Below are 1,153,433 nucleotides of genomic sequence, written 5' to 3'. Positions count from 1 at the left end.
GGCTGTCAGGAGGGCCAAACGTGGCAACTCTCCCTCTCAGCAATGGCATAAGCAATGCCTCATCACGAAAACCAGGAAACTCGCGCTCCAGGTGGGTGTCAGGAGGGCCAAACGTGGCTACTCTCCCTCTCAGCAATGGCATAAGCAATGCCTCATCTCGAAAACCAGGAAACTCGCGCTCCAGGTGGCTGTCAGGAGGGCCAAACGTGGCAACTCTCCCTCTCAGCAATGGCATAAGCAATGCCTCGTCACGAAGACCAGGAAACTCGCACTCCAGGTGGGTGTCAGGAGGGCCAAACGTGGCTACTCTCCCTCTCAGCAATGGCATAAGCAATGCCTCATCTCGAAAACCAGGAAACTCGCGCTCCAGGTGGCTGTCAGGAGGGCCAAACGTGGCAACTCTCCCTCTCAGCAATGGCATAAGCAATGCCTCGTCACGAAAACCAGGAAACTCGCGCTCCAGGTGGCTGTCAGGAGGGCCAAACGCGGCAACTCTCCCTCTCAGCAATGGCATAAGCAATGCCTCGTCTCGAAAACCAGGAAACTCGCACTCCAGGTGGCAATCCGAGGTTAGGGGTGAGGCCACAGCTAACTGACCGTACGTGGGCCAATGGACTATACCATGGCCACAAATCCAGACACTTCTGAGAACGGCTGAGAATAAAGGAAAGAGAAGAAAAAGAAAAAGAAATAGAAAAAATAATTACGGATAAGTAGAGGTAAAGGAGCAGGGCGCATTCTAACGAATGTAACCTTTATAAGCGTCGGATTCCACCGGCCTATTTCCTTAATCCTGTCCGCTGGCAGGCCCAAGCGTGCAGCTGTTGTGGCGGCGCCAATCCTGAATGAGTGTGCCGCATAATCCTGGGAAGATAAACCACAGGCATCAATAACTTTGCGGAGTGCCCTTGTGAATTGGTGTCTCAACAAAGGTGACCCATCCTCGTGAACCAGGAGCGGGCCAGGACCGGGCAGTCTGAGGTAAAGGTACCATCTAGTGTCTTTGACCGGGCATGGGCCCCGCTGCGCTGAAGCTGTAAGTTTTACAAGGGAACCCCTACCTGCCTGGTCCGTTTTGGATTGACGTATGAGCACAGTCATGCTAGCTTCGGTCAACTGCACTTCCTCCCACTTGCGTTAACCTCGGCTACCACTTCGCCAACCCTCAAGGCGCCAAAGAAGGCGATCGCATATGCTGTGGAAAAGAGGCGGGCCTCGAACTTGGCCCAGCAGATTGACCTAAGCTTTGTGCGTATCTGAGATAGCAGCCCGTAAGAAATTGGCTTACGGCTCTAGGGGGGTTGTAGCCTGCCTCAAACCTCAATAGCTCTGCGGATCAGGAAGTCACTGCACGGGTCAGAGGAAAACATGGCTTTAGCAAAGAAGCTGATGGCGACTACGTGTATCTTTAAAGTTTTGGGGTCCCGTCCCAAATCGTCAAGATGGTAAAGGTATTGCAGAATGTCATCCGTGGTGGGTGGCATGCTAGGCAAAAGCCCCAATATCCCTGACCTGAAGCCCATGAGCTCCAGGTGCTAGCAACCGGAAGCGAGACATCTGAGAGCGAGACCCTTAGGGTAAGAAAGGTTGTGGATTAATCTAAACACACCATGGGTCTTTTTGGGTACAATACCAAGGGGCGAGATATGCAGGTTTGGGATAGGGGGGTGTACGAATGGACCAGCCACCCTCCCTGCGGCCACTTCCTTAGTTATTTTCTTTTTCTGCAACCTCAAGCCTTTCCCTTACTGACATCTGGTTAGGGGAAATCCTTTGCAATTAAAGAGTCAGTTACTGGTATTCTGAAACCCTCTGACAAAACCCTTCCAACAAAAGGATGCTGCGCTTCCGTCTGGATAGCTAGACAAGAGGTTGCGGAGAGGAGGGAGCTGGATCAGTGAAAATGCTAGACCCGGAGGGTCCCTATCGTCTGTTCCCTGCTGCGGGGGCTCCTCTGGAGCTAGAATGGTGGAACCCCCGACCTCCCCGAAAGGGCTGCTTCTCTTTGTAACACGCTGCGGCTGGGTGTACCCCTGCACACCTCTCGCATTCGTGCGGATACTTACCAGACTGCCTTGGCATGACCCCTTATCGAATTTCCAACACACCTTGTGCTTTGGCTCCCTTGTTAAGTCTGGCTTACCCATGCGATGAGAATCTAATGGCTTCTTCTCAACATACGGGATGACCGCCACCGACCAGATGCCCTTTTCAAATTGATCCAAGCGTGCTAGCGGGATCCTGGAAGCCTTCCTTCAGAACTTTTATCATAGCTAACAGTGGCGGCCCCCCATAAGGCACATAGGCTGTTCTGACTCTTCTTCCGTGTTGCCCGTTTCCAACTTGCTCTTCTTACACACATGCTTCTTCTTGGTGCGTCTTTTGCCTGACGGTTTGTCCCCCTCAGCTGTCTGAAGTTCCCCCTCCAGCTGCTGTTCCTCCTCACCGGCTGAAGAGGTGCCCAATTCTGGAAGCTGGATCCAGGGCTGCTTATTCTGCGAAGGACTGGAAGAACTGGACACAACAGGGTTATTGACACAGGCCGGCGGCCTCCTCGCAAGGGGACCCAATGCAGTTCTGAGGACCAGATGATGCCGAGTGAGCCTGATACCCAGTTTGCACTGCTGCAGTTACTGTCCAAGAGCTTGGGCCTGCACCTGAGAACTGAGAATCGTTGAAGAGGTCGGCAGAGGTACCTGGAAGGTCATCAACCTGGGTGAGAGGCGGGCTCTCCGGGACCACCTGGATATCTGATATCATATCAGGGGTAGCAGTGGAGGGCATGGGGTTAGGGGATTGATTGGAAAAAAGCTGCTCATAATCATCAATGAACGATCTAAAGGCATTTAGGTAGTGTGACGTAGGTTTGGGGTTATTATCCCGTCCATGTGGCACCCATGCAACCTGAGGTGTGAGCTGATTCCGCCGCAGAGCACTTCCTCTTAGGAGCCATGGATAACGCGCTAAAGTTACTGCCACAAACACCTGCTACTGTTTACAAGCGGTTGTTATAGGCACATGTTATAGATTCTGAAACGAATGTACTAATTAACGATTGATTTACTTATAATAAATAACGATTTTTCCAAGTATTTGGTTAAATGTTCAATTGTTTATCCAATTAGTATGTGCGACGTGCGTGTGTTATATATATATATATATATATATATATATATATATATATAAAGATGCTTCCTACTTCATATTATAATATCTCATTCAATATGCAGGGGTCCCATACAGGGCATTATCAGCACTATGCTCGACCAGTTGAGCTATCCAGGCTCTCTAGAATTGTGTGGGACCCCGAGGGTCATTTCGTCCGACCCCTTGCAATGCAGGAATATGCAGTTGTTCCATACAGGAACGAACCTGCAACCTTGGCATTATTGTCACCATGATCTAAGCAGCTGAGGGTTCTAAATATATGTCAATTATTTATTATAAATATTATTATTTTTTTATTTTTAATAATTTTATTTGTCTATTTATATATTTATCTTTAGATTTATTTAATTAATTAATCAATTTAATCTTGGTATGTGATGCCATTCCACTTATTCTCTTTATTTATTATATATATATATATATATATATATATATATATATATATATATATATATATAAAATTTATTATCTTTATACAAATTATTCATCTATGTATTTTACGTATCTTACAATCTAAGTATATGTATATTATGTGTTAATTTGTCAGTATAGCCTCCAATGATGTCCAATGAATTCCAAATTAACCTAAGTACCAATAAGATTGAATGCTGATTACTATCGATCAATTAATTATCACTGTCGATATTTATATCCAAACTCAGCAATTGACGATGGTGCTAATAGTATTGAATACCACTGGTAATGCTAATATATGCTACTGATACAAACCGCTTTCCACGCTGAAATAATAATGTTCACTGGATAAAATTAACTATTGCTGTGGATATTTTTTTTTTTTTCCAAATACATTTTTATTGAGGTTATACACATAACAAACATACAAACAGATACAAAAGAAAAAATTATAACAAAAAAAAAAAACACAAAAAAAGCGTCAGGATATACAAGCCAACTTTTTCCTCTCTCTAACTATACAAAGATAGATTAATCTGGCTGTTTCACAAAACAGTAAACGATTTAAAAAAAAAAAAAAACACGCAAAAACCACCTCCTGGACTTCCTTCCATCCTTTTGGTAAGTATCAAATATCTGCTTCCATTACGTATTTGATTTTTAATCTATAGGCCTAAATTCACACGCTGGTAGTATTTGTTCTGACCCCGCCAATCACATTAAGCATTTATTCCAATATAGTTCCAGTATTTACTCCAATTATTCAGAGATTTCTGTTCATCGTGGTCTCTTAATTTACCTGTTAATTTATCAAGCTCAGCATAATTTATCATTTTAATTTGCCAATCATTTATATTGGGGATAGTTTCCACTTTCCAATATTGTGCCAATAAAATTCTCGCTGCTGTGGTGGCATAGAGGAATATCGTTCTATCTTCTTTCTTAATATCTTTACCCGTCATTCCCAGCAAAAAGGCTTCGGGTCTTTTGGGAAAAGTGTATTTAAATATTCTTTTAAGCTCATTGTAAACCGATTCCCAAAAGCCTTTCACCTTTTTGCATGTCCACCATAGATGATATAGGTCACCCTCCACCTCCCCACATTTCCAGCATTTCTTATCTTTTAGTCTATACATTTTGGCCAACTTCACAGGGGTGTGGTACCACCTATATAGCATCTTCCAAACATTTTCTCTCAGAGACATACATGCTGTAAACTTTATATTACAATTCCACACTTCCAGCCACCTTTCAAAATCGATATTATAACCAAAGTCAATTGCCCATTTAATCATTGCCTCCTTCACCTCCTCGTCCTTTGTATACCACTCTAAAAGTATGTCATAGATTCTAGATAGGGTTTTGTTTTTACCTTCTATTACTTCTACATTGAATTTTGATTTTTTGTCATCAAAACCCAACTTCTTCTTGTCCTCTTTTAGCAAGTCATTCACCTGGTGGTATTGCAACCACCCAGTGAATAGATTTTTTATCTCTTCATAAGGTCTAAGTCTTGGCCCTTGGTCTGTTTTTCTTAACATTTCCTCATAGGTGGCGTTTTTTTCCTCCATGTTTGTTTTCTTCACCGTTAAAGCCTCAATTGGTGAGATCCACCATGGGGTCTTTCTTTCAAGGAGATTTTTATTCCTTTCCCATGATTGGTATAAAGGTCCTCTAAAAATATGATTTAGAAAGCTCTTGTGGACCTTCACTTTCCCATACCAAAGGTACGAATGCCATCCGTACCAATTATTAAAGCCTTCTAAATCCAGTAGATCTCTATTCTCCAGTTTTATCCAATCTTTTAACCAAAGTATACAGGCCGCTTCGTAGTATAGACTTAGATCCGGGAGAGAAAAGCCCCCTCTTTCTTTTTTATCTATCAAAATTTTCATTTTTATCCGTGGCCTTTTCCCCTGCCAGATATACTTTGCCAAGACTCTCTGCCACTCTTTACATTGTTTTAGGTCTTTAAGTATGGGGATGGTCTGGAATAGAAATAGCATTCTAGGCAGAATATTCATTTTGACAACAGCTATCCTCCCCAAAAAGGAGAGTTTCATCCTCCCCCAAAATTCCATGTCTTTCTTTATACTCCTCCAGGTGACATCATAGTTATCCTTATATAAATTTATGTTCTTAGCTGTGACCCATATCCCAAGATACTTCACTTTCTTAACTACTGCAATTTCCGTCCTTCTCTCTAAATCTATTATTTCTTCCTTTGTTAAATTTTTAACCAACATTTTGGTTTTATTTTTATTTATCTTAAGTCCTGCCACGGCTCCAAATTCGTCAATCTTTAGTAAAGCTTCTTTTACACTCTTTTTTGGGTCTTCTAAAGTTAGTACGATGTCATCTGCGAAGGCCTTGATTTTATATTCCCTCTTTCCTACCTGCACTCCTTTTATTTCTGTTGCCCCCCTCAGTCTCTCATTCAGTATTTCTAGTACCGTTATAAACAGTAAAGGGGACAGGGGGCAACCCTGTCTAGTTCCTTTATATATACCAAAATATTCTGTTGTGGTGTTGTTTATTACCAATTTTGCCTTCTGTTCCTTGTATATTGCTTCTATCCCTCTTCTAAATTTCTCTCCCATTCCCATCGTTTCCAGACTTTTCTTCAAGAACTCCCATGAGATGTTATCAAACGCCTTTTCAGCGTCTATAAATACCAAGGCCGCTTGTCTGTCTATACTCATATCCAAATATTCAATAATATCTATCAGATTCCTTACATTTTCCCTTAATTGCCTCCCTGGAAGGAAACCCGTTTGATCTTTATGTATTTTGTTGTTCAAAACCTTTTTTAGTCTTTCTGCCATTATATCTGTGAATAGTTTATAATCATTATTTAATAATGAAATTGGCCTATAGTTTTTCACTTCCAGAGTATCTGCATCTTTTTTAGGAATCAAGGTAATATATGCTTCCTTCCAGGTGTTCGGGATCCTTCCTTCCTTTAATATATTATTCATCACTTCTCCTAGCACTGGGGATATTTGGTTACTTAATGTTTTATAATATTTGGCCGAAAGGCCATCTGGCCCTGGGACTTTCCCACTTTTCATCCTTTTAATAGCCTTTTTTATCTCTTCTTGAGTAATTGTCTGGTCTAATATCTCATTTTCTTCTTTTGAAATTCGTTTTAGGTGATGCACTTGTAAAAAGTGGTCTATTTCTTGCTTTGTTTCCTTTCCTCTTTTATATAAATCCTTGTAATATTTTTGAAATATCTTTCTTATCTCTTTTGGCTCTTCCACAATCCTTTCTCCTTCCCTTATCCTACTAATCGTATTTTGTTTTCTTCTTTCTCTTATTTGCCACGCCAGGTATTTTCCTATCTTATTTGCTGACTCAAACGTTCTCTGATTCATCATTTTAATTTTCCATTCTACCTCTTGGTCGATTATTGTAGAAAATTTAGCTTGTAATATCTTTATATTCTGTTTTGCGATCTCCTCATTGGGGTTGATAGTCAACTTTCTTTCATTTTCCATAATCTGTGTTAGGATCTGTTCCTTCTTTGTCTCTTTTTCTTTTCTTACTTGACTATTTTTCTGTATTAAGAAGCCCCTCATAACTGCCTTTCCTGCGTCCCACACAGTCTCTATAGCAATTTCCCCATTTAAATTCCATTTAAAATAGTCTTCTATTGTCTCTATTGCCTTATTTACAATCTTCTGATCATTAAATAAAAATTCATTCATCCTCCATCTAACCGTTCGGATATCTCTACCTTTTAGCTCAATGGAGACCGCATTATGATCAGATATAGTTCTTGGAAGAATTTCCGATTTAGTTAGATTTTGAGTTAGTTCCTTCGAAATCCAAATGCTGTCTATTCTCCCCCAACTCTGATTTGGGTTTGAGAAGAAAGTATACTGTTTTGTAGTGGGGTTTTTAAGTCTCCACGCATCAATCAGTCCCAGATTTTTTACCATATCAAAGAAGGATCTCGGTAATTTACCTTCCTTCTTCTCCTGTTTTTTTGTTGACTTATCTAGGTTTGGGGACACCACCCCGTTAAAGTCACCCATCAATATCATTTTTTGGTCCATCCATTCCATCAATTTGTCTCCTAATTCCAAATAAAAGGCTGATTTTTTATCATTTGGGGCATATATTCCCACAACAATTATTTTTTCTCCCTGAAACACCATTTGAACAATGACTACTCTCCCTTGGTCATCTTTGTATAATAATTGTGGATCATATTTTTCCTTTATGTATATTACCACCCCTCTTTTCTTCACTCTATCTGATGTCACAAAATCTATTCCCAATCTCTTATTGCTTAGTAATCTCTTATGCTTATTTATTATGTGCGTCTCTTGGAGACATATTAAGTCACAGTTCTTTTTCAATAATATGTGAGTAATCTGATTCCTTTTATTTTTATTGTTCAGTCCATTCACATTCCAGTTTAGTATTTTTAATGCCATCTGTTATATACTATTTAATTAACTTATTAAACCTATGTACAATTTAGTGTTCTTTGTCTCCTTCCTCTAGTTCTTCTCTTTCTCCTATTGAGCTCTCCTCTCTTTCTTCTTCTTCACTCCCTCCTTTTTCTTCTCCTTGCTGGTTCTCTACCTCCTCCTCCCCCATCATTTTCCCCAGGTCCTTCTCGTATCTCCTTGCAAATTTTTGAAGTTCTGAGATAGTGGACAGTTTAAACTTTTTTTCTTTGAAATAGAATGAAATACCTTCCGGAAACTCCCATCTATACAAAATCCCATTTTTCTTCAGTTGATTTGTTAATTTTTTATATGGGTCCCTCCTTCGAAGAAATCTCGAAGGAATCTCTTTGTAAATAATAATTGGGTTTTCTTCAATATATAACCTTTTGACATAGTTCTGTTTCAAAATTTCGTTTCTTATCTCCAATGAGTTAAACATGGCTATTACATCTCCTGGCAATTTTTTCCCTCTGGCCTTGGCCGATTTTGTTCTTATTCGAAATATGTTTACCAAGCAATGGTTTATCTCTTCTTCTTTTCTATCTAGCCATATTGCCAGCTCTTTCACCACTTTAACTCTAATATTCTCATTTAAATCCTCTGGTATTCCTCTAAGTTTTAGGTTAGATTGATTTTGACGCATCTGCGTCATAGCCATGTTGTCCAACAACTCTTCCTGTGTTGCTCCTATTTCTTTAACTTCTAATCTAATCCTGTCCATCTCTTTCCTACTGTCTTTTGTGTCCTTTTGAACCCTTTTCACTGAATCCTCCAAAACCTTAGCTTTTACCGAGAGATCCTTAACTTTCCCTTTCAGTTCCCCTACCACTTCCTCCAATTTTTTGTCTAGAGTATCTTGTACCTCCATCAATTTTCTCTCAATATACTGTTCATTATTTTTAAATTCTTTTCTTATTTCGGCCATCAAGCTGTCATAATCTCTAATATCTCTTGCCTCCTTCCCCTCTTCTTGTTTTGAAGGCCTCCTTTCCGCTGGTGTTGCCACCCCCTTCTTAGAACCGTTCGGCATTTGTATATTTAAGTTTAGTTCTTCCTAGTATACTGTATAATGTAATATACTATGTGGGTAAGATATAGAGGTAACAAGGTTAACAAGGTTAACGTCTCTCAGATATTGCAACAAGAGTCCAAAATTGACTAAATTGGTACAGCACAAAAATTAACCCTTAATTAAGATCAGATATTAATAATACAGTTTTAACTGTACCTAAATTCAGACACGTATTTAAATCCTCAGAGTCTTATAATTAAATGTAGTGGATTGTAAATTGCTGTGGATATTTATAACAACTAGTGATGCTATAATTTAAATGATGCCAATTTTAAATGATGCTATTAGTCAGGCCCAATGTGATTGGGATGCTGAGTAATCAATGCAGAAGTAAAGTGGGTCACAGCCAAATAAGAGAAGCAACCTGACAACAATAGCGGTGCTTCGTCTGCTAGAACAAAAGATAACACTAAGAGAGCAGCTGCATGAAATGTCTCACAGCAATAATGGCCCTCTTACAACTGTGTATGCTGAATAACAAAGCCCCCAAGCACCGCTCGTTAGCTGCTGAGCTTCAAACAGCATTTCTATAGCAGCACAAAATCAAAGAGGAAGACAAAATCAAATTCCCCAACTCCCTTTACCCCCAGCGAGGAAGAAGCGGGGGGGGGGGTTGATTGGAAAATCAAAGCCACGAGGAAGCTAAAGGCAAAGAAAAAACAGAAAAGGGGCTTCTTAACTGAAATAACTCAAAGGAGCGGAAATAGATCTGCAGGAGGAAGCCCTGCCAAATATACAATCCAAAATTAAAAGAAACCTCTCCCTTCTCTCTACTCGATACTATTTAAAACTGCCAAAGCAGGGTCTGTTGTTTTCAATGCGCAGGGCTGGCCAGCCGAGGGGGAGGAAGGACACTTTGGATTAAAACTAACCGAGTGAAACACCCAGGCAGACACGGAAATAAAATACCCACTTTAAAACCAAGCGGGTGGGGGAGGTAGAGGGGGGGAGCTCGGAGCACAGGGGAGGAATAAAGCTAACACAATAAAGCAGGAAAATGGGGGCAATAACAGTAGTCTGCAAGGAGGCTTGGAAGGAGCAGCCGCCCCCTGAAATTGTGGACGCGTGGAAGAGGGGGGGAGCGCAGCATAAAGTCCGTTAAGGCAGAGAGGTGAAACGTTGCCCCCCAAAAACGCCCTGACCACGTGTTTCAAAACACCAATAGACCAGTAGAGGAGGATGAGTTAAGATCGACCCTCCTGCCAGCAGACACTCAAAGCAAACACACAGGCACCAGCAGAATACACACAGCGACCGTCTTAAGGACAAACAAAAGGGAAGGATTACAGCTAAAGCAATAAAGAAGCAAAATGGGGCAACAACATGATTTTTTAGTTAAGTAAACCACATGGGGCAGAAGCAGCTTTGCCTGGCAAAGCCCGTCAACAAAATACTATTTAAAAGGCAAAGAGAGGCTGGGTTTAAACGCACAGAGACGGCAGGCAAAAGGGGAGGAGCGGCAGAAATGCAGCTGGAGAAACTGGGAGAGGATTAGCAACGTTCTTCACAACCACGGACAAACCACTTTAACAACTATAAATGGTGCAGCAATGGCAAAATAAGGAGCAGAGCTAGCCTCGATGCTATGTGTTGAGGCAAAGAGGATAGTAGGTATGCGGATGAAGCTGCAACCGCACGTGTGCCGAGGCAAGACAGCAAAATAATACAAATAAAAGGAAAGTAACCAGGCAGTGAAGAAAACTGCACTGTGGCGAAAACAAAGTCGCTAAACCCCGCAATATGCACCCAAAACAAAAGGAGGACTTTAGGCAGACGGGAGGCAGAGAACACTGAAATAAAGTCTTAAAGGGTAACGCAGAATTTCTGGAACTAAATAAGCTCAGCAGACGGAAACAATGAGAAAAGGCTTTGGAAATCTAAATGAGAAAATAAGGTAGAATGATGGGAAATCAGTAGGGAAAAACAAGGTACAGGCAAGGGGTTAGCTTGGACAACAGCAACAACACGGCGAAACCTCCCTTTTAAAAGTCCTCTTCAAAGTACAGGCTCCACGTGGTCGCTCAGCTGGGCACGCGGAAGAGGAGATCCTGATGAGTTGACTCGCAACGGGACAAGGAGGAATGAGGCCAAGGAAAGGCTGGCGATGCAGCAAAAGGCTGCTGAACACGCCCCCTCCGTGGCACCTGGTTGGATGGCCACAGGGGGGGGGCGTGAGCGCCAGCCAGGTGAGCTGGAGGCAGGGGGCAAATGCCCCCTGCTGGGCGGTGCTCGGGCTCCCGCCCACAACCACTCCCCTCTCTTTCAGGGAGGAGAGTCTTTTATATACACTTTACCCTAGCATATACATTTTGTATACATTACTTAGCCAGAGGTGGGCATTGCAAAATTCGGTAACAATTAAATTTAGATGATTGCGCTTTGGTTCTCTCTCTCTCTCTCTCTCTCTCTCTCTCTCTCTCTCTCTCTGAAAGTGTGAATTAGGTATGTTTGCCTTTAAATGTGAATGGAATTGAATTTCTTCCCTATCCTTATATATAGTTTGTTACAAGCTCTCTTTTTTTCTGGCAGTCTTTTTCCTCTGGCTGACAAATTAATCATTAGTAAAGTGTTGCAGCAGAGGACAAAGATATAGTCAGGTAAAATCTCCCTACCCCCTCTGAATCTGAGTGACCTCACAACCACCATTAGGTACATCTTTGCAGTGGCAGAGCATATGCCCATGCTGCCCAGGGCAGGTGTGCTCCCAAAGGGAGGCGCGGCGCAAAGGGTGCCCTCCCAGGCGCGGGATAGCCGCTTAGGTGCCCGGAACAGCGTGTGCAGCTGGGGGCAGAGCGAGCCACCCACGGGGGCGCAGCAAGCTGCCCATGGTGGACATTCAGCGCACCACCGGCCCACAACTCCCAAGCTGTCAAAGCAAAGGGGGAACGGAGGGAATGCCGCTGGCAAAGTGGGCAGCTCCCCCCCTTACTCCAACAGCTCGGGGTAGGCTTGGGAGTCATAGGAGGGTGGCGTGCCAAATGTCACCCCCCTCAGTGAGGGCACCGCCCCCTTCCTACGCCCCTGCATCTTGGGGAGCTAAGAGTATTATTAGTCAGCTTTTCTGCTGACAGTGAATGGTCATTGGGAACATTTCCTTTTCATGATGAAAAGAGAACAATTTCAATTTAAAGTGGGTGCTGTGTACTACAAGAAAGCCTAATGATACCAAGGGGCAAGATTAATACTATACCATGCCCCCCATAGGTTGTTAAGTTGATTTAAAAAGCAACAGAAACACTGGATTCTTTTTTAAGGGGAATAAAAGATCTCCAGAAATGTTTTGTCTGGCCTTAACTGTTCAGCGGTTGTGATTTCTGCTGCTGAATAATAATCGAGAAATGGAACACCGTTTGCATAAAGGAAGGAACCTGTAAGCAGTTCATGAGATATCCCATTCTTAATAAATTCTCTCTTTTTTATGAAAGGATCCCAGGTAGCACTGTGCATTTTTCCTGGCTTGATATTTTTAATTAAAAGGACACTATGATTTGGTTGTGAAAATTTGGTCTCTAGTGATGGCTAGGATTAAAAACATTAAATACATTATGTCCACCTTACTAGTTATTCCCAACTCTAATTTCACCAGTCTGTTACACACAACTCAAAGTGTGCTAATAGGCCCTGTATGTACAAGACCCTCTTAATGCACAATTGCATAGATAAACATCATGCAGGTTCATAGAATCATACAATTGGAAGGGACCATGAGGATCATCTAGTCCAACCCCCTGCAATCCAGGAATCTTTTGCCCAACATGGGGCTCAAACCCACAACCCCGAGATTAAGAGTCTCATGCTCTACCAACTGAGCCATCAGGGATTGCTGATTGTGGATATTATATACTGCTATTACTATAATCAAAAATTCCAGAAATAGGTGCCACAATAATCATGCGTGGTTTTTGCATGGAACCACCAGTATCCTTAGATGGGATGCATGCCACTATCTGTCTCAAAGGGCACATGGTATTAGTTCAAGATTAGCATCTCAGTTCAGAAGCACTCCTGTGTGAGTGCCTGGAGGCGGTTGGAGGATGGATGGTGGCTAACAGATTGAGGTTGAATCCTGACAGGACAGAAGTACTGTTTTGGGGGGACAGGGGGTGGGCGGGGGTGGGGGATTCCCTGGTCCTGAATGGGGTAACTGTGCCCCTGAAGGAGCAGGTGCGCAGCCTGGGAGTCATTTTGGACTCACAGCTGTCCATGGAGGCGCAGGTTAATTCTGTTTCCAGGGCAGCTGCCTACCAGCTCCACCTGGTGCGCAGGCTAAGACCCTACCTGCCCGCGGACTGTCTCGCCAGAGTGGTGCATGCTCTGGTTATCTCCCGCTTGGACTACTGCAACGTGCTCTACGTAGGGCTACCTTTGAAGGTGACCCGGAAACTACAATTAATCCAGAATGCGGCAGCTAGACCGGTGACTGGGAGTGGCCGCCAGGACCACATAACACCAGTTCTGAGAGATCTGCATTTGCTCCCAGTACGTTTCTGAGCACAATTCAAAGTGTTGGTGCTGACCTTCAAAGCCCTAAACAGCCTCGGTCCAGTATACCTGAAGGAGCGTCTCCACCCCCATCGTTCAGCCCGGACACTGAGATCCAGCGCCGAGGGCCTTCTGGCGGTTCCCTCATTGCGAGAAGTGAGGTTACAGGGAACCAGCCTTCTTGGTAGTGGCACTCACCCTGTGGAACACCCTCCCTTCAGATGTGAAGGAAATAAGGAGCTATCCTATCTTTAAAAGACATCTGAAGGCAGCCCTGTTCAGGGAAGTTTTTAATATTTAACGCTGTACTGTTTTGAACACTTGATTGGGAGCCACCCAGAGTGGCTGGGGAAACTCAGCCAGATGGGCGGGGTATAAATAATAAATTATTATTATTATTATTATTATTATTATTATTATTATTATTATTCAGATGCACACTGGGTTCTGCAATGGCTTTGTGCTCAGAAGCTTGCTTCACTGCATAAATCTCTCTTGCCAGAGCCTTGGGCAAGAAAGTGAAACCCATGGGCAATTCAAATAGCTGCAGAATGCATGGCTAGCCATTCCTTTTCTGCCCAGATTGACAGCCCCTCCAAGTGTCCTTCTTTTCCAGGGACAGTCCCGGATTTACAGAAGCTGTGCCGGTTTCTGATTTAATCCCGGAGTATCCTGCTTTTCCTTAGGATGTTCCTATTTTCATCAGAGAAATGTTGGAGGGTATGGATTCTTGCTTGAAAACTTCCTAGTCAACTAGTCCGAACATTGCTTTTATCAATCAATGTACTGGACGATGTGATCAAGGTTATATATTATTGAGCTCCCAGCACAACAAGCTTAAGTTCATTCCTTCTAGTTCTCTACTGAGTTATTTTTCCTTACTGGGTTAAGCAAGCCTATTCACTGGGGTTGCTCTAACAGGATAGAAAATATGCATTCTACCAACCAAGTGGCCAATAATTACATGAAGTTCCTTCAGTCATGATAATACTAAAAACCAGAGAAAGCTCAACCTTTTTCTCTCTCTCCTAGATTTTGTCCCACATTCTACACACAACTCAGTAATTTAAAAAATGTAAAAATTCCTTCCAGTAGCACCTTAAAGACCAACTAAGTCAGTTCTTGGTATGAGCTTTCGTGTGCATGCACACTTCTTCAGATACCATGCACACAAAAGCTCATACCAAGAACTGACTTAGTTGGTCTTTAAGGTGCTACCGGAAGGAATTTTTTTGTTTTGACTATGGCAGACCAACACGGCTACCTATCTGTAACTTAAAAAATGTAGTCCTTTTCTGTGTTCATGGTCTTTATTTGCTTTTCTTCTTCTTTTTGTATTAGCCTGATGCCTATCTGCAAAGAGGTTGATCTTCTTCTTCTTCTTCTTCTTCTTCTTCTTCTTCTTCTTCTTCTTCTTCTTCTCCTCCTCCTCCTCCTCCTCCTCCTCCTCCTCCTCCTCCTCCAAATGTTAATATTCCCTTGCACTGAATTGCTTCCAATCTTACCTTCATTCCTTACAGACAAATACACTATTGCTATAAGTACATATGAAGTGGTATGTTTCAAAGAAGACAAAGAAAATACATTTCAACACTGCATTCTTGATTCTTTGAAAGTAATAAGCTGGGAATTTGTTTCACACATATGACAATGGTTTCAGAGTAGTTAAGCGGCGCCCTTATACATGCTAGTGGGACAACGGAATCTATTGAATCCAGGTTTCAGCTCCAAATTTGCTGCTTTATGACTGAGTCTTCAATAATTTCACTTAACTTCATGAAACTTGTTATAGCCAGAGGAGACTGGTATTTTAATACCATCATTTCATAGATCTCAATGAATCCCTGCCATGGGCTACAGAACTGTGAATTCAACTGCAGGATTGCCTTCATGAATTCTTCATAGCAAAAAAATAAGTGGCGGATGAGTTTGGAGAACTCTCGTTGGCCTAATGCATTCAATCTTTGCATCCTCCCTCCTTGTGTATTCCACTTCCCTTAATTTCCATGTTGCGCTAAACATAATTTAGATGGTAAATTAGATTATTAGATTTGTTATTATATTAGATAATATAATGTCAGGGACTGTGCTGAGGAGGGCTGCACTGAGGAGGAATGGTGGGAGCCACCCCCTCCCCCTCCCCCTGAATCTTCCCAGGAGCAGGAGGACAGTATAGATTTGGAACATTGGTTTGCAGAGGGACATAGTTCAGAAGGCAGATGCTGGGAAATACTGGATGGAGAAGAAGCACTGGGAGAGAGAGAATTAACAGATTCACTGTCTCTGGAAAGCATTCCTCCGTTCTCCCCAAGGTCAAGAAGAGCTCAGAAAGTGGCAGAACAGAAAACACAGAAAGCACAGTGGTTACAAGCTCAGGTGACAAGATGCGGCAGTGACAGGGGTGACTAGGGAGGAAGTGGGTGGAACCCTTAATTGGGAGCACCACCGTTCCTAGGAAGGGGATTATTTGTTCTCTCGCTGTGATCATTAAAGTTTCTAACTGGTAAGGAGACTCCTTTTCCTTTGTTCTGCTTATCTACTGCCAAAGGGGGGAGGAAGTTAATTCCCTGAAGTCTGACATATAATTACAATATATTATAATATAAATGTAATATATAAATGTATATGCATGTATTTATAATATATAGGTAAAGGTAAAGGTACCCCTGCCCGTACGGGCCAGTCTTGACAGACTCTGGGGTTGTGCGCCCATCTCACTCAAGAGGCCGGGGGCCAGCGCTGTCCGGAGACACTTCCGGGTCACGTGGCCAGCGTGACAAAGCTGCTCTGGCCAGAGCCAGAGCCAGAGCCAGAGCCACACACGGGAACGCCGTTTAACTTCCCGCTGGTAAGCGGTCCCTATTTATCTACTTGCACCCGGAGGTGCTTTCGAACTGCTAGGTTGGCAGGCGCTGGGACCGAGCAGCGGGAGCGCACCCCGCCGCAGGGATTCGAACCGCCAACCTTTCGATCGGCAAGCCCTAGGCGCTGAGGCTTTAACCCACAGCGCCACCTGCGTCCCCCCATTTATAATATATAAAGATACACTAATAATAAAACTATTAGTCGGGTTAGGAATAATCTCCAAACCCACTATTTACAAACTGTCCTCAGACTATGGTTTCAAATAATAGTTTATGCTTCAAAACATAAATGTATTTGACAACACCTTGAGACTAGTTTATAATGAGCTTTTTACTGCAAGTTTTTGTTACAAGCACAAGCTTTTGTGGGCAACAACCTACTTATTCTGATGCTGAGCTGGAACTGGAGAAAGCAAGGTGGCAAAGTCAGTCTGTTTCCTCTTAATCAGCTTTTAGCATTCCTAAAGGGATGTTAATAGTACAAGTTATTCAGACAAATTTCTGTAGGAATCCCATTTGCAGCCTCACAGTCACTATGTCTACACAATTTTACCTTTCCAAGAACAATAACAATGAGTGCATGTGCTGCTCTCCTCATGAGAGGTCCCCCGCCCCCGCTGTTATCGCCTCCCACTGTGGAGAGATGCACTTTTTAAAATGGCTGCCTGCACCTAATGCTGCATATAAAGGAACAAAGGAACCAACTGCTTACTTCTCAAAGGTGTTTTAGAATTCCAAGAATTGCTACATTCTAAGGAGGCTTTGTTGACCCAAGAGAGCTGCATTCCAGCGTAAAAGTAGGAGCTACAGGAGGATATGTGGCCATATGAAGTACAGCTACAGAAGAGAGTAGCAATGAAAACACATGGTGAGGAAATATGTGTTATATCTATTAAGAAGATTCCATAGGAAGGAAGGAAAGACCAAGCATAGAGAAACATTAGACTGTAAAATCAGGAAAAGAGTTTTGCACATAAATGTTTTCCCTGGTTAGTCATCAACATCTTGAAGTGTCAGCTGAACATTCATTATTATTTGGAAAATGCAATTACACTAATGGAAGTATTAGCTGTTTTTATAGAACACACTTGAATGTGGGTTTATGTACTTACCCCCGACATTCTTAGAGTGAAATACTTTGCAGTTACATAAAATAAAAATGGTTTTTCAAACGAGACACAAACCACAAAAAGATGCTGTATGTAATTTCTACATACGACCAGTAACTCACACAGAATTATCAGTGTTCCGAATATCCCACCACCCTGTTCAGAACAATTTGAAACATGTTGTTGGTATCCCCATTGTGTAGATTGGCAACTGAGGCATGCATCCATGTCCCACTATCATGTATGCAGCCTGGCTCACACTGAATTGCCTCTGCAGTGCATGTATGAACCAACTCAGCCAGTATGCCAACTCACACAACCAGGCCTTACATACATGCAAAATATGAGCATCATTTATGTACGCAGCACATTTCAAAGAACAGTCATAACAGGTGCGTACCCCATAGGACTTAACCACTTAAAATAAACACATGAAACAACAGAGGAAGGAGGCCTGCCTATACATTGGGCAAAAGGGTTCCTGCGCTGCAGGGCGCTGGACTATATGAACTTCATTGACCCTTCCAACTCCATAATTCTATGATTCTATGATTATTTCCTGTGTCCCATCCTTCCACCCTAAGGAGCCCATATGGGATTCACTGACTTAGTTTGGATTCACCAAGGAAGCCACACATTTGGACCTACAGTGACATACTCCTTTTGTACATTCTCTGTCGCAGAATAATATATTTAAAAAATTGAACCATTTTACTACACAACAGAGCAAAACATAAAACTAATTAATCATGTCCTGCTGAATGCCACTATTATGGATGCTGTGGAGACTTGTCACAGTGGCAGTAAAATATTCATATTCTGCAAACCAATTACAAGGTACAGTAAATCATTTGAAAGTGTTGTTGATGGTGTTTAGAGAGAAAAAGGACGTTCTTGTACACACAGCTACCTGAAACAATCATTTCCTTTTGTGGTCAGGGAGGTAAGGAAGACATCTTTAGCAAATACAGGTTCGTGTGTTTGCAGCAATAACGTCCTACACAGATGGCTCGCCCTCTTTCTTGCATTTATCTTCAACTAAAAAACTGCACTAGGTGAACACTACAGGCAGAAATTTGTTCTGCAACCAAAAAAACCTCCTGCCCACACACTGACATCAGCACCAGAGGCTCGCTTTAAGTGCTCACCACCTAAATGAGTGAGTGGGTTGCCACAAGAGAATGGGCTTTTCTGTGGTGGCCCCATGGCTTTGGAATTTTCTTGCTTCAGATCTGCATCATGTTATTACACCAAAGCGATTTTGGAAGGCTCTGAAAACATGTGTTTTTATACTAGACTTCCAGATATGTGATTGCTTCATTGGCTGGATTGTATCGTTGTGTTTTGTTTTCACCAATTTGTTTATTGATAGTTAACTACTCACTCATTGCTGGGGGGTCTTATGTGCTGTAAACTGCTTTGCATGGGCTTGCCCAGAAAAGAAGCTTTAAAATACTATTAATTAAATGAAGAAAATTTCCGACTCTGAGAAAATTCTGGTAATCTGGTTGAGGGTTGCAATTTTACCCCCCCCCCCCATTATTCCACTGAAAACTGGGTCACACATAGTTGGGGCTATGTGGCTGTGACCAAAAGCTGTATTCTCTCATTGCTGGTTTCACAGCTATGATGTTTGTATCACCCACTGATGTCTCTACTGACACAAACCCAGGAAAAGCATAGCACTAGTATAGAGACATTCCACACAAGATGGGGAAGCAGTGGCATTCCAGATGTTGTTCAACTCCAACTCCAACAAGCCAGTTTCTCTATCCCTACTCTAGTTGGTAAGCCCATAAAATACATCATGGAGTCTTGAACAGAGGGAGAGCACTTTGGAGTTCCAGCCACAGTACCACCATAATGTATGGGGTCGAGACTAGATATTATGAGAATCACATGGTTGTCACCAAAGTCAGCAATCTCCAACATTGTGCTTGTGAGCTGAATGTGTTTCTGAGAGCATCTAATGCAGGCCTGAGGGGATCTGATACCTTGAAACATGAAGTGTTCTCTTAACTAGAGTCCAGCAACACATTTCATGGGTAACTGGTATCTCTTTGTGACACATAGACATGCATACCATACTGATTGTAGTAATTTAGATACATTTCCTTTCAAGAAACATCAGGATGGGAGTTTACAGACAATCCCAAGTGTGTGTGTGTGTGAGAGAGAGAGAGAGAGAGAGAGAGAGAGAGACCAGAGTGGCTGAAGAAGGTCTTGCAAAAACTAGTTGTAACTGCCAATTAATAAAACCACAATGTTAACTCTAGTCTTAAAATACTGAGCGCAAGTTTATTGCATATGCCTAAGCAAGTGATACCATATTCATCACTGATCTATCCTTGTAGAACTACAAATGCTCGAAAGGAATGAATTGGACTTTGTATTTTAACATTGCTTTATAAATACATTACAGTACGGTATATGTGGTGATACTGGTAATATTCACCAGCCTGATTTCCTCTGATGGTTGCTGTGGAAACAGAAATTAAATAATTTGTGTGATGTTGGACTATAAATAAATCTATGGGAGTGATCTGTCGGGCCTATCGTTTCAAACAACATGATTCCTGGTGTGTTGTGAACATATGATATAACCATGCGAAACACAACCTAGACAGCAACAGCTTGTGCAGTGGTGCGTACTGCAAAGCTTGGCTGCCATCATCAGACAGCACCCAAGGAGAAGAGGGAGGACTGAAACCTGCACAGCACAGGTGACATCACACTATGCCTTCAGAAGACCTGATAAAGTCTTGTGACATCAGTAATATCATTTGAGATATTTGTACATGCAATACAGATGCACCAAAACTGAACAGATTTGGCCTTTTTTGGCTCATGGTAGTGACAACCCATGCATCTATAGCATACAGACACTCATACATGTGCACACAAACACACATAAAAGTACAGTTGACCAACTATCACAATTTAGATAGGCCATGAACTGCCAGTGGTTGTAGGAACACTTTTCCAACTTAAGACTGTTTTAAATGCCAACGTAGAAAATGAATGTCTTGCTAACCCATTCGGACCAAGCTATAATAAGGTTGTAAGGCACAGTTGTTGTGGTGGTTCTTCTTTTTTAAAAGCTCCTTTTGGTATTTGATCTCTCTGGATTCCAGTGGTCTTCCCATGCTTTGACATCTGCTCCAACAAACCTACTTGCTTGTTCAAGATAAGAAAGATTCTCACAAATTTTGCCAACTCTATCAATTTGTTCCTGAGTCTAAAAAGGTAAATTGTTTCAGCTATAACTGAAAGTGTGCTTCAGTGCTCAGTGAATCAGTATTATTGCTACTGGAGTGAGAGATAAGAGAATATAACAGGACTGCAGAAGAGTATCTAGAGTCCAGTAGATGTAAATTAATGGTTGAATAGGATGAGCACACTTCGCCCAGAAGGGGAGAATATGATCCATAACCTTCCCTACTCCCCTGTATATTTTTAATGACTTGTCCCAAGACAACTTTAAAGTTATGGCTATATAGTAAAAGGAAACTTTCTTAACATTTGGAAGATTTCATGGCTTAGTCTATTGATACTTTTAATAAATTACTAATTACTAATCCTTTATGCATAACACAAAGAATAAGAAGCAGTTTTGAAGAATAACCTAGTGTGCTTTTTTGTTGGAGGCAAAAAGGAGTTAGAAGGTAGGAGTTTCCAAAGCGAGACAAATAAAGGGTGATGAATTTGGATGTCTGTCAATGAGTCTCTTAACAGAAACTTGTTAAATACTGGTGTGTGGGTGTGGGTGTGCATCAGTTCTTTGTGTGGGCTGAATAACAAGGCAAATTTGGTGATTTGAGGGTCTTCCTCCCCCTTCCAGAGGCAAAACACAATGTCAATAATCCCTCCCCACCTGAGTCAGATCAGGATCCCCACAAAGCCATGTGTCATTCTGTTGTTTCTGTCCTTTTTGGCATCTTCTGTCCTCTACTGTTCAGTACCTCCAGGTATTATTAGATATTAGGCTGTCCAAAATGTTGCCTGAGGAGCACTATAGTTAAAGAATAGCAGTGGAGAATTATTATTATTATTTTACCAAATGAGCAGTGACTCTGGTATGAGATGTAAATGTTGTTGAACTGTTTGGGAACAGCAACCATGGTGCTATCAAATTCAGTATAAATGGAAATTAGGGTTGCCATATTTCAAAAAGTGAAAATCCAGACACAAAAGTTTTGCCCGCAGTTTTTGGCAAAATTGATGTTTGTTGGCTATTTTTCAGGAAAATCGGCAAAAACAACACTGCCAACATGGCAGTTGCCATACATCCGGATTTTCCAAGACATTTTGCCTATTTCCACCCAGACACTGCTTCTGACTGCAGTATTCCAGGTACTTCCAGGAAATTCTGGATGTATGGCAACCCTAAAATGTACAATTGCCAAGAAAACACAGCACAGTCATATTTGACTTCAGAAGAGATTCTCCCTCCCTCATGAGGGGATTGGCGAAAAGGAGGTTAAAAGGTAAAATCAAGAGGGTCAAATCTCTTTAAAATGCTTGAGAGTCGTTTAAAACCAAAGTATTAGAAGCCTAGCTAGAATGTATACCATAGATCAAATCCAGTACACAGCCATAGTGTTTGCTGTAATCACAAAGGTGACAAATATTTGTACATTGCAGCTAGCTAGTCAAAAAGGCATGTGCATTGTGTGATTTATTTAAACCCTTTAAAACTATGAAAACAAAAGAAATCTGAAAATGGGGGTGAGTTTGAAAACTGTTTGCTTACAAAACACATTTCATTATCTCTTTGCAATGCTGGTGGTTATTCCTCTTTTACTGGTTCATTCAACAGTTTGCTTTTAATCATTTTGTTTTATTATTTTTAATTCAGCACTATGTAATGGCATATGCTATAAGCCATGAATCAGGGAGCGACTAATGACTAAAACTCGTACAGTTATTCTCTTTTGCTCTGTCTATTATTCTGCTGCAGCCACAACCCAGTATACAACACAAGAGTAGATTCAAATGGAATCACCATATGCCAGCCTGAAATGGAAAACTGATGATTGATTATACATCTTGTGATGGTATTACCCCTAATCAAAAAGTGATGTGACAGCCTTGACTGAATCTGGGTGCAAGAGAAATTATGTGAAGGGTCATAGCTCAGGGGTAGAGCATCTGCCTTGCCTACAGAAAAACCCAGGTTGAATCCTCAGCATCTCTAGGTATCAGGTTTCCGGGAATCCTATGCCTCCCATGGTGGGATGCCAAGAAGCAGATAAACAAGAAGAGTTCTTACCAAGTAGTTTATTCAATATTCACAGAGAGAGACAAAGGAATGCAGTCTCTCTTAGATAATGGTGTTGTTCCAAGTAAGGACTCACGCCCTCAGTCCCTCCCATTCTACATCACCCCTACACCAGCTGATCTGTGCTTTCTGCCTCTGAGCTTTCTGTTCTACTATTCTCAAGGCACGCCTGGTCCTGGGAGATGCGGGGCCAGGAAGGCCTTCTAGAGACACTGAGTCTGTTAGCTGTCTCTGCCCTGGTGCTTCTCCTTCCTGCTGTTCTCTCAATATTTCCCAGCTCCTCCCCTCTGCAGCCTCTGAGCTATGACCTTCTGCAAACCACTGTCTTAAATCTATACTGTCCTCCTCTTCTTGGGAATGTGCAGGGGGCAGGGCTCTCCCCACCATTCCTCCTCAATCCACCCCTGACACTAGGTAGGGCTGGAAGAGACTCCTCTCTGAAATCCTTGAGAGTCAGTGGCTGCCAGTGTAGACAATACACCGGGGGTCTGACTCAGAATAAGGCTGCTTCCTATGTTCCTATATGACTGAGAAGACAACCAGGCCCTCCAAGTGTCCCTATTTTCCAGGGATAGTCCTGGATTTACAGAAGCCTTCCTGATTTCTGATTTGATCCCAGAATGTCCTGCTTTTCCTTAGGACGTCCCTATTTTCATCAGATAAATGTTGGAGGGTGTTGTAGGATGTCCCTATTTTAATCTAAGAAATATTGGAGCATATGGAGTTATGCGACACCCCCCCCCCCGAGCCAAGGAAATAAGTAGCTATACAACCTTTAGAAGACATGTGAAACCCTGTATAGGGAAGGTTTTTAAAAAAAATGTTTAATGTTTTATTATGTTTTTATATGTGTTGGAAGAGTGGCTGGGGGAACCCAGTCAGACAGGCAGGGTGTAAATAATAAAACTATTATCATTATTCTGGAATATGACGTCCCTATTTTCGTTGGATAAATGTTGGAGGGTATGCACACTCCAGTTTTGAAAAGCTCCTGCCTTAAGTTGCATCTAATAACCCAGGAAGTGAGATGGCTGTGGAGGTCAATAATATTTACCCGACCTGTGCTTGAACATGGGGAAAGGGTAGCTCTTCATTAAAAGTACAAGTCACACACCCTGATTCTCTCCTCCTGCTCTCAATTTAGCCACTTTGTGACTTTCCTACAGCCTTCTAGAACAGTTACTAAGCAGATCATCACAAAATGTGAATGGAGTTGGGCTCCTTCCACCTGCCAGTCAACCACCACACCAGACCAATCCTGTAGGTTAACAAGCAGAGCACATCTGCTTGGGCTACCTTCATTTTCATAAACTGCCAACTTCCCATTCAAACAAATGAGAGCTGTTTTTTTTCTAATGCCCCCTGCTTGGATCAGGACCATAGCAAGGTTAAAATCTCCCTATCCTCATATCCTCAGGGTCCCTATCTGGCAATTTGTGACTTGAAAAGCTTGCACTCAAGGATGAACTACATGATAAACATTGCATGTAGTTTGGTCCTCATGAAAGCAAATGAGAGCGCCGAGTCCAGGGATCAGCAAAACGAGGCAGTAAAGATAGAGATAATGCATTGCAGACAGTCAAAAATCCTCTTAGCACAATGCTGCTGAATCAAGGTAATCATCACAACATCTGGTGTTCTGTTCTGCCCCAGGTAAGCACTGATAATAAGAAACAATGAAAAACAGCTTCCTAGCTGTGGAATATATGCCATAAATAAAGAGTGAGCTCTGCCTCTGTACCTACAAACAGAGGAGAATAGGTCTGTCGTCAGGGCCAGCACACCTGTGAGATAGGGTGAGGAGCCGCTATGGGCAGCAGAAGACCCCCATGGGTACCTTACTATGTGACTGAGAACCCTCAAACCGTTCTTTCTTTATTCATCTTCATCCTCTTCCTAGAGGGTAGAAGCATGGCTTGTCTCAGAAAAAGCAGTGAATAACTATGAAATCTGCTTCCACAGAATGTGGGGAGGGCCACCAACATGGACCGCTTTAGAAGGGGATTAGACAAATTCATGGAGGATAAGACTATCAACGGCTAACTAGAGGGTCAGGGAACCTTTTTTCAGCCTGAGTGGCATGTTAAATTATGGGCTACCTTCCAAGAACCCCATGCCAGTGTGTGGAGCAATGAGTGCAATTTTACCTTCACACAATTGCACAGTAGGCTAGGTTCTACACAGCTTTGTCCTCCATCCAGGCAAGAGGCATTATGAAAGTTCAAGTACACATATATGTGTGAAGCAGGGCCAGTGAAGGGTGTGGTCTAGGGAGAGGGTGAGTGGTCTGGAGAGAGTTCCGAGGGCCAGGCAGAGAGGTCTCCAGGGCCACATTTGGCTCCTGGGTTTGAGGTTCCTCACCCCTGCTATACCTCTAGGATCAGAGACAGCATGACTCTAGGAAAAATCATTTGTTTCTGGCATGAGTGAAAGGACTGCCAATGAGTCATTGGGGGGGGGGGATCCAGCTTAATCATTCCCCTTCTTTGTGGCTTGCAATCAGAAAAGCAGCAGGTCAGATATTTCTCTCTACAATTTGTGCACATGTCTATAAAGTACACACATGGGACTAGATGGCCTAGTAAGAATTCTTCCCACCACCCATGGCACTAAGTTGGGCCAGTCACTAATTTTGCCCACCCCACCGCTCTTTTCTTATGGAGAAGAAAAGCCCAAACCTCCAAGTTCTTGCTTTGCTACCCAGAGAGGAAGGAGGAGGAGGGTACTGGAGGCAGCAAAGATTGTCCCTGAATTGACATGGGTGGAAGGGAGGAAACAGTAAAGCAGTTTTAACCAGCCTTAGTGAATCCTTGCATCCTCAGGTAACAGAGAGAGGCAGAAGGAGGGGAGAGGCTTTTTGAGGTGGATTGGGGGTGAGAAGAATGGTGTTGACCTCCAATCCTAAACTCACCAGAAACTGCTCAGCTTCTGGACAATAAGCTGAAACAAAATGCATGCACATATCTTTCTTTATAGACATAAAAATGTAAGGTTGTCGTCACGCAGCCCTCTGGGGATCTTTAAATAAAGCAGGGGTGGAGGAACACAGAAGAGCTGTGAGGGGCTGAAGGAGCTTTGAGCATATGTGGGGCTTGAAGGAGGTGATTATATGGGGTTTGAAGGAGCTGTGAAGGGCGGCAGATTTGGGTGTGGTGTTGGGAGTTGGGAGTTGGAAAGGGGGTAGGCTTAGCTGGGGTGGGGGCAGGTGGGGTTGATGAACAACACAAGCAAGAGTGGAAGCCCTGTACCATCTTGCAAAACAGGTGGTTATTTATTATATAGATTTTCATGCCCTATTCCCATCTCCATCTTTAAACCAGCAAAATTTCTGCCTGAGCATATTTTATCAGAACAGGCAAAACAGTTTCTCCACTGCAGTATCCCTGACAATGGCTAATAATGACAAGAAAATTCATCTTCTGTTTAAATTCCTGAGTGCTATACTGCATATAACAGGGAGGTATTCAATAGCTTTCTGTGCTGCTAGGAAAAAAAATTGCCTCAGCCAATTCCTTTTATTATTATTCTGTCTTCCACATATCGTTGGCAGAAAATGAGTAAAGTCCCCTGACTAAAATGACTTTCCTACTTTTCTGTCACACACACACACACACACACACACACACACAAAAATCTGCCCACTCAGTGCTGGTCTGGCAGCCAAGCTGCAGTTCTCTGCTTGGGGTTATTTTCAGAGTGAAAACAGGATTTTCAAGGTCAGTGCCGTTAGTTAACACAGTCCTCAGACAATACGGCTTCTGCTCCCATTGCTGTTACTGCTTCAGTTTTATAAATGTTAACTTAATTGTCAACACTTTCCCCCACTTTTTTTATATACTGGCACATTTCCAAAGGCTTATTAAATAAATACATTTCTCTCTAGAACAAACTTTTTCAGAAATGGAAGGAATGACTTTCAGAAGCAACCAGCATTTTCCCACAAGTCTGAATACCACAACTGGGCCTCTTTTAGTTTAGGGGCAGAATTAGCAAAGAACACTGAGTAATAGCCAATGTTAGATTAGACACATTGAAATCAATAGACTTAGATAATTTAGGGCCATGGGTTTCAGTGAGTCTACTCTGAGTATGACTTAGTTGGATATCTCATTGTTTTGCCTATAATTAAAATCAAGAGAAATATAAGAACATACATACATTCAGGGCCAACCCTACCATGAGGTAAACCAGCTCAGGTGGCAGATACTTGGAGTGGCAGCAGCCCCCAGCTGTTCCTCCTGAATATCTCCCACTCTCAACCATTCCCCTGTGTTCACATGGCCTGGCCTACTCGCTTCGTATGGCCTGCTGCCTCAGATGTTCAGTCCAGTCAGCTTCTGTACATGGAGTGAAGAAGGGCACCTGTCAGGAGCAAGTCAGCAATAAATCACACAGAGTACATGACATTAACTCTTTATTCAAGGAAACAAAGTTGACTCCGGAGACCAGGCCTAGTGAGCACAGCTACTTGTCCTGGTCAATCTTGCCCCTATGAGGGAGCTGTGGGGAATGGAGGTACCTGCCTTCCCACAGTTGACTAAATCTCTTCCTTCTCTGGGTCCTTCCCAAGCAATCTGAGATTCTGTCATCATGCCTGTCTTTGATCCTCCCTCTTCATACCTCCTCTGGTTCTGGAAGCCTAACTCATCTCTGCCTCTCCAACCTCCACTTCTGCCTCTGATTCTATACTGCTCTCTGCTGCAGACTCTTCCTGCTCACAAAACCCTGTTATCTCTTCAGTTTCCGACACCTCCTTCTGCCAGTCTGCTCCCACTTCTCCCTCTGACCACTCGTCGTCGTCCCACCACCAATCCCCTGGCTCTGAGCCTTCTTCCCTTCCCACTCCTCTGCATCCAGCCAGTCCATGACAACACCATCTTTTCCTTTGTTTCAGGCATCAGAATTCCTTAGGCTGGTCCTGTGTATGCTTACTTTCAATTTTGTCTTTATAATGAATAGGCATGCGTGAATGCTCATATTTAAGCTCAGACCAATAATCCATGGATACAAGGGACCTCCACCAACTAGTCCCAGAACATTCCAGTGTTAAGTGTTCCTGCCAGTCCACATGGTCGCAGTACATAGTATCATTCTTGGGTGCCTGAGAAACAAAAGAAGCTAAGTGGCTTCAGAAACTAGTGAATGGCAAACATTTCAGCATGCTACATTGAACTGCATGTCCAGAGGCGATCATAGTTAATCAAATTACTTAGAGGTGATTACTTGGGAGAGTGCCTAGGTCATCATTTTTTAAGGAATAGCACTTTTACTAGGATGTAAAGATGGGAAGGATTTGCCCCGCTTAGCACTGCTCTATAGCATAGGCACCTTTATTTAGTAAGTAAAAGAACAGTGAAAGGGATGTGAGAATGTGTTGCACTTCTTGAGGGGCTATGAACCATTTGGGGTCAGTAGTCACATTTGGAATTTTAAGGAAAGTGCTGTGGGTGCCAGTCACAAAATGGCTACCATGCAGGCAGGGCATAACAGAAAATGGCCGCCAAACGAGCACAAAGAGACACAGTAACACAAAATGGTGCAAGCTTGCTCTCTCGTTCAATGGAAAAAAGAGCATCTACATCAGCTACTGCTGCAGTCACAGAAAGGAAGGTGGAGATTGCAGCTATACTACTGTAGATAATTGAGAATACTTTCTCCAAAAATATTGGCTTTCTGTTTCTTTCCTCGGCTATTTTTCTCACAATATATTTGTTATCCTGCCCTTTCTTCCATTCAGTATTGGGTCTCTATGTCATCATGAGACTCGGTTTTGTAATGTGCTTGTAACTGCTGTCAGGACTGGGAATGACTTGGGAATGACATTGTTGATTCCCAGCATTAGCATTCATTTCAGATTCTGCAAAAGTCAAAAGTGTCAGCAACAACAAAATCATTTTGCTGCTTTATAAACATGGCATTGTGTTACCTGCCTTGTTGCGGTTATGACTTGAACGGACCCCTAACTATGAACTGAGAGACCATCCAGTAATGAATGCATTTGATGACAGCTCCCATAATAGACAACTCAACTCTGTAAGCCCAACCTATTATAATAGCAAAGCATTATCTTATTTCCACTGCAAAGAATATTTCTTTTTTCAAAAGGAGAAATGTCACATGCCTGTCTACTTGTTCTAAACAACACACACAGAAAAGCTCCTGCATGATAAGTAGGCATCACAGTTTCACCTCAGAAGTGAAGTTCAGGCGTTCTGCTGTTTTTCAAATTGGAGGGCATCGGTGAAGGCAGTGAGTGATTATCCAACTAAGTCATATTGGAGTAGACCTATTGAAGTCCATTGACTTAAGTCCATGAATTTTAACGGATCTGCTGAGTACGACTAATGTTGAATATCACACTCTGTGCCCAAGACAAATGTGGTGTCCCTCCCTCCCACCCACAGATAAACACACTCCAATTTTCCACACAGAAGCCAACCAGACTGGCAGTCGACCATGACTTCAGCACTGGCAGGGGGACAGCATCCCCCACCACACCTAAGAGCAGTAGGCTATCCTAGGGAAGGAATGAGGAGCCTGTGGCCTTCCATATGTTGTGGACTCAAAATTTTGTAGGTCCCCAGGCCCCCCCAGACATGGTGCAGGTGAGCTACACCCTCCAACACCTCACTGCTGTTCTCCACCACCTCAACCATCTGCTCTCATAGCAGCCTCACTCCCCGCAATGCCCTGGGATGGCATTTAAATGAAATACATGGGTGAAAAGTATGAGGTTACAATGTTTTGATGATTGCTTGTCTACTCTAAGCTCTTCTTCCAGAGAGGTAGAATGTAAACAAAGTACAAGATCCCCCACTATCCCGCCCTGGTGTCCACCCTGTCTTCTTTTATGGTGTAACAGAAAAGAAGTTGAGGAAGGCAACTCAGGGCTATTCTGGACAGCCTGTTTATTGAGCATTCGTCCTGAATGTTTTCACAAAGGTTGCACGGAGGTTATATTTTGCTTCCACTCTTTATTGAGCATGCATTCTGATTTGTTTTCAGAGATGTCATACGACTAAAAACTAATTTGTTTGCAAAGAGGTTATAAAGTTTCCTGCCAAGCGATCATTATCCCACTTCTTGCCCCTCACTTTTCTAACTGCAAAAAGTCAAAAAGTATGTTTGTTGTGGCAGAGCGCGTGAATCCACTTCAGTTGTGCAACCTAAATTTCTGCTAAGCAACTGAATCCTTCCCACAAAATAGTGACAGCCTGGAGGAACCTCATCTTCTTTCTGGATAGTTCAGGATGGGGCATATTATTCTTCCTGCTTGTCTCTTCTTCCCTAGGATGGGGAGGTGGTTGGGAAATGTGAGCTGAGATGTTTCTCCTCTAATTTGCTTTGTAAGCTTTCTGGATGTAGTACAACTGGAAGCCTTTCCCTCTGGCTGCATCATTTATTGACCCCACAACCATATTTTGTGATACTACACTGGTGCATCAGTCAGGAAAAGTATCTTAAAAATATATATTTACTGCTGCAGCAAGCCGTTAAAGAGAGGCTGTGAGGGCATCCTCCCCTCCTCTAAAAACCCGGGTTTTCATCAGTGACTGCCAATACTGATCAGGCTATTAAAATGGGGAACAAGTCTCAGAATTATCTTCCTTCACTGTATGCTCTGTTTCAGTAACAAAGAAAGGGGATGCATTAAAAGCTTAGAACTAGGCGCAGCACATGTTGAATATCAATGCTGAAACGTGATCCTGAGGAATAAGTGAAATAGGTGAAACCAACTTTCCTTGCATATTTCAGTGGAGAGAACCATACCCAGTTTCAGTCAGAACAAATAATGAGCTGCTTGTTTCGCTAAACTTATTTCTTTTGTCCCCTTCTACTCTGAGGCAGACTTTCCGGCTGGAATTCTGTAATCAAAGTTGTATGATGTGCAGAAGGCATTGCCCATTCCTCCATTGCCCATTCCTCCTATATTAGGGCTGGTTTAAACATTATATTTAAGGGTGGTAGTGGCTTTAAATATTTCCATGCGGTGTCTGTTCAACTGTTTCAACATCCGTAAATGTACGATGCTGCCTTATACCAACTCAGAGCATTAGTAAAGTCACCGAGTGTGTGCCATGGCTGCAGCATGCTTCTCTCCTCTTTCTCTTATGCTGCATCCCTGTCAGGGCAGGATGAAGTTTTCCACCTCCCAAACCTGCAGTCTGGGGTACTTGCCCCCACCGTCCCCCCACTGGTAAATCCAGGTCTGCATCAGTAGCTCAGTAATGTCTACTGCAGTGGTACAACTCACCTTTTGCATGCAAAAGATCTCAGTTCAATCCATTAAGTCCCACCTGAAACCTGAAGAACTTCTGCCAGGGAGCACGGACAATGCTGAGCTAAATGAACCAGTGGTGTAACTAAATACAATGCGATTTCCTATGTTCCCAGCACCGTACATGCTTTCCTTTAAATGGATGTGTCCAAGACTGAACATGGCATATAGACTTCGGTTCTCTTGAATTCTTGGGGGGTTAAGAAACCTGCAGAGCAGCAGGAGTGCACATGGCAATACCCCTATGTTTGCCATCACACTGGCTCATCTCAGGCCTTTGCAAGGTGAAAGGGGCTTCCACTGAACATGCTTAGAAGTCTCTGCGGGATCAGAAACCCTGATTATCAGGATTCCAGATCTTGCAGAGCCTTCTAAGCATGTTTGGTGGAATGTGCATAGAAGCCACCTACATGCCTTTATGTGCAACACGCAAAGGTCTGGGAATTGCTGGCAAGCCTGAGCACAACTGATATCGCAGTACAGATGCTTTTGTTCTTCTGGGATTGCTAAGTATGGCCACTGGTAACAGCATTAATTCATCTCCAAATAAGGAACAGAATATATTTTATTTTAACCAAATAAATGGGGATGGTTGCCATGGTAAAGACAGCTGTAGTCGCAGAAGTTGATGTATTGATGTCGGGGTTAAGACTTTCTGTGCTACTGACAGTACAGTGATATAGGCATTGTCCGTGGTAGTTTGTTATTTTCTTTACATATGAATAATGAAAGACAGAATAAAGGTTGTTTTTTTAAGCACTAATACTAAACCATGATTTAGTGCAGGGTGGAGAGCCTCTAACCTGCAAGCCAGTCTTGTCCCACCAGCTGATGAACAGTGTTATTGAACTACAATTCCTATGACCATACTGGCTAGGAGTTGGAGTCTAACAGAATCAGAGGGCCATAGGTTTTCTATTACAGTGGTGCCTTGGTTCTCAAAATTAATCTGTTCCAGAAGTCCATTCCAAAACCAAAGCGTTCCAAAACCAAGGCACACTTTCCCATAGAAAGTAATGCAAAGTGGATTAATCCGTTCCAGACTTTTAAAAACAACCCCTTAACATGAATTTTACTATTTAACAAGACCATTGATCCATAAAATGAAAGCAATAATCAATGTACTACAGTCACACAATCAATCAATCAATCAATCAATCAATAGCTGAACTGGGTTCCACACAGTCACAAAAACAAAAGAGCCACAAAAACACAAAATAAATAGCAAAAACAGACAGACCTCAGCGTAACACTCAAATTGGAAGTGTGGCACTCAAAACGGAGCATGTTTGGCTTCCCAAAAAAGTTCACAAACTGGAACACTTACTTCCGGGTTTGCAGTGTTTGGGTTCCAAGTTGTTTGAGTACCAAGGCGTTTGAGAACCAAGGTACCACTGTATATCATTTTCTATTATATTGCTGTTGTTGTCAGTGCTATTTTTCTAGAAAAAGTGGTGCCGGAGCTCATCATTAACTTCTCCCATGTTCTCTTAGAATGGCGCTGGAACCTACCTGAGAGGTGCCAGAACTGAGTTCTGGTGAGTTCAAGCTGGAAAAAAAAGCCCTGTTCCCTATCACAGGCACCAACTCAGGCCAATTCAGCCCCCTCCCCCCAGTATGTGAGGACTGGGTTGAGCCCTCCACAATCTGGGGTGGGGGAGCCCTGTTTGTTATTATTTATTTATTTATTTATTTATTTATTTATTTATTCCCTGTCTTTTTCCCTGATGAGACTCAATGTGGCTTACAGATAAAAATAACACCTGCTATAAAGTTGGAAAAAAATAGGAATAATAAAAAATTATATATAATGTATGCATGTGTATATATATACAGTGGTACATTGGGTTACATTCGCTTCAGGTTACAGACTCCGCTAACCCAGAAATAGTACCGTGGGTTAAAAACTTTGCTTCAGGATGAGAACAGAAATTGTGCTCTGGTGGTGCGGCGGCAGAAGGAGGCCCTATTAGCTAAAGTGGTGCTTCAGGTTAAGAACAGTTTCAGGTTAAGAATGGACCTCCAGAAGGAATTAAGTACTTAACCATAGGCACCACTGTATAGCAAGAGAGAGTATATATAGTATACAAGTGTCTCTGTCTTAAGTTGTGAAGTATTCAAGGGTATATAACGGCCACATTACAGCTGAGTAGCTGGCTCTGTTATATTCACCTTGCTCTGTACTAAAAATAATAACTCTTCAATTACTCATCCGTGTTCCTATTTCTCAAAGGCAGGGTGAATGGCTGGCTGTTGCCTTAAAGCAGCCCCCCTCCCCTTCCTTTTGTTACCACTGGATGATGTTTGTAGTTTTGTTTTTGCCCTGGGCCTTCCAACCATCTGGCCTTTGCATTCTAATCTTGCATTGCCATCAGTCACAGAGTGTCACAATAACTCACTTCCTGGGCTGGTGTTTGAGAGAAACCTGAATTCATTTCGGTTGATCTTTCACAACAGAGGCATCCGGAATAAGTGCCGTTCCTTTGCATGTTGCATCCTCTTTCTTGTTTCTGTGCGAGGAAAGAAAACAAGCAGCCAGCTAGCTCTGAAGTTCTTACTCTGACCGGGTAGCTCTTGAAGTACTGTATGAAATCACTTCTGAAGTGGCAGGTTAGAAACTCAAAGTACACTAAGCACATGCTGTATTTATTTAACTTTTCGCCTTCCACTTGACCTTGTCACCATCAGGGACTCTTGTTCTATGTTCTTCCCACCCCCTGCAAGATTTTGCAAGTTCTCCTGCTTATTCCCTGCTTTAAAAAGTCGCTCCAAGACATCAATGAAGGATGCAAAGCAAAAACAAAACAAAACCACCCAAACCACCAGAAAGTAAGCAAGGAGGAAGGTTGTCACTTTTACTCCCAAGGCTACTCACTTGGTATTCTCTAGCCTCCTCTAAGCTAGCCATCAATGCCACTATCAGTAAAAGTGAGAAATTGAGGGTTGCTGATGCTGGTATTTCTGCTTCGGCTGTTGTAATTTCCATTGCCCCAAGAGCCAGAGAACTTCTTCAGATGTCGAACTGTTAATTCTCACTGCAGAATACTCTGCCATGTGCCACTGCCAGGCACAGAGTTCTTGTCGCCCAAAAACGTAAATACTGAGCAACCATGATGAGAAATAAGCAATACACTTTTTACAGCACCGTCCTAGGCATGACTACTCCAAAACAATGCCCCATCAAACTGAATGGGATTTACTCCCAGAAAGAGCCAGTGTGGTGTAGTGGTTAAGAGCAGTAGACTCGTAATCTGGCGAACTGGGTTCGTGTCTCCGCTCCGCCAAATGTAGCTGCTGGGTGACCTTGGGCTAGTCACACTTCTCTGAAGTCTCTCAGCCCCACTCACCTCACAGAGTGTTTGTTGTGGGGGAGGGAGGGAAAGGAGAATGCTAGCCGCTCTGAGACTCCTTAGGGTAGTGATAAACAGGATATCAAATCCAAACTCTTCTTCTTCTCCTTCTCCATGTCTCTTAGCCTAACCCTACCTTGAAGGGTTGTTGCAGTGATAAAGTGGGGAGGGGCATAACATGTATAAGGAGAAGAATGCAGTAAATAAATAAAATCCTTGGAAATGTCAAGAGTTGAATTTTGTTTTCATCAGAGGCCCAAAGACTGAAGAAGTTATGACAGCAGAAAGGGAAGCTGTCAAAGAAGCTCTAGTGTGTAATGGGGGGGGGGGGGCATGGGATGTTTTTGAAGAAGAGGAAATGGCTTTGCATTTACTTGTCAACATGCAGAGCGGCCGAATTGCTCTGGACTCATCTAGTCAAGAAAGGACAATGTACTTTGGTGAACGCTTGAAACTAGCATCTCTCTTGGCTACAAATCAGCCTTGGAAAATAATGCACAGCCAAGCAGCTACAGAGTGAGAAATGTCGAACTGCATCAGGCTCCTTCCTCGCAGTGATTAATGCGGCTGTCAAGCATTTACCCTGACTGGTACTTTGGGCCAGTTAGGATGGTAACTGTGGCTAGATCAAGTTTTCTTCCATTTTTACAGCAAGTGTACTGGGAGTTAAAGCTGCTGTGCCTCTCTCTTTTTGCTGCAACTCGAGAAAAGAAAAACAACAACCTCACATTGCCAAGCCTAGGAGAGATCCTGAAGAGGAACAGCCTAAGCTTTTCTGACAATTATGGACCCTTATTCACATGGGCATAATGTAGGCTACAACAAAGTGTAGCATCATGCAAAATGGGTATTGTCTCTTTTTTCCAGTCAAGGTCATAAAAGAGAAGGCCTATTTTCGTGTAGCCACCCTCCGAACCTCATGATTGGTTAGCCCAGTCTAATGGCTGCACCAGACCTGAAGTGGCCCAAAGTCACCCTTAGCTAAATGGTGATTTGACAAGCTGGAACATGTACAAAGGAGAGCAACCAAGATGACCAAGGGTCTGGAAACTAAGCCTTATGAGGAACGGTTGAAGGAGCTGGGTATGTTTAGCCTGGAAAAGAGGAGACTAAGAGGAGATATGATAGCCATCTTCAAATATCTCAAGGGCTGTCACGTAGAAGATGGAGCAAGCTTGTTTTTGTTGAGAATTCCATTCCTCCCGAGCTGCAGATGTGTGGGATTGTTACATGTCACATGTCTGTTTACATTCCAGCACTGATTATTGGAGTCTTGTGAGAGGAAATTGAGATACGCTGTTTCTGCTCTGTATAGCTTTTGCTTTTGCAGTTCTCTCTCCGAGGAAGAAAGACAGAGAGAGAAGCCATGTTTTCTTTGTTCTGTTACATTTGATTTAATTTGCAATAAATTAGGCTTAGATGTAACTCCTCAAGGCTGAGCTTCTGTTTTGAACTCTGCTAATCGTGTGCTCATGTCCTGGATATGGGCCACATCCGCGTGACGGGAGACCAGAGAGATGAATCCCAGGCGATGCTGAGTTGGGGGGGGGCACCAGGCCTCGGCGTTATCACCCAACAATTGGTTATGGGCCCAGAACGCTTCTGCTGCGCCACTCTTTCTGCTCTTGAGGGTAGGACTCGAATCAAGGGCTTCAAGTTACAAGAAAGGAGATTCTGACTAAACATCAGGAAGAACTTTCTGGCAGTAAGAGCTGTTTGACAGTGGAAGAGTCTCCCTTGGGAGATTGTAGACTCTCCTTCCTTGGAAGTTTTAAATCAGACATTGGATGGCCATCTGTCATGGATGCTTTAGTTGACATTCCTGCATTGCAGGGAATTGGACTAGATGACCTTTGGGGTCCTTTCCAACTCTACAATTCTATGATTCTATGAAACTTGGGTGGAAAATACACACATATAAAAACGCTGAGAAAATGCTTTTTTTAACATTTTGAAAAATAAATTGAATTTTGTATAGCTCACTGTTGCCATCCAGTGTCACATTTGTATATTGCACTTTCCAACACATTTAAACCGTTTTATTTGCAGCTGTATAGCTGAGTCCCTGCTCTCCCAGGTCCTAGTCCAACAAGGACTACATCACACTGACTCTCTCAATAGCTCCTTGTAAAATTGGTATGGCATTTTAAAAAGGGGAATACATAGGAAGCTGCCTTATGGAGAGATTCAGACCATCGCTCTTGCTCAGTATTGCTAACATCAGAGGATGGGGATCTTTTTTCAGCCCCGGGATTACGTTTCCCTCATAGGATGTCATGAGGTCATGGACTGGCTGGATGCAGGAGAGTGATGGAAGGCACCCAAGGGGAAGAAGGCTCAGAGCCCAGGGATTGGTGGTGGGACGGCGATGAGTGATCAGAGGGAGAAGAGGAAGCAGACTTGGAGAAGGAAGCTGAAGAGGTAACACGGTTTAATGAGCAGGAAGTGGCTATGGCAGAGAGCAGTCCAGAAGCAAAGGCAGAAGCAGAGGCTGGAGAGGAGCTGGGCCAGGAGGCGGAGATGAGTCAGGGTGCTGAAGAAGCCAGGGAGTCTCCCCTTCCTGCTGTGACCAGCTCTCCTCCCCTCTGGTCTCCCAGAACCTGCAGAAGGCGGAGCAAAAACAGACATGGCAAAGGAATATCAGGTTGCTTGGGGAGAACTTAGAGAGCTGTGGGAAGGTAATGACCATCAGTCCCCACCACTGCCTCATTGGGGCAAGACCTGGTGGGAAGAGTTGCTGTGCTCACTAGGCCTGAGCTGTTTTTTTAAAACTAAATAAAGAGTTAACTTCATTGACACCTTGGGAGTTACTGCTCACCTGCTCCCATCTCCCACCTACACAAGGTCAGACCCCTGGGTGCAGTGCCACAAACGCAGACAGCTGTGCATGGTTTTCCAAAAATGTAACATACGTTAGAGAAGTTGAAGTATGTTTTCTCCTGTTTCCTGAACACAGCATGCTTGCTGCTGCAGAAGAGGAGGAGAGAAATTCATGGATAGGCAAAGGTGGAACAGATGTCTGATGTAGTGTTTAGGCCTGAGGGACTATCTAGTGTGGGGGAACCTGGCTCCTTCCATGTTTTAACTGCATCTCTGAGTGGGATGGGGACAGATAACCCTGAGAAGTACAGGGAGAAAGCAATCCAAGTGTAAAATGATCAGCACAATTCTGCGCCAAGACTTAAGGTACCTTTTTTGGCTGGAGAAACCTGAGGTTTTAGGCCTTGCTGAGATGTCAGAACAATAAACGAAGCAAAATCTTGAAATAAGGGAAAAAGAGAGAAGCAAAGACAGTATACTATCAGTTGTGTACACACTCCCGTTTCCTCTGTATTCAGTGGGCTCCCACCACCAGTATGTGAAGCCATGCACACAAGACGCTCACCACGATCTACATTTAGCCTGTACTTTCTTGAGAAATGCTACATGTGGATGTGTCGATGTCCCGTAGGTATGAGGGTCCTAGGCCGTATAAGGCTTTAAAGGTGGGTTCTTTGATCTCTCGCTGTGATTATTAAAGTTTCTAACTGGTAAGAAGACTCATTTTCCTTTGTTCTGCTTATCTACTACCGCGGGGTCAGGAAGTCGATTCCCTGAAGCCTGGCAGTACCTCCCTAAGTATTCATGCGTACAATTATTTCCATTCTAACTTGTATAATTCATAATAATTCCAGTAATGTGGAATGCAACATCCTCAGTTAAGAGCAAAGTCCTCCACACACTTTGCAAGATTTCAAGATTGGGTTTTTCAGCTTTATCTGTATACAATATTCATTTGTGTGTTTATTTCCTAGTTCAATTTTTTGCAGATAGCTTCCAGTAGAACTGGGGTGTTAGTTTACTGCCTTTTCATGGAGAAGCAATGTATTGATCATACGCGTTTTATTATCGTGCATGGCATATTTTTATTTTATTTATTAGGATCTGCTCTTTGACTTTTATGATATATGGCAAACCTAGACCGGGCAATACATTTGTTTTACTTTTTAATAAGATACAACTGATGCCTTCCTGAGTATGCCCATCTTTTATTAGAGTTTTCTCTCTCGTGCGTTCCACCCTTTCAGCTCCTGTTTGGCTGTCACTTAGCATTTATTTTCTCCAGCGTGACATCTGGTCCTGCTGCTAACATAGGCTAGACAGATGTCTGCCCTAGAGAACGAGTGTATCAGCTTTGTGTCAGGCACTCCCGTCGCCTGCACCACCAAGGCATGTGTCCTTGACATCCGATCTGCGCAACTGTACTCCAGGCAACAAGCGCGTGTGCCAGCTGGAGAGTTAAAAGAAATAACTTTGATGTGTTTCTTAGCCTGAGATATGGAAAGTGTTTGTCTCTCCAGAGGAAATGACAACAGAACACAAAGTCAACCCCAGCTAAAAGGTTGGAGCTGGGATCCTTCCATCCATTGACTCAAGGCATGCCTGCATAGGAGTTTCCCATGCTCCTTGTCTACCAGTTTAGCACAAAGTCACAAGCGTAGGGAGAAGCAGCTTAGAAAAAAACTACAGTCAGGCTGTTGATCCATCTAGGGCAGTGGCTGGCAGTGATTCTGCAGGGCTTCAGGTGAAAGGATCTCCCATCCCTACCTGGAAATGCCAGGGATGGAACCTGGAGCCTTCTTCATGCAAGGCAAGTGCTCTACCACTGGGCTATATGGCCATTCCCTGAGTGCCAAGTGACTTGAACTGTGAACTAGGAAGTCCCAAACTTGTCTCTAGCTAAGCCAGCCAGTAGCCACTGCTTCTCAGTCCCAGCCTGTCCACCACTCCAGCTGTAATACTTAGTCCTGTTCACATTAGATCAATTGAAATGAATGGATAGGACTACCATTGGTTCATTAAGTTCAATGGGTCTACTCTGAGTAAACCTTAGTTGGCTGCAACCTGATAAGAATTACTAGCCCTGTATAGGGAAGTTTTTAATGTTTGATCTCTTACTGTGTTTTCATATCTTGTTGGAAGCTGCCAGTGTTATTTTACTAGAAAACGGGGTGCCAGAACTGACCATGAACACCTCCCTCTGTCTCTTATAATGGCAATGGTGCCCACCTGAGAGTCCCCACCCAGTTTGCACCTGCCTTCTTTGCAAAAGATGTTAGCTCAGCCTTTCCCAGCCTTGGGTCCCCAGATGTTGTTGGACTACAATTCCCATTATCCCTGACCACTGGTTGTGCTAGCTAGGAATGATGGGAGTTGTAGTCCAACAACATCTGGGAACTCAAGGCTGAGAAAGTCTGTATTAGATAGCCAGGACTTGCTTTTCCTTTTTCTTTTCAAGAGTGGAAGTAAAGTGAAAAGGGAATTAAATAGAGTTGGCAAGAGAGGACATGCTCAAACTTATTAACAAATTAACAAATGGCCACATCTGGATGCCATCAGTCTCAGAATTCATAAGGAAAGCAAGTCAGATTGTCTAAAAAATATAAGCAGCCTGGCGCCAAAGCCAAACTCCTTCCTAGAGGACTGGAAAATAACTAATAACTAAAACTATTTTCTGGTGTGAGTAAAGCAAAGTGGTGGAGAGCAATATTGAAAATTGTGTCAATGTACATATAGAAACCAGAGAGATTATATGACAATGAGCATTCATCCTTATTTGTTTGTGCAGATGTTAGACACCTTCTCGCCAATCCATGGTTATTCCATACTTTTTTAGTCCATTCCTCATCACTTTCCTAACCACTTTTTAAAAGAGTGCTTTAATCTGCTGTGGTTGCACCAACCTAGATTTATGGTGCATGAATGAATCTCTCCTGCAAAATACTGGCAATCTGGAGGCTACCTTAATATAAGGCAGGTTCTTATTGTGACATCCTCAAATGTGCCTTCAGAGCACATGCACAAATAGGCACATGTTTTCTGAAAATAAAGTAAGGAGTAGATTTCTCCTTTCTGATCAAGACATCATTTTATCTCGCATCAGGCTAACCTTGTCACCTCTAAAGATGCTTTGGCTTTAATGTGTGATTTTAGTGGGCAACTCCAAAATATGTTCTGACAAGCCTTTCCCCTTGGAATTTATCGGAGGCAAGGGCTTTTTTCCAATTTGTGATTCCGTTTCAAAATTAGCATAGAGATTCAACAATAGCCAGTGCCAACCTCTCCCCACTTCCCCCCCCCCACTGCCATTCTTTGTTTGGTTACTAGTGCATTTTCCTATCTACTTTTTGACCTTTTTTCCCTTTAATGCTGGAAAGATGTTGGACTTGCTCGATACAGCCAGCGTCAAGCCAATGCATTTCCTTAATTGAACCCCTCTACAGTTTCTCCAACGCTGCATTTTATGGCAGGTGATGGGTGTATGCATGCTTGCTTGGAAAATTCTCTGTATTATTGAAGCCAGAACCAACTTTTAAGGATTACTTATATTACTTTATGGGGGACGCGGGTGGCACTGTGGGTTAAACCACAGAGCCTCTTGGGTTTGCTGATCAGAAGGTCAGTGGTTTGAATCCCCACGATGGGGTGAGCTCCCGTTGCTCGGTCCCAGCTCCTGCCCACCTAGCAGTTCGAAAGCACGTCAAAGTGCAAGTAAATAAATAGGTACCGCTCCGGCGGGAAGGTAAACGGCGTTTCCGTGCACTGCTCTGGTTCGCCAGAAGCGACTTAGTCATGCTGGCCACATGACCCGGAAGCTGTACGCCGGCTCCCTCGGCCAATAAAGCGAAATGAGCGCTGCAACCCCAGAGTCATCCGCGACTGGACCTAATGGTCAGGGGTCCCTCTATCCTTTACCTATATTACTGTACATGCTGCAAAATAATTAAAGGATTGTTGGTTGTGTAGTTACTCACATTAAGCGATTATGACTAAAGAATGGATGTTTTCTTCTCTTAAAGAAGTATATACCATGGTTCTCATGAATAAGCGTTTTTGCATCAAATGGCTGCAGTCCAGTCCGTAAGATATGGAGCATTCCACTGTTGCCACGAGAAAGCACCACTTATATGCATAATCACATCTATTGAATACAGCAAAAGCAGCCTCATGCATGTGCCAGTTCTCTATGGGTAAAATCCAGAGGTGTCCATCTGTTAATGGAATGGAATTCCATTTGTGCAACAAGACTTCTGTTTTCTCTCCTTCCCCTCTGCATAAGCTCTGGAGTTGATTTGGGTGTGGAGAAGGGGAAGGATAGGAAGCGGAAGTCCCACCATGGAAGCATAATTCAGTTTGTGTAGTGTTGGATGTTGCCCAGTGTGCATGTATATTTCAAATATTGGGACGCACAAGATCCTTCCATCAGCAGTCTGAGAAGATCCAGAGAACTAATGTAGCATTGTGGCTAAGGGACTGAACTATCAATGAGTACCATGAACTTTCTAGCTTGCGTTAGGTAAGTCACTTTCTCTTTCTCAGTTTCCCCATGTGCAATATGGGGGATAATAGCAATGACTTACCTTACAGGGTTGTTGTAATGAATACAGCTGGATCAAGCTTGCAACGTGCTTCGAAAACATCTGCATCTTCCTTTCAGGTTAAGTTGCAGTAGTATTACAGTCCCAACAGGGACATGCCACATGCTTCTTCTGAACATACAACTTGGTTCTTGGTGCCTGTTTCACATTCTGTCTTCACTGGAGAGGCACAGACAATGTAACTGAAAGCCACATGCCGGTGGCTCTATATTGGCAACCCAATGCATTTTTTCACAGCTTCCAAGCCACACTCAATAATGGAGTGCTCCAGTGCACACTGTTATTCCATCCGTCTAAGAACCTGCTGGAAATTCTGGAGAAATCTGTCTAAGAACCTGCTGGAAATTCTGGAGAGAGGAGTAGAAACCCTGCCATCTGATCAGTTGGTTTCTTGCAGCAGCGAGAGGTGGAGGAATTGCATGGTCCTGCTATATCCTGGAACATGGAGACTGGAAGCAGCCATCGGAGCATGGCCTCATTTTTTCTTCTCAACGCGCTGCTGCTTGATCTGGGCCAAAGGAAATATGTATTCTGGTGGCTTGTTTTCCACAATACTGTTGCCTTGCGATGGCCCAGATGTCTAAACCAAGGGGAAGCTGGTCCATTTGGGCAAATGGGCCACTACCCAACCAACCTCACTCTGCCCTCACCCAGCCTCCACTTGCCTGTCTGCTTACTTACAACCAGACCAGGGAGTGACACTATTTGTCAGGTTTCTTCTCTTGTGGTCTCAGTGTTTCCCTGTAGAATTCAGCAGTAAGGAGGATGGGGACAAAACTAGAATTCATTGGATTGGCCTATCATTGGCCCTGGCCCCACCTGCCATTGACTCTGGCTCCACCTACTTTTGGTCTCCACCCTACCAGTCCCTCTGGCCACTGGCCACCATTCTCTGAACCTCCTATTAAACACCAGCTACTATGGACAGAGTATTATGTATGAAATATCCTATGGGTGTGTCTAAACTCAAGAGGGTTTTGCACGCTGAGACGTATAATAGCTCCTCTTTCAGAGGATTTAATGATCAAACTTGTCAGTCCTGAGAATCCTGGCTGAACCACAATGAAGCTTTGTATTTCAAACTTGCTAGTAAACTAAGGGCCAGAACGCGATATCTGAGGAAAAAATCACTGTTGTCTGTTCCAATTCATTTCCAAGACTTCGTGAGCAAGTGATTGATGACACTTTTTAATTATTCTCTGAAGCTGCTGTGTGTTACGTCAGATAAACAAAATTAATTTGCTGCTGAGAAACACGTAGCGCTTTCCAAACATACTAGAATAGAAAAGATGAAAGATGCATTAATAGGACATGTAGCATTGCCCAGATCTTTAAAATATGCACGGTCTTTCTGTGTTTACTGTGGGTGGGGTCCTTGGCTTTTTTGTAGAAACATAATCAGATAACAAATCTTCATCACACAGTTTCCTGATGATACACCGTTAGTTTATCTTCATCCCATGACATGGAGTCTTGACCTCATCTCTGCGGCATCCAGTTTCAATCCATCAAAGCACTAGACAAATCAACTTCTAGTTCAGCTGAATGCCGAGTTTTCCAGAGCTATAAACAGGGCTTGTCCTAGTACTTTACTGCATGTTAACTGGTCACTAAAAGAATACCTAATTAATCCTGCTGCCGCTACAAGAGAAATATGCAAGGTCCCTATTTCAATTTTACACATTGGAGAACAATATCGAAAGGTTAAGTCATTTCTCTAGCTGCTGTGGCAAGAAGCCACAAATCAAAGGCATGACTGCTGCAAAGCTGCAAAGCACTTCACTCATAGCACTCCCACACAATCATCCCTAGCAGAAATCCGGGATTTATTGCCTGCTATAAAGAAGCAACAACAAAACTTCCCTCCATTGCACAAAGCTTGCCCTTTAGGACTTTTTCCTCGCCAGATGCAGCAGTGGCAGACAGCGGTCTGAATAAAGCTTGGGGAAAGAACCCAAACATGGGGTGAAAAATAGGAATCTTGGAAAGCCACAATGAAATGTACATCCACATGCACCTTAAAGTCTTTGTCTGTAAGCATGTCCCCAAGTCTGTGTTTCTGGATGTGGCGTCAGGGCTAAGCGGGAAGGGACTGTAGGGGGAGAAATCCTCCACACCTCAGGACTGAGGACCGCTTCTCCCCATATGAACCAATTTGGACCTTGCGATCATCATCTGAGGCTCTTCTTTGTGTGCCTCTTCCAAGACATCCCCAGAGGATGGCAACACAAGAGCAAGGCTTTTCTGTGGTGGCTCCCCACTTGTGAAACGTTCTCCCCATGGAGGCTCGCCATGATTACATATCTTTAGGTGCCAGGTAAAAGCATTCCTCTTCTAACAGGCCTTTGGCTAATTAAACAATCTATGGCCTTCTAAACTGGGGGGGGGGAGAGTTATTGTTTCTTACTATGTTGTGCATTTAATGATGATGATGATGATGATTTGTTTCTACCCTGCCCATCTGGCAATTTTTGAGGGGTTTTTATATTATAAACTGCCCTGTGATCTTCTGATGAAGAGCGGTACAGAAATTTTAATCATCATCATCATCATCATCATCATCATCCTTACAGGCTAAGCAGGACTGTCATTGACATATTTCCCCCTTAGCCCCTCACCAGAAGTGTCATGTGAATACTGAGCATCAGATTTAACTCCGTGGAATAAGTTTCAAGGGAAGAGACATGATAGCGAATCAATCACATGATAATTTAGGGGGGGGATTGTACTACGCTTAAAGTCCACTTTAAGGAACTCAAGGTGGCATATGAAGTTCTCCCCATTTTAAGCTCATTACAACCCTCCCTGGCCCAAGAAGACCCACTGAGCTTCCTGACTGAGTGAAGATTTGAACCTGGGTCTGTCCAGTGCTAGCCTTACCACCCCATCATACTTGAGTAAATGATGCCACCCGTTCCAAGCTATAATTGCAATAACATAAATGTTACAATAAATGCGACAGCCACACAGTACAATTTGCACATAAGAAGAAACTGGACCTAAGAAGAGCTAGCATTTCTTTTTCCTGTAACATGGTTCTGTTTTTCTTTTCCCAGCCTTTCTGATTTTAAGAGCACATTTTAGTGCTTTGATGATCTTTAGCACCACTGTGTTGTTTGTTGCTGGTTTTGTTTCGTTTATACTCTGGTGCTAGTTTAAATTTGATCCTTGATTTTATGTCTTTGCTGTTTTTATGGAGTGATGTGGTTACACACACACACACACACACACACACACACACACGCTGCCCAGAATTTTTGTTGTTAAGGGGCAGTGTAAAAATGCTATCAATAAGCAAATAAATTAAGAAGGCTATAGAAGCAGTCTAGTTACTGAGCAGAAATACGAACAGCAGAGTATGAAGAGGTTAGATTCTGCGTATGCTGTATGTGAAATGCATGTTAATGAAACTTGTTCCATCCATAATTTCCTTCTGAGGTAGTGACTTTACTCCCTTTTTCTTGGCTATACCAAGGAAGCAGCTAATGATATGGAACAGTTTGGGGCTTGTGTCACCAGGGAAGGAAAACAAAGCAAGTAGCACGTCTTACACTTCAATATCTCAAGAAATCATTGCTGCCAAACCACAGCAGGAAAGTCGATCTAAACTCACAAGACGAAGGTAATCTTAACAAGAAAGGAAAGCCAGAAAAGGCTGGCTCCCTTTGGTACTGGCCAGGCCTCCTGCCCAGCTAGAGCTTTGGTTTCACCACCTTCATAAAAAGGGTGGCTGCATACAGGATATGGACCCCCCCCCCATTGCCTCCGCACTGGATGTTTGCTTAGCACACTTCTGTGCCTGAATAAGGCACCAAGCCAAGAATCTCCTCCCTGCTCAGGAAACTGTGTCCTCCCTCAAAGAGGGCATGTCTTGCGATGCGACCTGACAACCAAACCCTGTGTTGTGGGTGGGTTCGATTGGATACCCACAACACCCTATCGGTAGGTCCCTCGATGCTGGGTTTAATTAGGTCAATGGGACACTAGCCAAACAGATCGAGGGACTTATATATGCCCATGCATGTGACCCTGAGCTTCCTCTTTGGGCCAGTGCATCGTAACACCTGCCCACCTCTCCCTATATTTAGGGCTTGCGCTTGGCCTGGCTATGCCGTCATGTGTCATCTGTCATTGGGACAGGGGCACGGCAGGAATTTTCCCCACTTGATTGATTGGCTGTTGCCATTTGGGTTTCGCCTGCCGCGTAGCAAATTGTCACAACTTGTAAGGTTGCAGAATGGCACTGATTCAGGTGATAGGGATGGGGGAACGCTCTCGCCATCCCTATGAGAAGGGTATTCCGTTAAAGGAATCCAGGGACTCAATGGTTTGGTCAACCCTGAGAGGGGCTGTGCCCATGCCTGAGTCCAGGGGGACATCTGGGTGGTGGACTAGCCTGACCCCGGCTTTTCGCTGTTCCAGGTGTTCACCCTGGGCTGACCTATGCTGGTGCCCTGGGTCAGCGCTACCTGCCATGGTGCAGGGAGCTAGTTGAACCAGAGCCTATGCAATCACTCACTCAATGTAATCAATAAAGTTGTGGCCTAAATTCTGCCAAAAACCAAACCAAAATTTGAGTCTTGTCTGAATTTATTTAAGGGGGAGGTTAAAAGGTCTAAACACGCAAAGTGGTAAGCATGCAACAATACATAGCCCTCACTCACACATAAGGCTAGGCTAGTGTTGCCAGGTCAGGAGCATCCAAGACCCTGAGATTTCAGGGCCCAAACCTGAAACCTAGGGACGGCGCCTGGTGATGTTATGGGAGTAAGCCCTGGAGACAGAGGTTAATTGGGAGATGGGAGCAAACCCCCAGGGTGTCTGTGCTTTAATCTGCAGCCAGCTCCTGCCCAGCTGCCGCTTGCAAGTTGCATGCACAATTTTCTAGATGTTTGTTATTAAAGGCCCTCTTGCCAACCTGGAGATTCGAGGCCTCCACCTGTCACCTGGAGGGGGCCAGGCAAACTTCGAGACTTCAGGTCAGACCGGGAAATCTAGTAACCTAGGCTAAGCCAAACTGTGACTAATCATGAGTGAGCAAACATGCAGGCTCCCAGACAAGAGATGGTGTCTACTTTGCTGTAAGGAGACAGCGGAAAGGCTGTTTTCATTACCTTCCTACCAAATGCAGTTATACACCGAACCGGGTAGGGCAGGGGATGTATTTCACAGCCTTGGGTGAAAGCAAGAATGCAATAGTTTCTTTGGAAATGTTCTCTTTGATTTGCATTATGCTGTTTGGGAGGTTTGAATTATAATTGCAAATGATTTTAACAAGCAATAATTTTTGTTTCAATACTTCAGTTACTTAAGATCTTTAGCTCAACTTACCTTATTAGTAGTGCTCAAATATCTTAGCAGGTTGTTGTTTTTTTCTCTTTTTTGCCATGATGCTTCCAAAGCACAATCTTTACAACAGGAATCTATGCTGCAATCAATGTGCGTATCTCGGCTGTGTTCTGTACATTTCTCCAGGCAATATACATAATCTCAAACAGGCTTCTTTTCCCAGCTTGGATAGCCTTTCTTCAGATGGTCAATTCTTCCCTCCTCTGTGATCACAGTAATCGATCCCATGCTAGTATTAAGCTTTTTTCCTAAGAACAGAAGCAGTACTGAGGATAATTTTAATCAGGAATGTGGGAAGGGGAGGGAAGGTTTAAAAATCTCCTCACCCTGTGATTCCCTCGCTGACTGGAAAATAGCTGAGAGTGGGGAAAGGAAGGCGAGACTGTAGAAAAAAAGTCAATATTTTTAGGAGCTCCATCCCATCTTCCTGTTGTTTGGTGAATCAGTGGAAGAGCATGTTGTAAGGTTGTTAGTGGGCCAGAAGCAGCCTGGGGATGGGGGTACAATTAGGGTTGCCATATAAGCCAGAAAATTCCGGCTATGTCTAGGGACCAGGGACTAACATGGTTGCCCGAGGGGGGGGGGATTTTTAATTTAAAAGTAAGTGTCCAGGATTTTGTCTGCTCCGCAGCAGAAGCACAGTGGAGAGGTCATTTCCTTGTCACCTCCCAGACAGTGATTTTGGAAGCCCGCTGTCCACCACTGCTGATTGGAAAAAACCTCAACAACCTTTTGGACGATCTCCCCCCAAAAAACCTCCCCAGATTTTTACTTATTGAAGTATGGCAACCCTAGGTACATATTACACACTTCAGAACTAGTAGGAGAAATCAAGGACATGCCACTGTGCATAGTGACCAAAGAATGTGCATATTGCCCAGAAAATATGCAAAATGCAGTCAAGATGCACATTTCTTGAGGCCTCTTGGTGATTATGTATATTGGCCAGAGAACGTACAAAATTTTGTTGAGATATGCACATTCCCCAAAGCCTGTTAGGGATTCTAAAAGAGAGAAAGAAGAAAGAACTAGAGAGAATTTTCCAAAATTCATTCTACCCAGTAATATGCAGGATAGTCAAGCCCCATCCTCTGCAAAAAGACTTACTCCTGAGGAAGTGTGTACAGGATTGTGAACAACAGAGCTGAATGACCATCTGATATTCCAGATTGTACACCGAGATTCATTCATATTTATGAAAGGAAGGAGCTGGTAGAAGCACACAAAGACAACACAAAATTTACATTTTAAACACATCTTCTCTTGGAAAGGACAAGCTCTGACCTTTGATGTCTTCATAATGCCAATATTTACTCACAATAAATGCAGCCAAGTTTAAGAAAAGCAAGGAGGGTTGAGTAGGTAATATATGTATTTGTTTTCATTTATTTACATTTTTTCATTAACTCAATTGTTATTGATTTTGTCCTTCATAAGAATTCAACAGGACACAGGCAAACAAAGTTCAGAAAGAAAGCATTTTCATAACAATATTATATCTTGCGTAATCCTGGCAAATGCAAGGTCTGACAAAAAGAAATGTTCCCCCTGAAATCAGTATTCTTATGGGTGAAGCAGCTAGTTCCAATACAATATATTTCAAAGTTATGTTGTTTTATTCTCCATAAAATCATATTCTTCTTAAAGCCAGGCTGTGTCATTCAGATTTCGGTTTCTTGCTTCAGGTTTCCCCATAATAATGGCAAATCAGAAGCAACTGGCTTGAAAAGACATGGAGTCTCTAGTTTGTCAGGAGACGTTTTGACTTTCAGAAGCCACACAAATATAACTTCTGTTTCCTTAGCAGCTTTAATTAATTAATGTTTTCTTAATTGGTTTTAAAGTGTATTTTGTGCATCACTTTGATCATTCATATAGAAAGCCAATTTATTTCTGGCAATGCAATCTGAGACCTGAATTGGTTCTTAAGAGTTGTTCAGAACGAGAGTAGGGATTGGCTGATTAAAATTGCCTCAGGTTTTGGAGTGATTCCGATTTAAAGTCATTATAGATCTGTGGAAGCCTTTGAGATAGTTCAGAATCCTTTAAACTGCTTCAAAGGGAGTTAAATGCGGTCCTAGCCATGGCAATTTTGGAGCATCTGGACTGAAACCACCTGAAGAGAAAGTCATCGCTCGAAAGTGCCCCAGAGACCTATTATTTCTGAATCAGAAGTACAATAATCCAGAATAATTTTAAAGCAGCTATTCAGGTCAGCATGTCCTTTTATATTTCTTTATCTGTGCAGGATTTAATTCTCCATTTGTAGACAGAACAGGACCACCCTGAGGCTATGCAGGATGTCTGTAGAGGACTTTTAACGAACAAATCTGCACATGCAAGTATAGATTGTTTTCTGGATGATTCTGTATCTGTGCCTATAAGATGGCTAAAAACCTCATATGAAAGCATTGCATCTCAGAAAGCAATAACGTAACACACAACGGAGAAACCTCTCAAAAAGGAAGGAGAAGATCAGACCCATGTTTTCTTGTGATCTGCATGTCATTTCCCCTTTTACACTGCAAGTCATTTCTTAACAACCATCACAGTAGAATCACGATGAAAAAAGATGATGGCTATTCTATTCTAGTTATTTAATTTCTTAGACATCTTCTATTAAAAATAGTCTCAGGTGCAGTACATGCTGCAAAAAATGGATTGTGCCCAAGTAAGTTTTACTTAGAGTAAACCCATTGAAATGAGTTAGTCATGCACATTAATTCCAATAGGTCTAATTTGAATCTGACTAACATAAGATGCAACCCAATATTAAAAAATACAAGGATGAAAAACGTAGATACCAGCAACCCGCACAGTTGTCAATGTGATTCTAATAGCAATGCTACTACTGCCCACCAATAAAATACAGATATTGTAAGTGGCACAAGGGAAGCCAGTTTAAATGCCCAGAATACAAAAATGTTGACAGCCAAATGCCTGGGGAAATGGGGACGCTGTTGCCTCATGCCAAAAAGTTGTTAAAGGGTCTCAGAATCTGTCCATAGGCTTCTGGTAGGCTTATGTCAGAAGAGACATTCTGCAAGATAGTGGGGTCTTGGACAACTATAAGAAGGCTTTATAGGTTAAAACCAACCCTTAGATTTGGGCTGCGAAAGATATTGCTAACCAGTGCAGCCAGAACAGCATTAGTATAATATGGTCAGACCAGCTGGTCCCCGCTAGCTGTCTGGTGGCTGTGTTCTGCACCAGCTGCAGTTTCCAGACTATCTCCAAAGGCAACTCCACATAAAGAGCATTGCAGCTATCTAAGCTGCAGGTCACGTGAGCACAGGCAACTGAAGCCAAGCTATTGCCACCCAGATAGGGATGTAATTGGGCTAAGAGACAGCAGAAGGTTACAGGTGCCATTGAGGCCACCTGTCCCTCGAGCAACAGTGATGGATCCAGGAATCAGGTGACTCTTTGAGCTATGAATCTGCTCCTTCAAGAGGAGTGCAGTCCTACCCCAAACTAGTTGACAACCACTTCTCTGGGCAGCATAAACGATTTGATAAATATACAAAACAATCCCACAGGCGCCTTCTCTGTTGTCTTTTTGGCACCTGCTAAAGACATTTCTCTTTCGGGCGCCACCAGGTGGCGCATTGGAAGATAGCCGACAATAACATCTCTTCGACCCACACGAGGTAATTAAGAGGCTGCTATGGGAAGTATGCAGTCTTCTTACCCCCCCAAGGAGATGGGGGGGCTGCCTTGCCAGCGGTGGTCACAATGCACCCCCCAATTCGAAAGACGGGGGTGATGATCACTTGGCACAAGCCCTCTGTGAAGTCGGCTCTTCCTGAAGCTGTCTCCAATCAGCGCCCCAGTTTGCTTCAGCTCGGAAAAATTGGAAATATATAATTGGAAAGAAGCCGAAGCACATACATCAAGCAAAGTTCGAGAGATAAGGCTGCTGATTAATGCATCTCTGTAATTGGAGCGACGGGAGGAGACAAATAAATCAAGCGATGAACCACCATTACGAGACTGGTACGTGTGGAGCAAAAAAAAGAGAGGGGGTGGAGGAAAAAACTTTTATTTCCTTTGCCTTGTGTGAGTATTTTTAAAACCTCCACCCCAGAGAGACAAATCGTTGCCTTTTACTAATCGCAAGCAAGAATTTAAGAGCTGTGTGGAGTGAATTATTGACCGAAGAGAGGACTGGTAAATATTGGAGAGCGGAGGAAAAATTCTATGACGCAGTTTTTAATGGCGTCTTGCTAAGACAGGCTTGTCGAAGAAAGACGAGGGGAGGAGGACCAGGGTCATTGGAATGTGAATGATGGATTGAATGTGATAACCTGGCAGAGCCCCTTTGTGATATACGTGGCAAGCTTGGGAAAATTAATAGGACAGACCGAGGATAAATTTTTGAAGAAGGGGAGGAATGGCGGCTGTCCTTATGAGATATGACTTTTGGAGTGTGCAAAACCCACGCAGATGTTGTTTGTTTCTAAACTGCTTGTGAAGACTATCAGAGATTGATAACAACAAGAAGATGAAGAAAGTACAGTGGTGCCCCGCAAGACGAATGCCTCGCAAGACGAAAAACCCGCTAGACGAAAGGGTTTTCCGTTTTGGAGGCGCTTCACAAAACGAATTTCCCTATGGGCTTGCTGCGCAAGACAAAATGTCTTGCGAGTTTTTCCGACTTTTCTGTCCTTTCCCCCCCTTTTCTAAGCCGCTAAGCCGCTTATCTGCTTATCCGCTAAGCTGATAAACTGCTAAAAGCCGCTAAAAGCCGCTAAGCCGCTAATAGCACTAATCCACTAAGCCGTCAATGGGCTTGCTTCGCAAGACGAAAAAACCGCTAGACGAAGAGAATCGCGGAACGGATTCTTTTCGTCTTGCGAGGCACCACTGTAATAAAGACACTATCTGGACAGATCTGGATAGAACTGTTTGATAAAAGCAGGAACAGAAGTGATGTTTTGATCCTCGTTCGGAGCTTGATGTATGGGTACCCCCAACAAAATTTTAAAATTTGGCTGTATAAATTGGAATTAATATGATTTGGAAATAATGCGATTGGATTGGCCTGTTAATAAAAAATATGTTAAAAAAAAAAAAGACATTTCTCTTTCAACAAGCCTTCTAAACTCTCTATTCCAACTCGTATCTGTCTTGGAATATAATTGATTTTTATGTATGTGCTGCTGTTTTTAAGTGTTTTTATATTTATAATTAGTTTTTGTTTTGTTTTTAAATATGCAGATGTTCTTAACTACTTTAATATGTGTAACTGTTTTATATATGTTCTGATATTGTAAATTGCTTTGGGATGCCTCATGGGAAGCAGTTTATAAACAAAAATAAATTATTATTATCATTAATTTCATTCTCTTGCACTCCGCTGTAAAGGCTTTTGAGAGAGGTTTAATCTCTCGTGCATTAAAAAAATGCTGGGTATAGCTACATTTTGGATTCTGGTGGCTTTAAAGCCATGTTTCCAAATTATTACTGGGTAACTGATTGTTTATGTCCACCGTTTGGTTTCCTCAGCAACTAGTTGTAAGGGGGAAGGGGACACTTTTGCTATGGCAACCAGAACTGATTGCTTATTTTACAGCTTTGCTGGTCTCCATTGTAAAAGCAGTAGTTAGATAATACACACACAAAGGGCCAAATAAACATATGTTCTCTAATGGCATGCATTTGCAAGATTTCTCTTTCTGAGGGATGAGTAATCAATAAGACTGTTACTAAGTAGCTTATGGGTTCCAGCACTTTAGAGTGAAAACACCAGGTTTGGTTATGCTTTGCTGCTTGTGGATTTTCATAAAGGCAGAGCATGCTTGGAGATTAAAAGCTATTATTTGCTGGATACTAATGATGAGGTGGGGGGGTTCTCCTCCCTGTTCCTCCTAAACTAAAGAATTTACTGCATAAAAGCACATTCATACTGCTTCTTGAGGAATTTCGCCCACCCAGGTGACCTTCATAAATCCCAGAGAAATCGAACTTCTTACATTTTTTGTTGACATTTTATGACATAGCTCTACAGAACCCCAGTTGATACCTGCTTGAGTCTAATCCAAAGTTCCCGGTGATGTCTCTTGCATGCGCATTAGATCTTCTGCACGCCCATGCATTTATTTACTTTCTTCTATACATTTATATTCCACCTTTCCTCCAAAGATCTTGTGACTGAAATTAAATGAAATAAAGAGTGAAAACTGAAATGTGTGTGAGAAGGGCTGAGCAAGTGAAGGCTGGAATGTGAAGATTGTGTTTGCAAAAGAACCACGAGAAAAGGATTGAATTACATGTACGCAGGAGCTATTACTGTAACTGAGAACAAAAATAAGAAAGTTGTTGTGCCTCATGATTAAAACCTGTAGAAGCTAGTAGAAGGAAGTATTGCCACATATAATCACCCCTTTGCTTCCCTTTGCTTGTAAGTGTATAAATGCCTGTTGTTGTTGTTGTTGTTGTTTTTCATGTTTGAAGTGCCACTGCTCAACTACTTGCTGGCAGAGGTTGTGTTACACCAGCCTTGCAATGCCTAAATAAATGTCCTGTTTGACTGACAATTGGAGTCTGGATTTTATTGGCCGTCCAGGCTGAACCCACAGGGTATTGGGATAGTGAACCCCAATATTTCCCAACAAGCCCAAGGTGGCATACATCATTCTCAATTTGTCTTGCTTTGCTGGCCCAAGGTCATCCAAATAAATTTGTTTGTGTGATTATTTGAACCCTAGACTCTCAGGCCCTAGTCCAACACCCTAACCACTACACCACACTGGATCTCAGCTCCTCCTTGTGATGGGTCTGAATCTGCATCTTAAGTCCATTTCATTTCCAGAGTGGAAATGAAGACACATGGGCTGTGGGAAGACACAACAGAGGGTTTTGGTAAGAGGACCTCAGAAGCCTCAGTGCATGGACTGAGATTTCCACATGGTCCTTTGGATTGTGGTCTCCAGCTATTCATACAGTCGTGTTGTTAGAACTGTGTTAGAATACAGTGTTAGAACTGGGAGGGATCTTGGACATTATATCATTCAATCTCCTACCCAAATGCAAAAATCTTCCAATTACATCATCACTGTTAGATGATCATCTAGGCCCTACTTAAACACCACCAGTGAAGGAGCATCTACAGTACTACCTCCTAAAACAGCCCACTCTTCTCCATTTCCCCAATTCAGGGAGCTTGGAAGATGTATGCTACTTCAGCAATGAAGCAGCTCACACTAGGAGTTTATATAGGATGTGGAGGCCCCACTGTTTCCTGGCTCTCAGACAGGCCCTGACTTGGGCAAATGCCTTCATGTACTTCCCCACCTCACAAGTAGCCTAATGTGCAATTAGTTCTGCCTCATTCTCCCCTGGGCAGCAAGGTTGGCATGGTGTAAACACACAGGCGGGAGCCCTGAATTGGCTCCAGTGGTGTGTTTGCACCATGCTAGTCTCTTCCCTCTGCCACTCCATCCAGGTATGCAGCAGCACCTCAGCCCAAGGGAGGCCAAGTGAATGGTGCAACCTCAACATGCCATCTGTTGTGGGTGGTGAGGAGAATCTAAGTCAGTCAGAAATCCAGGCAGCTAGTATGGGGGCCTTCAGTCCTGCAGCAGGGATACTCAGATCTATCGACTTTTCAGGGTCCCAGGCAGTGGGGAGCTCTGCTCCTCTTATGGGGCTTCAGGTTCAAAGTCTGAGCAGGGCCAAACCCTGATGACTCCACTAGCCTCTCTTCCTGTTAAGACATTCCTCCTAATGTTTAGCCCAAATCTGTTTCCTTGCCATTTTCACCAATTAGTTCTAGTTCTGGCTGCTGAAGCAGCAGGGAACAAGTCTGCTCAGTCTTCTACGTGACAGTCCTGCAGATATTCTGAATTATTCCTTTTCCTCCCACTCCAAGGCAGGCAGGCAGACTGAGACCCATTTCTCAATCTGCAAAATAGCAATACTTATTACTAAACCTGACTGTTGAAAGAATGTATGAGTGTGATAAAGCAAGTCGCATATTAAAATTGCTACCTCCCGTCAGATAACACAGTATCCATTATGCTTTCGCTAATATATGGTACCAGGAAGACTGTCGGCTCCATAACACTGTTACATTTGTACACAGAAGTTCCTCATATGTAGAAAATTGTGTGATTCCTGAATATGACAATCCACCACCTATGTAGATTGCTGTGGGTGACTGACTGACTGATTGATTGATTGATTGAGTTTCTTATATGCTGCTTTCCACAATGAGCTGTGCTGTGGCTGGTCTTATTACACTTATTGTGTGTGTGTATGTTTTCTGTTCTGTTCTGCTCATGCGGAAGCACTGGCTGAACACAGCAAGATAGGCTGCAAGGGGTCAGCACCACAGACAGCTCAACGCGTGTGGTTGGGGGCAGCTGATGGTTATGAAGTCAAACCAACAAGCAGAGAACTTTGGAGCATTACTCTTGACAATTATCATGAGCCAACTGTAAGATTAACCTGTCCCACAGCCACGTGGGTATCTCAAGCTCTGCTTTCTTATAGGAAAACTGCTTGGGCTTAAGTAGGCTATGCCATATTCTGAATGTGCCTACACTGCCAAGGAAGACACTGGTGCCCCTATAAACCATACTTTGTTCTAAGAATGAGTGTTCTAAGTCAGAGACGTAGGATATGGCAGGACTGCCTCCTCAGGCATAGCAGATGGCAGCACTGCAACCCCCCAGATCTCTCCTTCCAAGTCAGCCTCTGGCAGTGGACTTACTTTGGAAACTGTCTCCTAGGTTGGTTCCTGAACCCAGTTTTCTTCCCATCCTGTGTCATCCTCTGAGGGAACCTGAGAATTGGTCCCTAACTAGCTGGTACAACCCTATAGGTTGTGTAGAATTTTTCTACATAAAAGCGGCACGTAAAAGTGACTATATAGGGATTTTTCTATGTGTGAAGGATCCCTGATTTCCAATCCTTATTCCAAACAAAAATTATAATGATTAAAACCATCACTACCCAGTACTTCATTTGTTAGCATGTTGGGTTTCTTACGTTCTAGCCTATAGATTTTCTAGGACTAAATAAGCCTCAGTGGATGTTTAGCATACATGGAGAAGCAGAACCTTGGGATCTTTGCTGATCATTTGAAACTCCACTCAAAGTGGCCCAAACTTTGCAAAACTATAGATCCTTTGCAAGACCATACTATCCTTTGACAATACTCAGACAAACCAAAATCACAACTGGTATACCAAATATGGATCATGTTACTTCTTTCCTTAGTAATTCCGAGTACAAATCTGTGTCACCCAGAAAAGAAAGTACTATCTATGCAAATTGTTTCTTACATATGGCAATATACCTAAATAGAATATAGGCCAACTTCAGAAATGCAGCGTTCCTTTATTGCATAAGTCCCCCTCTTCCTTAGGAATTAGGTAGGGGAAATGGAGGGGAAGGCTCAGAACACATTTGCTAAAAGAAAGATTTGGTCATTGCAGAAATGACCACAGCATGGCCCTTAAACTGCTGTTCCTTGGCTGTGTCACTGCAAAGGGGGACAAAGAATGGCAGCATTAGGCAAGCAATGTAACAAAGCCAAATGAAGGAGAAGGGAAACAAACTCCTAATAATGACACGGGCACATATGCTAATATAGTTTATGGCACGCGTGCAGCATAATTTCACACTCTCAGAAATAAGCCCAGAGGCAAACTACACAAAGGAAGTGATGTCTTATTTCCAGAATCATCATTATTATTCTTATAGTTGTTCCAGTGGGAGTATGCTACAGGTGCCAAGTCCTTTCAGAAGTGCATCGGTAAGCACAAACATTATTCTGTGAACTGCCCTGAGACCCCCGGGTATAGGGCAATATATAAATTCTAATAATAATAATAATAGTAATAATTGCTGGAGTTGACAAAAGAGTGTACCATTACTGGCAGGGAAATAGGTCTGTTTAACATGCTGCACATCTGCACACCTTCGTATCCGGTAATCTCTTTCCTGATAGCCAGGGAAATGTCAGCCCACTTACAAGCTGCAGTTCCCCCTTTCTGGATAGGTGAACAAGCTTTCATCATCAGCTGAGCTTGGAAGCAGCTGTTTTTAAGGTCAAGCCTGATGTGTAGAATACTGGTTGGTTGGTTGGTTGGTTGGTTGGCTGGTTAGTGTGACAATCACAAAGCAACCTTCTATCCACTTTCCCACCCAGCTATGCAGAGCACTGATTGGCAGGCTCTTATGGCAATCATGAAGCCTCTTATGCTGCTCACCCAGAGCTTTCTGGTGATGATGGTAGTGGTTGGCAGTGCTGGTAGAGTCTTGGAAGCAAAGACAGATAGGTTTGGCAGTGATGGTAGAGTTGGAAGATGTATGTTTCTCAGTAAGGAGAAGCTTTACCCACTGTTTGAGAGAAAACTAAGGCCTTAGAAAACTAAGAAGGAACGGGAGGTATAAATTTTAGAACTGATCAACCATTTCTTCTTTTTTTTGAGAAGGAGGATTTGTTTTACAGGAACCAGATTAGAGAAAACTGAAGCATAAACTGCCGTAGCATAGAGTTTTAGCACTTAGTGATAGGTTGACATGCAATTTGTCTTCTCAAGTAAAAAAAATAATACACACACACACACTTGAGTCGGCATCTCTAAATTATTTAAATGATTATTCAAGCTGACATACCTTTGTTCTTCTTCTGTGATCGGAGGAAACCAAGCTGACAGTAATGTTTTGGAGTGTCACAATCAGGTGGTGACGATCAGGCTGCCCACTTTAAGACAGGCGAAAATGTACCAGCTTGACATATTCTTACTGGCAGCATCATTGTTTCATCTCACACAAAAGGAACATGCTGCCACGTTATGGTTTTGACAGCCTACCTAGGGCGAGGGGGACAATTGCACTTAGCTAGCAACTTATTTTGCAAACACGCTGAGAAACATAACCCACTTTCGCGAAGATCAACATAAACCTTTTTATTATAATTGACAATGCAGTTGGAGCAATATGGATTTTTCTTCCACGCGTTCTGTTGTTAGGATATGGTTACGGGTGCTGTGACTTTGAAATATTTTCCTCCCTGGCCTAATAAATAGCGGGAGACACATTAAAGACGTGAATTTTCCAAACTAAAGGCTGTTGGAGGATTGATTTATTTCCATGTGTCCTGTGAGCAACAGACTGAAGACACAATCTACCCCCATGTTCTTCTGCCTAAGTCCCATTGAAATGAATGGGGATGGGGAAAAAGAATTATTGTCAATCTCATGCAAGCACTTCTGCTGTGAAAGGGTCATTAGATTAAATGCAAGTCCAAATATCGGCCATTCTATTCCCCTAGCTTTGGTGCATTCAATACAGTGGCATTGGAAGAGGATGGAATGTCTCTTGGTACCTTGATCTGAAAGGAGCAGACCAGCAAGCTCAATACAGCCCACTGTGGCGATCACACAGGGTCCCTGGACGTTTAACGGTATATTGATCCCTGTGCCACCACTGTGCTCGCTTCCCCGCTGCCCCCAACCCATAACTCTCGGGTAAAACACTGAGTCCAGACAGTTGTTAAAAGTGAACCAAATAAAGAAGTTTATTTTATAAACATTAACAAGTTTATGGTTTCTCAGATAATATTCCTGGTCAGTATCTTAACTTTAGTTTCTTTACCGGCCTATACCTTCCTAATACCTTCTGACTGATTATATCAACTGTTTGACTGACTCCTCTTAACAAATTCTCTCACTTTCACCCATCAGACTAGCCCAACCCACAGACTTATCCTCTCTGTCTCTTCTCACTCCAGACTGTCTTCTCAACCACCCTAACTCTAACTCTAACTCCTCCCCTTGGCTTCCCATTGGTTAGTCATTTTACAATTAGTTAACCCTTTCCTTATGAACCCAGTATGATGTCACACACCTAGGAGGGCAAAGGCCACACCCACTGTCTAAAAACAATATGCAAGTTGTGGAATGTGTGTAAGGGGCGTGATGCCCACAGGGTTCTGTGCAAGCAGGATCCAGGATCACCTGTGGTGTTTTGGACATACAACTGAGTTTTGAGCATAACCCAGCAAGGGAGACCCACATTGCCATGTGCAGGCAATCCTGAAGCATATGCATCCACACAGGAGCAAAACTAGACTTTATTTCACCCGGGTAAAAGAGCCAGTTTGGTAACCCCCACAGACATTTGTGAACACACACACACACACACACATACACACAGAGGCTGGGAGCCTCGATAGCGTCCCTCTAGAGGCTTCACTTGGGGCCCAAAACCCAGCTAGTCCTCCTGTGCCTACGGCATTGCATCCACACTGCACGCTCAGTCTAGCTCCAACTGCTTTGATCCTTTAAAAAACACACACACAGGGAGAAAAACAAATGGACATCCTTATCTGGGACTGAGAGTTATGTGCTACTAGAGCAGGACTGGGGCTATAATATCTAGGCATGCAGCTTGGGGAATTTTCTGCCCCGAGCATAAAGAAATGAGAAACAGATATCTGTATGCCGCCGCCGCTGCCCCCACAATAAAACAGTTTTCTTTTAAATGATTTAGCTACCCATATCAGTTTTGTTTCCATAATATTAGCTATAAATCTGGGTTTACAATTACTTTTAGGTATAATATCCATACCCTTGCTGAAACAGAGACATAAGCCTACTGCCAGTTTGAGAGCTTTGTCATAAGAGTAAATTATTCTGATACGATTTCATATTCTCTCTCTCTCTCTCTCTCTCTCTCTCTCTCTCTCTCCACCTTTTGTGAAGAGAATGAATATTTCTTAGACTCCGCTCTGCCTTTGCTACAGTCTGTCACCAAAATGAGTTATCACCAAATTTTAATGCTCCTATATTGAGCATTTTTATTCTCATTATATTCTCCCTCCTTTCCCCCCTTAATCTAGTGAGAAAAATTATAATAATAAAAGAGGAAAATAGGAGGACATTTATCCATTCCCTTGACACTCTTGACACAGGAGCCTGGACAAAAAGTACATCAAACTATATTATACTAAATATAATGATGCAGCAAGAATGAAGGTTAAAATTAGTTCATTCTCTTGGTTCACCTTCAGGGCCTGAGAAGGGACTTCAATGGCCAGCATCACTTTCAATTAAAGAAAGAGACGGGAACAAAATACCATCAATGGCTACTTTGAAGTACACTGTGGAATTGTTTTTTAAAAATTAAGCTGGACTTTATTGGCCACTTTGGTGTAACAAGGTGGAGAACTGAAAACATAATATTATTTTTATAACTTCAAAGTGGCAATCCTAATCATCCATCCTAGGAAGTAAATTCCTTTGAAGTTGGGCTAGGAAGGTGAACATATGGCAGAATATACACATTACCAGCTTACAACACAGCTAGGTTGTTCTCCCCGCCCGCCCCGCCCCCATGTGGATCAAAGCTGGGGTGGGGTGGGGAGGAAACGCATCATTACTTCATAAGAAATCATAGCATGGATATGGACAACCAAAATGGTCAAAGGCCTGGAAACGATGCCTTATGAGGAACGGCTAAGGGAGCTGGGCATGTTTAGCCTGGAGAAGAGGAGGTTAAGGGGTGATATGATAGCCATGTTCAAATATATAAAAGGATGTCACATAGAGGAGGGAGAAAGGTTGTTTTCTGCTGCTCCAGAGAAGCGGACACGGAGCAATGGCTCCAAACTACAAGAAAGAAGATTCCACCTAAACATTAGGAAAAACTTCCTGACAGTAAGAGCTGTTCGACAGTGGAATTTGCTGCCAAGGAGTGTGGTGGAGTCTCCTTCTTTGGAGGTCTTTAAGCAGAGGCTTGACAACCATATGCCAGGAGTGCTCTGATGGTGTTTCCTGCTTGGCAGGGGGTTGGACTCGATGGCCCTTGTGGTCTCTTCCAACTCTATGATTCTATGATTCTAATGTTGTATATACACCACTTCCCAAAGAAGCGTTGGGAGTGCACTGAATGCAGAGCAAATGAGAATGTGTACACACCTTAAGTCTGAAAAAAGCCTGTGCTTCTTAAAATATGACCATGTTTACCAGCCCCATTACATAGGGGTCTATTGGGTGCTAAGGATCTTACAAAATGTTGGGTAAATTCAGACAACCATCAGACCCCCCCATCCCCGAAGTGTCCCTATTTTCCAGGGACAGTCCTGGATTTACAGAAGCTGTCCCAGTTTCTGATTTGATTCCGGAAAGCCCTGCTTTTCCTTAAGGCCTCCCTATTCTCATCAGAGAAATGGTGGAGGGTTATGCGACCCCCGAGCCAAGGAGATAAGTAATTATACAACCTTTAGAAGATATCTGAGGGCAGCTCTGTATAAGGAAGTTCTTTGATATTTATTATTATATTTTATTATGTTTTTATATACAGTATGTCGGAAGCTGCCCAGAGTGGCTGGGGCAACCCAATAATATGGGTGGAGTATAAATTAATAATAATAATAATGTAATAGGATATCCCTATTTTCATCGGAGAAATGTTGAAGGATATGTAACCATTTACCAGAGTGTACCTGTGCAACTTGGTAAACTGGTTGATGTCCTGTCAAAATGGGTTGGCATAATAGGCATGGCATCAATTTTATTTGATTCAGTAAACTTATCAGTTCACATCCTGGCAAACGTCAGTTTGGAGGGGCCTTGGCAACATGATTTCTGTTGGGTCTCTCCTAAATCAGTGAGTCACTAGCCCAAAGCTTACCTGGCAGTAGCAGTGGGCAGCTCTAAACCATGATTTTCAATTTATTTCTGGATGAGGCAGCATGCTGGTATTTTAAATACCCAGCACAGGGGACCAAAACTACAGATCAGAATGACAAGCAGAAAATATTCAATTTAATATGTCAATTAGGAAATCAATTCAATAGGGTTTGTTTAAGATACAAAGTACAATGTTGCCAGAAAGAACACAGGTGAAATGTAAAGTGTTAAGTTCACAATACAGTATCAAAATTATACAAGTACTGTAATTTTTATTAAAGGGGCGGGGGTACCAATAAGTTTGCTTACATGTTATACCACTTAGCTGTGGGGTGTGAAATGGTTTCGGTTGATAAAATGTGAGCAAATGTATTTGACACTTTCTAAAAGCGATTGATCAGGAAGTCAGCATGCCCTAAAATATGGAAAGAGTTATCTGAACCCAGAAAAGCACAAAGGTGGGAAGCAATGATACCATCACCTGTGGTCACTTTTTATATCCTTTGCTCTTTTACAGGAGCAATTTTACAAAGTCATCTCTCAATTCTTAAAAGAAAATAACACCCCAAGTATAGAACTCACCACCATCTGAGACACCTTTAAATGTGTTTCCTAAGGGTGATTTATAAGTGCCACCTCACTCATTAAAGCAGACAAAGAATCAGCCAGGGACAGCTTCCTGCCAGATATTGAATACGTAGAAACTGGGCTTAGGTACCATGTCTACAACCAGAAATATGCTTTATCATTCGGAAATTTAATAAAACAGGAAAAGGCCCTCCATATACACTGAGTACAATATTATGAACATGGCTGTAGGCCAAGCCTTCTATTAGGTGAACAGTACAGGCTCGGAAACTGTGCAAAATGATGCATTTCATAAAAATAAAATCCAGCCACTAAATCAGAAGATGTGTGTATGATTTCCTGAATTACATAAACATCTCCATCAATCAGGCAGGCCAACCTTAGAAAATATTAGTTCATATATTTATTAGATGTCTAGCCTGGCTTTCCGCCCAGGAGCGGAATGTCCAAGAATCCCTTACCAACACTTACCAGGAGGCTCTATCAATGAGACCTTCCCTTATGGATGTTGTGAGTTTGCAGGGAGTTCAGTCTGGGTGGAACCCTGGGTCCCTTCCCAAACCTTCATTTCTGTATCTGTGAAGGTAGAATGCACAAAAGGAAGCCGCCAAACTGGTCCCTTTATCGAGGTAAAGGTTGTAGCTGGCCAGTTAAGTGCTCATCAGTACCCGCCCTGTGGAACGCCCTCCCACCAGATGTCAAAGAGAAAAACAACTACCAGACTTTTAGAAGACATCTTAAGGCAGCCCTATTTAGGGAAGCTTTTAATGTTTAATAGACTATTGTATTTTAATATTTTGTTGGAAGCCGCCCAAGTGGCTGGGGAAACCCAGCCAGATGGGTGGGGTATAAATAATTATTATTATTATTATTATTATTATTATTATTATTATTATTATCTCAAGGAATGATGGTGCTCTCCAAGAAAGGGGATAGGCATTCCCACCCACTCCCCTCACCTGGCTGGAGGCTAGTGATCTCAGGGAAAAGAACAGTAGCACACACACACACAAAAAAAAAATTAAGTAAATAAATAAAAAATACTTAACTAAAAATAGAAATAATCAGAATATTTGAGATTGAAATGCTCACTGCAATGGAAAAAGGATGAATTTTGAGAAGGGAGTGCTGAAAAGGTTTTTGGCAAATCCAAGAAAACTTGTTTTAGATTTTTTTTTAAGATAAAAAAAGTTGTGTTCTTTGTAATTTTGCTAAACATACTTGTTAACCTCATGAAAGGTACTCCCTGATGTTAATTTTATTTAACTTCCTAGTTTTCAAATGACTGACGATTTGGACAGATTTTTCTGAGAAGCTGGGAGTCGAAAGAAAGTGAAGACAACTGTTGTCGAGACATTCCATTCCGAATCTGCAGCTAGACAGAGCCAGACGGAGGCTGATGATGGGTGGGTTTCCTTCTCCCCTAACATAAATCCTGACTATGCCCATGGTAGGGGTGGTTGGAGCTGGCAACCCTAAAAGCGTATCCCTGTGACCTAGAACTTGGACAGTATGGCCGCAACGCCCAGAACCAAGAATGCAGTGGGGGAGACATCCGTTTATATTGGCTTATAGCTCTTTTCCCTACGAGATCTCAGAATCAAGCATTGCTTTAGGGCGATTCCACACCCACCTTCCACTTGCCCTACAGCGCTTTCTTTTCACAACATAATTATTAGGCTCATTGAGTCTGCTGTTGCTCCCACGCCGGTGTCAAAAGCCGACAATGGATTCAATTAGTCGGTCAGCAGAGATCCGCGAGCCTTCAAAAAAGCAGCGTGAAGACTGCAATCCATCACACGCAAACCGCCTTTTCTCATTTTCTGTTTCTAATCCTATCCTCAAGCAGCGCCAAGCAACCGAAAGCTGGAAGGGGAAAAGGCAAGCATTGCAAACGGCTGCTTTCCCTCTCCTCTGACTTCATCATAATAGAGTAGCGCTGAAAACCTGCTCGGGATTTATAGCAAAAGCCCTAACCGGGCCGGTTAATCGAGGGTTAACAGGTAAGCCCCCGCAATGCATGACGGGAGTTGTAGTCGCCGGCGGTTCCGAAGGGCGCAAACCAATCGCTCGCTCTTCCTCTTTCCCTGCTTGTAATGGCCGCTTCCAGGAAGGTAAGGCGAGTTTGGCTCCCGTGCTACTCAAAAGGGATCGGTGGGCAGACGGGGCGCCGGAGAATCCGGTGCAGCCGCTCTGGGGTTTCAAGTTGCCCGAATGCTTTTCAAATTGCCTTTTTCCCCGTTTGGAGCAAAAACTTGGCAGGTTGATCCCCCAAGTTGCTCCCAGTTGCAGCTTAATATAAGTTTCTTTTCTGGCCATGTCGTGTGTCGCTGCGCGTGACTCCCAAGCACGGAGCTTTTCCCTGCTGGCCTCGGGTGGTTTCAGGATGATTTGATTTGCCTGATATATGTGTTTTCTCCCTTATTCTTTTTTTAGTAGTAGGCGTTGTCCAGGACGGCTGTCAGCTTCCTAAGATCCCAGCGCCAACCACTTCAGGGAATACCCTAAATTACACAGGCTGTTACCCCCCGGTAAGGTACTGCTGGTTGTGTGATCGTGGGACTGTCGTGTTATCCAAGGACATAGCTTGCTCTCTTCCTACAGGGGTAGTTAGCCATGTTGGTTTGCTGTAGCAACAGAAACTGCAGAGTCCAGAGTTAGGGCATAAACTTTCATGGGCTGGAATCCCCTTCAACCGATGCTTCCTTAAATATTAGGCGTTGCTTACTTCTAAGAGTAGTATCAAATTCCTTGTTGATTTGAGAAGGGGAAGGATCGCAGTGTGCAATCCTCACCTTGTCTACTGACAAGTAAGCCCTGTTGAATTCAGTGAATCTACTCATAGCTGTCAACGTTTCCCTTTTTTAAAGGGAAATTCCCTTATTCCGAATAGGATTCCTCGCAAGAAAAGTTGACAGCTATGGATCTACTCCCAAGTACGTGGGTTACGGATTGTAGTCTTAGTCTGCCATTTAGACCTTGGCGTTTGCTTTGTTGCTAGAAGAAAATCCTCTGTTATTGTATCCTTATATATACACCTGTCAAAATGTTTTGCTGTTTTGCTGTTTAAATGTTTTACTGTTATTCTGGGAGTCAGTAGGAAGAGGATAGAGAGTTCTGTTCCCATTGCAGAACCCTGCTGTATTTTTATGAAGCATGTGGATGAGGGAGCTTTTCCTGCTGTGGTATAGGAAGTTGCCGTATACATTTGTTCCATCTAAGTCAGCTGGCAGCGCTCCAGGGTTTTGAGCAGAGAACCTTTCCTAACCAACCTGGAGATGTTGTGGATTAGACCTGAGGCCTTGTGAATTTAAAATTTGTGCCCTGCCGCTGACCCACTTGGAGTCTCTAGCAGGCACAGAGGCAATGGGATGCTTCACCCTTCGTCCTCCTGCCTGGACACTTGCCTGAATGAGTTTCTTGTATTTTATGACTACCAGGCTACTGTTTAAGTACATGGCTGCGTAATATAAGACTTCCCTTATTGTAAAGGGGTGTCCCTCATTCTGAAACACCATGGCCTCATATGTTGTAACGGCCATTGTTTATCTCATGTAGCATAGCCCTTGAATACATTTTTTTTAAAAAAACTTTGGCCTTGAAAATATAAGTTTGCCCCCTCCATTAAAGCGGGGCGGGGGGGGGGGTAGAAAAGAAGTGTGCCCCTTACTTAGTGGACTATATTTGGCATCATAACAATAGGCCCTGCAAATATATCTTTATTTCACCAAACGGTTACTTGGCCTAAATATTCTTCATTAGGAAATTTGATCTGGCAGTATTGTGTGCATGTCCTCAAACATGCATACTGATGAATGTGAGGGTGCTTGAGGGATGGGGATAATGAAAAGCAAAAGGACACAGCTTAATTTGCTGTGTTTAAATAAAGCGTATTAGTAAACTAACAGGGAATGTCTATTTTTAGAAACCAATAAACATTTTGTTTTTTAAATAGGACAGTTTACGAGTTTGGACCTATTGTGCCAAAAATGGGGCAAAATCACATTTTGATCCACCATCTTGGATCAAATTGGTGCCTGGAATCCTAATAGCAACTAAGTTTGCCGCCCCCATCTCGGAAACCCTCATGCAGAGTTTGGCAATGCTATCTCAAGAGAGAGCCAAGCCTGTGCCAAAAAATGGGTGCAGTCACAGAAAAGTCACGTGTCAGCCAGCCATCTGGATTCAAAATGGCAGCCAGCAGCTAAAGGTAGCACAGCCCCCACCTCAGAAATGCCTCGTGCCAAGTTTAGCAATGATATTTTGAGAGGCGTCCGAATGTGTAGAGAACAGCGGGACAGACAAACCCCTTTTCAAAATATATAGTAGATGAGCTGTCATTTGTATTGTAGTTCTTTTTTAAAAAAATGTTAATGCAGATTTCACTTCAGATTATCAATCTGCAGTACCTGTTCACTGTTTCAGTCAGTCTGCTGTGGCCTCCACATTACTCAATCCATCACCCCCAAAAACAGTTGTCATGAAGAAAATTGTCAATAAATGAATTCTCAATAAATGCATGTTCTTTCATCAAAATAGCTCAGTTGGTAGTACATAAGATTCTAAATCTCAAGGTCATGGGTTCAAGCCCCGTGTTGAGCAAAAAGATTCCTGCATTGTAGGCGGTTGGACTAGATGATCCTTGGGGTCCCTTTCAACTCTACAATTCTAGGATTCTAGTGAGCTGGGATTTCCATAACACATTACCTATTCAAATAGTTGCTGTGCAAACCAATACATTTAGCATAGTGGCACAAATAATTTGGAACGCTGTATTGAAATGAGACAAATGCCCTCCATTGTGATATTTCACCACCTGCTGAAAACATTTTTATTTCGTCGGGTGTTCTTAAGAGAATTAATTTGATTTGGTAATGTGCTCTCTACTTCATGTTCTTAGAATTTTAAGTTGTTTAATTTTTGTATGCTGCTATGATTTATTTGGGTGGGGGGGGGGAGATGACAGTTTTAAAGTATTTTTATCAATAATAAACTAACTTTAAATCCTGAGATAATAAGCAACCAGTAAGTATCTCACTCTGTCATCTTCTCCTTTCTCCCTATTCTCTGCATTGTTCAACTAATCATTTCTGATGCTCAGGCACAAGTGCCTGTTACGTAGGTAGCCGAAATGGCAACTCTCATGCACCAGAGGAAAGTATCAGCAGACTTGGCAAAGCCCCAATATTTTCTGACGTACAGAAATTATGGTGAAAAGCTCCTGAGAGGAGGGGCAACCCCAAACACAGCTCAGGGGAGACTGAGCATGCTCAGTGGTCAGAAAATACAAAATAACTGTGGGGAGGTGAACAGCAAGGCATGCATGAGGGGAGGGTGGGATGTATCGGCCTGTTGAAGGGCATGACTGACTGGAATAGTGAAAACGCCACACTGAAACATTTTGTTGCCGGTCCGACTTGTCTCTTTCTGATGCCTTGAAAGGTTCCTGCCAATCATAAGCAGCACCTCACAAAGTGGGTGGGAGCAGAAGTACTACTTTTTTTTAGCAATACTCAAAAGTCATGCCAGTTGTGAAGTTGACAAACTTTCCCTCTCTTTCCCACCCCTCTTGTGTTTAGCCTTTCGCTCAGGTTCATCGGATCAACAATGATTGGGAACAAGGGCGCTACCGGGAATGCTTCCCATCTCTTCTTGGTGCTTTTATCACTCCTGATCGGGCTGCCGGTTGTGGCAGCTATGGATACGGGCGATGCATTAGCCCTACTCCTGGTTATGTTTCTTAGTTGCATTGGATTATGTGCCTGCCTGGGCTTATATGCGAGGAAACGCAACGGAGAGCTATGACTGAAGAAAAAGATGTCCCGGTCAAGCATAGCTACCTTGTTTGATGAGTTTCTGGCTGTTTCCAATACTGGAGTACGACTCATCAAATCCTTATTGCCCTGTGGTGTTCAGGAACAAGGACTGTGTCTGACTGGAAGATTTTGGAGAATTGCACCCCCACATTCATAGGAAGACAAATATTTAATATTTCTTGGGATTAAGATGCTGCCTTAAAAGGGGGGGGAGTCTTGTTTTGATTGAATAGGGGAAATTATCATTTCTGAATGTGAATTTATATTAACTGAGGTACAGTGGAGAATTTGTGGCGGGGAGGAGGCAGTCTGGATGGAGATTAGTGTAAAGAAACACCAGACTATACAGCACTGGATAATAAATAAAGACGCAGAACTAGTTCATTTAGAAACTATTTTGATTAGCTTCCTGTGATTAAATGTGTATCTCTTTTAACTTTCCCCAAATTAATATATATATATGTTTGTTTGTGGTTAGGTCAAGCTACTGTGTACCTTCCTAGTTTTGTTATGTATTCATTTTGGGACCGTCCTGGTATAGGTAATTTTGCAGACTTTGGTTGTTTTCGGGTACAATCTATTGGGAGCATATGTGACTCAAGCTTTGTTGAAGCACAATTATGGGTTTTTTTCTGGTATGCTTCCTTTTCTTAATTTCAGTAGAACTTGCATGAAAGTTTCTGATAGATTAGGCTCTCAATTGTTCAATCAAAATATTTCCAGGGGAGGATGTTTGAATGACCAAATATATTTTCTATATATCCTTTTTTATTATGATGTTTTATTGTTTGCAGCGTCATGTTCAGTATTTTAAAGATACTCACTGTGGTGGAAGCTTTCAGTATTTTAAAGGTGTTTAACAAGGTTAAGGGTCCCTGATAACTCAACCAGATGATTATCCTGGGTCTTCAGGTGTAACTAAATCAATAAACTCCACAAGTTGTATGGTTTAAATGGCAGCATGCAAGCTTTCTTAGTTTGTGTGCTTAATTCTTCAGGGCTTGAGGAGAAAGTCTGTCTAAATTTAGTCAAGATCCCGACTGAATCCAGTGCTTAAAAAAGAAAGAAACCAACAAATAGGGATAGTGGGATAGGCATGTTTAGCTAGATCTTGTAAGGCAGTTGTTACTTTGTGTTACACAACTGGAAGAGTCTGAACATGACATAATATAATTAAGTCAGGAATAAGCATGGGTAGGCAACCATGAGTCTGACCAAGCTGCGGGGTGCAGTGGAGGACAGGAGTGCCTGGCGTTCTCTGGTCCATGGGGTCACGAAGAGTCGGACACGACTAAACGACTAAACAACAACAACAAGGCAACCATTGACCCTCCCAATGTTGAGCCACATTTTCTGTCATCCTTGTCCATGCTGGCTAGGGTTCCAACAAAATCTGGAGCTACAGGTTCCTTGAACCTTTTCCAGTGGAAGGACCTCCAGTCTTTGGTCCCAAGAGCCCAGTAGGTATGTTTGCTGTGAGATTGTACGAAGCTTTGCTCTTTTGCAGAGACAAGGTCTAGTCACTGTAATGTCAACCTAAGGAGGCAGGACAGAATAGGAACAACAGATTTACAGGCTGGCAGTCTTGGTGAGCGACTCAAGAACATGTAGGAGGCCACTAGAAATGGGTTACAGAAGACTGAAACCACAGAGGCAGGGTGCGCCTATTCTTTTCTCTGCCATTACAAGCAGTTGTGTTTGGTAGCACCTTTGGAGTTGTTGCAAGTCTGACTTGCAGAGAAGAATCAGCCGTAGCATTTAAACAAAGTGCCTCTGAGCTGCGTGCTGGTATCGTTGTGGTAACGTTTCAAGATGTTGATGAGAGCAAGTTGAGCGGGTTATGAAGCTTTGCCTGTTACTGGTCTTGCAGTCTCATGAAAGACTCCTTGATCCACTGGAGCAGCTTTTCCCAAATTTGGGTCTCCAGGTGTTTTCCAGCTAAGATTCCCATCATCTCTAACCACTGGTCTTGCCAGATAGGGATGATGGGAGTTGTAGTCCAAAAACAAGTTTGTGAAACCCTGCATTGGGGGCTTTAGTGAATAGAAGTGAGAGTTGATGCTCACTTACTCTCTTCCCCCGGTAGCCCCCACTGTAAATTTGCTTCAGTGTGTGGGGGCCCTTTGGAATAGTGTGCGAAGGGGCACAGGGGGCTGCAGAAGAAAGAGGAAATTCGTAAAAGCCGCCTGCCTCCTTCCTTTTACTAAAAGGATTTTGGGGAGCCAAGAACTTTCCATGAGCAGAAGAACACAATTTGATACAACCCAAAGCCTTTCCCAGCCGTGGTTCAATACAGCTTAAATGTTGTAGGTCACCATAGAGATTCACTTTGGTTGCTTCTCAGTGAGTTCCTTTAATATGAGAATCACTGGGTATGTGACTTCTGTATGATAACCCTTTCTAAAGCAAGCCGGAGGGCAGCTGTCTTTTTTTCATCGCCTAGTAGGGAATATGAAGCCAAAGAAAAACTGTTGTTTTCCTTTCCGTGGTTTGTTTTTGTGCATTGTTGAATTAGTTTTTCCTTACACAAGCATCATACTTGCAACCCTCTCAAATGCTATCCATTTTCAGAACAGGCCTTTGATCAAAACAATAGTTTCTCTCTGTGCCCCTTCATTTGGTATCTCAGTTCTTACGAGCTACAGGAACAAAACCTTGGCAGTTGCGCTTGCTAGCCTGTGAGATTCTCCTCCCACCCCGGTTTTGTTTCTCCTCATATTTTTAATAAAAAATATTCTTTTCATTCTCTTTATTTGAATGACTTGGTTGTGACAGAAGTGGGGTAATTAATTGCAAATGGCAATAATTGGAAATACTACTTTTTCTTGTTATTGGTCTCAGGCTGTGAATTAATTCTTTTTTGGCAACTTCTCTAATGTGTTATAAGACCTGACTGCCCACATTCTTAATCCCTTTTATTTAAATAGTGCAGCAGGCATAGGCTCCTGAATTTTTCAGGGTTGGGGCCCCTGTGTGAGATAAGACCTTTTGCCTTTGTGTGACAGCGTACGTGGAATTTTTGGTTATGAAATTCATTTGCAAACACTTTCATTAGGGTGACGTGTAGGGGCTGTTTTAACCTTCCCCAGATCGCGCAATTAAATTCCATTCCCCTCACTTCAATAGTCGCTTAACCCTGGTTATTGAGAGACAGTCTAAATGAAAAGATTTACAACTATATTCACAAGATGCTCAAACTCTGGCACATCTCCAGTGGAGGGAATTTTATAGTTGTGGGCAGACACAGAGAATCCTTCTCTGCACATCTTTCTCACATTGTCATTTTGCACAGATGGTATCCTTGGGTTCTTGGTTGATGCTAGACGCATTGGGAAATAAACATTTTGAAGTGTGCGCATGAGGTTTTTACCATTTTTGGATCTAACACTCTCCCCACCCCATCCCACATGAAATGAGTCCATGCTCTAGTGCAAAGGTATAGTTTGCCAATGCCTTATGTGCTGTGTCCCTCCCACCTGTGCTCCCAAAGGGGAGCCCCCTTGACAATCCCTAACACCCTGGGCCACTTTATGCATTAAACAAGCAGTTCAAGACTGAAAATGCGCTCTGTAATTGTGCATATGTTAAACTAATGAAAAGAGATGGGTTGTTTCTTTTGAAGACCCACTGTTGCGAGAGCATTCTAAGTTGATTTATTGAAGCATGCAAATGTCTTTTTCTTGTATGTTTAAAAAGTGTATTACACAAAATAGATAGCTGTACATTTATTAGGAATCTCTTCACTTCTGCTATCTAAAAGCTTCCCATTGCCCTCCTGCTGCTGAAATCAAGAGGCTGCCCCATTTTGGATTTTTTTAAAAGAAAAAAAGAAATGCTTCAGCATGTGTGCTTCATGTATACACTTAGAAACCAAAGAAAGAATGCAAAATTTTATTACTTTTTAAGTAGTACTTGAGTGGTCTAAGGCCCTGGCTCACAAGTTTATGTAAATGTATAGCATTTTTATTTACTTATGTAACAGAATTCATATTCCACTTAACTGCAAAAGCCTCTAAGCAATTTACATAAAATGCACATTAGAATTATCAATAAAAAATCAGAAGTTAAGAACAAGTAGACTTAAAAATTCAAAATGTAAATAAAACAAGCAGTAAAAAAATATGCGTTTTTTAAAAAACCTATATATTAAAATGTACGTCAAGGTTACATATCTGGGTAGGCTTGCCTGAACAAAAACAGCTTTTAGCAGGCACCAAAAACAAAACAGCGAGTTGTGCAGTTAACAGTTTGTTTGCTGCAAGTGGCTTAATATTAAATGTTCTAGGTGTTGAGAAGGTTGGGCATAGTGGAAATTGATGGCACCTGGAGATGCATGATGGGCTTGCCGTGTCACCTTTAAAACTGTAAAAGAACCATCACTGGTGGAATGTGGCAGAGGCTTGGGTCAAGGTTGTGGTGCATGAGTCCTCACAGGTGCCAGTATAAAACCTACTAACAGTTGGAATGGGGGCAGTTTTTGCCAGACGAATATTGTTGGGTTAAAGGATCACAGCTGTGATCTAATGCAAGGGGCCACACAGGCACTTTAAAGCTTTTGTGAAAAAGACCTTAAGTCATCACTAGTCTTCAAATGTTGTCCAGCTGGCCCTGAAAGAATTGCTCAGAAGAACATTTGGCAATAGCGGGACGGGAAATGTTTTGTGCCGTTTGATACCTAATAAATAGCAAGGTTGCCTGTTTTAGGGAGTGTTCCTCTCCTTTTCGATGTCAGCAGAAGTCCTTTTAAGCTCAAAAGTACAGCTCCAGCTGTTAGCCACTTAGCAAGGAAGATATAGATTAACATACACTAACAACAATAATATCATTACATCCTTAAGTGGCAAAAAGTATTCACTCGAAACTTTTCCTGACCAGATACACAGATATTCACGGTCTTTCAAAAAATTAAGTCGTATGCTTTATGAAATGCATAATGGTGCCTCTTCGCCGCAGAAGCTGTTTAAAATGCAGACTCGCTGTGCTAAGCACTGTGGTATAAACACTTAGTGAGGCCCAGAGATGCATTAAATGTGTGGGCACATAATAGCCTGCAAACAAATATTAATGGGAACACACACACACACACACACACACACACACACACACACCGTAGCAACAAGAAAATCCTCAAACAGCACACTTGTTAGCAAACGGAACCTACCACCTAAGCTGAAGGGAGGGGAAGCCGTTGCCCTCCAGAAGTTGCTGAATTCCAATTCCCCTGCCAGTTGGAAGTCTCTGGAGGGACACAGGATTCCTGATTTAAGCAGTCTGCAAACAGAAACCTACCATCTTTCAGTCCATAACTTGTAAACTGGCTAAATAATAGAGAACCTCAAGATCAGCTAAAAAGTCAATGCTTAATGATACAGGCAGGCCCAAGTGAAAGGCCTTTGCTGGGTTTGGGGGCCTCTGTCATTAAATGCATCAAGTCTTCTATAGAGTCTTGTCAACCACTCAGATGTTGCATTAGCACACTTCGTTTTCCATAGCCATTTCTTTCCACCTGAAGTATCATAGCATTGAATGCATTGATTAAGGAGTCCAGACAGTCCCTCTGGAAAATGGAAATGTGGCGGTTGCTTTCTCCGGAACGAAGCAGCGAAGACGAGCATTACTAAAGCAGAGCACAGCACCATTCATATTGACTTATGTCGAAAATGCACACCTGATATCTTTATCATGAGATGTACTCAAGAGTTCATTATGTCATGCTTAGCCCCTCAGGCCAAAATTCTGCTTTGCGTTTCTCTTTCTAATTTTGGTACCTCGCAGATGATTTGTTTTGTGGGAATGGAAGCAAGCTAACTTGATGGGACATGGAGATAAAGAAGTCGACTGCTCCTGCTTGCATGCGAACTGGTAATTACAGTGATTCATAACAATATGTCTAGACCAAAAGGTTGCAGAGATCTGTATCATAGCGTTATGGGGACCAGATGCATCTGTACATATTAAAAATAACCCCCTCTCCTTCACTGCGCAGAAGTTCTGGCTCTGTGGCATTGATTTCCAAGAACTAGATTCTGCTGCTCAACTGATTCACTTCCCAAGCTAAGGGTTTAACAGCACCACTGGCTTGTTCTTCTGTTGATGGTGGTGGAAGCATAACAGTGCATGGGAGAAAGACAGCAGGAGACCACAGAAGGAAAATGGACAAGTTCTCAGGTTGTAAACCTGTGTTTGGGCTGTATATGTTTTAGGCTGTACTGGGGAACTGGCTTACTTGAATGGTTTTCCATATAAAAACATTCCACGTGTCTTGGGGAGAAGGATTCTAGCTTAGTCTTCCAGTCGAATGGAAGATGTAAAACAAAACCTCACTCTCTCCTTTATCTATTCAATGAAAAGAGAACATTGGTGGAATTTTAGCACTGATAAAATTTTTAAATATAATTTTATACAGTAATAAGTTTACAAAAGTATGGAATTAAATGGAGACATTCACACAGAACATCCATAGGGGAGTCATAGCTATATTCATATCGCTTACTCATTATTATTTTCACAAAAAGTAAAATTAAATATTACTGTATTGTGATTCACAACGATATAAAAAGAATCCTCACTTGTTCTCAAAACGACATTGTAATGAAAGATAGGAGACCCTCCAAGTGTTCCTATTTTCCAGGGACAGTCCCAGATTTAGAGAAGCTGTCCCGGTTTCTGATTTGATCTCAGAATGTCCCGCTTTTCCTTAGAACGTCCCTATTTTCTTTGGAGAAATGTTGGAGGGTATGAGATGAGTGGTCTGAACACTTGTATTGCTTCCTAGCTGGCTTTATCATTTGATTCTGAGCAGCTTTAAAGCCTCCATGAAGTTTACTAAACAGGAAGTGTGTACTTGTGCAACTGTTATGCAGTCATAAACTCATATGTCACATGTTTAATGTTACTAAGAAACTGGGCCTAGATAGTAAAACCTGCCTGTTAAAAAAATAAAAGTGGCAAAAGGCCAAACCGGAAGCAAAAATGGTGAGGAGAAAATGGGTTCACTGATAACAGAATTTGCTGCCAAACTACTTTGGGGAGTAATGAATCGAGCTGACCACCCCCCCCCCTTTCCAAAGATACACGTTTTCAAGATTTAATTCTATATATACACAATAAATACACACGTTTGAGAGTCCCTCATATTGGAGTTGGGAGATGCTACATTTTAGGATAGTCCTCACGATGGCATCAGAGAAAGACAAAAATATAATTCTTAATCGAAATCCTTCTCACCTGTACCTGAGATTTGATGTCATTGTGCATTGTAACATTATTTTGGAATGTTATCTGTTTCTTATGATAAAGGGTTTTTTGAGGGGGTTTTTCCAATAGTACCTAGTTGCATTAAAGCAATACATTTTAGGGAGAAAATATTGGATTTTTGGAAAGGAAGGAGAATGACCTCATTCCTTACATCACCCTCAGATTAAGCTGAAAGCACCGCTTTGGCTTGATAGACGGGTCAATCAAACACTTTTATGCAGAGTGTCTTTCAAGATGTTGGCAATTACAATAGGAAAAGTGTAGGAACAGCAAGCCAGATTTCCGGCATTCAACTTGCCTCAACCCTTTGGCCTGTTCCTAATACTGTGTGTGAGCATGCGCGTGCGCGCGCACACACACACACACACACACACAGAGTGTTATGAAACATGCACACGCAGACATCAAAGGATGGCTTTATAGCAGAATGACTCATTTGTTTCATTTGTTCTATCCTGAAGTTTAATGAATCCAATTAATCATGCATATTTTAGTAGGCGCTTCATTACCAAATGGTTTTCTAGGGCCACAAAGAAGATAGCTATGCCTAATTCATAGGGGCTCAGGCTGCAGAGGCAGTGGAAATCTTTGTGACCTTTTGTACAGGATAACTGGTCAGAGACTTCCATATATATATCATAAAAAACAATCCGGCTAAATTTAAGCACATTTAACTCCCACTGAGTGCAGCAGCGCAGCTCGAGGTTTTGAGAGGCATTGGAGAAAACATCCTCAGAATTGGGCAGGGTGGGGATACTATCTACAAATTTGCTTGTGCTACGTCTCTGGTGCTCCATGACGTGGTGGCGGTGATATTGCTATTGGTGGTCTTTGACTGCATACATTTAAGGTACGTTTCCCCACACACTGGGAAGTGTAGTTTGTTAAGGGTGATGGAAGTTGCAGCTCTATGAGAAATGAACTACAGTTCCCAGGAGTCTTTGGGAGTGCTTTAAATGCATGGAGTGCATACAACCATAGGTGCTTGCAATATCCCATCCTTGCCACTTCCTGGTGCTAGGATACAGAATTCCTGGAAGAGGAATAGATATTGTGGGGGGAGGGGGAGAGAAATTGCCCATAGAGAGGGAACTAGCTCTATATTATCCTAGTGAGGCATCTAATCATAGCCTGCATTTTTATTGAGGCTTGATCAGGGCCTGTATTTTAAAATGAGCTTAAAGATCTTCAAATGTTCATGCCAGGCAGAAGAGCAGCTGCCTAAGAACCTTGGCAATGTTTTTCCTCCTAGACAAGGGGGCCCCCTGATTTATAGCAGAAAACAATTCTCAAAGTCAAAGGGAATTACAGGCTGACAGCCAAGGTTACACTGACCCTACATATTACAGAAGATAAAAAAGCAGAGAAAAACATAATTAAGAGTGGGTAAATAGTAAAATAAAACCATGTGCCTCCCATTCAACTTGAGCCATATTTTCCTAAGGTTCAAAGGTCAAGAGCAATGGAAAAGCATCTAGCTGGCAGAAAGGAAGAGAGTATTTTGGGAAGTCTTTTTCTAAAGTTGTTTCTTTCTTAAACTGAGATCCTTTTAAGATTTCTTTTCCTTTTAAAAAGCTATCTATGTTATGTATTAAATATATTGGCTTAAATGTAATTATGCAAAGGAATTAGAAGCTAAGAAATGTTAAATCCTTATGCTAGATTCTTATTTCATATAGTTGGAAGAGATCACAGGGGCCATCAGCCACCAGCCTAGCCCCCCCCCCCCTGCCAAGCAGGAAACATCATTAGAGCATACATATGGTTGTCAAGCTTTTGTTTAGAGACCTCCAAAGGAAGGAGATCTTTCAATGGTGATCCTTGACATCTGTTTAAGATAAAAATTTAAGATTAAACCATTTGTTTTGGAGGGCAATAGGGCGAGGTGAGCTGGTAATTAAGGTTCCTTGTTGAGACACATGTAAGATATATTACTACTTATTTGTCATTTATAGATAGAAGAATATATAGCTTTTTGTTTCCCATAAAAGGGCAGAAGGAAATGGGTGTATCTTTTGTGATTGGTTCTAGCAAACAGCCAATAGGAATTTCAACCAGGCTGATTGGACAGAGGCAGCCACAGGAGGAGCAAGGGGGCTGGATTAAGGAAATATAAGTGCTGGCCAGAATGGCAGGAGGGCAGGCCAGAGCTTGGTAACCATATACCACTGTGCCTCATATTTATTTGTCTGACAAATAAATTATTATTTTAATTTCTCTATTGCTGCGTTGAATATTTCATTCCAGCTAAGCGTTAACCACAAGCAGGGTGCTACACTAGCGCAAAGTCATTACTCTTAGGAGCAGCCCATCTAAACTGCGGTGCTAGGTCTGGAACAGGCTGAACATGGAGCAATCTGCATAGCTATTACCATATTTTCCCATGTATAAGACTAAGTCCCCCCCCCCCCGAAAAAATAATGACAAAAATTAGGGGGCATCTTATACACAGATACATCTCCCTCCCTCCCATTTTCTTAAATCTGAGTTCTCAAAAATAGGGGGTGTCTTGTACATGGGGGTGTCTTATAGATGGAAAAATACGGTATATGCAGCCCTATTTTTGTAATTGCAAAAAAATATGCTTAAATATACATTCACCTGCAATGAGTCTATGGCAGTGTGGATGTATCACTGATTGGTGTGCATTAGATCTCCTGTTTTTGCATTCTTTCTCATTCTCCATTATCTTTATTTTTTATTATTATTTTTATCATATCCATCAGTTGCATTTTTGCACTAAGGTGTCTCAAAGCAACTTGCGCAATAAAATCAAAGATGTTAAAACCAGATATAAAAATAGCAACAAGCAAAAACTAAAATAAAAAGGTAAAGGTAAAGGTACCCCTGCCTGTACGGGCCAGTCTTGACAGACTCTGGGGTTGTGCGCCCATCTCACTTAAGAGGCCAGGGGCCAGCGCTGTCCGGAGACACTTCCGGGTCACGTGGCCAGCGTGACAAAGCTGCATCTGGCGAGCCAGAGCCACACACGGAAACGCCGTTTACCTTCCCGCTGGTAAGCGGTCCCTATTTATCTACTTGCACCCGGAGGTGCTTTCGAACTGCTAGGTTGGCAGGCGCTGGGACCGAGCAGCGGGAGCGCACCCCGCCGCAGGGATTCGAACCGCCAACCTTTCGATCGGCAAGCCCTAGGCACTGAGGCTTTAACCCACAGCGCCACCTGCGTCCCCTAAAAACTAAAATACTCATCCAGAAACATATTCTCTAGCAATGTCTTAGGAATCTTCCTTACTGACCATTTCATTGTGTTTTTTTTACCTTTTTTGGGGGGGAGGGAACCCAACTTGTATAGAAGCAGGTCATTATAAACCCAACAGGATATAAATAAAAATTGAGATTATTCCCGCCCCTTTGGTGTAGGCTTCTTATCAGCGTTACTCTTTATCACTTGCTTCATTCCTGTTGAACCTTGCCTCTGTTCTTCCTGTTCTGGCACAAACAGCGCCACTGGAAACAAGATATCTTCATATCTTCCAAGACTGTCTGCCCTGGAGTTGTATTATGAGTTGGTCCCTGTTTACTAGCGTGAGATAAGGAGGGTCAAGTGATATATTTTACTGTATTATTTTTATGAGATCTTGTATATTTGACGGCAATGTCATTTACAGTGTGATGAAGAAACAAGCTGAACATAGTATTGAATTGAAGATGATTTTTCAGCCTACAGTTATGAGTCACTGTGCAGGAAGTGGTACACAGGTTGCAATGCGAAAGGTCCCTCCCTCGGGGGTAGTGACAGTGAAACAGAAGCTATTGATGTCTCTGCAATTGCAATTGTCCTTTACTGCTAGTGTTGCGCACCCACAGATGGACACATAGGCTGAAGTCCTATAAATACCTGGGGATTAAACCCAATGGCCCGCCCTCAGAGGCTGATGGAGCTAATGGATTTCCAGACAGCCCTGGAGGATTTTCCAGCTGCTGTGACTGGTGCTTCTGTCAAAGCCCTGGCTGACCTCCAGGACATCTGAATGACTTGGGCTGATTGCCCCTGAGTGCCCTCTTCTGCAGGGATGCCAACTTGAATAAAATATGGGGGGGGGAGGTAAGCCCCACCCTACGTAATCAATCACATGACACACTGCACACACACCATTTGAATGGGAATGCCCATCAACTTTGTGGGGGCCCAGCCAGCACAAATATTTTATTGTGGGGACCCAAGCCCCCATGACCTCTAGAAGTTGGCTCCTATGCTCTTCTGCTTTGTGGGGCCTGCTTGACTGCCTGGTATACTCCAGCACTTAGGGTAAGGAAACAAGCTGGGAGAAGGCTTGATCACGAGTGGAGGAAAACCCCAGTCAAATGCAATCGGACACTGGTGAGGGCTCATTGTCAAACCTACCTAGTGGCAGTGAAGGCAGCAAAGAAGGCATACTCACTGTGCCATCCAACAGAGGTTTTCCAGGTATTGGTGGAGCTTTTACAATCTGGCCCAAGGGGAGGTGGCAGAGCCAATGGTAGCTCACTGTGACTTTTTTGCAAAGCATTTTTGAGGATAAAATTGCTTGCATCCACCGGGATCTTGACTCCGTTATTACAGGAGATGACTCTCAAGGGACATCCAGAGCCCTGTCTAGTCCTCTTGTGCCGGATGAGTCTCAGTTAATAAACTTGAGTATGTGGACAAGGTGTTTGGATCGGTCAGGGTGACCACTTGTACTTTGGACCCTTGCCCATCTTGGCCGATAAAAGCCAGCAGGGAGGGGACAGCTGGATGGGCCACAGAGCACATTTCAGGGATACATCTTCAGACATAATATGACATTTGCCAGGCCAGACTACCCTTTTCATTCCTCCCAACATTCTCATTCCTCCCAACAGAGCCACAGCTTATAGCAATCATCCAGTAAAATGTTTCCTAGTAGCACAAGATTGTAATATGCACTGTAAATTTGATACCATTTTTCCAATGTACTTTTAACTAACCGAGGACACTTAATCATTCCAGGCTTGTATCAGCAATGTAGTGTTCCTGAATATTCAACTTTGATGAGGAAGGTAATTATTTACTGAGTTTTGCGAGGTCGTATGTGCGTGGTTCATGTGTTTTATGTGCTCTGAGGAATTAGGCTGGAATACCCTGGACCCTGTACCAGAAAGCCAATCCATATACTTCAGTGGGAATAAACTACATTATATCCAGACAGTCTGCCTTGACAGACTTGGATGTAGCTTCAAATGAACAGTCTGAGTTACAATTAGATAAGCTATGTGCGACTGCATGGTAGCAGTTATGTTATGAATTGAAAACTAACCGCAGCTATATTAAACTGGAACCAAGGAAACATCATTTAGACCTGTGTAGAATCAGAGAATTGGAGAGTTGGAAACGGGCCCAAAGGGTCTTCTTGCAGTGCAGGACACACAGCTAAATAATCCGTGGCTGAAGTCCATCCAACCTCTATTTAAAAACTCGAATGGAAAAGAGTTGTCCACCACCTTACAAGATGGTCAGACAGCACTTATTGTGGGAAAGTTCTTCCTAATGTTTAGGTGGACAGCCTTAGGGAACTACAGGTGAAACTCGAAAAATTAGAATATTGTGGAAAAGTTCCTTTATTTCAGTAATTCAACTTGAAAGGTGAAACTAATATATGAGATAGACTCATGACATGCAAAGTGAGATATGTCAAGCCTTTCTTTGTTATAATTGTGATGATCATGGCGTACAGTTGATGAAAACCCCAAATTAGCAATCTCAGAAAATTAGAATATTCAAGGAAATCATCAAAACAAGGATTGCAAATAGAGCAAGATTGGACCTCTGAAAAGTAGAAGCAGATCTCGCTTTGCATGTCATGAGTCGATCTCCTATATTAGTTTCACCTTTCAAGTTGTATTCAGAGATCAAAACGTCTGCGGAACACACTTAGTTCTGCAGTTTGCACATGATCAATCTTCATGGGATGGCTGTTCTACTAACCAGCGACAGTCTCGGACATGACACAGGCAGAACTTCCACATTAAATGCAACGTTATTCGGTGCAGTCAGTTCACACATTCAGCGGCCCATCCATCAAACTTATTGCAGTCAAGTGGCATATACGCATGTGGGAACCAGGCCTTCATCCCTACCTGCCATCAAGTTAGTGGGAGTACACTGCACTCCTGCCTTAGGATCTGTGCTGGCCTCTTGTTCCCTTTCAAATGCAATTCAAAGTGCTGCTTTTGACCTATAAAGTCTTAAAACAGCTTGAGCCCTCCACATCACAGGGGGAAATCTTTTCTGGTGAACTCTCAGCTTAACTAGTGACGACCTCTTGCTAATGCCTTCCATCCACAGATCGTGAACCATGAAAGCACAAAAAGGGCAAGTATCTTCTGTGCTTTGGAAAATCGGTTTCTCTACTTTTGCACAAAAGTCCAAGCCTGAGCAGCTTCCCAAAGTGATGGAAAAACTTTCTAAGCAGACACCTGGCAGGTAGATGGTTATCTGGAGTATTTTTTTAATGAACAGAAAAGTTGCTGTCCACCTTGAACCTAGAAGAATAAATCTAATCAAGCAATTAATTAAATGCAGTAAGGGCATAATTGCCTATTTTTCCTCTGTAGGCTTAAGGTCAATATCATTTCATAGTATAACAGAGTTGGCAGGGACCACAGGGGTCATCTAGTCCAACCCCTGCAATGCAGGCATCTTTTTGAGGAAGGTGGGTCAGGATCCTGAGTTTAAGACTTTCATGCTCTACCTGACTTGATCTTGTTGTTGTTGTTTAGTCGTTTAGTCGTGTCCGACTCTTCGTGACCCCATGGACCAGAGAACGCCAGGCACTCCTGTCCTCCACTGCCCCCCGCAGCTTGGTCAGACTCATGCTGGTAACCTCGAAAACACTATCCAACCATCTCGTCCTCTGTCGCCCCCTTCTCCTTGTGCCCTCCATCTTTCCCAACATCAGGGTCTTCTCCAGGGAGTCTTCTCTTCTCATGAGGTGGCCAAAGTACTGGAGCCTCAGCTTCACAATCTGTCCTTCCAGTGAGCACTCAGGGCTGATTTCCTTCAGAATGGAGAGGTTTGATCTTCTTGCAGTCCATGGGACTCTCAAGAGTCTCCTCCAGCACCATAATTCAAAAGCATCAATTCTTCGGCGATCAGCCTTCTTTATGGTCCAGCTCTCACTTCCATACATCACTACTGGGAAAACCATAGCTTTAACTATACGGACCTTTGTTGGCAAGGTGATGTCTCTACTTCTCAAGATGCTGTCTAGGCCTGTCATTGCCCTTCTCCCAAGAAGCAGGCGTCTTTTAATTTCGTGGCTGCTGTCACCATCTGCAGTGATCATGGAGCCCAAGAAAGTAAAATCTCTCACTGCCTCCATTTCTTCCCCTTCTATTTGCCAGGAGGTGATGGGACCAGTAGCCATGATCTTCGTTTTTTTTGATGTTGAGCTTCAGACCATATTTTGCACTCTCCTCTTTCACCCTCAATAAAAGGTTCTTTAATTCCTCCTCACTTTCTGCCATCAAGGTTGTGTCATCTGCATATCTGAGGTTGTTGATATTTCTTCCGGCAATCTTAATTCCGGCTAGGGATTCATCCAGCCCAGCCTTTCGCATGATGAATTCTGCATATAAGTTAAATAAGCAGGGAGACAAAATGCAGCCTTGTCGTACTCCTTTCCCAATTTTGAACCAGTCAGTTGTTCCATATCCAGTTCTAACTGTAGCTTCTTGTCCCACATAGAGATTTCTCAGGAGACAGATGAGGTGATCAGGCACTCCCATTTCTTTAAGAACTTGCCATAGTTTGCCATGGTCGACACAGTCAAAGGCTTTTGCATAGTCAATGAAGCAGAAGTAAATGTCTTTCTGGAACTCTCTAGCTTTCTCCATAATCCAGCGCATGTTTGCAATTTGGTCTCTGGTTCCTCTGCCTCTTCTAAATCCAGCTTGCACTTCTGGGAGTTCTCGGTCCACATACTGCTTGAGCCTTCCTTGTAGAATTTTAAGCATAACCTTGCTAGCGTGAGAAATTAGTGCAATTGTGCGATAGTTGGAGCATTCTTTGGCACTGCCCTTCTTTGGGATTGGGATGTAGACTGATCTTCTCCAATCTTCTGGCCACTGCTGAGTTTTCCAAACTTGCTGGCATATTGAGTGTAGCACCTTAACAGCATCATCTTTTAAAATTTTAAATAGTTCAGCTGGAATACCATCACTTCCACTGGCCTTGTTATTTGCAGTGCTTTCTAAGGCCCATTTGACTTCACTCTCCAGGATGTCTGGCTCAAGGTCAGCAACCACACTACCTGAGGTATATGAGACATCCGTTTCTTTCTGGTATAATTCCTCTGTGTATTCTTGCCACCTCTTCTTGATGTCTTCTGCTTCTGTTAGGTCCTTTCCACTTTTGTCCTTTATTATGGAAATCTTTGTACGAAATGTTCCTTTCATATCTCCAATTTTCTTGAACAGATCTCTGGTTCTTCCCATTCTATTGCTTTCCTCTATTTCTTTGCATTGCTTGTTTAGAAAGGTCTTCTTGTCTCTCCTTGCTATTCTTTGGAAATCTGCATTCAATTTCCTGTATGTTTCACGATCTCCCTTGCATTTTGCTTGCCTTCTCTCCCCCGCTATTTGTACGGCCTCATTGGACAGCCACTTTGCTTTCTTGCATTTCCTTTTCATTGGGATGGTTTTCGTTGCTGCCTCCTGTATAATGTTACGAGCCTCCATCCATAGTTCTTCAGGCACTCTGTCCACCAAATCTAAATCCTTAAACCTGTTCCTCACTTCCACTGTGTATTCATAAGGGATTTGACTTAGATTGTATCGTACCGGACCAGTGGTTTTTCCTGCTTTCTTCAGTTTAAGCTTGAATTTTGCTATAAGAAGCTGATGATCTGAGCCACAGTCAGCTCCAGGTCTTGTTTTTGCTGACTGTATAGAGCTTCTCCATCTTTGGCTGCAGAGAATATAATCAATCTGATTTCGATGCTGCCCATCTGGTGATGTCCATGTGTAGAGTCGTCTCTTGTGTTGTTGGAAAAGCGTGTTTGTGATGACCAGCTTGTTCTCTTGACAGAACTCTATTAGCCTTTGCCCTGCTTCGTTTTGATCTCCAAGGCCAAACTTGCCAGTTGTTCCTTTTATCTCTTGACTCCCTACTTTAGCATTCCAATCCCCTATAATGAGAAGAACATCCTTCTTTGGTGTCACTTCTATAAGGTGTTGTAAGTCTTCATAGAATTGGTCAATTTCAGTTTCTTCAGCACCAGTAGTTGGTGCATAAACTTGGATTACTGTGATGTTAAAAGGTCTGCCTTGGATTCGTATCGAGATCATTCTATCATTTTTGAGATTGCATCCCAGTACAGCTTTTGCCACTCTTTTGTTGACTATGAGGGCCACTCCATTTCTTTTATGGGTTTCTTGCCCACAGTAGTAGATATGATGGTCATCCGAACTGAATTCACCCATTCCCGTCCATTTTAGTTCACTGATGCCCAGGATGTCAATATTTATTCTTGCCATCTCATTTTTGACCTCCTCCAACTTACCCATGTTCATGGTTCTTACATTCCAGGTTCCTATGCAATATTTTTCTTTACAGCATTGGACTTTCCTTTCGCTTCCAGGCATATCCGCAACTGAGCGTCCTTTCGGCTTTGGCCCAGCCGCTTCATCAGCTCTGGATCTACTTGTACTTGCCCTCCGCTCTTCCCCAGTAGCATGTTGGACGCCTTCCGACCTGAGGGGCTCATCTTCCAGCGTCATAACTTTTATATGCCTGTTGTCTTTGTCCATGGAGTTTTCTTGGCAGGGATACTGGAGTGGCTTGCCGGTTCCTCCTCCAGGTGGATCACGTTTGGTCAAAACTCTCCACTATGACCTGTTCATCTTGGGTGCCCTGCTCGGCATAGTTCATAGCTTCTCTGAGTTCTTCAAGCCCCTTCGCCACGGCAAGGCAGTGATCCATGAAGGGGATCTTGATCTTAGTAATGACTTGATCTTAGTAATGAATTATTATTATGTTTATATTCCACCATTCCTCCAAGGAACTCAAGGTTCTTCCCCTCTCCATTTTACCCCCATAACAACCCTGGTAGGTTCAGCTGAAAGACAACGACTAATCCAACATCTCCCAGCGAGCTTCGTGGCCAAGTGGGGATTTGATCCCTCGCCTCCCAGGTCCTCGTCCAACATTCTAACCACCACACATTTTTATATCGCATTTTGTTCTGATTTGTCCTGCTAGAATTCTTCACCTCCTCACTTTACTTTCATCTAAAAAGGCCGGAGAAGAAATAACATTGGAATATTACAATCCCACACATGCAATCCTGTCTGTTAGGATGAAAACAGATGTACATTTACAACAACTTTCTACAGCACATAGGTAATCTTCTTAGCAAGCACTGAGACTCTGGGGTTGTATCCAATGTCAATTCTACTCAGAGTAGCCCTACTGAAATGAATAAGCATGCCCTACTTAGGTCCATTAGTTTTAATGGGTCAACTCTGAGTGTTGGATACAAGCATTGGTCAAATTTCCACTTCTAATTTGAAAATGGAGTGTTAGGGAAGTGATACAGCTCTTCTCCCACTTGCTGTGTTATTGAGGACCATCTTGTCAACTGCTTAAATGCACACTATGGTAAATTAGTAACTTGATAAATTTATTTATCATTGTCAGGGAATGTGTTGGCAATTTTGGACACATACCCCCACTCTCTTGTTCTAGCTGAGAGGTGGGCAGACTGAGTTGTAGTGGAAGATCTCTGGGTTATCTGCAGTTGGCTGGCAAAGATTTCTGACTCCCAAATGTTTAACAAAACAATTCCAGCTTTTCCCACCCAGTGTGGTGCAGTTGTTAGAGAATCAGTCGAGGACCTGGGAGACCAAGCTTCAAATCTCCACTCAGCCATGAAGCTCAAGGGGGGACCTTGGGCCATTCGCTGCCTCTCAGCTTAACCTACCTCACAGGGTGGTTGTAGAGAATTAAATGAGGAGTGGCAGAACCATGTGTGCCTCATAGGAGGAAGAAAAAGGGAAGATTATCAATGCAATAATTAAATAAAAACAGGCTGCTGCAGTGAAGAAGGCTAGCAAAGAGTGGAATTTTGTGGGAAAGAACTGTGTCCTCTGGTGCTGCAAATGAATTCCTACACTCAGTGTGGGCTCAGAGACACCTTGTTCTTTCACTCTTTTGTCTTCTACACCTGGTTCTGCTTTGCAGATCTTGTGGAGAGGAGGGGGGGGGCGGGAAGTGAAGCCTAAAATCTACTCACCCGTATTGTAATCCCATAACACACATATATGTTCCTTGTCAAATTTAAAAAATAACCCTCAGGTGTATGGTCCTAAATAGACCATTATTAATTGATAGTGCAACATCAAAGCTGAACAAGAAGCATAGATCCCTTCCCACACCTATTAAAAGAAGCTTGGAAACTCATAGCTTTGAAATGCACATTTCCCCTGTGCTCCCCTTCTGTACCCTAAATAATAATAATAAGGTATAATATTTATACCCAGCCCGATGGGCAGGGAATTGTTGTTGTTGTTGTTGTTGTTGTTGTTGTTGTTATTCCCTGTCAATTATTATTATTATTATTATTATTATTATTATTATTATTATTCCCTGCCCATCTGGCTGGGTATAAATATATGCAGTCATACCTCATGTTATATTTACTTCATGTTATGTTTTTTCAGGTTGCGTCCCGCAATGACCTGGAAGTACCGAAAAGGGTTACTTTTGGGTTTCACTGCTCGCGCATGCGCAGACATGCAAAATGACGTCATGCGCAGAAGCAGCAAATCGTAACCCGCGTGCCGCTGCGGGTTGCGTTCCTTTCATGTTGCGAACGGGCCTCTGGAACGGATCCTGTTCACAACCAGAGGTACCACTGTATATTTGCTTCAGGATAAGAACAGAAATAGGGCTCCGGTGGCGCGGCAGCAGTGGGAAGCCCCATTAGCTAAAGTGGTACCTCAGGTTAAGAACAGTTTCAGGTTAAGAACAGACATCCGGAATGAATTAAGTACGTAACCAGAGGTACCACTGTATACACACACACACACACACACAGCGGTACCTCGGGATGCGAACAGGATCCATTCCGTCACATTTCGCCGCTTCCGCGCATGCGCGTGACGTCATTTTTTACCGTCTGCACACGCGCGTGCGACAAAACCCGGAAGTAACAAGCTCTGTTACCTCTGGATCGCCGTGGAGCGCAACCTGAAAATACTTAACTTGAAGCACATTTATCCCAAGGTATGGCTGCATACGGGACGCAGGTGGCGCTGTGGGTTAAAGCCTCAGTGCCTAGGGCTTGCCGATCGAAAGGTCGGCGGTTCGAATCCCTGCGGCGGGGTGCGCTCCCGCTGCTCGGTCCCAGCGCCTGCCAACCTAGCAGTTCGAAAGCACCTCCGGGTGCAAGTAGATAAATAGGGACCGCTTACCAGCGGGAAGGTAAACGGCGTTTCCGTGTGCGGCTCTGGCTCTGGCTCTGGCTCTGGCTCTGGCCAGAGCAGCGATGTCACGCTGGCCACGTGACCCGGAAGTGTCTCCGGACAGCGCTGGCCCCTGGCCTCTTAAGTGAGATGGGCGCACAACCCCAGAGTCTGACAAGACTGGCCCGTACGGGCAGGGGTACCTTTACCTTTATGGCTGCATACACACAGACACATACACAACCACCAGAAGTTGGGACTTCTACCAGATAAATGTACAGTATACATTTCTAAGACTTGCTTCATTTTCTGCAAATGGTTTCAGAACTACCACAAAAAGAAGTGGGTGTGGGTGTGTGGGTCTGTGGGGGGAGAGAGAGATAATGAGGTCCAGCCTGACCACCCATTAATTGATTGGCTACAACCAGCAGCCTGGCACAAAAGGTCTTGCAGCCTTTTTAGGGGTGTGGGGGGAGAGAGAGAGAAAGGGAAGAAATCAAAGGATAATTTTTTTTGGGGGGGGGGAGGTTGCAATTAAACCAAACAGCCATGCTCCCTTTGCCAAGGGGAGAAGCGACGGCATACCGAGTTCAGGAGGAGCAGGAGGGAAACCTCAAGAATGCCTGTCCCTCCTCCCTCCCCTCGTCTGCCAAGTGCAATAACAATGCAGTCATCATCAGGAGGGGGAGAGAGAGAGAGAGAGATTAGGGGAGGGGGTGCGCGGGGAGCTGCTCCTCCGCCCCCTCCCTCGAAAGCGGGCGGGTTCAAAGGCGGCTGGCTGGCTGGCTGGCTGGTCCCAAACCCCGCGCCCCGCTCCGACGGCCAACGCCAGACTCGGCGGCGGCAGCGGCGGCAGCGGCAGCGTGCCACCGCCGGAGCTGCTACTACCGCTTGCCGAGGCAGCCTTGCCCTCATTGAGCCGGCGGCGGCGTCGGCTGCTGCTGCTGCTGCTGCTGCGTTAGTGCGAGAGCGAGAGCGAGATTGTGCCGCTGCGACAGGGGAAGACGAGGCAAGGAGCTGGAGGGAGCGCACTGAGCATGCGCCGCCCGGACCCACTGGCTCCAGCGCCTCCGCCAAGGTACCCTGCTGGAAAAGGAAGAAATAAAAGCCAGGCATGAAAATACCAGCAAATAGAAAGGAGATCTGGTGAGGGAGAGGGGTGGGGGGGTGGGGAGGTCTGGTCTCTCTCTCTCTCTCTCTCTCCCACACACACACACACACACACACCAGCACCAACAGGTATTGCGGGGGGAGGGGGGCTTTGTGTGTTTGTGTGTGTATTTGTGTGTGTGTGTGTGTGCATCATCTCCTGGGCAGGGCTGGATGGGATGTGGGGAGAAGGGAATTGGCGGCTGGAAGGAGGCTGGCTCCGTGAGTGTGTATGTGTTTGTGTGTGGTGGTGGTGGTGGTGGTGGTGTCTTAAAATTTTTTATCACAGGGCTGCATAACGGAAGCGTAGGGCAGACAACGATGCCTGCACGGCGGGGCTGGCTCGGAGATCTGGCGCCCCTGGGCAAGTCTGAGCATCTGGGCTGGGGAAGAAAGAAGTCAGGCAGCCAAGCAAGCAGCCCTCTTTGCTGCCTCGCGTATGTATGTGCATGTATCGGGGTGTGGGAGAAGCTGGTTTCATGGTGTGTGTGTGTATGTGTATCGCCTGCGTGTGTAACAATGCACTCACGATCTGATCAAGGCTCTTGTTTACGCAGCAAGCAAGCAGGGAGGCAGGCAGGCAGGTAGTTCCTCAAAGCTGAGAATGGTGGAATCTATTGTGAAGATGCTCTGTGTGTGTGTAGTGCTCAGAAGAGACAGCATAGGAGGAACCCTCCATGGGGATAGGCGAGCAAGGCTGCCTGACTCCACCGCCGCTGTGGAGTGGCTGCTAGAGCCCTGCAAGCAGCAGAGTGGGTCTTTGTTAATTACATTTTGACAGGCGGCATTAGGATAAATCCTGGAATTCTGACTAGCCAAACGCAGATCCTCGCATTCCGTGCTGGTCAAAAATACAACCCAAATCAAACCGGAGCAGGCGGACGTTCTTCCAGGGGTGCGTTTCATATTTAGCTATGTAAATACATAGCTGGGTGGTGACACACACCCCACTGCAATGAAGTGGGGGGGGGGGGGAGAGAATATATATGCCCATATGGCAATTCTTTAGCTTAGGTATTTATTTAAAAGTCTAGTGGGGGAGGGGAGCTCTGGTTCATTGCAAAACCAGGATTCCTGTTGTCTCCTTTCAGTGTGCATGAACTAGCAGGGTGTGATTAATATGCTTTGGCGAGTTGGTTAAAAACATACATTCTGCAGGGTTTCTTTTGGATGTGTTCCATATCAACACAGCATCTGCCTCTGAAACACACACAATATCAACAGAAAAGGTGGGCATTTATGGGCAACCATTCTTCCTTGGCATTTTTTAATTTTATTTTTAAGCTGCCAGTACCGGAATGATGATGTAGGAATTGGGTTGCCTCTGAAGCTTCAGAGACAGGAACTGTACAGTCCTATACTCTGCCAAAAAAAATTGATTGTAAACAAGAAGGAATAAACTGAAGCAATGCATAGTAAGTGTGCAGTTCTCACTGAATTTCCCTCAAACAAATAATAGTACTCCAACTTGCAACTTCCTTTGGCTCTCCATAAATTAACATATTCGTTAGCACCTCCCAACACCATTTGTATGTTAACTTAAGGACTGATAGCTTGATTTTTTTTTCCAGATATTTTGATGGCATGATAAATCAGGAAGCGGAAAAGAGGATGTACTATGTGACTAGACAGACACCAGATCAGATCTGCTTTTGGAATATATTTTCAGTAAGATGTATGGATCTATTTTTTCCTTACACATCTATCTAGATCATGAGACTTGACTGAGGCAATATTCAAATCATTCGTCCATCTATGGCGAACTACAGCCATGCAGCTGACAACATTTTACAAAATCTCTCCCCTCTAACAGCGTTTTTGAAATTGACTTCACTGGGTTTCATCATAGGAGTCAGTGTGGTGGGTAACCTTCTGATCTCCATTTTGCTAGTCAAAGACAAGACCTTGCACAGAGCTCCGTATTACTTCCTGTTGGATCTTTGCTGCTCAGACATCCTCAGATCTGCAATTTGCTTCCCATTTGTTTTCACTTCCGTGAAAAATGGCTCATCTTGGACGTACGGGACTCTCACTTGCAAAGTGATTGCCTTCTTGGGGGTCCTGTCTTGTTTCCACACTGCTTTCATGCTGTTCTGCATAAGCGTTACCAGATACTTAGCTATCGCCCACCACCGCTTTTATACAAAAAGGCTGACCTTCTGGACTTGTTTGGCTGTGATTTGTATGGTGTGGACCCTCTCCGTCGCTATGGCTTTCCCTCCGGTGTTGGATGTGGGCACCTATTCATTCATTAGGGAGGAAGACCAGTGTACCTTTCAGCATCGCTCCTTCAGAGCCAATGATTCTCTGGGATTTATGCTGCTTCTCGCCCTTATCCTTCTAGCCACACAGCTTGTCTACCTCAAGCTGATCTTTTTCGTTCACGATCGCAGGAAAATGAAGCCAGTTCAGTTTGTTGCAGCAGTGAGCCAGAACTGGACGTTTCATGGTCCAGGAGCCAGTGGTCAAGCAGCTGCAAATTGGCTGGCTGGATTCGGAAGGGGTCCCACGCCACCAACCTTGCTGGGGATCAGGCAAAATGCCAACACCACAGGGAGGAGAAGGCTACTCGTCTTGGACGAGTTCAAAATGGAAAAACGAATCAGCAGAATGTTCTATATCATGACATTCCTCTTCCTAACCTTGTGGGGCCCGTATCTGGTCGCCTGTTACTGGAGAGTTTTCGCAAGAGGGCCTGTGGTTCCAGGTGGATTTCTAACGGCTGCTGTTTGGATGAGTTTTGCCCAAGCTGGAATCAATCCTTTTGTCTGCATTTTCTCCAACAGGGAGCTGAGGCGCTGTTTCAGCACAACCCTTCTTTACTGCAGAAAATCCAGGTTACCAAGGGAACCTTACTGTGTTATATGAGGGAGCATCTGTAAAATCTTTAGCCTTGTGAAAACACTACCCTTCTCTGCTAAGCAATTGTGGCCTGTTGCCATGTCTGGAGAAGAAAAGGAAAAAAGGGGGGGAGGGGGAAATCAAACAGGGGCTGTCAGCGGTTGTAAGGATTTGGGCAACGACGTCCTGCAATCTTTGCAATAGCTCATCTCTAATCCTATTTCGAAACCTAAACTTGTTTCTGCTGGCCACTCGCGAAGGTTTGTAAATTAAGAGTAAAGGACTGAGCCACTGCCCTGAAATGCTTTGATGTGGTGGAAAACCTAGATCGTGATTCAGAAAGTAGCAGGTGCTAAATATATCAGCGCTCAATGCTGTATATATCACTACATAAAAGTAAGACCATCACAAAAAGTTTAAAATTGGACATCTGAATCAGTTAAGTTTGACATGAGGTTAATGTGTTGATGAAACTATTTAAGACACTGGATGACCTTTAGATCATTTCATACAATTATTGTTTTTCAAATACAAAAATATGGGGACTGTGTTAAGTCCTGTAACCAATGGGAGATGTGCCATTTAGTATTGGATTATCACCCCACATTTGCCTTGTGAGTTCTGGGGAGCATTACAAAGCAGTTTTGTGTTTTTGGGTTGTTGCTGGGGAGGTTTTCCCCTTGTTTTTTCAACTTAGGTTTTATTTTTCTCTAAATACATTCTTCGTCTTTCACCCACCCACCTGCTGCCATTCGCCCCCATCCCCCACGAAATGAAATACTGGTTTGTTTGTTTGTTTGTTTGTTTGTTTCCAGGCTGAAGTATTACTGGCATATAATTGTGTTCTATGTCTCGTTTGATTTTTGTTGTTTTTTTTAAAAAAAATCACGATTTGCTATAATTTTTATTGGATGCATTTTATATTTTCGAAAGCTAGATATCAGTCTGTTAGGCAACATCAATGAGATTATCCAATCATGACAAAGGAGTAATCATTACGCAGAATAAACCACATGTTGCCTTAAAGGGTTATCTAGTATCTTCCATTTTGTTTAGCATTTTAGAAATAAGCAAAGAAAGTGAATCGGTTAACTCCAGTCTGCCATTTGGGAGTGCATGAAAGATCACTTAAAATCCCTTCTTTCCTTTTTTATTCTCATGATTCCCCAAATCAGTATGCTCATCACTAGGATTATATTCCCCCCTAAGGTATGTTGCCCATTCTAGTTTGTTCTGAGAAACACAGGCAGACAATGTATGTTTATATTTTTAAGACAACTGTCATGGGGAGACCGCAGCCTTAGTAAGATATATTGCACAATTTGTGAAGCATCTATTCTACTGAAGGCACAGTCTTGTTTATACTTTCTGCACATTTTGGTGTATTGGTTGTTTCAAATTATTTCAATTTTAACTTGTGAAAGCATATAATATGATTTCTAGTATTTTAGAAAATACATTAGAGTCTGTGAGTCTTTCCTTCTTTTAGATACAGATGTGTGGATTTCAATATAAAGTTGCATTTGCCAAAATTTACCTGTGTAGCCTGTTAATTTTCTTGGAATAAAATTTTACATTTTTCCAGTTATACAACAAACCTTTTATTATTATTATTACTATTATTTTGTTTAGTGAGCATGACTTTTTGAGAATGTAGCCATTATGGATTATTATTCTTTGAAGTCACTGTATTCCCAAACTGTAAAATGCATGAATGATGGGGACCACAGGATTGATAAATGATATTCTCGACAATAGCACTGTTGTGTAGTTTATCATAATTACCCTGATACCTATTTGTCAGTTCTGCTGAGAGGTACTGTTAATTTGGGGATCATGATATTTGAGATCCATGGCCCAGGGCAATTTTTCACACAGTGTATAGCTTAAGAACACCATCCTGAGTCTGACAAGGGAAACCTTAACTTCAAAGAAGGACTTGCTCCAAATTAATGCTGTGCTCTACATTTCACTATAGCTCTAGAGCAATCCATCCCAAAATACACAAGAGTAGAAACCAGTTTGTGTTGCTCCATAGACAGAAAGTATGAATCGAGAGTTTCCTCTTCCCATTTACAGTCCTTTGTGCGCACACACCCAAACAAAAATATATATTCCACAAGGTAGAATATATTTTGGAGTAGATTTTATGGCTCTGCAGGAAGAAGGAGGAATACCTACCTCCCTGTTCACCTTTGGTCAATGTAGTGGCACCAACTAGATTTCACTGACAGCTAAACTGCTGTAAGCATATATAGATATTCTTATTAACAACAGAAGTAGTATTGTTTCTGTATACTAATAGATTTTTAAAAAGGGGTTGAAGAATTTTGGGAGGGGAAGTGGCATCTTGATTGCACTGGTGTTCACGGCAAGCTTCTTAATTTAACCCTCATGTACTTCATGCTAATGTTGATGGGTTCAAAGATTACATTTAGCATGCAGTGTTGGAAGCACTGCAATAATCAATCTTCATGAATGCAAAAGCATTTCAGGTCACCATCCCCAAGAGGCTTGAAATGAATTTAAAGTTCCAGGGACCTGCATTGGTTCCTGATCCACAAGTTACAGAACAACTGTAGTACTTGGCTATGTGTCTGATTTAGTCCCACGTCATAATTCCTAGACAGCTAGGGCCTTCATTCCTCCCCTTGCACAGCTGAATGAAAATCCTAGGTTTATCCCCATGCATGTAAGAATCATGCATGAGCCCACACTGTCTTGAGGATATGTGTCGTGCATTTTCAAGGCCTCCACATATAAAACAGAAACATGTCCATGACAGCACACATGATGTTCTGTGTGTTGGCCTGTGGGGTGGTGTTCTACAGCATAACAGGAAAAACACCCATGTGTGAAGAGTGATCCATAGGATGTTTTCAGAATATCTAACTAGAAAAAAAGAGAGAGGCCTAAGTAGGGATGGACAAATGCAACAATTTCACTATATCTCAGTTCCTCATTTCCCCAATCTTAAATGCAGTTCTCAACATGAAATCCTAATGAAAAATTCATCAGCACTTTAGTGTGAACTTCTCCTAAGGACACATTTTTGTATGCAGTTCTGACTAACACACACACCTTTGCAACCCAATTTCCATAATGTCATGCAGACATGCATGTTATTTCACTAACGTATGCATTCTTAGGCACACTTATCCCTGATACATGCATTTTTTAGGTATACATTGCTTGGTCAGGGAACTGCATCGCAAAATTCAGATTTTGAATTTCTAAAGATAACTGTGTTTTGTTTTGCATATTGGTTCAAGAAGTATGAATTAGGCAGTTTCTCCTTAAATTGCAAATGAAAATTGATTTTCCTTCCCATTCCTAGACCCACCTTGACCACATACTCAAGCCAAACTCCCAACCATAGGATAGCAAAACAATGTTTAGTTTCATATATGGGAAGTATTTAGAATAAAAGATATTCTACTAAGACCATTAGGATGCATTGGTATCTGACTTCTATACAATAGTTACTTTCATAACATGCACTTACGATCACATATTTTAAAAACATCAATAAAACTGCAATTCTTATAGCAGTTATGCAGATGTCAATGTCTCGAAGGCCAGAAACTTTCAAACACTCTTCTCAATTGAGTTTTGCAATGGATTTTTATTCTGAGAATTGTTTGAAAGGTGCTAGAAGGGCCTCTCAGAGCAATAAAGAAGATTATAAGCATTCTAAATAAATAATATCATAGACAACGATAACCTATATATTGTATAGTTTGGGAATATAAAGTGGGCATTGTTCCCCATTAATCAGTTTACAGTTTTGCAAATAGTACATTATAAAAAAAATCAATGGAAAAACAGTTTAAATGTTTAAAATATTCAGGCTTGGTGTTTTTTCATTTTTTCTTTTGCATGTTTTTGGACAGGTTTTCCTTTTATTTTGCTTCAACAAGAAGAGCAGAGGTGTACCAAATGAAATTAAAAGGCAACACATGAAATATTTTAGCATATAGTTACTTATTTTGCAAAATGCTCTGTGACACAAAATTATTCAGGCAAATGTCTTAATACAGCTCCTAAAAGGATTATATGCTTACATGGATTAAAATGGTGTGTGGGGACAGCTGTTATAATTTTGGGTAGCGTATTGTTCAGCGAATGAACGGGTAGAGATCAAGAAGAAAATTATGCCTGTGTTGTTGCAAAGCTGGCTTCTTACAATGCGAGTACTTTATTTCCTTCTAAACGTTGGGATGTAGGCCACTGACAGACAAAGCAATGACACGCTTTACTCGAGTTTCATATTTAATTTTATTTTCTTGATGTCAGCATTTATCTCTCTCTTCCCCCCCCATATAACCCAATATCGGAGTTGAGCTTTGCATTTAGAAGTACCACATGGTACAGTTCCCGTTGGACTGTACTACTTCAGACTTTGGTGAGGAGGGGTCACATGTTAAAATGCTTGTCAATGTGCATGGAAAGCATATAGTACTCCACGGTATTTCTGAATGTGCAGTTTGATTTCAGTGACTTCAGCAATTGTAATAATATCTATAACTAGGCAGTGAAATAAAAATGTCTCTCAATCTGCTCCTTCCCCCCATAAAGTTACCCCTTCCATAGTTGGCCCACCTTTATTAAATTTAGGAGTCATGACAGCTACTTTTGGTATGTTCCACTATGATGACTGGGTTGCAATTTTGAAAGGCATTGTGTGACACTGTCTCACTAGACTGGCCAAACACACCCAAGCCCATTTTGTAATGTGTACCTACTAAAACCACAACATGTTGATCAAGCACTATATGCACAATGATTGTATAGTGTGTATCATTCCATTGACATCTTGTTCTATGATTTCTGAAATACAGTTACCGTAGTTGAACCAGTGCTATTTTACTAGAAAAGGAGGTATGCTGGAATTTACCATGAACCTTGTTCTCTTATAATGGCAATGGCGCCCACATGAGAGGTGCTTGAACTGAGTTTCAATAAAAAGCCCTAAGTTTAACCTTTTAAATGCTTAAACATTGTAAAACCTCTGTGACGACCCTCCCTCCTTTTTTTCTTAGAATAATGGACAGGCAATTTTTCTTACATGTCAAACTCCCTACAGTGTTTATCTCTATGTGAATATATCTGTGGCCTGCCCAGTAGTGAATTAAAGCTCAAAAGGTTTTTTTCTTGCTCTATGGCCTAGTGATTAACTGAGGGATTTCTTCCCCCCCTTTTGGTACTAAAGCTGCAGTTGATTAATTTACTGGTTAAGCACTGATTAAACTTTGCAACCTATGCATATACCATGATATATGTTGTTCTGTACTTGGCTGACCTGCAAACCCATATGAGACAGGGTGGCAAGTGATTAGAGCATAGAATACAGCCCCAGGGAAGAACCTTAGCTCATGGGGAGCAACCATAGCTTAGTGGTAGAGCACAGGTTTTGAACACAGAAGGCCTCAGGTTTAATCCCCAGCACTTCCAGATAGGGCTGAAAAAGCCCAGTTCACTACCTATGACCCTAGAGAATTTGCTGCTCATTGGTTTAGACAATACTGAGAGAATGTGTAGACAATACTGAGGTGGCTTAGTAAAAAGCAGAGCTCTGGGTTGTTCCTTGTATTATGGATCAAAGCTAGAAACTGCTGTGAGCTAACAACAAATGTTTTACTGAATTTTCCACCTCAGATGACCCTTTGGCTTCTGCTCTTCCACTCTCTTTCTTCTTTCACTCCTTGGTCTTTCCAATCATTCTTTATTCCTTCCAGCCCATCTCTTAATGGAGCCTTGCTCTCACTTCTCCCCCTTTCTGATAATAACGATGCCATCTATTCCTTTTTTATGACTGCCCATCTGATGTGGAGACATTGTATGATCATGGAGCCTCTTCCTTAGTAACCTTTGCAGTCAGTTTCCGTGTGGAGCCATCATAAATGTGCAGCTGGCTACAATATTTTACAATATTCTGCAAGTCATTGTCATAGTATGCCTTTTCTTTAAATTTCATAGAGCCTTTTTGGAAGTGTACTTCAAACTACGCCATTTCCACAACCTTTAATAAGTTGGGCAACATTGTTCAACTAATCCTTCCAAACAGAAGCACTCCAGGTGCTTTTCCATGTTCTAGTGGAAATGCCCTATTATTCAGCAATGCCAGGTTTGGGTCAGTGTCTGCCTCCTGTGCTTTCCTTCGCAATTTCTTGGCATTTTGCACTCCATTTTCAACAAGGATATTTGACTGAGATTATTTGAGCCTTGAAGCAATATGGAGAAACCCATATACTTTTGAAAAGTTCTTAAACACATGGCAAGCAAACTGAGGGCCAAACTACCTCAGAAATGCCATGCCCAGCAAATATGAACTTGGATTTGTTCAGTCACCTGAGAACCTGTGGTATAAGTTAGTAAGACAACTTCTGGATGGTGAGAAAAATAGTCTACAATCAGCACAGACTATTTCCTGCATATGCAAACATATATGTGACAACTTTGGTTCAAGCTGATACATGCGTGTCTGGCTTGGCCCTTTCAGATCAGCAACAAATGCTGCGACGATTCTTCATTGTGTTGTTTTCTTGTATGAAAAACATCTATCTCAAAAGTCTATTCTTGTTTGGTGTACTGTGTCCCTCAAAACTTCTTACCCGCAATATCGTATTTAGACTTTCCTTCTGCAGTTAGGGGGCTTGGGGCCCTGCAGGATTCAATTAAACAGCTACCTTCCTTTTTATCTGCCGTATCCACAGCTCCACTGGCTTCCATGAACAGGCCAAACTGCTGCTTAACTCAACTGGAGCATGGTTTGAGAGATCTAACATGTCTGGGAGAGATGTTCCATCTACCTTCTTTCTCACCCTTCCAGTCTTCACTATCACCTTGTGGATCTGGACTCCACTCCTGGGGCCATGTGTTGTTCATTGTATTACGGAACAGAACTAGAAAACAACATTTTAATTGTGTTCCAATACAAGAGATTTCCATCTTGGATGCTTGTGTGCTTCCACTCCCTCTCTGGAGCCGTATTCCTTCAGCTCCTTATTCCTTCCACCCTGACTCTTCATGGAGCCTTACCTTCACAGAAGCTTTCTATGTTCCTGATGAGCATGGGGCTTATTTGGTCTGGCATTGCTTTGCTGCAACAGGACTCCATGGGTAACATTGGGGAAGTCAAAGGTAGATATGGTATCCATCTCGTTGTTTTTGTACTTAGACACACACAGAGAGAGAGAGAGAGAGAGAGAGAGAGAGAGAGAGAGAGAGAGACCTGATAGGAAGGTTGCCAAAGGGGACTTGCCAAAATCCAGAGCCTTCACTGGAATTTCTCAGATTTACAAGCACTTAACTTGTGCAGAGCAGGGGAAATGTGCAGGCAGCATTCTTTCCAAATGCTCAGAACCTGATTAACAAGCCAGGAAAGCAATGAAGTCCAGCTTCATTTCCTTCTGCTGCTTGTACAGGGCAATGAAGCAGGAGAGGTGGGGAGGATTTCTGAACTTCTCTTCCTTGTCAATTATGGCAGTTGTTTTTCTCCATTTGGCCGTGGCTGCATTAATTTTTCTGGTTGCAAGGATTGACATTGATTTTCCTGACTTGGGAACAGATTGGGTACATGACATTATTCATTTATTTTCGCTTGTGTGTAGCTTTGTGGGTATTTGGTACTTAGTTTTTCCTCTCTAACTTTGGAATAAAGCGACGGGCACTCGTGTGCTATTGTTTTTAAACAGATATTTTTAATAACAAATACATTTTAATTACAATAAATTATTTAAAACATAATGGATTGCTTGCATTTAGGTTTTTGCTATTATACAGATACTTGCAATGTAGGCTATTTGCCTCTCCTGCCTTGGCAAAATTTCTGGCTATGGGCTTGGAAACAAATATATCCTAAATCTCACTGGTTTCTGTGGTTAGGTTGAGCAAAAAGGCATGATCTGAAAAAGGCGACAAGAGGGCACAGGTTCCTCAGTCCCGAGGAAATCTATTTTTAATAATAATAATAATTAATATTGAGAGGGGGACCAACTTCTGAGGAGACATATTTGGGCTTAAGCGGTTTTCTCTGGATTTCTTTCTCTTTCATTTTTTCTTTTTCTTTTTCTGTGGTGTAAATTGACATAGCTTTGCTGGCTCCCAGTAGATCTGTGCTGGCATGTGGACTGGTGGAGAATCTTTCACCACTTAGCGAATGAAAGCAATGTATTCCGTAGAGCTACAAAATACTGTTACAAAACAGCATTCAACCGACCTTTAGGCCTTAGGGGCATTGAAGTTCATTGAATCCTTGCTCACTGGCTCTTTCCTTTAAGAACATTATGTTTGTTCAGTTGTCTATTGTCTGCCTTTTCCTGCAGAAGAAAGTTCATTTCTATTTATATTATGAACCCATTGCTGGAGCAGCCGATCATTACACATGAGTAAAATGAGCAGATTTAATTATTTGTAAAGTGAATTACAATGCACACATTTGATTTTAAAAAATGTTCTTTAATAGCAGTAAGTTATTAATCCTGAATCTGCAACATCTTGAGAGACTTCAAACAAGGAAGGGAAAGTGATCCTTATCCATATTTTCCCAAAAGGATCACTCACAGTAAGAATGGACAATAATATAGTACTGGGGTTTTTTTGTTTCTTTGCCATCTGTAATAATTGAATAGGATCTTTGTCAATAGGGATACAGTCACTCCTGTCTTATACTTGTCTTTCAACTTTTGACACATAATCCTTGGGATCTAAAATGACAATCATACCCCTTCTATCAGTGGGCTTAATCACAATAGACTCATCCTTCTGCAGAGCTGACATACCATCTCACGATGTTTCCAAGAGAGAGAGAGAAATGCCAGCAGTTCAGTCTCTTAGACTGAAGTTTCTTAAGATCCATCTCTCAGACAGAGAGATACACATAAAGCTTCTATAAACATCAATCCAATAATTTTAAACTTGTGTGCATTGGATCAAAGAGTTTTCTTGAAAAGAGCTCTCTGCTTTTATGCTCTTAAAGTTGGTGTGCACTGATTTGCGTACCTGCATTAATAGTCATTCCTCTTAATAGCAAAGTGGGTGTTTCACATGTATATGTGCTGGGAATCCAAACAGGCTTTGGAAGAGGGCAGTATTGGGTCCCAGCTGAAGGAGCCCCCTACCTTGTTTAAAAGGCAGAAAGAAAGGAGGGGAAAGAGAGAGAAGGCCTTCACTGTTAAATAAAGTAAACAGCGTGGGAAATTGTCAGATTGCAGATACCCAGTTAGATGAATAATGGCAATTGAAGGCTCTGTGCAGGTGCAAGAAGAGGGAATACAGCCAATTTGGGGGTGGGGGAAGTACAGTGAACAGAATGTGGGCAAATAATGCATGAATGTTGTGAGGGAGGAGGGAGATGCTATGGGGAAAGTGGATATTTTGCAGAATAGAGGGGGGAAATCAAAAAAGGAAACCAACAACATTATCAAATGCGGAGCTCATGTCTACATTTTGAAACGTGCAGAGACACACAAAATGGGAGCAGAGAAGGGTGCAGGCTTTGCGAAAGGAAGGGCAGTTATAGGCCAAAGCAGAGTCACATTTCTAGCATAAAGTACAGTGGTACCTCGGGTTAAGTACTTAATTCGTTCTGGAGGTCCGTTCTTAACCTGAAACTGTTCTTAACCTGAAGCACCATTTTAGCTAATGGGGCCTCCTGCTGCTGCCGTGCCGCTGGAGCACGATTTCTGTTCTCATCCTGAAGCAAAGTTCTTAACCCGAGGTACTATTTCTGGGTTAAAGGAGCCTGTAACCTGAAGCGTATATAACCTGAAGTGTATGTAACCCGAGGTACCACTGTACAACCTGTTCTCACAGGGGCTCACAAGCAGGACCTGAGTGCAACAGCACCCTTCCCCACTTGCGATACCCAACAACCAGTATTCTGAGGCATACGACCTGCAACAGAATATTGAACATGGGTAGCTAAGGCCCCAGTGATGATTCAGTACTGGATTTCAGCATGTCAGGCAGAATGGCACCCCACATAGATGCCAAGTCTTTACTCCCCTTTCCATTCTACCGAGTAGGGCTTCAACCTGCTGTTCAGACAGAAAAATGTATCACCTTGCTTCTATCAACACCTATCAGTCCATGGAAATATCACCAACTGGAAGTGTCTGGTGTGGGTTGTGTGGCTTCATCTGTGCACAATGTGTTCAGCTTTGGCATAATGCTTCTCAGTTCCTTTGCAGCTTTGCACCACAAAGGGTTAGGGCAAAAACTGAACCATCTTCCTTTGTAGAGTCAAATTCTTCTTCTTCTTCTTCTTCTTCTTCTTCTTCTTCTTCTTCTTCTTCTTTAAATGACTTTTATGTACAACTCTTCAGCCATTCTTCACAATCCACTCACATCACAATCACAACAGCAAGTTATTTAGCAGGAAGCGCAATAGGAAGGAAACCCGATAGATCTCGGTGGGGTCTGTCTGCTAAACATGGTCATGATTAAGAGCACAGTAGCACACAGAGTTGTTTAATTTGTTTTCACTGGATGTAAACACGGATCCGGTTATTCTAAGCAGATTTTGCTTTCCGCTTCAAATGCTTAAAACAATTCATTCTGTCTTTTCTTCTAAGTCGTTTCATTCCAGAGATGATGAGACAGCCAGTAGGGACACTCTGCCTAATATTGACACCTCTTGATCCATGCCGTCTAAAGATAGATGCCAACTGCTAAATATTTTATTAGCGTAAAGCTCAAAGGAGGCCATTATTTGTAAGTCAAGTTAACTACAGTGGAAATAAAGCTAATATTCTATAGCGTCTTCAGTACATTAGACTTTACTCCTGGTAGACTGGATGCTAGCTGGCACACACACACACACACACACACACACACACACACATTGAGAGAAAGGAATACAGCATCTGTATAAATTGCTTATATATGTTTAAGAACTTATTTCTAAAACTGATTACATTTTGCAACAGTTTTGCAACAAAACAAACGTTTCCCCTTCTCTCAATTTTTCCCTTCTCTCGATTTTTCCAGAAAATAGTAATAACCGTGGCAGGCATACACATCAAATATTTGCCTTTTTGTAGCACCTTTTAAGGTCCCACAATACTTCTTGGGCATCTTGAGGCTGTCAATATTTTGCATGAGGGATTCAAGTGCATACCTGGAGATTTAAAAAGGTAAAGGTAAAGGTACCCCTGCCCGTACGGGCCAGTCTTGACAGACTCTGGGGTTGTGCGCCCATCTCACTTAAGAGGCCAGGGGCCAGCGCTGTCCGGAGACACTTCCGGGTCACGTGGCCAGCGTGACATCGCTGCTCTGGCGAGCCAGAGCCGCACACGGAAACACCGTTTACCTTCCCGCTGGTAAGCGGTCCCTATTTATCTACTTGCACCCGGAGGTGCTTTCGAACTGCTAGGTTGGCAGGCGCTGGGACCGAGCAGCGGGAGCGCACCCCGCCGCAGGGATTCAAACCGCCGACCTTTTCGATCGGCAAGTCCTAGGCACTGAGGCTTTAACCCACAGCGCCACCTGCGTCCCAGCGCCACCTGCGTCCTGGAGATTTAGGTTTGTGCAATTAAAACTCATTAAAGCCTTCTGTCATCCAAACAAAGCAAAATTATTTTCATTCAAACTTTTGGCCTTTTATCTTAGAGATTTTAGATATTGTTGCCCCTTTTAGTGGGGTGGGATATGTTAGACTACTTTTTAATGCGTGTCAATGTTTTAGCTTCATATTAGTTTTATTCTTTTATTATAGTGTGCGTCGCTTTGAGTGACTAATAAGTGCAATAAATAATAAACAATAATAATAACATGCTCTGTTTTAAGCCATATTGGCTTCAAGTGTTTCTAGGGAGGTCACTAAGAATGCAGGAAAAGTGTATTTGTTGGAGTCCAGAGCCAATCCTGCAAGTCTACTCATTTGTCTCTCTTGCAGTCCCAGTCCACCCAAAATAGCAGAACTGACAGTTTTCATGTCATTGTTAGTGAAGTCATTTGTATGGCCTTCTGCCTATATGAGCCACTTTCCACCTTTGTCTGCAAACCTGGGGTTTAAAGGCAGGGTGAAGCTGTAAGTCCCCAGAAATTCCCATCAGAAATTCCCATCCAACAGAATACTGTCTGGAGTACATTTATGCAGGAATAATATGAGGCACTGTAGGAGCCCTGTCACATTCCAAGCCCTGGGAGGTAGGCTGGAATTCTCAACTGAGCATAAAGAAATTGGGAGCAGTGAAGGCCTTCCATTTTGTGCAGTCCGAGGGGAGAAGATGGCAGACTTCCTGCCTGCAGACTTTTGTTCTGTTTAGGAAGACGAGAGTAAATTATGGGGTTCTCTTCAGGCTCCTCCTGTACCCCATCAGCAGGGTTGGGAAATGTGGAAAAAAATGAGGCTCATTGTTTTTTGCTGCAGTGTGATTTTAGTGCACATGCTCTTACACACAATTAAATTTATAAACCACTTAATAATAATAAAAAACACTAAGCAGTGTATATAAACTCATAAAATATTTATCGATAGCATGCAGATTAAATGAACAGAAATTTAAAACAAGTATTCATGACTGAATTATATGTCCAGACTGGTTTGCTGATTTTTTTTCTTTTGAAAAAGGTTTTAGCAGGGACTTAAAATTGTATTAATGAAGGTGCCTGTTTAATGTTAATATACAGGGAGTGCCAAACCATTCTGAAATATTGATTATTCACAGATTTCTGGCACTAAGGATTTTTTACTTCATCCTGAGTGGCAGAGCCAGTGGATGAGCCAGAGTGGGTGTGCATTTAATATTACAGCGGATTTTCTGAAAGTGGTGCTGAGATGAGTATCTGTGCAGAAAACCATGGATTTTGCCTTGTTTCAGTTTTTGGGTCAGCGTTTGGTTTGTCATCTTTGGTAGGGAAGGGCAGGCCATTCCTTGACGGTTGTAGATGCTGATGATGACTAGCTGTTGAGTAATGACTAGCTGTTGATTATTTACCTACTTTTCAGAGGAAAAGCCTCATATGAAAGGCTGTCTTCTATTTGAATGAGTCCCACATCAAAGGGCTGTGTGGTCCAAATGCAGTTTAAGGCTAGAGAACCACAAAAAGGGGAGTGCATCTGGGGTACCCATCAGAAGTTAGCGCCAGGGCAATAGAATAAGCAAGCAGAAACATAGGTCACCTGGTCAAAGTCTTTCCTATGTTGAGATGTGCTGCATCTCTATTTAAATTAGAGTATTTATTTCTAAATTTGTAACTATACATATAAATAGTCATGTGCACATTTTTATCAGCTGGTGTCCTTTTAATGTTTTTTTTATTATTATTAATTTCAAATGTATAACACACCCTTCTTCCCCAAAAAGAGCACAGAGGAGCTTACAAGAATAAAAGAAGCACAACACAATTCAAAACCATCTTATAACGTATTGCAGAGAGGAGTTAAACCCAACAGAATAAAAAACTTCATAAAACCAATGACTAAAAGCCTGGATAAACTAATTAAAGTGTTTCCACATTTCCTGAATGCAGATAAAGAAGGGAACTGCTTGATTTCCCTCAGGAGAGAGGCCCAAAACATTTTTGGTGATATGTGTCCACCCTATCTCCAAGGCCCCAGTTGCCCCATGTCCATGTCCATATATTTAATATCATCTTAGCACGAGTATTTCTGGACATGTACAGTTTTAGTTCATTGACAGCTTTTGAGATGGAAGAAATTCGGGATCAGGTTCATTTAAGTGCTACATTTCATTTCCCTTGTTGTTTTAACACAAGCAGATCATTATATTTCATTGGCATGTCCATGCCCTACTTCTTTTTTATTTGCATGTTATGTTTTCTAATAGAAAAAAAATATGTATATTTTAGGCAGATTTCTATCTGGAAGATAATAACAGAGGGATTTGGAAACATTTGAAATAGTAGCTTTTACCCACACACCCTAAATATTATGCAGATCAAGTTTAAAGGTGACCCCTCGGTCGCGCTTTACTGTTTATTTCATTTAAGGGTAGCAACCTTTTTTTCAATATTACAGTTGAATAAAAAGCCAGCTGCTGTTACATTATAAAACTATGGCCTTGTCCTTATTATTTACCTGTTAAGCCACTTTCCCCCTATTCAAATTAAACCAGAGTAGTCCACACCCTCACCTATTTAAATTTGTATATGACAGAAGATTTCAACTTTTTTGAGTCCACGGCTCCCTTGACCAGTTACATTCCTTCTGCGGCACCCCTGTGGGGCTCAGGAGCCCATTTGTGTCACCCCTTGCCTGCCAAGCTGGCAGCCTCTCGCCCTTTTTCAAACACCCTCCCTTGTGGGGTGTTTCCTCAGCCTCCTCTCCTTGGGAGTCCTCTGGGCAGCTGTTGAGCTGCCCCCTCTCCACCCCAAAGAGAGGTACCTCCTCACATTTCCTTACAGGAGCCTGGGGAAAGGATGCCTCCAGCATTAGTGGCCCAATGGAGACTGGCCAATTGTGAATGTGAGGCTAGCAGCTTACCTTGGGAAGCAGCATTGATAACAATGGATGTTTCCAAGCCTGCATGGCGGAAAAGCACTCAGTTCCCAGGCAGGCCTTGCACATAGGAAGCACAAGAAAGGCCAGTGCAGCGCCTGCCTCACCCCGCATTTGTCTGTCCTTTCCCAATAGCAATGGTCGGTAGACTGGCTGGCTGGGCTCCTTCACCCCATTTGCTTGCTTGCTTACTCCAAGGCTGTCTCAGCTCCTGGCAACCATCACCCCCTGGCCAGCCCCAGAGCCACCGTTTGCCTGGGGAGCTTGTAGCCAGGGCTGCTGCAAGAAACTGCTGTGCAAGCCTTTGGGAGGCAAAGATGTAGAAGGAAGTGACTAGAGCAATCTTTAAAGGCCATAAGTTGCTCCCCAAGTTGTTGAGCAGCTGTGTAATGTCTTATCTGGGATGGGAAAATTGTGTCGTCATTCCATTGTGTTTTTTAAAAGTCAGATCGTCTGAACTCTGGGGTGGTGGGGGGGGGGAAAGGAAGCTGAAGGAGGGTAACATGGGAGGCTGGTGTTTAGCTCACAACATCACGTACGTGCCTCGTAAAAAGTGAGTGAACAACGCATGTCTATTCCACAGTGTGTGCCCCATGTGGAAGCAGCCTGAAGACTTCCGTCATCCTCCTTGCGATACTTGTCTAGTAAAAAGGAATAGGCATTGCATTGAGTCATTCATTGTGTTCTTTTTTGCCTATTTAGCCGCAACAGGCCCACTGGAATAGGTCTTTGAATAGGACCTTGAGTTTCATAAAGGATTCTGCAGAGATCGGGTGGGGGAGAGAGAAACTGTTACCTTGCATCCCTCTCCAGGGTGAAACAAACTTAAAAGTAGCAGTTCATGTCCTCTCTGTTGGAATATAGAACCATGGAGTTTGACAGGACCTTGGATTCCAGCCCCCTGCTCAATGCAGGATGTGACCACAGTACCTCTGCTTTCCCAACAAGCCTCATTTGCCATGGAAACTGTCCATGACCAACAACATGAAACATCCTACAACAAAGCACTCATTGTTCATGCTGCTACCAGTCAACCCGCATTGTGTCCACTGGATGAAGCAGCCATACGTAATTTTTTTAATGGCTGCAGGTCTTCCTTTTCATATTATAATAATTTTTATGCTGTCGCAATGTTTTTACAAACAACAGTAGAACATTTCATGTGCATAAGCAAGCTGGGTTTTATTTGTTCCCAGAGTATCAACATCCAAGGCCATCCCGGTTGTTTCTGCAGGTCTGGGTATTAGCAAATTGCATTCAGGGCTCTAGATGCCCAAGGAATTCAAATGAAGGCCCCACCAAATTAAAAGCTCTCAGCACAAGACTGTCCTCTTCAGCCCCCTGAATCACTTTGTCCACATTTGAAACAAATACAGTAAAATAAAAGAGACAATGCAGGCAAAGGCCTTGACCTGGGTTGTTGAGATGAATGGCAGATTGAGATGAGTAATGCAACAAAAACCAACAGAACTACACTATATAATTTTTTTAATGTATTTTTTTTCAAGCCAAAGATACCAGTAACATTTTTAATTTAAATGGAATACACAGTGAAAGTGAGAATTTTCAGGAGGAGACTATATTTTAGGGGTGTTAAACCACAGACTTGCTCTTGCCAACCTAGCAGTTCAAAAGCCCAAAGTGCAAGTAGATAAATAGGTACCGCTCTGGCGGGAAGGTAAGCGGCGTTTCTGTGTGCTGCTCTGGTTTGCCAGAAGCGGCTTAGTCATGCTGGCCACATGACCCGGATGTTGTACGCCAGCTCCCTCGGCCAATAAAGCAAGATGAGCGCTGCAACCACAGAGTCGGTCACGACTGGACCTAATGGTCAGGGGTCCCTTTACCTTTACCTTTACTATCGATTATAAGATTGGGTTTGAACCTCAATTCAGCCCACCTTGGCCCAAAGCACTTTGGAAACTGGCAGATTCAGCTCAGGGTTCATCTGAGTCAACTTCATGTCCTCTCTTCCCCTGCCCTGTTAAGAATGTTCATTAAAGGGCTATAATTTTCCTCTTTTCAAAAGGCAGGCGAAATTTATAGATATATTGGCCCCTCCAGAGTGGACAGAGCCTGCTAAATTACAGGCAAATAAATCAGAGATTTGGCGCTCAGCACCTTTAAAGTTTGATATATTTTTTTAGGGACCTTTTTCTTTTGCTGCTGAAGTGGGTGGAATTTGTAGGCCATGTTGAACTTTGAGGGCATGACTCCTGCCAAATTTCAGAAAGGTGTCTGCAGTGGGGTTTTTTTTGACAAAGACACTCATTAGAGTTTTGGGGTGGTAGGGAAAGGAATGACATAATCTTCCTTGTTTTTCTAAGCATAGAGAGGTGATCCTGGGTAAGAAAATTGCCAACTTGCAGACAAATAGGTCTAGAGATGTTTATGATAGGCACCTTTGAAGTTGATTAGGAGGAGAGAATAATTGAAAGGGATTAGCTTTCCCAATAAAATATTCCCTCTGATTATAAACTTGACCTGTCAGTCAAAACTCCCTCCCCCCACATTGGTCTTCTATCTCCCTTCTTCTATCACCCCACCGTGCTATTTCTCTTACATCATAATCTTAGAGATGTTTGGTTTCTCTTTTGACAAACCCTTGTCTGCATTTTGTTGTGGTGTTTTGTTTTACATCTGGTTCACTGAGGCACCATGAAGCACTTACGGCTTTGACTTTGCCACCTCATACAGATGGCGTTTTACCTCTGAGAAGCCCAAAACTCCTCTGATACGCTTCATTTCATTTCAGGATTGGCTATGTGCACCCCTTCTGCTTAGAAAATCATTTTTCCCTTTAGGGATTATTAAAGGTAAAGGTACCCCTGCCCGTACGGGCCAGTCTTGACAGACTCTGGGGTTGTGCGCCCATCTCACTTAAGAGGCCAGGGGCCAGCGCTGTCCGGAGACACTTCCGGGTCACGTGGCCAGCGTGACATCGCTGCTCTGGCCAGAGCCAGAGCCAGAGCCGCACACGGAAACGCCGTTTACCTTCCCGCTGGTAAGCGGTCCCTATTTATCTACTTGCACCCGGAGGTGCTTTCGAACTGCTAGGTTGGCAGGCTTAGGGATTATTAGTCCAAATCAAATAAAATGAAAAGAAAAAACCATCAGGAAACATTTACTAAATGAACCACGCGAAAGAGAGACTATGTTTCAAGATGCTGATAAATGTTTAGGTATCTCATAAAGGGGGGGCCAAGAAATGTTCTTCTGGTGGTTTTTGTTGGTTTTTTTAAACCCACACACAGCTGTTACTGCATTTGAGTAAATGAAAACAATATTTTCCAGATATCTGTGCAAATATATATGAGTAATTGTGTTTTTAAATAGCTGTAGATATGCATGCATCAAAGTTTTTAATGGAGGTTTTCTTTCTTTATTCAAAAGCCTTTCGAAAGCCCTTGCTATTTAAAAATCTGTATACAAAAGGACAACATTCATACAGCAAAACAGTATCATAAAAACATAACTAGTGAAGTATTGCTATAAAAAAACAGGAAAACACAGAAATTCAGTAAAACAGGGTCCAGACTTGTGGATTAAGGAAAGCCTGGGCAAAAAAAGATACATCTTTGCAAGAAATCTGAAGCAACTGATGGATGCTGCTTCCTGTGTGGCAGAGAAAAGAATATCCCAGAGCACAGGGGCCACAACAGAAAATGCCCATTTTTGGGTCACCACCCTGTGTTATTCAGTATTACAACCAAGTTTATTATTTTTCTTGTTCTTTTTTGTAACTTTCGGGGCCTGTTTAATTGGCTTTCTAGAGGAAAATATAAGTTTTGGGGTGCGTTATGGATAATGTATTAATATTATAATTCTGAGTTGCTCATATAATCACTGTCATACAGATATTATAACCGTTTTCTATCTCTTATAGAAAACCCTCCAGAAAAGTCTTTTTCATAGAAAAGGGCTATTCATAAAAATACATCAGTATATTAAGATAGTGATCTGTCTTTTTGGCAGTGGCGTAGCTAGCTGCTCAGACGCCCGGGGCAGCGCAAATGCCCTGCACTCGTGGGCGGGGCAAGCCGTGGCAGAGCACGCTGCGCATAACCTCCATGGAGTCCGCAAGCCCCATGTTGCTGTTTTGGTCAGTGCGGGGCCTGCAAGTGCCCAAGCCACCGCGTCACTCCCCAGGAGAGACGTGTGGCTCAGGCGCACTGCAGGCCAGGCCCCACGGTCACCCCCCTTCCTACGCCACCACTTTTTGGCAGTCAAAGCAAAGCCAGTGCTTCCATGGGGCGTGGTGAAGCAACAAGACTCAAGTAGCAGATGTGGCTTAACTCCTCATTTCCACCATAGCACCACTGCTGCCGCTGCAACGACCTTGCGCCTTCTGTAGAACTGGCAGCAGCATGGGGGCAATGGAGGGGGCAAGGAGGAGGCCAGGATCTGCAGGGGGACAGTGTTGGGGGGATGCAGGGGCATTTTCCCTACAGAGTTAATATTTCCCGGGTTTCCCCTGGTCCAAAGCAAAGAAAACCAGATGGAAGTCTAATTAACAAAAGCATTTTAGCTGGCTGCATCCTAAGTAGTTTTCTACCTGGAGCAGAGCAGCACATGCCCCACCCAGTGCCTGGATTCAAGGTGCATATGGCTGGTCAAGTTACTCTGGCACCACCTGAGACAGAAAATATTGTAAGGCACATTATTATTGTATCTCATGTTTCATGGAGTTCTGTAGAACATCTGGAGTGGGGCAGGGACGGACAGTAATTGTGCCTGAATGGGGGCTGGAGTTGCTTGGATCCTTTCCCCTTATACCTAGTGCCTTCCATATGTTTTGGACTACATTTCCCACCACCCCCAGCCCAGCAATTTACATCAGTCCCAGGAGACCTTAACTATCCACTTTCCACACTAGCTCATGGATTTTCATCTCCAGCTATGATGTCTGCTCTTTGATAACCACAAATATAATGGCAGATGGAAAGCTTTCTCCTCAACTCATAGTTTTAGTTGGATTCCAAGGTATAGGGAGGAGCAATTAAGTGACTATATGGTATATTCAAGGTAAATGGAACAACTCGTTATATGCTTGCATAAACTAGTACCCAAAATTCATGAAATATGCTCATCAACTAAAGCAGGGATAGCCAACATGGAGGTCTTATGATGTCATGAACTACATCTCCCATCATCCTTCACCATTGGCCATGCTGGCTGGGGCTGATAGAAGTTGTAGTCCCAAACACCTGGAGAATGTTGTGTTAGTTACCTAAAGGATTAGGATAAGTATGTTATTTATGATTAGGTGTATGAGTTTGTTTCTATTGATTATTGCTTGGACATATTTCAGTGTTGTTACATTTTTCTGGTATTTTTTCTTTTTCTTTCTTTTTTTGTGTCACAGTGAAATGTTTGATTCTTACATATTTCCTATAATCCCAAATGATTTCAGAAACCATTTACCTGCAGCACGACAGTATAGAAATATAAGCATATTTATTGCCAAGAAACATCTTGCAATGAAATCATGATTTACTACCATGAGATACTTCTAGTGCATCCTAACCTACATACTAATCTGCTTATATATTTGTGTGTTACAGGCTACACATGTATAAATTTGAAAGCACTCCATTATGCTTTGGGGGACTCTGATACAAATCAGTTTTGCCGATACTGGATAACTGACACCAGAATTTGGCTTTGATTGAAAGGCTATTGAAGCTCTAATGGCAGCTGTCTAAGCAAATATGCATTTTACTTACATTGAAGAAACCAGCGATTGTAGATGTGAAAAGTGATGGTTTGCATAAGTGGAGATGACTTTTCACTTCTTACAATTGCACTGGGGTATCTGCACCATAAGGCCAGACCCTCAAAGTGTGCCTATTTTTCAGGGATCCTGTAATGTCCCAATGGTCCTTAGGATGTCCCTATTTTCATTGTAGAAATGTTGGAGGGTCAGGAGTTATGCGATCCCCGGGCCAAGGAGATAAGTAACTATACGACCTTTAGAAGACATCTGAAGGGAGTCCTGCATAGGGAAGTCACACTGCCCTAAATCCGCTACTGTTGACAACCAGCTTTTCGTTCCCCTGTTTGTTGCTTGGAGTGGCAGCTGACCAGGGTGGTGATGTGAGAGAGAAATTTTAATTGTGTGTTTCACATCCAAAGTAATGCACATGGCCATCTGAAGCACACTAGCACACCTATTAAATCCACCAAGTCCAGGGCTGAAAATTACCTAGCTGCAACAATGATGAACAAACAGGAAACGGCAGCAGGAAGTGATGGGTAAGGGATGTAGCTAAATGCTTTGTCCCAGCTGTCTGCTGCCAATCAATGTAGATGGACCAGTCTGGGTTGGGATAAGGCTAATTCCTAGGTTCCCATTTCCAGCTTTGGAGTTACAGCTATTGATGCTGTTTTTGATTGAAAATAGCTCACCTTTATCCCAGCTAGTTCACGTAGACTGGAAGCAATTGGATCTTGCAGCCAAACCTGTGGGTTAGGGGCACTCGACACTCTCCTTCAAAGCATCAGCCACCCTCATAAGGCATAGCATTTATTTTCTTTCTCGTCTTTACTAGATTCTATGCTGCAGTGAAACTCACATGTTTTGAATTGCCTCTTCCTAAACTCATTGTTTCCCCCTATTCCCATTTGAAAATGTTTATATTTTAAATATCTGTGTAAGTAACCTGGGAATGTCTACTGGGTAAATAGAATATTTAAATATTCAAGCTGCAGCTGTGCTGGGGATGAACACATCTTGTTTTAAGTCCCTGCAGCTGCAAAATATTTTTTTTAAACACACACACTTCTGAAGAGAAATAGATTATGACAGTAATAACCAGCCTGGGGGACATGGTTTTCAAGGCATTGTTTATATTTATCATTCCCAAAGACAATCATTTTAAGTGCATCTTATTATAATTCCTTATCCAGCAAATTAATAACAAGCTGGAAAATGTCCTTTCTAACAACTAGTTCTAGAAGCACTCTATTATTATTTGACATAACCCCTTTTCAGCAATAGCAATCCATAAACAGGGTCGTCTAAAGGTTATAAAGGGCACTTGAGCAAGACATGAGTAACCCTCCCTCAAGCAGCTAACAGCCATTCAAGTAACAGCCATCTAGGAGCTACGGTTCCCAGTTCCCCCTCACAGAGCTACAGTTCCCAAAACCCTTAACAAACTACTATTCCCAGGAGTCTTGATGTAGGGTTGTGCTTTGAATGTACTTTAAAAGGTATGGTGTGGATATGCCAATTGTTAAAGGAAAAAGACAGGCCGCTCACTAGACCCTGGTACCATCAGGTAACTGCAGGTAGGCTTGCCATACATTGGGAACATTCCTGACATGTCCTGGTTTTCAGATGTAAAAATGGCATCAGACAATAATTTTGCAGAAAGTGGCAAAACGTAATTTAAAACCTGAATGTATAGCAACACAATGGAAAAAGCAGCGAAAACCTCTCAAAAAAGCTTAAAATCACTAATTTGGGTTTGTTCCCCCCCCCCCAAAGCTCAACAATTCCTTAAAAAAACCTCAACAACTTTGCGGGTGTCAAGAATTTTACTTTTTGACATATGGCAACCCTATGCAAGGGCCTGTCAGTGTCAATGCCTAGCTGGCTCAGGCATCTGAATTTATGAGTTACTACTTTAATCCCCACCCTAATCACCATGACTTAGCACCAGGACCACCATTTTGATTTCCTACAATGCTCCAGAGAGATACTGTTTAATTTAAGATGGGGGTTTGTCACTGCCACCAGAAGGCAACAGCCCCTCCAAGTGTTCCTATTTTCCAGGGACAGTCCCGGATTTAGAAAAGCTGTCCCGGTTTCTGATTTAATCCCAGAACGTCCCTGCTTTCCCTTAGAACAGTGGTGCTCATCACCAGCGCTATAGCCACCCCTGATAGACAGGGCTGGGCCAAAGCATTTTGCTGCCTGAGGCAGAACAGCAAAGGGTTTCACCACCTCCTGCCTAAATCAAGGTGCATGTTTTCCACAGCTGGCCAAAGTATTTTGGCATCTGAGACATAAAATCCCACAGCAGCCTTTCCCTGGGATAATAATAATAATAATAATAATAATAATAATAATAATAATACAGTGGTGCCTCGCAAGACGAAATTAATCCGTTCCGTGAGGCTCTTCGTATAGCGGTTTTTTCGTCTTGCGAAGCAAGCCCATTGACAGCTTAGCGGATTAGCGCTATTAGCGGTTTAGCGGCTTTTAGCGGATCAGCTGATAAGCGGCTTAGGGCTTAGGAAAAGAGGGGGGAAAGGGAAAAAACCCCGCAGGAACTCGCAAGACATTTTCGTCTTGTGAAGCAAGCCCATAGGGAAATTCGTTTTGCGAAGCGCCTCCAAAACGGAAAACCCTTTCGTCTAGCGGGTTTTCCATCTTGCGAGGCGTTCGTCTTGCGGGGCACCACTGTAATAATAATTTATTATTTGTACCCCGCCCATCTGGCTGGGTTTCCCCAGCCACTCTGGGCGGCTTCCAACAAAGATGAAAAGTACACTAAAATGTCACATATTAAAAACTTCCCTGAACAGGGCTGCCTTCAGATGTCTTCTGAATGTTGGGTAGTTGTTTATCGCTTTGACATCTGATGGGAGGGCGTTCCACAGGGCGGGCGCCACTACTGAGAAGGCCCTCTGCCTGGTTCCCTGTAACTTGGCCTCTCGCAGTGAGGGAACCGCCAGAAGGCCCTCGGAGCTGGACCATATTTTTAAAAAACAAAAACAAAACACACACAATTTGCTGCCATTTCCTGACAACCAGAACCAGCTGCCTGAGGCAGCCACCTCACTTTGCCTAATGGTAGGGCCAGCCCTGCTGCTCAAGAGACTGCGAGTCAGAAGGTAAGACTGGCAGCATGAGGCTGTATTAGTCATGTTGCGTGCACACAAGGGGGAACTTGGTGGTGGGCAACATGGCGAAAGGACATTTTTGCATGAACGGAAAAAGAGCGCGTTGCTAACATTTCTCTTCTCAGAATTCCTACAGGTACATGGCCTCAGGGCTCCGAACACAAATAGCAACTCCTTCAGTTGGGGATGGAAGGACAAGCACCACACACAGGTAAGCAAAAGGAGGCCAGAGTCTGTGTATCAGAGTACTAAAATGGCTAAAAAATGCATGCCAGTTATCCATAATCCCATGTGAGCAATGGAAACTATGTCTTTGCTATGGTGTACGAGGAGTCTAATTCACTCCACATTTTGGAGCAAACTTACCGAGCTTGCCCCCTCAGACCCAGGCACAGATCAGAACATAAATCTGCAGATTAAGCCCCATGTCTGATTATTCGATCTGCGGATGGGTTCATTCCGTAGCTACAAGGTGATCTGAGGGCTGCCTTTTTCTTTCCTTAACATTTCCCACCGGCTTAGAAAAGATAACACTTCCTCCGTGGCTGTGCAGTAAAACAGCTGCTTTGAAATGCTCCCAGGAAGCAACTGTACATCATGACATTAAAGTCTTTCCGGGGAATTGTACAGAGAGAAGGATGGCTGTCCCTGTGTACCTATGGGGGCAGCCTTTCCCCCCTCCCCACCCATGGTAGCTTTAATGTAGCACCCTGCTTGTGGTTAACACTTAGCTGGAATGAAATATTCAACGCAGCAATAGAGAAATTAAAATAATAATTTATTTGTCAGACAAATAAATATGAGGCACAGTGGTATATGGTTACCAAGCTCTGGCCTGCCCTCCTGCCATTCTGGCCAGCACTTATATTTCCTTAATCCAGCCCCCTTGCTCCTCCTGTGGCTGCCTCTGTCCAATCAGCCTGGTTGAAATTCCTATTGGCTGTTTGCTAGAACCAATCACAAAAGATACACCCATTTCCTTTTGCCCTTTTATGGAAATCAAAAAGCTATATATTCTTCTATCTATAAATGACAAATAAGTAGTAATATATCTTACATGTGTCTCAACAAGGAATCTTAATTACCAGCTCACCTCTTGCCCTCCTTGCCCTATTGCCTTCCAAAACAGATGGTTAATCTTGAATTTTTATCTTAAACATATGTCAAGGATTTTGAGTTCACATCAACATTGAGAGATCTCCTTCATTTGAAGGTTTCTAAACAAAAGGCCTGACAACCATATATCAGGAGTGCTTGATGGCGTCTCCTTTCTGGCAGGAGGCTGGTGGCTGATGGCTGACTTAATTTCAGGATAGTTACAACTCTTACAACTATATGAAATAAGAATCTAGCATTTCTTAAATCCTTTGCATAATTATATTTAAGCTAATATATTTAATACATAAATAACCTTTTAAAAGGAAAAGAAATCTTAAAAGGATCTTAGTTTAAGAAAGAAACAGCTTTAGAAAAGACTTCTCAAAAATGCTCTCTTTCTGCCAGCCAAGCCAGTTGTCTTTTTCACTGCTCTTGACCTTTTTAACCTTAGGAAGAAGATATGGCTCATTTTACTATTTATCAACCCTTAATTTGTAGGGTCAGTGTAACCTTGGCTGTTAGCCTGTAATTCCCTTTTTACGACTTTGAGAATTGTTTTCTGCTATAAATCAGGGGGCCCCCTTGTCTAGGAGTAAAAACATTTTGCCAAGGTTCTTAGGCAGCTGGTCTTCTGCCTGGCATAAAACATTTGAAAATCTTTAAGCTCATTTTAAAATACAAACCCTGATTAAACATATAAGCTTTAATAAAAATGCAGGCTTATGATTAGATGCCTCATTACAAGGACATTGTACTGGGGGCGGGGGCGCAGGCAGAAATGCCTTCCCTATTATACAAGGAAGCATGTACAACTTTCCCAGGAAGGGACTGCACCTTATGATGTACCATCACTTCCTCGGAACATTTTATAGCCGATTTTTGTTCTACTCTATTCAGAGGAAGCATTAGAGGCTGTAAAATGTTAAAGAAAGAGACAATCCTCAGACGTGTGTGTGTGTGTGTGTGTGTGTGTGTGTTTATGTGTGTGAAAAACTGGTGGATTTTCCTTTAAAACCCACCCACAAATACACAAAACCTATCTCTGCAGAACAGACCAGTGCTTCACAGAATTCTGCGGCAAATCCATACAAGATGGAGAAAGCGTCCAATCAGTGACTATACTCTCTCCCTTAATTCTGGGAGGGGGGGGAGTTTACTGGGGCTCCAGATCCAGAGCTTGTGCATTTGTAGCAACTGACCATTACACTTGTCCTGTCTTCCTTGACTTTCCACAGGCAGCATTCCAGCTGGCTTGGAAGGCAGGACTTTTCTCAGTCAGACTCCTAGTGAGGTCTACAGCAAAATCAGCAGATGCCAGCAGATTCCTGGTCCTTTGCTCCAACCTTCTTAACCCAGCTACTGTAGCTTTGAGGGCATCTTGCTGGACAGTTGTGTAACAGGTGAAGCCCTACTCAGGCATAGGAGACCAGGAAGGTTTGCAGCTCCGTTCATATCTTCTTCCTTTTTTTTCTTCCTTTTTTTTCTTTTTTCTGAGCTGTGATGCTGTTCAATAAAAGCTCTGGTTTTGTGGCAGCTGTTATTTCTTTGTCAGCTGGGGTTGCAGGTAGGAATCCCCGTCTATCCTGTTTCTTCCTTGCTTTAGCTGGCCTCAGGGTAGGCCTCTGGCTGGGAGCAGGGCTCTGGGACTTCCTGCAACAAGGGCTCAGGGATGGCAGAATCTCCACCCTCTGATCACTAAAGTCCAGCAAGGGTAAAGGAGATCACAGGCAGCGCCATCACTGTGGCTAGAATGAAGGAGGCAGCCAATGACTGGGAGGAGGGGCATGGTTGAAAAGGTCTGCTGATGCAATAAGCAGGAAGCTCAGCCAATCGTGCAAATGAGCAAGGGCGTGGTGTGGCTTGACAGGATAGCTGTTGCAAAAGGCATACAGTTTCTAAATGGGAGTGTTCCCACCTTCAGCAATCTCATGGTTAGTCACTGCAATACTTTTACAGGTGTCCCTGTGTGGACTTCTGCCACACAAGACTGGGACTCCTTAGGTAGCAAATACAATGCCTTGCCATCCTCATTATTAGGTGGCATTTTAAAACACTCCTGTTCACTCAAGGGCTGAAAGATACTGAAAGGCAGTGGAGTAGCGACGGCTTGGGTTGCCAGTACCCAGGGCCACATGGAAGGGTAGTGGTGGGAGGGAGGGAAACAGATGGAGTACGTATGTGCATTCGGCATCTGCATCACCCAGGAGAGGTCACTCAGCCACAGACATAAGGGGGTAAAGTTGTTCCATTGTCTGGAGAGGTCACTTCCTGGTTCGCATGGAGAAGCCGTTTTCAGTGGAGCCCAGTGATGGAAGCGTGTAGCTGTACTGAGGCAGCACCGGGTGTTGCACCCCTAATTTAGGATTGGAGAGCTGAACTTGAGAGCATAGGATCCAAACCAAATGGTTCCTTGGGGGGACAATAGGGGATGATAGAATTGCCTGTCCCAACACCGGTCTCAGAGGATAGGCATAGATCATTCAGAATTGGACAGGCAAGGGCTTACAACCTCTAATTAAAACCTGGCTGAAATCCATCTTCATAATCTTGCCCTTATGCAGAGTCCCGGGGGCATATCAATCCGACATTGGAACCTTTGCAACTGCAAGAGGCCAGTGAATAAGGGATGCTACATTTAATGAATTAGCAGAATATTAACTGCATCAATTATTTAATGCTTTGGGACCCGTCTAAACTATTAGGAAGATAATAGCAGGGATCATTTTGCTACTATTCCACACAAGCAATAAGTTGGTGACCTGTAAGAGCTGGCGCCTGTTTAGCAATATGTTGTATGTTTGCATTGTTCCTATTAATAAACGCTACTTTGCTCTAAGAGCAGGGCTGCTGATCTGTGGAAGAACATAGACTTTGCAGTCAGATGGGTTACAATCCTTGGCACCTCCAGGTAGAGCTGGGAAAACCTGCTCCCCCAAACCCTGGAGACCCACTGCCGTTCAGTGTAGACAATACTGAGAACCATGAAATATAGTAGTGTCCTTTCTGAAAGCAATATCGCCACCATGTTGATTTATTAGGAGCCTACTAATGGAATGCGTCTCCTGAGTGAGAAATGAAGCAAACAGAATCGAGGTGACTGACAGTCCTTCAAGCATTAGTCAAAAGCTCATCAGCCCAGCCTAGAATGTATTGCACAGATGAGACAAAGGTGAAGGGAGGGGGCAGGACTTCACAAAGGACGAGTGAGCATGGGGGAAGGCGGTTATTTGGGCAATACGATAAATAACATCCACCTAGCTTGTACATCAGGATAGCAAATTATTAATGGCTGCTTACCTACTAGCATTTAAGATGTCCCCCTTTCCCAGTTTATAGTTAACCTATTTTCTGTCATTTGACAGCGTCAGAAAATAAATCTCTTGTTAAAACAGCCCAGCCGCTGTTGGATCAAGCCAAGAACAGCATGTACAGCGGACTTTTTGTTCACATCTAGCTAGGATATGGAAGTAGAAGTGTGCTTCCATGCATACACTCTCTCGCTGGACTGGGGTGATAATGCACATGCTGAAAATGAGTTCCTGCAAGATCTGCCGCTACATCTCAATGCATATCAGGGAGATGCTACATTTGAAATTTTTCAAACTGAGTATGGTAAGGGTAAAATATAGTACGAGAAACTAAGGCACGAGTAATGGACTATGTGGAAATGGCGAAGCTGACAGCAGTATTAAGAGATCGAAAGGATGAACTTTTTAAAGAAGAATGGAGGTCTTTGTTGGACTACAGTGGTACCTTGGTTCTCAAACTTAATCCGTTGCAGAAGTCCGTTCCAAAACCAAAACGTTCCAAAACCATGGCGCGCTTTCCCATGGAAAATAATGCAAAATGGATTAATCCGTTCCAGACTTTTAAAAACAACCCCTAAAACAGCAATTTAACATGAATTTTACTATCTAAGGAGACCATTGATCCATAAAATGAAAGCAATAAACAATGTACTGCAGTCACGCAATCAATCAATCAGTAGCTGAACTGGGTTCTACACAGGCACATAAAAAGAGAGTCACAAAAACGTAAAATAAATAGCAAAAACACACAGATCTCAGTGTAACACTCAAAATGGAAGTGTGGCACTCAAATTGGAAGCATAACACTCAAATTGGAAGTGTGGCATTCAAAATGGAGCATGTTCAGCTTCAAAAAAAAGTTCACAAACCAGAACACTTACTTCCGGGTTTGCAGTGTTTGGGTTCCAAGTTGTTTGAGTACCAAGGCGTTTGAGAACCAAGGTACCACTGTATTTGAAAAAAAAAAATTATAGTGAAATGAAATTGCGGGCAGGATTCGAGATAGGAGCAGCAGAAGAAAAATGATAAAGCAATTGAATTAGAGGGGTTTCCATAATAGAGTTTGATATATAACACAGTAGAAAAGGGCTTGAACAAAAACATTGTGGAGGTGTGAGTGGGAAGTCCATTTATGAAATACTGTAATGTAATTATTTGATTTGAAGTCAAATTGTGAAATTTAATACAAAATTAGATAAAAAAGAAAGAAACTAAGAGGTGCCACTATTTAGTTATATATATTTTTATTCCACTCTTCAACTTAAAAAGTCTCCTAAAGGGTCTTACAGATTGCTTTAAAAAAACCAAAACACTTGCTACCCTCAGGCTTTCTATCTAAGAATACATAGCACAGAAAGAAAATGGACCAGGGGGTGGGGTGGAATGAGGAAATAAGGAAACTCAGGTACAAGTTCTTAGTTGCAAGTTCTTCTTCTGACCAACTAGGGTGGAGAAGTGGAAGGAGAGGAAGTAATAGACATTGCTAGTGTCTCATGGGCAGCCTAATGGAATGGTTGTTGTTGTTTAGTCATTTACAGTAGTCGTGTCCAACTCTTCGTGACCCCCATGGACCAGAGCACGCCAGGCACTCCTGTCTTCCACTGCCTCCCGCAGTTTGGTCAAACTCACGTTAGTAGCTTCAAGAACACTGTCCAACCATCTCATCCTCTGTCATCCCCTTCTCCTATGTTTCCCAACATCAGGGTCTTTTCCAGGGAGTCTTCTCTTCGCATGAGGTGGCCAAAATATTAGAGCCTCAGCTTCAGGATCTGTCCTTCCAGTGAGCACTCAGGGTTTATTTCCTTAAGAATGGATAGGTTTGATCTTCTTGCAGTCCATGGGACTCTCAAGAGTCTCCTCCAGCACCATAATTCAAAAGGATCAATTCTTCGGCGATTAGCCTTCTTTATGGTCCAGCTCTCACTTCCATACATCACTGGTTACTGCTGGGTAATTGATGAAGGAGGGAGCATAGCTTCTCAGCAGTGTTGATGGGGCCTGCATCTCTTCCCTAACCTCCTCTACTGCAGCCTGATGTAATGTCAGTATCTGAGCATGCCATTAAGGTTCCATCGTTCATGTAGAAACCAGGTCCTTTGCCACATGTATTGTGCGGGGGGATGAGAGAGTTGCGATGCTACCTTTTACTGCTGCTTTGCTAACGAGGGAGGTCTAACTAGATTAAATACCTTAAGCCCGCTTCCCCTCTCTCGGTTTTAATTGGATGCAGTATTGTACCAATATTATAAATATGTTTCAATATTTGCAAAGGGCTTTAACGCTCAGCTGGAAGGTGCGAAAAATGCAGCACGCTAAATATAGGAAGTGGTTATTAATATAGCACAAAGGATGTGAATTGTTTATTAAAAAATAATCACAATAAACAGCAGTTATAATGCCTTGGGTTTTGCGCAATATTCTGGAATACAGCCATGGTGTACAATGATCAAGGCTGGTTTGCATCTTTTGCCAACCTGAGCAGAGCTGGGTAAGATGAATTGAGTGCTCCCCAAATCCTCTCTAGATTCACAAATGATTTTTCCAGTTTCTGTGAAGAGATGGCCCATAGTTGAAAGCATTGTACAAGCAGAGGGGGGAAAGAGGCAGCACTAAACAAGCAAACCTCAGAAATGGAAAAGGAATTGTATCTGATGAAGACTTCATACTCCAAACTCATTAGATTTTTTTTTTGGGGGGGGGGGAATCACTTTCCCCAGCAACTTCCATCTGCCTCTGTTTGGTTGGTGTGAAGACTTTTATAAGCCTAGATTCACCCTGATCACCCAGATAGCTGTTGCAGGCAGAAAGCTTAAAGTTGACTTTCTAGGATCTTCAGCTAACGGGATCAGGGGGCTGGTGTTAGGATGTTCTGCCTGTGGTGAGTGTAGTGCACCACGGCAAGTCAGAGAAGACAGTACTAGGCTACATGGACAAAACAAGGCAACTTTCTGTGTTTCAGAATTCCTGGCAACATAAGTGAGCGGTGTTAGTTCATGCAGGAAGCCAGCTGGAGACAATGTATGAGCACTAAGCAGGCCTGACAACTAACAGTTGAGCAAATTGGCCTGGGGGGGTGGGTATCTTAGTAAACAAAGCTCATTTCTATCAGAAGATCAGTGTTCTCTCTTTCATCTTAGCAGAGCTTTCTTATTTTGGCCATTTTTGGATGGACAACAAACAAAGTCCAAGGCTTCTCTTTTAGGGGCTCTGTTGCAGCTTGTCGATGCAGTGGGTAATGAAGACAATTGGACTGATATAATAAAAAGGTCGCATCTTATGTATATCTATTAAAGACATATATGGATAAGGGGGGTCTGGAAATGTCTGTTTCATGCATGATAAAATACATTTTGAACTACTGGAAATAATTTTAGAGGTATCTAGGGTGAATCGTGTGTGTGACTTTTATAATCTTGGCGTTTGGCTGCCATCTTGACAGCTAAGTACCTATGAGGCTGAATTTCTAAATTACTTTAAGTAGGTATTGCCATAACCTATAAACTTCCTTTGTCTTATCATGAGTAATTGCCCACTACTTGGCAGGACTGGGCCTTTTTCAGTGCAAAGGACATAATGATAGACAAGATCTTTGTTTCAAGAGGAAAGGTTTATCACTTCCCACCTTTGGTAACAAAAGCTACAAATGATTATGAAACACGTATAAATAAAATAAACCAGTTCAGCTCAAATTTGAAGTCATTGTTAACCATTAAGTGGCTGTTTTCTGGGGTGGGGAATATTGGGGTGTTGTGCGCGACTTAAAATTCTCCATCTCCTCCCTGGGCATTCGCAGGGAGTTTCTTCCTGCTAAGGAAAGTGCCAGCAAGGAGAGCAGGCTGGGAGGCTCAACAGGTATGTGTCGAAAAACAAAGAAAGCGTGCCTTCAGAAATACTGTTTTATTCATATGCATAATTCATCAATTGATTAGGCAATTCATTAACAAACTAAGTAAATTAATTGGCTAGGGTTTCTTGAATTGGATGGCAGTCTAATTACAAGAACACAAGGCGTGATAGATCACTTCGATTCCTTACACTTTCAGTGTCTGTGGTTTAATAGCGTTACCTGGTGCCCTTGGCAAGATATGTCTGCATGATGCCATCTTCCCTTATATCTTTAATTTCTTGAGTTTACCTAGACTTTAATCCAATTTACATCCGCTGCACTGCTCACTTTGGCAGGATTTCTCCACCCACCACAGATGTGCAATTTCTGGAAGGTTCTGCATCCATGACTCATAGATTAGTGTGTTCCAAACATCCTTGTTGTTTCATATGAAAGCCATCCTTTGGATTGCTGATGAACCTAAGGCAGCAATCCTATCCACCTTGACCTGGAAGTAACTTCCACTGAATGCAGTGGAGTTTAGTTTTGAGTAGGTCTATAGGATTGCGCTGTGAGATTCATCTGAATTAGGTACACATCTGAGCCTGTGTAAATGTTCTGCATATTATCCACAAACATCCTGTAACTTTTAAAAAAAGGAATGTATAATAATTAGACTGAAAATATAGACGCTATTAAATTTTTAAAATGCAAACTGTTTAATGTATTAATTATGTACCTGCTTATGTATCATAAATATTTCATACTTCCCTTCAGTACAGAATTCCTGAAGCAATTTATATAAACGAAAATGGAAAAACAAGCAAAATACAAATATTACAAATGAGAACCGACACAAGCATTCAAATGCAGCATAATCTTAACACTCAGGTCAGATTTCCTCCTAGCTCTTTCTTTATACAGCTAATCATATTTATGTGGAATGGGAAAGTGTCATATAGGTTGGTCCTAAGACCTGAGGGATGTGGGTGGCGCTGTGGTCTAAGCCACCGAGCCTCTTGGGCTTGCCGATCAGAAGGTCAGCGGTTTGAATCCCTGCGACAGTGTGAGCTCCCATTGCTCCGTCCCAGCTCCTGCCAACCTAGCAATTCAAAAGCATGCCAGTGCAAGTAGATAAATAGGTACCACTGTGGCGGGAAGGTAAACAGTATTTCCGTGCACTCTGGTTTCCGTCGTGGTGTTCCCTTGCGCCAGTCATGCTGGTCACATGACCTGGAAAGCTGTCTGTGGACAAACGGTGGCTCCCTCAGCCTGAAAGCAAGATGAGTGCCGCAACCCCATAGTCTAAGGTTACCAGATTTTTTTCAATGAATCCGGGGACACTTTTCAACTTCAATGGATTTTGTCTGGGGACTGATTTGTAAATCTGGGGACTGTCCCCAGGAAACGGAGAAGTCTGGTAACCTTACCATAGTTGCCTTTGACTGGACTTAACCATCCAGGGGTCCTTTACCTTTACCTTTACCTAAGACCTGACAAGGCACCACCAGGAGTCTGGTCTCAATGCCACAACCAAAAAGGACTCCAAGGCTAAACCCTGTGCAGATTACCATTTCTGAACAGCGTCAGGAGCAAATTATCTTATCGCATCAGCACAGCATCAGTCCCAAACTGGACACATGAAATAAGTTAGTGAGCAAGCCTCACTGCAGGTAGAAAAGACCTGTCAATTTCTATCCTGTTTCCAATTGTTTCACCTAGTTCCGCAGAAGACAATGGAATGGTGAAATGAGATCAATTTCATCCTCAATATAAACTTTGTTTTAAAAATGTACTTGAATGGCAGGAGATGGCTGACTTGCAGTTTATTGATCTCATTTCATATATTTCTATACTGCTTAATACCTGAAAAGCCTCTGAGCAATTTACAAGGAATAATTAATACAATATAAATGTGTGTATATTAAAACAAAACATTTTTTTAAAATGCTACAATACCAGATAACCCCCCCCCCAAAGCAAAAATATAGCAACACATAATGAAAACATCTCAAGAGTTGGGAAAATAACTCAGTATATACTTATGAAATACACTAAGGTAATATATTCGAATCCCCGCAACGGCGTGAGCTCCCGTTGCTCAGTCCCTGCTCCTGCCAACCTAGCAGTTTGAAAGCAAGTCAAAGTGCAAGTAGATAAATAGGTACCACTCCGGTGGGAAGGTAAACGGCGTTTCCGTGCGCTGCTCTGGTTCGCCAGAAGTGGCTTAGTCACGCTGGCCACATGACCTGGAAGCTGTACACCGGCTCCCTCAGCCAGTAAAGCAAGATGAGTGCTGCAACCCCAGAGTCATCCGCGATTGGACCTAATGGTCAGGGGTCCCTTTACCTTTACCTTTAAGGTATAATATTGTATCAATGCTGCTTCCTCTGCTGGGTGTTAGTTCTGACATTTCCCAGAACTCCTGAGGGCACAACAAAAAAAGAAAACAAGCAGTCTTCTGCCAAAACCAGTTTCCTCTAGTCTATGGCTAGACTTGTATGCTATGGGCAAAAACGAGACCTCAACCATTCAAATCTCCACTGCTTCTAAGTCTTTAAAAAAACTGTCTTCTGTTTACAGTGTTTTGCAGCCCACTTTTGCCCTTGTACTAATGGCAGGACCCTCAGCACCTCAGCTGCTGTGCTCCCTCAATGCTTCACAGGATGAGGCCTCTAAACCTGTGGCTTTGAATTCTCAACACCCTAAATTTCCCCAGTTGGTGTTCTTATGAGATGACTGAATTTGCTGTCATTACAACAAGAACTCTGTTCTTGGAACGGTTTCTCAAGCAGTGAGATGGTCCCTTTCCCTCCCCCACCCCACCCGCTCCTTGGGGGTGCAATCATATGCACACTTACCTGTGAGCAAGCCCCACTGAATACAACAGGACTCACTTCTGAGTAAACAAGCATAGGCTTTCACTGCCTGTGCTCCACCCTCTCTTCTGAGAATCTGCTCCTCTGCATGCGAAATTGAGCATATCATTGCTATCTCCTCTTCAGGGTGCTTCTCTCTGCCTCTGTCTCTCTTGCTCTTCTTTCTTCTTTTCTTTTTTAAATGCAGCTAGACTCCGTGGGTAATTTTCCAAGGAGATTAGCAAGGAGCAGCAGGAACAATAAATGTTACTTAAAATAATGGGAGAAGAATTAAGGAGACAGACCTATCACAATATATCTAGCCTCCCTATTTTGCTAGGATTTGGCTTTATTGAAGGATATTTTTCTGTAGATAAGAGTAACAAATTGTCAGCTTTTCAAATCATAGGGAAGCACAATAGCTTAATTCTTTGCGATCTCTTCTGAGTGTCTGCGCTTCATCTTCCTACAAATGAGTTCCTTGTAAAAATGTCACATCGCAGGGCTGCTGCTTCAAGGCTATTTAATATTCTTCTTTTCCTAACAGAGATATGGATTCCTTCCCTTACATCTGAGGTTGCTTTAATCAGCCTCGCATAATAGCCTAGCTCCCCAAACTGGTGTGCTTACACAAGAAAGGAACAGAAAAGCAAATTATAACGTTCTGACCCGCACAAATGAAGTAACAAACTGTAACGTTTATAAGAGCTAACATTCTTCTTCTCTGCAGCTATTAGACCCTTGCAAACAAAGAACGAATTTCAGTGTATTTTTCTACAAATGCCAAGTCTGACAGTTTGGGCCCAGGAATTCGGGTCACCGCTGTACAGCCGCAAAGCAGAAGGGAAGGGGGTGATTCCCCCCCCCCATCCCAACTTTTGCCCTGCAGCAAATCCCTCTCCCTCTCCTCCACTCCCAATCCACTGCCTTTCTCCAGCCATATATTTGATGATCTGGAGGGTATCCAAATGGTATCCGAATTAGTGATGTGATGCGTTCACAGTGATGCATGTATATTTTCATTGTAAGTTGACACATCAATTACCAAAATTCTCGCCAAGGCCTTTAAAAACCTATGGATTTGGAAAAAAACCATCCCCCCATCTGGTACCACAGTACTGAGTCCTGCTGCACTCACTCTCAGTGGACGACTTAACAGGACTGCCACTTATATGAGCCTTGGGGGATAGAGTGGCTGTTTACCAGTTACCAGATTTTAATTTTGTTGTATTCCCAAGATTAATGTATATCATTAATCTCTATTATTAGTATTTTATTATTACTATTTTGTTGTTGGTTCAGCAATGGAAAATTCCCTTCCGTTGATGCCATAAGCATGTGCTTATTTTGCTTAATGGTTAATCCAGCCCTGCAGCTTCGCTATACAGAGGTACCTCGGGTTACAGACGCTTCAGGTTACAGACTCCGCTAACCCAGAAATAGGTAGCGGTGCGGCGGCAACGGGAGGCCCCATTAGCTAAAGTGGTACCTCAGGTTAAGAACAGTTTCAGGTTAAGAACGGACCTCCAGAACAAATTAAGTTCTTAACTCAAGGTACCACTGTATGATGATGGAGATAATGGGAATTCCCATCCTGGCTGGAGTCAGCAGGGATGTAGTCCAGGTTGCCAAAGCTTGACTTAAGAGTATCAAGTCAAAGGCTGGACAAAACTGCCTTCGTCACTTGCTCACAATCCCCCATAGCCAGGGGCGTTCCGAGGCGGGGGCGGGAGAGTGGCTCGCCCCGGGTGCCATTCCAAAAGAAGGGTGACAAAATGCCAATCCCCGATCAGAGGCACCTCCCGGGGCACGCTCCACTCACTGTGCACCCCCTGGGATGCACGCCACTCCCCCTTGAACACGCGCCACTCCAGGTACCAGAGCAGGTTGCTCCGCCTCTGCCCATAACTTCTTGGTGGAGACAGAATAACCAAGGCTCCCTCTACTCTTTCATTCCTTTCCTGTTCTTAGCACTGTAGCAAAGCAAACAAAGAAAGCCACGCTTATGTATCCAGACATAGCACAAGGAGTCTTGATGTCCAAGGTGAAGTCACTTTCAAAACGCAAATAAATGAAAACCTGAGCAATTCTATCCTTTAGTGTGTGCCATGGTAGCCTTAACTCTGCAATGTTGCATGCCACAGTAAAATGAATTGTAATGACATTCCCTATTTCTAGGTGGGATTTCATCACTCACCAGCAAACCAAAGTGGTGCAATTAAAGTTGATCTGCAGATTCTGCACGTTAAACCTGCTTCTCCAGAAGATCCAATTTTTTGCAATAAGGGAAGTGAGGCAGAAATGCACTGGATCATGTGGGACAACTTTTGCTTGAGACAACGTCCTCTAGCCTCTCTTCAAACAAATCAGAAAGATGGTTCAGTCTATAGCCAGCATCACCTAACTTCTGTTTGCAGGATGAATGCTCAATAAACAGGTCGGTGGGAACTGACTGATGCCTCCCTAGAAACCATAAGCATTGTGGAAATGTAAGCATAGCTTAACTGAGCTAAGAGCCATGCAATTAATATTTGAGAGAAAGCAATGACTGTAAACCATGATTTGATTTGATTTTTGAATCATTTATAACCCTTTAAAATGGGGGAAGCCAGTGAGAAGATGCAGAAAGTAGTTTGCATAGTGGATTTGCTTATTTTTTTTCCTTAGCCATTTCTACCCCACCTTTCAATAGAAGCCTGTTCAAGGCAGCTTCCAGCATCAGAGACAATTGTGTTGTTTATTAAAACAATAAAGTCTGCAAGCCATAAAAAGAACACAAGGATAAAAGAGCGGAGCATTTGCAGCATTAAAACGATCACATCAGAGGTTTAAAAAATTAGGAATAAAAGGATGCTGAAAAGTCATTGTCAGGTAAACTTCCCTGTGCAGAACATTCCACCAGGTGGAAGAACAACACATTCCTCTGTGCTATGAAGAAACAACAACATCATTTAGCGCAGGCCATGACCCTCCAGGTGTTGTCGGACTCCAACTCCCATCATCCCCAGCTAGCATGGACAATGGTCAGGGATGTTGGGAGTTGTAGTCTGATGTTTGGAGGCCCACAGGTCCCCTATGCAACATGGTTGTGTATACACTACACTTACTATGCCTATCCCCACAGATCTTCCCCCCACAGATCATTGCTCACCTCTGGGACTTGGCAACCAGGCTACCTAAAGGATTACTTCCTCACACGCATACCTACCCAGACCTGAAAATATTGCTACAAAATCCGGGTGCCTGCCCCTCTCTCTGCTGAGCAGCAGCCAGAGCCCATGGGGTCCCAGGCACACTCACAGGGTCTGTGTCCCTTTGGAGAACGGAAGGCATGGCAGAGACTGTTGTGCTTTAAGAAACCAGGTTTATTCACCTATTTACACCTTCAGTCTGCATGGAGGGAGTCCAGATCTTACGGCATGCACATTTTCAGAGGCAGCAGCACAAGCAACCTTCAGGCTGCCTCCCTCAAGGATAGACCCCAACTTTTCTTCCTCCTTCTTTCACCCAGAAACCCCTGCTCAAAAACACATCCCACCACCTTGGCAACCTTTCAAACCCCTTTCTCTGTCCACACCTCAGGGCAGGGGGAAAATTCTCCTGCATTGGCAATGACCCTCAATGGTCCTCTAAAAGGTAAAGGTAAAGGACCCCTGACAGTTAAGTCCAGTCGCAGAAGACTCTGGGGTTGCGGTGCTCATCTCGCTTTACAGGCCGAGGGAGCCGGCGTTGGTCCGCTTCTGTCACAACAGAACACCGAAACCAGAGCAGCGCACGAAAACACCTTTTACCTTCCTGCCGGAGCAGTACCTGTTTATTTACCTGCATTTTTTGGTGTGCTTTCAAAGTGCTAGGTTGGCAGGAACTGGGACCAAGCAATGGGAACTCACCCCATCGTGGGGATTTGAACCACCAACCTTCTGATCAGCAAGCCCAAGAGGCTCAGTGGCTTAGACACAACACCCTCGTATCCTCTATTGTTCCCGTAATGGCCCTAGCTTGGCCAGGCTGGTTTCTATAAGCCAGTCCAGGAATTCCCTGAATTCCCTGTCTGGCACAGTTCTGCACTTTAATCCATATGCCAATTAATGATCAAAACCCTGGCATTTATTAATTTCTAGGGTTTATCCCAAATCTATAACAATATTCATTCAAGGTTCCAAAGGGTCTTCTCAGTGGCAGTGCCCAGTTTGTAGACTACAAATATAAACTGTAGAATACAAATTGGTATTCTACAACGGAAAGACATACTTAGTGCCATGACTTTGCCATGCCCTCCAACATATCTCCGCTGCATTTCTGTGATTTTATGTCCTGCCCACAATCCCATCCCATTTCAGCTGTTTGAATGGTGTGTATCTTTGCCAGTGTTCTGCCAGTGAAGCGGCACGGTGCCAGTGGCTTGCCTTGAAATTTAGCAGTTCTGCCATATCCTGTAGCTCCTTGACTGGTAGGGTTTTAAGCGCTGGGTCGCTCCCTCAATATCATTTCTATGCCAATATTAGAACATTTGTATTGCATTCACGAGACTCCCTCTGGTGGCTAATTGAACGTTCCAGAACACAAGGCAAGAGTTCCTGGAGGGTTAGCATTGTTTTGTTTTTGGCAGTCTGCGTAGTTTACTGGATGTTGTAAAAGACTATTCCAAAATATAATTGAAAAAATATATAAACTGGTTAAGAAGCAGAAATTTGCTATCTCCACTTTTTGGGAGGGTCCATGAAAATAAAGAAAGCAATCCAACATTATAGGAGAGCTTTCAACAACCTTGTGCCCTCCTATAATGTCGTTGGGCACTTGACCCTTGACCATGCTGGCTGGGGTGGATGGGAATTGTAGTTCACAACATCTGGAGGGTGCCATGTTGGTGAAGGCTGTTCTAAGGAACTGCATCTATACACTAGAGATGGAAAGCTGAAGAATATGTCTCTAAAACAGAGGTCAGCAAACTTTTTCAGCAGGGGGCTGGTCCACTGTCCCTCAGACCTTGTGGGGGTCCAGACTATATTTTGAAGGGGGGAATGAACGAATTCCTATGCCCCACAAATAACCCAGAGATGAATTTAAAATAAAAGGACACATTCTACTCATGTAAAAACACCAGGCAGGCCCCACAAATAACCCAGAGATATTTTAAATAAAAGGACACATTCTACTCATGTAAAAACACACTGATTCCACGGGCTGGATTTAGAAGGTAATTGTGCCAGTTCCGGCCCATAGCTGTCAACATTTCCCTTTTTTAAAGGGAAATTCCCTTATTCCGAATAGGATTCCTCGCAAGAAAAGGGAAAAGTTGACAGCTATGAGATTCCGGCTCTAAAACCTCTTATCAATATGCAAAATGGATGACATTTCCAAATGTGGCATTCCACTCTGCATTCTGATTTAATCTTCCATCTCATTTCAGGAACAAAATTAACGGTCCCTGGATTGGTTCTTTATACTAGGTCCCAGCTGGGAATCTGCAGGTAGATTGTTTTCCTGACAGAATAGCTGTTTAAAATTAAAACCTCTTTGTCAGCACTGGTCCTATCAAGCAGATCTCGTGAAACTTCAGCCATATCTTGCAAGATCCCACCAAAAGTCAGTGCCGCTGCTGTTGCTTTGTAGGGCAGCCGTACAACACAGGTGAGATAAGTTCTACGCAGTTGGGGGCACATTCCTTTTTTGTGTCAAGTGGCGAAACAGGATGTGTTGTCCCTGACTTTCCCAATACATTTTTTTCAAAGTGTTCCTTGTCCATCTCTTTCCCTGCAAAGAATCAGAGGTGTTAGCAGTACGCATCTACTATCAGATGCTTTTCTATATGTGGACACAGCAATTTTCTTCTCTGTTCAATTTCTGTGCGATTTAATGTAATTTCCACTTCGTTGATGCACTGAAAAACCTATCCGGAAACACATTTCCTTTGAAGTTCTGCTTTTGCTGGGTGTTTGGCAAGACAAGTATTCTTACGTGCCACCATAATAGCTGCTTTTGATAAGGGCATCTTAAGCTTTGTGATGGCAGCAAACTATCTTGGCCACTGTTGATATAGCTTTGCTTAACACATCAAAACACTGCTTGCCAGGTTCTCTTGTCACTAAGAGATAATGAATAGCAGGTCCTATAGACATCCACTCAATTGCATGTAGCGTATACATGTTTTCACATCTCAAAAGGGTTTTTTGCAAACACACCAAACTGCCTTTAGAAAGGAATTTGAGCAGACTTAAAAAGAAAAAGGAAAGAAATAGTGGCAAGGCTCCCTTAACACATTAATTTATTTTCTCATTTTTATCCCACCATTCCTCAGAACAGTGTACACATGGTTATTCCCTGTCCTGTTATATCTTTACAACAAGCTTTCAAGGTAGCTTAGGCAGAGAGAGTGACTGGGCTACGGTCAAGTGACCTTATGGTTGAATGGGTCTCTCTGGTCCCAGTCTGTTACCCAAAGAACATCTGGAAAGCCACAGGTTCCCCACCCTTGCATCACACCCAGGGATGTAGCATGGGTTGCTGACACCCGGGTCGGGGCAAGTGCTGGTGGACTGGGCAGCTAGGGTGGGGCGCACATGAGAGGTGCACGCATGGAGGGTGAATGAACCCCGACTCCAACAGGCTCCTCAGGATGACTACAGGCAGATTCTGATACCAGGTGCGCATCCTGTAACTTTAGAAGCCCATGACAAAACACCCACCAGTTTTAAAGGAACAGTCATGTTTTTCCTCTGCTCAGCAATGCCTACAGCGATGCCTACAGATATATATATGCTGGCATGTTAACTCCTTTATATCTGTAACCAGAGACAGGCAGCAAACATGCATTTTAAACCCTGCAATGGTCATGTGTGTGTGTGTGTGTGTTTGTGTAGACATATGTGGGGCAATCTGGAGTGTTGAAACAAGGCAGGGAAAGGGTTGATCACACCCTTTCCCATCCCCCCCCCCATACAGGCAAACTTTTGGCATGCCAGATGTTGCTGAACTACAACTCCTATCATCCCTGGTCATTAGCCATGCTTGCTGGGGCTGATGGGAACTGTAGTTCAGCAACATTTGGAGGACCAAAGGTTCCCCACACCTGGCCGCCCTGATCTCCATTAACAACCTGCCATCTAAACACTCAGTGTTGTTTTATGTGACTCTTTGCTAGGAATACTTGGAAGGGGGGAGCACCCATTTCTTTACGTCAGTGTACAAAAACCATCATCATTACTCCAGTTTTCAGTATTGGTTTTCATAAGTGTGTCCTATTTAATTAGCCATGTGCATTTTGAGTTCCTACACAGGAAGCCGTCCAAGAGCGTCTAATTTTAGCATGATCTGATTTTTCTCTGGTTGCCGTTCCAAACACCTGGGGCCAGCCACATGAGTAAATTAGATTGTACTAAAATGTGTAGTAATGAGGCTCAAGCAATGGCTCCCCAAAGGGGAAGCAGAACTATATTTAGCTTTCTTCCCCTCCCCCTCTTGCAGCTAATACTTTATTCTAATGTACAGAAATGTATGGGAGGGATGCTGTGCAGAACTCTGAAAGAAAACCACCGATAGCTGTTTAAAGGCAGAAGGTTTATTTCTGGGTAGCAAGTGCATGGCTGGTATCAGCCACTACTTGTTGGGTGGGTCACCTATCAAACTGAAATGGCAGGAAGCATCTCTACAGAGGGCCTCTTCTGAGATAACCTTTCATGGAACTTGAGAAGATGCCTTAAACCGGGTCAGAGAACAGGTCCATTTCACCCAGCAAAATATACATCAGGAGGCTTCGTTTGCAGACCCTGTCCTTGTTTTCCAGAAACAGTCCCACATTTATAGAAGCTGTCCCAGTTTCCAATTTGATCCCAGAATGTCCCGCTTTTCCTTATTACATCCCTATTTTCATCTGAGAAATGTTGGAGGATATGGAGTTATGTGACACCCCCTGAGCCAAGGAGATAAGTAGCTATAAAACCAGTGCTTTTTTCTGGGGTTACGCAGGGGTACACATACCCCTATACATTTTGTGATCAAATTTGGCCTCATTGAGGGGCAGTATTTCAATATGAGTAGGAAAATGAGAGTACCCCTAAACATTATTTTTTTTAGAAAAAAAGCACTGTAAACAACCTTTATAAGACACCTGAAGGCAACCCTGTATAAACAAGTTTTTGAATGTTTATTGTTTTATTATGTTTTTATATATCTCAGAAGCCACCAGAGTAGCTAGGGCAACCCAGTCAGATAGGCAAGGTATAAATAATAAAATTATTATTAATAATCATATGGAATAGGATGTCCCTATTTTCACCAGACAAATGTTGGAGGGTATGAGTTTGATCAGAATTGAGTATACACTTCCAGAGTTAATGCTAAATACTTTACTTCTGGTAAATGAGCCACCATAGCTGCTAGAGGGCCATGAAAAGGTGTGTCCCGGGTTTTTTAGACTTGTCTACCCATGTACTACCCATGTAGGGATGCGGGTGGCGCTGTGGGTAAAACCTCAGTGCCTAGGACTTGCCAATCGTATGGTCAGCGGTTCGAATCCCCGCAGCGGGGTGAGCTCCCGTCTTTCGGTCCCAGCTCCTGCCCACCTAGCAGTTCAAAAGCACCCCCAAGTGCAAGTAGATAAATAGGTACCGCTTTATAGCGGGAAGGTAAATGGCGTTTCTGTGTGCTGCACTGGTGCTGGCTCACCAGAGCAGCTTCGTCACGCTGGCCACGTGACCCGGAAGTTTCTCCGGACGGTGCTGGCCCCCGGCCTCTTAAGTGAGATGGGCGCACATCCCTAGAGTCGGACACGACTGGCCCGTACGGGCAGGGGTACCTTTACCTTTACCCATGTACTATCTGAAACAAAAGGGACGCACTAGTTGCCTGATGTGAGTTTTTTCTAGCTCTCCTACCCCACTTCCAGGATGAGCTGCTGTTCTCTGTCAAGCATGCAAATAGTTGCAAACCCACTTACACCAGGTGGGAAATGACCCTAAGGTACTGTTTGCAAGAAACGATAAGAGCTTTAAATGGCATTGAGTCACACGCCACCTTAAAAACCAACAAATATGGTGTAAGCCACTTTTATGATAAGCTTTCAAGGATTCAAACCCATTTCGTGAGATGCATGAAGTGAAATCGTAACTGGCAGGTATATTAATGAGAAAACTGTAAAGCAGGAGTTGAATGGCAAGAAGATGCAAAAAAAATACAGCCAGTGAAAATTAGAGCATAAATGTATGTTAAATAGGCACACAGTAGTAGATTCAAGGTGCCAAGTACCTGGAGCCCTGGGTGCCTGAGCACCCACAAAATTTCCCATGAAGGGGCTGGGCACCACAAATTTGGGTACCAGGGCCATGCACACTGCATAGTACCCACGGCCCCGGGCCCCCAGGGTCATGGGCCAAGCTGGCACTCCTAAGCAGATCGGTGATAAGCATTGTGGAGATGATTGCATCAACCTCTGTAGTGGAGCCAGGAACTATTCACAAGAAACAAGTCACAGATAGCACAGATACCCTGGCATTGCTCAGTTGACTAACACACACAAGTTGATTAAAAAACAAGCAAACCTTTGTCTTGATTTAACCCACAAACGATAACACCGTATTTCTCAAGAAATTGCAATCTAGCTACTTCATGATGCACTTTTCCTTTGCTCCAAAATGCCTGCCTTAAGGTCCACCAGAGAGGGTTCTGGGAAGTTAAATTGTTCTCCCATTGTTCTATGAATATTAGCATTGATTTTTTTTATTTTATTTTTTGCAGACAGAAAATCAGCTAAATTCATACTGCTGGACTCTCCAACAGTACATGCAGGGATCATTTACAAAGGTCTCCCATCAGAAGCCGTGTAGGATACGGAACTCTAATGAGCTTTTATTTTTCGCATTCCTTTTTGTGCGAGTAACCTCAAAGATACTGGAAATAGAGCTGATATTTAAGTATGCAGAAGAACTGCTCTTTTTTCTTCAGTGCTTTAAGAAGCCCTGAGGAGAGAAGCAAATTAATCAGAAATAGAGGATGATGAGAATAGGTAACAAGGGACTGCCTCTTCATTTCTGTGTGCAGAAGCAATTAAGGTGCACAGAATGCCTATTAATTGGAGCAGATTTTTATTGCTACTGGAGCACAGCTATATACACCAACCTGACTTCCCTGCCAAGTTGCTATTCTTATTGTACGGTGTAATAAAAATGGCATAATAGTATATAGGATACAAATTTAACAGCATGGAAAAGGAAGAGTGCCAGTCATCTATCGCACTAATAAATACTGCATCTTAGAAGAAAGAAATGCGACTGCAGCAACTCTGCAGTCAGATGTGGGGAAAGACACATTTTTATAATAATAATAATAATAATAATAATAATAATAATAATAATAATAATTTATTATTTATACCCCGCCCATCTGGCTGGGCCTCCCCAGCCACTCTGGGCGGCTTCCATAGAAACCAAAAATACAGTAATATATCACATGTTAAAAACTTCCCTGAAGATGTCTTCTGAATGTCAGGTAGTTGTTTATCGCTTTGACATCTGCTGGCAGGGCATTCCACAGGGCGGGCGCCACTACCGAGAAGGCCCTCTGCCTGGTTCCCTGTAGCTTTGTTTCTCGCAATGAGGGAACCCCCAGAAGGCCCTTGGCGCTGGACCTCAGCGTCCGGGCAGAACGATGGGGGTGGAGACGCTCCTTCAGGTATACTGGACCAAGGCCGTTTAGGGCTTTAAAGGTCAGCACCAACACTTTGAATTGTGCTCAGAAATGTACTGGGAGCCAAAGTAGGTCTTTCAAGACCGGTGTTATATGGTCTCGGCGGCTGCCCCCAGTCACCAGTCTAGCTGCCGCATTCTGGATTAGTTGTAGTTTCCGAGTCACCTTCAAAGGTAGCCCCACGTAGAGTGCATTGTAGTAGTCCAAGCGGGAGATAACCAGAGCATGCACCACTCTGGCGAGACAGTCCGCAGGCAGATAGGGTCTCAGCCTACGTACCAGATGGAGCTGGTAAACAGCTGCCCTGGACACAGATTTGACCTGTGCCTCCATGGACAGCTGTGAGTCCAAAATGACTCCCAGGCTGCGCACCTGGTCCTTCAGGGGCACAGTTACCTCATTCAGGACCAGGGAATCCTCCACACCTGCCCGCCTCCTGTCTCCCAAAAACAGTACTTCTGTCTTGTCAGGATTCAACCTCAATCTGTTAGCTGCCATCCATCCTCCAACCGCCTCCAGACACAGGACCTTCACCGCCTTCACTGGTTCTGATTTAAAAGAGAGGTAGAGCTGGGTATCATCTGCATACTGATGAACACCCAGCCCAAACCTCCTGATGATCTCTCCCAGCGGCTGCATGTAGATGTTGAAAAGCATGGGGGAGAGGACAGAACCCTGAGGCACCCCACAAGTGAGAGCCCAGGGGTCTGAACACTCATCCCCCACCACCACTTTCTGAACACGGCCCAGGAGGAAGGAGCGGAACCACTGTATGACAGTGCTCCCAGCCCCTCAAGACGGTCCAGAAGGATGTTATGGTCGATGGTATCAAACGCCGCTGAGAGATCCAGCAGAACTAGGAAACAGCTCTCACCTTTGTCCCTAGCCCAGCGGAGATCATCAACCAGTGCGACCAAGGCAGTTTCAGTCCCATGATGAGGCCTGAATCCCGACTGGAAGGGATCCAAATGGTCCGCTTCTTCCAGGCGTGCCTGGAGTTGTTCAGCAACCACTCGCTCTATCACCTTGCCCAAGAATGGAAGATTTGAGACTGGGCGATAGTTGGCCATCGTGGCCGCATCTAAAGATGGTTTTTTAAGAAGCGGTTTAATAACCGCCTCTTTCAGCGGTTCTGGGAATGCTCCCTCATGGAGGGAAGCATTCACCACCCCACAAAGCCCATCGCCCAGTCCTTCCCGGCTAGCTTTTATAAGCCAGGATGGGCAAGGATCCAGGAGACAGGTGGTTGGCTTCACTCGTCCAAGCAGCCTGTCCACATCCTCGGAGGTAACAGATTGGAATTGATCCCACTCAATTTGACTAGACAATACTCTAGCACCCTCCCGCCCCGGCCCTGCTCCCACAGTGGAGTCTACTTCTTCCTGAATCTGAGCGATTTTATCTGCAAAAAACTTTGCAAAATCATTGCAGGAGAACGTGTGGCCCGTACTGGGCCCCGATGTTGCAGGTGGTTCCGCTAAATTGTGAACCACCTGAAAAAGTCTCCTGCTGCTGTTTTCTGCAGATGCAATAGAGGCGGTGAAGAAATTCTTCTTCGTCGTCGCTATCGCCACTTGGTAGGCTCGACGTTGAGCTCTAACCTGTGTCCGGTCAGATTTGGAATGAGTTATCCGCCACCGGCGCTCTAGCCGTCTCAACAATTGTTTCATTGCCCTCAGATCCATGGAAAACCACGGGGCTGTCCGGGCTCCATACAATCGGAGAGGGCGCTTCGGAGCCAAACAGTCAATAGCCCTGGTTAACTCCACATTCCAGCGGGCCACCAGGGAATCAGCTGAAAGGCCATCAACATGGGATAAAGCATCCCCTACCACTCTCTGGAAACCATTTGGATCCATTAAGTGGCGGGGGTGGACCATCCGAATTGGTCCCACCTCCCTGCAGAGGGGATGGGTCGCAGAGAAGTCCAGTTGCACCAGGAAGTGATCTGACCATGGCACTTCTTTTGTTTCGCTTTTACTTAGTGTCAGATCACCAACATCCATAGAGGTAAACACCAGGTCCAAGGCATGTCTGTGGCTATGAGTTGGGCCAGACTTATTCAGGGACAGCCCCATGGAGGCCATGCTTTCCACGAAGTCCCGAGTGGCCCCTTGTAAGGTCGTGTCAGCATGGATGTTAAAATCCCCTAGGACGACCAAGCTAGGTGTCTCCAGGAGAACATCTGCCACAACCTGAAGCAGCTCGGGCAGGGAATCCTTGGTGCAGCGGGGAGGTCGGTACACCAAAAGGAATCCTGTACTGCCCCTATTGCCCAACTTCCAGAACATGCACTCGGAAAACTGGGTCTTCCCAATAGGGCGCCTGGTGCAAACTAATGACTTCCTAAAAATCACTGCAACCCCCCCTCCCAGCAACCCAGCAACCCAGCAACATGACCTGGGTTGCTGTGCGTAAGAGAAACCTGGTGGACAAGCAGCGGCAAGGACAGGCCCATCTGCTTCATCCAACCAAGTCTCTGTTACACATGCCAGGTCAAGTCCTCCATCCATGATCAAGTCATGGATGGCAGTAGTCTTATGAATCATTGACCTGGCATTGCACAGCAGCACCTTCAGGTCATGTAGGTATCCCTTGCTGATTCTAGTATCCATCCGGTCAGGACCAGACCCGGAAGCAGGAATAGTCCTCAGACAACGACTAAACCTGCCCTCTGTAATGACATGGTCTAGTCTTAGCGTAACTCCTCCTCCTACCCGTGATCACTCAGATCGGTTGTCCCAGTGCATCCCCCCCTGTGGAACATGCCCCAGCCATTTTGTGGGCTGGGGCCCACTCCCCGGCAGCCCTGACCCCTCCCCTTAAGAACAAAATAACACCTTAAACAAACAGACAGACAAACAAAACCAATAAAACAATACAAACAAAAAACTGTAAAAATTACAAAAACATCAAAATCAAAAAAATTCCCCAAGCCCAACCAAACATCCATCCCACCCCCACTCCCCACATACAATTTTTTTTAAAGATTTATATCCCACTTAAAGGAAACAATGGGAGAATGTGATGTTAACATTTGTCCCGACTGTCTAGTGTTCCTATTACTGTCTTTTCAGGGGCCTATGAGGCTGCAATCCTGTGTACACTTACTTGGGAATAATTCTTCCCCCATTGAACTCTATGGGACTTACTTCTGAGTAAACATGCATAAGAACGGGTGGCATCGCTAAACTGCAGAAAAGACAAATCGTCCACATCTTTGACAATGCTGCTGTTGATATAACAAGATGTAATCCAAATTAGATTGTGTAGTTTGTTTCACCAGTTAGAAATCCTGTTGACTTGCTAAATGTTTTTGTATATTTCTTACATTACTAACCTTCTGAACTAAGAGTGCATTTTAACTGGCTAACAGTGCAGTCAGACTACTCAAACTTACACCTGTCTGCTCAGAAGCAAGTCTCATTGAGTTCAATGGTACTTACTTCCAGGTAAGTGCAATAGGATTACAGCTTCAATCTACTTCTTCTTTGAAGCAATCCCAACATTCATTGGTGTGATATGTGAAATGCACAGGGTGTGGAGTTTGAGAGCTGAATTATGACTAAACAGCAAATGATTGAAATTCATTGGTTCATTAACTTTCACAAGACTGCCAGCAATTAGTCAGACTGCGTTTTCGTGAATATGTCAATTATACAACATTGCTGCAGAATGTTACTATGATTAATAACCAGCAGAAATGTTCAAAAGGCTGTACAAATTAAAATAAATGTATACCACAGCTATGAGTATCATGTCAATTTTCAGTCCCTGCTCATTGAGGGCAGGAGGGGCGAGATGTCATGAGAATGATCAGAGTCTATGTAAGGGTTTGTATACAAAGGGTAAACCAGGAATCCCTTGATGTGGCCGCCTTATGCAAATTGATAGATATGAGCTGCAATGTTTAGTTCAACGATCACTTCGATTAAAAACATTGTGCTTGCTTAAAAGGGTACCCCCTGATGAAACTGGCAGCAGATATTTCACACCAGAGAGAGTGGCTTCTTTTAAGATGAGTCACCCACATGCATCACCTAATAACAAAGGAAGAGTGCTTTGGGCTTAACAATTCTTGTTATCCGTATGGAATTGTGTGCAGATTATACGGTTAAATTAACCAATAAAACTCATAAATTGGTCGATGTGTTTAATTCAATGCCCAGCCAAAATGATCCAACCAAACTTTCAGCACAATCCTATGCCTGTCTAAGTGAGTAAGTCCCATGGAATTCAACAGAAGTTACTCTCGTGGAAACATGTACAGAATTGCAGCCTTAAACATGGCTAAAGGGCCTCTTAGCTGTGACACTGAGACTGCGAAACTCCCGCCCCATCAAGGTTTGCTCCTTTTCATCTTTATTGGCCTTTTGGTTCCAGGCAAAGGCAGTTTTATTCTAGAGACCATTTGAGATTATTTGTATTTTCTGCCATTTAATTACCTATGCTTGCTACAACTGTTTGTCCTGTTTAATTGTCTGATGGGTGCTTTCATGTATATTGTGGCTTGTCCATATATATATACACAGAGAGAGAGAGAGAGAGAGAATATATATATATATTCTCTCTCTCTCTCTCTCTCTCTCTCTCTCTCTCTCTCTGTGTGTGTGTGTGTGTATATATATATGGACAAGCCACAATATACATGAAAGCACCCATCAGACAATTAAACAGGACAAACAGTTGTAGCAAGCATAGGTAATTAAATGGCAGAAAATACATACATACATATTTATATATATATATATATATATATATATATATATGCATGCCACCTTAGGAATTTCTTTATCAAAAGACTGTAATAGAGACATTCTAATATATAAATTCGTCTGTTTCTTCCATTGAGAGAATTAACCATGTGCTTCATTTTCTCCCATTGAAATCAATGACCACTTCCTCCTGGGTATGTAGGAATGCATCATACATATCTGCTCAAAAGTACACACTCTTTAATTCAAGGAGACTTACTCCCAGGTAAGCATATATAAAACTGCATCTTACATCTGGCACTGAGCCCTAATTTCTAATCTGATGCACATTGTCTCATGCCTTCTTTTCCCTCAAGCGCCAAAAATGGTCTACACATTGCCAATGCTTCTTTTACTTTATCCTCTGTGCTGTAATTCATCTTCCCCCTCAGCTATTACAGTTTATTTGGGAAGGTTTTTTATACTGTACAGTACATTGCACATAAGTCAAAACAATTTTCAATTTAATTTGCAGTCCCCATAGGACACTACAAGCATTTGCTTATTGCAGTCTATATAAACGAAGAGATAAAGTATACACTGAGGCTATACAGTTAGGCTGCTCAGTTGGTTTTATAAGATTGTTTATAGAGCATTTTTCACTGTACACAGTGCAATATATAAAAAAGTGGCTTGGATAATGTATTGTCTAACACAGATTGAATCACTGTTTCACAGCAATGAAGTTTTGGACATGCTGCCTCGAAAGAGATAAACAATCTAGCAATTCATAGGGTAGTATATAAAGGCAGATTGAAACTGCTTTGCTTCTTAAAAAAAGAATTCTTGGAATATTTCCCCCTAGTCCAGGAACCACAAGTCTTTTTGGGTCAGTGGGTGCATTTGGAATTTTGAGGTGGCGCTGTGGGTGCCGGCCACAAAATGGGTACAGGGTATTTGTGACATACCACAAAATGGCTGTCACAGGGCAGCTGCATATCACAAAATGGCTGTTACAAAAGAGCAGGAAAAGAGACAGGGATGCAAAATGGTGCAGACACGACTGCCCATCAATGGGGGGAAAACACACCTATGTCAATCACTGCTACACTTGCTCCCAGAGAGAAGCTCTTTGCACCTCTCCTCTGTTCAGAATGAAACAGTTGTTCTCCAGTCCTGGCGTCCAGTGAAATGTGGGTATATTTAAGGGGATATGTTCAATGTAGGAGAAGCCAAGCCAGTGCAAACAGGAACTGAACATGAACCAGAGACTACAGTGGTACTTCAGGTTAAGTACTTAATTTGTTCCGGAGGTCCGTACTTAACCTGAAACTGTTCTTAACCTGAAACACCACTTTAGCTAATGGGGCCTCCTTCTGCCACCACACCGCCAGAGCACGATTTCTGTTCTCATCCTGAAGCAAAATTCTTAACCTGAAGCACTATTTCTGGGTTAGCAGAGTCTGTAATCTGAAGCGTATGTAACCTGAAGCGTATGTAACCCGAGGTACCACTGTAATTTCTTGTGCTTTATTTTTGAGGGAATATTTCTGAGGGAATACTTTTGAGGGAATATTTACTGAGACCCACAGACTCTGAACTGGTGTTGACTGCCCTAGTCTTCCTATTTTAGTCAACCATGCATATATTATTTCAATGAGAATATAATCCAATGGCACATTTTTCCATTGAACAAGTTGGAGCTCTTCAAAGAAATGATAAGTTTGTCGGCAGCTCCACAAGTTCCTATAGGTGATGAGGCCACCATATGTTTGACCGCCATCTTCAGCTGCTGATTCCAGAGCTGTTCCGCAGCAGACAACAGAACCAAATTCAGGCAGCTCTTTCCGTGTAGAAGCTGCCCTAAAATAAACTTTGCCACATAGCATCTGTCACCCCACAATAAACTCCTTATCACATGGAATGGGTTACCTTTGACCCTGCTACTGGAACTTTTGTTTTACGGTGTTTGCAGTGGTGTACTAAAGAGCACAAAACTCACACAATAAACACAGACTCACCCAAACTATTTACAAAGTGACACCACCTGTTACTCAGAGCAATTTAAAAGAGCCTCCACGTAGAGGCCCACAATAATCATAAATAATCATAAAATTTTATTTACACCCCGCCCTTCCCGGTTCAAAAACCAGGCTCAGGGTGGCTGACAACAAATATAAAACACTTAATTGTAATAGCAGCATAAAATACAGTATAAAAACATGAATAACAATAAAATTCAAAGTTCAGAAATCAATTTAGGGGAAATCCATCTAATAAGCATTAGATAATCACCAGGGCTAGCTGGCTGAATTAGTCCTACTTGGGCCAGCGAGGAGGCCAGGGGAGAATTAGCTGTGGGGTCTCAGAGCGGGTAATCTTCATAAAAGTTAACAAGTTTGAGAACAGGTACCAGAATCAGTTATGTATAAACTACAACCAGAATAAAGAACTGCCCTTGCAGACAGAACTGACTGGAATTAAAGATCTATACAGTAATGGGCACAAGTTCAATAAAAATGTATAGATCAGGGATCAGCAAACTTTTTCAGCAGGGGGCTGGTCCACTGTCCCTCAGACCTTGTGGGAGGCCGGACTATATTGGGGGGGGGGTGAATGAATTCCTATTCCCCACAAATAACTCAGAGATGCATTTTAAATAAAAGCACACATTCTACTCATGTAAAAAGACCAGGCAAGCCCCTATAATTTTGTGGGGAGAGTCAGTGCACAGGCTCCCTCCCAAACACATACTATAATCTCATTCATTCAGTCTCATCAGTCATGAAAGAGAAGTTTCTTCTTCAAATCTGAAACTGTATCATGACCCACAGTGGGGATTTTCTATTATAGATAAAACTGAGGGTGGGCTTAATTTTATAACTAAACAGAGTGGGGGGGGGAGAACAATACCCATCCTTTCCCCCATCTTACTTTCCGAGGTTCTACTGCTTCAGTTACTCTGTTTTCCTGTATCACATAACCTCCTCTAGAATGCAGCATTGCACACCTAAATACTAAACGGACAAGCATCTTAAGAACATATTTGCACCTATCACAAAATGTAGACCAGCTACGGTGGTGTTTACTTTTTGAGGGAGAAGTTAAGCTGCTCAGGTCCATCTACAATAATGCATTTAAAAAAAATTCTGTGGCTAGGGATGTGTAGCACAGAGCCACCTCAAGACATTTTGCTGCCTGAGGCAAAGGACAAGATGGTGTCCCTCACCCAATGCCAGGTAAAGAAGCCAACTGGACTGAGAATTGAATCTTACCTCAGTACTGATGACAGGGCATCCTCCACCATACCTGAGGGCAACTGGCTAGCCCAGAGGGTGCATATGAATATGCTCCTCCATGTGTGCATTGAGATGTGCATCTAATTTACACCCCACAGTTCCTAAACCAATATGTGATACAGATGCAGATGCAGCTTACACAATAGAGATCACCTGCACTAATTTGGGCTGAGCACCTTACACCTTCTCCGTCTATCCATTTTTCTATTATATATACAAGCAGGAATTGTAATCATACACTTTCAATTGGGAAATTCAGGCTTGCAAGAGAAACTGTTCCCTGAAAGTTTCATTTGAGTGCTGCAGATGGTGCATACTTGCTATATTGCATTTTGCTTATAGAGGATAATTTGGAATATTAAAAAAAAAGGAAGAACGACAATTAACACGACCTGCAGGCATGGATAAAAAGCACAGGAATGGTTCAAGTAACATAATTTGGTACTCCCGCTTCCTCACTTAAATGACTCCTTTCTTTTCAAATGCTCTTATACCTGAAGGGAATGAGTATCAAAAAATGACATCAGCTACAAAACCAGCTGTGAGACCAACTGGATTTCCTTCCCCAGGGTAAGTATTGTGACAAAATAGCTAGGCTTAGCTCTAAAGATATATTTTTATTTCCTTATAGGCATATGCAGTTTGCATTTGCGAAAGCATTTACTCTGAAAATTGCTTTTATTTCTAACAAAGCAAAATGCAAAATGCATTGCTAAAAGTGTGGCTTGCAAATGGTAATGCCTCCCAACAAGAGCCTTTTAGTCCCTTCCAATTTTAGGGGTCTTACACTGTGATGTTGTCATTTCTTTCTCTTGATACAATGCAAATAACACCACTATTGGGTGCTGTCTGTACACAGGAATGGCAGGACTTTGTGACTATTTTGGCCCCAGGATCTATATCATCCAAAACCACACAAGGAATCAGTTTCATCAAGGGCGGCAGAATGGAAGTCCTATCTGTACTACAGATATATATCATTTTATACCAGTTTCGCTGCTTAAGAAATAACCCTCTGGTTTTACCTGTTGCCATACTTTTACATTGTGACTATCATTTTTATATTTTTGTTGAATTGTGGGCTGTTTTTTGCTGTTAGCCACCTTGATTACTTTAAAGAGTGAGATAGAAAAGGGTGTTTTTAAGTCATTTTAAAGGAACAGAGGTAAAGAAGCTCCTCTGCAAGAAAACAATGGTTCAGAGAACATTTCCAAGGTAAATGTTGCCAGATTTTAAAATAGAGGATTTATCTCCAGAGCCTTTCTTTTCTGATTTATCTGCAGACAATTTAAGTCTTCAATTAGCTCCAGACTTTGCTGGAGTAAAACCCTAGCTCTTGGAATCCTGGAGCTACTAAATTCTGTCCCAGTTCGATTTGGAGCTGTCCGTGGTCCTGAACTTCTGTTTTGCCCTCTCAGTATGGTTCCAGAAGACCTGTTTACTGACCATTCATCCTGATTTGTTTGTAGGAAGATTAGATGGCACGGGCTATTTAAGGAGCATTCACTCTGATTTGTTTGTGGAAAGGGTAGATAATACCCAGACCCACACCATATATTTACAGCTCCTATACCACCTTAAGACTTATGGCTTCCCCCAAAGAACCCTGGGAATGAAAGCTTGTTAAATGTGGTGATAGTTCTTAGGAGACCCCCGTTCTCCTCACTGAATTACAATTAGTTCCTTATGGCACAAAGAGCTGAACTAGCCTTATTTTCAGCACAGCCATGTGAAATGGAGCATGACGTATGAATCTATAAACTGGAAGAACATTTGCAAATAGCCTTCCCTGCCCAAAATATTCCTTATATTGATTGTATTTTTGGTTTCAGAACTGTACCAGAATTAAGTCAAAAGTTGTGTGCATATAGCAATAGCACGCAATTAACTTTGTAATAGATCTTAAACCATTGAGCTGTGAAAACTGCTCATATTTAGCATGGATCAGCAGTCACTGTCATAGATTGTGGACACTTGTGGACACTCATCTCTGGGACCTAGTACATGTATGTGGATTCAGCAACAGCAAGCATCTTAAGAGCCAAGATTACGTACATCTTAAAACATCTGCAAATAGCCTGTTGGCTTGACTCACCAGAAGAGCCAGCAAGGCTGGAGCCCTGAGCAATCCTAGAACCACACAAGTACATAAATGACCAATAAGGTAACTTGCAAGGATTTCAGAACAGAATGCAAGATTACTACAGATTTCTAGGCACCAGACTAAAATGAATAGAGTAGTTCAATGAATGCCTCAATAATGCAAGACTGCTTCCTCCAGACAGTTCCAGTGACATCACTGGAGTAAGTATAGAGTACAGTGGTACCTCGGGTTACATACGCTTCAGGTTACAGACTCCGCTTCAGGTTACAGTACCTCGGGTTAAGAACTTTGCTTCAGGGTGAGAACAGAAATCGTGCAGTGGTGGCGCAGCAGCAGCAGGAGGCCCCATTAGCTAAAGTGGTACCTCAGGTTAAGAACAGACCTTCGGAACGAATTAAGTACTTAACCTGAGGTACCACTGTACACAGTTTGAACCAGTGAGGCGACAACAGAATAATGGATTGCACAGACAACCAATCTGGGGAACAAAGGGAGCACCTTCAGCTCAGCAGCCGTGAAACTGTGATGCTAGTTCAACTCTGACAATAGCGTGACCACTCTTCCAGCTTAGCATAAAGAATGAATCTTTCTGCAATGAAAGTAGCCTTGCAAACCAAGTGGAAAGCTGCTTGCTTTTTTAAAAAGACAGTAGCTGTGTTCACTAGTGCTACAGGGAGAAAAGTGCAAGCCCTTTGGGAGAAAACACATTAAAAATATAATGGCAGAATGATTGTAATGACTATAATCATTATCAACACCATCATTATCTGGTAGGTTAAAGTAGGCACAATATTTTAAGAGCAGTCATGAGGTTCTTCACCCATAGCATTAACTTGTTTTTGCCTTGCATTACAGATGGACATTCCAGCAAGTCAAGTGCTGAATCGGCTCTCAATTCTACACCTCAATGCATCTTCAGAGCTGACAGATAGCTCTCAGCAATCTCCATGTGTTTCACTCTGCCTTGCTTTTCCAAACTGCAGGTTTCTCTACACACACCTATCTTAACCTCCTCCCTTTCGCTGGGATGGCCTGTGGAGGAGAAAATGAATTCTTTCCTATCACATGGCATCCCCAAAATGGCACTTGTAGGTGCTTTGATACCTTCAGACACCTGCCCCTTGGTGCCCCACAAAGCCCCTGCCCTCCCCTGTTGGTTCTGAGTATCACCAGTTTTTCCTTCTTTGACATGGGTATTTGTGATGTCCACAACAGTTTTTTAGAGTTATAGATGTGCCCCCTGGAGTCCAAAAATGTTGGGGTCCCTGCTATAGCCTCTGCTTACATCCCAAGGATTCTAGATATGATCTCTCTACATTTGCCAGCCATTAGCTCCCATTAAAAAAATACCTACTAGCTATTCTGGGCCATTGGCTAGCAATCTACTTAACAAAAGAGACAAACAGTCCAGTGGTCAGAACAATACCTAAGTGTTATGTTACGTTACTAAATTTCTCTCAGTGTCTGTCTCCTACTCCACCCTAACATTTTTTATGTATTCTCTTAACATCTGCTACTTCATACTAAGGCTGCAGTTCTAATCATACTTACCTGGGAGTAAGCCCCACAAAATATAATGGGACTTAATTCTGAGTAGATATGGTTAGGGCTGTGCTGAAAAGAATATCTTAGAGGTACACAGTTGGGAAAAATATATATACAAGCTTAATTTAGTACTAATTTGTATTACACGAGTTCTTTGGATGCTGTTTCGGTAGCCTCTGTTTTCTTGGGTCTTGCCCTGGCTTCAGTAGACACAAATATTCCAATTTTTAAATATTTATGATATCGCCAGTCTCTTTAGATTAGCCCAACTAACATCTCCTCCTCTGTCCTGTCATTTCCTGACATCAGTGTACTGTCCTCAGCCCACTGCACATGAACTGACTAGTAAGCAAGATTATACATAGCAAGTGCTGACAAAATCATGAATCTATGCAAAAGACACAGGCCATTCTGAGTGACATCAAGACAGGAGAGCCTGTTGGACTGGCTGGCTGTTTTGACAACATTTGCTAAAGAAGAAAAGAAAGAAAGAAACTTGTATGCCAACAAAAAGGTTGACACAAAAGAAGCAGCTTGAAAATCAGTAATGGCTCATGGCAGACAGGAACTGTAAAAATAAAGGGAAGGGGGAAAATAGTCAACAGGACACAGGGGTCATTGCTGAGGGCTGGATAAGTCCTGCTAAACACTTAGCAAATGCTTAAATTATTATCCCATGGAGGCAATTCAGAAGCCTACACTGGTGTATTCATACTGACTGCAATAGGGGGTGTAAACATATATACCCAGAGAATCTAGCTATTGCTGTGAATGACTCAGCAAAAGATTTCAACAGGGAGGCTTGCTAAAATAAATGAAGACATGATATGAGCAGGGACACTGTATATAAAATCCTTCAGATCCATTTGTGAGCATGAAGTGTGGGGAATTAAATATATGAATCCATGTGTGGGTAAACAACAAAAAGAAATGGCTGGGTGCCTGAATTCAAAACATGGGGCTAGCACACAGAGATCTCCAGCAGCAGGGTATTAAATTCACAAAATAAACAGCTCAGTGAAGCATCTGGAATATAGGCTGTTAAACCTTTTAGCCAGCTTCAGCTACACACAGCAGCTAACCTCTTTCTACCCTCTCTTGCAACGAGCACACCACACACTGTTAAGTAAGTTTAAAATGCTATACTTACAGATTCAAGGACTCAGTCATGCATTGTTCCACGCAACAGCAAGGATAAAACAAGCAAAATGCTCTTCAGTAGAAAATACAGCAAGATAGCTTCAGACATGTGCTCTAAGTTCTGAACTAGCTAAGACACATCTGTCTTTGTTGGCTACATGACGCAGAGAGAGAGAGTGAGAGAAAGGAAGGAAGAGGAAAGAAACTTCACTTCCTCTCTGGAGGAGAGAGGGTGTGACTTAACTATCTAGCAATATGAGAAGCTTTTAGCATTATTTAATGATCAGCATACCAGAAAAGGCTCCACATTTCTGTACAGCAGAATGCTGTGGAAGGAACAGAATAGAGACAGGGTTCCAAGAGCATGGGATGGATGGGGGATAATCTAATAGTAATGATGTTATTCTTTCCTTGAGCCACTTATTCTACCAACTTTTGTCATATATGAATGAATATAACAAAGATTAAGGTAAAAGAAAAGAAAAGTACACATTTAGATTCTGCAGTATTCTTAGCAGATCATTTTCAGGTCCACCCCACCATCTAATTATCTGGCTATCAGATATCTGGCCAGCCCACCAATTGGATAAAGGGATTATTTGGCACAGGTGTCATGTTTGAGAGGATTGCTGTAAGTGTATAGGGTACCTAGGGGCTTGAGTACAGCGGCTGTGCTACATACATCAAGAAAGCACACTTCAGGCCCTTCTAGCTTTACTTTGTTTAACATAATGATAAGGGGAAACAATGCATCAGGCGAGAGCAGCAGGAGTAAGTATGAATGCATTTTCTTTTTACTCAGTTTTGGGCCTGCTTTGAGTTTTCCTGTATGGCTTACAGTAATCAGCCACACAAACTGACAGAAATCAGGATAAAAATGTGGAACCTAAATAACAAATGAAAATTGAACTTAAAAGCCTGGGTGCATAAAATGGGTTTTGCGCCATGCTGAAGAAGCAGAAGAACAGGTTGTGGGTGAGTGGACAGGTGCCTGGGGGGAAAAAGCCCTAGTCCTTGTTCACTTGCCTGTTGGTAGGTGAGTCACAAAGGGCCTCTGAAGAGGATGTACCTCATAGTTTAGGGTGGTTTATGTGGGTAGGGGTGCTTTAAGAAGAAAGGATGAGAACCAAAACACATAGGCCTTATATTCAGTTCCTTAGTGCTGAACACAGTAGTAGGGAAAAAGCTCACTTAGTGTGGGTGTCTTCTCTGTTAGAATTCCTGCTCCATGATCGCAGTCATGGGATTGTTGTCTATCACATGACGGTGTATGTTTTGACTCCACAGAGTGGGAAGTGATGGAGACAGGATGTTTGTGTTACTGTGAAGTGGGACTGTTGTCCTTTGTTCTTTTTCTCTTTGCTGTCTGATGCTAGAGAGAGAGGGAGCCATGTTGCTGTGCTCCGTGTGTGTTTATATGTAAATAAAGTAGATTAGCCAAAATGCTGAGTTGCTGAGGTCTGTTATGCAAGCTGTGAAGACTGTGGATCCCTAAGTGTGCCGGTGTCTGTTGGCATCGGTCGTTGTGATGTTTGGGCTGAAGAAAGCTTTTGAAGCTCCCGAAAGAACGACCAGGAGGGAGAGAACATGCCAGTCAGGCTGGGTTTTCTTACCTTCTTAATCTATGCATTGTGTTTCACAGGACTGTTTCTCTTGCCTTTTATCTTGTTTGTTGTTAGCTGCTTTGGCACCATTGTGTGGAAAGGTGGCTTATTGTTCTTGATAGCGACAGAGTTGTTGATAATCCTGAACGGGCATCTATCTAGGTGTGCAAGTGCCTAGATGTGATTTTGTTAGCGTCCTTCCTTATCCAGTACAACATACCCTCAAGATAGGCCTGGTTTTGAAAGAGTAACCTGAAGTTTGCCTCCTAGAAATCACCCAAGCGTCTTGTATATTATATTTTAACATGTCTCCATGTTCCTGTTGTGCTTAGTATATCATTTTAGCATGATGGAGAATATTAAGAAGTACTTACAGCTCCCTACAGCTTTAAGAACAGATGTTTGAAACATAATTTCTGTGGTGCACCCAGCCTTTGGATTGAATCAAGACAAAAGCTGCAATCCTAGGCATGTTGACCTGTAAGTAGCTCCATTTAACTGAGTGGGATTTGTCTCTCAGAAAATGTGCAGAGGATTGCACTGTTACACAGAGCCCATTTTTTAAAAACTTGAAAAAGTTAGTGATGACTTAGGTCTCATTTATTTCACTGGGAACTAAATGCAACTTACACTGCAATTCTTTGTCTGTTCATGAGTAACTTGTTGAGTTAATGGAATTTACTTCCTCATAAGCATACCTAGGATGGCAGACTTAGTCTGGCTCCCACCTATTTGCGTAAAATTAATAATGCTTGTGTTGCGTTAGACATGCCAAAAGAACATAGGTAAAATCATAGAATTGTGCCGTTGGAAGCACTCCAAGGCTCATCTAGTCCAATCCCCTTAGAATAGGGAATAAAAACAAGAATTTACCTTTGATAACTTCAAAATATGCAATTGAAAGTTGCTCTGCATGCAGATCCTTATATATGCACATATACACATACTGTACGTGTGTGTGTGTCTGCTTCTGTATATTGCTTATGTTAACCAAAACTACCACCAAGAAATAATGACCTTTTAAACTTTTTGTCAGCTCTCCTGACAGAAAAGAGAGAATAATCCTAGATAAGTAGAAGGTTGGGGTGATTGGCACATAGGGTTGAGTAATTTTCAAATAACTACTGCAGTTGTTCCTTTAAGAATACCCTGATGTGCAGACATTAGCAGGCTATAATGTTTATCAAAATAGCCTGGCTTCATCTGCTGATGTCTGTACATCAAGCTGCTCTTAAAGTCATAGGAGCAGGCTAGCCCGCTTATATTTCTGATTATCTAACAACTCTTCAAGTTCAGAATAAAATATGAGACTTCTTTTATATTTGAACCGTAGTTTCAATTTTTCACTGTGTCCCCATATCACAATTCTGTTTATGACATTTTAGTATTGGTTTCCCATCCTATGAGCAGCACAGCCTTTGTTTTGCAACTTTTCAAAAAAATTATCTATGTAGTTTCTCTCAAAAAAAAAAGCTATATGCTTGAAGTTAAATATGAAATAGTACGGTACCGGCTAAAGATAGACAGGTAGAGCGAATTTGGCACGAGAGGTTGATTTGATGTATACACGGCAAGATATGAATAGGAGTTGAACACTTAGTAACTCAGGGCTCAGCAAACTTTTTCAGCAGGGGGTGTCCACTGTCCCTCAGAGCTTGTGGGGAGCCGGACTATATTTTGAAGGAAAAAAATGAACAAATTCCTATGCCTAAATAAATCAAGAGAAACGCAAGAAAGTTTGGATTTATTTATCTAAGACGCATGTTGAAAAAGAAACACAAAAGAATTGAATGATACAGACTTCCAACAGATTTATATTCCTTAAAAAACCGAGCTGAAGAAGGCATTTACTCCGAAACAGGGCCCTGTCCTGGTCACCACTACTGAGTCGTACATCTAATTCATACTCCGGATACTTCTTTTTGGCCCTATTTGATTCTTTATTCTGACTTCATATAACATGGACTCTTTTTGATTGCCATTGAGACTTGTATAAAACAATTGTTGTGTACTGGTATTTTATGTACCTTTATACTATATTATTGCATATTTGGAACTACATTATTTCTGCACTTAAACGTTGTGTTTAAATTTACTATTATTTTAAAACTGTCGCACATATATGTTGTGTTTAAATTTACTATTAGTTTAAAACTGTTATTCTTGGCAGAATATACACGTTTTTCTTTTCAACTTTCGAGTAGGAATTATTCCTTGTATTGAAACTTTTGGCCAGAGCTCTTGGTATATCCTTTTCAGTGTACTTCCAACAAGAACTCCACATTCAGAGGTTGGCAGGGGTTGAAATGGGCATTTAGGAAATGTGGACAGGTTGAATAGCACTATAAACGAGTGCGGAAAAGTTCAGGCTCCTTCAAATGATAAAAAAAAATTGACCTATCTGTACAAAATCAAGAGCAAACGAATGACTGGCAAAGGAGAAAGAGGAAAGGATAAAGATGAAGCCAGTAGATTCGCCCTTGAGGTGAACTGGGGGGACACAGCAGGAAAATCTCCCTGGTCCCTGGATTGTGTGGTTTTGTTAGGGTTTTTTTTACAAGTTTGTTTTTAATGTATTTTTAAACAAATGTATTACATTACTAGTGTTGACCAAACCAAGCCCTACAAGCATCTCTTATTACAAAGAAGGGGGGGGCAGGGGTAGCAACGTGAATAAAATACTGTATTGGATGGGAGGGCAAGTAAGCCCCGCTTTGCATAATTGATCACATGATGCAGTGCACAGACACCATTTGAATGACAATGCCCATCAACTTGGGGTTTGTGTGGTCCCCTCAAATATTTTATGAGTGGGCGGGGTATAAAGAATAAATTGTTGTTGTTGTTAGGCAAAGCCCCATGGCCCCTAGGAGTTGGCTCCTATGAGTGGGGGATCTAAAAACTGGATAATTTGTATTGCTTGCATCATGTTAGGAGCAGGAGGTGAATCTTCATGCCACTTGGACCGTATGGGTGGTTTATAATGTACAGTTCTGAGAACCTGCCTCCCCTTTACGCTTAGGCGTCGCCGCTGGTGCATTTGCTTGCAGAAGCGCTAGCAACAGTCCAAAGGCCTAAGGACTACATTTCCCATCAAGCCACGGGGAGCCGGGTGGTGGTGGGAAAAATAACAACGAAGCATCCGGAAACGGGCAGCGCTTCCGGCGGCTGCGCCTGAGAGAAAAGAAAGGCGTGAGACTACATTTCCCAGCAAGCCACGGGAGACGAGCCGGGCCACGTGACCTTGGCCAGACTTTTAATTCTGCCTGCCTGGCTTGCCGTGAGGCGCAGAAGAGTCCGGCGACGGCCGCCGCCCCCTTTCCGCGGAGGGAGCGAGGCGGAGCGCAGGCGCCCTGCTGCCGCTACCACAGCCATGGAGCCGGAGCTGGGGGCCCCCTCGGGCGCCTCCGCCTCCTTCCCGTGCCCCCCCCCGCCGCCGCCGCCCCGGGAGCAGGAGCGGAAGCTGCAGCAGGAGAAGCTCTCCGGGGTGGTGAAGAGCGTCCACCGGCGGCTGCGCAAGAAGTACCGCGAAGGTAAGGGGCCTCTGCCCCTCTTGCCGCGGAGCCAAGGGACCGGGCGGAGGGTCCCACCCGCACGGGGGTCCCCGGGGGAAGCGAGGCCTTGGCCGAGGCCTGGCGGGGAAGCTGAGCCCGGGCCCCACCCCCTTTCCCCGCCTGCCCTGTAGGCCTCTGGCCCCACCGGGCGAGGAGCTAGGCAGGAGGGCGGCTGGGTGGGACTGGGGTCGCGGGCCTGTGAGGGGAGAGGGCGGCCGCCTTGAGGCCTCCTTTCAGTCCAGAAACGGTTGTTGTTAACATCTTCATCGTTGTGCCAAAATGGGATCCGATGGCTTCCTTTCTCTTCTCTCCTCTCCTCTCCTCTCCCTCTCCCTTCCCCCCCACGACCCCCCAAAAATATCCAGAGCCAGAAAAGTGGCCACAGGGATGATATTAAGCGGTTGCCCGCAAAGCTTTAAGAGGGCGTGACTTAAACCCCCAAAACATCCACAGTATCCTGTATAATCCTGAGTATTATTGGCCATGAATCCGGAGTTTCAAGCCTCTTTATTTCAGCTACCTGCTGGGAGCACCGTGGCAGAGAAGGGTTGGGAGGGGGGAGGCCACGAAGCGATGTGTTCTTCTGTGATCCTGGTCCCAGGGCTTCCACAGCCCCTGTTTTGAATGCTGCCATTTTGTTCCAGAATGTTATGAAGCTGTACAGCATAATGGGTGTTGCTTTTACTTGGGGGTATTCCAGCCTTGCTGCTCCAGATTATTTTCCTGATTTCGCCTGGCAAGTCCAGGAAGCTAAAGATGTGAAAGAGTTGCGGAAGGGAGATGGGGAAAATGCTACCATATTCTTTTCCTGGCTTTGTGGGCAGTGAAAAGGATGAGGGCCTTTTCTGGACTCTCAGGGCTGTTTTCCACATTTCTGTTGCTTAAAAACAGGTGTACACACCCATATTTTAAGGCCTATGAGGTATGAAGTTACTTGGATGCAATTGGAGAGGGACGAATCTGGAAAGTTGACTACTGGGAATTCTGAAGCTATCCATTTCGGTATTCCGCTTGTTAAATGGACTCTTGCATACGTCTGTATTTCTTAGGCATCTCACCTTGCAAGGCTTCTCTATCTCCAGCCTTCATCCTGTTGATACATTGCATCCTTTAGAAAGACATTCAGTCCGGAATGTATGTTGAGATTGGCAAATATGGCAACAGCTAGTTTAACTTTTCGTGGACTTGCATGAAATCATGTCAATGGAGTAATTAATCCTAGTAACCAGTCCCCCACCCCTCTTCTTGGCAATATGAAAATTACAGGCAAGAAACAAATTCAGACCTCTCCTTCCAGCTCTTGTCATCACTTTGCATGTCACATATCCAATATCTAATATATAAGTTTACTGAGAGAGAATTGAGGCATAGTGTAAGCTGTTTGCTGAAGTGCACAGAGTGCAATAGAAGTGACATACTCAGGCCCTAGATACTTAAGGTCTTGGGCAGGGGTCACCAAGGTTTACTGGCCATGGGCCAGATCACTCCCACGAAGATCGTCCGTGGGCCGGACTGGCGCAGCACGGTGCTGGAAATCGCATCTGCGCATGCCCAGACACCGGAAATCATGCCTGCGCAGAAGCAATTTTTGGCATCTGCTCATGCGCAGATGCAATTTACGGTATCTGTGCGTGCACAGACATGATTTCTGGTGCCTCTCGGCGAGTCGGTGCACTGATTTAGCACAGCGTGGGGGGGGGACTCGCCAAGTGGGCAGCTTGGTTCAGGGGTGGCTCATGGGCCGGTAAAATGGTCTTCGTGGGCCGCATCTGGCCCATGGGCCACACATTGCCAACCCCTGGTCTTGGGGCTCTTATCCAAGGGCAACTGAATAAATCTCATCAAGGGGTCATCTAAAACAATCTTGCATGTCATCGAACAGGTTTAACAAACTTGCAAAACAAGCTATCTGATAGGGGTATTGGATAACATGCAAGATTGTTTTAGCTCATCCTCTTGATGAGCTTTATTCAGCTGCCCTTTGAAAGTCTTTGCAACTCAAAACTTGGTGTTGTTTCTAGCATACCTTGAGTTATCTTCTTTCATTGTCTTGTATTCTAATTTGTCTGGCATGTTTTGGGTGACTAGAGATAATATGGGTGGGGTTTTTTTGTTTTGTTTGCATTTTGGTGGAATCTGTAACATAATCTGTAAGCCATGGGTAGGCAAACTAAGACCCAGGGGCCAGATCCCACCCAATTGCCTTTTAAATCTGGCCCACAGACAGTCTGGGAATCAGCGTGCTTTTACATGAGTAAAAAGGTAAAGGTACCCCTGCCCGTACGGGCCAGTCTTGACAGACTCTGGGGTTGTGCGCCCATCTCACTTAAGAGGCCAGGGGCCAGCGCTGTCCGGAGACACTTCCGGGTCACGTGGCCAGCGTGACATCGCTGCTCTGGCGAGCCAGAGCCGCACACGGAAACGCCGTTTACCTTCCCGCTGGTAAGCGGTCCCTATTTATCTACTTGCACCCGGAGGTGCTTTCGAACTGCTAGGTTGGCAGGCGCTGGGACCGAGCAGCGGGAGCGCACCCCGCCGCAGGGATTCGAACCGCCGACCTTTCGATCGGCAAGCCCTAGGCGCTGAGGCTTTAACCCACAGCGCCACCTGCGTCCCTATATGTAGAAAGTGTCATTTTATTTTTGGGGCATAGAAATTTGTTCACCCCCCAAAAAATATATATATGTATATAGTCTGCCCCCCCAAAGGTCTGAGGGACAGTGGACTGGCCCCCTGCTGTAAGTAAACAGGAGCCCTTAATATATTTAGTGTGATTAATATGTCTTAAGCACAAGTGCAACCTAACTTGTCAGCCAAAATTCATGCATCTGTTATATGCTTTGTACTATAGCTATATTTATAGCATAGCTTTTCTTATCCTAGTAAGACACGTTTTAGTAAGATGTATCTGTACCACATCTGTAGAAAAGACATGTATTTGTACTATGAGAAACCCTGCTGATAGAAAAAGGATTATAAGGCAGCCTTGGTCTTGAGATGGCCTTAACCACTCCGCTAGTATCATTTTTTGTTTGTTTGTTTAGATTTATATACCACCCTTCATCAAAAGATTTCGGAGGGGTTCGCAAGATCCCATTGTGTGTGGGATCTAATATAATAATGAAATGGCATCCTGGTGCATTTTGTTGCCTCTTTGGTAGATTCAGTCGTGGAATTTTACTGCTGACCCTTAAATAAAAGTCTTGTTTGAATGTGGTACAGATATCCCAAGTCCTCTTTGCATGTCAAAGAGGTGGAAATGTAAATTTCATACTGAGTAGCTAGTTTGACTAAAATGTTCATAACCATTTTCTGTGATGCAGAACAACTCTGGTAATTAAGCTTTTCGTGTGTCCTCATTTACAACTGAAGGAAGCAAATGTACCTGTAACTGCACTTTCTTGTAATCATGCACTGTGACTCTTGCCCCTCTGGGGTGTATCTTCCTACTGCCCATCTAAAAAATTAGGCAGGGACCTATCTCATTTGCCATGTATAACACGATGGTACCGTGTATATAGATGCTACACAACAATAAATTTACTTCTATATTATCATCAGCTATTTAAATAAGGTATGAGCCATTTCCTTGATGGCAATTACTTCCTCCCAGAGGTTGCAAGATTATCCTGTGGACTTGGCTTGATTACCTTAATAACTGCTGTGGATGAAGGAAATGCCATTCCTGATATGGTAGTTTCTACATATGTTGTGGCATGTTCTTGTCATCCTTGCTTCTAGATTGTCTATGACCTCTTCTAGCTGAAATCTTGGCACACAAGGAGCAAAGTGGGTGTACAGTAGCATTTCCAGTTAAACCATTTCACTTATTTTGAATTAAATAAATGTAATCTTGTGGTATTTCAGGGTTTTTTTTGCAGAAGATCAAAGAAAGCAAGTACTTGAAATCAGTCCATTGCTGCTAGTATATCTCTTAAGCATATCCACTCTTCTTTAGAGCTCCAGGATCAGCAGTTGCTAATGGGCTCCCATATGCTTCATCATAGAAAACTGATGGGAGAACCTATATCTAAGAGATTCCATGGTTGCATATGCTGACCGGGCCAACTCTGCTAGCCTGAGGCAGAACCAAAAAATGGAAATTTTCAGCCCATAGTTGCTGAAGGTAGGACCTTCTTGTAATGGAAAGATTTAAGGAGTAAAACTACAGATCTGCCTTTAATTTACTTGTTTGCGTAATAGGTGCAAAAAAGCAATAGACAAAGTACATTTACTGTTACCTCCTTGGAGTAAAAATGCACGCATCAGAAGAAAACAAGCATTTTATATACACATAAAACTCATCAGTTGTCTTCCGTTTGTTAAGCAAATGGGATGAGTATATAGTTTTCACAGAGGCTTAAGTTTCAATTTTCCATAGTGTCAGCTGTGTCTTGAAGTTAATAAGCTGATGTAGGTTTTCCAAAGAATGTACTGTGAAGAAGCAATTTTAATGGATGTGCTCCTCCTGTCACTTTGAAAGACGGTAGCGAAAGGAAATGTTGGTGATCCAACTTTGCACCCTAATCCTTAGTATATGTGGCATACTTTCTGGCATTACCGCAATTACATTGGTGTTGTGGCAGTGTTACATGTTGTGGTATTTTCCAGGCATACTGTTGGAAAGTTCCCCACACCCTCATAAAAGCATTACCACTGTTGAATCTTGAATGAACAAACTTTGATTCTTGTAGAAGACTTTCTTTTCTTGAAATGTGCAGTGCTTGTAGCCCTGATTTGTGGATAAGATATAGTTTTCAAACACAGGCATGAATGAGAGCCAATATAGTTGTGCTGGGGTATGCACATTTTAGCATGATTTCGTCACCAACTAGTTTCACTTGCCATGCCAGCACTATTCCTCCCTAAGTGCTCTGTTCTGAGGACTTAGGGGGTGAGAAGGATCTTTGTATCTTAGTTTAGCCATTGGAACTTATAAATATTCTCACAGCTTTGTCCTTTCTCCAAACGTTGAGAGGTGAAGGGCTCCTCCCAAGATTTCTACATCAGAATTTAGGGAACTAGGATCTCAGTATTAACTTGTAAGGGGAGATGTGATTACTACACGAGGGGGTGGTTGCCCTCTGTAGTCACTCCTAATGATTGGCTTTATGGACCTTTTAGGTTGACAACTTACTTAAAATGCAAGTTACAAGTTCAACACTTAACAAAACTGAGTTCTGCAGAAGTCTTTCTCCATAGTTTTGTCTTATTTTATCGGTTCACATCTACATTGAATTGGATGTGCTTCGGCTGTATAGTAAGGTTGTTATGGACTGTTAATATGTGACCCACACCTAAAACACATTCAACCAAATATTGAACTAAAAATAGTTGAACAGTTTTTATAGTAGTCAAAATTAGTTGAACTGAAATATTTGGTTTGGAGGTTAAATATGTAATAAGGTGCACAGTTTAATTGGAATGTGAGATGCAAAGCTTTTTAGTTGGAATCTTTTAAGTATCTTTAGATGTGACAATTCAGTGGCATACGGTTTTCTTAAGTTATTTATATTGTAAGGGGGAAAATTGAATGTACTGTATGCAGGTGGGGGGAGGGAAAGGAATATGAGTGTCCAGCCACTACTTTTGAACTGTGCCACTGTTCTCTACCAATATACAAATGTGCTTCAAGTAATATACATCTGTATATTGGTAGAGAACACCTTGCTGTATTTTTATGAAATGCAGTCTATACATATTCCAATAAACAAAAATACATGAATATGGCTCCAAGCTAACTAATGTATTTGCCTGATACCCATTGAACACATGTTTGGGACACCAGATCTGAGCCTAACCTGGTCTCTAGGCTTGCTATGAGGCTTTCCTGTGGTGGGGGGACAGGACTTGATTGGTCAATCTTTCGCTTATTCACACAGTATCAGATGCCTCTCCACAGAACTCAAGGGTGTTCTGCATGCACAGAAGTCTTTGACCCTTTCCGTCCTTTCATTATGTTGAAGCTTTTTCCTGACATATTCACTATACTTATGAATAACTTTATAATTCAAAGCAATCTAAGCTACCTGTCAGCTCAGCTCTCCTTTAACCATTATGTTATCCTGATACCCGGTATGTGTACAGTACATTATTTATTAACTATATTAAGGTGGGGGCACAGATATAAAACACGAATCGCTGCACTGATTATGAGAGATTTAATCTTACATCACAGAGGTGGGGACAGTGTGGCCTTGCAGTTGGTTACAGCTACTGAGGCATTTGTGTATAACTAGATACATGGTGGACAAGGGACGCGGGTGGCGCTGTGGGTAAAAGCCTAGATACATGGTGGACAAGGGACGCGGGTGGCGCTGTGGGTAAAAGCCTCAGCGCCTAGGGCTTGCCGATCGAAAGGTCGGCAGTTCGAATCCCCACGGCGGGGTGCGCTCCCGCTGCTCGGTCCCAGCGCCTGCCAACCTAGCAGTTCGAAAGCACCCCCGGGTGCAAGTAGATAAATAGGGACCGCTTACTAGCGGGAAGGTAAACGGCGTTTCCGTGTGCGGCTCTGGCTCGCCAGAGCAGCGATGTCACGCTGGCCACGTGACCCGGAAGTGTCTCCGGACAGCGCTGGCCCCCGGCCTCTTGAGTGAGATGGGCGCACAACCCCAGAGTCTGTCAAGACTGGCCCGTATGGGCAGGGGTACTTTTACCTTTACCTTTATCTTAGATACATGTGTATTATTTATTTCTATTATTTACTAAATTTGTATAGCACCCCTTCATCCATAGATCTCAGGGTGATCCACAACATAAAAATACGAGATAAAAACACCCAAAATACATAATAAAAACAAGAACAAAAACAAACCAATAGCCAACCCACCCCGGTTCACAGTAATACCATGATGAGATTGCAGCTGCATGTAAATCCCAGGTTGTTTACATGAAGGAAGGTGTAATTTGAAGCATCCAAGTGGTGAATAACAGCTGTTTAAAATAATTATTAGGAAGTTATATGCAACGTTGCTTCCTAGTCTTTTCTTAAGTGTTTCGTAAAATATTTTGGAATTCAAATTTTGCTTTTGAAAAAGCGAGAGGGTAAAATCTATTAGCACCCATTTTATTTTGATTTATGGCATGCTGCTAATTTTCAGTTATCTACAAAAGAGCTTTTTGGGTGTGTACAAGAAAGTGCAAGAATCAAGTATGTCAATGTCTTTCATTCCAAGTTCTAACAACAACAACAACCACCTGGTGGTAGCTTTTTGAGCATTCAGTCTAATTACCTTTTGACCACTTGGCTTACAGAGGATAAAATTTATTTGAGTACAGTGGTACTTCTGGTTAAGTACTTAATTCATTCCAGAGGTCCGTTCTTAACCTGAAACTGTTCTTAACCTGAAGCACCTCTTTAGCTAATGGGGCTTCCCGCTGCCGCCGTGCTGCTGGAGCACGATTTCTGTTCTCATCCTGAAGCAAAGTTCTTAACCCGAGGTACTATTTCTGGGTTAGCGGAGTCTGTAATCTGAAGCGTATGTAACCTGAGGTATTTTGGCATTGTCTGGGTCAACTTTTCAAGTAACCTACCCTGGTGTCCCTGAAGGGTGAACAAAATGATACGGTACCTACTGTGAGGAACAGGTTAAAGGGAGTACAAGCAAAAAAAACATTGGGTAATAGCTGAGAGTTGGGAAAATATTTAAAATGGGTGCTTTAATACAAGCTGAAAGTCTTCTAGAATCTAATTTTTTTGTGACATAAAAATAGGCTTTCCCTTCCAATATACTACAGAGTGGTAGCTTTCCATTTGGTGCAACACTGAATTGGTTACTAGTTGTGAACTGAACAGAGAACATCAGTCAGTTATTTAGAAGAGATTATACAGCTTTCCAGTGTCGGTTACATCAGCATAGTTTAGAAGGTTCAGGAAATGGTGGTTAGAGTAAATTCAATCTTGGATGGTAAACAGTTTGTCTTATTAGTAATCTGATATTGTAGTTTGTCTGCTGAGCCAGAAAAACAAGCAAAATTTTCCATTAGGGTAGTGAAGGCCCTTCATGGGACCTGGAAGAGAGGGGAGGGAAAGGAGGAATGACTTTTCTCCCTGGATCTCTTCGCTGCAGCACAATCAGTGCTTGTGTGGCTTCTCCAATATGAGCTTGAAAGGGAAGTAGGATAGCAAAGGATAGGTTACTGTGCAGAGTAAACAAGGGAGAAAACCTGAAGTGTTGTAATCTAGTCATATGAGTAACTTCCTTAACGAAGTCAAACTAAATATGCCAGGTATATATTTTCAACAAACGGCTTCAAAAACATTGTAGGCAAGGCTCTTGAGCTACTTTTGAAAATATCTTTTGCATTGGTGTGGTAATTGTAATCCAATTTTCTGTTCTGAATAATGAGTAATCCTTTCTGTGGGTACTTGGGAGATGGGGCAATAGAATATCTCTTTTGCTCCATAGGGTTGTTTCCTTTCCAATTCAACAAACTTGATGCAATCCTCAAATGGGTTTGAGGGAAATATTTCATACCTTTTTTTCCTATATGACTGAAGATCCAAACTGTATTTTTATACCCAAACAGAAAATGAAGCTGCTAGTTGGTTTCTGCTATTTCTGTTTATTAAGTTTGCACAATTAGGTTTCTCTCTTCCCCTCAATGCAATGCTTCCACAATAAGGGTTTGATGAACACTCGTCCATTATTCTCACCCGTCTCTTTTTTTGTGTGTGTTTTTAGTGGGGGACTTTGATAAAATCTGGCGTGAACATTGTGAAGATGAAGAAACACTCTGTGAATACGCTGAGGCAATGAAAAATCTGGCAGATAACCATTGGACTAAAACCTATGAAGGAGAGGGCCGCATTGAATGGTGTTGCAGGTAAGTGGTCTAATGCAAACTATTGAGAAAGTTGTTTTTGGTCATAAGCTTGCAGGATTTCTACAGGAGAACAGATTGCAAAAATACATTTCCACAGAATATATGTTTCTGTATATAATTGCTTTCAGGGTTCTTTTTTTTGTTTTCTTTATATTTGTAACAGTCTTTGTATTTAACAAATAGTGAATGGAAAATGTGTTTCTATCCAATGTATACAAATGGAGACCTTCTTTCCCAAACCCAAGGTTTCATGAAGTTTTCTGCTGCCAAGCTTTGTTTTCAAACCACATGCTTGGTACTAAATTGATGGATTAAGACTGCCTCACTAGACAGGTGGAGATTAAAAGGGATTTTAGTTGTTCGTTCCAGTTTCTAGAATAGATTTACCCAGTAATACTGGAATGTGAAGACCCACCTGTAGTGTAGAAATGGCAGTTCCTTGGACTCTACCCATGCAGTCAAATGAAAGCACTTAGTTTTCAGATTAACAGTTTTAGTTGCTTGTTCTGGTTGAAATGGGGTGCGGGTACAGCTTGAAGGGAAGCCCTGTAGAGATATAAACACCAGCTTGGTGTGGAAAACACTTCTAATAAGACAAAAGATTCAGAAGAAGAAAGAAGGAAAGAAACATTAATTGCTTGTGATCCTGAATAAACCGCATGGTCTTGAACAGATAGCTCGGGATACTATATCACATTAATTAACATTTGGCGCAAACCCATTTGTTTAATTTTATGTGTACAATCACTTCAAATCATTCTACCGAGATAAGGAATAATTATATTGTGTTCTTTGAAATATATAGATAAGAAAGTGCCTTTAGAAAATGATAGTGAAAACTATTTTGAGTTTCCTTTCCCCCTCTTTTTTTCTCCCCAAGTGTATCACGGGAATATTTTCAAAATGGTGGGAAACGAAAAGCACTGGAAAAAGATGAGAAAAGAGCAGTTCTTGCTACTCAAAGTATTCAAACCATGAGTATTCACCCAGCTTCCAAAATAGAGGATTCTTCTGAAAATTCAAATCACAGTTCTATAATGGATGAGTAAGTGTTATCAGAGGGCAGATGTGGTGGTGGTGGTGGAAGTTCATTTGTGTGTGTTTTGTGAATTTAGCATGCTAGACTAAGTAGGCATTTTAGAGGCCTTTTTATTTTACTGAAGGGGGTCATGTATGTGATCTAATGTTTCTGTTAAAATCAGTGGGACTTTAAAAAGCTTACATTTGGCCTAATCATGCCAAACAAGAACTTTATTGCCAAACAACACCAGAGGAAGCCTGAAGTGTATTGTCTAAACAATAGAAACTTAGTTTTTTTACCAAAAAACCTGTAAGAGTTGTGCAATTACTAAACTTATTGTGTGTTATAAGCAAAGGTCAGCAGAAGCAGGAAACCTCTATTTTCCCAACAGGACCTATTTATCTTTCACTAAATAAATTTATTATTATGTTACTTTTTGGACCCATATGAAGTCTCCTTCCCTCCCAAAAGAAAAAAACCTTTCAGAAATGTGTTCAGAACAAGGACCTGCTTTGCTCTCTCAATAGCTGAATCACATGGAAGTACAGTTTGAAGGGGACTAGGTAGAGGGTTAGGAATTGCCTATGTGGGGAGTTGTGGGCTGATGGAGTAGACAAGGTTTCTTGGGAAATGCCCTGGCTTATTTCCAACCAAGTATGAGCAGGACATGTCACCATTCACCAGTTATATAAATGCAGCTATATGTTTCCTGTTTTAAAAGATTCACAGATTTTGTTTCTTTAAAGGTTATTTCACAATTTGAATCCCCTTCTATTTAGATTGCTACATCCTTCAGGAAAGATCAGATTACTTGATGTTGGCAGCTGTTTTAATCCATTTTTGAAGTTTGAAGAATTTTTGACGGTTGGCATTGACATTGTCCCAGCTGTTGAGGTATGAAACATTTGTCAGTACAGCTAATCAAGAGAAGATTATTAAATCCTTAACATGCAAAAAATTATTCAGTTGGATACTAGCAGCATGCACTTGGCTTGTATCCAGCTAAGCCACACTCAAAGCAGACCCATTGACTAAATTCCATTTATTTCAGTGGCTCTAATTGTGACTTTCGTCAGATACAGTCATATATGTTTGGGTTTGTTTAAGCATTCTATCCACAAATCAATGTGTCATAAAAAGTAAAACTTTTAATGGAACAGTGCAATCCATTAAAGGTAGCAGTTTGGTCATTGGATTTTTCACTAAGAACATGATCTATCCAAAGTTGAGCACTGCTGAACCCCTTGATTACATGCTGTAAAATTCAGGTAAAAATCAGTGGGGGAAATGTCAAAACATATTTTACTTCCTGAATTGTTTTAAAACCAATGTTTTGTATGAAAGACAGCTGCCAGGGTGTTCTTTATTTTTATGTGTATTTATTAATGCATTGAATAATCACTATGAATTTTGCAATATTCCTTTAAATTCCATAGTTCAGTGTTGCATCAGAAGTATAATTCAGTTCCTTTGTGCTTCAGAATCAGGACTGCAGTGGTTAGACTACTTAATTTGGGGGGGGGGAGCGCCTCCGATCATCCAACAGATTTCTTGTTAAAAATAATTAGTAATATTTAGTATTGGTGCAAATGCCTAGAAAAACAGCAGATGGCAAGCACCGTCTTATGTCATTTCCACTTTCTCTCTTCCATAGAAGGGAATGTCTCTTATAAAATGATACCCTCTATGGAACAAGTACATTGTCTAAGAACAAACTATGCCATTTGCTTATTTATTTATTTATTTATTTATTTAAAATGCTTTACACATATGCCTGTTTAATTTATCAGTTAATTGACTTCTGTAACGCCCTATACAGGGGGTTGCCCTTGCACGATACAGATATTGTGATTAGGGCAGATTATTACTGCTAGAGTGCTGTCACTTTTGGCATGTGGTCTCATGAGACTTCTGTCTTGGAGGATGGGCAGTGGCTGCCTATATGTTACTGGGCCCAATTTAAGGTGCTCTTGTTGACATAGAATGCCATGAACAACTTGGAAGCAAGGTATCTGAGAGAACACTTCTGCTGATACCAACCTACCTGGGCCTTGATATCAGTGGAAGAGGTTCTGCTTGTTGTATCTTCCCTCTGTTGAGTGTTGCTTAACTGCCGGGTATGCGAAGTAGAGCCTTCTTCGTAATGATAAAACTATCTTTCTCTAGTAGGGCAGACAGTTTACACCTTTGAAACTTTATCACCAGCTACAATACCTTTTTATTCACCCAAGATGATGGTGGAGGTGGCTAACAGCTGTGATCTGCGGGGTTGTTGTTTTTTTTTATGCCGTCCAACTCAGTGGGCTTTCTGATGTTTGGATGCTACAGAATTGTTTATTATATCTATTTCAATTTCTTACATTCTGTTTTTGTTTTGGAAAATGCTTTGCGATTCTTTTTCTTGATGGAAAATGCTCTACAAATGTTTAGAATAAAATGCTTAACCTCAAAAGATTTATCTGTTCATGGTGTAGCAATGCTTCAAATGCGTAGTTTTAATGTACCTGGCTTGCACCATCCAAGTATATTGCTGCATCTGTGTTTCTTTTCGCAGAGTGTCTATAAATGCGACTTCTTGAACCTTCAGATTCAGCAACCTCTTCAGCTTGCACAAGATGCCATAGATGCTTTTTTGAAACAGCTAAAAAATCCTATTGATTCCCTGCCTGGAGAATTGTTCCACATTGTGGTCTTCTCCCTCCTCCTATCTTACTTCCCTTCACCTTATCAACGATGGATATGTTGCAAAAAGGCCCACGAACTTCTTGTATTGAACGGATTGCTGCTTATTATCACTCCTGACTCTTCCCATCAGAATCGCCACGCTATGATGATGAAAAGCTGGAAAATTGCTATAGAATCCTTGGGCTTTAAACGTTTCAAGTACTCAAAATTTTCTCATATGCACCTGATGGCATTTAGGAAGATCTCACTTAAAACAACAAGTGACTTGGTGAGTAGGAACTACCCAGGGATGTTGTACATCCCCCAGGATTTCAATAGTATAGAAGAGGAGGAATTTTCTAATAACTCCTGCTACATCCGATCTGATGCAGAAGATGAACAACTGGCATACAGCTTCATGGAGCTTCCAGATGCTCCTTATGACTCTGACTCTGGGGAAAGCCAGACCAGCTCTATTCCTTTTTATGAGCTAGAAGATCCTATATTGCTTCTAAGTTAATGTAACAATTAAAATATGCTATGAAGTTCAAACTCCCTTTACTGTAAAACTAATTTTGCTATACTGACATCTGCTCTGCACATGAAAGCATTTACAAAAAGGAAATTCGAAAGGTTTTTGGGAGCCATCACTTTTTTCTACTTACGAATTTTAAAATTTATTCTTGTATTGAAAAGTTGAAGTGCATGTTTTATGCAGAATGGCTCGTGTCCATAGCATAAACAGGGTTTACTTTAATATTTGTATCGGTAAAATACTCCGGAAAGGTACAATTTCCCCTCCGCCCTCCAGTGCTGTGAACTGTGATTTTGCAAATATGCTAATGTTTCTTGGTGTGATATTTTTAAATCTCAAGATATGATTTTTGAGGTTCGTGCTAGCATTTCTTAGAGGTTTGGCGCAGAACGTTTATAGTATGCACTGTTAGTGTTTGACTTGAACAAAAGATGGACCTAGAACAAAGTTTGGGTTGAGTCAATCTTGATAGGGTAAAATGAAAATCTCTGCAGATTGGTTTTACATGTCTTTAATGCTGCAATTAGAACATTTCAGGAAGAGATTAGATTCTCTTGCCCCTGATGCTGTTGGAATGATATATAACACACACATATATAATGGTAGATTTAAAATATGGGATTATTATTATTTTGTTAACTTCCAAGGTACAATATCCTTGCCATTTTTTAATTACACTAACATCATTGCCCACACTACAATTTTTCATTGTATTTTGTGTTACAAAGTATTTTGCATTGAAGTAGTTCAGTACAAAGCTGCATAACAGTCCCTTCCAGAAGTCTCTGATGCGTGAAATCAGCAAAGTATTGAATTGAGCCTCATTATAATCCTACATATTTTTATTAATGTAATTTGTAAGTTTTTCCCGCAGCTATGAATGAAAACAAATAAAGGCACTCTAGTGTTTTGGAGGGCTAGATGACTAATCTGCATAATAAATCTTTTTTTAAAAATTCTGAAGTTCACAAGCTAAGAAACTGGTTTCTTTGGTGGCAGATAGAAAAATGAAGTATAACTTGTTTTCACAAATCTAATCCTGGGTGGAACTGTTTCCTTTTAAACAAAATCTCTTTTATTAACTGCACCAACATTTTTTAAACTGCACCAGAATTTTTGGACTCCTATATCTAGCTTCCATATCAGATTAAAGGCATTTGTTTTCACATGTCTTAATGTGGGTTCAAGCTGATACAAGTTGAAATATATAAACCAACAGCCAAAAGACCCAATGGTTTCTGTAGTTTCATAAAATGAAAATCAGTAAAATATATTTAAAAATAAATAAAATGGCAGTTTTAATAAATGTTGGCCTGGTGTTAAGCAGTCAGCTGTCATTTCAGGAGTGCCACTACACAGCTTGAAAGGGATTTCTGTGTGTTTAAAAATGTGTACAAGTTTTACACTCCCACCAAAATGTCACACTAATGTTTCACAAAACTGACATCTCAACTTGCTTTTTGAATACTCTTAAGTAGTTTTTATACACAACTTTCATACAGTGTGGTGTTGCTTTGTAAACATTTTTTTTTTTGTACCTCTTGCATGTAACATTAAAAAACAACCCTATGAATGTTCAGATTTGACTGCAAGTAACCATAGGGAATTTATGTTTAAAAGAAAACCTGATTAATTGTAAGGTTTCTTCTTACCTTCTGAAAAGGACAGTGTGATCCCTCTGAAGGCTTTGTGGCACAGCCTCAGGCCCAGATTTGGCCGGCCACTCACTCACTTAATCCCACAGGCAAAAGTAGGGTATGGATGGGCTGCATCTGTGACAACAGGGTGATTGCCTGTCATATCCTGCTTGTCATAACTGCTATCTTGTAGAGTGGCAGTTGGCACTCAGAAGCATCACGCCCCAGTTAGTTTGATTATCCATTGAACCAAGAATAGTTGCTGCATAGGCAGGTAGAGGTTTCCTACATCTAATGCTAAATGTTCCTTTTCATTTATTTAAAAGCTTCCTAGGGTGTTTTTGTGTGTGTTGGGAGTAGGTAAAGCTGCCATGCTGGTGCTACCTTTTCTCTCATTCCAAATATATACTTCTCAAATGTGCAAGATGTGCAGTTTAATATTAGGAGAAAGTCCCTAGGACTTCCTAAGCATAGGTGCATTTCTGTTATATAGTGCATGTTAATGTTTTCTCATTCATTCAGATCCTGAAATTCAAGTCATGATATATGTAAGTGAAATGGTTTAAAACTTTTAATGGTAGAAGTTGGCCAGTAATATCTGATGGCTTGGTGAAAGTGTTGTGGATCCTTCAGTAGAGGAATCACTTTATTATTTTCCCAATTGCCCTAATGTGAACAAATATTTTGGAGCAATTAACCACCCTCAAGTAATATTTGCAGGCACATTTTATTTTAAATGGACTTGTTACTGGAATCTCACTAGAAATACAGAGAAAGCTGTGTAAATATGGGGAGTTTTAGGGTTACCAATAATACAGGAATCCAGGTCAACGCAAGGAAGAATGTGTAGCACAAAAAAATTGCATTTGTGTTTTCATTTCATTTAAGTTTTTTTGTGAACACATTAAAAGGTACGCAAACAGCTTTTGAGTATTGCTTGGTGTGTGCTATATTGCCCAGTTTGCTCTTCGCTATGTATGAGGACACTACTTCAATGATTAACTTGTTGCAAAGTATACAGTGTGAGTGCAGCATTTTATCACAAACCATAATAATCTGTATATTTATACCAGATTTTATACATAATCTTCAGAAATGTTTTAGAGGTATTCAGAACTGGGAAAGGGGGCCTACTTCATCAATCCAATAATGCCTTGCTCTGGTCCCACCAATTTGTTTATTTTTAATATACCTGATTTATAAGCAATATTTTAAATTTTAAATAATATTTAAACATCAACTGTAGGAAACTTTATAATTTTTAGTTTATAATTAAAATAACATGTATTTTACCCATATCAATCATTACACACTCACTTAGAGATTAAGGCTTATCCATTTCTAATATATTTTGGTTCATATATAGCAGATAAAAATATTTAGCACTCTATGTGCATTCATTTATTTCCAAAAAAAGGAGTAGAACATATGAATTCATCACTGACGCTTACCACTGAGTTTGTGTTCCTGTTTACAATGAATTGTTTAGAATGAAATATTTTGAGCATTGTTTTAACTTGTCACTTTCACAATCTTAATCATTCCATTTTAAAGGTTGCAATTACTAGCCTGTAACTTGTACAACTTAAATAGCAACAACAGATATCAAACAACAAAGCGACTTTCGGCACCAATTTTACTAAAGCCCTTTGCTCTTTGATGCACCAAATTACGGCCACTACCACTTTGCAAAGGTATAGAATTAAACAGAGGTGTTCTTCAGATATCTCACCTATAAATACTGTTCACACTCAATGTAAATAAACCATATTTTCCAAAATTAGTTGAGTTCTTAAGCATTTATACTGCCTGTGCCCAGAATTGGCCATTGTTATGACAGCAGCAAACTTGTTCTCAAGGGAGAGCTGTTAAGATAGAATGTGTGTACATGTGATGCTACCGTTTTGGTTGGCTGGAACATGCCAGATTATTTCGTTTGGATTGTGTGAGAGGTGGCCTCTTGTCCACCAGGATGTGCAGACCAAGTGGCCCAAGGCTCTTGGTGCTCAGTTAAGTTACATGCAAGCAATATCCACCCTGGGCTTTAAAATGTCTTGGGCCAGCCTGCCACCTATATAAGTCTCTAGATCAGGGTTTCCCAGACTCGGGTCTCCAGCTACTTCCGGACTACAATTCTCATCATTCCTATCCAGCAGGACCAGTGGTCATGGATGATGGGAACTGTAGTGCGAAATCATCTGGAGATCCCAGTTTGGTGTACCTGCCTTAAGAAGCCCTTCTCTTCCTTTGAGGGCAACCTTCTGAGCTTTGCAGCACCTCAGCAAGTTGGAAGCCACTCTGCCCATGCTCAGAGGCCAACGACGTCTTACCGAAAGCCGCTTTTTGATTAGGTTGGGGACCGTGCTGGGGGAGCCACTCCGCCCGCTTGCCAGCCCAGGACAACGACGCCTCCCTTTGCAGCGGGAGGCGCCTGTGAAAAAGCAAACACAGCCAGGGCGTGTCTCCCCCCCCCCCCCCCATGCAATCTTCTCGAGGGCTTGTAAGCGACGTCTGGAAAAAGGTCCCACAGAGGCGACTCCTCCGTCGGCTGCGGGTGGGAAAGCGACGCCGCTCAGCTCAGAAGCTGCTCCGGCGTCCGGGATTCCTTCTCCGTCAGCCCTCCGGACGCGTCGCTTTTTTGAGCCCTCGCGCTCCCCGTACCCGCGGCAGGCAGGGGAGGAAGCGTCAAAATGGCGGCGGGAGGGGAACTTTTCGGAGTGAGCGGCGGCGGCGGCTGGTGAGTTCAGCTGTGAAGGGGCAGCCGGGGAGGGGTGGGGGGGGCACCCGGCTGTAAATGGGGCTCGAGGAGGCGAGGCGGAGTAGGGTGTCCTGGGCAAAGACAAGAGGTTTCGGCCTCCCCTCCCTCACACTTTGGTGGGGAGGGGGAGCCTCCCCTCAGAAGTGAGCGGCGCCTTTGCCCAGCCTCGGCTACAAGTGGCGGTTGGGCAGGTGGGGGGGGCGGTTCTTCTCTCCCCCCCCCGGCCGTCTGCTGAAAGGAAGGCGCTCCTCTTGTCTGTCTGTCTATCCAGTCCGGGCCTTGCGATGGGTTTCTCCCCCCCCCCAAGGTCCGCCCCCCGCCCCACAAGCGGTTCCTGAACTAGCGCAGACTTTTGGAAAGAGGCCTGTAGACAGGGAAGGGAAAGAAAGTTGAGTGAATGGGGAGGGAGCCAATCAGACGCCGCGTAGATGCGCCCAGGTTGCCCTGCATCTCTGCGCACCTGGCGCGACGTCACTTTTCTTTTCTTTTTTTCACTCAGGAAGGAAGTTTCCCCCTCTTCTTTTCAGGTTGGAAGCAGGGGCTCTTCTCCAGGTCTGTTAGAACGCAAGAAGCAACAATATCGAGGCTCCCTCTAGGAAATTTCCAAAAATGGAGCTTCGGAATTATTTCTCAGGTTCGGTGTTCAAGGAAGGGAGAGGAATGAGAGGGGGCGGGAAGCCTGTTTGGCTTGATATCAAAACTCCAAGGCAGGCATAGGCAAACTTCGGCCCTCCAGATGTTTTTGACTACAGTTCCCATCATCCCTGACCACTGGTCTGTTAGCTGGGGGTGATGGGAGTTGTAGGCCAAAACATCTGGAGGACCGAAGTTTGCCTATGCCTGCCAAGGTGTGCACTTTTAACAATAAAGGAGGGGTTACGCAGATTTACATTATTTAGCTTTTAAAAAAAAATCTGCCACCCAGTTGAGCTCTGAGTGATCCATGCATTTAAAAATACAAAAGCAAACAAAAGGAGGGGAAATAGATATAAATCTCACCACAAAGGTGAGTCTAGCATCTTCATGATACTGCTTTCACTGCATGCTGGAGACGCACCTCTTTGGAGTTAAGATATATTGTATGGTGGAACCACCTCTTTTGCTAAAAGCTATGCAATATAGCTTAACTTCAAAGAGTGTTTATTTTGGAATGGTTTTACTTATTTTTATTGTGATGGTTTTGATTATTTTTATAATACAGTGGTACCTCGGGTTAAGTACTTAATTCGTTCTGGAGGTCCGTTCTTAACCTGAAACTGTTCTTAACCTGAAGCACCACTTTAGCTAATGGGGCCTCCTGCTGCCGCCGCGCCACCGGAGCCTGATTTCTGTTCTTATCCTGAAGCAAAGTTCATAACCTGAAGCACTTTTTCTGGCTTAGTGGAGTGCGTAACCTGAAGTGTATGTAATCCAAGGTACCACTGTAAATGTATACTGTATATTGTTGTAACTTGCCCTAGGATCTTATGGTGAAATCTGACAAATAAAACAAACACAGAAACCTAATAGCAGGAAGGGTGTGTGTGTATATGTATATGTATATATATGTGTGTATATGTGTGTGTGTGTGTGTGTGTTGCACTCAGCATTAAAATTAGGTGTAAAACATTAAAAGTCCATCAGACTGAAAGAGGCTTCAGTTTCTGGAAAAAGACATGATGGTTCATTCATACCAACTTGGCTGTTCAACTTTATATTCCTGTAATGTTTAAAACATGGATTTTTGTAGATTCAGAATCTAAAGTAGGTTCCACTTGTGAGCACGTATTTTTAAACAAGATTTACATATGATCTGCATTACTGTTAATGTATCATACCAAAATTAGAATATTAAGTATTTGAATGCTGATAATAACTATAGAAGCATGCCTATTTACTTTATCTGTAAACTTGTTTAAAATGTGTAACTTGAAGTTAATGTGGTTTTTTCTTTTTCTTTCAGTACGTCAGTAATCCCTGGCAGATATTGATGAAGCAACGCTACAGGAGGCTGCTTTTGCTTCATGTTTATTGGAGGAAATTCAAACAGTTATTTCCTGTGAACTGGATGTAATCACTACAAGTCAGCTTACATGTGTAGATCATTGCGTTACTGTGTTAGCCACTGTCTCTATGCAGCAATGACAAGACTAGATGAGGCAAACCGAGAAGTGAACATGCACTCATCTGTCCGGTATCTGGGCTATTTAGCCAGAATTAATTTATTGGTTGCAATATGTATGGGCCTTTATGTCAGGTGGGAGCAGACAGCAGATGCATTAATACTTGTAATTTTTATCCTGGGACTTTTTGTTCTTGGAATTGCCAGTATACTTTATTACTATTTTTCAATGGAAGCAGCAAGTTTAAGTCTCTCTAATCTTTGGTTTGGATTTTTACTTGGCCTTCTCTGTTTTCTTGATAATGATTCTTTTAAAAATGATGTGAAAGAAGCAGCAACCAAATATTTGCTGCTGTCTTCCATAATCATAAGAATATTGTTTGCTTTCGTGCAGAGGATATGTGGCTGTATTCATCATCGACCAACTTTGCTGACAACAGTTGAATTTCTTGAGCTGGTTGGATTTGCAATTGCCAGCACAACTATGCTAGTCCAAAAATCCATGAGTATTATCTTGTTGGTGGTGGCTTTGGCAATGCTGATTATTGACTTACGGATGAAGTCTTTCCTGGCAATTCCAAATTTGGTAATCTTTGGAGTCCTTTCCTCTTGGTTATTTTTTCCATCCCTACTCATACCAACGAACCCATTCGCCTTGGGATGCTTTTTCAGCTGTCTAATAACGGATCCTCTTCTTGACATCTACTTCAGTGGACTTTCAGTTACAGAACGTTGGAAACCTTATTTGTATCGTGGTAGAGTATGCCGGAGATTTTCAGTCATTTTTGTTGGCCTTATCGAACTTATTTATTTCATTCTTTCAGCCCTGAAACTAGGCGATTTGGATGTCTGGTATTTTGTGATACCTGGCTTTTCCATTTTTGGAATTTTCTGGATGGTCTGCCACATCATTTTTCTTATAACTCTCTGGGGATTTCATACAAAATTAAATGACTGCCACAAAATATATTATACACACAGGACAGAGAACAACAGCCTTGACAGAGTTATGGCATCAAAAGGAATGCGTCATTTTTGTTTAATTTCAGAGCAACTTGTATTTTTTAGCCTTCTTTCAACAGCAGTTTTGGGAACTGTATGTTGGCAGGTATGCTATAATGGTTTTACGTCCTCTTCTGTTGTTCTTAGAATGGGGGGATTTTGTATCAAAATTCATGGCATGTAGCAAGTTACTGCATCAAATGTGTAGTACAGTCCCTGAACATACCAAACAAGCAACCCAATCAGATGGGTGGCATGTAAATAATACAATTACTATTATTATCATTATTATTTTATTCCACAGTGGCTTAGATGAACTGCAAAATGTGGCCAGTTTACAGCAATTGATTGAAGACACCAGATGATGTTACTTTATGCTCAACATAAATGACAATTTGTATGATAGTTTGGAAGCTAGTTTTATTTTAGAATGCATATACAAGAGCCCTTCATTTTTCCATATAGAAATTAATTGCAGCCTTGGTTGTTCATTCTTAACTATCCCACAATAAGTTTGCAATGCTACCATTTTTGCTACCATGAATATTTCATTTTAGAACTGGAAAGGTGGCATGTAAGTTTTCTAATAAGCAACAATAAATCAATATATTTTGCTATTTTCAAGGCTGTTTTCATGTTTCCTCATGCAATCCATTATATACTTCCACACAGTAATCTTGTTAGCACTACTGAACTATTTACAGTAGGGTTGCTGAGGAAAATTTGTGAATTACAGATTTTTCATTTATATGTGCTAATCGCTATAATATATCTAATGATTGCATCTGTTTTTATTTTAGAAATTCAATGGGATCTTCATGAGTGTGTTTCTGATTGTCTTGCCACTAGAATCCATGGCTCATGGACTATTTCATGAACTGGGCAACTGTTTGGGAGGAACATGTGTTGGCTATGCAGTTGTGATTCCTACCAATTTCTGCAGGTATTATGCCTTACAAGTCAACAGTTAATGCAGACATCTTATTAGGTGAAGTTATTAGACCAACTTCAATCTCTCCCTCACCAACTAAATACAGTGGTACCTCGGGTTACATACACTTCAGGTTACATATGCTTCAGGTTACAGACTCCGCCAACCCAGAAATAGTACCTCGGCTTAAGAACTTTGCTTCAGGATGAGAACAGAAATTGCACGACGGTGGTGCAGCAGCAGTGGGAGGCCTCATTAGCTAAAGTGGTGCTTCAGGTTAAGAACAGTTTCAGGTTAAGAACGGACCTCCGGAACGAATTAAGTACGTAGCCAGAGGTACCACTGTACTAAATACTAATTTGTTGACTTAGATTTGGATTAACTTCACACACACACACACACACCCGTCTTTTGTCCTAATGCTACTCTGAAAAGTTAAATATATTGACTTAGCTCCTCAGGTGCCCTCTGTGAAAAGAAGGGATTTAAGTCCACTGGAGGGTCCACTGGCGGAAGGAATTTTTTGCAAGTACCCCCATCATGTTCTGGAAGTTCACCCAACCCTCTGGAGCAAAATTTCAGAGTGCATAGGAGCAGATTTCCAGAGGGCATGGGGAAACATAGGGTTCCCCATGCTTGCTGGCAGGAGTATAGTTAGGAGCCAAGCCACTATGTGTGTGGATGTAATGATTTGTCTGCCTTTCCTCCTTAACATTTGTTAATAAGAAAATACACTAAACATTATGAGAACAAAGAGAGAGGGTTTTTTGTAGGGCAGGGGGAAGAATAATTGGTGTAATGCCCCCCTGGCAAATGACCAGGCCATGCTGTGTCCTGGACACTCTGCTGAGGGACTTCAGTTCTGTATTTGTAAGGGAGACAGAAGGATAAAGCTGCATCCATCTGTGTGCGCTGTGCTGTGCAACCTCATCTTTGTGGAATGGGGGTTGCTGTTGGAGTGAACATGTGGAAGAAGAGGATGGGTAAAGCTCATCATGATTGTGGAGCACAGGGTGGGTGATCACCTCCCGAACTCTGTTTATAAGACCAGTTAAGCTAGTTAAGAATGTCCCTGACAGCTATTTAAATTGGTAGGTAATAGAGGATTATTTACCACCTAAATGAGAACTGTTTAAGTAGTACAGATCTTCTCAGTGATTTAGAGACCTGTTTTAAGACACTTGTAACTGAACATTCTAAATTAAACTAAGTAAGTCCGCACAGTGGTGAAGTGGTTCAAAGCTCAGCTGTGGGTAGTGAACAACATAACACAGGAGTAACTTCCATTATTGCAACATAAGGACTACCTCCATTAATGACAGAAGCTAATTTCTCCCTTTTTCTTCTTCTCTCCCCTCTTGTTTCTTCTAGTCCTGATGGCCAAGCAACACTGCTTCCACCTGAGCATGTACAAGAGCTAAATTTGAGATCCACTGGCATGCTTAATGCTATCCAAAGGTTCTTTGCATATCATATGATAGAGACTTACAGCTGTGATTATTCAACAAGTGGAATTTCTTTTGACACCCTTCATTCTAAGTTAAAATCTTTTCTTGAACTTCGGACCCCTGATGGACCCAGACATGATACCTATGTGTTATATTACAGTGGCCATTCTCACAGCACTGGAGAATGGGCGCTTGCAGGTATTCTACGTTTGAAGCTTTTCATAATCCTGATTTCTTTGTCTTTAAGAATATTTAAGTCTTAAGATTAGATACTTGATATTTGTGAAATTTATAATCCATTTGAATCATAAATACTATGAGTAGATCAAAGGTAGAGGGAGTAGAAAAGGGTTTTAAAATCTCATTTGTGCATTTGATTTATGAAGTGTTAGAAATTTCATATGGAATCTTAACTAATTATTACACCTTTTGAAAAGTTGCCATGGAAGCTGCATATTCATTCAAAACACCACAATATTTTGAATTTTGCCCTTATTAGTTTCTTAGAAGAATTTCCAGACTACAAAACCAGCACAAACAGCTTGGAGTGAGATGTTATTTGCTCTTCTTTCATGTTGTATTATTTCTGGTTTTTTCCCAATTTTATACTATTCCACCTTTGCAGATGCATTCATGGAAATGGGACTGCAGTAGTATAACTGAAGAATCTAAGCTAGTGTCTGTTAACAATAGTCAAAACTGGAAATTGCAAAGGAGTGCAAGATTGCCTCAATTTCAGTTAGTTGTAGCTGACTAAAAGCACTCCGTGCTGTTGCTTTTATCTGAAGAGGCTTAACACAAAGTTCGGAGCAGTTATAATGTCAAGTTATATGTCAAGAGAAAGTGATAACGGAGGAACAGGAAGAAGTTCCTTGACAGTCATATGCGAAGCTTGTATTTAGGCACTTCACAGAATTTGCATTAAAGAAAATATGGCATAATCAGAAGAAGGAAAGAGGCACTAGTGACAGATTGATTTTGATCAGTTTACTTCGCTCTCACAGTGAAAACCATAGCATACAGTCTATCCCTGCTTTTTGAATACAACCAGAATTCAGAACTGAAGTGTGGCTAATATTGTGTGCCACTTTTATCAGTCCTTGATATCCCGGGCTAGGTAGAACATGCCGTCATTAATGGTATGTATCCTGCAGGAGAGGGGAGGTAAGAGAATTTCAGCTCATGCCCAGTTCTTTTGATTCAAGACAGTGTATCGAGTCTCCTAAAAAGATTTGGTGAGAATGAAAATCTAAACATCCAGTTAGTATTCTAATATGTAAAGGATCCTCTGAGGAATAACTCTGTGTAGCAGAGCAGCATAGACTGAGGACTCTAATGACATCTTTAAGGAAGGTTTACTGTGTTGGACTTGTCTAATGATGTTATTTCATTGTTGGAGGCTTGGTAGTTTAACAGTGGTGTGTAAAATAAACTGCTAAGTAGTCATAAATAAACCATGAGCAGCAAAACAGCTTGGAAAGTTGAGTTCACTGACTGAATGCAGCATCAAGGTTTGGGCAGTAAAGCTTTGTCTGTATTACTGGAACTGCCTGCTTAATTGCCACCTCTTCAAATGTGCGTGTATAATAATGTATTCTGCTTAGAATTACAGCACTTGTATGGAGCAAAGAGAGAAAGCAGGAAGTAGCTATATTGTGTTAAGAGAAGTATGTGGACAGTTTGTTTTATTTAAAGATTCTGATCACAGCATGTGATTTTAGAGGGGGAACGTATGTGCTTTTCAAGTAGTGTTTCCTTACTTAGGCCCAGAAACTCTGAATATAATCAGCAGTGTTCTTTCAGGATTTTGAAACTATTATTGGAGAGGCCCCAGAACATCTCTATTTTAACAATATTACTCAATAGCATTCAGTCAGTTACCGATATGCACAAACAAAGGGAGATTTGCCATTTATTTTGTTCATTACGAATGAATTACTGGAATCCTTATTGTTGTTTTTTTAAAAAAATATTTTTTATTAAATATTTTCTTGGTTTACAAAAGTACATGCATTGTTTCTTAAACGTTGCTTTGTGGTAGCACTTTGTGCATTAATTAAATAAGAAAATTCCACTGGAAGCTGACCATTTTTCTAGACTAGCGCAACCGAGGAGTTCAGAGTTTTGTTTTGTTTTTCTTTTATCACAGTTCCTAAAAGAACTGATGAAAGCCCTAGGGCAACATCTCTCCTAATTAAAAGTCAGCTGCTCTCCCAAGTGGCACTTCTGCTACTTAAGAGTTAGGGTGGCTGCTCCAGTTACTTCTGGTTATATATCATGCTGCTTCTTTTAGGATCAAAATGGAAATTCCTAGCAAGAGCATGGAAACCTGGTCATGCCGAAGGCATCTTGCTCATTTTAGATGCATGGACTTTTAGTGAAGGGTCACAGTTTTTAGACATTTGCAAGGGATTCAAAAGCTAAGCAGAAGTGAGTTTTTAAGTGGTTCCTGAATGCCTTTCCTAAGTTAGTGCCAAAAGCATGAATTTCTCAGCTATGATCAGAGTTAACCATAGGTGCATTTTCAGTTTCTGGGCCCAAACAGGTAATTATTCTTTTAATTATTATTTTTGTCACAGTTGATAGCTTGGGTCCTCTATTCACTAGCATTCACAGCTTCAATCCAGTGTGCACGGCACCCTTTTCATATGCAATCAGTCTAGAAATGGATCTGAATATGAGAACATTGTAGAAATTCAATGTGTTCCGCAAGTATTTTACATCCTAACCTGCTGTGTTAGAAGCTAAGCTCCCATGTGAATGTTTCATTTTCAGTAACAATTATATTTCTGCTTTCCCCACAGGTGGTGATGCATTACGGCTCGACACACTTATAGAATGGTGGAGAGAAAAGAATGGCTCTTTTTGTTCACGGCTTATTATACTGTTGGACTGTGAGAACTCTCAGCCGTGGGTTAAAGAAGTAAGAAAAGTCAGCGACCAGTATGTTGCAGTTCAAGGAGCAGAACTGGCCAAAGTGGTAGACACAGAAGAGTCAGACCTCCCGCACCTTGGTGATTTTACCAGAGAATGGGTTGAATACAACTGTAATCCTGACAACGACATCAGCTGGTTTGAAAAAGGGCGTACTGTGAAAGCCATGTATGGCGTGTCAAAGCGGTGGAGTGACTACACATTGCACTTGCCAAGTGAAAGTGATGTTGCCAAACACTGGATGATATATTTCCCACGCATCACTTACCCACTGATTCATCTGGCAAACTGGTTCTGTGGTCTTAATATCTTTTGGGTTTGCAAAGCTTGCTTTAGGTGTTTGAAAAGATTTAAGATGAATTGGTTTCTTCCCACAGTTTTGGACACAGGACAAGGCTTCAAACTCGTCAGATCTTAATTTAAGAACCAAAGATGATAAGAACTGGGAACTCATAGAAAATATGACTGATTTTTATTTTTAACAGTTTACTGTTTGAAGAAACTTTGCTACTTTTGTAGCTGTATTCCCTTTGCTCATTGTCCCGAGCAACTAAAGTATTTGCAAAGGGTTTAGAAACCTCATTAGAAAACAAAAAGCAGCAAAAGTGTTGTTACTGAGCTGAATCTGAATTCCATGAAAGTTATGAAACATGACCATGTCCTTGAGAAACTGGTTTGTCTGCGCACTTGCACAAATTGATTTAAATTGGCACAGTTTCCATGCTTTTTACTGTTAAATACCTGATGTGTTCTCAGCACACCACTTGGAACTCATATATAAAAGGAAGTAATTATGATCATACGTTGCTTTGATAAATTTCAGGCTTCCAGAAATAACAGTGAACTGAAATTAAAACAAAGCAAAGAACCAGGTCAGGAAGCTAGTAGCAGTCCAGGAATGCTTAAGTGAATGTAAGTTTGATAGCTTTTTTTATTGGAATTCCATGTACTTAGAACAGCAACCTTACAAGATGCATATATGGAAACAACTGTCATTGATGTCAGAAGTATTCTTTGGATGGCAAGGCATGAGGTTGGACCCAAATCTTAGCCATCCATGAGCAGAAAGACTCTTCCATCAGTGGAAGGCTTTTGATCCAGTTCAGAAGCTGTTCTCTCCAATAGATCATGGTATTACAGATTTAGAATTCCTTCCAATGCTCTGGCACAGGTTTTTGGAGGATGCAAAGGGCTACAGGAAAAGGAAGCTCAGCAAAAATATTCCCCACTTTCTACCAGTGGAACACCCCCTGTGGAACTCCACTAAGCAGTAGCAAAATCTGGATCCAAGCCATCATGTTTCATCTTGGATATCATAGTTAATATCTTCATCAGAGTTTGTAATGGCCTCACTTAAAAATGATACAAAGATAGGCAGGGCCTTGAATTCACTATTGTTGAATTCAACAAAGTTGGCTTGGTATCAGACCAGCTTTGTTGTCTTCACTTATATTAATCAGGTGGTAACGATCTCCTGAAATCTATTTCTCTCCTCAGACTGAAGCACATTATCTTTCTTAATGTAAGGGAACACAAAAGGCTGTTTGTGGAAAAGAATATATGTTTTTGCCTCCTTGAGGCTTCAAAATCTGGCCTTAATCATTTAAATTCCAAAACTGGAAGGGGTTGAAAAAGGTGCTCATATGAGAGAGATGATATCAGTACTGTAACTGCCTTTTGAATATTTCCAGCTGTTGCTCATTCTATTCATTTAAATAAAAGCTATCATCCACAAATACTTTTATCACTTTGCTAGAACTGCCAGCTTAAAACTAAAATCCCTGTAAACTAGTATCACACCCCCACACGTTTACTTTCCATGTGGAAGTTCAAGTGTCAAGTTTCTCTGTCATCTGTCAAATTATATCAAAACTGCTTCATGAAAGAACACATACTGAGACAGACGGTGCCTTGAAAGCACATTTGAAACACATGTTCCACTTCAAAGAATTATAGGCCGCCATAGTTTAGTCCTCACAGTTACAATTTCAAGCAACCATTAACAAACTACAGTGCCTAGAATCTTTGAGGGGGGGAATGTGCTTCAAATGTGCTTTAAAGGTATAGCGTATATGCAGCCCAAGGCAAGGATGGTAGTGGGTATGTGTAACCGTGACTACATGTATAAACATGACTACACATCCAAATTCTTACATTAACTTTTTTAAGGGAAAGTTTTATTATTTTTAGCTACCTGTCAAGCACTGCAAAACAAGTATTCACTATTTAATGCATCAAGAGCAATTCACATATCCAGGCAATTTGCCATAGAACATTAGCTGAAAATGGCCATTTAATAATATTTCTGCACTAAACAAACCTTTCTCTCACATAGATCATGGTGTTACAGATTCCAGAATTTATTGGTAGCAATTTCTTCTCTTGCATAGCCAACCCCAGTGAAACTAATAACCTGCAGATGCCTATGTTCCTAAACTAAATGTTTGTACAGAGAGATAATGAAGAGATGCTGGTGAGATCAACTGTAGGTTTGTCTGGCACAAATAGTAACGAATATCAGGGCCCCCTTCTTCCACAACTATTATACTGGGATGGAAGTGTGATCAAAAGTCAGGGAGTGCTGTTTATTCCAAAATGAAATGAAACGTGTGCACAGTTAACTGAGGGATGTCAGAATCTGAGGCAAAGGAAGACATTGAACAAGTTGAATGACTTGTCACCAATATATGATGTTTATTAGACAGGCAAGCAGGCCCAAATGAATTCAAGAATATTCCTACCCTGACAAAGTGTTACTGGGTTTCTATTTTCAAGTGCAGGTTCAGCCGAAATGTCATATTTGATTCCAGATTAATAGTTTCCAACAACCTACATCACGTTATGCTGAATGGAGTGAATAAACTAGAATGTAAATGATTTACTGACACCCAACATTTTGTGTGATTCTTTTGATAACTGTTTGAGAATGACATGGTTCTGTGCAGAGATTAGCTTGGCTCTTTACATTTCATTTTGCTTCCTTTTTATACTTCACATTTCCTAGAACGTGCAAATGTTCATGTCTCCAAATAGTTTTCATCTAATTGAAAAGCAGATACAGTAAATGATCTCGGCAAAAGGAGGAAGCCATTTCCTATCTGTTCTAATTTCTTTAGCAGTGCTTTGAAACTTCCTCAACATTGAAAATGAAACATTTCTGTTGGATACATTGTGCTTCCTTTGGATTAAAAAATGCTAATCTCACTAACATTGAGCTAAACCAGAGTGTTAAAGGAGTTTATTGGCAGCAAATGGATAACATTACTCTTATTTTTTTCCCATTGTTACCACTCAGTTGTTTTTTATTGAATTTGTTCTATAAAGGGATCGTTTAAATATATGTGGCTTTTTTGTATGCTTCTTTTAAAATTTTGATTTCTCAAGTTTTACATTCAGTTACCTTTTCAGGTATTCAGTTTCATGGTCTTTTTGTTTGTTTTATTATTTGTTATATTCAAAATAAAAACCACAGTAAGATTGACTGAAAGTAACATTCATGAATGACTGACCTTTATTTTCTACCTGGGAATGAGACAGCTAGACAAAAGGCTGCTTTGCACTTACTGCTAAAACCATGGTTTTGCATTATGTGCTTGACTGTTCCAGCTAGCTAGGGATGATGGGATTTGTAGTCCCAAAACAGCTGGAGACCCAAGTTTAGGAAACCCTGCCTAGCTCATGGAATTCGCTAGCATTTAGTTTCACTTTTGATGAATCCTTGTTTGTAGACTGGTTTAAAATAAGCACCGGCTAATTAAACAAGCTAGCTTTGTTTGAAGTTGGTTTGCTTAGAAATTGACCAGAGTTAAGTTTTAAATCACACAGTCCCTGGTTTGTATATGACAAACCAGGATCCTTTGAAAATGAAACTAAATTCTAGTACACAGGAGGGGGACCTCATGTGAATCTCATTTCAGCGGGTGCAGGTGAAAATGTTGATATACCACCCTTCATGATTAAATTCCATGGCAGCTTACAAAAATGTCAAAATACTACGTGTATATTCAAATCATAAATGTGGAAATCCGCAATAGAAAAAGTATCAAATCAGTGTATCACTAAAACCAAGGTATTAAGATCAGCAGAAACAAACTTAAATCATTAAGTATTTAACAGATGCCAAAACAGGTTGCTGCCTCTCATATCTGATCTTTAGTGCATTAGGCTCTCAGCTCTTCAGATGTCACACCTTAAGATCTACTGTTCTTTCATATTATTAGCATGTTTTCATAGAAAGAAAACCCATGTGACTAGTTCAAAGTAGTGCTTAAAAGATTGCTTCCATTTATTTCAAGCAACATCTTTCAGCAGAGATAAAGCTATGCATGCAGTCCATAATACAGCTCTGCATCACACACCGCAATGCCGTGGCAGCCATGCATGCAACACTCTTGCGCCAAACCTTAAAGGAGTAGCCGTCGTTCTATATGGTTCCGCAATACGGTGTTATACTAGCTGCACCTTGCAGTAAGGACATTTTGTAAGCTGGGGGCAATTGACCATAGACTATGAAAATAATACTCTGCTTAAGATCATGGGTAGGCAAACTAAGGCCTGGGGGCCATATCCGGCCCAATCACCTTCTAAATCCAGCCTGCGGATGGTCTGGAAATCAGTGTTTTTACATGAGTAGAATGTGTCCTTTTATTTAAAATGCATCTCTGGGTTATTTATGGGCCATAGGAATTCATTCATTTTCTTTTCCAAAATATAGTCTGGCCCCCCACAAGGTCTGAGGGATAGTGGACCGGCCCCCTGCTGAAAAAGTTTGCTTGACCCCTGCTTAAGATCCATCAGCTTAGTTTACTCAAGTTTAGTGAAATAAGCTACATTTGCTTCCAGTACCATTGTCTTTCCTCTGCAAATGTTTGATAGCCTAATAATAAATACGGATTCTGTATGATTTGTCTTAAGTGGATATTAAGACAGAGCAGCATTTAAGAAATGCTGCACTACTTGGACTACTCAAGTTTTTTTGTTCTGTGTGGGAATAGCAACCTGCTTGCATTACAGCCACCAGATGCAAAGGCTGCTTGAAAGCTTCTGTACAGTATTCCGGTCAAGCTATATTGACTGCACATGGTAAAGGGATCTTTGCTTAGAAGTCTGTAACTATCATTTGATAGTTAATATACTAGTTTTCCAAGACATCTAAAACCTCTGCACCTTCAGTATTCATTTATTAGGGGACCAAAGCACATGTTACGTTAAAGGTATATTTACATATTTTAAGGGGCAGGGGCTTGTCAGCACTATGTTTGCAGGGGTATTTAACATTTTTCTCTACTTGGCAGTCCTGACAAAAATTGCCCCATACCCACACTATTGACTTTAGTATGTATTTATTTATTTATACATACATATACATACATACATACCCTGCCCATCTGGCTGGGTTTCCCCAGCCACTCTGGGCTGCTCGCAACAAAATATTAAAAACACAATAAAAGATCAAACATTAAAAACTTCCCTAAACAGGGCTGCTTTCAGGTATCTTCTAAAAATCAGATCATTGTTTTTCCTTGACATCTGATGGGAGGGCATTCCACAAGAAGGCCCTCTGCCTGGTTCCCTGTAACCTCACTTCTCGCAGGGAGAGAATCGCCAGAAGGCCCACAGAGCTGGACCACAGTGTCCGGGCTGAACGATGGGGGTGGAGACACTCCTTCAGGTATACTGGGCCGAGGGCCCAGTAATGCCCCTAAGGCAAGGGTGGGGGGACCTTTTCTTTTTTTCTTTGCTAAGACCCTTTCCCCCATGGGGCATGCCAGGAGTGGGCAGGTCAGAGCAGAAAGTGGACAATGCATCCTTTTCTTTCAGCCACCCCTCGCCCTCCCACATTATATTAGGCCAAGGGCTACATCAGGCATAGGCAAACTCGGCCCTCCAGATGTTAAGGGACTACAGCTCCCATCATCCCTGACCACTGGTCCTGTTAGCTAGGGATGGTGGGAGTTGTAGTACCAAAACATCTGGAGGGCTGGGCTACATGTTGCCCTCCTCAGCCTTAGTGAAGGGAAGCCTGCTTGTGGCATGTGATTAACTTGTTCTAGTGTTCAACACTGTGCATTTTATGGAGCTCCTCTTAGCAGGCATTCATCAGATTGCATTGTTAGCCACTTTTCTTAAATGGGATGCCTCATTCATATTTAAGGTGTTGGGAGACTCTGATCTAAACAGAAAAAAGCAGGTCTGTGCTGTTGCAGGTGCCTCCTTCCGTTTGGATATTATGTAGACATAAATATTGCTCTGTGTTAATACATATATGCAGTTAGCACATTTCTGTTTAAACATTTGAGGTGAAGAAGAATGGGTTTATGGTAGGAAATAGTTAATGTAAGCCATTTCTTGTGGCATAGTCCTAAAGCAGCCTGTCATCTCTCAGTGTTTCATATGCACATCCTTTGCATAATGCCTTGTGAAAAGTACCACAGCATAAACAGCATGCTAATGTGCCAAGAAATGTCTTCTGAAAGAATTTAATTGGAAAAATGTTTCTACTAGAAGCAATAAGCCAGCTGTTGATTAGGAACCAAATTCTCTTGGCAACATTAGTGGGATTTTGCAACACAAACTTTATTCAGCCATGATCATATTCACTAAGTGCACAATGAACAGAATTAAACCTGCATATTTGGCATATTATGTTCCCATGAATAGTCCAACATAAACAACTTGGGAAGTTAAATAATTTCAATGAACACATCTTTGTTCAACACATTCAATCATCTTCGACAACCCCCCTCCCCAAAACTGAAAATAAAACACTAGAGTGCAGTGTGTTGAACAGTAACAACAAAAAACCAACAGTGTGAAGGCTCAAGAGAGCGCCAACTGAAAATGCAATAAATTATTTGTAATGTGGAGAGTTTCTGAATTTCCGATGCAAATATTCAGACAAGTGAAACTTGTGGCTACTACAGTTTGCACTCTTAGGATCTATTGTGGGCCACTCCTATATTTAAAAATTCTAAAGAGATTTAGGCGGGGTTGACTGCCAAATCTTCTTAGGTCTGAACAGGGAATATTGGTAGTAAAAGAAGAAAAAACACTGAGTTTTGAGTATACAAGAACAGGAATTTAGGTACTGCCATGTGTGGCAGCTGTGGAAGAGGGGACAAAGAAACCCACTGTGATGCACAAAAACATGCATTTCCCAGGTTTTTAAGACAAGGATAGATAAAATGTTTCCCTAAATTCACTTGCAGATTGGCTAAAAATGAATATGATGAAATAGCTGGGAGGTGATGAGTAAAAGACCATTGTTAAAATTCTACTAAGTTACTAGTGTTGACTCATTCAAATCTGCCCTTAGTATGTGTTTTTTATTCAGCAAACATAACTCCCTTTCAGTGATGAGCCTAACCCTGATCAGTGTCCCCAAATACTGTCACTAGATGATCATTTATCAGACACAAAATAGATCATTCCTAGATTGTGCCTACCATGGTTATACAGTTTTTAAAAAATAAAGTTGCGTAGTGTCACGAAGCGTCTTTTCTTTTAGAAGAATATCCTTATGTTGGAATTGCTATGTGGATAATAAATGGCAGCTCTTTTGAGCAGAACAGCTTCTGCAGAGGCTTCTGTTTTCTGCACCCCTTAAATTTGATGCTGGTAATTTCAAGTGACTGGCTCTCACCCCTTGCACCATCTACCGCCTATGCATTTAAACTGCACACATTACTGTTTTGTGCCTGACAACTCATAGAGCATCTTGGCTGTGCACTGAAATGAGAGGAGGCGTCATTTAGATCAAGGATTCTGGGGCAGCCATGTGGCTTGTCATTTGATACTCAAAATATAATATAATATATAAATATAATATGGCTGAGTGAAGCCCCATAGTTTTATTGGGGTGCTTAACTCTTTTGCTGCAATCAGTGGAACTTCCAGCTTTAGTTCTGGCTACTTCATGCCCAATAACTCTACTTTAAAATATCGCCATGGGGCTAAACAGGCGATAAATGAATGGATAAGCTACAGGTTGGTTTGGCTGACCTAGAGTGATCTGGGGCTTTCAAGCCATCCAGCAGGAAGAAAAGGCAGGCATCATGAAAGGAAAACCCATGAATAGGCCAAGACCTACTGGAATGCTGGCTGCAGCTTCCCAGGAGATGACTGGTGATCCAGACCCCATCTGACTCTTCTTTGTGCCTGAAGCCTCACACCCAGCATTGCTGCCTCCACTCCACAGCTGTTGCATGAAGTAATTGACCCTGCAGATGCTGCTTCATAAGTGGCTTTCCTGTAGTTACAATATAAGTAATTTCAAAATGCAGAGGTTTCATTTAGAAAGTCTGGTAAGTACGTATGCACCGGATGAATCTGTAATGCGGGATTAAACCAGTGCATAGGGGGTTATTTAACTACATTTTTACATCTCCTTGCACATTATGATTACCTGGAACCTGGATTACCTGAAGGAGCGTATCCACCCCCATCGTTCTACCCAGACACTGAGGTCCAGTGCCGAGGGCCTTCTGGCGGTTCCCTCGCTGTGAGAAGCCAAGTTACAGGGAACCAGGCAGAGGGCCTTCTCGGTAGTGGCGCCCTCCCTGTGGAACGCCCTCCCACCAGATGTAAAAGAGAACAACAACTACCAGACTTTTAGAAGACATCTGAAGGCAGCCCTGTTTAGGGAAGCTTTTAAAGTTTGATGCATTACTGTATTTTAATATTTTATTGGAAGCCGCCCAGAGTGGCTGGGGAAGCCCAGCCAGATGAGCGGGATATAAATAATAAATTATTATTATATTATTACTGGAACCTGGTGTCACCAGCACTTCTTTATTCGCCCCAGAATGCCTCTGGGTCCCGTGTGAAGCAGAGAGGCATTTTTACGAAATGAACACAGTGGCTGGCTGGAGCATCACCTGGTAAATTGGAGGGGTGATGGAGGACATCAGGGAGTAATGGGGTGGGAAAGTGGGAAAGTGGGTGGTATAAGGGCAGGAGGAGGGCAGGGAAGTGAAAGGGGATGTATGCGTGATGGTCTTTTGAGAGAAAAGGCATGCATAGGTGTGTGGCTGGTGACTCACTGCTGAATTACTTCCGCTCTTTAGAATTTCAGGACTTCAACAATTTCAGGAACATCTGCCTTCAAAGAAATCAAGGCAAGGGACGTGGCACAGATACAGTGATGGAAGCCCCCCCCCCCGAAATATTCGTGCCAACAATCTTAAAAATGGGTCAGATTCCCTTGACATGATGCAAAGTAAATGCAGCTAACCGTAATAAAACGTTGCATCAGCAAGGCTGCTTAATTTTAAGGGAATGGAAGCGTCCCAGCTTCTGCATTCATAATTTAATGTAGCTTCTTCCTATTCTGCTACTAGAAGCACACATGACTCCATGGCACCTCTAAATCGGTACAACTGGTCTTTTTCAGAATGCCAGCCACAAAGCCCCCTCTTTCTTCGCTGCTATTAAAATGCAACACAACATACATTTACAGGGCAGTCCTACATACAATCACCTTGAATTCCACAAGACTTGCTTCTGGTAAACAGGTAAAAATAGGATTGTGTTGCTGGTGGGACTGCCTTGTTGGTGCTATCCTGTGACGGGGCCTTTTCAGTGGTTGTCCCCCATCTGTGGAATGCCTTCCCCAATGAGGTACATGTGTCTTCATCCTTCTTAACTTTCAGGAGAAATTCAAGAATGCACCTGTTTGCCCAGGCATTTGGTGGATGAAGAATAAATTTCCTGGCAACCCTGATGTCACAGGCTGAAATAAAAGAGTTCCATAGTAATTGCTTTTAGAATGTTTTTCACTGTAACCTTTTTATGTGGCTATGTTTGCACGCACACACACCCGGGCTATGCAGGATGTAAATTCAATCAATTAACGACCTTCCTTAAGTTGTTGCAAGTATTTTGCTAAGACCAACTGTGATGGCCTAATGTCTGCTGCATTTTGCTTGCATTGAAATTGCCTATCTTTCTAGGCTTTGTTTAGATGGGCTGTTTGCATGGACTTGTGCATGTTATATGGGATGCATAGTTTCACCTGTTTGTCCATCAGGGGTTATGGGTTTAACCCACTATACCCTGAGGCTCAGATATCATGATAGTAAAATTCCTTAGCATAGGTGCAGAATGACCCATTCCTTCTTTGAGGGTGGAGAAGTTAAAAGTTCCCAGTTGCCTTGAACCTGTAACATGAAGAGAGGAGCTTATGATTAACATCAAGAAGTAGCCATTCTCCCAAGATTCCTTAGGGAAAGCCACACTGTTTAAGGTGCCATGCCACTGCTTTGAACGTATAGTGCAGATGGAGCCTGAGATTGTAAGACCACTAGACCAACCTTTCTATTATATAAATTAGTCCCATTAAATAGCTTCAGGTACACCTGAATTAGCCCTTATGGAAAGGCGATTCATGTATTTAAGCAGCACTGGAAATATTACCTTTACACATCAGCTCAGTGACAGCTACAAAACAAAACGTGTTACAATGTATTAATATTCTTAAAATACACATTGGTGGCTTGGCTTTGACTCTAACCTCCTTATGAAAGTAGTATTTGTCAGTGCCACACAAAAAGACAAAGGCACACTGTATTTTAAGGACATGAAGCAGTACATTTCTGCCAGCAGATGGCAAGGAACATACAGTAGACACCATATAGTAGCATTTCAGATTCTCAGCTGAAACGTATAAGGGCAGATAAAATTCACATTTCAATCCTTTTAATAAAGCCAAGTATTCATACTTCTGCTTTGCTTCACACCTGACTTCTTGAAACATGTTTTTCCCCATTTTAGTGAATTAATCTTCCAAAATGTTTTCTAAAATTCACATTATGATACATCTGTTCCGCCTCCTAAAAGATAATTTAGTTTCCTGAGTGCGGTAGGGAAAAGAAAATAATGAAATCTCGGTCATTATTAACTTTGCCTTTTGCTTATGAGTCCTTCAGATCACTGATCAAGATGAACTTGCTATATTAAGATTGGAGCATGACTACATAAGGGTTCAGCACCAGGAAACAAACTGAATCACGAAGACACACACTGGCATATATTAGCAGTAAAGTTGAAAGCTACTTATCTTGCACATCACTTTCTACTTTTTCGTTGATAAAATGTTTCAAAAATGTTTTCAGTAAACTCTGAGCTGATACTCAAAAGCAACTGCAGAAGGAAGGGGCAGATTAAGGGATCAATTACAAATTAAACTTGAAGCTATTGTTTATTAATGTTCTAGCTCAAAATGAGCATGTACAAATGCAAGTTGCACACAGACCCACACAAATGATGAGCCAGACAGCAGTATTTGGGTTAAAGATGGGCAACAAATTTATTACATAACAATTAGGATCTGAGAAGGGTAAAAGCATTAAATAATTAATGTGCAGAATCCTATGAATCTGAAGCATATGAAAATCAAACCACACCCATAGGTGCTAACTCCTTGGGGCCATGGGTGCCTGAGCACCCACAAATTTCAATGCCAGGGCCATGCATGCTGCATGGCACCCATGGCCCCAGCCACCCACAGTCGCAGGGCCAAGTTGGCACTCCTGACCACATCTCTATTATTTGAGTGAGCTCACAGCCTCAGAGTAGTTAACTTTTCATTCCTAGTCCTGCTGGCTTGCACAATAAGTGTGCTAAATGTGTAGTGCTGACAGGGTCCTATATTCTTTGTTCTGCATTACTGGTATATTTTCCGTTTACTAGGAGGATCCTAAGCTTGGTCTCATATTTGTTCCTGTGGAAGTGTATATAAGGGATGCGGGTGGCACTGTGGGTTAAACCACAGAGCCTAGGTCTTGCCGATCAGAAGGTCGGCAGTTTGAATCCCTGCGACGGGGTGAGCTCTCGTTGCTCGGTCCCTGCTCCTGCCAACCTAGCAGTTCGAAAGCATGAAGTGCAAGTAGATAAATAGGTACAGCTCCAGCAGGAAGGTAAACGGCATTTCCGTGCACTGCTCTGGTTTGCCAGAAGCGGCATAGTCATGCTGGCCACATGACCCGGAAGCTGTATTCTGGCTCCCTCGGCCAGTAAAGCAAGATGAGCGCCACAACCCCAGAGTCAGCCACGACTGGATCTAATGGTCAGGGGTCCCTTTACCTTTAAGTGTATATAAATATTGGTGTGTGTCCAAATATCCAGGAACGAACCCTATATTGTCTGAGTGACAGCTCAGAAATTATTAAGTGTCATGCAAACTGCACAGCACAGGTCTCTCTAGATATAGGGACACGTTTTAGGAGAACTTCGCAAAGAGGACACTAGTGGACGGATTTAATCCCTTTCACAGTCAGTGAATCTTTGTAAGCACGCAGGCATGCCCAATGCCTGAAAAAGCACTGCTGCACTGGGCCACCCGAGTAGTTTACATGGGCATGAACTACTAAATTATCCCCATTCATGTTCAAATTACCTTTTACAGCCCAATCTTATGTACGTTCACATAGAAGTAAGTCCTGTCATTGAGGCTTACTCCCAAAGCAAGTGTCTGTATGACTGCAGCCTTGTTCCTGTCTGAACAGGTCACAGTGGGGCACAATAGTTGGAGAAAAAACATGAACATGGTGAGCTGTCTTAGACTGAGTCAGACCACTGGTTCATGAACAGTTTTGTACTGTCCACACGGACAGGCAGGGCTCTCTCCTGGTCCTACCTGAAGGTGCCAAGGATTGAACCTGGGACCTTCTGCAGGCAAATCGGAAGCTCTTCTACGGAGCAGGCCTGTTATTGCTTTGGAAGCCTCACGGATTGTCACCAATCCAAACGGCTATTGCTTAAACTAGCTTGTTGGCTGAGCGGATCTGCCAGGACCATGTCTTCCCTGAGATGTCATCGTGAGATGTCAAAAGCATTGGTGCTGATCTGCGCTAACTAGGAGACCGTATGAAAGGGATGTCATCCATTCAAGGAACAAGATGTAGTTAAACAGCAAAACAACAATAATTGCCCCTAATTTCCCAAGCAAGAAAGACACAAGCCTGCAAATATCAGAAGAGTCTCAGCCCTGCGTTTCCATGCGATGCTTTATTTCAGTTCATGAATAATGGATACCATTCTTTCTGTGTCTCGTTGCTTCGCACAACGTAAAAAGATGTGCATTATGCAAATATAATGTCTTAAAATGGTCTCCTGTCAAATACATATTGTTTTCTGTTTCTGTTTTTAATGTAATTGACAAAACACTTGATAGTACTGATTATGCCTCCCCCTGTAAACAAGTTGTTTTATGGGTATCAGCAGCTGTGTTTATGCCTCTATGAATTTCTGACTTCAATATGAAGTTGTCATCGCACTGTGAAAGAGCACTGCACAAAATCCTAAGCGTGCTACACACCAGCTGGCAAACAAACAAACAAATAAATCCTTTCAGTAATAAAGACAGGTAAAACAATATTGGTATACTCCAAAGCAGCATCAAAAAGTTTTATTGGATTTGCTCTTTTAGATTTTACGTACATGTTTGTACTTTAACTAGGAATACCAAGGAATATAGAAAAAAACCTAGATGTTCATGCAAAATTTATGGCATGATTCAATCACCTTGGCTAAAGCAGGGCAAGGCATACTCACATTAGCAAAATCCCAGAGGTGTATTCAAGACTAGAACTGCACTACTATTCTTGGTAATAAACAGAAAGACCGAGAAACAGTTATTATGCTCATAGGCATAATAACCCAGCCCAGAAAGTTTCCAAGCCTGAGAAAACTTTGCTCCACTTGCTTTCATGTTATGCTATTTAGACAGAATATTGTTTTGAAACTTTTGTTAGATGCCTTTTGGGCACGTCAAGGGGACAAAAAGTGAGGTGTGCGTGGTAACACTAAGAGTACAGGTGTTTCCCTTCCTGTTCAGAAACAATTTTATGCACAGTGTTCTGAATTAATATAAATGAGTAATGTTATAGCACTGCATAATGTAGTCAATGGGCAAGTTCAAGTCCCTCGCGTTTATTTTGAAAAATCTTATGGGCCCTCTCCAGTTATAATGTCAAGCTGTGTTTTATCCTTATGACCTGAAGATGAATCATGCCTCATCCCCCATAACAGTGTAAATGCACAATGCAAATAGATTTGGGGCCAGTGTAGGTTTTGGCATGCCACCCACAAACAACTGAGGATCCTGAGAGCCTCACCAAGGAGGTACAATACAAACACACTCAATATATGCATATATTAATAAAGCCCTTTACTAAGGAACGGAATACATTTTAAAGAATGCCAGTTTTAAAATAGAACATATTTTAAGCTCCAGTGTCAAAAACATCACTCGATACCTTGCCGTGTACCAGGCCACCATGATCCTGTTGAAAGCTGATTTCTTCTTCATGCATTCCAGCCTGTAAATGAACTTGATCTATTTGCCACAGTTTTCTTTAATTTTTCACTGCCTAAGGAACAGGAAGGGGAGGGGTTACTGTAGTCAGCATTCTCTCGTCTATATTTTTGCATTAGTTTAACCATCACCAATTTTCAAATGGACTCCAGCCTAATTCATATAATATCTGTTATAAACATAAAGCCATTGTTTAGGGAAAGTTAGACTACAGCAGCGTCCTTAACTAAGAAACTGCCATGGTAAATTGTGCAGCGGAAACATGCAAACCACTCTCAATGATCTGGTTGTTCTCCTATTGTGTGTGTCAGCTAGTCTGATTCACTCCTTGCTTACTAGAAGAGTACTTCACAGTAGCCATGGTGAACCTGTCAAGTTTATCTGTTTCTCATTTTTCAATCTCAAGTTCAGTTCTCCACAACAATTTTGGGTTGTTGTTGTTTTTACAAATCCTCATGAAAATTCCTCAGCACTTTAGTGTGAATTTCTCTTTATACAAACTTTTGTATGCAATTTTGCCTAATACACATGCTTTTTCTAAAACACATTTCCGTACTATAATGCGTTTTTGTAGGTTAATTGCACCTATAGGTGTGTTTCAATGCAAACTTGACCCTAGTATATGCATTTTCATACACAGTATCAAATTTTATTTCTGTCACAAACCAGCATAAGATAAAACATACGGATAAACTGAACACATAAGACTTAAACAGGTAGGGAGATACACATTATTTGGCACTGCAAAATTCAGAAAGGTGCAAATTTTTTAGGAGATGTTTCAGTTTGCATATTGCTTGGGAAAGTGCAAACTATGCAGGTTCACCTTAAAATGCAAACTGAATTGAATTTCTCCCCCATACCTAAATCATGGTAAGTCCAACTTTAAGTTGTCAGTCAATAGGGTTGCAGAATAGAGAGCAAAGGCATTGAAAGGAGCAGTATCTCTAGAACATGGTGGGACGAAAAAGCTTTGTAGTACTCATTGCATGATCCATTGCAGGATTCTTAAGAAGCAAACTTAATGATCTTTGAATGTCACATGAAGTTGGAGGGTGGACCTCCGGACTACCCTATGGAAGGTTACTGGTGAAGGTTACTGGCCCAAGAAAGCTGCTCAGTGCAGAGAAAGGGCTCCTATACCATTGCTGGGGAGGCAGTGAGCCTGGGCATGACAATCTAGGCAAGACACTCCGTAGCCCCTCTACTGTTCATGCTTCTAGGAAGTCATACTTGTGCACTATGAGAAATACTCCCAGGCAGATTAGGATTCTGGGGCCAAGAGTGCAACTAATCTTGACCCAAGGGTGCTCAGCAAACAGCCTTGTGTCATTCCTTATCGCTAGGTGAAGGTGGAGTTTATCTAGTTCTGTAGGATTTATTTTTCTGCGCTACTAATGCAGGGTGCGACTGCAGCCTCTGTATGGAGTTGGAATTGAGAGTTACCTGTCTCTAGGTGTTCCTTCTGAGGAAAAATCCAGGCCCAGTAAACAATAGAAAACTAAGCAGCCTTATTCATTGAAATGGCCAGGGCCTAGAGAAGCTCAGAAGACAGCAGGGGGTTTCAAGTTTCCAAGAATTGCTAGCCATAAGGCACTGCATCTCACAGGTAGTACTCTGGCTAATGGCAGGCATGCCACATTGGGGGGTGGGAAGAGATGGTTCAGTTGCCTGGCAAAAGGATTCCTGCCATGTGCTGAGGTTGCACTGCGCTCCCCGCAATGTACAAAGTGCATCATATTCTCAGGTTTCCTTTCTGCAGCTTCTGTTGAACATTTTAAGGCCTTCAAATGCAACCTTTTTGAGATGGAAAACAATAATCACGGATAAGAAAAACTAATTGCCAGATTCCTGTGTGGCTGGCAAATGTGAGTCTTTCTTCACTGAAAACACCAATTCAGTAGTCAGGCACAGTTTAAAAAAAGGGGGGAGCAAATGATAAGATTTATTAGGAGAGCTATACTAAATATAACAAGAAGTATTTTTCCCTTGAAAAGGCATTGCATAAATCCAGTGTAGTCTTTGGGACTCTGCAGACATCATTTTTATTGTGCATTCCTGATGATTTGTGCTCGTGCTGCTATCAGAGAAGTCACATGTGATTCTACTTTAAATACTGTTTGCACCTGCAAAGGTTGTGGGCTTTTACACAGCTTCATTTCTAATCAGCTTCCTGCCTGAAATCCTGTAATATTTTATACCACCAGTCTGGAGAAGCCGGTTGATTTATTTTGTGGCAGGATGATTATATTACTACAGACTGATCTAAGAGAAAGGTAGAGTATGGCAGCAGGGAGAACCACACAACTCACAAGCCAATATGGCTTTAAATATATGTGGCTCCAGCTGCTTCGAACATAGATTCCTGCCAGGGGATAAGATGGATTACATTGCCTGCATTATAATATACAAAGTAGATCATGTTTTCAAGTTTTCTTTCTGAAGCTTCTGTTGAAGCTTCCAGGGCTTGATGAGCACTTTAATATTTTGAAAGTGTTTATATAAAAACAATTCTGGTACAAATTCTAACAATATGAAAAAATAAAATGATTACCAGATGCTGATGATAAACTGGAGCGATTCTTCCCTGAGAGCACCAATCCAGTATTCAGGCATAATAATAATATAGAAAAGCAAATGTTAGGATGTATTTAAAAAGCAACTGCAAACACCTAACAGCAAATATAATATTATTAATATTATCAATGTGTTTTATAAATCTGCAGTTTTCGTTGATTTTGTGACTATTTAAGGAAATTACTGCGGACTTCTCTTTACACAGGTTTTAATATACGGAGCCTAGGGCTTGCCAATCAGAAGGTTGGCAGTTTGAATCCCTGCGACGGGGTGAGCTCCCATTGCTCGGTCCCTTCTCCTGCCAACCTAGCAGTTCGAAAACACGTCAAAGTGCAAGTAGATAAATAGGTACCGCTCCGGCGGGAAGGTAAACGGCGTTTCCGTGCGCTGCTTTGGTTCGCCAGAAGCAGCTTAGTCATGCTGGCCACATGACCCAGAAGCTGTATGCCGGCTCCCTTGGCCTGTAAAGCGAGATGAGCGCCGCAACCCCAGACTCATCTGTGACTGAACCTTACGGTCAGGGGTACCTTTACCTTTACCTATATTGTTTTTAGGACTTTCTTCCTATGCTTCAACTTCCCTGAATCACCCTCACATAGCAGAAGGCCTGTCTATAAGGGTGGAAGGGGTAATGTGCAACACTGTTTCTTGAGCATAGAATCATATGAGTTGGAAGGGAGTATGCAGCTGCCCTTACGGGGATCGAACCTGCAGCCTTGGCGTTATGAGCGCCACGCTCTAAACCAGGCTTCCTCAGCCTCGGCCCTCCAGATGTTTTGAGACTACAATTCCCATCATCCTTGACCACTGGTCCTGCTAGCTAGGGATCATGAGAGTTGTAGGCCAAAAACATCTGGAGGGGCGAGGTTGAGGAAGCCTGCTTTAAACCAGCTGAGCTATTCTGTTCTGCCCCAGTTTATCCTCCACCCAAAACACTGTCTTGCTGCCTGCTGTGATAAAATTATATAATTTACACCGTTTACAAAATCAATAATGTGAATTATGTGGCCATTACCTTATTCCACCCCATTCATTTTGATGCAAATGTGGGGGGGGGGGGAGAGAAACCTAATCAATTACGTATCAATCCTGGACTCAAAGCAACAACAGTGAATAGCAATTATATTCACTGGATTGATAAGCAAACACCAGCAATTTCTACTCCTGTTTTCATCAAAATACTCAGACATCCCTAGGTGCATGCATATGTTTGTGTGTGCAAGATTCAGTCTGTGCAAATGTAAGCACCTTAACAATCATAACTACATTTCCAAGCTTGAAGCAAGAAAGTGTCCTATTATTTTTTATGTTTAAGTATCTTTTAAGTATCTATTTAATTATTACCATTAATTCCTGTGACTGATGCCATGCTTTGCCGTGAGTACATCTTTCGCCTTAATAAGGAAATGTTGTCGGAATACGTTGTCAGAGAGCCACATTTAAATGGTCTCCCCAAGTTTTGTTCTTTGTTTTTGCTAATGGCTAATTCAAAAACATGAGAAATTATGTTATGCAATATATATATTTTCATAAGAAAAAGTTTTTTTCTGAATTAAAGGATTAAAACGAACTCTAAAACAAAAAAAGCCATGAAATATTTAGCTAAGGAAGAACAGAAATCAGAATGTAAGTAAACAAGTATCATATGTACAGCTTTCACTGCTAGAATAGCAGTCGCTTTAAGAATTCTGCTGACTTGAGGAGGCATATTTTTCTACGTAATAAAACCCAATTTAAGGCACACATAGCACAGTCGTGTGTTGTATCCAAGACTTCTGTTCCACTTGTCCAACAGATTTCTTCTTAGGAGTGGAACTTCTCCCTCCTTCCGCCTGCAGTCCCACACTCTCCAAATCTGCTGATGAAGGCTGGAGGACCCTCGACAGCAATTTCAGGGGCATGAAGGAAGAAGAAGTCCTGTTGCTCAAGTGGAATACTGCTTGCACAGCACCGAAGACAACCTTTAGTCTTTCCAGTAAAACATGGGGCGCACTCAGGAACAACAAAATGAAAAACTTGCATCAGGGTTCCTCTTTCCCATAAAACCTGCTTTAAAAATTTCTTCCCCTAGGATCTGCTTGAGATGGGTTGAAAATTACTGAGGCCCACTGGTCACAGAACAATGTTGCAGTGGCAGAGGCTTCCACAAAATGGTGGCAGATAAAGGCAGCAGACATCATGTTCTGTTGCTATCACTGCATTCTTTGCCACGGTGTTTTCCTTGTGGCAGGGACTTGCATTGCTCAGCTTTCCGGAAGCTGAAAACAGATGTTTGTTCTAAAAGACTGTGTTTCAGCCTCCCAATTTTAAGGAGAATTTACTGATCTAGAGGCTCTAGATATGCTTTTAAAAACGTATATTTTCCTTCCAACCCTAGCATGACTCTCAAAGTATTTTTACTCATCTCCTGTAATTTCTTCTCCAATCCTATTTTCACAATCAACTTGTATTTATTTATATTTATCACATTTCTATCTATCTATCTATCTATCACATTTATATGCCAACTTTATCTTCCAAGGAGCTCAAGGTGGTCTACATGGTTCTCCTCCTTCCCATTTCATCCTCACAGCATCCCTGTGAGGTGAAGAAATGTTGACTGGCCCAAGGTCACCCAGTGAGCTTCACGGCTGCGTGGGGATTCGAACCCTGCTCTCCCAAGTCCTAGTCCAACCCTCTAACTATTACGCCACACTGGCTTGTACCTTTTTCTCCCCTCCAAACTCCCAGTTTCTTTCATCCCTGTTTCCTGGTCATTCTACATTCACTTTTCCTGTAACCTTTTTTCCCTCACATCCCCTTCTTTTCTACTCCCAGTTTAATTATTATTAATAATAAAATTTTAACCCTTCATTTCGCTTTCCAATTCCCTTCAACATCTCTTTTGGCCCTTTCCCCTCAGAGGAGGGAGACCTTCCTTCCTTCCCTCCCTCCCTCCATCCATCCACCAAACATCTGTCTCCCAGCCACTTCTGCTCAGAATGCAAGGACCTTCTGGTGATAGCACAATCGAAAGGCTGCAGTACGGCCCGATGACAGGGCAGGCAAATGATGAGAGACTGGACAGGTTGTGGCACTGAGGCCCACCTCCACTGTTCGAGAATCAGTGCCATAAAACACTGTGTTGAATAACAGACACACTACGCAAGACTCTTAACTGAGTAGCTTGGCCCTTGAGTGCATTTTCCTGAATGGGACCTTTGTGCAAGATTTTCTGAAAGCTTGGTAGGCAAAGGAGACAGGTATTTGACAGGCTTCTTAAATACCACACAGAGAAATACAAAAATAGACCCACAACTCTTTGCAGGTGAAAGCCAGCTGTGTGAGCGGATTCTGTAGGTTTATAGTCCAAGGGCAGGAAGTGTTCTGGCGAGGGGAGCATGGGGGAAAGTGCCTTTGACTTGGAATTTTCTGCAGAATGACAACTGGAGAGGAAAGAAGCATTCCTCAGAACAATGCAAAGCCGGCTGTGTGGCTTGCACAGGCTCTCCAGCCAAGCTAATAAGCACCGTGTGGATTCTCCACTCATCTCTACTCAAGGAATAAGTTAACTATGAAGTTCCCATAAAGTACTGTTTAGTTAATGTATCTTAGTCTCCAGTTGTTGTTGTTGTTGGTGCTGCTGCTGCTGCTGCTGCTGCTGGGTTTATGGTCACATAGAATCATAGTATTGTAGAGTGTAAGGAGCGACAATGATCACCGTCCTAGTCCAATTCCATGCAATGCAGAAATCTTTCACCCAACGTAAAGCTCGAACCCACAACCCACAGATTAAGAGTCTCATGCTCTACCAACTGACCTAAGGGTGAAGACACTTTAAGAATTAGCAGCCTGTCACCATCTGCTTTTTTTTGGGGGGGGGGGGAGAACCAAAACTTTAAAAAGTTTAAGTTACTCTAATCTAGAGTTCTGATGTAAGGGGTAAACAAAAAAAAATAAGTATCCTGAACAATCTACTTGCATAGATTCCAGACAACCAGCTTCCTGCCACACAGCAGGACAGAGCAGCTTTCAGGCAGCACCAGAAAAGATGAAGGTAGGAACTGGGAGCCTGAATGGTGCTGCAAGGCTTTTAACCTATTGGCCCTAGCAGGGTGGCATTGGGGCTCTGCTTCAAGCATCTTGCACCAGCACTTCAGACAGCATTCCATAATGCAGGAAAAATGGTGACAGCTGAACAAGAGGCTGTGTTTTGTGCTGGACAATATAGTGCAGGCATAGGCAAACTGCGGCCCTCCAGATGTTTGGGGCTACAATTCCCATCATCCCTGACCACTGGTCCTGTTAGCTAGGGATGATGGGAATTGTAGTCCCAAACATCTGGAGGGCCAGAGTTTGCCTATGCCTGATATAGTGAATTGGGCTCGTATGCAACTAAGTCCATGGAAATTAATGAACCTAAATGAGCTGTGTCCATTAACGTCAGTGGATCTGCGTCTGTGGTTTGTTAAATGAGTTTCCTAATATACCTAAGCCTACAGGCAGCAATAGCCTCCCGGCAGAAGCATCACTGCTATGTACATGGAAGGGGAGGGGAAAGGTGGCAGGTGAGGTTGGGAATCCTTGACGCACCAATGGAGCTACTCTGGTGTTTTCACCAGAGCAGCCATGCAGCCACGGCCTTGCCCTCTCCCTCTGAGTAAAGTAGCAGTGACACGGCTGGCAGGAGGACATAGCTGAGGGTCACCCCACTGAGGGAGGTGCTCCTATAGGTTTCTATAACCAAAGGACATTTTCAAGGAATCCAACTAACTGAAAGGCAAGGCAAAGCAGGCATTTGTAGCATAATCATTTCAAGTACATTTACTGGCTCTTACAGTTGGAGAGGAATCTAGCGCCATCAAACAGGTCTATTTCAGTTACGGTGTGAAAAACATTTAGAGACCAGAGGTATCTATATAAAAAAAATCATCAGAAGATAAGAAACTTGGTTTTATTAATATTTATGCATTGTAATATATTTATGCACTATTACCTTCATTTCATGGTTTATTCAACGTCACAAAACGTAAGAACAAAGGAAACTGCTTTATACTGAGACAGGCCATTGGCTGGCCACGATTAATACAGTCTACAATGGCTGAATGAAGCTCTCTGGGGTTTCATGCATGAGTATACTTCCCTCATGTTGCAATCCTGTGCCTGATTTACCTGGGGGTAAAGTCCCATTAAGCTCCTTCAGAATAGACATGTCTAAGTTCTCTCTGCTAATGTATAATTTCAGAAGCCTTTCTGCGCAGATGTAGTTTTTTTTTTTAAAGTCAAGGTATGTCTAGGGTGGATTGATTTAAATCATCAAGAAAGGAATGTGAAATCATTAATCAAATTATTTAAAGATCTAGTTACTTATTTAAATATTTCCTAAAATGAAGTGCATGCTAATTGCTTAAGGTAACCACATTGTTTGATAACTGGAGTACTAACTGAGCAAATTGCAGCGATCAGTTAATTTCCGGGCATCAATAGGATTAAAAGGTCAATAAGATAGATCGGAGGATAACAGCTGTGGTGATGTGCCCCACAATTCTTTCTTGAAAACAGCATTTCAAAAGACGGCTATTCATTTATTTTTATGAAGGTTATATATAAAAGGTCAGTTTTAATTTTCAAACATGCTTTTTTTAAAAAAGAAAAAAGAATATTATAGCAGGAATTTTTAAAAATCCAAATTACATGTTAATAAATAATGATGATGATTATGATGATGTGTCTGTATATTATTTATTCCCTAAGGACATGGGTGGCCCTGTGGTCTAAACCACTGAGCCTAGGGCTTGCAATTGGAAGGTTGGCAGTTTGAATCCCTGCAACGGGGTGAGCTCCCATTGTTTGGTCCTAGCTCCTACCCACCTAGCAGTTTGAAAGCACATCAAAGTGCAAGTAGATAAATAGGTACCACTCCGGTGGGAAGGTAAACAGCGTTTCCGTGCACTGCTCTGGTTTCGCCAGAAGTGGCTTAGTCATGCTGGCCACATGACCTGGAAAATTTGTCTGTGGACAAACGTTGGCTCCCTCGGCCAGTAAAGCAAGATGCTCACCGCAACCCCAGAGGTGTTTGCGACTGGACTTAACTGTCTCTTTACCTTTACCTTAAATCAATTGTATATGTTATTTAAGAGTACATTCATTCTGTGCATTTCTGGTAGTGAAGGAATGATTCTGCAGTTGATTCATTCTGATCCCATATCACTGTGGATACACACACTTAATGTACTTCACATGTGTATGTTGTGAAATCCTGGAACTGTTCTTTGAAAATCAAACTACACATTACACAGAAATAAACATGATGTAAATAAATACACAAACACACACTAATCATTCTTTGTGTATAGCTAGAAAAGCCACTTTAGGAGAAGGCAATTGGGAGCCCATTGTTATTTCCTCACTCCAAATCATCTCCCAAGTTATTTGAAAATCCCATGTCAGTGGAGATGAAAGCTGACCAGAAAGGGATTTGGAATGGAGAATGGTTAAATATATCCCAGCAACACTTCAAGTCACCCATTCCCCAAATGGCTTTTCCTGGTTGTTGTTGTTTTTAATTGCCCTGAATGAGAAATCCAGCTTCTCTGTGAAGTACAGTGCTGCTGCAACTACAGTGGAAGATACAAACTGAAATGGAATAAGTGCAAAGAGATTACCGGTACTTCGCTACTTCAAACCCTTTTCAAATGCACAGCGTCCCCCCCAATAGTTTGCATTTGCTATCATGCAATTTTATACTGCATGCAGCAGCAGCTTGCATTCCTACTCACTTATCATAGAATGAAGGAATTTTCGGACTATAAAAATCTTCCACATCAAAGAAATTCCTGCTTTCCCAGGAAATATCAGATGCCTATTGGGGAACAAAAACAATTAAATAATCTTCAGAGACAGGTACCGGTGTGTTCTGAAAAATCAGTACTACTAGACATTGGAATATAAGGGTTGATTAAGAGCATGTGTAAGATTTCTAAAAGGTGCAGTGCTGTAAATTGACTTATTTATATGGAATCTGGATAACTCAGAATTTGATACTGGAGTAGAGGATCTTGGTTTTTGTTTTCATTGTCAGGGATGAAAATAAGTGGAAAGACTATTTTAGGCTGTGCCTATAGCAGATTATTTGGTCCTTTCTTAGTATTGCAATTCCAGCGCTACTAGCCATTCTACAGATGGGCAATTGTGCAAACACAATGGAGGCTTTCCTTCAAGGATCTGCTTGAAGTCATTTAAAAGTGGGGATGTAATCTATTGTAGTGCTAGATATAGAGGACAATGCTTTTGTAAAGAATATAAAAATGCTGTTCAAATCATGTCATCGTGGGGGAAAGTCTGCATTCGACTTTCCTATGTCAGAGAATAACATTGGACTTAATTAAAAAGCATGCAAGTGGGTGGGTGATGTCACACTTCCTTAAGAATTTCAGAGTTAATCAGAACAGAAACACTAGAAATATAATCATATCTGTAGAAGTCAAGAGATGGCTTCTTTAATGATTGTGTGAACCACTGAAATCCTGAAAAGAAACATGAGTGGGTTCCAGTAATAATGCATAGATTTCACAGCCACTGTCTTATTAATATTACACACAGAGAGAAAAGATTTTCAATATCTGACAAGGAAACAGAACCAGGCTACATAACATTCTATCCACAGTAAATACAGTTATCACATGATAACCTGAATGTATTAAATTGCTACTGCTGGCTGTAGCCTTACTAGTCACATAGGTGATTAGCCTGCCATGTCACTGTCATCATACATAATCACAAACAGTGCTTGTTTCTTCACCCTCAATGAGGAGCTGTGTGGTGAAGAACATGAAATTGATAGGGATGAAAACAAGAGGTGTGCACCAAGCACAAGATTTGGTTCCGACTCCCACTCAACATTCTGAAAAAAACAGCCTGAGACAGTAGAAACCAATTTTTGAGTCTCCAATTTGGCTCAGGGTCACAAAACAAATCCCAGTTCAGAAAAACAAAGCTTTGTGGCCCTCATATTCACTATTATAATTATTATTTTAATATGACTATAACTTCCCCAGCTTATTGACAGTTATGAGTGAGATCTATAGCTGAATACCCCCTAGCAAGTAGCTAAAGTCTGTCAAATTACATACTAATAGGTCCAGTGGTTTGTTTTTTTGTGCTAGACCTTTTTTCAGAATTGGATAAAATCTGGTAGCCGCTTCAGAGGCAATTATGAAGCAAACCAATGAAAATCATAAGTTCCAGGACAATGCCATTTACCTTTTCATGATCTTTATTTTTCTTCGGAGGAGGAAGTTTCCCAAGGGAGTTTAAAATAGCTCCCCTTAAGATCATAGTGCAAATATGTGATGAATTCAGCTTGAAACTAAAGTTCAAATCAGTAAGGGCTCTCATTTTTTCTTTTGCTGAGCTCCATGCAAGAGCTCTGATACAGTACACATCCTAGGAAATAAAAAGTGTAGCAGTCAGCAAAAACTGAAAAAAGGTGTTTTGTCTAAATCACAGCTTAAATCCACAGCTTAAATCCACAGGTAGCTTAAACTACGAGGTTCAAATCCCTACTCAGGGATGGAGCTCACCTTAGGAAAGTCAACACAGGAAGCTGTCTTATAATCAGTCAGATCATTGGTCTGTCCTGCTCAGTATTGAGTGGCAGCAGCTCTCTAGATTTTCAGCGGGAATGCCCAGATCTACCTGAGATTCAACCTGGGATCTTCAGCATATTACTACTGCCCCTCGCCAGAAGTCACTACTTTTCAGCTCCTACTTCACAGGCCTCCCACAAAGATGAAATGGGTGAGAGAACTGTGTAGATCACAGACAGGCTACAAGGGTAGCATTACTCCAAACTGTACAGTTCGAAGCAGCTTACAATAAAACAAATATATATATATATATATATATATATATATATATATATGTATATATATATGTATATATATATATGTTCTACAAACACAAATTGCACAATGATTAAGCTAAGAAATAAACAGAGAAAACAGCTGAACTGGTCTACTTTAAGGGAACACTTCAATGAAAGGCACAAGAGAACAGCAGCCTTCCTTCCACCAGCACCAGTCACAGTAGGAAGACATACCTAGAGAAGATGTTCTCCAGGCATCGCACAGTCATAGATATGGTCCTCATTACGCTTCTCTACATTCCTTACCTCCAAATAGAGGAGGAAACAGAGAAGAGCCTCTGCCACTGATTTAAGGTGATGAGCAGGTCCAATATTTCTGATAGCTAAGACCAACCAACTGAAGAGATTTAGAGGTTAAAACTAGCACTTTGGAATGTACCCAGAAACAAACTGAGAGCCGGTGTGGATGCAAATGGTGGTGAAATCATGACTGAAGCCACACCATTGCATTTTAAACCTTTCTCAAACTGTGGTCTGTGAGCTCCAGATGATCCACGTTAAGGCTGCGGAACTACCAAGAATATCAAGACTTGGTCCTGGCACTGGATTGACTTTTTGCAATGACAGAGGTAGAGAATGCTTTGACAAGGGGCAAATCATCACATAGGGCAAAGAGGCCCCAGTCTTTATTGATTTCTGTAATATGGTGCTGGTACAGACTGCTACTTTTTCCTTTAAAAAATCACCAGTTGAAAGGGCGCTTCTCAGCAGCTTGGCCTCAGGTCTATGGCGATAACAGCATGGGGGGATTATTCATCCATTGCACTAAAAAGGCAAGACTACGGTTATTAAAATATCAATTATGTATATGCTTAGATTAGTAGAACACCAAAAAAAATATTAAGAGGTTCACCAAGAGCCTCAGGAATTTCCAAGTGGTCTGCAGGGGGGCGAGGAGTTTGGGAACCACAGATTTAGGAAGTATTATTAATCCAGTGTAAGCACTGCACATTGTTTTACATTGTTATACATCTTGCTGTTAGATTTCTGAGAACAGGGCAATCCATGTGGATTAAGGCAACTCTCCGCCAGAATCCTGAAAGTAATAAAGGAGCGTTAACAGTCAAGAATGATGTATTGCAGGTCTCTGTGTGAAAGAAACAAAAGAAGCTTCAGATTTGACTAAGACAGACAGAGAAACATACACAGAGAAAGAGGAGTTTTTATAAGCTAACAGCATCAGGAGATTCAGAGCTGCTTCTCTCTGGAGATCAGATGAAGGGTGGTAGATTTGGTTGGCTGATATGAATGTTAAAGATGTACCTCCTCCTATACCCAACCTCTATATCTGTAAATAAACTAAAACATTACAAAACACTGTAAGCATCCAGTGTCCTTCTTCCAAAGGAAACCAAATTCAGCTACGTGCTGAGCCCTGGAATTTTTCATCACTCAAGAGAAACAGTGAGAGTGCAACTATATGTTCTACTAGATTCATACACATAGTATAGCAAATGTTTACCGCATCAGCTTGTGTTTATATACTCAGTTTTATGGTGCAGCAGTCTAATTTTTATCAAATCGTGAAATGGCTTTGTGCAACTGAGGCCTTGGACATTGATGCTTGCTTCAACTCTTCATGAGTCTGCAAAGAAATCCGTGTATTTATTTGGGCTTACCTCTTAGTGCCAAATCTAGAAAATATGGCACAATTTTCCTGACCAAAAATCTTAAAATTCTACAAGAGTATAAAGTGTACATACAGTGAATCCTATAGTTACAGTGGTGCCTCGCAAGATGAAATTAATCCGTTCCGCGAGTCTCTTCGTCTTGCGTTTTTTTCGTCTTGTGAAGCACGGCTATTAACGGCTTAGCGGCTTAGCGGCTATTAACGGCTTAGCGGCTTTAAGAAAAAGGAAACAAACTCGCAAGAACTCGCAAGACGTTTCATCTTGCGAAGCAAGCCCATAGGGAAATTTGTCTTGCGGAACGACTCAAAAAACGGAAAACTCTTTCGTCTTGCGCGTTTTTCGTCTTGCGAGGCATTTGTCTTGCGAGGTACCACTGTATATGAACCACAACATTACTACTCACAGGATTCATGGGGTCTAAATCCACAGCTCTTGTAGCATCACATATTGCTTTTTTGATTTTGCCTAGGAACAGAACAGAAAGAGTTTCTTCTATGACTAGCAACCACCACAAAATATTATATCAGGTTTCCTCAACCTTGGCCCTCCAGATGTTTTTGGCCTACAACTCCCATAATCCCTAGCTAGCAGGACCAGTGGTCAGGGATGATGGGCACTGTAGTCTCAAAACATCTGGAGGGCCAAGGTTGAGGAAGCCTGTATTATATCAACTTGCTGCTTTTCATTAGTGCACATACAGGCCTGGTTTGCACATCACATTTAATTATAATTAAAAACAAGCTATAGTTTAGTATGAATGCACTATATACTTGAGCATGCTGGTGAAAAGTTATTGCTTCCCTCCTCCTCTGCTCCTGCTAAGCTGCCACATCTGAACCTGGTTCAAGGTTTGTTTCTCTCCAAACAAACCATAAGCAATAAGCCAAGAACCAACCTGAGTTACCACTAGTAGTTTGTTTGGAAAGAAACAAACCATGAACCCATGGGGAGGAGCAGAGTGAGAACTTCTCGGCAGCATGCACAAGAATCCTGTACATTTGCATTAAATTATGGTTTGTTTTTAACTACTGTTTAATGTGGCATGTGAAACGGGCCACAGCCTTAGTAATATAACTCAGCATGAAGGCCAACTGATAACTTTAGAAAGCAACCAATCTATATCACTGCTGTAGTACAGTTGGTATTATTTAGAAATTATTCTTTGGTCAAGTAAAAGGAGTGAAGCCTTGTGGGAGTTTCATCAGCCACAAGGACCCTGGGAAAGAGGTTGTGTATCTTTAAACTCCAGACTAGCAGGCTCCTTGGCGTGAAAGGTTTATTGGGATGAAGGAAGCCTTGATTTAATGAAAGGGCTGACACCTGGGTCTAAGAGTGTGAATACCCCCCCCCCCAATGATGTTATCTGTCCTTGAATTGCTTGGGAATGGGTATCTGCAAAGTTTCCACGGAAGGGAGGAAACCCTTTGATTTGAGTTCTGAATTCTAAATTGACCCAGCTGCCAAGGGGTAGATTGATTGACTAGCAAGCCGGTCATTGGTGAATTCAAATATTAATTAAGACTTATGATTGGCTTGAGAGTTACGACGCAAAGTGCGAATTGTGAATAAAGGATCAGGGAATTGTTTGAGAAGTTGCTCTTTGCCATTGCTCACTGTAATCCGCATGGATGCCCGGCTGTGACGTTCCATCTAATAGCCGTCGTTTCGTCTTTTGAAATGGAGATCTTCAAAAGCCTACAGTTTGCGGATTCTTGAAAGGACTTCAACTATCCTATTTGTGTTAGGCTTGTGAGTATGTTAGTTAGCTATATTATGCAACGTCTTTATTTTTTCATCTGTGTCTTTCAAAAGAAGTGCCTGCTGTTTTAGCATGTTTTTTATGTTATTTTAAAATAAAACCTTTAAAAGAGAAACTGGTTTTAGTTTTGTGTGCCTTCCCGGGGGAATAGCTAAGTCCTAGCCTTACGCTTGGTTATGCTTTACTGTAGAATTTCTGTCTGCAAGTTTGTGGAAACAACTTGTGGAGTGGGGGATAGCCAGGATAACGGGCCTTTTCCCTGGGTTGTGATTCTGGGTCCCCTGGAACAGAGGGAGTGGTGGCAGCCCTACCGGGTCATTTTCGTTCTGTTTTGCAAAAAGTAATGTACCTGCCAACCCTGCCCTAGGAAGCCTGGTCTGGCCGGAGGGCAGAGACAGGCAGGGGAGGGGCAAGCGGTTGGGGGACAACATTTACTACATGGTGGCAGCGGCGGGATACTGCTGACACCTACTTTACTACAACTGCAAACTACATTTTGTTACTAAACCCAAAGACAAGGCTACATGTAGGGCCAGAAAATGTTGAGTTGCCATCCAGCTGGTTGGCATGTACTGTAATGCTTAAATCAATGGTTTACTGCTATGTAAACAAGCTGGAACAAGTGCAACAAAACCTTTGTCTCACCTACCTATCTTCCTCCTGCAAAGAGAATGACTTCATTATTATTTAGAATTATTATTATTATTAAATTTGTATACCACTTTTCTGAGCCATAATTCAGCATCTTTTGCAAAGCACAAAAAAGGCTTCCCACTTACTTGTAAATGTACCTGCATAAATCTATCAAAATGTTGATAATGCAGTTACTTGATCCATTTAAGAATGCACATGTGTAAATCTGCCTCTGTTGTCTGTCTCCATGTAAACCATTTCAATGCAAATTCTATCAATGCTGCTAGATGTTTTGGTTCTTTCAGCTCATTGGGTTGTTTGAAGCAAGCAAAAAATGCAGGAAACCTGCCATCTTGCATTGTTGCTGCTCAGGTAAACTATCAATTACATGCCTAAATGGGCACATAATTGGATTTCTGTGCACAGTAATCTATTCAACAGGTGGTGTTGAAGGAAAGATTTTTGACTTATTTTCCTAAATAAGTACAAACATGTCTTAGTTTTGGATTTGATATCCTGCTTTATCGCTACCCTAAGGAGCCTCAAAGCGGCTAACAATCTCCTTTCCCTTCCTCTCCCACAACAAACACTGTGTGAGGTGAGTGAGGCTAAGAGACTTCAGAGAAGTGTGACTAGCAACAAGGTCACCCAGCAGCTGCATGAGGAGGAACGGGGAATGGAACCCGGTTCACCAGATTATGAGTCCACTGCTCTTAACCGCTACACCACACTGGCCTGCAGGCATTTGTTTTTACTTAAACAGGCAAGAATGTTTTCTCTATGACTAGGCTGAACCGGGCACAGTTTAACTTAAGCTTGGCATAAGGGTGAAAGTGAAGCCTCATTTTTAAGGGAATCCAAGATCTGTAAAATATGGCATCTTAACAGAGCTGGATTGGTTTCGGACTAATTGCAAAACAGGCTTCAACTCTGAAGTAAGTGGTTGAAATAGCCAGGTAGAGGGTTTTTTAGAGAGAGGGATCCCACTTCCTTAATGATTCTGAACTTACCTCAACCGGCTGATATTTTTGTAATGTAAGTTGGCAATTGAAAAAAAAAGGATTGATTTGAATTGATTGATTTCAGAAACAAAACCCAAAGTATCTGCCCAGGATTCAGTGCACAGATGTCAAATCCCAGACACACTAGGAACACTGACGATTCACAACAGAATACAGGATGCATCACAGCAAGATGAGGAACATGCAACTCTGTGAAGACCTTCAGATGAATGTATACAGCCTAGGGGAGGTAGGGTCACAGTTGGTGTGATCCCAATCTGCCCACTACCTGTTGATTTTCACTGAATTTAGAAGAACATCTGCCTTTGGCACGTAAGCAGACTCATAACACTGTAGAATCCAAACTCAAATCTTATCACGCTGTTCCATAGTGATGCCAAGGCGAGTAGAATATATTTCAATTTGACTTATTACTTTTCCTACACAAGCATGCTTATTGAGCTTGGCTACAGAAGCAATATGTCTTACCGCATTTTACATATGCATAAGCTCTCCTCGCAAACGCAGGTGTCTGGTAGTAAGATCCAGAAACACATCCAACATGACAGACACTCTGGAGAAAAGAGGATACTCTTGTGAGCTGCAATATTATTATATTTAATACAGCCCTGCAATGTGATCTACACAGCTATGCCACATAAACACTGCCATTGTGAATCTAATGGAATTCTTGAGCCATTCACATTAGCTCCATTGCTCTTTTATTTATTTCAAATTACTGGTCTTATTTACCTCAGCAGGGTTCTATGAGATTGCTCCCCAGACTGTTCAGACTCCTATGGGGATGATTTATATCATCATTCCAGTGCAGTTTCCCATAATTGTACTGAGTTTAAAAAACATTAGAACCCAAGGGGCTAGACAAGGAACTATAACATTAGCAGCATGCTCATATAAATCAATTTATTCCCTTGCAGAGAAAAAGGAACGGAGACAGAATTTAATGAGATTGTATGGGAACTACAAAGGCACCAACAACACTTATAATAACTTATGTTTAATCTGAAGTACAAATAGATCACAGAAATAAAATTTGAAGGCAAAACAATACACACTCTCATTTTTCCATAACTAAAAGTGCAACTCTAGATGCAGAAGCATGTCTGAGAGTATATTAAGTTCAACAGTAGTTACCTGGGTGTTAGCTGCTTAATGCAATGGGACTTACCTCCAGGTAAGTATGAACAGGACTACAGTGGTACCTCGGGTTACAAACACCACGGGTTACAAACACCTCAGGTTACAAACACTTCGGGTTACAAACTCCACTAACCCGGAAGTAGTACCTCGGGTTAAGAACTTTATCTCAGGATGAAAACAGAAATCGTGCGGCAGTGGGAGGCCCCATTAGCTAAAGTGGTACCTCAGGTTAAGAACGGTTTCAGGTTAAGAACGAACCTCTGGAACGAATTAAGTTTGTAACCCGCGGTACCACTGTACAGCCTTTGGACAACAAGAGAGTTAAAGGAGTGCTAAAGGAGGAAAATGAGATTGCAGAGAAGCTGAATTAATTATTTGCATTTGTCTTGACTAAAGAAGACGTACGGAAGATCCCTGAGCAAGTCTGAAGAACTGAAGCAAATAGTGGCGAAAAAATGAAGTTTTAGGTAACACTGACAAATTCAATATAAACAAATGATCACGTTCAGCTGTTATCCATCCAAGAGTTCTTAAAGAACTCACATGTGAAACTGCTGATCTTCTAACAAAATCTGTAATTCATTCTGATTACTTCCTTTTGTACCTGAGAACTGGAGAGTGGCCAATATAGCACTTAAAAAAAAAAAAAAAGGATCCTGTGAGGGAACAGCTGCCATTTGTGGTGAAGCTTCCCCAATAACTGCATCTCTAGAAAAGGATTTTGTTGAGTTTCCACCATACAGCTGTTAAAGGCACAATAAAAAAAATTCCCACAATGCCATCCCTAAACCAAAGCCTAGGCTGCCATCATGCATCCGATTATTTGGGAGCGAAGCCCCATTAAACACAAAGAGACTTACTTCTAAGTGAGCATGTATACCATTGTACTGTGAGTTAATTATGAAATGAATTCTTAATGAAAGCCTGGTCTTTGGCACAGCAGGAAACATGCCTAAGCTCTTTGCAAAGTTTACACATTTGCCTTTTTGAGGGAAGAGGATTTCTAAACATCCATCCACACTTATTGTGTAATATCTGCAGAAGATAACTTTAAGGGGCTACCTGATCTCAGATTAAGATGCATTTTGCTTGCTAGAGGGACAAGGAAGGCAAACTATCATGGTCTAGAAAATAAGAGAGAAGTAGGAAAAGGGCACTAAAGGGGAGGAGAAAACAACAAGGATTTCTATTGCCTGGTGCTCACTTATCAATCACAGCTCTCACATCACTCATTGACTAGAAACTCTGACAGGTGGGAGGAGCCAGGATGACTCATTTCAAAGAAATTGCTTGGAAGGGTATCTGCACATTTGGCCGAAAAACTTTTTCTAGGACAGCTAGACATTTACTTAAAAAACCCAAAAAAACTATCAATAAAGCCCCAATGCCTACATAATGTCTAATCAACATACTAAATAATATTATCAACACTACTTAAGTGACTCTACAGCAGTGGTTCTCAAACTTTTTTTCTCTGCACCATGATTTCAAACAAAAATTTGCTTACACAATGGTCTCATATCGTGTTTTGTTGCACTACAATTTGTATTCTATGGAATTCAAATTGCAATATGATAAAATATATAATAAATAAAAGAAGCAATAACGATACAATTACAATTCATATAGTTTCTAGTATAAAAGGTAAAGGTACCCCTGCCCGTACGGGCCAGTCTTGACAGACTCTGGGGTTGTGCGCCCATCTCACTTAAGAGGCCAGGGGCCAGCGCTGTCCGGAGACACTTCCGGGTCACGTGGCCAGCGTGACATCGCTGCTCTGGCCAGAGCCAGAGCCAGAGCCAGAGCCGCACACGGAAACGCCGTTTACCTTCCCGCTGGTAAGCGGTCCCTATTTATCTACTTGCACCCGGAGGTGCTTTCGAACTGCTAGGTTGGCAGGCGCTGGGACCGAGCAGCGGGAGCGCACCCCGCCGCAGGGATTCAAACCGCCGACCTTTCGATCGGCAAGCCCTAGGCGCTGAGGCTTTAACCCACAGCGCCACCTGCGTCCCCCTAGTTTCTAGTATAGCACATTACAATTGCTACAACAAGCAGATAAAATTAAGCAATTTGCCAAGACTCTGAGCAATTTTCAATTTGTCAGTGGGGGGAAAGGTTTGGGAATAACTATGGCATAAAATATCCTAACATTTTGAGAAATTAGTTTTTGCTAAGAGTCTGCAATGCCAAAATACTCATTTAGGTGTTAGTTCTCATGTGATGTACAGTAATTATTAAATGTTACCACAACAGTAGCTTGTTAACCTAATTCCTCCTAATCATGGGGTGAATAGTATGTTATTTAAAAATTATGTACGTGAACAATGCATCTAAAACTGCATTCCTTTGATTCATTAAACTTCTCAAAAGGTAACAATTAAATGAAAACAATATATTTCTCTCCCTACAATACAGTACTGCCGTACAAATTGTACACATAATACAAATGTTACGGAAGTTCCATACCTTGGGGACATTTGCAGCTTCTATTGCATTAGCAAACGCTTCCACAGCATCGCGGTGCAAATCTAATTTTTGGAGAGCAACACCTAGATGATAATAGCTTTCAAACACCTAAAATAAAAAACCAGGATAGCACATTATTTATAATATTTTAGTACTGGTATGATTAGAACAGCCCCAGAAGTTCAAAATAACGAGTAATACCCACTAAAAGAAGATTTTGTGCTATGAAATAAGAATGCAACCAGGACTATTGGGACTTATAATCAAGAATGACTATTCCCCCAATGTTTAAAAGACAATATACCGTATTTTTCGCTCTATAAGACGCACTAGACCACAGGACGCACCTAGTTTTTGGAGGAGGAAAATAAGAGGAAAAAAAATTCTGAATCTCAGAAGCCAGAACAGCAAGAGGGATCGCTGTGCAGTGAAAGCAGCAATCCCTCTTGCTGTTCTGGCTTCTGGGATAGCTGCGCAGCCTGCATTCACTCCATAAGACACACACACATTTCCCCTTACTTTTGAGGAGGGAAAAACTGAGTCTTATAGAGCAAAAAATACGGTAAATAGATTACAGGCACACACACCCATTTACATGGGGGTTACATTTCAAGGTGGTTTCATGTTTGTGAAATCACGTATAATTGAAACCCATTGAAAAAGCCTACAAACACCGTTCTGCTCCAACCCGTTCCATACTTTTAGTGATGTTTCAGTGACATCCTTATGACGTTTCTGGGTCACTTCCAGGTTCATCGCAATGCACATATACATGGTTGCTCACGTATTGAACACATGTAAACTGAGGGCTGCCTGGATACCGTAAAAACAAAACAACTGCCAGAACAGCCATAGGAAGCTTTGGTACCATACTAATTATAAAAATATCAGTGAATCAAAAACTAACCCATGCTTTACAGCCAAACCCACAAGTGTGTGCTTAATAGTGTGTGCGTTGGTCCTTTTTTTCTTTTAAATGCTAAACTGAAATTACCAGCCGTATACAGCTATGACCAGGAACATATTCTGCAGGAAACTTCATTTTGTTCAAGGAAGATAGCAGCTTTCTATAGTATTCAATTGCCTGAAAACAAAATAAAAATAGCATAAGGACCTCGAGCTGGGCTGAAAACGTCCAAGCTTCTGCAAGTAACAACATTTCTGTTTCAAAAACAAAAAGCAGGTCAGAGCAGTTGCTCCTTTTTGTTGTTGCAAGATTCACATGAATGAAATATAATTGTGTGTATATTTGTGTATATGTATGTATACACACAACAGTGTGTATTTGTATCCAATATGACTCATGTATAAAGCACTCATTTAAAAACAGGAATTAAAACATATTAGAAAAGGAAAGGAAAATCACAATAGGCATCCCATTTCTCTCAAGCTCTGCCACACCCACTGGTGGAGAAACGGGGGTGCGAAGGGAGCCATCACAGCAGCCCCCCCCCCCCCCAGACACACGCTGTGCACTCCCCCCCGGGCGCTGGGCGTCACACACCCCAAAACTCGCACCACGCCCGTGGGTGGTGCGCCATGCCCCCATGGGTGGCGTGGCCCCCCCCCTCGGATGCATGCCACCCCCCCGGGGGGCGCCAGCTGCACCCCCGCCTGCTCTCTGCCCCCAGTTGCGGAGCATGCAGCTTCACCACTGGCCACACCATTGTGTCAAAGGAAGAAAACAAATGACTGTAATTCTAAAAGGAATGCAAAAGTTTAGTGTCTCAGAATGGTGTGGTGGTTAGTGTTGAACTAGGACCTGGGAGACCAGGGTTCAAATCCCTGCTCAGCCATGAAGCTCACTGGTGGTGACCTTGAGCCAGTCACAATCTCTCAGCCTAACCAACCTCATAGGGTTGTTGTTGTTGTCCGTTTTCATCAGATTTAGGAGTTATGCAACCCCAGAGCCATCTGAAGACTGCCCTCTATAGGGAATTTTTAAAATGTTTAACATTTTATTATGTTTTTTTTTATATATGTTGGAAGCTGCCCAGAGTGGCCGGGCAACCCAGTCAGATGGGTGAGGTAATAATAATAGATTAAAAGCGGTTCACAACAGAAATAGGTAAAAACATGCAGTAAAAACGTACTAAAAAGTTCAAAATAGGCATCAGTTAACCAGTGTGGAAAGATGTATTCTTACTTATGCCATTTTAAAATGTGGGGTGTGTTTTTTGGACGGCTGGAGAGAGCGATGTCATTGGGCTGTTGTTATTATTTTTTGGTTTTATATTTTGATTTTATTCTGCGAGCCGCCCTGAAACCTCCGGGTATAGGGCAGTATATAAATTCAATAAATGATAAAGATTAGGACGTCACTATTTAAAGTGGAGAAATGACGTCACACACAAACCCTACGTCACACACAAACGAACGTGCAGCCCATCCAACATAGAAACTGAGGTGAAACTTCTTCGCGCGGGTCAAGCCAGATGATTATATCCGGAACATAAATCCCCCCGAAGGTTTCCACAGCCAAATTCGACCGGTGGAGCCCGAAGGGTTCGCCACGCGCAGCTTTGAGAGGCGCGCCATTATGCGCGCTCTCGCGCCCCCCAGGAGGAGGCAGAGGCGCCCGTTACCTCCCGCCAGCGCTTGGCCCGCTCGCAGCCTATGGCCGAGTGCAGATACGTGCGCGCCTCCGTCTGGACGCGCCCCACTTTGCAGACGAGCTTGGAGACGGCGGCTTCGAGCTCGGCCTCGGCCGGGTCCTCTGCCCCGGCGCTCTTGGCGAAGGCGGCGGGCTTCGTGCCGGCCGAGGGAGGCGCCGGGCTCCCGCTTTGCTGCCGGCTTTGCCGAGAGAGGCGACCTTGCTCCATTGCGGCGGGCGAGGCGCGCGAAACAGGCGAGCCCGGCGCGGCGCGGTCGCCATGGCAGCCTCCCCCCCCCACGCGCTTCGGAGCCGCAGCCATGGAAACGGGCGGGAAAGGGGCCGGAGTAACGCAACGGCACCACAGCCCACTTTCAGGGGTTCCTGTTTGATTGGGGGGGGGGGGGTCTTCATTTTGAACCGTCAGGAGCTGAAAGAACCCTATAAAAATCCTCAAGGCGTCTCCACCAGATGTCTGCATTCAGTAGGGAGAGTTTGGGCCGCTTAGCAGGCAATGCAATTTTATTATTATTATTAAAACAATGGGAATAGTTTCGCCTTTGCTGCAACGCAGATGGACGTGTTTTGCGCGCGGGGGAATGTCTAGCAACTCTGCCTGTGTTATGTACTGAGTTGAATAGGATCCAAAAGGCAGCAGTCTGATTGGTCCTAGAACAATAGGATTCTGAATGCACAGTCTGATTGGTCCTAGAACAATAGGATTCTGAATGCACAGTCTGATTGGTCCTAGAACAATAGGATTCAGAATGCACAGTCTGATTGGTCCTAGAACAATAGGATTCAGAATGCACAGTCTGATTGGTCCTAGAACAATAGGATTCAGAATGGACAGTCTGATTGGTCCCAGAACAATAGGATTCAGAATGCAGCAGTCTGATTGGTCCTAGAACAATAGGATTCAGAATGCACAGTCTGATTGGTCCTAGAACAATAGGATTCAGAATGCACAGTCTGATTGGTCCTAGAACAATAGGATTCAGAATGCACAGTCTGATTGGTCCTAGAACAATAGGATTCAGAATGCACAGTCTGATTGGTCCTAGAACAATAGGATTCAGAATGCACAGTCTGATTGGTCCCAGAACAATAGGATTCAGAATGCACAGTCTGATTGGTCCTAGAACAATAGGCCCCAGAATGCAGCAGTCTGATTGGTCCACAGGAGCCACCCAATCCAGCTCCAGGTGGAAGTGAATCCGCAACCTGATTGGCTTACAGGAGAATCCCAGAATTAGCCAATCACGTGGAGCCCATTGTGTAAATAATGTATATAAAGCAGACATTCTGGGGGAACTTCCATTCCTCACTACTATGAGCTGAATAAAGAGCACGAAATCCACTCAACTCCGAGTATGTTTCAGCCTGCTTTCAACGTCACTGTTGCTGCTGTTGGGGCAGGCGACTTGGGCACAGCTACGCCTCTATGGGAGGGAGAAACATGCAGATGTAATGCATTAATATTCTTTTAATTTCTGCCGCCCGTCTGACTGCGTGTCTCCCAACTTTTGCGTGCCTTACTTCTGAGTAAATGCGCCCAAGGCCACGCTGCTCCTCAGTGGATGATCATTCCATGTATGGCTAAGTTGTCTCTCGAGGACCGCGACTGCAGAGTTACCGATGAAGAGGCCGGGGGAATTCATTTAATTCAAATTATCCTTTTCTGAAACAATGAGAAACCTTTTAAGGGACGTTTTTGCCTTTGCGTCACACAGCAGGTTTAGGAATAATTCACTCTGACGGTCTCTCTTGCAATAAACCGATTTTAATCAATACACACTAAGTTGTTATTCCAACTATCTTTATTCAGACTGCCCTTCGTAATAAAAGTGATTCCCCCCCCCCCCGCCCCATTTCTCTGCTGATGGCAGATTTCCGCCACCTAGTGGATGAACTGTATGCTCTCCACTGGAATTCCGTGCAAACACTGGGTTTTCTGCAGACCTGTTTGTTCAGCATTCATTTTGATTTATGCAGCGGTTGGCTGTTTACATATCACTCTGCAGCCATTGCGCTTTCGCCACTGGGTTTTGAAGCTGCATGCACAAGCCGCAGCTAGCTTGTGATTTCTGGAGAAATACTGTTGCTAGATAAGTTTTCCCTATAATCAGCTTCTAACTTAAGTCACATTCACTTTACAGTCAAGTTGAGGTGCATACATTTGAAACAGGTGTTGTGCATTATATGCAGAAGACAGCTTCAGGAGTAGGAGGTTCGGGCAGAGGGGGTTGCACGGTTAAGAAAACCAAATCCCACCCCTTCTCTGATGTGTACAAAACATGCAGGTGTGACCTGAAACACATCAAAAGAAAGATCTGCATTTTAAGGTGCTAATGTGTACATAGCAGTGGTCTGAACGTTAGTTCTCATTTGTTTACCACAGGCATAGGCAAACTCCAGATCTCCAGATGTTTGGGACTACAATTCCCTTCATCCCTAGCTAACAGGACCAGTGGTCAGGGATGATGGGAATTGTAGTCCCAAACATCTGGAGGGCCAGAGTTTGCCTATGCCTGGTTTACCAGGTGGTATGACAATGAGCATTCATCCTGATTTAACGAGTTTAAACATCTCAGTTCTCATCTGTTCATCCCACGTTTCAATGGATTTTCCTATCACTTTCCAAACTGCAAAGAGTCCTGTTTGTGTTTCTTTGTTTTTGTTTTTAATTTGTTGCACATAGGTCCCTCCCCCCAAACCTTGACAGTTCCGGCACCCATTCAGTTTTCTGGGGACCAGCTGGTAAATGTCCTCATGTGACTCTGCTCAACAACTGTCTTCATGCAAATTCTCCAGTATGAGAATAGGAAGAGTCATTACCATACAGTGGGTGACTGCAATGAAAGCCATTAACTTGAATGGCTTGTAAAGACAGCACTAAAACTAGAAGCATTTGTGTTGAGCTCAGGTTAATATCAGAGCATTAGGAGAGAGTTGAAGGGCACCTTTTCATGCTACTTTGGTACTCAAGTGCAGAATGCAAACATAATGTATACTGGGCATAGGTAAAGGTAAAGGTACCCCTGCCCGTACGGGCCAGTCTTGACAGACTCTGGGGTTGTGCGCCCATCTCACTCAAGAGGCCGGGGGCCAGCGCTGTCTGGAGACACTTCCGGGTCACGTGGCCAGCGTGACATCGCTGCTCTGGCGAGCCAGAGCCGCACACGGAAACGCCGTTTACCTTCCCGCTGGTAAGCGGTCCCTATTTATCTACTTGCACCCGGAGGTGCTTTCGAACTGCTAGGTTGGCAGGCGCTGGGACCGAGCAGCGGGAGCGCACCCCGCCGCAGGGATTCGAACCGCCGACCTTTCGATCGGCAAGTCCTAGGCGCTGAGGCTTTAACCCACAGCGCCACCTGCGTCATACATATGCATAAATTGCTACTTTCGCCCTTCAAAATATATGGCACTGGGAGGCATTTATTTTCTGTTAATTTTTTTCATAGATTGATATACTTCGATACAAAGTATTCCCATGGTGGCTAACTACTTAAAACGTTAAAACATAAAACAACACATGAGACAAAACAAAAGTAAAATAAGCAGTAGATTTTGAAATTGCTGCTTATATTACTTGCTTACATGCATTTTAGTAAGAAAAGCAGCATGCATGCTCTTCATTTTGTACAATGCAATCCCATGCATGTTCACCCAGAAATAAGTCTGAATCCAATAGAACTTACTCCCTAGCAAAAGTGCATACAATTGAAGGCTTGAATATGGCTGTATTCTGTATCCTATTTACTAAAGCTGGATAAAAACAATCCAACTGTGCAATTAGTTTCAGACACTGAAGGGGCACCTGGTCTTCTTGAAAAGCAACCAGCAACAAACACAACATAACAATTTGGTTTTGAAACAGGGTATAGTCAAAAGCTGCTGCTTATATGGCAAAGCAGCCTGCTGTTCAATTTTTTTTACACAAGCGAAAGAGAAAAAAATACAGTTCCATTGGGCATTGCCAAGCTTCTTTATATGCCTGAAATAGCTCCTTGGATTCCACCCAATGTTAACATTTATAGACTATGCATCTCAATTAAATAATAAAAAATCACATGTGAAAACGTCCTAAATGTTTGTGTCCTTGCTTTTAAATAACTCGTGACCACCAGGGGTCCTTCTCACCTTAATAGTGCACAATACAATATTGCCTCACATTACAGGACAGTTTGCCACCAGAAAAAACAACTTTGCATAGGGGTTTTGCTTTTAACAGAAACTAGATACAGGACATTCACAACCTTCAAACACCAAGTTGACAGCAAAACACTTACTGTACTGTGTTATGCATTTTAAAATGGATGGCCTGTCCCATTTTGTCACTAGAGGCAAAACAAGGTACTTTCCCTTCCCCGCCACTATCTCTTGCCACCCACTTACTGAAGTCTTGCTTGCGGGGGTCACAGGTGTGTGGCTTCCAGGTTCCCGCAAAAGGTCTGTAAGGTCTTGCCAGAAGCCACAACAGCTTTTCCTTACTTCTTTGGTGGTGGCAGTACAAGGGGGTGGGTGACACCCATGGCAGCGCCAGATAAGTAAGGAGAAACAGTGGCGAGCTCTCATGAGAACTGTGATATTTCATGATATCTTACCAGAAGCCGCCACCGCTTTTCACTTCTCTGGCGGTGGCAGAGGTGGGCTGAGCGCCCTTGTGGTGCCACCCCTTGGAATTTTGCCACCCGAGGCAGCTGCCTCAATCTGCCTGATTGGTGGGACGGTATGTTCAGCATATTTTTCTGAGTATATTTGGAACAAATGCCCAAATCAAAACTTCAGTGCTCAGGGTTTCCTGGGGCGAGGGAAAGCAAATGAAGTACATCATAATTCCCAACAGCACCCCATGATGCAAAATCAGCATTTACGGGCATAATTATGCCACACACTTCAACTGCCAATAAATAATCCTGTCTTTGTTTCAGCGGCAGGATTAACTTGTGGCATAAATTCTTTGCTTGAACTATTAAGATTGCTTTTTACATAACCTATCAGTGGCCCTGTATTTGCTCAGTCCCGCACCTCAACTTGGCAAGGTATTCATTAACATATATTTACAAATTGTTTTTCTGGATCGGATTCTGCCCATGTAAAAGCATGCTGTAGGGAGAAAAGAGAAACATCCAGCTATCTGGTGAATGTGTTTGGTGTTCTTTGCAACAGTTATATAGTACCTGAAGGAACATCTCCACCCCCATCATTCTACCTGGACACTGAGGTACAGCGCCGAGGACCTTCTGGCGGTTCCCTCGCTGCGAGAAGCCAAGTTACAGGGAACCAGGCAGAGGGCCTTCTTGGTAGTGGCACCCGCCCTGTGGAATACCCTCCCACCAGATGTCAAAGAGAAAAACAACTACCAGACTTTTAGAAGACATCTGAAGGCAGCCCTCTCTAGGGAAGCTTTTAAAGTTTAACAGACTATTGTATTTTAATCTTTTGTTGGAAGCCGCCCAGAGTGGCTGGGGAAACCCAGCCAGATGGGCGGGGTATTTAATTATTATTATTATTATTATTATTATTATTATTATTATTATTTTATTTTATATTACTATCTGAACTGACAGCCCTGGAAGCATTGACAATCTGTTCAGCAGCAGATATTCTTGCCCACACCCATCAATGCACATAAATATTTTTAGGCTGGGGTCCTGTTCTTTCTTTTATGGCACACTATACCGCAGATTGTATGTGCTGTTCTCTAGATGGCTATTTTTTACAGCTAATAGTCAGCTGCTCTTTGTAGAGTTGATTGTTACATACAGGATGTATCAGTTGGTTTTTCAACAGTGGGCACTAAAGATCAAATAAAATCTCCTAATAGATGGGTATTGCTCTCCAGCTTTTGACATACCCATCGGAACTGAGGAAAGGGAGCAAAGAGGCTGGGTGGGAGGGAGAAGTTTGCAGTTTCAATTGTCATAAAGAAGCACAAGGAAAAGGGATAAGAGTTTCTAGCTCACGTTAGCCAGATCTGGGGATACAGCCTACAGGCAAGTTGCACAACATGTTTTGCTTCCTGGGGACAATCTGATGCCACATCAGTGGCGCTGCTACTTGCTGAAAGAGCACTTATTTGCTGCCAGTATGCTCTGTTCACATGAAGCAAATGTTTAAAAGATACCATAAATCTCCAGAGTATTATTTCATCCCAAGAAAATTAACTCCTGTAGTTCTGCCCCAGAAACCATTTATCCCCCCTTGGACAATGATAGAGAGCTTGTAACAATATGAAAATTCTTACTGTAGGAAATTGGACAAGATGACCTTCGGATCCAATTTGGTCCTTCAGTGTGCAGTGGTTATGTGATGTAATTTGCTCTCTTTTTGGCATAATCCCAAACTTCAGCTGATTCAGTGTTTTGTGCTTTAAGCTTATTAATGGTGCCTTGTCACTTTGCAGGTAAGCTATACTGTATTCCTCAGCCTGGATAAAAGTGGAGTGAAGGGCTGCTAAGTAGAGGATACAACTGGGAAACAAAAGAAACCATAATTATTGATAAATGTTGAATGTGCCTTTCCATTCATCTGCAACACTGTACGTTCTTCGGAATTTTAAATGGGCTGCATAGATGTGAGTCTCATTCCTTTGGAACAAGCTCATTGCTATTCAGGACTTTAAATCAGTGCATCGTGAAGTGCATTGCAAACAGTGGCAAACCAGTCTAGAAGACAGCAAATAGTCAGGAAATGCAGTTATATAAATCCATTCCTGAACTGAAAACGCTGGAGCTGGTTCTGATAGGCAAATGTAGTTCTTTACGATTCATCTCTGTATGTGAATCCTTTGTTATAAAGCTCAAACTGTAAACCGGTTGGAATGTTTTTCCTCCCCTTTTGGCAGGAAGCACTAACTGTAATCATGCCAGAGCTGGACTCTTAGCTAAGCACCTGATTTTTACAACGTTGAGTTGTCGCAATTTCAGAAATACAGTATTTGATTCTGTACCTTCTGACAATGACTTTTGCTTTCTTTGGGATTGCATTTTCCTGGTGCTTTAGTTAAATGCTAGTTATACAAGATGTGAGCATGGCAGGTAAACCTCTAATCCATGGAGATATTCCCCATATACATGCCTGGTAGTCACTCATTTTGTGTAGTGTTAGTATACCCGTGGTGCAGCCAGGAGAGTCCCTAATTGCTGGCATGCAAACATAAAAAGCAAACACACACAAGAAGAACACTTCTGCGTTTCTGGAAAATTACCACAGCAAGAGCCATGCACAAAAAGAGTTAATAGTGTCACTGAGGGCCAAGCTACATGTTACAATAAACATGTTTTTAATAAAATAAAAGAGTGCTTAAAGCGTCCACTTTCATTTTGAAGAAAAAGCAGGCACAGGACTTCAATCTGGAACGTATTCTGAATCCAGAATGGGGACTGTTATGTATTCTGTGGTCTGTGTTTGCCTGAGGTTGAGTCTGGACTAAGGATTCTGAGCTCCTGTGTTCTGATTCGATACATGATGCCCAATCACAGAACATTTCAGGATTTGGGCCTCTGCCATTGGCCCTTGAACTCTGAGTCAGGATTCGCAGCTTGGGAGTTTAGACAGCCAATCACAGTAGGAGTGGGAGTCGCCCAGGCTTTCAGAAATGTATATAAGCAGTTGCTTTGCCTCTGTTTCCCGCTGATGTAGTTCAATAAAGGTTCTTGCTGTTATCACTGTGTCTTGCCTCGTGGGAACCCACCTACACTTCATTGGGATATACAATTGTTTTCTGCCAATTTTTTTTACTCCCAAATGCTGTTTACTGCAAGTAGCACATTTAACGGGCAATAACAGCTGGGAGGGACTTTCAAAAGGATCTACCCAGTGCTATGTCTGGGATCAAGCAGCCTTCATTGAACAGATTAATCACTATAGATAGAACTTTCACAACACTAGATGTCATCTCAAACAATGCTTTTCAACAGAAACAATTCACACATTTGGCTGAGAGTCTTAAAGTGTTGAGAAAGCATGTGATGTATACACATGTGTGAAACCAGCCAAACATTTGCACTGCTGCAAATCAAGGCTTGCCTTAATTGTATAATAATAAAAAAACCTAAAAATGTGCTTTGCAAAGGAGTAAATCCCATCTACCTTCACTTGCAAATTTTATAACACAAGACAAAGCAGACACTTTATGATGTGCCACTATAAACATATGCAACCTTAGAGAAAGCAGATGCTAATTTTTTTGTTTATACTGAACAAGAAACGGGAACCACAATACAGGATGTTGCGCCATCTGCAAGTGTCTGTAGGTGTGGGATCTAGAGGCATCACCTCAAAATCAGACGTATTTTAACTAAGTTCATCCATATAAATAACCAAAGGAATGAGCAAGAACCTATGCACCATAGTTCTAGAAACAAATGCTTAGCAGGCTTTTTAAAGTTCACTATTAAGAGTTATGGAGCCTGCAGAATGATTGATAAAAAGCTTTGTTGCACAGATGTCAGGAATTAGGTAAGTATACTGAGAGTGGATTTTATTGCAAAAATGACACACTCTCCTGATCCTTCCAGCTGCTCAGTATTCCCTTAGTCAATAGCCTGGACCTGGTTCCCTTGCTTGCTTTGTGCTGAAGTTTCCTATACTCCCCATCCATTCTGTCTGATTAAGGTATTGCAAAATCAAGTCGTTTAATTCCTTAAGGTCATCAATGCTCTTCTTTTCTAGCACTATTTTTCTTGACACTTCATCCATCTTGTCTCCAGTGTGAACTATGGAAGAAAAGGCAATGTTTAAACCAGCGCACAAATTGTCAGATTGAATATGGTTCATAATACAGGGAATTGCAGCAGCAGGAGCAGCAGCAGCAGCAGCAGCAGCAGCAGCAGAAGAAGAAGAAGAAGAAGAAGAAGAAGAAGAAGAAGAAGAGGAGTAGTAGTTTGGATTTCATATCCCGCCTTTCACTCCCTTTAAGGAGTCTCAAAGCGGCTAACATTCTTCTTTCCCTTCCTCCCCCACAACAAACACTCTGTGAGGTAAGTGGGGCTGAGAGACTTCAAAGAAGTGTGACTGGCCCAAGGTCACCCAGCAGCTGCATGTGGAGGAGCGGAGACGCGAACCTGGTTACCCAGATTACGTGACTACCGCTCTTAACCACTACACCACACTGGCTCTTTACAAGACTGCTGCGTTTATTACTTTGCCATGTCCCAAGCAAAGTTAACTGTGCTTATGAGTGGGGAACAGCAGCAAATATAAATTTTTATCAGAAAATCATGACTAGTAGTTTTTTGGCATCCACACTAACCCTGATCTACTGAGCCAAAGACCGTGTTCTTCTGCATTTATTTGGTGTTCATCTCCGCCTTCCTGGAGTAACATTTCAGCAGCAGTTCTCCATTTTAAATGACTTTAAACCCCCCCCCTTACAATATTATACATTTTATTATATCATGTGATTTATAATTTCAAAACATTGCCTTTGTATTACCGTTTGTGACAATCATAATCCCCAAATTCCTCTGAGTTCCTCCCTTTTCATGTACAGAATTTAGCTCACCTCAAACTAACTTCCAGCCAAAATCACACCAACTGTACAATTTACACGCCCACATACTCCCATTCTCATTCTTTCCCATGCCTATGCTAGGAAAGTACAAAGGAGAGAGAGAAGGGGGTTGGAGAGGAACAGGAGAATCACATAGCATTTCTAAAACACCATATGAAGGGAGATCAAATTGCATTACCCAAGTCTCTTTTAATATAAACCACCTGTTCCCTCCCTGCCAGTTGCAAAACAAGGCAATGTTGACTGGATGGTGGGTTTTAGATTTCCATTCACATAAGATCAGCTTCTTAGCTATTCACACAGCTTTATACTAAAATACTTTTTATTGCCACTGTGAGCATTGTTCGTTCATTCATTCATCTATTCATTTATCCATTGTGCCACATATCAAAGATGAGAACATGCTACAAAGCATATAGAATCTAGGCCATTAAATTCCATCCTATCCTCCCCTTGCAATCGATATCGTAAGAACTAAAGCATGCTTACTTACCTATTAAGATTATTACAAAAGAAACTAGTGCCAAGCTGACAATTAAAGTAATGATCAATGTAACAAAGAACCAGCTTTGGCATCTCATGCTGTTTTGAATTGTCAAACCCCTCCGACTGTGTAAGTTCTCTTCCCAGACTGCTGTAAAACAAAGACAAAATTCTAAGAGGAAAACATGCAATGGCCTTTGAGAATAAACATAGCAAGTTGGCTCTGGTTTTAAGAAGACAATAATGGGAAATGCTAATAATTTCTGAACTGGAGCCATGTATTCCCCCTGCTAAGTAATGCACCACCATCATGTCATTCAAGAAACTCTTAATTTCAGCGTGATAAGCAATTATTCACTTAAAAGGTGACTTAAAATGCATCACATGCTTACTCAATAGACTGTTACTTCAGATGTGTCCATGTGTGTGATTGGCCCATGTGGGGAGCCAACCAATCCAAATAACTTTATTGTACAGTACTAGCCATTGACCATGACAAATCTGAATAAAAAATAAATACAAGCAAAAGGGGTGCCGTGCCACAAATAATAGTCTCTATTTAGGTCTCTGTGTCTCCCTTACAGTTCACTTCTAAATTGTCCAGGGCATGCTTCCTCAAACTTGGCCCTCCAGTTGTTTTTGGCCTACAACTCCCATGATCCCTAGCTAGCAGGACCAGCAGTCAGGGATGATGGGAATTGTAGTCTCAAAACATCTGGAGGGCCGAGTTTGAGGAAGCCTGGTCCAGAGTCTTCTTTCTGATCTTTTTGGCTGCCAAAGCAAAAAGGATGTCTTTATGAGTCACTGAAGCGTTTACACTGCTAAGAAGCCAAAGGACCTTCTCTGCTGGGGAGAGACATCTTTCCTGTATGGATGGCCAGGTGAGAAATCACCTCCTGGGTCCAGTGTATAGTGAGCAATATAGTAAAAAGTGCAAGATGTCTTCCACCTGTGGTTGCCCTTGGGAGGAGCAATTCTGGCCCTGGACTGACTCCAGGTTGGTCAATGGACAGGAAAGGATGTAAGCGGCTGCTTGTTTGGAGTCCTTGCCTGAGCGACAACAAATTTCTGACTTTGATGTTTTCTTTAGCCTTCCTTTGACTCTGACTTCTTGGCACACTCTTGACTGGACGTGAGGCACAGAGAAAATTGTGACGACATAATAAGTAGCTGACTTTTAACAACCTCCTAGGACAGGTGTGGGGAACCTTTGACCTTCCAGTTGTTATTGAACTACAATTCCCGTCAGCCCCAGCAAACATGGCTAGGCATGGAAGGAAATACGGCGGGTCAAAGTTTCCCCACAACTGCCCTGATTCTTCTCTGCCAGGCATGAACAGAACCATTTTTAAAGTATCTGTCACAGAAAGCCCTCAGAGAATCAACAGAGTGGACTAGCATAAATCCCTACTTGAAGAATTGGCTGTACTGGACAAATATTGAGAGCAAGCCTAATTTTTCTAACACAAATCTTCGTGCCTGAGGAGAAACCAAAGTTTGCAGAGTTTTAATAGTTGTCCCCCTCTTTCCCCCATTTCCTCCAATTCATAACAAACCTATTATGTGTTAAGTTTATTGAGTTCCATCACGATGGAGGCAGCTTCCCAGTCACAGGAATGAAATGTGGAATACCCTTAGGGTGGGCTTTCAAACACTATAAGCTATCTTTAACAAATGTCTCTTGTCCGCTCTGCTTAATGGGCAGTCCTTAGAAAGTGAGCTGGCCAAGAGAATTTAGATTAAAGTATTGAAAACCATCCATGAGCAATAAACCCTGCCAAGCTGCTAACAGTGTGGCGCTGCTGTGTTCTTGGCCAAAATAGAAATGCAGCCTTGCGTCTCTACCCAGGCTAAAGTGAAGGGACCTATTTCAGAAGCTCATTTAAAATGGTTCCAGGCTTGCTGCGTTATATATCACCCATGTTGAGATCCAATATAAATAAATGAGCACCTGATAATGCATTTCAGCACATAAATATGGTGGGGAGCCAATGTGGCATAGTGGTTAGCATGCTGGACTAAGAGCTGGGAGATCAGGGTTCAAATCCCTGCTCAGCCATGAAGCTCACTGGGTGACGTCGGGCCAGTCACTGTCTCTTAGCCTCATAGGGTTGTTGTGAAGATAAAAATGAAGAGGAAGAAAGCAGTGTATGCCACCTTGGACTTCTCGGAGGAAAAGTGGGATATAAATGTAATAAAACAAAATAATGTAGAAATTTCAGTTTTCATATTTATCTTACCATACACAAAGGCATTGCATTAATTGGGGCATTTAAAAAATCTCATAAAACCATTACTTGAAAACATCATAATAAAATTCCCAATGATGTTTGCAATTTAGAAAGCTGATCACAGATTCCTGCATAAAAACAGCTGACAGCCATAAAGAGGGCATCTGTCTGAATGTTAGAGGGCAAGAGCACACATCTCCAAGGCTGCATTCCCAAACCGCATACTGGAGAGCCGCCCACTGAAGTCAAACGAAGGGAAAACAAATGACTCTGAGAAGCAATCCTTTAAAAACTCAAAGCCTGCATTGATTTGCAAACTCTAGTGCTAAGATGAATTCACCATACTGGAAGCCCATAGTAACCCTTAGCAGCGCTGAGTGGCACCACATAATATGGGTTATCAGGACACACACACCCCTACCCCTCTCATGTTTTATAATATTGTTATGAGTTTCTGGGTGTGATACCTGTATAATCCTAGCAAGCCTTAAAAGCTAATCAAGCTGGGCTAGCTTCCTGGTGAGATAACAGCCGGGAACAAAAGAAAGGCAATGGGCCATTAAGACAACAAAGGAAAGGCGGCTCCGTGTCAGATGAAAAATGGGTGGGGCCCCTCCTCCAGCTCTTAGAGAGTTAGAAGGACAAAGCCTGTGTTTGGAGGGCAGAGTCAGTTGTGATGCGACCTAGAAGGAAAAGCTGCAGGCTGGCAAAGGGCACCACGCTGAGGGACTCAAGTCACTTAGAGATAGTCCTGACACGCCTGTCCATTTGATCACAAACAAACCATTCTACAGCACACATTTTACCGAGAACTTTCAGACAAATTGTATATAGGCACGCTTTCTAAGTTAAGGACAAGCCACAGGATTCTGTATCTGTTCCAGCATCAAAATGTGGAATGCTGCCAAGAGACAATAACTTCCAAAGAACTTTCAGAACACCGCAAGGGAGTTGAGCACAGAGAGCTAAAAATAACATTTGTTACCATGTGTACAGTAGAGACAAATACACATGAGAATAAAATTAGGGTGGAGCAACTGAAAAATGATTATTGGATGTGGCTATATGGAGCGGGGAAACTTATCTGTCTTGTCAAGGGAATATCATGGTCAACTGAACCCCTGCTGAAGAAACGATGATCCCAGAAAGGGTTGCATTTCCATAGCAGAGAGGGAAGCAGTGGCCCTTCAGATGCAGTTAGACTTCAACTCTCATCAGTTCCACCCAGCAAGACCAATGGTAAGATATGATGGGAGCTGGAGTCTAACAATATCTGGAGGGCCACACAAAACCCTAAAATGTATTTTATATAATTGACTTTTTATTTCAATTATTTGTATATAGCATTGTTGTTTTATTGCTATGGCCGATGGCTGGCGCATATAAAGATTCTTTCTTTCTTTCTTTCTTTCTTTCTTTCTTTCTTTTTCATTCTGGAGGGCCACAGGCTCCCCATCCCTGAAATAGTGAAGTTTAGAGTCAAATGATTCAGATCGAAATAGAACAACCAGACAAAATGAAAATCTCATAGCCTTCTGACAAGCTGATTAAGGGCACATTCTGAAGACAAAGGACGCAGCCAACTCGATAAAGCCAAGCAGATCTGGGTCTGGTCAGTGCCTGGATGGAGGACAATCTGGGAAGAATGGTGAAATATAAGATCTATCAAATAAATATATACGGCGTTTTAAGGCAGTCCTAAATGTATTGATTTGGAAGCAAGCACAGTGGGACTGACTTCTCTGGGAACATGCGTGGGATTGTGCTGCGCATGCAGCTAATTAATTCAGCGGGGAAATATACGGCAGCTAAAAAGTTCTAGAGAAAGAAAAAGGTACACATTGAAAGCAGCTAATGGACGAAGCACATTGTTCATAGCCTGAAAAGCAGTGAACAAGTAGGCAAGTAACAATTTTTTAACAGCCTCAGCATATTGTTCTATTTATTAAAAAAACCCCTGTTTTATTTTCAGAGCGACTCAAAGCAGCTTAGTAGAATGCCATCACTACCAGTTCAGTGTTTATTCATAAATTATCATATAACAGAAAAATCAAAGGAAACAGCAGACAGAGTCTCTGTACCATTCTTTAACTGTTGTGCAGAACGGATTTTTTTGGCCACTGCAGTTTTTATTACCCCTGGAGCACTTTGGTACGACAAATGGCAGCTGCCAAAATTCACTCTTTGGAAGAAAATATATATCACCACTAAGCCCCATCTTCAAAGAAAATCATAGTTTTGCACAGTTGTGTAAATAAACCTATAGTCATATATTTTGAACTATTATCTTTAAAATGTGCACAGAAGACAGATAGATTTAAGCTATGTCTCTCACACAAACCACGCTGTCCACCTATTGTGAATGCCAACTTGTTAATTTAACCTTGCAAGGTGCTGACTCAAGTTGGAGTCTACATTGACTACCCATGGTTTAGATGCACAGTTAACACCTGGTCCCTTCTTACTAAACCACCCTGAGAACACATTTATCTAGACAAATAAGCCACAAAACGAGTAGCGTTAATCTGATATCCCGAAAGGTGGTTGACAAATGGTCTGCAGCATACATACCGGCGTGCCGATATCGATCTGCACAAAGATTTTGTTCATTTAAGTTGTTCAAAGAATCAACTGCATAAAGCTTCCTTTCTTTATGAAAGTTTTGTAAGTCACTTTCCACGGAAGAACTCTCCATCACACCTATGAAGAAGAAGAAGAAGAAGAAGAAGAAGAAGAAGAAGAAGAAGAAGAAGAAAGAGAGTTTGGACTTGATATCCCGCTTTATCACTACCCGAAGGAGTCTCAAAGCGGCTAGCATTCTCTTTTCCCTTCCTCCCCCACAACAAACACTCTGTGAGGTGAGTGAGGCTGAGAGACTTCAGAGAAGTGTGACTAGCCCAAGGTCACCCAGCAGCTGCATGTGGAGGAGCAGGGAAGCGAACCCGGTTCACCAGATTACGAGTCCACCGCTCTTAACCACTACATCATGCTGGCTTCTTCTTTTTTTAATGAAACTTGGCAACATGTCTCTAATCAATATATTTGCTCTTCTAGGCAGCAAACACCTATGATGGGATGCTGATGCTGATGATGTTTAACTCTAACTTTTCACCGAGGTTTTCCTTATGACCTTGATGGCTGCTGGTATGGAGTTCAGTACCTCCTATGTCACCTGCTCAGTAAATATGCCCTCAAAATGCACAAGGCACTGTTTGCTTTTCCTGCTCAGCTCCTGTTTGTGGTGACTCAGCTTCTCCTACTTGGAACACATATGCTTACACTTTTGCTAGGATCTTCCCCGTCACTCTGAACAAAGGAGAGGTGCCAAGAACTTCTCTCTGTGAGCGATCATGGTAATGGTGGCTGACACAGGCGCCTTCCCCCCCATTCATGGGGCAGCTAATGGGGAGACATGAGAAGTCTCACAGGCCTCATCTGAAGAATGTGGAATGAAGGAGAAAACATGTAAACTAACAGCAGAAACGGAGGAAAATACTGAAGGGTGCAGGGTAGCCCTGTAATAGTGCTTCAAGTTAAGAACTTTGCTTCAGGATGAGAACAGAAATTGTGCTCCGGCGGTGCAGCAGCAGCAGGAGGCCCCATTAGCTAAAGTGGTGCTTCAGGTTAAGAACAGTTTCGGGTTAAGTACGGACCTCCAGAATGAATTGAGTACTTAACACGAGGTACCACTGTAATCACAATCAGAGTGGCTATTTTTTCTTCTTTTTCTTGTGTACCTGATGGCAAAGAATGAAACAGCCCTAGAGGAATAAAAACATGGCTGTGTACACTTTACAGTTAACTGACTGGTTGCTCAGGCCTTATTTCTGATTTTCCCCAATGTGTGAAGCTCAGTATGAGACTTTTTCTGGGTTTCTGGGCAGAAAAATGAATGCAGCAACCAGTTTTTTTAAAATCCATTTGCATTCCACAATTAGTTTCCAGTTGTTTTAGTTAGTACTTTATATAACATCCAGTTAAAAGGAAGGAAAATCTGAAGGTCAGGAACAAGATTAGATTGAATTTTTGAAAAAACAAACTCCACACAAATCTTTAACTTTGCAAAGATTATTTTGTTTGTTTTATACCTTTCAGTTTCACCTTGTTCACTTTATCATTAACATCCCTTTTTCTTATAAAGCAAAAAAAATATGCCAGTCATTTAATGCCTGGTGCTCAAACTAAATTTTCTGTTAACCTACATAATGGGCTATGTAAATATGAATTTTACTCTGCATGGAAGAGAAGGAGTAAGGGGAAAGGTCACTACCTTTCCCTCCTCCTGGCCTTCCCACATCCTCTCCCACAAGTAAGTAGAGCGGGAAATTGGCTGGGGCCATGTGCTTCCCCACCCCACAAAAAACGCTGCACTCAGAAATGTGGTCATCCCACTCAATAAGGAAATCTGGCTAAAGGGCTGCTGCAAAGGAAGTTCTCAAACATTGCGAGAAGTTTCTTGTTTCCAACTTGTTCTGATGCTGTGCACAAATGTCTGCTCGGCTTCACCTTTTACCCTTTTGGCAGTTCACCAAGGACAAGCTGAATGACATTAAAAATATCTGGCCAACTTTCTTCCCTGTGCCTTGGTTTCTGTGCCACAAGTCTCCTGAGTCATCTTTTCTTCAGTATTGACTGTAAGGGGCCCTTATACTTCTATCTCAAACTGAAAAATTAGACTGCTTCTTAGCAACGTGGAAGTATTACAGTGGTACCTCGGGTTACAGACGCTTCAGGTTACAGACTCTGCTGACCCAGAAGTAGTAGTAGTAGTAAAAATGATGATGATGATGATGATGATGATTTATACCCCGCCCACTCTGGGCAGCTGCCAACTAAATATTAAAATACAGTAATGCATCAAACATTACAAGCTTCCCTAAACCTCAGGTTAAGAACTTTGCTTCAGGGTGAGAACAGAAATCACATGGTGGCAGTGCGGCAGCAATGGGAGGCCCCATTAGCTAAAGTGGTACCTCAGGTTAAGAACAGTTTCAGGTTAAAAACTTTGCTTCAGGATGAGAACAGAAATCATGTGGTGGCAGCGGGAGGCCCCATTAGCTAAAGTGGTACCTCAGGTTAAGAACAGTTTCAGGTTAAGAACAGACCTCCAGGACGAATTAAGTTCTTAACCCAAGGTACCACTGTATTCACTTCTACTGCTGAAATCTATCACTGTACCTCAGTCTACCTAAGTGAGGTGTTGGAGCAGGAGTGAGCAGCCCCTCAACTTATTTTCCTGCAGGATTAGCAATGGCATCTCCTGGGTGTCTTTTTGCCCGTCTTCTGTATGCCAAATAAATAAGCCTTTCTCAGTGGAAACAGAGGAAGAAATAGGTTCCATTGGCAGGGCTAAGGCTTAAATTAAATTTGAAAAAGTCCAAAATCCATTAATTATGACCAATCAAAATGTCATACACCAAGCTACTGACTCCACCAGAACTCTTCATCAGGCGAGATGTCCTACTTACACTGTTGGAGGCAGCAAGCCTCGAATGCCGGTTGCTGTGAACAAGGCCGGCCCAAGACATTTGGACCTTTGAGGCAAACCACAAAATGGCAGCCTCCTCCCTGCTGGGAAGAAGAGGAGCGTGAAGCTCTACATTGGGAACAAGGGGGGAATAAAGATCCACATTGGGATCTGCTGCCCCTGTGGATTCTGCCACCCAAGGCCTTGTCTCATGGGTGGGGCAGCACTGGCTGTGGATCACAACTGGGGAAAGTGCTTTTGAATTCAACTCCAGCTTGCTGCCTTCCTATAGGCATTTAGTTGGCCACTGTCAGAAGAAAATGCTGGAATAGATGGGCCATTGGACTGCTCCTGCAGGTTTGTCTTATGAATTTCAAGCAAAGTGGGGGAAAGCTGGCTTGGTATTACAGCCATAATAGGTTGGTTAATCCCCCCTTCCCCCCTTGTATAATAGTTTTAGAATGGACGTGGCTATGGAGATGTGGCCGTAGGGGCTGTCATGAAGAATGTCTGCACATCAGAAAGTCCCACTGTACCACTGGTGTACGTTTGAACTGCCATATATAAGCTCTGTGGTGGGTAGAACGTCTGTAGGATGACATAACTTTTTCATGCAGCATGTTGGCACTTGCTCCCACAGGAAGCAGTGATGACCTCAAACATAGATGGCTTTAAATAGAGGATTAGGCAAATTTGTGGCAGACAAAGCTATCAAGGGCTACTCGCCATGACCTCCACTGTCAGAGACCTCATGCATCTGAGTATCAGTTTCTGGGAAACTGGGCAGGTGAGCAGAATACTGTTGCACTCATGTCCAGGTATCCGGTTGGCCACTGTGAGAACAGGATACTGGGCTAGATGCTGAGCCATTGGCCTGATCTAGCAGACTCATCTTATGTTATCTCTTACTCATACTTCATCTCTTATGCACAGCATTGCCGTGTTGAAATGAGCTGGTTGGCTCTGTAAAGGTAAAGGTAAAGGGACCCCTGACCATTAGGTCCAGTCATGGCCGACTCTGGGGTTGCGGCGCTCATCTCACTTTATTGGTCGAGGGAGCCGGCGTACAGCTTCCGGGTCATGTGGCCAGCATGACGAAGCCGCTTCTGGCGAACCAGAGCAGCACACAGAAACGCCATTTACCTTCCCGCCGGAGTGGTACCTATTTATCTACTTGCACTTTGACGTGCTTTCGAACTGCTAGGTTGGCAGGAGCAGGGACCGAGCAATGGGAGCTCACCCCATCGCGGGGATTCGAACCGCCAACCTTCTGATCTACAAGTCCTAGGCACCCACAGCGCTACCCGCATCCTAACAGTACTAACAGCCAATCCTGAGGCACAAAGATGAAATCCCTGACAGCTGCATCAGCTTTCATCACATGTACCTGCACCATTCTGCATGCTTATTTGCTGTCAATCTCTCTTAGAACCGAGCATCAGGGTACTATATATTCAAATACAAGGAAGCTAAGCAAAAGGTTCCCATTAGAAGAAAAGAAATGGAGGAAAAAATACTGATAAGTGATAAAAAATAAGATTTGCAGAACTTTTCTGAACTAGTGAAGATTGCAAGGAAAGCTCTGTTTGCAATGAACATGCCCATTCTGATCGAAAATATGTTATATATGCAACACTGAGTTCAGGACGGAGGGATTATTGCTCCTATGGGAAACTGTGACACAGGGAAGGGAGCCATATCAAACACAGCCATATAATGATTCATTATTTCTATTTTTGGTTTCCCTCAACAAAGGACCAGACACAGTGCTTTAACCCAAGTTGCACAGAATTCTAAAGGTTCACCACCAGTATTCATAGCATTTTTTGAAATCCCTGAGGGAGATGTTTTCCTCAACGTTTCCTGTTAAGGGAATCAACAAGCAAGAACTATGGAAGAGTCTTCTAATTAACTCTGCTCTAGTCAATGTAACTTGCTTTGACTGACTGGTTTTAAGTATAGTTTGAAAAAGCCAGCTGTCCTGCTATGCACTTAAGTCTAATGAAAAATTAATACCAAGAAGTTGCATGTGATTTGTGTTTTCTTTCCCTTGAGTGTGGCTGGAAGCAGAAGCTAACAGCATGAGCACTCAAAACTCAGCTGCTCTTAACACGGTAACTATAACCTTTCGTGCATTTGAGTGAGTTGGTGTCAGTATTGATTTGGTCTTTGACTCATCACTTGTCCTCCCCCCCCCCCCAATTTAATTTATTCAGGATGAAGAGAGAAGTTAGCAGAAAAGGTAACTGAAGTTAACCAAAGATCTGAAAATAAATCCAGCTAACCAAAGAATAAATATTAGCAGATTCAAAACCATAAAAGCTGAAGGTTACTTACGTCTTTAACCATGTCCAGAACTCAGAATAATTCTCCAGAGTCTAATTCTAAATCATTTCAAAAGAATTCCAGTATTTCGTTCAAGTAGAAAACATACTGTATGCTAATCCTCTTGTCCTTTGGAACGCCATTGGAGTGTCTCAACTAAACTCACAAGCTTAGCTTTGAAACACAGTGTGCTTTCCATCTATATTTAGTATTCATTTGAGCCAAGTTGTCAGGTTTCAAATACTTCGTTAGAAGACAGTATAATTTTTAAACACACTTATAGAGAGAAGAATATATAGACAGGGTAAAGTTTATAACATTTGTGAATAGATATGAACCCACCACGTCAATAAAATATGCTGATGATGTGCAATGTTGTTCTCTGGTATATAAAAGTTGCAAACATGTATGTATTCACTATCCATTGGAGAGAGCTGAACGCCTCAAGAGTTGAAGCTGATATAGCTGGTTTTCTCATCTAGTGGCACCATACCCTCCTGAGTAGATTGAGGCAGGAGACTCATTGTTATGGTAGACAAAACCCATTCAACATAGCCAAGGCTTTTAACTGAATTATGGTCCTGCACCTCTCCACTGGTTTCCTTGTCTGCTGTCACATTGATCTTAAGTCTTCTTTATTTATTTAGTATTCTAAAATATTTATAGGATGCTTTTCTGAACAAAAAAACCCAGCTTACATGGAGGGGTTGCTAACCTTTTTGGGCCAGTGGGCAAATTTGCAGACTGCAGAAACTGTGCCTGGTGCCAAACACACACAACTACAAGTGCATGTCACAATCTATACTGTTGACTACAATAGAATGCTTCCTTTAAGTCTAATTTCAGTGGAGGGAGGGGACTGTGCTGATGCCCCCTGGCTTACAACAATTAAAAATATTAAGTATTTTTAAAAATAAAAAAATCAGTATTATTAAAACATAAAACAAACTCACCAAAACAGACTCAGAACTTGAGCAACAATGCTATTCCAGCTTTCATCCAGTTAGCAGGACAAAAATTACTCAGTCTACTACGTTTGCTCTCTTTTTTTACCATTTAAAAAATAGATTTAGCATTACAAAGTTCTGGTTGTTTAATTGACAGACACTCTGGGCACTTTTAATAGGAAAGTGACTCAACTATTTAAAATAAATGGCGTACCATCCAGTTGCCAGTAGCCAATTTTCTTAATGCATATGCAAATTCGTTTGTTGTCCTTTTGTTTTCATATTTACATAGAAATAATTAATATTGTCACATAAATAAAATCGTATTGGTTTGTTTTACTTCCAGCAAGGAGGCTCAGGAGCAAGATACCTGAAGTTTCACACATTTTGAGGGCTTGCTCTTGGATGCAGCTGGTGAGGAAAGAAGCCTTGTATATATATATATACGCTGCATTGAGAGAAGTTACCACAGAAAATACAGCTGACATTAGGGCAGTTTGTGAGATAAAGGGAGGAAAACTCACCGAGTCAATGAGATAGGGTCTGAAAAGTGAAGCTGCTGGGAAATGATTTATAATGAGTTGAAAAAAAATGTTTAAAATAACTTTTTCTAAAAACCCAGAAGCTTTTCTTTTAGGAATTCTAGGTGCTGAAATCCCAAGGGAGAAGAAAAGGCTATTTATGTATGCGACCACAGATGTTATTGGCCCAGAGATGGAAAGAAGATAGAGTCCCCACCAGAGAAGATCAAGTTGATGGATTATGCCGAAATGGCTAAAATGACCGGAAGAGTCAGAAGTCAGCAAGAGCAGGATTTTAATAAGGAATGGGGGAACATTCATAATTTATCTTAAAAACCATTGTAAATAACACTTGTAGTTTAATGGTGACTTTTGGACATAATGGAGATGTAAAAGATTTGGATCAGGCATAGGCAAACTCGGCCCTCCAGATGTTTAGGACTACAACTCCCACCAGCCCTAGCTAACAGGACCAGTGGTCAGGGATGATGGGAGTTGTAGTCCTAAACATCTGGAGGGCCGAAGTTTGCCCATGCCTGATTTGGATTATCATAAAAGGTGCAGGAGGAAATGATTAATAACAACAGGACCCACAAAGGGGAGGAGGGAAGTCCAGGAGATTCTTTGGAATCTTGTTTTTATGTTGTGTATTGGATATGTGATTGTAAAACTTTGATCAGAAAACCAATAAACATTTTTTTTTAAAAAAAACTGAAGCTGCTGTGATCTATTCTAAAAGCAATTCTTAGGAACTGCTAAACCCTAGTAAGATTGTACCCAGCATGTGTACCAATGTCCTAAGACCGTAAGAGGGGTTGTGGGCATCAACAGGTCACATGTCCCTGACCATTTGCCATCCTGGCTGGTGCTGTTGGGAATCCAACACCTAGAGGCCCACCCCTGGTGTAGAGTAGTTGGACCAATGGTCTGACTCTCTGCATTTCAGGGGGTTGGACTACATGACTCTCAGGTTCCCTTCCAACTCTACAATTCAATGCTTCCAAGGCAGCTTCCTGTACAAGGTTCCAACCCTTGTAACACTTTTTTAATTAAATGATAACATTTAAACCTAATTTTGATACAGCAAAAGCTTTTACAGATTACATCCTACTTCTGCTTCTGGATGGTACTATGAAGATGTGTCTGTTTTCTGGTTCAAGGGTACCTAGGTCACATTGCACCATATTGCATCTTAGAACATAATGATGCAGTTGCTTTCCATATAAGAAAAATAACTCATCAGCTATCAGGTCCTATTAGATTTCAAAGTCTCAAGTCTCATTTTTAAAATGAGAAGAGTAAGCAGCAGGTAATATCTACATCTAGAAGCAAAACTAAGTCCCCCATGGTACAGAATGGAAGATGTGCAGAAATGTTTAGGCGGTGATTGAAAATTGGGCACTTGAGCCAATTGTTGTTGCATAACCCTTGTAACACTTTTTTAATTAAATGATAACATTTAAACCTAATTTTGATACAGCAAAAGCTTTTACAGATTACATCCTACTTCTGCTTCTGGATGGTACTATGAAGATGTGTCTGTTTTCTGGTTCAAGGGTACCTAGGTCACATTGCACCATATTGCATCTTAGAACATAATGATGCAGTTGCTTTCCATATAAGAAAAATAACTCATCAGCTATCAGGTCCTATTAGATTTCAAAGTCTCAAGTCTCATTTTTAAAATGAGAAGAGTAAGCAGCAGGTAATATCTACATCTAGAAGCAAAACTAAGTCCCCCATGGTACAGAATGGAAGATGTGCAGAAATGTTTAGGCGGTGATTGAAAATTGGGCACTTGAGCCAATTGTTGTTGCGTAACCCCAAGTAGTGAGAAATTCTGGAAACAGTGTTACCTGGGTGTGGCATCCTTTGGAGGAGAAAGAACAGGACACTTTCATATTTAACAAATATAGAAGAGATGTAGAGATGAGCAGTGGTGCACTTGTGCCAAGTCAACTGCCCCAGATGCCTCTATCCCACCAAGATGCTTTGAACCTTCATCTCTCCCTCCCTCTTGGCTTCTGCATCTATTTCAAACAGGTCCTATTTTCCCTCTCACCAATGTTTCTGCACCCATCCATTATTCTGGGAACTTGGTGGGTGTGTCACCTTTGCCAAAGACGTACGGCTCTTTCCTTCTGTTTCCCAACCATCTCTTGGCTTCCATGGAGACAATTCACCCAACCATTGCATCATTACAATATTAGTAGCCAACTGGAAGTTGTAGCGTTTAAAGCTGAGAGGAAGGCAGACTTGGAATGGATCTCTCCTATCATGAGGTACTGGTATAGAAACATCAAAATTCTTAGCCCAGCTGGAAAGTTGTCTTGCACTGAAGTATTGGGTTGAACTCAGGTTACTGTGGAAAGAGAATCTGGTATGGAAGATTTGGAGTGCTATCACTACTTGCCTGATAAGATGGTATCACCAAGGCAAATACCGGTATTTGGGAAATTATTCTTGCCATATTTATGGACGTTTATTGTTTGTTTACAGACAGTTGCCTTGGTGATATCATCTTGTGTTGATTGAAGCAGTCATTGTATCAGCCCTCTGTTCATTGGTTTATTGATAAGATGGTATGGCAGCCTGATAATCCGATTTAGCCAGTGGAACCAAAGATACAATTGCCTTCTAGTCCACTTCACTGGTTACGCCCAAAGGCATTCAAGGTGATCTCCTTTACTCTGCAGTTCTTGATCCTTTGGAATAAAGCAATACCAGCTTGTCCATTTCATCCAGTGACCATCTTGGTACATACTAAGCAATATATTACATTATTAGTGCATTTGTCCACACTTGCTGAGATTGACATGAAATATGATTGGATAGGGATTGTCACAGCTTCTGATTCCTGTGCATTCAAGTAGTCCATTTGACCAAGTCGCATCTCATCCAGGAAGAAGGAACACAGATGAAACTGACCTACGGAAGGCACAAGCCAGGGTGGTGGAAATCATCATGCCCTGAAGTCACACTCATCTGTCCTCACTTTCATTTAACTTAGACCTTCTGACTATAACTGATTCATCAGCCAAGAGAACCTTTTGCTAAGCTTTGGCTTAGGTAGAGCTAGGGTGATGAGAGTTCAAAAAATATTGAGAGCAACATATTGGCAACCACTATTCTAGAGGACCATGTGGCATTTCATGAACTTTGATGTATCACATTGAATTCTCTCCTGGGTAAGGACAGTCCTTCCAGCATTCAACGTTTAGCTAAGGGAATTACTGCAATACACATTGCACAGAACTACCTCATTAACTTATAAGGTAGGTGGCAACCAAGAAGAGGGCCTTTTCTGGGTGGCAACTGAACATGTATCTCTACCCAGAACAGTTTGGGTTTTTTTCCATTTTTCCTTTCCGGCAACAAGCAGTAATTATTTTTGTCTGAACTTCTGGAAGCGAAAGATTAAGAACATGTAGTTTTCATTTTGTCTGCTGTTTTACTCCTGACATTTACCTGATTTGGGGATTTATGAGCTAATAAAAAGTCTAGATATCATCTACATATAAGAAGCTGTGGATCACCGAAGACAGCAGTGCCAGCACCGTTATTAATATTTACAGAGCAGTCCTACTGATAGCTCAACTCAATTTTACAATTAGTGTCAAAAGTGCTACTTCGGTTTAAACAGTTGTAACCCTTTTATTGCCAGTATATAATTTCCACGCAACACTCTTTCACATAATTTCATTTCAGACAGACGCTTTGAGGAAAAGCAGCTTTCAGATATAAATAGCTTTTATTATCCAAGTTTCAGCATATGATGCGTAACATTTCTTGAAAGATTTCATGTGCTACTTCACTGTAAAGTCTGTGAGCCAAGCTAGAGGGGTCCATGGCAAGTACACCAAGGTCACTGCCACAGCCGGGATGTTTCATTTTAAAACACGGGTCTATAAAATAGCTTGTTCAGAGGCATGCTTAACCCTACAGATATTCTTATTAGAATCCCCCCATCTTATTAGATTGCTAAAAACAATGAACCTTGAAACAAAGCAACCCTCAGCACCATTTAACCAAGTGTTAAGAATTATGCCAGATTCACGAGCTATCTTATTCACCAATAAAGTGCTACAAAAGCCGCCTCTCTCCCCCTCATCAGATTACATTCTAATCTACAATACAGATCCATCTAGGGAGCTAATATACAACATTGTTCTATAGATGGGCAAGAAGATATCTAAGAGATACATAGAGTTTTAAAAAGTCTCATTTCACTTTGAACACCACAATTAATCACACTAAACAGGAATTCAATTTAACCGAATGAAGTCAAAGGTCTTCAGAAGAGCTTGCTCTAGAACACTTCGCCCACATCGGCCCTTTTATCACGGCACTTGTTTCGAGCCTTCGTCCGGGCTTTGAATGCTGCAGAGTTGTACAAATGCTATAAAAACAGCAGAGAAAGGCAATCAGCGTTAACATTCCTTCTGACAAGGTTTTGGGGTTATGCATTCATTTTGCACAGACACACCCCAGTGTATTTGACAACAGTCAATGTGCAAAAATGAGAAAGATCTGTTAAATCTTGTACGCTGCCAGCTGACCTTTACATAGTTCTGCATCACCGAGTTCTAAATAATTCAAGTGGTGGTCTTAGCATTAAAAATTAAAATTACAACCACAATACTTTGTTGATGCAATTGCTGCCCAAGATATCGCACGGCTGGAAGAAAATTCTGCAATCCTTATGATTGCTAAGCAACCATGCCAACACAGTTGGGCTTCTCAGATTTATTATCTGTTTCCATTCTGATTTTCTACCATACAGAACCTGGTAAGAGAGCTAATCGTAACACTGATATCCTGGTCACCATGAAAGCACATATGCATAGTAACTGTTGCCAGCAGCTACCACCACCCCCCAACAGCACATTATGAAGGCTGTGCACACAAGTTGTGTATCGAGATAAATGGAATTCTAAGGGAAGGTTTACATACTCAATAAACGTCTCTGCAAAATGTTCCTAAAGGACACCCCTGCAGAGAAATGGAGTTGCCAAAAGATGGCAGTTCAGAGATGCTCTGCTTGCAAAGGGACACTTATGTGGAGTCAAAGCTGACCACATAAATGAAGTCCCCATGTGAATGTCTATAAATTATATCACAACAACTGAAGCAATTTCCCCCCCTCCTGGTGAGACCCTTCTCGAGGGAGGGTTAACCCTTCTCATTCCAGCTTCAAGGCCCCACATGACATTTAGGCTTTTTAAAAGCTTCCATTGGCGCTAAGGCTTTTAAAAGCCCTAAATGCTACATTAGGGACAAACTGGGAGGAAGCTCTGTGGAGCAGAGGTCCCACAACACAAGACAGCATTTATTTTTGCGGGTCCCTCCGCCATGTGCTATTTTATGATTCTGGGGACAGACTGCTGTTTATTTTTACACTGACCACTTTTTAAAAAGAACTATTTAAACCTATGAACTTTATAAATTTGGTTAGTTGCAATATAGTGCTTTCCTTAGCCATAAGGTTAACTAGAAATGAACACTTTAATACACAATTGGAAGGTGTATGTTTCAGGTGCGTGGGTGGCTGAAGTGCACTAGCAGAGAGCCCTCAATAATATGGTCTATGTATACTTAGGATCATCTCTTCTCCGGCCTGTTGAATTTATCTCAGCCATCACCCCGGGAATTTATTTGGGGGTGGGGGATACCTACTCCAACTCTATCTGTACTGCTTTCCCCTCTTCTTTTCACCAAATTACAATGTTTGCCATGACGGAGAAACCCCAAGCCCAGGATGAGGCAGTGCTGAGCCACATGCTCAGGTTGTGCTACTGAAAGCTCTCTGAAGGTAGAAAAAGACCAAGCAAGACTCAGTTTCAGTTAGATCAGGGTTTTCCAAACTTGGGTCTCCAGTTGGACTACAGTTCCCACCATCCCTGACCACTGGGGTCCTGGCTAGCTAGGGATGATGGGAGTTGTAGTCCAAAAACAGCTGGAGATTCAAGTCTGGGAAACCCCGAGTTAGATGCTTTTGTCAGGAGACTACTTACTGTGCACCCCAGGGCAAGTGGCAAAATCACAAAGCAGAAACTGCACCAAATTTAAAAACCAAACCAAACCAAGTAAATCAGCTTAACAGAATGTGAGTAACATACCCTTTCAAAACGGGGAATCTTCATGGATTTAAGTGTTGCCTCATCAAGCATCAGTGGCGGCCCAAGTTCAAAGACATTCCGGAGAAGCTCATTGGACTGGATAAAACATTAAGTCATTAGAGTTGAGCAAATGCACCTTCAAGTGTTCAAACATTGCTTGTGACATATCGGCTATCAAGAGCTGCTAAATGTGATTGTAGTACCATTTTTGTTTTCTTTCAATGATTAAAAATCTAGGAGGGCCCTACTCAAGTAGAGATGAGGTAACAACAAAGTGATTTCCTGTTCTATTACCCCCGTTTGTGTTTTTAAAGTAGTTTAAAAAGCACTAAGTACCACTGCCATTCTAATGAAAGTTTTTAAGTTTACCTGCAAATGGTATTGCATTCCCGATCCTAAGATTTCCTTGAAAGTATCGTATGTTTGTTTTTTAACCCAGCAGTCAATGTACATGCGCTCAGGTCCAAATTTGACTGTCTCTGTAGGGAAGTCATGCTCCTGTCAAAATAAACAAGCAGTCATCTCAAGAAAGTGTGGCTTTAGAAATGCAATTTACAGCTGCCATTGCAAACTAAGACAGTACATTGCTTGACTATTTGTAAAAATCATGCTAATTTCATGACTTATTCTCAAGTGGAGATAGCTGAGCCAGACTCCAATGTATGCCTCCCAAATACTGCTGCAGGCCTTGGATTCTCAATAATTTGCTCATTTTAAACATCAGATTAAAATATAAGAACTAAAAACAAATCTTGTGAAACACAATTTTTGGACCTAGTTGCTATCTCAATGTACTGGGTCCCCATCCCCCTCCCTTTAATGAAAGCAATTCAGGAATTATTCATGACTCAAGATTCACCTTTGACTACAGGTTAGTCCTCTGACAGCAGTTTGCTCTTTAGACAAAGCCAGTATCTCTAGTGAAAAACCTGAAGTTTCAAAAGTACCCCCCCTCCCCAAAATGATATTCACTAAGCATGGATGCTGTCATTAGTACTAAAAATAAAACAAATGAGATCAGGTACAATATATTCAATAGGTGTATCGTAGAACTGAGCAACGTCCCTTATACTAAAAAGAACAAGCTTTTCAAAGCACTTGCTTTTCAAAGATGAAGTCTTAACCAGTAACATTTTATACATTTTTTTTTACATTTGCTCATTCCTCTTTACCTCTACAGCTCGCAAGACATCTCTGAAGACAGACCGCTGTTTTCTTTTGTCCACTTTGGCACGGTGCTTGTTCCCATCTGTAGCTAGAGCCTTCAGTTTCTGTGTTAGAAGCTCCATATCTTCATAAAGGAAATCCTAGTCAGATGGGGAGGAGGGAATAACATGTTATTTGTGGGAGTTGAACTTGTTGAATATTTTGCAAACCGTATTTCACATTTCAGTTAGAATGGCTCAACTGTCATACAAATCTTCATTAAATGGAGAGATCAAGTTGTAACAATACTAAAAGCTAGGTGTTCTGAGAGGTTGTAGGATAAAATAGCCCTCCCTTTAAGGGCAAAATGTCTTCTGAAGTCTACATTTGCTTCTTCTATCCATCACCCTGAAATTTAGAAAGGGGAGATTATTCTTTGTCCTAACTGGAAACTGTAAATTAACCTGATGGTTATTGTGCATGCTTGGTTTCGTTGTTTTAAATTGTTTTGTTGCTGCGACCTGCCTTGGGACCTTTTGGTGAAGTGTGAGAAATCAATATTATTATTATTATTAAGGTTATAAAGTGTCTTTTAGTAGGGGTTTGTTTGGGAATGTAGCCATCATTTCACTGCTCTGATGTGAGTAGCTTCAAGTGAGTAGATGCTGAAATGGTTATGCATTTCAGACCTCTGACTACTAAAACTGAGTCAGCTATTGATTCCACCTTTTACCTCCCACATTGTTTATATGTGTGTTTCAGTAGCAACACTGAATATCTTATGTTTCCTTCTCATCTGACTACACCTGTCTGCCCAAGTTGTTCATCACACGATCTTTATTGGCTGTTCCTATGAGTGGAAAAATTTACTAGTGACAGCTCAATCATTGAAACAATGAGTAGGCTGAAAGATTATTTGGTTTTTGGCAGTGTGTAGGAGCCAATGTTAATGAGGTCAAATAGATGCCATTAACCAAAGTCAAATGCTGTAATCAGAGCTTAAAGTTTTGAACGTTTGTTTAGATATTGTGCAATGGACAATGGACTGGCTGTCTTGACGAATCTACAGTTATTCTTTTTTCTACCATCCTGGGTCACCTAGAGTTTTTATAGGTACCTTACCAAGACAGGTACATAGTTAACTTGAGACTTTTTTCTTCAGTACTGTTAAAGAAAACAGTAAAGATAATAAAGCCACTTTAAAATATGATAAAGCAAATTATGGAAGTCTGAAACAATGAACTAAGATGATCTTATTGTATCAGCTGCCTATATGCTACCAGGTTCAATTCAAGATTTTGGTATTTAAAAAAACTTGTAATCATTGCAGGTTGTCCCGCCTTATGCTGTTGCTCTGTTTTTATTAACTGGATTTTTTTAAAAAATCTCATTGAATTTTTGTGTATTGGTGGAAACCACCCTAGAATGATAATCATGTTATGGGGAAAAGCCTAAAAAATTGGAGAAATAAGTAATTTCCCATATAAATGGTATCTCATGTAAGTTTATGATTACGGGAGTGATGTGTTCTCCCCCCCCCCCCCTGAACTAAAACACTGCAGGGTCACACGATCTATCGCACTCAAGGGACATGGTAAGACATAACACAGAGCATGACTTCAACTCCTCAGAAATATGATCCTGATTTTTGCAGGTGTTTAATTAGTTGCTACTGAAATATTACATTTGATCCAGATTCTAATAAGACCTATGTATGATCAAATGTTATTCATATGAAGAAAGCCATTATTTCTGCATCAGATACACAAAATGCCCAAGATATAGCATAAAAGCTATTTACAAAAATATGCTCTCCATCTTTCCCTGCAGAATCATTCTCTGAACTTACCCCATCTGTTTCTCTTGCTAGTTCAAACAGAAGAGCCAAGGATTCCCCAGCAGCAATCCTCATGTTGACATCGTCACAGGATAACAGGATGGGAAATTTATGCAAATGCCTAGGAAATTTGGGAGCATGTTATTGATCTGCGTTACTGCACACAAAGCTATATTTGATTTAAACTGCACTTCTGGGTATGGTTTCCAAGGGAACAGAATACGCACATTTCAAGTTTCTTCTTCACTTCATTCATTGGGCAGATGGTTAACAGAAGCGTCCATGACAAGAGAGCGCTGATGTGAAGAACTGTATTCTGGGTACTGGAAATGCTACTTGAATTCCTCTCGTTCTGATAGGATTTTGTGAAGATATTTTCCAGGCATTCCATGGTTGTATACAATTCCTGGTTTAAGAAACAGACCGAGACTGTTTAATTCACTGTTTGATCTGGAATGGTTAATTCATAGCTAAATAATACCGTTCATAAAAATGCTTACTGTGATATCATCAGTGGCAATAAAGCAACAGACTCCTAAGCAGGTGGCACACTAGAAAAAGGAAACAGAAGTTAATGCTTTTAACTTTACTGCTACATTTTGTGCTCACAGAACAGACAAAAAATGAATGAAGCTGTGGTTTAAATCATGTAACATGCTTGTGTCCTTGTCTTCAGACAAGACAACAAAGCATCCTTTAACAGATCAGTCAACCACACACTTTGCAAGTGGTTTCAAACAAAAACAAGGGATGTTTACGGTTTTGTCACTGTCTTGGCCAGATCTCAATGTTTAAGGAAGCATATTACAGGAAAACACCACTCCCAGCTCCCTAGCGGTCTCTCCTTCCTTCCTTCCTGGCTAGCTCTAATACTTCCAAGGGACATGACCCACCAAACCTGCAAGAAACATTCTGAGTTACAATTGCTGATTTTTATCGCCGTGCACCAGGGGTCACCAATATGGTGCTTGCACGCAAATCTACACCCACGGAGGCCTCCTTCTCCCTGGCGATATCAAGCTTGAAAGAAACGTTTTGGTTGTAGTGTATGATTGGTTGCAGAGGGGTGTGTGTGTGTGTGTGTGTGTGTGTGTGTGTGTGTGTGGTGTCCACAACTACCTCTCCATCATGAGGAAGTTTCCATGGACCCAAGACGGTTGTCATGCACTGTCACCAGGAACCCTATCACGGAGAGTAAGCGTGACACACAGGCATTGCCTGATGGTTCAAGACTAAGTTATAAGCCTTGATGCCAAGTCTGCCAAAGAATAAGACACCAATTGACCAGGAAAACATTTTAAGGCCCTCAGACTCCAACACACACGTCACTGCAATATGGGATACAAGGCATCCACTTGCACCTCTTCATCCCAAGTACCAACTTTTTACTTACAGCTTGCCTTGCTTGTACACTTGCTGACGCGTCACAGAGAATCTTCTTCAGAATCGGCGCAAGGGTCTTATATATTTCCTCACTTTCAATTCCTGACCCCAGCTGCACACAAAGCAGACAAGCCAATCCTGCTGCTGCACGCTGCTCATCGCTCTTGCCTAAACACAGAAAGCCACTTATGACTTGGTAGAACTAAATGCAAGAGCAATTAATCCTGACAACAGAATAATGCTATTTTATAGGAAGAGAGATGCACATTACCTTTCTTTATACAGCGTTCAATGCTATCTGTTAGCGTCATTCTCCTTTCCAGGATGAACTCGTACAGTATTTTTGAAGACAGGGCATTTTTAAGACCTTCAAGAGCTGACTGCCTTGTCTTCGCACTATTGGGGAGTTCATGGTAAAAGGTCAGTTGAAAGCTCTGTGCTGCAAATTTCAATCTGGTTGTGTTATGCATACTTTAGATTCCACCTCTACCTCCTTCCCAAAAGGCAGAACAACATTTAAGGCTAAGATTTGCAAAGCCAAGATTTGAAAAACTACTTATCAGAGCTTCCCATACTAGCACTCAACCTCTGCTGTGGCAGACACCACATTCGCCCAATTTCTCATTCTGCAATCCTTAATGTCTCAATGGCAAGGAAACACTGCTCATAAAATGTTTTCTCTTCACAGCTCTTTTCCTTTTCTAGGCATAGGGAAAGACTCTTAATCCAACATCTTTAGGAAAAGAGCATTTGAGGGAATGGTAACTGGAGGAAGGTAGATATGGCAGGGAATAAACTCAGGTTTAAATTGAATAAATTCCCAGTGCCTTTAGAAAATGACAGAGTGCTTTCTTAAAGTAGTGGTGAGCTGAGAAATCATGGCAGGCAAGAACATTGAAAAATGATGTGGGTGGAACAAGCTGAAAAAAGTCACTTTCCCTGTTTATTATCTATTCCCAAATTAAGACATGATGAAGGCTGACTTATACAGTAGCTATCCTAAATGTATCCTAATTCATAGGATTTGCTGCCAAGCTAAGATACAACTTCCTGAACAAATCTGCCCTTGGGTACAATAATTATTACTTATTAAACTTCTATACTACCCTTCATCTGAGGATCAAGGGGCTGGGTTACAATATTATAAAGCTCCTATGACCTCATGGGAAAGCTTTAGCCCACAATTTGCAAAATCTTTTAAGCCAGCCTCTTAATTTGCCCACCAACCCCAGACAGTGCTCAAGGATGATGGGACAGGAGCCCTAAACATCCGGAGAACAAACATCCAGATGGCCAATTTAAGCTTTTACTTCTCAGACCTCCCATACCTCTTGTCCAACGTGAGGTCAATTAATCCCTTCAGTTTGTACTCCAAATCTTCTTGCGTTGCTTCCTCATCAACTTCAGGCCCTACACATATGTGACAAGACAGTACGATTACAATTAATAAACTTAGCCTCACAGAATGAGTCTTCAGAGTCTTGTGGAAATTATACATATCTGATTTAATCCATGTAAGGTCTCCTCCACTTCTGCCTGGCCACCAAGCCTTCAGTGGAGGATCTGCTCTGTGTATTTCTGGTCTGACCCCGTAATAAATCAATTCATTCATACTTGATCTGCTCTGTGTTCCACTGCTGGGCAATAGTGGAGTTGGCAAATAGATGGGGCTGGACCTCCACTATGGCAGCCAGGTTTAGGAACTGGCCCCATTACTAAAGGTGTTTTGATGCCATGTAAAAACATTTATTCATTTGTGGAGGGGGAGAATAATCTGGACAAATAACTCCCCCCCCCCGAGTTTCTACTTGTACAGTGGACCCTCTGGATACAAATCAAATTCATTCCGGGAGTCTGTCTGCAACCCGAAAAGTCCGTAGGCAGAAACGCTGCTTCTGCGCACGCCGCAATTGAGCGCTTCTGCGCATGCGGCAAACCCCAAAAGTTATGTATCCAGAGTGGTACGTAACTAGAGGGTCCACTGTACACTCTTTCAGAAAGGGGGCTTTGTGAGTACCCAACACAACTATTACCTTGTAGTAAGCAAAACTTGCTTCACTCAATGACTAGTCTACTCCAGTTAATAATGTGAACGTGAAACACAAATACATGAAACAAATTCTTTGACTTGCCTTAGTTTCATAAAAGAGCTACAAATTAGACCCCCCCCCAAGTTATCTTGAGGGTTAGGTGCTTTTAAATAAAGTAGCATTTCGAAATAAAATATACCACATTCAATCCAAACCAAATTCTTTCCAAATGTAATAAGCATTTCATGGCAGCAGTAGTTTCCTAATAAGACACAAAGGTTAACATACCATCCTCAGTGATGCTGGAAGGATCACTGAAGCCACTGCAGTGACTCATAGTTTCAATTGATGCATCTTCATCACTAAAAGACTGCATATTTCTGTGCTGGGCACCTAGGAAAAGCATTTGGAGCAGTCAACATTAACACAAGGGTAATACTCTGGAATGTCTACGCCATCAAGACCAATATACTGCCAATTTTCTATTTCTAAACCCTAGAAGTAGGGGTCCACTGCAGACAGAATTATGTGTTGGGAAGGAAGACCAACTGACAGCTATATCTCAAAGACAAATTATTTCAACAAGCCATAGTTCTGTCTTACCGTATATGTGTGGCAGCCTGTTTTCAAACTATTCTGCTATCATCTATTCTTAAGTACCTAAGTTCTTTTAACCTCCCAATATCTGCACATTAAACAAAGTGTAACATTCCTCTGCTGTCAACCATTTGCAACATGCTACCCGGCAGAATTTCTCTGGCCAAAGAACAGACTCGTTGGCATAGAAGTAAGCTTTTACTAAAACAAAATGGGAGGCATGCAGTCCAACACACAGCAAGTATACAAATGTGGCAGGAGCAGTTTAAAAGACTACCCTATTATGCATGTTGCATTTCTAGACTTCATCCAACTTCATTTGCAGGCCCAATCACAACTATTACTATGGGGCACCACTAAAAATAGATATTTTTATAAAGTTTTTAAGTCACAGTATCAAACTCAGGTAGAATAAACAAAGCATCAGATTTCTCAACTCTTGGGGCGGGGGTCAAGCAATATCTAGCCAATTTCACTGGGTTAGAATTGCTGTATACTTACCACACTGGCCTCACATGTTAATTTTATCAACAGCAACAACACATAATTACATCACTGAGGCTGCATAAATGTCTAGTGACTAATCGTCTTCCAAGATGCCTAGTTTTCATCTTTTTATTTTGAGCAATGAGCAACACCTTGCTGCTTTTAAACCTATTAGATGATACCTGTCACAGCCTTGCAGGTATTTTCAGATTACCAGGAGAACCGAAGAGTTTATTTCTGTGTATAATTTAAATGGTACCTAAGACTGAAATATATCACTGCATATGAAACAAAGCTAAACAGATTAGATTTGAGCAGCAAGTTGTATTATTAATCTGTGCCTTTACAATTTATATTGCATTTTGAATCTTTTCCCATCAAGCACACAATATGGGTCCGATTGCTCAATCTTTGTGAGCATTTGTTTAGGATAGAGGCCTGAAGGAACATAACCACATAGTTTTATTTATTGCTTCACCACAAAATCTAAAGCTGTCCATAGCAAATACCAAAATGATTGGAGACTTGTCCTCCCACTTAAAAGCCTTTCAGTGTCCACAAATACATTTACATAAGTTGTTCTCTGTCTCGATTTCATCTTGGCCCAATATACCCGAAGGAGCATCTCCAACCCCATCATTCAGCCTTCTGAGTCTTCTGGCGGCTCCCTCACTGCAAGAAGTGAGGTTACAGGGAACCACCTCCCTGTGGATCACCTTCCCAAAAGATGTCAAGGAAAGAAGCATCTATCTGACTTTTAGATGGCATCTGAAGGTAGCCCTGTATCAGGAAGTTCTTAATGTTTGATATTTTATTATAAAGTGCTGGAAACCGCCCAGAGAGTCTGGGGAAACGGGCAGGGTATAAAAAATAAATTAATTTATTAGTAGTAGAAATAGTAGTAAATCTGTCTGTGCTTGGCTACCGAGACCATAAACACACGACCTTTCAAACACATCTATTTGGAGGGGATCCCTAACCTGGCAGAGAGAGAGGCCAGGTGGCAACCTTAAAAGAGAACAAGAAGCTCGCTTCCCGCCACCCGTGGGGGGGGGCAAGCAGAGAACTACAGCCCCCATGACGCCCCGCGGCGGAGGCGCATGCGCGCCGGCTCCCTCACCTGACGTTCCGCGCGGGTTACCCCCTCCCCGCCGCTTGGACTTGGGCATGGCAGCGGCCTTGTAGCGGCGACGGCTTCGCGCGCGGCTCCTTCCCGGTGCTCCCTCTCTGGGGTTCTCGTCGGCCTGGCTTTTGTTTCTCCCCCTCGCCCGGGCAGCGCTGACAATCAGCCGATGGAAGAGCAGGAGCGCTTTTTATTATAGAAACGTCTCTGTGAGGCCGGCTTCCCGGACCGAGGCAGCGGATGCGATTGAGGAAAGCAGGCGATAGGCAAAGCTGTAGCAGCGGCAGAAATCCCCGTGGATGCCCGTGAACGGAATCGATACATGTTTCTCCTCTCAGACGCCAAGGAACTAAAGGCGGGGGACTGACGCTGACGTGGCTTTTATAGGGGACCCAGCGGAGGCGGAGGCGGTGTAGTGACGTTACAGGGGCGTGGCTTGGAAACGACCAATGGCAGCCGCAGGTTTCCGTGACGTACAAGAGGGGAGCCGCGCATTGACCTCTGGGGCGTGTGGTTTCCCCCCCCCCCAAGCATCCCTTTCTCTCGAAGTTCCGCGGTCGTTTACAAGGGCGGTGCCTCTCGCAGCTGCCGCTTCATTTCTTCCCCTTCCAGACATAAGGGATCGTTCCAGGCCCCCGTGGCATGCTGGGAACTGTAGTCAATGGCCTTTCCGGGGCCATTGCGGTACACGGCGGTCTCACGTCGGCCGCCTTGCCTCCGTCGTTGTCCTCAGATAACCTCCTGGTAGTTCACTGTTCCAGACAGAAACTGAGGCGAAGGTTATTCGCTTGCACAGCCCTCGAGCGGAGGGTCGGGATATATGAAATGATATCAGCTCCTCCTTAGCCCTGGAAACTTTGAAAGCCCAAATAGCACTTTAAATATATTTTAACATAGGGACAGTGATTTATTATTTTTATTCTTTTATTATTAAGTTTATATACTGCCCCATGCACGCAGATCACAGGTTAAAATCACAATATAAAACCACAAAATACATAATCAAAATAAAAACAAGAACAACCCAATAACTCCCCGCAAATAATCAGAGAGGGAAAACAGAATTTAAAACACATGTACACAATACTTGTAATAAAAAAATAAGACTTGAAGAAATCACACCCTAAGTAGCTGGTAGTAAGTACATAGTTACCAGCATACATACTCTCCAACATTTCTCCGTTGAAAATAAGGATATCCTCTTCAATAATAATAATCATACTATTACAGTCACTCTGGGCAGCTTCCAACATACATAAAAATATAATGAAGCAATAAACTTTTTTTTTTAAAAAAACCCCACCTTTCTTATACACTACATGCTTCAGATGATTTCTAAAGGTTGTACAGTTACTTATGAAAATAGGGATGTCCTAAGAAATAGCGGGACATTCCAGGATTAAATCAGAAACTAGGACAGCTTCTGTAAATCCAGGGCTGTCCCTGGAAAAGATGGACACTTGGAGGGTCTGCAGAAGACACATACTTTAAACATATATTTGATTTTTCTGATCATTAGGATTTGGACATTGATACCCTTACACATGTTTATTCAGAAATAACTGTAATCCTATCCCCACTTACCTGGGAGTAAACCTCACTGAATTACTTATGAGTGGACATTAGGATTGCACAGTACGTCCCACTGAGTTTAACAGAGTTTACTTTCTTTTCTGTTTACCAGATTGGAGTGCAAATTTAAATGAAAATGCCTACAACAAGAAGAGTACAGTAGGGGACATTTTTAGTACAGATTATTTTATTATGGCACAGCTTTTAGTAGGCACCTGTCTACCAAAGTACATAAGAGTCCTGCTGAATCAGAGCAAGGGTCTATTTAGTCCAGCCTACATAGATCTGGGGGACACGGGTGGCGCTGTGGGTTAAACCACAGAGAGAGCCTAGGACTTACCAAACATTAGGTCAGTGGTTCGAATCCCCACGACGGGGTGAGCTCCCGTTGCTCTGTCCCAGCTCCTGCCAACCTAGCAGTTCAAAAGCACGTCAAAGTGCAAGTAGATAAATAGGTACTGCTGCGGTGGGAAGGTGAAGGGCATTTCCGTGTGCTGCTCTGGTTCGCCAGAAGTGGCTTAGTCATGCTGGCCACATGACCTGGAAGCTGTACGCTAGCTCCCTTGGCCAGTAAAGTGAGATGAGTGCCGCAACCCCAGAGTCGTTTGTGACTGGACAGGGTCCTTTTACCTTTACCTTTACATAGATCTGGGAATCTGGAGAGCCTCCCTCATTGTCCCTCAGACAACTAGTATTAAGGGTAACCTGCCTCTGAATACTCAGTTAATTCCTTTGAAGAACCTCAAATTCTAGTGTTGTGAGACTGGGAGAGAATTTTCTGTCCAATTTATCCAAACCACATACAATACTATAATCTCTACCAAATCCTGCCCCCTGCCTGGTTGCCTTCATTGTGGCTGGTTGATATTAAACAAAAACAAACCAAACAAGTCTATTATTTCTGTCCCTTGTAGCTATTGTAGACTGTAGTTTACAAAAGCGTATGCCAGCATATATTCATTTTTTCCTAACAACTTTTAAAGCAATTTAAATTGTGCAATCCGATGCACAATTACATAGGATAGGAGTAAATCCCATAGAACAGAGTGAGGCTTAGTTCTGAGTTAAAATGCATGGAATGCATTGTCAAGTACTAGATAAAATAATATTACATCACATTTGCCCAGACACTATATAGCACTGAAGGCTTCAGCTGATGGTCAGCAGAGAGCAGGTTTGCCACATGACCTCACTTTCCATTTGTAGCAGTTGTATCCGTGGAAGCTGCTAAAAATAGAATATATTTCTTATTTCTATGTCATAAACAATCTCTCTAGTTACATAGGTTTAGGCTGATTAATAGATACACGTGGTAAGAGGCTGAGATCATTATGACTAATCTATTGTGTATAATTACTTAGGTCATGCATTTCACAACATGATGACAAGAGCTTAGAACCAATTACATGTACAAACTCTCTCTGTGTGTCACTCCCTTCGAAGTCAACTATGAACATTCCTTACATTAGGTTTTCTCCTATATAATTATTGATCTGAGCTTGATCCAAACTATGGCAATTACCTATGAAATCTGGATACTACTGATATTCAGTTCCACAAACCAACATCCTGTCGAAATCCATGTTTCCCAGGGAAATTGTCTATCCAAATTGTAAACGGGACCTTGGCTTTCAGATGGAGACAGAACAGTTTTCTTGTTTGATGTTAATATTTCAGCATAGATGGGTGTCCTGTCTATAACCAAGGTACAGTTGCTGAACAGCATTACCTTAATCTGCATATGTATGGCAGTATACTAAATATTTAAACCTTTGGAAGGAATTTCACATTGTCTCTGTTCTATGGCAGCTGGGAGCCAGGACATTGTCCTTACATTATTTACTTTAGGCATCAGCTTAATATATATGTCTTCTCAGGCCTATGGTATTGGAGCTAACCTTTTAGAAAACATACAGATTCAGGGCTAGTCTGAATTGTAATTGAATTTGCTTCTGTTTGGTTCAGTGCTGAGGCCTTCTGCTCCTCGGTATTTGCCTTCTGCTCCTTGGTTTGGATTGCATACAGTGACCAAAACCAACTAGCTTTCTCTGAAGCAACAGCTGGGATGTCTCAGATGATGCCTTGCTGTGGTTTCTGCTTCATGTTGCCCTTTCAGTTCAGATTTTCACAGCTGCACGAAATGTGAAGGTATTAAAAAAAAAGAATTAAAAAAAACCAATTGCGTGGAAGAACACCTGCTACTTCTACCTTTTTAAAGTTATAATAACTAGAAGAATGGAATTTGTTCAATCAAAGCTGGGACAATGGCCGGGATGAGTGAAGACAATGAACTATATTGGCATGGGATGAGACAGAAAACTGCACAGCACAGAAATTCCATGGGTGTGTGTTTGTGCGGTGTATTATTACACAGCACCAGAGCTTTCTCTTGCTCTAGGTTTTTTTGGGTGTGACATTAGAATACCATTGTAGTGACTAGTAGGGACTGACTCAGAGCTTTAATTATAGCAGTGGCAGGAAGTCGGACAGGAAAGGGGTTTTCTAGGCAAGGTGTAGTTCTACTAATCTATGTAATATACTTTCTGGCAGCAGCATTCTACTCCAGAGCTATGGTAAAGATCAAATTCCAAAACTCTTTTCGTTGGTCACCTGGAAAACTGGATTTTTAATGTTTGGCTGTATGCATATTAAGAGACAAGGATTGTAAACTGTTATATACACACATGCTATTTATAGGATACCATATGACAAAAAGTTACCTAGGCAACTTGCAAAATAAAAACAAAGTTTTAAAAATGCAATAAAAATGCAATATGCAACACAGCATTAAAACACCAAATATGCACTTCCGGGTTGGCGCCATCACCGAATGGCGGACTCCCTCCGAGCTCCAGAGGGAGCCTGCTCGGCAGGGGCTGGGTTCTACCGCGTCGGCGTCGCGGGGACCCTCAAAAACCATGGGCGCTGAAACCCATGGGCATGGTGACTTGGCGGGCACCGTTTGCGCCCCCCCGACTCACAAAGGAGCCTTTTTAAAGGCTACGGAGTGGGTGCCGGGGGGGTGGTGGTGCTATGAGTCCTCCGCTTCCCCTGCCGAGCGAAGCCGCATGCCATTTGGCGGAGAGCGCTGACTTCTTCTATTGAAAATTCGGATTAAAAGAACAACCCGTGAGTAATTGGAAACTGGACTTAAAAAGGGAAAAGATTTTAAATTTTAAATTTGGAGCGAGCGGGGGAGGTGCAAAAAGGAAGTCAGCCTCCCCCCTGTCGTAGAGGAGTTAAAGCAAAGGATTTAACAACTAAGATCGAGTGCTACCTAAGTTTGATAAAGTTATTAATTTCACGATGGAAAATTATAAGACTGGGCTGGAGGAGAAAAGTAGAACCTGAGCTAAAATGCAACCCCCCCCCCCCCGGGAACCGGGAGCGGACCGTGAGAGTGCCGGGAGAGGAGAAACAGAGGCTTTGACAGCTGTCAAAGGAGCTGTCAAAGCTGAAGAATAAAAAAAAAAAGAGAACTTTGTTACGAGGACTTTGCCGGTTACATTTGTTACAAATTAGATATAAATTGTTTAAAACAAGGAATAACAAGCTATTTTGACTGTTGGGTGTGATCTGGAAGGAAACTGAGTTATTATAATCCCTCTAGAGGGGCTGTGGGACATTACAAGCATTGCTGGTATGGAATTTGAATTGGACTTTTTATCTCCTGGGGAACTGCAGAAATGGAACACTATTTTGTCTACAGAGGTCTCTACACTAAAGGAGACAATAGACTTATCTATTGAAGAATGGAAGGGACTTGACGTAAAGTTTTGTTCCTGAATAACAAAGCCTCTGTAGGGGATTTAGAAGCTTTTGGAATTGGAACATTTTTGCAGGAGAGCAGGAAAAGAAATTGGAGAAAAGTGAGGAGAGAGAATAATAAGAATAATATGAACAACAAGAATTGGATAAAGCTGGAAGTGGGTACATTTGGGACATCCAGATTTGAAAGGTCTAAAGAAATAAAATTGGAGTTTTTACTCTTAAATATAGAGATCTGGATGGAAGAAATGGTCCTTTTTGAGATAAAGTCTTTCCAAGATTGGACATTCGAAATTAAAGATGATCTAAAAGACGGCAAAGACTATTAAAAAGACGGCAAAGTGGACTTGGCAAGGATCTCGGCCTAGATGTGGGATCTCCAGGACGACAACAGGCATTGATGGACATTGGGGAACGCAATCGGAAAAGGGGGGAGGGAAATTTGGAATCCAAAGGGTGTTAAATTATACTTTATTCTTTTTTCTATTTTCTTTTAATTTAATTTGTTCTGCATATTTAAAAGGGGAACTCGTGGAAGGGAGCGAGGTCGATTTTTAGGGGAGGGAAAAACATTTTTAACATTGGGTTAATTGTAATAAGTTTAAAATTTGGGGTAAGAACTTGTTGAATTTATTTGAAGGAATTGGAATACAAGAGGGGGTGGGGAGGGGAAGTCCTGGAAGGATGTTAATGGAAATAAGGATATAAAACTTCTTTCTTTTTTCTTTTTTTTCATTTTTCTGTTATATTTGAAAATGTTCAATAAATATTATTTAAAAAAACAACAACACCAAATATGATTTTTTAAAAATATATCAGTAGAGCTACAATTAAAAGGTACAACATGAATTAAAAGGCTTGGGGAAATGAAAAAGTATTTACCAGGTGCCAAAAAGCCTTTAATATGGGTGTAAAGCGGGCCTCTTTTGGGGTACCACCAGTGTTCGAAACTCCCATTGTTCTAGGTGCATTTTGTGACAGGGAATTTCATTCATGCAAGCAGTTTCTGAGCTCTGGGCACAGTACTGAGCCTAAGATTTCAGATTAAAACTGCACAGTAGAAGGAAAGGAGGACCCTTTTCTGCCACCCCACTTCTAGCCACTCTCTGAAGACTAGAGAAGGCACCATCATAAGAATATTAGAGTGGCAGGCAGGGGAAGTATGGATTTGAGGTTTTTTTGCAATCCTCAGATGAGGACTAGACCATGTGAAAAATGAACAAAATATTTTAGCTGCAGGCCATTCATTTTCAGCTTTGTATTCTTGTTATAAAAAGGCGCACCTAGGCACTCCATTGTGGTGCCCATAACCTAGGGTTATGGTGCTATTTAGCTCCTAGCTTTCATGTTTCAGTTTCTAACACTGAGTACCACCACTGAAAAATGGTCCTTTCACCACCGCAGGGGAACTCAAAGAAGAATCTCATAAGAAGATCTCAACGTCTGGGTAGGTAATTGAGGGAGGAGATTATTGTTCAAACACTAAGGTCACAAATCATGAAGTGCAATTGGAAGCACTGTGGAATAAATGATGAATTAATAAATCTGTAAAATCAGTACATTTTTAACTTTAGTAATGCCCTACAGTACATATAGCCAGTTTCACAATGATAGTGTTATTTGTGCCTTGGCATGGTCTAGTGTTCATATATGTGTACAGACAGCTACATAAAGAAACATAACTTCTGAACAGAACCTAAGGATTTGCATTCTTATGTATCATTACTTGCTACTGTCATTACTTAACTGTTTGACTGATTTAATTGCTCTATTTTTAAAAATAATTTTGATTTTTTTTTTAACAATCAAGCAGTACATAAATTGCATAAAAATAAAAATATGAAGCCCCATTGAACTCAGGAGATTCAATGTAAATTTTCAGAGAAGTAGGCTTTTGAACACTAGATTTTTCCTTATAAATTGGAGACTTGATCATAGTACATCATTAAGGATATTCAGTATATGGGAATAGATACCTTCCTTTTAAAGACAGAGGGCACTTCCTTAGTCTAAGTCATTTAGATTGCTGCATACACATATATTTCTAATAGCTTTTGTATGCAGGTGAAGGTACAATTGACTGAGCAGCATGAGCACAGTGAATCACCTTGAGTTACAGCGGGCAATTAGCAATTTCTGCCGAACTCTAATAGAGGCTTGCACATTGAGCAGCGTTGCATTCTGGGAGCTGTTAGCTCTGCAACCAGCATTCCAAAACAGTGAGGCAGATATTTATTTAAAGCATTTTAATCCTGTTCCTCAGCCAAAAAAGTCTTCTGGAGAAGTTTACAAACCGAACCGACTAAGCAAACAAACAAAAACTGTTGGGAGTGGGATCTGCTTCCTATTATTGTTCCCTCTGATGCCGTCTGGTAGCCTAGTAAAAGCCAAAGGCAGCTGATCTTTTAGTAGAGCTAATGAGATGGCGATTCTAAAATAGCATCAATCAGCTTGAAACTGTACGCAGAGAGCAGGTTGTGGTGGCCTTTTTGAAGGACCCAACCCACACTTCACTGCCAATCAGTGTAGATCAGGGAAGGAGAAACTGTGGCCTTCCAGATGTTGTTGGATGTCTACAAAAGCACACTGTGAGTTCACCTTTAAATAGTTAAGTGTAACTATTGTTTAAAGTGATATGTAAAACCAGGCCACTGAATCCAGTAATCATGTTAAGGCTACAGGAAATGATTCCTATGGTTTTTAGCCTTTTTGCAAGATGAGGAGGAGCATGGTCTGTGTCCCAACCCTGCAGCAGCTTTGGGCTCCACCCTGGCCAGGTGTGCCAACTCTAGGGGACAGAGGTGTCATCAGCCCTCTCAATATTCCTTAGCAGGGGGCTCAGCCCTCCTCCCCTCATATTGAGGGGAGGGGGGAGGCCAAATCACCGATCTGAGCTCGGCGTAGCATCAAAGGCAGGCTCCTCCTGAGCGCAAGAGAGGAGCAGCCGTGGCCATTGAAGCTGCACGGCACTGGGCAAGGCCTCCTCTCGAGGAGTGTGTGACATCACAGGTGTGCGATGTGCATCACATACATGATGTCACTCTCATGCTGTACCACTGAGCCCCACAAATATTTGGCCCAAGGCAGCGCCTCTGATTCTGCCTAAACCCTCTGGATCTTCCTGGGTTCTCATCCCCTGGTTAGGAGGTTTTTCAGTTCTGAGTTAGTTCCGGAAAATCTTTAAGCATTTGATAATGAGTTCAACTGCTGTATGAAGCACTATTCCCTTCAACATTAATGTGCAGGGCAATTTCCACTCTTACCAGCGATAACGACTTTGGGTCATGCTACCACTTCTCTGTTAGTAAATAAGTTCAGGTAAAACTGAGGAACAGCCAAGCCAACTTCTTAAGTGTAACTTCAAAATGCAGTTAAATTGAGAATCCGCTACTGCATGTGGTGCCATTTGTTGCATGGAAACAGAAAACAAACAAACACATTTATTATTATTATTTATTCATTTTTTACACTTCTATCCCAATTTCCCCCCTCATGGAAGCCAAGATGACACACTTGTGGTTCCTGCACCCATCAGTGCTCTAACCAGACCCAGACCTGTTTAGTTTTGGCAAGGTAGTGGCAACCTGTGCCATCCTTTAAACAATATCCAGAAACCAGATATTATTTATTAATTAAGTAATCTCTATACTGCATTATATTTTTAAGAAATATTTCAAAGCGGTTTACAGCATATGAAACCAATAAAACACAAATAAAACAATCTGAAGAAAGTTAAATATAGAGCATACAGTCAAAGCAACATAACAGAAAACTAAAATATTATCTTAAAGATTTCAAAATAAAACATTACAAAGGAGGTCAACTACAGAATACTTATTTATCAGTGGGGTTGGTGAGTGTGGGCCTCGGCCCCTAGGCCAGGTGGAAAGGGCCTTGTAGGGAGTGGCCTTCACGCCCCACAGCCAGGTGATGTTCCTCTGGCTTCATGAGGAGCCTCTTCAGTAGGGCTGGTGAGTGTGGGCCTCACCCCCTAGGCCAGGTGGAAAGGGCCTCACAGCTGGGTGATTGTCACTAGACCCCTCGCTAAGTTCATATTGAAATGTAGCTGATGGTGTGTACCCTCAGCAAGTAGAGTACTTTAGGTTTTACAGGAACACAGGGCTGTAGCTAGGGGGTGGCCAGGAAGGCCCCCGCTGGGGGCACAGGCGGGCCACCCCCGCAAAATCGGCTTTAAAATTGTCCATAAATATGTCTACAAATAAAAATATTGATTATTGCCTCATAAGAATTGAATGGGGGGGGGGGTTGGAAGAGAGGCAGAAAGAAGAGCTAATTTGTCTGTGGCTAGGGGGTGCAATCTGGATGGTTCTGCCAGGGGTGCAAGATCACCCAGCTATGGCACTGCTTGGATGCCCTCTTTATCTATCTTTTTGTTGGGATAGATTACAAAGGCAGGAATCGTATAGTTTTGACTACTTCCTACAACTTCCTCTCAGCTGACCATCTCCAGAGTGCAATTCTCTTTCTCCAACATTGTCTCTATGGAAGGTAGCAAGTGAGTTATCTGCATACTCATCCACAATCAAGAACCTTGGATCTGAAGGGGTTAGGTCACTTAATAATGAAAAAATAATAATACATTGGTCTTACATTCAAACAAAGCCCAAAGGAAAATTCAGATGACTATGTTTAAAAATGTGTAGGGAGCCTGTGAAGATCAGTGCTCAACCAGGGAGGGTGAATTGATCACCCTTTTCTCACTCCTGGGCTGTTCTTCCACCTTTCATGTTGACATCATCTGATTCTGATTCTAATATTTTCCTAGCCCCTTCCTCACATTCTGCAGGGTTACCGTAGAAACAGCAAGAAACAACTTTGCATCATCGCTATTCCGTTGCCCACTTCTTACCGGACGCTCAATCAGTAAGCAGTGCGAGGAGTGCTCTCAGCTACCCTATTTGTGTTACTTCAGCATTCCTATCAACATGGCAGGTAGGAAATTGTGCCATTGTGATGTTCATATGTTCCGCTTCATTGTCCCATGAAGCAGACAGAGAAGCCAGCTGAGACGTTAAGGATTTATAGCTGGGGAATGGATTAAATCATTGGACAACTTAGAGACGGTAACATACATACAAGTGAATGCTATGATAGACAGCAAAAGAAAAGGGAGAAAGAGAGGTGCCCTTAAAAAGCTACCCCAGTTAGTCAAGGTCCCAGTACCCCGCATGGGGTTTAGATAAGACATGACTGAGGCCCATTCAATGGCCTTCAATGGGACTTAGTCTTGAATATATCTTTCACTAGATATGCTGATAAAGTCTGAGGCTCCTTCAAAATCACATATTTATTTTTGCTACTACTGTCAATCTACATTGCACTTGTCCAAAGCAGCTTACAAACCAAGAGTCTCCAGGGAGCAACAACACAAAACATCAGTTTGGGAGGAAAAGCAGTAGATAAATAAATAAATATCCATGAATGATCCACATTGATCCAGAACCAAAAGCACTTTGATTAGATCAGGCTTCCTCAACCTCGGCCCTCCAGATGTTTTTGGCCTACAACTCCCATGATCCCTAGCTAGCAGGACCAGCGGTCAGGGATTATGGGAATTGTGCTCACTGGAAGGACAGATTGTGAAGCTGAGGCTCCAGTACTTTGGCCACCTCATGAGAAGAGAAGACTCCCTGGAGAAGACCCTGATGTTGGAAAAGATGGAGGGCACAAGGAGAAGGGGGCGACAGAGGACGAGATGGTTGGATAGTGTTTTCGAGGTTACCAGCATGAGTCTGACCAAGCTGCGGGGGGCAGTGGAGGACAGGAGTGCCTGGCGTTCTCTGGTCCATGGGGTCACGAAGAGTCGGACACGACTAAACGACTAAACAACAACAACAACAACAAAGCCTCAAAACATCTGGAGGGCCGAGGTTGAGGAAGCTTGAGTTAGATTCTGTTCTCATGTGAGAGCCTAAAATAGGAATTGTTCTTTAGATGAATGATGGTCTTTGTTTCTGTTGTAACCCCTATCTCACTGAATTATATAAACAGGTAAGCATAACAGGTGTAAGATTTAGCCGGTGCCTGTGACTTCACTAGGTATCCAGATTAACCTAGTCAAATTTGGGGGGTACCAACCAGGGGAGGAGTGTATCGTAGGGCTTGTTGTGACTCAAACTTGTCATAACCTCAGTTACTCTTCTCCTAATGGACGTCTTTTCTATCCTGGCACCTTCAGTTAAGGCCAACTGCCCATCACTGCATCATAACATTCTCTGGCCAGTTACAATCTTGGAGGTCACTGTGGTGACAGCAGGAAAACAGGTTCACATGACCCCAGCTCCAGGGGCTCCCACTATGGATGCTGACTTGAATTAACACTGAGCGGGGTGCATTTGAGGGCCCCTTGGGGGTATCACCCTCATGTTTTCCCTGAAAAGAAGGGGAATAGCAGAGCATCTTGAAAGACAGAATCTGTTATGGCAACAGCAGCAGGGCAGGGCAATTCATCCATGGAGGAGAGAGGGAGAAGATGGGAGAAAGATTCTTTCTAAATGGGATCATAAGCAACTGGATATCGGGGCATAGCAGAATAGCAGGAAGACGTCAAGGCAGCAAAAGAAGGCCAACCATTAGGATCTTCCACAACCCTTTTCAAAGATCCAGTCGTTTAGAACCTCCAGCAACAGGAGCTGGGGAAAAGACCTATCTCCTTGCCACTGCACAGGGACTTTGCAATGGCCACAGCTATGAATCAATTATATAGACCACCTCACCTCCAGCTAGTCCAAGTGCAGCCTCCTGGGCTTGGACCCATCCGGTCCTGGCCTCTCTACCTCAAAACAGGTCTTTGAAACCTGGAAAATGTGGGGAAAAGTAAAATCAAAATTATCAAGGGGTTGGAGTAACTCCCTTATGTGGAAAGGTTGGGGCCTTTTAGTTTTGAAGGAAGTATGCTCTCTGTCAGCCCTGGTAGTTGTATTAATTCTAGAACCATTAAAAAGCAAACTAATCAATGTCCTCTCTCATATAGGAGTGGTTGCAAACAGAAATGAACAAGATTCAGGCCTCTTTGCAGAGAATATACTTTTATGCACCTCTAACTGTATCACAGCAGGCAAAATACTACGTACAGAATTGGAACAGTTCTCCAGGGTCTCAGGATTGCAAGTTACTTTTAAGAAAGCAGAGGTAATGTTTTCCACACACCAGCCTATCCAACAGACTTTTATAGCAATGTTGAAGATTCCAATAGCCAGGAAAAGTTTTAGATATCTGGGGATGCAAATTACCCAAAATTTGAACAAGTTGTATCAGTTTAATTATAGTGTGGTTTGGAAAGCTCTAAATAGGGATATAATACATTGGAATAAATTAAGACTCTTCATTATGGACAAACCAGTTGCATTTAAAATAACGATTGTACCTTCATTTCTTTTCTTCCAGACTTGGGTGAAGGCGTGAGATGGAGGAGGACCCTGGAACCTATTCCTGAGGGTTTCAGAAAAAGCCTGCCTGCCTGTGGGAAGGAAAATAGGCGAAACCTGGCCATAAAAGGGATAGGCATACCTAACCCCCACAAAAAGAACCCCCCGCAAAGAGAAAATTATACAAGGCCAAAAATGAAGCCGAAAAGGTGGAGAAAGGGGGCACCCAAGGCACCCGAGGGAACAAAATAACCCTTGAGGAAAAAACACTCCAAAAGCTTATTTTGGCTGTTGCCCCTCCCTAGCCCCCCTTCCTGCCAAAGCCATCAGCCCAATTTGAGCAGAGGCTGGCACCCCTCTCCCTGCCCCCCCCCCATGTGGATTACCCCGAGCCGTTAGCAGGACCATCTGGCTCACATCCACATAGGTGGGCAACCATTTCTCACCTTTCCCTCCCTACCCACTGGATTGCTGGCAGGGGTCCCACCCTACCTGACCCGCTACCCTTGCCCACCCCCAACCCTCCATATTGCCAGACACCCAGCCCTCTGAAGTAACACCTCCAGCCCCACCCCACCCAACCCCAGCCCATCAGGGGATTAAATATATACGAAGCCTCCGGAAAATATGAAACATCAAGTCAGGGGATTCCCTCCATTGACCAAGGTGAATTTGTGCCCGCTCACCACCTTCCCCCCACCTCCAAAACCTTCTGGCAGCGAAACAGGAGAATATTGACAACTAAATAAGAATCCCATCCACTCAGAACTCCCGTTTCCTGAGTTAACTCTCTCTGCCACTGACCTCATGGGCAAAATACAAATGGATTGATACTAGTACAATTGCTGAATAGACACAGGAGCCATGCTTTCTACCTTGAGTGAAAGCCATCTAAACCCAAGTAAAACTTCCTTGGGAACTGGAGGAGGCAGTGCCCCCTTGGTTATGGGGTACTACTCAGTAGTGTAGCTAGAGGGGTGTGGGAGGGATGGATTGCCCCAGGCAGCTCTGGGCCTGCAGGGCACCCGAGCTGCCGCATCCGTCCCAGGCACCCCCCAGCTGGTGGGCACTCGGGGGATGTGATGCCTCAAGTGCCCTGCAGGCCCAGCGCTGCCTGATTTGGGGGGGGGGGTCAGAAGGTGTTTTGTTTCATTTTTACAGTTCTCCTGATTTTTACTGCATTCTAAAAGATTGCCAAACAGATATGCCCACCCTGAACCCATGTTCGGTGCCATCATCTGGGAAGGAACAGGCTATGCTGGCCTGTATAACACTGGAAATGACTCTTCTAAGATCATTTAATCATTTGCTGTGATTGTCTGACTTTGTACTAGAAATTATTTAATCTGTTTCTGTAACTGGATTCTGTTACGTATGTTTACTCTGAGTTCTAATTTGTTTATTTGAAACAAATTTTGAACTATCGAACCATGGTTGCGTCCAGAATATTTTCCTAGAACTCAAAATGAAATATATTTATCGGATTCCATAAAGTTGTCCTAGCACTGTGTCAGTTCCTTTCCTCCCTCAGTATCTGTTTCTGTCAATGTTTGCCATTCCCAGTGAGACAGCAAACTCCTTCCCAGCTCATGCAACCATGAATTGGCCCTCTAGATCACCACTGCTGACATGAAAGTGGGGACCGAAAAGGAGAGAAAGAGCACGATTTCAAGAATTAACGTCTCACTGCAAGGAATGAGTGTGGATCTTTTGATTTATTAGATGGATTGAAATATGGATTTTATCTGCCATGTGACGATGCCCTGATATGTTTCAGTTGAGAATCTGAAATGCTACTATATGTGATGTGTATATTTCTTGCCATCTACTGGCAGAAATGCACTTCTTCATGCCCTTAAAATATGTGCTGCAATATTTTTTCTGTGGCATGGAAGCATTTCTAAAGATGTTCGAGTCAAAGCAAAACAACCAAACCAATTTATATTTTAAGAAGCAATGCAACAAAATAAGATGCTGAATTTCTGCACTGTTGGCTCTAGATTTCACCAGGTTGATGTCTAGAGTTGAGCGTTCCATTACCTTTTAAATGCATGCACCCTCTTTCCTAGCACTGATAAGGGCTAAATCAAATGTAACTGCAGCTATTTACTGGAGCTAATTTATATTAGAAAGAAGCTGGGCCAGTGGTCTCCCCAGTTGATTCTCCAAATTCACTGTAAAGCATTAAAACCATCAAATATTATGCTTAGTCAGCAACTTAAAAGCCATTACAGCTCATAAAAGCAGAGATGATGGGGTTCCTATAGTTTTTGTTTCTGTGCTCATTTGGAAATCAGACGCACATCTGATAACATATACCCCACTCCTCTGTAAACTGCAAGAGCATAGTCCCTACCCAGAGCTCAAAGTAGATTCAACAAGCCTGAAGGCTGCCGGCCTTACAGGATCCTGTGGAGGCTAGAGATGTGAAGCTCCACCCCAAAAAAACCCCCCCAGAAAAATTGGGGGGAGTTTTTCTCATTTTTTATTATTCGTTTCCAAAAAAACCAACAACCTGGGGAAAAGAAACATAGGAAAATGCGGAAAGGCACCCCCCACATTTTTTTCTGATTTTCCCTAGGGCCTTCACATCTCTAGTGTAGGCAGAATGGTCAACACAGCTCAGTCCTCCATCGTCTTGTTGCTGCCCCCCAAAACCTGCTGGCTGAGAAGGGCACCTCACTCCACCTACTGGTAGGACCCATAACACTCAGTTCTGAAAGCTTTATGGTAGTTAATGCTTTTGACAAAGACAATTTTGCTATATACATGTCCCTTGCTATTCCTTCCCTGTTGCCAAAGACTAGTCAAGGGAGATTTTTCGTTCAGACTCCCCCTTTTGCCAAACGGAGTTTGCTAGACTGATGGAACAAGTACCTTTTTGCATGCCCGCACCGCTCAGAATTGCCACATTCACTGTGTCTTTCTATACAGTATTGCCTACTCAGAAGTAAGACCTGCTGAGTCCAATGGCACTTTCCTCCAGGTTAGTGGCTGTGATCCTATGCCCACTTACCTGGCAGTAAGTCCCATTGAACTCAATTCTATTTGAGTTGCTGCAATAATCGAGCACCACCAAGAAGCCACTCTCAGCTAACTATAGATAGCATAATCACCCAACAGATTTATATCCCAGCATTATCTTCATTATCACCATCAACAGCAACACATGTGTATCTTAGCTTTCCTCCAAGGAGAGGTAGCATAGATGGTTTTCCTGTTCCCCATGTTGTCCTCACAACCCTTTAAGGTATGTTTGGCTGTGAGGTTATGACTGGCCCAACATCACCCAGTGAGCTTCATGACTGAGTGGGGATTTGAACATTGGCTTCCAGCTACTAGTTCAAGACTCTAATCACTACACCACACCGATAAACAATGGATAGCTCAGTTGGCTAGAGCGTGGTGCTGATAACACCAAGGTTGCAGGTTTGATCCCTGCATGGGACAACTTCATATTCCTGCATTGCAAGGGCCTGAACTAGACTAGAATATCCTCAGGGTCCCTTCCAACTCTACAATTCTATGGTTCTATGACTTGGGCGCCTGGAAAGAAATTTTGTCAGATACCCAAGCTATCTAGGCTTCTATTTATGCCAGGCTATTTATGCCGGGTTTTGAATTATGGTGTTGGAGGAGACTCTTGAGAGTCCCATGGACTGCAAGAAGATCAAACCTATCCATTCATAAGGAAATCAGCCCTGAGTGCTCACTAGAAGGACAGATCGTGAAGCTGAGGCTCCAATACTTTGGCTACCTCATGAGAAGAGAAGACTCCCTGGAAAAGACCCTGATGTTGGGAAAGATTGAGGGCACAAGGAGAAGGGGACAACAGAGGACAAGATGGTTGGATAGTATTCTCAAAGCTACCAGCATGAGTTTGACCAAACTACGGGAGGCAGTGGAAGACAGGAGGGCCTGGCGTGCTCTGGTCCATGGGGTCACAAAGAGTCGGACACGACTAAACGACTAAACAACAACAACATTTATTGCCAGGAATGTTATTCATCCTTTTCATTGGTTTTAACAAAGTATTTGCGACAACTTAGGGAATTTAGCAGCACAATCCTAAGCATATTTACCAGAAGTAAATCTCATTGAACTCAAGGGGACTGATTGTCTTCTGACTAGACATCCATAGGTCTGCGCTGTAAATGTATGCAGTGCTGCATTTTAATAGCAACTGAGAAAGGGCTTTGGGGGGGTGGAATTCTGAAAACGGCCATTCATATCGATTTACAGGTGCAGGGGGTTTGTGTCGGGGTGGTGCATGCTTTTAGTGGTGGAATATGAAGATGCTGCATTAAATTATGAATGTAAAAGTTAGGCTTTTGTTTCCACTTCCTGAAAATCAGGCAGACTTGCTGATACGGCGTTTTTATTATGGTTAGCTGCATTTATTTTGCATCATGTCAACATACATCAAGGGAATCGGTGACCCATTTTTTGAAGGGAAAGAGAGACTCTTTGAGTGCATGTTTTCCCAGGGGTCCTCCCTCTCTGTATCTGTGCCACATTGCTTGCCTTGATTTCTTAGAAAGAAGATGCTCCTGAAGTCTTTGAAGTTCTGAAATTCTAAAGAGCTGAAGGAGTTCAGCAGTTCAGCATAACTCATACATCTATGCACAACTTTTTTCTCAAAAGACCACCAGCCATACACATCCTTTCCCTTCCCTTCCCTTCCCTTCCCTTCCCTTCCCTCTTCATCACCCACTAACTCCTCTCCTCCAGCACCCAACTGCTGCCTGCTGCACTCCCTAAACCATACCCTCTAACATTTCTCTGATGATGATGATGATGATGATGATGATGATGTTGATGATTCCCCATCCATCTGACTAGGTTGCCACAGACACTCTGGGAGGCTTCCAACATATATAAGAACATAATAAAACATTAAACATTTTTAAAACTTCCCTATATAGATGTCTTCTAAAGGTTGTATAGTTAACAACAACAACAACAACAACTTTATTATTTATACCCCGCCCATCTGGGTGGGTTTCACCAGCCACTCTGGGCAGCTTACAGCACAGAAAAAATTGTAAAACATTAGACATTAAAAAATTCCCAATACGGGGTTGCCTTCAGATGTCTTCTAAAAGTCAGATAGTTGTTTATTTCCTTGACATCTGATGGGAGGGCGTTCCACAGGGCAGGCGCCACCACCAAGAAGGCCCTCTGTCTGGTTCGCTGTAGCTTCACTTCTCGCAGTGAGGGAACCTCCAGAAGGCCCTTGGAGCTGGACCTCAGTGTCTGGGCTGAACGATGATGGAGACGCTCCTTCAGGTATACAGGGCCAAGGCCATTTAGGTCTTTAAAGGTCAGCACCAGCACTTTGAATTGTTCTCGGAAATGTACTGGGAGCCAGTGTGGGTCTTTCAGGACTGGTGTTATATGGCCTTGGCAGCTGCTCCCAGTCACCAGTCTAGCTGCCGGGTTCTGGATTAGTTGTAGTTTCTGGGTCACCTTCAAAGGTAGCCCCATGTAGAGTGCATTGCAGTAATCCAAGCAAGAGATAACTAGAGCACGCACCCCTCTGGAATGCACTTATCTCCTTGGCTCAGGGGTTGTATAACAGGGAGGGTTGGTTTCTAGTAAGAGCAAGCCAGCAGACAAATTTGAGGGGCATTTGGATTTAATGGCTGAATACAAGAGAGAATGAAAGATGCTGTCTCGCATGCAAGAGGAGCAGCACCAGAATGAAGCAGATAATGTCATTTTTGTGCAGTGGCACCATGCATTACAAATTTAGGGAACTCTGCAGGAACTTAAAAGATATACAAAGTGATTTGCTAGACACTAAGATCTGAGTTCCTAAAAAGCCACCAGTGTCGTAATAGAACTATGTGTACATTTCCAAGCTAACCACAGCAAATCTCTTGCTGCCCACCTGCACTGGTATCATTTAAATACTTACAAAATATTAAAGCAAAGCAAGTTAAGCTATGTTCATTAAGCAGTAATCATAGCCTCTGGGTAGAAAGAACCATTAGAGAGTGATTGAAGGGGGGGGGGTAATATTCAAAGCTTGGATTATTATTTTTAATGTCTTAATGTAGCTACATTTTTTGTCTCTTCAATTGAAATAAGTGACTCCAGACTGTCAGTTTTCTGCAGGAAACGTTCAAGTGCACAACCAGAAGTTAAGGCTTGCACAATTAAAGTGGATTAAAGCGTTCTGTTTCCCTAGAGCAACAAAGGCATTTTTAAAATCGACTTTTTGTGGTTTGGAAAGTGATGGGGAGGTGCACTGATAAGCATTGGGTGAACAAATGATTGACAGGCAGACATGTAAACACCCTGCAAACAAGTGAGGATGAATGCTCATTGTCATATAACTGCCCTGTAAACAAATCAGAATGAATGCTCGAGAAAGAGCAGACATTGTCCATCCACCAGGCAAGATTTGGGCAAGCAAATCAGGATGACTCCTTGGAGGAACCCCATATGAAATTGAAATATTCTCAGAGTTCTGTAGTGACTTCATTCTCTTTATTGCAGCTTGTAAAACAGTGATTGAATTGCCCCCCAAACCTCAGGCTTTTATAAACATTATTTACACAATGAGTCCCGTCTGATTGGGTGATTCTGCTTCCCTCCTGGAGCCTGATTGGTCTTTTCCTGCAGGCCAATCAGTTGTTGCATTCTACGATCCTACCAGCCTAATAGGCTGATTAACTTCCTCCTAGAGCCTGATTGGTCTTTTCCTGCAAGCCAATCAGTTGTTGCATTTTAGGATCCTACTTGCCTATTGTTGTAGGATCCAAGCTTAGTAGATAACAATTCCCACAGTTACAACCACCACCACCACCACCTTGGCACTGAGGAGAGCCTTTCCTGTGGTAAATGCTTGATGTGCTGAGCTTGTAGCTATGGGGAGAAGTGGGAACTGCCTTTCCTTAACAATATGCACCCACACATGAAACAACCACTTGGTCTCTCCAGCCTAATAGCACTCCAGAAAATGTACTCTGAATTAAAAGTCGCTTCAGAGGAACTTGTCAAGACACTGCGCTGTTTACTGCTCATCTTTGGGGGTGGGTGGTTGACTTGGTGTATATTACCATGCCTGCCTTCCTAACATAAGAGAAAGGGGACTGAAAGAAAATGCAAGGAATGAATATAAATATTACAATTAAAAATAAAATATTGTTTTCAAATAATATATTGCCTACTTTTTATGCCCTTTAAAAACAAATGTGTTGAGCGGCACGTGCGCCCACGCATTTGTATGCAAACGAACACGGTGTGTGTGTGCCAAACTGAGTCTTTGACCTAGGTGAAAGTGAGGCATCTAATCATAGCCTGCATTTTTATTAAGGCTTGATCAGGCCCTGTATTTTAAAATGAGCTTAAAGATTTTCAAATGTTCATGCCAGGCAGAAGACCAGCTGCCTAAGAACCTTGGCAAGATGTTTATTCTCCTGGACAAGGGGGCCCCCTGATTTATAGCAGAAAACAATTCTCAAAGTCGTAAAAAGGGAATTACAGGCTGACAGCCAAGGTTACACTGACCCTACATATCACAGAAGATAAAAAAGCAGAGACAAACATAATTAAGAGTGGGTAAATAGTAAAATAAAACCATGTGCCTCCCATTAAACTTGAGCCATATTTTCCTAAGGTTGAAAGGTCAAGAGCAGTGAAAAAGGCAACTGGCTTGGCTGGAGAAAGGGAGTGTAAAGAGAAGAAGAGGTTTTCTTTCTATTTTATTTTGAGGCTGTAAAATGTTCCTTCCTTTTTTACTTTGAAAAGGTTTATTCTTCTAAAAAGCTATCTATGTTATGTATTAAATATATTGGCTTAAATGTAATTATGCAAAGGAATTAGAAGCTAAGAAATGTTGAATCCTTATGCTAGATTCTTATTTCATATAGTTGGAAGAGATCACAGGGGCCATCAGCCACCAGCCCAGCCCCCCTGCCAAGCAGGAAACATCATTAGAGCACACATATGGTTATCAGGCCTTTGTTTAAAGACCTCCAAGAGAAGGAGATCTTTCAATGATGATGTGAACTCAAGATCCTTGACATCTGTTTAAGATAAAAATTTAAGATTAAACCATTTGTTTTGGAGGGCAATAGGGCGAGGTGAGCTGGTAATTAAGGTTCCTTGTTGAGACACATGTAAGATATATTACTACTTATTTGTCATTTATAGATAGAAGAATATATAGCTTTTTGTTTCCCATAAAAGGGCAAGAGGAAATGGGTGTATCTTTTGTGATTGGTTCTAGCAAACAGCCAATAGGAATTTCAACCAGGCTGATTGGACAGAGGCAGCCACAGGAGGGGGCTGGATTAAGGAAATATAAGTGCTGGCCAGAATGGCAGGAGGGCAGGCCAGAGCTTGGTAACCATATACCACCGTGCCTCTCATTTATTTGTCTGACAAATAAATTATAATTTTAATTTCTCTATTGCTGCGTTGAATATTTCATTCCAGCTAAGTGTTAACCACAAGCAGGGTGCTACAAAAGAAAGCCTAGTTTTGCCCCTGAGTTTGTGTGAAAAGGTGCAAGGACAGTGTGCTTTCCTGCTCTGTCCTTCTCCAGGCTGTGCAGCACGGAGTTGTCGCTTATAAAGAGGCAAGCGGTCGAGCAACGCAAGTTCTGCTCAGGCCAAATAGAAGAAGAAGAGTTTGGATTTGATATCCCGCCTTTCACTCCCCTTCAGGAGTCTCAAAGCGGCTAACAATCTCCTTTCCCTTCCTCCCCCACAACAAACACTCTGTGAGGTGAGTGGGGCTGAGAGACTTCAAAGAAGTGTGACTGGCCCAAGGTCACCCAGCAGCTGCATGTGGAGGAGCGGAGACTTGAACCCGGTTCCCCAGATTACAAGACTACCGCTCTTAACCACTACACCACACCGCCACAATGGAATGTGATGAAAGATGGCAACAACAGAGTGAGAGCGTTTGTGGCAACAAGCTCAGTGGTGGATAGACACATCCGCTCAAGGCAGACGGAAAGGAGACAGATAGAGCACAGGTGGAGAAAAAGAGACCTTTCGGGGCCAGATTCTTGTGAACGGCAATCAGGCGATAACAAGCCAATGGAGTATGTTCATTATGTAAATGGAAAAAACCCATCTCGGCAGAAAAAGAGGGCAGCCTTCTGAATAACAGTGATAAAAACACACACACAATCCTGATGCAGGAGTCCTGGGTAGATTATGGGGAAAGGCCGGGGGTGAGCTGAGGTGGGGGAGATAGGGAAGCAAACTCCACAAATGGTTCCTTAACACACAGCTAAGCCTTAATCTGTCTCCTTGATTCCCATTATTATAATTGTCTTAGAGGCCAAGGCGTTTCAGGTTAAGAACGGACCTCTGGAACGAATTAAGTTATTAACCCCAGGTACCACTGTATTCTAGAAGGAGGATATCCCTACACATTTTTTTGTGAGAGACCCGAAGCAGGAAGCAGCCACCGTTATGGGTGCTTAGCCCATTGTAAGGAAGGGAGATTACTGCACTGAGGTATCGCTTCTCTGCAAGGCCCTGAACCCTTAAGCATAGGTGCCAATTCTATGGGGACCTGGCTCCTTTGCTCCCCCTTAAAATATTTAGGGGGGTCGTGTCCTCCCAATATTTTCTGCAAGTTGGTGTCACCCTCCCTCCCTTGGGCAGCCACCTCCTCCCCAGCTGGGCACTGCTCTCTTTTCCTAGCTTGCCTTCCTACTTTCGGTGCCATTTCTGAGCATGTCTGAGGCAGGGCACCTGCTGAAGGGAAGCGGGCAGCCAGGCAGGAAGGAGAGACAGGTCGGTAGGAGAGGCAAGCATGCAGCGGTGGAGTTAGGAACGGGTGGCGGATGAGTGTGTAGAAACTTATTGCATGTGTACAAGGGTTGAGAAGAGAGCAGGAAGGGGAGGCAGGGGAAGGTGCGTTCCACAGAAGGTGGGGGACACCGCCAATATTTTGTTAAAGTTGGCGCCTATGCCCTTAAAAGCTTTCTGGGAGATGATATACAATGAAATGAAAAAAAAGTTTAAAATAACTTTTGTTAAAAAAACAACCCAGAAGCTTTTTTATTAGGAATTACAGGTATCGACATCCCAAAAGACCAGAAAAGACTTTTTATGTATGGAACAGCAGCCACCCGGGTGCTACTACCCCAGAGATGGAAAGAAGACAAAGTCCCAACCAGAGAAGAATGGCAAACCAAGCTGATGGACTATGCGGAAATGGCAAAGCTGACTGGATAACTCAGGAACCAAGAGAACAAAAACGTTACAAAAGAATGGGGGAAATTTATAAGTTATTTAAGAGACCACATAATCGAGTTTGGAAGATGCAGTTTTAAATGTTTAAAATGGGACTCTAGGGAGGGGGTGGGGATGGGAAGTTCTGAGATTCAGAGGAATCTCTGTATATGGATATGTATTTGAATATTTTATCATTTTGTATTGTAAAATCAAATAAAAATGATTTCAAAAAAGAAAAAAAAAAAGAATTGGTTAGTAGTGAGGAATCTCTTATTCCCATTCTCTTGTTCATTTCCTGTTTCCCACATTGTTGGTTGCCAATAGTTTTCACCCAGCCTTCTTTCAGTGCAACTTTCCTCGTTCCCGGTGATGTGTCAGGCATTAACTTTCCCCATTTCCCATGAACTTTTCAATAACGTCTTATCAGCTGATAAATCAGCACCAACATTCCAATCTTGGCAGAGTCGCATCCATGAAGATTTCAGCACCTTGGCTGTTCCATTTATTAAGAAGGGGCCTTGTTCCATTTTTTCATATGCACTACAGTGGTACCTTGGGTTACATACGCTTCAGGTTACATACACTTCAGGTTACAGACTCCGCTAACCGAGAAATAGTACCTTGGGTTAAGAACTTTGCTTCAGGATGAGAACAGAAATCATGCTCCGGCAGCGCAGCGGCAGCAGGAGGCCCCATTAGCTAAAGTGGTGCTTCAGGTTAAGAACAGTTTCAGGTTAAGAACAGACCTCCGTAATGAATTAAGTACTTAACCCAAGGTACCACTGTACTTCTAGCACTTCTCAAGCAGGCATTTCAAATCTTTATTTGATGCATAAACGTCCTCCAGTCATGGCATGTTGTGTTGTTTTTAATCTGCGCATTAGGCAATTAATATTTAATTGCTATATCCTTCCATTTCGGCACTGAGGAAGTGCAATTGTTTTTCAAGGTAAAGCCTTTTTTCCTCCCCCTAATTTGATATGTTTTGTTGGAGCGAAGGAACGAAGGAAGCTGTGTGAGGTATTACATGTGTAGTCTATAATGTAACAGGCCAACAGGGTGCAGTACTACGCTGCTCTCTGCTTCTCTTGAACACGGCATGAACCATTTTCTACTGTTAACTTTAAGAAAGAAAGAAAAAGAGGAGGAAGGGAAATGTTATTTCCATGCTTGTCACATAGAATGAGAGGCAGAAAATAGTTTGAGGGTGTCCGCTGCTAGAAAAATGTCAGATGACAAGGGGCAAAAGCTTTTGATTTCAATAAGCTCTTTGGCACCTGGTAGCTGCTTGAGTTTTTGCTGGGAGAGAAAGGCAGCATACAAATGGACTGACTGAGTGAACAATAGGCAGAAGGGACTGTGGACATTCTCCAGCCAGCAGATGAAGGAACAACTAACAGAAACTGGCTTTGATTGGTGATGGTGAGGGGACCATGGCGCTGTGGGTTTATCTTTCCTGTGTGCCCCCGGATTTCCCTCGAAGGGTCTACAGTACACGATCCCATCTTTGCATGGTAAGGGAAAAAGTGGATGGAACTGGGCCCATGAACCTTTGTACTAATGCAATATTGTGAGTACTGCTCAGGGCCAGCCCAAGACATGTTGGCACCTGAGGCGAATGACAAAATGGCGTCCGTCCCCCCAAGGAAGAAGGGGTGAGTGAAGATCTACATTGGAAACAAGGGGGGAATAAAGTTATCCCCACTCAGAGAAGTGAGGTGCACATAAGAATGGCATGCAACCACATAATCTCATGTCCAGTGAGGAAGCAGGAAGCAGCCTGGGCAGTGGAAAATGTTGCGGTTCTTGAGCATCACTCCTTAGTGAAAGGAAATCTACTAAGCTACCAGCTGGCCTGGGCTGAGCTGAAGTTCCTAGCGGCCTCTAAAAAATATGAAAGAGTGAAACTTATTATGGCATAGGTTTTAGTGCTAGAAACGTGGTGCTATAGTTACTCTTTAAAGTGCCATCATGACTTGACGTTCTTTTTGCTGCACTAATATACAGTGCTATTTTTCTAGAAAAAGAGATGTTGGAAATCACCATGAATACCTCCTTTGTTCTCTTATAATGGCAATGGCACTCACCTGAGAGGTGCGAGAACTGAGTTCCGGCTGGAAAAAAAAAGCCCTGCTAATATAGCTTTAGAAATGCCCCAAAATAATAATTTTTGAGGTTGAGCCTTCTATATTTATTGCCACTGTTCATTTCACTTGATTTTGTATTTTTTTAAATAAAATTCTTATTGCGTGGCTTGTTATATATTGTTTTATGTCGCTGTTTGCTCCAGACTGGAAGAAGCATGGGATATAAAACTATTAAATGAATGAATGGCTACCCCTTTGCCACATGTCATCTGCATTGTGGCAAACCAATGGTACATTAACGGGCACAAGGAACTACAGGTGCACAAGTATAGCATGGCAGTGCTGTACAGTGGGAAACTATGTTTGCTGCACACCTAAATCTCCTCCTGGAAGCAGTGGGTTGTAAAATGCACAAACCTTCTTTCCGTTCCACTAAGTCACTATCTGGTGGTGATAAACCACTGAAGAAACCACTACTGGGTGTAAGAGCAATGTACTGTCATCAGAAACTCTCCACTCAAATCAGCAGAGCGACATCTATCTATTTATCTTAGCTAATAATGCAACCAACCGCTATGTATTAAAATGCTGGCAATGATATGGAGCTGAGCAATTTCCCTGGCTATAATTCAAGGAGTAATCACACTGCATTTTCACCCTTGATGATCAAAGCACACACAAGTCAACTGATTTGTCTCTGTGGGTAACTTATAATAGATTGTTTTTCTAAAGCTATCTAATTATTATGAAACGTTCTTATATTTTATACTTGATTGCCTCTGCCAAACCCCTTTGGTTTTGCCTGCCTAGTAGGCATATGTTGAGCCAGTGGGAATAGACTGCATATAATATTTTTCTTGGAATGGCAAAAGGTGTGTGTAGCGGTGAGTTGTCCACTGTGATGCACAGTGTCACAGAAGATGATGTGAAACTTTGAATACTTAACTGGATATTCAGGGCCCTCCCTTAGTATCCACTGATGCTTGGACATACGAGACTGAACTAGGATTGATTCCAACATAAGAGGCATTCTGATCAGTCACCTAAGTTCCTAGCAGATATACATGTTGACTCCAAGATTTGCCTCTCAAGATTTGACACCAATCACAGGCCTGGGGTCAATACCAGGCACCCTTGGACAATTGCTGGCACCCTAGATAAAATCTTTATTTGCATCAGCCACTAGCATAGCAGGGACACAGGTGGCGCTGTGGGTTAAACCACAGAGCCTAGGACTTACTGATCAGAAGGTCGGTGATTCGAATCCCCGCAACGGGGTGATCTCCCGTTGCTCGGTCCCTGCTCCTGCCAACCTAGCAGTTCGAAAGCACGTCAAAGTGCAAGGAAATAAATAGGTACCGCTCCGGTGGGAAGGTAAACGGCGTTTCCATGCGCTGCTCTGGTTCGCCAGAAGTGGCTTAGTCATGCTGGCCACATGACCTGGAAGCTGTACGCCGGCTCCCACAGATAATAAAGCGAGATGAGTGCTGCAACCCCAGAGTCGGTCACAACTTGACCTAATGATCAGGGGTCCCTTTACCCTTAACCTTTACTAGCCATAACAATGCTGGCACCCTAGTTCTCCAATGGGGCCCACTGGTGCTGATGCCTGTTCTGAGACCCTGCCTTACCAAATGGCAGTGGTGGGCAGTTGGCAATGACACACGTTTGCCCTAGAGAAACACCAGTTCTTTTTGTTGCCACGCTGCACTGGGATTGGCTTAGCGTGTTGTGTGAATGAGGCCCGAGGCCCATGATCTTGAGCAGGTGCACCCAGAAGTGCTTATTGTTTTGCACATCAGAGCCCAGTGCCAAGCCGTAAGTTCCTTTGGCATTAACATGAGACCCATGTGAAACACGTTCAAAGCTAAGGTGTCCACACCCTTTTCAAATTATACCCACCCCACCATCGTTTTTGCATTTGATCAGACATCCCAATTCGTTTCTTAAAAATAGATAAATATTGTCTCACTCCCTAGGCTTCCATTGCAGCCTGCAGAGAATTTAATTCAGTCTCATGTGTATCAGCCACCTGATGGGGGTTTCAGAGGCTTCTGCAGCACTCTCCAGCTGTGATCCTATTTTATTAAAAAGAAGTGGGGGAGAAAGAGATTGGGCTCATCTTTACAGGGAAATTAACTTCTAATGGCAGCATGCTTTCCAATTACATCTTGCTTTCCTGTGAGAGCAGGTGATGACATGAGTTATTTCTGATGCTCAGTAAATTGTAAGCATGTTTGGCCTTCCCACCCAGATGCCTCAATCCCGCATGGGTGGAAAAATCTTAATGCATATATTAACGATTGTTCACACTGCAAGTCCCATTGATGCGGATGGGATGCACAACCCCACAGGGTGGGGTGGAGACTAGTTGTGGGCAACCAGAGCTGGATCAGAGCTACAGTCTGTAGTGAATGTGTGTTTGGATGTGACGCCATATTTCCAAACCACAGGTTTTTCAGGGATGGTGCTGCAGCTGTGGGATTCCTTCTGGCAATAGCATTATTTAGTTTCCTAAATCAACCACAACCACCACTGACCTGAGGTTCCTAAAAAATGTCAGGGCATTCACACAACTTAAATACACATCCAGTATTCAAAAGACTATGGTTGATTCAATATAATAAATCTGATAACACTATAGCCCCACAACTCCTTCTCCTTCTCTTTCTTATGTACACCAAACTGTATGTCCAATGTCCAATGCTTTACTCTTCCCTTTTTAAGAACTTTGTAAGGTGCTTTTATAGGGACGTGGGTGGCTCTGTGGGTTAAACCACAGAGCCTAGGACTTGCTGATCAGAAGGTCGGCGGTTTGAATCCCCGCAACGGGGTGAGCTCCCATTGCTCACTCCCTGTTCCTGCCAACCTAGCAGTTCAAAAGCATGTCAAAGTGCAAGTAGATAAATAGGTACTGCTCCAGCGGGAAGGTAAACAGTGTTTCCGTGCGCTGCTCTGGTTCGCCAGAAGCGGCTTAGTCATGCTGGCCACATGACCCAGAAGCTGTATGCCAGCTCCCTCGGCCAATAAAGCGAGATGAGCGCTGCAACCCCAGTCGGTCATGACTGGACCTAATGATCAGGGGTCCCTTTACCTTTACCTTTACCTTTAAGGTGCTTTTGACCCTTTGGTCTTTTCTGCAATTATTATTATTATTTTTACTATATTTATTATTTCTGTATTTTATAATTTCAAACAGTTCCTCTTTTATACATTGTTTTCAATTGCTGAATTTTTCTTAATTAATTAAAAAGTTATAGGAAATGAAATGAAACGCCAGGGCAGAATAAAGTGGTGGGCAGATTCAGTGTGGTATAGTGGTTAGAGTTTCAGACTGTTGACTAGGGAGACCCAGGTTCAGATCCTAACTCAGCCACAAAGGTCATGGAGTGAATTTTGCCCCCCCCCCCAGCCTCACCTCCTTCACAGGGTTGTTGTGAATTGGAGGGACAGAGAACTATGTACAGTATGCTGCCATGGGACATCTATAAAATATAAATAAATGTTCCAAGCTTCTATGTGTAGAAGTAATAGTAGTAAATATATATATATTAAAAAAATGAAAGGGAGCTGTCACAAACCAACAAACAACAAAGCTAAGATGATGTCCTCAGAATCATGGATTCTCCACACGCAAGGAGGGTCTCTCAGTTTGCTCTCTCTGCCGGCTTTCAGGCCTCCATAGCAGGAGTGCGGAACCCTTTTCAGCGAAGTGCGACATTCACTTCTCCTCAACCATCCAGGAGCCATTGGTAGGCAGGACCAGAGGCAAAAGTGGGAAGAGCAACAAATGCTACTTTAACAGGTGGCTCATTTCTTCACATTTACACATCCTCCTTTATCTTCCATCCAGGCCAGCATTATCAGAGGTCAACGACACATTCTAGGCAGGCAGAAACACTCAACAAGGGTGTGAAGCAAGGCTGGTGAGCAGGGCCAGATTTAGGTTTGATGAGGCCCTAAGCTACTGAAGGTGAGATGTCCAGCTATCCTTTGAAAACAACAAATTGTCACTGTTTTTTGTGTTGAATATATGCTATATGGTAATTTATGGACCTAGTAGGTATCTAAAGCCATTTGCACATAACAAAATATGTATTTTATCAAAGTAATTGTTGAACTGAAATACAATTAAGAAGTATATTAATTTTGTTGTTGTTTAGTCACTTAGTCGTGTCCGACTCTTCGTGACCCCATAATTATTGAGCTCTAACTTAAAATGATGTAGGTTTTATGTTATTTGTTTTTTATCTTATATTTTGGAAATGTACATCCAGTTGTTTCAAAAATATTTGGGGCCCCCCAAGAAAGTGGGGCCCTAAGCTATAGCTTGTTTAGCTTATAGTAAATCTGGCACTACTGGTGAGGGGTGGGGCTTAGTGGGGAGGGGAGGGGTTGCCTTGTGGGCCAGAAAGAGAGAGCTATTTTTTAAGCCAGCCTTTCCAGACATGAGGAATCATAGAACTGTCGAGTTGCAAGGGGCCCTGAGGATCATCTAGTCCAACCTCCTGCAGTGCAGGAAAATGCAGTTGTGTGAATGCTGACATGTATTTAAATCTGGCTTTTACCTTTAAAAAAACCCACCGTTTTAAATAGTCATTTTAATTGCTTTTTTGCTGATAATTTTGTTGTTTTATTCTTTTTGCAAACCACTTTGGGGTTTTATTACAATCAAGCGGTGTATAAATCTTGTGAAGTAAATAAATGAAGTAATAATAATAATAATAATGCTTCCTACAACATAGGAGGTAAATCTACCCCCCCTCCTTCTCTGCTGGCCCTGGGAATGTGCATGAGTGAACAAGCATTGCTGCATGGTGGCGCATGCAACAGGACACTTAGGCGTGCTTCTTATATACCCATCAAACTATCTTTCTAATTCTCAGGGTTCTGTTGAATTCAGTACAGGTAACTGAAAGTAAGCGGGAATAGGATTCATAGCCCCAATCCGTCAATGAATCCGGCTGGGGAATCCTTAAAACCAAGGGCTGCTGCTGAAGCTGTCCTGCCATTCTTTCCCCGGGGGGGGGGGGGGGGGGAGGGGCGGAAAGAGAGAGAGAGAGAGAGAGAGAGAGAACACAATGTTCAAAGAGAAAACCTTGAAAAGAAGTAAATGGTAAAGCCAGACTTGAAAGGGAAGTGCATGAGGAAACAAGGACCTGGCAGGGAGCCTTGTTCCAACAGAAGAGTCTAACAAACAGCTCTCCAGTTTGTTCCTTTTCCCGGTTGTTTTCCTAAGCAGCTTTCAGGCTCTGGAAGACTGCTTTGTAAAACAACCTAGGATCGAGGGAAATAGTATACACAGTTCTCCTCGTTCCTGAGTGCCATCACAGGACCTGTTGAAGTGGCCCAGCAAGCCACTGGTTGCATAATTGAAGCTTAAAAAAAAAGTGCATGCATTTTTATGCTCGGTCCGAGGTATACAGTCTATAACTGTAATGATTGTTAATTGTAATGATTGTTAAGTGCATAAGAAACCTTTTCTACTTACATGAAACTATTGTGCTTCATCCAATTTTAGGTTGTTGATAATGTACTGCATTCCAGTGTTTTCTGTGTTTCACCAGTCATTCCCCTCCCCCCAGACCTGGTTTGTGGAGATTTCTCCCTCATTAAAAATGTAATTACAGCACCAGTCTGTTCAGTCTGGACATACAAAGCACTATTGGGTCGCTGTGTCTTTAATTAGAAGCTTCCTTTTTTTGGCTTCTGTCCTAGAATTACTTCTTGTTCAATATGGCATCGGCCAAGCTGGGGAACTGACTCTTTAATTTTCCCTTCATTATTCAGTTCCTTTTTTCCACTGTAGGAGAGGGGGGAAAGGGGGCCTTTAATCACTGGTGTTGTCTTCTCAATTAATAAGCCTATTGGCTTGAGTTTTCTGAAGTTTAGCTTACTCAGAAAACGATTGGGTTGGAGGAACATGTTCACTCCTCCAGATACTTTTAAAATAAATATCCTTTTGCATTGAGCATTCTTAGGTGAACCATCAACAAATGAGAATGGAGAAGGGAACTTATATATTCAGTTACCTTATTTCCTCTATTGAACGAACTTCTGTTCTTGGGCCATCTGGCTGCAGAAGCACCTGTGAGATTAATAACACACCAGCTCTGCCATGTGTACAGTCACTGTTAGCTTAGTAGTTGAGTCTAATTTGATGCCAACTGTGTCTGGGCAAGATGTTAAGAGAGTCATCTGGCTGAATAGGTAGGAGGTCTTTGTTATTTACAATTGGATTCAGGCAGTGAGGAAATTGACAGGACACTGTGACCTGCGCACAGCAGTGTGTCCCATGGCACTCTCATGTGGAAGGGTGAAGTATGCCCTTAAAGGGTATCTTTGTGTACACACACATGTATGCAGTACAGCTGCATGTACAAGGTGTCAATCCTTTCCCCATAAACAGGAGTGCTGCTTTTCCAAAACAATCAGTGAAACCATGCTCCCAATACTGGTTTTGCCTCTGTCATCAGTCTCCTGTTTTCAGCAGTCAAGAGTAGACCTTGGCTACGGCTCATAGTTAGCGGGTGGGGAGCTTAACCATGAGCCTGGGTTCCGACAACACACTAGGCCAAACCTTCATTTACCTCAGTGTGGCGTGCAATAAAAAAGTCTGGGGAGTAGCTAAGTGGCTGTATGTGCTTTGCAAGGCCCCATTAAGCCACAACTACAATTGGAGCCAACTCCTAGGGGTTGGGATCCCTTCAGCCCCTCCAATAAAATATTTGAGCCTCCCTCCATTGATGGGGATTACCATTCAAATGGTGTGTGTGCACCGCTTCATGAGATCCATTACGCAGGGCAGAGTTTCCCTGTCTCTCTCTCCCTACCCCCCAATATTTTATTTGAGTTGGCTCCCCTGAGAACTACCATGTCATATGGATTGGCATGGCCAAACTTGGCCCTCCAGCTGTTTTGGGACTACAATTCCCATCATCCCTGACCACTGGTCCTGTTAGCTAGGGATGATGGGAGTTGTAGTCCCAAAACAGCTGGAGGGCCAAGTTTGGCCATGCCTGGATTAGCCAAATGTGTATTACTTCCTGCTTAAAATGGCCATATGAGACCCCCCCCCCCTTTCCTATGGTAATGGTGTGGTTTCACTTGCTTCAACAGGTGGTAAGTCTGCATGGGATGCGCTCCTGCTCATTCTGTTGAGTGAGGCCCTCAAGTGTCGGCATGGTTGGGCCACCTCCAAGAGTCCCCACCCTAGCAGGGGACCTACTGAGAGGAATATTTTGGACTTGCGGCAGTGAGGAGGTAGATTCAATGAGGGAAGAGGCCTTGAAGGATGTGGTGTCCATGGGCATGCAAAACATGGAGCTAACACACTGCCCCAAAGTGCACCACTGCAACTCAACCAGGACCAACCGCCATTTTGTTTTCCACTCCCAGGAGGCAGATGTAAGACAGCCAGGCCTCGCCCCACAGCAAGGATCAACTGCCATTTGGGCACACAGTTTTCCAGAACTATTTCCTACAGTGGCGTTAGTGCCTGGATTGCCTTATTTCCCCTCCCGCTTCCTTCCTTGACCCTTTCCCCCTTTTGTATCATGTCTATTCATTGTAAGTGATGAATATAAATGAGTGCATTGGCAGAAAGGCTATATATAAATGCAACCAAAAAGCGTCAAAATGCCTACAATTAAATATTCATTAGCTTCTGTGAACGAGGCAGATTTGAAATAACTATTTTAAACAATGTGGCCTGTTATTGCATATATATATATATATATATATATATATATATATATATATATATAAACTTATATTTAATCCATGTGTAAGATGTTTTTGCTGCAGCAAATGAGATGCTCATATATGTCTATTACCCAGGAATTGCTGTTTGCATCCAAACCAGAAAGGGGGAGGTGATGAATAGCTGGAACAATTTAGCTCTTGTTGAAATAGGAATGTTCCAATTCCTATTTCAACAGCCATTTTTATGTTATAGCCATATTTATTCCTCTTCATCTGGGATTTTTACCTGAGGAAAATGGCAAAAAAGTCCCATTGATTTCCATGGAAACAAGCTCAGAAACTCTCTATTTATGTAAATGGTCTCTAATGTTCATATTTACTCTTAAGCACAAATATAAAATAGTCCTCTGGTGCCAGCTCTTTCGTAATCTATTCTGTCCCTCAGCCCTTTGATGATCACCTTTAATTAGTAACAGTGCAATCCTATACATGTTTACTCAGCTCCAGGCAGGTGTATAGGATTTCAGCTTCAGGCAGAATGCCTGACAAAAAGTAGGCAATGCATTAAATATCACCTCTTGTTTCACAACCATTTATAGCTTGCTCCTTGAACAGTTGCACTTAAATTTGGTACTCTTTTAGTTTGCCGCTCTTGGAAGCAAAATAGCAGTGCCTGTCAAGGCACCCCTTTTCATTTCTTCTTTCATGTCTGCAGCATTTGACTTAGCGAAAGCACCACCTCCCTCTGTATGGCTTTTCCGAGGGGGTGGGCTTCTGTTAGTGTATTAAATGGCAGCAATGGATGTAGGAAACCTGTGGCACTAAGCCTGTTATCAAACTAGGTAATTTTCTGTTACTTGTCACAGGTGCCAACAACCATTTTCAAAGAGGAACAAATGTGAACATCCCCCCAAGGTTGCCTGAAGTTCATTAATCAGGAAATAACGACTAGGTGACAGGCAGTTGCGCTACAATTTCTTTATAACTGCTCAGTAATTACTCACTGGGTTTGTGGAAGTTGCCATCAATTTGTCATGAGCCAGCTGCCTCAGGCCACTATTGCACACATATCTGCACAGGCAGACGTAAGTCAGCAGTTCTCTGCACAGCCACAATGATGGAACCAGAGGCATTTTCATGACAAGATTAAGGATTAACCAATGCTTTCCTGGTGTTTGTGTGTGTCGGTGTGTGTGTGTGTGTCGCAAGTTGCACCAAGAAATCACAAATGCCATGATCACAATGAAGTGTTCAGGTTGACCAAATTGTGTAACGGTCCTTGCTTTGCATAATTCTGATCGCATTTTTTTAAAAAAATTCCACACACTCCCGGCTTTCTCTTTATTGCACACAAGTGAGCTTGTCATGAACACATCAAACTACAGGCAACTCCCAATTTATGCAGGATTTACATTCCAAGGCATCACGTGTTTATAATGTCACACTGTTTTAATGTTGTTAGCCGCCCTGAGCCCGGCTTCGGCTGGGGAGGGCGGGATATAAATAAAATTTATTATTATTATTATTATTAAGTGAAATCACGTATACAGTGGTACCTCGGCTTTCAGACGCTTCAGGTTACAGACTCCGCTAACCCAGAAATAGTACCTCGGGTTAAGAACTTTGCTTCAGGATGAGAACAGAAATCGTGCTCCGACAGCGCCATTAGCTAAAGTGGTGCTTCAGGTTAAGAACAGTTTCAGGTTAAGAACGGACCTCCAGAACGAATTAAGTTCTTAACCCGAAGTACCACTGTATTTGAAATACCGTTGAAAAAGCCTGCAAACATCCTATTCCACTCTTGCCTCATCCCTTCTTTGTGACATTTTTGCGTCCTCCCCCAAGGAGTAACAGCATCCTTCCCTACTCAGCGGTAGCAAGACCACATACCACTGTGCTCAACTTCAGGTACCACTATTCAAAAGTAAAATGTTATAAAAAGAATGATAAATGAACACACAAGAAAACAATGCTGTCTCCTCCTTGGGGGAGAAGATGGGCCTATTTAGGCAGCAGGTATCCCCTGCTGCCTAAATATGTGTTTTTATGATGCAAATAATGAACCAACTTCAACTGGAAAATAAGCCAAGGTTCTGATGTGGGGCAGCCCATTTGCTAATTCATGGAGGAAAACTGTTTGGCACAATTCTAGACCTCTGCCATTATTTTGGGAACACCTTCTAAGAATTAAAGGAGAGCAAAATGTCAAGATGCCTTCATTAGTATGACACACTTGGGGTGGCCTTTAATAATTTCGCTACTGAGGTTTCAGCAGAATATCTTCAATTACAATATTGTAATTGTATTTAAAGAGTCCCTATGAAGGCAGTTGAAACCATGTAGTTTAGATGGATAGTCATGTGTGTCTCGTTGCTCTGGATTTCTAGGTCTCATACTTATTGTTTCTTTTTGCTCAAGGATACTCAGCAATGGTTGATTTGTCAAGATAACTTGTTCCAATTTGTGGTGATCATAGATGACTAATATCTTGTTTTCACACCTGCCTGCTTATATCAACCACATCTCTGCATATGAATTCTCACCTTAAGCTTTTGTGTCATCTTTCCTGCTTTAAAGGTCAACGATCCCACCAAAGTCGGGGTCTTTTACTTTATTCTTTAGAGCTGTTAGCATGGTTGCAAATTATTTTCCTTGCAAAACAAACCCAGTGTAGTAAAAAAATAATTGTGTGCTCAAAACTGTCCCTATGGTAATTTATATGGTTAAACTAAAACGGTTTGAGAACTTGTCGACATTTTCCATATAACCATCAGTGATACCTTGTGATGATGTTCCTACCTTCTTTATATCAGTCATATCATTTCAACTAGGGAAGAGGAACTTATAGACTTCCAGGTGTTCTCAGACTGACCCCTGGCCATTCTGATTGGGGTTGATGGGAGTTGCAGTCCAACATCTGGAAGCCTACAGGTAAGCCACCCTGACATAATTATATAGGCTTCTGATCGTGCTCCTTCTGGGGTAATTTGTCTACCTTTGGTCCCCACCCTGCACTCAGCTCTCACCTGTGACTCCTAGAAGCTGTCAGCATGTGACAGCAGCCACACCCTGGGGACAGCTTTGGTTGTCTCCCTAAACCAGTTGAGGGTAGCCGATGGGCTCAGGACTGCAATACCTCAAGGACCGCCCCTTTCCATATGAACCTACCTGGACCCTGAGATCATCTTCTGAGGCCCTCCTTCGTGTGCCTCCTCCTCAAGAGGTCCAGGGGGTGGCAATACAAGAATGGGCCTTCTCTGCAGTGGCTCCCCACCTGTGGAATTCTCTCCCCAGGGAAGTTCGTATGGCACCTTCATTATACACCTTTAGGCACCAGGCAAAAATGTTCCCTTTTAACCAGGCCTTTGGTTGATCTGTTTGACATCCTATACCTTTCTAAAATGTGGTGCTTTTTTGGTGTTATTGGGTTGTTTTTATTCTGATTATATATCTTGTGATCTTTTCTGTGAACTGCCCCGAGACCTCCAGGTATAGGACGGTATATAAACTCAATAATAATAATAATAATAATAATAATAACCCTTGTTGAGTTAGGAACTTCCCCTACATGTGAAGATGGGTGGCCTCAGGTGGATTGAGCGGAAGATGCCAATGGTCAAAAGGGCAGTTTTGATTTTAGAACCCTCCACAATCACGATGTGGCTGTAGCATGGCAGCAATGCAACAAGTAACATGTCTGCTCTTTCAATTGTCACTGAATTTTATTGCATTGATTTCTTTCATGGTGCATTTTTCTCCCAAAACTCTCTAAGTTTTTCACTGTATTATTCTAGTTTTTTTCTCCCTCCAGCAGGTTACTAGATTAGTATCCATAAGTACATAAAATACCATTTTCCAGTATGTCCAAGGAATGGATTTGTCAGCTCTGCCTAGGCAACCTGGTTCTTGCCCAAACATGAGATTCCATCCCTAAGGCAACGGGGGTGGGAACATGCTGTAGCTTTCCAATCCTCAAGTTTAAGCTTGATATTAAACTAATATCGAAGTCCTTTCATGTACAAACAGCTTTCTTGAAAACCAGCTGCATATGGTTGAAAACACAAGATGGCAAAGTCACCTTTGGCTTGACTACTTCCAGCACCCTCACAGAATGATTATATCATTACTTGCTGCTGCCGTGTTAAGAACTATTTATTCATTTATAGTACTTATACCCCACTTTAGAGCGCCCAAGCATTCTTACAGCAACTTACTACTAGGGTGGCCACCTATTACCAAAAAATATTTCCACAATTAAAAAAAAAATCAGACTCAAAAGTGGAGCACAGGAACAGATAGTACATGATGATGATAGCATTATTCAGGTGGCAGTTTTTGGCCACTGTGCTTGGTCACCACCTAACAGACAGCAGCTCCTAGCAAAGGCAGAGAGGGCTGAGCAACCAGAACCCACTCAGCCTGTAATAAAGGCAAATCTTCCCTTCCAGCATTGGACTGAAGTTACTGGTAACTTCCTAGCTCCTAGCTCCTGCTTCTACCTCCGCCAAGCTTCTGTTTATTGACTTATCTGACCAAAAAGCCTCTCTCCCCTTGCCTGCTTCATGGTGGGATTTTGTAATCACTCAGTGATAGAACTGTAGCAGAATATCACTTTGCAGATTTCCCGAAATTTGGTGTTTGTGGACTCCCTCATGCACTAAAGGCAATGCAACCACCAGTCCTCCTCTTTCACATGGCATGGGAGCAACTACACATTTCCAAGTTGCAGTATTGTAAAGAATACCAATATTATGCCTGGCAGATAAAACAGAAGAATAACCATCTAGAAATAATTTCACGGACTGGAGGAGAAAAGAAGTCTGCACCTTGAGTTATGACAATGCACTCCACATGCATAGAAAATAAAAAACCCAGTGCTTGTCTCCCATGGGAGATGGTGCGCTTCCCTTCCTTGGAGGTTTTTTTGGGCAGAGGTTGGATGGCCATCTGTCTTGCATGCTTTAGTTGAGATTCCTGCATGGCAGGGGGGCTGGACTAGATGGCCCTCGGGGTCCCTTCCACTCTACAATTCTAGGATTCCATGAAACACAAGATAGCGGAGAATGAAAGCACTGAAGCTTAGTCACAGACCATCTTTCCAAAACCTGCTATTTGCTGTTTTAAAAGTATTAAAAAAGAACCCTGGAGATGTCAGGGGCTGAGCATGGAAGTTCTGCATGCAAAGGATGTGCTCTGCTGCCACTGAGCTTTGATCCCATCCCCTTGAGTATAGATAGCACCGAAGAGTTGGTGTTTTTTTTTTTAAAAAAAAGTATTGTTCCTTTCTTTGAAGTCTTCGCTTTTCTCTGAAGTTGGCTTCCTCCTTTCCTGCAGTACAGTATATAAAACCATCTCTTGCTGCAAAAGGCATTCACCATCTATTCATTTTGAAGCATTCCTTAACTCTGTCTCATGTTATCTGTGTTCCAGAGAATCCCATCTAAAAAACCCCCCAACAAAAACAAAGCAAAAACCCTGGCATGTTTCCTTAGCTGTGGACCTGCAACGTGGGGTAGCTATAAATTAATTTGCTTAAGATTTGTCTTGCATATTTCTAAGATACAGTTTGTTACAGAGGTTTACCTGTGTGCTTATTCATCCTGTATTTTTAGCTGTTGGTTTGGCACAGAAGGCCCTGAAACAAGTGTAATACCAACAAAATAACACAACACCCAACTAAAAACAAATATACAGCTAAGCAGTAATATGAATGCCACAAGAACACAGGAAACCAGAAGCATTCTATTTTTGCCCAGTTCAAAATCATATCAAAGCATCAATGTATAGAAAGGCTTCTCAAGAAGAGCAGAAAGGGAACTTTGCAGAGAAGTCTAAAGCCTGGAGCTACCACTGAAAAGGCCCTATTCTATGTCTCCGCCCATTGCACCTTAGGCAGAAGAGGAGCATCTCCCCTGCTGGAAACCTGAGTATTTGGGTATGTTGCTAGACTCATGGAAAAATTCTGATCCAATTTTTATTTTTACCATATTTTTTAATTAAATAAGAATTTTACAGCTCTAGAACACCCCATGAGCCTCTCACTAACACTACAAGAACATCCTCCAACCCGTCTTCTTAAAATTCATAATCTCTGGAGCACAAGATGTGAAAGGGAGAGGGGAGGGGCAACAGCACTGTATCCATAGGAAGCTTCTGGTACTGGCTAATTCCTCTGTACTGTCTGCTATGAACAGAAGTGGTGCTCTGTGTTTGAACTTACGTATCTTTCCTGTTACCTAATCCTTTTAACGAGATACCAAAGATTGAACTTTCTGCACACAAAGCATGTGGTCTAACCCTGAACTATTGAGCCAAGTGTTGGAGCCAAGAGGAATTGAGCAAGACTTAGCCGCTCCTCTGCACCAGGTGAAAGCGTGAATCATACACATGTCTAGTCCTAATCACACTCCAGTCATGAAATCACTGGCTGAATTTACACAAACCATTCTCTCTTTAGGGAAGTTTTTAATATTTAATGCTGTACTGTTTTTAACATTTGATTGGGAGCCACCCAGAGTGGCTGGGGAGACTCAGCCAGATGGGCGGGGTATAAATAATTTATTATTATTATTATTATTATTATTATTATTATTATTATTATTATTAATAATAATAATTTATTATTATTATTATTATTATTATTATTATTATTATTATTATTATTAGCCAAATCTGGCTAGGTGGCTATTGACCTTTCTAACAGGAATGGAAAAAAGGTATTTAAAAATAAACAAAGCAGGGAATTTGGAACCTTGCGGACTAAAGCTAGGTGGTGTATACATTTTACCCAAACATGGAAATCTTTGCCAATAAGACGAAGAAGCTGTGGTAAATCTAAGCCTTTAGGGAATTGGATGAGGTCCACTCGGCTGCTATCTAAAGTTGCAAGTCCACTTGGCTGGTGTCTAAAGCTGCTTGGTCAACAGTAAACTTGCAAACTGTGTTATTTACCCTAAGCAGAACTGTAACAATTCCGAAATGCCAAACTCACTCTGCAACAAATATTGTCTCCTTCTTCAGTTTGGTCCCCCTCAATGTAGTACTTAAGAACCTAAGAAAAATCTGCTGGATCAGGCCAATAGTCAGTATCCTGTTCTCATAACAGCCAACCATATACCTATGGAAGGCACGCAGGCGGCACTAGAGTGCAAGACCACTCTCCCCTCCTGCAAATTCCAGCAACTCGTATTCAGAAGCGCGCTGCCTCTGACAGTGGAGGCAGAACATAGTCATAGAATCATAGAATCATAGAATCATAGAGTTGGAAGAGACCACAAGGGCCAAAGAGGGTTAGTTCATGTTCTTAATGTTTCTTAAATTACTGTTGGTGAATTATTCTCTTTACATCTGGTCTCTGGCGACCTTTGCCTCCTTCCTTGATTACTTTCTCCAAATCTTTTCTTTTCAGTTCTAACCTCCACCCAGCCACCCTTTTCCACCTCCATCCCCCTTGACTTGGAACTCTCCCCAGGGATCTTTCAGCTTCCTTCCACTCCGGCCTCTCACTGGTCCAGATCAAGTTCTCCTCTCATTGTTACAACAAGCCTATGTATGTCCATGGCTAAGATCAGATTCGTGTTACCGCATTACTGGCCTTTCCTGAATGATGCTGCGTCCAAGTAAGCAGCAAGGGAAGAAGCGACAAGGAAGCAGTTCGCATACCACTGTGTAACATATGACCAGGCCCTAAGAGCACTCCAGAGTAGAAATTAGCCTCAACACGAATATTTCACTCTATTATCTCCTGTATTCGCTTTAAACAAGAAATCAGATCTGAATGGAGGAAGCTGAAATCCTGTCTGCTAATCAGACTCTAAACATCACAACGTAGTATACATAAGGGGCTAGGTTGTCTCCTGTTTACAGCTGTAAAACAGCAGGCATAAAAGTTGCTTGATTGGAGATGTTCCGCTGAAAAAGGATCTATACCAATGAACATGATAGTATGTTTCTAACAGCTAAACTAATTCTGTTTCTAGCGCTATAGCTGCAATCCTAAACGGTTTCTCAAAAGCAAGCCTAACTGAATGCAGATCGACTCAGTAAATGTGCACTGTCTTGTAGTTGTAGTAGTAGTAAGAATAATAATAATTTTTTTTTTTATTTATATCCTGTACTCCCCAGCCGAAGCCGGGCTCACAGCGGCTAACAACAGTAAAATAATACAGCATTCTAAAATCAATTCATTATAAAATCAGTTCAAATCAAGTTGATGGCAACCATTGGGCTAGAGTTCTGTGAAGAATTACCAAAGGAGGGGGTCAGGCTAAAACACAGCCTAAGGATTAGTTTCTAATTTATTTTTTTAGCTTCTCACTCAGGGTGGGTCTATTGCAGCCTGTCAAGGTTAGCAAATCACCTTTTGCTTTGCGAGGAAACTGTGTATTCAGAAAGATGCTTCACTTAATTATCAAGGTTCTCCATTATTTATCTCCTCACAAAGAAGTTGATTTAACACACTCGTCCGTTTCAGAGCCTCTATGTTAGAAATATCCTCGCTGATGACAGGCACATCCTCTTTCTGTTTCCCAGCTGTCAATTCATCCTCGCTGTCCGAGAGCGTACAGAGAAGGGTATCGTTTTCATAGGTAGGAAAATAATACCTGGAAAAAACAGTGAAGAACAACGTCATACCTTGTCAGTGAAAAGTCCCCTTTACAAACATGCTTTTAACTGGCAACATTGGTCCTGCTTCCACATGGCATTACCTTACTGTTTGCATATCCCGGCTGACAAAGCCTAGTGTGGGGTATGCATATGAATATTGTAACCATGTAGGCGGGTGCCAATCGCATGGGAAAGAGAGACAATTTGAGACCTCCCACATGAGTGCAATATTTAAACACGTTTCCTAATACTGCTCCCCACACTGCTGGGAAAGCAGCCCCAATATTTGGATGGGCAAGCATATATGCACAGTATGTTTTCTTCCACATAAATCAACACATTTAGTTATTAGAAATCTTAGCAGGAGTTTATAGTCTGTTTAAGGTAATAATACTGTAAATTATTTCTAAACATCCACCTTGTATTTGATTTATTCCGCTTGGAGTAATGACCTGGTTCCATCCAACTCACTGCACTGTGAGTTCTGGGTGCAGGGCAGGAGTTGGGTCCATTACTCACAGCCAAAGTGAAAATGAAAATTTGTGGTCGAGGACAGCTCACTTTCTAACTTTATCCATAACCTGGATCATGCACTCACCAAGGGGCATATTGCATTCCTTGTATTATATCACTTGGGTAATACCCATGTTTCAGCCAACTTTATCCATAACCTTCCCAGACCCGCTGAAAGAGGCGGTTATTAAACCGCTTCTTAAAAAACCATCTTTAGATGCGGCCACGATGGCCAACTATTGCCCAGTCTCAAATCTTTCTAACTTTATCCATAACCTGGATCATGCACTCACCAAGGGGCATATTGCATTCCTTGTATTATATCACTTGGGTAATACCCATGTTTCAGCCAAGCAAAGCGGACATTGCAGTCTGTTCTATTGCCCTTTTACTCTTAAGGTATGTATGTATGTGTATACTACACATAAAACTTATTAAGTCTTCGGAAAAGACCCATATGCTGTAGCAAGGGCAGAGAATGCGGAATCCATGTCTCATTTACAAGACACTAAGCTGGTTCTCATGAAACAGTATGTCAAACTATGATTTACTGAGACTTTGCAGGCTCCAGGAGAGGAGCTCCCAGATATTTTGCTCCTCTCCCCAGTACTTTTTACTGATAGGTTGAGCTTAGCCAAGGTTTGGCTTAATGTGTTTATGGTTAAGCTGTCTCTGCACTAATTATAACCTGTAACCAAGGTTTGCTCTTGGCTACAGATCATGGTTAGTGATGGTTAGTAACCACAAGTCTGGGTTCAAAGGACACACTACTAAGCCAAAACTTATTTTCCTCAGGGCAGTAAAAAAGATCCGGGGTGCAGCAAAGTGGCTGTAAGTTTCTTTCCGGGGGGTGGGGTGGGGCTGCACATTCACATGGATTCTGTAAGCTAAAGTTTGGCTTACTGCGCCATGCAAACCAGGACACTATCATACACTGAGCACAACGCTGGAGATAAACAGAAACACTCTTACTGTGGCTGATCCCACATGGATCTGGCTGGCAGAAGTGTTATATGTCTGGTCTCTTCCATATGATTTACCAACTCCCTTTTCAATTGGAATTTCTCCTGGCAACTGTAGCATCGACACTGATGGACCTCTCTTCTGATGAAGTTCAACAATTTCACTTGTTGATAGAAATTCAAACCTAGCAGAGAGAAAAGGTTTTTTTTTTTAAGGTGCAGGGGGAAAGGGGGACTGGAAGACACAAGCAGTGAAGGCAACCATTTTGATCCATTAAAAAAATAAAATAAATCCAAATTAGGATAATACTTTTATTAAGCCAACCAATATATCACAAAATAGCTAACAAGCTTTTGAATTCTTAAGAAGTCTTTATCGGGCTAGGTGGTGAACAGAATATTGAGGGAGTTAGTGGGAGCAAGGAGAAAGCATTTTTTTTTGGCTTATGTTCGACCCATGGAGAATGTGTCTAGTTGCAGTCTTAAGATGGAACAGGGAAGGAGGTATCTAAATCTTTTCTGCCGTTTCCCCCAATTCTCCAGAGCTGATTTGGGGAGGAAGCATATGTGAGAGGAAGCATAGGCTGCTTTGTTGCACAAGAGTAAATCCTTGCACTAAAAGAACAAGAACAATACATACTGTCCTCAATCTGCTTACTACAGTGTATCTCATGCTACCCTTTTACATTCAGGAAAGGTCAGAACTGCCAAAACTGAAACATTTGGGAGTGACATAGGTTGACTTCTGGTCTTGCACTTTTAAGAAGACACATTTCTAGCAGCGGTAGAGGTCCCCGATACAGTATATACCTTTTACTCACCATGCTCAGCCTTAATGTTTAGCAAGTCGAATCCATGAGCCTCCTGGAATTTGGGAAGAGCAAAAAGGGCTTCTAATTGTGAATAATTAAGAATTTTTCAAATTGAAAACACCTGAAGTTTATAAAGAACAGGCGCACCTTAGCAAGTATGCTGTGATTACAGGCTACGGATTACTGCTGTATGATTGCTGAAAATTCTTCACGCTACTACTGTTAGGACGTTACAAGCAGCACCACAGGAAATCAAACTACCGTTCCAACTAGCAGAGGGCTATTTTACTCTGCATGGTATTTGCCAAGCTTGCTCCTTGGAATTTGTTAACTGTGAACACCAGGGATTGAAACTCAGGCTTTCAGTACTCAGCGTGCATATTCTTTTAAGATAGACCTATTAAGAGAGACCTACCGTATTTTTTGCTCTATAAGACTCACTTTTTCCTTCCTAAAAAGTAAGGGGAAATGTGAGTGCGTCTTATGGAGTGAATGCAGGCTGCGCAGCTATCCCAGAAGCCAGAACAGCAAGAGGGATTGCTGCTTTCACTGCGCAGCGATCCCTCTTGCTGTTCTGGCTTCTGAGATTCAGAATATATTTTTTCTTGTTTTCCTCCTCCAAAAACTAGGTGCGTCTTGTGGTCTGGTGCGTCTTATAGAGCGAAAAATACGGTAAGTAGGATATAGGTCTCTCAAGTGGATTACTGAAATGCTAACCTTTACAAGTGGGGCCTTGCAACAAAATGCTGCAGTGTGCCATGCTTCTGTTCAGGGTACAAGTGACTCTAAGCCACTCCCACCCACCCCGCCAGCCAGCCAGTATTCTGTGCCCATTGAGCTTCTTCAGTCCCCGCTGGGTTGTTTCTCATTTTCTTCTCCATTTTGTGTTTTATCAGAGAAGCCTGGACAAATTGTACCCAGTCCCAGCTGCATTAAATCTTTTATTTATTTACTACACCTGCCAATAGTAACATAGCATGAGTACAAGAAGACTCGAATCAGTATGGTGATGATGGTGATTCTAATCTTTCCTTATTATAAATGCAAAGTTTTAAACTCTGCCAAAACATTCTGTCTGCTGAAACTAATAAAGTACAGAACTGCTTTCCCCAATATGGTGGTCTTCAGATATTTTGGTCTGCAACTCCCACCAGCCCTGGTGGGCATAGAGAATGTTAAGGAATCGTGGAAGTTGTAGTCCAAAGTATTTGGAAGGCACCATGTTGTGAAACAATGACATAAAACAGTGGGTTTTTTTGGACTAGAACAGGGCATCTGAACACTATCAAATTATATCCTCCCCCTTTTCCAAAGCAAGATCTAATACAGAAAGTGGAACAAGCCTCTTACCTCCATGTGAGCATAGAGCTTTTCTGTAGTGTCAGCTTGCTTTTCGCAGAAAAGGCACACTGCACAAACAGGATGTTCTTCCCAGCCGGACCAGTCTCTGCAAAAAAAGCAGTGCAAAAAGCCAGTTGAAGTTGGTGATTTGCAAAGGTTCCTGAAAGATATGGAGATGCTACAGACATGGGACCCCATTCTGTTTCCACTTATCCAACATGAAAGTAAACGGGAATCAACTTCACAGACTGTCAGGCAGTTATGTCAATGCAAAGTACAGTGGTACCTCAGGTTACATACGCGTCAGGTGACATACGCTTCAGGTTACAGACTTCGCTAACCCAGAAATAGTACCTCGGGTTAAGAAATTTGCTTCAGGATGAGAACAGAAATCGTGCTCCAGTGGCACGGCGGCAGTGGGAGGCCCCATTAGCTAAAGTGGTGCTTCAGGTTAAGAACAGTTTCAGGTTAAGAACGGACCTCCAGAACAAATTAAGTACTTAACCCAAGGTACCACTGTAATGCCTCTTTCTGTGGAAACCGGAACAGAGTTGAAACGGGACAGAAACCTATTTCACAAGAGTCTTCACCACCTGCAAGGCAGCCATGATATTCCCCCACCCCAGTTTTAACCCAGAAGTCTTGAGCATTCCATAGTCACTAAGCATACTCAGTCCTCACTGGATGAGTTTTGATGGTTCTTTTTAACTTTTCATGGTTTTTTCATGTAAACATTGTTTGAACTTGTACAAACCTTGGGGCTCTCTGTTTCTCACTGGCCCTTGGCTACATAGCTTTCGGCACTCAGCATCTGACTCTGCTCTAACGGGGAGTGATAGCATAGGCTGGCTATAAGAATGCATGCAATACTGGCAGAAATCAACCCTTTGAACTAAACGAAATGTCCTTTGGAGTAGGTCTTACCATCTGCAAGGTCATACCATTACCCAAGGTAACGGAATTCCACAGCCCTTTCACCTCAGGCTGCCATGCCCCCCCCCCCCCCGCTAATCTGTGGCCGGGCATCTCTTCTATAAATCCAACAAGAACAGGCAACATTCTTTCTCCTGGTTATGCAGACATGACTAACGCTTATTATTTGATAAGGCAAATCACTGTTTACAGTGGTACCTCGGGTTAAGTACTTAATTCGTTCCGGAGTTCCATTCTTAACCTGAAACTGTTCTTAACCTGAAGCAACACTTTAGCTAATGGGGCCTCCCACTGCTGTCGCGCCACCGGAGCACGATTTCTGTTCTCATCCTGAAGCAAAGTTCTTAACCTGAGGTAATAATTCTGGGTTAGCGGAGTCTGTAACCTGAAGCGTATGTAACCCGAGGTACCACTGTACTGCAGAAGGGTATGGGTGTGTTTACTTGTAAGGAACAAATGCAAGGTAAAGCAATACTTCATTTCCACAGAGGGTGGTTTGCTTCCAGTGTCCAGTTGGACAAAGCCACTTCCGAACTGGAGAGGAGGTGGGATTGCGGGCCCACGCCCTCCCCACGCACGCGGGGGCTGACTCACAGCCCCCGCGAGAGTGAGGGAATCCTCGGGCACGTCATCGTCCTGACCAGCCAATCGGCTGGCCGGGGAGGTGTGGCCTGGGCTACTTAGGGCTGACGTGCCCGAGGATTTTCCTCTTTCCCGTTCCAGCTGCTCTGGTTTCCCACCCCGCCCTCTCTTAGGTTTAGCTCTCTGACATTGCTATGGACTTTGGTTGGTCGCCGTCAAGGGGCCTGGTAGGAATTTTTTCCACTTGGCAAATTGGCACCAGCCATTTAGTTTTTTGCCTACCTCGTAGCAAATCATCACAACTTCCTCGGCATTGGTGGTTAGGCATTGGTAGGGGTATTGTTATGTAAATGGGGGGGGGGAGGAAGCACCATCACCTTCCCCCAAAGCAAAGGGTAGTCCGGTAAAAGGCGTTGCCCTGTCCGAAGCCTATGGAGGTGTGGGCCTAAGAGCGGTGACCCCGGCGGAGATCCTACTTGATGTACATCAGCAGGACTCCCCCCACTGGTGGTTAACCCTTACTGGCCTTCATGCAATTGGGCTGAAGCCGGTTAGTCGATAGGACCAATGCCTAAGCCAATACTGCTCAATTCCTGCAATCAATAAAGTTGTGGCCTTTTACGCATATTAACCTTAAAATACTGTGTCCTGTGTCTTTATTTCCCAAGTGGGGAGGGGGACTTGCCATGCAATGCCATCTCTATAGTAATCAAAACCATTAGCTAGTGGCCATGCTCTGAAATAACAGCTAGAAAAGGAGTTGTATTTTATTCCCACTGGCTCAGTTTCGCCTCCTCTTAACCCCCATTTCCTCTCCAACCCCTAACCCTAAATTTCTGAGAACTTTAAATGAAGGAATAAAAAACGGCTGTAAAATTTTATAGTGCACTGGGGCCTAGCTTTTCTGTGCTATCTCCCCGAGGGCACTTGCCCCTTTGCTTTGTTTTCTGACTCTCATGGGGGTTATGAGAGAATTGGGGAAATATGGTGGGCTCTGCTTCTTTAGAAGGGTAGTCCATACAGTTTATTGCTATGCCCTAACTGGAAAGGACATACATTAAAATGCAAAATTATTATAAGTGGGGTGGGAATACATAGCATGTTGAACTGTATAGTGGTGCCTCGCAAGACGAAAAGAATCCGTTCCGCGAGTCTCTTCGTCTAGCGGTTTTTCGGCTTGCAAAGCAAGCCCATTGACGGCTTAGCGGCTTAGCGCTATTAGTGGCTTAGCGGCTTTTAGCGGCTTATCAGGTTAGCGGATAAGCGGCTTAGAAAAAGGGGGGAGGAAAGGGGGGAAAAGTCGGAAAAACTCGCAAGACATTTCGTCTTGCGAAGCAAGCCCATAGGGAAATTTGTTTTGCGAAGTGCCTCCAAAACGGAAAACCCTTTCGTCTAGCGGTTTTTCGTCTTGCAGGGCACCACTGTATCTTCTATGGCTCTGCAGCTCCTCGTGGTTGCTATAAAACACTAAAAAAAACGCTGAAAATCCTATTCATCAACATTCTCGGCCATACCAACATTGTCCCTGAATGCCCCTTTTTTTACAACATAATGTTGCCAAGCCCGCAGAACAGATTTCCCACCACTCTAAACTTTAAATACAACTCTTACTCTTCCTGGTTGTCCAACAATTCTCTGTCATCTTCAGACTGAACCTCTTCCCAGGTCTTGCCAAATTCCTGGAGGCGCAAGAAAAACGCACAGAGCAAACATGAATCCATAATACTTCAGCAACAGTCAATGCTCCAAGTCTTAGTCAGTGGATGTAAATAATTCAAAATGAGGCCACTCAAGGTCATTTACAGCTAAAATAAAAACAGCTTAAAACACAGAAAAGAAAGCAATAATTAAAAAACAAACATTAATAGAACTAATATGTATATATGTATATATGTATGTATCTATATATATACGAGACCTGTTAAGATATACAGATCATCACACCACTCCTCTCCTTAAAAATAGTCAGTTCCCAAAACCAGTCGGAGTAAGTTTTCACCTACATGTCTTACATTTTTACATTTCCAGTAAAGCATTTGCCTCCTTGTAATAGCTTGTTAGAGTTAAGATGTTGTTTTACTGTGGGAAAATGTACTGTATGTATGTATTTATTTTTATTGTTAGCCTGCCACAAAAGCCTAAACTGGCTGGTTTGGAGTATAAATTATGTTTATTTTGTTTTTAAAATTGTTATATTTTGTGTAATTTCGTACACCACCTTGAAGGGTCAACTGTCCCTCAAGGGGTAGTCTATATATCAGGTAATAAATAAATACAATAAATATTTAACTCAAAAAATATATATCATGAAGATTTCTAGGACACGAAATCTAATATTGGGCTGGGTTATGTTAAAATTCTGACTCTTTGTCAAGATGTGATCCTGGGTAAGTTGGAGTGCCACAGATACAATCCACTTTTATTTTATATCCATTTCTGGCAATGCATGTTTTTTTCCTGGGGGTGGGGAAGACAGAAGGGCCATTATGTTTGAAGGAGCTACAACACGGAGGAGTAAGGGAAAATGTTTAAAATAATAGTAAAGCACCATCTAGCTACTCTAATGCTAAGTGTATTATTAGCTAGATGCTTAGATCAGGAGTAGCCAGGTGGCATTTTATTTTAAAGGGCTTTCGCCTTATTCACACAACATTGTAGGTCTTTCAGACACAGTGTTAGTTATTACCACTTCTACGTATGTTGGCATGTCCTACCCTTGTTCCTTATTAAATAATAACACAGAAAAGTCATGGAGACAAGAGATTAAAATGGAGTCTTACAAATCTACAACGACCCTATTGCAATATTTTATAGCAAATGAAAACACACACACAAACAAAAAAAAGACCAGTCCCATAGCTCCATCAAAGCTGCTACAGCGTGTCAGGTAAACGGCGCACAGACATACATTTGTTAGAACAGCCTGTAACAAGATGTCAGTACAGATTAGGGAATTTGGATCCTGTAATTAATTCAGAGATGCTACTCTCGAGGGTAAACTCTCCAAGTGTGGCTGCCAGATTCATTAACGTTACCAGGATAGTGAGATAACTACCGGTACCTCACATTAACACCCCTCTCACCACACACACCCTCCATAGTACCACGCGGCCTCCCATGTCGATTGGTCATGTCGAGCAACTAGCTTTTTAATGAAAAGCTAATAAACAGGGGTGGGAAGGGGGTGGTAGAGGAAGAGTTCCCTTCCCTAACCACTTACAGTATAATGGTATCAGGTGGGGATGCGGGTGGTGCTGTGGTCTAAACCACTAAGCTATTGGGCTTGCCAATCAGAAGGTCAGAGGTTCAAATCCCTGCAACGGGTTAACTTCTGTTGCTCTGTCCCAGCTCCTGCCAACCTAGCAGTTCGAAAGCACACCAGTGCAAGTAGATGAATAGGTACCGCTGCGGTAGGAAGGTAAACGGCGTTTCTGTGCACTTGGGCTTCAGTCACAGTGTTCCATTGTACCAGAAGCGGTTTAGTCATGCTGGCCACATGACCCGGAAAGCTGTCTGTGGACAAACGCCGGCCTGAAAGCAAGATGAACGCCGCAACCCCATAGTCGCCTTTGACTGGACTTAACCATCCAGGGGTCCTTTACCTTTTTTACCCTTTTACCTAATGGTATCAAGTGACCCCAAGTTTAGAATAGATTTTTTAGGCTACATCAGGTTTTAAGTAATTTCCAGCTATACTGGAAGCAATGGGGAATTTTACCTCACTGCAGGAGAATTACAGAAGCAAACTGCCCAATGGCTTGGGCTTGCTTTCCACTACTGGAATTAAAAGTCTTTACAGTGGTACCTCGGGTTACATATGCTTCCGGTTACATACGCTTCAGGATACAGACTCTGCTAACCCAGAAATAGTACCTCGGGTTAAGAACTTTGGTTCAGGATGAGGACAGAAATTGGGCTCTGGCGGTGCGGCGGCAGCGGGAGGCCCCATTAGCTAAAGTGGTGCTTCAGGTTAAGAACAGTTTCAGGTTAAGAACGGACCTAAGTTCTTAACCCGAGGTACCACTGTTTTAACAGGACCATTTCATTATCTGCATAGGTACACAGGCACTCATGTAGTATGGCAGAAGGGTGAGCCCAAGGGCCGGGCAATCCCCTCCTTCCCCCATGCTCATTTACCTCTTCTTATTCCATGTGGTGGGACGCAGGTGGCGCTGTGGGTTAAAGCCTCAGCGCCTAGGACTTGCCGATCGAAAGGTCGGCGGTTCGAATCCCTGCGGCGGGGTGCGCTCCCGCTGCTCGGTCCCAGCGCCTGCCAACCTAGCAGTTCGAAAGCACCTCCGGGTGCAAGTAGATAAATAGGGACCGCTTACCAGCGGGAAGGTAAACGGCGTTTCCGTGTGCGGCTCTGGCTCGCCAGAGCAGCGATGTCACGCTGGCCACGTGACCCGGAAGTGTCTCCGGACAGCGCTGGCCCCTGGCTTCTTAAGTGAGATGGGCGCACAACCCCAGAGTCTGTCAAGACTAGCCCATACGGGCAGGGGTACCTTTACCTTTACCTTTATTCCATGTGGTTGGTGGGGTTACACAAGCCTCAGACTTACTCCTGTGTCCTGGCATATTGCAAACACACCTAGACTTTGTGAATAGCCCCTCAGACAGGCTTAAAGCAAGCCAGGCCAGTTAAACTTGTAAATTTGTAAATTGCCCTGTGGTCTTCCAATGAATGGCAAAATATAAATTTAATGAACAACAACAACAATAAACTGTGACACAGAAAACTACTTTAGAGTAACTAGCACACAGGATCTCCTAGCCATAAGGCACAAATAATCCCATTAAGTGAAATTCTAGTACACAGGCAATACTAGAAAAATTATTACTGCTATTACAGTAACTCTTGAGTTTTATACAATATTTACTGCCCAATAAAAACACTCTTATAAGGCAATAGCATTACATTTCTGTCTTCTTAGAAAAATCAAACATGGTTTTGAAGAGCTGGTTCATGACCTCCAAATGCTTCAGGGTGTGCAATAATGAACGAGAGAGGCTACACATCTGTCATTTCAATTATGTCAGTCCACATTCAGTTAAAGAGAAAGGGAAAGCTTTAATAGTGGCTGGGAAACTAATTCAGCCTTAGTGAAATGCTAGTGAGATACCGGATATCAGAATGTTAGCACTGCAGTATAACACCTCTAATGCCTTGGGACCAAAAAACTTAAAAAGCATTCCTCAGTATCCACCATCCCGGGCCCTATGATCAGTAGGGGAGGCCTTGTTGGTGTTGACCTGTCTCCCCCGCATTATTAACATTTTTTGGGGGGGGGGGGTTGGTTAAAAACATGCCCATTCACTCTGGCTGAAAGAGGCATTTTCATTTCTTGACCACAATGAAATGCTAGTTTTGTCACTTAGTCATGCAGAACATGGCCAAAGAACAAGCAAGAGCAACAGTTACCTCATCCACTCTACATTTTACCAGATTCTCCGAAAGAATATCATGAAAGATTTGGTCAAAAACCTTACAGAAATAAAGATATACTATGTCTGCAGCATTTCCCTGATCCACCAAGCTTTTAACTCTATCAGAGAGAGAGAAAGAGAGAGAGAGAGAGAGAGAGATTTGTCTGGTATGACTTGTTTTTGAGAAACCCATGCTGTGTTTTAGTAATCATAGCACCCTTTTTCAAGTGCTCACAGGCTGACTGTTTAATTATCTGTTCTAGAACCTTTCCTGGTATCGTTGTCAAGCTCCCCAGCAGGCAAAGCGCTTGCATCCCATTGATTTAAAACTGGTGAGACTTAAACCTGATTCAGTTTGATGGCATCATGCATACAACTTGCAAATCAGGCTGCAATTTCAGACACTCTTACTAGTCAGGAAGTCCCAGTGAACTAAAAAAATGAGTTGACATACAGAGGATTGCACTGTCAGTCAGATAAGAGTTGCATATACAGTGGACGCTCAGGTTGCGAACGTGATCCGCGCGGGAGGCACGTTCGCAACCTGCAGCGCCGTGTCTGCACACACGCAGGTCGTGATTCGGTGCTTCTGCGCACGCGCGAAGCGCGATTTAGTGCTTCTGCGCATGCGCCAAAACCCAGAAGTAACCCATTCTGGTACTTCTGGGTTCGGTGTGGTGTGCAACCCAAAAACGTTCAACCTGAAGCGTCTTGTAACCCGAGGTATGACTGTACATCAACTTACCAGATAATTAATGATATAAAATCTGTCGTATTCTCTGTTTTTGGCATTGATTCTGCGATGCTGCTTCTTCCTCATGTGATCCTTGAGCGTGTTCTTATCTCGAAAGGTTTTTTCACAGTACAAACACTGCAGGCTAAGATTAAAAACAAATAAATAAAATTACAAACTGGTGCTAGGGACATTGCTGTAAGGAACCAGCCACTTACTTCAAGTAACTCAAAGCAGCTCACTTTGAGAAAGCACGGTTAGATAAATTTAAAGAGAGAAAGATCCCCCCCCCCCCCGATTCAGGCAGTTCGAGGTTTTCAGGAGCATATGCTGAATTAGAAGGCTTAAGGCATGCGTTAACGCTCTGTTTCAGCAGCTGTTTCGATGCAAACTGCTTCATAATCTTGGAGCACCCTGCAAGAGCTGACATAGCTCAGTTGGCAGAACATGAGACTCAATCTCAGAGTCGAGGGTTCGAGCCCCACCTCAGACAAAAAATAGCTGCCTTGCAGAGGGTTGGATTAGAAGACTCTTCTAACAACAATTCTGTGATTCTATGATTACTTGAAGGCACAATGGGAAGACAAACATCGCCCAATGTCAGTTGATTGACAGGTAGGTGACCCCACCCATTTTTAAAATTTGTCCCTGGAGGGGGAGAGCAAATAAAGAATTGGCTCACCAGAGAAAAAACATTAATCCCTTGTGTTAAAGGAACCACCACTGCCAACTGATGTAGTGTAAAAGGTAAAGGTAAAGGTACCCCTGCCTGTACGGGCCAGTCTTGACAGACTCTGGGGTTGTGCGCCCATGTCACTCAAGAGGCCAGGGGCCAGCGCTGTCCGGAGACACTTCCGGGTCACGTGGCCAGCGTGACATCGCTGCTCTGGCGAGCCAGAGCCGCACACGGAAACGCCGTTTACCTTCCCGCTGGTAAGCGGTCCCTATTTATCTACTTGCACCCGGAGGTGCTTTCGAACTGCTAGGTTGGCAGGCGCTGGGACCGAGCAGCGGGAGCGCACCCCGCCGCAGGGATTCGAACCGCCGACCTTTCGATCGGCAAGCCCTAGGCGCTGAGGCTTTAACCCACAGCGCCACCTGCGTCCCTGATGTAGTGTAAATATGTGAAATTAAATCATATTTTGAGAACTATTGGTGGTTTGGCCTTGTAGAATTTATATGACTGCTGATTTATTGGTACTACTGAGCTTTTTTTTTTTTACATGTTTACAATAACTTTTATAAATTTTCTGTATTGTATCCTTGTACAGTATTTGACACTGGAATAATCAAGTTATGCAGCCATGGAAGCAAAGAATATAAAAACACACATAACTAAATTTATGCAATAACAAAAAAATATATACCCCCCCCCCCCCAAAATCAAAGCATTAACCACTGCAAGCACAACAGACTGAGCTTTAGCTGTTGGCATCATTGGTACTGGATGAAAATGCCCTTCAACACAGAAAAAATGGATTGACTTAATACGGCAAGAATATTATTTTTAAAATTGCTTATTGCAAGAGTGTTACAGTGTGGAAGAACCTTAGTAAGTCATGCTTCAGATAGCTTTGGGCAGAGTGACTCTGCTTGGCATTAATATAATACTGATTGATCAGATTCCCATATATCTCATTCTGCTGCCTGAGCAAGAAGCACAAGGACCCTTTGCGCGGATGCATGATTCACAGATCAATGTAACTGAACTTATTTGAAGAACATTTTAACATGTTAGCATATTGCATTGGTAAGTAAAAATACTGCCCTCTCTCCAACCATCATACACACACACACAAACAAACACACATATTTCCTGCCTTCAGGTGCCCAGATTGGTCAGGGACTGCATTTAGAGACCATCTCCAACTTTTAATGTTACTTCATCCATAGAACTATGAAACAATATTACTTATTCAATTCCCAGGCTCCCTTTTATAAGCTCTTAAAAATCCATTTTCTACCAACTGAGTCAGTTGCTTCTGAATACTCAAGGACCTATACATCAATCTCTTTTTTTTCATAAACACAATTCGGAGATAATCGAGCTGCTCCTTACTATTGATTTAATTCCAAACTTTTAAAAAAAATAAATAAATGCAAGAAGCATCCTCCCCACCTCCTTTCCAGTAGTGACTGTGGATGTAAAATGGGTTGTTTTTATATAGTGGATTTTCTGTGGTAAGGGGAAATTCAGATTAATGTTAAGGAAAGTATGGTTTGGGATAAGCATTTTGATGAAGACAAAACCATGTTTGTAAAAAACTGCAGTGCTTCCACAATGAACGCACATCTGGAAGCATCCCGAATCTTCGTATAAATGACACTACTGTTCTTTCCAATCCTGATATACAAAAGCTATGGGACCTGGGCTCAAAGAGGAATGGTTTAGGTGAAGATAATGATGTGAAGAACCCCCAAAACAATATACAGAGTCTCTCATGTCCACTAACTTTATTTGTTACAATTATCATATCCAGTCTTTCCGTAAACTCAGCTACTTAGCGTACCTGTCTAGTTTCTTCTGTAAAAGTTCCAAAAACTCCTCACAGTGTACAATGTTATCTGGCAGCCCAACATTGAATGCATGATCGTTTGCCATGTGATTGAGAAGGTCTGATCTACAAAGGAAGAATTCAAGCAGAGCATTAGTTCCTTTAACATACTTTCACGGCAGCTTCAAAACATGGCTCTTTGGGTTGGTGGGTTGTGGGGGGGGGGGGGAGAAAGAGGCTGGTGCTATGGTTTAAGGAGCATCACTAAAAATAAATGTCCTTTCTCCCCTTTGTAAGTGTGCCTCTTTTCCCTGCAGAGGCCAACATGGAGAGAGGAAGAAAGCCCAAAGAGTCTTTCTGAAGCGGCTCTCTGTACTCGGAACACTTAAAATAGTATAAAACCGCAACTAAGTAACTGCACTGTTTCTTTTTTTGCGGCTAGACAAATTATTTCCACTTAACTGAAGAAAATGTGGATTTCACCCCTATAAAACCAACACTGAATAAGTTACAGCACTGTGTGTAGCTTTCCCAGCAGCGAAAGCAGTTGTGTGTAACTAAATGGGAAAATTTACATCTCAAGATTTATCGCCACCTCACTGCAGCATTTCACAACCTGACCTGCCAGCTTGAAACCAAAAAGAATTGCTAATTTTAACCAATACTCTAATTACTCACCGGGGGCACCATTTGAGTAGATTTCAGTAGAAATGGGAGAATATATTAATGCTTTGCAGAGGTCGGCAACCTTTTTGTGCCAGGGGCACCTATGCAAACTGGATAAACTGAACATGGCTCCCCTCCCAACCTATTCTATTGGCTACAACAAAACGATCCTTTCAGGCCTAATACCAGGGTTGGGGAAGGGATCCTGCAGACACCCAAGAAGGCTTCTATGGGCATGTGCCAGTCAGTCCATCTTGGTGCCTTTTGAGTGGTAGCAACACAAGACAAACCCACACACCTTTTTAAAAAAAGGAAAGGACCTTGGCATGCAAAACAAGTACATAAATCAAATTCATTGTTTAGAACCAGGTACGTGATGAGAAAGAGCCAATGCAAAGCTAGAAGAGGAGAATATTCCCACCACTAAAATGTGTGATGGGCTTGGTTTGCACACGGTTAACTATGTTTTAAAGATGAATGTGCAGCATGCTGGTGCCCAGGGTTAAAACCATGGGCAAAAACTCTTGGTTACGGATTGTGCTTTATTCTGAGAGACAAGCCACAAACCCAGGTTCAGACATAATACCAAGTCAAACCATGGCAATGTGTCCAAGATTTTAGCCCAGTATACTGCACAACACCTTGACAGTATAGTTAAGCCTAACTGTGGTTTAAAGTGATGTGCACAGCAGGCCACTGAGATTCATAGATCACTAATTCATAGATCTACTAATTCATAAATAACAATTCTGGTCCAACAACCATGGTATGTCAGACCAAAAGTGAGCCGTGTGCCCATGTCAACTAATGGCATAGTCAACTAGAATGCCAGTCAACTAATGATTCAGGACAGGCAAAACAAAAGAATTCTTTACGCTTCTTCTTTTATGAATTTCATTGCACATGATGTGATGATGGCCAATGGCTTACAAGACTTTGAAAGGGGATGAAGTCATGGACAATAGATCTATCAATAGCCATAAGTCATGATGGCTAAATCCTTGTTCCAAAGCATTGTGCGTTCCCCAAGTTGCTCATGGACTCCAAAACCCATCAGCCCCAGTCAGCATGGCCAATCATCAGGGATGAGAGAGGCTGTGGCCTTCCAGATGCGGCTGGACTACAAAATCTCCATCACTGCCTTAGCTAGTTGATGAGCATGTGTGAAATGGGATGTTGGACTGTATGGACCCTTTGGTCTTTCCACCAGCACTTTTCTTACACTGGGCTACCTGTAGGCAACTCTAACATTTTGCCAGCTATAAAATGCTGCTACAGCCACATCTGTACCAAAGCCTTATAGTGACATTTCCATTTCCCCCATTTGCATAGGCTTGGGATGTTCACGAGGATGAAAACGCGTAGTCAAACGTTCATCGCTAACCTGTTACCAGTAAACTCTTTATCACAGAACATGCATGCACCGTGAAAGTCAGTGTCATTTCTCTCTCGTTGCTGTTGCTCCAGATTCTCTCTCTGTTGAACAGGAAGAAAAACAACACATGCAATCACATTCATTTGTGAAAATAGCTTCATTGTAAATTATTCCTAGCAGTTTTCCATTGTCTCTCATTATCAGCTAATGAGCAACACAGGCACTTGATTCATTTGAAAACATGGTTTTCTCACCGACGATTAGGTTCAAATGTTCACACAGCATGAAGGAAGAGTAACAGGCAAAACAGGAAGACCTGAAGGCTGGTTTAATCCAGTGCAGTTCAAATGAAAACTGGAGAAAATGTATTTGCACCTCCCAAAATAAGAATTTGGATGACGCAAGGATTGATGGACTCAATCTGCGTAACGAAAAGATTTTAGCTTCGATAAATCAATATGATCATCAATGGCTCCTTGATGTATAGGTGCACCCATGTGAATAAAAGAAGCATTTAAAAAAAAATCTTAAATAATATAGGTTTAAGCCTTAAACCAAAGCAAAACATTTTATCATATATTCCTAACAGGTCTCCCAGAACACTTAAAAAAACCATTTTTGTATCTATTTCTAGGAATTTTCTCCTCCAATTTAAATAAAAGCTGCATTTTACTGCTGAGTGTTCATAGTATGAAGCTGCATATTGCTTCAGGCAAGAGAACTGAGTTAAGAGAGGCTAGGTGTATCTTTTCCACGAGAGAGATTGAAGCAAGAAATCATTTATATTTTACACAAGTAACAGAAGACCTAGAGTGAGGAAACTGGAACTTGAAGATACTTAGGTTTCTCCTCAACGCACAGGAGATATAAAGAGCTCGAGATTTAAAATGTTGTAGAACTAAAAACCCTCGACACATTCTATATCATCAGGAAAAAAACAGTTGTTTGGTGCCCCAGGGCTTTGAAACTAATCGTCATCACTTTTTTTTAAAAAAGATCCTTATTTCTTCACCCTCACACTCCATAAGCACCTCAGCAGAGGAACAGGCAGCTTAATAATAATAATAAGCCAATGACTAAAGAATTCATAAGCCGTAATCAGCAACACCTAAAGGGCACTGCATTGGCTACCCCTCTATGGTAAGCTTGAGTTGTTCTGGCAATTGGTTTATTTTTGAGGAAATTCGACAACCTGCTAGAACTACTTTGCAGGTTGAGCTCACCTATGCATGCCTGCTTCTCTGGCAGCTGCAAAAAGTGGTGGACTCGGTATGTTTGAAAGAACACACACACCTCCCATGGAGCTTTCACATCTCCAAAACAACTTATCGAGAAGAAAGTTTCACCTCGGAGGTGCCATTTTAGGGCTTGCTTTATGCAAGAGCCACAGCAAGGTTTGAAAGGCCCGCTTTTGAACTGTCACTGAACAGTGCCTCCCCTTCAGCTGTTGAGTCATTAAGCGATAAGATGGCAAGAGCCCTAGAAACTCAGAGATATATGCATGTGTGAATCAGTTCAAAGAGAGCAAAAAGAACAGAAGGGCCTTTATCTAGCTGCTGCCCCCCCCCCTTTCAAGAGGTTCCTATTTATTTTGCTTCTTCTGATGTTGGATAGCTCTGCAAATAAGAAGCCACGGCTGATAAACACATTCAGCTGCCTCTGGGAATGCTCAGCTGGTGGATTTCTGCAATTCCTTTGTTGAAGGAAGACCAGATATTTATTGATAACAGGGTCACTAAGTAGGATTGGGCAGTGCTGCGGAGAGATCAGAATCCCAGGTGAAGAATCTTTATTATTGTGGAAAAACACATGACATATACTTTGTATTCAAAACTGCATCCTTGGATTCTTCTAAGTCATTTTCAGCACACCTTTAAACATGCTGTGGTGGGATAATGAGCAGCTTGTGCGTTAAAGCTGGATCCCTCAGAGCTCACTCTGTGTAGTGAAACCCTGCCTTGAGAAGAGCCCTTGAGCATGGCTCCCTCAGTCGCTGGTAGAATCTGACAGTGGGCGTTTGCGGAAACGTTTCCAACATAAGAGCTGTTTCACAGACATGCGCCTCCTGGATTCCCTGCGTGACAGCTTCCGGCGGGGGGTGGGAGTCCTTATGGGCTGTTCTGATACCTCCTCGCTGTTCTCACTGGAAGTATCCCAGAGCCTCCCCTCCGACTCCTTTTCCTTTGGAGCTCCCGCACTCCCCCTACTGGTTCCCTCTTCTCCTGAAGAAGAGGCTCTCCTATTCTGCTGAAGCCTTCTCACCACCTGTCCTTCCGATGGCAGTTCCCTGACATCCACCTCCCCCCCAGGGCCCCCTTCACCCCCTCCCGCCTCTTCTCTTACTGGCGGCGAGGACGGAAATCCCTGGAAGGAACTCCCCTCATCCTCCGAGGATTCAAACACTTCTAACCACGGCCTACCGCCTCTTTCCCCCTCTTCCTCTCCTTCGTCGGAATCTGTTTCCACCTCCACTTCCGACTCTGGGAACCCTTCAAATTCCCCTTCCTCATCTGTAGTCCCGAAGTGCTCCCTCCTAAACCTTGCCACTGGTTGTGGTTTACTTGGGAAACGCCGATGAAACGTTTCTATTAAAATCTCGTCCTTGACTTCCTCTGCCGGTACCCATGCGTTTTCTGACTCTTCCTCCCCCTCCCATTCTACCAAGTATTCCACCTGATTCCCCTTCCACCTGGAATCAATGATCCCTGCCACATCCATGTTGCGCTCTCTCTCTTCTATGACGGGTGTCCGGGTGACCTCCCTCTCACGTTCCCCCCACTCGCACCCCTCTCTGTAGGGCGACAGTAATGACCTGTGAAATACTGGGTGCAATTTCATGTGACTGGGCAATCGGAGTTTGAATGCTACTGGGTTGACCTGCTGTATGACCTCAAAGGGTCCCAATCGTTTGGGTCTCAATTTCTTACACCCTCCCTTGAACGGCAGTCCTTGGGTGGATAGCCACACCCGGTTACCCACCCTTATGGTTTCGCCTTCCCTCCTATTTCTATCAGCTTGCTTCTTATATTCTTCTTTAGCTTTCTCTAAGTTGAGTTGGAGCTGACGGTGGATCGCTTCCATCTCTTCAACAAAATTTTCCGCTGCCGGTACACTCCACCTTCCCCCGCCCTCTCCTGGAAACGCCCGAGGATGACACCCATAATTGGCTAGAAAGGGACTCACCCCTGTGGACGCGTTCTCCGCGTTGTTGTAGGCAAATTCTGCCAGAGGTAACCAGTCCACCCAATCAGTTTCTCTGTCCTTTACATAACATCTCAGATATTGTTGCAAAACCCCGTTTGCCCTTTCTGCTTGCCCATTTGTTTCTGGGTGCCTGGCGGTGGAAAAACTTACCTCCACATGCAACATGCTCATTAGTTTCCTCCAGAACCTAGAAGTAAATTGTTTTCCTCTGTCGCTCAAAACCCTCAAAGGGGCGCCATGCAACCTAAAAATGTGCTCCACAAACAACCTTGCGGTTTCTTCCGCTGTCACTGCATGTGAACAAGCTATAAAGTGGCACATCTTAGTTAGTAGATCTACCACCACCATGACCGCGGTTTTCCCTTTGGATCTCGGTAGATCGGTCATGAAGTCTATGGATACCATCTCCCATGGCCTTTCTGGGGTGGGTAAGGGTTCCAATAACCCCGCTGGCGCCAACCTCTCTCCCTTTGCTCTTTGGCACCTGTCGCATCCCCTGACATACTCCCGCACGTCCTCCCGCACCTTGGGCCACCAAAACTCCCTGGTAACCAACCACATGGTTTTGTGCTGCCCGAAGTGCCCGGCCGTGGGGCTGTCATGCAACTGCTTAAGCACTCGCCCTCTTAGTTCCCCACCTGGTATGTAGAGCGCCCCTTTGTAATATAGTTTTCCGTTCTTTTCCTCAAACCCCCCTGCGTTTTCACCTGTCTCCCTGAGTTCCCTAAGTTTCTCTTGGGCATATTCATCGTTTTCAATACCCTCTACCAGTTCTCTTTGCCCCACCAATGCCGCCCCACAAACCCAGTGGTCCTCTGAGATGATATGTCTTTCTTCCGCCCCTCCTTCCCCCTCCAAGTACTCAGGTTTTCTGGAGAGAGCGTCCGCCCTGACATTCTCAGCCCCTGGCACGTAGCAAATCTCAAAATTGAACTTGGAGAACTCTTGCGCCCATCTTACTTGTCTCTGGTTCAACACTCGGGCTGTTCTCCAGTATTCTAGATTTTTGTGGTCTGTCCGTACTTGAACCTTGTGTTGCGCTCCAATCAACAGGTGTCTCCATCTCTTGAACGCTTCGTGGACAGCGAGTAGTTCTCTGTCGTACACTGTATAATTCCTCTCAGACTTGTTCAATTTCCTCGAGAAGAAGGCACACGGCTTCCATTCCGACGTATTCGCTCCTGGCTGCAGAAGCACGGCCCCCACCGCTCTGTCAGACGCGTCGGTTTCCACCCTCATCGGCTGCTGCAGATCCACGTGTAAAAGTTGTTCTTCCGAAGCAAACGCCCTCTTTAAACTTTCGAAAGCTCGCTGCGCTTCTTCCGTCCAGACAAATTTCTTCTTACTGCTGAGACAATCCGTGATGGGGGCTGTTAAATGGGCGAAGTTCTTGATGAACTTCCGATAGAAGTTTCCGAACCCCAAAAACCTCTGCACATCTTTCTTAGTTTTCGGTGACCTCCATTCCAGCACTGCTTGCACCTTGCTAGGATCCATGGCCAGCCCCTTGTCCGACAACCGGTACCCAAGGAATTCCACCTCCCTGGCGTGAAACTGACACTTCTCCAGTTTCACCCACAGCTGGTTTTCTTGCAGTTTGCTCAGTACTTCTCTTACATCTCGCACATGCTGCTCTTCATCCTCTGAGTACACCAGCACATCGTCCAAGAACGCAGCGCAGTTCTTGTACAGCAATGGTCCTAGTACGTGATTAATAAATGATTGAAATACTGCGGAACCCGCCTGGAGGCCGAAAGGCATAACGCAGTACTCAAATGCCCCCAAGGGGGTGAACATAGTGGTTTTCCACTCATCTCCCTTTCTCATACGTATCAGGTTATACGCCCCCCTCAGGTCCAGCTTGGTAAAAATCTTCCCTTTTCTCACCCGGGTCAGAATGTCATCGATTCTGGGCATAGGGAAGGTCACGGGTTCGGACACTGCGTTTAGGGCCCTGAAATCCACAATTAATCTCGGTTTGTCCGAGTTTTTTTTGTCTACAAAGAACACTGGGCTACCCCCCACCGCTCGTGACTCCCTGATGAACCCACGCTTGAGGTTTTTGTCAATAAACTCCCTTAGCTCCTGCATCTCTCTGTCAGACATTGCATACACCTTGCCCACTGGCAATTGCGCTCCTGGAAGTAAGTTGATTTGGCAGTCAAAGGCTCTGTGCGGGGGTAGTTTATCTGCTTCCCTTTCGCTGAAGACGTCGGCAAAATCTGCATATTGTCGTGGTACCCTACCTTGTTCCATTGCTTCTATCTTTGCTAACGTGGCCTGAGTGCCTGCTTGGCCCCCTTTTTCTGTGCAGTGTCCCATACAATGTGCTGACCCAAAGGAAACCACTCTCTGATGCCATCCCACAAGCGGATCATGCAGCGCTAGCCAGCTCATCCCCAAAATGATGGGCGCTCCTCCCAACGTGGCTATATTAAACGCTATCCGTTCCGTGTGTCTTGCCACCCTCATTGTCATGGGGACCGTCTGCTGGTCTACTTCTCCCCCCAACAGCGCCCTCCCATCAATCGTGGTCACCTGCAGGGGATTTTTCAAAGGAATGGTTTGTATCTGATGGGCGGCTGCAAACTCCTTACTCATAAAGTTGCAGGAGCTGCCTGAGTCTAATAGCGCCTTCACTTTTAGTGGGTGTCCGTTTGCCAGCTCCAGCAATACCTCTATTACAAGAGCTGGTCTTGGGGGTTCTGGCGTGGGCACATTTACTGTTCCTTGGCCTGGCTGCTGTGCCCCGTCGGTGGCAGCCAGGCGTTGGCTTTTACTTGCTCCTTAGCTCCTTCTCCCTCCTCCCCAACAGCTCCCGCCATTCCTTGCCATTCCTTTCTTTGCGGACAAACTCTGGCAAAATGACCTGGCTGTTGGCAGAGAAAACATTTCTTGGCGCCTTTCCCCTCCTTCTTCCGCCCTTCACTGGGGTTTGAAATTGCGCGCGCGCGCGCTGTCCCGATTTCCATCGGCTCTGCTGGCAGAGAAGGCTGCTCTGGCATCTCTGGAATGCGGAAATCCCTCCAACGCTCCCCTTTCCCTTCCCGCTTCTCCAAGGCTCTGGCCTCCTGGCGTGACCCTATGGCCAGCGCTGATTTAGTCAGAAGGTCCATAGACTCCGCCCTGGGCCCCCGGGAAAGTTCGTCTTTCACTGCCGAAGATAGTCCTTCTTCGAACAGCATTTGTATCGGTTCCGCTGACAAATCCCATCCTAATTTATGGATCAACATGGTGAACTCAGTCCAGTACTCACGGACAGATCGGTTCCCTTGTTTACACGCCATTAACTGCCTCCGCGCCACTCCCTGCTCAATCTCGCTGGAAAACATCAGATCCATGGCGCGAAAAAACTTCCTTGTGTCCCTTAGGGCTTCATTATTGGCTGCCATTAGTGGCCTCACCCAATCCCGGGCTGTGCCTTCGAGATGCCCAATCACAAAACCAACCCTCGAATCCTCATCAGGAAAACCATCAAACTGCAGATTGAGGGCATATTGCATCTCTGTCCTGAAGGCTTGATAATTCCTGGGATCACCCCCAAACTTCTGCACCAGTCCTGGCACTTTCCTCGAGAGCTGGGCGGCTTTCCCCTTTTCTGCATCATGAGCCCTCCTCTCCTCCAGCCTCGCCGTTTGCAGAGCTAACTGTACCTCCAACATCCTGTACCTTTCTTCCAGGCTAGGACCGGCTGCAGCTGCTCCCCCATCTCCGCCTCCGGCTGGGTTGCTCATGATGCCTCTCTTTGCACAAGCTGCTTTCAGGGACTGTCAGATTGCTGTGGTGGGATAATGAGCAGCTTGTGCGTTAAAGCTGGATCCCTCAGAGCTCACTCTGTGTAGTGAAACCCTGCCTTGAGAAGAGCCCTTGAGCATGGCTCCCTCAGTCGCTGGTAGAATCTGACAGTGGGCGTTTGCGGAAACGTTTCCAACATAAGAGCTGTTTCACAGACATGCGCCTCCTGGATTCCCTGCGTGACAGCTTCCGGCGGGGGGTGGGAGTCCTTATGGGCTGTTCTGATACCTCCTCGCTGTTCTCACTGGAAGTATCCCAGAGCCTCCCCTCCGACTCCTTTTCCTTTGGAGCTCCCGCACTCCCCCTACTGGTTCCCTCTTCTCCTGAAGAAGAGGCTCTCCTATTCTGCTGAAGCCTTCTCACCACCTGTCCTTCCGATGGCAGTTCCCTGACACATACCCTCCAACATTTCTCCAATAAAAATAGGGACATCCCATTCCATTATTATTATTATTATTATACCCTGTCCATCTGACTGGGTTGCCCCAGGCACTCTGGGCAGCTTCCAACATACATAAAAACATAATCAAACATTAAACTTTTATAAAACTTCCCTACACAGGGCTGTCTACAAATGGTTCAGGGGTCGCATAACTCCACACCCTCCAACATTTATCCAATGAAAATAGGGACGTCCTAAAAAAAGTGGGACATTAAGGGGTCCAAATCAGAAACTGGGATGGCTTCTCTAAATCAGGGACTGTCCCTGGAAAATAGGGACACTTGGAGGATGCGCTTTAAAGAAGTAAGTCCTACTGAGCTTTCTGGAACTGTTAAGTTAACCATTGAGGATCAACTTCATTATTACTGAAAGAGGAAACCTGGGAATTAAATTAAATCCTCATTTTTTGTGCAGTTCATTTCATGCTTCGGGATGGTCACATGAAACACCACCTTACCAGCCTTTGTTGCTGAAGTTTCTCCCTCAGTGTTCTGTCTTCAGGCAAGGCATCACATAAAAGGAAGTAATTGTCTTGTTCCTCTGTTAAAAGATTACAGATCAAATGTCAGGGGAACACTTAGGTCGATACATTAAGCTTTTTAATGTAATACAGGTTTGAGTTATATTAAGTCACTGAGAGAGGGAAAAAGATGCAAGTGGTACGGTAATTCTATCCATTTAAGACAAATGTTCCTTCTAAGGGGTCTGTTCAGAAATTTCCTAGCCATGTTGGCAGTTGTGCTTCAGCCAGAAGCAAATCCATGAATATAGAGAAGCCCACCAGGGTATGTCATTAGATTTTACTGGACAAGGAAAATCAGCACCAGGTCTCGTCTCTGGCTGCATTCAAATGTCACAATAAACCATGGTGTAATAAACACCCCTCCCAATTACTACTCCATGAAGAAATCTGAAGGTTTCCATTTCATTTTTATTAGTCAGAGTTTAGCACTACTTTCAGTCCTCACCTGTGATAAATATTAGCTATAGTTTGTTGAAACAAGCCAGCTTCAGAACCCATGGTTTACTGTAACATCGAAATGCAGCCTCTGCATATTTCATACATTAACTGTACACCAATGCTTCACACTGCCTGGTATGGAAAGAGTTCTCCAAAAGAAAAAGAAAAAAAATCTGCATTCTGACTTTGTACTCAGAACAGGCTGAACTGGTCTTCTCACCCCAATCTTCCAGGCAGACAGGTAGAGGAACCAGCATCAGTTTAAAATGCCTGAAGCCCTTGTTATGCCTCTTTTTCTTTAGACTCTCTATTTCCTAAAGCTGAACTGCATTCTACAACTGCCAAGATTTTTCTTTCCTTTTTTTTAAATGAATACCTGATGCTAGGCCAGAAGCAGGGTGCCGAACTGATTGTGTCTCATAGCAGTTATTTAGAGGTTTATAATTTTATTTGACAGTCAAAGCTACTATAGCCACCCTTATAAACCTTTAATCGGTGAAATGGAACACATCAGAAATATTATAACTAGTATGGGAATATCTATAATATTAAAGCAGAGGGCTCCTTCCCTAACATTCTATCATAATCATCCTTTGTTTGGCCCCAAGTATAGATGATGATGATGTAGGCAACATGTACAAAAATCAACACAGGCATTGCCCACAAGCTTATAGTCCAAGATATCATGCTAGACACTCACTCTTTGTATTTTAAAGTGAATCAAATAATCTGTTGAACTCAAGCCCACAAACAAGAGTGCTTCAGCATCTGATACAGTTCAGCAAAAAGTGTCCCAACAAAATTGGTGGTCCAATGGCAGATTGTGGGGAATTTTGCAAACCAGGGCTGTGCAGGCTACAGTAACAACACACTCACCTAAAGCTGCTTCAGAATTTGTTCTTATCACACAACAGAAGTCTGTAATGGGCTGCTCTGAGAATCTTTTCTTCCAGTACAATGCATATCTTAAAAAAAAAAAGGGGGGGGGGAGGAAGCAAAAATGCAGGCAGCTATGTTACAAAACATTTCCCAAACTATTGTTCATTTCATTACACTCTTAATATGCAATTCTTGTTGCAGCATTTGGATACCCGAGCCACTCATTGCTACCAGTCTTTTGTAGAGGTCATTTTTCAAATAAGGCGACGTTTCTATTTAGCCAGAACAATCTTCCCAGTACAGATAAGTTGGAAATTGGAAATCCATTACCAGGTAATTTCAAATGTTCAGCTTGTATGAAGAAACCAGACACAATGACTAGTGTTTGATTAAAAAAAAAAATGAAAAACATGGCAAGCTTACGGTGCTGAATAAGCTAACTTTTTATATGGATTTTATTTGCCCTAGATTCTTTTCGTCTTATTACTTGGCTTTAAAACTTGATACTTACCAAAACATAAATGGGTGCTTTGTGCATGCTTGGTCACAAGTCTCTAGAAAAATGTATACTGCATGAATACCGAGACCTGCTTAGTAGTTTAATTATCCAACTTGACAGTAAAATACATTATTCCATCCAAGCAAATATCAAGAAACTCAGTTAGAGCCAGCTCTGTGCCCTAGTACCATATGGCATTCCCATGAAAGAAGGAAACTTCTGGATCTGAAAATACTAGAGCCATAATTTGGCAAGAAAAACAAACTGTCATCGTGGGATGGGATGAAATGCAACAGAGGCACAGAAAGCTGACAGAGAACTTGAACACAGCAGTGCCAATAGTCCTACATATTGACTATGTATACTTTTTAAGAAGCAAATAGCTGCTTCTTAGTATCACATTTCCTGGTTTCTGGCATTGGCTTTCAAGTCTCTGTTACACCCTAACAAAAGTTATTGCTTTCAGCTGTTTTCCTTGCTCATCAATCAAGCATCTTAATGAACCAAAAGTGTGTGCCTTCAGTTCAATCGTGGGCACAGATGTTGAGGGAAGGGTCCAGAGGAGTGGAAGGTAGGGACCGGATATCAAACAGTTGCTGCCTTCAATTATTTCCAGGTGCAATACAGACACCAATGCTTGCAAGCATAAAAATGTCCATGGAAATAGTTCACTTTACATGATGTAAAGTTGTGAGCATTGATCTGCATATCTGAGGTTCTCTCAGGAGCCAGAAATTGAACAAGAGCTGTCTGGTTCTGCTGGGTAATCACTAAAGACAAAAGTGGCATGGAGATTTCCCTCTGAGCTGATGCTGTGTTGCTGAGAATCCATCTGAGAAGCTTCACAAATCCCTTTGCCTCTGATAACTGGTGATGCAGTGAGGCTGTGGTGTCCTCAAACACCACCGAGGCATTTGGGATTGCAGCGTGGTGGGGGAAAGCAAATAATATTTTCTTTGCTCATCTGCAAGACAGATCCCGGCTTGTTCAGCAAACCATGGCTATAACAAACCATGGCTTAGTGTTGCATCCAAACTACCAATTTCATCTGTGGAGAACTTTTTGCAGCTCTGGACTGGATCCTCGATTCTCCACCCATGAGGGACCATTTTGACAGGTGAGACGCATTTTTTTCTCTGTGGTTTGTAGTGTGGTTTGAATTCATGTCACACTGCAAATGAAGGTCCTAGCACTGCTTGAAGTCCATGCGGACCAGTGCCAACTTTAAACCCTATTTTCATCCAATGGAAACTTTGTAGTGCAGCCAAACCCAGCAGGCTTGAAGTCGCGACTGACAAGCAGTGACAGCAAGTCTCACTTGAGAGTCTTCAAGGCCATTCCTGCTTTGCTCACTGGCTGCTGCACCTCTACCCAATGTTGTAAGTGGTGTTGGGGGAATTTGGGACCTGTACCAGACCTAGTGGGTTAAACCACAGAGCCTAGGAATTGCTGATCAGAAGGTCGGCGGTTCGAATCCCCGCAATGGGGTGAGCTCCCGTTGCTTGGTCCCAGCTCCTGCCAACCTAGCAGTTCGAAAGCACATCAAAGTGCAAGTAGATAAATAGGTACCGCTCCGGTGGGAAGGTAAACGGCGTTTCCGTGCGCTGCTCTGGTTCGCCAGAAGTGGCTTAGTCATGCTGGCCACATGACCTGGAAGCTGTACGCCGGCTCCCTCGGCCAGTAAAGCGAGATGAGTGCCGCAACCCCAGTGTCGGTCACGACTGGACCTAATGGTCAGGGGTCCCTTTACCTTTACCTTACCAGACCTAGTTAGGATCCCAGAGCCCAGAGGCTCCCTAACCTGACCTATATGCTTGTTCATGAGACCCAAGTATACCTCTCCAGAGTTCTCTCCTTCCATCCAATCCTGCATGTCTCTACCTGCTTGTCTGATACTGTTCTCATCACCATCTCAGACTCAACATGTCCAAGATGAAGCTGCTTCTCTCCCCACCCCAGCCTTCCCTTTTGATCCTCCCCAGATCTGCCAACAGCATCACCACTCAGACTGACTCCGCTTTATCATCAATTATTCTCTCATTTGTTTGCCACATTCAAGCAGTTGCCTTATATATACAGTATTGAAATGTAATGAACCAGGCCATGGCAACTCACCTGGATGTTGATATGTGGACAGCATTTATTTATAGATCACCTTTCCCGAGTGATCATTCTTTAGTCTCTTGGAAAAATGAAACCACTGAGTCTGACATGGGGACAGATGATCGCTTGGTTCCACTCACACGTAACCAATGCAACTGTGAGTTTATGCATTTCAGTCTTCTTTGAACCATTTACACTGGAAAAATTGATCCCATTCATTTTTGGTGCACATCAGTCGTCTCAAATCTGGCTTACTGACACATGCATGGTAAAAAGTGAGTGCAGAAAAGGTCTTGATCTTTGCCATCTGAAGCCAGACACACATAGCGGCTTTGCAGATACCAAAGTGGAAAGAAGAGAGCAACAAAAAGAACACATGTACAGACTGGAATGCATGCTATGTGAAATTGCTACGCAACAGCATTTAGTGTTTTGAATAAGGCTTGTCAATTAGAGAAAACATGTGCACCTTGAAAAGCACATATTGATGAGGGGCAGGTAGATTGGTTTATTTAACACAGGCTGTAGATCAGGGATGGGCAACCTGTGGCCCCAGTCAGAACAGCTGTTGGCATAGGAACTTCTAGAACTTTAGCAATTAGAATATGCAATTAGCACTGAGGCCAACGCATTCCTAGAAGGGCGTGGTCATCAAATGTCAACTGCAACATGTAATACTTTTTAAGGGAAGGAAGTTCAACTGAGTTATCAGGCTCTAGAGTTTACCATGGAAAGACAATGAAAAGGACATTTCAGGAGTGGATTCACCATGCCTTTCTCTCTACCTGTCCATTTTATTGCATGGGTTTCCTCTTCCATAAAGAAATTGATCTACACTTGTATGAATCAGTTCATAGAGACGGATAGACAAGTTTTGACAGGCTTACAAGAAATAGAAACCAATCTGGAGAACCTAATATAAAGGTCTGAGCTCCAAAACAAAAAAAGGAAGCAGTTTGGTCAATGCAAAGATCTGCCTCCCTTAAGGTCCCCAAAAGGCTGATGCATTTGTTTTTGTGCTATGATCAGGGCTACTTTTGCAGAATGATTTACTTCCAATTTTTGAAGTTTGGGATTCCTTTGCGCACACACATTCACCTTCCAGCCTTGTTTCTACAGTCCCTGGGTCCAGCTCTCTCAGCCAAGGCTGTTTCCTACATTAATGTCTAGCAAAATTGCCTTTTATTTATACACAAAAATGTATCTATCCTGCTGCATCATAAAACATTGATTAAATGATTATTTAATTTTTCTACTGCTTAATATATTAAACGTGTATCTAAATGGTGTACAAAAAACAGAAGCAACAACAGACAACTTAAACAAAATATTACAAAAACACACAGTTGCATTAATACAAAGTTACTAATATATATAAATCAATATCAATTCATTTTCCTTCAGACACACATACCCTTTCAGCCTCCCTTTCACTGTTTTTTGGGATCTGTCTGTTTTCTTTTCTGTCTGTTTCTGTCTGTTTTGGGATCTGTCTGTTTCTTTTGCATAATTGGGAACTGTGTTTTGGTTGTCTCAGTATATACCAGTTCTAGTTTCCTGGACATTTTCTGTCCTAGGTTGCTTTATCAAATTTTAAGCAAGAACTACATACCTCCGAAAATCTGCTACTAGCTTGACATCTGCAATGACAAGCTTGTGCTCTATAATCATGTGCTTCAGAAGCTGGTTTTGTTCTGATACAGGAGAATATTCTTCACAGAATATACAAGGCACAGATGGAGAACCTTCTACAGCAGAAATGCCACCTGGACTTTCTGGCAGAGAAAGTGGCTCCAAAATGTAGTCTTCGTGGTCTAAAGAGAAATAATAATAATAAATTACAAATATATTATATTAGTCTATCTCAGTGTCAAAAGCAATCTTTTTTTTTTTAAGTCAGCAAACAGACTTGTGTGCACTCTATAGAATGGAATGAAAAAGAATGGAAATGTGTTTCTTTATTAAATTTCTATCCTGCCCTTGCTCCCAAACGAGCCAAAGGTGGCAATGAACTTCCTGTATGGCTGGTTTTGCATCAAAGACTTCTTACATATTACTTCCTTACAGTGTTAGGTGCAGAGCAGGGGAGAGAAACCATGTCTGGGCAGCTTGGAGTTTGTAATAAATGTGACATCAGCCCAGGCTGGTATGTAGACCTCATACAGGTAAAATTCCCAGTTCACTTCAGTGGAGGGCATATACAGACCTACAGGGCATACCTAACTGTGTCCACTCAGAAGTAAGTCCTACTAAATTCCATGGGGCTTACTCCAACATAAATGGGATTAAGCTTGTAGCCTTACTGCAAAGTGCACACAACTATCTGAAAAGCCAGTCTTCTGCAACATCCTAGTGGCAAGAATCAAACTTACGGTCTGCTTACCCAATGATTAAATGCTAAACCTTTGGCTACAAGTCAAATGTAAAATAAGTCCTACATGGACAGTTTCCGCTGCTCCCGTTAGGAACAGCCAGATCAGGTGTTGCATCTCTAATGTCCCCAAAGATTAACGAGCAAATTTCAAGATAGGATTTGGCCACATACAGCAAAAATACTTCCCCGTTTGCAAATGAGTGTCTGCATTCTTGCAAGAGTGCATGTTCCGCGGCTGTCCTTTTATATTGGTTATTGACACCTCACAGAGCACTACAGAAGGGTCACAGCTTAGTAGCAGAGCTCATGCAGCACATTACAAATTGGCAGAGGTTGACAACCTGTTTGGACTAGAGGGCACATCTCATATTTTGCAAATGTGCTGGAGGCACCAGTCACCAAATGCCTGCCATGGAAAGGGCATGGCATAACACAAAATTAGAGCAACAATCATTTCCAACAACCATGGGAAGCCAACTATGTCCTGCTGGCCCTGGCTATGGAGATCACACATGTGTGCATGCACACTGATGCTTCTGCTGCCTAATAGCAAGGGAGCATTTCAGAAAATATATACAAGGCAGCCACACCGTTCTCATTTCACAGAAATCCCTTAAGCACCTGCACATTTTGCTCCATAACCTTCTTTCTAGGAGAGCTAGAGGCTTGTTTTTTTTCCAAATGGCAGGTCAGAGTTGGGTGCACCTACCCAGGAGCCCCGCTGGATCAGGCCGACCCCTGATCCTCTATGGCATGTCCAGATAGGGGTGAAAAATAGTCCTGCCTAAGCTTCCCAAAAGCCACTCTCAGAGAATGTAGACAATGCTGAGCTATTTGAACCAAAAGTATGAGTTTGTATGAGACAACTCCTTATGTTCCACTTTGCCCTGGGATCCCAAAGCAAAATGACCAATGGGAGAATGGGGAAAGGGAGGACATGCATCTTGCAGCACAGATAGCGGACCTGAAGCTCTTAGCCCAGTTTCTTGAGGCTCTTGGTCAGAGTTCATGTGGGTTAAAAGCAGGAGTAAAAGCAAAATGCAGAAAGAGAGAAAGGAATGGCAGCAAGGGGGTGTCCCTATTTACCTTTCACTCTGGAATGAGGCCTCCAACAAATTATTCCCCCCTGCCACCCTGGAATGCAGCCCTCAACGGAAAAGGGGTCACATACTCCAGTGCTACAAGGAAATGTGCGTACCTGTAGATAAGGATAGAATAGGCTGCTTCTTCCTGACAAAACTTGGAAGATACACTTCCTGCATACTTGTCTCACTAGCATAACCTATGAACAGCTGTCTGGAAGAAGGAAAGTTACCTGCAGTTCAAGCCTAACCATGTTCACTTAGAAACAATTACTGCTGAATTTAATAGAACTTACTCCCAGGTGTAAGTGGAGTTAGGATTAGCTGATGATAAAATTGACAAGAGCATTGTTGAAGAACTCTCTTTAGTCTCAACGAGGCAAGAGACACTATACCTGCAATCATCAACAATACTGGAATTTATAGACTGAGTGTCTGCATGATCACATTTGTGGCACAAGTCTTTAAGAGCAGGGCATATAGATATGGACATTGATGGGCCTGTCAGCTCATTGTGTAGAAATACAACTGTACCCAAACAAAATAAGAACATCTGCTGGAATGTTAAGTGTCTTTCTAATTAAATTCAGCAGTTGAATGAATCAATTCATTAGCAACAAGCCTGGTTTATTATCTCATTAATACAGCTGGCTAATACGAGGAGATTAGTTGAAAAACTTGACAACAATCCCAAAACAAGAAGGGATGCAGCAACAACAAAAACATACAGCCAAGAAAACAAGGTAGAACAATGAGATGGGGTTTTCAAACAAAATAAAAATCCTAAAATAATACTTAAAAAGAAAATAGAACAGTATGCCTGCTACATAAAGTTTTAACTAGAGAGGAGTTACATAATATTTATCTTGTGATCTCTGCTGCTTAGAATACTATGCACTAGATATAAAATTGCATTAGATGCAGCCACAAGCCTTAAACAAGATATGTAATATTAGCAATTCAGTCTAGGGGCTGGTGAGATCTATCATTATATTCTGAGATATCACCCTAAGAAGTTGCAGGACAACGCTTTTAGGCACAACTTTGAATTAGGGTTGCCATCATGAAGTCAGAGTACCTTGTAAATCATTTTCTCTAGTCCAAAGGCTTCATACAACATGAAAAAGAACAGGTACAATTTCAGCACTTCTAAGCTACCATATAACTGTGCCTGTTTATTATATTCTTGCAATATAGTGGGCATTACTGGACAGGTTGGGACCAATTAATTTGTGCTAAGGTAGCATGAAATGTCTAAACAGCCATCTGGTGGTCTACATATTGGGGTAAAGCACAGAAAACCAATATGTGATGTGGCTGCCCCTGCCATGGCTCTGGGTCCATCTGAACTCTGCATTTTGGACGCATCTAAGTAACACTATGCACTGAGTCCAATACAAGGATGTTCGATAGTCTTTACCCACTGAAAGTGAAGGAGGAAAATTTATGTATTTCAGACTTACACATTATATTCTACAGGCATTGACATCTGACATTATGAACAGCTCCACCTAATGTGGGCACAGCTCTTAAAAGCAAGATAGAGAGGATCCTAATTCCTATAATCAAACTGTTCAGCACCTGGGCAATAGGGCTAGGACGCAAAAAAAAAAATTCACTTTTTTTTTTTTTGCAATGTCATGAACTTGGATTTCCTAAGTATGAAAAAAGTCTCCTATATCTAAGCTGAGTGAATTTTTAAAAGACCAGCATAATAGATACAACCAGCTTTCTGACTAAAAGATGAGCGAAAGCTTATCAGTTGAGTAAAATTCATGAACGTTTTGTGAAATGCTTTAGATCTTCCTAATAATGGCTGAGATGACTGGCAGAATTCGAGACCTGGGAGAGGAGACGGTGGAAGAAGATTGGAAGAAATTTAAGGACTATTTGCAAAAATATTGTAAACTGTATGAATGTTAAGGAGGATGCTTGATCACAAACAACTTGGCACCATTGAATTAGATAAACTGAACTATGAAGATAAGCTAAATTTAGGAAAAAATCAACTTTTAGATAATGATTAGGCTAAACTAAAAAGTTTTAAAAAGTCAAATGAATATATCTAAAATTTAAGATATAACATTGGAAAATTAGATAAGGTGGGGACAAGGTGATAAATTGCTGAATTAATTTTTATATTTTGGAACGTAGGAGAGGGAGATGTGAGGAAGTCCAAAAAGGATAAGAAAATATGTTATGAAATGTGATGTTTTTTGTATGTTTCGTTTATTATGTTATAATTTTTTTTAAAAAAACTATTAATAAATATTATATATATAAAAAAATAGATCTTCCTAATAAACTGAATTAGCATTTTGTTCAAGTTCATGGGAGTCATTTGTCTGTTACTTCACTCATTAACATGCTATTACTGCTACATGGGAATTAGCCAGAGCAGCCATGTGCTCCAAGACAGCACATCTGACAGATCAATCAGCCTCAGTATTCAGCAGTGATCTACTGAATGCAAATTTAATACTTCAAAAAGGCAACTCCGTCCTGCAGCTAAACTGGGTCAATTTTACATGAGCCGTGTATCGATCTTCTCAAGACATTTGCTGCTACCCAAATACAAGGCGTCACTGCATAAATGCATCCAACAGTGTACCAAAATCTTGTAATCCAAGTTTACTTCAAACAGGTACTGCAGGAATCCAAGCCTGACGGAAATGCAACTGTATTTAACTGCAACATTGAACAGTTTTGTTCAGCGTGGAAGTTTTTAGATGCTGCAGTTTCATTAGCATTAACAAGTGTTGCTATGGGTACCAGAGTGGAGGCGTCGGAATATAAGTGAATGGAAGAAATAGGAAACAGATGAACAAAAATCTTCAACAGTTGGAGGGAAACAGCCCAAATTAGGCCGGCTTTTAAAAAGAAGACATCTTTCCTTCTCCTATTAGTTAGTGAGTCCATGTCACGATATAGGTCCTTTCTAAAAGAACAATGGAGTAATATACCATTCCATATAAGATATACTTGCACACATGTAGATCATTCTGGTAGATCTTGAAAACAAGAACATTTTTTTAAAAAAAGAATAACTTTCCCAGCAATGGTGCACAGAATGCTATATTTGTTTTAGAAATGTTATCTGTTTTAATCTGTGTTTTAATGATGATGGTTTTATGTATAATTGTTTTCTAATTGATTTTTAGTTGTATTTTATCTTTAGTCTTATTTGTATACTGCTGGGAGAGCTCTATGATTAAGCAATTTATAAATCATCTAAAATAAATATGAACATCATGGGGATAGCATATTATTCCCCGTGCGAACACCCAAAATTCATTGCCCTGCAGAAAAATATTGTCTGTCTCACTACAAGGAAAATGGATAGTCCTGTTTTGTCATTAATATCTTCTTTAGCTACATCCTGTTATTAGAAATCTTTCAGTACATGGACCGCAGATGGATTGGAGAGAGTTGTGTCTCAGTTCGCTGGAGGCAGCAGGTTCAGAAATATATCAAGAGTTGTCACAGAGAAAGAGAAAATACCAACAGCCACTGGATAAAAGTGGTTTCAAGACCCTGTCCCACGTCATGGTCTCTGAGTTTTCCCCTCAACAAGGCATTGTCTCAGCTTTAGAACACCAGATGTGAAACGCAAAGAGCTAACAAAATAAAAACCAGAGCATACTTTCTAATATAACTAAAAAATACAGTCGTAACTTGAATCCCAAACACCGGAAGTGAGTGTTCCAGTTTGCAAACGTTCTTTGGAACCCGAATGTCTGACGGGGCTTCTGATTGGCTGCAGAGCTTCCTGCAGCCAATCGGAAGCTACGCCTTGGTTTCTGAATGTTTTGGAAGTCGAATGGACTTCCGGAACGGATTCCGTTCGACTTCCGAGGTACCAGTGTGCTGAGGTACAACACATTCCTCCCACGTACCGTATTTTTCGTCCCATAGGATGCACCTAGTTTTTTGGGGGGGAAATAAAGGAAAAAATGTTTTCCTTTATTTCTCCCCCAAAACCGGGTCGGGGAACAGTGGGATGGCGGCGCTGCACCTCCCCGCTGTCCCCCGAGCTTGTGGGGCTGGCCAATGTCTGCCCGGCGCAAGGGGCGCTCTGCTTCAGGGCGTGCTGCGCGCCGGGTGGCAGGCTGAAGCAGAGCGCCCCTCGCGCTGGGCTCCCCACCCTGCGGATGTCTGCCCCGCGCACGGGGTGTTCTGCTTCAAGGCGCCCCGTGCCCCGGACGGCAGGCTGCTATCCGCAGGGCTGCCTAGGCTGCGGATGTCTTCCTGAAGCCTGGAGAGCGAGAGGGGTCGGTGCGCACCGACCCCTCTCGCTCTCCAAGCTTCAGCGAAAGCCTGCATTCGCCCCATAGGACGCACCCAGATTTCCCCTTCATTTTTGGAGGGCAAAAAGTGCGTCCTATGGGGCGAAAAATACGGTATATTCCAGGGTTGTTGTTTTGAATTATAAAAGGAAAATGCCTACTTCCGATTCCAATGTATGCACCTCAAGCCATTGTGAAAGTTTTGAAATAAAGGAATACAGTAACTGCCTTATACAACAGGAAGCTAGTTTAGTATTGTCCACACTGCCTCCAGGGATTTAGCCAGGGTCTCTCCCAGCCCTACCTGCCAACGATTAAAGGTGAGTCCTTGGGCATGTGGTGCATGTGTTCTACTGTTGAGCTACAGTGTTGTGAATTACCAGTCCAGATCAAAACTGTCACAAACTGTTTGGTTAAAAGGCGGGGCCTGCTCCAAAAAATGGCAAGGCTGGGCCTTCGTGGATCAGCAGAGGGTCATCATCTTGACAACGATATTATTTTTGCTTTCAAGAGGATCAGATGCAAGCCAGGATAATCACTTTGCATATTCTACTTCTTCCAGGTTAGGAGGGCCACTGAGGGTCCTCTGCTCAAGAGTTCCCATCAAAATTTATAAGAGGGAAATCTTGTTTTTCCGATACTAAGTGGATGGATACCACCAAAAAGCATCCTATATTCATGTATTCGGACACTGATCAAGCTGCAACTGAACCACTAGCTCAAGGAAACATCTGTAGCCCCATCTCCCCCCACCCCTTTTCCCTTGTTCAGTTGATAAAAAAGGGGTGAGACCTCGTTAGAAAATGCTCTTATTTATGGCTTCCAAATCAAAAACTATTTTTCCCCTGGGTAATGGCCAATTCTGGAACAAAAGCTCTTTACAACTCATTCTAAGTATTCCTTTTTCTAGTTCCGCAAGCTCCCAAGTTATTAGCATCTTACATTTCTTCCTTTCTGGTCACAAAACCATGGTGCCAAACACAGAACACAAACAGCACAAACCTAGTACCTAAGCTGATTAACCCTGAAAATCACACTATTTTAGTTACAACAACCTTCTTTTAATTTCTCAGTTCTCCAAGGCAAAGGGAACAGGGCATAACTATGTCTTTTAAAAACGCAGAAAAACAATAGGGGTAGTATAATATTAATACCACCACTAACCCAACAGGAGCTACAATAGGCTCTAGCTCTGCGCATCATTCTCTGCTTGTGCCTACTACCAATATGAAGACCCAGGTAATGCAGGCATCAGCAAGAACAACAGGTTGCTCACCCTTGCTTTAAATGGTCCAGTGTTATGACAGTACTAGCATCTGTGTCATTTCAATGATCAGCAGTGATTGCAGAGCCAAGCAACGGTTGGTTGAGAAAATGCTACATCTGCATTAATGGTGGAGGGTGTTATATGAGGCTACTTGAGTGTGTTACACACACATATGGATATACATCCCATTCTATTATTTACCACATAGGTCTCCTTGAAAACCTTACTTTCTGATTTAGGTTCTCTCTGGAGGACAGAGATGGTGCACCAACTTTGTTTCTCAAAGCAAACGTTAAAAGACAGAATAAGACAGTGTGGTCTTTCTGCACGAGTGGCTCAGTCATCAATTGAAGCAGCATAGATCCTGTTTAATTCTGTGTCACTGAAGCTTTGAATAAAGCCGACTATTTTATTGGCATGCTATTATGCTTCCTTCATTCCAATCTTGAGTGCCTTTGTTTCATAGTGGCAATTCTAGCAACTTGGCCCTTTAGTTCAAATGCTCACAACAGTGGTTTCTACTTCATTAGGAAACAAGATTGGTAGCGGCTTCAAGTCTTGCATCTCAATCTCAAACTCAGCTCTTTTGGCAAGCTTCAGTAAAATTTTAGAAGCACAAAAGATTTTCCCCCTCTTCTAACGAGAATATCTATATGCAACGTGTTCCAGATGATTTTAAAAATGAACATATCACATATTATCTGAATGAAGCCAGTAAACCTGGGATATCTGTTTCAAATAAATAAATTCAATATCTGGCTTTGAACCCATTTCCATTTAAGTTTCACATGTATTTTTGTATATCACACCCTCTTTATACAGTGCACAACAGACAGAAGAACTAATAGTTTGCCACAGGTCAACCCAGAAATTTGCAACCTTTGGGGCACAAGGGTATATTTGGAAATCTAAGAAATTTCCTTGGGTGAGCATGACAAAACACCCACTTCACCAAATAAAAAATTATGCTGCACATAGATTCCTTCCCACTCTCAGACAAACAAACCTAGAACACCTCACCCAAAAAACATAGGGAGGCAAACCCCTTGCAAAAAAAAGAAAGAAGAAAAAGAAAGGTAAAAGCCCAACTCTTACTTCCTTCTCCACACTGGGCACCCCAGGATTAAACCAAGGCAATCACTGTTAACTCTATAAATTTTCAAACCCTGATATTATCAGTTCCATGGAGCAGCATCAAAGGAAAAAATCCCTTCCTAGAGTACCTATGTCAGTTCAGGCTGCTGCTAGGAGTTTGTATGTTTTAATGCTGCAGTGCTTGGGTGTGGCAGTAGGAAATTCTGCCTTTCCACCTACCTCTATATGGCCCCCAATCAATTCACCCATACTCCAGCCTTGTGATGTGTGTGTGCGTGCGTGTGTGATGCTCACTTTTATTTTTAAAGAATAGCCAAGGGGCTTTATTTTATGTTCTATCTCAGGGCTGTGGTGCTTATCAACAAGATCAGAGATAAAAGATCTCTCTGGATACCCTTTAGAAAGGATCTCTGAAGAGCAGGCAGAGTAGTTTTATCTCCTGATCCAGAGATGTCCCAGAAGATGTATAAAAACCTTTGAATCAGTTTATAAAATGGGTTTTAGGTTAGCAGTCTCCCAAAAGTGATTTGTTCTGCGGTGCAGACCACCAGCAGATCTCATCTATACCCCATTTCCTGGCCTTTCCCCAGATAGCCAATGCATTCACAATCCGCAAATGCTTAAATACAGCCAATTTGGCTGGTTATAGAGCTAAATCTATTTTTCTACTACAAATCTGCCTGGTAAAAAGGGAGTGGGTGAGAGGAAAGAGGCATACCTTTGCTTTAAACATTAAAGTTTAATTCATTGCTATTCTAATAAAAAAACCAACTCCTCAAGGCAATCACGAAACAATAATAATAATAAAAATGTTGTATGAGAGTCGTTCAGGAATTCCCCATAAGCTCCTTGAATGTCACATGTGTTTAGACAAGCCACCCTTCCGTGCTAGCACTCCCAGTGCGGCTTATGGTAATATTAAAGCAATCAAAATAGAAACAATAATACCAACACTACAATACGAGAGAAAAGCAGTAAAAAAACCAACCAACCAAACAGCAGCTAAATTAAAAACCAGCACAAGCCATATTTAAGGGCCAAACCAGATGAGACTCCAACCATGCAATTAGCATTTGTGTAAATGACTTTCTAAAAGCCAAACAGCAGCTCCTGCTCCAGATTGGGACCATAGTTTGTGGGGTGATGTACATGCATGTGCAAATAGCTCTCTCTCTCTCTCTCTCTCTCTCTCTCTCTCTCTCACACACACACACACACACACACACAAGCATCTTGCTCCAGATTTGACCTCCCATGCCTGCTATCTACATTGGGGGGAAAGCTTTCAGATGCAAGGGGCAGGGGCAATCTGGATCAGAAATGCAGCAAAAGCCCCTGAGCCTCACCCACAGCAGTCTGGCTCAGGGCTCCCCTGCCCCTATTTACTTTATTTTTTAAAAAAGGTTCCAATTCCACAGATATCATCTTGTTTACTACTGCCCTTAAAGAGCCTGGGTTGTCTCCTGGGTGCTGAAAAACACGAGATTTTCAGGCAAGCCTTCCAGGAGAGCATTCCGGAAACAGGGCACAACAGCTGAAATGCTGCTTTGTCTAGTGTCACTCAAGTACCCTTCAAAGGCGCTAGAAAAGACCCTCTGAAGATGACCTCAGTGTGCAGGAAGGTTCATGTATTGCAGGAGAAGCACTAGCCAAGGACCAAGCCGTATAAGGCTTTAAACGAGCAGTGGGGCATCTTCCACAGCTTGAGGGCTACATTCCTGAATAAGATGAATTCATAAAATCATGAGAGTTGTAAGGAGCTACAAGGATCATCTCGTCCAACTCTCTGCAATGCAGGAATATTTCACCCAACGTGTGGCTGGACTCCATTACCCTGAGATTAAAAGTCTCGTGCTCTACCAACTGAGCTCTCTCTCCCTTCTGAGCAACATTTTGCTAGAGCTGGAGTCAGACGTAGGTCAGCAGCAAAACAATAAATCAACTGAGGCCAGTGAAGATAATTATTTAGTCAAGGGAACAAACCACTACTCTGGCTTAGTGGTCTCATCAACTCTTTCTGGGAGGTCGTGTCCCAATGAAGCAGCTGTGAGGACTGAAGGTCCCTGCCTTCCCAGAGCCCACTAGGACTCTTCTTCAGAGTCTTTCTCAAGGAGCCTCAGGCTGTATCAGCACACAATCGTTTCATTTCTCTGTGTGTTCTAGGAGACCAGGGGGGAGGCAAGCTGGTTGCAGCAGAAGGGGGAGACTCCCCGGCTTCTGCCTCGGAGTCTGAACTGTGCTCTGCTGCAGCCTCTTCCTTTTCACTAAACAACTGTCGCCGCTTTTGCCTCTGACACCTCCATCTCCCAGTCTGCTCCTTCTCCCTGTGACCACGCAACCCACCACCAACTGGCTGCCTCTGAGCTTTCTCCCCCTGGGGGTTCCCTGGCTGGTGCCTTCTAGCAGTGCTCTGCACCCATCCGGTCCATGACATCTTCTGAGGCCTACATGCCAGGACTGACAGAACCAGCAACAGAAGTGGACAGAGCAGTGGTTGCAAGTTTTACCTTTGCATGTTTCGGTACCTACTCACATATACACCTCTAATCTCCACCCAGGCAGGCAAAAAACATTATCCGAGTTCAGCGACACATTCCAATCAGGTAAAAACATGGTGGGTGTGGAGCAAGCAAATGATATGGAGCAGGGAGTGAATATGGCCCAGGGAGAGTCCAGCAGGGACAGATAGAGAGGCCTCAAGTGCTGCATTCGTTCCCCCGGCCTGAGGTTCCCTGCCCCTGCTTTAAAGATAGGCATGAGCCCTTTGAATTTTACTCTGGAAGGAATCCTCAGTCAGCGAAGCCGTTTTCGACCCAACAAGATACACTTCCCTAAAGTTAAAGGTAAAGGTAAAGGTACCCCTGCCCGTACGGGCCAGTCTTGACAGACTCTGGGGTTGTGCGCCCATCTCACTTAAGAGGCCAGGGGCCAGCGCTGTCCGGAGACACTTCCGGGTCACGTGGCCAGCGTGACAAAGCTGCATCTGGCGAGCCAGAGCTGCACACGGAAACGCCGTTTACCTTCCCGCTGGTAAGCGGTCCCTATTTATCTACTTGCACCCGGAGGTGCTTTCGAACTGCTAGGTTGGCAGGCGCTGGGACCGAGCAGCGGGAGCGCACCCCGCCGCAGGGATTCGAACCGCCGACCTTTCAATCGGCAAGTCCTAGGCGCTGAGGCTTTAACCCACAGCGCCACCTGCGTCCCATTCCCTAAAGTTACCCCTACTCAAATAATAAAGTTTAATTGTTATGTTAAACATAAGAAGAAAAGTGGCAGCATTTCAGAATGGTGAAATATACTACACTATATACCATTCCTATACTAAAATTGTAATCCTATCATCTTAACCCAGGAAAAGCATAGGCATGCATAGTCTTGTGTTATTTGATGCTAAAGAACACAAGGGTTTTTTTTACACTCCACCAAGAATCAATATACAGTATGAAGCAGACTGCTTGACTTCCCTAGAAAGGACATTCTGTGCTTGTGGTGCCACCACCTATGTGGCCCCAAATCACATATTGTGGAATGGGATTTATCGAAAAGAAGGGAAAAAAGACCACTATATGAAATGATATGTGGTGGGGCAGGGGTTCTCAGGTAATAAGTGGGTATGATCGTTACCTCCAGACTATATTCCTGTTGTATCTGGAGCTATGTATCTTGGTGGAGCATGCACACTTTTAATACTACTTCCCTGTAGCAGGGCTTACTTTTTTAAAAATAAAATAAAATGCCACTCCTAGCAAGGGTGATTTCTTATTATTTGGTAGTTACTTCACAATTCTAGATAATTGTAAGAAAAGCAGGAGCAGGAACAAATGCTAATAATTCATGGGTGTTGTTGTGCGAGTTAAATATAATGGACATAAAACCCAAGTAGAGATGTTTGAAACCTATGCATAATATATATAGGAAAGGACTGGGTGCGGGAAGCTTGTTTTCCTCCCCATTTGTTGGATACTAGACGCTCTTGCTTCCAACCATCCATAACACTTAGTACAGTTATCAGATAATAACTTTAAAAGGTTTTACTTGTATGATAAAGATTTATTCGTATGATTTTAATTCAGTATAATTAACATCTACTATTTTAAGAAACCCAATTTTGGTAGTGATAATAACTGGAGCTTGGAATTTAATTAGAAAAGCTATTTCAGACATAATCACTTCTGCTTGTAATCATTACCCTTCTAACGGAAGTGCACTAAAAGAATGTGCCTAAAACACCTGCTAAGGTTTTTCAGTAGGGAAGACATTGTTTTTACTCCTAAAGACAATTTTGAAAAGTCACAAGCCCGGAAACATCCTAAATTGCAATGTTAGCTGGAAGCACAGCCAAGACCAGATATTCCTAAGGGTCCTTTACGGCAGAGGAACAAGGCGGCTTTGGAATCTGAGAGCTTTCCATGAGTTTACTCAGGCCTTAACACAGCTGAGAATACTGCTGAATAATGAAATGGATCAACACCTGGGCACCTCTCTTCTTTTGCCAACCTGGCTTTTCCAGTTGTTTTGTACAACAACTCCCATCAGTCCCAGTCAGTATGTGCTTGGCATACATTACTTCTTATCTTCACAACAAACCTATGATGGTGAGATGCAAGATGTGTGTAAGGAGATGGAGAGTGTGAAAGAGAATGGTAGCTTGCCTGAAGCCACTTAGTGAGTTCATGGCTGAGACAAGGTTTGAACTGATGACTTCCTGGCTCACAGGACACATTCGTCACCACTAAATCAGCTCTAAGATAAGTTAGGGTTAGAATGCCAAAAGCCACTCAGTGAACTTAATAGAAGAATGGGGATTTGAATCCAGATTTTTCTGATCTAAGGCATGTCACCATCCATTTACCGTAATTATCACACTGACTCCTTAAACATCAGATGACATTCCACTGGCATAACCTTATTGGTGATGGTTTTCCTACAAGGTGCTTGTACACAAAGGCCTGAACTTGAATCTAGGACACCTTAAGGACTGCCTGAGCCCTTATAAGCCCAGCCTTACCACCAATAGTATCCAGAGGAACGCTGTTAGTTGCATTTCAGATAGCTTCAGCTAGAACATAGGCATTCATTGTTGTTGGTCACATGCTGTGGAATGCTTTTTCAGCAGATCCTTACTACTAACTTTCAGGTCTCTCTTGAAGACCTTTTATACTGGTAGGTCTATTCAGTTTAGCTTTTTCCAAAGGAGACAGTAGCGGTAGCTATTTTGTATAATTCTCTTGATATCTCATATTTTACCTGCATATATTATTGTACACTGCCTTGACACTTTATGAGGGAGTAGTTTTATAAATATTTTTATAAACAGATAACATAAATATGCCGTAAATTAGAAGCCCCCCCCCCCAAATAGAGTGGCATAGAAATAATTCAAACAAACCCTTTTTTGTGTTCACCTGTGACAGAACTGAGCTGCTGTAACATAGTGAGTGCTGTTATGCACCACTATTATGTAAATATTCACAAGCAGCTTGTTTTCTTCTGCTTCCCTACCACATTGCCAGATTGATTACAATCAGACACAGGAGCAGGATTCCCCAGAAGCACAGTGGGAAAGGGAAGCAAGATCTAGAGATTACTAGGAGAACAACAAGTGCCCTGAAAAGAAGAGAGATGGAACGCAAAAAGGCAAAAACTGCTCTTCAAGGGATGAACATCAAAGCACACTGCAATGTTGCACCTCAAGGATCTGTGGGCATACTGAAGTCTTGCAGTTTGTTCCAGTTCTTTCCTTATGCTGACTTTCATTACTGAATGGGATTTCATCTTCCTGAGGCTTCAGAGCTAGTGGCATGGCCTTTTATAAAAATCTGCAGGAAAGTGCGACAGGAGTAACTGTATAAGCACTTGGTAGACCAACTGGCCATATCAGGGACGCATACTTATGCTTCAGTAACACCAAATTTTGTCATCTAGGACGCCTTTTACCCATTCTCTTGTACTTCAGGAATCTGAAACATGTGCAAGCTAAACCAATTTCTGACAAAGCTGGCGTTGTATTCGATAAACACATGCCATATGTTTGTAGAAAATACTTGCTCATCCTGGATCTGTTTCCAGCCATTTCCCTTCCAGTCATCTCTTTACTTCAACTCATGCACATACGGTTCCAACATTACATCTTCATTGGTGTTTAGAAAGAAACCGGCAAAAACAGGCATGTGCCTTTCAAGGATGGAATGCAACTGCAAGCTAAGTAAAATGCACGGCAAAAAGAAATAACATTCATCCCCTTTCTGTTGCAACAGCTTGGGCATAGCGTCCCAAAATACACCTGACAGTACAAGTTTATTCAGAAGGAAGACTGATGGCTTTCAACAGGATTTTCTCCCAAGCATTCAGGAAACTGTAGCTTGACAACACAGTCCTTTGTGAACTGACTCCCAAACACTTCACACTCTGATTGGTGGAGCTTACTCAAAGTGCGTGCACAGAGCAACAGCCTGAATCCTTCAAACACCGTGCAGAGACTAGCCACAGATCTGATTTACCTGCACTTGTAGGGTTCAGAAATATATGTGGGTGAAAAGCTGTATAGAAAGAGCCCGCTCTCTGTGATGATCAAGCTGGCCAACAGCTCCACGCTGGGCAAAATATTCCTGCACTGGAGGGGGTTGGACTAGATAACTCTCGTGGTCCCTTTCAACTGATTCATGTATCTGTAAACATTTTAGAAAATTTAAGGAGGACATATTTATTTGGCTTTGTATTATTCAGTTTTACTCCTTAAGGGTGCACCTAGTTTCCTGGAAGTAAACCAGGTGAACTCTAATGAGCTTAAATTTGAGGACCCACAGAGGAACACTGTCCTATAAAGTAGTAACGCCATCGTACTTCTCTCAAGACACGTCAAAGTATTTGCATGATGGTTTGCACACCAGGTGACGATGCCTACACGTGCTGCAGACCCTTGCAACAAGCAGGCAAGGAAACGCTGTCATTTCCCTTTCCTTGCCACGGCCTGTCAACTTTGCCACGCACCTAACTATATAAAGGAGTTGGCTCAGTCGGTACAGCACGAGACTCTTAATCTCAGGGTCGTGGGTTCGAGTCCTGCCTCGCAGGGGATTAGACTAGATGACCCCTCGTGACTCCCTTCCAACTCTACGATTCTAATGATACCACGGAAGAGGCTCAAGTGTCACGTCGGCACACAGCGCATGAAGCAGCCACCGGCTGTAACGTGGTCCCCGGAACTCACCGCTCTTCCTCGCCCGCTCCGCCGAGCCTCGGGGAGTTGCCATGGCCACGTTCTGCAGCCGAGAGGATATCGCGCGGCGAGGCTACGCAGGCACGCGGGGGATTCCATCGGGCTGGGCCAATGGGAGAGGACGAGACGCCCCTTCCCACCGCCCCTCGTCGTCGGCGACGCAAGGGATGTCGGGAGCGCCGGGCTCCGTCTTTTGTTTCGGCCGCGGGCTCTGCCCGAGAACACACGGCGCGGAAGGGGAGGCGTGGCTTTCCGGAAAGACTACACTTCCCATCATGCCATTGAAACTTCATGAAGGGGGGGCGTGGAGAAAGAGGCGAGCGAGAGGGGAAGGCGGGGCAAGGGGGCGGGGCTGGCGGCGGGCTGTCCCAGAGCGCGAGCTGGGCTCCGTCAATCAGAACAATGACTTCTCCGCGGTCGCCTGAGGAGCGGAGCTGAGGCGCGCACAAGCGAGCGGGAGCGCTGTCCGCCGGGCAAAGGGGGCTCGCCGCTTGGCGGTCGCTGCTGCTTCTGCTGCTGCTGCTCTGAGGCGGAGGGGAGCCGCGGCTGCTGCTCCTGTTATTGTTTGGCCAAGAGGGACCGAGAGCCGCCTTGCACTCTTTGGAGCATGTGGATTCCCACCGAGCACGAGAAATACGGAGTGGGTGAGTGAGGAGAGCTCCCCTCAAGAGACCTCCTTTGGCGCCCTTCGGCTTGTCCTCGCTTTGCCCTCCCCGGGTCTTGCTTGCTGCTCCGAAGGGGGCGAGTCGGGAGAGGAGAAGGCAGGCGAGGCACCCATCCTGCGCACCCACCGCGCACCCTTTTGCTCCCTCCAACCTTGATCTGGGCAATTCGTGCATCGGTCTGTTTACTTTCCAGTCGGATGCTGCTGTTTGGTGCGAGCGAAAAACCCATCATTGCATGAGATCCATTCTCTTCCCGTTCCTCATCCTTCAACATATCACACACACCACACAGAAAAAGTGTCTTTTTGTGGTTTTGAAAATGTGGAGCAAAGGGGGCGGGGAAGGATTGGATATCTATCTTATTATTAAAAAAAAATAATAATTGGCGACCATTGCTCGTAAGAAGAGTAAGTGGCTTTTTTTAAAGAGTCTGCATGCAACGCGATATCCAAACAATGTATCCAATTAAGCAAGCAACATCGTTAAAAAAAAGGGGGGGTGTTCCTCAGTCCTCTTGGCGTCCTGGATAAAAAAGAAAAGCAGACTAAGCAAGCTCTCGATTGTGCGAAAATGTGTATTTTGGCATAGGATTTAAAGACAGGCTAAAAACTGCTGCCATCTTTCGTGTAGATTGCGAGAGGCACCAGTGCGCGGCTGAATGTGATGGGTGTGTGTGTGTGTGTGTGTGTGTGTGTTGGGGTTGGCCGAGGAGTGTTTTTGTTTTAATCTGGATAGTAACCTACTTCCAGTAGTGGTGTTTTTGTTCTCGGCTTTAATGGAGTACAAAAGTGTTTGGATTGCCCAAGGAAACAGACAGGGTGGTGTATTGTCAGTTAGGGAACTTGCGATCCTGTTGGAGGAGGAAAGGCTGCTTCCATCCTCTCTTACAAAAGGTGAACAACAAAGGACGTTAGATGTTGACTGATGAATGTGGAATTTCGCATCTTTCCCTTCACCCCGCCTCCCAACAGCGGCATGTAGGTTTTCTTCTGATTTTCCTCTCTCCTTATACACACACACCCTTGCCTCAACTGACTATTTAAAGCTCGCATTTTCTCTCTCCTTCGTCACTTACACCAGATTCTTCTGATACTACTTGGGGCTATTAATTTCAGCCAGACAGATAGCAAGCTTTCCGTTTTAAAGAAAACAAATGTTAAGCCTGCGATATTAATTATTTCTTACATTCTGCCTCATTTTAAATTTACTTTCTAAATGATGTGAACATCAAGGATATCTTCCCTGCTCTGGGTTTTGGATAGCAGTTGCCAATGGGCGATGGGGTTATTTTGCCCACCTCTCCTTTGGAGATGAGATTGCAGGGTCTCTTCAGCTGATAGACAAAGTGATGAAGAATTGCTTATTGTTTTGTTTCGTAGTTGCTGACTAGTTCACCCCAATAGCAGCTGCTTTGATTGGCTTTACAGGTGAAGGGCATGGCAAGAATGTTGCTCGCTCTGGTCTTGAGGTATGCCTGCATGCTGAATTGCAGGTGTAACAAAAAATCCAGCTGGAATGCAAAGACTTTCTATATATGTGTGTGTGAGATCTCTCTGTGTTTAACCATGAGCATGGTAGCCAGGACGCATGCCATGCAACTGCTCCATTTGGAAATGATCCCAGATGCTGCTCTATGACCCAAATGTTAAATTATACAGATCATTGATGGGATTTATTTTCTTGACTTCTTTATGTACCCAGTCACAGCTGGGCTGCTGGATATTGATTAGTCCTCCCATTGATCTTTGCGGGGAAAATACACACACTGAGCTATGCACATGGATTGAAAAGCCACTTTGGTATTTCCTGGAATGGCATGTGGGATATTATTGGTCAAATATTTCAAGCTATAACATTTGCTTGCATTTTTTTAACACTTTGAAAGGGTCCCCCCCAACAACTGAAACAGATTTTCCATACACGAAGAACAATCTGAATGTTACAGTTTATTTCATGGGAAGGAATACACACACAAGCAATCTGAATTGCCAACCTAGAGTTGCTGGACCATAACATTTTCCTTGAAAGATGTCTCTCCCCAGCGAACTTTGTATTGTGCTCTGGTTGTTTCCTTTCTGTTGAAGTGGAAAAGGTGTGACAGTGTCGCTAAGCTATTATTCTTGTGATCTCAGGGGAAATACAACATACCCTTTCCTGAAGAAAAAAACCAACTCTTTGAACATGTGCTTTCCTGATCTAAATATTTGGTTCTCTTTCTTGAATTGCTTTCAGCATATGCCACTGTGCTACACGGAGAATGCACCAGGCAATTGTCACTGGCTGAGTAGAGTACACGTGCTGGCTTATGAATGGCTTCAATGTTGAGTCAGTGATCGCTTTGGTGTATTGCCTGAACATTTGCCAGAAAGAGGCCTTAGGCACCTCTTCATTAGCGCAGTTAGTCACCAGACAGGCAACTGGCTTTTCTTTCATCACCTTAAAAATGAATTGCTGTTGAAGCAAACCCATAAGAATCCTGAGATGTGAAGAGCAGCAAGTGCAGGGAAATGATAAAACGTGTGTGATGGGAAGTACTGTTAACTCCCTTGTTACATGCAAACCTAAGAGCTGTATTTTATTAATATGAAGGGTTCATGATTTTCAGTAGGCCTTTGCTGCCTGCTTGGTGTATAGCCCGATACTGTGCCTATTTGCTCAGAAGTAATGTCCTCCTGAGTGCTGTGGGACTTCTTCCCAAATAGTAAGCATTAGACAGCAGCTTCCAATATGGAGTTCCTCCCAGCCTTTCTCAACCTGTGGGTCCCCAGAGGTTGTTGGACTACAACTCCCATCACCCCTAGCTAGCAAGGCCAGAGCTCAGGGATGATGGGAGTTGTAGTCCAACAACATCTGGGGACCCACAGGTTGAGAACATAAGAGTGCATATGGCAGCCATGCAGCCTGGCTTAAATATGTGTTTAAGTAACTCTTGCCTAGGATTACAGCCCTAATACTATATATATTCATACCAAAGCCCCAGTGTGTTCAGTGGGTCTTAATTCCAAAAAAGCACGCACTGGTATATAGATTCAGCCTTACGTTGCAATCCTAAACTCATTCACTAGGAGTAAACTCCTTTGAACACACTGGGACATACCTATGAGTAAACATATGATTCCTCTATTACTATGTATGTAACTATGAGCCCCCCCTGCCCAAAATATGACCAATTTGTTTTCAGTCCAACTTTCTCCCAGGTAAATAAGAATTGTCGTTAAGTTTGCTATTCTCCGCACACTTACCTGCAGATGAGCAACATTGACCATAAACATGCGTTCAGTTTGGCTATTATTTTTCATCCTAACGATTTTATTACAACAATGTACTGAGCCTTTTTAAGGTTCCTGCAGCCCAGTTAGAGCTTACATCAAACACCATCATTTGAATTTTGCATGTCCAAGGGGGCTAATGCTATAGAGTTGTTGCACTTTAGAGTATGTATGGAGCTTAATCCCATCCCCCCATGATTCTGCTCAGTGTGTCTGATATGGAATTCAGCCCATGCCAAGAAAGATGTCCATAAAATTAATCTGGAAGCTGTAATTTTTTGTGAGATGTTTAATTCTCCTTTAGCTCACACCAATCTCAATTCATTTCTTGAATATATCAGCAAACTGAAAGTTGACATGAATTCCATTGGTAACTTGACTTCAGGAGAACCTGTTTAAAGTTCTCCTATTAATCTAATTTTAACGTGGCCAGTGAACATTTTGCAGAGTTATTTTGTAAGTCATGGCTTTTAACTGAAAGTCAACTAGCCAAACCTGAAGTGAACGGGCAAAACAAGTGTGGAATGTGTTCTTCCTGAAATTAACAGTGGAGGCACCTGGTTGTATCTGGGGAAGAATTTGGAGCTGGCCAATGTGAAATCAGTGTCATTTTAATTTACTTTCCACATTGTTTGACTAGTTGCTCTTTTACCTGAGGTGAGGTAGCTAAAATAATGGCCTGGGGCCTCATTTAATAATTTTGGTTTTGATTTTAAGCACCATAGGCACAGACGGTGGGAAAAGCTGGATTTTGTTGTGGAAGCAGAAGGCGAAACCTTGGCTGGCTGGATATAGCTTATGAGCTGTTCAGCCTATGAGCTGTGCATGGCCTTCTCTTAGATTAGAGGATTAAGTTGTTATCTATTAAAAGTGATGAGAGACTCATCTGTCTCTGCTTATTTTGCCAAATGGAAGTGATATCTCCCAAATTCCCTTGGACTTCAGCTGATCCAGAATTTTGCTTCATGTTTTAATGCACTGAAATGTAAATACAGCTGGTCATGTTACTTATTCAGTAGAGAAGTCCTAGTTATTGAAGAATCTCAAGAAAAGGTACCCATGGCCACAGGTCGGCTGGGGGTCACTTGTTTTGCTCATTACGGAAGAGGAAAACTATGAGAAAGACAATTGCAAAGGAGAGAACCTTCCCATCATAGGATGTTTACACCTCATTCCTTTTCTAAACAGGCTTTTTTCCTGACTTGTCTGTTTACTCAGACCCTGTCTTTGAAAGTGCAAATTGAAAGACTCTTGGTTCATTTTTTGCTACTGTGCTGTTATTTTCTTGATTTTTGAAGTGTAATCCTTTGCCAGTAGTGATAATTTTTGGTGCTCCCAAAACCTGACAGTTTCATGTTACTTCCTAGGTGGCATTAAGCAAAGCAAAGTATGCAGTTTTACTTGCAAATACGTACAGTTAAAATCGTCTGACACCAACAAAAATATATAGATATGATGATATGGATAGAAGTTATTCCAATGGCGGGGGAAATTGTTCTGTATCAAACTCTCCTTTGGTTCATGTTGTCCAGGTTCCCAACTGGGAACTCATGTAACATGTGTGTAAAGTATTTAAAGTTTTCAGTGAAACTTCTGATGAGAGCGTAAAAAAAAAAAAAAAGAAGTTATTCCAATGGAAGGAAGAAGGTTTATACATCTTATGGTGTTACTGCAATTCAGGCAAAAAGTACCATACAAAAAGTGACTAACATCTCTTCTCTCTGTTGATGGTGAAATCATATACTGAAAATATGCAAAATAGTTTATAGGAAGGAAAGTGCACATGGAACCAAATTTGATATAAAATCTGATCTCCTCAAAAAATGGAGCAGTATTATACTAAGTAATGAAAAAATATGACCCTGACAATATGATAGCATAGCACATGTAACATGAACTGTTCAGTTTTATTACATTATGCAAATGAGTCTTAATATCTGATAAAACCTTTATGATTGGGGGAGGGGGAAGGCAGGCAGCCTTGCAATAAGGGCAGTCCTGTGCTTTCAAAACGAGTACTCAGGACTTAACAGAAGAGTTAATTTGCAGGGTTTTAACAGATTGTGTTACACACAGTCACTATGTATTAAGGTGATCATTATTATGGTGAGCGGTTCTGTACCTACCCTCTGCTGCTGTTCATGGCTCAGGAGTGAAAGCACTGTCAGGGGCTCCCATTTTGCTTCTTCCATTTTTTGTAACAGTTATGCAGCCCGGAAGTCAGTTAATTACATCAAATTTGCTTTAGACTTGAAAGGTTGGCAGATCAAGTAGCATCCATTCCGTGTGTGAAGATTTATAAAACCATATAGAATAATCATTTCTTTTCACCAGAACATAGCTGGAGTCCTCAAATCTCAATGTTGAACAGAAACATACATAATTTAAGTTTTTAATTTAAGAGTCAGAAGTTGAAGCAATGCCCAAGGTAACACTTCAGCACTGAACATTTGCATGCAACCTTTTTTTTTATTCAGAGAGTTGATGTCATGGACTGGCTGGATGCAGAGGAATGGTGGGAGGCACACCTGCTGGGAAATCCCCAAGGCAACCCCCAGAAGAAGAAGGCCAGAGCCAGAGGATTGGTGGTGGGGTGACGATGAGTGGTCAGAGGGAGAAGAGGATGGGGGTGGGGTAGGTGTTGGAAGCTGAAGAGGTAACAGCGTTTAGTGAGCAGGAAGAGGCTGTGCAAGAGAGAAGTCCAGAATCTGAAGCTGAAACAAGAGAGGAGAGAGGCAGAGAGAAGGGTGGCTGGTGAAGAGGCATTGGTGTCTCCCCCTCCTGCTGAGACCAGTTCCCCTCCCCCCGGTCTCCCAGAACCAGAAGCGGTATGAAGAGGGTGGAGCAAGTACAGATGCATTAACAGAGTCTCAGATTGCTTGGGAAGGACTTGAGGGACGAGGAAAGCTGTGGGAAGGTGGGAACCTTCAGTTCTCACAGCTACCTCATTGGTATAATGTCTACCAGGAAAAGTTGTTGTGCTCACTAGCCCTGGCCTCCTGAGCCATGTGTTTCTTTGAATAAAGAGTTAACTTCACTAAAACTGTGAGTTATTGCTGACCTCCTTCTGGCACCTGACCCTGACCCTCACCATGTGGACTACTGCATTATCAATTGGACAGAATCATTTTCTGTAAGGGGCCATCCATGTAGCTTATACACTAATCCTGAAAATATGCTTCTTTTTCATGTTGTCTTAACTAGCCATCTTATCAAAAGAAGCAACTTATCTAGCATGTTTTCCTCCATAAAGCTGGTTCATACATTCATGGGATAATACTTGGTGTCTCCCCATTTGGTGACTTGCAGATGAATGCATGAACACCTTCACTGAAAAGCTTGCTCCTTCTCTAGAGCTGATATTGTTAAGCAAGTCAGCAAGGGGACATAGCAAAGGGAAGGAAGGAATGGCTGACACAAGGGATATGTGGAGCTAATAAATGCATATGCATGCCACAAGTTATTTTATCAACCTTCTGTGAGATTTCACTGAGCCCAAACAGAAACAAAACTATCACCCAGAGAGAATATAGGCTTGTTTGCAGGTTACACTGAACACAGGTACAAGCTGTCTGTACACATCTAAAAGGTGTTTGTATGAAAGAGTGTATCTCTGTTTATTTTTACAGTTCAGCTCAGATGGTGCCCTCTTGGTAGCTCCACCACCCTTGCAAGCAAGAGAGAGGGCTTCCAAAATGTGGCACTTACACTAGACATGTGTAATTCATCTTCAGGTCATTTGCTGAAGATTCACCTCTTTACCATGCCCATTGACTGTTTAGATTTGTGTGATTTCACCTCTATAGTCTGATGTATATTCCTCAGTTAAATTGTTCTGTTGGATTTTAATATTGTATGCTTATATGGCTATAATCTGCCCTGGGACCATGTGGTAAAGGACAGAGAAGGGAATCTCCTAAATAAATAAATGTGTTTCATACAGAGACGGTACACTTGTTTAATATTACATATTAATTGTGTTGAGTGCACAGCTGAACTATTTGTGCACATATATACTCATTGGATTAAATCCCTTATAGGAAGAACCTATTCCCATGTACCATAGTAGCACGATGGCAAGGAGCTGAAATATTCTGCTCTGTCTGTGTGGCAGACAGTTGTAGTTGCCTGATTTAAAGTTTGTTCAGTGCACCAACACTAAAACGTCTGCCCTTGGTGGGTGCTGGCATGAAAGACCAAAGAATCTTTAATCACTGAAACAGTTGAGCACTTTCAATTTACATACGATGTAAAAGCTACAGGGCAGTGCTCTTTTCTCAGTATGTCACTGTCTCATTAGAAAGAGTTTCCTATTGAAGGTCTACTGGGTGCATATACCTTCAGTGTAGCAAGAAGATAGAATCCAGGAAACAAAATACCTCAAGGTAGTATGTCAATGTTCCTGTTTTTAAAAAACCTGTCTTTATATTACCCAGTCAGGTATAATTACGTTTTTTTCAGAGTTGCCACTTTAAATTAGTGTGCATATCCCTGACCTGCTACTATCTTCTCTGTTAACTGTATCACTAGCACAACACTTCTGTATGTGGAATGCAGAAAGATATGGTTATGCCATACCATATTCCTACAGAACTGAATTTGCAAGAGGTGAGGAACCAGCGATGAATATACCACTTATGATCATCTTTCACTAGGTGGACCAATGTGGCTTTAGTTTGTTCCCAAAAAGTTGAACAGCCTTTTTCCATGTGTAGAAAATGGACACTTGACATTTCAGCGTGAACTATATTCCACTTTAAAGGTAAAGGTAAAGGTACCCCTGCCCGTACGGGCCAGTCTTGACAGACTCTGGGGTTGTGCGCCCATCTCACTTAAGAGGCCAGGGGCGAGCGCTGTCCGGAGACACTTCCGGGTCACGTGGCCAGCGTGACATCGCTGCTCTGGCGAGCCAGAGCCGCACACGGAAACGCCGTTTACCTTCCCGCTGGTAAGCGGTCCCTATTTATCTACTTGCACCCGGAGGTGCTTTCGAACTGCTAGGTTGGCAGGCGCTGGGACCGAGCAGCGGGAGCGCACCCCGCCGCAGGGATTCGAACCGCCGACCTTTCGATCGGCAAGCCCTAGGCGCTGAGGCTTTAACCCACAGCGCCACCTGCGTCCCTTATATTCCACTTTACATGCTGTTATTTTCTCCTGGTTTGTGCAGAGCACAGTACAAGCATTAAATCATACTGTGTACCCCACTCTTCAAAGCCACTTAGTGTTCCCAGTATATCTTATGCAAGGTGATTGTGTGGTACTTCTCCAAATAGGAAAAACAAACAAACACATAACATCCATGGTTAACTTGTGCCCTGTTGCATGCAGTGTTAGAAACTGAGATACGAAAGCTAGGAGCTAAATGGCACCTTAAACCTAGGTTATGGGCGTAACAACAGAATGTCTAGGTGCACTTTTTATAACAAGAATATAAAGTCGATAATGAATGTACTGCAGCTAAAATTCATGTTCATTTTTCATATGGTCTGGTCCTTCCCCTGCCCACTACCCTTAAGAGGGTCTCTTCTTCAGTCTTCAGATAGTAGCTGGAAGTGGGGAGGCAGAAAAGGATCCTCCTTTCCTTCCACTCTACAGTCTTAATCTGAAATCTTAGGCGCAGTACTGCGCCCACAACTCAGAAACTTATTGTGCTAATGAAAGTCCCTGTTGCAAAATGTGCCTAGAACACTGGGAGTTTTGGAAACTGGTTGCATGCTTACCTAATACATTGCTTACAGTAATGGTCATTTGTTGTATAGAACTTGTGACCTGGCCACATAAATTCAAAGGTTCTCTTGAAGGGAGAAATCACATATTGATTGTCTCACACTACTTAAGCCCTTCTTCCTAAAACAGCATTCTGTGTCCTTCTCTTGCACAAGCTATGGCTAAAACCAGTCTTATTTGACTTCAGAAAGCTATACCATGCAGACACTCAGTGGGCCCTGAGACAAGTCTGGCTGGTGCATTCTGATGATGATGATAATATATACCCCGCCCATCTGGCTGGGTTTCCCCAGCCACTCTGGGCAGCTTACAACATATCTAAGACCTAAACAGACTGTTTTTAGTTTCCAGGCTGCCTGTAACATTAGGCAGAGTGAGGTAGCTACCACAAGCAGCAGAAATTGGAGTGTGGTGAGAACACACACAGTCAAGGTGAGGTGCTGGAGGACAGAGCAGAGCTGGCCTTTCCCATACTCCACACCACCCAATTCAAATTCAGTGGAAGCTGCTGTCCAGCCTGCAGTGTGAAAATTTCAACAACAATCTTTATTACGGTCTAGAGACCCAACAAATCGTTGCAAAGCAATACATAATTCATACAGCCTACCTCCAGGTTAAACAAGCATTTTGTTCAGAATATAGGGATCATTGGTTCTTGCAACCACCGATAACAACTTTGCCACTGCTAATGTTCTAGCATTTGTCCAGTGAAAATAAGTGTGAAAATAAGATTCAACTGCCAGTCCAGTTGGCTACTATATGTGAACTAGGGGTGGAGGAGGGGGCCTCAGGCCGAAAAGTGTCTTGGGCTAGCCATGTCCACACCACTTTTTGTTGGAAGTATTGCAGAGTGCCCACAGTAGGAGAAGAAAGGAGAGAGACTGAGCCAATGCATTGAGGTGGGGATGGGGAGAACAAGCCATAATATTGTTCTCAAATCTCCCAAGCCTGCTTCCCACCCAAGGGAAGGAACTGCCCATATCCTAATAGTAGTCTGCATGGTTGTTGTTGTTTTTAAAACACTTCACCTTTTAAGAGACTAATTTCAGAAAGTCTAACTGTGCAGTGGGTTGTGTGAGAGCAGAGGTTGGGAACACTCCTGAATTGTTTCTTGCGTGGCTTAGTGGATATTTGGATGTAGAAAGCTGGAGATGCAGGGTATCATTGGGAATTATCCCTGTGACACAGCCTGTAATTTGCCCTTCTTTTCCCCCTAAACAAACAGATGCAAGAGTCCATCTTTAGTCTTTCACTGTCTTATGGTAGTCAAGAGTTATTTGCAGATGTGTTGGTAAAGATCATGGTAATGACTCACAGTTGCAATGTCCTCCCTCCCTCTTTCTCATTACTTGACAACACAAAACAATTTCCCCCTTTAAACTCAGCAAACCTGAGAGATGAATTTTGGTTCTTTATGGATGGGTTGATATTTGCTTCATGGAAGGCAACTTTTGTTTACTTACTTGAAAAGAAGGCTGTGTACAACATTGCTGGCTTAAACACATAGCTAGGTTGTTCTTGTTCTCGATTTGGATTGAAGTTGGTTTGGGGGAAATGCATCAATTTCATATGAAATATAGATAGTAGTTAATGTCATGTGTACCCTTGCTTCCCAAACCAGTATTCGGAGTGCATTGAATGCAGAGTAATTTGGAGTGTGTACACAAAGTCTAAGATAATATCATTGATTAAGACCTGGGAAAATATGAACTTAGTTGAACTCCATTCCTCTTGCTGATGGAGGTGACAATATCTCAGGTGCAAACGTAAAACCAGCATTGTGGTCAATTTGTAAAGATGTGGGTATACTATCTAAGCAGAGGATGGCTGTTTGATATACAATGAGATATTAACAATGGTTCAGTGTTACGTTTCCCTCCTGAAGAAACGTATGCCCTCCTGAAGAAACGTATGCATTCAGTGTAAGTTGAATGTTGAATGTAAAACAGTGGCTTTGGAAAACAGTGATTAAAAGTAGGATATGATACCCCTCACCGTTACACTTTTTATCTCAGTGAAAGATTGACTTTTCTTTCATTAAGATAATCATAAACTGGTTCTGCCACCACCATCAGCAAGAGTGGGTAGAAATCACAGCCAGTTGTGCTCATAAAATTAGAAGAAAAGGCAATACCTTTTAAAGGAAGCTTACTTGTAGCAGTTGGTCTTTGTGAAAGATAAATAATGACAACTAATGCTGTACTGCCGTTCTTACAATTTCAGAATTCTCTTAGGTGATAGTAGTAAACCTAGTTTCTTGAGAGCAAGTTTCATTTACAATAATGGGACTTACTTCCAGTGGAAGCTGGTCCTCTGGGGCAAATGGGATACTGCTCCACCAACTTCAAGCTGCCATCATCTGCCTTCCTTTCTACTAACAACAGCAGGTGACCCTGGCTATCTGATTTCTCCTTCTTACTCTGCTGTTGCCTGTTGTAAAACTCAGCAGGGAAGAGGTTGCGGACAAAAGTGCAATTAGTTGCCTCTGCCTGTCTTTGTGACTCTCACTCCGCTTGCTGTTGGTCTCCCTACTTTCTGCCTTGATACTCCCAATGGCCACCAGACCCGGCTGCTTGCTTCTGAGAAAATACACAATCAGAAACAAAAGTTTGATTAGAGGGTGGTGGCAAGGGGAAGACCAACTTTTATCCCTGGATAATCTCAAGTGTGGCATAGTTAAATGCGAAAGTAATTTTAGTGGCGCAGCAATAAAACTGCTAGCCTATTTGCAAAGCTAAGCAGGGTCCTCGATGGTTTCAAACTGGACAGAATGTTGAGATTCCTGCATTGCGGGGGGTTGGACTAGATGACCCTGGTCCAAAATCATAGAGTTGGAAGGCACCCCAAAGTTCACCTAGTTCAACCCTCTGCAATGCAGGAATCTCAACACACGGTCTTCCATCCAATTTGAAACCATTCCGGACCCTGCTTTTATTTTGCAAATGTGCTAGTGGTTTTATTGCTCCACCATTAGCCATTGTCATGCAACTTTCAATCTCTAAAGGGTATCTAATGCCTTTAATGCTTGCTTACTTTAGAGGTGGTCCCAATACATAGTAGTGCACTATGGTATTGGCTTGGTTACCTCCTCTTGATTTTAAAGTGGCCAGTACTAAGCATGCTTATGAATGAAATTAAGAATGCAGTTGGAGATGGATTATTTTTAGAAGAGTGACTTGGCTTGAAAAAAAGATTACCAATGTTATGCATTCTGAAATAGAAGACTTCAGGAAAGAAGGTCCATGCAAAATCAACTGAAAGACACCACGTGTCAGACCGAAGGAGGAGAACGACATTATAGGAAAGATCTTGATATACATTTGATTTAAAATGCTACTGACAGCACACAGTATTTCTTGCATTCTTTCATTACTGTGAATATGCCAATCCCCAATTTTTTCTTACTGTCGTTTTTGCTGTTGCATTTTCGATGTGTAGTCGCTTTCTATTGAATTTATCTAATGAGCCATACCCAGGAGGATTGCATGCCGTATGAAGGCGCTATTACCTTTCCCATTAATGTAGAGGGAAGTTTCCACTCTTGCCAGGAATCATAACTTTGGTTCATTCTGTTCCCTCTCTATTAGTAAACAAGTTGCAGTTAGAAGCGGCATAACAGTCAACTTCTTGAATATGATTTCAAAATGCCGTTAAATTGAGGATCCACTATTGCATACATTTGTTGTATGGGAACGGAAAATCAAAATAGTGTCGCTACGGTTTGAAAAACAGCCTCCCAAGGACTAAGTGATTCTGCCCTCTGTGGTGCAGCTAGGTAACTTCATACCTTCGACTCAATGACCTTCCAGGGTAGTGGTCTTCAGACGGCCAGGTGTAGTACTTCCGCCGTGCATTGCACAATTTAAATTTATTTTCTCTCCACTGTCCCTACCACTGTTCTATGGAGCAGGTTTGTTTTCTCCTGCTCTGGAGAATAGGACCTGAACAAATGGCTTCAAGTTACAAGAAAGGACAGTAAGAGCTGTTCGACAGTGGAACAGACTCTCTTGGAAGGTAGGGAACTCTCCTTCCTTGGAGGTTTATAAGCAGAGGTTGGATGACCACCTGTCATGGATGCTTAAGTTGAGATTTCTGGATTTCTAGGGGTTGGACTAGACAATTATATGATTCTATATTATGTGTGAATGCTAAACCTCCTGTTCATATCTGCTTAGAGCCACCTTGGTATCAAAGTTATAAAAACTTCAGTGTGGTAACTATCTGCCTTCAACTGCGTACTTTAAGTGGCAGGTGACAACTTTTTGGTGTGGGAAATAAGACTTTCGCATTGGGCTAGAACCATGTTCAACTTCATTTTTGGCTTACCGACCACTTGAGCTTAACAGACCCCCCAAAGCTGTTGTTCAGAGAGCTTTCTGGAACTTATAGAGTTGGCAGCCAGCTTTATTTAGAAAACAGAAAAGCGAGAGAGAATGAGAATGTGCCACTAATATTTTAAACTTCATAACAAAAGGCCTTTGTAGGCAATGCAGTAGAAAATGAGAACTTGCATTATTTTGGATTGTGTATGGCATCATTATAACCAAAGCTCACTTTAAAAGTGTGGTGTTGCCTGGGGATCCAGTCTGGGTTGCCTGTTTAATTGCTCATGTGTTTATTTCTCCCTTTCTATTTGTTTTGAAGGCTGATGTGAGTTAACATAGCTGTTAAGTAAGTTAAATAACCACAATACAACTGTGTATGTTAGAGGAGGTAATAATGGCCTCAGCAATGATTGAATTCAAGCCATTCAGTTGCTGTCCAAACATTCTGCCAGCTTAGCTACTTGACCACCTGCTTATGTTTTTTCTCTTCTGCTTTCAGTTGCAGGCACAACCAGGCTTTCTTGCCCGCCCCCCTTCCCAAAATAGGTTGTTGTGTGTAGAAGTTGCATGTGCCTTCCATTTTCTCAGGAGGTACTTTGGTTACAAGTCTGTATATTATTATATTTTTCGTACCATATAATGTCATTGTTCAGTGGTTTTCAAAGGGTGTGGCACGCCACACTGGTGTGGCTGGAGAGGATGGCAAGTATGATGGGAAGTTCCAAGGACAAAGAAACATTTCAGTGTAGTATGGTATAGTTGTACAGTGTAGTAAAGTATTGTATAGGATCAAAATAACTTTTTTGGGATATACAGCCAGAAACAGTAGCCCCACATCTCTTCAAGAGCATGCTATTCTTCTACAGTTTTCCACGACGTATTGTTGTGAACCGGGATTTTCAACTTTGACAAATATGAACGACCAGAAAAGAGAGGCTTCTTTGTGTTGATGAGGGGATGAGAGTTTGTGTACTGAACCCCTGGCCTACCTGATGGCTAGCCAGTATGTCGTCCAAAGTTCAAAGACCAGTGGTCAGTCCATGCAAAGTCCAAAGGTCAGGAAATGCAGTTTGGGATCAATCCAAGTAGGCTAGGTCTGAAGTCCAGCAGTCAGGATACAGTCCAGAGTCAATCCACAGTTCCGTAGAGGTCCAGGAACATCCAAGCCAAGGTCCATCAACATGGGCAGTTGAGCAGACACAACACCTCACCTCTGCTGCCCGTTTGTACTTTGCCTGCTGATGGCAGCATTTGGGCTTGACAAGGCACGTGACCCTCATCTGTTTCAGCAAGCCCCACCTGGCCAGCTAGGGAGCTGGGCTGTGGGCCCTTGCCTGCCTAAGCCTCCTAGAGCACCCCTCCTGCTGCTCCCTACGCCTCAGGGCCCACTGAGTTTGTGGACAAGAGACCCTTCTGGCTCTGGTGATTGGCCCTGTTGCTCTGAGAGAGTTACCGTATTTTTCGCCCTATAGGACGCACATTTTCCCCTCCAAAAATGATGGGGAAATGTGTGTGCGTCCTATGGGGCGAATGCAGGCTTTCGCTGAAGCCTGGAGAGCAAGAGGGGTCAGTGCGCACCGACCCCTCTCGCTCTCCAGGCTTCAGGAAGCTCTGCGGAACCCTCAGGAGACCGGCTCCGAGGGTTGCGCAGAGCTGCCTGCAGTCCCGGGCTCAGCGCAACTCTGCACGGCCATCAGGAGCGGGGCACGGAGTCCCGCCCGGCTCCCGCTGGCTGCGCAGAGCTGCCTGCAGTCCCGGGCTCAGCGCAGCTCTGCGCGGCCATCGGGAGCGGGGTGCGAAGTCCCGCCCGGCTCCCGCTGGCTGCGCAGAGCTGCCTGCAGCCCCGGGCTCAGCACACCTCTCCCCATCGCCAGCCCCACAAGCTCGGGGGACAGTGGGGAGGCAGAGCGCGCCTTCCCGCTATTCCCCGACCTGCTTCTTCCAGCCCCGCACCTGGGGGGGGGGATTTTTTTCCCTTTATTTCCCCCCCCAAAAACTAGGTGCGTCCTATGGGCCGGTGCGTCCTATGGGACGCAAAATACGGTACCTGTGGGCTGTGAAAGTGAATAAGGACTTGGCCTAATGAGGAAGATAAATTCATCAGCCACTAGGTGAGGTAATATCAATGTGCTTTTTTCCCCCCAATAGATTTTTATTGATATTTTAAAGGTTACAAAAAGAAAAAAATAAAGAACAATACAAGAACAAAGAAAAAAAACATGAAAAAAGATGCAGATAATTAAAAAAGACACCAAATCAATCCTTTACATAACTCTTTCCTTTGCTTATTTCCTTGACCACCTCATACCTCCCTTTTTTGTATTCTAATTCAATTAGATATATCTAATCTAATATCTAATATCTATCAATGTGCTTTTTGGACTCTCTTCTTACACACCCACACACCCCAGTCACCAAGATCTCAATGACAAAAATAGTTTTTTAAAAAACTTGTCAGTTTTAATCTGGAGCATTCCCAAACTTACTTTTCAGGAACCATGTTACAGAGGTTTTAATGGCATTGGAATACAAAATCATACTTGTGATTTAAAATAACACATTGATACAATTTTAAAAAAGAAAGAAAATGTAGGTCTATGTTAATTAAGAATTAATGAAGGCAGTTTGGGGTCAAATTTCTGTTTGCAATGCTTACGACATATCTCTTGTGCTGAGTACAGTTCCATATATTTGTTAAATACCATCTCTCTGACATGGAGGGTGAAGGAAAGCAAGTTAACTGTAAGGAAATCCCTTCAACAATAAGCAGCAGGCACTGGTATAGAACTAATGCACAATTTTATCAATTGATCTGGCTCACGGGAATTAAAGGTTGCAACTGGCTTTCAGTATATCCTAGGGAAGTCAACAAACTCAGACAGCCAGAAAGATACCCTAATCCTAAGCCTGCTGTCATAATCCTTTGGATATTGAAGGATAGATGAAAATAGATGTGGAATAGTGTCATTCAGTACATTAAAGAACTCTGCTATGGTGAAATGTTTGAAAGATTTCTTGCATACTGAATTGTCAAGTATAGGAAATAACCCACAAGCTCTCCTACATACATAATTTACCAGATGTGTTAATAAACAACAGTATTTCCTAAACTACAAATGTTTCATTGGATTACCCAAGTATTTAATAGCTAAGCAAGTCAGTTAATATAGTGCTACTTGATGTCTGGCTCTACCAAATAATGTCATACATGACTGTATGGCCAGTGTGTATTGCTGTTTACACAGACTGCATGAGAGAAGTGTTTTCTGTCCTTGTGCACCAAAGGAACTGGAATAAAAAGTGATATTCAGCATTAGCTGTCACTTCTGTTTCCACTTGGTGTACCTTATTCACCTTGTGTGAATTATTCACCTTGTGTACCTTATTCAATTTTGCACCTTGACTTGATTGTATGTGCTATGTCATGCCTCCCTTTTTATTGATTTTATGGCTCACCAAGAGGCTAAAATTCTGAATTTGGGTCAGATACCTTCTGGATCAGATCTGGCCTCTCTGCCTCAAGGGGAATGACAACCCACAGTCTCCAATATGTGACAGAAATACTTTTTATTGCCTTGAGGATCCTGCTGAGACTGTAACAATATTCAATACAGTTCTTTCAAGAAATAAAGTACTGTAACTATAGAGCTGTTGTAAAGATTACCAAGATGATATATGTCTTATCACTCTGAACATATGAAATGCATTATGGAACCACGCAAAGCCTATTACAGATAGTTAAAAGCATTCATGTCGGTATTCTGCGAAAGAGTCTCTGTATGTTTTAGAGGCAGAGGGCATGTTCTAGGCTGGGTGGGGACCTTCTTCTGTCCAAAGGACACCTTCCCTCCTGGAGCTGCATTCCAGGAACAGGGAGTGTCATAAGGAAAAGTGGGTGGAGCAACAAATGTGCCTCCATCTTTTGCACGGTAGGCTCTATTCCGGCCACATTAATTTTGGAGGTTTCTACCCTGAACAACCTGCCCAGCTGCATCTCTCCATTCACACAAGCAAGAGGCACTGTGACAATTCAAGGACATATGCCAGGCAAAAGTACTTGAAGGATGCTGAGCTGGGCCAGTGATGAGTTGTGACCTGGGAGAGTTGCAAGGTTGAGACAGAGAGATCTGGAGGATGCTATTCAAGCCTGAGATTCCATACCTCTCTACTAAGCTGTGCATTCACGATGAGCCTCTCTGTCACCCAACATGAACTGAATGTACATCCTGGAACTTAACCCATATGTCTCAGCAGCTTTATGTGCCTGAACATCATTGGTAGCAGTGGACCGGTGGATGTTTCATTCTTACTGACAAATGCCTGGCAACTTTGCAAGGAAGTCCAGAGTTTCCAGAACACAGTTGGAAAAACTACTGTTTTTGCATGAATAGTTACCCTGCCTTTACGTGTGGTGGCGGTGAATTGTAAACAGTGAGGTTAGAAGGAAATGCAATGCAGAAAAGCACTACTTTCAACCCTTCTCCAAATGAAATCATGTGTCTATAGGACTATAACTCTGGATAACACTTCATGCATCTGATGGAGTGAACTGAAGTCCACAAAAGTGCATGCTGGTGTTAGCTGATGTTGTGTTTTTTCACTTGTTACTGTGTTACACCTTCCATCATCCCTGACCATTGGCCACACTGGCTGGGGCGATGGGGTGAGGCATGTTGGCTACCCCTGGCTTATGGCACAGTATAGGGTTGCCATATTTCAAAAACTGAAAATCCGGAAAGAAAAGTTGTTGAGCTGTTGTAGTTTTTAGTTGCTGAGTTGTTGAGCTATTTTAAAGGAAATTCTCATCTACACTTCCAACCTGGGTTGCCATACGTCCGTATTTTTTCCAGAGATTTAAGTGATTTCTGTCTGGGCACTGGTACAGAAGGCTGAATCCTAGCTATGTCCGGGAAACTCCGGACGTATGGCAACCTACCATAGTAAATGAGCTATTCAGTAAGGTGCCAGAAGACTTTGTTATTTTTGATCCCGAAGACTAACGCAGCTACCTCTTTGGAACCATCACAATTTTAAGAGTGGGTTATACATTGGTACGTTCTTATTTGCATCCTTCAAAACTCTGGGTGATGTGAGTGTCGTTACTTCCAAGCTAGTCATATAAAAACCTCAGCCAACTTGCTATCTGAAATGTCCATCGGATGCCCAAGAACTTGGGCAGGTAAACTGCCTTTAAGATGAGAACTTAAAATGTTTGCAGCAACCTCTGACTCTTTATTGTGGTTCCCACTGAAGGAGCACTGCAAACTGCCAAATCCACCACCTGTACTTCTAGTTATAAGCTGTCAGTATCCCATAGATTTCATCTAGCCTTTTATCTGTCTGCTCCAGATTTTTGCAAGTGGGCAGTAGCAGGGACCTAGCGTAAATCATTGCTGCTTGGGCTGGAACTAAAGAAACAGTTTAATCCGCAATTAATTGAACATTTTGTATCCTATATGAAAATCTGTTTACATATCTTGACTTTCCATTCTTTTGATATTGCTTTATACAATAAACCATGCTTCTTGCTGATTTACTAGAAATTAAACCAGAGACCTTCTGCATATAAAGCATAAACACTGCTATCAAGCAATGGCCTCTCCTCTGAAAATATTTTTGTTGGTTTTGTAAACCCCAACAACTCGAGTTACATGATTCCATACCACCTTCCCATATCACATGTTGAATTTGCGGATGGAAGAGTATTGAAAGGTAAAATGTTCTGCAAATTAACGAAACCCACAACTTGACTCTGCCCCATGCCATTGCTTTTAACCAAGCTTGAACCCTTTTGGTGAGGCATGCTTTATATCAAAATTGGCATGTAAACTGACCTTCCTAAACAGTGAATATGTGCTGCTCCATTTTCCAGCTTCTGCAGCATTTGACCTAATGTTGTGGTGCAAGTTTTGTATAGCATCAAAAGCCCGGAGCTTTCTTTTACACAGGGGATTTTGTTTCAGGTGGTGAATAAATTATAACTTGGAAAGTTTGCTAAAGAAGTCTGCTGCAAAAAGATTGCTTTCATTACAGTTTCTTGAAAAGATACAGGAGTACATTTCGGGGTGAGAATATTATCGCTAATTATCTTCTCCATCTTGTCAAATATTTCAGGTACAACCAAGATTAATGTTTTGTGTGGCATTATTTTTGGGCCAATTATTCCTTGGGAAAGAATAGTTCTTGCTTAAGGCTCTGGAAATTTACTTTGCTATGCTGATTTAACTAGGATGTGGAAATGTCACAAAATGAACTATTGATATTGTTTAAGTAGTCCTGATGGAAAAGTCTCCGTTCACAAGCTGTTCTGCCCAGGGGAGTGTAACGTCCATTTATGAATAAATCATTGCACATTGACACCTTTTATTGTGTGCTACTGAATAGCAAATTTTTACTGTGAATTTTTTTAAAAGGTTATTTTTGTATCAAGCCATTTTTTGTTTACACCTCTCAAGTTTGCAACTAAATACTAATTTTGAAAAGGTCACTTAATGTACCGATCCCCTATATATTGAGCACCAATATCTATATAGAACTTAGTCTGTTAATTAAATTGCTGGCCTTTGGGCAGATACGTTACTAGGGCAAAACACCGCACTCATATGCATCTCTCAGGTGGTTGTTGTGCCAAATGAAAAAGATTTGATTCATTCCTGTTGTTGAAAGGCAGCCCTTTGCCAGAATGCAACCCTTTGTGAAGAGTTGTTGCTGTTCAAAACTGCAAGGTGTAAAGTGCTGCTTAGTTAAGAGCAGGAGTCAGCAACCTTTTTCAGCCGTGGGCCGGTCCACCGTCCCTCAGACCCTGTGGTGGGCTGGACTATATATATATATATATATATATATTTTGGGTGGGAATGAACAAATTCCTATGCTCCACAAATAACTTAGAGATGCATTTTAAATAAAAGCACACATTCTACTCATGTAAAAACACCAGGCAGGCCCTACAAATAACCCAGAGATGCATTTTCAATAAAATGACACATTCTACTTAGGTAAAAACATGCTGATTCCCGGACCGGCTATGGGCCGGATTGAGAAGGTGATTGGGCCGCATCCAGCCCCCAGGTCTTAGGTTGCCTACCCCTGGTTAAGAGGCTTTAGGTGGTCCAAAGCATAAAATAGAAACCATTCAGGTGATGCACAATGAATGAACGGAATTTAAAGTTAGATCCTCTTATGGATCACTGCATATAATTGGCTCACTTCTGTGAAAAAGTGTCTTTTTTTCCAATCAAAAATCATTCTCGGGGTGATGGTGGTAGTGCTAAAGATGCATGTTACTTACTTGACAGGCTTCACTAGAGTTGACATAGTTGAAATTTGGGTGGATTTGATTGCATGCCATCGCAGAGCTTTGAATCAGAAGGCCTCAAAGGAAGAGCAGGCTAAATGAGCCATTTGTATAAATACCATAGTATAGTGTTCGACTATATTTCAACTTTCGTCACCCAGTGAGTTTCATGGCTGAGTGATGCTTTGAACCCTGGTCTCATAGGACTTAGTCCAATGATCCAAGTTCTAATCACAGCACCACACCTGTCATGGATTAGATTAGATTATGTATCTGAGTTTCTAACACTGCTCAGTAGTGGTCTGGCACAGATAAAATGAGGGAGGGGGGGAGACAGACTGATGAGGCAAGGTATGAGAGAATTGTGGCACTTAACTGAACGATAACATTTTAAAGCTATATGCAGATGGCAAATTTAAGGAGGAGGGCCCTGGAGCAGTGGTGGACCATCTCCTTTGGAAGCAGAAGGTCCCAGGTTCCATCTCTGGCATTTCCAGGTAGGGAACGTCCCCTGGCTGAAACTCCAGACAGCCGATGGCAATCCGTGTAAACCACATTGTTAAACTGATGGACCAGCCCTCTCTATGAAGCCGCTTCCTATATACAGTGGTACCTTGGGTTACATACACTTCAGGTGACATACGCTTCAGGTTACAGACTCCGCTAACCCAGAAATATTACCTCAGGTTAAGAACTTTGCTTCAGGATAAGAACAAAAATCGTGCTCCGGCGGCGCGGCGGCAGCAGGAGGCCCCATTAGCTAAAGTGGTGCTTCAGGTTAAGAACAGTTTCAGGTTAAGAATGCACCTTCGGAACGAATTAAATGCTTACCCCGAGGTACCACTGTACATATTAATACTTTATTTTAAAAGAATAACTCTATCTCACAGTGTAAGCAATGCCTTCTCTTCCTGTCAGCAACATACATACAGCGCTGCTGTGATATGTTACGTAGCCCACGGGGAATGAAGCGCTCAACAAGATGAAGCACGCTCTTTGTCTCCAACACAGGAGCTCTAATACAGATCAGCTGTGCTAGAAATCTTCTCTTTGTGAATGTATTCAGCCTGTGCCAATATCCCCGTGAGGTATGAGGGAGCCTTTATCTTTTTTTTTTAAGGGGTGGGGGGAGGGGGAAATAAATACCAGCCCTTTTGCCTCTCTGCAGATCCATCGCCAGCAAAGCCTTTGTCTTTGCCATTAAAATAGAGCAGTCCCCCCCGCCTTATGGGGTGTCACCTTTGAACTTGACTGGTAGATTACAGATAGGGATTGGCATATAATGGTAATTGCCTTCCTCCTTGATCTTTCTTTTTTTTTTAAAAAAAAATAATTTTTATTAACCGGCCAATCAAATCAAATTAAATCACATCACATAAATTCCGAATTACAAAGCCGAATTTTAAATTTTGTTGGGGGGACCCATATTTCAAGATCCGAAGGGGGATTCTGAACATCTTCTTGCTACTGCGTTAATTTCCAAATCAATCCAAATCAGTCCAAACAGAGTTCATAATTCTATCCAGTCTTATCTTGCTGTTTCCACATCACATCTTGTTCATATATTTTCTCTTTTTTCTTTATGATCTCTTCTGATAGTCTCCTTAAGCCGATAAAAACCATTTCCTCCTTGATCTTTCAGCATGTATAAAAGTGTGTCTTTTGCAGTGGTCAAATCGTACATGTAGAAATGCAACACCTTTTACGGGAAAACGTTAGCATGTACTGCTTCTTGAATTAAGTGTAGAATTAATCTTCTGTCTATATACTTAGCAGGCTATTTATTTTGGCTATTTATATCCTGCTGGGCCACCCTGAAAGCTCAGGAAACTGGGTTTAGGATTATAGTTGAACAGAAACTATCCATCTTAAGCAGAACTATCGGCAAACTATTATTGCCGTACCAGCTTAACCCTGCTTGCCAAAACAAAGAACGAGAGAGCTGTGCAACTTTTCTATAAGCAGCTCATTTCCAGTAGCTCTGCAGGGAAACATACCCTAATGTTTGAGGGGGAAACAATCAAAGAATTTTTCTCTCAGAGATTTGAAGTCTAGGCAGGTGGGGGGGAGAAACCATTTCTCTCCTTCCACCGTGGTCATTTTTTGAGCAGGGGGGTGCTCACATCTCTAGTCCCTCTGCCCCACACTAGTCAGTAAGGGCTCCCTGAGACTGCTTTGGTTTTATGTTGGGAGTCATTAGGGGGAGCTGCCTTTTACTGAGTTAGCCCATTGGCCCATCTCTCTCAGTACAGTGGTACCTCAGGTTAAGTACTTAATTCGTTCCGGAGGTCCGTTCTTAACCTGAAACTGTTCTTAACCTGAAGCACCACTTTAGCTAATGGGGCCTCCTGCTGCCGCTGCACCGCCAGAGCACGATTTCTGTTCTTATCCTGAAGCAAAGTACTTAACCTGAAGCACTATTTCTGGGTTAGCGGAGTCTGTAACCTGAAGTGTATGTAACCTGAAGCGTATGTAACCCGAGGTACCACTGTATTGCCCATACTGACTGGCTGCAGTTCTCCAGAGGGAACATTCTAGAGCCTATGGGGATTGAATCTGGAATAAGGTGCATAGAAATCAGATGCTCTGTCATGGAGGCCCTTTCTCTATAGCAAAGTTTCCCAAACTTGGATCTCCAGCTGTTTTTGGACTACAACTCCCATCATCCCTATCTAGCAGGACCAGTGGTCAGGGATGATGGGAATTGTAAACAGCTGGAGATCCAAGTTTGGGAAACACTATAGGATGAAAGATTATGTTTATATGATTATAACTGAGGCAATTTGTGTGTGTGTGTGTTGAGTTTTACATTCATTTTGTGAGGTGTCAACCTTTTAATAGAACCATGGTCAAGCGTTTGTTAAACAGTTTCTCATTCTTTCTCTTATAACTCCTCTGCCCCCACCCCCAGCTGTTTGTGTGTGATCTGATCTAGGTTTATACAGCTATATCCAGGGAAGATTCTCCTTCTGGTCCGTGGCTGGGGGAGGTTAGACGGATGCTGGGCACAAATAAATGGTCTTGGCTGCTAAGAGGGAGGTGTTTTTCAATTGGTGACAGTTGTGTGTTTAATGTAATATAGATCTGGCCTTAAATGAATTTAGAAAATCCCTTCAGTAACTGGTTCCAAACCACTGCGGGTTCTGTATAGGCCCGTGTTATATGATATTAATCTCAGTATGTACCGTATATACTCGAGTATAAGCCGACCCAAATATCAGCCAAGGCACCTAATTTTAGTACAAAAATCTGGGAAAACTTATTGACTCGAGTATAAGCTGGTTCACCACACCACAAACCTGGTGGTGGTGGCAGCGGCTGAGGAAAAACAAGCAGCCCGAAAGGGCTCCTTTCGGGCTGCTCGTCCCACCGCTGCCTCCTCTGCTGCTCACAAGGGCAGGCACAGGACCCGCGGTTGTGAGAGGTGCTGCACTGTGTCTCTCCCAACTTCAGCTCCTGTGCCTGCCCTTGCGAGAGATGGGCAGCGGTGGGACCAGCGGCGAGAAAGGGCTCCTTTCGGGCCGCTTGTCCCGCCACCGCTGCCCGCCTCACTCGAGTATAAGCCGAGGGGGGCTTTTTCAGAATAAAAAATGTACTGAAAAGTCTGCTTATACTCGAGTATATACGGTATTTTTTAAAAACATGTTGTAGTTGTGGGTGGGGTTTCTTTTTTGGGGTGGGGGTTATTTAGCTCTGCTTTTTTCCCTGCTCAAATAAGACACCAAAATACATAAATAGTGCATACATTGTATTCCCAACCACATGATAATTTTACGTATCCAATATTTGTGTTCAGTGGGATGCTAATAGAAGTCTGTTTCAACTCTGGGTCTTTTTGAAGTTCATATAAATCCATCTTCCTCTATGGAACAAGTTTCCTCTATAGGGGGGGAAAAATCAGTCATATTCCAGCTTGAGTTGTTGCCAAGCCTGAGTCCTCCCACTCGTTTGGTGGTAAGTGTAATTACCTCACTTTGGAAGCTCAACCTGCAAAAATGCTTCCACCTAAATTGCAGACACGTTCCTGTGTTACTGTCAAGCCATCTGCACAGTTTCCCTTTGGCTTAAATGAATGGATTTACAACACAGCTTGCTTTAGAAGCCAGTGCATGCCAGTCTTAATAGATGGGGTTTTGGGGATAGGCTTGACCGTGGGCCAAGCAGTGCATGGGCGAGGAGTGTTCACAGTACTTTCTCTATTTGGATTACCTTAAACTTGATTGCATTTGCAACCCATTTCTCCCAGCACATGAGCTGAGGCAGATAATGAAGCTAAGCAGGTCTGGGAGACCACTTGGGAACCTCATGTGCTCCACCTTGCATTCCATGATAGAAGAAGAGCAGGATATAAATGTCCTAAATATATAACCTTGTTTCTTCCTGATCTCATGATGTTTGAGAGAAAAAACAATAAATCACTTATGCCTTTGCTGAATGCTGTAAATTTCCTTAGGAATGATAATAAAAACACAGTGCTGGCCATGCAGTTCAGTTTCAAGGTAACCAGCTTTAGAAATGAATATGAATTGCTTGTACAATTTTATTCCACTTATTGAATAGAATAGTTTAGGTAGCCCATGAACCTGGCACCTTTGCTAGCTTGTGAGTCAACTTTGGGCAACTTTGCCCTGCTTCTAAATTTGGTCTTGATCTTAGTATGTGGAAAGGGGTGTTGCAAATATTTCACAAACCCTATTTTTGTCTGTGAAATGTTGGGTAGTAATTGCATGCAGAGCCTAAACAGCTTCCTGTGGGCACTTTCAAAGCATCATAGGTGTGAAACATCATTCTGGACCCAGTAACCAGCTTCCTTTTCTCTCAAAGAAGCCTGCTACAGAACAGCAGCATGTTTCTTCACTTACCCTTGGACATGATCTGCAGGAAACAAAGCCATTAAAATATGTAAATAACTTTAACACAATACTCGGTCTTTAATATCTAGAAAGGCATGAAAGATGGCTATTCCTTTGGTTTTAATGCTGCTTTGGGCATGGCAGGCACATTACAGTGAGAGTGATGTTTCCCTGTATTGGCATTTAATAACAAAAGTACCCATTCAATGTTTTGCAATAATTAGGTACAACGCATTTCAATTTCAGGATAAAATGCAAAGTAATATAATGGCACACTTACTTTATTAGTATTTTTTTCTGGAAACTGGTGACACAAACAGACTGACAGCAGAACAGCTTTGCAATTATGGATCCTAATGTTTTTCAGCCAGTTTGGAAATTAATAATGTAATGGAAAGTTTGGAGGGAAATATCTTACTGAGTTCTAAGTAAGAAATGGTGGCTGTTATCTAATGATCCCATGGAGAGAACCTCTGTTAAAGAACATGCAGATTTCTATTAGTTACCGTATTTTTCACTCTATAAGACGCACCAGACCACAAGACGCACCTAGTTTTTGGAGGAGGAAAACAAGAAAAAAATAAATTCTGGCTTCTGGGATGGCCGTGCAGCCTGCATTCGCTCCCTAAGACGCACACACATTTCCCCTTACTTTTTAGGAGGGAAAAAGTGAGTCTTATAGAGCAAAAAATACGGTATTTGCCACAGAAAAGGGAGTATCTAGTGATCAGACAAAGAATGCAGTACAAGCCAGCTATGGGTAGAAGAGACATTTACTTCATATCTTTGAGAAACAGGATTCTGTTCAGGCCTATTTTAAGGGCGCTCCAGTGTGGCTCATGACAGCTGGGTCACAAAAAGTACTAATCCATATTCAGGGCTAAGAAGCTGATGGTGTTAGGACAAGGATGGAGAACCTCAGACCAGGCACCAGATGTGGTTTTTTAAAGCCCCTCTATCTTGCCCTGGGGACTGTCTACTACTTTGCACCCTCCTTCAGCCCAAACACTGAGGTCCAGCTCTGAGGGCCTTCTGGCATTTCCCTCATTGCGAGAAGTGAGGTTACAGGGGATCAGGCAGAGGGCCTTCTCAGTAGTGGCACCCGCCCTCCCATCAGATGTCAAGGAAATAAACAACTATCTGGCTTTTAGAAGACATCTGAAGGCAGCCCTGTTTAGGGAAGTTCTCAATGTGTGATGTTTTACTGTGGTTCTGTAGTTTACTGGAAGCCACCCAGTCACATGGGCAGCATATAAGTAATAAATAACAACAACAACAACAACAACAACAACAACAACAACAACAACAATTATTATTGGAGTCTTTGCCTGGCTGTAATGTGTTACTGAATTCTGATAATGCCTGGATGGAGGCTAGAGTGTGTGAGTACATTAGCTTTCTGTAGAAAGGTAAAAATTTACATACATTGCTGTCTTCACTTTTGCCTCTGGCTGCACCTTCCACTGGCATGTAGCCCCCAGAAAGCTGGCAAAAACAGAATGCAGCCCTCTGGCTGAAAAATAGTTTTCCACCTCTGACTGGGGGGGGGGGAGGGCATTGACTTGCTAATTGTTGCTACTGTACTTCAGAAGTTTAATTTCCAAGAATCAGTTATGGCTACATTAAGGATCGATTCCTAAGATATCTATACTCTGGGATCTATACTGAGCTATGGGGCAGCATAAGCTTTGCAATGCTGGTGGTGATGGGGCGCTGATAGATTTCTAGAATGTCTTGAAAAGGTTGTAGAGCAGTCTAAAACCTTGTGGAAATTTTGTGTAAGTAGGATAAAGAAAACCCCTCACATCAAGTATATCCTCAGGGTTTTGTGATGCTCCCTTGGTGTCCCTTCCCTTTTTGAAAATGTTATCAGAAGGCAATCCCAGTTCTCCATTCTGCCAGACCTTCTGCAGCCAACCCCACACCCTACTTTATAGCAAAATAGTCACCCACACATCCATATGTGAGCTTATACTTTTCCTTGTATTATTCATGTAATACATGTATATCCCACCTCTGCTGGCTTACATGGCAAGTTACAACAGACAAATTAAAACGAGTTGATCCCTAAATATGTTGCCTTGGATCCAAATACCAATTTGCCCAAATTGAAGCTTCTTGGCTTTTCCTTGAGGGAGTACTTTCAAATTTCCCCTTTGCCCTCTGGAATTGCAGCTTTGAGGGAATCGAGAGTGGGAAAACAAAAATTCCTCCTTCCACTAAAATAGATATTTGGACCAAAGCCACTACTATCACAATTAAACCACGCTAGAATAGAAATAAACCAGCACAAAGAGCAGCCTCTCCAAAATATATCACTAACAAATCAAAGAAACAAAACAGTGTACCTTTTAGAATTCACCCCAATAGCAATCCTTTTGTGCTTCAGAAACCTCTGGGATGGCAACTTCTTCCATTTTCAGATGCGAGTGATATCTCTGTGGAACATTTGAGTTGTGTTCTGGTCAGGGAAAAAGCATTGCATTTCTGGTTGATGGATTAACACAAACAGCTGTTAGTACGGGGGAAACCTTCTACTCTGTCAAACAGCTACGAAAAGTAAGATTTGAACGAAAGCAGCTTATGAGCCCCTTGTATGACAGTCGCTACTTGCATCCTCAAGCATATGATGAAAGCAAGTATCTCTTAAACGCTTATCTAAAACAGACAGCTAACCATTTAGATCACCAAGCAAATGACATGCTGGAATTGGAAGTAGGCTGTTCTCGCTTGCTTACGTTTCTGTATTTTTAAACTGCAGCAATCCTTTGAAAGCTTTGTACCATCTTAGGTTTGTTGCCAGAAAGTTTGCTGGCCACAATAAATGGTCACAATACTCCAGGCACAGTACCTGATGATAACCGGTAGCTTCCTGTGTTGCTAACATTATAGGAAAGCTTTCATTTGGTAGAGGAAATATGGGTGCTGCTTAAACAATGATTTCAGCGGCTGTCTGAAATTCGGGCTGCAAATGGGAGGAATTTTTGTCCTTTTTTTTTTAAGCCTCATGTTGGTAAATAAAACTTCTTATGAAAGTTTCACCTGGACTGCAGGTTCCCCTCTCTCTTTGATTGCTCATTATTGTTTTAATTAACGCAACTGTAGTTCACATTAATTACTTTTCAATTATCAGAATTAGGGTCAAATTATGTGTGCTGATTAGATTTACTATAAATGCTGGCAGCAAATGTAGAAAACAGACTGTTAACCCTTGCACAACTACAGGAACTGTCAGAATCACCCTCTAAACTCTTACAGCAAATTGTCTACAAAACCAAGCCCATATAGTGTGAGATTCAAAATATTAACAACTGTAACTAATTTGTAGCACTCGGCATAGAATTATAGAGTTGGAAAAGGATCACAAGGGTCACCTATTCCAACCCTCTACATTGCAGAAATATTTTGCCCAGTGTGCGGCTCGAACCCACAACCCTGAGAGTAAGAGTCTCATGCCCTACCGATTGAGCTGGGTTATTACCAAAGGGAAGAGTTGCAGCTTAGATGCTGAGCTAAAGTTTAAGGTTTTGTCCCTGGTGGGGCTGAGAGATGAAACAATGGTCTGATTTGATGTAAGTCAGCTTCCTATCTTCTGAAGCGCCAAAGGACCAGCAGCAGGACCTGCTGCAAAATGTACCAATCAATCTTCAGGGCTAGGAAGCAACATCTGCTTCCCCAACTGGCTCACTCAGATCTGAACAGCAAGAAAATGGCTTTTTAACCACATAAGATTCTAACCTCAGGCGATTCCTGCAATGCCATGCTGCTTATCTTAATGGAAGATGCCCGTCCTATATTTCACTAAGGGGAGCAAGTTTTAAACCTTCTACTGTAAATAATAATAATATTAATAATAAGAGTAATAATAATTCAATCCAGTGTAAAAAAAGGAAGAAAGGCATGACTTGGAAATATTCAGAATCTTATTAGCCAGGTAGCATAGCTGGTAGCTTTTCTTCACTCTGCAATATGGGTAAGTTCATTGCTAGGGATCTGAACGTGAACGAAAGAGCTGAACATTTGTTTTTAAATAGTAGCACAGGAATATAAAAGTATGTGCTTAATAACAAATAATTGAAGTGTTGCTTTTAAGTCTTTTCAGAGTGTCTCAAAAGTGATAACTAGCAATTACGTTTAATAGAATTTTGTAGTACATTCACACACACACTTCATGTCTATTGAAGCCCAATTAACAGAGGCTTCATGTGATCTTCAAAAGATGTAGGGTTAAGTAGTGCTTTAAATGTGTTCAGCTGCTAGCAATCTACTGTGACTTTTGCACACATGTACATGTAATCTTTTTTATGAAGAAATGTGCTTATATTTTGTTTCATTCCACATTATGTCTTGGCTGGTGGTTTCAGAAAAGCATAGTTGTTTGGCAGTTCTGAAATGTTGTTGGTATTTTTACGCAATGTAGCTGAGCCAAGCACTTCTTGGCAGAACGAATTACATGTAACTTGATTTGACTGACCGAAATAAAGGGAAAGGAAATGTTTCTGAACTACAAATACTGGATGTTGAGTAATCAGAGGAAGCTTTCATGCTAAAGAGAAGTTCTGATTGGAAGTTGGCTGGGGGGTTTTTTGGCCTCAAATTGTGTAAGAATTGCAGCTTGGTGTTGTGGAATGTGATGATGTCTTTCACTCTTCTGAGAAGAAGAAAAAAAATATGAATTAAAAAAAAACGGAGATGGCATTGATTGGGCTATTTGGGTTAGTGCCCATTTGAGCTATACATTTCACTTTTCTGACATGCCTCATGCGTACCCTCATAAACATCAGGAGTTGTGTTGGCACAGAGTGTGTTGATGCTGCAGGGCAGAACAGTTTAAACCGCCAATCTGTCGTGCTGGAGGGGGTTTGGATGAGGTGGAGATGTTCTCGCTCCCAGAGCTGCTTGGTTCCTCTGACTCCCAGCTTTGCAGGAGGGAGCTCCTTCATTCAGGAACACTCTTAACATGCCTGCTCAAATGGTAGGTGGGTGACAGCCAGTGGAAATTCTCCAAGGGGGAGAAATTCAGGGGAGAGGCAATCTGATGGATTCTTAGCAGGCCCTGCGGCCATCATGCTACAGCAACAGGCTCAATGTGGGCCAGTCTGGGAGCTGATGCAGTGAAACAGCATTTTCCCCATGTCTTCCCATCTTCCACCCTGGCCAGTGCTAGCGGCAGGGCTGAAGATGTGGTGTTGGCTATGCTTCTCCACGGCCGGCCCAGGGATTTGGCTTACCCTCTAAATGGGTGGAATGAACATGCACCCATGTCTCACAAAATAGTGTGATTAAAACTTTTACCTGAGTCTGTCTGTATTTTAAAATTTAATTTCCACCAACCAAGTATTAAAAACAAGCACAATCATAAAGCGAATGTAATCCACAAATAAAACAAGTCACCCCAAACAACCCAGACGGTAAAAGCAGCACTGAAGAACCAAAGAGTAGAGAGGCAGAGCTGACAATACACACATACATAAAGCAACAACAAAAGCGAAGGCTTGTTTAAAAGGCTTGTTTAAAAAGAAATGTGTTCAAGTGCAGGGGGACATAAATGGACTGTCACCCACCTGCCCATCACCCTTAAGGGGTGATGCAGCAGAGAAAACCGGGACTGAGCCTAATATATTTTGTTGCCTGAGGCAAAGGACAAGATGATGCTCCACCTGTGCCCTTTGCTGTATGTTCAGTGGACTAGCAGGCAGCGTTTGAAATTTACCAGGTGCATTTTGAATCTGGCTATTGGCCACTTGCAACCAAGTGAAGATGCCCAGGCTCCATCCGGAGCTGCATGCCTGGGGATCCTTGGACCTTGACTGTTTTCACACCCTAGTAGCAAATCCAGCAGAATTCTGTTATCGTTTATCTGCACAATCAGTATGAATTTCAGGAACCAAAAAGTCATATTGCAAAATATGACATTCTAGCTGTCCAGCCCAAAATGGGTAACTAGTCATTCTCTTTTGGTTATTGTATCTCTGGTTTAAGAAGCTGTTCTAACACTGGTGGCTGGTGACTCTTACTACAACGCTGGTGGTGGGATAGCATAGGGTTGCCATACACCTGGAATTTCCTGGACATATCCGGAATACTTCAGTCAGAAGCAGTGTCCGGGTGAAAATCGAAAAAAAATATCCGGGAAAATCTGGAGTTAGTGCAACCCATATTGTCAGTGTTGCTTTTGGCAATTTTTCTTAAAAATAGCTCGAAAACTACTTCTTTTTGTAAATTTGCCAAAAAAGCTCAACAACTTTTCAGTCTCGATTTTTGCTGATTGAAATATGGCAACCCTAGGATAGCATCCTCCATTGCTCCTGGGGCAGCAAGCAAGCTTGAGGGTGGCACAGGTCAAGCCAGGTGGGATACCCAGCCCTGCCCTCCATCAGAGGGAAATGGCAGGGCTGCTCAGGTGGGTCGTCCTCAGTTGTGCAGAGGAGGCTGCTTGAGTTCAAGCAAACATGAGTGGAAGCCCCCTGAAGACCTCCCCATACAGCACGGGGAATGTTGCGGGACTGAGGGAGGAGCATGCAATGTGCTGGAAGGATACAAAGCTACACGCGGTGCAAAGTGTATGGGATTTTTATGCAAATTTGTGCCGTCCTTTGTGAGTGGGCCCATTTTTTGCACTGGGTGCAAAAAATCCTGGCGGCGGCAACCCTGTATGTGGTTGCTGCTGGCATCCTTCAGCTTTTATTGGTAGAACTCTGCTTATATGGGAGGCAGGGGGCCTGTCGTTCTTTTGATTGTGACTTCAATTCTGGCACGTAAATACAGCTGCAGGGATGTGGCAAATGCCATCCAGATAGAGAAACAAAATAAAAAAATTCCTTCCAGTAGCACCTTAGAGACCAACTAAGTTTGTTATTGGTATGAGCTTTCGTGTGCATGCACACTTCTTCAGATAGAGAGATATTATTCCAGCTATGTGGCTATTCAGATTAGTGTAGTAATTAGTAATTTCAGATAATCTGAGATGCACACACAAGTTGTTCTATGATCTGTAGAAAGTAAGTCTGTGTGTGTCTATGTGTGTGTGTGTGTGTGTGTGTGTGTGTGTGTGTGTGTGTGTGTAAAGTGCTGATGACAGTTTCTCCAGTATGTAAATGTTGGCAATCCCTGCTTTCTGACTGTAGCTTCTGAAACTGAATCAACTGCTCTAGATGAGGATTTACCAGAACTGGGTAGAAGTGTGCTGTGACTTCTCACATTGTGCATTGACAATGTGTCGTTTTCCTGCAAACTGACACTGATTCATGTTTTATTTGCTGGAATGCCAATGTCTGCATTGCAGTGATTGTTCTATGCATTATAAAATCACTTTCCTGCAAAGAATGGAATACATCTGAATTCCTGGAAATTAATAAGACAAAACAACACCGAACATTTCTAGCCTCAAGGTTGTAAAGCAATTTAAAACCTGAAGTTACTGGTTCTGATCATATAATCTGAGATAGGAGGAGTAGGAGAATTGTGCTTTGTGGAAAATGACATTTGCAACTACCAGTCCCTATTTCCATGCCTCTGTCTATATCCCATAAGTCTCCTGTCCGAATGAGCCCCCAACTTCCTTCCTTGCTTTTTAAAGAATCAGTTTTATTAAAGGTTTTCAACATATAATACAATAAAAAACCAAACCAAGCAGATCTGATATAAGCAAACAATACAAAGAGAAAAGGAGAAAAAAGCAAGAAAACAGATTACATACTGTACTGTATATTTATTGCCCTCTATCATTATTCTATCTTAATCTTCATTTCACATACAGTTGTACCTTGGAAGTCGAGCAGAATCCGTTCCGGAAGTCCGTTCGACTTCCAAAACGTTCGGAAACCAAAGCACGGCTTCAGATTGGCTGCAGGAAGAAGTTCCTGCAGCCAATCGGAAGCTGCAAAAGCCCTGTCAGACATTCTGCTTCCAAAAGTAGTTCGCAAACCGGAACAGTCACTTCTGGGTTTGCGGTGTTCGGGAACCAAAACGTTCGAGAACGAAGCTGTTTGAAAACCAAGGTACAGCTGTACAGAGATATGAGTCTTTCCAGCTCTCACCTGGGATAGCTTCCACCTTTTTCAGCCTCTCACCCTGAGAAAAAAACACTTTATCCTGTCTCCCGCCCAGGTCCCTTCTTCTTCTGTCCATCTTCTCTCCTTATGTATCTTCTTTGGTCCCAAATATAAATCTTCTTGCTTTATTTAGAATGAAAGCGTATGCTATTTTCTTCCTGATAAACTATTTGTTTTTAAGTGATTTCATAGTAGTACAGAATTAAAAATGGAAGTCAACCTGCTCTTGTGCATGCCAAACTAATTAACAAGGCCTTTAACAGGAGATGCTTTGCCGTTATTTTTGGAGAGGAGCCCAGAGAGTTACAACTGTGTTAATGTTATTTTTATATTGTTTCAAATACTTCTCTTGGCAATTGCAATCCAGTTTCAATCTCAACCAACATACGACATGGCTGACCAGCGTTTTTTTTTAGATGAAGGGATGCATTATTTTGAAGGGGGGAAAAATGATGCGAACCAACCATACTAAGTTATGGATGACATCTATAGTGTTGTTTCTTTCAAGATTGTTGAAGGTTGATGTGACAGTATGTAGTGTAATTTATTTTGTCTACCTATAGTCGAGTGTATGTGTGTTTTCCTAAATATTTTTGGGTCTTCCTCCTAAACATACTAATCACTTTAACGACATTGTAGTATAATGCTATGCATATATTTGAAAGTACTGTAATGCCCACTATATCCAATGAGACTTACTCCCTTGTAAGTTTATCTAGGTAAAGGTAAAGGTACCCCTGCCCGTACGGGCCAGTCTTGACAGACTCTGGGGTTGTGCGCCCATCTCACTTAAGAGGCCAGGGGCCAGCGCTGTCCGGAGACACTTCCGGGTCACGTGGCCAGCGTGACATCGCTGCTCTGGCCAGAGCCAGAGCCAGAGCCAGAGCCGCACACGGAAACGCCGTTTACCTTCCCGCTGGTAAGCGGTCCCTATTTATCTACTTGCACCCGGAGGTGCTTTCGAACTGCTAGGTTGGCAGGCGCTGGGACCGAGCAGCGGGAGCGCACCCCGCCACAGGGATTCGAACCGCCGACCTTTCGATCGGCAAGCCCTAGGCGCTGAGGCTTTAACCCACAGCGCCACCTGCGTCCCTAAGTTTATCTAGGGCTTGCAATTTTTGGCACAAAAGCAGGTAACGTAGGTTGGATCATTTTAGCAGACCTTGCTAGGCTGTTTTCTCCACTGGTTGAGAATGTAACTGTAAAGGATACAATAGTAGAAACATATTGAATGGATGACCTTCAGATGCACCTAGTCATTCCAGGAAATGAAGGTTTGCCATTGACACCAGCCATTCAGCTTTTGGACATCAAATGAATTTGGTTACAGGCAACATAGTTTTCTCATCTGATAATAGCAACTATAACTGCAGCAGAAGCTTCCAACAGCTGAACTGTCGCAGATCAGTTTTCCACATCAAGCTGACAGTCATTTACATCTGACCTACTTTGCAATGGTTCTATATGAAAGTGGCAATCAATACCATGCAAAACTATATCACTCTTTATGTTTGTTTGCCTTAATGGGCAACACAGTCACCGTACACAGCGAAAAGGAGATACATGTAAAAATGAAGGGGGCAAGTTGAAAGATTAAGAATGCAATAGGAAGGGTAGGCAAAGGACTGTTAGTAACTCAGTGACAGTTGAGGACTTGCAAGATCTATTGTTTTCTCCAGTGAGCACATGCTGTGCCACAATGGGGAGTTTTATCATGCCACTGGTTCCATTTTGGGTTGTATCCTTTCCCCCCATAAGTGATGGATAGACACACACATTCTTTGATGAATCCTAACCATGTGTGAAGATGCATTAATGAAATGTTAGAAACCAAGTTCTGGAGTCAAAGTTGATTGAATCCTAAGTTTCTTTGGTGCTGCTGAAATCCATGAGACCATTTAGTCAGGACTTAAGCCCTACAGGTTTCAGTGGGAACCAAGTGCAACAAACTTAGTCTAGACCCATCCCAATAAATCCACACCTCTTGTCTCTGGTATAAGTGCATATAGTATAGTTGTTATAATACAAGTTGATTAGCATTCAGACAAAAGCCCAACTCCCAATTTTTCACCTCCCCCCCTTTTTTTTACATTGGAAACAGTTCTTTTTCAAACAACCAATTCCTTTTCTCACTTTTTAAAGGGTATCTTCCCCGCAACCTCTGCTTTAATCCATTCAAGTTACAAGCATGGACCTAAACTGCATAATCTCATCCACATGCCGATCTGATTCCTTAGTTTACTTCTTGGTCTCCTGAATATACCTCTTCCTCTCTGCCCCACTTTGAAGTTTAAAAATGCTAAATGCAGTGAAGAGCAGTACCATTTTGAGTGACTACAAGAAAAGAGCAAAGCATTTATTTTGCAATTGGTACTCCCTAGACCAGTGGTTCCCAATTTGGGGTCCACGTAACACCCCTAGGGTTCTGTGGCACCATTCACATAACAAAAGCTACTACAGAGATATCAAAATTTTCAAAGTAGGGGGTCCATGGCTTGGCTTTTGAAAAACTGGGGGTCCTCAGTACTTAGCTAATTGGGAAAGACAGTTCTCAGCTACTCACTTTTTCTGCTAATCACCCCTGGAATGCCACCCAGGCCGGAATTTTTCCTGACCCCTCCTTACCAAAGGAACCAGAAATGTCCCTGCATTACAGTTGTACCTTGTTTTGCGACCGGGATCCGTTCCGGAGCTGCGGCCGCTAGCTGAAAAGGATGCAGGGCAAAGTGCCGCGCCTGCGCACATGCACGGAGTGGTTTGTGCTTCTGCGCTTGCATGAAGCGTGATTTAGCGCTTCTGTGTATGTGTGAGTGGCAAACCCAGAAGTAACCTGTTCCGGTACTTCTGGGTTATCTGCATATGTTCACCGGAATGGACGCTAGACGAGGCGGACATTTGCGGAGGTATTACTGTAGTGGATTTCTGTTCTTACAGCCTTTTGATCCAGTCCATAGAACTGATGAACATATATTTTTTTAGTTGCAGTGTTAGTATCTTAGTTAGTTAGTATCTTAATTTGTATGCTATGCAATTGTGAATTGTATGCTGTGTGAATTGTATGCTATGCAATTTTCAAAAGAGAATTGTGAAAATCTGGGCAATACCTTTATTAGGCCAAGCAAAATAATGCAAAATAGTAACAAAGACATCACTTATTGTTACAGAATTTTGGTTGGCCTACTAAAGGTTTTGCCCCAATATGGGCTTTGGATCCCCACCCCCCATAGGCAAGTACCTTTTGTATTGCTACATCTGATTTCTTTCGAAGACTTATTAATGCCACCCACAAGCTGCACTACTTCCTGGTTTTAGATTCCATTCACATATACCGTGTGTTTGATTGTGGCTACCAGCTGGACCTAAGCTCACTTGTAGTGTTAATACATCACTTCTTCTTTTAATTGCATAATCATTGTTAATTCAGTCACTACAACAGATCGATGATAATGAGCTATGAAGTACATGACTTCTAGTGAGCTGCAAGCACATGGAGTGTACTAGCTTATTCAATTAGCATTTTATTGAAAGGAAGAGGAATCAGTTGGCCTAAAGAATTAATTGCAGACTTGAAGTGTAAATGTGTGTGAAAGAGAATGAGAGGGACCATATAAGGGCAGCTTGTTTACATATGCCTATAAGGCAAGCTCATTTTCTGGTAGCCTTTGAGCCACAGAAGACTAGGATGATAGGAAGATGCAGGAGCATATATTGCCAAGAGCGCTCTCCAGGCGATTATTTCATTTCATTTACTCTTTTGTGTATATCCCACCCTTCAAAGGTGCATGCATGGTTCTCTCCCCTCCCCATCTTATCATCACCACAACCCTGTGAGGTAGGTTAGGCTGAGTAAGAGAGACTACCCTCATGGCTTCATGGCTGCTAAGGGGATTCAAACCCTAGTCTCCCAGGTGTTAGTCCATCACTGCAATTGCTAGACCATAGTGGATCTCTCTTTACGTATACAGCTTGTAATGCAATGCTATATCATGCAGGGGGAGTGTGTCCCTGTTAATTCTGCTTGAATGCTCAGTGACTTTTGGTACCTTCGACAGGGACATTCTTTGGGGGCTTGCCCACATTTCTCTATTGGGCCCAGTGCCCAATGCCTCTAAAACTGCCCAGAGATCCTTCTTCATGGGCCTTTCCACAAGAGATTCTGACTGTGGCAACATGAGAATGAGGCTTTTCAGTAGCTGCTCCTTGCTTGTGGAATGCTCTCTCCAGGGAGGCACACCTGGTGCCACCTCCATCTATTCTTAGGCACCAGGAAAAGCATTTCCTTCTTACCTGGGCTTTTGGCCCTTAATTTGAACCTTCGCAGGTACAGTGGTACCTTGGTACTCTAACAGCTTGGCTCCCAAACAAACTGGCTCCTGAATGCAGCAAACTCGGAAGTAAATGTTTTTCAAAAGCTGAACATCCGACGCAGCTTCCGATTGAGAACAGGAAGTTCCTGCAGCCAATCGGAAGCTACGCCTTGGTTTTCGAACGGTTTTGGGAGTCGAACGGACTCCCGGAATGGGTTAAGTTCGAGAACCAAGGTACCACTGTATTTGTGGCTTCTTTGAGTGAGACAGGTTCTCTAAGGCCTGTCTTTTACCAGTATAGTAGGCTTTTAACGGTTTGTGTTTGTTATAATTGGTTTTAGTGTTTATACTAATTTTGTTAAGTTGCTTTGGGTCACTTTTGTGAGGAAAGCAGTTAAAAAATAATGATGGCAATGGCAACAATGCTCTACTTTTAAAAGCCTGATAAAAGGCAAGAAAGAGATATATCATTAAAAAAATTAACGTAAGTTTAACTTACACCCATCCCACCCCCTCTGATTGTCAGTTTGGCTCATCTTGCTCAGAGAGTAGTTATTTCTTTTTCAAAGAGTTCTCCATGCCTCCATCTTAGAATATCTTAGTGTGTTGTTACAGTTTATCCCAGGTGCATCTCTCAGGAGAAGAGGCTATGCTTAATTGTTTTTATGTAGACAACATAAAAATCTGAAGTACGCTTTACAGGTTTTCAGTTGATGTGATTAAGAGCAAACTGTAATTAGGGCTCCAGTGTCTAAGAGCTCGATCTGAGGCAAGTTAATTTGTAAGTGAATCCTACTGCGTTCAGCAGGGTTTACTCCCAACGCAGCCTGTGCAGGTTTGCAACCTTAGTCAAATGATCAGTTGGGTTAATTGACTGAAAACCTTTTGATCAATCAAAAAGGTGCTCTCAATAACTTGAGCAGAGGGTGATATGAATTTTAAAATAAATTATTTTGATACACCAATGTAAACCAGAAGTGGTAGGCACTATCGTAAGGGCAGCGCTCGAAATTAGCCAGGCGCCAGGCGCATTTTGCACCTGGCTGTTGGCCACTTGCGACCAGGTGAAGATGCCTGGATGCCAGGACATTGCCTGACATCTCCACCATCTGGCTGGCTGTCCCACAGCAGCGTGTGTTTGTTTTTTGCTGCCGTGTTATGGCATGAGTCAGATCTTAGCTGGAGCTGACAGTATACACCATTCATTTTCAGCTTTGTAAAAACTTGTCCCTGGCCAAAATGGAACGTGTACCTCTTACATTTTTTAAAAGGTTTCCTACCCTTGCAGTAAACCATAGCTACGATTGACCACAATTCAGGGTTTGCATGTAACATTAAACTGTGGTTAACTGCAAATGGAATCAAAACCTTCCAATCTCTTTGCTGTCATATTGGAGAGAAGGGTGTATGTGCATGAGGTGTTGTTAATCACCTTAGTTTTGTTACTGTTTGTCTGAACACCATCACAATGGTAGAGTTTGTATTGCTTTCAGTTCCACCACATGTTCAGAAAAACATGACGTTTGCCTGTTATGTTAATAGACATGAAATTGCTGTGGTTCTAACCATTACAAATTTCTAGTAGGAATCTCTCAATAAAATAAAGTTACCCTGAACCAGCCTTAAAAGTCATCTCTTTCTTGTTTCCATGGGTATCTGTTAGTCATGAAGGCAAAGGTATGCTTGTTTACATGAAAGCCCATGCTATATAACAAAGTACTGTGAAATACATCTTGCACTGAAAGGTGCTTTGGAGATGATTTTGATGGTGGGAAATGGTCCAAGGCTATAAGTTGCATAAGCTTTTGAACATGAAGATAAGGTACATTTAGCCTAAATGTATAAGAGAGGGAGTCAAATTCATGTTTAGAAATGCTCTTGGGGATTTCATGATCCGAGTGATACTCTAAATTCAAGTGGTGAGGGAAATGGAAGCTCTGTATTACACTGCTTTTGAACATAATAAAAAAATTATTGTGCTGAATATTCTGCTGTTTATGCTCATAAACAAGGGTGCTGTTTTTCTTGGGCCCAGTGTCTTATGATTCCAGCTGCCCCTGACATCCATGGAAGTCAATAAGAGCCCAAAGTGCTTGGCACTTTGGATCTTTTGAGCTTGGAGAAAACTTCTGTGCCATGATGATAATTGAACCATTGGATCAAGAGTTTGGTCCAGTTGTAATAAGTCACAGCCACCTCCCTCCCCAGACCAATAAATGCAAGCTTGATATATCGAACGACTGCCGTCAAGTAGCTTTCTGAAGCTTCTCAATTTAGCAGTCTGTTTAACATTCACTGCCCGTTCTGTCTTGAATTTCACATGCAGACAGAGATGGTTGTGCACCAAGCAAACTGTAGTGAAGCAATGTGATAATGGCAGCAGTTGCTTTAAAGAGTGGTATGGCAGCGTAGCAAGCAAAGTACTTACTCCCTGTCTGTTGCTATGTGGGTGGAATATCTAAAACATGGCTGGGCAATCACTGTTCTTTTCTCTCTCCCCTCCCTCTGCAACACCTCCCCTCTCTCAGACTTGGAAAACAGACCTCTATCAGATTTCCCCACCCCCCACCCCAAAGGTAATGATGTCTGGGTGCCTCTGTATCTTTCGGTCCTGATATATGCCAAGTTTTTGATGTACATACAAGCAATATTGTAAACTGTATTCCCTTGTAAGGTTTTTAACAGTTAGTCAAGAAGACAGCTTTCTGTGCTGCTGCTTTCTACATGATGTAGTGCAAAATTCAGAAAGTCACCGCAACACATGACATTTGCTAGCTCCTTTGCTGCAAAACTGTGTTTGTTCTTGGAAACCTGGAGTTAGGCATGGAAATCCCCAAGTGCTCCATTAAACCCAGCAAAACAAGTCTTTGGTTATTGTCTTTGACATATTGGGTAATTAATATAAATGAGCAGAGTTTCCTGTGTGTTTGTCTGTAGCTCAACAAGAGCAAGGGGGCTAAGAACCGAGGACAGTAGTGCAGAAGATGCCTTGAGGTCTGTGAGGACTTAAGCCCCACCCTCTGAATCTAGGAATCATCACTTTTCTAACTCTCAGTGTCGTTGTTGAAGGGTAGAAAGGCAAATTTTAAGCAAAAACAAGCATATCCTCTCAATTCCATTTGGTAGTTGATATTCCTTGATGCCAGAGTGGTTCTGAACAACCATATTCCTCCCTGCCCCATTAATATGACTATCCAAGGTGGAGGTAAGCTTTCAAGAAGCTTTCATCCTCTTTTCTCCCCACTCCTCTTTCTTGATTAGAAAAAACTTTGATTGGGATTAAAGTGAGGGAAGAGATTTGGGACACAACTAGTTTTGTGGTGTGGATTCTCTCCTGGAAAAGAGACAAAGTGGGATAGGGTTCAGGACAGAACTAAGATAACATTAGGTGCTTGAGAGCTAGGGCACCAAGCCAGAAGGCAAGGTTCAAAACTGGAATTTGGAATGGATGGCTGGGAAAGGCTCACAGACGAGCTAGTGGGAAGCAAAGAAGCTTAGGACACCCTGAGGATAAGTGATAAAATTCCCTACCCCTCCCATGTTTGTTTGGGATACTGGCAGTCCATCTGGGAAATGGTGTCGGAGAAGAAAAGCCCCCTTTCAGTGTCATACCTGGCAGCTAGTTTTTAAACTTTCCCAGGGTCTTTAGGCAGAGACTGAGCTTGTTGCTGTAGGCTGAACATTTCTCTTGCACACTGGGGTGCATGTCATCCAATGCACAGGGTGTGTGTGTGTGTGTGAGAGAGAGAGAGAGAGAGAGAGAGCTATTAGGATTATATCACCTGCATTGTAGGGCTTTCCAAATACCCTTTAGTGTGCACACAGTGCCATTTTTATAGGAAAAGAGGTGCCGGAACTCACCACAAATGCCTCTCTGGTTCTCTTATAATGGCATTGGCACCCACCTGAGAAATGCTGGAACTGAGTTCTGGTGAGTTCTGGTTGAAAAGAAAAGCTCTGTGTATACTAGATATTGTGGTAGCACCTTATGCCATCAAGGGTAAAATGTGAAAAGGAGTATGGGTACCTGGATAAGAGCTAAAGCATTTGACTGCTTTTGACTGTGACCTATTTCCATACTGAAAACAGGACAGAGTTCAGTGCTGCTCATTTTGCTCACTCCCCTATTGACTCATTTTTACACATATTTGGCTTTTTTCATTCAATAAAGCCAGGCATTCTCCCTGCCCTTCTTTTTAGACGTAGAATATACTTTGCCACTTGCACTGAAAACTTGCGGTTGCATGTTTATTAGCAGCAGATAAGGCATACTGGTAATTATCTACTCATACTCATTTTTCTACATAATGGATTTCTAACTAACTCAATAGTGGCAGGATTTTTAAGCATGCAGAATCCTTATAATGAGTTTAACTAAAGCTCAGTATACTAAGATGAGTATGCATACCAGTGTGATAAACAGCCCAAACCAAACATCTTTAAACCATTTGAAGATGGAGGAACTTAGAAAGCGACCTTCAATGAAGTCTGCCTCTTCTTGCCTGCCTATTGTTTGAACCCTTTGGCCAGATGCTTTTGAGTAGCCCCATTGCAGAATGGACCCCAGGTCTGCTTAGACTTGTCCTGGATGGACAGTTTTCCCCCTTGTGTCTGATCCTGCAAGGACAACTGGTTCTGCCTTGCAGCCTAATAAGGATGCAATATGTTTTTGGAAACTGAAATACCAAAGAGTAGGAAGAGGCATCTCTGCATTATTATTTTTTAAAAAATAATTTTTATTTGATTTTACAAGTAAAAAGTTATCTCATTATCAAATACATAACCATATGTAGAGATTTCTCTTAATCCCTCAACTTCCAACCTTCCCCTCCATGGGTCCTATTGTGAACCTTTTCACCTGCATATTATTACCTAATACATATTTTGTATCTTTCCATATTATCCAATGTATGTGTTACATTACAAGTGTTATTAAAATCCTGTTAATGTTTTCATCTGCTTGCAGTGGTCTCTCAAATAAATCATAAATTTCCCCCATTCTTTCTTGAAGTTGTCTTCAGGTTTTTTTTAATTGTGAGAATATAGATTCAATGAAGGATTTATTTGGAGAGGATGGTTTGCAGGGTATGTCTCTGGTTAGTACAGAAAGTCTCTGAAGGGACAACATTGTGGGATTGTTTGCACATTGCCTAGGTCAGATATGGGAGATCTGTGACCCTCCAGCTATTGTTGGATTCCCACACAAAGCAGAGGTAGCTGGTGTTGCCCCATAAGGGGAAAATACCCCAAATCTGCATTAGCGCTTTATTAGGCTGCCCAAAATATCACAGAAAAGTGTGCAAGTATTCAAGTTCTCCAAACAATGTCAGGAAATGGGTGTTAGGAACAGCATTTGGGGATGTAGACTCCATCCCTTTATCAGCGGAGCTGTTTGGGTTGATGGAAGCATGTGTTGCCCTTAAGCCATACTAACAGCAGCCACAATACTCTGTTTGTTTCTCTTTTACACCTATTGGGAACCTACTGAGCTACTAAAGTGAATTTAGGATGTTCAGGAAACTCAGTACACAATTCTATGAGGCTCAGTTCACAGGAGCCCAGAAATGTGCCTTTCCCACTAGTCTGTCTTGGGTTATTTATGTCTCTGCCTGGGCTTGACTGGTGAACTGATCATCGGAGAAGACTCCCTCCAGCACAGATAAGCATACAGTGGTCAGTGACGTTTCTTGACTTCAAGTGCAGAGATCGCCAGTGCGTTACAAACACAGTTAATCTAAGCTGACAAAAACAGACAGCAGTTTGCAAAAGACCAGTTCTCGGTGGCATGAATATTTTCCTTGTGTTTACACAGATAATGGGGTTCATTCAAAACCAATCATCTCTCCAGTGTTTAGGAGGTCCTTTTATTTCAGAGATTATGGCTGTGTTTGTGACACATCAAGAACGAGCATTGTGTTGTCTTCCTTCAGTTAGCAGGAGGGGTGACGATCTATCCAAATGTCCTGCCATATTAGAATAGCTCAGTTGATGTTGTTCTTCCTTGCTCAGAGTTATAGACACTAGTAATAAGACTCAGACTTGTTTCCCGGGTTAGCTGTAGATTTTGCTTAGCATTTTCCATGAGAAGTATATGTGAGCATCAGCTAAGCTAGTGCAACTGTTGGCAGCCTTAGGATCGTGATGGTGCATCATTTTATATTTCATTACCATAAGCAGTGTATTTCCCCACCTTCACCCCGCAATTTGAGCTAGAATAATTTGTAGTGAATATGTAGCTTCTATAGTAGCCTTGAAATAAAAGCAATCCTATAAAGGTAGGATTTCTGAAACTTTCCTGACATAAATGGGTTTTTGTGTGGCAGTAATGCTGCATGCACAAAGACTTTTTATGAAGAATGCAACCTAATTGCCTATATTATGAAGTGCACCTGAAATCACATCCTATATAGCAGAGCAAATATGGAGCTTCCTTAATGGTGTGCACAAGACATTTTGTTAATATGTATGTTTACTTGGATTTTAGCTACAGTGGTACCTCTACTTATGGATGTGATCCGTTCCGGGGTGCTGTTTGCACCCCAGAAAGTCTGTAAGTAGAGCGCCGCTTCTGCGCATGCGTGTGATGCAATAGAGTACTCCTGTGCATGTGTGAAGCATGCACTGAAACCCGGAAGTATACACTTCCGGGTTTGCTGCGTTCGCAATCCGAAAATTTGCAACATGAACCTAACGCAACTAGAGGTATGACTGTATTAGCCTTTTTGTACTGCAAGGGTAGTTTAAAGTTGGCAACCATAGCTTTCTACATTGCAGAGAAATGTCTGTTTTGAAGTTAACATTTGATGGCAAGGGTGGGCCTGGGAGCAAGCCCCATAGGAATCTTCTGCTCCCTTGGCTTGCTTGTTCCCCTATACGATTCACTGCTTGCTCACTTTGTGTGTAAAACACGTGTGGTGGTTCATGCTGCAACGATGGGTAAGACTCAGGGATGCTTGCAGTGCTCAGAAAGTCACAGGCAAAATGTGTGAGAAAGTGTGTAGCCATAAAAATCCTGCAGATGTTTAGCATGGCACACCTTGCCCATGACGCATTGTCTCCGGATTGTTGCTGACTAAACAATTATGAATGTCCATATCAAAGCTAATCTATCTTGGGGCTAATTCAAGTTTTCATTGGCTAGCACAATTGGGGCATATGAGCAAAGCAATGTGCAAGGCGAGAATACTGGAGATGAGCAGATGGGGATCACACACCACTTCCCAGCTGAGGGTTGCCAATTTGTGGCATTGTGCAAGTTCCTTCCTGGTACATTATGCTGCCCATGTAAGCAGACCACTTAGTTTATCCTTTAAATATACATGTCACTCACTGAACAACACAATGCAAGTTCACTTCCACAGCCTCTCTCTGCTGTAAGCCAGCTAGTCTCCCAGTGAAGGAAAGTGGGAAAATATAAATTTTCCTGGTCAGCACCTGTGTAGAAATCTAGCTATGCCACAGGTTGCAGTGTGTGCAGATTCCTAAAACAGCTATCCATGGATGAAGGGTGGATCAGTATAGGGTCAACACTCCTTTAGATATGGACCGTAGGAATCTGATATGCTGTACAATTCTAAGACAGTATGGTTTCATGTTTATGCAAGCCAGCTACGATAACTGGATTTGCATAGCTTCAAATTGCCATGTTAACATAAATTTTTGCCAGATCAGCAGATTATTTGAAAGTCAAGCATTATAATTGAATTCTTCGTTATTTCCTTTTGGATCCAAATGGCAACTATAGGCTAGAATATGTGCACATGCAGAGTTTTGCTTGCTTCCTTATTGAGTGGACATTGCTTTTGTTTTTCTATAACTCTCCTGAATTAAAATGTGTGCCAGAAACTGGAGAGGGGGAAGTATGAGTGTGTGGACTTCTTACACTGGCTGTGGGGACATTACTTACTATGCAGAAATTTTGCTTTGGTCGAAGTCTAAGGCACCCCTTGCAGGAGAGTGAAGCAATATTGGATCTAGAGGCAGTGCTATGCGTGTTTCAGCTCGATATCCTCATGAATCTCCTCCCTTGTCTAACTCTGTGCAAAATTCAGGGTTATGAGGGAGATGCATCATCTCGTCCAGCCCTCTGCAATGCAGGAATCTTTCACTCAAAGTGGGGTTCAAACCCACAACCCTGCTCTACCAACTGAGCTAGTTTTGTTTTTCAGCAAAGGGAATGATTGCTGATCACGAGAATATTCCCCTCCCTCAAGTTCATAAGCTGGCAAGCAAGTTAAATGTTTTTGTAATGAATTTAACAACAATTCTGTACCTTATTTGATTCTTCTTATATGCTTACAGCTTGTTTAACTAGACGGGTCACGTTGGATGTGTATTCACAAACTATCCAAATCTAGGATTTGATCTCATGGGCCTGTATTTGGAGGAGGAAAATAAATCTGTGGTTTACGTGCTAGATTCAGTTGCCAGAATTCCTCCCTTGAAAGTACAGAAAACCCCAGGCACCCTTTCTACCTTTTCAGAGCTCCTTCTCAAGCATTTTGTTTCTTTTCATTCACTGTGTGACTTTCCCGTAACAGTCCCTCTTTTCATCTGCTGTTTCTAGCTGTTGTGGCTGCTGTGTAAAAATGGCTTCTGGGAGCTGCTTTGGAGGGTCTTGGCCGGGAACCCAGCTAAATGTGTGAGGAGTTGGTTAGGTTTTGGGTGAACATGCAGAACGTTGCCAAATTTGTCAACATCATTTGGGATTCAGGAAGGGTGGCGACAACTCCTCGTACTGTTACTGTGAAAAGGAAGAGGTCCAAGTTATGATAGAGAACTAAATGAAGGATTGCTACTAAGTTGACCAATTCTCATGGCTGGGTTTTTTTTTTTTTTTGGTGTATGTGTGGTGGTGGTGGTGGGGAAAGATAAATAAACTGTCCTAACTTTATATCTTAACTATGTGAAGGGATATCTTAAGTTGGTAGAGCATGTGACTCTTGATCTCAGGGTAGTGGGTTTAACCCCTATCCTGGGCAAAAGATTCCTGCATAGCAGCGGTTGGACTGAATGATCCTTGTGGTCCCTTCCAACTGTACAATTTTATGATTCGCAAGGTTCTCCAAACATAGGGCAACATCTATTCCAGGTATCCCCAAACTTGGCCCTCCAGCTGTTTTGGGACTACAACTCCCATCATCCCTAGCTAACAGGACCAGTGGTCAGGGATGATGGGGATTGTAGTCCCAAAACAGCTGTAGGGCTGAGTTTGGGGGTGCCTGATCTATTCTAACAATATATGTAGTAAGTTGCTTAACGACACGTTTGTTTGCTGTGTGAATTAAAAATGAATATAGTTATGTTCTCACATTATACCTTGTCAAACCCTTTTAGTTGTGTTTTTGTTCATATTGCAAGTTGAATGAACTGGAGAAGAAGGTCTCATTTTTCATTCCTGGCCAGGTGACAGAAACTTTCAATTCCATTCTTTCCTGAAAGGAGACAGAGGAGAGAGAAAAATATGTGTTGTACTCAGGTCTGTGCTTTGCCTTCACAGTGTGCTGACACTTGGTAAAAAAATGAATGCAGCTGTACTAAAGTAGCATCTAAAGGGTACTTGAGGTCATAAAAGAGCCCTGGGCCGTATCGTAGCTAGTCATTTGGAGGACAGCAAACACGCTGGAATGTGTTTTACTGATAGACAACAGAATTCAGCCAGGACACTTCCATCACCATCTGAGATAGAGATTGCGATGCTCTGTGCTAAGGAAGCAAAGTGGAATTCAGGCCGGGTGTAGGCTGGGCACCTAGCAGACTGAGGCAAGCCCTGGGTATAGGATGGTTAAATGCGGAGGGGGGCTCAGATTGTGTTCCACAGCCAAAGCTCTTATGTTGCTTCAGCAGGGAACAAATGGAGCCTTAACCCTATATAGCAGCAGGACAGCTGCCTCCTAATTGTTATTTCCAGCCATCCTGGAAGACGTTACTATACTTAAAAGGGGTCTGGTGCTCTCCATTATTCTCTTGCTGTGGCAGAGTTGGGGAGTCCCTGGCCACACCGCCCCCCCCCAAGCCTGAGGATGAAAGCATCACATCCTCTGCCTCTGGGAAGACACTGGTCTTTTGCAGGCTCTTTGGGTAGCAATTCTTTTGGGCTTTGCCTTGCATGCCTTTCCCCCTTTTGCTTTGAACGCTTAACTCCTGGTCCCTGCCAGATTTCTTGTTTTATGCAAGTAATCCAAAGAGTTTTGCTTGAAATACTCACATGAGAGATAGAAAAGTTATGAAGGTGTTGCAGTAAGTGTCTCGTATGCAAGGCTGTAGAAAGCCTTAAAGTATTTGGCTCCTGCTCTGCATTTGGGCTTCCTATAGGCATCTGTGAAAACAGGGTGTTCAGCTAGATGGGCTCTTACTCTTCTCCAGCAAGGTTCTTACTTGGGAATTTCCTCATCTCTTCCCAGTTTCCTTTCGGCTTTCACTTCTTACCATGTAGTTGCACTTTGTTTGACTCTATATCCCTCCTACCTATCCAATGTTTGGCTATTTTTCCTCCTGCTTTTCTTCTACAAGATTGCAGAGAGGGAAAAGGAAACATTGGACTACAAATAGCATGAAAAGGGAACTGAGAAGATTAGCTAAGTTCCAGTGCTGTAAATAGAAAACATTCATTGCATTATGAAGCTTACTATAAATAGAAGGTATGAAAATTTTGGTAGTATTTATGGGTTTATTTTGTGCTTTTCCTTAGGTGGTGGGAGTCAGCATGCATGCAGGAAACAAAAGTATTTGAAATTCTGAGCTGTCAGCTGGTTCTTCTCCTCTTGGGTGGTGATGGTTGTGGGCCTCAGCAGTGCTATCCAAACTATTTCATTTATTACATGAGAAGCACCACTAGCTGTGCAGGGGAATTCCAGTTTAAAGCAGACTGTAGAAATCCTCCTCTTTGTATGATGCCTTATGGTCATGACAGTGCTTCACTTGTGCAGAAGGGACTATTTTCAAATTTACTTTTTTGGTGCTGGCAAACATTAATCCTTTCCAGAGCAGCATCTATAGAGGTAAAATCTCTCTTTAGCACCCTAGCAGTCCTTCATAAAGTAAATAGAACAGAGGTCATTCTGAGTGTAAGAATGTCTACCTCCTCCAGAGATGAAGATGGAACTGGAGGCGGAAGAAAGGAAGTTAAAATGAGATATTGAAATAATATTCAGATTCTGATGAGGCATTACAGTGCTTGCCTCTGAGCCCCTTCTACTTGTGCTTCTGCATCTGTGAGTGTGACACCACTACTATTAATACTTATGTAGATATATTGGGGAATGCTTCTGTAATCAAGTAAAAAGAGGAGAGAAAGAAAGAAAGAAAGAAAGAAAGAAAGGGAAAGAAAGAGAAGCTGTCTACATAGGAATGTTTGCTGCAGGGGTACACTATCGGAACACTGGTATTTCTAGCAGCAATTGTATCACGTAGTGCTGCTAGCGCTGAAATTATGGGGGAAAGGCAGGGGACTTTCCCCAAATATCCCCATCTGTGCTCCTCAAATAAGGAACTGCTGAGACTAAACACACGTCTGCAGTGTGCAGCACTAGAAACTGGGCTTTCTGTGTTGTAGTTCCAGTCCTCCGAAATCAGTCACCAGCTGGAAATTAGAGAAGTTCCTAGCGTCTTGATATTTAGGTGGTTATTGAAGATACTTTTGTTTTAAAAAAGTCCCCCTCCCCCCAAAGTATGACCTAGTCGTTTTACGGAATATGAATTGTAGAAATGATTTTGCTGCTTTAAATTTAATGTGCCTGCAACCTTTTGTGTGCTATGTTATTTTTTATCTAATTGGCCACTGCTTCGGTAGCTTCTGGCTCCGGAGCGGTTTATAAACCTGCTCATAAATAGCAAATCATGAGAGACGCACTCTCCCTCCAGTTTAAGAACATAAAAAGAGCTCTGCTAGATGAGGCCAAATGCCTTCCTAGCACCTAGGAAGCTGGACAGCTCAGTTGGTAGAGCTTGAGACTGTGGGTTCAAGCCCCATGTTGGGTGAAAGGTTGCTTCATCGCAGGAGATTGGACTGGATGACCCTTGCAGCCCTTTCCAACTCTACTATTCTATGATTTGTATCCTGATCGACAATCAGGATATAATTGCAATGTTAATCTTCTACAGTTCCTTCTCAGAATCATGTTACTGTGGTGCCCCGCAAGACGAATGCCTCGCAAGACGGAAAACTCGCTAGACGAAAGAGTTTTCCGTTTTGGAGGTGCTTCGCAAAACGAATTTCCTATGGGCTTGCTTCGCAAGACGAAAATGTCTTGCGAGTTCCTGTGGGTTTCCCCCCCTTTCCCCCCTTTTTTCTAAGCCGCTAAGCCGCTTATCCGCTAAGCCGATAAGCCGCTAAAAGCCGCTAAAAGCCGCTAAGCCGCTAATAGCGCTAATCCGCTAAGCCGTTAATGGGCTTGCTTCGCAAGACGAAAAAACCGCTAGACGAAGAGACTCGCGGTATGGATTCTTTTCGTTTTGCGAGGCACCACTGTATCTCTGTTCCTCGAGAGAGTGTGGTGTCACACCACCTCTTAACTCCCCAGTCTGCTAAAAATAGCAGTTAAGAAGGCCATCACAAAAGGTGAGAGGACCTGTAATTAAAACACTGGGTTTTGCCCTGAAAGGCATTTTAATCTGAACAGCTTCAGACAACCTATTTGTTGAGCATTCGGTCTGATTATTTATTTATTTATTTATTTATTTGCAGGGAGACCAGATGACACTGGCTATTTAATTGTTTGTATGGAGGTTATAAGACATTGTACCAAAGCAAGTTTTATCCCACACTTTCCAGTTCATTTTGCAAAAAGTCCAATCTTTGGGGAGGGTAGATTTGTTGTGCAAAACTTCCCAATCAACCACAATTATGCAACCTGAATTTTCTGCTTTGTGATTTTTGTAAATAAACAGCAATGTATCATAGTGAAAGATTTTGCTGTATTCGTTGGCCTTCTTTATTCCACTATCTTTTCCAACGTACTGTCTAAAGGTCACACCTCACTCAGATGAGCTACCCTTCTGCTGATGGGATTTGAGTATGACCTGTGAGAGAACTGCAGTTCAACACTCCACTTCTCTCCCTGTGCTGCTTTGTCCAGTGGGTGATAAACACTCGCTGGGGAGAACACATCATCGAATCCTTTATTAATCTAAAATATGTCCAAGACTGAAGTTTGAGATTTTGACTTGTAGAAAATTAAGTTATCTGATGTGGGTTGTGAGCAGAAAGGTAATGGATGCGTTCAGGTATACTGATGGCTTTGTATGAAGAATTAAAGGCTATTAAACATAGTTAACTTCTTAGAGGGAGGCTTCCTCTAATGGCCTCCCTGTGGCCAGAGCTAAATACTGCATGGGTAATGTCCGGAACAGGGGACGCAGGTGGCGCTGTGGGTTAAAGCCTCAGCGCCTAGGACTTGCCGATCGAAAGGTCAGCGGTTTGAATCCCTGCGGCGGGGTGCGCTCCCGCTGCTCGGTCCCAGCGCCTGCCAACCTAGCAGTTCGAAAGCACCTCCGGGTGCAAGTAGATAAATAGGGACCACTTACCAGCGGGAAGGTAAACGGCGTTTCCGTGTGCGGCTCTGGCTCGCCAGAGCAGCGATGTCACGCTGGCCACGTGACCCGGAAGTGTCTCCGGACAGCGCTGGCCCCTGGCCTCTTGAGTGAGATGGGCGCACAACCCCAGAGTCTGTCAAGACTGGCCCGTACGGGCAGGGGTACCTTTACCTTTACCTAATGTCCGGAACAGTTTAGTACATAGGTAGGCAAACTAAGGCCCGGGGGCCGGATCCAGCCCAATTGCCTTCTAAATCCGGCCCACGGACGGTCCGGGAATCAGCATGTTTTTACATGAGTAGAATGTGTCCTTTTATTTAAAATGCATCTCTGGGTTATTTGTGGGGCATAGGAATTCGTTCATCCCCCCCCTCCAAAATATAGTCTGGCCCCCCACAAGGTCTGAGGACAGTGGACCTGCCCCCTGCTGAAAAAGTTTGCTGACCCCTGGGTATGTGGATTGCTGTCATCATGGGAATAGTTTGTATGCCACGTGAGCACCAGGAATATCAGGCAGAGATACTTTACATGATGGTGAGCATGAATGTTGGTAGTCGAGTAGGCCACTGTAAATAATAGAATAACAGAATCATAGCGTTGGAAGATATCAGGGGCCATCTAGTCCACCCCCCTGCGATGCAGGAATCTCAGCTAAAGCATCCATGACAGATGGCCACCCAACCTCTGCTCAAAATCCTCCAGTGAAGGAGAACCCACAACCTCCTGAGAGATCCTGTTCCTCTGTCCAAAAGTCCTTGCTGTCAGAAAGTTCTTTCTGATGTTTTGTTGGAATCTCCTTTATTGTAACTTGAAGCCATTGGTTTGAATCCTAGCCTCCAGAGCAGAAGGGTAGCTGTTGTGTTGTAGTTGTGACAAAAAAATCCCCAAAACCAGCACATGATAGCACATGAAGACTTAGTTGCGACTGGGCTGAGCTTTAAAGGTTTTTGTGTAGCCCAGCAAGGCCAAAATTGTCAATTTTTTGAAATTTCAAACCCTCATAACTCAAAAATAGGATGACATGAAAAATTAAAATTTTAGATTTAAACTTAGTTTTGATCATTCAACAAGCATACACAATATTAAGAAAATTGGATGATGTGAGGTAAAAAGGTTGGATCACTTGATTTGGAATTGCCCAAATGAATAAATGAGCAGGCCACTTAGTTTTAAATCAATCTCTTCTTTCCTTATGTAGTAACTTTTTTTGGGTAGTGAAATTTATGTGAAAAGTTCAAATGGGCCAAATTATCATAGGATGAGATGAGATGACATTAGTACCCATAGATGAACTGTTTCTATATTGCCAGTATACATACATGCTGATAATCCAGAAAGCTGGAGCCACATCTCTCATTTTAATTGATCAAATAGTAGTACCACAGGTGAAGACAGGAATGGGGTGGGGAGCAGTTAATTTCAGATGAGCAGTGCTACAGCTCAGACTATAAGCAAAATTGAAAAGGATGTCTCTGTTCATCCTTAGGTGCTTGAGTAGAATTAGTTGTCCATGTTTCAGATACCTTGCATGTGCTGTCTCTGTCAGATGAAAACAGAGTTGGCTAGGTAGCTTATTCACAAAAGATTCTGAAAACTAATAAGAGCTGGCAGGCAGCCGCTAATTTGCATAGTTTTATTGACACAATATGCATAAAAATTGAATGAATGTTGTGGGCCCAAGGCCATTATTAGGGACGCTGTTCTTGATATTTCCAGTGCAAGACTAAAGGTGGCAGTTGTTAAGATGTTTTGGAAACGGTAATTGAAATGTCAATACATGCTCTTTTAGAAAAGCAAATGCTTTCCCAGGTATGTACATTTTGCTAAAGAGAACGTAAAAAACACACATTAATGTTGCATGAAATTCACATATTGCAGCCTACCTCTGTATCAGTGGAATTACAGGGGTGTGAAATTCTTAATGTTTTATTCAGCATCATTTTGCTTCTCCTAGGGTTGCCCCTGACTGTTCTTTTTTAGGGACCCCAAATCAAACCTACACCTCTCTCTCCATGCTTATCATCATTCCAACCAGTGGAAGCTTTCAGTGAAACATCCTGGCAAGAGGACCAGGTATACACTGTTATCCACATAACACTAGGCTAAACATACGTTTGGATTTTATGTGCTCTGCCCATCGCTGATTCAGCAAGAAGTTTGCAAAGCAAAATGAAGCAAGATCTTCCAGCTTTCATTTCTCCAGTCTTTATTCTCCTTGTGGTTTGAGGAAGTTGTTGATCATTTTTGACAGCTGCAGGAAACATGTTCTGTGCACACTTCCTCTTGCTGTACTGGATCATGGGTAGAAAATGCATGCTTGCAAAAAAGAAAAAGGGGGAAAAAAGACTCCAGGAAATGTAAACCAGATAGAGACTGTGAGGAAGAGAGCATAGCCTGTGCTAAGGAAGATAGTGATTACTGTTGGCATAATCTATTCAACCGGCGGCACTTCACCGTGGTAAATGTTGGCTGCTGTTGGGTTCATGTTGACATTTGTAGGTATTGCCCAAATGGTATGATATGAGGTTGAGCTGCATCTCAGTCGTAGAATATGTGCTTTGTATGCAGAAGATTGCAACTTCAATCCCTGGTGTCTCCAGGTAGAAAACCCCTTTCTGAAATCCTGGAAAGCCAATCAAGACCAGGGGTTTGAAACCTGCGGCATCTCCAGATGTTGTTGGACTACAAATCCCATCATTCTTCCCAACCGTTAGCTATGAGTGCCGGCAGCACGGAGCCAAGCTGACCAATAGTCTCTGTATAAGGTTGCTTTGCACAATCCTATGCCTAGTCTGGCCATATGTTCCAGATTGTAACAACATCCCTTCCACCCTCTCTGGTGGGAAATAAATGTTGGCTGGACATAGGTTGCAGTTCAGATGTGTATTAAACCAGTCACAAAATCTGTTCAGAGCAGGGAATCAATTTGTGTTGGCTTTCAATGGATGGGGGGAAGGTGTGACTTTAGCTGAACTTTGACTTGAGTCTGCCTTTGTGTATTTCCTCCCCAACACTCATAAGCTCTGACTGGAAAGGCACCTTCTAATTTGCTACCAACCAATCTATTCCCACATTGGGTGAAAGATTCTGGCATTGCAGAGCGGTTGGAGGGGGATGAACCTCGTGGTCCCTTCCAGTTCTATGATTCTCCGATACATATCTGTCACTTATTTGGGAAACTCAGTCCTCTTTTACCAATTGCTATCAGAGAAGCCATTCTTTGCTTATTGCGTAAAGGTAAAGGGACCCCTGACCATTAGGTCCAGTCGCAGATGACTCTGGGGTTGGGGCGCTCATCTCTCTTTACTGGCCGAGGGAGCTGGCATACAGCTTCTGGGTCATGTGGCCAGCATGACTAAGCCACTTCTGGCGAACCAGAGCAGTGCACAGAAACGCCATTTACCTTCCCGCCGGAGCGGTACCTATTTATCTACTTGCACTTGACGTGCTTTCGAACTGCTAGGTTAGCAGGAGCAGGGACCGAGCAACGGGGGCTCACCCCGTCGCAGGGATTCGAACCACCGACCTTCTGATCGGCAAGTCCTAGGCTCTGCAGTTTAACCCACAGCACCACCCGCATCCCTCTTGCTTATTGCATACTCTGCTGCATTAAATAAGGGAAGGTGGTTATATCTTCATGGATCCCGAGAAGAACTGGCGGCAGAAGCATTTGCTTCTCCATTCTGATCCAGTAGCAAAGCCATGGCCAACCTGGTGCTCTCCAGATTCTTTGGGCTGCAGCTGCCATCAGCCCTCGACAGCACGTGCAAAAGATAGAACTATTGTTCCCTGAATCCCTGGACAGAGATAGTCCGATAGTCCATGTGTTGGTAACCTCTAGGCTGGATTACTGCAATGCATTCTGTGTGGAGCTGCCCTGCTGGGCTTGGTCCAAAAACTCCAGCTGCTGCAGAAGGCATCATCTTGCTGATGTGGGTAGATAGCTGACACCATTGTTAAAACATCTGCACTGGCTACCCATCTGCTGCCGAGCCAGTTTCAAAGTTCATGATTCCAGCCCGGACTTGTAGCGTGCTCTTCTAACAGTGATTCAGCAGGCGTATTTAGGATTCATTTTTAAAAGTTTGCTGAAAACTTCTCTATGCTGCCAGGCTTACGCAGACAATTATTACTATTTATTTAACCACTTTTTTTAGCCAACCTGTGATTTTGGGTTTTATGTGGTTTTCATTGTGCATGTATATTTGTTGTACACTTTGCCACTTTTAAAAACATGGAATTCTAGTGTATAGGTTTTTTAAAAATAAATAAATTTTGGTGCTTGAAATGGATTGGCTGGGAATAACGCCTTAGGGTGCTGTGGTTGGGGATTTAAAAACTTCAAATGTGGGTTGGTGAAGGGATATTGGACATAAATACTCCTTAAAACTACAACTAAAATTATGCCCTTTGTATTGTTGAATTTGAATTAAATTATTCTGCATGGTTTTTGTGTGTGTGTATGAGAGAGAGAGAGAGAGAGAAAGGTGACAGACCTTAAAAAAAATATGAATGGCTTAGCTGCATCTGTAAACAATTTTAGCAAATTTACCTCACATTTTCTTTTATCTTGGCAAGTATCCAGATGATAGAAGGAAAATATTTTGCCTTAACAAATCTAAATCAATTTAATACTGATAACTTTAAAAAAAGGAACTCTTGAGCATTTTGCTTGGCAGTATCTACTTTACAGTCTTAATTTTACTCCCACCCCCTTTTTATTTCTGTTCTCTTTTTTTCTTTTTTCTAGTTAGGTTAGCTGTATTTTTAAATCTGATATGTAGTCTATTGTAATAACACACTTAATGATTCTTTCCAACATTAGACAGTTCATTCACGTAGGATTGTTTTTTGAGATGAGTGGAACTTTAAAAAGTCTCTGCCAGTTTGAATGTTTTCCAAGTTATGAGTAACTTGAGGGTTTGTTTTTGTTTCTTGGAAGTGCAGCTTAAAGTCAAGAGACATCCTGTAGCTTTACTTTCAAAGATGCTGATGTTTAGAAATTGCTCTGGTGTTTTTATTAGTTTGTAAGGGACCAGAGAAATCTTTCTCATTATTTCCTTTAAAAGAATTTGGGATCCATCTGTTCTATACTTGGTAGAACTACTACTTTGTAGTTTCCAGGAGAGTTTTTTATGAAAAGATTGGTTAACGCTAAGGCTGTTATCCAATTAAAGAGAACATCATTGATTTAATAATTTAGTTAATTATTAACTAATTAATTACATCTGCAAACATCAGGCTCTATTTTAGAATAAATGCAGAGCCTGTCACCTGTAGATTTTGTATTTGTATTTAAAGTGATCTCCTACCTCCCCAATCTGCTGCCTCAAGAAATTGGAGACAACTTCTTAAGCAATTAGAATTAAAATAAATCTGTTAATGCAGAGGTAGCCAGTTGGGTACACTCCAAATGTTGTTGGACTACAACTCCCATCAATCTTGGCTCAGCATTGGCGAAGGTCAGGGATGATGGAAAAAATAATAATAATAATAATAACAATAATAATAATAATAATAATAATAATAATAATAATAATTTATTATTTATATCCCGCCCATCTGGCTGGGCCTCCCCAGCCACTCTGGGCGGCTTCCATAGAAACCAAAAATACACTAAAATATCACACGTTAAAAACTTCCCTGAACAGGGCTGCCTTAAGATGTCTTCTGAATGTCAGGTAGTTGTTTAACGCTTTGATATCTGCTGGAAGGGTGTTCCACAGGGCGGGTGCCACTACCGAGAAGGCCCACATGCCAGGTCAAATCCTCCATCCATGATCAAGTCATAGATGGCAGTGGTCTTATGAATCATTGACCTGGCATTGCACAGCAACACCTTCAGGTCATGTGGGTATCCCTTGCTGATTCTAGTATACATCCGGTCAGGACCAGACCTGGAGGCAGGAATAGTCCTCAGACAACGACTAAACCTGCCCTCTGTAATGACATGGTCTAGTCTTAGCGTAACTCCTCCTCCTACCCGTGATCACTGAGATCGGTTGTCCCAGTGCATCCCCCCCTGTGGAACATGCCCCAGCCATTTTGTGGGCTGGGGCCCACTCTCCGGCAGCCCTGACCCCTCCCCTTAAGAACAAAATAACACCTTAAACAAACAAACAAACAAAACCAATAAAACAATACAAACAAAAAACGGTAAAAATTACAAAAACAACAAAATCAAAAAAATTCCCCAAGCCTAACCAAACATCCACCCCACCCCCACCCCCACATACAAAAAATTCAAAAGAAATTTTTAAAAACATTTTAAAAACACTCTGTGCCCCTCCAGCAGTAACAGCAACTGTCCTAGTGAGGCCTGTCAGGCCCCACCCTGGGCCAGGTGGTAAGTGGCAAGAGCAGGGCCCTCAGGCACTCACACAGGGGAGTCCTCCTGGGCAGCAGGCAGCAAGCACCATGCAGTCCTTGTGAGGCTTCAGGCCCCGCCCCAGGCCAGATGGTAAGTGGCAAGAGCAGGGCCCTCAGGCACTCACACAGGGGAGTCTTCCTGTTATAGTCACAACAACTGGAGAGTTGTTCAACTGATTTACTAAACACCCCAAATCCTAGAAAATATATTTGCCAAATAAACAAATTATATTGAAATCACAAAATTTTGTCTCCTAAAAATGGGTAATGTATGCTGGGTATCAGGGTGGCAATGAGTCACAGTGATAGATGGGTTTACAAACACACCCCTCCTCTGTTGACGCAGCTTTCTAAACTTCCACTTTAGATTTTAACTACAGTGTAGTGCTTTCTCCAAAACTATGAATTGTGGTTAATCTTAAGTATGACTTGTTGAAGCAAGTCAGCTTCATAACTTCAGGGATTTGAGCTTGGCTTGTTTCAAAGAAACTATTGTTAAAGTTAACTACAGGGGTTTTTTTTGGGGGGGGGGGGTTCAGGGAAAACAACAAGCTGCAGTTAATCTAAACTGGAAGTCTAAGCTTCCCAACTCCTCTCATGGTCGTGCTAGAGAAAGAGAAGGGAATGGGATTTGCGTGAGCTTGAGGCTGATGTGGTTTGTTCCTGTGATGATAAACCATGGTTTACTGTGATATCTGAATGTAGTCCCTGCAGTTGTGAGCTTGGCCATGAAATGGAATGCGACTTGTGTAAGTGAGAAGGTGCTCATTTGATAATGTGTACAGCTTTTTGTACAGAATGGGTGTACTGTACATGCCCATTTCTCTATTCTTTTGTCCCAATTTCCCAACTATCAAACTCAGTTTTTCCAGTACCCACCATAACCTTTCAAAAAAGAGTAAATAAGAAGCTTCATTACAAAAGGCCGGGATCCTATAACTTTCACCCTAAGTGAGAAGATACAGGTGTAGCAACTTTGAAGAAAGAGAGGAAGATAGGAGAAACTCAAAACTGAAGATGGAACATTGCTTTGCTATGTTATTGTGAAATTGTTTTCGTAGTGTTTGTTTGAAATGCGTCCCTGCTTCTTTGCTGTAAGCTGCTTTGAGCGTGATTTCTCTCTGTGTGTAAAAGTGGAATACAAATAAAATGAATGAATGAATGAAGCCAAGATTCATAATATTCAGTTACTCTTGAGAAATGGGAGTGGCCTGAAGATTTAGAGACTGTCTTTCAGCCGTAATGGCTCCTGAGGCAGGTTATAAGAAGCAATTCAATTATTAAAAGGTTCACTTACTGTGGCTAACTACTAGCAGCAGAAATAATAATAATAATAATAATAATAATAATAATAATAATAAGATGAACCAAATACAGTGGTACCTTGGGTTACAGACGCTTCAGGTTACAGACTCTGCTAACCCAGAAATAGTACCTTGGGTTAAGAACTTTGCTTCAGGATGAGAACAGAAATCATGCGGTGGCAGCGGGAGGCCCCATTAGCTAAAGTGGTGCTTCAGGTTAAGAATAGTTTCAGGTTAAGAACAGACCTCCAGAACGAATTAAGTTCTTAACCCGAGGTACCACTGTAAAGTAAATAGCAAAAAATAACTTGCTAACTCCTATTGCTGAAGCAAGTGGCTATAGGGGGGAAAGGGGAGGGATTGCCAAGGAAAATAGGCTGCCATGAAGAAAGCCCAGCCTGCTAATTCCTGGTTGAGGACAGCTCAGTGCCCACAACTGGAGCCTACTGGGGATGAGAGACCCTTATACAATGTGTATCTGCCTTTCTCTGTAGAGCCGCCATCTGACTCCAATGATAATTAGGCTCTCTTGGTTCTTACAGGAGTTTCATGCATAGCCTGTTGAAGTCTTGTCTCCTCCTGTTCACTCCTAGCAGGCGTGAGGGCAACTCTACTCTCTGCTGAGGCTATACCACACCGAACGTTTTCCTGCTGCTTAGCAGTCTGAAACCAGCTAATCCAGCACTTTCATTTCCCAGCCTCTGTGTCTTTTGACCTTTTCTCCGCAGGTCTTGCTGCCGGAATTGTCTGTCAGGCTGCGCGTCGGAAAGGTGAGCCGAACGCAAAGCATCCTGCTGAATGAAAAGAGTGGGAAGGATCGGCGGAGGCTGCCTCACTCCCGCCTGCCATTCTCCCCAGCGTTTCTTTGCTTTCAAAGCTGGGAACAGCAGGCTGTCAAGCAGCCTTCCTCCACATAAATTCCAATATTTGAGAGAAGGAGAGACAGGCTAGAAAAAAGGGGGGAAGCACTTCGGCAACATCTGTTTGAAAAGCCCGAGCCAAATTTATATTTGTGCTCCTGCGAATGTCATCACCGGCGGAGCAAAACAGAGCAGCAACCCGATGACAGGAGGATAGACAGAACAAGATCTCGCTCCCATGCGGCAGATGTGCAGCTTGCTGAGCTAAACCAGTCTGTGATGTTCACGGGGTATTTCTGCAATCTGATACATGCAAACCCAAACAGAAGATTTAAAGCCTGAATTGACTTAATAAGGCTGCTACTGTTGTGGGAAGAGAAACAGTTTCTAGAAGTGTGGGTGTGGGTGTGTGGGTGTTTAAAAAAATAGACACGTGCTTTCCTCGCTTTTAAAGCCAGTGATAGAATCTAGTAGCTCCTTGGTTGATGCAAATGAATCCCGATGGATAGATTGCATTGTTCTACCACTGTGCGATCCACTTGTTGAAAAGGGCTGCTTCCCTATCTCACCCCCTTAATGAGCTCTGTTACCATAGCAACACCCACTGGCAAATAGGGAGATTACAGTACCACTGTTGTCCGGCCTATAACGTTTCTCTGCTCCTCTTGGCACACTGACCTAGAATATTGTCCTGCATCCTAGCACAGGGTTTCCTTTTAATTTTCTCCTTCTGGTAAACCCCGGAAAGATGCAAAAGTTGATTGCTTAGTGCATTGTGGATAGGGGAAATTCCTTATCATTAGCTTTCAGGCAAGTACAGTTAACTTCTGCGTTCATGGTTTTTGACTACTGCTTTGTTTCACCAGCCAGTTGTGCACAGGTGTGGCTGTTTTCCCCCTATAGGGTCGGATTAGGTACTTTTTCCATTTATGACTTCGTTCAATTATTAATAGCATCAAGCCAGCGTGTTTCTGTTATTTTCCACTTGGCTGATGTATCTGAGTCAGCTGTGCTGGAAAGTCAGAGGTCAGCTTGCATAAAAACACTCCACACATGAGCGGTCTACTTGTGTGGGGCAGTACAAGTGCACAAAGCAAGCTTACACAAGGTTATCTGTACCCTTCCATAAACAAGGCAATTGCAACTGATTATCACCTCCCCCTAGTTCACAGAAGGGTGAATGGGACCTTCTGTGAGTTTTTCCGCTTCCTTATATGCTGCTCAGGAAGCTACCTTATACTGAGGCAGACAGTTGTCCCATCCATCTCAGCCTCCGTCCCCTGAATGACCATGGATCTCTGAAGTTTCAGGCAGAAATCACCCTCAGGCCTTCTTGGAGATGAACCAGTGACTTTATGAATACAAAACATGTGGTCAACCGCATCCATTGTCTTCAGAGAACCACCCCTCTCTCTGTTGCAGCATTCCTTGTTTATTTAAGGACTCCTTCAGATATCTGGATAAAGAAGCCCAGGGTCGCTTTCTTGTATGGTTCTGCCAAAAAAAATTCACTGTCATGGTGGTCTCTGTGTGGCTGTCATAATAGTATGAAAGCCTTCATCTCTATATCAACTGTCGCATTTGTTAAAGAAGTATCAGGTGTTACGCCAGCCTATGGAAGTAATTTTTGGCAGCTTCCATAGGACGGATTGTTTAAATCAGCTCTCCAGAGTTCAGTGTAGTGTCAGGAATGAGTAGATTGATCATTCCCCCATACATGTTCATCGGGGTGCCAATAAAATATTGGGGTGGTCACACGGCACAGCACACACACACCATTTGAATGGCAATGCCCATCAACTTTTTGGGGGTCCAGCATGCTCAAATATTTTAGGGGTGGGGGCTGAAGTGACTTCGGCCCCTAGGAGTTGGCTCCTGTGGTGTTCATTATCTTTGTGTTTGGATGTTCTTTGTCTGGGATCAAATAGGAGATTGCAGCCCTGGCTTTGGGGAGGGTCACGAAGCCCATACTTTGTCAGTTCAGATGTAAGAGCAAATGATTTCAACATAAGTGGAAGTAACTCGTTAAAGTGATATGCATTGTGGGAGGGTGGGAGGGAGCACATGATTGTAGCTCATAGTTCAGTGTTGTTTGTGATACTGGATGGATTTTCCAGAAGGCAGGCATTAGCTTTAGTTCCTTATTGTGGTTCCCCTCTATTGTGTGATGGATGGCACCTACCTACGTTCTATATTCTGTGTTATTCCCTTTCCAGAAATATTTAAAATGCAGCTGACTTGCTGAATTCAGTTATTTTGACCTTGCTTATGATCATTCATAAGTGACAGGCTTGACCTAGATAGGCAACGAAGTTTTGCTATCCTTCTGCACAAGAGAGAAACCTGAAGCCTTTCAAAGGTGTAACAACCCACCCCCTGCCTTATAAAATTAAGCTCTATGAATAAATACTCCTTACTCTTTGGAAATACTAAATTAAATGTTCTTTAGATATAATAACTGAAAGCATAATGTGTGTGAACTGACTCAAAAAGAACTGAATAATAGCTAAGAACTTGATATTCTGTGAAGGTGATCTTTTGAGAAGAAAATCCATATGAGAATAAACGTTTCTGTGCTATGTAAAATTCTTTGCTTTTTAATTCACTGAATTTAATAGGGCATAATTTCTACACTTGGAATTAGAAACCATGTGCTATTTTGTACAATGTACTTCTATATTAGCCAAGAGTTGTTGGTGGGAGACATGGAGCAGCCTTAGGGTTTGCACTGAAGACAGCTACTTCGCTGCCAGAACGTCACCTTCCACCTCTATGAAATTTCCACCACCAGAAAGTGCCTGCAAAAATCTCTTCAACAAATGTAAATAGGGCATGACCTTCACAGTCAAAAGGACTCCCCGTCTTGGAAGCCTCTGGACTAAGTTTCCACTTGTATCTCTTACTTTTGCTTCTGTTAATAATAATCTCCCACTTCTAGAGTGTTGGCTTCCTTCTCAAATTGAAGTTTGGGCCAAGTCAGGAGGGGAAAAAATACTAACTTTTCTAGCAAGGTGATTTGCATGACATTAACCATCATTCTTTGCTTACTGTCAAAATTCTTTAAGCTTGCAGTGACCTACTTAAGGGTCTTATGACAAGATTAAAAATGCCAGGGAATTTCATCCAGCAAAGTGTGCTTGCCTTTTAAGCATTCCTTATGTATATTTTTCACTTTTGTTTCTATGGAGATAATGGTCAGAATTTTGCAAGCTTGTGAGTAACTCTTCTCAGCAATTTCCTCTCTCTCTGGGCTCCTCAAAAGAGAAGTTGGTTTTTAGTGGATTTGTGTTTTTTTTGTTTTTTTTATTTAACATGCTTGCATGAAGAATATTCAGGAGCAGACTCACTTTGGCTGTAATTCCAGCTTGTCAGCGTTTGTTAAAAGGTAAAGGTAAAGGTACCCCTGCCCGTACGGGCCAGTCTTGACAGACTCTGGGGTTGTGCGCCCATCTCACTTAAGAGGCCAGGGGCCAGCGCTGTCCGGAGACACTTCTGGGTCACATGGCCAGCATGACATCGCAGAGCCAGAGCCAGAGCCGCACACGGAAACGCCGTTTACCTTCCCGCTGGTAAGCGGTCCCTATTTATCTACTTGCACCCGGAGGTGCTTTCGAACTGCTAGGTTGGCAGGCGCTGGGACCGAGCAGTGGGAGCGCACCCCGCCGCAGGGATTCGAACCGCCGACCTTTCGATCGGCAAGCCCTAGGCGCTGAGGCTTTAACCCACAGGGCCACCTGCGTCCCACAGCGTTTGTTATAAACACCTATTTTCAGGGGCTAAGTCAATTATACCTATTTGCTTAGACCCACAGCTAGGCAAACTTCCTTTTGCCATGGACTGTTTCTCTCAAATTCAGACTAACTCACCAGTGCATTAAGGGCCTTTTTAGGGGCTTATAAAACTTGGAAATGTTATTTGCAATTGCAAAATAACAATGGAAATGAAGTAGATCAAGAGAAGTATACCTCTGAGACACATGTTCTTGTTCAAATCTTGACCTCCACTACATGATTAAAATGTAATAATATATTTACATGAGTGTCGATAATATTAAATGGGTAACTCGCGTATTCAGTGAACTAAGCCATCTTATTTAATCATTAAATAGAAATCTAATTTCACGGAATATGTGTTATCCGTTTAATATTGTGGACACCCATGCAAATAAAATACATTGTATAGATATTGATGCCCATTGATAACGGCTGCATTGAATGGAACACTAAATTATGGACGTAGGTGGCGCTGTGGTCTAAACCACTGAGCCTCTTGGGCTTGCCGATCAGAAGGTCATGGTTTGAATCCCCACGACAGGCTGAGCTCCCATTGCTCGGTCCCAGCTCCTGCCAACCTAGCATTTTGAAAGCATGCCAAAAAATGCAAGTAGATAAATAGGTACCACTCCAGCAGGAAGGTAAATGGTGTTTCCGTGCGCTGCTCTGGTTTCAGTGTTCCGTTGCGCTAGAAGTGGCTTAGTCATGCTGGTCACGTGACACGGAAAAACTGTCTGCAGACAAACACCAGCTCCCTCAGCCTGTAAAGCGAGATGAGCAGCGCAACCCCGGGGTCATCTGCAACTGGACTTAACTGTCAGGGGTCCTTTACCTTTATCTTTAATGTATTAATAAGTTTTGGGCTTGTGAGCAATCCCCTTCCCTTATCTAGCATAATTACGACATGGTGGGTGGGAATTAATTAAGCTAAATTTTCAACTAACACTTAACATATTACAACCAAAACTGGATAAACTGTGGTCAGGGCAGGGGTTCTCAACATGGAGTTCTCCAAATGGTGCTGGACTCCAGCACCCATCAGCCCCAGCCAGCATATCGACTGGGTTTAGGAAAGATGGGAATTGTAATAATAATAATAATAATAATAATAATAATAATAATAATAATAATAATATATTTATTTAAACCCCGCCCTCCCCAGCCAAGGCCGGGCTCAGAGCGGCTTACAAGCAATAATAAAAACAAGTTGAATGATTATAACTTAAAAACAAAATTAAAATACAACATTAAAATATTGAAATATTAAAATATTAAAATGTAGCCTCATTGCAGGAGGAGAAGGAAAGGAAAAAAGAAAGAGAGGGAGGGAATCAAATTGGCTCCAAGCCAAAGGCCAGGCGGAACAACTCTGTCTTACAGGCCCTGCGGAAAGAAATCATATCCTGCAGGGCCCTGGTCTCATGAGGCAGAGCGTTCCACCAGGCCGGAGCCAGAGTTGAAAAGGCCCTGGCTCTGGTTGAAAGCAATCTAACTTCCTTAGGGCCCGGGACCACTAGGGTGTTGCTATTTATGGACCTTGAGGCTCTCCGTGGGGCATACCGGGAGAGGCGGTCCCGTAGGTACGAGGGTCCTAGGCCATGAAGGGCTTTAAAGGTCAAAAGCAGCACCTTAAATCTGACCTTGTACTCTACCAGGAGCCAGTGCAGTTTGAAAAGCACTGGGTGAATATGCTCCCATGGCAGAGACCCCGTGAGGAGCCTCACTGCAGCATTCTGCACCCTCTGGTTTCTGGGTCAGCTTCAAGGGCAGCCCCGCGTAGAGCGAATTACAGTAGTCAAGCCTGGAGATGACCGTCACATGGATCACTGTGGCCAGGTCGGGGCGGGAAAGGTAAGGGACCAACTGCTTGATGCGGCGAAGGTGGAAAAATGTCGCCTTGGCTGTTGCTGTAACTTGCGCCTCCATGGAAAGGGAGGCGTCAAGGATTACACCCAAACTCTTAACGGAAGGCAATGGCACTAATTGGGCCCCCGCAAGAGAAGGGAGTTGGTCCCTCATCCCCATGCCATCCTGACCCAGCCATAGGACCTCTGTCTTTGAAGGATTTAGTTTCAATCGGCTCCCACGAAACCATCCAGCCACAGCTTCCAAGCATCTGGTCAGTGTGTTCGGGGCCGAGTCGGTGTGGCCATCCATCAGCAGATAGAGCTGAGTGTCATCAGCGTATTGGTGACAGCCCAGCCCAAAGCTCCGGATAATCTGGGCAAGGGGGCGCATAAAGATGTTAAAAAGCATTGGGGAGAGGATTGCGCCCTGCGGCACTCCACACACCAAGGAGTGGCGCGACGACATTTCCCTCCCTAGTGCCACCCTCTGTCCCCGACCAGAGATAAAAGAGCACAGTCAGTTATGGGCTATGCCCTGTATCCCCACGTCTGCGAGGCGGTGGTCCAGAAGATCATGATCGACCATGTCAAAAGCTGCTGACAAATCTAAAAGGATCAGCAGTCCTGACCCGCCTCGGTCCAGTTGTCTACGGAGATCATCTGTTAGGGCAACCAGAGCCGTCTTGGTCCCAAAACCAGGACAGAAACCGGACTGAAATGGATCTAAATCCGATGTTTCCTCCAGAAACCTACCAAGCTGTTCAGCAACCGCTCTCTCAATTACCTTACCTAGATATGGAAGATTTGAAACTGGGCGGTAATTGGATAGGTCTAAGGGATCTAATGAAGTTTTCTTTAAGAGTGGACACACTACTGCTTCCTTCAGTTCCCCTGGGAATGTCCCCGTGTCAAGGGACAAATTGATAATGCAACAACAACTGTAAAATCATGTTTTATGAAGTAATATTGTTTCCCTAAAGATAGATAGATAGATTCTTTAGATAGATAGATAGATAGATAGATTCTTTATTGTCATTACACAAGTGCAACATTGCACAAGTGCAACGAAATTGGATGCCATCCCTTAAAAACAACAAAAGCAAAACAACAACAACAACCAAACAAACCACATTCCAGCCACACCCACACCCACACCCATCAAACTCCCAGGTCACACTATCGAGTTACAGCATTTAAAAAGGCCACAGCTCTTGGATAGAAACTATTTTTCAGTCTATTTGTCCTTGACTTGATGTTTCTATATCTCCTGCCAGAAGGCAGTAGTGCAAACAGACTGTATCCCGGGTGAGATGCATCCTGCAGGATGTTGTTTGCTTTCCTAAGACAACGGGAACCGTACAGTTCTTCCAAAGATGGGAGAGGATGACCAATAATCCTTTGGGCTGTGGTTATGACCTTCTGGAGCACCTTCCTCTTCCTAGCTGTACAACTGGAGAACCAGGCACAAATACAGTATGTGAGAATGCTCTCTATGGAGCCTCGGTAGAAGGACACCAGCAGTCTCTCACTCAGATTGTTCTTCTTTAAAAGTCTGAGGAAATAAATTCTCTGCTGGGCCTTCTTCACCAGAGCAGTGGTATTTGCGCTCCAAGTCATGCCCTGATCGATAGTCACTCCCAAAAACCTGAATTCCGCCACCCTCTCCACCCGTTCCCCTTTGATATACAAGGGCTGAATGTCCGCCTTTTTTTTCCTGTAATCCACCACCAATTCCTTGGTCTTAGCCGTATTAAGAGCCAGATTGTTCTCTCCACACCAAACACAAAGCCGCTCCACCTCGTCCCGATAGGCGGACTCATCCCCTCCTGAAATGAGCCCCACCACCGTAGTGTCATCAGCAAACTTGATGATTTTGTTGCTGGGATAGATGGCTGTACAATCATACGTATAGAGAGTATAGAGCAGGGGACTCAACACACAACCCTGTGGTGAGCCGGTGTTAAGGCTAAGGGCTGTGGACATATGTGACCCCACTCTAACCCTCTGAGAACGTTCTGACAAAAAATCCAAAACCCAGAGACAGGTGGAGTTGGAGAGTCCAATCGCCTCTAGCTTGGACACCAGTCTATGGGGGAGGATAGTGTTAAAAGCAGAGCTAAAATCCACAAACAGCAGCCTCACATAACTCCCCGGCTGCTCCAGATGGGACAGAGCAGCATGGAGAGTGATAGTGATAGCGTCTTCCGTGGATCTATTTGCCCTGTATGCAAACTGGTAGTTGTCAAAAGTTGATGGAAGACAGGAAATTATATGACGGCGCACCAGTTTCTCAAAACACTTCATGATGATTGGAGTCAGTGCAACTGGTCTGTAGTCGTTCAAACTACTGATTGTAGATTTTTTAGGCAGAGGAACAATAGTTGACGACTTCAGGCAGGGTGGGACAATAGACTGGTGTAAGGACTTGTTGAAGATCTTAGTAAAGACCTTCGCCAGCTGATCCGCACAGCCCTTCAACACCTTTCCCGTGATGCCATCAGGTCCAGCAGCCTTCCTCGGATTCACCATCCTCAATACCTGTCTCACCTCATGCTCCTCTACAGTGAATGAGGGGCCCCTATGGGCTGGTGGCTGTAATACCGGCGTCTCAGGTGGCTCCTTCTCGAAGCGAGCAAAGAAAAAGTTAAGCTCCTCCGCCAGCAAAGGGTCACCATCGACAGCACCAAGGTTAGGTTTGTAGTTGGTAATATGCTGAATCCCCTGCCACATCTGTCTTGTGTTGTTACTCCTTAAATTATCCTCAATCCTCTGCCTATAGACCAGTTTTGCCCGTCGAATACCCCTCTTCAAGTTTGCTCTTGCCACACTGTAAAGCTGCACCTCGCCCGACCTGAAAGCCCTATTCCTTTCCCGCAACAGGCACTGGACCTCTCTATTCATCCAGGGTTTCTGATTGGGATAAAACCGGATGGATTTATTTACTGTGACAGTGTCTGTGCAGTGATTGATATAGCACAGAACTGCCGCCGTGTGCTCCTCCAGGTCTGAACGATCGAAAATATCCCAATTGGTTCTCTCAAAACAGTCCTGCAGCTGGTGGATAGCGCCTTCAGGCCAGATTTTAACAGTCCTTGATATTGTGGGAGCCCGTTTCCTGAGTGGGATATATGCTGGTACCAGGAACAGAGACATATGGTCGGACTGGCCCAAATGTGGCAGCTGTAAGGCCCTATAGCCGTGATTTACATTCGAATAAACTTTATCCAGTGTCTTGTCCCCCCTTGTGGGACATTTCACATGCTGATAGAGCGTTGGGAGCACTGTTTTAAGTTCAACATGATTGAAGTCTCCCGCAATGATGTGCACAGCTTCAGGATGCTTGTCTTGCTGGCTGCTGATAAGGCTCTGCAGGCATCCCAGAGCCAAGTTGGCATTGGCATCTGGTGGCACGTACACACCAGTTAGCATAACAGCTGTAAACTCCCTAGGGAGATAGGCTGGTCTGCATTTAACAGCCACATATTCCAAATCCGGTGAACAGTAACTGCCCACGGTCTTAGAATTATTGGACCAGCATTTGTTCACATATACACACAGCCCCCCTCCTTTGGTTTTTCCGAAGTCCATGCCTCGGTCATGACGATGTACCACACAGCCTTCCAACTGAATAGCCGTGTCTGGTATGGACGGTTGAAGCCATGTCTCAATGACAAATAAGACGCAGCAATCTTTTACGAGACTGTTCTTTGCTGCCAGCAGCCTCAATTCATCCATCTTGTTGGCAAGAGATCTCACATTAGCAAGAAATATGCTAGGGAGTGGTGGTTTAGATGGACTCCTCTGCAATCTTACCAGGACGCCGGCCCGACAACCCCGCCTTTGCCTCCTGTCTCTACGCCGCCTTCGCCTCCTCCCTGGAGGCATAGTAATCCATGGAGAGCCCGGTGGCCTGGCTACTCCCACAGGAGCGTTATCTGGGCGAAAATAATCAGCTCTCACAGCTTGTTCACACTGTAACCCGACCTTCAGAAGTTCCTGCCTGCTATAAATCTTTCTTGCCCGACCAAACATACTCAGAACAAGTAAAAATAATGAAAACAAAACACTGAAAACAAAACAAAACGCTGAAAACAAAAGGAGAGCACTAAGCCGCAGCGTCTCTGCGCGCCGCCAGGTGTAGCTAACTTTTTTGGGGGAGGGGGGCTTAAACTATGGTTAGGGTTAACCACAATTCAGACATAATAATAAAGCACAGATAACTTCCTTCTTGGACAAGGAGCATTTGTGAAGATCACAGAACTTGGAGACTATGAAGTATGAAAATGTATCTTTTCATACTTCCTATAACTTTTCTTCTCAGGAGATCAGAAGGATGCTGTGTCTTGATTTTATTAGGCAAGGATGCTTTGTTTACAAATTTTAGTTATTGTGGTCCTTCTACATAGGGCAACTGCAAAACCCATGGCAAACTGGCCATATAGAAAAATAACCCAAAAAGTGACTGGGAAAGTTTTGTATATTGCAGAATGGGGAAAATGTGCAGGATCATTAAGCATGCTCAAATCATTTCTGCATTCTGGTTACGTATTGAAGAAGTGGCTTGGTTGTTTAACAAACACACACATAACAACTACAAAGTCAAATGTTTGAGTTGCTCCTTGGTCAAGTTTTCTAGGAGTTTGTCGCTTAAGGCTGGTATCTGTGGCTGTGATTTGGGATTTTTAAAAAACTAATTCCTGTGCTAGAAATGGAGAAGTTTAAGCAAAGCAAAATACTGCAGGGGTGTGTTTTGTACTTTCAGCTGTCAGAGCTCAACAATAGGGGAAAGGGCTATTGTCAGGGGCTCAGGAGCAGAGGCACAGGGAAGAGAGGAGATGGAGAGCGAAGGGGAAGAATCCGAGGGGAGCGTAGGAGAAGAGGACAGTGGACCGAGGGATTCCATGAGCCTCTCCAGCGAATCGGAAGATTCACAGAAGGGGGCGCCAGTGGCCAGGGGTAGGGGGTTCCCAAGGGGAACGCCCCAGGAGCAAGGGGGCAGCAGGGACTCCCAGAGCAGTAGTTGGAAATCAGGACCAGCTTCCCCACCAGAGCAGAGTGGGGGGGGGAGAGTCCCAAGTATCGGGGCCAGTGCATTCCCCACCAGGGAGAGAAGATGAGGCAGGGCTGACCACGCCTCCATCAGAAAGTCGGACAACGGAGGGGAGGTCAGATCCGGCCAGTATCCCGGAAGAGGGAAGCAGTGACCGAAGTAGTGTAACGGTTAGGAGAAAGGTCACTGGGTTGGCGCGAGAGGCAAGTTCAAATGTACAGGAGCGCGGGACAGCAGAGAATGAGGATTGGGAACCGAGTCCTAAAGCCCGCAGGAGGCAGGGGGAGGAGCTAAGCGACTCAGCGTCGGAAGAGTCCAGAAAGGGCAATGCCCCAGCGGGCAGGAGGACCCAGAAGAGGAGAGAGCAGCGGAAAAGGTGGAGCAGGGCTAGGATCTTAAACTGGTGTCAGAGGGGAGGAGACTCAGACGGGACTCAGCCGATCTAGGGTTTAAGATGTAGGGCTGCGCGCTGCGGCTTTGAAATGGAAATTGAACTTCAATAAAGACTTTTGTACATTACGACAGCCTAGCGTTGGTCCTCTGTGAGCTGGGACCTAGAGGCAGCTCTGACAGCTATGTAGTTCATGTGTGATGATTTCAGGGTGACTTCGCTTGTCCCCATGTGGATGCTAACACAGCAGCCACGTCCTTTGTATAGCGGAGATTAAATTGATCCAAAGATCTGCAGGAATGCAGCCTAGCATTCAATACCATTTTTTTACACCTCATTTAACTAGTCTCCATGTGCCAGATGTTGCATTCTTCCCTTGCGTAGCTAGAAATCCTGCCAAGTTCTAACGGTGGTAAATCTGATCTGCGTGAAATCTTGAGATCTCCATAAAAGCTTCGTGAAATTTGGACAAGTGCTAAGTTTGAAAGAACAGCAGATTTTAGTTGACAAAGCTGTTGGCTGTTTTTTGAAGTGGTCCTTTGTGACCCGCAAAGGATCAGAAGTGTTTGCTATAATGTAGTAAACTATTTCCTTTCCCTTTCTCTGCTTTCAAGCAGCCCCATACAACTCAGCGTATGGGGATGCTTGGGGTGTCGAATCAGTCAGAGGCAATGCTCTTGGATCATTTTGCCTTTGGCTCATGGGAAATGATGCAGATAACTGATGGGTCTTCTCATGTGTTACTTAAATAGCCTTCCACTCTCTACCTGGCACAACACTGGTGCTAAAACAGCAGGCTCGCTTGGAGTTTTGAAGGGACATTGGAAAGCTCTACCTGCTCTCCTGTGGGGCTCCTAATGCCTGAAATTCCTTCCCATTCAAATCCCACTTCCAAATCCACATTTTCTGCAAAAACCTCTTACTTAAATTCCGTTTACTTCATCCCTGTGTGAAATGAAGGTGAAGTTGATTGGCCATTAAGTTTAGTGAACGTTGCTCACATTTGCCTGCTAGCTTCCCTTATCTCAAATATCTGCAAGCTCTTTGAGTGTCTCCCCATCATCATCACCACCTTGGGTGTCACAGTGCTGTCAGGCTCCTTCCACTTCAATCCTCTTCTGATCCTGGGAGACAGTGGAGCATGAGAGGTGTGCAGGAGGAGGAGGCATGGAAGCTCTTCATTTTACACCAGCCTGACCTGTTACCCGACAGAACCTGCCCTTGTTGAAATACGTCTTCTCTGCAATTATTTAAAGGTGCAGGAGCTTTATCCACGGTTGCAGATTATTGCCCTGTTCCTCACCGTTGATTGCCAGCTGTTCGCAAGAACCTTCTGAGATGAATCTAAAAGTTTTGGTCTCTAGTGTTGCTGCTCCAACAGGATACGTGGAGATGCACCAACGGCTCCAAAAGTGACCGAGTTTATACCTGTGTGGTGAATGTGAAAGAATAGCCTGTGAATCACTTGTAAATGTGAACATTTTAGAAGAAAGTCCTCTGGGTGTCTGAAGACTCTAGAGGGGAGATGGCAAGTTGAGCTGGCAGCATTTCAACTGCAGAATTGGATCTCTTGGGCTGATAGCTGGACCCTTATTTTTATTTCATTACTACAAGTTTTGCACCAGTGCACAGTGATTGTGCTGGCTTCATTGGCATCACATCAGTGTAAAGGAGAATAATTTGATCTTCTTTGTCTTCTTCCTCCTCCTGCTGTGAGTCTAGAAATGCCATTTCTTCTCTGCTCTCTGTTTTAACTATAATCGCTCTGTTTTTCTGGGAGGGGGAATCTTTTGGCATCGTTTTCATGGCAGTGTCAATGTCGGTGGTCTTCTAAGTAAGCTAAGAGCCTGTTATCTCGGGTAGAGGTGGAGAGTTCACATAAACAAATATCCAGCTTCTTCACTAGCAGATAAAGAGGAGGCTCTTATTATGGTAAGGACAGAGTTGAAGTGTCAGCAATGCTATTTTCTAGCGGAGAACTGTATGAGTTGTTTCCTGTGTCTAATGCAGTTGGAACAGAAGGCTGCAGACGTTGCAGGGTACATTTGAATAGGATTAGCTAAAATTGACATACTTGGAGATCTTCTGTACTTTTCCAAATGCAGGTCTAAATGTATGCTGATTTCCCTACTTACATTCATATAAACATGATATACATAGCTTAGAAGGTATGTTTCAGTCCACTGATCTTTGCTCTTCAATACTCCTTCCACCAGCAGTTAACACATATGCCTTAAGAGATTAGGCAGGATTATACTGGCCATATAATAGCATCTCTCTCTTTGTCTCCGCCATCACAAGCATGGAAGCCACCCAATAAGCACAATTATCACATCTGTTTGTTGGGACTAATGAATTGCAATGGCTGTCCAGAGAATGACAGCAGGTTGACCTTTTGGATAATCCTAATGAAATGGGAAGTGATTCTTTTCTTCTTCTTAACACTGGAATAGTATATGTGGTAAAATATTTGAAATACTGTGTAAAGGTTAATTTTCAATGAGGGATGCTATTCCTCCTTCCTCCCTTTTATTTATTTTGGCATTGTTCGTTTACGTTCTGTAGTCTCAGTTAGCATTTTTTTCTATGTGTTACACAAAATATATTATTTAATTGAGAAAGCAACAAGGAAACCGGCAATTTACAGCATCAACTGACCTGTATTCTTCTAGTTAATGGTTCTTGAAAGTATGTCTGCATATTCTCTCCCACTTTTATTTCATGGGGTGAAGTATATTTGATCCTGTTATTTAAATGATTTCTCTGGGATCGAAGCTGGAAAACTGATGAAAGAAAACCAGAACGAGGGAATTCGGATTACAATTTTGCTGTTGGGATTTTGTTTAGGTTCACTTTTTAATGGCGTTGACTGAGGGGCAATCCATATGACTGTTGTGCTGAGCTCCCTATTTGGGAAGATCTGTACCATACATTTAAAAGACACCCAACACACATTTAAAGATTCATGTGCTCTAAATGTGCATTGAATGCACTTTAAATTTATGGAGTGGGTCTCTCTCTTTGTCTCTTCCCTCTTGTGGTGATTTAGTCATCTGGGTGATTCATCATCAGCCCAGAAAGGCTGCTGCCAGCCTTTCCCAATTGTGATATGTGAACATGAGGAACTGGTTAGTCACCAGCACACTTGAATTATTGCAGAAAATATAAGATTACATCGTTGCTGCAGGAGTAAGACTCTGCGTGAAACTCTTACCGTTCATGCCAGTCTGTGGATTGCAGATACATCAAAGGGCATGTGGGACCTTACAATACACTGGGTGGTCATAGAATCATTGTTGTTGTTTAGTCGTTTAGTCGTGTCCAACTCTTCGTGACCCCATGGACCAGAGCACGCCAGGCACCCCTGTCTTCCACTGCCTCCCGCAGTTTGATCAGACTCATGTTCGGAGCTTCGAGAGCACTGTCGAACCATCTCGTCCTCTGTTGTCCCCTTCTCCTTGTGCCCTCAATATTTCCCAACATCAGGGTCTTTTCCAGGGAGTCATCTCTTCTCATGAGGTGGCCAAAGTATTGGAGCCTCAGCTTCAGGAGACTCATACAACTGTAGAGTTGGAAGGAGCCACAAGGATCATTTAGTCCACGGGAAGGCAAACTAAGGCCCGGGGACCGGGGCCGGCCCAGTCGCCTTCTAAGTCCAGCCTGTGGACAGTCCGGGAATCAGCATGTTTTTACATGAGTAGAATGTGTCCTTTTATTTAAAATGCATCTCTGGGTTATTTGTGGGGCATAGGAATTCGTTTATTATTTTTTCCTAAATATAGTCTGCCCCCACCAAGGTCTGAGGGACAGTGGACTGGCCCCCTGCTGAAAAGGTTTGCTGACCCCTGATTTTAGTCCAACCCCCTGCAATGCAGGAATTTATCTTGCCCAATGTGGGGCTCGAACCCATGACCTTGAGATTAAGAGTCTCACGCTCTAGCTACTGAGCTATCACAGCGGGTGCAAGGTGTATACCCATTCTCTATGCACTTTTTACCTTTTTCTTTCTTCCAAAGGACTAAAGTATCATTGGGTTGTGAAATATATGCTCATAATCCTGGCAATGCATATTAATTGTGTGTGTGCATTCTCACATATGGGACGTGGGTGGTGCTGTGGGTTAAACCACAGAGCCTAGGACTTGCCAATCAGAAGGTCGGCGGTTCGAATCCCCACGAATCCCGTTGCTCGGTCCCTGCTCCTGCTAACACCTGCTCCCTTGGCCAATAAAGTGAGATGAGCACTGCAACCCCAGAGTCGGCCACGACTGGACCTAATGGTCAGAGGTCCCTTTACCTATTCTCACATATACACGTGTAATGTCCTACCATGCAAGTGAGAGATTCCTAGGTGGGTAAATGTGCGTTTGGGGGGATGTTTTTTTTTTTAAAAAAAAACTTTAAATATCATCAGAGGAGTTTTGCATTCCATTATTGGAGCATGCAGCAGTGGAACATTTATAAACATACACTTTTTAAAAAATGGCATCAAAAAAATTGTGGAGCATTTTAGTGGTGCTAACTTTTTAAAGGCAGCATTTGTGGGTTCATAGTGGATGACCCTTTTTAAAAACAAAACAAAGTACGGTCCATAAAACTCATATAACGGTCATATAGTGCTGCTTACCTACATAAGGTGTCAGAATTGCCATATGTACAGCCTAGATCAGCAGTCTCTGAGAAGTCTCAATCTTCATTTTATTGGAGGAGAAAAGACTTGATGCATATGGGAGAAAAATGTAGCCACAGTATATTTTAGATAAACTGTTCCTTTGACAGTGCTGCAGGGAGAATGGAAATGGGCTTCACTTGAAAACTTTGCCCCCTTCCGACAAACCAGGGAAAGTTTGGAACTTAAAAATGCAAAGGGCTGGTGTATGTGTTTTCAAAGAGATAAGCCTAAAATAGCTAGCGGGTGAGATTAAAGTGAACAAAACGCAACAACAGGCAAAGCTGGAAAAATATTGTCACTCAGAGGTGTACGAAGTGCTGATTTCTGGCCATTAGTATTCCAGTGAGACGTTGCCAAGTCCAAAATGAAACCCTGCCCTTCAAACGGAAGAGATAAGAAAAGCAGTCAAGTTGGGTGCTGTTTCCTTTCCTTTTATTTATTTATTTACAGAGGATATAAGGTCATTTGAGCGACATGTATGATACAAAGTTTTTGTTTTGCCCAAAGTACGTAATGTATAGTGTTTTCACCCTACCTTACAGGGCTGTATCTGAGGCACTTTTGAGTTCCCTGGATGAATGGGTAGGATACAAACATAACAAAATGAATATTGTGCTTCTGTCTCAAAGCATCATACATACTCTGAGGAATAGTTTACGATGTCTATAGTGGTAAGTAGAATCTTGCGGAGCTGGAAAAGGTTCAGAAAACAGCAATCAAAATGATCAGGGGTTGTAGCAACCCTCATATAGGGACAGGTTACAACACTTGGGGGCTTTTCAGTTGAGAAATTTTTAAAGAGGGGACATGATATAGGTATATGAAATGGTGTATCGTGTTAAGAAAGCAGATATAGAAGTTTTTCTCCTTCATAATACTAGAACTCATAGACATTCAGCGAACCTGAGTGCTGAAACAAAAGAAAGGACTTCTTCACATTGTGCATAGTTAAACCATGCACCCATAAGATATAGTAATGTCCACCAACTTCAAATTCATAGGCGTTAAGGCCATCCAGGGCTACAATTCATGAAAAAAAGTGTTCTTCCTTCACCGTTGAAGACTGTACCCCCTCTGGAGGGCCACAGGATTCCCTCATCCCACACACAAATTCTGACATATGGCCCTATTCGCTTTTTTGCCAATGGGCATGGGTGCCAAAATGCGTGCTTGATGGCTGCATTTTTCTGTTGAAACTTTGGTTTCTTGTCAACTTTGTCCTGGTGTGTTTGTCACAGACTATGTGGAGATGAGACTTAAGATTTATTTGTCATTTTTCTAGTCTGTATAAAACAGTGTTTCCTCTTTCCAAAATTAGTATGTGTGAATATACAGATTCCCTTAGACAAGGGGAACTTGAAAACAATCTAAATATATCCCCTGAGTGAGTCTTTGCCTTTAGAAATGATGCAACACTGAGGACTCCTGCTCTAAAGCTTTTCAGCAGTATCCCAGCATATAGTTTTGTTCCTCTCCATACTCCACAGTGGGGAAGGGGGTCAGCAGACTGTTCACATACAATTCACTAGAATTATCTTCCCAGATTTTTTTTGTAGTAGTTATGTAGATGTTATTGTTGTTTAGTCGTTTAGTCGTGTCCGACTCTTCGTGACCCCATGGACCAGAGCACGCCAGGCACTCCTGTCTTCCACTGCCTCCCACAGTTTAGTCAAACTCATGCTGGTAGCTTCGAGAACACTGTCCAACCATCTCGTCCTCTGTTGTCCCCTTCTCCTTGTGCCCTCCATCTTTCCCAACATCAGGGTCTTTTCCAGGGAGTCTTCTCTTCTCATGAGGTGGCCAAAGTATTGGAGTCTCAGCTTCACGATCTGTCCTTCCAGTGAGCACTCAGGGCTGATTTCCTTAAGAATGGATAGGTTTGTTCTTGCAGTCCATGGGACTCTCAAGAGTCTCCTTCAGCACCATAATGCAAAAGCATCAATTCTTCAGCGATCAGCCTTCTTTATGGTCCAGCTCTCACTTCTCACTTATGTAGATACTTAAAGCAAACAAAGATATTACCCTCCTAGTGCAACAACTGAGGGACGCAGTGTTAATACAATGTGCAGATAATCTTCTAGGAACAGGTAAAAGGATATTAGCTATGTCCAGCATATGCCCGCTTCTTTTGCTAAAGTTCTGAAAGACTCATTTGGGCAAGCTGTGTAATGAATCCTGCTGTTTTTGATGGAACGGATCCCAGGAAGACTTTCTCATTGATGAGCTTCATCAACATGCCTACAGGCTCCATAGCCTCCTTGATTGTTGAGGCCTGTAAGGAAAGTTGTTATTATCCCGATTGCTAGAACAAATATAAAACACGACATTTGCCTTTCACAGTCTCAGCGGGACAAAATGCTGAGTTAATCAGCAGCCTTTAAGAGTGAAACTGAAGAGAGGGGTGTCCCCCCCCGCCCGCTTTTTAAACAAAGTAATATGCCAGCTAGGGTGAGAACTGTGATTAGCAAAATTTCACACTTTGGGAAGCTGGAGCATTGCTGCAGCATGTCTGATGACTCCAGCTTGCAGCTATTGCTTTGGGATCACAATAGATGCTGGAACAGATGTAAAATGAAATTTAGGGCTTAATGCCACTTCACAGATTATTATAGTCTTACAGCTCATAATTCCTGTCTGGGAATACCTGGTTTTAGGCGGTGTACACATTATTAGCTTTAAACACAGCTAGGTTGCCTCTCTCCTCCCCTCCCCCACACGTGTGGATCAAAGTTGTTCTGGGGAAAGATGTTGTATTTCATAAGAAATGACAGGATAGATGTGGACTGTGGTTAACTCATTTGTAGACCGCATCCCAAAACAGCAGTGGAGGCATGCTGGTTGCAGAGTAAATGGGAGTGTGGGCATGGCCTTAGATGCAGAGTTGGGGTGTGTATAGCTTTGAAGGTAAAAGGTAAAGGACCCCTGGACGGTTAAGTCCAGTCAAAGGTGACTATGGGTTTGTGGCGCTCATCTCACTTTCAGGCCAAGGGAGACAGCATTTGTCCACAGACAGCTTTCCGGGTCATGTGGCCATAATGACTAAACCGCTTCTGGCGCAATGGAGCACCGTGACGGAAGCCAGAGCACATGGAAACACCGTTTACCTTCCTGCCTCAGTGGTACATATTTATCTACTTGCACTGGCATGCTTTAGAACTGCTAGGTTGGCAGGAGCTGGGACAGAATAACGGGAGCTCACTCTGTTGTGGGGATTCGAACTGCTGACCAGATCGGCAAGTCCAAGAGGCTCAGTGGTTTGGACCACAGTGCCATCTGCTTTGAAGGAGACATTATCTGAGAAGAAAAAGAGGTTCTAGAACTAGACTGTATCATGATGACTCTGAGGCTAGTTTCTCTGCAGGTTGAGATATCTTTTTTGCACAAATACTGAGGGTTGCTTTTAACACCTTCCTTTGATGCAAGTGAGGCAGGTTTTTGTGTGGTGGTGGACCTGGCGACAGCACACTGCATCTTTGAGCAGCTATTGAGGTTCCCAGAGCCCTGACAGGGACCAGCCCTGCACTAACACACAACCCAGCTCCGAATTAATATTTTAGATATCCCACAATGTCCTGGAAAGATGCCACCTCAGAGGCATTATGGGAAATTTAAATGGAGAGGACCTACCAAAGGCTACCTACTGAGGGAGTCCCCTCAAACCAGAAGCCGGCCTTGCATGGATGTTGGGTATGGAAGCAGAATAAACTAATTCCACTCCTGAATCTTGTTAAATGATACATGAACTTTGCAAAAATCATGATGTATCTTCTCACCCCATTTAGGGAAAGTACTGGTTATCAACATGGTGCTATGTCCTTCCAAGGGAATCATAGAATCATAGAATCATAGAATCATAGAATAGAATCATAGAATCATAGAAGCCTGCCAAACCTTGGCTTTCTATAACTTCAGCCACCAAACTAGAACTAACCTTATTTTGCCATACATTTGGACTGTACTGTTTTGTGGTGGGTGCTTGCTGTTGACTTTATAGTGCTTTGAATTTTTAGTGAGGAAGTCTTATGCTCTATATTTTTGTTTCGAATGTCTTACTGTTGTTTTATTCATTGACTGTTAGCTGCTATGGGTTTTCTTGGCAAGAAAAACCAGATATAAATTCCTAAAATAAATGTCAATAACGAAAGCTCCTTTTCTCATTTTTTCCCCAGTTCCTGTGCAGTCTCCCTTTTCTGTTGTTGTCAGTCAGAGGCTAATAGCAAAAACCCACACATAAACAAATTTATTTATTTATTTGGGAAATGAATGAGACCTGTTGCTGATGTAATACTGCTGAGGAGTGGACCAGAGACTCATGTGTTCACTGTTTACTACTCCAGAGAGAATTTCTGCCTCCTTTTTCTCATTTACTTTACCCATGGTTTAGCTTTACAATGTGCACCCATTCCAACCATTGGTTAGAGCAGGGGTCAGCAAACTTTTTCAGCAGGGGGCCGGTCCACTGTCCCTCAGACCTTGTGGGGGGCCGGACTATATTTTGAAGGGGAAAAAATGAATGAATTCCTATGCCCCACAAATAACCCAGAGATGCATTTTACATAAAAGGACACATTCTACACATGTAAAAACACGCTGATTCCCGGACCGTCCGTGGGCCGGATTTAGACAGCGATTGGGCTGGATGTGGCCCCCGGGCCTTAGTTTGCCTACCCATGGTTTAGAGTTACCAGACTTCCCGTCCGAATGAGTTTTAGCTGCAGGTTTGCCCAAAAGGCATCCTTTGTAGCCCTTCAACACCCCCACTCATTTGCATAAGGGTATTGCTTTCAGAGTATGCAAATTTACTGCTGTCGCCCATGCCTAGCAGTGTCCAGGTGACAAAAAGGAACTAGGCCAAGTGATCTGCTGCTTTCCTATTTTTGGAAAAGAAATAAATACATTTTCCTTGCTCAGAGATGAAGCAGAGTAGCCGTTAGCTGCAGCCTTCTGAATTTCCATGCCTGGTACTGTTTTCTTGAGAGTGTTTATATATATATATATATATCTTTTAGCTTATTTGAGCTTGAAGTTTTCGTTGCATTTATTATGTCTCTTGGAAAGTTATCTTCTGTCAGATTCTTGGCTAATGACCTTGCTGAATTAACGGAATAAAAAGGAATGGGCAGAGAAAATGGGTAGGGAGGGGGTAGAGGAGGGGAAGAGAGAATGTGCTGCATTTACCACTGTACTCATCTTTATGGATAGTTAGTGTTGAATGGAGGGTGAAGATCTGTCAGCTTCTCAGGCAAGTAAAAGACACACTTAGAAATAATAACACACAAACGCACATACATGGATATATTTATTTCTGACAATTGATGTACCGGTATTCAGCCTGGGAGTTACCTAGTGAATAAACTCTTGAGGTTTTTTTTAAAAAAAAGACAGGTGGAGAATTTCTATTGCTTTTTAAATGTCCATTTGGAGCCAGATCCTGGAAACCTTTGTCAAAACCTTAGCACAGAGGCAACTAGGAGGGCTTGTGAACCTGGTTGTATAACGTTTGCATGTTTGTTTATTAATAAATTCGTATGCCGCCTTTCACCCCTGGAGGCAGGAATAGAACCACTGAAACACAACACCACTGCCACCACCCCAATGCCAAACTCCCTCAAGGATACTGTGGTCAATGGTATTGAAAATGGCCAAGAGGTCAAGAAGAACAAGCATATTTGCACGCCCTCAATCTGGTCTCCTGACAAATATCATCAGCCAGGGTGACTAAGGAAGTTTCAGTGCCGTGACCAAGCCTGAAACTACAGTTGTACCTTGGTAGTTGAACACCTTAGATGTTGAACAAATCAGCTCCCGAACGCCGCAAACCCAGAAATGAGTATTCCAGTTTGCGAACATTTTTTGGAAGCCAAACATCCGACGTAACTTCTGATTGGCTGCAGGAACCTCCTGCAGCCAATTGGAAGCTGCGCCTTGGCTTCCGAACCGTTTCGGGAGTCGAACAGACTCCTGGAATGGATTAAATTCGAGAACCAAGGTATGACTGTACACAGTAACGGATGCAGATATTTAGTCTCCTCCAAGCATGCCTTCCTGAATCTAGACTGCCACCACCCTCTTGAGAACCTTTCTCAGATAAGGGGTTATAAAATATTTTTTAGTGTAAAATAATTTTTAGTGTGGCCCCAACGTTGCCAATAACTGTAATAAGTGAGTGCTTTTATGCAGCTGATCTTTTGTACTTGAATTACTAAAGATAGGCTTCCATTGTGTCGGTTTGATTGTTGTTTCACCCCCTCCCCCTTTAACCAAAAAGTAGTATAATTCCATGTGTAGCATTGGACTGCTGCTTTTCTTGCCTAGTCGTGAATTCTCTGGATAGCCTTGGGCAATTTATTTTATCTTCGTCTCATTTCCTAGTCTGTAAAATGGAATTATTAATGACCTACCTCACAGAGGTGTTGTGAGGTGGAATGAGAAAGTTGCTTTACAGAATGCTGTACTCTTAAAAGCAAGGTAGGAATCAATAATATAAGATTGTGATTGCCCAATTGTGTCTCAAAAAGCAGACATGATATGAAATCAATAAGGACTATCCTGATGCTGTAGTATTACCGGTAAGTGTAATTTAGAGCTGAAATGAGTATTGGCAACAGTGTGAAAGTTTGCACAATTTTCGTTTTGACGCATCCAGATTTTGCCTTTGAAATTTTAAATGTAAAATTTGAATTTTCAGTAACAACTTATTATCTTGAAATTCAAATTGTCTCTTTACTACTTTGATTTTTTCAGGTTGCCAAAAAAACACATAATTAGCATTGCTTGCCATCCATCGCATACTAAATAGTGTTCTATTTCAATGAAGTGCAACATTTCTATACTTTTTTTTGAAAAAGGTTCTCTGGTCAGCGCATGTCACATATTTAATATTGCCAAAAATAATTAGATTTCAAATGGCAGTATGAAGCATTTGGTCAATATCTGACAGCTAGTCAGTGTACAGAGGTCAATTTTAGAAGATTTTTTTTTTTTAGGGGGGGGGGACAAACTAGTTTGCTTTCATTTATTCTATAAAGGAACTATAGTGCCTGAAAAAATAAAGAAATGGGAGTTGTGCTTTTCATGGGTAAAACTTAGAACCAATCCCCACCACCCAAAAGATGCTCAGAATGCAACATATGTTATGTCAGATTTACATTGCTGTATTGTCATGCACTCACAGTGTGATCGTTGTCGTCTTGCTGCAATGAAAGGCTGTTAAACCTTAGAAAGATTATGAATGCTGAGGAAAGCGTCATTAACTTTTATTATATCCAGAAGCTAGCAGGCATTTGAGTCTTTAACTTTGTTCTATTATGAAGGAAGGAAACGTGCGCACTGTTAACTTGGACATTTGCTATGGGGCTTTCTCTCACAGCGCATATGAGATTTATCAGCTGGGCTCATGCTGTTTAATGAGAACAGACTTCTGCAGCTATCCTGCTCATTGATAGAATACTATAGCGCTCTGTGACGAAGGTATTTGGTGTTAGGCTTATGCTACTTTGCATAGATTTGTTAATTTGCATGCGTGGTGGGGTAGTATTTTCAGGTCGCGCAAGACTTTATTACTCTCTGTACGTGCGTGAATATATACTGGAAATAGCACTCACCTTTTTCAAAGCGGTATTAAACAGACCTGGGCACCCTGATTGTTCCAGCTGTCTGCTGTATGGTATGTAATTAAAGGGTCATTCTTTTTATATTACTCTGAAATAAACTCTATAATTAGATCATTGCGCAAGTGAAGTTTAAGTGCCTCATTTCTCATTGGGGAACAATAAAATAAATCCAATTGCCGTTAATGTTCTCTCGCCCCTCACAAACATACCTCTCAAATAAATTACACTATTGACCAATATTTAGTGGGTTGTTTTTTAAAAAATTATTCGTTCTCCACCTTGTTTTCTCTGCCTACCCACAACCCATTTTAAAATGAGACAGAAATATTTTCATGTACTGTAATTAAATCTATGGCTGCTTGAGAATAATTCTTTTGGAGATTCATGAGCCTTCCTTCATTGCGCCAAGTTTAATGGAACCTTCGCTTGCTCACTGCTGATCTACCTATAAGAACCGAGTATATAAATCTGAAATATGAAGAACTTCCATTGTGAACATCATCTATTGTGAGCTGTGTGCAAATGCATGCGGATTTGGTATTGCCATCCAAAGTTGTGTCTCCAGATTAGGTCAGGGTTAAGATTGGCTCATAGGAAACTGTCAGGAACCAGGAGTGCTGCAAGGGAACCCTTCCTTATTGGGTACCAATAAACATAATTAGTATAGCATTTTTGGAAGCTTATCTTTCCTCCCATAAATCCTGGTGTAATTGGTATTGAGCTAGCCATTATTTGTAGCCGCCAATGAACCTTGCATCGTCTGGCAAGCCGTACCTTTCTCCCAAGCTTGCAATTTATGCTCTCACCTTGACAGCTTCTGGAAAGCTTCCCACTGCTTGAAAAGTGCAGTAGAAAACAGGTTATCTAGGATAAGGATCCATGCAGTTCTGGGTGTCTTGTTTGCCAGGAGGCTGACAACTGGATTTGTGGCTATCTGGTCTACTTTCACAGTTGCCTGATGCCACCTTTGCTTTCTGCTATGCCCTTCTGCCTTCTTTTGAGTAATTCTGCCAGGCACATGGGCTTAGCTGTATTGAAACTGACCTTGGCACAAGGCTTCTCTTAGAATTCTATCTGTATTTTGCAGCAAAGTTCGTGAATGTGCTGGATCAAATAACAAGACTCTTATTTCATTCTTTGTTCTATCACTTTTGACAGGGTGCCTCTTTCTGCAAATGTGCCTACGCTCTTTTGTTGCCTGTGTTTCGGGAAGTTTTGTAGCTTTCTTCCACCTCATTTTTGTGTTAAACCATTCTGGACCATAGCACTTCTCCCCTTTTAACTTGGCGGGTTACATACAATATAAATGGAGTTTAACCTCATTCCCTTTTTCTCATATATGCTCATGCGCCATCAGGAAACCTACGGCTCGATCTTAAGCATGGCCACTCAGGAAGAAGTACCATTGTGTTCAATGGGACTTAAAAAGGTAAAGGGACCCCTGACCATAGGTCCAGTCGCGGATGACTATGGGGTTGCGGTGCTCATCTCGCTTTATTGGCCGAGGGAGCCGGCGTACAGCTTCCAGGTCATGTGGCCAGCATGACTGAGCCGCTTCTGGCGAACCAGAGCATAGCACAAAAACGCCGTTTACCTTCCTGCCAGAGCGGTACCTATTTATCTAGTTGCACTTTGATGTGCTTTCAAACTGCTAGGTTGGCAGGGACCGAGCAACGGGAGCTCACCCCGTCGTGGGGATTCGAACCACCGACCTTCTGATCGGCAAGTCTTAGGCTCTGTGGTTTAACCCACAGCACCACCCGCGTCCCAAGTAAATGGATATAGGATTGCAGCCCATGAGATAATATCAGATAATGTAGGGTAAAACATGCACCACCAACAAATACATGACACTCCATTAAATGTGACAACATGTTGGTCTTGTAGACAGGCATCCCAGTAGACATAGGGCTGCCATATGTCTGGATTTCTCCAGACATTACCGGGACTTCAAAGGCGGAATTGATGTCTGGGGGGAATTTCCGAAAGGTGGTGCTTTGGGTTTTTCCCTCTTGAAATATGGCAACCCAACCCAGTACAGATGTTCAGGATTAGTCTTGACAGATGGACAGGGTCATTCACAGCAGTAGAATAAGAAGAATAAAATTGGAAGTATTTTTGAAGCGTGCAACAGTGTCCAGCAGTATTTGCAAATCCAAACACTAACAGAAGGTTGGATGGGGAGGGAGAAGGGAAGAAGAGTAAGTTTCTCAGCCAGGGGTGACCTCTGCCCATAGCTGGCATAATTCCAGCTTTTATGTTAAATCAACATAAAGCTCTGTGTGAGTAGTTTTGATTTATCTGCTTTAAAAACAAAACAGAAACAAAAAGCCCAAATCGTCTTCATGTTGTATGAAGCCATAGGGCACTATGGATAGAGATAAAATGCGTTACTTGCTTAGTGACAAGTTGGCTTTTTTATATAAGCAAAGAGAAGAAGTGGAGCCCGAAACATTCAGCGCTTGTTTATATAGTAAAAATGTATGGAAGGGTAAGTGTAGCTAATTATATTCCAACTGCTCACTGTCTTACATTTTTTAAAATAAATAAATCAGAATGCACTTTCAAAGGGTGGGGCAAAGCCCAGAGTTTGTATTTCCTTCTTATTGCACTATTGCGATATTAGAATACTTTTCCGTGTTTCATGAAGGAATTTTAGTAATGATAAATTAAATTGATAGCACAATCCTTTACATGTCTATTCAGGAGTGACACCCAATGATTCCTATGGGACTTCTTCTCGGGTAAGCATAAATAAGATTGCAGCTTAAGTTAGCGAACAAGTGCATTTATTTAGTTAGTTATTTTTCCCCAATGCTTCCTCCTGAAAGGTAGCTCAGGGCAGTGAACATAAAATAACACTATTAATCAGAACACATTTAAACAATCAATCAAAACCTCATTCAGATTGCAGCGGTTAATGCCTTCATCGAATCATAGACTTGGACCACAAGAATCATTTAGTCCAACCCCTTGCAATGCCCAATGTGGGACTCGAATCCAAGACCCTGAGATTAGGAGTCTCATGCTCGACCAACTGAGCAATTCAGAAAGAGCAGCTATGCTCCAAAGGCCTGGATAAGCATTGTTAACAAATACACATGCATATCTCATGGTCATTATAAAGTTAACAAACTTGCAATTCCCCAAGTGTAAGACCACAGGAATCTTCTGATCTTCTGGGATGCATTATTTCAGCCCTGTTTAGGGAAGTTTTTAATGACTGATGTTTTAATGTTGTTTTAATCTTTTGTTGGAAGCCGCCCAGAGTGGCTGGGGAAGAAATCACAAATAATAATAATGCCAACCATTATTATTATTATTATTATTATTATTATTATTATTATTATGTTTGTAAGTGTGAACAGGTATTCTGAAACACACAAATTTACAGCAAAGTAAAATAACAGGATTTTACTTTGCTGTTTCACTCCTTCTGAAGCAGAAGTGAGGAAGTTGTGGCCCTGGCCTAGTTTCACAAACTCAATCCACTTTACCCTGGTTCCTCACACGCCTCCATCACGCAGTCCTGATAGGCTAACCATGTGGAAATGTGGTCCTTGACAGGTGTGGGGGAGAGAAGAGAGATTCTCCAGTCCTGTTCTAGAGGAACATGTGCAGAGCTATGATGAACTGTTTATGTTAGAAGCCTGTGCTGGTATTGACATCTGTCGTGTTTGCTGCCACTGAGGACAGACCCCTAAGTGAAAGATACAAATGTCTATTTGGTCATTAATAGCGCCACATGCTTTGACTCCCCTATTTGGTCTTGTTCATCAGGAGCATATAAAGTACAGTAAGCCCACAATTTATGCACATCCAGCTTTACATGCTTGGCAAATAAAAAAAAAGGGGGGGGGACGGGCATCCGGGAAAAAATACGTTGGCAATTGCAACCGCTATGGAACCCAATGTGTTTTGACTTGACATGATTTTGGCATTAGATGCCATTCCTGGAATGTAACCCCCACAAAATTTGCAGGTTTACTATGCTGAATATGACTAGGATAGCTCAGCTGGTAAAGCATTAGACTCTTGAGCTCAATGTTGTGGGTTCGAGCCCCACATTGGGCAAAAATAAAATAAAATCCTGCATTGCGGGGGGTTGGACTAGATGACCCTCGGGGTCCCTTCCAAATCAACAACTCTACTTGTCAGGGGTTCAGGGAGAGAGGCGCAGAGGAGGGAGGAGACCGAGAGTGAGGGAGAAGGATTCCAGCCTGACGAGGAAGAGGACGACAATGACCCGAGATGGTCCATGAGTCCGTCCAGTGGATCGGAGGATTCCCAAAAGGGAGCCCCCCTGGTCAAGCCAAGGGGAGCCCAAGGGGGAAGCAGTCAGGAGCAGGGGAACGTAGGGGGAACCGCCAGTGGGAGTTGGAGATCGAGACCTGCTTCTCCACCGGAACGGAGTGAAGAGGGTGGAGTTACCAGTGTGTCGGGAGGAACAGAACAAGGAGCAGAGGGGGGAAGGAGATCGGGGCAAGACGTCCTGCCGGAAGGGGCGGAAAGCAGTACCGGGAGCAGTGTGGCTGTTGAAAGGAAGGTGAGGAGCAACGTACGCGCGCCAAGTTCAAATGTGGAGGCGCGCGGAAGTGGGGAGAGCTCTGGGGAGGAGCCTGGTGCTAAAGCACGAAGGAGGGGGCAGCAGGCAGGAGAAGAGTCAGCCTCTGGGGAGTCCCGGAAAGAGGGAACACAGGGGGGCAGGAAGACCCTGCGGAAAAGGAAGGAGAGGAAAAGGTGGAGCAGCACAAGCCTCTTAAATTGGTGCAGGGGAGGGACGGACTCAGAGGGGACTTCTAACATCTAAGGGTAACAGATGTGGAGCCACGGAGTTTGGATGTAATGACGACAATGATCTTCAATAAAACCTTTTGTATATAACTTGGACTGGACTTTGGTCTCTTGTGAGCTGGGACCCAGGGTGGCTCTGACAGTAAGTCCCCTCCAAAGAACGCAAAAATTTTTTTTTTTTTGCAAAGCTCACGAACGGTGACAGCCATGAGTGCGGAGGAGCAGTTGACAGCTCTGCGAACTACAGTTTCCGAACTCACTGCTGCAGTCCTTGCGTCTCAGAAGAAGCATGACGAAACGGAGAAGCGCTGCCAGGACCTGCAAACCAGGTGGGAACGTGCAAGCAGGGAAGGGATTGGACTTGGACGGAGGGGGGGCAGCCTAGTCACCCACTTCGATGGGAACCTGAAGCACTACCCCAGTTTCAGAGCAGACGTTTTGTATGCATTGCACTTGCTTCGTCATGACTTTAAAGATGAGGAGGAGAAAGTGGGGTTTATTGTTTCTCACTTGCATGGGCCGGCCAGAGACTGGTTGCGCAATTTGTGGCGTGAAGATGGCCCTGCCCGCCGCGATGCAGATGAATTCATTAAAGCAATGGATGCCTGCTTCCAGTCAACTGTAGATGTGGATCTTGCACGCAGGGAAATTTTTGGATTGCGGCAAGGCAAAGCCACTGTGCGTCAGTACCATTCCAGATTTTTTGCTTTACTGACTGCGCTAAGCTGGGAGAAGGATTGTGCACCTGTGAGGGATTTGTTCTGGGAGGGGCTCAGCGGTCCCATTAAGGATGAACTTGCCAGGGGAGACAGACCCCAGACCCTGGAGGAGCTTGTGCAGAGGGCTTTGGCGATTGGGATAAGGCACGAGGGACGTCCTTGGCACACTGAGGAAGAACGTCAGGTGCGTCCACCAGCGAGGACGTCTTCTTTCATCCCCAGGGAGTTCAGTCAGTCACATCCTTCGCCACTGGGAAGGCAGGGGGAGGAGCCCATGGAACTTGGTGGTGCTAAGGCTCAAGCAACAGCCAGAGCCCCAGCTTCCGGTGCAGTAAAGGCACAGCCTCCTAGAGGGACCAGGAAGTGTTACATTTGCGACAGTGCACAGCACATGGCGAAAGAGTGTCCCCAGAGGCTGCAGAAACACACTGCAGCTTTAGCAACTGTTGCAGCAGAAATGATGCAAGCAGAGCAACCTCAGGGAAACGACAGTGCCTGGCTGGAAGCAGAGCTGCTGGGGCTCAGCCAGGCGAATCTGTAGAGCAGTCCCCAGCGCTTTTGCAACGCACAGACCCTTTACCACCCAAGCCAGCGGTGCAGCTCACTGCAACACTTCAGTTGCCGAATGGAACCACCCTGGAAGTCCCCATCACGATTGATTCTGGGAGCAACGCAGATTTTGTGGGGACGCACTTTGTCAAGCAGCATCGCATAGCGCTTCTGCCAGCGACAACACCTCTGAACGTAGTCACGGTGGATGGCAGGAAATTGCTAGGAGGACAAGTTGTGCAACAGACGCCTCCCATGGTGATGAGGATTGGAAATCATCGAGAAGTCATCAGCTTCAATGTCACCCGCCTTTCAGACACGCCTATAGTATTAGGCATGAGTTGGCTGGAGAGACACAGTCCTGCTGTAGCGTGGTACCAACGGCAGATCACCTTTTGCTCATCGTACTGTGCTCAACATTGCATCCAGTCCAGCCAGGAGGAGGGAGCTGAGCAGCAGTTGCAACTTGGCATGGTGCAGGCAGTACCACGCAAGTACGAGGGGTTCCTGGAGGTTTTCTGCGAGAAGGAAGCTGACCAGTTGCCGCCCCACAGGCCTTATGATTGTGCCATCGACCTGGTGCCAGGGGCGCAGTTGCCGACTGCAAAGCTGTATTCCATGTCTGAGGACGAGATGCAAGAACTCAGGGAGTTCATAGAGCACAATTTGAAGCGCGGATTCATCCGAGAATCGAAAGCGGTGGGGGGCAGTCCTGTTTTCTTTGTAAAGAAAAAGGACACGCCCCAAAAAAGACTCATTGTGGACTATCGATTCATAAACAGTAAGACCAAACCCAAGGCCTTCCCCATGCCCAAGATAGATGATCTCCTGGCAACCGTAAGGAAGGGGAAGATCTTCACCAAATTGGATCTGCGTGGAGCGTATAACCTCATACGCATCCGGGAGGGCGATGAGTGGAAGACGGCCATGTTCACGCCTCTGGGCACGTACGAATACAGAGTGATGCCATTTGGTCTCCAAAATGGATCTCACGTCTTTCAAGCATTTATGCATCACGTGCTAGCGGGACTTCTCTACAAGAAATGCGTGTGTTTCCTCGACGACATCCTGATCTTTTCGGAAACGGAGGAGGCCCATGAGAAGGACGTAAAGGAAGTCCTGCAGAGACTACGGGAGAACAAGCTCTACGCCAAGTTAGAGAAGTGCCAGTTTGATGTGACGGACGTGGATTTCCTAGGCTACAAGCTGTCCGACAAGGGGTTGGCCATGGACAGCGCCAAGGTCCGCGCGGTGTTGGACTGGAAGAGCCCTCGCAATCGGAAGGAAGTCCAAAGATTCATCGGCTTCGCCAACTTCTACCGCAAATTCATCAGAGGTTTTGCAAAGGAGACGGCAGCGATCACGGACACTCTCAGTTCCAAGAAAAAGAGGTTCGTGTGGACGGAACAGGCGGAGCGCTCTTTTCAGAAGCTTAAAAGCCTTTTCGCCTCCGAGGAGCAGCTGCTGCACGTGAATCCAGGCAAGCCCATACGAGTAGAGACCGACGCGTCAGACAGAGCGGTTGGAGCCGTACTCCTGCAAGAAGATCCACATGGAAACTGGAGACCCGGTGCCTTTTACTCCAGAAAGCTCAGCAAAGCGGAGCAAAACTACACCATATGGGACAGGGAGCTGTTAGCCATTCACGCAGCGTTCAAAGCGTGGCGACATTTCCTCATTGGAGCCAAGCACACAGTGCAGGTCCGCACGGATCACAAGAATTTAGAGTATTGGCGCACGGCGAAACTCCAGAGCCAAAGACACATGCGCTGGGCAGAGTTCTTCGCGGATTTCGACTTCAGGATAGAGTATGTCCCAGGGGACTCCAACGTTATAGCCGATGCGCTCTCCAGGAAACCGCAATATCTTGAGGAAGCGGCGCCAATAGCAGCCAGGCACATTTTTGCACCGCAGGCGTGGGCGTGCGCTGCCATCGCTGTCGACCTGGACGCAGTGCGACGCGCGTTGCAGGTAGATCAGTTTGCACAATCCAAAATAGAGGAGCTGCGTAGGGGTTCGCTGAGAGACGATGAGTTCCAGTTACGCGACGGACTGTTAACTCACAAGGGTGCCCTCTACGTGCCGAGCGACGAGCTCCGAGCAAAGGTTCTGCAGCAGTTGCACGACGCTCCCAGTGCGGGCCATTTCGGCAGGGAGAAGACAATAGAACTGGTGGCCAGGGACTTTTGGTGGCCCCAGATGCGAGGAGAAGTAGCGGAGTACGTCGCCAGATGTGACACTTGTCAGAGGTCCAAGCCAGTACACCAGAAGCCGGCGGGCTTGCTGGAACCACTGGAAACACCACAGCAACCGTGGGAGAGGGTGGCGCTGGACTTCGTCACTGACCTGCCCAGTTCCAGAGGCAAAACGGCGGTACTGGTGGTGGTGGACTTGTTCACCAAGATGGCGCACTTCATTCCCTGCGCGAAGGTGGCGACGGCGGAACAGACCGCCAAGCTCTTCATCGACCACGTGTTCCGGGCGCATGGGCTGCCGCGGGCCATCCTGTCCGACAGGGGGCGCCAGTTTATTTCCAATTTTTGGCAGAAGCTCCTAGGTATCCTGCGCGTCAAGATCAACCTAGCGTCGGCAAGACATCCACAAACCAACGGCCAGGCCGAGAGGGTCAACGCGATCATGCAGCAGTACCTGAGATGTTATGCAAATCAGCGACCCACAGCTTGGGTGGACTACCTACCGATGGCGGAGTTTGCCTACAACAACACGAAGCATGCGTCGACGGGGGTGACGCCGTTCTTCGCGAACAATGGACGTCATCCCAGGACCTTCCCGGGGTTCGTAGCACCAAGAGAGGGGGAGCCGCAAGAGGCCGACCAGTTCGCTGCAGAACTACAAGAGGTGCACGAGGAGCTGCGGAGACATTTGGAGCTAGCCAAACAAGCATATAAGGTGCAGGCAGACAAAGGCAGAAGAGTGGGAGAGGACATCCAGGTGGGGGACTGGGTGTGGTTAGCGGCCCAGGCGATGCCAACCAAGTCGTTGGCCAAGAAGAAGCTAGGGCACAGGCAGCTAGGACCATACCAGGTGGAGGCTAAGATCAACCCCGTGGCTTTTCGACTGGCCCTCCCCGAAGGTTCCAGAGTCCACCCGGTTTTTCATAGGTCGGTGCTCACTCCCTACAAGGCCCCGCACAGGTTTCAGGAGTCTGAAACAGTACCGCAGCCACGCACAGAGTCACCTAGGAGGGAGGGATCGCCTAGGGTCGAACCACTCAACGAGGTCACAGAGATCCTGGACTCGAGATGGGGGGAAGAGGGAATAGAATACTTTCTAGTCAGAGAGGGTGCACCAGTCAGTGCCAGTGGGTGGGTGCCGGACTACGCTTTAGACGAACCTCTTTTAAAGGACGAGTTCCATGCCCTTTTCCCACATAGACCCATGCCAGCCGAGTACTTCGATGACTGGCTCTTTACCCCCACATGTTCAGGCAGCACTTTCCACGGCTTTTCTTCAGCCGAGGAAAGAACGCCGAACTCAAACTCGCCCAGGGGATCGTGTTCGGGGGTGGACACAGAGCCCTCTTATTGGTGGGATGAGCAACCAGAGGAAGCCTGGCGCAAGAGATGGCTGAAGGGGCCTTGGCAGGCAGCACCAAACGAAGTAGCAATGGAAGAGGGAACTGCGAACATGTTGGGTGAAGAACCCGAATTCGAACACACGTACACCGAGCTGCCAGCAGAGGTCATGGACGTAGCCGAACTGTATCCTGCATCTACCTCCGAGGAGCTGCAGTTCCCACAACCCGCACCCGATGGGGGGGAGGGGGGAAGGGGGGGCTTCGAGGGGGGGATGGATGTCAGGGGTTCAGGGAGAGAGGCGCAGAGGAGGGAGGAGACCGAGAGTGAGGGAGAAGGATTCCAGCCTGACGAGGAAGAGGACGACAATGACCCGAGATGGTCCATGAGTCCGTCCAGTGGATCGGAGGATTCCCAAAAGGGAGCCCCCCTGGTCAAGCCAAGGGGAGCCCAAGGGGGAAGCAGTCAGGAGCAGGGGAACGTAGGGGGAACCGCCAGTGGGAGTTGGAGATCGAGACCTGCTTCTCCACCGGAACGGAGTGAAGAGGGTGGAGTTACCAGTGTGTCGGGAGGAACAGAACAAGGAGCAGAGGGGGGAAGGAGATCGGGGCAAGACGTCCTGCCGGAAGGGGCGGAAAGCAGTACCGGGAGCAGTGTGGCTGTTGAAAGGAAGGTGAGGAGCAACGTACGCGCGCCAAGTTCAAATGTGGAGGCGCGCGGAAGTGGGGAGAGCTCTGGGGAGGAGCCTGGTGCTAAAGCACGAAGGAGGGGGCAGCAGGCAGGAGAAGACTCAGCCTCTGGGGAGTCCCGGAAAGAGGGAACACAGGGGGGCAGGAAGACCCTGCGGAAAAGGAAGGAGAGGAAAAGGTGGAGCAGCACAAGCCTCTTAAATTGGTGCAGGGGAGGGACGGACTCAGAGGGGACTTCTAACATCTAAGGGTAACAGATGTGGAGCCACGGAGTTTGGATGTAATGACGACAATGATCTTCAATAAAACCTTTTGTATATAACTTGGACTGGACTTTGGTCTCTTGTGAGCTGGGACCCAGGGTGGCTCTGACACTACTATTTCCATGAACCAGTTCACCCCACCCACATCCCCTGAGTGTATCTAAACTCAGTGGGGTGAGAGAGTGAACCGTGCCCACTCACAGAATATGAGGCATGAAATAAGCCTATTTGTACATATGGAGATTCCTCTTCACAAGCTCTGTCAACTGCAAAATAAAAATATAAAATAATGGATTAATCTCATTGGTAGGGCCTAAATCCAAGTATGCTGATTAAACACAGTGTGGATTAAGAGAGTCTGTGTACTGGTCCAGTAAACGCTTCCGCTGCGCAACCAGCAACAGTTCTCTTTGCAGAGCATTGATTAAGTCCAGTGCAGAGATTCTTGTTGCAGTACATGCTTCAGAGTCTCAGCAGCAAAGAAATAACGACACAGGGAAGCCTGTCTTTCCAAAGACAGGTTTATTGCAGAAAGATAACAGAAACACCTCCGGAGCTTTCAGACATTTTGCTTCACGCCCCACACAGGCAGAGAAAACAAACACTCTTTATATACTGAGCAACTTAACAACTTAACGAGCTTGACTACTTAAAGTCACATGACATTGCTAACTTGCCAGCGTCTTAGGTTTCACACCCTAACATGGATGGGGAGGTGTAACAGATCAAGACTGACTCCAGCGCCCCACTGAATGTAGAATGTGGTTCTGGGCCTGCTTAGGTTGTTTCTTCTACGTTTAAGAACACATGAGATTATTCCTCTGGCTCTCTCAGCAACTTAACTGTTTCGACGTACAGTGGTACCATGGTTTACAACCATAATCCGTTCCGGAGGTCCGGTTGTAAACCAAAACAGGTTGTAACCGAAGGCACGCTTTCGCCAATGGGGCTTCCCCACCCCAATTTGGTTGCAATCCAAAAAAAGGGGACACGCACTTCCGGGTTTGACGTGGTTGTAATCCAAAACGGTTGTAATCCAAAGCGGTTGCAAACCAAGGTACCACTGTACGATTGCTGTATTGTGAACAATTAAGTGGGCAGAATGCATGGAATGCATGCTGAATTCATGCTGAACCCTTGAATCCCTTTGTTTTCCAAATAATCATAATTGTAACAGGCTATTGTGTTGAAAGTTCTGTGTTGATAACTGCACAACAATTGAAGTTATGAAGGGTACAAAGGACAACCCCAAATGTTCCTAAAATAGTCCAGTTTTGATTGTAATATTAAATGATTGGGAAGAGATTTATGGAAGGCAAATTTCCCTTCCGCTCTGCTGCCCAGTGCGCTTGTTCCCACATTGTCCAGGAGAGCCTTCTGAAGTTTCTCAATAGGTAACTTCCCTTCTGACTTATCATAGACCCCAAGCCCCTGTATTTTTCCAGTTTGACACTGAAGAGAAAGTCCTTAAACAAACCTTCTCCTCTGCTACCACTGTTGCTGTGGGAATTTGAAATGGTGCCCCTTTATGTCATGGGTTCGTACGCACTGTACGGATTGCCATTATCCATAACAAGACACATAACAATGACAATCGTTTTAATACTGGCAATGCCTAGGAAAGTTTGCTTCCAGCCGTGCTAAGTTTCTGCTGAGACGGCTCTTGCTTCTGCTGAGACGGGATGATTTCCGCCTTTAGAAAGGCTATTTTGTAAAGATAGTTGTTTTGTACAGCTCACAACCGGGAGGCTGCAGAGGAAGTGTCTTCAGGATTACTGTTTAAGGGCGCCATTGACCTTGTGCGCTGCCCTCCTTCCTCCCCTCTTTCCTATTGTGGGACTTAACTCACAAGCAGTGTCTTTGAGAGAGCAGCTGGTACTTTAAAGGCAATTTGTCATGTAGCTGGGACTTGAAAGATCATTGCAGTTCCTTGATTGGGCTGATAAGTAATTCTCGGTGCACATCTGCAATTCCACAGCTGCTTCCTCCTTACTGGAGTCTTGCTTTCTCAGCCAGTCTGATGGATTTCCTTTCATTCTTGTTGCACCCTTAGTTTTGTCTATTGAGCTTCTTACAGTTGCTGATTTCAGTTGTGAGATTATGGAGGAGAGTGCAAGTTTTGGCCCAAATTGATATTTCTTTACCAGTATTACTATACCCACTGGTTAACATCAAAAAGGATAAATGGATTACCAGTGTCTAACATATTTATCTTTTCCCTTCTCCACCCACACATTTGTTTTTGTCCACATTTTAGAAAACAAAACTGAAGTGCAGGTAAAGTCCCTTTGAAACATTCATGTAAAAAGGGGGGCTCTTTCTTCTCAGAGCATGTATCTGATCTTTTGCAGGGAACTTAAATGCTCTAGAAGTCCCTTTCAGCATTTGTACTCCTCATCTTAGGAATGACCCTGTAAAGTCACACTCTCCTACTTTTTTTTTAGTTTAGCCTTTACAAAGTTCTATGAGACTCGTAAGATTACTACAATCACGTTTAAACCTCATGCTAGTCCTTTAAAAATAGGGCTGCCATACGTCCAGAACTTTCCGGACATATCCCAGATTCGTTCTCCGAAAACAACAGCCAGGCGGATTTTTCAGAAATTGCTTAAAATGTCCGGGAAATTCCAGGTGCACGGCAGCCCATATTGGAAGTGTATATTTCCCCCCAAAAAAACCTCAGAAACTTAGTGTTTGGGGAGAGATTTTGCAAAAAGAAAAAAGCTCATAAATCTTGGCCAAGGGAAGTGGATCAGAATAAAAATTAACACAGAAATTAGCAAGGCTAATTGCAAGCATGAGTTGAGGCATCCTAAACTATTGTGGTAATTGAGATCCCTAGTGGGGGTGCAAGAAAAAAAAATTCCCCTTTTCACTTAAAACCCCCCACTGATTTCTATACCTTTTCTCACCTGAAAATCAGCAAAATAAATAAATAAATAAATCCCCCAAAGAGAAATACAAAATAAAACACATTCATTCTCATACTCCGTATGTTTTGTCATTATCTAATTGCTACAGGTTTTATCTAGATTTATAATAAAGGGACCATTAACTATCTAAGCACAGCCCTAGATTTTAGTATGAATTTGTCTGCATATTTTTGCAGCTCTATTCATAGTGATATGAAGAGACCCCCCCCCCCCTTATACTAGAAACTGCTCATGTTTCTGTTACTTATTGTTAAGTGAACGCCTTTTTCTTTTATTGGGTAAAAGTAAGAAAAAAGAAGCTCTTGCCACCTACCCACTAAAACCATAATCTGATATTTTTAGTAGATACATCCATGGGTGTAGCTAGGATTTTTGTGAGGGAGGGGGAAGGCCTTTTGTATGGGGAGGCAGAACCTCAGTTAGCTATGTATTTTTATTGATTTTTATTGAGGGGGGCAGCTGCCCCCCCCTGGCTATGCCCATGAATACATCTTATATTACTATGTGTTTTAGAAAAAATAGTTCATTAATGGCCTTGCTTTTCCTTATAGTGAAAGTTTAATGGCAAACATGTGGCTTGTTAAATGTATATATATGTTTAATTGGAATTTAATATCTCTTTCAGTAATTGCAAGTTTTCGAGGAGCAGTTCCCCATGGCTTATCACTGGAGATTGGAGACACTGTTCAAATACTGGAGAAATGTGATGGTAAGTGTTGACATTAGTACAGGACTGTCTGGTGGGAAGGTTGTCCAAGGTCATTTCACCTCATTACACTGAGGCAGGATCAGTGTGTTTGCTCTAGATGAGTGCCTATTTAAGGGGGAAAAAACCAACTTTAATCTTCGATGAGAAAAGGCAACAGAGTTTGGACATGCCGTTGTCACAGGAAATCGCCTACAAAATTAAATGTTCCTAACCCAAAATATATCAGAATTAGTCCAGTCACCCAGATACTGTGGAGAAAGCAACTATGGTCAGTGGGGAAATAATTATTTTATGTACAGTAGGCATTTTCAGTAGCCATGAAAGCAAAATCTAGACACTGCTCCAAATTATAAACAAGTACAGTGGACACTCGGGTTGCAAACGTGATCCGTGCGGGATGCACGTTTGCAACCCGCAGCGGCGTGTCTGTGCACACGGAAGTTGCAATTCAGCACTTCTGCGCATGTGCAAAGTGCAATTTAGCGCTTCTGCACATGCGCAACCTCCGAAACCCGGAAGTAACCCTTTCCGGTACTACTGGGTTTTGGCGGGTCTGTAACCCCAAAAAATGGAACCTGAAGCACCTGTAACCCGAGGTATAAACTGTACATTGTCAGTCACCTCCTGCAGAGGTAAGAAAAAATAACACCAAAATCTTTGGGTAAAGCATCTAATACCGCTCATGTGATACTGGATGCTAAACTGTATTATTCCAAAAATGTGTGCCTGTCAGGAAAAAGGTGTAGCTTTAGAAATGCCATGAGCTGTGCTATTTTTCTAGAAAAAAGGTGCTAGACATCACAAGGAACTAGGGTTGCCATATGTTTGGAACTTCCTGGACATAGCTGGAATTCAAGCAGCCGCAAATAGTGTCTGGGCGAAAATCACTGCAGTCCGGGAAGATCCAGACCTATGGCAACCCATTAAAAAAAGCTCGACAACTTTGCCAAAATATGGCAACCCTACCATGAACACTTTCCTCGTTCTCTTATAATGGCAATGGCTCCCACCTGAGAAGTGCCGAAACTGAATTACTGCGAGTTTTGGCTGAATAAAAGCCCTGGCCATGAGACTAGAGTTCTTTTCTCTCTTGAAGTAATGGGTTAAATTTCTGTCTGTTAGACAAAGAAAATATAAATGCATACCCTCTGCTATGTTTCAGATTCTCCTTTTCATACCAGTGCTGAAAGGATATCTATTTATTTATGTGCTGTTGTTTACAACTCTCTGATATTTTTTTAATGGGTGTTAGTTTGTGCTAGTTAAAAACGAGTGGGGGTGGGTGGGTGGAAACTTCAATTGTGAACGTTTTTCTTTCTGCACAAGACCCATTAAAGGGTATGAGATTTGTGTTATGTGTTGCTGCTCACACAATAGCACACTATGAATCCATCTGCCACTTTTTATTATTGTAGATGACATATGTCAGAGAGTTTTTCAGATAAAATGTAAGTTTACATATCAATTGTTATTATTTTTCTACAGGCTGGTACAGAGGATTTGCCTTAAAAAACCCCAACCTCAAGGTAAAACCACTTTTGTTGTTTACCTGAAATGCATGTAAAATCACGCTGAAATACTCATACGAATTATAAAGCTGCCACACACAAAACAAGCTATTTGGCATAACCAAGTAGCAGTAACGTTTAAGGCATAAAAAGGTGGCTGTAGCCTGTGGTAGGCTGATGATAGTAGCACTAGAAAAAGAATAATACACACACACACACACCTGTATATACCTGAAAGAGCGTCTCCACCCCCATCATTCTGTCCTGACCCTGAGGTCCAGCTCTGAGGGCCTTCTGGCAGTTCCCTCACTGAGGTTACAGGGAACCAGGCAGAGGGCCTTCTTGGTAGTGGCACCCACCCTGTGGAATGCCCTACCATCAGATGTCAAGGAAATAAACAACTACCTGACTTTTAGAAAACATCTGAAGGCAGCCCTGTTTGGTGAAGTTTTTAATGTTTGATATTTTATCGTGTTTTTATCATGGTTTTTAATATTGTATTGAGAGTACCCAGATGGGCAGGGTATAAATAAATTATTATTATTATTATTATTAGGCTTGAAGAACGAGGAGGGAACAAAGGCTCTGAAAGGATAGGATCTGTCTCACATGAAGTAGTTTATCAGGAGGAAATGGAATTGCAGATAATTAATTCAGCAGCTTAGCTACTTACCAGCCACTTTGTGTAGTTCAGGGACATAAGAACATAAAAAAAGCCCAGCTGAATCAGACCCAAGACATCCCTGTTCTCACAGTTATTCTCTATTAAACAACCTTCCTAACACACACACTCTCTGAAATGTCAGTGAGGGACAATGGTGGCAGATGCGAAGAGATGAGCAATGTTACAGTGGTAGCAGAAGCTTCTCAACCACTGCCCCTGATTCGTAAGTGGATCTGTGAATTTTTCTGACACCTCAGTCCTCACTCTTTACCTGAGTTGCCGGGACCCAACAATAATGCTCTCTTGGACCATTTGAATACATAAAGTTCTACTGTACTGTACTGCCTTCCAACAAGTTTTGCAATAATAATGCAAACGTCTTCCGTAGTATGGACCCAGTTTTTCTCTTCAATAATGCATTCATGCCATAATGCATTCATTCTTCCCTCTCCCCCTCTTTGGTGGTCTGTTGCACTTATTTAGCTCCTTTTCTCTTTCAGGGTATCTTCCCATCCAGCTATATTCACTTGAAAAATGCCTGTGTTAAGAACAAAGGGTAGGTGGAGATTTTGGGGTTTTCTGAAATTTTGGCAAAAGGCTATAAAACAGCAGTGGGGAAAGGAGAAGGCTGTTGTAAGAATTGTGTTGAAAATGGATAAATCTTTCAAAGTGAAGCCCGTGGCACCTTAAAGGCCTTGTGTAGATGGGTGGGAAATTGGGAGTGCCCTATGCGTTTGTGTAGCCACCATCCTTTTTAACTAGCCATGCAATCAGAGATATGGGTTTGAGTAACTACGATTAGGGAAAGAGCAGGGCAAGTGTAATTTTCACCACAGTTACCGTATTTTTCAGTGTGTAAGAAGAGGTTTTTTATTATAAAATAATGTTAAAAATTGGGGGTCATCTTATACATAGATAGTGCAGAGGGGGGACAGGCGATTGGTTGCAGCCATGAGCAGGAGATTGTCAGTAGCGATTGGGTGGGTGATTGGTGGCTGTGACAAGGCCTGCTGTTGATTGGCTGCTGCTGTGGCAATTGGGCGAGCAATTGGTGGTTTTGGCGATGCGTTCGATTGGCAGTGTCAGTCAGGTGGCTGAGCGATTTTCGCCAATCCCCCCCCCCAAGCTCAATAACTCTTGGCAGCACCCCTTCCCCCCAAAAATTTCAACAGCTCTGGGCAATCTTCCCCCCCAAAAGGTCAACAATTCTTGGCAATTCCCCCCTTTCTTTATTTGAAGTCCCAGAAATAGTGGGCGTCTTAAATACAGGGGCATGTTATACATGGAAAAATATGGTAGTTTCCAAAAGGAAAGGAAGGTAGAATTTCACATGAATGAGGTGAAGGAGTCTGCAACCTGTTGAGGCACTGTTGGTCTCTTAACCATGATTAGGAGTCATGTTAATCTTTAAACTGTCACGGAACTCTTTTATTTCCTTGCACCAGATGTAACGGAGCTTATTTTGGAGTGCAAATATTATTGGTGGTTAACAATATCAGTCACTGAAAGACTCCAGTTGTCATTTTAATTGTGCATTCATAGGATTTGTGCTCATGATGGTATCAGTGTGTTTCTGCATAATCTCCTGTTTTTGGTCCTGCAAAAATTTTCAGGCTAGATATACTGTTCTGTTTCCAGTCAGTGCATATCCCATGTCTTCCTACTGAAATCCTATAACGTTTCTAACCACAAATGTTATGGGTTATTTACTTATTTGGACAACTTAAATACCACTTATATTTAAGCACAACTCTAAGCAGTTTGCAACATAGATTAAAAAGTTTAAATAATAAGCAAATGTTATATATATATATATATATATATATATATATATATATTCCACAAAACACAACAAACAGCTTCTTTAGTATCCAAAACAAACATGGCACATAAAAAATCAGCTACAAAATTGCACAGGAAATTCATAGTAAACATAGTAAACTATTATCTGAGCACCAGAAAGTAACATATTACAAAGGCCAATAGACTGAACACTATAAATTCCACCCTTTTAAGTAACATGGTTGTTGTGGTTTTGACCTACTTTAGTTGCAATATAGTGCAACAGTATCCCTCTAGATGCCAATAAGACAATAACACTGGGGAAGCATAACAGAACAACTAATAAAGTGGAATTATGTGTGGATGGTCCAGAATCAATCAATCAATCAATCAATCAATCAATCACTAAATTATTGCATCAGTGACCCACTCTAGAATACACCTGCCAAAAACAAAACCATTCTGGAAGAATAACAATAAATAAAACTTCTTAGCAGAGCCTGCATACTGGAAAGACTCTTGGTTATGATGTTTCCGCACTGTGGTGTAGACCAAGCAGAATGCTTGATGGTCCATTGCAATGATACTTTGCTGTAGAATTATCACAGAACAGCTTGTTAGAGTCAGTTTCTCGGTCTCCATTAATGTTCAAAAGTTCTTAGGAATTATAAGCGGAAGGAAACTGCATACCGATTCAGAAATCCCAACCTGTTTTTGTGATCTTAAACTGCTTAGTAAAAGTAATGCCATTTTAATGCTGGATATTGTATTTCTTTTGATGGCAACAGGCAGTTTGAAATGGTTGTTCCCACAGAAGATTCGGTTATCACAGAGATGACGTCAACTTTAAGAGACTGGGGAACGATGTGGAAACAACTTTATGTGGTAAATGCACCATGTGCCTATTCTGGAAACAATTTTAGGAATAATGCTTATTTGTCTAAAGCAATAAAGTAGTTTTGTTTTATTTTATTATTTAAAAAACAAATCTAAGTATTTAAAAAATGGTAAACCAGTTATTTCATAAGAAATGTTAAAAGCCCTGTGTGTGGTCAGTGAGGTCAGCTTTGACAATGTTGGGGTGGGACAGGGAAAGAGGGTACCTGGATGAAGTTCTCTGATTTAACCCAAGCTGATGATTGTTGCCGCCAGGCAAAGTGTGGAGATAATCTGTTGGGTTCTCCATGCATAGTCATAGTTCAGCAGCTAGAATTGTAAACATAATACTAGTGTGAGAATTTAGTTGTGGGTAAACCACAGAGCCTAGGACTTGCCGATCAGAAGGTCGGCGGTTCGAATTCCCGTGACAGGGTGAGCTCCCGTTGCTCGGTCCCTGCTCCTGCCCACCTAGCAGTTCGAAAGCATGTCAAAGTGCAAGTACAGTGGTACCTCAGGTTACATACGCTTCAGGTAACAGACTCCGCTAACCCAGAAATAGTGCTTCAGGTTAAGAACTTTGCTTCAGGATGAGAACAGAAATTGTGCTCTGGCGGTGCGGCAGCAGCAGGAGGCCCCATTAGCTAAAGTGGTGCTTCAGGTTAAGAACAGTTTCAGGTTAAGTACAGACCTCCGAAACGAATTAAGTACTTAACCTGAGGTACCACTGTTGATAAATAGGTACCGCTCTGGCGGGAAGGTAAATGGTGTTTCCGTGCGCTGCTCTGGTTCGCCAGAAGCGGCTTAGTCATGCTGGTCACATGATCCGGAAGCTGTACACCGGCTCCCTCGGCCAATAAAGCGAGATGAGTGCCGCAACCCCAGAGTCGGCCACGACTGGACCTAATGGTCAGGGGTCCGTTTACATTTACCTACTATGCAAATCAAATCTTTTTATGTATATAATGCTTGTTCCATAAGGAGACATTTAGGTGACAGCTGCTTTCTTGCAAATAGCCCAATTCTTGTTCCATAACTGTGTAAGTTGCCTCCATAAAAATTGCCCTCGTGGTTTAAAGCAGACACACACACTCACCAAAAATAGAACATGGAAATGTCTGTTTCAGCTGAATATGTAGGTATGTAGGTAGCTAAATAATAATAATAAGTTAAAATTGAAGTCAGTTGGATTAATTTTAGGAGTGAAGGTGAAGACTAGATAACAAAACGTTAGAAGTAAACCTGACCTTTTTTTTAAAAAAGGTATCTTGCATGTTTGCACTTTGAATTGAGATAAAGCAGATTTTTTTTACAAAGAAAGAAGCCTGCTTTGATGCACAAAAGTAGCAGAAAGACTGACCTTGAATTCTTGAAAATAACAGCCTAAACAGTACTTGCACAAAGCTAATCTAACAGATTTAAAGTGAAATCCAATGTACTACCAACATTAAAACAGTGCCATTGATGACTTTAAAATATTCATTCCAATCCATATGAGAGTCCTTAGACTATAATCCTTCTAGTCAATAAAGTTTATTGGAATGACTAAACCCCATTTCAGACATTTGCCTTGCTTCCTGATAACAGCCTATAAGCAGCAGAAGATATGGGATTATTGTGTGTCCTTACTGTACATAGAAAAATATCACAAGTAGCCAAGACATATGGGGTGCAGAGAATGGGAACCATCCAGTTTTCATCATCCTTATTCGTGCTATAAAGGGTAGAAGGAAGGTAGTAAGTGGGCAGCTGGCACTTTGGGGTCAAGTTCCTTTCTCTGCATGATGGTAGACATACATGTAGACATGACCAAGCCAAGCCATTGCTGAGACAGGAATGCGAACATGCTGGGAATGTGGCCTTGGAGCCACAGCAACCATCCAACAGCTTGACCTCACCCCCCTGAACAAAAGTCGCGATAAGGAGGCAAACTGGGAGTGCGAAGGAGTTTGAGGGGTAGGCATCAAGCCTATTACAAGACTATACTTTTATGCAGTTACAGAGCAAGATATACAGTCATATCTTGGATCCCGAACACCGCAAACCCAGAATGTTCTGGTTTGTGAACATTCTTTGGAAGCCGAATGTCCAACAGGGCTTCCGTGGCTTCTGATTGGCTGCAGGAGCTTCCTGCAGCCAATCAAAAACCGTGCTTTGGTTTCCGAACGTTTTGGAAGTCAAACCGACTTCCGGAATGCATTCCGTTCAACTTCCAAGGTATGACTGTATATGTATAAGTTTCTGCAAACCGAGGAACAGAATACCCTAGAGAAGCAAAGGTGTTCTTTGTTTTATTTTGCATTTCTTAATCTCTGTACCAAACTTCAGAAGCCTAAGAATTTGGTTATATATATATATTTGACAGAGAAATGAAGGGGATCTCTTTCACCGACTATGGCATATAATGAATGAAATCCTAGACCTCCGACGGCAGGTGCTCGTCGGCCATCTCACCCATGATAGGATGAAGGATGTCAAACGGCACATCACTGCTCGCTTGGACTGGGGCAACGAGTGAGTAAGAGATGATATATAAAACCAATTGCATTTTCCTCCATTCATTGCATTTATTTATTACAAGGCAATTAAAAGGAAGCAACATGAAGAGTGGGCAGCTTTTACACAGGAAGATTTAAAGGGGGGGTGGGTCCATCACCATTACTGATGCTCGTGAAAAATGTATGTCCTTTTAGCTGCCTTGGGAAAAGAAATGGTCAGTCTCTGGGAAGCCTCTTCTTTAAGTGAAAGGCAGGTTTGCACACAAGAGGGAATCTCTCACCCTGTCCCTTCCACCTGCAGCTTTATGCCTTTCATTTCATCTCCATCCCTGACAGCAGTGGCTTTTCTGCAGTGGAAAACAGAAGATGGGAAACAGTCACACCTTGACTGGAACTTCACTCAAGGGTTTTTCTTTTTTTAGCTTCTGCTTGTTGCCTACGATTTTGTTTATTTATTCTGGCAGTTTATACGCTGCTTATTTACAGCCTTCTAAGTGTTGTACAGGCAACTTAACAATGCAATGATCACTGGGCAACAATTTTTTACTTTTTGAATGTTGTCTAGATTTCTACAACTGATTTAGGGTATTTTTGCACTGCTGAATCAGGAAATGGCATCCGTTTCTCTCCATCAGGTCAGGTTTTTGTGCTATGTTGATTTGAAAAAAAATCAGATCTTGTGACAAAATCGATTACATTTTTGTGGCATTATCAGCTGATTTTTGACAACACATATCATCCTAAATATGTTTTTAAGAGAAAAAAATGTTTTTCCAACAATATATATTGATTACCTGATAGAAACATCGATTACTGTAAACTGAATGGTGGGCATTGATAAAGGTAAGTACACGTAAATTGCATGTTGCTTCACCATTTTTCAAACTTCAGGGCTTGAACTTCCGTTTCTTGGAACTCCTGGAATGCTCAGCGGCAGGGAGGTCTCTCTTCAGAGTCCAACAGTAGTCAGCCATCATGACTGCGTCCCAGCGACCCTGATACCTGGTCTCCATCTCTTTCATTTCCTGATGGAATCTCTCCCCCTGCTCGTCACTCATTGAACCCAGGTTCTCAGGAAACCGGTCCATATGTGAAAATAGGTAGTGCATCTTGATGCTCGTGTTGCAGCCCAGGTTTCTGAAAGCAGTCAGCATGTTGTTGACAAGTTCTGCATAGTTTCTGGCCTTATTGTTGCCAAGAAAGTACTTCACTACCAGAACAAATGCCTTCCACGCTTCCAGTTCCACTTCGTTCATTGAGTTTCCGAACTCTGGATCTCTGATGAGCTGACGGATCTGAGGTCCGTCAAAGATGCCAGCTTTCAACTTCTCCATGGTCAATCCTGGAAAAGCCTGGCACAAGTAAGTGAAGCAGTCACCATCCTTGTCCAGAGCCTTGGTGAACTGCTTGATTAAGCCGAGCTTGATGTGCAGCGGTGGGAAGAGTATTCTGTCTCTGTCCACCAGAGGGTCGTTGATGACGTTCCTTTTTCTGCAAGGCACCAATTCCTCCCGCACAGGCCAGTCCTTCTTTGTGTAATGCTGAGCAGGATCCCTACTATCCCACATGCACAGAAAACATGGGTACTTGGTGAAGCCAGACTGTTGTCCCAACAAAAAGTTCACCATCTTCAGGTCAACACAAATAAACCACTTATGCTGATCATAACCAATTTTCTCCAGCACATACTTCACCCCTTCATAGTTCTCCTTCAGTGTACTCGAGTGAGCCAGGGGTTTTGATCCCCCAACTTTATGCCTTGCTGCACCAATTTATGGAAGATTTCGAGGTTTTATGACATCAAACTGATCCCTTTTCGACATAATCACCCAGAACTATTGGACCTGAATACTTCTTGTCATTAAAATAATCATTTCCAATCAAAACAATTATTCGACATGGCATTTTACCCCCACCAACTTCTTCTAAAATGCTCCACACAAGCGTACATGTGAACAAAAATGTAAAAAAATGACGTGGCCATAGCTCAAAAACTTGACCTGATTGAGCAAAACCAATGTGATTTTTGGATTCAGCACATCAGATTTGTCCTAAATCAGCTGAAGAAACGCAGACAACAAATTTGTTGTTGACCAGTGTTATAATTATAATAATAATAATAAGAAGAAGAAGAAGAAGAAGAAGTATGAAGTGCTGCCTGCTCACCCTGCTGTCATACTTCATCCAGTTAGATGTGTGCTCTCACGTCACTGGAGAGTGCAAATATTCCGTGCAACAGAGGAGGATTGCATAAGGCTTTCCCACCATTTGGTACCTGCCCAGGAGGTTTTGAAAGACCTTCACAACTGTCTCTGTATGTGTATTTACACACATCCCCTAGCAGCATGCAATTCCAGCAAGGGCAAGAGACTCCAGTTCCCCTGGATTAGTGTATGATGGGGCCTCCATAGTGGTGGTGTCCTCAAGCATTGTTGTGCATTTACATTTGCAATATTTTTTATTAAAATGCAACTGTCAGGGCTGCCCGAGGTCCCAGCTCACAAAGGACCAACGCCAGTCCGTTGTTATATACAAGAGTCTTTATTGAAACGCAGTTTCGATTTCAAAGCCGCGGCGTGCAGCCCTACATCTTAAACCCTAGACCGCTGAAGCTCCGTCTGAATCTCCACCCCCCAGACACCAGTTTAAGACTCTAGCCTTGCTCCACCTCTTCCTTTGCTCTTTCCTCCTCTGGGTCCGCCTGTCCGCTGGGGTGTTGCCCTTTCAGGACTCTTCTGATGCTGAGTCCCCGGATTCTTCCCCCTGCCTCCGGCGTGCTTTAGGACCTGGCTCCCAATCCATGCTTCCTGCTGTCCCGCGCGCCTGTACATTTGAACTTGGCGCGCGCGCCCAGCCAGCAACCTTTCTCCTGACCGTTACACTGCTCCTGTCACTGCTTCCCCCCTCGGGGGGGGGGGCTAGCTGGACCTGACTTCCCCTCCATTCCCTCACTCTGCGATGGGGGCGTGGCCAGCTCTGACTCATCTTCTCTCCCTACTGGAGGAGACGCTGGCCCTGATTCATGAGACTCTTCCCCCCCACTCTGCTCTGGTGGGGGAACTGGTCCTGATCTCCCGCTGCTGCTTTGGGAGTCCCCGCTGGCCCCTTGCTTCTGGTGTGTCCCCCCTGGGACCCCCCTTGCCCTGGCCATCAGCGCCCCCCCTCTGGGAATTTTCTGAATCGCTGGAGAAGCTCATGGAATCTCTCGGGCCACTGTCATACTCCCCTACGCTGCCCTCAGATTCTTCCCCTTCGCTCTCCGTTTCCTCTCTCCCCTGTGTCTCTGCTCCTGAACCCCTGACAGCAACAGAAATTCCTGTTCCTCTTCTTCTACTGCTGCCTCCACCCCCACCCCCAATACCATAAAAATAAGCTCCGAAGTGTTAGAGGAGCCTCTGGAGCAGATTTTGGGGGTTTGTGAGGGAGGAGAGGAAACAGAAGCCTATTGCACAAGTGGAACTCCAACTGTACAACCCAATCTCATTAATGCTTCTTCTTGACTGAGATCACAAAACAGCTGAGTGTCTTGCACCAGAATTCAGTTTCATTTGGCCATGGGCACAGCCAGATTGCTTTCTATCTGTACGGACAATCTCAATTTATAAAGGGCAAAATAAAATTCCACAAAGGCAGAAGGAATTCAGAAAACCTTTGCCTTTTGCTCTCATCTGAATATTTGCTTGCAGACATACAGTAAATCAACATGCCGTGTTAAAGTTTTTATAGCAAACAAGCCTTTGTGTTTCTGTGCTTGCTAAACCCGTGCCATATCAAAGCCTTTCACTTCGCTTTTACTAAATGCATAATACCGTCACCTATTTCGGAAATGAAAAATTCATACTGTTATGTGTTGACGCTGAATGTGATCTGAATGTTGCCAGGTAAGACTCCCACTGATCTTGACAGCACCTTGCAGGGTTTGAAAAAACTAACCAGCTCATCTCTATTCTAGACACGATGCTGTAGGAAAAAATAAACACAGTGGGCTTCTCTCATCTCAAAATTATTTGGGACAATGGCAACAGAGGCTGAAAGCACCCAGGCATTAAAGTTCAGGATTATGTTCTTTCAGGGAACTGATAGGACTCAAGTTTCTTAGGGAAGTTTTTATTGTTGGATATTTTACTGTGATTGATGTTTTAATTTGTTGGAAGCTGCCCAGAGTGGCTGGGGCAACCCAGTCAAATGGGAAGCATCTAAGTATATGATGGTAATGATGACTATGAGAGGTGCCCACTATCGGGAACCTGTTTTGTGCTTTCTTTGCAAATGAATGGGTGCTTAAGCTGTAAAACATCCGTAAAAGCAACTGGCTCATCTATTCTAAAGATCCAACAAAAAATAAAATATTAAAAAACCAAACGTACCCCTGGCCGGACCCATTGTTTCTATGCCATTGTTGTAAGCACTTCTGTATTATCTCCTTCCTGTGTTGTCATCTATGAGGATTGCTTTACTAGGGTTTGTTGCCTTTGTCTGAGCACATAACACGTAAGGGGCTTGCATGAGAATCGATCATTTACTGCAATGCACATTAAGCTAGAGAGCAGGCAGAGAGTGAATAGAATATGGAATAGAATATGGGTGGCAGCAGAGTATATGTGGTCGTATTTCACAGGGGCTGAGACTGGAGATAAATCCAGATAATAAACCATGCATAGGGATGCTCCTATATGAAAGCAGAAAGTTTTGCACAGATTTTGCCTCCTCCTAAAAGCGTTTTGCTCACCAGTTGTTTTAGAGGCAAGGTGGCAGGCATCTGTACATATTCCTGGGAGAGCTTTAATCTTCTAAATTAAAGGAGCTGCTTGTACAATTTGCAAACCAAAGATACTTAAGTGTTTCTGATGCATCACAAGATTAGGCAGGTGAGTTATTCAGATTTATGCCATCTGCTACCTGATTATTTCTTCCTCGCCATTTGTTGCACCAGTTGCAGAACGAAGCCTGGATAAAATAACTGGCACATTCAGAGGCCTTGCAGCCTCCTTTCTCAGTGCAGCCCCTTAGACAGCCTCCCAAATTGGGCCCCTCTAGGAACCTTTTCATGGAGGGCTGTAGCTGGGGAGTAATCCCCAGTGTACTGGAAGACAGACATCTCCCCTCATGCAATAAGCACATTGTATCCAAGTTTTAGAAACAAGAGCACGGGCAGAAAAAAGATACAGGACAAACAGGGACTCCCTATATCCTGCAGGGTTACAAATAGCTGATAAAGCTTTGAATCTGAATCCCACACCAAAAGCTAAAAAATGTTTCCAAAATGTATATTGTTATGATTTCCGCCCTGGCAGCTATGACCTGATACTCTCCTCCGTTACATATTGTGCTACTTTCTTATAATAGAAGGATAGACTTGTTGAGTTGAAAGGGATCCCGAGGGTCATCTACTTCAACTAGGGATTTCAACTATTAATGTCTAATGTTATTATTTGACATCTAATGTCCTTGTTTTGACATTTGCAAACCAGTATTTTACATCCAAAATAAGTGTGCTAGATTAGAAAATAATTAAGTGTACGACTGCATGCGAATACTTTGAACATTAGGGTGGGGTATTGTTTAGAGCTGGGTTTTTTTTTTTGCTGGGGCAATATTTAGTTTTGAATATGCATCTATTATCTGATTTAACGATGCTGTATTTTGTTGTCAGACTGTTGTTTAACTCTGTTGGATATTTGTTACTATGAAATGTTTTCGTTAGTGCATCGCTTATATGACTACTTAAATTTTCTTAGGTCTTGTAACGGTTGCAGAATTGTGTGAAACGTTTTGATGTTGATCATGGTTCCCTGTGGGAAATTGGCATTCAAATAAATGATGCTGGCCAACCATTAAAAGCTCTATATAAATGGGATTAATAATAATTGTTTCTAATAATATTGCACTGGATGCATGTTTTGCAATCATGTGGAACAAAGTGCTTATTTATTTATTTATTTATTTATTTATTTATTTATTCATTTCATTTCATTTCATTTCATTTCATTATTTCATTTCATTTCTATACCGCCTGCCTCTTTTGCAGCTGTCAGTGGATAAAAAGAATAAGAGATCCTAACTATGCTTTTAGAAGGTTCTAGCCCATGTCCTTTACCAACCAAACTTTCCATATTCCCTTGCAGACAACTAGGACTTGACTTGGTACCAAGAAAGGAATATGCTATGGTGGATCCAGAGGAGATCAGTATTACAGAGCTGTATAGGCTGGTAAGTAAATTTCCACTTTCCTCCAGTTCTCTAAGCTTGCAATCCTATACACCAGGGATGGGGACCAAATAGAAGTCTTTATGCCTCTTTAACTGACCCTCTGGAATTTTTCAACATTACACCCATTTCCCCAGCCGGCCACTTTTGAGTCCTTCTTCACGCCCTCCATGGGTGTATTGCCTGGTTGGGAGGCTTCCAACCAACTCTCATAATGCCTCTTGCTTTCTTGTAAGCTACCATGTGTTCACTGGAGTAAGGATGGGATATAAAGTAAAAAGGGAGTGAATAAACTGAACCTCACTATTTACTAGACGCAGTGATTGGCGAACAAGCTCAGCCAAAACATTTCAATCTCTTTCCAGTATTACTTAATGAAAAATCAGATGTGCATTACTGACGACTGAGGTTAAAAATAAGATCTGGTGGAGAAAAATTATGTTTCAGGCAAGAGAAAGGTAAAAGTAAAGGGACCCCTGACCATTAGGTCCAGTCATGGCTGACTCTGGGGTTGTGGCGCTCATCTCGCTTTATTGGCCAATGGAGCCAGCGTACAGCTTCTGGCTCATGTGGCCAGCATGACTAAGCCACTTTTGGCGAACCAGAGCAGCACACAGAAATGCTGTTTACCTTCCCCCTGGAGCGGTACCCATTTATCTACTTGCACTTTGACGTGCTTTCAAACTGCTAAGTTGGCAGGACAGGCATAGGAACGTAGCCTTATTTTCAGCATTAGTCTATGGTATGCTGAATTTTATAAAGTACAAAATTGCAACCTGACTGTGTATTTCTGTTGATGGCCATATGTAGATGGAGCACCGTCATCGCAAGAAAGACACGCCTGTCCCAGCAAGCAGCCACCACCTCTTTGTTCAGATGAAGAGTTTGATGTGTTCCAACTTGGGAGAGGAACTAGAAGTCATCTTCTCACTCTTTGATAGCAAAGAGAACCGACCAATCAGGTAGTTTCATTAAAGAAAGCAAAAATGTTCCTTCATGCATTCTTGTCTTCATTTGGAGAACAAAGAAATTTTGCCTTGCATTTGTTGACTCTTGGGTCTTAGGGAACCCATAAATGTAATCCCGAATTTGTATTTTAATTGTTGTTGTCTAACTTTTTGAATTGGAGTCTGAGCCACTGAACACATTGATCCAGTTGGTATATGAACATAGGTGGCTACTTGTTTTCCTTATTTGAAACGACCAATGATGGATACATGGGGTGATCAACACATGGGTGTTCAGCTCCAATTTTTAACGTGGTTCTATTTCATCTTATTTATCTAGATATTTCTATATCACCATTTGCCATTGTTGCCTCTGGCTACTGTTGATTTGCCATCTAGTTTTCCTTTGCTGCTGCTGCTTCTCCTCCCTTAATCAGTTGCATAATTGATCCCAACAAAGTTGGGAGTTGCATAGCAAGTAAGGTGTCTTTGTGATGTTGTGCAGTTCAGTCAGGCTGAATAAATGTCACTACGGGCAAATGAGTGACAGCGCTGATTCCAGATTAGTCATCGAGGTGATTGCGACAGGTCAGAGCTCAAAGTGAACAAGATGACATAACAAATGCTAAATACCAATCAGATTTTGCCCTGATGTCACAGAGGGCAGGTGAATTCAGTGTTGGGTGTAGGGCAAGTCGGTGATGAATTGTTGTCAAGGCAAGCGATTTTTCAGTGCTGCTGATTTTCATGAATTGCTTTCAGCACAGCCCTGTGCTCAGTTTCACTGACATAAATGGAATGTCCTTCTGAAAACATTGTTAGGATTAGCCTTTATTTAGCCACATGTGAATCCAACCGTTACTAGACATACAGATTCACTATCTAATCACTCAATGATACAAAGTTTTGTGTTGACGGGGGCTGATTAATTCATTGCAAGCTGTTTACTTTGTATGGCAAGTGCTGCTTAGTTTTATTTAAAACTCACCTGTACATTAATACATCAAAATTTGCTAGATCAGAATGCCTGGAAATAGCAGTTTTGAATAGCTAGCTAACCAAAGTGACTGTTTTCCAGACACTATAAAGACCTGTGAAAATGTCTCTTTCCTTCCTGCCTAGCTATACTTTTCAAAGGTGAAGAAATGTATCACCATTATATGTTATGAAGAGAGAAGAAAAGAGACCAGATTATATGGCACAGAGGTTATTTCCAGAGTGCAGGGCAGCCTATGCTGGCTGGGACTGTTGTGGAAAGCTACTGAGGGACACCAGGTTGGCAAAAGCTCGTGTTGGGAAATCCATAATTCTTGCCAAGCTCTGCTTCCTCTGCATTAAAAGCCATTAGTGGAATTTACGCTGCATTACAGCCACTACCTGCTGAGATTTCCCCCCCAACCCACCCCCAGATTTGTTTATAATGGATATGTCCTTGTGTGATTTTTGGAAGTAAGACAGAGTCTTTGAGTTGTAAATAAATAAATCACTGGCTGTCTGAAGACAGAATGCCCATTATTAACATATTAGACTAAGCCTCCGTCTCTTATCCATTGTTGCACTCAAAACTACTCAGGATTTAGAACCACGAGGTCTATAAAATAGAATCAAAACCGCAGGCATGCTGCCCTAATCCGTTCTTTGTCAAAGCAGTGGCAGTAAGCTTGTTCAGCTTTCTTGTTAACAGCAAACTTTGCCGCTGTATCTTGTTCACTAATCATCCTCCGAACTATTGTAAGGAAACATATTTTACATTTTTTTTAAAAATTGTCAGCTTCGTGATTATATATATATATATTTCAAAAAAGAAGTCACAGAATATTTGTAGGAACAAAGCCTAGACTCCAAAAAGCTGCATGGCTGCTCCCAGTTGGATTGTTGATTATTTTCCTTTGAACAGCAGGCTCCAAGACCATATCGCAAACTGCTTTTGAAACTCCCTTAAGCTTCAAAAGGGATTTGCCGTGCAGCAGGGAGGATGCCATTTGAGAAATACAAGACATTAGCTTGGGCATGTGGAACTATTTGTGCTTTTGTTTTGGACTGTGCTCCTCTCACACACAATTCCCAGATAGATTTTTTAACTTCTTAAAAGTGCACCCCAAATTCTGATTTCCCCAGCATGTTAATTTGGTCTGGTTTTTGGAGATATTTCAGGGTGGCTACCTGCGGCAGGCTTCTGAGCTGAACCAGATGAGTTAATACAATAATAATAATAATAATAATAATAATAATAATAATAATAATAACAACAACAACAACAACAACAACAATAACAACAACAACAACAACAACAATAATAATAATTTCCAGTGTAAGAATCAGTACTTCAGACTTCACTCCTATGCCTTCATGACTTCACTCCTATGCCACTTCACTGGGCAGATTGACAGATTGTGCCATCCTTGACTAGGATATTTGGGGATACTGTGGTCTATTGTGATTAATAATTCTTAATACAAAAAGTATAAGGAGGCTGTTGAAATTTTAGCCCTCCGTTTTTAATTTAAAAAACAACAAACCTTGCTGACTACACTATTTGTAAGCATTTTTTTTCTTTGGATAATGTTCTTTAAACAATCTGGAAATGCTTTATTGCATGGGTAGGCAAACTAAGGCCTAGGGGGTGGATCCAGCCCAATCACCTTCTAAATCCGGTCTGCAGACAGTCTGGGAACCAGTACAGTATGTAGAATGTGCCCTTTTATTTAAAAGGCATCTCTGGGTTATTTGTGGGGCCTGCCTGGTGTTTTTACATGAACAGAATGTGTGTTTTTATTTAAAACACATCTTTGGGTTATTTGTGGGGCATAGGAATTTGTTCATTTTTCCCCTTCAAAATATTGTCCGGCCCCTCACAAGGTCTGAAGGACAGTGGGCCGGCCCCCTGCTGAAAAAGTTTGCTGACCCCTGCTTTATTGTTTTGAGAATTGAGGGAGGAAGCATGCAAAAAAAAAAAATTATAAAAAGGAAAACAACCTTCACTAATATTGAAAGGAAAAGGTGGCTTAATATATGGTTTCCAAAAGAGACACGAAGCCGCCTAGCCCCAGGCTGTAGTGAAAACCTGTAATTTCATCAGACTGTATTGTGGTATGCATGGAGACACTTAGCAGCTGGGTTCCTCTGACTGCAGAAAAAGAAAGCAGAGAGACAGATTGTGATTCATGTGAGAACAGCAAATGGGGCTGTTGCCTTCTCCTGTTTAAAGATGCAGGCATATATCACACGGACACAATTTATGGTTTAGTCTTTGACCTACGAAAGAGGGAATGAAATACTTTCTTCTACCACTGGCACAAGTGTAATGGAGCAAATGAAACGCCTCGGCCAGGCCAGTAATGTGCCAGGGAGCTGACGGAAAGCAAATCATGTGTGCGACGAGCCAGCAAGGATGTGTTGCCACGTGGAAGCCTCTTTCCTTTTTTTGGCTGAAGGCACACTGTATTTACAAAGTATTCAGAGAACCCTCGATTAAAGGGGGCAGTTCAAACTTTCAGCAATATTTAATGATGCCTTTCTTATTTGAGGAAGCTTGAGTACACGTTGTACATTCTTTCATTTTAAATTCTCAGGCAGAAACGCCGATTGTATTAGAAGGCATTTGTGCCTCTTCCCAAGTTTGATGATGCGGGGGGGGGGGGGAGATAGCTCAAAGTGATACACTGAGTAAAGTTTCTGAAGTTAGGAAATGTGTATATCAAAGGATTAGAAGGGAGGATTTTATGTATCACTTTGTATACAGTGGTACCTTGGTTGTTGAACAACTTGGCTCCCGAACAAATCAGCTCCCGAACGCCTCAAACCTGGAAGTGTGTGTTCCAGTTTGTGAACTTTTTCCGGAAGCTGAAGGTCCAACGTGGCTTTCAATTGAGTGCAGGAAGCTACTGCAGCCAATTGGAAGCTGTGCCTTGGTTTTTGAATGTTTGCGGGAGTCGAACGGACTCCCGGAACGAATTGAGTTCAACAACCAAGGTACCACTGTACCTGCTTCTTCTTAAAGCAACATAGAAAGTGGGTCTGGAGGGATGGAGCAAGTTTGTTTTCTCCTGCTATGGAGGTTAGGACCGAAACCAATGGGTTCAAGTTACAAGAAAGGCGATTCCGTCTAAACATCAGAAAGAGCTTTCTGACAGCCCTGTTCAACAGTGGAACAGACTCCCACGAAAGGTGGTGGACTCTCCTCCCTTGGAGGTTTTTAAGCATAGGTTGGATGGCCATCTGTCATGTATGAGCTAGTTGAGATTCCTGCTTTGCGGTTGTTGGATCTGATGACCCTCAGGGTCCCTTCGAACCCTACAATTCTATGATTCCATGTGTCTTAGGTTGGATGGTTATTTGTACTACAGCAGGAGCAGAGAGCCTGTGATCCAATGTTGCTCGACTACAACTCCCATCAATCCCGACCATTTGCCACATGGACAGGGACTGATGGGAGGTGGAACCCAACAACATCTGAAGGATCTGAGGTTTTCCACCTGGGAGTTACACGTAGATGCTGCAGAAATATCATGCGGTGTAGATGGTAGCATGAGTTTTGTGGTAATAGGTAGGCATCTGCCCTCAAAACACTCCTGCCATGAGAGTAGAAAGGCAGCTGCATAGGCAATTTATGAAGATGGACAATGGACCATGGACCAGTTTGGGATGAACACTTTCTGCAAGACAACCCCAAAGTAGTGCCACTCAGTACTGATGGGGGCACTGCCACTTATGCAAACGGATGCCTGCTAATTATTAAAATAAATGTCTACCTCCTTTGGTGTTAACATTCTTACTAAACACATTTAGCATTTAACGTAACTGCAGTGGTAATTACAATGTAGGTTTATGTGGAACATAACAGTTGCTAATTAATGAGGCTTTTTTACAAGAAAGAAATATTATGCTAATCTTAATAACTACTGCCAAGTCTTTATGCTCCTTAAATCTTGAACACTGCAATCATTTGTAGTGTACACGTGAGGACCGTGAGACCACGGCTGTTTTCAAAGTTCTTTTGATCATAGTGGGAAGTGAGCTAACCATGTGTTGTATGTTGCAGCTGAAATGAATGTGACCCAAATGAACTAGGACTGAATCATGTCCTAAAACAGAGATAGTTCTGCTCATTAGTTCAAATCACAGATGAAGATCCAAAGGATATTACACTCTTTTAAGCTCCCCAACTGCTAAGAATAATGGATTCTTCAGATTATCCCACTGATGTCTGAAGGATGCAGCAATGCTTCTGTTTTTCTGTTACAGAGAGTGATGGTTTAATTGAAATGTACATAGTTCATACCCCACAAGTGTCCCAGAAAAAACTGGGATATCTTGTTTTTTATTATGAGAAAACAGTGGTCATTTGGGTTGCTGTGATTTCGCAGGATTTCATGATACAATTCCTCCCCCCGCCCTTTTCAGGGCCACAATTTTGTGTAGTGCCATGCCCGAAAAAGTGCTGGGGGGGAGGGAACCATGGTGCGAAATCACAGGAGTCAAAATGGCTGCCATTCCCTTGCAACAAAAAACAAGAAGATAGTATCCTGGATTTTGACTTCGAAGTCTTGAAGGATATGCCTAGTCATAAATACATACAGCCCACTGCCCTTCTGGTGGAATTATCTATCTATGAATTAAAAAACCTTCTGTTGTTTTAAATGTGCACCTGCAATGATGTAAGCAAATTATGTGGTCTATGGATTTTTGTGACATTTAGTTCCAACACTTATTGGAATAAACATCTACTATAAAATCCTATGTAGTTTTGAAATACACATATTTTCCTCAGGTAATGTAGATGTTGCCTTTAATAAACTGCTGATATATAAAACATAATCTGACACCAGAACCTATTTTACCATCTGCAATACATTGAGGTAGTTTGACCCCAGCCTTGCTTGAGGGCCCAATTACTGCGTTTCTCAGATAAGACTGATTCTTTAATCAAACCTGCATTGATTTTTTTTTATCAGATCTTCAACAAATTCTGCTTATCTCTGTGCATTCTCAGAAACCCCACAAGAGGCAAAGTCAAGATTATATGGCCATGGAAAAGAATAAAAGTCATTTACCATCTGCAATACATTGTATTTAAAACTATGATTTATTATGTACAATGAATTTTTTAGCATTGCAAGTAGTACAGTCTTTGTATACCATCAGCCTTTGGTTCTATTTCAGTTGTATAGGGAGCAGAGCAGACACACAATAAGAAAATGATGTATTTGGAGTCAACTGCTGACTGTGGTTGAAATAGAAATTCCACGTAGATTTTTCGGATGCAAATATTATCGACTAGTAGAGCTTTCAAGTTAAAGCATTAAGAATAACATATAATTCTTGTCCATTTTTATTTTTATTTTATTCTTTGGTAGATTTACAAAAGAAAAATAAAACAACAACAACACACCTATAAAGAAATTTTAGGAAGAGGCAGGATTAGATGCAGACACACACAAAAAGACTCCTTGCACTTGGTGGTTGGTGCCTGATGAGCCTGCCAGTTGGCTGAGTTTTATTCAGTTGCAGCAAGTGGAACATAAGAGCCAGAGGAGAGAAAACTGGCATAAGAATATAGCTAGTAAATGAATCTGCATAGATTGGGTCCCTCCCCCCCTTCTCATTGTTAATGCATTCAATGCATTCAATGCAACAACTAGCAACCCATTAAACTCTAAAGGCCTGACTTAAAAGGCTCGATGTTAGCCATTGCTTCTGGAAATTTGATGTAGTATGGGCAAGGGGTTTCTTGCCTTTTCAAGCAAAATTTTGCTCCCAAGTACTAAAAAATAATTTATGTAATTTCTCCCAAGTAACATGAATAGCTAGCTTGGAAATTCCTGGGCACGGACTGTGAAAGATGCTGCCTTGATAAGATTTTCTGCTCTATGTGTGTATTCCAGGTCTGTGTCAATATGATATCAGAGTCCTATTACAGCTGACTGACGGTTCCTGGCTCCTTCAATGTCAGGTTAATCTGCTGCTCTCTGTCAACTTAAACACTGTTTCTTTCATATATCACCTTGCCCGCAAATGCACACAGATATATCATCCATATAGACAGAGAACAAGATTTATTACGGCTGCATCAATGCATTTTCTTCTGTCTCAAAGAACTAACTTTGTTGTTTTAATATATTCCTTTTAATACCTTTTTCGAGCTCTTGCTACTTAAAATTGAAACTTGATTTTTCTTCTCCTAGCTTTATTCTTTTGTTTTGTTTTAGATTAAGCTATTCTGATGCTTAAGGGACGCGGGTGGCACTGTGGGTTAAACCACAGAGCCTAGGACTTGCCGATCAGAAGGTCGGCAGTTCGAATCCCCGTGACGGGGTGAGCTCCCGTTGCTCGGTCCCTGCTCCTGCCAACCTAGCAGTTCGAAAGCACGTCAAAGTGCAAGTAGATAAATAGGTACCACTCCGGCGGGACGGTAAACGGCATTTCCGTTCGCTGCTCTGGTTCACCAGAAGCGGCTTAGTCATGCTGGCCACATGACCTGGAAGCTGTACACCTCGGCCAATAAAGTGAGATGAGCGCCGCAACCCCAGAGTCGGTCACGACTGGACCTAATGGTCAGAGGTCCTTTACCTTTTACCTTACAGTTTTGGAATAACAAAATGGTGCTTATTCCTAAACATGTTTATAGTCAGGACAGCGGAAGCAAATCTGTTTTCCTCCTGTGTCCGTGATGATGCTATAATTGATGTGAGTTTAAAGTTGCATATGCTCAAAGCGTTTCTTTCATTAGGATTGGCATACTGTGTGCTTTTGTTGTTGTTGTTTTGCTCTAACATAGCAGGAATGTAAAAGCATTTGTAAAAGCATGAAATGGTGGAGGGCGGGGAGAGAAAGAGAAATGCTAAAAGTTTGTCTCACAGCGGAAGTAAGATCTCCATAAGAGCATTAAGTCCAGGGTCTAAAATTACCTATCTGCACAAGAGGCATTCAGTTTATTCAGCACTGCTTTGAATGGAGGGAGGAACAGGCTGCTTAAGGTTGTTTCAGTAGGCCCAGGCCCAATTGCCTGATGGCTCGGAGGTCTGGGCCGGGTACTATTCCTTCAAGGAAGCAGTTCCTCAGCAAAAGTGGCACATGCTGTGCGGTAAGAGTGGGTCTTGGCTGGAAAATGCCAACACCCTTCCTTGCATACTTTTCTACTCCTCTTGGTAGGTAATATTTTGTGAACTTTGGTAGGCAAACCTTTGGTGAGATACCCACGCACGCATTCAGCATGAGCTGTAAATAGGTTTAGAGCAGTAGATATGCTTAGAAAAACATATTTAGGGGGGGGGGGAAAGGCAAGTAGTTTCTTGAGCAGCAAGCTCAGTCTCACAGAACGTGTTGCTGGGGAAATAGCACTCTGTGCCGCGGTGGCAAAGAAACAGCAATCAATTCCGAAGGTGGCATTTTCTCAGCCTTAGCTCTGAAGTTTAGTTTATTAAATTTATTAATTGCTTCCCACAAGCAGTGTAAGCCCTGAAGTGATTTACAGAAATGAAGTAAAATACAGAGAATGTAATGTGTAATATGCTGCAGTCTTCCTGATTGGCCCGTGCCTAGGATTTTGTTGTTTTGTTTTGTTTTTCAAATCCCTGACATGGCAGTGAGCCACACAATTAACATAATGTATAGTTAGGCCACTGGGACGCCGGTGGCGCGGTGGGTTAAACCACAGAGCCTAGGGCTCACCGATCAGAAGGTCGGTGGTTCGAATCCCAGTGACAGATCTCCCGTTGCTCAGTCCCTGCTCCTGCCAACCTAACAGTTTGAAAGCACAAAGTGCAAGTAGATAAATAGGTACCGCTCTGGCAGGAAGGTAAACGGCGTTTCCGTGTGCTGCTCTGGTTCGCCAGAAGCAGCTTAGTCATGCTGGCCACATGACCCGGAAGCTGTACGCCGGCTCCCTTGGCCAATAAAGCGAGATGAGCCCCGCAATCCCAGAGTCATCTGCGACTGGACCTAATGGTCAGGGGTCCCTTTACCTTTACCTATAGGTAGGCCACTAGATGTTCTCTGCACATATAAGAGTCGTACTTTTTCAGACCAGTCTATTCCATAATCCTGTTCTTATACTGGCCACCAGGACCTAAGTTCAGTAGCACTCTCCGTACAGTGGTACCTTGAGTTAAATACGCTTCAGGTTACATACGCGTCAGGTTACAGACTCCGCTAACCCAGAAATATTACCTCGGGTTAAGAACTTTGCTTCAGGATGACAACAGAAATCGTGCTCTGGTGGCGCAGCAGCAGCAGGAGGCCCCATTAACTAAAGTGGTGCTTCAGGTTAAGAACTGTGTCAGGTTAAGAAGGGACCTCCAGAACGAATTAAGTACTTAACCTGAGGTACCACTGTACTTGTGATTTGCAGTCCTGGAATGAGAGGGAGGGTGTGATCTTGCTATATATACATAAAGTTTTTGTGGGCCCAGAGGCACATTGGGAATCTGGAAAAGTGTCATGAGCACAATAAAATACATGTTTCACAGAAGAAAAACTGGTGATGTTTAGGTGCTCCCTGTTTCTTGAAGAAAACACAGGCAGAATATATACACCCCCAAAGCCCCACAATTAAAAACAGATGAAAAAAGCCCCAGTCAGCACCCCAATCCCAACTCCTCAGTTAACAATCTCCACCCAAATAACTCAAGGGGCAGTGTGCTTTGTAAGCATTGTGTGTATGTGTGTGATTGCTGTGGTGTCTGCAATCACCCTATTGGGAACCCTGGATTTAAAGCAGTGTTTCCCAAAATGGGTAATACCGTCCCCTGGAGGCGCTGGAATGATTCAGGGTGGTGGTGGTAATCTTGGGTGCAATTGAGGGGTATTAAATAAAAATAAGGGGGCAGTGGAAGCATAAAGAAGGAAGAGAAGAAATTTTTGATAAACTGTACATGCTTCATCTATTGAGCCAGTGTGGTGTAGTGGTTAAGAGTGGTAGACTCGTAATCTGGGGAACCGGGTTCGCTTCCCCGCTCCTCCACATGCAGCTGCTGGGTGACCTTGGGCCAGTCACACTTCTCTGAAGTCTCTCAGCCCCACTCACCTCACAGAGTGTTTGTTGTGGGGGAGGAAGGGAAAGGAGAATGTTAGCCGCTTTGAGACTCCTTTGGGTAGTGATAAAGGGGGATATCAAATCCAAACTACTACTACTACTACCCTTCTTCTTCTTCTTCTTCTTCTTCTTCTTCTTCTTCTTCTTCTTCTTCTGTAATGGCACTTAACTGCCAGGTCGGCTGCCCTTGTGGGATGGTAATAACGCCTCCCCTGGATCCAGCGGTTGTGCTGGAGGCGAAGGGTTTCCTTCAGGCCCAGGAAGTAGATTGCAGCTTGCCTGCCTATTCGGCCAATGGCAGGCAGGCTGCAGCGCTGGCCCTGCCCCTCAAACAGTGCGGACTGAGTTCACTCTGGTCATACTAGATTTCCAGAGGGCGGGGGCCGGGCTGAGTAATTTTTTTTCTCCTGAAAAAGGGATGGTAGACCAATTAAGTTTCAGAACCTTTGATCTATAGTGTGCATGATGAACAGGCACGAATACATCTTTAAACATCTGTGCACATGAAATCTTGCTCAATCAGGGATTCCATAGACCAATGTTTCTCAACCTTATTCTGACCGTGGCCCCCTTCCAACCTTATTTCTTTCCTCCTCTGTCCTACTAGTAGAAAGGTAGCTATTTTGTTTGTAAACAGAACATGTTTTATTTATAGTGTTTATAATTATATAACTTATATAATTTCACCTGTGGCCCCCTTGGAATATCCTGGGGGGCAGTGCCAGGTTTACGTATAAGCCAAACAAGCTATAGCTTAGGGCCCCACTCTCTTGGGGGGTCCCCAAAAAAATTAAAGGGAAAAAAACTGGATGTACATTTCCAAAATATAAGATAAAAAGCAAATAAAATAAAACCTACATACAACAACAGTGTTTTGTGTTCTGTAGGCTCCTATGGTGTAAGCCTGCTAGCCTGCTCCCTAAAATATCACTGGTTTGCTCATTTCTATATATAGGGTGCCTACATTCTGCATGGACTGGTTGCATGGCAGCATGTACAAATGTAATTTAGGTCCATAAATTACAATATAGCATATATTCAGCACAAAAAAACAGTGACAATTTGTTGTTGACAAAGGAAAGCTGGACCAGTAGCTTAGGGCCTCATCAAACCTAAACCCGGCCCTGCCGGGGGGGTCCCAAGGGGCCATATCCCCCCCCCCCCAGTTGAGAAACACTGCCATAGACATATATACAACTTAAAGATAGCTATCTGTTTGTTATTTATACTTCACATGTTTGCTGAGGAAAGCAGCAACGCACACATAGCAAACATGTTTGCTGTGTAAAATGTTTCGGTGCCATCCATCAGGCCCTCTTGCCCGAGACGTAGCTGCATATGTCAGGGCTGAGCTTAATTAAACTGATTGGGGAAACTTGTTTGGAAGCTTCTGTTTTGTTTTACTAACTGCAGGTAAGCTATTTCTGGCAGCTCCTCTTGGTAGTTGTCAGCATCTATAGTGTAAGCAGACATGATTTATAGAGCGTGAAAGAGGAGCTAGGTGGATATGCGATATTCTTTGTCTCAGCTGCTTAGTCAAAAACCTCCTGGTACTTCCTGTCTTTTCTCCCCAAACCACAAAATTGTATTCTGATGCTCTTGTTGGACAGAAAGGGCTCATTCGTTTGGTTTTGATCTGCAGGCAGTGAACCATTTTCGTAGTGATTTTTTGCAGGGAATTTGCAGAAATTTGAATAGTCTGTTGCATGGGGAAGATGCCTTTCACAAAGGAGATGAAATATAGGGGGAAATATTACAGCTCAAAGCAGTGACCCATATTTTTCATGCCTGATTTATGCTCCAGCAAATTGCAAAGTAGCCTACACCTGCTTTCCTGTTTGCAGTTGACACTTTGAATCCCCTAGTGCGAGGAAGAGTAGCGTGGCATGCTTATCATTTACATCATAGAACCCCTTTATCGCATGATGTTCTCATATACAATGCATAGGGATGGGGACTGTGTCATAGCCTACCAGCAACCTCAAAACATTTACTGGCCTCACTCTCCTGGCCTCCATGTGTTCAGCATAAAGTGACAACAGTCTGTATATGTAGAGAGTCTGTCATTCCCTACCAACATGGAGATGTTGGCGCCTGGACCAGCAGGCATATTAGATAGTGTCACTGATAAGCTCTAGTGATATTTACTATTCCGAATTTCGGTTTCTGCTTCATTCATTTCGTATTCTCCAAAGCAGACACTGGCACCCCAATTCATTCATTAGAAATCATTTAAACAGTAGCCAAAGCAGAAGTGCATTTTTTTGGTGCCAAGTAGCAGTTACAAAGGGACGCGGGTGGCGCTGTGGGTTAAACCACAGAGCCTAGGACTTGCCGATCAGAAGGTCGGCAGTTTGAATCCCTGCGATGGGGTGAGCTCCCGTTGCTCGGTCCCTGCTCCTGCCAACTTAGCAGTTCGAAAGCACGTCAAAGTGCAAGTAGATAAATAGGTACTGCTCCGGTGGGAAGGTAAACGGCGTTTCCGTGCGCTGCTCTGGTTCGCCCCAGAAGCAGCTTAGTCATGCTGGCCACATGACCCGGAAGCTGTACGCCGGCTCCCTCGGCCAGTAAAGCGAAATGAGCGCTGCAACCCCAGAGTCGGCCACGACTGGACCTAATGGTTAGGGGTCCCTTTACCTTACTAACAGTTACAAAGTAAAAAGATTTTTATTTTTTTTGCACCAAAGCATATTGGAAAGAAGTATTTCTTTGTTGCATTATGCCATTGTGTAACCTGAGCCCTTTCCCTCTTGGTGGTTTAGTGTTATGTCAAACCCCAGTTTGCTGTGGTTTATTTGAAACACCTTCAAACTATTGGTTATGTTACAACAAGCCATTGGTAAGATTAACCATAGCTTTGGGTTGGGAGGTAATGCTAAACTATGGTTAATAAAAAAAAAACATTCCCATCATGATAAGTCATAATTTGTCTGAGTCCAGTCCCAAGGTAATGTCTTTCCCTGGGGTCATATCCATTGTGAATGCCACCTGTAGAACAGGGCTTCAGTTTATTTTCCTCCCTTTGCACCACACAAAATATGCTCTGGGGTGTCTGTCCTGACTTCCACTCATGGGTATAATACTTGGACTCTCAGCTTGATTATTTCCAAGAGGGGTACAAAACTCTGCATTCAGAATTGTGTGATGGATCTGCAGTTTATTGGATCTGCTGTATGCCAGCCTAGAAGGACCACGCCCATGACCTATTTAGGGTTTATAGGACTGAATCCAGCCCCTTTACCTTCTTTTCAAGCAAATGAATTGGCATAGTTCCAAAACCCGTCAAAATACTGTAAGATTTTCTTTGTTGGCTAAGAGCAAAGGCCCATCTGGTCTATCAGTCAGTGCTCTGTACTAGCCAATCAGAGGTCTATGGAAAGATCTGACAGGTTATCAGGAAGGTAACTAAAACCCAAGCATCTGAAAATCACTTCTTTTTATCATGTGCTGCTCCCTGATACAAATTGTTCCTATTTATTCTAATATCCATTAATATTTCTATTGTCATTCAATCTGTACATTCCTCTTTAGTTGCAAAGCAATAAATTACAGATGTTAGTCATGCAGTGCATGAAAAAAATGTTTTCTTCTCTGTGTTGTGAACCTATTGCAAATGTCGTTTGATGACCCTGAGATCTACTACTTTGAGATGGAAAATATTTTCTCCTTTGTCCTCCAGACTGTTAATTTTATGAGCTTTTATAAAGCTATGCTCCATCTTCATGACCCATAAACGTAATCTTTCTGTGGTTGAGCAACCCAAACTGCACATCGTACTGAAAACTTAGGTACATTAGATGTGCTACTTGGATTTGTAAGTGAAGATTGGATGGATATTTGTAATAGAGAGAGAGAATAAAAATGGCAATGGGATTTATTCATTCTACTTAGTCTGAATATAATTACTGAATTGTTGCCGGGACTGTAGGAGCTTAATTACAAATTGAAAAATAAATTGCATAAACCTGCTCACAGCAGGTTTCGTTATAAAGAGTGAATGAGGTCAAACATGATAGGGCTGGTTAGATGAAGAATTAGAGCTTCTTAAAGATGCTTCTCCGTGATAATATCCCACAGAGCTATGTCACTCAGACAACATAACCACATGTGGACGCGGGATTGCACGGGTCTCTTGGTTCCGTGGGATTTTACTTTTATTTTGAAACAGAGTTTAAAAATACAGGCAACAATACACACATACACGCACTAATGTGAGACTGTGAAAGGAGGTGATGCACATCTAAACAATTCCACTAGCATGAGGACGTTTAGCTGCACAATGAAGATAAGAATGTGAGAAGAGCCACTGGCCCCATCTAGTTCAATATCTTGCTCTCCCAGTGGCCGACTGGATGCTTACGGGGTTCCCGCAAGCAGGACCTAAGTGCAACACCACTCTTCCCTCCTGCGGTTTCAAGCAGCTGGTATTTAGAGGGATATTGCCTCCAACAGTGGAGGTAGCCTTCATAGTTAGTAGAATCTGTCCAATTCTCTCTTGTTCTTAAGCCTTTCTCCTGGAAGGAATAAGGAATCCTTTTGTTGACCAGCTTGCATTCATTTCTTCAGGGTTTCTCCCTTCCCTGCCCCCCCCCCACCTTTCTTCTTCTGAGTTGGACTGTGTATACCATATTTCACCTGTCACTTGTTTAGGAGCCTAAAGTGACATTGGATGACATTATTGCAAAGGAAATAATTTGTTCTTCCTGCAAATATCTGATTGGCAAAGGTATGGGTGATTCACTTTGGGCAGCTATAGGGAAAACCCAATTTGCTTTGCTTTTGAAGCTTTTTTCAGTGTCAGTATTGTGAGTGCCACATTTGTTAACAAAGACCTCTTAAGGTTGCAGTCCTGTTCTTGCTTACCTTGGATCAATCTACTGTAAACTCAACAGGCTTTATGTCTGAGCAGACTTGCATAGGATTGTACTATAATTTCTTTCAAACAAAATAGGTTTAGAAACTTACCTGCATAACCATAAGGTTAGCCTGTATAAACAATTCTGTTGTACATGAAATTTCCTATTATTTCAGTTACATGTAACCAAAACTTTATTTTTGGCCTGCTTTAAAAAATAAAAATAGAAAGAGGGACAAGTAGTCATTTTTGCATGATTTGGGATTTTGTTTCTCTGCTGCATTTTTCAGTTGTGGAAACTGAACATCCTGTTTCTTCTCCTACGATCTTACTGCATTCAAAATAGAAATGAAGGTCTTAGCACTGCAGCACTAGTGAACAGAGAGCTATAAATAATGCTTTGGAGTATTTTAGTATTTTTTACTCTGAATTATGTTTGCTTAGCCTGGCTGTGGGTGGTTTAGAGGAAAAGAAATCATGCTTTCTTGTAGCAACCATATTTGCAAGTGAGAAATTTGATCAGGAAAGGGTTGATATGAGAACCTTACTGCATTGGATTGTGTATTTCCTCTCTCCACTATGCACACACACTTGTTGAAGTGCTGGCTGGTGGAAACATTTCCTGTTGCATTTTGTTGCTGTATAGATTTTCTGTATTGCTGATGCTATTCTTAAAATTATATTGTAACATTAGGCTTTATTAGGCTTCTGTAATTTTATTGCCTCCCCGAATTCTACTGTTGGTTTTTAATGTTGCATCGTGCCTCGGCTGCCTTCAGGCAGAGAGGCTGTCAATTAAATTCCTTAAATGAAAAAAAGGAAGCAGCAGAAGGGGGGAAAGAGGTATTGGAAGCAAAGCAAAGGTGTTACTAAATTCGACATGGGCTCCGTTCAGAGGTCAAAACATCTTTTGGTAGCATAGAAGCCAACTCCTAGAGGCTATGGGGGCTTTGGCTCCCACAATAAAATATTTGAGGGGGCTGAGCCCCCACAAAGTTGATTCCCATTCAAATGGTGCATGTGCACTGCATCATGTAATCAGTTATGTGGGGCAGGGCTTACCTGGTTCCCCACAATATTTTATTCAAGTTGGCACCCCTGTTGGGTAGCCTTGTCTTCATGCTGCATCTTTGAAACATAACATGCTGTCAAGAATAAACTGAAGCATATTTGCTCACACACTCGCCCACCAAAACACACAGCTTAGAACTGGTGAAGGCTAACAGAAGCATGCATGCTTACTCTTTCTCCATGCCCTCCTGGGGGGTTGAATCGCTGTTCAGGCTGTGGCCACAAAGATGATCAACTGCACTTCTGTTGTCTTTCCTGCCTTAGAACCATGAACAGGTGCTGGGTGCATGAAAGCTTGCTTCTGCTACTGGCTAGGGGTTGTCATCATCATCATCATCATCAACAATAATAATAATAATAATTTTATTATTTATATATCACCCATCTGACTGGGTTGCCCCAGCCACGCTGGGCGGCTTCCAACAAATACAAAAGCATAATAAAAAATTCCTGATACAGGGCTGCCTTCAGATGTTTTCCAAAGGTTGTGTAGTTACACATTTGCTGTGCGGGAAACACTGATGAAATGTCGGTGTTTCCTTTGGCAGTTGTAATGTATGGAGCTGCCTTCAGCAGCCGCAAGTTGGCATGGAAGTCTGTTAACTGATGTTATTTCTGGAGCTGATTCTACTTCTGCGGCTTATCACAACCCCCTTAAGCTGTTCTGTTATCCAGCCATGACTCTCTCTTCAGCATTCTTTTCATCCTCTGTGTCTTGTAATTGGTGTTAATTTGGTGATGTAATCAAGGTTCACATTTGCACTTTAGCAACCCAGCGGGTCAGGGAGCAAGGCAGAACCAGCGATAAAAGACTCAAGGTTGTAACTGAAACAAATCAATCATTGTTGATAGACAGTGCTTTTCAGAGAACAATATTCATACAGAGTATTATTAGCTTTGCAAAAAAGAAAAGCAATGTAGGGGGGGGAATGTACTGTAGCAATGAAGTGCTTAGATAATAATGTGGATTAAGAATGGCGCAAGATTAGCAACAATCAGTCAGAGTTTAGTACTGCTTGCTCCTATCCTAACCAAAGATTTGGCCTCTCTGCAGTCCACCTAACTATCAAACATAATTTCTAAGTTTTGCGCCATATACTAATTTGTACTTTTTCTAACACATCTGGCTCATTTATTTGTATCACCTTTCCATAGTAAACCATGCTCAAGGCGACTCAGAACAATAATAAAATGTAGCAATATGAGTCATGAACAATAGAGCAATGAAAATACCTCATATTAATTAATATACCATATAATTAAACAATCCACTGGTAATTCATAATAAGGTTCTAACAATAAACACACCATGTCACTCAGAAAGAAGCAAAAGTAATGCATATCCACAACTAAAACTTGACGCCAGCATCAAACCTTCCACTTTCCTGAGCAAGAGATGCAGCCTTTGTAGCTGGAGTCTGCCCTTTCAAGGTGACCAGACAAAAACAAGACACACATACCGTAAAATTTTGGAATAAATGGTTGCCAAGCCAGAGCAGTAGGCCACAGATATTGTGTCCTCAGCTGGGTGAGAGTGCAAAAAGAAGGCAGAAGAGAGCAATGAAAGGAGTCTCTGAATGAACATCCTTTATTCCAACTGGGAACAGAACCAGCATTTTTTCTCCTTTACAACCCTTTCATTACTTGCATTCTCTGTTGAGATACAGAAGGCACTCCCTATCCACAGGTGCACCAATTGACATCTCACGCATGACATTGCATGGCAATCCTCTTAAAAAGATGGCACCTCTGCCTATCCATACTTTGTTGAAATAACTGAAGGTATTTTTGTTTTGACAGACTTTCCCAGCTGAATGAAAATGTATTAGCCCCAGCATTGGTACTGTTTTTAAACCTATCTTTTGGTGCCTGTTTTCAGTAGCATTTAAAAAATAATTATAGCCTTTTTTGTATGTTTGTAAATCGCCTTGAGAGGAAAGTAAAAGGTGATCCATAAATAAATAATAAAAATTCTATTTTCTCTGATGATGTTATGGTTCCACAGTTGCTCAGATGCCATTGTCATTATCTTTAGCATCTTCACCCATATGATGTTTGCTTTAACCCCATCAGGTTTTCATCCCCCAAGATGCCAATTTCTCACATAACTACTGTATCTGTGATCCAGCAACAGTTCCAAGCAGCTTGCCCCAGAAGACTTGTCTTTTTCCAGTATTGTCATCCATTTCAGCCCATCACTGCTCTCACATTTGCTGAAATTGGCTAAAACTGATGGTTCCTTAGGCCTAGGAAGGACAAGCTTAACAGTTGGTTTTGTTTTCTCTTTAAAATGAGTGGTAAAAAAATTCAAAACATGTTGTTTAGACAGGAGGTGCCAAGTAGATGCATCGTTATTGCTGTTGCTGAGGAATAAAAGGACAGATTGTGAAGTGAGAGAGTGAAAGAAAGAGGGAAAGAGTGCTGTGCTGTCTTGCTGCTAAAACTTATCTTTAACTTTGACATGTTTTGGCCATGAACTATGAATGCTGGCTTAAAGGAAATCAAAGCCAGTAAGGGATGCCATTCCTATCCCACCCATCTGGTTAGTAAAGGAAACAGTTTTTGAATCATAAAATAGTAGAGCTGGAAAGCACCACAAAGTTCATTTTGTCCAACGCATTGCAATGCAGGAATCTTTTGCCCAAAGTGGGGCTTGAACACACATCCCTGAGATTAAAAGTCTCATGGTCTACCGACTGAGCTATCCATCTAGCTTGCTTACTTGCTTGCTTTCTCTCTGTTGTCCAACCTTCACAAAAAGGCCACAAAGCCCCAGGGCTTCTTCTCCACATGCCCTTGACAGGATTTCAGACAGAGTCCTTCCCAGCCTAAACTGGAGATGCCCAAGACTAAACACGGGACCACCGCTGTGCGTTCCACCACAGAGATACACCCCTCAAAAGTTATCTGTTTGGTATACATAATCGACTATCCCATGTGCAGTTTCTGCTGCTGAACTGCACCACTTCAGACTGCAAGTGAGGAATGAAAGGTTCAGAAATTTCACTTGAATAAAATGTTTCCGCCCACATGCCAAAATCAGCATGGCAAGGAGATGTGTTCTGGTATATCCTTCTCCCTCCCTAGTATGCTAGTTTTTGTTTGCAAATCATGCAGAGTTGTTTCCTCCTTTGCCCCAACTTGCCAGGGCATTCAAAAGTTGGATTTCCCACAGGCAGTCTGAAGTGGTGCAGTTCAGTAACATATAAATCACATTCCCTGTCTCTAAACATTCTCACATTTGTGGAATTTTTTTTTTTTTTTATTAAAATTTTTATTACATTTTCAGTTTACAGAAAAGAAAAAGAAGGACAAACAGAAAAAAGAAAGAAAGAAAAACAATCCAACTTTCAAAATACATTTTTAAGTTACTAACTGGACTTCCCCACATCTCCCTCACCCTGCGTTCTTTACAATAAACATAGCAAATTATTACCTTGTTTCGTATCTTATTTATATCTTTCAGAGTGTTTTACTTCTAAATTTAAAGTACCTTTTGTCAAATATTTATACCTTAAGATAATACATAAAATAACTTTAAATTTCAACTTTTTCTTACTTATAACTTAACTTTCTATTTTCCTAATCTAATTGCAGGAGCTAAAATTTCCAAGTCATGCAGATTCTTAACATTCATACAACTTATAATGTTTTTGTAAATAGTCCTTAAATTTCTTCCAGTCCTCTTCCATTGTCTCTTCTCCCAGATCTCGGATTCTGCCAGTCATTTCAGCCAGTTCCATATAGTCCATCAACTGCGTCTGCCACTCTTCCAGCGTAGGAAGGTCTTGTATCTTCACATTTGTGGAATTAGAGTACATAATAATATGGCAGGTGTGCATAGTTACTCTCCCTTTCCCATAAGATGTGAAACTCCAGTTTAGCGGTTAAGTATACTTCTGTAGCATTCTAAGCCCTTTCTTTTCCTGATATTTGCCCCAATATTTGAGTTTCTCATTCCACCTGTACATTGATTTGGAAGACAATTGGGAGAGAGAGGGGGGAGAATAATACTCTCTAGAACAGGGGTCAGCAACTTAAGGCCCATGGGCTGAAAGCAGCCCACAGAGGTCGTTTGACTGGCCCACGAGCTGCCCCCAAACCGAGCTGCCCGCTTGCATGCTGCGCTAAATTGCATCCTCCCTTAAAGAGGTGAGACCTGGACAACTAACACCCTGTGTTGCGGGTTGGGTACAATTGGTAAGCCACAACAACCGATTGGTAGGCCCCTCGAAGCTGGGTACAATTTGGCCAATGGGACGCAGTTCAAATGGTTTGAGGGACCTATTTATGTCCATGCACATGACCCAGAGCTTCCTCTTTTGGTGCGTGCATTCGGATCACCCACCCACCTCTCCCTACTTTTAGGGTTTGTTGCATTTGACCTTGCTATGCCGTTGTGTGCCGTCTATTGTTGGGACATGGGCACGGCAGGAATTTTCCCACTTGGCTGATTGACTGTTGCCATTTGGGTTTTGCCTGCCACGTAGCAAATCGTCACAACTTGTAAGGTTGCAGATAGGCTCTGGTTCAGGTGATAGGGATGGGGGAATGCTCTCGCCATCCCTATGTGAAGGGTATTCCGTTAAAGGAATCCAGGGACTCAATGGTTTGGTCAACCCCTGTGAGGGGGTTGTGCCCGTGCCTGAGTCCAGGGGGACATTTGGGTGGTGGAGTTAGCCTGTTCCCGGCTTTCTGCTTATCCAGGTGTTCACCCTTGGCTGACCTATGCTGGTGCCCTGGATCAGCGCTACCTGCATGGCAGGGAGCTAGTCTAACCAGAGCCTATGCAACCAGTCACTTGATGTAATCAATAAAGTTGTGGCCTAAATTCTGTCAAAAACCAAACCAAAAATTTGGGTCAAGTGTGAATTTATTTAGGGGGGAGGTTTATGAGTCTGAACACACAAACCAGCGCAGCACAGCGCAGGGACTTGCTTCCGCTGTGCCAGAAATTGCGTCTGCGCATGCACAGATGCCAAAAATCACACCTGCACAGACGCAGACGCCAAAAATCGCAGGCAAGCGCACTCACGCGCAGGGGCAATCCAGCCCACGGAGGGATCCCTGTAGGACCGATCCGGCCCAGGCAAGATAAACCTTGCCGACCCCTTCTCTAGAAGGTGAGAGAGATAAACATGGATCGGGTGATAATAAGCTAGAAGTTTGTGATGGGAGATGCAACTTACTACAGGAGTGTTTTCAGCAAGTTTTTTCTTTTAAACACACTTTAAAGCAAGCTTGCTAAGTAGGTGGCAGACAATCAGCTAAATATATATTTAAGTGCATGTTTTTAATTTCTTCAACTTGCAGAGGCCAGGGTTTTGTCAGGTGAGGGGGGTTACTGGTGACAGTCTAGAAATGTGCTAGCTGAGATATTTTTAGTACTGTGGCTGATCAGAGTAGGGCTTACATTTGAGAACGTTCAATTTTACAACGCACACGCATAAATTCATAGAAACACATTGCGAAGTAGAGCGCATCATAGGCATTCACAGTAACTGTTCTTGATTTTGGTGACAGAGTTGGACAGATGAACATAAAAAGGAAAACACGTCAGGCATATATCTGAAAAAGTGCTGTTCTTCTAGCCATTCAGCTTTTGATCCAGGAGTGTGATTTAATGCTAGAATTCATCTCAGGGTTTACTGGTCACTATCTTTTCAGCATCTCACCCTGCAGAGCCACAAGTTAGATCAGGGGTCCGCAACCTTTTTCAGCCGTGGGCCGGTCCACTGTCCCTCAGACCATGTGGTGGGCCAGACTATATTTTTTTGGGGGGGGGAAATGAACAAATTCCTATGCCCCACAAATAACCCAGTGATGCATTTTAAACAAAAGCACATATTCTACTCATGTAAAAACACCAGGCAGGCCCCACAAATAACCCATAGATGCATTTTAAATAAAAGGACACATTCTACTCATGTAAAAACATGCTAATTCCCGGACTATCCGCTGGATTTAGAAGGGGATTGGGCCTTAGGTTGCCTACCCCTGAGTTAGATGCAAAATTTGCTTGTTATGTGTGGATAAAGGCAACATTTACATAATCTTATTTGTTCAAAGTCCCGTTTCAAAGTGCTGGTTTTGACACTAGGCCCATTTCCGTGTGCCACCTCCAAAGGAGGCCCAGAGGATAGATAGTACTGACAGAACAGGCCCTCTATGGAATGCCTTCCTGAGGGAAGCCCACCAGACATCAACATTGTCATTGTTTCTGTGTGAAGCGGCACTGCTGTAATTCCTGAGGAGTGTTTATGTGTGTGTGTGTGGGGGGGGTTATTAAACTGTGTTCCCCAACAATCAAGATTTAGTGCCTTTCCTTCTGGGCCACCAGCATGTGACTGTGGATTTGCTTCAAGCTTTGGAGACTGAGCTCTTCCATGGTACCACCTTGGCTGAAGTGCCAACCCTGCCACCTGACAGAGTGACATCACCCCAAGGACCAGTCTCTCTATACCCAAGATGGTTACCAGGCACCCTTGGGCATCTGCCTGGACTCCAGCAGAGGTGGCCAATGACCTTGGTGCCCCCCCTCCATTCTTCCCTCACCCTGGCCTCATGATCTGAGCAGCAACAGGAAGTTGAATCTAGCTACCGTTTTAATGCTGGTGTTGTAGCGTAGTTTTGAGGAATCGTGTGCTGTTTGCCCTCTCGAACCTGAAACCAGTTCTGACTCCTGGCCCTCAGGCTGAGCAACATTTTCCCCATGAGAGGATCCTGCTGATATAATAATAATAATAATAATAATAATAATAATAATAATTTATTATTTGTACCCCGCCCATCTGGCTGGGTCTCCCCAGCCACTCTGGGCGGCTTCCAACAAAGATGAAAAATACACTAAAATGTCACATATTAAAAACTTCCCTGAACAGGGCTGCCTTCAGATGTCTTCTGAATGTCAGGTAGTTGTTTATCGCTTTGACATCTGATGGGAGGGCGTTCCACAGGGCGGGCGCCACTACCGAGAAGGCCCTCTGCCTGGTTCCCTGTAACTTGGCCTCTCGCAGTGAGGGAACCGCCAGAAGGCCCTCGGTGCTGGACCTCAGTGTCCGGGCAGGATATAAGATCCTGTTCTTCTATTCTTCCCACATTCTTGCTAAAGGAATTTGGCCTGCATGCCCTGGACTATGCTTCCTGCTTTGGCTGCTGCTTAGCTGTTGACCCTTGCTTGTCCTGGACAGTGTTGTTCACCTCTTGGCCCCTTCAAACTGATCGTCACCTCTCCACAAACTTGGAAACCCAACCACTTGGGGCTTGATTTCCTTCCTGATGCCGACAGTTGCCCCCTCGGCAACAGGAGAATTGAGCTGCATCCGTTTCAGCTTGTTTTAAAGTGAACCACAGCAGCCAAATTTCCTAGTTGGAATATGCCTGCAAATTTCCTAGTTGGAATATGAGCTGGTGAAATTAAACCTGCAGAACGCAGCCTGTGAGAGTGTGATCTTCCTGAATTGCTGCTGGTTCAGCCTTGGAGAATTATATACTTGTACTATTAGTCCGTCTATTTTGCTTGCATAGATGTTCTGGTTGCTATTTTCGTCATTGCATATGGAAGACAGCATATGTGTGGCAGTCGCTCAGCCTTGGCAGAAGCCAAGGAAACAGCTGAAAAAGCTATAGTTAAAAAGGAATGTACGGAGTGATCTCTTATGTATGATGGGATTTGATGGTAAGATGATTGGAAGGTACAGCAAGTGAAAAAGAAAAGCCTTGTGTGGGGAGCCTGCTTTTTCTCAGTCTTAATTATTTGATCCTACTGACATTTGTTTTCTGTGGTAGCGGCTAAAATTAGATGTCAGTTTCTTAAAATTGATGCTGTTTATGGCAAAGGTGATGAACAACTGCTGGGCCACACTAATGTGATGCAGTCTTGTGTGTGGTTTGTCTCTGTTCATTTTGTTTTACAAAGTATACCAGGGCAAGCTTCAAGCTAAAGCAGAGGAAAGGGACATCACTCATTTTTCCCCTTTAAAAATTGTATGTAGGTGTGTGTCTCTGTGTGCCCCCCGCCTCAACTGTTTTTGCCCTTCAAGGAAAACCTAAGGAAACTCATATCTTTTCCTATGCAGGATGTGAAGCAGATGGCGGCTTTTTTATCTGAAAACAGGATGAGGGGAGATGATTAAAAATCTCCTTCCTCACACCACTCTTGTGTGAGCTTGGCCCTGCCATAAGGCAGTGAAGCAATCACCTCAGGTTGACATATATTGCCTCAGGTTGGCTTTTTTTTTGGGGGGGGGGGTGAGCAGCTGCAGTCTCTTTGGCCATTCTCCAGAACTCCCTGATCCATCCCCTTTGTGGGAGATGGGGAATTATGTGTGCCACAGAACCTGTCTTACAACCACTACCCTAGCTTGCTGCCGTCGGGTACAGAGAAGGATGCTAACCAATGCCGAAGTAAAATTTTGTGCCAGTACATGGAATGGTGAGGAGGGGGAATCTCCATCCTTACATGTTCTTCAGGTAGCCATTTTTTTTGGGGGGGCAGTCCCCTGCTCTTTAATTTGTAGCACCCACAGCTTCATTTTGTAAGATGTAATTTCACAGAACATCACAGGTGGTGTTTTGGCTTCTAGAATGACGTTAATATCTCTCTCTCTCTCTCTCTCTCTCTCTCTCTCTCTCTCACACACACACACACACACACACACACACTATTTTGGATGAACAGTAATGTTTTGCTTACAAACTTTGCGATTATGGCCCTTCTGATTGACCTAATATCCTATATGCGCTCATAACTTCTGAAACATTAGCTCTGATGTGTTTCCCATTTGCTAATTTAATTAAAGTACTTTAAAGTGTCTTTAAAGATCACATCTGGCTTCAATTTAAAGTCAACACTTCTTGAAACCATTGCACCATTTCCATGGAATTCTAGCTTCAAATAAGCTCTCTTTTGCCACATAGCAAGAAGGTTTAACTTCTTTGCAGCATCAGCTATGAATATTGGAAATGTGTGCTGTGGAAACAGGGACAAAAACATGTTTACTCAGATGTGTTAGATGTATTTTCTCCTTCCCCAAGATGTCTAAATTGTTTTTAAATATTGCCCATTATATTTCATTGCTTCTTTTCTTTTACAGTGAGAGATTTTTCTTAAAATTGAATCGAAATGGTTTGCCAAAATGTCCAGAGAAGCCAGAAAGACATTGTTCTCTTTTTGTGGTGAGTGGGTGTTTATTTTTGTCTGCATTTGGTAATTGCAAAAATAAATAAATCAAGACTTCGTTAATGGGGTTGCCTCCTTGCTGGTAGCCCAGTTGTAGAAATAGAAAGCATACTACAAAGCACAAAAGAGTGGGCATAACTGTGCAGACTTATCATTCATTTTGTCCAGCATCCTTCCACTGGATACCAGCAACTGTGCCAAATAGGTATGACAGCCACCTTGATAACCTGAATGTGTGTTTCTTTTCTGTATCTTACTTGCCAAATCAAAGAAATCTCTTGCAACCTAAGGCTACACAAGTTCAATAGGGCTTCTTTCTGGGAAGCAGACTTAAAACCACATTTTAAGAAGTAAACCTCATTTGATTTCTGCAGAACTTGAGAGCCAGTCCAGTTTAACAGAGCGGGTTACGGGGAATGGGTTATATTGATTGCAAGATGAATATACTCATTCCATACTCATTACCTCATCACCAATGGTATTCCTTGTGTTCAAGGCAGTAGAACATCACATGTTACAGCCCTTTCGATATTTCATGATACACTTGCCATCTTGAAATACTGTGTCAGGAAGGATATTGACAAGTTGGAATGTGTGCAGAGGAGGACAACCAAGGTGATCAAGGGTCTGAAAGCCAAACCTTATGAGGAATGGTTGAGGGAGCTGGGTATGTTTAGCCTGGAAAAGAGGAGACAGAGAGGAGATACAATAGGTAAAGGTAAAGGTAAAGGTAAAGGTAAAGGGACCCCTGACCATTAGGTCCAGTCGTAGACGACTCTGGGGTTGCGGCGCTCATCTCACTTTATTGGCCGAGGGAGCCGGCGTACAGCTTCTGGGTCATGTGGCCAGCATGACTAAGCCGCTTCTGGTGAGCCAGAGCAGCGCATGTAAACGCCATTTACCTTCCCGCTGGAGCGGTACCTATTTATCTGCTTGCACTTTGACGTCCTTTCGAACTGCTAGGTTGGCAGGAGCAGGGACCGAGCAATGGGAGCTCACCCCATCACGGGGATTCGAACCATCAACCTTCTGATTGGCAGGTCCTAGGCTCTGTGGTTTAACCCACAGCGCCACCTGCGCCAAACCTTATGAGGAACGGTTGAGGGAGCTGGGTATGTTTAGCCTGGAAAAGAGGAGACAGAGAGGAGATACAGTAGCCATCTTCAAATACCTAAAGGGCTGTGACATGGAGAATGGAGCAAGCTTATTTTTTCCTGCTCCGGAGACTAGGACCCAAACCAATGGATTCAAGTTGCAAGAAAGGAGATTCTGGCTAAACATCAGGAGGAACTTTCTGATAGCAAGAGCTGTTCCCACAAGAGGTGGTGTACTCTCTTTCCATTTCCAAACAGAGGTTGGATTGCCATCTGCTATGTGTGATCTAGTTGAAATTTCTGCATTGCTGTGGGTTGGACAAGATAACCCTCGGGGTCACTACCAACTCTACAATTCTATGATCATGCATATGTGATGGATGGGACACACACTAGTTTCAAAATCCTGCATGGTACTAGCCACAGTTCAGCAATGTTCTGATATAAGTATGGTATATGCCATTGATGCTTTTAGGTTTCAATCTTAAACACACACTAGTTCCAGTGACACAATGGGACTTATTTCTGGTCAAACATTTCTGTGAGTCAATCAAATACATTGAATCTATCACCTCCTTGTTTCTTTATTTCCTAGACACAAGTAAACGTAGAAAAAGTATACAGTAATAACACAACAAAAATAAATAATTGTAGACTGTTCTGATTCTCTACAGGACTTGGGAAGCAGTGAGCTCAGGAAAGACATCTACATCACTGTGCACATTATACGGATTGGTATGTACCCTTGTTTCCCCAAAACCTTTACGTAAGAAGATGTTAGATAATGTGATAATTTCAGGCCGCGTGTTTTCACTGTGTGATGATGGTTATCCTAATTGTCACTGCTGCAGGGCCACCACTTAGCACTCGGGATGCCTTACATTGAAATATTAATAATATTTTCAGAAAGGGTTCTTCTCAGGTAATAGTGCTCAACTGTGGTTTAGGGCCATAGTTCTTTAGCATTTCAAGAATGAGCTCCAATGAGCTTTGCATATGACTTCTCCCTTCCTACCCGCTCCTCCTCCAGTGAGGCCACAGTAAAGAAATAAGAAGCTTCCACTTTCGTTTTATAGATCACCCTGAGTTTAATATGTCTTACAAGCAGTGCTTTTTTCTGGGGGGGATGCAGGAGTACACATAACCCTAAACATTTTGTGAATCTAAGTTCGGCCTCATTGAGGGGCAATAGTTCAACAGAGTAGGAAAATGAGAGTACCCCTAAACATTATCTTTTTTAGAAAAAAAGCACTGCGTACAAGCCTTAGCCTATGCTTAAGTTTCAACTAATTTCAACTAACTATGGTTAGTTGAAACACAATGAACTACAATTTGAAGTTGGTTTGTTTCTACTAACCCTAGTTAAGATTTACCACAGTTTGTTGGGGCTGGAAAAACCAGTGTTAGCATTATGTGTGAGCTGGCGCAGAAAGAATCTCCAAGCTACTTTAGGTATGAACTAGATAAGAATTTTGTGGTAAAATTGAGAGTAGAGAGAGAAATTTATATATTTATTTTAGATATTTCTACAGTGGCTTTTGGTTTTAAAAGCTCTTTAAAAGCAAAAAAAAAAAAAAAAGCACAATAAATGTAACAAACAAAAAACCATCAGGAAAAAAGCTACATATCTGGGAGGAAGGTTCTAATTTACGCTTCTTTCTGACATGCCATTTTTCTGTGTGAAGGGATCTTTTTTCATGAGAACACTAAAGAAAAAAAAATCCTGCTTGCCATCTGAAGTGATGGAGGCACAAGATAAATTATTTCTCTAGACTAGGTTTTGGAAGTAGGAGAAGGGAAAAGACACACTGATTGAAATTAACAATGGATATAATAAAGTTGCTTGGGAAATGGCCACCAAGCAGCCAGCTTTATTTGATCTTCTGCCCACACAAAATCATTTTCCTACGCTTCACAGATAATTTTCCTTAAGAAAAAAGGCACATTACAACATGTACCAACTGTAATGTGTGGGAAATGTACAGTGGTACCTCGGGTTACAAACACTTTGTGTTATAGACTCTGCTAACCTGGAAGTAGTACCTTAGGTTAAGAACTTTACCTCAGGATGAGAACAGAAATCGTGTGGCGGTGATGCAGCGGTAGGCCCCATTAGCTAACGTGGTACCTCAGGTTAAGAACGGTTTCAGGTTAAGAATGGACCTCCAGAACGAATTAAGTTTGTAACCAGAGATACCACTGTATTTTGTCTCACACATATGTAGGAAATAATTTTGTGTATGCTGGCCCTAGCAGTTCTGTGACTGAACTTATCAGTATAGATATTTTTTGCTGCCTGATACCTGGACCTTGTTTTTATTATTATTTTATTTTAAAAGCACTGTATGTAATGATTTTTAAATAGCTTCCACCAGCTGACACTGGTGAACCTCTGAGAGAGAGAGAGAGAGAGAGAGAGAGAGAGAGAGAGAGAGAGAGAAAAGGAGGAGGAGAATAATGGAATCAGGCTTATTAACAGGCATGGGGAGTCTGGATCTCTCAACTCCTCCTATGCCAGCTATTGTTACCTCTCTTGTGCCTTCCTTGGTTCCTGAAATTGCCTTTTTTTCTTGTAACACCAGTCTAAATTGCATATGTGGGTGTGTGCATGAATAAAAACATTTATTTCCTTCTTAGAACAGTTTATCATATGGTTAACATTATTCTAGACAAATCTGATTTAATCCAAATACAATGTTAAGGTAGTGTAGAAGAGAAGAGTGGTTAATCTCCTTATTTAAAGAAGCTGTCATATGGATTTCATTGAGTTAACTCCAGTAATCTTCACCTATCATACACAGTGGCTGCTTTCTCCTCCTCCTCCTCCTCCTCCTCCTCCTCCTCCTCCTCCTCCTCCTCCTCCTCACCTCTAGCCAATTTGGCATTTTATGCCTTCCATTTTGAAATGCTGAATGCATCTTTATCTATTCTGCAGTTGAGCATACTATATCTGGGGCAATGCATATGTCAAAAATTGTCTGACTTTGGTGAACAATACAGTATTAGAGTTCCGTTCTTGAACCTTGCAAGTGTCATGCAATACGACAGGTGCAAATACTCTAGCAGGAACCCCAACTCACTAATGTGTTTCTAGCTGCTGTTATTTGTGCCACTACTGTTCCATAGGTAGCTTGCTGTGGAAACTCATCTGGATCCTGATATTTTGAATGCTTCAGGTTGGGGTGTGATTGGGCTCCAACATGCATCAAACAACAGGAATCAAATATTTAGTCTATTGAACCATTATAAGCCAATGATTGAACCACTTACTATTCCCCCCCCCCAAAAAAAAAAAAGATTATCATGGATGCTCTGCTAGGAGAGGGCTTCCGGAAGTAAACTTGTAGACAAAATAACCTGTTCAAATCCAAAATAACCTAGGGCAAATATCATCCATCAGCCAAGGAGCTAAGGGCTGTTTGGTTGTTTATGCGATCTGTTATTAGCCAACTTGAGAATGATTTGATCAAAAGCAGGATATAAATCTAAACAAACACACATATTTAAGATTTTAGAAATGCTGCCTATGAATGTTAAACCAAAGACTTAGTATTCTCCTCACTACATTTTCTGTTTAAGCTGCATCTGCTCAGCCACTGATGGCTTCTGATTTTGCAAAGCCTAGAATAGACTGCTGTGTGTTTTTCATTTCACCGCAGTCAAGCCCCAGTGCAGGTTTTTAAGGGCAGGCAGCACAGCTTATTTTAACACAAAGAAGAAGTGACAGGCAGAAGAAGCAAGCAACAGTGTAGATTGTTGGGAATAATGTGCCTTTTGTCACCACATAAATTGAACATATAGCTCATGTGGATTTATGAGAGAGCGGGAGAGAGAGCAATCACACAAACTGTTGAAAATTTGTCAAAACAGTAGTAATCCAGGTTGAAGTGCAACTTTTGTGAACACATGGTTGAAAGTCAGTATTTGTCTCCATATGCTCTTTAACAATTAAATAGTTTTTGCTTAAATCTTCATTTGTAGTCCTGGTAATCTTTCTTCTTTTTATCCATTATCATCATTGTCTTCCACATTCTCATGTTCCAGCTGGGGCAGAAACTTGTGGGTACCAGGTAGGCTTCAGAAAGTCAGCTAGGCTGACAGAGAGCTAGGCTGCAACAATAGGTAATAAATTCAGATTCTGGCTAGCTAGGTTGAAGTAGGAAGTGGAACAGTGTAGTACTCTCTGTGATAAACTGTGCAGCACCATGGATAGCTCCATGTCTGCCAGAAACTTTGCTCTGACGAAGCCCAACTCCTAGACTGAGTCAAACTATTCCTTGCCCTATGTAGCGCAGCTATGCCTCTTATTTTTCTTAGATTAAGTACAGCTACAAGGAGAGCCCAGTTATCAGAATCACAGCATGTAGATGGTGAAAGTCCACCCTCACATGACTATGATATAGCTAAAAAATTGGTTCCAGTTGGGACTCATCCTCCCCCCAGCCTTGCTATTTGGTTGGTCATGGCTAGGGGAAGAAAGGGATATATTTTGCTTCTCCACACACTGTGATCCAAATAAAAATTGCCCCCACCCCTGCAGCGGGAGTTATTTTAACAAAAGCCAAAGACATAGCTGTTTTGGGCTATGCATTAAGCATAACATTTAGTTAAACTGTCAGATGATCCTGATCAGGCCTGAAGTGTGTCTGGACAAACTCTGCTCAAGTGGAGTTGCAAAGAGTCCAAAGGAAGGTGCGTTGACACCATTATATCTGCATCCCCAGATGTGTTCTTCTAGGAGATAGGTGAGATATCTGAGCCAGACTGGGCATCCAGGTTTTGAACCTCTGGCATGGATTCCTTTACTTGGATGCCATTATTAGACAATTCTTTGGGGACTGCATTGTGAGTGCTTCTTGAATAAGACAAATGGAACTTAGAGTGCTCTGCCAACCTATGGTTTAATGACAGCAGTTTGAATATTTACCACCCTTTCAATGCAGTTGGTATTTGGGGGTGGGAGGGTTTGCCCAGCTGTAATCCAATAACTTTACTAAATTAAATGCTGATGTTGGCAGATATATCCTCCTCCTTCTACTGTGCACGTCTGGAAAGATGCTATTTTGTGGCTCATGCGTCTTGTTTTATGTTTTGTTTGACAGGCCGAATGGGAGCTGGTGAAAAGAAAAATGCTTGCAATGTACAGTACCGACGACCTTTTGGTTGCGCAGTTCTCAGCATAGCGGATCTGTTGGCAGGAGACACAAAAGATGATCTTATTCTGAAAGTATACATGTAAGGAAATGTAAATCTGAAGTACATTAAAATAGTCCATGGGAAGAAATTGTGAGGTCAAATTTGTCATAGAAATTTAATCTGATGTTTTCCCTCCAAAAAGAGTTTGACTTCCAAGTTATATGTGCAGATCCACATTTCATTGTACACTCAGATTAAGCCATTATAGCCTATTGCGCACAGTTATCATATAACTCTAGGTATGATACATTATCTGAGTCTTAATATCAATCAGTTATTAATGGCTATTTTCAGCCTCAACTCCATTCTCTGACTTGATCAAAAAATCTAGCACACAGTCTATTGGAGTTAATACAATAAAGACTTCTGTGAAAATTTAAAGAACAATAACATCATTCAAAGGAGGATGTTGCCTTATGAAAACTTGCTCTCTGAGAAAGGTGTGGATTTAAAAGATGACACAATAATCTTTTTTGCAGCAGCAGACTTTTTGATTTATAGAATTGTAGAATTGGAAGAGCCATCCAAGCCCAACCCCCTAAAAAGCTTGGAGCTATTCTTCATACTGCTTCTGCTAACCGTTTATAAGTCAAAACAGCAAAATAGAATATCCTTGACTGAGCATATGTTCCTACACATCACTTGAAGGGCTCTCCCAATCTTTTGCCACTTGTATTCCTAGTAGTTTAGTTGCTACTATATGATAATATTTTCGAGCAAATTAGCAGGATACTGAGTAGCCATGAGAGTTTGATCAGGTCTAACAAGACGCACATCAAGAGAGTAAGAAAGCAGACCAGAACCATACTATGTGGGTTGTTGACCTCTACCAGACTCCAGTCCTTGGTTAGCCATTCTCTGGGCAGGTTGTTGCTAGCGCTTAACCATGGAACAAGGCTCCACAGAAACACCTATCAGATGTTTGCATGGCACTTGCTAACAGCTTCACATTTCACACAACTTTCTGAGCTGCCCAGTATCTGCTCTTATCTTGCTTCTTCTTCACTGACCAACAGATTATTTCCCAGCAATTTTGGACTAGCTGTTTCAACCATAAAGCAACATTATATTTTGACGCCATGGTGCCTAACGACACAGTACTGTTGTTAGATTCACACACAGTCTGTCAAGGCTAGTGGCTGCAAGAAGCCAGACATTTTAAGAAAGTGAGTAGCTCAGCAGCAGGGCACACAGGCTGCATTCAGGAGATCCAAGATTTCATCTCTGCTTGCCCAGCAACTGCCAGAAATGCCCCTTGGAAACTCTGGAAAGCCCATGGCCACTTCAGCAAGCAGCACTGGGCAAGATCTACCAATGGGTCCTTCCAATATGCTTCCATGTCTTTGTGTCTTAGATTTTTTAATATATATATTATTAAAACATTTATTCGAAACTTACAATACATCTTTGTCCACTGCTATAATATCGCAGAATGATCCCTCCAATCCCGTTGGAGCTGTTTAGTAAATAAAGTGTAAGTTGTATTTTTGACCCAGTGGTATTATTTAGTTTCTTGGAAGCAGTGAAAAAGTATGTTTCACTCTCCTCTGACTTTGGACTTGAAAGTGTGAAATAATATTTTGGGAAATAATATGAGGGCACAGACTGTGATGTTATCAGCTGTACTCACTGGGGACTTCTGCTACTTTCAGGGTTAGTTCTCGGATTATGAATCGCCTCAGTGTCTCAAGGTCAATCCTTCACTGGACTCTTTCCCCCCCATATTATAGCTGCTGGAAGCAATGGTTGTGAGAACAATTTAGTGTGATGGAGCAATGGCAGAATAGCTTTTATTTTACTTTAATTTTCTGACAGTTCAGCCAAAAGTGTTCTCTGCTGGATTCCTCAGCAGTAGGCAGGTTGACTTGCCAATTTTGTTCTCCTTTGAGAATGGGACTGTTTATGTGTGTGTTTCAAAAATGCAGGACAACACATTAAAAAAAGGATTCTGGCTTCCTTTAAATAACAAATACATCTTAAAATAATTGCTGAATTATGGGATTTGAGCATTTTGTTTCTGCTGCTGCTATTGAAAATGTTTCTTGCGTGGAATTGGTACTCATGGCTCCCTCTCTAGTGGCTTCCCATTTTGAGTATGGCCACTTCAAAGAAATTGCATTGTGGTATAATTTTCTTTGACCTTTAGTTCCAAACTATCTATACACAGTGGCCAGTCTCAATTATCTGTAAGTCATCTAGGGCGAAAGCCAGCTTGGGTGGTTTACCCCCTAGACGATTTGAGTAAGAGGCTCACAGTTTAGAACACATGGTCTCTAACTGCTCAGCAGGTATTCCTAAGGTGCCATTATCTGTGCATTAGAATGTGAGCAGGCTGCCATATGTAATTCTCCATAGTGGTCCAGTGGGCACTGTTGCTCATTAAAATGATGGGCACCTAGTCACCACAGGTCATGCTATTTCACGCCACTGCTGGTAAGCCTATTGGGGTGTGCACTGACTGATGTTGGGGAGCTGCTAATGTTGGAAAGAACCCATCGGATGGTACTTGGCTGGGGTGATGGTGTCAAACCTGGAGCTATCCCTAGATGCGTTACTTAGAGATCTGTGTATATAGCACTCATTTCAAGCAATTCTCAGAAAGCTCCAGATACTGTCCTGGCCCACCCCAGCTAAGGAAGGAACATATCTGATAGTTAAGTCTTTACTGACCAAAAAGAAGCACTTACAGCAACTCCCAGATGTCAGGGACTGGCTGGACGAAGAGGAGTGGTGGGAGGCACCAGCTGGGAAACCCCCAAGGGAAATCCCAGAGGAAGAAGACTCAGAGGCAGGGGATTGTGGTGGGACCCTGAGGAGAGGTCAGAGGGAGGAGATTGGGAGGAGGAGGCGGAGCTGGATTCTGATGGGGCAACAGGGTTTGGTGAGCAGGGAGAGCCCGTGACAGGCAGCAGTTCAGACTCTGAGGCTGAAGCAGAGGAGGCCGCTGCAGACTCCAAGGACTCTCCCTCGCCTCCTGGTCTCCAAGAATGTGCAGAGTAATGAGAAGAGCAGGCCAGAGATGCACAGATGCATTTTGAGACTGCTTGGGAAGCATCCTTTTTTTAAGGAGAAGCCTTAGACAGGGTAGAAGGCAGGGACTTTCAGTCCTGGCAAGACCTACTGGGAAGGGTTGCTGAGTTGTATGCCATTTCCACTAGACAGCTGTCCCTCAGACCTGTGCTCTGTGCGTCAGTTGCAGCAACAGTGAGACCCTGCTCCCTGCCGGCTTCTATACCTTCCCTTGATGTGTTGCCCACCTGCAACCTGAGACTCCTCCTGCATGGAGGTTGCTTCTACTCTTCCTGCCTTAAGCCTCTCCTGGTTCTAGGAGACAGCGGGGCAGGGGAAGGTGGGGAGATTACTGATCTGCCTGTTGCCAGAACAGCCTTTCCTCCTGCCACATCCTGAGTGCCTCCCTCCTTCCCCTGCCTTAGCTCTTGACTTGTGGGCTGTGACACACTCCCCTGATCCCCTGCCTCCCTGCCCCCAACACTCTTCAGAGCCCATAACAGATACGCATTGAAGTTGTTTCATTTCACAGTTGGTAGCGTTTGATGAGAGATACAATCCTGCCTTGGGAGATAGACTCTCTGAATTTGTTAACTAGGGAAAACATGTCTCCTACTGGGATTTTAAAACACTACCTCTTTTACAGGTGTAACACGGAGAGTGACTGGTTTCAGATCCATGAGAACATCATCAAGAAGCTAAACGCTCGTTATAACCTTACAGGATCTAATGCTGGTAAGTCATCTAGCTGATTTTCTTCTGCAAAATTTGAAGAGTCAGTATGGTGTAGCAGGTAGTATTTTAGCTTTCGGCGCGGCAGAAAACCTGGTATCAATTCCTGCTTAACTTCTAAGCTTTCTTGGTAGCCTTTTGGTCCAGTCCTGAGACCCATGACGTTTAATTGATTCCCCCCCCCCCCAATGTGGATAGGCTTGCCATCTTAAGCTGGTCACCATCTTTCAGTAGACGTTACCCATACATTAGCAAACAATTTTGTTTTTGCAACCATGCGGTCTGAAAATTTGCTTTTTATTTTAAAAACTGAAGGCAGAGCTTTTCAGAGAAAAATCTTCCTCTCATGAAATCGCATCATTCTCATAGCCCTCCACACAATTTTTGCCAGTGAATATATAAGCTATATAAGTAGTTGTGCTAATTTAAATGCAACTAAACACAAAGAAACAGTTTAAGAAAAGAGACTCAACTAGCACCATCAATCATATGCAATTTTTGATGTGTGTTTTCAGCAGTGCCTCACAGCATTAGCGGTCTTATCTCTGCGCATTGCATTTTGATGGGCTTTGTGATAATGGTGATTTGCTGCAGAGCACATTTTAATGTAAGGTGAATTTGCCGTTTTAAATTCATGATGCAGCGAAACCCTGGTGACATAGGAGATTTGAAAGAGTTAATGTAATGGGAAAGTCAGCATGCTGCAGTCTTAATTAAAAAGTGGTAGGGTCATGGTGTGTGCATTGCATTTAAACCTTAGGGTGTTATATTGCCCTGGCCCAAAAGAGTACTTCTTAGTCTTAATTATCCAAAAGTCATAGAGGCTGTTGTTGCATATGTTTGGGCAAGATATGTGCATTTTTTCATGCTGCTGACTTGCACATGAGTAAGCACAAGTTCAGTGAATGAGGTTTAGATACTTTTACAGATATATTTAGAGATGCAGTTATTACACTAAGAAACCATGCATGTGTGTGTGTTCTCCCATGAGACAAAGTATGCTTAATTTAAGCCAGAATGTTGTCTTATCCTGGTTTATGTAGTAGCTGTAATGTTAGTGAATTACAAGCTTTAAGTAATTCCATAGCCAAGTGATCGATTTGGGGCTTTTTGCTAGAAATTTGAAGCGTATGAAGTTTTTTTTTTAAAAAAACCCACACAATTCATTTTGGAAAATGCTGCATCAGAGATCCACGAACAACTAATTTACAACTTATATCCCTCATGCAAACTTCTCTGAGTGCATGATGCAGCCCAGAGGAATTTCTGAACCAGTTTTAATTTATTTATTCCATTATGATGGTGATTGTTGTTATTAATTAGTTAAATTTGTATACCACCCTTTATTCAGATATCACAGGACAGCTCGCAATATAAAAATAGAAAATGAAAATGCAGAATAGATAACAAAGCAAAAGCAAAACAAACCAATAAACCCTCTCCCACAGACACATTTAAAAGGTCATAGAATGTTAATCTGCCAAACGCCTGGTTGAAGAGAAATGTTTTTGGCTGGTGCCTTAAGATATGTAATGAAGGCGCCAGGCAAACTTCCCTGGGGAGAGCATTCCAAAAACAGAGCCACTGCTGAAAAGGCCCATTCCTGTATTGCCACCTTCAAGGGAGGCACCTGAAGAAGGGCCTCAGATGATGATTGCAGGGCCCAGGCTGGTTCATGGTCCTTGAGGTATTGTGATCCTGAGCTGTTTATTCTGCCTTTCTTCCATGATGGACCACAACCTACCAAGGCTCCCAGGCAATCTTCCACCTAGCTCCAGAAGCTGCATATTTTCATCAAGTTTGAATTGCCTCCAAATGATGCCCTGAGACAGCATTAATGTCAGAGTCCTAAATATATTTACTGGCAGTGTAAGCCCCAACACAGCATGTCTTAGTTTTAAGCAGATGTGTATAAGATTGTCCTGTAGGTGACATATTAGTCCATTTCCATATTGATGTTCTTGTAGAGTGACAATATCGAAATCTTATAAACACCCTTTTCTCAATTCTGTGTGTGTGCATTGAGACCTTTCATTTCATTGAACAGACTTTCTCTGAACCTGTATGGTATTAAATACATAAAGGTAAAGGACCCCTGACAGTTAAGTCCAGCCGTGAATGACTCTGAGGTTGCAGCGCTCATCTCGCTTTATAGGGTGAGGGAGCTGGCGTTTGTCCGTTCCACAGACAGTTTTTCCAGGTCATGTGGCCAGCATGACTAAGCCGCTTCTGGCACAACAGAACACCAAAACCAGAGCAGTACACGGAAATGCCGTTTACCTTCCCGCCGGAGCAGTACCTATTTATTTACTTGCACTTTTTGGAGTACTTTCGAACTGCTAGGTTGGCAGGAGCTGGTTCCGAGCAATGGGAGCTCACCCCGTCGCGGGGATTTGAACCGCCTACCTTCTGATCAGCAAGCCCAAGAGGCTCAGCTGTTTAGACCACAGCACCACTTGCGTCCCTATTAAATACATACCCTCACTCAAATAGTAAAAATGTGCCTACAGCATGGGCTCCTAATTTGCAGCTGAGGTCTGCTGGTTGATTGTCAGCTCTTTATAGTAAATTATGTGGAAATTGTATTATAGATCTTTTGGTGCAAGGCAAAGCTTGCACCATATCATCTAGAAAATGTTCTCTTCTGGCCTCTTTCCAGTGCTGTTTTTCTAGAAGAAAAGAGGTGCCGAAATTCACCATGAACACCTCCCTTGATCTCTTCACATGGCAATGGTGCCCACCAGCAATGGTGCCAGAACCCACCTAAGAGGAGCTTCCACTGAGTTATGGCTGACAAAAATCCCTGCCTCTTTCTATAGAATACATTTGTTACCATATTGATAATGAGCATCTTCCTGCTCCCATCAAGGAGGAAAGGAACTTATTTACTGCAACCTTCTTGAATGTGGCTCTCTTCCAAGTGTTTTGGACTCCAGTTCTCATTGATAAGAAGATAAGAAGAGCCCCACTGGATCTAGTCCAGCATCCTATTTTCAAGGATGATTTGCCTGGGCCTGATGGGAACTGCAGTCCAAAACGTGTAGTGGGCACCAAGTTAGGAAACGCTGATTTAGTGACATGTGACCGATCATGCTTTTCTATGTAATCATCCCAAGCTATCTTTTGCTAGGTCTCTGATTCAGCTTGTTCTCGAATATGCCTCTGCTTAGTTCAGAAATACATCAACAGCACTTGAAGAATTGTGTTTTATACCCACTCTCCCTGGCACCCATACGTTAGAGTGCTTTTGTATAATTGCTTTTGCACTCTTGTGACAGGATATTAATCTGCCATTTTAATCCTTCATTACACTTCTGAGGCAAGGAGATTATGTACATTAGATTTTGATGTGTTTAAACATCAGTTGTCACCGAAGGCTGCTGTTAGAAAGAAATTCAAGGCAGGAATGATGCTGAGATCTTTGTGATTCAACATAAATACACACAGCATGGAAGCATTTCACTTTGTTCTCAATAAAAGGAAAGCCAAGGCAAATGAACTTTGGAGATTTTTTTTGCTTGATAATTATTGCTCAATTAGCTTTAATTATGACTTGACAGTAGAAGAGAAGTATTTTGAGATTTTTGATTAAAATAAAACAAAATAAAAGCTGTGCACATATATCTAGTTCCTGGATGATTATTAATTTTTTAGATTATTCTTTTAAACATTTAGAAATATGGGGCCCTGTTTAGAATTTAGAAAGATGGGGATTCTCTGAACAACACTATATTTCTTAAGGGGTAGGAGATAGCAAAGCAAATGAAACAATAGGCGTAATTTCATTGGCTATTTGCACCGTCAGTCAGTGGCTTGATTTCAACATAACATAACACTTAACTATGGTTTAGTGTTACTCATGCGCTCTCCCTTCTTTGTCCTTTTTTTATGGAACCATGAGGAAGAAATAAGAAGCTTTCATTTCTGTTTTCAACTAAGTTCAGATGCCATTATGTAAACAGTGGTATATCAAGCCAGGATCCGAAACTGTTTGTCTGGATTTGCACATAAGGACAAGCCTTGGGTTACTTGAAAATGGAATTCCCATACAATGTTCATGTTTTGAAATTAATGGTCAGCTAAGGCACTCGAGTATTGACTAGAAATCAAGATACTGGAAATAATACATTTTGCTTCTCACAGCATGAGAGGGAGAGCACACTCTGATCTTCAAGATGAGCAACGCTTTGCCCCCCAGTTTATTTTGACAGCATTCAGACACAATGATAGCCTGTAGCTTAGCATTACGGGAACAAGCTTCGAGCTTGTTGTGAGTTTTCTGCTCCCTTCTCCTCTTTGGACCAGAAAGTTTTGCTTACAGTGTTTATATCTTCATGACTCAAATCTCAGGAAGCCAGGTGCAAAAAGATGATTTTAAATACAACCATTACTTCTGAGCCAATATAATTATTGAGGTGAGCACTGACTCATGATGAGGAGTAAGTAGTTAGTCATAGCAGGTGGTGATAGGACACAGCATGGTTTCCATGAGTTGGTTTTGACCTCTCACGTTTGACAAGCACTGCTTGGGGGGGGGGGGATTTAGGATAAATGAAAGACAAACTTCTCTGTGACATAGAAGCAGCTGATGGAAACGTCTTATGGGGTCATTCTGGCAGCCTTATCTGGTTCCTTGCCCATCTTACGCACGTTTAGCAGAAGCCTCACAGTTATAAGAGAGGGGACAATCTGCCATCCATAATATAAAAGCCAGCTCCCAACTCCAGTGTGACTAAGGAGCAGAAACCAGGGCTGGGCCTTGCAGAAGAAGGGGCAAACCTATGATGATGGAACTGGCTCCGTTTCCTAAGACACCCATTGAAGTCTCTAGTACTTAGTACAGTAATTAGACTGCCGTTTGGGACACAGCTGCTGCTGGATGGTGGAAATGGTGGATTCTAGGCCCTTCCTCACATCATGTGCTTCTAAGAAGCAAGTTTAGCCTCTGATCCTTGAGCAGGGGTGGGGAACCTCATGACCAGGGGACCAGATGTGGCCCTCCACAGGCCATTCAACTCAGCCCTCAGAACTCTCCCCAGACCATGCCCTGTTTTTTGCTGGGCTGGAGTGTGCGCTTGTGTAATTCTTGCTTTTCTGGATGGGAGACAGAGGGGAGGGGGGTGTAAACTAGCTTATAGATAGGTAAAATTTACTTTCATTGCTCCTCCCACTTTTGCCTCAGGCCTTGCCCACTGCTGACATGTAGCTTACTGACAGTATTGCCTAGAAGGGTTCCCAGGTTTTAACCCTTCACTGCCTCCTAAATATATAAATGGCTATCACTCACGCTTGAAGGTAAAAGTAGCAAGATGTCATGTTATCTTTTCCCCCCTCCCACACCTTCCATTCCTTGACTTTTTTTGCATTTCATGAGTGTGTCACTCTTCTAATTATGCTTGAAAACGTGAATTTATCTTTGGTTCCTTGCTCTTTGTGAACTTCATGCCATGATTTCCTGTAGAACATAGTAAAGCTAAGGCATTTCCCCCTTCAAATTGTACATTGTAAGCTCTTCAAGGCAAGGACTTGACTTGTTACTCTGTAAAGCGCCATGGTGGCATTATATTATGAAATAATAATTATTATGATATGGAGGCAAAATCTGCCCCCTCCCTGCAACCTTACGTTGCATAGCTCTGCTTTGCCCAAAGGAGCCCCATTTAGTGGTGCTGGAGTGGACAACATGGTGGTCTTCATCCGTTGTTGTCCTCCAGCCTCCATCAGCCCTGACCAGCATGGTCAATGTTCATGGATAATAGACACTGTAGTCCAGCAATGTCTAGAAGGCACCACGTTGGCTACACCTGTAAAGTGGTAATACATTTGTATGCATAGAGGTGTCTGAAATTGATGCAATGTCTTCCCACCCATTCTGCATATCGTAATGATGAGCATGAGTCTTGCTGCACACAAATTGCGCCGGTTCTTCTCAATCCGCACAGCTCATTTATCGGTCAGAAAATTTCCACACTTCCACCCTCATTATTTTCACTGACTGCAATGCAATCTATTGTATTTCCCCTCTCATTACTTGCACTGGCTATAATAATCTAACGCAGCCAAGTGTTCGAGCTGCTATGTGTGCAGCTGGATGCTCAAGCCATGATTATCTTCCTACGCCAGCTTATACTTTGTTTACATTTTAATGCTATTAAAATTCTGCTAGATTGGAAAGGTGTTTCGTTATATTGTTATAGCAATCTAAACAAGAAGATAATGTTCTATTGACTAAGCTCACTTTGAACGCCCTTGCAGCAATGGCTTAAGGTAATTGACAGCTACAGTTTTATTAAAAAATTCTATTATATAGGACATTCAGTGGCTGCCTTGTACCAATAAACTCTATTGTTAGCATCTCAGGCTATCATTCATCCTGTTTCAGTGGTACCTGAATTGTGCAACTTCAAAAAATGTAGTTCTATTATGAAGCATAAAGACTTCACGTAAAATTTGCTTGTAGAAAGCCTGGAAGGCAGTTGTAACCCTAGTTAAACTTGACACCTTTTCAGATATCTGTGCTATACCTTGTACTTGGTACAATATATACAGTATATATAAAATGGTTTCTCAGCAATAGAGCAAACCTTGCATGAAAGTGAGTACTGGTCTCACGTGGCTTCAGTATATTTAAAAGGTAATACAGTGCCTGTCTGGTCCCAGTGGTCTTGGAATTTGCTCAGGGCTTATTAACACTTTATGTGCAAATGAGCTTTTGTTTAGTAGGCTCGCAAACATGGGTCACTTCTGATTCTTTGTACTCCGAGGAATAGCAGGTTGCAGCAGTATTCAGGAAAGCTTTTTCACCAACTGAAAAGAGGGTTGCAATGCTTTTTATCAGGACCCAAATCAAGATGCTGGTACTTACCTTTTAAAGTTGTAAATGACTTGGGATCTCAACACCTGAACAAGTAAGTGCCTATTTCCACATAAACTCCAACATTTCTCCAAAGAAAATAGGGACACCCCAAATAATTATAATTATAATAATTATAATTATTATTTTATATATACCCCACCTATCTGACTCTCAGTCACTCCCAGTCACTCTGGGCGGCTTCTAACACATATAAAAACATAACAAAACATTAAGCATTTTAAAACTTCCCTATACAGGGCTGCCTTCAGCTGTCTTCTAAAGGATCAAATCAGAAACCGGGATGCCTTCTGTAAATCTGGGAAATAGGGACACTTGGAGGGCCTGTTTCCATACCAAGCTAGCCTGTGTTTTGTTGCTCGGTCCCAGTTCCTGCCAACCTAGCAATTCGAGAGCGCGTCAAAGTGCAAGTAGATAAATAGGTACCACTCCGGTGTGAAGGTAAATGGTGTTTCCGTGCGCTGCTCTGATTCGCCAGAAGCAGCTTAGTCATGCTGGTCACAGGACCCAGAGAAGCTGTCCGTGGACAAACACCGGCTTCCTCGGCCAGTAAAGCGAGATGAGCGCTGCAACCCCAGAGTAGTCTGCTACTGGACTTAACGGTCAGGGGTCCCTTTACCTTTACCTTTGCTGAATATTCTTCTTCAGTTGCCTACTTTTTTGGAGATACAATACTGATGCCCTGGGTTTGCAACATCACATGATAAACAGAAGCATGGTGAGTTGTGGCAGGAATCAAACTCTCTTCCTATTTGCAGTATTTGAATACTGGAAAAGATCCATCTCATACTCAGCTGCATGTATGTACAGAGAGTACTGTGTGTTTGCAGGAGAGGGTGAAGACTGCAATCCACATGCACCTATGCAATGTACATTGAAAGTGGTATTTGAGCAAGTGAAAAGGGCCTTAATCTAACATCCTTGACAGCTCCTTCAAGTCCTGGGTTAAAAGCTGCTTTTGTGGTTGATATTCTCCTGCTTCCTGGGTGAAATACAATTCTTTGAAGGAAGTCTGAGGCAGATGAAAGAAGAGGTTGAAGAAATCTTTAAATGCTAATTAGATTTAAGGTCTTGAACTTTAAAGTGTTTAGGAAGAATAACAGGATTACACGGCACCAGGCAGTGAAGAATATCTTATTATTTTAGCAGACTACTTCTTTGAAGTAATTGTAGTCTGTATCAAATGTTTCTTTGTCTCTAAGAAGGCAATAAAAAAAAATCACCCAGTTAAATAAATGTCTTGAGCAAAATTATTTGTTAAATGGTAATAAATAATATGGCCAGTGCTTAAAAAGTGTTCACATGTGCATTTACACACACACATACAGGATGAGTTGAGAATTGAGTTATCACATCTCTAATGTTAGAGCATGTCATCTGTGGTCCCTTTTATCAGAGGCAAAATATCCATGAAAATCAGAATAGAAGGTGCTGTGGACAATCTTTCTGGACCAATAGACATCAAAAGGTTTAGCCACGATGAATATGTTTTGGAAAATTTGAGACTGTATAATAGGCATGGGGAGCCTCAGACCTGGAGGCCAAATGCAGTCCTCCAGGAGTCTATCTGACCACTGGATCCTCAGCCACAACAATCACCAGACAACTACTGCATTTAGGTTTCGTATTCTGGTATTTGGAGGTGAACTACTGCTTGTGCAAACTAGTTTCTCGTGCACAGACACTACTGCAGACTACAGGAAGGGAGAGAGGCAATTGGAACATGCAAGTGGGAGGGAGTGGATGAACCCAACAGCCGAGCCGTGCTTTTGTTGCTACAAATGAAGCAAGCCAAACTCCGCCTATAATTTTTAACTGTGAAGCCCTTATTTCTGAATGGTGCCCATTTTATTATGGAACCTGATGATCTCTGAAGTCAGTTTGCATGGGAAAACAGATTTCCAATCTCTAGAACACTTTATGGTCCCCAAGAATTGGTGGTCTATACAGTACCTGTTATTGACCCTGTGGATTTATGTGCTTCTTGTCTAGATTCTTTTGACAGATGGCCCCTGGTGCTTCGCTGGAAAAGTGAAGAATGACTGCTTCTTGACTGTTTCCTTTTCCTTTTATAGGTCTAGCTGTGTCTCTGCAGCTGCTACACGGAGACATTGAACAAATCAGGAGGGACTACACATCCATGTTTACCCATGGAGTATCGATAACAAGAAAGCTGGGCTTTTCCAATATTATCATGCCAGGTGGGTTAAAGAATCAAGATAAGAAAAACCCTATCCTAAAGTGGGAATTGAGGTCCGAGGTGGTTGAAAAGACACTTGTCAGCTGGATCAGGAAGCAGATAGATAGCTAGTGCAGCAAATTGTACAGCAGACTGTATATGTTCCTATCAACCCTACGTCTGCAAAGAGGTGGGCCATAGGATTTTATACCAGCTGGTTCTTCTGAATTACCTCCAAGGGCAGCTATAGCTAAAGGGCATTGCAACAGCTACTCCATGAGGTTACAAAGGATGATAATGGAAAGTTACTTATTTTTCCTGATGATTTTTGTAATGCTTAGATTTTGCATCTTTCATGATTAAGCATGCTCGCATGGAAATAAATCACGCCGAAAGCAGTAGGATCTAATTCCAAGTAAATCTTTGTACTTCTGGTCCAAGCCTTTGCAAAAGTGTTGTGATCAAAGATCTGATTAGCTGTCCCTGCAATGGGATTTCTGAATGACTGGTAAATTATACCATGGCAAAAAGGTTTGTGTGTCTGTGTGTGTGTGTTTTAGGGCAAGCAAAACAGACATCGGGGAAGAACAGTCTAGACTTGAGCATGTCCAGGTAGGCATGATTGACAATGGAATTAAGAAAGCAGGAGTAAAGTTAGATGATAGGAAGTGGAGAGGATAGGGCGTCAAAGCAGTTTGATTTAGGTGCTTAGGCAGCAGCTGGCTTGCATAGACAGGAGTGTGTAGCAAGAATTTCTGGGAGCTTTAGCTCTGAGAATCAAATGGAGTGTAGCTATAAATCATCCAGTCCCAGACACAGCAAGTATTGGCAGAGAACCACGAGTTCCTGTTGTTAGATGTTTGGGACTATTGCACACTTAATTGTTGAAAGCTAATCTCAGAGCTTTTAAACAGATAATTCTCATTTTCCTTGGTCTGCATTTTTGCGTGGTGTACAGAAGCCAGGAAGAACCCATTTTGGATACTACGTAGGTCCTTCCTCCCTTTTATTTCCTGTTCAGCTTTACGTTGATTGCAGGGGTGAAAGGTTAATCTTCTGCCACGTCCTGATTCTGTCCAGAATACCATGCAGATGATTCAAAGAATCTTCTCCCCAAAATCCATCATAAATAACTGCTTGAAGTTCAGTGGTTTCCACTAGCACTCCAGCTTTCCTTACCTTTTTTTGTGGTGCTGTAGTTTGGTAATTTGAGAAAATGTCATCAAGCACCCTGGAAGCTGGTGTAACTGATGCTAATGAGTAACAGCTTTTACCGAGCACCAGGCATCCCTATTAGCTTTATTCCATTCTTTGCTAGCGGTGCATGATATAGCGGCTCTCTGCTGTGCGTTGTCACATTTTCCTCTGGCTGCTATAAATAATTTTTCTTCTTTTGACTTCCCATTGTGAGACACAGTGATGTTCTGTGCCACTATGAAAATGCACATTACAGCGGAGCAGTGTGTGGCCAGCCGCTGGTAGACTTCAGCGGCTATGTAGAAGCTGCGCTACTGTAGCTGTGATGGACTTTGCTTAAAAATATAGATTTTGACATCAGCTTAGTAATTGGCTCCATTCTTTTGTGAGCCAACTGAACCACTTTTGTGAGGATACGGCACATGCTGTAAAGGATATTTTTTTATTTGTATAGTGATCATCGTATCTTAATAAGAATGAATGTTTGTTTTGCTAATTGCAGCCAGGCAATATGGAAAATGAAAAGCAGAAGGTTATCCTTTCTGTCTGTATCTCCTGCAGTGTAGGATAAACTTTGTTCCATGAGTAACACACAGCTTTAATCAGATGGGATGGGCAACCCACAGGACACATGCAGCAGTGGTCGGGAGAGTCACAAGCTATTTTAAATGAATTCAAATCTCCAGGGCCTGGTGAGCTGCACCCAAGAGTAGTAAAGAAGTTTACCAATGTAATCTCAGAACCTTTGTCTATATTTTTTGAGAAGGGGGGAAAGGAAGACCCAGATAACTACCGACTGGTCAGCTTGATCTTGATACCAAGAAAGGTCCTAGAACAAATAATTAAACGGTCCATCTCTGAGCACTTAGAAAAGGATGCTGTGATTACTAAGACCCAGCATGAGTTTCTCAAAAATAAGTCATGCCAGACAAATCTCATTTCTTTTTTTTGATGAAGTTACAAGCTTGGTGGATCAGGGGAATGCTGTGGACATAGTGTATCTTGATTTCAGTAAGGCTTTTGACAAAGTCCCCCATGATATTCTTGCAGAGAAGCTGGTAAAATATGGGCTGGACAAAGTAGCTGTTGGGTGGATTTGTAGCTGCTTGACCTGGCTTACTGGTAGTACATGTGAACAGGATATATGAGTACAGTGTGATGCAGCAGCAAAAAATGCTGAACCTATTCTAGCCTTCATCAACAGAAACATAGTGTCCAGATCAAGGGAAGTCGTAGTACTGCTCTATTCTGTCTTGGTCAGACCACACCTGGAGTACTGTGTCCAATTCTTGGCACTACAATTTAAAAAGGAGATTGAGAAGCTGGAATATGTAGTGGAGGGTGACCGATATGATCAAGAATCTGGAAACCAAGCCTGATGAGGAATGGTTGAAGGAGTTGGGTATGTTTAGCCTGGGAAAGAGGAGACTGAGAGGAGATATGATCGCTATCTTCAAATGTTGCACTGATGTTTTGCTTTTGGCATTTGGTTGTTCACTGTGTGAAACAAGTACTGGACTAAATACAACTTTGATCTGATCCAAAAGAGCTCTTACGTTCTTAAACAGGACTATTATTCCTATATATCATGTGCAAATATAGTTCGTTGGGAAGAGGAAGAAGTGTCAAAGACTCAGCCATAGGCTTCAAAGTGCAGATAGATTTATAATCAGCATCCCAGAGAATATTATGTTGAAATCATTCTATTATGTTGAAATCACAAATCATCTGATTTTGTGTATGACCCTTGTAAGTGTCTCAGATAAAAAGGTAAAGGTAAAGGTACCCCTGCCCGTACGGGCCAGTCTTGACAGACTCTGGGGTTGTGCGCCCATCTCACTTAAGAGGCCAGGGGCCAGCGCTGTCCGGAGACACTTCCGGGTCACGTGGCCAGCGTGACATCGCTGCTCTGGCGAGCCAGAGCCGCACACGGAAACGCCGTTTACCTTCCCGCTGGTAAGCGGTCCCTATTTATCTACTTGCACCCGGAGGTGCTTTCGAACTGCTAGGTTGGCAGGCGCTGGGACCGAGCAGCGGGAGCGCACCCCGCCGCAGGGATTCGAACCGCCGACCTTTCGATCGGCAAGTCCTAGGCGCTGAGGCTTTAACCCACAGCGCCACCTGCGTCCCTTCCAGTGTCAGATATCAAGCAATTAAACCTTAAAGCTTCAGGTGTCAGTATTTCCCAATCAATTTCCAGCTCTTTTTAGACCCATCCTAGACCCCATTGATATAGGGAAAGCCCCCAGAAAATCCTCTTCTCCTACAACAGCAGTAAATATTATTTTCTGCTTAGGGGCCTTTGTAATTAATCAACACTACAGAGCTCAGATGCTGGGTGTGAGCACCATCTACAGGGAAGTATTTTCATCAGATAAAAGTCTCCTTGAGGAATTGTGTTATTTTAATCTGTTTCTGTCCTCTCTGTACTCAACTGACTCTGCTATAAATCAAGAAGACAAAAAGAAAGTGTTGGATTTGTACAACCGGAATGCAGTTATTTGTTTTAAAGGGCTTACCATTATGAGATTACGCCCAAACTTGGAATGCAAGAACTGTGCCTTAGATTATTAACTGTGTTAAGAATTTAATTTCCTACTCTTTCAGATATTTGCTGTACATTTGTCTCCTGTTTGTTCCTTGTGACTTAATGAGTGAACCTGTACAAATTGGGTTCTGGGAGCACTGTCTCACATTAATTTTTATTGTTGTTACAGTATTCCAGTATTTATATACCACTTTTGAACAAAATAATGTTTCTGAAACAGTTAAACCTGTTTGGTTTTGGTTTTTTAATGAAAATATAAAACAATTCAGGTTGACTCCCCAAAAGGTTTTATACGTCTCAAAAGGAGCATAAATTAACCTCTTAAGGAAGAGCAGAACATTCCACAGCGTCACAGCCAGAAAAACTAACAGAAATGCTACTCCAGAAGGGAAGGTCTCTGGAGCAGAACTGCAAAAACCTGGCAGGCTTATACGGGATAAGAGCCTTAAAGGTTAAAACCAGCTGTTTGCGTTCGGCTCTACAGGTGTTCTAGGACAGCTGTGATCAAATTGCTGGATTCCACTTATTCCAGCGTGCTTCCAGGGAGTCACAATATCTAACTGAAAACTCCAAGGGTGCAAAACTCTGGAAAGGACTGCATCCTTATGCTATGGATGCAGTCTCTGTCCCAAAATTATAAATAAAACCAGGCTGAAAAGGACCAAGAGACGGCCAGAATCATCCGAAAGCAGACTCATTAGTCTCATGGAAGAGAATAATGTTTCACATGTTCTCGGTTCCTTAAGCAAGAGGAACTTCTAAAGGCAGCCTTTTACTGCATGGATTGGAGAGTCAGTGGTGTTTCATAATACAGTGGTACCTTGGTTGTTGAACAGCTTGGCTCCCGAAGTTTGCAAAACCTGGAAGTGAGTGTTCCGGCTTGCGAGCGTTTTTTGGAAGCCGAATGCCCGACGCGGCTTCCGATTGAGTGCAGGAAGCTCCTGCAATCAATTGGAAGCCGCGCCTTGGTTTTCAAACGGTTTCAGGAGTTGAACGGAACGGAATAAGTTCGACAACCAAGGTACCACTGTACCTGTCTGATTACAAACATACAAACATTCAGCATAAAGCATTATTTGTTTCCAAAAGTAACAACAGGCAGTTGTAAGCTCGCCCTTCAAGGCATCCTCCTGCTACCCAGCAATAAAACTCAGCTTTCTTTCTCCTTAGTTGGTTACACTGAAAACTGCCGTATTTTCTCTTCTGCGACACACATACAACAGGCAGAACCCTATCTCAGCCTCTTCCCTGCCAGGCAGGTTTGCCACAAATTTCAGTAACAAGTACCCACCAGCCTTCGAGGTCATTATGCAAGCAATCAAGCTGTGCGGAAGCCCCAAGAGAGTCATCTCTTCGCTTGACGCAACCCAATATTATTCCCATAATAGTAATATTCTTCCATTCTTGCAGTCAGTAACTTCTTGCTGATTGCAAAGTCTATAAAATTCAATTGGGAACCCCCCCCCCCCTTTACCAGAGTCCTTTGTCACAAAGTTTTTTCTGATTGTGTTAGCTATTGAAAAATAAGTTTAAAGCAATACAGTTAAGTAAATAGGGCTTGAACTATAACCATCCATAAAACTGTTATGATCTGTGGGGAATGTAGCATGTATTTCAGATGCTGTTTAATTTTTTTTTATATGAATGAAAGTGGGGACGATGCCTCATGTCTGCCAATGAATTTCGGTTTTCCCAAATAAAATCAGCAAATGAACAGGTGTCTGGTCACACTCGGTTCAATAAGTTCAATAAATGCACAATTACTTTTATCGCAGCCACTCCACTCTTTATTTCTTTCCCCCCCCCCTTTACCTTGATTTATTGGATTCACTGTGTGTTTTGTCAATAAAGGGTTGAGCTTGGAGTGACAGGGAAACAATGTGCTCATAATGCAACTGTGTTTGATTTCCATTTTGCTGCTCTGGCAGGAACGCAACCAGCACCGGGGATTTAATGTGGGGTAGCTGTCAGGAATACCTGTTTCACTTTTGTTCTACAGGAGAGGGAAACCTGTACCCCTTCAAAATATTTTATGGGGTTCCAACTTTCATCAGCCCCAGCCAGCATGACTAAATGTCAGGAATAATAAGAGTTGCAGTCCAGCAACTTTGCTAACCAGTCATAGTCTGCCAAGAAAGTAGTATGTGTAGTTTAGAATGTTCTTTAGAAAACAAAACAAAAGAACCCTAACACTTTACTTTGGAAGACTGTTCCCAAGTCCAGGGAAGATGTATTTAAAATTTCTGGAGTATAGTGGTACCTTAGGTTAAGAACTTAATTTGTTCTGGAGGTCTGTTCTTAACCTGAAACTGTTCTTAACCTGAGGTACCACTTTAGCTAATGGGGCCTCCTGCTGCCGCTGCACCGCCGCTGGGTGATTTCTGTTCTCATCCTGAAGGAAAGTTCTTAACACAAGGTAATATTTCTGGGTTAGCAGAGTCTGTAACCTGAAGCGTATGTAACCTGAAGCGTATGTAACCCAAGGTGCCACTGTATTTAGCTTGTTAGATATTTTATCTTAGGACTTCAATTTTTAGGGATTGTTGATGATCTTTCTTTTTTTAAAAAGGTGGCCATGAACATAAATCAGGTAAAACGAAATAATTGGGTAGCTGACAAAAAGTGTCCAATTATCTAAGTTTCCCATCTCTCTTTAAAGGATTGGGGCTCACTTCAGGTAGACCACTGCTTTCGGTGGGGACAAGCTGCTGCCATCACATAACTCCAAGAAGCTTGCACTGACTGCCCATATGCTACCAGGCTTGGTTCAAGGTTCTTGTATTAACTTACAAGGCCCTTAACAACCTAGACCCAGGATATCTTAAGGACCACCTGAATCCTTACATCCCTGTTCAGTCACTGAAGTTTCTTTTTTGGGGGGGGTAAGGAGAAGTCACCATTAATCCCCGCACTCAAAGCTCATATCTATCAGGAGCAGTGCATTCTGTACTGCCGGCCCAATTCTGTGGAACTCTCTCCTATCTGAGATAATAGTAATAATATTATCATCAACAACAAGAATAATTTTATTATTTATATTATTATTTATATGCCCCAGCCACTTTGGGCAGCTCCCAACAAAATATTAAAAACACAGTAAAACATCAACCATTAAAAACTTCCCCAAATGGGGCTGCCTTCAGATGTTTTCTAAAAGTCAAATTGTCGTTTATCTGTTTGACATCTGATAAGCGGGCGTTCCACAGGGTGGGAGCAACTACTGAGAAGGCCCTCTGCCCGGTTCCGTATAACTTCACTTCTCGAACTGAGGGAACCGCCAGAAGGCCCTCAGAATTTCACCTCAGTGTTTGGGCTGAACGATGGAGGTGTAAGCACTACTTCAGGGTCAAGGCTATTTAGGGCTTTGAAGGTCAATGCCATCGCTTTGGCAGGCTTAGTTGAACTTCTGGTGCCTGATGAAGACTTATTTTATGTCAGCAAGCATTTTAAGTAATATTTTTTATTATTCTTTCTAATCAATTTTAAACCAGTTTTATCTCTGTTTTACCTTTTGTGATCCTGTATGCTGCACAGAGACTGCAGTGTTAAGTGGTTTGTGAACAGCTGAAATATGTGAATGTGCATTGATCCATGTACATGGTGTGTACATGTTCTGGGACCAGGGAATACCAATTCTACATGGAATGCCAATCTGTGACAAATTGTTCACATTTCCAACTACATCCTAAAGCATATTGAATCATCAGTAATTACCTTACCAGGGGGTAGAGGCATTTCAAGATGGCTTATGTTTGTAATATAGGGTTAAATCCAACACAGCCACTGTGTGAGTGCAGCATAGTTCTGCTCTCACAGTGTGACTTTCCCTTCCTCTCCTCTCCTCTCCTCTTTGCTACCCTCCCAGTAGCCTGTCACATCTCCTCAAAATTTGCCCCACTGGGTTGGATAAGCCTCTAGAGCATAATTTGGGGAGTACGTGGAGACTGCAGGTGGGGAGGAGAGGGATGGAAAGCCCCATTGTATGACTGAAACACCACTTGCACAATATTGGAGCCCATAGTTTTTGATGTTGAAGGTATTTTGTGACAGGGTACAATGGGAAGGGGGTGTTCATTGTATTAATGATAATGTCTTGTGCATACAACATACATTGGAGGGCTGGGCACCATAACAAATTGGGGGTGTTTGTTTGCCTACCGTTTGCGCCTATATTTTGGGATATGAACCTGGCTGTTCCTAACTGCTGCAGACAAGATAGAGGTGCCACCATTCTTTTTCAGCTGTGACTCCGATCTGGTGGAACGCTCTGCCACAAGAGACTAGGGCCCTGCGGGACTTGATATCTTTCCGCAGGGCCTGCAAGACAGAGCTGTTCCACCAAGCCTTTGGCCAGGGCACAGCCTGACTCCTTCCTTTGGCAATCTTCACAGAACTCTAGCCCAATGGTTGCCATCAATTTGATTTGAATTAATTTTATAATTAAATTATTTTAGAATGCTGTATTATTTTATTGGTGTTAGCCGCCCTGAGCCTGGCTTCGGCTGGGGAGAGCGGGATATAAATAAAATATTATTATTATTATTATTATTATTATTATTATTGTTGTTGTTGTTGTTGTTGTTGTTGTTGTTGTTGTTGCTATGTGAGCACATACAAAGTCTTCTTACCAAGCTTCTCCACACAGGCAGGCGCTATGTTACATCCTTCTCTCCAGCTGTTTGGAGTCCTATGTATTGACCTCTCCCTTTCAGCTTTTTCAAGCCTTTTTAAAATATTCTGTGTCTGTTCTTATTAGGTATTCTATTGGGAACTCCTCCTTTATATATCTACACTCGCTAATTGCCAAATGGCTTTTCTTGAATTGAGATTTGGGCTTTGTATTGGTATATGCATTTCTGGGCAAAGGCATGCATGCTTTGTTTAAGATCTAGTATGACTATAACAGATTTACACGAGGAATGGATTAGGAAGTTATTTCCAGCTTGAATGAGTCTTGATTGTTTTGTGTCTTTAAGCATAGTATTCCCAGTCACTTTAATATTATCTGCAGCATTAATTAAAATGCTTCCGGCTGTGGAATGATGATTCTGCCCCTTAAAATAATACATAGAAAATTAGCTTCTAAGACACATACTGCTCTTGTCCTTTGTTCTGTTATAGAGCAATTATTGAAACACAGTTCGCTGCATAGTAGAATTAATTTTGTTCATAGTGCCTGTCGTAATATATTTTTATGTATTAAATAGGATTGTAACCTGGTTAAAGAAAAGTTACTTGAAAGCACCTCAGCTGATTGCATGCTCACTCCTTCCTCACTGCACCATACAAACTGCTGCATGCAGAAATAGTTGGCTTAACTAATACCTTCAGCTCCCCTCACCCATCTTTCCTCCTTTTCTTTTCTTTTATGATGGGTGGGTGTGCTTTTTTCAGCCCGAGGACTAGATCAAGAACTGGCTCACTACCCACAGGCCATTTAGGGTAGATGGGTACTGCTGTCAGCTGATAGGCGTTGGCAGTGGGAACCTTTGAAGTTGTCCATTTGCAAAGTGCATTTGCACCTTTGTGGACCAGCAGAGCTCCCTGCAAAGGAACGATATTGCTTTGTAGACACGGTTTGATTTCAAAGTGCATCTGCAGATGGACAACTTCCCTGGGACACCATCAGCAAATCCCTCTTGGCAAGGAACAACTGGGAGTGCATCTCTCATCCACCCCACTTCCAGGAGAGATGCCATCTGTATGTTCAGCTGATGTGGAAAAGAGCTCTGTGTGCATACATACAGGTGTGTATGGTGTAGAGGGACCCTGACTGAGCCAAAGGCCTCCCTCACATACATTGGTATTCATAGTTTTCTACCTTGCACCAATGGAGTCCTATTGCTGCAAGAGTGTTGTTACACCAGCATGGTTTTGACAGTTTAATGTTGTGTTGCAGCAGTACAAGGGGTTTAGGATGAACCTTACCCTGTCCAGTGGGCATGTGCCTGAGAGGGGATCATGCTCTGATTATATGATTCTTGCAGAATGGATCCCATCTCATCATTACTATTCTCTCTCTCTCTCTCTCTCTCTCTCTCTCTCTCTCTCTCACACACACACACACACACACACACACACGGTGTGATTACAGAGTAAATTTTATCTAGCACTCCTTCCTCCTGGGCTTATTACCCATTTTTTATTAATTTTTTTTGCTATTTAAAGTGAAGATCAAGGCTGTGTTGTTTCTGCTTGTGTTAATCTGTTTTCCCCCATCTCCTGCAGGTGAAATGAGGAATGACTTATATATCACAATAGAAAGAGGAGAGTTTGAGAAGGGAGGAAAAAGTGTGGCTAGGAATGTAGAAGTGACAATGTACATTGTGGACTGTGGTGGTCAAATCCTAAAGGTATTTTTCTTCTTCAAGCTTTCTCCTTAATCTTTCCTATTGTGTATTTTATTCTAAATGGCAACCTTCTGCAATCAATGACTACCCATAGATTTTATAACAATGTACACAGAATCCAGCTATCCAATAGAGAGAAATATGTACACTAGGTATTCATGGGGTCATAATCACAGCAATCAAGCACACAAATTGCAACTTCTAGTTAGGCCTACACAGCTTGTGTGACCAAGCTAAATGCAGCCCATGAATTATACCATGGCCTGCTGGACCTTCATAACCTTGCTTCTTTTGCAGTCCCAGGCAGGCCAAAAAATAAATAAATAAGGGAACCTTATTGAGCCTTTGCTTGAGAAGGTCAACTTTGCTTGAGAAGGTCACTGAAGGGTTGGCAATGTTCCGTAGATGCTTTTGACGTCTTTTTTCCAGAGTCCATGTTAATTTTGGCTCTAAAGTAATACCTTTAACCTGCTTTCTTTCTCTCTTCATCAGGATTTTATCTCTTTTGGCTCTGGAGAGCCACCAGCCACTGAATTTCACTCCTTTGTGCTTTACCACAACAACAGTCCCCGGTGGGCTGAGCTGCTGAAACTTCCTATTCCTGTGGATAAATTCAGGGGAGCTCATCTTCGCTTTGAATTCCGACACTGTTCCAGTAAGACCTATTCATAAGTTGTAGCGCTTTGGAGTTGCACTAGGCAGTCTCGGAGCTTTTCAAATGCTTTTCATGCACACTGACTTAAGACAGATTTTCTACTCTTTGCAGCTTACTGGGAGAGGGAATCACATTTGAAAACCAGCTATCCACTGGCATTAACAGCTTTGCCTTAGCACTATCCTGCAGAAAGGGATGGGTTTTCTTCCATAACTATAGAGTGTATGAAACTCTTTACCAGGCTACAGGTATATGTAGCTGTAAAGGTTTTCCTCAATATCTCTGCCATTATTACTTGCCTTTCTGATAGTATTTGTTTTACCTAAATACTTTTCACCCCTATGAGGGTCGGATGTAAATGACAATTCTATCAAACACAGTTGAGAAAAAATATCTGAAATTCTATAAGCTAAAAACTTCCTGCCTGCACAGACTGCTAGGGGAAATAATTGGAAGGTTCTAGAGCAGGGGTGTGTTCCTCTAGATGTTGTTCGACTCCCAATTCCCATATTCTCCACAGGCTCCCCCAGCTTTGTTCTAGAGCAGGGGTTCCCCAGCTGTGGTCTGCAGACCACTATTGGTCCACAAGCTTTATTCAGGTGCTCCATGGCATGTCTGTAAAAATACAATTAAAAATCATACAGCACCTAGCATAGCACATTACAAGCAGAAATATCATTACGTGGTCCACCATGACCTCTGGCAATTTCCAAGTGGTCTGTGGGGGGGGGGAAAGTTTGGGAACCACTGTTCTAAAGAGTTGCAAGGGTTGTGGGCTCAAATAATAGAATTATTAGGGAAGTGACATGTTTATTCCATGAGGTAAAACAAGAGCACAGAAATAGGAGGAAGTAGGTGGTTTTTTTCTAGAACATTTTACATTTTTCTTTTCTTCAAAGCAATGTAAGATGATATTGAAGGAGAGCCACAATTTACAGTTTTAGAAGTCTTTGCCTTCTCTTCTTCAGATCTCTTACATTTGTATGTGGTGAACAAAATGGTCTGAGAATACAGCTTGCTTCTCCTTATCTCTTGCATTCTTGACTGTTGTGGAAAGGGGTTGTTTAAAGATCTCTGCAGGTATTAGCTAGCTAGGATTTATTCAACTCTTTTAGTGACCTCAAGATCTGACTTTAGATTAGTTTCTAGTTTGGCTAGGATATAGATGTCTTTCATCAAATTTTCTTAAAAAAACATCACAAATAGTGATGTAAGTACAGAGTATTGCTCTTATGTTCCTAGCAAGCTGGCGCTTTTAAGCACGCTTACTTGAAAGTAAGTTGTTTTGAATTTGAATTTTCTTGCATTTTAAATATATCCAGAATCAGGGTAAGTATTTTCAAAATAGTTGGTATAATTCTGTAATTTGGATGAGTCAGGGATTGTGCTCAGTAAAGAAAGATGAATTGGAATGACACGTTATTAATTATTTTAGAACCAATGCTGCCATAAGGAAGTAGCTGCCTACAGTATTTTTGGGAATGATTCCTATCCTGGCCATGAACTATTTCCTGCATAGATTTATGCCATCATGTTGGCCTAGTTCACACATCATGAGAAGCTATAGTTCGTCTTCAGCCATGGCTTAATTGTGAATGTACCTCCCCCTGCTGCATAGGTGCCTCTCCACCTTACACACAGCCATACCCACACCCTGTGCCTGTACAACACAAAGAAGCCATTGTATGATATCACATTGTGCAAACCTGGACCACAGTTTGTTTTAAACAAACTAACCATGAACACTAAGCCAGAAATCAAGTTCTTGGTTTATTTCTGACTTAACACTCACATAGTTTCAGTGTGGACAGCATGGCAAGCTGTACTGTGTATTGTTTGAGCTGCCCAGGCGCCATGCATGCTGGGAGAAAAGCCGCCTGGGGGAGCTACGCAGCAGGGGCAATGTACATGTAAGACTGAGACAAACTGGCTTATCACAACATGGAGATGAGGCCATTGTAAGTTTCCTCCTTCACACTCCCATGCTCCTGGCAGCCTTTGTTAGTCTCAGTTTTAATTGAAGCATGTCCAAATGTGTCCTATTGCATTGCTTTCTGTATGAGTTGTGGCTGTTTGCTGGATTGTGTCCTATTAGCAGTTTTGTAGGTTATGGATTTCTCACTATGGCAGAGGGGCTTCTCTGTAGTGGCGCCCACCCTGTGGAACGCCCTCCCATCAGATGTCATGGAGATGACCTTTAGAAGACACCTGAAGGTGTCTTCTCTGTATAGGGAAGCAGTTTAATGTTTTATTATGTTTTTATGTATGTTGGAAGCCACCCAGAGTGGCTGGGGAAACCCAGTCGGATGAGCGGGGTACAAATTATTATTATTATTATTATTATTATTATTATTATTATTATTATTTTCATTTCTGACTTTTGGTTGTGGATGAGTGCCAAGTTATATATGCAACTCTGCTTTCGCTGAATCTATGCATTCACATTTCCAGCCTGGAATATGGTGGATTTTTAATTTATATATGTGTTTCAGCAAAAGAAAAGGGGGAGAAGAAGTTGTTTGGTTTTTCTTTCGTCCCTCTGATGCAGGAAAATGGAAGGACACTGCCAGATGGCACTCACGAGCTCATTGTGCACAAGGTAATTTCCACTGGAAAGCAGAGGGAAATGTGATTTATTCAAGAGAAATACTCCAAATGCCTAGGGCTGCCCTTAGATTTGGGCAGATTGAATCAGCTGCCAAAAGAATGCTAGGCTTGTCATTGTGCAAAATATCCTCTCATTCTATCCTTTCAAGCTTATGTTATTGGCTCTTTAAATCTTGTTATGCATTTCAATGCAGTACCTCGTAATGTGAAATTTCCTTATTGGATACTGCTCCTGTTTTGCTAACGTGTTGCATCTAGGTTGGCCAAATTCCCAACATTATCTAGAAAGTTTCTCTCTCTCTCTCTCTCTCTCTCTCTCTCTCTCTCTCTCTCTCTCACACACCCCTTTAGCCACACTGAAATTTCTGTGCATTTGCATGCACGAAAAAGTTGCCTGTGTATCTTCTCCCTGATAACACCGCTTGTGCTTAGCAACGGTGTGTGTGTTTTTCCCAGTTGGTCAGAGCAATGAAAGTTGTATGATTTAGGCCGTTGATATGGGCTAGAGCTGAGGACACCAAGGGCTTCTCCCTCTTGTCCTGCTGTTTTCCCTCTGGGAAAACCACTCTTTAACGCTCAATCGGAGCAAACAGCAATTGGGTGTATTCCGATTTAGAGCTAAAGAGTGGGCTTTCCCACAGGAAAGGATCGTGGCAAGGGGGAAACCACTCAGACCCATGCCTAGAAAGTGTGGGTCAAGTGGAAAACCACTCAGACCCATGCTTTCTAGGTATAGGGCAAGCGAAAGTGTGTATGAGCCCCCAATATGAAATAATGTAAGGCTGAAGAGAAGAAGATAGCAGTAATCAAGATGAAAGCTTACCAAGGTGTGGACTACAGGGGGCAGACAGGAAGGACCACTTGCTTGTAACTGGACTGAATATAGGCGACAAAGGGAAGAAGACTCAAAGAAAAGCCATAGCTATGTACCTGTTAATAGGATGGATGGTGATGTTAGCAGATAATCGGAGTCAATAGACAGAGGGTGAAGTGAGAAGAAAGGTGTCCTATGTCTTCAGTTTATTCATCATGAGTCAACAACAAAGCATTTGAGTAGAAATATCAGAGGGGCACTTTAGAATTGTGGGGCTGGGATGAAGAGAGATAGCAGAACTGGGTACTGAAAGTGTGTGGTATTGAATGACGCGGGATGTAATGAAGTCACCTTGGGACAGTGTTTAGAGAGAATATACAGTACTAGAGGGTTAGGAACAGATCATGAAGGAAACCCATTGGGAAGAGGTAATTAGCACATTATGCCATTCTCCAAAGAAAAACAGTTTTACGTGACAGCTTTGTGCTACGTTTTTATCTCATTTTTATATAGCAAGTTGAAATGCAAACTTAACTTAATTATTCCCCCAGTGTGAAGAAAATGTAAGCCTTCAGGATTCTAGTCGCTACCTCAAATTCCCCTTTTCAAAGGGGCATCTACTTTCAAATAACCACCAAGCAGTAAAAACCACTAAGGAATCATTTTGGATAACATCTTTCCTGTGTTCGACTAAGCTTACACAGAACGGTAAAGTAACATGTTGGTTATTAAAACAGTGTAACAGCCAGTTAATGTAACAGGTGAGGTTCTTGAAATCGGGATATGCTTCTAACATGTCGTTTTAATCTTTGCAAGATAGACACAAATGATATTGAATAAACCATTGGTTTTATCAACACACTAATAAAGGAATTTGGGGGACTATTTAGAGCAAAGCAAAAGCTGACATAGATTGAATGTAGTGAAATACATTTAAAAAACAAAACAAAAACAGCACACCTGGAATCAAAAAGTACTGTTAGGGATAGGTAAACATCCTAGTAGGGATCAGGATACAGTCAGGACTTTGGTGTGGTTATCTGTTAGGGCTAGTAATCTTGTCTATGCATTAAGCACAGCACACCAACAGATCTACTGAAATACAGTAAGCCCACAACTTACATACATTTAACTTGTGTGCGTTAATCTTTAAAGGCTTATTTAAAGGCTTGGCAAATAAAAATAATAAATAAATAAAAGGGGGGAGGACATCTAGGAAAAAGACTTCAGCAATCCCAGTCACTTTTGCACTCAATGTGTTATGTGTATATGCAATTTTGGCTATGGGCATGATTACCCGAACGTAACCTCCTCATAAGTTGCAGATGCACCATATGTGGAATTCTTTTTAAAAAGACGAAAGTTTGCCAGTGTGATCTATTCATAAGTATGTTTCATTAGGTTCGGTGGGATTTAGCTGCTGATAAGTGCTGTTGACGTCAATGACACTTTGACACTTGAACACGCCTAACTTTTGCTGGATTGTGCCTAACTTTTGCTGGATGTAGATCGGGGTAGCCAACTCCCAAGAGACTGCAATCTACAGAGTTAAAAACTGGCAGTGATCTACCCCCTTTTTGGGGGTTCAGGTCAAAGTTGTTGAGCTTTTTCAGGGGAGCCTAAGATGTTGCAAATCTTTGGGGGGAGCCAGTGATTTACCTGTTGGACATGCCTGATGTAGATAAATCAGACATTTGTTGCATCTCTAGCTATACACCGTCTCTGTTGCTCTGTGTCTTTGCTTCATAGGAGACATGCTTGACCTTCTTAAGTGGCGAGCCCACCCAGAAAAAATTGCCGGCTGCCTCTCAAAATTGAAAGAAATAGATGGGTCAGAAATAGTAAAGGTAAAGACTCTTTTCACTGTTTATTTTGCATTCGTAGAGAAATGTTATTTCCCCAACAGGTTATATAACAAAGAACGTTTATTAAATATGTATTTCTTAAATTTCTCTTTCATCAAGTTTCTCCAAGATACACTGGACACTTTATTTGGAATTTTAGATGAAAATTCTCAAAAGTATGGCTCCCAAGTATTTGATTGTTTGGTAAGGTATACAGTACTTAATTATTCCCTAGGGAATAATTTTATTATTTTAATCTTATTTTAATTTTGGATGTTGACTTCCAAAGGCATTAATAAACACCAGTGTTGTTATTCTTAGGTTCACATAATTAATTTGCTGCAGGACAGCAAGTTTCACCATTTTAAGCCAGTTATGGACACCTACATTGAAAGCCACTTTGCAGGAGCACTTGCATACAGGTAAAGGTATATACACCCACCCCACTTCTGTGATTGTGATCTGTTTTATCAGTTTACAATTTACAATTTTTAATTGTTGTAAGCTGCCATGGGACCTGCTGGTGAAGGACAGGCAGTATGCGTAACACTAGCGCAACTAAATGGTTGCACCTTGTACAATGACTTGTCATCTAATTGGCTGAAGGTAGATTAAATTAACTGATCTAAATAAAAGGGCAGTAGATCAAAATAAAAGTCCAATGAGCTGATAAATTGATTGAGAATATATATATATAAGAGAGAGTGACTATCAGCTTGAAATCAGTTCAGTTCTACTATTTCCATTGCCATTAAATGGTTTTCTACCTTTTGCCATAATGCTGTGTAATGCATATGTGACCCTTAAAACAAACCCTAACCGTGTCCTAACACCTAGAAATACCTTATTTTTCGCTCTATGACGCACCAGACCACAAGACGCACCTAGTTTTTGGAGGAGGAAAACAAGAAAAAGAATATTCTGAATCTCAGAAGCCAGAAGAGCAAGAGGGATCGCTGCGCAGTGAAAGCAGCAATCCCTCTTGCTGTTCTGGCTTCTGGGATAGCTGCGCAGCCTGCATTCACTCCATAAGACGCACACACATTTCCCCTTACTTTTTAGGAGGGGAAAAGTGAGTCTTATAGAGCAAAAAATACGGTAGTTAACTGTAAAACGTAAGAGGAAATATTTAACTGTAAAACGTAATTGTAAAACAACCAGGACTAGATTCTGATTTGTGGTGCGTTTTAAAACCAGTTTCCTGGTTTGGATGTTGTGGTAGTGAAACTGGCTTAACAAACCCTGGGCATCTTCAGTGAAGTTGGGTGCTCAAGGAGAAAAGGTGAAAGACAAGGAGGAAGTGCAAGGATACATGGCTCATTCTCTTCCCTAGTTACAGGAAGGGAGGCTGTGAGCGGAACAGAATTTGTCCGGTCAGTTTCTAGGTGGCAGATACATTTCTGGTCTCAAGTTAGGAGGCCCCGATGGGAGGATTTCCCATAGCTAGACAGTGGTATTTGTAAATGCCTTTTGGGGCAGTCCTAAAGCTGTGCCCCTCTTGGTTTCTGGAGCACATAACCAGATCAAGGCTATTTCAAAAAGAAACAATTAGCAGATCAAAGGAGATAGTTGAAGGAATGCCTTCCTATTGTTCTGGGTGGGAGATACATATCTACGTTAGACAGATACATCCTGCTTCTCTGTTGCCTTGGGGCTACACGTAAATTTACCACTTAACACACATGCTGTGGACACGAAGCTTAGATTGGAGTCTCATGTAAAAGAAGAAATGCATTAAACTTTACAGCCCTTGATCAAAATCGGCTCCCAAGGAAGAGATATTTATATCTAAGGACATGCTTTTTGTCACAGAGTGTAAATTCAACCATAGGCTTTCTGGATAGTTGCCAGTATTTTGTTTGTTAAATTTCCCTTGCTAGGGATGTTTGCAAATTTTCATAGCTAGCCAAGCGCATTGACCATAGGGACATAAGACGCTATCTTGCAATGAGTCAGATCGTTGGCTCATCTAGTTTGGTGTTGTCTACACTTAGATCAATCTTGCCTTTGCTGTCTGCAGGAGGTCTTCAGGATTTCAGCCAGGAGCATCTCCCAGCCATATCAGGAGATGCCATAGAATAGATACTGGGACATTCTGCATGCAATATGTATTCTCTTTCACTGACCTAGAGTCCTGCGTCTAAAGCAAGGTTTCTAAAACTTGGGTCCCTAGCTAGCAGGACCAGTGGTTGGGGATGATGGGAATAGTAGTCCAAAAACAACTGGAGACCCAAGTTTGGGAAACTCTGCTCTCAAGACACTCCTGTGAAATGAAACTGTAAACAACAAAATCATATTTTTTTTCTAAGTATCCAAAAATATAATGGGATCTTCTTTTGTATTTGCTCTTTAGTGGCATTACTTTGAGATTCCAACCTAAGCTTGCCACCTAATATTCATTTACCTGGGACATGGCGCCACTGTATTGAATGAAATTTAGTTTACAGTAGATACTGCTAGGACTGCACTATAAATTACTTACATTATTTTGATCTGTTTTAGACGTCGTGTAATCCAGTGTGTTATTTAAGTCTTTCACACTTCAGCCTGGAAATAAATTTTGTGTTATACTCTAGAGACCTCATAAAGGTGTTGAAGTGGCATGTTGATCGGATAACAGAAGTGGAAAGGCAAGCACACAACCAAGAAGTATTAAAGGTAACACAGTTTGTCAGGGAGTGTGTAATCTTGCTTGTATCTCTCTATATCAACATGAATTTATGCCAGCTGAAGTTACTAAGACATGGAACTAAGATAGTATAAGGTTGTGTCTGCTTGTGCAAGGGCACTTTTCCACTTTTCCTTTTAGTGGTAGGCTCCATGCATCCTCCAAATTTGTCTTTGAAGCATCAGATTCCCTCTGGAGTAACTTTTAGGAGGATGCAGCTGGCAGAAGGATAATGGGACCCATCCTGCTGCGAGTGTGTGCATGGAAATGCTTTGTGCATTGGTTGGGTGGTGGTGGTTTGAAGTCAAACAGCTGGTGTGCACATAATACTAAACCATGGGTGAGCACTATGTGGACAGTCCTTAATAACTAACCATGGTTAGTTAAACAAGCTAGCCTCATAACCCATCGTTTGAAGTTGTTTTGTTTCACAACTAAGCATTGTTTGCTGTAAACCAAGATTCCTGCTTTGTGCATAATGCTAAACTGAGATTCTACGAAACGGAAATGAAACCTGGCAGATTTCATCCTCTTGACTGTATAGGCAGAGTAGGCAGGCAAGTGGAGTTGATAAGCCCAACCCTTTGCCTGAGCTCATTGAAGCTCATTTGCATAGCAACAAACCATGGTTAATTGCTCTTAACATGTAAAACTAAGTACATACTCAGCTCACTCATAGAATGACACAACCCTTTTTGGAAATCTGGCATGCATGTAGAAAGTAATAGATGATATTCACGTGAATTTTTGTCCATTTGTATTTGTTTGTTTCCATGTTAATAATGCAAGCCAATTTATGGCGTTTTAGACTTAGCTAAAACCTGTGTTAGATGTCCTTCAATGGCTGATATACCCAAAATACGTAGCTCTCATAATTCCATCAGTGATGCAATATAATAGCAATAGAACAAGAAGAAGCTACTAAAGTTCCATAGATGTATGGATAAGAGCATAAACCAGCGCTTGATGCTGTCAATTAATTGTAGGACATAAATTTTAAAATACAGGAGCAAATTGGCTAACATTTTGTATTTGAAAACTGAAAATAAACAATTTTGCCATCATTTCAAGGGATTTGCATTTATTTTCCTGGTGAAAAGATTGTGAATAAAAGAAAATTGCTTAATAGCTTTATAGACACAAACTGTTCAGCTCAGAGGATTTTTTAAAGGTTTCATTATGATAAAGAGATCATATAACAAGTACAATAACATTATAAAACACTCCAGTAAAAATTAGCTCTGATGATTTTAAAAGTTTTTGGTTTTCCCCCCCAAATTACTTCATACTAGAAACCAAAAAATTAGTCACATAATGTGAAAGTACAGAATGAACTGGGGATTTATGGGTCACGGCCTATAGCAATGATTGGAGAAAATTCTTCATGGCCATGATTCGGGGCCGTAATGAAGCAAATTTTTGTCCAATAAAAAATCATTCACTGAAATAACATGAGGTTCTGTTCAGGGATGTGGGTGTGGGGGCCGACTGCTGGTTCCATTCAGCTTGCTATTCCTTTTTCATATTAGTTTTTCTTCTGACGGCAGAGAGTTCTGTTCCTGGTATAAACTATTCCATTGCCTGGTTTATTCTTTGTTTAAACAGCGACCATTCAGTTATCTCTGAAACCAAGTTTTTATTTATTTATTATTAAGAACCAACAATGCAGACTTGTGTATTTCTCATTCGGCATGTGTAGGCACAAGAATATATATTTAAGTACATCATCCAGTCTCGGAAGCTGTTCTCTCTTGCTACTGGAGGGCAAAATGAGGAGGAATTCTGCTGCTGTATTCAAGAGCTTTTGATGTCTGTGCGATTCTTCCTTTCCCAAGAAACCAAAGGGGCTAGCGCTTTATCTCAAGCCCAAGTAAGTTAATAAGCTGTTGCACTACACTGTTGCCGCTGTTCATGCTGCCTGGTCACAGATACGGGGGAAAAGCAGCCTTGTTCCTTATGCGATAAATTTACTGTTTCTTGCTGCTATGACTTAGAACGTGCTTCATTTTGTTATTGACATATTGATAGCAGAAGTTGGGTTCAGACACCTGGCTGCATATTTTCCCCTCTATAGCAAGCTTTTGGCCCAAGCTAGCAGAGCTATGAGATCATTTTGTTCCACACTCACTTCCAATAATATTGTCAGACTACCTAATTGTATTTTCTGCAAGTAGCTATTCATCTTCACCATAGCCCCATTCGCTTTCTGGTCTTCAGTTTAGGACTGCAGTTAATTAATGATAACGCAATTTGCAATATCACTCATTTTAGAAAAGTAAAATAAAAGCACCACCCTCCAAGCCCAGGCTGAGTTCTTCTGGCAAAGGAGATAATTTACGAAAGTTTTAACAATAGTTTAAAGTCAGATCCCATCCTTATGCTCAGATTTCTTACCTGTCCCAATTTCTTTAATCTCAAGTTCATAGTGTATTTTGATTTCTCCCCTCTTATCACTAGGCGGTCTTTCTTGTCTCCTTCCCTGCTGTGTACTCAGAGCTGCTGAAGCTATTTGAAGTGAGAGAGGTTGCAAATTTGGTGCGTGATACTCTAGGAAGCTTACCAACCATCACAAATGCAGATGAATCCCTTCAAGCTGTCAAACTCCAGTGCATTGGGAAAACAGTAGAGAGCCAACTGTACACGAACCCAGGTATGATGGCAAGCACATGATTCATCAGTAGTTAAAGCAGCCTCTTGCCTTTGCTGATTATCTGACTCTTGGCCCGACTGGGAAAAAAAGCCCTGTTTATAGGTCACTGGTCCCATGGCCAATGTTATGCCCATTGGAGATATTTAAAGTGTAATTGAAAGCACTATTTAATTCCTGTAATTGTTTTTTGGGGGGGGTCTATCCCCATTTCGGGAATGCGGGTGGAGCTGTGGGTTAAACCACAGAGCCTAGGACTTGCCGATCAGAAGGTCGGCAGTTTGAATCCCTGCGACGGGGTGAGCTCCTATTGCTCGGTCCCTGCTCCTGCCAACCTAGTAGTTCGAAAGCATGTCAAAGTGCAAGTAGAGAAATAGGTACCGCTCCGGCGGGAAGGTATACGGCATTTCTGTGCACTGCTCTGATTCGCCAGAAGCAGCTTAGTCATGCTGGCCACATGACCCGGAAGCTATACACCGGCTCCCTCGGCCAATAAAGTGAGATGAGCGCCACAACCCCAGAGTCGGCCACGACTGGACCTAATGGTCAGGGGTCCCTTTACCTTTACCTTTATCCCCATTTCTGCATTGCACTTTTTCTTTGTCCCCCCCCCCATAGTCCCAACCGGAGGAGAATCCTTTTTCCACCCCTGCCCTGCTTTAAATAAAACTTAAAAATGCTTTCACTTGTCTAAAGTATTCTGGTCTGGAAAAATAAAGCACGAAGTCCTGGGGTAAAGCCGAGACTCGCTGTGATCTGAAGTGTAATTAAACTCCCCTGTCTCAGGGGGTGAAAATGAACTCTTTACAATATTGCAACGATATTTGCTATTGAGTGCGGAAAAATGGCATGGTAAGGGAAGAATTCGTAGGCTGTACAAACAGATTGTTCAAACTTCTAAGACAAAAGAAGCTTTCTGTGGTGAATAGCTTTCTGTTCCAAAGCCAGATTTACCTGCTAATCAGATTTGTATAACACTGAGGGGGGTTTCGTGTTTTCTTCTGCAGAAGTGGAAACAAGTAGTGCCATTGGGTATAGCATTCAGTTTTCTGTGGCATAGCACCAGGTTGGCTCTGTAATGCAGCAGAGTTCATTTATGACTCCCGACTCTTCATTACCTTAGACTAGATATATTATCTCCTCCTCCCAATTCAGATGTTCATAAATCTTCCTTTGGAGATATTGGCAATAAAGCTGAGAGATTAAACCCAATCGTCAAGTAGTTGTTTTTGTTTTTAATGCAACACATTGGGGATGTTTTCATCCAGAGAATGTGAGCTATAGAAGGAGAGGCTGTAGGTCTTGACATAGGAAATGCTTCTTCTTGTGGGAACACTTTTAATCAAGTAATTCCGTATGTGGAAACTGAAGTAATATAGTGTGGTGTTCTGCATAGTCCCATCCATTGAAAGGACAGGATGATGAAATTGCTTCTTAATTACTTTAAAGGATAATAATGGATTTGTGGCTGGGATGCCACAAAAGAAGCGTGTTGACTAGTTTTCTTCTTTCCTTCCAGAGTCTCGATATATTCTACTACCAGTTGTTTTGCACCACCTCTATGTACACCTGCAGGAACAAAAGGATCTGATCACGTGTGCACACATCCTAAGCAACATCTTTTGCCTCATAAAGAAAAATAGTTCAGTAAGTAGGAGCTACATCATATGGAATTGACTTCTAACAGTAAAAGGAAAAATCAGTTGTCAGGGGGTGTGTGAAATGATTTTTGTTTCATGAATATGCCACATTGTTCTGCATTTAGTTATGATTTCTCTTGGCCATACATTTGGAAGAATCAGTAGAAAAAGTGTGTTGAATTAGAGATCAGTTAAGGTTGTGCTTGATCTAGGTGAATATTGGCTTTAAAATCTTTTTTAGCTCCCCTTTTTCCCCAACCTGGTGCCCATTGGCCCGAGTCAGCATGGCTGATGGTCAGGTGTGATGGAAGTTTGACTTCTTTTTACTATTTCCTGTTTATTTGCTTCAGAATATTAATTTAGTTTGTTAACATTTGGCTGAGAAAATAATGTATCTGCTTTTCATTAATACTGACCCGAACAATCCATTTATTCTTCTTTCTTTTTAAACAAACTAAAGGAAAAGTCAGTTTTGGAAGAAATAGATGTAATTGTGAATAGCCTGCTAGATGTGCTGCTCAGAACCATCTTGGAGATCACAAGCCGCCCTCAAACAGCAGGGTCCGCGACGAGGCTTCAGTTTCAAGATGTTACTGTAAGTGTCGCAGTAGAAATAACTGGATCGAATATTTGATTTATGGCTTCCCCTAATTTGTATCTGTGTATGAAAAGGGTTCTAGCCCCTGTGTGTTGTGTTCATGTGTGCTTCAAAGAGAAAATGGCTATCTGCTTGTACAAAGGCTTCCCGTTGAATTTCAATATTGAGGAATTTGATTGGTCATGTACACCGCCACGATATCTTTTGAAATGAGTTGGAGGTTTAGAAATAGCCTAACAAATAAATAATAAAATAAAATGTGAGTTCCCCCTTCTCTCCCTCATCTAGCTTTAAAAATTCTTATGGCTGGCCTCAGTCCTTGTGGCTGGCCCAAAAACTAGCCTGCGTTCCCTCTGTAGGATTTGCTAAACACGTGGGAGTTGGTCCTACAATGAGCATTTGAAGATCAGATCTAGTGCTTAACATTAGGAACATCAAGAGAGCCTGCTGGATCAGACATAGGGTTCATCTAGTCTATATCCATCAGGGGCCAGCCAAATACCTTGAAACATATATAGAAAACCTGCAAGAAACATCCCTCCTGCATTGCTTGTTCCCTGGATCTGGTACTTGGTAGCATATGTACATAAGTTTGTTTACTAGTCTTTTGATAGACTTGTGCTTCATGAAATTGCCCAATCCTATTTTAAAAACCATCTAAGTCAGTGGCAGCCATCTCATCTTATGGCAGTTAATTCCACAAGTTAATTCTGTGCTGTGTGAAGAAGTACTTTATTTCACTTGTGCTAAATCCACCGTTCCATCAATCAAATCAGGGAACTTTTTATTCTGATCTAGTGTTGCGAAGGAAAGCAAAAACTTCTCTTGAGTGTGAGTGCCAAATTAGAAAATTCATGGGAGATGTACAACAAAAAAGCAGCATCCCAAGTGGCAAGTAGGAACGTGGGAGAGGCTGCTCAAGTTTTCCACTTCTTGCTGTTATCCTGTTCCAATTGCCTCTGCCCCATCCAGAGCGGAAAAGATATGGAGTCTTACGTTTTTCCTATGAGGAGAGAAAAAGCAGGGTGATTAGTCAGGGCAATAGCCAATGGTGGGCCAATAGTGGAAGGAGAACGGGATTAAGCACTCCCTTCCTCTGCTGTTTGTTTTGAAACTGGAAGCTTTCCTCACCTGCTTTTCTATTTTTTTTAAAAAAGGAGATACACCTCTCTCGTATCTGGGTCACTTGTAAGTAAAAAACCAGCCTATGTCCTACTTTGTTCAATGATACGGAGAGGTTAATGTGAGTTAGGCTGTTCAAATCCTATTTCTCAGAGAACAACACAAGAGCTATGTAAGTGAAATAATGTCAGGTTGTGCTCTGCTTTTGTCAAAATGGGAGGTATCTTACACAGTGGGAGGCACAGAAGAACGCTTAAAAGAGCAGCTGACCTATTTTTGTTCATATAGCAAAGGTTTCAGGGAAATATTTAGCACACCCATTCTTTGACATCCAGCCTTATTAGTCTCCCCCACTTAAAAAAATATTCCTGATAGAAAAAGGTTTCTAGCAGTGTATTCTAAATGCTACTTTGTTCTGAGGGGGAAAATTAAGAGGTAATCTAATAAAAAATGTGAGAACTTTATTTTTTTAAATTTTTTTTCTATTGCCCCCCAAATTGAAGTACTGTTGACAGAGTTAATACGTGCCTTTCTTGCTATTATTTATTAAATCTATATATTGCCCTTCATCCGAAGATTTTAGGGAAGTTCACAACATAAGAATATAAAATGAGAGCACAAAACAATTAATAAAATAAGAACAAAAACAAACCATTAAGCCCTGTCACAAACACAGTTAAAAGGCCGTAGAATGTGCAGTCAGCCAAAGGCCTGATTCTGTGTATAGAGGCATTTTTGCCTGGGGCCAAAGAAGGCACCAGGCAAGCCTCCCTGGGGAGAGCATTCCACAAACAGGGAGCCACCACAGGAAAGGCTTGTTCTCGTGTTGCCACCCTCCAGGCCTCTTGTGGAGGGGTCACATGCAGAAGGGGCCTCAGATGATGATCACAGGGTCCATGTTGGTTCATATGGGAGATATGGCCCTTGAGGTATTGTGGTCCTGTGGTATTTAAAGCTTTATAGGTCAAAACCAGCACTTTGAATTGGTCCTGGAAACTAACTGACGACCAGTGCAGCCAGGCCAGGATCGGTGTAATATGCTCAAACCCAGTGAGTAGCAATGCCATACGTCCAGATTTTCCCAGACATTACCGGGATTTCAAAGGCAGAATTGACGGGTGGGTGGGGAGTGGCGCTTTGTCCTGGATCCTAGACAAGTCAATTAAAAAAATCGTGTGTTTTTTGGCTCAGCAACTTTCGGGGTATCCTGGTTTTTACTTTTTGAAATATGGCAATGCTACCAAGTGAGCATCCTGGCTTCTGAATTCTGCGCTAGCTGAAGTTTCTGAACCGTCTTCAGAGGCAGCCCCACATATAACATGTTGCAGTAACCTAGAGGCTATCAGAGCATTGACAACAGTAGTTAGTCTGTCCAGGCTTAGCTGGGCCACCAGCCTAAGCTGATGGAAGGCACTCTGCACCACTGAGGCCACCTGAGCCTCAAGCAACAGCAAAGGACCCTGAAGGACCCACAAGCTACATGTGTGCTCCTTCAGAGAGAGTGTGTCCTCTTCCTAGGCAGGCAACCTTCATCCATCCGGTTTAGGGAAATAGCAACTAACAGTGTCTTAGTCTTATCTGGACTGAGTTTCAGTTTGCTGGCTCTCATCCAGTCCATCACCGAGGCAAGAGACTGGTCCAGCACTTGCACTACCACACCTGCAGATGTTAGCAGCAAGCTGTAGTTCTGGCAGGATGTACTGATAAGATTTCAGGATTCTTTACATTTTAGTTTTGAAAAGTCATAACACTGCTAAATTGTACAATAGGGTTTTCCCCCCTATGTTGTTGAAGGCTTGCTGAATATAAGTCCATTGACTTTTGTTTAACAATTCGCATACGCAAATGTTGCTAAATAAGGCTTGTGGAATAAGTATAGCCTTAAGTTTGAGCAAGTTTTATTTTAATAGGTTTCCTTTGGAGAAAGAGGTGGCTTCCCTTTCCACAAAGCTGTATGGCAGTATTTTTCACACAGTCTCAAAGAATAGGCTCTTGGGGTCCTTGCACCATATCGTTTAAGCCGGGGAAGTTTCAAGTGCTACATCAAGCACTTAATTTTTAAGTGACTCACCGCACAGCATAAGGCAATTATATACTGTTATGTAGCAAGTTCATGCAGAACTGTACTTGCTTATGGCAACCTACTGAGCCAAATGCTCTTGAGATATTTGCGAAGAAAGACACCACCCAGTTTGAGTGTAGGTGGCAGGTTTGGTCCCCATGTGTTGTCAGGAACCCATTCTATGCTTATCAAAATGATAAATGAGCACATTTTATGACATGTAGGTGGACTTGCACAGAAATACCAGATTCGGCTTTCCATCCCAAATTCAGAAGCTGGAGTTGTCTTGCTATAGAAACAAGCTTAAGGAAAAATGGCATTTCCATCAACCTTGACTGCACAGTGTTTCACTAGTTCTGTGTGTCAGGGACTTAAAGGAGTGCACATGGTGACTTATAGCAGCCATAGGCAAACTCGGCCCTCCAGGTGTTTGGGGACTACAACTCCCATCATCCCTGACCACTTGTCCTGTTGGCTAGGGATGATGGGAGTAGTAGTCCCAAAACATCTGGAGGGCCGAGTTTGCCTATGCCTGGCTTATAGGGTAAACCTGTGCATGTTTACACACAAGCAAGTCCCACTATGTTCAATAGTGCTTACTCCCTGGCTGAGTATGTGTAGGACTGAAGCCCTGAAACATGTACTAAATGCAGTCTTGTCACCGAGACAAGACAAGCAAAGGGCACCAAACGCTGTGATTTCTTCCTACACGAGCTCCTATTTATTTCAGCTGATCTCGAGTAGAAGACATTTATGTTGCATATATGCTCAGTTGCTTCATTGGTTTTCAAGCCAAAAGATAACTAATCTGCATGTATACAGATAGAATGGAAAGAGATCTATTATCAGAGAAGTAGCTTAATTCACTTAGACCAGATTTTTAACCATATAAACTGTTCTTCCTTCCATATGGTGTGAGGCTTGCTTCCATTTCCACATTGGTACTGGTATAGACGTCGTGCTAGCATTGTTTTGAACGGCCCCAAATGTATAAGATATTTGCTCAACATGGAAATTGTGTTTAACGAACATAAGCCATCCTTATTCTTGGAATATTAACAGCACTGTCCATGTTGACTGGTGGCAAAATCTATACATTATGCAAAATTCATAGTATCCAGCTCCATTTCTTTAATTATTTACAGGTGCAGGGGCCCCGCAGAATGTGCGGAGGGGAGGTTTATCCTTTGGGTCTCCAGTCATGATTTGGGCAGAAATCCATATCCACCAAATGGGAGCTTTTTATTAAGCCTTATAGCCATGCAGAACAGGGTGGGGTGGGGAGTGTTTCTTTCTGGACCGTTGCTAGGAAGGGAGGGATGAAATATCTGATGGAAATATATCTCCTCACCCCACTGCTAATTAAAGAAAGAAACCAGTGATAAAGTTGCATGTAATGCCTTGAGCATAATGCGGCCTTCAGAAGTAAGTGCCAAAGTGCTCACTTGGACTTCTTTTCTAATAAGCGAGTTCTATACTGCAGGAACGTGGGTGGCGCTATGGGTTAAATCACAGAGCCTAGGACTTGCCAATCAGAAGGTCAGCGGTTCGAATCCCCGCAACGGGGTGAGCTCCTGATGCTCGGTCCCAGCTCCTGCCAACCTAGCAGTTTGAAAGGACGACAAAGTGCAAGTAGATAAATAGGTCGTTCGAACCTAGCAGTTTGAAAGCACATCAAAGTGCAAGTAGATAAATAGGTACCGCTCCAGGTAAACGGCGTTTCCGTGCGCTGCTCTGGTTCGCCAGAAGTGGCTCAGTCATGCTGGCCACATGATCTGGAAGCTGTACGCCGGCTCCCTCAGCCAATAAAGCGGGATGAGCGCCGCAACCCCAGAGTCGGTCATGACTGGACCTAATGGTCAGGGGTCCCTTTACCTTTACCTTTTTATACTTCAGGCTCAGGAAATGTGATTCAGTTGTTAAACACTGAGGAAAGAACTGCAGTGTTGGGTTTAAGATACATCTTTGCAAAGGGGCTTTCTTTGTTGAATGCTCTTCCCAGGGAGGTTTGGCTGACACTTTCATTATACACCTTTAGGCTTCAGGCAAAAAACATTCCTCTTCGACATTCGCTGATTGACAAACAATGTCCTTTTAAAATGTTTGGGGGGGGGGATTAGTGGGTTGTTCTTGTTCTTATTATGTGTTTTGTGTTCTTATTTTGTGGTTTTATGTTTTGAACTGCCCTAAACTAAGGCCTGCAGGTATAGAGCAGGTATACAAACTTAATAAATGATGATGAAATGATGATGATAATAATAATAATGCTTGTCCTCATACCTCCATAATCAATAGAAAACAAATACTTTTTTAAAAAACAACAGCCGTGTTTACTTTGTAATGCCTTTCCTTTCCTTTTAAAACCATTTCTTTCAGGGAGAGTTTGTTTCATGTCTTTTGTCGTTATTGCGCCAAATGACTGACAGACATTACCAGCAGCTCCTTGACAGATTCAAGACAAGGGACGAACTGAGGGTAAGTAGCAAGTCTTATGCTTTAGCATCTACAAATGTTCTCATCAACTTCTCCCCCTTCCAGTCTATTCATGATTGTCCTGTTTTACTTAAGCGACCGTTGATATTCGCTTGTGAGACGCAATCCAAAGCCAGTTGAATGAGCTCACTGATCCCAGTGGGAATCGAGCATGGCCTAACTTTCTTAGGTTATTGTTTTAGGGTTAGTGGTGACTTGCTAATGTAAGGTTTCTCATGTATACGGATCAGTGTGATAAAGTGGATTGTCTGCCGAGCTCACTTGTTGAAGATTTGGGTTCAAAATTGACCCACTGAAATTAATGAGCATGACTAACTCAGGACCTACTCTGAGGCGAACGGTGAGTTAGTCATGCTCATTAATTTCAGTGGGTCAATTTTGAGGAATGTGCACAGGGCAGGATGGGGGACAGAAGCCCTATTGCGCAAGCAGAAGTGCTGCTGCCAGGGCTGGTTAGGCAAATTCCAGCCAATATAATTAAAAATATTCCAAGAACAGTTTAAAACCACCACATTCTCTCAGCTAATGATTTCAGAGTTGCCAGGAACAGTATCTTTTAGCCATCAAATGCCTGGGTAAACAGGAATGTTTTTACATTCCTCCTGCAAGTCAGTAATGAGGGAGACAGATGCATCTTACCAGAGCCAGCTGTGTACTATTGAAAATGCATGAATTTGTGTATATATAGAACCCAAGAACAACATGTCATGCGCTAAAAGCCTGGAAGTGCACATGGGTGGATATTATCTGAGCAGCTTCCAGCATGACTGCTACAGACTTCACCCCACCAGACCTAGAGCACAGATCATTACGTCCATTATGAAGCTGTGATTTTATTACAGGCTATAATAATATTGACTTGCTGCCTCCAGGAATCAGGCTGTTTCAGTTGTTGTCATTCTGCTAGTTTGGGTGTTTCAGGCAGGGAAATTGATGTTCAGGCAATAGATATCCATCTCTTTGCCAGTCCATGTTTTTCAAAAGTACCTATCCCTAGGATACCAGATCTAGTCCAGCAGAAGTTTCACAGCAAAGTCTGAAGACTTGCAGCTAGGTTGACACACTTCTACACATCTCGACAACTTCATCCCTCTTTGCAGGTTAAAGACTAGCATTAGGGTTACATCATAACAGAGCAGGGAATAGTATTGTTCATCATTAATTGTCTAAGGGATTCCCGTAACCCTCATAGAATTGTAGAGTTGGAAGGGACCACAAGAGTCATCTAGGCTGACCCCCTGCAGTCTTTTGCCCAACGTGGGGCTCGATCCCACAACCCTGAAATTAAGAGTCTCATGCTCTACCAACTGAGCTATCCAGTCCCTCATGTAGGCATTCTATGCTACGGCCCCACTAGCTGACGGTGCACTTCAGGTGCTGCAGGCAATCAGAATAATTTGATTTGTCAGTAACAGAATGTTGAGGGTAAACATCTGGATGATACACATCCAGCCTTCAATCATGTGAGTCACCCACCAGCAGCCCAATCTGGTAGAAATTGTTTTCACATGCAGTCTACACCCTTTATTTGCGAAAAGTAAAGCCGAAGTTTGCAAATTTCAGGAATCACGTGTGTTACTATTTTAAAGGTTGAAAATGTCTGCGTGGTATAAAGATTAACTTTACATTTTATTTGTATCGCAGAAGTAATGCATTATTCAGCAGCCTTTGACAACACAATCTCCTGTCTGCATCTCACTTAAAAGCACGTCATTAAATCGTTTCATAATCCCTGTGAAGTTTCCTTGGAGGAAAAAAAAGTAGCTGCTTTTAACCCCCCCCCCCATAACCTATTAGAATCTTGTTTCCTTCTTAACTGCAAGTTTTGTAATGTCAAATGCTAAAACGATTCGCTGCATATTTCTTTCTCTTACCTATGGAATATTTCTCCTCTGCTCTAGGATTTCTTATTACAGATATTTACAGTCTTTCGAATATTAATACGGCCAGAGATGTTTCCAAAGGACTGGACGGTGATGCGTTTAGTTGCTAACAAGTAAGACTGCTTAAATATAACGGTAACAGTAGAACTGGTGTTAATGGGAATAGGACTGGGAATAATACTGATAATTTAAGAACCGGTTCTGTGGCCCCTGGTAGGTCATCAGAGCGGCCAGAGAATATTTCAAAGCTCCGTCTTCACAAGCAGAGAAGGAGTTCCATCCCCAGAGACGCCTTTGTTTTGGCTCTGGGAATAGCAACAGCCATCTGACCTTGGGCATGTGCAGGAGAGACTCTGAATCTGTGGAATTCAAATTCCTCCAATTTCTCCAACACACTAATGGCAAGAAAGGGAAAATGAATAGCAGCTCTGGTGCTGACATACAGTGGTACCTCGGGTTACATACGCTTCAGGTTACATACGCTTCAGGTTACAGACTCTGCTAACCCAGAAATGGTGCTTCAGGTTAAGAACTTTGCTTCAGGATGAGAACAGAAATAGTGCTCCGGTGGCGCGGCGGCAGCGGGAGGCCCCATTAGCTAAAGTGGTGCTTCAGGTTAAGAACAGTTTCAGGTTAAGAACGGACCTCCGGAACGAATTAAGTACTTAACCCAAGGTACCACTGTACTTGTTTCCCCACCCTAGTTCTCCCTTTCCCCCTTTCACACTAGCCAGCGCAGGACCTGTAAGGTTCTGAATTTCATGGTTCTTTTGTCAAGGATTCCCCTTCCCTCCAGCCACATTAGGTTGCTCTGCCTGCTTGCAAATTGCATGTCTCCTGGCAGCGCATTGCAGACTAAAGACCTAAGTAATGTGAAATATCTTTTAAGCATTTATGCGTGCACATTTGGATGAATACAAGATAAAGTTGACGACTGCAAAGTCTTCCTATGCTGCTGTCTGCTAAAATAACATATAACAACTAGTTTTCCAGAAACACGAATGTCATTCTACTCTTACTATTGTTCCTGTAGAAACAGAATCATTCATTTTCGGTGGCCTAGGGACAAATGGTTACGAATTTAAGCTAAATGTTGGTTCTTCAAATGTTTTGGTTCCTAATGAGAAATTAAACTTTTTAAAGAGTTTTTTTAGCCCTGTAGTTTTTCTAAGTGTATCTTTGAATTGCTGTTTTGAGAGGCAAGTTTGTGTATGGAGAAGTGGCAGAGTTTCCTTCTCTCTTCAGCCAGAAAGCTTTTATGAAGGATGAGGATTATCTTGAGCTGCAGTAGGGAATGTGGTCTGATAGGGGTCTCTACTGGTCCTGTTTGTTGCCTTTATAGTCTGCCATTTCTGGCTTGATCCTAACAAGCCATTAAGGTTTATAGTTTATAGGTAGTATGGAATGCCTATGGTTTTCACATTAAATAGGTCAAAGAAATGAGCACGTGTCTTAGATAGACCAGTGGTGAAATGAAATCAGACAGGAAGACTCTGGAGAAAGGAAAGCAATTCAAAAATTGACAAACACGAAGAACGGTGAAATCTTTAGCAGCTTACAGCTTTTGTCCCACAAAAGATTATATATATATATATATATATATATATATATATATGCCCAGCAGTTCATTGCTAACCATGGTACTGTTTGGTGTAATTTAAAATTGAAAAGGAGAAAAGATGGCTATGTTGTCAGTTGTGAAGCCAGAGAACTACCGTTGATTTCAAGTCAGGAACATATTGCATGCCAACAAATAGAATTCTAACATCAATGACTAGGTTGGCAAAGCGAAGTAAGCATAAGGATGATTGCAAAGAACTGGCAGTATTTGATGCAAGTTAAATCCTTCATCAGCTGAGGAGGCCCAGAATGCACAGAGTATTTAAACACACAGTACTGGAAAAACATCAATAGCCTCATTTGAAAACTTAGTCCTTGGTACTAGGCATAAAACAAGTAATCATGTGAGGTCTTTGTACCTTTTTGCATATAATCTTACTTATTTAGAAGTAAATTATTTATGTAGGATGCAGCCCTGTGCACAATGACACGTGTGAAAATTCTGCTAGTTTTCATGGCATTGGTGAGTTGGAGCTTGGAGTGAGGCCTCTTAAGTGTGACAGATTCTCAGCTATGGTACACCAGCTGAGCACTGGATCGGCTAGAATGTTGTTTGCAAGACAAAAACTGCATTATTCGCAACATGTGACAGTTTGTCAAGTACATTACAAACTTGGATGTTATGCATTCCTTTAAATAGGGATGAGCAGTGCTTCTTTTTTCTTAAAAAAATGTTTAGGGGTGCTCTCATTTTCCTACTCATTGAAATACTGTCCCTCAATAAGGCTAAACTTAGATTCACAAAATGTTTAGGGGTATGTGTACCCCCGGAAAAAATAGCACTGGGGATGAGAAAACATCCAAATAAGTAATACAACTTTAGTTGCCTAACAGAATCTAGGATTTCAAAAGATCAGTTATTTTATACTCACAACAACTCTGTAAGACTCATTAGGAATAGGTATGCAACTACACTTTACTCAGATTGGAGCCTTTTAAATCAATTAACCTATCTTAGTAACATTCATTCATTTCACTGGGTCTGCTCTGAACAAAACTTATTTGAATATCTCCCAGTGAGCTTCATGTTTCTGTGGAGATTTGAACCTGGGTTCCCCTGGTCCTCAGCCCAATACAATGACCACTTCACTACATTGGCTCTCGATGATTAGTTGAACAAAATTGTGGCCAATGGTGGTTTTCACTGGTCTTTTGAAGGATGCAAGAATGTAGTCTGCATAGTTTATGGAAACTTTATTAATCCTTCTGATGTCCTATGAGCAAACAAAATGTATGGTCTTAGGGAAAGTGTTTGGGGTTTTTTGGTTGGGGGGTTGGTTTTTCTTTTTTTTAGTAGTTTCTGGATCTTTAAATCTCTGGAATAAACCAATGGGGCTTTTGTTTGTATTGTGTCTTCAAAACACGAATATCCCACAGAATGTTAGCAGTCTTGCCTAAGGCTGAGGGAAGAGGCAATAAGTCAGGAATTGATTGGTGGGGGAAAGGGTCCATCAGAAATAGATTTAAAATAGTGTATCAGTGTTGGAATATATTTGAGAGGAGATTGGTGTCTTTTCATACATACATACAAAGCTTTCAGCTTTGCCAGCTATACTTCAGCCCTGATGACATTGATTGTACTTGGCAAATCTGAGCTAAGGCTGATGGTTCTATATTAAAGCCTACACGTAATTAGTCCTAGATACATAAATTTTAGAAATGGACATATTAACTTTTAGGAAAAGAAATTGGTTGTGCCAGAACAAATAAACAAAGCTAGTAATACACAAAAGTATATTAATAGCTTTCCCCCATTGCTTTCCTTCATAAATTCTGTGAGTTGAAGAGATGTATTAATCAGAATATTTCATATCTCACATCAACATAACTAGATGCGAAATACATATTCCAGTAGCTTATAGACTCCTATTTCACAAGTTATTAAGATTTTATTATGCATCATTTATCTTGTAGTCTGCAGTTGGTTTTGTTGCCTTAATAAAAGAAAATAGATCATATATATAATTTAGCCAGTATCATTACTAAAATATGTAATATTTTCTTCTATTTCTAGTGTTATTATTACAACAGTATTATATCTTTCGGATGCCCTTCGTAAAAACTTCTTAAACGAAAGCTTTGATTACAAGGTAAGCTAGCGATTGGCTTCCGTAATAACGATCTTTTCCTCCTAAATGTCTGTTGGTATCTTCCATTCCACTCTGTTGCTACGCTGGGCTTCCAGTGCAATGAGCTCTCCTAAATTTCATTCCCTTCCTGTAGTCTCTGGGTAAGCAATAGTACTGCCACAGATTTAGGCTGATCAATGATTAGAGGATCGCAATCCTGTGCTGAAAGTCTTTCAGAATATGACTTTGTAGGACTTCTATTTTAGTTCATTTGGAAGTTTTAGAATGATCTGCATTTTAGGTTATCCAGCTGCCTGTACCTTTTTTTAGTTATTCTAATTTTTAAAGAGTTTTTTAGTTTTGTTCGTGGACATATGTGTTGTATTTACTGACCTGCTCGTGGTGTTAAAATGTGTTTCATTGGAACTTTTGATCTTAACAAACATTTTCCTTCCCAGCATTCCCCTGCACTTATTTATTTATTTATTTATTTATTCATTCATTCATTCATTTATAAACATGTCCCACTTACTTTTTTTTTTAAAAAAAGCACTCATGGCAGCATACATCTAAATCATGGTCACCATAGTGTTGCTCAGCTTGGGTTGCCATATGTCCTCTTTTTCCAGGACACACCCTTCTTTTCATGGGTAGAGTTGTCAAAGCAATCTATAGTTATAAGTGGAAGTTGGCAAATGTGTCCTATTTTTTGCTCCTCAAAATATAGCAACCCTAGCTGTAGTATCTCTTAATAGGAGGGAAACAACCACACTTTGTGTTTGCGGCCACCGAGACCATATAACACCGGTTCTGAAAGACCTACATTGGCTCCCAATACATTTCTGAGCATAATTCAAAGTGTTGGTGATGACCTTTAAAGCCCTAAACAGCCTCAGCCCAGTATACCTGAAGGAGCATCTCTACCTCCATTGTCGAACCTGGACACTGAGGTCCAGCTCCAAGGGCCTTCTGTCGATTCCCTCACTGCAAGAAGTGAAGTTGCAGGGAACCAGGCAGAGGGTCTTCTCGGTAGTGGTGCCCTCCTTGTGGAACACCCTCCCATCAGATGTCAAGGAAATAAACAACTATCTGACTTTTAGAAGACATCTAAAGGCAGCCCTGTTTAGGGAAGTTTTTAATGTTTGATGTTTTATTGTGTTTTTAATATTCTGTTGGGAGCTGCCCAGAGTGGCTGGGGAAACCCAGCCAGATGGGCAGGATATGAATAACAAACTTCTTCTTCTTCTTCTTCTTCTTCTTCTTCTTCTTCTTCTTCTTTACTTTCAGATATGGGATTCCTACTTTTACCTGGCTGTCATTTTTATAAACCAGTTATGCCTGCAGTTAGAGATGTTTACCCCATCTAAGAAGAAAAAAGTGTTAGAAAAGTAAGTATCACTATCACTATTGAACTAGAGAGCACCCAATATTTCTGTTACTCTTTATTATGCAAAGTAAGGTAGCGGTCTTTGGGGGAAACTATCCTGTGATGTAACTTTTTTTTAAAAAAGAAAAGAAAAACCCATATTGCTGGATTTAAGATGCTTTTTTTAAAAACAACAACAGACAGAGCAATCGTCACGATGGGCAATTCTTAACAGCTGAATTTATTGCTGACATAACTTGAATGACCCTTGCCAGGAAAAGAAAAGGAATACTTTGGGTATTCTGTACGAACCATCCAAGCTCTTGGATGAAATCTGCCTGGTCCATCTTAATTCTAAGTTATGTAGTTCCTGTTTAATGCAAGGAATGGGGTCGATGTGCAGAAGAAGTACACGTCAGGAATCAAAGAAAGAAGGTGTGCCTGTGAGAATAACTATATGTATAGCTCGAATTTTTCCTCACTGTTTTGTTGCAGCGATCCCCACTGCTGAAGACACATGCTGCTTTTTAAACTGAAGGCCTCATTACCTCTTTAGCAGTAGGAACTGTTATGGCAGGGAGGGAGAAGGAAGACATCAGTTATGACTGCAGTTTTCTTCCATGCAAGCACACCCCTTGGAATTCCAGCTATTGTGTCTGTGTAATCTTGTGAGAACTCTATGTTACATTGCAACCTGATAGCTGGGCCACACTCTGAAAATAATTCCAATTAAAAAACACATCTAGAAGCAGTTTCGGTTAAAAACATCCCCAAAGCAATTACAGTTAAAAATATTATTCTGTCCTATGATCAGGAGGTTGACAGGAGCAGGATTGTTCAGCCACATATTCTACAAGTACTCAAATTCCAGGAGCAAAATGCACAGAAGTTGCCCCTCTTTGGTTATGATACAGTGAAATGATATAGTGGTTTATGATACAGTGAAATGATCTGCCAAATAATCTTTGGTTTTTAAAAATATATCACAGATACGGCGATATGCGGGTGACAATGGGATGTGAAATCTTCAGCATGTGGCAAAATTTAGGTAAGCTTTTTGGTTTTTCTTAAGATCCCGATCCATATATATATATAAAAACTGGAGTTGCTTTACTTAGAAAATTGTGCAAAAGCGTGACCTACAATATGTAAGCCTTAACAAATGAAGATTCAGAAGTGAAACAGATCTTATGTGTGGATCCTGAAAGCTTGCACTTGCTTCCATATCCTTAAATTTGGAGGCAATACTTATTAATACACTGTTTTGAAGGATTGTGGTAAACCATTGACCACTAACATCTGGTGAATGCAGTTTCATGGCACATCTGCAGAAGGTGCTTCAGACCTTGAAGTTGATCATTCTAATCAATATATTGCTTGTTATCAACCATCACTCCTCCTCCTCCTCCACTCTAGACTACAAAGTCACAAGCAATGTTAATTCCAAACACCCAAATAGCCGGATGGAGTCAGGAACTGCAGTGAGAGCCTTCTTCTGTCAGTTGCCACTCTCACTTCCTGCAGGATTGTACAATCCCTGCTCTTCTAAGAAACACATGGGTGGAAATCGAGGCTGGAGAAGGAGGAGGAATGCAGATTCCTTTTCCCTGTATCTTTCTTAGCCATTGCAAATAACAGTGTGGAGCTGAGAATTTTGGCAAGGGTCTTATGTCAGTTTCTGCTTTACTAGGGCTAGATGGTCCCAGTTTCTTGAAGGCTGGGTGGTCCTGCAGATGCTGGACTACAACTGCCATGGTCCCTGCCCACTGGCCATGTTGGCTGAGGGTGCTGGGAGTTGTAGTCCAACAGGATCTGGGGAACTACAGTACCCCACCCCTGCTTTCAGAAATAGCTCAGACCATAGAGGTTGAGACTATCTCAGGGTTTGAACCCCACATTGGGTGCAGGATGTTGAGTTAGATGACCCTTGTGATGCTTTTCAACTCTACAATTCTATGATTCTGTAATACTCTAAAGAGGACAGATGGCAACAGTGTGATTAGACCACCCCTTCTAACACTGCCAAGGCATTTAAGCATCTCCAGCTTTGCCAAAAGATGTGGAAGATGTTTGGTTCAGAAACCTTGCTTGCAAGATGCTGAAGTCTAAAGATGCAAATGGTAATAATGAGCCAATAAAATCCTGTTTGTTACAAAGCTAATTGACTTGGTGGTGCAGCTAACAGTTTAAGAGACTAATATGCTGTAGCATTGGATAAGTATCTCTAGACTAAATGATTTATTGCAGAGTAATTTCTCCCTCCCCTAAGTATAAAAGACTGCTTACCACTTAACAACAAGCCAGTTACCTAGATGACTAATTGGAGTCAATAAAAGGCTGCTAATCTCTTAACTAATTACCCCACTGATTAACCATCAAATTGATTAACTGATTCAGAGGGCAATCCTATGGCAAGATGTGCTGGGATGAGGGCACATCTCCATCTCATATACCTGGCTCAGCTGGCATTAAGTTGCCAACTCTGGCTCAGCCAAATATACGCTGGCATAACTTTCCTATCCTGGCTCAGCCAGGACCAAAGCTGGCTGAGTCAAGGCTGCTGGAATTCCCCCAAAAAGTGGTGTGCAAGGGGGTGTGGTGTGCTGGACCCAGAGAGCAGAGACTTAGGCTCAATCCCAAGCTTGTTCAGCTCAGTCACGTGACCTGGGAACCCAGCACAGAGCACTGTTTTAAAGGCTTGCTTTCTTTCTGCCAGGCTTAAATAGAGCAGCAGCAATTTCTCTGCTGAACAGGTTTGGATCTGGCATAACGCTATGCCAGCTTAATTTACACTGGCTTGCTTCACACCAGCTTCTCAGGCATAGGATTGCTCCCTACACAATTATCTATTCACTGTTCTTTAATAGCAACAAGGACACCTTTTTTGAGGATATTCTGTTGTCACATCTAAATGATTCATCTCAGTTCTTTGGATATTTGGTTAATGCACTTTGGTTACATGCTAAAGAAGCTAACCTTTAATGACTATATTTAGCAGGGTCATTAATGAAGGACCGCCTTATTTAACTCATTAATGAATGGCTTCATTTTGGATAAGGTTATTTTACCCTAACGCTGCGCTGAATGAATTACAACTTATTGTTGAATGAATTACAATATCAATGAATTAATGATGGTTCTAGCTAGTTGTCTTTTACTATTTTAATTTTGGGTTAAGATACACATTTTACTGAAGCTTATGAAAGGGGTTAATTATTAGCTTATTCCATGTCACCACGAAATGATTTTATTCACTTGAATTTGTTTATGATTGCTTGTAAATAGTATAAATAGTCTTTGATTAAGGTTTATGAATTTGCTAAGAAATTTTGGTAAGCAACTTATGATTAAGTGGCAAAAGGAGAAAATTGAGTATTGGATACTTCACCTCAGTTTACTTTTTAGGATTATTATTATTATTATTAAATTTATTACCCGCCCCGCACCCTAAGATCCCAGAGTGAGTGACAACATTAAAACGCAGCATTACAACACAATATTAAAAACAGTTTACAGCAACTTACAATTACAGAAATAAGTACACCTGAAGTGTGAAAAGCCAGGGCAAAAAGGAGAGTCTTCAGGATTCTCCAGAAACTGTATAATGAAGGTGCCAGATACACCTCCTAGAGGCGTAGACTCAGTTCTACAACTTGAGTCAATAAGTAATTTTGAATGCTTGTTTGCTGATCAGACTATTGACAAACAAGGTTTATATGGTCTATAATGAAATATTAGCTTAATAAAATGCAGTACTCATATGCTTTATGAATCACAGGGGGTGGGATGGAATGCAGATCCACGTGGAAATATTGTTTTGCTTCTTCCTTGACAGATGCTGGAAAATAATGATGATGATGATGATATATATGCCCCAAATGATGGGCAGGCAATGTTCTATAAAATGTGTGTATGGTGGGTTTAGTTTAGTTTTTGTTTTTTAAAAAAACTGTTAATAGAATTTACTGAATTATTATTGTAGTAGACACAAATGGTATGTTAAATCCAGAGGGAAAATAATTGTACTTCGCCAAAAATAGTCCAATGAAATAAAAGGGCACATTATACTGAAAGATAAAAAGTTAAAGGACCCCTGACAGTTAGGTCCAGTCGTAGACGACTCTGGGGTTGTGGCGCTCATCTCGCTTTGCTGGCCAAGGGAGCCAACGTTTGTCTGCAGACAGTTTTTCCGGGTCATGTGGCCAGCATGGCAAAACCAGAGCAGCGCACGGAATGCCATTTACCTTCCCGCTGGAGCTGTACCTATTTATCTACTTGCACTTTGATGGGCTTTCGAACTGCTAGGTTGACAGGAGCAGGGACCGAGCAATGGGAGCTCACCCCGTCGCGGGGATTCAAACTGCCAACCTTCTGATCGGCAAGCCCAAGAGGCTCAGTGGTTTAGACCAGGGGTAGGCAACCTAAGGCCCGTGGGCTGGATGCGGCCCCATTGCTTTCTAAATCCAGTCCACGGACGGTCCGGGAATCAGCGTGTTTTTACATGAGTTGAATGAGTGCATTTATTTTAAATGCATCTCTAGGTTATTTGTGGGTCATAGGAATTTGTTCATTATTATTATTTTCAAAAGGAGGCTGTGTCACCTGTGCTGGCCCTTGCTGGCTTGGGGGGCTGTGGTTGCTGCCCCCCCCCATAATCTGGGTGGGGGATATGCTTTGGATTTGTGAGTTACTGTCGTTCAGCTCCAAGGTCCAGGCCTAGCTCTTATCACAGGATCCTTAGGAATATCATCATTTTTATTTGCGTGTTCATTATACATTGTTTGTAGTGGCATACAGTATTATATTATATTCTACTGGAACTGCCAGTGTTGTTTGGAATGCAGATAAGAGTAATGTATTGATCTTCTGTATTTTGAAAACACATACATTATAGAGAACTTGAAAATACTCCCACGAGCGAATTTGCTGTCAAGTTTCGTAATGGAAAATAACAAGACTCTGAAGGGTGCCAAACCAATTATATGTGAATATAATGTGAAGGGTTATATTGAAGCAACACAATGCATGTTGTGCACCACAACCCATGCCTGGGTCTCTCTATCTGTTGGTGCTATTAGCAGGGATTACTTCATCTGTTTGCTGCCATATCCATGCAGATTAGAAAACATTGCTAATCTGATGGGTAATACTAGTTTGTTGCCAGAGAGAACATTATGTTACTTCAGCCAACGTATTTCAGTAACTTCTTCATGGACCATTGGGCGGTTCTCAAATTAATAAAACTTCTTTAATTGCAATTAAAGAAACACTCTTAGTGGGCAACTTTCACCCTTAAGTTGTTTTGTTTTTGTTTGTAAAGGGATTCGTCCCCCCCCCCCAAAAAAAAGCTAAGTGCCAGCTTCCTTTTCTACAGGTGAAATTTGCACTTCCATTGTTGTGACTACAAAATGGAGGGTGGGTGCACTTTTTTGCTTCTACCTGATGTGCATTCAGGTGGGTACTCACACTTGCTCCAGTCTCTGAAGATTCAGATACAAGAATGCCAGAACAGCTTGTACCTGTAACACAAAACTGGCCTTTTAGAAAACATGTACTATGCAATCTTTGCTTCTAGTCCTGTTTGATCATTGTTTCTTGAGGATTTTATTTATTTCATAGTCCCGTTTGATTCATGTTGCATTCCAGTTAACAAGTTAGTCAGTGCGAATTGGTTTGGTGGAGAGACCCATTTCTTAGGAAAACACAGAAGGCTGAGCTATTTTTTCTCCACATCCCAGTCTCAAAATCTCTGTGAGACATGAGCAGTCTCATCCATGTGTAAGATTAGGCCTATCTTTATCTTGTCCTTGGTTTCTTTCTCTTATATCTATTCATAAAATGATCCACGCTGAAAACGTTATTGGACAAAACGTACTGTAGATCTTTATGACGTCACATAACTCAATCCATCTTACAGTTATATCATTTCTGTTTTGCAGTACTTTATCCCTGAATGTAGTTCAAGTCAATCTGGCTTTGTTTTTGTTTTAGGGGAACACAAAGTCCACTTCATCCCAGCACTGATTGGCCCGTTCTTAGAAGTGACACTGATACCTCAACCAGATCTTCGAAATGTAATGATTCCTATTTTCCATGACATGATGGACTGGGAGCAAAGGCGCAGTGGCAACTTTAAACAGGTATTTTTATTTTTTATTTTGGTCAACTGGTTAAGAGAAGAGAAATAATTCCCTGACCCCAATGGGTAGCCCTCATGCTATGCTATATTTTGATCCTGGTTTGCTTTAAGAGCCAGTGTGGTGTAGTGGTTAAGAGCGGTAGTCTCGTAATCTGGGGAACCGGGTTCACGTCTCCGCTCCTCCACATGCAGCTGCTGGGTGACCTTGGGCCAGTCACACTTCTTTGAAGTCTCTCAGCCTCATTCACCTCACAGAGTGTTTGTTGTGGGGGAGGAAGGGAAAGGAGAATGCTAGCCGCTTTGAGACTCCTTTGGGTAGTGATAAAGCGGGATATCAAATCCAAACTCTTTTTCTTCTTTAACTCCAGTTGGAACAAACCAGTTTCCTGAGTTCATATATAAGGGGGTTTATTCCAAAGTGAAAACAGACATCATCCTCTCTCTCTTTTCATGTGTGAAGAAGGGATGTTGTCAAAGACTGGACTCAAGGGGATAAGATGGAAGAGGGATGGTGGAGATCACCCACCCCATTCTCCTGACCCTGCAGGAGAAGAGGAATGCAGCATTGATTACTTGAGGGGTTTGAGGAAGGTCATGACTCAGAGACAGACAAACAGAAGAGTTGGGAAGTGTTAGAAGAAGGGCGGGGGAGACAGAGGCAGAGCAGCCAGCTGACATGTTATCTGTGCTGGTCCCGTGGGTTAACTGTGAGGCGAGGTCCGAGTCCAGTCCGAGGTCGAAGGTGCAGTATGGAGGCAGTCCATCAGAGTTGAAGCTGGGTGCAGGGCAGGGAGTCGGGTGAGGTCAGGAGCTCCGGCAGGAAAGCAGGACACGGTGCAGGCAGGAACTGTTGCTCCCGCAACTTGGGACTGGGGCTGGCTGGCTTTTATCTACTCCGAGGCATAGGGCGGCCCCGGTCCACAGGTGATTCACCTCTCCTGGCCTGGAGGCGAGCATTCCTCCTGCGGGAACTTAGTTCCCTCCATCTCTCTGCCCTCAGCCTCTGCAGCTCAGGAGAGGCTGGAGGGTTACCGGACCCAGATGCAACCTCAGCTTCCTCTGACGGGGCTGAGAGTGGAGCACCTGCAGGCAATGGGTCCCCCATCATCTCAGGAGCCAGAATAGACTCAGCTGGTGCCTGTACCTGAGGATCCAGCACAGGTGAGGACCCTTCAGGCTCAAGCCACAGCTCCGGCTCTGCTGGTTCTGGAGGCAGGAAATCCTGTGCAGGCTGGGATTCCTCAGGTTCAGCATCTGGGTCCGAATCCCAGGCCATCAAATTATCACTGGAAAGTATTTCTGACCCCCCTTCTCCCAGAACTCTGCATTCATTAAGAGTGCAGGAACAAAGGACTCAGAGACAATTGGCAATGAGTGGCCAACCTAAGGGGAGATACTTTCAAGAGGTGCTAATATGTCTATTCCTATTGCTTGTTTGTTTAACAATTTATGTACTACTACTTCAGAAAAAAATCAGAGCTGTTTACAGCAAAAGTACATAAAACCAACAATAAAAACCATACGATAAAAAATTAACTTATTGAAAGTTAAACGCAGACATCAACTATTCTGGGAAGATGTGTTGTTCTTAATTACCTGCATAGCCCTGGTGGAACAGAAATGTTTCCAGCAGGCATTTAAAATTTGGCACAGAATGCACCTGATAAAACTCTATTGGCAGAATATTCCACAGGACAAGGCTGAGGACACTAAAGACTTGGGTAGAATCTACACACATATAAGAAAAAGTTGTGAAAATGCTTTTTTCTTACATTTTGAAAAATAAATTGAATTTTGCATAGCTCACTGTAGCCATCTAGTGTCACATTTGTATATTGCGCTTTACAACAGATTTAAAGTGTTTTATTTGCAGCTGTGTAGCTGAGTCCTTGGTTTCTTATTGTTGTCCAATGAGCCTTGCCAACTCGAGGAATGACCAGCGATGCTCCTGCAGATGATCTTGGTGATCGAGCTGGGATATAAGGGTTCAGGTGATCCCCAAGGCTGACCCTGGGCCTAAGGTGTTCAGGGCTTTGTAAGTTAATATGACAACCTTGGACATGGCTCGGTAAATGGATAGGAAACTTTCTTGTGGGAACATTGGGTGATTGCAGGTGTGCGAGGTGCTGCTGTACCCAAAAGCAGTTGGCAAGTGCTGCTATTACAGGTGCACATGAGTGTTGAAGGGAATATGGCCGGAAAACCGAAATGCCTTGGTGCCAAGATATGATGGACAGGGCAAAGAGAAAGGGGATTTGGTTTGCTAAAAACGAGTAGCAGAGGATTAAATAGCAGCGGAAATAACTGCATTTTGAGGAGGAATTTGTAGGTGAAGTTTGCTTCATAAATGGAGAAGTTGCAAGCATAGAGGGAAATGGTAGCTAGAGCAAGGTTGGCGTGATAAAAGGAAACAGGACAGATAGCAAATGAATGTTTAAAGAGAGCAGCAATGGCGAGAAAGCAGATGAGAGTAGTGCATTGCATTTGGTGGGTAGGATTTCAGATTTGATCATAAGAAACTTGAGTCAAACCATTCATCCATCTAGTTCCTTTTGAAATGAACTTTAGTGAATGGAATGGCTGGCTGATGCCACTCACTGCAGGCAAGAACAGTAGTTGCCTGTGGCATGTAGTCATGTTCCAGGCAGCGGTTGAAATTCTAAGGCACTGCAGCAGGAGAAAAAACTGGAAAGAAAGTGTCTGGCCTCCTATGCAACAGATAAGTAACGGCTGCACTTTTATTGCTTGAAAAAATGATTGTGCGGAAAGGTCCTGTTACAGGAAGTGCTTGTGTCAGTATATGTGCTATGGACTGAACTGGGGTGGGTGGGACTATAGTAGTGAATGCAAGGTTCTATCTATCTACTGTGATTTGTCACTAACGTGCCTCAGTGTTCACGCCAGTGGCATAGCGTGGGGGGTGCATGGGGGCCGGCCGCACCGGGCGCAACATCGGGGGGGGGGGAGATGCGCTCGCACTCGCAGCTCTCTGCCCCTACCTGGCTCACTCACTCTCTCTCACTGCAGTGCTGGCTGTGCGAATCCGATCCGAGCCGCCGGGTCGCCACCCACTGTGGAGGGGGGGTGCCAGGCATGCGGTTAGGGGGCGAATCCACGGGTTAGGGGGCGCAAATTACTTGCCTTGCCCCAGGTGCTGACAACCCACGCTACGCCACTGGTTCACGCTTCCAAAGACTTGACCCTCGTGACTTGTCAAGCCGTGTCACAATCCAATTCCTTTTTTTGCTACTTAAACAGTCTAAAAGATGCCAACTAAGGAAGTACTAACTGTGCCATCTGCTCTTGCAGTTTGTATCCTGCTCCTCGATGCATCTTCAGACCATTTCTCTCTGTTCCCTTTCCTGCTGCTTCAAATGAAGCAAAGCCACAGCGTCTGAATTTGGGAAGTGAAGTGGCAAAATAACTGGAGAGGAGTTTGCACAGATATCTTGCGGGGGGCGGGGCGAGGAGATTAAGGAATGAAAGTGGAGTGCAGTGAATGCAATATAAGCAGGCTATGATAAACTGTCAGTTACTCTATCAGGGTTAACAGTTTTCATATAAACAGGGTACAAGCATTCATATTTATCTGTGCATTATTCATTATCACGAAAGATGCCGGCTATCATTCATTCCTTAATAATTCTACAGCAAGCCTTTTCTCTGGGTTTTTCTTTCACTAATTGTCTTTATTACTGTACAGGAGGCAATTTACAGATGCAATATTAACTGCAAAGAGCCACCTTGCTACATTTTCTTGATAACAAACACAGCCGTGTGTGTATTTAAGCAATGGTCCTTAGCTACCAAACTCATATTTCCCTAACTGCTCTTGTTTGCTGGGTTGAAAATTAAGAGCATCTTTCATTCGTCCAAGCACTATTGGAGGAAGGGTAGGTTTCCGTAGCAGTAGATTTCTGTTTCTCACCCAGCGCTGAAAGAGGCAGGCGGGTTATGATCATGTTAATCTAGGGATTTAGAGAAGGGGAATGGGGAAGAAAAAAGAGAGAGGCTTTTATGCTGATATACATATAGTTGTCTTTCATTTGCAGCCTGGGGTGGAATTTTGAGATGGGGAGTTAAGTTGTCTGCTACATTTGTTTGGCTCCATAAATAGCTGCCTTAGCAGCAGCAAACGCCTGTAGTTTAAAGTCATGTTGCTGCTCTTAAATTGCTGCATATGTGCCATACACGAGAAGGCTCCTGTGAGATCATTTCTACAAAGAATGGGAACAATGTAGGAATCTTACTTAAATGTTTAATTCTTCATATGAGGACAGTTGTGCAGGAAAGCCCTTTGTGGAAAACAAAAACCTTTTTAGCCAACAATGTATATGCCCTCATTTTACATGCAGACATATGTCACTTACAGGTGGAAGCAAAACTGATTGACAAATTGGATAGCTTGATGTCAGAAGGCAAAGGTGACGAAACATACCGAGAGCTCTTCAATAGTATGTGAGTAATAAATGTCCTAACTTTATGGATTGTTTTGTGATGGAGCTCAACTCCAGTACTGAAGGGGCCATGCTTTGTCTTATTGAAATCTCTTTAATTTACCTAAACGAGTGAACAAGTCTTTTCCTTGTGTCTAATTACTAAGATTGTGGGGTTTTCCTGTTCGTTTTGAGAGCTAATTCTTATCTCATTCATTTAATTGTTAAAACTGGAAGAGCTGGAAATACTGACTAAGAGCTCAAACAATATGTAGTATTTTGAAAAGCAAGACTTTTAAGAAGGTATTTATTAAACATTTCACAATATGTTGGAAACTATATTGGTTTCTATTCTATCTCTGTCTCTCTTTTGCTAAATTTTCTCACATAAAAACCCTATATTAAAAGTAAATAAGTTTCCCACAGTGAATAAATATTATACTGTTATAATGTGCAACGTGGTGCTAAAATTTTAAATATTTAGTGTAAAATGTGAAGTAAAAAATTTATTTTTCTAGAGAACATGCATTGAGCTAATATAGTTATTAATTCTATGTATAACTTAAAGAAGATGGGGTACAAACCAATTAGATTGGCATTTTTAAGTAACATTGATTTCAGTGGAAGTGATAAGTGAATACTTGTATATTTGCCACTGAAATCATTGGCATGAATGTGGCACAAATTTAAATGGATTATTCCCATATTTTTTGTATTTTCAAAAATACAGTGGTGCCTCGCAAGACGAAAAGAGTCCATTCCGCGAGTCTCTTCGTCTAGCGGTTTTTTCGTCTTGTGAAGCAAGCCCATTGACGACTTAGCGGATTAGCGCTATTAGCGGTTTAGCGGCTTTTAGCGGCTTTTAGCAGCTTAGCGGCTTAGCGGCTTAGCGGCTTAGCGGCTTAGAAAAAGGGGGGGGGGAGGGAAAAAAACCTGCAGGAACTCGCAAGACATTTTCGTCTTGCGAAGCAAGCCCATAGGAAATTCGTTTTGCGAAGCACCTCCAAAATGGAAAACTCTTTCGTCTAGTGAGTTTTCTGTCTTGCGAGGCATTCGTCTTGCGGGGCACCACTGTAATGGTTTCACAATTCCCATCTTTTCATTTGAAAGAAGTCAATGATACACTTAGAATTATAGATAGCTATGTCTTGCATCTTTTACCCTCAAAATATTAGACTAGGGGGAAAATAAAGTACTTTGAGAAAGCTTATGAAGTAAAACGGAAAAATTAGCACATTTTGATGCAGTAGGTATGACTTCCAATAGTTCAAGAAAGTATGATAGAACAAACAGATGTTTTGACTCTAAATGCCAATTAGACAAGAGAGGGTTAGAAATATAGCTAATTGGATGTAATAGCTGCCATCCAAATATCTTTATAGACAGACTATTGACTGCCAAGGCAGGAATCAGCTCCGCTAATTGGGCCCTTCTCCAATGTAGGCAGAACTATTACCTCACATGCTCTGAGCGTGAGGGACAGCAACTCAATTTTTGCCTCTGCACAAAAACTGTGAAATGCTTAAATATCAAGATAGCTTTCAAGTCCCCAAAGATTGAATATCTATTATAAAAGTATCTTTTTCCCCCTCTCCTTTCTGATTGATTGTGAGACCACTTACAAAGAAAGAAGGATCACCTTACCTCGTGGAACATACATCATCCCTTTTAAGGTGAATTGGCACAATGAGAACACTTATGGCTGCTCTCTGCCTTGGTCTAGATTCTAGCTTATAGAAAGTTTACTCGTGGTTCATATGCAATCTCGCACAACGTCCTGCCTGTGTCCAAAATGAATATTCAGCTCAGTGTGTGCCCTCACCTGTTCTATTTGAAGTTCTGAAGAGCATTGCTGATAAGCTGAAAATTGTATTTTAAGTGTATGTTATATTAGAGTCAAACAGCCATACACATTTCATCTCTGTAGTATATGCAGTAGGGTACTTTGGAATGGGAACTTACTGTGTGTCAAACCCCATTGGTAGTGTTGATATAGGAGAGGATTGGTTAATGTCTGTCTGATGAGCTTGACAATTGCAACAACAACAACAACAACAACAACAACAACAACAACAACAACAACAATATTTATATCTCACTCATCTGGCTGGGTTGCCCAAGCCACTCTGGGCATCTTCCAACACATAAAAATATAAAAAACTGTCAAACTTTTTAAACTTCCCGATACAGGGCTGCCTTCAGATGTCTTCTAAAAGTCAGATACTTGCTTATCTCCTTGACATCTGATGGGAGGGTGCCAGAGGGTGGGTGCCACTACCAAGAAGGCCCTCTGCCTTGTTCCCTGCAACCTCACTTCTCACAGTGAGGGAACCACCAGAAGGTCCTTGGAGCCAGACCTCAGTGTCTGGGCTGAACGATGGCGGTGGAAACACTCCTTCAGGTATACTGGGCCGAGGCAATTTAGGGCTTTAAATCAACACTTTGAATTGTGCTCGGAAACATACAAGCATATGCAAGGATCTGAAAGTGAGGCCAAAGTTGTAATATCATTAACAAAAGGAAATTTTTTTAAAAAAAGTCCAGGAGTCTGTGTTATACTTTGTGTTCAAAATCATTTCGTTCACCCATTATTTAAACAAAATATTTCCATCGTGTTCCATTGGGAACCAGTGCTTGAAATTAAAGCTTCGGTCCCACTTGTTTGAAAGGGAAAGTCCCATAAATAAAAATTTATTATTATTATTATTATTGAATGCAGTGAGTGGTATACAACTAAGTTTTACTCAGAGTAGACACCACCCTTAGGGATTTGCTTGCAAGTCATTATACATGAATTGGGCTGTAAGCTGAGGTAATACTAGAAGCATGTACACTGTAGTTAAAGCTTCACAAAGTTCTAGGGTAATCTTTGACTGGTTTTCACTTTTAAAGCTTGGAGCAACAGATTTAAAAAGTAGCTTCTAGTGACCCCCCTTGTAAAGAGGGCACAGGTAGACTTTATTATGATAATGCGTTTTTATTTTTAACTGAACTTGCCCTGCAGTTCTTGAATTATGGGACAAATCATAAAGCATTAAAATAAATAAATCCCTAGGACAATTCTGTTTAAAACATTCAGGTATTTATTGATTTCAGAAACAAATCACCCACGTCACCTTCATTAAAAAAAAAAAAAAATTGTTTGGAGACCAGTGCTACTTAAAACTCTGTTATAATGAAATATCCTGCCAAATTGTAGCTATCAGTCTTCTAGCTGGTTTCAACTGGGGAGCTCTGAAAAGTCACAGATATGGCTGACTTGGAACTAAGAGGGGTACTAAAAATGGAGGAGAGAATGGTTTATGGCTCTGACTCTCCAGTTATTCTGTCCTGCTTCACTTTATCATGAAATCATGGAAATTTCAAAGCAATAATACCCTAAGGTTTTGGGGTTGTTGTTTTTTTAAAAAAAAGTTAGAAGAACATGGCTCTTTTGAAGCATAGACTTTAACAGTTAACTTATTCCCATCAGAAACATTTTAATGATTGAAACATTTGTTATTTATTTCCATTTATTTTTTGAGTATTGCACATTTATTTTCACATATCAAGCGTGAAAAGCCAAGCTCTGTAGAAATTTCTACAACCTTGAAAACTGACTGGTTAAGATTTATATAAACTCTTTCCTCACCAAAATGTAGACATTGCATATAGATAACTTTTCACTTATTAAAAGCAGAAAAGCAAGTGGCACATGACACCAAGTTCAAATGTCATGATAAATTGGTGTGCAAAATAGAAGAAAAGTACCTGCTCTCAAGAGAGGCTTCCAACGTTTGTAAGGTAAAGGGACCCCTGACTGTTAGGTCCAGTTGTGGACGACTCTGGGGTTGCAGTGCTCATCTCGCTTTACTGGCTGAGGGAGCCGACGTTTGTCTGCAGACAGTTTTTCTGGGTCACGTGGCCAGCATGGCTAAGCCGCTTCTGGCGAACCAGAGCAGCACATGGAAATGCCGTTTACCTTCCCACCGGAGTGGTACCTATTTATCTACTTGCACTTTGACGTGCTTTCGAACTGCTAGGTTGGCAGGAGCAGGGACCGAGCAACAGGAGCTCACTCCATTGTGGGGATTTGAACTGCTGACCTTCTGATCGGCAAGCCCTAGGCACTGTGGTTTAGACCACAGCGCCACCCGCATTAAACAGAACACCCTAAAGAATCTTTACGGATAAACTTCCTGAACTAAATAGCTGACTAGATACATTCCAGTTACAATGGTGTTTGGGTGCACTTCCTTTTTATATGAAGAAAAAGACAGAGATATAAATTCTGACAAAATGGAGATTAGATGATGTTGTGATACTTTTTTTTTTAATTAGAGAATCACTCCTGAAATTTTGTTGCAATTTTGTTAATTTTAAATCAGTATGTGTGTTGCTCACATTTCATTAGGCATTCCTGTGGTATAGTCTTAACACGGCACTTTTTGTATGCATAGATACCAATCTTCAACACTATGGTGCAATGTCTGATTTACATTAAATGAAAATTGTGTCTGGTTGAAGAAGTACTTCATTATACTTGCAACATCTCAAGCTTAGCTGTTGTGGTGATAAACCACAAGAGTGAAGTTTCTGATAGACAATTTTAGTCCAGGCGCTCTTGTGACAATCTCAAGCATAGCAAATTTCATAGAGAATTTTTCTATTATCAATGGTTTCACAGGACCTTTGTGACACCTCTCCATCCTGCACACAGCGTTGTTGTTGCTTGAGGTGAGGCTTTTCCATGTGGCCCAGAGTCTTGCAGAAAAATTGAACTTTAGATCTAAGTAACAGCATAATTACAAAGTGGTATTGTTGTTTTTATTATTAATTAAATTTGTATACTGCCCTTCATCTGCAAATCACAGGGTGGATTACGCAAATCATAGAAATACAAAATGAGAACACCAAATACATAATCAATCAATTAGTCAATCAATCAAACAAACAAACAAACTAACTAACTAACTAACTAACTAACTAACAAACAAACCAACCATTAGCCCACCTATCATGAACCCACCTATCACGAACACATAGAATGTTAATCAGCCAAAGACCTGGTTATAGAGAAATGTTGGCTAAACCATATCACTTCTGAGAGATTATAGCAGCTCTCATTTTGAGATGTTTCCTCACCTTCAGCAAGTGTTTTTGAGAGGCTCTTTTGTCAGGAACATTTGCTTTGTACATTATCTTTGAAAAGTCAGCAAGGCAAGCGGTAAACCAGCAGAGTCTCTAATCTGTCCCAATTGCCCAGTGCCAGGAACTCACACTCAAGCCACCCCCCTAAAAAAAAAAATCCTGGACAGAGCTTGGAGAAAGAGAGAGAGTGAGTCTGCATAGACCACAGCAATTTACCCTCCCCAACTCTCAATTATGCCCTGATTCTGCACCTAGTACAGTGGTACCTCGGTTTAAGAACTTAATTTGTTCTGGAGGTCCGTTCTTAACCTGAAACTGTTCTTAACCTGAGGTACCACTTTAGCTAATGGTGCTTCCCGCTGCTGCCGCGCCACTGCTGCGCGATTTCTGTTCTCATCCTGAGGTAAAGTTCCTAACCCGAGGTACTATATCTGGGTTAGCGGAGTCTGTAACCTGAAGTTTCTGTAACCTGAAGCGTCTGTAACCCGAGGTACCACTGTACCCAAGTGCCATGGGCACAGCTGGGTGAGACCAACTCCACCCTGTTCCACCACCCAGGCCTCAGAGTTACAGAGTGATTCGTAATCAAATCATGGATGAGGGAGGTCTTACTCACAGCTGACTTGGCATGCAGCGACAGCAGCCATTGTTGCTTGTTCAGATTTAGCACAGATACCCCACAAACAGCCCATAAGCAAGCACATTTCCTATTATTATTATTATTATTATTATGCACCCACTACAACTGACACGGTTTCTGTTGCCTCAATCGTAGAATTGTAGAATCTTAGAGTTGGAAGGGACCCTAAGGGTCATCTAGTCCAACCCCCTTCAATGCAGGAATCTCAGCTAAAGCATCCATGACAGATGGCCATCCAACCACTACAATACAGGCACAAGGAACCACTCTTGCTTTTAATTTTTTTACATAACTCTATACCGGTGTCAAGCAAGGATTGTTGCTGAATGCTGGCAATCTAGCTGCAGGTTAAAGAAGCACCATTCTGGGTGTTTGGAAAGCAAACGGGCCTCTGGAGAAGGATCAAAGGAAGATGGAATAAAAGATTACAGTAAAGCATGCAGAAGAGTTTCTGCTTCGCGGTGTGCAGGAGAGAACACCAGCTTAGCTGGAATACCCTTCTTCTTACTTCCTATCGAGATATTGCCGGAGGAAGCGGAGGCTTGTTTTTGAGAGGCTCTCTTGTCAGGAATGTTTGCTTTGTGCATTATCTTTGAAAGGTCTGCGATGCAAAGGGTTTGCACGAATTCCTGGTGGGAGGGAGGGAGGCAGGACCTACCCACATGATATACTGGATGCAAAAAATATAAACTGAAAGTAAGCCTGTATTTAAATTGGCTAATCCATATCACTTCTGAGGGATTATAGCCGCTCTCATTTTGAGATGTTTCCTCACCTTCAGCAAGTCTTTGATATTTGGCAGGGGAGAAACCTCCAGGCGAGAGTATATTTTCCTTCGGCACAATTTCCTAATCCCCTCAGCACTTCTGCAGGAATCCAGTTCGTTTTCCTGAATACGTTAAAATAGATGAAGCCCAATCTTTCAGTACCCTAATTTATGTCACTCAAAGCAGTGGCGGAACTTCATGCTCTGGCACTGCGGGGTGGAGAGCAGATGGGGGCGTGGCTGGCGCGCGTCCCGGGGGCGTGGCGTGTGCCCTAGGGGTGGGGCATACCGCCTGCAGGGGCGTGGCGCCCAGCGCAGGTGGGGAAACAGCCAAGATGGCACCCCACCAGGATCGCGCTGCTGGGGGCGGTGCGCTCCTCCCACACACCTCTTCCTCCGCCAGTGACTCAAGGGCTATTTCAGGCGGATGTGTTTCCTGGAAGCCTCCAGGCGAACCCTGTTCTGTCTGAAGGGGAAACATATGCCTCTAAACCCACAGGGACGTATGGCAGGAAGCTGGCATTGGCTTCAGCTTTCCAGGACATGCGCATCTCCCTCAAATGCTATGGAGTTGACTATATGGCATACGGGAGTGGAACTGGCCATCACTTGATTACATAGCTGTCAACGTTTCCCTTTTTTTTAAGGGAAATTCCCTTATTCTGAATAGGATTCCTCACAAGAAAAGGGAAAAGTTGACAGCTATGCTTGATTATGGGATCAAGAGCTATGTGTAAGCAAGCTGAAGTGTGACCTAAAAATAATTTGGACTGCAACAAAATGAACAATGTTTTCCTTCCCTCAGTGCAGACATGTCGGGGCAGTATAGTTCGAGCTGTTGCATAGGATGTGGATGTTTGACAATTAAGTTGGCCATATGTCCTACTTTACAGGGAATAGTTCTCTATCTGTAAAACTGCCAGAGGAATGTCCTCTATTTGAAGGGCTATCCGGGTCAAGTACAGTTCAAGTACAGTTTTCGACTACTGCAATGCGCTCTACGTGGGGCTACCTTTGAAATTGACCCAGAAACGACAAGTAATCCAGAATGCAGCAGCTAGACTGGTGACTGGGAGTGGCTGCCAAGACCATATAACACTGGTTCTGAAAGACCTTCATTGGCTCCCAGTATGTTTCTGAGCACAATTCAAAGTGTTGGTGCTGACCTTTAAAGCCGTAAACGGCCTTGGCCCAGTATACCTGAAGGAGCATCTCCACCCCCATCGTTCAGCCCGGACACGGACACTGAGGTCCAGCTCCATGGGCCTTCTGGTGGTTCCCTCACTGAGGTTACAGGGAACCAGGCAGAGGGCCTTCTTAGTAGTGGCGCCCACCCTGTGGAATGCCCTCCCATCAGATGTCAAGGAAATAAACAACTATTTGACTTTTCGAAGAAATCTGAAGGAAGCCCTGCTTAGGGAAGTTTTTAATGTTTGATGTTTTATCGTGTTTTTAATATTCTGTTGGGAGCCACCCAGAGTGGCTGGCGAAACCCAGCCAGATGGGAGGGGTATAAATAATAAGTTGTTGTTGTTGTTGTTGTTGGCAACTGGCTAGTGTGTGTCTCATACAAAATGTGAAGGAACATAAACTTTTTTTCTCCCATCCTAGGAATACAATTCTATGCTTATCTTTCTGTTAGCTGCAGGAAGTGGAAGGATAAACTCACAGCTCAGCAGTCAAATACCTCATACATCTCCTTAGCATACTATTCTGAATTCTGCCTAAAGGAGAACTTTACCCTGTATATTTCTGTCCAGTATATTTGCTCCTCCAATGGAGGAGTGCTTAGTTTGCACTATCAAATGGGCCTTTAGCGTTGTAGCTCCAGCCCTCTGGAATGAATTCCCAGCTGAAATTAAACAGGCACCTAACAACATGGTATTTAGGTGCCTATTGTATATATTTCTCTTCAATAATGTATTTATTAGTTTTAGCATTCAGTCACAGCAGTAAAAACAAAATAAAAATAAGAGTAACAGAGAGAATCAAGGTTATGAAGCTACAAAGAATAAGCCACAGAGGCATCAACGTCCAGACCAAATTATTTCCATATATAATGCCATTTATTATTATTTTTATTATTATTCAAGAAGGCTTTCCTTGAGGGGAAATTGGGCTTGGTGTTTTATCCTGCTTTTATATTGTACACTACTTCAATGGTCTCAGACCATTATGCAGTTTATAAATCTGTGAAATAATTACTCATTGTGGGTCTTGGGACCAGACTTCTGAGGAATGCTAGACTGGTCCAAACTGCCAATTGCTGACATTGTAGAGTCATTAAGCGCAACGGGTAGCCCAACATAGCTTTGGGTTATCCAAGGGCTATTTAAAAGCCCTTGGGTATGTGGCAGTTGTGGTGAGCATGTTTGAAAAGTTTGCCCATGGTAGCTGCCAACCCATGGTGAGCCAGTCGTTGCCAGAGAATTAGCATTTTTCAACGGGTGGTGGAAGTCAGATTCTACACCTGGTATGTACAACTGGCTTTCCATATGCTGCTGGATGCCTCCACTGTGCACTCAGATGGTTGTGTGAATAGCTCTTAGGTATGTTTGGTTCTCCTTTCCATAAGTTTCTGGTGTTGGTTGTAGTGCTTTGACCTAAGTAACATATATGGGTACTTCAGTGTTGTTGCTTTGGAATGGCTTAACCATCCCCTTGTCTGTTTCCCTTTCTAACATAAGCATGACTGTCAGGGACTCAGCGGGAGCGCAGGGAGGAGAGGAGATGGAAAGCGAGGGGGAGCAATCCGAGGGCAGCGTAGGAGAATATGACAGCAGCCCGATTGATTCCATGAGCCTCTCCAGCGAATCGGAAGATTCACAGAAGGGGGCGCCGATGGGCAGGGCAAGGGGCGACCCAAGGGGGACACCCCAGAAGCAAGGGGCCAGCGGGGACTCCCAGAGCACCAGTTGCAAATCAGGACCAGCTTCCCCACCAGAGCGTAGTGGGGGGGAGGAGTCCCAGGTGTCAGAGCCCACATATGCACCACCAGCGAGAGAAGATGAGTCAGGGTGGACCACGCCTCCATCGGAGAGCGAGTTAACGGTTAAGAGGAAAGTTGCAGGCTGGGCGCGCGCGCCAAGTTCAAAGGTACAGGCGAGCGGCACAGAAGGTAGCCCGGATAGGGAACCAGGTCCTAAAGCCCGCCGGAAGGAGGGGCAAGAATCGTCAGGGTCAGCGTCAGAGGAGTCGAGGAAGGATGAGACCCTAGCGGGCAGGAGGGCCCAGAGGAGAAAGGAATTTAGGAAGAGGTGGAGCAAAGCAAGAGTCTTAAACTGGTGTGGAGGGGGAGGAGACTCAGACAGGACTTCGCCGGTCTAAGCTCGGGACGTAGAGCTGCACGCTGCGGCTTTGAAATGGAGACTGAATCTCAATAAAGACTTTTGTACATAACTACAGCCTAGCGTTGGTCCTCTGTGAGCTGGGACCTGGAGGCAGCTCTGACAGTAAGTCCTGTCTCAGATTTCAAAGAACCTCGCAACGTGAGAGGACGCAGCGAGGGGCGAAGATTGGTGCTTCGCGAGCTCACAAAAGCAGCACAAGATGACTACAGAAGAACGACTGGCAGCTTTGCAAGAAGCCGTGGTACAACTTAACGCAGAAATACGAGCGGCAAGGAGGAGAGAAGAGGAATCAGATGCTGTCTGCAGGGATCTGCAAAACAGGTTGGAAATGTTGACTAAACAGGGGCCACCGGCAGCCAAATCAGAAGGGATCGGGCTCGGGAAGAGAGGGGGGAGCCTGGTGTCGCATTTCGATGGGAGTCTGCAGCAATATCCTAACTTCAGAGCAGACGTAGTTTTTGCGCTAAAGTTGCTGGAGAAGGACTTTAGAGATGAGCAGGAGAAAGTAGGCTTCATACTAACGCATCTCCATGGAGAAGCTAAAGCGTGGTTGCGCAATCTGTGGAGAGATAATGATCCAGCCCTCCAAAACGCAAAAGCCTTCATTAAGGCGATGGACGATTGTTTTTTATCGGAGATAGATGTCGATGTCGCTAGAAAAGAGATTCACGGTCTGAAACAAGGCAGAGCCACTGTAAGGCAATATCATTCCCGCTTTTTTGCATTGGTCAACGCGCTGGGATGGGAAAAAGACTCAGCGTCCGTCAGGGACCTGTTCTGGGAGGGGCTGAACGGGGCTGTGAAAGACGAAATCGCAAGGGGGGAGAGGCCACGGAGCACTCAAGAAGTGGTCCAGAAGGCGTTGACGATTGGTGTGCGGCTGGAAGAACGTCCCTGGAGCAAAGATGAAGGGCGTTGGGGACGCACGGCAGCAAGGGCACCTCCTTTCTTTCCCAGAGACTCAGCGCGCGCTCAATCCACGCCTCCACTGGGAGGGGGAGAGGAGCCGATGGAGATAGGTGGTGCCAAGGCTCAGTCAGCGACCAGAGTCCTCACACCAGGAGCAGCCAAGGTGAAGCCTCCTAGAGGGAACAGGAAGTGTTACATCTGCGAAAGTGCTCAGCATATGGCAAAAGAGTGCCCCCAGAGGCTCCACAAGCACAATGCAGCCTCAGCAAAAGTAACAGAAGCAGCTCAGCAGAGGGAACCGCAGCAGGGAAACGACGAAGTCTGGCTGGAAGCAGAGCCGCTGGGGCCCAGCCAGACGAATCAGTGAAGCAGTCCCCAGGAATCTTACAGCCCACAGACCCCCTCCCGCCCAAACCAGTGGTGCAGCTCACCGCAACACTCCAGCTTCCCAATGGGCTCACCATGGAAGTGCCTATTACCATTGACTCTGGTAGCAATGCAGACTTTATGGGGGTGGATTTCATCAAGCAACATAGCATAGCACTCCTGCCTGCCACGATGCCCCTGAAAGTAGTGACAGTCGATGGAAGAGAATTGCTGGGGGGACAGGTGGTACAGCAAACGCCGCCAATGGTGATGCGCCTTGGAAATCACCGCGAAGTCATCAGCTTCAACGTCACCCAACTGTCAGACACGCCCATAGTGTTGGGCATGAGCTGGTTGGACAGGCACAGCCCGGCATTGGCATGGTACCAGCGTAAATTGACCTTCTGCTCCTCCTACTGCGCAGAACATTGCATCATGACTAACCAGGAGGACGAGGGGCAAGAGGATGACCCACAGCTACAACTGGGCATGCTGCAAGCTGTACCCGACAAGTACAAGGCGTTTTTGGAGGTCTTCTGCGAGAAGGAAGCGGACAAGCTGCCTCCCCACAGACCCTACGACTGCAAGATTGACCTCCTGCCGGGGGCAACGCTGCCGACCGGAAAACTGTACTCCATGTCTGAAGACGAACTGCAAGAGCTCAGGGAGTTCATAGATCACAATTTGAAGCGGGGATTCATCCGAGAATCCAAAGCAGTGGGGGGCAGTCCTGTTTTCTTTGTGAAGAAAAAAGACACGCCCCAGAAGAGGCTTGTAGTTGATTTCAGAATTTTAAATTCGAAAACCAAGCCCACGGCTTTCCCGATGCCCAAGATCGACGACTTGCTCGCGACGGTGAGAAAGGGACGCATCTTCACCAAGCTGGATCTACGAGGGGCGTACAATCTTATACGCATGCGGGAGGGCGACGAGTGGAAGACGGCCATGTTCACGCCCTTGGGCACCTATGAGTATAGGGTTATGCCTTTCGGTTTACAAAATGGCTCCCACTGCTTCCAAGCCTTCATGCATCACGTGTTAGCGGGGCTCCTATACAAGAAGTGCGTCTGCTTCCTGGACGACATTCTGATCTTCTCGGAATCGCAGGAGGCTCACGAGAGAGATGTCAAGGAAGTCCTGCAAAGACTACGGGAGCACAGGCTTTACGCCAAGCTGGAGAAATGCCAGTTCGACATGACGGAGGTGGATTTCCTGGGCTACAAGCTGTCCGACAAGGGAATCGCCATGGACAGCGCCAAGGTACGATCAGTACTGGGCTGGAAGAGCCCGCGCAATCGGAAGGAGGTCCAGAGGTTTGTCGGCTTTGCTAACTTTTATCGCAAGTTCATCAAGGGTTTCGCTATGCAGACGGCGGCCATCACGGACACCCTCAGCTCCAAGAAGAAGAAGTTCATCTGGACGGACCAGGCGGAGCAGTCCTTTCAGAAACTCAAGCGTCTTTTCGCTTCCGAGGAACAACTGCTGCATGTGAACCCCAGCAAGCCCATGAGGGTGGAGACGGATGCCTCCGACAGAGCCGTGGGGGCAGTCCTGTTGCAGCGAGACCCGCAAGGGGATTGGAGGCCGTGTGCTTTCTACTCCAGGAAGCTCAGCAAGTCGGAGCAGAACTACACCATCTGGGACAGAGAGTTGCTGGCCATTCATGCAGCATTCAAGGCGTGGCGGCACTTCCTCATCGGAGCCAAACACACGGTGCAAGTTCGCACGGACCATAAGAACCTGGAGTACTGGCGCACGGCGCGGTTCCTGAACCAGAGACACATCCGCTGGGCAGAGTTCTTTGCGGATTTCGACTTCAGGATAGAATATATCCCCGGAGACAACAACATCATGGCTGATGCGCTATCCAGGAAGCCGCAGTATCTGGAGGAAGCAGCACCGGTAGCGGCCAAACACATTTTCGCACCCAAGGCGTGGGCATGCGCTTCTGCCACAATAGACCTGGAAGCGATACGGCGCGAGCTGCGAACAGATTCCTTCGCGCGCTCCAAGATGGAGGAGGTGCGCAGCGGCACGGCAAAGGACGACGAGTTCCAGATACGCGACGGACTGCTCCTCCGCAAGGGGGCCATCTACGTACCGGGAGATGAACTCCGCGCGACGGTACTGCAACAGCTACACGACGCACCCAGCGCCGGACATTTCGGCAGGGAAAAGACGGTGGAATTAGTAGCCAGAGACTTTTGGTGGCCCAAGATGCGGGGAGAAGTCGCGGAATACGTCACGAGGTGCGACACCTGCCAAAGGGCCAAGCCAGTACACAGACCGCCGGCGGGACTGTTAGAACCGCTACAGACCCCGTCCGAACCGTGGGAGAGGGTAGCCTTGGACTTTGTCACTGACCTGCCCAGCTCGAGGGGCAAAACAGCAGTACTTGTGGTAGTCGACATGTTCACCAAGATGGCGCACTTCATTCCTTGCGCGAAGGTGGCCACAGCGGAACAGACAGCCAAGCTGTTCATAGACCACGTGTTCAAGGTACACGGCCTGCCACGGTCTATCCTGTCTGACAGGGGGCGCCAGTTCATCTCGAGTTTCTGGCGGAAGCTGATGGGGATCCTGAACGTCAAGGTCAACCTAGCGTCGGCAAGACACCCGCAGACCAACGGACAAGCGGAGAGGGTCAACGCCGTCATGCAGCAGTACCTGAGATGTTACGCCAACCAGCAGCCCTCGACCTGGGTGGACTATCTGCCCCTGGCCGAGTTTGCCTACAACAACACACAACACGTGTCCACGGGGGTGACACCGTTTTTTGCCAACCACGGGCGACATCCCAGGACCTTCCCGGGCTTAGAGAAAGAGGGGGAGGGGGAGCCACAGGGAGCAGAGGCATTGGCAGAGGAGTTACAGGAGGTCCATGAACAGCTCCGTAGACAGTTAGACCTAGCAAAACACGTATACAAGATGCAAGCAGACAAACACAGAAGAGTGGGGGAGGACATACGGGTAGGGGACTGGGTCTGGTTAGCGGCCCAGGCAGTGCCGGCCAGGTCCTTAGCTAAGAAGAAGCTAGGACACAAGCAGTTGGGTCCTTACCTAGTCGAGGCACAGATCAACCCAGTGGCTTTCCGTTTGACACTACCGGAGGGTTCCAGAATGCACCCGGTCTTTCATAGATCGGTGCTAACGCCCTACAAGGCACCTCACAGGTTTCAGGAGCCAGGAACAGCTCCCAGTCCGCTTAGAGATGCACCCATGACAGGGGGGTCGCCGAGGGCGGGGCCACTCAACGAGGTGACGGAGATTTTGGACTCGAGATGGGGGGAAGAGGGAGTCGAATATCTCATCGCAAGGGAAGGTGCCCCGGCCAGCGCCAACAGCTGGGTGCCGTACTATGCGGTGGAGGAGCACTACCTCAAAGACGAGTTCCACGCACTCTTCCCACACAGGCCCATGCCGGAGGATTATTTTGACGAATATCTTTTCACCCCCACACTCTCAGCCAGTACGTTTCAGGGGTTCTCCTCGGTTGAGGAGACGGTTCCAGAGACTACCTCGCTGGAGGGGTCGGTCTCAGACTTGGGTGCGGAGCGCTCTTATTGGTGGGACACTCAACCCGAGGAGGAGTGGCGCAGGAGACTGCTCAGAGGGCCCTGGCACGCAGACTACCCAGAGGAAATGGGGGAACAAGGGGGCATGGACGGGTTGGGGGAGGATCCTGGTTTCGAGCACGCCGGCAACGAGATGGAAGCGGAGGAGAGCGACGTCGATGTACCCGTCACGGACTGGCAGCATGCCAGGGGGGAAGACCGGTATCCGGCATGCACCCCCACAGCATTGGAGCACCCGGAACCCACGCCAGAGGAGGGGGAGGGGGGAAGGGGGGGCTTCGAGGGGGGGATGGATGTCAGGGACTCAGCGGGAGCGCAGGGAGGAGAGGAGATGGAAAGCGAGGGGGAGCAATCCGAGGGCAGCGTAGGAGAATATGACAGCAGCCCGATTGATTCCATGAGCCTCTCCAGCGAATCGGAAGATTCACAGAAGGGGGCGCCGATGGGCAGGGCAAGGGGCGACCCAAGGGGGACACCCCAGAAGCAAGGGGCCAGCGGGGACTCCCAGAGCACCAGTTGCAAATCAGGACCAGCTTCCCCACCAGAGCGTAGTGGGGGGGAGGAGTCCCAGGTGTCAGAGCCCACATATGCACCACCAGCGAGAGAAGATGAGTCAGGGTGGACCACGCCTCCATCGGAGAGCGAGTTAACGGTTAAGAGGAAAGTTGCAGGCTGGGCGCGCGCGCCAAGTTCAAAGGTACAGGCGAGCGGCACAGAAGGTAGCCCGGATAGGGAACCAGGTCCTAAAGCCCGCCGGAAGGAGGGGCAAGAATCGTCAGGGTCAGCGTCAGAGGAGTCGAGGAAGGATGAGACCCTAGCGGGCAGGAGGGCCCAGAGGAGAAAGGAATTTAGGAAGAGGTGGAGCAAAGCAAGAGTCTTAAACTGGTGTGGAGGGGGAGGAGACTCAGACAGGACTTCGCCGGTCTAAGCTCGGGACGTAGAGCTGCACGCTGCGGCTTTGAAATGGAGACTGAATCTCAATAAAGACTTTTGTACATAACTATAGCCTAGCGTTGGTCCTCTGTGAGCTGGGACCTGGAGGCAGCTCTGACAGTGACTGTCTCACCTTCTCCATTTTGTCCAACATCCCCACTTTTACAAAATACATACCAGTAACTATATAGAACCTCAGGATTCAGTTAAAGGCAAGGGAACTGGAATGGGGGAGCAACTAGTTTTTCACAGAGAGAGAGAGAGTGCGCACACAGGAGAGGGAAGGAGAGGTCTATAAATCTACAAATGCCCAAAACACCTTAAAAAACCCAGAATCCTTGTTTATGATTTGTGGGAGGGGGACTCGTCCCTGGAGGATACCTGTGTTATCAACATAGAAACGTTTCACAGCTTCTCCCAAGTCACTTCTGCAAAAGGCATGGTTGTGATGGGGTCTTGAACGCTTGTAGAATCACCTTTGGGCAGCCCTAGGATTCTAGGGCTCAGCCTTGGAATGTGAGAGGCAATCCCGAAGGACAAAGTCTCTGTGAGCATATGTCATGTGCCCTTCTGAGGCTTGCATGCTTCTAGATTTGGGGAAAGGGCTTCCGGAACAACCCCCAGCCCCTCTCATTTTTAGAAACTAAGCAAATGCTAGCCGTTGCTCATTGGTATTATTGTCAGTGGTTCTATTTCTGTATTTTCATATTACTGCTGGGCTCAGAACCTTTCAATTCTAACTGACCTGGTGCATTTGGCTAAGATTTGCCACCAAGAAGCTACCAATTATTTAACAGTTAAATGAATGAGATTGAAATGCATAAATAACACCAAGCGAAAGGCAAGTGTTTGGGTTAAAAAAGAAAAAAAATTCTCCTCAGGAAAAGGCTTTTCCTGTGGCAGTTACAATGCAGTAAATTGTGTGGGTGCAGAACTACTGTCGACTAAAGTACGGAGGGGGAAAAAATCCTACATTGAGAAGATTTGAAATCTCATCGAAAGGGAAGCAGTGAGATGGGAAATGCTCTCTTCTAGGTAACAAAATCTTCAGTTTCTTTTCTTGATGTTGAAATACAGGTCTAATGAATAGCACAAAGGGGTGAGCATGCAATAAATCCAGAATCTTCTGTGTGTAAAGGTTGTGAGATGTCTAGATATATTTGGAAAATAGGATGCTTTCTCTCTCTGTGTGTGTTGTCTTGAAGTTGGCTAACCTAAAAAAAATTCAATTTGCCTTGTCAATGCTTCCTGGAGTAGAATTCCACTCTTTGGTCCTTATCCCAGGTAAGAGAATATTTGCAATTGTGCTTAGTTTGAAGGAAATAATAATAATAATAATAAAATCTGTGAATGAGCAGATACTGCTAAGGCATTTTTGGGTACCTTTGAGTATAAATTGGTTGTTATGGAGACCGGTAAAAATAAATGCTGATATTTTGCCCTGGGTTCATTCCTTCCAGCTTGCTGAAGAAAATTGAACGCGAAACATGGAGAGAAAGTGGCGTTTCATTAATCGCCACTGTAACCCGTCTTATGGAGAGACTGCTGGACTACAGGTGAGCAATTGCTGCATGATTTATAGCAAGAAATATGGTCTGAAAGTCTGGTGCCAGCATTCCTTCGAGAAAATTATCATTAGCTAGAATATGAAAGCACACACACAACATCAGATACCAAGTTTTCAGGAGTTCATAATTCAATGTAGGGTACAAGGGGGTGAGCCACATGTTTGATTGCCTCCCCCACCCCACCCCACCCCACCCACACAAAATTATCCTTGCCTGTCGAAAGCTTATGTGCCAGGAAGAAGAGTTCTCATCACCTTCCTGACACAATAGGTTTCTATGTAAAAGGTTCTCCCCCAAAAAAATAAATAAATCACAGAACATTAGTAGAATGTTGTGGTTCTGCATATGTAGATCAGCTCTAAGAATGACTCTTATGCTAGTGCAAATCAGTCTCATGTCGCACGAATGTGCACCTCAGCTGTGCACTAGGTCTGATGGTATTACATCAGGCATATTGCCAGTGTCAGGTTGGGTCTTACTGCGCATCTTCTGATGGATCCTGTACGGGATGGATTGCAACCCCCTCCTCACTTTTGACATCCGTAGGAGCTGTGGCAACAGACACAGCCAAGAATCGAGGACGAATTGTCTTAGGTTCTGCACATTTGGCATAGAGAGAGGCCATCTGTGGCCTGAAAACACGATGGCAACTAGACAGAGCAGACGAAAGATGTAGGAGGCAGGTAGCGCTAGTCTAAATTTTTCATGTAAGCCACAGATCACTTGAATCCAAAGAAAGGAAGAGTCCACATCTGTCCAGCTTTTCCTTTGGTGGTACCAGTCTTGCAGGTGGTCTGTTTAGTTCGATAGCAGTTCCAGGCATTGGGTGAGTGGTGAATAGCATATTGCAGCTCACCTTGCTTTGCAAGGCCTGCTCTCAAAGAAATGCAAAAGATCTCTGGCTGTGCATTTGTTCTTTATATAGTTGTAATCTTTGCAGTGGCCCTGTGCCTCACATCCTTGTTGCAGATTGAGGGGTGGGGTGAGCAGGAATCAGGCTTGCCTAAGGCCCCCTTGAGGGTATATGGCAAAGGCAAGAATCAAATCGCTACCCTGCACCATAACTCCTTTCTACTGCGGGGACTGAGCACAGAAAGATTGGCTGCATTCTTCCTACCTATAACATTCACTTGTGAGCGAGCATTGTTCAGCTCAGTGGGACTTACTTCCATGCCAACATGCTTAGGGCTGGGCTGCGTGTGTTTTTAGATGAGGCCATGCATGAAATTTTCATTGCCAGAACCTAAACACAGGATCATCTTGAAATTCCAGTCCCCTTTCTAATTCTAGACTGTGGGAAGTCTCACTCCATATCCTCCCCCCCCCCTTTTGGTTTTGCATTTTTATAACAATATTTTTTATTGATTTTCATTAAATAATGCACAAAAGGAGATACATTGAGTTTCCCCTTTTCTCCAAACTTCTTCCCTCCCTCCCACAGAACAGCTCACTCCATATCCTTGAAAGAGGACGATCTGAACCATATTTGTTGTCCTTGCTTTCAATTTCACAAGATAGCCAGGTTATTAAAGATTTACAGTGTAGATTCAGAAAGATGCTTGGGTATATATGGTGGGATTTATATTATTATTAAACAAACAAACAAAGCTAGTGCATGTATATGGTGCTTTACAGAGGAGGAGAGGATCTGTTCTTACCACTTAGGTCTTCCAGTTGACAGGGGTAGAACAAATTCTTGCCCATGGACCCATTGTTTAGTATCATAGCCCCACTAGCTTGGACAAAAAGAGAGATGATTTAGGATGGAAGCTGCAGTGTATCCTTCTGGGGCTGGGTTTCCCAAACATGGATATCCAGATGTTTTTGGACTACAACTCCCATCATCCTTAGCTAGCAGGACTAGTGTTCAGGGATGATGGGAATTGCAGTCCAAAAGCAGCTGGAAACCCAAGTTTGGAAAACCCTGTTGTAAGCCATGGGTGGGGAATCTTTCTTAGCCCAATGGATGAATTCTTGTTTCAGCAACCTTACGGATGACATGTGCCAGTGGTGGCCAGAGTCAGAGGCAAAAAAATATGTGGAGCAACAAATGTCGAATTTACTTTTGTACAGTAGGTTAGACAAGCGGATTGGCAAGGCAGCTACAGCAATGGCTGAGATAATGTCGTGCTAAAGACCAATACCAAGATGAAGGTTTACCGGGCTTGTGTGTTGAGCACACTGCTTTATGGAACTTACACTGGGCAGGAGCAATGCCTCATTGCCTTCCATATGTTCAGTGTCAGCAAGATTTTGGGGATCACATGGCAGGACAGTGCCTCAAACAAAGATGTGCTCTTCAAAGCCCACATTCTCAACATGTTTACACTTCTGTCTCAGCGACATCTACACTGGCTTGGTCATGTACGCAGAGTGTATGATGGCAGGATCCCCAAGGTTGTGCTTTACAGGGAGCTGGCTTCAGGCACCAAACCCATTGGCAGACCAACTCTGTGTTATAAAGATGTCTGCAGACATGACATGAAGGCTGGCAACATTAGCCCCACAGTGTGGGAATCCCTTGCAGATAATCACAGTGCCTGGAGACCGTCATTCATGCATCCACAGCAGTGATCAGAGGAGAAATGACTTCCGCGAGGAGCACAGAGAGAAGAAACACAGTAGTGTAACTGTAACAGAGAAACCAGACGCCTTTGTCTTCCCCCGGCTGCAATGAAACATTTCTCTACCATATTGGACTCTACAACCACAGCAGGTGCTGAAACTCTCCAATGGTTTGACCCCGATGGTGCACTCTTCTATTGTCTCTTCTATTGTTGCAACAACAACAACAACAACACCCCTCATTGTATTTTACCCTGGAATGCAAGAAACATGGTCAGAGTTCCAGGACACATTCCAGCCAGCCAAAGCATTCATGAAAAGTGTGATTCATGGTCATTGAGGGTTATGGCCTGTGTTAAAGGTAAAGGACCCTTGGATGGTTAAGTCCAGTCAAAGGTGGCTATGGCGTTGTGGCGCTCATCTTGCTTTCAGGCCAAGGGAGCTGGCGTTTGTCCACAGACAGCTTTCTGGATCATGTGTCCAGCATGACTAAACCGTTTCTGGCGCAATGGGACACCGCGACGGAAACCAGAGCACACAGAAACGCTATTTACCTTCCCAACACAACGGTGCCTGTTTATCTACTTGCACTGTGTGCTTTCGAACTGCTAGGTTGGCAGGAGCTGGGACAGAGCAATGGGAGCTCACTCCACTGCAGGGATTCGAACCACCAACCTTCCAGTCAGCAAGCCCAAAAGGCTCAGTGGTTTAGACCACAGCACCACCCATGTCCTGTGGAGATGCATTGTGGCTAGGGAAGCGTGTGTCTTGGAAAAGATCCCAGGAGAGGCATGGAGAGCTTCATTTATGCCCCAAACTTGAGGTTCCCCACCTCTGCTCCACAGCAACCAATTGGCATTCCCCTGTTTCATCCAGTTCTGCCAGAACTCCATCCTTTTAATTCCTTTGCTCTATTCATTGACTGTGGAGGAGCAGCCTGAAGTGCTGGGACTACAAACACTGCCCTGGGTCACTTTGTCATCTCCTCACACTGATTGTGGAGCAGCTCAGGCTCGAAGCCTGAATCTCCAGGCTGGCCAGAGGCATTGGACTCAGATAGGGAATGACTCTATTCTGCCAATATCTGAACTCATTTACTTTTCACATTTAGATTACCATCTCACCTGGTTGTAGTGGGAGGCTCTCAGAGGCACTCTGAATTTTATTGCTTCACGTGTTTTAGAGCTCAAATCTGGCATTGAAAAACAATTTTGGAGCAATACCTGCTGGTTCTGGGGCTGAACACACTAGAGCTTTGGCTCACATTAATCCACATACCTGCAATTGTTTGTTCTCTGTGGGTCATTGGCCCTTGATAGGAAAAAAAAAGTGTCCCACTCCTGATCTATACAACAGATGAAGGGCAGATAATCAAGACAGAAACGGACAAGGGATTTTTGCAGATATTGCATTTACAGTTTAAGGTTGATTTACCCTGAACTATGCTTTGGTCCTCAGAGATCTTATCTTGCATTAGGCTTCATAGTGAGAGTACTAGCTGACATATATTCTTGAATCAAATAGTGTTTTTGAGGCAGTTAATAACAGAATTTATTTGGGATACATCGTTTTATCTAACATGCATAATTAATTCTTCTGCGCATGATTTGCTCTGTTTTTTAAAACAATATTTTTTTAACCCCTCCAGGGACTGCATGAAAATGGGTGAAGTGGATGGCAAAAAGATTGGCTGCACGGTCAGCTTGCTGGTGCGTATCTCTTTCTTTTGAGAGATCTTAACTATGTCACTTTAAGGATCCGAATGTTTAGATAAGGAGCGTGTTTTTAATAGCTTACTTTCCAAACTGGGATTTAAAAGTACGCTTTCCACTGCATAATTAATGAATTCAAAACCTATTACGGAATCATGAAGTATTCATGTTGCATTTGAATATATATTGATAAGCCTGCTAGAATTTCCGCCATTGGCGGCTGGCTCTGCCCCCAGCTGCAGGGCACTTGCGCCGCTCCGTGCACCCGAACGGCTACCCCGCGCCTGGGAGGGCACCCTCTGTGCCCAGCCCCCCTCAGGAGTGTGCCCGCCCTGGACAGTGCAGGGAAATGCTCCTCCACTGAATTTGCTAGTGCCTTGGAACTATGCAGGGCAGCTTATAACAATTTAAAATCATAATGCCATAAAATAGGATTAAAAACACCACATTGAATTCAAGGCATTAAAATGCATTGAAAATAAAATAAAGGCAGAAACCACAGAAATAAAATGGCATTCACAGCGGATACTTAGCAGGCAAAAGCCTGCCCGTGTAACAATATTTTTACCAATTGGCACAGAGCAAGAGACGAGACCCTTTGTGCTTCGTAAAGTCAAGCCTTCCACAATACTGGGTGCAGCCCTGGAAAGGTGCTATCTCTCCTTGCATATACACTTACCTGAGTGAACTCAATGAGGCTTACTTCTGAGTAGACATGTGTGATTGCTCCTCCATTAATTTATTTATTTCCTCAAACTTACACACTGCTTGGCTGTAAAAAACAAAACAAAACACCACCTTAAAGATAAAGCAATAAAATCAAGAAAAATTCAAAACATTCAAAAATTAAAATACTAAAAGAGATTCAAATTGCCTCAACTTTCTAAGCACAGTTAATATAACAAATGTCAGCAAAACCATACCAGCCCATACTATGTGCACATATCAGCCTGCCAAAAGCTCCATGAAAATGGGCTGTAAACCATTTTTTCACCAATGGTGGACCAGTAAACTTTGGAGCTGAGTGGGGATTTTTTTTTTTGTCCGAGGTTCCAAATCCAGACCTACCACTGCTGCTTTACCAATTGCAGAAATAGATGGTGGCCCCTTCCAATCTCCAAGTCATTATTTGCATCCTAATGTCCACAGAAATACATATCTTTCATCCAAAAGGAATTTCTTTGCCATGAGTACAGGAGCTGGAGTAAAGGAACTCAGTGGAGACTGTTACTGAGAAGCCCGAACTTTTGCCTTTTATATGAAGAGCCAAATAGGCTCTTAACCATTTTCTTAACAGCAAGAGCTTGTCAGGTTAAGAAAAATGTCACCTTGGTGACACTTTAATTGCAAGTTGTTGTTTCTTTTTTATTTATCCATGGGCTCAGGCTGCTCTATTCTTTTCATCTCTCTGCCTCGAAAACCATCAATGTGGACTGTACTTTACCATTCACAATACTTAACGAAAATGTATCCACATGCCTCAGATTAGATTCCCCTGATGTGCATGTAGGCATGGCTTTACAATCCAGCAAATCCCTTTTGAATGCATCTGTGGTATTGCACTTCACCAGAGTCCTTGACCTCTGCAGTTCTGCTTCACTCAAACATGGTGATGCGTAGCTTCTTCCCACCAATGCTGCTTTCGATGCTTTGCATTGCTGTTTGTGTCTGACGTAGATCCTATGTGAAAGGGAAATTTCTGTTAATATCACCAGATGGAGTGATAAGTCATTGATCTTTCAAAGCATTCAGTTTGGGGAGGAAGGATGAAAGAATCTGTCTTTTGAAGACAAATAGCATTTAAATAACTAGGATGGCCATATGCAAATTGCCAAAAAGGAGGAAATGTATCATTGCAAAAGAGGACACACATTTGCATGAAATTTGCAAATGCTTATTTATAGATAAGTCTTCAAATAGAGGCCTAGCAGCACACATGACCACTCTATTCAACACATTTAGACCCATACTTTGAATGTGTTTTCTACATCCCCCTTCCCTTTCCTCTAGGCAAGGTGGTCCATGAAGAGTTTGCTATGGGATTTTCTTATGTTATGATTTTGCCCAGACTAGTGCTATTGACTACTTTGTCTACAAATAAAACAACTGCATTCTCTGTAATGGGATTGGACTAAATGAGTTGAGGTGCTGTGCTTTGATTCTTGCAGAGTTAGAACTAGCTGTGTCTAACATATACCATCTCTGAGAAAATATGCTTGTTTTTTCTGTGAAGGCTGATTCATACATGCAAGTCTTTGATCCAGTTTGTACATCACATTAAACCACAGCTAAAAACAAACTCTGGCTTGTTTTCTGATTGTGTTGACAGGAGCAGGGAAGAAGTGGAATGATACTTTTTTAGCAATGTGCACCAGCACCCTGCGCATTCACATTATTTGCCTACTGTAGAGGAATATTCGTGTAAAAGCAAACTCAATGTACAAAATCTGAGAAACCCAAGACCCTATTTGAACAAATCCCTATGCAAAAAGTGGATATACCTGGTGTGGGAGTGTTTCCTTTCCACAACGCAGACAAGGCACATTTGCCTATTTTTGTTTTCTTCCAAACATTCTTGTCTGGATATAACAGTTAGGTATAAATTCCAATATACATAAGTCCCACTTGGGACAACTATGTGATTTGAGCCTACTATGTATGCTGCTTTCAGCCTCAAGGAACCATTATTTTTTCTAATCCTTGAAAATCCAGTGTGTCCAAAGGTAGTACAAACTCATTCAAACCATACCCATACAGATTTCGCATTCCAACTTAGCTGAGACTCAGATGCCGTTTTAAACTATCTGTATTCAAAATGGCTGCATCTCCAGATTAGGTGTTTAATATTGTTTCCCTGAACACCTCTTTTCTTGAGGGGTATCTGATTATTAAAATGTATGCACATTTGTTAAATACAAAAACTATACAAATACATTTATTTTAAAACGTAAACTCCATCACCCTAGCTTCATTGATTTCTCACAGTGACTAAGAACACAATATAAAGAGTAGAAGAAGAAAAAAGCAAGTATCAGTTTGAAATTCACAGATAATTGTTTAAAATGTAATGCCCCCTGTGAAATATTTTGTCACAGATTAGGAACACTGAATCATAATTAAGTTTTTCCATTTTCAAGGTTGGAGCACTAGCGATGACTAAATGAACTATCTTTATCTTTCTCAGTCTCTTTATTTACAACATTATACTAATATCAATGTGTAATGAGGTACCAATTGGCAGTTATTCTGGCATTGTATGTAATAAAAAGCAACAGGGATATGTATAGCAGATGTCCCACACTATGGATAACAGAAGCTAGATTTTACCCAGTGCACAGAGGTAAACAAACCCGTGGAAAATAATTACCCATAAGAATCAATGCAGATTTCTGAAAATATACCGTACATTTTGCAGCATCATTGGACCCCATTCCCAACTCCTTACTCATATGTTTTAATTTATTTTGTTACCAATATAACCTATCACACATTTTCATCTTTTTTTTACATTTTCATCTTTTTTTTAAGTAACACCTTTTTTTGTTTTAAAAGACTAAAATGACTGCTTGAGATTCATCACAACATTTCACAAAAATGCTTTTTTTTCCTGATTCCAAAGCTTTTCTGCTATCTGATAAGGAATGGTTTTCAAGAGAGAGAGAAAGATCAGAGATAGGATAAAAGGCAGAGATAATGTCGTCTTTTATAAATATCATGCATTGCAATGTGTTTTTATTCCAGAATTTTTACAAGACAGAATTGAATAAGGAGGAGATGTATATTCGATATATACATAAACTGTATGATCTGCACCTTAAAGCACAAAACTTCACAGGTAAATAATTCACCAAATAATCCTGGTAACAGTATATGTTTTGAGACATGGATGCAGATTAGTGGAATAAATAGGTGCAGGAATTCCTTCTGTGTCTCAAGCTGGTGTTTTCTGGAAAAAGCTGGATATAGCAAGGCAGAGTCATGGACGCCTTCATGGGAACTGATCTTACCTTCTCAGATATGCCTTCAAGTTGGTAGTATCTCCAAAGCTCTATAGATTTCAATCCCTAGTTCGGATGCAAAAGATGGTTTGACTGCAGAGGTAGTAGCAGGAGCAAGCCCCCCAAATATTATGCTTGAGGCAGAGCAACAAATCGTGCCTGCTCTTCCTGCATGCAAGTTGAGGTACTTTGTATACAAGGTCAGTTAACTTGTGGGGGGAAATTCCACAAGCGCCTCCACCCTCCCTGGCAGTAAAAAAATACAATATTAAATAGCTCAACCATTCTCTGCCTTTTTATGATATCCAAAGCCAGCTGCCTAGGGTGGCCTCCTCAGTGGATGGGCCTGCCTTGAGTAAGAACAACCTTTAGTTTGCTCAGGACCAAACGGGAGGGAACTCTTGGCACCTTCCAACTCTAGTGTGAAGCATTGAGAATCTTGCATCTGACCACCTAAGGCACCAACCTGTAACATAAGAAGCTAACAGGAGCATTAAGGCCTGTGTAATAGGGGCCTCTCTTTAGGTGAGACATGTAGTCACTTGTACCTGTACTGCAGCAGGTCCTCATTTGGAAAGTGAGTAATCTTTTCCTGGCAGACTCAGCTGCCAGGTCTTCCTTTGCTTAAACAAAAAATGGAAATGGAGTAGAAATGATCCCACATCAGAAGTGACTTTGTTTATCAGCATCCCTTGATATTGAGAACGTGCTCCCTGGAATCAAAGTGATTTACTTTTACCATTAAGCGTACCATCCCAGTACATTTCCGGGCACTATTCAGAGTGTTGGTGCTGACATTTAAAGCCCTAAACGGCCTCGGTCCAGTATACCTGAAGGAGCGTCTCCACCCCCATCGTCCAGCCCGGACACTGAGGTCCAGCTCCAAGGGCCTTCTGACAGTTCCCTCACTGCAAGAAGTGAGGTTACAGGGAACCAGACAGAGGGCCTTCTCGGTAGTGGCACCCGCCCTGTGGAACGCCCTTCAGATGTCAAGGCAATAAGCAACTATTTTACTTTTTAAAGACATCTGAAGGTAGCCCTGTATTGGGAAGTTTAAAATGTTTGATGCTGTATTGTTTTTAATATTCGGTTGGAAGCTGCCCAGAGTGGGCTGGGTATAAATAAATTATTATTATTAGTAGTATTAGTATTAGTATATCAAGATTATTAGTGATCTTTGTTGGAGAGAAATGATGTAATTGAAATCCATAGATGCTGCTGGTTTTGCATGATTGTATCTGTTTTTTCTCTCTCCCCTGGCTAGTGTTACATGCCAATAATTCTTGGCAAAACCCACTCCTTTTTAATGTCAAGTTTAAATCTTCCCTCGAACAGCTGGCAGCCAATGCTGCTCCTTGGTGACAATTGCAAATTGGGTTGCTAAGCATCGTGGATGTGTTTTCAAGAGACCATGTCTGCAGCTGATGCTTAAACAGCAGCAGGGCTTGATACATTTAACCTAGAGTGTGCTGGTGTGCTCCCTTCTGAGAACTGATATTTATCGATTTGCAGTCTTTATTTCTTATAAACTTTCTGACCTTCTACCAAGAGAACGTTGCTTTTCACAGCATGATTTCCTCCGGTTAGGTTTCCTTGGGATTTATTTTCCTGTATGGGGATTTGTATAACTGTCAGTTGTTTCTTTAGTATGAGTAATATTCAAAACAGAAATCTGGTGGGTTGAGAAATCTGCTGATCTGCATATCAGTGTATGGCCTGCAGTCCCCTTGAAGAGTCAGGTTGAGTATATACAAGTATATACTCCAGACTGTTGGGTATCGGAGCAGTTGTGTTTTTTACTTTTTTTTCCTATGGTGGCTTCTTATCTGCGGAACTCTATCTCCCTGGAAACCCATGTAGCTACAGCATTACTGATTTGTTTAAAAACAAACTCCCATGACATTTTTATTTCAACCTGTGTTTTATAGGTAAATCTGCTATGGATTAATTGGTACTACTAATTTTTAAGGTGCAAAATGTTTTGTTTTTTTTCAAATTGAATGAGTTTATTTACTATTGTTATCCTTCTGAATTTTTGAATATTGCCATGAAAGAGAAATGGTTCTCTGAAAGGTTCTTGCATAACTTGCTTGTTACATCATAGCACACGAGAGGCTTGCAGATTTCTTTTTTCATTTTTAGTATGCATGCCAGAGACTGTATGGGAGATTGCCGTGGCATCTCTTCATTGCCCATGCATGTGTATGTCTCTGGTTAGATAGATAGATAGATAGATAGATAGATAGATAGATAGATGATAGATATAGATAGATAGCCCTAAATACAAAACAGTTAATTAATTGATACCATTTAATTTATCAATATTATTCTCTGGAGGTTCCAAGATAGGGCAGTCTTGAATGATCAAGTATCTCCTCTGATAACAAGGCAGCACGGTTGTCAAGAAAATGACACCACGTGGGAAGTCCACATGCAACCACAGATAAGGGTACCTAGCTGTTGGAGGGCTCTCTGAGAAATGCAAACTGTTGGTAGCTCCTGGCTACCTGCCCAGACATTCCAGGTGTTTGGGCCTCTCATCAAGAAGAACCTACTGATTAACACGGACAGTGTGTTAAAAGCTTGCAAGATCAACGTCTCTGCAAAGGGTAGCCCACAAGATGTGGGCAGAACAGCACCTGGTATCTTTGAAAGTGGCGCATAGAAAATGCAACTGTGGGCTTGTTCAGTCCAGCAATCAGTGAGCAAGATCTTTACCCAGATCTATTCTAGTGAATCTGCAGCAGATTTGAGGACACCCACCCACACCCCGCCAATTGATCTGTGTGCCTCAAAGGTGAATCAGGCACCTTGGTTCTATTTATACTTCTGTTGTCCACCAGCCTTTGGCATGGATGCCCTAAGCAGGCTGGCCCATGAAACTGTTATATATATTTCCTCCAGTGTGTCTGTTTTCCGGGCAAGAGCTGAAATGATCAGTTCTGCTTGCCTGTGCCATTTGTCATGAAAATATGCGCCCACTAAATTTTATTCCTGTTTACTTCTAACACCCAACAGAGGCTGCATACACACTCTTGCTGTATGACGAGCTGTTGGAATGGTCAGAACGGCCACTGAGAGAGTTTCTGAACTATCCCATGCAGACCGAGTGGCAGCGCAAAGAATACCTTCATCTCACTATCATCCAGAACTTTGACAGGGGAAAAGTAAGTGGGTTTTTTGGTGGTGGTGTTTTCTGTTTGTTTTCTTATTAAACCAAACTGATTCTTAATCATGGTTTGCAGTCAATATATTTTGCACTGCTGATTGATTAAATAACACTTTTCTATACAACGTGAGTTGTCCTTTAAAAAAAATATTCTCATATGAAATCTGAGGTTGGACATTGCTATGCCTCTTAAATGCCTTTTCTGGAGTTATTTAAGCAGGAGCCAGTGGTTTCACCCTGCATTAAGGAGACTGCATTGAACAAGGAGTTGGGCTAGTTGACATCCGCCATCCTTTCCAGTGTTATTAATCAATTCTATAGAACATTTCAGCACACACCTGTTTTTAATCTCATTTAAGTGATGCAACCATATGTTTAAACCGAGTGTTTTTTTAAAATATTTATATTTTATTGAAGTGATTTCAATTAAAAGAAATAAATTGATATAGAAAAAAGAAGGAAAGGTGAGGGGGAGAAAACAACAAAGATACATATTTTTATTATTTTGTGTGTGTGTGTGTGTGTGTGTGTGTGTATGCAAAAATGCAATATATGATGTTCCCATACATTTTTATATAAATTGGTATAGTGTTACACTCATGCAAATGTTAATAGTCTACTACATTTTGTATAAAGTCCATGCAGTGGTATCTCGGTTTAAGAGCAGCCCTGTTTACGAGCTATTCGGTTAATGAACTCCGCAAAACCGGAAGTTGTGTCCTGGTTTGTGAGCTTTACCTCGGTCTAAGAATGGAATCCAAATGGTGGAAGGCTCCAGCGGCAGGAGGCCTCATTAGGGAAAGTGCGCCTCAGTTTAAGAACGGTTTTTGTTTATGAACGGACTTCCGGAATGGATTAAGTTCATAAACCGAGGTACCACTGTATATATTATCCTATTTATCCAAGCGTAGTCTGCGCCTGGAAGCAGTCCATTCATAGCTTGCTTAAACTGACTGTTTGCACATTAGCAAGCATCTTGGCCAGTTTGCCTAGCTGAAAACTGGTACAGGTTTAAAGTTTGTGTATTCCCCACGGCATGGATAGATTTTTGAATATATTTGATTTAATGACCATATTTCGATTGGATATTTAGTTTTTGTTGTGTTGTTTTCAAAGGAGAGCAATGCTGCAGGTTTCAAATGGCCACGAAGCCTTGGGGAGTCTGTTTCTTGATGAGCACATCCCATGTGCTATCGAGATGGCTACTAGCCATGATGGCTGTGCTCTGCCTCAACTGTTGAAGGCAGTAATACTTCTGAATACCAGTTGCTGGAATCCACAGGAAGAGCGAGGGCTCTTGCAGTTGGTCCCTTACCTTTCTCTGCCCAATCTGGCCACAGTGATCCATGCGATGGTCCATGCGACCTCCAAGCTTGATTATTGTAATTCGCTCTATGCAGGGATGCCCTTGAAGCTGACTCAGAAACTGCAGCAAGTGCAGAATACCGTGGCGAGGCTCCTTGCCGCGGGATCACATTCATCCAGTGCTTTACCAACTGCACTGGCTCCCGGTGGAGTACAGGGTCAGGTTTAAGGTGCTGGTTTTGACCTTTAAAGCCCTATGTGGCTTAGGACCCTCATATCTACGGGACTGCCTCTCCTGGTATGCCCCGCGGAGGACCTTAAGGTCCACAAATAACAACACTTTGGAAGTCCCGAGCCCCAAGGAGCTTAGATTGGCCGCAACCAGGGCCAGAGCCTTTTTAGTTCTGGCCCTAGCCTGGTGGAATGCTCTGTCTCAAGAGACTAGGGCCCTGTGGGATTTGACATCTTTCTACAGGGCCTGCAAGACGGAGCTGTTCTGCCTGGCCTTTGGGCTGGACTCATTCTAACCCCACCCCCATTTATTTTTTTGATAGAACCCCTTATATGGGATTTTATATATGAATTTTCCCTCGGCTCTTTTTGCTGGCCCATGTAGGACCAGCATGGATAGTTGGCCCCAGTGAATATTTGATGTTTTCTCCCCTTCTGGCTTTGAGCTATAGGCTACCACTAAAACGAGGCTGCATTTTAAACTGTATTCTAACTTATATTTTAATCAGCTGTTTGTTGGGGGGTTTCTTGGTTTTTTAAAAGTTTTTACTATATTTATATTCGGTGTTAGCCACCCTGAGCCTGGTCTTGGCTGGGTATAAATAAAAAATTATTATAATATTATATATTATTGCGCTTTCCCATAGGCATCTGACTGGCCACTGTGACATGGTTTGTTTGGAGAGAAGCCTTGGTTCACACATTGCTCTGGCTTGTTTCCTTCCCAGCACAGCAGCCAGGAGTAGGATAGGAGAAAAGCAGTATTGTGAGTTAAACCATAGTCTATTTTAAGCTATGGTTTAATGTAGTGCGTGAACCAAGCCATTGGCTGAATAGTAATGTATGTACTCACAGTTCTCTCCCACAACTAGCACTGGCAGTAATTGCAGAACTCAAGTTTAACAGACCTAGATTTTAAGAACCCTAAAAGTTCCTATTTGAATAATAGTGCTGTGGAATTGAAACCGAAAAAGAACCTAAGCCCCCCAAAAAGTTCCTATTCTAGGAACGGTACTGAGGAATTGATTCTTGACTGCTGCTGTCATGTGACCAGACGCTTCTTTTGCCATGCATTTTGATGCATGGTAGATGTACAGGGATGATTCAGGTTTATTTTGTACGACAAGTGTGAGTGCAGTTCACCTATCCCAAAAAGGAAGAGGCTTTATAATACCATATTGTCAGTTCTCATAAGCAGCTGTTTTCTGCCTGTTGGTTAATGTTCTCTGAAAGCGCTGGTTAATGCTAGATTGTACTGCCAACTGGGACACTTGAAACTCTGTTTGAAACAACTAAAAAGCATTTAAGAGCCTTCTCTTTGCCGAACATTCCTTTTTTCTTGCTTGTCTACAGTGCTGGGAGAATGGCATTATCTTATGCAGGAAGATCGCTGAGCAGTATGAAAGCTATTACGACTACAGAAACCTCAGCAAGATGCGGGTAATGGAGATAGATATATTTGGCCATTAAGAATCAGTATAAAACTGGCTTTTGTTTAGTCAGCAAGGCAGCAATTTGATTTTTCCCATTGAAACTTTCATGCTGAAACTGTGATGCTCATGTTTTGTTTTGTTTTGTTTTGTTTTGTTTTGACTTAATCTTTTTTTACAACAGGTTCTTACAACCCAGCAATCCCTGTTCTAGCTACATTTGTTATTCTAACATACATGTTTGCCTGGGTCAGATTGCTGCAAAAAAGGAAAGCAGAGACCCTCACACTTCTATGTTATTTTAAAGCCATTTACAAATGGTTCCAATTGTATGCAATTGCAGTGTACTTCCTGTCCTATATTGAGATTAAAATCCTATATATGCTTACCTGAGGTCTTCTGAACTCAATGGGACTTATTTCACCTACTGGCCATGCCCAAACTCTTAAGTAATGTACTTAAAATCCTGGCAAGAGAAGACACGAATCAGGCCAATTCAAGCCAAGAAACATTGTGCCAGGTTGAGGCAGGATTATACTTTGCATTTGCCAAGCACCATCGACTTCAATACTGGTCTCTATTTCAACTCTAATTTATTTTTTAAACCGCAGTACAATGCTGCCTTCCACATTGATTATGTTTAGACTGATGAATCTCTGAACACTAAACCACAATTGTTAAGTAACACTTTCGTTAATTCTACAAACACTGTGCTACCCCCTCATGTTCAATTTGTCCTCCTGTCTATACAAATCCAGTTGTATATTGAGCAAATGCGGATAAGCACAAGTTGAAAGATACATTCAAGTATCTTTATGTGGGCTGGGGAACTCTCGTTTACCTTGCTTGCATTTTAGCTATTGATATTGCTTATCTGAGTTGTTTATTTTCAATCTGATCTTACTCAGGTGATGGAAGCTTCTTTGTATGATAAAATTATGGATCAACAACGTTTGGAGCCAGAGTTTTTCCGAGTTGGATTCTATGGGAAAAAGTTTCCCTTTTTCTTACGAGTGAGTATATAATGTATCTACTTATGTTGCACTAAGGCCTTCATTCATGACTGAGCTAGCCCAAAACCTTTTGCCTCCTGAAGCAGAGCACTAAATAATGCTCTTTCCCCCAGCTATAAGGTCACACACACACACACACAGCTATAAGGCCATCGTGCTTCACTATGCAGACATAAATTCCTGATTTCATCAATACCGCTAATTCCCACTGCTTAGCAGCTTGGGAAACTACCTTATAGAGAGACCATTGGTCCACCTACCTCAGTATTGCCAATGGTGACTTGGCAGTTGCTCTCCGAACGGTACCTGGAGGTGCTGGGTACTGAATCTGGGACCTTTTGCATGCAAACAGATGCTCTAGCACTGAGCTACAGCCTTTCCCCCAAACATATAGGAATCAGGCTTACAGCAGCTCAGCCTTCTAGGAGCTTAAAGGTGTGTGACAGGGTCAACTGCGATCATGAAGCCTCCCCATTTTAAATGAATAGGAGAGGAACACTCCTCTGTGGTCATTCAGGTCATTGGCATGAACTTCAAGAAGTTCCAACAACCTTTTGTGTCACTGAGGCTATGCCTTCCCTCCATTTCTTCCTCTTTGATTCTGATGTACAGCTTTTATGAGGGGAAAGTGAGCATGCAATCGTCATCCCACCTACCTACTTTATGTAGGCTGCTCTCTCAGTTCTCTCACCATATCACAGATGAAAGTTGGGGGTCCCCACATTGCTGGTTGAGTGCAATGGAATATGCAGACAGACAGACAGACAGACAGACAGACAGACAGACAGACACCCACCCACACACTTACTAAAAGTAACATGAGACATCATATTCTCTTAGGCGTTGTCTTAGAAGCCATTTGATTTTGTTGCAGTGTTTGCCTTCTGTAGTTCCATTAGTCAGTCCATAAACAACAACAGAGGTATTAAATAATTTGAGTTACTTGGGACGGTAAGCCAGTTAGAAGCTCAAATGTGACTAAAGAAGCATCATCCTGCATCCAGATTGCTAATGGGGCTCAGATGGTTGGAAATCATAACACCGGTTCTAGCGTGACTTCACTGCCTTTCAGTACATTTCTGGGCACAGTTGGAAGTGCTGGGTTTGTCCTACGAAGCCTTCCACGGCTCAAGGCCTCATTACTTTCCAGAATGTCTTTCTCCAGATGAACCTGCCTTTACCCTCAGGTCATCATCAGAGGCCCTCCTCTCAGTGGCCCCTGCGGCAAAAGTACAGAGGGTGGCGACTGGACAAAGGAACTTGTCAGGAGTGGTCCACCAGCTGTGAACTTCTCTCTCCAGGATAGCCTGTCTGGTGCAAACATGGTCATCTTTTTGGTCCCGTGCCAAGACTTTGCTTTACTCCCAGGTGTTTGATGGTTGATGCTTTTTCTGCTGCTGAAATTTCATAGTTATTCTTTAGCTGGTTGTCTTAATGGTGGAGCATAGTGTAAGTAGGCTAGAAACTGGAGATTTTAATGTTTGGATATTCGTGCACAATTAATAATTTTGTGTCTTATTGTACATGTTTTCCTATGTTCTGTTTTACTGATGTAAGTTGCCTCGAGACCCTTGAGGTATATGAGGCAGTGGACTAATGAAAGAATAGTGATAAAGAGAACAATAGTAATAATCTTGCAGAGTGATTACATCTGCAGCAATTTACAGGGCCCCTCAAACACAAACGTTTAGATCAATGCCAATTTCTGAATCCTTTTGTAAACCATTCCAGGAATACAAGGTTTACTCGAGGTGTGGTATTTTTATCTCCTTCAAGGAATCTTTTCGGCTCCCATAGCAACATGAAGTGTTTCGATTGTAAATAATAAGAATTCTACGCGGTTCATGCTCCTATAGTTGTCAAGTTGGTAATTGTTTGTGTCTGGTGGTTTTCAAGATAATTGTATCATCAAATCCTAGAGAACCACCATAAAGATGTATGGGGAGAAACCCAGTGAATTGCTTTGCTATGAGAAAAATGTATATATAAAAGGAAGTGCCAAAGGCATATATTATTTACAACACACTGAACGTAGGGAAATTATGTCATATATAGAATTAGTGAGGTTCTTGTGCAAGTGGAGCATTACTGATCTGAGATACAGGGAACTAGAGTGGAAAGAGATCTTTTAGTATCAGTAGCACAACTATTGAGCCATTCATGAGCCTTCCAGATCCTAACGCCAGCAGTGGCTGCTGATCTGGCACAATGGCTAGAAAGGCATTAGAAAAGGCTGTCGCCAGCGAGTGGCAACTGAAGGCAAAGACTCTTAAGAGCAGAGTCATGGGTCCATGGTAGAAGCAAGGGGACTGCTGAATTTAGCACTGCAGATGCACAGCCACTGACAACCTAGGAAAACCCATTGTGGACTTAGCACCGTGTAGATATGTCCATCTCCTGCCTTTGGTGCCTCCACTGCTGCCCCATATGTTTTGCCTTCAAAGACATGGGGAGCTTCCCCCCGTAACTTCAGATCACTGCTCAGTAGTGGTGACCTCTTCCTATCCTTAAAACCCAATGCACTGTCTTACTGTCAAGGAGATGAGTAACTATATAACCTTTAGAAGACATCTGAAGGCAGTCCGCTATAGGGAAGCTTTTTAATGTTCCGTGTCTTATTTTGTTTTTATATATGTTGGAAGCTGCCCAGAGTGGCTGGTGCAACCCAGTCAGATGGGTGGAGGATTGTTGCTGTTGCTGCTGTTGTTTACTTTGTGCAGTTTGTGAGGGGCTTCTTTTGCACTTTGAGTAAAGGCCCTGATAAAGAAAAATAAGATACATTTCCCATAAGGGATATACGACTGGTCTGGCTTGCCTTTATAGTTTAGAAACATGAACAGCAGTCTACAATGAAAACGAGATAAAATATCCACAGTGCTCTAAGAGGTTATTTTTAGTCTTGAAAACTAACCCAGATGCATTCCTATCTTCTTATGGCTCTTTCTCGAGGGGTTTGCAGTACCTACAAAACAGAGTTTCTTTGTTTTGCTTCATTTCGATGGTAAAGAGATGGGAAACAATTGAAAAGAGGGAAAGCAAGTTAGGCTTGGGAGGAGTTCGGAAATCAAGGCACTCTTGAGAAATAAGCTGCAAATGCACTGAGATCATTCCAAGAACAAGAGTCCTCTGAGGAATATATGGAGCTGCCGTATACCAAATCAGCCCATTGGTCAGAATTGACTATACTGAGCTGCAGCAGCTGTCCAGGATTTCAGACATGGAACATTCCCTGCCCTACCTGGAATTGCTGGGGGTTGAACCCTGGGACGTTCTGCATGCAAAACAGGTGCTTTGCCAGTGAGCTACATTCCTTCCCCAGTTCTACAGCACCTCTGGATATTTTCATCTTTATAGTTTGTTGCCAGTTTTTATGCTTTCTTTTGCAAATTATGCGTTTGGAAATAAGATCACTCTCTTCTTAAAACCATCTGTATTTTTAAGAACTGTTTTCTTATGCAACGATCACGAAGAATATCACATGGTGCAAAAGGTGTGATTACATGTAATAACTAAAACTACACACAGTCTGACAAAAAAGGGAATGGAATAAGGGGAATTACAAAGCTTCTTGACTATGACAGTGAAAATGCTTTCAGTGTTTTTTATTTCTAATTTGGGGTGGGGAGGAAACACCTTTGTGAATTATCTTACTGGCTAATGGTAGCCTCTTTTTTGTTGTCGCTGTTTTCACGTAACTCACTTTGCTTTTATTCCTCCCAGAACAAAGAATTTGTTTGCCGAGGGCATGACTATGAGCGTTTGGAGGCTTTTCAACAGCGGATGCTGAACGAGTTTCCACATGCCATTGCTATGCAACATGCCAATCAACCCGATGAAACCATCTTTCAAGCTGAAGCACAGTGTATCCACTCGGTTGACAGTACAGTTTGCCTGCCTTAATGCACACAGTTTCACCTGTAGCATGGTTGAAATGAATGAAATTCCTCCAAAAGCCCACTTTAGCAGTGCCGGTGCAAAGGATGGCTTTTTCTGACAGAAGTATGGAAATAATGAAATCACATATACTAGCAGTTAGATCACCTGTTCATTATTAGCTTGCATGCTCCCCCTACCCCTTGGTGTAATCAAAGGAAAACCACTGTTAGCATTGGTGAAGATGAAATGAACATTTTTTCTATTAGTTATTGTGATGGGATGATGAGCTGCTTGTGCGTAAAGCTTAGTCCCTCAGAGTTTGGCCTGGTTATCAAAGCTCTGTCTATAGCGGAGCCCCTTAAACATGACTCCCTCAATCGCTGGCAGAATCCGACAGTGGGCGTTTGCGGAAACGCTTCCAGCATAGAAGCTCCTTAACGGAAACGTGTCTTCGGGATTCTCGGCGCGACAGTTTCCGGCGAGGGGTGGGTGTCCCTATAGGAGGTCCTGAAACTTCCCCACTGTTTTCGCTGGAAGTCTCTCTGAGCCATCCCTCCGATTCACTTTCCCTTGGAGCTCCTTCTCTCCCCCTGCTGGTTCCCTCCTCTGCTGCCGAGTCTCTCCTAACCTCCGTGAGCCCTTCCACCGCCTGCCCTTCCGATGGCAGTTCCCTGACAGTTATGATGACCATGTTGTCAAGACAGAGCAAGACAGAGAAACAAGAGAGAGGTATTTAGGAGCGCAAAACTAAAGGGGCAGCCCTCCCATAGCCTGATGGGACCAAACATGCTCAGTGGCTGCATAATTATATTTTGGGGAAGGGGAATGGAATAGCATATCCTGAAAGAAGTTGTGTCTGGTTGACTGAGACGCTGGAGAGAAGCACTCCACATGGCACCATTTTGTTGTCCCAGTTGTGGTGTTATATTTAAAAATCCATGGTGCCGCTGTTTGTGGACCCTATCTAAGCTTTTGCAAACTAGAATACTCACAGCTATGAATATCTGTTATTTCATTATGTTGCTTGTGCACTAGACTGCGAAGAATCGTGGGATTCCTATAATTCTTTCTTAACAGGAAGTCACACTTGATTCCACTGATATCATTACCCATTTCATGAATCTGGGTGGGGTTTTAAACAAAAACCATGGGAACTATATTTCCTGTGCTACCTAGTGACCACAAAACACTAAGACTCATTGCAAACGTTTCCATTGTGAGCATTCTCCACTGTCATTAGGTAAATTTTGGAATGGAAAGTGGGTGAGGGCTTGTGGTGGAAGCTTCTGATATCATAATAAGGGCTCAACGTTTATATTTTGTTTTCAAATGGCAAATACATATCGTTTGTACGAACCTTCGTTTGTACTATAGAGTCCTTCCTTCTAGTGAAAAGGGTCATCTGTTTAGCTTTGCTGGTTGGAAAGTTGGCTTTGACCTTAACACGTTACACATAGACCTGCAAATTTATGCCGTGACACCAATTCCAGAAAGCCAGGAAGTGCTGCAAAGAGAAGGCATTCCAGATAACATCAAAAGTTTTTATAAAGTGAATCACATCTGGCGATTCCGATATGATAGGCCATTCCACAAAGGGACCAAAGACAAGGACAATGAATTCAAGGTATGATGTTTCCTCAGTTCTGGTTGATTTTAATTGGTTGGGCATGCTCAGGTTGTTTTTAATTCCTACCGCCTTTCTGGAATGAAGCGTTGGCCCCAATTCTCATGGCGCTATATAGGCCATTTAATTCATACTCTGCCCATGTACTTCAAGAGTGCATACCACAGATATGAGGCTAAACAAATATCAGAGAGATTGGTTTGTACTGTGCAGCAATTGTCACCAGATAATTAATCCTGCTGTTCTGGAAGGCAGTGAGGCCTGGAGATTTATGTCTAATTGACATAGCTGCAAAAGAGAGAATAACCTATTTAGAAACTCTGGAAAAGTTTCAAAATATTTGGCAGGGATTCCTTGAGCTATTTCAAGTTTATCAAAACCGTTAGTTTATTGGAAAATGTACAACAATTGATTTCATCTTTGTATGGCTGGGGTTCCATTTGTTTTATTTCCTCCTTCTGCTCTTTCCTCTTTTTCTTTCTTTTCATTTTGGTCTGTGGATTTCTGGTTGTTATTATTATCCAATTTTCCCTGAAATTTGATGTTCCATTTAGCAGGGATGGGTTGTCTATTAGGAGAAAAGCAGTGGTGGAGGGACGAGGATGACTCGTAGGTTGATTGTGGATGAAAGAAAAATTTATAGTTGTGGGCTTTTGTGAAATTAATGTTTATGGACATCTTGCATGTGGCTTTTAAAAACCCCAACAGTTGCCTTTTGAAATGCCCCCTATGTGTGTGTGTATGTGTTCAAATTCAAAGCCTCCTTGGTATACAGAACTCCCCCCCCCCCCCGCATTGTATCCGGTGTGAGATTTTTCACTCATAAATATAAACTTCCCATTATATTTTTTGGTTTGCATCAATTACTGATGAGAATCCAAGGATAACTTTCTATAAACTGCTTTGAGGGTTCTTTTTTGTTTACTGTTTACAGTGAAACAATATATAAAATTTTATGAAATAAATGGAGACCAGATAACATTGGCTGAATATTTTCTCTTCCTACATACGTATTTTTTGCACCATAACACTCACTTTTTTCCTCCTAGAAAGTAAGGGGAAATGTCTGTGCGTGTTATGGAGCGAATGCCTGCGGGTGGCGGGGGGGATCTGCTGCAGTCGTGAGCAGAGGATCCATGGTTCCCCTTCCTTCCCTCCTCCGTGGTTACAAAGCATGGATCCACATGGATCCTCAGGATTTTTGCATTGGGCTACTCCAAACTCACTGTCAGATCACATGTCTGTGGCCACAGCATGAACCACAAAAATCATATATCCACTATTTCTTTTAGAATATTTTTTTTCTTGTTTTCCTCCTCTAAAAACTACATGCGTGTTATGGTCTGGTGCGTGTTATAGAGCGAAAAATACGGTACTTCTGGGGGGGGGGACCTATTATCAATTTATTTATCAATTATCAATTACCTATTATCAATTACCTCTGTCCATGCAATGCCTATTATCAATGACCTATTATCAATGACCTATTATTATTATTATTAAAATTACCTATTATCAATTTATTCTGGGGGGGGGGGAGAACCTATTATCAATTTGTTTTTGCATTTATATTCTAACTTTTCTCCAAGGAGCTTGAGGTGGTGCATATGGCTGCCCACTTCAGCTCCATTTCAATCCTGTGAGGAAGGTTGGTGACTGGCCTAAGATCACCCAGTCAGCTTCATGGCCATATGAGGATTTTGACTCCTGACCAATTTCCAGGGCTGAGTGGGGATTTAACCCCTGTTTTCCCAGGCTCTAGTTCAATACTCTTCACATCCTCCTCCTCTTCGTATACTATACCATGTCTCAGCAAAGCTCCTGTTGCAATATTTGCCTAGATAAACTTGAAAAGAGCCATGCACATTCTTCCGACTGTCTGATGGTTGGACCTAAATTGTAGAGGACTTTAGGGTGTTAGTTTCTCTACGTATGTCGGTTGACCTGTGGATGGGAAACTAATATGCCGTGAAGTGGCAACAAATTCAGTAAAAGGAGACCCACCCCTGAATGGGATTAGTGCTGCTAATGGAAGCAGTCTGATTAAGAAGAGAAAAACCCAATCCCTTGGCTAGCGGTGACAGAGTTTAATGGAGTCACTGATGTAAAGTAAAGGTAAAGGGACCCCTGACCATTAGGTCCAGTTGTGACTGACTCTGGGGTTGCAGCGCTCATCTCGCCCGAGGGAGCCGGCGTACATCTTCCAGGTCATGTGGCCAGCATGACCAAGCCGCTTCTGGCAAACCAGAGCAGCGCAAGGAAACGCCGTTTACCTTCCCGCCGGAGCGGTACCTATTTATCTACTTGCACTTTGATGTGCTTTTAAACTGCTAGGTTGGCAGGAGCAGGGACTGAGCAATGGGAGCTCACCCTGTCGTGGGGATTTGAACCGCCAACCTTCTGATCGGCAAGTCCTAGGCTCTGTGGTTTAACCCACAGCACCACCCGCATCCTTTTCTATTCATGCTGCACAGGTAGAAAGGAAGGGCCAAGGGGGAAATGCTATGTCACCTTCCAGACTGGGTGCAATAGAGAGGTCTGAATCAGGCCCACTGCCATCATGTGCTGTGGTAGCAGATCTACTTCAGGATCCAGCATATCCTGTGCTGGCCCAGCCCTGTACTTCCCCAACCCATTCTGCTGGCTGTTTCTGGCAGGGGAACCACCCGTGGTCTCTTCTGTCCACCACTTGGGCTGATGCTTTGGAGTGCCCCTTGTTGGCGGGGCTCCTCTGCTGGCAGCAGAGACCAGCAGATTTAGGTCCAGGCTGGGTAGCATAGCACCTGTCCTCCACCCACCCACAGAATGGCAGGTAAGGAATTTGGGCTGCTGTGTAATTAACGTTCCTTTGTTTCAGAGTTTGTGGGTGGAGAGAACCACACTGATCTTGGTTCAGAGCTTGCCTGGGATTTCACGTTGGTTTGAAGTGGAGAAACGCGAAGTAGTGAGTATGGATTGAATTTACCCTCGTCATTTTGGGTCCTGACCATAGTGATAGATGTATCAGTCTGTAGCCCCTCCATGCGAATTTTGTACCTGTTAATTCTGTCTGGTTTCTATATTCATCTGTGATTTATTTATTATTTAAAAAACAAGTTACTTTCATCGGTATTGATGATCTCCTTCTACCGGGCCACAATAGAAAGTCTCCTTTCATACTGTATAACAGTGTGGTATGCTGGTTTGACAGCCATGGACAGGAAGTTCTTACAGAGGGTGGTGAATACAGCACATGACATCATGGGCTGTCCTCTGAGTTTGCTAGATGGCATCGCGGGAGGGATGTCTCACACCCTGGCCAGCACTTATTTAATCTCCTACCTTCAGGCAGGAGATACAGAAGTATAGTCAGCCGCACCAACAGGTTAAAGAACAGTTTTTATCCGTGGCTGTTAGGCTGCTGAATGGGAAAAAATAGTGGTGTAATTGACTTCTGACAAGCACACAGAGCAGGAACAATACTGAATGTATTGGGGGGGGGGCTCGTTTAATTTCACTGCACACAGGTGGTGTAATAATAATAATAATAATAATAATAATAATAATAATAATAATAATTTATTATTTATACCCCACCCATCTGGCTGGGTTTCCCCAGCCACTCTGGGCGGCTTCCAAAAGAATATTAAAATACTGTGATACATTAAACATTAAAAGCTTCCCTAAACAGGGCTGCCTTCAGATGTCTTCTAAAAGTCTGGTAATTGTTGTTCTCTTTGACATCTGGTGGGAGGGCGTTCCACAGGGAGGGCACCACTACCGAGAAGGACCTCTGCCTGGTTCCCTGTAACTTGGCTTCTCGCAGTGAGGGAACCACCAGAAGGCCCTCGGCGCTGGACCTCAGTGTCCGGGTAGAACGATGGGGGTGGAGACGCTCCTTCAGGTATACTGGACCGAGGCCATTTAGGGCTTTAAAGGTCAGCACCAACACTTTGAATTGTGCTCAGAAACGTACTGGGAGCCAGTGTAGGTTTTTCAAGACTAGTGTTATATGGTCTCGGCGGCCGCTCCCAGTCACCAGTCTGGCTGCTGCGTTCTGGATTAGTCGTAGTTTCCGGGTCACCTTCAAAGGTAGCCCCACGTAGAGCGCATTGCAGTAGTCCAAGCGGGAGATAACCAGAACATGCACCACTCTGGCGAGACAGTCTTCAGGCAGATAGGGTCTCAGCCTGCGTACCAGATGGAGCTGGTACACAGCTGCCCTGGACACGGATTTAACCTGTGCCTCCATGGACAGCTGTGAGTCCAAAATGACTCCCAGGCTGTGCACCTGGTCCTTCAGGGGCACAGTTACCCCATTCAGGACCAGGGAATCCTCCACACCTGCCCGCCTCCTGTCCTCCAGAAACAGTACTTCTGTCTTGTCAGGATTCAATCTCAATCTGTTAGCCGCCATCCATCCAACCTTTTCTGTGACAATAAAGTTACAATAAAGGTTTATTATTATTATTATTATTATTATTATTATTATTATTATTATTCCTCACAGGATAAGTGTTTAGATGCGTATTTTATATCAGTGCAAATGCGTTTTATCTCAAAGAAAATATGCTTTAGGCACATTTGTGAGCAAAGAACTATGTGACAACAATTCAAAGAGGAAAATCTGAAGAACAATTACCGTATTTTTCCGTGTATAAGACGCCCCCATGTATATGACACCCCCTATATTTGGGAACTCAAATTTAAGAAAACAGGGGGGGGGAGGGAGGCCTCAGAGTTGTTGAGATTTTTGGGGGGATTGCACAGGGTTGTTGAGCTTTTTTGGGTTCCCCCCCAAAAAATCGCTCTCCTGCATGCAGTGCTAAATTTGCTTCTCTGACCCCTTGCCACCAGAAGCTGCAAATTGCCCACCCAATTGCCACAACATCACCAGCCTTTGATGCAGGATCCAATACCACACCCAATAGTCACTGACTGCCATGGTAGCAACCAATTAAATGTCTACTCTATGCACTATCCATGTATAAGACAACCCCCACTTTTTAGCATAATTTTAAAAGAAAAAAACCAAGTCTTACAAACAGAAAAGTCCTTTCCAGTCTGTGTATTAGTCCACTCAGTGCAAATTAGATTGGTTTATTTGCTGGCCAAATAAAATTATCCCTCCTATCTAGTTGACCATCCCCCTCTGGCACTGTTGTAAATTAAATTAGTTAGATAATAACAAATAACAAATAGCGATTGGTATGGTATGGTATGGTATGGTATTTGGGGGTGGGGAGTGAACGAACTCAGTGCAGAAATTATTTCTTTTCTTCCATTTATATTCCACTCCTCTTCACCCATCAAACCCAAAATGACATAAATGTGGTCCCCAGAAGGTCTCCCATGTAGGCACTGATCAGATCTGCTTAATTTAAGCAAAATGGTGGTCATATCTGCCTTGGGTACACAATGCTCTGGGACCATATCCTGGGAACTGCTAAAACTGGATAGAAGCTCATCCCATGAAAGAGACAGAGAGAGGGAGAAATAAAGAGATTGTTATATAATTATTTCTGAATGTGAATAAACATTAACCAAGTGCATTTAACAGAAATGTAAATATAGAAATCTTATAGCTATAGTCATTGCATATAAAGATTTAGTTCTAAACCACTACAACAAATACATGGCATGTATAGTTATGATATCTCTTCCATGCTGCTTTTAGCTGAGGTGCAGGGCTAAATAAATAGCACTATATAGTAGCTTTAACACCTCTTGTAAGTTTGGTCACAGATTTCACCGGACACTCTACATATCCTCAAGCTTTCCAGAACATCACTTGGAAGTGGGGTGGTGCTTAATTTCTCTTCAGTCAGAATAGCACATCAGAGATGAGGTTGTCAAAGCTGTCGGCAGTTGCAAAGGAGCTGCTAAGTCTGTGTCAAATAAGCAGATGCATTGCTGTTGATGGTTTTCAGGTGGAAATGAGCCCCTTGGAGAATGCTATTGAAGTGCTGGAAAATAAAAACCAACAGCTGAGGACACTGATCAGTCAGTGTCAGACTCGACAGATGCAAAACATCAACCCCCTCACAATGTGTTTGAATGGGGTCATTGATGCAGCGGTGAACGGTGGAGTCACCAGGTACCAAGAGGTACGTCCTTCTTACCTAAAGTGCTGGGGGTTAAGGTGTATTCTTATTTAAAACCCCTCTGCTCCACCTTACTTAGCTATATAATAATATTTAACTTAATCCTATCTGTCACACTAATTGGGACTGTTTAGAAATCTGATTGACTGAGATAGCATTTATCACCATTTTATCCAGCCCTTCTTCCCAGATACAATCCCAGTACTTGGGGACTGTATCTAGATCAGGGGTCAGCAACCTTTTTCACCTGTGGGCTGGTCCATCATCCCTCAGACCATGTGGTGAGCCAGACTATAATTTTTTTTTTTTTTTGGGGGGGGGGAATTGAATGAATTCCTATGCCCCACAAATAACCCAGAGATGCATTTTAGATAAAAGCATACATTCTACTTATGTAAAAACACCAGGCCGCCCCCACAAATAACCCAGAGATGCATTTTAAATAAAAGGACACATTCTACTCATGTAAAAACACACTGATTTCCAGACTGTCCATGGGCCAGATTGAGAAGGTGATTGGGCTGTATCCGGCCCATGGGCCTTAGGTTGCCTACCCCTGATCTAGATAAACAGTCATACTCAGAGAAGTCCTATTGAAATAAATAGATACATCAAGACCATTAAATTCAATGTGCCTGCTCTAAGAAAAACTCAGTTGGATGCAACCGATATGACAGTTACCAGCAATTTATTAAAACCACAAAACCTTGTGCCATAATAAATGTGTTCAACTTTAGAGTGCTGCAGGACCCTTCCTTGGTTTTGCAGACATGCTGATTAACACGGAATGTAAATTGACACTTTTTATTAAGGCAATGTTCATCAGAGAACCTTGGTTTAAGGTGACAGGCAGCTGCTTAGATGTAGAAGTGAGTGAGTCACAGCACGGTAACAATAATACCTTGCAAACATGTATTACCGTTGAAATGAACTGACCGTGAACCTGCATTGCTCTTTTGAGCTGAAATGCAGTTTAAGGAGATGGCAGGCTGCTGTCAGGAGGGCTGGGTTTGGATGGAAACTCTTGTAAACACGATGTACTTTGAACTAACATGTAGACCCTGTGCTACAATTATATTCTGCTCAGGCATTCTTTGTGAAGGAATATATCTTGAACCACCCAGAGGATGGAGAGAAGATCGCATGCTTGAGGGAACTTATGCTTGAGCAGGTAAAGGGGAACCCAAGCAAGCCATGTGCTGTCTGTTGAAATTGACATGAACCCAGGAAAAAGCACAACAAGGCAACATTCTGCTTTTCAGAGGGCTCTGGGATTTGTAGAACTGATGTTCAGATGGCAATGCTAAGGGCGAGTGAGCAAGCTAAGTGTTGTTAACATCATCCCTCTGATCTTTTAAAACTGCTATTTCTCTTGTTTTCGGCAGAGCAGCCTAAACTGAAGAGTGGGTGACAGGCAGAACTTTGCCACGTGACTGTCTGCATATATTTTAATAATATGCTGCTTGAAATGTACTGTCGGAAGGATTCCATCTGGCTTAAAACAGGGAATGGAGGGGATCAGAAACAAGGGTGGTTTTTTAAAAATCTTAAAGATTACTTTGCGGTATTAATTCTGAGTCTCCTTAAAACTGGAGATGAATTATGCAGTCTAGCAGCTATGTCTTTTGCAGTTCACTGCCCTTTTAATGTCCATATTTCCAGCGGGATTTAATTTCTTGGAATAGCTTTTGAAATGTATGCCGTATGCTTACAGCTGGCTCCAGCAGCCCACAAGGATTGCTCTTGGCGTAGTGGCAAAGATCTATGAATGCAGAACTGTGTTCTTCCGTATCCAACAGTGAACTGGTTTGGGCATAAGCCATAGTTTCTTGTGATGGGAGCAAGTCACAGTGACTTCCTCCAGCGTAGTCATGAGAAGGAGACAGGAGTTTTTGCTTCTCTTTTTGATTAACTACAGTTTGGGATTTTATCTGAATCCAGCAGTGAGTTATGAAGCTGGCTTGTTTCAACAAACCATAGTTAAAATTAGTCATAGTTTATGGTGGTTAATAAAACTATGCTTCATTAAAAAAGGGAAGCAAAATATTCCAATTTCTTCATAGCTATAAGGATGGAGGAATGAGGAGGAAGAGCTCATTGTGTTTTACCCAAGTCACCATAAGTAATGGTCACCTTACATAATATCATGGCATCTGAACTTCCTTAGCTTCATAGTTGCCTGAATAGTTGACAGTACCAATTATGGAGTTTGGAGGGGGGGAAATATTTGATCCCCTTGCTAAATTTGCCCGTTTACCCTCTGACAAAGAAATGACCAGTCCATAATTTTAATGGTAGGTTTATTGCAGCTGCGAGAGACAGAATAACAACAGGAAAACCCCCAGAAACCCAGAAGACAAAAGTCAGCGATTGGTGTGCATTATAATGAGTGAAATAAGTATTTGATCCCTTTGCAAAAGATGACTTAGTACTTGGTGGCAAAACCCTTGTTGGCAGTTACAGAGAAAGATGTTTCTTGTAGCTGGCCACCAGGTTTGCACACATCTCAGGAGGTATTTTGTTCCACTCCTCTTTGCAGATCCTCTCCAAGTCAGTAAGATTTCGAGGTTGATGTGTAGCTACTCGAACCTTCAGCTCCCTCCACAGATTTTTGATGGGATTAAGGTCTGGAGACTGGCTAGGCCACTCCAGGACCTTAATGTGCTTCTTCTTGAGCCACTCCTTTGTTGCCTTGGCTGTGTGTTTTGGGTCATTGTCATGCTGGAATACTCATCCTCGACCCATTTTCAATGCCCTGGCTGAGGGAAGGAGGTGCTCACCCAAGATTTGACGATACTGTACATGATTAGAAACTGCTGTCATAGCAAAGATACATATGAAGACAAATACAAATAATCATTCTCCCTTTGTTGTGTGAAGGCCCAGATTCTGGAATTTGGCTTAGCTGTGCACGAGAAGTTTGTCCCTCAAGATATGAGACCTTTACATAAAAAACTAGTGGATCAGTTCTTTGTGATGAAATCAAGTTTGGGAATACAGGTATGTGCAATTCATGATGAAAGGCCCTTAGGTTGTACATAGTATATTTATTAAGCAACAGACAGTGACATCTTCTGGTTGTAGGCCTATATTGCATCACTGTAATTTATACCTTCCTGTTTCAAAGAAAAATGCATACTGTGGAGGGGGGGGCATTAAAAAAGAAAAATCTAATTTCCTTATAGTTTATATATTCTTTTTTTTACAAGATACTTGCCATATATAAAAGTTGACTTCAAAACAGCAAAGTATGCCCTTAAAAAAATTATCCTGGTCCCTAATATTTTAAATTTAAATGTATACTTAGGAATTTGCTGCATGCATCCAGGCCAGTCCAATTCACTTTCCGAACGGAAGCCCCCGCATCTCTAGAAATTCAATCCCAGTTTCTATGAGTCCAGATGGTGTCAGAGTGATTCCCAGACGCAGGTAAGTGGAAAAAGTGGAGTTCCGTGTTTCCAATATTTGTACATGTTTATACAAGTGGACAAATGCTCACCAAAGTTGGAGAATCTTGACATAGAAAAAAAATAATAATAACACCAGCTGCCAAGGGAGGTTATAGTGATTCCTTCATTTAAAGGTATTCATAAAAATTAAGTTGGGCAGGCATTTGTAATGGAGGGCAGAAAGCTTGAAGTAACGGAGAAACTGTTTTAGGGCACAAATTGGATAATCCCCATTAGTCTTACAGTTTTGCAACACTCTAGGGCAACACATTATCCCTAGCTGGCAGGACCAGTGGTCAGGGGTGATGGCAGCTGTAGTCTAAAAACAGCTGGAGACCCAAGTTTGGGAAACCCTGCTCTACGATACGGATGGGGAACCTGAAGGCCTCCCATGTCCTCTTGGAGTCCACCAGGCCCAGGCAGGATTGCCAGTGGCTAGGGATTATGGGAACTGTAGTCCAACAACACCTGGAGGCCTGTAGGTTCCCTCCTTTCTCTACTGTAGGATGAGCTGCTGTTATTGACCCACAACATTCTCATGGTCAGTTGTGGTTTTTTTGTGTTTTTAAAAAACCATCCTAAAGAATATGTGGATCCGCATTAAAGTCCAATACCAACATGCAGAAAAGCAGTCTTGAGTGCTGACACATTGGCTGAGTACACACCGTATGTTTAAAGCACATGGCTTCCCTCAAAGTATCATGCGAGTTGCAGTTCACCCCTCACAGAGCTGCAAGTCCTAGCACCTTTAACAAACTACAGTTTCCAGGATTTTATTTTTTTTTGGGGGGGGGGGGAGGTCGTGTGGCTTAGTTATATGATGTGTGTGTGTGTGTGTGTGTGTGTATGACAAACTGATAAAGGATCAGAGTGGATGAAAACTTGTTTTCTTCTTTGTAACAGCCCCTTAAGTTACCCAGCTGTCAACAGATACTCTTCCTCATCATTGTCCTCTCAAGCCTCTGCAGAGGTCAGCAATATAACTGGACAGTCTGAAAGCTCCGATGAAGTTTTCAACATGCAGGTACAAAATGTTCCCTTCGTCTACAACTGGATCAGTTTATATCTTTCTGAGGACTTTTCTAGTTTTGGGAGGTTGGGGGTACTATTTTGAAGGTGTACGGAGGGAAACAGCAGATGCTGAGGATGCTACAAGATTTATTTCATTATTTTTATTTGCACTTCTAGCACATCCAATTTAATCAGCTCAGGATTAGAAATAAAGCTTGAAATTATCAATCCCTGTTGCAACGTAAATATTGATTTATTGATTTAAAATACCCTTTTTATTTTATAATCCTGACAAACAAAGACTAATCATTCAGTAAGTGCTGGGGGGAAAGCTCTAGCTCTGCCTTTGGCAAATCTCCAGAGAAAAGCTGTTCTTCACTTAATGGTGAAGCCCACAAGGTTCAGTCTCCAACTGCCCTTTGTCATGCAGACTCCATATTCAAGAAGAGGATCTTAAATATATTAGCATCAATGTTTGGTCTTACTGTACTCACTTCATTGTGGGATGCGGGTGGCGCTGTGGGTTAAACCACAGAGCCTAGGGCTTGCCAATCAGAAGGTTGCGGTTCGAATCCCTGCAACAGGGTGAGCTCCCATTGCTCAGTCCCTGATCCTGCCAACCTAACAGTTTGAAAGCACGTCAAAGTGCAAGTAGATAAATCGGTACTACTCCAGTGGGAAGGTAAACGGCTTAAGAAGCGGCTTAGTCATGCTGGCCACATGACCCGGAAGCTGTACGCTGGCTCCCTTGGCCAATAAAGCGAGATGAGCGCCGCAACCCCAGAGTCGGTCACAACTGGACCTAATGGTTAGAGGTCCCTTTACCTTTACTCTCTTCATTGGGAGTGGGGTGATAAGCCATGTTAATCCATGACAACAAACTGCAGAGCCATTTAAAATATTGTCACACATAGTTCCGGGTCTCTTTGGAGATTATTTGCCATCATATTCCACTTTTAAGAGAAGATATTCTTATAGGTTTCCTATCAGATTTCTGTGATTATTCTGAGGCAATACCTGGACAGAGTCTTGGAGCTGACAAAGGAGTGTTGATAGCTCAGGATATTCTAGTGATGTATTTCAGCAGGATCTTTTTTTTTAGCCATTAGTTCTTGATACAGATAAATGTATTAAGATAAATGCAAAGTTGGCACAGACACAATCCATTACATCAACACCCCTTCCCAAAACACAGAGACTGGAGAACCTTGGTTAACAATTCCTTCAAAATAGATCAGTCACAAAACAGGTCGTATCCCTCTCTCCACCCTGGCGTTTTTCTTGTACGGTAAATATGGGGAGAGACGTTTCAGTTTTTAGAGGAACGTTGTTCATCTTTTTTAAAAATAAATAAATAAATCTGACTCTCCAAAGTACTTCAAAGATCCCCACTTTGGGCAATCCTCAAATTTTTCTGAAGTAACCCTACTTCAGTTCATGATTCAGAGTCCATCCACAACTTTTGCACACCCCTAGTTTATGGATCCTGTAACCTAGCAACATTTTGGTGTGCCAGCTGCTTTTTCTGGATATCTGATGTGGAAGTAGTGAACTTTCGGGTATTTGAGTGTTGAAGCTGTGCATCACTTGTACTCAACCTGTGTACAGTATTTGGTAAATAAATTCAAATATTTAACTAGGCCACGAGTCTCCAGTGAACTTCCAAAGGAAACTAAAGCCGGGTAAGGGCTGTACCCCTTGGAGAAGTGGAATGGGCATAAGAAAACAAAGGGATCATAGAGTTGGAAAGGATCCCAAAGGTCATCAGTTTAGCAACCAGAAATAATTTTCTATGGATAAAATTCAAAAACACATTTTTTCATTTTTAGAATTTTATTATGGACCAATTTGCTAGTTTTATTTAGGGTGGCAAGTGCAAGATGAGAATATTTTTTCTGTAAATAAAATATTCTTTAAAGGTTGAGTACATTTGTTAATGTTTCTGATTGTTTGCTGCCTTTCCATGTTCCTTCCTATCACACAAAAAAGGCTCACTGTTAATCCTGACACACAAAGTTACTAGGTTTACTGTATGGTTTGTAAAGGCAATAAACGGTGCAAAAAGATGAGGTTATGGTTTTGGTGTGAGAAGTGAATTTCAGCTGCAACCAAGTACATTTGGGTACATCCCTTTGAAACCTTCTCAGTAAACATGCACAGGATTGCACCATCAGTCACCAGCTTAACACCCAATCATATATTTGCTGCAATTTATCATTTGTTAAACAAGTCAAGCCTTGGATCCTATATGTTGAGCCTCTCCATAATCTACCATACCATGAATCAGATCATGTTGTTGTTCACCTGTTTATCATCATGTCACATGATGAGGACATTGAGATATTGTGACTCTTGTATTTCCAGCCAAGTCCATCTACCTCAAGCCTGAGTTCCACTCATTCAGCTTCACCTAATGTGACCAGCTCTGCTCCATCCAGTGCCAGAGGTTAGTGCTTCATTACCTAAAGTTCCTTCCGGAAGCTTTCTGGGCACTACTAAATGATTTTAATGCAACCCATTTCTCGATCACACCATTTGCAGTTCTGCAGTGTGAGGCAAGACACTGTAGAGTCTCTGTCCATTGTGGCCTCACCAGAATAATACACCAAACTGAAGGTCAGGAGAACTGTACTGATTCTGCAGGTTTCTCTTTTGTTCCAGGCTCGCCTCTGTTGTCTGACAAGCTTAAACATTCCAGAGAAAATTCTTGTTTGTCTCCAAGGGAGAGGCCTTGTAGTGCCATTTACCCAAATCCTGCTGAGTCTTCACAGGTAGGCATTGCTAAGGGTGACTTTGACAGGCCAGACGCCCCTCATGTGAGCTTCTGCGGGGCAGAAATGATATTGACCTACCTACCGAATTCAAACAGGTTACTTTTTGTGCATGTAAAAGATACAGTAGATCTTTTGAGCATTGTTGATCTTCCTCATCAGATGATAATGGTTAGATGTTTACTTTTAGGGTAAATAATAATTCAGCTCCTAAATTTCTTAGCTTGATTCATTATGGCAGTTTCTTGAAGAATAGCAGAGAAGTGTTGTGAATGAAGAAAGCCCAGGATTTTTGTTTTGGTTTTCTCCTTTAGTGTCACTGTTTTATCATTTAAAGCAGGGCAGACTCCTTTACATAGGAAGTTCTTGTAACATGAGGTCAAAGTACCTACCGTTTTCCATTTACATAATGCGATTTATAATTGACAGCCATTCTTTTTAACGATCACATTTACCCTTGGCATATTTCTTGAAAACCTCTGTAGACCATTCCATCACCACACCATGCTATTAACAATGTAGTTCTCATGCTAAGACTTGGGGAAACCTTGGAGCAGGTTTCCTATGATTTGTGGAGTTTTGGCTCTGTTGGTAGAACATTATTGCAGTTTCAAAGGATCTTCAGAAACGAACGTCCCTTGGGTCTTTGTAATTCATTTTCTCCGATAGGAAGCTCTTGCTTAATAGTTCCTCTGTCGTTCTATAATGTGATCTCCTCTAGTCTTGTTATGACTTGCTGGTTGCCATTGTAGCTGACATTTACTCAGCGACAGCAAACATTATTTTTGAATCAGCCTAAACTTTTCTATCATCCGCTGGAGCAGCCAGGGCAGGAAATGGGCCCCTGGAGGAATGTTCTTGTGTTAAAGTGGCTTTTGGTGCATGCCACAAAGAAAGAACTGTACCATTTTTGCTCCCAGCCTGCAAACCCTTGCTTTGCCAAGTGGAATGAGGCCTCTATTCCGCGATGCATCCGAGATTCACCAAAGGAGCCTGAGGAGCACATATGCCCAGTATCTGCTCACCCAGAGGCTTACCTGACAGGGAAGTCTCACAATCTGTCAACAACCTGTGTAGCCCCCGACAGGGTAAGTAGAAAACCCCCCCACCTATTTCTCATGCAAACATTATGCAGATAACGACTCAAGCAGTTCCTTTTCTCTGTCACCTCTTTAAACTAAATCAAAGAGAAGGACATTTTCTTGTGGTGGCCCTGTGCTATAGAACATCACCATAGAAGGGACTTCTGGGCTATCACTAGAGAGATGGATATGGGGTGGGAGAAATGGCCTACTGCCTTGTCACAGTTCACCAAGTCATTGTTGGAGGCAATAGCAGTTTCCCTGTAGCCTCACATTCAGAATTAGGTCCACATACCCACATAAGAAGGGACGCGGGTGGCGCTGTGGGTTAAACCACAGAGCCTAGGACTTGCCAGTCAGAAGGTCGGCGGTTCGAATCCCCACGATGGGGTGAGCTCCCATTGCTCGGTCCCTGCTCCTAACCACCTAGCAGTTCGAAAGCACGTCAAAGTGCAAGTAGATAAATAGGTACCGCTCCGGCGGGAAGGTAAACGGTGTTTCTATGCGCTGCTCTGGTTCACCAGAAGCGGCTTAGTCATGCTGGCCACATGACCCTGAAGCTGTACGCTGGCTCCCTCGGCCAATAAAACGAGATGAGAGCTGCAACCCCAGAGTCGGCCATAACTGGACCTAATGGTCAGGGGTCCCTTTACCTTTTTTACCCACATAAGAGAAAGCACTGGATATTGAGATCAGCTGGTCATTTGCCTCGGGGGGGGGGGTGGAACAGACCTGGAATTTTCAGTAATTCATTTCAGACCATAGAAGCCTCACTTGACAGCGGTGACCAGACTTGGGCGACAAGTCTATCATTCTAGCTTTCTTCATGCTCAGGGTGGCTGACCAGGAATCTGCTCATTTGTATGGTTCCTTTCCATGCTGCTTGCCTTTTGCTGTACTTCCCTATGTCACAACACCAGGACAAAATCATTATTTGGTAACGACGTGCCTCGTTTTTGTAAGGGGTGAATTTAGTAAACATGGGACGCGATGGTGGCACAACATGGGCTGTAATCAAACTATTTCCATATTTTACCGCCGCCACTCAGATTTGCCCATTTTTAACAAATTCACAGGCTGGCCTGTTAGACCGAGGTGCCGACACATTTGGCTGGTCAGAAAGGCGGTCTGATCGTTTCCTGTTCTGAGAATATGGCTGTTGGCTGCGCTGTCATGACCTGTCATGCTTATTCTCCATCTTCTAATTGACGTGTCTGCATGTCGATGTTTCTAGTGATAAAGCTTTGCATACTCTTACTGTCTGCTCCAGCTTCATTGTAGTTGCCACACTTTTTTCCCTTTTCTTTCTTCGCAAGTACCCCACGATTCCCTGTTCTCGTTAATGTATTGTTTGCCTTGGATATCTGGCAGTTCTTGTCTTATGAGTTTGCTTCCGCTAATCTATCAGTGACTTTGGTTCCTTGACTGGTCCCTGTATACTCTCCCACAGAAAAGATCTGCAGCTCTTGCAAATGTTGCATTTGCTAACCTTGATTTTGACCCATTTGCTTAACCAGTATTTAGGCTCTTGCATTGTAAATTGGAAATTACTGGTAGTTTAGCATTCACATCCAATGATCTTATGGGTGCTTTCTTCCTTTTCACCAGCTCTTTCAGGACCTGCTAATGTTATTTCTATATAAAATCTAAATCTACTTTATAGTCTTCAATTTAAGTGCATACCTTCACTCAGACTTCATTTGTACATCTTTGCCCCACTTCTTGTATATAATCAGTAATTGCCCCTGGAGGGAGATGTGGGAACTGTCTTGGGATTTTTTGTATAGGTACCATTGACTAAATGATGTTACTTTATATTCTAGAATAAACTCTGTTTTGTTGCCTTCACAAACTTGGTCTAAATGGTTTATCTGATGACTGTATCTGAATTATTATCAAACTATTATTTTCAAAGGAGATTGTAAAATTCATCCAGTTGACTTTTGCTAACTAGTTCTTAATGACATATATTAATTATTATATAATATATTCTTTACTAACTGTCCTTAAGAAAATCCCAGTATCATTGGGTGGTTAGAAAAATGGTGTATTACACGTGAGTCAAGTGTGGTTGTATGAATAGGATTTGCCCAGATTATATCAGATATATATTTTATTAAGTAGAGGCAGGACCCTCCCCCCAAAAAATCCGGAAGCTCTTTTCATATTTTTTAAGATCTCAAGAGTTTCTGCAGTTGAATTTGAACGTTATCTGAAGCATTTTAGCTTCCACTGGTATAAAAAAAGCAAGCCTCGGGAATGCCTTATTTTTTCACTGTTCAATTCATAGCCCTTCTGCAGATTAATTATCCCTTGTTTTTCAATACAGAAAGAGCTGACCTTTGTTTTTGTACATGGTATTTAAATTAAATTACTCTGTTTTTTGTCTTCTATAGCTGTCCTCTTAGGACTCATAATTAAAGAAAATCCATATCAATCATCATTTAGTCTGGGTTTTTTAAAAAGATAATTTATTCCCAAATTTAATTTTATATTTGCAAACATATAAAGGTTTAATAAAAAACATGTAAAGGTTTAATAAAAATGCTGTCATAAAAATGTTGTGATTTTTTAGAGAATTTTGTTCAATCACATTGGAGATGGTGCTTTGCCCCGAAGCGATCCTAATTTGTCTGGTCCGGAGAAAGGTAAGCATTTTAATTATTTTGACGTTCATATCTCACCTTTCTGTAAAATATCTGTGGTGGCTCTCATAAGAAAAAAGTAAAGCAATGCACAATAATAAAAAGTTGTCCAGCAGAAATAATATACAATGTAGCGTTACAGTGTAAAATAATATATATAATGGGTGACACCCCATTTAGTCATCTTCATAGGAGACCCATTGAAATAAAGGACTTACTGTAACTTAGTCATGATTATAAGCTAATGGATTGATTTTTATTGATTTAGTAAGCATGATTTATTCAGATACTACCTAATAGATATATGTACACAGTTGTAATCAATTTTGCATTCAGTACTATACATATTGCAGTTAAATACCACAGTGGTGTTCAGTAAGACGGAATATGTAGTGAGTCTAAATAAAATGTAAAACAATGGCTTCCTCAGTAGATTCAGGCAGAAGAGAGGCCTAAACCCCTGTCCTTGAAAGATAACCCTTAACCTGGAGGCTACAGAAACTAGTTAAGTAAATTCACTCGAGGGGCCTGAATCGAGAATTTGTAGCCAACTTTGAAAAACTGGCTTATATGTAGTTTAACTTTTGACAGCTTAGAAGACCAATGCTGATTTTTGTCATCTTTATCCAGCTGTAAACAGCACTCCCAGCAGCTGGAGCCTGGACAGCGGGAAGGAAGCCAGGAACATGTCAGAGAGTGCAAAGCTTATGTCTCCTCCTGTGCCTCCACGCCCCACGCAAACTGGTATGTGGATACATCACACCTGTTCTTATTGTTGCAGGAATTTATGTATAGGTTAGGGGGGGGGGGTTGCCCCTCCAGCAGATATCATGCACATGCAGCCCACTACCAAAATCAGCACAATCGCTTTTGTGACTTTTGTGATTTGTCCCCACAAAACACTTCATTACAGTTTCTTCCTATCTATTCAAAGGGCCTTTGCTTGCACAATACCAAATGTAACACTGGGAAAACTTCAGAAATTCATATAGACATGTGAGCTCAGCTACTCAGCAGCCCCTCTGCCTGAGTGATAATCCCTGGCATCCTGATACCTGAGTGCTAGACAGGTAGCCCTTCCACAAATAACAAACCCAGATGAAGACAAATGGGTGTGATTAACTTGGCTGGGAAACAGGGAAATGTAAATATCGTTTTTGTTACACATGATGGGTGTTTGGTGGAGGGCAAGGAGAACCATGGGGCAGGGTCCAGGATGCTCAGATTACTGCCACCAGACCTCCCCTTTCATGATGTAACCATGATGTATGAGTGATGTATTTTTTTGGGGGGTGTAACATGGGGATTAGCAGCTAATAAAAGTTTGGGGGCTCTTTTGTTTGGGGCTTCCATCTTGTTCCACCTTGTGGCAGGTGGGAGTGCTGTCGCGACAGTCTTCAATAAAGACCAAGCCTACTGGCTGCTGTTTTGCTCTGGTATTCCTGGCTGGTTTCCTTGGTTTTTGTCCAGGGGAGCCCTCAGATTTCTCTGTTAACATTATCTAGTCCCAGGCAAGGGAATGGTCTGCCACAGGCTGAATTCAGCTCAGGTTTCATCTGAGAAACCAGGATGGGTAGGTCCAGGAGCTGCATGGCTAGGAGACGCGCCATGAGAAGAGATCATGGTAGCCAGCTGCCAAATGTTCCCAGCCCAGTGGAGCAATAGATGGCTTGAAGAGGGACAAGGCAAGCAGATTGGGAAGAGGTTATTTTTCAAAGACCTGGAAGGGACTAGGAAGGTGGGAAACAGGCGGCGGGACACAGGGATGTTGCCAGAGGGCCTGCAGGCTAGTTTTTTTGTTTTTGCAATGGGTCCCATATTTCTTGTCGCTGCCTGCTCTTTTTCAACTACCTGTTTGTCCACACAGGCACACACAATTGTGTTGCTAATGTTGTGTTGCTATTGGAGATAGCCTGGTGCCTCCAGTCTGGAGAGATATTTTATGAGTCTTCAGTGCAACTGGAGAGGGAGAAATAAGAGGAAGTGTTTTCCTCTGGTCTTAGAGGGCTTTTGCAGATAAGAGAAGCCGCTGGGTTGAAAAGTTCTATCAGTGCTCTCTGTCTAGAGCTGCAAAGGTGAAAAGCAAGAACTGTGGGTTACTGACTTTTCTGGTAATGGAGGCGGGGGGGGGCAAGATCCTTTCATTGTGGAGTTGCTTCCATGGGGGTCTGAGGACAAAGCCTAGGTTTGTTTTTAAAGGAAAGTAAATGATGAATAGGACGCAGGTGGCGCTGTGGGTTAAAGCCTCAGCGCCTAGGGCTTGCCGATCGAGAGGTCGGCGGTTCGAATCCCTGCGGCGGGGTGCGCTCCCGCTGCTCGGTCCCAGCGCCTGCCAACCTAGCAGCTCGAAAGCACCTCCGGGTGCAAGTAGATAAATAGGGACCGCTTACCAGCGGGAGGGTAAACGGCGTTTCCGTGTGCGGCTCTGGCTCGCCAGAGCAGCGATGTCACGCTGGCCACGTGACCCGGAAGTGTCTCCGGACAGCGCTGGCCCCTGGCCTCTTGAGTGAGATGGGCGCACAACCCCAGAGTCTGTCAAGACTGGCCCGTACGGGCAGGGGTACCTTTACCTTTACCTTTTAAATGATGAATATGGACTATAATGACTGGTCATCTTAATGTTATTATCAAGCAAAACATAAATAAATAAATAAATAAATACATAGTATATCATTATGTCAGTAAGATAAAGGCTGCTATAAAAAGGAAAAAAATAGCACAAAATGAGGAAAATAGGGGAGTAAAAAACACCACCCCCACAAAGACTGTCGTAATTCACCAAATTTTTATCATAGTGTCTATGCATGTGTGTAAGCTTTGATATAATGTCCATTTTAAGCTTCATTATTATTCCCATTACAATTGAATTCTCAAATCTGTTAAATTCTCCCTTTTTTTAGCAGCATCACCTCGACACCTAACCTCAGTTTCCCCTTCTCCTGCTGGAAGATCACCAATGAAGGTAGTGGCTAAATGGAATTTGAACTATTTTGTGTTTCTTCCTGTTTACAATACGATGCTTTTCTTTTCTCCTTGTAATATTGACACGTATTCTGTCATGCATATTGCCTTCAGAATCTTAATGTTTTGAGGGTAACTCATATCAAAAGCTTAGCCCTTGAAACCAGCACATTCATGTTTCCTTTTTATTAAAACAGCTTAGAGAGGTTAGGTTATGAGGCAATAAATAAATAAAATAAGCATATAGTTTATTATTTGATATGACAGCGCCTGTGTCTGTAGCAGCAAGTTGGTCCTATGCTTTCAGACGACAGTGGCCTTAAGCTGGAGTGAACACAGAACAACTCATGTGTTTTTATTTTATACCCAATGCCTACAAAAACTGTTATTTCTCTTGAAAGATTTATGCAGTGGCAGTTGTTATACAGAATTGCTTCTCCTATCTTGTATTGCCACTGCCTGTTTCTGAGATCTGAAAAGTCAAAAGGTTTATTTCTGGGAAGCAGATTCAGCATTACAGTCTACAGATTTGTTGTGAAAGTACTCATTTCTGGCATTAGAGGGCACAGTGCTACCATTAATCCTAGAGACTTCTACAGCATTGCTGGTGAATGGGCACATAGTGATAAACAAGAGCTCTGCTCAGCTTCTGGTTTTGAAGGTGCAAAATGAGAAAACTGCCCTGTGTTTCTGGTAGCTGCAGAATTTCAGTGTGCCATATCACACGGAACCCAGAACTTGTTGCGAAGGAAGTTTATCCATAATTTGGCGTGTTTTCTTCAGAGAAATACTTTCCTCCTCTACCTCTTTTTTTTTGGTGGCGGTGGCGGGGGACTAATTCCTTTTCTTTTTACCCAGGGTTCAATACAATCGTTTACTCCATCTCCTGTGGACTACCATTCCTCGGGACTCATTTCCAACTCCCCAGTCTTGTCTGGAAGTTACAGCAGTGGCATCTCCTCCCTCAGTCGGTGTAGCACGTCTGAGACGTCCGGCTTTGAAACTCAAGTCATGGAGCACCCAGTACCTATTTCTAACTGCAACATGTCCGAAGAGCCCGTGAGAAAAGAGAACAAGACTCCGCCACCTTACAGCGTTTATGAGCGGACACTGAGGCGCCCTGTCCCGCTACCTCACAGTCTTTCCATCCCCATCCCTACAGATCCGCCAGCTCTGCCACCCAAACCCCTGCTGGTCCGACCAAACAATCTGGAAAACAGTAGCAAGAGAACTGAACAGGTCCCTCGGCCCAGGCCTCTTCCGCGGAAAGTGTCTCAGTTATAACGTTTTAAAGAGAGGGTCATTTTTTTTGTAATGACTTAAGTGGAAAAAAACCCCACACACATCTAACATAGGCACTTTAATATTTTTCACAAATATTCTTTCCAGTTGTTTTCTTTTTTTAACTGCTTAATATTATGTTGCGTATTTTTGGCAGATGAAAAGTACTAACCTAGAATGCCAGATAATTGCAAGAAACAGGATTGAAATGATTTCGTTAATATTAGGTACAGCAGATATGGATGCATACCAGTTTGAATATGAAGCTCATTTCCCCCCCAAAATACTTTAAGTGAAACTATAATTCCCCTCCACAACTTCCTTTAGCGTAATTCCCTGTACTTCTTAGAGCATGCGGAATAATATGATTTAAACTTAATATATAAAACCAAGGCATGTTCCTGTAACAAGATAGTTTCATTTCTACTTTTTGTGAACATTTTGGAGACTGTTCCCTTACCACTTTTGAACCTGTTTATTAATACATGTACATGAACAAAAGTGATTATGGGTCAAGTGCTTATAACTGCATTGGAAAATCATGAGGATATTGTTGTTGCTGAGTTCATGAAACAAAACACCTTGTTTGGGGTTACTTACTTTCTTTTGGCACATTTTGTAAAGCATATGTATATACATTTTCATACTTTTAAAAAAATGACATTTTCAGCACTTTGGCAATGATCTGTCAACATGGCCTACAGTTTCCAGTTTACTTCATAATTCCATATAGCTGCTGATAAAAAAAATTCCCATGGACAGCTGGTTGTAGAATTTTCACCTGCGCATTAAAAATTGTGTGTTTTCAGAGGAGGGAACTAACCTTTGAGGTGTTCTAGTATCTCAGATGACTGTGTCCTTTTCATTGTGATCTGAAATGGCCAGCGCTGTAAGATTAGTAAATGCAAAGAATGGAAAACAACTGGGTACAAATAAGTGTTCCTGAAAAATAATTGCAGGGGGCATTAACTGTGGGTGAAACATCAGAAATATAAATCAGGCTTTAATAGTGAATTTTTTTCTTTTTTTCTTTCTTTCTCCCAATCAGCCATCTTGCCCATTTGGCAGCCTTTAAGCCTCCAGACTGCACTTCACTGTACAACAGAAAGCTTAGGAAATATCTGGGTAAAGGCGGGTACCTTTCCCTACAAGTCCCCAACCCCTTGCTCAGTTCCTGACAAACAGCTGTGTAGCTCATGTTCATTCCAGACAGGGCAGCTTCTCATGCCACAATCTGTCCTCTTGTAGAGAGAGGACAAAATTGGTGACATGCCACGTTGTTTGAAAAGGCATTCAAAATGCACAGAGGCGGGAGACTCGACATTTCCCTGCTTCTGCTTCTGTGTATTTTATATATGAAAAAGGAAGCAGCCGCAAGCGATTGCAAACATGTGCCATTTAAAATCATCGCGGTATCTCTACCCAAGTGCAACTTGCGAAATTGCCTTTGGAAATCTGTCCTGACAAGCAAAGGACGCTGCTCAGAGTGGAGACACTTTGCGCAAGGTCTGCATTCCCCAAAAAGCACGGCACATTCCAGTCTCCCCAAAGCTGGGCCACCTTTCCGTTCTGTTGCTGTACATTCCACTCCCAAAACATGAGGGAGCCTCAGGAGGGTGAGGAACTGTGGTCTGAAAAAAGGAAAACGGACCCCTCAGTGAGTAAAACAGAAACACTTGTCTGCAAATAGACATTCCGGATCGCAGCCCAAGTCCCTGCAGAACATTCTGTGTTGAAGTGCCCTTACTCTTGCCGGATGACGTTCTAGGTGGCATTTCACTCGAAAGCTCCTGTAGATCCGTTCGAAATTTCGTACTCAGTTCTAGGACCACAGATTAAATCACCTTGTATAAGCAATTTTTCTATCTCTTCTCCACTCCCCATCCCATTTTATGTACTGTTTGCAACATCTGTTTGACAACCGATACGTATGATCTGTATTTTTCAATCATACCGTTCAAAAGTTATCTCCCTGTTTTGTTGGGAAGTGTGTGTGTGTTGATTTAACAGTTTGCTTTGTTGATAGCTTAACTCTGCAACATGGTGACCACTTTTTATATTCCCTCAACGAAACCTTCAGCAGGTATATGCTGTTAATGGTAGCTATAGAGGTTTTCTATAATAAATGTTCGAGTATTTTTGTACATAACTGGTTAATTTTAATAAGGAGTACAACTATGTGAAAAAGAAAAACCAGACAGTTGTGTATGCAGTAAGATTGTTATAATTATGCCAAATACTTTATGTAAGGGTGGGGCACAGGGAAAATATTTGTACATATGTGCTTTTAACAATAATTCTGCCATATTGACTCTACAACTTTGAATGTCAGAAAAATATATTAATATATGTTGAAATATCTATGTTTAGCAAAAGTGTTTATAACTGGAAAAGGAGCACATGAATTTTAGCTTTGTACGTTGCTGATTTTGAGGTCCTGAGATTTCTTGAACTAGCTCTCGCTTATCATAACATTTTCATGTCTGCATAACCAGAATTTTGAAGCTGTTAGCTTACATATTTATGCTGGTTTTTTTTTAAAAAAGGAAAAGGTATTGTAATTTAAATAAAGTGTCACAAACTGGATAACAGACCTACTTTTATCCCTCTCCCATCTTATACATAGAGCTGAATCAGTGTGTTGCCTGGTCCTTCAGCATAGTCGGAATCAGTGTTATTTGCTCCTCAAGTCCGTTTTTAAAACATATTTGGCAGTAAGCAAAATTTTTACTCATGTGCACGTATTACTGACGTCTGCTTGACAGCAAAACTTTTAATGTAGTTTCTGTTTACAGATGGTTATACTGGTTGCTGAAGAACCGTAAATACACAATAAAATTGATTGATCTTTATTGTACAATTCGTTTTCTGCTGAGTGCTGAGTTTGTAAATCAGTTTGCCATGGAATTAAAGTTTCAGATCCTGTATTTGATCTAACTTCATTTTTGGTTTTAAAGGAGAGAGAAAAATGAACCAATCTCTTTGCTGATCATGTCTCCTTTGTCTGCCCTGCCCCTGCCGACTCAACTCTATAATAGCTTTCACACACTTGCCGGGAGCTTTTAAAGAATATAATTTGATTGGCCATTAAATGCATAGTTGCTCTAGGGAACAAAAGATCTTTGTCCTAGCAGGTGTGTCTATTGTGGGCAGATCATACTTTTCTATCCATCTCATCATCATATTTCATTGCTAGAATGCAGGCCCCATCATATCCTGCCATAGCATGTCTTTTTTAATAGCAGGGAGGCGTGTGGCAAAAATGTCAGTATGAAAAGCAGGGCTGTTGTGGTGGGTTTCCAGTAGCAAAGTGCAGGAACTGATCATGACAGCTCTCGCAGCCAGGTTCTCAAGGACAACCCTAAAGCACCGGCAGCTTTTCGGATTTCACTGGGGAGACAGACCAGTTGTGTCTCTGATTAGTCGCATGGCATGACTGCAAGAATCCTCTGCATAGTTAAATGGATAAGCTCCATTGAACTCAGTGGTGCTTTTACTACATAGGTTAATTTTGCAAAACACATGGAGCCTTAACTATTAATTTCCATCTGTGTTTGCAGCCATCTGCAATGCAGCCTTTAGCTTTATTTACTTTTTCTCTTTTTTTAATGTGAACACTCTTGCAAAAGAAGCATTTTCATTTAAACTCCTAACACGAAGTATAGTCCCCATCAAGAAAAGAATGATTCAGCTTCCACTAATTATTTTTTTCCAAATCTCTGACTTCCTCTGTGCTAATATGTCACGAACAACAGTAATACTTGAAAGACTTGTTATTGTCAAATTCAGTTGCAAGAGCAAGGGGAAGATCTATCAATTATCCTTCTCTTTCAGCAGATAGTAGCACTCCTGCTCTGTGATTCATGTACTCTGTTCTTCTTGCACAACACCACTGATAAAAAGTACTGTATTTTTTGCTCCACAACACTCACTTTTTTCCTCCTAGAAAGTAAGGGGAAATGTCTGTGTGTGTTATGGAGCGAATGCCTACGGATGGCGGGGGGATCTGCTGCAGTCGTGAGCAGAGGATCCATGGTTCCCCTTCCTTCCCTCCTCCGTGGCTCGCTTTGCTCGCTTTGAAACCGCAAAGCGGGAGAAGAGCCACTGAGTGGGGAGAAGAGAAGGACAGAGAGCCTGAGTGGGGAGAAGAGAAGGACAGAGAGCACAGATCCACATGGATCCTCAGGATTTTTGCATTGGGTCACCCCAAATTCACCATCAGATCACATAGCATGTCCATGGCTACAGCTTGCACCAAAAAAACCATGCACCCACTGTTGCCTGGGGCCGCAGTGGTGCAAAAACGTGGTTACAAAGCATGGATCCACATGGATCCTCAGGATTTTTGCATTGGACTACCCCAAACTCACCATCGGATCACATGTCTGTGGCCACAGCATGAACCACAAAAATCATACATCCACTGTTTCGTTTAGAATATTTTTTTTCTTGTTTTCCTCCTCTAAAAACTATGTGCGTGTTATGGTTGGGTGCATGTTATAGAGCGAAAAATACGGTATATAGATAGTGCTCTTGCTAATGCTGGTGAGAAGCGACAGAATTCTCCTTGTATCATTTTTGTACCTTTTTTGACATTTTTGTTAGATTTTCAAGAAATGACTATACAGTAAACAACACCTATGTTTAACCAAGTGTCTAAAATCTGGCAAATGCTGTCACAACACATAGGACTCAGCTACACAGGTCAATTACAGTACAGTATAACATTAAAGTGTGTTATAAAATTTACACCAGGGGACGCTGTCCATGGAAATATGCATTAATAGCTATATAATTTTTTTCTTAGTGTTCTTTAAATCTGTGTAGATCCAACCCTAATGAGTGTTGCACATCAAACGTAAGTTTACAGTTTCACGTATAAAGGGGCTGAACGTGATCCTTTTTTAAAAACAACAACAACCAACAACTAGAAATATCAAGGGCAGCCTGCTCCTAATTTCCCTAACTTGTTCAATTCACTACAGACCAAGCATTTTATAGTTAACAGCTTTTTAGGTGGCAAAGAAGTGTTTGTACATACTGAGTTTAGTTGTTTTTTTTAAAGAACAAATTAAAGCTTTTATTTGTTTCTGGGAAACACTGCAGTCTCTTGCAGAATTATGCGTGCGGGAGGACTTTAAAATCCCTGCTCCCTTGTGAGCATCTTGTCATTTTGTAAATTTTGCTTAGTTTTACCACCTCCTCTGGTTTTCCCTTATTTAGTTCCTCACAGACTGTTTTCCTCTTCACCTGTGGAACACACACACACACACACACACACACACACAGAAAAGGCAGAAAGGAGAGCACCTTTCATTAACCAAAGAAATGAACAAACCAACTACAGAAGCGCTGCTCATATACGTCCACCAGCAGTGGTGCAGCTAGGTAATTTTGAACTCTGGACTTAATGGTCTTGATGGGGGCTCTAGATGGTCACAGAATCATAGAACTGTAGTGTTGGAAAGGGACCTGAGGATCATCTAGTCCAACCCCCTAACGATGCAGTTGCCCCATATGGGGACCAAACTTAAAACCTTGGCATTATCAGCCCCACGCTCTAACCAACTGAGCTATCTAGGCATGCTGTTACTTCAGATGGAAGCACAGGCCCCCACTGAGAACATCAGGCAATTAAAAAATAATCCTCAAAATGTCAAAGCCACACCCCTTTTTATACTGCCTTGAATTTACAGAGGCATGTGTGTCAATCTCCTGTCCTCTGGCCATCAGCTCTTGGACGTAGCTTTACTACTGTGTTAGGACCAGCTGAGCAGTGCAAAGCCCCCAAGCCAAAAGAGCCGGTGACTGATTGGGCAGCTGGTAGGTAAAGTCTTGCCTCCTTCTGTTCTTATGAAGGAGCTGCTACAACAGATGCTGGGGGCATCAAAAACAGCCCTGTGGGGTAACACAGACCTATCAGAATCAATGCATTGGTTCTGAGCATGTTCAGAGCAGCAACAGGAAGTGTTTCCTACTCTGAGGAGCTTTTTTGTGCGTTTGGTTTAGTTTGGCGACCTTGCTAGACCGAGAAAGAGAAAACAAGCAAGCAAGAGAAACCCTCTTTCTGTAATAAATTCCTATTTTTTAAACTTCGTCATTTTGCTTAAAAAAAGAGAAAGAAATGGGAAATTGGGAGGAGAGGTAATGGAAGTGTTGCAACAAACTCTTTAGCAACCATTTCACTCATTAAAAGTTGCACTAGCTGCTTAGTTGGGCATGGCCAATAAGCAGATTTGAGCCATGGACCGCTCTAGAGTATTATTTCCAGAAAAGGTATGTGGAACAAGCCCTTCCCTTAAAAGAGGATACAGCTTGAATGGAGGAAAACGCTGTCGCTGCTGTTTTGACCTTGCTCTAAAATGAAAAGTTTGGCTGCTGTGACATTGAAGATATCCTAAGTTTTCACCTCATTAGGTATAACTGACATCACTTGGATTCTTGTTTGTATAGCTGCGACAACAGACATGCACTGAAAGACTATGAAGCAAGCTATTATTCAGACTTTTGGGGGTTTTTTAAGTGTGTTTTTAAATGTATTGTGTATGCAACACCACCCTCAGATTGAAAGGCTTGTATTTGAATGGTGTGCTGTGTATTCCTTGCACATGCAGCTTTGCAAACTATCTGGTGACTTTCAAGCATTTTTAGAGACTATCCATGGAATGTATTAGAATATTTAGGCTTTCATTTCATTTCATATTGTTAAATGTCAGCAACAATAATTAAATACCAGCCGGTTTGTCTTTCAGAATGCAAACTGCTGTAACATCTGGAATAGTCAAATAATGAGTTGTTGTTTTTTTAAAAAAGAAAAACAAATTAGAAGATAAATAACCATAACTGTTAATGACTTCTGTGATACAGTTCGTGAACTATGGAAGTATCTGTTGTCAACTTAAATACATGTTTTGCTTCATAGGATTTACTGTTAGGATTGGCACCATTAGTGTGCATTTCATGTGTTCTGTTTATCCGAAAATGATTTGGCGGGGTGGGGTGAGGAATGACAATATTTTGCTGCACTCTGCTGATACATTAATGGCACTGTCATTACTAAGTTGGTCTTTCATGCAACTTGCTTCGGAGCTGTTTATATGCAAGTAAAGAGAACCTTTAAACTGGCTCAGACCCCCTAGTTAAGGTTTCTCACTAGTAAGAGGCACCGCTCCATGTCGAGGCCGCAACATTCTGCTCTCCATTTTGATCAACTTTTTTTATTCACAATTATTTAAACTAAACAGGATTCCAGCCAACGCTGCCAGCACTTCTATCCAAAGGTTAATAGGTAGCAGGCATGGGGGCTGTCAGTTTTTAACTTCAAATCTCCTATGCGATTTTCCAATAGGTCGCAGGATAAGGAGGACAAAGAAAGCTGTTAGTAGCAGATTCTGAAGATCCTTCTGAGAACTGCATAACTTCCTTTGCAGAGAGAGCCAATATCTGTCAGAAACATTTACAGTCAAACTTCCTTGGCTTTGTTGTTGAGGCCATTGATTCTGTAAACCACAACGCCTGACTGCAACACTACTCTCCCCTCTTGAGGTATCTAGAGACTAGTATTCAGAAGCATGCTGTCTCCAATTGTAGACAGTGCTTTTTCCCCTAGAAAAATAGGAGCCGGTACTGTTACATTAAGTGTCACACTTTTTAACCAAAATGAGAGAGGTGAACTGCGCTACTCACCACAAAGTGGCTACAGTAAGTGTCACATTTTTAAATTACAACAAAAATAGGTGCTGGTACTGCGGACCCTTGAGTACTTCTGGGGGAAAAGCACTGAACATAGTCATCAGGGTGAGTAGTCACTGTGCTGGGAATTTGTCCAAGTTTGTGGCTTTCACTGCCTCATGTGGGAGCAAACGCCAAACACTGCCATTTACCTGGTCGTAAATAGATCTGAACTCTCCAAAAGCCCTTAATTAAGCCAGCCCTCTGCATTCCCAAAGGAAGCCCTATAGCCCAGAGTAAGCGAAGCAAGACAATCCCTTCCTTAGCCCATTTTAGTCATGCTAGTAGCTCTGCTGCATTCCTGGTTGTTGACTTTGAAATAATTATATTTGTTCCCTCAATGCTGTTTGCTCGGAGAAATGTTTTGATTAACCAGCATTGTGTTATTGTGCTGAAAAGGAATTGTTTTATTTATGAATGCAGATAATAATGGTCCTGCATATGCTTCTGCTGCTTAGAGAGATGGTGGCGGAGGCAGAAGAAGAGAAACGGTTGCTATTGTCCTCTCCCATGGTGTGCCTGCTTTTAGGACAAATGTCCATCCAGGAAATTTTGCAGGAGTCTAATCACACTGGCGCTCTATAATTACACAGCTTAATTGTTTCTGGATGGTTTGAGAAATGCTTTGGTGCCATTTGTCCTTTCAGAATCTCACCCAGACGCTTATTACTGTGCTTATACATCCCAATGTACCTCTTACTAATTTTTCCCTGTTTGCCTCTTTCCAAACAAAGCAACCTTTTACATTTGCTTTCATAAAACCGTTGCACCTCCCCTGTTCTGTTTTCCTGCTGGCAATTCTAGCCCTGCTTCTATATCCCCGTTTTACCTCCAGTAATCTCTGAAATCATACCCATGCTCCTCTGACTTAATGCAGTGGGCAAACAGGTGCTCTTCATTTCCAGGAGAGGGGGGGGGGAGCTTAACTTTTTGTAATACCCAATTTTCCCAGGCCACGTTCCATTAAGTTAAAACGCTGGAATAACCAGTATAAAAACTGAATTCTACTCTGCGGCTAAACATATTGAAGTACAATGAAATGTTTCGGGCCGTTTTTGAAAAGCAGATGGCTGTATTTGTAGTATAAAAAAACAACTTTAACTACGGAAGACTGGAAATAAAAGAGTCTACATGGTTTTACACAACAATAGCAGCTTATTTCTTATTTTTTAACTGGCCTTGAGAGGGGATCTAAATGGTCAGTGAGACCCACTTGAGAGTGCAAAACCCTAGCTGTTTAGAAACCATGAAGTTGAAGCGCTGACCTCCCCACAATAATCTTGGGAACCATAGTTTACCCATCACAGAGCGACAGTTTCCACCACCCTTAACAAACTACTGTTCCTAGGATTGTGTTTTCAATATATGGCTTGCATATATTGTAGCACAAGCGATTGACATTATGTGCCCACTATTCTTGAATAAGGGACGCGGGTGGCGCTGTGGGTTAAACCACAGAGCCTAGGACTTGCCAATCAGAAGGTCGGCGGTTCGAATCCCTGCAACGGGGTGAGCTCACGTTGCTCAGTCCCAGCTCCTGCCAACCTAGCAGTTCGAAAGCACGTCAAAGTGCAAGTAGATAAATAGGTACCACTCCAGCGGGAAGGTAAATGGCGTTTCCGTGCGCTGCTCTGGTTTGCCACATGCTGGCCACATGACCCGGAAGCTGTACGCCAGCTCCCTCGGCCAATAAAGGGAGATGAGTGCTGCAATCCCAGAGTCGGTCACGACTGAACCTAATGGTCAGGGGTCCCTTTACCTTTTATTCTTGAATACTTCTTGGGGTAAAGGTCTGAAGAGCAGAGTCTGCCCTCCTCAGGCTCCCTATATGATTGAGAACTTTGAGAACATGCATAGGGGAAGCTTCCATTTTCAGAATACTTTTGCTTCCCATTCCACCCATGACCATTCTCAACTGCAGAATTTTGAGAGATTACGAGGTGACATTTTGCATCACAATAACATGGCTCTGGCAGCATTGCCACCATGATATGTGTTCCACAGAAAAGCAAGCTGCACATAATTTTTCTTTTTCCCCCTTCTAACGTAAGCTGAGAAGTGGTACCAAATGTTCAGCTGACAGCATGGTCAGAGGCTATTCAATTTAGGCAATATTTGTCAAAAGTGGCGTCCTGCATTTTAGCACCTATTATCTTTTGATTATGATCCCTGGATACTTGGTTTGAATGAGATCGGAAGAATTAAAAATGGCCTCACAAATCACTTCTTAATCTGGTGAAGTAAGCAGAGGGTGAAAAACATCCTGCTGTCATTTCGGTGAGTTGTAGGGACAAAAAAAATGTAAATAAAGGAAAATAAATCACTGGTTGGTTCACACTTCATCAGCTGCCTAACAACTTGTAGCCAGTTAATTATACACCCTTAAAATACATGTATAAGGGGAAATGATTCAGAACTCTTTTAATGGGATGCAGGATAAATACATTCCTTCTAAGCATGTAACCCATTGTGTGCTTTTGTAAAATAGGTTCTCATGACAATGGAATGGTTTGGGCCCATACCTAGAAACAAAAAACAATTCCGTGCATTCAAAAAATACAGTAAATAGTTAACAGTACTGTAGGACATAGCAGGAGCTGGTGCAAGGTGCTGGCTACAAGGATGTCAGGAATCCATAATGAATACACTAGGACTGGGTGGCCCCTAGCCAAGCTCTTGTCCCCTGAGCCTCGGTCTTCTTCATCTGTAAGAAGCCTTGGTCTTCTCCATCTGTAAGGTGGGCGCAATTTTATCAGTCTACCTAACAGGGCTGTGGTGGAGTGTTGTCAGGAGTGCCAAGGTCTGCCACCATTTTACATCATGTCCCCAGCCAAACTCCTTGGCTCTAGATCCTTTTCTTGTTGCCTAAAATCCTAGGCGAGGCCGAAGCTGTTTTAAATTTTGGTTTTATTTAATGCTGTGGCCCATCCTGGGACCTTATGGTGAAGTAGAGGTAGCAAATAGATGAAGTTACAGTAATGATAAATAACAATGGCTGAGTTCCATGCCTGCGCTTGTCTGGAGTGGCTCAGCGTGTACCCAACAGCTCTGAAAGTGAGTATGGGATCGCAGCCTTATTAAATGTTAGCAAATTTAATTTGTACAGCGCCCTTCATCATAAGACCTCAGGGTGGTTTGCAGAATAAAATGCAAGATAAAACGCAAGTAAATAATTACACCAAGTAAATCATCAGTTGTGTTTGTGTGAGTGCTTGAAAGTATTGTCGCACTTTGAATTATAGCAACCAGACGAAACACCTGCTGTGCCTTTAGGGGCTTTCCTAATGATGCACAGCAGGCGCCCGTTTCCCAAACTACGAAGCGCTTCTCTAGCTGACGAGAGAGAGAGAGGAGCTCCCGCCTATTTTGACGCGGCGCTGGCGTGGGCCATCCACACGACCTCGCGCCCATTCGGCCACCTGCACTCGCGCCCCCGTTCCAACGCTTCGCTCTCATTCGCCGCCCAGGAGGGCTCGCGAAGCAACCCGATTGGTTGCCCTCAACCCAGGCCGAGCTCTGCCAGGTGGCTGCTGAGGTAAAGTGGAAGGAGGGAGGGAGCGCGCGCTCCTCTTAAACCAGCTCGCGAGGCTCCTCCCCCTCCGTTCGGCGAGAAGGAGGGACCGCGCGCGCGTGCGCGCGCTCGCTCAAACACCCACTTTACCTACCCGCCCCTCCTTCGCAACTCTCTCTTCCCTGCCGAAAGAGCGCACGCGCGGCTCGCCTCCTTTTCCTTTCTCTCCGCCCCCTTGGCGTGGTGGCGTCAGCGCCGAAAAGCGGTGAGTCGGGGCGGCGCAGTCGCGAGCGGCGTTTCTGCGTCTGAAGGGAAAACGGGAAGAAGGCGCTGGAGTTGCGGGGAGCTCTACGGGGGCCGGCGGGGCTCAAGCAGCCGATGGCGTTTGGAAATGCGGTGGGGGGTGGGGGGTGGGGAGGGGCACGAAACAGTTTCGCGTTTTCGCCGCGAAGGGAAAGAGAGAGAGCCAATTGAGGGTGGGATTATTTATAATTATTGGTTTTGCGAGGGTGCTCCAGTTAGCCCCTTCTTGTGGCGAAATGCAGCTCCGCGAGGCAGGCTTAAGACGTGCTGGAGCCCCCGCTCTAGGGCAGGTCGACCGTGGGGCTGTGCCTCTGAGGGGAGATTTCCCCGGTCAGAGGGGAGAAACTGGGAGGACGCGACCGGTCAAAAAGGCTCTTCCTCCGGTCCGCGCAGTGAGGAGGAAAGTCCAAGTTGCCGAGGAAGTGAGAATATGACCTGCTTGTGGTGCTTGCTTGCCTTCATTCTGACAGGAGGGGAAAAAGGCGCTAGTCCTCATCTTGCCAACGGCGGGCGCGCAAGCAGCTGCTGCAAAGAACAGCCTCCCCCCCCGCCTCGCCTCGAAAGGCGGCGGTGTCTGCTGCCATGGGGGGTGCAGCACCTTCCCTTGTCCTGAGGTAGATCAGGGAGTGAAGGGAGCTGCGGTGGATGTCTTAGTCACGTGTTGAAGGTAAAAGGTCTTCGCCACTATGGCCATAATAAGCCTGTGTGCACTTGGAAGTGAACATGCACAGGTTTGACTGCGTTGCCTCCAGATCATCGGTTTAAAAATCCACCACACGTGTTGCGAAGGGGCTTCTCGTTCTGCAGCTGGCTTAGTGGGGTGAAATTCCTTAGTCGGTGCACACACACACCCTCCATCAGGTATTCCACCTATATGTGGATTTATATCGCTTACTTCCAAGTCCAGCAACGCTGTATGAGTTCATTTGTCTTTGCTGCTCAAATGACAGTAAGGACCAGGGAGGAATAATTTCCACTTAAAGAGGAGTTATATAGAGCAGGGGGTCAGCAAACTTTTTCAGCAGGGGTCTGGTCCACTATCCCTCAGACCCTGTGGGGGGCTGGACTATATTTTTTTGGGGGGGGAGTGAACGAATTCCTATTCACAAATAACCCAGATATGCATGTTAAATAAAAGCACACATTCTACTCATGTAAAAACACGTTGATTCCTGGGCCGGATTTAGAAGGCGATTGGACTGATTTCGGCCCCTGGCCTTAGTTTGCCTACCCATGATATAGAGACATAAACTGAAGATGTGTGAAGTGGAGAGCTTTTATGAATAAAACCATATTCTTCAGGAACTTTTGAGGTTCACATGTATGACTTTATGAAGCTAACCCAAGTGTAATTGTTTAATATTGAAAATTGGTGTTGGCATAGAACCAAATAACCTGCATCACAACATCCCACTTGTGCTGTTACTTAGGTTAACCCACCTGACTGGTGCAAGAAATGGGGATAATAAAATCATAGAATTGTAGAGTTGGAAGGGACAACAAGGATCATCTAGTCCAACCCCCTGCAATGACAGGATCTTTTTGCCCAACGTGGGGCTTGAACCTGCATCCCTGCTTGTGAATCCTTTCCCATATAAGAAAAAGCTTTGCCAGTTAAACTTTCCTATGGAGGCTGTTGTAAAAGCCACCAGAGCGAGGCCAGGTAAAGCAAAACAACAAGAGGAAACACTGTTACTATTTAAGTAGGCAAGATTACACACTTGCATTCAATGTTACTTAATCTAAAATATTTGCCACTTCTTGGCTCATAGTCATTACCTTTGATTAAAATCACCACATACCATAAGCATGCATTAAAAGGACAGTAAACCCACTTTATCCCCTACTCTTTGACAACCCTTCATTAATTGTAGTATTGAAAAGGTAACAGATAACAGATCTAAGCAACACTTCGAGTTCCTCTTCTATATGTAAATTTACCCAATTGCCACAATTTCAGCAGCTAGATAGTCTTAAGTTCCATCATGGTCAAAGAGTTGTGGCATTTCTTCAAGATGAACTTATTTTCTGCAACCGTTATTCTAGTGATGGTGTTTAGATTTGGAGCCCTATTTGTAAAAATATTTATATTTTATAGTGAAAAGGTAAATTCTCCACACACAGCATATATTGCATTGTTTACATTTCCTTTATTTTGGGCTATAGATGTGTTTGTTTTATTTATGATATTTACATTGTGTGTCTGTGTGTTTTAAAGCAAAATGTAGCATATCTCACAAAAGTATCCAGTTCAGCAGGAATTTATTAGGAAACACTAATTTCAGCAGGCTGCATAAGGAATAGTTGAGCACAATACAGTGATACCTCGGGTTACAGAAGCTTCAGGTTACAGATGCTTCAGGTTACAGACTCCGCTAACACAGAAATAGTACCTCGGGTTAAGAACTTTGCTTCAGGATGAGAACAGAAATCGTGCTCTGGCGGCGTGGCGGCAGCAAGAGGCCCCATTGGCTAAAGTGGTGCTTCAGGTTAAGAACAGTTTCAGGTTACGAACAGACCTCCAGAACGAATTAAATTCTTAACCCGAGGTATCATTGTATTTATTTAATACATTATTAGGAGAAATCATTTTAAATTTGGGATACTGTGAAGCTAAATGAAGGGTACCATATTATTGCTTGCAAGCTCTTGGAAGTGATGCCACCATTTGATCAAACAAAAATCTACATATATTTACTTCTTACAATTGAGACAGACTTCATGCTTTAAATTATCTCTGCAAAATATTTAATCATACTGCAGAATAATACTTATTCAAGCAAGATGAACTTGATTTTACAGAATGTGGAGGTCAGTAACTCGGTATACTTTTTGACTCCAGAGTGTAAGCCTAAGTTTTTGGAGAGAAAAATTACTAAGATCTGGAGATTTGGGAAATGTAAACATAATTCAATCCTATTAAGGATGACTCACTGAATTCTTTTATTGCTGGTTTTAATGGGGTGGTTCTTTATAGAAGTTCTCTATAGTTCTAGAATTAATATGTGCCATATCAGTGCAACACCAAAGGATTCCTCAAATAGGTTTTCACTGTCCTGCGGATTTAATTCAAGTTGTAATAATGTGCCAAAGGATCAGGCTAGGATGCTTTGAGGTTACGCTGAGAACACTGAGGGCATTTTGTGCACTTCAAAGCACTGTACCAAAGACTCAAACACATGTGCCTCGAAGAAAAGGAATAGTAATAAAATCAGAAACACAGAAAAAACCAATTTTCCTCATGCTGTTACAAAAAAAGGCTCACACAATAAAATTAAACTGAGTGACAGAACAGTCCATCTACTAGGACTTTGTAGTGAGCCATTGGATGTCACTTTGTAATGCTGATAGTTAGAGCTGAGATTTCTAACAAGACCAAAAGGAGGGGAAACCCATAAATGTGAAGTCCTGCTTGACAAAGAACCTTATATAGGCCAGGGACCCAGTGGTGTAGCTGGGTAATTTAAGACCCTGGACTTAATAGCCTTACAGTGGCAAGGGCTTTAGACAGCTATATGTACTACTTCAGCTGTGAAGCACACAAGCGACATTTTTTCCAGCCCCACTGGCATTCCATGCTTAACAACAGCTTCTGCATATCTGATAATGTTGGCGCAAACAAAAAACAGTCTGCCAAACCTGAATAATATTAATACTTTGAGTATGTGCATTTACTCATTTTAATTTCACTTAAATCAGCACCATTATGATAGCAGGAATAAAATGGACTTTACCCATATTCCAAACAAGTTTAACATTTGAGTAGCTGCACACTTAGCAAGTTCAGACTTAACTATCGTTTGGAATATGCGTGGACCAGGACAATAGTTTAAGGAACTTGACGGTGGATTGTGGCCACTGAGCCTTAATTTGGAGACATGCCTTTCTACATCTGGATTTGTAAAAGGGTTTCCTTAGAAACAAATGCCTTCACTGTCATGTTCAGTATATGAGTATCCAATAAATAATAGAATCATGTGTTTGCTTCTGTTTATTAAAGAACCTTGCATGTATGCCACAATGCTGGGAAAAGCTACAACATCAAGCTGATAAACATAATTCAATAATTAGTTGTGTTAATGCACAATGAATGGTATTGGTAGAATTCCCCCCTGCCCAACACACTGACATTGCCTAAAGCTTTCCCTTAGAGTTTATTAGCAATTTGACATAATTTCTTGAACTGTACGCTTTATGCTATTTTTGCAAATTCTCCCTGAAGCTGAATTGACGGGACAAATCTGGATGATCTTAAACTAGGAAACATGTCCAGCTGGTGACTCAGTAGAACGTGCTTTTTCTGACAATTTTACAAAGCAATTGGGACACTTAACCCATTTCCAGTGATAAGATAATAGGAACATGGTTGCAAACTGCTGAACTGAATGCACTTCTTAAATGGCAAAAGGAACAAATCAAGTTGTTTTAAATAAGCTGCTGCGTGCCATTGCCATTCCGTGCCTCTTGCCTCTCCTTATGAAAAGCCTATCATGGGTCATCTCCCCACCCCGCCCCAATTTGCTTTGAGGAAGGTTGCTGTGATTTTACTGCTGTTTATCTTGTAATACATCAGTGGGTAATTTTTAAGTGCTTAGACTTGCAAATTTGTGAGTTGAGGCTTTCGGTGTATTACTTGATGAGTTTTGGCAGGCGGCTTGACAAACTGTGTCTTCTAATGTGCAAACAAGTGTAGGAAATAAAAATAAACATTTAAATGTAGAGAGCAATCTAAATAGCATCTCTGCTCCATATGTTGTAGTACCTGCTGGAGACCCATTATAGTCCCTGGACTTTTTGTACACTAACACTTCAGTCCAGATAGCGCTGTGCTCCATCTGCTGTAATCTCTAAACTGCACAGTATGGGCTTCCTTGGATTTTGACCTGTTATTTGCTGGTTCTTTTGATCTTTGCTAGGCAGGCAATTTGCCATTCTCATTCCCCACCCTTTTTGTTGCTGCTGTAAACTACAGGGCAGTGCAATTTTATTGTTTATATCCAAGGCAAATACAAATGTGTGAGCCCTAATGCTACACCCAAGTAAAAGGACATAGACCTTTTGTTGTTTTCTGTTTCTAGCTTTTCTTGCTTTAGGATCTTTGCATAGTATGACTTTTTTTAAGGCAACATGGGTGGATATCAGTCTAAAAGTATAGGTTGCTGCAGAAAATTGTTCCCAATCGCAACTCCCCCTCCCCCCAAGAATGACTATTCTAAGGAATGAACACCTGGCTTTGGTCATTGACACATCATTTAGGTTGGATCCCTGTTGACATAAAGTCTAAAATGACTTGCGGGGCTCTGGAGTTGCATAATTTCTCTTTCAATAACTTTGAGAAGTGAAGGTTTGAAATAAAAAAAGATCAAAGAAGGCGCTTGATATTTGAATGCTTCCAAGTATTTCAGTATGCTAATATTTCAGTTTTTCATACCTGGATTCAGTTTTGTTACCTGTATTTGAGTGGTGATGTTAAACACAGCATTTCCTTGTTTCCATCTTGTTAGGTTCAGTGTTTTTGCTTTTTAAAAAAACCCTGGCTCTACTCAATGATCTAGTGCTTTGGAAGCATTTTCTTCTGTTCAATTTTGCATATTAAGCAGCATATTTGTCTGTTTGCACAGCAAATATTCTTTTCCATTGCAGAACAACAGAGATTACAAAACATACAGCTAATAATTCATCTGAAAGTATCTGCTATTAGACAGCCTCAAAGAGCAGACTCTTCTGGCTTCCTAGCGCAGGCTTCCTAGGCTTCGCGTTGCTATCGCTGAAGCCAGGGAGCCTGCATTCGCCCCATAGGACGCACACACATTTCCCCTTCATTTTTGGAGGGGAAAAGGTGCGTCCTATAGGGCGAAAAATATGGTAATACTTTCAGTTTTGCCAGGGACAGAATTTTCAGCCATCAAATGCCTGGGTAAAAATAGCATCCTTAGAATTCTCCTAAAATTTAATAGTGAAGGAGACTGACACACCTTTCTAGGGATGCAGATGGGAGACCACTACTGAGAAGGCCCTTCCATCGGTGACTGCTAACTAGGCCTCTTCCTGTGGTGGAACTACCAACAGCCCCTCTCCTACAAGTTTATCTCTAACTCCAGATTGGCAGATTTACATTCCATTACTCTAAGTTCCCAAATGAAAATAACCAAGATAACATTAATAAACTAATATAAATAATAGTTTAAAAACTGGTTGCCCATAGTCAAGCCTTTCTCAACTTTGGATCCCCAGATGTTGCTGGACGATTGGTGATGATTGGTGAGTGCTAGAAGAGATAAGAGTCCGGGAATCCAGCCATATTTACAAGATTTATTAGTTCCTTCTTGCTATTTACATGGAGCTGTGAGAGTCAGACTGCATCATGGTGAGTCAGTTGCAGAGACTGAAGAATTTCCCTTCTTCTTCCAGCATAACCACTTCCTGAACCCACCCCCCTTTCTTCCTCTGTTACGAGAGTGGCTGGGCCCTGGAAGCTGCTCCCCCCTTTCTGATTCATTGCTTCCTGACAGCCTTTCATCACCCCCCTCGTCCAAGCAAGTACGGCTACTAAGCAACGGTGGCTTATCTCTATAAGTTCCCATTCTCTCCCCCTTCTCTGCCTCCAATTCCCTGACACCTAGCTTGCAGAACTCAAGGTTAAGAAAGGCTGCAGTAGGCCAACCTATTCCTCTGTGTGATGCCTTTTCCTGAGAAGAATGAGAAAGGAAGGACAACAACGCCCATCACCTTTGCCTATTGGCTACGCTGGCTAAGACTGATGAGCTGTTGCTGATTGTAATTCAGCTATATCTGGAGAGCACTGTGTTGACTGTTCCTGTTTTAAGAGTATATGAAAAACAGGCAGCCATGCTGATCCACAAGGGGGGGAAACTCTCAAGTCCACAGATGGGCCATACCTTTATTTGGATCTAGCTAACAACAACAACACATATAAAAACATCATAAAACACCAAACATTAAAAGCTTCCAGATACAGGGGCGCCTTCAGATGTCTACTAAAAGTTGTGTAGTTCTTTATCTCCTTGACATCTGATGGGAGGGCATTCCAGAGGGAGGGCGCCACTGCCAAGAAGGCCCTCTGCCTGGTTCCCTGTGACTTGGCTTCTCGCAGCGAGGAAACCACCAGAAGGCCCTCAGCGTTGGACCTCAGTGTCTGGGCTGAACGATGGGGGTGGAGATGCTCCTTCAGGTACACAGAGCTGAGGCCTTTGAGGGCTTTAAAGGTCAGCCCCAGCACTTTGAATTGTGCTCGGAAATGTACTGGGAGCCAGTATAAGTCTTTCAGGACTGGTGTTACATGGTCTCGGTGGCTGCTCCCTGTCACCAGTCTAGCTGCCGCATTCTGGATTAGTTGTAGTTTTTGAGTCACCTTCATAGTAGCTCCACTCAGTATTCCAAGCAGGTGATTACCAGGGCATGTACAACTCTGGTGAGATAGTGCATGGGCAGGTAGGGTCTCAGCCAGCATACCACATGAAGATGGTAGACATCTGCCTGGACAGAGAATAATTGGGAATAGGTAATTAAGCTCGCCAGAAACCTTCATCGGGTTAAATGTTACGCAAAGCAGGAAGTGAGAGGATGAGGGAACATCTCTCCCATACAAAGTTTACAAGGAATGTTGAAGCCATGTGATCTCTTGTGGCCCAAAATATTGGAGATTACAGTCTGACTGGGCTATGCCTAGGATTCTGGGAGAAAACAACAACAACGGCAATCCCAGTTTGCTTTTTGTTGACAAATTGTATTTCATTACAACTAATGTTTTGCTTAAATGCTACTGTATTGAAATGACTTTGTTCCAAATTCTTGCTTTTACAGTGGCTCTACTTTTCTTCCATCTTTTAGATTATGGCACAGACCCTAGGCTTTGGGCGAAAGTACATCAAAGCCTTTTTGAAAGGCTTCTTTGTTGCTGTTCCTGTGACGGTGACTTTCCTTGACAGAGTGGCTTGCATAGCGAGAGTGGAAGGAGCTTCAATGCAGGTAACAATTCAGCTGCTTTTTGCCCAGTTCATTTTCACCTGCGTGGAGGCCTCAATTATAAATTGACAATCCAGTTTCAAAAGCAGGAGAAAAATGCATTTTTCAGCATTTTATGTAAAAGGCCTTTTCATTACAGAGAGGGCAGTTTCCACTGTGTTTGGTCAGGCAGGAGTTTCTTGTGTTTGGGGAGTGCAGAACTTAGCAGGGGTTTCCCCCCCTCCTTTTTGAGACCTATACTTCTATTTCTTTGAGAGGCTTAAGAAATTTAAAGTATTCTATCTGGCTAATTTAGAATTAAGAGAAGTATTACTTGTTCTGTCAATCATGCCTGGGTAGAATGTGGTGTTGGCAGGAGAGTTGATAAAAAGATGGCATAGCCGTGCGCTGCAGCAGAAGTTGCATTGGGAAAGATGCTATGTTTGAATTGAATTGTATTTTTCTAATAACCTAAGATGGATCTTGGATTTTAAAAAATAATTTCCCTTTCAAAACCAACTTTTCAAAGAGAGATGTTTCCATGACCACTTTCTTTCCTTTTTTGGGGGAAGGCATGCATATTTTTGGGTGGCATGCATATTTGTGGTACGACAAGGTTAAAGTACATAAAGCATTTAAAAACCATATTGTCAGGAAAGCATTGTTCAATGTTTGGATAAGATACAAAGACTTATTGGAAAATAAAACCCCAAGGTGGTTGTCACCAATGGAAGTGAAAGCTTTTAAAAGACTTAATATGGAGTCCAAATGGCCAAAATATTGGGAAATTTTGGAACAAGAGGGAGATAAATTGAAATTGCAGAGTTTTGAGAAATTAAAAAACAAAGTGCGAGACTGGCTTCATTATTATCAGATAATGAAGGCTTACAAATTGGATAAGAAAATTGGATTCCAGGTGGAAAAATCGAAATTAGAAACAGAATTGTTAGAACCCATAACTAAGGTTTTGTCAAAGATGTATAACTTGCTGCTGAAATGGAACACTCAGGATGAAACGGTGAAGTCTGCTATGATTAAATGGGCACAGGATGTTGGACATAATATTATGTTTGCTGACTGGGAACAGTTATGGACCACCGGTATGAAATTTACGGCATGTAATGCCTTAAGAGAGAATATTATGAAAATGATTTACAGGTGGTACATGACCCCAGTCAAGCTTGCAAAAATTTATCACTTGCCCGATAATAAATGTTGGAAGTGTAAAGAGACTGAAGGTACATTCTTTCACCTTTGGTGGACGTGCCCAAGGATTAAGGCTTTCTGGGAAATAATTTATAACGAAATGAAAAAGGTATTTAAATATACCTTCTTGAAGAAACCAGAGGCCTTCCTCCTGGGCATGGTTGGCCAATTGGTGCCAAAGAAGGATAGAACTTTTTTTATGTATGCGACAACAGCAGCAAGAATACTCATCGCAAAATATTGGAAGACACAAGATCTACCCACTCTGGAAGAATGACAGATGAAGATGATGGACTATATGGGATTGGCAGAAATGACTGGCAGAATCCGAGACCAGGGAAAAGAGTCGGCGGAAGAAGATTGGAAGAAGTTTAAAGACTATTTGCAGAAATATTGTAAAATTAATGAATGTTAGACTGATGTTGGACAGAAATTAAGTGGTTTCCAGCTGTAATGCTTTAAGAGATATGGAAAATAAGGTTTTGAATTAAGTAAAAACTAAAGGTGAGGATTTGCTGAATTTATAATTTGAATTGGAATATAAGAAAGGGAGGTATGAGGAGGTCCGGAAAATAAGTTAAAAGAAAATAGGTAAAGGGAAATTTTATGTGGTTTTTTTTTAGTTTTTTTTAATATTTTTTCTTTTTTTGTATTTTTGCATTTTTGTTGTTTCTTTTTTGTTGTTTTATAATGTATTATTCTGGAAAATTTCAATAAATATCTTATATAAAAAAGAGAGTTTATTCTAGAAACTTGATTCCTCCTGATCTTCTTTAATTTCTTGATGTCCTTTATTTCAGTTACACACATGGCTTGCTTTATTTGTTTTACATCATGATTTGGAACAACCCTCTTGCTTTTTCACAGGTATAATAATCCTCTCTCCTTGTACTTCTTAAACTACAAGTTGTGTAACCATACTCATTGAGTAAGATGTGCAAAAAAGGATTTATGCACTTGTATCCACTTAACACAGGGACGCGGGTGGTGCTGTAGTCTAAATCACTGAGCCTAGGGCTTGCCGATCGGAAGGTCGTGGTTTGAATCCCCACAATGGGATGAGCTCTTGTTGTTCGGTCCCAGCCCCTGGCAACCTAGCAATTCGAAAGAATGTCAAAGTGCAAGCAGATAAATAGGTACCACTCTGGTGGGAAGGTAAATGGCGTTTTCGTGCGCTACTCTGGTTTTGCCAGAAGTGGCTTAGTCATGCTTGCCACATGACCTGGAAAAACTGTCTGCAGACAAATATTGGTTCCCTCGGCCAGTAAAGTGAGATGAGCGCCGCAACCCCAGAGTCGTTCGCAACTGGACTTAACTGTCAGGGGTCCTTTACCTTTTTTTATCCACTTAACATAATCATTCATAATCAAACATAATCAGATTAAAACATGTTACATAAGCATAGAATTTTATTGTTGTGATCGGACTGTTCAGGTGTATATATTAATTTCAATATTAAAATGCTGTAAGTTTCTATTATTTTGACTAACCTGAATTTAATTGTGTCTGATTTTACTTGAGGCTTCCTTATCTGGAATGTTTATAGCGTCAGAACCCCAGGGGAGAATGCTCATTTCCTGATTAATAGACTTCTCTAGTTAAGGTAATCTTATGGTGATGGAGGGCGTGATGATGGTAAGGACCAGGACTGGAGTGCCCATGCTTTTAGTCCAGCTGGGTGCAGATCTTGAAGGTTTTGACACAGATGGCCTTTATGAGAGGCATGTTTCTGCCTGTCTCAAATGTCACTATACACCAGTATTATGTGGTGCTACGGTGGGAAACGTGCCTCGTTTCAGGATCAGCACTATTGGAGACTGTTTTGACAATTATCCAGCTCATATGTAACACAAAACCAAACCATGATTTCGAATGAATGAGCAGGTGTGCTGGTTTCTGAACTGGAGATTATGGCTGGTGTGCTCATTCCCAGGTCCTGCAGCTGCTGTGCTCTTCAGAACTAAGCTATGGTTTGACTTAATGTTACATCTGAACCTGAGTTAGGGTTAGCACCACTCCATGCATTGTAATCAAGGTTTGTTCTTGAGTTTGAAGTTTTCTGGGTGAGTGGAACTACATAGTCACTAGGAATGCATGACACAGGTCTTGGTCGTCTGCATCTTTTCAGACTGAATGTGATTGATCTCATGTTCAAATGCTCCTCCAAAATTTGTATATATCCATGAAGATGACAGGTTAGCAGGTTAGGGAGAAACCTAAACTAGAACCCTTCTCCCAGTACAGGTGTACTTATAGAAACTGAAGTTAGTGTGAACTGTACAATATGTGAACTTTGAACCTGCAGTGTTACCTATGGAGTAAAATGAGGAACTAGCGCTTGGTGTTTGAACCCATCCAAAATTATTATTATTATTATTATTATTATTATTATTATTATTATTATTATTATTATTTTATTTTATTTAAAAGACGTTATGGGATTGAATTGATAAGGATATATTCAACATCCAACTGACAGCGCTTCTGTAGGTACATGTTTTCTTTCTCTTGTTTTGCCTGAGGAAGGAAAACATGACAAATCATCTTCTTTTTCTTTTATATCACACTCCAGAGAGTGAATTATGTTGAATGTGTTTGAAAGCTATAGGATGTGATGGAAAGTGAAGTTTAGTCAGCATGACGCCTTTCACTCATCAATAACACACTTGCATCAGATATATGATTGTCTTGACTCTAAGCTTTCACCGTGCAATCCACAACGATTGGATTTGTAATAGACCTTTTAGACTCCTAGCTGGTTTTGTGCACTCATTATCCTATCTCATGCTGTGATTGAAATTAAAAGTTCTTTCAAAAAAGGAAGGAAATATGGCTTACTCTTCTCTTTTCAAATTTCCTTTTTTGTTTTTGTATTCTGAAGTCGGGAAAATGTAGTGCAGCCCTGCAATTATGGGATAATGCTGCCGTGTTAAAATAACAAACAATTTATTCCAAATCAATTAAAATACATATCATTGTTCATTTTGTGCTGATTTTGCAATTGCTCAGTGCCAGAAGCCAAATAGTTAAAACTTTTAAACCTGAGTGCAATTTACCTTATCGTGATCTCAGTTTTACATGAACTAGTATCTGATTAATGCACACCTTATTGTATCACGGTTGGATCATAATTTTCTAACCAGATTAATTTTTCAGATTATTACTGTTCTCTTGGAGCTAAGCCTTGATGCGCTCACCCAAAAAGTTATTAACATATTTCAATATTAGCATATTTACTTAATGACTTGAGCATATGTGAGACAGAATGCAGCTGGTGGGATAATTTAGTTGTTTGTTGCTATGGATTTTGTATCTTCTTTTTGTAAAGTTTGCGGGCTGGATCAGGGTTTCATGCAAATGAAACTTCTTTGTTTGTTCCATTAATTTTTATGTGTAAGCGCAAACATCACAGTACAGTGGTACCTTGGGATGCGGACGGGATCCGTTCCGGAGCCCCGTTTGCATCCTGAAGTGAATGCAAACCACGTGTTTTGCCGCTTCCATGCATGCGCGTGACGTCATTTTGACCGTCTGTGCATGCGCGCACGGCAAAACCCGGAAGTAACGCGCTCCATTACTTCTGGGTCGCTGCGGAGTGCAACCCGAAAATACTTAACTTGAAGCACATTTATCCCGAGGTATGACTGCACTCTTAATATAAACTGGGAGTGGAAAGTCTGAGGTCATTGCACATGCTGAGACATACAGGAAGTACTAGTAGTGACAGAGCATGATTCATGAGCAGGGGTGCATACTTGAATAAAATATTGGGGGGCAAGTAAGCCCTACTCCACATAACACGGCACACACCCACCGTTGGGACAGCAGTGCCCATCAACTTTGGGGGAGTCCTCTCAAATATTTTATCGGGGTGGTGACAAAGGGACCTCAGCCCCTAGAAGTTGGCTCCTATGTTCATGAGTTTCAGAAGCCAAAGATGATATGTCTTCCCCATCAGAGACCCTTTTAATACTTGAGAGGTTTAGTTCTGTTTGCTTGAGGTCACAAAACTGAAAAGTGGGCCTGTCATTTGACAGGATTTTTCAACTGGTCAGTTAAGAACAAAGGAAGATAGGATGACCTAGTCCTACCTAATGTATATTATAAATATACTTAAGTTCATTTATCCTGTAAATGCCCATTGCCAACCGCAGTTTTACAGTAAAACACAATAAGCTTTACCTTATCAAAAATGAAAATTCAGCTTTCTATTTATAAGTATGATGCCTATTGTGAAACAAAACAAGGCACGTGAAATGAATGTGTGTGGTGGTTTCTCTGACAGCGGAACAATTCAAATGCATGGCTTCCATTCTGAGTAATTTGAATGATTTTGCTCGCAGTATATTCCCTTTTAAAATAGCTTTTATTTTCAAAGGCCAGTACAAGCCTTATTCAGTCTCTGTTTTGCTCTGAGAATGAGGAATGATACAAATTACTGCTTGATTAATAAAGCAGTTTTGTGGGGAAAACCTAATAGGTAGGTAGGTGTAGAATAATAGTGAAACGTTGCAATTAACAGAGTGAGAACTGCATAACTATCCATCAGTTATGGATGGTTTTCTTTTGCATAACAACATAATATATGAATACTGAATTAGAATATAAAAAGTCTGAGGTAGAATGCTAGGAATGTTGCACCTGGCCAGAATTCCTCCAAATCTTGAATTTCGGCCTTGAAATGTATTGTTATCAGTCATCAGACATATCAGCCTGTCTTGGATCACTTCAGAGACTTTTAACAGTTCGTAGTCTGATATAAAACCAACTTCTGTAGCAATGAGAATTGTTAGAAGGAGTAGTGAGAATTCTTTCCTCTGATTGACAGCTGCTTATGCTGATGTGCTTCTAGAGTTCTCTAGAGGTTGGTAGAAAGCTATGTCTTATTCAAACTCCCAACTCAGACTGCTGTATAAAGAGAACCCTGTTACATGTTCCTTGAAGTTTGGACGTGACTTGACTTTTCTGTGGGATACAGTGAGTATTATATTCTGCATTTAAAGGACTTCACCCCCTGTGCAGGCTGCTTCAAGGTATGGCAAAGAGAGATTTCAGAATTTATATGGGAAGGGAGGAGACCCAGAATTAAACATTTGATCTTAATAGATATAAAGGACAGAGGAGGCCTCTCCCTACCAGATCTGAAATTATACTATGAGGCAGTCTGCCTCACATGGTTGAAGGACTGGTGTAAACTGCAGGACCTGGACCTCCTGGATTTGGAGGGCTTCGACAATCGATGGGGATGGCATGCTTACCTTATATACGGAAAAGCCCAAATCCATAAAAACTTCACAAACCACATAATTAGAAAGTCACTTTTCGCAGTCTGGAAGAAATACAAAGAACTGTTGGAGCCCAAAGTTCTGTGGTGGACCTCCCCAATTGAAGCTTCTGTGGTGAAAAGGAAAAATACTCAGTAAACATATAAAACTCTTTTAAAGGAAGAAGATAACCAATTAAAATTTAAAAGTTTTGAGGAATCGAGAGAATACATCTCAGATTGGTTCCAATACCATCAGGTATATGAAAAATTTAAATCTGACAAACAAAAGAGTTTCGTAACAGAAATCTCTCGATTCAAATCCGAGATAAGGTAAAGGTAAAGGTACCCCTGCCCGTACGGGCCAGTCGTGACCGACTCTGGGGTTGCGCACCCATCTCACTTAAGAGGCCGGGGGCCAGCGCTGTCCGAAGACACTTCCGGGTCACATGGCCAGCGTGACGAAGCTGCTCTGGCGAGCCAGCACCAGCGCAGCACACGGAAACGCCGTTTACCTTCCCGCTATCAAGCGGTACCTATTTATCTACTTGCACTTAAGGGTGCTTTCGAACTGCTAGGTGGGCAGGAGCTGAGACCGAAAGACAGGAGCTCACCCCGCCGCGGGGATTCGAACCGCCGACCATACGATCGACAAGTCCTAGGCGCTGAGGTTTTACCCACAGCGCCACCCGCGTCCCACAAATCCAAGATAGTAAACTCTAAAAGAAAAACCCTCTCCAAAGCACACCAACTCCTCCTTGACTGGGAAGTCAAGGAGGAAGAGGTCACTGAGGCCATCGTTAAGTGATCCCAGGACTTTGGGTATTCAATAACCATGCCACAGAAGCTTACCTCCTGGGGATCACAGATTTGGATATCCCACAAAAAAATGAAGAGTATATTTTTATATGCCACAGTGGCAGCAAGAATTCTTATCACTACAAAGTGGAAGAATGATGAAATCCCTTCTATTCATGATTGGATCCAAAAGTTAACAGATTTTCGTAGTTAGATAGTTTATCAGAAAAAAATAAAGAACAAACCAAAACAGGAATTCATCTCAAAATGGGAAGTCTTTAAAGTTTATTTGAAAAACAATTACAGTAGTTTAAACTCTGTCGCAGCGTTTGAATAACTTTAGTAATAGATTTAAGAAAGATCTGAAACCTTAGATAAATCAATAATTAGTTAATTAGTTAATTAAAGAAAAAAAGTGTACTGGCAACAAATAATAGATACAGTGGTACCTCAGGTTACATACGCTTCAGGTTACAGACTCCGCTAACCCAGAAATAGTGCTTCAGGTTAAGAACTTTGCTTCAGGATGAGAACAGAAATCGTGCTCCGGTGGCTTGGCAGCAGCAGGAGACCCCATTAGCTAAAGTGGTGCTTCAGGTTAAGAACAGTTTCAGGTTAAGAACGCACCTTCAGAACAAATTAAGTACTTAACCTGAGGTACCACTGTAATTGAAATAAGGAACGGACGGGAGGTCAGGTCTATAGTCCAAGTACCATTTTTTGTTTTATTGATTTGTAATTAATATTGTCCATATCATGGTTGGGTTTGTATTTCTTGTCTTGTTTTTTCCTTTTCTTTTTTGGTGTATCAAAAACCAAAAAAAAGGAAAAAAGAGGACTTCACCCCTCTGGGGGGCATACCCCGTTCTCTCTTGAGACATACAGATGCCAACAGTCTAGAAGGAAGGGAAAAATAAAGTATGTTGCCCTGTGCTTGCCAGTTACTGAGGAGCAGGCTGTCGGTCCATGCTGTGCATATCCTTTGCGTGCTGTGCCTGCCTGCCTGCTGCATACCCTCATATGATAATTAAATGGCAAGCTTAACTTTCCAATAGCAACCCAGATTACGATCCGTCCATTAGGAGCCCCTCCTATCCTAGGACCGAGATGGCCCTGGTTGCCCTAACAGATGATCTCCGCAGGCAGCTGGATCAAGGCAGGATGGGGCTGCTGATTCTTTTAGACCTGTCAGCAGCCTTCAACATGGTTGATCACGAACTTCTGGACCACTGCCTCGCCGTTGTGGGGATCCAGTGCACAGTCCTTCAATGGCTGCACTCATTTCTCTCTGGTTGGGGATAGAGGGTGGCGCTTGGGGGGTGGACTGTTGTTGCGCCGCTCCTTGGTGTGTGGAGTGCCTCAGGGTGCGATACTCTCCCTGATGCTTTTCAACATCTTTATGTGCCCCCTTGCCCAGCTTGTCTGGAGGTTTGGTTTGGGCTGCCATTAGTATGCTGATGACACCCAACTCTATCTGTTGATGGACGGCTATCCTGACTTGGCCCCAGATACACTGATCAGATGTTTGGAAGCTGTGGCTGGATGGTTATGTGGGAGCCGGTTGAAGTTAAATCCTTTGAAGACAGAGGTCCTTTGGCTGGGTTGGGACAATATGGGATTGGGGGGGCCAACTCCCATGTCTTGCGGGGGCGCAATTAGTGCCAGTGCCGTCCGTTAAGAGTTTGGGTGTAATCTTCGACGCCTACCTTTCTATGCAGCCATAACAAAGGTGGCATTTTTTCATCTCTGCCAAGCTAAGCAGTTGGCTCATTAGCTCTCTCGCCCTGACCTAGCCACTGTGATCCACACGACGGTCACCTTCAGGCTTGATTATTGTAACTCACTCTACGTGGGGCTGCCCTTGAGACTCACCCAGAAACTCCAGCAGGTGCAGAATGCCGTGACAAGGCTCCTTTCGGGGTCTGCCGCGGGATCACATTCACCTGGTGCTATACCAGCTGCACTGACTCCCATTGGAGTACAGGATCAGGTTTAAGGTGCTGGTTTTAACCTTTAAAACCCTATATGGCCTAGGATCCTCGTACCTACAGGACCGCCTCTCCTGGTATGTCCCATGGAGGACCTTATGGTCAAATAAAAACATCTTGGAGATCCCGGGCCACAAGGAGGTTAGGCTGGCCTCGACCTGAGCCAGGGCTTTTTCGGCTGTGGCCCCAATCTGGTGGAATGCTCTGTCACAAGAGACTAGGGCCCTGCGGCACTTGACATCTTTCCGCAGGGCCTGCAAGATGGAGCTGTTCCACCAGGCCTTTGGCCAAGGCACAGTCTGACCCCCTCTCTCCTTCTGTAATCCTCATAGAACTGTAGCCCAATGGTTGCCATTAATTTGATTCTGAATTGATTTAAAAATGTATTTTAATTAATTGACTGTGTGGTTTTATGTACACTGTGCTATTTTTACTTGTTGTTAGCCGCTCTGAGCCCGGCTTTGGCGGGGGGGCGGGGCGGTGGCGGGATATATATATATATATATATATATATATATATATATATAGTTTATTATTTATTATTATTTTCATGCATCTGGCTTGAAGATTATGTGGCTGTTTTATTCCATCATATGTTGAGTGTGAAAAGAAAGGGGATCAGAAAAGGGACAGCGGATCATCATTTTTATTGATTTCTAGTCCCAGCTTACCACTGCCAATCAGGCAGGCAGATCCAATCAGATGGGAACTCTGAAAATGCACAAAATAGCAGTACATTAGTTAGTTAGTAGGACTGAACTGAAATGTTCCCTTTTAACAGTTGATGAAATACAAGGATAAGCATTTTAGTGGGGAGGTGAATGGGGGGTGGGGGCTATAGCAGTGGCACTTCTCTCTCCATCTTCCATTTACAATAAAAAAAGCCCTTGGAATGATGCTATGTCACAATGCAGTCTTGTTCCAGAAGAAATGGGGGGCAGGAGATGGCAGCCACCAGCTTTAACATCTGGGGAAACTGGAAGTAATATACAGTGGTACCTCAGGTTACAGACGCTTCAGGTTACAGACTCCGCTAACCCAGAAATAGAACCTCGGGTTAAGAATTTGGCTTCAGGATGAGAACAGAAATTGTGCAGCGGCAGCGGGAGGCCGCATTAGCTAAAGTGGTACCGCAGGTTAAGAACAGTTTCAGGTTAAGAACGGACCTCCAGAACGAATTAATTTCTTAACCCGAGGTACCACTGTACACAGTTTGATCTCAGTTGATTACAGCCGCAGGAATTGATTCAACTCAGTTTTTTTATCAAGCTATAAGGAGATCACGATAACTTTGGTACATATTTGACAGAGACTCCTTTTGAATGAAAGACACAAATAAGTGTCTGTTGGCTTGTTAAAAACACATTTATTATACTTGGTTAGAAATCCTAATTGGGAAGCTGGAGCTTATCATTTGAGCTATGTAGGTAGGAAACATGAGGAAGTCAGTCCTTTGTGTTGTATTGAACAAAGGAATTGTGCTTGTAGAATGACTTCGACTTGGGCAACAAAGCTTTCCCTCCCTCCCCTTACTCATTCCTGCTCCTCCTCCTCCTAATCTGACCTGGGTTTCCCCACAACCCTCCAGAGCAGATTTGGATAGAGTGTGGCAAGAGGAGAGATGGGGAGTTCCATTGCATGAACAGAGGTAATTCAAGGGGTACAATTACTCCATTGATACAACCCTTTGCTTTCTCTGTTTTTTAATTTAAAAAAAACCTGTTAATCATACACAAAATCAGTAGCATCAGCAGAAGAAGCTACTACTGCAAGTGAAGAGCATAATTAAACGTTGTTTAGATTTTATGGCCTATAGCTGCTGAAATGAAGGAGAATATGAATAAACATCACTATTGACAAAATTGCATGTTACGCCTGATTACTTAATTACTCTCAGTGTGTATCGTTACATGGGAGCCAAATAAAAAAACACACCATTGTGGTATACTGGTAGTGTCTTATTAAATCAGTAAGTAATCTACTGAATATTGAAATGTTTGGTTCACTGGGTAGATCATCTCTCCCTGTATCATTCACTTGTTCCAATGACGGATGCTGCATTTTAATTTGGCTACATTCCTTTTTTTAATAATCTGTACAACTGATTTAGGTCTGTGTATTTTCCCGGACAACACCATTTGCACATCTTCTTCCTGCCCACAATCTGATCAGTTCTCCATCAAGATTTGAGATATGGAGCTGGTGCATGACCAGATGTGTTTCTTTTTGAAGGAGGATGGTGACAGGGCCACATGATAGCTATTCGGATCTCCACTAATGCAAATTATCACCTGTCTTAGGAAAGAGCTGTATGGCAGGAACAACCCAGGCCTCTTGCTGTGGAGATTCTCACCTGCTCTGCTCCCAGAACTAATAGAGGGGGGAAAAAATTCATATGGAGAGGTTGCTCTCCTAGACAGCTAGAATCTGTGTAGACAGAATTATGAAACTGTGTACTTATAAGAACTTATACATATAGGAACCAAGCATTTTTAAAACTCTGCCTCTGTCCAGGATACCTGATCTCATCTTAGTCATCAATTCCAGCCTGGAAAAGTACATGAAGGAGGAAAGGGGGGGGGGGGAGTGTGACTTGCAGCATCTTCAACTCTCTGTACTTTCTTTCCCGCTTCCTCATCTTTACACTGCTGACCTCAGTCTGGAAAAGTGGGCAGAGGGCCACTGGGGAGCAGAGATGGATTTAGGGTAGCACAACTGTTTCCGCTGCACTGGGAAGACATTGCAGGGCATCACAATGGTGGCATTGTAAATTGAACAGAACAAGGTGGGGGGGGGGAGAGAGCTGAATTTTGGACTTGCACATCACTGCTGAAATTTGAAAGACCAAAGTTTACCCCTGCTGGGGAAGAAACCCTGAGAGCCACAGGTATCCCACAGATTGCCCACTTATGTGCTAGCTTGTGCTACTTTTAAATCTTCTGGAATAACTCCTAATAGGTCTAATTGACAGCAGGGAATTCTATCTTGTAGGGGCCTTGGTTGAAACAAATGTGCCCCTTTTCTGTTGTTCGGTGTCAGACCTTGTGGACCCTTATGTAATGCGTCCTCATTGGGTCTTATGCACTTCATGTCTTTATGTGTGCACACACAAACCAAGCATTTTTGAAAACTCTGCCTCTGAAATTTTTTGTGATAGCTGTTTCTGTTGAGTCCATATTGGACTCCTAACAAATACCCGACAATAACCTCTACTGCTATTTATTTCCTGCATTAGACTAATGCTATGGAGAAAAATATCCCAGTTTGCTTTGTAGGAAGATGTTTTTGTTTCTGTTTTTGAAACTCATTAATGAGCAGCAAAGTGGAATACACTTTCAGTATAGAAATGTTATTTGTTGGACTGGGAACACTTCCTTCAGATTAGGAACAGTATTTTTAATCTCATGGTTTCCTGTATTCATTTGTTGTGTCTTATTTTTGTCATTGTCAGGGCAAAATGAAACTGCTCTTTCATTTCTTAACAAGTCATAAATCATTTTTACTATGGGGGTATTCACTATTTTCATACTGATGAGTTGTTTATGTAAGCACATAGTCTCCCCCCGCCCCTGCATTTTGCTATGGAAGCGCACCATCTTGCAATTGGTTTTGTGTTAGTCGTAGATCAACAAAACCTATCGTATAGAACATCTGAAACCCTTTCGTATAATGGGTGTTTCAACAACCTTTGCATAATGTTATCAATATACATCTCATTGCATATTCCATTCTCTATACTTGATTTCACTTTGGTGAGCAGTAACATTCCCCGTGACCTTAAGGGTGAATTTTGTGATATTGAGAGATGTATCTGTGGCACAGAAGTTACTTCTCAGCTTCCTTCCTGTCAGTTTTCCCTGTGAAGCAACAAAACTCTCTTTTGTAGCCTGAGCTTATAGAGCAGCTTGATGGGGTTGAAATAGAGTGGTATGTTGGGAAATTCTATTTTAAAGGAATGACAGGCAGATGCATGTGTAAGTTTATTAACTGGGTTGCATCAGTAGCCCAGGTGTTCTTTAAAATAAATGAACATTATCTTAAAATGCAGTCTGAGATGATCAGGGGGTGGTGGTTCTCCTTATAGATAATATATTCCATGGACTATACATATTAATTTTAGTTGACTGAATTTTGCTTTTCATACAACAGAACTCTCATCTCTCTCTGTCTCTTTTTATCTTCTTCTCAGCCTTCTTTGAATCCTGGAGGAAGACAGGAATCTGATGTAGTTCTTTTAAACCACTGGAGTATTAGAAATTATGAAGTGCAACGTGGAGACATAGTTTCACTGGTGTAAGTAACTAAACTAAACTTCAATATATCTGCATTCTCCTTTGGTCCATTAATGTTCTTCAAAGGTTTTCATGTGAAATGCTGTTACGCAGTTATGGCTGCAGACAAGAACACGACAGATTCGTTGCATGGGTAACATATTCAATTATTACTGTTGAATTCCAGATCTTCAAAGCGTTTATCATCATGCATTTGAAAGCACAATGCCAGTATATGTGGCAATACATTACTTGTGAATAAGAAATGCAAATGTAAGCAGCCTGCAGTGATGCAGCATTAATAATGATAATTATATAAATAATAAGACCACAGTGAAAGCTGGTAGAAAAATATGTTGAATTGGTTGGATTAAAGATTTAGATATGTTGCCTCCTAAGCAGATTCCTCTTAGTGTGGAACACAATACTTGATCTGCTTTGATGTAGATGTTGGCATTGCTCCATTTCAGGAAGAAGTATGATGTGGAAGTTGGACCAAAATTGGTCATTCCTGAAACATTCTTGAATCAGTTGTTGACTTATTCATGGAGTGAGTAGCCATTAGGTGGCACTGTTTCTCTGTTCAATGCTTCCCTCCATTTAGATAATGTAAACTGTCCTGCTCTTAATGCAATGTAGAAATGGAATGTCGAATTGTGCAGAACAGACACAATGACATTAAGTGAATTGATGGTACATGCTCTAATGACAAAATTTATTTTTTAGCTTTATAATCAATGCATGCACTGAACAGACAGCTATGAGAGTTGTCTTTGGTTTTCCCCTGCTGAAAGTTGTCCACATTGGAACTGGTTGTTGGGAAAGGTATATTTTTTATGTATACTGTTAGAAATTCTCAGAGTACACAAGTAGCGTTTATTGGTTGTTTATGTATTAGCAGCTTGCTGTTGCATTTTGCAATAATGCTATTATGACTTTTTTTTGGTGATGATCTTTCAGCGGTAATGTTGTGAAGCTCATTCTTATTTATGTGCTTATTATATGCATAGTTGCTGCTTATGTCTGATAAGGCTCCAAAAACAGGATGCAACAAACCCACTCATAAGTAAGATTAATGCACAGATACCCATTTTCAACGACCTTGTGTTGGAGGGACTGTAATTACTTTGTGGAGGAGCAAGAAAACAAAGCACTCAGGCACAAGCACTGTCGAGGGAAAATCTGCCATCTTTGCCCTTTGTTGCCTCCTTTGACCTTCCATGTCCTTCATGGGCTACTTTGGACTTCCACGTGCTACAGGATAAAGCTTTCTCCCTCCCCCTAAAAAATAACATTCAGGATTGCACAGCAATTTTTCTTGGTTCTTTCTCCTCCCAATGTCAAGAGAAACCTCACCAGTCATGTGTATGGGAAAGGGGTAACCTTTCTTGAAAGGTTCCCAGGCCCCTTGGCTCTGTAAGGGTCTGGCTTGATTTGTAAGCCTCAGACAGTTGAGGAGAAGTAGGAGGAACATGCAGTGGTGGTTGAAGGCTGGTACCCAGGGATGGAGAACTGCGGTTCCTCCCCTTCCGATTCCAGGGTGCCCAGAGGGGGAAACTGACTTGCTGGTTCTTCCTGATACACTGCTCACATAGCCCAGAGCCTCATTTTGGAGGGAGAAGACTGCAGCCAGCTGGTGTGGGTAGCTGAGCAGGAGACAGTGGTGGCTGAACTGGAGTCAGAGGGGCAGAGGGTCTTGTTCCCAAGATCCAGGTGCTGTCTTTTTTTAGGTGGGATCAGACAAAGTGTGCATCTGCACACATGGAATTTCCATAAGGCAAGGGAGTCTTGCAAGTGAACTTGTCATAGCCTGTTGTTAAAAGCTGGGTGGGAGAGCCATGCCAATGGATGAGACATCTTCATTGCTTCTGTCCAGTTCTGAATCTCATGCCTTGGCTTTGGAATAATGACTAATGGACCCTTGGTGTACTGCTGAGCCTTTGCTGTTACTTGCCAGAATAAATATCTCTTTCTTATGTTAAGGTGCATGGTAAGATTCTATACACTACTGTGTTTCCCAAACACTTGGTTTCAAAGGATAGTTGTGGTTATGGTGGAAGTGATGCCCTAGTGGTGTACATCAATCAAAGGTTACAATAAAGACTATAACATTGTACGAACCCTTCTGAATAAATGGAATTTTGGAAACCTGAATCTGATAATGCTTCGTTTTTATGGAATGTCATTACTTTATGTTATATTTCAATAAACTTCTCCCCAAAAGATTATGATCTGCTGAGAAGTTCAACAATGTGTTGTGAATTCTTTGGGTATCTTATTTCCTAACTGTTATGCCCCATTTTCTGCCATTAAAAGTGGCACCTGAAGTGGCGTACAAGCACAATAAAATAAAAATAGAACATAAATGAAGCAAAAACCCAGAAACAAAGTAAATTAATAACTAGCCCAGTCAGCTTAAAATTCTCTGCAGAGGAAACCAAATGGATGCAGCTTTTTGGTAGTCATAAATACTAGGCAGCGAAATGTAGTGTAAGTTATTGATGGTTTGAAATAAAGCATGCAGTGTCAGTACATCCATAAATAATAGCCTCTTTAGTAAATTATTAGCTGAAAATGTTGGTGTTAAATCTGCTGCATCTGATCATTATTGTTTTTGAAATACGACTGACTGTAATCAGCAGCTGCTCTTTCCAAAGACATACAGCGCTTACTGATTGGAATTGTTGTGGTGGAATTATCCTGAATTAAGCCTCCCCATTCCTCGCCTGATTTCATTCCACCACACTACCTAGGCACACCTTATTTTAGTTAGAGATAGCAGACATTAATCTTTGGGTTTCAGTATACTGTAGACAAAATGAAGACATAGTAGAATTGGTTAAACTGAGGGGGGAAAAGAATAATTTAAGAACATTGTCAAAACTGCAAGAGAAATTTGAGGAGGTATCCCAGCATACAGTTCTTTCCGCTATTTAAAATTTAGTGTGAAATGGTGGTTTACTAACAAAAATAAACCACAGTTCTGTAATGCAACAGGTACTGTAGTGTAAAAGGAATGTTTGAAATTGAGAAAGAAGCATTAGCATTGTAACCAGTAAAACTAATGCAATAATCTCATGTTTGAATGCAACCTAGGTGCCATTAAGCAAGCTTGGGTAATAAAGAACTTTTAATGGCTCAGACCAAATAGAAACAGATTCTTGGTTCTAAATGTTTTCTGAATGCTTTAAAGGCTATATTTACAACACAAAATTACAAATAAATTTAGTCTCCCTTGATATTTTCTAGTGTCTCATAGTTTGAGCCTCTTTTGTAACTCAACTGGTGCTCAAACCAAATGTTCTCTGAAACCATTATAGTTAATATCCATTGATAATCTTATTCATTCTGATAGTCTCAAGTATTGTCTGTTGTAATTATGCAGCACTGTCCACATCATCTAAGGTTTGTGATTAGAGTAAGTGAATCCTAAGAGCATTAAATACATCAGTAAACCTTTGGAGTGCTCTTCTGATCTATGATAAGCAGCTTTCCCAAACTAAGGAATAGAAAGGAATAGGAGACCAAAAAAGAAAAGAAAGAAATAAGTTAAGAAATTTGTAGCTTGAAAGGACCAATTTAAAAATTTAAAAACATAAATTAAGCAAATCTGAACACCCACCCTAATCTTTCTCTCAAGGGTTTGCCAGTATTTTCTCTGCAATTGCTTTCTTCTGTGTTAAAATGATGCATATGGCTCTTTAGGAATTCTTAAAGTTGCATCAAGATGGGAAATCACCAGCATAAATATCCCATTTAGTATAGAAAAGCACAGCTGTTGCTATATTTTAATTGGAAGCCTTGGTGCTGCCTGACTACCAAGCGAGACACAGATTCCCCTTTACAGATACATGCATTGGCATGGTTACAATGGCTTCTCCAGCCGAATAACATGTAAGGATTTGCACCCATGCAGTTCTTCTGAATCACCTTTTCCTGAAACCAGTGAGCAGATGGCAAAACAGTTATGATACAGAAAGCAACTGTCACTCCCCTGCTGCATCCATTCTTTTCTCTTTCTCTCATAATACTAGCACTCAGGTCATCCAATTAAACTGATTGACAGAATATTCAGGACAGACAAAATGGAGTACCTCACACCATCATATAATCAATTTGCTGCCGCAAGATGATGTGATGGCTACTAACACAGATGGCTTTAGAATGGGGTTTAGCAAATCCATAGATGAAACATCTGTATCAATACTGTTAGTTATATGCAACCTCCAGGCTCAGAGTTAGTATGTCCTTAAGTACCAGTTGATGGGAGGAACAACTCCCCAAATCTTGCCCTCTTGCCTCCTTGTGGCCTTCTAGAAGCATCTTTCACCACTGTGGGGAGCAGGATTTTGTCTGATCCAACATCATTCCCAGGGACGCAGGTGGCGCTGTGCGTAAAACCTCAGGCCTAGGACTTGCTGATCACATGGTCGGCGGTTCGAATCCCTGCGGCGGGGTGCGCTCCCGTCGTTCGGTCCCAGCGCCTGCCAACCTAGCAGTTCGAAAGCACCTTCGGGTGCAAGTAGATAAATAGGGACCGCTTACCAGCGGGAAGGTAAACAGTGTTCCGTGCGCTGCGCTGGCTCGCCAGATGCAGCTTGTCACGCTGGCCACGTGACCCGGAAGTGTCTGCGGACAGCGCTGGCCCCCGGCCTATAGAGTGAAATGGGCACACAACCCTAGAGTCTAGCAAGACTGGCCCAAACGGGCAGGGGTACCTTTACCGTTACCTTTACCTTTAACATCATCCCCAGATGTTCACATATTACAGTGGTACCTCTACTTACGAATGTGATCCGTTTCGGGGTGCTGTTCGCACCCCAAAAAGTCTGTAAGTAGAGTGCCACTACTGCGCATGCGTGAAACGCGTTAGAGCATTTTTGCACATGTGTGAAGCACGCAGATCGCAGGTCGAACCCAGAAGTAAACACTTCTGAGATTTGCTGCGTTCGTAACCTGAAAAGACGCAACGTGAAGCAAACGTAACACGAGGTATGACTGTACTTATTTACATGATGGATTTCAAAACCGTCTTTCAGGATAAATTGTCCTTTGAAGGCAGTTTATGATGGTCCAAAATAAATGTAATAATTTGCACAAAAACAATGAGAAGAGCAAACAAATGAATAAAGCAATTCACCAGCAAATAAAACAACTTTAAAATTGCAGTGGCAATGGCAGATATAACAGGTATGAATATATAGAACCGTAAATCATACAAAAGCCAACATGAATGAAAAAGTCTTTAGGGCCTTCACAAATGCCAGTCTGAGAGGGGAGGCAGGAAGAGTGAATGAATTTCCCTGTGAGGATATTCTAGAGATGCAGGGCCATCACAGAAAAGGTAGTTGCTAGCCTAGCAGCCCCTCCAGGTGGACCAGGAAGCAGAATCTCAAATGTTGAAATCGAGACCTTGGTGGTTCATACAAGTTCAAGTAGTTTTTCAGGTAGCCTGGTCTTAGAACATTTAGAGTTTTACAGGTTAATGCCAGCACGTCAAATTGGGCTTGGAAACAAATAGGCAGCCAGAGAAAATGGTGTAATGTGATTAGGGCTGGGTGATAATATTGTCCTAAGCCGTTTTGAAGTCCATATTGTGATATTGGTGTCATAACTTTTGACCTGGAAATATATCACGAATAAGGATGTGTGTTATGCAAAAATCACAATCAGGAAAAAACAACCATGAAGCCAGCCATTGCCTCTACATAGCTCCATCCTTATTTCAGACATTGTAATATATCAGCATATCACTTGGCTATGAGTGATCGCCAAAGAAGAAGAATATCACAATGTTTATTTATCTGGTGATATATCATGATGTTGAAAACCAGATATTGCCCAGCCCTACTGCTCACCTCTACATAGTTCCATCCTTATTTCAGGCATTGTGATATATTGGTATATCACTATGCTTTGCCCAGCCCTAAATGTGATCAGAATGCCTAGCTTCTACAAATGTTCTTGCTGCCACATTTTGCAAGAACGGAAGCTTCCAAACCATTTTTTAAGGTAGACACACATAGAATCCATCAGGGTCATGTTTTTGTTTTTTTAAAATATATTAAGAGGTTTTTTTTTGTTTTTGTCTTAATTTTGTCCTGTATAGCAAGCATTTAATCTCTCTCTCTCTCTCTCTCTCTTGTAAGGACACAGAATTGGGGTCCTAATTTCACATTAAAGAGTTTAGCAGCAATGCCAAGCCTTTTGAACTTTGAGGTTATGTGGATTAATGCAAATGTGCCCCCCCCCCCCCGTTTTTGTTTTTAAAAGCCAGCCTTTAGTTGTCAATATCCTCTAGCAGGGAAGAACACTGTAGGAGTGCATGATCATGCATTTAAATACGTTTCCACAGCATCTCGGCTGTAAGGTCATATCCAACAGCAAGTTAAAAATAGACTATGTTGAGTGTAAAGGGGAAGTTAAGCAGACACAAACAATGCAGCAGGCCTTCTGGGTATACAGGATGCCATTATCCTTCGCTTGCTAGTATTATATTTTCTCTCTTTGCAGTAGAGGCCACATTTCCCTTGCTACAGCTGTTATAGAGCTTGTTACAGCATAGATACTGTTTCTAATTTTATTGGTTTTCTCTAAGCAACACATACGACACGACACAAGTAATATGTTTACAGTGTATTGTTTTCGAAAGGCATGCCTTTGATAAATGTGCCCAGTGTATCACTGCAAGTTTACAAAGAGTACTGAACCACACAACTGAAGTCTGGGAGTTATACACAGTTTGGCCAAATATTTATTCCACAACCAAAATCCCTTCTTAGCCAGTCATTGTTGACGATATTGGGCTAGATGGTCTTCTTAGATATAATACAACTTTTAATGTTATTACATTGCTTTTTTGCTTTATTTCCCGTGTTCCACCAGTGATGGATGTTGAAGGACAGTGTAAGAATACATATCTTGAAGATCAGGCAGTTTTGATATAGAGGACTACCTTATTTCAAAGGTCTAGTGAAACTGTCTGCTTTCCATCTCCCTTTCATTTTCTGCTTAGACATCTTTTTTGGGATAAAGCAATGTTAAGTTTACAGTAATGAATATTTCCCTTTAGAAAGACTTTGCATGTCAGCAAGCTGCTTAGATGCATAAATTTATAAGATTGGAACTGGGGTGTTTTAACCAGCAGCGCATATTGTATGTTCGTATCACATAATAATGGGCTTAATTAATGATCACTTTCTCTTTAACCCTTTCAACTATTCTCCATCAGGTGTTTCTTGACATCTTGATTGAAACAGCTTGTCTTGTGTTGGGGAAATGTTGCCAATTTAATTGGTACCTAAGCTTTTCACCTTGAATTTACCTTTAATGTAGGCACAATGCATAATGTACTATTATACTATTATTTAGAGGTAACCAAGGGCGTTTGCCACTCAGGGAAAAATATGTTTCGAAAATGGAGATAAAATCAATAAGTAAAACTTTATAAATTGATGGAAATTGTACCTGTTCCTTCTGGTTTGGTGACAACATAGATATGTGGAGTCAGACTCTCTATGCAGAAATATATGTGAAAGCTTAAGAAGGGCAAGATTTGCTTTGCTTTCAAAGTGAGGCCTCTGTTCACCGAGTTGTGAATTTCATGGGTGTTTTTATTATTATATTTATATCTCACTCTTGCTCCCAGGTGCTCAGCATGTAGTTTTACCATTTCACAATCTTTCCTCACAACAACCCTGTGAAGTAGGTTAGATTGAGATATGTTGATTGGCACAAGCTCACCCAGTGAGCTTCATGGCTGAGTGGGGATATGGGCTTCTAACCACTGGGTCAAACTTTTCATTAAATAGTATTCATTAAATAGTTTCCAGCACCCACAGCACTCAGTTCTAATACTTAGGAATCCTAGATGATGACCATTTCATACAGTGTAGATTGCTTGCAATGGCATTAATAATAATAATAATAATGTATTTATATGCCACCCATCTGACTGGATTGCCCCAGCCACTCTGGGTGGCTTCCAACAAATTAAACAATTAAGCACAGTTAAACTTCAAACATTAAAGAATGTTTCTATACAAGGCTGCCTTCAGATGTCTTCTGAAAGTCAAATAGTTGTTTGTTTCCTTGACATCTGATGGGAGTGCGTTCCACAGGGTGGGTGTGACTACCGAGAAGGCCCTCTGTTTGGTTTCCTGTAATATTCACTATAGGAATCAATGTGAAACTCACGTACAGATTAGAGCATTTGATGACAGATACACACATTCTTCTTCATGTATTTGAGAGTAGGGAAGGACCTCTGCAGTTGCCCCCCCCCCAAAAAAAAAAGAAAAAAAGGGGGGGAGTCCAGTTACAATATACAATGTTGACGTTTGCATGGGTTTTGTGTTAATTCTTCTATGGAAGTGGTCTGTCCTTTTTTTCTACACGAAAAGCTCAATTATATGCAAAGATGCACATGTCAAAAAACATTCTGTACTACTTATCAGCTCTCATTTTCTTTCAATGACACCATTTAGATTTAAATGCATTTGGTGTGTAAGCAGAATTCATATGCTTGGCTTAAGTATAACTCATTGAAGGGTTCCTAAATGGTACATCCTGCAATTTAATATTTATGATTCTCATAATATTGCTAAGCTGGCCTAAGGGAGTCTTGTTACCAAGCTAAAAGATGTGAGGTCAGCTGCAACTGACTGTAACAGTATTTAAACGATTAAGCCATTTGTGGAAGAATGAATTCTGCAAACAAATATCCTGTACAACAAACTACCCATTCATTGTTTCTCTCATGGCAAAGAGAATAATCCTGTGATTAAAATATTACATTAATTATATACATATGACTTGGAATTATTAATATATTGTTTAAACTAGAAAACAGACGACACAAAATTTCAGCTGTACATAAACGATGTTCAGAGAATCCATTGTTTTCTAATGAAGGCCACCTGAAGTTAATCATTCACTGCTTGAAGCAGATTACTCTGCTTATTTTTCCAAATTCGTTGAACAAAATGATAAAACTATTGCTTTTTGTTTCTATTTTAATCTATAGGTGGGACTTTTTGTTCATACCCTAATGTACTTTAGCTTCATCAAAGCTTCTGGAAGGAATTAAGGACCAATAAAGATAAAGAGTTTCTGTAGACTGAGGTTCTCAACTGTTGTTCTATGACACCATCACCAGATAAACACATAGTGCGGGGAATGAAAGGACTAGGCACACAGAGATTGCTAATCCTGATTTATTTCATTTATAAAAAAAATATAAATACTGTATAAAAGGTAAAGGTAAAGGTACCCCTGCCCGTACGGGCCAGTCTTGACAGACTCTGGGGTTGTGCGCCCATCTCACTTAAGAGGCCAGGGGCCAGCGCTGTCCGGGTCACGTGGCCAGCGTGACATCGCTGCTCTGGCGAGCCAGAGCCGCACACGGAAACGCCGTTTACCTTCCCGCTGGTAAGCGGTCCCTATTTATCTACTTGCACCTGGAGGTGCTTTCGAACTGCTAGGTTGGCAGGCGCTGGGACCGAGCAGCGGGAGCGCACCCCGTCACAGGGATTCGAACCGCCGACCTTTCGATCGGCAAGCCCTAGGCGCTGAGGCTTTAACCCACAGTGCCACCTGCGTCCCTTATACTGTATAGTAAAATACTATAAATACTGTATAGTAAAATCATAAAAAATTTAAAAAGCTTAAGCAAAAGAGTTAAAACAAACATCAGTAGATCGTGGGGTGTGTGTGTGTCTTAAATTGCCCACATAGGCCTGGCAGAATAGAAAGGGCATTTAAAAGTTGGTGCAGAAGGTGCCCTCTGAAACTCTGTTGGCAGGCTGCTCCATAGGACAGGGCCGGTTTCTATAAAGATTTGGTTTTTTGTTGTTGACAAACAAGCCTAACCAACTTGGGGAACTCAGTGGCGTAGCGTGGGTTGTCAGCACCTGGGGCAAGGCAAGTAATTTGCGCCCCCTAACCCGTGGATTTGTGCCCCCTAACCCTAACCCCCAGATGTTGCACCCGGTACGGCTGGCCCCCCTGCACCCCCCACGCTATGCCACTGGGGGAACTTGCAAACAATTAGCAGAGAACAGAAAAACAGTCAAAAAGCAAGGAGCAGCAGCAGGAGGATCCAGTGATTGACCGTGTGTCCCCTGCACCCCAAATTTGGATAGCAATTTCCATAGGGATAACCATGTTAGCCTGTTGCAGAAAAAACAGCAGTCCTTGTAGCATAGTCTTCTTCAGCCTGGGGTCCCCACCAGCTTTGCAGTGGTTTCAGTCCTACCTGGTTGGTCACTTCCAGAGGGTGATGCTTAGGGAATGCTTTTCAGCCCCATGAAACCTTCAATGTGGGGTTTGTCAGGGTTCAGTTTTATCTCCCATGCTGTTTAAGAGCTACATGAAACCACTGAGTGGGGTCATCTGGAGATTTGGAGTACATTGTGAGCAATATGTTGATGACACAAAGGTCTGCTTCTCCTTTACACCAGCAAGTGTGGCAGTGGATACGTTGGACCGTTGTCTTGCCTCCGTAATGGGCGGGATGAGAGCCAACAAACTGAAGTTCGGTCCAGAAAAGACTGAGACACTGTTAGTGGGTGGATTTCTAGGCGGCATGGGTGGGAGGTTGTGTCTCTGAAGGAGCAGGCATGTAGTTTCTGTATCCATTGCTGTCACTTGAGTCTGGCCTTGGTGGCATGGAATTCCATCCTTCCACTTCATCTGGTGGCCCAGCTGCACTTCATCTGGACAGAGATAGTCTATCCTCTGTTTCTATGCTCTACGTTAGATCACGGCAATGCATTATACAGGGGGCTGCCTCTGAAGATAGATTGGAAACTTAAGCTAGTGCAGAATTCAGTGGCCAGATTGCTCACTGGGGCAAGACGGTTTGAGTACACAATGCCAATCCTGGCCTGATGGCATTGGCAGCCAAATTGTTTCTGACCTATAAAGCCTTAAACAGCTCAGGACCGCAGTACCGCAAGGATGGCCTCTCACCATATGAGCTGACTTGGAACCTGTTATCATCATCTGAGGCCTTTCTTCATGTGCCTCCTCCACAGGAGCTCCAGAGAGTGGCAACATGAGAATGGCCTCTTTCTGTGGTGGCTTCCCCCTTGTGGCATGCTCTCCCCAGGGAGGCAAGCCTGGCACCTTTGTTAGCTTTGGCTAATTAAACCATCTATGACCTTTTAAACTGTGTCTGGGTTTGTTTTTGTTTGTTGTTATGGCGTGTATGTTCGTGTTTTTATATTGTAAAGCCCCTAGTGATCTTCGGATGAAGGGTGTTATAGAACTTTAATAAATTCCCATCATCTCCTGCATAGGGATGATGAGAGTTTCGTCAACAGCTATTGTTGGACTATAACGTTGGAAAAAGTAACATTGATTATGTTGTAAGCTTCTGTGGACATCAGCTGAAGTGGACTCCACATAGAGTTCTGCTATAATGAATTGTTGGCCTTAAAAGCTCTTTGATATTTTCCCCCTACTGCAATCTGGGCCTTGGGAGGTATCTGATGAAGTCAACTCCTGACACTTCTTCTGCCCTGTCCAATAAATCATTTAGCGGAAGGGATGTTCAGATCACTTCCCAGATGTATCTCAACAGATTTATTTTTTTAAAAGCAGTGATAATTCTGTTTGTGCGAAATGTATTTTAGGAGAATGGAAAGAGAGTCGGTAATTATATGCACAGCAACTCAGCAGCGTTTTCAGTTCACAGGTTTTGCAAATGCAGCAACAGATAAACCACCAAGGGAAATTTGAAGTTGAAAGGGCTCTTCATTTCACCATTTTTAAAAGGCCTCCTGGGGCACTGTTCTAGAAATTTCTTTTCGGCAACCATTTATATTGTAGTGCAGTACTTCCCTTGTGTACTGGGTACCAGGCTCAGCAGTGAAGCACTTGGCTGCAACCCTTGGGGTGCTACCTCTTATCCTGAAGATAGTTGCACTCAAAATATGAAAGCTAGTAGTAGGCATGATGCATTTAGTAGACTTAGTTGCTCAAAGTGTCACTTCCAGATGTGCCAAATCTATTAATTCTACTTTAAGTGGCACCTTCTTTTTAGTGTATCTGTTACTATACTGAAATCTACTACTGTATCACTGCTAAGTGATGTGCTCATATACTTGTACAGGTGAGTTCCATGGCTGAGCTCCAAGCTCGGCAGAGCTTTCAGTTTTCTAGAAAGAGGCAAGTACTGACTTCTGCAGTTGATAAATCAATGGAACAGTTGGAAAACGGACTTTTCAGCTGCCTCATGTGACATTTAAACAGCCCAGTTTCCTGCTCCCTTCCCCAAGCAGATAGTTTCTTGCACTGCAAGTGACGTTGTAAGTCTTTGGCTTTGTGTTGCTGGCTACTGTTTGCAGCCTGAGATCTTGGGTCACTTTTAAGTGCCCATCATATTGATCCATAAAGAAAGAGCCTGAGAAGCACAGCCGATCTTGTGCAGTCTGGGAGACATCCTTCAACCCCTGGGGTTGTACCAGGCTGATTTGTAGTCCCAAGATTGTGGGCACTGACAGCGAAAGAGAGTCCTAGTTGGGATACACCTGGAATGCATTCGATTACTGTGGAATCCAACATTGATTGTCAGCATCCATGCTGTCAGGCTGCAAATAGCAGACCTGGTCTAGGAGTCCTGGCCCAGCTTGCTACTTTGTGGAGCATTTGCACTTTCCATAAACTCCAGCTATAAATGGTGGAGTTGCACACAGTCCACAGTTTGAATTCAGCTAAGTTTGAAGGGGCTCGCTTGCATGAAATTGTTTTAATTATTAGAGCAAGGGTGCTCCTATTTTTGAGTTCCCTTACTTTGGAGTCTTGCCCTACCCCTAGTGCTTTATGTTAGCAACAGTTAATGCTTCTGTAGAAGTATCAATATTTTTTAAAATAGGTATTATTTCATTTTTAAAATAATAAATAATTATTTAGAGATTTATCATTAAAGCCACATTATTAAGTCAAATGCTGCATGCATTGGGTTGTGTGCAATAAAAAAGAGTAGCTGCTACCAGGGGACAGCAATTTTTTTCAGCAGGGGGCCAGTCCACTGTCCCTCAGACCTCTTGGGGGCCGGACTAGATTTTGAAAAAAATAATGAACAAATTCCTATGCTCCACAAATAACCTAGAGATGCATTTAAAATAAAAGGACACATTCTACTCATGTAAAAACACGCTGATTCCCGGACTGTCTGCGGGCCGGACTTAAAAGGTGATTGGGCTGGATCCGGCCCCCGGGCCTTAGTTTGCCTACCCATATGCTACACTATATGAACCATATATAGCTAATGTAGTATAGCTAATATACAATAAAGCTGCAGGCTAAGAATTATTATTATTTATTACATTTTTGTACCTTCCTATATCCGTAGATCTCAGGGTGGTCCAAAACATAAAATTTTAATATAAAAAACACAAGATGCACAATAAAATTAAGAACAAAGATGTATAATGAAGGCGCCAGTCAATCCTCCTTGTGGGGAACATTCTACAAACAAGGAGCCACTGTAGAAAAGGCCTGTTCTCATCTTGCCACCCTCTGGACCTCTCGTGGAGGAGGCACACAAAGAAGGGCCTCCAGAGGATAATCTGAGAGTCCGCACAGGTTCATCTGGAAAGAGGTAGTTCTTGACGTATTGCGGTCCTGAGCCTTTCTCTCTGTTCTTTCAGGAAGTTTTGAAATCCGGTTAGCCATACCTCATTAATTTTTTTACTTTAGCAACAAATAAATGCTCTTAATTGGAAACTATCATAATTACTTTTACTGTAAAGGGAGTATGCAGGGGAGTTTTTATGAGATTTATTGATTTGTTCCTTCAAATTTATAACCTGCCTTTTCTCCCCAAAGGGACCACTGGCAATAATAAAACCACATTTGGGGGAGAAAAACGTAAATCAGCTTATGAGCATATTACAGACAGTAAGAGTTCTGTTGAACTCTTGCTCAAGTGAACTCATGCTTTGCATTGTAGCGCACAAATGTATTAGGACTTTTGCTATCATATGACAAAAATGATGGAAAAGAAAATTACAATATAAAGTTTAAAGGACCATAAAAAGGCCTTGAGAATGAACATCTGCAAAATCTTATGTGAGAGTTTGCAAAAATGGAAGAACTTCTTTGGAATTTAGGCTCATTTTTCTTACATAACACTCTTCTGCTTGGTCGTATACAGCCTTTATGTGAGCACAATGTGCTTTCCATTAGTGAATACCTTTGTATCTATCCCAGACTCTTCCATAAGCTCCATCAAATGAGTTCTTCATGCCACAGAGCAAGCTAGCGAGAGTCCTTATTTTGTGTAGATATCAAAAAATATGATCAGGTGAGTGCTCAGAACAACATTTGGTTCCTCAAGCTTGGCTTTACCTTGGTGTGGCTTGAACGTATTTGACAGTATAGTGGATGCTTATGATCCTTGAAAAAAGCTCCTATGGGAACTTCTCTTCAGTTTATGAGCCAAATCTGAACTGGCATAAATTTGAAGTTTCCCTGAAATCACCGAGGCTATGCTAAATTACTCTAGCTGATGACCTTCCCCTCAAAGTTCTCAATTCATTCTGCTGTGTAGGCTTGCTTTTTGCAGAGCATGTTACATTTCATGTAACAGTTTACTGAAATGGAAAATGTCACACACCTGTCTTTTCAGGGAATGAAAATATAGTCATTGGTGACTGTCTTGCAGAACATTCAGCATTAAACTCAGAGGAGCTCTGATCCAGAAAAAATGGAAGGGGAGATCTGCATACATGGCTTCTGTTGTCATTTTCAAAACAGCAGTACTGTTTTGTTCTTCATCTTTACCTCCTGCTACTGTTCAGGACAATTATGTCCTGATTATGAATATATGAGTATGAATATATATTACCCCTTGAGTGGGGTGAGAAACATTTTCCAGATAGAGGGCTTCATTCCTCTCTGGGCAGGTTTCTGGGGCCACAAGCCAGTAATGAGCAAAACCAGAGGCAAAAAGTGGAAAAAGGAGGGGAAGTAGACTAGTTTCTGCACTCACACATGCACTTTCTATGCCCCACAGAAGCATCTGAGAGGAATTAGCACAATTCAAGTCAAGTAAACCATACACAAGGAGGGTATGAAGTAGGTGGGGTGAGTGGGTGTCGCCTGAAGAGAATCACAAAGGCCAGATAGAGAGACATAGAACACTACATTTGGCCTCTGGTTCTGAGATTCTCCACTCGTGCCTTACTGAATCACACTCATCATTTCCGTATCCACACCTGGTTCAGTTCAGCATAATGCACCTTCATTCTTGTGATGACTAGGAGGTCACACTGCTGGCGATGGCACACATATCGTTGGACATCCATGTCCTGACACAAATGTCTGCACTAATGTCCAGAGACATTGTAGCATGATGATTGCATAAAAGGGGGTCATAACTAGATGAATTCCACTGACCAAGACATAGAAGCAATTCTAGGCTTGCTTTTCTGGAAACTTGGGTGAAGCTGCTGGTGCCACATGGACAAGGAGGAGAAGGGGCCTCTACCCCACTTATACACCACAAACAGAGTCCACAGTGGTAGTACTAGCAGCGATGCTTTAGGCGAGATGTGTCACGTCCACGTTAACACTGTAGTTTACAGTGCCCTTGATGGATACCACTGCTGATTCCTCTGTATGGAAAAGTAAAGGAAGCTAGGGTTTTTCCTTCACTCTCTTACCTAACGTGGAAGCACAACTGACTGCGGTGTTCTCACACTGATTGCAGCAGTGTCCCGGTTAACACGGCTGCATGGGGGAAACCAATGGGAGGAGGTGCCACTTCATAGTTGGCAAGGATGGTGTATTAAGTGGCTATTTCTGTGGTTATAATTGCCTGCCTTCTGATCTGTTGATTGCCCTAATGCAAATATATAAAAAATAACATGGACCCTACAAAGTTTGGAGAGGTGTACCTGGCATATATTATAGCAGCATTGGTCATCCAAATGGATTTTGGGTGAAAGCTATGTTGGGATTCTGAGGTGAGATACCCACGCCGCAGAAGTTGCCCCCAGATTCAGTCACCACACAGAGGCAACTGAAGGTCCAAAATAATTTACTGCTGCAGAAGATCAGGCTTCAGTAATACAGTTTGTAGACTTTGCAGATACAGATACAGATATATCAAGGTAGAAAGTATTTCTGTTGCTGCAGCAATTCAGGCTGTAACACAGACTGCTACTCACTAACTACAGAGCTGATATGCATTGGTCACTTATATTCAGTCTGAGCATGCAAAGGGGCAAGTGGGAATGTATGGGGCAAAGCCTGACCCTTTGAAGATGCTGTGCGTGCTGGGAGCAGTCCTCGACTAATGTGTGATCAGGGTTAATTCCACCCCTGTGTTGGAAGTGTTATGTGCAAGTAAGGCAGCCCTTTCAGAATAATGCTAGTTGCACGTTGACTGGGGAATTTATCTGGTTCATACAGCATCATTGAGGGGCCTTCACTTCCCCACTTCCCCTTTATTCATTCAGACTGAATGACTGAAGAGGGCTTAATTGCACAACATCTTTCATGTGTTTGCTGCAAAAGGAAGTAAGTCTGTTTTGTGCTTCTTGAAAATATCCTAGCATAGACTTACATCTTCTGGCATGCTTTTTCTTGTGCCAATATAACATACCAGTTGAGAGTTGGAGGACGGATGTGTGAGAGAGAGCTTATTAATTCCATCAAAGTTGAGATTTTTGCTGCAATCTGTGCAACATCTTGTTTAACAAGCCACATCTTTCCAAACTCTGCTTTCATTTATTCATTGCAGATGTTTTCTAATTTTTAATATAGGTAATTTCATATTGGTACGGATTCAAAGAACTGTGAGTGGAAGTGGGTGGACGGGAATGTATTGGCTGTGTTCTGTGAATAGTAGCAGAAGCTGGTTGAACACCTTTTCAGCTGGCATGCCAAAGTATTGGGGTTTTCATTACCTTTTGAGGAACGCTAAACAAAGGGAGAGCCAGACCATAGATATAAACTGAAAGGGGCTATAAAAAGTTTTGCAAAAGAGCATGTACAGTGTGTTTGGGGTCACTGTTCTCATGCCTCGCTCTTCCGATAGATCAGAAACAGACTTTCCACAAGAGCAAAAAAAGAGTCTTGCTGGATCAAGCCTAATTCCCATCTAGTCCAACATCCTGTTCTCTCAAATGCAACAGTACTTTTCCCACTTGTGATTGCCAGCATCTGGGGCAGGTAGAACATAGCCATCATGGTTGGTAGCAGTCAATAGCCTTATCCTTCATGAGTAGATGGTGGCTCTTTGCTAGCAGAAGGGCACCTATGGACCCAAGCCTATGTTTAGAATAAAGTAAACATGACTTGTGAGAATTGTGGCCTCCCCAGTGTGGCAAAATTGTTTGACATGTGCTTACGGAATAGTGAAGTCAACTGTGGGAAGAATACTAGCATTATAGTCAAGACAAGAGCCACCAGGGAATATAAAACAGCAGTGTGGTTTCAGGACTGACACTTGGGACTGATCTTTCCAAGATGGGAAATAACTAGATTTGATTGAAAGAAAAAAAATGTAGGAACAAATATTGGAGGCTAGTATCGGATTCCCAGTCCTGCCAACTGCCACATGAAATTAGTAACAGCAGTAAGCCCTGGTTTCTATTTTAGAGACTTGTGGCTCCCAGCCACTTTGTTTCCTCTTGGTACTATTGATACTGGGACCCATTTGAATGAAGCTGTGTACTAATTAGTTCGATGGGATTTTTCTCCTTTGTGCCATGCCAACTCTAGGGATGAGGCAACTTAAAACTGATATTCCACTGTGCCTACGCACTAGTACTATATTTCCATTTTTCTTTTTAAATCCTGCAGAATTTTAGATATTTAAAGACATCCTGAAAATTATTTTTGGCTGTAATTTTCTGACACTTCCAAGTAAGTAGATAAGTGACTTCTCACCTTTATGCTCTTGAAATCCAGATTGCACCCAGAAAAAATGTGTGATAGTTTTTTTAAAAATCATATGAAGTTCTTGCTAAGGGAACTTTTTGTTTGGTGTTCATGATACCTGGCAGCTAATAGTTTGCTGCTTCTTATCCCCTAGTAATAATTATACATTTTAGAGCTTCGTGATTTTCAGGTTTTTCCACTCAGTGATAATGGGGGAGCAGGAACCAGCATCAATGACAGGCAGGGCATCAGTGGTTTAGCGTTGCCATATGTCTTTCAACTGTCATTGTAAATGACCAATTTAATGAGAAACGCTTGTACTCTACATGAGTGATTTTTGCCTGTCTTGCATATAGTTCTTGTATTCAGATTAAGGGATTTTGTGTGCCTTAGTAGTGACATTAATCAACCATCTTAGAGGCAGGAATCATAACAGTGAGTAGCCCCTAAAGACAGGGTGCTGACAAAGATAATGAGATTTTTTACTTTTATTGTAACATGAAATTGTAACCATAAATTTTTGTCATAATTTTTATTTTAATAACAAATTGTCTAAATTTCATTTTCTTTCATTTTCCCTCCCCTCTTAAGTTGTACCCCCTTTTCAGTATTGTTCCCTTTTTTGTATGTAATACGCAAGGAAATAAATTTTTTAAAAAGAAAAAAGAAGAAGAAGAAAAAGACAGGGTGCTGACAGAAACTTCAAAATGTAAAATTAGTAGACTGATATTACCATGCAAAGTGAGAGCATTGAACACACAAAAGAGAACACAGCTTATTATGTAGCAAAACTGAGACTTCTTCATGGCTTCACTGTAAACATGACAAAATGTATAGCTGGTGTTTATGCGTATTTATGGAGAGTACCGGATTGCGAAGGCTGATTTTGAGCAACCCTATACACGTGGGATCAAGCCCCACATGGGGTGAAAGATTCCTGCACTGCAGGGGGTTGGTCTAGAGATGGCCCTTGTGGTCCCTTCCAACTTACAATTCTATGATTCTGTGTCTTATCCGAAATAATCCCCAGTGAGTTCAATGGTACTTACTCCCCGGTAAGTATGGATAGAATTGCAGACTTAATTTAATTAGCTGCTTGTCAAAAGAGACAATTTAAAGGAAACTATAGGGTGCACTTATGTTTTGAAGTAGTGTTGTAGATTCTGCTTAAGAGATAGCACAAGTAGTTTTACTTAAAAGGAGCCCAGAGGATTAGAATGGGTGTTATTGACTAAGTGTTATTTCCTTGGCAGTAGCATTGCCAGCATTTCTCTTGAGTGTGCATTAAGGAAAGTATAGCAGGGAGCTCTGAAATATGCGCTGTGTGAAGTTACTATGAAGTGCCAGGAGCTGACTAGAAGAGTCTTCTCAAACCATTTAGGGAACAGACTGATTGTTGGGCTGGATCCGCTTAGAAAAAGAATTTGACCTTGCTTACATTTGTGGCATAATATTGAAATTGTTATTACCACATGTTTTTGCACAGTGAAGTACCACTATTTTTCTATATAATACCTGAAGGAAGATAGAAGTCAAGCAGCAAAAAACACTTGAGTTTAAACACGTTGAGCATAGTGAGGTGGTTGATAATGAAATATGGTCCTGTGGAGTGGTCATATAAGAATGGAAAATTTGAAACCAGAAAGGACAAGTGATGAGAGAAAGTTTAATGGTTTTATGCAGTGACTGATGGTATAACTTTAGGGAGGTGTCAAAGTTATGCAAGGCCGGTGTTCCATTAAGCCTGGTAATTGCTTTTAATGACAGTGCTATGCTTGGAACTTAAAACTCCTTGACAGATATTTTCCTTGGCATTGCAGTCCGATCAGCAAAAAGAGGCCATTACTTTACAGAAAAGCACACACTTTACCTTCTTACGTTATGGTGAGACGACAAATTGAAAGTCAGGTTTGCAATATGTTAAATGTCTGAACAAGTAGCTCACTGTTGAAATGAATAGTTGTAAAATACTGGCTAAGTGGAAAGTTCAAACTCAGTAACTAAAACTTTTAAAATAGACACTGGTGTTCCTTATGGATTGGCAAGCAATTTAGTATGTACATAGGATATGTATCTGTTTTGATGTTAATGGAGTGGCCAGAGGACATTCTTCTGAGGATTGAAATGAAGAGACTATTAGAATTTGGAAATTAAAGGACGGAATACATTAATCAAGGAGGAATTTGGGCTAAGCAATGTTTTGACAAGGATGTGTCTCCTTGGGAAGGCTTTTTCATTGCTGTTAATATATCCTCCCCCTGCACAGGTACTGTGGAACATTTGTATTGTGAATCAGCCTCTCCTTTTTGATTTTCAATACATTTGTAAATCAGTGTGTATGTAACCTGTTACAAGCCCTTGAGAGTGTGACCTGAAGTATGTCTTCTAAATAAAATACAAATGAAGCCAAAACATCAATCAGAACCCTAGCACAGACATTATTTCTCTGTTATGAATTTCCTGACTTGGTTTCTTCCTCATAAAACAGGGGAAGAACAGCACCATCCAATCTATGGTGCTGCTTAGATATGATTTCCCCCTCCTACTGCTAGCATGATTTTATTCAAATTATATTCTATAGCGAATTGTGGGAAATGATGGGTTGTAGTTTGAACAGTTGTTTTCAATATCTGTTGAAATTGCCTTCTGTGCTGTTCTCAACCATATGTCCCAATATAGGATGTTGCTATCAGAAAGTGAACCATTCATCTTTTGAGTGTGACTTTTTGGCATATTGGTTAGACTACAGATGGCATCAAGTTGTCCTTAATAACAGCATCGAAAGATGCCTGAAAGTTGTCAGAAGCTCTGGAAGTTAATTTCTGTAGAATTGTTTGTTTTTGGGAATCCGACCATTGGGTAAAAATAAATGCTACACAATAAAATGCCTTAACATTGTTAACTATGGTAATAATACCATGGCATAGTTGCAAATACAAACCTTCATTTAACACTACCTTTTACAGTAAGTATATTTTGTATTCCTGGTCTCTTCAGAAGCTGCTTGAAATACCAATGAAACCACACTTTTATTTTTGGATAATATAACTGAATACAACTCATGGAGGTAACACACAGGAAGAGATCTTGTAACCTGTTGACAAACTAAATAGCAAAAAGACACTGGTATTGGATAGCCACCACCCCAGAATTTATTCAGAACTTACCGTATTTTTTCGTGTATAAGACGCCCCCATGTATAAGACGCCCCCTACTATTGGGGATCCCAAATTTAGAAAACGGGCATATGCACTATCCGTGTATAAGATGCCCTCAGATTTTAAACCTTATTTTAAAGTAAAAAAATCTTGTCTTATACATGGAAAAGTACGGTAATTGTGAATGTTCAGGTGTATAACAGAACAATGCTACTTGTAATTAAAATTTGCCTTCATAATAGTTAACAAATCCCCCATAAATCTTGGGTTAGGAGACAGAAATTTTAAGGCACAGATTTCTGGCCAATTGGAGCCCGATTTTGTGTACCCCCCCTTAAAACATATTAGTAGCTATTTTTACTCAGACTAACTTTGAAAGCCTATAGTTCTCTTAAATGTGTCTGGCACTTGTTTCTTTTCTTAGGTTTAATATTTCATGCAGCATGAAGAAAACAGTGACCAAAAATATGGTAAGATCTGGTCAAATGCCCAGGGGATTGTTCCTTTCAGGTAACATTACAGTGATGGATCTGTGAAGTAAATTGAACCTTGTTGTTTCTTTCAAAAAAGAGGAAAGGAAAATAAGTGATCCCCTCCCTTTTTAAAAAGGGTATAATGCTATAGGATGCTTGTACTTTCCACTGGTTGTACAGAATGATTATATAGTAAATAGAAAAGGCACTTCCATTCAAACTCAGGTTTTAATTTTTCGAAAATATAGATGGGGCATGGACTACAACTCCCATCATCCATAGCTTACAGGGCCAGTTGTCAGGGCTGATGGGAATTGTAGTCCCAAAACATCTGGAGGACCAAGTTTGGCCATGCCTGTTTTAGGCCTGTTTACAACTGAGTTTGTGATAGATTTCTTCATGTTCATGATATTCAAAGCTTTTCTTAAAAAAACGGACTGGATTTTTTTAATTTTTAAAAAGAATAAGCAGACACCATTGTAATACTGCATGCTCACTTATGAGAGTCACCTGGTTGTATGTTATAAAGGAGAACTGTTTGATGTGCTCGGTTATATAGATCTGCAACTCTTAGCTGTGGGCTGATATCAATATTGAGCAATAAATCTACTGTTGACAAATTGCTTTCTAGGCAGACATCTTAGACTGATCGAATTAAGGGCAGGAATTGATTTCTAAACTTAGAATCAAGGTGCACTGATGTGAGATACAGTGTGTACAAAACGATAAATAAATTATAAACCTGGGATTTGGAAAAAAATAATAATTCCTATTTACACTTCATCTTCAAAGGTGCATAGGCCATCTGCAGTGCAGCTTGAATAATGATTAATAGGTAGATATGGAGGGGAGGAATGCAGCTGTTAAAAGTTTCAGCATAGCAGCCATAATTGCATTACTCATTGGCTTCTTACTAAACAGTATCTCATCTAAACTCCCAAACAACTAGCTTGTGTTTTCAGGGGAAATGCTGCCCCTTTCAGCCCAGTCTGAACCATTTCTAGAATGGCTATTTCATTGACTATGAGCACCTCTATCAATGAAGGATGTAATTTATACACAGTTACATGGGAATAAGAGTCATTGAGCTCAATGGGGCTTACTGATGATTAGACATTTACGGTATAGGATTGCACTGTTGATATGCTTCCAAGTTGATATGCACAGCTTTGCTTTATAAATGTTACCACCCTACTTTGTGTAACTTCTGTTCAGGATCTACTGACCCCTAGTGAAATACAATTTTATTTGGATGCATTTAAACACCCACAAACACACCCACACCCACCCACCAGGCAGTACTATTATTGATATGGAATTCCCCTCCCCGTCTCAACTTGCAATCACAGCAAGCTGAGGACCATTTCCTGTTTGGTAGGTAACTAAAATCAAATTAGAGGATAGGTAAATAAAATAGTTTTCAATGAGAGATATGGTTACATGTCCAGTACATTATGTTATGTAGACGAAGAAGAAGAAGAAGAGTTTGGGTTTGATATCCCGCTTTATCACTACCCGAAGGAGTCTCAAAGCGGCTAACAATCTCCTTTCCCTTCCTCCCCCACAACAAACACTCTGTGAGGTGAGTGAGGCTAAGAGACTTCAAGAAGTGTGACTGGCCCAAGGTCACCCAGCAGCTGCAGGTGGAGGAGCGGAGACAATTTAGACTGACTGAATTATAGGAAAGTCGCTCACTTAGTTCTATATTGATTTTATTTAATTTTTGCTAAGGAGAAAAAGCATTTACAAAGGTATTACTTTACTACCCTTTCAGGCAATTGAAAGGGCAACAATCTGTATTCATAAAGGGATGATGTGCATCAGAGTGAACCCAGAAAAAATCCAGAGTGAATTTAAACAGTATTTTTAACAGTGTGCCACATTGTTCTGTAACTTTGTTCTGCATTTCAGAACTCATGTACAGATTAAATAATAAATGTAGTGATGACCATGATTATCTTCAGTTTGAGACTCTGCAAACTGGCGTGTTTCCCAGGAGCAGCCCCACCATTTAGAGTAAGGTGGCTGCTATTGGGTGTCATATTGTATTATTATTTTTTTAATAAATATTTATTTTAATTTTATATAATAAAACAAATATTAGAATCAAACAGAACATCAGAGAAATACAATAAAGAACAACATAAAAGAACAGTATAAAAACATATAACAGAAAAAATAAAAAAGAACAAAGATTAAGGAGAAATAGGTTTTTTGATTCTTATCTTTATAACCCTCTTTCCTGACTTCCTCGCATCTCCCTTTCCTGCGTTCCCCTTTACTCAATCAAGTTTAGCAGCTCCTTACCCTTTTTCAAGTGGGGGACGCAGGTGGCGCTGTGGGTTAAAGCCTCAGCGCCTAGGACTTGCCGATCGAAAGGTCGGCGGTTCGAATCCCTGCGGCGGGGTGCGCTCCCGCTGCTCGGTCCCAGCGCCTGCCAACCTAGCAGTTCGAAAGCACCTCCGGGTGCAAGTAGATAAATAGGGACCGCTTACCAGCGGGAAGGTAAACGGCGTTTCCGTGTGCGGCTCTGGCTTGCCAGAACAGCGATGTCACGCTGGCCACGTGACCCGGAAGTGTCTCCAGACAGCGCTGGCCCCTGGCCTCTTAAGTGAGATGGGCGCACAACCCCAGAGTCTGTCAAGACTGGCCCGTACGGGCAGGGGTACCTTTACCTTTACCTTTTACCCTTTTTCAAATCTTAGTCAATATTATACATTCCAACCTGTTATGTCTTCTATTTTCCCTTGCTTTTAAGATACATTCTTACATATTCTTTGTAATTTAATCCCTTGTATCCTTTGTTTAGTTTTGACATAATTTTACTCTGGTCTTACCCTTTTTTTCTTAAAACATTTTTACATATTTCTTTTTACTATGTCACTGGTGCCATATTTTCTTTATATCCAACATCATTTTAACATTCAAACATTTTACAATGTTTTTGGAGATATTCTTTGAATTTCTTCCAATCCTCTTCCACCAACTCTTCTCCCAGGTCTCGGATTCTGCATATTGTATTTTTATTTCTGGGGAGGAGCTTCTGGTATTTTTTTCCTTCAGGGGCCCAAATAACTTGACCAGCCTTGGATCCTGTGTGGGGAAAAAGTGGGGCAAGAATGACAATGTGCTTCCTTGCCTCAAGCAGCAAAATAGCTTGAGCCAGTCCAGATGTTTTCCTACCTAAGGGAAGGTTTAGTCCCTTAGTTTATGTTTAGTTTAATGCACTTAGTTTGTAAAGTAATACACTTCAATACACTTAGTTAATACTAAGGGTTTTTTATGGAAAGCAGCAAATACAATATAGTGCTTGATGCACTATTGGCTGTGATTCTATCATTTTCTTCAGGTTTTGTTCTAATTCACTAGTCCCCATTTCATTACATCTCACATGCTAGACAATAAATTTTAACATAAGTGAAATTGAGCATTTTAATGTTCTTGATGTTGGCATTGCCTTGACACTTCTTATAATTGAAGTAAGAGCTGATCTTAGGATAAAACAGAGGTTTGGGTCGTAATTTCACCCAAACAGCTGGCTTCACACATAGCAGTAAGCAAAGCTATAACTTGGTCTGAATGTGTGGGTTTGCTGAGCAAAGCTGCTGCATTGCTGTGACCATGGCATGTCACTCCTGCAAAGGTTTGCTATTTGGTTTACAATTTGTGGTTTGTCTTGAGGTGACAATCCATGAGCCCAGGTCCTGATGGTATGTTATGCCAAACCATGGCTTAGTCCATGGTTATGTGAGAGCAGCTGGACCAGCCACAGTCTCCATAGCATGCAAGCTAGTGCAGTGTTTTGTTCACAAGTGTTATAATGTTGGTGTGATCATCTTTGTTGAAAATACAGTAGTTTCTACTTGTCAAGCACCACAGATAGTAATAGTTGCTTAACAGCTGTTCTGGAATTACAAATTGGGTTTTCCATAGGCCCCTAATGCTCATCTATGAACGTGTTTCTCCATCTTGCCCTACAAATATCCAGTGTGCGTAGAACAATGCAAGTGATGTTTTTCATAGGCTTGGGGTCATGAAGTTCACAGACAGGTTGGAGATACCAGCACTGAATTGTAGGCATTCAGTTCCTGCTGTTGGAAGGCGCAGTGCTGAATGTTTATTCCCTCTATATTATGATTTAATTTCTTATTTCAAACAATTCAAATGCCACTATAGCCATATGTGGAATATGCACATGTGGCATATAACCATGTGAAATTTTCACCTGGGGTACTTGCCATTTCACTGCCTTTTTTTTAGCACCAAAGTGGCAATATTTGTTATCCTTGTTGGGACATTAGTCCTTGTACAGTAGCTTTCCCTGAGTTCTGTACCTGACATTTCCCGAATGTCATTAGACTTGGTGGAACGTTTAAACCAGAGGGAGGGAGTATGGGATAATTGAATGTTAAGCCCTTTCAAAATGGGCATTTCGATCCCCAAAGACCTGCTTAAAGTGAATAAAAGAGTAGATGCAGTTGCCAATTTTCTACTTGGTGACTAAATATAAGCTGCGCAAGCAGAAGTAAGACCCAGTAAACCTGGCTTGCAAAAAAAAAGTGTAAAATTGCTACAAGCTTTAAATTCCTCATCGGGTCAGGAAGGCAGCTGTTTGAGCATATATTATCTAGAGGGCTTTCTTCCTCCTGGTTCTTGAATTTTAACTATGCCAAGAGCTGCTCTGTGCCTTGATATCATTCGCCACCATCCTCCTTCATGTGTTGTAGGCAGCCCCTCAGCAAAAGATACTTATCAAGCCAGAGGAAGCAGCTTAAGCTATTCTTTTGTTAGCTTTTAGAAAGCATAGGAGCTCCAAATGAATCCTGAAGTTCCTGGGCTGCCTGCTTGCAAGCACTGTGCATAAGAAACTCTTATTATTGTAGGTCACTGAATTCATTTTTAAAATGCCAATCGACATCATTCCTTTGGGGAATTGTTAGTTGCGGCAGAAATGTGGAAAGTTAGGGGTTTTTTGTTTTTGTTTTGGAAAGGATCTCACTTGAGTGTGTAGAAGAAGTTCAGGTGGCACCTTTCCAGCATTTCAATTTACCTAAATGGACATAGCTGGTTTACTAGAGATTTCCACTGTGGCTGTCTTGTTTTAACATGCTTTGGGAAATTGGCACGATTTCTCCTAGCCTTGGCACGGAACTTGATGACTCTGGCTGATACTTTGCTCCTGCTTTAGCAGAAATTGATACTATAGCACCAATAATGGCCACAGCTGCTTAGTTGAAAATGAAAATAGGAATACTAAATGCATGAAGAGAAATGACCAAAGACAAGCTATCTAGAGCTATTTGTGGAAAAGAGTGATTTCTGATTGGGAAGCCCTAGCCAACTTGTTACTCATTATATCCTCCTGACATGTTGCATACATTTTAATATCTGTCAGGTAGGCAAGTACACTGCATTCTTGCCATCATTAAGCAATACAATTTGCTTTTCACTTCATTACAGGGGAGCCCAGTTATACTGCTGCTCAAGTTAAAAAATCTGGCAACTGCTTATTCCAGAGATTTAAAATAGCCACTTAAAAAACAAACCAACAAACCCTGAAGTCTCAGAACTTCAGAATCCACTTTTCAGCCTTGTCAAAAGCTTCATTTGTAAGTCTGGCATTCAACCATTTCAAATAATTCTTACCCTCTGCCCTCTTCTCTAAATTAGAAAATATGATGTGAGATAGAGGCTGTATATTTCATTTGCCACTGAATGAAATGACAGGATAGTGTATCTGGATAAATGTTAATGAACAGGACTAATGTTAGAAAGCCCTGCATATTATGACTATCACCTAATTCTCTTTTTGTATGACGTCCAAGGAGCTTAATATTCCAGTTGATCAAGATGAATGTGAACCCTCCCCCACTGCCCAATTCTGGATTTAACCCACATACTTATTACAAATAACTGGAGAATTCTTTGGAAAACAAATGATCATATCTGATACAGTATCTTATTTTATTTACCCTTCCTTTTCATGCTATGAGAAGATCACATTTATCTTCTGGAGTGTTAAGCTGCTTGAAGGCTTTTCCACATGTTATAATGTTCTTCCTTGGAATGGATTCAGCTTAACCATCCTAAGGCTTACTGAATGCCAGCTCTGACCATGTGGCATTTAAACATATTTTAATGTCCATTGGTACCATACTTCTACTTTGCTGAATATTCAAGAGAACACTTATTTCAGTAGCTAAAGGGAGCCAGCACTTGTAGCTGTTAATAGTAGCTAGTAGCTAGTAGATTAGAATGTTAACCTGGGCTTTAAAAGCCACTTTGAACCCTGCTTATCATGTGAGCATCTGTCAAGATGTAATGCTATATCACCAGTAGCTTTCCAGAGGTAGTTGGACCAAATCTCATCATCCCTGGCCAACATGAACAATGGTCAGGGCTGACTGTGTTGTACTACAACAGCATATACAGTATTGTCTAACTCTGAGAGGAATTGGAACTGGTAGGTTCCTGATTTGCAGTCCATGGTTTCGTAGAGACCCAGTGTTATATCTGTACTGAGCCTATGATCAACTCTCATGCTTTCACCTATGGCACTGAAGACTACAAACCACCTACTCAGATAGTATGCCAGGGACAAAGCTGAACAAAAAACTCACTGCGATTTTTTTGAGAATAAAAAGTCCTCTTTCACATTTTGATGTATTTTCTTTAAAAATGTGTACTTGTTTCAGATGCCAGTGAAATGGATCCCTAGAATAGTATAATATGTTGTTTGGGATCTAGCTAGTTCCACATTTCAGGAGGTTTTGAGTTTGTGTTTCTCAAACAGCAGTTTCCCAAGCCTTGTGGAAAGACGCTTTTGAAACCCAGGAGACTTTTAAAACTAGTTTGTGTTATGTCATAATTGTCTTCTGTGTGCATATTTATAAACACACACACACACACACACACACAAACAAACACATAATATTTTCAGATGTTGCCTTGTTGTCTTGAAAACATTTGCAACTCCAAAACTACTAAATGAATATTCTCATGCAAGAGATGTGAGAGCTGTTGAGTAGTCCTAGTCAGATGAAGACAAATTTTGCATTTCATATCCCTGCAGATCACCTCCTTGTTTATTTATTTCAAACCCTTCCCTTCCCTTTAATATGGAACTCAAAATGGATGGGCCCCTGTTAACCTTTCTGAAAATAATGATTTGACTGAGATCATGCTTGGTATATTCCAGCTCAGTAGGCATATTCTTTGGGAAAATTATAAGCAAATGGCAAGGATGGATTATGTCCCAAGAAGCAGCCCCTATAAGACATTTGTATGCATAGTTATGGCTGAAATGCAATTACATAAGTAAACAGTTTGGTTTCTCCAGTTCTCGCTATCATATCAGAAACAGGTTTTAGCCATACATAATTCATCTCCTCATTCCACTACATAAGAGAATGAGAATTTAGGAGTACAAAACCGACTTGTAAGGAGGATTTATTAGGAAGCTCTGACCCACAATTATCTGGGAGAAGATAGTTTTGGCAAGTTGGTTTTTCTCGTGGAGGTCAGTGCTTTCTTTCCATCATTCTAAATTTATTGATGACAAAGTGTATAGTTTCAAATGGTTTGCCAGGGACACACCAGATGCCTGAATTCTGGACTGGTTTATGGCTAATTTAAAAAGGCTAATTCTTTCCCCCCTCAAACTTACAAGTGTGAATATATTTATTGTCAAAGCAGTCAATAGTTTGACAAGCTAAGTAAGTCCAGGAAAACCTAATTGGGTATTTTCCATTCCACATAGCATTAGTGCTTATTTTTAAGAGAGTCCTGGGAGTAGCTGTTAGTAAAGATATTGATTACTACTCTGCTGTTAATAGTTGGTTGAGTAGGAGGCTAGCACTTCATAGAAGCTAAACCAAAATTTAAAGGGGTGAAAATGTTGTTTACAGAAACCAAGGGTCATGATCTTTTGTGTGTTGCTAATTTAAATGAAGTCTGCACATGAAATGTCTAGGGATTTACTCTGTATGAAATACCTACAGTGATTTGTATCATAGTTTCTGTCTAAAATAATGTATCCACAATAATATAACTAAAAATATTCAATTTTACAAACAAAACTGTCCAGATATATTTGATGCTTGGTCCCTCAGCTTTGGTATTAAAAGGGGGGGGGAGTTTTTATAATGTATCTGACTTACACCCCCCCCCACCCATTTAGTTTGTTGAGTGCTAAAATAAGTGTGTTTTTGCCTCTTGGTTTTTGTGAATGCTTAGTCTCAAAGATCTCATTGCAGTATATCAAGAAAGTAATAGATTGTGCCATAGAGCCTGTGATCCCACTATAGAAAGCAACCCCTATAAGAAAATAAATATTTTTAAGGGTGTGTAGTGTGTGAATCTATACATAGCTGAAATGCTACTAGTGGTAGCTTCATGGAAAATGAATACTTTCTTAAAGCAAACACTGCAGTGCTCATGCATAAACATAAATTTTGCATAAAAACAGATGATCTAATTTGAAGTATTGGGATGGCACGGTTTCATTATTAAAATACAAACCTATGTGTTTGGTTTTGCATTGATGACACAATGCATGGTCTATAATGCATACCTTCTGTCAGTATAAGCAAATATGAAAATATGAACAGCAGTTGTATGCACTCCAGTATTCATGTGCTCTGTGTCCTTTCTGGGGTTTAGCAGTTTGGCTTCAGCTTTCATACCAAAAAACTGCATTAAGTTTATGAATACTGTAGTCCATGTACAGTTGAATGCACTTCTTCTACAGGGATGTGTGTGTATAGAAGCAGTATTGTAACCTCACACATGGAGACATATATGGCACAGGGGTGCAAAGATCCCCCCCCCCCAGGTTGCTCAGTCCCAAGCGCACAGGAGGGCAGAACTGGCCGGCCACCTCTTTTTTTTTTTATAATAATTTTTATTCGTTTTTCAAACAGATAACAAAAGCAACACAAAACAACACAATTTCCAACTGATCGTTTCATACCCTTCTTTCTTTTGACTTCCCCATACCTCCCCATCCCTGCATCCTTGTTTATTGATTCTTTAGCAACCCTTAGGTCCATTATCTTAATTCCCTTTCATAAAAGTTCCTTTAGTTTTTTTTGATTACTGCTGCAATTTCTTTACCTCTTACCCCCTGACATCTTAACATTCATCAATTTTACAATTGTTCTTAAGATATATTTTAAATTTCTTCCAGTCCTCTTCCACTGTCTCTTTCCCCTGGTCACGGATTCTGCCCGTCATCTCGGCCAGTCCCATAAAGTCAATCACCTTTGTTTGCCATTCTTCCAGAGTAGGTAGTTCTTGCGTCTTCCAATACTTTGCCAGTAGAATTCTTGCTGCTGTAGTGGCGTACATAAAAAAAATCCTATCCTTCCTTAACACCACTTGGCCAACCATGCCCAAAAGGAAAGCCTCTGGTTTCTTAGGAAAAGTCCACTTAAGGACCTTCTTAATTTCATTATAGATCATTTCCCAGAAAGCTTTAACCCTTGGGCAGGTCCACCAAAGATGGTAAAAGGTGCCTTCAGTCTCCTTACATTTCCAGCACTTATTATTAGGCAAATGGTAAATTTTTGCAAGCTTGACTGGGGTCATGTACCACCAATAGATCATTTTCATAATATTTTCTTTTAAAGCATTACATGCGGTAAATTTAATACCGGTGATCCATAACTGTTCCCAGTCAGCAAACATAATATCATGACCGATATCTTGTGCCCATTTAATCATAGCTGATTTCACCATTTCATCCTGTGTATTCCATTTCAACAGCAAGTTATACATTTTTGATAAGTTCTTAGTATTGGGTTCCAACAGTTCTGTTTCTAGTTTTGACTTCTCTTTCTGAAATCCTATTTTTCTGTCCTGTTTAAATGTCTCATTTATCTGATGATAATGCAACCAATCTCGAACCTTAGGCTTTAGTTTCTCATAACTCTGAAGTTTCACCCTTTCACCATCATATTCTAAAATTTCATGATATTTTGGCCATTTAGAGTCCATATTAAGCTTTTTTACTTCCCTAGCTTCCATTGGTGACACCCACCTAGGGGTTTTACTTTCCAGCAAATCTTTATATCTAATCCAAACATTATACAATGCTTTCCTCACAATATGGTTTTTAAAACTTTTGTACACCTTTACCTTGTCATACCATAAATATGCATGCCAACCAAAGCTATTGTCGTACCCTTCCAGGTCCAAAATGTCAGTGTTCTCAAGAAGTAGCCAGTGTTTCAACCAGCAGAAAGCTGCCGATTCATAATAAAGTCTTAAGTCCGGCAGGGCAAACCCCCCTCTATCCTTTGCATCAGTTAAAATCTTAAATTTAATTCTGGGCTTTTTGCCCTGCCAGACAAATTTTGATATGTCTTTCTGCCACTTCCTGAAACAATCCATCCTGTCCAAAATCTGCAACGTCTGAAATAAAAACAGCATTCTAGGCAATACATTCATCTTAATAGTAGCAATTCGGCCTAACAAGGAAAGTTTCAACCTTGACCATATTTCCAGATCTTTCTTTACCTCTGCCCAAGTTTTTTCATAATTATCCTTAAATAAATTCACATTCTTGGATGTTAAGTTTAACCCCAGGTATTTTACCCTTTTTGTTATTTCCAGGCCTGTTTCATTCTGAAAACTCTCTCTTTCTTCCATTGTTAAGTTTTTTTCCAACACTTTCGTTTTTTGTTTGTTCAATTTAAAACCTGCTACTCGACCAAATATTTCAATTAGTTCTAATACTCTTTTAGTACTAGTGTCTGGCTGTTGCAAAGTCAGTACTAGGTCATCTGCAAATGCTCTTAACTTGTAATGTCTAACTCCGACCTGAACTCCTTTAACCAACTGGTCCTTTCTAATCATGTTTAACAAAACCTCCAGGACTGATATAAAAAGCAAAGGGGATATTGGGCATCCCTGCCGTGTACCTTTTTCTATGGGTATTTCTTCTGTAACCACATTGTTTACAATTAGCTTGGCCTTTTGTTGGGAATATATTGCACCTATACCGTTTTCAAAACCTTGGCCTACCCCCATCCCTTGGAGATTTTTTTTCATAAAAGTCCAGCAGATATTGTCAAAGGCTTTCTCCGCGTCCACAAAAATCAGAACTGCTTTCCTGTTAATGTCAACATCTAGCAACTCTAAAATGTCTATAATGTTCCTCACATTGTCTGACATATATCTCCCTGGGAGAAAGCCTGTTTGGTCCTTATGAATCTCCTCTATCAGCACTCTTTTCAATCTTTTTGCCAAAATGTCTGCAAAAATTTTGTAATCCACATTGAGTAAAGATATAGGGCGGTAGTTTCTAACCTGGTTCTTCTCAGCTTCTGTCTTCGGTATAAGTGAGATGAAAGCCTCTTTCCACGATTCAGGTGCCTTTTTCCCCTTCAGGATTTCATTGCAAACTTCCTTCAATGGTTGTATTAAGCATTCTTTCAGCATCTTGTAGTATTTAGCCGTCAGGCCATCTGGTCCTGGTGATTTTCCCAATTTCATATTTTGGATGGCACCCTCTATTTCTTGTTCTGTTATTTCCTCATTTAGAGTCCTTTTACTTTGTTCTGGAATTTTTGGTAGGCCGTATTTTCTGATGAATTCTTCTATTTCTTGTTCATTAATTGGCCCTTGTGCATACAATTTCTTAAAAAAGCTTTGAAAGCAATTGTTTATCTCATTAGGTTTGTGGATAATTTTTCCATCCATTTCTAAACTGGTTACCGTGTTCATTTTCTGCCTTTTCTTCAATTGCCATGACAGAAGTTTCCCACATTTGTCCGCTGATTCGAAGGTTCTTTGTCTCATTTGCTTTATCTTCCATTCTATTTGTTGGTTCATGAGCTCCATGTACTGCATCTGATAAAACTTTATTTCTCTCAGAATCTCATGAGACTTTGGTTTGGACCTCAATTTCTTCTCTCCTTTTATTTTTTCTAGGATTTTTTCCTTCCTCTCATTTTGTTGCTTCCTCTTTATAGAGTTCTGTTGAATTAGGAAACCTCGCATCACGGCTTTGCTTGCGTCCCAAATTATTCTTTTCTCCACATCTGTTTTCCTATTAATCTCAAAATAATCTTTTAATGTTTTAAGGGCCTTCTCGTGAATCTCTTCATCCTTAAATAGGGTGTCATTCATTCTCCATCTAAAGGATCCAGTTGTTGTTAGTTTCATCTCCATCTTCACCGCATTATGGTCGGAGCAAGTTTTTGGGCATATTTCTACTTTTTTTGTTCTTGACGCCAGACTGCTAGAAATCCAAATTTGGTCTATTCTTGTCCATGTCATTTTTGCCTCGGAGAAGAAAGTTCCCTCTCTCTCTAGAGGATTCCTTGTTCTCCAAATATCAATCAAGTCCATAGTTTCAGTCATTTCAAAAAAGATCTTTGGTAGTCTCCCTTCTTTTGAGATCACTTGTCTCTGTGCCTTATCCATGTTTGTTGAGACAACTCCATTCATATCCCCCATCATTACGATTTTATAGTCTATGAAATCAACTAGTGTCTCATGCAACTTCTTAAAGAATTCGGCCTTCCCCTCATTTGGGGCATATACTCCAACAATCAGGATTTTTTCTCCTTGAATTTGTATTTCAATTGCCAGGTATCTTCCTTGTTCATCTTTAAATATCAATTTTGGGGCCAATTTTTCCTTTGCATAGATCACCACACCTCTTTTCTTCACTTTGTCTGATGAAATAAATTCTTGACCAAGTCTCTTATTTGTCAATAATTTCCTGTGTATCCTGGCAATATGGGTTTCTTGCAAACATATTATATCTAATTGTTCTCTCTTCAAGATGTGAAAAACTTGTCGTCTTTTTCGAGGAAGGTTCAAGCCATTACAGTTCCAACTAAGAAGTTGCAGAGACATTTTGTGTTTAAGTAGCTGTTCCTCCAACTGCTCCAAGCTTCTGTTCTTCCTCCGATGGTGGTGGTAAAAGTCCAAATGATAGATTTGCTATATCAGGTGGTTCTTTCTCCTCTGCAGTTCCTTTCTGCAAATCCTCCAGGTATCTCTCCAGAAATTGTTCTTTGTCCTGAATTGTTTTTATTTTGATCTTTCTTCCTTTAAAGTTAAAGGATAGTCCTTGTGGGAACTCCCATCTGAATGGTATGGTATTTTTCTTCAACAGGTCTGCTAGGCTCTTATAGTAGGTCCTCACCTCTAAAATATATTTGGGGATGTCCTTAAAAATCTGTATTTGACAGTTTTGGATCACCAGTGCCTTTTGATAATGCAAGTTCAGTATTTTATCTCTTTCTTCTTTTGATCTCAGTGTAATTAGACAATCCCTTGGTTTCTTGTCCTGCCTCCTGCCCAGCCGAAAGGCTGTTGTTATCTCAAATTCTTCATCTTCCGCCCATTCCTCATGCCAAAAGGCTGCAAAGTTCTCTGTAAGGAATTCCACAAGATTTTCCCCTTCCCCTTCAGGAACCAATCTAAGTTTTAAATTCTTCTCTTTCCTCTGAAGTTCCAATAAGGAGAGGGCTGCATCATGCTCATTGACTTTTTTAATAATAGGCCCAAACTTTTCCCTTGTCTCCTCAGCCGTGGTTTTTGCACTTTCTGCAATCTTTCGTGTTTCAGCGCTCTCCTGGATTAATCTATTTATAGAATCTGTGTTAGACTTTACACTAGCTGTATTAGCATCTAGTCTTGTTGTCAATTCTGTTAATTTTTTGGAGTTCTCTGTCGATAGCTTTGTCAATGCTTCCAGAGATTGATTTATTTTAAGGAGTGCCTGTGTCATAGGATCCATAGAAGCTGCTGTTTTTTCCTGTGCAGCTGGTACAGTTCCTGATATGGAGCCCCTTTTCTTGTGAGATTGTTTTGCTTTAAGCCTTGTTACTATCTCTTCTGTAGGGCCACTCATATCCTCAAGGTCGTTTTCACAGAGTTAGTTTCCAAGTGGAAAATCCCACTGTTACTTCTCCTAATGCAACAGTTTCACTTAAGACCCTCTAGAGGGAGCATTCAATTGTATCCAAATGGCAGGGAAAAGAAAAAGAAGCAGGAAAGTATAACAGTAGCCATTAAACTCCAATGTCCAAACCACAAAGTCTCTGTCTTCTATGCAGCCAAAATGCAACAGGGTAAAATCTAAGTTCCAGTAACTTTGTTACAAACAAGCCCCCACTTTAAAGAGTTTGACAGTTTGACAGTTCATATCCCGGTGTCTTGTTTGGGCAGCCCGTCCTGGGGGGGGTTTGACAGTGGAGGGTCTTATTTTCCCAATAATTTTCCAGCAGGTTAAGAATGTCTCAATCCCTTCCCCCCTTCTCCTGCCTGTCGGGGGGGAAATTTAGTCCGATGTCAGTTTGACAGCTTAAAAAAAAAGAAAAGTTCCCTTCAAATGCAGCTTGATTTTTCGTTGCTTTGTTTCTCCTGCAGCTCCGGGGAGGCAGACTTCCTTAATTTATGCCTTTCCCGTTTTCAGCCAAATTTCTTATTTTAATGTCCCGTCAATTTCCGATCTTACTCACGGGTGTTGTAGTCAATTTCCAGTTACAGGAAGGAATCGGCGCTCTCCGTTAATGGCGACGCGGCTTCACTCCGCTAGCTGGGTGACGACTCTCAGCACCGCGCTTACCCCGATGCCGCTCAGAAGCCTTTAAAAAGACTCCTTCACAGTGCCGGGGGGCGCAAAAGGTGCCCACCGAATCTCCTTTGTTCACAGGCTCCGCGCCTGTGATTTTAGGGGTCCCCCGCTTGCCGTAGCAGGTAAGACCCGAACTAGCGAAGCAGTCCTGCCTCGGAGCTTGAGGCTCGGACCGCCATTAAGCGCTGGCGCCGACCGGAAGTCCTGGCCGGCCACCTCAGTGTCTCGCTGGCTCGGTCGCCCCCAAACTCGTGGTGCAGAGCCGCCCACAGAAGAGCCCACTGCGGCACTCTGACCAACGGGTGGGCTATTCTCCAGGCTCAACTCTTGGGCCCTGGACTCTCGGCCTGGTGCCCCTGAGAGCCCGGTGCCCTGCACCCCTAGCACCTATGGGTAAAATGGCCTTGCATGGATTCAAGACTCCATTGGCTGTCTCAGGAAGAATCAATTTGTCTAATATTTATGCATGTTTGTATCTATGAAAAACAGTGGGTTGAAGCTAAATATCTGTATTAAATATCTGGTGATCAAGTGAAATTTAGTGATTTTTTTTTAAGTCCTAGTCATGTAAGGGCAGAAAGGGTTTGTAGTTGGATAAAAGTTGTAATAATTGTAAGATGAACACAGTGGATCTCAGTATTACAGGAAAAGAATTTTAGATGCATTAAGTGTAGTGGAATGTCCTATGAAACACTCTGAGAATAATCGTGTTAACCTGTCCCCGACATTGTAATGAGTTAGCTGCAGACTTCCTGTATGTGCACGGGTCTACAGCTTTTAGAGCAAGACTTGAAGTGTGCGTATGGAAGAAGGTCATGTAGAATCCATTAGCAAACTTCGTTTTTCCTCAAATTTTAAAAATATAGTCTGCTTTGTCAAAATTAAGCCAGAGCAGTGGTTGAATATTGCTTATCGAAAGCTGGAATCCTGTTGACTTTTACGATTTTTTTTTTAAAAAAAACATGCCAGCATAGCTTTATGTGTTATTTCAGATTTTGATCTGGTTGTGTGTATCTTCTGTTCACATATTTCTTACCTCTCAGGATTGTAGGTTTTTGTTTTCCCAGTAATGTTGGGCATTTGCACAAGCAGTTGAGCTGGATGTCTATATCCACTCACAGCAGCAGTTATTGGGATGTCCATGATCAGAAATAACAGATGGTGATGTGAAGATTATCACAGTCAATGTCATTTGATGTGGGGAAGAAATCAAAACCAAAATGGGGTTGCTAATGCTTGGGATTGCTGATATTCTGGACATATGCAAATTGTTTATTTATCTTAAAAAATCTGATAGTGCTGTAGCAAAATAAACCCCTGGGCTGAAAGGAAAAACTCCAGCAGCATTGAGGAATAACAAAAGGATGTTTATTGCTAGTAATAAAGGCTCAGTGGGATCACTCTCCAAAAGCTGAGCAAGCCCAAAAGGGTGGGGCCTGCTAATATACATAGCTGTTATCTGTTAAAGCAATACATATGCATAAACTTCCTCCAATCTAAAGTTACAACACAATACTAATTATACCATGTATGGTCTTTCCTTCATTAAAAAGTAAATGGACCCCGACCATTAGGTCCAGTCGTGGCCGACTCTGGGGTTGTGGCGCTCATCTTGCGTTATTGGCTGAGGGAGCCAGCGTACAGCTTCCGGGTCATGTGGCCAGCATGACCAAGCCACTTCTGGCGAGCCAGAGCAGCGCATGGAAACGCTGTTTACCTTCCCGTCAGAGCGGTACCTATTTATCGACTTGCACTTTGAGGTACTTTCGAACTGCTAGGTTGGCAGGAGCAGGGACTGAGCAACGGCAGCTCTGCTGACCTTCTGATCTGCAAGTCCTAGGCTCTGTGGTTTAACAGATTACCTATTCATTATTGAGCAAGGGAACAAAGAACTCTCTCTCTAACCAGCCCCCCCCCCCCATGTAGGCAGATGCTTAGGAATGTGCTTACAACCTTGGGTGTAAAGCTGTTCCTAGCACAAGATAAGGCACTTACAAAGAAACAATAGACACATGGCCTCTAGCCTGGCTAGTTAGGTGAGCTTATAGGTCTCTATGTGCATCAGTGCAAGAAGGTGCTATGTAATTGTCAGAATACAGATTATTATTTAAATAATAGTTGGTTCAGATACCCAAAGCTAGCTGAAAGTAGGGCACTAACTGGGGTAGGAACATTGGAGGGAAATGTGAAGAGTATTCCAGTTTTTCATAACATATTGCACATAAATGCCTATTTATGCAGGCATATCCTAAGAATTTGCAGTAAATAAGAGCAAAGTATTATGTGAGAAATAATAGTGTGGACTAAATAAGCACCATATGAAAATCTTGCTGTGTGTGTTTAAAAAAGAGAAAGATTAATTGAGAAACTGAATCACTGATGAATCACAACCTGCAGGGAAATGAGCAGAACAACCTGGTATCCTGAGTTAAGCACATCCATTGAGTTTTTATCATATCGTTTTAAGATGGCAGGGTTATATTAGTTGAGTTTGTTATGTCTGTGCACCTCATAGCATATTGAAGAATAAATGATTTCCATTTACCATGTCATTTTCACTAGGAAAATTGGCTTTCGAGTCAGGCAGAAAAATGGCCTGCAATGCAGATAATCAGTAATACAAAATGCCCCAAGTGCTGGCCGTAAGGGCTCAAGAAGGAAGACTGGAGGTTTTGAGGTTGATGTATATGTCATGATTTATAACACGATCCCTGTTCACTGAGCTCACTAGGTGGCATTTGATGTTTTAAGGGGGAGGTTATGCAGTGCAAAATATGCACCTAAAAGTGTGTTGGCTTTTCTTTGTCAGTCGCTTGAAAATAATACTGTCAGGTGCTGTAGAAATAAAAAGAAGCAGTCATATTCCAATATGATGGGATGGTTTCTACCTTTGAACAGATTTAGCCAGATTTTAATTGGAATATAGGCTATCAATTGTGATTTGCTGTAATAGCTAGGAATGGTGTGCTAGTGCTCTTCTGTGCCAGTGCTCTTAGCAGTTGCAGGGGAAGAACCAAGATAGGATGGCTGTCTACATCACGCCTTGTTTTTATAAACTTCCCAGGGGTGTTTGGCCGGCTCCTCTGGAACTTTGGTCTAAACAGTTTCTCAAATGGGTCTCCAGCATAGCTGTCAACTTTTCCCTTTTTCTTGTGAGGAATCCTATTCAGAAGAAGGGAATTTCCCTTTTTAAAAAGGGGAAACGTTGACAGCTATGGTCTCCAGCTGTTTTTGGACTATAGTTCCCATCATCCCTGGCCACTGGTCCTGCTAGCTAGGGATGATGGGAGTTGCAGTCAAAAAAACAGCTGGAGACCCAAGTTTGGGAAACCCTGGTCTAATACAGCAAGACAGCTCTCGTGTTGGTTAGTGCATAAAGTACACACAAACTAGGATTAGTTCAAACAAGACTGGTTGAGAGCATGGTTTATGATAATGGTTTGTTGGCAAAAGTCACCTCCCCCTGCCAGGTGAAGTCTATAGGGGCAGAGCTAGTGGTGGGCAGAGATGGGGAGGTGGCACACTCCATTTTCTCTCTCTTTTTATCTCTGTCACTCCCCTTTTGCCACTTATAATAAATTATGCCAAGAACTGCAGGTTTCTCACACCTGGATTAGAATTATTGGCGTTCTGCCCATTCAAACATGACAGGAGACTCTTTGTTAGTTTAAAAGCAGAAGTAGAGACCTCCATTCTCTGTATGACCACACTGGAGAAAAGAGGGGAGGGTGGATTGTATGAAAGGTTAGTCACAACTCTTTCATTCATTTCAGTAGAACTGACATGTGACAAGTTAAGCAGGTGAGTTAGTGGGTTGGCAGAGGCAGGGTTGAGCTGCTTGCCCCTCTTCTAAGCCCAGCAGAGAAACTAGGTGGGCTGTCAGAAGAGTAATGTCCCTTCCTCCATGGTCAGTATAGAAATACAGTGGATCTGTTCCCCCACCTGCTGTTAACTTTTGTGGGCTTGTTTACAAGACTGGATAAACTTCTTGTGGGTCCATCCCATTATGTGTTCTCCCCCTGCTACTGGTCATTAATGTGTGTGTATGTGTGGGGGCCCCAGGGGTGATCCATTGTCTGAACCTGAAACATTAAATGGTGCCCTCATTCTTTACTCACAAGCAAACTTGCCAACTGACTCAAAGAAACTCACTTCAGCTGGCCAATGAGAAACTCTGAAGCAGTTTGATCAAGAAAAGTTATGCTTTGTATTTCATAAGAACAGGGTCTGTGCTTCATGGAAATGTGGGGCTTGAGGACAACAACAGTTTGGTTGGAACACACGTCAGTGAGGCTCACAGTGACTCAGTTTGGATGTAATGCTGGCCATAAATCATAATCAGCGAAGTAAGCTTCTCCCTTTTGAGAAACAAAGGACAGAGTGGCAGGCTCAGGGTTACACATCAATAAGCTTTTGTGGTCAGTTTCTCTCAGAACCTTGGTTTTCTCATTGTGATTTATCTGGCAAGAAGCAAACCACGAATGTTGCTTCACATATAACGCTAAGTGAGTTGGCCAATTTTTGTTTTGCCACTATGCTAAGGGAGGAGCAAAACAGGGCTTGCTTCAGCTGCCTGCACCAGCACAGTTTGCACACAGGTTAATAATTTCCCTCAAAATGTGAATGAAACAATTGTGGAACTTTACTTTTCAGTACAGTGGTACCTTGCGTTAAGTACTTAATTCATTCCGGAGGTCCATACTTAACCTGAAACTGTTCTTAACCTGAAGTACCACTTTAGCTAATGGGGCCTCCTGCTGCTGCCGCACCGCTGGAACCCGATTTCTGTTCTTATCCTGAAGCAAAGTTCTTAACCTGAAGCACTATTTCTGGGTTAGCGGAGTGTGTAACCTGAAGCGTATATAATCCAAGGTACCACTGTATATAATCCCCCCCATTAGATGAAGAACTAGTCAATGAGCACGTAAATAAAGTTGATGTTCATGGGTCTCACTTCAGCGTAATCATTTTGAATATACAAACTTGCACGCCAATTAATATATTGTGAAATAACTGGATAGTTCATTGAGGGGGGGGGTTGTTTTCCCTCTCCCCGTTTGTATTTGACACTTGGGTAATATTTGACAGATGGCATCTTCCGTTGCCTGCTTCTCCTTGAATTTAGAAAACGGCTGAATGTATATTCCTTAAAAAGTTGTCACTTGCAAAAGCTTGTTTGCTCAAAGCAGCAGAAAGAAATGACAAACAAATCAAAATGTGTAGCATATGAGAGGCTATTAGATGTGTGGCTGGACAATCTCTGGCAAAAAAATTTTTGTAGACAAGTCTTTTAATTAGCTGAAAACATTTTTCCATTGAGCATGCAGCGCACGTTCATCCCCTTAGAATGTTTCTCACACCCTGATATATCATGCTGTGAACCTGACACACAGCTTTGATAACACTTAATTTTGAGACAACTATTTCACCATTTTATTTGTGAGAACTGCGATTGCTGGCACTTTTTGGTCTCTGTTTCGCAGTGGCTGTCAAATGGTGGCAAAGAACTTGATTTCCTATCAAGTATGTGAGATATTCATGCAATAATACTAGTGCCAGTGGGGCATTAGACACCCACAGTCTTATCGGCTTAACCTCACAGGACAGTTGTGAAGATAAAGGGCAGGGGTTCCTAAGGGTAGTATACAAATTTAAGAAAGAGATACAAAAATTAGGAAAAAGCTCCTGGAAAAAAGAGTTTCCTTGGAATAAGCTGCAGTATTGATGAGCTGGTCAGTTCTGATCTTTTGCGTTTGGAGGGTCTTTCTGCAACTGCCCCCTCTAATATGCATATTTTTACACACGGTGTGCGGTGTTAGCACAGCAATTGCTATTTCCTATCACTTTGCTATGATGCTGCTAGTATTATGACTTTGTTTTTAATTTTCCAGAATTCCTACAACTGTTCGTTGTTGGGATCCAATTTATCATGCCATCTACAGAAATGCATTTCTGACCATAGCTGAAAATGTTCAGCTTGTCAAGTACTCAAACAGCCATGCTTATTACCACTAAAAGATGAGTTCTGGCTGTCTCTGACACTAGCTATTTTACACTCTCACTGGGGATAATAGAACTGTTATGAATATATTACACAGTAAAGTGCACCAATCATAATGATGCACAATAAGAAAACCATGCAAAATATATGTCGAGGCCTCAATGAAGTTTTATTGTAAGTTCTCCCCATGTATGTTGCATATATTTGTACTGCAATAGTTTTTAAATGGAAGTCTCGTGCTCTCTTTAAGATTTTGAGGTTATAAACAAGAAGTGCAAATACATTTTTGTGTGCTTAAATCATGGAATGCTAGATTATTCTATTTAATGACCAAGCAATGTGCAATCAGTTTGTAGCACCCTGCTTGTGGTTAACGCTTAGCTGGAATGAAATATTCAACGCAGCAATAGAGAAATTAAAATAATAATTTATTTGTCAGACAAATAAATGATAGGCACAGTGGTATATGGTTACCAAAGCTCTGTCTGCCCTCCAGCCCTGATGACCAGCACTTATATTTCCTCAACCCAGCCCCCTTGCTCCTCCTTTGGCTGCCTCTGTCCAATCAGCCTGGTTGAAATTCCTATTGGCTGTTTGCTAGAACCAATCACAAAAGATACACCCATTTCCTATTACCTTTTATGGGAGACAAAGAGCTATATTTCCTTCTATCCATAAATGGCAGACAAGTAGCCATATATCTTACATTTGCCTCGACAAGACACCTTAATTACCAGATCACCTATTGCCCCTGTTGCCCCTACATTCCAAAACAAATGGCTAAAACAGATGGCTCATGGTATTATTTTCTGTTAAACAATAAATCTTACTATTTACCAACTCTTAATTAGTGTTTTTGCAGCTTGATTGTATTCTGTAATATGTAGGGTCAGTGTAACCTTTGCTCCCAACCTGTATTTTCCTTTTACAACTTTGAGAAACCTGTCTCCTGCTACTGCTATAAATCAGGGGGGCCCTTGTCCAGGAGAGCAGAAAGATAAACAACTGGAAAAAAAGTACTTAGCCAGCTGGTTTTCTGCCTGGCATAAAACATTTGCAAATCTTTAAGCTCATTTTAAAATACAGGCCTTGATCAGATGCCTCAAGTTAACAGATAACATTGTAGCTAGGATATTAGTAACGTGCCTGTTTCTTGAAAAAGTTAATATATTGGAGATGGCAGATAATGATGCATTTATCTGCAAAGAATTGATGCTTTTGAATTATGGTGCTGGAGGAGACTCTTGAGAGTCCCATGGACTGCAAGAAGATCAAACCTATCCATTCTTAAGGAAATCAGCCCTGAGTGCTCACTGGAAGGACAGATCGTGAAGCTGAGGCTCCAATACTTTGGCCACCTCATGAGAAGAGAAGACTCCCTGGAAAAGACCCTGATGTTGGGAAAGATGGAGGGCACAAGGAGAAGGGGATGACAGAGGACGAGATGGTTGGATGGTGTTCTTGAAGCTACCAGCATGAGTTTGACCAAACTGCGGGAGGCAGTGGAGGACAGAATTGCCTGGTGTGCTCTGGTCCATGGGGTCACGAAGAGTCGGACATGACTAAACGACTAAACAACAACATATGGTTTATAATATTTCAAAGCCAAAATGTTTAAAAATAATTCTACAAAACGAAATTGCTGGAATGCAACCAACAAACTGCAGAAATTTGACACTGGGCAAATCAGTCCTGGCTTCAGCAAAGCAATTCAGATTGGAACATTTTACATAAAATAATGGTTGGGCTTACCGTAAATCTCAGCCAATTGCAGAAGAAGGAAAATCCAGAATTCATTTGTAGTCTCCAAGAATGCCTCTTCATATTTTTTCAGTAGAAAGCTTGGGGAGCCACAGATTGCTCCTGGTTGTCCTTGTAATTGCCATGGAATAGCAGGAAGTATGAAAAATGCTGCAGAATTTTGTTTATAGAAACATGATAGCCCCCAACTGTATTCGCGCTCCCCACTGTCAACATTTAAAAGTTGGTTAGCCTGTGTGTGGACCCAGACCCATCCAGTGTCTCCATAGATTATTTATTGATTTTTATATAAAAATTATTTACATCTTAAGTGCCCTCACTGTGAGCGGGGCCATTATTATGGAAAACAGAGGCTGGGGACAATGACTTAGAAATTTTTATCTCTGTGTTCTACAGTTGCTGCCATAATTTCACTATCTGTTTGGAATGAATAGTTTTCATACTCATTTAATGTAAATCACCAAAACATATTTATGTGAATGTGATATTTGGATTGTATACAAGTTAAGGATTTCTTATGTTATTAAATTTAGATTTGAAAGAATGATTTGTAATTGCCTATTTATATATAGAAAGACAATATATATATATATATTAAAATTGGGCGTTTTAATGATGTGTTGTTTGATTCCCCGCTTCTGTAACTGTGTACATTTCTGGTTAGTATTTGTTGTTTGTGTAGCAGATTTGGCTGTTAAGTGGCAGAAAATTCAATAGCAGCTTTAGTATGATGGAAAACGAGTAGTTTTATAGGGGTAGTAATGGTATCTGTCACACGCAGGTGGAATAAAGCATTATGAGCAGGGTTGTTGAAAATAAGCATAAAAATCTATTCAGTAGATGAAATATTCATGCTGACTGTTCCAGGTTGGAAGCATGGTCAGTTTCAAATGACTGTGTTTCCCTGTTCATTACTCTTGAAGGTAAAGCCAGGCTACAGCTGTTTAGAATTATGTGAAGCCTGTTTTATTGGCTAAATTTATACTGAGTAAAAATTTCAATTAGCGGCTTGCATGAGGCTTACTGTTCCATTTGCAAGGAGTGTATTCTAGCAACTAGAATGTTAAATCCAGGTGGAGATTCTTAACAAGTCTGTTCAGTTCAGACTTATTTCACTGCCTGCAGAATGGTGACTTGCCACACATAGGACTACTGATAAGAGAAACGATTGTGGTGTGTTTTGCAAAATTATTAAGAGAAATTGTAATTTTGGAAGTGTTTGGGTAAAATAAAAGGGGTTACAGATGCATCTTCAAGAAAACAGTTTGTTTTAGGCCAGAGCTTTCCAAACTTTTCATGTTGGTGACACTTTTTAGACATGCCTCATTTTGCGACACAGTAATTCAGTTTTACAAGCAAACCGGAGGTAAAACTAACCCCTTTCTAGCCCAGGGAGCAGCAAGGGGAATGTTCACGTGACATACCCACACACTGCAGCCGACACACTAACATGTCACGACACACACTTTGAAAGCTCTGTTTTAGACAGTCATTCACTGCCTAAAATTTTCATTTATGTAGTGGATTATAATACTTAATTTCAAAGCTAATCAGTCGGTCTGCTCCGAGCATGATATCATTCTTCGTCTCCACAGAGATCTTTCTCTCTATTCACAGTAAAGTTTCCCTTTTAAACTGATTCAGTTTTTTTAAAAAAGGTATGACCTCATCTGTTGATGACTCTTCTTTTTCTTTGACAAAGTACCTGTGGTCTCCCCACCCCACCCCACTCCTGGCTAGCACTTTAGTTTCCTGACTACCTTAATTCCTGATATTGCAGATTTACAATTTGACATTGCTCTCTCAGCAGCAGCCATAATTTCCTATTAAGACAATGCATGTCTCCCAGGAAAGAAAATATCCCCCCCCCCCAAAAAAAATGCTGGTGCTCTTTGGCTTGATACCTAAAAAGGAGGAAATTGCCATGCTCATAAAGAGGTTGCCTGACACTGGCCAGGAACATAGTTTATAATTATCTGCTTTTAGTTGCAGCTGGTCATGGTTGCCCATATTTCCTCTTGGAACATTTCACTGTCAAATCAAATGCATTTCACGGTTGCATGTATTTGATGCCCTGTCTTATATTTTTTTGTTGCACTGTGTTAGAAATACGATTTCTCTTGGGGTAGAAATGAGACTAACCTTTAGTAGCAAATGTTTCTACTCCTTGTGTGTAGGGGCACTCATGCATAAAAGCCAGCCTTGCCATTAAGCTTCATAATGAGCATAACGCTACACATGAATCTCCATTTTAAATGCAACAACAGTGAACAACCTGTGAACTGCCTGAAATAACATGGTAGGCCACAGATTTGCCCTCCCCCGCCTTAGGTTTAGAAGTAAGAAAACAGGAAATTTGTTCTTAACAGCACTTCTAGAGATGTGATCCTATGGAATGTTTTCCCCTTTAACACTGCAATCTTATACACATGTCTGTTTAGCAGTACGACCCTTTAACCTCGTTGGGATTTGCTCTCAGACTGGGGTGCCAACTTGAGTAAAATATTGGGGATAGCAGGTAAGTCCTTCCCTGAATAATCAATCAATCAATCAATCAATCAATCACAAGACATGCCATTTGAATGGCAATGCCTATCAATCTTTTTTTTGGGGGGTGGCCCCCTGTAATATTTTTATTGGGGGGACTGAAGGGACCTTGGCCCCTAGGAATTTGCTGCACCTAAATTTCCTGAAGAGTGCTCAAAGTAGCCAACAATGACAGGATTCTGGATAAGGTCCTATTTCAAAGATCTTCTTTAGTTGGTAACGGGGTGGAGGGAGTGGGACTCCCATGAGGAATTGAGAAGCACAAGGGGTCTTTTGGTGTAGCAAGTGGTATATACATTTTGAAAAGTAAATGCACAAAAGATTGACCTACGTATGTAAAATGAGAAGTGGCTGTAGATTTAAAGCAAAGTCTAAGGGTTGTATCCAAATTTTATCCTGCGAGTGGACCCATTAAAATTATTTACACCCATTAATTTACATCGATTCTGAGTAGAACTAAAGTTAGTGACAATCCCTAAGTGTCAAGTCTCTTGACTTGGTGTCTCCCTGCATTAAAAGTGAATTATTCTTTTTTTGGCAGCCTTTGCTGCTTCTGATGAATGGTATAAAATTTGATAGAAGAGTTCTCTTTAAACAACTCTTAAGCAGCAGTAGAGTGACAAGCAGAACATTAACCATGACAATGACATAAATAGTATGCTTACTTTTTTTTTTTTTTTACTATTTCTACAGAGATCTGTTCATTGAAGATTAATCAGAGTGGAACTTGTAGCCTTAAGGGGAAACGAAATTGTATTGTTCATGTGGGTGGAAAGTGCTTTTAGAGATTTAATTACTGTATTGATGGAAGCAGTTATAAAATTACACAAATAAGAAGTCCAGCGACAGAAAGATTTAAGCAGTAACTGTGCATTACTATAACTGTGTAGCAGCAATACAACATATAGAGAAAAACAGGTTAATTCAGTTGATGCTCTTCCAAATCCTTAAAGAATCAGCTAGCATCTGAGCTGAACACATTTAGGATTGTAAATGTCTTAATTAACCATGGTTAAAGCTACACAAATTAAGTGAAAGGGAGAAGAATTTTAATTCTAAACTTTAAGTCTAAACAGGATGCTACTTGCGTGTGGATCACTGTTGTCTTCCTATCCCTGTCCTGGAGAGGTCACAACTGGCACAACAGCCTAAGCTAGCTGAAAGCAGTCCAGTGCCACTGTGGACATTCAAGTAGGGATGGCAAATTAATTATCTTTGGTTTTCACCAGTTTCTTGTTGTCATTTCAGCCCATTAGTTTACAAATATCTTTAGAAAGCCTGCATGGACGTTTATATGCCTTTTCATGCACAGTTCTCCTAATAGACACCTTCCCCTAATATATATATATATATATATATATATATATATATATATATATTGTCGCATTGCAAAATTTGGAGCTGTGCACATATGGAAGGATAGTTGTGTTTCAGTTCTGAAAGTGCAAATTAGGTTGAGGCATTTTAAAATGTGAACTGAACAAACCCTCCATCCCTATCCTAAAGCAATAAACCTTGATCAAAGACTTCTCCCAAACTTTGCACCTCATCTTTCAGAGGGGGTACAAAACAGATTGAATTATCTGTCTGCAGTGCCTCTGTTTAACCAGGACTGAATTTATGCGGACTATGGGACTTCATAACACAAGGACCATTAGTCTGAACAGTTGGGAGAACAGTTGTTCTCCCAAAACTCCTCTCTGAATCTAGCCACGTAGAAAAGAGCAAAACCACACTATATCATAGTTCCCCCTCTTCCAGGAGGACATTATGGTTGATTTATCAAAAACTGAAGTTCCAAGAGAATCAACAGGGCACTACCCCCACCTTGCCAAGAAAAGATAATCCTTATATTGAAATAAAGCAATAGAAAACTCCAGTGTGAAATATGTTCTATATTAAGTATAGGAAAACTGTCATGTTAATATCCATTTGTTGGAATGAAACTTGTGTTGAAGTAGTTGTAACATCATTTTATTTGGATTTGACAGGCTAATCATACTCTAGTTTGTTAATAAATCAAATAGTATATCCTGATGGGTAAAGTCATTCCTTCCTTGAAATGTGATGGGTCTCTGAAATTTAAAGCAGCATGCAATGGATATTAGATGCAGCGCTGACAAAATTTAGAAGCATCTGTCACTCTTTGAGCTCTAAAAATGAGAAGCTGAACCTCTAACACAATACTGAAGGAATTAAAGAATGGCAGGGCCTTGCTGATGCACTTATTCACTACAGTCTTGTACACCTTAATCCTGTATGACTAGCAGTCACTCACTTATATAGTCTTGCAGAGCCTATCTGAATTTACAAGTGCCAGGAAAGATTAAGATTTATTTGGAAGGATTGTGGAAGAAAAGAACATTACTTCAATCATGTCTGACAGGGTGCAAGTTGGAAAATTCCGAAGTGTTTTGTAAATTCAGTGGTGTGATATGTTTATGGACACATATCAAGTAATATAGCCAGTAATGTAAATAAACAACTTATTAACTTAATTTTAAATTAAATCAACTATATTTTTGAAGCTGAAGTGCTGCTTGATTTATGGGGAGAAAGTCTGGGACGTTAACTAAATTCAAAGGTCTGCCCTTGCCTCATTCATTCCAACTTGTGGCTTCTCCATGGTCTTCTAAAACAGTAATTAAGAAAGGCGCCATTAAGGTCTTGTCTGATCACCTCTAATTAGAAGAGCTGTGTGTTGAAGCCTCAGCCAGTGCAGTGGTACCTCAGGTTAAGAACTTAATTTGTTCTGGAGGTCCGTTCTTAACCTGAAACCGTTCTTAACTTGAGGTACACTTTTGCTAATGGGGCTCTCACTATCACACTGCTGCCACTGTGTGATTTCCGTTCTCATCCTGAGGGAAAGTTCTCAAGCCAAGGTACTACTTCTGGGTTAGCGTAGTTTGCAACCCAAAGTGTTTGTAACCCCCGGGTGTTTGTAACATGAGGTTCCACTGTATAACCAAACAAAGCTTACACAGTGGCAACAAGAAGCCAGTGAATAATGTAACAAAGATATATAGGGAGGAAACAACTAGCATGTTTGGTTTGGGGGCTTGAAACTCATACTGCGTACAACTACATACAAATTACAGTATAATATGGAGAATCATATTGTCAAAGCCTGCATGCAATCCTTGTGGGTCTATGTGAAGCCGGGGTTTATTTCGGGTAGAAATGTGTACTGGTGACATTTGTCCACTTCCCAATACTCACATGGGTTTTTGACCGCTTTCCGGTGCTAAAATGCTCCTCGAATAAACTGGGTACACTTTCTCCTTGAAGAAAATACACACAAAGAGAATTTAATACACAAAGGGAGGTTTACCCCCCCTTTTCTATGAGGGATAATATTATTCTCCTTTATTCTGTATAATATGTAGATTGGACTTTAGATGATGAAGTTGTGATGGAAAATTGATATAACTCTTCAACACAAAAAGTTATGGACATATTAAAACTGTTATTTCAGTTGTGTGCTATAAATTTTCATTTCCATGGAAATTGATCCTGTTTCTTTGATAGATTCAAAATTCACATAATTTTAACAATGTAATAAATCCCAATACAACAAATCAGAATTTGCTAGATTATGTGATGCCTTGAAGAACTTTTGGCAAAACTGAAGTTGTGCTATGTTAAAATATCAGCCTTTGCCAACTCTAGTAGAATACATATGGATAGTGTTAGAAACTCAGATATGTATGCTAGGCACCAAATGGTTCCTTAAGCCAGGGCTACAATCACCAAAACGGAATCTCTAGTTGCCATTTTGGGGCCGGGCAACTTGAAAGTCATATGTTTCAATACAACTTTTTGGTCCCTGAAATCTGCTCTGATTGTGCAGATAAAATCCTCTCACAGATAGGATTCTACAGGATTTGTTGCAAGTGTGTGAAAACAGCCAAGATCCAAAGATCCCCACACATGCACCTCCAGATGGTGAAGACATCAGGTGTCATCCTAGCACCCAGACATCTTCGCTTGGTTACAAGTGGCCAATAGCCAGGTGTGAAATGCAGATGGGGGTTTAAGTCGAAAATATTTGGAGCATACCAGGTTGACAGAGGCTACTATATCAGTATCAAACTTTATTTCGGTCACAGACCAGCATTATACTGTATATTATGCTGATGTAGTCTACTACTTTTGGTCATTAAGAAATAATGTCCTGGGAACCCCAGAAGGCTACCTAATATTATCTGTAACACAGAGCCTAATCAGACAGCCGTTTATTGCAGAGCAGCAGACCACGGAATATGCCTCTGGTGCCCAGCTATAAAACGAACTTTTTACATGTTTAAAATGTGTTCCAGTCTTTACGTCTCCCTAAATGAAGTGAAGCCAAAAGATTTTGTTGTAACTATAGGCCTGTCAGCACTTCCTTTGTACACATAAAATTAATTATGTTATCCGTAAAATCCTATCAGCCACGGAAAGGAAATAATTAAATCCCAAAATGATTATTAATTTAAAAAACTATTGTGATTCCCTATCAGATATGCAGCTATCTGATTTTTGAGTTGACTGATGTTGATGGGTTGACAGGAATGAAAGACTATCTTACGCCATGTAAGAATTGTTTACGGATGGATACAAACAATAATAGGAGAAGAGTGGAGCTAAAAGCTGTGACAATCATTGAATAACGTGGTTATTGCTACAGGGAATTCTGAACTGGTATGCTTTCTTTTAGCTTCTGTGGTAAGTGATGAGTAGTTTATCTTACCATGTTGTAAGCATTATGAGAGATATGTGACTAAGTCATGTTCTGAGTAGACCTTTTGAAAGCAATGGACTAATTTTAGTCCATTCACTTCAGTGTGTCTACTCTGAGCATGACTTAATTGGATAACACCTTATATTCCGTTTCCAACATTTGATGCATGTTTTGTTTCTAATGTTCTGTTTCTGGAATAGTGTTTAAGTCATTCTTGTGCATTAGTTTCAAAAATGTATGCTGATTAATTCATATAGCCTCCTAAACCAGTACCTTTGTACGCTACATATTCATTTCCAATAATGTTTTTAATGCAAGTCACATACTTGTGTTAATCATATTTGTTAGGCCGATTCTTGTTATAAAATACATGGAAGTTCTTTCCAATAAATATTGGTGGGCTTACAGGATGCGTAACATGTACAATACCATATATTTATTTAAAACTATCCTGCCTTTCTGCCTGGGCAGACCCCAAGGTGGCTGACAATAAGGGAAAATTAATACAGTTAATGAGTTCTAAAACTCTGGGAAGGAATGCTTTGAGATGCTCACTCTCCTGGTGTTAGATGCCCCTGCTGCTGCTGCTGCTGCTGCTGCTGCTGCTGCTGCTGCTGCTGCGAACCTGCTGATTTTCAGATGTTTCACTGTGAGCACTTTGGAAGGTGGGAAGAACAGCTTCCCAAAGTGTATTACCTAGCAACTAGTCCCTGGGGCATATTGACCTCACTCAGGCAGCTGGAACAGTCTACAACTTTGGCCTCTTCCTAGTAGTAGGGTATTGATAAAGGCTCGTGGTGCACAATGTTGGAGAATGACACATCCCCAGAACTGCTAAAAGTGTGGCTGTTCTGCAGTTCATACTCTGTTGCCCACTTCTCTTTGGGCTTAAATATCTGTCTATTCACATGCGATGCCACTTTACATTTTTGAGGGTGGTTTGACATACCGGCATGACAGTTGGATGGGGTAGTATGATGATAGCGCAAGTAACATGGAAAATATTAAGATAACTAGGGGTATAGGGAGTGCTGATAAATGGATAAAATAATGATCCATGAAAAAATGCAGAGAGAGAAGAACAAATGCTGAAATAAAAGCATGCAGTTGCACGGACGTGAATAGTACTAAGCAACATGATTCTTGATTAGTTCATAATTATGAGCAGTAGGAAAGGTAGCAGCCTGCTAGACATTATCTCATATCACAAGGAACACTCCACTTGAGGCTTAAAGAATTAGAAGGAAAGGGGCTTTTGAACAGAATTATGTGACAGAGCATGGTATGAAATCATAAGCTTTGAAAACAGTTTTTTTTAATGTATAAAAAAATCTCAGATTGGAGGGGGGAGAGACTCTTCTAACATTTTAAACCTGTTGCTATTTCCTTTTGCCCTTAACCCAAGAAAATAGTGGCACACACTGAGAACTGATTTTCAAGCTTTTTTCTAAGGCCAGTGAAAGATCAAGCTGTTAGAGAGGATTTAGAGAAAGGTCACCTAGTTTTCCTTAACTGGCATGAGTAGGATGTCCTGCCCTGCATTTGATTTTCTAAAATACCCTTTATACCTTTGTGGTCTGTGTACAGACATACTTGACAGTTTTATGACTGTCTTGGGCATCCTTGTCATGCATAAAGCAGCCCACCCCTCTTTATTTGCACAGTTTCATATTCTGTAACCCCAACATTTAATATTATTATTTTTTTAATGCTGCAGACAAAAAAAATGCATATGGTCTCGGAAATGGTGACAAAACAACACCAGGCTAATCAAAGAAGAAACAACCAGTGGTAGCTTCAAAACAGATCTGGGTACAAAAATGATGTGCATATTTGGATAACATAAAATTTCAATGAGCTCATTGAAAACTAGTGTTTTTTTTGTTTTTTTTTTTTAGGAACAGTGTAGAAGCAAGCAAATATAATATGTGCATTATGTTGTTTCTATAAATGCACATGTAATTAAACTGTTATGTGATTTCCTAAAGTTAATGACATGACTTGGGGAGATGCCTGAGCTGATAGAAATGGTATAGAATAATGTGCAAAGTAATTTGATTAATAATTGAACTGAGATTAATAATTCAGATGAGATTAATTTGCATAAAATAATGCATTAATAAGCAAGTGGCTAGCATTCAAGTGTAAGAAATGAGAGAGGGATTTCACACAGTCAAAATGGTTAGTCAGACATTCTGTTGTTCCTTTCACTATCCAAAAACATCGCTTACTCTTAAACAAGACAAGAATACTTATCCGTTGATCTCTTTTAAAGTTTATCTTAGCTATACCAGCTAACTTGAGAAAATGACTTTCTAGTGCTTGGTTTGCACTTCCTAGTGGAGCAGTCATTATTTATGACTTTGCCTACCAACCCTTTTCCATTAATTGTCTGTTTTGAGAACTGCCTAGCCATCTCACAAACATGCCTTGAGGTGGATGTCATGGTGCACCTTTCTGCACTTTGCTTCGCTTACCCTTAGGCACCAATTATCAAAGTTAAATCATAGTGCATATTATGACCATCTGGAATGGAAGCAGTAGAGGGAGAGGGAGAGCCAAACAGACCTTGTCTCTCAGCACAGCTGAGAACATGTGGACAGTGTTACAAGAGTGAGCAGAGACAGGAGGAAGGCGGTAACTGCTCATTTAGCAGAACCCAACCAAAGGTCATTTTAAAAAGCTACATCCAAGTATTTATGAAGTTTAAAGTCCCACCTCCCTGCAATAGTCTTGGCTGCAACAACTCTAAGTTTTTCATAGCTTTAAATGTACACATTTGGCAAAAAAGAAAACGGAAAAAATACTAAGTGTAGGACAAATGACAACACTCACAGAGGTTAAAAAAAAAAAAAGGCTTTGATTGTCATTGCTTAGAAGGAAATGCAGCATAATGGAGTAGCCGGTTATTCTTTGTGTGGCCTGAACTTCAAGGTCTGGTCAATGCTGGAGACAGAAAACTGGTCTTGACATATTGTTGTTCTGACCAAGCGTTGACATTCTTATTTTAATATCTGCAGCATCCCAAAATGCTGTTGTTAGTTGCTGCTCGTTAGTCTTAATGATTTCACAAACTGTCTAAGCCATTCAAGATCATTTTGCCAAAAAGCACCTACATAATATATACCAAAACAGAATCTGGACAGCATCCTTTTCTGCCCTACATATGCATAATTCTGTCTCTGTTAAAGTACCCTGCAGAAATTGTCATTGATTTCACCTTAGCCATAATGTCACAGACTATGCACATAAAGTTTAAGGAGCCAGAAAGTATTATATGGCAATCATGTTTTATCCCTGTATAATTGTATTTTAATGAATTGCTTTCTACTCCAAATTATTTTATTTTGCTTGATTTACTTGACAGCATGTATAGAATAGCAGACAGAATTTGACATATGATACAGGATCTGACTACTTTGGAATTCTGAAAAATCTGTTAAGATTATAATTAATTAATTAAAAGAAGTATTTTTTCCCTACCACGTTGAGGCTTTTTTTTTTCTACAAGCGGTATATAAATTCTACAAAAATAAAAAGAGTGCTCCTAATAGACTTTTTAATATTTTATTGGCTTTTGTTTTTCCTTAATAAAATCAATTAGTAAAAATAATAAAATACATAGCTGCACTGGATCATAGCAATTTGTTGTGCAGGATCATGCAGTTAAAGTTTGTGTTCACACAAACTATTCCAAATACAGCTTCCAAACGTATGAGCGTTTGTTCTTTTTGTGACATGCTTTGTGTTGTTACGCATTTTGTATTTTCATTTTCTATTTTTATGTTATAAACTACCCTACGATCTTCGGGCGAAGGGTGGTATGTGAATCAAATAAATGAATGAATGTAGCTTGTTCATATGTTTCAAAGGTAGATAAGTCTATTGACTTGAGTTTCTACTGAAATGAGGCTGCATTTTAATGTTGTACTTTAATCTTGTTTTTAAGTTGTATTTTAATTAATTGTTTTTATACTTGGTGTTAGCCGCCCTGAGCCTTGTCTTGGCTGGTAAGGGCGGGGTATAAATAAAATTTATTATTATTATTATTATTATTATTATTATTATTACTGTTGTAACACCAGCTCTTTGACCAACAAGCTTTATGTGCTTCGGTTTTTTCTTTTAATTAAAAAGGGGTAGACATCTAGAGGGGAAAAACCAAACATCTGGCAACCCCAGCTGCCATTGCACCCAGTGTGTTTTGACTGCATGCGATTTTGGCTTTTTGCACTATCCCTGGAAGGTAAGCCCTGCATGAGTTGAGGCTCCCCTGTACTGCCATTCTTCTGAAGGGGGAAGGCTGAACTGATCCTTGCAACAGGGAAAAGAGCAAAAAGTCCCCGTCCAGGCTTGCTATAGTCAGTCCCAGGTCACTCGACTCTTCCATAGCATAATTTTTTGCTCCCCTCCTCATTTTTTTACAGGGGTCCCGCAACAAAGTTTCTCATGGGAGTAGAAGGGAAGATGATATTTAACAGCCAGCCTTTCCCAAACATCCTTGGTGACCGTAACTGATAGCAGAGAAACATAAAAAGACCCTAGAAGAGGCCCATGGCATAGGTGTTGCAGGCACATGGTTTTGCTAGTGTGAGATGCTTGCCAAGAGGTAAGCTTTGTGATAAGCCTCCAGATTTGACACTGCGAAGTCACCTTTGTCAGTAGGCACTTTGCATTTTTATTTTGAGGAAGCAATGTGGAGGGGAAGTGCCCCAAAGGAATTTGTAGAATAAGGAATTAATTTGTTGGAATTAGTTGGTGTGTCGTGCAGATACCCTGCGGCTTGCGCACGTGAGCAGCCATCATGGAACTTTTTTTGGGGGGGGGCTTTCATCATAAATATTGAGGGGCTGTGACCCCACCCCAACTTGGCATCTATGGTGTGGGTCACCCCTCAGGACAAAGATGACTCTGGGTAGTGCATTAATTTTTGTCACATTAACCTGGCCCCACAGTCTCAGGGGTAAATGTGCCCGCACTGCAAATAAAAGAGCTTAATTAAAACTAAACTAAAAACCCAAAGCCCAACCACATCCTGTTTTTCTGGTATTTCACATCATGAAGCTCTGCCCTATGACACCGGAAGGCCATGCCCTATAAATCTCAGGCTTTATGATATGGAAAACCTGGTAGGCTTAAATAGAAACAACTAATGCATGTAATAAAAAAACTTCTCAGTATGGGGGGGAAAACATATTGCTTTATACTATTGAAGTTTTGTTTTGCCATTGTACAGCCTCAAGTCATTGCTGACCTAGCCAGCAGCTAGAGGTGAATGTTGTCGTGTTCCTCAGAAAGAACAGTAAATCAACATGTTTTACATCTTGTTTTGAAACAATAAATCTGATCTCTTATCATTTTGGGGGAATATATATAGTTACGGGAATACTTCAAGCCTGCTTTTGCTTCGAGCATGAAAGAGAGGGCAAGAAGAAGGGCTATGCGGCCAGACAGGACATTAGTCCTCCCGCCAAGGGAAGAGGCAGACTGGTGGAAACAGCACCTGGTGTCATGATCAGTAGAAGTAGCAGGAGGAGGAAAGACTGCCAAGTAGTGAAGTTGCTGAGCCTGCCAATAAATACTAGTTAGGATTCTGCGTGTGCTACTTGCTACTGAATACCAGTTGTTGGGGATCATGAATGAGAAATTGCTGTTGTGTTCATGGTCTTCATGGAGGCATCTGATTGGCCCATATGAGAAAGAGAATGCTAGACTAGATGGTCTGATTCTGTTGGAGTCTTAGGTTATGAGGTATGGTAAGCCTGCACCCACATCACCTGCTGTAGCTCAGGTAGCCCAAATTCCAGCCAGATATAGGGGTCAGGAAGAAGAGGAAGGTGTCAGTCTCTATAATCTTGTCAGACCAGAAGTTCAGCATGACCAAAAAGCATAAGCTGCGAATTCTCTCTCTCTTTTTTATTTATTTTAAAAAAGCAATCTCATCTGTCAATAAGCATAACTGGCATCATCCTGTACACACGTAAGTAAATGTGTGACATAGGCTAAAGAAAATTGATTGAGAACCTAGGGCTTATGAATTGGTGAGGAATTAGCCCCAGCACCTAGTAAACAAATGTCATGGCCAGCTTAGACACTGTTGAGTGGTGGAGACACAATCTCAACTCCCTATTTGTCTGCTCTTGGTATTGTCAAAGATGCCCTACCAACTGGGGGCTTTGGGAATCTGGTCTGTAGTAGTAAGGGAATATGAACCTTTGCTAATAATACAGAATGCTAATATCTAGATAAGAGTATATATTAAAAGCTAACTCAGGGCATCAACCCTCCTGGTACAAGCACAAGCACTCCACACATGGAAAGAATTTTATGTGACTCACTGTTGGCTTCCTTCCTACTGCAAGATGTCAACCTTAGCTTTCAAAAATAACTGGCTACTCCATTTTACAGCATTTCCTTCCAAGCAATGACAATCCAAGTCTCAATTTTTACCTCTGTGAGTTTTCTTGCATTCTGAAAAAGGTACATGTTGCACACACATTCATTTATGTATCCGTTTTTGGGATTTAGTTATGCCTGTTTTATGGACTCCCAAGTCCTTTTGAGTTAAGCAAGGCAAAAGTAAATGTTCAGAAACGGCATTTGTGACTTCAAGGTACAGTAGTGTCTTGTTTGTTTTTGCCTTAAGAGAGAAAGATGACCTTTCCTTGTTTGTCCATTTTTTGGCTGAGCTGTATGTAATAAATAATGAAATTGCATAGGAAAGTTGTCAGGAACATGACCACAGAACGCATGCCCTCAATCTGTTTTCTCCCAGGTAATCTGCTTGTTCGATTGCTAACAGACAAGTAGGGTGGGGGGAGGGAAGGTGATTTACCATGGTGTCAAAAGCAAGGTATCAGTGAAGGTCATTGCCAGGAATTTTGCTTGGTCAGTGATCCAGGGGAATCAATCTTGAGGAAAGGGCAACTAGGCAAATTGAGACGAGAAATGGTAAGGCGCAGCGTGAATCTGTGGCTGTTGTTGTTTTACGGTACTATCAAATTATGAGAATCTGAGAGATGTGAATGCATCAGTAAAGTAGGGTTCTTACCAGTGTGTGGTGCCAATGTAGTCAAGGCTTTTTTTCCTGATGTTCAGGTTAGGGGAAGGGCCATAGTTTAGTAAGAGAGCATAAGGTCTTGTGCAAAAGTTGTGCAATTCTATCCTTTACATCTTCAGGTAGGGCTTTCCTGTAGGAAAGTTTCCTATCAGATAGTACTGATATCCTGGATAGCTGTTTCCAGCCAATGTGGAGAATAATGAATTAGATGGACCAATTATATGACATGTATAAGGAAGTTCCTAAACCTGCAAATCCCGCAAAGTGCACAATTGACAGTTTTTATCTGGATTTCAATACTCTAGCTGCCTGCGATAGCTTGGTGAAATCTTTGCTGGGGAAGAACTATCCTTCTTCTTAACACTGAAATCTGAAACAGCACTAAATTAATCTTATGGCAGCAGAACTGGCTTTTCAAGTGTGTGTGTGTGTGTGTGCGCACACACACACACACACACACAAATATGAAATGGTTTTTTCTTGGGCTATTCGCCTTCTACCGACTCTCCCATAGTCCTCATTTTAGAGCTCCTTAATTGTCTGGCCTTGAGATGTCTGGTAATCTTTTTAAGCACTATCTTTCCAAAATCACATAAGTAAGGGATTTTTAAGGGGTGAAATGGCAAGCAGGCATAATCAAGCAGGCATTATAATAGAAGAGGTAGCACACATGAGCTAAGAAGAGGCAAATTGGTTCACTTGGAACAAAGGATCATATTTCAGGCCTAATTGAATAAAGGTAGAAGAGTGTTTGGAAAGGAAACATCATATTTTATTCTAGTGAAGACAACGGAAAGTAAAATGGAATATAAAATGTGCAGCAAAAGCCAGATACGTAGGATTTGTTTCACACAATACAGTTTTTCCCTTTTCAAGCGGTTCTGACTCTTGCCATGCTTATCTGGGTAAAAGCAAACAAACAGAAAATTTACCTATGTTTTATGGACAGATGACCATAGTATTTCAAATGAATGCAGTGCAGTTTAGACCCTGAATAATACAAACTTTTTCATAAACAGAATACAAAGCAGAAAAAGGTACTATCATCAAAAGTGCAATAGAATAGGAAAATATAATCTAAATGTATGCTACAGTAACTAATATTTTGCTAATGAAGTATAAAAAAACAGCTGAAATTAAGTATAAGATCAACATTTGAATCCAAAAATGATGTTATGTAATCATGAATTTGACAGTAAAAATCTATTTAGTCTGCATAATATGCTTGTGTGTGAGGTTCACTGGACTCATTCTCCTATATGATGCCTCTAGCCTCTTGTAAACATTCAATATGGGAATGCATTTTCAAGGAGGAATCAACTTGTTTTCATTGTAAAAACAAACCATTGTTTTTAAAAAGCCATTAGATTTATAAAGCACTAAACATATTCAGAACTATCCTGTAAAATACTTCTGTGGATTCCTGATTCACCTTGAATTATGATAATTGATTTTTTAAAAAAATAAACTGGACACAGAGACTTCTGTTTTAAGTTTACTGTATTATTGTCAGTTTATTGAACAGTTTGTTGTACCCTTTTTCCTTGAGAGTGGTCTGAACAGATGGGAAGCTGAGCATCACAGCAGTACCTAAAATATGAATTGCAGTTTGAAGGTCTTATTCTAGGACAAAAAATACTGCTATATAAATATGACACATAATAAAGAAATTGCATGCAGGACTTGGAAATGAGTTTGCAAACGGAAAATAAATGTTTTCAACAGCTGTTTGAACTCATACCTCCACAGTGGAAAGCAGCTTAATTTGCATAATAATCTCTAAAGCAAAAATATTATGTTCCTTGCTGATTGAAGAAAAAAAGTTACGTTTCAATGCCAATTACTGTTTACCTCAGTTTTTAATTACTATTTGGTATCTAATGAAAGAGAGTAAAACACTTGGTGTGGGAGGGAAGCTGGTGGTAGCTTAGTCATTGCCTCCAGGTATTAAAAAGCATTCTTATGCTGAAGAAACTGAATTAGCCTTCTTTTGTTTCTTTAAAAATCCGTTTACATTTTTATATGTTTTTGTTAAAATGTTATTGCTAACCATTCAATATACAAATGCTTTCATATTGTAGAATTGTCTTCATCCATTCTGTCACTTTGACATGCGCTCCCACAAACTTTAAACAGGAGTTAGGCTTCTGGAAACATTATTTGACAGTTTCCTCGAAAAGAACATAATTGCAGGTAGTAATTTACTTCAAAACAGGATAACAAAGCACATAGATAACACATCCCCCCCACTCCTTTCACAAGAGACAAGTTTATCTTCCTTAGTTCTACAGAGAATCCCTAAAACCAATCGTCTTAGCAGTCTACTTCCAATATACGCTGGATTTACAGGGGGAAAATTACCTTTAGAAGTCATTCTACCCACCTGGGCACCAAATAATTGAAGGAGCTCCTCTTATTTATTTATATTCATTTAGGGCATTTGTACATTGTACATTCAGCTAAAAGCACTCTCAGAGCGGCTTACATACAGTCAAAACAAGATAGTCTAACTTTAAGACACACAAGTATTGAAGAGGAAACTCAGGCATTGATTCTATGATTCTATAGAACAGGGAATATACAGATCAAAATACAGCATTTGGGTTGACTTTAAAAATAATTTCCCCACTACATCTTTAAGAACATCTTTGGATAAAATCAAAGGCTTCTCTAATCCAGCATCTGTTTTCCTACAGTGTCTGATGCCTATGGACAACTGTTCTCTCCTGCTGTTGTTCATCAGTTCCCATTTTGAGACGCATGCCATCTTTGATGTAGCCTGTAGCCAGATAGGTACTGAGAGTCATATCCTCCATGAATTTGTCCTTTTAACAAAACATACAAATTGAGAGACATCACAATACTCTGCTCCACCCCCCTGCCGCAAAACATCAATCCTAGCTGTAGATTGCAGCAGCTTTCATGTTTCCCGATTACAAGGGGAAGAGAGGAAACGATCATTCTTGTGTTGCTGTGTTATCATGGAATACACACAAGCAACTCCTAATGCTTTGTTGTTGTCCGAAAGCAATAGGAACACTTGTGTAGTTGCTCTTTACCTTGGCCCAATTGTCAGAAACCCATCTGCAGTTGTTAGCTCCACCACTGGAGCCCCAAGTTGGGAGGTAGTGCTGCTGCTTTCTCAACTTTATCCTGAAAACTAGCCAGTTTTCAACCAGTTACTAACTGGATTTGGCCAGATAACGATGGAATACTGGTCCAGCAGCTAGGCTGCAAGAGTCAATCTGTTTCTCAGGTAGGATGGGACTACTCTGATTAACAAAACTGTGTATTACACTAGATCAGTGTTTCCCAACCTTGGGCCTCTAGCTGTTTTTGGACTACAACTCCCATCATCCCTAGCTAGCAAGACCAGCGGTCAGGGATGATGGGAATTGTAGTTCAAAAACAGCTGGAGGCCCAAGGTTGGGAAACACTGCACTAGATCATAAAAAGCAGGGTAAAATGAAAAATTGCTTGGGAATTTTAGATAGTAGATGGAATTCAAATGTCTGGCAGTTTGTCGGATTCATTAAGATACATGAAAAGCCCTAAGGTGGCGGCAACTAGGTGGCAATGTCTTGGTGTGCAGTAGAGCTGTTTTCCCCTTTCTGTACACTGGAAGCCATCAGTTTAATGCCATTGCTCCTCAAATGCTATTGCTGTCTGTAAACTTTATTTTCAGTGCAGAATTTCACGCTTGTCAGATACATGGCCTGTGTGATATTGGTGGTTGCATCAAATGATGTCAACACTTTCTTGAAATAGCCTGTGTTTTGCATACTATTTTACTGCCTCCACCAACTATTTTGTGAAGGAGAAAGTCATCCATGAAGCTCTGAATTTTGGGTGTTTAAGTTTAGGCAATAGATTGAACATACTAATTGTGCATCTGTCTGCCTGTCTAGCTATAGAGGTATGTGCATGCAGTGCTATGCTTCTAGAAAAGAGGTGCCAGAACTCACCATGAATGCCTCCCTTGTTCTCTTATAATGGCAATGGCACCCAGCTGAGAGGTGACGGAACTGAGTTCCAGTGAGTTCCAGCAGAAAAAAGCCCTGTGTACGTATATGTAAATGGGTGTATGTTTCCACCAGCCTATCCGTGGTTGATACAAGCAATGTCTATTCACTATTGAACAGCATTCTGGGTAATTTCCCTATTAGAAACTTTCCCTCTATATTTTAAGAGCTCAATCATCAGTCTAATGAAACAAGTGATCATACTGAGATTATTTGAGAACCATACCAAGCTGATTTTGCATCCTGTTGTGCAGTAAGCAAAGTAGCTGCACCAACACAGTGAGGAACATCAGTATTGCCAAGTTTGGAATGTTCTAATACTTTGCATATTCTGGGCATGGTCGGCCAATTGGTGGTAAAGAAGGATAGAACTTTCTTTATGTATGCTACAACAGCAGCAAGAATACTTATTGCCAAGTATTGGAAGACACAAGAACTACCCACCCTGGAAGAATGGCAGATGAAGGTGATGGACTATATGGAATTGGTGGAAATGACTGGCAGAATCCGAGACCTGGGAGAAGAGTTGGTGGAAGAAGATTGGAAGAAATTTAAAGACTACTTGCAGAAATATTGTAAAATTAATGAATGTTAGAATGATGTTGGAATGAAATTCAGCGGCTTTTAGCAGTAATGCTATTAAGGAGTATGTGAAAACGGATTGTAAACAGGTGAGAAAGTAAAGTTATAATATATTAAGATGAAGGATTAAGATAAAAACAAAGAGGGAAAGGATTTGCTGAATTAACCAACTGAATTGGATTACAAAAAAGGGAGGTGTGAGGAGGTCAGGGAAATAAGGGAATGAAGGATAAACTTGGAAAGATGGATCTATTTTTAATTGTTTTTGTTTTTCTCTGTGTTTTTGTATTTTTTTCTTTTTGTTTTTTTGTTTATTCTCTTTATGTCTGTAACCTTTTTTTGAAACTTCAATAAATATCTTTTTTTAAAAAAATAAAAAATGGAATGGTCTAATACTTTGGTTGGACAGTGTTCTCGAAGCTACCATCATGAGTTTGATCAAACTGCGGGAGGCAGTGGAAGACAGGAGTGCCTGGCGTGCTCTGGTCCATGGGGTCACAAAGAGTCGGACATGACTAAACGACTCAACAACAACAATACGTTGTTAGGGTGCTCTAGCACAGAAATGAAATGAGATTATGTTTGGCATGATCAAGACTAGGAATGCTAATCTAGTTTTGATAATCTCTTTTCATTATCACAGAGTACCCATGTCAGTGCAAGTCTGTGCAGGTGACATGTGATGATACTAATCATGTTTTGAAATGACTGGTGGCAAAACAGGGTGGAGTCTTGACGCAAGATCCCCCTGCAGATATTCCTACTTTACCATGTCAGTTTGTACCAGGCAGGTAAACAATAAGGTAAAGGTAAAGGTACCCCTGCCCGTACGGGCCAGTCTTGACAGACTCTGGGGTTGTGCGCCCATCTCACTTAAGAGGCCAGGGGCCAGCGCTGTCCGGAGACACTTCCGGGTCACGTGGCCAGCGTGACATCACTGCTCTGGCCAGAGCCAGAGCCAGAGCCGCACACGGAAACGCCGTTTACCTTCCCGCTGGTAAGCGGTCCCTATTTATCTACTTGCACCGGGAGGTGCTTTCGAACTGCTAGGTTGGCAGGCGCTGGGACCAAGCAGCGGGAGTGCACCCTGCCGCAGGGATTCGAACCGCCGACCTTTCGATCGGCAAGCCCTAGGCGCTGAGGCTTTAACCCACAGCGCCACCTGCGTCCCCTTGTTTTGCTTTGTTTTTTATAAATAGATATAAGTAAGTGCCAGGAAGAAATGTACATAGAGAATCGGGTGAACATAATATCATTATGAAGCCTGAGTTCCATGCATATTGATTGATTGGTTCCCGGGAGGCATCCTAAAGCAATTTACACAGAACAATTGCATATATAAACAGCTCAAACATTTCATAAATAAAAACAGCTAAAACATTTGCCTATAGACAATTACAAACCATTTTATATATAAACAATTTAAAACCACAACACACATATCAAAGGAATTCAAATCCAATACAGATACCAGCTGGGGGAAGTCTTCACTTACAAGGCTTGTTGAAAGAGGAACACCTTGAACAGGCACCAGAAGGACAGCAGAGAAGGTGCCTGTCTGATACATAATAGGAAAGAATTTCAAATTGTAGATGCTTATATTTAAGTGCCAACTCCAACATCAGGCCTCTTGGCAGGATATTTTCTGCCAGATGCTGTCTCCTGCAGAATGCAGCGACTACCTTCTATGTGTCCAAGTTTCAAACTGTATAGGGCTTTGTATACCAGCCAATCAGCATCCAGTACAGATGTACATAACATATTTCTGATCTGAGAGTTTTAGTTGCGGAATGGTGCATGCACATACAACCCAGTCAGATGGGCAGGAGATAAATAATAAATTTATTATTATTACTAGGGTTTCTTACTTATGACCAATTGTTTTTGAGGTAACTTTGCCATCAGGGATTATCTGTCATCATATGAATTGATAGTTCTACAGGTTCCTTTTAAGTATTGGCTAGAGTCGTGACAGTGTAGGAATAATATTCATTGGCATGTTTGATGCAGAGATCTAAATAGAGACTATTGTGGCGCGGCATCTCTTTTGCTTGTATTTATTTTTGATTCAGCTTTCTCATGGCCAGTGGCTAGTACAATAAAGTTATTTGGATTGGATTGGATGTTTACATGTAGACTTTTTTCCATGTAAACTTTTTAAATATTGGTATCAAAATACTCTGGTTAAAGTAAAATTATAGCAATTTGTGCTATATGCACAATATATTATAGCTTTTGCCTCCTGTTACCTTAATTTTGTGGTTTCCCCCCTTGTGATCATTATAGTCATTAGCAGGGATTACTCTTTAGAACTGCAAAGGTGAAGGCAACACATTTTGGAAACATGTTTTTTAAAAAGATACTTCCTTTCCCCTTTTCTCTTTCTCATATGAACAAATGCCTTAACTAATCTAGTGTGAAACAGATGTTTTCTCTAGCCTCAAGTGGGCTATAGAATGAAAGAAAAATTATCCCTCTTAAAAATAAAGACATTCAAAGTTTCAAACTGCCATATAACCCTACTTTTTCTTTCCGTTATCTCTGAGTTAGAAGAACAGCGTTTTCTGCTCCAGATATCCCTGGATGACAGATGGCTACTTGGAGCAATTGTTATCAACTGATGTTAGTTTAATGCTACTAGTGGTTGTCTAGGGGTTCCAAATTTAAGAATTATTACGGCATGTTCAACTTGCCAGGGCCTTATTAGAGGAGTGATACTTAATGATCCTTTGATACTTTGGACAAAGTTGATCTAGAAACATTTCCAGGAGATATTAAAAGTCCCCATAATAAGAATAATTGCAATTATTTATTGACTGCTTATTGTTATGTAGCTGCAAAATGTTTTGTACTGTGCATATTCAGATCACACAAAGCAATGAGGTTTAGATACAATTATTGAAATATGTAAAATGACTTTGATAATGCTCTGATTAATCTAAAAATATTGTTTTGATATTAAACGTAGGAGAACAGGTTTTATTCCATCTGGTAGACTACTGAACATTATGCCATTCATTTCATTTTTCAGTTATATAGTATTACCATTTAGTATAGAAAATATATACTACTACTAATAGTATACACTAATATACTAGAATCTTAATGTAGCTTATTGCTTTTATTGCTTATTGTGCTTTACATGATTGTGTCATGCCCTAAGATGTGATGAGGGGTGAGATATATCTATGCCTTAGATAGAAATATAAGCCAGTTAATATGCAAGAGTATTGGATAACCAGAAAACTTGTTCCATGGTTGACATCTGCTTCAGATTCTGCTCTGTGAAACTGAAAAGGTGAAGGTGACACCCTACTACCTCATTATATTTTTCCATCCTGCCGAGTGATTTCATACCCTGCAATAGTTCTTCCATTTCTAGAGACTAGCTACAGTTTTTGAATGTGACAAACAACATATATATTTAGTTCCTGGAAACCTTACATCAGATTTCCCTGTTACACTTGAATCAGCTACACAAGGAATGCATTCTGGTGACATGAGTAATGACTTTGCCTAGGCAGCCCTATATTTTAGATATAACTAAATCTGGATTGCAGCGGTACAAAAACCATAAGCTATAAACAAGAGGTCATTAGTCCACACACACACACACACACACACACACACACACACATGGATCAGAGGTACTTTGGATGGGGGCACAGATCTAGTAGGCTCCTGGCATAAAAGAAATTACTACTTGTTTCAGATAAGGTGCTATTGGCAAGGATTACCTGTACATTTGTGTAGTTCTTCTACTGTTAATATATTGTTTTTGGAGGCATGTTTTTAAAGGAAAGAAAATGTACTACAGACTGGGTGGTATGCTTTCTGTGAAATAGAATCTGGTGCATGGAGCAAATCTGGTTAACTGTGTCTGTAACTTTCTAATTCTAGAAAATTTTGTACTTTCCCCATGTAAGGAGAACGGTGAGAGCATTTAGGAAGGGCTCCTGAGGAGGTTCAGGGTCTGCATAGCTTTGGAACTGTGTTGTTCCAGAGCTCCCCTAACCCTGAACCAAAAAGCCTGTTAAAAGCAAAGAAAAGTATTCCTTTAAGCATTTGTGTCCAGAAATGCTTTCTATATTACAAATCAACTTACAACCCCTTCTCTCAATAATACAATCAAAAGATATAAGTAAAAAAATAAATAACACAAATCAGAACAATGCTAGTTAAAAGTAGAGTTGCCTTTAACAACATCTAATTGTTAAGCATTAAAAGAGGACTGAAATGGTGTTGTTATTTTTTTAGGGGGAAAAAATCACCAGTGCAAAGCAGAAAGAGGAGGAAGCATGGGTCCAAGTCATTTTCTGCTTGTCCTGTGCTTTCCAGGCATAGGTCTGAGCAGTATCACCTTTGCCCTGCTACTTTCCCCAGGAAAACCTGCTCTTTAGCGCTAAATCAGAACAAATAGCAATCCATGAAAAACCCAATGGTTGTTTGTTCTGATTCAGCACTAAATCATGGGTTTACCACCCTGTGTCCCAAATGCATCATTTGGCCTAGAGGCTAATCTTCCCTCAGTAGAATTATGGATCTGGTGCAGGACACTTAACTATTGGCTTTGCCTAAACTCACATCCCCCTGGTCTAATATCCCTAGTGCTGCAAGATTGTCACAAGAGCGCCTGGACTAAAATTGTCTGTCAAAAACTTCACTTTTGTGGCTTATCACCACAACAGCTAGTGGTACCTCGGGTTAAGTACTTAATTCGTTCTGGAGGTCCGTTCTTAACCTGAAACTGTTCTTAACCTGAAGCACCACTTTAGCTAATGAGGCCTCCCGCTGCTGCTGCGCCGCCGGAGCACGATTTCTGTTCTCATCCTGAAGCAAAGTTTTTAACCCGAGGTACTATTTCTGGGTTAGCAGAGTCTGTAACCTGAAGTGTATGTAACCTGAAGCATATGTAACCTGAAGCGTATGTAATCCGAGGTATCACTGTACTCACTTTGGGTTTTAGTAAAGCAAACAGTCTAATTTGTCACCGCCTAAATGATATTGAGCGTCAGAACAACTTGGCCACAATAAGGAAATTTTGCCCATGATGTGACAATTTTCCACCTTCCCATTTTGACACTCTGGCACCCTATCTGCATAATCTAGCAATTCTAAAATATAGACGTGCTTTTACTCTCGCAAGATTGAATGTATTGCCCTTGGCTGTACTTGAGGGACGATTCCAACAGATTCCACACGAAAAATGCTTACAGTATGTCCCTGTAGAGATGGCAGCACCGAATCGGTGGTGCATGCCATTCTGGCTTGAACGCTTTATAAAGACTTGAGGAATGAGATTATCACCCCTCTTTTGTTGTCCATTCTGGGTCACCCAACCACTGCCACAGTGTTGTTTGTCTTGGCAGATCAAGATGAGCAGGTGAAAGCAAAGGTTGCAAGGTCTTTAGCTGCAGCAATTAGAATAAGATCCACTACAGTGGTGCCTCGCAAGACGAAAAGAATCCGTTTTGCGATTCTCTTCGTCTAGCAGTTTTTTCGTCTTGCGAAGCAAGCCCATTGATGGCTTAGCGGATTAGCGCTATTAGCGGCTTAGCGGCTTTTAGCGGCTTATCGGATAAGCGGCTAAGCGGATAAGCGGCTTAGCGGCTTAGAAAAAGGGGGGGGAGGGAAAAAACCCCGCAGGAACTCGCAAGACATTTTCGTCTTGCGAAGCAAGCCCATAGGAAATTCGTTTTGCGAAGCACCTCCAAAACGGAAAACTCTTTCGTCTAGCGAGTTTTCCATCTTGCGAGGCATTCGTCTTGCGGGGCACCACTGTATTTGACTACTGATTCAAAACCCTAAAATGTATTTTATATAATTGACTTTTTATTTCTATTCTTTGTATATCGTATTGTTGTTTTATTGCTGTGGCCGATGCCTGACGCAAATAAGGATTGATTGATTAATTAATTAATTAATTAATTAATTAATTCATGGGTTTTCCTGGGAGGAGGCAGCGGGGCAAACAGAATTGTGGATGAGCCCTATCTCTCATATTCTTTGCTCTCTTCCTTATACTAATCTGGCACTGGCTTCTATTTGTCATAATTCTTGTGTTCCTCTCTTGGTTCCTCATCATCTCCATTCCCATTGGCAAACCCAGGTTTTGCTTCCAGTGAGCATACTTACAATTTATATACATTGATTAAATAAGTTGAAGTTCTTGGCCTCTATGGTATCAGAACAGCTTATCCAATAGCTAACGTGGGCTCAGGGATTGATCTACTAACAGTCTATATGCCCTGTGTTTTTCAAATTCCTATGATTTCTATTTTTTACAAATTGGCAAAGTTTCTCTGCATGTTCCTTAGTTTCATTTGATCTCTCATATTTTTATAGCCATGATAAATGCTTTTAAAACAGCCCATATGAATTGGAAGCAGAACTAGGAAATTGGATGCCCATAATCCATACATATGTATTGGCCCTAGGGATACTTTGAAGAAGTTGCTTCTGTGAATTTTGATGTCAACTGATCTGTACCTCCCAGATTAATGTGCAGATTAGAACATAATTATCCTTTGGATTTCACATGCACCTAAATTTTGCCATTCACTACTCTGCTAAAAATAATGTACCCAAATCAGTTATACACTTTGTTTTTCTTGCTTTTACTGAGTAGAAAGTTCTCAGGAAGCAGATTTATTTATTTATTTAAGTATGGGAAGCAGAGAGGGGCCTATGTGAATGTATTTAATTAGGCTTGGGAAACATCATGTTTTAAGATTAGAATATCACTGCAAGAGAGAGTTGTGCATCTTTGGTGCTATTAAGGGACTCGTGTCACATATGCATGCAGCAGACCTTAGAATGTTTTACTGCTTGATGGGGAAACATTGGTGTCCTTTTTATATCTGTGCATTGTTAGTGCTTGAAACCCCTGTATTTTTAGCCTTTCAATTAGGACCCTGTAAAAGCTTTTCTATTCCTACTTTGTGGGTCTTTATAGATTTATCTATTTGCTTGAAAACTGTTCTTTGAATTAAGGTTTGCAAAACTGGATTGTTCCAAAAACAAACACGGCAGTGTGTTTGAACATCCTGTCCTTTGCTTTCTGTGAATTAACTGCATTGATGATTTATTTCTGTTTCTTAATTGCTATATAACAGCTATTTTAATTTGGAATGCTTGTTAGTAACAGTTCAATGGTCCTCTGAGGGACACTAGATAACCTTTTGTGTCTTTCTTGGGAATTAGTCAATGCTCCTCGGAGATCTTTATTATTTTAGGATAAATAAGCCTATCATAAATACCAGGAGAGGCTAGGGATTTGGACAAGATGCTTCTGCTGTACTTTTCAACCTGAATTAACAATAATAAAGCCTCTATTTATTCAATAAGTGTGACTAATTAAACAATAACAACATGCAGAACTCTTTATAATACATATACAGTGGTACCTCAGGTTACATAGGCTTCAGATTACATACGCTTCAGGTTATATATGCTTCAGGTTACAGACTCTGCTAACCCAGAAATAGTACCTCGGGTTAAGAACTTTAATTCAGGATGAGAACAAAAATGGCAGCGGGAGGCCCCATTAGCTAAAGTGGTGCTTTAGGTTAAGTACAGTTTCAGGTTAAGAATGGACCTCCGGAATGAATCAAGTACTTAACCCGAGGTTAAGTACTGTACTGTAATATGTATAGTACTGTACTGTAATGTAATATGTATAGTTCTGCACAGTGGTGGTTGGTAAGCATTGGAGCTGGTGGGGCAGTGGGCAAGGCAACTAATGGAAGAAAGAGCCAGCCAGGGGGTCATTGGAGATGGAGTCAACTTTTTCTCGATTTCTCCCCCTCTTCCTCCCTTGCAAAGATACTGTGGTCTGCAGCTGGGCCAGTGAGTCGTGTGGCTTGAGAGTTTCATGATAACATGTTTATACAATATAATAAGTTATTATGTCTTCCTAGCTGTTGATTCAAATGATTTGTCCACCACTGATACAGCTTTTTCATTTACTACTACTTACTTTTTCAAAACTGCAGATAAAACTCTGGCAGAAGAGATGCACCAAGAAAAAAAATTGAACTATTACAGGCATCTCGTGTGCTAGTCTGTGACCTTCATATTAAAATACATTTCATGTCATGTTGTTGAATGTCAAAATATCTCACACGATGTAACCCAAAGAGCAATTAAAAGCAGTTAATCTCAAAGATCCAGCAGTAGGTTTATTCATAGATTTCTGTTTCATTTACATTTTATTTTTTCTAGAGGAGCCTCTTGTAAAGCATAATGATGAATACTATGCAGGAAATCTTAGCTGAACAGGAAAAGAAAACAAATCTAGAAAGGTTGTGTCAATACAAAACTTGATAAAAACATAATCAGCTGAAAGCTCTTGCAATCCTTTAAAGGAATGCAGGTATTTTTTACATAAAAAGAGAAGAATTTCTAAGGGTAGTTACGTTCTGAATAGTAAATCTGTGGCGCCCAAGGATTTCTCTTAAGTTACAGCAAGTGAACAATAATTATCTTTTCTTTTATGCTGTCTCACACAAACATGGTTTGTTATACAAAACCACATTCTTGGTAATACCTGAAACAGGCCATGTCCTCGTTTTTTCTGCTTCTCTTCTATGCCAGACAGTTACGTTTTAATTAGTGTACCAGGATATCAAACAAAGGTTTTGGAACCTCTAGTCAAAGGACACTGTGATAGTAATGAAGGCATGGTGAAAAAGGACTTCACATGGATTTTTTGTTGTTTAAAAGATAGAAAGCAGCCTGTGTCAGTAGGAGTGGTACTGCTTGGTTCAGTTAAATCAATTCAGTTCACCTGTCACTAGGAAGCAACCTTATACAAAGTCTGTTTCTCCCACTATTTACCCTAATGTTGTCTACCCTTGACTAGCAGCAGATATCCAGAGTTTCAAGTAAAGGTCTCAACATTGCTTGCAACCTGGTTCTTTTTTTAAATATTAGGGAAATGAATATCCAGCAAAATGCAAACAGGTTAGGGATAAGTAATGTTTTAAACTTCTAATGTATGGCAGAAATATAACTCTGTTCTCATCCCAGGACATAATTTAACGTTAACGTGCCTGGAATTTATCATTTTATGCCTTGATTGAAACTTCTGCTATGACATTATAGCATCTCTAACCACCACCATCTTCTGCCAGAGTCATGCCCATTTTGGAAGGAAGGAGTTCATTCCGCCTTGAACAAGACTTTTGTACTATTTCCACATGCCTATTGTACTAATCTGGGATAAACACATAGACTTTTAACAATGGTGAATGCATGGTCTTGTGCATGTTAAAAAGAATAGCCAGTAACAACGTTGAACTATAAATCACCTTTAAGCTCAAATCTCAAGCTCATTTTAGATAGGTCAGTAAATATGTACGCTCAGACAGCTGTGACTGTAATGCAGCATAAAGATTGGGATGCATAATGGAAGTTTTGATTTGTTTTTAATGGTAAAACTAGATTTATAGCAGAACAGAGCTGGGTTTGTGACCATGTCATTAACAAGTTATGAAATGCTATAGAAAAATATTGTTGTTTAAATACTCACATATCTCAGTTACTAGTGGCAAGGGAACAGAATCATTTCAGGTAACGTAGTCCATGGAGATAGACATGTTAGCTTGTTGTAGCAAAAATAACAATGCCATAATAAGTATGCTAGTCTTTACTGTTCTACAATATGCTTTGTTGTTCAGATAACTCAACTATTTTTTTAAAAAGCTTTTATAAGCTTCTTAATATTTTAAAATCTCTAAGTAGTATAAAAGGTAAAGGTAAAGGTACCCCTGCCCGTACGGGCCAGTCTTGCCAGACTCTGGGGTTGTGCGCCCATCTCACTTAAGAGGCCAGGGGCCAGCGCTGTCCGGAGACACTTCCGGGTCACGTGGCCAGCGTGACATCGCTGCTCTGGCGAGCCAGAGCCGCACACGGAAACGCCGTTTACCTTCCCGCTGGTAAGCGGTCCCTATTTATCTACTTGCACCCGGAGGTGCTTTCGAACTGCTAGGTTGGCAGGCGCTGGGACCGAGCAGCGGGAGCGCACCCCGCCACAGGGATTCAAACCGCCGACCTTTCGATCGGCAAGTCCTAGGCGCTAAGGCTTTAACCCACAGCGCCACCTGCGTCCCTCAGTGGTATACAAAAACACAATAAAGCAGCATCATAAAAATGCTGATACGATGTAGGGATATCGTGGAGTGGACGGTGAGGTCCGGAGGGAGCACACTCTCCACCAGCAGGCAGCCACAGTCTGCCTGCATGCGTTACCCTGGGGTGCAGGAAAAACTCCCCCCCCCCCAGACAAGCCACATCTGTCTGCAACATCATTCCCTATGTCTGACCTTTTGCGGTCTCAGCAGTCTGCGGTGTCCTGTCTGTAACCTTTGTCCCTGAGACCTTTTGTCTCCTTCGTCATACACTGTGCAAGGGGAAAATGACGTTGTGGAACAGGTGCCAAAATAACTTTGTACCACCCCACGATCTCGGGATGGAAGATGTGTAAAGGTCACAGCCCAAAATGTATCTGCCTAGCTTGCATATTTGTCTCAATAAAAGGAGGCTCCACAGGACTGGCAGCAGCTCACTTCAGCCCACCTGTGCGCAGCTCACATGATGATCAACTCCTGTCTTGGGCCTTCACTTCAATACAACATAACCATCAGTAAAACAGTATTATAAAAACAAATATTGAAGACTAACAGGGTCCAGTCATAAACAAGGAAGTGTCATCCTGGTAGCTGAGCAAATGAATACAGCCAGCTTTGCTTTTCCCTAGACTTCCTTGCTTTCCCCCCAGTCTCCTATGTCTGATAATGTTTTGAAATTTGGAGTACACCACTATATGTAAAATATAATAGCACAGGACATTTGGTGGTAGAGACATACTCTTTCATTGCAGCTGAATGCCTTTCAGCCTGGCCCTTTAGTAAAGGCCAGAATCTGTATTTGCATGGATTCTCTCCTGTACACATAATGTTAATGAGGGACACCAGGCTGAAGTTTTAGCAGACATTGATTCATCAGTGGATGTAGTAGCTTAGTGTGTATATGATGCAGTAGTGGAAAAGTCACCATTAAGGAAGACAGCAGTTGTTATGTACTGAAGTTCTCACCCTGGGCCAGCAGGGGGATACTGTAGATAGTTTTCACTCAGGTCCACATATGCGAATAAGGGATTGAAAGTGACGTTCAGTGATTGGATAGTTACAGAAAATGGTTACTGTTGCATTCTAGTGGAGCTCTATATAAGCAGGCTGGCTGAACCGTTCACTTTAGTTCTGTTCCGGCCTGTGAATAAACAAGAGCTGTTTGAAGAATCACTGTGTCATCTGATATGTTCACCCACAACTTAACAGTAGTGAAAAGCTAGGACATCTGCTAATATATGGTATATCCCCAACTCATTCTGAATTCAATGTGCAGTCCCCAGTGATACTAATACACTACTACAGTGGTGCCTTGGGCTACAAATGCTTTAGGTTACAAACTCCTCTAATCTGGAAGTAGTTGCTCTGGGTTGCAAAACTTTGTTCCAGGATGAGAATGGAAATCGCGCGTCGGTGGCGCATCGGCAGGCCCCATTAGCGAAAGCGCACCTCAGGTTAAGAACGGTTTCGGGTTAAGAACGGACCTCCAGAACAAATTAAGTTTGTAACCCGAAGTACCACTGTATGTCATAATTACTAAGAAATGCTCAAGCAAGTAAACAGCTGAAAAGAAAAGCAAGATGAAACCCTCCACTTGCAGGGTCTTTTCTATGCAATAAGCATATAATAGCATGGTGGGCTTATCTCCACACACTCAGTTCAGTAAAAGGTTAGCTGTCTTATGACTGACAATTGTGAGCAACTCTGGGAGCCCCAAATTTTTTATTTTATTTTTTGGCTGGAGAGCAGGATAAAAATGATTTAAATAGTAAAGTTCTTCATTTTTATGGGATTGCATATTATGTGGCTTTTCATAAAACAAGATCCATATGGCATCTTACCTGATACAGCATAATGTGCATTTATTTCATTTCTTAATCATTCCCAGCCCCCAAACATGTGGCAGCTAACACAAACATACTAGGTGGGTATAAGATAGAAGCCCCACCTACCCTGTCTTCTTGATTGGCTGTTGTCAGAGCTGCCCAAGGTCCCAGCTCACAGAGAACCAACGCCAGGTCGTGGTTATATACAAAAGTCTTTATTGAAGTTCAGTTTCCATTCCAAAGCCGTAGCGCGCAGCTCTACGTCTTAAACCCTAGACCGCCGAAGTTCCGTCTGAGTCTCCTTCCCCTAGACACCAGTTTAAGACTCTAGCCTTACTCCACCTCTTCCGTTGTTCTTTCCTCCTCTGGGTCCGTCTGCCCGCCGGGGTGTTGCCCTTTCTGGACTCTTCTGATGCTGAAGAGTCCCCGGATTCTTCCCCCTGCCTCCGGCGTGCTTTAGGACCTGGCTCCCAATCCGAGCTCCTTGCTGTCCCGCGCGCCTGTACATTTGAACTTGGCGCGCGCGCCCACCCGGCCACCTTCCTCCTGACCGTTACACTGCTCCTGTCACTGCTTCCCCCTTCGGGGGGGGGCTAGCTGGATCTGACTTCCCCTCCGTTCCCTCACTCAGTGATAGGGGCGTGGTCAGCCCTGACTTATGGGACTCTTCCCCCCCGCTACGCTCTGGTGGGGAAACTGGTCCCAATCTCCAGCTGCTGCTTTGGGAGTCGCTGCTGGCCCCTAGCTTCTGGTGCGTCCCTCCCGGGACCCCCCTTGCCCTGGCCATCGGAGCCCCCTTCTGTGAGTCTTCCGATTCGCTGGAAAGGCTCATGGAATCTCTCGGGCCACTGTCATCTTTTCCTACGCTGCCCTCAGATTCTTCCCCTTCGCTCTCCATCTCCCCTCTTCCCTGTGCTTCTGCTCCTGAGCCCCTGACAGCTGTGATGGCTCTAAAACATTTGCCCACTCAATCAGAGCATCTCAAAATATTTTAAACTTCTTCTGGAGTGTTGGCTGCTTTGTCTTCTGCCCCGACACAAACTTTGCAAACCTGGATGAGATAGTGTGAGAATATAGCCCCTAAGCCATGTAACAATGCAGAAATCTCCTTTCTGTTCAGACATGTTTGCTACAGTATTGTGATACTATGGAGTGCAGCGTGAAATGCTGGCTAATGAAGCATTGCTAATAATAAGGCAATATGGTAGATAAGATTTGATAAATGGCTCTTTCTAGCAGCACTACAGCTCCACTTCCAAATAACTGCCTCATCCAATCATTTCTCTAAGCAAGTTTCCAGATTGGTGGATAAATGAAGTGTTGTGTCTCTTCTCCCTTCTGTTTTCTTTTATACTCTGAGCTGGTCCTGTGAAAGGGAGATTCATTTATTGTTTAGTTGAGATGGAATGACTGCAATCCTACAAACAAATTGGGCCTCGGTTAGGTGTGCTTTGTCATAAATAATCGCAGAGGAGATTGGATTTCTCTCCTTGCCAATGTACTTCAGCTGTACATTAAGCTCACAGCACATAGAAGGGACTGAATCATTGCTCACTTGAATGATCACTGAACAACTCACACCTGTCCTTGTTTTGCTGTGCTGTTACCATCTCTATTTCCCTAAAGCATATTCAGCAGAACTTTATAGCAAAAGAAACTACCCTTCCATTTTTCTAGGTTTCTTCCTTGACTCCAGTCATTTCCCTCCTTCATATAAAATTCAATGATGCATGACTCTCTGAGCATTATTCTTCAGGATTGGGGTGGGAGGGGTATCATTGCATAGACTAGTTCATAGCAGTTTCATGGTCAGGTCAGCAGATAACCATATTTCATGTACAGTATTAGGTCACCTGGAAATGTGGAAGCATATATTTCCATCTGTGTTATAAGTCTTGCAAGCAGCTATGTCTTCCTTTACAAAAGCTTGTTTTTAGTTTTGCTCTTTTTCAGACTGTTATAGTCTTCAGTCCTATAGCCTTACTCACATGCATGGCGGTAGCATAAAGTGTCCAGCCAGGAAGCTTGATGTTCACTTAGTACAAGCCCTTGTGTTCTGTCTGTCTGTCTGTCTGTTTGTCTGTTTGTTTCAGTCATGATATAAATAAACCACCTAGCAATAAAGGGTTGGATGGAGAAAGGTTATAGTGTACTGAATTTTTCGCTCCATAAGACGCACCTGACCACAAGATGCACCTAGTTTTTAAAAGAGGAAAACAAGAAAAAATAATATTCTGAACGAAACAGTGGATGTATGATTTTTGTGGTTCATGATGTGGCCACAGACATGATATGTGATTTGATGGTGAGTTTGGGGTAGCCCAATGCAAAAATCCTGAGGATCCATGTGGATCCATGCTTTGCGCCATTGCGGCTCCACACAACAGTGGGTGTGTGATTTTTTTGGTGCAGGGTGTAGCTATGGACATGCTACGTGATCTGATGGTGAATTTGGGGTGACCCAATGCAAAAATCCTGAGCCTCCCCCCTCCCAGTCAGCCTCCTTTATCGCTAGCGTCCCTTAACTCCCTCCGATCTCTTGCCGACCAGCTGCTTAGCGGCTTTGTTTCAACACCCACTTCCCTCTTTCTAAAAAGAAGAGCACGATCTGCTTTTCGCCCCTGGGCAATTCGGCTCTAGCGACCATGCATTTGCTCCATAAGACGCACAGACATTTCCCCTTACTTTTTAGGAGGAAAAAAGTGCATCTTATGAAGCAAAAAATACGGTATATTCCACTGCCACACTGCCAGAAAATGGGGGAGAGGATTTTTGTCTCCCCACTTCCCTTTAACCTTTTTACAAACTCTCTCCTGTTGACACAAATGTGAGGCTGGCATACTTTCTTTGACCCTTCTGGATGTGTGTCAGAAGAACCCACCAGTTCTGGCACGCTTCCAGAAAGATCAAAGAAAGCTTTGGATCCAGTGGATCTCAGGCCTCTCCCAGTATGCCACTGTAACACCCTGTTTTCAGCCTTCTTTCCCACAGAAAACTGCTGGTTGTACAGTGATGGTGGTAGAGCTTTCTCCTGCCATACCAGGGAGGCCTTCTTCAATGATCTTGCCTCTCTGCAGCCCCTAGCTGTCCTCTAGCTGCCTAAGATTGTTTCCTAAGTTAGTTGACCTTAAGTCCTATTGATTTAAATAGGATCTAAATTCAACTAAGATGTGTAACTATGACAGCTGTCACAAGTCATTGCAACTCTTGGTGAGAATACACCATATAAATACCACATGGTTTCTCTAAAGATAAATTCAGCAGGTTCCTCCCCCCCCCCCTAAAAATGTTAAATTTGAAAAGGCCACAGTGGAACCTTTCTAAATCTATGCGGTTTTGTGAAAGAGAAATTATGTTTAGTGTTTTGCCAGTGAATTTCATAATGTGTAAGGTCGAAGGGTGTACAGCATATTTAATTTCAGATGGTGACTAACACACACTGAATACAGCAACTTGAGGCCTGCCTAGCCACACTTGGAGCTTCCGGACAAGATGAGGAAATTTTCATTAGACCAGAGTGGACTGTCCTGGAGATGAACCTCTGGAGGAATGTGACACAAAAAAGCAGGACTGCCAGAAGCCATGCTGTGTCTCTGGAGTGTCAAAACTGAAAAATGAACAGTGGTTCCAAACCTCAGAACACACCGTTGGTCTGTGAGAACTCAGAAAAGGATGCAGTGATGACTAAGGTCCAGCATGGGTTTCTTAAAATCAAGTCAAGACAAATCTCATTTCTATTTTTGATAGACTAGGGGAATGCTTTGAACATAGCATATCTTGATTTCAGCAAGGCTTTTAACAAAGTCCCATATGCTATTCTTGCAGAGAAGATGGTAAAATGTGGGCTGGATGAGTGAACTGTTAGGTGGATTTGTAGCTGCTTGACTGACCACTAATGGTTCCTTATCACCCTTGAAAAAGCGTCAAGTCAGGTGCCAGAGGATTTTGTCTTGGGCTCATTGTTTTTCAATATATTTATGAATGATTTGGATGAAGGAATTGAGGGGATGCTCATGAAATTTGCAGTTGACACCAAACTGAGAGGAGTAGCCAATGCCACAGAAGCCAGAATCGGGATTCAAGATCACTTGAACAGATTGGCAAACTGCATTGCAGGGATTGGAATAGATTGGATGGGATCCCTTCCAACTCTACAGTTCTATGATTTTATGAATATACAAGAGAGAGATATAATTCTAGCTGGTATTATTCTTGCTAGTTTTCTAAAAATTAAGTACAGTGGTGCCCTGCAAGACGAACGCCTCGCAAGACAGAAAACCCGCTAGACGAAAGGGTTTTCCGTTTTGGAGGTGCTTCGCAAAACGAATTTCCCATGGGCTTGCTTCGCAAGACGAAAATGTCTTGCGAGTTCCTGTGTGTTTTTTCCCCTTCCCCCCTTTTTCTAAGCCGCTAAGCTGCTTATCTGCTTATCCGCTAAGCCGATAAGCCGCTAAAAGCCGCTAAAAGCCGCTAATCCGCTAAGCCGTCAATGGGTTTGCTTCGCAAGACGAAAAAACCGCTGGACGAAGAGACTCGCGGAATGGATTAATTTCGTCTTGCGAGGCACCACTGTATATAGCACCAAGAAAATAAATGACTGCTTAATCTAAAAAGAAAAAAAAGAAAAAAAAGCCATGAGTTATCTGCCTCATGTTTGAGGTATAACAAAGTTGGGATGCTTATAATACACAGTATAGCCCTTGCCCGGGCATAGAAATCCTGATCAGATCATAGAATCATAAAATGGTAGAGTTGGAAGGGACCATGAGGGTCATCTAGTCCAACCCCCTGCAGTGCAGGGATGACCACTGTGGGGCTCAAACACACCACCCTGATATTAAGAGTATCATGTTCTATCAACTGAGCAAGCCCTGTCTCTGAGAATGCTCACTCTGGCTAAGCACTTGATTATATTGAAATAAGCATTATGAATCATATAATATCTTAAGAGTTCTGATTTCAAGAAGGCTATTCTTATTCTTGTCTCTCTATTCCTCTAAGGCTAGATGGAGGAGTAAAGACAGCTGAGACATGTTTTAAGGAAAACCTAACAAAGCAGCAGAATTTAGACTTACAGAATAAATGAGAAATTACCCTGATGGCCTCTCATGATGGGATGGCATTGACAGCAATAGTGAGAAAGCAAGAGGGTTGGAGAGGGATGTTTATTTTGGAGAGTGTTGTATTCAAGAGGACAAAGAGCTATTTGAGTTGATTTTTTTTCCCAGAGAGAGTCTGTGATTTCAGCTTGTCAAGAATTGACAAGTAGATTTGTAAGTCATCATCACAGAGATGATAGCTGAATCTATTACACTGACTGTGATTTTCCCAAAATAGAGTATAAAAATGAACAAAACTTTTATACGTCACTGTCGTCTCAGAACCATTATCTGTTTGACAGTTGGCCCTTTCCTAATACGTTTCATGGCTAAAAGTTGCATCTAAATAGCTGTGCAATTGGAGTGAATTCAAGCCACTTAATTCATACCTAGTTCCTATCCCCCCACAAACTTTTCAGTGTTCATATTTAGAATTTCAATAAACACACACACACACGCAAACGGGTTAAACAACTTCAAATGATTTGGGGTAAAACATCTGAATCTACTGAAAGTCCCCTGACAACATTGTCAGTATTAAACTGGCTCCTACATAGTAATAAACTCAAAATGGTTTTTTTCTTGATGATGTCTCATTTGAAGATTTATTAATTTATTTTAGATATTTCTAAGGTCTTTCAAGACTATATCCTTTCCAAGGTGGCTAAATTTAGCAAAAACCCTACAGATTTATTAAAAACAAACATTAAAGCTTACAATTAAAATAACAACATAGCAGACAGTTTGTAAAATGTCCAAAACTATAAAAAAATTGAACATAGCACCAAAGAGTTACTGGTATATTCATATTTTATATGAATAACACTGTTTTATCTGCTCTTCATTCAAAACAATTCCAATAAAGGATACAATAAAACATATTTTGTAAATCATTACAATAATAAATACCTTAGAAACTTCTACTTAAGTTGTAAAAGTAAGGATAAACAGTCATTCTTTAAGGTAAAATATAATATAACCACACTGGATGAAAAACTGCCATATGGAAGTTATACCACAGGGACATGTAAAAAAAAAAATCGATCAGTTGAGACATTTTCCTAAAGGTGCAGTACTCAACACAAATTGTAAGAGGCACTGGGAATTTTTATTCAGTGAAGTATTCTGGGTTTGTTTGTTTTTCTTGTAGCGTTAAGTTATAGAGAAGATTGTTTTAATATGACATTTCAGTAGTCCCTTTCATCATGGAGAATATCTAAGATACAGTGGTATCTCAGGTTAAGTACCTAATTTGTTCCAGAGGTCCGTTCTTAACCTGAAACTGTTCTTAACCTGAGGTACCACTTTAGCTAATGGGGACTCCTGCTGCTGCTGCACCGCCGCCGCGTGATTTCTGTTCTCACCCTGAAGCAAAGTTCTTAACCCGAGGTACTATTTCTGGGTTAGTGGAGTCGGTAACCTGAAGCGTATGTAACCTGAAGTCTCTGTAACCCAAGGTACCACTGTATATAATGCAGAAGAGGGCAAATGCTGGAATTGTCAAGAAGCCAAAAGTGACTTTTTCCATTGTAGCAAAGTTGTAGGAAAGGAAGTAATTCCTGGAAAGCTAATGAGATATTTCATTCAGATATCTTCATATCTTGTTGCTGAGTCACTGAGAACCAGTGCTGTTTTTCTAGAAGAAGAGGTGTCAGAACTCACCATTTTTTTTACAATGGCGCCCACCTGAGAGGTGCCAGAACTAAGTTCTGGCTGTAAAAAAAAAAGCCCCATAGAGAACGTTTATTTTAACAATCACTTGGATTTTCTTTGCTGAAAATTGGAAATTTAATCAAAATCCCAAGGAAACAATTACTCATTAAGATTTCGAATCACTTATCAATAATTAAACTGATTACTTTCCCAATCTTCTTGTTTAAGTAGCACATGATCCAAGCCTAGGAACCAAGGCCAGGACACCCAAGAGGCATCTTGAGGCAGTCATTTCAGGTGGCAAGTCGGGGGTCAGCTGTGAAGGGCAGTAGAACTGGGCCCTGAGTCATGCGCCACTTCCTGCCTCCTGCACTTACCGCCCACTGCCATCTCCTCTGATGCCACGCCGCCAGCTCCTCCAGTGCCTCCTGCCACCACAGCCTGCTCCTCAATTGCCCCCACCTCCACAAAGAGGAGGTGGTGGTAGGGGGCATCAGAGGTGCAGGCAGTGGGGGCTGCCATTTCCTGTTTTCCTTCAAGTGGCAAAACGTCCTGGGCCAGCCCTGCTAGCAACCAGTTATACAATAGGATGCATAGCTCTCAGCAGACTTTTCTGAACTTGTTACAGATAGGTAGCCGTGTTGGTCTGCCATAGTCAAAACAAAATAAAAAAAATTCCTTCCAGTAGCACCTTAAAGACCAACTAAGTTAGTTCTTGGTATGAGCTTTCGTGTGCATGCACACTTCTTCAGATACTGAAGAAGTGTATCTGAAGAAGTGTGCATGCACACGAAAGCTCATACCAAGAACTAACTTAGTTGGTCTTTAAGGTGCTACTGGAAGGAATTTTTTTATTTTGTTTTTTCTGAACTTGGTTTGATATAGCCACCAAATCTGTATCTATTCTAGATCAACATCATATTGATGCAAGCATACCCTTGCCTTTGCCTTGTGTGGAACTTTAGCATTATAGATGCATGTAGCACTAATGATGACTATTGCATTTCTTGTAGCAGCAGATAAATACCATATTTTTCTGTGTATAATAATTTTTTTTTGCGTTAAAAATGTAGTCAACAATTGGGGGGTCGTCTTATAAACGGAGTTTACCTTCCCACTGATGCCATGAAGAAGCTGCCGGAACCAGTGCGCACACTTCTGACAATCATTACTGGCTGACTGCTGGGGGAATTTCTTCATTTTTAAGCAAATGTCCAGGTTTGAGCGTATGTTTGCGGTGATTGGGGGGTTGCAGTTTGCCTTCTTGGTTCAAAAAAAAAAAAAAAAAAAGTTCAACAACTTTGAGGGTGATTGCCCCCCCAAAAGCTCATCAATCCGATCATCTGGATTTCCGCTTCTAAAGATATGGCAAAATATTGATTTCTTAATTTTCGGTTCAAAAAAATAGGGGTCATTTTATACATGGGGGTGTCTTATACACAGAAGTACTTTCTTTAGTCTCTGCATAGAAAATATATCCCTTTTCCAACTTGCAGCGACAACTTACATATGCTACATTTGCGTAAATATTATTACCACTTTGCCATACCACCTTTACTTTTTGCTGAGAAAATGACTGAAATGAACAGGAGGAAACTTAATGTTTTCCATCCAGCACAAGAGTGTCTCCCCACATGCATCCTTAGTCATTGACCAATGGCCAGTGAAGTTGGGAGTTGTACTGAAGGGCTACAGATTTTCTGCCCCTGCTGCAGGGTGTGACGGTGGTTATGATTTTGATTCCTTTGCTTACTACAAAAACAAAGGCAAAGCGATGTGTGCTGCTTCCATATTAACATGGGATTTCTTGAACTCTCAGCATCACATTGTGGGCTTGCTAAACTGAATAGTGGATGCTGAGAATAAGGAGGTTTGAATGTATTTGACTATGTTGAAGGTATTTTAACTTGCAGCTAAATGGGCATGAATAAATAATTGTGGCCACAATATTCTATTTAACGCTGCTCCCGGAGAGGGCAAATGAGCTCTATTTCTTTAATGCTGTGCTTTTTTCCCACTGAATGACTGCGCCTTGCCATCAATTTTAATTTTTCTATCGTCAGGGAATCCTTCCCACATTAATTTATGTGCCAAAGCAGAGCATCCTGAGGGCGGAGAAGTGTTTTGGAGAGTGCTTTCAGGTCACAAGAGGCTTCTTGGGTCTTGCCATAGCTCTGTGTTAATAAGATAAGCTTGCAGGCAACCCCACTGTTACATTATAAGGAAGGGAAATGGTTTATTCCTGTGACCATCAATAGCAAAGTGGTTTGTAAGTCTCCAAGGCTCATCTCACTGTTTGCTCACTCAGTGGTAGCCACTGTGTGGTCCTTCCATGCTACGGGTGTTGCTGGACTGCATCTTTCATTATCTCCAACCACTGACCATGCTTTAGAGGCTGATAACCAACTAGATCTACTGTCAGGGACTGTCTGGACACTGAGAAGTAGTGGCTGGATTCTGATGAGTGGGCACCGGCAGATGAGACTGACTTGGATGAAGGGATCAGTGAACCGGGGGAACCTGTAACAGCCAGGAGACAAATGTCAGAGCCAGGGGAAGTGTAGAGTCAGAGGCTTCTACAACTCCTCCTCCTCCTGCCCCCACCTCTCCTGCTCCACTATCTTCCTAGACCACAAGAGGATTGAAGCAGGAGGAGGAGCAGAAGGTTACACACAGGCGGAGCCTGAGCCTGCTTGTGTGCATCTCATATGGGGAGATACATAAGTCAGGGTCAGATGCGGGGCTCACTGTTGCGGCAACTGCCTCATTGGGTGCACACCTAGAAGTAGCCGAGAGATGTAGGGCTGGTGGATTGCCTTTTCCTAACTTGCAAGCATACTTTTGACAATACATTCCTCACTCAGAATATTCTTGCCTGACCACTCTGTAATATCTACTGAGCACCGTTTTGGCTACCCTACACTAACACAGTGACTGTCAGTTTAACAGAATGTAAACTCTCTGAAACTGTGGTTTGCCTTAGTTGCAAGGTATTTGCGTAAAAGCAGGCAACTAGTTTTTCTTATTGCAGTTTGGTTTTCAAAGGTCTATTATTATTCAGTGAATGAAATTTCAGCATGAATCAGTATCCTTGTATTGTGGTGATTTTACACTAAGTATGTTGCTTTGTCATTCATCGTTTGTCTTCCCCATGACTATTCTTTCATATACATTCTTTAAAAAGCATTTCATTTTCGTGTTACTATGGAAACAAGACACCATATTACAATCTGAGCATATGTCTCCATGTCAAGATGAGGGATGTTGGGTGCGACAGGATGATTATGAATTCAGTCTCTCCAGTTTGCTCCAGGTCCACAACCCTAGATGTAGAAAAGAATAGTGTCTGAGGAAAAGGAGAAAAACCAAATCCTTTCAATAATGTTAATTGCAATCAAGTGTTTATAACTTGGGATATATTCCGCTGGTGCTTGAGTTTTGGGAAGCATCTGCAGTGTGGTTCCTTCCCATGCCTTTTTGTTAATGTGAAGATTTTGGATTTAATTGGTGTAACAATGCATAGAATTCATGATAAATGTAAAACGTACGTGACAAATGTATTTTGTGTCCATGTTTTTTGCCACCTTGTAGCCAAAATACGAATTTATCTTTTTAAATAATGATACTTAACACTTCTAGAACACTTACAGGTGTTTAAAGTTAAAAAAAGTATTAGTTTGTTTTGTTTTATTGCTTGTATGTTTGCTGCCCTGAGCGCCTTTGGGAAGAAAGGTGAAATATCAATTTGATAAATAAAGATAAAATAAACAAACTGCTTCACATGCACTATCTATTTGTGATCCTTACAACAACCCTGAATTGTAAGCCTGTTTCATCTGCCATATTGAATGTGAGGGCAGGAGTGGCTTGTTTAAAGACTCCTCTTGAGTTCACTAGTGGCGTGTTTACTAGTGGGGTGCTAAATGGCTTTCCATTTACTTTGGACCCATCTCTCTGCCTTTTAAAATAGTTATTCCATACCCTGCAACATTTTTCTGATGAAAATAGGGACATGGTATTCCATACCATCCAACATTTCTCTAGTAAAAATAGAGATGTCCAGTGCTATTTTTCTAGAAAAAGATGTGGAACTTATCATGAATGCCTCCCTTTTTCTCTTACAAGGGCAATGGCCCCACCTGAGAGGTGCCAGAACTGAGTTCTGGTGAGTTCAGGCTGAAAAAAAGTACAGGGCGTGGCCTATTCCATACCCTCCAACATTTCTCTGATGAAAATAGGGATGTCCTAAAGAAAAGCAGGACAATCTGGGATCAAATCAGAAACCGGTACGGCCTCTGTAAATCCGGGACTGTCCCTGGAAAATAGAGACACTTGGAGGGTCTATTATTCCTAACTTTTACCAATAAATGCGAAGCGAACTGTGAAACTTCACATGGTAGTTAATGGTTACAGAAGGAGAACTACAGTGGTACCTCGGGTTAAGAACTTAATTTGTTCTGGAGGTCTGTTCTTAACCTGAAACTGTTCTTAACATGAGGTACCACTTTAGCTAATGGGGCCTCCCGCTGCCGCCACGCAGCCACCACGCGATTTTTGTTCTCATCCTGAAGCCAAATTCTTAACCTGAGGTACTATTTCTGGGTTAGCGGAGTCTGTAACCTGAAGCGTCTGTAACCCGAGGTACCACTGTACCATGATTTAAATGAGAACAGATAGAGCCTAAGCATGCTCTCTTGATCTCCACACCCTCTGCTGGCATAGTTTGTGACACGGTCTGGCACTTGTCAGCTGTAGTAAGAAGACAATTCCTTTCTTAGGAATTTCTTAGATCTGTGCACTCGGGACCACATGGATCATCTGTGAGATATCTGTTCACCTCTGTTGCCACAGTAGCCTTCCCCTCCACTTCACCCTTCAGGTGCTGCATGCCCAGCAGCCTAGAGACACTAAGGGAATGGAGTCGTGTAATGAACATATTAGATAGATGAAAGTGGTGCGATTTCTGAACAAGTGTTTTTCAAGCAAGCTTGATTTTCCAAATAGAGAGGAGAGATTTGTGTCTTAGTAATGTAATATGTTAGAATGATGGGAAGATTTCTTTATTTTCTGAGCGGACTTTCTTTTATTAAACTGAGGGATAGACAGCAATATTTTTCTTAGAGCCCCATGCTGAATATTTGTAAGTAAACGAGCCCATTCTGACATTAATACCATTCTTGGATTTACTTAGTGGTATAAAACCATTCTTCTGTTTATGGATATAGAGCTAAATTATATCAACGGTGGCACATTTATGTTGTGTAAATAATTTTCTCGTGTTCAGTGATGTGCATTCTTTAATGCAATATGGATTTGTGCCTGGATTCTAGAATGAGTCACCATCCAATAATGTTCAGATTTCTGAAAATGGGGAACTGCAATGTATTGAGCATCTGACAACGTGCAAGGAATGAGACTTCTTAATTTCTTCTAAAATTTAGATTTATCTCTCATTTCTCAAGTTAGAGCAGGCACCAATGCATATAAAATCTGGGGAAAAAACGACACACCACATGCATTGTTTTAAGCGAAATCTCCTTACCTATGGCCCCTATAGAGCAGTTGGAGGAGCCGCTTTGCTTATATATATATTTGTGGAGTTATTTTCATTTTGTTTCCCATTCTTTTATTGATTTAAGAATTTAAGAAGTAAGCTTGAAGGCAAATACACTAATCAGATCACTGTAAATTGTAACAGATGGGCAACTTTCATAAGAGATCAAACAAAAAGCTCTCATGTTGCCTCTGGAGAAGTTTCAGGCCCTGGGAAACCTCCAGAAGAAGAGCTTTCCAAAAATTATGAAGCAATATGTCCCTGGCCTTAGCCAGTGTGTTTGTAACACCGTATACATTTGTGACACCGCTGTGCCTGGGAACGTACTATGGCTCTTTGCAGTTCCTTTGTGCTTATTGCTCAGGTGGAACCTGATAAGGACTGCCAGGCCAGCATGTGTGATTCTTTCAAGGGCCTGTTCAATTTACAGGACCATGAGCTAATCTGGATTCTGTCCAACCTAGGATCAGAAGTTGGTAAGCATGCTTCAGTCATTCCCATAAGGCTCAGTTTGTCCTAATGCCTGTGTGAGATGGTACACTGAAAATTGTACATTTACCTGAAAAAGGAACTCTAAGCCAACCCTAAGGCCTTGTTTTGGACTTACAGAACTAAAATATAAGGGCTGCTTTTTATGAGGCGCTTGAGATTGCTTGATATCTCACATCAGTTACAAAAGAATACACACACATATACATATCTCACCACTTTTTCTTTCAAAGTACATGTTTATGGCAACAAAGAAAGGTTTGGAACCAGGACTTTTTTTCAGCCGGAACTCATGGGAACTCAGGTGGGTGCCATTGCCATTGTAAGAGAACAAAGGAAGCGTTCACTGTGAGTTCCAGCACCTCTTTTTCTAGAAGAATATCACTGTTTAGAACCATCCTTGTGCATATGTGACTTTGCCCCTCTTGGCTGATAAAAACTATCAGGGAGGGGACAGCTGGCTGGGACAGGGACCTGATTAATGCCTCCTGCACCCCTTTATGGATAGGTAAAGGTAAAGGGACCCCTCACCATTAGGTCCAGTTGTGACTGACTCTGGGGTTGCGGCGCTCATCTCGCTTTATTGGCTGAGGGAGCCGGCGTACAGCTTCCGGGTCATGTGGCCAGCATAACTAAGCCGCTTCTGGCGAACCAGAGCAGCACACGGAAACACTGTTTACCTTCCCACCGGAGCGGTACCTATTTATCTACTTGCACTTTGATGTGTTTTCGAACTGCTAGGTTGGCAGGAGCAGGGACCAAGCAATGGGAGCTCACCCCATCGCGGGGATTCAAACCACCGACCTTCTGATCGGCAAGTCCTAGGCTCTGTGGTTTAACCCACAGTGCCACCCGTGTCCCACCCTATATGGATAGGTATAGCCTAATTTCTGTTGTCTGTGCTCCAGTAACCTCTAGGTTAGATTACTGCAGCATGTTATACATAGGGCTGCCTCAGTCTGTGGCTCAGAACAACTTCAAGGCCCTTGTTCTCATCTTATAGTTCTTCATCTGCATAGTGTAGACATGGATCAGAAGGCTCCTTCAAACAGAGGACCGTCCTTTGTAAAGTTGGATGCACGGGCACTCTAGAAAGAAACAACCCTGCAAAGACTTACACTGACTCTGAAGAACTTAATCCTGACTCTGTGCTTTTCCTAATTAGATCATATTGACATGGAGTTACAATACTGTTTCTTGTCCTGCAATTCCTTTAATTGGAGAGCATAGTTCCAGAATATTGCTTTGTGTTGGTGTTTAAAGTTCCTTTTGCATTAAAGGGATGTACATGTTTACTCTGTCCCTGCTTATGCAGAAGGAAGCCCCTGCTTCCAGGATCCTGTGAACCATAGAATAATATAATTGTACAGTTAGAAGGAACTCTGAGGATAATCTACTCCAACCCTCTGCGGTGCAGGAATATGCAGCTGTCCCATACAGAAATTGAACCTGCAACCTTGGTGTTATCAGCACCACCTTCTAACCAACGGAGCTGTCCAGCTGCATCATTTTAGGTTTTAGGTGGAGAAAACTGCTCTTAGTTTTGGGTTACAGTATATAAAAACAATTAAACATGGTCCCCCCCCCCTTCATTGCCAGTATTATACAAATATATATGTGAGGTTTGTTCTGCCAGTAATACACGAATTTCCAGGACACACAGGGCAATTCTATATCTATTTACTGCTCCATGAAATAATTCCTGATATAACATATTCACTTGCCAGATATTGTGCTGCTATGATTGACATGTGTCGGAGGATGGTATGTGCCACACAACAGGTCTAAAACTGAAGGTTACATCTACCAATTTTATATTCTGCTTGATTTATGTACCTTTAAAAAAAAAAAAATCTCCTGGTCTATCATTATTAAGAGAATGAGTATGCCCTATCTCCTATTTAGCATGTTCTACTTCTGTATGTAGGTGCTTTTACCTTATGCTGGCTTATGACCCTAAGAAAGATTTGACTTGACTATAGTATATTATATTTTAGTTGGTTGGAAAAAAATATTTCAGAACTCTTTGCATGCTTGGTCTGCATTAATCAACCCACCCACCACACCCCTTAGTGATATGCCCTGGCATAATTTTAGAAAAACTCTCTTTAACCAAGAGCTGTAATTATAAAAGAACCATGGTTTTAAAGTGAAATAAGACCTTCTTTTACTGTACCAAATGCTCTTTATACATTTCCATTTATGCTAATGTCAGTAGCAGTGAAATCAGTTTTAATCTTCTTTTTATTGAACTTTATTATTTAAGCTGAGATAAGCAAACAATGAAGCATAATGGAATCCTTATTAAAGAAGAAACACGATCAAATATAGAGATTAAAGAAATATCTGCATCTTGCAGAGACTTGCAGAAACTAGATTTTATAATGCCAAGTTTTTTGTGTGTGCATGTATTCTTTTCTTTTCATGTATTGCAGTGGAAGAGAGCAGTATCTTCTTTTTCCTAGTACTTCTTTAATAGAGAATTTCATTGTAGTGATTCTCAGGAAATCATTTCTGAATTGTAAATGCTGTGCGGTGATGGGTTAAATGAAGTGCTCTATAGTCCTTTAAATGACATTGCTTTAAACAATCAAATTGGTGTACTTCAAGGTATGAATGGAAAATTGTATTGCTAGTGATTTGTTCAAGATATATAATTTGACTGGTACGACACATAAATGCCTGCTCTGGGACACAGTATGCCTTTAACAACTGAGACACATCTGTGAGCGTCTGTGTACTTGATAGTTGCCTCCCTTCCAACTGTACTATGTATTCTCAAAAACATTGTGGTGGTTCTTATTCATTTAATATCCTACTTCTTTTTTGGTAAACCTATAAAAATAGCATCCCAGCCTTTAGAAGTCATGTGCGTATTTTTAGCAGTTATGGATAATTATAGAGGTGGGTGAAGAATTCACTATGAATAATGCATTCTGTGAATTTAGCTCTTTTTGTTGGTAAATTATTCATAAATCATTAATGTTTTTTTGAAAAAAATGTATTATTCATAGTTCTTTAGCTGTACTAAGAACTGCAGTGCTAACTACATTAGGAACCCCTATTAGTCTTTCTTATCTAGATTGTCTGAGTTATGTGCTTTCACTCTGACCTCTTCTTTGTAGCCTTCTAGCAATTTTGTGGGCTGGACCTCAAGAACTCTTGCTGTGCTGATGTTGATATTTGTAGCCCACTTGGATAATGTCTGTATTACACTTCTTACTGAAATATAATATCTTGAAAAATTCAGTGTCAGGGATCAGCAATCCAAGCAGATTTTCTGGCAGATTTGGGACAAATATGATGATATATTGAGAACAAAGGTTAGGGAGCCAATCCAGTGACCCTGATTGTATTCAGAGTTGGATGTACAAAATAATGTGTATGAGTGATGATACCAAGGCATGAAAAACTATAGCCAGACTGTCTCTGTGCAGAAGAAGCTGGAGTACCAGCTTTATTTGCTGAAGAGTAATACTACATGCCATTTGGGCATTCAAAGAAATGTTCCCCATCACATTCATTCATTCATTCATTCATTCATTCTATACAGCCCTATACCCGAAGGTCTCAGGGCGATTCACATAAAATATCAAATATATAAAATCAAAACAAAAACAACAACCCAACAACCTTCCCCCAAAGAGCCAGCATTTTAAAAAAGGGTATAGGATGTAGATCAAGTCAGGCAAAGGCCTGGTTAAAAAGGAACGTTTTTGCCTGGTGCCTAAAGGTGTATAGTGAAGGCACCAGGTGAACTTCCCTTGGGAGAGCATTCCATAGACGGTGAGCCACTGCAGAGAAGGCCCTTTCTCGTGTTGCCACCCTCCTGACCTCTTGAGGAGGAGGCACATGGAGAAGGGCCTCAGAAGATGATCTCAGGGTCCAGGTAGGTTCATATGGGAAGAGGCGGTCCTTGAGGTATTGTGGTCCTGAGCCGTTGAAGGCTTTATAGGTCAAAACCAGCACTTTGAATTGGACCCAGAAACGTATCGGTAGCCAGTGCAGTTGGACCAGGATTGGTGTAATATGCTCAAACCATCTTGCTCCAGTGAGCAACCTGGCCGCTGAATTCTGCACCAGCTGAAGTTTCTGAACCATTTTCAAAGGCAGCCCTACGTATAATGCATTGCAGTAATCTAACTTTGAGTTACCAGAGCATAGACAACAGTAGTTAGGCTATCCCTGTCCAGATAGGGGCGTAGCTGGGCCAGCAGCCAAAGCTGATGGAAGGCACTCTGGGCCACTGAGGCAACCTGAGCCGCAAGCGGCAGCAAAGAATTCAGGAGTACCCCCAAGCGGCAGCAAAGGTTTCGGGAGTACCCCCAAGCTATGAACCTGCTCCTTCAGGGGCAGCGTAACTCCATCCAGAGCAGGCAACCTCCCAGCCATCTGGTCTGAGGAACCAGCCACTAAAAGTGCCTCAGTCTTATCTGGATTGAACTTCAGTTTGTTGGTTTTCATCCAGTCCATTGCTGAGGCAAGACCCTGGTCCAGCACTTCCACTGCCTCACCTGCAGATGTAAAGGTGAAATAGAGCTGAGCGTCATCAGCATACTGCTGACAACATACACCAAACATCCGGATAACACCACCCAGGTTTCATGTAGATGTTAAACAACATGGGGGATAGAATTGAGCCTTGCTGAACCCATATTGGAGGTTCCACAGAGCTGAAAAACACTTGCCAAGTAAACATCCAAGTAGGACTGGAACCACCTAGTTCAGAGACTCGCTCCAGAAGGATACCATGGTTGATGGTATTGGAAGCCACTGAGAGGTCGAGAAGAATTAGCAAGGACATGTTTCCCTTGTCTCTTTTTCGGCAGAGGTCATCATACAGGGCAACCAAGGCTCTTTCTGTGCCAAAACCACATGACTATGAACCTAATCATACAGGAGTGCAGTCTCATCCAGGAAAAGCCAAGCTGCACCACCAAGTGCTGATGAACCACCTGCATAATCAGGATTGAACTTCAGTTTAGTGGTCCCTTTCCAGTCATTAACTGATCCCAAGCACCAGTGCACAACCTCTACAGCTTCACCCAAATTTGAGAAAAAGGAAATAGAGCTTGCTGTTTCCAGGATGCTGGTGGTGCTGCAGACTAACACCCTGGATGACCTGACTCGGTGGCTTTGTATAAACGTTGACTATAACGTATGTTACGCAATAGCACAGTTGCCATGGGGCATTCTCCCAGCACCATCGAAGCAAAAACAGCTGTCTGGCTGGGAGTGGACTGACTAGTGAACACCAGCACCACTTTCCCTTCTGTGCTGCAAAGGGCAGTGATCTGCCTCTGCACTAGCAGAGACCAGAACCAAAGATCCCTGTAATCTGTTAGGGACAAACTGCACAAGGGGATGGAAAATGGAAGGAAGGCCCACATGGCGAGAATGCCCAATCTACCTTAACCTTCCACCTTGCTGCAGAACAGAAGGGGTCAGAGCGGTCCTAAATTGGCCATTTTTTCTTCCACATGATTGCCTCATCCCCATCCGCCCTTTCAGAAATTCCTGTCAGAGTCTCCTTCAGGTAAGAGGGTGTGGGGCAAATTGATCCTCACCAGTGGCAGGAATAGCATTGTGTGTTCCTCATTCAGGGCAATGCTATTGACAATAACAAATAGTCCTTGGTGTTGACTCTTTCAATGAAATCCATACAATTGCCATTGGAGCAATTGGTTTGTTGCTTGTTCCACATTTAGTAACAGGATATTCAAGCCTTTGCTAGAAAACTTAAATCAGTGACATCATCGTACAACAGATACTCTGCCCATGGACTACAGCTGTTGAATTTCTCCAAACAGAGGGGGATTCATTTCCAGGAGAGATGGAAATGCAATGAATAGACATTTATGCTATAGTCCAATGTCAGGCAATCTAAAATGTTTTCTTTTACAATTGTTCTTGAAATTTAAACCTTAAATCTGAGGCAAGTTTAGTGGATTAGCTATAATAGTTCTAGAATATACTATGCCAACTGAAAACAGCTTTAAAGGCAATAAACTATTGTTGGAGATAAAATGCAATTTTTGTATGGTGCTTTTAAAGTATTGAATGGATTCACTAGTCCTTTGTGGGTATTTTCTTTTGCATTACTCACTTGGAACGTATAGCTTTTGTTTCTGCCGAGACAAGTGAAATGTACATTTCTGATATTCAGGATTTTGGCCAGGAGTTGAATGCAGCAGATTTTTATACACCACCTTGCCCTTGACCCCTTTAAGGAGCCCCAAATGATAGTAGAATCCATCAAGAGAACATTAGTGATGGTTGCCGTTGTCAACATGTCATGAGCTGCTGATATAAATAGCTGTATCATTCAGAATAGACTTGATGAAGGGAACAAATGGCACATTTTTATTCACTCATGGAGAAGGATAATAATTTGGGGGGTAAAGCCAAACTTATATTTAATGATTTTGACCTGGTAAATATAATGTACCAATGATCAACCAGAATGTGCTTTTTCCTTTTTAATTAAGAACCACTAAATAGGAATGGAGCAGAGACAGCAAAATTTACAAAATCAATCAAGAGCATGCCTCATTCCTCTTCTGTTTAATGCACATATAATTTAGAAGAAAATATCCATGAGACGAACTAAAAAAATACTTTAGTGGACCTACAGCTCTGTAATATCATTTGCTACTACTGCTTTGCATCCTGCCTAGCCTTGAAGCTGAAGGCACTTCCTTTGGAGTAGGAAAGTACATTCCCTATGTCCCCATGTCATCTCCAGCTGGACTTAACCCTGTGAATCTTGTGCCCATTCTTCACTCTACTGACCATGGTTTGTTTGAGGAAAACAGAGCATGATCCATGGTTTGAACATTAACCGTATTCTGGGGCGTGTGGTTTGTTTCCTCTGCATGTTGACTGGTAAGAGCAAAGAGGCTCTGATGGATGTGTTCATGGTAAGCACCTGACTATGGTTTTTGACATGCAAAGGAGCACAATATATATCATATTGTTAGTTACAATGACAACTAAATGGTGTATTTAAGACAAACTATGCCATGAAAACTCCATGAGCGTGTATGCCACAGGTTTCTACTGCTTATGTAGGGAATATTCATACATCTAATATGTGGTGGCATTTAGATATGAGTGCATTAAACTATTCTGCATATCTCAGCCTCCATTTTGTGACATATAATTAAGACATGCCAACATAGGCCCCTACATCGCTTGTGATATTTGTTTTCTTAGAGAAGAGAGCTCAGAATTTTTATTAAGGGTCTGTTTATATACATGGAGTAAAAATAATCTAATAAAAACAACAACACATAGAAAGTTTATACAAAAATTATGAGCTTTGCAAGTTATTATGGGATAATAGTAGCTATATTTCATTTTATATATATGAGATCTTTTCCTCGTTTATATTTTTATTAGGTTTTGTATATATAAAAACGCATTCACAAAATGAACAGTAAGCAATAACATATAACAAGTGTAACTTAAACCACTCGACCTTGTGCCTGTAGTATTATTTCTGTTTGTTTCAAAATGTTTCCTACATAAGTTGATGCATATTCTTTGTTTCTACCTGGTTTAAACTATGATGCAGCAATCTGTTATTTAAATAAAATTATTTGAAACTCTTCTGGATGTTTCCAGAAATATATTGGGTTCAGGGCCAATTCTCTATGTCTCTCTGTGTCTGTCTGTCTGTCTTTCTGTCTGCCTCAGTTGAAAACAATACTGTGCCAATAGATGGCATCTACGCTAAAGCAGGCATTCCAGTGTGCATTTAGATCAGCATTTTACATACACACCCACAGTTCCTGGTGCAACAAGGGACACCTGTTTGAAAGAAGACAGGTAGAAACTGAGGTTAAAATGCATCTAATACTGTAAAGCAACATGAACTTGATTGAAACATTTGACAGGACACACATTTAGTAAGCAAGACTGCAATCCTATGCAGGTCCACTGACTGAAAGGTTATAGGATAGGGTGGAAGTCCTAGTGTGTTTGGCAATGTGCCTAATATGCAGACTGTCATGTGACAAAGGTATTTGAGATCAGAAGCGGTAAAGGAAGCAGTAAAGGAGTCTAGAAATGTTGTGAAATGCTGAAAAGCTGCAGAATCATTTAGCATGCCGAATCACTGTGACTCATTTTGAGGATGACTCATTCTCTGTACAGTGGTTCCTTACTGAAGAAAACTCTGTTATTAATTTACGCTGTGCATCACAGACATCCTTACAGATACACCTTGGTGGAATATACCAGCAGGCAGTGCTTTTTTCTGGGGGGATGCAGGGGTGCACAAACCCATAAACATTTTGTGAATCTTTGTACAGTGGTACCTTGGGTTACATACGCTTCAGGTTACAGGCGCTTCAGGTTACAGACTCTGCTAACCCAGAAATATTACCACGGGTTAAGAACTTTGCTTCAGGATGAGAACAGAAATTGTGCTCCGGTGGCGCAGCGGCAGCAGGAGGCCCCATTAGCTAAAGTGGTGCTTCAGGTTAAGAACAGTTTCAGGTTAAGAACAGACCTCCAGAACGAATTAAGTTCTTAACCCGAGGTACCACTGTACTTTTGTCCATTTACTGTATTTATTTCCCCCGATTTGAACTATAAAATGGTGATTTTCTTGAGTCAAAATGAGAGTACCTCTAAACATTTTTTTTAAAGAAAAAAAGCATTGCCATCAGGCATATATCACTGGCCAAATGGCTCAGTCTAGGAATAGGTGAGATGTGGGGGGCACAGGAGTAGAGACAGATTTTTTAAAGACCCAATCAAGCAGAATTCTGTTATAGAAACAGAGTTCCAACTGCAAGATATGAAACAGAGTTCTAACTGCAAGATATGAAACAGAGTTCCAACTGCAAGAAAAAAGCAGGCGAAGAGGGGCATATAGTATAAAGAATGGAATACAGTAGCACAGTTGAGTGAGATGGGGGAAAGTGCATCCCCCTCTCTTTACAGGATGTATACACAGTTTTCAGCTGTTAATTAAGGAGAGAGAGGAACTGCCAATTGCAAAAAAATAATTATTCTGCACATCATTTTTTGTTTTTATTCACTATTTTTTAATTAAATACATAAAATGTATTGACAATAAGATTTATGTATGGACACTATCTTGCAATTTGTTACCATTTCTTAATTACATTTCTTAATTAAATTGCTACTCCAGGTAACTCATTATCAGTAAGATAACTTTGACACAACAGCTATATGTGTTCACCTGCACTTTACCAATAAGATACGGGTGATAGCTCTGCATTTTTTAAGGTGGAGCTATACCTGTTTAGCTGCAGGTAATCTATTCTGTTTAAGTTTAGTTCAGTTACATTGAGAAATCTTTCAGATTGCTGTGATTTTTTTAATTAAAATGTGGTCTATAGATATTTAAATAAATAAATAAGTTAATCTTTAACTCCTCTCCAGGAGTCTGAATGTTTACATGGTTTTGCTAGGCCAAAGAAAAGCATGCCATTGCATTACATTCAAATGAAGACCGAGCTATCATGTGATAATTGCAATAATAATGCAAATTAATATTGTACATCCTGCTGTAGTGTAATTTAGTGTATAATATAAATGTTCCATAAACATTTAGGTCTATTAAACAATGTTTGGGGCTGGGAGCAGAATCAACAATTTGTAACTTAAGAATTTCTTATCCTAGAGTGTACTGTTAGGGAATTTTAAAGAACCTAGCATGTGCTCTCCTGAGAGATCTGAATAGCAGGAATCCAGGTTTATTAACATCTGAATGCATTACATAACATGATGTGACCACAGATAACTATTATGAGATTATGAGCTCAGTAACAATAATGTTGAATGAATCGGACTAGAACAGATTTTAATCTTCTGTTCTCCCTGTAATGTTCTAAATTTTCATTCTGTATATCTCTGTGAGAGGAACTTCATTCCTTTATTAAAACCTGAATATCTGCATTTGTATTTGTAATGCTGGAAACACAAAATTGAAACTTGTATGCTTGTGAGGGATATAAAGTCACATTTTAATAGAGGAGGTAAATTGCTCCTTCCAAGATTCAATAAACTGGAAGAGCATTCATTATAAATGTAATAAAAACTTATGAGTCCCATTTTATTAAAATTACTACCCCAAGTTCCTGACAGGGAGTGGGATTTCTTAGGGGAGAAGGTAGTGACATTTTATGTATAGTAATGTGACTTATGTCTAATGTGAGGTTCACAGAAGTGAGACTGGTGATTTTAACATCATTCCTTAAGGACCCTTCTAGAGTTAAAACTATCCAGTTAGCTTCCTAATCATTGTTTATTGGTAAGGTAGAGAACTGGATATTTTCTATTTCTTGAATGATGTACCATAGTGTTTTTAAAGCAGGGTTTGGGGAAAAACCTAGAGGTTCCTCAGAAGCCTTTCAAATGTTTCTCAGTGGACTGGTTCAAACATGACTTAGTGTTACAAGAATGAGCCTAGGTGATCCTAATGGTTGTGCAATGCCTTCCTTCAGTGTGGTTGAATGGAGGCATTAAGGCGCTTTCCCTTCCAGGTTTTGTTAACCATAGTTTGTCATGTCATCAGAACTGGACAAGATGCAGTTACTATTAACTATGGTTTGCTGAAACAAACCACGGTCAGTGTAAGTCACTCACTCACTGAGAGTCAGTGCGATATAGTGGTTTCAGCAGCCTCTTCCAACCTTGGGACCCCAGATATTGTTAGACTACAACTCCCATCAACCCTGACCATCCATGGTGACTGCAGCTAATGGGAGTTGTTGTCCAACAACATCTGGGGACCCGGAGTTGGCAAAGGCTGGGTTGGAGATGAGAATAGGACCTGGAAGGCTGGGGTTCAAATTGCCACCCAGCCATGAAACTCACCAAGTGACCCTGGGCCAATCACCGTCTTGCAACCTAATCTACTTCACAGTGGTGTTGTGAGAATGAAACATGATGGAGAACTATGCATACCACCTTAAGATTCCTGGATGAAAGGTGGGATATTAATATAATAAAAGAAATAATAAACATCAAATTTAAACCATGGTTTAAGAAATTGGCTTGTTTCAGCTACCCATAATTAACATAAACCATAATTTAGGATTTAGATGTAATGATAATCTGTGATTAATCTAAAATGGAAGTGGAAGCTTCCAGTTTCCTCCCTGTGGCTATGCCAGAGGAGGAGAGAAGAGAGGGAAGATTGTCATTGCAATGCTAAACCACAGCATTGTGTGCAAACCTGCCTATGAGAAAATTGCTGACAATTCCCCCCCCCCAAAAAAAAACACGACTTGTCAATCACTACCAATCTGTTGCTATAGCATGTAGGCACACAACATTATCTAATGTGTTATTTTAGATCATACTGTCAGTTTACAGGAATGGTTAAGAGAGTTGGGCAAGTTCCCACGTGAAATCAGTTCATAGTCTAGTAAACAGTGTGCCCTGGAATCATATTCTGAGGCAAATGTCATGGGGTACAAGTCAATATTGAGAAGGTTGTCTCATGGTGGAAAGTTGAAACTGAAATGCTATATAGAGTCAGTGCTATTTTTCTTTAAAAAAAGAGAGGTAGCAGAACTCAGCAAGCACACTTCCTTTGTTCTCTCATAATAGCAATAGCGCCCATCTTTGAGGTGCTGGAACTGAGTTCAGGTAAGTTCCAGTGGGGAAAAAGCCCTGTATAGCAGGCATAAGCAAACTCGGCCCTCCAGATGTTTTGGGACTACAACTCCCATCATCCCTGACCACTGGTCCTGTTAGCTAGGGATGGTGGGAGTTGTAGTCCCAAAATATCTGGGGGGCCGAGTTTGCCTATGCCTTCTGTATAGGGTTATGTTGTAAATTTTATGCAATTTGTGTTCCATACATTAAATAAATTACAATAAAATGTATTGCACAGCATCTTTGAAGGAAGAAGCATAGTTTTGATCCTTTTAGGACTCTCTTTTTTCATTGATTTGCTTCCTGTGTATCATTAATTTTATTGCTGACTTTTAGGCAATTAGTATGATTTTGTTTATCAATCTTAGAACAATGTAAGGTTGTTGGCTCTACTTACGATAAAATACCTTGATGGTTGTCTCCTCTCTTATGAAGTAGTACTGGATGCTACAGAAGGTATAAGACCAATAAATGCCTTAGTAGCGTCAGGTAAGCTGCTATTTTTCTGTTGCTTTAGGAAGTATGTTCACCTTAGAGACCCCTTTTGAGTTATTAATAGACCCAAGTAATGGAAAGGAATTAATGAATAAGTTTTATCTCTTATTTTCTAATCTAATGTCTAAACATTGTAGTTTTACGAGAAATAGGATAAGGAAGAAATTCTAGCAATAGAATGGCCTTTCATCTAGAGAAATGTGACTACCAGATTAATATCTGTCAATGGTAAAAGAGTATTTTTTAAAATTAAAGATTATATTGTAGTGTTGTTTTAAATACACTGTGGAGGAGTTTGGTTAGCAGAGAGTAGTAAATTTTCTTTAAAAAGTATAGTGTGGCGAGTAGTATCTCTGGATATGGACTATTGCTGTTGTGTCTAAATTCTTATATTTTTAAATAGACTCATTCCGATTTGCAAAATATGAAGTTTATTGGGAAATTGACCTTTTTATGTTTCGAAATGGGGACGCAGGTGGCGCTGTGGGTTAAAGCCTCAGTGCCTAGGGCTTGCCAATCGAAAGGTCGGCAGTTCGAATCCCTGCGGCGGGGTGCGCTCCCGCTGCTCGGTCCCAGCGCCTGCCAACCTAGCAGTTCGAAAGCACCTCCGGGTGCAAGTAGATAAATAGGGACCGCTTACCAGCGGGAAGGTAAACGGCGTTTCTGTGTGCGGCTCTGGCTCGCCAGAGCAGCGATGTCACGCTGGCCACGTGACCCGGAAGTGTCTCCGGACAGCGCTGGCCCCTGGCCTCTTAAGTGAGATGGGCGCACAACCCCAGAGTCTGTCAAGACTGGCCCGTACGGGCAGGGGTACCTTTACCTTTACCTTTTTATGTTTCGAAATACACTTTTTAAAATTGGTGTTATTTTTGGGGGGAGGGGTGTCCTTTGTAAATACATATATTAATCCACAATAATTTATAGAGGTCTTGTATTTGCTTTTCCTCACATTTCTTTGTGTTGCTCTTAGTTTTATACTTGGCAAGTGAAAACTGTCAAGAGAAATAAATGCCGGCATCAAATCAAAGCCTGTGAAATCTGGTGTCTAATCAAATCACACCTGGCATCAATCAAATCGGCTCCAAGAGTAGCACACTCTAGTTCAACAAAGGACAGCAGAAGTGTGGATGGTGACGTGTTGTAATACAGCTGAGTAGAAAGGAAAGCCCGAACAGCAAAGAGAAACTAGCTAACTTCAAGATGCACATACTTACCAGTGAGAGAGCCAGTGTGGTGTAGTGGTTAAGAGCGGTAGATTCGTAATCTGGGGAAACTATACATGCAGCTGCTGGGTGACCTTGGGCTAGTCACACTTCTCTGAAGTCTCTCAGCCCCACTCACCTCACAGAGTGTTTGTTGTGGGGGAGGAAGGGAAAGGAGAATGTTAGCTGCTCTGAGCCTCCTTCGGGTAGTGATAAAGCGGGATATCAAATCCAAACTCTTCTTCTTCTCTTCTTACTCTTTTCCTGTCTTCCTCTCATCAAAACTAGGTTTTGTTTTACTAGGAGGTAAAGAGAGTTGTGATGCTTCTGAAGTTTTCCATTTACTCTATCTATATTTAAAGCTGCTACAACCTTGTGGACTGTGTCACCTTCAGAATTCACATGTGGAACCAGGGGCGGAGGAAGAGGGGGTGTGGTGGGGGTGGTCTGCCCCAGGTGTCACCACTGAGGGGGGTGACAAAATGCCGGGCGGCACTCACCGCAGGGCCTGCAGCGCGCCCAAGCCACGTGTCTCTCCTGGGAGTGACGCAGTGGCTTGGGTGCCCGCAGGCTCTGTGCTGCCCCAAACAGTCCGCCTGCCACCTCTCTCTCAGCTGTAGGGAGGCTGAGTGGAAGGAGGCAGGCAGACCTCTCAGAGGCTCTGCGGAGCATCTTGCCCCAGCTTGCCTCACCCCGCGGATGGCTGGGCCCACCCCCACGAGCAGCTTGCCCCGTCCCTGGGTGCAGGGCATGTGTGCCATCCCAGGCGCCTGATCGGCTTGCTCTGCCACTGTGTGGAACCACTTGTCTGAAGTGGACCTAAGTACAAGTTCCTTTGCTATGCAAGTTTTCTATACATGCCATTATCGCAAAACTTTGAACAATAATCAATTCAAAATAACCCAGATAGTGCAAAACGTTTGCCTGATGAGCAAATTCCAGTTAATATGGGTTGGAAAATGCTGCTGTATGGGAAAGGGGGAATAGAGCTAATGTTCAGAACTCCATTTTTGTGTTTATATATGGTGTGGTAAATTCATTGCAATAATATTTCCCAAGTCACTTTTGCTTGGTGATTTTTATTTTTATTTTAAACATGCCTCTGTATGGTGACAGCTGGTATTTACCATGGCAGGAAAACTAATAGGTTCCAAGACTGTAGTGAACCCCAACTGCAAATTCAATTACATAAGGAAATGATTTGCTTGTTGGGTGTTAGTTAGGGTTGCCATGTTTCATCAATGTTCTCATTATCATTTAGGTTCCTGGGTCATGCAAAATATTATCTAGTGCCATACCCAAAATCCTCTAGAGAGTGGATCCAAATAAGCTCTTTTTTCTAGTATTATTATCGCAATTCACATTCTATGCAGTGTTAAAACCGAGAAATTGGCTCTGCTCTCCCATGTATTTACCGTATATGCAATTATTCAAAACGGGGAAAAAACACTTGACATTACTTTATTTTTTTGTTCTTCCTCACCAGGCTTTTAATTTCCTTCCATTTTAATGTATTTCCCACCCTTCTTTCCTTTGAACCCCAAAGCAGTGTACAAATATTTCTCAGGTGATCACCCCTCCATGCACTGACCAAATATAGCAAGTTGGTGTCTTCAGACCATACCCTGGAACCAATATCCTTACGTTACATGTGACACAGCAACAGCTATTGGGACAGTGGGCAATGATGATGATGGGCAATGAATAAAATATGAGACAGTGGCAGGTATGAACCTATGAATCTACCTTTAAGCAGGTTTCAGGTTCATTGACACCCTGTATCATAGACTCATCCTGTTCATGTGCAGAGGTCTATGAAATTATGGTGGATGTTCATGAAATAGTAAATTCCCTTGTAACCGATGAGTTCTTTATTTAAAAAATACTTGTAACTTTCTCTGGGCAGGACTCATTGCTTTCAGATGGTTTCTGGTTTATCTATTCTGCCTTATCAAATGTATTATGATATTTCATGTTCTAAAACCTCATGGGTTATATCCAACAGTTGCATGAGCAGAAGGCAATTCATTCAACCATTGGCTACAACCCATTACTTTTATGTTGGGATAGCAGTGTTAATTAATAAACTTTAGGAGGGAATGAGTTATGAAGAGTACAAGTGAATAAATAGGCTCATAAAAACCCTAAATGCAATGATATCCGGTCAGAAACAATAGACATTTGTCCAGTAATAAATACACAATTCAGTAACACACTACAGTGAACCAGGACAAGCTACTTAATGTTTTCTTGAAGGCTAAGACCTAGATATAAACTGAGAGGAAATAAGGCAGTAGAACCAGTGTAATCCATATAATTTTAAAATATTTGTGAAATATATGCAGGAAAGATTGATGTGGGGTTGGGGTGTGCAACAAATAATGGATAGTGAGGAATAGAACTGAAATAACCTATTGCATTCTTTATGAATGAACACCATTCATACAAATAGCAAATAAATGGCATGTGTATGTAGGTGATTTAAAAAAACAAACCCACACTGCACATCTATGCTACTTTACATTAGAAGCAGGAACCTGGCTGGGTACTCAAGAAATAGAAGGAGATTCTCTCACTGAAAACTCCTAAAGCAAGTACAGCAGTCATGAAATAAGGGGACATGCCCTCTTATGGATCAGTAACTGATAAAATAGGGAAAAGTGTAACAAGTGAGGTATTCCAAAAAATGTATTGAGATCAGTAATTTTTAACTTGTTCATGAATAATATTTTATAGGTAGGAAGCTTTGGAATGTACCATATCCAAATGTGTATATAAAGGGCTGGATTAAGACCTAGATTAATCTTTCAAGCATTGAAAAAATCATGGTTCCCTCCTTACATCGTTCAAAATAATAATAAAAAAACTAAACCATAAAATGAAAAATGAAAATAAGAAACGAAGCAAAGCATAGATTTATTGCAACACATGACAGGATCTGATTTTCTTCCATTATTGCATCTATGTTAGTAGGACATCCCTGGTTTAGATGGGGATAAGTAATAAAAAGAAAACAGAAAAATGAGGTACAGTAAGAAAGCCTATCAGAGTTCTGATTTCCCCCATCATGACTACTTGGGTGCTTTTTGTTTAAAAAACCTAACAACTATCAAATGACCTTTTTTAAAAAAATACTCATTTCTGTATGTGTCTCTGCTTTGCTGATGCCCTAAGCATATGCTTAGTCTGCCTGTTGGGTAGTCCAGCCCTGTATATACATTTAAAGAGATGGTTTTTAGTCCCTTATTTATTATCTACTCAGGGTTTTGATTATGTTGTTCCTTTCGTTTTTGATGATGCATTCTACAGTGGACCCAAATGGATCTCTCTTTTTTTACAGAGTATTTTTCAAAGATTGAGCATTTTCGAGTGATGACTGGGGGCTCGAAAAGTCTTTGTGTTGCAGGAAAAAAAACCTAGCAAAACTCTGTACTTAGGGAACAGAGGGGACAAGGGGGTTAGAAAAAGTGCTTCTCAGAATGTTTCCTTTTTTTTACTGATTTTTTTTTCGTCATTACTTCACACCTTTCTCTGGAACATCACATGCAGCTATATTTTCAAGGGTCTGTCTGTCATCAAGGCAGATCCCTCATCTGATTGAACCTTGTGTCTAGAAAATGATTGTTCGTAGCATTCTTAAGTACAGTGTCTGGTGGAAATGCAGTTTTGCAGGCTTGTTCTCCTGTCACTTTATGCAACATAAGAACTGATGGTGAAGTCTTGTCACTAGGTGAAACCTAGCAGCCTGCTAGCACCATACTCTGTATAATCAGTGCTTTTTTTCTGGTGGTTTATGAAATATTAATGGGATGTGGGTGGCGCTGTGGGTTAAACCACAGAGCCTAGAGCTTGGCGATCAGAAGGTCGGTGGTTCAAATCCCCGCGACGGGGTGAGCTCCTGTTGCTCGGTCTCTGCTCCTGCCAACCTAGCAGTTCAAAAGCACGTCAAAGTGCAAGTAGATAAATAGGTACCACTCTGGCGAGAAGGTAAACGGCGTTTCCGTGTGCTGCTCTGGTTCACCAGAAGCGGCTTAGTCATGTTGGCCACATGACCCGGAAGCTGTACGCCGGCTCCCTCGGCCAATAAAGCGAGATGAGCGCCACAACCCCAGAGTCGGTCACGACTGGACCTAATGGTCAGAGGTCCCTTTACCTTTATGAAATATTGTTGTAAACTGCCCTGAGACCTGTGGGTATAGGGTGGTGTGTGTGTATTTTCTTTAAATAAATAAAATGTTGATAGCATCATACTAGTTGTTCTTACTGCCTCTGAAATCCTTATAGCACATTCAGTGAATATAATTTTGGCACAGAGGAGCTGCTTTTTCTGTTAAGCAAAGGTTTCCTGGCTCACAGGAGCCTGCCTTGCAGATGTTTGGCACCTCTTGAAGAATGTATAATATAATGTGCAACTAGGCATAAATTATTTACTGCTTGAGGCGTCTTTTTTCTATTTTCTTAAAATGCATGGAGTGTTAAAATAAACCATCTTATTGCAGGTTTTTTTTTTCAAAATAAATTAAAAATAGTATCTAATTGGTGGCAACAAAGTACAGAGAAGCTCTTGAGATGGTTTTGAAAAAGCAAACAACACACACACACACATACACAAACTACCCTGGAATTGAATGACATGTCAAATAACAAAATGTTGTTGTTCTTTTAAAAATAAGAGTACATTTAATGTTATAGTTGTATTCATTACTTTTCAAACTACCTTGGGGTCTTTTTTAACAAAATAATAAAATAGTTACTGTGCTATTTTGTCCCTGCCCTGCCCTGTATCCAGTTCTCATTCTATGGAGAAAGTTTCATTAAGTTAACGTGTAACTGCTTTTAGAGAGTTGTAACTTCAGGAATTCCTTTGTATCCAAAGTATGACAAAGCAACAAGAGTTCCATCATTCTGTCTCTGTGCCTAAGGAAAGCAGGTGGGCTTGCCTTTTCCCAGTGTGGTGTAGTGGTTAAGAGTGGTGGACTCGTAATTTGGTGAACCAGGTTCGATTCCCTGCTCCTCCACATGCAGCTGCTGGGTGACCTTGGGCTAGTCACACTTCTCTGAAGTCTCTCAGCCCCACTCACCTCACAGAGTGTTTGTTGTGGGGGAGGGAGGGAAAGGAGAATGTTAGCTGCTTTGAGACTCCTTAGGGTAGTGATAAAGTGGGATATGAAATCGAAACTACTCTTCTTCTTCTTCTTCTTCTTCTTCTTCTTCTTCTTCTTCTTCTTCCTCCTCCTCCTCCTCCTCCTCCTCCTCCTCCTCCTCCTCCTCCTCCCCCAGATAAAGGACTCCCAGTAGGGGATGACTTGTTTGCAGGCCTCTCAAATCGTGCTAGCATCAAGGTGCTCCCATGTTACTAAATCCAAGAAGGTCTTGACTTATCCGAATAGCTCGCTCATGTCTTCACTATGACTTGTGGTGTCCTCAAAAGTCCCCTCTGAAGTTTTTGGCTTAGAAAAGTTGTTTAAAATTGCAGAGCTGTTGAGAATATGACTAAGAGGCCACCTTAAACCTCATCTTCACTGCCCCTCCTTGGGCCATCTCTGACAGCAAGCTTATGCAATGCCTTCAAGAGAGCCTTGATTATTTTTCACACTATTTCTTGCAGCGCCTCAGATCCTTGCTTTCCTATTAATCAATGTTATCCCTTTGGCTAGAAGGCGCATAGCGTAAGTACTTTAGTGACTCAGACCTGTCTGTCACTTCTTCCAGCAAAATAACTTTGTGGTATTCCACATTAGATTCCTCCCCCCCCCCCAAAAAAAATGCTGAAATAGGAGCAAATGCCAAGATGTATATTTCCTACTGCAGTATCCTGGTGATGCTTTTCCAGTTAGTTCAAAATCTGAATGAAGACAACAGATTGTCTGCTAATAAAACACTGTCTTTGAACTGTTCGTTCAGGATCAAAATGAGACAACATGGGATGATGATGATGATGATGATGATGATGATGATGATTTGAACTGGGCCACATTTCCATGTTCCCAGCATCAGCCAATTTTATTCTGGTGGGTACTATTTTCCCTTTTTGAGCCCACCTCGAAAAGCAAAAGCTGAGATGTAGTGGTCAGAATATGAAAAACACAACCCTGGGGGATTGCCTGGATACCTCTAAAATCTTGCTACCACTTGGTAGAGATTGGGGGTGGTGGTGGTGGTACACAACCATTGTGATAATTTGTTTTGGGAATATGGGCGGTAGGTTCAAGGACTTCAACAGGAATACAGTGGTACTTTGGTTCTCAAATGCCTTGCTTCTCAAACATCTTGGAACCCAAACACTGCAAACCCGGAGGTAAGTGTTCCGGTTTGTGAGCTTTATTCGGAAGCCGAATGTGCCCCGTTTTGAGTGTTACGCTGAGGTCTGTCTGTTTTTGCGGCTTTTTGTTTTGTTTTTGTTACTGTGTGGAACCCAGTTCAGTTACTGATTGATTGATTGATTGTGTGACTGCAGTACATTGTTGTTGTTGTTGTTTAAATTATTTATATTATTTATTATTTTATTATTATTAATTGACATCCAAGGATATCATACACAATCTTAAATACACATACAAAGAAAAGGTAAAACTAATAATAGTAACAACAACCTTAAATAATTATACCATTAAATATTGATTTAAACTTTTACATATAAGTGCTCTTTTCTTACACTTTCTAACTAAACAAAAATAAACCAAAGTAAAATCCAATAAACTAAACTATGTCAAAATAGACTTCTTGTCATTTCCCGATATAAGTTACATTTACAACATTGAATGCACTTATACTTCTTACCTTACTCTTAATATACTACCTAATACTTTCTTATAACATATTGTACCATTTTTCCTTATTTAATAATGTTTAATTTACACAAGGGTCATTCAAACGCTGCCCTAGAAGTTATGTCATTATTATATTTTGTATAATATATCTTGAACATCTCCTATTTTTGCGTGAATGCTTGTTTTGAATTTCCCCTTAACCTATTTTTCAATTTAGCTATTTCTGCATAGTCTTGCAACTTATTCTGCCATTCCCTTACTGTTGGCACTCCCCCCCCCTTCCCAGTTCCATTGCAGTACATTGTTTATTCCTTTCATTTTATGGATCAATGGTCTCGTTAGATAGTAAAATTCATGTTAAATTGCTGTTTAAGGGGTTGTTTTTAAAAGTCCGGAACAGGTTAATCTGTTTCGCATTACTCTCTATGGGAAAGCATGCCTTGGTTTTGGAACAGAGTTCCAGAACAGATTAAGTTTGAGAACCAAGGTACCTCTGTAAAAGCACAGGAAAGTAGTAAGAATAAAATTAAGGTAAAGGTAAAGGTACCCCTGCCCGTACGGGCCAGTCTTGCCAGACTCTGGGGTTGTGCGCCCATCTCACTTAAGAGGCCAGGGGCCAGCGCTGTCCGGAGACACTTCCGGGTCACGTGGCCAGCGTGACATCACTGCTCTGGCGAGCCAGAGCCACACACGGAAACGCCGTTTACCTTCCCGCTGGTAAGCGGTCCCTATTTATCTACTTGCACCCGGAGGTGCTTTCGAACTGCTAGGTTGGCAGGCGCTGGGACCGAGCAGCGGGAGCGCACCCCGCCGCAGGGATTCGAACCGCCGACCTTTCGATCGGCAAGTCCTAGGCGCTGAGGCTTTAACTCACAGCGCCACCTGCGTCCCTAAGAATAAAATTACTTCTGGACAATAGATTGAGCAGAAATTTCTCCCAAAGATTGTGAGGCAAAACCAAACATGCTAACCACAAAAACAACCATCTTATGCGTATGCCTAATACTATATATAAAGCATAAAAATAGCAGTGGTGGTAGCATTCCCGAAAAGCTTATAAAAATAGAACTGTGTTTACCTTTGCAACAAAAGAATATTTAGAAACTGTAATTAACAAAGCGTCCTATGTTTGGAATTTGTGTATCTTTTGTAGAAGTAGATAAATAGCCCTTTCCCCTAAATCACTAGAGCCTGAAAAATAGCCTGTACTTGGAAAATTTAGAGAAAGATAATACTCAGCAAGATTCTCATAAAAAGCAACAAGGATATAACAGCCAGTGCCAAGCAGCTTAGAGATCAGTGCTCATAGCTACTGGCCAAATATTTAATTTAGCATGAAAATGGTGTGAAATTGTGTTTCAGAACATAAAATCTACAGGAAAATACAGTGTTATTGTTTGTTCTGACACTGAAAATTGGCCACTTTCTGTAATTTCACATAACAGTGAGATATTAAGAATTATCCATTGACATATCAACAAAGCCTGACAAGAAATGGTGTTGTAAAAATCATTTCCAATCACAGATGCATAGCAGTTGTCACCCAAAAGCAAATAAATGATAGCAATTAATTTCTGGGCAAGCAATTGGAAAAACTACAACCTTTAATCTCAATGGATAATTATTCCAGTGCCTTTCAGGGCAGCTCAAAACTCACTGAGGCAACATCCCATATTAGTTCACTCTTGGCATTAAGTTTTTAGAACGTTGCAGGCAAAACCCCTGATTCTTTGTGGGCCACTGAGCTGTGATGCACGTATGGAACTGCTCTGTCTGCAAAGACATTTCTATGTGCTCTAGTGAATGGATCAACTCTGCATTTAGGAGGAGATCTTTGCAAGTAATTGCTGCCTCATTTTACATGAGTGGTAAAGTTTGCTCATGCAGACTGTGCTAACTTTGGAGTACTCACAGAGCTCTGGATCAAGAGCTCTGTGAAATGTAATTTCCTTTTCTTTCCATCTGGAGAGATGTGCATGTTTGGTAATGCGTGATAACTGTAAATAGGAAGATGGAATCAGATAAGTTGGAGGTGCTATGATTGGGTAGTTCCTGTGTCTAGGAGTTGGTGGAATTGCCTATCCTGGGTGCGGCTGCACTCCCTCTAAAGCAGGCATGGCCAAACTTGGTCCTCCAGATGTTTTGGGACTACAACTCCCATCATCCGTAGCTAACAGGACTGGTGGTCAGGGATGATGGGAATTGTAGTCCCAAAACATCTGGAGGGCCAAATTTGGCCTGCCTGCAAAGGAACAGATATGTAGTTCTGGGTTGCTTCTTGAAACACTGTTGTCACTAGAGACCTAAATAACCGCAGTGGCTAGGAGCCTCTTTGCAAAGCTTCAGGTGGCACATCAACTGCAGACATTTCTCAACAAGCATTGCTTGTGTACAGTTACCCTTGTTCCAGTAAGTTGCATATTAGATGACTACAATGCACTCTGTGTGGTCCAGAAACGGTCCAGAAATTGGTGCAAAAATGGCAGCCATGGTGCTTATGGGGCAGTGGGTCTAGCACAGGCTTTTGGAGGAGTGTTGGACCCAAGAATTCATCTACAGTTGGGTTGATATGGAAGTGACAAATAATTTAATGCTACCTTTTTATTGTGTCTTAGACTTATCAAGACCATGGGCTTTTTGTGTGTCCAGCATATAAGAAGCATATTTGTTTGCTTATTTGTTCATCCAACTTTTCCTCAAGGTCTGTGGGTATAGGGCAATATATTAAAGGAAGGAAGGAAGGAAGGTGGATTAAATCTCTCTCTCTCTCTCTCTCTCTCTCTCTCTCTCTCTCTCTCCCTCTCTCCCTCTCTCCCTCTCTCCCTCTCTCCCTCTCTCCCTCTCTTCTCACTTTATTGTTAGAAACAACTTTATGTACTTGCCTTTCTGAACTGATATTTGAAGCTGGGATTGCCAGGTCAACCCCATGTCCATGGTGCCTCCCTGTGTCTGTGCCCAGTGCTAAATACAAAATGATATTTATGGCATATTGAGAACTTTGTTTATTTGTTTGCTTGTTTAGTATAGCCGAAGCCACTCCAAAAGATAATACAGAAAATAAAATAAAAATGGAATAAAATACATTAAACCTTAATAAAAAGTTATTCAACAGTTGCACTGGTGGAAATTAGAAACATTCCTGTGTTTGTGCTTCTAAGGCTGTTTGTCTAAGTGGGGTTTTTAAATATGAAGGTTCCTGTACAATACAAAATAGTATGAGGATGTCAAATTTATATTTAATAAAGGTTAGCTCTTATTATTTTAAAATGGCAGGCTTTCTTTGTGCCTTTGTTGCCAGCCTACATATAGTCAGCTTCTAGCATATAATAAACGTCAAATGTTCACCTATTGATTTGCAGCTCCATGTCATAAGACCTCAAATAATGCAGCATAACCAAAAATAGTAGGACAAATTCAATCTCAAAAAGAGCCACTCTGCAGGATTTCTTCCACTTGCAAAGATTTCACCAACAGCCTTGATCCCGGACTCATTATAAATGCTATTTTGATGAATGAATCCCATGACATTTGTAAGAGGAGATATATAAGCAAAGGCCATTAATTATAATTCAGACGTTGTGTGTGGGGGGAGTTGTCTTGGAGAATTTAGGGTCACATGGATTGCACTGAAGTTGGTGGGAGGGTTCCATTGAATTCAGGAGTTTTGTCTCCAGCTGTTTTTCTTCATGCTTATTCTTGGACTTGAATTTTCTTAATCTAAGTATCTCTTCAACTGAGTATGAAAGGATTAGAACAACTCTGTTCTACAGCCTTAATACTTGGGGCAGATTTACTTATCCTTAGGTTTGGGTAGGCAAGGATACTTCTTCATTCAAAAACAGAAAAGCTTCCTGTTTAATGTACAATGCAGTTTTTTATGGTTGTAACCTGGGCGTCTACTGTTTTGTGACTCCTTTTTTTAAAGAGTGGAACACTGGTGAAAAAGAAAAACTCTTTGGAGGGTATATATCTTGGTTGGTAGAGTTGGTAGACTCTTCAACTCAGGGTCATGGGTACAAGTCACACATTGGGCAAAAGATTACTGCATTGCAGGAGGTTAGACTAGATGCTCCCTTCCAATTCTATAATTCTATGATGTCACATATCATATATATATGTGTGTTTGATATAGGGAGGGGAAGGGCTTCAGGTTTCCAAGGAAGACCTCTGTGGGCACCTGTGAATCTATAGCCACCATGTTGATGACCCCTGCCATAGACCTTCAAGGAGGTGAATAAATGGATGAGTGTCAGCACAGAATATTGGATATCCTCAGGTCGCGATTGCCCAGTATGTGTCTCAACAAATGAAACTGATCTGTAGAAAATGTAACTTGAAAAAAGAGACATTGCATATACTCACTACACCATACAGTGGTACCTCGGGTTACATACGCTTCAGGTTACATACGCTTCAGGTTACACACTCCGCTAAGCCAGAAATAGTGCTTCAGGTTAAGAACTTTGCTTCAGGATAAGAACAGAAATTGGGCTCCGGTGGCGCGGTGGCAGCAGGAGGCTCCATTAGCTAAAGTGGTGCTTCAGGTTAAGAACAGTTTCAGGTTAGGTATGGACCTCCGGAACGAATTAAGTACTTAACCCGAAGTACCACTGTACTTTTGTAAACTAAGAAATCTTTAATAAAATATATATTTAAAATAAATAAATAACTTAGATTGCCCAGTATGTTTAAGGAGCAGAAAGTGTAGAAAGGCAAGAAGAAAGATAGAAGAAGGAATTGGGCAAGGAGCAACAGGAAAGGGCAAGAACAATAAAGCTGTGTGCTTAACATCTGGCCTAGCATCTTGCCTTTACCAGAGACAAGTTACAAAAGTCAATCCCATGTTGTTCAGGATTTCACCCTTAATCTCACAGGCATTCAGACATGGTTCAGTGTTATGAGGAAACTAGGGTGATACTTGGTTTAAACTCAGTTTTTAATATCCAGTCACTAAATGCATGTACACAAAGGAAAAAGTAGGCTGAGAACCTCTGTGTGACTTAGGTGATTGCTCTTACATATTAATAGCATCCATGGAGGGTCTCATTAATGCTCACAGCATGGGAAATTCCTGCAGATGTCTAAAAATATCCACGCTGAGGGGGGTGCTGCTTTGTATTTTGAACCTGATTGCTTAGAAAGGAAAGCCTTTTTCAAGAGACAGAAAATCCCACATAAAAATGAAGTTGGATGGACAGGATATAACATATACTAATCCTTTGCAAAGTGTATTCATAAATCTGCTAGCTATTTTGGACTTTTTCTGAGTGTTTATCCTGTATAATAGCATTATAATAGTATTTTCCATGAATACATGGTTTTTTTTAAAGGAAGTCTTATATTACCAATATGTGTTAATTATATTGTAATGAGACGGCATTCAAGGTAGTCCTACTATTTATAGTTGAGAACAATGTTCCTGCTCTGGGGGTTGTAACAATCCTAGTAGCCAGTGCGGCAACTTTTGTTCTGCACAGGAAGAAACTTGCTTCCTTTTGAGAAATTGTCTTGATTGCAACCTCAAATTATGTAATAATAATAATAATAATAATAATAATAATAATAATAATAATAATTTATTATTTGTACCCCGCCCATCTGGCTGGGTTTCCCCAGCCACTCTAAGATGTCACACATTAAAAACTTCCCTGAACAGGGCTGCCTTAAGATGTCTTCTGAATGTCAGGTAGTTGTTTATCGCTTTGACATCTGCTGGAAGGGCGTTCCACAGGGCAGGTGCCACTACTGAGAAGGCCCTCTGCCTGGTTTCCTGTAGCTTTGCTTCTCGCAATGAGGGAACCGCCAGAAGGCCCTCGGCGCTGGACCTCAGTGTCCGGGCAGAACGATGGGGGTGGAGACGCTCCTTCAGGTATACTGGGCCGAGGCCGTTTAGGGCTTTAAAGGTCAACACCAACACTTTGAATTGTGCTCGGAAACGTACTGGGAGCCAATGTAGGTCTTTCAAGAAAGCTCCAATGTCAATTTGATGTAGGATATTAAAGTTAGGGATCCAGAAGTCTCACCTCATTCTTAACCTGAGGTACCACTTTAGCTAATGGGGCCTCCCGCTACCGCCGTGTTGCTGCTGTGCGATTTCTGTTCTCATCCTGAAGCAAAGTTCTTAACCTGAGGTACTACTTCCGGGTTAGCGGAGTTTGTAACCTGAAGCATCTGTAACCCGAGGTACCACTGTACATCAATCTTGTTGTGTTGCATGCTAAAGGGCAATTGTGTGCCATTGTTTCAACTCATTTAAATATAACTCCAGTTTGCTCTTTTCTTATTTTTTTGATTACAAGGGTTTGTAAAGGCAGACAGTCTTTTTAAGAGTTCATTGCAAACTGGAATGTTTAAAATTGTTGGCTTCACTTCCTGTTTTTTCTTTTCATTCATAAGTTCCCCCCTCCATAAAAAAGGTAAAGGACCCCTGGACAGTTAAGTCCAGTCAAAGGTGACTATGGGGTGCGACGCTCATCTTGCTTCAGGCCAAGGGAGCCGGGATTTATCCATAGACAGCTTTCTGGATCATGTGGCCAGCATGATTAAACTGCTTCTGGTGCAATGGAACACTGTGACAGAAGCCAGAGTGCACAGAAACACCATTTACCTTCCAGCTGCAGCGGTACCTATTTATCTGCTTGCACTGGCGTGCTTTTGAAATGCTAGGTTAGCAGGAGCTGGAACAGAGCAACGGGAGCTCAACCTGTCACATGGATTTGAACTGCTGACCTTCTGATCAGCAAGCCCAATCGGCTCAGTGGTTTAGACCACAGCGCCACCTGCTTCCCTGTACTTCTCCAATGAGTGGTTGATAAATGAATTAAAGAACCATAAAGGTAGTGTAAGTGGTCATGGAGAGAGGAAAGACGATTTCTTTTGCAGTTGACTATTTATTGTATCATATCCCTCAAGCTTTTTTCCCCTAGTGATATTCAAATTGGTGAGGATTCATAAGTTCCATGTTAGTGCTGAGGAATTTAAGTGATGGCTCACAATCTTCATTTCAGTTGCAACAAGTTTTGTAGTCTAACTGAAGAAAAGAATGTCAACTAATAAAGAGCTGAACAATGAACAAATTACTTTGGGAAGTAATGAGATCTTTGCAATATAAATGGAAGCCTAGGCACATTGTAAGTCTTATTAAAGTCTTATTAGGACTGATTCTGTTCCACCTCAGTTCTCAAACACATGAGAGAAGAATCAGGAGCTCTTTGCATGCTTATATACACATACACATACACACACATACACATGTATGTATGTATAACATAATTTAAATACAGTCATACCTCGGGTTACAGACGCTTCAGGCTTGTTTTTTTCAGGTTATGGACTGCCAAAACCCGGAAGTACCGGAACGGGTTGCTTCCGGGTTTTTGTGGTTGTACATGCGCAGAAGCGCTAAATCACGCTTTGCTCATGTGCAGAAGCACCAAATCACAACCTGCGCGTGTGCAGACGCGTCGCTGCGGGTTGCAAACACTGCGGGTTGCGAACGTGCATCCCTCATGGATCACGTTCGCAACCTGAGCATCCACTGTATCTTCTTAAATATATACAGTAGGCCTACAGAAAATTTCAGGAATGCCTAATGAAGATTAACTTTGAACTGAATAACTGAAGCAAATCATTTATTCATTGAAAAATCAACTTATATATTTATAGTCTTTTCTGGAGACATAGATACATTGTTTGTAACATCTGCTGTCAGCAGCAATGGCTCCTTAACAGGAAATGTTTTAATGTGCAATTTATCCATTTATTTTATTAAATGGTATTTTTAAACATAATGAAAATGTATGATTGCTTAACAAAGCAAAAAACATGACATTTACTAGATTTTAGAACATGTACAAACAGGCATCATATTAATTCAGTACAATTGGCTTTTTCAAATGTCTGCGTACGTTAGTTAAAACGTGATGCAAACCACCAGTAAGAAAATGCTGTGTTAGCTGTCTCGTTAGAGGTTCAACCTTTTTTATGTTTGCCATCTAATTGAAACCCCCTTCACCTGTTGTCCACATACCGACTTCTCTGAGTAGAACCCCTTTCATGAGGATAACATGTGAATGGAGTTACAGAATCCCTTGTACATCCATGGAAAAAATAGAGGCTGATTACAGGTAAGACCTCTTCCTTACAGCAGGTGCTTCTAATCTCAGCTCATTGAATACAGTGAAGATACCAGGTAGCCTGACATCTGGCTGGTTGATAGGGGATCAAATACTTTTTCACTCATTATAATGCACATCAATCTCTGACTTTTGCTTTCTGGTTTTCTGGGGGTTTTCCTGTTGTTCTTCTGTCTCTCACAGCTACAATAAGCCTACCATTAAAATTATGGACTGGTCATTTCTTTGTCAGAGGGCAAACAGGCAAATCTAGCAGGGGATCAAATACTTTCCCCCCTCACTGTACATGCACTCTGGCACTTGTCATGACTTGTCATCAATAGGAGTATAGCATCTAGATCAAGGGAAGTAATAGTGCCACTGTATTCTGCTCTGGTCAGACCTCACCTGGAGTACTGTGTCCAGTTCTGGGCACCCCCTATAATGGCGTCAATATTTACATACATCGATTCAACAGGCATAATACCTGGTTGCTGGACAGAGGCAGTAATTATTCCAATCTATAAAAAGGGTCCTATGGTAGATCCAGCGAGCTATAGACCCATTAGCCTCCTTACTATCCCCAGCAAATTGTATGCCAAACACCTCCACATCAAACTAATTGACTGGATGGAAACTGAGGCAGTCTTGGCAGAGGAGCAAGCAGGCTTCAGACAGGACAGAACAACAATAGACCATTGCTTCGTATTAGCACACCTCATTGACAAATACGTCAATAAAACACGTGGGACTCTATACGCAGCATTTATTGACCTGAAGGCGGCCTTTGACTCGATCTCACGAGTCAAACTTTGGGCTAAACTCAATGCCACCAACATTGACAAAAGATTACTATTCTTGATAAAAAGCCTATATAAAGACTCCAAGTTATATGTAAGAACTTCAGTAAATGGGCAACTAATTGGCCCTGTACCAGCCACCAAAGGAGTCAAGCAGGGCTGTATTTTAGCCCCGGCCTTATTTAGCTTATATATAAATGACATGGTCAAATACCTAACATCCCAGGAGTTTCATGCCCGCCCCCAAATTGGCCGAAAAATCAATTTCAGCGCTCCTCTATGCGGACGACGCAGTACTCTTATCACGAACTAAAGTAGGCCTCAAAAGGCTACTAAGAGAATTCTCAGCCTACTGCAGGAGAGATCAACTGGTGGTTAATCACCAAAAAACCAAAGTCATGGTCTTTGCTAGGAGACACAGACATCACAGATGGGAGATGGACAATCAGCCAATAGAACAGGTCAAAATTTTCAAATACCTCGGAGTAGTTTTCCAGTCAACAGGGGCCTGGGAGGCCCATCATAAATATGCTAGGGAAAAAGCATCTCAAAGCGCCAAAATACTGTCTCGCTTTTACTTTACGAAGGGGGGCAGACATATCCCAGCAGCTCTGGAGGTCTTTCAAGCAAAACCCTTGGCACAATTACTCTACGGGGCCCAAATCTGGATGGGAAATCATTGCCACACACTTGAAACAGTCCAGTCTAAATTTTTAAGACAGATTCTAGCCGTTCCACCATGCGCACCAAATGCGGCCCTATGGCTGGAGACTGGCCTCCTCTCCATCGAAACCCGGACCTGGTTAAGAACATTCAACTATTGGCTTCGCTTAAATTTAAACCCATCCGGACTACTACCTCTAGTAGCACGAGATGCTCATATAAGTCGGTGGTCCAAAGCAGTGCATCAAAAACTACTTACATGTGGCCTCCAAGCACAGCATCTCCTGAAAATGGGTCTCCCCAAGGCAAAAACCTTTATTGACCAGCGCATGAAGGATATTGAGCAGCAGAATAATCTGGCCTATATTAAGAAATTTAGTGCTTGGTACGCTTATCTGCCCCCCTCCCACTTTGATTTTCGGGCACCTTATTTGTCTACCTTAACCATTCCAAAACTCAGACGGGCCTTTACACTGGCCAGACTAAATATGTTACCCTCAGCTGTTCTTGAAGGTAGATATCAGAAAATTTCATTCGAGAACCGGCTCTGCCCCTGTGGAGCTGGGAGAGACTGTGTCACACGTTCTCTTGTCTTGCTCCCTATATAAAGATCTCAGGGACGAGACCATCACGCCGCTCCTATCTGCCATTCCGGGCCGCTCTTGTGAAGCCAAATTGTTCTCACTCCTAGCCGACCAGAACAGCTCGACAACAGAGAAGGTTGCCAAATTTATCGAGAGAGCATTGAGACTGAGAGCTGCTATCTGAATGACATCAGTGTTGTCACCCGGATTCCTCGCCTAGGATCTTATTATTATTACAATTACGTTTTATTCTTATTTTATTACCTCTGCCAAGTTTTAAGTATTGAGATTATTAATTTACTTGCATCTGGTTATTATTATCTTCCTCCTTGTCCTGACCATCCCTCTGAGGTTATATTTATATTTATAATCTTTCAATTTGGCTGGTCTATTCACTTAACCGACCTGGAACAATCTACCAGAGAAAAGGCCGCCGCCCATGGGACAGAGGGTCATGGATGAATGATAATCCAGCTTCTACCTAGGGTTTTAATTGGTCATAAGATTTTATGGTAACTATATTTGTAATGTATTTTTGTCGGTGTTTGTTCTTTGATGCTATGGCCTGTCGGCTATGCAAATAAAGTCTATTCTTCTTCTTCTTCTGGGCACCACAGTTCAAGAAGGACACTGACAAACTGGAACGTGTCCAGAGGAGGGCAACCAAAATGGTCAAAGGCCTGGAAACGATGCCTTATGAGGAACGGCTGAGGGAGCTGGGCATGTTTAGCCTGGAGAAGAGGAGGTTAAGGGGTGATATGATAGCCATGTTCAAATATATAAAAGGATGTCACATAGAGGAGGGAGAAAGGTTGTTTTCTGCTGCTCCAGAGAAGCGGACACAGAGCAATGGCTCCAAACTACAAGAAAGAAGATTCCACCTAAACATTAGGAAGAACTTCCTGACAGTAAGAGCTGTTTGACAGTGGAATTTGCTGCCAAGGAGTGTGGTGGAGTCTCCTTCTTTGGAGGTCTTTAAGCAGAGGCTTGACAACCATATGTCAGGAGTGCTCTGATGGTGTTTCCTGCTTGGCAGGGGGTTGGACTCGATGGCCCTTGTGGTCTCTTCCAACTCTATGATTCTATGATTCTATGTTCTGTGCGCTGGAAGCTGTTTAGTCATGCTGACCACATGGCCTGGAAAGTCTGTGGACAAACGCCACCTCCCTTGGCCTGAAAGCGCAGATGAGTACTGTGCCCTATAGTTGAATTCAACTGGACTTAACCAGCCAGGGGTCCTTTACCTTTACCTTACAACATAAAACATATTGATGTTCCCCAGCCCTGTTCTAGCACAACCTGCCATCTCTTTCAGTACTTTGCTACTGCCTATTCCTGCTTCCCCCTTCCCATTATGTGCCTGAGTGTCCTCTCTTGAATCCCAACTTCTGTATTTCTTATCTTCTCACATTTTCTATCTGAAATTATATAAATCTTCGCATGACAAGTATACATACAGACAAGTCTTTACATCTTGAAATGCTTCGTTTCTTATTTAATGGAAGGCAAACTCCTGGTCATCGTGAGATTTCACACTCATCCTTGGTAATCTGTCTTTAGCATCCACCCATGAAATAAGTTTTCACACCTGGCATCCTGTTAAACTCCCCTTGCTGAAGTCAGGTTGAGCTGTAATCAAGGGCGGGGGTGGGTGAGATGAAAACATATTCATTCCTTTTTTAATTCAGAAATATTTAAGGCCAAGTTGTATTTACACATTTTGTCCTATAACTGTTTAATTCACTATGCATAGAATTCTGCTATGGCAGGTAACAACTGTTTTTAATGCAGAAAGGTTGGTGAACAAAAAGGGCCCAAGTGATGCCTTATTATTAGTTTGAGCATGTATTCTTTCAAAGCTGGTAATTTTTCTGTGTTCTTGTATGGCAAATTGTGTTTGGAATAGAACCCCTCTGAAAAGAGAGCTTGAAAACCCACCATTATCTGTCCATTCCATTGCTTGGCTTGTAGCTCCAGGCTGCTTACTCATGTGAAAGCAAACACATTTTACATTTAAAAGCACTTTAGCTCTTGGTTGGATAAAGTTTCTCTTGCAACTGGCAAAGTCAGAACAACCTCAAGGCCCTGCAAAAAAAAGAAAAGGAAAAAAAATGCATTTCCTGTACTTTGGTACATAAAGAATGGAATATGTCAGTCAGTCAAAAGAGTTTTCTAAATAAATACAAATATTTTTGAAAACAAAATGATTTCCCTTCTAACTTCTTTTAACAATGTCATTTCCAGTCTGGACATTTTAGACTCCTGAATTACGGTTAGTATTTTCTAGCATCTTGCAATAAAAAGATACATTTTAAGTATTTCAGTAGCTTGTTATTTTCTGCCAGGGGTATTAACTCTTGTATATATAAAGGCACAGTTTACACATAGATATTATGGTCTGTTGCATTCGGAACCAAATGGTTTGGCCAGTGTAGCTGCCATATTTTAAGCCCAGAGATGTATAATCTGCTTTCCAGTAACTGTGCTTGGGTTTTCCCCATTTCTTTGCCACAGATTGACCATTGAACATTATTGAAATCTTATGCAGGCTTTGCTGCTGAGATATGGTTCTATAATGATCACTGCTCCTTGACTGAGACAGCATGGGTTCCTGTGGATCAATGAGCACCCTTGAGGGATTTCCTGGCTATTATGGTTGGCATTCCTGTTGAAGCCCTAGTTTCCCCCTGGAATGGAGAGATAAATTGGGTGGTTGACACAAACAATCGCTCCCAAGTGCCATCTTTTGCTGTGCAGAAATGTGTCTGCTTGATATACATCTGATTCTAGGGTCATGAAGTAAGTGGGAAGACAACTGGAGCCCAAGTGGAAAAAGCTCATGATGAGTCTGATTGGACGGAAGTGAGAACCCCTTATCCAGCCTACTCTGTGGCAGTGATGGAGCTGACGAAACAGTTCATCAGTGCCACCATTGCATCCTCTCAGTGTCATCCAGTGAAGCTTTTCTGGGTGGTGAAATCTGACCTTGTGAAATCTGACCAAGGGGGAGATGTAGTAGAAGTTGTGATTCATTTACAAAAGTCTTTGAGTATATAATACCCTGTATCTGGCATTATGCTAACTCCACAATTAATGCAGCGTCATTAGTGGTAATGTCTGGAGTGCTATGCATATGGTCTCCTTTTGTTGAATGGCATTCAGTTACTGGAGTTTGAGCATGTGCACAAGGTGCTTAGTTGAGTCTGACCCCTTGCATATTCAATTCTTCTTCTTGTTAGTTTATTAAATCCAGCAGGGAAGAGAAGTCTATCTGAGTTTTAAATGCCTTACTGGGAGAAGGAGCATCTCCAGCTTATTTAAAAGAAACCACCATTCAGCTATTCCTGAAGAAATCTATTGTGGAGCCCGTCATTGTTAACAAGTCTAGTGGCTAACAATCCATTCCTGGATAAGGTGATTTAAAGAGTGGTAGTTGGCCAACTCTGTTCTGTCTTAGGTGGAACTAATTATCTAGTTCCATTTCAGAAAGTTTTTAGACCTGATTTTGTCACACAAATTGTCTTGGTTTATTTCTGGACTGGTCCTTAGCAAGAAAAGAAACACCAAGCTGATTACAACTCCGTTGATTCTTTCAACTCCTTAGCAGCTTTTGACACCATCAACCATGGAATCCATGGAATTCCTAATTTGACAGTTGTTTCCAGAAAGTGCTGCTTGGAGAATTCCTTAGCAGTCACATTTTGAGGTTCAAGAGGGTTCTGTTTAACAATTAAAGGAAACCAGGTATTTTGTCTGAGGTTTTACCAGAATGTGGAGGACACTCTGTTTCTCATCATACACAGGTGAGACATTGACTGTCCTGAACTAGCACTTCGGCACAGTGATGGATTGGATGATGGCAAACAAACTGAGATACAATCCGTATAAAGTTGAGATACTGCTGGTACGGGGTTCAGCCTGTTCTTTTTTTAAAAAATAACTTTTTATTTGATTTTCAAGAATATAAACATACAACAAAACCAATTCTGAGTCCAGATATCAAGATTACTCTGAATCTCCTGACTTCCCCCCATCCCTTCCATGGGTCTTATTGATCCTATTTTCTTTTCTTTTTTAATCATTTTTATTAAGTTTCCCATTTTAACAATCCAAACAAATCACATTGAATGTTCCAAATTATACAAATACATATCAAATAGTCCAAATATTCTGCCTAAATAATAATTTTTTTGTTGGGACTTCCCATGCTTCAAGTTTGGGGGGGGGGGCTCTGATCATCTCATATCTCTGCTGCCTTGAATAGTCTTTCTAATAGTTCCTTTAAATCTTCCTGTTTTAAACCTTTCTTCTTTCATGGCCTCTGAGTTGTTTCCACAAGCGAGTTGAAATAAGCAATGATCTATTGATCCTATTTTCAACTGCATACCAATACTTCACCAATTTTTTTATCTTTCTATCCATGCATTCTGTTACATTACAAGTGTGTTTAAATTCCTGCCAATGTTTTAATCTGCTTAAAATAATCTTGTATATACATTATAAACTTTTCCCATTCTTTTTTAAAGTTCTTATCTTCTTGGTTCCTGAGTCTCCCGGTTGATTTTGCCATTTTGGCATAGTCCATCAACTTGGTTTGCCATTCTTCTCTGGTCAGGGTTGTCTCTTCCTTCCATCTCTGGGCTAGTAATGTCCGTTCAGCCTGTTCTTGATGGGGTCACACTCTTCCTAAAGGATCAGGTTCACAGTCTGGAGGTGCTCATTAACCCATTCTTGCCATTAGACACCAAGTGACCTCTGTGGCTCACACCATTTATCACCTTTGGCTGATGTGCCAGCTGTGATCTTGCTTGGCTAGAGACAGTTTGGCCACAGTTACCCATGTCCTAGTATTTACACTATTGCAATGCGTTATAAGTGGGGCTGCCTTTAAAAATGACAGAAATGACAGTTAATCCAGGATACAACCCAAATACTATTTATTGGAATCAGATAGTTTTACTGCATTATGTTTGCAGCTTGTCAGATGCATTGGCTTCCAGTATCCATCTGGGCCCAATGGTTTGGAGCCAGGTTTGCTAAAATACTAACTTCTCATTTATGTACCAACATGAACCCAAATGCCTTCTTCTGAGGCTGTTCTCAGACTACCCTTGCTCAATGAACTGAGGTGGGTAACCCCTAAGGAGTAACATAATTCGTGGCTTTAAAATAAGCACAGGCCACATATAATATATTATAATGCACTAACATGCCTCTCGTCTTCCATTGGCTTTACCCATTCTGGCAGCATATTTTCAATACAAAAGTTCAAGCCTGTCATTCAGAAATCTGTGTATTCTACTTTCCTCCCTGAAACCGCTGGAACATATTACTTGCATATCTACTTGAATGGGATTTTTCATTTGTAGCGGAATGGGAAAGCATATAGTGCCTATCCACAGTCAGAAGTTCACGGGCAAGTTTATGAAGTTGTGTGTGCTGCTTTGAATTCAGTACTTTATTTACCAAGGTAACTGAAACGTATAGAAAACCTCTATAATGTTAGTATTTGGTTATATTCTATCTGACCCATACAGGGTTGTATCTGACTAAGTCATACACAGAGAAGACCTACTAAAATCATGCATTAGTCATCTCCATAGATTTCAGTGTGCCACTCTGAATCCCAGTTAGTTGACTATAAACCAATATTTACAAATAGTTGCTCTTTTTCCCTTTAGCAGTTAAAGTGAATGTTAATAATACAACAAATATTTCTTCTCACATGAAGTTTATATTTAAAAATACTTTTTATATGATGTGCCATAAATGTTAAAAAGGATGTTTATGTAGTCGCATACACTGCTATTTGGTTATCTATGCTACTGTGTAATGTAGAGTTGATGTCCTGTACAATCAAATACTCTTACTTGAATATTTGCTGTCTTTTAGTGCATATTGGTCTTTCCATTTTGTTAATTAAAATCAGTTATATTTGTGTGTGTGTGTGTGGTTAAAACCTTTTAGCATTAGGAAATAACTGTAAAGTTCACTGTAGCACAGACTTTGGATTTCTACAAAGGTCATTACTTACATGTTATTGATTAGGTGAGTGTGTTTAATCACTTGCCATTAGGAGGTTACTGTGTCACCTACATCCTATTGATTCAAATTGTGCCAGTGAGGCAGTAGCAATATATCTTACTGTCTGTTGTGTCTTTCAGTAGCTTTGTGCAAAATTATGCTCTTTAGCTGGAAGACGATCTAGATTATCTAGATTAAAAGGGGGTTTTTTGTTTGCTTTTTTGCATCACTAGGAACGACAATGGAAAAGGAAAACGAATGATGGAACAATATGAATTAAGTTTCTGAGTACCACAGCTTGGTTAAACATTAAGTGTTTTACAGCCTGGGAGTTACTATTATGATTCAGTCATTTAGGTTGTTCCCATAAAGAGAGTTCACTTATTCTTTTATTGGCACTGGACTTCATTAAAATACCATGGTATCTCACCATAAAAAATGGAATGGGTGACCATATTGGCTGTAGACCGGAAGTTTAAAATGGGGCCATTATTCAGCTTTGTTACACATCAGATGAGGAGGCAGGAAAGTTATTGGCTGAAACACAATGTCACACGTTATCTATGTACCTATAGCGATGTGTCCATCATGATAGGTTAGCAGTCATTTTGTTTAAGTTTTGTTTCCAATTAAAAACTTGTCATTAGGCTAGTAGATATTTTATTTATATATTATTTATAATCCAGATTTCTTTCCCACCCTTCTCTATATGGTCCCATGGCAGGTTATAACTATATAAGAATGCAATATTAAAATCAGTTAGAACGATTTAAAATAAGAACAGGGTGTGTCCCAAATGCGCGCGCGCGCGCGCGCACACACACACACACACCACACAAATATATCAGGTGTCAAAGGCCAGGGTAGAATAATAGAATAACAGAGTTGTAGAGTTGGAAGTGTTACTGGAAAAATCCGAGGGCTCCCTTGGACAAAAAGTAAAGACACCAACCAGAGTAAATTGGAGCAAATCAGCAGCCTGTAGGCTTGGCCTTTATTGACTGTTGCAACAGGGTGCTCCCCTCACTTGCAGGTGAGAGGAAAGACACAGAAAATTGGTGTGCAAGACCTTATAAAAACTTTTGAAATTCCCATCCTCTAGGTCAAGCCCACCCCCAGAAACATCATGCATACATTACAGAAAGGAGGGGTTGAGGGAGGAGTTGTGGTGGTAACCTGAGTGTCCTGTCACCTGGCTGGTTCCCTTCTCCTCCTCCCCATGAGTCATTTTCTGAAGACAAAAGGTAGTCACAGTTTCCTGCCCCCTGAGGGAAGATCTGATCATTGTCCTTTGTTCCAGTCCATGCTGAATCCACTCCCATATGCAAGTTCTTTGTGATCTTGATTGTCTTCTGTCTAGGACCATCAGGGTTGGCATAGCAACTGGGCAGGGCTCCTGTGGATGTGCTGGGATGATGAAGGGATTATGGTGCCCTGTATCAAACCTTCCCCATTTTGTAGTCTTTCCTTCATGGAGTAAAATAAAAGTGGAACAGTGCAAATCCGATGTATGGTTGATTTTCTATGAATTTATAACAGAAGTGTAGCGTATGTAGTGTGTGAGTGTGAGTGTGTGTGAAGTTTGTACAAACTGAATGATTGGGGGGGGGGTTTCCTGCTACAGTTGGGACCCCAAGGGTCATCTAGTCCAACCTCCTGCAATGGAAGAATCTCAACTAAAGCATCCATGGCAGGTGGCCATCCAACCTCTGCTTAAGAACCTCCAAGGAAGGCGAGTCCATCACCTTCTGTGGGAGACTGTTCCACTGGTGAACAGCTCTTACGTCAGAAAGATTTTCCTGATGTTTAGTTGGAATCTCCTTTCTTGTAACTTGAAGCTATTGGTTTGAGTCCTACCCTCCAGAGTAGGACAAAATACAAGCTTGCTCCCTCTTCCATGCGACAACCCTTGAGATATTTGATGTTGGCTGTCATAGCGCCTCTCAGTCCCCTCTTTTCCAGACCAAACATACCCAGGTACAGTGGTACCTCGGGTTAAGAACTTAATTCGTTCCGGAGGTCCGTTCTTAACCTGAAACTGTTCTTAACCTGAGGTACCACTTTAGCTAATGGGGCCTTCTGCTGCCACTGTGCCACGGGCGAGCATTTTCTGTTCTCATCCTTAAGCAAAGTTCTTAACCCAAGGTACTATTTCTGGGTTAGCAGAGTCTGTAACCTGAAGCGTCTGTAACCCGAGGTGCCACTGTATGTCTATAGCAGGCAACAAAAGCTTATACAGTGAAGGTGCCCAATTTATGGGTGGAAAGTGCCATAGTTTAAGGGCTGCAACAGAAAATACCTTCTCCTGGACTACTCCTATTCAAACCTCTGAAACCATTCTTTTTTTTTATCAATAGACTTCATGTGCTTTTTCCAAGAAATGATGCAAAGAAACTCACAGTGAAAGAGCAAGCCCACAGATCCCCATCCCCTGGCCATGACTAGTTGCTATTTTCCACACAGGTTGTTTGATCACTTAATGTCATCAAAGCTGTTTTTGAAGCTCTGGGTTTGGTGCCATGGTGCAAGCCCAAAGTATGGGAGATTGCGCCTAGGAAGAGACGGTAGAGAGAGCAGTTGTGTATCCCTGCCTTGCTTCCTTCCCCTATGTGATGTCACAGCCTGGGTGCTGTGAATGAACGCAAAATCCACTCAGGCAAAATGGTAAAGCCAGAGACTGTAATGATAGTGGATATCAATAATTCTGTCTCTTCTGAAGAGCATATGAAAAGTTGGAGCTGGCTTTACTTTGAAGCCTCTGGCAAGCCTGCTTTCTTCTCTAGTGATGTGCGGGTTTAAAATTCACTGACCTACCCTCAACTTTCAAAGCTGGCTCTTTTCCAAGGCTCCTGTTTACAGCGGCTGCAGCACTCTTTGCTTAGCAACATATTTAATGGGGCCACGGGGAATTTGGACTTCCATCTAAATGAGTTCAGAATGCCAAAGAGGAGGATCAGGAGTTCAGGTGGAAGAGAAATGAAAAGAAACACTTAAAATACTGGGTCATTGCAAGTAACCACCTCCTTCCTTCTGGCCTTCATAAGGATGCAGTTTTATATGTGCTTTTAAAGTCCCCACTGCAAAGCAATAGCATTCAGGGGTTTCTCGTATTTTTTTTTAATGCAGCAGAAGTGTAAAAGTTTTTTTGTCAAGTGCGTGTTTCTTCTTTCATCCCAGTTGTCAGGGATTGAACCACTGCAGGGAAGTGAAAGGCGTTTAGTACTTCAGTGCTGTGAAGAAAACAAAGGGGTTGGGGGCTGGGAGATGCATATTAGGTAACAAAACGAAACAGGATATTCTATTGACTGTGGATTATTGTGGATGTGTGTTTTCAGTCACACATCAATTAATTAAACAGGGAAGAAAGTTTGTGGGGGGTTTTATACTCAAGAGTAAATAATAAAATTACTTGCATTTGCATTGCTGCTTCTTAATATTCCGGCTGCACATAAAAGCCTGTATGTGACCCGATTTTGTGAAACTCTGCAGTGGTTGATGCTTTGCTTGGGTGTCCAAGATCTTTTCCATATCATCGGTTGACAATTGATGGTAGTCCTATTTACCTCTCCACATGTTTATGCTGTGTGCATAGGGGAGAACAGGACCATGGCTGCCAGCCCACACATCTGTTAAGGGGAGCCCATTTCACCACAAATATTGATTGCTGCAATCTCTCACACAGCTATGTTGATTTCAGTGTGGATTTACCCATGCATAATTCCAAACTGAAGAAAACACTGCCTGTAATCATATTGTGCGTGTAAGCACTACACTGATGATTAAAGAATCAGATCACCAGACTAATGTTGTGCTGTAATAAACTGGCAAAGTGGTTGTTGCATCTGTAGATTAGCTTTTGCTAAAAATGGCATTCTGATTACTTGGAGGTATGTCTCAAGTGACTCCCTGAGCCAGATTTTTAATTAGCTCAGTTTCTAATGTGGATGTTCTTTTCTTCCTGCATAGTTTTAATCGTCTAGACTAAAATGTTGCGCTGCACCACAAATGCCAGAGAGGAAGCAATGTTTGCTGACCCAGTTCACATTAAAAACCACACATTTTTGTAACAGTATTAGTTAACCAGCTATATGTATATAGTTGCTCTTTGAAGTCCAGGTTCATTATTTATTTTGAAGCATATGAGCGTTTACATATATTCATCACTTGTACCAGTGCAATATTTACTCAGAATCAAGCCCCATTGTATTCAGTGAGTCTTGCTCCTAGATAAGTGTGCATAGTATAGAAACTCTCTTAGTGCTTAGTCTTATGTACACCAAAACCCCGTTTAGATCACACTGCTTATGCGGCATTGTGTTGCTAAGTGTATCACAAGGTATTCACAACATGATAGTTTAGATACTTTACAGATCTGGTGTTGCATCCCATGCACAGATGTGTATTCATGATTGCGGCCGCTCTCCAGTTGACAGATAGATCAAGCCTTATACTCCCATTCCTCCTGAATTCCTCTCCTGCAGTATTCCCGTGGTTGGAATGTGGCCTATCATTTGTATGGGAAATTGAAGCCCCAGTCTGCACATTCAAAGTCAAGCACTAGCTCAAAGCCAAATAGAAGTGGACTGGAATTAGCAAAGCTAGCTGCAGCAGCAGAAACAGAAAGGTGCACTGGAGATAGAAAATTCTGATCCAGGAGGCCATAATATAGAGAAGTTAAATCTCTGCTCTATAGCTTCCACCTCAGCTCACATTTCCTAGCCCTCTTCTCCAGCTATTGGCATCCTCTTCAGGTGTGAGTGAAGGGAGACATCTTTGTAGGAGGCCTGGATTTGGAAGAGATCCAAAGCTGACACATCTCCACTCTTTGGTCTTCAGCAAAAACGCTTCAATCTCAGGTAGCCTCTCCTGCTTCTCTTGGCTAACAGCAATGACCACTGCTACTTATATAGAAGGTTACTTGTATGTCCATGTGCAAAGTTATGCTTCATTCCCCATTGTGGCTTGCCTCTTAGTAGACATGTATAGGCTAATCCTCTCCACAAAAAAATACACCAGTTTACAATATCTATATTTCTGAATGTGCTACAATCAAATTAAATTAAGAAGGATACTCTCAGTAGATAGCTTTAACTTTTATGCAATTAACACTTCGTTGTCTTACGTTTCTCAGTGTCTTTCTCAATTAAAGCAGCAAAGGTAGGAAATATGATCTCTCCCAACCCTTTTGATTATTGAATAGACATAATGAGAAAAAAATAGCTTAAAAAAAAGAGAGAAATAAATGCTGCCCAGTTGTTGATTTGATTTGAATCAATTGTTGGGAAAGGCAGGGGGGAAATTAAATTGGTTCTGTCTCCATAGCCTTACACATAATTTTTAGTGAAAGTGCAGTGGGAGGAATTATTTTCTTTGTTTTGTTCTGCATAAATCTGAAATAATTTTCTCATTAATGTAACTTCAGCAATGAACTCTCTCGCAGTGTTTGGTGAACTCTAAACAATAGTCTATCTTGTTGTCGATGGAATGTACTTTGGTGGAATGTATTTAAAGCATAGACCAAACCAAAGCAGCAGGCATATAAGTGATAATGGCCTTTTACTCACAATTGAAAATTTTATTTGTACAGATACAGACTCTTTATATGCAGAAATGTACCTTTTGGAGTTTTGTGCAGCCTTGCTTTATTTTCAGGCAGAATTGGGTTTTTGGATAGTGTGAAATGAGTGATGGAATGCTTTTTGTTTGTTTTTTTTAATGAGGAAACATGACATACAGTTATCTGAGGAAGGATATTATAAAAACATATGGATGAGGCCAACGGCCCATCTGATGCAGCTTCCTGTTCTCATAGCGGCCAACCAGATGCCTATAGGAAGCCTGCAACCAGGACCTGAGTGCGACAGCACCTGACAAGTAGACTAGTAGACTGTGCATAATTGCATGCATGCGGTGCTGGGACTTTAAATGCTATGGTGGCACTACAGCTTGAAGCATGAAATAATAAGAACATTAGATTTGGGGATCCATCCAGGGCTGTCACTCTTGTCTGCTTGATGTTCTTGATGTTCCACATGTGGCCTGCCCTTTGCCTTCAGGTCTTTCCATCCATAGCTGGATGGAAACTGGATGGATGGTGTTATGTACTGAGTTGAATAGGATCCAAAATGCAGTAGTCTGATTGGTCCTAGAAAAATAGGATTCAGAATGCAGCAGTCTGTTTGGTCCTAGAACAATAGGACCCAGAATGCAGCAGTCTGATTGGTCCACAGGAGCCACCCAATCCAGCTCCAGGTGGAAGTGAATCCACAACCTGATTGGCCTACAGGAGAATCCCGGAATTAGCCAATCACGTGGGGCCCATTGTGTAAATAATGTATATAAAGTATATAAAGCAGACATTCTGAAGGAACTTCCATTCCTCCTCACCACCAAGAGCTGAATAAAGAGCATGAAATCCACTCTCTACTCTGAGTATATTTCAGATGGATACTGGCTTCTTGTCTGATTCTGATGTTAATGAATCCCTGTTCCCAAGTACTTGATGGTATTTCTGAAAATGAAGCTAGTTTGGTCAAACATTACACTCCTGAAATGGTTGCTTATTTCCCTGTCAGACCTCTGAACACTCCTATAATTTTTTTTGGTCACTTCAGAGAGATAAGCAATTTGTTCTGTAGGAACATACATTTGCGTTTCTGCATGCACACACACAGAGAGAGGGAGGGAGGGAGATTGAGAGAGAGAACACTGTGTCTTCTGAAAATTTTTGAATGTTTCAAACTGCATTGCCAGGAAGTATTCTCCTAGGACTCTTTTTTTTTAACCTAAATAAATCAATTCAGTATAGGTATTCTTGTAAAAATAGACCTTTTGGGTTGTTTCAGATGTGCTCCTTTGAAGAACTGCACAACCTACCTGCACTTTTAAAACAAATATGTCAACATGTTGTGGTTCTCTTGGCACAAAGGTTTTTCCAGCCTGTTTTTTTTAGTTTCAAAACCTTGCTGAAACATATTTCCCCCCTTTCCCTAAGCCAATTATCAGAATTTTGTATAGTGTTGAATTTGGAAATGACCACATCCTAGGCAGTGATTCATACATTAAATAATTACTCAGGGAGTAACTTCAAGATGTGTGTGTGAGTGCCTAGTCACTGGGAGAGGCTTCTGAAGTTGCACTGAAATGCTGGTGGAGGTTCTGTTTTGACTTGCTATGTAACATTTAACAGGATGGAGTCATGCTTCTCCCTTGTAATGATGATGTATGGACAGCACACATGCCTGAGACCTGTGTTTTCCCTTGATTGAGATGTGCAGGTTCCTCCTTTAATATGCCAGGCACTCAGTCCATGTACCAGCATGATGTGACAGGTTAGAAGCACAGCTTGGTGGACTGCATTCAGCAGTGAGTTGGCCCAGAAGAAGCTCTGCAGATTTGACTGGGTTGATCTGTTTCTCCAGGACCTGGAGGATGCTGGGTTGTGCTATCTGAATCCAGTGGGGCCTGAGGGTGAATTACACAGGAACCGTGAACAGAATATGTGTGAGTCAATTATATATCCCAAGATTTACACTTCTACAGAAGAAAAACGCACCTTGCAATAAGTGCCATTAAAAAAAAATGAAAATGAGACTTGTGCATTGGGAATTATTTCTCTGCCAAGCAAAAGATTGTGTGGTCTGTAATGTCCTGGCCTTGTGAAAGAGCACAGTTCTATTTCTATTGTACAGTTTGATTAATCCCATAGGAGACTGATTGTAGCTTCAGTGGCTGTTAGAAATGGTTCTTTAATTCCCAAACATATTTGCTTGACTTCCAGCTATGCAGCTCAGGCTAAAAAGCACAGTCAAGGGTTATTTTCTTATACATTTAAAGACCTTAGGGATACATATTCAACTTGATCATGTGGGTGTATGGGGCAGTCACCCAAATGAAATCCACTTCTGTCGGGTCCCCTACTCCAACCCCATTTTTGAACTGCTCTTCCATCATTGTTTGTCTTTAGGAGTTTTCAGATTCCCATAAGAATGAAAGAGCCCAGAATTTGGAGCCCAGCATGATTTGATTATGGTGAATTTGAGTCAGCAGCTACTTTAGTGGGAGGCAGATGTTGCTGTTTTCCACTCTCATAAACTGTAACATTAAAAGGGACATCAGCTAATTTTGTATCTGGAAGAGGCCATCTGGACTCTTTTCAGCTGTACTCATGCTCTTAGGTAGTTCTTTTTTCATTCATTTTACTTAACATTAGATTTTCTTTCCTGGTGTGGTGGGTTTTATTGTTTGCTAACCTTAAAAAGCAGACACGCTTTGAGAGCTGATGCGGCATAGTGGCCAAAGAGACAAAACTGCAAATCTGGGAAAACCCAGTTCAAGTTGCCTTTGCCATGAATTCAGTAGAATTTGGCAAACCACTGTCTCTCAGGCTCAGCCCCCTATTTCCAATATGGACATAATGCAGCCTTAACTTACAGTGTTGCTGCAAGAGTACTGAACCCTCAATTTGGGGACCTAATCCTGCCGCCAAACAATCCCCTCTCCCCCCCCAGCACTTCTGATTTGGGTGCTAGTGGCAAAATGGGGGGGGAAGCCCATCAGGAAAAAAAGATGCAAAATGGATGTTGCTCAAGCCACATACCCTGAGTGCTACACGCCAAGAACACCCGTAGTTAGAAAAATGCACTAATGCTACCTGGGTTGCCATTAACAACTCAGAATTGAGGAGTATTCTAAGCTAGGTACCTGATGAATTGCAGAATCTTCCTTTATGCTCTATGGCCTGGAAAAGCAAGCATCAGGATACTTCCTCAAGCTAGAAGCAGGCAAATGTGTGTTACATTTAGAGCCTTTAGATAATTCAGTCAGTCCCTTCTTGTTTTCTGCCTCAGCTTCCCTTTCTTGACACCCTCCTTTGCATTATCTTCCATTCCACTTGAAAATGCCACATCCCAGACTGGATTTGCCAAGGTTTGAGCTTCATCACCTACTGCTACTGAATAAATGGCTTGAGGTCATTGTGTGGCAGCTAAACCAGATGTTTCCTTGGCAGTGTGACAAAAAGTAATTGAATAATCCTAGAATGGAGATTTCCTTACCTCCATGTCTTCCTTGTCAGCCAGCAGTCTCCTTGTGCTTGTCACAGTCTCCAGGTGTTCTCTTCCTATTGGTTCTATGATATCAACACCAACATATATTATAAGTTTGAGTTTGGCTCTAACTTAAGATATAGAGGACCATAAAGCAGAGGTGGGGGAAAGTGTTTCCAATAGATGAGCAAGTTAAATGGTTGCCTCCTGGCTAGAAGGGCACTTTTGCTGCAAAGTCCTATCTCATGGCATATCTGTCTAGTAGTAAAGGACTAGAAAGGCTGCGGTTTCTGTGACATTTGGTGTATTAAGTGCTTATTAGTACAGATCATGTATGGTTCACTTGCAAATCAAGGGCTCAGGAGGGCTTTTAATGGAAACAGCGAGCAATCCAATCAATTTGAAAGGCTCTAATTGGTCTTTATATTTGCAGAGTTCTGTAGAGCAAAAGCTTACACTTCCTAGGTTTTTCTCATAGCATTTACAAAGCAAGTTGTCAAAGTTTGGAAAGGGCCTTTTTGGTGTGTTTTGTACTCTCCTTTCTTGACATCAGCAACCATATGAAGCAGAAAATTGTTGTGTGTGCTTCAGCCACATTATAAATACTTAGCTGCAGTATTACTTGGACCTACAGCTTTTTATTGCCTTTTTAAAGTTTTCTTGCCTTTTTATTTTATTTTATTGTTTTGTCTTTTTGTAAACCACTTTGAGGTTTATTTGGTTTTTTTTACAATCAAGCTTTTATATATATAAATCAATATAATTAAACAGTTGGTCTGTGAGCACTTAGAAAAGGATTCTGCGATTACTAAGACCCAGTGTGGGTTTCTCAACAAGTTATGCCAAACAAATCTTGTTTCCTTTTTTTTGATAAGTGTTATAAGCCTGATGGATCGGGGGAATACTGTTGACATAGCATATCTTGATTTCAATAAGACTTTTGACAAAGTCCTCCATGAACTTGCAGAGAATCTGTTAAAATATGGTCTGGGTGAGGTTACTGTTAGATAGATTTGTAGCTGTTTGACCAAACCCAAAGAGCACTCACTAATGCCTTCTCATAAAAAAGTGACTAGTGGGGTGCCACAGGGTTCTGTCCTGGGCCCATTGTTGTTCAACATCTTTATAAATGACTTGGATGAAGGAATTGAGGAGATGCTCATCACATTTGCAGATGGAACCAAACTAGGAGTTGCTAATACTGCAGAAGACAGAATCAGGATTCAAGATGGCCTAAATAGAGCCAAACAGCCTACCATGCACACCCTGAGCTAGGCTGCTATCCTCTGGTGTGGTGGGGGATACTATATCCTTTTGTCAGTGTTGAAATGATTCAGCAGCTGTCAGTCTGGTCAGCTTCTGTTCAAGGAAACAGAAGAGTGCTATATTGCCCCTTGCCTCAGGCAGCAAAATGTCTTGGGTCAACCCTGGCATTGGCAGGCAACTTTTCACACTCTGAAGTTGACTCATTGTAGCCAAAGTACAATGAAGTACCATGAACATTGGGGGTAGGGGGCTTGGTTGAGCACACAGCATTAACTTTGGAGACTATACATTAAACCAAACTGAGTGTTATTACTTGGAATGTCTCCAAACTGACATCTTCTGGCTAGAAAAAGACAGAGCAAGACTGTTTGGCAGGAAACTGTGAGGTTTTGAGAAGAGCAAAATACTTAGGAGCTCAATAACTACTGTGCAGTTTGTTGGTTGGCATCAGTGGAGGTAATTATGTAATTAATGGAAGTTGTTAATTGTGTTGCTGGCCATCCAAATTGTATGATTTGTCAGTAAATTCATTTTACAATAAAAGAGATGGGTGGATGTTGAGAAAGAAAAGTTAGGGAACATAAGAGCTGCTATATTATCCTGTGAGCCTTGTTAGAAGTGCAAGAGTTGTAAAATGAGGCGGTGAGCACCCTTAGGAACTTTTGGAGGTGGAGGACATATTTGGATGTCTGCCCCTCTGGGTTGTGACCTGTAAGGCTAGACATGGAATGCCTTTGGGACTGCCTGATCTCACCCACCAGGAATTGTGGGGCCCTCATCTAAGACTTGGGTCAGGAAGTGTCCATATTCATCTTAAGAGCAAGGCTTATGTAATGGGCTATAATCAAACCATGTGAGGTGGCTCACCCAGGTTTGGTTGGGTTCTGGTTGCTCCCACATGGTGCTTACCCTCTGCTGAGATCTGTATTGAGTAAAACATGGTCCTAATTCAATCCCACATACTCGTGTCTTGCCTCTTATTTACCTATTCCAGGTGAAAATTAAGGAAGAAGAGATAGCAAACATGGGGCTGGTGTATTATCTTGTGCACTCTTATAGAAGAGCAAGATAGCACCTGTATGTATCATTTTTCGGGGGGGGGGAGACCTTGATCTTGTTCTGCCTACTATGTGATTGCTTATTTTTGTTATCATCTGCACCTGCCTGTCAATGGTAAAACAGAGATAAAGAAATACACCTGGGATGATCCGTAATGAGACCCTCTATAATGAGCAATATATGGTGAATACAATGGAATTGTCAGAGGGTGGGTGAAAGCTCTTAATAGTCTTACCCAGCTGCAGTTCTTTATCTTTCTTTCAGTACTGACAGACAGGCATACAAGACAGCAAGCAAGGAGATAGCAGGTAGGACCAGATCAAGCTATTCATTTACATAAGAAGGGCACAGGTGTTATCTTGCTGTTTTATAAGGGCACTTAGGATATGTCAGCTTCCGTGTTTCAATGGTGAATAAAATGTCCATACTGCACTGTCATCATCATTCTTTCTCCTTTTTCATCCCTCAGAAAATATGTGTTGATCTTTCCATTTTAAGAGGGAAAGGCTGATGGCCAGTGTTGTCTAAGACCTTTTTTAAAAAAACAAACAAACCAACCAAACATATTTCTTACCTTTCTCTTCTTTTTGCAAGATAGCTCTTTAAGTAACCATGATATAAGTATTTAGATTGTAGTGCTGTGTCATAGCTTACCTGTATAAGCAGTTAGTGAATGCACTGAACCACTAGAACAGCCTTCTCTAACCTGGCCATTGGATATGCTTGCTTGGGCCTGATGAGGGTTATACTCCAGCTCTCCGCAGGTTAGTACACAGGAGAAGAGGGAAAGCTGATGGATGTGCAAATATATATATAAATAAATATTTGTTCCTTTTCATTCTAATTAGCCGGCTTATGAAGTATGAATGGGGATGAAGCAGTGGATGGGGAAGCCACTGTATGAGATAATAAAATGTTGGCAGTGAATACACAGGGTGATCATAGAATCATACAGTTGGAAGGGACCGCCACCTGCAATACAGGAATCTTTAGCCCAGGTAGGAGTCTCATGCTCTACCAGCTGAGCTATACAGATGTTCTGTTACAACTTGCCTCAAGTATAAAGAGTAGAAATATGTAAAATTGTAAATGTTTGGGTAGTCTGCCCTGAGTCCAAATGTGTGGGAGAATGCTCCTCATATATCTAGGCAGTAGTACATGTAGACCTGGACTTTGGAACTGATGTCCAGAGCCCTGTAGCTCAGGTGGTCCCAACTGGCTACCCAGAGAGCAGCTGATGGAAGGAAACCAGCAAACAGGCCCTGCCGGAGCATGCCATGACCTGTTGGGACCAATGTAGGTTGACACAGCTTGCTTGCTTTCAAAAGCATTTTATAGTCAGAAGAAAGCTGACCAGGCATGCACATGTTCATAGATGCCTTTTATTTTTACTTTTAAAACACAGTGGGTGAGTTTCAATGCTGGTGCTACTCAGAGTAGTCCAATTGACATTTATGGGCACGGTTGACTTAGGTGCTGCCTAGACAGCATCTTAAAAAGCAGAGACATCACCTTGCCGACAAAGGTCCGTATACTTAAAGCTATGGTTTTCCCAGTAGTGATGTACGAAAGTGAGAGCTGGCCCATAAAGAAGGCTGATCGCCGAAGAATTTATGCTTTTGAATTATGGTGCTGGGGGAGACTCTTGAGACTGCAAGAAGACTGGACTGCAAGAAGATCAAACCTCTCCATTCTTAAGGAAATCAGCCCTGAGTGCTCACTGGAAGGACAGATCCTGAAGCTGAGGCTCCAATACTTTGGCCACCTCATGAGAAGAGAAGACACCCTGGAAAAGACCCTGATGCTGGGAAAGATGGAGGGCACAAGGAGAAGGGGACGACAGAGGACGAGATGATTGGACAGTGTTCTTGAAGCTACTAACATAAGTTTGACCAAACTGCGGGAGGCAGTGGAAGACAGGAGTGCCTGGCGTGCTCTGGTCCACGAATAGCCGGACACGACTAGACAACAACAACTTAGGTGCATTAATTGTAATGAGTCTGCTCTCAGTAGGACTTGTTGAAATACAACCCAATTATCCTTTTCAACAACACAGTGGTGCTCTTTCCAAGTAAATGTGTTTAACTTCAGGGCAGCCAAAGCAAACCAAATTTTATTCCAGTACTTATGATGGTGCTGTGATTAAAGTGAATTTAAAATGCGGAACTGCACATGCTCACAGTATTTATTTATTTTCCAATCAGGTTTGGCAAACTTTTTGTGTGTGGAGGTGGTGGTTTGTTTTCCTGTAAAGTATCAAGGCTGCAGAAGTGGTTGTAAAGCATGTAACTTCAACATCGGGAAGAGATATATTAAGTGACTGCTTCACAGCTGAAGTATTTCACATGGCAGTCTAAAGTGTCCCATCCTACCATTAAGTCTAAGATCTAAAATTCCCTAGTTCCACAACTCTTTGGGTGAAAAGCAGAAATATGGTGACAGGAAGGCAGAGTCACTTAAACTTCGTCTGTGTACTGTAACATCTAGAAGCCACCCACATTTGGCTTTGTAGGTATATACAACCTATTTTTTTAATTTGAATAATGACAGTAGTTTTAAACCACTAAGGAGGGCATCGTCTACATTCTGTTTCTGTGTTTGAATGAAATGCTGGCATGCATGGTTATTAGACATCTATTAGCTTGTGTTGCCTCCCCTAATTTTTATTTCAACCTTTTGCAAGTGGCACATTTAGGAATGATTTTTAAATGATGATAAAATTATACAGTTCTGGAAAATGTGGGAGAGTAAATGGGATTGCAGCTATGGTGTACAAAAGCATGGCATAATTAATATGTGATTCTTAAGCATTTTATAAAACAGGACTCTCTCTCCCAGAAGAAAAACCTACACTGTATATTCTAAATTTACCAGAAACAGAATTTTCTCATATCAGTTCAATTCACTATTTTTAGTAAAAACTTTACGAATACACAATAGCCCTTTTCCATTTTAAACCATCAAGAAAAAGTGTGTGAGAAAATGTATTTATTTATGAGATTCACTAAGTAGAAACATATTAATGTTATATGGATCCTTACCTAAGTTAACCTAAGAACATCCATGGAAGGAAATTTTCTGATTCCTTTTTCCCAGCTGCAATCAACTGTGCTCCCCAAAGGCCTCTTTTGAGGGGCCCTTCAGAATGATATGGGCACAAGGGGGTGCTGGGGAGCGATTGAAAACTTTCCACCAGCCAAACCTAGTGTTGATTGACTTCTGCACATGCTACACCCCCATGTTCTACCCCACATTGTCCAGGAGGGGCTCCAGTCATCCAGAAAGACTTTTGGTGGGAATCCAAAAGGAAACTTTCCTTCTGTGAACTTCCTTAACTTATTGCAGGAGCCATGTTACCGTCATGAAACCGTGTGATGCATGGAGAACATTGTGCCTAATTCTTGAAGAGGGATACTATTTCCAAATTACAAAAAACTTGAATGAATGTTAAAAAGAGGGCCTTCTCGGAAGTGGTGCCCGCCCTGTGGAACACCCTCCTATCAGATGTCAAGGAAATAACAAAACCCCACCTATTTAATCCTCAACATTTCCCACATTTTGCTAGGAGGATCTGCATGGTGCTTCTACTCGTGTTCACCTGAATGTGAGCAGAGCCTTTTACACAGTTGGAGAGCCTGATAAAGGTCCTTGACTACTAAAGGTGTTCTATGTGCATTCAAGTGAACATGGGTAAAAAGCTCCCTTAAGACCTACCCCTCTAAACAGGGAATGTTGTATGACTGAAGAGTTAGGGTCATGCACATTGGGATGTTGAGGGAAGGACTTCCATGTGCCCCCTGCCCCAATCCAGCTCTGCATTTTCAGGCAAGTGCCTGGACACACATATACAGTGGTACCTCGGGTTAAGTACTTAATTCGTTCCAGAGGTCTGTTCTTAACCTGAAACTGTTCTTAACCTGAAGCACCACTTTAGCTAATGGGGCCTCCTGCTGCCGCTGCACCGCTGCTGCACGATTTCTGTTCTCATCCTCAAGCAAAGTTCTTAACCCGAGGTAGTATTTCTGGGTTAGCGGAGTCTGTAACCGGAAGCATCTGTAACCTGAAGAGTATGTAACCTGAGGTACCACTGTAATGGTTTGAATCTTTCAAGCAAAAACTGCACTTATGTATCAGTTATGTGGAAAATAGCATTTTAGATTATTTGAGTAAATTCTTCTGCTTTAAGGAAAACTCTGGGTGGAATTCTGCATTACAGTAAATTACACAAGGAAGCATAGGCACTGGCTCCAGGGGGCTGAGGCTCTTTTTTTAAAAGGGGGCTGCCCCCCTATTGTTGAGGCCAAACATGGAGCCGGGCATGGAACGTTGTCAGGATGTTGTGTGATGTTGCACATACACTGTCAGGATGTTACGCCGGGCCCTGTTAATGTTCTTTGGAAGATGGCGCCTCTGCAGAGAAGTGTAAGAACTGCTGATTTCATCCAAGAAATAAGTTCTTATTGGCATACTTATGGCAAAGTGCTCTTTGTGTGTGGCTATTATTATTTTTTTTGCTTTTGATCTCAGCTGCGTTCTTTGAAACAATGTAATTCTAACCTCTGAGCTATATCAGTAACTGGTTTTAAATGTACTTTGTCTCATAAGACAAACATACAAGATACATGAACAAGTTCTTGCTGACCTATACAGTGCTGACTTTATAATAGGTCATATTTCAAGTACTGTGTGCTTGATAAATAGCCTGCCTCTAAGAGCTCTGTCCTCGGTGCTGAAATCTCTCGTGATGTATGGGCACGTCTGGCTGATAAATTCTAATGTCGGCATGTGTGTGATAGCGATTCATCAGGTTTATAAAGAGTGTGCTCAGTGAAACATACTGAATTCATAAAGATACATATTTTGGATATTATAGAATTACCACTGGGACCCCCACACATCCCATTTTGGTCTTTAAGGCTTCTTTGGAAATCTCTTGCAGCTTGCAAGGAATGACTAAAAATGACCCAGAAAGAATTTGTCATAATTTAAGATGAACTTTTAGTAATTAATGACTTGCTTTCAAGGGGGATTTGTTGTTGTGACAATCAGTGGCAGACCAAACACAGCAGTCTCTGTATAGAAAGAGGACGTATAAACACTAAGAAAGCACTGTGATTTGTATAGATAACATTCTTGGTCAACTTCTTATCCAGCATAATTAAAAGCCTAGAAAGGTTTTTTTTGGGTTGTGGAAAAATTGCACACTTCCTACCTAACTAGATTTTTGAAATTTAAAATGTTGAGTAAATTTTCAGACTCTTAAGAAATTTGAGTTACTTAATTTTGGGCTTTGGGGCGAATTTTAGTTTTTAGTGTCCTGCCTTCAAATTATATTTTGACTCTGAAATGTCACATTTTCACATCCTAATTTGAATGAATTGTCAATCTCAAAGAGTAGGTCCTGCTATCTCTCCAACATTATTTAAAGCAGGGGTCAGGAGCCTCTGCCTTGTAGGCCAATCACTAGGTTTCCCCATTTGGTCCATAAGGCTGTTTTGGGCAAACCATGCCTACCTGCCCTACACCTGATGTCATAGAGTTCAGGGCAGAGCTTTGTCAAAGCTTTCTTGAGCAGTTTCCAAAACACCTGACAGCCATTTGGTTGATAGGCTCCTCTGAAGCTCTAAGCAGGCTTACTCCCATCTGCATCAGCTGATGTGAAAGGTTATCCTGAGTGTTTTTTCTCTGCTTTCTTTCAGCAGCTGTTTCACTCCAAATGGGTTTTCAGTGAAGTGGCTGGTGGAATGAAGATGGGAACACCATACTTTTAGCAGTGATATGTTGCTTGCTAGTACTTTGAAGCCCCAACTTTGAGACTTCAAAGCACCAAATCCTTTGATGTCATTTATGAAGATAGGTGATTGACAGATGGCCAACCTGTCAATTTTGACCTGCAAGGCACATTCTGATAAGAATCTGGCCCATTGAGCCAAAATGCTCCCTTCCACCAATGTAAAGCCTTGCTGAGACAAAAGGCCAGAATTTGGGGGCAGTTTTTTCATTCATTTATAACATATGTCCCTGTCTTTCTTCTATGATGGAAGATAAGGGAGCGTATATTGGGGTCCCAGGTACTTTCCAGGCACTGACCATACTCAAGAGCTATTTAAACTTCAGCAAGAGTATAGCATCATATTGTCATTAGACCTTATCTTTGACTGCACCAAAGGGGATTCTGCTGACACCCAAACCACCCTCAGCCTTCTTGACTGAGTTGTTTCCTGATGATTCAGGAAATCAATGAGGCAGCATTGCATACTTTTAAACTATAGAGCCTCTCTTTCTGCTTTTGAATCTCAGCTACTTACCTTTTTCTAAGGACAAAGCTGCTGGCATTCTATTCACCTCTATACCTTCCCTGCAGAACCCAAATGGTGCCCTCATCTTGTTGCACCATTCAGAAGTCAATGCCTGCCTTCATTTATCCATGTCTCCCTTATGGTGACACCTGAAGCAGGCCACTTCATCCTGCTGTTTGTGCAGAGCTGGCCCTGTTATTTGCCCTACATATTGGCTATTTCTGCCTTGCTTTTTCTCAGTTCTTGATATTCTTGTGAATTCTTTAAGAATTGGTTGGACATCAGCTCTGACACGAACAGGCTACACAATCCAGTTATTATCACTGTAATCATGTAACTTATTTCCAACTCCAGTGGTATACATTTTCCTCAAAATTAGGGGAGACTGTAAATCACAATTCTACACTTTTGTGGCTGACTCTTATTTTGGTGATGATGGTTATTTTGGTTGCATCTGACCTGCTTTCATTTTTACAGCTCTTTATTTTTGTTGTTATTGATCATTTAATCTCTATTGGATTTAGGATTATTATTATTATTATTATTAGTCTTGAACACTGCAAACGCACCAGAAAAGCAAATAAATATTTGCACCAGAAAAGCAAATATATTTTTGATATACCAAGCCTTGATACTCAAATGTGCTTATGCAGCCAAGCTGAGTTACCTAGAATTCTTCATTTGATTTGAATGGAGTCTGGGTAAATCACAGAATCTAATCTGGTTGATTTCTTTGAGACATGCAGTTTGAAGGCCTGATACATCTAGAGAAAAGATTCATTGCTAACAATAGTTACTTCTTGAATGGTTTGCAAGAAAACCCTGATGGATCACACCAAAGTCCCATCTAGTTCAAAATCCAGTTTCCCATTGTGACCAACCAGCTCCCTCTGGGAATAATATCAGCAGGTCACAACATTCTATTAATTTTTAATCCAAATACTCTTTCAGTTCAAGTGGTGTGGCCCAGTTAAGTAAATGCAGATGTTCACACAGCTGATCGTTTCAGTTTTCTACTCAATAATAGCTAGTCTGTAAAATCGGAATGATTATGGTAATGGCTTGTATGAAAATGGATCCATGACTTTGGGGAATTCAATTGTTTTAAAATATACAAAAATGATTATAGTACTATAATTTTTGACTAGAAGCTGCTGAGCGCTTCATAGATTACAAATTAAATACAGCTTTCTTTGCTGTTTTGTTTTGTTCTTTTTAAAAACAAAACACAACACAACATAGTGGAAATTAGCCCTGGTGTTCAGCCAATGAAACACCTTTCCTAAACATTTATGTGAATACTTCAGAAAGTGTTTTATTGTGTCCTTTATTGCAAGTACACAGCCTGAAATAGATTTGATGCTTTCAGGCCTGCAAGTTTGTGTGTATTTACTGGATATTAAAATGTTGGTGTTGCACAGCATGTTCCAGTAAATCCCAAAAAGAACTTATTTAGAAAGAAAGAAGTCCAAAATATTTTGATTGTACTCAAAAATGTATTTTTCCTCATAAAAAAAGTTTCACATACTCACTGTTTCTACTCTACAGAATTTGTCCAATTCATCACACCACGGGTCAATTCTAGTTCACTGCAAAAACTCGTGGCTAATGTGTGTCATATAACACAGGAGGAAGGTATTACTCAATTCCACTATTTCTACATTTAATTAAAAAAACAACAAATACATAAAATTTTCTCCTCTACTTGCACTGTATAGACAGCATTGAGTGCCTCTTAGATTGTAAGAAGTCACACTATAAAGTCCTAGAAAACAATTTGGTTGGCACAGAATTCTTCAAAGACAGGTGTTTGTTTTAAAAAAATACCACACCGGCAAATATTTGTATTTGTAACTATCACCATCTGCTAAGTTCAAGGTTTTGATTTTTGTAGAGGGATACTTTTTTTTTTTTGCTTTTTTATTGAGCACAATTATTTAGTCTTGTGCACCCCAGTTTAGCACACTAGTACAGTAACATTGGTATCTCATGACATATTAGCTGGAACACCTATGACTGTGGCTTGGACTTCGAGTGCTGTGCTTTTCTCTTTGTTAGTATCCCAAAGACTGATTAGAGGAGGGTAAAGCTCACTGAAGGAAAAGGATTGTTTCTTCAGGTAATTCCTGAAGTAGCTGTGTCCTGCATCACAGTTCATTTCATGAGAGATGCAGCTGAAGAGAGAAACCACACAAAAGAATCCCAAAAGTGTAGCAAGACAGACAAACAATGTAGTGATGTTGTTCTTCTCATAATTTGCCACTGTTGGATCCAACCCTTTTGTTGCAATGTTGACGCACTGTCTTGCATTCTGTAACTGGACAGTGGGGATGTCCATACAAATTGTATATTCCGTGGACGGGGTTAGATGTGTAAAATTATAGACTTTTATATGGGATGGAATTCGAGTGCTCCGAGAAGCCAGAGAATTTCCATCTTTTGGAAAGGCAGTCCATCTGATGGCGGATTTCACTATTTTGGAAGTTGCTTTCCAGGACAGAAGTACAGAATTAGATCGCACGTCTTCTACCTTAATAGACAAAGATTTATGGTTATCCTGGGGAAAAGAACCATCCACATTAATCATAATGGATTTTAAATCTGCACCGACCAAATTAGTTGCTATGCATGTGTATAAGCCACTTTCTTTTTGTGTTATATCACTGATATCTAGCGTTCCTTCTGAATGTACATAATATTTAAGAGAAGCAGTGTTGGGCAAAAGTTTATGTCCAGATGGAGTTATCCAATACACTTCAGGCTCTGGTTCCGCTGTCGCTCTGCAGTGTAAAGAAATATAGCTGCCTGTTTCTATATTTATGTTGGAGGGAAAACTTTCTGGGGCTATCAGTGGAAGGCAGATTTCCATCATTTCTCTAAAATGAACCTTCCTCACATTCTGGCCCTGAAATTCAGGAGGGTCTACACAAAATAATGATTCCGGCTCCATGAACCTAATGCTAGTTTTATTCATATTAATCCATCGGATGACGCAGTCACACCGGATTGGGTTGCTGTGTATGCTGATTTCCTTGAGATTAGGCAAAGATTCAATTGTACTGCGGTACAGGGCACTGAGTGCATTACTGTTGAGCATGAGTGATTCCAATCGGGGAAGTCGATAGAATGCATTTGGGTGTACGTATGACAGTCTGGGGTTATTCGTAGCTTCTATTTTTCTCAAGTCTGGCAAATTGTCGACTGCCAGGTTATCAATAGATATCAGTTCAGGCATGTTATTAATTCCCAATTCTTTGAGGTGTATCATATTGCTAAAATCTCCTCTTCGTATTCTGTTAATGGGGTTCTTGTTTAAATCTAAAAATTTAAGGTTAGTAGCCTTTTGAAGAGCAGTGTGGGGCACTTTTACTAATCTGTTGTCATAGAAAGAGATGCTTTCTAAATTGTCAAGGCCAGCCAAGGCATTATCTGGTATTTCTGTGAGATTTATGCCTGCTAAAACCAGGCTCCGCAGATTGATAAGGGGCTTAAAGTTCATATCTTCGATTCTGATAATTGGGTTTTCTCCAATCATAAGAATCTCCAGATTAGGAATAGCTTCAAACCACTTGCTGTTGATCACTTGCAGACTATTGGAATTGAGATGAAGTCTAAGAAGATTATAAAGACCTGTGAAGGCTCCTGGTGCAATTGTGGAAAGCAGGTTGTGATTAATGTAGAGCTCTTGGAGATTGTTCAGCCCAGTGAGACATTTGTCCGGCAACTCTGTAAGTTTGTTTTCTTCCAGATACACTGAAAGAAGTTGGGGTATCTTCCGAAGTTCAATATTGGCCACTGATGATAAACTGTTCTGAGATAAATCCAAACCAGTAAGGTTTACTGGGAAGTCTGCTGGGTATTCAATTTTTTTAATGTTGTTTGCCTGTAGAAGTAGAACCTGTGTGTCAGCAGGCAACTGGGTTGGGAAAGTTGAGAGACCTACATCATTGCAATCCACTGTAGAAACTTCCATGTATATGGATCTTGGAGTGAACCACGGTCTTATATCACATGTACATGACTGTGGGCAGTCTGCTTTTTTATCTACAGCTTGAACTAGCACAGTGATAGTTAGGCCAAGTAAAAAGTGAATTTTGAATGGCATGTCCTTCATTTTAGCTCACTGTTCCAGAAAAGTAATTGGCCCTTAAGGATTGGACAATTACAGTTTTTTAAGTTCAATAGGAGATGGTCATTTGAGAAGACAAACACTTGCATTTGTCAAATGACGCATGCTGCAGAAGCACAACAACCCTCTCTTTCTTGGAAATATGTGGCTCCTTTGCAGTCACTTTGTCCAGTTAAGAGAGGCATATTTGGGGAACAATAAATATTGAGTTGTATTTGAAAAATGTGGTCCACCCAGGAGGTCATCAAAAAGGAAGCAGAACAATCATATAGTAGTGTTAAGTTTAGATTCCATGATGTCTTCCTTCTTTTTATTGTTGTTGTTGTTGTTGAAAAGAGACCTTCAATATAAAGAGAGATAAAACAATTAGTACTTGCTGCTATTAAACAATATAAGCAGAAATATTTTTTGGTGAAAACATATTGTGTTGCTTACTGCAGGTGATATTTAGACAACCTGGCAGACAGATCCTAAAAATCTTTATTGTCTAAAATGCTGGCATCTGGTCACAGAATACCAATGTAGGGGTGTGTGTGTGTGTGTGAGAGAGAGAATCACTAAGTATTCAGAAATTTAAGCATTTGCATGTTGATACAATTAGCACAGCAATATGCCTAATAGTACATATGTCTGCTTGAAGGTGGTAAGCCACATTGAGTTCAATGGAACTTACATATAGGACTTCAAGTTTAAATTTACAGCTGAACTTAAATCCACTGTTTGTGAATGTAAATGAACAGGTTCTTCTATCTGCACTGGTTCTGCCCTCTCCTCCCATTGGTGATGTGGTACCTACCAAACAAACGTTGGTTCATGTGTCACCATCATCTGTGGTGAGATCGACATCTACTAATGTGTGTACATTTTTGGGATCATGACCAATATGTTTCTGAGTACAATAAGAATTCAAATCGCCGTAGAACTTTACATCTGGTTAAACATAATAGCAACTCAGTTTTTTCCAGAAGGCTGGCAGGGTTGGTCTGTTACAACAATATCGGCAGCAAGTCTTGTGGCACATTGCTTGGCACACAATATTTTCAATAAACAAACAAAATGGTAGGCAATACATGACCGACAGATCAAGTTGCATTCTATCTTGCGCTGTTTTCCTTTTGTTTCCTGCAGTCATAATTCACACTGGTAGCTTTGTTTGCAAACTTGTATGATAAGGCCAATGGTTCACTGACATTGATAAATGTATTTTGAGATGTTGCTGGTAAAAGATAGTAAACACTGCATCCCTGGCAAAGGATGTCTTCCAAGATGTAAAGCATAGAATAGTCTGAACTAACATCTGATTTGGCTCCTTCCTTCCCTTCATTTGTTGGCATTGAATGCTAATCTCCAAGACCGACTTGCAACTTTTAGACAACTAGTGACAAACATTATCTGAAATAAACACTGCTGGTGTCAGCAGGAGAGGCATAGTATGTTTCTCAGAGCCATCTATATTTCCCTTTTTAAAACATATTTTATATTCTGTTTTCATCTGTTCAGTTCCACATAATTGTATTTTGCTCTTTTCTGTTCCTTTATGTACACACTAGTACATACGTGTGTGCACATGCTACATACATAAACAGTGGAGATATCTTTAGCCATTTTTATTAGGTATGTGTGTGTTTCTACACACACACACACACACACACACACACACACCTCCATGGCACTGAAGGCAGTTAAATAAATGACTTCGGTAATCCTGCAACAATCCGTTAAAGTAGGTCACAATTATCCCTGTACAGCACTGGGGCTGAGGCTGTGAGATAATGGCTTGCTTAAGGCCATGTAGTGCCTGAGACAAGTTTTGGACCAGGGATGCTTTGAGCCACAACTTACTAAGGAACTTAACAAGAAAGATCCTTAGACCAACATCTTCCAGCTTCTTGCTCCATTGATCTTTCTGACTTCAGTGGGACTACTTTGGAGCAAGCCATTTGACGATTATAGTCAAATGGCTTGGGGGCTTTGCATCCCAGTTCTGCCGCTTTCTAGCTAAACAGGGATTTCAGAAACAGTTTTGAAACTACTCTGGGCATTGAGGAGGCAAACGACAAATTATTGGCATTATCCTTTAAGCATCCGCGGTAGACTTTCCAAAGCATATTTCTATTGTCGGTTGTTCTCTTCCACTTGAAATGCTGCAGAAACCTTCAAAAGAGGTTTGATTTGCCATGGTGTTGGTGCCATGGCCAATGGCTGCACTGCAATTGGTTTAGCTGTGTTTATGAAGCTTTTGTCCTCCCTTCTTCCAAGATGCTCAGGGCAGCGGATATGATCCTCCCCAATGATTAATCCTCAAAGTAACCTACTGGGATAAGTTGAGCTGAAATATAATGGCTGGCTGAAGGTTATTCACTGAGCTTCATGACTGAGTAGCAATTTGAACCCTGCTGTAATGCCTCCAAGCCTGTAGTATTGGGTGATATCAAGTGGTGTCGGTCCACTCGCACAATGAACTTCTGCTTGTGCATTGGGGCTTCCTCTCCCCGCTACAACCCCTACACACACACACACACACACACACACACACACACACACACCTCCCCCCTTTGTATGTAGATGTAAAGCTTCCTAACTTGCGGTGTCTTAATGTGTATAAATAAAATCATCAGACAATGTGTGAGCTAAACATGTCAGTGAAACATTATGTTGTTTTGAGGTTTTCTAATGCATTTTTTTGTGGCAAGGGGCCAATAGATATGCAATGCAAAGTAGCACTGGTACAGAATAACATAATCAAAATATAATCTGTTCCATGAAATTAGGTACTCTTCAGGCTTGCAGAGAAAAGAACATTTGCACAAATGATTAGTTAATAAAACTCTGGCATTAGCTTCAGAAGCTGAATTACCTTTCTGTCCCTATTGTTGGATGTGCTGGTGGTGACAAAAGACTTTAAAATGGGCCTCTTTTCTGTATTAAAGATTTGGTGGGGGAAAATTTTCTTGGACACTAGTGCAGTAGTTTAGAAGAATTATAAATACAAAGCACTACAGAAAGCTCTTAGGCAAAGGCAAGACTTCTTCTATTAGGGTCAGTGTTACCTTTCAAGTTTATCCTTGCTAATGCCTTCAGGTAAACTTCATTATTGGTTCTTTCAGATTTGATCTAAAGAAAAGAAAGTTACTGAGCAATGAACTCAAGTAACCTTGTTATTTTACAGTAGGACTGGATACTCTCTTAGTATTGGCTTATTTGTAACATTGCAGAGCATCAGTTTACAATCTCTTGCCCAGAGTAAGGGATGAGCTTAGAAGGGGAGAGAAAATTGTGGTTTTAGGAAAGTGAGAATCCTTGGTGATTAACTTGCTTCATATCCATTGGAGAACAGGAAATTTCCATTTGGAGCTAGTTGCAGGCAGAATTACATACCATATGCAGTCAGTTATGGAATTATGTGTATAAATAAAATTATATTAAGTGCTTTGACAAAGTGCATTGACTATTTGTAGAACTACTTGCCATGAATATATCTAATTCTCAGTCTAAACTAGTGTCCATCACCACATTGTATGCATTATTATGTGTAAAGAATAATTCCTTGAAGGCACTGCCAATAAATTTCATAGGTGGCCCTCAGTTGCGTTATTAATAAGAATCAAGATTCTGGTGTTTAAATATGTGTTATTTTGGTCTGAAATAACATGCAGAATAACAAGCAGCCTCATGCTTTGCATATATACTTGAAACAATATTGAAATGATTATTTAGCCGTTGTATGAAGTGTTGGTAATGGAAAAGGACTTTTTGGAGATCATTTTGGCATTGCACATAGCTACTTCTCTCCTTTCTTTGTGGTGGGAACAAAAGATCCACAAAGTCTTCCATTAATTACCATTTTTTGTCTGAATCAGGTTACTATGGTAACAGCTTTGGAACAAGCCAGGTTATTAGGGCAGCTTCAAACCATGGTTTAATATCCTGCTTTATTTCAAAGCTTTTAACCTTAGTTTTCTGGTTCAAGCAAAATGGGAAACAGTGGGTAATGGAGGAACTTCATGGTTTGTTTACTTGTACATATGAAGAGAGGAACAAAGAACTTGTGTGTTTGGTCAAAAAGATTTGTTGTCAGTGTGTCAAGAGCATACGATCCTTTCACTCGACCTGAAAACACTTAAAAGGAAATGCTAGTGACCTGTATGTCCAAGACCAGACACTCTACTACGGATCTAATGGTGATTCAGAACTAGCATTTTCTTCATACTAAACATCTAGGCACCAGAATGTCGAGTATGCAACAACTTCCTATCTAGCTACCCCCTAAACTGGCGGTATAACATTTTGTGTGTGTTATGCTAAGAAAGAAATGCACAGTTGTCACAAATTTAACAATATTAGCACATTCTTGCTCCATTCTGTGTGAAATGAAATGCAGAAAGGAGAATCCTGCTTATCCCTCCACCCCCTTGACACATGTCTGATTATTTTGTAACCTGAAACATATAGTGCACTTAAGCGTGAGACCCCAACAGCATTTCATTGCTGAAGATTAAACTTGGCTGAACTTAAATTTATATTTTGCATTTAATTTTGTGGTGTGTGTGTGCGTGCGTGCGTGCGTGCAGCAAATTTCATTCCTCTTTCCAAGGTGCAAATACCAGAATGAAATTTTGATAGTGTGAGTGCTTCATTTATTAATGAGTGAGACATCTTACACACGTCTCCTAATGCTCAGTAAAAGTGTTAAGTTTATATACAGGAGGAACATATATGTCTGAGTGTAGACTGCAAACTTTCTTGTTAAAAGCTAATATGCCTCTGGCAAAAGAGCTCTGTGCTGCTGCTACCTGCCAGCTGCTACTGGCATGCTGAGAAATGATCAAGCTGCTCATTTCCTTCCTGTTTGGCATTTAAGACATTTCTAGCTTAATATACAGAGTTATTCAGTATACGGATGACTTTATACTAAAGTAGATGGATTGTACTACTCTATTAACTTTACAAACACAAAGCGCACATAAACACAAACTCTTCCAGGGTTTAATTTCTTTATCATCCCGTAGCAGCGAATTGGGGAGCCTTGTGGGGGGGGTTATGACTGCTTTCCTCACAGGGATAATCTGTTAGAGGACACATGCTAGCGTTTGTGCTGGACCAGTGACAAAATCAGGGAGAGCCAGAGCTCTTTCTCCTTTTCTGCCACCTCTTTTCACTTACATCGTCCCCATTGTACCCCTTTCCTCATTTTTCTCTTTGACACCCACATGAAATTTGGCTGAGGGCTGCAAGTTGCTCACTCCTGCTCTAGCATGACCAAGAAATTGAACTCAGATCCAGAAGTTGAGCCCTGGGTTGGCTCTTAATAGCTTGGTCTTATTTCATGTCTATGTGACAAAGTAAATGGGTTGCAGTCTGGGTCACAGTTCAGTTAGGGTAAAAGTTTCCATTTGCCACAAGCACTAAGGTCACCATTATTTGGGGCAAAGGATAGGTTTTGCATTGCAAAATATGTGTCTTCCCTCTGCCTCTGTTCCAATCCATTATAATGATAGCTGGCTTCAGTACTACTTAAACATTAAAGAGCAAACTCACTAGATCTCTTTATGCGCCATATATCTTAAGAAAACGAAAGCTTACTAGAATTAGGCACTTAATATGTTTGTATTTCTGCATTACTGCTAGAGCTGGAGACCTTACTTTGGAAGTGTTTTATTTGCAGCTGTTCAAGGTTCCGTTCTGTAAAGGCCAACTGCAGAGATATTTGCTTCTTATAGCAAGCTTTTGTTAGGAACTAAGCAAAATTAATACAGAATGAATAAAGACACATGAAACGTAAAGCAGGTCATGTCAGAAACATGTTGGTTATCAAAAAACAGACATTAAATCTTACTTTCTTCATAGCTGTTTTCGTCCGTGAACTGAATATCTTTGTTGGAAGGTGTGCAGTCTGATTATATGCATATATATTGGGATTGAAGGACCATTGGGTTTATTGGGACTCATTCTATCAATGAGGGAGAAATTCAGCTCACCAAATTCACACTACATGAACCAATACAGGAACTGAAACACATCTATCCTTTGAAATTTTCACTTCTCTGAATTTTGCAGTGCCAGTCTCCCAACAACAAAATGTGCACATAAAGGTGCATATTAAAATACAGTGGTACCTGGGGTTAAGTACTTAATTCATTCTGGAGGTCCGTACTTAACCTGAAACTGTTCTTAACCTGAGGTACTACTTTAGCTAATGGGGCCTCCTGCTGCTGCCGCGCTGCCAGAGCACGATTTCTGTTCTCATCCTGAAGCAAAGTTCTTAACCTGAAGCACTATTTCTGGGTTAGCGGAGTCTGTAACCTGAAGTGTATGTAACCTGAAGCGTATGTAACCTGAGGTACCACTGTATAGTAAATATTGCAGGTGCATGGTTTCTGTTTATTAACACCATGATATATTGTGATCATGGACAGAAAATTAGTCTAAACTCTGGAAGCCCTGTATTAGCCTATTTAGCCTTGAGTGCCATTGTATCTCAGCTTTACTTCAATGGTTAGTACAGTGGGAACCCACTTACTGGGCCTTGCTCTTTTTGAAAGATCAGCAAAGTAAAAAAATTAAGTACTTTGATAAATGGTAGAAAGTAGTAGTTTGATAAAACACAGCACAAGCCACGCTGTGATGGAAAAACCAAGAGTTCACACCCGTGGTTCTTCAGACTATTCTGCCTTAAACATCTAGTATAACTATGTTATTTTTCTCAACACCAGTATCAATATGTTGCTTTTTGCAAGCATCATTAAAAATAATTTGCAGCTGTAATATTACCATGTTGAAATGCATCCTTTGTTAACTATGACAGCAACATTGGCTGCTTAAAAAAAAAGGAAAAGAATCCCAGATACGTTCCGGACTCTCGAACAGTGTGACCCTTTGCAGACTAATTATCTCTCTTGTAGACAATGATTGGTATGCCTTAATTAGGCATGTGCCTCTTGCTGTCACTGATGACTCATGCCTTGGTTCTCAAGGGATGTGTGGATCTCTTATTTGAGCTGGAATGGATAAAAAGAGGGCATTGTTTTTAATCTTTGGAGCTAAGAACCAGTTAGACTGGGCAGAAAGGAATGCAATCATAAGGCACTAGAAAACTCTTCCCACTCCGTTTAGTGTCAGAAAGCTTTATTTAAAAAATGTTGCAGTCTGAATGTAACATCCCCTGCCGCTAATGAGAAAAGCAGTTCATTTCACATTGGCCCATTTAGAGGTAGTGAGGAGTCCCAAAACACAGCTGTATTTACACAGCCGCCTCTCAAAGAAAACTCAGCTAAAAAAAGGCATTCCGTAATTTATGTTACTTAAGCTTTTCTGTAAGAATTGTCATAGGTTACTATCAAATAAAAAAAGTGAAGAAGGGTGTTGATTACCTGCCTGGACTAGAGAGAGAAATCTGAAGGAAAACAACAACAAGCATTGGGAATGAAGAGCAAAACCAAATATTCAGTCACATTAGTTTAGTAAGTATATTCTGTTCTGGACTGGTGATGTGTAGTTTCCTCAGTACATTTAAATCATAGTTAGCATCCTTATAATGTGAGAAGGGGATTCTGATCTGCAGATGACTCAGAAAAACAAGGAGGTTATTTATGCCAGTAAATCCTGAGAAAGCACTATATGTGAACCTTTTGAAACAGCATGAGTTTACAGCGCATGCTTTGTCTGGAGACAAACCAAGAGAAACCTAGAACCCAAAGTTTGGATGACACGCTAAGCCAAAACACAGCTCAGCTCACAGCAGAAGTTAGGGGGAGGCATGTAGTTGTCAAAATCTCCTTTGTAGGAACTCTCACACTTGTACATGTTCACTGAGTCATAGATAGGCTTAGGATGACGTGCAAACCAGCTCTATGTGAGTGAGGCAAGCACATAAGAACAAAAAGGGGAGTGTTAATGCAGAATGAGGGGAAGAGTATCATGAGTGCTGACACTCTCAGATTAAAGGGGTTTAATAGTAGTAAATTAGTATTTTGATACGGCAGCCTAGACACGAATTTTACTATTTGTAGGAAGTAGCAGAATATTATGGGCAAGTAACATGGCAGTTCAGGTCTTCCATCCTTAATTGCAGTATAGGAGAGCTTCTGCATGAACAGCTTCTTTTTTATCAGTGCTTCCCTTTCTTTGAATCAGCTGTTCTCTTTTATTAAATTCCCTTGAGACAGAGAGAAGGCTTCATCCCAGCTCAAGACAGTGCCAATAACCCCGTTATCCATTCCCTGCCAAGTATCGTCTTACCATTTATTTAATGTGCTCCTCCCTCAAGGGAAGTGCCACGCTCAAGTTCACCCTCTTAGTCTGGACGTTGGACAGTCTCACTCACAGCTTCATCATATATTATGGGTTGGTTTGTTTTTACGTTGATAATCTCATTGTAGGAAAACTGTAATCCGTGAGAGAAAAGAAACGGTAGCACTAGGAAAAGAGGATTGATGGCCTCACTTTTCCACACATTCATTGCAGGCATAGGGTTGTATTTTTGAATGCTTCTCTGTGTCCAAAAACTCTACATTATCTGATAGAGAGGGCTACCCTAAACCCTTTGTGAAGCATATACTGTATTGTAGGAATGTTATGGTGGGGGTTTGTATTTTGGGGAAGTATATATTATCCATAATTATTCTGTCTCTAATGCCTCATTCTGAATATTGTGTATATCACTTCTGAAATTGCTATATTTACATTTCCAGAGGGGGTCTCTTATATTTATGGAGAGAAGAACTGGCACTGAGGTTCAAGGTCAATTAAGCAAACTGGATTGATCCTTGTACAATGGGATGGGTGCATGATTTTACCTGTATAAAGTAAAAGTAATTCGGCTATATTTAATACTCCTTTCCCTTGACTTTGCTTGTACTTGAAACAGTTTACAGTAAGAGAATAATTACAATACTTCACTTTTTGAGCCAGTATCGCAATCCTAATTCCCCCCCCCCCCTTCAGCTCTCTGGGCTAGATGTTGCCTGAGGGAAAGCCAAAGGCTTATAATGTTTTGTATGGAACTAAGACAGGATAAACTCTCAGTCTTTGGGCCGTTAGAGGCAAACATTCTGAAAAGTTCTTATGTCACAAGAAGCCTATTATACCTAAGGACATTTGAGACTATCCTTCTTCTAAAAATAGGTTAGAAAGTACTATAGGAATTTTTAGTTATTAGCTTTGGGGTTTTTTGTTTTTGCTTTTTAAAAAAGAATATAACCATACACTGTTCTGTGCACTGTTTTCTATATTAACTGTCTGGTCCTCATTGGATGCTTGTTTCCAGGGGGTGATGATCTTCAGCCCCAATGGGGTTGTGGAGTTCCCCACGGTTCAATTTTATCTCCTATGCTGTTTAACATCTACATGAAAGTGCTGATGGGGTCAGCTGGTGTTTTGGAGCTTGTTGTCAGCAATATGCTAATGACACACAGTTTTACTTCTCCTTTAAATCTGCAGGTGTGGCAGTGGATGTGTTAGACCAACCCTTCTCAACCTGTGGGTCCCCAGATGTTGTTGAACTACAACTCCCACCACCCCTAGCTAGCAAGGCCAGAGCTCAGGGGTGATGGGAGTTTTATTAATTATTAATAGATGTTAGTGAATTCCCTCTGTTCAGTTCAAACCCTTGTAATTTTTTCTCAGGCTTTCCACCCAGTTTGAATAAGCACAACATTTTAAAATCCTGTTATGCTCCATCAAGATGGGGCAGAGTATGTTATCAGATGTTTGATTACATTCAATACCAATTTATTAGTTTATTTTTTGTAAAGGTCTAGTAAAAATAGGTTTGAAATGGGGAAAAGAACTGAACTGAACATCTAGAAGGTAACACATAGTGGCAGCAGTAAACAGCAAAACATTGAACCACCAGTAGTACAGTATTTGATGGTTAAATCCTGTAGCACAGTAGTACCATGAAGAAATGCTGTAAAGAAACCCACAATAGTTTTATGGGTGGGGGGAGCCAAGTGCATTTTAAGTCTGGGTACTATGACACCAGTTAGGCTTAATGACTATTTTGGATTTGTAAAATTATTGTGAACCTACAGCTGTTTTCCATGAGATGGTGAGATGGTAAGTATTTATTATAGAACTATATTAATTGATCAACAACGCCTTGTTTAGCAGAACAGTTCAGAGCAATTACATCAATTTAGAGAATATATGTGGTGGTGCTGACAGGATAATAAAAACATAACCAAATAAATTCAAATAAAAACCTTCTTAATGGGAAGTATGGTAAAAAAATCAGTGACCACAGTTGCAGATTCCAAGGAAGCCTTCCTGCAAACAGCTATAGGTTTAACAGATGTTTGTGCCGTCTGCACAGATGTCAGGGGATGAAGGCACAACATCAGGGTGGGACTACTCTCCACAATCCCACTCCTTTCTCCTGTGTTTTTCCTATTTAGGAGCAAAGTGCACCTAAGTCATTCCAGAGACATAGAACAGGGTTTCACAAACATGGGTACCCAGCTGTTGTTGGAATACAATTCCCCTCATCCGTGACCACTGTTCCTGCTAGCTAAGGATGATGGGATTTGTAGTCCAAAAACAGCTGGAGACCCCAGTTTGGGAAACCCTGTTCTAGAGGTATGTTTCTCACAGCTCTAAGAATTTATATGATAAATGTGTCAGAACGGCTACCATTATTTATTTATTTTAAACCTGCCAGAACTGTAGTAACCATGCATTTTCCATCAACACTTTTGGATTTTTAAGCTACCAGTATCCCTTCCTACTTTTAAAAAACAAAGTCTTGTAATTTTGCCTTTGATAACCTCAGCCAACAGTTACACAGTTGTTTTTGGCTGCTGAGTTTGTCATCAAGCCAGTCTGATTTATCTTCATATTTTTTTAGATGGTGGTATTTCAGATGCTGGAAATGTGTGTGTGTGTGTGCGCGCGCTAAGGGTTATTTATCTCTTAATTATAGATTCCCCTGGTGAAAAACCATCTGTGACTCAAAATGCATTGGGTTATTTGAACAGAATTGCCTGCTTTTGTTGATCTTTGAATAGATCTGTTACTGCAACCACTCTTTAACAATATTACTTGGAGAGGTAATAGAAGAGACAGAGATATGTACAGTAGCAATTTTGGAGTGTGTTGCCATTGTGCCAATATCCAGTGGGAGATATGCAAGGCTGCTCCTACCCATTCATTCATTTCATTCATCTCAGTTAATCATTTGCCTGAATTGCATGTATATGATTGCTCTCATTTAGAGTGCTATTTATATTGGCAGCATTCTTAATGTTTGGCTGGCTTCAAATCCCAGATACTCAGTTGTTGTTTTCCTATCAGCAGTAATGTATGTTTTGTGTATGAAATATACAGTGATTCAGAAATAGTCCTGTATTGAATAACTTCATGTATAAATCAACATGATCGCTATGCTTCTGAAGTGCTCCACACCTATGAAGGACATGCCTGTTCAATTGATTCGGTGCAGGAGATTGTTCCTCTGTTGATTTTTTCCTGATGAAAAGGGATTCTACTTAGAGTTGATAGAGTACAGTGCTGAATCTGAATTCCACTGACGTCAAGTTATGGAAGTTTCAAGTAAATATCTGAATTAAGAAATAACCCTTTGAAATGCATGAATGGTTTCTGTGGACTAATCTATACTGGTTACAACATTATTAATGTGTTATAAAAGTGTGACACCAGGGTGCGCTGTACAGCAGTCAATTGAAAATTGCATTGAGAGCTCTATAATGTTTTCTTTCTTAGCGTTTGTTTTTTTAATTTTTTTTTAGATAGTGTAGATCCAGTCTGTATGTAATGTAGAATATCACTGTCAGTCAATGTAGACTATACTGGTCTATAATACGGACCAGTATACGGCAGCTTCCTATGTTTCCCCCTAATATTTTCACACCACATACCCGTATTTTTCGCTCTATAACACGCACCCGACCATAACACGCACATAGTTTTTAGAGGAGGAAAACAAGAAAAAAATATTCTAAACATTTTTTTTAGTGCAAGATATAGCCATGGACATGCTATGTGATCTGACGGTGAATTTGGGGTGACCCAGTGCAAAAATCCTGAGGATCCATGTGGATCCGTGCTTTGTAACCACGTTTTAAGTGGGGAGGGAAGGAAAAGCACTCAAGGGACAAGGAGCACACATGGGGTGTGTGGAGAAGGATGCTGCTAATAATGCAGGAGAGGGGTTTAAGGGGAGAAGGAACACACATGAGGTGTGTGGAGAAGGATGCTGCTAATAATGCAGAAGAGGGGTTTAAGGGGAGAAGAAGCACATGTGGGATGGGTGGAGAAGGATGCTGCTAATAATGAAGAAGAGTGGTATAAGGGGAGAAGACTCCTCTCCTCTCCTACTTTGCTCCTTTAAAGCAAGCAGGCTTAGCGAGCTGAAAAACTTTGCTGCTATTTAATGAGCTGAGTGGGGAGGAGAGAGGGACAGAGAGCCTGCTTGCTTTAAAGGAACCAACTGGACAGGAGCCGCTTACACAAGTGTAAGCGGCTCCTCTCCTCTCCTGCTTTGCTTCTTTAAAGAAGCAGGCTCTCTGTCCCTCTCTCCTCCCCACTCAGCGGCTCTTCTCCCGCTTTGCTGTTTCAAAGCAAACCAAGGAGGATGGAAGGAAGGGGAACCATGGATCCTCTGCTCACGAGTGCAGCAGATCCCACCCCCCCACCACCCATAGGCATTCGCTCCATAACACGCACAGACATTTCCCCTTACTTTCTAGGAGGAAAAAAGTGAGTGTTATGGTGCAAAAAATACGGTAATTCATTCTTGATTTATATGTTACAGTGAATGTCCAAAATCTGGTGATTGTTGCAGAATCAGAAGAATCTTTATTTGCATCAGCCACTAGCCATAGCAATAAAATAACATAAAATGAACTGAAGATAGAGGTAAAAATGTAACTATACAAAATACATTCTGGAGGTTTACATCAATAATCAAAGAACAGGTCTTATTCTAATTGCCCCTGCTAATTTTTTTTGCAGTTTTTGCTGTCACCTGATTAGGTGATTGTTGCATTTTGACACTTAGCGAACATGGACATTCACAATTAATTAATGCCTGACTGAAAAAAAGGGAAAATATAATGTAATAGATCCATGGTGCTAAATGTTTTGGTTTGGTAAATATTAGGATTTAATTAGAACTTGTATGTTATAAGGCAGTCTCAGTGTGTATTAGAAGGGGGGGTAATGTAACAGGTTTGAGGTGTTTAATTAGCATTTATGTGTAAAGACTGTGTATCAGACCTTGCGAATGTAACCAAAATCCATGTGTATTGGCATATGTGTGTGGACCTGCTTCTGAGCATCAAGAATTAGTGAATAGTTAATTAATCTAATTTAGCTTCCTAAGTGTTTACCAGCCTTTAATCCTAGTCAGTCAACAAGTGTTTTCTATTCTGTTGGAAGCCACCCAGAGTGGCTGGGGCAACCCTGTCAGATGTGTGGAGTACAAGTAATAAATAATAATAATAATAATAATAATAATAATAATAATAATAATAATAATCTTCAAAGAACTGGGTATTATAATGCAAATGAATAAAGGCAGCTTTTAGGAACAGCAGAGATGGTACTAGGAAGCAGAGAAGGAACTGTGCTTGTATTTGTCCTGGAGACCAAGGTAGGCTGCAGAGTAAAAAAAGGGTGTTGGTGATGCTGCCATAGGCTAAGCTCGAGTGTTTCGGGGTGCTGCTGATGTGCACTAGTCTCCATTGTGCCTAATTTCCCCCAAAGAAACACAGACCTTGGTGGTGGGCAAATACACCTGGAATCTCATGCACCGCTGTGCAGAGATTGAGGTGGCTTTTAACAGCATAAGTTATTTTTTAGACACACACAAAGCTTGTTTCACGCAGCATGCAAGCTGCAATACATGCAGGAGAATCAGCAAGGTATAGTGGTTAGACCAGCATTTCCACAACTTGGGTCTCCAGCTGCTTTTGGACTACAATTCCCATCATCCTTGACCACTGGCCCTGTAAGCTAAGGATGATGCGAGTTGTAGTCCAAAAGATGCCGAAGACCCAAGTTGGGGAAACACTAGGTGGGCTAAGACAAAGGAGACTCAGACTCAAATCCCTGCCTAGTGATGAAACACTCTGGATGACTTAGCCCAGTCAAGGTCTCTCAGTCTAACCTATTTCATAGGGTTGTTGCAAGGGTGAAATGTATTGGGAGGAGGGGAGAGTTATGTATGCTGTCATGATCTCCTTGGAATAAAGGTGGGATATAAATGTAGTAAATAGCTTAAATAAATATATTACAAAATTTGTCATATATCTTCCATTGGTTTCCTCAGAAACAGTTTCTACAGATGATTAAGTACCATTTGTGCAAGATCGCCAATGAATCTAGTTTGGAATTCTGCTTATCCAGATACAATCCCAAACTCTTATCTACTGGGCATTGTTGCTTATCTGTTCCATGGCCTCGTCTCTGTGGTGTGTTTGCCAAGCTGATATTCTTTTGGGACAACATTCCCCCCCCCCATATGTATATGGTAGATTCGCAGTCTTAGAAATAATATGCACAGATACCAGTAGATGCAGGTTAAAACAAAAGCAAGACAAATGCAGAAGAGAAAATAACAATCGATTTGTAGAGCTTGTTATTTGGGTTATTCCAGTGACTGTATCAACAAAGACTCGCTGAAAAGAAAGTTAGCTGTTCTTAGTCTTGCCAAGACCCTTCTAAATCTTTGGGGAAACATCCATAAAAGATGCATTTATTTTATAATTACTAAAATAATTTTGAAAGATATCTTGGTCTAGGAGGGATAATACAATGGATTCACAGTGGAGCAATAAGCATAAATGAGTGTTTTTACATTTACTTAAGACATCTGTATAGTTGAAAAGGCAGTTGTGGGACACTAGAACTGACAAGTGATAATTGGCAAAGCGGATATTAATCATTAGAATGTTTTTGTAAAAGCCTGAAAATTGAGGTTCTGGTCTCTGCAGTGTTTTATATTAGCTGGAGTGGGGTATTTTTGCATGCTCATAAATTAGCAGCTTGTAGAGATATAGCCATATCTAATTACAGGGAAAAATGATTTGTATTTATTTTTAATTATAGCTTTTGCTCAGCTGAGCACTTCATTAATAACATTGCATGTTTAGTTTATTCTTTGTACATGATTGGCAAAACAAATTATATTTCCAAACCTGAAGCTGTCATCTGGGCATGGTTATTTAAATATACCTAAACTGTACAATATCTCTACTCCACAGGACAAAACTTTTGTTTTGTTTTGTTCACAGCTAAGACAGATCACCATTTTGTTCACACTGTACTTTATGCAGTATATAAATGGTGTTGTTTGAAAGCACATAGTAAAACACAGCAGCAGGTAAAGTGATTGGCTGAAGTCCTAAGATACCTATTTACTCTGTGTTTTCAGACATGTTATTGCCCTTCAAATATTATTTGATGGACATGGTTAACCTACTAAGGGAATGGAAGCACCTTTCGCTTGCTCTAGCATTGAGAGTTTATCTCATTTTCCTGAAAGCAGATACATTACAAAACAAAACCTACTTTTCTTTTAAGATTCCCCACCTCTCCATCCCTGGAAGAACCATTGGTAGTAGTAATGTTACACCCGATAAAATACAGAACACAGTCTGACAGATTATAGTAGGAGAGGTAAGGGGGTGAAAAAGCTTGGGGGGGGGCAACTTTCTGCTGCCAGCAATAAATATTTGCAGAAGTCCCCTTCTCACATACTTGACACATGCAGGTAGACACACGCATGCACACAATTCTCCTTCTCAGCTGGTCTATCCAAGTAAACAGAGGAATGAATGTTGTTTTTGCCTCCTCTCCACTCATCAAAAGTTCAGTATGATGACCAGGGATGGGGCAAATCACATCCCCACCAACGCTGTGGCTGACTCCCCAATTTTTTGCTGCTGTTTCTAAAAACAATGTAGGTTCACAGGAGGAAACGAAAGTACAGTGGTACCTTGGGTTACAGACGCTTCAGGTTACAGACACTTCAGGTTATGGACTCCGCTAACCCAGAAATAGTACCTCGGGTTAAGAACTTTGCTTCAGGATGAGAACAGAAATCGCACGGTGGCAGCGGGAGGCCCCATTAGCTAAAGTGGTGCCTCAGGTTAAGAACAGTTTCAGGTTAAGAACGGACCTCCAGAACGAATTAAGTTCTTAACCTGAGGTACCACAGTACATGTTTGTGGGGTTTGAGCTGTGAGTTAGCCATCCCTGGATTACAGTATTAAAGATGGCGTAGAAGACACTTTGCTGCTTAAGGCAGAGCAGCAAATAGTACTCTCCAACTTCCTGGACATGACACCCATGCCATTTCAGGATTCTGGTTCCTTTTATTGGCCCACATTCATCTCATGGCTACTTTCTGGAAATGGCCCTGGAAGTAGGATCGAAATGACTGAAGTACAGAGCCCCCAACTGCCCTGCTTTAAAAACCTCCAAGGAGGGAGAGTCCACAGCCTCCCAAGGGAGACCATTCCACCGTTGAACAACCCTATTACAGTGGTACGTCAGGTTAAGAACTTTGCTTCAGGATGAGAACAGAAATCGTGCTCCAGCGGCGCGGCAGCAGCAGGAGGTCCCATTAGCTAAAGTGGTGCTTCAGGTTAAGAACAGTTTCAGGTTAAGTACGGACCTCCAGAACGAATTAAGTACTTAAACCGAGGTACCACTGTATATCCATTTGTTTTTCCGTATGCACTTTAAAAACCAACAGGTTTCATAACTTTGCCTAGAAATCAAATAATTAGCCCTGGTCTGTTAACCAGATTGCCATAGATTTAGCTGTTAAATACATGCAGCCGGTGCTCAGCTCTAGCCACATATGCAGCTTTACATACTTATTGTGCCAATTGATACACTTAGTGTAGTATTGCAAACTGAAAGAGATGCTTTGGTTGAGTCCAAGGACTTGTATGTGCCTGGTAGGACTTTTTCTTTGATGAGCAGACCACTAAACCATATCACAACTCACTTTAGAAACTTCAGAAGTAGTTTGTCCTGAAAACACACGTCTAAAATTCCCCCTTGACTCTACAAAACTAGTATTACGGTTGTGTTTTTTTATTAAAAAAAACCAATTTCCTGAGTAAAAAAATCACTGCTATTACTGTTAAAACAATCCTACATTTACAGAATCCAAAACGCATAAGAATACCTTCCCATTAATCAACTTTCTAGAACCAGTGCCCAGGCTGCCCATTGATGCACATTTATTCATCACCACTCAGGTGGTGAGCTATATTTTTAATGCATTTCATTTATTAAATGTGTTTATGTGCATTGCTACAAATTTTACATGAGCAGCACATTTCATTGAATAAATTTAAACACATCTAGAGTATCATAGTACAAATATATTCCAAACTACTTTACATAAGTTAATGGGTTAAATCTCTCTCTCTCTCTCTCTCTCTCTCTCTCTCTCTCTCAGCAGAAATTTCTTCCAGAAACACACAAGTACACCTTATTTCACTCTGTATGTGAGTCTCACAATCACTTTGGCTGTAGGCCTTCTTTGCCAGTCACCAGTAGGTACCTCCTCCATGTGAAAAAGCAGATAATTATTTGTTACTGGCATTCTTGACAACATCATTTTGCAGAAATGATGGGGGGGAATAATGATTGGAATAATTCATTATTACTTGTTGATTCTTGTACGCCAAATTGCCTCTTTCAAACATTTGTATCTTCAATGTGCTGTGATGGAACTAATGGGAATAGCAACACCGCCAGCACTGTTACATCTAGGGGAGAATAGATTGTGTGGGCGATAGCTACCAAAGTTAAATGAATCAGTTTGCAGTTAAGTCAGCACTTAGAATCTAATCAAGGTCTTAAACGGCAAAGGTTTGAATGGGGTATCTGCAAGCTTATCCCACTCCACACTGCAGAGGTAAAAGAACAATCACCACCCACTGTGTTCTGTATCTTTAGTCCATCCTCCTTCTATACAGCTGGTTGTACCTGAATACTGAAAACTGATAGCTGCTTCCTACATTGCATAGTCACAAAACTTAGGTTTGACCTCTAGCCTATGCCTAGTGCAGACTTCCTGTTTGTTGCCAGGAGCCTTTAGTGGTTAATGCAGATTGGAGTCTTCAATAGGATAAGTACTATTATTTATTTAATCAATTTATGAATCACATTCCACACGAGTCTCAAGGTGATTCAGAAACATACCACGAACACAACTTTAAAGTTTCTTAAAAGCTACAAAGAACAACTGGTGATAGATTGAAAAGCTATACAGAGTAAACCACCAAATAGTGATATTTTTACCCAGCTGAAAAAGCTTTCTGAAACAGAACTGTGTTCAGCTGTTTCTGGCAAGTACAAATAGCAGGTTCCTGTGTCATATCTCAACAGAAATGTTGTTCCACAGAACCGGGGCAGCCACACTGAAAGCCCTGCTCCAAGTTACTGTGGAATGGACTTATGCTCTTTTGGGAACTTTAAAGAGAAACGGTGCTACAGAGTGCAGTGATCTACTGGGTATATAAGGGATAAAGCAGTCTCTCAAGTAATCTGGTTCTGAGCCTTTTAGGAACTTAGATGTCAATGCCCAAACACTGATCTTGGCTTGGGAGCAGACTGGCAGTCAATATACCAGGTGGTAGTTTGCCCCCACAAGTAGGTGAGCCTCTGTATTTGCAGTAAAAGTACCCCTGACCATTAGGTCTAGTTGCGGACGAATCTGGGGTTGCGGCGCTCATCTCGCTTTACTGGCTGAGGGAGCTGGCGTTTGTCCACAGACAGCTTTCCGGGTCATGTAGCCAGCATGACTAAGCCGCTTCCGGCGAACCAGAGCAGTGCATGGAAACGCCGTTTACCTTCCTGCTGGAGCAGTACCTATTTATCTACTTGCACTTGAAGTGCTTTCGAACTGCTAGGTGGGCAGGAGCTGGGACCGAACAATGGGAGCCCACCCTGTCACGGGGATTCGAACCGCCAACCTTCTGATCGGCAAGCCCTACGCTCTGTGGTTTAGACCACAGCGTCACCCATGTCCCACCTTATTTGCAGTAGCAGGGCATAAATTTCTAAAATATATAATAAATGCCCAAATGAATCCTGAACTTGGTGATCCAGTGGTCAGATAAGTTAAATGTCAATTGAGATGCACGATCGGGTGCGTGATCTACCCCCCTCCAATTCATGCAAAAGTCTGCATGGATTTATTCATTCCACATTCCCATTATACCTATTTAAGTGAACAATTTGGCCCATTCCCTCCCCCTCCTCTCCTGCAAATTGTAGAAGTAACATGATGGAGCTTTATGCCACGAAGGCTCTTTGATGTGCAGAGAACAGTGTTTCAGAGACAAATCTTTGGGAAGTTTCATTATAGCTATCAAATTATGCCTCACTGATTTTTAAATAACAAGTCTATGCCTGTGACATTTAATCAGAGCTAGAATGGCATTTATAGAAACTCATAATCAGGATTATTATTTTACTACTTCCACCAATTAAAATGTGTTGGGGTTTTTTTTGGTCCCTTGAAAGACCATAAATACAAAGTCCTTGTTATTCTTGCATGTAGTTTTCACTTACCTTTGAAACAATCCTATCTTAAAAATATTTGTTTGGGAAAATTAATTATAAAATGCCTTTTAAATGTTATATGCAATACAAAGTAATTTTCAGGGTTTTTTTTCTTTTTTAGTAAAAAGGAAATAAAAGTTTGAGACTACAGCAAACATTTACAATGAAAGGTAATGTCAACTGAAAATAAGCTTCGTCTTGACTTTTACTACTGTTAACAGTTTTACTAGATAATGGTTTCAGAATTAGAGAGAGAATATTTAATGACCTCATCCTGCAACCTGCTGTGCCAGCACATAAAGGCAGAGGGTGAGGCATAGGAATTGGTATGTTTATGTCTGAAAATGTGCTACAATTTTGCTACTGCAATAACAACCTTCTGCCATTTCTGCCAGCTGGTCAGAACTAATATAGAGGCTAATGATGGGTTACTCCAATAATTGTATTTCTGTGAATGAATGTGGAGAGCATTTTCTGAGTTGGATCTACAGATAAAACATCATTTTATTACTGTCTTACTGTCCTCTAAATCCCTTCCAATAGTATTTGCTTTCTTGAACTACCCTAGTGTCACCTTAACTTGTCCACCATTAATGCATGACTGTACTGCATCTTATCTGCTAATCTTCACTTTCTCCCCTTGTCAACACTGATTGACAGTCTTTGGTGCAGGGAATGTATCATTCCTAAATTGTTTAAGTGCTTAATGTGCCATTGATCTTCTCACAGAATGTGAACACAGTCCAAAGCTCCATGGAGCTAAGGGTCCACGTGGAGATCCATGCAGTCTTACAAGCTGGTCTTCTTTATTTTGTTGAACACCCCATAGCATAGAAAAAAAGATGGCAGTAGCTCAGTAGCAGAGCACATGGTTTCCATGCAAAACAGCCCAGGTCCAACCCATGGGAAAGTATTGTATATCCTTCTGGGAAAGACTTCTGCCTGAAACCCGGGAACACTGCTGGTCAGTGATAGAAGTACTGAGTTGGATGAATCATTGGTCTTCCTCTGTTTCCTGTGTTCCTATATAATGAAGAGTCTGGTTCTCAAGAGTACATGTATATAGCAGAATTGCCTGGATGGTAGGCTCTGGAGGAAGAGCACAGCAGCCTCCTGCAGGCAGAATCTGTTGTTCTGCTTTCACTCTGTATGCTTTGCCCATTCAGAATCAGCATGTGACTTTTTCAAGGTATGGCGAGAAGCATTATCAGTTGCTAATGTCTGTACCACAAGCTGCTGAGTTGCAGGAACTCGTCAAACCTATACTTTATGGGTGATCAGATAGCATTTAAAATACCTTAAAACATTCTTAATTCTAAAATATTAAAAAAGATATGGGTGCATATTTCATTTTCTTAATATCTCCCAAATGCATTTTTAAATGTTTGATTTAGCAGTGATACAATGCATTTTAACTAGCTGAATAAGTAAGGAACAAAAGGATGCCTTAAGTGCAATTTGCAAAATCGACAAATGATATACTAGCTTACCTTTGGTTATATTTTATTAGGATTCACATCCATGGTAATTGTTTTCCTTCCTCATACACTAAGTAGTAGTTTGAATAAATATATAGCGTATTAGAAATGCCATTAAGCAAATGATTCTTCATGGAATTGTTGAATGAAAGAATGAAATGAATTCTTTTCTAAACACAGCACAAATTTCCCCAATTATTTTTGAACTGATTGTTCTGTATTGTAGCCCAGGGGATTACAAACATGCTATTTGTTTGGGCTGCACTCTTATTTCTTCAGTCTGATTGAATTAAATACTAGAATAATAATTTAATCATCTACTTCTGAAGGTGATCCACTATGACAATGCAATGTTTATATCTAAAACAGTGCTTCTCTCTTCTGGCTTGGTGTTTAAAGGGTTTGTGTATGATGCTGATGCTGATGCATGCTTTGATTATTAAGTTTTCAGTGTCTATTTCTGTCTTTACAAGAAACATGAGACGAGTCAAGAAAATAGAGGTAGCTGGTTGGTGCGAGTGTTTCTGTTGGAATGACTATGCAAATTGCTGCTGCTATTTTTGACTTGGATGTTTTTCTGTCTAAATGTCCACCATTGGTGTTTTGTCAGAGATGGTGCTTCCATGTTGTTATGTTGGCAGGAGCAGTGAGAAGCTGCCAGATTTCTCTGCTTCTCAGCCCTTGTCCTTTTCCAAGCATATCCAGAAGGCAGCAGAAGCTTGTCCATCTGTTCACACCTCACTCTTACAGTAGGAGAAGGGGGAATCTGATCTTTACAGCTCGAATTTCAGAGCTGTGTACAGAACAGAAGCATGACAGATGACAAAGAAGGGAACACAGTGAGACCAAAGATGGATAGATATGCCAGATGGGAAACTTGGAAAAGAAGACACTGTGGCACTTAGATGAATCAAAAAGGAGACAATCCAAAATCTCCTTCCGTTCGTGAAGACGTGTAGTGATCATGATCAGACCAAAGCCCCAAAGGTTGGATACATGCAAGAAGAGGAAGAAATGATATGTCCTCCAGTATTTTCAAGAAGGAAGAAAGCTATTATTCTATAAGCAAAACTACTTTTCTGCATGGAAGTTTACAGCAAGAAGAAGAAGAAGAAGAAGAAGAGGAGGAGGAGGACGAGTTTGGATTTGATATCCCGCTTTATCACTACCCGAAGGAGTCTCAAAGCGGTTAACATTCTCCTTTCCCTTCCTCCCCCACAACAAACACTCTGTGAGGTGAGTGGGGCTGAGAGACTTCAGAGAAGTGTGACTAGCGCAAGGTCACCCAGCAGCTGCATGTGGAGGAGCGGGGAATCGAACCCGGATCACCAGATTACAAGTCCATTGCTCCTAACCACTACACCACACTGGCTCAACCCAAAGTTACAATGTTTGATTTGGAAAGTTCTTTAATCTCACATATGAAGAAATTAGATGTGATTGCGCAGTGGAGAGGGAAAGGTCATTTACTTTTCTTTTATGTTTTCATAATACCAAAATCAGGCTCTGGAGCTAAACTTTGGTGATTCCTGGCTCAGTTTGTCCTGGGAGCATTTATCTCCTACTAAAGGGGCTCTTCTGCTAGTATACTCTTCAGAAACTGTTGATTCCTAGACTAAGTGGACATAATGTGGTAGAATAAAATCTGTTTTATAGGATGATAATATGTTTCAGAGTGTTTGGGGATTCACTTTCATGTATCAGTCTACAATACATCTAGAACCCAGCCCAAGTTTTAATTATCTGAGTCCCTTCCAGAGTCCAGCATTAGGCCTCATACATTGAATCTCTCATAACTTGCATCGTCTGAAGCTCTTTATTCTTTTGACTGCTTGTTGAGCTTATGCAGACTCCTTTCCCCTCTTCATGCAATTAATAGTTATAGTCGGTGTTCATGTATTTAACATTTGGAACCTGGGCGTCCATGTCAGAGACTAAAGGTCTCAGACATGTTTGCATCCTGATACTTTTTTCAAAAAGGTAACTGCACATTATCCACAAAATGTGCCTAATTGAGGCATTTTGCATGCATTCAATTCTGAAGGAATCTATGTGTCTGCTAAAGAATGACTTCCGCTAAAGAAAAATATTTGAACTTTAGAGAAAAACTGTGAAAAGTGTAGCTCCCGTGTTTGACACACAGCAGGGTATCAAAGAGCTTAAGTGGGTCATCACAAACTTGTCTCGCTAATTTTAAAAGAACTCAAGTGTGACAAATTGAGTCTGGATCCAATCTGTAATATGGAGGAGGAGGAGGAGGAGGTGTGGCTATGGACTTGCGGAGTTCAGTAGAAATAAGAGTTGGAGTCCACAAAGCTCCTACATGTATACAGAAGAACTTGCCTTTTGGTATACTGCTCCAGGTTTCAGACATACAGTGGTACCTCGGGTTAAGTACTTAATTCATTCCGGAGGTCCGTACTTAACCTGAAACTGTTCTTAACCTGAAGAACCACTTTAGCTAATGGGGCCTCCTGCTGCTGCCACACCATCGAAGCCCAATTTCTGTTCTCATCCTGAAGCAAAGTTCTTAACCTGAAGCACTATTTCTGGATTAGCGGAGTCTGTAACCTGAAGCGTATGTAACCTGAAGCGTATGTAACCCGAGGTACCATTGTATAGGCAAAAGTATCTTAGTCCAATATTCCAATTTAAGTCAGGATCCTTGCATATAAATGCTTAAAGCACACAATCTACCTATATTAGCTTGATATAACCATATTTTTCATTCATTTGCCATGAGCTCAGTGCCAGGAAGCCACAGTTAATTATAGCCTACCATTATATGCATACTAGGAAATTGTGGTTAATAGTTAACTGTGGTTAACTGTAGCTTCCAAACAATCCTGAATATGAAGCCATGGTTTGATGTTGGCCTGTGTGGAAGGCAATAATCATAGTTCCAAATTCACTTGTAACAGGAAACTGGTTAACTGTGGCTTTCTGGTTTGTGGAAAAGGTGCAAGGAGCTTGTTCATGTCTTGGCTTCTTCAACCAGGATTTGATTGTGTGAACCAGGTCACTTTCTTTTCCCTGGTGCTGCTTCCTATTTTGGCCTCAAATGTGGAACAGGGCATCTGGGAATTCTCCCATCTGGCTGTGCCCTACAGCATCTTATGTTCCTTTTGTGTTGTGTAAGACTGTTGTATTAGTTTATGAAAGGAACCAGGACTGAGTTAATGTAAAATAGAAGGGTGAATGTAGGAAGACTGAATGAACTTACTCTAGTGAAAAAAACCTGTGGAACTATACTAGAACATTTTGTCGGGGACAGTCTGCTGGATCATGGGCATATCAAAGACATTTTTCTCTCCAGTCTATATAGGAAGTGCAATTAACACAGAGAGAGGTATTAACATTTACTCAAAATGAATAAAATATATTTTACTTGAATGAATGCCTGTCTTGGTTGGTGTTTCCAAGAAGGAAAAAAAAAATCATGGCTCAAGCTGGGATCTATGCTGTCACTTTTAATTATTGTAATTACTATACAGTAGAGGAGTTTCGTTTTTTAAATTGTTTTTACTTAATCTTTACTTCTTGTCTGCATGCTGTCCCTCTCTGAGTAAATGAAAAAAACAATTTAACATATTATTATGCAGTGGTATGTTTCTGTGGGAAATACAGAAACAAATACAAATGAAATACAAATACAAATGAAACAAATACAAATGAAACAAATACAAATACATATACAAATGAAAGCCAGTTAAAGGCGAAAGATGAGAAGACCCCAAGATAGGTTTCGTTACAAAGGATTTCGTTTTCTTGCTGTTTCCTAGGGCCACATCCGAACCATACATTTAAAGCACTATTATACCTCTTTAACAGTCATAGCTTCCCCCAAAGAATTCTGGGAAGTTTCATGTTAAGGATACTGAGAGTTGTTAGGAAATCCCTTATTCCCTTCTCAGAGGTGCTGTCACCAGAGTGATTTAACAATCAATCTCTCTTCCCAGGAAACTTTGGGAGTTGTTACTCTGTGAGGCTAATAGGAGTCTCCTAACAACTTTCAGCACCCTTAACAAATTAATAATAATTTTTTTTATTCATGTATATCCCACCCATCTGGATGGTTTCCCCAGCCACTCCCAAGCTGTTATAATAGCGCCACAGATATGGCCTAACTTTATTGATCATTACAACTTACACAGTGTAATTAATACTGGACAACTCATCCAAACAGTTCTAGCTCCAGGTTTTGTAGCGCCCTGTCTTTTTCAGTTTTGTTCCCTGCCTTTCTCTCTGGGCCAAATCCAAACAACTACCTAAAGAGATAGCGCCCAGCATTTGAGGGATTCTGCTCTTTCTCCTCACTCTTGTCCAGGGCCAGATTTAGGTTTGATGAGGCCCTAAGCTACTGAAGGTAATGGGGCCCTTTATATGCCCAGCTGTCCTTTGTCAACAACAAATTGTTGCTGTTTTTTGTGTTGAATATATGCTATATGGTAATTTATGGACCTATTAGGTATCTAAAGCCATTTGCACATAGCAAAACATGTATTTTATCAAAGTAATTGTTGAACTGAAATAAAATTAAGAAGAAATATATTAGTAGTGAAATTTCGGGGGGGGGGGCAAGAGAGTGGGGCCCTAAGCTATAGCTTGTTTAGCTTATATGTAAATCCGGCACTGTTCTTGTCCCTGCCCAAAGGGGGAAGGTAAACAGGCAAAGACAGTAGAGTGACTCCTTCATGGCTGACAGCCCTGGCAGGTACCCTCTGACATGATGCCCGAATCCAAAGCCGAGATTAGTCACAGCAATTTGTTAAGGGAAAGATAGGAGTGTAGGGACTGATGATCTGATGCTTCTTGTACACAAATAGCTCAAGGAAGTGCTGTTGCCTAGAGGCATTAAATGGTGGTAGATGGTAATGATGAGCAGAAAGAAACTGCTACAATTAAGACCTTTGTCTCATGTTGAGTACCCAGGCCATGGGTGAACAAGGAGATTCTACCACATTTGAGACTTCTGGGACCAAGCAACTTAAAGCTGGCACTAATTTCAGTCCCTTATTTAGCCTGGCTTGCTAGTACAGGGGTCTGAAGCGTGCTTCAGAAATCTTGTATTTGAGCTTGAATCCTGAGCCTTCTATATCAGATTGCAACTATTTCCCCCTTCTTGGACATATAGGCTGGTAAGTGGTAACCATGTTTAGATATTCCTTTCATAAGTCTGATGTCCCAACCTGCACTCATCTCCACAGCAAGATATTGAGGGTGTTTTTCTAGGAAGGTTTGGCCATCTTTTGGCAAATGGAAAACTGCTTCCAATCTATTATTTCACTGGCATTAATCTTAGTTTATGCCTTTTTGTTTTTAGCTCCTTTATGCAGTTCCATTCCTCCAAGCTGGGCTGCTTGCATTCTCTTAATTATCTTTTTAGTTGATAATGAATCTGGATGCATCTCCATATTGGTAGTAACTCCAGTTGAGAAACCTACAAAGATGCCATTTCACTTGGCAGGATTACCAGATTCACGCATCCTAAAGCCCATAGCAGCATCAATTTATTGAGTGCTTTGTCAAAAAGCACAAATGAAGCAGAGGCCAGCATAGTGATGGGCCAGCAAAGCTAGGTAGTCTAGCAAATTAGCCATTTGAACAAAAGTAGATTAAATCAGATCATTTGGTAAAGGCTATCACAATTCAATTTCTATTCTACCGTATGAAAGTTCTACCAATACAGATAGTGCATTCCTGGTTTCCTATGTAGTTATTATGAAATATGTGTTTAATTCCACGTGATTTATTCCCATGTCTAGCAGGTTATTAAATATTAAGGAAGCTAACTCTCCTTCATTGAGAGGAATACTTTTTTTCTAACAGTAGTTTCTTCCATTTGCTGACTTTTTGCACAGTTATTTTCTCACAATAGTGGATGGATACTTAGTACAGCCCCACTTAATCAACACCCAGTTATCCAGAAACTGATTACCAGATGATTGCTCAAATCCTGTAAAGTTTTGCATCTTGGAATGCCATTTCCTGGTGATTTGAAGATTGAGACATTTTATATGAAATCCTGTTTTTGTTTTACAAGATAATTGGAGGGGCAATTGAGGACAGAGTAGATGGGGGCTGAGTAGAGATTCAAGTACAGACTCAGGCCAGGTCTCTGCTTTAGAATTTTGTTTCATTTCCAAGTTTAGTTCCGTTGCATAAAAGATCATCATGCCTTTGCGCCAATCTCCCAGCTTTGTCTTTACAAAAGATTGGTTGAAGCAGGAATGACAAAGGAAATGGAACCAATCCTTTTCCTGTGTTCAAACAGCTGAGTCCTCTAGCAGTACAAAACTACTGCTGCAGATCTTAATTTTCACAGAATCACAGACTTATAGAGATGGAGGGTCATCTAGCCTAGCACCCTGCAATACAATAATAATACACAGGGCTCAACCCCCCCAACACTGAGATTAAGAGTCTTCAGCTGGGCATTGCTAGTCTTGGAGTCATACTGTGCTTCAGAGCCCAGATTTATTACCCCCAAGCAGACAACTACAGCTTTGTGGTGGCACCAAAAATATACTTTGAGTTGCAAATTATGATCATAGCAGAATAGTCATGCAACAATGATTGTCCAGATCTAGTCAACAAACATTATTTCTATTCCGAACTGGTTTTGTGAGCAACACCACAGAAGGAACGAGATTTTAGCCATATGTGAGATCATGTTGACCCATGCTTTACCCATTAAAGTACCAAACATATGTTCACCTGAGTGTGATGCTGTGGCATTTCCAGTGAGCATGGCTTTCTCATTCCTTGCCCACAGCATGACTGCATGAAAATATTTACTTTATACTAATGCAGGTGCAGGTCAGATACAAACAGCTTCCTTTAACTTAACTTATGGAAAAGAATATGAGCAGGTGAAAATCCCCAAGTAAAGAAAAACATAGAAGAAAAGCCCATATGAACGTAACCTTTGTACCTGCCACTTTTCTGTATGAGATGAGGTAGAATTTTCTGATATTGCTCATTTTAAAACCAGGGGTAGGGAACTGAACACCCTGTTACATTCTGCAGGGTTGTGAGCCTGTAAGAATAAGAGAGTATCATTTAAAACCTGGGAAGGGGAACCTGTGACCCTGTTGGACTATAATTCCCATAATTCCTGACAGTTACCTGGGCTGGTGGGGACAGATGGCAGTTAAAATCCAATAACATTTTGTTCTGCCCTACTGTATGCTATTGATGCTGATGTTTTCATTTACGTTTTATTGTTATCCACTCTGGAATTGTCATCTACCATAGATATTTTCAACCTTTTCAGTCCCCTGGACCCACATTTAACCCAAACATGCATTTAGGGGCACATTTCTTAAACTTTTACTCTATATTTGCATGGTGGTGGTGCTCCTGTTGTGACACACCTTGGCTCAGGCTAGGATTCAAATACCCCAATGATCTATGATTAAGAGGGGGTAGAATTTTTTAAAAATAAAATAAATGGATGACCACAGGTTCTCCATCCCTACTTTAAAGATTTCTGTTTCTAAAGACTTTTCAGAATAAAGTGCTTCAAAAGGAGAAATGTCTCTGTGGTGTCTGTGGTGTTAGTGAAGGATCATGAGTTTCAAGGCTAACTCTGGATAGAAAATAAAAAGGAGAGACAAAAAATGTACGATAGAACAGAACCACTGGATCAACCAGCTCTTCACAATCCTGGGATAGGCTATCTGATATTCCAGTGATTTAAAACCTTCAAAGAAATACTTTGTGGTCTCCCTAGGCAGCTGATTCCAGTGTTTCCTTCTTCCTTCCAAGTTCATTACTAGGAAACACTTGTGAAATCCACCCGCACCCCCACCTTCAGGGACTCTATTTGTTTCCCCATGGGTTCATATCCACTGTGCTTGGTTGATGGATAGCTGTTGGGTAAACCACAGCTCTGAAGCAGTCCTTATGTTTCAATCTAGCAAGCTGAAATTGGGTCAAGCCAAAGTGATGAGCTTCCCAGCAAGAAATGTGATATAAAGACCAATAAGGGAATGAAAAGAAGGGCCTGTTGCATGCAGTAGAATCAAAGGGAGTGATGCCATTGCTAACTGAAGGTGGTGTTGAATCAAATGACAGCAATTCTCAGGGCACTCTGAAAATTAGGTAGGATTCTTTTGACGTACTACTGAGAATTGCATTTTAATTATTTTGTTGTTGCATTTGTTTGCAGTATAAAATTTCCCCAATAACAAAGTCCTTCACAGAACCATATCAAAATGTTGCTAACGTTGAAAGAGAAATCAATAAAATAAATGAAAGCAGGGATATTTATTGTTAAGGATTCCAGACTGAGTTGGTGCCATAATAGAACGCAACTACAAATCCTGTTCCATTGTGAGAGTGGAATGGGCCACCCCAGATCTCCTTCCCATCTTATTCTACATATTGATCCATCAATTTTTTATCCCAATCTTTTCCTAAGGAGCACATTGTGATATACAGGGCTTCCCCAATTACATCCTCACAAAAACCCTGCTAAGTAGGGTTAGGCAGAGAGAGTGTGCCTGGTCAAAGCTGCTCCAGGGAGTTTTCACATTTTAATGTGTAACCTGGGTGTCCAAAGACTCTAACCGCTGTATCATGTTGACTCTCATATCATGATATACCATGATATAATATTGCATTTTAGAATGTGGTATTTGAACATCTTTATATTAGTTCGGTCACACTGCCTTCCTATTTGCAGGTGCAAAACCGTTAGAGTAAGACAGAAAAATAATAATAATTATAGACATTGTTCCTGATTCTTGAATATACCTTTTAATCAATAAGCAGATGAAGGAGGGGAAGTGGGTCCTTGTTTCTGATGTCAAAAGGTGAGTACTGTTTAAAAGAGTCGTTTTAAAATATGTGCATGCTAGGCTGGAAAAAATACAGTGCAGTACTTTCTGTGACATATTTGCCTGAGGAGAGTTTTACATAGTATTCTAAAAAGTGTTATGTATAGGACTTAAATCTTTTTGCCCCCATTTAGCTTGGCTATGGAGAAGAGGCAAGGCTTTATGAACATCAAGAAAGCTTTAGAAGGTTTCAGAAATTGTTCTAGTTTTCTCGCGGACAGGAACTGGGTCTTCAGATCTTCCCTTCTATAGATCAAGTGGTTTATCTTTGCCTGATCCCAGAAGGCAACTGCTACAATTGCCTTCCTGCCTTTATAGAACCTCTGAGACAAAATGCTTTTTGTCCTAAACTCCTGCACTGTGCAGCTCAGTACTTAGGCACACTTTCCTTGGAGTAAACCCCATGGAACACAATAGGACTTGCTTCTGAGTAAACATCAACTGAATTGTTTGATGTATTGCATATTGGGCTATCTTAAGACTCTCCTCCCTGAAAGAGAGGGGAGTGGTTGTGGACGGGAGCCCGAGCACCGCTCCTAGCAGGGGGCGTTGCCCCCTGCCTCCAGCTCACCTGGCTGGCACTCACGCCCCCCCCCCGGTGGCTGTCCAACCAGGTGCCATGGGGGGGGGGCGTGTCCAGCAGCCTTTATGCTGCAGTGCCAGCCTCCCCCCCGGCCTCATTTCTCTTTGTCGTCCTGGGCGAGTCACCCACCCTCCACTCCCTTTGAGTTAGGGCTTAGGTCATTGGCCTTGCTATGGACCTTAGGTTGGTCGCCCCGGTTGCCCGGGGGGCCTGGTAGGAGTTTTTCCATTTGGCATTAGGCTTTTTGGTTTTTTCGCCTACCTCGTAGCAATCGTCACAACTTTTTGGTGGTATTGGTGGGTAGGTTAGGCATTGGAATAATGTGTTGTGGTGTGTCGAAGTGCTAGGTGTGGCCATCGCCTATGCCTTCAATTTCTAGGGGTATCTAATTTCTAATGGAATCTGGCGGTCGTGTATTCCGTCCGAAGCCTGCTTGGCGGGAGGCCATGGCACGACCCTCGGTGACATCAGGGGTGAGCCTATAGTTGGATCAGCATCAACAGGTGATGAACCCCTGGTGAATAAACCCACTTGTTTCGCGATCCAATGCCTAAGCCAATACCTTTTCATTGCTGTAATCAATAAAGTTGTGGCCTTTTCTAGCCCATTAACCTTATATCACGTGTCCCTGTGTCTTCATTTTACTCCGCGGGGGTCGGGTCCTCGAACCACAATATACAATTACCATGGTAGAATGAACTCTACCTGCCTACTTTCCTCCCTCCCTCTCTCATACCTTTGTATCCAGGTAAACATCCTATTAGACCTTTAAAAGTCTAATCACAGGGCTGAAATCATTCGTCTTAATTTGTTTGCATTTTTAAATGAGAGGTGCTGAGGTTTGAGCCTGCCATAGAATAATGTCCTTTGTCCTAGTACACCATGCCATTAATACAGTGTTACCTCTGGTTAAGAACTCAATTCGTTCTGGAGGTCCGTTCTTAACCTGAACTGTTCTTAACCTAAGGTACCACTTTAGCTAATGGGGCCTCCCACTGCCGCCGCGCCACCGCCGCACGATTTCTGTTCACATCCTGAAGCAAAGTTCTTAACCAGAGGTACTATTTCTGGGTTAGCAGAGTCTGTAACCTGAAGCGTCTGTAACCTGAAGCATCTGTAATCTGTAAGGTACCATTGTATCTTACAAATGTGAGCTGGCTACAGTGTTTCTGTGGAGCCAAAACACTCTGCATGTGCTCCAGTGACCTCTGTTTTCACAATTGCTTCAAGTACCCCAGGACTTGGCTTTTAGTGTTTAAAACAAGCTCCAGAGCTAAGCCCTAGTGATTCAAATCAATACCTGAAGGCAGATATAGGCTGCAGTCATCAGCATGCCTGTTTCAATGCCAATTTGATTGAAATAAGTGGGACTAACTGTAAAGTCAATTTTGTTCAGGATCGCCACATAGCAATGTATGTGTATCGAAATGACTTTTTACTTTAGTTACATCATACAAACATATGTCACCACAGTAATTGAATCACTCCTTTCTTCTTCTTTCCTTCTCTTCTCTCTTCTGTATCTTAACAATGAATCCTGCCTGGTTCTCAAGGTCCAGGGTAGTGGCTCCATAAGCCAGTGGTTAATTTTTCAAGCAGTCCTGGAGGGTTGGCAGCTTCCCAGAGTTATTTATTATTGAAAAACTATGCTCTTCTTCATAATGAATTCCACCTAAGCTTGGCATTCAAGATAGGGACTGACTCTTAAGATCAGATATAGCCCAAGCACTATGTCAGGCCAAGCCCCTTGGTTTGTGTCTTTATGGGAATTTTTTGACATATTGCCAACCTATCCTACTCCCAGTCACTATATTGAGGGGTATAAGGTGTGATTCCACACCTTGTTCCTACTCAAGGCTAGATTAGACAATAGGTAAACAGGATGAAGATACAAATGACTGCTAGAACCCTCTTAATTGTCTGGCTGTTCTCCGGACAAACCAAATTGTGCCAATAGGACATTGGTTGGGGCTGTTAGGCTGGTTGTGGGACAGGGCGAAGGAAACATCATTGTTGAGAAACAGCTAAATGATCCCTTTCCTCCATAACAGTGAGGTTGTCTGAGTCACATTGCCTGAGCTTTGCAGAAACCATAAACCCACAAACAGTGTTTTTCTTGGGTTGATTCTACATGTACCAGAGGGCTTACTAACAGAACTTACCTCCTCTTATTTTAGTTTTTCTTAATCCTACATTTTGCCCCTTTGACTACAAAGTCCGAGTAAGACTTTGTAGTCCGAGTGAGAGTGCTTCTTTTTCTGTTAAACTGTTGTTGCATGCCCTCCAACATTTCACCAATGAAAATAGGGATGTCCTATTCCATTATTATTACTGTAACTATATCTATATCTATAACTATAACTATATAACTATAACTATAACTATAACTAATATACCCTACCCATCTGACTGGGTTGCCCTAGCAATTCTGGGCAGTTTCTAACATAAAACATAATAGATAAAAGCATAATAAAACATTAAACATTAAATACTTTCATATTGAGGGCTGCCTTCAGGTGGTTCAGTGGTCGGATAACTCCATGCCCTCCAACATTTCTCTGATGAAAATAGAGATGTCCTAAGGCAAAGTGGTACATTGCAGGCTCAAATCAGAAACTGGGGTGGCTTCTGTAAATCTAGGACTATCTCTCTAAAATAGGAACCTCTGGAAGGTCTGTTGTTGTTGGAGAGATGAGGTTACATATTTTTCTGTAGCATGTTCTCCTTCCCTCCACCTTCATGGCACATTTTCTTCTAGAAAGGAACTGTCAGAGGGAAGCTGCTTTATTTAGGGTCATTAGGTTGTGGGTAGATGAGAATTAACTGTGGTGAATCAGGCAATGCTACCTGTCAGCGCTAGACTGGATCCATCTAGCTAAGAAGAAAATCTCTTAGAGATTTGACTTGTCAGATATCTGCTATTAGCCACACACATCTCTGACACGTTCACAAATTATCCATGTGAAATACGGATGCTTGGCAAAATGTGTGACCCCCGATCATTGGCACTGTCAGCAAATGTCTGCTTAGAATGAAATATTTTAAACTAACTTTGGGGCTGACTTTTCACCAGGCCCTGGGGAAGAGGCACACTCTCTTACGGTTTATGCCATTACAATTGTCACATGTTAATTGCTAAGGGGATGTGACATATCATCGTTATGCTGATTTGTGGAACGATTCCATGCTTCACTTGTAGACGATTCACATTCTATTCTCATGTATGTTTCCTCAGCAGTAAGTTCTGCTGTGTTCAGTTGGACTTAGTCCCACATAACTGTGCACACACACTTTCCTGGGGTATACTTCTGAGGAAACATGCATAGGATTATAAAGAGTGGCTGCAGCTAGGAACATGCCACTGCCACTAGGAACATGTGCTTGGGAGTTATGAAGTGATGGATGTGAGGCAGGAGTTGATAATGCAGGTGAGCTGAAAGCGAGCTGCTGGCCAGCCCTGTGGAGCCTCCTTTTATTGACACAAATATGCAAACCAGGCAGATACATTTTGGGCTGTGACCTTTACACATCTTCCGGTCCCGAGATTGTGGGGTGGTACAAAGTTATTTTGGCACCTGTTCCCACCGCATCATTTTCCCCTTGCACAGTGTATGACGAAGGAGGCAAAAGGTCTCAGAGACAAAGGTTACAGACAGGACACCGCAGACTACTGAGATCGCAAAGGGTTAGACAGAGGGCACGGTGTTCAGACAGCCGTGGCTTTGTCTGTGAGGGGTGTGTGTGCTCCGCACCCCAAGGTCACGCGTGCAGGTGCTCCCTCCGGACCCCACTCCCCACTCCGCGATCATCCCTACAAGTTATCCTCATTGAACTCATTGGGATTTAATTTCTCACTTATGCCTTAGTAAGCGTGCATAGGATTGGGCTGCACGCATAGCAATTTGCTGTACATTCTTTTCTTGCACTTAACTATTGCAAATACCTACATGTGGACTGAGCTTGTCCTGCGCAAAGGCATCCAACTCAAGGCAGAAAATGAAATTTAAAAAGCAAGGATGTTAATATATATAGAGATTTTACAGCAGAGATACCATGTTCTGTATATAGCAGAAACAAAATATAATTTAAATATCTGTACTTTCCACAAACTGAGGTTTGCTGGAGGCAATCAGTTTGAGCCAACCTCTGTTTAGGGTTGAAGCAATTACTAGGTCTATGCTTATCGGGGAAAACATTTTAACTTGTTGTTTTGCCCTTTCCTCCACTCTTCCTAGGTGGTGTTGGTGGGGCAGAGCCTCTCTTAGTCCTTGACGTTGATTCAAACACTCCCCTGCTGCCTTCTTGCATGGGGAACACAAGGGGATTATTTCTGCTTTCTTTCCTTTGACACTTCCTACACTGTTGTAGCTTTCAATTCTAAGTGGAGTGGTGAAGCAATTCCCAGTGGATATTTTTGGTAGTTGTTCATATGTAAGTTACATGCTGTGAGTCTCTAATTTATTCAGCAAGCCATTGCAAAAATTGCCAGGCCCCTAGATACAGCACTGTGCAAACAGTCATTTTTTTCCTTAATGCAGGTAGCCAGATATCCAGGGAATTCTCGCTACGGTTGAACCTAACCTTTTTTCCCCCTTACAAAATGTTTTGTAGATTATAATGCATTTTCTTGCACAGCAGTTATTCACATGACAAGAGCCTCCCGGTAAAGGCTCCTGGGATAATGCAAGTAAATAGTAGGCATTTTGAAAAGCTCCCCCCCCCCACCACCCTCTTTAGCATTTTGTTCAACTATTGCAGTGTTTAAATAGAGATTTTTTAGCAGCAAGGGATACTGGTAAGTGGTTTCTTTTTCGCTTAACATGATTGTAACAGATTCACAGATATGTTATTCTGAGCTGTTACCCAGCTTGATATAAATACTGTGGAGGATTTTTTTTTTAAATCTCTAAAAGTCAGCAGGCTTTTGCCAGAATGGAATTTGGCTTATGCCTTTTCTGTGAACAGCAACAGTTGCTCATAATGTCGCTGCTTTACTTTAATGCTGATTTTCTTGGATTGCATCTTTTGTTTCCACAAATACAGACAGGCATGATTTGGCAAGGAAGCATGTAGGTTAGGAAGTCATGGACCCAGTTCAGATGTTCTGTGGTCCCATGTGGGGCTTGCAACTTGGCAGGGATTGTGGGGAAGCACTGATTGTATGAGTGGTGGTTTCTATGTGCAGCCACCATGATTTGCACAGCTGTATCGCATGCTCCCCCTTTCAATGCTGCTGTAAGGCAAAAACTATGGTAGCACTTGACAGACCTTATGTTAAGGTGCCCATTCATAAATTGCCACCTACAGTCTATTCCTGCCAAGTCATTGACCTGTTGGAGCGATCAAAGCAATTCCATGGAGGCCACTAAACTTTTAAACTGAGCCTTTAGCCCTTGTGATTTTCAAACACTATATCTTGATGGTGGTTCTATCAAATGTTAAATCTTTCAAGGTGGTCACCCATGCCATTTGCATTCATTCAGCTTGCTCAAACTACCCCAGCATTTCACATCACAATATACCAGGTATATACTCTTATACCAGATTGCGTTGCTTAATGAGGTGGAGTGCCCTGACTCGTACCCTTGGTCGTCACAGTGTTCTTCAGCCTTGGGTTCCCAGATGCTGTTAGCCTGTAACTTCCACCATTCCTGACCAGTGGCTAAGCTGGCCGGGGATGATGTGAGTTGTAGTCTACCAACAACTGGGGACCCAAGGCTCTGACCTATAAGAAGCATATATATATGCCATCAGCTGGTGTGTATGCTCTGGTAACCTCTAGATTAGATTACTGCAGAAACTTCTGCAGATTTCGGTGGTCAGGATGCTCAGTGAGGCAAGACAGTTTGAGCGTATGACACCAATCCTGGCCCAACTGCATTGGCTGGCAAATTGTTTCTGGGCCCAATTCAAAGTTCTGGTTTCGACCCATAAAGCCTTAAACAGCTCAGGACCACAATATCTCAAGGACCACCTATGCCCGTAGAAACTGACCTGGATCTGAAATCATCATCCGAGGTCCTTCTTCTGTGTCCAGTTCTGGGCACCACAGTTCAAGAAGGACACTGACAAACTGGAACGTGTCCAGAGGAGGGCAACCAAAATGGTCAAAGGCCTGGAAATGATGCCTTATGAGGAATGGCTAAGGGAGCTGGGCATGTTTAGCCTGGAGAAGAGGAGGTTAAGGGATGATATGATAGCCATGTTCAAATATATAAAAGGATGTCACATAGAGGAGGGAGAAAGGTTGTTTTCTGCTGCTCCAGAGAAGTGGACACGGAGCAATGGATCCAAACTACAAGAAAGAAGATTCCACCTAAACATTAGGAAGAACTTCCTGACAGTAAGAGCTGTTTGACAGTGGAATTTGCTGCCAAGGAGTGTGGTGGAGTCAGGAGTGCTCTGATGGTGTTTCCTGCTTGGCAGGGGGTTGGACTCGATGGCCCTTGTGGTCTCTTCCAACTCTATGATTCTATGATTCTATGATTCTTAGAGTGTGTTCTCCTAAAGAGATCTTGAGGACAGCAACACAACACGAGAATGGGCCTTTTCTGTGGTGGCTCTTTGCTTGCGGAATGCTCTCCCCAGGGAGGCTCACCTGGTGCCTTCATTATACTGTATCTCCTTAGGTGGCAGGTGAAAACTTTTCTCTATAAGCACGACTTTGGCTAATTTAAAAAAAACCCTTCTAAAGCCTTTTAAACTTTGGGGTGGGTGTGCATTGTTTTTGTTCATTATTATTGTATTCATTTTGTGCTTTTATCTTGTAAACCACCATGTGATCTTCAGATGACGGGTGGTACAGAATTTTAATAAATAATAACAATAACAATAATACGCATAACAACAGTCACTACACCTTATGGAGAATGCACACATAACCTGTCCATGTAGAGTAGTGTTTCCCAAACTTGGGTCTCCAGCTGCTTTGGGTCTACAATTCCCATCATCCCTAACCACTGGTCCTGCTGGCTAGGGATGATGGGAGTTGTAGTCCAACAACAGCTGGAGACCCATGTTTGGGAAACCCTGACATAGAGGGATAGGGGTCTAGGTGGGCTACAGTTGGTTATCATGCATGTGTCTGATCCAGGCAAGCACCCGAAGCTGCCATTACCAGTTGCTTGCCAAGGCTCCTGTGCCAGCTGGGGGACTGCTGCCAATCCCACTCAGGTGGGTCCACTCATGTAAGGAAGAAGAGGTAGGGGTCACCCGGAGGAAGGGGTCCCACCAAGAACACTTTGCCCAAGGGCCTTCTGAAACCTAGAACCAACACTGTGTGGTGGTATGTACCACAGAGTATGGAAAGAAGCACCTCTGTGTAGATGGAGAAAGAGACATTGCAAATGTAAAGGTGTGCAATTATATGAATATGGTTACATTTGGGGGGAGATGGCAAATCTGCCACTGGGCTACAGTGTTCTAAATTGAGTGCTCATGTGATATAGTGTTAGTCTAGATCAAACAAAAAAAATATAGCCACCCACAGAAAAGTGGCGTTTCAGGAAGAAGGCTCTGCTAGAGTCCCTTTCCTTGATGACTACTTTTCTCTGTGAAGGGGTTTTTTTTTAAGGTGGAACGTTTTAATTATCTAAGCATCTACTTGCAGTCTGCTGTGGGACAGCCTACAAACACGCTTACTGCTCTTGTTATTTCTTATAGTTCCCTATAATAAATGGGATTATAGTGTGCATGTTTGTTGGGAAAAGATGTCAGAGCATTCAAATCCTAGTTAGCTAAGGTTTCAAGGAGGTTGCTACTAGACACAGATGGAGCTTTGTTCATCTTATTTTGTAACTGGCAGAGTGGTTGCTGATTGTGTGCCAACCTGAAAAGGCCTAGAAATTCTTTCCAAGGAATGAGAAAACTATTCTAAATCACTCCAATATGGCACTGGCTAAGGTCTGATGGGACTTGGTAGATAACTCTGGTTTGTACTACACCACGACTGAGATCATGTTTCTATGCTCTCAATGTCTAGAGCAACACCTAGTGTAACCCAGAAAGGAGGAGGAAAATCATCCATCTGTTGACTAATGCATCAGCTGCAGACAAAGAATGGCATAAATGATGTTTTCTCATTGGCCATACCTTACAAAAAGCAGTTCTGATCTCTAATCAGTATAAACATATCAGATTACTTTTTCAAATTGCACAGGCCAGCATTTCCTCTTTTCAAGATGAATTTGACCTTGCTATAATTCAACTTTTCTGTGTTACTGTGATTTCTCCTCAGCTAGGGTGATTGCATTCTGTATTACCTTGAGTTAGTTCTGGTTTTCATTAAGTTGTAGTATTAGACTAATATTATTGTGCCAACATATTTAAAAGTCTCTTACAAGTTCTCTCTTTTTGAACACGTTTGTGCAAAACACTTTATCAATTGTGCCATTTTTCTTGTCACATTTTAGAAGTTTAGTTTGGAAACAATCAGCTTCTGACAGTGGGGTAAAAAGTTTTTGATCTGTTTTTCAGCACCAGAAGTTGCCATTAAATGAGGAATTCCCAAAATTGCTGCTTAACTTGCCTAAACTGTATTTTTTTATGATGCTGGAAAGGAAAACCATAGGGTTTATCAGTTGCCACTTTTTGGATAATATTACTTTTGCTTTTTTTAAACACAAGCTTGTCTTATCTTCTTCTCTCACAAGAGTTAGCACTAAAGTTAGCTATTGAATGAGCTTGTATGTGCATACTCTGTTGAAAAGTTGCAGCAGCCTTTCTGGCTGTGGCAACAGATGTTTACTACTATGTATTAGTCAGGAATTGGTTGGGAGAAAGCATGTGGGTCTGTAATTGACTGTAATTCAAGTCCAAAGATTGAGTAAGGTCCATATGCCTGATGAAAAATGAGTGATTTGCTGGCATGAACCAGTAGCACTCCCTCTCTTCCTCCTTGCAGGAGTGATATTCATGAACACAGCATTTTGACAAGCTCACCTCAGTTAACAGCTCCAGCATGAATTTTATACATATCTCAACAATGAGCATCATCTTTTTAATCTTTTCAATAGAGAATTTTGGCGTGGTACACTGGTAACACACCAGCTTCATCTAGGAGAGGTATTAATGGGTACTTACCTACCTAGTGTGTTTGTATAGGCTGCAATTTAATAAACAGATACCCCTCCAAACCACATGTACCTGGTTGTTCCAAATGTACTGATACCACTACCAACTCTCTGGGGAGAAAAAATTAAAACTTACAGGCTTGCAGGCAGGTAGTCATCCTTTAATATTATATATTATCCCATTATTCCAGCAGGGTTTGCAGCATGTTCTTCAAAAGACAGGATCACCTGTAACATTGGTATATAGCCATGGCTAAAACTACCTTGATTGTTCTTTGGACATGCATGAGTGTGACTCCTTGCTCTTTTTTGCAGGGGTGATATTCACAAACATGGTATTTTGACAAGCTCTACGGCATACTACCACACCATTTGCCTATTTCTACACCACTGCTATGTGGAACAAGGTAGCCTAGACGTAAAGTGACCAAAGGCAGTTTGGAATGTTATTGACTACATAAAAATGAGCCACAAAAGTCCTGAGTACGTATTGGGCGCGGGCATTCAACCCCCACTCCCCTTGACCCTGCTTTCATTCAAGCGGTGCACTAAATACATCACCAAAGATGCAGTATGATTTATTTCATTACTGCAGTGTAACATATTTGCATGAGCTGAAAGCAGGAGGTTTGCAGCTCTCCTTGAAAGAGAGGAAATGTGCTCGCCAAGGTAGATTTCATGCAATGGTTGTTTCGCTTCTGGGTGATGAATCAGGCTCAAGGGTTCTTTTAAAATGAAAACACACACACACACACACACACACACACACACACACACACACGCAAGCCGCTGGGTTTTATGCAGCTTCTGAAGAATGACAAGCAAGCTTGCTAGTAACAGGAGCAAATGCATCACCACCTTTCCTAGCCTGAACAGGGAAAGGAACGCTGCCTTAAAACTCATTCATTATCTGAGCGACAATCAAATGTGGTGGCATATTGCTGGGGCTGCTTTATTGCCATCATTTAGAAAGGTCAACTGAATTAATCGACTTCTCGCCAAACATACTGTTAAGCTCCCCACTTCCTGACATATTTATGAGAAAGTGACAGGTAGAGAGAAGATGACTTGTCGTTTCTGCTGGGTTTCTTTCCCCCCCTTTCAATTTTGCACTGCAGAACCAAGATTAACTTTCGGGTTGGAGTTGTCCAGGAAAATAGCTGCTTTGGCAATGGGAAGGGGGATGGGGATGGGAGAAGAAGTTCCCTCCGGTGTTTTACATGGGAAGGAGAGCAGAGGAGGGATCCATTTGAGGAGATATGTGGCTCCTCAGTTGGTTTCAAAACGTGTCCACAAACTGTATAAGGTCTATAACAAATAAATTTAAAAAAACTATTTTTATCATATTATTCAGCTGCTGTCATTTGCCATTTTTCTTTCCCTCATTGTGAAGTGATACCTCTTAACAGATATATTAATGGGAACCTAATTATTATTATTATTATTATTATTATTATTATTATTATTTCTGCTGTTGTACTTTAATGGCTGTATTATGTTAAGGGATGTAGCAAGTGTTTGCTTACATTAGATATATTAATCTCTCCTTCTCTCTCTGTTTTACATACACACACAGGCTAGCCTGACAAGTCAGTTTCCATTACCTACTTTATAGGTAGGTTGTCTTCTGCCTTTATTCTCAAGCAGACTGTTTTGCTGATTCCAAATGGCAATGCTGGTCAAAACGGGGCAGAACTATTAGAAACCAAGGTTCCCCCCAACCCCCTTTTGAAAGAAAACACTTCTGAGCTTTTCTGTGGGGCAGGGAGGAACAGCACAGGGTATATGATAAAGGGTCAGAACTCACAGTGTTCTCCAGTGAAAAATGCACTTGCTGGCATTGTGTTGTGATCCTTTGAATGACCACAGAAGCTTAGACCTCTTCTGGTTAATGCTGTCCTTTTTACCTTGCATATGTCAGTTCCAGCTGCAACAGACATTCCCTACTGGCCTTTCTGACTGTCAGGGTTGTCTCTCTCTCTCTCTCTCTGTGTGTGTGTGTGTGTGTTTGCATGCATGCATGTGTGTCTATAAGTCATTTGCCACAGTCCTTAAAATGTAGTCTGGCAGAAATTCAATAACTGTTTGCGATATTCTCATTCAGCCTTCTTGCTCGGTGGCTTTTAGCTCCCAATGTGACATATAGTGGCATTTTGCTGTAATCCAGCTATTGGAAGCAGGTTAAAAAGGCAGCCCGGCGTCTCATGTAATTGGCTCCCAAACACAGAGAAAGTGTGCTGTTTTATTTTTTGCACTGAATACCCCGAGAATCGGATTATACATACTGCTTTTTTTCATTTTTGTTTTAGCTGAGTAAAACACCCATCTGAGTGAGTGTCCTGCAAAAAATATATAAAAAAAAATAAAAATGTTTTAGATTAATGAGGATTTGGTGGAGGTGGTGAGACTCTCGGAGCACACAGGGGTTCCTTTGTATTTCTCTCTGAAAGAGTAAAATGTGGAGGAGGGAGGGGAAGAAAGTCTATAAAGGGTTTCAACTAAAGCAGAGAAGAAATGCACAAATAGTAAACAGCATAAAAAAACCCCCCACAACTTCCGATAAAAAAGGCACTTACCTTGCAAAAAGAGTAGTTTCAGTCCTGGACGCCTCCTGCATATTTGAATCCGTTAGTTCAGGTGACCACATACCGCTGGTGTGATGCTGAGGAGATAGGGCGGGCGATGGTTGTCTCTATAGATCCTGTAATAGGAGGGAAATCTCCGTGCAGCAGGCTCAGATCCTTTTACTTTGAGCAGAGAGCTCTGTGTCGCTGGCTGTCGGAAGCTCACAATCCAATGCAGGAGGGGGGAGGAGGAGAGAGAGAGAGGAGGGGAGAAAAGAGAGATGCTCGCTAGCTTTTCTTCCTCCTCCTCCTCGTTTCCATGGTGGTTACTGGTGCATCGTTCACCCGATCAGTTGTCACACTGACATGGTGCTGCCTGCTCAGCGGTCATTAATAACTGAATACCCTCCACTCCCCAGAGAACAGCCAATAGCCGGAGAGTGCCAAGACGTAGCTGCTGGGGTCTGGTTGGTGGAGGCAACCTGTCTGTTAGATGACATTGCTGCTTAGGGTACAAATAAGCGGGGGAAGAGACCCATTCTCGGCTTCTCGGCATTCTTTTCCCAGACACCAAAGAAAGAGGCATGATTGGATGCGCTGGGCTGTATTTAATGGGTTTAGGGCAAGGACCGAGAGAGCGTTCAAAGAGCATGATCCAATCTCTTCTCAGGCTATGCAAGCTCATTAATAAATGAAAAAGCATTTCTCTCTCTCTCTCTCTCTTTTTGCAGAATTGTGATTTACTTGCAACACCTTGCACTGTATTGCAGCTTCCATATGTTCCACCCCCCTTTTAATACCTAGGTTTTTGCTTCGTACTGACTGGCAGCCAAATCCATCTTTGCTCATTTCCAAATATGGAGTCACTAAGCAAGCAGCCAGAGAATCAGCAGAATTAATAAGCAGATAGGTACCCACAGAAATGGCGAGTTTTGTTTCTCCTCGTTATGTGTACAGTTCATTGGATAGCTGTAAATCAGCTGGGATTTTTTGAGCGATTTTTCTTCTTCTTTAGTTTGTTTCATGCTTTTTCTCCATTTCTAGGCAAAGTCAGAAACCTAGTCTGAAAATTTGCAGAAATATAGGACGGGCTCTAAAGATATATTCTTAGTGCAAAATACAAATCTGCATTGCCTTACTTCTAAAAATAGTCGGATTGCAAAATATTGCTTGCAAGTTCCCCAAGAAGTTTTGGTAATCAACAGGTCAAATCTGAGAAAGGGTTGGATTTACTGTACACATTCACGGATATAGCCCAGCTTTTGGGAGGCCACCCTCTAGTGGAATAAAATAAAACTTCTCATGTGTTTTCCTCAGCATGTCTTGGACAGCCATATGTAATAACAACATTAGGAATTTTCAGTGACTGCAAGCAATGACCTTTTAAATGAAATTAATGGTAAAATACTGTAAGCTACTTCTTGTTTTTGCACATAACAAACACATTTAAATATAAAAAGCTGCTGCTTCAGTAAGATGGCATACTTCCAGTGCTGTATTGTTGTACAGTTTTACTAGCGCTGCAGGGTGTTACATTCTGACTTCACTGGAAATTTTTAAAGGTGGCTAGTCAATGTTTCACAGTTCAAACTGGTGGTTTTGAACTGTTAAAATATTATCTAAGATCATTATCTAGGTGCTCATATCTCTTGTATTGCCTTTCTAAATCATTAGTATTAAATATAAGCAATCATGTGTTGCTTTCTGAATTATTTCATTCATTTCTCCCCCTAAAAGGAAAGAACCCTGTTTAACAGGATAATTCAGAGAAAGCTGTCTTATACCAAGTTAGACTATTGGCTCATCTCTGTCAGTATTGGCTACACCGGGTTTCCCAAACTTGGGTCTCCAGCTGTTTTTGGACTGCAACTCCCATCATCCCTGACCACTGGCGAAGCTGCATGCTCTGGCACCGTGGGGGGAGAGCAGACGGGGGTGTGACTAGCGCGTGTCCCAGGGGTGTGGTGCCTGGTGCGGTGAGGGGTGCGCGGCGCATGTCCGGGGCAGCGGCTGCAGTGGTATCCCCCTCCCCAATGGTGCCGGGGCGGTGCGCTCACCCTGCCCCCCTTTCCTCCGCCACTGTCCCTGACCACTGCTTCTGCTAGCTATGGATGTTGGGAGTTGTAATCCAAAAGCTGCTGGGGAAACCCTGGGCTTCACTGATTGGCTGAGGCCTGCCAGAGTTTCAGACAGGAGTCTTTCCAACCTCTACCTGGAGAGTAGAGTGGTTCCACTGAGCTATCTATGGGCCTTCCCTTAATTCTGAGCATGTTTACTCAAAAGTAAGTTCCACTGTGTTCCATGGAGCTTTCTCCCTACAAGTATAGGCTTGCAGTCTTAAGAGTTTTCTTAAAGCAGGCATTTGAAAATCATATTGGCATTGATGCTGATGTAGTGTTTCACTGCCAGGGGTTGTCTCCGTGGTGAACACTGAAATTCCCTCTGCTTACTTAGGTCTTTCAACACACTTGAATGAAGGATATGGCTTTGGATGCTCAAAGGGAGCTGTTCTGTTGAAGTAAATGGGGAAGCAAGACAGGCAGGAATTATGTGTGTTCAACAGAAGATGCTGGGCCTCTGAAGAACCTTTCTTGCATGTGGGCAGCATTTACTAGATCACACAAACTTTACACCTGTACATGCTAGTATCCTAAGTTAGATATAGTATGCAGTATTTTTGATGGGAGTGTGGGGAGATTGGGAGAGGAATTTCAGGTTGTGCACTTATTAAGTAACTACATAAGTGGTTCATTTTGGTTGATTGCTATGGACTGTATAATTGGAGGTGTAACTAATCAAACCAATTCAAGTACACTCTCATAAGGGGAGTAAGGTGCTGTAATCTAACATATTTTAAAGCACTTGCTTGATGAATTACAGGTATACTCTACAACAATTCTAAGCAATATTTAAATAATATACTTTATTCATAGCTGATAAATGTTTTAATTTTCAGTTGGATTATTTTTCAAGGATGCTTTAACAATGTCCCAGAATGCTTGCAAAGCAAAATCATTTTTATAACTGAGACAATTATGATGATTAAGCTTCACTAGAGGTCCTTTTCCTGTTGATTTCACTATGATGATTTGTAGTTTTGAAATAGCAGGGTATTCTATTAAACTGGGTATATATATATCTATATATATATATAGAGAGAGAGAGAGAGAGAGATATGTAGGTTTGAGTTTGTATTTAGACATATAATTGAAGCGCTGAGTGAGGTCTTCTGGAGGTTTGGTCATCATCAAAAGCAAAGCAATGGAAGAGCTAATTCTAAGAGCAAAAATCCCACTGGGTGTGTCTGAGCCTTTTTGTATACAAACTGAAGTAGTTATTGGATCCCAGTCACTATTCTGCATCTTATCATGATTCCAGCAAAGCTGTTTGGGTCCAGACAAAATCAAACTGGGAATGTATGTCCATCTGGCTTGCAAATTCAAAGATTCTAGTAGGGATGGAGCAAAGGTAAAATGATGGGCACTGTTGGTGGACTAGAGGGAACCTCACATTTCCAAAGCAAATACATCAGCATGAACAAAGAAGTCCCAGAAGCAAAGTTTCTGTGAATTAGACACACGTAACCAAAAATTCCCCTTCATGGATCACTGCCCTGCCATGGCAAAGGGGCTTGAATAACTCAGAGAAGCTATGATCTATGCCGTGCAGGGCCACCCAAGATGGACAGGTCATAGTGGAGAGTTTTGACCAAACGTGATCCACCTGGAGCAGGAACCGGCAAGCCACTCCAGTATCCCTGCCAAGAAAACTCCATGGACAAAGACAACATGGACAAAGACAACAGGCATATGAAAGTTATGATGCTGGAAGATGAGCCCCTCAGGTCGGAAGGCGTCCAACATGCTACTGAGGAAGAGTGGAGGACAAGTACAAGTAGATTCAGAGCTGATGAAGCAGCTGGGCCAAAGCCGAAAGGACGCTCAGTTGCGGATATGCCTGGAAGCGAAAGGAAAGTCCAATGCTGTAAAGAAAAATATTGCATAGGAACCTGGAATGTAAGAACCATGAACCTGGGTAAGTTGGATGTGGTCAAAAATGAGATGGCAAGAATAAATATTGACATCCTGGGCATCAGTGAACTAAAATGGACGGGAATGGGCGAATTCAGTTCGGATGACCATCATATCTACTACTGTGGGCAAGAATCCCATAAAAGGAATGGAGTGGCCCTCATAGTCAACAAAAGAGTGGCGAAAGCTGTACTGGGATGCAATCTCAAAAATGATAGAATGATCTCAATACGAATCCAAGGCAGACCTTTTAACATCACAGTAATCCAAGTTTATGCACCAACCACTGGTGCTGAAGAAACTGAAATTGAGCAATTCTATGAAGACTTACAACACCTTATAGAAATGACACCAAAGAAGGATGTTCTTCTCATTATAGGGGATTGGAATGCTAAAGTAGGGAGTCAAGAGATAAAAGGAACAACTGGCAAGTTTGGCCTTGGAGTTCAAAATGAAGCAGGGCAAAGGCTAATAGAGTTCTGCCAAGAGAACAAGCTGGTCATCACAAACACTCTTTTCCAACAACACAAGAGACGGCTCTACACATGGACATCACCAGATGGGCAGCATCGAAATCAGATTGATTATATTCTCTGCAGCCAAAGATGGAGAAGCTCTATACAGTCAGCAAAAACAAGACCTGGAGCTGACTGTGGCTCAGATCATCAGCTTCTTATAGCAAAATTCAAGCTTAAACTGAAGAAAGTAGGAAAAACCACTGGGCCGGTAAGATTCAATCTGAATCAAATCCCTTATGAATACACAGTGGAAGTGAGGAACAGGTTTAAGGATTTAGATTTGTTGGACAGAGTGCCTGAAGAACTATGGGTGGAGGCTCGCAACATTATACAGGAGGCAGCAACAAAAACCATCCCAATGAAAAGGAAATGCAAGAAAGCAAAGTGGCTGTCCAACGAGGCCTTACAAATAGCAGGGGAGAGAAGGCAAGCAAAATGCGAGGGAGATAGTGAAAGATACAGGAAATTGAATGCAGATTTCCAAAAAATAGCAAGGAGAGACAAGAAGGCCTTCTTAAACGAGCAATGCAAAGAAATAGAGGAAAACAACAGAATGGGAAGAACCAGAGATCTGTTCAAGAAAATTGGAGATATGAAAGGAACATTTTGTACAAAGATTACCATAATAAAAGACAAAAGTGGAAAGGACCTAACAGAAGCAGAAGACATCAAGAAGAGGTGGCAAGAATACACAGAGGAACTATACCAGAAAGAAATGGATGTCTCGCATATCCCAGGTAGTGTGGTTGCTGACCTTGAGCCAGACATCCTGGAGAGTGAAGTCAAATGGGCCTTAGAAAGCACTGCTAATAACAAGGCCAGTGGAAGTGATGATATTCCAGCTGAACTATTTAAAATTTTAAAAGATGATGCTGTTAAGGTGCTACACTCAATATGCCAGCAAATTTGGAAAACTCAGCAGTGGCCAGAGGATTGGAGAAGATCAGTCTACATCCCAATCCCCAAGAAGGGCAGTGCCAAAGAATGCTCCAACTATCGCACAATTGTACTAATTTCTCACGCTAGCAAGGTTATGCTTAAAATTCTACAAGGCAGGCTTAAGCAGTATGTGGACCGAGAACTCCCAGAAGTGCAAGCTGGATTTCGAAGGGGCAGAGGAACCAGAGACCAAATTGCAAACATGCGCTGGATTATGGAGAAAGCTAGAGAGTTCCAGAAAGACATCTACTTCTGCTTCATTGACTATGCAAAAGCCTTTGACTGTGTTGACCACAGCAAACTATGGCAAGTTCTTAAAGAAATGGGAGTGCCTGATCACCTCATCTGTCTCCTGAGAAATCTCTATGTGGGACAAGAAGCTACAGTTAGAACTGGATATGGAACAACTGATTGGTTCAAAATTGGGAAAGGAGTATGGCAAGGCTGTATATTGTCTCCCTGCTTATTTAACTTATATGCAGAGTTCATCATGCGAAAGGCTGGGCTGGATGAATCCCAAGCCAGAATTAAGATCACTGGAAGAAATAACAACAACCTCAGATATGCAGATGATACAACCTTGATGGCAGAAAGTGAAGAGGAATTAAAGAACCTTTTAATGAGGGTGAAAGAGGAGAGCGCAAAATATGGTCTGAAGCTCAACATCAAAAAAAGAAGATCATGGCCACTGGGCCCATCACCTCCTGGCAAATAGAAGGGGAAGAAATGGAGGCAGTGAGACATTTTACTTTCTTGGGCTCCATGATCACTGAATATGGTGACAGCAGTCATGAAATTAAAAGACGCCTGCTCCTTGGGAGAAAAGCGATGGCAAACCTAGACAGCATCTTAAAAAGCAGAGACATCACCTTGCCAACAAAGGTCCATATAGTTAAAGCCATGGTTTTCCCAGTAGTGATGTATGGAATTGAGAGCTGGACCATAAAGAAGGCTGATCGCCGAAGAATTGATGCTTTTGAATTATGGTGCTGGAGGAAACTCTTGAGAGTCCCATGGACTGCAAGAAGATCAAACCTCTCCATTCTTAAGGAAATAAGCCCTGAGTGCTCACTGGAAGGACAGATCATGAAGTTGAGGCTCCACTACTTTGGCCACCCCATGAGAAGAGAAGACTCCCTGGAAAAGACCCTGATGTTGGGAAAGATGGAGGGCACAAGGAGAAGGGGACAACAGAGGACGAGATGGTTGGACAGTGTTCTTGAAGCTACAAACATGAGTCTGACCAAACTGTGGGAGGCAGTGGAAGATAGGAGTGCCTGGCGTGCTCTGGTCCATGGGGTCACGAAGAGTCGGACAAGACTAAACGACTAAACAACAACAACCAAAAATTGAAGGTGAGCTGGTGTGGTGTAGTGGTTAGAGTGTTGGACTAAGACCCAGGAGACAAAGGTTCAAATAAATATATAAATAAGAAGTCCAAGACCCAAATGTGTGCTTGCATCAAACTATCTCAGATTCATCTCATCCATAAAACAATATTAGGGTCTCTTATCAATCAAGCTTTGGCAGCTTGAGTACAGAACTGATCAGGGACCAGTTGCTGACGCCTCCACCATAGAGAAGTTCTAAAACACTTGACTTGACTTGATTAATATTTATGGGTCATCAGCTGTCATTATGTTTGAAAAAGATATTAACTCACCTCTTTTTTCAAGGAAACCATTGTAAGCAGGACTGCTTACCATCAACACCAGCATCCGGCCTATCCTAGGAGCTTGGACATGACCAGTGAGTTAATAGTTTCATTGTTGTCGTTTTGAATGGTAGATATCTGTACTATAGCACAAACTGCTTTGGACAGCAATCCCAGTTTCAGAAGTTTGGCAGGTTATTTGGTATTGATTTACTTACTTGTTTTTCTAAAAGGTCATGTGGCATTTTGGCTTTTTGAGCTGATGGAAAAAGTTAAATTGAAATATGCTGAAGAGAAATTGCTGAAAGTAGGTTTTGGGTGGGGAACGTGTGACCTTCCAGATGTTTTTTTGGACTCCCGTTCCCATCAGCCTGACCCAGGAATGATGGGAATGGAGTACAACAACATCTAGAGGGATGCAGATTGCCTATCCCTGAAGTAGTTTGTCAAGAGGATTCGAAGTTCATAAATGGCAGGAACAAGCAGCACAAGAACAAGTGTGCAAATGTCTTCAGCACGTTTTTGCATATGGTTATGATGATTACTCAGTTGCGCTCAAGTTAGAATTCTTGCCAAAGAGCATGCAAAGTCGCTCTTAAAAGAAAACTAAAGATTGAGGTGATTCCTGACAGACAGAAGCTAGGGTAAATGCTGTTGGAGAAATGAAACATATTGAAAATGCTACAGCCTCCCCAGCTTCAAAAGTAGAAAACAAATCCTCTGGGACTGATGTAAAAACACAAAGTGTTTCTTCACCAGTTATTAAATTTTATTATTATAAGAATATAACAACCCTCCTTTACTTTCCTTAAGAGGAAAAACACACACACAAACCTTGATTTCTTTTTAAAAGCCTGTTAGTTTTCTTTTTCTCGCAACCTGGCAGCAGTGCCATTCCACTGGCTGCAGAGAGAGACCAGAAACTCCTTTCCTTGAACCATCATTCCAGCTGGGTGTTATAAGAACTTTATTATAAAGACTACTGCTGGAGTTAGTTTGTTTCTCCCTCCTCTCATTTCCTTTTCCTTTTGTTCTGTGGCTTTTAGACTTCTGCCTGGGAGAGGGCGGGAACTGTCTCATTACTCATATTTGGAAACCACTCTGGGATCCCTTTTTGGCTGAAGAGCAGAGTCAATATGCTTCACATCACGCATATTCACACATTTAAAATATTACCTATGAATTTTAGCATATTATGTGGCTTACAGCACAATGCTATCCATGTGCACTCAGGAGTACTCCCAGGTATTTGTGGTCTTTGTATGCGTGTGTTTTAAATTTCCTGATTGCTAAATATATTTCAAGACCATAAATCCCCAACAACATTTCTACATTTAATGCAAATTTGTCTTCCATTGTGTTTATAGTCAGCAATTCAAGTGCAAAGGCTTCACTAAATTCATTTGCTATTGGCCAGTGCTAAAACCCTTAATGGTGAAATAGGAAGCTTGAAGGAAAGAAAAATGGGAAAATAAAGAAAGCTGCACTACAGTGAAGTAAAAACGTCTAATAAAGTAAAAAGGTTTTTTTTTTTACTGTTTTCCTCGAGGATACAGTATGTATATGAAATAAAGTTGGAAGGCATCAAAATTATTTAGATGCATAATAGAAAGGCTGTAAAAACACCTAGTACAAATACTGAAATGCACAACTTGCCCCTTGTTTACAGTGGTATGTGGAAAAGTCCTTTCTCCAGACCAGGAATTCAGTCCTAGAAATAATCATAGCGTGGCCCATGCAGAAAATGTAAGGTTTTTTGTTTTTTGTTTGTTTCTGTTTTGCAGCATTCTCAATAAAGAGCTAAATGAAAACATAACATAACCCAGTTTATGTTCCTTCAACTTTCCAGGCATTTAATTTCCTAAAATATAACAGCAGGACTCAAAAGTGACAAAAGGTGAAACAGCGAAACATGCTTATTATATGTAGCCTTCTTTTTTACTGAACATTATGGTAGGCTCAGTCAGCTTGTTAGTTCTGTTAATTTGGGGAAGTTATAGGTACATTCAGATTTAGTAGAATAGTAGATTTGTATAGTTGAAAGGGTCATCTAGTCCAACCCACTGCGATACAGGAATCTTTTTGCCCAATGTGGGGCTCAAACCATCCCTGAGCTTAAGAGTCACATGCTCTACCATCTAAGCTATTTGTTTTCAAAATATTTCTCAAATTCTAATATAACCCAGGATGTATATTCAGACCAGTCAGTTGGAATTATTTCAGAGAGATGTTAGTTAACATGGGCTTCTCTTGCCCTGCCAGGAAGAGAATGAGAATATCTGTGATGAGTTCAGCAGCCATGTGCAATTTGAACTTCCCTTATTCACAGAAATTTTATTTATGTACTCGAGGCAGTGTACTTGACTGTCCTCCTCAGTTTTACCCCCACAATGTGGTTAACCACACAGCTACCTACAAAAACTTATGTCTGAGGAACACTGTTATGACTAAAGAGGAACGAGCAAACATTGCTACTGGGGAGTAAACTCTACTCCCAGCAGGTAGGTGCGTGGCGAATTTGCCAACTGCAATTTTAGGTAAACAGCAGCCCTCCCTACCAGCCTTTGGGAAACCATGTTTTGCTACTGGTACTAATGCTGCTGCTGTCATTAGAGCATGATGAAGAGTCATAGCTCAGAGACAGGGTACCTGCCTTGCATGCAGAAGGTTGCCAGTTCAATCCCAGGCATCTGTATCCTTTATAGGGCTGGGTTTGTCCCATGTGAAACACTGGCAGTCACATACTGAACTAGATTGACCAATAGCCTAATGCAGAACAAGGCAGCACCATATATTCCTAGCATATTTCTCATTACGTTAAGTAGAGGAGAAGGCTGAACCTTGTTATAAAGTTTGAAGGTGCTTAGGTGGCGCTGTGGGTTAAAGCCTCAGCGCCTAGGACTTGCCGATCGAAAGGTCGGTGGTTCGAATCCCTGCGGCGGGGTGCGCTCCCGCTGCTCGGTCCCAGCGCCTGCCAACCTAGCAGTTCGAAAGCACCTCCGGGTGCAAGTAGATAAATAGGGACCGCTTACCAGCGGGAAGGTAAACGGCATTTCCGTGTGCGGCTCTGGCTCGCCAGAGCAGCGATGTCACGCTGGCCACGTGACCCGGAAGTGTCTCCGGACAGCGCTGGCCCCTGGCCTCTTAAGTGAGATGGGCGCACAACCCCAGAGTCTGTCAAGACTGGCCCGTACGGGCAGGGGTACCTTTACCTTTACCTATGTGGACATAAACCAGTGCATAGTTTGAAAGACTGGAAGGTTTTACATGAACGACTTTTATTCACCAGAATGTATAGAAGTACTGTATCAAACTCTGCCTCCCGTCCAAAGGAAAGTTGACACTTAAATTTTAAGCAATCAGGAAAAAAATATCTCCCCCCTCATTTTTAAAAAACTGACCATATTATAGAACTTTCATTTTTTCCTTAGTCTTTTACAAGGTATTTCTGTAAATGTGTGAGAGTCCTCTTTATAGGATATTTAATTTAAAAAGCCAGTAAAGCTGAATATTATTGCAGTGTACATCATTGGGGGGGAAAGAGAAAAAAAGAGGACAAGCTGTTGTTAGTTTATATTGAGTATTACCTTACTATATACCCTTATGTAGTTTGTGTTTTTTAAATCAGGGCTAAGTCTTAAAAGAACAGAATTACTTTTTATGCAAATGCTGCAAATGCTTCTTTGCTTTTGCTCCATAACTTGGAGAAGGTACATACAGTGGTACCTTGGGTTAAGAACTTAATTCATTCCGGAGGTCCATTCTTAACCTGAAACTGTTCTTAACCTGAAGCACCACTTTAGCTAATGGTGCCTCCTGCTTCCGCTTCGCCGCTGGAGCACGATTTCTGTTCTTATCCTGAAGCAAAGTTCTTAACCCGAGGTACTATTTCTGGGTTAGCAGAGTCTGTAACCTGAAGCGTCTGTAACCTGAAGCGTATGTAACCCGAGGTACCACCGTACTTGGAGAATGAAGCACCAGAAGAAACTGGTTTTAGTCATGTCGGTTGAGAGTTCTGGATTTTAATGAAGATGGGGCCCTGAAACAAAGCGTTGCTGTGTGGAGTGCTTCTGTTTAGGTTTCCAGCTTCTCTGCTCCATTCTGTTCTTCTTCCTCACCTCTCCCTTTCAATTGTCAACCAGCATTCTGCAGCCACCGAGAAGGCTCGCTCCTCATTTAACTGTTCTGGGCTTGTTTTGGCAGGAACGTGGGTGGCGCTGTGGTCTCAACCACTGAGCCTCTTGGGCTTACTGATCGAAAGATCAGCAATTTGAATCTATGTGACAGGGTGAGCTCCCGTTGCTATGTCCCAACTTCTTCCAACCTAGCAGTTTGAAAGCACACCAGTACAAGTAGACAAATAGGCACTGCTGTGGCGAGAAGGTAAACAGCGTTTCTGTGCGCTCTGGCACTCATCACAGTGTCCCGTTGTGGTTTATTCATGCTGGCCACATGACCTGGAAAGCTGTCTGTGGTCAAACGCTGGCTCCCTTGGCCTGAAAAGCGAGATGTGTTTCACACTCCATAGTCGTCTTTGACTGGACTCAACCATCCAGGGGTCCTTTACTTTTTTTACCTTTACCTCTCCTTTTGGTTCCCATGTCTTATTGTTTAGTGGAGCAGTTATGAGTATCTATTTCCATCTACCATTATTTTTCCATTGATGACTATGAACAGCTCCATGCAGTACTCCTGTATATTAGCGGTGTGCTTTTGTCTGCATAAACTTGAGTCAGTATGAGTGTATAGACAGATGCCATTGACTATCAAATTTGAGACTCAGCATCATGGGCTTAGCCAGGGAGGTTCAGGGGTGTGCAGCTGCCCCCTCCTAAATCAAGTAAATAAATAAAAATACTTCACCAACTTGACCAATTGCATTTCAGATAACTCGGTTATGTCCCAACATAATGCCTGCCCCCCCCCTAAAATAAATCCTGGCTTCACCCATGCACAGCATATTATTTGGTTTCAGTGATGTTCACATTCACTTATTGAAAGAACAACAGCAGAAAAAAGGAATAGATGAATGGCAGGATTTGCTCTGCTACTTATGAATGAAATTCTAGCAGCTTTTCTACAGTTCCTGTTGGCAAAGATAAGCTTTGGTTATAATTAGGTGCATAATTTACCAGCATGTACAGTGTACACATGCACACAAACATTTTAGACACTGCAGCTGTGATCATGAAGGTATTTAAACTTACTGTGGACTGAAATCCCAAACTGCTGCAAAACAACACATTAAAGATCACATAAATAGAAACCTCAGTGTTTTGACTTTCCCAACCTAGTTAATCATTTGCTTTTCCCTAGGCTGAACTTGACTGAATGCTGTGATGGGGGTGGCATATGGCTGGTCGAAGTTACTAGATTGTTCTATTTTAGGAATGGAAGCAAGTAGTAAAAATGTGTCCCTTTTCCACCCTGAGCCGATATACCAAAATACTTAGAACTTTAGTACTTAGTACTGTGGGGTTTTTTTATTTACTTTTTTTTCTTTTTGAGAGTGGGGGCGGGGGGGAAATAGAAAAGTAAAAGATAACATAATAGCTGCCTTTAAATATTTGAAGGGCAGTCACATAGATGACAGAGCAAATTTCTGATATGAATAAACATTAGGAAGTATTTCTGATGCAAGCTGTTCAATAGGGCAACCGACTATCTGAGAATGTGGTGGACTTCCTTAAAGGTTTTTTTTTTTATTATTCAAACAAACAAACAAACATCAAGCTAAAATTAAGAATAATAACAGTTATAAAAGGAGGAAGAATAAAATTTCAAAATAATAAAATAATCATGATAATCAGCCCTATGCTTTTAACTGTTAATAAGGCTTAATAATAAGATTTATAAGTTTCCACAATGGTTGTATTCATTTCAGAACAATTGCTGCCTTTTGGATCAATGCCCGCCCCCTTCCAAGTGTTGGAAAGAGTTGGAAAGACATATTCTTTCCTTAGAAGTATAGCCTAATTCAGCCATCAATCAGAGTTCCTGATTCTGTGGAGGTAGCCATGTACATGTTTGCATGCATTAACCTTCTTCAAATGGAAGCCAATCATGCGCCAGCCAAAGACATGGACAGCATTACATTGGCATCTAGGCAGTGTGGCCATTGCATGTGGATCACCCCTTCACATATCCATTCTTACCCATTCTTACCCAAGAATGTATGAATAAGGCTTTTCTTTTGTAGACCAAGTTGGAATCACACCAGTATCTAGACTTGGAAGATCTACATGCTCAGTGTCTGTAAGTCAGTGGCTAAGTGGTCGGGAACGCATTAGCAGTTTCCACGTAGGAATCAATGGAAATCATTGACTCGTTATGTGAACGCTCCCCCAACAAACGGTTCCCTGATAACCCATTGTTCAGATAGTGAGACCTGTGTATGCAAGTTTAGCACATTATTTACATTTTAAAAAATATTTAGCCCACCTTTCAGGGTGCACTGTCCTCAGAAGGCAACTCAAAAACAGCTTTCCCTAATCTGGTACCCTCCAACTCTCATCATCCCTGACCATTGGCCATGCTGGCTGGGGCTAATGGGAGCTTTAGTCCACATCACCTGGAGGGTTCCAGGTTAGGAAAAGCTGCTCCAAAACAGCAGCTTGCCGTACGTTTTATTATGTACATACTAAAACATGTAAATCACATTGAAATGTAATGCCAAGGGATACGTATGATGAGGGGTGTTCTACAACAAGCAGACATTACTGTCGATGTGATTGATGTCGTTGTCTGAAATTTGCCATGATGAAAGAGAAGAGAACCACATCTCTGTTGAGAAAGCAGTACACAATGGCATCAAGTAGTCTAGTCTCTGCCGATAAAATGTAAACAAGACCCTCAAAGGTGCAAAGAAACCACTTCAGGTATTCTGTACTCACTCTGTTTATTCACAATTGTGTGGTTGCTACTTGAGAGACAATGACAAATTTCAGTTGCCTCTCCTGAGTGCAGCAGTCTTTTCAGTGCTCGTAGTTCCAAAGAGCTGTTTGTATGGACTAGGAGCCGCATTTAAACCCAGACGTTGGGGAGATATGCAGCAAGCTTCTGTCTTTGTTTTCCTGTTGCTTCATCAGTACAGCAGGACCAGCCTTTAGGTATCAGCTGGGTACCCTGTACTTCGGGTTAAGAACTTAATTTGTTCTGGAGGTCCATTCTTAACCTGAAACCATTCTTAACCTGAGGTACCACTTTAGCTAATGGGGCCTCCCGCTGCCACCGCGCCGCTGCCACACGATTTCTGTTCTCATCCTGAAGCAAAGTTCTTAACCCGAGGTACTATTTCTGGGTTAGCGGAGTCTGTAACCTGAAGCGTCTGTAACCCGAGGTACCACTGCAGGTGCATGGACTTCAGCCATATCCATCAATGCTGATCACTGATTGCTGATGCTAGATGGCTCTTGCTGCTTACTTTCAGATAAGGTTATCAGAGCTGTGAAGGGGATTCAAAATCTGCATTTGTCATTGTCTTGGTCCACAATCCATAGACATGTAATAACTAGAGACTTACAGACATTGTTGAACATTCTAGCTTCATTTGGGAAATTATCTTTTGTCTCTGCCAGGGCAAAAGTGACAGTTGTCTTGAGGGTGTGTGTGATAAGCATTTTGTCTAGCTGTGAAGGGATATCCCTTTCAGCCAGGCCCTCCAGCAAACCAGAAACTAATTTCTGATCTCAGGCTAAAGATTGTGCAATACCATAATCATGGGTTTACTTTGCTTTCTATGATGCCATAGTTTATACAGTGCCATTGATATTACAATTAAGTATTAAGACCACCCTGTTTGTGACAATTCAGAACAAAAGATTGATGCTGAACTTGGGTGACAGTAATTTCTGGTAATGGCCAAAACGGGCTTAGATTTCATTATTATTCAAGCTTATTTGCTTACATCTGAAAGCCGACTTACCTTCAGGCTTGTACATATCTGATACACCAAACGCAGCAATAAATCTTTAAAAGATATAAATGTTTACAGTAGCAACACAACTTGCAAATAGAATTTTTAATGCGTGTTTTTAATTTGCTCTTTTTATTTGAAAACCATAAATAGTGCAAATTGTCTTTAAGTCAAATGATATCATCCATTTAGAAGAAGATAGATTATATATTTCAGTGAAACGGCAATATCTTCTGCTGGGGAAGAAAGAAAAAGATTTATGCATCTGTGTAATTTCTGCAGATTACTATGTTTAGTAAAAGTTCACTTTAGCAAGAGGATAGAAGAGTTTGGCTTCACCAATTATTTTGTTTGGGTCCTACCAAACTAAGGGCTATTAAATATATTATAATCCTATAAGTGGTGGACTTTGGCAGCTCAAATTTCAGTGATGCCTTGTGAGATGCCAAAATCCTGCACCCCCTACCTCTTGCCTTTGACTTCATAGTTGCAATGCCTACACCTGGTGTGACCATACCAGTTGTGCTCCTGATAATAATAATAATAATAATAATAATAATAATAATAATAAAGTTTATTTATATTCCACCCATCTGACTGGGTTACCCCAGCCACTCTGGGCAGCTCCCTGCAAAATATTTTTTAAAAACCCTCAAACATCAGATCCACTTGTGATCTTGTGTGTTTCAGAACTGCAACACAATTGGACTGAAAACTGGTACCCAGTCATAGCTTAATGTGTTACTACACTTGCTTGGAACAAGTATCTCTAGTCACATTAGCAAACTAGTTCTCTGTGTTCAGTGAATAAGCCCTTCCCAAATGACATGGGGGGGGGGAATAGCTCAAGCACTAGGGGAACTTTCCCCCAATTCAAGCCTGGCTCTATTTGCCAGAGAACTCGCAGGTCAATTAGCCAGGTAAGAGCTGGCCTAGAAACTAGCATGTTTTCCAAAATACACACAGCGCATCAGGATATTGAAGTTACCTTGTAAGGTAGCCTGGGGAGCAACAGAGAAAATGAGTTTTATTAAGATAGTAAAACACAATCACAACTTGATCATTAATGTGAAGCATGACCCATAGATGGACAACTGAGACAGTGTCAAGCCAAAGAGGCGGGTGTGTTACTACTTTGGCAGTGGGAGGGGGTGGGGGGCAAGGATAGAGTTGGTGGTGTGGAATGGGAAGGGTGGTAGAACCAGAAGCAGAGAGAGGTGTGCCCTCCCTTATATTCTGTATGAAGCTGAAGAAGGTAGAGTGGGGAACCTTAGCATTAGGCTAAATCCAAAAGGTAAGAGAAGAGACTTTCCTGGCCATGGGATCGCCATATTAGGCAGAGTCTACTGAAACTGTGGGACGCGGGTGGCGGTGTGGGTTAAACCACAGAGCCTAGGACTTGCCGATCGGAAGGTTGGTGGTTCGAATCCCCGCGACAGGGTGAGCTCCCATTGTTCGGTCCCTGCTCCTGCCAACCTAGCAGTTCGAAAGCACGTCAAAGTGCAAGTAGATAAATAGGTACTGCTCCAGCGGGAAGGTAAACAGCATTTCCGTGTGCTGCTCTTGTTCGCCAGAAGTGACTTAGTCATGCTGACCACATGACCCGGAAGCTGTACGCCGGCTCCCTCGGCCAATAAAGCGAGATGAGCGCTGCAACCCCAGAGTCAGACACGATTGGACCTTTACTGGAACTGTGAGTCCCCAAAAAGTTGTGTTCTCAGTCTCAGGTTACATCTCCCTTAGCAAGTTTCAGTTCATTGGGCCTTTTAAATAAACGCTGTGTTTTATCTTGTGAACTGCCCTGAGATCTTAGGATGAAGAGCAGTATATAAATCATCACCATCATCATCATCATCAATCATCATCAATCATCATCAGTCATCATTTAAGTTTTATTTCTCTTTCAGTTATACCCTTGGCACAGAAAAACGGATAATTGTTTCTTTTTTATTTATGTAACTTGTTCCAGTATGGCTTTCTTGCTTCTGCGTGGGAGTGGCCTATTGGCAAACCGTTTGCAATGGTGATGCAACCCTGTTGTTTGAAGAAAATAAAACACTGAAGGAAAGCACCAACTATCGTAGCTGGTTAAGCACATTCAACTAAAAATTTTCTCATATTTCAAGATTTTTTTCTTTTTCCTTTTCTTTCCCCCCTTATCTCCGTTTTACAGGAGTCTGGGTAAACTGGTGATATAGGATGCAAAGTTTTGGGTATTGCTTCATTGAGGTTTTCAACAAATTGCTAAAATTGCTGCCAGCTAATCGGATGTAACCAAGGCAGAATGCTTCTCACAAACTCTGTTTGCATCTCACAAGCTGTCAGCGATACCAAGTTCCCTCAGCCTCACTAGTGTAAACACACAGGTTTAAGTGCCTGTGCTGCTTTAATTTTCCACTGCCACAAATTTACTCAGAATGCTTTGAAAGCCTCCTGGTAGCATCCATAGTAGTCTTAGGCATGAGATGGGCACCAACACTAGAGACAGGATGAACTTTAAACCAAATCCCCATAAACTCTGCCTTAGCTAGCTACTTCCACAACTCAGATGAACTCAGCCACTAGCTCTCTTATTCTGATAATCACCAAACAAGTATTACAAGCCTCAATCTTCACCCCACCCCAGCTATTCTCTGGTCATATTCCTCAGCCACCTCTCTTCAGACCTAAAATTCCTACATTGCAGGGGGTTGGCCTAGAACTAGATGACCCTGTGTGTTTTATTCTAGGATACCATAAGTGCAATCCTTGGAAGAGGATAGATTTGAAGTCAGGCTTTATTTATGTGAATACTATAAACACTCCTGCAGGCCATAGTCTTTGTGACTTGCTTGGTGTCCTAATGAAAACATATCTATCAGGTCGCATAGCTCTTGGGGATTGGGGGTGGATGAATTCATTTAGATCAGTGAAGACAGTGAGTACCATCTGTTGATATTGCAAGAGATCACACCACTTTCTTGTTAATCAATTCTGCAATAAATTCCGTTGATCTAAATGGTTGCTGTGGCCAGCACCATAGTTCCTCATGTTGCAGAAACAAGCACATGCATCTAGGAACTTGATTGGGGAATGGTTCCCATAGTTCCCAGACATATGCAAATGTGTGTTTAAAGGTATTTTTTTGTCCCCCGTCCTTTACATACCACTGTGAGAAACACTGTTGTAAGTGCTACCCTGTATTGTGGGTAGGTCATCATACTTCTTCAAATGTGGAGAAGGGGAGATATCATGATTGATTAAAAAAAGACATGCATCTTAGCACATAAGTTGGCTGAAATATTTATAGGAGGCAACTAGACATATCTGCACTATAAACATAAAGAAAAAGTGGAAATACTTAAAAGTGTTAAATGTGGCGCTGGAGGGAAACAATTAAAAGTAATGAATGGGAGGTTGGTTAGGCTGAAACAAAGCAGAATATCAGGAGGAAAAAAATATTTCTGAGAATGGGTTGCATTAAACTGTGAAGTAATCTCCCCAGGGGAGTAGTAAAAGCCACATGGTTTAGCACATTAAATAAGTCACTAACAAAACTCTAGAAATTTCACTATAAGGTATGAGGTTGCTAACAAGAAGATCAGCTACATTACATGCTCGACCCATTTTTCTTCCCAGTAAAAGTTGTGGCACTGTTTTAAGCGTTTTTTGTTTTTTTAAAAAATAAGGCTTGCTTTCTTGCTTGCTTTGAGATGGCTTCCCCCTTTTTATGATATTAAATAAGAGTAAGGTTTGATTTCATATTGCCAGCATGAGGTCCTCTGGCGAATGAGGGCAGGAGTAATCTTTTCCAGAGACTGCCCACTTTTTCCTCTTACCTTGACAAACCAAGTCAGATCACTCTTTCTCATGCGTTCCTTTCATCTAGGCTTCTTGTTTCTTTTTTTTCTTCTTACCTTGGTCCCATCTTCACCTCCTCCTGCCTTCTGCTCCTTGGAATCCTACCTTCCAAAAACAAAACAAAACCCAACCCCCTTTTTTTATTAAAAAAATCCTCTTTACTTTCCATCATCTGATGGACACTTCAGAAAAGGGGAAGGAAGTTTCAGCTTCCCTGCTTCATGGAGATAATTGTTCACTCTCTTGTGACTCCACACTTCATGATAATAATGTTAGGGAAGTAGGCACTTCCTTTTTGAAAAGAAGAAGAATTTGGATTTGATATCCCGCTTTATCACTACCCGAAGGAGTCTCAAAGTGGCTAACATTCTCCTTTCCCTTCCTCCCCCACAACAAACACTCTGTGAGGTGAGTGGGGCTGAGAGACTTCAGAGAAGTGTGACTAGCCCAAGGTCACCCAGCAGCTGCATGTGGAGGAGCAGAGATGCGAACCCGGTTCCCCAGATTACAAGTCTACCGCTCTTAACCACTACACCACACTGATGGTTTGAACTTGGCAAGTACGTAACAACTGACTAGGGAGCCGCCTACTTCCACAATAGAGTACTTCTTCCTTCATCCACCAGGTGGAGACAAATCCCAACCTGGTGACCCTATGCTGGTGGTATATATCTGCACTTCAGATGAGTACCAATCCTGCTTCTTAAAGGTAAAGGTAAAGGTACCCCTGCCCGTACGGGCCAGTCTTGACAGACTCTGGGGTTGTGCGCCCATCTCACTCAAGAGGCCAGGGGCCAGCGCTGTCCGGAGACACTTCCGGGTCACGTGGCCAGCGTGACATCGCTGCTCTGGCGAGCCAGAGCCGCACACGGAAACGCCGTTTACCTTCCCGCTGGTAAGAGGTCCCTATTTATCTACTTGCACCCGGAGGTGCTTTCGAACTGCTAGGTTGGCAGGCGCTGGGACCGAGCAGCGGGAGCGCACCCCGTCGCAGGGATTCGAACTGCCGACCTTTCGATCGGCAAGCCCTAGGCGCTGAGGCTTTAACCCACAGCGCCACCTGCGTCCCATCCTGCTTCTTACTTGTGGGTAACTAGCAACTACATTTCTACTACTTCCACAGACCATCTTGTTAATTATCTGCTACTTTCATGGTAGACTGCTCTACTTTGTTTGGCCTCATAACTCAATTCAATCTTTTCCCTTTCATTATTTTCTAGTCTGGGAGGCTCCCAACTGTGCCATCTTTTTTTATAATACAGGAGCAAAGAGGCACATTAAGTTGGAAGACAGCAGGACAGCAGGAACAATGCAACTCAACTGCCCTACATTACATATCTGCTAACTCCATTGATTAGACGACAGGTCACAGCTAACAATCCACAGAGAGTATTTTACAGTGTTTTCTTACCGAATGCAACCCTTAATTGACTGCTTTATGAAAAGGATATGGATGCTTTTGAAACAAAATTGAAAGAAATTTTCTTTCATTGTTAAAAGCACATGTAGGGTGCATGTGGCTTGCTCTGTTTTGTTTATGTTCTTCCTCAGATACTTTCATATTTCTTGTCTTCTATTCAAAGTAAAAATAAAAAAGCACAAAAGCTAGATGCAGATGTTTAAATACTGGAAGCCTGAGCTAGGATCCAAACAGTAGCTTAAGTTCATGCAAGTGTCTTGAATCATCCGGTGTCAATTCGACATTTTCCTAATGCCATGTCACAAACTTCTTGAGAGTCCTTCTAGGAGTGTGTGTGTGCAGTTTAAAATAATATTAACAATGAAAAACTATTTCTAAAATGCATAAAGGTAAAGGACCCCTGATAGTTAAGTCCAGTTGCAAACGACTCTGAGGTTGCAGCACTCATCTCACTTTACAGGCCGAGGGAGCCGATGTTTGTCTGCAGACAGTTTTTCTGGGTCATGTCACCAGCATGACTAAGCCACTTCTGGCAAACCAGTGCAGCGCATGGAAATGCCGTTTACCTTCCCCCTGGAGCAGTACCTATTTATCTACTTGCACTTTGACATGCTTTCGAACTGCTAGGTATGCAGGAGCTAGAACCAAACAACAGGAGCTCACCCCATTGCGGGGATTTGAAACGCCGACCTTCCGATCGGCAAGCCTAAGTGGCTCAGTGGTTTAGACCACAACTCCACCTGCGCATTAGGATGCATAAATGCCTAAGGAGCCCAAATAAATACAAGAGATTCCCCACTTCAGAAATATCAATCTTCAACTTGTGGGAAATGATCAGAACAGTAACAGGAGGTAGATCTGCTACACACACACACACACACACACACACACACACACACACACCTTTGCTGTTTACTAATCCAGAACATGCAATGAGGACTATTTGTCCTGGTAAATAAATAAGGCAGCAAATAATAGCATATCTAATTATAGCCCCAAATTGTACTTGTTTCTGCTATAGGAGAAATCCAGGGCTCAAAATTAAATTTTGTCTCCTGACTGCTTGCTCACGGGTAACAACGGTGTTCAGATGAAATTGGTATGGCCAACACACCAACACTTTAGTCACATGCACTGATTTTAACAGAAAGTGTTTTATATGTATTCATTCAATCCAGGTTAATGCATTTCAAATGTGTTTATATGAATCTTTGCTTTTAGAACATCCTCTTGTAAATCATTCATGCAAGACTTTGCATTCTCTTGTGCGCTCAATAGATCTACATTTCTGTTATGAATTCTAAACAGATGATTGTGCCTACAAATCCAGCAAGTGTCCAAAACAAAAATACATATGTGGCGGCTACAGCCAGCCACTTGAATATGACAGAATTTAATTTGTATCGGATATGTGCAACTTTTGCCTCTCTGTACGCAGAGCATTTTGCTGAACAAAAGAAGGGGAGGGGATATAATCAGCTCTAAACTGTGAGTTTATGGGATAGCATAGTTAATATATTCCAGAATAATATGTTAAAACATGGATAGAAGATATAATTTATCTTCAAAGGTATCACCCACTAGCACCTCTAGATCACCATAAGATGATGATGATAAGCATTTATATAGCGCATTTCAAGCATCCAAAGTGATTCACATATCTCAGTCATCCTTAAAAAGCCTTGCAGGTTATGGCATTATTATTACCACCAAGTTGCAGGTGGTTGCTTGCAGCTGAGAGAAGAGTATCTTGCTGTGATAACCATCGCATTGCATTCATTTCTCTCCTGATCTCGACACTCACTTAGTCACTTGGGAATCAATTGTTAAGCAACCCAGTATTGTACATGCATGTGTGAACAAAGCTATTAGCATTTTTGTAAATATTCTACATTGGTTTTCCCCATATTATTATTGTTGTTGTTTAGTCATTTAGTCGTGTCCGACTTTTCATGACCCCATGGACCAGAGCACGCCAGGCACTCCTGTCTTCCACTGTCTCCTGCAGTTTGGTCAAACTCATGCTGGTAGCTTCGAGAACACTGTCCAACCAACTCGTCCTCTGTCGTCCCCTTTTCCTTGTGCCCTCAATCTTTCCCAACATCAGGGTCTTTTCCGGGGAGTCTTCTCTTCTCATGAGATGGCCAAAGTACTGGAGTCTCAGCTTCAGGCTCTGTCCTCCCAGTGAGCACCTAGTGCTGGATACTGGACACACACGATACTGAATAATTTAAACAATTTTTAAATCTTAAGAGATGAAAATACCTGAACTGTTTCTTACACCTTTGGAGAGAAGAAATCAGGGTTTGTTTATGCTGTAAATGTTATTTCACACTTCAGTCAGTTACCTTGCTGTGTAATAAAATACCCTGAAATTAAAATGACCCTTCACAAAATATTACTGTAGGATTCATTTACTATCAAGCTGCCTTGATTTCATCTTATTCCTACTGGAACAGAAAATGATGTCTGACTAATGCATCTGGAGTGGGTTTTTAAGCTGCTGAAAGCACTGTTGTGAAATAAATGTCTTCTGCTTTTGGCCTCAATTACATCTCAAGATCCCCTAGTTCTGCATTCTAACCTGCAGTCCATATACCCTACATTTCCATTTGTCAATGATGATGTTTAGTGTGTGTGTGTGTGTGTGTGTTGTACAAGCTGCTCTATAGAGATTTGTTTCATGTGTAATATGTGAGATTAAAGCACTATTTAATAAACAAAAATGCAAAAAACTGAAATCCACTTATTTTTGAATATTCAAGTCTAACAAAAATTATTATATTTAATATACTATATATATATATATATAGAGAGAGAGAGAGATAAAAACAGCCTTAAAAAAAGAAAAGAAATCAGCACACAACTGGACAGCATAGCTTAATTGTATAAGTAAGGTTTATCTTAAACCTTATAATATGTGGCCTCATCGCCACTATACATATTAAGCAGTATCATAGGTCTTTAAACAGTAATGGCTCTCCTGAAAGAGTCTTGGGAACTGTAGTTTGTTAAGGGTGCGGAGAGTGTTTAGGAGACCCCTATTCACCTAATAGAGCTATAATTCTCAGAGTGGTTTAACAGTAAATCTCTGGAAGAGGTTTGCTAAGGAATGCAGTTAAATGAGTCAGTTGAGATGACTCATTCCCCACAATGCACCTGCAGGCATTTTGTGACTCTCTTACCTGTGTTACTGGGCAGATTTGGCAAGTAACTGCGTATAGAAGGGCTCAGATTACAGCATACTGTGTGAGTCATGGTAGAAGATTGCAGGAGTTGTTGAAGGCTATGTGTTGGAACTGTGGATTTGAGTGAAGACTTTCTGAAGAGATTGGGGAAGAAGTTGGAAACTTGCTGCACTTCAGAACTCAGAGAACTCTGTCAGTAGCAGGACTTTGAAAGCAACTGAACTTAGAACTTGGCTGTGGACTTTAACCCAGCAAGGACTTTGAAGCAAAGAACCCTCTCTGGGCTCAGAGAGATAAGACTATTTGTAACATCTGTTAATAGTGTGTGTATGTATAGTGGTGTAAGTTGGTGTTGGCCTACTAAAGACAACTCTGCTAAACAGCTATGTTCTGTAGTGAGCTTAACTGCTTGATTACGCTTCTGCGGTGCATATACCCAACACCTGTAACAAGGTTGATCCTAGAAATGCAGTTAAATGCTATGTTCAGTGCTTCTCTTTGATATCAAAGTTTCCAAAGATGCACAATATGTGCTATTTTCAAAAGCTTTTCATCTCTTATTCGGCTACATGTCTATATGTGTCTGTATGTTTTCTAACAACAGTGGTGTGGCAGATGTACCTTGTGTGAGCTTCCTAGTGATGGAAAAAGTAAGGAGTTAAAAGTTAGAACTTGACAGTTTAACTATCAAGATAGGACTTGACTGTCTGTGAGAACTCAAATAGGGCTTGTCTGTCAGTGAGTTACAGGTTGGAAAATGCCAAGATAGGGATCAGTTTAGAACCTGGTCAGTCCAAGCAACTCATGCCATTAGCTCTTGAAGGGTCCATCAGTCAGCCTGCAATAACTTGTAAATGTTGCTCATTTTAGTACTTTAAAATTTCAAACTGTCTTGTGTGCCTTGGCAGAAAAAGGTGGTATACAAATGCATCTAATAATTAAATAAATGATAACCTGTCTTTGGGACAGAATTTCCCCGGCGTCGCTTATGAAAGTGCTCTTGAAGTTCAGAAAACCTTATCTCAACTCCACTAACACCTGAATATCTCAATGACATTTGGAGTCGAGCAGAACAAATATAGAGCTCTATTATTCTTATCTGACTTCATCTAACACTAACAGCTTGATGCTATGCTCGTTTGCTCTGGGTCCCACTCAGAAGAAAGTTGCACTTCACATAAGTGTGGATAGAACTGTAGTCCAAAGGCCAATTCAAGTCTTAAGGTTCTAATAAGAATGTCAGTGAAAAGTGTTTTAGTAAGCTGGAACCAAATTAATATTACAACCCTAAAAATATTATCTCAAAAGTAAGTCCTATTGCATTCAATGGCCTTCACTTGCATGACTCATCTCTGCCTTTTGACCTCCCTCTTTTGCCTCGCCTGCTTCAGCTTCTCCTCTAATTATTGATTACTCTCTGCCACAGACTCTCCCCACTCACTGAGCCCTGTGACACCTTCAGCTTCCCAGTCTTCTCCCTCTAGCCACTCGTTGTTGTACCACCACCACTCCCCAGGATCTGAGCCTTCTTCCCTTGGTGGTTCCCCAGCTGGTTCCTCCCACCATTCCTCTGTGTCCAACCAGTCCATGACAATGAAGTACTATGGTGTAAAATGTGTTTAGAAGGAAACTGTCACTTGTCAATGGCACCCTCTCAACTTTGCAGCTGTGTTTTTCTTTACATATGTGAGAGGAAACACTATAAAAGCTATATAATGTAAGAGTTTACTTAAATGTTGTGTTGAGGGGGAGAAAAGTGATATGTTCGGATTCATAAAATGTAATCTACCATCATTAAGCTACTTACACCAAAGGAGCATAATTGAAGTAAGTGAATTATTCAACAACAAGCTTGATGGCTGTTAAATTACAAGCCCATGTTTTAGCAGCATCGCTGATGATGGCAGGATTACTCTAGAGCAGGACTAAAAAGCATTAAAATACTTTAATTTCTCATTTTTAGCAATAAGGTAATACAAGTAATTCTGCAATTTCCAAAGAACTCTTTAAAATATCCATTTTTTTGTTGGCTACCTATTTGATTTTTGTGGGTCACTTCCAAATATGCTTTGTGTTTAGATTTGCAAAATTTGAAAAGCCACAATGCAATCAGTTCCAGTTAGATGGGATTGGTGCTCTTCGTGCATCCTCCCCCACCCCAGCATCCACACAATATTGTTGCATAAAGATACCACCCTGTACCCCCCCACCCCCAGTTTAATCTGGATTTATAATTTTCTGGGGAAATCTGATAAGTTAAAAATGTTGCCAGTGATCCATTTGAAAATTAGCCCCCATCTGGAAGCAGCCCTGAGGTCTTCGCTGATTCTCTTAGGGTGCTGAGGTTCATTGGTTGTGATCTTAAATTGGAGAATATCCTGATTGAATGAACACTTGTGTTGTTATAGTGACTTGATCTGCCATTAACTGAATAACTATACTGGGGTGCTTGCCAATAAAAAACAAACAAACAAAAGCCCTGCAGTAATTTTTGACACTTGTATATAGCTGCCGTTTGAATACAAGTGTAGCATCCTTCTCAAGTGTGCTAGCAGGCCTCCCTTCTTTTCTAATCTTCAAGGTATGTGTGGTACTTGGAGAGCCTTTCCAAATCACACTTGTGTTTCAAAATCAGCAGGTACTTCTTCAAATACTCTCCATGCAAAGCCAACTGAAGTTTTAAGAACTGTGTTGTGGAAGTTAATGCAATGCTTTTTAAAGAACCTTGTGCAGGACAACAAAAAGTGAACTGCTATGCTCAGCTGGTATGGAATAGTTAGATCAGCCTGGGCGCTTCACATAAATGAGGACTGACCATGGTGCTTTGCTTGCTCAGCCACGCCAATGTAGCATAAGTACACGTTTAGGCAAATTATAGTGGTACAATATGCAAACTTAGATCTGGATTAGGGAACTCGGCACCTGTGGCTAACCAGATGTTACTGGACTCCAGTTCCCATTATCTCTGACCTGGTCTTATTGGGGTTGATGGGAGTTGGGGTCCAACACAGAATAATAGAATTGTAGAGTTGGAAGCAACCCTGAGGATCAGTCTAGTCCAGGCTTCTGCAATGCAGGAATATGCAGCTGTCCTATACAGGGATTGAACCTACAACATTGGTGTTACCATCATCTGGATGGCCACAGATTATTGACACCTGCCATAGAGCCAGCCTTCTGCCACATGTCCCATCCTTCATAGGGTGGTTGATCTCAGTGGCTGTTACTGCCAGTGATCATGAGTAATGGGAGGTGCTCAGTGGAATAAGTAGTGTAGAGAGGCTTTTAAAACGCCAACATTTCTGTAAAACAAATATACATTCCATGAAGTTGATACCAGCCTGAAGGCCAAACTGGCCTGAAGATCAAATGAGCTATTACATAGCAGATGCATGGAACGGTCTCCCAACTGATTTATTCTTAAATGGAAAGCTGGCATAGAAGGCTGCAGACAGGAGGAGATACTTTGGCAGGTCCATAGTTTAGTGGAAGAGCCTTTGATTTGTAAATTAAAGGTCTCAGGTTTAATCCATGGCATGTCCAGGAAGCGTCTGGGACAGATCTGTCAGAAACCCTGGACAGTCAGTGCTAGCCATGCTGAGCTAGATAGACCAGTGATCTGACTCAATTTAAGGCAGCTTCTCCTATTTTCCTATGAATTCTTTCCCATTCAAAATTGCTCTCCCTAAGTTAATTTTCCACCTGGGATGGGTGGGTGGAGAGATCTATCTTTTTCTCCAGCAGGAAAAAGAGAAGCTGGGGCAGCAACTGAGAGCAGAAAAGGATCAAGAGGGCAAAAGATTAATTAGGCTATTGCTTCCTGTCTGCCTGCTGTTCTTCTGCTTCTGATCACTGCCTCACACAGCTGCTTTTTGTTTCTAGAAATACCTGTTGTGTAAGGCTTCAGGTGGCCCTGAACCTTCAGCCGTAGTGCGTGTTACACACTATCACTAAGCATGCACACAAGCTCAAGGGCTTGATAGGGGCTTTAGTAACTTGTAGGCTGGGACCCTGGGGAAGAGAGCAACTGTTTGGTAGTTCTGTTTTGATCCATTGGTGATCTTCCAGTTCTGCCATATGGCTGGTGAACAGTGAGGCATGGTGTGTGCATGCTCCGGGCAACCGGAACAGAAAGGAGCAAAGAGTGGGTGTTTAGGGACAGGTCACGCCCCAAGTCTTTAAATGAGATCAGGTTGGAAGGGATAGACCAAACTCAACTCAATGCAGGATGCAACTGCAGTATCCCTGATTTATGGCTTTTCAGCCTCTGCTTAACTGTATCCTGCAAGTTGGAGTCCACCACTTCCTAAAGCAATCTACCGTATTTTTTGCTCTATAAGACTCACTTTTTCCCTCCTAAAAAGTAAGGGGAAATGTTTGTGTGTCTTATGGAGCGAATGCAGGCTACGCAGCTATCACAGAAGCCAGAACAGCAAGAGGGATTGCTGCTTTCACTGTGCAGTGATCCCTCTTGCTGTTCTGGCTTCTGAAATTCAGAATATATTTTTTTCTTGTTTTCCTCCTCCAAAAACTAGGTGCATCTTGTGGTCTGGTGCGTCTTATAGAGTGAAAAATACGGTATCTCACTGATAAACCGGTACCATAAACCATTAGGTGAGGTCAATAACTGATATTTTGTTTTGATGGTATATTTCTGGATTTCAACTATATGATGAAAGCACCAATACCAGTCATTGACATTGCTGTCCCCCACCAAGGGCCTTATTTCTCGGTCAGACTGGGAATCCTATTCCCTTTGTTTTCCCTGTGCAGTTAAGCAAGATGTTTTCTGTGCACACAGGTAGATGACTGGGTGTTGTACTGATGAACCGTTGTAGCTTCTAGGCGGTGACCTTGAAGTGAAGGCCTCAATATCCTTCTCTGGAGAGCGGCACGTCCTCTCAAGATTGCATTTATCCTGTCTCTACAAATTAAGCAATTTGCTCATTGCCGCAGTTGTTTCATGAGAGAATAATCATCTTCCTGTGGGGATATGATGAAACAGTTTTCTGTTTTCACTCGCTTACCTTTATTCTTTTCTGCTGCTGCCAGCAAGAAAAGAAAATGACAAAGTGCTCATTTCTTTTGCAAAGGGGGAGCTAGCATAACAACATCATAAACACAGTTGAAATAACATTTGAAATGATAGTCATAGTGGTTGTTTTGAATAGAAACACTAAATGGTTCCAGGCTAGAACAAATGATTGTTCATGAACTCTTCACACAGTGTAATTCTGTGGGAAGGTTACATGATAAAATCAGTGGCATCCAGAAAATAGTTGCAAATTGCTAAAATGATGGGATAACTTGCTTGGCATTTAGGCTAAATGTTGTTGTTTTTTAATTTGTTTATAATAATCACCTGGGTGCCTTTAATTAACAAAACCTGTGCAGTGTTCAGACATTACCTTGAATCAGTTTATGATTTGCTGTGTTGTTTTCCGATCTGGAATCTGCTCTGCATACCACAATGCTCACATAGAATGTTTAGGTACATGCTGCTTCTCATATGGGAAGGGTTTTCTCATGCATTTATGTGCAGAAATGTGAACCAATCTACAGAGGAATGTCATTGCATGCAGACTGGCTCTGTCTACTGAAGTGAATCATGGCCCCATGTGAGCATCAGTGTAAATGTGGATTCCATCATTTGTAATCGGATGTTCATTGTATGTGCTGCCTGAGGTCAATTCACATTTTGAGTATCACTGAAAACAGCCATGCACCTGTTAGTATGTTTTTTCTGAGGCAAAGAGGCATAATAGGAAGGGAATCCCTTGTCAAAATAGGTAAAGGTAAAGGTACCCCTGCCCATACGGGCCAGTCTTGACAGACTCTGGGGTTGTGCGCCCATCTCACTCAAGAGGCCAGGGGCCAGCGCTGTCCGGAGACACTTCCGGGTCACGTGGCCAGCGTGACATCGCTGCTCTGGCGAGCCAGAGCCACACACGGAAACGCCGTTTACCTTCCCGCTGGTAAGCGGTCCCTATTTATCTACTTGCACCCGGAGGTGCTTTCGAACTGCTAGGTTGGCAGGCGCTGGGACCGAGCAGCGGGAGCGCACCCCGCCGCAGGGATTCGAACCGCCGACCTTTCGATCGGCAAGTCCTAGGCGCTGAGGCTTTAACCCACAGTGCCACCTGCGTCCCACAGCGCCACCTGCGTCCCTTGTCAAAATATAGGGAGCAAAATGCTTTTCAGTTCTACCATTGTGATTCAAGACCACCATACATTATAATGTATTTAGTAGCTGGTAATATCTGTTGAAGTGGAGAAAGAATTTTCCCCAAGAGAAATTCATTAAAAGAATACAATGAGGACTGCAACTTCCAAGCTGACCTTTTGATTTGCATGAGGAAGCTCTTAGCTGAAACTGTTTTTCAGTTGCTGGTGCCTGTGTGGGGAAAAAAATGCAAGCTGTGTCAGAACTGCGAGAAAACCTCTGCTTTTAAAAACACTCAAAACTTATTTTTCAAGGTGATGTCTTGAAGAGACTGTCTCTTATTTCAGATTGCAGACATGCGCCTTTTGTTCCTGTTCAGTTCACACTGGCTTTTCCATGGCAACGTACTGAGATATCAGGGGAGGAGGGAACAAAGGAAAAGTAAGGATTTTCAGGGTTTCTTAAAAAGAGAGAGAGAGGAAAGGGGTTATATTGATGAAATAGTATACTATTATCTAGAGGATGGAACTTGATCCCCACTCCACAAAATATCAAAGAAGGCATCCAAATACTTGCCATAAAATGTTGGTGAAATGATCCATTTGGTAAAACATTTTATCAAAAGCAGTTCATCCAAATTTCATAATTATGGTTTTGGTCAGCGAGACAATGTCTAGTTTCTAAAGGCTTATCTTGAAAAAGATTGAATGTTACAAGGTGAGCTGTTTTACAGAAGGTCTGAGAAATTTTTTACAGAAGGTCTGATAAAAAGAATCCCTGACAGATGGCTATCTAACCTCTGCTTGAAAACCTCTAACGAAGGAGAGTCCACCAGAGAGTTCTGAAGTAGTCTATTCCACTGTTGAATAGCTCCTACTACCAGAAAGCTATTCCTTATCTCCTTTCTTATAATTTGAATCCATTCATTTGGGTTCTGCCCTCTGGAGCAGCAGAAAACAAGCTTGCTCCATCATCCATATGACAACCCTTCAGCTATTTGAAGGTGGTTATTATATGACATTTAGCCTCTTCTCCAGGCTAAATGTACTTCATCCCTCAATGGTTCCTCATAAAGCCATCTTGGTCACCCTCCTCTATACTTAGCCCAACTTATCAATGTCATTCTTAACAGTAGTGCCCAGAACTGGATACAGTACTCTAGGTGGGGTCTGAGCATGGCAGAATAGAGTAGCACTATTACTTCCCTAAATGGGACACGGGTGGTGCTGTGGTCTAAACCACAGAGCCTAGGGCTTGTCGATTGGAAGGTTGGCGGTTCAGATCCCCGCAACGGGGTGAGCTCCCATTGCTCGGTCCCTGCTCCTGCCAACCTAGCAGTTCAAAAGCATGCAGTGCAAGTGGTTTAATAGGTACCTCTCCAGCAGGAAGGTAAACGGTGTTTCTGTGCGCTGCTCAGGTTTGCCAGAAGTGGCTTAGTCATGCTGGCCACATGACCCGGAAGCTGTATGCCGGCTCCCTCGGCCAACAAAGCGAGATGAGCGCCGCAACCCCAGAGTCATCTGCAACTGGACCTAACAGTCAGGGATCCCTTTACTTATAATGCTAAAATTGCATTATAGCTTCTTTGCTTTGTCCATCACACTGTTGACTCAGCTTGTGATTTACTAAAACCCTTAGATCCTTTTCACATGTACTGCTGTCAAGCCAGGTGTCTTCCAATTTGTATCTGTGCATCTGATTATCCCTACCTATGTGTAGAACCTGACACTTGTCACTATTGAAATTCATTTTGTTAGTTGTGGCCCACTTTGCCAATCTGCTAAAGTCACATTGAATCCTGATTCTATCTTCTGCGGTATTAGCTACCTTTCCCGGTTTGGTTTTACCTGCAAAGTTGTTGTGCACCCACTCTATTACTTCATACAAAAGTCATTTATAAAGATGTAGAACAACACTGGACCGAGAACATAACTTTTTGGTGCCCCATTTGTCAGTTTCCCTCAAGAGGACAAGGAACCATTGGTGAACATTATTTGGGTTCGGTCAGTCAACCAAACACAAATCTACCCAATGGTAACATTGTCTAGCCCACATTTTACCAGCTTCTCTGCATGAATATCATCTGGTCTTTGTCAAAGTCTTACTGAAATCAAGTTACATTGTACTATTTATCCAGCTGGGAAATAAATATATGTTTTGACGATCATTCCAGCAGGGAGTGAGAGCTGGGGCTGCGCACTCTTCTTTGCACCTCCCTTCCTCCTTCTGCAAACTATCATCTTTGTACTGAAGCTGATGCATGTCAGTAGGAGGGTGAAGTGAGGGATCAATCCTCAGACCCAACGTTTGTTCCTAGATTCATGAAGCATGGTTTACGAAGCCTTGAACTATAAAAAAAAATAAAAATAAAATTGTCCAGTGGCACCTTAGAGACCAACTAAGTTTGTTCTTGGTATGAACTTTCGTGTGCATGCACACTTCTTCAGATACACTGAAACAGAAGTCACCAGGCCTTTATATATAGTGAGAGGGTGGGGAGGGGTATTACTCAGAAGGGTGGTGGGAATGGGTGATTGGCTTATAGGTGTGGTAAACCTGTTGACGAAGCCTTGAACTGATGTCTAAACCAGGAAAATTTCAGAGCGTCTGTTCTAGATTAAATTCTAGATTAATTTCAGAACAAAGGGTAGTTGGTTTAGGCATACAACATTGCTATTATCATTTGGAATCTCCTGAGTAAATATAGATTCCATTCACAAAATATTGGAATAGTGGCAGGCTTGGATTCAAATCTGACTGCTGTCTTGCTTCTTAAAAATTGCCAGGCTGCTGCAGCTTCCCAGCTTAGCAAACCCAGTCCTCTTTTACAGTGTGGCAACCCACAGAACATGGACTGGTGGTTGAAATCAAAGAATCTAATTTGTGTGAAATCTAATTTGTATAATTATCTGACAGAGGAAATCTGCACTTTAAATGATTTCCAACAATTGGTTTGCTGTTTTTGTCTTCTGTCAATTCATGGCAATATTAGCAAATTAGGGAATGACAGCAAAGCTGCTATGTTTACAACTGTTGTAATTCTAGGAATAATAGCCCCATTACAGCTGGGAAAGTAGTCTCCTAATGCTGTACATAGTGCTTTTGCAACATAATAATCAGTCATTTGTTTCCAATCATTAATAAAGATACTCTTGTTTCTCAGGATTTTCTGGTGTATTTGCACTGAAAAAAGGTTACTGGCATTGACTGAGGAATGAAGTATGATTGGGTAATGAATAAAACAAGCAGTGAGAGGGCATCAGAACCCTCTGGGGCCAAATAACATGTAATGTGGGAGAGCCAAAATAAAATCTTCTGATATCTTTATTTTAATAGCTTCCTTTTGCATTATATCCCCCTCATCTTAATGGACATACATGCCAGTTGCTAATAGCCTTGCTTGGGCAAAAGAAAAATTTTGGCTGTGGGAAGTAGAGACTGTCCAACACATGTGATTGACTTGTAATGTAAAAAAAAAATACTTGGAGAACAAATCTTTGAATGAATCAATAAGATCTTGTATCAGAATCCGTCACCTGAAGCCAAATTATTCATGTTGAACATTTTTAAAGATTATTTGGAAAAGATGCTGTACAAAGATTTCATTTTTTTAAAAAAAAGGTTGGTGTGAGCTTACTTGCTCAGCTTGCATCCTAGCTTCTGGTAATTTCTACAACAAACTTCTTTATTAGTTCCAGATATAAGAAGGACAAACTCCTTAAGAACTATGTTGTGCATTTGTAGAGAGAGAGCGCTGCTGTAGCTCCAAGGTCTGCCCATAGCTGGAAAAACTAACCCTTGACAGCTCTTTTAAGCTCCCCACACAAAGACATGTATACCAGGGGTGTTCTGAATCCAAAATGGAGGTGCCTGCAGAATTTTGACCTTACCTGAGGTGAAGTGGGATCTGTACAAGAGATGCCTGAATTGGAGCATGTAAACTCAGCTATCCAGAAATTTAAAAGCTGCACATGAACATCTACAAAAATTGAAACTATAAGCTTTCTATGTAAGATAAAGGTGCTGGAGAAACATCCAAAATGAACATTAAAAGTGCCTAGCACAAAAGTCCTTGGACCTGTGTGCCTGCAATTTGACAAGTTTCTTACTCAGATGCACCTCTCTCTTGCTGAGAATTTTCAGACCAATCCCCGCAAAATGCTCAGAATATTCCTAGGTTATTCATTTTCACCCATCCCAAAACAGTAATGGCTACCTTACAGGAAAACCACTGCAGTTATCCTCCTCAGAGGGGTCTCATTAGCCCATGATACATGGAACTGTAGAAAGAGAGCACACCTTCCTAGTGCCTTTATAATGTGTGCAGTAGTCCTTATCCATCCTTAGAGAACTTGTTCAGTACACAAAAATAAATAGAGAAAATAAATTATCATTTGCAAGGCATTATATTCATGTTAAGCTACTGCTATAAGCATGGATGGGAAACCTTTGGCTATCCAGAGGTCACTGGAGTCTCATCAACCCGCAAGCATGACTAATTATAGTCTAACAACATCTGGAAGGCAGCAGGAATCATATCTCTGCATTATAGTTTGAAGTATGATTACTCTGTTCCCTTTCAGTTTCTGGTTTTGTTCTTCATGATCTTGTATTCACTTGTCTCTTTAGGGTTGGTGCTCTGCAAGCTCGTTAGCACATTTCAGGGGAGACAGTGCTTTGGCTCCAGACTTGGTTCGCAGCTCCAAGAAGAGTTGACTGGGCCAGTCTTCTTTCCTTCACTCCTCCCAAAGTCTGAAGGATTTGCTAAACAAAAGACTAAGACCCAAGTGGACTAATTAGGCACAAGGTTTATGAAGTCAAAACCAATGCTCTGTGCCAGCTGGTTTATTGCATTCTCGCAGATATAAAGTAATTCCAGCACATGCCTACATGGGTGAACATATAGCATTAGCTATGAGGCATGGGCCTGAGCTCTTTTAACGTCCCCACCCAGCCACCCAAACGGCCCCAAGCTGGCTTTGGAATTCTGAATTTCATGGAACTGTCAGTAACTTGGACCTGTATAAAGGGATGGTTCAGGAAGATCCTTAAAGCACCTTAACTTCCCTTTCAGTAATTAGGGAGACTGAAGAGAGACTTCATTTCCATCCCCTTGTACCACAAAAACAAGCACAGGTGAACAATATGAGTAAGCAGGCCTCTGTCTTTATTTACAATAGTTGGACTTCTTGTGGGAAGATGAGCAGAGAATATTCATTACTTCTGTACTCACTAGAATCATAACACTCTCTGTTTATACTTTTTAAAGTATTTGTCTCAGTTTGCGTTGCATAACCAAAATTAGCTTCCCTACAACCACATATTCCCATCATATCTTGATTGCTTTGACAATGGCGAGGACCAGCCCTGCTATTAGTCAGAGTGGGCGATCTCCTTAGGCGGCTGGTTTTGGGTGTCATGAAAGAGCAGCAAATTGTTGGTTTTGTAATTTATTGTTCCATTTTTTACTGTGAAGATGTGGGCTTTTCTGCCTCGGGTGTCAGAATAACTTGAGCACCTTTGACCACCAGCTACGTCCCTTGACATGTGCGGTGGGTGGAAGGGCAACATTACCTACCCACTTCTGTGAGCAAAGTGTCTTTGTGCTGGCTTGATAATGGTTGTATGTCACACATTCGCATACGGAATTGACATCCACAATAATGTACTGTTTTCTGTGAATGCAGAGATAATATTGAGTGTTGCATCTGTAAAAAGTGAATGTGCAAACCATTCTTCTGATAGAGCTTCCATTCTATTGTTTCTCTCAGCCCATCTAAACTACTTTTGGATTTGGTTAAATACCAAAAGTAGGCATTCATAGGTGGAGGGGTTTTTTTGGGGGGGGGCGTCCTTCTTTTCCTGCTTATTTATATTGCTTGGTTTTATATTTTTGTAAACTGCCTGGCATTTTTGTACATGGCTTAGAGAGTTTGGTTTGTTTATTTGCTTACAATCAATAAATATATATACTTTTGTTAAATTGAGAAAAGTAACTTCTGCTTGCGGTCTTTTTTCATTCTGCCATATGTATCTCACTTTCTGGTCTCCAATGTCTGCAGAAGTAATTCAGACCATCCTGCTTACTGGAAGTCAACCACTTAACAGTAGAGCTATGCTGATCTGAAAGTTACCAAGGGGTTCCTGTTGTTGAAAGCACTGCCTTTGGAAAGAAGGGCACAGTGCTTGGATGTGGAGGTGAGCTGGGACTTCTTCAGAATGCTTGGGCAAAGGATATGAAAACTTTGAAACAGGGGTTTGGCCCAAATAAACCAGTTTGTGTTGTGCACCATGACTTTTGAATGGCAAGGGCTAGACTGGGAGTGGGGAACCTGTGCTCCTCCAGGTGTTGCTCAATTTCAGTCCAGTTGAGAATGACTCTGGGATTGTGGCGCTCATCTTGCTTTACTGGCTGAGGGAGCCGATATTTGTCCGCAAACAGTTTTTCCGGGTCATGTGGCCAGCATGACTAAGCCGCTTCTGGCGAAACCAGAGCAGCGCACGGAAATGTTGTTTACCTTCCCACCGGAGCGGTACCTATTTATCTACTTGCACTTTGACATGCTTTCGAACTGTTAGTTTGGCAGGAGCTGGGACCAAGCAACAGGAGCTCACCCCGTAGCGGGGATTCAAACTGCTGACCTTCTGATTGGCAAGCCCAAGAGGCTCAGTGGTTTAGACTTAGTTCTACTTTATCTTTGATCTTGCCTTCAAGTAAACTCTGCTTTTGCATGATAGTTTACCCAGTACCATAGGCTTTTATCCAAATCAAACTCATTTCCACTTTTTGATAATACTTGTTTGTGATGTAGACACCTCTGTTTCCTATTAAGTGCAGCTTAAAAGTAGGTCTTTTTAAAAAAAGTGATTAAGCTTTAAGCAAATATCTAGAGCTCTAGCCATTTATTACGTTGGATCTTTGATGTAGAATTAGCTTTTTAAAAAAGAAACCCACCAGTCTCCCCCGCCCAAAATATTTTTAATAGTGATTTTCTTTCTGACTTCCATTTATTAGATGCATGTTTGTTGTAATTATTTTTATATTAAACTGTTTTTTGTTTTACATTAAACTGAGTTCCCCCTAATCCTCCTTTATAGTAGTGAACTATCAAGGCAATGTTTTAAGGTGCTGTCTGTTCTAGAATATCCTAGCTATTTATATGTAAATAGGCAAGCTTTCTGTAATTGGCCCAAGAATACTCTGCTAGCAGCCCAATAATCTAATCTAAATGGCACCATTTTTGCCTTTCTTATCCATTCATAATGGCATTTGAGGGCAAACAGTTTGATCCTCCTGTCAACATTACCTTGCTTTGCAATAATAGAAAAAGAAGGAAACTTTGTTTTAGGGATTAAATCCAGTTTTCCCCCACCCCTCTCTCCAGCATGCTGTGAGAAGAAACAAGAGCACAACACCTGAATAGGGAACAAAAAGCCACAATTAGCTTTTAAATACAAGGGGAGGAATGTAAATTGCTTGATAGTTGAACAGGGAGGTGAAAAATGGGAAGTAGTTGACAAGAGGATTGAATCTAATTGGGAGTTGTGCTTTTGCATGTCTTTGGCTCTGGAGATCAGGAGTACCATACTATACAGGAGTAATGGGAAAGGTTTCATATTCAGTAAATGTTTCCCTTTCCCCTTTACGAACAAGGTGGGCCTAATTAAACATGAGACTTGACACTCTTTTTGAATCACACTGCTGGAATTCTATGAATATGTTGTATGTAGAGCTCATCAGCCTTTTGATTTGAATGTAGATCTTCTTCAACTGTTGCATGCATTTTATCACAATTATCTAAAGCTCTAGGAACTCTGTAGGCCAATCAGCTCGGAGAGAAAGTGTCTTTTTAAAGATGGAAAGTTCTAAAGTTGTTTTATCAAAGGACATGCAAATCAATACCCAATATGTAAGGAACTACAGTGGTACCTCGAGTTACATACGCTTCAGGTTACATACGCTTCAGGTTACAGGCTCCGCTAACCCAGAAATATTACCTCGGGTTAAGAACTTTGCTTCAGGATGAGAAATCGTGCTCCAGTGGTGCGGTGGCAGCAGGAGGCCCCATTAGCTAAAGTGGTGCTTCAGGTTAAGAACAGTTTCAGGTTAAGAACAGACCTCCAGAACGAATTAAGTACTTAACCCGAGGTACCACTGTTAAAAAATTGACTATTTACTCATCCTGCAAATGACTTCCCTAAGGGTTTATAAGAATGGGTACATAGATCCTAACATATATCCTCCTGATCCATGGACATAGATGACTTTGTGTCTACTCTCGTAGTCACAGGGCTGATCATGCCACACACACACACACACACACACACACACACACACACACACACATCCATACCAAGAATCACCAGGTGCACTTGGGGCAGGGAGGGCCAATTTACAACATGCAGAAAGCATAAGACTCTGATACCTTAAATCAGGGGTGCAGAACCATTATCAGACTGAGGTCCACATTCCTTCCTGTACAACCTTTTGAGGGCCGCATACCAGTGGTGGGAGGGGCCAGGAAAAAATTGAATAGAGCAAGAAATGTAAATGTTTCCTTTGTATAGTAGGCTACATACACACCTGTGTGTCTTCCATCCAGACAAGCAAGAGGCACTGGATGTGTTCCTGCCAAGCAGAAACATTTGGGGTATGTCCTGGGGATAGTTCCCAGTGCCAGATAGAGACGCCTGCAGGGTTGAATTCAACTTGAACCTAAAGTTCTACACCTCTGCCCTAGATGTTCCCTGTGTGGTGCATCAAGGTTTGTAAAGGTAAAGTTAAAGGTAAAGGACCCCTGGACGGTTAAGTCCAGTCAAAGACAACTATGGGGTTGTGGTGCTCATCTCGCTTTCAGGCCGGCGTTTGTCCACAGCTTCCAGGTCATGTGGCCAGCATGACTAAACCGCTTCTGGCGTAATGTGATGGAAACAAGAGTGCACGGAAAGGCCGTTTACCTTCCCGCCACAGTGGTACCTATTTATCTACTTGCATTGGTGTGCTTTCGAACTGCTAGGTTGGCAGGAACTGGGACAGAGCAATGGGAGCTTACCCGGTCGTGAGGATTTGAGCCACCGACCTTCTCATCTGCAAGCCCAAGAGGCTCAGTGGTTTAGACCACAGTGCCACCCATGTCAAGGGTTGTATGGCAGCCCTGGCAGTGCCCATCTAGAGACTGAGCAGTCGTAGGGGCAAGATACCTAAATACAAAATATATCAGCCTCTCATTAAGTACGAAGCCATGACTGCAAAATATAGTATACATTTCTTTACTCAGAAGCAGGGTCTCAAGGGAATCTACTGAATGTTGTGCCCATATTTCCTTCACATAACCATGTGTATGTTTGTAAAGGAGCTAAAGACCCTGCATTTTGCTCAGACAAAAATTTCAGATATAAACTGAAGCTGTGTGTTTATGTTAAACAGAACTTCAATCCAGCACACACCTATTCAGGAGCAAGACCCATTTAATTCAGTGGGAGTGAATGATACATCCATAGGATTGGGCTGCATATGTTTTATACTAGAAATCAAGGAAATAGTGCTTGCTCTCAGTATGCTTTCTGAAGTAAATGAGATCTCATACTGTGCCTATTGGTTTTGCGAGTCCATAAGAAAATGGGTATACATATACACTCGGCCTCTTATTAACATTTATGTTTCTAAATGATGTATGCTTGATCACTGCCTGGAGCAAGCAACCTGCACTTTGCAGTTCTGCTAAACTGTATTTTATGAGAAATATGGAGAGGTATGAATAATAATACTAGACTGAGGACAGAAGCTATCAGGGATTTTTTATTTTTTTGCTTTGTTTAGTTTCCTTAATATGTTTCTACCTCTTCTGTGTATCTGGCCGCACATTATTTTAAAAGATGCAAAACAACTCATTCTGCGTCTGTGGTGTGTTATGAAAATTTCATGAGTTCTGTAAAGTTAGTGAATGTTTATGGTGTCTGGACAGTAATGATGAATGAAGTATTCATGAGGAACCACTGTTGTTGTTTAAGAGGAATTTTCATTTCCTACTGATCGGTCGCAACAGTTTCAAGACAGAGGTTTGACGGATTGCATCACAGCCGTCTGTCATGAAGTTGAGGTCCTGTGAGCAAGTATCGCTGGGTGGGGCTCCTCAGGCAAGTGGCAACAATTAGCCCCCAAAGTGGGAGCATGTGATGGGGCTGGCTGGTTGCCAGCATTCCCCAGCCCCTATAAATCTTCAAGTTAATCTGCTGGGAGAGGTAGAGAACATGCCGTGTTTTAGACTTGCTGTTTGATGTCCTGTCGCTGGTGCCAGAGAAGAAGCCAATAAAGCTTGATAACCCGTTTGGTACCAGCGTGTGATTGGTCAAGGTAATGATCCAGCAAGTGAGGATTGGTTAGTTGCTTGGAGGGAGGACTTGGGAAAGCCACCCCCTCCTTGACACCATCATCCGGAGATGTTGTACGAATGAAAACCTTGGGGTTTGCTTGAGGACAAATATACATATATTGTGGCATGCATTTAAAAGATAGTATATCTAGTGCATCCTCTTTGAAGATGTGGTTGGCTGGTGTGCACCATGTACAGTACTCTCTTTTGGAAGCCATGGGAATGATAATCACCCCATATCCACTCTCAAAGACTGCTTATTAATGCAAACAGTCTTGCAGATAAATGTTGTCATTTAAACTGTTAGCATGAAGAAGGAACTCCATCTAAGGAAAGAAATATCCAGCCCCAGCTCTGTTATTTTCTCTTATTCCCTCAATATCACCAGCTTCTGTTTTATAGCTCCTCAGTCAGTGCACAGCTTTAACATCAGGGCCATGTGAATGGAAAAAAAGGAAAATGTGTATTGTTAAGCCAGGCTGCTTAGCATACTGTTATTAATGCAGAATTGTAACAGGAATGGACTTCTGGGCGTATGGGGCCATAGTTTATATTTTATTTTAAAAGAACAACAAAAAGGGAACTCTGAAAAAGCCGTCTACAATTGTCTCCTGTTTGTTCAAGGACTTTCTGTAGTAGTTGTACCAAAATGCATAGTTCCCTATTTGAATCATTGGGGTTTTAGGCGTTTTTGTTATGCTGAGAGGAGATTTATGTGTGCTTGTTACCAGAACATCATGATTTCATTGCAATCACCCTTTCGTTTGCACAGCATATGTAGCCATTATATACACTTGAGCTAGTTTTGATATAGCCGGAAAGAGAGGCTGTAACAATATGGTGGAAGGAATGCAATCACACTGATATGAGCATGTTCAGAACTGGGGAAATGATGCAGGTTTCATTTTGACTACCTATTTTAATGCTGTTTGTCATTATAGATAAGATCCTTTATCTAGCATGTCAGAATTGCTTTCCATTTTATTACAGCAGAATAATAGTACAAGATCACTTTACACCGCTGAAATAAATTGGCTTAACAGTTTTTGATGGCTCTATCAGAGCCATAAATACAATGCCAGACGTGGTGGTTTCAGACCCCCTTTAAATTACCAAAAGGAAATATCTGAAGAGCAGCCCCACAACAAAGGCAAAGAAGTCCCGTGGCAATTTGGAACTGCATTTTGAGCGTGATTTGGTAGGGTTAGGGCATCCTTCATCTGGGCTGCAGAGAGTGAAGATGCTGGGTTGAAGGTGGGATAACTGTTTTACAGTGAAAGTAAAAAATAAATGAATAAATGCTCACATTTTGGAACCATTCCCATTTTATAGAAACAAAATAGAGAATTGGATATAATTTGACTTGATAAATAAGTCCATAGTATATGTAGAATTATGTACCCCACAAGTGTCGTGGAAAAACCAGGACATCCCATTTTCCCCCTTGAGAGCACAGCTGCCAATCTGGGTGCCAGGATCTCATGCAATTTCACACCAAAATCTCGCCCCCCAAAACATTCCGTCTTCTACACAACTGTTATGAAATTTGTTTCCAATCTGGCAATGATAATTATGGGGAGGGGTACATGCGTAAAGGACTGGGTACATTTTTTAAAGGAACATTAGAGAACAGGTTTGTAATCTTTATTGATTCAGTAAAGTTTTATGCACAGAGTAAAAATTGCTATCTGATTAATGGGTTGAATTAACAGCAAACACAAACTGAGTCTTTGGACTCTCAAGGCTTTGGGCTAAACAAGCAACACGCTTATGTAGGCCTTTTGCCTAAAAAGGAGAGAAAGAAATCCAGACTTTGTTTTTCAGCATGAAAAAAATTAAGACTTCTAACCAAAGAGATTTGCAGCAGACAGTTTCCAATCAAGTCCACTTTGGGTTTCCTAGTTTGATTTCCTTATTTTAATTGCAAATAAACACTTTGAAAGGGGCTGTGATAGCTGAATAGTTTCTTCCAGCAGCTAAGCTGCTTACTTTGTTAGGCAATGTTAGTGGAAAACTGAAAACTCTGTGGCATCTGAGGATGCATCCGTTAGGATGAAAGCAGAGCTTTGAAGGCCATAGGAAGGATTCAGGAGATGAATTTCATTCCTATCATCTGTAATCTACCATTAAGAAGAATGAGAGCTGGCAGATACTTTGATGTCCTTCTATGGAGCCAAAACATACAGAGAGATTTTGATTTCTGCCATGAATTTGGTCACAGAGGTCTTTAAATTACTTCTGCATTACACATTTATCTAATGTATGGTTCAGTTCTCCCATGTTAGAGCCAGTCTTTGCTTTGTATTATTTCTAATTTTAGTTCGTGAACCATGGTTGCTTAGACTTTAAACGGCCCTTTCTTACCTGCCAGTAAATGAATCATGATAAAGGGTAGCCTCTGCCAGACAACATTTAAGAGACTTATTTGTGGGGAAGGAAAATTGCATATGTCGAGATACAATGAATTCTGTTGGGGGTTAAATAGCAAAAAAAAAAAAAAAAAAAAAAAAAGGAGCCTGAAAGAGGGTTTGAACAAAAGTTATAGCCTAGTTTCTGTTCTTCTCTTGCTTTATTTTTCTTATCTCCATCCCCACCCCATTTTCCTTAGCTGTCATCGTATAATGTGGACATAATTATTTCTCAGACTTAAACTGAATCATTTTTATATGACCCAGGAGACCCAGCAACATGTTTTTGTTACTGAGTTAATTCATTTCACTCCCATTATCCATACTCATTCTCTTCATGGTACCTCATGAAAAGCACAGGCTATTTGGAAGTAATTTATTTGTAAAAAGAGAGAGGATGATTTGCTAGGTCAAGACACACAGATTAGTACAATGGAGTGTTTCTCTTCCCCCAAAAGCTCAACTGCATCCCAATTTTCGGTGCTAGATCTAAATAATATGAGCCTTGCTTACATTATATTAGTGATGTATCAAGAGAGTTGGGGCTAGGCACTGCTCCCTCCTTGCAATTCTCAGATTTGCCCAAGTTGTGTTTTGCACTAGGAGCCTCAACTACATGTCTGGGTGTCAGAAACATTGTCTCCACTTGGCTCAGTTTGGCACTGAAAGTACTAAACTGAGCAATTCCTTCATACAGCCCTTCCAATGTTGTATTATCCCTCCGCCTCCTAAGACTGATAGCTACAACATGTCCTTGTTAGTGCTCATAGACAAAATAAATAAAACCTTGTTATGTGAATCCTGACATATTTCCCCCCTCTTAAGCAGTATAGTATGTGTATAACTGAATTGCAACATGCCTATTATCAAGTGCATTTCTTTATAATTTGACATTTAGACATTATTGCAATAACTCTTTTCACTACAGAAATGATTTCATATTTGGTGATTTATTGATCTCCCATCTCACAAGAAACCATCAAGCCAGCAATGAACTACACTTCATTACTAGTCTCAGGCCCATAACTCAAGGTGGGACCATTCTTTTGCCTGCAGGAGTCCTCTAGTTAATGCATTAATGATGGGCATTCATTCGTCATAACTCATTTTCCTAGCTGCTAGTATTTTCTCTGTCTTCAGGACCACATTATTATGATATCGACTGATATCACCTAATCTGAACATACTGTACACTGAAAAATTTTGCTCTCCATGTATGTTGGCAGATGATGAGATAACAGAACCTTAGAAATTGCTCCCGCCCCCCACTTTTTACATAAAACATTTTTTTACCTTTATAATTTGGGCTTATTCAGGTCTGGCATGTGGCCTTGTCAGAGAATGCAGTTAAGATGTTTTTGCTGTTCAGAAGGGCTGCCTCTCCAGACAATTGAGGGGGCCTGTGCATGATGCCTCGGTCCTCTGAACACTGAGGGAGACTGCCCCCTTTTTTTAAAAAAAATGGAGTGCCCACAGTGCCTTGGCACCCAGGAGCCACCCTTGTTGGTATCCTGTCTATATAAATACAAACCCATATTTATTTGCATACTTGTATACTCCTTCATCACTTTAGCCGCTAAGGTAGCCTAGGCTTGTGAAGGGAGACTAAACACCACTGGGTGCCCAAGGGGTGCCAAAACAGTGGAGGACTTCTGCATGGGACACATTAATCTGTGTAAACATTGATCCCACACCCAGACTCTCCACCCAAAACAAGGATTGCTTTCCCTCATTAACCTACCCACCCCTTTCCATCACTCCCACCTAAAGAATGCTCCAGCAAAGTCTCTTCTCCTGTGTCTCATTCTCTTCTGCAGTTTGTCTCCTGCATACTTCCTCTTCAGGTCCTCCCCATGGCAATTTTCAATGTTTTGTTGAAGTAGCATGTATAGGTTCCTCCAGCCCTGCCCCACAACCATGATAAACACTTCCTTTTTATGTTGTTCTCATCACTGGCTGATCTCACTTGCTGTGCTATTCTGGTGTTTGTGTGTCTGTGTGTGTGAGATGTGAAAATATCCACCCTTTGGAGCATATGCCACAATTTACACCAACAAAAAGGAGCTTGGTTATTCATCACTGCTTCATTGTTATAACTCCAATTTGTAAAATGAAACAAAGTAAAAGTAAGCTGACATTTCAATAACTGTTCAATGGGCTGTGGATTTTACTGGTCTTTGTTTTCAGCCCACTTTGATCAAACCTAAATCTGACAAGCATAAAAACAAATTAAATCCTTGACTGGCAACAGTTGCCCATTAAACATGAAGCAATGGATAACAGTTTTATCATAATAGCTGTCACCATTATATGCAGCAATTGCCTTATTATATCAACGGTTTTTGTAATTACTGTGCCCAACAATGGGATTTAGAGCATGCACCTTCAATGTACTGTTTTCTTTCTCTCAAGATATGTAGTGTGAAGCCCTGGTAATTATTTTAACATAGGCAGTGTGTGGGGCAGATATTTTGTTGTGTTCCCTACCAATAGGGGCCAAAGAAGATATGGTTGAACTTCCTGAAGTGAAAGCTTTTACCACATGGGGCTGGGAGGTGGGGGTGGGGGCAGGGAGGAGGCAGAAGAGGTCAATAGAAGGAGAAGATACAAAGGAGTTTCCTGAAGGCGAAAGAAATTTTGATTTTATTGTTTTTATCAATTTAGTCAGATTATTCCCAGCTTTTTCCCTATCCCAACTGATGTTGTTGGTTTGGAGTCATAGTTAAGGTTGAAGGAAATAACAGAGAAGGTATATAGGGATTTAGATTCTTGAGACAGGCTTTAGTATTTTTTCTTCCTACAATCATGTGATATATGAATGTTATGAAATAAATAAATAAAGAAGGCTGAGATATTCAAACGTAGAAGCCAGACCACAGTCTGAAACCTTATAGGACTTTTAAATCTTTTGCAATTTGGGACACATAAGGGTGAGGCTGGAACAGGGCTAGCCATAACACCCTGTTTTGGGACTTCACACAGAGGCCATATTTCCTCTGCTGTACTTCTTGCAGTTTCAGCATAGGCCTCTGCAACAGTGGAGCCCTTCCCAACTGCAGAGACTGCTGGAGCCCAGTGGCTAGGGATGTCCACTCAATCCTAACCCCATCCAGCAGCACTAGGTATGGGTTAGGATTGCAGCCTTAGTCTTCTTTCTGTGGTCACGACTGTGATGTATATTTAAAGCATGTGGCTTCCCTCAAATAATTTTGGGAACCGTAATTTGTCAAGGTTGTTGGGAATTATAGATCTGTGGAGGGTGAAATCTAGCGCCCAAGATTCATTGAGGAAAGCCATGACAGTTAAAGTGCTTTAAATTTGCTTTAAACATATGGTATGGTTCTCGAAGCTACCAGCATGAGTTTGACCAAACTGGGGGATGCAGTGGAAGACAGGAGTGCCTGTCGTGCTCTGGTCCATAGGGTCACGAAGAGTCGGACACGACTAAATGACTAAACAACAACAATGGTTGATGTGACCCACATCAAGGTGGTCCTGTACTCCGCACAGGTAGAGGGATGGAGGTAGATCCCTAGGCGAAGGAAAATCTGGGATGTGGGGTTTTTTTGCTAGGACATAGGTGCAAAAGTCACCCACCCGCTTCTTTCAAAACTACACATACACCCTTAATGAAATGTCTATCTTGCTGTACAGCAATAAATGAGATATTCTTACAGTTGCAACAGCCCTAGTGTTTGAGAAGTATTAATATTTATGGCAGTTTTATAAGCTTGTTACTCCACTGTTTCAGGAAGATCGGCCAATTTACATTATTAGAATTGGCAGTGGGAATCTTTTGGGTTTTTTAACGCAGTTAAAAATAAGTGAAGCAACATGCTCTATTTTTATATTAAAAAAAAGATATCAAAGGTTACAATGAGAAATTATTCATAGTATATCTATTTAAGATGCTTTAGCTTGAAAACTAAAATTGTACAGTTTAAGACGTTAAAACACATGGGTGGCTTTTACACCTCTTAGACTCCACCTGTAGTCAGACAGCTGCACACAACAGGCCATATTATAGAGTTACAGAAATATGGGACATTTGTCATCTCTCACACATATTCTGATCATTGGGGTCCAAATTCTAAGTAGGCAACCAGTAGTTTCAAAGTAGTTTTAAACCAGTAGTTTTAAACCAGTACAGTGGACGCTCGGGTTGCGAACGTGATCCGTGTGGGATGCACGTTCACAACCTGGAGTGGGTTGCGATTCAGCACTTCTGCGCATGCGCAAAGCATGATTTAGCACTTCTGCGTATGCATGACTGCCCAAACCTGGAAATAACCCGTTCCAGTACTTCCAGGTTTCGGCAGTCCGCAACCTGAAAAAACGCAACCTGAAGCAGATGCAACATGAGGTATGACTGTAGTTTCAAAGTCCTACCCAGTGCTTTCACCCCACTAAATATGGGTGCCATGAAGCTATAAGTGAACAAGGTAAGTGGTCATGGTGAGTTCCGACACTCTTTTTTTAAATAGAAAAACAGCACTATAGCCTGGTGACTCAAGGCACTCCTGAACAGATGGCGGTTTGGCAGCCGCCATGTTCACCATTCACAGAGTTCACACTGTTGTGTTGCAAGTGACTAAGTGTGCAAGGGCTCTCATTGCCCCTTGTAGGTAAGGGTGTGCCAAAGAGGGTGGCCTGGGTGTTCATTATTGAGCTTAGTGTCTCATGTGTTTCCGTCTCACCTTTGCGGGATGACATTTATCTTTCAGAATTGAATCTGCTGATTTTTAATAGCAGGACAGGAACAACAAGAGAACCCAGATAGTAGTTCATTCACTCACTCGGGGGGGGGGGGGGGGGCTTCAGCCCAGTGTAATAATATGAGTAGCATTGTCTAGCTTTGTGGAGGAGACTGCAGCGGCTGGAATGACCCCCCCACTCCAAAGGCTGTGCCTCTCTAGCAGAAACATGATGTGAAGCAAGCTGCAGGCTATATAGCTTTTAGAACAGTGGTCTTCAGTGACTAATCTTGATTGACAGCTGTGGTGAAGTGGCAGCATCAAGGGAGGCAATCCATTGCTCAAGGCTGGTGAGCATCAGATGCTGGGAGGCCAGAGCTTGGTTCAGTGATGGAACTGGCAAGCATCTGGCTGTACCACTCTCCTTCCAAGTACATGTAGGCCTCAAACCTTAGATAACTACACTGGGTGAGTGCTGGACTCCCAGGTAGGCTTAGGCCCTTTCATTCCATGTATTTAGAGTCAGAGTTAATGATACTAAGTGATAGTTTGGCATGGTCTCTGTTTTATTTTTATATAATGATGATTTGTTTTTTTCCAAAGTATGGTCTTGCCAGGCTGAGAGATGAATGGGAACAGAAAATAGCTGTATTAGAGAGGGCTGCTAAAACCTGCTGTCAATGGATTCAGTCCCGTGGCAAGTTGCAGGAGCATTATTAGATCAATTCTGATGAACACAAAGGTTTCTCCCATTTGTAGTTTAGGCTTGGCCCGCTGCCTGATTACAACACTGCCTGCTCTGCTGAAGACATGTTCATATGCACAATCCTAATCTTTACTTTTGCCACTGACTTCTGGGAAACGCTAGGAACATTTCTCCAGGGAGTCTGCCAGCATGCTGAGATAGTTAAAACTGTATCTGTCCAATTAGAGCTCAATTGAAAAGAAGCCGGTGGCTACTTGGTTTAATAGTGGGGGATACGCAGACACAGAAATTTTATTTCTTAATTTACTATGCAAATGAGAAAATACATTTGAAGTAAAAAATGTTGCCTCGAAGCAGTGTGGCGGAGCACAAACAAAGCTCTGGGCTTGTATATAATTTGTGCTCAGTGCCAGCTGCATTGCATGACAAAACCTTCGGATTTTCCGTTGCCTTCCGGCTGCTTTGTTTGTTCAAAACCTATTTTACATTGTAGATTTATTTATGGAAATCATTTTCACCCACTGTCCTATTGATAAACCCTTACCTTTAACAATCATTCAGTTCCCACAGCCATGCATTCCTTAAGCAGAATTTTGTATCACGTTCGCTGCAGAAGCAAGATGGCATAAGGAGGCTTAATACATTTATTTATGTTTCTTCCCCGAGGGCTTGAAACGTGTCCTAATTTTATTATTGCAGTAAATGTCTAAGGTAGGCTGATATGAGAGGCAGCGATTCTCTAAGTCAGTCCTGCCCAACTGATGCCCTTTTGGACTACAAGCCCAATAATTGTAACTCACAAGGTCCAGAGGGCACCAGATATTCCAAAGCAAGTTTGGCACCTAACAGAGATTTCAGCTTGGATCTTCCACATACAAACCCAGCACTCAACAGTGATAATAATTTGAGCAGCAATTAGCTGCACTCTGCCAGTATATTTTTGTCCCGCTCCTCGTTCACTCCTTGGAAGGGAGCATGTAAAACAATGTGTTGGCTAGCTTCTGCCTTCTGAAATCCAGCACAAGTGTCAACCATCATTTGAAGCATTTGTCTTCATTTCCAAAGATTTGGGGAATTAGATTTGTCCACAATCTTTCTGCACCCAGGGCTTCAGCCCTTGCTGGACATTGTCCCATAGTTGACTAAGCTGGCTATAGTGTGAGACCACAGAGCCTAGGGCTTGCCGATCAGCAGGTTGGCGGTTCGAATCCCCGCGATGGGGTGAGCTCCCATTGCTCGGTCCCTCTCCTGCCAACCTAGCAGTTCGAAAGCACGTCAAAGTGCAAGTAGATAAATAGGTACTGCTCCGGCGGGAAGGGAAACGGCGTTTCCATGAGCTGCTCTGGTTCGCCATAAGTGGCTTAGTCATTCTGGCCACATGACCTGGAAGCTGCACGCCAGCTCCCTCGGCCAGTAAAGCGAGATGAGTGCCGCAACCCCAGAGTAATCCACGACTGGACCTAATGGTCAGGGGTCCCTTTATCTATTGTCATTTATGCAAATGGCAGATTTCCTGCTATTACTACTGAAGTACTCTTTAGAAAAAACTACTATTTTTTTATGGACATTTCCAAAACTTCAGATGTTTATTATAGTCCTAAGCCAGGATGGTGGGCTGATGCCATGATGTGTGCTCTCTGAGCCACACAGAAAGTAAAGAGCCTTGTGGCTTCTTAATGCCTAATACATTTATTCTGCTTATATGCTCTCCTGGACTAAAATCCACTGTCAGATGCATGAAGCCTTATCCTCAATAGCAAGTATAAATTTACCTGGGGCTTTCTTGGGCGGGGAGAGGAGGATATAAACAGTGAGGTGAGAGGGAAATGAGAACCAGAAAGGAATGATGTGATAATTATGTAATTAACTATAGTCGTTTGCAACAAACAGCTGTGCTGGTAACACAGACCTACTGGCATGGTAAGTCAATTAACACATGTAGTGTGATAAAAAAAAATAAATCCATGGTGTGATTCAATCCATAAGCAATAGCTGAATCTTCTGACGTATTGTAATTCAGAAGTTCCACATTGCAGGCTCCTTCTGTAATTCTTCTGTTTCAGTACTGACTCCTCAAGGCCAGTTACGGAGTGTCCTGGGAGGTTATATTGTTCTCCTTTTGGTTTTTAAATATTGACATTACTGAAGTCGGATTTGCACCCATTTATTCTTTTGTATGGAGACTGGCCTGCTGGCCCTATGTGCAGAAGGGCATTGCTGATGGATGATGGCAAATATCACATGGAAACATGAGCAAGGGAGTGAGCCTCTGATTTTGTGCATGGCATTGTTAGCTCCTTGTAATAGTGCTGCCAGAGTTGGCATCTGGTCTGCCACAGGGGCTTCCCCCTGTGGCGATCATACAGGGTCCACAGACGTTTCACCGTCTATTGATCCCTGTGCCACAACTTTATTTCTCGCTGCCACCACCCAGGCCCTACCTGGTACAATACTGAGTCCAGTCAGGGTTAAATTGGAACATAAACTTCTGTTTATTTATTGCAGTTTAACAAGCATGTGGTTTCATAAACGGTATTGGTCAATTACAATCATGGGGTGCCTATCCAGACCTATAACTTCTGCTACCAGCTCTCAGTAAACCACCTCTCAGATGTTTACTCGTCTTCCTAGTCCCTAACTGATCCTGACTCAGCTTATTGCGCTACACTAACTCAACCTACCCACAGACTCTATCCCAATTCACTCCAACCAACCACCCAACTCCCAACAAACTCCCCCTTCGCCCCTCCCAGAGCTGGTTTTATAGTCCCTCTGACTCCACCCCCCTGGGTTCTGATTGGGTAACTTGTTTAACTATTTCACCTCCAGCATTCTCATATGTTAATGTCACAGCCCCCATCTCTGTTGTATCTGCTGTTGTGGCTTGGGAGTAGCTGTTTCAGGTTAGGGAGGGGGGCTGCCTTTAAGTAAGCATAAACCTGATATCCAAGGCCAGGATATATCTGTAAATCATTCCAGACATCAAGCTCGCTAACAGTAGTTCCAACATGAGGTTACCATGCAAACCAAGTGGCCAAGCTATCCTTGTCCAGGAAAGGGTTCAGTTGGCACAGGAGTTGGAGCTGGTTGTGGAGGTCATCTAGATCCGTACTTATATTTGGAACTGGAATGTGTGAATGCTGAGATGTATTTTATAAAGTTGTAGAGCCATATAGACCTTTTTTAAATGCATGGTGAGGGCTATTGTAGTCGCAGGATCCAATACAATGAAAATATTACTGCATCATTGCAACATTTGTAATCTTTGAGTTATTTAAATATGAAAAGCCTGCTTATTTTTCACATCACCTTTCAGGCAAAAAGGAATCACCTGGACTGCCCATGGGATTATTCATTGCTATTGTTTCATAGCTTTGTTGTAGCTTTTTCCTGCTATCTGACTTCATTGCCTGCTTAGTCATTGTTTATGTACGTGGTTATGTAGCTGTTCACTAGTCTGAAGAAAGCTGTGATATTTCAGGGCATTTTCACACCTGATTGAGCACAATAATGTGAGGTATAAAAAACATGTAAGTTGGAAGCTATGCGCCAATAGCTTTTAATTATATCAAGGCTCTCAGCTGCCCCATGCAGACTTTTGAAATCCATTAAGCATTTGCCTTGTTGTGAGCAATGGAATAAGATGTCAGTACAGATAACAGGTGTTGGTTTTAAGTAAAAGTTTCCATGCCTGGGTAGACTCATTATCTACTTAAATCCATTTGCATTCCAGCGACCATTCTTGAGATGTGGACAATGGTTTAAGCTGCTGATACATGTAATTGTAATCTTGATGGTTTGTTTTCCAACATCCATCAAATGAATATCAGTGCTTTTCTTTCAGATTAAAGGAAATGCTCATTTGTCATTGAAAGGCATTGAGCAAGTGCAGTAAAAAAGCAATAAGGACAAGGAATGCTCAGTGGGCACAGATCTCTAGAACATTTATTGAAACAAAATCCAAAGTGAACATTTCTCCATCATATACAACTATGCATTATTAACTGATGAGGTTTGCATTTTTAGTGCTTTCCCATAGTATAAATACTCAAACTTCAACATACTGTATATTAGCAGAATTTCCCAGATCTCCTGACAATCTCATTGACGGGTAAGGTACCGTATTTTTCACCCTATACGACGCACTTTTCCCCCTCCAAAAATGAAGGGGAAATGTGTGTGCGTCCTATGGGGAGAATGCAGGCTTTCACTGAAGCCTGGAGAGTGAGAGGGGTCAGTGCGCACCAACCCCTCTCACTCTCCAGGCTTCAGGAAGCTATCCGCAAGCCTTGCGAGCCTGGCGGGAGTTCCCGCGGGCTCGCAAGGCTTGTGGGCAGCAGCCTGCAGCCGGAAGGACGGGCTTCCCCCGCCCCCTGCCCCGCAAGCTCTGAGATTGATGGCAAAGATGCAGTCAGCTTCCCCATCGCTCTCCGACCCGTTCTGGGGGCTGGGCTCAGGGGAAGCTCAGGCTTCCCCCGCCCCCAGCCCTGCAAGCTCTGAGAGCGATGGCGAGGTTGCGCAACCTCGCCTTCGCTCCCGGACCCCCAGCCCCAAGGCTAAAAACGAAGCCAGGAAAGCGAGCGGGATCCACCCTGCTCGCTGTCATGGCTTCTTTGCTCTTTGGGGCTGTGGGGGGGAAATATTTTTTTCCCCTTTATTCCCCCCCCCCAAAAAAAAATAAGTGTGTCCTATGGGCCGGTGCGTCCTATAGGGCAAAAAATACGGTATATCACAAATAAATAAAGCTTTTAGTAAACATGTGGTAGCACTGAAGGATATACTTCAGTGTTAAATGCATAGATTGTGCCTTTAGGGACTTGTGCTGCAATCCTCGCCATGTCCACTCAGAAGGAAATTTTGTTGAATTCAGGGGGAATTGGATCTACATGAATTGAGTTAAGGTTTCAGACTAAGGTAAGAAGCTCTTACAATGGGACTAGCTCCATGCAAGCATGCATAGAATTATAGACTTAGCCGTAATGAATTTATTTAAAAGCATTTCTTGACCACTAATATTTTTTTTTAGAAACAAATTCTAAGCACAGGTGAAAACAAAAAATCAGTAATAACAGAATCCAACCTTATGGACCAAGGAAAACTGGAGCAAAAAGACGTATCGTCACAAGATGTCTGAAGTAACTAACAGATGATGTTTCAAATATTGCAGAGGCAAGGGTATTCCACAATGCAGGGCAATGACATAAAATCAGGGGTCAGGAAACATTTTCAGCAGGGGGCCGGTCCACTGTCCCTCAGACCTTGTGGGGAGCCTGACTATATTTTTTGGGGGGGAGGGGGAGAACGAATTCCTATGCCCCACAAATCACCCAGAGGTGTGTTTTAAATAAAAGAACACATTCTACTCATGTAAAAAGGACACTGATTCCCGGACTGGTCGCAGGTGATTGGGCCGGATCTGCCCCCCCCCCCGGGTGTTAGTTTGCCTACCCATGGCATAAAATTCTCATTTTCAGGTCGCTGCCCTGTTGGCTGTGAATGCTTTTCTGTACTGGCATCCTAATTCAACCTCCCTTGAATCTGGAAAGAATATAGCCCTGTTCAGCTGGATCACCCTTCACGTACAGATCATGTGAGTGGAAAAGCCTGGGTGCACTTTCAGAACACATCCCCTTTATTGAGTTCCTCTCAGTCCACCAGGCCACCTTCCACACGTTCAATTGATAATGTCTGAACCAGGGACCCTGCTCTACCAACATAGGTTTACCATGTGATTTAGAACACTGAGCATGCAGGGTTCTAAATCACATGGAAAACCTTCTTCATGAGTAGAGGAGGCTCCTTGCTTCAGAAGTTACCCTTCCAGTGCACAAAAGGCAACTCAGCAACAAGAGCATAGGGTGTGATGTCAATAAGCACATCCCTGCTCATCCATTCACACCATTCTAACTGCATGGTGTGGGGATAGATACCTGAACAGGGTGGCTACCTGAATAGAGTTTATTTTCTTGAAGAAAGTAGAAATTATTTCCATTTTGAACATGGCTGTTTTGCCTAAGAATCTTGTTACTTTCGATGGGTGTTTGAGTAGACTGTAGAAGTGGAAAAAACATCTGATGTGTTGTGTCAAAATATTTTATGGATACTGTCACATTCTCCGTCTGATCAGAGACCTCCTCATATGTGCACAAACAAATATTTAATGAAAATAATGTCATAAAGAGCATATGCTTGAGAATACATTTCAAGATATGTCCACTCCCATATCATTTCTTAGACAATTCTGTCAAAAGTGGTTTACTCACTGTAAGCTAGTGGGTCTTAAAAAGCCAGAGTTTCTAAAGGATTGTGCCTAAGTGTATTGCATTAGTTTTCACACAGCATAGCAGCTGAAACCTAGTATAACAAAAGGGAGCATATAAATGTTTCAAACAAAATAAATTAGTTTGATTTATTTTGTTTAGTCCTTTCCTTCTTATTCCATTTTTCTGCACAGCATCACTTTCGGCTCTGTATTGAAGTAATAAAGATAATAGTACATACTGTTTCACTTAGTTGTGTAAGAGCTCGGTGTTTTTAACCCGAGTCATAGATTACAAGGCAAAATGGAGCCTTACAACTGTCAATCAATGTAGTGATTGACCCAGTCTTCAAGTTTAATGATGCAAAAATATTGTACATAGAAGGATCAGAATGAAGTTTGATCATGGCTTATATAAAGACAACTGGAAATGCTGAGTATAGTTCTCTCTCTAAATCAGAATTTACCCTGTCAGATTTTCAGTGCTGGCCCCCACAATTAGAGAATATTTCTTTTCCAGATAGTCATCTTAATGTGAATTTAAGTGCCACACCCCTATGTTTTTCTATGGTTACCTGACACCAAAATGTTATAAATGCAATTCCTCTTCATTTTTGTCATTAGCTCGGTATTCCACTGAACTGCCATTATGGTAGGAGGCCAGTGGTTCTAGTTGATGTTTCAATTTCAGACTACAAGTTCACCTCTATGAATTTTGATTTATGTGGTCATTAGGCACTGTTAAAATCCTGTCAGTTACAACTTGCCAAAGAAAGGGAGAGGCTAATTTTATCATTCAGTTCATATACATGGTATTTCTCTGTCATATAATTTGACATTCTAACTTGAATTAATGCCAGCTAGAATACTGTAAAGTTCAAGTTTGTAAAGGAAACAAGGCCAACCCTGCTCTTAGACAGATGCTGGGAGCAGGAGGGCATGGCAACAGCTATTTCCATCCTCCTCAGCTGGTAGCAGTGATGCCTGCTTGTTCCTAGGCTAGACTTGCTTAGTGACCTTCTCTCTGTGTCATTGGGTGGGCCTCTGACCAAGTTAGAGAGCAGAGCACCCAGCTCAGGACACGCAATCCAGCAAACCCATGTGGCTCTCTTCACAAGACCCCTGTCTGTTCCATCACCGCTGGCTGAAACATTTGTTTGGATGGGCAGCGAACAGGTACCAGGTAGAGCAGTTGGTGAATAGTAGTGAAGTATTTGCAGGCAGACCCCAGTGTGGGATGTGACTTGTCCTATACTTCCTAAGCTAACCTTCACCTCTGACATGTGGTGGAGAACATTGCCCTGTCACCCTAGTTGGAATAAGATTTAACTCTCAGTCTGGTCAGTTTCTGTTCATGGAATGTCCATTGCCTCAGGCAGCAAAATTTATTCCTCTAAAGGAAATCACTGTGTTTCCAGTGGATAGGGGATTATGTTGTTGTTGTTGTTTAGTCATTTAGTCGTGTCCAACTCTTTGTGACCCCATGGACCAGAGCACACCAGGCACTCCTGCCTTCCACTCCGACAATTTGGTCCAACTTAGTAGCTTCAAGAACACTGTCCAACCATCTCTTCCTCTGTCGTCCCCTTCTCCTTGTGCCCTCCATCTTTCCCAACATCAGGGTCTTTTCCAGGGAGTCTTCTTGTCTCATAAGGTGGCCAAAGTATTGGAGCCTCAGCTTCAGGATCTGTCCTTCCAGTTAGCACTCAGGGCTGGTTTCCTTAAGAATAGATAGGTTTGATCTTCTTGCAGTCCATGGGACTCTCAAGAGTCTTCTCCAGCACCATAATTCAAAAGCATCAATTCTTCGGTGATCAGCCTTCATTATGGTCCAGCTCTCACTTCCATACATCACTACTGGGAAAACCATAGCTTTAACTATATGGAGGGTTAATTTTCATGATTTTCATGAGGCTTAATTGTGCAAGGGCTCTTTGATTATCCAGATTAAGATTGAGTGATTATTTCAAATGGACTTCCTCATTGGGATGCCTACTCACAGTAACAAATGTTTACATCAAGGGCATGAAAGCATACCATGAATACCCCCTCCAACCTGACCAGAGTATTTCTTGCGCTAAATATGGATTGTGATAATGGTTGAATTCATCACACGCCTCTCACTGACAGATGCCAGGGCAGGTTACAAAAATTTGAAATTCAGAATTAAAAACAGTTAAAGCAGGTTACAGTCATGGGAATAGGGTGAGCCTTGGAAACACACGTCTCAGGTATCAAATGCCAGAGTAAGCAATATGGTGGGTGACAAAAGCCATCATGTCTGACCATTGAGCGTGCTGGCTGGAGCTAATGGAAATTGTAGTCCAAAACGTTTAGCGGGCACCATGTTGACTCCCCCTGTTCTATATGTTTCTCAAATTTAGAAGCAATAATTTCGCCTGGTGCAGTCTCAGTTGCTGATAAAAAAAAGCCAGGCTTCTATCAAATCCCCTGAGTTTGGGACAAAGAGAAACACAGGGCCTTATTTGATCAGGCACTGGGCAGGGAGGGCCCTTGGAACAATTCCTTATTCTGTTTCAATGTGTTAGTCTATATATCATGCAGTGATTAAAGCAAATTTGGGGAACCTCCAGCCCACATCCAGGGCTTCACATCTCTCTATCTCGCCCGGTTTTCCCCTCATGCCATGCTCATCCTCAAGCTACACTGTCTCCCCAGGTCACACCTCTCATCAGCCTTGCTTTTCTCCTTCCTAAAGTTCTTTTGCCTGGATGGAATGTGCCTTTTGCTTGTCTGGAGTGGGCAGCAGTAGAATCACAGAATCATAGAGTTGTAGAGTTGGAAGGGACCCCAATTGTCATCTAGTCCAACCTCTTGCAATGCTGGAATCTCAACTAAAGCATCCATGAGAGATGGCCACCCAACCTCTGCTTAAAAGCCTCCAAGGAAGGAGAGTCCACAACCTCCCAAGGGAGATGGTTCCAAATGTCCAACAGCTCTTACTGTCAGAAAGTTTGTCCTGGTGTTTAGTCAGAATCTCCTTTCTTGAAACGTGAAGCCGTTGTTTCGAGTCCTACCCTCCAGAGCAGGAAAAAACCAAACATGCTCCCTCTTCCATGTGATGGCCCTTGAGATATTTGAAGATGACAGGCCTAGACAGCATCTTGAGAAGTAGAGACATCACCTTGCCAACAAAGGTCCGTATAGTTAAAGCTATGGTTTTCCCAGTAGTGATGTATGGAAGTGAGAGCTGGACCATAAAGAAGGCTGATCGCCGAAGAATTGATGCTTTTGAATTATGGTGCTGGAGGAGACTCTTGAGAGTCCCATGGACTGCAAGAAGATCAAACCTCTCCATTCTGAAGGAAATCAGCCCTGAGTGCTCACTGGAAGGACAGATTGTGAAGCTGAGGCTCCAGTACTTTGGCCACCTCATGAGAAGAGAAGACTCCCTGGAAAAGACCCTGATGTTGGGAAAGATGGAGGGCACAAGGAGAAGGGGGCGACAGAGGACGAGATGGTTGGATAGTGTTTTTGAGGTTACCAGCATGAGTCTGACCAAGCTGCGGGAGGCAGTGGAGGACAGGAGTGCCTGGCGTTCTCTGGTCCATGGGGTCACGAAGAGTCGGACACGACTAAACGACTAAACAACAACAACAAAATCATATCTCTTCTCAATCTCCTTTTTTCAGGCAAAACATACCCAGCTCCTTCAACTGTTCTGATAAGGCTTGGTTTCCAGGCCCTTGATTACCTTGGTTGGCCTCCTCTGTACATAGCAGCCTCTGACTCGTGTGTGCTTGGAATGTAACCTGCTGTATAGATGTAAGAATCACTTCCATCACTCTGCCCTTCTGCTGCTCACCCTACCCACCTTTGCCTCTGCTCCACCCATCTTTGGCATGGAAGGTCACCTATGAGGAAATGTGGCCCTTAGGCTCCCACCCCGCTGACTAAGGGGACTTCTAGTTCAGAGGATTTTCCTCCACCACTTGTGTATATGGCTCTTGCCAGTGGGTATGCTTATGGAGCACCTGATTACTCCAGTGGAAAGATATCAGGGGTCATCAGCAAAGTCTGTACAACCAATTTTCAACATGAGTGTGTTCTTGGGGCAGGGGGACACAATAAAAGCCAAAGCTCCATCTAATAATAATAATAATAATAATAATAATAATAATAATAATATTTATATCCCACCCTACCCAGCCTAAGCCGGGCTCAGAGCGGCTAACAACAATAAAAGTAACACAGGTTACATAAAATCACAATCAATCTAATCCAGCATTCTGGTTCCCTGGATAGCTCATGGTGCTGATAATGCCAAGGTTACAAGTTTGATCCCCATAAGCGTCAGCTGCATATTCCTTCATTACAGAGGGTTGGACTAGATTATCCTCAGGGTTCCTTCTGACTCTACAATTCTGTGATTCCATGACTGTGGCTGGCAAGAGACCTCAGAAAGCCTGAGGGCAGCTGGTATTCAGTGGCATACTGCCCTCCTCAGTTTGTCTCATCATTCTTTAATCCCAGTTTGTGGCCATCACCACTTCTTGTGACACAGTGAAAGGTATTTCAGCTAACAGAATGAACCATTAACAAATAGAGTCATGGGAACGACCCAAAATTGGAGGTCTTTTAAGTGCAGCTCTAGATACATCACAGGCCTTGCAGATGTTAAAATGTCTCATTATTCTTTATTCATATAAATTTAATCCATTGACTGCCCTAAACATATAAAGCAAATCTAAGCAGTAGCGAAATGTGATTTATATGAGGAGAAATCAAGCCATACAGACTCTTGTTAACAAGAAATGCATGAAAACAAAAAAAGTCTTGCTGGATATTGACCCAATAGGAATCTATTTAATCTGATAATGTGTTTTAAATGACAGTCAGAATGAAATTTGGGGGAGTTTGAAAGCAATAGCCATCATATGTAATAATCTTTCACACATTTTATCTATCCTTTGTAAGACAAGAAGCCCTAAACTGTAGCATTGCTAGAGGCTACAAGACCTGTCATTTGGAAAGAGTGTGGATGCTGCAGATTGGGTGCCCTGCCATTTAATAGGTTTTAGATATCAAATTTCAGGTTTTATGGCAGAAGCAGAAATAAGTAAATATTACATTAGAGAAATGTGATTTTCACTGTTTAAGGTAATGAGTATCCCATTCAAGGAATCTCTATATACACCTTTATAGGCTGCTTTAAGGGATGAAAGCAGCTCCCTTAAATAAGTCTAAATTGAAGGAGCTGCAGATGGAGAGCAAAATAAGAAAGGTTATAGTATCATTATATTACAAAACACATAAAGGTTCAGCATGTGCCTTTCAGTGTCACAAGATGTTGTGATGGCTTTAAAAGAGAATGAAACAGGGAAATGTGTTGGGATTCTGAGGTGAGATACCTAGGTAGCGGGAGTTTTCCCCAATTCCAGTCACCATCAGAGGCAGCTTAAGGTCCAAAATAGTTTACTGCTGTGAAAGATTCGGCTTCAGTAATCAAGTTCCAGGTGTTGATATATACATACAGTTTGTAGGCTTTTGACTTTGGCAGATATATGCATACAAGTAGAAAGTATTTCTGTTGCTCCAGCTTCAATGCATAACTCAGACTCCAACTCACAGACCCCAGATGGCCTCATTGACTGACCGCAACACAAGACTCCAGACCCTAATGAGCTGACATGCCTTAATCACTTACATAGACGTCACTGGGTTCTTACCATAGCAACTGGCTTGGCTGACCACGCACCTATTGGCTTATCTCTGACCATGGAGTGATTAAGCTCATGAAGGAAATTAGCTCCTTCCACGATGTCCAGTTCCTCCCATAGAATATTCTGCTAACTTGTCCCAGGAGTACAGGGTTTCCTAGCAGTGCAAAATGACGCTCCTCTTTTGCTCCCCTGTGCGCACCCTGTGACCTCCCCAAATCTGCACCAGAAGATTGGGGGAAAGCCTAGAACAGATTTAGGGGTTGCACAGGTGTTGAGTTCTGTTGTGCAAGCAGAAATCCTTGAGGTTGCAGAACTACTTATTTAGCTGCATGTTGAGCACAACACATAATGTTGATGATTGTGATGAACATTGTTGGAAAGGGGCTGATCCATCATGATTAAATGCTCTTCCTGAATTTTCCCTTCTATGCAAGTTCCTCCTTCCTCTTCCCTTTTCAGTGGTGTTGTTTATTTCTTATGACCTGCCCTTCCTCTCATGTGAGCCCAGGGTGGCTAACAACAACAACAACAAACAATGTCAGCTAACTGTAGCAGAGCTTCATGTCTGCAGCAGTATTAACCAGGCTTAGCTCTAACCAAGGTGTCTAGCTGGTTTGCAACCCATCGTCAAAGCAAACCCTGGTTAGGGTTGGTGCAGATATTACCTCAGTTGCACTATGCTGGCTCATGTTCCACATCATGGAAGGCAGAGGAGAATTCACTCAGGAGAGGGGTAGAGGAAGGATGAAGGAGCATGGGGTCTCAACCATGGTTAAGATACTGGCTGTGTGACGTAGGCACCACAAATCTAGTCTTTGAGCTATCCTGGATCCCCCCACCTTTTGGGTTCCCTTTGGAAACTCAGCTCTACTTATCTCGTGACAGGCTGTCTCGTTTCCTAATTAATATTTCAGTATTTTGGAAATGACAAATGCTAATGTACGGCAATAGGAGTTCAATGTATAAAAGCCTTTGCTTACAAAGATTTATTGATCTCTTGCTAAATGTTGTGCCTTCCACAATATCTGTGTTCAATAATGACTCACAACAAGGGTCGGGGTGAGTTCAGAGGCATGATATTTAATCTATGTTCTAATCAGGTGCCACAAGTGCAAGAAAGTCTAGGGATTATTTTAAAACTTAATACAGGCTGGCTTGCATTCCTTTCCCCCACCTATCTAGAGATGGCTAATGCCTGTCTCTTTATCTTCTCATTACTCTGCTTCATGGTTTATTAACCTCTTCCTAATGCTGACAATTGCAAAGGATGCTCTTTGAATTTGGAGACAGGAGATAATTTTGTGAAGACTCATTTAACTTTAAAGGGGATGAGAGTGAATCTTTCAGACTTTGCTAGCTTCCTTTAAGGGGGCGGGGGGAGTTGATCCCTGCTTCTTGTACTCATGTTTTAGCTAATGCACAATGCAAATCTCTATTCAAGGTGTTTCGATTTCATCCCCACCTTCCACTGCAAGGTCTTCAAGAATAAATCAGTGTCAAATAAAATTCATTAAAAAGGAAGCAATTGAAACACCCACATGACAGTAACAGAACCACCAGCAGCAAAAAAGACAGGGAACAAATAATGTAAAATATTATATCCAGTGATAGTTCTTCAGTTTACAGAAAGTTTTTTGTATCCAGCAGAGACTTCTATGAGCAGGAGGGCGGGGTGGATTTTTGCAGATTCCTCTTTCCCATTGGTAGGCAAACTAAGGCCCAGGGGCTGGATCCGGCCCAATCACCTTCTAAATACGGCCCGCGGACGGTCCGGGAAGCAGCATGTTTTTACATGAGTAGAATGTGTCCTTTTCTTAAAAATGCATTTCTGGGTTATTTGTGGGGCATAGGAATTTGTTCATTTATTCCCCCCCCCCCAATATAGTCCGCCTCCCCACAAGGTCTGAGGGACGGTGGACCGGCCCCCTGCTGAAAAGTTTGCTGACCCCTGCTCTCTCCTTAGGGGTCTCCTGTGCACTCTAGAAATCTGTTTCAAAGAATGAGGGATCCATGGGCTGAAGGAGAAAGAGGAAGTTTAGGAAAGACATTTCCCTTCAGACTGTGACTGAAAGGCAGCACTGGATACAACCCAAAGCTATTATTAGCCAGAAGCTTGAGATAATCAATTGGTTCTAACCCGACACTTAAATAATATGCGGACTGGCAACAAATAAGTGTCTTGTGATGTCCCATAATCAGGGCGATACCACAAAAAGGTTCTTTCCTATTTCCAGCAGCAACTTTTGAAGCAGGGCTCAGATGATGACCTCAGTGAGCAGCAGGCTTCTAGGAGATTAGACGATCACACATATCTAGATGACTGTTCTCTAAATACGCCTTATCAGAATGTGTTGCCCTTTTATGCATTACCATATTGCAATCTACACTTCCTTACTTTGTGTCTTCCTAAAAGCTTATTTTGCAGATTAATCTGAGACCAAATTCTCTGAGTGGTGTGTTTTGTCAAGTTATTAGCTTTGATGTAAATTATTGCATATCTGTTAATTAAGTAATGATGCACTGACTGTTCCATATGTCTGCAAAATAACCAAGCATTTAGGGAGAACAATAAGGTTGGGTTAAAGCTCAAGTAACTACAAGCTGTTTATAATTGTTTTGCATATTGTATTTCTTTTCTGATGCAATGAATATTCACCAAGGGAATTGTGATTGTGAATGCAGTGTTTTGGCGCTGGATGCAAGCCAAATTATTTTAACTCCAGGGACTGAATACATGGGACGCACAAGGACAACTTGCATAGATTGACTATGAAGTTGGCAATCCAAATAGATATTAGAAGCAACGCTATGCCCTGGTCTATCCTTAATACCTGCATCAAAGTTTGATACATATGGATAAATGCTTGAGTGAATTCATTAACGTTCTCTAATAAACTGCTACATGTTACGAATCATTGACAGCATTAAGAAATCACAGTTAATGCATGCATAATAGGACAATATGTTTATTTAATATTGAGCATTTTGCTTAGTATATTTGTTTCTTACCTGAAAAACGTTGAGATGGGTTGCTGATAATGATTAAGCATCTATTCTCTGGCAAGCTAAAATTGGATGGTAATGTGTTCAACTAGGGAATCCAAGATGTCATTTGAGCAGGTAGAAGAAAAGTCCAAAACTTGCATTTTATTTATATTTATTTATTTATTTATTAAATTTGTATACCGCCTTCACCCGAAGATCACAGAGTAGATCACAACATATGAATACAAAATGAGAACACAAAATGCATAACAAACAAAAATAAACCAGTAACCTCCCCAAACACATTTAAAAGACCATAGATTGTTTAATCAGCCCAAGGCCTGTTCTTGTGTTGCCACCTTCTGGATCTCACATGGAGAGGGCACACAAAGAAGGGCCTCAAATGATGGTTTCATGCATCTGGGTTGGTTCATAGGGGCATAGGCAGAATGTCATCAATCAAGACACATTACACTGGTCAACAACAAATTTGTTTGCATTTTTTCTGTTGATTTAGGACAAATCTGATGCGCTGAATCCAAAAATCACATTGGTTTTGCTCAATCAGGTCAAGTTTCTGAGCTATGGCCACATGTCGTTTTTTTACGTTTTTGTTCACATGTATGCTTGTGTGGGAGGGGACGCGGGTGGCGCCTCAGCGCCTAGGACTTGGCGATCGAAAGGTCAGCGGTTCGAATACCCGCGGCAGGGTGCGCTCCCGTCGCTTGGTCCCAGCGCCTGCCTACCTAGCAGTTCGAAAGCACCCCCGGGTGCAAGTAGATAAATAGGGACCGCTTACTAGCGGGAAGGTAAACGGCGTTCCGTGTGCTGCGCTGGCTCACCAGATGCAGCTTGTCACGCTGGCCACGTGACCCGGAAGTGTCTGCGGACAGCGCTGGCTCCTGGCCTCTAGAGTGAGATGAGCGCACAACCCTAGAGTCTGTCAAGACTGGCCCGTACAGGCAGGGGTACCTTTACCTTTTTTACACTTGTGTGAAGCATTTTAGAAGAAGTTGGTGGGGGTAAAATGCCATGTCGAATAATTGTTTTGATTGGAAATGATTATTTTAATGACAAGAAGTATTCAGGTCCGATAGTTCTGGGTTGAAAAGGGATCAGTTTGAAGTCATAAAACCTTGAAACCTTCCATAAATTGGTGTGGGAAAGCATAAAGTTGGGGGATCAAAACTAAGTTAATGGGGCAGCCGCCCCACAAAGTATCCTGATCTCCAATCAGCACACCGTCCTGTAGCTCATTGTGATGAAATTCCAGTGCCTATCTTTGGAGAACTTCCTGACATTAGCGACAAAGATGCCTCCAGTGTTGAAGGACATGAAGAAGAAGTGATTCTTGAAGATGATGCTCCACAACCATTTTCCCAAAAGGAGTTGAATGATCTAGTTCGCAACCTCAGCTTGTCAAAGGACTTTGCCGAACTGTTGGCATCTAGATTGAAGGAAAAAAGCCTCCTCTCTGACAGCGCTCGCATCAGCTTCTTCCGCAACAGGCATCAAGAGTACCTCCGTTTTTTCTTGGAAGAGAATAATAATAATAATAATAATAATAATAATAATAATAATAATAATAATAATAAATTTTATTTATATCCCGCCCTCCCCAGCCGAAGCCGGGCTCAGGGCGGCTAACAACACTAAAACAGTACAACATTATAAAAACATTATAAAAATTAATTAAAATCAAGGACTTGGTGTACTGTGCAGATAGCTTCTGCTCAAGCTTGGAGTGCCACAGTATGAACCCAAAGATTGGAGACTGTTCATTGACAGCAGCAAGCGATCACTGAAATGTGTTCTGCTACACAACAGCAACCAGTTTGCCTCTATACCCCTGGCTCACTTGAGTACACTGAAGGAGAACTATGAAGCGGTGAAGTATGTGCTGGAGAAAATTGGTTATGATCAGCATAAGTGGTTTATTTGTGTTGACCTGAAGATGGTGAACTTTTTGTTGGGACAACAGTCTGGCTTCACCAAGTACCCATGTTTTCTGTGCATGTGGGATAGTAGGGATCCTGCTCAGCATTACACAAAGAAGGACTAGACTGTGCAGGAGGAATTGATGCCTTGCAAAGAAAGGAATGTCATCAACGACCCTCTGGTGGACAGAGACAGAATACTCTTCCCACCGCTGCACATCAAGCTCGGCTTAATCAAGCAGTTCACCAAGGCTCTGGACAAGAATGGTGACTGCTTCACTTACTTGTGCCAGGCTTTTCCAGGACTGACCATGGAGAAGTTGAAAGCTGGCATCTTTGATGGTCCTCAGATCCGTCAGCTCATCAGAGATCCAGAGTTCGGAAAGTCAATGAATGAAGTGGAACTGGAAGCGTGGAAGGCATTTGTTCTGGTAGTGAAGAACTTTCTTGGCAACAATAAGGCCAGAAACTACTCAGAACTTGTCAGCAACATGCTGACTGCTTTCAGAAACCTGGGCTGCAACATGAGCGTCAAGATGCATTATCTATTTTCACATATGGACTGGTTTCCTGAGAACCTGGGTTCAAGGAGTGACGAGCAGGGGGTGAGATTCCATCAGGACATGAAAGAGATGGAGACCAGGTATCAGGGTCGCTGGGATGCAGTCATGATGGCTGACTACTGTTGGACTCTGAAGAGAGACCTCCCTGCCGCTGAGCATTCCAGGAGTTCCAAGAAACTGAAGGAAGTTCAAGCCCTGAAGTTTGAAAAATGGTGAAGCAACATGCAATTTACATGTACTTACCTTTATCAATGCCCACCATTAAGTTTACAATAAACCTGACCTGATGGAGAGAAACGGATGCCATTTCATGATTCAGCAGTGCAAAAATACCCTAAATCAGTTGTAGAAATCTAGACAACATTCAAAAAGTAAAAAAATTGTTGCCCAGTGTTATCTTTCCAAACAATGGTTCAGATCCCGCCGCTCCCCTTCATGGTAATATCTGTGGCTGTCATGAATACTTTGAATTTAATTGCATGAATTTGAATGAGAAAGATCCTCAAAAACCCCAATGGCAAGTTGCGGTTGCTGATAAAGGCAATTAGCCGATGAGACAATGCACCCTAAAACATGGCTTATGTAACAAGGGTCAGGAATGATTACTTTTCTTTTCTGCATAAAGTTTTACTGAAACTTTTCCATAATACCATGCAATCATATCCTAGAGAACCATCATTTTCATTGGGCAGGGGATGAATTAAACATCAGATCTCACAGTGGAGGAAAGCTTTCTTTGATAATTACATTCTCCCCCACCCATTTTTACATTTTACTGAGGTCCCTTCAATACAACCTGTATATTTGTTTGCACAGTTTGTATGGAGGTGAGAAGACATTGGTTGTTTATTGAGCATTTGCTCTGATTTTGTTGCAGGAGGGTGAGGTGATGTTGCATCAAGCAGTTGTTATTCCACAGGTGTGTTTCCCGGTCACTTTCCTTATCACAAATTTGATTTGGGGAATGGGAGTGGTTTTGTTGCAAAAGAGTGCCAGTTCAACTTACCATATTTTTCGCCCCATAGGACGCACCGGCCCATAGGACGCACCTAGGTTTTTTTTTTGGGGGGGGGAATTAAAGAGAAAAAAAATTTCCCCCAGGTGCGGGGCTGGGGCGGGGGAAGCCCGAGCTTCCCCCGCCTCCAGCCCCCAGAACAGGCTGCTATCCGCAAGCCGTGGGAGAGCTGCGCGACTTCGCTCAGCTCTCCCATGGCTAGCGAAGAGCTGCGTGAAGCCTGAAGCGTGCTGAGCTCAGCGTGCCCCAAGCTTCTGGGTGCAGGCAAGCTCTCCGCTAGCGGTGGGAGAGCTGCGTGAAGTCGCGCAGCTCTCCCACGGCTTGCTGAGAGCTTCCTGAAGCCTAGAGAGCGAGAGGGGTCAGTGCGCACCGACCTCTCTCGCTCTCCAGGCTTCAGCGAAAGCCTGCATTCGCCCCATAGGACGCACACACATTTCCCCTTCATTTTTGGAGGGGAAAAAGTGCGTCCTATAGGGCAAAAACTACGGTAAATAGTGCAAACTGAATTTGCTGTTGTATGAATCTGACCTGCAATAGCAATGGCTTGGAAGCACTTTGAGATGCGTTTTTGGTACCTGTATCAAATAGTGTCGAGCAGTCACTGAGGCATGATCACTTGGTTAAAAACCCAGACAGTTTTTCATTAAGAATTCACAGATATCCAGATGTATTCATTTTTTTCATTTTCCATGTGTTGTACAAATGATTTAGCCTGAACGGCTGAATGAATCTCATGCATGAGCATCTTCAACAAAAATATAAGGTTTTCTTTTTTTGTTTCATGAGAAATGTAATAGTATTTCATTGTTCCCAACATGTCATTGTAGTCTTCTAGTGCCTCTTGTCAGATATAAGTAAGCTATTCGTTTGTGCATCTGAAAAAGGGTTTGTAAATAAATCATTGTATATTCTGAATATAGCATCAGATCTGCTTATCTTTATTCTTCAAAGATCCTTTTCTAGGATAACCAAGATTTGCATGGATACTGTGACTGCATTCCACCCCCCCCCACCCCTGTGTCTTCAGCTGACACTTGGCTATGGAGGCCACACACAGCTCTGCCCCCCCTTTAGTTATCGCGAATGGCCAATGATTCATAGTTAATTTATAGCAAAAAAAGGGAGGAAATGGTTGATTTTGCGAGAGTTCAGTCACTGTGTGTGTTCATTATTGGCTTTTAAATGTGTTGGTTGGAAGGGGGTTTTTTGGTTGGCTTTTGCTTTATTATGTATTTTGTGTTCTCATTTTGTATTTTTATGTTGTGAACCGTCCTGTGATCTTCGGATGAAGGGCAACATGCAAATTTAATTAACAACAACAGCAACAACATATTTGTTCACCTCCTGTTGTTTCCATATGTTGGAGAACAATGAAGTGAGGGACTTGTGGAGGCCTTAAATGTGGTTTAGAACTCTGGAAAATCAGGTTTCTAAAACATGCAGGGAATGTCCATGAGTGCAAGAGTCTCTTCACTTCAGAAGTTTGTGCACCACTAATTTGTGCAAGATGGTAGAACTTTTATGGGCAGCAGGATAGAACTAATGTCCTCTGCCTTTGATGCATGTTTACTGAAGACATTACAGAACATCTGAAGAGGGTTAACATTTCTTCAGTATCTGGTTTTTGTTATGTACATGAAGGAATTTGAATTGCATGTTTTTACAATGCATGCTTTCATGCACCCTGTGAATTATGTGTATACTTAGGCAGTATACTTAGGCAGTAACATTATACTAATGTCAATACTTAGAGCCAAGAAAGTTGCCTGGCTTGTTCAGCAATGGAATCCTCCATTAGATTTCCACCCTTGCTAGACCTCAGGAATTAGAAGGGACTTCGGCATCATGAATGCTAAGCCCCACATACCCACAACAATAGATTCATCATTTGCTGTACTGTGTTGGTAATAGAAATGTAGAAGTTGTGTTCAGTTCCTCAGAAAATAAAAAGGATATAAATGGAGGGTGTCTTTTTAGACCATGAAATCTATGCAACGTGTTGTGAAACAGCCAATATAGGATCCAGGTAATGGTATTCTCATTATCTAATGGGAACATGGATTCCCATTCATTAAATATGTTTAAGAACCCATTCCTTTTGAAAGTTTTCATAACCCAGCCATCAGATGCCCTTGATTCTCCAGCTGACCTGGATTGCATGCTCTAATTACAATAGTAGCATTTGGTATTTGTTTCGGGCTATTTTCTTTCGGACTATTGACCTTCATTTCATGTTGCATTCTTGCCTTCAGCTTGAGACCTGTTAACACGCGAGAAGGCAAATTACCTTATGGTAGACCACGTCATAACGAAACGGACTGTTCCGTAAATGATTCAGTGTTACCTTGTTAAAACATGGGAGCTGCGCGGAGTACAAATTAGCAAATCCTCCAAGGTTTTGAAATGGGAGGCTTAATTTTGTTGCAGGTGTTTTAGTGCTCACAGAGCTGATGTATACATTAATCCCCGCAGGAATTTAAGAAACAGCTTTGAAGGGATCTTGTGGAGTCTTTTTCTCCCCATTTAATTGGAGACAGCATAAAATGTGCCAAATTAGGTCTTTTAACTCTTCCCTTTTATGTCTAATTCCTTGTACCTTTTCCACGAAGGAAAAGGGTGGAAGCTGAAAGAAAACATTTATTATTCCAGACTGAGAACACATTTGTCTCAACTAACCAAACTATGGAGGTAGCAGGTGTTGTCTTGCTGTAGAGGTTGTCTCCCAGGGAATATGGAGGTACCGAAAGTGGAGTGATTTGTGACAGTGCCAGATGCGCACAGAAAGAATTCTCATCCCACATGAATGACTGGGGGGGGGGGAGCTTTCTCTATACTTGCTTCAAGAAATACAGGGGACCTTGCTTGAGAACAGTAAATTCTCCTCACAGCCTGGTGAAAATGAAGTTGAACACATGGCACAAAGCATTCTTAGGCCAAATGGATAGTGACTTGGAGAAAAGAGGCGTACCTTAGAGACTGGTGATTATATTCCCTCCCTCCTAGTTATAATTGCATATTTGTATTTGTGAAAAACCTTCTCATGCTGAACAGGCCAATCTACCTGCTGTTTTGCTTTTGTTATTATCATTATTATATTCCTTCGTTCCAACAGCTTGTTGGCTGTCATCTTGCTAATTGTTGCATCGGATCTTAGCCCAGACACAAAAGAACATCTAATGCTTACCAAACTGGGGTGACCATGTTGTCAGGCCACATAAACATGCACTCAAAAGCATTTTAAAAGGCCGAGCAAATTATATTTTAACTTGGTGCCCAAACCCAGGGACAATGTTGAAACCTCTCATGTTCAACTGCAAACAGATGAAGATTTATGTGGACATATAATGCTAATCCAGAAAGAAGAAACCATCAAGCATTTAAACTTTTAAATTATGTTTTGCATTAACTAAAGCAGACAGATATTTTTCTCATACTTCTACTCCAAAGGACTCATTTTTTGGCTCCATTGCCACTTGGAGCATTAAAAGGGTGTAATGTAAATTATGGTTGTTCTTTCAATATTGATGATTCATTTCAAAGATGTGTGCAAAAACTGCCAGTAGAGAGGAAACCAGAATTATGAAGTCAGTATCTCGAAACATTCCTGCATACGCCGTATACTCGTTGTGCATGTAAATCATACGGACTGGGCAGAACTGGATTACTTACGGGAGGAGTGCAGGAGAAAAGGTCAGAGCTCTCTAAACAGAAAATATGAAAAATCTCTTCTGCAGTAATTTTCACTCCCACCAATATTTTCTCATACTCCTGAGAAATGGAAAATCACCCCTTTTCTTCTTTGTTGTCTTCTTTTAGTAAAAGAAAGCTGCAATTTTACCTGTGAAGTTTTTCATTCATTTCTCTTGAGTATGCATTTTTAGGTTTTTTTAAAAAGCCATAATTCTAGCATGCCAAAGGCAACACTGTCCTGAAAACCTTGGCCAGGTCCCTCTTTGCAAACCTCTTATTGATATTTTGTGTTCCAAAAGCCCATCACATATACCGGTTGTCAACATGTTTCACACTATCTGTCAGAATGTCCCAGTCATGAAGGTGTTGTTTAATCATGCTCAATTTTTTAAAAGTTAAATAAACTTGCCAAAGGTAATGTGTTAATCACTGTCTGTCTGTCTTTTCATAAACTTTCAAACTTCTAATGAACAAAATCTTGGACGTTTTACAAACACTGCTTTAAAAACATCATTTTTCATGTTGGTCATCTTTATGAGCGTCTGATAGAACATTGAAAATATAAATAATATATCAGTGCTTCTAGAAGTCAGTTTCTACTGAAATTCTCTCTGTGGTATGGTTCCCTTGCCACCTTTCCAAGGTTTCTAGAATCTCTCAAATCTTCTGTTTATAAAAGAAAGAATGGTTATGAAGTAAATATTCACCACCATTTACAATATGGTATTAGTAATGATGTCTATATTGGTGCCTTCATTTTCTGTATTAGATGCTAACTGAAAAGTAAGTCATTCCAGTGAGCGTTTGGTTTTTGAGATTTCACCATTTGCTTTGTAACCTACTGTTTTAATCTGCTGTTTTGCAGTTGTTGGGTTTTTTTTGTTATCTTGTCAACTTTTTGCCTTTATTATGATTGTTTTTATAGCTTTTTATGTTTTGTAATAAAATAGGCCACTTTGTGGGGTAAAAATGAATCTAATCAAAGGGCTGAGTGATTGCACAGGTTTACATTTTGTCACATTTACTTCAAAATAATTTTGCAGCCGAACATTTAAGCTCCTAGTAAATCACAAGAGAGTCTTAGGGTGTTCTGCCACTCTCACAACCCGAGAGGTTGCTTAAAACCTGTGCAGATACATTGTAGACTAAATATAGACCTGAGGGTTACGCAACCTTGTGTATATATGGTAAAATATGATTTTCATCTGACAACAATTTGACAAGTTGTTGTCAGATTCTGTATCAACATTGTGGCTTAAATATGGACACCATCCTCTGTGAAACCAAAGTTGGTTCCATCCCAAATCATTCACCTTCATGTATGATATTTTAATGCTACCATTTCCCAAGTCATTTCCTTCCCATCATACTTGATGTCTCCAGATCAATAACAATTAGATGAGGATGCCAACTTCTTTACACAATTGAGCTTTTAGTTTCTTGCCCTGTCAATGTGTATTTATAATAGTGGCTCTTTCATAAGCTCAAACCTCCTTTATTCACGCTTGTTGATCTTCTCCATTTTCCCCTCTCCCAGAGTCCATACATTATCATCTTGCTACAATGGGCACATATTTGCAGCTTGGTTGTTCATTCAATAAAAAGTGCCTTTGTTAAGGCTGCAAACCTAATTTAAGTCTTGCCAAAGACAGCTGTTAGGAAAGGATGCCTCAGTCTTTCATGGTTTATGTGGCTGCTTGTAGCCTTTGATCGGGAAATATGTGAGGCATTTACAACAGAAAACCCTTTGCTGTTTCACAGCCAAGAAATCGAAGGGTGTTTTAAATTCTATGAGGACCTGTCCACCAGCAGATCCTGGACTCAACTACATTAGCCATGTTACAATGTGTTATAAACATGTGACACCAGAGGGTGCTGTAGAGCCCAAAATGTTGTCTGTGATTTTACATAGTTTATTTTCTTTTGTTATAACAATTTAATTTATGACTTATTTATTGCGATTTCCCCCCTGTGTGTAGATCCAGCCTGTTTCGTACTGCTAAAGCTTAGCTCCAAAGCATAGTTTGTCAGAAATATGATAGTGGGGGCAGACCTTGCTGTCCCTGCTCCTTGCCTGAGGGTAATGCCTTAATAGAATTAATGTGATTTAAGGATTGTCTTTTTTACCAATCTTCTTTTAGCCAACTAAAGCCAGTTCTTTAAAGTTATACACTCACACAAAGCTAACCTGATGTTCCAAACAGAAAAAGGACCTTTTTCACTTGTCTCAAGTATCTATGGAATGGTTTATAAAAACCAGTAGTTTTAAAAGGTGAATTAAAAATGTATGGAAATGCTTTTAAAACAGCAGACTGTTACACAAAGAAAGGATTCCCCTACCCACCCAAAAAAAACTGTGTGCAGTTTTGATGTTGGTACAGGGTCAGCAGTAAAAAGACTGTTTTGATCACTGGAGCACTTAAATTTCCAGTCATTTACAATGATGCATAATTGGGGAATTATTTAAAAAGATAATTAGATATGTGTCAACATAGTCATCTAGTGCTAGCGAATTAGTTTAGCGGACTATTGTATGAAAAGTTCAGATGACATAGTTTCCAACAGAGTCTGATGTGAAGGCAAAGGTCAAGGTGATCAAAGTGTGATGCCCTTTTAGGACTAGGTGGAAGTGAGGTCAAACAACCTGCAGAAAACTGCAAGTAATTAATTGAGTCTCACTGTTAACAGTGAAAAGGTCAAATACACATAACTGTAGCAATTAGACAGCTTGCATTCTTAAACAGCCAGCCATTTAACTTCAAAGTGATTAGACTGGAAGCCTAGGAACTAATTAAAGTGAGATTTTAATTCAGAAGACTTTGCAAGATATTTCAAGTACTTTCAGGCTTTCTGATTTGACTAGTCACATTGCTCTGCCACCCACCAGTTAGTTTTATTGCACTGAAGCATTTTAATTAGTGTCTTCAATTTGACTTTATATCTTGAGTCATTTCCACAAAAACCTGGAAATGGTATTGCTCACTGTACTTTCACTGGATTTCTTGCACACATATATACCGGTGTGTGTGTGTGTGTGTGTGTGTGTGTGTGTGTGTGTGTGTATACATATATACACCACAAAAAGCTCCATACGTAGAATAAGCAGAACCAAAAACAACTAGAAAGTAGCAAAATGCAAGTTAGGTGTGTTGAGTTTTTACACACACACACACACACACACACACACACACAGTATTTTGTTCAAATTCTACTTCAAGAAATTGGCTCATGCCAATGTTGCAACTGAAAAAGGAAAAGAAGAGAGGACTGAAGATAGAAAGAAAATGATAATTATGGAACTGTAGAAAGCAGGCCTTGAATGAACCTTAATTATAATTCCTGAACTAGCATTTGAACAGTTTTCAGCAGGCTTTGTGAAAAGTTCTTCCATGAACATGTCCATAGATTTGCTGAGTAAAAATGGTCAGGCTTGTGAGTCTTTCCCTGGGCGCTCCCAATGGCAGTATTGCCCAAATTGTTGAATATCCCTCCTGTGTCAGTTGCTGGGGAACATGAGAATGCTATTCTATTCATGTTCTGCTTCCAACTTCTGTTGTTTCTCCAGCTGTGGCCTTATTGAGAGAAGGCCGCTCTCATCTCTGGTTCTGGTTATATCCCAGCTGGATTTCGATAATGTGCTTTACATGGGGCTGCCATTAAGGCAGTTTTGAAGCTTCAATTGGTGCAAAATGTGGCAGAAAGTACCTTTGTATTAGCTGAGAATTCAGCTCTCCAAACACCCAGGTAGCCCGGTGTTTCTGAGTACCTTCACCAGGGAGATACAAAATCTCTCTTGTGGGTTTATAGAAGAAAGAGCTTTCAAACCTTTTTTATTCCATTCTGCTTCTGGATGATTTTATGGCTCTCTGTCTTAATAATGATTTTGTCTATGGCTGATATTAATTAATAGATAGATAGACAGATAGATAGATAGATACAGTAGATACATGATAGATAGAAAGTTTTAAAAGCCAGCAGTGTTATATCATTGGATTGTTTTGTAGGTTGTCTTGAGGATGATGAGCACTCTAAAAGACAGGATAAAAACACTCTACTAAATAGTAAAATGTAATGCTGTTTGCTGAGTTGTTATAGCGTACAGTGTTACAGCACAGGATAGCAGCAGAATGCAAGAAAAAATGCCCGGAAGGCAATTAATCCTTCATACTTCCCAACTGAGGATAACACTTGGAGCACCTTATGAAGGAGGCGCTAGTCTGGGGGTATGGAATCTGTCCCAGAGTTGCTCCAAAACCCATCAGCCTCAGCAAACGTGCCCATTGGCTAGAGATTATTGGAATAATCAGCAGCACCTCAAGGGCCACAAGTTCTCTGCCCCTTCTCTAGTCCATGAAAGCCACAAATATGTTAGTCTTTAGTCTTCCCCTGGCCTCTTTCTTGTATTTTGCTGGGACAGACTAACATCACCACCCCTTGGAAAACTGAAAAACCTAGCTTGCAAGAGTGAATGAACAAAGGAGTTTAAGAACACTGGTGCTGATCCTGATCTTTTCCTCAGAACAATTGGGAAATGCTTCAAGGAGAACGAATAGTCTTTGAGTATTTCACCTTTGTTGAGTTCTTGAGGAGATGAGTCCTTATGACATGGATTTCTACCACACTCCCCCACCCCCACACACCAGGTCTTTGGAGAAGCCTACCTGCACAACTAGAATATAAATATATTGATGATAATCACTGTTGTCATGAAGTGCCTATGGGGTTCTCATGTCCCAGTTTGTGTAAGCAGGGCAACTCATTTTTCAGATTGCTGAAGCTAAGATCACACAGTGGAGTCACATGCTGTAGTCTGAAACTAGGGAAAAAGGTGCACCTTGCTGCTGCTTCTCTTTTCATTTCTTCTCTGATATGAAACAGCTTTGAAAAAGAGCCTTCCTCTCTTGAAGATATGAGAGCTGTAAAGGGAACACAGTTGCTTACCCAAGGCACAGTGGGTTAGTTAGCACACCAAAGACACCGAGGAACTACAGGAAATCGGTTCAAGGAGAAATTTGAGAGGTTATTGCAGTCAGTGAACCACTGTCTATAAGCACCTCTGCCATATAGGCTGCGTAGGCTTGTTCTGTTTGGTATTTTTCTTGGTTGTGTCCTGCTTTCAACTTGGTATCATCAGATGCAAGGGAAAAACACAAACACAATTGCCATTATAGATCTCCTGGCACACGATGTCCTGGCAAAGTATGCTAGACAGAGATTCAATTGCATTTCAGTTTAATTCAAGCAGTTGCACTTTGTGGTTGGTGTTGTGTTATATTGAATCAATTCAGAACATTATTTCATTTGTCCAGTTGTTCAGGGTGGTACTCTAATGCCTGGATTATATCTGCCTCAGGGTATAATGTTTACATTGAGGATGTTCTTTGTTCCTTTAAAAACAACAACACAATTTAGTGTTTTGTCTTGTAAACTTCTTGAGGGGGAAAAGTCCGCTAAGCTTCAGAACTTCTCATTATAGAGAGAAATAGTTATTTGTGACAAAAATAGTTTTCCTAGTCTTGTGAAATACCCCAATTAAAACATTATTTTTAGCACTGGAAATGCTGCACTCATCAAGCCTCACTGAAGCTTCTGCTCAACCAGTTGGCATAATTCCCCTCTCAATTAAGTGAAATTCTACATTTCTGAGATGTATATGAGAAGTGTTGGGGATTTCCCCCATATGGTTCACTGCATCTGTGTTCATTAAGACTGAAGTCCATTTCTTAACACAGAGTCTAGAGGGAATCTTAAAGCATCTGAAGAATTTAAGTTGCTTCAAGTCTCTGCCATTATTGATAGCATACTTGTTTACTCCGCAGAATATTTGTTTAAACTGGCTTATTTTTAAAGTGACAATCCATTAGGATATATATTAGAGAACTAAATTTTCAAAGAAAAAAAATATATGTTCTGGTCCAAACATGCAATGGTTCACTTCAGACATAACTATGGTTTGGTGCTAAATGAATGAGCCGTGCACTCTTTATGCTCACTCTTTTCCTCTCCCTTCTCTCTTCACATGTTCTGATTTGCTGAATGCTTTTATTGGGTTAACTGAAAATGCACATACATAAAATAGCCAAGTAAAACAGCATATAATAACAACTGAAACTTCTCTCCCAGGTACCTAGAAGCTAGCTAGCCAGTCAGAATGATCTTGTAATGCAGGGGAGGGAGAGAAATCGATGACCTTACAGGTGTTATTGGACTGTTATCTCCCATGAGAGTTGTAGTCCAACAACATCTTGATGGCCACACATTCCTCGTCCCTGCTTCCAAAATATGCTAACCATCTCTGTGGACTGGAAGCAGAACAGCTTGGGTGCAGACTATGTACAATGCTTTGCAGTGCTTATGTTCAAATTGTTGAGGACTTTGTGTCAGATCTTGAAGATCATGACAGAAGATAGAATGGGATGAGATATTCTCTTGGGCATATTAGCCTCATCTATTTTTATATTGCATTGAATGATTCTTGATAATGAGCAATAGCATCAGATTGCCTTTCTCTGTTCCCTGCTTGTACCCATGAACTCTGTGTGCCCTTTGAAACAGAATCCACTTTTACGATGGAGACATAATCTAGACTGACTCATGATGGAAGAGAAATCAAATTTCTTTGCTCTTCAGATAGTAAAGTACTAATGTATGTTGAAAAATATAATTGCATTTGCTTCACTGTTGTATCTGACTATCATATCTGACTATTATCCAGGAGTTCTGGGCTACTCTCTCTTTTATTAGAACAGAAGACTTCATGCCCAGCAGGAAATTGGCTCATTTAGTATTAGGAGACATTTCATAAATCCCTTGTGAAAGTTAAAATGAAGCAACTACCTTCCCTTGCTTAGCAGGGATCTATAGCTAGACCTCCATGGGCACCTGTATGGGGAAAACTCTAGCAAGATCTCTTTTCCAGCCTCCTGAGCTCAGATTGCTTTAAGCAGCTATTTGAAAGCAGATAGTTAAAAAAATAATATAAAGACTTAACTAATGAGGAAAGGAAAGAGAGAATCAAAAAGTGGAAAAGTGGCACTGCTATAAAAGTGTAATGATTAATAAAATGTTAATGAGCTTTTTGGGAACAGTTATCTGCAGTGGAGATGAGCGCTGCCCATTCAGTATACTTAAGCAAACTTCAGCTCTTCAATCGCTGCTTGGGGCCAGTTTTAGCATATTCTCTCCAATTTCATCTCTCTGTAATCCAGCACCCTGAGTAGAATGTGTACAGTATGTGTCATATGTGGATATATACACCTTGTGAGGTCCCAATCAAGCTGTTATTGCTCGACTCCACTCCAAATTCATCTCAGCAGCTTGGACGCCACCACTGAATCTCAGCCACAGGATTCCATGCACAGTCATAAGGTTGGTCAGGTTCTGGAAAGATTATCATTATTAAAGTGAATGGATTGGAGGAGGAGGAGGAGGAGGTAGCGGCAGCAAAGAAACATATAGCAGTCCAACCCTCAAAGCTGGTGTTGTAATAAGAGACGCCATGCTGATAACAGGGTACAAAGTTGTTGTTGCTGATACATCATGATTGTCTCAGAATTCAGTGGTGCGGAAGTCATGATGCTAGATTCTTGTGCACTGTTGGAAAAAAGAATGAACAACAATTGGCAGTGTTATTTATTGGAGTTTGTTATTTATTTAAATTAGATCCCCCTCTTGCTCCCGAAGGAGCCCAGGGCAGCAAGTATGTACCAACAGTTCAGGGATAGAGGCAATTATGGATTACTATTAGTTGTTGTTTTTAAATCTGTGCATCAATTTCACAGATTTAGCATAACTCGCACCTAGAAGGCGTGTCCTGGGAGGGTCCCATTTTCAGCTCATTCATATAGCAGACTAGAGTATAGCAGGATCATAGCAGATGGCATCATCTTAAAGGGTGAATGTTAGAAGAAATGTAACCAGAAGAAACCAGACCCTCCTAGAAGAAATTCTGTTACCCAGAAACACAAGACGATATTCTGATTTGAAGCACTGAAAGCCATTAATGATTGTGGTGAATATTCAGTGTCTTCTTTTGAAACCAGTTTGATATATGTCATTATTAGCAGAAAAGTAATCACTTTGTCTGTGGATGTTCTTACATCAGATTGAGAATAATGGTTCTTCAAGGTCATTGTGATTATTGCTGAATTGGGGTAAATTGAACCATGAGGTCAGTAGCAACATTAAGATATGTATACACTAATGAAATGAAAGTTGTTTGGGGGAGAGCTCCGAATAACCTTTAAAACAAAGTGTGAAACTATGGAAGAATTTTTGAAAGGGTACACTTAAAATTTGATGACTGTCTTCATTAGCACAAATGAACTATACATAATGTAGCTTAAAAGCAATTTTGCTGAAAGAGTGTAATTTCCAGTAAGATGAAGTGAATAAAACAAATCTGATTTCTTCCTTTTCCTTTATCTGCACCTGTTGGTAAAACAACACGTCTTGTAGGTGGAAATAGTGGCTGCCGACACCTGGCAGTGGTGGTAAATCGCACACCCAACCCCAAATTTAACACATTCCCAAGTTTCAGCTTTCTTTCACTTACCCTCTCCCCTGAAATGTGAGTGCTCAGTTCTCATATAAAATCATAGAACTGTAGAGTTGGAAGGTACCCAAAGGGCCATCTAGTGACGTAGGGTTGCCATATGTCCTCTTTTTCCAGGACACATCCTCTTTTTCATGGGTAGAGTCATAGCGATCTATAGTTAAAAGTAGAAGTCAGCAAATGTGCTCTTCAGAAAATGGCAACCCTAATAGTCCAATCCTTCAATGCAGAAATCCCAGCTAACTTTTCATTCATCTCCATTGTAAGGGAAAACATGGAAATGATGGGGTCAGGTGGCCATGAAATAAAAAAAGAAAAGAAAAATCTGTGATAATTTTATGCAGTGTATGCAAGATAACCCACCGGAGCCGTAATAAGGGAGAACAGAACCCATCTGCCTTTGCTGTGTTAAGTAACACCTGCAGTGGGGCAAGACACCATTGTTGTGATTCAAGCCTAAACAAATAGAATCAATCTTCTTGGTAACTTCTTGGTCAGTTTTATGTTGGTTGCTCATTTAAACATTATTTAGTAGGATGAAACTTACTACTGTGTTGGTTAATTCATGAACTTATTTCACTGTGTGTGAGGAAACTGAATTTTTAGTATAGCCTGGCCAAAGAGCGGTTTGCTCTTATAACCTCTCATCTAGATTACTATAAATGGCTTGAGACTCAAGTATCTGATGGAACACCTTTCATTCTTTTCAGCTGACCAGACCCTGGGATCTGCAGTGAGATTCCTCCTCATTGTTTACCTGGTGGGGATGGCTTGCTGCGTAGTGGTGTGAGATAAGGCCTTCCTTAGTGGTGTAGAATTCTCTCCACTCAGAGGCGCAGGTGTTTTCTGTTGGGATTCTGTTTCCAAGCCAAAACCCATATCTACATCCTGGCCTTCAAACAATTTGTTTAGGTAGTTCCAAATTCTGTATTATGGGGTGTTTTATGTTTGCTGTTGTATTTTGTCTGTATTTCATAGAATCATAGAATTGTAGGGTTGGAAGGGATCCTGAGGGTCATTTAGTTCAACCCCGTGCAATGCAGGATTCTCAACTAGATCATATATGACAGGTGGCCATGCAAGCTCTGCTTAAAAACCTCCAAGCAATGAGAGACTCTACCACCTCTCAAGGGAGTTTGTTCCACTGTGGAAAAGCTCCTACTGTCAGAAAGTTCTTTCTGATCTTTAGTTGGAATTTCCTTTCTTGTAACTATCTGTTCTGTGGTTTTAAATTATTGTTGTACAGTGGTACCTCGGGTTAAGTACTTAATTCGTTCTGGAGGTCTGTTCTTAACCTGAAACTGTTCTAAACCTGAAGCACCACTTTAGCTAATGGGGCCTCCTGCTGCTGCTGCGCCACCGGAACCTGATTTCTGTTCTCATTCTGAAACAAAGTACTTAACCTGAAGCACTATTTCTGGGTTAGTGGAGTGTGTAACCTGAAGTGTATGTAACCTGAAGCATATGTAACCCAAGGTACCACTGTACAGCTCTCTGAGCTGCCTTGAGATCCTTCTGGATGAAGGACAATTTTGAAATTTTGAACAAATGCAAGTCATGTGTGTATTCAAACAAATGCAAATCACAATCAGAATTTCAATTAAAGGCTCCTTGTTCCTTTAAGTCTACTTCTGGGTATGTAGGGTGGGTGGGTATGGTTTGTGGAAAATGGGCTTGCAGGCTAAATTATGACCCCTGCTGGACCTCATATGGCCTACTGGGCTGAGGATCCCCACTGCTGAGTGGGAAAGTAAACACTGGTCCAGCTTGTAAGTTGGACTAGCTTGTAACCAGGGTCTTCTAGTTAGAATCCAGGAATGTACTACAAATCACACCTGATGTTATACTGTTTTCTCCCTATTACTGCTTCTTGAATAGCTAGTATAGCAAGCTGCTGTGTGAGCACAGCATTACTGCTTTATCTTTTCTCACTGTCAGCTCTGTGTTGATATATACATACAGATGTAGAACTGCTGCCGCTTCCATATCATAGCTGGCCATTTCTATATGGTGTTCCTTCCAGATTGTGTTAGATTGTCTCAGTAAAAATAATATTTTACATAGGGGAGAATTGTATATGCCAGATGATTTAATTTTTATTTCATCTTTAGTTCATTTTCTGAAATAAATGACCAGTGTGAATGCTTATGCATGCTGTAACACTGGCATTTAATGGTGAATCCTTCTTTGAATAAATGTATCCATTTTCAATCTATCCTGATCACCATTGAATATTCTGTGCATTTATTTCACACCAGCAAGAGGGTAAATGACCCTGGCCCATTCATCTATTTCTCTGGCAGTGGTTTTCAACCACAGTGGGCTGAAATGTGAGCAACAGCAGTGACTTCACTTAGCAAGAGGATGATGACGGATGCACATCAGGCAGAATAGCAAATCATCTGATGACTTAAGCAATCCTCATTTCATAGCTGATTTTCTTTTCATTTCCTTAAAACAATGAGAACTTTGCTGATTGAATCACCTTTCCCCTCTTTTTGCAGGTCTCCAAGAAACCCAGAGCAGAAGATCATTAAACGAGTGATTGCTCTTGAAGGAGACATTATAAAGTAAGTATGGTATGCCATTGTCTCTGACTCCCTATAAGAATATAATACATTTTCAGTAGAATTTGAGGTGGTAACCCAGGCAACTGATATCCTGTCATTTTGGAGCTGTATATTATTAACAGGGGTATCAATGCTATATCTTTTTTTAAATGAGCCACCCATTAAAGACCTCAACTTTTCAGAAAGCATTTTAAGTAGCTTTTACTCTGAATTCACTTTGAGATATTATGTAGGAAGTTACTCATAAATGGAATCAAACAAACAAATAGTCCCAAAACCTCTGGACTTGTACCCAGTTGGGGAAGGTTGACTCAGAGAATGAATCATTAACAAAGTTGTCATTGATGCTATAAATCCGTGCATTTTGCAATAATTTTGCAATAATTCAGTTCTAAAAATTATTAAGTTCAATTCTTCTTGAATTGATTCAGTGCTGTTTGGGTTTTTGTTATTAACTGATACATTCATAAACCCAAACAGTACTGAATAGTATGTTAAGGAAGAGATTTAACAACTTGCATGCATGTTTGTAGCTTCAAATTATTGCATGTGTTGGATTTTGGAGATCTTTAATCTGATAAACATAGAAACATTTGCAATTACAATGTGATGTGGAAAATGAGTGCCTTTAATTAACAGCTAGTGTGTGCAGTTGGCCACCTCTGCAGTGAAACTTAGGTGGGAATGGAATTGCCGTCCATGACTCAGGATGTTGCAAGCACATAGCACATAATGTTGGCTGCTGATGTGACTAAGGGCAGCTAACCAGTCAGCTAGTGGGCACACAGTAATAAGTGATATGGCCTTGCCTCCAGCATTGCATCTCTATGGTTACCTGAAAGGTTGTAAATATCCTTCTCTCTGTGATTCTTATTTTTGTGTGTGTTAGCAATTCTACTAGCAAACTGTGACAATGACCACCAGTGGCCTTGATGTGGATTGTCTAACTCTATTTAGTCACCTCCTGTCAGAACACCATTAGCATGCCTTATCTGAATGGATTATTTGAAAGTAGCTTTATCAATTATATGTTGAAAGCACATGGCATTTTTAAAAAACAGACTTTTAATGTCATTAACAAAAATTAGGTTTGCTTGCTTTTTCATATTTGCTGAGCACTACAGATAAAGTAAGTAACCACATCAAGAAAGTCATTAGTTCCAAATAAAGTGTGTCTTGTAATTTTATGGTTTATGTATCAGTTATGATGATGATTTTAGCCCATATGTTAAGGGTGAGTTGGCAGAATCATATTCTGCCATTTTAATGAGAAATTGGGGGCAATAGGTTCTAAAGCTTATAGTTAGAAATGGTTCAATGGACTGGCATGAAACTTGACAGTGTAGGAGAAGTAAGTTTGAGGATGGTCCATACCAAATTGGCGGTAGGAAGGATTATTATTTTGAACAAGTTACATGTTTGACAAGAGACTTCCACAAGTTGACAGGAGCTGTGTTTCTACCATAGAGCTTTGGGGAGCAGATTTCATCCATTTTTTACTGCATATTTTGGGAAATATTAAGGGGAACAAATAATATGTGCCATTGCCCATGTGTTGTGTAACAAAAAGCCATTTTTGTGGTCAGTCACTTTTGGATTCATTAGGGCAGTGGTTTTAAACCAGGGTGCTGTGGCACCCTGGGGTGCCTTGAAAGATGGTCAAGGGTGTTGCAGGCAACACTGCCCTCCATCCCTCTTTCCTTCGCTCCCTCCTCTGATGCCCTCTCACATCTCTGCCTCCCAAAGGCTTTGCACAGCTGTTTGTTGCAGTAGCCCTGGCTACAAGCTCCCCAGGCAAATGGTGTCTCTGGAGCTGGCCAGGGGGTGCTTCCCATGACCCTGTGGGGCAGTGTGAGGAGGAACCTTGTTTTGGGGCAGGGGGAAGCTCAGATACCAGGGGTGGCAGCTGTGGCTGCCCGGAGGATTCCCAGGGAGAGGGGAAAGGAGTGGAGGCTGAGGGAACACTGCACAAGGGAGGGTGTCCAAAAAGGGCTGAGGGGCTGCCAGCTCTGCAAGCAAGGGGTGACATACTTTCATCTTCTTTCTTCTTCGGCGATTGTTATGTACTGAAGTTCTCACGCTGGGCCAGCAGGGGGATAGTTTTCACTTAGATAGTTTTCACTTAGGTCCACATATGCAAATAAGGAATTGAAAGTGACGTTCAGTGATTGGATAGTTACAGAATGTTGTTACTGTTGCTTTGTAGTGGAGCTCTGTATAAGCAGGTTGGCTGAACCCTTCAGTTCAGTTCTGTTCTGGGCCTGTGAATAAACAAGAGCCGTTTGAAAAATCGCTGTGTTGTCTGATATCTTCACCCACAACTTAACAGCGATCACTCGTAGCTGAGTAAGATTGTCTTCCATAAACACAGTTTTAACAATGAGTCCGTAAGTGACTGTGGAGGCCAATTCTGGATCCACACATCCTTCCACAGTGGGGACATTGGTTCCTGGGCGGGAGCTGATCACGGTGTGGATTTGCCAAGCGTGCCTTCCTCTTAGCACGTTTCTCCCTTGCGTCCTGAGTTTGAAAGTCTTTAAAGCCCATGACACCTTTGGTAAAGGCTGTTCTCCAACTGGAGCGCTCGCAGGCCACAGAGGTGCCACAGAAAGAATGTAGTTGGTGAAGGGAGTTGTGGACCCCAAAAGGTTGAAAACCTCTGCATTAAGGTGAGACACCTGGAAATGCTTGGTAGGGACCCCCTGTGACAGAATGTCAAATGCATCAAGGAAGAGGACGAGTGGAATGTTGAGCATCAGGCAAAGAGGACTGGTTGGGAAATGGCACTTCATAGTTAGAGTGATGGTTTGAGGAACATAAAATGGCACCATCAGTAAAAATGCTAAGAGAGAGGGCAGGAAAAGCTAAATCACAGTGTGCTTTGTCAACCCTGAACGCTGACTGACAGTTGGGGGTGGGCAAGAATGGAAAACTACAAGGGAAGGTAATAGAACGGAGTGTTCTGAACAAGAACACTTGAACTACAATGTTTGGTTTCAGATCCCACTTGTAATACTTCACAAATGTTCTAGCACTTCTTAAGAACCTTTTCCCAAGCTGCAGCTTCTGTTACATGGTGACCCAGGTAACAGGTAACCTGCGGGTGTTCTGATACACACACAATTCTTTGCAGACAGGGAGTATCCCAGTTTTATGTACAGTGGTACCTCTGGATACGAACAGGATCCATTCCGGAGCCCCGTTCGCATCCAGAAGCAAACGTATCTAGTGACGGCACATCTGCGCACGCACGCATTGCTTTTTGCCATTTCTGCGCATGCGCGTGACGTCATTTTGAGCGTCTGCGCATGTGCAAGTGGTGAAACCTGGAAGTAACACACTCCGTTACTTCTGGGTTGCCGTGGAGCGCAACTCGAATGCGCTCAACCTGAAGCACATTCAACCCAAGTGCTTAGTCAGAGGCTGTTTTGGGTGCTTCTATACTGGGCATATTATAATTGCCCAATCAAGTGTAAACAAAAATAAAACCATATACATACCAGCTTGAATCTAGACCCGGCAATCTAAGTGAAACTATTAGGGGGTGTTTTTTAGATCACTGCAGGGGAGTGGCTTCACATCACACAGTTCCCCCCTGAGCAGGTGGTCTAATCAATTCTCCCTTAGGAACTTTTTTGAACAAGCAGAAACAAATGCTTAGCCAGATGCAGGGCAAAATGAGTAGCATTGCAATCAAGTTTCCCTATATACAGCAATTGTCGCAGTGGAAAAAACCAACAAAAAACGTAAAACTTAATTTGCTTTGCACAGTACTTTGACTAGGAAATCATTAAAGAAATGATACAAATGCAATCTGCTTAACTGATAGTTCTTTGGGGGGGCTTAAAATGTCAATTCTGTATAATGTATTAAAAGTAAATGTTGGTACTAGAAAACCTATTGAATCAGTAGAAATTAAATATTGTTGAAGCCCATTTATTCCACATGTGCAACTGAAGGCACAATAATCTATAGTACTGTATCACAAATGCCTGAGTCATGATATGCATGGTGGCAGAACAAAAAAAGTATTATTCTTAAGTGTGAATATGGAGTTTTATTAGCGCAGCTTGTTTTTAAACATGTAAGTAGTCTGCTTTAAACAAATTTATTCATTATTCAGATAAGATCTGTATCTTGCCCACCCTTCTAAGGAAGTCAGGCTGGAATTTTAGCCTTATAGTAATCCTGGTTGGTGGCTCACATGTTTCTAGAACAAAATATAGTAGATTCCACACCTAAGTTTTGTGCACTCCTACAGTAAATTGTGTTAGTTTGAGAGAGTCATTGAGATTCTGAAGTCTTCTGTGGCAAGTATGCATTCAACACTTACACTTTGTTCATTTGAAACAACAACAGTTTCTAGGAGTCCACTATAAAATAACAATTAAAACAAGTTTCTGAGTGGTTCACGCTAAAGCAAGACTAATGAGCCTTTTTTGACGTTCATCCATATAGCGGTTATGAGGTTAAGCAAGAATGAAAATTACTGTTATCTTTTCCATTGTTACGGAAGTTGACACTTGGTACTGGCAAAACAATTTATGTGATGAATCCGCAATAGATTTTGTACAGGATAGTCATTATATTTGGGCTTCAGCATCAGTGACAACACATCCTCCGTTTTAGTATTTGAAAAGTCATTGCCTGATCAAATAAGTTCCAGCCCCTTACCATTATGCTCTGAACTACTAATATGCCACTGAGATGGGATAAGTTTTCCACTGAAGCTGTATAACTGTGGACAGGATCATCTAAGTCAGAGGAAGATGGCATGAACTATTTCCTTTTAGCCATAATCCCAACAATGCTTCTTTGGAGTGTGTGTGCATGTGTTAGATTTGAACTACGGTACTTTGTCCAGATCTCTGTTAACATTGAGACTTTTTAACCTTCAGTATCAAACCGGGGACCAGCTTGCTTCAGGTAGTCATTGGAGTGGCAGAGTGAGTACAAGGGGAAGATTAGGCTATGATCAACAGCAGGAGATATAACAATATGATGATGGTAATAATGGTTTGGATCCAAAGGTGCATGTCAAGGAGTTGTCAACAAGCCAGGTCATCCATAGGGCAGGCACACACACAGGAGACACAGAATGCAATTTGGCTCTTTATTAACAGAAAATAACAACACAGAGTCCTCTGGTTTGTATTAATCTAGCTGAGACGTTGCTGAAACTGGTTTGTATTAATCTAGCTGAGACGTTGCTGAAACTGACCACTAGCCCAGCCCTTCCTCTCTAGGTTTTCACTCTGCATCCCTCCCAAGCAGATGAAGGCTGCATTGAGGGGGTGAGCTCCTCCTCTGGGCCTCTTTGGCCCGTTGCTCAGCAACACACAGGACTCTTCTAGAGCAGGGTGTCAGAGGAAGAGAATCAGCAGGAACTGGGACTGTCTGTGCTCATGCTGCGACTCTAACTCTGTCCTGCAAGACCTTCCTTCTCCCATCACTCAATCCCCCTGCTTCTAGCACCTCTCAGCTTGTCCCTTCAGAGACTGCAATTCCGTGTGCCACCACCAGGATCTGGGATCTAAGTCATCATCCTCTGAGCCCCTCCCTGGGGGGCTTTTGGACGGGTAGCTCCCACCATTCTTCCTCATCCCTGGCAGCACAGCTGTCTCATGCAAGGCACCCAATTGTCTGAGTAGATGGGTGGAGGGCGGGGAGATCACAGGGGTCTGCAGAGAAAATGGGGAGGTAGGATATCCTTGCTTTGTGATGGAAGCCCATTCTGTTCCTCAACAGGACTCAGCCCAGTATACCTGAAGGAGTGTCTCCACCACCATCGTTCAGCCCGGACACTGAGGTCCAGCTCTGAGGGCCTTCTGGTGGTTCCCTCACTGTGAGAAGTGAGGTTACAGGGAACCAGGCAGAGGGCCTTCTTGGTAGTGGCGCCTGCCCTGTGGAACACCCCCGCCCCATCAGATGACAAGGAAATAAACAACTATCCAACTATTAGAAGACAGCTGAAGGCAGCCCTGTTTAGGGAAGTTTTTAATGTTTGAAGTCTTATTTTGTTTTTAATGTTCTGTTGAACATTAGAGTGGCTGGGGAAACCCAGCCAGATGGGCGGGGTAGAAATAAATAAATACTATTATTATTACAGTGGTGCCTCGCAAGACGAAAATAATCCGTTCCGCGAGTCTCTTCGTCTAGCGTTTTTTTCGTCTTGCGAAGCATCCCTATTAGCGGCTTAGCGGATTAGTGCTATTAGCGGCTTAGTGGCTTAGAAAAAGGGGGGGAGGGGAAAAACTCGCAAGACGTTTTCGTCTTGCGAAGCAAGCCCATAGGGAAATTCGTCTTGCGAAGCGCCTCGAAAAACGGAAAACCCTTTCGTCTAGCGGGTTTTCGTCTTGCGAGGCGTTCGTCTTGCGGGGCACCACTGTAGTTAGGATTCAAGCCAATTCAAGACAATATATTGGTGCAGGCAATCTTGCATCTTCCCTTCTTTCCCCAACTCACCTATTGTTGTCCAGGGCAGAATATGCACTACTACTATTGAATGTTAGGTAAATGAAATATGGATCTTTCACGGAAGTGTTTACATCATTGAGACCCAGCTGAATGAAGCTCTTGAGTTAGTACTAATCCAGATGGTCAAGGCAGCAGTAGTAACAGATTTGGAGAGCATACAGAATATATTGTGTGTAAAAAGGTAAAGGTAAAGGTACCCCTGCCCGTACGGGCCAGTCTTGACAGACTCTGGGGTTGTGCGCCCATCTCACTCAAGAGGCCAGGGGCCAGCGCTGTCCGGAGACACTTCCGGGTCACGTGGCCAGCGTGACATCGCTGCTCTGGCGAGCCAGAGCCGCACACGGAAACGCCGTTTACCTTCCCGCTGGTAAGCGGTCCCTATTTATCTACTTGCACCCGGAGGTGCTTTCGAACTGCTAGGTTGGCAGGCGCTGGGACCGAGCAGCGGGAACGCACCCCGCCGCAGGGATTCGAACCGCCGACCTTTCGATCGGCAAGCCCTAGGCGCTGAGGCTTTAACCCACAGCGCCACCTGCGCCCCTATATATTGTGTGTACATATTATTTAATATGTATGTATTTTATTTAACCAGAGGCAGATTTAGGGGAATACAACCAGTTCCCCAAGAGGGTGCCACAGGAGGCACCACAACAATGAAGTAAAATGGAAAGTGAGAAGCAGAGGGTACTGAATTTTGATGTCACACAGGGCGCTACTGAACTTTGAAAGCCTAAAGTCTGCCACTGATTAAACATCTATGAGGTCAAGGGCATGCCATTTTTGGTGGTTTCCCATCAAAGGTCAAATTCTCTCTTGGAAACTTGTCATGACCTAAATCTGAGTACAGTGGTTCCTCGGGTTAAGAACTTAATTCGTTCTGGAGATCCGTTTTTAACCTGAAACTGTTCTTAACCTGAGGTACCACTTTAACTAATGGGGCCTCCTGCAGCCGCCGCACGATTTCTGTTCTCATCCTGAAGCAAAGTTCTTAACCCGAGGTACTATTTCTGGGTTGGCGGAGTCTGTAACTTGAAGCTTCTATAACCTGAAGCATCTGTAACCCGAGGCACCACTGTATCTTCTGGAAATGCTGTTTGAAAAATACTTTAAAATTAGTTTGAGATGGCTAAGGATATGGTTTTATTACGCTGAAGTTTGAACATTTGTAAGATTTTATATTCAACGTATGGTTGTTTTTTTATAGAAAAGTTTTGCATGGTTACTTTTCTAAGCCTTGGAGATAGGGCAGGCTTCTAATACAAAGCGAAACAAGCAATCTTGACGTTCAGTTTTGTCCTAAGCAGCATTTCTGGTGAGTAGGTTTCAATTTTGCATATAGTGAAAAATAAATTACTGCTAAATCTTTCCTTATAACACAAAGGGCAAGTGATACATGTTGAAACAGATTTTAATGGAAGTTTCTATAATTGAAAACCAAAGCGCAGTGACCTACTATTAGAGGCTAATAAGTGATAGGATTTTTCAAAGGATGGAATATATTGGCGAATGAGGCAATCAATGTACAGATTAGACATAGGTATATGCTAAAAGAAAAGGTGACCTTTTATGAATTTTAGAAAATAGCTTTGCCGTGTGAGGGAGTTAATCAGAATTTCATCACTTACGAAACCATCTTTACAGGTCAGAAGGAAAATATCAGCAAAACTCCAGAAATGGAATGCAACTTGTAATGAGATTGGGCAGAAAGGGGGATCTTAGTTTTGGGATCTTATGATCCACACCTTCAACGTGCTGCCAATGTAATATTGAGACAGGACAAGCATGTAAAAGGGGGTGGGATTTAGGATCTGAAGTGATAAAAATCATTCTAGTGTTTCTAAACCTTCCACAGTTGTTAAAACTTTAATTAAACAGGTTTACAAGGAAAGGAAGAGAGACTAAGTTCATAAATGAGACAGCTATGCTTTGTAAATGAAGAAGAAAGCTAATTAAAGCGAGCATAGCAGCGTAATATTAATTTTTAAAAGCACTTCTAGCATATTTGTAGTAAATCTTGCCATGGCTACTACATATTTCCTAATGAGTTATTCTACAATTTTAACTTCAGCATATTTGCTGCCAAGTTTCCCCAGCTAGGTAAGAAAATTGTATCCTTAGGCATTATGCTAATATTTATTTCAGCACAATTAACTCTTTGAGCCCCTTGACTAAAGGGAAAGCACGATGCTAAGATGTGGAAATACGTTTGAGTAATAGAATCCACCAGCTTCTGATAAGAGTGGAATTTGAGGGCACCACACTGTTCTCTATAGATTGATATGTGATGTTTCAGTGTTAGGTACAAGGCTATGAGCCAAACTATGTCTTAAATTTAATGTGTAGCATTCAGTTATGTCTCTGTTGTTGTTTTTCTTTTCTTTTTCTTTTAATTGCAGGCACAAGAGGGGCCAATTTTTATCAGGATCACAGTGCAATGAGAGGGGAGATTTGCCTCTTCCTGGTTGCCATAGGAATAAATATTCCTGCCTCCCACATGGTGCCAATTGGAACTTTCTTATTTACTCCCGGTTTTTTTGAGGGGGGGGATTTTATTGGGGGTGGGTGGGTTTGTAGCTGGTGAGAGAAGGGATAATCCTCCCCTCTCTGCACATTGTGATCTTTGTATAATCTCTGTTTGCCCAAGTCGAAATGCAAAGCAATTTTCTCCTAGTTATGTAGCCTCTGCAGATTCTGTCAGCATAATTCCAGCAGCTTGTTTCTGACAGAGAGAAAAGAAGAAGGAAACGAACCAATTACAAGCAGAAAAGTAGATACAGAGTCTCAGAAGTGCCTGTTTGAGGCTTCTATCTCTGTTTTTATCCGTTCTTTCTAACAGAGGCCATCTTTTGAATTGACACAAATTGGGCTCTGCCCACTAAGCCACTTGCATGCTGAGACTTAACTTCCCTTCCTCACAGTGAGGATTTAACAGTTTCCCTTACACACACACACACACACACACACAGTAGCACCCTGCTTGTGGTTAACGCTTAGCTGGAATGAAATATTCAACGCAGCAATAGAGAAATTAAAATAATAATTTATTTGTCAGACAAATAAATGAGAGGCACAGTGGTATATGGTTACCAAGCTCTGGCCTGGCCTCCTGCCATTCTGGCCAGCACTTATATTTCCTTAATCCAGCCCCCTTGCTCCTCCTGTGGCTGCCTCTGTCCAATCAGCCTGGTTGAAATTCCTATTGGCTGTTTGCTAGAACCAATCACAAAAGATACACCCATTTCCTTTTGCCCTTTTATGGGAAACAAAAAGCTATATATTCTTCTATCTATAAATGACAAATAAGTATTAATATATCTTACATGTGTCTCAACAACGAACCTTAATTACCAGCTCACCTCTTGCCCTCCTTGCCCTATTGCCCTCCAAAACAGATGGTTTAATCTTAAATTTTTATCTTAAACAGATGTCAAGGATCTTGAGTTCACATCATCATTGAAAGATCTCCTTCTCTTGGAGGTCTTTAAACAAAGGCCTGACAACCATATGTGTGCTCTAATGATGTTTCCTGCTTGGCAGGGGGGGCTGGGCTGATGGCTGATGCCCCCTGTGATCTCTTCCAACTATATGAAATAAGAATCTAGCATAAGGATTTAACATTTCTTAGCTTCTAATTCCTTTGCATAATTACATTTAAGCCAATATATTTAATACATAACATAGATAGCTTTTTAGAAGAATAAACCTTTTCAAAGTAAAAAAGGAAGGAACAGTTTCCAGCCTCAAAATAAGATAGGAAGAAACCTATCTTCTCCAGCCAAGCCAGTTGCCTTTTTCACTGCTCTTGACCTTTCAACCTTAGGAAAATATGGCTCAAGTTTAATGGGAGGCACATGGTTTTATTTTACTATTTATCAACTCTTAATTATGTTTATCTCTTTTTTTATCTTCTGTAATATGTAGGGTCAGTGTAACCTTGGCTGTCAGCCTGTAATTCCCTTTTTACGACTTTGAGAATTGTTTTCTGCTATAAATCAGGGGGCCCCCTTGTCCAGGAGAATAAACATCTTGCCAAGGTTCTTAGGCAGCTGGTCTTCTGCCTGGCATAAACATTTGAAAATCTTTAAGCTCTTTTTAAGATACAGGCCTTAATCAAAAATATAAGCTTTGATAAAAATGCAGGCTTATGATTAGATGCCTCAACACCTTCCTTGGTAAGTCATTTTGCCGCTGAAAACATAAAGCTCTGATGGAACATTTGCTGTTCCCTTTGGTAAGGAACGTGTTAAAGAGGCATTCGCCTGAGCCTCAGCAAGAGAAACATGAAGGTGCCGAAAGAGAGTCTGCGATGGAATTAAGAGTCATGTTGTAGGCTTGGGTGCCATGCTAGCTCTCCCCAGTGCTATTTTTCTAGGAAAAGAGGTGCCGGAACTCACCATGAACACCTCACTTGTTCTTTTACAATGGTGCCCAGCTGAGAGGTGCCAGTGCTGGAACTGAGTTCCAGCTTGGGGGGGGGGAATGGCCCTGGCTTTCCCTGTTCTAACATCCCCACCAAGAAACAAAATCCTGGGAGGAGATGTGCAAACTGGGTCACCCTCCCCATGGCTTCCATTTGGGGCTGAAGTAAACATGTTTCAGTGACACACACAGAGGCATGGGGCTCTCTGTTCCGTGTTACTCAGTTTAGATCTGGGAACACCAGGAGGTGAGCCTAGGAAGATCCCTGCTGGTCAGATCCAAGGTTCAGCATTGTGTTTCCTGTTAAATAGTGGGTAGACATAGTAGACGACGCAGCGATTTCTCCAAAGCAGCTCTTTATTTGTAAGCTGGAACAGAACTGAACAGTAAACAGCTCAGCCGACCTGCTTTTATAGGCAGCCGGCTGTCAACATTGTAGCAACAACAACCCAGGGTTTCCCACCTAAAGTACCGGTAACTGACGTGGACCTGAGTGAAAACTATATACACAATATTCCTGGTGGCCAGGGTGAGAACTTCAATACATAACATTTCCCACAGTCGCCAGGCAGAAGCCCACAAGCAAGACATGGAGTAAAGAGTTCTCTTCTGTTGTTTCTCCCCAGCAACTCTTCTGCAGAGGCCTACCATCCTCTGAAACCTTGAGGTTGCATATAACCATCACAATTAGTAGCCATTGCTAGACTTTCCCCTTATGTTTAAGAATGCGGAACAAAATTAAGTTCTTGCTTTGGACTTAACAATCTGTCCAAAGCAAGAGAGGTTTTGCTGTTCAGAATGTGGACTTGTTCCAGTGGCATATATATATATATATATATCTCCTTATCCAGCAAAGTCAGTATCATTTGAAAGAAGAGAAATCTGTCCCAGCACTATAGACTTTGAAGTAAGTGGCAGATATCAAGCATCTTTAAGTTTCTTTGGACTGAAAGGGCAACATTTGTTAAGTCGGTTTTCTGTTTCTTGAGGAGACGAAGCTTTTGAGTTTAAGGAAGTGCAAATGTCAAGAGTTAAGAATGGGAACAAAGAAGGTTTGCACCAAAATCAAAGATTCCGTCACAACCTGAAGAGACTTTGCAGTTTACAGTGATTAATGTGGGTTGTGCTTCTGTTAAACAGATGTTGAGTGAACAGTGCCCCTCTCTAGAGCCGTTTACTTAAATCATTCAGTGAAGGCAAGGACTCCTGACTCTTTGTGTGGTAAATGGTTCTAAATATTACAGTCAAGGCCAGAATTAATCATCATGTAGAAGTTATTTTTAGTATAGTCCTGTGGTGAAGGAATGTGTGCACAGCAGTTTCCCCCCAATGTCATTACCTTACATTTTTTATGTTAACTTACCATTTATTGTGTTTTCTGTGCTTTTATTTTTTTTTTAACAATGCTGAGCTGAAAATTTCCTCTGCCCTCCATACAACCGCCATCAGCTAGTAAGAAAAGAATTTGCATGTGAAGATTATCAAAGGGGAGGGAAATAATTTTGGTGAAATCCTCATGGGTTGGGTCTGCATCAGGGATTGACTGACTTTTGAGGCATCTGAGGAGTATCTGTGAGCATTCTCTCTTTCCTCCACAAGTCACCTCTGCAGTGGCCTTCACCCTATGGCCTTCTTGGGTGTCCATGCTTCAATTAAACCACAGGGAAAGACATGATAAGGTGACTCCTTCCATGGGGTATTTTCAGATCAGGAAATCAAAGCGCTGGAGGAATGTTTACTGGAAAGGAAAATGTCCGTATTACACTTAGCCACCTCTGCACCCACCAAAATTCTAATGAAGTTCTCAAGCACCCTGATATGGAGGCAGAAAAATGGAAGCTTCTTTTGTAGGAGAAGAAAACGTATTGAGAAACTGAAGGACAGATTTCAGTGCAGCGCTAATCTTTACTGCATTCAATTCTGGCACAGCGCTATATTTTTACTGTATTTTTTCTCTGTAATACAGAATATATGCTCTGTGGATAACCTGAGACTAGTAATCAGCAGCCATACAAGTAAAAAATAAATAAAAATCATTTGCATTGATATAGGTTTATATTTGAATGGAATGGAACAGGAACTTGATCTTTCTTTGCATCCTACTTGTTTCTGTCTTTTTGCGCAGTAAAGCATTGCTTACCAGACCGGGGACCAATTGTGCATTTAGACAAACAAAGCATGACAATGTTTGTTGTGAGAGACCATAGATTTGTTATAAAGAATGCAACAGGAATGATAGCCATAGCTGAATCACTGTTCATTTAATTACACAGAAGGTAACTATGCCACACATTTTACAGCAGTTGACATTTTAAGTACATCTATAAAGCACATATTGAGTCTATAAAACATGTTTAAATACCCTTACCTCAATCCAGCGGCTCTTGTGCAAACATGAGGCCAGTGTCAGAAAATGTTCAATGCCCACGAAGCATTTCTTGCTTCTGCAATATTTCTGTATGCAAATCAGAACAATGAACAATTCTGGAACATGGCCATTGCTTCCAGTCTCAAGAAAACTGCAGGACTTCTTTATGCACCCCATACATTTCTTTCCCTTTCCTCCCCTTTTTCTTCTCTGCTCTATATCTCAAGCTGCCTTTGAAACTGCAGGAGAAAGAACCTCTGTTATAGTTTGTGTTGTGTTACTTCTAGGCGCCTAAAGGGACTTGCTGGATTGCACTCGCTGCCTTTCATTGTGAGGACAATTACAGCAGTGGTGGTGAACTACTGATGAATTTAGGCTCTCTTTTTAGATTAAACAAAATACAGATTGGGAAGCAGGCTTGCTTCAGAGCAAAGAGAAAGCAAATGTAGCTGATGTGACATTCTCAAGTACCTAGAGTTCTTTATCTGACAGGTTGGCAATATTTCAAATTTGTAAGCAAATTTGAACAATGTATTTATTTATTTGCATTTTAGGATTGCTACGTTTGGCAATCAAAATACTGTTCCCAGCAAGCTGAAAATAGGATTTGTGTCCCTTATTTGAATTAAATGTTTTCACTTACTCTCAAAATGACTCCCCCCCCCCCCCCCCGCTGAAAATTGTGTTTGGAAGTCTTCTTAAATATAACATAGCCTCTTCGCTTTAGCCTCTGTTCAAATATTAAGAGTTATCAGTGAAGAAAACCTTAGATTCATCCTGACAATATTCCTTATGATTGAATTTATTGCTAATGATGTGGTCCTCCAAACAGCTTGCTTCCCCACATTTTGTGCTTCTGCCATTATGATAAACAATTAGACATGCATGCAACCATTCAGGTTGTCACATCTAACCTTTCCTCCATTCCTGAAACACAGGGCAGATAGCAAGCAGGGTAAATAAATCTATCTGGCCACACCCAGAAATCAAAACCCTTCCTGATCAAAATACCTGGACAAATAAAAATGTATTTGCCTTAGTTTGTCTATTCCAAGTATCATCTGGGATGGAGTTCCATAAATGGGGTGCCACCACAAAGAAGCCCATCCTAACTTCTACTGATCGTAATGTGTAGAGTAATTGGTAATGGGGAAGACCAACCCACAGAACCTCCCTTTTTTTAGGATTCATCTCCAGCTTATTGACCATCATCCAGTCCATTGCTGGCTCCAGACACTGATTCAGCTCTTGCACATCCTAGCCTTATTCAGATGGAATGGAGAGATAAAGATGGGAGTCATCTGTAGGTTGATGGCACCACAACCTAAGACTCCAAATGACCCCCAGTTGTTTCATATATGTCTTAAATAGCATTAACATTGAACGTGTTAATTTTGGTGTTTGGTATGAGTAATTAATTAAAGGACGCGGGTGGCGCTGTAGGTTAAACCACAGAGCCTAGGACTTGCCGATCAGAAGGTCGGCGGTTCGAATCCCCACGACGGGGTGAGCTCCTGTTGCTCAGTCCCAGCTCCTGCCAACCTAGCAGTTCGAAAGCACCTCAAAGTGCAAATAGATAAATAGGTACCGCTCCGATGGGAAGGTAAACAGCGTTTCTGTGCGCTGGTCTGGTTCGCCAGAAGTGGCTTAGTCATGCTGGCCACATGACCTGGAAGCTGCATGCCGGCTCCCTCGGCTAATAAAGCGAGATGAGCACCACAACCCCAGAGTCGGTCACGACTGGGCTTAATGGTCAGGGGTCCCTTTACCTTTACCTTTGCCTTATAAGTAATTACGGTAAATCCAACAGCTCTCCTTTTTTATAGGAATTAGCACAGCTGCATTCATTCCAATAAAGCCAAACCAATTTTTATTCCCAAAAGATTCCTAGTAATCAGTAGCCCTCCTTGGGTGTCTACTGCCAGACATGTGAAGGGGCCCATGGAAACACACAGGGTAGCTTTGCCTCTTTGATAATGCAATGGGCACCAGCAGTGCTCCTGAGACAACACACAATTGAGTCTGAAAGGGCATTATTTACTGCACAAAAAGTTTCCAATGTTAGGATGAGAATCCTGCCAATAAGCATTCTTGCCCTTGTGTCGAAAATGCTTCGTGTGATTAAGGTGGCCCCTTCAGACCTAACCAAAGGCACGTCCATTTAAAATTGTTTCCATTGCATACAACGTCATTCAGGAGGCAGAACTAGATCAAAACATTCTCATAGTTCCTTTTGCGAGTTTGGCAGGAAATGTCTGAAGAGGACTCAGGTTATCAAGTCAACTGTTGACATTGTCACACAGGATAGCAGAGATTTGCAGAATAAACTCTGGTACTCTTGTCCATTTGAAACTTGCCCCTAGCGAATATAATAAGGCTCTCTATGCAACAGAAAGTTTCAATTAATTTCTATTTACTTTAAGGTAAGATGCAATGACTGCTTCAGTTAGTGATCTGCATTGATGGAATGCATTGGCTGACAATGAAGATTAAGCCAGTAATGATGATGTAGCTGTCCCAAAATCGCATTTCTTTTTCATAACACATACTTCTTTTCCATTTAGTGCTTTTTATTAGCCTTGATCAGCTCAGGTCTTCCAAGTTCACAGCAAGCCCCTTTTCATCTGTGCTTGTGATACCTACAAAACCCCATTCTCTAAACAAATGCCTTGGGTGCCAGTAGTTTCTGGCATGACTACTTAAAAGTCAAGGCATATATAAAATATATATAAAAATCAGTCACCACCTCTATGATTTAGGAGGGCTAAAAATGGAGCATAGCTATGAAGAGCTCTAGGGAGCACCACAAGCCCAGTAGATAGGAATCATTTGCACATTTCCTAATATGGAAACGAATGGATAGCAATCCCTGAACAGCTTTGTTCTCACCTCATTTGAGTTGTTGAGGTATTATAGCCCATTGCTCAGTGCCAATCACCTTGAGGATAATTCCCATGCCTTTCATAACTTTGCATTTCGCTGCCACTTCTACTGAAGCTTTGGTCCCTGGAGGCTAAAATGCAGAGAGATTCCCTAGAAGCTAAAGCAGATAGAAGTGTTGTAAAACTTTGGGGTCCCTCCCCACCCCTGTCATTGAGCATGTGACAATGCAGTTGTTCCTTAGATCTGAACAGTTAAAATACCCATATCACAATTCATTTGGTAATTCCAAAGTAATTAGGAAAACAAGTAGATCATTTTGTAGTGATAAGAAAGTACAAGAACGCTGTATCTTGAGTTGTATCAGCTTCACAGTGCAGAATTATTCATATGTAAATGTATCAAAGCACTTAACATTTCAATTACAAGTGAAGATAGTAATGATTTTTGACATCTTATAATTAGCTTTAAATATCAAATAAGAATCCACTCATGAGAGAGAGGCTGGATTTTTTCTCCCTTTTTTTCTTTCTTTGTCCCTCGGGGTAAATACCCTGACATTTTTCTTGTCTGCAGGTGTAATCAAAATGCGAGGAGCTCAAATGAGTCCCAGCTTGCCTTTTCTTACCTGTGGAAGACAGGAGCTGTTTTCCCCCTCCTCACTTACCACAAACTACTTCTTTTATTATATCCTTCTGGACACTAACAGCCCCACACGATATGTTGGAATCTGATGTGTATACCTTTCCACAAAAACATGAATAACAGTGGTGTAAGTCCATGGTCATCCTTGAAGCAGTGATTGAAGTCAGGGCCGACCCTATCATTAGGCGAAATGAGGCAGCAGATCCTGGGGCAGTGGTGGCCAGCAGCATCATCATCCTCCATGGCTGTTCCTCTTAAGGCCCCCTGGTCGTTCCCCTCTCTTGGAGGACTGTGGTTTGTATGCTACATGGTATTTCCTTGATTGCTGCTTCAGATGGAGGACATGCTTCAGATGCTTAAAAAAGCTGAGTCAGCATGAGTCAGCGGCCTGCACTGGGTTGTACATCTAGAATGAGAAATGTTAGTTTGGTGTTGGGTGGGTTTGTTAGTGAAAGCTCATAGTGTTGATGTGTGTACAGTTGGTCAGTCGCTTTTGCAGAAAGACTTTTAATAGTAAAAGCAGAAAGTACTCTGCAAAGATACTCTTCTCGTGGACCATTTTATGCCGACAAGGGTCCGAGGACCAGGCTGAGGCAACAAAGGGAGGTCAGAACCTTTTTTTTACAAACACTGACATGGTGCTCCTCTCCGTGGGTGTCTGGGAGATTCGCCCACTAAGGGCCATGGCAGCCAGTCGAGCTCCCGCTCCCCACTCCCCGTGGGTAGCCAGGTGGTGCAGCACAGCCCCTCTTGACTCTTGGTGGTGGTGGGATCACTCCAGTGGTGTCAGCAGTTTGCCCACCTTGGGCACTGGCAACCCACGCTATGCCACTGGAGGACACTATCCCATTCCTAGCGTTTTGTCCTTTTTTAAAGCAAATTTTGTAATGTTATAATGCAGAAAGAAGTAATATTGAACTGAGATTCACTCAGCTTCTGAATGTGGAGTTGAGATGGGTCCCATCTTGTCCTTTGCCTCTGGCAGAAACATGTGTCTGGCTCACTCCGGTTTAAGTGCATCCTGCTGGACAGTTTTGCTCCCTTCCCACGCACTACAGCTTGTGTAGTGAGCTGCTCCTGAGGGTTGAGGGACCCTATGTGTTGAGACATGGGGAGCTGTAGCAGGGTGGGGATGGGCAGTTCAGTGGAGCTGACTTTGCACAAGAGTTCTCTGAATCCAAGTTTATGTGTAGTGAGGAATGTCCTAGGAAAACAGTCCATGTATACCCAGGGGCTGCTGTGCACACAACAGGAGCCCTATAATGTGACATTATTATAATGAGAAAAGGAGCAAGAGCTTGCTTTTTTTTGATCATTTTTCTAATTGCATGCTACAATGAACGGAATTTATTGTAGAGTAAAATCAAAGAAGAATTACAAACTGGTCTGGCATGTTTGAGGCAGAAATATTTAGATTAGTTTCAAATACGGTTAAAATCAGCCGTGTGCTACTTTTTATCAATCTGTTATTGAATAGTTTGTCTCTAATGATGAGCGGCTCATTGTCATAAGCAAAATTTTATATAAAGTTGCTGAATACTTGAAGGATTTTTAAAAGGTATTCTTGTTGAGATTTATTATTTAAAGTATGCTAGAGATCATTCTGATAAATTCCTAGCTCTTTCAAATATCACCCCAGAGTGTGTTTCTGAGGGTTCATTGGTAGTTCTTAGACATTTAAACTAGCTGAAGCAGACTTGGGCCATTTTTAAATTTATTTGTTTTTTACAGTCAATGCATCATTGTATTGTCTCGTCAGGAAAGTGCATTTGTATGGTTTCTAGGGCAGTTTGGTCCTGAGTGATTCTAATTTATATTTACAATGACTTTCATTTAAAAAGAAATAAAAAAGGTGGCCTCATTTCACTTTCATGTTTTATTTGGGCTTTCTTCTCCCTATAATTGTTACAGGCCTCTCTGGTAGAATCTGTTGTTGTTGTTGTTCTTTAGTCGTTTAGTCGTGTCCGACTCTTCATGACCCCATGGACCAAAGCATGCCAGGCACTCCTGTCTTCCACTGCCTCCCGCAGTTTGATCAAACTCATGCTGGTAGCTTCGAGAACACTGTCCAACCACTGGTGGAATCTACACACATATAAAAAAAACGCTGTGGAAATGCTTTTTTAAAAAAAACGTTTTGAAAAATACATTGAATTCAGCATAGCTCACTGTAGCCATGTAGTGTCACATTTGTATATTGCACTTTACAACACATTTAAAACATTTTAGATGTAGCTGTATACCTGAGTCCCTCTGTTCCATCCAGATCTGGCATAGTTTGACAGCTGCAGATGGAGGAGGAGGGAGAAGGAGCAGAGGCAGTGCTGGAAGGCTGGCACTCAGGTGTGGAGGGTGTCAGTCCTCCACTGGCAACTATAGATGGCTGGAGGAGGAAGTGGCTCTGCCAGCTCTTTGTTGCCCCTTCTGTCAAGCACAGAGCCTCATGGGGGAGAGAAGGACTGCCAGAGAGGGTGGCTGAATAGGAGGAGCTGGACCTGGAGGCAGGATATAGTTCCATCTGCCCCAACACTCCCTTTGCTGCTGCCCTCTTCCCTTTATTCACTGCTTTCAGCAAGGAGATCCTGACTTGGAAGAAGTCAGAGGTCTCTGCTGTGTCTGAAGCAGGGAGCTCTGGCATTGTGTCAGTTAACAAGACAGGATAACAAGCCAGGATCAGATTCAGGATCACTCACCACCGAAGCCACCACCATGGCAGGAGGAAAGCAGTGCATGACTATGTGTGCATGACTATGGTGGTCATCTAAAGCATCATAAAGCAGGTCTTCTAGGAAACCATGGATGTTCCGAGACAGCCAGTGTGTAAAATGCCTTCTGAACATTTAACTGAAAAACACGTGGCTGTAGGAGAACAAATCCAGGAATATGAATGTTAATAGCCTGATACATTTCATTTTGATGTGAATGTTGTCCAAATGATTGCTTCTTAAAAATGCATAGCGAAGAATGCCTCACTCAACCCATTTTGTTAATTACAAACATTTTTATTTTTATTTTTTGCTAATGTGGCTACTTATAGCAAGCAACTAGTCATGTTAAGCTTTATATGGAGTAGTTTAGTGAATTAAGCCAGGTGGGAGGAGTGATATTTATGGCAATGAATTTGAATTATTTTCATTATATGGTTGTATAAACCTGCGCTCTCATAGATGGTGGCGCTGCAGCAATTTTTGTTTTAAAGAATGTTTTTAACTGTTCAGGTCACAAAAAAAGATTAAACAAGGCTTTGCCCCTATTCATTTCTGCTGTGTCCATGTTGTCACAATGAAGAAGTGAGGTAAGAAAACAGCTGAGAAGTTAAATCCTGGTGTACTTTAGTGTACTGATCTTACAAAACCATTCCAACCCTAGATCCATCCTTGCTATGTGCAAAGCTTGGGCAACTCTTTTTTACTTAAGCAGGCCCAAGTAACTATCCAGACATAAATTACTAGAAGGTATATAATCTGTGAATATATACAAGTAGATAAGCAGCCTTCAAGTCTTGTTTTGGCCTTTTGATCTGAGCACAAAGGAAGCTGAGAATTCGGATCACTTGAAGGGGGAAAAAATAATCCCTGCAGATTTAGAAGGATAAGCAGGTGCTTTTGGATACGTCTTAAGGTGGCCAAAGGTATATTTCCTGAAACAACATTTGTCGTCTTGAACAATTAACCTGGAGTGGTTTCTTAGTTAAATGCTCCATTTTATCATTACAAACATAATATTCCCCTTGATTTTTAGAACCAGATCCATCCTTTGGTAATGTACTTTTGGGGAAATGAATAATAAGGCACTACAACTGAGTGCTTTTAAGTAAATTGTAATTAATTGCATGTGCAAATGCATCGATGAGGCTTGGCTTTGCAATTAGATAACTAATTGCATTGAAAATGGCATTGCATGCTTAAATAGATTTTGGGGGCTTCCAGCCCACCCAGTTCATTCTTGCGTGTCATTTAAGTGTGTGATTGGTGCTTTGCTGTTTGGTATCACTTGCCAAATGTTAAAAAACAAATGCATGGCCAATTAAGCATGTAGTTTATGTTTGAAACCCCTGCGTTGCTGATAAATTTAAAGAGGGCTTTGCCAGTTCTGTAAAAACAAATATGAAAAAAAACCCATCAGTCTAATGTCATAGAAACTAGTTTAAGTAGATTCTTGCAACGGTATCGTGATCAATAGTTTCCCTGTCCTTCTTTTCACTAGACCTGACATCCCGTTTGGTAGCACTGCTTTGTTCTTGTATGATATAGTGTAAAGGCCTCTTCTCTAGTAGAGGTTTGACACCAGCAGTTAAATTCTGCATGACAAATCTGTGTTGTTGTGGTAACTCTTCTACAAGTGATATGCCTGAAATATATATTGCTCATCTCTGCGTTTATTCTTTGTCTGCTCTTGCAGCAGTGTCTTATTCTCTGATTTATTGGATAGTAGTTTATAGTAGCATCACCTTGACCTCCACTTACAGCTCTTTTTTATTATCAATCCTTGAAATACACATGGTTCCTAGAGGTGAACAAAGCATGCCTCTGTGTTTCCATGAGTATTATTTCCTGCCCTCCAATGGCACTTTGTTTGTTGTTTGTTTTCATCATTTGTTGTCTACTTTCCCCCCAGTGACCTTCAAGGTGGAGAACAAATATACACAAATTATGACTAGAAACCAAAATAATCAAGATAACACCACACCAAAACAGCATAGGTGTTGAATGTTAAACTTGAAAATGAGAGGCAGTAACCAGGATGTGGTTCCTAGAAGAAAAACTAAACTAAAATGCAAGGCACACTTCCTTTGGTGTCATGCTCCAGGATCTCAGCAGCAACGCGGAAAAAGCCCTGCCCTTCATTGACCACTCAGGGCTCATCTAGACTTCCATTCTCCTGCCACTTCCCTCTGGAAAAGACCGAAATGTACCGCAAAATTGGACCAAATGTCAGTTGGGTTTGCAGTGGATTGACAGTTGCTCTGATTCAGTGCTATAGAGAGGGTTTTCCTGGGGAAAGCGGTGCAGCAAATGGAGAAGTGCTCATCCCTGTCCCTAGAAAGCATGGGACAAGTGGAAAACTGTTAGGATTCATGCTTTCTAAGCATGGGACCAGGGCCAGATTTAGGTTTGATGAGGCCCTAAGCTACTGAAGGTAATGGGGCCCTTTCTATGTCCAGCTGTCCTTTGTCAACAACAAATTGTCACTGTTTTTTGTGTTGAATACATGCTATATGGTAATTTATGGACCTAATAGGTATCTAAAGCCATTTGCACATGTTGCCATGCAACCAGTCCATGCAGAATGTAGGCACCCTCTACATAGAAATGAGCAAACCAGTGATATTTTTAGGGAGCAGGCGGGGCCTATTACTTAAATCATAGGAGCCTACACAACACAAAACACTGTTGCTGTATGTAGGTTTTATTTTATTTGTTTTTCATCTTATATTTTGGAAATGTACATCCAGTTCTTTTTCCTTTATTTTTTTGGGTGGGCCGCAAGAAAGTGAGGCCCTAAGCCAGGGGTCAGCAAAACATTTCAGCAGGGGGCCGGTCCACTGTCCCTCAGGCCTTGTGGGGGGCTGGACTATATTTTGAAAATAAAAATAAAAATGAACGAATTCCTATGCCCCACAAATAACCCAGAGATGCATTTTAAATAGAAGCACACATTCTACTCATGTAAAAACACCAGGCAGGCCCCGCAAATAACCCAGAGATGCATTTAAAATGAAAGGACACATTCTACTCATGTAAAAACACGCTGATTCCCCGACCGTCTGTGGGCCGGATTTAGAAGGCAATTGGGCTGGATCTGGCCCCCGGGCCTTAGTTTGCCTACCCATGCCCTAAGCTATAGCTTGTTTAGCTTATACATAAATCCGGCACTGCATGAGACAAGCAGAAGCCTGGACGAACCCTCAATTTGTAGGTGTGGGGAAGCTGGCCAAGAGCTTCTGGAAAAGATGGTAGAACAAGGGTGCGCATGCAGAGTAAGATGCCCCCTTTTTGTCCATCCAAGAGAATCCAGAAAACCATTAATTGGGGGGGGGGAGGTTTACATGACTGTCTACCTGCAGACATGCGGTGGGGGTGTGGAGTATGCAATGGATTATCTCCTTCTCACTCCCCATTCAAGGCAAGAGAAGATTAAAGGATAAAAAGATATCCGAGCACTTAATGGCTACTGTGTTGGAGGGGTGAGGACAGGGACTGATACCTGTTCACCAGCAGGTATAATAATCCTTATAAAATGAGACAGGCTCATTTCTAATCAGTCTATATAGTTGTAAATAAATGGTAGGTAGGAGAGAGACCATTAAGCAATGGGTCCAGTCTCTTCAAGAGGGAACAGTTGCCGAAAACATTTCTCTTTTTGCTGATGTTTCTCTTATATTCTGTAGCACAATCAGCCTATGCGGCACTTTACCGGACTGAATTGTTTTTGCTAAAAGCTTGCTACATTTTTTTTTAAGTTTAATTAGGAAGCTGATCCTTTGATCAGTTTCCAGAATAATATCCATTTGCTTCCCTTTTGCTTTCTTAAGCAGTTACAATTAGAGCACATTACCGTTGATAAAATTGCTTGCAATCTTCGGCACAAAGCCAGAAAACATACCCCCATGGGACTACTCATGAGTAAATGGTTCAGAATTATAGCTTTAATAGCTATTTGTAAAAGTGATTTGATTTAGAATGCTAGCATCCTCTTTGTAAAATGAATCCCAAAAACAAGGCAATCTAAAATGCCACTGTTGGATTGGATTCGGAAAAGTGTGAGCTGCAATTTGCTCATGCAACACAGCTTTACCATTTCCCCTCCAAAGAAACTGAATAGATCACCTCCCCACTTCAAAAAGCTGCTTCTGAGGGTCAGGGGAATGACATATGGAACTCCAGGAGGAGACAAGAATTGGAAAAAAATTGGGTGGAGGCAGTTTTAGTAAGCGAAAGTATCTTCCAATCATTCAAGAGATCCTTTGATCCCAACCATTGTAATTTGGGTTCCTTTTCCCAGTTCTGACATACTGCATTATTATAATTAATGCTACATGCTAAGTAGTTGCTTTGGGATGCCTTTGAGTGAAACACTTAATATACATTATCTTGCAATCCTCAAAGCTATCCTGCAAATTCCAAGATTTCCATTTAAGTAGGTTTTGTTGAGAATACTGGAGTATGCTTATACTCTAAGGCAGCTGACATATTGAGAAGTGATTATAACAAAGAATAACTGAAAATGTTGATAGATCTCTGTATGCACTTGCAGTGGGGTCTTCCTTCCTTCCTTCCTTCCTTCCTTCCTTCCTTCCTTCCTTCCTTCCTTCCTTCCTTCCTTTTTGCTAAACATAGTTTCCAGGTCATGCTGCATCCACTTTAGTCATTACATGTGAATCTTGCAAGAATTCTATGTTCTTACCCCACAAACAGCAGATTCCTCCAGAAAATCTATCTGTATACTTTTCATTTTTGCTGCTCCTTTAAATATTATTTAAAGTTCACTTCCTCTAGGAGCTTGTGATCTTTTCTATGCACCTTTTCACCTGTCAGCCCAGTACATGATGGGATTTGCAATTAAGGCCTGGCAAACAGGTCAGCATTCTCAGGATTCTTACATTATGCTAGGTAGTACTGAATATTGCTAGAGGGTTCCACAAGTTGGAAGTGGCCATGGAAAAGTCCCTCTCACACATCCTGCCAATCTTAGCACCCGCCCATGTGGAGAGGCAGAGAAGGGCCTCTCCATCTGATCTCAGAGTGCAGGCAGAATGATATGGGTGGAGGTGGTTCTTGATTGCAGCGATTCCTGCAGAAGTTGTATGCAGTTACAGTAATGGCATTGCGCAAATACTGGCACATATTTACGGTTTTGTAATGCAGGGGTGCTTGGAGTTTTCAACACACACACTCTTCTGCACTTCACAAAGACATTCGCCACTCATTTCCACTTTGCCTTTGCATTGTGTGTCGACTCAATTCATGTAAGGATGCTTCTCAAACACTTCACTTGTGCAAGATGGCTACATGTTGGTATGCCTCATCAATTCATTTTCATCCGTATTTCACCAGTTAGTGTTCCCTTTGAACAGAAGCACTCATTTGGAAGGGCTGAAGAAGCTCCAATGTATTATTCCCTTCTTAGTTTAATTTATAAAATCTGGATTGTGGGTAAGAATGACTCGTCTGTCACTTGAGTAGCGCAGCGTTGCTGCATGTTGATACGTCTCCTTGAAATAATTTCCATCAACACTTTGCAAGAGGATAGGCTGTGCAAAGAGAAACGTTTTATAATGCTTATTAGACTTTTAAAAATCCACACGCAGGTAACTGCCAGAGCTGCAGGTTCCATTGGAGGCCCTGACTAACAAAAGCTTTTTTTTAAAAAAAAAATGTATTCTTAGTTGATACTGCAGTGCAGAACAAGACACACGGCAACAGAGCAGTTTAAAAACAGAACAAATTAGAATTACTGTATCCTACTGCAAGAATGTCTGCAGAGGACAAAGAAGAGATTTCAGGTCTTTTATGCTTCTTCCATTTCATCACTATCATTCAACAGCTTGTCTTTTATGCTACAGTGATTTTTATTTCAGTGTTTTGGACATATGTAGCGAGGGGAAGGAGGTGGCGGGGAGAGCTTTGGTCCTCCCTGGCTTATAATCTGTGTTTGTATGCATTTTGCTCTGTCTTCTTTCTTTCGTTTTCAGGATATGAGTCACATTGATTAAATGGATGTAAAAGTTATGTGAAAATGAGTGTGTGAAAAAGTGTGTGTGTGTGTGCGTGTGTGTGTGTGTGTGTGTGTGTGAGAGAGAGAGAGAGAGAGAGAGAGGTGGGGGTAGATGCCCAGTAAATGGTTCCACCTCTCATTTTTAGAACATTTGCAAATTGTATTGCAAAGCTATTGCAAGGTATTTGTTCTGTTGTGGTTTTCTGGATTTCTCTACACCCCATCCCAATCTTTTCCCCTTAAGGCACAGAAGAAGCATTCTTGCCAGAGGTTAATAAAATGGGCACAAAATGTGAGCAGCCTGCTTTGGTCCTGTCCCCGCAACCTTTCTGCCCGGACACTGAGGTCCAGCGCTGGGGGCCTCCTGGCGGTTCCCTCGCTGCGAGAAGCCAAGTTACAGGGAACCAGGCAGAGGGCCTTTTCAGCAGTGGCGCCCGCCCTGTGGAACGCCCTCCCACCAGATGTCAAAGAGAAAAATAACTACCAAACTTTTAGAAGACATCTAAAGGCAGCCCTGTTTAGGGAAGCTTTTAATGTTTAATAGGTTATTGTATTTTAGTATTTTGTTAGAAGCTGCCCAGAGTGGCTGGGGGGACCCAGCCAGATGGGCAGGGTATAAATAATAAATTATTATCATTATTATACTACTACTCATAATACAGTGGTACCTCGGGCTAAGTACTTAATTCATTGCGGAGGTCCGTTCTTAACCTGAAACTGTTCTTAACCTGAAGCACCACTTCAGGTTACTAATGGGGCCTCCTGCTGCTGCCATGCCGCCAGAGCACGATTTCTGTTCTCATCCTGAAACAAAGTTCTTAACCTGAAGCACTATTTATGGGTTAGTGGAGTCTGTAACCTGAAGCGTATGTAACCTGAAGCGTATGTAACCTGAGGTACCACTGTACTTAATTAATCCAGTAATGATTTGCTGCCCTTTCATGACACCCCAGATCTCTTGCCTGAGGCAGCTCCCACACTCTGCCAAAGGTAGGCCTGGCCCAAATATATATATATTCTCATTGCTTGCATCAATTATTGTAAATAAAGTGCATTCTAAATTGAGGTGGAGCTTTATTGGTGGGAAATTTCTATGGTCTCAGCATAGGCCCCCACTCCATTCAATGCAAAGTTATGTCACAGCTGAGAACGCAGTGTGATTACAGCTTCTGGCTTTTTGCTACTTCTGCTGTTATCTTTTCTTTGTCTAATAAGACACTTTGGTGTAGAAAACTCAAAAACTTGCCTGGACACGATGAAGCAGAGCACACAAACACCACCTTCAGACTATTACTTCAGGATTATATCCCTTCACAACTGAACGGACCATCAGTTAATTTGGCAATACTATCTTTTGCATAGCGGCTGAACATTGTCTCTAATGAAAGTATTAACATTGCCACTCCACAATTTTAAGGTTTTCCTCCAGTAACTGTAACTACATTTTAAGTTCCACAGTTCTTGCATTTAATAACTCCATCTCTCTTTCTTTTATTCTTTTCTCACCATCTCTTCCTTTTTTTGTATATTGCCAGTATTCAGTGTACTACTTGAGTTAAACCCTGTTCATAGGTGACTTTAGTACTTCCATTTACAAAATTTGCTGCTTGAGAGCCACCTTCCAATTATCCATTTCAGTTCTTGCTGGAAAGGATAAGCATGTTTGCAAGGGGAAAGTCACATAAAAGTCACTAAACTGTAATGAATTGTCCTCTAAAGGACCTAAATTGGTTTGGGCTTCATCATGGTATCTCTCCTGGTTCACCAGCTTAGTATTCATGGTAACAACTGATCCTTGAAGGTTACTGAGTCTGTCCTAGATTTTATAGGTATTCAGACTAATCTGCTCAAGTCTCTCTCAGTTTGCAAGTGTGGTTACTCTTACCAAATGGTGGTTACAATTGGATGCAAACTTTGAGTCATCAAACCCAAACGAGTCACTGTTCATTTCTGCCAGCTACAAATTACTTGCGCGATAAAATGATCCTGTAATGCTTTTGAAGATACTCAGGATCACAGCCTGGAGAAAATTACTTTTCAAAGTGCATTGTGTACTGATGATTCTTCATGGGCCCTTGCTATTAGGCTTGGACAGTTGGAGGACACCACAAGAGGCCATTGTACAATAGACATCATGCTGGGACCTCAAGGAAGAAGCTGAACTCAGAAGTGTGATCCCTAAGTTTATGATTTTATAGACTGGAACCAAATCCTTGAATTGAGTCTGGAACAATATATGAATGTGGATAGTCAGGTTGAGATGGCGTGTGAAATTTTCCTACCATGTTGTTTGTTTAAATCAGGGGTAGTCAACCTTTTTATACTTACAGCCCACTAATGCATCTTTCTTGATGGTAAAATTTCCTTACCGCATATTTTACAAGTAGTTCTGTGCACAACCATGCATAGTGCAAGATTTTCTATATAAACAATATGTTAGAATGGATTTCCAACTATTTTGTTGTTGTTTTTTTAAATAATATTTATTAACATTTCCAATAAAAACATACAAATACAAACAACAACAATAAAAACAAAAACAAAAAAACAAAAAAAACCAAGTATAATTTCAAACCTTAATTTTCTCAACCTATTTTCCCCGACTTCCTCATACCTCCCAGTTTTGTATTCTAATTTCATTATCCAATCAGCAAATCCATTCCCTTATTTCCCAAAAGTTTTTTTACTAATTCCATTCCTTTTCTTAATCAAGGTCTCTGAAAACCACATTATTTTTAAACCCCTGTCAATCTAGCATTCATTAATCTTATAGTATTTATTAAGGTAGTCTTTAAATTTCTTCCAATCTTCTTCCACTGTCTCCTTCTCCTGGTCCCGGGTTCTGCCCATCATCTCTGCCAGTCCCATATAGTCTGTCATTTTCATCTGTCATTCTTCCAAAGTGGGTAGATCTGGTGTCTTCCAATACTTGGCAATAAGGATCCTTGCTGCTGTTGTTGCATATAAAAACAAAGTTCTATCCTTCTTTAACACCACATGGCTGACCATACCCAGGAGAAAGGCCTCTGGTTTCTTCAAGAAGGTATATTTAAATACCTTTTTCATTTCATTATATATCATTTCCCAGAAAGCCTTGATCCTTGGGCACGTCCACCAGAGGTGAAAGAATGAACCTTCATTTTCTTTACACTTCCAACATTTATTATCTGATAAGTGGTAAATTTTAGCAAGCTTGACTGGGGTCATGTACCACCTATAAATCATTTTCATAATATTTTCTCTCAAGGCGTTGCACGCCGTGAATTTCATACCGGTGGTCCACAACTTTTCCCAGTCAGCAAACATAATATTGTGTCCAATATCTTGCGCCCACTTAATCATAGCTGATTTAACCGTTTCATCCTGCGTGTTCCATTTCAACAGCAAGTTATACATTTTTGACAAATTCTTAGTATTGGATTCTAACAGTTCTGTTTCCAATTTTGACTTTTCCACCTGGAAACCAATTTTCCTATCCAGCTTGTAAACCTCCATTATTTGATAATAGTGAAGCCAATCTCGCACTTTGTCTTTTAGATTCTCAAAACTCTGCAATTTCCACTTATTACCCTCCTGTTCTAGGATTTCACAATATTTTGGCCATTTAGACTCCGTATTAAGTTTTCTCAATGCCTTTGCCTCCATTGGTGACAGCCACCTTGGAGTTTTATTCTCCAACAAATCTTTATATTTAATCCAAACATTATACAATGCTTTCCTGACAATATGGTTTTTAAAGCCTTTATGAACCTTAACCTTGTCATACCACAAATATGCATGTCACCCAAAAAAGTTATTAAAACCTTCCAAATCTAAGGTGTCTGTGTTCTCAAGAAGCAGCCAATCCTTCAACCAGCAGAAAGCTGCTGATTCATAGTAAAGTTTCAAGTCTGGCAGGGCAAATCCCCCCCTTTCCTTTGCATCAGTTAAAATCTTAAATTTTATTCTGGGTTTTTTGCCCTGCCAGATAAATTTAGAGATATCTCGCTGCCATCTCTTAAAACACTCCATCTTATCAACAATTTGCAATGTTTGGAACAAAAATAACATTCTAGGCAATACATTCATCTTAATAGCTGCAATTCGACCAGACAAGGAAAGCTTCAAGTTTGACCAAATTTCTAGATCTTTTTTCACTTGATTCCAACATTTCTCATAATTATCTTTAAATAGATTCATGTTTTTAGCTGTCATATTAATCCCCAAATATTTTACACTCTTAACCACAGTTAAACCTGTTTCATTCTGAAACCTCTCCTTCTCCCCTGCTGTTAAGTTTTTCTCTAATACCTTAGTCTTTGATTTGTTTAATTTAAATCCTGCCACTTGACCAAACTCTTGAATTAATTCCAAAACCCTTTTAGTGCTAGATTCTGGCTCTTGTAATGTAAGTACCAAGTCATCTGCAAATGCTCTCAATTTATATTGTCTCGCTCCGACCTGAACCCCTTTAACCAGCTGGTCTTTTCTTATCATGTTGAGCAAAAACTCCACGACCGAAATAAAAAGTAGTGAGGAAATTGGGCACCCCTGACGTGTCCCTTTTTCTATCTTAAATTCTTCTGTGACTACATTATTTACAATTAACTTTGCTTTTTGTTCAGAATATATTGCGCCTATACCATTTTCAAAACCTTGGCCTACCCCCATCCCATGGAGATTCTTCTTTAAAAAGGTCCAGGAAATATTGTCAAAGGCTTTCTCCGCATCCACAAATATCAGAACAGCTTTTGTGTTTATGTTAACTTCTAGCATTTCCAAAATGTCTATTATATTCCTTACATTATCTAATAGATGCCTTCTCGGGAGAAAGCCCGATTGGTCCCTGTGAATCTCCCCCATCAAAACTTTTTTCAGTCTATTAGCTAAAATATCAGCAAAAATTTTATAATCCACATTTAGTAAGGAGATTGGGCGGTAGTTTTTAAGTTGAGTCTTTTCTGTCTCTGTCTTCGGTATAAGCGTGATATAAGCCTCTTTCCACGTTTCAGGTGCTTCTTTCCCCTCAAGAATTTCATTACAGACTTCCTTCAAAGGTTGTATTAGCCATTCTTTTAAAGTTTTATAATATTTGGAAGTCAGTCCATCAGGCCCCGGAGATTTGCCCAGTTGCATGTTTTGAATGGCACCTTCTATTACTTGTTGGATTTCCAACTATTTTGGCAGAAACCCTCCCCCATTGCCCTATATAAAGATTGAATAAATGAGAAACTGAGAGAATCTAAACAGATTATTATATTTCCACTAGCCTCCCTTCCTCTTTCAAGACTGTCCTCTTTCTTTCCCCACAAAAATAACTTTCCAATATCAATATCGCAGTGGGGGGGAAGATTACACAAGGGGAAATTGCTCTAAAGAAACATGTTTGAGGATTCTGTTAAAGGGAAGAAAGGGAAGATCACTTGGCATATGGAATGGTGAAGTAAGTGGGAGGGGGGAGCCGATGGGATCATGGAATGACAGTTGACAAGTGGGGATTTAGTCAGGTGATGGTTGGGAATGAGAAAAGAGCAGGGGAGATTCGCTTGGTTGGAGCAGCTAGTTCTGATTGCATTCATCCCAGTCTTCAGCATATTGAGAATTCATTTTCATTGTTCCTCAAATAAGCCCTTGTCTGTTGCTAACTTCGGGGAATTGTCGCTGAAATCCACATGTAATACGTTTAAACACCAACACCAGTACCAAAACCTACATAGCACAGTTGGCACAGACAATCCAAAACTAATATCTGTCAGAATGAGTTGAGTTTGAAATAGATGAAATAGATGACCCAGCTGAGCCAGGCCCTCATTTCAGACATATGCATGCCAATGTTAGTCCTCTGTCCTAGCTGCGTCAGCGCATTCTGGTAGGGGGCTTGGGTGGGGAAAAGTTACTGGGATTTCCCAGACAATGACCCCTCCCCGCTTAAAACGGGGGGCGCCCTTTGCGTGGACGCGTGCAGCCCCTAGATCTGGAGCGGCCCCAACAGCATAGGCTTGGCTTTGCCTTCCCCCAGGTGGGATACCTGGAGGTCTCCGCCTACCTCAGTCAGTTGTCCAATCCCACCTGGGGGAAGTGTTGCCAAGGAGACCAGGCCAGGTAGGGGAGGGATTACCTGCCCACACAATAGAGGGAGGGTGGTGTAAGTCAAACTGTTTTTAAGGCTTGTCGTCTCTCTGCCAGACTCATTCCCTCTCAGCCAGCAGTATCCCTGCTCCTGAACAGAGTTTGGAATAGGGGTGAATACACACAGACGTTATGCTGGATTTCTCTGCCTGAGACTGGCACTGCTCCTTGAGCTTTTTTTTTAAAAAAAAAAAATATTTTATTAACAATTTCAGCATAACAAAATTTCAAAGCATATCATATTCATTATTTTCCCCACCCCCTCAAACCCTCCCCCCTCCCCTAGAGACTTCCCTCAGCTCCTCTCTCTGATTTCTCAGCACATATTATTCTCTGCATGTTATAAACTTGTACATATCCTTCCGTTATCTATCTATCTATCATGTTATCAATCAATAAATTAGTGTATGTTTATTCAAACCCTGCCAAGGAGTTTTGTTGTCTTTTTAAATAATTTGTGAAAAGCTCCCATTCTTCCTTAAAGTCAGTTGTCCTTGTCCCTCAATTTGTATGTCAATTCAGCCAATTCTGCATAAGTCATCAGTTTTTCTTGCCACCGTTCTTTTGTTGGGATTTCTTCATTCTTCCATCCTTGTACTATCAAGACTCCTTGAGCTTTTAAGATATATTGGTAATGTAGTTTGGGCTTCTGGGTCTTATGAAGACTCCTGAGGCTGTGAGAAACTGCGTATTATCATCCATCTTGGTGCTTTGATTGGTCAGGCCTTCAGGCAGAATGAAGGCTTAAAGAGAGACACCTTATTGCTGCTTCTTGAAAGCTGGTTTTGGAGAGAAGGAAGGGTGTGGAATGGCTGCACTTATTTATGAGCCAAGCCAAGCGCCCGCCCCCCAAACCTAGATAGATTTCTGGTTTAGATTATTAAAAGTATCTCCTGTTGCATCTCATCTAGTTGGTCCTAGGAGTACATGTACCAGGAAATGGGAGAGTACTAGCTGTGCATCATTCCAAGTAACTGTTACATGAAAATAGAATAAACTTGTGGAGTATATCTGGCTCATTGAATGTTTTTATCTGGCACATCCTATAATGGTTATTATATGGCTTAACTGAATCTAATAAAGTTTGAAGCTGATCCGTCTTCATAGGATCTTTAATCTGATTTTAATAATAATTAATATATTGTTCCTTCACATTGGAGCAGTTATTTAAATAAAGATTTATGGCGTAATAAAATGATAGAAACTAGATGAAGTATTTTTAGGCAGCAACAAATGCCACAGCTCTATTTAAAAAAGCTGTTGAAAATGTCGGATTTGGCAGCCATCTTCTAGTGTCGCAGGGCATATTAGTGGTAATGGGCTCCCTTTATTCAGTTTGCTAAATGATCCACAAGAGCTGCTTTTCATCTTGTAAATTATAAAACAATTTTTGTTGGTTAGGAATTCTAATAATGGTCCTAATTTGGATCTCTTTGTCTGCATTTTCTGGACTCCTGCCAAAATGTGTGTTTTTTGCTGTCCTTTCAGTTTTGTTCAGAGCTGGAATAGTGCTGCTCACATTTCTCTTCAATGGTACACCAACAATGTTTTGTTTAAGTTTTCTATAGTTACAGTACCTCTCTTGTGACTTAACAGTTATTTCTCCCCCACACTTGTAAAACTTCAGAAAGAAAAAGATGTTTATAAAATATATTGACTTAAGCCTAAGAATGCAGTATTTGCTCAGATTAACAGGCGTGTGCAGAAAAGACCATGATAAACATCTTGACCGTTGCTCTGTCCCAGCTCCTGCCAACTTAGCAGTTTGAAAGCATGCCAGTGCAAGTAGATAAATAGGTACCGCTGCGGCAGGAAATGAAACAGTGCTTCTGTGCGTTCTAGCTTCCTTCATGGTGTTCTGTTGCACCAGAAGCTGTTTAGTCATGCTGGCCACATGACCTGGAAAGCTGTCTGTGGACAAACGCCGGCTCCCTCGGCCTGAAAAGCGAGATGAGTGCTGCAACCCCATATTCACCTTTGAATGGGCTTAACCATCCAGAGCTCCTTTACCTTTTTTTTTTTTTAATTTTTTTAGATGCATAATCCATTGTAAGTGTACTGCAACCTCTCTCTCATGTGGAATCCTCAATTTCAGCTCCTTCCTTATTTGCACAAAACATTTTGCACTCCCGCTGCACAACACAGAAAGCAATTTCAACATTGATGCTTATCTGATCTGTACAAGAAGCATGTTACATCCTTCAGTTGAGTTTACATGAGATGGTTTTGTGGTACCTAAAATACTTCACACTGTAGCACTGTAGCACTATCTTACCTTCTTTTGCTGTTAATCTAGTCCCTTCCCCCTTTATACATTTTGCATTATATACTAGTTAAAAAATACACTAAATAAATGGGCTCTGTGCAGAGGTGACCAGGAGTGTCCATTCCTTTTAATAATAATCATTATTTGTAGTCCAAATGTTAAAAAGAAGCCCATCCATGCACTCCAGCAGATGGAGAAAAACAGTACATTCTATAAAAAATATGTTAATAGATCATTATATTTAACAAATTATGTACATAAGTAATAAAATTTAGAATTACAGTTCCCATGGCAACTATAACTGTGGCTCAATTCACGTGTCTATTAACCTTTAATACCATAAAAATTATCTAAGAAATGTGCTAGGGGACTGTTTTTCCTATAAAACCAGTAGTGCTTTTTAATAAAGCAAAAACAAGTATCGCAGTGCAATACTATGCCTAGCTGAGAAGACCAATTGAGTTCAATGGGATTTACTTTCAGGTATATATTATAGCGTTACAGATTAATGCACACTTACCTAGGAATAAGGTGTGTTAAACATGACTGTTTTGACCATTTGCATCATCCTAATGGCCTTTGTTAGATGTATGTGTATGTTGCATATCTACAGTTTTCTTTTTTCCATCTTCTTGTGTTCCCGCTCTGCTTTTCTTTAAATAATGAGGCACATCCTTCACTGAGAAGTGTGCATGTATGTAAAAGGCAGACAGATTGGACAGCACAAGTGAAGTCTGATCTGCAGGGATTTGTTTCCTAGTTCCTTAAATTGCATTCGCAAGCCTGTTGTCACCCAGATGTTGCTGTTTACTGCATGCTTGCGGAAGACAACTAGGAGTAGCCCAAGGTACCTGTTAAAATCAAGATACGCAAACAAAATAATATTTGTCTGACTACCTGTCTTTCGTCTGAATACAAATGTTATCTGTATTTCAGTGCATATTGCATTTGTTCACCTTTATTGTTGATATGTCTGCATAATATTATAATGCAGGTGTTGCCAGTCAGTGACAACTACAGATTATACAGTCATAACTGTACAACGACAGATTATACAACTACAGTTATACAGATAACAGTTGAGTATTCGCTGCACCCCTCCCATATCCTACTCTTGGTGGTCTCATTTTCTCTCCTTTTGCTGTCATTCTCAACTTCCGTTTTCTCTTAGGCTGCTGCAATACTGCAGAATGCTAATGCCAAAAACCCCACAATGGAACCTCAGACCATTTCCTCACTACAACTCATGCACACATTTTAAATGTATCATTCGTATATCGGTCATTCATCGGAGTTTAGGATTTCAAATACAGTGGTACCTCGGGTTAAGAACTTAATTCGTTCTGGAGGTCCGTTCTTCACCTTTATTGTTAGACCAACCAAAATGGTGTACTAGCTTGTGAGTTCTCCCCGGTACGTAAATGGGGAGGGGAAGTTGGTGAAGTGTTGGAGCCTGAATCTGATGCAATCAATCAATCAATCAATCAATCAATCAATCAATCTTTATTACGGTCCAGAGACCCAACAATGGGGCCTCCCACTGCTGCCGCGCCACCACCGCACGATTTCTGTTCTCATCCTGAAGCAAAGTTCTTAACCCGAGGTACTATTTCTGGGTTAGCAGAGTCTGTAACCTGAAGCATCTGTAACCCGAGATACCACTGTACTGCCGGGAACCTCCATTTCTGAGAAAGCTAAAAAACAACAACCTGGCTTCTTTTTTGAGCCACCAGGCAGCAGATCATTTAAGAAACTGCATTGTTTGTAGCACAGCATATGCAGTAAATCATGTGTACCGGAAAACATAAAAGTAAATGTTAGAAAGCCTTGCAATGACAGCAGCACTTTTCAAGAGAGGTGCTCCTTCAGTGAAACATTTGTAGTGCAGGGGTGGGGAGGGGGGATATAAACATGCCCCAAATAAACTTGTAGTTTGGGCAATCCATCACACCTGTGCAAGGAGTGCTGCAGTAAAGTTAGACAAATTATTATAGTCATCTCCCAGCCCCTGGGCCCTCTCTAGAAACCATTGCTAATACAATCCATTGCAGGAGGAGAGCTGAGGCCACGCTCCAGCCTCAGCTTGAGAATGTAGTAAGTCAAGCAGCACTGATTCCAGGCCCAGTTTCCCCAGGTGACATTGGTCACATGGCGCTTGGGTTTTTGCTGCCCTTTTTATGGGTTTCGTGTGTGTGTGTGTGTGTGTGTGTGTGTGAAAGGATGTTCTCTTTCTATACCAGTATAGTAAAACATTGGCTCTTTTCTGTGTGGCATTCTGGGAGATTCTGGGAGATTTTGGGAATCACTATTGCCCTCCCTTTTTGCCTTTCTTGAAACACTCAAGCTTCACCTTTTTAATCCTATAGCTATCCTTTTAATCCCCCTTGCACATACCAAAGATGTACCATGCACAACATTCCTTTTCTTAAAACAAAAAAAAATTCCTTCCAGTAGCACCTTAAAGACCAACTAAGTTAGTTCTTGGTATGAGCTTTCGTGTGCATGCACACTTCTTCAAATACCAAGATTCCTTTTCTTAGTTCACCTAAAGTTTACCCTGATATATTCTTCTTCAACATATAATTGATTATGTGCTCTTATGCTATGATCAGAATATTAGTGATTGCTTTAGACATATTATAATCAATCTTAGTTATAAGTGGATTAAGAGCTTTCATACCTGTCTAAGCTCTACTTTGTTTAACAGTCTTTGAACTATTAAGATTAATGTTTATATGTAATCTTGCCTTGTACCCGCCTTATGCAAATATTAACCAATCAGCAATGAGTTTCTTTGTTTGTATGTTAACCAATCAGCTACCAGCACACTGGTGGCAATGTTTTGTAATACTTAATAAAAGAGAGGTTCTGGAGGCTGGCCAGAAGGAACGTCTCTCGATCATCAAACTCTTTGTCTGTCCTGATTCCCCATTCCTACATGTGTGTGTGTGTGTAAGAGAGAGAGAGAGAGAGAGAGAGAGAGAGAGAGAATTCAAATGTGGAGGATTTATTGGCTGTGGTATGATTGTACTAATGGTACGACTAGGGCCAGTCTCTTTGTCAGCTGAGGCACACCCTGAATCAACAGTGGGGCGTTTCTGGACTCCAGCATTTGACTGTGTATGCTCTGTGCTGATACTGGGCCTGCTTACATGTAAAACAACAGATCAGAGACATCAAAAGGGTAATATATTACCAGGAAAACATTTTTACTATGCTAGTTCTTGTGGCATTCAAATGCAAACTTCAGTAGAACTGGAGCCATCCAGATCAGCAGACAAACTTATCACCATTGTATCTGAATTTTCTCCTTTTTAGAGGAAGTACGTAGTAAATAATCATGCAAGCTCTACACTCCTTTTTACTCAGTTGAATGCTTTAATTGAGATTTAAACCTAGGAATAACACAAATGAACACTATATAAGTTTGTCCGAAAAGGGAAAAGGAAATTGCTTGCGCACATCAGTCAGAATGCTTTCATTACCACCATAAAATGAACATAGCAAATTAAATGTAAGGCGTATGTATAGTCCCTGAATGAATGTCAGAAGTTGGGAAGCTCTCATTTGAAAAATTAATAGAAAGCATGGGATGAGTCATTAGCAGCGGCTGTAAGGGAGTGCAATTTAATTGCTGGTGAAAGCATTTTCCGCAAAGCATGTGGCAAGCAAGAATTAGTTATTTGAGTAAACACAGCACCGTCTCTGAAAAAGCAAACCATTCAATATAGGAAAGTTGGGGGTGGGTTAGATGTACCTGATGGCAGCTGCGTTGGAACTAAAGTGTGCATGTCCCCTCACCAGTATTTACCTTTGCATATTCTTTGGAATGCATCAATATGGCTCATACCACATATTATGTATATTATATATTTCGTTAGTTAGTTGGTGAGTAATACAGGAAGTGAAAGTGTGCCTGCTCCCTCTCCCCACAACCTCAGCACATTTAGTAGGAGGTATGAACCTCTGTGTAGTGTGTATCCATGACTGGGAACTTTCTATGTGGGGTTCTCTCTGGCAAAGATCCCACAGGATCTACTCTGCTGAGCTCATGGCAGTCGGGAGCTGGGTCAGTAGACACAATCCTATCACAAACACTCCTCCCCCAAACAGTTAAACACACACACACACAAAGAGAGAGAGAGAGAGAGCTTTATTGCTAAACATTATTAAACATATACTGACTGCAGGTGTGACACTTTTTTTGGAAAAATGGAAGGAATTTACTTAGACATTCAGACACCTTTTATATGTTTTTGCTTCACATTAAACCAATATCATCAAGTATACTTCTAGCATATGACATATGAAGGACCAAAGCGCAGTGGTAGAGCATCTACTTTAGTTGGGAGAAACTCCTGACTGATATTCTGGACTTCAGCAATGGCTGGAGGGCCATCAATTCCCCATCTGTGGTCTGAACTGTCCTAGCCAATGGCTGCCTTCACGTTTCATGGCAACAAATGTTGTGGGTTAAGTTTGAAGTGTTGGGTGTCCTTTCTCACTATGCCTTGGAGCTGCTACTAATCAATTCCATTGGGTGGCCAAAAGCTCTAGCACCGTAAGGAAGTGAAACAATTCTATCCACCTTCTCTATCCCATCCCATAATTTTGTTATTTTCACTAAGGTAGCTGTGGGCCTTGTGACTTCCAACGCACAGCTCTTTTTACAGTTTTAATGCTTCTTAAGAGAGCTGTACATTTCCTGTTTCAAGGAGAACAGAAACAGAAACCAGGAGCTAGGAGTTAATGGAAGGTGCAGCATTAACTCTCACTGCAATTTGCTGTGTAAAGCTAAAGAGTGTGTTGCTATGGAAATAGCCTCTAAAACAGCACCTAAGTTCCTTCTGCCAAGAGTGTGATGCTGGTTAGTCTCAATCATTGTATTCCTGGTAGCCATTTTTAGGGCACTGGCCTCTTTATCCCCCTGGCCAAGTTGCTGCATGATTTTTGATCGTGTAAGAACCTACTGCAACCTCATATGAGTCCCATTCTCGCAAGTTACATTGCTCGCTTGCTTAGATGAGCACTCGTCACCACCTATTTACACAGAAGTGCCAGCTTCAGTAATGCAGCTTTCCTAAACAGGGGGCCCTCATTGAGTTTTGGACTACAGCTCTTATTGGTCCCATGCAGCATGTTCAGTGGTCAAGAGTGATATCCAAAATATATGGGGTGCACCAGGTTGGGTAAGGTTGCACTAATGTCTCCAGCAACTCAAGAGTTCATGAAGATTCCATGCTGCTCCACCTTGATTGTGATTTGGTTGGCACAATTGCAGTGGTACCTCAGGTTACATATACTTCAGGTTACAGACTCCGCTAACCCAGAAATAGTGCTTCAGGTTAAGAACTTTGCTTCAGGATGAGAACAGAAATTGAGCTCCGGCTGCGTGGCGGCAGCAGGAGGCCCCATTAGCTAAAGTGGTGCTTCAGGTTAAGAACAGTTTCAGGTTAAGAACGGACCTCCAGAACGAATTAAGTACTTAACCCGAGGTACCACTGTACTTTGATTAGTCAAGGCCTCTTAACACATGGGTTTAAGCACAGCTTGCTGAAATAAGGTGTGAAGACACTTTAATGTGCTCTTTATATCATGATACTTACCTCATAGATAAAAGTCTCTGAAATGATTTTTAATATTAGTATCGTTAGCACCATTTTCACATTTACAAAACCATCTGTTAGAAACCTTGTGGGACAACAAATAGAAGCATGACCTAGAAGACCTAGTATTAATGAGTATAAGAAGAGCCTAGCTAGTTGAGTGAAAATGCACATCTAGTTCCAGCATCCTGTTTTCAACAGTGGCCAGATGCCCTTGTGAAGCTTCTAGAAAACCCACAAGGTGGCTATAACAGCACAGTCCAGTTCTCACTGTTGTTCCCCAGTGACTGGTTTTCAGATGTGTGCTATCTCTGGTCCTGGAAGTAGTATATATAACCATCATGACTAGCAGCCACTGGAAGCCCTGCCCATGAATTTGTCTGGTCACCTCTTAAAGCCCTCCAATTTGGTGACCATCCTCACATCTTGTGGTTGCTAATACCATAGTTTAACTATGTGCTGTGTGGAAAACCTTTCACTATCCAGCCTCGTGGGATGAACCTGGGTTCTATTATTATGAGAGAAAAGAGAAACTATCTGCACCAGGCCCGCCATCTTTCTTTTAAACAAGAAGCACGCAAATATTGTTAACTTTTCATCACAGGGCAGTTGCTCCAGACCCCTAATCAATCCGGTGGCCATTTTTCGTATCTTTTGCTGCTCTACAATATCCTTCCTGAGAGGCAGCGAACCGAACTGTGCAAAGTATTTCAAGTCACAACATTTATGCAGCCCCATAGAGTTGTACAAAGAAATTATAATATTGGCAGTTTTGTTTTAGACCCTGTTCTTAATGAGGCCAAACATGGACTTTGCCTTTCACAGCTGCCTCACACTGTGTTGATTTTTTCATTAAGCTTTCTTTGATCCTAGTATTCCTTTTCCGGTTTGTCACTGGGAAATACTGGAGTGCAGGAAAGGGTCGTGGTGGCTCACTGATAGAGTCATGAGCTCAGCATGCAAAAGATTGCAGGTGCAATTCTCAGCATCTCCAGGGTTGGACTGAAGGAGAGAGGGATCCCTCCAGTACCTATGAGAGTCCTATGGAGCTAGATGAACCTACGGTCTGACTGGGTGTAAGGAAGTTTTCTATGCTCCTGTGTAACCAGGTGATGGGAACATTAGTTGGTATTATGGGCTCCTGATCCATTACGGAGCATAATTGTTTCCACCTTGTGGTCCCGGGAGAATGTTGAACCTCTGAACCAATACCTGGAGGCATTTCTGGGATGAAATAAAATTCAAGCAAAACAGAGGCATAGTGGGCTGAGAGATCACCAGTTATAGAAGTGCTCCTAGGTTTGCTGTTGGTTGGGAAAGCCCAGGTAACATGAACTGCTGGAAATGCCATTTACCATTTATCAGTTTTGCTCAGGCCTAGGCAAACTTGGCCCTCCAGATGTTTTGGGACTACAATTCCCATCACAGGACCAGTGGTCAGGGTTGATGGGAATTGTAGTCTCAAAACATCTGGAGGGCCAAGTTTGCCCATGCCTGGTTTTTCTGGTATCACAACTGCAGTGTTATCTGGAGAAGTCTGACCTTGCCTTTTTAAGTCATACCCTAATCGTGTCCATATTAGGATAATAATAACAGCAGCAACAACAACAACAACAGCAGCATAACAACAACAGCATAATAATAACAGCAGCAGCAGCAGCAGCAACAACAACCATTTATTTGTGCCCTGCCCATCCGACTGGGTTTCCACAGCCATTCTGGGGCACACTGCAATGTGCTACATTATTATTACTTGCAATGTGCTACATTATTATTATTTGCAATGTGCTACATTATTATTATTTGCAATGTGCTACATTATTATATGGGCTGCATTACTGACTATTTATTGTTCACCCATTGTGGGTTTTTGAATTGTACGCTGCTTTCGATGGACTTGCCCAGAAAATGGATGAAATGATTTATTTTTTTAATGCCAACTTAGTGCACCCTCTCACCCCCACATCCACCTCATTACAAAGGAGACCCTAAAAAGACCAAGCCTGGACCTGGGTTTTTTTTTGTTCTGCTTTGCAGTTTTGTTTTGTTTTGCAGAAATACCATCCCTTTTGTCTGAATTCATAGTAGAGCTTGAGGGAAAGGGAAGAAAGACTGAGTTGACAGGCTGGTACTGTTTTATCTCTTTGTGCCAATCTCTCCCCCTTCCTGACACCACCAAAAAGTGGGGGGGGGGGGATTTCTGCTTTCCTCCTTTTTCAGAGGCTCAGGTATAAGAGATTCTGGGGAACTTTCTTTCTTTCTTTCTTTCTTTCTTTCTTTCTTTCTTTCTTTCTTTCTTTCTTTCCAGTATTCTTTATTCATTTATTTAATAACTTTCTACCTTGCCTGTTAGGGAAAGCCTTTACAAAGAAACTTACAATAAAAAGGTTAAAAACAACTGACAAAAAAAGCATATTTAGGTAAAGTCAATACAGGGACCTAGAAAAATAAAAGTAAGAAAAGGCTTGGTAGAATTTTTTTTTTTAAGTGTCGAGCTTCTGTTTAAAGCAGAGATGGCGAACTGGATGTTGGATTTCTGTTCATGCCACTGTGCAGTTTTTGGAGTCACAAGACTCTGTTTACATTCCAGACTGTTGGAAGTCTCACGGGAGACGGATGTTGATATTACTGGCTTCCTGTTTCTTTGTCCAGTTGGTTCTCTGACTTCACAGAGAGCAGATGTATATTCTTTCTGTCCTGCGTAGATAGAAATAAATCCCAGCTATGTAGCATATATTTCTCACTCTTCTGCTGCTGTCTGTATACTCTGCATAATGGGAACTTGCCTGGAGCCTCATCAAAGGCTTAGGTTGTTAATCACCGTCGGAGGAGATTCTGAAGTATGGAGGAGGAGAGCTATTTCAGCTCGGTTAAACGGAGTTCCGATACTGGAGACCCTGCACTCCCCCCCCCATCTACTACTCCCTGGTAGGTAGGGAGCATTCCAAGCCCAAGAACCACCAGGTTGAGCAGAGTTTGGAGTACACCAGCTGAAATCCCTCATCTTGGCTCATCCAGAAACACACCAGCATAAGCCAGAGCTCAGCTGAAACATTGGGGGATTGACATGTAAAGGGTTTGAACACCTCTGCTGACCCCTGCAGCCACATACATAGTGCTGTTAACCAGTGTGTTTTTTTTCTGAAAAAAAGGTGGGGGAACTCACCACCTGCAGTGGCTAAATGTAAGATGTGGTTAATAAACTCAAGCAGACAATGATCTGGATTAGAAATGGGCACAACTTTCTTGATTACAGAAATAGGTGGATTTTTGGCTCAGGCATTGGGTGCACAGTGGTACCTCGGGTTAAGTACTTAATTCGTTCTGGAGGTCCGTTCTTAACCTGAAACTGTTCTTAACCTGAAGCGCCACTTTAGCTAATGGGGCCTCCCGCTGCCACTGTGCTGCCGGAGCACAATTTCTGTTCTTATCCTGAAGCAAAGTTCTTAACCCAAGGTACTGTTTCTGGATTAGCGGAGTCTGTAACCTGAAGCGTATGTAACCTGAGGTACCACTGTATATCTGTTCCAGCCCCTTCCCTACACCAGTAAAAAAAATTGAATTATTTAATTTAAAAAAGGTCAGGGAACTCATTCCCCCCCCCCCCCCGAGTTCTTCCTTAAAAAGCACACACACCCTGCTCTTAACACAGTAAGGGAGCAAAGGAATGACTGCAGAGTGGAAGCACGGATGAGTTTTGCAGGGATGTGATTCCACAACTGTGGAGCCACTTCTGGTGGTGCCCTGTCCCTGGGCCACACTTAGTAGTGTGCCTGAGATCAGGGCTTCTGACACCGATCTTAGACCTGGTACTAGATCATATCATATGTAGTCTCAATTAGACATTTTATAATACATAAATGGAAAAGCGCTGCCTTTGTTCAATAGAATTTCCCCACAGCAATGGCACGAAATAAAAAGCTCAGTGTGAACACTGCCACGATGCTCTCACAAAAGTCAATAGGAAGTGTGCCATTGATCTTAATGAAAGCAGGATTGGGTCCTCCGCATGTATTAAAAAGGTGAGGGGAAATTGTCTTCAAAGCAACGCTTCCGAAGTTTCCTTTGTGAATTAATGTCAGAAGAACACTTGGTTGATATACTAACATTAGACTATAAAACCATGCTGATAGAGCGAGAAGTCACCCGGCTTAATGAGCGATCAATTCACTCAATACTGAGAGGTTATGGGATGCAGAGGTGGTATTTAGGAAGAGAATGCCTTCTTCCCCTTTGTAGCTGATAAAACTGGTTTCTTTAAAGATCTCCGTTTTGATGTGTTTTACTGCTTTGCAGAGTTTTTGTTAATAATATATATATATATATATATATATATATATATATATATATATAAATATTATTGAATTAGGGGAAGTGAGGGAGGAGGTAAAAGAAAGTGATGTTAATGCTGCTGGGTCTCAGAACAAAGTTCAGCTTCACGAAGAGTTTGTCTTTTTAAAATGAAAAGAGAGACAGACAAAGGCTAAGTTACTCCTTAATAATGATCAGTATTGGATTGTGCCCAAATGATTTCTTTCAAGGTGCTGCTTCTTGAAGGTGGAATAGAGTAGCAAATAGTCGTTAAGTCTAAAAAGTGTAAAAACCCTCCTAGGTTAAGCAGCATTTCTGACTGCAAAGTGTTCTGTATTTCTCTTAAGTTCCCAGGTCAGAAGTGCAGAAATTCAAAGGATGTTCAGCAAATATAGGTCTGATTTGACAGGATAAAGGTCAGGAGGAGAGAAAAAAAAGATTCACGAATCCTTATAGTTACTACTGCTAGTGGGATGATTTTGACAGAAAATTATAGGAGAGGATTTAAGTGAATAATTTTGTAACAAGCACTCCAAAGGTGTTCATATATGCTCTTTTGCTGCACTGTCAATGGATTTCTGTTTTTAACCTTTGCCAAGGAACAGTGTGCGTCTTTAGGGTGGGTTTTCTTTTTAAAAAAGACTACCGTGAAAGTGAATTTTGAAAGTGAAATCCTTTTGACTAGTCTTCTGGGGAAGGGGGCAGAGATCCAGATTTTATCACCTGAAGGCCATTGAATAAAGTAAGTTCTGGCTTATACTCTGGGTCTTTCCAGGCAGATGAGCAACTGTAAACATAACAGCCCAATTTTCATTAGCTGTAAAATGGCTACTGTTTCCAGCACTGCTCCCATCTATATGTAAAGAAAGGATGCAGAACTCTATGGACCTACAAAGAGGGAGCCTTCCTGCACAATAAGCAGTTTGAAAGCACACCAGTGCAAGTAGATAAATAGGTACTGCTGTGGTGGGAAGGTAAACAGCGTTTCCGTGTGCTCTGGTTTCTGTCACGGTGTCCCCTTGCGCCAGAAGTGGTTTAGTCATGCTGGCCACATGACCCGGAAAGCTGTCCGTGGACAAACGCTGGCTCCCTTGGTCTGAAAGCGAGATGAGTGCCACAACCCCATAGTCGCCTTTGACTGGACTTAACCATCCAAGGTCCTTTACCTTTTACCTAGATTACTACAGCTGCTTTTAATATATATATATATATATATATATATATATATGTCTATTCAGAAAGGCGTCCCACTGAGCTCAGTAGGGCTTACTTCCAGGTCCATGGATAAAGGGCATCATCCTCAAAAACAATATTGTACAGAGTCTGGACCAAAAGCGTAGAAGTTCATGGAAAATCTGACAGGCTCTGAAAACTATGCAAGTGAGAAGGGAAGGGACATGATGGTGATACAGCTCATGGGAACTAAATGATATGTGCCAATAGTTCAGTGGCACATTTAACCCTAACCATTATATTGTGGCACAAAGTTTTGTGGGCTAGAGCCCACTGTGTTAGACGCCTCATATGATGCTACCATCTTCTGAGGTAGCACAGTTGTGGATGGCCATCTGTCATGGATGCTTTAGCTGAGATTCCTGCATTGCAGGAGGGTTGGGCTAGATGACCCTTGGGGCCCTTCCAACTCAACAGTTCTAGGATTCTAGGATTCCTCCCCACAGTGAGGGGCTGCTGCTGCTGCTGAGCTAAGCCTGTTCTCGCCTTCAAAGCACATGTTCACTGGACATGAAGGGTCAGAGTGAGATGGTACCCCCAAGCCTTTGTGCAGTCAATAGAAGTTCTGAAATGGGTTTGTAGGCCTGTAGCTGCAACCTGGGTTCCTGATTCTGTGGAAGAGGATCTGTGCAGATAGGCTCTTTCACTGGACATGCAGAGATCAGGGCAGGACTTGCCAGTAGGAAACTCTCTTCACCTTCCACTTAATCAGATGCACAGGTTGAAGGTGAGTGCAGAGCTGCTGTTTACCTGAAACGTGGATTGATGCTCTGAGTGCAGGTAAACAGTACTTCTAATGGTTATTTTGCATTGGTTTATGGTATTTCAAGCTTTACCATATTTATGTATACCATTGTGTACTGCCTCAATATTTTGTATGCTGCAGCAATATAGGAATGTGTTTTCAACTGAATGGATAAAATAATTTTGCCAAAAAAAGCATTTATTGAAGCTGTACGGTGTGGCTAATTTAGTCACAGCTGCAATGTTCCTGACCTGCATCTGGGGACCTCCTGGGGACCTTTACAAATCGATGCTTGTAGGAAACTGGAATATAACACACACAAACACACACAATAGCAAACCTAAGGTCTTCAGTGCTTGGGTACAGTGGTAGTCCTTGTAAGCCCTAAGGAACAGCAAGAAAGAAGAGGCTTTCTGTTTCCACTTCTGTCCTCTTCAGTTTATGTTTCAATCCGGATTATAGAATGTGAGGGAGGAAATCTGAACGTGTGTATATTTGCAGCTGCTCCAAATGTTTAGACAGTTGGCTGGAAATTGGAACCAGATGTTGTATACTATGATCTCCCTGTTCTTTGCCTCAGACGAAGTGTCAGGCTCGACAATACCAACATTTCATTAATGACTTTAATTAGAACCGTAAAGAAATCATGGAACTAAGCACCTGTGACGTTCTTTATCTAGAAATGTCTACCTACAGATGTTTCTTTCCAAAAACTAACATACAAAGAAGCTGAATTATCCATAGTGTTTTCTGCTTCAGTTAAAAACTGATTGTTCTAGACTACACTTTCCTGGTATGTAAACAATGTGCTCTTTCCCTTAAAATGCAGTTAAATGTCCATTTTCTCTTTCCTGTCATCCAGATTTTACCTGCATCCAAAGTAAAAAATTGCGAACAATTTGAATAGATTATTAATACAGGGATGCATTGTTATTTAAAATTGTTAATGCTTCTTAGAATTTAAATTCCCCAGACTTATAAATTTTTTGGCTCTGTTTTTAAACAGTAATTCCTTATTTTACTAGCAAATAGGGGCATATTATTTCCATTCATATTTGTTATTTCATGATGTTCTTGAAAAGTGTTCCCTTACAGCATGGTCCTGTGCATATCTACATAAAAATAAATCTCATGTGGGCATCATGTAAACATGTGCAGGATTGCAGCCAGAAAGATGCATAACAGTATATGTAGTAAGTCTTAATATCAATAGATCTTGCAAAGCATCTTTCAGAATTTATAATCCAAACCTTTTAGTATGCACCATGTATGTTTGTACGCTTTTAAGCATCAAAGTAATGGTCCTTGATCACTGTGATGACGTGGACTGCGATCTTGCTTAATTAAAATCAATGGGACGTTTCCTATTGACTTCAATAGAATCAAAACTGCATCTGTGGAGATCAATGCCTCAGCTTCCTGACACTTTCAGTTCTTAATTTTCAAATTATGAATGTATAAAAATGCTGCTTTATGATTTGTCCTCTTCCCATTAGTACCGATCATGCCATAGTTTCTGGAGAACAGAATGCAAATACTCCCCCCAGGATGTTGTGGTAGACTGTGGTAGTTGTTATATCAGATAAAGAAGCACTGTCATGAATTGGCAGGACAATGGGGAGGAGGAAGAGAATCCCAGCGAGGGGTGTAGCCAGGACTGGGACAACCGGGGCAAACTGGGGATGGGGGAGGAGAGGTGGGTGTAGGAAGTTGTGATGGAGGATGACGAGGGGATGGGGGGGTCAGTGCACAGGACTCAGAGCAGTAGGACCTATCACCAGAGCCAGAGGGACCCCTGTCTCCATGATCATGGCAGGCTATGAGTCATAGGGAGAAGTGGAAGTGGCCTCTAGGAGGCTGAGGCTGAGGCAGGCAAGGGCCCACAGCCCAGCTCCCTAGCTGGCCAAGTGGGTCTCACTAGCTCAGGGAGGAGGCATGTGATTCCTAAGCTGGAGTAGGCTCAGAACAGGTGAGGGTCACCTGCCTCATCAAGCCCAGGTGCTGCAATTAGCAGCCAAAGTACAAAAGGGGAGCAGAGCTGAGGCGCTGTGGTTGCTCAACTGCTCATGTCGCTGGATCTCAGCTTGGTGTTTCCAAGGATATGCCAGCATCTCTGTGGGACAGTGGTTTGATTTTGGACATGTGGATTGATCCTGGACTGGGGACTTGACATGCTGACTTGCTGCCAGGTAGGCCAGGGGGTTCAGGACAAGCACCCAATTTGATATGTAAGCCAGGATCCTTCTCATGGCCATGACCCAATTGAAGATAATTGTACTGCAAACTATATCAAGGTGGCTTCTTAATGATTTCTACATTGCCTTCAAATTTAAAACCTATTTATTCACATACTGTTGTTCTCCCAATCCTGAGTTGTATTAGGAGAAAAATGCAGCAGTTCAAGTGAAAGACCAAAATTCCCTTTGTCTCAGCCTTCCAGGGGTCACATGCCAGTGGTGCATGAGGCAGGGCCAAAGGAGATGAACAACAAGCATTAAATGTGCTTTTGTGCAGTAGGCTGGTTTCTGCACTCAATCACATCACCCCATCTTCCATCCAGATAAGTGAGAAGCACGATCAGAGTTCCATGACACATTCCAGTCATGGATGACGCATTCCAGTCAGGCAAAAGTTCCTGGGATGCAGAACTGAGCCAGTGAGGGGTGTGGGCTGGGGAGACTTTCAGGGCCAAACAGAGTTCTGGAATGCCTGAGATACCCCCACCCCTGATATGTTCTGGTTCTGGGTGGTTTGAACTGTCATGTGTCCGTTGGTGGAACAGCAGAATACAGACATGAATTTGGGTGATGTAGCAATATTTCCTGAAGTTTGTGACTGAGGTTTGGCTGCCTTCATATCCTTAAGTTAATATATATATAATATAATTTATATATAAATAAGTATGTATTATATATATAGAGAGAGAGAGAGCAATAATACAAAATGTGAAAGCTTAAAACTATTGCATAACTCAAAAACACAACACACATTTTATAAAGCTGGAGAGAACATAATTCCGTTAGACCATCATAAATATCACATATGGAAGGTCAACTGGGGGAGGGGAATCTGGGCCTTCTGAAATGCCTGCATATGCAGTAATTTGACATAATGGAAAATAATTTCAGAGCCATGGGACCCCCCTCATAGCTACCGACCATACCCATCTAGGAGGTGGGCTGCCTTGTGGCACAGTATAGTTTGAATTACATACATCCAGCTATGGTAGACTGGTGACTGGGTGAGACCCACCATCCTGCACAGGTTTGAACTTGCTGTCTTTCTGGTCCCTTCCAGTTTCAGTTTATTATGTGTGGGGATTTTGGTTTGGAGTTTTTCAGTTCAGCTATGCTTTTACAGTGCAGTTCATAATATATAATTAACATCCATAGGTTAAAAACTCTCACACATTATGACCACAATCCAATGAAGCTGGGTTCATGCATGTTGAAGCTTCTGTTGTATTTTGGCCTACCTATACAATAAAATGCCACAGGCTTTAGGAAATCTGCAGTGGTTAGCTGCCTGAGAGATAGCAATTATACAGGATTCTTCTATTCTCAGTAGTGAAGGACAATAATAAAATCAGCATGCTAATCGCGGGTGTGAATTGATAATGAAGTGATATGATCATGGCGCTTTCTCACAATATAGCAAGCAGAACACATTTCATAATTTTAACTTGCAAGATGCGCTATTGTCAACTGGGTATTAAAGGTTTAGAAGTGAAAGAATAAGCACAATAGAGAAATATGCTTTTTTGTTACAGTCTACTTTTTTTCTTCCTTACTGGATCTGCCAGCACATTAGCCTTTTAAATGAGTTGAATCTAAAACAGCAACTGCTGCTCTTCCTTCTATTGAAAATTACAGTTCTCTTGTTTTCCTTTAAATGGCACATTAAAACCTTGGGCTTGTCTATGGCATTCTTCCTTCTCACCGAGGACTGTTTCAAACAAAGGCAGCCTTATGGGCAGCTTGCTGGTGCTTATACCCAAGCAGGGCTGGCCCAAGACTTTTGGGCACCTGAGACGAAGCACAAAATGATCCCCCCCCCACTGGCCAGGCAAGAAGGGGTGAATGAAGATCAGGAAAAAGGGGGGTGGGATAAAGATCTGCCTCAGGAATGAGAGTGGGAAGAGACAAACATCACCCCCTATTTACTGAAAGGCTCTTGTAGAGGTGATATGGGTGGGGGGCTGCCGAGGAGATGGCAGATGTGGTCTCCAGGGAGCATACTGAAGCTGTTGTTGTCACAGAAGTAGCAGTAGCATTAGCAGCAGCTGGCAATGCATTCCTTGGAGGCCGGATCTGCTGCCCTGTGATTCCTTTTTTTTTCTTTCCCAAGAGTTTTTATTCATCTTATAACACAAATAAACAACACAAACAGAAAAAACAAACAATACAAACAAATTCTTATTTTTTCTAAACATTGTTAGGTGAGTTTCCCCAAGTCCCCCTATCTGATTTTCATTTTACCTCTTTAGCAGTTTACATATATCATAATTTTAACCATTTTTTTAAATCACACTTTAAAATATGCTCTTCTGCTTCTAACCCTACAGCCTATATCCACACTTCCAAAGCTATTCTAACATTTAAATATTAACATATTTTTTCAAATATTCTTCCAATCTTCTTCCACCGTCCCTTCTCTCTGGTCTTGGAGTCTCCCAGTCAGTTCGGCAAGTTCCATATGGTCCCTGTGATTCCTGCCACCTGAGGCAGCCACCCACCTTGCCTCATGGGTGTGCCAGCCCTGTACCAAAGACATAAAAGGCAGTGGACCATCATTCTTCCCACATGTTGATGCATCTTGGCATGCAGTAAATGTTCTACAGTGGTACCTCGGGTTAAGAACAGTTTCAGGTTAAGAACGGACCTCCAGAATGAATTAAGTTCTTAACCCGAGGTACCACTGTATAATGTAAAGCGTGTTCTCCATCACGGAGAGCACGTGTTGCGGTTGGGGATTCCAAGACACCTTGCTGTTTCTGGGCAGATGGTTTGGCCAACTCGTAAGCAGGGGCGGGCTGTTCCTGGGGAAATTTAGATGTTGCCATTTAGTGATTGACAGCCCTATTTGTTAAATACAAGGCACGCAGCAACGGACGTCCTCTTTTGCTGCGTGCTTCGGATCACCCACCCTCCCTCCCCTAATGTTAGGCTGTTTGCTTGACCTTGCTATTGCCTGTCATGGGGGTTGTCTGCTTTGGGGCAGGGGCCCGGTAGGAATTTTGCCATTTGGTTGCTTAGTGTGTGCCACTTGGTTTTTGCCTACCGCGTAGCAAATCGTCACAATTTGTAAGGTTTGCGGTTAGGCATTGGTCTGGAATTGGTTGCTGGAGGGGTATGGATTCGGCTGTGCCTGCCCCCCAAAATGCTGCTGCTGCTGAAGGGTTTTACCATTAAAGGAACCCAGGGGCTCCCCCATGCTTTTGTCCAAAACCCCCTGGCAAGGGGCTAGGGCCACGCAAGCCCCTGGGAGCATGCTGGGGAGAGGTGAGGCATGGTTCCCAGTCCTGTCTCTCTCCCCAGGTGACTTACCCTTCCTGACTTCGCGGGGGGTGCGAATGTCAGAGCTGTCCCCATGCGGGGACAGTTAGTGCTACCAATGCCTAAGCAACCACTCACATTGCTGTATTTGAATAAAGTTGTGGCCAAAATTATGCCAAAAAAATTTAAACAAAAATTAAGTGTCAATTGTGTTTTCCTTTGGGGTGTATTGGGGACCTCGACACGCAAATACAAGAGCTTGTAACATGAGTTGTCCTTTACCTTTACCTTTACCTGAAACTAATCTAGAGGTTTCCAGAGCATAGACAACAATAGTTTGGCTATCCTTGTCCTAAGGCTGAGGTAAGGTGGAAAGAGTTACAGAGTGCAACAGAAAAATAAACAGAAAATTATAACCTATAGAGGAGACAATGTAATGAAAGTCTTCTCCGACTTGGGGTGATTCTTATTTCGAACAACAACTCCTAGACTTCTAATGAGTACAAAATAACCTGTGCTGACTTTCAGCTAAATTGCCCCAGGCTTCATGAGCTCAGTTTAGTCTACAATATTGTTGTCATTTAGGAATACTTGCACAGATATTGGTATGTACAGGGGGGTGGGGAGATCAAAATCTGCGCAAATCCAATGCCTATCTATACATTTGATCATTAAAACTTCTAGGGCAATGATAAAAAGGCAAAGTTTAAAAAAAAAGTTATCTACAAAAGGTATCACCTCTCGGAAGCACCCTTGGAAGATCAAACAGATCTGTGGATGTAGCAGAAAGTAAATGGTGCGAGGAGGAGACAATGAAAAACCACACCAAAAATAAAATAAAATAGGAACTGTACAAAGGGATGAGGACCAGGAGATGTAAGATGTGTGAGGATAAGAGAGAGAGAGAGAGAGAGAGAGAGAGAGAGAGAGAGAGAGAGAGAGAGAAATATCGCGAATGGTTTAAAAATCTGGGTGTCCTACGTTTGAATAGTCTGGAAATGTGAATCCTCTTCACAATGCTTTCTGTGCTTGTTTCTGAAGAAAAATGGCAGTCAAATATAACTAGGAACATGGGATCAGGAATCACAGATCTGAAGTTGATTTTATGCCTCCCACCCAAATTCCTGAAAAAAATCCATGGTGAAGAGACTTTGCCTTTTGTCCATAGGGCGGGGGCTGCCCATACCATAAACCAAGCTTCATTCATTACTCAGAAGAGAGCCTTCAGTGCAGTAACCCTAGAATTATTTACCTATTTCTTTATTTCATAAAATGTATACACCACTTGATTGTAAAAAAACAAACAAACTCAAAGCAGTTTACAAAGAAAATAAAACAATTAAATCATTACTAAAACAGTTGCACACTATTTAAAACATGAAAAAAGCAGCAAGAAGCAGGAGCAAGGTCACCCCGCCCCCACTTGTCCTACTCTCTTCAAAGGTCACCCATCAAGGCAACCAACGCCAGCTCAGCCCAACGTCCAGGACTGAACCCAGATTGGAATGAATCTAAATATTTGTCATCCAATGGTGCTTGCAACTGGTTGATAGTTGTTCCAGTCTAAGGGGACCAGGGCTGATTTCTGCAGGAACGGCCATGCTACTGCTTCTTTCAAAGCAGCAGGGATCATCCCCTCAAACAATGAAGTATTTATCATCATCATCATCATCATCATCATCATCATTCCATTTATATACCTCCCTTTATCCAAAGATCCCGGGGCAGTGTACAACAGCAAGAACATAATTTACTCGGCATAATAACAAAGAAGAGAAGAAGGGTTTGGATTTGATATCCCACTTTATCACTACCCTAAGGAGTCTCAAAGCAGCTAACAATCTCCTTTCCCTTCCTCCCCCACAACAAACACTCTGTGAGGTGAGTGAGGCTGAGTGACTAGCCCAAGGTCACCCAGCAGCTGCATGTGGAGGAGCGGAGACGCAAACCCAGTTCACCAGATTACAAGTCCATCGCTCTTAACCACTACACCACACTGACTCTCATAACACACAGCATATTGATTAAAAAATATATAATAACAGTCCCCCTCCCACATTTAACAGACCATAGATTGTTTCATGGCTGAAGGCCTGGGTAAAGAGGAATGTTTTTGTCTGTTGCCTGAAGACATGTAATGATGTTGCCAGGTGAGCCTCTCTGGGCAGAGGAGCCACTACAGAAAAGTCCCACTCTTGTGTTGCCACCCTCTGGACCTCTCGTGCAGGGGGCACACAAAGAAGGGCCTCAGATGATGATCCCAGGGTCTGGGTTGGTTCGTATAGGTCTTTGCAGTACAGTGGTACTTTGGGTTAAAAACTTAATTCGTTCTGGAGGTCCATTCTTAACCTGAAACTGTTCTTAACCTGAGGTACCACTTTAGCTAATGGGGTCTCCTGCCGCCGCCACGCGATTTCTGTTCTCATCCTGAAGCAACGTTCTTAACCTGAGGTACTATTTCTGGATTAGCGGAGTCTGTAACCTGAAGCATATGTAACCCGAGGTACCACTGTATTGCGGTCCTGAGCCATGTAAGGCTTTACAACACCAGCACTTTGAATTGTGCCCAGAAACTAATTGGCAGCCAGGGCAGTTGGGCCAGGATTGCACCTGGGATTTTCCGCCTGCCAACTGAGCCATGGCCCTGCCCCTAAGACACCCGTAAGACCTGTTCCTTTCAGCCTCGACCTGCCCCAGAGCACATACAAACCACAAGGGTGCCACAGGCAGTTTTTAAGAGCAACCTGGTGCACGGCAGAGGGGGTTAACCACGCTCTGGCCCGAACCATTCAGCCCCACACTGCTAGATCTAATAAGCTACTAGCCCTGTGGCCCCGTGCATGTAATCACATTGCAAATTTAAAATTATCATAAATACCAGTGGGAAGAATAACATGCAACTCAAATGTGCATTTGTGACATTGTGGCGGGTCCTCCTTTATTGGCTCTCAAAAATTTGGCTGCTGTGCCGCCATCATTTGCTGGAGTAAATTAGATGATTTGTCTCACTTCACATTCCCCCGTGAATGTGTTGACATATTTCTCACCTTGGTTCACCTCCTTATGAGCAAGTCATCTTTCACCTCCATATTCTTCATTCCATTCCTTTTTCACTGATATGAATGCAGCCGGTAGAACACCAGATTCCATTTCTTGAAGAACGATTCAAAGAGTATTTGAGAAATTGTAGGTTCCTTTTGCAAATGAAACTTCCCAAGAGGTTGCTAACGACCTTTTCCCCCTCCCTCTCCAACCCTTGGATCATTTAGCCACTATTAGTAAATAAAGCAAATATTGGCACATAGATTTATCCCATTCGATCCATGCTATTGACAAAGCAGCTTTCAGAGAAAGGTCTTTAACATTTCTGGAACATGATAATCCGACCGATATTTTACGAGAAAAGCAAAAGTAATGATTTTATAGAAGGCCAAGTAATTCTCTTAAATATAGCTTTAATCAATGGCAGATAGGAATTAAGGATGAATGCTATTAAGCCTGAGGCCATCCTAATTTGAGACAATGGAATTATCAAAGGAAGGGTGGTTAAAATTAAAAGGATTCAGATATCTACGTTTGATGGTGCCTGCGCTGAGATATGAATTTGTACCAAGCTTCTTTGATGAAGAATTCTCTGTAGCAAAATCGCTGGAGCAACTTTGTGTTTTCCAAGGGCTTCCTTTGTTAGTTTGATTTAATAATGTTAGATAGATACCCGTTGCTGTCTCTTCCTCTGTTATCTGGTCTGTTTTATTTTAATACTTTGGATCTCCCCCACCTCTGTTTTTGGGCTAGAGGGAGTGATATCATCCTGCTGGCTGGGCTCACTGAACCCTCCTTGCATTCAGAAGGAGATGATGTCTTCATAGGTGCAATTGTATACAAATAGGCTATGAAACAGAAATCTTAGCTTCTGTAGGGCTATCAGTTGTGGAAAGAGAGCCCACCTCCATTCAGCCTTTTCTACTGACTGCATGGAGACTGGGCCCATAAACAGTCCTGGTACATCACACACACACACACACACACACACACACACACACACACAAACACACACACACCCTCACACCTTCTTTCTCTTTCACTCACATTTCATGGTATCCTTTCCTCTTCCCCATCAGGAGCAAGCCATTATTGCTGGCATCCCCTTCCTTTTACTGACCACCACCTACCTTTTTAAGGGATGCGGGTGGCGCTGTGGGTTAAACCACAGAGCCTAGGGCTTGCCGATCAGAAGGTCGGCGGTTCAAATCCCCGCGATGGGGTGAGCTCCTGTTGCTCGGTCCCTGCTCCTGCCAACCTAGCAGTTCGAAAACACATCAAGTGCAAGTAGATAAATAGGTACCGCTCTGGCGGGAAGGTAAATGGCGTTTCCGTGCGCTGCTCTGGTTCGCCAGAAGCGGCTTAGTCATGCTGGCCACATTCCCCAGAAGCTGTACGCCGGCTCCCTTGGCCAATAATGCGAGATGAGCGACGCAACCCCAGAGTTGGCCACAACTGGACCTAATGGTCAGGGGTCCCTTTACCTTTACCTTTTTACCTACCTTTTTCACTCCTGGGCCCGAACAGTAGTAGTTTTAACACATGTAGACCTAGTAGAGAGATGGTGATGCTCAGGCTAGGTGGGAGGCAGATGCCTGCAGACTCTCTCTCCAGGCCACACCCCATCCAGGACACTGCCCTCACCAGCCCTGCCTTGCAACGCCCTCAAGTGTTTTTGCCCAGCTGGAATGTGTCTTTGGACTCCGATTACAATATTTCTTGCATGTTTGCATGGAAGGTAAATGAGTATGAGTGGGTCCATGAAGGAACTAGCCTCCTATACAAAGACAACATTCTAATTTATTGCTCTGCCTGCCATGGGCCTGTGGCCCCCAGAAAACTGCCCTGGAGGGAATGCAGCCCTTACCCTGAAAAACCGTTCACTATTCCTGTCATTGTATTAAACAGGAAATCAGGAAAAGGAATAATAAAATGAAAATGGATTTGCTTGTCTCTGTGCTTGCACAGAAAGAAAAATGAGCAACTTGAGCTGTAATGGGGACTTGGCTGAGATCCTTGCACACCTGCTTACTCTGATTACACTATTGTCATCCCAATATGTCTCAACACAAGTATGGGAAAAGGCATATACAACCTCTGGGGTTTTGAGATTATGAATTTGACTAATTGTACATACTGTTTCCTATTAGTAAAACTGCTATCATATAAGATGCTTGTAATTATCATTTATTGCTCTATTTGGCTTCTAATTCAGCTGTTAGCTGATTATTATCCTAGTAAATTGAAATACTGCCAAGCTAATATTAGATTTCCAGTCTGCTTTCAGGGAGGAAGTGGTTTTCTGGTCTGGACAGCTCGGCACACTGAGATACGGATCTGTCTCACACATATGTTGGGATCACAATTACCCACCTCCCTCATGTCATATTTTGAGGTCTTCATCTTTGTGTATAACCAACTGCACAGATTTCTCAGCTAGGCCCTACATGGATTGTATTCTGTGTGTGTTGAACCTGAGAACACACTATGCATCCATTTTGCTAAAGTTGAGCCATATCTCGTCAATGGCTGAATGAGAGATGGCTTGGGAACCTCACGTCCATTGCCTTGAGTTCCATGAGTTCCTTGAGTTCCATGACTGAAGAAAGGTGTGAGATAAATGCACTGTAACAAGAAAATGACTATAGACATTCTAGGCGCATTCATGGACATTCTAGGCACAGACATGCTGGAGGGAGCAGAACAAGACCCTGGTGTGGTAAAAGTGGGGTATATATATTCTAAATTTAAAAAAAAAAATGCTGGTGGGATACCAGTTCCTTTCCCATGTAAACTGTGCTTACATAATGCTCTGAGGTGGCCTTTTTATTCATGGTCCATCTCATTCAGTATTGTCTATTATATACAGACTGGCAGCAGCTCTCTTGAAGATAGTGCAAGATATCGGAGGAACTAATTGACTCCCTGGGTAAGCAAAGCTGTTATAATGATTGATTGCTTACTTAGCACTTACTGACATAAACTTGACAACCTAGGAAATACCCAGATAGACAAAAGCAGTAACAATCATGATTGTAAACATACATTGGGAAATCTTGTTCAGCTGCAGTTCCTGGGTGATGGTAGTGCTGGTCGTTCTGTTCCATATTTACGCGCACACACAAGTCTTTCAAGAGCAGTGCTGGATTCAACCCTGTGGAGGCCCCTAGACAGTCAAAATTTTGGGGGCCCCCTTGTGTGTGCACTCGTACGGGATAACACTGAACTAAGAAAGCTTGACTGTAATTTTTGTTCAAGATCAAATCAGTATTACTTTGATCCATTGTTGTGGGGCGCCTAAAATGTGTGGGTGCCTATTTAGTAATCTAGCCCTGTCCAAGAGTTACAGAAAATACAGGGGATGACATCAACATTGCGTATTAATTTGGAGTTCTTCTTCTCCTCAAAAGGAAAAGCTTTAAAATGCAGGTACAGGTTGTGGAGACTTAGTGGACGAGGAAAACAGCAGGCGATGATCCTAGCGGTTACAACCAAAGTGGTTTGACCAAAGACCCTATGTGGTGAGTTCAAGGGAGCAGAGAGCAAGAAGGCTCTAGATGGATTCAGTGCATGGATACGGTCATGGCTTGAGATGTGTCTGCAGAAAGGCAGACCAAGCCATGAAGATAAGACTCATGAAAAGCTTTCATTCTCTAATCAGTTTATGCATAAGGTCCATATATGTGAAAGTTTCTATTCCACCTGTCATAGAGTCCAACAATCCACACGAAAGGTTGTTGCAGTTCCACAGAATCCTTTCACAGAGTCTAAGGCAAGGATTTCCAGAATATTAGCCTTGTTTCACTGTCCTAGGCTTCATCTGTAGTACAAACTCATATATGATATCACAGGACAATGGATCTTATAGCATAGTAGTAGCTGCTGTTAAAGTGTATTGTTGTTTTGCGTAGTTTGTAAACTGGCTTACTAAAATATTTTTTGTGGGTTGTTGTTTTTTGAGAATTGTAGGGATATAACATTAATAAGTGCTCAGGTATCGGCAGCTCTCACTGTTACTGAAACAGAGTGTTCAGTTCTGTGAAAATTAAATTCTTAAATAGGTGGTCACATTTGTTTTAAGGCAGGAAATTGCTTGGTCTCCTGTTTACCCTTCATCTCTTGTTTTTCCTATCTGTCTAATCCAGAGTGTTTTTGCAGTTTTGAATGCCTTCATCACCAAAGGTGTACCTCTGCCAATATGCAATCAGACACAATCTGCTGCTTTGATGATCAGCATCCAAATTCATACAGGCAGTCTGTGGTGATTAAATGGTGCATAGTACTGTGCAAAGGTTTCCTGCAGTTGGGCAAAACACACACACACAACCCTTGGATGTGATCAAAACATCTGTGTATCAAAGAAGCCCAGGGGGCTTTTCTAGTTCCCCCCTTATTTTCCCTTTCATAACTTCATCTAGGTAAGCAAAGCAGATGTTTTATGTTAAAAGGTGACTTTTGAGAACTCTGTACTAATGCTTGTGTTAACTCCCAGAAACATAGTTTATATGAAGTTGCCTTAATGATAACGTAAATAGGACAGTTCACTGGCATCTTGTCTCATAGTGGTCAAATCTCGCAGGTGTTTCTGGTAGCTTTCAATTCTATAGTAATTTTATCAAATGTTCAAAACATATTTTATTTCAAACCTTCTGTGTATAGTTTAAACGCATTCCTCTAAGAGGTGTACAGTGGTACCTCGGGTTAAGAACTTAATTCATTCTGGAGGTCTGTTCTTAATCTGAAACTGTTTTTAACCCGAAGCACCACTTTAGCTAATGGGGCCGCTGCGCCACCGCTGCACGATTTCTGTTCTCATCCTGAAGCAAAGTTCTTAACCTGAGGTAATATTTCTGGGTTAGTGGAGTCTGTAACCTGAAGTGTATGTAACCTGAAGTGTATGTAACCCGAGGTACCACTGTATTTACAGGGTGAGGGCTTCATTGTTAGTTGTTGACTGGCTGCTCCATAGATGTGGTGAATGGCTTGCCCGCAATACTATCATTGTGAAAGGAGCATACCTATTCCTTCCCCCTCCTGTCGGGCACAGTCCACCCTCTTTCTGCAGAGCATGAATGGAGAACCTAATGCTCTCCAGATGATGCTGGACTCTAACTCCCATAATCCCTAGAAACTAGATATGCTGGTTGGGGTTGATGAGAGAGTTGGAGTCCAACAGCATTTGGAGAGCCACAGGGTCTTTATTCCTGCCATGCCAGGGCTTTGATCTCACCATAGGACTTAGGAAAACCTTGTATGGAGTATTCTTATTTGTAGCTCTCCAAAGACAATTTATTAATGTTAGAATTGGAGTTCAGGATCAATTTGTCTGGTTAGGAGATGGAGGGAAACAGAGAAAAATAAGGAGGAAATGGCAGAAGCGTTGGAAGATGCAACTCATAAGCAGACTGAGGTCATCAGATCTATCTGTGTATTCAGTTGTGCATATTTACAAAGTCCTCTAATATTGCACTGATTTAGGTTTTGTGGTGGAACATTTTACTCTCTGCTATTAAGTGCTAGGTGTAAAAATGGAATCATTTACATTCATTTGTCTTCCAGATGGCATCTAAAGGCACTGGGACACCTGAGGTTTCCCGGCTGCCCCCACCCCCAAGGTCAAGTCAAGATTAATCATATCTCATTCATTATATCTGATCCCGGTTACTCTTGTTGGTGCTTACAGCTGGTCCTAAAAATGGAGTTTTCTCTTCTTTTGTGGACAGATGGTTCGAGTACCAGACAGATCTAATTTCTACATGTCAAGAGTGAAATTATCCCCTAGCAGAGGATAAGCATAAGTGCATCTGTTAACTTTTAAATCATCTGAGACATAAAAGCATTAAACTGGGCATAGATATCCATCTTTGAATTGTAGTCTTTTTTCAATGAGTTGCTTTAAGGAAATTGCTTCTAAAAATGTTCAGCACTCTTCAAAATGACAGAGTAACGCAGCTCTATTGATCCCCCAAAATTCTTTTTTAAATATAAGTCATTTTTGTGAGCAAAGGTTACAGATGATCAACCTGTCTTGAGGCAATCTTTAGTAATTCATCTTGAAAAGGTTAAGCAGAAAGTTTGTGTTGACTTTACTATAAAAAAAAAGTTGGTTCTATACTGATATGGTTTGGTGCAGATGAAATGCTAGGTCCCTGAAAACCATGGTTTGCAAATCAGGGACCATTCTTATGGATGCTCATTCCCTTTCCCTCCCAAGTTCACTGTTGAGATCTAATTTCCCCCATTGATTCTGTGGTCTGTGAATGCTTATTTACATGTGCATGGGTGTTAGCCATGTTTCCCAATATGAAAATACGGTCTGAACTTCTTTTGCTTTTTTCCTGAGCCATGATCATAGAGCAATCTGGTTAGTATAAGTAATAGATAGCGTCAGTATGCATATTAGTCTAATGCTTGTGGGTCCTGCTAATTGATTGGTTTGAATGGAAGAATAATGGCTAGATGTTGGAGTTTTGAACTTTTCCTGGTCCAAAAAGGAAAATTCTCTTACTTCTACATCTACCTTTGTGCAGTGATGCATACTGAACAACACTCCCATTATAGATCACTCATGTTATCCCTACTTCCAACTTTTAAAAGTTGTTTGTTCTGAGGCTTCTCCACATGTTACTCTGAGCACAGTTAAAAACTGTCTCTATGCATGTGTGCATATGTATTGATTTGGACAGCTCATTGATTGTGTACACAGGTACACAGCCTGGACACCCATTGGACATTACATGTGCAGCTCAACTTTTTGTGTACTTGCTGAATGTTACACGTGAACACCAATGTAGTCTTTGTTCTGGCCAGTGCTTCACACAGTGTTGTTTCCTAACAATGCCAGATAAATTTAACTGCCCAAGAGCTGCCCTTCCACTGACAGATGAAAGCAAAACACAGAAAACAGCTGAGAATCAAAGACCTTTCAAGCAGACTATGCTAGACTTTAGATTCTAACTATTAGCTGCTCAGGTTTAGCTTCCTAATTAGCTACTTTCTTGGGCAACTAAGCAGATATTGTCTCATTTCATACTTGCAAAACAGAATAATGTTCATTTGAAGAGCACTAGCTTGACTGCTTATCCTAACATCCTAGCATTACGATGCATCTAAAAAGTATTTATCAACCCATTAGAATTACAATTGTATATATTTATTTTAAAGAAATATATATCCTGCCTTGTCGAATAATCCAAGCCACCTTGGTTCTGGCATGTCAATGTTATATATGAGCTACTGAACTGTTTCAAGGGAGAAGTCCCTTCGCCCCCTTATCTGGCAGGTGGTTTTGTGGGTGGGCCCTGGGCCTCCCTGGTAAACCAGCCTATTGCAGGCCAGATCATCTTCCTAGCCTGTGGGGCCTTTTGGCCTCTCAGGGCCTTGATACGCAAAGGCATTCAGATGTTACTCCCCATCAATGGGTTTGCCACATGAGTTTTTTGGGTGGTGGAACACACTGACTCAGCCCTGAATAAACACATGTGTTAAAAATATCTGGTGTTAATTTGAGTTCTTTCATTAGGGCAAAAAACTAGGCGGCTACTTGCTTGTGCTGAGAGCAACAGTTTTGACAATGCTAGATGATTTTTTGAGGCTGTTCTTCAAAACAATCTTGCCATGTTAATGGGGCACAGTGGTGGGGTGGGGCACAGTTTCTGACCCCACCGTGTTTTGGACCATATGTAACTCCTGAGAAGTATTTTTTCTCTCCTATTATTATTAGGCACAAAAACATCCACAACACATGCTTTTTAAAAGCATGTTTATTTTCCAATTTAATACTGAAAGGGTAGTCCTTTTAACCATGCTGCGAATCTTCTCCACCCTCATGTAAATTGGTGCCCCTGCTGGTTAACTCGCACTAACACATTAGTGTCTCAAGACTGTCCTGCTAGGTTTCCGGCTACGTCACGAGTCAATGGCGGCTGTTCTTCACAGCGCTCTGTGGGCTGCAAGGAAATTCAGGCAGGGGAAAGGGAGGATTTATGAGGCATAAATCATCGTGATACTCCTCAGTGTGGTCTGGGGAGTTCACTGCATCTCACAGTGCTGCGCAACCCGATGTCTGCCGACCTGAAAGGCAGGGTGGGAGCAAACCAGGAGTATGCCCTTGCCATGGACGAGCCTCCATTACCGGCATGATTTGTGGATGGTTCCTTCTTAATCTGGACAGTTGGCTTTAATCAAGAGGCACTCCTGGACCAATATATGCTAATAGGCTGCAACCAATAAGCTGCCGAAAGTACCGGGCTTGGCTTTCTGAAGATATTTGAATGTGTTTGTTTTTTTTAAGCTTGAGAATTCTTACAACAGCCGGGAAAGGAAGGGGGATGACAAGGAGCTTTGTGCTTCCTTATGGTTTTCTTTCTGTTTTTCTCCCCTGCACAATGAAAGAGATGTGTGTGGCTGTTGATTTGTTACTCTGTGTGACATTTTGAAAAGAGATGAAAGGCTTTTGATCTATGCTCAATAAGAAATTTAATAAGGTTTTGCAAACCCCCCCCCCCCAAGATCAAGGCTGAATGGATTTTATCTACGACCATTTCTGGACTGGGGTGTTTTTTGAGGAATGCAGTGAGTGGGGGGAAAGAATGAACTGCAGCTGAACAGATGCGGAAAAGAGGCTGAATTCGAGAAAAGATCTTGCTCTTAACTGTGTGCTGAGAAAGAACTGCGGAGGGGATTTTAATGGTGGAAGCTTGGAAATGCACCCTGTGAGTTATTTATGGCTGTGGGTTGTATGCTAGTCCGTAAACCAGGGACCCACAAACTTGACCCTCCAGATGTTTTGGGACTACAACTCCCATCACCCCTAGCTAACAGGACCAGTGGTCAAGGATGATGGGAATTGTAGTCCCAAAACATCTGGAGGGCCGAGTTTGGGGATGCCTGCTGTAAACAGTGGGAGGAATGGAATGTGATCTTGGACCATCCAGATAAACACTGCAAACAAAGTGAACAATGGAAGATAGGAATGAACTCTCTAAGCACACCAGCTCTGGAACAAAAATGTATATGAAGGACTATACACATGAACTAAATTTTATATTTATAAGATGTAAAAGAGGCACTGTTTGTAAGGAGGAAAAAACAGTCAGCTGGAAGAATGGTTTAACGGCAAGTAAAGGATGACAACTGGACACTAGATAAGAAATGATGCAGCTATGGGAGTAAATGACATATGTTTACAACAGGAATGGGAAACCTGATTTTAAGAAATTGTATTAAGTTAAAGTAATTCAGTTTGTTTTGTAATAATTGGAAAAATAATGAAAAATAATTTTATATTTTAAAAGTGTCCTGCTATTCTCATAAATCCATCTGCATTTATCTTTTTGTGTCCCCCCCTTTAAGCGGCAATCCTGTTTGTAATTGTTATCTAAAGAGTAAGCCACATTAAGTAGTATAATTTTAATATTTTTCTTGCAACTTTAGGAAAAGCATTACTTATTTAGAGAAGGCAGCATAACAAGCCCCGTCCTAAAACGGAGAATGGTGCAAATATTACTGCTAAGTTCAAGGTTGCCCTCCTAACTGCATTTTATTTCACCAGCGAGCATTATTTTGATTCTTAATTTACCCTTTTGTAGCATCAATGGCTTTCATTCCTCCCCCCATCATTGTTTCTATGACATTGACACTGCAAATGGAAATGAACTTTACTCTGAATAGAGGGATATGTTACCCAAAGTGCCTAATGCTACTCCTACTTGTGAAGAGCAGAAAAAGTTCTCTGAAGGAAAAATGCTTTGATATTGCACCGTTTCTGGCTGATGAATCTTTTGCATAACTTTGTGATTCTGCTTTCTGTGATTGTATGAAAAGAAAAATGAATGATAGTTTTTATTTCATTGTTAATCCATGATTCATGCCATTTTAAAAGGCATAAATTCTTCTTCTTTTCAAATCACCCTAAGTGATGAATAGGTCTGAACATGATTTCTAGAAACTTCTGTATAGTACTTTGTGAGTTTGAAAATTGGTGGTAGACCTCCAGGAACCACACATTTTGTGTGTGTGGATTGACAATTTTAACCCAATTTGTATTTTACCCAGGTTTCTTTATTCCAAATGTTTGCTAATAAATATTTTATAAACTTTGAAGATTACTTTTTCTCTCAAAAAAAAGTCACTGCAGCTTGAAACTGCAGTGGGGGGGGGGGAAAGGAAGAGAATTGGGGAGAGATTTAAAGACTTATTTTATCTGTTCTGTTAATGAGAATGTCCTTGAATCCTTCTACTTTTATTTTTGATCTCCTCAAGAAGTAATATCATGTTGTTCTTAGATGGCAATGCCAAACCAAACCAAACCATGTCTTAGCATCAAATAATGTGCAGGCTCTTAGGAAGGAGCTTCCATCAGCTTTGCTCCTTTTAGTTCAGCGCAGTGCAGCTGCTAAACCAACCTGCAATTGTGATTAAGTTTAAGCACATGCTCAGGTTCAGACGGGTTCAAATGTTGGCTTAGCTGCTGCACCACACCGCACTGCACCCAAGCTAAAAAGACCAGGAACGAGCAAAGCTGGGAGGAACAAATTTACTAGTCCGGTAAGCCACAATTTGGCTTACCGTGATATGCAAACCAGGTCACTGTCTTCCTTTCTCAAGAAGACCTAGGGCTTCTTTTAATGTCAAATGTTGGTTAGTCAGCTTTGCTGCCACTTTTGAAAGGGAGCAAAGATGCCTTGTTTTCTTGTTTTCTTTGTATTTCTGAAATGCTGACTTTCAGCTGTATTTTATCCCTTTAAATTTGTAAACTGCCCTGAAGCCCTAGTTGATGGAACCATATATATGAATGCCCCAAAGGAACAAGCAGTTGATTGATATTTATTGCGGGAGATGCCATGCTGCTGTTAATACACAAATGAGTGGCACACAGAGGACACTTTCATCTTCATTTTGCTCTTTCAAGTAAAACCAGAAGCATTCTTCACAACAATAATTAAAGGCAAGCGGCAATCATTAAGTAAATGTAGCTTTCTTAAGTCTGCAGCTCAGTTTGCATGCACAAGTGATTTATTGATTTTCTTGGAAAGTAATCCAATACAAAATTTACTCTGTTTTTTTTATTAAAAAAACACACAACAAAATTAAATAATAGATGATCCAATTTACTCTAACATGAGTTTACAACTGTAGCTTGCTATTAATGTAACTAAGTGCACGATAAAATAAACTTTTAATTTTATTTCGAATTTTGGATCTCCTTGCTAAATAGGATTTGTATTGAATTTATCTTTTTTTTTAAATAAGAAAATACTCTTGGTACACATGCACAGGTCAGATGAAACATTCAGATATCATTGTACTTCATGGGCTCCCTGATGGGCTAATAATTTCATCAAAGAAGCAGGAAAGCGCAGTGTGGCACCCCCAACTCATCGAAAGCACTGCAGCCATTTCAGTGATTTATTTTTTTTCTGTTAAGCTATTCTTATTGGTGAATTGTTGGTGTATTAAAATATCAGCCAAATAAAAAGAACAGTAAGATAGCCATTGCTACATACAATGCAACTTAAAGAAATGTGTAAAATATTTCTCATTAATTTTAAATACAGATATAGAAGGAATATGTTAAATATGTGTTCTGCGCAGTGCAACCCTAGTGGGCTTTCACTGAGAAGTAAAGGTAGTGCTGGTTGCTGTAGCCTTTTCTGTTGTAGCCTTCTAAGCAATACCGCCCACCCCTGCTTGCAGCCTGCCCCTTCATAATCTTACCAGGGCAATTCCAGAAGCAGGCAGGGGTGTTCACCCCAGGGTCCAAGCAGCACCCACCATCTTTATCGCCCCTCAGTGCCTGATCCAGAGGCATTTGGCAATAATTGAGGTGGTGGTGGCAGCTGCAGGCGGCTTCATTCAGCTAACCCAAATAATAGCTGATTCAGATAAGAGTTAAATGATTGATGGCATCAGCCCCAGTGGGTCTCCTTTGGACTATGGGCCCCAACATATATCAGGCCATGCTGGGTGTTAACAATGGGTCTGACCTAAACGATTACAAGGCAACACAGGGTGCTTTGGGAAATGCTTGGCATGACATTGATAAGGCATCAAATGCTTTTTCGTGATACCTGAGACTGTACTAGCAAATTTTAAGGAATAAACCCGTCTCTTGTCCTTCAGGATTTGCACCTAGCCCCTTTTACTCTTCAGTTGCAGCACCATGACTTCAAATAGAAGGCTAGTCGAAAGCTTGGTATACTTTTACTCTAGTCATAGAAAGTACATTCATTCAGTTTTATAAATAGAGGGTATAACTGAAAACCATTTTTAAAAATTTCTTTTTCCATTCCCCCCCAAACACTCCCTTCCTAAAACTGCTTATTATCTCATTTATTTATTTATTTATTTATTTATTTATTTATTTATTGCTACAAACAAATCAGGACTCTAATATCTTCTAGTATAATCTGGCTGTGCTTATACAGCAGAGCACCGTTTGAATACTGTGTGTGACTGTGTGTGCACTTGAGTGCATGTATGGTCACACAACATGAGCATACTTTATGGGATGAAACAGGGCCAAGATTACCATTAGACAAAGTGAGGCTGCTAGCTTTAGTACTACTAAAAAGCAGCATACTCTCAGTTATTTAGTGTATTATTATGCTTTTCACACATTGCTGGGTGTGTGTGTCATTTGTGTGTTTTCCATCTCACGAAGCAAATCTTTTAAACCATCTCTAGGGTTGCCATATGTCCTCTTTTTCCAGGGCACATCCTCTTTTTCACATGTATGTAAACTGAGAATAGGCATAGCGATCCATAGTTAAAAGTAAGGTCCCTGACTCTTAGGTCCAGTTGCGGACAACTCTGGGGTTGCGGCGCTCATCTTGCTTTATTGGCCGAGGGAGCCAGTGTACAGCTGGCCAGCATGACTAAGCCACTTCTGGTGAACCAGAGCAGCACACAGAAATGCCGTTTACCTTCCCGCTGGAGCGGTACCTATTTATCTACTTGTACTTCATCCTTTGAACTGCTGTGTCGGCAGGAGCAGGGACCGAAAAACGAGAGCTCACCCCGTTGGGGGGATTCAAACCGCCAATCTTCTGATCGGCAAACCCTAGGCTCTGTGGTTTAACCCACAGCGCCACCCGCGTTCCCCATATTAGTTAAAAGTATAGTTAAAAGTAGAAGTTGGCAAATGTGTCTTCTTTCTTGCTCTTCAAAATATGACAACCCTAACCATTTCACAACTACAAAAAGTAATGGCATTTTATATTTTATATCACCTGTATATGCACATACACATATACAGAAATTTGGATTTTTAGCCCAGCTTTTAGGTGGATTACAACTGATCAATAAAATACAACATTTAAATTCTAAAGATGTAAAATAAGTCAAAACAATCAATTTAAATCTAAAGCAACCAATGTCATCCTCCTCACCCTCAATAAAATGTGATGCAGACAGAATTCTTATACCGGATGTAATGATCTGAACAACAGTATTAAGCTGATGTACAGAATGGAGATTTTAGAATGCATTCATGCTTTTAAGGAGTTCTGTAGGACCTCTTTCTTTTTCTTCTTTTTGCACATATCTATTAGAGCAAATTGAATGTTTGAAGTTTCTGGCAGATGTCTGAAAGCAAGCTAATTCAATACAATAAATAATCCCTGTACAATGCAGCGTGCTTAAGGATAATGCAACAGGTACACTTATTCAAGTCCCAGGTCCTGCATTTCTACTGTAATGATTTATCAGGTGTGCAATGAGAAAACAAAAAGACTTGTGAGTCATAGTTCTGTGAACGCTTGCCATGCCCTTTCAACTGACAGCACTCCTTCAGGCAATTTTGGCCTCATAACTCCCAAAGCTTTGATCACCCCAGTGTCCAAGTCTCTTTCTGGTTGTTGTTCAGTTTTCTGAAATATTTATTCCTCTGCAAAAGAGGTTTCTGTTTTTCTGTCTCATTCTCTGGGTCTTTGAACTCTGCTGAAGCCACACTTCTCACCAGCCATGTTCCATGCCCTCCATGGCTGCTTTGGCATGTTCTTCAACTGTGACAGTGCCTCTTGTTTAGCCAAATGGTGAGATGTGTGCATAGGAATGTGGATTAGCATGTGGTATATGAAATGTCCTGTGGAAAAAAGAGGGGTCATGTTCCACACAACCTTCCATTTCATAAAGCATTCTGTGGATTGAAATAGCAAACTATGACAATGTAGCCAAAACAGGCTTACTGAAAAAGAAAAGGGAGATATCAACATGCTCGGTGGAGGCCCAATATTTGCAGAAGTAGGGAAAATGTCTACTTCTGGTAGTGTGTGGAAATCCAAAAACAACTAAATGAGTACAAAGCAGCTTAATCCATTCCAGGAGTCTGTTCCACTCCTGAAACCATTTGAAAACCAAGGCACGGCTTCTGATTGGCTGCAGGAGCTTCCTGCACTCAATTGGAAGTTGTGGAAGCCACATCGGACATTCGGCTTCTGAAAAACGTTCGCAAACCAGAACACTCACTTCCAAATTTGCAGCGTTCAGGAGCCAGTTGTTCAGGAGCCAAGCTGTTTGACTACCAAGGTACCACTGTATTAAAAAGAACTTTACCTCATATTTACAATCTAACGCTTATTCACTTTGTTCCTTACAGAGAGCTCCTACACAGGTTTCTTCCTCTTAACGTTTAGGGATCTTCCTCTGTCTGTTTCACTTCACACAGATCACACTGACACAACACTGTCCTTAGCAGTATCCAAAGAAACCTCTCTCAGCAGCCATTATCCCTCACAAACACACAGAGAAAAACAGAATGCAGTTAAAAATGACAGTTACTGGAATAACAGTCACAACAGAATGGAATGTTTCTCTCATGTGACTCAGTCAGCCAATCACATAAGGGCTACTGCCAAAGGAAAAACCCCAAGTTAAAAATATACAGTAATTTAACATAAGTGAGCATTCCCATTTCAGGATATTGAACCATTATCCTTGACAAAAGGGAAGAGAATATTTTGGAAGATGGCATGGCTGGTTGGCTTGGACACTGAACGAGCGTGCTCTGCACTGCAACATTGTGCTGCAGATCCAACTTCTGTTACTGAATGTAAAGCACGTAAGGAGACATCATTTGTGCACTTCCTTTCAAGTCCCTGTGAATTACAGATTAATTTGCACTTTGTGGAGAATAAATGTAAAGCCTTCGGATCAATGAATCCCCACCTTCTCTCGTAGATTAGAATGTATGTGAGGACAGTGACAGAGGAAAAGGCCTAGCTTTAAATACTGGAGTGTCTGCACAGAACAAGAAAATCCTAGTAAAAGGCTTTGAGTAATATATTTGCTTTGATCATGCTAATGACCATTTTATAACTCGTACAATGCCTAATGTGACAGACTGGAAACAAGGGAAGCTTCTTTGCTCTGAGACTGAATATTTCATGACAAAAAAATGGTCTTGCATAGCATTTTTTAAAACTGATATTGAAAAAGAAAAGGACAACAGCTTGAAGGCATTCAACTCCCCACCATCACCCAGTTTCCTCTGAGAATTCTTAACAGAATAATAATTTAAAAAAAACATATGTTATTGTGTCTATTATATTTTGATAACTACAACCTGTATAGCTTCAGGGGACTTTAGCAGTGTGTCACATTTATAAATAGGAATGTATCACTGGTAGAATTCCGAACTTACACAATTTCTTTGATAGCTGAGGCTTAATATAGTTCTGTGTGTCATTAAAAATGAAAGCAGTGATAGCAGGTCTTGATTCCAACATCTTGGCCTCTAGTGCCTGATGGTCCTACTGGTCTGCCACCAAATTGTTTCAGCATTCACTGATATATGGCTCTTCACAGGGCCTTTTTTCAGCTGGAACGCACCAGAACTCAGTTCCTGCACCTCTCAGGTGGGCGCCATTGCCATTATAAGAGAACAAGGGAAGCGTTCACAGTGAGTTCTGGTGCCTCTTTTTCTAGAAAAATAGCAATGGCTCTTCACACATTCCACAAGCTGTATTCTAGTATTTATCCCAAGCCACCCACCCAGTAGCACACTGATTTTCGCTAACCCTGGCAGTGATTGCTTGAGAAACATTATGGGATTTGGGTGCTACATTTTCCCACTTCCTCCATTGTTCTCTCCCCCCCACATACATTTTATTATTTTTACAAATAAAAAATACAAACAAACACACTTCAATAAAATCATACTGTATGTAAAGATTCCCCAAATCTTGTGACCCCCTCCCCCAATCCTGTCCATGGAGTCTTACCTTAAATGTCTACAACTGAATATTAATACGTACTCCAGTTTTTATATCAAACCATATCATCCATGTTTTTTACACTACAAGTGAGTCAAAAACCTGCTCTTGTTTCCATCTGCTTACAGTGGTCTCCTAGATAACTTACAATTTTTCCCCATACCCAATTGTATCCTCTTGGTTTCTGAGTTTTCCAGTCAGCTTTGCCATCTTGGCATAGTCCATCAACTTGGTTTGCCATTCTTCTCTGGTAGGGACTTTGTCATCTTTCCAATTATGGGCCAATAACATCTGTGCGGCTGTTGTTCCATACATAAAAAGTCTTTTCTGCTCTTTTGGAATGTCGGTACCTGCAATTCCTAATAAAAAGCTTCTGGTTTTTTAACAAAAGTTATTTTAAACATTTTTTTCCATTTCATTATATATCATCTCCCAGAAAGCTATGTTTATCTTACAAGTCCACCACATATGATAAAAGGCACCTTTTATTATTGTTGTCAACCTCCAGGTCCCTTGCATCGATCCATTGGCTTGTGATCCCCTATTTTGTTTTGACGTTTTGTTTCCATTGTGTGTGCTCATGGTTTTGGCGTGGTTTGAGTTGGCTCTGTCTGTTTGAGCAAAACTCAACTGAATAAGATGACGTATGAAATGACCCTTGTTGCCCGTTCAGGCAGCCACTTCCCCACACACCTGAATGCAAAGCAAAGCTTCCTGCAAACCACTGTTTCCTATTTTGTCCAAACCTGGAATAAAGCCAGGCTGGTTTAAGAACCAGCCATGTTGGTTTAAGAGCCCATCTTGTTCTGAAGCTGGTAACCATGGTTTCCTGATTTGGACGAAATAAGGACTATGGCTAATTGAATACTTCCACATTTTATTTGGGTGTACCATGAAGGGTGCTGGAATGGTGCTGGAGGAGACTCTTGAGGGTCCCATGGACTGCAAGAAGATCAAACCTATCCATTCTGAAGGAAATCAGTCCTAGGTGCTCACTGGAAGGACAGATCCTAAAGCTGAGGCTCCAATACTTTGGCCATCTCATGAGAAGAGAAGATTCCCTGGAAAAGACCCTGATGTTGGGAAAGGTGGAGGGCACAAGGAGAAGGGGACGACAGAGGACGAGATGGTTGGACAGTGTTCTAGAAGCTACCAGCATGAGTTTGACCAAACTGCGGGAGGTAGTGGAAGACAGGAGTGCCTGGCGTGCTCTGGTCCATGGGGTCATGAAGAGTCGAACACAACTAAATGACTAAACAACAACAACCATGAAGGGAGAACAGAAAGGCTTGGTCATATCTTGGCATATTAAGCCAAGATATGGTTGTTCCTTATGTAGTATTTTTTTCCAATAAAGATGTATTAATGTTTAGGAGTACATGGCTTTACATTCAAGCATAAATTTGGCATTCACGAAATTAGAGTGTGTGGAGTGCTTATAAGGAGAGAAGGCTTGTCTTTTTGGAGTATTTAATCTGCATGTTTCTATTGAGCAGTGGAGTACGTACGTGTTAATATTGTATGAACCTCCTTCTAGCTAGCATTAAATTCTATGGTGTGTCTGTTGCATGGAGCTGTTCCTGTGAGTTAACTAGGGCTGCTTTGAACTATGGAAGTGACCTATAATAAGTCTAAGGGTCAACCTTCACGTTACACATAGTGCATTGTGTCTCTTTCTTAAATTAATATTGGGGTCACAGCACATGGGAAAGGGAGCTTTGTGCCTTCTCTCCCTAGCTGTGAAGCCCCAAATATCGCCCCACCTTTCATAATATCTGTGCCAGTAGGCTCTTTATCATTCTCTTTTCAAACCTCATAACTGCATGAAGGTGGGCAGTATCGGAGGGGAATTGAAAATGGGAAGGTAGGAGAAAGAAGCTGATAATGTGCTTTAATCCATTTTTAGTTTAACTGTTTATTTTATTTTTATTTTTAAAAAACCACACCTGCTTTATTGACAGTTTTAAAGTTTTAGAAGGCTTTTTGTGTTCATCATAAATTGTGACCTTTTGTTTCACTTACACATTAAAACCAGTGTTAGAAACTGAGATATGAAAGCTAGGACCTAAATGGCACCTTAAACCTAGGTTATGTCCAGGCACACATTTTTTTATAATAAGAATACAAAACTGAAAATGAATCATCTTCTTCTTTGGCGATCACTCGTAGCCAAGTAAGATTGTCTTCCATAGACACGGTTTTAACAATGAGTCTGTAAGTGACTGTGGAGGCCAATTCTGGACCCACACGTCCTTCCACAGTGGGGACATTGGTTTCTGGGAGGGAGTTGATCACGGTGTGGATTTGCCAAGCATGAAAATGAATGAACTGCAGCTAAAATATTATGTTCATTTTTCACAGGATCTAGTCCTGGGGTCAGCAATTTTTTTCAGCAGGGGGCTGGTCCATTGACCCCCAGACCTTGTAGGGGAGCTGGACTATATTTTGAAGAAAAAAAAGAAACGAATTCCTATGCCCCACAAATAACCCAGAGATGCATTTTAAATAAAAGCACACATTCTACTCATGTAAAAACATGCTGATTCCCGGACAGTCTGCAGGCCGGATTTAGAGGGCGATTGGGCCGGATCTGGCCCCTGGGCCTTAGTTTGCCTACCCATGATCTAGTCCTTCCCCGCCCCCCCCTACTATCCTTAAGAGGGTCTCAAAGAGTAGCTGGAAGTAAAAAAGGCCCTCCTTTCCTTCCACTCTACAGTTTTAATCTGAAATTTTAGATGCATTCCTGCATCCAGAGCTCAGAAACTGCTTGCACTAATGAAATCCCCTGTCGCAAAATGCGCCTAGAACAATGGGAGTTTTGAGTACTAGTTTAAACCACTAGTTAATGCAATATATGGACATGATCCAAAGTTCTGTGTGCCATTATCCATACAGGGTAACACTGTTTGTGTAGTGGAAATTTCCCTGCCTATGACATCGGGTGCTCAGAGCAGCTGCATTTGTCTAACCCCCAGGGAATTGGGGTTAATGTAGTCCCCGCCCTCCCCACCCCCATCTGCCGTATGCTATAGGGTGTGTAATGGAGACCAATGATAAAAATAACATCATTCCAGGAAGAAAATGTATGTGTCTCGGGTGATTATCATGGTTTTGAATTTGTCTCATTGGAACGTCAGTCCCTGCAGCGCTAGAATGCTTCCTGATATCATGTGAGGGCTTTGGTTCAGAACAAGCTCACAGCAGAACGTCACCTCTTGAACTACTTGTGTAACTTGCTCTCTCCTAACAAGTTTTCCCCAGACGTATCTCGCTTTGCCTTTGAGGTTACTACTGAAACCCAGAAGTCTAAACAGAAATAGAATCCTGGCACAGAGCTCAAGGCTGCTTCCTGCAGTCTGCAAATGGACTCTGGAAATGTTCTGCTCTATCTGTGAACAAAGACATTGTGGGAACAAAGACATTGTGGGGACCGAATTTCTCCAGGGAGGGGATAAATTGTTTCAACAGTTTCTCAGGGATGAGGCTCATTATTACCCATGGGAGAAGAACAACTCCTTCCTTCATCGCTTTGTTTTTTTATGGTGGTGACGCGAAGGGCAGCAGCAGCAAATGTCTTGCCAGTCTACCTGCCATTTTGCATCCTTCATAATCCTCCATAATGCATTATGGGACACATATTGTAGCTGCTGGGGCAGGGTGTTATATTTGAATAAAATTGGGAAGTGGGAAATCGAAGGTGAGAGGCGAAAGAAAAATCTCAGAAGTTTCCTCTGAGAAATCTTAGTTCAGCTCTATCTGGAGCAAATATTCAGCAGTGAAAAAACAATTGCACTCCTAGAGCCCCACATTTCAGGCTTTAACCCTAAATACACTTTTTAGTGAGGGAATCCCACCAAACACAGTAGGGTTTTACTTCTCAGTAGGACTTGACTTCTCACTAAGCATGCACACAATTGTGTTGCAAGCAGTTCCAAAAGTTACCAGGGTTATATGCATGAACCAGCCTGGGATGGGGCCAGAACTAATCTGTATGCTTTAATTTCTATTTTGAAAAGCAATCAGTATTGGTTGTTTACTTTGGGGGCTGAAATATTTTTTTGTTTTATACCACTAACTGTGTGATTGCATTTCTCTTTAGAACCATAGGCTACAAAAAGAAATACGTAAAGGTTCCCCATGGCCACATGTGGGTAGAGGGTGATCATCGTGGACACAGCTTTGACAGCAATGCTTTTGGCCCGGTAAGTCATAACCGTTTTCTCCATGTGTATTTTATACCACATAATATACTGTAATAAAAACTTGTGGGGATTCGGTCCCCGAAAGTTTATTTTAAAAGATAAAGTTCTGTAGGGGGCAGGCCAGTTTGTCTCATCATGCTGTTGCAGGATGCAGGGAGAACTTTGACGGGATAGGAATGGTTGCAGCTCCCATAATCTCTGACCATTGACTATGTTGGCTGGGAATAATGGTAGCTGGAGTTCATCAACATCTGGAGGACCACAGATTCCCTGTCCTTGCCTTAGATAAACTTATTCCTACACTGGTATATCAGAACAGGTCCTGAGGGGGTACTGTTTAACAGCAGAAAATTCTTATCACTCTGAAATAATTGGTGCTGTAGGAGTTTTCTGACTTTGAGTGCTATTACTGTGGCTTGATATTTATTTAGTGCCAGTGGTGTGCTAGGAGCCAAGTAGGACACAGAAAAGCCCAGAGCTTTGTATAATATACGTTAGGAAGACTTGCCTGGGACAGAGATGAGGGGCTGACAATGACAAGTGAGATGGGAATATTGAAGCAGAGGCTGTGTGATGCACCTAAGGTAGTCTTGGGAAGTCTTTTGAAGAGAAGTGGACCTTGCAGAGGACAACTTATCGGAAGGCAACTATACTCTGTAATGGCTGTTTCGACATGACGATCACTTGATTTTGTGATTCTGGAAGGGAGGTGGCCAGGTGAACAGAGATGAGAAGAATGATCAGAGAAATGGAAATGACAGAAGCCATGGATGAGTCTTTGTGGGGAAAAGCTATGATAAGATATGCTCTTCAGAGTAAAATGGGTGAAGAATTTAAGTCCAAAAGCATTCAGTGTGCAAACTGTATCTAGATTCTCATGGACAACAACAGCACCAGTCTATTTTGATATGTGTGTTGTAGTTGGGAGCAGATTGTTGGAACTGGTAATCGGTTACCAGCATAAGTAAACAAGATGATATGCTTAAGATGTCTTAGGATGGAGATTGGGACCATGGCAGAAGGGGCTAAATATGGAGGTGGGGGCAATTTAGAGACAGAACAAACTGAAGGCATTCCAGTCACTGTGTGACATAAGCAATTATGGAAGACAGTGTGTCTTGCATAAAGTAGCTAGCTGCTAGAGTGGCATTGGAAATGACACTGTACAGCAGGATGCATCCGTCTCATTAATGCTTCTTTAGGTGACATTTTGATACCCTGGTGTATACCACTCCCTGTGTCACTGCATAAATGAATGAATGCCATCAATGCATGCTATGAATTGATGGAAATGTCCTTGAGCACTCCAATTTGTAGATCAAGGTTCTGAAAGTGTACACCCCTGCTCTTTGTGAAGCCTACCTCCCCACATTGTAATTCTTTTCTTTTTTTCCATAAGTGTGGAATGGACGGGCAAAAGGAAAAGGGCATCGTGGTGGCAGAAGTGAATCCTGTCTCCTATTTTTCTTATAACAAAGGTCACTCAAGTGCAAAATGTTATCCATGTCAAAACTCTGATTTTGGGGTACTAATGCATTTTCCCATGAAATAGCATGTATAAATACTATCTTTGGAAGATGGGTTGCATTTAAGGCCATCATCTACTGACATTCACGCTCCGCTGTCAATTTTAGCCAAAGAGCTTCCATAATGTAGATAAAGCCAGACGTGGTTAAACTTGTAGACAAGCATAATGAGCTTCATGGGACACAGATTGAAATGGTTAAAAAAAGAAGTACACACACACACACACACACACAATTTTCTTTCCCCACTCATTCAGGATATAGCCTTAAGAGAGGGATTGCGGGCTGGAACAATAAGACAATTGCACTGGGATCATTCAGAACCTACTGTGCAACACTGGGAAATGTAAAACAATTTAAGATCAAATAATTAGGTTTCTTCCTGTATTTGTCTGATAGTATAGTTTACATTTCTGGAATGTAAAAATGAAGTTTCCTGGTATTAAGACTGTGTGTGCATTCTAAACAATGTGTGGGGCATATGCTAAGTCCCCATTTTTACCTTAAAAGAACCTACTTAAAAAGTATTTAATACTGTAATGTTTGGGCTTAATTATTATAGGATCAGAATTAAAAATAGTTATTTTCAAGAATCATGATGGATATTTGTATTCTTTGAAACAAAGTGGAGTACTATAGTAATGTTATACAATGGGAAGATAGAGATGTGAGAGCCCAAAAGAAAATTCAGAGGAAATTACACACCCATGTCCTTTCCCCTTCACCCCCTCGGCCTTCACATCTCAATGAAAGGAATGCAAGTTGGACTCTAGCCAGTATTGGTCCCCTCCCCTCTTTTACCTGTTTCTTTTTCTAGGTAGGTGGGTGATCGAATGTTGTGGTTGTTAAAAAAAACAAACAAACTAGGATTCAGAACGATGCAATAGAAAGTGTGATGCACTAAAAACAGGAACCTCTGAAAAATATAACTGGGCAGCTACAAATATAACTGTTAATTACTTTGCAGCGCTAGACTGAATTAAGAAAAGCAGGCTTATTGTATTTTATTATTCAGAGAATAGCTTTGTTCTGTGCAAAGGAGCAAATGTACTGTAATGCTGTTACTTTGATATTGCCTGGTTTAATCTAGATTTTTAAACAAGCCGTCAAAGCTATTTATAATGACTTTTTTAAAAAACCACCCTGTACTGAACTGCAGCCAATAACCATTAAAAGAACTTATGGCTCCCCATTCCTTTTCTTAAAAGTGGAAAATTATATGTTGAGTGATTTTGCTTCCATTTGTATAGTACTTTTCTTTAAATTAACCCATGCTTCTAGCAGGTTTTAGGAAACAATATTACAGTGTAGTTTAACTGGAAAACTAATAAAGCACAATTTTACTGAGGGTTTTGTAGGTTTGCTTTTGCCTTGGCTTAGTTTAGCATGGCAGCCATAAGGACTGAAGTGGCTGCAAGCTTCTCTTTCAGAGCATGCACTGAACCCAGGCTTAGCTTAGCCTATTGTGCGAACCATGCCACTGAATGGATGCAGAAAGTGTTCGTAATAGGTATCACTTTAGATGTGGATGTAAGTTTTAAAATTTCAGTATCACGCAGCAGGTGGAAATATGGCAACACTAGGAAATCCAGACTAGATCATACCCAATGAATGGCTTTTCAGCCTTTCTTTGAAGACATTCTGTGGTGCAAAGCCCAGAACCACATCAGGTAATTCATTCATTTGTCAAACTGCTCTTAACATCAAGACATTTCTCCTGGTACGCAATCAAAATCTACCTTGCTGTAACTTTAGCTCATTGGATCTGGTTGTGTCCTCTGTGGCAGCAAAGAACCAGTCCTTGCTCTCCGCTGTGTCATAATTCTTCATGTATTTGGAGAAAATTACAATGTCCCCTACCCCTCATTCATTTCTTCTCCAGGATAAACATACTCAGTTCCTCCAAAGTTTCCGCAGAAGAGTTGTTTTCCAGACTCTGGATGATCTTCATTGCCCTCTTCTGAATCCTCTTTTTGTAATATACAGACTCTATGGCCTTCTTAAAACGTAGCCTCCAGAGGTGGACACAGTACTTTAGATGAAGTCAAATATGAGGTCTCATAGAGAAAATTCACCTCGTTAGCTATCACTATTGCACACTTTATACATTCTCCAGGCACAGAGTCCACAGGTGCTTTATGAAAGTTGACCCGAAACTCAGATTTCACTGACATCGTTGTCTGTAGTTTTGTTTGCTATGTTATTGTGGAATTGCTCTCAGACAGTCAAATTACCAGTGCAGTCTCCAAACTATTTGCACTGGTGTACTGAGACTATATTGGTTCTGTTGAAGTAGGTCAAAGTAAACCTTCTTAATCTGTTTTATGAACTGCACTCTGAGGAAGTAATAAAATTCATTAAAAAAACCCCTTTGGGGGGTATTGATGAATTCTAGATTTTGGAGTTGATTTTTCTATTTTACAGGTTTTTCACATAACTTAAATTTGCAAAAAAATGTCTCACATCCATGAGGAATTTGAGGCCAAGCCTGTTTAAAGGGGCCTCATGTATGTGTACTTAGCCCCATATTTCAATATGAATCCTTCCTGCCCCTTTTTATGTTGAGAATAATATCTGCAGTATGGTGCTTTCTTTATTCAGCAGGGTTCTGAATTCCATAGGTAACCTCCATAGAGAAGACTCCTTGCTGCCAACATTACTCTCAATGTGATAGTAGTGGCAATGGATGGAGCAGGATGAAAAATTCAACTTTGAAAGTGGGGTTATCTGTGTAGCCCTGGCTGAGTCCTTTCAATAGGCTTGCCCTCTACGTGCAACTAATGTGTGAAGAGGATCCTATTGTGTTACGTGTTCTATACATAATCCATCTGAAGGTATGTGGCTATCTCAGCTGAAGTTGGCAATGTAAACAACGTTTCGTGTGGTTACATTGCCACTAGAAAAGTTGCTCACTAAAATACTGTGCTTGAGCACATGAAGTAATGTGCCATAAGGGCATTTAAGTAATGGAGAATCTTTCCTCCTGGAGTAATAACAGTTTGCCCTGCCAAGTGGTTTACTGCAAGGCTATGAAAGTTGGCAAACCTGATGAGCCAGGTAGGCTAGCTGTATATGTATGAACTAGGCTTTATTTCACCTGGGTCAAAGACCCAGTTTGGCAGCCTCCCATGTGCCACAGAAATAAAGGCTACCAAAGAAAAGAGAGATAAAAACTAATAACAAAGAGAATAGAAATCTGACTGATGTTGAGAAAAGAATAAGAGCAATTTTAGCCAAGAGATCATCAGACCCTTTGGCGAACCTTACTGGCATGTCGGTGACCTCTTCCAGAGAAGGCTTAAGGGGACCCAAGGGATTGTTGAAGGGGAAGAATTACTGATTACGTTTCTTCACAGATCTTGGAAGCTATAGCATACAGTGTTGGGAAATGTAAATATCCTTGATATGTTGTCTTATTGTGGAAATTTGAGAGCTATTTATCCCACTGCACTCTAATGCTAAACAGAAAATATAAATCCCTCTTCATCTTATCCACAACTGCATTTCAGATTGTATTCAATGTTACTTAACCAGAATACAGCTGGAAAACAGTAATATACTCAGAGTAAAAAAAAGAAAAAAGTGTGCATAATTTGATTTAAATTTGAAAGGGACTGGTGGGCATGCAAAAATTAAATAGCGGAAACAAAACTAAAATGAAATCTTGCTTTCAGGCAAAACTCATGGAAAAGTGATTTAGTGGAAAATGATTGCATCCTGAGTTGCAGAATATGGATCGAATCCCTATATGCCCTTCCATTTCTAGAATGGCCTTTGATCCAGTGGGTCGAAATCTGTTTTGGTTGGTAGGGGGATCCTTCAGAACAGTGTTGAGGATAGTGCGGAATGGGCTGGGGGCTGCTATGGGTTGGAGAAACCAACCAACCTCATCCCTGTTCTGCTTTCAAAAATGTACAAATAAAGTTTATTAGTCATATTCACCTTGTTTGCACACATCAACTGTTATGTTTCCGATTTTGTCACTTATGGACAGCTTATCAGTGAACTCATACACCCTGGCACAACCTGAACATCGAAAGCTGCCTTATATGATTTATTTGGAATATATAAAAGTTCCTTATATGGAATCAGGAAATTGCTCCATCCAGTGTAGGGCTCTTCGCTTTTGGGAGCTTCCCAGGTTCAAAGACAACCCCCACCTCCACTTCCCCGCATCTAAGGTTATCTTTAGGGATTCCAGGCCTGGGATCTTCTGATTGCCAAGCAATGCGCGATGGACAGTGCTCTAAAACTATCATACAACAGGGGAAATCTCTCATCGAGAAGGCACAATCAGTTGTGCACGTCGATTCAAAATCTCCTACCCTTGCATCTTAATTGGGCCAGGGAGGAAAACTGTTGACATACCATCACCACTGGCCAGTCAAAGCAACAGAGGAAGTTGTGTGCCTGATTTTATTTATTTTAAACATTTCAAAAAGCTCCTGGAGCTGCTTGCATAAAAATCAATAAAAACAATACAGTCCTTGCCCACAGGCTTAGAATTTAGAAGACCTGATATGAAGGTGGGGTGTGGGAAGGATGAGGAGGAAAGAAGAAAATGAGTCAACTCAGGAACCAGTTCATAAAGTTTACATAGTAGTTCTTGTCATCAGGAGCAACTTTCTTTTGCCTACATTTTACTTCGAAGAGAGGAAGGCTCGTATGATTTATTGTGTTGAAATCTCTGAGTTGAGGTAATTTTCCATCTGGCCCAATCAAATCATGCCAGAAGGAGCTAGCTAGAGAGATAAAATCTGCTCCCTAAATGGGAGGATATGTGAAACGCACAGGCAGTGTTTTTCCATGCAGCTTGTAGCTTTTGAAAAACGCACAGTCTCAAAGCTGCACAGAATGGATATGTTACACGGCAAACAAATCCACGAGGAGTAAACAAAAGAGATCGAGAATGTATCAAGCGTTAGAGAGCTTCTTGCAATGGTCATCACAGATCGTAGCGTGTAGAACACGGCGTTCTGTGAATATCTAAATGTGAATGTGCATCGCAGGCTGAAGGCATTCACTTATTCGAAGGGTTGAGTGCAGAGCAGTCTCATTAAGAAGTGTGTGAAATTGCTGGAGCGCCTAAATGGTTAGCTCTGCTTATAGATTTCCTGCTCTGCCCAGACTGTGATCCCAAAAGGCACTAAGCAAATCTTGCAGGATTAAGCACGAGCTGTCCAGAAGTGAAAAAGGCTGTTCCAGGTGGCAGTGGCAGGACCTGGGAGAACTGACAGAGAAGATGCACAGATCGATCTGAGCTATCGTAACCAAAGCAGGGCCTTATGAATAGAAGAGCCCTGCCATTCAAGTGAAGTCGCAATGAATAGTCACTATTTCTGGATGGCCACTGACCGTGTCCACTGCCTTCTCCATTAGGGACTCTTAGGAGAGCTAACAGCCACTGGTGGCAAGTGGACTGATTCACACTCTTTGCCAGAAAAGTCAGAACTGTTATTTCCGGTTTCTGAGGCTACTAACTAGGGCTGTGCACCAGATTTGTCTGAGGCTTTACCCAAATCAGGCATATTTGTGGGGATTTGGATGAGCTGCGGTCATACACCTACAGTATGAGGGACGCGGGTGACGCTGTGGTCTAAACCACTGAGCCTCTTGGGCTTGCCGATCAGAAAGTCAGTGGTTTGAATCCCTGTGACGGTGTGAGCTCCCGTTGCTCTGTCCTAGCTCCTGCCAACCTAGCAGTTTGAAAGCACGCCAGTGCAAGTAGATAAATAGGTACCAATGTGGCGGGAAGGTAAACAGCATTTCCGTGTGCTCTAGTTTCCGTCACAGTGTCCCGTTGTCCCAGAAGTGGTTTAGTCATGCTGGCCACATGACCCGGGAAGCTGTCTGTGGACAAACGCCGGCTCCCCATAGTCGTCTTTGACTGGACTTAACCATCCAGGGGTCCTTTACCTTTTACCTTACATACAGACTGCTGTGAGTTGGGTTGGACTGGCCCAGAGTGATTCACAGCTGCCAGTGGGGTACAGCAATAGGCAGCAAATAGAGGCAGGCAGGGTGGGAAAATGGCACAAAAAAGCCAGAGCCTCCAGCGGTGAGATAGTAGGCCCAATACCATGATTCTTCTTCCTGCCTGACAGCCTGCCTCAACTGCTGTTGAGCAGAGGCATTGTTGCTTTTTCTTTGCATGGTGCTGTGAACCTCTTCACCTTTTAAAAACTTTTTCTTAACTGTATGTTAAAATAGAGGTTTAAAACTCAGGAGCAGATAAGAATTTTTTTAATGCACAAATACAAGGGCATTTGGATAGTGGAGTTTTGATTGGTGGTGTCACAGAATGGCTTTTGTAGGTGACGGAGGTGGTAAAGACAGCTTGATAATTTTTTCTACTTCTCAGTTTGGCTTGGAAAAATAATCTTGCCAGATAATTTCTGATGCTAACTTTGCTACTAATTAGTTGAAATTGGTAAGTTTTTCCAATGTTCTAACTGGTAACCTCTCTCATTCAAGCAGTTTTTATTCTTGGAATGCTACATAAATTCTTTTTTCTTACATTGGCCTTTGGCCCTTCCAACTCTCATAAAAAATCTTTTTGCTACATCTTGGCTCTTTGACACACTTATATCATATAATTTTATTGCCGTCGATTCTCAAGTTAACCTTCCTTAAGCATCAGCAATTCAGCTGCATTTCGCAAAGCTAAAAGGTACATCATGTTGAAACCCTTTCTCAGAGCTATATCTAAAAACACTGTATGTGAGATGATCTTTGCCGTCCTTAATTTATGAAAATGCATGCTATCTTCCTGCTGTTTTCTGCAAAAGAATACACATACAAAACGTTAAGTTATGTTAGCAGCACATTAATTCATTTCAAAATAGTTGAGGCTTCAGAATGGTTAGGTCACTGCTAGGGATACAAGAGAAATTTGATCCAGTTTGCATTTAAAGGCAGATCCAACTAATTCACACTTTTCAAAATAATACACAGACTGAAACAGTCATTCTCCAGAAGTATTTTCTGAATTTTGCAATGCAATTCTTCAGCCAAGTTATGTCTATAAAAATGCATATAATAAGGTAAAGTGTACATAAAAATGCATATATTCATAGGAAATGACATACAAAATGCATTATAATATGGAGAGTTTAAATATTAGAGAAAATATGTTTTATCAAAAGTGTGCATATCAGCCAAAATTACATAAACAATGATGTCCTGTTCCCACGGCTATTGTGCTACAGACAAATAAAATTGTTCATAATAATGATGTGCACCCCAAGAAAAATTCCACCAAAAATGCTGATGAATTTTCATGAGTACTTAAAAAATAATAATAAAACAACTGACTTGAAAATGTAGCAAATTGAATTTAAGATTAGAAAATGAGAAATTGAGAGAACTGTTGGTGCCTGGGTACACAGAGAGAGACCTCGCTGGGCTTCTTGCACCAACTAGAGAACGTGAGGCAAGAGTGTTCTCCCCCACAAGTGACCCTCGGGAAGATCCATCACTCTTCTTTCCCGACATGCTTCTGCGACACACATCCAAAGATATGTGCACACAGTACAAAAGCAGAGTCCAAGCAGAAGCTAAGCATTGGAGGTATGGATTTTAAAGCTACTTTATTGTGTACAAAACAGAACAAAGGAAATCATGGCTCCTCTCTCCTTCTTCAACTCCAAGAGAGAAGAAAAGCAAAAGTGCAACATAACGGAACAGTGCAACTGAACTTCCGTTCACATGACTCCAACAGTATGGAATGTCAACACAGACATGTGATGAAAACAATCACACATCCTGCAATGGGAGGAATGAAATCCCAACAAGAACCAGCATTGATAGATCTGCCCCTCCTTGGTTGTGTCTTTCTCATCTGGAAATTCTGGTGTTGTCAGAAAACAAAGTATTCAAATTAACCCATCTCACTTTTCTTCCAAGCTAACTCACGTTCAATAGTTGAGTTCTTTTTGCAAAAATCCAGGTGGTCTTCTATAGAATATGGGTTAATCAATATATTTAGCCTAATCTTTTAAAAAAAATAAAATAGTACTACTTCTATAGTGGTTGTAAGTACTCAGCTTTATGGTGTTATAGCTCTCTGTCATGGTTCTGCTTTTCCCAATCCAAATGACTCTGAGCAATTGCTCTCCTTTTTCATTCTAGCAGCTTTGAAAATATTTCAGAGCATGTCCCTATTAATCTCTTTTTCTCTAGGCTATGCACATGTTTTCAGGTTTTCCATGTCTATTTTGCCTTCCCGAACCACTGTTATGCCTAAATGTGTGATACCATGGCTAGCTAGTATAATTTAAATACCAAAGAACACGGGGCTGCTTTATAAAACACTCTTTTGTTGGGTCCTCCCCCCTCTTTCCTGGGATATCTCTCTCACCCACACACGTGGCTACACAAGAAATAGTATTATTTCAGATGTGTGGAATTTGCCAAGAAAGATTTGCAATGCTGGTATTGTTTCAGAAAACATGCTTTCAATGGTGCCAACTGCTCTATGAATTTAGTAACTTAAGGAAGTGTGCGTCACAATTTCAGCAGTATTTAATATGTTATTCTCTTGCTTCCTGCTCATCGCTGTTGAATAACTGCATCCTAAAAAGGTTCTAACGCTAGGGAAAACTGAGGGCCAAACAAACTGGTGGGGCCAACACCTTTTTGTAATTTTGAATCTTCCCTGTTCAATGATAAGATGGGGCTAATATACAGTTCATATCCAAAGAGGTGTGCACATGGGAAATTGAAGCCTCCCTTAACTTAGGGTTGCCATATTTCACAACATGAAAATCTGGACAAAAAAGTTGTTTAAGTTTGTGAGCTATTTTTTTTAAAGGGAATTCACACATACACACACACAGCCCACTTCTGATATGGGTTTTCCTGGACATTTTCTGAAATTCCACCCAGATGCTATTTCCAACAGACGAATCCTGGATATATCTGGAAAATTCCAGACATATGGCAGCCCCATTAACACCCCATGCTCATTTGCTTCAGTCACTTTTCTGGTCAGAGCAAGGGTAGGAAAAAAAAAGAATCTTATACTTTGGACTCAGCCCTTTCTCACCAGTGTTTGTTTCTAATGTGTTTCTGAGCCCAATTCAAGATGCTACTTCTGACCTATACAGACCTACATAGCTCGGGACTTCAGAACCTAATGGAATGCCTTTTCCTGTATGCCTTAAGACAGGGTTAGTCAACCTGGTGCTCGCCAGAAGATGTACTCAAATTTCCATAAGCCCCAGCCATCATGATCAGCAGTTTGGCAATATTTGGATGGAACCATGTTGGCTAACACTGGCTTAAGGTTATCTACTGAAGTCCTTCACTACATGCCCATCTAGCTCAGCGGTTTATCATGAGAGGGCCTTTTTTGGTGGTGGTCTCCCAGCTAGGAATGTCCTCCCTAGGGAAGTTTGCCTGGTTGCCTGCATTGTTGTCTTCTCAGTACCAAGCTAAGTCTAGCATTTTTGTTTCCCCATGCCTTTTTAAGATCTTGTTTTAAGTCTGTTTTGTAGTTGTTTTCATTTCTGTGCTGCATGTGGTATTTTATTATGCTAGTTTGGTGTTTGGCACTTTTGGCTCGCTTGTTTCTTGCAGCTTTTTATTCAAGTTTGTTTTCATTGAGATGGTTATTTGTGTGTGAGCAGCCCAGGACCTCCACACACACTGCCCAGGCTTGTGCCCCAAGGAGGTCACTTTGGTCTGCTAATGCAATGGTCTGACTTCACCCCCAGAGGTGCACTCCATTGTCTCTGAGACAGACTGACGCCTGAGCTTATTATGAGATGCCTTATAAAAAAATACAATAAATACTTAAATATAAGCATGACTGCCCCAATCACATCTTGTTTGATCTTGAGAATGGAGAATTTGCCAGTTTTGTAAGATTGCTCAAATACAATGATAAAGATTAAAAAAGATGAAATGAACTGTAAATGGTCACAGTACATAATGAAAAGGGATAGAGAATCATATCAGCTGATAACACCTGCTTTTAAAAATGTTTTCCAACCTCTTCTGGGAATCTTAGGCCACTGAGAATTAGCTGAACTTAGATCCAATTGAATTAAATCAGTTGCACTTAGATCCAATTGAAATCCAAGTCATTACTAGTTTTTCACACTGATTTCACTGGGACAGGTTATCTCTAACCCTGAGTATAGAATCAGTTTCTTAACCTCTTTCAGAAGGAGGTTCCATTGGGGTCATGACCCTAATGGTCAAGCTTCTAGTCACTGCTGTCTTGAGCTTCCATAAAGATGAGACAGTGAATGGTGCTTATTCACTAGACTTCTAACCAGATGGATCATCCTTGAATGTTTGCCATTGCTGCCTTATCACATTAGGGTGGGAAACCTGTAGCCTTCCCAATGTTGTAGGATTACAACTCCCATCATCTACGGACATTGGTCTTGCTGGTTTGGGTGACAGAAGTTGAGGTCTGTCAGCATCTGGAGTTACCAGAGGGTACCCATCCCTGCACTAAATACTCAGTCGTGTTATCCAGAAAAAGAAGTTTGGCTTCTGTCTGAATATGGGCGGTATGTTTTTAGTTCAAACATAGTTCTGGTTTGCTTTTGCAATAGTAGTTTTCTGGGGTTTTGCAGTCTCCTAACAAGTTCCTCAGAGAACGTGTGTGTGTGTGTGTGTGTGTGTGTGTGTGTAAGGCAGTAAATAAGGGAGCAGAAATAATTACTACTACTCCTTCATACTGAATAAAGCTCGGTGCAGTTGTAAGGTTTAATTATGGTAGTGAAGAAGAGACTTCTTTAACCAGACCAGACAGGACTGTAACACTGTTCATGTCATCATTTCAGATATGGGCAAAATGGAGAACCTATTCTGTACTCCCATCCTGTCTCCTAAATGATGTTGATGTCCCTTTTTCATTGGAGAATGCAATCCAAATAAACTCTGGCCTTCTAAGCAGTTCACTGGAACCGTAAAGAAAACTAAGCCTCAGCACAGATTAACTCCCTGTTTCATCATTGATTCTAAACAGCTGGGAGTATATATTCAACACAATAATATCATTTTGTTATATACAAATGTCACACAAGTTTTAAGTTTCCAGGTATTATTTAGGTTTAACAAATGCAAACAAAGGGAAAGAGTTGACTTCCCTCAAATATATTCCTCTAAAAATAAGAGCTGTGGAATTGGCCCTGGGGGTCCACAAGAATTGGAGACAGTGAGTTGCATCCAGCTAAATTATACTCCAAGTAGGCCTATTGAAATTAATAAAGCTAGATTAGTTTTGTCTGCTAATTTCAGTAGGTCTATAGGACTAGCTTTGGATACAAACCCAACCATCCAAAAAATAATTATGGTGTATTTCTCCTGTTGACAGCTGGGTAAAAAGCGTGGGATATAATGTGTGCAGACAAAGACCTTGGATAAGACCTGGAAAGCAAAAGCTATCTGTCATTAATGTTGCGTAATCTGGTTATTCTGTGAAGGATTTAAATTAGTCCCCAGAAACCTGACAACGTTTCATTTTAAAGGCATAATTGAAGGGTTGGGTATCCCCCCCTTAAAACAAAAATGAAAAACTCCTCTGAGAAGCATCTCTGGTTTTGTAAGAAACTTTGATAGTGGAAGTCCCCTGTGAGTCCATTTTAAAATATATGCATTTAAAAGTAGATTGAGACCTTCTCTAGAGAATCAAGTAGAGTATTTTAAAGTGAAATTCTGTTCCAGAGAAGAGTAAACTTCATCTATATTTTGATTCCCAGGATGAAAGAATCTGTCTCCGATATCTTCAGTTACCCCAACTTGCAGACAGAAGTAAATTTTATTGATTTATACTTTTTTTTGCTCCAAAGGTGTTGCGTTGCCATCTTCTTAAAAAAAAAATCTCTTGCAAAATTACTAGAATGTGGCTTCCTTTTCATGTAGATTTTTGTCTACACTGACTTATGCTGTAGTTAATGCCATAGTAGAGCTATTTGTCAGGAGAGTATGAAGTTTTCAAGAGTGCAAGATGCTATTAAGCAAAGAAGAAAATGCTGAGTACTAAAGGACAGCAGTTAGCAAGGAGAAACAGAAGGTTCAATTTTGCCATTCAAAGGCAATGAAACAACAGCTAAGAGAATCATGGTTCAATTACATATGATTTAACCCACATTGCTGATGATTAGTCAGACTAATGATATGAACTTGGCTCGGATAAAATTCCATTGTGGGAAATTTTGTTCTATAATTGACCAGCTCACAGGCTGAATTAGTTACCTGTACAATACAATAGGATCTTAGAATGGTAAGTTTTAGGACCTAAAACTTTCATGACAATGCATCACGAATATCAATTTTGAGTGTTTGACTCAATTCTCTCACATATTTCATTTAAATGAACATGGAGATCATATTACAGAGATCAGGGGAATTCTTCCGATATCAGTGCTTAGTCTGATTCAATTTTAACTTTAAAAACATTTTTTTCTCATATCTATGGTTATTGTAGAAAACCCAGAAGTATTTGTTTTATCATTAAGTGAATGGAATATCCATCAATGAGCAAGCAAAACAAATGCACATTTTACATTTATTTGACAACTGCTACTTCGGTGCAATCAAATCCTGTGTCTGAAATAATCTATCAGGATAGATTCAATTTATTGGCTGCCATAATAAATTTTGTATGGGTTTATTATAAAATTTATTGGACCATTCCTTCTAGTGTTTCAGACCTGGAGTGGTACTGAAATGGACTCAAATATAAAATGCTAGGCAAAATAGAATGACCCAAGGTATTTTGTAATAGAACCTTACAGAATATACTGTACCAGTTGTGTTCTAGTTTCATACAGTTCTAGTTTCATACAGTTCTGGAAGGTATTGCAAATGATTATTGTTTTAACTGGTAAAAACAACTCATCATATATAGACGAAACAAACTATGCCACAACAGCCCATACAGTAATCTACTGGACATTTATTTATTCTTTTCATGTATTAGCCTCCTGATTAAAAAAAAAATACAGTCAGCATAAAATAATAACATAAAACACACCAAATTGAACAGTTAACAATAAAGCCAACAAAATTTACCCAACAACAATTTGGCAATACAGTATGACCCAGCATAAATCATATCACTTCATTGGCCATAAATGAATCAAGAGAAAACAGACTTCCTTAAATTACCTCACAAATTAGGTCTAGGACCAAATAAAATCCTGTTTCTGTTTCACAAATTTAATTTAAAGGCTGGTATTTCAAGTTCTATTATAGCTTCTTGACAGAAACAAAACACTGAAATAAATGTAAATATGTACAGAATGATATTGATGGAGCCGAGCTTTCACTAAAATGCAGAAAACAAGCTAAATAAGTAAATCACAGATAAAATGTTTGTGTGTAGGGGAATTATGTTCCCTGACATTTATATTACAGCATAGTGTTTTATTTTACAGCCACTGACCTCACAGCAGAGCACCTTCAAGGGACTCCAGCAGTTGTTAAGAGGAAAATCAGGCAGTGATGTGGCAGCAGGAGTTCTGGCCTGTACTGAGAGAAAAATTGGAGGGGTGAAAACCAGCTAACCCAACTCCTCCTTGTTTGGTTCTCACCTCTGTCACCAGGTGGCTTTATATCCTACCTACTTCCATAAGCAGCTATTTAACCTCTAGAATATATTTTACAGGCTCAGCCAACTCTTTGATGGGGTAGTGTGGGAAGGCAATTAAATGGGACAGGAATAACAAGGTCTCAAAGATAAGCCAAAGCAAATTTAGTAAAGGTAAAGGGACCCCTGACCATTAGGTCCAGTCGTGGCCGACTCTGGGGTTGCGACGCTCATCTCGCTTTATTGGCCGAGGGAGCTGGTGTACAGCTTCTGGGTCATGTGGCCAGCATGACTAAGCCGCTTCTAGCGAACCAGAGCAGCGCACAGAAATGCCGTTTACCTTCCTGCCGGAGCAGTACCTATTTATCTACTTGCACTTTGACGTGCTTTCGAACTGCTAGGTGGGCAGGAGCAGGGACCGAGCAACGGGATCTCACCCCGTCACGGGGATTCGAACCGCCGACCTTCTGATTGGCAAGTCCTAGGCTCTGTGGTTTAACCCACAGCACCACCCATGTCCCAAAGCAAATTTAGTTTTTATTAAAGGGTTTTGTTTTTGTTTTTTGGGTAAGGCAGCAATTTAAACCATTTTTATGAAGGTGTTCTTAGAAGAAGAAAAACTTAAGTTTTAACACTTTGAAGATCATTAAAGCAATCCCAGAAAATAGCTGAACTTAGTTTCTCTATTCAAGTTAATAGTCTATTATATGTATGGGGAAGTGATTCGCCTACCTGTTTTTGGGCATTTGGATGCCTGCTGATATAACATTGCTGAATTTGGAGTGATGGTTCCTGGGGTGGAGGAGCCAGTTTTTATTTCTGTCTGGACACCATTTTGAATTAAGAAGACAGGCTGAGGCATTCCAAATTGCATCAACTCAGAAGCCTTGTGAGATATTGTAGACCAATTTAGTGTGGCACTTCCCACGATCAAAGTGTGGGTTTTGGCTTGTTTGGATACTTTCGGACACCCTTTCGAGTCCAAAAAGAGGACCAAACTATTACACACAGCACAGATTTGGATGCCTCGGAAGATATAGCTGCCCAATTGCGAGTGAGAGTGGGAAGATGCTTCTGGTTTATTTTCAGAAATGGTTTGATGCCATTTTGAACCAGCCCTGCACTACACTTGGATTGCATGTTCCTGTTCCCAGCAGGGTAATGTGCCTGGGCAGTCAGACTGAGCAGAACTGAACCACTCACTGGCTGGTGTGCGGAGGGTGGGTGTGCCTCCTAGCTGGAGGGGCCTGCTTCATCAGTGTGTAAGCCACAGTCTATATGCTATGGAAACAGATCACAGGAGGATATAAAATGGAATGGCTGAGAGCCCTGAGGTCCTAGCGTGGGAAGAGGAGAGCTAATCCCAGGACTTTGGGGGAGGGAAGATAAGAAGAACCTGTTATCACCCCCATATTGTGCCAGTGCTGGGGGTTGGTCTCTTAATGTTGCATATAGACCCACAGAGATGTCGCTGTGGGTGCAGGTGCTCCAGAGGTTGCCAGACTGGGGCCTCAGAGCAATGAGAGAGAGTGACCAATGGCAGCTTTCTTGCCATGCCATGCCGATCTTGTTTTATATAAGCCACTGGAAATCCTCTGCTGCTCCTTGCAAGGAAAAGCTGCAAGGGGTGCTTTGCTGCTAGTCAAACTAATTGCTTATCTTCAGTCCTCCACTAAATTTGCCTTGCTGAGAGACATTCTGAGCCCGTGATTGAACAAATAAGAAATGCTCTGTCAATTACGTTGGGTAATTTTAACTGGCTTAGCCCAATTTAAGAATAATTGACACATATTGTGTGTATTATGTTTTAGCTCTCTTCTGAAGTATGAAGAAATTGTGTAATAATGGAAGTGGCTATAATTTTCTGGCCTGATTGCCTAGGCTATGTCAAGAAGCCTCCCTTTCTTCTCATGCTGTGTTTCAGCCTCAACAGGTGGCGTCCCAAGTTGCCCAGGCAACTGGTTGGGCAACTCTCTTTTTGTGTCTTTCAGAGCAGTGCTGCAGCATAGCATAGTGCTGAAAGCCAATAAAGTTCATGCAGCAGAGGGCACTGGTTCTAGCAGGCGGCAAATGAACTTTGCCTGTCTTCTTCACAGCCTCCTTTAGGGTTAACTGAGGAAGCAGAGGGGTCTGAGTAACAAGGCTGCAAAGTTAACTTGTTTGCCTGTTTTGGTTCAGCTCGTGCAGTTTCCCAGGTGAGGAGTCACACGGCTTTCACAAAGCACCTTAAGAATTAACACATCCATTATGGCATCAGAGGGGAAATGAAATGCAGAAAGAAAAGAAACTGATAATTACATGATTAACAGTGGCACTTTCTTAAGTTGCTATTGCGTTTTCCCTGAAGTGAAATGTCAAGGCAAATTTGAGCATCATCTTTTTCTGTGAAACGTCTGAGAAATTGTAAGGGAAGCCAAGTAAGTTTCAAGAAAACTAGTAAAATGTTCTTTTGTGTGTGCATACATTCCTTGTTGGCCAGTGCAGGGCTTGCTTGTTTCTATTAGCAAAGAACCTAAACCTGATTGGTGAAAATAAGTTTTAATTGCTTTGGAAGATGGGTAAGGGAGCCCAAAGGTAATGGGTGGCTATTTAACACACCGTCCTGGCTGCTGCCCCTTTAGTTGTTTCTCTATGGAAAGCAGTTGGACAGCAGCCCCATTTCCCACCTAGCTTCCCTGCTGATTAGATTGCTAATTTTGGATTACACTTAAAACTAGAACTGCAGTCAGCTGCTCCCCCTGTGCGTGCAAGACGTGCATGGCAGCAACCACAAGTGGAAGGAATGGTCTCACACACAAAAGGGTCTGGAAGTGAAAATGAAGGATGCCTGCCGAATCTTGGGTGTTCCACCCTATGGGTGCAGGGGTGGAGGAAGGGGGGGTGGGGGCAGTCTGCCCTATGTGTCATCACTGAGGGGGGTGACATTTGACACGCAGTCCGCCCATGACTCCCAAGCCTACCATGAGCTGGCGGGAGAAGGGGTGGAGATGCAGCCTTCCCCCTTCATTTTCACAGCTCAGGGGAGGCATGGGAGTTGCGGGCGTGTGGTGTGCCATTGCCCCCCACTCCTGTGCTGCTTCCTGGGGGGGGGAAGCCTCCCCCGAGCTGTTAAAAGGAAGAGGGAAGGGAGGAAGGCTGCAGGCAAAGTGGCATGGCTCCCTCCCTCCTCGCCCAGGAAGCAGCCTGCCACAGGTGGCTCGTCCCCTGGGATGCCCACCATGGGCTGCGCCCCCCTTGGATTCTTGCCACACCCCCTGGGATGCTTGCCATGGGATGCCCCATGGCCCTTCCCCCAGGTGCACAGCATAAGCACCGCTCCGGGTGCCAGAACACCTAGCTCCGCCTCTGCATGGGTGACTTCTTGTTGATGCCACCCAAGCCTCTGTAACAGAGGGAAAAACAATCTGGATGATCTCAGGGATCAGGCTGTGTGTATGCAAATATGCTTATGCAAACTTTATGAAAGTCACTCTCCTCTTTTTCTATTTTTAGTGCTCCAAACCTTATTTTCCAGTGGAAAATAGGACTTTGAACTCTGTGGGCTAACTACAGTGTCCATGCCCTGGCCCGCAACAGTCATGTCTCTTTCTACTACAAGATGTCTTGCAGAGCTGCAGGCTGCCCATCCCAAGAAAGTTAGAGACAGGGTTAAGAGAAAAAGGATCAGAATATACTACTCTCTTACTTTCCATTCTCTTGCCACCTGAAATGAAAACAACAACAATGCCTTCTGCTGTTGACCTTTAGTGCTCTGGTGTTTTGGGGAGCACAGTTTCAAACTCCAGAATATACAACTGATCATAAGTATAATCACTTATTTTGTATTCTGTTGAGGTCAGTACTAGAAATCCTGTTGACTTTGATGGACCACTGGAGAGAACTCCGGTGCTCCAGTAAACAAACAAACTGAGCCCTGTGTGTGCAGGAGCTTCCTTTTCTATGCAGTGTCATACACTTTGGGAAATATTCAAGTGAACATAGAGAGCTCCCCTCTTGCAGAAGAAAATAAGAATTCCTGGCGTGCCTCAGATGATGGCTTGTGCCATTTATGGTGGTTTGACTTTTCAATTAATATTTTATTTTTCTTACCCAAATGCTTTAAAAAACAACAATTTGGTGTGTCTATAACCTTGCTATAGGTAAACCAAAGCTGCAAAACACTAAATTAATACACTTGGAAATCATGAGTAATCAGGGGATAACTAATCCAACTATATGAAATGCAACATCAGGCTTCTGGTAATAACAGTTTTCTTTCAAAATCTGACTGGGTAATCTTTAGAGACTCCTTCAGTGTAAATAGACTATTTTGTTTTCAAAAGGTCTGTCTGTCAGCATTACCAAGTGCATTGTAACTTATCTGCAAGCAATGTGTTTCTAATTTTTTTTTTATCTGCCAGCATTCAAACCTGAATATTATATAGAAGGCTTATATAAAGCCCAAATGTATTGCTGATCATTGTGTGCAATCTAGTCTCAGTTGGAGCCTCATTTATACTGAATGTCTTGATTTAAAGTAAACTGTGTGCATACTCGTGGTTGCTTTTCTTTCGGCATCTGAGAAATCTCAGATGCCTTTGAAAGGGCTCCCTCACGTGACATGTCTCTTGAAAAGCATTTCATCTGCCAAACACAGCAGCCATTGTTAGCTTACAGGAAAAGAAACTATAGGTTTCTGTTTATATAGAAGGCGAGGAAAAGAATGTTTTTGTAGGGTACCTTCCACAATTCAAGGTATTTTGAAGCCCCTTAAAATTCTAGTAGACTCCAAAGGTTGTGTTAAAGTGTAAGAGAAAAGAAACTGCAGCAGCTATTAAACAGAAGCTCACAATAACAGCTCGAAAGCAAAAAGCAAAAAAGCAGATGTGGCCATTGGAAAGCAGTTCACGGTGAAATGCTAGAAAGAGGCTGCTAGAGTGAATTAATGAAATCTATTGCTTTATTTAAAGTACGGGGGTTACCCTGTTCTCCTTCTGAAAAAATGCTTTCCGGGAAACGTACAATAACTATGACAGCTGCTGCCCTGAGACGTACAGTCTACAATCCACGACACAAAAGGAAAAGGGATTGGCAAGGAGGAGGAAGAAAGCAAACTCTGGTACTGCTTCTTAGGTACTAAGTTCTTATATGTATTCTTTCTAGTAGAAAGAGGCAAGGCAAGCTCTCTGCAGCTGCTCCCTGTCTGGCTGATGGATGGACCCAGGCAGGTTGGTCTCCATCTTGCCATGGTGTTTTTACTAGGAGGCGGGGGGGGGGGGGAGCCTCCAAGAAATGGCCAGGTGGCCCTCCTTCAGGACTATTGTTTGACAGACCTAGTCCAAAGCCGGTAGATAATATGTTGCATGAGTGCTGAGACTGTGTGCATCAAAAGCCAGTGTCCAATACTGGGTGTTTGTGATGGTTTGCAAAAGGGTCTCTTGCTGTCCGCATTCCCTCATTTTTTCACAGCATGGCTGCTTTGCGCACTGCTGTGCAATATGTCTTGCCATCCTGTTTTTTTCTTTCCCTGTGCATCATTTGCCTGGATCAGTTGACAATTCCTGCAGGTTGCCTTAGGTTGTACTCTGTATAATATCCTTGCAGAGCAGCATGTAGCTCAACCTAAACACTTGCTTTTCAATACACAAACTGTTTCACAGCTCCTGCTTTTGCAAATCAACCCGCCTAGCAGTTGTTAAAAAAATAAAAATACCACAATGAAACAAAAACTAAGCAAAAGTATTTACCAGTGTTGGATGTTCATAACAGCTACATCTAGTCAACTGGGATATGTTTAGTGTGAAACGTTGCTGCAGTCACATATGCACTGAAATGGATTTACTTCTAAGAAAGCATATTTAGGGTGTTTATGTAATTTTCTCTGATTTTGCAACTGCCATACATTATGTAAAGCGTATTTTGATTCTGTTCTTTTGCAAAGCTGAACTTAAAACATAATTTACACCAATCTGTGAACCAAAACACAGCCATCGTTCCAAATTCATACTTGCCCAAATTTCCAAGTGCAGTTTGCCAGCCAAATAATATGTACAAAAATCAGTCTGCTATGGTATTGTGCATAAAATTCATAGATGAGTGAAATGACACATAAGAAACTTAACAGCATACATTGTATTAGTGAAAGGTGCATTATATCAGGGGAAGCTGCTGTGCAGAAATGTGTATAGAAAACATGCATATTAGCAGAAATCCACACTGAAATGCTGATGGATTTTTAAAAATAAAGTAAACAACCTGATATGGAAATGTGGAGACCCAAACTTAAGATTGGAAAATTGAGAAAAGGAGAGCAATTGAAATGGCTGTATTCTCCCATTTCTAAGCTACACACACCTGAGTGCAGTATTCCAGGTGGTTTGGTGGGGATTTTTATTTTTATTTTTATGTGCAGGCTTTCTGACACCACTATTATAGAGCTGTGCAGTCTACCAGCAGTGCAAAATTGCTTTGCTGTTTATGCTACATATTACCATTACAGTAATTTTGCCTCCCTGCAGCTGCTTAAGGTCTTCTCTGAACCTCTTACGCGGGCAATTCTCCCCCTCCCAATGAACGAAATATATATGCTGGGACTCCTCTGCACTTCTTGTTCAGTAAATGACTTTCCCTCTGCCCATTTAAATTTTTACTCAAAGGACATGTCTCCTGCTGGATCTTTCAGTAATATTTCTCTAGGCACAACAGGAATAAAAGAGAGCAGATAGGCAAGCAAACAAAATCAAACAGTAGGAGATCTGACCTTTTGCAGCACCTATTATGTATATTTTATGGATGCGGTTCTGTTGTGTGTTCAATTTTGTTAGAACTGCACTACTGATACATAATTTATGCTGGCCACCCTGGGGGCAGTGACTGCATCATCGCCCATACTTCACAGAGAACATACTTTGGGCACTGTATCTTTCGAAAGTCTGGATTGTTTTGTTCCATGTCCTCAATGACTCTAAACTTCTTTTACTAAATCTGCTGAAATTCACCCCCAAATTCCATCACTACACCACTAGAGACATCCTAGAGCTCCCAAGAACATAGGAAGTTGCCACTCTAGGCACCCTGCACCAGCTCAGATGTTCCTGTTCCATGGCTAGAGAAAGAGGAAGCAGCCGCTGCTATAGGTGTACAGTGGTACCATGGTTCTCAAACGTCTCCATTGGCAAACGTTTCGGAACCCGAATGCCGAAAACCTGGATGTAAATGTTTCTGTTTTCGAATGTGCCTTGGAAGTCGAACAGCTTTTTCTTTTCTTTCTTTCTTTTCTTTTAAAAATCATTTTTATTGATTTTCCAATAAAAAACATCCAGTTAATATATCCAATCATAATACTTCAATTATAATAAAAAACTAAAATAAGACAGGCCAAATTATAGTCCAAATTATATTTATTAATTTTTTCAGAGCTCCCCACGGTCTGGATCTCTGAAGCATATCTCCACATCTTAGTCCTGCTTCCCCTCGTTGTTTCCATATTTTCCACATCTCGATTTTAAAGCTTCATAATTCTTTGTCCCTGGGTCAAACATCATGTATTTTCATCCGTCGAATACAGCTTTGTTAATATATATATATAATATTGTTAATATATATTTTTTCTGCTGTGTGTTTTTCAATTTTCTCAATTGAATTTGCAGACAGCCCTTTGCGCCTCAGTTTTTGAACGTTTCGGAACTTGAACAGATTACATTCGAGAACCGAGGTACACTGTATGAAATGGCAGTGGCGCAGGGAGGCATTCCACTGAATGAGTAGAATGAGGAAGAAGGTCGATAAGCTACGGTTATGGAGATAGGGAAGGCAAACCTGGATTAGAGGAAGGAGGGGAAAGTATGGATGTTCCTTTTCCCACAAGACTTACTCCATCACAAATTGTCCATTTTGGTTGTAGCCAGTAATTTCATTTAAGATTCTGGTTGTGAAGGAACTTCGCCTCATCCCTAGATGATACGTGGATAGGGCATAACCACAATTTTTACTGCAGTGTACCAGGTAAAGATTAAGCAGGTGTCCCCACGTAAATATTAAGAGGGCCCAGGGCAGACCTTTATATGCTTACCTATAGTTTACCTGAAAACAACGTGATCTCTGTGAGTCTGCCTTTAAAGAGTGTCTGGATACTTTAACTGAGGTGTTGGCTGGAATCCTAGGGGAACATGTGAATCCCATGTTACATCAACTGCATTGATTTCCACTCTGTTTCAGGACTCAATTCAAAACACTGGTTAAAATCCTAAACAGCTTAATTTGCCTCCTCGCTAATGGATGACCAGATGCTAAAGACTTTCCTTTTCAACCAGTCCCCACCCTGATGATTGAATTAGTTGTTGACACTGCTGCCACCTCTGGTCTTTAAATCTAATTGTTAGAGTGTTGGATTATGACCCAAGAAACCAAGGTTTGAATCCCCACTCACTAGGTGGCCTTAAGCAAGTCAATGTCCCTCAGCCTAACTCCTCTCACAGGGTTGTTGTGAAAATAAAACAGATGTGGAGAGCCACATCTTGGAGGAAAAGGGGGAATAAATAAATAAAACAAAATTATGATATTGAGATATTCTTTCTAATATGTTGCGAGCTGCCTTGAGCACTGAAAAAACCTGAAGGATAGAAAAGCTCATAATAATGTTAATAGAAATGTTAATAATTATTATAATTGGCTTCAGTGAGAACTGAGAACCATCAACATTGGCTCCATCTGTTAACTTTTACATGAGCCAAAGGATGGGCAAAGACTTATTTAACTCCTGCTTCCCAGTGTAAACCAGCAACAGAAGCTTCTTCATATTTATATGAACAAAATTTGGGTTATTTCTTTGTGTGGGGTGGGGAGCACCTTGTATATACTTATCAGCATAAGCTGGAAGGGGTTAAATGAGTCTGTTTCTGCTGACATGTCTTTGGACACCAAGTTAGTTAAAAAAAACAACCCTGCCCTCTGGCTCTATAAAATAGGTTGTTTTATGGCATTGTCAATAGACTTAAGGGAAATTGTGGCCTAAGCATTCAGAGTTAAGTGACATGAAATCCAATTCCTTTGTGTTAAATGAACACTCAGTATAGAGTTCGCTGGGTGTTATATCAAATAAATCTTTTAACACTTTGTCATGCCAGCAGCATTGGTGCAGTATCCAAAAATAATTTTTATTTAATTTGGTTTTTGAAAAAAATGCAAACTAATAGACATAAGGAGTACAGACTTTTTATCCTAAAAACAGAATACATAATGTAGTTTTGTGTTCCATGTTGATTAAAAGGAAAGTATAGCATACATTAATATTTTAATTTCTGCTATTTAGTGATTTTCATTATTCATTTCAACTGCATTGTTTTTTTCCTCCTGAAATTGTGTTTGTTCAGAGTTGAATTAAACTTTAGTTCAAAGCATACTGACATGGAATGCTTTTGCATTTTCACTGATATCAGAGAATAATAGACTGCTAATTCCTGGGGGGTAGCTATGACAGCCTTGTGTAGGAAAGGCTATCGAAGAGTATTGTGGCGTTTAAAGCTAACGGGTTTATTATGGCATAAACTTTTGTAGTTGAGTTTGCTAGATGCACCTGATGAAGTAGGCTTCACTCTTCGAAACCTCACACCATAATAAAGACTATCAAAGGTGTCATCTGAGACTGATATTGTGAGCCCTAAAGTCTAGTGATTAATATATTATTTCACTTTCTTTGAAATGGCCATGTATCCATATTCTGGGTGTGTGGCGGTTGAGACCCCTTACCCCTTTCCCTGGCTGGGTGGACTGCCAAAAAAGCAGATTTAAATGAGCTAATCAGAGGCCCCTGCTAGTGTAGTGGGCAGTGTCTTGTTGGCTGGCTGGGTATTGCCTGTTCCCATGTCTGGCCAACCAGCATATAAGCCAGCTTTGCCTGATTCCTTCAGCACAGACAGAAGAATAAAGCACAAAGAGCATTGTTGGAAGAAAGAAGAAAAGCTGAAGGCAGAAGTTTATTCGCTATTATATTAAGCCTGGTATCCTTAACCTTTCACTAGAAATGCACTGGACCTTTTACCTCAGAACTCTCAGCTCATTTTAATCAATATCAGTCAACATGGTTAGGTATTTGTTCATTTGCTTTTCACTTGCTTTATTCCCATCTCTGGAGGACCAAAAAAAGATGTTGAAAAGAACTAAAGAGGAAAGGACTTTGGTTAAACTAGAAATTATTATTGCTTATTTACATGACAACATGGACACTAACAGAATTTTTTTTGCAGCTTCAAAGCAGTTATATTGAGGGTCACAGGCTAGGAATGCATACCTGACCTAATATGAAATATTTTGTTTTGAACTTTAATTTAAAGCTTTGTTTAAGACCTGTAGATGACACAAACTGAACTTTGGAGAGCCCATTGCTTAGCAGTGATTAGATGAGCAAGGCATTTCTCAAATGGGAGGTTATTGCTGATGTGTGTTTAAAGCGGTAAATATTGTTTAAAGTTATTGTTGTTTATTAAAATAATGGCTAGGCAAAATTAACAATATCTAAATCAGGAACAGTGAAAAGAAACAGAACCGTTCGCACAATATGAATGCCCTTCATCCATCTGCCACTTTTGAATAACCAATATTCCATTATATCTAATTATACCTAATTATACTTACCTCTCATATTTTCATTATCCACTCTTCCAGTGAAGGTGTTTGTCGTACCCTGCCCCAATTACAACAAATTATCTTCTGTGTAACTGTTAAAAGTGAGCTATCATTTCTATATTATCTGACATGACCTGTTGCTTTATATATCCAAACAAGATAACCACTGGATCTGCTAGCAGTTTATAACCTGCTATTATCTCAATTTAATTCAAAATATATTTCCAGAAAACACCTTTATTTTAGGGCATGATCAAAATATTTAAATCATATCAGCATTTGATACTCCACTCCATTTGATATCATTCACTCCTAGGTATATTTGATTCACCCTGGCAGATGTTGAGTACCAATGAAAAATAAATTCATATAAAAAACCAAACCACATATTTAAGTTTGGTACTTTGTTAAACATGGGACATTTTGCCACACCCAATTCCAGAGATCAGATGAAACCTCAGAGTTCAGATATTTTCCACTGGAAAAATATATAAAATAAGGGCATAAATATTAGATGGAAATGGTACAGTGTTAAGTTATCCTATTGGGATCACCCTGACCTTGTTTCAGGTAAGCTGTTCCACTTTTTGGAGAGCTCAGAGATATTAGGAACCTTTTCGAATGCAATTATGTTTATTACCAATGCAACTATATGTTCCATGCCCTCAGCTTGTTACTATGTAAATAATGTTTTTGCAATACAGTATATTTGTTGTTTAGTCGTTTAGTCGTGTCTGACTCTTCATGACTCCATGGACCAGAGCACGCCAGGCACTCCTGTCTTCCACTGCCTCCCGCAGTTTGGTCAGACTCATGTTTGTAGCTTCGAGAACACTGTCCAACCAACTCGTCCTCTGTCGTCCCCTTCTCCTTGAGCCCTCCATCTTTCCCAACATCAGGGTCTTTTCCAGGGAGTCTTCTCTTCTCATGAGGTGGCCAAAGTATTGGAGCCTCAGCTTCATGATCTGTCCTTCCTTCTGTCCTTCCTTGCAATATATAAACTTCTATAAAGACCCTTCCACAAGTCCTGTACCTTAAACATTTTTTTTTCTGTGTAAAACCTATTAGAGCTCACAATAAACTGGGTGCAGGTACATTTCCTGTTTTGGTGATCTTGTATTGCCTAGTTCTCTGGTAACAAAGTATTCTCTAAATATTGTGGATATGAAACTCTCCTGAGAGGGGTTGAAAAGTGACAGTATGCTGTTGAAAAGTCATGTGGCTGGTACCTAGATTTATATTTCTGATACTCTTTATAATTCTGTTTGTAAAACTGTGTCCATTAAAAATGCACACCTCTGCCTTTACCTTCAAATCTCTTCCTAATTATTTTTTTCCCCCTCCTTTCCTCTTCAATGTCTCCCTGAATAGCCTGGGCCCAGGGTCCTTTAAGGACATCCCAAAGAAGTTCCTTCCCTGACTTTTTGCCTTCTTTTCTCTCTCTCCCCCCACCTTTTGTTCTGAGATGGTCTGTTTGGTTTGTAAAGGTGAAACCTTTGTAAAGTAACACAGCCATGCTGTTGTTGTTTAGCACACAGTTACGTATGTGCTAGACACTGAAGACCTATAGAGCACAAGGCGTCACTGATGTTTCCCCAACAAGGCTCACAGCCTGATTTAGGATATGAGTAAGTGCAAGAGAAGGAAAAGAAAGTGCCTATAATAAGCCGGGCTGATTTGCAATTTATATTTTCTCAGAGTAGAGTCAAATGTTATGTTCTCCACATGGAGGCCATGGGAGATGTGAGTTCGTCTGATTTTACTCTGCAGAGCTGCCACAAGCCCAGCAGTGACCAGGACACCAAGTCTGGGGCTACAGTGTTACCAGCAAAAAAACTGAACTGGGTTTCTGGTGCTGATCCAGAACCACTGAACCAGAGATTGGCAGGCAGGGAACCATTAAACCAGTGCTCATGGATCAAGAGACAGAACCATGATGAAGCCCTTTCCAAGGAACCCAGTGGCTGCCATGCTACCTTGCTAGTTCAGTGGTACAAAGACACATCATGGAAGACAGGAAAAGTTCATGTCTTCAGGCCAGTGGTTTGGCGTTTCAGTTGACTCCAGATCTTCCAAAACGGAGCACAGGAGAGGTCTACTGGCTTAATTTCATTTCCAATCCTTGTTGGAGCAAGTTGACCACCAGGAGCTCTCCTTGGTGCAATGACCAACCTGCCTTGATCTGCAGGCTCAGAACAGGTAAACAGTAGGGCGTAACAATTGTGCTAGTGTCTTTTGTGCATGCATTAGCGCAGTTGTGTGGAGTATTACTATCTCTGAATGTCCCTGGATGCAGGTGGGCCTGATGTGAAGAAATTACATGCAGTTTTCTAGGAGCTCTGGTACAGTAATTAGGCCCCTGTCAAGGACGGCTGTGGCTCAAAGTGGGGGCCTTCAGATCTACGGGTTGTAACATCTGTCTAGGCAGTGAATGCCCTAGGGTCCTGGACTGGCCTTCACCCACCAGACTGGCCACTGGAACTTCCTGGACAAGGAGGGTCTGTGGGAGAGCATCCTGTTGTAGTTAATGAATGAGCAGCAAGGTGTTCCTAAGCTTGGGGACGTTACTGTGTTTCTGTTATGTACTGAGTTGAATAGGATCCAAAATGCAGCAGTCTGATTGGTCCTAGAACAATAGGATTCAGAATGCAGCAGTCTGATCAGTCCTAGAACAGTGCAGCAGTATGATTGGTCCACAGGAGCCACCCAATCCAGCTCCAGGTGGAAGTGAATCCACAACCTGATTGGCTTACAGGAGAATCCCGGAATTAGCTAATCAGGTGCGGCCCATTATGTAAATAATGTATATAAAGCAGATATTTTGGGGGAACTTTCATTCCTCACTACTATGAGCTGAATAAAGAGCATGAAATCTACAGTCGACTCTGAGTATATTTCAGTTTCCTTTGGGTGTCTTTTAGTCCTGGTTCATCCTTTGTTCTTGACTTCTGATTTTTGTCCTTTAGCCGTTCCTAATTCACCTCTAGCCTTTAACAAACATCCCTGTTCTGTCAGTGCTTCCCAGTGTTTAGTTTGTTTAGACCAGTGGTTCCCAACCTTTTTTTGGCCATGCCCCACCTAAGCATCTCTAAAATCTGATGTGCCTCTCCCCCCCCCCCCCGTGACATATAATTCTTATTATTCAAAAAGTTAGCTCCTATTCATGTGGAGGAAGCCTAAAAGACCACTAACTGTTAATAACTCATTCTTGAATTGCCACCCTTAAAAATCAAATTGCCCCCCTGTGGGGCATATGCCCCATGTTGGGAACCACAAGTTTAGACCCTTAGTCTATTTCCAATTTTTTGATCAGTTTCTTTTCTTAATCATTACAAATACTTAGTGACAAAATAGCCTTGAGAAAAAAACACCTTCACAGCTATCAGGTTGTTCTGTAAATCATAATTAAGGTTGCAGCCCTGTACTGACTTCACCAGGAGCAAACCCTGTCGTGTTAAATGGGACTTACTTCTGAAAAGGATTGTGCTATCAATCTTATAACCATCAGATGAGGTAGATAAGTTTCTTGACATTGAGTCAAGAGTCTAGAAAAAGAGGCATTCACATATTAACAATTAATCCCTCTTCCCAGGAAACTCTGGGAATTGGACGTCTCCGAAGAGAACAAGGGTCTCCTAATAACTCTCAGCACCCTTAATAAATTCAGCTCCAGGGATTATTTGGGCAAAACCATGACTGTTTAAACAATGCAGCTTTAAATGTATAGAGCAGAAAGAAACCCACACCGGGGAGTAGACACACCTTTCTCTCTAGTCTATTGCATTTGCACATATCTGTTTATGAATCTAAGACAACCTGCTGTGCCCATCCTCTCTTTTTCATGTAATGCAACTCCTGAGAGATCTTTTGAACTGTTGATAACCTATTTTTGAATGCTTACGTTTTTCTAGCAATAAATTTAATGAGAGCAAAGGTCCTTCTGGCTGGAAGACAAACTATTGCAGAGCAAATGGTGACAATGCACAGAAAGTGGAGTGGAACCTTTATTTATTTATTTAAAATATTTACAGGTCACTTTTTAAGGTCAGACCCTCTCAAGGCTTCCAACATATAATTCACAAGTAGTACTGAATAATCCATTTTAAATCAACTCAGCAGCTTTGTAAATGGGTCCAGTTTATTTTTCCCATTGGCTTTGGAATTGCTTTACACAAAAGGATACACCTTTCTATTCTTCTTTCTCCTCAACAACTTTTAGCATTTTCTTTGGAAGGGATGTGTGGAGAAAAGAAAATCAAAGCTGCAAATGAAAGCAGACAGATAATTAGGCCTTGTACAGCTGTTTTTATTCCTGATTTGGTTGCATTTCAAACCAAAGAGTCTAAAGACACACATACACCTACCTAAAGTGCAGAGTGTCTTCAAACTCCAGCTGTTTTGTTGATTTTTCTTCTTTTTTGTTTCTGCTTAGCAGTGGCAAAATGGTGCACAGATAACCATCTGTACTGCAGCTGCTGCCAGGGGGTTTAGCTTCTATTTGCCTTTTGAACAAGGGAGCTTGTATCTCTGGGCACTCCCATCTCTTTCTCCCCATATGTTTATGGCATATATTGAGGTTTAAAGAATTCTATAAGGTGAGAAGCTGAAAAACATTGGAGTTTGCTTAAGGCAAAGACAAGCCACTCCAGAATTTGAACAATCACCTGTCCATTCCTCCCACTCTTTTGCTTCTGTACCTTGAAACGACAGATTGCAAAGTGAGTTTCATTACGTAGGTAATTTTCACATTATTGCCTTTCTTACATCATTATTTCATTGTGATTTGGGGTCAAAATATAATGAAACAGAACTTTAATAGGAAGAGAAATTTGTATAAGCAATTTTGTACAAGCAAGAGCTCACAACCAAATTCTAAAGAATTTGTCTAGTATTTGTGCCCAGTATTATTTTCTGCTATTTCAAATAAAAGCAGTTACTTCTAATGCTTTTCACAGTTGGCATCAAATACAGTGGTGTTCCCATGTGCTAATATAATTTGCAACTCATTAAATCCATCAGTACCAGTAAAATATATTTGGACCATCACCCTCATCCTCAATAATATGATGTATTACCTGAATGTTGTGATTGTCACCCGATACCAGTTTCTATATGCCTTCTCTGAGGGAGGTGTGGATGGTGGCAAGTCAAGAACAGGCGTTCTCAGTGTTGGCTCCTTGGAGAGGTATGACTGGAACCAGGCTAAAACAGTTTTGTTTGCACAGGCTTTTGGTTGTTAATTGGTAGGCTAGTGAGCTAGGTTTTTCTGACCTTTTAGTGATCAGCTTTTAGTGGTGTGGATAGGATTTGTTCCCTATCTTGAATATGGAGGTTCAGATATTCTGGTTTATGATTTTTATATGGCATTACAATGTCTTTTATGTGACAAGTCCCTTTGGAACACTCTTCTGTCTGTGAAGAGTGATTACAAATAAATATGGTGGAATGTGTTAGTTCAAAACAGGATAGCTCAGTTGGTAGAGCATAAGACTCTTAATCTCAGGGTTGTAGATTCAAGCCCCGCATTGGACGAAAAATTCCTGAATTTCAGCAAGCTGTACTAGATGATCCTTGCCCCCGAACCGTCTTCAGAGGCAGCCCCACATATAACACATTGCAGTAATCTAACCTAGACGTTATTAGACAGTAGGACACAGAAGTTAGGATATCCCTGTCCAAATAGCTGGACCACCAGCCGTAGCTCAGCCACCAACCAAAGTTGTCAGAAAGCACCACCAAAGACACTTGGGCCTCAAGTGACAATAATGGATCCAAAAGCATTCCCAAGCTACGTACATGCTCCTTAAGAGGGAGTGTAACCCCCCTCAAGAGCTTAGGATGAAGTTTCTACTTTGCATTGTAATGGACTATGCTGTTCTACCAAAACCTGAAATAGTGATTGCTCCTGTCTCTTAAGGAAAGAAGGGTGCGTTCCTGACGAGTCATTTTCAAAGGCTATACAAATTAAAAGTCTTCTAGGACAGTAACTTTCTTATGGGACTAATTTGGAATACATGTGTGACTTTGCTATTCATAATCCAAATGCTGCTAACTACCTTTTTGTTTTTAAGAATAATATATATGTGCATCTATGAGTCTCCATTTCAAAATGACCTTTCACTGTTGAGTCACATTTGTTGCAATGCGTCTCTTCTCCTTTCCTCATGAGTGTAAATTGATTAGAGGGCGTGTAATTACAAGCAAGGAGGGCCGGTGTTTACAAGTCTCAATCTCTGGCCCTTGTTTTACCTCACTGTGAAGGTTAAATGCTGGCAACACAATCTGAATGTTAATATCTTATTTTCATGTTCAGAATCTGATACAGTTTTTGATTCCTTAGAGTAACTGTATTCAACAGTGTCTGCAGCCCTACTGGGAACCGAACAAAAATGTCATGGCAGAGGGGTGTGAAAATACACATGAAAGCTTCTTAGTTCCAGGCACACAAAACTATAAGGAGGAGGAAGCCTATAAGGAGGTGTGGAAATCTGTAGGAAAGGAAGAGGTGCAGAACTTGCTGTGACACTGAGCAACCTGTTTGTATTCCTTCATGCTGCTATGGGATGGTTGATTCCTATAGTGTACTGGAGTGGGGGACAGCTCTGGGACATTTTTCAGCTGTGCCAGGGCAATTGAGAGGACATTTTTAAAAAAGAGGCTGTGCATTTCTTTCATTTGATAGAGGTTGCACACAATTGCCTAATCAAATAACACAGTTGCCTGCAGTTTTGAACACTCCTTGAAGAAAAGGCTACAAAGGTAGTTGTGATGAGCACTTTGAAATTTGCCCCAACCTTTTGGCACGAGGGGCGGGTGTCTGTGTGTGTAAACTCAGTTCACTTTCTCATTTTAATGCAAGCCTACCTATTAAGCTGTCCCTTAAACAGTGTGAAAACTGATACACATGTATCCTTCAAAAGCCATTCTTCTGCAAATTTTGTGATGCAGTTCTTCAGCAGGAAATGTATATATTAAGGGCAAGCATGCATAGGAATGCATATGTTTGTACAAATAATGCAATATATTTGGGGAACCAGCTTGCAAAAAAATGTGCATACAAAGTGACATTCCATACTAAAATGTGGATGTTAGGATGCATGTTCATTCAAATACTGACACATTTCCACAAGGACATTTGAAACAAAAATTTCACCAACGTATCCCGAAGTGTAGTGACATGAACTTAAGATTGGAAGAATGGGAAATTTAAAGAAACCAAACATGACAGATTTGTCCCTAGACTACACCGTTGTATACTGGTAACTTTCAGTTGGGGTACTGCATGAAATATAGAATATTATGGTTATAGTTAAAGGTATGGTCTCCCCAGTAGTGATGTATGGAAGTGAGAGCTGGACCATAAAGAAGCCTGATCGCTGAAGAATTGATGCTTTTGAATTATGGTGTTGGAGGAGACACTTGAGTCCCATGGACTGCAAGAAGATCAAACCTATCCATTCTTAAGGAAATCAGCCTGAGTGCTCACTGAAAGGACAGGTCCTGAAGCTGAGACTGCAATACTTTGGCCACCTCATGAGAAGAGAAGACTCCCTGGGAAAGACCCTGATGTTGGGAAAGATTGAAGTCACGAGGAGAAGGGGATGACAGAGGACAAGATGGTTGGACAGTGTTGTCGAAGCTACTAAGTTTGACCAAACTGCAGGAGACAGTGGAAGACAGGAGTGCCTGGCGTGCTCTGGTCCATGGGGTCATGAAGAGTCGGACATGACTAAATGATTAAACAACAACAACATGGTTACTATCCACACCAGTGCTGCCCCCTCAAGCCTGTAGTATCAGCATGGGAATTAAGTGTATTATGTACCTGTCCGCAACTTGTATCTTAATTCAGACTTCATTAGTGCAGTGTGGCATGTGGACATGCAGAATTACCATCTGTTCCGAAAGCTAATATAAGAACCATTCCCATGTTAGATACTCAGGGGTGCTTTTTTTGTGCTCTTGTTTCCTGTGTGTATTTCTCCCCACTCTCTGTCTTCAGCAGCCTTGACGTGATCCACACAATGCATTAAAAATATGTCCAACATTTCTGCAGTAATCTTCTTTTAAGCCCTTGTTCTGAGCTATGATATAGGCATATCTGAGATCTAGCATATCTACAAGCCTTCAAAAAACTCCCCTTGGGAAAAGAACAGGGGTGCCTATTTCAGAGTTTATTGAATATTTGATATGATCTGTCTCGTGTTTATGGGAACAAAAGGTCAAAAATCTCATTTACAAAGTTTTCAGCTATTATGTGAGTGACTGTTTTAGAATTATGTACATAAACATCAAAGAAGACGGGTTTTTGTGACCTTTATAACAAAGGACAAATTCTTCTTTTGTGCTAGGTGGTGCAGCTCTGAAATTTGCATCTGGCTCAGTTCTTATGCCTTTGCAATTCTCTTAACCTCATTGGTTTTACACTGCGCAAGTCTCCTCATTTGACAATGTGAGCTTATTTACCACTTACTAAACATGGGAAGCAGTTGTAAGGACTGGTGTCATGCGATGTTCCTAATTGCTGACTTAAACTTCCTTCTGTGCCCAGTGTGAAATGGCTGTTTCTCAGAAACCTCGGAAGACTCAGCCTCAGCGGAACTATTCAGGAGTGAATAAAGCTGAAACTTAATTATGATGGTGACATCTTTGTCAGCACTTTAAAATAAATGCCAGTAGACTGAAGAGGCACTGACAGTGCCATGAAGACAATGGCACTTAAAAGTGCTTGGTTTTCTCTTTCCTGGCATACACTTTCTCTGTATCCATGGTTAAGTGCAGTATAGCCTCAGTCTAGTAATCTGGAGAGTCTGCCAAAAGGGTTGATTAATTGCAGAGAAGTTGTCTAAGGAGAACATTTGTGAACAATGTTTTAAACTCTCTTATATAAAGTGGGTGTATGGGCTACAGCTCCCATCATTTGAGAGCCACTGTGGTGCATTGGTTAGTGTGTCGGACCTTGGAGACCAGGGTTCATATCCTGGTTTGGCTGTGAAGCTCACTGGGTGACCTTGTTGGCAGAGTAGCTAAATTGCAGCTGGGAAGCCAAATCATGTTAAATGCTGACTCTTTTCTTGAAATTAAAACAATGTCCAAACAATTGTTAAAATATTCAAAAGCTTTTATGTGCAGAACACTTGGCTAAAGAAGAATATGTGCAGAATATTTACATTTACATGCACATGCTTATCCAAGCATGGGTTTAATTTTTCTTAGTTCAAAATTACAGATTCTTCCTAAAGCATTCAAGCAAATGGTCTTTTTCTCTTTCCAGTACTTGTACACAGCACTCTGTACATTACCCAACTAGACCATGCAGTTCCTTCTCAGAGGTTTCTACTTTCTCATTCCAGCAGATTTTCCCTTATTGCTTCTTTGGGAGAACATCAACTTCTATACTTCTCTCCTCTATTGCATTTAGAGAGGGTGTTATCTAACATTGTCTCTTTGGTGTTCACAGAGAAGCAATTGCTACAGTCAAGTCACTCAAACACAAAACAAAATGGACAATGTAATAAGTTAACCTATCACGTAACCAAAGTTAACCTATCACGCAACAGTTACTGGGGAACAGTCCAGAATTAAACACACAGTAATGCATTGAAGTGTTCCCGATTTCAGTAAATTAAATCACTATACTTAACAGACTTCAGCCTAACTTACCTCAAAGAATTGTTGTAGGGATAAAGTGAGGAAGGGGAGACCCATGTACACCCTTAGTGGAAAATGTGAGATATAAATGAAATAAATAAAACCATTCTCTCTGATGGAAGGGTGGGGCGAATGGGAGGTGGAGTCCTACAATATCAGGAGGGCCACATCGCTGACCTATATATTTGCTTCACCCTCCTTTGCTTCCCAGGATGAAAAAATTCTGGTCTTTTTCCTCTGGAGAGGAAGAGGTGCAAGCTGGATGTTCCCTCGACTTAAGTAATAAGAACAACTCATATCCTCAAACTTAATCTCTTCTCAATCTCAGAAGGAAAATTAATGGCAGCATACAGTGGTACCTTGGTTCTCAAACTTAATGCGTTCCAGAAGTCTGTTCCAAAACCAAAGCGTTCGACAACCAAGGCGCAATTTCCCATAGAAAGTAATGCAAAATGAATTAATCTGTTCCAGCCTTTTAAAAATAACCCCAAAACAGCAATTTAACATGAATTTTACTATCTAACGAGACCATTGATCCATAAACAGTGGCATAGCGTGGGTTGTCAGCACCTGGGGCAAGGCAAGTAATTTGCGCCCCCTAACCCGTGGATTTGCGCCCCCTAACCCTAACCCCCAGATGTTGCGCCCGGTGCGGCTGGCCCCCCCTGCACCCCCCACGCTACGCCACTGTCCATAAAATGAAAGCAGTAAACAATGTACTGCAGTCACACAATCAATCAATCAATCAATCAGTAGCTGAACCAGGTTCCATGGAGTCACGAAAACAAAAACAAAAGAGCTGCAAAAACAGAAATGCAAAATAAATAGCAAAACCAGACAGACCTCAGCATAACACTCAAAACGGATCACGTTCAGCTTCCGAAAAAGGTTTGCAAACTTACTTCTGGGCTTGCAGTGTTTGGGTCCGAAGTTGTTTGAGTACCAAGGCATTTGAGAACCAAGGTACCACTCTACTCAATAGTTGGAGATATGAGCGGTTTCCTTTTTCTAGCAGGCCATTTTTCTGTTCTTATGAATTCTTGTGTTCTTCACTTCAGGGTGAATTATGTGAATGGAGAAACGTATATGTGCTCATGTAGCCTGGGGCAACTTTCATGTTCAACTGAAGGTGCAATAGCTTCCCCTTTCACTGTTGCCCAACACACAAAGAACTCGGATCAGAGACACTGACTCCTAGGAGCTGAACCCATTTAAGCCCCACCAATATTTGTTGGGGGAGCTGGGCCCCCTCAATATTTGTCCAAGTGTCACACCATTGTGCAGTCCAGGGATGCGGTGGCTCCCCCCTTTCTGTGGTGTGTGTTGCAATTACACAGACCATTGGCTTCAGTGACACTAAGCAAGATCAGCTTGGTCGAGTGGAAAGTTTTAGAAAAGGCCCTGCAAGCTTTAGAAAAAGCCTTTTTTGTTTAGTAATGTGTCTGACAGTGTAAGCTTGCTCTGGAGTTTAACAGCTAATTAGGCTCATATTGCATGAACTAATAATCCATTACTACTTTCTATGAGATATATGAAAAACCAATTTTGCTTAGCTATGAACAAGTGGCTTGTATGTAACAAGTGCAACATACCAGAATACCATCTTGGCAAGATTTATCTGTACAGAACATCAGGTGGAACAGAAATTAAAAGGAAAATTGATCTTAAATGTCAATAGCTAGAAAGTACAGCAAACTCCTGTGAAAACTGTACAAAACTGTTCAGCTGTCCAAACTTGACCTTTTAAACCTACCATGCTGTTTCCACACTCAGATTTGGATAAAAATCTGTGCAGATCTTTGCATGGAATAGAGCAGATGTTGCTGGTCCTTCTGCCTGTAGCTTTTAAGTTTGTGTTGCAGTGGGAACTGACACAAAAGAAAATGGAGCTGAGAGGCATGCTGACATAAGCGAAGAGTTATTTATGAATAATAAAATAGATTAGCAAACATTGAACATCTTATATCCAGTATGTTTCATCAGAAGCATTAAGCATGCGAACCAAAATATTTTTTTTCTAGTTCATTGTCTTTTATCAGCATCATATACATTACCAAATATTCTTAAGGTTTTAATTTGGCCCTTATGATCCAGTACATGTTTATTTGAAAATGTGTCCTGTTAAATTCAGTGTAAGCTTGCACAGCATTGCAACTTTAATGACATACTTCCCAGTCCCAAGTTTTCTGACTACCTCTATTCTTACCAAATGTATGTATGAAACTCTGTGTGTGTGTGTTTGCGCACGCACACACACACACACACACACACACGCATTATATAGCCTTAAGACAACCATTTTTAATATATAATTCATTTGCATTTAAGTTATGGCAAGGTTTGGTTTGTTTAGCACAGTGAAAGACAGGCTGTGAATAAAATGGTTGTTATTGATTGCATTCTACCAGACTTCTGAATGTACAAGTCAGTTTGAGTACTGCAAGCTCCAGAATATGTTTTAGCATGGGTTGAATGTAAATGCTAATCCAACGCTGAGAAAAACTCTTAAAGTTTGTGAAGTTAATACAAACACACACAACTGCACATTACCAGACTGCTGATTTTCTTTCTTTCTGGCAAACCCGTTTCACATAGATGAGTTGTGATTTTCTTAATGCCTTGAGTATTTTTCAGTCTCTACAGGTATGGCATTTTAAATACAAAACTTCCATCACTAAATGATATTCTTCACTCAACTTGACTACAAAATTAAACTGTGGACCTAGAGAGCTTATGCTAAGGAGTATAATCTTTCCCTCTCAGTAGCTGCTTTCACAAAGTCATCAGGTCTTTAAAGAAATAATAAAATATTTTCCACCCTTGGCTTAAAAATAAAAAAAATGGAAGGCTCCAGGAACATATATACCGGCATGTTGTTGGTGAAGCAGCTGTGTGATTTGTAGGTCTGGCACACTAATGCAAAAGTTGAAATCTGCATAGGGAACTTGTAGAACCCTTCAATTTTCACTGCTATTTAAAGTTAATACCTTCCTTGAAAGAATAATGTGTTCCTTTGCTTCAAATGCAACTGTACTCCAAATGAGGTGATAAAATGGAAGCATCTGGCTCCTTGATAGATGCTTGTAAGAATAATGATGTAACAGCAGCTCCCGTCATGCTGTTGGTCCGAGTTCCATGGAGAAACCAAAGCCATGCTGGAAAGTACACTGTTGCAGGAATAACTGCTTTAAAGAGGCACCTTAGCTATTGGAGCTGGAGCCAACCTATGCAACTAGTTTGGTAGCTATGCTTCAGACTTCACCTATTAAGTGTTTAAGTCAGTAGACAATGTATTGCTGAGGCAGGGCCATAACTCGCTGACAGAGCATCTTGCTTTTCATGCAGAAGGTCCCTGGTTCATTCCCCAAAGGATTGCCACAAGCTGCAGCACAGCTAGGAGGGCCTGAATATTTTAGTAAATGGGCAGGCCTGTATGGAAGAAAGCATTGCTTCAAGTAACCTGCCGTTTACTGGAGAATGAGGCCATGAAATTTTAGAGACTGCTTTTATACCCGCCAATATTTCTCTATATTCTCCAACATTTCTTCAGTGAAAATAGGGCCATCCTATTCCAACATATCTCCAATGAAAACAGGGACGTCCTAAGTAAAAGTGGGACATTCTGGGATCAAATCAGAAACCGGGACAGTTTCTGTAAATCCTGGACTGTCCCTGAAAAATAGGGACACTTGGAGGGTCTGGAATCCTATTGTAAGGGAAGGGAGTGTCAACAAGGCTGGTTAATCATTTTAATGCTCTAATACTGTTCAGTGTGCCTGTGCTTGATAAAAAACAACAACTATCAAACCTGCCTTTAATTATTCCTCTAATAATCTGAATAAATTAGCCTTAACGCACGTATTGTATAGGGAAGAAGTACAGCTCAGCTGTACCCAGCAAGCCACAGTGCGGCTTCACTTTCAGCCCTGAAGTGTGAAAATTAGAAGGTGCTGCAGTTGCAGCGCCGCTGATAAAATTATGTATGGCAAGTGACTGCAGAACATTTAATACCAGGGATGATTAATTGCCTTTATTTCTTAATATCAGCGTGACATTCTATCCAATCTTACTCTGTTATTTCACACAAGCTACATCGTATGGCCAGGATCCCAAGGGCAAAGGCAAGGGGAGGACCCACCAGGAGCATCTTCGGTGGAAGATCTTTCAAAACGAATGGGACTTCTGTGAGGATCCCAACATGGTGATGCCGTTTCAGATAGGTAGCACCCATTATTTAGCGTGAGACCCTCCACTATCCTTTTTGAAAAACTGAGTTCTTGGATTGCATGCCATTTCAGATGTGTGATTTCAAACATAGGCAGATTTTACCAGAAGAGAATGATTTGAGTGTGTCATATCTTTCCTCCACAGGCTGTCAGCCCAAAACTGCTACAAGGGAGGAAAAAAAGATGCATTTCTTGTTTGATAGGAATTGGAGAAAGAGAAAGCAAATTAAGAACTGCAGAGGAAGAGAAAATAAAGCAAACTATAGGGAGCTCGGGAATACCAATGTTACTGCATCCTAACTGTTTCAGTTTGTGTGCGTCTGAGCATGTTTCTTATTCTCAGTCCTAATATTTTTTGGTTGCTCTCATCATTCATGTGTTGCGTGGCATTCATCATGTTTTCCTCAGGAATAAGAGTCTTTCAATTGCTGCAAAGCAATCATTCTAGAAGCTTGGTAATATATTGCACGTTATATGTGCTGGTAGAGGGCTGTGTGTAAGAAACGAATGTGAGCAGTTTTTGATATTTCCTGAAGTGGCTATACATCTTTTGCTTGACACAAAGCAGGATCTGAGCAACAGGATTAAAGATCACACACCTCTGACCTGAAATAATGGGCTATCACCAACAACTTTCCTATTTCCTCGGACTTAATGCTGTCATCTCACGTCCATTTTCATTTTCTACCCCTTTCTGCTATTTTTTATGTGTGTTGCTACTGTAGTTGATCTATGGCTGATATGCCAGGGGTAGAATGGATTGTCAGTGGTTGTTAGGAAAGAACTATTGCCATCACATTTTCTCTCTCTCTCAAGCAATGCTGCAACTGTAGTTTGATAACAGTGGTTTTTCTTTCTACAAAACCCTGATTAATCCCAGTATCACAAATATCCTGCAAGCTAGTTTGGGTAAATATACTTGGGACACTTTTAAATACTATTGATTTCAATGATTCAGGTAGGTAGCCGTGTTGGTCTGATGCAGTCGAAATAAATAAATATATATATATATATATATATATATTAAGTCCAGTGTTAAGTTGTGGGTGAACATATCAGACAACACAGCAATTCTTCAGACAACTCTTGTTTATTCACAGGCTAGAACAGAACTGAACGGAAGGGTTCAGCCAACAACTTTCTGTAGCTATCCAATCACTGAACGTCACTTTCAATTCCTTATTTGCATATGTGGACCTGAGTGAAAACTATCTACAGTATTCCCCTGCTGGCCCAGGGTGAGAACTTCAGTACATAACACCCAGTAGCACCTTAGAGACCAACTAATTTATTAATTTATTAATTTATATTGATTTCAATGTGAGAGATTTCAACAGGTGCTTAACTCACTCCCTTTTTGGGATAGATTGGGTTCCTATGGTTCCTCTGTGCCCATTATATTGAAATCAGCTGGATAATCTTGTATCTGTTTGACAGTCTTAATATAGCAAACTATATCTTCATGAAGTGTGTTTTCTATTCATTAGAACCTTTCTTAAGATATTGCTCTATCCACCAGGATGAAAATTAGCAGTAATGAATACATAAAAGTTGATATATTAATTTTCTGCTATGAGGGTCTGTTACTCAGTTCTGTTAGGTTTTGTAAAAAATACTATTCTAGATTATTTTTCTAGGATGCTAAAATGTGCATATTAGGGAAGGGAAATGGACAAGCTCTTCAAATGTGCTGGTAAAATGCAATTTTAAAGAGAAGTTTTTGATTTGTTCTGTCTTTGAAAACAAATGTCTGAAGAAGCCTTGGTAATAATTTATTTAATTTATGAATAGCTTTCTGTGAGGTATCCTGAAGGGCCTGTAATTCTGCTCTTTTTCTTTATAAAAAAATCCTTAATAAATACATATTTATGTGTTATGTATTTTCTCCCGAAATATATTTAAAATGTGTGTGTGTTTTACCTATTTCTGCTGCCTCATCACAACCTTTGTAAAGTGCAGCGTTCAGTGAATAGTGATGCTCTCACCTGCACATTAGCTGATGAAGTATAGATATGGCTGTTTTGTATACATCAAATTTTCAAACATCCTTTGTGAAAAATATGAGTGAGCCAACAATGTGAAAGAAAGGGGAAAGCTTTCTCAGAACACTATTATTTCAGGGGTGGGGTGGGACAAGGAGTTCATGAGACCATTAAAAATGTGGTCTTCAGTTCTTGCTTTTCCTCTCTTGCTTTCTTCAACGCATTGGCAAGCTTTTCATTTTGACTTCTGGGCTTCTTTCTGTCTGTATGTGGCAACCTCATCGCACATCATCAGCACAAAGTGGAGCATTGTGTCTATTTTTACTAACAAACATCCCCGTAACATTTGAGCAGTAATAACACGGTCCTGGGTTGTAAATGGAAATGTATGAAAAATGAATAGGATGCCCTACTTCACACGTATGTCTCTCTGCAGGGTAGTGAGTATCCTGCAGAGACAGAAAGGGGCAAAAGTGTGTGCATAATGCTGTCCTTCCTCTGCTCCCATCCTGTTGACATGCCCTTTTGACATTCTCCCAGTGGCACAGGAGCTGCTTGCTCACAGCTAAGTGGCTCCTGTGTGGCAGGGAGAAAGTCTGAAGAGCGCATGAGTTCAGTGAGAACCCAGTTACCTACTCTGGTATCTCGAGATGTTGTTGTTGTTTAGTCGTGTCCAACTCTTTGTGACCCCATGGACCAGAGCACTCTGAATAACTCAGAGAAGCTATGAACTATGCCGAGCAGGGCACCCAAGATGGACAGGTCATAGTGGAGAGTTTTGACCAAACATGATCCACCTGGAGCAGGAACCGGCAATCCACTCCAGTATCCCTGCCAAGAAAACTCCATGGACAAAGACAACAGGCATATCTCGAGATAGTGTGACCAAAACTGTGCTCAGTAAGCACCAAAGGAGGCGAATGCTGGAACCATCAGCTTTATTTAGATTCACTTTTCGGATATTTCATTTTACGCTGCCTGTGGATGAACTCTTCACCACAACTCCCTTTGGTGTTGGAATTCTTTGTGCCCATGTACATAGGTTTTCGCTGAAAGACGTTTAATCTAATGTGCCTTTTTTGTTGTACTTTCACCCACTAGGGAAAGATTCGTTTTGATGGCTTCACAATCTGCTTTGGCTTTTACACTTCCTAAATACACTGATGTCATCTACAAACATGTTACCTCATTGCTCAGTCCTTCAGAACATTTTTGTTTTGTTTTGAAGGAAAGCACTGGTGCTCCATCAGATCCTTGGGGTGACTTCAATACTTCCATCCATTTTAGATTTTAATTTATTCCTGTTCTTTATTGATACTGCTCCATAAGACTTGCCATCTTACCCAAAGTGTGATGTTTATTTAGGACACTTTGGCAACCTATTTGATCGTTGGGCTTTTTCAGTGCTGGAATATAGAATATTTTATTTATTTGCCATTATTGTTGAATCCCAGCTTTCTTCTCAAATGAGGTAATATCTACTACTGGATATCTATCTACATGCTTGTTGACACTCTGAAGAAAACTTTATTTGCAGTACCCATGCTGGTTCATCTTCAGCAAGGCTTGTTCTTCAGTGGGGCTTTCTACTAATTTATCTAGGACAGAGATTAGGTTGAAGACCTGTAACTTCTGATGTCCACAGTGGATACCTTTTATAAACTGGTGTTTTGTTGGTTCCTTTTTTGAGTATTTTGGTAAAGAGACAGATTTTAATAATAAGTTGCATATTTGTGTTTTTAAAAAAAGCAATTCCACATCTAAATTCTTTAAGGATCCTCAGATGAACATCATCTGGCCCTGGAGACTTCTTTACAATTTGAGAATTAGCTTCTATAATTCAGGTCCTCAAATGTTATTCCCAAAAATAATGATTCAGATGTGGGTATCTCTCTAATACAAGGGACACGGGTGGCACTGTGGTCTAAACCACTGAGTCTAGGACTTGCCGATCGGAAGGTCGGTGGTTCGAATCCCCATGACGGGGTGAGCTCCCGTTGCTCTGTCCCAGCTCCTGCCAACCTAGCAGTTCGAAAGCACATCAAAGTGCAAGTAGATAAATAGGTACCGTTCCGGGGGGAAGGTAAATGGCTTTTCTGTGCGCTGCTCTGGTTGTGTCAGAAGTTGTTTAGTCATTCTGGCCACATGACCTGGAAGCTGTACACCGGCTCCCTCGGCCAATAAAGCGAGATGAGCGCCGCAACCCCAGAGTCATCCATTAAGACCAGTGTTAAAAAAAATTAATTCTCTCTGATGGCTTCATGGATCTTGTCAGATGTCAGTTTTTATAGCCCAGATGTACTGTATACTTAGCCACAATTTTGACATTCCCCATATTGCTTGCAAAACCCCAGATGTTTCTAGAATATTCCTATTGACTCAATTTTACTAACTAAATCTTATCCCCCATTCCAAAAAAAGGTCTTCAGTTGCCATACTGCCGGAGGCTTGAACAGAAAAATATTATTTGGTGCTCTTTTCTCCGTCTGATGAAAACTGCTTGTGCCCAAGATTGTTTTTATTTTCTATCTACTTCCTACACCATCACATTGCACAGATTAATTCCATGCCATCAAATGATATGAATCTCAAAGCTGCACTGCTGGGATGTGTTGTTCTGGAGGCCACACATTTCAAAACATTTGCAAATGTTTCCAAAGCTTGATGATCACTACACAAAGAGATTCTTATTTGCATGATGCATCATGCTGTGTACATGAGTAAGCACCTAGGGAAAACCAGAAGACTAACAGTGCAGTCTTGTGATAGTTACTTAGAATTAAGCCCCATTAAGTTCAATGGGGCCTACTTCCAAAACTGAACTGTGCATCACTTAAAGAGAATGCATAGGATTTGTTGCCAGCAAAATTTATTTCGGGTGTGTTTATGTGGATCATTGGATCCTACTCCTAGAGGCCGAGGGGTCCCAATAAAATATTTGAGGGGGTTGGGCCCCTCAAAGTTGATGGGCATTGCTATTCAAATGGTGTGCATGCACCATGTCATGTGACTGATTATGCAGGGCAGGGCCTACCTGCCCCCATATTGTATTCAATTTTGCACCCCCGGTGTGGATAAAATTAGCAATACAAATTAGTAGGTAAAAAAAAACCCTATAACTATCACAGTTTAGCACAGAAGTTAATTTCTGCATGATCAGTGGAGCACCGTTTCACTTGCCATTCCTCATAAAGGGAAAAGTTGTGGCTTTTTTTCTGCCCATTAACCTACAATACCGGTGTCCACGTGTTTTATTTCATCAAAGGAGGAGGTGCGGGGCCTTGACGCACAACTATGTGTGTAAATAAAGCGAGGAGAAGCTCACAGGTCAGTATTTAAAATGTGTGCTGCGCTTTGAGGTCTTCTTGAGAAGGCGACGCTGGTCACTGTGTGGCGACTCGGTGCCACACAGCTGGCACCCCATATCACACAGCAGCCAAGGAAAAAGTGATTGGGCAGGGGGTAGGGTGGGAGAAGAGTCCTAGATTTAATGCAGCGAATGACAGCAGTGAGGAGGCAACACTAAACTAAGGGCACTCTCGCCCAACGATGTGCTTTCCCATCCTGTGCTGTGGATAGCGTTGTCATTTTAGCGTTATGGTGGAATGCCTGATTAAAAAGAAGCATTGAAGTTAATTCCCAACATGCCCTATGGCAGCTTTTTCATTTCACTCAGAGGTGGGAGCAGGTGGTGTCATTTAGAATTAAATACATTATGTCTCTGTTGGCAGGAAAATAGCAGTCTGTGATGAAATGTCCCTACAATGAATCTCATTAATTGTTTGCCAATTTGTGGTGATTTTATTGGTATTTGCATATTGTAATTCAAGTACAATGAGGGTGTTGTATAGTTGAATTCGGCTCAGCACCGAGCTTAGCTAAAAGCAATAAAAGTCCTGAGTGGTTGCAGAGGAAGAAAAAAAGAGAGAGCGCTGACTTCAGTAGTGCAGATCCGTCTCCTACATCTGTTTACTGAAATATTGAATTGGTATTTTCAATTTCATAGACTTGCCACTCAAGAGACAGCTATATGGGGCTGTGTTGATTAATAATGTTTGCGCAGTCTGAATGATTAGCATCTGTGCATGATAAAAATGTGCAAGTCTCATTCTTTTATTACTCTGGTTGTGGAACGGAAATGCTTACAAGTTTCTGGCTCATTTTCAGTTCATTTGCATCGTGTGCCCGCACACTACACAAAGTTGTGGTACCGAGCTGATGGTGTTGTGCCACAGAGGGTGAAAAATCCCAGGCACCCACGGGGAGCTGTCATTTGTGATGGAAATGAAGTAGCACTTGTTTAGTAACTTGCCTCAGTGAGATAATACAATGCAAATACAGAACTGCTTGTTTCTGGGACACCTTAAAGACCACCTGAGTCCTTTCTACTCCAGCTCAATCAGTGAGATCATCCAAAGCAGAGTTGCTAGTAGTTCGTCTTGTTTTACAAGCTCAGTTAGCCTCATCTAAGGCCCCATACCACTATAAACAGTCATGGTTTTCACCAAAGTATCCTGGGAACTGTAGTTTAGTAAGGGTGTGGAGGGGTGTTAGGAGACATATTCCCATCACAGAGCTCCAGATCTCAGGGTGATTTTACAATCTTTCTTCGACGAGTCCTCTGTTGTGCGGGCAATAGGAGTCTCCTAATATTTCTCAGCACCCTTAACAAACTATAGTTGCCAGGATGCTTTGGAGAAAGGCATGACTGTCTAAAGTGGCATACACAGGTCTACCCAGACATGTAATCATATCATGTATATTTGCTTTAAAACTGCTGATTATATTTATATTTTGATAAATCTTACATCACTTTGTTTTTAACATTTTATTTCATTGGCATTTTAAATGAATGTTATATGCAAACAGCTTAGATGATTTTTGTCGATCAAACGGTATATAAATCTTGTCAGATAAATAAATGAAAGTTGGCAAAAATTGTAAACAATGTAAATAACGGAAACTGAACCCAGTAGAAGAAATAAGATAAAATCAGCTCCTCAAAGCAGTCTGTGGATGTAATAATTCTGAAAATGATGGCACTTATGTCTAGATCCCCCAAGTGCCTCCATGTGAGAACTCTCCAGCCACAAGTTCAGCATCATGTTGACACATTAATGTGGGGACTCCAACATGGTGAAGTAGCCTACAGAGATTTGTTCAGAAGCATTAAATCAAAAGCCTGAGATAGCTCAGTTTGGAGAACATGAGACTCTTAATCTCAGGATTGTGCATTCGAATCTCTTGTTGGGCAGAAGCTTCTGATTTGCAGGGACTAGATCAGGCATGGCCAAACTTGGCCCTCCAGCTGTTTGGGGACTACAACTCCCATCATCCCTAGCTAACAGGACCAGTGGTCAGGGATGATGGGAATTGTAGTCCCAAAACAGCTAGAGGGCCAAGTTTGATCATGCCTGGACTAGATGACCCTTGTGGTCCCTTCCAACTCTACAATTCTATGATTCCATGAAAATCACCCAAATTATCATCTGTGCTATATCTCTTCCATACTTCTCTAGTTATGAACTATTTCTTTCCATTTAGATTTGCTCATTGTTTCTTCTAGAGCATGAGGCCTTTTTACAGAAACAGGATGCTGGGTTGCACAGCTTTCATAGACTCATAGAACTGTAGAGTTGGAAGGGACCTTGAGGGTCATCTAGCAGGAATCTCAACATGCGGTGCCCCATCCAATTTGAAACCATACCAGACCCTGCTTAGCTTTGTATATGTGTTAGCAGTTTTATTGCTGCACCATGCTGGGTTTCTGACTTACCATAGTTATTGCTTGGAATAAATTTCTGCCCATTGCTTAGTCCTCAAGGCAAACCTTCCCTTCTTGAACCATGCAGCTTGGTTCATTTATCTCAGTCAACACACACACCTTTTCCAGGTACCTTCTCTTTCCTTGTAGCACACTGTGGTTGGCACAGTTTGGGCCAATTTGTATAGGACTAGTCGCTAATGCATGAGTAATGGCTTCCCACCCGCATTGTTCTGCCCGGACACTGAGCTCCAGCGCTGAGGGCCTTATGGCGATTCCCTCACTGAGAGAAGCAAAGTTATAGGGAACCAGGCAGAGGGCCTTGTCGGGAGTGGCGCCTGCCCTGTGGAACGCCCTCCCATCAGATGTCAAAGAAATAAACAACTATCTCACTTTTAGAAGACATCTGAAGGCAGCCCTGTTTAGGGAAGCTTTTAATATTTGATGAATTATTGTATTTTAATATTTTGCTGGAATCCGCCCAGATGGGCGGGGTATATTATTATTATTATTATTACTATTATTATTATTATTACTGTTATTATTATTACTATTATTCCCTTCACCTACTGTGGATTTTTATTTCCTTTTGGTTCCTTCCAACTGTGGGGTTTTTTTAACCATTATTTCACTTCATTAAACTTTTCACAATATCAAAGCAAGCTCTTGTTTATTTTTAAAAATAAATAAATAAAGTAATTAATTATTTTCTAAACAAGCCACATTCGTGATCCGCACCTTAAATATTGTACGAGGCAACGGCAGCTAACAAACAGTTCATCTGACATTTTCTTTTGAAGAAGGATTAGCTACACTTGCAGCTTTGCAAATAACTGTCTATCACATTCTCATCTATGGGCATCTGTTGCTTCTCTAACCATCTTGCATGCGAGAAAAACAACTTCTCTTTCTCTGATCTCCCCATCCACCCACCCCAACCTGTCTGTATTTCATGTCAAAAGTATGTATCCGTGCTGAAAGAAAATCACTGAACCTGATATAACAGTGCTTCATTACTTTTGTGTGATTTTAATGCTGGTGTACACTATAACCGTAATGTTATCATAATTACTTTGCTGGTCTTAGGTTACAATTCATTTTTATTCACAGTAAATGGCTGGGATCTAATTTCACTTACAAGGTGCTTCTCAGGCAATTAATGTTGGACTTTTTTTAAAAAAAGCAATCTACTCACTTTGTTTTTCCTTACCTGCTATAGCAGGGATAAGCAAACTTTTTCAGCAGGGGGCCAGTCCACTGTCCCTCAGACCTTGTGGGGGGCCAGACTATATTTTGGAGGGGGAAAGTGAACAAATTCCTGTGCCCCACAAATAACCCAGAGACGTATTTTAAATAAAAGGACACATTCTACTCATGTAAAAACACACTGATTCCTAGACCGTCTGCAGGCCGGATTGAGAAGGCGATTGGGCGGGATCCGGCCCCCGGGCCTTAGGATGCCTACCCATGTGCTATAGTTTGAGCATATTGAACAGCCAACCTGCTTTTAAACAAGCACTTCTCCCGAAAAAATCATTTGGGAAATCTGTTTTATAACGGTCACATTAAGCAAAAGAATGTTGCCATCTGTTTTGCCAGGTTCCAGACTGCAAAAGCAATGTCATCGATGTTAGGCCCTTGTGTCATACTTTCTAAAATCCTTTGGAGGCCTTAAAATGACCTGCCTGTGACTTTTTTAGCCCTTGCAAACTGTTGATTTGTCCTTTCTGATATATATATATATATATATATATATATATATATATCCATTCTAAAAGTAGAAATCCCTTTGATCCCCACCCCACGCTATCCTGAACATGAAAATAATAAAAGAACAGAAAAGAATAACCTGCCCCCTAAATTGTGCTTTTTACGGCCAAATGTGAAATCTGAAATAGCAACTCTGCCACTCTTCTGACTCTGAATCTTCACTTACCTAGTTTTTAAAAATTGCTACCTAGCTTTGTATTTAGATCAGTGTAATACAGGCATCCTCCCACTTACGGGTCTTGTTACACCCACGGCGCCGAGAAATAAGTAAATAAAATCGTATCTGGAAATGGTGGGAGAGGGCTAAAGAGTCCTTGTGGCTCATGGGGACACTCTCCCCAGAGCCCAAAAAGGATGTCAGTGAGGTTGGAGGAAGCCTTGAAGTGACCTGAGGCATAGTGGGGCTTTATTTAGGCAGCTCGGCCTCCCCACATAACAGCTGCCGCTCTCGGTTGTGCAGCAGGAGCTGCCACTTTTCCATGTATCCTCCAATTGAAGAGAGAGTTATGTAGAAAGAGAGCTGGAGAGCAGGGGGAAATAGGCATTTAGAGCCTTGTTAGAGGGTTCTCCCCATTCTATGCAATTTGACTTACACACACGGGACCCCAGAATGTAACCCCCACGTGAGTAGAGGACGCCTGTACATTAAAGTCTGCATATGAGCCAAGGCAAGCTTCCTCACCTGTGGTCAGACTCAGCAATAATTTCTTAAACAGCATCTGTGCAGCAATTTTAATAAGAAATGCAGTGGGTGGAATTTAGTGGTGAACGGTTGTTGTTTAGTCATTTAGTCGTGTCTGACTCTTCGTGACCCCATGGACCAGAGCACGCCAGGCCCTCCTGTCTTCCACTGCCTCCCGTAGTTTGGTCAAAAATAAAAAATAAAAAATAAATAAAGATTCCTCCTAAACATTAGGAAGAACTTCCTGACAGTAAGAGCTGTTCGACAGTGGAATTTGCTGCCAAGGAGTGTGGTGGAGTCTCCTTCTTTGGAGGTCTTTAAGCAGAGGCTTGACAACCATATGTCAGGAGTGCTCTGATGGTGTTTCCTGCTTGGCAGGGGGTTGGACTCGATGGCCCTTGTGGTCTCTTCCAACTCTATGATTCTATGATTCTATGATTCTATGCTGGTAGCTTCGAGAACACTGTCCAACCATCTTGTCCTCTGTCGTCCCCTTCTCCTTGTGCCCTCCATCTTTCCCAACATCAGGGTCTTTTCCAGGCAGTCTTCTCTTCTCATGAGGTGGCCAAAGTATTGGAGCCTCAGGTGAATGGTACAGATATCAAAATGGTGCCAGGTAGTCCTGAGCTAAAGACCAGAGCACAAAAATGTTTGTGGTTCTTTTTTAGCTTATGTGTAAAAAAACCCGACCAGTTGTGATAACACAAAATAATCGAATAAGCACATTAGTTTCTCCCGAGGCAGAAAGACTTGGTTTAAGGCTGTTTAAAATGGTCTTGTATTTATCACTTCAAACCATTCTAGTTTGGTTGGAGCAGAACCACAGCTATTAGGAAATGGGATATGGAATCAGTTCTAAGAGGTAAAGCCTGTTATGTGCCCTTTCATATCTACAGGTTAGCCTAGACATCTGCTCTGAAGAAGCCTATGCATAAGCAGCTGTTCACATGTTGGCATATTCTGGTCAAACATCCATGCAAATGTATAGATGTCCAAAGGTATCCCCAACCTGTGTTGTTGTTGTTGTTGTTGTTGTTGTTGTTGTTGTTGTGTGTATAGCCAGTAGGATGCCCTGTTCCTCCTTCATGACACACATGTGGAGGCAGCTACTTTTGATGGTGGAGCTTGAGCCTTTCAATTTCTTAAGTGTGTTTTGGTGCTTTCTTGTTGATTAAATTCCCACACACTGCTTGATATCAGCTCCCAGTTTATTTGCCCCATTTTGGTTATGAAGAAGGCAGCGATGAAAGAGATAAAATGCTCTCTTTTATTAAATGACCTATTTTCTTCCCACACGTTGGAACGAGTCATTGTTTTACCGAGCGATGAGATTTCAGTAATTCTGGGATGTGCTTTGTGACCACAGTTCTTCAGAGTATTGTATGCTTACGTTTGCTCACCTCGTTGAGCTTAAACATGCCAAAGAATGTGCTGGATTGTGGCACCTGTGTCTAATAATAATAAAAAGCAAATGGCTGCTGGCTACTGGAAATCCATTTTAACAGGAAGTCTGCTTTGGTCCAGTTCCCTGAACTCCTCCCAACCCCAATTGATGACTGCTCAGCTGTGCCTCACAGTTGTTAGGTGCTGAATTCCAGCTGGAATACCGAACATTCGCCAAAATCTTACTGCCCAGCACATCAGATCGGTCCCCAGATTATGCTTGAAATTAAGGGATTGACTATCTGCTTAGGCGGCCATGGAATGCATTGAATATTTTGTCTTTTGCCCTATCCTGCTTTAAGTTAAGTCAAGTGTGAAACAATAATAAGCAATAATAGCTACTTTCCTCATCCGATCTACTCATTGGCTTTCTTTTTTTTAATGCTTTGGTTAAATTTAACTGCATGTCTTCAAGTTACTATGTACGGAGAACCGCATCATTACAAAATGATAACTAGAGGTGTTCAGTAAATGGAATTTTCACCCTTCAGGGAATTTTGATAAATTAAATTTGGTTCCCATTTTTAATCTGGTAGATAACCTGTCACAGAAGCTGCATTGGTTACATTATGTACCCGTTGCTAAATACCAGGTGTGTCATTTTACAGCTGACATTCGTACGGATTGCTGTGAAAGCAAACCTTTGAATTTGGAAAGAGGTGACTTTCCCACAGAAAGATTCGTCGTTCTTTCCAGAGATATCTGCTGGATTCAGTATCACAGGTTATTATTCACTAGATAAATCGGACTGTAGTCTCTAAGGGCCACTTCAGATACAAACATATTACCTACACAGAGATGACTTTTGTGTAGGAAAACAAATGTAATCTTAAGTTTAGGAAAGCAAATATAAGTTGTGAAAGTTGCAAGTGTATTAGAAGCCTTCGTTTGCAAACAAACTTATTCCTGGTCCTTTTTAACTTTGGGCGTGGGAGGGGGAATTCCACAATTTGGACAGTTGCAAATATGCCAACTGGTATGTCAAGTTCACTGGAACTCAGTCATAGATTTGTTTTGCCCTTGTTTTTTGCATGGAATCATAGATTTGTAGAGTTGGAAGGGACCCTGAGGATCATACGCCCTGCAGCACAGGAATAGGCAACTGTCCCATACAGGGATCAAACCTGCAACCTTGGCATTAGCAGCAGCATGCTTTAACCAATTGGGCTATCCAGGCTCTTGTGGTAAAAATAAATAAATCCACACATGTGCACTGTCAGGAGCTCGTCCTACTCTCGAGTAGGACCCTGACAGAGACACATGCCCGACTGGTATGTTCCCTCCCTCCTGGTCGATTGTTCGGGAGCTTCGAAAGCTTACTTCTGCCTGAACATTACAGCGACCAATGCCAACAGACACCGGCACACTTAGGGATCCGCAGAGTCTTCTCAGCTTGCGTAAGACACCTCAGCAACTCAGCATTTTGGCTAATCTGTTTACATATAAACACACACGGAGCACTGCAACATGGCTACCTTTCTCTCTAACATCACTTCATGGAACACAGTAACACAAACATCCTGTCTCCATCACTTCCCACTCTGTGGAGTCAAAGCATACACTGTCATGTGAAAGACAAAAATCCCATGACTGCAATCATGGTGCAGGAATTCTAACGGGACCAGATGCTGTGAGCCAAAGCCTTTTGCCCCCCCAATACCCCCCCCATGTCCAAAAAGCATGGAGGCGAAGCACAGAGCCGAGCATGGCATGGCTGCAGTGGCTGGCTCCTCCTCCTCCTCCTCCTCCTCCTCCCCTTCCTGCTGCAGAAAGGAAAGGGGGGTCAAAGCACCCTCCCACTAGTAGTAGGGCCAGGAGGAGGCAGAGGCAGAGGCAAAGCTTCCAGCCATTGAAGCTGCGTGGCCACCACATTCGGCTCCTCCCGACGTTCTGACGTCATGCGCGCAACATCACACAGGCGACATTGTCCCCCCATCACCCTCACAAGCTGGCATTTCTGTATGCATCTTGTAAATTTGATCCGGGCACTCTTATCATACAATTCACAGCAATTTTCAAGAGTCTGACTTGACAAAAGCTAAATTTGATATTCAGGTCTGCAGTCCTAGAGCCAGGTACCTGAGAACAAGTCCCATTGAACGCAGTAGAGCTTACCCTGAGTAGACATGCATGGTGATACAATGCTGTTAAAATAACATGAGTTCTTTTCCACTTTGTGTAGCAATTTTATTATACTTTACTATTCAGTGTTAGTTGTTAATTTTCATAAAACAAATGTTTCTGAAAAGAAGGATGTCATCGTGTGAGGTGACTTAAGAAAAAAGTACATTTATTTACCTATCAGCACCTTTCAAACAGTCCGTTTCCTTGAGTTGCACAGGAAAGTTGAGGCAACAGAGGTGTTAACAAATAGATATAAGTAACATTGCAGTATGTGCTGGAGGGCAAGGAAAGGATTTTTGATGGGCATAGCAGCACACAGGGGAGTGGAGGGTTAACCCCTCCCTGCCCAGATGTAAACCCCATCAAATGCCCCTTGCCTGACAATTAGAAGAAGAAGAGTTTGGATTTGATATCCCGCCTTTCACTCCCTTTAAGGAGTCTCAAAGCGGCTAACATTCTCCTTTCCCTTCCTCCCCCACAACAAACACTCTGTGAGGTGAGTGGGGCTGAGAGACTTCAGAGAAGTGTGACTAGCCCAAGGTTACCCAGCAGCTGCATGTGGAGGAGCAGGGAATCGAACCTGGTTCCCCAGATTACGAGACTACTGCTCTTAACCACTACACCACACTGGCTCTCAAGCACCTAACATGTTTAGTTTCTAAACGTGTTTAGGCTTGGAGGACTTCCGGGTTAGCGCGATCGGCTAATGGCGGATTCCCTCCGAGCTCCGGAGGGAATCGGCTCTACTGGAGACGGGTCCTACCGCGACGGCGACGCGGGGACCCTCAGAAACCGCAGGCACGGAAGCCTGTGGACTTGGTGACTCGGTGGGCACCTTAAGCGCCCCCCCAACCCACGAAGAGCCTTTTTAAAGGCTACGGAGAGGGTACGGAGAGTGGCGTGATGCTGTGAGTAGACCGCTACTGCAGTGGAGTGAAGCCGCGAGCCATGACCGGAGAGCGCTGACTTTTTTCCCTGAAATTCGGACTTGAAATAACCCGTGAGTAGAACGGAATTTGGACTTTAAAACTTTTATCCTTGAATTCGGTACGACCGGGGGATGTGCTAAAGGGAAGTCCGCACCCCCCCTACCTACAAAAGATTTAAAGCAAGGATCGGAGAACTAAGGTGGAGAGATCTTTTCTTTTCGGTGTGATTTAAAAGATAATATTTCCATGAATTTGACAGAAGAAGATTTGTGCTGGAGAGTAAGAGTGGAATTTTAGAAGTTTTTGTCTAACCCCCCCCCCCCCCAGACCCGGGAGCGTCCTGTGTGTGAGCTGGAGGAAAAGGAACAAGGAGTTTGACAGCTGTCAAAGGAGCTGTCAAACGGGCAGTTAAAGTTAAAAATCTTATTATTTAACATCTCTCTGGACTAAATTTGTTACATTTGAATCAAAGTGGTTGGGAACAAAGTAGTTATAAATAACAAAGTAACGGACTGTTGGGAAAGGACTATTAAGTAACCAGAATCCCCCTAGGGGGAACTCTGAAACATTACAATGGCTGCAGATGGAAAATTACAGGCAGAGATAGAAAGAATGTTTTTTCTCGTGGGAATACTGCAAGAGCAGAGCATGGCTATGAACAAACAACTTATAACCTTGAACTCTAAAACAAGCAACTCTGCTGAATGCACAAAGGATCTGACTGGGAAAAAATCTGCAGCTGAATCAGAAGAGACATCTTTGGAACTGGAGGAGAGGGAAGAAGGAGTGGAGAAAGTACAGGTGGAGAGTACCAACCAGAAGCCTACATTGCTAGAACATAAAGAAGAAGATCTTTGGATTACAAATCTGCGAAAGATGCGAAAGAGGAAGGAGGAAGCCCCTGGAACACTTGGAACACTGGAATTTAAAAGAAATAAGAAATATGATTGGGGCTTCCTCTTTGAGTATGGGAGATCAGTTGACCTTTTGCAGCAGCTGTTACCAAGTATTTTGGATGGAAGAAAATCTGCTGAGACTGTGCCAGAGCTCCTTCGAGACCTGACGACCAACAAAGAGGGTTACCAACAAAACTGGCAGAGAGAGACTGACAGAGACTTGAAGGCCTCAGATGTGAGGAATCCAGGCTAAAAACTGTCATTGTGGACATTTATTCGGGAAGGGACAGAAACCGGGGTAGGGAGGGAGGGGAGAACAGAATTTCAAAATTTTTATGACCTTTGTGTTTGGCTATTATGACCTATATTTAATATAAAAAGGGGGAAATTTGTGGAAGGGAATTTGGGTCGACCTTAGAAAAGGATTCAACATTTATAAGAAAATTGGATAAGTAAAATTTGGCCAAGTAATAAGAACTAATTTTTAAAAAATAACAATAATATGTAAAGGATGAGAGATAAGAACTTGCTGAGCTAATTATTTGAATTAGGATGTATGAAGGGGGGGTGGGGGGAAGTCAGGAAGTGGGGTTAAGAAAGTAAGGATATGAAATTATACATGTTTTGTCTTTGTCTTTTCTTTTTTTTGTGTGTGTGTTTATAAAATGTGAAAATCCAATAAAAATTTTAGTAAAAAAAATAAAATAAACGTGTTTAGGCTTGAAAACAGCCTTCCTGGCTGAGAAGGCCCCGTGGGCCATATCCGGTTTACAAGCTGGTGATTCCCCACCCCAGCCTGAAGACCAAAATTATATTTACCACAATGGAAAGATTAGGTTAGACTCAAATGCAACAATACCTGAAATTATATATATTATATAACTATATGTTTGCTCACCTTATATATATTTTTAAATGCATACAGCGCTGCAGCAAGTAACTCACTTCTACCATTACTAACAGGATTCCTTGTCGGAGTCAGTGGTCACATCACTGCACAAATCACAAACATCCTATTAGGAAAAAAGAGAGAGCTTATCTTAGCGTGTGACAGATGAGCTTATATCGAGGGCTATATGACAGCTGCCAGATGAGCCAGTAATTGTGCTGCTGGAGAGGTTCCATTAAAAACATGCTAAGTGCGTGTGCAATGGCAAAAAATATTGATAAACCTTCTGTAGAATTAAAATTGTGTTTGCGTGTGCACACTTGTTTATAAAGCACATTTCCTTTATAATATCGAAATCTTAAGGCAGACTGCATATTTAAAAACTGAGAAAATAGAATTGAGAAGAATAGGCTTAAATTGGCTTCATCAAAAGTATGCACTTGCATACGCCCTCTAAATTTTTCAGCTTAGACAACTAACAGTATATACAATGAGGTCTTTTAATGTTCTTCCTCCCCAGGGCAAGGTTTGATATTGTTGCATATCATGTTTATGCTTATGATTCAAAGGTTCAAGTACAAAGTGTCCAAAATGATTGATTAAAACAATGCCTATGCACATCACTCGCCCTTTCTCTGATTCTCTCTCATACACTAGGAAAAATAAATTCAGAAGTAATAGGGGAAAGAGTTTTTACTGAGAAATGTGCTGTGGTTGGCTTGACAGTTTTTCGCTATCGGATTCTACCAGAGGGTGTGTTTACTCAGCTTTGTCCATATTTTAATGTGTAGTCCTGGAATGATAAGAAAGATACTATGGCTGGAGAGTTTATGCTTAAAAGGAGGGGGAAGTATAGAAAATGCAGGCTACGATAGTAATATTAAGGAGAAACTATATATTATGAGAAGTGAGGCTGTTGCTGAAAACTGAATCCCAGTTAGGGATGGAGGAGAAGTCCGCAGAACTCAGATTCCAGAGCCAATTTACCTGATCCAATCTGGGCAGATCATGACCCAGATCAGATCATGTGTTTATTTTAGAATCCGCAGTCCTGCAGATCTCAAAGCTGGTTCATGGGCTGCAGTGCTGCCAGCCTCTGTCTGCTTGACAAGTTTCATTTACCTATTCAAAAGCTCCTGAAGAAATATTCCAGACACTCAGATCCTGTGGTGGCTAGGAAGGCTGGTCTTCTTACCACCACATTTCAGTTGAATACGAGCAAGTTGTGGGACAATGTGACCTCATGTTATTCCATTTCTCTCAGAGAGAGTGGTGTGGCCAAAAAACATGGCTGCCCCCAGTGTTTACATGGTGAAAGGAGGGTTTGTGTTCTGGCACATTCTTTTGAGCAATTGAAGATTATTGTGTGTAATGAAGTCTGTACGTGAAAGAGAGGAGCAAGAGAAGGGGACACAGTGAGGGTGGGAGTTATACATGTTCATATTTGTCCTATTGGAAGTCATGTCCGATTGACGATGCTTGGGGAATTTGATGTCTGTGAACTGCAATATGAACTGACCTCGTTCACATCTCCCGGACTAACATGCAGATTGGAATGCGGCCTGCAGTCACATGGCAGCTTATTCCATCTCCCTGATGTTTCCCTAATGTTAATTCCCTAATTTGCACATTTTATTGGAGCTTTTGTGCGGTGTAAAGGCCACTTCCAGAAATCTGTCAGAATCTAGTGGAGGTTTAGCACTTGTTTTCATATTAATTGGTTCAAAAAAACAACAATATTTGTTTGCAGCCGAATTAACCCAGAATATCACAGAGGTGAATGTGTGGAAAGAATGGGGGCAGAGGTGCCAGCTTACGATGGCAATGTCAGGTGTGTGACATTGGGAGGAGCTGGGGGTGGAGCCAAACATGGCAGCTGCATGGCTACAATGTCTGGCAGCTCCTCTTCCAGCTCCTATTGGTGCCAGCACAGCTGGGAGGCTGCTTTGACCCTCCTTCCTCTCTGTGGCAGAACGGGAAGGCGCCTCCATACTTTCTGAACATTGCAGGGGCTGGCCTTGACCCCAAAAATATAGGGGGACAAAAGGGCTTGGCCTCTGAAGCTGGTGCCTCTGAGTGGGGGAGTAGCGATGTTGTCCAAAGATATTTGCTGTTGTGTCACACCAAACCCAATGCTGCGAATGAAATTTAGTGCAACGTGCCGGCACATCAGTCACAAAGCCACAGCTCCAAAACACGCGCTTCAGTGTGCGAGGGACATTAGAAAACGTGACAGAAGCATAGGCATTATAATGAGGAAAACTAAAGCAACATTCCCCGTGTCTGAATGCTCCCACCCAGTTTCACCCCATTCCTATGTTTTGTTGCAGTTCTTGGCTCAAAAAAGATTTAAATACGTAAGTGTGCACATCCCAAATTAGTCTGGAAACAGGGTGGAACAGACCCGTGTTCAAAAGTGGCTTAGATTGGAATAATCTGATTGTCCCCCTGTGTAAGATTCAGCAAGTGGTTTATAATGAGCCATAGTGCAAATATGTTTCTCCTTTAGATAAATATTTGGAACATCTTCTGTTAGTGTTTGATGTGTTCCTTCTTCCGGAGACTGCTTCCTGCTTCATTTGCTGATGTTTTGCTGTCTCCAGAGAGGCTCCTTTAGGCCCACAGGGCACTTGTCACTTAAGATGAAAGTTCTGCTGGCTGGTGAAGGAGGTGGGTGCAGAGCCAGCCACTGAATCTTTGGCACATGGGCAGAGCCAGACGGATCTTTGCGTGCTTGCATCTCTGTGCAATATTAGAACTAACAAGAAGGGAGGGGGAGTGGATTTTTCTTGATCAGATGTTATACAGATTCAGGGAGGAGTCGGGTTTAAGAGTCATCATTTTGTGTGTCTTCAGTGTATCTACTAGCCAGTTCCTTAGTAGCTCAAGAATTATAACAAATAGTAATTAAGTTGCTGGCTTGAAGACCTTTTTGGGATTGAATGTGTGGAGTGTAAAACCGTTACATTTCTTTCTCTCCAAAACAGGAAGCATAATTTGTTTAGTTTAAAGCATTTCTTTTTCGTTTCCCCAATTGGTGATCAGGCATTAAAATCCAAATCTTGTGTTTCTGTTTTATAATCTGTTACCATGGTGATATTAACATACACATAGGGTGATAGCTTTGTTGTATGCAATCAAGCTGGATAAAATGTTGATTAAAATGGATACACAGAATCTCTTCATAAGGAATAGAGGATAAGCAAATATGGAAGGTAATTGAGTATGGTTTGATTTGAAGTTTGTTGGAGATTAGCTTGATCATATAAATTGTTCCTTAAATTTTCTTGCTTTAAGATTTCATTGTGTGCACATTACTTGGGTTCGAAATGTCTGTATTTCCCTTTAAGAAGTCTTAATCAAAAAGAATCTTAATCAATGTATCTAACTAATGGTCCAGTCCAGAGGCTTGCTGCTTCAAGAAATAAATGTGAGAAATGGTAGAAGCTTAGCAGCTAAGCTGTAATTAAGGTTGTATTAGCATTTTTGTTAGAGAACTCCATTATAAATATTCCCTGTTGACTTAAATTGGGTGTGCAGAGTGCCAGGGTTGAAATTATTTTGTTTCTTGATTTATGTACATACCCACATGCTACTAAATTGCTCGATACTTCCTCCTCCTACATGGCAGGTAGACTTATGTGGTATCTAGCTTCAATGCCCTTGAGCACCTATCAGTCAGTTCAGCACCATTGGTCATCCTCTCTCAGAATTTGCCAGATAAATTATTATTAACTGGATCACAACTTTAAGAACACGCACACACACATGAATGGAAGGGGGGAGAGAGAGAGGATAATGGAAATGAATAATACCTTTAACCCCTGATTATAATTCTACCAAGCCATTCATAACACACAAAAAGGACTGTCCAATCACCTACATGTGAAAAGAGGGCTGGAACCATGTTTGCTGACCTCTGCATCCTTTGGCTCCTTCTGTGATGTCTGCAATAGAATATTGCAGGGGGGATAACCTATGCATACCCTACAGGTCCAGGCTCTTTGCCTGACGAGGAATCCTGAGTTGTGGCTTCACAACTGAGTGTGGAGCTTGTGAGCAAACATATGTATGACCATAGGCTCTCCTTCCTTATGTTAGCCTGAATGTGCAAATGTAGAGGAATGGTCTCTACCATGTGCTGGCAGGTGCAATCCTGTTCCCCTCTCGATCTCTGCATATTCCTGCATTGCAGAGAGTTGGACTAGATGTTTTTCAGGGTCCCTTCCAACTCTGCAATTCTATGATATATTTATTCTCCTATATGCAGATGATGGCATTCTAATTTCACAGACACAGTTATATCTTAAGTGTTTACCAACTGGCTCGCTGGTTATTTTGTGGGAAGGGGGGATTCTTAACTATGCAAAATTGAAAGATATGGCATTCTCTAAGAAGAACTTTTGATATTATTGGATCACAAAGAATCAAATATTTTTTGAGCATAGGTTTTATATGCTTGTCAGCTGGAAAACCCAGGGCAGTGGAGTCCTTAAGGCATTCCTAATTTGTCTCTAGCCAAGGTGGGGACACCTTTGTATGGTATATGGACACCCCCACCGTGTCTGTGTCCCCAGATGTGAACACAAACCAAATCTGAAGCTAATGAACCTGTGCTGCTGTGAATAGCTAGTGGGGATTAATAATGATGAAGATGATGATGATGATGATGATGATGATGATGATGATGATGGTGATGATGATGATGATAATAATAATAATAATAATAATAATAATAATAATAATAATAATAATAAATTTATACCCCGCCCATCTGGCTGGGCTTCCCCAGCCACTCTGGGCGGCTTCCAACAAAATATTAAAATACCGTAATACATCAAACATTAGAAGCTTCCCTAAACAGGGCTGCCTTCAGATGTCTTCTAAAAGTCTGGTAGTTGTTGTTCTCTTTGACATTTGGTGGGAGGGTGTTCCACAGGGAGGGCCCCACCACCGAGAAGGCCCTCTGCCTGGTTCCCTGTAACTTGGCTTCTTGCAGCAAGGGAACCTCCAGAAGGCCCTCGGCGCTGGACCTCAGTGTCTGGGCATAACAATGGGGGTGGAGACGCTCCTTCAGATATACTGGATAGAGATATGAAACTCACCAGAAGGGAAACCACTGTGCACTGTGGTATTATGAACACACACTAAAACTGTCTGATTGTATGTGAGTGTCTGTATTTCCCCCCAATACTGGAGCAGAGGCATACCAAGCAGTAGACCTGGGGTGGTGGTGCAAAAATCACCCCAGAAACGACTCAAATTCCAGGCAGGGCTTAGCAGATGCATCTCTCTTGGTTGTGTGTGGTGCCCTTCTCCTCCTCCTCCTTCCCACATGGGGCTTCAGTGGCAGCGCATCTCAGCCACTCAGCACCACCGCAACACTGAGGGAAGGAAGCCACTGCCACCTATGGGAGCCTAGCCAGAGCTGTGCAAGCTTTTGCTGGGGTTGTCCCTGCCAGCCATCTGATTCCTGGCCTGACTCAGGAGCAGCAGTGAAGGTTGAGGAGAGAAGCACACCCCCTGCACCACTGTGGTCATAGCAGGGGCAGCTGCGGGGCCTGTGTGAGGTGGCGAGTGGGCAGGGCAGTGCCACTGTACGCGGCCGTGCTGCAGCAGGCATGGGCAGTGTTAAAGAGTGCTTTGTGAGAGAGAGAGGGAGCAGAAAGGGGGAACATAGGGACAGTCAACTTTCAAAGAAGAAACATAGCAAGTACAGTGGTACCTCAGGTTACAGACGCTTCAGGTTACAGACTCCGCTAACCCAGAAATAGTACCTTGGGTTAAGAACTTTGCTTCAGGATGAGAAAGGAAATCGCGCAGCGGCAGCGGGAGGCCCCATTAGCTAAAGTGGTACCTCAGGTTAAGAACAGTTTCAGGTTAAGAACGGACCTCCAGAACGAATTAAGTTCTTAACCCGAGGTACCGCTGTATTGGCTTCTCAATCTCAAAATTTATATTGGCATATAGACAAAATTCTGGAACTTTCAATACAATAAAATCATTCAGCAAAATCTAACAACTAAAATACTGTTGTATAACATTCACCAATCCTCATTGTGTGTTGCAGAAATCTGGCCACTATCTCCATAGTGCTGGCATATACCGAGGCTGTTTTAGGATAGTCCTGAGCAGGGAGTGTGGGCCCCTTCAGAATTACTTCATAATATGTGGTGGCATGGTTTATTTCCCCAGACAGAACTCACAGGACCCCCTTACGGGGATCAAACCTACAATCTTGGCATTATCAGCACCATGCTCTAACCAACTGTATTAATAATAATTTTTTAAAAAACATTGTTGGCATATTTTCTGCTCTAAAACATGACAATAAGTACTTTTTGCACATTATAATTCATAAATGTTTTTGCTTCCTTGTTGCATATGGCAATCCGTGTAGAACAAGAAGATACTTTAAAATATAGCTTGTTCCTTGAGTGAAAATTCCCACAGTTGAGCTTTTCCTGTGACTTGCTGAATTTCAAGGGCTGTGAGCAACCTATGTTACATTAAATTGCATAAGCGTGACCTACATGCCCTGGGCTTGTCATTGCAAAGTGGTTGAGTGGGTTCAGAGTTTTTCAAGGGATAAATTAAAAAACACTTCATGGTAAAAGAGAGAGAGAGAGACTTGACATTTACATGGGAAATATGACATAGGTAGACGGATGCTCTGTTGGATCAATTTTACTGCATTTGTAAGCAAACAATTACTGCATGGAGCATTTTGATTTTTCAAGTGAAATGTTTGCTGGTGTTGTTCATTATCTTCATTACCAGCTGCAACTGTTCCTGAGCCGGCAGGGTCTTGGCCACAGTAGTTCATGCACTGGTTACTTCAAGACTTCATGACTGCTGTGTCTCTATGTGGGCCCGATTCAGAAGCTGTAGTTAGTACAGAATGCTGCAGCATGATTGCTAACAAGATTGAGATCAGTGGTGCCAACTTGAATAAAATATTGGGGGGAGGCATTTAAGCCCTCCTCTTCATAATTGATCAAAAGACGTCGCACACACACACCATTTGAATGGCAATACCCATTAACTTTTTTTTGGGGGGGGGCTCAGATATTTTATTGGAAGGGACGAAGGGACCTCAGCCCCTAGGAGTTGGCTCCTATGAGAGAGATCCTCTCAATGTATAGCACTGTGTTCAGAGACCTGCACTGGTTGCTAATATGCTACTGGGCCAAGTTCCAGGTGTTACTATTAATGTAGATCTTAACAACTTGGTACCAGTTTACCTGAGAGACTGCCTTACCCCAAATATGCCCACTTTGATCTGCCAAACTGGCACTATTACAGGTGCCACATAATACTCATTCTGCCTTTGTAAGAAATTGATATTTTAGTGTGATAGCACCTGCACTTATGAACTCCTTTTTGACATCAGGCAGGTACCTTCAGTGTACTTTTTTCAGTACAGTGAAACATTTTAGTTCACACAATCCTATTCAGATATGTACTGTAGAATGTTTATGTGTGTTTGGATCTGTTTTTAGCTTATCACTAATTTTAACCAATTTCTGAATGTTTCAAATGGTTGGTTTTTTTTTACTGTTTTCCCCTGATGATTTTATTGTTTTAATCTTTTTGTAAACTGAGGGTTTTTTGTTTACAATCAAGCTGTTTATAAATTTTATGAAATAAAAATTAAGATTAATAATGTCTTTTAATTGAAGTCCCCCCCGAGTACTGAAAAAAGCCATAATGAAATATAAAGTGGGCATGTCACAAAGTAAACACTTGCTTATCAGACAGCAAAAACCATAAAAGAACACAATATGGTAAAGACAGAGCCCAGCATTCTCCTTTACCAATTGCCTAGTGATTGCTTTGCTTTGCATAGCATTACTTCTTTTTTTAGTTTAATTGTTTGTTGTGATCCAAGCTGTGGTTCTAGCGAATGTCCTGGAAAAAAAGAGAGAGAGTACAGAAGAATTATCAAATGATGGCTGTAGATACACTGAATGCCCTCAATTCCTTTGAGATAATCCAGTTTGCAAAAGCATATGTTCTGCAAACTGAGCCCACTGCCTCAGGGAACAGTACATATAATCCAAGTCTGTCAGCAGTTCGCTAACACGCTGGGAAGAATATCAATAAGTATATAGAGGAGCCAAAGTTCTCACTCTCCTTTAATACAGAGTCTTCAGCTCCATTCATTATACCACAGTAGGTTCCTCAGGTTCTGTATTTTGACAAGACAAGTATTACTGCGACAACGTGATGGATGGCAGCTTAATATTACAATGCATTTGGGATCTATGGAATATTGTTAAGCATCTTGTTCTACGCCAAACATCCAATGTTTCCATCACCTGTTTCAAAGTGAGCTTTCGTTGGTTATGCAGGCAGGCCACTTTTCTTTGGTGTGTCTGCCAGTTCCTCCATAATGTATGCCCTCCAACATTTCTCCTATGAAAATAGGGACCTACTACTACTACTACTACTACTACTACTACTTTATTTGTACCCCAAACCATCTGACTGGGTTGCGCTAGCCCAGGGGTAGGCAACCTAAGGCCTGGGGGCTGGACGTGGCCCAATCACCTTCTAATTCCGGCCCACGGACGGTCTGGGAATCAGCATGTTTTTATATGAGTAGAATGTGGCCTTTTATTTAAAATGCATCTCTGGGTTATTTGTGGGGCATAGGAATTCGTTCAAAATACAGTCCAGCCCACCATACGGTCTGAGGGACGGTGGACCAGCCCACGGCTGAAAAAGGTTGCTGACCCCTGCCCTAGCCACTCTGGGTGGCTTCCAACGTTTATAAAAAACATAATGAAAGATTTAACATTTTTTTAAAAAAAACTTCCCTATACAGGACTGCCTTCGGATGTCTTCTAAATGTTGTCAATCTCCTTGACTCAGGAGTCACATAACTCCATACCCCACCACATTTCTCTGATTAAAATAGGGACATCCTAAGGAAAAGCAGAACATTGTGGGATCAAATCAGAAACCAGAATGGCTTCTGTATAAGGAGTGTTCCTGGAAAATACGAACACTCAGAGGGGCTGATAAAGGAGGCAGGTATGAGCAGTGTAGGTTCCAGAACATTTTCATTTGGTGACTTTATACACTCCTTAACAATTATTATTATTATTAATTATTATCGTAATGGGGGTGGCTATCTCTGCTTGAACATATGTTCTCCAGAGCCGCCCCCCCCCCACACTGGATAACCCTGAAGCTCCCTAGGTCCCCATCTGGGGGCTGGGGAGGGAGAACACCCAATGCCTGAGCCAAGGTCTACCCACATTTGAAATTTAATAAAGTTGTGGCCAATTTAATCCCATAGCACGTTGTCTTGAGTTGTTATTCCACATGACGGGGGGGGGGGGGGACCGCTCGGGATCTGGGAACTCCGCCTGTCCACGCAAAGAGGAACACTATTTGGAAGGCTGTAATAGTTTTGTTTTATGTCTGAAATAAAATGCACTCTTCTTTATTAATTGGAAAAAATAATAATTTCAAACATAAGTTTGGTGTGCTGTGTCCAAGATGGTTCACCCATTTATTTATTACACAATTCTGGGCAGACACATGACTAAAGTTGCAATCCTAGGTCCACTTACCTGGGACTAAAGCCCACTGAATCTAGGAGGAATTGCTTCTAAATAGACATGCTTTGCATTGTAAGTTGGTGTTTGTGGCTGCTTCCTCAGATAAGAAAGTTGTGTTGTGAACCTGCCTTTAGAGACATCTCTCACAGGAGCACAGGGACCTTGATCACCTCAGCTGATATCTACTCAAATTCAATTTTTCTCCTTGAATCCAATTATACTGTTGACCATCAGTATACATTCCTGCCAGAGAGTTTGACAGATTCACTGTGTATGGTTTGAGATAATGTTTTCTTTTATTTGCTTCCACACTGGCTCTGTTAATTTAATTGGGTGACCTCTAGCAATAGATGTATTCAGCTGTTGCATTTCACTAAATGTTTTATGATACTATATGCTACAATAGTCTCCTTTACTCATTGTTCAAAATGACAGAACTAGGGTGAAGCCCAGCTAAGTCATACTCAGAGTAGACTCACTGAAATTAATGGTCACTTGAGCCGATTTTTTTTATTGGGTCTACTCTGAATATGACTTAACATTGGATATCCATCCTTAATATCCTGGCTACTTCTTATAGGAAAGACTGTTTGGCTTCTCTTGTCACTTCTGTTGAATCTTCTATGACTGCACAATTAACATTTGACATTTGACTGGTGTCAAATTACACATCATTTGATGCGCTCTGTCTTTGCATGATGGTGGCAAGAAATAAAACACTAGCATAAACAGCAATCATCTTCCACGGTTGCAGCAGAATAACAAATATTCTGTTCAACAATAAGGTGGGCATTTTTGAGAGGAGAGGCAGTTTGCACATGGTTCTACTACTTTAAAGCAGGGTCAATGTTTGATTGATGGTAGCTAACATGTATATGGACATATTTTATCTTGGATTTAACTCTATCTGCTTTGAAATACAGTAGTCAAGGATGTTTGGACTGTAGCCAGTAAATTAGTAAGACCCAGTTCCAAACCCAGTGTTATGAAACATTAATCCCCTTTCACTTGCCCACACTGAAAGCACCTTCTATTTTGTTGCCTATTCTTATGGCATAATAGTCTTCCTTGTCGTAATTTCCCCCTAAACAATTTTGCCAGCTCTCTAGAACATTTCTTGACATTGCATGAAAAATAAAACCAGGCTGATAGAGAGAAAAAGCTGGGCATGCTTCTGATGCAACACAGTTAGCAACCTAAGATGATAAGTGTGAATATTTTTCTTCCTTCTTCAAAGTGCCTTTCTGGTTTCAGTCTGCACCACAACACCACTTTTCCGAATTTTAGGTTGCTTCTTTGTGTCAACTGTAAAAGCGCTTGGTGGCTTTCTGCTGCTACAGTGATTGCACTTGATAAAATACTGATTATTCAGCACAGCACAATCATGGTTGACTTTCTTGAAGGATTTACTCTGCAGCTATGAAGAGTAGAGCACTTCATTTTGAAAGGGAAGAGTCATTCTCAATATCTTTATAGGCATCTTTGTTCACTACTGATTTAATTTTTCAGTTGATTTTCCACTTTGGCTGCACTCTATGGAACACTCAACACAACTCCATAATGTTTGCCAATCATCTGAAGTGGCTTTGGGGGGCAAATCAATGAGTTGCAACTGGAGATTAATATATATATATATCTCAATATGAATGTTGCTATTTGAGTCTCAGTCATTAGTGTGTGTGTGTGTGTGTGTGAGAGAGAGAGAGAGAGAGAGAGAGAGAGAGAGAGAGAGAGATTTAAATACAGACTTATTACTTAATATAAAATTCTGGGAATATAGATGGCGTGGGAAAACATCTTCATTACATGTGTGTGTCCCATTTTATTCAGCAAATAGCTGGTACTGGAAGAGGAGATAGGATGGGCTGATATCATCTTCTTTCTAAAGCTTCAGTTCTTTCTTTATGGAGGGACAGCATCAATGTTGTCTATGCTTTGTAACCACATAAGTGTATTCAGAAACACAAGGGCATTTCTCACATGAAGTGTGGTGAAAGGGGTTGTGGAATTGTGTGTTTAGCCCTACCCCCAAGGTTACACAGCTCCTTCCACCCAGTGTTGTTTTTTTCTAGAAAAATAGGTGCTCACCATGAAGTTGATACAATAAGTGCCATACTTTTTAACAACAAAAAAGAAGTGCTGGTAGTGCGTACCCTTGAGTACCCCCTGAAGAAGAAAAAAGCACTGTTTCCACCCCATATTGAGGCATAACTTCAGAAGTTGGCTCCTGTTCTGCAGGTGAAGACTCCCTGTATAATTTAGGGTAATCAGGGCAGTAATCATGCATAGAATTGCCATGTGTAGAACAATTTCCCCACTTCAGAGGTGGCTGGCAATGGTGGAGCTTGCCATGCGATTATGTTTCATGCTTTCACTTCAGTAACGTCTGAAGAGAGTTCCTGTCTGCGTTGTACATATCCTTGTGTATATTTTGGTGGGACTTTTTTCATTGTGAAAGAAAAGGACAAACCCTCTGCCGTTATTTTAAATAATGGTGAGCTCCCTCCTGATGAAAAGTAATAGATTTTCCTCAGCTCCTCAACATTATTGCAATATTTGGGGGTTGTTTCCACCACAGCCCACATCCCAAATTGAGGGAAAAATATGGGCTGAATACCTAAGCCCAACTTTAAAATAATCACCGCTGGAATTCACAACTCTCTCCATCATGGGAGTTGGCTGCACAGGTTTGTTTCAGGCTGGAAGTCTCCAGCTGGGTTCAGAAACATTCCTCAACACAGCCGTGTCAGGCGCCACATTTCAGAAGAAATTCTTCACATGACGGCTGGCATGATTGGGACTTTTACCCAGAACTGTGGGGCTGCTATTCCTACATGGACAGATATTTGTAAGGCTATCTTGGCAGGATCACAGACTTGATTCTACTGTGGCAAACATCACGCCCACAGCTTTCCATCTGATAGTCTGCCTTCCTGTTGGACAGAACTTGCATCTGCTAGCTTTTAGGAACAAGTAATGTCTGAAGGTTTATGCATGCAGAGAAAAAGGACAATAAAGGGTTAATTTTGGTGTGCTGGTTAATTTGGGTGAGTTTTATCCTGCACCTGCAGCTAGTTAAGCAGGTGATGATGACTCAGCACAATCTACAGTAAAAATGCTGTTGTGTTCAAGGCAAGTTTGTTCTTGGCCCCTGCCTTTGGTCAGAGCCTGTATGCTGTAAGGAGACTCTACGCTGCTGGAAAGACCATACCAACAACTGTATGTAACTGAAATGGCATTATATTGCCAGTAAAGAAGCCAATTCTTCCTAGAACTTGATTGGTGTTTCTCTGTTCTTTTGGCACACTCTGTTGGCATTAGGACAGGCACTCCGCATATGTCCCAACATCCTGCCCTTTAGGGAACAGGTTTTTTCCTTTCTTGCCAAAAGTGGCTGACCCAGAGAAGTTGAGAGGGACACAGCGATGAGACCTTTGGTGACATGGTAGAGCAATGTTTCTCAACCGTTGGTCGTACAATTAACTGGCTTTCTGTGAAGTAGCATTTGTCAGAAAGCACTTCAGCATAGGCTTGGAGAAACCTTTGGCCAACCCATGGGGAACTGCAGAAGCAGGAGCTTCCCCACTGAAGCTCTAGAAGTTTCTATAGATGTTCCACACAGCTTTGTGGCTGCACAGGTGGACTACTTAAGAACCGGTAAGCAACTTCTCTTTCTGCTCCGATACCTGGCTCCTTGAAAATCTTACTGGTGCCTAAGTTTGGTACAAATCTCACACCCCTACTATTTAGTCTGAGGCCTTGTGAATTTCCATCCTCCTCTCTCTATTTGTGAGAAAAGATCCTTGGCTGGCTGGTTTTTAATGATGCTGTGGAACTTTATAGCAACAATGGAGCATTGTCCAGTGTGGAGCTGCCACTAAACTGGTTGGATGAACAGGAGCCAACTCCTGGGGGCCTTGAGGGCTTCGGACCCCACAATAAAATATTTGAGGGGGCTGGGGGCCCCTCAAAGTTCATGGGCATTCCCATTCAAATGGTGTGTGTGCACACTGCGTCATGTGGTTGATTATGCAGTGCGGGGCTTACCTGGGCCCCCGCAATATTTTATTCAAGGTGGCACCCCTGGTTGCTTGTGATTGTAGAGAGAATTGTGAGGTGCTTATGTGTATATATGTGCAGTAGGGTCTGCATGCAGATATGTCTATATGCCATCTATTATAGATTCCGGCAGTAGACCAAATTTTGCATGTGACCGGTAGGCAAAGTGTTTGTTTTCTTGGCATCTGTTTGCACAAACACTTTGAAGGAGGCTACAGAGTGTATTAATAAGACATACCTTCTACCATGAGTGACTGATAAAAGGCAAAGACCAGAGATACTTTGTTCCATGAATTGATTGCTCTCTCCCCATGCAGCTCACATACCCCCATACTTCTAAGGGGTTATATATATCATTGTAATCCACGATTAACTTTATTTCAATGAAATAAATCTTTTGTAATGTATTATATATGATGTCCTGGAGTACAAAGAAGTTTGTGTGTGTGTGTGTTATCAGAACTGATTTTTCTTATTACTTAGGCTGAACTTTTTATTTTTCATTTCTTTAGCTTGTTTTTTCATCTCATTTCTTAAAGGCTTCTTAAGCTTGCATTGCTGTTGAATATCTTTAAGATTTAAGGATGGAGGAATAGACTAAGAAGAAATAGAATTTTTTTAAACCGAAAAGAAAAGAAGAAAGAAACACTGTTTTTTGGCCTCAGTTTAATTTTTATTCAGTGTTAGGAATTTATATTCCACTGTCTATGTAAAAACATTTCCATGGTCATATTCATCTCATATTCATTTCTAACTTTTATGCTGTAAAGCAATGTATTTTCTTACAGTCAAAAGGCAAGTTTTAAATATTTTAACATGCAACTAATTTACAAATGATCTGGTGGGTTTCTATAAATAGCAGAATTTTAATGGTATGATTAATCAGCCTCAAAATAATTAAGTACATACTCTTTATGAAAAGATCAATTACAGCAATAAAATCTGGGTAGTGCATTCCTTTTGAAGAAATAAACTACTTAATTTGGCTGCTTCCACAAGTGGTGGACATGTTATAGAGCATGCATTTTTGTAAAACGATTGTCCAGGCAACATCATTCTTTACTAATTTTAATGGACTAATGGATTTGGATTATCTGGTTTGTCATTTCAATTTTTTTATCAGATTTAGACCCTGGAAAGAAACATGAGAAATACTAAATGCTCTGGTTTTTGCTCATCATTGAAAATGGGCAGAGATACATTTGAAACAAGAAGGACTAGTAGATTTTTGAGATACTCTTTTATTAGCTAATTTGATGGCATTCCATAGTGCTTCAAATGTGTTCAGACTTCATAATGAAATAGGGAGCCTGGTAACTGTTTCATAAAGCACTCTTTGTCATTGGTGTGACCAATTTGAATGCCTAAACACAATATGGAAGTAATATTCTACCTACTGTAAATTTATTTCATCTTACAGAAAGGTATATAATGAATGTGTGTTTTAACTTTTGTATGTTTTGATTCTTACATCAAATATGCATATATATAACAAACCAAGTAGAAGATAAACAAAGCTGCTTACATTGTTGGAAAGGAGAACTATTATAAGAATGGCTATTTGGCTTTTTCCATTATGGCCATTTCAGTGTCAGTTGCATCTTATGCTACCTTCTTGTTTATGTTTATGGTTTCCTTAAATTCTTACTTCCTGTTTTTCCAAAGTGGCATACAATTATGTTCTAACGATTATTGTGGGGAAGGCATAGAAACAGTATTCACAGAATCATAAAGCTGGAACGTACCCTGAGGATCATTTAGTTCAATCCAAATATGCATATGGGAATCAGGCCTGCAATCACGGTGTGATTGGCACCATGCTCTTAACCAGCTGAGTGATGCTTCAGGACTGCCCAATGAGCACCCTTATCATCATTCAGTGACGATATCTGATTGTTTGTCACAAGGACCATAAATACAGTTGTTCTTGATTACAGCGTATTATAGGATCTTCAAACACAGTCCATGCAGAGCGTAGGAAGTGACCAGGCATGTCTGACAGAAACCATTCCCTTCCATTCATTTCCCAGTTTATTTTTTTCTTTGTATTCAGTACCGGTACTTGCTATGCGTGGCAGTTACAGTATGTGAGATTTAAACAATTTTATGTCAAAATGTCCTCAGCTCGGTGTTTTTCTTAAGAACATGGGACATTAAATGCGTCTGGGTATTTGCAACCAACGTAAGATGAATGTAATTTGTACTTGAGATGAATGAACTAACGTGAGAGGAATGTAATAAATAAATAAAATAATACTTGGGTATCTATAAGCGGAGCACAAAATCTCATGTGAGAAGTTGCCTTTATTACAGTGGGCTTTGTTAATTCTACTTTAATCAAGCTGCAAAGCCTATTCTTTTGGGGTCAATTTCTTTGTTAGTGTTCAGTTTAATCTGCTGAGGGACATTCCCTTTGTCACTCATCTCTGGCCTTACAGTTTCTCCATTCTAGCCCAGGTATTACAGCTGATTTTCTTTAATACCTTTACTTGAGCACATTCTACATTTAGATCGCCATAATAATGGCTTGGTTCTCATTTATGCCATTTATTTCTTAATACATAATTTTCAGTGCCTGCAGCAGTTCGCCATCTTGAGTCCTATTACTTTTTTGTGACCTAATTATCTCCAGCCTAGCCAATTAGTGATGAAGAATATGAAAAAGAGAAATATGCCTGTGTACCGAGTGTATAAGTGGAAGAGACTTGAAGTATAAAACATAATTGGGTGTGCTGGCCAGTCCGTTTTAAGATGAAACAGAAAAAAGACCAGTGCTGTTGTTTGGCAAGTTGCCATCCCCCCCTGCCCCCGTTGCTCTCAATTTACAATCAAGTGAGACAGTATCAAATGAGAAGGTATAACTGTAGGCCAGGGTGGGGAATGGAATCTGGCTGGCAGACTGGATCCTGACCTTCACATACCTCTGTGGGCCATTTTGACCAGTGGGTTGGGTTACCCACCTGCCATGCACCTGATGCAATCAGGAGGTCAACTCCTCCAGCTTCAAAGCCTATCCCTTGGGGCCTGCTGTAAGGGCCAATCTTCTGCTAGTGAAATAAACCAGATTATGAACATAATGAAGTTCTTTCAGTCTTGGACCCAAGTATCCATTGAAGTGCCTTTCCCTTTTCTAGCAAATATGAGCCCTGAATATGGTAAAGGAGGCCCTTTTTGTTGACCTGGCTTACTGTACAGTGTCAGAGGATAGGTACAGTGGTACCTCAGGTTAAGAACTTAATTCATTCTGGAGGTCCGTTCTTAACCTGAAACTGTTCTTAACCTGAGGTGCCACTTTAGCTAATGGGGCCTCCCGCTGCTGCTGTGCTGCCAGAGCACAATTTCTGTTCTCATCCTGAAGCTAAGTTTTAACCCATGGTACTATTTCTGGGTTAACGGAGTCTGTAACCTGAAGCGTCTGTAACCCGAGTTACCACTGTATTGGGATTTCCTTTTCCTAGAGATGTGGTTAGTCTCTACAATGATGGGCTTCTAGGCTTAGTCAAAACACATTTGTTCACCCAACCTTTTGGTGGTATTGATTGGGGTCTCCAAGGTTCTGGAATTTGAGGAGTATAGTGTCTTCTGCTATATTTTTATTGATATTTGCTGCTACTTTTGTGCTAATGCAGGGGTGGGAAACAGCTTCCCATCCCAAGGGTTACTTTGGAAGGTATGTCAGGTGACCCAACTTCAACAAAATGTCTTTCCTTTCTTCCTTTGCAGCCCAGCTTCAGTTCAGATGGGCTACAAAGAAAAATCCCCATTGAAAGTGGGGCTTTCAGTCAGCACCAATCAGCTGATTGATTTATGTCAGTTACAAGTCCCACCTCCAGTAACGTTTGGCTACATTTAAGAGCTGCCAGTCAGATGATCAGCACAGATTTCAAGCTCCATTTGACAATTGGGAGTGAACTTTAAGGCTTCAATTTATATCATTGCAGCTGCATCTTTACCTACCCCACTCATGATCTCATATGATGTAATGTATGGGACAGGCAGGTGTGGCTTGAATGAAATGGCCTCGAGGGGCCAAACTGAGAATTATGCTGGGCTTGATTTGGCCAGTGAGCTGGAGGTTTTCAATTGTTGTTCTCTTTCAACTTATATTTTTGTCTGTATTTTATTGATGTGTTTGAAATCTATTCAAATGAAGGGTAGTCTAGAATTGCATAAAATCCTTTTAAAAAACATATTGAGATCCAGTCATGGAGAAATTACAGAAAGTAATCTTTGGAGGATATGTTTTTTTAAATGTACAAGACAAGTCATTCCTTCAACTAGGCTTTTATTTCTGAAAAAAGTCTTAATTCTTGTGGCTGCATTGCTAAGAAGTTTTCATTACCATCTATTGGTTTATTAACCGTGTTATAAAACATATCTTTAACTCCCCATGTGCATAGTAAAATGGAGGCATTGAACCGAAAACCATATAATTAAATAGAATATTTTCTCCAATTGAAAATATTACCTTATACTACCTCACATAACATACCCCAAAGATGCCTATATTTTTATGTACAGAAGTAGTACATAATTTCATTATGTAATATTTCCTTATGAAATAATTTCTTTATGAAATTACATCATTTCATTATGTAATTATGCTACAGAATTGTAACTTAATTACCATTATGTGGTAATGGCAGATGTCACAAATTAGATAATGGGATAGATGAACCATTGGTCTAATCAACTATGGCAGGCTTTATGTCTGGAGCTAGAATATCCCCAGGAGAGTTTGCATAAGCACATGTAAATTGATCAAGTTTATGTGACTTTAACTAGGGCTACTTAGCGAGGATTGTCATAAACTCTTGCTTCAGACAATTTCCCCATTGCAAAGATTCATTGGGTAGATATGTGTTATCCTGATCCAATGGTAGACAGACGTGGTGAATGACACTGCTGTTAAATTAAAGTTAAACATCTTTCAGGGGCTACAGATCTCTGTGCATAGGTTGTTTTTAATTGCATCACTAAAAGGTCCCCGTCCCCCCGAAAATCCTTTTAGCAGAGAAGCTTTAAGTTCACATATAAAAATGCTGGCAACCCCACTCACAAATGCTGCACATCTGGGGGGGGGGGGATGCTCTGGGAACATGAATGTGGGTTTTCCCTTTAATTTATTCACTCTCATTGGCCATCATACCCTGCCAAAAGTTGCTACAATAGTATCTCGCTCTTCAACTTTGCAAAGGAGACCGTGTAGAGTGACTCTCTTGTCCCCCAGCCATAGTTGGATTGGATGGGCATCACTATTCATTTTATTTTGTTACCTTTGTACCTTGCCTTTCTTCCATCATGAAATCCAAGCTGTAATCCATGTCGTTCCCTGGTGGTCACCTGACCAGGCAAAGTGGTGGCCTCATGTGCCTTCAGACCATTAGTAAATATTAAATCACACAAAGAGATTTGTAAAGAACTCTAGATTTAATTCAAAAGCAGTCTTAAGGAGCAGCAATTTTAACCTTTTTCCATTCTCTAAGTGGACAGTGTTCTGTAGGTCTATAAACAAATGTTATAGGCACTAAGCCTTTGACATTTCATTTCAGTTTAGTTACCTTTCTGTTAACAAGCAAACACCAGCCAGCCGCAACTGAAAGAGAGAAAAAAAACAACCTTCCACACATTTATTAGTTTCTGTATAATAACTTGAAAATAAAAATAAAATGTGCTTGTTTTTACAGTGCTTGATGAAATGCCTAGCACACTGCTTTATGAATTCTCCAGCTTAATAGCTCCTGCTTCTTCTTGCCTACAGCAGAATTAATGTGAAATGTAGCCTTCTAACTTCCAGGCTCTAAGAAAATATGTTAGTGATGTTTATTAGGGGGGAATAATGCCCTTTATTCTTTTCTAGTACTAAGTCTGGAGCTAACAATTACATTTAAACATTAATGCAGCAATTTTGCTCAGAGCCATGAATTTTAGTGACATTCATGCATACATAGCTGGGCGTGCATAACTAGTTTGAACATCGCAGTGCAAGGACGAGGCCTAAGGGGAGGAGAAAGTTGTAAGTTTGTAAAATTTAAAAGTAATGAAATTAATATGCATAACTGTATGATTCGAGAAATGTTTGTTGGCAAAAAGGAAAACTCTCCTATGCCATGGACTGTTTTTCATCCTTTAATTAGTACTTTTTGTTTAGGAAGGCAAGCGAACATTTTAAAAAAGAAACAACCTGCAAAGCTGCCTTATGGCTGACTTAGATAAAATGAGAACTACTGCACAAGAGTACAAAATCTGGGCTGCATTAAGTGATCACACTTAACCCAGATGACAAGGAGAGCCAGTGCTCAGGAGTCACAATTCAGGAGCGGGACAAGAAGTTAAGAACTGGATGGCAGTGACCCAGCTGTCCCAACAAGTGTCACCTTTCACCCTGTGCTGGTCCTGTGGGTTACCAAAAGGTGAGGTCCAAGTCCAGTCCGAGGTCGAAGGTGCAATATGGAGGCAGTCCATAAAAGCTGAAGCTGGGTGCAGAGCAGGGAGCCGGGTGAGGGCAGGAGAGCAGGACAGGGTTCAGGCAGGAACTGGCAACTTACAAAGTTGCTCCCGCAACCTGGGACTGGGGCTGGCTGGCTTTATCTGCCCCGAGGCATAGGGCAGCCCCGATCCTCAGGTGACTCGCCCCTCCTGGCCTGGAGGCGAGCACTCCTCCTGCGGGAACTTAGTGTTGGGATTCAGAACTTACTGGGTTAATTGTGTTCTGAGTTGTGCCTCCCATTCTCTGACGTTTGGAAGGAGGGAGGAGCTCTACTTGTTGTCCTCTCTGTGTCTCTGAGAGAGAAGGACGCCATGAATGCTAGCAGTCCAGGAGAATTTGGGAAATGCTGAGCTGTAAATATTTGCTGCAATAAAGAACTGATGAATTTGGACATACACAGTGCTTGGTGTGTTTGGATCTGAAGCAGACTGCAACGGTTTTGATCCGCTGTGTTTTTACTCTGCAAGGCGAAACCGGAGAAGAAGAAGGTCTGAGAGCAGCGTGGCTGGGAAGCGTGCCGGACCACTGGGGCTAATTGGGGCCATAAAGCAATTAGCTGGCCAGTGCAATTAAGATCTTATCAGGTTTCGTCACAGGTTATGGATGACCTAATTACCGCTAATAAAACTGTTGCTAAGAGTCTGCCGGTGAGCTTTGAAGTTTGAAGTCAGCTTGGCATTAGCTGGAAGACGCTACTGAAGCGGCAGAGGTCTGCGTTCTGTGTTTTGCCTGCTGCAGAGAGGCAAGAGTTGCTGAGGCAGAGAGCTGGGAAAGCAGCTGAGGAATCGGGTGCCGGAGAGCTGACTGGTGAAACGTGAGTACAGCAGCTGGGGCCCCGGGAAAGAGGAGAAAATGGCAGACAGCCAGGTCCTGGAGGACGTTCCGCTTGAAAAGCTCACTTTAAGAAGTTGGGCAACCTGGTCCAGAAGAGTAAGGGGTTGGTTTCTGGTTACTGGGCTTTGGGATGTAAGCCAGAAAGAGCCACTTCCCCTGACAGACATTACAGGCTTTGAGGCTGCGTTGCCTGAAGATAGCCAGCAGAGAATGCAAAGAGAGCTTGCTATGCTAAAAGCATGCGTACATGCATCACTTTTGCCCAGTTTGGAGGGCGTAAAGTCAGCAAGGGCTGCCTGGGAGGTGCTGAGAAGTTTGTGTGAAACTTCAGCAGGATGCCAGGGCCCTGGAGAAGTCATGCAGAGCCTGGAGATGGCTGTAGCCCCTGTCCCTGAGGTGCAAGTCGGGGGGCTGAGAATTCCAAAGGCAAGTTTCAAAAGTTTTCCACTGTGAGTGCTGAAGTGAAACGCAGTTTCAGCGAGGGCAGGGCTGGCACAGAGTGCTCTTCCGGAAGAAGGGGGGCCAGGCCAGCTGAAAGGAGCCCTGGGCAGTATTTTTCCACTGGGGATCGTCGTCATGCAAAGTCAGGAAGGCTGCGGAGAGCTAGACGCTTCAAGGTCAGCCACCTGGACAAAGTGAAGATAAGGCCTAAAGAGTCGTGTGGGAACGCAGAGGCCAGGCCGGTCTCCAAGGCAACGGAGGAGGCTACTTCTACGGAAGCTGCCAAGGTCCTGAGCAAGGGGGAGTTGGTTGCCAAGACAACCAGACAGAACTGCTGCAGAAGCCCAGAGAGAGGGGGCAGCGATACGTTTGTTGCCAGCATGGCTTTGTTTGAGGACAGCTCTGAGAGACACACTGATTTTCGTTTTTTAATCGACTCAGGAGCTAACTGCCACCTGATCCCAGAGACCCCTGCAGTCGAGATGTGGAATTGCAAGGCAATTCCGGCTGGGAAAACTGTTCAGTTTGCAAGTGGGGAAAAGAAAAATGTGACTAACATTGCAAATGTATTGTTTTCTGTTTTGCAGGAGCAGATGGAAGTTTGCATTGTGCCGGGAGTGCAACACTGTATTTTATCTGTGCCTTATTTGTTGAAAAAGGGGTTTAAGGTTTGCTTTGAACACGATGTTTGTACAATCTCCAAAGGAGGGAAGCAACTGGTCAGAGTTGCAAAGGGGCAGAATGATCTCTTCATTCTTAAAACGTCTCTGGAGGGTGAGGGGAAGGTTGAGAAAGCACAAGCCCTGCGTGCTACAGTTCCCACTCATGTTTCATGTTCTTGTGTGTGGCATAAGAAGACAGCGCATGCTTGTCTTGAAGAACTACAGGTGCTACCTGAGGTTTCCAAAGGCTGTAGAATTGAAGAATGTGCAAGAGTCCTAGATTGTCAGGCTTGCAGACAGGCAAAGGTAAGAGGGTGCAGTTACCCCAGGGTGGAGAGGGTAACCACAAAACCTTTTGATCTTGTGCACATAGATCTGTTGGGTCCCATGAAGGAACCAAGTTTGGGAGGGGCCAGGTTTCTGCTGACACTGCAGGATGATTTTTCGCAGAACACCTGGACACATGGTCTCAAATCCAAGGAAGATGCAGCACAGCTGATTAGACGTTGGATTGAGGAGGTGGAACTAAGGTTCTCCACCAGAGTCAGGGAAATTGCTAGTGACAGAGGTTCACAGTTTACTGGGTCTGCTTTGCAGAAGTTCTTTCACAAGAAAGGGATAAGTCACACAGTGACTTCCTCTCAACAGGGGGGGGGGGTGGCAGAGCTCAGAAGTGAGGCTCTGGTTAAGGCTGCACAGGTGATGCTGTCAGATTCTGGGTTACCTTCAAAGTTTTGGATGGAGGCAGTTAAATATGTGAGCTTCACCTGGAATCGGTCCTACAATTCAGTGGTAGGAGACACACCGTTTTTCATGCTTCACGGGAGGAAACCGCAGGTACACTTCCTCCGTGAGTTCGGATCAACGGCCTCGCTGCCGGTGCCTGAAGCTTTGCGAGGGCCAGGTGAACCCAAGTTCCAGAAAATGATCTTCTGTGGGTATGAGCCAACGGCTCGTGCATGGAGGTTTGCGTATCCGTCAGGTGATCAGAGTAAGCTGCTGATCAGTAAACACGCTGAGTTCTGTAAGCAGGAGGAAAGGTCAAAGACCCCTGCCAGACGCGATATTCTTTCAGAATGTCTTTCTGATTCAGAGCAGGAAGGTTCTGATGAGGAGGAAGGAGAGCCAGGGGCTGAGTCTGCTGATGACGATCAGCTCACTGACCAAAGTCAGGAGCAGGATGGGGCATCTCCCCAAGTTGTAAAAAGAGAGCCCAAGAGTGAGCCTAGTTCTCCTGTGAGGGTAATTCCAAGGGTTCGAAGACGTGTTAAGTCAGAGGGGGAATCCCAGGATACAGAGGACACACCTGCTGACCACAGTGAGTCAGAGGAAGTGCCTGAGTTTGTGCCCAGGAGGTCCAGTCGCACAACGAAGGGAATTCCACCTGAAAGGTATCAGGCCACAGGTGCGTGGGTAAGTTTCGCACAGTGCGAATCTGAGAGTTGTGAGGATGTTCCACAGATGCCTGACAGGGACGCCAGGAGAGGGCGCAAGGCATTTGGGAAGGGATTGATCTCACAGAGGTCTGCAAAGGTACATCCACAGGTCTTGTCAGGAATGGAGGCAAGAGGGGGTGTTGGGATTCAGAACTTACTGGGTTAATTGTGTTCTGAGTTGTGCCTCCCATTCTCTGACGTTTGGAAGGAGGGAGGAGCTCTACTTGTTGTCCTCTCTGTGTCTCTGAGAGAGAAGGACGCCATGAATGCTAGCAGTCCAGGAGAATTTGGGAAATGCTGAGCTGTAAATATTTGCTGCAATAAAGAACTGATGAATTTGGACATACACAGTGCTTGGTGTGTTTGGATCTGAAGCAGACTGCAACGGTTTTGATCCGCTGTGTTTTTACTCTGCAAGGCGAAACCGGAGAAGAAGAAGGTCTGAGAGCAGCGTGGCTGGGAAGCGTGCCGGACCACTGGGGCTAATTGGGGCCATAAAGCAATTAGCTGGCCAGTGCAATTAAGATCTTATCAGGTTTCGTCACACTTAGTTCCCTCCGCCTCTCTGCTCTGAGCCTCTGCAGCTCAGGAAAGGCTGGAAGATTACCAGACCCAGAGGCAACCTCAGCTTCCCCAATGGGGCTGAGAGTGGAGCACCTGCAGGCAATGGGTCCTCCATCACCTCAGGAGCCAGAGCAGACTCAGCTGGTGCCTGCACCTGAGGATCCAGCACAGGTGAGGACCCTACAGGCTCAAGCCCCAGCCCCGGCTCAGCTGGTTCTGGAGGCGGAGAATCCTGTGCAGGCTGCGTTTCCTCAGGTTCAGCATCCGAGTCTGAATCCCAGGCCATCATACACCCACTCCGCTTGCTAAGCTTTTAAAGACAAGGCATGTGGTACTTTCACTCATGAGACTCTATCACCTGGTGGGAATGTTGGGATTGCAAGCAAGCTTTCTGTTGGAGCAGGTGGGCCTGCTGCCATCTGGAAAGATAGTGCCTGGTACCAGATGACAACACTGCACCCTCCTGCTCAGGCCACTGCTGCTTGATCTCAAGCTCTCCTTCTTGGCTGCTCCAAGTCCTGCTCAGCTTCCACTGAGACTTCCATCACCATCACCACAGTAAGGTCAAAGAAGAGAGCAGCATCCTGGCTCCTCCTCCTAAGTCAGAGAGGAAACAGGAAACCCCCTCCCCTCCAACCTTGGTTTCCTCAGTTCAGCCCCTGCCCCCTATTTTCTTCTTCCTCTCCCACATCATGCAAACCCCAGCCCCATCCCAACATCAACTGACATGAGAGTTATTATTAGAGTCAAAGTTATAAAAAGTGACCTGCCACTTCTCTGCTCTCAGTTGCTGTCCTCTGATGGGGGTAAAGATTGTTGATGGAGTAACTACGGTACATTATTTGTGTGTAGCATAGCATGTGGGTTGACATTAACTTCATGTATTTAACCTTTGCTTTCCCCACAATACTAGATTTATCATTTAATACAGCTTTCCTTTTGATTTGATCATTAGTTTGATTTTATCATTGATTTGATCAGCATCTGAAATAGTATCATTTCCTCTTTTGTTTCATAGAGGCTACAAAGCTGTTCTTTTTTGTTCATATTTTGTTCATATTTTCTCCCCCTTTCAAAAAAAAATATCGTGTTCAAGTGGAGAATTAACAGACACAGAAAACTCCACACAAATACTTAACTTAAGAATAAAAAGGAAACATTCCTTCTTCACCTTAGACATTTCTTGATTTCTTCACACTATCACTTCAGTTTTAAATTGCACAGAAAATGCTGTTTAGTTCAACCAACCTATGCACCTAGAATGAGAAATAATCTGAAAAGTTAATGGATGTTGGCAGATCCTTAAATGTGAAGACTTGTTACAGCAAAATAATAAGTGATGTAGTGTGGTTCTGACTTAAACAAGAATACATGACAACTAGATTTTGCCATGTCCTCATGTGCAGCAGTGAGAGAGGTACAATACAAAGAAAACTGTTATAGTAACACTAAGTTCCATTTTTGTCACAGATGTCCATCCTTTAGTGGAACAGAACACCTAGCTTTAAAAGGACGATAGTTGTAAGCATATTATACCCATATCTTTCTCTCTTGTAACACACATTTCCCCTAGTTTCAGCTCAGTGCAAGTTGCTTCAAGCACCTGGGAGAAAGCCTTGTTTTCTCTCTGTCTCACTAAAAACATAGGGCAGAGGAATAGCTAGTAGAGGCTATAATATAAATCACCACGTTTCTTGGAGCCTCAAAAGTTCCCTTTGGGGTACACTGCTTAGACTGTCACTATTTCTGAGAGTTGAATTTAGGTTGGGCAATTATAGCTGAATTAATTAAAGCAAAGTAAATGAGTGGCCTCAACACACAGGATTAAGTTTTGTGATGTTGTTTTGAGACAGCAAGCAATACATCCCCTCTTAAAATTTTGTTTGCCATTGCAGAACATTTTATAATAAAGCCATGGCATTTTTCTGAATAAAGTTGTGGCCTTTTTAAGTCCCATTAACCTAAAATACTGGTGTCAAGTGTCTTTATTCCAGCAAAGGGGTAGGGTTCAGGGCCTTGCCACGCAATAAAGCCATGACATTTTTCTGGAGCCTATGTATGTAGGAGGTTGTTTTATACTGAGTCAGACCATTGGTCCGTCTAGTTCAGTATTGTCTACATTGATTGGCAGTGGCTCTCCAGGGTTGTTTGGTAGGAAGTTGCATCAGCCCAATCTGAAAATTTCAGGGATTGAATTTTGGACCTGCTGCGTACAAATCTGATGCTTAAACACAGTGCTACAACCCTATCCATAAAATACAGTTCTGTGGTGCAAATCTATTCATGTTTAATCAGAAGTCCTGCTGTGTTCAGCGGGATTTAGTCCCTGGTGAGTTTGTATACAATTGCAACCTAAAATTATACATACATATATTGGCTATGTCCAATATTATTTCTTTAGCCTTAAATGGAGCAATTACCCTTTTCTTCCCTCTACTGAGATTTTTCTCATATTTGTTGTTCTGACATATGGCACATTGCTCAGCCCCTCTTCCTATACATTTCTGGTATCAGTGATGAGGTGGACTGAGTTCTGTTGCTGACCTATGTAGTTTTCTTCAGCAAAGGATTTTCAAATTTCATGTCTGGCTGTAGCAAATGTGCTGTTTAGAGTGACCCTGCTTTATTATATCTGGCTTCCTCAGGGAGCTTCGCTTCACTGTTTGCAGATTCCCCTTACTCTCAGTATTGTCATGTCATACAGCGGTATTTAATGAATTGCATTTGGAAACAGATTCTACTCAAGTCAAGGTCACTGTGATTTTAAAAAACCCATAACCTTGCCTTGCTAATCCACCCGGGGGCATTATGTTATTTATGTCACAATGAAAAAGAATAATAGAATAAATACTTTTGCAGGAGAAAATAAAAATACTAGCTGCAGCTGGCATATGTTCAGCTTTTGGCTGTGCGGCCTGCCTAGTCCCTCATCATCAGCATCAAATGGAAACTGTCTCATTAAATGCGGGTGCACAGTCTTGGGGCCTTTTCAGTGGTGGATTTGTCATTATACACAGTATATGCAGAATTAGGCCCCCCAAACCCAGGGAGGCTCCAAGGGTATCTGAATTAATGGATACATGAGAGGGATACCTTTGAAACAAGATTACAAACAATGAATTGCCATTGTTGAATTGTAGTATTTGAGTTGGTTTCCATGCTTCATTTCTCCTGCTCCCCAATTAAAATCAGTGGAGGCTGATCCATTGGGGGGGGTGTCACCGAATCAGAACCTGTGAAGACCTTCAATGGCAGCCCTAAACATAGATACTGAACTTTCTTTTCTTTTCTTTTCTTTTCTTTTCTTTTCTTTTCTTTTCTTTTCTTTTCTTTTCTTTTCTTTTCAGCAAGCCTCTAACCCTCCTAGGAAGAATTATTATTATTATTATTATGAAGAAACAAATGCTTCTAAGCAATGCTAAATAAGCCAGCCTTCCTGCTGTTGCTTGTCAGTGTTCTTAGCCAATGAGTGAAGGTGGAGCTGTGATTGACAACTGATTTTTTTTGGGACACCAGGCAGTAGGAATTCCTGGGGTCCTTACAGGCCTATATCTATAATGGGGCAATTAGAGTATGCATGCAGTTGGACTCCCCTACCAGGAGGAGCCACAGGTGCTCAACTTTCTTCCTTTGTTTTTAATATAAAAATCTCTAGCCCATTTAGAAAGAAAGTTGCAAAGCAACCCTGTGAGGTAGATTGGGTTGAGAGACGGTGACTATTCCAAGGTCATCCAGTGAACCTCTTAGGTGAGTAGGAATTTGAATCATGGTTTCCCACGTTCTAGTTCAACACTCTAATCTCTACACCATACTAGCTCTTAGTTGATTTCCCCCGCAAGAAACTTTATTAAAATAGATGACACCAAACAAAAGTCTGAATGAAATAAATGAAGCACTGGTGTGCAAATGTACAAGTAAAAATAACCCCTTCCTCTAGTGGATACAATAAATGTTACTCCAGACTACCATCAGGCTAATATGGAAGATTAAGTCCCTATCTCCTTTTCCTCCATCCAAATCAGGAGGTCTCAGGTCCAGGCATGAAGTACCCTGCAGCAAGTTCAAGAGCTTCATAGGAATAGTTAGCTGAGCAGCCAGAAACATCTTGGCATTTTTGTTTCAGACTATGAAATGATTTAAATGGCATATAATCTGGTGCTTCCTTGCCCCTTAACACCCACAGAAGATGTGGTTTCTGTCGCTGCTGTATTCCATAAATTTAAAAAACCACGTAATTCCAGGTCCAAACCCTCCAGCAGCTTGAACTTTTGCGCAAGGGCTAACCACATTGCAGCACTCGGAAATAGTTCAAAGTTGAAATTTCAGATTATACTGATGATGTACATATGCACACAGTTTAAAACTTCAGAAATGCAAAACCTCCACATAAACTAGTGGCATTTGTACATCTCTCTTTCTCTGTACTCCTTAAGGCTTTCATGTTTCTCTGATAAGATTTGGCAGGTTGTAGTACTGCTAGTGTTATAGCCACTGGAAATAATAGCCCTCATCAGAAACAAATGTGACACCCCAGTGAAGTCTTCCCCAGAGCTTATCTTAGAGACCATTAAGTCACTTTCATACATGTGTCCTTCGTATTTTATGGCTAGTGCTGGAATGTGCTGACTTAGTTCAATAGATACATTTTAAATCTACTATAAATCCTGTTTAATTTATTTTTCAAAGTAAAACTACATTTAAAAAGAACTTAACGAAGTAGAGATTTCTGTAACCTATGTCTTACAGCAGGACAAAAAAAGGAGATAGTGATAATGCTATTAAATATACTTTGTATTGGGTCGTATCTGCATGACTGAACCACAGACTCAGCCTCACAGTTTCACTTAGTGCTTGATTTCCTTCAGCTTCCCCAGTTCTTAGTGTTATCCTTATGGCTCTTCTTTATTTAACTCATCCAACCTTGTGACATTAAGAGATCAGGCAACCGTTCTGTGGTGTACACTGTAGGTGGTTTCATCTCTACCAGAGTGATTAAAAAACCCCCACAGATTTTCATGGTGATTTTTACCAATCTGGAAAGATATTGATCCAGGACAGATGTTGATCCTGGCTGTAACTGCTTGTTCCTGATGTTAGTATATAAAACCATAGGTGGAAATTGAGCTGGTAATATAACAAATGACACTGAGTTTTCTATTCATTCATTTATTTTGCAAAAGTATATACCTCCTACTCACATAAAATATCAATATATTGTACAGCATAAAATACTATAAAATAATACAAAATGAATGGTTCATCTGAAATGACCTTTCTCAATGTTGGGTCCTCAGATGTTGGAATACAACTCCCACAATCCCTGGCTAGCAAGGCCTGTGGCCAGAGATGATGGGAGTTCAACAACAACTAGGAATCTAAGACTGAAAAAGGCTGATTAAAAGGAAATTCTTTAACTTGAACTCTGACTTGAAATTCAGCTCTCAAATCAAGGAAAATGGAGGACATTTTGTCATCAGCATAAGAAGAAATCCATCACAGTAGGCAGAAGATAAATATATAAATTTTAATTTAACGAGCTGTTCACTATAGATGTGATGTTAGAAGAGAATATTTTTTTTCCACTGTTACAACCGCTTCAGTCAATTACAGAAGCTAAAATCACATACCAAAAACTGATGGCAAGAAACTCCGAAAGCAATTACATCAATGGCCAAACAATGGCCATTTGCTGTTCTACATTTCACTCGGGCTGCAAAGCATCTGTTAAAACCTGTGAGTACTCTGGAATCCAGTCAGTTTCCTAAGTCTCCAGGGGAAGACTACAACGTCTGACTCACCAGTCCACCAGTGACAGAGTTATGGGGCTTAGTGGTTTCAGAAGCTAATGCTCCAACCATTGCAACTTCGTCTTCAAAACTCATTAACAGTCCATGCAGACATAAATGCATTGTGACACATTACTTAAGATACAGCCATTTTAGAGTCTGAATTCCAGTGAATTCATGGAAGGGACAAAAAGACTGAATGCTGCAAACTCTGAAACAGTTTCACATATCAGTGTTGTAAACTGTGGCTCTGATCTAATAGCCAATTAACTGGGAGTAAGGCCTTTTGAGCTCAGCATGACTTTTTTTCTGGGTAGACTCTTCTATATATACATATTTTGCACATATTTATAATAATAATAAATAATAAAATGAAGCAAAAGGTAAGACTGTTCCACTTGCTCACCATGTTGCCCAACGCCTTGATTATGAATGCAGAGTCCAGAATGTGAAGAGGTTTCCCATTCACCTTTTTGACGAAAGAGACAATTAACAATCTGCAATGAGAAATCTTCAAATGGTTTCCTAACATTAACATCTCACAGCTGTGGAAGAGACTTGCAAGTGAATATATCCATGGAATATTTCCAGGCTAGCAGGGATTTGCTGTAAGTTAGTTAACCTTAGTTACACGGAGACCTTTTGAGAAGGCAGACAGAGAGAGAACTTAATTAACCATTGCATGTCTTTTAGTAATCGGCCTGTGGTAATTCAAAGAGTTCATTGATCTTGAACAGAGGTCAGCTCGTAGGAATGAGCATGCTGGACTTTTCTGTTGGTGCATTTGATCGAATTATTAGCACTCACAGTGAAGCCCTTTGTTAAAGACATGGGATGTGGGGAGATAATACTTAAAGTCCTCCATTTTCTTCTGTCTGTATAATATGTGCTGCATTTTAGTGCATATGCTTGATGACAGATTTTTAAAAAGTCATGTGCTTGAAATCACACACAATAATGTGTAAAGGTAAAGGTAAAGGTACCCCTGCCCGTACGGGCCAGTCTTGACAGACTCTGGGGTTGTGCGCCCATCTCACTTAAGAGGCCAGGGGCCAGCGCTGTCCGGAGACACTTCCGGGTCACGTGGCCAGCGTGACATCGCTGCTCTGGCCAGAGCCAGAGCCGCACACGGAAACGCCGTTTACCTTCCCGCTGGTAAGCGGTCCCTATTTATCTACTTGCACCCGGAGGTGCTTTCGAACTGCTAGGTTGGCAGGCGCTGGGACCGAGCAGCGGGAGCACACCCCGCCGCAGGGATTCGAACCGCCGACCTTTCGATCGGCAAGCCCTAGGCGCTGAGGCTTTAACCCACAGCACCACCTGTGTCCCCTACAATAATGTGTGTGGGTACACAAAAAAATCTTCCCCCACCCCATGCAAAAGCTACCCTTTTAATTCATACTACATTTGAAATTATCTTCCAGTAGTGCAGTATCCCCATAAAGAAGGCTGATCGCCGAAGAATTGATGCTTTTGAATTATGGTGCTGGAGGAGACTCTTGAGAGTCCCATGGACTGCAAGAAGATCAAACCTCTCCATTCTTAAGGAAATCAGCCCTGAGTGCTCACTGGAAGGACAGATCGTGAAGCTGAGGCTCCAATACTTTGGCCACCTCATGAGAAGAGAAGACTCCCTGGAAAAGACCCTGATGTTGGGAAAGATGGAGGGCACAAGGAGAAGGGGACGACAGAGGATGAGATGGTTGGATAGTGTTCTCGAAGCTACCAGCATGAGTTTGACTAAACTGTGGGAGGCAGTGGAAGACAGAAGTGCCTGGTGTGCACTGGTCCATGGGGTAACGAAGAGTCGGACACAGCTAAACAACAACAACAAAGTGCAGTATCCTGTTTCCATCAACAGTCAGGCACTTATCTCCATGAAGCCCATGTCAGGTCTGACAGCCCACATTCATGCCCCCACCCCCATCTGCCCACTGTTTGTTCTGCTGATTTCGGAGATGTTGCTAGTGTGGCTAGGGTATAGCAGAACAATACCTTTACAAAGGTGCTACAATTGTACGTTTTTATCCTCAAGACAACCCTGTGAGTTAGGTTAAGCTGAGAGATAGCGACTAGCCCAAGGTTACCCAATTTGTTTCAAGTGTGAATTTGGGCTTTGGGTTCCCCAGTCCTGGTCAGACAATATGCTATGCTGATCCTTAACAATCCTGCATCCCAAATGCAGCCACATCACACATTTACCCCACTGTTTGCTACTGGCTGCCAGGATAGCTTGAGTGAGAAACAGATCTGCCAGCAGGAATAGCCTGGTAAAGAAAACTGTCCATAAGGCAAAGGTAATACAGTGATACCTCAGGTTAAGAACTTAATTCATTCTGGAGGTCCGTTCTTAAACTGAAACTGTTTTTAACCTGAGGTACCACTTTAACTAATGGGGCCTCCTGCTGCTGCTGCACCGCTGCTAGAGCACGATTTCTGTTCTCATCCTGAAGCAAAGTTCTTAACCCGAGGTACTATTTCTGGGTTAGCAGAGTCTGTAACCTGAAGCGTCTGTAACCCAAGGTACCACTGTACGAATAAAGTCTGGAAATAAAAGGATTTAAAATCATACCTAAAAAGATTGAACCCTGGGGTTGTTTTATCCCTCCACAGATGAGATCCCTTGGAGGGAGGCTGAAATGTGTCTGCAGTGATACTTAATGCCTGATTTCCAGTGTAATCAGAAATGGGAGGCTCTGATTCAGTGATTGTCTCTAATTGACAATCTCTGCAAAAGTACATTATGTAACACTTTTTCTGCTCTATAATCTGCGTACTCCTAACACCAATGCAAGCAGGCTTTCAAGCACAAAATTAAGGACTTGCTCACAAAAGTAACACTATGTAATTGATGGAATGAACCTTAGGTTTGTTCTATAATTGGAGATGCTACTCTAATACTAATGAAACATCAGGTTCTTTTTAAGATACAAGTATCTGCACTGCAAGAAAACCCCTCTTAACTGCCGTGTGATAGGCGGGAGCTCAGATATTCTGCACTGAAAACCTTAGTATCTGTGACCTCAACCTCAATTTCTGGAAACAGAAAATGTATAAATTAGGTAGGGTGTTTGTTTTTGTTTTTTGGTCTGTATCATTTGTGCCATTTAAGGGCTTCGTCTCAGAATATGGGAAGCAGAACAGAAAACTGAAATATAAGAATAGAGAAAAAGAAAGGTCCACAAGGTCAGAGAGAGATAGAATGTGATACATCGTGCTAGACAATGACCTGTTTCACTTAGCTCCGGCTTGTTTGTACCACAGGGGTCACTTTGGTCTCCCTTGCATTTGATGAGAATTTCTGTTTAAAAAGTGCCTTCAGTGAAGGATTGGCTCAAAATGTATCTGGCCTGGAAGCAATTTTATTTCAGGCAATTATAATCTTTTGCACCCCTGGCCAGTGCTGTTTTCCCAGTTTTGTGGTTGCTTTTCTGAGATCTGAACCTGACTAGGCTCACTAGCTGGTTTACCTAGCATCAGCAAACCTTAATCTAAAATGATGCTTGCTCACTGTGGTTTGTTGCTGTGCCCAGACTTAATCCTAGTTGTGTTGCTCTGCTGCCACCGCCAACTTGGCTGCAGAGATGCGAGGGGACAGTGGCTCAAAAATGCAAATGTTCTTGCAGCTAAGTGGCTCTGGTCACAACCTGCCAGGGACTGGCTGGATGAAGAGGCGTGGTGGGAGGCACTGGCTGAGGAACCCCTTGGGAAGCCTCAGAGCCCAAGGAGTGGCAGTAGGACACTGAGGACAGGTCAGAGGATGAAGGGTGCGGAAGGAATGATTGGAGGCTGAAGTAGCAACAGGCTAGAGTGAGAGAGAAGAGCCAGATGCAGACAGCTATGCAGACTCAGGACATGAAGCAGAGAAGGAGGGGCCAGAAGCTGCAGAAGGATCCACGAAGCTTGCCTTTCCCATTGTAGGGACCAGGGGCCAGTCCTGTTGGTAGGCATTGCTCCCTGGTATGCTGTTTTCTAGAATAAGGAGCTAACTTTTCTGCCTGTCTCTGCGTCTTGAGTTCTGACCTGCATCTGAACCCTGACACTAGGGTTACCATTTTTCAACAAGTGGAAATCCAGACACAAAAGTTGTAGAGCTTAGCCCAAAGCTGGTGAGCTTTTTTTGCAAAAAAAAAAAAAAAAAATTAGCTTTTGAGCTATTTTTAAGGAATTTTGCCGGAATCTACACTTCTGACATGGGTTGCCCTATGTCCAGATTTTCCCAGACATTTCTGTGAATTCCGCCCAGACACTGTTTACGACGGCCGAATCTCGGATGTATGGCAACCCTAGACAACACCATACTTTAAAGCTGTGTTATATCTCTTTATATAGTCATGATTTCAGTGGCTGACTTTGGCCTCTAAAATTCAGCGGTGCCATTTCTGCCTCTCAAACTCCATTCTACAGCATTGTTGTGCAGCGCAGCACCCAGTGTAGCCACACAGGTCACACTGGCCTAAAACGGCCTCTGATGGCTTCTCCCAAAGAATGCTGGGAGCTGTAGTTTTTAAGGGTTCAGGGAGTTGTCTGGAGACCCCTCACAGAGCAACAGTTCCCTCCACCCTTTACCAGTGATAGTTCCCATAATTCTTTGGGGGGAAGCCATGGCTGTTTAGAGTGCTATATCAGTGACTTATCACCTTCTCTCTGGCAGTTTCCCAGGTCTGCCCCTCTCTTCTCTTTCTCTTCCTGGCAGTAGGCAGTACTCAATTATGGGGGGAAAGTGTGGGTCACCAAATCGGAGAAATGCTTTAATGAAAACTTCCAGTGAGATTACGAGGTCAACAGATGTGCAAAAGCTCTCTTATTTTCAGTACTTCCAAGCCAGAGACACTATCAAGCTGCTAACAAGGGAATCTGAACCTTTAAGCAACATTTGGAATTTGAGACGTTGCACTCAAGTATTCTGAGAAGATAGCAAAATGATTATACATCTTTTAACCGCAGCCAGAATGGTAATTACTCATAAATGGAAACAGAAGGACCCTCCAACACTGAGAAAGTGGTTGGCAACTGTCTGGGAGGCAGTGTATATGATGAAACTCAGAAATATTTTCAGAACTAGAGAAGACAGATCAGAGAATAGAAGCTTTGTTGTAAAATGCTCAATCTTTCTTATGTATTCAAACAATATAGTGCAGGATAAAATTATACTGTTTAAATGTATTGGATAAGTTGTGAAGCTTTTGATATATTTGGAAGTTTGTTTGTTTGTTTGTTTTTTTCATCCCCAGCACCCCCCATCAGAAGGAGTTTTGGAACATAATATTAAACAGTATTTATTGATTTTGTGAACTTGTGTTAAACATTTGTGTATTCTAGTGTGGCTTATGAATTTAAATGTTCTGTGTTTTCAGAATAATAGTAATAATAACAATTTGCTTTTTGGTTTTGTCAGAAAAGCAATGAAATTCTACAAGGTTTCTTATTCTAAATTGCTTCTTCAGGATATGAAAAAAGGCTCTTGCAGTGGTCATGCATATCCTGTAGGTAACATGTAATGGATGAAGTGGGAAGGGTTGTATTAATTAAACCACATAATTTCCCTAAGCCTGCAAGACTCTAGCATAAGTGATGATGTCATCACTTTGCACCAGCACAAAGCAGCCTAATAAGAACCTATAGTCCAGATGAAGTTTCTGGATATTCTGGAAATTAATCCATTTACTGAGTTATATTTGCACCAGATTTTATGTTGGATGGGTGGAGGCTATCTATCCCTAATTATATGGAACGTATTATTAAGTTTTTTCTCCTGAGAAAAAGAAGTAGCTATGGAAGAGAGAGTGGTCAGCACCCAAGAAGGCTTTATGACAAGCTCACTTGTGACACTTTTATCTAGAGCTAGTAACAAAATGGACATGGATCTAGTCCCTAAATAGGAAAATTGAGTCTGACTTTTGGGGGGCGGGTTGACTCTGCATTTGGGTTTTCTCTCAGATTCCTATAGCTTGAGATCAGAAATACAGTAGATAGAATGTAAATTTTATTAAAAGCACCTAAGCACTGGCGGAGGAAGAGGAGTGCGGGGGGAGCGCTCGCCCCCGGCAGTGTGATCCCGGTGGGGTACCTTCGCGGCTGCCCCCCTGCTCGCGCTAGGCACCACGCCCCCAGGACACATGCCATGCCCCAGGGACATGTGCCAGCCACGCCCCCACCTGCTCTCCACCCCCCCCCCCCAGTGCCGGAGCATGAAGCTCCACCACTACACCTAAGGACATGCTTTCAGCACTTCTACTAATAGTAGGTAGGTTCAGGAGCATTTAAAGAATACTAATTTATGCTTTTTATACCCTTAGTATTAAGTTTCAGCAACATTCTACAAGCGCATTCTAAAAAGCAAACATGTTTATCCCCAGTGAACTATGGCTTAATTTTGAAGAGAACCATATAAGCAGATAATTTGCCATAAGATTGTTTTACACCTACAGCTGAATATCACAATCCATTGTAATAGCCTGTCTTAAAGACAAGCAATCTAATTTGACCCAGCAGGTTCCCCCCCCCCCCATCTGCAGTACATTTTGTTAGTTCTGTAGGCAGAGTGCTAGCTAAGTGTTCCCATTTTGGCATTGTGTTTACGTTGCTCTTAATTATGCAGCAGTGTATTTTTACACTGGGCTGAATTTCCATTAATTTTTAAGAAACAAAAGAAAAGAAATCCCTAGTTTAATAATTTCATTGCCTTTTGCACACTATTCATGTAGTTCAGCTCCCAGAAAGTATGAGGTGGGGTGAGTATCTGTGAACCACCAGATCTTGCTGGACTAAGAACAAAAGAGCCCGCTGGATCAGATGAATGCCCTATCTAGTCGAGCTTCATATTCTCACAGATGCCTACAGGAAACCTGGAGGCAGGACCTGACACACAATGGCATTCTCCCCACTTATAATTCCAGGTAACAGACACTGAGAGGTGTATTGCCCCAGACAGTGGAGACAGAACACTGACATCATTGCTGGCAGCCGCTGATAGACTGCAACTCCCAGCAACCCTACAATTGACCATACTGGCTGGGGCTGGTGGGAGTTAGAGTGCACCAGCGCCTGAAATGCCACAGGTTCTTCAACCCTGGTGGAATCTACACACATATAAAAAACGCTGTGAAAATTCTTTTTTTTAAAAAAGTGTTTTGAAAAATACGTTGAGATTTGCATAGCTTACCATTGCCACCTAGTGTCACATTTGTATATTGCACTTTACAACACATTTAAAACGTTTTATTTGCAGCTGTGCAGCTGAGTCCCCTGTCTTCACAGAACAGTTGCATTCATTTCCAACTGCGACATATCCTGGAACATGGCTGAGTCACAGTGAAAGACCTGAAGGTGTTGCTGTGTAATGCCAGGTCAATTATGAATAAAACCACTGCCATCCACGACCTGATTGTGGATGGAGGATTTGACCTGGCATGTGTAACAGAGACCTGGTTGGAGGAAGCAGATGGGCCTGTCCTTGCCGCTGCTTGCCCACCAGGTTTCTCTTACGCACAGCAACCCAGGTCATGTGGGCGGGGAGGGGGGGTTGCAGTGATTTTTAGGAAGTCATTAGTTTGCATCAGGCGTCCTATTGGGAAGACCCAGTTTTCTGAGTGCATGTTCTGGAAGTTGGGCAATAGGGGCAGTACAGGATTCCTTTTGGTGTACCGACCTCCCCGCTGCACCAAGGATTCCCTGTCCAAGCTGCTTCAGGTCATGGCGGATGTTCTCCTGGAGACACCTAGTTTGGTTGTCCTAGGAGATTTTGACATCCATGCCGACACGACCTTACAAGGGGCCGCTCGGGACTTCGTGGAAAGCATGGCCTCCATGGGGCTGTCCCTGAATAAGTTGGGCCCAACTCATAGTCATGGACATGCCTTAGACCTGGTATTCACCTCTAGTGGCGTGGGTGATCTGACACTAAGTAAAAGTGAAACAAAAGAAGTGCCATGGTCAGATCACTTCCTGGTGCAACTGGACTTCTCCGCGACCCTTCCCCTCTGCAGGGAGGTGGGATCAATTTGGATGGTCCGCCCCCGCCACTTAATGGATCCAAATGGTTTCCAGAGAGTGGTAGGGGATGCTTTATCCCATGTTGATGGCCTTTCAGCTGATTCCCTGGTGGCACGCTGGAATGTGGAGTTAACCAGGGCTATCGACTGTCTGGCTCCGAAACGCCCTCTCCGATTGCATGGAGCCCGGACAGCCCCATGGTTTTCTTCAGAGCTGAGGACGATGAAACAATCGCTGAGACGGCTAGAGCGTCGGTGGCAGAAAACTGACTCCAAATCTGACCGGACACAGGTTAGAGCTCAACGTCGAGCCTACCAAGTGGCGATAGCGACGGCAAAGAAGACTTTCTTCACCGCCTCTATTGCATCTGCAGAAAATAGTAGCAGGAGACTCTTTCAGGTGGTCCACAATTTAATGGAACCACCTTTACCACCGGGGCCTTGTAAAGACTCCAAGATCTCCTGCAACGATTTTGCAAAGTTTTTTGCAGATAAAATCACTCATATTCAAAAGGAGCTAGACACCATCGTGGGAGCAGGGCTGGGGCGGGAGAGTGCTAGAGCCCTGTCTGGTCAAGTTGCATGGAATCAATTTCAATCTGTTACCCCCGAGGATGTGGACAGGCTGCTTGGACGCGTGAAACCAACTACCTGTCTCCTTGATCCTTGCCCATCCTGGCTAATAAAAGCAAGCCGGGAAGGGCTGGGCGTTGGGCTCTGCGGGGTGGTGAATGCTTCCCTCTGTGAGGAAACATTCCCAGATCCGCTGAAAGAGGCGGTCATTAAACCGCTTCTTAAAAAACCATCTTTAGACCCAGCCAGTATGGCCAACTATCGCCCAGTCTCAAATCTTCCATTCTTGGGCAAGGTGATTGAGCGCGTGGTTGCTGAACAACTCCAGGCACGCTTGGAAGAAGCGGACCATTTGGATCCCTTCCAATCAGGATTCAGGCCTCATCATGGGACTGAAACTGCCTTGGTCACACTGGTTGATGATCTCCGGCGAGCTAGGGACAAAGGTGAGAGTTGTTTCCTAGTTCTGCTGGATCTCTCAGCGGCCTTTGATACAATCGACCATAACATCCTTCTGGACCGTCTAGAGGGGCTGGGAGCTGGGGGCACTGTCATACAGTGGTTTTGCTCCTTCCTCCTGGGCCTTGTTCAGAAAGTGGTGGTGGGGGATGAGTGTTCAGACCCCTGGGCCCTCTCCCCTATGCTTTTTAACATCTATATGAAACCACTGGGAGAGATCATCGGGGGTATGGACTGGGTGTCCATCAATATGCAGATGACACCCAGCTCTACCTCTCCTTTAAATCAGAACCAGTGAAGGCAGTGAAGGTCCTGTGTGAGTGCCTGGAGGCAGTTGGAGGATGGATGGCGGCTAATGGATTGAAGTTTAATCCTGACAAGACAGAAGTACTGTTTTTGGGGGACGGGGCGGGCTGGTGTGGAGGACTCCCTGGTCCTGAATGGGGTAACTGTGCCCCTGAAGGACCAGGTGCGCAGCCTGGGAGTCATTTTGGACTCACAGCTGTCCATGGAGGCTCAGGTCAATTCTGTGTCCAGGGCAGCTGTCTACCAACTCCACCTGATACGCAGGCTGAGACCCTACCTGCCCGCAGACTGTCTCACCAGAGTGGTGCATGCTCTAGTTATCTCCCGCTTGGACTACTGCAATGCGCTCTACGTGGGGCTACCTTTGAAGGTGACTCGGAAACTACAACTAATCCAGAATGTGGCAGCTAGACTGGTGACTGGGGGCGGCCGCCAGGACCACATAACACCGGTCTTGAAAGAGCTACATTGGCTCCCAATACGTTTCCGAGCACAATTCAAAGTGCTGGTGTTGACCTTTAAAGCCCTAAACGGCCTTGGCCCAGTATACCTGAAGGAGCGTCTCCACCTCCATCGTTCTGCCCGGACGCTGAGGTCCAGCGCAGAGGGCCTTCTGGCAGTTCCCTCATTATGAGAAGCAAAGCTACAGGGAACCAGGCAGAGGGCCTTCTCGGTAGTGGCACCCGCCCTGTGGAACGCCCTCCCATCTGATGTCAAAGCGATAAACAACTACCTGACATTCAGAAGACATCTTAAGGCAGCCCTGTTCACGGAAGTTTTTAATGTGTGATATTTTAGTGTTTTTTGGTTTCTATGGAAGCCGCCCAGAGTGGCTGGGGAAACCCAGCCAGATGGGCGGGGTACAAATAATAAATTATTATTATTATTATTATTATTTTATTAAGACACAGCTTCATAAAAGACAGGAAGTGGGCTTCTTATATATGTCATAGTAGTGCATCAAACAGGAAGTGTAACAGGAAATACTTTCAGACTCCTTTAACACACACACACACACACACACACACAAATTAGATCATATTTTCAATTTCATTAACAGGGCAATATGAGGAGGCTTATTTTAGACAGAGCATAAAATTCATTGCATTTGCATAGTGTCACAAAATATGAATCATTTGGGATTTTAGGATTATGCACTAGTGAAAATGTTTAGGTTCAGAAGGTTTATCAACTTGAAATACGAAAGCAGCCCATCTCGAAATCTGCCATACCAATTTAAGTGTAACATTTCATGGGAACTGGTGTATAAATCCAGCAACAGAAGTGATCTGGTATCAATAGTGTGCATTGTTAACTAACCAAATTATATTCAAGTAATTCAGCACCTGTTTAATCAAGCTACAAAATATTAAATTAGATACAGGCCACTTCAACTCCAGTGATTTGATTATGTAGAAGAGAGAGAGAGAGAGAGAGAGGAGAAATTGGTGCATACACATGATTCCTGGGAAATTAAATCATGAGAATTAGCTAGAGATATTCCTTGGGGGTGGTTGGTGTCTATTTGCATAAAATTCTGAACTTCCTGCTTTTTTTTTTTAAAAAAATCCTTCTTAACGGGAAATAGCTGAAGGTACCCAAGCCTCTACTCTGCCCAAGATTAATTCTGAAGAGCCTCAGAGTGATGAAAAAAATACAGCCTTGAGTAAATGTAGCCATTTTATGAGAAAATTGTCCTCACATGCTCAGACTGTTTTAAATAAATTGCACACAGCTGCCAGGGACCTCTGATCTAAAAGCATATGTAAAAAGCCTATCCTTTTAAAACATGACCTCTTAATTGGGGTGCACAATGTCTGCACTCCAGGCTTTAAGTTAGTTCAGGTACGTTAACATCCATAAGAAATCCTGAAACATATAAATACTTGCGTCATTTGTGACCTTTTAAAAATGGTATTTCATATTCTAATTGAAAGGATTTTGCCTTTTTCTTATTAGGAACTTTTTGTCATGTTATTTTTCTTTCTTTTAGAGTTTAGATGAATTGATAGAGATTGTGTTGGCTCCATGTTTGAGGGGGATCCTGGGCAAAATGCCTTTGGGTGGACCTTCTTCCTCTGTCTGGGGGCCTGGCAGGCTTACCTGTTTCTGCAGGTTGCACTAGGACTTTGAGCAACACTGGGTGGTTGGGTCCAGCTGGCATTTAAAGCTCTAGTGCCCCAGAGTTGATGCTACAGTAAGGATTAGCAAATATGTCAGTTTCAGTTTTTCTAGTTCTCCTTTTTCCAATCTTAAGTTCAGTTTTAAGTCCCCATGGAAATTCATCAACATTTTAGTATGTGTTCAGTGTGAGCAGTGGGACTGGTTTTTTTTTTTTTTTTTTTTTTTTAAAGGAGGGCTCAGGGTAGGTGTCAGTGTTTAGCCTCCCCAAAGTTCAGGGGCCTAAACAACTGCTCAGGGATGTCTGGTGTTGCATCCAAACCCATAAGGAAAAGTTAAGAGTTCCAGAGAGCAATTTGAATGCACTTTCTGGTCTTTTTTATTTTTTACTGCAGCAGAATATTTTTATGAAAGCAAAGATGTGTGTAAAATTCTGCTGCAGTGGTAGTAACAACAGTGGTATGGGCTACATTTGATGGTTACCTCAGGCTGTCATAAAAAATTGTAGGAACGTAATCCAAATGCTCCATCTAACCCTTTTCCAAACCCTCAGGATACATGCTGCCTAATTACCACCAAGGGAAACATCAGGTTAAAGGGTAGAATATAAATGTTTCTATCTATCTATATTTTCAAGGTATTCCAAGAACTAGCCTTCACATTTTCTGGTCAGCTGAGCAATCAGAAGCAGTGACTGAAGGACCACCTCCTGTCTCAGTCATTAATAATTCTTTAGAACAAAATTGTTTTGCTGGTCCTCCAGATTTTCAGGAATACTGCTTAGGGCCTGGATTGGGTCCAGCAGCAGCCAGATAGATGTTTTCCTCACTATCTCCTTTTCCCAAACTTACTTGTATTTGGCAGTGGAAAGGGTTTGTGGCACAGTAGTTAATATCCAAACATAATTGCGCAACCTATTCCGGACAAAGTTCTGGCTGGCTTTATGTTGTGAGCAGTGCAGAGCTATTGCTTATTGGTGTTGCCTGCCAGAATGCTGATGAATTTCTAATTCATTTGGTGCCTGGCCAGTTGGTCAGAAGATGCCATGGCTGAATTCAGAGGACTGGTGGGAGGCACCACCTGAAGAACCCCCAAGGGAACTCCCAGGCCAAGAAGGTTCAGAGCCAGGGGCTTGGTGGGATGACAATGAGTGGCCACAAGAAGAAGACTGGGAGGACGAGGTGTCAGAAGCTGAAGAGGCAACAGGTTTAAGTGAGCAGGAAGAGGTTAGGGCAGAGAGCAGTCCAGAATCAGGCAGGAGAGAGTGGGGCAGGAGACAGAGATGCGGTAGGCTGCTGAAGAATCCAGCGAGTCTCCCCCTCTTGCTGTGACCAACTCCCTCCCCTTCTGGTCTCCCAGAACATGCAGCGAAATTGAGAGGGCAGAGCAAAGAGACACAAGATGACAGAGCCTTAGTCTGCTGTGCCTTGGAAAGTGGTGGGAAGGTGGGACCTTCTGTCCTCGCAATTGTGTCATTGGGGCAAGACATACTGGGAAGAGTTGCTGTGATCACTAGGCCTGCAGTGTTTTGGTTTCTTTGAGTAAAGAGTTCACTGACACTGCTGCTGTTGTTTTTTATTGCTGACCTACTCCTAACTCCAACTCATGACAGAAGACCAGACGAAAACCTATTAATAAACCTAGTGCTTTATTTGTAAAGTGTGTGTGTGTGTGTGTGTGTGTGTAGCTTTGGGAATTGAAAACACAGGTTCTCATTGCATATGTAATAGTGTACTGACACTTCCCTGCCCCCCAGTTCAGTGATTATGAGGCTTTGACCAGGAAAGAAACATGACGTTTCAGCAGTGTTACATGTGATCTTGTGGTGGTGCATAGGAAGCTGCCTTGTGCTGGATCAGATCATAGGTCCATCTAGTTCTGTATTGCCTTCACTGACGTCAGAGTTCCCAACAGGGTTTTCTCCCGTCAGAGTTCCCAACAGGGTTTTCTCCCAGCTGTATCTGAAACTGACAGGGATTGAACCTGGGACCCTCTACCTTCTTCTCCATTGTATTGTGTGATGCATACAGAATTATTATTATTATTATTATTATTATTAGTATTATTATTATTATTATTATTACCGCAGCCATTCTAGGTGGCTTCCAGCAGAATATAAAAACATAATAAAACATCAAACATTAAAAACTTCCTGATACAGTTCCCCTATTGGATACCATTTTGATCACAATCCACCCAAAGGGCCATGGGTGAGGGCGTAATCCTTGCAGTGACTAGTGCACAGCCTGGTGTGTAAAACATGGTTCCACCTCCACGAATGGAAAACCTGCTGGCAGCTTGAGTTTGCTTTGGCAGGGCTCTTTTGTTCAGTGTTTGGAAGCAGTTCTAGTTTGTGGCCATTGTATTTATGAGCTACTTAGCCTTCGCGGAGGCAGGCGATGCCCCAGTGCACTGTGAATTCTTTAAATCTATAAAAAATAAAACCCATTTGCGAAGAATCACACTTCAGGTAGTTAGTGAAGTCTTGCTAAACCCAATATTTAGACTGTCATTTAGAAGCTAAATATAGGATCAGTTAGAATTGGAAGTTCCTTAGGCAAGGCATGTGGTGCCAAGCTAAAGTATTCCCAGGCAAAGCTGCCCAGAGAGTGCCATGTAACAGGCACATGCAAAAAGGATAGAATCACAAGGATAAAATACTTTCATCTCCCACATAATTTGATTGGAATGAGTTCTGACTATGGCATAATAGGCTATGTAACATATGCATCCCCTGTGGGAAATGAAGAGAAAATTTGCCGATAATAGTCCTCTCACCAGCAAATGGTGCTGCATTAGCTTTTAACTTTTCTATGTCAGAAAAGAAAAGTGATGGGAAGGTTATGGACGAGAACTCTTAATATTTCTCAGGTTTTGTTTGCTTTAGGAAGAGGGTACTTTTGGGTTTGCTGTCCTGGGCATTCCAGTACACTCCTGGAAGCCACTTAGACCAGAGGCCAGGATCACGCATCGGGCCCTGTCCCCAATGCCCCCACAACCACTGATTCCACTTCCTCCCTCTGTTTGTTGAATGTCAAGTTCTGAAGGGAGGTTCTAACTGTGTTCAGATGACTGTGATTAGAAGCGTCCCAGCAATTGGGAGCCTAGTGACACTGGGGCACAGGCAAGATATCAGGGGTGGGATTTGCATGCATGCTTCATGTTCACCCAAACACTTGGATAGTGGACCCCCCCCCAACTTTCAGACACAAAGCAGGAAGAGAAGGGAAGAGGGTATTTTCAGTTGCAGTGATGCCTTCATGATGCCTCCTCCTCAGAGAAGCAGACCAGATGCCCACTTTGTCATTTTTTGAGGTGCCATTCAAATATGTTTTTATCCTCCCATTTTTTAAAATCACTCTTTATGTTCTTTTAAATCACTGATAGTTTAAATGTGTCGATTGCTGCTTGTCTTTTTAAAGACATTTTTGTGCTTTTGGAATTGTTTTGTTTTTGTTTATCGGGAATTCTTGATTTTGTTTTGTTTTGCTGTGGGCCACACGGGCATTCTAAGCCCTTGAGATCAGAGGTAGGGCATCTTTTCCAGCCTGTGGGCTGTATTCCTTCCTGAGAAATCTTTTCATCTCAGTGGTGGGCGGGCCCAGAGACAAGTGCACAGAGCAAGGGGTATGACTCTTTTTTTAAAAAACAACAAGAACACGACTGGCATTCCACATTTAGACACACACACCTCCATGCAGGCAAGCAAAAGCAGGGGTGGCCTATCCTGTTTTGCTACCTGAGGCAAAATGGGACTAACTGCCGTGGCCCCCACCCCTCACTTCTGCAATCGCAATAATGCCCCCTGCCCAAACTCAGCAAGAGCCAGAGTGCTCCACAAAGTGTTGCCATGTGTCTTATCAGTCCTGGGGGTGAGGAGGACGAGTGGCAATGCCACACTTTGGAACAGCTGCCCCTCCCATTTTGGTGGCGACAGTAGTAGGGTAATCACCTCCTGAGGCGGGTGCTTCACACTGCCTCATTGGTGAACCAGCTCTGAGCAGGAGGCATTATCACAGCCAGGCAGAGCACATTCCACACTTGAAGAGAGTGGGTCATTGGTGGGTGTAGCCTGGGAAGAGATGGGGTGGCTTAGGGAGAAGGTTTAGCCTTAGGCCTCTGGAGAGCTGTGTTGCTGACTCATGCAAGCCCAGTCTGAATCTCCTGAAGTAGAGTTTTAATTTTCCCTTGATGGATTCATATTTTCTAGAGAATAAAACTTCTGAATATTCTTCTATTGCAACTGAGTCAAGCTGCCTTTTGTTTCCTTTTCAAACTAATGAAACGGGAAAGTTTGTTGTAGTGGACTTGCTGGTTTGGTGCATGTTGACCTCAAGCACAGTGCAAAGGGAGGATGTGGAATGATACAGTGGCTTACCTGTGGGAAGGAAGAAAAGCTTCCATAGAAAGTTTTCAGAAGCACTGGACTTTGTATATACAATTGTGGAGTAGATGTAAACCAACCAAGTTGACGCCTATCAATATTTTGACAATGTCAATCATTATGTATTGGAAACAATGCATTGTTCACAAAGGCTACTGTTTTTAATTCATCAATAGTATTTTATTTTTCATTTGTTTGTTTGTTTATCCATCTATATAATTGAAAAACCAAAGCCTAAATTAAAAGCGACTCAGAAACTTAGTGAGCTCAAGCTGGTAGTTAAAATGTCAAATAACATTGGATGTCCTGTTTATATTAAAAAAATAGGAGCAAACTCTTGAATACATTGAAGTAAGAAATTCTTAATTTCTCTTTTTACCATGTTCTGCCACAGCATTATTGTTATTTAGTAGGACTTAAATGCAGTTTAATTGCTAAAACCTGTAAACAGCTTACACAAAATATACATTAAATTGCTGAAAAAATCATATAGATATTAGATAAGATATATACGTCAAATTTCTGCTGCATGTTTTTGCTAGTTAGCTAACAAGTGGTGCAAGCATATCGAAAGCTATGCTTGGAGGCAGCTGCACTAGGAGCAGATGAAGCTGCCTCTGGTGTGTCTTTCAAGAAAATTGAAGGACAGGCTTTGGCACAGCAGGAGATTCTGCCTTTTGCTGCAGGTACAGAGATCGTGATCCTCCCCCATAACAAACCATCACAAAAGCTGCTTGCGCAGTTGCACAAAGTGAGACAGCCTGTACCTTCAACAGTTCCATATGTAGTCTGCAGGGCACCGAGGGCTCTGTCTTCAACGAGTCTTTAGAAAGAACTGTTGCAAGTTGTAACCTTTTATGGTTCTTTATTTAAGTTGTCAATTTTTATATGGGACAAGCTGTTAAAATTTTATATAGTTTGGTTTTTTATTCCCATTTCGCTTTCTTTATCATCATCACAATTCCCCGGCATCGGTCCTGTTTTAGAAGTGTCTCTGCATTTTAGACAGAAGGCTTGCCCGAAATGAATTCGCCACTTAAGGGGGGGTTTAATCCCAGCTACAAATCCAGTCCTCTTTCTCAGCTGGTATAACTTGCTCGACACGTTTATGAAATGCCGTAAGCCCTCCTCTCCCTAAGCTATATCTTCTTGCATATTATTATTACACCTGTGTTTTGATTGCCTTTTCCAGGTCTCTCTTGGACTTCTGCACGCTCGCGCAACCCATATCCTCTGGCCTCCAGAGCGCTGGCAGAAGTTGCAGCCCAAGCTTCCTCCAGAACGCCAGCTTCTCCAGGATGAGGAGGAATGACCGTTTCACATCTGGTGGGAAGCAAGGTTATTGACTCTTGAATTAACTGTAGGAAAGGGGCAAGAACAGCCAATAACAGAACTGCCAAATGTGCAGAGTTTCTGCAAGCATATATATATATATATATATATATATATATATATGCATGTCTGTAAATCCAAACAGATTTAATTTCATCACATGAAATGGTGTATCCTTAGTTCTGAAGCAATTGTGTCTTGATTTGAAATTTCAGCTTACTGTCAGCTGTACGGAGCTTGAAATGTTTCATCTATCCCACTATCACTATAGATGCGAAATGTGTCATTCCCCCCCCCTCCATATTTTATTTTGCAGGGATTTGATATTTTTGTGGGGGTGGGGGTGGGGAGTGGGGGCATGGTGCCAGATCTTAAAATGAATATGGATTGTGAAAACATGAAGTCAATCATATAGTTCATTGTTACTGCCAAGACAGAATAAATCATTTTAACATTTTGGATTGCAGAAGAGTTGTTTGTATTGAATGAATAGCATTTCTGGTCCCAAAAAGCCTGTTATACAATCTGCCATAAAAATAAATAAAACAAAATGCATTTTTCATGAAATGCTTTTCCTTCTTTGTGTGTTATTGATTTCATGATTAAATTGAACATGCTTTTGTTTAGCATTAATGTTTCATATAAATACTTCCGATATATCCACTTGCTGTTGGGATAAATACATTCTAAATTGAAATACATTGCAGCCATACTGTAACAGTCACTTTAATCAGCAGTTAAGTATAATTGCAATTGATAATAATTTCTCTGAGAGAGTATGAAGAACTTTTTTAATTCTTTAAATACTTTTTCTGCTACATACAGTGGTGCCCCGCAAGACGAATGCCTCGCAAGACGGAAAACCCGCTAGACGAAAGGGTTTTCCGTTTTGGAGGCGCTTCGCAAAACAAATTTCCCTATGGGCTTGCTTCGCAAAACGAAAATGTCTTGCGAGTTCCTGCGGGGTTTTTTCCCTTCCCCCCCCCTTTTCCTAAGCCCTAAGCCGCTTATCAGCTGATCCGCTGATAAGCCACTTATCAGCTGATCCGCTAAAAGCCGCTAAACCGCTAATAGCGCTAATCCGCTAAGTTGTCAATGGGCTTGCTTCGCAAGACGAAAAAACCGCTAGATGAAGAGCCTCACGGAACGGATTAATTTCGTCTTGCGAGGCACCACTGTATAGTAAAACTTTACAATATAATAAATGAAGGAGGATTAAATGATTTTAATTCACAGCCAACATTTACTGTTAGACATTATTTCTGTATTTGATTTACGTAAAATCATCATTATTTCTGCAGATATATTTGCCTAGCTGAAAAGTAGCATGGCATGTTTGGAATTTTTCCAGTGCAACCCTGCACATGTCTTCTCACAAGTTAGCCCAACAGCGTTCAATGAGATTTACTCACAGGTAAGGGTATATAAGTTTGCAACTTTATTCTCAAAAGGTATGGTTGGATCCAGGCTTGGATTGATTTCATTGGCTCTACTCTTGAGTATGACTATGTTTGGATCCAAACATATGTGGGTTGTATCCAATGTTACTCATACTCTGAGTACATCCATTGAAATTCATGGGCATGACAAATGCGGGTGGTGCTGTGGGTTAAACCACAGAGCCTAGGACTTGCTGATCAGAAGGTCGGCGGTTCAAATCCCCATGACGGGGTGAGCTCCCGTTGCTCGGTCCCTGCTCCTGCCAACTTAGCAGTTCGAAAGCATGTCAAAGTGCAAGTAGATCAATAGGTACCGCTCCGGTGGGAAGGTAAACAGCGTTTCCATGTGCTGCTCTGGTTTGCCAGAAGCGGCTTAGTCATGCTGGCCACATGACCCGGAAGCTGTACGCCGGCTCCCTCAGCCAATAAAGCGAGATGAGCGCCGCAACCCCAGAGGCGGCCACGGCTGGACCTAATGGTCAGGGGTCCCTTTACCTTTACCTTTATGTTTGGATCCAAACATATGTGTGTTGTATTCAATGTTACTCATACTCTGAGTACATCCATTGAAATTCATGGACATGACAAACTTAAGTAAATTAATACCAGTGAGTTTGCTCTGAGTAAAACTTAGTTGATACAACCTTATGTAAATTAGGTAAAGTTAGCATTTTTCAAATTATTAGTATGCATATTTACATGCTGACTTCTGACAGCACCCTTACAGTGTGGACCAATTTATTATTTTTCACTGAGGTTCAGATTACATCCTCTTTATTTAGTAAGCTTATTGCTACTTCACCTTTCCCTTGCAGCTGGAATTCTCAGGGTGGCTTACAAATATTAAAATGATCAAAGAAATGCAGGAATCAATGAAACATTAAAACTATTCAGTGTGATGACTTTTTTGTACTGTTTTAGGCCATTTATCTTTTAGAGGATTATTGAACACCTCTCTTTATTCATGTCATATTGTTGATTCACTGATTTGGGACAACTCTTCAGAGTACTGTTGCTTTAATCCGGACACTTTAGCTGTGAATACACCCCTTTTTCTGTGCTGAGTCTACAGTTGTCTCTGTTACCAAGTTGTCCTGGCAGGGTTCGCACTGATCTGAAATTTATGTAGATTGAACTGATAATGATCAATTTATTTAAAATCTATTTCAGTAGCTATTGGTCCATCAAGTGTTAATATAGTTTTTGAAGCATTTGAATGCATGTACGACATATTTTCTTGTAGTATTCAATAGTTTACGTCATACATCTACATGATGTAAAACCCATCATGACCACTGTGTAATTTAAAACTCCTAATTGAAGAGTCTGTCAATGAGAGTCAATGTACAGCACCTAGGAAACAGCTTTCCTTTGACTATCTAAGGTGAATAGGTATGGAATGATGACTTCAACACTGAGAACCCAAACTTGTTGCCATTGAAATTGAGTGCAAAATACTGTGGGTTTGAAACTGACTTTGGCCAATACAGTTCATTTGTTCTGTGGTTAGCTCCTAGGGTCATCCAAGAAAAGCAGCCATATTTGGGGTCACTGAGGGCACGGTTGAATAAGTGCTTTTAAGTTTTAGTCCTTCACTACCCTTTTCATACAAAGATCCTCAGAATTCATTCTTAAATATCTGACCCAACCCTGAACTCCTAGCTGTGCTATTAACAAAACATTCTTTGGAGCCTGTGCTACAGTTATGTACCATTATACTGAAAGGAATCATACAGAGGAGCAGAAGGGCATAAAAAGAGTGACCAGTCAATGACACTCACTCTAGTCAGCATTCAGGATTTACCTTTTAAATGGCATTTCATCCTCTGGGCATTTAACCAAGGCTTTCCTGTTACATCCCTCTTTTCTGTGCTATGGATATAAAAAGATTTCCATGGTCTCAGTCTTTATGCTACCATGGGTAGCAGTGAAACCAACACTAGGAAAACAATAGTCCTAAGAGGTCATCATTTCTAATGTACCAGATTTTCCCAGCGTAGTAATCTATAATGCCGGTAAGACTCGCTGAAGTTAGCAGCAAGTTGAAACCAATACAATCAATAGATATATTGGTTTCAAATTATTCTCAAAAATGTAATTGTTGCTGGCAACCTGTCTTGTGTCAAGAGGCAATGGAGTGCATCTCTGGGGGTGAAGTCAAACTGCTGTGTTAGCAGCACCCAAGTGACTTCCATGGGATGCAAGCCTGGGCAGTGCGTATGAAGTTCCTGGGCTGCCTAGGCAACAAGTTCTCAGATCTTTTTATTTTTTTAAAAAAACAATATTTATTAAGTTTTTACAAAAAGGGGTTTACAAAACAAAAAACACACAGACAAAGAGAAAAAACAAAAACAAAAATTTAAAAGGAAAAGTTTAAAAATCACTCTTTCAAATGTTGTACCCTTCATTAACTTATTTTCATGACTTCCTCACATCTCCCTTTTTTGTATTCCATTTAAAAATTTGTTCAGCAAATTCATACCCTGCCTAGGCAACAAGATCACCCACCCTCATCCTTGCTGATGTGGTCCAAAGGAAAGCAGAGCAATACATTTGGCACCAGCTTGGCTGCTGGAGATGCCAGGAGGAGTCGTACAAGGTGCCACCCAACTGTTAGGGATTTGTGTGTAGGGTTTACTCCTTAGTCACCTTCTCCTGAAGGTATCCCACAAGGCAGTGGAGGTTTAGGATAAGAGTTTTCCTTCTAATAGATGGGCTACCTTCCCAGATGGACTAGCCCCATCTGCCCCTCACTTGTCTTTACCGCTTGTGCAGAAACTGCCTTCTTGACCATTGAACCCACTCTTGATGTTGTTCGCTCAATCTGCCAGAGCCTATCTTTGCATCTGTCTGACTCAGTGAGGGTTTGAGACCCATTTGCTATCCTCATGTGGTTTAGCAGATCATTTGACACTGTTCCTGGGTATGGCCACTGTCATATGCTGACAGGTGGGAGCTGAGTGCAGGGTGGGGACCAAAGATGGACAAAAAAACCCAGAAGGAGCATTATATGTTTCCTGCCAGAGGTACAACCCCTCCCCTAACACCCCATACACCCCAAAATGTAAGTATGTAAGAGCAGTATGCTTATTTCATGCCATTCGATTCCTCATTCAGGGCTGTTTCACAGTAACTCCAAATGACTGCAAGGCCTTTGCAAGCATTCCTCTCTCATTCCTGAAGTGCACTACTAGAAACAAGATCCGTGTAGGTTACATATTCTAAAGAAAACACAAGTTCGCTTACTGGTATGCTGCAAAGGCCTCTGCTGTTCTGATAACATGCTAGAAGCAATAATTATTTCCCTGTTGGATAGTTTCACTGTTATTATGTAGCACAGAGGCTGTCAACTTTTCTGGGCCCATCAGCCCATTTGCAAACCAAAGAAACATTCTTCGGAATTACAAAGATGCTACAGCTCTTCCCATCTCAATTGTAACACACACCCATTGTGCCACAGGCTTGGGAGAAGAGCATTCTGTTGGCTAAAAAAATGCTTCTTGAATGCTTTAAATTATGATTTAAATTTCAGCTGGAGGGATGGGACACTGCGGGCATGTGGGAAGGCTTCTTCAGGCATGGTTACCCATGATCTAAAACATTGTCAACCCTATCCTAAGCTGTGACAGGGTTCATATGGTCACCCAATCATTGGTCCTAACAATATAGCATGCTGGATCCATACTCAGTACCTTGCCAGCAAATTCAAACCGTAGATTGGTTCAAACATATTCTTTTTTAAACAGGGATTTATTTATTTTTATGAGAGAACTCAAAACAGGACATTTCTGTTCTGAGCTGCTCATGCTGCTTTCTTGAAAACATGCATATGGCTTGGTTTTTTATTTCACATTTTCTACATCTACTTCCTCTAACAGAAGGACCCCAGGGAAAACACTCAACCAGAAATGGCCCAAACACTGAGCAGAACAAAAAGGAGAAGGCGTGTGTGTGATATAGTTGTTAACTAAATAATTTTAAATGCCATGTTTCAATGCAGAAATCAAAAGCCGTGTGCATTACTTTCTTTGGTTATAAAGTAAAAGAAGAGGTGTCAAAGTGCTGTAGGTGCCAGCACAAAATGGCTGCCATAAGCAGTAGAAAAGGCTTTATTTACATACGTTTTATGGCAGGTTCAGAGGGTTTGTTTGTTTTTTGTTTGTTTCTGAAAAAAATATAATAAACATTTGAGGGAAAAATACATGCCCTGGCATAATTTACTTTAATGCTTCTGTATAAGTCTGCAGTTATGTGTGTTGCTGGAAGGAGTTAGTAGATTGAGGTCACAGCATAGATGCTAGAAAATGAAGGGTTCCTTTTATTTAGTGGGCGGTAACTGGGCTGGTACACGGAAAAGACTTAAAATGAAGGAAATCTGAAAATAACACCGTCCTGATCCATGAGACAGAAGGATAGAAGCCTCCATAGCTGCTTGTAAATTATTCGTAAATTGGCACCCTGAAGGCAGTTTGTGACTAACGATAAATAAAAAATATATAGTGTAAACATTCCATATATGATTTCTTTTCAGCTGCAGCTCCACACAATTTTAGGTGTGTGTATAAAGGTGTCCACCTCATGTTTGCCTTCTCTATAGTCCATATAGCAGTTAGGCAAACATTCTTTCAAGTCTCACCACAGAGTTTAAGAAGTCGTGTCAGCCACATTGGGCCCAATTGCTGATATTTGTATTTCTAGGCTGTAATAAGCATGGTTCTGGCAACAGTTTGTGGAGTTTGCTTAAGGAGATTAGGCTGTGAAATTCTGAGGGAGGACCCTTAGTATCTTAGTCACGCCCAGTTTGTCCAAGTCCATCGCAATATTATGTGCCGCCTTATATACGGAAAATTCAAGTTTCTCCCCTGTTACAGGCTTTCTTAATCTGGCACCCTTCAGATGTTTTTGACCATAACTCCTATTTCACAGGGTACTGATGGGAATTACAGTCCCACACATGGGGAGGGCAATGGGTTGGGGAAGGCTGTTCTAGAAGATCCTCTGCTAGATATGCACTTCAAAGTAGGCACTGCTGACACATAAAGTGTTATAGAGCAACCAGAATGTTCCTTCCAGTATGTGTTGCTGCCGCAGAACAGCTTTATGCACATGTGTGCAATATTCTGCTGCAGCAATGATAACAAAGGTGATATAGGATGGTGCCCTCACACTATAGGTTGGTGTGAAAAGTTGTAGAAAGACAACTCAAATTTTCCATCTTGCCATTTTCTAAATGCTCATGCTCTATTGTGTGGGAACCAGCATGATAAAGGGTGGGTGATAAATGTAATAAGTAAATGCATAAATATTCATGTTTTGATATACTTTTGAAGAGCATTTCTATCCAAGCATTGAAATGTCATCATCAGGCCATTGGCATAAAGGTGATACCGTATTCCTGCTCAAATTATTTCCTCCTGGAATGTTGATAGTTAGCCATGATTGTAAGACAGCCTCACTGTTTTGTTTTCAGTTGCTCTCAATCTTCTAGAAGATATTTATAAACGCAGCTTTTTTTTTCTTTTTCGACATTAGATTTTCTTAATGAACAAAGACTGAGGGTAGGTTCCCAGGGTAATGCTGTAGCAAATGGGGCTAATGTAATCACATGCTTATTAACAAATAATTAACCAGAGCAAGGGCTTGGTAACCAGAGTTGATTACATGGCTTCTGTGTTACAGTCTCTTATGATGTCCATGTCTTAAAAATAATGATGATACATGGATACCTGTTGTCAGGGCTTTTCCCCCAGCCAGAACTCACCTGAACTCAGTTCCAGCACCTCTCAGGTAGATGCCATTGCAATTCTAAGGGAATGGAGGAGTTCCGGCGCCTCTCTTTCTAGGAAAATAGCACTGCCTGTTGTTGTTGTTTTTAAATTAAATCCCTCAATATAAACGTGTTTCTCTCCATGATCAGAAGAGCCCTTTCTTAGCATTTTGTTGCCAGGAGATGCCGGTTATGTGGTGACATGCAAAAGGGACTTGGGTAGTAGCTCCCACTAGTAGAACAGCCCCCTTCCCAGTAGTACATTCAGTGTCAATTCTGTTTCTCATTTTCACACCAGGTATTCACAGAACATTATACTGTATATTAAGCAAGGCAATTTTAACTATGAGAAACATGAATCCCTTTTATTTTAAGTATTTGTGTTTTATCTGTGGGCATTTTGCCTACTCACGTTGCTGTTGTAATGGCTTGTTGTTCTATTTGTATCTTTTAATTGTAATATTTGATGTCCTTACCCCGAGATCATTAACAGTGAAGTGGTAGGGGACTCAGTAAACAAATAAAGCATTTTTGCCCCTCTCTTCAGCCAAAAATAGTATCCCCGAGCAGCGTACAAAGCTCAGAAATAAGACAGTTCCTCGTTTAATTTTTTAAATGATAAGCAACTAGGAACCATTTTCTCCCTCATCCTAGCAGAGCTCTGTGAACCTGCCCCAAGCAGTTTGAGTTCTCTCTGACTCTCTCTCTGCTCGAATCGCAAGGGCCATAAGAAAAAAATGCCAGATGTTTTTGCCCAATCCCAGCTCTCTTGACATCTGGTAACCCTTTTACAAGTTCCTTCACAATGCTTGCTGGGAAACAAAGTCCAAATGCAGAAAAGAAGGAAAGGCAGCAATGCCCATTAACTTTGGGGGGCCCAGCCCCCTCAAATATTTTATTGGGAAAAGGGTGAAGGAACCTGGGCCACTAGGAGTTGGTGCCTATGATAGCCAGTTGCCTTGTTGTTGGCAGTTCAGCTGAACCAAAGAATGGAAGGTTGACCTTAGTTATCAACATACATACATAATACGGTTCTATTATTCATGAATTCTTCCCCATGAGACTGCAGCTGGTACAGAGTGGATTGATCTGCCTCCAGGTGGGAGTTAATCTCCAGGAGAATATTATACCCATGTTTTAGAATCCGTATTCCAGTGAACTTCCTAGCAATATTACAAGCATTCGTTTTAACCTTATAAAGCCAAACCTTTACAACCACCTTTGTAGTTTTGATACCGTACTCTCAGAAACAGCCTCCTGGACTTTTGCTCTTGCATCATTTCTAGCTGTGGAAGTACATAGCGAATGGTGGTGCTGCAGGTGGATTTATGTGAGATCATGGACAGATTCACCCCAGACAGTGAAAGCACAGTTTGTTTATTTTTTTCAATCCCAGAATTGAAATTGGGACTGTTTCAACTGCTAAGAATACACAAGCTGAATGAAGAGTGTTTACACAGAAGTGCTAGGTCTCCTTAAGGTCTTTTCAGATGTGTGTTTATTGAGGGATGGGTGAGCCTTCATTTATGCATTTTTTCCACAGTGTCAGCACGACAGGCAGCACTGGCATCAAAACATCAACCCACACCCCCATTTAAGATACTTACCTTTTCTGCTGACAACCACTTTACATTTAAGTCCCCCTCCGGAAGCACCCTAAATCACATTTGATGTTTAAATACATGTAGCATTCCATTATTATGTAATTTGTATTTTCATGAATGTTTAAAAGTGCCTTCTTGCATGGTTAAAAGTGCCCCTTTGAGTTAATTCCACGCCTGTGAAAATTCCTTTCAAAAAGGCACAGTAAAGAGCTACAACACTCTGGCTTCTTACAGAAAGGATTATGTAAGACCTTGATGTGAAAAGGGGGGTGGGGAGGATTTGAGGATTTTGTGAAGTCTTTTGCTTGGATTTTCTGTGTCTTAGCTTATTACTGATTATTTTATTTATTCGTTTTGCATATTTCTGAAACGACTCTAAACCTTTACAACAAAGAAAGGGAGAGAAGGGGGGAAAAAATTAAAACCAACATTTCCGCCAGAAGACAACAGCTCATTCAGACCAAAGAATGAGATCCGATATTTAACCTTCAGCTATCTTCAAAAGTCAACGACTATTAAGCGTTCAGTACATCACTTGCATGAAATCATGGAAATATGACTCAGGTGGTCTTCCATTATGAAATTAGAAATTATTTGCTGCACCGGGTTGGGGGGTGGGGAGTCATATCAGTAGAAGTGGAAAGTCAAGGTGGGGGGGGGGAGCTCTGACACTACAACCTTGACTTCATAGCCGCAAGAGTGCTGTATGATTGTATTGTACTGACACCCAGGCGTAGATGTGAAATTACCAAGCATATGCTGTGGTATATACTTTAAAAAAACCAAAAAACTCTGGGAAATGTGAAATACGTTACACCATTTAGCTCTATGCAAAAAGTTGGAAGGTGGCCAAGAAACTATATAATCAGTATAAAACATTAGCAGAGTGCCAAATGATTCCTTAGAAATAAGCCATACCGTCTGTATCAATGTCATAGACAATATGGCTGCAACCCAGAGCCGCTGCCACCCCGGTCCCACCTGGTTTGTATGGTGATCCCACTGCTGGCTAAAGCTGACAAGGGTAACAGCAACACACATTGTCTTTCCCCTTGCCAGCTTCGGCAGAGTACTGCATGCTCTTTGCAGCTTCACAATGTCATCACCCATCCTTTGCGTCAGAATGATAGTTATAAGGCCCTGTGTCTCAGAAATGAAAGCTGTTATAGCCCACTGAAGAGACCGGTCTTAAAAACTAGTCTGGGAACAAAAAAACAAAACAAAAAAATGAATAGCTTTTTGAATCAATATGCTCTCAAGCAGCCCAATCCACAGTTCTCTTAAAGTGAAGCCCGTTGATTGAAGACAATTGAGTCCCATCAAAGTCAATGGAAATCTTCACGTTTCATTTGTGCTGGCTTTCCTAAGCTGCAGCTCAGGGGGGTGGGGGAGTTTGATGCGAGATTTCACTTTGCAGTTTTTAGGAATGCCTTAAACTTTATATAGGTAGTCATTGGTATTTCCTTTTGAAGTAATTACTTTTTTCGGAGGATGGTTAAAGAATGCCCATATATTTTGTGTATAGATAAAGATAAACATGGTGTTGTTGTTTTTAAGGTGCAACAAATTGTGGGAATTAGACTCTAGTTCCCATTTGCAGAGTATGCAGAAGACAGTCCTAGGTCATTTGACCCTTTAATTAGTTCTCTTTCTCCCTCCTGCAAGTATCCTTATTTTCCAGGGACAGTCCTGGATTTACAGAAACCATCTCAGTTTCTGATCTGATCCCAGTGTCCTGAATTTCCTTAGAATGTCCCTATTTTCAATAGAGAAATATTGGAGGATATGGAGTTATGTGACCCCTGAGACAAGGTAACTATACAACCTTTATAAGACATCAGAAGGGGAAGTTTTTTAATGTGAAATGTTTTTATTATGTTTATATATATGTTGGAATCCACCCAGAGTGGCCGTGGCAACCCAGTCAGATAGGCAGGGTATTGATGATGATGATGATGATGATGATGATGATGGAATAGGACATCCTTATTTTCACCCTTATGTTGGAGGGTATGTATAAAAACTATGCAAGACACTTTCTTTTAAAGTTTAAAGAACGTAGAACTTTTACTTAGGGTGCTTGAACTTGCAGATTAAAATATACAATGCAGGCAGATGTTTCTTAAATTGCTTATACAGTGGTAAAGGTAAAGGTAAAGGTACCCCTGCCCGTACAGGCCAGTTGTGTCCGACTTTAGGGCTGTGCGCCCATCTCACTTAAGAGGCCTGGGGCCAGCGCTGTCCGGAGACACTTCCGGGTCACGTGGCCAGCGTGACGAAGCTGCTCTGGCGAGCCAGCACCAGCGCAGCACACGGAAACGCCGTTTACCTTCCCGCTATAAAGCGGTACCTATTTATCTACTTGCACTTAGGGGTGCTTTCGAACTGCTAGGTGGGCAGGAGCTGGGACCGAGAGACGGGAGCTCACCCCACCGCGGGGATTCGAACCACCGACCATGCGATCGGCAAGCCCTAGGCACTGAGGTTTTACCCACAGCGCCACCCGGTCCGACCCGTATACAGTGGTACCTCGGATTAAGAACTTAATTCGTTCTGGAGGTCCGTTCTTAACCTGAAACTGTTCTTAACCTGAAGCACCACTTTAGCTAATGGGGCCTCCCACTGCCACCGCAGCACGATTTCTGTTCTCATCCTGAAGCAACGTTCTTAACCTGAGGTACTATTTCTGGGTTAGCGGAGTCTGTAACCTGAAGTGTCTGTAACCTGAAGCGTCTGTAACCCGAGGTACCACTGTACGTCTTGCATAGATTAAACTGTTACAGACTAACTCTGAGGCAGACAGCAGCAAAACACAACATACCTGCTGCTCTAATTGTTAACCTAAACTGCTGTAACTGTACCAGCTGCCATAACTGCCTCAGGTGTATAACGTCACAGCTCTTGCATGCATTTTGGATGCTAACATCCCACACAAATTGCATAAGAAAGGAGAACTGTTCTTTCTCCCAGATCACTTCTTTAAAAAGCCATTCCATGCTTCACCATTTAGAGAAACAATTAGATCATTTCTTTCCTTTCATTCACCGGATCAGCTGAATTATTTTATGCAACACATTATTTCCCTTGAGCATACACTGGAACATGGAAAGGCACGGCCATCACTACCATGAGGCAGAGGGAGAAATGATCTCTTTGAGACCCCCAACCACCCCCAAAAATGAAGACACAGTGACACAGGATTTTAGTTTTAGTTATTGGGCAAAATTTAGACCACAGCTTTATTAAATACAGAATGTGAGTGGTATTGGCTTAGGCACTGGAATCATCCAAACTATATCAGACTCCCACCCGTATTGCGGGTAATCTGATAAAAGGGTGAAACACCGCCAGAGGGAGCCCCACCAGAGGGAGCTCACCCCCCGGTGCCCCTGTGGGGTCCTGGTATGGCCCTAGCCCCTACCGCAGGGTTTCGGATAAGACCCAGGCCAACCCCTGATTCTTTTAATGGAATACTCTTGAGCTTGGAGCGGCAGATGATGGCCGCACCTCCCCTCCCCACACATTGCTGATCCTAACCGTCCAACCTTACAAAGTTGTGACGATTGCTACACAGTAGGCGAAAACCAAACGGCTCTGCCAATCTGCCAGATGGAAAAATTTCTGCCAGGCCCTCATTGCAAGACAGGCGACCAACAATGTCCATAGCAAGGCCAACGCACCAGATAAAGGGGTGGGTGGACAGGTGATCCGCTGTGCGAAGGCAAAGAGATCCAGCAAACATTGCACAGGGATTAAATAATGTTTCACGGCCACCCCCCAAGCCAAGCCATTGGCTTTAGGACCAAGTGACCGCAAAACAACCAACCAGAGTGGAGCAGGGCATAGCCCTGCCCACGCCAGGAGGTGGGAGATGCCTGGGGGCATGAGCGCAACGCGTACCCTCCTTGAAGAGGATCTGATTTGTAACACACACACACACACACACACACAAACACACACCAGCAAGGGGGAAAGCCCCATGTGCATGGGAAATAGATAATCTGTGACTAATCTGTGACTATTCTGGAAGCCGCCCAGAGTGGCTGGGGAAACCCAGCCAGATGGGCGGGGTACAAATAATAAATTATTATTATTATTATTATTATTATTATTATTATTATTATTCATACATTATTCACCACTGGCTCACCTGTTTCCAGAAAAATAACAATTTTCTTGTTGAGAGTGGGGGCCCCTACTGCAACATGGGAGGAGCAAATCTGTCAATGTTGGTTTCTCACGGTTTCTCACTTTTTCAGAACTAAAGTTCAGTTCACCACATTTCTGCATTGAAATAGAAAATCCTCACCAAAATTTGTCAGTATTTTAGAGCACAGTTCCCTAATATGCACATTTTTTGCAAGCTATTTCCCCTAATACAATGCACCTTTGTGTGCTTTTAAAAACCAATATATGCTTTTTTATGCAGATATATGACTTTTGACAGGGAGCTTCATTGCAGTTCATACATTGCTTTGGAAATTAGTTGGGTTCATGTTAAAATGCAAACTAAAATGAATCCCTCCCCCATTGCTATCTCTGACAGAGGACGGTCAGCTCCACTTTCCATTTCTGTGCCAGGAAACCACCACTGCCATCCTTGCCACTTAGGAAAGAAAGTGCAAACTTCACTAGTTAGATCCATTTCTTGATGTTATCCAAAGCCCCAGAGCACACTTGCTAAAAATAAGGTTTTCATGTGAAAGGAAAATACACCAGGTTCTGAAGCTAAAGGGAATGAAAAACTTAAGCCATCCACTCACCATCTGCTGGTTCAGTCTTGCAACCTTTTTTATCGTGCTCATAGGAATCACTGAGCATTCCTTTGGACCTTTTGGCATGAGCAAATTATGCTTCTGGTTTTGACAATTAGCTTGCGTTCTTTTAATTTCTCATTTCAGGCCAGAGATAATTTTTCTTTTCTTTTTGAAATTTTCTGGTGTAGTAATTTGAAGGTCCAACTGATCACTTCTAAGAAAACCAATCTTTACTTTTCACATAATTTTTTTAAATTAAGCTGAATGTGTTCTGCCCTTGAATGTATCAATCATTGTTCCATGCTCTCAAATAATCTGAAAAGGCAGACAGGCTCTGTACCTGTGATTGCCAGTTGCTGGGAATCACAAATGAGGAGAATGTCTGGAGGAGGTTGGATGGTGCTAATGGATTGAGGTTGTATCCTGACAAGACAGAAGGACTGTTCTTGGGGAACAGGGGGTGGGCTGGTGTGGAGGACTCCCTGGTCCTGAATGGGGTAACTGTGCCCCTGACAGACCAGGTGTGCAGCCTGGGAGTCATTTGGGACTCATAGCTGTCCATGGAGGTGCAGGTCATTTCAGTGTCCAGGGCAGCTGTTTTCCATCTCCATCTGGTACGCAGGCTATCTACCTACGGACTGTCTCACCAGAATGGTGCATGCTCTAGTTATCTCTCGCTTGGACTGCTGCAATGCGCTCTATGTGGGGCTACCTTTGAAGGTGACCCGGAAACTACAACTAATCCAGAATGCAGCAGCTAGACTGGTGACTGGGAGTGGCTGCTGGGACCATATAACATCAGTCCTGAGAGACCTGCATTGGCTCCCAATACGTTTCTGAGCACAATTCAAAGTGTTGGTGCTGACCTTTAAACCCCTAAACGGCCTCGGTCCAGTATATCTGAAGGAGCGTCTCCACCCCTATCGTCCAGCCCGGACACTGAGGTCCAGCTCCGAGGGCCTTCTGCCGTTTCCCTCACTGCAAAAAGGGAGGTAACAGGAAAACTTCTCGGTAGTGGTGCCCACCCTGCGGAATGCCCTCCCATCAGATGTCAAGGAAATAAGCCACTATCCTACTTTTAAAAGACATTTGAAGGCAGCCCTGTTTAGGGAAGTTTTTAATGTTTAATGCTGTACTGTGTTTTTAATATTCGATTGGGAGCCACCCAAAGTGGGCCCAGATGGGTGTGGTATAAATAATAAATTACAAAATTACAAAATTATTATATGTAAATGCTGTTGGCAGTCGTGTTGTTCTTGCAAGCTTTGTGGAGGCATCTGGTTGGCCACTGTGAGAGCAGGATGTTGGAATAGATCTACTTGGTCTTGATCTGGCAGAGATCTACTTATGCTATTACATTCTTAAGGGTTAGCAGGTATTCCAAAGGTCAAACTAGTTATGCTGGTAGAGTTTGAAGACTGTTTTTCTTTTTAAAGAAATGTTTAATGGATCTGTTGATTATATGTTTTAAGTTTACATAACATAATTTCTGAGTTTTAATGCATTTCTTTTTTTATGTACTTTTGAAAAGATTAAAATATCTTTCTTTCAAAAACGGCAGCTGACTGTTGCCTGTTAGAGGCAGATAACAAACATTACGTTTTAAAAATATATACAGCATGCATTAGCAAAACACCAGCAAGCTGCTTCTGGTGCCACTAGTGAAAATCTCTTTCTCTTACAAGTGTGATATGAACATCATAATGCTTGAAAAGTGTCAATTCTTCAGATTGAAGGTCAGGTGAGCATCTATGGGGCCAGGCTTCATGCAAATAAGTCCCACACTGTTAAGGACTTTATATACTAATAGCAACACCATAGCAAAGACAAATACTTGAGATTTTGATCATAATTATAAAGTTGTTGCCTTAATCCGTACAGGCACAGATGCACCGTGGACTCCTATTCTCTATGCTATTAGTGGACCTGCCAGGATCTCTTTGTTGAATGTGTAACTTCACATGGTTCAATGCAGTTCATCTGCGGCTTGCAATTAGCTTCATATCATGGTGGTTTCCAGGAAAATAAGGTTGGGTCAAAAAATATTTTGATCCTGAAGAAATCTCTCCACCTCCACAACAACACAATCCCAGCAGTGTTCTAAACCCCCAAAGAGTTTTGAATTGTCTACATAAGTGCAGCTGGCTTTCTAATGCAGAAAGAGTACAGCTCATCCCTGATCTTCTTCAGACTGGACTCTGGAGGGATGATAAATACCTGAACGGGACTTGAATCTGACGTCAAACATGGGTATTGTTTAGCAGACATGTCCAGCATCCTAAAACCATGAAGTTATGACAGCCACAGCCACAACTAATGACAGAAATCAAATAGCCAAAGGTGTCTAGGTGACCTCCTCACAAGCAGATATACTCAGTAGGCAGCCTCCTGCATTCACCACAGTGCACTAGATAGGTCATTTGTTCTCCATCCTATCGATTTAGGATTGTGTGAAGGGAAGCCATGTTGTATAATTCTGCACGTCTCAATTTGTGTGCCATGGTTGCGAAACCCAGAGCCTCCTCAAATATGACAGCAACACTGATCTCTCCCTTCTCTCCCCACGCAGAAACAGGGACCTTTAAGGCAGGAGTATATGAGAAATCTTAGCATTGACATCTCTTTTCAGTATGAGGGTAGAGGTCTGGAACTTATGAGGCAACTTATGATTCTGATCATGTGCAGAATCTTTCCATTGGCAGTGAGTACCCACAGATTTCTTCAGCCCAGAGCAACCCTGGGCTCGTTCCACAAACTTAGCATTAAGGTGCAAGCCTGGTGTGTTTGGGGGCCAGAAGTGTCCCTATTCTCTATTTATATGTTAAACACTGTTTCCTTTCAATTCAAGCAATGGAATTGGGCTGGGGGCGCATGCAAGAGTGAATGGATGTGAACTTTATAGGCAGGGCAACAAGAAAGGATTCTGCACAGACAGGGCGAATGGGTGAATGGTTCAGTGAAATCCTAATTCAGGCAGCTAAATCTCAGGATGCAGTTCATTCCCCATACTTTATAGAAATATTTCAGGAGGGTGGAAATTATTGAGGAAGTTGCTGCTTAATTTGTCTCAGGAAACTTTCCTTGTGCTTCCCCTTTCTTCTCTCTGCACCACTTAAGATTCAGTTACCAGTTCGATTTGGTTAATAATGTTTACTGTTCCACTGAACTGCTTTTGGAAGGGCAGCACTGATGTTAAAAGCAAATAATGAGGTACAAAGAAGCAGGATTTGAAGAAAAGAACTAATCGTTTTCTTTGCCTGAGACATGCTCACCCTACGTGTATTCATCACCTTTGCTCCTTCTATTGTGAGAGGATTCTGGTTGTTTATGTTTCTGTCTGTGCTTATGTGATGGGATGAGAAATCAGATTGGAGGTTAATGTTCTCCAGCTTGCCTTGTCTATGAGGGCAATAGTGTTTTACAACTGAGGGGCAGAGGTAAAGCTGTTAGAAGCCTCTCTGCTTGTATAAGATTTCTCTGGTAGTGCTGATGGGAACTTTGGTAAGGCAAAGGAAACTCATCTCTCCAGAGCTGTTCATTCCCATTTTGGTTCATAATGTAGGGGATATTCACTCTTAGGGGTGCAAGTCTATACATGGTCATCTTCTCAAGGCTTCTCAAAATGATTGCTTCCTTGTGGCAGCTACTACATACAGGAAGTTGTTTAGCATTCATTGCCATGTCTTAGGTCATAGAATTGCCTCCCTGATACCATCTAAAGTTTTTTTTTATGGTGGCTTGAAAGAATGTATGCACACATGCTATTTTGGTAGTTCCACCACCCACAGAAGTATGAGGATTAGCAGTCCCTAAATTCTGAAACTCCTTCTCCTCGGAGATGCTTTAACATCTTCTTTATGCAGCTTCTCTTATATTCTGGGGACAAGCGTATTTAACTTGGCCTTTGACAATTTTTGTGGGAGCCACCTCTATAATGCTCTGTTTTGGTTGACTTATCCTTGCCACTGTTTTGCTAGTTTCCATAACTGTATGATTTTATTATTGCATTGATTTTTATTGTTGTAGCCCACCCTGAAACCTTATGGTGAAGGGCAGGTAAGAAACTGCTTCAATAAATTAGCTATGAAGTCTGGATGGAGCAGCCACCATGTGAAGTGAATTTCAAGCTATTGTGGCTCAAGGTAGTCATGCTGGTCTAGTAGAACAAGCATCATAGATTTCACAGAACATTGTTTAAGATACTGGAGGCAAACTTTCAAGTTCCATAGAGTTGTTCCTTCTTTCAGATCGAGTCCATCCAACTTCAAGCATACAACTTTTGTCCAAGCCATGTTGAGGCATACTTAGCTAAGTCTCCTCCAGCCATAGCAGATAGCAGGATGAATAGCATAGGCTGTAGCAGAAGTGGAACTGTAGCAAAACAGAAACGTTGTTGATTGTGACAAACACAGGATGGGATGGAAGTCATTGCCTCTTTATACCCGTAGTCCCAGGTTAGCCAGTGCTGAAGCTCATGTTGAGTCATGGTGACAGGATAAAGGCCACCATGTGGTGTAAGAAGAACTGAAACATTTTGTGTGAATTCCAAATTTGACAAAATGTTAGGTTTTTTCTTTTTTACATTTCCCATTTCCCCTGTTAAAATTAGATATATTTTTTTAAAAAAATTAAATTTAAGAAAGCTTGGGGAGGAAAGACCCTAAAGTGATAATGTTAATTTACAAAAGGAAATATTTGTATACTCCTCAGTTAAGCAGCATTCAAAAATCCAATTAAGCAAATAAACATTTATTTTTAATTTTGGTAACAGGTGTGAATGAGAAACATTTAATTGAAGAGGTGTCTTGCCCCCCACCTGCAATTATTTCAACTTTTTCTGGGAAGTTCATGTTAGTAAAAGAAATGTGAGACAAGAGCAATTTTGCTGAATACATTTATTCTGAAGGAGAATTTAAAGGAGCATGGACTAGTTATCCACTTCAGTTGTTGCTGGTCTTCATTTACTGTTGGTACTCAGGTTCAGCAATATGGTATAAGGTTTTAAATGCTAGCCTCTCTCTCTCTCTCTCTCTCTCTCTCTCTCTCTCTCTCTCTCTCTCACACACACACACACACACACACACACACACACACTTCGTGTTTTTAATATTTGATTGGGAGCCACCCAGAGTGGCTGGGGAAACTCAGCTATATGGGCAGGGTACAAATAATAAATTATTGTTACACATATACACACACTCCTAGTCTATATATCATGCTAGTGGGTTCACCAAGACTGTATGGCATCAGAGCTCTGTAGAATCAGGTGATCTTGAGAGCCAGTAGGGTTCCTCTTGGTGCTCTGTATAAGAACTTGATTTGACTTGGCTTTTTAATGTGGACAACTACTCGCCAGACTATTGCCTCTGACCCAGCTTGGTCCTGATAATATTTAACATGACATGTAATTTTTATTTCCTGGGTTCTAGGCATTCTGCCGTGCTCCTTACTCAGATGGCAAGGTTATTGCAATTAAAATCTAAGCACACAGAAATGTTGACTTGCGCAGAGCAAAGCAGCATATAGAGTCAAAATCTTTAATTATAGGATGAAAGGTTTAAAATGGCAACTAATTGTGAAAGCCCATGTTCAGCACTTTTCCTGCTCCATCTCCTTGAAGAGCAGCCCATTAACTAAATTGGCTATATACTGGACAGCCGATGAGCAGTGTTTGTTTACAGTGGTTTACCCCCAAGCTTTTGAAAAGGTTCAAAATGCTTCTTTCCCCTGCATTTCTGCCTCCATGCATGAAAGGGGACTATATGAATGGAGCTAATTAGTTAGCAGGGGAAAATCTACACTATAACATTGCAATCAAAGTTGATGGGGCTCATCGAAGGCTAGGCATATTACAAGGCTTGCCAGTGCTCAAACAGGAATTATGTAATTCCCTTAATTGATGTAGATTGTTAATATTCTGTTTAGAAAGTAGCAGGCTGCAGTGGAAAGTGAATGGGATTGACTTTTTTCTTGGCAAAAAGGGTGCATAATGGTTATACTGCATGCAAAGAAATTCCCATTTATATCTCACCCCTGACTTTCTTTTAGCAGGCTAGGTCTAAACAGTATCACTTAGGAAGTAATTTTATTATACATGCTTAGCAAGTCAATTTTCCACTGTCGGAGAATGTATAATAAATAAATAAAAATTGCCTCAGATGTTCTTCTACTTATGTTCCTTTTAAGTTCCACTTAGAGGATATTCTGTCCTCTAGGGAGTTATATAATGATGGAATTTCCTCAGATTTGGCTGCGGTTTTGCATTGCTAAATAATAAATGCTGCTGTTGTGCCTCTGGTCTGCTTTTGGGCTTTCCAGGTGGATCTGGTTGGTCACTGTGGAAAACAGGACATTGACCTAGAGAGCACAGCAAGGCTCTTTGTAATGTTTTCTAAATGCTGTAGCATTCCTCAGTATTCAGAGACTAGAAGGGAGCTGGGCAGTTCCAATGGATGTATGAAATTAAATTCTCCATCCCATAATCACCCACCTGCTTCTAGGGATGAGGGAGAAATACAATTCAGTTAGCATTTGAAGGTGAACTTACACAATCTGCACTTTTGAAAGCAAAACAGAAACCAAAAGACAACCACCATCCAAAACTCATACTTGTGTGGCGAGTTCCCGCCTCCCCCCAGTGTAAATAAAGACACAGGACACCAAAAATTAGGTTAATGGGTGAAAGAGGCCACAACTTTATTGGTTACAGGAATGAGTGGTATTGGCTTAGGCATTGGTCCTATCGACTATCCGGCTTCAGCCCTATTGCATGAAGACCGGAAAGGGTTAACCAGCAGAAGGGGGAGTCCTGCTGATGCACATCAACTAGGAGCTCCCCCAGGGTCACCACTCGGGGGCATGCCTTAGGCCCACACCTCCATAGGCTTCGGACAGGGCCATGCCCCCCCCCGAATCCTTTATCGGACTACCCTTTGATGTGGGAGGAGACAATGGCTCTTCCTCCCCCCCTCTCATCTACTTAACCCAGCTGGAGCGACGAAAAGAGGAGGAGCCTTGGCCGTGCCGGCCCTAAATAGGGCAGGCCACGGCTCCCAAGCCAACTGATTGGCTGGCTGAGGAGATGATGCGGTCGAGGATTTCCTCGCTCTCGTGGGGGTGTGACCCAGCCTACGCATATGTGGGGGTGGGCATGAAGCCCACAACCCCACCTCCTCTCCAGCTCGGAAGTGGCTTTCTCTGAATTTTGCAATGCAGTTCTTCAGCATTCCATATACTAGGGTAGTGTCTAGGTCTGGGTACAGTTTTCTCCAGTTCTTGGATCTGTTAATCATCCTTCCTATCCAGGACTCAACTTTTGGGGCTGGTGTCTGCATTCTTTAGGTCTCTTCCCTATGGTGTTCCTGTTCTTTAGTTTCTCTGCCTTCTGGGATATTCCCCCCCCCCCATTTGTTTGTCATCCTTAGTGTGAATTTCTAACCCCAGTCAAACTGACACCTTTCCCCTTATCCCACAAAAGGTGGGCTGCAAGCTGTTACTGAGTAACTGAACACTCAGTGACATCATACCGGTGCCAAAAATCAGTATCAGATGTACCATTAGTCCTGTGCTACAATATGAATTTTCTCCATAGAAGATCAAAGCAGAAACTGACAAATCTTAAGTGATAGGAATCGCAGCTGCAGCTAGAGAAAACTTTTCAGAAACTCCTTAGTTTATGAACAATCCAGAGTAGAGGCATGCACTTCATCTTGGTAAACTTTGTCCATCTTTATCAAAATAATGTTTATTTATTCTCACTATTTCTATAGATGTTTTACGCGAGCAGGACATCCAAATTTACCTTTAAATTGGCTGTGGCAAAATAATCTGGCAATTTAGAGCTGTGCCTTCCTAAGAGGTTTGCTAAATGTAACAAAATCCTTTCAGTTTTTGAGGAAGGCACTTACTGGTCCAGTAGTGAATGCTTTGGGGAGCAAGTGATTTAGAGTTTGATGTTATCAAAGGGGACTGAGTAGTACAGAATCTGAAGTTATGTTTATTATGTTTATTTGATGGATCAAATGCTGGTACTGTTTGCAAACCCTTAATCATTTATTTGAAGGTAGCAGCATGCTTAGTTATTTTCACAGGGTTGGAAAGATACTTCATCAATTACTTCAGAGAACTGGTTCAAAATGCTTTACTTGTCACTGTTTGCAAGAAACTAATTATTTGTGCATTCTAAGAAGACAAGCAGAACCAGAAAGCCTAAGCAGCAGTGTGGTGGAATTTAATGTTATATATGAATAGTCAGGACGCAGGTGGCGCTGTGGGTTAAAGCCTCAGCGCCTAGGACTTGCTGATCGAAAGGTCGGCGGTTCGAATCCCTGCAGCGGGGTGCGCTCCCGCTGCTCGGTCCCAGCGCCTGCCAACCTAGCAGTTCGAAAGCACCTCCGGGTGCAAGTAGATAAATGGGGACCGCTTACCAGCGGGAAGGTAAACGGCGTTTCCGTGTGCGGCTCTGGCTCTGGCTCTGGCTCTGGCTCTGGCCAGAGCAGCGATGTCACGCTGGCCACGTGACCCGGAAGTGTCTCCGGACAGCGCTGGCCCCCGGCCTCTTAAGTGAGATGGGCGCACAACCCCAGAGTCTGTCAAGACTGGCCCGTACGGGCAGGGGTACCTTTACCTTACCTTTATGAATAGTCAACCTTTCTGGTTTCTTATACAGTATTCTCTAAAAATGACATTTGTAATGATTCATGCATTTGCAATGTATGTGAGTTTGTGTGATTTGATTTTGTCTGTTGTTTATTCTGATTACCTATTATTCTCATTTGAACGTGTCTTTTCCTTCTTGGAAGACCATCTAAATTCATCACAAATGTTCAGAGATTACTTAATAGAGTTTCTATGGCCACAATCCTGTGTTTATTGACCTGGGGAGAAGTCTCACTGTCATCAACACGCCTAGGACCTATGAGCCTATGAGCACCGCTGATGCTTGCAGCACAATCCCGTGCATGTTCACTCAGAAGTAAGTCCTATCCAGTTCAGTTGGGCTCATTCCCATGTGAGTGTTTTAGGGTTGCACTCTTAAGTACGCCACACTTTCTCTGGTTGCCATCTTATAACTCTATTTTTTAACCAGTGCTTGTGTACACTAAGTTAGGGAACCTCTAATCCACTGCCCAAATGTAGCCCCTGGGCCATACAGTCTCCCCAGTCATGCTCTCCTTGATGCTTTGCCGGACTGCAATGTGTCCTTGAAGTCTGATAATGCCTCTTGCCTTCCTGGATAGGATGTCATGAGAGGTGTGTGAGATTGTGTAGACCCTAGCTTACTTTACAAAGTTAAAAGTTATATTCATTATTGCTACATCCATTTTTGCCTCTAGCTCTGACCACTATTAGCATGATGTACCTGGGAGGCTGACCAGAAGGGAGCATGACCCTCAGGCTGAAGCATGTCCCCCATTTCTGGTGTATGCCAGACAGTTAAATAATATAACCCATGTGAATGATGTTTACGTGCAACTTTATTGGTCAGCATCCAGTCCCATGTTATATGAGCAGAGTTGTTTCAGTTTGGATAACGGGATTGGACAGGGCTCTTGACTTCACAGAAATCTATCAGAAATGATTTGGGGAGGTTATAAACCTATGGGACAGGATCTCAAACTATAACTGGATACAGCCATTTGGAAAATGGAGATGTTATAAAAAATGAATTGTACTATTGGGGGGCGGGAGCAGTTTTGAGAAACTCACTTAGGCAGTCTGGTAATTTATTCTAGAAATTGACCTTGACGGTAATGGAATTATGGCAGCAATTGGAAGTTTGCAAATTATTGCTGGAAAATAAAAAAAAGTTACAGAAAACATATGCATATTGCACTACAGAGAAGTAACAATAAATACCATTTGCTTTGATCTGCCTGTGACTTGTCATAGTCTAAAATAGTATATGAGTCTTTCAGAATTATGATAATAATAGGAACATAATTCTTCAGCTTTCCATTTGATTTCTACTAGAAAAGCAGATTGTAATGTTTTATGCACAATTAGAAATGTGCAGAAGAAGGATGGTAATATTAAGATGACATCATCTAATCAGATTTCAGGGTACCTACCAGGAAAGAGGATGTCTTTTACCTTATACATGACAAATGTTTGCATTTTCCTGATTATTTAGTTTTGAATCCACAATCCAATTAAGCTCGAGTAACTGGATTTAAATGTTATGCTGGTTCGGTGCCATTAAAGTGTTTTGAATCTGATTGAGCTGGATTGTCAACTGGGATTTTGCATCACCATTGCATAGATACCTCTCTGCAGATATTTATTACAGAAAGCCTCTCAGTTGAGTAGGTTCCTGCATCTCTTGGCTGTAAATGGATGCCACTTCATTCTGAATACAGGGGCTTTAAGCACAGCCAAGTGCAATGTAGGTCAAATTCTCCCACAGTGCAACCAGTCCTTGAAAGAGGAAGGCAGTAGTTCAGTTCTCCACATTCTCTTTTATTCAGTTTGAACCACTGGACTGAGAAGCCACTTTTCCTATTGTGCTCAGCTACCATGATTGTTTACTGAGTGTTTTCTTCCACTTCTCTTGTCGCATCCTCATCCTTCTTCGCTTTGCAGCCACAAAAAGCTGATGGGACACCAGGGCAAGCTGATCACTCACTAACTTGCAAATCCTTTGTTTGTTTTGATGCTGGAGATCCTATTGCTGCATAAAAACAGGGCTCACTTATTTCTCAGCAAAGGCGGTCAGAGGAAGAAGAGCCACCAATTGCTATTCAGGCAAGAACACAATCTAAGCCGGGCCTGAACACGATATAAATGCCCACTTATAGCACACCACCTTCGTTCTGGGCTTGAAAAGATCTCCTTCCTCTAATTCCCCACAACAGTCTCCTTTCCTTGGATTTCTTGTCTTTTTCCTTTGTAAAGACATTTGCAATGCCTCTCGTTCTCTCATTTTATTCATGTGAGTCAATAGATGATGATCAGATGATCAAAAGTATCTTTATTTGCATCAGCCAAAATAAAATAAAATAAAATAAGGTACCGAAGATAGAGGTAAAAACTTAACTATGCAAAATACATTTTGGAGGTTTACATCAATAAACAAATAATAGATCTTATTCTAATTGCCCCCACTATTTTATTATTTATTTATTTTTTGCAGTTTTTGCCGTCACCTGATTATCTTCATCTGCTAGAACAGTAATGGCCAAACTTAGCCCTCCAGCTGTTTTGGGACTACAACTCCCATCATCCCTGGCTAACAGGACCAGTGGTCAGGGATGATGGGAATTGTAGTCCCAAAACAGCTGGAGGGCCAAGTTTGGCCATCACTGTGCTAGAAGAAAAGACACAGTAGCAGTGTCTGAGCGACCTGGCATGGACAGTAGTAGAAGGGCAATAACCTCACTCCTCAAATCTTTATAAAGATGAGCCACTGACTCAATACTGCCATCTCCACATGGACATAACCATTTTTCCAGCGGAATTTTTTGAAATCGATCCTCAATAACTGCCTGAACAAGAGGATAAAAATTAAGATTTGATGGTCCGATCCTCAAACATAAGAGCACAAGAAGAACCCTGCTGTTTTCACAGTAGCCAACCAAATGACCATGGGGAATCCACAAACAACCCCTGAGAGCAATAGCACTCCCCTTACCTGTGATTCCCAGAAACTGGTATTCAGAGGTCTACTGCCCTAATGGAGGTGCAACGTAAACATTAATAGCATTTCCTTTATGAATCCTGTAGGTCAGAATATGCTAACATATACCGCAAAGGCTCCAAAGGGTGAGCGATGAGAATGAAAATTGGAACAGTAGAGGATTTTATCTTTTGAGGGATTTTTAGGAATATACGTAGGCAGCCCATAACCACAAAAAACAAAAACAAAAAACTGACTACCAAATTTCAAGTTATGAATGTAAATAAGCTTCTTGGATCAGGGAGATTTTCAAGGAAATGATCCCTCAAATTCTGCTGCCCACATAACAGGTAAAGAATTTTTGAGAGTCCCTTTGCATCTGCCATTGAAAGAGATACCAGAAATAATTCACTGACCCAGTTCACTTCAAATTACACTAAGTGGACCTCCCCCCCCGCCCCCATTTCATTTTCAGAATTCTCCATCCACTCATTTCAGAATTCTCCATCCACTAATGTGTGTTAAAGTTTGATGTAATAAATTCTGAGGAGAAGGAAGGAATGGACTTTGAGCTCCTGAGTGTTTCAGGCCGTGACTCAGGAAAAATTGAAAGGTCACCGATTGAAGTTAAATATGACGCTGAGCTTTGTATTTCACACACACAGTTGATATAGGAAATATATAAGTTGAAGAGGGATTTTATGTGTGTAGCTTCAGGAAGAGTTATTAAATGTGGGGTTTTAAAAAGGGTTTAAGAGTGTTTATAAATGGATTACAGGCTCTGATGGTCCTCGCACTGCGCAGTGGCGGTAAACGCCAGCAAGCTGTCTATGCAGCCCATATTGCGCTTCCTTGCAACAAGAGGTAACCAACACATCCCTTCTGCCCTCAATGCTAAAGTTAGAGCCCAACTGCTCTATTGAATTTCAATCTGGATGTCAGGGTTTACCCAGTCAGTGGAACGAGTGAAGGCAGCCTTTCTATTTTAAGATTTTCGCTGTCCCACGCTGTGTACCTTACACAGTTTTCAGCAGACAGATACTTAGTGAAGTTCTGTCAGACCACTTCCCTTCCCCAGGGCTACAACTGTTTTGCACAAAGTTATGGCAACTCTGGCTTTCAGAGGATCTCCTGGGTGCTGTGGCTTTTCCAATCGCCAAGGCCATGTTAAAAACTAGGCTGTGGGACATAGACCGCCAGGAACTAATCTCAACTGCAGAAAAAACATGTTCCCCTCTTTATTTTTGACTCTCCTGGACGCAGAAATTTAACCTTAATTCTTTACAGTTTTTGTTTAACCTGCAAGAAAGAAGGGCTTTTCCGCTGGCTAGGTTCAATTGTAATCCTTCTAACCTCCTTTGGGGTAGTTTGAGGGTATGGCAGAAGGAGATAGGATCTGGCCATGTGATGCCCACCTGGTGGAAACTCTAGCTCACATAGCCCTTAATTGTAAAATATATGATGATCTCTGCCAACAATTCTTAGACCACCTATGTATCCCAACATGGAAACCAGAAACAGAGGTTATACGCTTCTTATTACAGGGGGAAACCAGGAGCTCACCAACACAGTAGCCAAGTTCCTCTATTTGATTTTCTGTCGCCGAAGTACGCTACAGGACCCTGCCCTTGCTGGAGTCCCACAGAGGTGAAATACCGTATTTTTCGCCCTATAGGACGCACTATTCCCCCTCCAAAAATGAAGGGGAAATGGGTGTGCGTCCTATGGGGCGAATGCAGGCTTTTGTTGAAGCCTGGAGAGCGAGAGGGGTCGGTGCACTGACCCCTCTCACTCTCCAGGCTTCAGGAAGCTCTCAGCAAGACTTGGGAGCCCACGGGAGTTCCCTTCGGGCTCCCTAGGCTTGTGGATAGCAGCCTGCATCTTGAAGCCTGGGGCGTGCTCTGCAGAGCGCGCCCCAGGCTTCCGTTCCCCGACCTGGTTTGGAGGCTGGAGGTGGGGAGAAGCGCGCTTCTCCCCGCCGCCAGCCCCACAAGCTCAGGGGACAGCGGGAAGGAGCGCTGCGTGCTTTCCCGCTGTCCCCCGACCTGGTTTGGGCTTCAGGCAGATATCCACAAGCCGTGGGAGCCCGGCGGGAAGTCGCGCTGGTCTCCCAAGGCTTGTGGAGAGCTGCCTGTTCTGGGGGCTGGGGGCGGGGGAAGCTCGGGCTTTCCCTGCCCCAGCCCCGTGCCTGGGGGAAAAATAATCCCCCCCCCAAAAAACTAGGTGCGCCCTATGGGCCGGTGCGTCCTATGGGGCGAAAAATATGGTAGATTGATTGCCTCTTCTTCCCTTTGCAAATGACTGTACTGTTGAAATGGCGACGAGATTGCATTGGCCTATTTATTCTGAATGTTTGTAAGTAATGCCAAAAAGGTTTGGTGATGATGATGATAAATGGATTATTTAGATTTTGACCTCTTGTAAAACAAATGAAGTAAAAGTAGCCAACAGCCTCAAGATGAACAGAGCTAGGAATAGATATGATGTTTAAGGAATCTACTCCCAAACACATTTCTGCCCGTTTGTACTTGGATCATCCTGCATCACAAGTGGAAGCTTGTATTGTAGACGTTAAGGCAGCATGCAGAGCTAATTTGCATTGGTGCAGTTATCTTACGGTACAGTGGTGCCTCGCAAGACAAAATTAATTCGTTCCGCAAGTTTTTTCTTCTTGCGAGTTTTTCGTCTTGCGAAGCACGGTTTCCCATAGGAATGCATTGAAAATCAATCAATGCGTTCCTATGGAAACCACCTTCAGACCAGGTCCGGGGACAGTCTGTCCCCCGACCTCTTCTGAAGGCTGGGGGGGGGGGACAAGGGCTTTTCTTCCCACCGAAGGCTGTTCTGAAGGCTGGCGGTGGGAAGAAAAGCCCTTCTCCCCACCTCCCGCCCCGCAAGCTCCGTGGACAGGAGGGCTTCGTTGCCGCCCGCCAGCATTTTAAGATCGCCCCGGGACAGCGGAGAAGTCTCCGCTGTCCCGGGGGCTTTTAAAATGCTGGGGGTCACATATCCTCCACCATATGCAGGCAGAAACTTGAGAAGTGTGTCTTCCAGGGTGTGCTCCCAGCAAGTCACATGACCCATGTGAGGTCGCAGCCCCACCCCAAACTTTTTTGGGGGTGAGATCACTTGAGATCATGGCACCCAAAATGGATTCCTTGTTCTCATGCAAAAAACAAACAAACAAAAAAAAAACCCCTGGAAAAAAAGAGATGTCCTGGTTTTCCCCAGACAGTTGCAGAGACTGTGCATAACAGATTGGTGCAAGTACAGTGGTACCTCGGGTTAAGAACTTAATTCATTCTGGAGGTCTGTTCTCAACCTGAAACTGTTCTTAACCTGAAGTACCACTTTAGGCACCACCGCGCCACCATCGTGCGATTTCTGTTCTCATCCTGAAGCAAAGTTCTTAACCCAAGGTACTATTTCTGGGTTAGCGGAGTCTGTAACCTTAAGCGTCTGTAACCCGAGGTACCACTGTATAGACTTTTCCTATGTTAAGTGGGGTTTTCTCCCTATTGGAATACCTTGTGGGAGAAATCTTTGAAATTTATTATTATTAATAGATATTTATATCCTATCTCTCCTCTTCACGGTGCTCTAAGAAGCTCTCAAGAGTAGAAGCTTGGACAGTAAAAAATGGAAGTCATATAAAATGGAAACTGAGTATAAGGAGTGTACACTATTGAATTTACAAGGATTTTTTAAAAAAAATATCAATCTTTATAGACATATTAAGAAGTTATTGGCTTTCTAGAAAGCAGTTCTGTAAGTTTTAAGACTCCTGCTTATTAATTTCTAACACTACACGTGCACAGTAATTTTATTGGTCTGAAATTGTTGGAGATGCTTATGAGCATGGTTTTTGCACATGCTTCTCTTGCGCATAAATCCAAAGATCATATCTTGAAGATTAAATATTAAAGAACAAGGCAGTGTAAATATCTAAATGTAGTGGGAAGTGAACTGCAAATCAATTGGGTTGGGGTGCGGGGCTAATTCTCACAAACATTTTTAGATAGCAAGATGTGGAGGTACCATAGTATTTGCTGGATGGATTTCCTGTCTAGACAAATATTCTAGAAAATATTGGCAATTTCTGGTCTCATTTCTATTGGAATTCTCCAGCATCCCTGCTTAGCATCTTTTTTTCCAACAAACTCATCTGGCCAGTTGAGTGTCATGGTTACGCGTGTGCTTTGCCTGGCATCTATCTTTGTGCTCCTTTGGAGAATTTCATTCTCACATTTTGAGAACAATAATGAGAACAAGATATCATGGTGCACTTTAGAAATCTGGGTTTGGAACCAAAACAATTAAATCTGAGGAGCTGTAATGGGGTTAATTATAAAGTGCAAAATGCATCAGCTTTAATGGTTGGAGAGGAAAAAAACCTGTTTCAGAGCTCAGCATAGCTAGTGTAGATGAGATGCCATGATGGAGCCTTTCTTAAGTGATAGAAAAATGTTCAAGTGCCCTACAAAATCATTACACTCTGAAGTGTTCCCTGGGGTCCTAAAGAAAGGGAGAAAGCTGAAAAATACGTAAGAATCTTTTGAAAGGTGAATTATTTCTCTCCATTTATATTAGAAAAATGACCATTGTGCTTTAAATTATTACAGCCACACTTTCTGATTTCAGTTGAATGCCACAGAAATTCAGAAGCACAATCATATTACGGCTGAGAATAAATTGTTCAATATAACCTGGTGGGAAGGAAATTGTCTTACATCTTCCAGGGGTCATAAGAGTTTCCTCAGTGTCGGCACGAAGCCTACTGCAAGACATAACAGATAATTGAAAATGTTGCATTTGTTAAGTCTACTCATGTGAAAGTTAAAAGGAGTGGAATGAAATTCAGGTTAACTTATAATATTAATGCAGTGACATCACATAGAATATGTCCAACACTTTAGTGTTTAATGATACCGTAAGTTATGCTTACATTTTATATTAATCAGGTTTTCTCTTCTGTTCAGGAGAATGAAATCCAGAAGCTCAGCATACACATGAAAAAGTCACATGTTAAAAAAGTACTTTATTCCATAGAACAGGGATGGGAGTTGTGGTCCAACAAAAATGGAGGGTGCCACCTTGGTTTACCAAGTGGTATGGCCAATGGTCAGGAATGATGGGAGTTGTTTTTGATCTGTTTTTATATTTGTTTTATGGTTCTCTTTTGTAGGCTATCTTTAAAATCTAGATTAATAAAATTATGTGGTGTTGTTTTTTTAAAAAAAGGAATGATGGGAGTTGTAATCTAGCAACAACTGGAGGCCACAGGTCCCCCATCTTAGTGCCCCTGAACTATGGAACTCCTTGCCTGTAGACACTAGGCAGACATATTTGCTGTATTCTTTTCGGCTTAAAACGTTTTCATTTTGGCAAGTCTGTAATACATGTAGAAGTTACATGTGCTTTATCACTTTTTAACGCCTGTTGACTTTAATCATCTATTGAATGTTTTTACTGGTAATTTAACCTGTTTTAAATTTATTTTTATGGAGAATTTACCGTAACTTTTCCATTTTCTGTTGGTGTAAACCACTTACAGTTTGTTTTATATACAAGTGGTATATAATTTTTTGGTTAATAATAATATAATGGAAGTTGTACCCCAACATCCAAAGGGGCATAAGTTCCTCATTCCTCCTCAAAGTGTAAGAGTGTCAAAATGGTGGACATGCTCACTGCAGATCTGAACTACTTCATATTCAATTCTGCATGTTCGTAACGTGCCAATCTGGTCCTGTGAACTGGTCCTGTGTGGGCCATACCTTCTGAAAAAGCGATACGAAGGGTTGAAGAGTTCAATCGTTTTTGAAAGCTCAAATGTATGTCGTATTCTGAATTACTTGTGGCGTTAGATTTGATACCATTCTTGTTCACCGTAGTAGGTTGCACAAACTCAAAGGTGAAGGAGCCACACACAATTGTAGGTGTTAGGCTCAAAATTATTTTTAAGCATTTGGTGTTGGAAGTAACCATTCTAGAAATAATACAGCGTGCCAAGCAATTTACCTGTCACAATGCACTCTGAGCTGAATGTAAACTAATGAGAAGCGCTGAAACTGGAAATAATTAAATCTGTCAGCTGTACCTCAAGCTATAGAAGTGAAAGGGTACCACTCTGTCCTATATAAAGCAAATGCACTGTAGTTTTTAATGTACTCCCTCCAGATAGATTTGGTCAATTAAACAGAAGAAATGAGCAAGATAATAAAGGTTTCACAAATTCAGCTCTTTCCCTGGCTTCTGAGTGGCTGGTGTATTCTCTTGGTATAATAGCTGAATGAGTATGTTCAATCTATTCCAACAACGCCTTTGCAATTTTGGGTGGAAGCTGCAGAAAGGCAGATGTGGCAGCCTGCTATATATGTGAGACCATGGTGTACTTCATTCTCTGGTGGACTGAGTTGGCTGTGGCGGAAGTGCTGCTCATAGTGCTAGGCAGCTGAACCTCGCTACACAGTGTTCCAGAGTGCTGCTTGGTTGACAGCATGATGGGAAATGAAAAGGGCATCTAGATCCAGAACTCTGACTGACTCAGGCAGACTGAGACAGTCATCTCAGGTGGTAGATGCTGATGGGAGGAAGGATGAGCAAAGTGTTGGAGGACAGAGTGCCAGGCTTCAGGGAATTGGCTTCTCTCTCCCCCCCCCCCTTTGGCAATAGATAAGCAGAAGAAAGGAGCAGGAGTTTCCTTACCAGTTAGAAACCTTAATGATCACAGTGAGAGAACAAAGAAAACCGTTCCTAGGAATGGAGGTGCTCCCAATTAAGGGTTCTACTTACTTCCTCCCTAGTAACCCCCATCACTACCGCATCTTGTAACCTGATCTCACAACAACTGTGCTTTCTGTGCTGCCACCTTATCAGTTCGTTTTGACCTTTGGCTGAACAGATGAATGCTTTCCAGAGACAGTGAATCTGTTAGCTCTCTCCCTCTCCCCGTGCTTCTTCCCCTTCTAGTATTTCCCAGCTTCTGCCTTCTGAACTATGTCCCTCTGCAAACCACTGTTCCAAATCTATACTGTCCTCCTGCTCCCGGGAAGATTCAGGGGGAGGTGGAGGCTCCCACCATTCCTCCTTAATGCAGCCCTCCTCAGCACGGTCCCTGACACAGAGCTGGGTGTGTGCCATGTGGCTTGTACTGCACTCCCTATGCCACCCTACTCACTTAGGTGCACTGTTCCCTCAGCAGTGTCAAAATAAGATTCCACTGTGAATCTGGTCATCTTCTGTCTATGAAATGAGTGACACCTTTACTTCAGGCAAACCCTGCAAGTGTTGAGTTGGAAACGGGACTCTGCTTCCATAGTAGAAACCAACACAAACCAAATGGTCTTTGCCATTGGTGAGTTTCTCTTAAAAGTGTTTCATTTTTGATATATCAACCTCAGATTGTGGGGTAAGGAGTTACAGCTTCAGGAATCTGCTTTTTAGTTTTGCCATCGCCAACAGTGTGACCTTTCGCATAAGGAAATTTATGTTAAAAGATAGCTGGACTAAAAGGCATGAAGTCATCCGATAAATTGCAGATGAACCAATATTAATGCTGATGAAAACAGGATGTAGAAGTTGGGATTGTGAAAAAATATCGCCACGGGACACATTAGGCAGTTGCTTCTCGTAAGTAATAGATAAAAGAATATATTATTGATGTCTCAGTGTAACAAAATATTAAAAAGAAGAAGAAGAGCAGTGGTAACAGCCACAGTGAGTGGTGCTGAACAGAAGATGTCATGTTGCATGAGAAAGAAAAACAGCTATGATTTGGGGGAATAATCACTCCTTAGGTTTTCAAATTATTACTCTGACAGAGAGAAAGAATTAAAAGATGATGGTTCTCGGCAAACATCCAATATGTCAGTGTTTGACCTTGAAATTTCAGATTTGTATTGTTTTCCTGCAGGGAAAGGGCTTTGATTTCAAACCATTTGGCATATCAAAAAACAAATATGTATGTGGCAACAGAGGTAGAGAAGAGGAAAAACTTGCTGTTTATCTGTAGGTGTCCTTGAAGGTTGACTTGAACCAAGTGTTTTATTATGCAGTTAGAAATAAAAATGGTTGAAGCTTAGGAAAATTAGTGTGGCATAAAGACAGGAATCCAGGCACATTATAAAGCATGTATAAAGGTCCTGAACAAGGTTCAGGTGCAAATTTGTATCTATTTGCACATGGACAAGCTCCATTTGAGTTTTTCCCACCCACATAGAACCACTAGATTGGGGTGATAGCTAGGCTGTGATACAAAGTTCATAAGATAGTCATGTGTGCTGCTGAGTGCTTTTGCTTGTCCTCTGCAATTCCAGTTTCATTTTAAACCTCTTGAAATCACAGTAGGCTGATGCAGACAAACATATAAATAAATACAGAGGTGGCATGGATCTTGGAACGCATCTAGTCTAATCTCCTCCACTCTATTCAGGAGGCAACTGCAGCATCCTTGCTATTCATCCTCTGCTTAAAAGTCTCCACTGAAGCAGAGCCCGGGAGATTGTTTTACCATTGAGCAACTCATAAACCAATCCACACCTTTATTACTGTTAAAAAACAAAAACAAAACTGTGTCTGGGGATTGTGAATACCACCTAAATGCAAAATATGTACTAAGAAGTTTGCCTTTTGTTCATCATCTGGTTAACTATAGCAATTTATAGCAATCAACAGAAAATACATAGAAGGCTGAAGAATGACCCCTTTGAGAAGTAAACAAGGAGGATGTAAATAGCTGCTGTTAATCATAGTACAACATTTGCAGTAAAAGTACATGTGCCACTGAAAGCACAGCATGGGCAGAAGCTATCAACCAATGGCACCTCCCTGAAACAGTCATCTATTGCAGCTGATAGAAGCACATTTAGCCATGCCAGGGTAAAAGCTTTGTGATATTTAGGAATTTAATAAGTTTAGCTGAAGTAGGGAAAGTGGAGGGTGCATCTCTTTGTCTACTCTTAAACTGTGTGGATGAGGGCAGGTGAGCAAGCAGTGGCAACCCCAAAAAGAGAAACCTTTAAAGCCCTAAACAGCCTCAGCCCTGTATACCTGAAGGAGCGTCTCCACCCCCATCGTTCTGCCCGGACACTGAGATCCAGCGCCGAGGGCCTTCTGGCGGTTCCCTCATTGCGAGAAGTGAGGTTACAGGGAACCAGACAGAGGGCCTTCTCGGTAGTTGCACCCTCCCTGTAGAACGCCCTCCCACCAGATGTCAAGGAAATAAGCAGCTATATTATTTTTAAAAGACATCTGAAGGCAGCCCTGTTTAGGGAAGTTTTTAATATTTAATGCTGTGTTGTTTTTAACGCTCAATTGGGAGCCGCCCAGAGTGGCTGGAGAAACTCAGCCTGATGGGCGGGGTATAAATTATTATTATTATTATTATTATTATTATTATTATTATTATTATTATTAACAACAGGACCCAGGAGGGGTGGGATTTGCAGGTGTCTAGTGATACAACCCCAGCCATTGGCCTTGGGGTTATGAATATGGATTTCAGGGACAACCCCAAGCAGGGAGAAAACAAAGCAAAAGAATGTAACTCAATCATCCTAGCAAAAATACCAATCTGTGGTTCCTTCCCCAACTCTGTCCCTCAGATCACATTGATTGTAACAGACTGGTTGTGGTTTTTTTTTGAAATTCTCTTGAAGCTCCTCTCAGCACAATATTTTAAGAAAATATTTAATTCTTTAAAAGAAAACTGCTGTCACTTGTCAAGCACAAACACGTCTAGCCTTTTGTTGCATTTTTTTTATGAAACTTCTTGCACAGGAAGGTAAAAGGTTTTCACAGGAAAAAAAATATATATTGGCTGTTCCACTGAGGTAGAAAGTTGTTTTTCTGTAGCTGGTCATTGGTCTTCCATTCCTGGGTTATTCTTGTCTGAAATAAGCAATTTTTATTAAAAAGGAAATAGATATTTTTAGCTGGCCAGATGCCATACCAAGAGTAATTTTAATATACACCTTTCTTCTGAGAAGTGAGTTTCTTAAATAACATCTATTTGCTCTCTGAGAGGATGCTAACAGTGTCATGCAGCACACTCCATTAGCATGGAAATGGATTTTTTCCCCTTGTCTGTAATTTACTTTCTTCTACTGTATTATATTATAGCTGCTGTTCTCAAGAAGGGACTGAAAAAAATCACAGTGTACTCTAAAAGTGTGTGGGATTCCAATTGTTTTATATTGTAAATAATTCTAATACATTTGACAGTCTAATTGCAACATATACTGTAGTTCTTTAAACATCTTCAGATTTTGAGAGAGATTTAACACATCAGTCCACAAATGTGTAAGATTAGGAAGTGTGTGTGCATGCATTATTCATGGTTTAATTTGAATAATGTAGATGGGTGATGAATTAACATTCAAAGAAGATCAGTGATGTGAAAACACCACATGAACGTGGGAATTCTGGGATTCAGCCATTTATAACAGAAAAAGGCTCTGAAAACTCTGCATTATTTGGGTGGTACCTGTGAAACAACCCCATGGAGCAGCAATATTTTTTTTCTGTGGCAAAGTTCAAATTTCAACCACTCAAAGTATGCGAAGATTGTAATGGAGTAAATTTTTTGCACCACCCTTTGAACATTTTCAAATTTCAGATGCATTTCCAACAACAGAATATTCTCACCTAGAATTATTATCGCTGCATCCTCTAAAATATTTGACTTGTGAGTACTAAAACATATTTTAAATATCTCAGAGGTATAGCCTGGCAGGTAACTGTGGACCAGTAGCTATGTTTTCTAAGTAAAAGACGTGTCTGGATTATGTTTGTAGTATTGTGCAATATCCAAAACAATATGCAACCATATATTAATTTGGATTTAATATGCATAGTTATTTAATTGCTATAGTTAAGTATGTATATATTTTTACATTCTTGATGGTATTTTTGAAACTTGTACAGTACTCTTAATTTCAGGCATCCCACTGACAAAATGGACCTCCATAATTCACAAAGCAATCCGAATGGCAGGATTTCTAATGCCTTTCCTATTTCCTTCCTTCCTTCCTTCCTTCCTTCCTTCCTTCCTTCCTTCCTTCCTTCCTTTTCTTTTCTGTAGAAGGAGGAAAACATATCTGCTCCATATTTTTCTCTCAGTTTTGTAGGGAATAATGAGGAACTGAGAACATGATAGTTTCTTTGGATCCATGTCCTCTCACAGTCTTTTTTCTTTTCTTTTAACCTTCCTTGGAGTCCAGATGCTGAGTAAAGGAAGGGTTGAGGATGTTCCTGCAACAGCAGGGACTGCTGTGAGCCCCATGATCCCAACTGGTTCAGAACTGGGATAACAGTTGTTGTCAAAAGAGGAGGAGGAGGGTGCAGAGGATGCTGCCAGCAGGGACCAGGCTGAGGGCAATGGTGGGCTTCCTGCTTTGTTGCCTTTAGAGCTAGGGAAGGAGAGGCAGTGGGGGAACAACAGCAGGAGGAGTAGGAGTTGGGGAGGCTGAACTCTACCCTGTTGCCAAGAACTCAGTGTCACCTCTACCACTGGTAGCAGGCCTACACTTCCATTCAGAAAAGCATGCACCTCCCCAAACACTAGTCTTATTGGGAGAGAGTCTTGTGAGGGAGCACATAATGGTGGCAGGAGAGGTGTGATCTTCTTCATAGCTTGAATCTAGTCTCAGACCCCTGATGTCTAATACATACCTGTATACTTGAATTGTTGAAAGCCTTGAATAAAGCTTCCTTACTGGATGGAAGCCAGGGCAGTGAGCAGCTCACAAATTCAGATCTACCCCCCTGTAAGGATGGAATTCTCTCTTCACCCTCAGAGAGGGTCCAGCATGCCCTGTGACCCTTGGGAAATTGTCTCATGGACCATAGATCTGATGCCTTGATGATTTTGTGAGATGCATTGATTTTTTTTTCTTTTCGAAGTGCCAAAATTATGCATTGGTTTTGTACCAACTTGATAGCCAATTAAGGCATCCATTGTGGTTTGAACATTATTCAGCAGTTCTGCCAGCGTGTGACACTTGGTTTCTGTCATGGGTCTGAGGGCAATGGCATCTGATACCCAGAGCCTTTCATATTCTAGTAGATAAAACCTCCAGCTGGCCATTCCTGCCTTGTTTGATGTGATTAGCCAAGAAGGGCAAAGATCCAACATGCAGCTGGTTGGCCAAATGGATGCAAGCAGCTTGCCCACATCCTCAGGCCTCAATAACTGAAACTCCTTTAACAATATCTGACCTGACTGTGCTCTGGATGCCTTCATTAATTGAACTACATTAAATATGACTGCAAGTAATGAGGGGAAACTAGGATTAAACAAAGGAGAATGGCTAAAATAAAAGCAAACATCATAAAGAAAAGACAACACAATAGTAACTTCCTCTAGGAAGGCAGAGAGCAAAACAGCTAACCCAGGCCCTCTTCCTTTAGTCCTTGCTGCTGCAACTGAGTAGCTACCTTTATTCTAGCGCTGTCTCCACTAAACAACCCTTTAACCTCTAGGATGTATTTCCTGTTCTAGCCAACATTCTGTGTTGGGTAATGTGGTAATGCAATTAAGTGTGAGATTAATATTAGGGCCTCAAACAAGACAAAGCAAATTGAGCAAAATCAACAATTTAGACAGCTATTGAAATCATGCGTTTTTAAATTTATTTGGGTGTTGGTGTGAAATGGACTGATTTGAAATCGTTAGAAGAATTCACACATTAGAGCAAGTGGTGATAATATGGAAAAGACACATTGTCGCAGCTACTTTTTGGGACCCCAGTATGGGATATAATAGTGATTTAGATAAGATACACTCAAGTTTCCCAAATTCAAGCAAGTATGAGATGATGTATGCAGAATTAGATATACACATGATGGAATATTGGGCATGGACTAGCACTATAAAATACTGGCTGCATTGCCATTTTCATTCCCAACCTTTGAGTCTGATTTCTGATTTACTTAAAGACTCCTATAAATGCAGATGGCTCCAACTTATACACAGCAAAATTAGATCTATTGGTATTGATTTGGAATTATTGTATAATTCTAGTGAGCAGTATATTTATCTAATCTAAATTAGATTGAGGGATATGGAAAAACAAAACATTGAGTCAGCTGTAAATAAACTCTGCTCCCTCAAGTTCTAGGGTTTAAATACAACCAATAACAGGATCACTTATATCTCAAAGTTAATAATTCCAGCCCAACACAGGGCATTTATGTTATCCCGATTAAATGTTTTTCCCTCAGCTTTTGTGCAAATGGCTTTAGATACCTGTTAAAGGTAAAGTTAAAGGGACCCCTGACTGCTTGGGTTGCAGCGCTCATCTCGCTTTATTGGCTGAGGGAGCCAGCGTACAGCTTCCAGGTAATGTGGCCACATGACTAAGCCACTTCTGGAGAACCAGAGCAGCGCATGGAAACGTTGTTTACCTTCCCGCCAGAGTGGTACCTATTTATCTACTTGCACTTTGACGTGCTTTCGAACTACTAGGTTGTCAGGAGCAGGGACTGAGCAATGGGAGCTCACCCCATCACAGGGATTCAAACCGCCGACTTTCTGATCTGTGACTTACAAATAAAAGCAGCCATTTTACAATTGGATTCTCTTTAGATCCTACTGAAATGGACAGTGTCTATGGGTTCTGTCGTGATAAATTCTTATGCCCCAATATTGACTATTATACTGACTGATAACAAAGAGAACCATATTTACACACTGAATAATTTACCTAGCAATAATCAGGAAGAACTTATATCCATACCAGAGCAGAGGCCTTTATGGTTCCATAACGGGCAACAGCTGATTACTTTATTTGTAGGCTATAAAAACGTTCTATTCCTAGCACATGTTCACGGCACAAACACACTCAAGAGATGGTGCCTGGGGCAATGTCTCTAGCTCTGTATGCAACACAGTGAAGAAAATGATCTCTCTCCCTAAGACCTTGTAAGGCTGTCAAGGTCAGCAAAACTTTTGGGTTATATGCTGTTTTAAACCAATTGCTGAATAAGTTACAAACATGCCCCCATGCATATTGGTGTGTATTTGATTGTGCTTCCTCCAATTTTTGTGGCAAAGAGATCTTTCTCACATTTTCAATCTGTTTATCTTGGAGCATCTTCACTTACATTAAAATTAACATAAAAGGATGTGAGGGGCAAAAACCCCAGCCCAGAATGTAAGTGTTAGCTGGAAACTTTGCAACATTTGTGAAGATTGTCTCAATTTCATTCACGGACAAGGGTGAGAATCATTATTTTCTGTGAGTGCCTTTTCGGTTTAATTCTGCTAAAACATAAAAGCATATATAAGCTGGTACATTGATTGAGCAGACTTATTTTTCCACCATCCCTCTGAGCATATGAACACGCTGGATCAGGCGAATGACCCATTTAGACCAGCATCCTATTCTGATAGCAGCCAACTAAATGACTGTGGGATACCTGCAAACAGGACCTGAGCACAAGCCCACTCTCCCTTTCTGCAGTTCCCAACCACTCTGCATCTATTACTCTGGTTATAGCTGTACCCATGGGGGAAGAGTTTGCAGTAAATAATAGACAAATTGGTCCTGCAACCCCTTGGCTTAAACCCTGTGGCAGAAGCAGCAATGAAGGAGACACTGAGTGGCAGCCTTAATAGTGATTACAGCTCTGTGGTTCTGGGGTTTTATCTCATCTGGTAGCAGACGGGCTCCATCTGAGAGCCAGTGTGGTGTAGTGGTTAAGAGTGGTGGACTTGTAATCTGGTGAACCGGGTTCGCTTCCCTGCTCCTCCACATGCAGCTGCTGGGTCACCTTGGGCCAGTCACACTTCTCTGAAGTCTCTCAGCCCCACACACCTCACAGAGTGTTTGTTGTGGGGGAGGAAGGGAAAGGAGAATGTTAGCCGCTTTGAGACTCCTTCGGGTAGTGATAAAGCGGGATATCAAATCCAAACTCTTCTTCTTCTTCCACGTTAGGTTCAGGTTTAGGTTTTTGCCTTATTTACTAAATGCTTCATCTGCTTATCAAGAAGCAAAAGTAGATGGAGTCACTATTCCGGTAGAGTGCCATCACAGCTGTCCCTGGACACTTGCCGCGCACCCCCTACGTGCCAGGCGCCACGTCCCCACAGACAGCATGTCACACCCCCAGAATATGTGCCACGCCCTCGCGGGCAGCGTACCATGCCCCCGCCTGCTCTCTGCCCCAGGTAGCGGAGCATGCAGCTTCGCCACTACATGACTCTTAACTTTATTCAGTAAGCTGCATTCCAGCTATGTAAAAAACAACAAGGGTTTTGGTACATACAGTAGTATGTCGGGTTAAGAACTTAATTCATTCTGGAGGTCCGTTCTCAACCTGAAACTGTTCTTAACCTGAGGTACCGCTTTAGCTAATGGGGCCTCCCGCTGCCACCACACAATTTCTGTTCTCATCCTGAAGCCAAATTCTTAACCCTAGGTACTATTTCTGGGTTAGTGGAGTCTGTAACCTGAAGTGTCTGTAACCCGAGGTACCACTGTACTTTAAACATACATAAGTATAAAGTGAGGTTTCTCACTATAAGCTACCTGGCTGACACTTTTTATGAAGGGTATTTGAAAGCCTCTCAGTTGTCAGTTTGCATTTCTAAGTAGAGAAAGTATTGATCTGATATGCAGAGATCTTTCCTATTCTTCTTAATTCAAGAAGCTTCTGGAAGCCTCTCTGTGTGAAAGAAACAAGTAGAAGGTTTGTGATGTTTGAGTTATTCCTTCAGAGAAGCTGAGTACATCTGGCTTAAACTGGTTTTCTTATCTCTTCCAATTGAGGTCATGTTGACTATAAATATAGGCCAGAAGGATCCTGGGTTTCACTTTCACTTTCTATCTCTTTTCCTTCTAGCGTTCTGCGTTCTGTACATAGTATACTTAGTGTTAAGGTTTAGTCTTATTATAAGTTATTGTAAGTTTAAGTCTGCTGCAACTGGATTTCTTATGGACAGTACCAATCCTGAATGTATTGGATTTGTGACCATTATGCTCATATGCCTTCAGTAGCAGTAAAGCTCTGCTGGATGAAATACAATTGCCTCTGGTCTATTATTTTGGGGGAATCCTTCAACATGTTTAAGTTTTTTCTCCGCTAACTATATGCTGGAATTTGCTCTGTATCAAAACTGAGTAGAATTTCAATGACATCAGTTTGGTTGAATATTTCAGTGCATTTGACAAAATGAAATTTTGCTATTGCTACCAAAGGTTATGCCTTACGTGTGTTCATACAATTCTACTGCTGGAAAAAATAATTAAAGAAACTGTCCATATGTGTTGACCTGTTTGATTTGAAACTGAATGTACTGTACATAATCTTGCTTCTTTAGATTAATCTGTAGAGTAAGGCTCTCCAATGTTTTCTACTGACAAATGTGCTGGCCTCTGTGGATGTTGTTTGGGGAAGATGCTCACCTATTAATTTCCAGTATTGCCGGTCTCGCTATGATAAGATTTTTTAAGATAACCACCAAAGGTTGGTTTGCCAAAGATTAAACTCTTCTGATGCTCTGTCCCCCCCCAAAAAAAGATTAATGTCCTGATGAGTTTTGAAAGGTCTGCTTCACAGGATTAAGGAAAAAGCAGCAATGTGCATGCACAGTTTTGTATGTGAATGTCAGCTGCTGAAGCTCTTGTCAACAAAAGATTGGGCGAGAACCAAGAATCAGAAGAAATCTAACTCTAAATGTGAATGTCTTCAAATCTGAGTAGATCCCTGATAGATTGTATTTATCATTGTGTAAGATGTATATTTTAACACCTTTTCCTAGCACAGTTAGTAGTTAGATATATCCTTGTAGATATATCTGGAGAAGTAAACATGGGCTTTCATAATTTATTTGTTTTTTTTTAAAAAAAAATTAGGCTGCCTTTCCAAAACAATGTCTTTTCAAGGCAACTTAAAAATCACATAAAACCATAAAATCAGAATTCCAAATGACTATGCAATATGCAGACAATATAAAATGATAAATTCTAAGCATCACAGCTTGCCAAAGCAGACCAGCTCAAAGCACCTAAAATTAACATTAGCTGGTATAGTTAAAGCAAGATCAGAGTTCTAGCACCTGAACCTGATGATCACATTTCTTTTTTCCCAATTATATTTTACTAAATTTCAACATTTTTAACATATGCAGTCTTAATGCAATTTTGTCTTTTCTCTTATTTTTGTTGACTTCCTACCCCTTTTCCCATTGTTGTTTTTCCCTCCTTCTGCTGCACCCTGTCTTCTATCTATCAAATCATAACCACAATGTAATAATCTAATAATTTATGTTGCTCATAGCTCAAATCCTGCTCACAAGTTCACTGGTGATCACATTTCCTTGTGTGTGGACATGCCTGTCTGTATGTTCACCTTATGGGGTTAGATTGAGATAGGGTCAAAAACATTGGATTAATTTACTAGGTGAGCTTGGGCCTGTCAGTGTTTCTTAGCCTAGCCCTAACAGGGTTGTTGTGAGAATACTGTATTGGCCCAAATATAAGCTGCACCTGCAAATAAGCCACACCTTTAAAATTCATGGGGGGGGGGGAGGCAATACCCGAATATAAGCTGCTCCCTTAAAATTCTGCAGGCACTCACACCTGTTCCATTTTACCGTATGTATGTTTCAGCAGCAATATCATAAAAAACATTTTTTGTAAGGTCGCGAATTTAAGCTGCACTTAAAAAATGTGTGGCTTATATTTGGGCCAGTATGGTAATGTGGCAAATGATGTACCCATATGCTATTCCTTGAAGGCAGACTGAGAGAAAAATGTAACCAATAATAATAATTGTTATGTTACTAGCAGCAATTTTGTTTTGCTAATATTTGCTTGGGTCTGCTTTCTAGAGACAGGATAATATGAGGAAGGCTGGGACTCCATCACATTGTGGTCAGGTTCGCAGACGACCTTCAATGTAACATACCCTTTCCCCAAAGCTATTTTTGTCCCGCATACAGCGTGGACAATGTGACAAGTTGCCTTAGTCATTTGCCAACTATGGCATATGGTTTATAGTGTTGGATTAGTATGGGCAGCTGTTCTTGGGAACTCTGAGTAGTACAAGGGGAGTGCCCTAGATCTATTTTAGAAGGTAAACACATATGTTTTGAGACATTACGTAGGCGAATAAGCAAAATAGCAGTACAAGATAATCTTAGCTTGTTAGATATTTCCATTCTCGTTGGAGGTTGAGAGGCAGTGGGTGGATAGGAAGCAACTATGACTCACACTCTTGTGCGTGATAGTTGCAACCAGTGTGGAGGCCGGCAGCCACAGATCTGAATATGGCAATGTGCTATGTTTACTATACGTTTCAATATTGTATAGTATCTTTTTCATTTCATAGAAAATACTCTGTGCAATTTGAAGGCAAGGAGGGCATAGGGGAGTCTGGTGGTGGATTAACTACCTGATCCATAGCCCTCCTTGGCTTTCACCACAAGGGTGAAAATGGTCTTGTGCTTCATCTGTTTGAGATAGTCGTGGACCACCATGGTCAAGCTAGGTTACTCAGTAATGTTACAGGCTCTGGCCATTCCTTTCAGATTCCTGCCACAATCATAAGTATGGTTGATGGGAGCAAGGGGAGGGGATGTTTTCTGTTTATGAAATCCAGGATTAGGATTGTGGAGGATTCCAGTTTCCACCACTTTTTGGAGTGAACATTCCCATTTTCCTCCTCTTGGAGGAGGAATATTGATCTGCAGATTAAGTCAATTGATCAGCTGAACTGCATGTGAGCTTACGCTGTGCTTTTAAGATGGTTGGAGGACTGATTCGTTCTTCCTTGTGATAGCCAGCCCACAAGGGATTCAGGCCTAGGTGGACATGAGTGGACAATCATTATGTTTCTAACATGAAGTTTCCTTTTGCTTTTCTGTAAGTGTCCCCCCTCCCTTATGGTATAGCAGAAGGCTTGCATGAATTTGCAAGACTACTCTGGTAATAGGGATAAAAATCTACCAGCTTAGCAAAATACAGTGAATGTGACCTTTAGGGTCTGGAAAGTATGGGTCTGGAAAGTACTCAGGTACTGTAACCACAGAGCATAACAGGAAGCTAGGTGGCCTTGCTACAGTCATATATGAAACTGCTAATCCAAGCAGGGGACAAACACGAGAGCTCCCACAAGTGGGGAGAAGACCAATTAGAGCTTAGCATGCTTTGTCCATGCAGAACTCTAACCAATTCAGAAGCTTATAGAGATCGATCACAAGCCCAGGTACATCTGCAAAATGTATAAGTACCTGCTTACCCCAATGCTCAAGGCACAGGCTTTGTGATCGTATTCACCCTGTGTCTTGACTGATGCATCTCTCAATAAACTGAATACCTTTTCCAGCCACCAGCTCCTCAGTTGGCTTTAACAGAGGAGGCAGTGCCAGAAACCCTTTTTTTGGGTGTGTGTGGGTGTGTGTTACATTAGCATAGAAAACAAGATGGCTGCCCACATGTACAATTCTCCAGGAAGGGACTACACATTGTGATGTACAGTTACTTCCTCGGAACATTTTAAAATGGATTCTTTTGATGTGCAGCCACATAAAACTGCTCTTAGCAGCATAAATTGTTTTTTGTAAAGATAAAGGAAGAGAGAGGCAGCCCTTAGACCACCTTGTTGTTACTACGTTCTTCTTCATCAACTCTACTTTCTTTTTAGGATCCCCCCCTCCCACAATCTGGTCATAAATAGTTATAGAATGGAGTTTCAGAATTAAATGAAATTGGCTTGGGGCTGAACTACAACATCCCTATGGACCTCTGTATTCCATTATGGGCATCCATACCCAGGATATGGAACTAAATGCCCTTGGAGATAACATCTAGCCCATTTATTACTAGTTTTCCATTGCCCCTTTAACACATTCCTTTCAACAGTCTTAGACCTGATCCTTGTGTGATTTTGCCACTAGACTGTAGAAGGTACTGCTGCTGTTTTTTTTTTTTTTAAACTTACTCATTTCTTTAGTTACATTTTCAAACAGAATTATAGAGTTGTAAAGTTGGAAGGGACCCCGAGCGTCACCTAGTTCATCCCCTTGCGATGCAGAAATCTAATAGTTTTATTTTATTTTAAAGTCGTCATTTTAGTTGCCTCGAGTGTTTCATTTTGGAGTAGAAATCCCACCATTAAGAAATGTGGACTTTCCCTAGGCAACGTAATATGTAGTTTGTCTCGGCGTCACAACATGGAGAAGTGTTTCAGAGAGGGAGAAATGGCATTTTGGCACTGTTTGACTCTGTTTGGATTTCTGCGAGAATTAGATTCCCCCCCCCCCCATATGCAGTTTTCCCCTCCTTTGAAAAACCGATTCATTAATTCAATAGAGAGCATTAATTGTTTTGGAACGCTTAGCTGGTTGGCACTGTGCAAAAGGCTTTATGATTCAGATGATGCATTCTTTTCCTTTCAGTAGTTTTTCAGTAGTTTAGGAGGAACAGTCATATTCATTATGGGGGTGTGGGTTGAAAATAACACCTCTAGAAGACGTCCTTAATTAATAAAGATCTCCCAGCATGGTGTTAAATTATTCATCTTACTTTTTTGTATTTTAAAAGTCATTCCAACTGGGATAATACTAGGAAATGTGCTTACCACTAAAATGTGGCACTGCAGTTAAAATGCACAGTTATAATTGATCGCTTCTTACTATTAGTATAAGCTTTCCAGTTTGCAACTCCGCATTTCACCACCGTGTGATTAAATCCAACACACACACACACACACACACACACACACACAGAGCAAGAAAATACAACCGTACAAAATGCTACAGAAGAAAGAGAGAAAAATATATGGGGGGGAACAAGCCCACATCTGCAACACACACACACACACACACACACACACACACACACACACTTGTTTTCCTGAAAGAAAACATCACTTTTCGTCTGTCTGTATCACACTTCTAATATTCCACTTTGGGTTTTTTTTGAAGTTGGAAAGCATTACATGCAGAGATGGTTTATTGTAGTTTTAGACTACCAGCCGATCAATGTTCTGATAACTTTCGTTCTAATTTTGATTACTTCTGCTACACGCTATGACATCTTGTATGAATTAATCTCACCAGAGTAATCTATAGACGACAAGACGGTTGTCAAGCTTTAGTAAAATGCCACTTTTCTGCGCTCTTGGCATCAATGTTGTGGGGGTGGGATGTGGCCCTTCATTTCAGCTTTTTTTTAAAAAAAAAAAAGAATTTTGACAATGGCTATCACTGCCATTTTTCATCCAGCTGCACAATCCAGTTCAGCCGCTGTGCTGCTTTCTCAAGTGATGTGAAGAATGCATTTTTGTCCCCAGTTAATATTTTTTTTGAACTTCCTAAGATGAAATATACAGCAGAAAGCCATTATTTTCTGAGTGATTACACCAAGGAATGATATTTACTGGTACAGGAATGGTGAGTGGATAACAACAACAACAACAACAACAACAACAACAGCTTATTATTTATACCCCGCCCATCCGATGGGAGTGAGTTCCCTGGCAAGGCTTATATGGTGGTAGAAGAAGCAGGAATCAGGGTTTGACTGGCACCAGGCTGCAAGCCACCATATTACATTTTCAGTGTCCCACTGTACTGCCACATGAGAAATTTAAATGGTGGATTCTAGACGCAGGCAACTGTTACTGATCAGAGGATTCCAAGCAGATGTCACCAGTGGGCCTTCCTAGGAGAGCCAGCACACCCATGAGGCAAAGTGAGGAAACTGCCTTGGTTGGCAGGATCCGGAGGGGCAGCAGATCCCACCCCCAAGGAATGCATTGACATGATGGCGACAGCTGCAGCACACTCTGTGGAGGCCAGATCTGTCACCTCCTTGGCAGCCCCTAAAACGCTACCTCTACAGCAGCCTCTTGTTAAATACGAGGCACTGTTCTCCTCCTATCCCTAGGAAGGAAATGGCAAAGGTCAATTCTCTCTTGAGTCTCTCCTGAAATCTGCACCCACCTGGCATGAAGTTTAATTGATTCCTCCACTTGTCCCCAATGTGGACTTTCCCCCTTCCTTCTTTCTTATGTAAAAGGTAAAGGTAAAGGGAACCCTGACCGTTAGGTCCAGTCGCAGACGACTCTGAGGTTGTGGCACTCATCTCGCTTTATTGGCCAAGGGAGCCGGCGTACAGCTTCCGGGTCATGTGTCCAGCATGACTAAGCTACTTCTGGCAAACCAGAGCAGCGCACGGAAACATCGTTTACTTTCCTGCCAGAGCGGTACCTATTTATCTACTTGCACTTCGTGCTTTCAAATAACTAGGTTGGTAGGAGCAGGGACTGAACAACGGGAGCTCACCCTGTTGGGGGATTCAAACTGCCAACCTTCTGATCGGCAAGCCCCAGGCTCTGTGGTTTAACCCACAGTGCCACCCGTGTCCCTTATGTAGCTCTTCACTAATCCCTGGCGGAAGGAAAGCCACTTTGTGGTTTTCCCAGTTACTAAAATGTCTTGGGTTGGCCCAGCTTCCTAGGCCTTGGTATTATTCTTATTGCCATCATTATTATCATCATGGCTGTTATTGTTGTTGTTGTTATTACCTACCCTTCACCTGCAGATCCCAGGGCAGATTACATCAATTTAAAATTCAGTGTGAAAAACAGTTAAAACAAATCATGGTCATAGGAAGAGGCTGTGTCCTAAAACACACACAGATCAGTTGTCAAAGTGTTGTAGTACTTAATGTAGCCATCTTGCCATGCAACTCTGGGTCTGGTCAGTCCTTGGATAGGAAAATTTGTCACAGGAAAACATTGTGTGCTGTTAGATATGTGGTTGAACGTTTGAAGGAAGGTGTACATAACTTTCAGGAAATGTGTTGGGTTTTTGGTGGTGTCTATACATAATTCAAATTTGTTCAACTTACAGTAGTTTGGATGATTCTCTGGGCCTCTTGTTTATAAACAGCTGCATGCATTGCATCATGAAAATATACCACCATATATTTAATAACGTGCTGGAACAACTTATTAAACAAGTATTCAAATTGCTTCATAAGTTTAATTTCCCCTAAATCTCCCTTGGGATCAATTTCTTCTTCTCTATAAAAATGATGAGTACTTCCCTTCCCATTTCACAGTAGCATAAAGCTTAATTAAACTCCCAACTACATTTTTAGCAAAGCTGGAATGTAAGTTTAATGATTAAATTATGAACGATATAAACAAAGGTGATAGTGTAATACGAAGAGAGAGTACTGTGAAGTACAATTTTTCAGGAGTTGTAAAAATAATATGTTTTCAGATGAAGATCTAAACTGGCCTTCATTTGCTTCCACTAGGATAAAGAAAGATTTCAGAGGACTGAGCTCTACTCCAGGAACATTTTAAGCAGCTGAAAGTAATATCGGTTCACTAATTATAGCAATAAAGAAATATAGTCTAACTACATCTCAGAATGTTACAAATGTTAACCTTCTGTATCAGACAGATGTAGGCAGTATTCCAATATGCTCTGCATGCATAATGTAGAATTATTTGCAGGCACTGAAGATAATCTTAAATGATGCGATGGACACAACTAATTTTAGAATGATGGCATCTCTGGTCAACGTGCATGACTTTCCAATTGCAAAGGATTATTTTTAAATTTTTTAATGTCCTGCATTGGAAGATAATTATCATCTGGAAAACAACTCCAAGACACCTTTGCAATTATATGCACAAAAAGCTGTTGGTGTGTGTGTGTGTGTGTGTGTGTGTGTGGCTTGACAACCTTGTAGCCTTATATCTCCATAATCTGTGAAGGCCCTTTATGCATAAATCATATCGAATGATATGCGGTACCAGTGGTAAGGGCATGCAATATGGATTTAGCAGCAGGTTGAGAAATGTACCCAAACTAACCTTTGCAGTACCAGGGCAACTGAGTGAATTGGAGCTGTCAAACACTGAAGAAACTGAGGTGGCAGGCAGCAGTATTATGGCCAATAAGGATGTAAAATTACTAATGACCTGACAAACAATGGGAATATGTAGGGAAGGAATTGAAATACTAAGTAAGGAGCTGGTGGAGGCCTGGCAAGTCGTGCTGATGCATTTAGATTGTTGAAGATGCAAGCACACAGAGAATGTGTATTGAAGCCCTTGATCTGAGTCTCCTTCGCCACCAGTCTAAATTAGATACATTAAAAATGGTGATGATGAGAGATTTGCAGATTTGTCTGGAGGAGCAGGAGGATAAATTCCTATAGAACCAATATTAGGGTCTAGGGTTTGCTTGAGCTGGAGGAGGGGGTACCCATTGGACTTTGCCCTCCAATGGCTCAAAGTCTTGGGTCTGGCAGTGGAAATTTATCCACATGAGAGCACATATTTCAAGCCCCAGGCCTGAGATCTCAAAGTAGCAGGCTAGCACAAGATCTCATCATTCGCTTTGATAGGTATAGGGTGAAGTGTATATTGGGCACTTGGGAATATTTGTGCTTTACAATGTAGACATGTGCAAGGATGTGCGCCTAGGGCACAGACCACAGAGGGGTGTAACACTGACCCTTGATGGGCACAGTTTTATACAGATTAATTTTTGTTATATCTTATACATTATACTTTTATTTTACGTTTTGAAGAAATTTATTTTTGAATTAATTCATACACTAGAATTGTTTTGTATGTATATATAAGATACATAGGCCATAGAGTTTACTGGAGGTTTTGTAACACACACACACACACACACACACACACACACGGGATTCTTCCTGAAATACCTTTGCACACAGAAAACAATTGAAGAACAAGAATAGGACTATATTCTTGTTGAAACTTGTACTGAGGGAGCTGAATGTGGTGCTGTTGCCGCTGCTGCAAATGATGTAAACTTCACAAACTGAAGGTATTTCCGGAAAATGGGCCAAGGAAAAAGGGGGTGTCGAGAAAAGTGAGAGCACTGCAAAGTCTGCAAAAGAAGATGGTATTGTGCCTGACTTGAATTACAGTGTGACCCTGCTAACTGGCCTAACTATTGCAGTAATAATTTGTAACGGTTTGTAATATAACATGAACCACAGCAGGTTTTATCACATGATTTCCCCGAAGACTGAAAAAACAGAGGATGTTCTCCTGTACACTACAAGAGGAGACTAGCAAGTGGTGAAGAAGGGTATCAATAATGGTTGATATATTCGACCTCAAAAGGTGTGTGTGTTGCTGTAGGTTGTTATAAAATAAAATAAAATAAAATAAAATAAAATAAAATAAAATAAAATAAAATAAAATAAAATAAAATAAAATGGTTCACCAACCCTACATGAAACAGGTTCAAAAGATCTGAAGAACATTGAAACAATTCAGTCTTCATGTAAGCGGAATACTGACCATTTAGAAAACTATCAGACTTGGAGACAAAGACTCTCCTCCCTGAAAGAGAGGGGAGTGGTTGTGGGTGGGAGCCTGAACACCGCCCCTAGCAGGGGGCGTAGCCCCCTGCCTCCAGCTCACCTGGCTGGCGCTCACGCCCCCCCTGCGAGGAGGCCGCCGGCCTGTGTCAATAACCCTGTTGCGTCCAGTTCTTCTAGTCCTTCGCAGAATAAGCAGCCCTGGGTCCAGCTTCGAGAATTGGGCACCTCGTCAGCCAGTGAGGAGGAACAGCAGCTGGAGGGGGAACTTCAGACAGCTGAGGGGGACAAACTGTCAGGCAAAAGACGCACCAGGAAGAAGCACGTTTGTAAGAAGAGCAAGTTGAAAACGGGCAACACGGAAGAAGAGTCAGAACAGCCTATGTGCCTTATGGGGGGCCGCCACCGTTAGCTATGATAAAAGTTCTGAAGGAAGGCTTCCAGGATCTCGCTAGCACGCTGGGATCAATTTGAAAAGGGCATCTGGTTGGTGGCGGTCATCCCGTATGTTGAGAAGAAACCATTAGATTCTCATCGCATGGCTAAGCCGGACTTAAGAAGGGAGCCAAAGCGCAAGGTGTGTTGGAAATTCAATAAGGGGTCATGCCAAGGCAGTCTGGTAAGTATCCGCACGAATGCGAGAGGTGTGCAGGGGTACACCCAGCTGCAGCGTGTTACAAAGAGAAGCAGCCCTTTCGGGGAGGTCGGGGGTTCCACCATTCTAGCTCCAGAGGAGCCCCCGCAGCAGGGAACAGACGATAGGGACCCTCCGGGTCTAGCATTTTCACTGATCCAGCTCCCTCCTCTCCGCAACCTCTTGTCTAGCTATCCAGATGGAAGCGCAGCATCCTTTCGTTGGAAGGGTTTTGTCAGAGGGTTTCAGAATACCAGTAACCGACTCTTTAATTGCAAAGGATTTCCTCTAACCAGATGTCAGTAAGGGAAAGGCTTGAGGTTGCAGAAAAAGAAAATAGCTAAGGAAGTGGCCGCAGGGAGGGTGGCTGGTCCATTCGTACACCCCCCTATCCCAAACCTGCATATCTCGCCCCTTGGTATTGTACCCAAAAAGACCCATGGTGAGTTTAGATTAATCCACAACCTTTCTTACCCTAAGGGTCTCGCTCTCAGATGTCTCGCTTCCGGTGGCTAGCACCTGGAGCTCATGGGCTTCAGGTCAGGGATATTGGGGCTTTTGCCTAGCATGCCACCCACCACGGATTACATTCTGCAATACCTTTCCCATCTTGACGATTTGGGATGGGACCCCAAAACTTTAAAGATACACGTAGTCACCATCAGCTTCTTTGCTAGAGCCATGTTTTCTTCTGACCTGTGCAGTGACTTCCTGATCCGCAGAGCTATTGAGGTTTGGGGCAGGCCACAGCCCCCCTAGAGCCGCAAGCCAATTTCTTACGGGCTGCTATCTCAGATACGCACAAAGCTTAGGTCAATCTGCTGGGCCAAGTTCGAGGCCCGCCTCTTTTCCGCAGCATATGCGATCGCCTTCTTTGGCGCCTTGAGGGTTGGTGAAGTGGTAGCCGAGGTTAACGCAAGTGGGAGGAAGTGAAGTTGACCGAAGCTAGCATGACTGTGCGCATACGTCAATCCCAAACGGACCAGGCAGGTAGAAGTTCCCTCGTAAAACTTACAGCTTCAGCGCAGCGGGGCCCATGCCCGGTCAAAGACACTAGATGGTACCTTTACCTCAGACTGCCCGGTCCTGGCCCAGTCCTGGTTCACGAGGATGGGTCACCTTTGTTGAGACACCAATTTACAAGGGCACTCCGCAAAGTTATTGATGCCTGTGGTTCATCTTCCCAGGATTATGCAGCACACTCATTTAGGATTGGCGCCGCCTCAACAGCTGCACGCTTGGGCCTGCCAGTGGATAAGATTAAGGAAATGGGCCGGTGGAATCCGACGCTTATAAAGGCTACATTCGTTAGAATGCGCCCTGCTCCTTTACCTCTACTTATCCATAATTTTCTTTTCTTTTTCTTCTCTCTCCTTTATTTTCAGCCGTTCTCAGAAGTGTCTGGATTTGTGGCCATGGTATAGTCCATTGGCCCACGTACGGTCAGTTAGCTGTGGCCTCACCCCTAACCTCGGATTGCTACCTGAAGTGCGAGTTTCCTGGTTTTCGAGACGAGGCATTGCTTATGCCATTGCTGAGAGGGAGAGTTGCCACGTTTGGCCCTCCTGGCAGCCACCTGGAGTGTGGGTTTCCTGGTTTTCGAGACGAGGCATTGCTTATGCCATTGTTGAGAGGGAGAGTTGCCGCGTTTGGCCCTCCTGACATCCTTATCAGCAGAAGAAGTGTGGACTTGTCGTGGCACATAAAGAGAGATTTGGATGAGGTGGCTGCCTTGTGTCCCGGAACAACGGTGTTCTGGTCCTCCTTCCTGAAGAGAATTGTGTGACGCAGTGTGCAGAACTGTATGGCCATTGAAAAATCCAGGAAACTCTTAAATCGTGCAATAGCCTGTTGGGTGCACTTTTTGTATGGCCGAGTCATTTATCATGACCGTATCCGGATCAGCGACCAAGCTTTATACCGGAATGACGGTGTCCACCTATCGGATCTGGGGAACGACAGTTGGTTAGCTTGTGTCAGCAAATGCATCTGGGATTGGTTACAGCTTTGAGGGTATTGGCGGCGAGCCTTTTGGCTCAGGTGGCGGTTAGGCATTGGAATAATGTGCTGTGGTGTGTCGAAGTGCTAGGTGTGGCCATCGCCTATGCCTTCAATGTTTAGGGGTATTCCGCTAAAGGAATCTGGCGGTCGTGTATTCTGTCCGATGCCCGCTTGGCGGGAGGCCATGGCACGACCCTCGGTGACAGCAGGGGTGAGCCTATAGTTGGATTAGCACCAACAGGTGATGAACCCCTGGTGAATAAACCCACTTGTTTCGCGATCCAATGCCTAAGCCAATACCTTTTCATTGCTGTAATCAATAAAGTTGTGGCCTTTTCTAGCCCATTAACCTTATATCACGTGTCCCTGTGTCTTCTTTTCACGTCGCGGTGGTCGGGTCCTCGAACCACAACTTGAATTGCACTTATCTAAAGGAAAAACTTTGACCAAACTGCAGGAGGCAGTGGAAGACAGAAGTGCCTGGCGTGCTCTGGTCCATGGGGTCACGAAGAGTCGGACACGACTAAACGACTAAACAACAACAAAGGAAAAACAATGGATGATGTTAACCAGCAGAAAATTAGGCAAGAAGAAAAATCTTGGCGACAAATCTTGGAACACTTGATTGCTTGGGTAAGAGTTCTTGGCATGCAAAACTTGGCATTCTGTGGTACAACAGAAAGTTGTATAGTGCTAGCAATGGAAATGTTTTGAAGTTTGTAGAATATCTAGCCCCTTTTGATACTATCATGAATGAACATTTGCGAAGAGTTAATAAAGATGGCTACCTAGGAAAAGAGATCCAAAATGAGCTTACCCAGCTTCTAGCAGGTGCTATAAAGCAGGAATATTTAGTACATGCAATCTCTTATATTTTATTGAAGTGATTTCAATTAAAATAAATAAAGTGATACAGAAAAAAGAAGGAAAAGTAAAGGAGGAAAGAACAATGAATATACATATTAAAAATTATATATATATTGCAGAAATGCAATATATGATATTCCCATACATTCTTATATAAATTGGTATAGTGTTATTATCCTAATACGTATGTAAATATTCATAGCCTACTACATTTTGTATATAGTCTTTCCAAATATTATCATATTTATCCAAGCAAAGTCTGCTCCTGTAAGCAGTCCATTCATAGGTGATGTCATATCGTCAATCCATTGATTAAAGGGTATCATATCTTTATTTTTCCAATTCATCAATATCAGTCTCTTGGCCACCATTAGGGCATGCAAACTCAGCAAAATACTGCTCAATTATTTTGGACTGCACACCTGACATTAATCATATTGAACATACAACAATGATTGTATGTTGATTTGGCTTCTAGTATGCACTGTGGTCTTAACCACAGAGCCTAAGGCTTGCCGATCAGAAGGTCGGCGGTTCGAATCCCCATGACAGGGTGAGCTCCCTTTGTTCATTCCCAACTCCTGCCAACCTAGCAGTTCGAAAGCACATCAAAGTGCAAGTAGATAAATGGGTACCAGTCTGGTGGGAAGGTAAACGGTGTTTCCATACGCTGCTCTGGTTTCACCAGAAGTGGCTTAGTCATGCTGGCCACATGACCTGGAAGCTGTCTGCAGACAAACGCCGTCTCCCTCGGCCTATAGAGGTACTTTTACCTTTACCATTTACCTTTACCTTTACCTCCATTTACCTTTACTTTTACCTTTATGATATATACAGTATATGGGGGTGGGGTGGGAATCTACTTAAGATGTACTTAAGGCCTGCAAGAATTAGGAAAAATCATTGATGCACAATGGAAACAAATATATCAATGATGAAGACCTGTGCTGTGAACTTTTCTCAGTGGCTTAGAAACCTCCAAATTCAGGAGGAGTACTTATCTTCGTCCTACAACAAAACATCCTGGATAATGTGCCTAATGTTTCTGTTGCTCTAAGGCTCCTTCTCACATTTTCAATGGCAAGTGGTGAACACAGTAACTCAAAGCTCAAAATTATAACAGCTTACGTACTCTCAAAAACGCATCAGAAAAGAGACCAGTTGGCCTGGCAACTATTTGTCAGCTGAACGTGTCCAAGCATCAGCACTTGACCTGAAGGAACTGGTGGCAAAGCCGGCAAAGGAAACAGCATACGAAGATTCCCATGAGATTTTGATGTGCCTGAAATGGAAACATTTAAGAGACTTAAATTCTAACACCCCAATTTGCAAGATTATGCAAGATGCTTTGTGTGCTAAAACCTTTTCTTTTGTATTTGAGAGTGATGATCAAAGACAGCTGTATTACTTATTATTGTAATTTAAAATAAATATAACAGTTTCAAGTGTTGTGCTTTTATTTTATTTTTTTCCCCTGTTTTTGAAAATTGAAGTTAGCAATTTGGGTGTGTGTGTGTACGTGCAAGAAGTTAGCCTTGCCTAGGGTGCAAGATGGCCTGGCACCTGCACTGCACATATGCTGAGACCCAGTTTAAGAAAACTGCTGCAGGACTGGGGCAAGCAAACACAATTTCCCCTCTGTGACCAAGCTTCAGGGGAGAGCAGCTGGTGCTGACAGTGGCAAGAGAGGATCTGTGGTGACAGCCTGAAAGACAGAACCCTAAGCGGGTGGTGCTCTGTTTTATTCTTAGTTGGGTCATTTATATAACATAGGATTAAGAGAGGATAGTGCTATTGTTTGCCTTTGAAACTGCCATGCCATTTGCCTCTGCATGAGTCCTTTCTTGGGAATCCCAGAGACCCCAAATGAAGAACTGTGAACACAAAAAGAAGCACAATGAAAGCGTCCGAAAGCTTACAAAATTCATAACATTTGGGATTATTTAATTTAATTTAATTATTATATTTGTATACTGCCCTTCATCCAAAGATCTCAGGGCGGTCCACAGAATAAAAATACACAATAAAAATAAGCACCAAAACGAAACAAAGCCATTCCAGTTTCTTGGGGTTACAGCTCATTCACAGTGTTCTTCTCGTGGTTCTCTTGCTCAGGGAAGGCATGTAACTTCAAGGAGGAAGAGGATGCAATTACTGTCAGTGGGTTCCCTCCTGAGGCATAGGCCATAGCAGATGTCAGCCCTAGACATTTCCATCTCTTAAGTTAGTATTGATATAGCTGCCCTAATGACAAGGAGAGGCTTGGCAGCCTGGGTCTACGCAGGTGAATGTGAGAAGGGAGTTGTTGATGACTTAATTAGAATCAAAATTCCAAGCTCCGTTAACAACTTTTGGGAAGTGGAAATGTACCTCTGGCTTGTGAGTACATTAGTCGTATCCGTCTTGCAATACAAAACTGCCCAATATTTCTCTGCCGGTGTTAATTTGCATTTTTGAAGTTGCCCTCCAATTTTTTTTTAAAAAAAAGTTTAGCGTTCTTTCTTTTTCATATGACTTTGACATTTATTCTTGGCAAGGTAAATAGTGTCATGTCTGCCATTTTTCTTTTAGAATTTCTACAATGGAGGAACAAGAAGCAGTTGAAAATGACCTGACCTTTTGGTAAAATACTCGCACCTCCTTTGTGCTCTCATAAACGGATCTTCAGGTTAAAGCATAAATTCTAAGACCACTTTGTTGAAGAAACAGTGTGATATCCCTCTTTAAAAAATATTTTACATTATGTAAATGTTCATATTGAGCAGAGTAACAGCCAGTCATTTTACATGTAAAGCCATTAATCAGTGGCTTTATATTCTGCACAACATGTAAAGATTGGTGATCAAAGCTGGGTTGGCAGCACATATTCAAATGAACTAGCGTCCTTTCCCTGCCTTCTCCCTGTCACATTTTATGAGATCATTGCTATGTTCAGAGAATTGTGCTTGTTTTCATGACACGTCACGTGATGTAAACATAATGTGCAGTGGCTGCTCTAAATGATCTTAAGAGTGAAGCTGGCATGAACTGGAAGGACACCCTGGAAAGGGGAAGAGGATCCCAGCGGTGGTGTAGCCACATTGAAGGGGCAGCTACCAGGTCACAGGTGTCAGGGGAAGTGACACATTACCAGAACCAGAAATGTCTCCATCTCCATGAACACAGCAGGCTCTGAGGCATCAGGAACAGTGGAAAGTGCCCTTTAACACAGCACAGCTTACTAGTTGCTCAGGTGAACATCATGAGACTTGTTACAGATAGGTAGCCGTGTTGGTCTGCCATAGTCAAAACAAAAAAATTCCTTCCAGTAGCACCTTAAAGACCAACTAAGTCAGTTCTTGGTATGAGCTTTCATGTGCATGCACGAGACTTGTTAGGTCTGGGAGGAGGTTGTGGCCACTCAGCTTGATTAAGCTCAGGGCAGGTGAAGATCACATGTTTTGTTAAGTGGAGAGACACAGCTGGAGCAAGCTCAGTTGTATCAAGTAAAATTGGAAGGGGAGAAAAGGGAAACAAGGCAGAGACACTGTCTGTTCCACTTCTACCGTTGATGGACAATGGCTTGGCCGCTTTCAGAACACCAGTGGCCTGTGATTTTGGGACTGACCCTAGGATTCCAACGCTGGATCTTCTGCAGAGGTGGGAACCTGGCCTTACAGTTGGATTCTGAACCTTTCTCATTGCTTTGGACCTGAAACTGTATTTGACAATTGGACTGTCTGACTCTTCTCTAGCATTGCCCTTGGGACTGTGCATTATCAGGACTTGCCTCTGAGTATGTTGGGGTTTAGGGCAGATGCTCAAATCAAGTGATACAATTGCATTTAGACCTCCTGTCTACCTGTTACTACCAAAAGCAAGCAGACACTTTGTTTTCATGGCCAATGCTTTTGAGCTCCCCAACCTTCTGATGAGTTCTAGACATGCCCCTCGATCAAAAGTCAAGTCAGCCTCTGATTATGGATATTATATATACATAAAGGATGGCATCTCTAATGGTAAGCATGGCTGTATATATGATAACTTAAACTTTTTTGTTCAGTATAGTGTATTATATGTTTAAAAAATCAAAAGGGCTTCTTTTTCAACCATAAAAGGGTTATTATTAAATGAGACTTTCTTCCTCCCCTCATGACCTCTTCTGCTTCATATGCAAGCCTATTTTACAAGCAGTATATAAAATGTAGTTCTCCATCTTAAACCTATAAAGGCAATTTAATGTAAAAAAACCCCCAATATATGTACTCTTACTCACCCTATTCATTAGCTTCTTATTGCTACATATACCTGAAGCTGCCACTGAGAGCACTGGAGCACTCTGGGTACAGAAATTATAGGTGGCAGTGCTCCTTCCTGTCTCCTGTGCATTCCAATCTCCTTCATGGTGGCAGGTAACATTGTCCAAAGGGCTCCTGTGGCAACCTTGTCAGTGGCTGATGATATGGGAAGGTGCTCTTGCAAAAGAGGAACCAACTCAGCCGTGTGGAGAAGATAATGACCCCCTTCTACCATACATCTTCTGCTTCTGGGAACTAAGTGAAGGCAGCCCTATATCCCGAAGTTCTTAATGCTTGATGTTTCACTATGTTTTTATATATGCTGTAAGCTGCCCAGAGTGGCTGGGGAAACCCAGCCAGATGGGCAGGGTATAAATATGATGATGATGATGATGATGATGGTGCACAGCCCAGTTCTCTGCTCCCCTTTTGAATAGCCACAGCAGTGCAGATCCATTGTCTTCCATAGTTCAGCATTGGCTGAATAAGAAAGGAGCAGTTTGGGCACTGCAGATGAAGAGGCTGGAGGGGGGTAGAGACAGATGAAAGCGGAAATGCTCTTCTTGTCCAGGCAGGGAGGGAAGTTCACATGGAACTCATGCTGCAGTCACAGTCCAGACCGGCTCCAATGCACCAGATCAGCGTTGTGTAGGAATGAGGAAGCAGGGTGCCAGTTGAATCGTGTCTCTGCACAGTCTCTAGGGCATGTGTTTGTGTGAGAGAGTGGCTGCATTAGCACCATACATTTAAAGCACATGCAATTTGTTAAGGCTGCTAGGAACTGGAGCTCTGTTAGTGGTAAATTGCAGTTCCCAGGATTGGTGGAAGACATGTGCTTTGAGTGAATGACATGTGTGCAGAGGGGCTGCATTGAGACATTATTTCTATACCTTGTGTGTCATGTTAGCAATAGTGCTGAACCAATGTGATCAACTATCCTGCTCACTACACCATATCACTGCCCGGGTCATTTCTGGTCTTTTGTGTGACCATGAAGATGCATGAACACAACTCAGCGACTCTCTGTCTTGTGCCAGAGCAAAGGGGAAATACACAATGTGTTCCTTTTTAGACTCAATATGGCCTTTAGCAATGGTAGGATCACACTGAAGGTGAGCAAATTTTTAAAAGATGTGTAATAGTAGATGTATACAAAGTCCCTCAGGTTTCGTGGGAGTTAAGAATACAAAGGGATGTTATTCATAACATCCCTTTTTCTAAATAAGAATGTGTGCTCACTAACTGCGGCTTCAGCTGCTCTTAAAAGAAAAAATCTGCCGATAGAGCAAAAGGGCAAAAGGGTGACATCTGGCATAGCAGACGTTGGAAGACAATTTTGGCATAAAGCCTGCATTAAACAGAGGAAGCAAGGGGGGGAGGAGATCTTGACATAAAAGGGAAAAGAACACTATGCAATCCTGACTTCTAATCTCGAACAATTGCAAAGCTGTCAAAATGGTTTAAAAGGGGGTGGTGTTTTCAGGGGAACCATAGCCCGGCTTTTAAATAACCTGCCTTCAGTTTTAGCAATTTCTCTCCGGAGCGACCAGCCTTCTTGCAGAAGTGCTCTGCAGCTATCTCCTGAAAAGCAACATGCAGGGCTCTTCCTTTAATTTCAGGGGTGTGATGATGGGAATTTGCCTTATATCAGGTCAGACCACCAGATGTCTATGGAAGGGGCACTCTAGAGGAGCCTTCACTGACCTGAAACCTTCCCAATGTTTTGGACTACAACTCCTATTAGCACCAGCTAGGGCTGATGGGAGTTGTAGTCCAAAATATTTGGAGGGCTCCAGGTTAGCGAAGACTGCTCTGGGGTCTCAGGTGGAGGTCCTTCCCATCAGCTGCTACCTGAACTTTTTAGCAGGAGATACCAGGGTTTTCAAGCCTAGGACCCTCTGCATGGATACCATTTGCTCCAGCATTAAGCTATCATCACTTCTTTACATAGTGGCTACTACACATATAACTTGGATAGCATTTTGTAATGGGATCCGTTTTTGTGTTGAAAACATCCCCACAACCCTCTGTCTCACCTTTGTGCTCCTTTATCCTCATTGTGACCCCAAACTCTGTTTTTTGGGGGGGGAGAGCAGTTAGAAATTAGCACAGGCCAACAGTGCACTCTGAGTTTGATACACATTAAGGTAAATTCTGAATTAATGACTCCTAAACCCATATTCACCACTTGGATTACAGAGTTGTAAAAAGATAGTTCTATGACTTGTGAAATTTCATTTTGATAATTGCCTGACATCTAAGCTAGTCACAGACCTACACCTGGGCCATTGCAAGTGCTTTTCTTGTGCTGCTAGAGCTGCTGTAGCCAATAAAAATAAATATGTGAGGTATTGTATTGCCTAAACTAAATAGCAGTAATTTTTCTGTAGTTTGAAGCCATTTATATGCCATTCGTGCACAGCAGGAAAAAGAAGTGTGTGTTTGAGGTTATTGTACTGGCATAGGAGCCAACTCCTAGGGGCCGAGGTCCCTTTGGATCCCCCATAAAAAAATTGAGGGAACTGGGGCTCCCAAAGTTGATGGCCATTGCCATTGAAATAGTGTTTGTACACTGTGTCTTGTGATCAATTATGCAGAGCATGGCTTACCTACCTCCCCCAATATTTTATTTAAGTTAGCACCCTTGAACAGGAGTTTCTCCACCAAGTATTTAATTTTTTTTTTCTTGTGAGGAGTTTTCTGGGGAGGAAATTTTGCCTACCATTTCCAAACATGATACAGTGGTACCTCAGGTTACATACGCTTCAGGTTACAGACTCCGCTAACCCAGAAATAGTACCTTGGTTTAAGAACTTTGCTTCAGGATGAGAACAGAAATTGTGCTCCGGCAGCGTGGCGGCAGTGGGAGGCCCCATTAGCTAAAGTGGTGCTTCAGGTTAAAAACAGTTTCAGGTTAAGAACGGACCTCCAGAACGAATTAAGTAAGTAACCAGAGGTACCACTGTATAGGTCTTTCATTGGATCATCTTTCGTAGGTGCAGCAACATGGAGTTTTACACAACTGTTCCTCAGAATTTGCCTTGCATCATGACAAAATCATCCTAGTTATTCCTAGTCTTCAAAGTGCTGCAGTGACAGAAGTTGAGCCGGTGAGCCAGTGTGTTTTTCTTTATGGTATTTTTCTCCACCACGTTGACAGCCCTGGTAGTTTGAAATTGGGGATGAATAGGAATACAATACAATCAGGAATATTGGATATGTAGTCTTACCTAGGCCATGACAGAAGTAAAATACAAGGAAGGTTCATGGGAACAAAGGAAACAGACTGTGGTAGACTTTTGTGGAAGGTATTTTACAACTTTCTGATATACTATCCTGTCAGAAGAGTACTTTCTTGCTAGACCTCCTTCCTTCACTCAGCCCTTGGATGATGTGAGACATCATGAAGATGTATTTTCCCATTTTCTTGGTTACGAGTTACATTTCATGAAACGGTAAGAGAAATGGTTCAGAATTGACTGTTTCAATGAAGTATCAGAGTGCACCATTAGTTTGGGGAAACAGCAAAAGTGAAATTTATCCTCCATGAGAGTTAATTACGTCTTTTAAGCTTCCTGTAGACAACTGCCCAGCAACCAACTGTGGCACAAAATGTAGACATGATTCATCCCCTCTGAAATGAATATAAAGGACTACTGCTGTGACTTGTCACTAAGCTACGCAAATGATCATCATCTGATCTTTTTTAAAAATCATATCAGTGGCCTTCCTAAGAAATGTAACATACACAAAATAGCCTGCCTAATGTTTATAACTGAGCCACCAGTGGAAAACAGGGGCACAATGCAGCCACAGCCAAAACATTCACGGTTGTTTTCAACAGGGGTGGACTTAGGACTGCCATATGTCCAGACATTACTGGGATTTGAAAGGCGGAATTGACATAGGGGGGGATTTCCAAAAGGTGGACACTTTCTGGGAGTCCTGATTTTCCTTTTTGAAATATGGCAGCCCTACCTAACTAAGTTTGATTCCTCCTTCCAGTAAGTCTCGTTCCACACCCAATAAGTGCAGGGTTCCTTTGGCTGCTGGTGCTGGGGTCTATAGATTGCAGCAAAATACTGGGCAAAGTTTTGCCCAGTAGGTTGCCTGTGTGATGGGCTCATGGGAAAAAGCTGCCCCGTGAGTCCTTGCAAAGGGGAGAGGAAAGCTTATTTAAGGCTGCTTCCCCTGGAATTCAGGGCCATTTCTCCTCAAGAGCTTCCCGCTCACTTACTCTCAGGTTAGACCCTTCGTTGAGCAATTTGGGGTCGCTGGTTGACAGGGCCCGAAATGATTGTTTCTCTCTCTCAACCTGATTGGCTTACAGCACAGCAAGGTTCAACATTGGCCGACTCCCATGGAATGGGTCTGGGGCAGTCCAAACCTACGTGGGGTTGTAGAATTATGAACTGATCCTGCCCCCAAAGCCATGCTAACTGTTAACCTGCCTTCTACTGTCAACAAAGATTTGGCCTGATTTTATCCCATCAGCGTTGTACAGTCTGGTCAGGTGCTGCTGTCATGGGTCACAAAATGTCCCTGCCTGGACAATACAACATACTACGGAAAGTGGAGCATATTTATTTTGTGACATTTATATCTTATCAGAGTTATGCAGGAAAGTAATCCTCTTGGGGGAACTAGTCTAGGCTCAGGTTGATGAGTGTGTGTGAAAGAGTTATTGTAGTCCGGGTGGAATAATAATAATAATTTATTATTTATACCCTGCCCATCTGGCTGGGTTACCCCAGCCACTCTGGGCGGCTTCCAACAGAATATTAAAATACAATAATCTATTAAACATTAAAAGCTTCCCTAAACAGGGCTGCCTTCAGATGTCTTCTAAAAGTCTGGTAGTTTTTCTCTTTGATATCTGGTGGGAGGGAGTTCCACAGGGCGGGTGCCACTACCGAGAAGGCCCTCTGCCTGGTTCCCTGTAACTTGGCTTCTCGTAGCAAGGGAACCACCAGAAGGCCCTCGGCGCTGGACCTCAGTGTCCGGGCAGAATGATGGGGGTGGAGACGCTCCTTCAGGTATACTGGACCGAGGCCGTTTAGGGCTTTAAAGGTCAGCACCAACACTTTGAATTGTTCTCAGAAACGTACTGGGAGCCAATGCAGGTCTCTCAGGATCGGTGTTATGTGGTCTTGTGGCTGCTCTCAGTCACCAGTCTAGATGCTGCATTCTGGATTAGTTGTAGTTTCTGGGTCACCTTCAAAGGTAGCCCCACGTAGAGCGCATTGCAGTAGTCAAAGCGAGAGATAACCAGAGCATGCACCACTCTGGCGAGACAGTCTGCGGGCAGGTGGGGGCTCAGCCTGCGTACCAGATGGAGCTGGTAAACAGCTGCCCTGGAAGTATGGGGTGCCTCCTGTCTATGAGGTCAGATTATTCAGATGCCCATCAATGTATCGCAGGGAGTGAAGAAGCTTCTGGGTGACAAGTTAGCCTTTGTTTTCTTTGGCCATCTAGAAGATGTAGCATCATCTAGGGTGATGAATGCACCTGGTGTTTGCAGTGCTACACTATACATTTTTGAGAACTCAAGAGAACTCCACAGAGGTCTAAGAACATTTTCTGCCTTGTAGACTAGTTAGTCATGGTTGAACACAGTCCACACTCCCTATATCCAATAGGGGTAGCATTATATATGCAAGAGTCCACCAGTTTTCTTGGTTCTTTAGAAATTATTCTATTTATTTTATTTTGAAATTAGAGTTATTGTAAGGAATTGTTTAATAGGATTTGAAGACATAACGAGCAAAGTTCTGGCAGTGAAACAGGAATCCTTCAGTTAAAATGAAGGATTTTGCAGAAAGAAATGTCAAACCAGCATTAGAAAGATGAAATTATTGGAAAAGAAGTGGTTTTCTTTTGATCCTGCCACTGTGGTTTTCAAGGAACTGAAGATAGACATGTAAATATAAAATACATTAATATGAAATCATAATACAGGTAACTAAGGGTCATTAAGAAGGTATTTAAGCATTAAGACCATCCTGAATATTCAACCTGTCCTATTTTCTGGTAAATTATATAAGGCATAAATGTTTTCTACAACAACAACCCCACTTAGACAGTGAGAATATTCACCTTTTTTAATTCTGTCCAGAAATATTGTTTCTACTCTGTGCTGCTGTTTCTGCATTATCCCCTCTTCTTCTTGGTAACTGGCTGCATCCATCCAAAGCAATTTGAAAAAGTGAGGAAGAGAGGGCAATATGAATCAATAGGTGCACATTTTCAAAGACATCACAGAGATATCATCAAAAGAGAGCAGTGCTACTTGACACCACTGAAGATTTCTTGAGTAGTGAGGAGTTTGGGCTTATCCCAAATAAATAATGATATATAATTGTTACAGAAATTGTCAGAAAAGAAAATTAAATAAAGGTAGATCTTAAACAAAGTAAATGTCAATATCACTGTGGGTGGGATTTCATCTTCATTGTGGACAGAAGGATTTATGGAGCGGGTCTGCCAATGATCTGCTATTTTTCACTTAGTTCCAGGTATTGTGGTGGAAGTAAAGAGATTTTGTTGCATGACCTTGGGGCATGTGGGGAAGGAAGCTATACTCTTTACATTCTTAGTTTCCAGCCCAGTGAAGAATACGTAAAAAACACTGTATCGGAGATCTTTGGGATGTGAGAGCTAGCTGCACTCAATCTCCTATTTCACTCTATTACTCCTCTGATCCAATGAGGAAAGAGGATGCCATTTTGAGAGCAGAAGATGTAGACCCCATCTCTTAGAATGAAGAACATAGAAAAGAGCAGCCTGTTCTCTAGAGTGGATTAAATTTTGGAAGCCATTCTGGCTCCTTTGATCCACTGTGAAGTTTTTTATTCCTTATGAAAACTTCACTGAGTCAATTCAAATGCTTCTGGACTAGTTGTTGTGATGGTTTTGTCCATCCCTAGTCTGCGAATTTTCTTTTGAGGGCTTGGTCTTTCACTGGATATGTGGAACATTTGCACAAGGCATCAGTTGTGAACAGATAATACTGATGCTGTGGGCCCATCACAAAATGCTTTTTCTTGTCACCCCCCCTCTGGTTCTGGCGGTGTAGCTGAGAATAAAGAATGGCATTGTGGGGTGGAACTAAAGCTAGAAATGCTGCCAATCTCAGGTTTGCGGGTTCAAACCCCACGTTGGGCAAAAGGTTCCCGTATTGCAGGGGATTTGCCCAATTCTATGAATTGTAATTTCAGATTGACAAATTCAGGATTGCTCACTACATCCTTAGCTCTACCCATTGATCCAAAAGGAAATGAAGAAACTCTAGTAGCAAAGGACCTTAGAAGCATACCCAGGAGCCTATAGCTTCTGGGAAGCATAACAACTGGATTCTAGGACACAATTGACACTTCCCAGCATACTCAGGGACATTGATGATTCTTGCCTCTATGTCTTGGAATTTGGAGATGAAGCCTCTGCTGTTGCTGGTGCTCCTTGCTTCCATTTTTTCCTTTTCTCCTTGGAAGGAAAGTTTGTGCCATTCTTATATAACTGAACCCAGAATCCTGCAGGCACAAATAGATTTCCAACTGATATTTTTGTGGCTCTTTAAAGACTTAGGATGTGGAGAGCAGTTCATTGCAAGCAACTTACAGTGCCAGTGCCATATTTTTAAATACTTGCTTTTTAGAAAAGCAGGATTAGAAATATAATGATGACTACATAATCATGACAAACATATTGCATAGCAATAGCCATTTTACACTGGCTTCAGCTTCTGTCAAGACCGCACTATTCAGTCATTCAGATTTTCTTGCTGCTTTGCACTGTTGCACAGGACTCTGTCTCCTGTGCAGTAAAGTTTTTCATCATCCTCAGAAACATCTAGCATGAGGCCACAGCTGGAAATAGATGCCAGACAAAATGGACAATTAGTTAGCACTCATGGGGCCACTGTTTTTTTCCAACCCCAGACCATATTTTCAGCCAGAGAGACAAAATAATCTTTCTTTGGTTGGTAAAAAAAAAATCACACGTTTTCAAAACCAGACACCATCACTAACAAGTTCCATGGGGAAAATGGAGTTGGTACAAAGAATCTACAAGGCACATCTTCTGAATGGAGACAGAAAAGGAATCCTTGGGAAGGAGATAAGAGATCAACATTTTCTTTCAGACTAACCCAGGCTCCTAGTTGCTTTTAGGAAAGAGATGTATGAAGTAACTGCACCTAGTGTTGGATGAGGTTCTGTGTCTTGGCTGGTTTATAGTAGTGGCTAACTGGCTGAGCAAGAAAATATTCAGCTCCAGTCTCACCTCAGCCAGATATTCAGCAGGTAGGCATGTGAAAGAATTGGTCCTCATTTTATAGGCATTTGAACAAAGGCATACAAGCACAGCCTAACTCAGGGGTGGGGAATCCTTGGCTAAATGTGGCCTAGCTACTCTCTTTTAACTGTAAGCTTTTTGCTACCTGTGTGTACTACCCCATTCCTTGCAATTAGGAATGAATGATAAATGAATGGATTTTTCATTCGGAAATAAGTTATTCAAATTCCCATTTGTTTTTATAACTGAAACAAATGAGGTTTGCTAGTTTTGTTTTTTACCCTTTCAATAAATGATTTCCCATGTCTGCAAACAATTGTCTCTTGGTCATAGCCTCCATGTGCAAATAGTGGGATATTAACAATGGGCTCCATTCTAGGGGTGCTGTTTCAGTTATTGAATCCTCTTAAATGTGATACACATGTGTTATTATTGGCCCATAGAAACCCCCAATCCTGCAGTGGAAGATTAGATCTCTTGTAGCAATAACATTTTCCTTAAAGAGGTGGATATCATAGCTCATCTACAAAAGCCCTTATAAGCTCAGATGTTATTTAAATAAAGGCACATGGAAATTAAGGCATGAATTGCTTCTAAACTGCATTTAATGTGAAGCAAACTATGAAGTCTAGAAAAGCGTGAACACCACCGTGACATGGATAGTTTACTCAAGAGATGACCTTTGCTGACCAAGAATTCCTTCTAAATGTGACAGTAGGTGTCTTCCACCACTTAGACTTGATGTTGATCAATGTCCTAATGGAAGAGAAACAAGGTAAATAACCCACTTAGGTTGTTGACTGTGAACATAAACACTTGATTATGGGAAGTGCTAGTGAAAATGTCATTGTATCACTAGCTACACGGAGACACACATAGACTGTTGAGTTAGGTGCCATCTATAATAAAGGTAAAGGTACCCCTGCCCGTATGGGCCAGTCTTGACAGACTCTGGGGTTGTGCGCCCATCTCACTCAAGAGGCCGAGGGCCAGCGCTGTCCGGAGACACTTCCGGGTCACGTGGCCAGCGTGACATCGCTGCTCTGGCGAGCGAGAGCCGCACACGGAAACACCGTTTACCTTCCCGCCAGTAAGCGGTCCCTATTTATCTACTTGCACTGGGGGGTGCTTTCGAACTGCTAGGTTGGCAGGCGCTGGGACCGAGCAGCGGGAGCGCACCCCGCCGCGGGGATTCGAACTGCTGACCTTTTGATCGGCAAGCCCTAGGCGCTGAGGCTTTTACCCACAGCGCCACCCGCGTCCCTGCCATCTATAATAGAGATGTGTTAATCATAGTTATGAAAGTGTCAATGAAAAAATATTTGCTTGCCAGTTTGAAGGGTACTTTAAGCAGCAACTTATGTTGCTTCTAGATGGAAAGGAAATTAATTCATACGAAGAAATTCTTCTCCATATACTGCAGAAGTACTTTAACCTTGGTGCAGTGATAACACTAGTTAATTTCATGACTGGATGTAAGATGTTGCCGTTATTCTAAACTTTACTGCCATCATAAAAGGAATTAATTGAATTATCATATAGCGGTACTGGCAGTGGTAAAATACTGGTAGCACATTCTCTATTTAACCTCAAGTTAATATCCAGGTGTAATAGGCTTATGTGGTCCTCTATATTTACATAAAGATGCTCATAAAGTTGCTTTTGGGCACTTATTTGAGAATAGCCACTACGTAAAGCCCAAAGGCTGGATCCAGGCTAGCAGAGCAATGCTACTGTGTCAGGGGAAGGATAATCAAGGTGGAAAACCAGGAAATACAGATTTCTGCCAGGCATACCAGGTTCACCAGCTACAGTCATTCATAGTCAGAGAGAGCTTGGCCACAGTTATCCATGCTTGGGTTTCTTCCCAGCTGAATAACTGTAATGTGCCCTATGAGGGTTTGCCCTTGCAAACAGTTCAGAAGTTGCAGCTACTGCAGAATGCAGCTGCCAGTGTTTTGATTAGTTCAGCTAGTCAGAGCCATACAAGGTTGGTTATGAAGAGTCTGTACTGGTTGCCTGGATGCTAGCAAGTCCAAATTGATGTTATGGTGCTGACATATGAACCCTGGATGACTAGGGAGCAGCTCTCCCTCTGTTGTCGTGTCAGGACATCAAGATATCCTGTGGAGACCTTTATTGATATTCCACCTCCAAGCATAGCCCATTGTCTGATGATTCAAGCTAGGGCCTTCTTGACTGTGACATCCCAAATGTGGGATGTCCTCCCCTTTGAGATACAGCAGGCACTGGCATTGTTCAACTTCTGGTGCCAGTTAAGGATCTACTTCTTCCTTCAGGTGTCTGGTGGGAAGGTGGGCTGATACAACAAGGCCATTTGTCTTTATATTCAGAATAAGTAAATGGAATTAGTCTATGGAAAGATTTCAACAATGTTTTAACATTGCATTGATTTATTTGGTTCAATTATGTTGTGTGTATGTATCGGTTTTAGTATGTAAACTGGGATCACATAGCAATCAAGGTGGTATAAAGATCAATCAATTAGCTTATTAATAACAAAGAAAGTGAAAGGATATCTATGCAGGAAATGTTGTACATGAGCTCAAGAACCCTACATGACTGGGGAGACATTGTGTGTGCAGGTGTATGTACATAATCACCCCTTTCAGATGTGGCACTAAACATGCAGAGGTCAGGTGGTGGGGCAGGTTGCTGGGACAGAACCAATGTTAGGCATGCATTCAGTGCACATATTATTGTGCGTGAGAGATGAATTAAATGGCACCTGGATGATCTGAAAGATGGCAGGCAAGTTTGCACAATTAGCAATGCCATAGAGATGTGAGCACCACAGAGTGTTGATGCATGAACTCACCACTGCATTGTTGCAAACGGTTGACAGAAATATTTTGCAGCAGTAGAGAAAATCCAATCTATGCAAAAGCCCTATCATATACTACTCAGATACCTGGGTGATTCAGGCAACTCATTTCCAAGTAAATGTGGCCAGGGCTGAGGGTAAGAGCTGTATAACCGTTAATCCTTCGTTTGTTGTAAAATGTGGACTCTTGTTATTTAAAAACGCTGTGGTTTTTTTAAAAGTTGCTCTTCATTTTTCAGTAAAAAATATGGTGTAGGTAGGAAAGGTTTGTCCTTTTTGCTTATGCAGAGTAAAGATTGTGGATGTGTCACTGAAGATAAATGAACAACATTGTGGTTACAGAGGGCTCAATGGCAGAATCTCTTTTAGCTCTTAATAGTGCCCCCAGCTGAGCTTCTGGTGAAGCAAATGGGAGTACTCACTTTTATTTATTTATTTAACAAAATGTATGTACTGCCTGATTGTAAGAAAACCTCTAAGCGGGTCACAAAAATATGAAGTGGAATATTGAATTTCTCGTTAAAAAAAGCCAAAACCAGGTACTTAAAACCATTCAAAAGGTTATTAAACTCAATGGTTGCTAAAGGAGAGAGAGAGGGATGAAACATTCTGATGGTAGCGGATGTGTTCTTAGTCAGCTTTGCCAACACAGAAAGAAATACTGAAAGGGGCTCTGTGTCTGATGGGACAACTCATTAATGCCACTAGGAATCTGAGTTTGCAGACTGTATGGATTGACTTACTCCCCCAAACCTTTCCCATGTGCTATATGGACATATGTGGGCACCAGGAAAGTCCTGACACAAGTAGTCTTTAAAAGACTGGATGTGGTGTATGAGCTCACC

The 1,153,433-nt window shown here is 42.1% G+C and overlaps 10 protein-coding genes and 4 long non-coding RNA genes across 36 annotated transcripts; 8 read left to right on the top strand and 6 right to left on the bottom strand.

Annotated features, from left to right (window-relative positions):
• Positions 1-14,890: 14,890 nt before the first annotated feature.
• LOC307225544 lies at positions 14,891-17,328 on the bottom strand. The gene is made up of 3 exons (XR_013843063.1): positions 17,017-17,328; positions 16,845-16,924; positions 14,891-15,613 (listed from the first exon to the last, which is right to left on the bottom strand). It is a non-coding gene; the product is annotated as an uncharacterized lncRNA (long non-coding RNA).
• A 52,035-nt stretch (positions 17,329-69,363) lies between these two features.
• Positions 69,364-71,043, top strand: LOC307225989. The gene is made up of 2 exons (XR_013843208.1): positions 69,364-69,498; positions 69,618-71,043. It is a non-coding gene; the product is annotated as an uncharacterized lncRNA (long non-coding RNA).
• A 17,645-nt stretch (positions 71,044-88,688) lies between these two features.
• GPR85 (G protein-coupled receptor 85) lies at positions 88,689-94,010 on the top strand. 12 transcript variants are annotated; one of them, XM_079993861.1, is made up of 3 exons: positions 88,689-89,061; positions 89,422-89,569; positions 90,704-94,010. In XM_079993861.1, exon 3 carries the CDS (start codon positions 90,888-90,890, stop codon positions 91,998-92,000), a length of 1,113 nt encoding a protein of 370 aa, XP_079849987.1. In that variant the 5' UTR covers positions 88,689-89,061; positions 89,422-89,569; positions 90,704-90,887; the 3' UTR covers positions 92,001-94,010. The 12 variants fall into 12 exon arrangements, with proteins under 12 accessions (XP_079849987.1, XP_079849983.1, XP_079849984.1 ...); XM_079993857.1 differs by having other exon boundaries at positions 88,689-89,129; XM_079993859.1 differs by lacking the exon at positions 88,689-89,061 and adding an exon at positions 90,417-90,547 and having other exon boundaries at positions 89,392-89,569.
• A 60,710-nt stretch (positions 94,011-154,720) lies between these two features.
• SAMTOR (S-adenosylmethionine sensor upstream of mTORC1) lies at positions 154,721-168,063 on the top strand. Its single transcript, XM_079994359.1, has 5 exons — positions 154,721-154,979; positions 163,685-163,826; positions 164,707-164,871; positions 165,627-165,741; positions 167,402-168,063. The coding sequence occupies exons 1-5, from the start codon at positions 154,820-154,822 to the stop codon at positions 168,029-168,031; spliced, it is 1,212 nt and encodes a 403-aa protein (XP_079850485.1). The 5' UTR covers positions 154,721-154,819; the 3' UTR covers positions 168,032-168,063.
• A 3,841-nt stretch (positions 168,064-171,904) lies between these two features.
• On the top strand, positions 171,905-184,197 carry TMEM168 (transmembrane protein 168). The gene is made up of 5 exons (XM_079994192.1): positions 171,905-172,420; positions 174,384-175,650; positions 176,345-176,487; positions 177,847-178,121; positions 180,728-184,197. The coding sequence occupies exons 2-5, from the start codon at positions 174,514-174,516 to the stop codon at positions 181,273-181,275; spliced, it is 2,103 nt and encodes a 700-aa protein (XP_079850318.1). The 5' UTR covers positions 171,905-172,420; positions 174,384-174,513; the 3' UTR covers positions 181,276-184,197.
• A 10,798-nt stretch (positions 184,198-194,995) lies between these two features.
• On the bottom strand, positions 194,996-218,131 carry LOC307226081 (uncharacterized protein). Its single transcript, XM_079994507.1, has 11 exons — positions 217,890-218,131; positions 216,299-216,388; positions 215,305-215,412; positions 212,167-212,251; positions 208,688-208,749; positions 205,990-206,172; positions 204,507-204,589; positions 202,566-202,642; positions 199,093-199,230; positions 197,726-197,758; positions 194,996-195,226 (listed from the first exon to the last, which is right to left on the bottom strand). Exons 1-11 carry the CDS (start codon positions 218,124-218,126, stop codon positions 195,162-195,164), a joined length of 1,161 nt encoding a protein of 386 aa, XP_079850633.1. The 5' UTR covers positions 218,127-218,131; the 3' UTR covers positions 194,996-195,161.
• A 7,935-nt stretch (positions 218,132-226,066) lies between these two features.
• On the bottom strand, positions 226,067-238,125 carry LSMEM1 (leucine rich single-pass membrane protein 1). 2 transcript variants are annotated; one of them, XM_079994449.1, is made up of 4 exons: positions 237,936-238,125; positions 232,703-232,831; positions 227,911-228,048; positions 226,067-226,620 (listed from the first exon to the last, which is right to left on the bottom strand). In XM_079994449.1, the coding sequence occupies exons 2-4, from the start codon at positions 232,824-232,826 to the stop codon at positions 226,442-226,444; spliced, it is 441 nt and encodes a 146-aa protein (XP_079850575.1). In that variant the 5' UTR covers positions 232,827-232,831; positions 237,936-238,125; the 3' UTR covers positions 226,067-226,441. The 2 variants fall into 2 exon arrangements, with proteins under 2 accessions (XP_079850575.1, XP_079850574.1); XM_079994448.1 differs by having other exon boundaries at positions 227,911-228,051; positions 237,936-238,118.
• A 4,998-nt stretch (positions 238,126-243,123) lies between these two features.
• IFRD1 (interferon related developmental regulator 1) lies at positions 243,124-254,476 on the bottom strand. The gene is made up of 12 exons (XM_079994338.1): positions 254,110-254,476; positions 252,195-252,299; positions 251,205-251,286; positions 250,148-250,272; positions 249,887-250,044; positions 248,994-249,044; positions 248,721-248,899; positions 248,506-248,614; positions 246,683-246,817; positions 245,880-246,008; positions 245,511-245,606; positions 243,124-243,790 (listed from the first exon to the last, which is right to left on the bottom strand). Exons 1-12 carry the CDS (start codon positions 254,156-254,158, stop codon positions 243,701-243,703), a joined length of 1,308 nt encoding a protein of 435 aa, XP_079850464.1. The 5' UTR covers positions 254,159-254,476; the 3' UTR covers positions 243,124-243,700.
• An 8,803-nt stretch (positions 254,477-263,279) lies between these two features.
• On the top strand, positions 263,280-267,006 carry LOC307225997. 3 transcript variants are annotated; one of them, XR_013843226.1, is made up of 4 exons: positions 263,280-263,423; positions 264,239-264,405; positions 266,447-266,604; positions 266,860-267,006. It is a non-coding gene; the product is annotated as an uncharacterized lncRNA (long non-coding RNA). The 3 variants fall into 3 exon arrangements; XR_013843227.1 differs by lacking the exon at positions 263,280-263,423 and adding an exon at positions 263,464-263,524; XR_013843228.1 differs by lacking the exon at positions 263,280-263,423 and having other exon boundaries at positions 263,614-264,405.
• Positions 267,007-267,142: 136 nt separating this feature from the next.
• Positions 267,143-268,348, top strand: LOC307226064. The gene is made up of 2 exons (XR_013843308.1): positions 267,143-267,506; positions 268,002-268,348. It is a non-coding gene; the product is annotated as an uncharacterized lncRNA (long non-coding RNA).
• Positions 268,349-294,919: 26,571 nt separating this feature from the next.
• Positions 294,920-340,687, bottom strand: ZNF277 (zinc finger protein 277). 2 transcript variants are annotated; one of them, XM_079994312.1, is made up of 13 exons: positions 340,483-340,687; positions 326,741-326,824; positions 324,781-324,982; positions 320,564-320,652; positions 319,184-319,266; positions 311,295-311,386; positions 309,260-309,370; positions 306,762-306,894; positions 302,201-302,268; positions 299,084-299,180; positions 297,743-297,785; positions 296,932-297,106; positions 294,920-295,442 (listed from the first exon to the last, which is right to left on the bottom strand). In XM_079994312.1, the coding sequence occupies exons 1-13, from the start codon at positions 340,523-340,525 to the stop codon at positions 295,250-295,252; spliced, it is 1,413 nt and encodes a 470-aa protein (XP_079850438.1). In that variant the 5' UTR covers positions 340,526-340,687; the 3' UTR covers positions 294,920-295,249. The 2 variants fall into 2 exon arrangements, with proteins under 2 accessions (XP_079850438.1, XP_079850439.1); XM_079994313.1 differs by lacking the exon at positions 326,741-326,824 and having other exon boundaries at positions 340,483-340,684.
• A 176-nt stretch (positions 340,688-340,863) lies between these two features.
• On the top strand, positions 340,864-606,355 carry DOCK4 (dedicator of cytokinesis 4). Of its 5 annotated transcripts, none has more exons than XM_079994015.1 (54): positions 340,864-341,135; positions 438,505-438,588; positions 440,074-440,114; positions 441,261-441,316; positions 443,331-443,427; positions 445,784-445,932; positions 452,042-452,126; positions 452,934-453,085; positions 478,125-478,206; positions 479,979-480,039; positions 484,407-484,539; positions 488,156-488,244; positions 497,191-497,316; positions 507,268-507,392; positions 507,882-508,044; positions 510,537-510,643; positions 512,017-512,173; positions 513,215-513,312; positions 513,430-513,513; positions 513,631-513,731; positions 515,886-515,967; positions 517,677-517,847; positions 518,435-518,627; positions 520,144-520,271; positions 520,725-520,859; positions 526,423-526,521; positions 528,441-528,535; positions 532,057-532,132; positions 533,399-533,499; positions 534,467-534,525; positions 539,469-539,617; positions 543,989-544,074; positions 560,979-561,005; positions 561,182-561,277; positions 565,503-565,563; positions 569,308-569,401; positions 572,583-572,731; positions 575,623-575,709; positions 576,608-576,712; positions 580,433-580,574; positions 582,046-582,212; positions 585,070-585,156; positions 588,122-588,298; positions 589,383-589,466; positions 591,176-591,295; positions 591,603-591,724; positions 592,648-592,768; positions 595,120-595,201; positions 595,417-595,526; positions 596,447-596,614; positions 599,184-599,256; positions 599,884-599,997; positions 602,157-602,215; positions 603,073-606,355. In XM_079994015.1, exons 1-54 carry the CDS (start codon positions 341,099-341,101, stop codon positions 603,496-603,498), a joined length of 6,072 nt encoding a protein of 2,023 aa, XP_079850141.1. In that variant the 5' UTR covers positions 340,864-341,098; the 3' UTR covers positions 603,499-606,355. The 5 variants fall into 5 exon arrangements, with proteins under 5 accessions (XP_079850141.1, XP_079850140.1, XP_079850142.1 ...); XM_079994014.1 differs by having other exon boundaries at positions 340,865-341,135; positions 602,154-602,215; XM_079994016.1 differs by lacking the exon at positions 560,979-561,005 and having other exon boundaries at positions 340,865-341,135; positions 602,154-602,215.
• Positions 606,356-614,737: 8,382 nt separating this feature from the next.
• Positions 614,738-1,083,727, top strand: IMMP2L (inner mitochondrial membrane peptidase subunit 2). 3 transcript variants are annotated; one of them, XM_079994438.1, is made up of 6 exons: positions 614,738-614,761; positions 622,892-623,029; positions 636,450-636,553; positions 905,320-905,385; positions 980,012-980,114; positions 1,083,021-1,083,727. In XM_079994438.1, exons 2-6 carry the CDS (start codon positions 622,895-622,897, stop codon positions 1,083,138-1,083,140), a joined length of 528 nt encoding a protein of 175 aa, XP_079850564.1. In that variant the 5' UTR covers positions 614,738-614,761; positions 622,892-622,894; the 3' UTR covers positions 1,083,141-1,083,727. The 3 variants fall into 3 exon arrangements, with proteins under 3 accessions (XP_079850564.1, XP_079850565.1, XP_079850563.1); XM_079994439.1 differs by lacking the exons at positions 614,738-614,761; positions 1,083,021-1,083,727 and adding exons at positions 614,876-615,002; positions 993,358-993,475; XM_079994437.1 differs by lacking the exon at positions 614,738-614,761 and adding an exon at positions 614,877-615,002.
• Positions 779,540-824,700, bottom strand: LRRN3 (leucine rich repeat neuronal 3). Of its 2 annotated transcripts, XM_079994185.1 has the most exons (3): positions 824,292-824,700; positions 785,243-785,306; positions 779,540-782,532 (listed from the first exon to the last, which is right to left on the bottom strand). In XM_079994185.1, the coding sequence occupies exon 3, from the start codon at positions 782,175-782,177 to the stop codon at positions 780,051-780,053; it is 2,127 nt and encodes a 708-aa protein (XP_079850311.1). In that variant the 5' UTR covers positions 782,178-782,532; positions 785,243-785,306; positions 824,292-824,700; the 3' UTR covers positions 779,540-780,050. The 2 variants fall into 2 exon arrangements, with proteins under 2 accessions (XP_079850311.1, XP_079850310.1); XM_079994184.1 differs by lacking the exon at positions 785,243-785,306.
• Positions 1,083,728-1,153,433: the final 69,706 nt, after the last annotated feature.

Source organism: Podarcis cretensis (genome assembly GCF_951804945.1).
Source record: "Podarcis cretensis genome assembly, chromosome: 10".
In the NCBI taxonomy this organism is placed as follows: Eukaryota; Metazoa; Chordata; class Lepidosauria; order Squamata; family Lacertidae; genus Podarcis; species Podarcis cretensis.
Note: the sequence above shows the minus strand (reverse complement) of the source record. Positions and strands in the feature narration are given on the sequence as shown.

Coding starts and splice junctions, on each gene's coding strand:
- GPR85 (XM_079993858.1), top strand. CDS start 90,888: ATGGCGAACTACAGCCATGCAGCTGACAACATTTTACAAAATCTCTCC.
- LOC307226081 (XM_079994507.1), bottom strand. CDS start 218,126: ATGGAGCAAGGTCGCCTCTCTCGGCAAAGCCGGCAGCAAAGCGGGAGC. Junction 204,590..205,989: donor AAAATAAAGATCATGAAAAG/GTAAATGGCATT, acceptor GTTCCCCAATAG/GCATCTGATATTTCCTGGGA. Junction 202,643..204,506: donor ATTCCTTCATTCTATGATAA/GTGAGTAGGAAT, acceptor TTTTTTATATAG/ATACCTCTGGTCTCTAAATG.
- DOCK4 (XM_079994014.1), top strand. CDS start 341,099: ATGTGGATTCCCACCGAGCACGAGAAATACGGAGTGG. Junction 582,213..585,069: donor ACAAGGACAATGAATTCAAG/GTATGATGTTTC, acceptor CCTTTGTTTCAG/AGTTTGTGGGTGGAGAGAAC. Junction 592,769..595,119: donor ATGAAGTTTTCAACATGCAG/GTACAAAATGTT, acceptor TTGTATTTCCAG/CCAAGTCCATCTACCTCAAG.
- LRRN3 (XM_079994185.1), bottom strand. CDS start 782,177: ATGAAGGACATGCCATTCAAAATTCACTTTTTACTTGGCCTAACTATC.
- LSMEM1 (XM_079994448.1), bottom strand. CDS start 232,826: ATGGAGAGTTCTTCCGTGGAAAGTGACTTACAAAACTTTCATAAAGAA. Junction 228,052..232,702: donor AGATCGATATCGGCACGCCG/GTATGTATGCTG, acceptor TTTGTTTTACAG/CAGTCTGGGAAGAGAACTTA. Junction 226,621..227,910: donor TTTTGTAATAATCTTAATAG/GTAAGTAAGCAT, acceptor TTTCTTCCATAG/TTCACACTGGAGACAAGATG.
- ZNF277 (XM_079994312.1), bottom strand. CDS start 340,525: ATGGCAACTCCCCGAGGCTCGGCGGAGCGGGCGAGGAAGAGCG. Junction 302,269..306,761: donor TTTATATCATTAATTATCTG/GTAAGTTGATGT, acceptor TTGCGCCTCCAG/GAATTTGGCAAGACCTGGGA. Junction 299,181..302,200: donor TTGTTGGACAACCAGGAAGA/GTAAGAGTTGTA, acceptor CTTTTTTTGCAG/AGACTGGTCCGGCTGGGAAG.
- IMMP2L (XM_079994438.1), top strand. CDS start 622,895: ATGGCACAGACCCTAGGCTTTGGGCGAAAGTACATCAAAGCCTTTTTG. Junction 905,386..980,011: donor CTTGAAGGAGACATTATAAA/GTAAGTATGGTA, acceptor ATTTCTCTTTAG/AACCATAGGCTACAAAAAGA. Junction 980,115..1,083,020: donor ACAGCAATGCTTTTGGCCCG/GTAAGTCATAAC, acceptor TGCCTTTTCCAG/GTCTCTCTTGGACTTCTGCA.
- IFRD1 (XM_079994338.1), bottom strand. CDS start 254,158: ATGCCCAAGTCCAAGCGGCGGGGAGGGGGTAACCCGCGCGGAACGTCA. Junction 250,045..250,147: donor TGAACGCTGTATAAAGAAAG/GTAATGTGCATC, acceptor TTCTGTGTTTAG/GCAAGAGCGATGAGCAGCGT. Junction 246,009..246,682: donor ATGTCTTGCGAGCTGTAGAG/GTAAAGAGGAAT, acceptor TTATTTTGACAG/GAGCATGACTTCCCTACAGA.
- TMEM168 (XM_079994192.1), top strand. CDS start 174,514: ATGTGTAGATCATTGCGTTACTGTGTTAGCCACTGTCTCTATGCAGCA. Junction 175,651..176,344: donor TGGGAACTGTATGTTGGCAG/GTATGCTATAAT, acceptor TTTTTATTTTAG/AAATTCAATGGGATCTTCAT. Junction 178,122..180,727: donor TGGAGAATGGGCGCTTGCAG/GTATTCTACGTT, acceptor CTTTCCCCACAG/GTGGTGATGCATTACGGCTC.
- SAMTOR (XM_079994359.1), top strand. CDS start 154,820: ATGGAGCCGGAGCTGGGGGCCCCCTCGGGCGCCTCCGCCTCCTTCCCG. Junction 154,980..163,684: donor GCGCAAGAAGTACCGCGAAG/GTAAGGGGCCTC, acceptor GTGTGTTTTTAG/TGGGGGACTTTGATAAAATC. Junction 164,872..165,626: donor CACAGTTCTATAATGGATGA/GTAAGTGTTATC, acceptor CCTTCTATTTAG/ATTGCTACATCCTTCAGGAA.